Consider the following 968,220-nt stretch of genomic DNA (forward strand, 5'->3'; position numbering starts at 1 on the left):
ACCCTGTGTCAACATGACAATTTAATTTCTGTTCTCTGGGCTTTCACAGCAATGTTTTCTGCCTTTGTTCACTCTACATCCTAACCTGGAGGTGTGCCTCCCCTTCTTCAACACCTTCAGACAACTTCTCTTTACTTAAAACTCAGATCAAATGTGAAATTTAGAATTTCCAGGATATGGAAGCAATGTGAGTGTCCAGATGAATAGATAACTTCAGTTTCCCTGAACTTTGATTTCCCTCCAAGAAGGAATTAAATATTTCACTCTCTTTGTTTCCACGGCAACTTACATGTATAGGCATTTGCCCTACAATTGGTTTTCATATTGCAAACTGGATGTAATTAAGTACATAGAGAATGTGAATTGCAGTATTTAGATTGACTGCAGGTTCTATAACACGACCATGATATGGAACTGCTGCTGTGTGTGGCAGTAGAAATGGAGGGCTGAATGAATTGGCTGGAATTTGTCTTGCACTGTGTTTCACTTTGCGGTCATATCTATCATTACAGTGGTTAATAAAAGCATGTATAAGAAGTACTGGTTTAATGATAATATTGTGTAGAACTAGGAAAATAAAAGCCATGACTTATGCAAAAGTCAAAGATAATAAATTATTTGAAAGGATATGCAATGTCATTAGAATGGATTTCCTATCATTAGAGTAAATGTTAATAAGATTTTTAAAATTATCTTTCTGGAACATAAGTGCTTGGGAAACTTCAGGCCAAAGATGATAAGAGAAATGGAAAAGCTCCAATGTGTGAAGTTAAAGGGCTGTGGGAAAAGTTCAGTCTTGTTTTTGTCTGTTTTGGTTAACCAATCTGTTATTTTGGGGACACAATAACGAAAATTTCTTCATTGCTGAAATTACTGAAGAAAAATAACTTTATTATGTTTCTTTGTTTCACCTCAATTCTTCCCATTGAGAGGATCAGTGAAAAAAAAATTCTTATTGAAGTATAGTTGACGTACAATATTATATGCTATAAGAATTCCTGCTGTGGTGCAACGGTGTCGGCAGTGTCTCTGGAGCACTGGGATGCAGGTTCAATCCCCAGTCCAGCACAATGCGTTAAGGATCCGGCCTTGCCGCAGCTGTGGTTTAGGTTGCAACTGTGGCTCTGATCTGATCCCTGGCTGGGGAACTCCATATACTGTGGGGCAGCAAAAAGTTTTAAATAATAATAATAATATTATTATATGTTACAGTGATTCACAATTTTTAAGTTTTGCTCAATTTATAGATTTTATAAAATATTGGCCATATTCCCCATATTATACAATATATCCTTGTAGCTTATTTTATATATAATAGTTTGTACCTCTTAATCCCCTATGCCTATGTTGGCCCCTTCCCTCTCCCCACTGGTAAACACTAGTTTGTTCTCTATATCTGTGAGTGGGCCTCTTTTTTGTTATATTCACTAATTAGTTGTATTTTTTAGATACCACATATAAGTGATATCATAGAGTATTTGTCTTTCTCTGACTTATTTCACTTAGCATAATACCCTCTAAGTCCATCCATGTTGCTGCAATGACAAATTTCATTCTTTTTTATGGCTGAGTAATATTCCATCATATATGTATACCACATCTTCTTTATCCATTCATCTGGACACTTCCAGATATTGCTTCCATATCTTGGAAATTCTAAATAATGCCGCTATGAACAGTGGGGTGCATGTATCTTTTCAAATTAGTTTTTTTCTGGATATTAAGCCAGGAGTGGAGACAATCACTTTTATAATGCAATTTTTAGATAACATCTAGTAGGGACCCAACTCGTGCAAATAGCAGAATAATATCTTCATTGCTCATTAATCCTAGCTTATAATACTTTATGTATCTCTTATCTTTATAAGATAGTAAGATTCTTGAGGACAGGAATCATGACATTAATCTTTGTATCCCATTCTCCCTTTGACTTCAGAAAAGGAGCACCAAACCTAATATATATGAACTCAAAACTTTCCTCCCACCCCCATGGAATAGAATGGGGATAAAAAGATTCTACATTTTTTCCTTAACCTTTTTTTTTTCGAATTAGAACTCTTATTTAGCAAAGTGCACAATAGAAAGATGAATACCTCAGTGAATTATCCCAAAGCAAACACCCATGTAACCACTACTCAGTTTAAGAAAGAGAACATGACCAGCAACCCATTCTCACTCACCATCTCCTTTTTCTCCAACCATTTTCTTGACTTCTCTAAGCATGTGCTCTAAAACACTGCTGCTCAGTCTTGCTTGTTTTAAAACTTTCTAAAAATGAAATAACACATTATGTATTCTTTGGTATCTAGTTTCTTTTATTCACCATTATGTTTTTGAGATTTATCCATAGTGTTTTATGTAGGTGTAGTCTGTTCATTTTGATTTTTTGTATATCATTCCATTGTATGAATATATCACATTACATATTTATCCATTCAACTGTTGATGCTATATTTGGGTTGTTTCCAGTTTAGAGAGATTACAAACAATACTTCCATGAACACTTGTGTTAGTGCCTCTTTGGTATATGTGTGCACACATTTCTATTGGGTGTTTCTTTTGGATATCTGAGTGTTGAATTACCAGGTCATGGGCTATGTCCTTAACTAAAGTAGAGCAAGTCAAACTGTGGCTGTATCATTTCTGTCAGCAGAGCATGAGAGTTTCCAGTGTTTCACATCCTTGCTGACGGTTGTTACATTTAGTCTATTTAAAGTTTAGCTATTCTACTGAATATGTAATATTACCCGATTGTAGATTTAATGTGCATTTCCCTGACTACTAATGAGGTTGGGAAATTTTCATATCTTTATTGGCTATTTGATATCCCCTCTTTTGTGAAGTACCTATTCAAGTCTCTTGCATGTTTTTCCATGGAATTGTTTACTGTTTTCTTATTGATTTCTAGTAGTTCTTTATAGATTCTGGATACAAGCCCTCTGTCAGTTATATATGCTATAAATTTCTTTTATTTGCCACTTGTCTTCATTCTCTTAATAACGTCTTTTTATGACTGTTCTTGATTTTAATTTGAGTCAAATTTATCAACTCTTAAATGTATGTGTCTTATTTTTGATGTTTTCTTACACCAAAATCATGAAAATGTTCTGTATCAGTCCCTAGATATGTTATTTTTTGCCTGTTAAATTTAAATCTATAATCTACCTTAAATTGATTTTTATGTATGGTATGAGTTCAAAGTTTGGTTTCTTTTTTCTCCCCAAGATTCTAGCATCATCTATTGAAAAGACTGTTCTCTCTGCACTGCTTTGCAGTACTACCTTTGTTAAAATCAACTGTTAATTAATGCATGAGCTTTATATTCCACTCTCTTTGTCCTTGCACCAACACCACACTATCTTAATTCCAAAGCTTTATGTGTATCTTTATATCCAGAAGAAAAAGTTATCTTTTATGGCTCTTCACAAGGGTCATGGCTATTTTTGCTACTTTACATCTCTATATACCTTTTAGAATCATGCGTCTACCAGGTAGCATTTTCATTTTCTCCCCCAAGGCACTTTCAGCTAAATTTCTCTGGGATGATGCTAAGTTAGAACGTTAATGACACTAGTACTTTGAAAGGACATGAGATAGTGGAAAAAAACATGTCTGTGGAGTCAGACCTACGTTGGAGTATATCCCTGCCTCTGTTAGTTGTGTCCTTAGAAGAATTTGGGCTAGTTTTTGTCTATCTTGATCAACCATCTATTATCTTTAGTCCACAATAACAAAAACATCTTTATTACTAAAATTATTATTAAAATTCAGCACTGCCTAGGTATGTTGGCATCATGATAAATATTTCAAATATTTCTTTGTCTTTTTGTCTTTTCTAGGGCTGCTCCACGGCATATGGAGGTTCCCAGGCTAGGGGTCTAATCGGAGCTGTAGCTGCTGGCCTCCACCAGAGCCACAGCAACACGGGATCTGAGCCACATCTGCAACATACACCACAGCTCACAGCAATGCCAGATCCTTAATCCACTGAGAAAGCCAGGGATCAAATCCTCAACCTCAAGGTTCCTAGTTGGATTCATTAACCACTGCGCCACAATGAGAACTCCACAGTAAATATTTCTTAGCTCAGCTCAAGAATGTTTCAAAGCTGCAGTTCCCGCCATGGCTCAGAGGAAACGAATCTTACTAGTATCCATGAGAATGCAGGTTCAATCCCTGGCCTTGCTCAGTGGGTTAAGGATCTGGCGTTGCCTTGAACTGTGCTGTAGATCACAGATGTGGCTCGGGTCTGGCGTTGCTGTGGCTGTGGTGTAGGCTAGCGGCTACAGCTCTGATTTGACCCCTAGCCTGGGAACCTCCATATGCCACAGATGCAGCCCTAAAAAGACAAAAAAAGGAGAATGTGTCTAAGCTCTCATAACAATGCTGCAGACACCGTATCAGTCAGCTCTGAACACCATTACCCATGTATCATCATTGTAGCTTCACCTTTTAATTTTTTTATTTTTCAATTGCACCCGTGGCCTATGGATATTCCCAGGCCAGGAACTAAACCAGTGCCTCCACAGAGAAAAGCTGGCTCCTTAACCCACTTTGCTGCAGTGGAAACTCTTGAGCCTCACCTTTTTAACTTTACACTTTTATAGTTTCTTTTTTTCTTTTTCTTTTTTTTTTTTTTTTTGTCTTTTTGCCATTTCTTGGGCCGCTCCTGCAGCATATGGAGGTTCCCAGGCTAGGGGTCGAATTGGAGCTGTAGCCGCCAGCCTACACCAGAGCCACAGCAATGCAGGATCCGAGCCGCATCTGCAGCCTACACCACAGCTCACGGCAACACCAGATCGTTAAACTTTTATAGTTTCTTGTAAAAGCATAAAAATGTTTTATCTTATTATCTTTTTTACCATACTCCCATGGAATACATTTTAAGTCACAAAACACACATATCATATATGGAAATTATAAAGTTAGAATGAATACCCATGAATGTAACATCTATCATCGAAACCATGAACTCATCCTCTGTTACATTAACTGGCTCCTTATTCAAACATCTTTGAGAATGGCCTAATTTATATTATTAGTTTAATATTCACTTAAAATATTCTCAAGCTGCATATAGACAGCTGCATCCAGCTTCAATATGTGGTTATTTTTCAGCTCATTAATGCTATGAAATCTGTGAACATATTTATTTAGAAAAATTGGCAGGCAGGCCGTCTTGTCTTCAATTCTATCTACATCTCTAAGTGTCTGTGTGTAACTGTGGCTGCATATGGCCTATTTTACACATTAAGAAATGAATTCCAGGGAGTTCCCGTTGTGGCTCAGTGGTTAACGTATCCGACTAGGAACCATGAGGTTTTGGGTTCAATCCCTGGCCTTGCTCAGTGGGTTAAGGATCCGGCGTTGCTGTGAGCTGTGGTGTAGGTTGCAGACGCAGCTTGGATCCCGCGTTGCTGTGGCTCTGGCGTAGGCCGGTGGCTACAGCTCCGATTCAACCCCTGGCCTGGGAACCTCCATATGCCGCGAGAGTGACCCTAGAAAAGGCAAAATGACAAAAAGACAAAAAAAGAATTCCAGTCTCCCTCCTTTCTCTGTCTCTCTCTCTTTCTCAGACATATACATATTCAGACACACATCAAGAAAAGGATCTAGAAAAAGAAAAGATAAAAACAACTCCCATCTGATACATTTACCATCTGTCCTTTCTATCTATCAGTGCAAAACTGGGTAGCATGTTCAGCCTTATATTCATTTCCCTCTTTTAGTCCCTATCCTCTTACTCATGCTGAGCTGGAGACAAAGTGGGTGGGCAAAAAGGCAGTCCGTTGTTTCCCACTCCATGATTTCCCTTTTCAGTGACTCCATGCTGCTGTCAGCTGACAGGAGCCATCAAGAGATGCTCTTCTATGATTATGTGAGGAACTCTGAACAATTTGTGAGAGGTGTCTCACAGGAGAAAAGTGGGGAGTGTGTTAGCCACTGCTGTTCCTACGCTCTTGTCACCAGGTGGCAAAGGCAAATGAGTTCTGTCAGAGAGCCCAAAAGCTTATCAGAGAGGAAAAGATGGACGGGTTTATAGCATCTGAACTTATACAACATGATCCTTTAATTCATGGGATGTTTTATTTTTGTATTTGGCTCTTCAGTTTTAGGAACACATGTCATTATGGTTGTAATGTCTTACTTCCCCCTTACCTCTATGTATGCATATGTATTTGTGTGTGAATATGTGTATATGTGATATGCATCTGTATATGGATCTATATAGCATAATTCAGTTCAATAGGCATTTTTAAAGCATTTAAGTACTTAATATGTGTCAGGCATCAAGAATACAAAGGTGAATAAGATATGGTCCCTGCTCTCAAGAAACTTATGGCCTGGAGTTCCCGTCGTGGCGCAGTGGTTAACGAATCCGACTAGGAACCATGAGGTTTTGGGTTTGATCCCTGCCCTTGCTCAGTGGGTTAAGGATCTGGCATTGCTGTGAGTTGTGGTGTAGGTCGCAGACGCGGCTCGGATCCCGCGTTGCTGTGGTTTTGGCGTAGGTCAGGGGCTACAGCTCCAATTAGACCCCTAGCCTGGGAACCTCCATATGCCGCGGGAGTGGCCCTAGAAAAGACAAACAAACAAACAAACAAACAAAAAAAACCCAGATATTATTATAAAAAAAAAAAGAAACTTATGGCCTAATTGTATTTGTTTTTCTGAAGAGAAGATTTTATATGTAAGGATTGCATTTGTTAAGTTATAGCATATAGAGTATTAAAATCTAGTAAGACTTTCCAGAAGGCACAGTTCAGCCTTAGGAAGCAGAAGAGAACTAATTTCTGTATAATTTACATACAGTTTTTACTTTTTATTTATTTTTTATTTTTTTCTTTTTTTGCTGCCCCACAGCATATGGAGTTCCCAGGCCGGGGATCTTATCTGAGCTGCAGCTACGACCAAAGCCAGATGCTTACCCCAATGTGCTGGGCTGGGATTTCAACCTGCATCCCAGCACTCCCCATATGCTGCTGATCCCGTTGTGCCACATCAGGAACTTCCAATTTTTACTTTTTAAATTAAATTTAAAAATAATTTTAGACTTACAAAATAGTTGCAAATCCTTATATCTTTCCTATAGATTTACAGAAAGTTTGCAAAGACAGTACGTAAGGTTTTCATATGCTCCTCACTCATTTTTCCCTGTTGTTAACGTCTTTACATACATGTTTGACACAACTATTGAGCTATCCTTGATACATTACTACTCCCAAACGCCATACTTTATTTGGATTTACCCTTTTCCTAAGTTCCCCTGATGTTAGCATGTAGCCATGGTGTGTGTGTGTAATATATATAAACTAGGAAATTAACATTGGTATACACTGTTAACTAAACACAGACTTCATTTGGATATCAGCAGTTTTGCACTAACGTCCTTTTTCTGTTCCAGGATCTGATCTAGGCTTCTACATTGCATTTAGTTGTCATGGCCTTTTTAGTCTCCCCTCGTCTCTGACAGTTCCTCAGGCTTTCCTTATGTCATAACTTTTGAGTAGTACTGATCAGGAATTTTGTAAAATGTCCTTCAATTTAGGTTTTTCTGATGTTTTCTCATTTTTAGAACGAGGTTATACATTTTTGAGAAACATCTCAACAGAGGCAAACTGCCCATCTCAGCACATCCTGATATTGACCTGTCTAATCACTGGTGATATTAACCATTTGTGTAAGGTGCTATCTGCCAGGTTTCTCTACTCAAGGTTACTATTTTTTTTTTCTTTGTAATTGAGAATTAGAATTTTCTCTGAAGTATTTACAAGAGTTTTAGATTTACAGAAAGGCTACAAAGACAGTGCATAATGTTTCTATATACCCCTCACCCATTTCCCCTATTGTTGACATGTACATTTGTCACAGTTATTAAGTCAACATTGATACACTACTTTTTTTTTTTTTTTTTTTTTGTCTTTTTGCCTTTTCAAGGGCTGCTCTCTCGGTATATGAAGGTTCCCAGGCTAGGGTTCTAATAGGAGATGTAGACACCAGCCTACTCCAGAGCCACAGCAACACGAGATCCGAGCTGCCTCTGTGACCTACACAACAGCTCATGGCAACGCCGGATTCTTAACCCACTGAGTGAGGCCAGGGATCAAACCCGAAACCTCATGGTTCCTAGTCAGATTCGTTAACCACTGCTCCACAACAACTCCTGACACATTACTATTGACTAAACTTCATACTTTATTTGGATTCTACCATTTCACCCAATGATTTTAACATTTGATTGATCTTGTCTGTAGCAATCGTTACCGTGGTATTCTCATGGTGATTTTCTATTTCCCTCATTTTTTTCTACATCATTAATTGGAATTCTTCTGTAAGGAACAGTTGTTCCTTCTCCTTTATTTATTTAATCATTTATATCAGTGTGGACTCATGGATAATAATTCTATTCTTCATGTTATAATATGATGCTATCATTTGTTTTGTTGATCAAATTATTCCAGCTTTGGCCACTCGGAGCTCTTTCAGTGTACTTCTATGTCCTTTTGACATGCTCCTATCTCTTTTCTTTTCTTTCTTTTTTTTTTTTTCTTTTTTTGTCTCCATACCCACGGCATATGGAGGTTCCCAGTCTAGGGGTCTAATCGGAGCTGTAGCTGCCAGCCTACACCACAGCCACAGCAATGCCAGATCCAAGCCGTGTCTGCAGCCTGCACCACAGTTCATGGCAACTCCGGATCCTTAACCCACTGAGCGAGGCCAGGAATTGGCCCCGAAACCTCATGGTTCCTAGTTGGATTTGATTCCTCTGCGCCACAATGGGAACTCCTGCTTTTCTTTTTTTTTGAGGGGAGCCCTTCCTTACCTTACATACAGTATGTATGCAATTTTACATACTGTACATGTGATTTTTATGTAAACAATAGACACTGTCATCTTTTCATTAAATGTTTATTATTTTCTTCCTCAGTTGACATTTTAACTTTTCCCCCCTTCTTATCATCCAAACATTATGAATATCCTAAAGTACATTGAAATGTCAAGGTGTGAAAAACACATTGAGCAGGGAGAGAGTATGAGACCTAGGTGGACGGGGCTTGCTTCCCTATTTCTTCCTTTATTTATGGTCACAGGCAAGTTGCCCAACCTCTCTGAGTCTCAGTTTACTCATCTGTAAAATGGTGATGATAACAATAATAGTTACCTTGTGGAGTCATAAAGATTAGATGAGTTAAGTGTTGTAAGATGAAGAAGTACCTTTTTATTTAAAGTTTATATAGGAGTTACCATTGTGGCTCAGTGGATTAAGAACCCAACATAGTGTCCATGAGGATGTGGGTTCGATCCCTGACTTTGTTCAGTGGGTTAAGGATCCAGCATTGCCATGAACTGCAGCATAGGTCGAAGATGCAGCTTGGATCCAGCGTTGCTCTGGCTGCATCATAAGCCAGCAGCTGAAGCTCCAATTCAGCCCCTAGCCCGGGAATGTCTGTATGCTGCAGGTGCAGCAATAAAAAGAAAAAAAAAGGAGTTCCCATTGTGGCGCAGTGGTTAACGAATCCGACTAGGAACCATGAGGTTGAGGGTTCGGTCCCTGCCCTTGCTCAATGGGTTAAGGATCCGGCGTTGCCGTGAGCTGTGGTGTAGGTTGCAGACGAGGCTCGGATCCTGCATTGCTGTGGCTCTGGCGTAAGCCGGTGGCTACAGCTCCGATTCGACCCCTAGCCTGGGAACCTCCATATGCCGCGGGAGCGACCCAAGAAATGGCAAAAAGACAAAAAAAAAAAAAAAAAAGAAATATCATATTTTTGGAGTTCCCATCTTGGTGAAGTGGAACCATGAGGTTGCAGGTTCAATCCCTGGCCTTGGTCAGTGGATTAAGGATCTGGCACAGTGATGAGCTGTGGTGTAGGTCACAGAGGCAGCTCAGATCCTGAGTTGCTGTGGCTCTGGCGTAGGCCGATGGCTACAGCTCCGATTAGACCCCTAGCCTGGGAACCTCGATATGCCGCGGTGCGACCCTAAAAAGACAGAAAACAAAACAAAACAAATAAAATAAAATAAAATAAAATGAGTTCCTGTCATGGCACAGTGGTTAACGAATCCGACTAAGAACCATGAGGTTGCGGATTCGATCCCTGGCCTTGCTCAGTGGGTTAAGGATTCAGTGTTGCTGTGAGCTGTGGTGTAGTTTGTAGACGCGGCTCAGATCCCCCATTGCTGTGGCTCTGGAGTAGGCCAGCAGCTACAGCTCTGATTTGACCCCTAGCCTGGGAACCTCCATATGCCACGGGAGCAGCCCTAGAAAAGGCAAAAAGACAAAAATAAATAAAATAAAATAAAATAAAATAAACTTTATATAAAGGTTATAGAGTTGTCTCTGAGTCATAGTACAAGGGCACTTTATCCTTTCCTTTTAATTATTTAGTAATGATTGTTAAGAAAATGTTTTTATGATTACACAGAGAGGTCCATTCAAAGGAGAATAATGAACAATTGAAGTTGTACTAGCCAAAAAGTGAGCCTGGAACCAGATTAATGTATTTACTCAGATGCAGTTTCATTTCTATAACTCTATTCATTCAGAAAACACGAGGATTATACTAGTAATAAGCATGACCCCCCCATCTTTCAGACAGAAAATGAAGGCTTTGTTCCTATTAATATAAAATAGTGTCAGAATCAAATTATTTTTTTCTCCAGAGCCATGCAATATGTTTCCTCAACCAATATAAACCATCGAATGGTAGCAATTCAAGTTATGGAGTCTGGTTGTTTTCTCAGAGTGATCACCCACCTTGTTCATCAGTCAGTGAGATTAATGGAGCACCCATCACATACAAAGAATACCCACTGTGGGCACCATTCAGAAAGTAACAGCCTTAGCACCTGCCCTTGCCCAGAATGAAACCTACTCCATCATTTCTGGAACCTGAAGCTAAAAAAGGAAATAGTTTTGACATGACTTTCTCAAATCAAGTTGGAATCTAAAACTTAAGAGAATACATACAATGTGCCTACAGGGAAACTTATATAGGTGCCAGAAAGGTCAGAGTGAACTGAAAGATCAATGGAGAAGTGCTTTGTTTTCTCTTTTTTTATGGCCCATTTTCTTATTTGGATCTCTTTTTTTATCCAATGTTTCATTGTCTACTTCAAACTTTAATGTTCGACTCGACCCAATTCTTGATGGACAGAGAATGACACCACAGATCAAATAAGTGTTTTATGGTACAATGTTTGAAAGAAATTCACATAGTACAGCATTAATCCTTTAAAAGCTATTTATTAGCAGCACATAGTGCCCCTTTATAGTTTAGCAAATCTAAAATTATCCAGTAGTATACCAACTAATTTTTTGTTTATAGTAAACTAAAAATTTGGATCTATTGAAAACCTCCGGCTTCTGATTCTAGTTTCACTCTGGGCTCTTTTCCCTCCTCCATGGAGTCTTAGCTATAGCAGTTGGTTTTGTTTTTTTATTTTTATTTTTTGTCTCTTTAGGGCTGCACCCATGGCATATGAAGATTTCTAGGCTAGGGGCTGAATTGGCGGTTTAGCCACTGGCCCACACCACAGCCACAGCAATGCCAGATCCAAGCCACATCTATGACCCACACCACAGCTTAAGGCAACGCCGGATCCTTAACCCACTGAATAAGGCCAGGGATCAAGCCTGCATCCTCATGGATGCTGGTCAGATTCATTTCCGCCGAGCCACAACAGGAACTCCCAACAGTTGGTTTTAAAAGGATCTGCAGCATTATCTAGAAAAGCAAAGAACACAGATCAGGAACCCAAACTGATTTACCACCCAGTAGTCAGAGCCTTTCCTCTAGACTTCAGCTCTTGTTTCATATTTCTTGAATTTAAAAAAAAATCATTTTCAGCCCCAAAAGTGAAGAATTTGAATGTCAAGTTCTCAAATTTAATATGATTGCTGCATATTTGCCTAAAACAGAAAAGTAGCCAATAGTTCACCCCTTCCTTGACTTTTATAGCCATAACCAGGCTGCACTATGATGTTTCAGCACTAAGTGGAGCCAGATGCCCAACTGCCTTAAAACTTAAAAATCAGCAAAGAGCACAGCTCCCTTAACCTGAAAACCTGACTTTGTTGTGGGGGTTACAAATGGACAGAACTGGAGTTCTGGAGAATAATCTATTTAGAATATTTAAATGCTCAAGGCTCAGGGGACGGACATCAGATGAACAATTCATTTAGCTCATCTCACATAGATTAAAGGAAATGGATCAAATAAACACAAAACACATTGTTTGTGCATCATTATTCCCACTCCCTCTGCCCTTTGTTGCAAGTTCTACAAGACAGGGACCTAGCCTTTGGTGTTCAGATTCTGATCTGCACGATTAGAATGGGCCCATTTAGGGAAGAGCTCTGATAACAGGAATATTTGTGATAGGGTTTGGGTGATGCTTTTGCAATTAGCTATGTATTTTGTATGGGGACAGACTTGCCCAGGACAGAGTATTGGGTTGTGAGAGTGGGAGCCAGTCGTGGGGTGAGTATCTATAGAGGACCAAGGAGGAGTAATAGAGCCACAGACCAATTTTATCTAGAAACTCAGCATAGGCTAAGCAAACCATCTAATTCTGAGATTCTAAGTATAAAAGAGATGAGCTTCTTATAATCATTCTACTCCTTTTGCCTTTTGTCTTAGTTTTCTTGTCTGTGAAAAAAGAATAAGAATGCTTATTTCCACTTCCACTTCTGTTTCAGAGACATGACAGAGGGGGTTACAAGGTTTAAAAATCCCTATTTTCAGTTTCTAGAAAGTCTACGCAGACTTTATTTTATGGGTGAGGAACTTGGTGTGATATGCCATTTTAAAGTCAACTGCACGTGGAATCTAAAAAATGAAACAAAGGAATGAATAATACAAAACAGAAACGGACTCACAGATATAGAGAGCAAACTAGTGGTTACCAGTGGGGAGAGGGAAAAAGGTAGGGGCAAGATAGGAGTAAGGGATTAAGAGGTACAAACTACCATAAATATAGTATAGTAGTAAGTAAGACAATAAGCTATAAGGATGTATTGTACAACACAGGGAATATAGCCAATATTTTACAAAAACTTTAAATGAAGTATAACCTACAAAATATTGAATCACTATGTTGTACAATTGAAACTAATATAACATTTGTAAATCAACTATACTTCAATTAGAAATTAAATTAAATTAAAAATAAATACGTCAAGGGTCTTTTGGAAGCCCAGTACTGAGCTTGTCCTTACAGAATGACTGATGCACTGAATGGACAAAGTACTACTTGATGCCCTACCATCCTACTTCCCTTTATTTACTCCTTTATTCGATGAACATTTATGGGTCCCTACTTTATGTCAGGCATTGTGTTTGGCATTGGGAAGCCAGCAAAGAAAATCTTTATCTCTTCTCACAGGAGCTTGTCTTCTATGTGAGGAGACCAATAAATATGTTAACAATTGTAGGAGAATGCAGCAGGTGCTATGATATGGTGGGAATGGGGTTCTGTGGGGACATAGTTTTACTCAGACTGGGGTCAGAGAAGGCCTTGAAAAGGCTGTGGCATTTGAGTTGAACCTTGGAGAATATAAACAGATAACCAGGTAGAAAATCTCAAAGGCACGATATAGCCCACCAGTAGCAGTATCTAATAATAAGCTATAACTCTAATAAGCTAGATTGAGTAGTATAAAACAAACTTGCCTTGAAATGTATCACAAGAACTCACAGTGAGATCCTGTTTGTCCTTTTCCATTTGACTTATGAAAGGAGGAGCTTCTCTGGATGTTCTCTTCCAACTTAAGGTTGGGAGGAGTAGGGTAACTATCTATGGCCAAGTGCCTAATGGCAGCAGAGAGAACTGACCTTGCTAACACTATTAGCTCTGGTCCTTTTTCTCTTCTTTCACTGTCAGTCTACTAAAATATGTGGTCCATACTCACGGTGCTACCTCCTCCTCTCCTATTCCCTTAGTAACTTCTTGAACTTTGACTTCCATCCCTGAGAGTGCTTTCTATAAGACAATGGGTATTCTTTTTTTCTGTTGTTTTCTTAATATTCTCTTTGCAGCAACATCTATCCTGCTGACCACACTCTCTGATGGACAAGCCTCTCTTTAGTGTCTTTTGATGGTTCACCGCTCTATTTCCTCTGTCAGCAAGCCTTCCTCTTTTTGTCTCCACTTGTGTGTGCTTCTAAAGCTTTGTCCTTGACCCTGCTTTATCCTCATTCCCTTGCTCATTTTTATGCCTTCCCATTCCTCTCTACCTTTCCCCAAATTCTAAGACTTAAACTTTAACCCATGCTTAGTCTAAAAGACAGATTAAAAGCATGGATTCTGGGAGTTCCCACTGTGGCACAACAGGATTGGCAGTGTCCCTGCAATGCCAGGATGCAGGTTCAATTCCCAGCCCAGCACAGTGGGTTAAGGATCTGGCATTGCTGCAGTTGTGGCATAGGTTGCACCTGTGGCTCGGATCTGATCCCTGGCCCCAGGGAACTCCATATACCACAGAGCAGCCAAAAAAAAAAAAAAAAAAAAAAAAAAGGCATGGATTCTAGTGTCAGAACGCCTGAGTTCAAATTCTGGTTCTGCCCTTACTGACAGTGTCACCTAATTTCCCTGTTGGTAAAATGGGGATAAAAATAGAACCTAATTTTGTTGGATTGTTGGAGGATTAAATAGGCTCATGCAATATGCATAAAATAGTGCCTGTTACATAGTAACTGCTACATAAGTATTAACTATCATTATTGTTAGGTTCTAGATCAGTTTTTTTTAATATGTTCTTAGTATATCTCCACTCACATGTCCCTTGAATCTATTTCTTTCTTTCAATTCCTGCAGCTTCTTTCTTCTCCTTGTAGCTAAGTGGCTAAGAATATGGTCATTTGAGTCAAATATGGGTTAGTAAATACTAACTTCTACTTCTTACCAACCATATAACCATCTGCTTTATCTCTCCAAGCCTCCATCTCCTCATCTGTATCTGTGTCATAGGATTGCTGCGAGAAATAAATGAGTAATATATGTGAGCAAGATGATAAAACAAAGTAAACAATTAACAAATGGTAGTTATCCCACTGTTGTTAGCATCAGATCTGCATTTATCACAAATACGTCATCCACAAGATAGCCTCAGGCTGCTCCAACCACAGTGTACCTCCCTCTTCTGAACTTTTGTAGCCACTTACTTGACAGTTAGCTTATCTCACTGTGTATTTTCATTTATCATTTTTCAAATATGTCTTCTCTTCCTGGTTTAAGTGTAAGCTCTTGAAGATAGGGAGCTTGTCTTACACCTCCTGTAGCTTTAGCATCTAGCCCTGTGTTTGGTGAGTAAATGGACAATCCATATTCTCTTCAAATTTCAAACGTCCGATTTGGAGCTGATTATCTGTTCCCCTTTTCAATTCCCCCGACTCTCTGTTAAGAACCACCTTTATTTCTAATCTTCTAGTTCAGAAATCTTTGACATCTCTCATGAATTTATTACATACAAAAATATCACTGAGTTCTGCATGTGCCTGGCCCAGTGCTATCACACGGCACTTGCTCAAAAAAAATGTTGAATTATGATTGAATCAAAATACAATTACTAAATTTTATTTTTATATGTTTTAGATTTGCCTCTTTACTTTATCTCTAATGATAGCCCCCCTAGTCCAAATCCTCATTGACTGTGGCCAGAGTATTGAAATAACTTTCTATCTGGCTCCCTGACTTTCTTCCTTTAATTTTAATATAGTTTACCTGTTACTGCTAAACAAATATTCCTAAATTACTATTTCTGTGCACAAATATTACCTCATTTGAATCTCACAACAACACTTTGAGGATGGTTTCTCTACTTTTGTGGAATCAGCTGATCCTCTGTGGCTAGTTTTTACTACTTATGTCAGTATTTTGGTTTCACTCTACTTATGCAAGTATTTTCTCTCACCAATATCCTCATAAACTCCATGCTTCACCCTAAGCTTCTGTACTAGTTCTACATATTTTCCTTTATACCCACCCCCGATGTTACTCCAGAAAATAAAATCCAGCTTTAATGAAAGTCTCAATCATGAGACATCTTTATCTTCTTTTTTTTAAACTTCTAAATTTTCCCAGCTTGGTGGGAATGTACATTGGTACAACCGCTATGGAAAACAGTATGGAGGTACCTCAGAAAACTAAATATAGAACTATCATATGACCCAGAAATCCCACTCTAGGGCATATATCTGGACAAAACTTTCCGTGAAAAAGATATATGCGCCCTTGTGTTCATTGTGGTAAGACATAGAAACAAACTAAATGTCCATTGGCAGATAAATGGATTAAGATGTGATATACATACTCAATGGAATACTACTCAGTCATAAAAAAGACAAACTAATGCCATTTGCAGCAACATGGTTAGATCTAGAGACTCTCATACTAAGTGAAGTAAGCCAGAAACAAAAAGGACAAAAACCATTTGATATCACTTATATCTGGAATCTAATATATTAGATTAGAACACTGTAAACCAACTGTAATGGAAAAAATAAAAATCATTAATTAAAATAGAGAAAGAAGGAGTTCCCATTGTGGCTCAGTGGTTAATGAATCCGACTAGGAACCATGAGTTTGCGGGTTCAATCCCTGGCCTCACTCAGTGGGTTAAGGATCCAGCGTTGCCATGAGCTGTGGTGTAGGTCACAGATGAGCTCGGATCCTGTGTTGCTATGGCTGTTGCGTAGGCTAGTGGCTACTGCTCCGATTCAACCCCTAACCTGGGAACCTCCATATGCTGTGGGTGTGGCCCTGGAAAAAGACAAAAAAAGACAAAAAAAAAAAAAAAAAGAAGAAATAAAGAAAAAATAAATTTACCTATCTTTAAAAAAGAAAACAGAGTCCCATCATGAAACTTTCTTGGACTGTTGTAACCTTCAGTTATTTCTTTCTTCTCCATATAACTCCCTTGTAAACATACATATCCTTCATATAAAGTGTCATTATATTTACCATATAAGTATTTACTCCTATTTATTCTTGTATAATTGTTTTATGTAGGTTAGTTAGTATGGTCTGCCTATTTGTATATTAAATCTATAAGAGAAGAGTACATGAGTTATGAGTCTTTGTACATTCTTTTGTGTATAAGTGAGTGAAGTACATAGTAGGAACTCTAAAACACTTGGTCGATTAATATTGTAGAAGCTAATCTGATGAAGTTGGTGTTTTGGGGAACACACTCTTCTCAAATCTTGATCCAAGATAAGATATATGATGTTTCCAAACAATTTAATCAAATGCCAAATTATATTGTCTCTCACATATTGACTAGAAGGTAAAATGTCACCATATCATTTAATAAAATAGAATTTGCCATTGAAAGCTTTCTCCCAGATATACCTTTTTTTTATTAATGTGATACCTAAAATAAGTTTCATAAAAAGGAATAAAAAATTACAGAAACCAAACACCATGTAAAGTTTCTGTTTCTAAATGCCAGCTCAGCAAGTAAACTCCAGGATGTTCTTTTCAATCCTTTCAACACTAATACCATGGAGAGTTCATGGCTGCTCTCCTACAAAATGTACCCAGGGTCTGGTCATGCCAAGGCATTAGAATTTAGAGCAATCTGTTAGATCCAACAGGAGTGCTACTTGGTGGGTTTTCTTGCATGCTAAGAAGGGCATTCAGCCATGAAAAACAAAACAAAACAAATCAAGCAAACAAACAACAAAAATCCAGAGACTCTGAAGTGTTTTCCTTTTAAATCCTGGTAGAAATCTGAGGTTCTGGGTCTTGGCATAGTGTGCTGCACTATTCTATTCAGCTCTGCCTTAGAAAATAGTGCATGTGTGTGTAGGGGCAGAGGAAGTTTAGACACTGTCCTTTTTCATGCTATCCTCTATCTCTTCTTGAGTGTGTGGACAATTACCTGGACAAGTGTTCCTATGCTTAAGTAATCCTGATCTCACCTTCATGGTTTTTGCCAGCTATTTTTCCTATTAATTGATTATTTTGACTTACATACATTTACCTAAAAAGAAAAAAAGACTCTGTATCACTCCTGAAAATAAAAAAATCTGTTTCTATTATCATAAGTAGAATGAAACCATGAAACAAAACCTTTTCATCAAATTCCAGCTAGATACCTTTGGCCTCTGAGCCCAAAACTTGACTCACTCTTTGTTATAAAGGAAGATTACTAGATAGTAGAAAGGTATTAAGACATATTGACATTAAAATGAGATTTTTTTGTTTTTAAAAGAGAAGTGAAAGGAAAATAATTTTCTCACTGCTCAAGTTAGTCAAGATGTCCTCATTGTATATGACCTAAAATTATTTCCAGCATGCCACACCTTGGGAAACACTAGACTAGGAGAAAATTTAAATTGAATCACTTAAAAAAAAAACTGAGGAAGAATCCCCAAAAGGATGTATCCTTATGCTATCAAAGACTGTCATACCCTTGTGTTTTCAAACTCATAAAGCACAATTTTGGTAGTATTCATTTTTATTCAGAATCTCTCATTACAAAGTTTAGAGCCTATAAAATGTACCTACATCACCTTTTCAGAAAACTCAAAGAAAGTTCATGAAGGTCATCTATCTACTTAGAAGTTAACAAATATAATAGTTATGAAGCTAGAGAACAAAACCTTGGCTTGTAAGTCCACAACAAGCAGAAGGGAAACAAGGGAGAAATATTTTAGTCTTTTATTTTATTTTTTAATTATTTGATGAATTTTATTACATTTATAGGTGTACAACAATCATTACAACCAAATTTTGTAGCATTTCCATCCCACCCCCCGAACTGTCTCCTTTGGGAACCATAAGTTTTTCAAAGTCTGTGAGTCAGTTCTATTTTGCAAAGAAGTTCATCGTGTCCTTTTTTTAGATTCCACATGTCAGTGATAGCATTTGATGATGGTGTCTCATTGTCTGACTGACTTCACTTAGCATGATAATTTCTAAGTCCATCCATTTTTGCTGCAAATGCCATTATTTTTTTCCCTTTTAATGGCTGAGTAATATTCCATTGTGTATATGTCTTGATCCACTCCTCTGTCAATGGGCATTTAGGTTGTTTCCATGTCTTGACTATTGTATATAGTGCTGCAATAAACACTGGAGTACATGTGTATTTTTGAGCCATGGTTTTCTCTGGATAGATGCCCAGGAGTGGGATTGCTGGATCAAATGGTAGTTCTATTTTTAGTTTTCTGAGGAATCTCCATACTGCTTTCCACAGTGGTTGCATCAATTTACATTCCCGCCAATAGTGTAGTAGGGTTCCTTTTTCTCCACACTCTCTCCAGCACTTATTGTTTGTAAACTTTTGGATGATGGCCATTCTGGCTGGTGTAAGGTGGTACCTCATAATGGTTTTGATTTGCATTTCTCTAATAAGGAGTGATGTCGAACATTTTTTTCATGTGTTTTTTTGCCATCTGTATGTTTGCTTTGGAGAATTGTATGTTTAGATCTTCTGCCCATTTTTTGATGGTTTTTTTTTTTTTTTTTTTTTTTTTAGTATGGAGCTGCAGAAGGTGTTTATAAATTTTGGAGATTAATCCCATGTCAGTCAATTCATTTGCATTTGGTGGGTTGTCTTTTTGTTTTGTTTAGGGTTTCCTTTGCTGTGCAGAAACTTTTAAGTTTAATTAAGTCCCATTGGTTTATTTTTGTTTTTATTGTCAATACTCTAAGAGGTGGGTCTGAGAGAATGTTACTGTCGTTTATGTCAGAGAGTGTCTGGCCTATGTTTTCCTCTAAGACTATTGTAGTATCTAGTCTTTTACCTAAGTCTTTAATCCATTTTGAGTTTATTTTTGTGTATGGTGTTAGGGAGTGTTCTAATTTCATTCTTTTACATGTGGCTGAACAGTTTTCCCAGCACCATTTATTGAAGGGACATTCTTTTCTCCATTGCATATTCTTGCCTCCATTGTCATAGATTAGCTGACTGCAGGTGTGTGGCTTTAGTTATGAGATTTCTATCCTGTTCCACTGATCTATATTTCTGTCTTTGTGCCAGTACCATATGGTTTTGATGACTGCAGCTTTGTAGTATAGTCTGAGGTCTGGGAGCCTGATTCCTCCAGCTCCGCTTTTCTTTCTCAAGATGTCTTTGGCTATTCTGGATCTTTTGTGCTTCCAAACAAACTTTAAAATATTTTGTTTGAGTTCTGTGAAAAGCGTCATTGGTAATTTGAAAGGGATTGCATTGAATCTGTAGATTTCCTTGGGTAGTATAGTCATTTTGATAATATTGACTCTTCCAGTCCAAGGGCATGGTCTTTCCATCTGTTTGTGTCATCTTTGATTTGTTTCATCAGTGTCTTATAGTTTTCAGAGTACAGGTCTTTTGTCTCTTTAGGTAGGTTTACTCCTAGGTATTTCATTCTTTTTGATGTGATGGTAAATGGGATTCCTTCCCTAATTTATCTTTCTGATCTTTCATTTTTAGTATATAGAAATGCAGTTGATTTCTGTGTATTAATTTTGTATCCTGCGACTTTGCCAAATTCATGGATGAGCTCTAACAGTTTTCTGGTAGAGTCTTTACGATTCTCTAGGTATAGTGTCATGTCATCTGCAAGTAGTGATAGTTTTACTTCTTCCTTTCCAATTTGGATTCCGTTTATTTCTTCTACTTCTCTGATTGCTGTGGCTAGGACTTCCAAAACTATGTTGAATAGTAATGGCAAGAGCAGACATCCTTGTCTTGTTCCTGATCTCAGTGGGAATTCTTTCATCTTTTCATCGTTGAGAATGATGAGCTGTGGGTTGGTCATATATGGCCTTTATTGTGTTGAGGTAGTTTCCCTCTATGCCCAGTTTCTGAAGAGTTTTTATCAGAAATGGGTGTTGGATTTTGTCAAGGGCTTTTTCTGCATCTATTGAGAGGATCATATGGTTTTTATTCTTCAGTTTGTTAATGTGGTGTATCACACTGATCGATTTGCAGATATTGAAGAATCCCTGCATCCCTGGGATAAATCACACTTGATCATGATGTATAATCCTTTTAATGTATTGTTGGATCGGTTTGCTAGTATTTTGTTGAGGGTTTTTGCATCGATGTTCATCAGTGAAATTGGCCTGTAGTTTTCTTTTGTTGTGGTATCTTTGTCCGGTTTTGGTATCAGGGTGATGGTGGCCTCATAGAATGAATTTGGGAGTATCCCTTCCTCTGCAATTTTTTGGAATAGTTTTAGAAGGATAGGTGTTAGCCCTTCTCTAAAAGTTTGATAGAATATGCCTGTGAAGCCTTCTGGTCCTGGACTTTTGTTTGTTGGAAGTTTTTTTGTTTTTTGTTTTTTTTTTTAAAGGCCAAAGTTGCGGCATATGGTATAGTTTCCAGGCTAGGGTTTTGTGTGTGTGTGTGTGTGTGTGTGTGTGTGTGTGTCTTTTTAGGGCCACACCTGCAGCATATGGAGGTTCCCAGGCTAGGAGTCTAATCAGAGCTGTTGTTGCCGGCCTATGCCAGAGCCACAGCAACTCAGGATCTGAGCTGCATCTGCGACCTACACCACAGTTCACAGCAATGCTGGATCCTTAACCCACTGAGCGAGTCCAGGGATCGAACCCACAACCTCATGGTTCCTTGTCAGATTAGTTTCTGCTGTGCCATGATGGGAACTCCTGTTGGAAGTTTTTTAATCTCAGTTTCCTTTTTGGTACTTGTGATTGGTCTGTTCATCTTTTCTATTTCATCTTGGTTTAGTCTTGGAAGATTGTACTTTTCTAACAATTTGTCCATTTCTTCTAGGTTTTCCACTTTATTGGTGTATAGTTGCATATAGTAGTCTCTTTGATCCTTTGTATTTCTGTGATGTCCGTTGTTACTTCTCCTTTTTCATTTCTAATTTTATTGATTTGAGTCCTCTCTCTTTTTTGCTTGATAAGTCTGGCTAGGAGTTTATCAATTTTGTTGATCTTTCAAAGAACCAGCTTTTCGTTTCATTGATCTTTTCTATGGTTTTCTTCATTTCTATTTCATTTATTTCTGTTCTGATCTTTATGATTTCTTTCCTTCTACTAACTTTAGGTCTTGTCTGTTCTTCTCTCTCTAGCTGCTTTAGATGTAAAGTTAGCTTGTTTATTTGAGCTTTTTCTTGTTTCCTGAGATGGGCTTATATTGCCATAAACTTTCCTCTTAGAATGGCTTTTGCTGCATCCCACATGTTTTGGAGTGTTGTATCTTTGTTGTCATTTGCTCTAGGTATTTTTAAATTTCCTCTTTGATTTCTTCAGTTTAGTAGCATGTTGTTGAGTCTCCAGTGTTTGTGTTTTTTGGAGTTTTTTTCCTTGTTTTTGATTTCCAGTTGTACAGTGTTGTGGTTGGAAAAGATGCTTGATATGATTTCAATTTTCTTAAAGTTACCAAGGTTTGATTTGTAGCCCAGGATGTGATCAATCTTAGAGAATATTCCGTGTGCACTTTAGAAGCATGTGTATTCAGCTGCTTTTGGATGGAATGTGCTGTAAATATCTATTAAGTCCATTTGGTCTAATGCTTTATTCAGGGCTTGTGTTTCCTTATGGATTTTTCTGTCTGGATGATCTGTCCATTGCTGTAATTGGAGTGTTAAAGTCCCCTACTATTATTATGTTATTGTCGATTTCTCCTTTTAAGGTTGTTAGCAGTTGCCTTATATATTATGGTGATCCTATGTTGGGTGAATAGATAATTAAAATTGTTACATCTTCTTCTTGGAGTTCCCGTCATGGCTCAGTGGTTAGCAAATCCAGCTAGGAAGCAGGAGGTTGCAGTTTTGATCCCTGGCCTTTCTCAGTGGGTTAAGGATCCGGTGTTGCTGTGAGCTGTGGTGCAGGTCACAGATGCAGTTCAGATCCTGCATTACTGTGGCTTTGGTGTAGGCTGACAACTACAGCTCTGATTAGACCCCTAGCCTGGGAACCCCCATATGCTGTGGGAGTGGCCCTAGAAAAGGCAAAAAGACAAAAAAATAAAAATAAAATAAAAGTAAAATAATAAAATAAAATTGTTATATCTTCTTCCTGAATTGATCATTATATAGTGTCCTTCCTTGTCTCTTAAAATATTCTTCATTTTAAGATCTATTTTGTCTGATATGAGTATTGCTACTCAGCTTTCTTTTGATTCCCATTTGCATGGAATATTTTCTTCCAGCCTCTCACTTTCAATTTGTATGTGTTCCTAGAAGTTAAGTGGGTCTCTTGAAGACAGCATATATATGGGTCTTGTTTTTGTATCCATTCAGACAGTCTATGTCTTTTGGTTGGGGCATTTAGTCTATTTATATTTAAGGTAATTATTTATATGTCTGTTCTTACTTCCATTGTATTAACTGTTTTGGATTTGGTTTTGTTGCTCTTTTTTCTTCCCTTCTTCTCTTGTTCTCTCCTCTTGTGGTTTGATGACTATCTTTAGTGTTGTATTTGAGTTGATTTTTCTTATTTGTGTGTGTATCAGTTGCAGATTTTTGGTTTGAATTTGCCCTGAAGTTTTTATATAGGAGTCTGTATATATACAGGAGATTGTTTTAAGTTGTTGGTCTCTTAATTACAAATGCATAGCCAGTGTCCTGCATTTGTACCCACCTATTATCATGATTTCTGATTTTGGTAGCATACTTGTGCGTGGATGATTTTGTATCTTCACTGTATATATGCCTTTACTGGTGAGCCTTGTCATTTGTGGTATTTTTGCTTCTGGTTGTGACCTTTTCTTTTTCACCTAGAAAAGTTTCTTTAGTATTTGTTGTAAAGCTGGTTTAGTGTTGCTGAATTCTCTTAGCTGTTGCTTATCTGTAAAGCTTTTGATTTCTCCTTCAAATCTGAACGAGTTTTGCTGGGTAAAGTAATCTTGGTTGGAGGTTTTTTCCTTTCATAATGTTAAGTATACGCCACTCCCTTCTGGCCTGCAGTTTCTGCTGAAAAATCAGCTGATAATCTTATCAGGGTTCCCTTGTATGTTATTTGTTTCTTTTCCCTAGCTGTTTCAATATTTTCTCTTTGTCTTTAATTTTGGTCAGTTTGATTAATATGTGTTTCAGGATATTCCTCCTTGGGCTTATTTTATATAGTACTCATTGTGCTTCCTGGTTTGAGTGAGTGATTCCTTTACCGTGTTAGGGAAGTTTTCAGCTATTATCTCTTTGAATATTTTTCTGTCCCTTTCTCTCTCTCTTCTCCTTCTGGCACTCCCATAATACGGATGTTGGTGCATTTAACATTGTCCCAGAGTTCTCTCAGATTCTCTTCATTTCTTTTCAATCTTTTTTCTCTTCCACATCAGTGATTTCCACTAATCAGTTCTCCACCTTGCTTATTCATTCTTCTGACTCCTGTATTCTGCTGTTGTTTGCTTCTAGTGAATTTTTTATTTCAGTTATTGTATTTTGCATCTCTTCTTGCTTAAGTTTTATATTTTGTATTTCTCTGCTCAGTGTTTCTTGTAAATTATCAATCTTTGCCTTCAGTTTATTTCCAATGTCTTGCATCATCTTCAGCATCAAGAATCTAAAGTCTTTTTCTTGGAGGCTGAGAATCTCAATCACTTAGCTGTTTTTCTGGGATTTTTCCTTTTTCCCTTATCTGAGTTATAGTTCTCTGTCTTTTCATTTTTATAGGTTTCTGGTGTGGTGTCCTTTTTTGCAGACAGTAGAGTTGTAGCCTCTCTTACTTTTGGTGTCTTCCTTCCCCTCTTGGGGCTTGCTGTAGGCTTCCTGATGGGAGGGACTTGTAAGTGAGGCTGATGCCTATTCCTCTGGTGGGTGGGGCTTTGTCTCTGGCTGAGTTTAGAGGCGCTGTCTGCCTGGGAGTTTTTAGGCAGCCCATTTACTGATCAGGTGGGACTGTGATCCCACTCGGATTATTGTTTGGCCTGGGGCTTCTCAGCACTGATGGGTGGGGCCAGCCTTTCCCAAAATGGCCGCCTCCAGAGAAAGGTACACTGATGAATATTCCCAAGAGCTTTGCCTCCAATGCCCTTCCCCCACAACAATCTACAGTCACCCCCTGTTTTCCCAGGAGATCCTCCAAGAACTGCAGTCAGGTTTGACCCAGATTTGTATGGAGACTTTGCTTTGCCCTGGGACCCAGTGCACATGAAAGTCTGTGTGTGCCTATCAAGAATGGGTCTCAATTTTCCCCAGTCCTGTGGAGCTCTTGCACACAAGCCCACTGGCCTCCAATGCCAGATACACCAGGGGCTCTTTCTCCTAATGCCAAATCAGATCCCCAGGTGTGGGGATTTGACGTGGGGCTAAGAACTCTCACTCCTGTAATTAAGTCTCTGTAATACAGTTACTTTCTGTCTGTGGGCTTCCCACCTGGGAGGTTTGGGGTTGCTTATACTGTGTAGTCACCCCTCCTACCTTATGGGCCTCCTCTTTGTCTTACAGAGTAGGATATCATTTTGAAAGTTTCCAGTCCATTTGTTTGAAGGTTGCTCAGCATTTGGTTATAATTTTGTTGTTTTTATGAGAGAAGTTGAGCTCCAATCTTTATATTCTGCCATCTTAATCCCATCTCCTCAATTTTAGGATTTTAATAGAGCAATTAAGAAAAGATAAGAAGGAGGAAAGAAGTGCATCTGGAAACATAGGTAGATCCAAGTAAGTTTTCTATTATTTTTTTAAAGGAATTTTCAAAGTAAGATAATCAACTGTCCTTGTGTTCCTGAGATGGGGGATTTCCTGGGACATATGACTTGTATAATTGGGAAAGTCCTGGCAAACTGAGAGGAGCTGGTCACCCTCTTTCAAAAGTTTCCCTCAAGAAAACATAATAAACAACAGAGAAGTAAAAGTTTTCCTCCTGTGGTTGAAGGAGAATGTATGAGATTATATCTAAAGAACATCTGATAGATTTTGCCTTTCTCAGAGCAGAAATCACTTTGGGAATATTATTAAGTATCAAGCCATTTTCCTAAAATTATAGTTCAATTTTATTGAATAATTACCTGGAATTTAATGGAAGGCACAAGTATCCTCTTCTAACACTTTCCCCCCTGTTTGCTATTAGTCATCTAAGTGCTAAGTGTCACTCACATAGGAATCCTTCTAGAGATTTTGGGGCATTATGTGTATATGGTTGAAATTAAGTAGCCAAAGGCATTTGAATAGGAAAACCCTTCTTCATGCCACTGTCTTTTCACAAATCATCTACTTGTCTCTGGAACTCTTGCCACTTGATTTTTAAGACAATGTCATTAAATTAATCAGTCACTGATATGCCTTCTCTGTGCAATTTAATTCTAAATTTTGCTAATTTAAGTCTAAGATCTTATAAACCACATGTAAAACAGAGTTATACATTTCTACTACTTTGTGGAAAATCAAGATTTAGGGTTTTTCCACATCTATACCTTGTATACATTTTCTATAAGGAATGACTACCATGAAAAAAATTTTTATATACCATGGGATTTTTTTTCTTTTTTGGCCTCCCCAAGGCATATGGAATCAGATCCAAGCAACCTAAGCTGCAACTGCAGCAATGCCAGATCCTTAACCCTCTGTGCTGAACTGGGGATCAAACCTTCGTTCTATCACTCCCAAGTCACTGCTGATCCCATTGTGCCACAGTAGGAACTCCTATCATGGGATTTTTAATTGCACATTTTTCAAGCCTCTCTCATTAAAACTCTAACAGAATTTTCTATGTGGAAAATACAATAGCATATGAATAGTCCACAATTCACTACATAGTGATATCATTTCTTCCTAATGGCATTCTTCTCATTGATTTATTGCATTATTAAAAAAAATTAGTGGCGTTCCCATTGTGGTGCAGTGGAAACGAATCTGACTAGGAACCATGAGGTTGTGGGTTCAATCCATGGCCTCGCTCAGCAGGTTAAAGATCTGGCGTTGCCATGAGCTGTGGTGTAGGTCACAGACGAGGCTCAGATCCTTCACTGCTGTGGCTGTGGTGTAGGCTGGCAGCTATAGCTCCAATTCAACCCCTAGCCTGGGAATCTCCATATGCCAAAGGTGCAGCCCTGAAAAGCCAAAAAGAAAATAGTGAACACCTTCTCTTGGCCAGACATTGTAGTGTGAACTTCAGGTACAGGAACAAAACAAAATCCCTGCCTACATGGAGCTCATGTTCTGGTGCCTTTGAAACATTTAAAATGGGGAGAATTGGGGAAAAAATGTTTTTAAGGCATGAAGCTCTGACTACTTAGGGGAAAAGGATTAGCTAGCCAAACAGATCTTAGCTATTTTTAGTCTTCAAGCTTTGGGGATCAAAGGAAAGGAAATCAGAATAGTTTAGGACAAGGTTTTCTACTGGAATAGAATTAGAATAAAAAGAAAATGAAAAGCTAGAATCTCTGCTCTTTCCATCTTTCTTGGAGTAGAATTCCACAAAAAGCAATCTTGTGATGTGGACATAAGGTTACTTTCTCTTTTCCCTGAATCTTTTCTAAAGTTCTTGATAAACAACCTCGGTTTCTTTCTCTTTTTTTAAAGTTTCATTATTTATCAACTATACACCTTCAACTTTGCTTTTTTGGGTAAGCTGCTGTGTCCATAAAATTTTTGAGAATATCAAGAATTTTACTGGGCCAGATTTTTCAAAGAGATTTTTATTTTCTTTCTGTTGGTATAGTGCCTGACCTCTGAATAAAAAAAGAAAAGGAAATTATAGATCATTTTAAGATTCTTTTGGCAAGGAACACAAAAACTATTATAAACAATGATAATATAAGATATTTATTAATTATCAACTACATACAGGAAATTAAAGAGAGTAGAAAAGATAAGTAAGGCACAGTCCTTGCATTAAAGAAATTACCACTATAATGTCAGGTGCTAGGAACTAACAAAAATATTCAGGAGGATTCTAGAGTAGACAAATTATTGTCTCATTTTTCCTTCCTAACAGAACTCTGATTTTGACCAAGAGTTTGCCTTTCCATATGCCTCAGAAGAAACAAATCCAGCTCTGTATTGGAGACTTGAATAATCTAAAATGATCAAGGTAATCCCTCCCCTTTTCACACAGTTGGCCTGAAAAGAGGTGTGTGAACTAGCGCTAACAAGTCATAGATGTTTGTTGGAAGCGAAGCTGCTAGAAAAGGAAGTTCATGGATCTGGCTAGAAGTTAAGAGGTAGAATGTAGCCTCAATAGTTTGTCAACTATAATAAGACCGAGGAAGAAGGAAAGGTAACCTCAGAATGGAATTGATATTAAGAGAAGCTAGAAGACAGATGGAAAAAAGCTTGAGTTCTTCATCACACAATTATTCCACTGGGTTAACCAACTGTGAAAACTTCTCCCACATGACTCTGGCTTTCCAGTTTTGTGAGCCAATGTGCTTTCTATCAGGTTGAGGTTATTTACAGAGAACATCCAACTTGGATACAGGTTCTAACTTTCAAAGACTTTTTTTTTTTTTTTTTAGGTTGATTCTAAATTTATTTAATGCATATGTGCACTTGGACAAGATTAAAGCCTTTAGATACTCTATGCCTCAGTGTTTTCATTTGTAAAACACAAGTTCTCACTATTTTTTTTTTTATTTTCCCACTGTACAGCAAGGGGGTCAGGTTATCCTTAGATGTATACATTACAATTACAGTTTTTCCCCCCACCCTTTCTTCTGTTGCAACATGAATATCTAGACATAGTTCTCAATGCTATTCAGCAGGATCTCCTTGTAAATCTATTCTAAGTTGTGTCTGATAAACCCAAGCTCCCGATCCCTCCCACTCCCTCCCCCTCCCATCAGGCTACCACAAGTCTCTTCTCCAAGTCCATGATTTTCTTTTCTGAGGAGATGTTCATTTGTGCTGGATATTAGATTCCAGTTATAAATGATATCATATGGTGTTTGTCTTTGTCTTTCTGGCTCATTTCACTCAGGATGAGATTCTCTAGTTCCATCCATGTTGCTGCAAATGGCATTATGTCATTCTTTTTTATGGCTGAGTAGTATTCCATTGTGTATATATACCACCTCTTCCGAATCCAATCATCTGTCGATGGACATTTGGGTTGTTTCCAGCTCTTGGCTATTGTGAATAGTGCTGCAATGAACATGCGGGTGCATGTGTCTCTTTTAAGTAGAGTTTTGTCCGGATAGATGCCCAAGAGTGGGATTGCGGGGTCATATGGAAGGTCTATGTATAGATTTCTAAGGTATCTCCAAACTGTTCTCCATAGTGGCTGTACCAGTTTACATTCCCACCAGCAGTGCAGGAGGGTTCCCTTTTCTCCACAGCCCCTCCAGCACTTGTTATTTGTGCATTTATTAATGATGGTCATTCTGACTGGTGTGAGGTGGTATCTCATGGTAGTTTTGATTTGCATTTCTCTTATAATCAGCGAGGTTGAGCATTTTTTCATGTGTTTGTTGGCCATCTGTATATCTTCTTTGGAGAAATGTCTATTCAGGTCTTTTGCCCATTTTTCCATTGATTGATTGGCTTTTTTGCTGTTGGGTTGTATAACTTGCTTATATATTCTAGAGATTAAGTCCTTGTCCGTTGCATCATTTGAAACTATTTTCTCCCATTCTGTAAGTTGTCTTTTTGTTTTCTTTTGGGTTTCCTTTGCTGTGCAAAAGCTTTTCAGTTTGATGAGGTCCCATGGGTTTATTTTTGCTCTAATTTCTATTGCTTTGGGAGACTGAACTGAGAAAATATTCATAATGTTGATGTCAGAGAGTGTTTTGCCTATGTTTTCTTCTAGGAGTTTGATGGTGTCCTGTCGTATATTTAAGTCTTTCAGCCATTTGGAGTTTATTTTTGTGCATGGTGTGAGGGTGTGTTCTAGTTTCATTGCTTTGCATACAGCTGTCCAGGTTTCCCAGCAATGCTTGCTGAATAGACTTTCTTTTTCCCATTTTATGTTCTTGCCTCCCTTGTCAAAGATTAATTGACCATAGGTGTCAGGGTTAATTTCCGGATTCTCTATTCTGTTCCATTGGTCTGTCTGTCTGCTTTGGTACCAATACCACACTGTTTTGATGACTGTGGCTTTGTAGTATTTCTTGAAGTCTGGGAGAGTTATGCCTCCTGCTTGGTTTTTGTTTCTTAGGATTGCTTTGGCGATTCTGGGTCTTTTGTGGTTCCATATAAATGTTTGGCTTGTTTGTTCTAGTTCTGTGAAAAATGTCATGGGCAATTTGATAGGGATTGCATTGAATCTGTAGATTGCTTTGGGTAGTATGGCCATTTTTACAATATTGATTTTCCCAATCCAGGAACATGGAATATCTTTCCATTTCTTTACATCTTCTTTGATTTCTTTGATGAAAGTTTTATAGTTCTCGGCATATAGGTCCTTTACCTCCTTGGTCAGGTGTATTCCGAGGTATTTGATTTTGTGAGGTGGAATTTTAAAAGGTATCGTATTTTTGTATTCCTTTTCTAATGTTTCATTGCTGGTATACAGAAATGCAACTGACTTCTGAATGTTAATCTTATATCCTGCTACTTTGCTGAATTTATGAATCAGTTCAAGGAGTTTTGGGGTTGAGTCCTTAGGGTTTTCTATGTATAGTATCATGTCATCTGCATACAGTGACAGTTTGATCTCTTCTCTTCCTATATGGATGCCTTTTATTTCTTTTGTTTGTCTAATTGCTGTGGCTAGGACTTCCAAAACTATGTTGAAGAGCAGTAGTGAGAGTGGGCATCCCTGTCTTGTTCCAGATTTGAGTGAGAAGGCTTTCAGTTTTTCCCCATTGAGGATTATATTTGCTGTGGGTTTATCATAAATGGCTTTGATTATATTCAGGAATGTTCCCTCTATACCCACTTTGGCGAGGGTCTTGATCATGAATGGATGTTGAACTTTGTCAAATGCTTTTTCTGCGTCTATTGAGATGATCATATGATTTTTGACCTTTTTTTTTGTTAGTGTGGTGTATGATGCTGATTGATTTGCGTATGTTGAACCATCCTTGTGAACCTGGGATGAACCCAACCTGGTCATGGTGTATAATTTTTTTGGTATGTTGTTGGATTCATCAAAGACTTTTAATTTACTTGGGGAAGCAGGACTTAACATATTTCATTGACTCTGTGATGCACTTCCTTTCCCCCAAGTTTTAGCATTTCTGAAATCAGGGTATAGTATCATAAAATTTTTCTCAGCCAAGTGGCAGCCTTATCATAGTTGTTAATGCCCATGCTTACATGACCTTCATTCATCATACCATTTGTGTTACTGATGCTTTAATTGTAGTTACTATTTGAAATACAGATATTAAATTTAATTGCCATTCAAAAACCAATCGTGATTATATCATGATTCAGAACAGAAATAAAAGCTTATTCTGTCTGCAGAAAAGCCGTGAAATATATATTTTAGATAAATGGAGCAATATTCATTCTTGTAGGAATTACAATTTCATAGTTTTTTGCAACTACTTTTTACAGGACTTAGGAAAGACAAAGACCAATAAGTATATTACTCTGTGTTACATTCTGTTATTGCATGCAAAAGGAATGTCCATGATATACTAAACAAAGCACCTGAAAGTAAGAAAAAATGCCAAATTATTTAGAAAAGATGCAGGAAATTTCAAAATTGTGACAGGTTCATGTTATGGATTCATGCATAAGGCAGTGTGCCATAAAAAATAGAAATATTATTAATTGTCATTTGCCCTTAGGAAACTAATTGCCAGATTGTTTTTTTTAGATAGATTGTGGTTATACCAGCTGTCTCTGAGAATTCATATTCCTGAAAGGGGGGAAGAATTTTTAGTAATTTGATTTTTACTATTATTTTTGGGGGCTGCATCCAAAACATAAAGAAGTTCCCAGGCCAGGGACTGAACCTGTGCCATAGTAGTGACAACACCAAATGCTTAACCTCTAGGCCGCCAGGGAACTCCTCTCTACTATTATTTTTGTTCTCAAAAGCCAGGTCAGCTTCTTTTCTGTATATAATTGAGAACCTTTGTTCTCTAAGTGAAAGAGCAGCACTGTTACTGGTGATAGTGTTATTTAGCCCTGATAAAAATCTGTTTCAAATACTGCATGGTATCACTTATATGAGGAGTCTTTAAAAAAAAGTCAAACTCATAGAGACAGAGAATAGAAAAGTGGTTGTTAGGTCCTGAGGGGTGGAGGAAACAGGGAGAGACTGGTAAAAGGGTAAAACTTTCAGTTGTAAGACGAATAAGTCCTGAGGAGCTAATGTATAACACGGTGACTATAGCTGATAACACTGTATTATCATGTAGAACTTAGATGTTATCATACCAAAACAAAAACAAAAACACAAGTATGTGGGGTGACAGATGTGTTAATTAACTCTTTGGGGGGAATTCTTTCACAGTGTATATACATATATCAAGTCATCACAATGTATACTTTAAATATCTTACATTTTTTTGTGAGTTATACCTCAATAAAGCTAAAAAAAAGTTTCATAAAGCAAACCACTCAAACTTTGGAACTTGCAGCTCTCAGCATAAATTTAGCTGCCTAGATCCTTTTTTCTCCTGAAATCATCATCTATGGTATCCATTGGATAACATGCAATCCTCTGGAAATGGCTGTGTGCAGTAGGGCAGAGGTTTCTTTTCTGCTTGTGGCTTTAAATGTTGATAGGCATATTAAGAGTATGGAGAGACTGCACTCTGGAACTAGATCTTTTCTAAACATCCTCTAAGTGATCTGTTTTCTCTCCCTCTCTTTTATTTAATTCTTTTGTTTGTTTGTTGTTTTGGTCACGCCCATGGCAGGTAGAAGTTCCAGGGCCAGGGATGGAACCTGTGCCACAGCAGCGACTTGAGCCACAGCAGTGACAATGCCAGACCCTTAACCCATTGAACCACCAGGGAACTCCTCTTTTATTTAATTCTATAGGATGCAAAATATACTTTTTAAAGCCAGATCTGATCCTGCTGCCTGCAGAATAAGGTACAAATGCCTCAGGTGTGGCCCTAAAAAGGCGAAAAATAAAAATAAAAAATAAAGGAAGAAAGTAAAAAGTGGATAGGGACACTTTCTAAGAATCTAAGATTTCAGAAATAATGACGTGTTTTAAGAACTGAAAAAAAAAAAAGAGTTATGGGCATTTAATAAAAGGGGGAGAGTGGCATGATGTGAGGCTTATAGAAGCAGGCAGGGGCCGCACCATCCAGTCCTAAGCATTTATTTTATCTTGGGGATAGTAGGAAATCCATGGAGTAAGGGGAATGAGAAGTTCAGAATTATGTTGTTAAAAGTGCACTTGGCTGCAGTATGAAGAACAGGTCAGAGATACAAGAGAAAATGTGAGAAGGCTAGTTTTTTGGGGGGAAGGGGGATTGGGACTGATTCTGCTTGTTTTTTGTAATAAGCCAGGCAAGAGACAGTGGTGACTTAGATCATTAGATCTTTGTATGTCCTACAATATTGAGTACAAGTGTTTGTTTTTAGTATAGTTAATAAATGTTTCTTGGACTGAAGTAAAGTAATTGACACATCACATGTAAACCACAAAGCACTACAAGACAGTGTCAGGACGGCATTTCAAACAATCAGGCATTTTCTCCAGGTCACCTCTTCCAGTCTGTGAGCCCCGGGTCCCATTAGCCCAAGCAAACCATTCCTTCTTAGGTGACTCCTGAAGTTTCTACATCAGGAAGAAAATTCTATAGCTAAAACTACTGCCAGCCACATTTTATGAGAAACTTCCCCTGTAAAGGTCACTTCTTAAGTATTGGTGGAAATGCCATTCCTTTCAGCTTTGAGGACTTTCTCATTAGCTCACTCCTGCTTTGATTGTTAATGTATCAAAATATGCAAATGAAATCTCTCCCTTTGCTTACTGCATAAAAACAACAGCTTATGCTTTTAATCTTTTGTGAAGATAGAAAATCAGTCCAGGTGTGATATTTGATTATCTTGTGTCAGAGCATTTCTTATGCTTAGTAATTTTTTTTTTAATTTCAAGATAACCATTTATTGCCAAAAAAAGGAAGCGTGTATGGATAAGCATAGGTGTAATTCAAGATGAACATAGGTCAAGGATAATTTCTTCTTTGTCACATTTTTATTTTGAAATGAACATAATTATAACACACTAGAAAATATTTTAAACATTTTTTTAAAAGAAGAGAACAGAGGAGCAGATATCAGAGGACAGCAGCCAGTTAGCTAAGGCATAATTATTCAAGGCAGCTGGGACATATATCTGAATCTATATTAATATGCTTTCAGATACCAAATAGACACATTAACATATAATTGCCTTTTAAGTTTCTTTTCATTACGACAAAACAAAAAAAGTTGACCCCATTTCCTTCAAACCCAGTGTTCTCATCTGTAAAATGGGGAAAATGATATGTACTTCATGAGGTTGTAAGGATTAAAATTTTTAAATGTTATAAAAAAGTACATAAAATATTTGATTCTTGAAATAATATGTAGAAATCATACTAAAAGGCTTGCATATCTAGTGTCCTCTACTCAACCTGAAAGATACGATATTATTAAGAACGATTACACTACAGATTGAATTAAGGAAAAATGTTAGCCAAAAATTTTCAAGCTTTATTGAAATAAAATTGGCTTATAACGTTGTGTAAATTTAATGTGTAAATGCATTGACTGATGCATGTGTATATTGCAAAATTATTATCACCTTAGCTTTAGCTGAAAGCACCATCATGTCACATAATTACTATTTCTTTTTTCTCATGAGAACATTTAAGATCTACCCTCTTACCAAATTTCAGGTATATAATATAGTATTATTAACTGTAATCACCATGCTGTGCATTAGATCCTCAGAACTTATCATCTTATAACTGGAAGTTTGTACCCTTTCATCTAGACGATTGTTTTTTTGTTTTTGTTTTTTCTTTTTTTGTCTGCTCTGTGGCATGTGAAGTTCCTGGGCCAGGGATCAGATCTGAGCAGCAGTTGTGACCTATGCAGCAGCTGCAGCATCACCAAATCCCTTAACCCACTGTGTTGGGTGGGGGAATCAAACCTATGTCCTGGTGCTGTAGACACTGCCGATTCCATTGCACCACAGTGGGAACTCCTAGACAAATTTTTAAGTAGTTGTGATTAGTCTTTTGTTCACTCGTCTGCTCTTTTTCATTCCTCTGCTTCCTTGGTTCATCCTCTTCCATATTCATGGTGTTCTCATGACAGTTTCCACTGCCCATCACCTCCCTTTCTGCAGATGGAACCTCTCCCAAGGTATTCCATGAAGTATTCCAAAACGAGTTATCTTTTCCCCTAAACTTATCAAAGTGTCATCAAATCCAAATCCCAAATCTTACTATTAAGGAAACAGACTCAAATGATTAAGTTTACACAGTTAGAGACAGAGCCAGAACAAACTTCAAATGACTTAAAAAAATAGGATATTTTAAAATATCCTAAATATTTTTTTACTTTTTGAAATTTAATTTATTTATTAATGGGATAAACTTACTTAAAAATAAAAATCACTTATGCAAATGACAAAAACTCAAACAGCACACAAAGATATAAAATGAAAAGCAAATCTCCCATCCCCATTTCAAATCTCACTTTCAAAGTTTGTTTTTTAAAAAATAATTTCTGCCACAAAGAGTATAACCATTATCTTCCACAAGGCGGCAGTATTGCTTACTCTTCAACAATCTCCCCAAGGCCTAACGCTTCCCTAATTGTTCAGGGTGGGCTATGAAGACTCAAGTTTTCCAGAGATAGAACGAGGCGCTGGTACTGAAATGCCACCTCAAAGCCAGATTCCTGGTGAAATATGGAAGTGAGCAAGAAACTCACCAGACTGAGCTGTAACTGTGAGGAGACATAGTAGAAATAGATCAGGGACTGAGGCAGCCAAAAGAAGCACACGGCAAGGGCTCTTTGGGAACCTATCAATTGCTTCTCTCTGTGGAGGTACTAGAAGGGCTGGGGTCCAGCTTTGTGAAAATGTGCACACAGTTCTGTCCTGTACAAAACTGTCCCTTTACAGCAAGCTTATCTGAGTCTATAGGACCCAGTCAAGGGCTTCTATGGTATCTCTATTGCTCCAGGAGTCAGTGGGCTACTAGAAAAAGCCCTGAATCTTTTGGCAGTGTCCTGCAAAAAGTGTAGAGGGATTATGTTTGGATTTCCCAAACCTTGTACTTCTCAGCTAGGGGCAGATGATAAAGAGCATAGATGCTCCAGTTTTTGTCATTAAATTCCTGAGACATCTGATGTAAGAAGAATGGTGTAGGAAGAATGGTTTTCTGATTTAAGAAGAAATGGTATCTGATGTAAGAAGAATGGTTTTCAGATTTTCTATGTGTCTAATGTATCTATTAAAATTAAAAGTTTATTACTGGCAACATCTTTGGGATCTTAAGAGAATGACCCTTCCTTTTGACATTCAGAAATAGGCTTCTCCATGACCTAGGAGGGGACGGAATTGAAGAAGGCCATAAAATGATTAAATCTCAGGAAGAAAACTTTCCAGGGTTCTCGAAGCCTTGGGATTGTTGAGGCAGGGATGGGGAATAGAGCAAGGAATGCACTATGAGAGAGATAGGGCTATGGAGGGAAGCTCTATCCCCAGGGTGAATCCAGACAAATCAAAGAGAAACAAACACATGGGAAGTACGAGATGGAATCTGCAAGATGAAGCTCTAATAACTTCAAATCTATGGTGATCTGTTTGGGATCCTTTGGAGTAAATGTTTTATTCTCTAACACAACATAAAACAAGTACCAAGAACTCAAATTTTTTATTTTCCCTAGTCACAGGACTCTCTAAAACCTTCCAAACTCTTAGATCCACTTGTGGTTCAAAGGTCTTTTGGTAACCAATAGTTACTATGCCTAATTGCAGCAAGAAACAAGAGAGACATCACATTACATACTGTGAATCCTAATGTCATCGCAAGTTAAAAATCCTTCCTTTCCACAGCATTATTCCTTTTAGGGCCCCCTAGTTATTCCTAAATGATGTGCCTGATTTCAGCTATGAAGTTATACTCTCTCTCTCTCTCTTTGGTATGCTTTATCCAAACTTCATTCTAGATTAGGGCACTTGGCAATGTGTCTAATCATCATGGTTTATAATTCTGACCACTTCTTTCATGAAGTCTTGGAAGTCTTATATTGTCCTGGCAGAAAATTTGATTGATAAACAAAAAGAAACAAGATGTTGGCTTGTGTTTTCTGGGTTTTAGGCTTGTATAAATTTTATACAAGGTATATAATGTAGTTAATGTAATTAATGGGTTTCGTATTTCCAATACGAAATCCAATTGGAAATATGAAACTTGATCAAAAGTCAGTGGGGGTCAACTATATTTCAATACAAATAAATGAATAATTCTTTTAAAAGTCAATGAGAAAAACCTGATGTGCTCCAAGAGAGTTTTAGGTGAATCCGCTAAAAGGATTCTTGTCAATAATGCAAGCAGAGGAGTTCCCATCATGGCTCAGCATTTGATGAACCCGACTAGCCTCCATGAGGATTCGGGTTTGATCCCTGGTCTCGCTCGGTGGGTTAAGGATCTAGTGTTGCCGTGAGCTGTGGTATAGGTCGCAGGTGCTGCTCAGATCCAGCATTGCTGTGGCCGTGGTGTAGGCTGGCGGCTACAAGCTCCAATTTGACCCCTAGCCTGGAACCTCCATATGCTGCAGGTGCAACTCTAAAAAGACAGGGAAAAAAAAAAAAAAGCAAGCAGAATGCCATAGTCATTGCTAGGGAGTTAATAGAACCATGAAAAAATATCAAAAATGACCACTGAGGAGTTCCCATAGTGGCTCAGTGGAAAGGAGTCTGAGTAGCATCCATGAGGACACAGGTTAGCTACCTGGCATCACTCGTGGATTAATGATCCAGCGTTGCTGTGAGCTGTGGTGTAGGCCGGTGGCTACAGCTCTGATTCGACCTCTAGTGTAGGAACCTTCATATGCCATGGGTGTGGCTCTAAAAAGACCAAAAAAAAAAAAACAAAAAACAAAACAAAAAAAAACCCAAAAGACCAAACACCCCACTGAGTTCTGAGTTCTCTTAATTTCACCTTAATTCAAGTAAAAGATACGTGTAAAAGCCAAGAAGGGACTAGCGCTGCCAGTGCCATGTCATGCCCTCCGTTGCCCTGGAGTCAGGTGCACAGCAACCAGAAAGATGCTCTTAGTGATCAACAGGAGTGTGTATATCTCTTTCTCATTGTCTGAGAAGACTGCTGGCTTGGCAGATTGCTCATTAATATCTGGTTCCCTTCTTGTGGGAGGATCACACTTACCTATCCTGATGAGCTCAGGTGTCACCACGTGACCTGCTCTGGCCATAGAGTGGAGGCTTAGGAGGTTCCTCTGGCCTAAGTTTGCCTTTTTTCATGTTCCCTTTTACCTCTGCCATGATTACCAGTAACATTCCAAATAGAACCTAATCCAGCAGCCAACCTCTAATGCACATGTTGTGCAAGCAAGATGTAAACTTTTGATGTTTTAAGCCACTAAGACTTTAAACGACTTGGGTTGTTTGTTATTCCTGCGGTACAACCTGGCCCATCTAACTTGATTGATTTGTTCAGTCTACTACATACATTCTCACTGGGAATAATATTGCCCCCAAGGGGGCAAAAATTGCTTCCTAGAGGGCAAAGAGTATTACACTTTTTATGTGAAAAGCACAGATATACATACAGTATATACAAGTATATAATATATTGGTAGTATTAAATTTTCATGGTATGGGTGTGGGGACTAGGAAAAAGTCAAAAAGGCTCATTAGGAGGCAATAATGCAATAAAGGATGAGAAACATTGGTCTATAAGGCAAAAAACAATTGTGGGTTATCTTTCCAAAATCTAATCTAGAGGTTCAAGTCTGGTGGCACATTTAAACCTCCCAGGGGAATCTTTTATTGGCACCAACTGAGCTAACTGGCCAGTTTCAAGGGCGCTTTTTAAAAAACACAGATACCCAAGTGTATTCTCAGAGATTCTAATTAAATTGATAGAATCCACATATTGGTAATTCTTTTGGAGTTTCCAGGTAATTCCAATTTGCAGACAGGGTTAAGAACTGCTGGACCAGACACTCCTTTTTTTTTGTTTTTTGTTTTTTTTTTGTCTTTTTGTCTTTTCTATGGCCACACCTGTGGCACACAAAGATTCCCAGGCTTGGGGTCCAATCGGAGCTGTAGCTGCTGGCCTACGCCAGAGCCACAGCAACATGGGATCCAAGCCGTGTCTGGGACCCACACTACAGCTCATAGCAACGTCAGATCCTTAACCGACTGAGCAAGGCCAGGGATCAAACCTGAAACCTCATGGTTCCTAGTTGGATTCGTTAACCACTGAGCCACAACGGGAAGTCCTAGACCAGACATTCTTGAAGACAAAGTAGCATTGCTTCTCCCCCGGGAGAGATGCCATACAAATAGCAGAGAAATAGCACAGTGTGCTGGAGATGGCTGCCATGGAGTACAACTCACTTCTATTTTAGGAGGGCTATTCTGGCCTCACACCAGGTAACAAAAAGCTGGATTCATCAAGGAGAGACAGCAATGTCCATTTTCTGTATTTTATCTCTCCCATTTCATGACACACTATTTGAATGCAGAGGGTCCTTTATGACTCATTTGGAAAACATAAGAAGGGAAAAAATATGGCTGTAGTTATTCCTGGACAAGTACCCATAGTCAGCATTTTCTGCACAGATGCAATTTGAAATCATCTCTATCTTCAGCTCCTAACATTTTAAATTCTTACCAAGTTGAAGAGCTATTCACCGTGGATTTTCTTTATCCCCTATACCTAGGGAAACTCTCGATGCCAGGGGGACACTTTCACATAGATTGCAAAAATTAAAAATTAAGGTAATTTTCAAATTAAGAAGATAAAGCACTCTATCCTTCTTAGAAAGGGGTCTTCATGGCTATATGACAGTGGTGAAGGATTATCATGGCTGAATTTGGTCATTAAATATATTATCACTCATTCTTTCCTGAAATGTCACTTGGAATTGACAATGATATTGTAATGAAATGACTACATTTCCAGCCACAAAGTCAAGACTATAATGTGTTGATTAACAAGGATATTTTCTATTTTCCTTTCATACATCTTCACGGGAGATGGCATTTACATTGGTCTCATTTATTTGGAGGTTCTAAGTAAAAGGTATGGATTGTCTTTCCTGATATTATTTTTGGTCAGTGAACACTTAGTTTAAGAGCAAGGGTGGGGATTTTTGCAGGCATTACTTGTGAAATTTCTTGAGGCCAGAAAAGAAAATTTCTAGGAAATTCTTCGTAAGAATTAGAGAGTTAACATCAGTTGTACAAGTTGACAAATGCTCACAACTTTGTTGATGATTTTGGCACACGCAGAAATGAGAAAATCAAGCGTTTAAGGTTGTCTGTAGAGACAGGGTGGATTTGAGATGCAGAGATATATAAAACATGGATCCAAGCAGGTGTACATGCTAACTCATCTATAGTCCATTGCCATCTAATTCCAAAGAATGGCAACAATGTGTTGTAATGAATCCTTTTCAGAATGCCTACTGGCCCCACTTACTAAAGGAGAGAGAGAAACTCAGGCTATTATGATTCCCGTAAGCCATAGCTGACCGGAGAAGAGGTAGGCATGTGACCTGAGGTTGGGCTAAGTACATTCTTTCTCCTGGATATTTGGAATTGGGATGCAATCTCTAGTTAGTTTTTCTTGGGCACTGGAGCTAGTAGGTGATAAAGAGCTGGGGCTAGACTGCCATCTTCTCCCAAGGGGATGCTGAAACAGAGAAAACCAATCTTCAAAGAAAAAAGATTTTATTTAGCTTAGAAGAGCTGAAAAGAATACTTTTAGTTTCTGACTTTCAAGTTCCATGTCAAATCCCTTAGCTTGTGAAGTACCAATGTCAAAACCTGGCTGTCTCACTGGCTTTGGTTCCACAAGTTACTCCTATATCTTTTTACTAAGCATCACCCCTTGTGCTTGAGCTAGTTGGAGCAGGTTTCTATTCCTCACAAGGAACTACTCCTAAATACGACAATCTTCTCCACAAAGATCAGCTAAAATTTGTGAAGGACATAGGCCACATTTACTGCAGATGTTCAGATTCTTAAAATGTTGCTTGAATTATCCAGATTACCCTTCCAGTGGATGAACTGGCTGTTTCGTATAACAGATGCAGCAGTCTTTGTGAACAAATGGGTCAGAAAGAAATGTTGAGTGGCATGAAATCTTTACAGCAATGGGCACATGTTTTACCATACATGTTCTAAACAAAAAGGCAAAGATCCAAACATACAAAACCTTATGGTTGCATTTTTCCTTTTTTAACCTAATTAAGCCCTTAATAATATAGCCGGATTTAAAGGAGATGTGCATAGCAATTTAATGTCTCCATTATAAAGGGTTTGAAAAGATGCTAAGATGGATAGAATAATCAGCTCTATCAGTTCCATTAATTTCTAGCCCCCTTTTGCTTCTGCTTTAGACCCTTGACACCAATTATGCAAATTTGCTCACACAATGCCTAGTTGCCTTTGCATTGTAATTTAAATGTAGGTGTCTTATGAAGACAAAAGGAAATGCATTGTCCTTTTCAAAATTTAGAATTTGAACAGATTCACTGATTTTGTTCCTTTCGAATTACCAGACAGCTGGAGAAACAGCTGGACCATTTTCTGAACACCAACAAAAAACCTCAAGTCTGAATACAATAGGGGTTTTCATCAGAATTTTATAGTATTGTTTAATAAATACAAAACAGGCTTTACTAGTAATTGGCTGCTTTCCTGTTTACATTAGCAAATGTATTATGACGATGGAGCCAAATGCACTAGCAGTTGCTTGATTCACTGAGAGAAATCAATTTGGACTTTATTTTAAGGACTACGAAGTCTATCTTGAAGGAGGATCTAAAGAGCCCTTACCTAACCTGTCTTATTTTCCTAGGGACAGCATAGCTTAGTGGTCATCAAAGATTGCTTGGCACTGTGTGACTTTTGGTAAGTTCCTCAACCTCTCCTCTCTCTGCTTTAACTTTCTCATTTGTGAAGTGGGGATAAAACAGCCTACTTCATTGAGTAGTTGTGAGGATTAAATGAGTTAGTTTATATAAAATACTTAATACAGTGCTTAGCATACAGTGTCATTAGTCATCATTATAACCCAAATGCAAAATCTTATATTTTCCTAAAATTTCATCCATTCGAACTAATTATTCCAGTTAGTGCAATATCCTTTCAGTTAGTGACTCAAAGGTAGAGAAACAGATATATGTTTGTCTTTTGGCAGGCAAACCAGAGTGGGTAAGGAGGGGTATAGAGTCATGCATGTGCAAGTTGCCTTGATCTCAAAGATCAGACTTCCTACTTCCTTATAAGGAATATGTTCTTCCCAATAGGTTGGTTGGATGACTATCTTATCTTAGGCCAGGGCCAGTATGTTCTGGTCAACTGTAGATGGACAAGGTCCAGTGGGTCAAAATAGGTACAAGGTAGACCAAGCTGCAGGTTCTGGGAGGAAATCCTTGACCCACAAGTACACATCAGAAGCACATGAGAGAGTTCCCGCTGTGGTGCAAGGGGATCGATGGTGTGTTGGGAGAGCTGGGATGCAGGTTCTATCCCCAGTCCCGCACAGTGGGTTAAGGATCTGGCATTGCTGCAGCTGCAGCTTGGGTGGAGACTGTGGCTCAGATCTGATCCCTAGCAGGGGAACTCCATATGCCATGGGGCAGCCAAAAAAGAAGAAGAAGAAGAAAAAAAGAACATGGAAATAGGGGAAGTGAGGGTATCTTGGGAAAGAGTTTGACAAGAAGGAGAAATAACTCGGTGTTAGAGTTTCTAAGGTGGATATCACAGTGCTATGTAATATAGGAGGGGGAGTATTTAGAGACCTAGACAGACAGCCTGCTGTCTGAATCGAGGCTATTTGTAGATAGCAGCATCTGGAATTGGGGCGGGGGTGGTTAGTAAGAGCGTATTAGACCCTTTCTCAGAGGGACTGTGATTTTTAGGTGTATTAGGACAAAGGCGTCATTTAAAGGAGTCATAAAGGAATTCAGATACCAGAGTAGAGGTCAGCTATCATAAATCAGACAGAACTCTCTCAGAATTGGAGCATGTGGCCTTTTGGTAAATTAAATGGCAAATTACACTGGATGTTGGGATAAAGATTGGTCAGGATGCTCCTAGGGGTGGGTTGGGTAGAATCTTCATGTCCAATGGGCCCACCTGTATGGATAAGGATAAAAAAGGCTGAAAGAGGGAGAAGAAAGGAACACCAAGATGTTTATGAGGGAGTGAGGCAGACCTTTAAGCAATTTCTTTTGTCTTCTAAACTTTGAGTCACAGAAAGCACTATGACTAGAACTTCCGGACATTTTCTCAATGAAGATACAGTGATTTTTTTTTTTTTTTTTTTTTGTCTTTTTGCCGCTCTGGTGGCATATGGAGGTTCCCAGGCTAGGGGTCAAATCGGAGCTGTAGCCACCGGCCTACACCAGTGCCACAGCAACTCGGGATCCGAGCCGAGTCTGCAACCTACACCACAGCTCACGGCAACGCCGGATTGTTAACCCACTGAGCAAGGGCAGGGACCGAACCCGCAACCTCATGGTTCCTAGTCGGATTCATTAACCACTGCGCCACGAGGGGAACTCCAAGATACAGTGATCTTTAAGAATGCCTTACATCAGGAGTTCCTAGCATGGGAACCTCCATATGCTGCGGGAGCGGCCCAAGAAATAGCAAAAAAGACAAAAAAAAAAAAAAAAAAAAAAAAAAAGAATGCCTTACATCAGCCTGGGTGACATCTCTGAATGATAGGAGAAAAAAAATAAAAAGAACTATATTCTCTACAGAACTACTAGATTTCCCCTGGCAAATAAACTCTAAGAGATTGAAAATTTCTCTGTCTCTCTCCCCTCTCTCGTATGTTGTTAAAAAAACCTGCTTCCTAGCATCCAAGGAAGAGCTAGGCTTATTTAGCATGGCATAAAAATCTACTTGGAAAATTCACATTTTGTGATTACCAGATTAGGGAACCAGAATGGCTTTTGGAATCAGAATTGCAGTAGTTACAAAGGAAATAGATCTTCTGTGAGAACTGGATGCTGGTCAAATATCTTTGTGCTTGTTCTTGGATTACAAAGCTTCCCTAACTATCATTGATCATAACTCCTTTTTTTTTTTTTTTGTCTTTTTTTGGGCCACATCTGAGGCGTATGGAGGTCCCCAGGCTAGGAGTCGAATCAGAGCTGCAGCTGCTGGCCTGCACCACAGTCACAGCAATGCAGGATCCGAGCCACGTCTGTGACCTACACCACAGCTCATGGCAATGCTGGATCCTTAACCCACTGAGCAAGGCCAGGGTTCAAACCTGCATCCTCGTGGATGTTAGTCAGAGTCATCCACTGAGATGGGAACTCCAATCATAATTCATTTTTGTTGCAGAAAAGAATTCCTTTTCATGTCTACAATCATAACCTGTTGTCTAAATTATGCGGGTGAACTAAGCACATGAAAATCAGAGAAAAAAAGAAGTGCACTTGGCATTTAATTAACATTTGCTGAATGAATGTGATGCTCAGTATGTATTGCAGGATGATGATGATGACAATGGTTAGAAATGAAGGAGGGAAAGGGAAGGAGAAAGGGAAGAAACAGCTTAGATCTAAGACAATTGGCTTGCCAATTACTGCTGCTGAAGTGACCACAATACACTGTTTTCAGTGGCTGAGAACAAAAAAGTTGTATTTCTCACTTTCATTAGCTATCCTCTGCAGGTTGGCTGCAGCTCTTCTCCGTGTTGGCTTCTTCCCAGGACCTAGGATCCGGCCTGATCTGACCCGTACCAGTCTTTTGGGAGAGGAAAGAGTGATGATATCCACCACTTCCACCTCATTGTTGAAAGTAAATCAATGGCCTGGTTTGATGTCAGTGGGATGGGAAGTAAAATTATAGTCCTGATAGAGAAGGGCAGGGAATACTTTGAACACATAACCCAATCTACTTTGTGTTTCTATTTCTTGGTTAACTCCTAAGTTTTTGGAGAACCCATCCTCCAACAGCCTCCTGAGGAAGGGTGCATAAGAGCTAAATTTGTTGAGATCTTGCATGTCTAAAATATCTTTTTACCCAAATGATAGTTAATTTGAATATAGAATTCTAGATTGAAATCATCTTTTTTTCCTCAGAATTTGTGGGTATTGCTCTGTTATTTTCTTGATTCTGGTGTTGCTGTTGAGAAGTCCAACGCAATTCTAATGCTCGTTTGTAACTTTTTTCCCCTTCTGGAAATTTATTTGTGTTCCTGGTGTTCTGAAATTTCACAGTGGTGTGTCATGGTGTACATTTGTTTCTGTACATTGTGCTGGACCCTTGGTAAAGTCTCTAAATTTGGAAATTTATGTCCTTCAGTTCAGAAAATTTTCTTGGTAATTTCCTTCCCTCCACCTTTTCCCTGCTATTTTTACTCACTTTTATTTTTCATGTCTCTTATTTTATTTTACACTTATAAAGTTTCTTTTTAATTCTCTGAATGTCTTTTTTCCTTAAAAAGGTATTCTATTCTAATTTAAGGAATGCCATATCTTTTATGTCTAATAAGATATTTACTGGGTATTTCCCTTCCTGGCTCAGTGGTTAACGAATCCGACGAGGAACCATGAGGTTGCGGGTTCAGTCCCTGCCCTTGCTCAGTGGGTTAACGATCCGGCGTTGCCATGAGCTGTGGTGTAGGTCGCAGATGCGGCTCGGACCCTGCGTTGCTGTGGCTCTGGCGTAGGCTGGTGGCTGCAGCTCCGATTCAACTCCTAGCTTGGGAAACTCCATATGCCATGGGAGCTGCCTAAGAAATGGCGAAAAGACAAAAAAAAAAAAAAAAAAAAAAAAAAAAAAGATATTTACTGAGAATTTGTTTTTTGAACACTTACCTTTTCCTGCTTAGTCTTTTCATCCTTCAAGTTACCTGTTTCTGGGAGTTCCCTTTGTGGCTCAACGGTTAATGAATCTGACTAGCATCCATGAGGATACAGGTTCGATCCCTGGCCTTGCTCAGTGGGTTAAGGATCTGGCTTTGCAGTGAGCTGTGGTGGGGGTTGCAGATGTGGCTCAGATCTTGTGTTGCTATGGCTGTGGTATAGGCCAGCAGTTGTAGCTCTGATTCAACCCCTAGCCTGGGAGCCTCCATATGCTATGCGTGTGGCCCTAAAAAAGCAAAAAAAAAATTTACCTGTTTCCTTTTTTGTTTTAGTCTCTACATTTTATGTTAGAAGAATTACCTAAATTTCTTAAATTAAGGTGGCTTCACCCCCAGTTCAGAAACTATTTTGCTCTCTCCAGAGAACTATTTTCTGACTAATGGAGAAAAGAAGTCTCTAGGCTGCACAGAGTCAGGGAAGAGAACTGCCTCTTAAGTGGACTTTCAAACAATCTTCCTGTTTGCAGTTCTGTCTCCCCTTACTAAAGCACCTTTGCATCCATTTCTAAATATTTTGTGGGTTCTACCTGTAAATCAGATTGCTTCTCAGCTTTCCCCTTTGCTGGATTTGGATCCATTTCTTGGGTCTGCTCAACTCATCCATTTGCTTTCTGCTTCCCAAAAGTTATTACTGCAGTTCCTTTCCATTCACATTGGTCTTACAGGTTTACATTTTTAGAAAACTGCTTACTGTTGTTTTAATAAATTTGGAGAAAAGTAGAGGTAATGCATGTACTCAATCTGCATTTTTAAGCAAATGTCTTATGATTCAGAGAAAAACCAGGTAAGACCTTATTATCCCCATTCTAGAAATGAGAAACAATTCAAATGGCTTGTCAAGGAGTTCCCTTCGTGTCTCAGCAGTTAATGAACCTGACAAGGATCCATCAGGACGCGAGTTTGATCCCTGGCCTTGTTCAGTGGGTTAAGGATCCTGTGTTGCTGCGACTGTGGTGTAGGCTAGCAGCTGTTGCTCTGATTTGACCCCTAGCCTGGGAACCTCCATATGCCTCAGGTGCAGTCCTAAAAAGCCCAAAAAAAAAAAAAAAAAAAGGAAAGAAAAAAAATTGGCTTGTCAAGATTACACAGCATATAGTGCTGGATCTAGGACTTGTATTCATTCTGGTCTTTTGACTCCAAGTTCAATGCTCTTTCCACTAATTCCTAAAAAAGAAGGCTGTGTACTGGAGTTGTTAAAAGAACAGTCTTTGGCACTATAGACCAAAGAATGCAGGTTTTGGTATGAGTCCAGGTTTTGCCTCTTGATAGCTGTTTTCTTTTGAAAAATTGTTTAGTCTCACTACAATGAAAATTCCTCATTTATAAAATGGGGAGGATATCAATAACACAACCTCACCATAGTGTTGTGAGGATTCATTTAGATAATATATGTAAAGTACTCAGCAGAGCTTCTGGCATATAGTGAGTGCTCCCTTATTACTATAATGGAAAAATTGAAATGATAAGATATAATAATGATTTGCAGTTTTAATTAACTGAACTATGTCCAGGGAAACTTTTAAATTAATTCTGCGTACATTTACTGAATAATTAAAATGTGCACTGTGGAATGTTTATACTTCCTTTCTCTTCTATTTGAAGTTCTTTATGAAAATATCTTTGATTAACAACTGCTCCAAACCTAGTTGAGCTTAGATGACAAATTTCTAAGTAAGGATGGAAGAATTAGATAGGGTCACATATTTTCTATCCATCAGTACCTAAGGAAATGAATAACAACTACAACGATGCATTTACAAAGCCCGAAATTCAACAGCGGCTACAACAAGGTAAAGAATGAAACCTTACGCATAAGCGAAAAAAAATTTTTTTTAAGGTGTCCAGTAAGAGAAATAGAATATTCTGGTGCAGTCAGGTGTGGCTCCTCACCCTGTCTCTAGTCCTCAGAAGCAGACTGAGAGGGGGAACGGGTGGGGATTTGACAGCATTCTGAGGTTCTCTCTCATGCCTTCACTAATTTGTGAAGAACTCTGAGGATGTAGATATGCAACCATGGGAGGGTGGAGAAATGGGGGAATCTAAGGAAATTGTTTTAGAATAGAAGCCTCCATTTACCACCATGGACCTCATCAGAGACAATAAGGTCCTCCAGAGCTTTCCATTTCCCAGGTAACCAGGCTGAGCAGAAGAACTGGTACAAATTACACAAGAGTGTAATACACTCCTGGCTGCTTAGATTGAGCTGGGATTGGCTATTTAACTGACTCTCACAGGAGAGCAGAACTAGTAAGGGCAAAACCTAGCCTCAACTTCCTTCTTTTCTTCCCCTTATCCTGCATCTTCATGTTAGAGAAAATTGGTTAGAAAACAGCTCCAAACTTGGGGAGGAAAAACTGGCACATATCAGAGCAAATTGAGAGCCTGAAGAATCTGCCCATGCTAAGCATGAGCTGGATGAAATACAATGACATGACTACTATTCAAGCATGGTAGAAAGAAACATGATTTTTGAAATCTTGTGAAGAAATCTAGGCCCCCCCTCCGCCCCTCGCTTTTTAGGGCTGTACCCGAGGCATATGGAAGTTCCCAGGCTTAAAGTTCGAATCAGAGCTACAGCTGCCAGCCTATGCCACAGCCAAAGCAACGCCAGATCCAAGCTGCATCTGTGATCTACACCACAGCTCACAGCAGTGCTGGATCCTTAACCCACTAAGTGAGGCCAGGGATTGAACCTGCATCCTTATGGATACTAGTCAGGCTCGTTTCTACTGTGCCACAATGGGAAATCCAAGAAATCTAGTTTAGATGAAAGCAATTATTAAAGGAAAATCAGAGCTGGATGGTAGTCAAAGTTGTTAAAAGCAGATTTTATTTGGAAAAACTATTGCAATAAAGGAAAGGAGACCTCAGTATAGAACTGGGTTCAACTCTGAATACAGCAAGGATAAGTGAAAATTTATAGCCAAGGAGCAGGATGGGGATTGGAGGGTGGAGTGGGGGTCAGTGCATGAAAAATTACTAAGAAGAAATATCAGGGTTAAGGGAGGATTCCAACTAAACCACGCTGACAAGATTCTTAACAGAAGGAAGGACAAGATGATCAGACATTATCTGGGGGATGATTGGGGATGAGGTTTTTTTTTTTTTGTCTTTTTTTTTGGGAGGGGGTAATGAGGTATATGGAAGTTCCTAGGCTAAGTGTCCAGTTGGAGCTGCAGCTGCCAGCCTACGCCACTACCACAGCCACAACAACCTGGGATCCGAGCCATGTCTGAACCTACACCACAACTCAAAGGAATATCGGATCCTTAACCCAGTGAGGGAGGCCAGGGGTCAAACCCAGATCCTCATGGACACTAGTAGGATTTGTTACTGCCTAGCCATAATGGGAACTCCTGGGGATGAGATATTTGGAAAGATATTGAAGATGATTAGCTTTTGAGCTTAGGAGATTCTGGCTAAAGTGACTTAACAGGATTCTTGCTAAAATTGGGTGATGCAAAGACAGACAAAATCCAAAAGATAAAAAGTCCAAAAATCAAGGCCTAGTTGGGAAGGGGATTCATAGGAGCCAGACTAAAGTTTTGTCAAGGTCACACTCTGTTACAACTCAGAGAAGAGAACATATTCCTTAAATACGTTTTCTTCTATTGGCTCAGTAAGAAATAATATTCAGTACAATGAAAAAATCCAAGATGAGATGTTAAACAATAGAATGATTGATAACCCAAATAATATAATTATGGGAGTTCCCTTGTGGCTCAGTGGGTTAAGGACCCAGTGTTGTCACTGCTGTGGCATGGTTTGATATCTGGCCCCTAGGAACTTATGCATGCCATCAGCACAGCCATTGTGTGTGTGTGTGTGTGTGTGTGTGTGTGTGTGTATCACTTCACATTAATAAATTTCAATAGCAAGAAACAAAATAGACCTGGCCAAAAATCAGATTAATAGCATGGAGGAAAGACTTAGGATAATCACAATGACTAAAGAGGGAAAAAGCATAGAGATTTAAAAATTTAAAAGAAATGAAAGATATAGTCAAATGTGATCCAATATTGGGCTAATTGGTGTCCCAGAGGACAAGAACTCAACAAATTAAAAAATAATTAAAACTATTGTACAACCCCCCCACTCATTTTATACCAGGGAAACTTGATTTAGAACAATTAACATAGAGATATATTCTGATTAAGTTCTTGAACTTCAGGGTTAACTATAAGAGCCTTCAGGTATCTTGGAAGAAGAAAAAATCATCTATAGTGGTAAAATTTTGACTCATCTCAGACTTCTCCATAGCAAATATCAGGAAAAAAAGACATAGCAAATATCAGGGAAAAGAAAGACATTGCTACAGAATTATGAGAGAAGGAAAGTGAAGAAAATATGAGCCACAGGTAATTTTATGTTCAAGTGTTTGTTCAAGTATAAAGGCCACAGGCTGACAAAAAAAGAACTCAGGGAGTGTAGCCATTAACCATTCTTAAACAAACTACTTAGCAAAGAAGTCCCACCTACCAGGAGGTGAATAAAAATTAAAACACCCAGGAATGATGAAGCTAGGACAAAAGGATTGGTGGTAAGCAATGAATCCATTTGCATACAGAGTGAGACTAAACAACTATAGTAAGTATGGTTGCCAAAAGCTGTAATTGTTATAAACCCTGACAAAAATAGAAATCATGTAAGCCACAAAATTGGGAGTTAGAGTCCAGGGTGGGGGGGAGTATAATAATGTTAATGATCTCATTTTTCAGAGCAAGTAGTCAATTAACACTATTAATCAAGAAATAAGGGCTTTTCTGATTTCTTCTTGTTTATATATTTTCTTTGCCCATATTTTTTTGGCTATTTCTCATAACTTTGCTGCCTTTCTCCTTTACATCTTTTTGTTTTAAAAGCCAATGTGCATTGAATATTAATCTACATAAACTGAACACTTAATAAATGTTGTTGAGGTACTTCTGTAGATTGCATGGGACTATAAATTCTGTGAGGATTGGGAATATGTTTTACTCATCTTTGAATTCTCTCAGCACCTGGCATTCAAACTTGCATATAGTAGATCATCAGTAAATTTTCTTTGGATAAATGAATTAGTTTGCTTTGTTTCATATACACTTTGTTGCTAGAACAATTGGTAAAGACTGGCAGGAAATATAGGGAAAATGAACCGTAATTGGAGAATATGATAAAGCCTGTCGCCCACATCTGAGAGACCTATTATAAATGCTTCCGATGCCTCATTAAAGACAATCTATTGTTTTCAGCATGCATTTTCCCTCAGTAAATAATCTCTGCTTACTCTAATTTAATCATTCATACAGCTATCAAAACGATCATTTCCAAATACAGATCTGATCCTGTCATTTCTCTGCTTAGAAACATCCCATGCTCCCCTGAGTCCAAATTCCTAAGCATGGCATTGAAGGTCCTATTAGATCTGGCCTAGTCTATCTCCTCCCAGCCAATGCACTTCACGTGTAATCCATCTAAGGGTACTTGAAGTTTTGGAACATGCTATACTCATTTGTGCTTCCATGTCTTTGCTCATGTTGTTTCCTCTACTAAAAATGTCACTTCTCATCCTATATTCTTCTCTTCTACATCATGACATGACTCCATTCCTTAGGACCCAACTCCATTGCTCTCTCTCTTAGGCTTTGGTCTCTCCCATGCTTAAATAGTTGTATCATTTGTTGTTCCTCTGTAGTGCTTTGCTCACGTTCCATGTATTGTATTCTAGCTAACTGAACACACATTGAACATTCTCTCCTAGACCGTGAACCTCTTGGTTTGTACATTTTCTTTTCCCATAGTCTTTCGACTGTGTCTTATATATTCCAGAAAGCTGTCACAGAATATGGGTCCGACATATAGTAAATGCTCTAGAAATGTTTGTAGTTTGGAATTTAAAAAGCACATTCACTTTGCAGTTCGTGCTGTGGTGCAGTGGGATCAGCGGTGTCTCTGGAGTGCTGGGTCACAGGGATGCACTGGCTTCGATCCTTGGCCCAACACAGTGGGTTAAGGCTCCAGCATTGCCACAGCTGTGTTGTAGGTCCCAAATATGGCTTGGATCTGATCCTTGGTCCAGGAACTCCATATGTCATGGAGTGGCAAAAAAAAAAAAGTGTACATTTCTTTTATTTCCATATAAAAATAATTATTTTAAGTATTAGGGCTAAACTGAAAATCCTAAGGGTTGGTTGAATGTAGAAAAGCTGTCTCTTAAACTGTATGTGGTTTTCTGTCTTGATAAAATAAAAGTCTTGAACATTTTTTCAAAGGTAGACTGCTCTTGGAAAACTCTGTGGATTGTTTAACCCAAAGTAGGTATATCTGTATTACTCTTGGAAAATTAAGGTAACTGTTAAGCTGAAAGTAGGTGCTTTTGGTTGAAATGCCATGCTCCAGTTGGATACATAAATCTTTGTATGGGGAGGAGGAAGGAGCAGGACTTCCCCAGACATTGCTGCAGAACTGTTTCTTTTCTTTCTGTTGATTTAGACCATATATGTGTCAATATATTGTTTCTGTAGAGATGTGTATATCCTTGTTTGAGCCCTTGCTCTTAGGAGAATAGAAACTGAGATCTAAAGGATACAGGAAAGCAAAGACAGGCATGACCCCTACTGCTTCCTGGAGAAACAATTATGCAAAGGTACTGAACTGGCTTTGGTGAGGCTCTACCTGCAAAGATTGAGGACCTAAATGTAAAGACTGAATAACTCATTCTTTGTGGGAAATGTGTTGATATTGGACTATTATGTTCTAAGGTGATAGCCTAGTTGGGTCATAGGTAAAGGTCACACCCCTTGTGTTGGTGGGTGGAGTTTCCTCTGAAGCAGTAGATATTCCCTTGGTTGATCATCCTAGGGAGAAGCTGCACTTGGGACAGAAAATGGGACTTTGAAAGTGGATCTTACACTGGGTCAGGAGAATTATTTTCCTCTCTGAGCTTTACAGTGGTTAAGCCTGAATGCTCAAGACATGGTCATGGGAACTCTTGATTGAGAAGGGCGCTGTATAGACCCCGATATATGGACCCAGGCTGGAAACTCAACAGTAAGGCAAGCCTGATCTCGTACATAAAGGTTTGAGGGTAGCTATATCATACCTGTGTTTGTGATGTGCAGGTGAAGAGAGGGCAGTGCCCTTTCCTGCCAAATCCCAAGACAATGCTGAAGATTGCTTTGGCTGGAGAGAGCTCAGTGTCCCAGAACATCAGGGTTTGGGACATCTGAAGCAGATGCGGAGTAGTTCAGTTATTTTAGCAATATATGGGTGACAGCATCTCTCCTGTGGACTCCTCTGTAATAAGGGGGAACTCTAAAGGGGCTGGCTGACATACCAATAGTTTGGAAGGTGGGAACTCAGAACTGCTGTAATTAGGATTTTATTTATTTTATTTTATTTTTATTTTTAGGGCCATGCCTCTTGAATATGGAAGTTCCCAGCTAGGGGTTGAATCAGAGCTGCAGCTGCCGGCCTACACTACAGCCACAGCAACTTGGGATTTGAGCTGTGTCTGTGACCTATAACACAGCTCATAGAAATGCCAGATGCTTCACCCACTGAGCAAGGCCAGGGATTGAACCATATTCTCATGGATACCAGTTGGGTTCTTAACCCACTGAGCCATGATGGGAACTCTGGGGATTTTATTTTATTTTTATTTATTTATTTATTTTTGTCTTTTGTCTTTTTAGGGCCGCACCCACAGCATATGGAGGTTCCCAGGCTAAGGGTTGAATTGGAGCTGTAGCTGCCAGCCTACACCACAGCCGTAGCAACTCATGATCTGAGGTGTGTCTGTGGACTACACCACAGCTCACGGCAATGCCAGATCTTTAACCCATTCAGTAAGGCCAGGGACAGAACCCAAGTCCTCATGGATACAAGTCAAGTTCATTAACCACTGAGCTACAATGAGAAGCCCTGGGGATTTTATTTTAAATATGAGCTCCTTTATATTCAAAAACTCATTAACACTATGGCACTCAAGGGCATATGAGGCCTTTTATTAAACAAATCCTTTCCATCCTGGGCATCCTGCTCAACAGATTTGAGTAAAACCAAGGTAAACAAGGTATTTTTCCATTTGATTTTATATGGGCCCTTTCTTTTTAGTTCCCCCTAGGCCTTTGTTCTGGAGTCTTGTAGAGGCATACAAGAAACCAGAAACTGATAGATTCTTGCTTTTCTTCCATAATTTGTCCATCCTCTGTTTTTTCACCGAGTGCTCTTATCAAAGAGTAACAGAGAGTTTTAAGTTCTTTCTGGATATTATCATAAGCATGGATGAGTATCTGGTCTTTCAATGAGGTGAGCATCTAAGCTGACATGATTTTCTTAGGCTGAATCAGAGTGTTACTTAATACATTGGCACAGCAGACACAATCTCATCCCTGTTGATTGCATCTATGGTCATACTTTGAAAAAAGACTGCATTTAGTTCTGTAGAGCTTTTCTGGATTCATAGTGTTTTGCTTTTTATTCTAACAGCTGCTTATTTGCATAACCTGTTAAAGATGCTTCACTATCATCACATTACTGGCCTTCCTCAAGCTTTTTGGAATTTTTTTCTTTTTCTTGTAGATTTTGTATCAAATAGCAGCTTTTTCTTTAATAAAAGTTCTGCCAGTCTGAAATCTTTCATTATCTTCTCCCAACTACACCACAAAGCTGAGCTTTGTAGAATAACACTCTGACATATTAATAATTGCCCTTGTCTTTAAGACCTTTCTGAAATTCTCTTAGTTTCTTCACAGATCTTTTCTTGGGTTTTAAATGCTGTAAAATATCCATCAATCCATTCAATTCATTTAAAAAACATTTATTGAGGAGTTCCTGCTCTGGTACAGTGAGTTAAGAATTTGGCTACAGTGGCTCAGGTCGCTGCAGAGGTGCTGGTTCAATCCCCTGCTTGGCACAGTGGGTTAAAGATCCTGCATTGTTGCAGTTGCAGGTCACAGCTGTGGCTTGGATTCAATCCCTGGCAAGGTGGGTGGGGTGGGGGAAACTCCCATGTGCCCTGGGTACGGCCAAAAAACCAAAAACATTTATTGAGTATCTATTATGTAGCAGGCACCAGGCCACCTACTGGGGCTACAAAGTAGAGAAGCTCACATCTGGTTTTATCTAGAATATTTGGTTCCGTTGTTTTAGTTTCTAAAGTAACTCCTCCAGAATCGCATTGAAAAGAAGAATCTCCTCTTATGGCTCTTAAATTCCATGGGGGGGAATGCAGCTCATAAGGAAAGCAATCCAAGTTAGCAATCCAGTATACAAAGTGGTGGGCAGGGTGGGTCACATGCCAAAAAAAAAAAAAAAAAAAGAAAGAAAAGGTATTGGGGAGATAAATCCTGAAATCCAGAGACACTAGGGAAGAAGCAAACTTTAATGATTGGATGTTTTTTCTCCATTAATGCAGGGTTTCTTCCTTTTCTTCTCTCTCTTTTTTTTTTTTTTTGCTTTTTTGGGGGGGGCACTCCAGTGGCATATGGAAGATAAAATCTAAGCCACAGCAGTGACAATGCAGAATCCTTAACCACTAGACCACCAGGGAACTCCCAGGGTTTCATTTTTGTTATATCTACAAACAACAGTATAAGTGAAAATAACAGAAAATTATTCATATTTCATTATTTTTCTTTTTTCTATTTTTTAAAAATTTAATTTTATTGGAGTATAGTTGATTTACAATGTTGTATTACTTTCAGGAGTACAGCAAAGTGAATCAGTCATATATATAAATATATCCACTTTTTTCATACCATTATTTTTCAATTAATGTATTTATTCCAGCATTAATGTTCTTTGTTTATTTGATCCTTTTATAAAACATTTCCTTCCATAAAAAATTTTTGAGGGAAAATATTATGTCTCAGCGAAATTTTTGTAAAGAACATGAGGTCTTTAGATATGAAGAAAGAAACATTTTTTTTTTCTTTGTGATGTATACCTTCTGACATACTCTGGTATTTTGTTCAGGAAGTCTGAAGACATTATAATTCTAGTTTTAAAGGTGTAAGGAAAGGATCCATCGTTTCCTCTCCATGACACCAGCTGAAGGAGCACGCCTCAGTCTCTTCCTTTTGTCTTCTGAAAATAAAGGGAAGGAAGCAAAGGATGTTTGAGTGGAGGGTTTTCTAGGGGCTAAACCCGGTGCTTAGAAAGCTCTGAGAATCCTGCAGCTTTAATTGAAGTAGTTCCTATAAACAGATGTTCTCCAAAATAAGAGAGGTGGAGCAGAGAACGTTGGGCAGCCTTGGGATACAGCGCAGGTGGGGGCAGCCGCCTGGTCCAGAGCCGAAGGTGCCTGCATTCTGCAGGTGCTGGGATTGTGAGCTCGCACCGCTTCGGCTCCCGATAGGGCGGGAACCGTGGCGTTGCAGAGTGCGGGACTTAGACCCTGAATCAGAGCTCAAATGTATTGCAAGCAGCAGACCTCGATCAAGCCGAGTGCCCACACCTGGCCCGGGGGAGGGGAAACAGCATCTATAGGAACTGCAGGGAGAAAAGGAGCCCCTGGTTTGGGACGCCAGAGGACTGGTCGGGCTTGGCTCGGTCAGGCTGCTTTCCCATGATTGCTTCCCCAACTTGTCCATCATCGCAGTGCCCTATTTCTATTGGTTCTACTCTCTGCCACTCGGTTCCGCCGCGCTGACCTCCATTGGCCCCCCTCCGGGCGGGGCCCCGCCCCACGAGCTGGACTCCGGCAGTGGGGCGCGGAGGAGAGAGCCCGGCGCTTGCTCTGGGCTTGGGGGAGGCGGTGGCGGAGAAGGAGGAGGAGAAGGAGGAGGAGCGGGGCCAGCAGGAGGCAGCGGCGGCGATCGCGCTGGGGTGATGGTGCAGGTGCTCGGGGCCGGCGCAGAACTGCCCGGCTGAGGGGCGCCTGGTCCGGGGTCTGCAACGCCGCCGCGTCTCTCCCGGACGCGGGCGGGCGGGAAGATGCTGAGCAGGTTGATGAGCGGCAGCAGCAGGAGCCTGGAGCGCGAGTACAGCTGCACCGTGCGGCTACTGGACGACAGCGAGTACACCTGCACCATCCAGGTCAGTGCCGTGCCTCGCTGTCCGCGGGACCCCCTCGTTTCCAGAGTCTGGCCAACTTGGCCCACGGCCGGCGCCCGGGGGTCGCTCCAAACCCGAGGGCTTTGTCCGCTCCGGACTGCGGCGGACCGCCCGGGTGCAGGGCACCTCCGCCTGAGCCCCAGTCCGGGGCTGGGCACCCGGAGCTGGGCTCTGCTGCGGGCAGAGCCCCCGCGTTCTGGACCCCCAACTCGTCTCCTGCCCTTTCCCGAGGTGAGGGCGCTTCATCCTGGCTGCCGCCGGTATGGGGAGCACCTTCTGCAGGCGTCCGGAGGGAGGCGGACCGGGCGGTAGGTTCTTCCCCCGGCCGCCCCGTCGGGGGGCGCAGCTTTGGCTCTTCGGCCCTGCAAGGACGGCTGGCGGCTTTTCTTATCTCTTTGGTTGGAAGGATAATGGTGTATGTCATAATTTCCCCCTGAGCGCTTGTGAGTCAGAGCTCTCAGAAGGTAGACTGAACGCGCAGCCCATGCAGAGTGGCCTATTGAAGGCAGCCTAGCCCTCTGGGCTTTAAAGATTTAGGCCCCCCTCCGGCCTTTCACTCCCCAAATATTCTGTTGGGCAGTTGTGGTGGAGGGGGGTGACGGGGGGTGGGCGTGAGGTAAAGATTTAGCAACAAGTCCCAGCAATTTGAGGGTTGGTGTTGGCGAGAAAGAATCGGGGACTTAGGGGAAAAAAAAACGCCAACAATATAATAATGCTGCACAGCATTTCTTCAGAACCTGGTAATTTTGAAGGTTTTTTTTTTTTTTTTTCCCCTACAACCTCTTGCTTCTCTTCCTTCGCTACTGCTGTGTGGTACGTCAGGAGTTGTAGTCTTTCTCAGGAATGCCGTTACAACCTTCTCTTTTCCTGTATTAAAGTCAGAGATAGAAGCATTGACAATGCTCGGGTGTTTAGTTCAGCAGCCAGGAGGATCCTGCGCTCACGGCCGGAAACTGCGCTTTCTGGAGAAGCAAATTGAGTTGGACCCGGAGGGGTCTCACCTGATCCCTCGCTGCTGCAGCAAGAAACACAAGAGGGCTTCTCGCCTAAGACGTGGCAGACAAAAACTGTCCGCCCCGGGTCCTACCCTCTTTGTCTCCCTCCCCGCTGCCTCACAGCCCCCCCCCCCATTAATTTTTTTGCTGACAGTGCTCAATAGCGGAAAATAGCGGAGAAAGACGCTGGATAGTATATGAGAGCAGCTGCTGTCTGCTGACTCCGTGCTCAGTTCAGCCTTCTCTCCACTTTCCCTTTTCTCCTAGCTCTGGCCATAAATGCTGACTACTGCCAAAGATCTATGAGGATAGAGAACAAAATCCCTTTTTCAGGCCACTTACATACAGATTAACCAGTCATAAAGATGCTAGCCATCAAGTGAAAGGATTTTTGTAGTTGAATATGATAGGGAGATGTTGTGTATTATTTCCTTACTGAATGAGTGACATGCTACTTTTTGTTTCTATTGTATCTTTATGTGTTACCTACAGTTTTTTGGTGGGGGGGGCACGAAAAAACATTGAGTTGACATTTTTACCATTTGAATACATTGTGTAGAGCTTTAAAAATCTTTTTCTTTTGTTTTAGATTTTAAAGCATTTACGCAATAACATGTCAAGGGCAGTGTGAGATTTAAACTTCATGAGTCCTAAAAATAGTTTTAGGGTATGTGATGAAATAAAATTTCCGTGTCGGTTATTAACTTTTGCCAGTACCAATGAAAATACAATTCATGTCATCTCTCTATTAGTGGATAACCTTGTGGTTTTAAGGTATCGCAATAAGGCAACTAGTTATTTTTCCCAGTTGGTTGATTGGTGTTATAGTTGTGGATAGTTTTTATTACTATTGAGAAAAATATTAAGTTGATCAGTACCTAATGAATTTATGCTTGCTATATGCTACTGTGGTGTGTTTATTTTCCTGCTGGTCTTATTTTACATAATTACAATTTAACATTTTATAAGAATTTAGGCCACTTTAAAAAATTGAGCTTGGTGTAACATGACCATACTGTAGTATGTATTCACTATCTAGATGTGTTAATGATTGTGCATTGTGGTTCTTGTGTGAAATTTAGAAAACACAGGAATTCTAAAGTCTATGTAATATTATCATTCTTTGGCTCTGCTATTGTGAATTGCTTTTATTTTTTGCCCATATGGGGAAATGTGAAAAAAGACTATTTATTTGACAATATTTTGTGCATATACCTGTTTTGAGCATTTAGACATTGAGCTTTTAGCAACTTTCTTCCTTGTATATTTCTAGTGGTGTGTGTGTGAGGGGGGGGAGAGCGTGCGCGGGCAGGCACACATACACTTATTTGTCAAGCATTGAGCACAGGGTCTTTTAAATCAGTATGGAAGATGACTGTGAGCTACTTACTATGTTAAAGCAATACTTAACATTTAGGAGTTGCAGTAGCGTATATTAAAAAATTTTGGTGATAAATTCAAGTCCTTTTCCTGAAAGTATTGTATGCCATATTTTAAAGTAAGGGATCTATTTTAGAAAAATTTCAGTGCTTCTTGAGATCATTAGAGACCACTTAGGGTGTTACAGAAACAGAAATGTATCACTGGGTTAGAGTCATAATAGCCACATTTGGTAAATTTCAGTTGTAGGAAATTCTATCAAAGTGTTGGTCTAAGCTTTCATATTGCAGCAGTTATACTGATCTGGCATTTAGGATGTGATTATTAAGGTAATGAAAATGCCTTATGTTCTCTTAGTGAAGGTTGCCACAGTTACCAGATTATTCTTCTATTCTTTCTGATATGCAAATGTATTTGTAGACCATGAGAAGTGAAAGTATACATAGGAGGGTTGTAATATAATTGCTCCCTGGTGAAGAACATTGTTAACAGCTCCCTGACAGTTTTGAAGGTCATTGCCTTATATATACAGATCTGGTCCATATTTTTCACACATTTGTTTCATTTATGTACATCTACATTTACTTACCACATTTACTACCTTACTTTGTTATTTTATTTGGGAGAAAATAGAAAAATGAAAAGGCTACCTAGTATCCTTGAACTCAGTATACCAAATGGAGTCATTTAGGTGTTTAGGAATGTAGTATCCTAAGGAATAGATTTTTAACTATTTTTCAGGTTATAACAGTTTATAAAATATTAAGAATATATATTGCAGAAATGCCAATAGAAAGTCATTGAAAAATATACATTGCCAAGTTAGAAATGTTAATCACTTTTTTTTGTTATTGCTGAAAAGTAAAGCTACCCTAGGAATGAATTTGATTTTACTGGGAACACATTAAAAATAATAAGTGATTAAACAGCTAGGTTAAATTAGTTTTTGCTGTTAAATAAGGTACGACCATAAATGAAATGTGTGTGCAGGGGCTGTTCTAAAGTGGTACTAAGATGTGGATTTGATTGTGTCTCAGCCACTAAGTAACTGTGGCACCTGGGGAAAGGGAGGGAATATTAAGAGTGAGAAAAAAATGCATTGATCCCTGTACCTGCCAGGCACTCTGCCTATATTATTATCTCATTTACCTCACATCAGCGTTATGGATTGATTATATACCCATTGTACCAGCTGAAAAAAATGGGATTGTGGGTTGGTGGGAGAGCCTATGTTTGTTGAATAGCTAACCATGTATTAGGCTTTCTGCTAGGTGCTTTGCTTATAGCTCACATCAGCCAGTGAGAGGTAGGTGGTATTATTTTCATTTTACAGATGAAAGGCAGTCCCAGGTGAAGGAACTTACTCAAAGCTAGTAGGTAGCTGTACTGTATTTAAACTCAGGTCCTTTTGTTTCTAAATCCCATCTTTCTTTGTTCCCTCTATCTATTTTGACTCCTTCAGTCACTTCACCTGTCTGTACCTTAATTTCTTCATCCATAAAATGGAAATTTAATTCTTAATTCACAGTAAAGAGAAAATTACTTGGAAATATCACTACAGAAAATAGGAACATTTAAGTACAATAAGATACTGTACTTACACTGTGCTTTATTTCATTCAATAGAATTGAGAAATGTTTTTTGGGGAAAATAAATGAACATAAGCCGTTTAAGTCCCCATATATTGGTTTCTAATTAATCTCAATAAAATTGTGAAATCCAAGGCCAGCATAACAGAAGTCTTTGTTAGAACTCTTCTTTAAAATCAAGAGTTCAGGTTTGCTTGACTTCTCTTCTACCAAGTCTTTGGCTTTAGAAGGGCATTTATTGCTTGGACCATGATTTATCTTTTCTAAGAACTTCTGCTTCTTGGTAAGTGGAATCCTTGGTTTCATTAATGCAAAAGGCATGTTCTTAGAGAATTGGGATAATTTTATTCACAGAGAAAAACACAAAGCTGTTATATTTTCATGAATATTGGTTTTTTTAAACTTGATTTTTAAAAAGTAATTATGCTATCTCAGGATCTCTGTTACAATAGCAAGTCAGAATCTAATTCTTAAGAATAAGGTAGTTCCAAAATTAGCCTTGTAGGATTCTAAAAGCACTTGTAATTCTGTTTCTTAATTTGTGTAGTAAAACATTTATTGTATAAAACTAATGCAAATCAGTATTTTTAGTACAGAAGGTAAATTCTGATGTGTATTTATGTTTTCATTCTTTTCTTTTTGAAGAAGTCTTGTTAAAGAGAGTGTCAGTGACATCCAAGAGAGACCTAGAAGCAATGACAGCAGCAGATTTTACTCAAGGGTGTGAATTTGCATTCTATTAAGTGCTTGGAATGAATATGCTAGGTGAGGCAATTCAGCATAATGTATAAGAAAAGAGCTTGTGGTTTTTGAGTCCTCTGTTACATTATCTAGAGACTTGTTTATAGTGTCTATGCTAGCATTAGTATCATACTTGGAAATAAAAGGAAATGTGTGCCAAAATAAAATCAGACAACCTGAAGGCAAAAAATGGTCATTTTTCATATGTTTGTAGTGGTTTTTATATAGGTCATAAAATGTGTAACCCCAAATAAGAAGCAAAGCATTAGTTTTAGAGGTAGCTTACCAATGATACAATAATTACTCTATTAAACTATTTTTAAAAATTATTTTAAGCACTTAATTTTCTGATAGATTATACTTTATAAAGGAGAGAGTAAGAGGGAGCTATAAATCTTAAACCCGAAGAATTATAGCACCTAGTCCAGTGTCTTACATAGATATAGTTCAGTAAATGTTTGTGCTACTTGATTGCTGTTAATCACAACACTTTAAAATTTCTTATGCCTCAAAACTAAACATTTTCTAGCAATTGTAAAACACTTTATATAGTTTCACCCTATCCCATTTCAAACCATTTTGCTGTATAGCCCCTCTCTCTGGTGAGAAGTACAGTATGTAAGATGGTATTTTATGGATCCTTTGAGGTCTCTGCTAACTTTAGGCAATTATCCTTTGTTGATTTAGTGGAGCTTTAGGCTATAGCTCCTATGATTTTTTTCTTTTGTCTTTTAAAATCTTAGGGTTTTAAGCCTTTGAGGTGTCCTCACTGCCCCCATCTCTGCAGGTTTAGAAGGCTTAGATCAAATGAATACTGGGCTTGATGGAGCCTTAGAGGTCTGGCAGAATTAGGATGTTGAACATAGGGTTCACCAGAGCCGCAGAAACGTCCTTCACTCCTTGCCCCTCAGTGCCACATAAAAAAAAATCTCACAACCTTATTTTCTAACTTCTTACCCCAACAGGAAGTGAACCATGCTTCCTAAATCTGTTTCTAATTATGTCTATTTTAAGTTGAATTCATCTTCTCTCTGATAGCCTCCTGTGTTTGCAGACCCGGTTTCATGGAGCAGACTCCTGTGTGTCACTCTTCCTCAGCTCTGCCCAGCCAGAGCTTGTTCAAGAGTTTTGAATGTCATGGAGGGTTGACAGCAACCTGATGGCTTCTGACTTTGCAGACCTGGTTTCATGGAGCAGACTTCTTTGCAGACCTGGTTTCATGGAGAAGACTTCTGTGGGTCACTCTTCCTCAGCTCTGCCCAGCCAGAGCTTGTTCAAGAGTTTTGAATGTCATGGAGGGTTGACAGCAACCTGACAGCTTCTGTATCTTACCTATGTGGTGCTCAGGGAGGAAGCTGCTGTTCTCCTGGAGGCTAGGTGGCAATTGCTGTTCTTCAGTTTTATGGCTTTGATCCTTGGGGCTCAAGCCAGTCACTTAAATGGTTTTCTCATCCAGCTGAGAAATTTGAAGTATTCTAAAGCATCTCCATCCTATGTTGTAGAGAAAATGGTGTTTCCCCTAAGAAAGCAAAACGCCTGTCATATGTTCATCCTAGCCATTGAAACAGGCCTTCTTTTCCTTTAGGACCCTAGGCTCTTGTAGCCAATACAACTATTTGAGCTTTTTTGAACATTTTACATATAGGTAGAGCCAAAACTAGTCTAAGGAGAGCAGTTTCTTTGGGAGGATAAACCCTAGGTTTAAATTATGGACTGCTTACCTTCCAAGGCCACCATGTGATCCTCATTATTGTCAATATTTTGAACAAAATAGGCCCTTGTATTGATCTTTCCGTAACTGTAATTGCAGTACTATTTCTAAGGATGGTGTTTAACTTTTGTGGTCTTTCCAATTTAATTGTATCATATCCTAGATTTGGAAGGTAGGAACTTGTAAAGATTCTTAGGTTCATATTTGCCAGGCGTTTGCTTGCTACTGTCAGACTCAACATCAGCTTGTATGAATCAAGTCCTCTAAGGAGATCTTTCCGTGCCATGCTCATACAGGCAAAATAATCAGGCCACATGCTTGGCAACAACTGAGTTTGTGTACAATAGCTCCATTCACTTATCTACAGAAAACACCCCTTTGACAGTGATTATAGCTTTCATTGTCCCCTCCTTTTTCTGACTCCCTACATTACCATGACCTCATCTATTGGTCTGTATTTAGAGGCACTCTGGACCACTCCAGATATACTTTTAGGATTTGTTCTTATATGTCAAAGGTCATTTCAAGTTAGACAACCACTGCCCACCAAGGAAAGCCACTCAGGATCAGGACCAAACCTAGCTATTTTTATACCTTCTTGGTGCCATCTTCCTGTGTCACAACTCAGGTACTCTGAAAATTGTGAACCTTGTTAAAAGCAAGGAGAATAGAGTGGGTGGGTTAGAGCATTGGTTATCAATGTGTAGTTCCTGGATGAGCAGCATCAGTTTCACCTGGTTCTTATTAGAAATGCAAGTTCTTGGCCCTACTGCAGACCTAGTGAATTGGAAACTTGTGGTGTGGAGGTTGGCAGTTTGTTTTAATGAGTCTTCCAGCCGAGTTTTAAGCTTGCAGAGGTTTGAGAATCGCTACCCCTGGGTTACACAGATATTTAGTAGGTAACATTGATGAGTTGATTGACTGCATTATAAGAAGTGAAGGAGAAGCCGGTGGCCTTAACTGATTCTCTACTCTTAAAAGGTAAAAGGTTATTTGCAGATATGCGTATCTGTCTTCAGGTGGGCAGGATTCTAAAGATGGGTCATAATTCCAATTGGGTGCTCTTTTATTTATTGTTAAGTTTTATTTTTGTCTTCCCTGACCTAAAAACAACGTGATTATTTCATATTTGTATACTGTTTTTCAAAGAAATCTTTACACCTTAAAACACTGGGGGAAGAAGAAGAGTAAAGGCCCTTGTTGTTCAAAGGCTTACAATCTAGAGCAGGACTGTTAATATGTAAGTAATATATCACAGAATTCAGGGCTAAGATAAGGTGATATGCTGTGGCAGGCATATGTGGGGGACTCAAAATTAATATTTCTCAAAGGAGGTGATATTTGAACTAGGTCATGAAAATTTGCCAAAAGCAGAAAATGGGCTGTGGGGATGGGTAAAGGGCATTCGAGGCTGAGGTAACAGCAGGCTACTTGTAGGTAGAAAAGCTAAAAATGTAAAGCCAGATACATGTAGTCTTTCCTTTATGTTGATCTGGTTTACTCTGGTACAATTGCATCAAACAACAGAAGTCTACTTGCTTAGGAAAAATTACTGTCAGCAAATTTCAATCATTCTTGACATGCTCAGAGGAGCCAGTTTAAACTAAAAATAAATGCATAAAACTGGCATTGAATTAAATCTAATTCCAAATTGGGTAACACAAATTAAGATTCTTCACAAGGCAATGGCATCATAGAAAGAAAAAGTAAATTCAGATATCAATCTTAATTCTGTGGTTGCAGCAACTACATATAAATTTTATTTTCAAGAGACGTCATCTCTGGCATTAGTTTAATTGCCTGAAAAAAGGGTGTCAAATTTCAACATTCAGCTGATGTTTAAAAATCCTTTGACTGATACGGTGCAGCCTAGATTGTGCATTAACAGTTGGGAAATGTGACCTGTAGAACCCCAAAGGCACATTTCAGCACCTCTGTTCCCAAACCTCAGTGGCCACCAAAAATAGCTTTTCTAAGGGATGGAGGAGTGCTTCCCTGGATTCCCCCTGTGAACCCCTGCCTGCCAGCTCCAAAGTTCCCAGCCCTACACAGGGTGTACTTTTAGCACTCAACACAATGCCAGGCTAGAGCTTTCAGGATGGGAACCTCCAAGAAAGCACTGTTTGGCATTTGGGCAATCAATGTTCGGCAGAATGCCAATGCTAATAGGTTATTTTTCTCTGGAAAAGGGAAAAAGGAGGGATAGTCTGAAAACTGATGAATAGAAGAATGACTGACAATACGGCACTCCATTTTGTTGAAGAGATTAAGTAGGCTTGCTGTGAAGTGGTATTATAGGAGCCAGATAAATTAGCAAAGGCCCACAGGCCCAAGACCTGAAAGAAATAGTAGTACATCAAAACAGCATGCCCCAAGGGCACACTCAAAAGTCTGGCCACTTTCACTGAATTTGTGGTAGGAAAAAGCCAAATCATTAGGAATCCTCACAGTCTGGTACTCTATCCAGGCACTCCATATCCAGCAAATTATCCTTTGTCTCCAGGAAGGTGCAGAGCCTTCTTTCTCTATAGCCCGATTTAACTCAAGGGCCTCTAGTCTGGGCCCTAGTCTAATTTTGAAGACACCTAAGTGGAAGAGTTGGCTTTGGAGTCCTAGAGGATTCCAAATACTCTAGGCAGAAGGTACTACTAAGAGTTGTTTTGTCAAGCATGAGCCAAGATAAGAACATTGATCACAAAACAAGCAGAATTAATCAGTTCACCTAAGGATCTCAAGTACTTCTGGGGGATAATTGAGGCTGCATCCAGCATGCCCTCTTTCAGATATGTGCCTCTTGAAAAATATGAAAGTGCTTGGAGTTATTATGGGATTGGAGGTTTGTAGGTCTGAAAGACCCATGTCCTGGCAGTGATGCCTGGGATGTTATACTGCACATTGAACCTGCAGTTTCACAGTACACACTCATCTGTACAGAAGAATATCCTATCAGCAATTTTGAGAGGCTGCTCAGAAGAAATTTAGCTGTTGAGAGATAAAAATCTGATCAAAACATAAGGTAGTTCCAGCACTGCAATGCAGCTTCTTCAATCTATACCCAGTTTCAGATTCGAGTATGTGTGGAGTAGGTTAAAAAAAAAAGTGAATGGGGGTTTGCTTGGTGTAGCTGTTGTACAAAAGTTACTGAGCTAACTATTGCAATGCCAGGTTTTATAAGTAGAATAGCCGATTAATATTTCTTTCCTTATTTTTAAATACACCTTGGATTATTTAGATAAGCTTGTTTAAATGGATACCCACAGTACAGAAAGCACATCTAAGCATTGTTTTCTTTTTCTTTTCTTTTTTTAAAAATTTTATTGGCATATAGTTGACATAAAATGTTGTATTAGTTTCAGGTGTACAACAAAGTGGATCAGTTATACATATACATATATCCATTCTTTTTTTCCATATAGGTTATTATAAGCTATTGGGTAGATTTTCCTGTGCTATACAGTAGGTTCTTGTTAATCATCTATTTTTTTAATGTATATAATGATTTTTATTTTTTTTCATTATAGCTGGTTTACAGTGTTTTGTCAATTTTCTACTCTACAGCATGGTGACTCAGTTACACATACACGTATAGATTGTTTTTTCTTACATTATCATGCTCCATCATAAGTGACTAGATACAGTTCCCAGTGCTACACAGCAGGATCTCATTGCTTATCAATCATCTGTTTTATACAGTAGTGTGTATGGGTTATTCCCACTCTCGCAAATCCTCCCTCCCCTCAGTGGTTTCATCTATGGTAACCATAAAATTGGCTCTGAAATCTTGAGAATTGTTTTCTAATAATTTTTATTGTCAAGGAGAACACGTGTTATGTGTATTCTAGTTTTTGATATTGGATACACTAGACTGTGATTATTTTATTTTTTATTTCATGTTTTTATTTTTCCCATTATAGTTGACTTTCAGTGTTCTGTCAAATTCTGCTGTACAGCAAAGTGACCCAGTCATACATACATATATATATATATTCTTTTTCCTCACATTATCCTCCATCACGTTCCGTCACAATCAGTGTAATTATTTTATTTTTTATAATGATTTTTATTTTCCCCTTATACTTGGTTTACATTGTGTGATTATTTTAAAGAGACGGATATGATGATATTATATTGGTCTGCAAATTAGATCTTTTAGTTTGTCATAAAATATTATGGACTATTCCTGCTAATAATGTATTTCATATAAGATAACTTTAGCTTCTGGTCATAAGAAAATGACCAAAGAACTAGAAAAACTTCCTCTTCACTTGTTGATTTCCACAATTTTTTTCATCTTTTCTGACATCTTTTATCCATCTCTTACTATGTTTTTTGTTTTATGCTGATTTATACTTTGGGCCATTCGTTTAACACAGTCTCTTAGCACCACTTCCAATTGTTGTCACTTCCAATATACCTTTGCTTGTGGCCAAATTCTTGGTATGGTGGCTACATCTTCTGTTGGTGGTGGGGAGTATTAAAAAAAAGGTGTAATCCTAATGTATGTAAATATGCACCGCAGCATTATGTGATCTATATCCTTTAGTTTCATTAACACAAAAGTGTTGTATATTAGATTCAAGACAATACAAATAAATGAAAATCTATATTGTATAAAGTGACATTGAGACTGGACTACGTATTATATGTTTAGAGTTTTCTGTTAGCTTTTTTGCATTTATATTTAATGGATTATAAAAATTGTATTTAATGCATTATTACCATTCTTTAATGGATTGTAATGGATCATCGCAGTGAGACTCGATGTCTGTGACCTCAGTTCTGGTTCTTAGGGACTGGATGGACATGGTGGGAGTATTGCCCATGGTCAGGAACATCTTTACTCTGGACAGCTAAAGTCAGTGAACCCAGAGGGAGAGTTAAAATAATTGACCAAAGGGAGAAACAAAAGATAAAAACCAGAGAAACAGTTGTGATGGAGCAAGATGAACCTTAAGCAGAAATACCTGATCAGAATTTGAAGGAAGAATCTGGAGAAAAAGGTTGAGGATAATGAAAGGCTACTGCAGATCTACTTTTTTGTTGTTGCAGCTGATTTTTTTTTTTTTTTTTTTTGTCTTTCTTGTCTTAGGGGCACACCTGTGGCATATGGAGGTTCCCAGGCTAGGGGTCTAATCAGAGCTGTAGCTGCCAGCCTACACCACAGCCATAGCAATGCCAGATCCGAGCCATGTCTGCAACCTACACTACAGCTCATGGCAATGCCAGATCCTTAACCCACTGAGCACGGCCGGGGATCGAACCCACAACCTCATGGTTCCTAGTTGGATTCGTTTCCTGCTGCTCCATGATGGGAACTCCTGCAGCTGAATGTTATAGAATGGTTTAAAGGCTCTAGGCTTGGTCCCCAAGTTGGGGTGATATTTGAAAAAATCAACAGCAACAAGTCCTGGTGAAAACCTACCTCACTGATCAAGACTCTGCCAAAGAGCACTGAAGTTGGGCCTAGGGCCTTCTAGTGGTCCAAACACTAAGTATTTAGTGCTAAATCATGGGAGGTGGGATTGCTGTTGGTCTCTGGGAAGAAAGGTGAAACCTCTCAGGGCAGCAGTTAGCTATTTGCCGACTGGTAGAGATTGCAGCATTTTAGTGACCAGCATGGTCTTACTGGAGCATGCCAAGCTGAATTCACTCCTCACTCTGTCAGGCTTCTTCTGTTAGGTGGGATGAGATGGGAACGTCCAAGAAGCCACAAGAGCCCAGGTGTTTTTGAGGTATACTGGGGATCTGGATGAATTCAATTTTCCTCCTTCTACTGTAGCCTACCTGATGGCAGGAGTCAGAGCTCGTGCGTTGCCTTCCCTGGCTCTCTATTTGTGCTTGCCAGATATGGGGTCCTAAAAGTCTCAGTTTTATCCTTCTCTGGATTGATGGACCCATTCCTACCTTTTGCATGTTTACAAAATGCAACTATGATTGTTCTCTTTTTAAAATCCTTTAAGCTTTTCCCATTCTCTACTGGATTAGAGCCTTTTAGCATGGCATAGAAGGCCTTCCTTGATCTCTCTGCTGCCTCCCTTCCAGACTTGTTTCCTGTCATCCTCCATATGCATTTTTTCCTGCTGCAGGAGTCATCCACGCTCATTACCTCCCTTCCAGGGTAGACTCACTCCCTGGGATGCTGGGCAGTGCCTTGAGGGACCTTACTGTAGCACTTACCACATTGAAATGTAAATATTCACTCATGTATCTCCCTCTCACTAGACTGTGAATTGTTAGAAGGGCAGAGATTTTTATCTTTGTACAGTTAGTATCTAAGGTCTCACCTTGAGGCTCAATAAATGTTGATTGTAGATGTGCATGAATGAAAATGTTAGCTCTGATAAAGAGGATTATTAAAAATGCAAATGTAAGGTTACATCTGACTTGAACTAAATAGGTTTTTTAAAATGGGAGTTCCTGGCTTGGCTCAGTGGTAATGAACCTGACTGGGATCCATGAGGATGCCAGTTTGATCCCCAGCCTCACTCAGTGGGTTAAGGATCTGGCCTTGCCTGTGAGCTTGGCATAGGCTGGCAGCTGTAGCTCCAATTCAAGCCTGGGAACTTCTGTATGCTGTGGGTGCAGCCCTAAAAACAAAAACAAAAAAAATGAACACATCAGATTTTTTGGTCTTGATAGAAGCATGTTATGGTGACTTTAAAAGGTGGTGATGATTGTGCAACTATAGAAATATACTAAAAACCACTGAATCGTACACTTTAAAATGGTAACCTTCTGAATTTCCCGTTGTGGTGCAGCAGAAACAAATCCAACTAGGAACAATAAAGTGGGGATTCAATCCCTAGCCTCGCTTAGCAGGCTAAGGATCTGGCATTGCTGTGAGCTGTGGTGTAGATTGCAGACTCTGGCATAGGGTGGCACCTGTAGCTTTGATTAGACCCCTAGCCTGGGAACCTCCATATGCCGAGGGTGAGGCCCTAAAAAGCAAAAAAGCAAAAAAAAAAAAAAAAAGGCAACCTTCTGATGTGAATTTTATGTCAATTCACACATCAATTTCTTGGTTTTGACAATGTACTATATGTATGATGTTATATTGGGGGAAGCTAGGGGAACGGTTCATGGGACATCTTTATATGACTTTTACAATTTCTTGTGACAATTGTTATAATAAAGTTTTAAAAGAGTGATTAAATTATTTTACTGAGCAAATATGCTTATTTAGGACTTACGGTTCAGAATAACTATAGAAAATTTTGTTACTTCATTAGGATTCAGTTGCTTTGCAAAATTATGTGGGGTTATTTATACATAGATACATTTTGACATGTGACACGAAAATAAAATAAATTCAATTATAATCTAATAAAAAGAAAAATTAAGAGTTTAGGAATGATATTTCAGAAGTCTTTTTGTATCCTTTTTTTCCCCTCTGATTCTGTGTATCTCTCGTTATAATGTTTCTCTGACATAATTACAGTTAAAATGAATGTACTGACGAATTATGCATATCATAACATGGTACCATTCTTATGTTTTAGAGAGTTATTTGATGTAGTGTCTGTATTATATCTCTTAATAGTAATATGTGTTAATTGATCCATTTAAAAAATTATTGGGTACTTTGGGGGTTCTGGGCTCTGTGATAAGCACTTTATGTGTATTCCTTCGTTTAATCCTACCTGTTTAATAGAAAATACCATTGTCCCTAGATTACAGGTGAGTACTATAAGGCTGAGATGTTAAATAACTCCCCTAATATTACACAGCTAATCAGTGTGGGAGCTAGGATTGGAACATGGAGTCCCTATGACCTCAGAGTTGTTCATATTCATTCTCTGTGATGAAGCAGGCAGTATAGTCGAAGGGAAAAACACTGATGTGGGGGTGTCAGGAGACTTGTGTAAAATGCCTGACTCTGACTGATTATCTTTGAGGGCTTGAGCAGGTAACTCAAGCTTTAAGATGCAACCTAGCCTCTCATCTGCAAAATGAGGAGGCTCAAATAGAAGACCCCTCAAGTCTCTTTTAGCACAGACATTCTATAGTTAAGAGAACTCAGTAGTGTTTTTCTTTGTGTTCCTTCTATGAAGGATATTCTTTATAAATGCAAATATTCCTTTTAAAGAACTGAGATGTCAAAAAAGAGCTTGGTGACTGCTTCAGTCTGTGAGCTGGCCCTTTGTTTTGCATAAGGCAAAATGTAGTTTTACTTACTCATTCATCACAGATTAGATTCTGGAGGATTGACCCATGCTAATCAAAGGTGATAAAAATCTTGTTTTGTAATTCTGAATCTGTTTATTAACTATTTAGTAGGGTATACTAAATACTAGTTTTGGCCATTATAGGCACTTTTAGGATTAGATATTTTGGAAAATCAAATTAGAAGTTGTTTTGGAAGGCAAAGAAAATCAAATATTTTTGTGGGATATTCTAGGTTGTGTAAAAGCCTTATAAACTGTCTCTGCTCTGTAATACAGTTCTAGTAATTATGTATCTACCAAAATCAGCTCCCGTGAATAGTATTTACTAAATGCTGATAAAGTCTTCTCTTTAGTCCTTCCCCCATTTCATGGAGATTATTGTACATATGTTAGTAATACAGCTTCAATTTTTCTTAATTTTTTGAGGTATATCCAATCCAATCTGTTTACTTTGATTAGATTTGGGTATTTCTTTAAATGATTGTGAATGCCATTTCCCCCACTAAGTTAGTGGACTTGACCAGAGACCTTTTTTTTTTTTTTTTTTTTTTTTTGTCTTTTTAGGGCAGTACCAGTGGCATATGGAGGTTCCCAGGCGAGGGTTCGAATTGGAGCTGTAGCTGTTGGCCTAAGCCACAGTCACAGCAACACAGGATCTGAGCCATGTCTGCAACCTGCACCACAGCTCACGACAACACAGCATCCTTAACCCACTGAGCAAGATCAGGGATCAAACCCGAGTTCTCATGGACGTTAGCTGGGTTCATTAACCGTCGAGCCATGACGGGAACTCCTAGAGAACTTTCTTTAATATCATTTTTGTCTTTCAGAGGGAGGTCTTTTTAAAAAAACTTTGATCTCAAACTTTGGCGGGGGCGGGGTTTGCCATACTCTTCATATTATCAGTCTTTCTTAGACAGTATTATGCAACCTTGATGACATCCATAGGAGGCATATGCCACATATGTTATGGAAGTTGTGAACTCTGATGTATTTTAAAGGTTTCTATGTATTTTTTTTTTGCTCTGAAGTTGACAAATACTGTTTTCTGCAGTTCCTACAATATAAACTTGGCTTTGTTAAAAGTCAGGTTACTGAGGTGCAATTTACATAAAGTAAAAATTTACTCTTTTATAGGTGTACAGTTCTTTGAATTTTGACAAATATATGCAAATTGTATAATCAATATATAGCAAATATTTCCACCGCTCCATAAAATTCCCTTGTGCCTTTTTATGGTCAGTTCTCTCCCCCTTCCTGAATCTCTGGCAGCCTCTAATCTGGGCTCTGTGTTTATAGTTTTCCCTCTTTCACAATATCTTATAAATAGAATCATGCAACATGTAATCTTTTGAATCTGGTTTCTTTCACTTTAGCATAGTGCTTTTTTGAGATACAAATTACATATCATAAAGTTAATCTGTTTAAGGTATACAGTTCAGCAGATTTTAATATATTAACAGAGTTGTGCAATCATCAGCATAATCTAATTTTAGAACATTTATATCACTTCCCAAAGAAGTCTTGTACCCATTAGCAGTTATTCCTATTTCCGGTCTCCCTCCCCCCAGCTCTGCCCTAGGCAAACATTAATCTACTTTCTGTCTATAGATTTGCCTATTCTGGACCTTTCAAATAAATGGTATCATACTCTACATGGTCTTTAGTAACTGACTTCTTCCACTTGGCATAATGTTTTTGAATCTCATCCAAGTAGTAATTTATATTAGTACTTTTTTATTGCGAAATAATTTCCCATTGTATGGACATATCACGTTTTGTTTTTCCATTTATCAGTTGATGGAAATTTGCATTGTTCCATTTTAGGGCTGTTATAAATAATGCTGTGATCATTTATGTACAAGTTTTTGTGTGTATGTCTGTTTTTATTTCTTTTGGATGTGCTGTGAACATTTGTATACAAGTTCTTATGTGGAAATATCTTTTTATTTTTCTTAGAGGGATACCTAAGAGTGGAATTGCTGGGTTCTATGGTAACTTGATATTTAATGTTTTAGGAGTTGCCAGTTTTTCAGAGTGACTGTGTAAGAGCTACAATTTCTCCACATCCTCTCCAATCCTTACTATTGTCTTTTTGATTATAGCCATTCTATGAGTGTGAATTAGGATCTCATTGTGGTTTTAATTTGCATTTCCCTAATGACTAAAGATGCCGAATATCTTTTCATGTACTCATTAGACATTTGTATATCTTTTTTTTTGAGAAATGTCTGTTCACCTCTTTTGCCCATTTTTTAAAATGGGTTGTCTTTGTTACTGAGTTTTAAGAGTTCATTATATATCCCAAGTACAGATCCTTTATCAGAAGGTTTTGATTTTGATGAATTCCAATTTACCAGTCTCTTTTATTGCTTGTGCTTTGGGTTTTGTATGTAAGAAACCACTGACCTAACTCCAGGTCAAGAAGATTTAGTCTTTTATTTTCTTCTTAGAGTTTTGTAGTGTTAGCTCTTCCATTTGGGTATATGGTCCACTTTAATTTTTGTGTTGATGTGAGGTAGGGATTTAAATTTATAGAAGTTGATATCCAGTTGTCTAGCACTTAATGGTTGGAAAGACTTGTTTCTCCATCAACAATTGTCTTGTCCCTTTGGTTGGGGCTCAGTTGACAATAAATATGTGTGTTTATTTCTAGACTCTTAATTCTATTCCATTGAACCATCTTTATGCCAGTACCACACTGTCTCACTGTCTGGATTACTTAGGAGTAAGTTCTGAAATCAGGAGATGTAAGTCTACCAACTTTTTTTTTTTTTTTTTTTTTTTTTTTTTTTTGGTCTCTTTAGGGCTATATCCGCAGCATAATGGATGTTCCCACAGGCTAGGTGTTGAATTGGAACTATAGCTGCCGGCCTACACCAAAGCCACAGCCACATTGGATCCAAGTGGCATCTGTGACCTACATCACAGCTCATGGCAATGCCGGATCCTTAACCCACTGAGCGAGGCCATGGATGGAACCTGCATCCTCATGGATGCTAGTCAGATTTGTTTCCTCTGAGCCATGACGGGAACTCCCCCTTTGTTCTTTTTTAAGATCGTTTTGACTGTTCTTAGTCCATTGCATTTCATTATGAATTTTAGGATTTGCTTGTCAATTTCTGAAAAAAACCCAGGTAGAATTTTGATGGAAATTGTATTGAATATGTAGATTAATTTGGGGAGTGTTGCCATTCCCTTAACAATATTAAGTCTTTTGATACATGAATATCAGATATCTTTCAATTTATTTGGATTTTTTATTTTTATCTTTTGTTTTTTGAGGACTGAACCTATGGCATATGGAGGTTCCCAGGCGGAGGAGTCCAGTCTGAGCTGTAGCTGCCAGCCTACACCCCAGCCACAGCAATGCCAGATCTGAGTTGCATCTGCAACCTACACCACAGCTCATGGCAACATCAGATCCTTAACTCACTGAGCAAGGCCAGGGATTGAACCCATGTCCTCATGGATACAAGTTGGGTTTGTTAACCACTGAGCCACAGCAGGAACTCCTATTTGGATTTTTTCTAAAACAAAGTTTTGTGGTTTATAGAGTAAGCATAATGCTTTTGAGATTCTTTCATGTTAGTACATGTATCAGAAGTTTGTTCCTTTTCATTGCTGAGTACTATTCCATTCTGTGGGTATATCACCGTTTGTTTATCCATTAACTAGTTGATGGACATTTGAGTTAATTCCATTTTTTGGTAATTATGAATAAAGCTGCAAAGATATTCATGTACATGTTTTTATATAAACAAAGGTTTTCATTTCATTTGCTTAAATACCTAGAAATGGAGCTGCTCGTTGTATGTAAGTTGTGCATATATTTACCTTCATAAACTGCTAAACTGTTTTCCAAAGTGGCTGTACTATTTTGTATTCTGACCAGCAATATACAAGAGTTCCAGTTGCTCTGTATCTTCACCAAGACTTGGTATTATTAGTTTTTTTAAAAAATTATTTTGATAGATATATAGTTTTATTTCACTGAAATTTTAATTTGTATTTCTTTACTTACATAGGCTGTGAATTATAAAATTCATGAAAGCCTAGACTTTTGGAATTGAATAGACATGAAAGCATTCATTGTTAGTTTTTACATTGTGTTCCTCAAACATATTTCACGGGCTGTCTGAGGCTGAGGGAGTTGGGGGACTGAGGAGTACTCTCAATAGATGTGGATCTGAGCTCCCTGCCCAGCAGAACTCTACTTTTACCATTTTTTAATAGTGAATTTCCATGTGACATGTTATTAGAAAAAATATAACTCTGTGGAAAAAATGTGAAAGCTAATGAACTCTTTTTTTTTTTTTTTTTTTTTTAATGGACACAACTGAGACCCAGTCATAGTTAGTCTGGAGTACGTTCATACTCCTAGTGATCTTTATTCTGCATTATACCATCTTGTCATAACTCTAAAATTTTAGTATTTATTGATTCAAGGAAGATTTATGATAAAAAGACTAATCAAGACTTTTTGAAGTCAGAAATATTTAAAAACCATGTTTCTTTTACACTGAAAAGTAGTACAGGGAAACTAAGTAATCTCTCATGAGTTAACTGTACTGGCTAAGAAAGTGGGGGTTTTCTTTAGAAAATCAATTTCTAGTACAAAATCTTTTAAAATTACTGTGCTTAGTTTCTATGTAGTGTAGAAAAAGTGGCACAACTGTCAGAGGTTATAAATGACAATACATTATGGAATAGGTGAGGAAACAAGCAGGGATTTGCCTTGGAGAAACAGACATTATATTTTGTTATCAGTTTTGACAAACACCAGTGGTGGCTCATCAATGTTGAAAGGGTAAAATTGAATTCATTAGGTACAATCATAATGGTTAGGATAAGTGGTATTTCATAAGAAGGATTTGGTTCTGAAATACTTCCTTTATTGGGGTTTTTTTTCTAGAAATTACTAGAGTGTGAAAACAATTCTATATTGACAGTTCTGAGATTGGCTGCAGGACTTATGAATAAGCATTGCATGGTTAGATTGAGCAGAATTTTATTAGAATGCCTTTGGTGGATTTAAGAAGTTTTATTTAATAATGGTATTATGAAAGGTGAATTATATTTGGACTCAGAAAACTTAAAGTCAAACCTTGGCTCTGCTTCAGACTACCTATGTGACCTTGTATGAGTCACTTAACTTCTGTGACTTTTTTATGGTTTTTTAAAAATTCAATTAGAAGGAATGGTAGTGGTATCTGCCAAGCTTACTTCCCAGAGTTGTTTGAGGAGAGGAAAAAATGACAGGGAAAAAAAAAAAAAAATACAGAGTTCCCGTCGTGGCTTAGTGAATCTGAGTAGTATCTAGGAGGATGCGGGTTCAATATCTGGCCTAAGTGAATTTAGGATCCGCCGTTGCTGTGAGCTGTGGCATAGGTCGCAGACGCAGGTCGGATCTGGCATTGCTGTGGCTCTGGCGTAGGCCAGCGGCCACAGCTCCGATTAGACGCCTAGCCTTGGAACCTCCATATGCCATGGTTGTATACAAAGTAGTGTATGTATATATGTACTTACAGTATATATATGTACTGTGTATATATACTATGTATAGTATATATATGTACTGTGTATATATGCTATGTATAGTATATATATGTACTGTGTATATATACTATGTATAGTATATATATGTCCTTTGGAAATATATATGAAAGTGCTTTGTAAATTTTAATGTATTTACTATAGTATTATTATAAATAGTAACTTTTAGAATTGTGATGTACATGTTTTTTAAATAGCTTTTCTTCCTGATTTTTGGCAACAATTTACTTGAGCTTTTTTAAAATAGAAGTTTAGTTGATTTACAATGTTTGGTTAGTTTTAGGTGTACAGCAGAGTGATTCGGTTATACATATACATACGTATTCCTTTTCAGATTCTTTTCCATTATAGATTAGTACAAGATACCGAATATAGTTCCCTGTGGTATACAGTAGGTCCTTGTTGTTGATCTATTTTGTATATAGTGGTGTGTATATGTTAATCCCAAACTTATAGTTTATCTCGTCCCCTTCCCTTTTGGTAACCATACATTTATTTTCTACATCTGTGAGTCTATTTCTGTTTTATAAATAAGTTCATTATTAATTATTATTTTTAGTTTCCACATATAGGTGAGATCATATGATAGTTGTTTTTCTCTGTCTGAACTTATTTCACCTAGTCTGATAATCTCTAGGTCCATTCATGTTGCTGCAAATGACATTATTTCATCCTTTTTTTTTTTTGTCTTTTGTCTTTTTAGGGCCACAACCACATAGGGGCATGTAGAGGTTCCCAGGCTAGGGGTTTAATTGGAGCTGCAGCTGCTGGACTACATCACAGCCACAGAAACGCCAGATCCGAGCTGCATCTGTGACCTACACTGCAGCTCATGGCAATGCTGGATCCTTAACCTACTGAGCGAGGCCACAGATGGAACCAGCAACCTCGTGGTTTCTAGTCAGACTGTTTCTGCTGTGTCACGATGGGAACTCCATTATTTCATTCTTTTTATGGCTGAGTAATACTTCATTATATCTATATCTTCTTAACCCATTCATCTGTCAATGGACATTTCTTTACCCATCCATTGTCTTTACCCATTTGTCTGTCAGAGGACACTTAAATTGCATTTGCCTCCATGTCTTGGCCGTTGTGAATAGTGCTACTGTGAACATTGGGGTGCATGTATCTTCTTAGATTAGAATTTTCTTCTTTTCTTGATATATGCCCAGTAATGGGATTGCTGGATCATATGGCAGCTCTATTTTTAGTTTTTAAATGAATCACCATGTTTCCCATAATTTCTGTACCAATTTCCGTCCCCACCAGCAGTGAAGTAGGGCTTCCTTTTCTCCACACCCACTTCAGCGTTTATTATTTGTAAACCTTTGATGATGGCCATTCTAATCAGTGTGAGGTGATACCTCATTGTAGGTTAGATTTACATTTCCCTGATGATTAGCAATAATGAGCATCTTTTTCTGTATCTCTTGGCCATTTGTATGTCTTCCTTGGTCTACTTAGGTCTTCTGCCCATTTTTTGGATTGAGTTGTTTGGTTTTTTTGCTATTGAGCTATTGGAGTTATTTGCATATTTTGGAAATTAATCTAGTATTAGTTGGATCATTCACAAATATTTTCTCCCATTCAATAGATTGTCTTTTCATTTGTTTATGGTTTCATTTGTTGTGCAAAAGCTTTAAGTTTAATTAGGTCCCATTTATTTATTATTGGCATTCTTTTTGCCTCTGTCCCTTGCCTCCAGTTTCTGGGGGGAAGTTTTGCCCTATCCTTAGTCCTCTTCTTCTTTCGAATAGATGACAGTTCCTCACTGCTGTCTTTTAGAAGAGGTGACTGTGTTCATTTCTCCTTAAGGAACTTTTCTTCATTACTTTCTACAGTTATTTAGCTTAACAAGCCTGGCTGAAGTATTAAAACTATGTGCTGCAAATAAGTTTTCTTATTTGGTATTGAATTTCCCTTCTTTGTGGTTTTAGAGTTTCTTGTATCACTGCCTTTTCTCTGGGCTCTCTGCTTTGTTTAGGTATGTTTGATACTTAATATGCCTTTACCTTGGTCAAGCCCATTTATGGTTTGTAATAAAATTCATGATAACTTATCAAGATATACTTTGTGGACATGGACGGTGGAGTCATACATTTCAACTCTCCCAGTACTGGCAGGAAGAGATTTCATTTGCTGATCTGACTTCTCCGTCTTAGATGGAATTAAGTGTCTTTGTTAGTCTTCAGAAACTATAAACCCTGGAAATGGCTTTCTTTTTCGTTGGTGAAATGGAAGTATCTTCTGTTTCTGATATCTAAAGCTGATGAAGTTGTCAATCTTAGTGCTGTTTCTTTTTCTTCCTGGTTAAGAGAAGGACAAATTTTTTACCTGAGGATTTTCAAAATCATTTTGAGTGGCCATTGTCTGTCTGATCAATTTCTTTTTATTCAAATTAATTTTTAAACATTATATATTTTAATTATTACTGAGACAAATGGGTATTTTGGAGAACAATCATATCTAGCATAAAATACTGTTTCATTTGGAGGAGATTTATTTATGCTTTTCTGTTAGGCTTACCTTCATCTTTTGGAGTAATATTTAAAAAATAACAACACACCTCATTTAAAAAAAATAGAGGCTAGAAGTTTTCTTGTGATGCAGCAGGTTAAAGATACAGCATTGCTACTGCAGTGGCTTGGGGCATTGTGTGGCATGGTTCAATCTTTCATGCCCAGGAACTTTCATATGCTGTGGGCTTGGCCAAAATATAAATTAATAAATAAAATTTGAGGCTTGAAAAAGTCACTGAATTTAATTTTAAAAGCAAAGGAATGGAAATATCAATGTGTTCATGTTTTATCTAGAATTACTACTGGGTTACGTTATACTTTGTATTTTAGAAAACACCATTTATATACTTAAATAAAAATGATACATAGGTTAGGAGTTTGGGGTTAACAGTTACACACTACTATATATAAAATAGATTAACAGCAAAAACTTACTGTATAGCACAGGAAACTATGTTTAATATCTTGTAATTACTTTTAATGGAAAAGAATCTGATAGAGAAATATATAACCGAATCACTTTGCTGTACACCTGAAACTAATGCAACATTGTATATCAACTATACTTCAATAAAAAGAAAAATGATATATAAGGATATTGTATTAAAAGGCAGCAGATAGTTTTTTAAGGAGTCTTCTCTTTGGTGATACATTCTAGTGTCTTTTTTTTTCATGGCAGTCCTTCAAGAGAGTTGAGAAGTCAGAGTCTGGAATGAGTAGATGAAGTTGTCTGCTGATTGAGTTTCTCACTGGCAGTTCAGAGGTTGGCATATATTTTAATCATTCATATCTGGGGGAAAATCATATGGTGGGCCTTGAGAAATCTAATTTATAAAAATACTACAGGGGCAGCATTCTTAGTGTGCATTATTGTATACTCTGCAGTATATTAAAAATGAAAACAGAATGCTAGGTCTCTAAACACAGTCTTGCAATTATAACCAAAAGCTTACAGTGTGGAATACTAAGTAGATGAGAGAAATTTATAACCAGCAAAATGGGGCAGTTTGAACAGCTTGATCAGTAATTTGGCTGCCAATAGAATGACTTCCCTAAAATATCACTTGTCAGACTTAGTTATGGTGGGACTTAGAATATGGCTTTCATATTTTTTACATTAACTCGTATTCTAAAATTGCCTCCATTTTGTGATAACAGAGTATTTTGTATTGAGGTGTTTTACACAAAAGATGTATACTGACATACTTTAAGAAGAGCAGGTTCTTCTGTTTAGGAATGTAGAACTTCTTTGTAAGCTCTCAAAATGTCTAATTGTTGGCATATATTTTGTGACCAAGTTATGAGTACTGTAGATTTTAATGGTTGCATGTGTGTTTCTTAAGCATAACAACATTAATAGGATATATCAATTAAATCATTATCAGCTAGAGTAATATAGGTATATCTTGAGTTATAGGATAGTTGATTTTCTTAAAAAAAAAAGATTATAAATGGAAGAATTTTAAAATGAGTTATTCCCCAAAATCTATAGCAAATCCTGTTGTTAAATGAAAAATCATATGTAAAGTAATACATAACAACGAGTTTTCATGGTATAGGTGTTATTGTACAGCTAGCCAGGCAAGATGACTTTTTGTGGAATAGCAGACGAAGGCTGGTGGTTCAACTAAGGGCCTAAAACTCCATCAGAAGTTTCTGGTAGGGGTCAGAGACACATACAGAGCCTGCTTTGTTTGCAAGAGGCCCTGGACCTAGAAAGGTTGTTGGGGCCAAAGAGAGTAATGGTAAGTGTAAGGACTCTCAACTTTACAGAAAGGGAAGAATCTTGGGAAAATAGAGATTATTTCCATATTTAAAGAGAGAGCTGAGAATAATTATATAGTTTTAAAAACTGAAAAAAGGGAGTTCCTGTTGTGGAGCAGTGGTTAACGAATCTGACTAGGAACCATGAGGTTGCGGGTTCCATCCCTGGCCTCGCTCAGTGGGTTAAGGATCCGGCGTTGCTGTGAACTGTGGTGTAGGTAGCAGACGCGGCTAGGATCCCACGTTGCTATGGCTCTGGCGTAGGCCAGCGGCTACAGCTCCAATTAGACCTCTAGCCTGGGAACCTCCATATGCCGCGAGAGCGGCCCTAGAAAAGACAAAAACAAAAACAAAACAAAAACAAAAAACCAAAAAAGTATGGATGTATATATACATATATAACTGTACACTTTGTTGTATAGCAGAAATTATCACACCATTATAAATCAACTATATTTCAATAAAACTTTAAAAAATAAAAAAGATTTAAATGGTAGGAAATGTAAGTTTTGGGAAATACATATTTGAGAAGAAAACCTCTGAAAGCAGTATTTAAAAATCAGAAGTAACAATTTATAAACTAATACTATATTCTTTCCAGGCATAAAAGGACATGTAACTGCTATGTACAAGGCAGTATGTAAAATGCTGAATGTTGTATTCTACCTCTGCATGTGTTTCAGTAATGACAGTATTCTTTTGCTATAACAGGGAAAGGAGTTTTAGTGGCACTGTATATAAATAGTGAATTAGCTGTAGTTATCACATTTTTAAAAAAAAGTATATTCAGAGGGGTTCCCACTGTGGTGCAGTGTGTTAAGAATCCTTTGTTGTCTCTGAGGCAGTGTGGGTTCAATCCCTGACCTGGTGCAGTGGGTTAAGGATCTGGTGTTACTGTAGCAGTGGTGTAGTCACAGCTGTGGCTCAGAGTAGATTCCCTGGCCCAGGAACTTGCATATACCATGGGTCCTGCCAAGAAAGAAAAAAAAGTATATTCAGATAGCCTAATTTAATTTGGTATTATCAGAATTATAAACAAATTGTCACCATATTTGGGGCTTAAAAAATTCCTTGTTTTGTCATTGTGTCATATTGGAACTCACATATTTTGGTGAGTGACGATGAGGTAGGGGTCTCCAGAAATCTGCTGCTGTCAAGTAAACCCCCATAAAACCTGTCCCAGAAGGTCCTGGAGTGGCTTCACATTATCCCTATATTTACTGGGAAAGATGTGTGCCTGAAGATTTTCAGGATAAGTGTTCTCAGCAGCTCTCTGCCAGCCCCTTTCCTTCCTTTCGACTCTGTTTTCTTAGGAACTTCATTTTTCTCAACTCCCCCTTCTCCATGGTGATCTTAGGGCTCAGAGATTTTTAAAAAATGTTGTTTTTCCTCCTCAAAATGTTATTTTGGCATCCCATTTCCAAAGGAATCACCTGGTTAAAGGTCATTTTCTTTTTTCTTTTCTTTCTTTTTTTTTTTTTTTGTTGGTCTTTTTGCCATTTCTTGGGCTGCTGCCGAGGCATATGGAGGATCCCAGGCTAGGGGTCGAATCAGAGGTGCAGCCTCCGGCCTACACCAGAGCCACAGCTACTCAGGATCTGAGCCATGTCTGCGACCTACACCAGAGCTCACGGCAAAGCCAGATCCTTAACCAACAGAGCAAGGCCAGGGATCGAACCTGAAACCTCATGGTTCCTAGTAGGATTCGTTAACCACTGAGCTATGACAGGAACTCCCTAAAGGTCATTTTCATAAAGGGTCTAGAGGAATGGAGGAGAACCTAGGGGACTGTTTTATATTTTCTTGATGGAAGACAAAGGATGTAGAGTGTCCTGAAGCATTACTTGCAAGGTGAGAGTTAAGAGATGATGAAAGCCTTTCAGGAAGGCTTGAGTAATTGGAGATGAAGGGAGTCAATTTAAGTGTAATACAGGATTCAGAAATAAGAGTTTCATTAAGGGCATACATTTCATACTTAATTTCTATTGAATAAAATTAAAGCTGCCTCATCCAGGGCTCCTATACTTTCTGTGTGGGTTCTCTGTGGCCAGTGATTGCATGTGAGCATAGGAGAGATCAAACAGAGCAATTTGAAGCAGTAAGTGATGGGGAGGAGTAGCCTAGGAGATCCTGAAATGATATCGATCAAGGAACAACAGGGAGAAAAGAAACCTTTGAAGTAAAGGAGGCCTGCAGCAGCCAGGTGAGTGTATGATGGAACAGCACTTATTTAGTCAGCTTGGCAGAAGAAGAACTAGGGCATTAAGATCAGCACTTAGGGAGTCAGAGAAAGGAGTGGGGAGAGGTGGAGCATATGTAAAATCTGGACTATCAAAAATGAAGTATCTTGGAGCAATTAGTCAATTCCAGTTCTTTGAATTGTCCCAGTCTCCAAATACAATTGTACCAACAATTTTAACTCCCATATACATGTAAATTGATTCCTGGATTCTGATTGGGCACCGAAGATACAGTTTATGTTCACTATTAGGTAATGGAGCTGTTAAAAAAGAAGTTTTACATCAAGTAACTGTTGTTGTCAGTCATTACTATTATAGTATCAGCTGTGTTCATCATCGAAAATAAAACTGGCTCTAACACACCAAAATCGAACATAAGAATCCTGAAATTCATTTTAATTTGGCAGTGAGCAAGTCTGTATGCATATGATTCTCCCACTAATCCTTGTGAGAACTTAATCAAGTGGGTGATCTTCTGTGTGTGAAAGGACTTTAAACTCATAAGGATCCTCCTTATTATACTCAGTGCGGTCTGACTTAAAAGTTTTAGAAAAGAGTAAAAAAATGACATTAATTGCCTTAGAACATTAATTTCCTCTTAATTGGGAAATCACTCAGAAGCAAGAGACTTATGTTTAAATAGTCATATCGACTATGTCATGGTGCTCGTTTTTTTTGCTACAAGAGGTGTGCTTTCTCAGTGCAAATAATTTGATTTATTCTAATGGTTGTCCAAGTAGTTAAATAAATTATTCCTCCCTTTCAATGAAAGGTTGCTTATCTGTTATTGATTGGCAATAGAGTTTTTAGTCACTTTACTAGATTAGAAGATTGAACCATTGATTGATAGTAGTATCAGAGGATAAATAGGGTCAGAGTTCTACTTTGTTGCATATGGACTTTCATTGACTTTAATACAACTGTGAAGTTAATTTTTCTTAGTACTGTGCTTCATTAAAGTGCATAGAATGCCTCAGAGAGAGGGGCCTTGGAATGGATATCATTCAGGCACCCATAAGATATTTATTGAGTATCTCTCTCTCTTTTTTTTTTTTTTTTTTTTTTTTTTTTTGTCTTTTTGCTATTTCTTGGGCCACTCCTGCGGCATATGGAGGTTTCCAGGCTAGGGGCCAAATTGGAGCTGTAGCCCCCGGCCTATGCCAGAGCCACAGCAATGTGGGATCCTGGCCGCATCTATGACCTACACCACAGCTCACGGCAACGCCGGATCGTTAACCCACTGAGCAAGGGCAGGGATGGAACCCGCAACCTCATGGTTCCTAGTCGGATTCGTTAACCACTGCGCCACGACGGGAACTCCTTGAGTATCTCTTGTATGCCAGGCATTAGACTGTATAGAGGAGGAAGAATGAAGAAGAAAGTCAAGGCCAATAGGATTTAGGGGTCTCGGGAAGAGAACTTTGTTGCTGTACTCCTCTTCCTGGACCACTGGGAGTAATGCAGATACTTTTCCCTGCTGAGCATTTTTTCTGAATCCTGTGCACAATCTGAATTCCTGGTTGACAGCGAAACCTTGTTGGCCTTTATGGCTACTTATTATTATATTGAAAAGTCCAATTGGTAAAGACTGATTTCTTAGGAAAAAAATTACAAATTAAGGAGTTAGTTGGATTGAGAGATGCCAAAAGATATTAAACCTTTTGTCATTTGCTTTAGTTGGAATGATTCTTTGACTTTCAGAAATATCGACTGAGTTTAGATAAAAGCAAACTCAGTAGGCAATTTGTCACTTGGGATAAACTTTAATTTCTAAATAAGCAGTAATAGGAGTCACTAGAAGAAATTAGGAGTATTTGTTAATCTTTGCATAAGAAGAACTTTCAAAGCATAAAATTAATGGAAGAAATCAAGAAAAAAGAGATAAAAAATATTCACATGAAAATTTAAAAGTTCTTCATGTCTAAAAACATCAAAAACAAAAGCTAAAAGGCAAGCAAAAATTCAGGAGAAAAATTTGTGGGCCAAAAGGTTAATACCCTCTGTAATAACAAAAATTCATATATAAAAGCAGTAAAAACCTGAGGGATCAATGGGGAAAATGCCAAAAGTGGACAGTACACTTGGGGATTGTAGTTGGCTAATAAACATGTGAAAAATGTTTACTTCACCTTCATTTATAATCAGAAAACTGTAAGTTAAAATGAAATGACAGGTTTTATGACTTAAGTTAGCAAAAACAAAAATAGTTCTCAATTATAGTAAGAATACACTGAGTGCAAGTTTAAATTGATGTAGTCTTTTTTGAACAGATTGGCAAGTTCACTCCTAGGATTCTCTCCTAAGGAAATGATAAAAAATACAAGAAAATAATTTTTACACTAAGGTGTTCATTAGAACATTATTTATAACAGTGAAAAAAATTAAACATATATAAAATAGAAGAATGGTTAAATTATGATATGTCAGGTGATAGAATAATAATGAGTTAATCATGTATACAAAGATTTGATAATTCCAAAGATAATTTTATAAAAATTTAAATGTATATTATAATCTGAACATATAATCTGAATATAAAATTAGTCATAGAAAAATATTTGAAGATGTATTAATTTCCTGTGGCTGCTGTTGTTACCAGACTTGGTGGTTTAAAACAATAAACATTTATTCTCTCACAGTTCTGGAGCCCAAAAGTCCAAAATTAGCATCAATGGACTGAAACCAAGGTGTTGACAAGGCTCCAGGGAAGACTGTATTCCTTGCCTCTGCCAGCTTCTTGAGGCGACAGGCATTCCTTGGCTTGTGGCTGCATCCTTCCAACCTCAGTTGCATTGCCTCCTCTTCTCTGTGTCACCTACCTCTGCCTCTTTTGTATAAGGACATTTGTGAATGCCTTTAGGGCCCACTTGAATAATTCAGAATAATCTCCTGAATTTAACATAATTTAATTTAATCACATTTATAAAGACTTTTTCCAAATAAAGTCACGTTTTCAGGTTCTAGGGATTAGACCTGTTATTTTTGGGACAATTATTCAGCCTATTATGGAAGATAACACATCAAAAATGTAATGGCTATTATATCTGAGTACTGTGATTATGGAGGATTTAAAATTTACTTCTTAGATCCTTCTGTCTTCCAGGAATATTCAGGGAAATAATATTAACTCCATGAGTTTCTCTTAAACTCTATCAGATACAACTTAAACCTTTTCAAATTTGTTAACTATCAGGTCACTTTGCTTGGAGGTTTGGAAGGGATTTAAAAATGCTAAAAATAATGGCTTTTTTTTCACTTCAGTATAATGTTTCTTTGATTCAAAAGTCTTACCCTCCCAGGACAGTTAAACAGAATGCCATTATTATTTGTCCTCCCATGAATTGATTTTTAAAAGACTTTTAATCACTAAACTATATATAGTAATAATTAATTTTCCCTTTTTTTTTTTTTTTTTTTTTTTTGGTCTTTTTGTCTTTGTTGTTGTTGCTATTTCTTGGGCCGCTCCTGCGGCATATGGAGGTTCCCAGGCTAGGGGTGGAATCGGAGCTGTAGCCACCAGCCTACGCCAGAGCCACAGCAACGCGGGATCCGAGCCGCGTCTGCAACCTACACCACAGCTCACGGCAACGCCGGATCGTCAACCCACTGAGCAAGGGCAGGGACGGAACCCGCAACCTCATGGTTCCTAGTCGGATTCGTTAACCACTGCGCCACAACAGGAACTCCCCCATTTTAATTAATGAAGGACATATATACAACTCAAGTAGGAAATTTTAATTTAAAGTGTAGTTGATTTACAGTGTTGTGTCAATTTCTGCTGTGAGCATAGTGACCTAGTCATATATATACATATATATATATATTCTTTTTTCATACTGCCTTCCATCATTTTCTATCCCAAGAGATTGGATATAGTTCCTTGTGCTGTACAGCAGGACCTCATTGCTCATCTATTCTAAATATAGTGGTTTACATCTATCAACCCCTAACTCCCCATCCATCCCACTTCCTGCCTCATCCCCCTTGGCAACCACAAGTCTGTTCTTTATGTCTGTGATCATTATGAAATAATCAAGTACAAAGAAATCTTAAGAGTAAATGTAGAATTTCCACTAGACTCTTTGAAATATTGAAAATACCTCATAGATTATCACTGTTATTCTCTTTGCAGGTAGTGGTTTTAATGGACATCTTTATTTCTAAATGTTCTGAGAACTCCAGATTGAGAACCCCCTCAGAATTTATTTCTTAAAATATTTTAAATAAATAGTTTAAGGTATTCTTTTAGGGAAGTATAGCATGAATGTTTTCTATAAAATTAATCATTGAATTAAAAATTGAACTCGATTTTTTCATCATCTTTGATAAAACCATCTTTGCTTTTGTCCTTTAATTTTTAGACATCATTCAGAATTTCTCTATTTTTTATATGATTAGCTACCCCAGTTCAACCTTTCATCTTCAACTCACTCTCTACTTTGCTCAAACTGGCTTTTATTGGGGGAGGGGGCATGCCTGTGGCATGTAGAAGTTCCCAGGGCAGGGATCGAACCCATGCCACAGCAGTGATCAAGGCTGCTTCAGTGACAAGCCAGATCCTTAACCTGCTGTGCCACAGGAAAACCCTTAAACTGGCTTTTAACGTTAGAAAGAAGCAAGTGTTCCATTTCATTTTTGATGGATGGATAGATGGCAATGTAATGAAATTTTAAGATATAAAGATGGGAAAGCTCAACTGTGTTTATAATTATAGGTGCAAATAGGATCTCACCCATTTATTTCTGCTCAGATTTGGTAGTTCTTTTTTTTTTTTTTTTGTCTTTTTGTTGTTGCTATTTCTTGGGCTGCTCCCGCGGCATATGGAGGTTCCCAGGCTAGGGGTCTAATCGGAGCTGTAGCCACCAGCCTACGCCAGAGCCACAGCAACGCGGGATCCGAGCCGCGTCTGCAACCTACACCACAGCTCAGGCAACGCCGGATCGTTAACCCACTGAGCAAGGGCAGGGACGGAACCCGCAACCTCATGGTTCCTAGTCGGATTCGTTAACCACTGCGCCACGACGGGAACTCCAGATTTGGTAGTTCTTGAAGCGATCTTTATTCATTTCTAGGATCATGCTGGAAGTTTGAAATTATTCCCATCCAGTTGAAGATTCTTATCATTAATATTGCTACTCTTGCTTCTACTCTGAGGAAGTTCCCAGGCCAGGGATCAAACCCATGCCATAGCAGTGATCTGAGCCACAGCAGTACCAACACCAGATCCAGTGACAACAACCACTAGGCCACTAGGGAACTCCAGATTAGAATCTTGACAAGACTTGACAATGATGCTTATTTTTAGTATGACCAGAGGGAAGTAGAAGTGCAGAGGTCAACCTTTATGCCCCAACTGTATCAGCAGAGTTAGGGTTAGAATTCTGTGTTTCACATAGAAGTGTTAGGTCTTTTTTTTTTTTTTTTTTTTTTTAAATGAGCCAGTACTTCTGTGTTGAGATATGAATGTTAATTATCTCTTTTAATACTTAGAGGGCTATGGATGGTAAGTCTTTGGTCATACTGTTTATAAACTTGAGAGTCACAAAAATAGGTTTGGAGAATGATTTTTCTCCTGTTGAATGACTTCCCACAAGTTCAAAACCCTGGAGTTGCTGTTGAGTTAGGATCCTAGTTCTTTTAAGAGAGAAGGTGCCACTGAAGTAGCTTTCTGCTTTTTATTGCTTCCTACCATGATAATACTGCTAGGCAAAGTAGAAATAGAATGTATACATATATGTATTTCTTGAATTTTTTTCTCTGAAGAATTTTTCTTATAATGTTCTTATGGAGTTGGGAAGAATGCTGTGCTTATTTTTACAAATGAGCCAAAAGGGGATACCTAAGGAAAAATTAAACATAGACATCTGAGCATATGTCAGTTTAAAAAATAAAATGTTTTGTGCTAGAGAAAATACTTTATTTCTTCTGTATTGTCCTAAGAGTCCTACCATGTAAGCTGCTGGAAAGTAGATGTAACTATTCTGATAAATTTCTATGTTTCAAAACAGGTTGCTGTAGGAGAGAGCTTCAATACCTATCAGCTGGTGTTTGGATGAACAAACTGTTGGGGACAGTTATAAAATGGAATAGTACTCAGCAATAGAAAGGAACATACCATTGATGTATGCAACAATATGATAAATTTCAAATACATTTTGCTAAGTGGAAGAAGCTGGAAACAAAAGGACTACATACTGTATAATTCCAGGATGTGACTTTCTGGAAAAAGCAAAAATATAGGGACAGAAGTCACATCAATGATTACCAGGGACTGGGGATAGGGAGGAGGAATTGACTAGAAACGTGCAAGGCAACTTTGTTTAGATGATGGAAGGAAACATTCTATATCTTATTTGTGGTCTTGGCTGTATGACTGTAACATTTGTCAAAACTTACTCCTTAAAAATGAATTTTACCTTTTGTAAATTGTACTCCACTAAATCTGATTCCAAAGAATTAAAAGTATACTGAGGGGGTCCTGAGTATAATTTATTTCCTGGAATTAGATTAATACCTGCTACCTGCCAGCCCTTAGCCCATTGTATCAACTACAGGGAACAGAACTGACTTTGATTTTTAATAGAAGAAAAATTTATTGAAAGGACATTGGATAGCTCAGAAAATTTGTAGGAAGGATGCAAAGCAGGTTTGGAAAATAGACAACAGCAAGGGAGGAGGCTAGGGAGCATCCTGAACCAAGAATAACAACATAGAGCCTGTCTGGAGAGGACACTGCTGCCTCTGTCTCTGATGCCACAACTTGTTCTACCATCACCAAGGGTACTGGGAACTAGGAAGCAATGTCACGTTGTCCTACTTCTGCCTCTGTACACTTGATATTAGCCTGCAACTGTCTTAGCTGCCTGTACCTGCCACCCAGATGTATTCTCCTTGCTCCCTGCTTCTTTGGTGTTACAGCTTCAGAGTCAAGGTCCAGGGTAGAAGTGTCTGGTTGGCCAAGCTGAAGTCATATGCTCTATTAGAGATGCAAGGAAAACTGGGAAAGTGAGTGTCTGATATCTTTAGTGTGTATAGTGTCTCCCACCAAAACTTATGAAGTTGAAGGCATTTATGCTGTGCAGAAAACTCCATTATATCTCTGCATCCATCAAAATATGATCTAAGTTTTAAACTTTACTTTGTGTAGCCCTTATCGTGCTAGTTAAAAGGATAACACTCTGTTAAGTTTTATTCTTATATGATGCTGTTTATGAGTATGTCACATATGAGTCCAGTTTCATATATGATCTCTGATCTTTAGGCTAATTTTTGAAAGACTTTATTATTTTTTTTCTTAGACCAGTTTTACATGTATGGCAAAATCGAGAGTAAGGTAGAGGGATTTCCCATATACATATGTAGCTTTTGCCGTTATTTAGGCTTATTCTTTTTCTTTTTTAAGTTTTACTTATTGAGGTAACATTGGTTTGTAACATTATATAAGTTTCTTGTGTACAACATTATATTTCAACTTCTGTGTATACTACAGCTTGCTCACCACCAAAAGTTTAGTTTTCATCTGTCACCATACTGCCGACCCCCTATATCCATTTCTCTCTTACCCACACCTCCCTTCCCCTCTGGGAACTACTATTCTTTTCTCTATGTCTGTTTGTTTTTGTTTATTCATTTATTTATTTTTCGTTATATTCCATGTATGAGTGAAATCACAAATTTGTCTTGCTCCATCTGACTTCTTTAACTTAGTATAACACCTTATGCTTCATTCATGCTGTCACAAATGGCAAGATTTCATCCTTTTTATAGCTGAGTAGTATTCCATTGTCTGTCTATTTATCTATCCACTACATCTTATTTATCCATTAATCTGTTGATGGACATTTGGGTTGTGTCCATATCTTGGCTATTGTAAATAATGCTGCCATGAACATAGGGGCCCATATATCTTTTTGAATATTTTTTCATATTGTTCAGATAAATACCAAGTAGTATAATAGCTGGGTCATGTGGTAGTTGTATTTTTAATTTTTTGAGGAATCTGCATATTGTTTTCCATAGTGACTGTACAAGTTTTTTTTAATGATTTTTTTGTCAATTCTGTCAATTTCTACTGTACCATCAAGTGACCCAGTCACACATATATATTCATTCTTTTCCTCACATTATCCTCCATCATGTTGCATCACAAGTGACTGGATATAGTTCCCTGTGTAATACAGCATGATCTCATTGCTCATCAACTCCAAATGCAATAGATTGCATCTATTAACCCCAGACTTCCAGTCCATCCTGCTCTTTCCCCCTCCCCCTTGGCAACCACAAATCTATTCTCCAGGTCTATGAGTTTCTTTTCTGTGGAAAGGTTCATTTGTGCCATATACTGGACTTCCTATGTGGCTTGCAGTAAGTTTACATTCCCACTAACATTGCATGAAGGTTCCCTGGTTTCCACATCCTGACCAGCACTTGTTATTTCTTGCTTTTTTGATAATATAGGCTGATTTAAAAGACTAATTCTGAATCTGCAAAGAATGCTTTAACATGCTTTGAACATGGTGAGTAGTCAATAAATGTTGTTAAATCCATAAAAGTTAGAAAAAGTATATTTTTCTTATAACCAAAAAATGTGCTTAAACTACAAAAATAATGAGTACACAAAAGGAATGTACCATGTGGAATCTCAGGCTAGGTCATTACTGGAAATGCATTAGTAGACTAGCATATCAAAAGGTGAAATGAGAAAAACCTTGGACTTGTCTTCTCAGAATCTGCTAAGATGACCACCACATGCATTAGTAAATAAGAATGTTCAAGGAAACCAAAGAAAACATTGTCGCAGGGGTGGGGTGTGTGGGTGAATAGACATTGTTTAGAAGAAAGCGAGGCTGCAGAAATAAAAGATGGAGAGGATAGTGAGGAGCAGGAGATAGAGAAGTTTCTTGTCTTGCTTTCCTAAGAGATGGTGCAGAGGTTAAGGAGCACATAAAATGGAACATGGAGATTTGAAAGACTTTTTGCTAGAAGAAAGGCAGAGATAGAGAATGTGAGTTTAAAAATGGATGATGATGTCTATCCACATTTAATTTGTCTTTTATGACATGTAGTGGAGGCACCTGGCTAGGCAACACTCAGGGCCTCTCATCAATTGCACACTCTCCCCATACAACCAGAGAAGTGGCCTTGTCAAAAGTCAGCACAGTGGAGGGAAGAGGGAGACAGTAGCTTTTTACCCTTGTGCCAGACCCTGCAAAAGTCACTATTCACCAGATGTTCATTTCTTCTCTTTCAGATCTGGCCTAGAATGAACATTTGGACATTTTACTTCATCCAGATTTAGCTAGCATCTTGGCAATCTGACTTTTTTTCTAAATGCTTTATTTGTTGTTTCATGATGGTGGTCGAATTTGTGTTTTGTGCCTTATTGATGTTTTCTCGTATGTGAACAGATCATTTATGCAATTTCTGAAGCTTTACCTTGGTCTTGACTTTGTAAGTGTTCTTAAATGTCCCCAATAGATATTCACAAACTTTGCTTACCAGCATTTGCCTTTTAAAAAGAAATATATGAAAGACATAATTTAGTTACCATACAATTCACCCATTTAAAGAGTACAGTCACTAGTATTTAAACTGTTCACAAAGTTGTGTGTCTATTTCCACTTTATATTTTTATTTTTATGCTCCCCAAGGGTCCTCCCCAAGGAACCCTTTACCTATTGGTAGTCACTCTCCATTCCTTCTCCATTCCTGGCAACCACTAATTTACTTTCTATTTCTATGAGTTTGTCTGTTTTGGAAATTTCATATAAATAGAATCATAATATGTGGCCCTTTGTGAATGACTTCTTTTACTAGTATAATGTTTCCAAAGTTCACCCACTTATAGCACGTATCAGTACTTTATTCTTTTTTTTTAAAGACTGTGGTAAAACATACATAATATAAAAGTTTACCATCTTAATTTTTAAGTGTACCATTCCGTGGCATTAAGTACATCCACATAATTGTACACCACTCCTTATTTCCAAATAATATTTCATTGTATGGATATACCACATTTTGTTCATTTACTCATTATTTGGCGAACTGTTTTTTTTTTTTCCATTTTTTTTGGTCGATTGTGGATAGTTCTGAAACATTTGTGTACTAGAATTTACTTTTAATCTGAAATATTTCAATCACGATGAGAAAGAATGAACTTTGGACTTGTATTTTAAGTTCATCTCTTAGACTAATGAAGTAATATTAATGTGTTCCTAGACAGTCACTTACTTCTCTTGGTCTATGAGCAGGTAGTATTACTCCCATTTTCAAGATGAGAAGGCTATGTATAGCTCAAAGTATTGTTGTGAAAAGTAAATGAATATGTACTAGTTAAGGTTAATAGAAGTTAAATGATCTCTTCACATGGCTAGTGTTGGGGATAGAAGTTGGATTTTAGAGGGGAAGGAAAGAAAGGAGTGGTGCTTGGGCAGCTATAGATTGAAATTCGAAGTTAATCTTTGGGCTTCATCTAGTTTGTTTCCACTTTCTGTTGTCATCCCTTGTTCTCTCATCACCAGAGCCTTCTTGCTATCTCATTATTTCAGCTGTTGCACATGCTCCTCCTGTTCCTCGCTTTCCTCCTTAATATGATTAATATCAGCTTGTTTAAACCACCTACATGACCAATAAACCTATGTTGCTTAGCTTCTTTGCTTTTTTGGTGGCAGGAAGGATGTGTGTGTTTCTCTGTTGACCTAAATGAAGCTGTAAATGATGAAAATGCTTAGTAATCTAAGATAGAGATTTTGAGGCAGGATAGATTTTCTTAATTCATACCATTCAACCTACTGCACCTATTTATTTAAAAAAACACTTCAAGTAGGGAAGATAGAAGAGTCTAGTCAGTTTCTTGTAACCCTTTAACGAGGTGTCTGTACCCAGAAATCCTAGGGAAGAATGGCAGAACATAAGGCTCATAAAGGTGACAGACTGTTCAGTATAAATGCAGAGGAAAGAAGTCTCTCAGCTGAACCCCATTTCCAATGCAAAATAATCATGTTAGTTGAGAGTGTGCAGAAGGAGGGGAAGATAGGGAGGAATGGGGGGCAATTTTGGAGTCTGGGACATTTAAATAGAAGCAGAACTGGTTGAGATCAGTCCCATCTTTGATGGAGAAAGAAGTTGATCACTGTCTGCCATCTCATTGCCTTCCTGGAAATTAACAATGGTAGTAATTTATACAATCACTTATTGTTTGTTTAATTACCATGCATCACAACAATGATTATGCATTGTCAAATTATTGTTGTGTTTTATCTTATTAGAAAACTGTACATAACCTTCGTAGTTAGGCATGTTGCTCAATTACTCTTAATAGAAAATATTGCTGGCAAGTAAGAGTATTGATAGGCAGGTGAGACTTCATGATGCTCCTTAAATCACAGTACTTTCCTTTTTTTAGCAATCACTTAATGCAGCAGTGTGCTAGACCCTGAGGGTATTACAGTGAAAGCCAAGGTCTCAACCTAAAGAGGCTTATGATTATGCGGGTGAATATCAAATCACCATAATAAACTGGGCTGAGTATTCAGAGGTAGGGGCAGAACACTTTGGGGACACTTTGGAAACACCTGGCTCAGGATGAGAGTGGTCAGGGGAGGCTTTCTAGAGGAAGTAACATTTGAACGGTGTTGAATAATAAATAGGAGCTGGTTGGAGGAGCTAAGGGACATTACAGGTAGCAGGAACAGCATGAGCATAGGTAGAGGCTTCTTTGCCTGCATGTATTGCTAACTCAGGAAGAGGCCAATAAGTATCCATGGAATGGGAAAGGAGGTAAAAAACAATACACTTGATCCTGCTGACAAAGATCACATGGTTCACTTACTAGAGATGCATTTCTTCCTTTGTGGTGCCAGAGTGTCATTTAGCAAATCAACTGCTTTTTCCATTGTGCAGTATGGTACACTAGTGACTTGATAAAATTAACACACCCCAACAAGTGAGCAATTTACTTTCTTATTATGAAATCAGGGCTAATAAACTGCTGTGTATTCTTTTAGCTGGATATATAGGTTTTTTGAAAAAGTTTTTTTTAAGTGAAAATCCAAAAGCAATTTTATGGATGAGAAATCTTCAAATATAATGCTTAGTTATTCCTTGTTGTCCTAAAGATGTGCTTAATTAGTAATGATGAATCTAATGCTTAAAATTGGTTTGAAAAGCTCTACTCAAACCTAAATGTCCAACAATAGGGGATTGATTGAATAAATTATGTTATATAGTCAGATACTGTTTAGCCTTAAATATGAAGCTATGGAATAATGTTATGACATAGATGCTCACTATGTTGTTAAATGTCAAAGAGCAGTCTACCAAAGAGTTAGTGAATAACATGGTATCACTCTGTTAAAATGTTGCTTTAACAAGTAAGCTCCAGACCTCAGTAGCCTGGGAGAATAGAGTAGGTCCTTTTAATGTTCCCCAAATGATAGTAACTCATCCTGCCTTTCCCAACCCGTCAGATTCTGGTCTGCCATGTAAAACTTCCCCAGTTATTTCTAAGAATCCTAAATGTGACAGTGGCCACCATGAAGTGCCAGCTGTGTTATTTGTCTTTGGCTCACGCTTGTTGATAAAAGCTGCCCTTGATGAGCCTCATGAAAATACTGCTGAGAACCTCTGGGTCTGGACAGAGAGAGCTGCCTCTGTCTGTATGAGTCCATCAAAGCCCATAATTTTGGTGTGACAGAGAGGTTCTGGGTTCTGTTCAAAAGTGGGGATATGTGGCTTCTTCCACAGATCTGGGCTTTGTTGCAAAAGCCCATAGACCCACTTAAATCCTACAATTCCTCTAACTACTCATCTTTGTCTTTTGTTCACAAGGGTTCAAACTTGGAAGCTCAAAGCAGATATTACCATGCTCCCCAGTCCACCTGATGCGTCCCGTTTTCAATCTCTAGGTGAATGGCATCATCATCTGCTTCTTTGGTTCAGCCAGAAACCTGACAGGCATTCCAGACTCCTGCTGTTCCTTCATATTTAGCCTCCACGTCTTCTTTACTCCTGTGTCTTTTGACCTTGGAAATCTGTTAATTCTTTTGTCTCCACTACCTCTTGGAGTTGAGACCTTCTTTTCTCATCTGGATTATATTAAGAGTCTCCTAATCATTCCAGTCTTTCTCCTCTCTTGAGTTAGCGCCCACATGCTGTTAGCATGGAATACATAGCCCTTTATGGTCTAACCCTGGTACAGTGCCATCCTTACCCCTGCCAGTCAGTCTTCACTATAGATACCTTATTTGCTGTTTCTACTCTCTGACACCACCTGCGTTGTTTTTTTTTAAACCGTAGTAAATATATATAAAATAAAATGCACCATTTTTAAGTGTACAATTCAGTGGCGTTAAGTACATTCACCATATTATGTAACCATTACCACTCTATATTTCCTGAACTTTTTCATATCCCAAACAGAACAGCTGTGTCTTTTTACATGCTGCTTCTTCTAAGTCCCCTACTCCCACCCCTGTTCCTCCTTAGGATCTCTCCAGACTTGAATATAATGCCACTTTGATTGAGAAGCTTCCCAAGCTCTTTTAGACTAGAGTTCAGTGCTTGCTTTTTTGTCTTCCCATATGCCACTTTGGACATAGGCCCATCATGACACACCTATGATATTATGATTGTTGACTTATGGGACTGTTTACCAGGAGACTTTGAGGTCTTCGAATGAAGAATCTGACTTTGAATGAAGAATCTTTTATCTCTGCATCCTTAGCTTCTAGCATTGTGCCTGCTGTGAATAAATGACTGTACTCAGCTTCCTATCAGCTATGCAAATTAGCACTTGCTCACATGCTAGCATTGAATGAAAATCAGGTAGCAGGTCTAAAAGAAATTTCATAAATGTAGGCTCTTTCACCTTCCCAGCAGATATTCATGGAAATTTTTTTTGAGGGCTGCTTTGAGTATGTGACTTCTCAGGCAGTTACACATTTTTGATTTTAGTGAATGACGGGTTGTGTTGGGAGTATACAGTAGCTGGGTGAGGAGGGATGAGAATTTAGGGGATTAAGAATTTTACAAAATGCTGAAAATATATATGGCCTTCAATACCCAGAACAGTGAGTTTCCAAGACTGCTTTGTCAAGTTATAAGGTACAAAATGAAGAAGGAAATGGTTGTTTTATTTTTGGTGCTATTAGATGGGAAATCAGAGAAAAGACATTGGAATGAATCAAGGTATTAGGCAGGGCTTAAGGGCACAACTGTTTCTTTTTTTTTCCTTCTGTTCAACTTTTTTCCCCAAGAACGGGAATATGGATGGGAATAATTCTTAAAAGATAGAACTGCTACTAAGTTTGCTTTGGATCCCCTAACTTCTCATAGCAATAGTTCAGTGTTTCACTTCTGGTTATACCTCACCCTGACACGAGATGCTGACTTTGTCAGGAGTGGGACAGAGGCTCTAAAATTCCTAGAATAAAAATTAAATATATAGATCTATTATCCATGAACCTTTATTTCACTTCCTTTTACCTCAAATTGAATGGAGTAAAATCCTAAGCATACTATTTAAAATCCTGTTCAGCCAGCTGCTCAGCTAGAAAGGTCAATCTTCATCACTCCATTTATACTGAACAAACATGTTTGTAGCAGCAAGAGAAGAAATCTGAATCGAGAAAAAAATATAGTCCAGTAAAGTGATTCAATTCTCTAATCAGACATATGACTTGAACATAATTTGAAGGGTTCTTGAAGTTTCTTTTTTTAAAAGCTTGAAATCAGAAATTTGCAATTGACACAACATGAATCATGCAGCTCTGATTGAGGTCCCTGCGTTTTCTTTTTATTTCAACTCTTGAATTGTACTCTTTCATTTTCTTTCCTGTTTGGAATCTAGTGGAAAAAGGAGAGTAATTTAAAGTGAAATTAGATGGTACATTTGCAACTAGTGGTATTTTGAATTTAAAAATTTTGATATAAATGACTTAGCAGTAGTTGTTTTTCACACAACACATTTAGAAATTTCTATTTCAGCGCATTGGAAAAGTAGTGGCTTGGTAGTATGATTTATCCGTTTAGGACTTTTTAGGTCATCACTGTTACTTATATTTTTTAGCTTCCTAAGCTAATTACTAGTAAAACAATGTGGTTGTCATTTTAAAAGGGCTGCCTCTAAGGATTTAGAGTAATTCATCCACTAGTAATTTGGGGCCACATTGGACATTGGTGGAGCTGAATTCCTTTTTGCTCCCCAAATATGTCGTTTAAAAAGTTAAGTAGAAGCTCTGTAAAATGGTGTTCAACTTGAATCCCTTTTTTACCAAAAGCATTTAGTTTAAGAATGTTCTATCTTTTCTGACAAAGCTGATGTTGTAATTTTGTTGATTTATTTGTCTGAAAGTATGTATAATTTAGAAGAAAAACTTTTCAAGAAAGAAAGCATGTAGGCACTTGTTGCCTGCAGGGTACTGTGGTGGTACTAATAATTTAAACATCTATTAGGGCTTTCATATAATCAAATGGCCCATAGTTATTTAAAGAGGAGTAATTCTGAAGATTTAGCCCTTAATGTGAGGGAACCTCGGAGATTACAAATACAGAGTATGTCTTGCTCTGGTGCTGTTGGATTATTCTTGAACATTTGGCCAGTGGAGAGTACTTTAGATCCTTTAAGTAAGTGTTGAAATGAACTGTGCTTTATAAGAGATTGAGGATGGGGACTTCTGAAGAAAGGAAGCTTCATGCAAAAAGCTTCATTTCATAAGGAATGAAACATATCTGAAAGAGTTTGAATTTCAGCTCAATGTAAAAATAATTAATGCATGCAAAAATGATTGTGTGATGCAGATGTAATCATAATAACTTTTTGAGAAGGTTGACATTATTTTTAACAACAGAACAAATGAATATAGAATGAAAAGTTGATCTCTGTACCATCCCAGACCTCCAGTCTCCCAGGCTCACCTCTCAGGGCATCTACTACTAGTCTCAAGAAGCATCAGTTTACAAGCTATATTCCCAATATTTGTCACTGTGCCAAACAGAATTCCATTTTCATACTTCCAAATGGCCTGGAAAAGATGAGATTTAGTTTCAGAAGCGAGAGTCTACCCGGGGTGTATAGGTATTCTTCAGCTTTTATTTTTATTTATTGGAAACACATGTACAAGTCAAATGTGTGAATTCCAAACATTAGACTCACATGTTTTAAGCCAAGTTTAAGAGTGCTAAAAGCTACTACAAAATCAATCAACTTTACTCTTACTTTTTTTTTTTTTTTTGTCTTTTTGCCATTCCTTGGGCCGCTCCCGCAGCATATGGAGATTCCCAGGCTAGGGGTCCAATCCGAGCTGTAGCCTCCGGCCTATGCCAGAGCCATAGCAACACGGGATCCGAGCTGCATCTGCAACCTACACCACAGCTCATGGCAACACCCAATCCTGAACCCACTGAGCAAGGCCAGGGATCGAACCCGCAACCTCATGGTTCCTAGTTGGATTCGTTAACCACTGAGCCACGACGGGAACTCCTGCTCTTACTTTTTAAAGAACAATCTTTGACCTCTGTTTACAGTGTAAAAAATATTTGTACATGTGCTTTATGTTTTGTTTTTGCAATTGGGAATATAGTTGACTGGCTTATGTCCATGAGAGAAGACGTAGTCCTTTTTAATACGCTTAAAGCTTTGATATTTGCCTCAGTAGTTTTGCCTTTATGATACTATGCTGTTTATCATTACTATCAACACTTTTTTTCTCCTTTCCTTTGGAGAACTTTCTGCATCTAGACAATGGTCACTAAAAAAAGGTGGGGAGAGGGATTAAATTAGCAAATTTTGAAAATTCAGCCTTTTGAGACAGTAGAAGGTAGTTATTATGGATGCAGGTTTAGAGATATTTTGAAATTGAGAAGTTAACTTTAAGTCATAGTTTCCCAAACTTATTTGACCACAGAACATTTAAAAATATACAAATGAAATATATGAGATATATAATTAATGCATGGATTAAAATATTGCCAAACTATTTTATAGAGGAGTTAGTTATTGGAAGAAATGATCAGAATTTCAATCATTTGCTTTTTTCTTTATTATGAAGAGTTTTAATCTGCAAGTGAAAAATTTGAACAAAAAGAATAAAAAAAATTTTTTTTTTTGTCTTTTGTCCTTTTAGGGTGGCACCTGTGGCATATGGAGGTTGCCAGGCTAGGGATCAAATCAGAGCTGTAGTCACTGGCCTGCGCCAGAGCCACAGCAATGCCAGATCTGAGCCGAGTCTGCAACCTACACCACAGCTCATGGCAACACCGGATCCTGAATCCACTGAGCAAGGCCAGGGATTGAACCTGCAACCTCATGGTTCCTAGTCATATTCGTTTCTGCTGCGCCACGATGGGAACTCCAAGAATAAAAAGTTGTAAGATAGAATTGTTTCATAGAATTTTTTGGTTTTGAAATACAATCCAAAAACCATATAAAAAATGAAAAAGGTGTTTTTGTATTTTATACATATCCACTGTTTAGTATTAGGAACTGTGTTGCTCAGTCCAATCTTCATAGCAGATGTAGCTTGAAATCTATTCTTTATTTTGTTGAGAGTGGCTTCTTGCAGCATAAGCCCGTTTCAGAAAGGTTTTTTATAACAGAGGGAACAATGTGAACTGCAAGTTTAAAATCATCTATTGCTCTTGAAGCACGCAGCTCTGAAAATTATAAATTGTTTCATAACGGACAGCTCACTTTTCAGTTTTTTAGAAACCAAGCGCTATGATTATTTTCACATTGGAGGGTTCTGGCTTTTTGCTTGCTTGGGTCATCATGTATGTGTTATGAACTAGCTATAGGTCTATGGGGAACAACTAGGAGTAGTATAAATATTCAGTATAATAAAGTGTCACAAATATGTGCTGAAATAAAGTGACCAGGATTCACAAAATAGACCAGATTTTTTGAATTGGCCATACGCATTTTGTGTAACTGTTTGTTGGAAAATACTCTGGGTAAATGACAAATCAAACTTTCTTGGCACTGTCAGGTGTTATACTATTGTATACCATTTCTTTTTTTTCTCCTCAATTTTTAAAAATAAGCTTTTAAACTAAAATGCAGTATTTTAATACTTATGTATTTTATAGGAAAATATAATAAGTATATAACTAGATGAATTATCACAAAGTAAACATGCCTGTAATTAGAACCTAGATCAAGAAATAAAATGTCGCTGGCACCCCCAGAAGTCTCCCTGATGACTCTCTATTTTCCCTCATTACTACCTTTTTTTCCCTACCAAAATGTAATCATTATCCTAATCTCTAATGATACATTGCTTTTGCCCATTCTTTATTATTTTATTGTGTGTTCTTTTGTATCTGTTTTGTTCTCAGCATATTAGTCCAGTATTGTTGTTGTGTCTATCAGTAATTTATCTTAATTACTGTGTGGTATCCATTGAATAAATATACCATAGTTTTAAATCCATTTTGTTTTTTATGGACTTTTGGGATGGTCTCAGTTTAAGTTATTACATATAATCTTTCTATGGATAGTCCTATACATGTTTTTTGGTATATTTACTTGGTATATGTATCTAGGAGTAGAATTGCCAGGTCATACACTATATTTACAGTCAGCTAATAGATACTACCAAATAGCTTTCCTATATGGCTTTGCAACTTAATTTCTTTTCAACAGTTTATGTCTGCTACACTGTGTTCTCACCAACATATGTTATTATCTCTCTTGTATTTTAGGTGTTTTGATAGGTTTGTGATTGTATCTCATTTTGGTGTTTTGTACATTTCTCTGATATGTAATCAAATTAAACATCTTTTCATGTTTATGGATGATTTTTTTGGATGTTGTTTCAGTGAAGTATCTGTTCAAATAGCCACTTTTCATTTTATTTTTACATACAGCTTTACTGAGTCATAATTCACATAATACCCTGTTCACACACTTAAGGGTCCAATTCACTGGGTTTGAGTATATTCACAGAGTTGTACATATATCACCACATCAATTTTAGAATGTTTTCATTGTGCCAAAAAGAAAGCTTACGCTTCTTAGCTTTCACCACCCTACCCCACCTTCTCAGCATATTCCTCCCTGCCTTCACTGGGCACATGGCACACACTCATCTACTTTCTGTTTCTGTCGATTTACCTATTCTGGACATTTCATATAAGTGGCATCATACAACATGAAGTCCTTTGTGACTGGCTTCTTTCACTCAACATAATGTTTTCAAGTTTCATCCATATTTCTGCATGTATTAGTACTTCATTCCTTTTTATTGTTGAATAATATTCTATTGTAAGAATATGCCACATTTTATTCACACATTCATCAGTTGATGGGCATTTTGGTTGTTTGCACTATTTGCCCATAATGGATGGTACTGCTTTGAACATTTGTATGCAAGTTTTTGTGTGCCAATACATGCTTTTATTTCTCTTGTGCATTATTTCTTAAAGATACAGTAATAACTCTCAGTAAAGATGTTTACTTTTTTGCTAGACATATTTACAAATAAATATTAAAAGAAATGTTGCTAACATCTTTTATGTTGAGCACACATTTTTGTGGAATACCATCGTTCCAAGGAATACCATTTGAATGGTATGGATTTCTAAATGGTCATGCTCTTTAGTATGTTAGGATAAGAGGACAAGAAAGGTATGAGCCAGATATCAGTGAGTAATAAGTACTAAGAATTAGATTCTCATTTCACAGAAGATATTTTAATTTGGATTTCATTGTCGAAGGGACTGTAGTCAATACTGTGTGTTATTATCTTCTCTTGAAGGGGATATGAGGGAAAATGAGGATTTTATAGAGCCCAGAAGATCTAAGAAATAGCTTTTTAAAACAATTAGGAAAGAGCTATATGATTTCTGGAATTTTTCTGTGAGGTTTTCGGGACTTTTCATCTTTTAAAGTTGTCATAACTTTTACAGAATTTGCTTCACACAGACCCTTTCTATAACGCATTAGAGTGTGAATTATCAGGCTAAATAGGAAACATTATACAGTCATCACAATAAAGGTTTTATTGATAAAATGTTGCCTATTTTGCAATGAAAACAGTTCACTAAAACTTAATTAGCGGTATATACCAAGCAGTTTTCATTCAGAAGCGTCTTATAAATGTGCTCCGGTTATAAATCATAAATACTGTTTTACACTATTGAGTAGGATTAAAACCCAAATTAATCTCAGAGAAAAAGCTTTGGTTTCTTAAGTAACCAAACGAGTAAGCAAATAAAGAAGTAACTAGGTAGTTAGGAAAAACTAAAAACTTGTATACAGCATTGGTCTGTTCTTAACACCTGTTTTCTAAGTCATGTTAAAAAAACAAAATGATTTAAAGTTAAGTACACATCAACATGAAAGTTCAATTTCATTCCCATTGCGCAAAACCACAATGTATTAATTTTCTACATGCTAATAGAGCATTAAATTTTAAGTTACTGTCTCCATATGGTAACTCCTTTTAGTGTTTTTTTTTTTTTCCTAATAAAGATGATTAAAATGGAAGACAAGGGGCCAATTATATTTTATTAGTGGCCAAATGTGTTCATTCAATTACATGTGTTAAATCTTGAACTTTTTCAGTTTGGCAGAATTATCCTTGGTAACCATGTATTCCTGTTGCTTATTAAACATAACTGGACTGCTTGTGTGTAATCAGATCTATAATGTGCGCAATATGCCAATGGATCCCAGGCTCTTAGTGGTAAGTTTTATGGTTGGGTTTCTTTTTCTTTTTTTCTTTTGGCCGCACCCACAGCATATGGAAGTTCCTGGGCCAGGGACTGAATCCAAGTCACAACTGTAGCAACACTGGATCTTTTAATGCACTGCACTGGGCCGGGGATTGAACTTGTGCTTCTGCGGTGACCTGAGCTGCTACAGTCAGATTCTTAACCTACTATGCCATGGTGGAAACTCTGAGGGTTGGGTTTCTTAGAGCTGGAGTCCTGTTCAGATAAGTTTTACACTGAAATGGATTTTACTCCCAAATTTTGTTTTGTAGTATATGTTTCATCTATGTTTCCATTTACCTTTTCCAGCCAAATTTTATTCTAAACTCTTATTAACCCCAGCAATTCAGCCCTAGTAGTTTTACTGATATAAGAACACCACATTTATGAAACTCTTGTTCAAGCATATACATTAGGGGAAAGTAATATACAAATTGAAACAGTGATTTTTAAAGAGATGTTGGATTTTAGAGTTAATTGTTAATGGGCACACAAGGTGACGGTGCCATAACAGGTGATCATTTCTCATTCCCACTTTAGCTTCCGGTGAATAGCGGTGCATTAAGTTCCTTACATCTTTGCTATCTGCCAGCTATCTGATGGCCTGGAGCGTTAGGACCTCAGGACAAATGTTTGCAGGAGCCCGTGTTGGTAGGTCTGTCAACCAGAATCAATTGTGAAGTAGCAAAAACAGAGGAGTAAACTGCTGTAGTTTATATATCCTCATGGGATTCTACTCTAGACTTTTTTTTGTAAATCTTCGTAAACTAAAAAGAGAAAAGCTTTCTGCTTCCAGAACTGCTTGTCAGGATAAATTCATAAAAAGTCTGTGGTGGTGTGACTCTGGTCAGTTTTCAGCCAGAACTCTTTCCTCTCTTGCCTTCCACCAAAGACCAGCTTTCTTTGCAGCATGCCCCAGTAAGGGAACAAGACTTAGGGCTTCCTCAGTCTTCTCACAGTTTGGAAAGCTTAAATGTCATATGAACTTGACTCACTGTTACAAGTTCTCCCTTCTAAAAGGATTTTGTTTGGAGAAAATGAATGGAATGTCTTAAATATAACAATGAAATATTTATGAATTATGCAAGCATTCAAATGTCACTTGCTTATGGAAGGATGTATTTGAAATAGATATGTGTTAAGTGGTGGTTAGGTTTTCAAGCTAGTCCACAATTTAACTCAGGATGTCCCTGTGAAGAGAAGTTATGCTTAGGATCCTTTAGGGTACCTGAAACATCAAGTCCTCTGGGCCCAAATCAAGATCCTTGATAGTGTAAAGCTTTGCATCACATGAAATCCCATGAGTAAAGCATTGGAAACTCCTAAGTACATTTCTTCTGCTGCTCAATTGCCAGGCTTTTTTCTCTCCGGTGTTTCAGCCCATATCTAGTTGGATAAGAGATGGGCAGTGAGCAATAAGCCCAAAGGCTGATAGGATCAGAGGCTGAGTAGGCCTCACTTACTATACTTTTCTTTTCCAGAGGAGTTTTATTTTTTTAAAAAGAGAATTATTTATAAAAAACAATTCCTACTCTCTAGATATCCTCAAGTTACAAAGCTGCTCTTCTTAAGCAGAAGCTATGTTTTTTGGGTTCTTTGGTTTTGTTTTGCCTTTTACTTGTACAAGAGAGAAGAGAGAAGAGAAGCCCTGCATTGAAGCATGAAGAACACTGGCCTGGGAATTAGTACAGTCAGTTCTTAATTCTGACTTTGTGTTCCACATTGAGAGCTTGTGCCAACCCCATAACCTGTTGGTTCACGTGTAAGAGGCAGAGATACGGATGGAGAATCTAAAGATTCTTCTAGTTCTCACATACTATGACCACAGGAGCCCTACGTATACTACACCTTCCCAGAGTTGTAAGGCTTTTGTGAAATGTCATCGCAGTGTCTGATAATGGCCAGTGAAGCTTGAGGAGGATGGAAAAGAATGAGTCCTACTTAGAAGAGTGAGATACTGGAAAACCAAGATTAGACTTGTGACAGTGAAGCCTCATGACCTGGGTTCTGGTTCCACTTTCACTATTAACTAATCACGAGCCTCTGGGTTCTTGAACTCTTTGGGTCTGCTTTTTCCTCTTTAAAGTTTAGGTGGTTACATTAGGTGCCTTCTAGATTATCCTTCAGCTTTCATTCTACTGATAACCCTAAGAAAATAGGTGTTAAATGGTAATTATAGCATCTAAATGATTTAGTCTTCTTTGCTTAGCTCCTGGTGGAAAGGAAATCACTGCACAGAAGCAGACAAAATATAAAATTATGAATGCTTACTGTATTAGAGACAAATAGGTTCTGGGGGACTTTAAAGTCATGCATAGTAGCTGGCTGTAGTGTTGAGCTTTAGGAGTTCTATATTTCCATTTCTCATTTACAATCAAGGGAAAGGGCTTCAGGTAAAGAAAATAACTGTCTGCATCTAGTATTGCAGTTGGATCCCTCTAGTGTAGTTTGTTAGGAAATACCTTGTTTTTTTGTTCCTGGGGTTGGTTTTTGCAGTTAATAATTCTTTAATTTTATCTGAATAATATCTTGCATATTAAGGGGAAATGTTGGAAAGATCCTTTAAATAACAAAATATTTTTTTCTAGCGAATGGTTCTTTTTGGTTAGTGAAATTTTTTGACTGTGTGTACGTCTCTGACACAGTATCTTTTTAGACAGCTGATTTCTCAGTCTCAGAATAAGCAGTGTGTATTTGTAGGACACTAAGAAAGCTAGATGAAAGTAAATCTCTTAAGTGCTTGTGTGAATTCAACAGGAAGATCAAGTGAGAAGTGTTTCAGAGTTTGTTGAGTGAGGCTGGCAGAATATTTTCTAATCTCCAGTTTCAGTGTTTGGTGTAGATTGCATGTGGTTCATTATTTGTGGTCAGGCAGGGCACCTCCTGTTATTTTGGAGGTGAGTTTTGTAATGCGTTCTGGATTTAGAACACGTTGTTTACTCTCCTTTTAGGAAGAAGTACAGAATTTACCTAGCTGTATCCCCGTTCACCTTACCCTAATTTCAATAGTCAAAGTAATTTTTATTAATTCAGTTATCCTTTTATATTTATCACCCTCCTGAAACTCTTTTCATCTCCATTTCTTATAATAACCAATTTAGAGTTATCATTGAATGAATGATAGATTTTAAAGAAATTTTCTGGCCTATGCATTGTGGAAATATAAATTTTTTTGTAATTGTATGTCCCCCAGAGAGACTATAGTAATTGTGTTATAACAGTGTGGAGTCTTCATAATTTGTTTTTTGGTAATTTATGCTAATTTTTATAATACATTTCTTATAATATACTTAGGAAATTTTTAATAAATTGTGATATCTAAGAGAAGAAGCACAAGTTATTTGATGCTACCATGAGTTCGCCAAAACCAAGTTACGTCAAGTTCTAACAGATCATTGAAATGCTGTAAGCACAGTTTGCTAAAACTTAGGCGAACAATTGCCCACATATCATAACAGTTTTGAAGGCCAGGTTGAAAACTATGTGCCAATTGCTACTATAATTACATGGGTTAGTATTAATGAATCAATGGAGGAAATTTTGTTATCATAACTCTAGGGTTCTCTGTTTAGAACTTCTTTATTTTGGGGGGCTGCACCTGTGGCATATGGAAGTTCCTGGGCCAGGGATTGAATCCGAGCAGCAGCTGTGACCACCATAGATGTGGCAATGCTGGATCCTTAACCCACTGCACCACAATGGGAACTCCTAGAACTTCTTAATCAACATTTTTATCAGTTCTTTAGATAAAGCCTTCTATATAAGGCATGCTTATTGAATTTGTGAATGACATGGTGTGGGAAAGGATAGTGAATACATTAGATGACATAGGAAGATAAGGAAAAGTTCACCAAAGACAAAGACAACTGGCCTAATGTAATAATAGCATTAAATAGTTTTAAGAATAATGCCTTACACATGGAGGAAACAAAAAACCCTATAAAAGTAAGCCCAGGATGTGAGAGACTTGCTTAGGTGTAGCAGGCATGAAAATGACTTAGAGGCTTAATAGGTGGTACATACAGTGTTCATCAGTCCTATATTGCAGTGGCCAAGTAAAGCTAGTGTGGTCCTATGTAGACTGTGGTACCAGAAGTCTAATAACAGCTTCTAAATTATAACAACTCAGTTTGAGTACAGGGTGCTCTTGAGGAGAACACTTGGGATTGTTTAGAGCCTAAAAACTGAATCAAGAAAGAGATCCAGGAGTTCCCATTGTGGCTCAGTGGTAATGAACCCGACTAGTATCCATGAGGATGTGGGTTCGATACCTGGCCTTGCTTAGTAGGTTAAGGAGCTGGCGTTGCCGTGAGCTGTGGTGTAGGTTGCAGATGTGGCTAGGGTCTGGCATTGCTGTGGCTATGGTGTAGGCTGGCAGCTGCAGCTCTGATTCAGCCCCTAGCATGGAAACTTCCATATGCCACAGATGTGGCCCTAAAAAGCACACCCTGACCAAAAAAAAAAAAAAAAGAATGAAAAAAGGAAAGTCAGAGGAATCATAATGTTAGAATTCCTTTGGAAAGTTATATAGTTTTGCTTTTCACATTTAGGGTCCGCCCCCCAATCAATTTTACTTGGCTGTGGCCAATTATACCAGCAACTTTTGTTGAATAGTCTATTTCCCCCATCAGTTTGGAATGCCACCATAGTCCAATATCAAGTTTATCTATATATACTTGACTGAGTTCTCTGTTCTTTCCATTGATTTGTCTGTATATCCTTGGGCTAATATCTCATGATTCTAATTATTTTACTATTTTCTTCAAAATTATTTTGGCTATTCATGGCTTTTTATTTTTCTGTGTGAATTTTAGAATGAACTTGTTAAGTTTCCTAAAAATTCTCTATAGAATTTTTACAGAAATTGTGGTTTTTGGGAGTTCCTGTTGTGGCTCAGTGTTAATGAACCCAGCTAGCATTATGAGGACGTGGGTTCGATCCCTGACCTCGCTTAGTGGGTTAAGGATCAGCGTTGCTGTCAGCTGTGATGTAGGTTGCAGATGCACCTCAGATCCCGAGAATTGATATAATTATTCCATCAAGTATTCCTATTTATGAAGGTAATATATGTCTCTATTTAGTTCTTCTTTGAGTTCTTAACACAGTTTTATACTTTTCTCTGCAGTCTTACACATGATTTGTTGAATTTATTTTTAGTTACCTTACATTGCTTTTGTACTTGATTTTAGGGGGGTTTTTTTGGTATTTTTTAGGGCTACACTCATGGCATATGGAAGTTCCCATAGGGGTCAAATCAGAGCTGCAGCTGCTGGCCTATGCCACAGCCACAGCAATGTGGGATCTGAGCCACTTCTGCAACCTACAGAACACTGAGCGAGGCCAGGGATCCAACCCAGGTCCTTGTGGATACTAGTTGGGTTTGTTACCTCTGAGCCACCACGGGAACTCCTTGATTTCGTTTTTTATTTTATTTTTTATTTATTTTTATTTATTTATTTTTTGGTCTTTTTGCTATTTCTTTGGGCCGCTCCCGCGGCATATGGAGGTTCCCAAGCTAGGGGTCAAATCGGAGTTGTAGTCACTGGCCTACGCCAGAGCCACAGCAACGCGGGATCCGAGCCGCGTCTGCAACCTACACCACAGCTCATGGCAACGCCGGATCGTTAACCCACTGAGCAAGGCCAGAGACTGAACCTGCAACCTCATGGTTCTTAGTCGGATTCGTTAACCACGGGAACTCCAATTCTTTTTTCTTTTTTTTTTCACTTCGTTGTACTGTGTGGGACCTCCAAAACAATGTTGACTAGAAGTGATGATAGTGGACATTCTGATTCTGTTATTGACTATCCTTTACCCTTTCAGTAGCATTTTTACAATGTTTGATATAAAGTGCTTTCATTATTGTTCAGCTCTTCAGAAAAATTTCATAATTTCTATTTTGATTTTATCCCGATGAGTTAATTTTGAGTACATTTAATTTTTTCTAAACATACTTTTTGTTCTTTACTTTTTATTTTTGATTTCCTATTATCTGTATTGTGCTTGAGGAATGTGATTAGTATGAGATTTATTCTTAGAAAATAGTTGATGCTAACTTTGAGATCTAATATGCAGTCAATATTATAAATGTCTTATCTGTGCTTAAAACCAGTGTTTATTCTTTTTCTGCTTGGAACAGGTTTTTGTGTCTATATGTTTGTATGTGTGTGTATGTAATCTCAAACTTAGTGTTGCATGAAATTCGCCATATCCTTAGGGAATTTTTGTCTGCTCCATCTGTCAGTTTCTGATAATAGTGTTAAAAGCTCCCACCACAATTGTAGTTTTGTTTCTTCTTGTTTTTTTTAATTTTATTATAGTTGATTTATAGTGTTCTGCCAATTTCTGCTGTACAGCAAAGTGACCCAGTTATACATATATACATTCTTTTTTTCATGTTATCTTCTATCATGTTCTATCACAAGTGATTGGATATAGTTCCCTGTGCTATACAGCAGGACCTTATAGCTTATTATCCATTCTAAATGTAATAGCTTGCATCTACTAACGCAAAACTCCCATGCCATTTCACTCTCCCTTGGCAACCGTAAGTCTTCTGTCCAAGTCTGTGAGTCTATTTCTGTTCTGTAGATAGGTTCATTTGCAGCATATTTTAGATTCCACATGTTAAGTGATATCATATGGTATTTGTCTTTCTCTTTCTGACTTACTTCGCTTAGAGACTCTACCTCCATCCATGTTGCTACAAATGGCAGTATGCTGTTCTTTTTCATGGCTGAGTAGTATTCCATTGTATATATGTATCACAGCTTCCTGATCCATTCATTAGGGCATTTAGGTTGTTTCCATGGCTTGGCTATTATGAATAGTACTTCAATGAATATAGGGGTGCATGTATCTTTTTGAATGAAAGTTTTGTCCAGATATGTGTGCAGGAATGGGATTGATGGATCATATGGTAATTCTATATTTAGTTTTCTAAGGAATCCCCATATTGTTTTCCATAGTAGTTGTTCCAGTTTACGTTCCCACCAACAGTGTAGGAGGGTTCCTTTGTCTCTACACTCTCTCCAGCATTTGTTGTTTATAGACTTATTAATGATAGCCATTCTTACTGGTGTGAGGTGGCATTTCATTGTAGTTTTCATTTGCATTGCTCTAATAATTAGTGATGTTGAGCATTTTTCACCTGGGTTTTTTTTTTTTTTTTCTGCTGAGTTGTATGAATTTGTATATTTTGGAGATTAAGTTCTTGTTGGTTGCATCATTTGTACCTCTTTGCTCCCATTCTGTAGGTTGTCTTCTTTCTTTCTTTCTTTTAATAGTTTCCTTTGCTGTGAAAAAGCTTGTAAGTTTGATTAGGCCCCATTGGTTTATTTTACTTTTATTTCTATTGCTTTGAGAGAGTGACCTAAGAAAACATTTGTATAGTTAATGTTAGAGAATGTTTTGCCTATGTTCTCTTCTAGGAACTTTTTGATGTCTCATTTTATGTTAAATCTTTAAGCCATTTTGAGTTTATTTTTGTGCATGGTGTGAGGGTGTGTTCTGTTTCATTGACTTACATGCACCTGTCCAGTTTTTCCAGCACTACTTACTGAAAAGACTGACTTTTTCCTGTTTTGTATTCTTGCCTCCCTTGGCAAGATTAATTGACTGTAGGTGTCTAGGTTTATTTCTGGGTTCTCTAATCTGTTCCATTGGTCTGTATGTCTCTTTTTCTACCAGTACCACACTGTCTTGGTTATTATAGCTTTGTAATATTGTCTGAAGTCTGGGAGAGTCATGCTTCCTGCTTGGTTTTTGTTCCTCAGGATTGCTTTGGTAATTCTGGGTCTTTTATGGTTCCATATACATTTTTGGATTATTTATTCTAGTTCTGTGAAAAACATTATTGGTAATTTGACAGGGATTGCATTGAATCTGTAGATTGCTTTGGATAGTTTGGCCATTTTAATGATATTAATTCTTCCAATCCAAGAGCATGGAATATCTTTCCATTTCTTTGAATCCTCTTTAATTTCCTTGGTTAATGTTTTGTAGTTCTCAGCATATAAGTCTTTTACCTTCTTGGTCAGGTTTATTCCTAGGTATTTAACTTTTTGGGGTGTGATTTTTAAAAGTATTAAATATTCCTTTTCTAATGTTTCATTGATAGTATACAGAAATGCAACCAATTTCTAAATATCAATCTTGTATCCTGCTACTTTGCGTCATTTGTTGATTAGTTCCAGTAGTTTTTGTGTGGAGTCCTTAGGGTTTTCTTTCTTTCTTTCTTTCTTTTTTTTTTTTTGCTTTTTAGGGCCACATCCACAGCATATGGAGGTCCCCAGGCTAGGGGTCTAATCAAATCTGCAGCTGCTGGCCTACACCACAGACACAGCAACTTCACAGAGCCACATCTGTGACCCTACACCACAGCTCATGGCAATGCCGGATCCTTAACCCATTGAGCAAGGCCAGGGATGGAACCCATAACCTCATGGTACCTAGTTGGATTCGTTTCCACTGCACCATGATGGGGATTCCCTTAGAGTTATCTATATATAATATCATGTTACTTTCATATAGTGACAATTTTGCCTCTTCTCTTCTGATTTGGATACCTTTTATTTATTTTGTTTTTCTGATTGCTGTGAGTTTCCTTGTTAATGGCATATGTTTTAGTTTCCTGTATATTTGAGTTGTTATTAATTGTACAAGTTCATTATATCTTTTTTGTAGAGTGTTCTTTTGTCTTTATAAATGTCCTTTTTTGTTCTTATTTTTGTTTCATGTTTTATGTCTTAAGTTCTATTTTGTTTTTTAATGTTGCTTTGCCAGCTTTCCTTTGTTTAATATTTTCTGATATGTTTTTTTCACATCTTCTTAAATTTTCTGGACCATTTTGCTTTAGATATGTCTTTGTTGGATTTGTTAACTAGTCTGATAGACTGTCTTTTAATAGGTGTATGTGTGTGTGTGTATGTGTGTAGAGAAAGAATTGAATTCATTTTTGCCATTTTTTAATTTTCTTTTTACTTCTCACTTTCTTTCATATTATTCTTAGAATTTATTTATTTATTTTTTATTTTTTATTTTATTTTATTTTTTGTCTTTTTGCTATTTCTTTGGGCTGTGGAGGTTCCCAGGCTAGGAGTCGAATCGGAGCTGTAGCCCCTGGCCTATGCCAGAGCCACAGCAACACAGGATCCGAGTCGCGTCTGCAACCTACACTGCAATGCTGAATCGTTAACCCACTGAGCAAGGGCAGGGACCGAACCCGCAACCTCATGGTTCCTAGTAGGATTCGTTAACCACTGCGCCACGATGGGAACTCCTCATTCTTAGAATTTAGATTGATAATTGTCAGTATCATTTTTTTGTTCCTCCACTGATCTTAGAATCCGTAAATGACAAAAGTTTTTAACATTTGCACATAACTACAAAATTTTGTTTCAGACTTTAAAATAATCTTAGTGTACTTGAACATCTCCTTCTTCTCTAGTTCCACTTGTAAAAACTGCTTCATTGCATACCTTGCAATTCACATACTTAAAGTGTGTTTAAAAATGTACAATTCATTGTTTTTTAGTTTATTCACAGAGTTGTGCAACCATCCCCACAGTTTAATTTTATAACCCTTCTATCCTTCCTTGTAAAAAATCTGTACTCACAAACAGTGATTGGCTTACCCACTTCCCTCCCTGTTCTCTAAGTCCTGGACAACCACTAATTTACTTTCTATCTCTTTATATTGGCCTATTCTGAATATTTCATGTAAATAAAATTATATAATATTGGTTTTGTCTGTTATTGGCTTCTTTCACTTAGCATAATGTTTTCAAAGGTTCATTCCTATTACCACTTTTCTTTTAATTATGAAAAACTATTTTATTTATAATCTATAATTAAAAACATGTGATAATATATTTTATCAGTTTGTGGGACCCTCGGGTTCTTCCTTATGTGGGCTCTCTTTTCTGAGGTGCATCCTAAAATATATCAGTTTCTTATTGAGAACTGGAAAACTCAGAGTCATTGTAGTCTTAAAATGTCTATTTTGCCCTCATTCTTTATGATAGCTTAACTGGGCATTGAAGTATAGCTTAACAGTTCTTTTCCCTTAAGATTTTGAACATATAACTCCGTTATCTTTAAAGCATCTATTATTGCTGATAAAGTGTCTTCTGTCAGTCTGTTATTTTTTTGGTAGGTAATATTTTTTACGGCACCTCATGTTCTGCAGTTTTATAATGATATGTCTTGGTACAAATTTATATGTATTTATCCTTATTGGTACCGAGACTGCACTTTGAACATCTGTGTTTTACAGCTGTTTTTCCTTTATCTCTTTGAGAATCCTAAACATTTATTTTAAGGTCATTTCATATTGTTCTGTTATTTCCATTTTATCTTGAGTGAATTAATCGCTGAGTAGTTGATTGTATTGGTAATTATGGTGTTGGTTTTCTTTATACATTTTGGAATTTTGGTTTGAGAGTTTAACTTGAGTGAGAGTTATTACCCATCTCACCTTACCCAATCCAGCTTAGCAGTTTTGTGGTTGTCTCCACCTGGTTCCACTATGTAACTCAGTATTGTTGATTTTCATGATAATAGGGATAATGTATATCCAGCTTTGAGCTAGCAAGTGTCTGGCTTGGGTACTGCCTCTTTTAGTGTACAATTTCACGTAAACTGCTTATTTTCGTTTACAATTCTGGAGTTCTGCCCACTCCCTGGTTTTAAGCAATGGGCCTGGCTCCAGTTCCACTCTTTAAGTGGGACATTTTAAATTCTCATTAACCTATAGAAGCTGAATTCTTGGCCATGTTTGCTTGCTTCCAGACCTGGAGCTCATTAGGCTTCACTTACTGCTTTGTGTTTCTGTTTCATTTATAGGTCCCTAGAAATATTTATTTTATTTTATTTTATTTTATTTTTTTATTTATTTATTTTTTTTTGTCTTTTGTTGTTGTTGTTGTTGCTATTTCTTGGGCAGCTCCCGCGGCATATGGAGGTTCCCAGGCTAGGGGTTGAATCGGAGCTGTAGCCACCAGCCTACGCTAGAGCCACAGCAACGCGGGATCTGAGCCGCGTCTGCAACCTACACCACAGCTCACGGCAACGCCAGATCGTTAACCCACTGAGCAAGGGCAGGGACCGAACCCGCAACCTCATGGTTCCTAGTCGGATTCGTTAACCAGTGCGCCACGACGGGAACTCCCAGAAATATTTATTTTAAATAATGTATTGCAATAGAATTAATATGATTTATTGTCATCTCCTTGGGTATGGCTTTGGCTTATGTGGTAGATGTTATATCTTAGTATCTGTTCAGCCTCCTTCTAGTATGCCTTCTTTTACTACATGGACAAAAAAGTAAAAATTATAACATAGGCTTCCTTTCTTCTAGGGTTCCTGATAAGATTCAGATTGTATTAATCATATTCAGTTCTATGAGACCTGAATTCAGAACTGAGTTCAGTGGTGATAGGGTATGGTACACATGGCATCAGTTTTGCTGGAGTAGATCTGCTGGCTTAAATTTTACAGATGGAGTTCCTGCTGTGGCACAGTGGGATTGGTGGCATCTCTGCAGGGCCAGGTTGCAGGTTCCATCCCTGGCCAGGCACAGTGGGTTAAAGGATGTTGCATTGCCACAGCTTCAGTGTAAGTCACAGCAGTTGCTCATATCTGATCTCTGGCCTGGGAACTCTATGTTGTTGTGGCAACAACAACAACAAAGGAGTTTCTGTTGTGGCTCAGGGGTTAAGAACCTGACATAGTGTTTCCATGAGGTAGTGGGTTTGATCCCTGGCCTTGCTCAATGGGTCAACCAGTGTTGCCACAAGCTGCAGCATAGATACTGAATGTCACTTGGGTCCAGGCTTGCTGTGGCTGGGGTATAGGTCAGCAACTGCAGCTCTGATTTGACCCCTGGCTCAGGAACGTCCATATGCTGCAGGTGCAGCCATAAAAAGAGAAAAAAGTTTTTTGCAGCTATTTCTGCTCCCTAGGTTGCAGCCGTTGGTTCCCTAGAGCCAGCATTTCTGGCAGCAACTTCCTGATTTCTAACTGAAGCTAAGGCATGGCGTTCTTGAGCCAGTAGTCACCTTGGCAGCTGCCTGCTTCTTGGACTATGGCTAAGGAGGTATGATCTGGTCCAGCAAGTGGTACAGCAGCACCCTGCTTCCCTAACTTTTTGATGGTGGCAAAGGTGGCACTTCCCTTGGCTGGCCAGTTCTGTGTGGATTATGAGACTTGTTCCTTAAGGTTTAGTATAAAGGCTGCTCTTCCAAAGCTACCGTTTATTTTGTTAGCATGTAAGTGTTAGCCTTTTAGTATTAAATCTGATTTTACTTAAAATACTAGAAGATTTTCATACCTGCAACTGAGCTTTAACTAATACATTTTCCCCTTTTTTATTTTTCACATGTCGTTATGTGAGTAGTAAGGAATGCAGGGTGTGGGCCTAAAGTGTGAACTTACATAGCTGTCTTATCCAAACTCTGTCTCTTACATGTTTTTTCAATTTCAAGTAATTTCTCTTAGGTCCTCAACTTGTAAAGTTCTGTTGATTTGTATAGTTGTCTGAAGTAAAACATTATAAAACTGAAATAAAAAGGTGTCTGCTATCCCTAAGGAAAAAGAAGACAGTTATGTATTCAAGATTGTAGTGCAGTCTGATTGGCCTAAAGAAACTGAGAAGATGTAACATATTTTTCTACTACTGGAAGGTAATGGAATGTTACACTCTTTGAAGACTATGATGGAATTAATATGACCAAAAAGTAGAGAACACCATATAGCTAGAAATAAATCGTACCCTATTTTTTTTCTACTTTTTTATTATGACATTATATACCTAGTGAAATAAACTTTTTTATGTTATCATAGCCAGTTGGCATTATATACCTGGCAAAATAAAACATACACACACATTAGATATGCTTTTTTTCTTTTTCTTTTCTTTTTTGTCTTTTTAGGGCCATACCCACGGCATATGGAGGTTCCCAGGCTAGGGATCTAAATCGGAACTACAGCTGCCAGCCTACGCCACAGCCACAGCAACAGCAACACCAGATCCGAGCCACGTCTGCGACCACAGCTCAGGGAAATGCCGGATCCTTAACCTACTGAGTGAGGCGAGGGATCGAACCCGCAACCTCATGGTTACTAGTCAGATTTCTTTCTGCTGTGCCAAAACGGGAACCCCCAGATACGCATTTTAAATAATATTGTGACTCCAGTTACGGAAATAGACAAAAATATCTTTAAAATGTTATGCCTCATCTGCAAACTTGTCTCACTGTTCCCTATCATTTGCAATTATTAAAAAAAAACATATCTGAGTCACAACACAGAGAAATGTTTATAACACAGTGAAATTTAAGAGATTTCGGCCTTAAAAACATGTCTACCTTATAATTACAACTTTGAAAAATTACTTCTGCATTAGAATAAGAAATGGAAAGAACTATGAAAAATTGGAAAGAGATGATGCTTTCTTAGAGGAAATGAAACCAGTTGGGCTTGTTTTAACTCCTGGTTTTTGGAATTTGCCTTTCCTCCCCTCCATTTGTGAAAACTAGGAAACCATTTATCTCTAGGCTTCTAGGCACCGCTCTTGTTTTTTGTAAATTGTGAACAGTTATTGAGAGTAGTTGTGTTAACAGCACATCTACTTTTTTTTTCATTATTCTGAGATATTGTTTATATAGACTTGGGATCTCAGGCTCATTTAGACACTGTCATCCCTGTTCTGAAGTTGCAGTAGCTTCTTAGCTAGAGCTGGTCTGCTTACTCTTCATGCTTATTTCTCAATGCTAGTCTCTTTTCTGCAGTAGTCAGAGTAACAGTTTCAAAGTAAAAGTTAGATCATGTGGGTACTGCTCTATTGCTCCAGTGGTTTTCTACCTCCTGCAGGGCCCTCCATGTTCTGGACATCTTTCTAACTTTATTTTTTTGCACTTTCCATCCATTCCTTTTTTTTTTTTTTTTTCCTTAGATCTGCACCCATGGCATATGGAAGTTCCCAGGCTAGGGATCTAACTGGAGCTGCAGCTCTTGGCCTACACCACAGCCACGGCAATGTGGGATCCAAGCTATGTCTGTGGCCTACACCATAGCTTGCAGCTGTGCCAGATCCTTGACCCACTGAACAAGGCCGGGGATTGAACCTGCATCCTCATGGATACTAGTCAGATTTGTTACTGCTGAGCCATGACAGGAGCTGCACTCCCTCCATTCTAACCACAGCAGACTTCTTGCTGTTTCTCACTTAGGCATCCTGACAACTTAGGGCCTTTGTATTTTTTGTTGCTTCAGTCTGCAGGGCCTTTCCCCCATAGCCCACACATGCATGTCAGTCAAGTCTCTACTAAGTGCCATCTCAGAAAGGACCTCAGTGACTGTTTACATACTATCTTTCTGGAGTCCCCTGGTGGCCTAGTGCTTAAGGATCCTGTGTTGTCACTTCTATGTCTCGGGTTCAATCCCTGGCCCAGGAACTTCCACATTCCACGGGAAAGGCCAAAAAAAAAGTGTATTTCTATCCTCTTACCTTGAATATTCTATATTTATTTGTTCATTGTCTGTCTACTTCACTAGAATTAAGTACCATGAAAGCAAAGATTTTGGTCATTTTCATGTTACCAACCAGGAATAACTTTTTGTTACTCCCTTGAATTAAAGTGAATAGCACTATCTTGGTAACACAATAAGGTTTAGAGACTTCATGAATGCAGTTGAGGGATTAAAAACATTAGACCAGATAGCTTTTTGGATAGACAGAAAGTTCAGATAATTACAAGGTTAAAACCTGGCTTAGATTCATCCTTTGGTCAGTAGAGGTCATCTGTACCAAAGAAACAAAGCCTTTTATTATTTATTTATTTATTTATTTATTTTCTGGTAGTGATATTAACATGAAATTTGTAGCATAGAAATAAGAATTTCTTTTCAATGTTAATACCACTAGTTTATGCCAAGCTGATTTTCTTGATTGCCTGGGTCAGTGTTGTAAGTAAATCTTTAAATCTGTATACCTTGTGCTTTGAAGTTCTGCTAGTGAAAAGCTACGCAAGAGATGCTATGTTCTCTGACTTTTAGTTTATCCCCAGTGGATCTGTACAACTGTAAACCAGTTTCTGTCCTATAACTTGGAAGCTACTCTCAGTTTGGAAGAAATATGTATCTTTTGAAGTGCTAATCCTACAAATTCCCAAATAGGCTTCACAATTCTAACACATTAAAAAAAAAGTCTAATGCATAATACATATTATGGAAAGATTTCTTCTAGAGTCTTTTGGTAGAACTTTAAACAAGGTTCACTTTGCCTGGACTGTACCAGAATTACCCTTTTTCTCTTTAGTTTCCTTGAGTTGCTCAAGAACGGCTTTCCCTTTGTGGATGGTGTGTAAGCCTCTCTTGCAACTACCATGGAGTAGTGAAATTGAAGTATAATCTTTGGAAAAAGAGGTAGGAAAGAATGTAGTCAGGGTCCTGGGGGAGGGATCCAGTCTTCATTGCTTGTGTGGGAAAGAAGGCTGCAAAGATGAAGCAGAGCTGTTGAGGTCCAGCAGGCAAGTCCTGTTGCCTCTAGGGATTAACAGGGATGCTAGTCTCTCATGGGCCTCACTTTGCTTGGGGGGATAGATGTGGAACTGGTGACAGGTGGTAACACACTTCTAAGGCATGATGGACTTAGAGGGGAGAGGATGGTTCTTATTATAGTGTAGCCCACCTGGAGGTAGTGCCATTGGCTGCAGGAGGGGTTATCTTACTAATCACCAAGCAAGGCTCAAGCCATCCCAAGCATCTTTCAAGTGGAATGGAGGGATTTGTGTGGAGAGAGACCTGAGTTAGGGATATATTAGCTGACATTGTAAATATTGACATTGAAGTTCTTTGGTTGAGCTCCCTAAGGAACACCTATTATAAAAGTTTGCTGAGGAGTTCTCGTCATGGCACAGCAGAAACGAATCCATGGGGTTGCGAGTTCGATCCCTGGCCTCACTCAGTGGGTTAAGCATCTGGCATTGCAGGGAGCTGCGGTGTAGGTCGCAGACTCGGCTCGGATCTGGCTTTGTTGTGGCTGTGGCATAGGCTGGCACCTACAGCTCTGATTTGACCCCTCGCCTGGGAACCTTCATGTGCCACGGGTATGGCCCTAAAAAGGCAAAAAAAAAAAAAAAAAAAAGTGTTAGCTGAGTCATTTACATTACCCATGGCTCATTTATTCCTTGCCAAAAGTCAGCCACAGGAAGGGGTCTAGTCTGACCTGGAGAAATGCTTCAAGTCAGAGCTTCTAGACTGACCTTCCTGTTGGAGGAAGCACAGTGTTGTGAAAATTGGAGAAGAAATGTTCTTCCTTCTGTTCTGGGCTCTATTTTGGTCTGTTTTTGTGGTGTGGACTATTGTAAGGAAGTTTGTTCTAAAAGCTTATCCTGCAGAATCTCTTGATGTCCTTGGAAATGACTCTCAGCTGTCCCTCCTTGTTTGGAGCTAATGGGATTTTGAAGCGGAAATGGAGTTATATTGTCATTTGGGGACTGCAGGGAATCTCTAAGGATAACTTTCACTTTTTGTTTATTTTGAGTAAAAAAATGCCTTTGAGGTACGGATGGCAGGGTAAAGACACAATTACAGGAATTGCTGTCACTCCTCACTGGGTTCTTCAGTCAGAGCTCAAAGTTGTTGCTGTACTTCCATAGCTCTGGGGATAATGTCTGTGATTCCCTTACTTATTACATTTTTGGGACAATGCTTCTTGTACTTGTAGAGTCTGACTTAAGTCAAAATGGGCAGGTTCTAGGCTTATGAAGTGTTTATTAAAGTGCACAAAAATTTGGGGTTTGACTTTAGAGACAAAATTCCTTTTTACTAGATGGAGTTTCCTTTTTTTGGCCTTATTTCATTCTTTTTAAAAAAAAGAGTTTTATTTTTTCTATTATAGTTGATTTACAGTGTTCTGTCAAATTCTGCTGTACAGCAAAGTGACCCAGTCTCATATACATACACATATATATATATATATATATATATGTATACACATTCTTTTTCTCATATTATCCTCCATTATGTTCCATCACAAATGACTAGATATTAGATGGTGCTTCTTGAATTCTTTTTAAAATTGCATGTAAGTGGGTGTCTTTTTGTTCACTTGAGATTGGGGGAAATAAGACCATCTTGCACATTTTCCCATATAATTGACATTGATCCTTAAGTCAGTTGTGTTATTTTTTTTCAAAGAAAAACTTGTTTGAGATTTTATAATGTAGAAATGTTTTATGCCTAATACTGTTGACTTTAGTCTCTGTAAGAGTGTTAAATCTCAACTAACCTTCTGCTCTTAAGCACTGTTGAGTTAATACCACCTCACTTCTCCAAAATTAACTCATTATGTATGTCTATCCCCATTGATGTTCAGAAACTTCTTACTACATTATTCTATGTTGCTCTTTTTCTTTTTAAAGCTCCCCTGGTCTCCCTCTTACCACCTTTGTGCAGATTAAAAAAAATTCAGGGAGTTCCCGTCGTGGCGCAGTGGTTAACGAATCCGACTAGGAACCATGAGGTTGCGGGTTCGGTCCCTGCCCTTGCTCAGTGGGTTAACGATCTGGCGTTGCCGTGAGCTGTGGTGTAGGTTGCAGACGCGGCTCGGATCCTGCGTTGCTGTGCCTCTGGCGTAGGCCGGTGGCTACAGCTCCGATTCAATCCCTAGCCTGGGAACCTCCATATGCCGCGGGAGCGGCCCAAGAAATAACAACAACAACAACAACAACAACAACAAAAGACAAAAAAAAAAAAAAAAAAAAATTCAGGAGTTCCCGTCATGGCACAGTGGTTAACGAATCCGACTAGGAACCATGAGGTTGCGGGTTCGGTCCCTGCCCTTGCTCAGTGGGTTAAGGGTCCGGCGTTGCTGTGAGCTGTGGTGTAGGTTGCAGACACTGCTCGGATCCCGTGTTGCTATGGCTCTGGCATAGGCCAGTGGCTACAGCTCCTATTTGACCCCTAGCCTGGGAACCTCCATATGCCGAGGGAGCGGCCCAAGAAATGGCAAAAAGACAAAAGACAAAAAAAAAAAAAAAATCAGTCTTAATTCCATTTGATTGCTATAACCCTCAGTGAAAAGTAAGAATAATGTTGATGATAGGCGAGGTCCTGGAGGAGTCATATTATTTCTCTCTCTCTCTCTCTTTTTTTTTTGGCCTTTTCTAGGGCCTTAGTCAGATTTGTTAACCAGTGCACCACGCGGGAACTCCCGTATTATCTCTTGTACAACTATTTTCTTTTGAGTAATATTCTTGTTGAATAATGACACCAGTTTGCTTAAGTAAGAATGCCCTACCTACTCAATGGTGAATGCCAGCATCGAAAGTCTCATGATTTATGCCTAGCATGTATCTTACTTTCACAATCCTGTTCTTTTTTCAGTAACATTTCTTTGTGAAACTTAATATCTTAACTCTTTAGTATTAAATAATATGAACATAAAAATAGTTGCCCATCTTGGGCATTTTTTTCTCAGGAGAATCATTAAAATATGACTGCTATGATACCATCTGTGTGTTGGGGGTGAAATTTTTACCTTTTCCTGTACTTTGGCACAGCTGCTGAAGAAATTAATTCAAAATGGAAGTGTAAGTAAAAATGGAAGCAGAGTGGAAAAGCCATATTCTTCCAGCTGCCTCCTTTATAGTACTAAAAGTTTGTTCTCTGAGAATGCCAATGACATCTGGTGGGTTATTTTTATTAATGAGTATTATTAAGGGAAAAGAGAGCCAACGGTAAAGTTAGGATTGTTCACTAGTCATGGAAATAAGGAGTGATGATGGTTAGTCAGTGCTTTTCAGTTTCTGGAGTGAACACTGAACACTCCAGATTGAAATGTGGATATTTTTCTCTTGTGACTTTCGTGACAAAAATGCATTTATTAAATGACTCTATGTGAAACATGTTCTGTTTTGTGCTGTATAGAAAGAGAGCTCTTTTCTGGGTATTTATGATTTAAAGTGAGTAATCAGAGAGTGGACATCAAACAGACACTTAAGGTGTTTATAGTGCATGAATGCAGTAGTCCCCAGTGATTGGTATGAGGGAAGTTTATTAGTTTAACAGTCCAGTGGCTGGATGTTCCCTTCACTTCCAGTTACTTGGGAGTGTTTTTGTGAAGAAGACTGATTTCGTACATGATTTAAGTGATAGGAGGTTGAAGGATCGGTCAGCTGAGAGAACGAGGGACATGGTCTGTGAGACAGCCCAGAGACAAGGATAGAATGATGGGCTGGATCTATACAGAGATGAGGATTCAATACATTCTAGTAAGGAAAGAGCCTATAGGAGAATAAGAAGAGATGTGGGTCCTTGAAGTACAGTGACAGGAATGTGAAACAGCTTAAGGAATTGATTCTTGGTCAATAGGATATCGTGATGTTCCTGCAAACATTTATGAAAGGATCATGCCAATATGGAGGGAAAAGAAGCTGTGTTGTTTTTTAGACTCACACATTTTATTTAGGAGCCGTATAACACTTACTTAAATATATCATAGTCCCTAAAACCGGCATTTAGTCTCAGCATGCTCCAATACAGATCACATGTAAACTTAGATAATTTTAAAGATTTATCAAATTAATTTATGCATTTTTTATCATGAAGTTTAATCTAAAGTAAAAGAAGAAGGTTAAATCAAAATCTGTAGAAAGTGGAGTTCCTGTCGTGACGCAGTGGTTAACGAATCCGACTAGGAATCATGAGGTTGCGGGTTCGATCCCTGCCCTTGCTCAGTGGGTTAACGATCCGGCATTACCGTGAGCTGTGGTGTAGGTTGCAGACGCGGCTTGGATCCCGCGTTGCTGTGGCTCTGGCGTGGTCTGGCAGCTACAGCTCTGATTAGACCCCTAGCCTGGGAACTTCCATATGCCGCGGGAGCGGCCCAAGAAATGGCCAAAAAAAAAAAAAAAAAAAAAAAAAAGAACATCTGTAGAAAGTAAAACCCATCATAGGGAAATGCCATTATCTCAAACACTCAGCCCGCATTTAAGTCCGTCAGTTGGAGCCATATTTCTTGAATTAAAAAAAAAAAACAAAACTGACCAAACTGGATAGTGTCATTTTAATATGATAACATGTATATCAGATAAAAGGACAAAGTGATCCTGGTACTGATTATCACTTGGGAGAAGGTTCAGAGAGGTGAACTTTTAATGAGACTTTGGTGTACTTATGATACATTTGTCCCACAAAATCATTGAAGTAGCTGACCTGACTTATATTGGTTTTTTGATAGCATCTGATTACAACTCTGTGGGAATTTCTTCAAGTGAAAGGTAATTTATGGAACTTGCTGATAAGACCACTTATATTTTTAAAAGCTTTCTATTGCTTTTAGATAAACTCAGGAAAGGCCACGATGTCATAGGCTTCACTGGTAATATTGTGCTTACCCTGTAGTCAGTGGTGGCAGTGTAGCAGTGAGTCAATTCTAAATGACAGCAAATAGAGGACTACTGTGGCAAGATTGGTGCCCAGTGCTTTATTCAGTGATCATTGACACACACAGAGGTCATAAAAATGATGGTGGAATTTTGAAGACTGATGAGAAAGAGTAAGATTTTATCATCTTCATAGTCCTTTTTTTCCTTTAGAAGTAAAGAGCTTTTATTTCATCTGAAATGTCAAATCAAAAGTAGTTAGTATTCATCAGACCACATTTCTCCCCTGTAATGTCTAAGAATTTCAGGATCTCTGAAGTTAGAACTGAAGCTTTATCCTCAATTCCAATGGCCCCAAGGTAAAGTAAAGGAATTTAAAAATCAGCTTAACTTCAGCATTTAGAAAGAAACTGAAACAGATCATCTATCACCTAGCTTGGTATCACTTATAAGAACACCAGGTACTAGGGCAATAATCAAAATACTCTGTGAAAATCAGTCTTTTCAGATCTATTTCCTGTTCTATAAGAGAACCAAAGACCCAGACAAGGATGAAATAGTTATTCTTTCTTAACTTCAGTAAGCTTTCCATTTTGACTCGTTTGACATTTTCTTTGACAGACTAGAACACACTCTTTTAGGAGTGAAAGAAACTTCACCGAAAAAAAACAATATAGTAAAAAGAAAAATGTATTTAGATTTTTCCAAATCAGCTGCTCTTCTATGTCACCTGATGCATTTTTAGTTGCTGTGTCAAATTCCATCTTTTTATATATCATGATTTTTATAACTATTCTCCTACAGAGAGGTACTTGGGTGATTTCTAGTTTTTGAAATAGAACATCTAGGAACATCTCTTTGAGGATTACACTGGTTCACTGGTGCCTACAAGGGACTCGTTCCAGGACCCTTTGTGACACCAGGGTCCGAGGATACTCAACTACCTTGTATAAAATGACATAGTACAATCGACCTTCCACATCTGCGGCTCTGAGGGCCAATTGTATTTTTCTTCCTTCTTCCCTTCCTCCTTCCTTTCCTGTTTTCTTCCTCCCTTCTTTCTTTTCTTAGGATATTAAATATTTCCTTACATTCTTTAAACTGGAATTACCAGATCAAAAAACACAAGCAATTTTAGAGTTCTTACTGATTATTTTTTAGAGTTTGAATCAACTAATAATGTCACTAAGTCAAAAATACAGCTCAATCACATAAGATTTTATAATTTCCATTTTGTTAGTTAAACTTTTTTTTTTTTTTTTTTTTTGGTCTTTTTAGGGCCACACCTGTGGCATATGAAAGTTCCCAGACTAGGGGTTGAATCAGAGCTGCAGGTGCAGGCCTTCGCCACAGCCATAGCCACACTGGATCCTTAGCCCACTGAGTGAGGCCAGGGATCAAACCTGCATCCTCAAGGACACTATGTCATGTTCAGGTTCTTAACCTGCTGAGCCACAACAGGAACTCCACTTTATTTATTTGTTTATTTTTGCCCCCCCCCCCGCCCCTTTTAGGGCCATACTCACGGCATATGGAAGTTCCCTGGCTAGGGGTTGAATTGGAGCTGCAGCTGCAAGCCTAAGCTATAGCCACAGCATCACAGGACCTGAACACGTCTGTGACCTACATCACAGCTCACGGCAATGCTGGATCCTTAACCCACTGAGCGAGGCCAGGGATTGAACCTGCATCCTCATGGATTCTAGTTGGGATTGTTAACCACCGAGCCATGAAGGGAATTCCCAAAACTTCATTTTAAACATATTTTAATTAGCATTTCTTTAATTTCTAACCGTGTATTTTTCCACATGATTACTTTCCCATTTGTATTTCCTTTTTCAAAAATTTTTTGTTTCCTTTGACCACTTGTGAGTAATTTTGGAGTGTTGTCCTTGTATAATTGTATACTTCTATTACATTTTTAGACAACACTTTTGTCATTTTTTCTCAATTTGTTGTATTCCTTTTTGTGTTTATTAGTTTTGTGAACTAATTTTTTTCTCTGAGATATTTTCTTAATCACCACAAAAGATTAATTTTCTGTTTTATTTTCTATATTTAAAAAAATATTTAGTCATACCTATATACAGATAGTCTAGGTGAGGTATGGATCCACATAAATTTTTTGTGCTAATATTCAGTTATTCCAACTTTTCTTAAGTGGTTATTCCTTTCCCCAAACATTGAGTTGCTATTACTTTCTCTCTTGTTATCTGTTAAACAATACCAAATAAATCTATCCATGGGTCACTTATTCTCAAGTCTATGTCATATCTTTTTGATTAATGTCTACTTTATTGTATTCATAAATAATTCTTCCATCTTATTTTCCATATTTCATCAGGATGGTAACCAATGAAAATACAAAAATATTTTAACTGGTATTAAACTTATTTTTACTTTTTTTTGGGGGGGCTGCACCTGCAGCATATGGAGGTTCTCAGGCTAGGGGTCTAATTAGAGTTACAGCTGCTGGCCTATGCTATAGCCACAGCAATGCCAGATCCAAGCTGCATCTGCTGCCTACACTACAGCTCACGACAATGCTGGATCCCCAAGCCACTGATCAAGCCCAGGGATCGAACCCACAACCTCATCGTTCCTAGTCAGATTCATTTCTGCTGCTCCACAATGGGAACTCTTTTTTTAACTTATTTTTAATTTTGCTGTCTTTGCAATGCTTAGTTTTATTAGCTTAAAGTATAGCTTTTTATTCATTTATAGCTTTTTATTCTGTCATTAATGATTAGTCTCCTTAAATATCTTAAATTTTGTTAAAATAATGTCTATTTCAAGATTTTTTTTTACCATTAATTTTTATTTTTCACTACATTTTCTAGATACATGTCACTATAATTTAGGCATGCAATTTGCATAAAGTTATTTTATATCTTATATTGAAGAGTATGTTATTAACTAGACTGTTTTAAAGAGTATAAAGAGTATTTTTTAAACATGTTCTCCCATGAAGCCTGGAGATACCTAGGAAAGATACAGCAAGTTAAACAAATTTACCGAGAAAGGGTCCGGCAGAAGGTGAAGAGGGGAGGGAGTAAGAAGTCAAGAAACAAACCATGGAGATTTGGTGATCAGACTCTTGTCTACCTATTGGCGATTCCTGGTCTTAGTCCTACTACATTTAGACCCATGATCATTGGCTTGAATAATGAAACCAGATCAATATTTTAACACCAGTGTGGCAGCACTTTCAGTGGCCTTTCCTACTTTGTGAAAATCCTTCTCTCCCTCTGATAGCTGTTTGTTGCTCTCTTTCTTCCATAGCCAACCTTTTCTTAGTATTTATTTCCTTGACATTTATTAACTTCACACCCACATGCCTCCACTCTAGTGAAATGCCCCAATTAATATTGCCAGTGACCTTCTAAGTGCTAGATGTTGGAGAGGCTTTTCAGCCCTTATCCTAATTGGGCTTTTTGCAATATTTGACATGGCTAATTGTTTTCTTCTTTGATGCTTTCCTCTAAACCAATCTAAATATTTCTTTTTTCTTGTTCATTCTTTTCCACTTCTGAGTTTTTTGCAAGATCTTCTTTTTCCTTACTACATATTGGGGATTCATGGAGGTCTATACTTGAATTTCTGTTTCTTACTCTGTACTTTCCTTTTGGGTAGTCATACCCTTGGCCTTAACTTCCACTACTACTTAAGCTGCTGATGACTACCAAATCTATAAGCTGATTGAGTTCAGGCTGTGTTCCAAAGCACAAGACATGTACACTTGGACTCAACATGTCTAAATTGAACTCATCGTTGCACCTCTGAAATCTGCTCTGACGTACTCCTTATTTTGAGGAAGTGCCTTTATTGTCCATCCAGTTACCTAATTCAGATTTATTACTTATCATAAAATTCTTCTCTCTCACTTATGCCTCAATCAGTTACCACATTTTGTCAGTTTATTTATTTATTTATTTTGCTTTTTAGGGCCACAGATGCAGCATATGGACGTTTCCAGGCTAGGGAGTTGAATTGGAGCTGCAGCTGCCAGCCTACGTCACAGCCACAGCAAAGTGGGATCCAAGCCATATCTGTGACCTACACCACAGTTCACAGCAATGTCAGATCCTTAACCCACTGAGCAAAGCCAGGGATTGAATCTGTATACTCATGGTATACAGCCACAATGGGAACTCCTCTGTCAGTCTTTGAAATCTCTCTTAACTCTGGCCCTCCTTCTGCATCTCCTCTGCCACTCTCTTATTTCAGGTCTTCATTTTTCTTGCCTGAACTACAGTGGCCACTTAGCTACTCTCCTTGCCTCTAGACAGCTCTTTCCTAATTAACCTGCACAATAATTCCAGAGAGATCTTTCTAAAACTCAGTATGCTTATGTCATTCTTTTTATTGGAATCCTTTAATGGTTTCATTACTGTTAGAATAAAGCCCAGACTCCTTAGTATGATCTGTAGGTCCCTTTGTGATCTGAGTCCTCTGCACCTGTCCACATTACCATCTGACCTTCCCTGAGTCCAGCCATATTGAATCATCTGTATATCTCTGGACCATTGCTACTCTGCATTTGCACATTGTGTTCCCTCAAGATATGCTCCGTTTTCTTTACTTAGTCACATCCTTGGAGAAGTTCAAGCATTCATTCAATAAATATATATATATATTTTTTTACTACCTGTTAGGTGCTGTGTTAGGTGCCAGAGATAGTAATTAAACAAAACAGACAAGAATCTCTGCTCTCATGGAGAACTGGCACTGGGTAAGTTGCCTTTGTCCACTCACCGTGCTTTATTCTTTTTAAACTTTTTTGGTCTTTTAGTCTTTTTAGGGCCACACCCACGGCATATGGAAGTTCCCAGGCTAGGGGTCAAATAGTAGCTACAGCTGTCTGCCTATACCACAGCCACAGCAACTCAGGATCCAAGCCGCATCTGTGGCCTACACCACACCTCAAGACAACACCGGATCCTTAGCCCATTGAGCAAAGCCAGGGATCGAGCCCGGGTCTTCATGGATACTAGTCGTTAACTAGTAACTAGTTGTTAACTAGTCAGATTTGTTAACTGCTGAGCCACGACGGGAACTCCAAAAATTTTTTTCTTAAATTCAGTATGAAGTAGACAAAGTTAGTCTCTGTGATTCTAGCATGTCTATCAAGGGGTTTTCTTCTCATATCCTTCCTAGGAGATGGCATCACTGCTAATGTGTAAATTGCCCTCTCATCCATCCATTATCAGAACTTGTTCTCATGAAAGGAACTGAAACTTATTCCTTTTATAGAAGGTAAAACAAAAGTTTAAAGTATTAACCCCCCCGGGGATAGTCCATTCCAAAATTCCAGAAAAACTTTAGACTTGGATTAAATTGCTTAAAATCAAGTTTAAAATTTGGAGCAATCTTCATTTTTCAGTGCTGTTAAAACTGAAAAAAAGAAAAAGAAAGAGGAAGGCATCCTGAAATAGAACCAGTTAGGTTATGGTCAGTAGTCACTCAGTGGCCTTCAGTTTTTTAACATCGTGACTGATTTCATGAGGATCCTTGAGCCCATTCATACTATTTATTTTCACTAGTTGTCAGCTAGGGAGAAAAATACTGTATATTTCCTTTTCTTGAATCTTAGGAAGTTTGGTGAAGCATTTTGGAGTAAAAGTGCTATATAAATCTAACAAATGATAATAAAGCAATGATAATAATTTATAACTATTCTTAGTGGACAGACTCTATACAAAAGCTCTTTGTTACACCTTTGTGAGTCCCATTGATGATCTAGTTGAATCTGAGTTTGTGACTGCCTAGTTTATGAAGAACCCTGTGCTTGGGGCTTGGGTTTGAATTGGGTTTTGAATGAAAGAAGTAAATCATCTGATAAGTGAGGTAAGAATTCAGCCTAGTGAAAAATAAAAGGGTAAGAAATGAAGAAAAGATAGGTTCTTGTAAAAGTAAGTATGGGGAGGGGCAAGAAAGTGATTGAATATGGAGAAAAACTATTGTAGAAATGGCAAATGAGGTGCCTATGATAAAATAATAAAGCATCAAGCAAGGTTGGTCTTGTAGTGGTCAGAAGAGGAGAGACCATCAACTTGTTTTGGATTTTTAAGAGCCTCAGAAAGACGCCTCCTTCTGCCTTAAAGTATATTTTCCTTTTCCTTGAGAAAGTTCAACATTCTTTTGGAGATGTCTTTGGCCCAGTGCAATGCAACTATGTGTAAAAAGAAAAACATCTTATACTCCTTATAAGCTAACTTAGTCTGCTTTGAAATTTGGCATAGTGTAGATAGACACTTCCTTGAGCTTATGTACTAATATGGAGTTACCTGGGACCTATTAAAAAATTGAGGTATAAAATTTTCATAATTGCTTCTTTAATTTCTTCCTCATAGTTTTATTCTAAATCACAAGTGGAGAATTACTAGAATATATGAACCTTCCCCAGTCATTACCCCAACAAGCTTTGTTCATCTTTGAGATATTTGTTTCTGTAAAGAACAGCTAGAAAAAATGAAATGGGATCCAAATTAACTTATTTTTATTCCTTCCTCTAATTCCTTAGAGTAGGCCTTTAAAGCTGTGTGCATGTTTGAGAAAGAGGGAAGAAGACATGTTAATGATTGAAAGCTGCTGTTATACTTAGAAACACCTTTTTTTCTTCTTTTTTTAGGGCTGCACCCATGGCATATGGAGGTTCCCAGGCTAGGGGTCGAATCAGAGCTGTAGCCTCCAGCCTATGCCACAGCTATAGTAACAGCAACATGGAATCTGAGCCAGGTCTGCAACCTACACCACAGCTCATGGCAATGCTGGATCCTTAACTCACTAAGCAAGACCAGGGATCAAACCTGCGTCCTCATGGATTCATTTCTGCTGAGCCATGACGAGAACTCCAGAAATGCCTTTTAATTTTAAATTTTGGGACATAAATATTGTGGACAAGGAAAGAGGTACACAGAGCTGCTAGAAGACCTGACTATACCTATACCATTTTCCCTTCCACCTCTCCTAGCCACCCCAAGTCCCTCACTTTCATGAAACACTAAGGCCTTGTTGGACCATGTCCACAGAGTTGCATACAGAGAAGCACAGACCAGTAACCAGGAGGAATTTAAAAGGGATCTCAGTTTTGTTATGCTTCTCTCAGAGAATATGACATAAAATCTAGTTACACAATCCCCTTTATTCTTTTCTCCAGTTCTTTCACCTTATGGCTGCTCAGACATCCCTCTCGCTATAAGACTGAGCTCTTTCTAGTATAGCTTGGTTTTTGTTGTTGTTGTTTTTCTCAGCTACTCTCTTCAACTCTTTATTAGATGGGTCGACTTAGTCTTCCTGGTTTCTTAATTATTTTTCTGTGTTCCTTGCTCATTATACTACATTCTCTACATTACATTACATTCTCTGCAACAAAGATGAGTTGCCCTAGCAAGCAGGAATTCTTCCTTCTTTCCTCTTCAATCCTGCCTTTCTCTGTTCGTTCTCTTGATTCGGAATCACAGTAGGTCCTGGGAAACTTGGGCAGTACAGACGAACTTTGCTTAGAGGGCTGTGAAAGGGATTAGGGACACGTGGAGTGGATGGAGATAAAATGCATTTTAGTTATCTCCTTCTCTCAGGATGAGTGCATTCACACTTTAATAAATCTTGTGGTTATGGAAGTTTGCTTTGAGGATTCAAGAATTCTGTTTTCTGGGTCCAAGGGAGGAAGAATGCAGGCGGAAAAGAAGAGAGCAGTAACCAGCAGCAGAGGAGGGGGGAGAGGTAGTGCTGGCCTGTCCTGCCTTTCTCCCAACCCTATTCAGTTGCAAGCAGCAGGTTCCTTCTTGAACCCTTTAGCTGATTAGTGGAAGTCTGTTATGCTGGCAGTGTCACATCTAACTAACACATTCACATCCTCTGGCTGTTAGAGCCTTATAGTCAGGATGCAGGCTTTGCCAGTTGTTGAGCAAAAGAAATATATCCTGAAACATTCTTCTATATGCCCTAATAAATCATCTTTCCTTCTCTTCCTTACCCCCACCATTTCCCCTGGTTAGCACGGCATTAGAAACCACTGTCATACTGAAGAAGGCTAGCAGTCAGATAAGGGTGATGGGAGAGGGGCCTGAATTACCAACAAGCAGTAGCTTAGACTCCAGTGCTCATATTAGCTGCTTTGATCAATCACATACTTATTAGCATAATCCAAAGAAGGAAAGACTCTGTCTTACTGTACCTGGTGCAGCTTTTCATCCTGCTGATTGCCCCAAAAACCTCTGCTTCCTATTCAATTGACTCTAAGTTTGAAGCCCCCTGAAACTGTGCCTACCTTCATAGCAGTTTTTCTTTTCTTTCCTACGAATGTTTAGAACTCAGCTTTCCTCTGATCTTGTTTCTCTGATCTGAATCCACCTGCCTCCTATCCTTTGAGAAATCCTCAAAATTTGTGATCTGCTTAGCATTCTTTCTTGCTTTCACTGAAACTCTGAATTTATTCTTTTAAAGTATTTTCTTTCATCTTATTGGATTTAGGGTAGGAAGGGGTTTACACATGTATAAAAATCTATCATTTCAATCTAGTCTTGGTTTTTATTATTTTACATATATATCTATAGTTTTGTTTAATATCACCCTTCAATGGGTGATTGATTCAAAACAGTATTAAAAATCTGAAGATTATATTTTTCTTTGCTAGGAAAAAACACATTTCCAGCCCAAATGTATTAAAAAGTGTGAAATATGTTAAGTTGATTTTGTAAGTCAATCCCAGATTTAAAAGAATAAGATGCAGTGTGACATAAATGTCTGAGTAGTGCAGATAATTAGTGTTTTCACGGAGATAAAAGTTGATGTTGATAACAAACTTTATTAGTGGTTAATATTACATGTGACATGTGGACAGTTTTGATAGATCTCTGTTTAAGAGAAGAATACATTGTGTTTGTGTAATTTGACTTATGTTCCATAATTTTTAAGCATTACAGCATAAGCATTTTTCAAAATTGCAGGGAGGAGTTCAAACTGGCAGACTGCAGGCCAAAATCAGGCTATCCTTATGTTTTTTTGACTGTCATAATACTGTTTTTTTTTCTTTAGATTGAATTAATTGCCAATGTGTGAATGTCAAGATATTTCACAAAGAGATCCTGACTTCCAGATTCTTTTGAAAAATCAGATTTGGCAACATTGGGTCCACCTTCCCCCATGGCAGTAATGATGGGTTGAGTAGTGGCTGTCCTTGTTAGCTAATAGTTCACCATGGTCTTCTTTATAAACATTGATTGAAATTATTATGACATATCTATAAAGTAGGTCTTCATCATTCCCTGTGCCTCTTACACTAGTCTGCTTCTATCTTTTTTTATTATAGTTAATTTACAATGTTGTGTCAATATCTGCTATACAGCAAAGTTACGCAGTCATTCATACATGTATACACACACACACACACTCTCCTTTTCTTATCTTACATCATGGTCTATCCCAAGAGACTGGATATAGTTCCCTGTTCTATACAACAGGGTCTTATTGCTTATCCATTCTAAATTTAATAGTTTGCATCTACTAACCCCAAACTCATAGTCCTTGCACTTCTCCTTGCCTCCTTGGCAACCACAAGTCCGTTCTCCATGTATGTGAGCCTGTTTCTGTTCTATAGATACAGTCATTTTTGCCTTTTTAAGATTCGACATATAAGTGATAAGATACGGTATTTGTCTTTCTCTTTCTGACTTATTTCACTTAGTATGATAATCTCTAGTTCTATCCATGTTACTGTGAATGACATTATTTTGCTCTTTTTAATGGCTGAGTAATATTCCATTGTGTATATGTACCACATCTTATTAATCCATTCATCTGTTGTTGGACAGTTAAGTTGTTTTCATTGCTTTTATCTTTATTCTTTCTTTTTTGATCCTGTGTGCATTTGAGTTTGTGATCCTTACTCTAAATTATTGTAAAATATCTATAATTATCAGTTTCTTTTTTTCAGAAGTATATGTAATTCTGTGATTTTCAACTTTTAAATATATTTTTCCACATTGACATTATACCCTAGAAGCAGAAGTATAGATTCAGAAAAATGGAAGCAGTTATATGGCTTTTAATAAATATGCAAAGTACCTCTTCAGTAAAGATAGCTAATGTTGGAGTTAGAAAGAGGAGCCAGTAGAGAAGTCAGAAGAAAGACTGGCTTTCCACCCACAGTGTCTTTGCGGGGGTCACATCAATTTAGGTCTGTTCTTTACTTTTGTCGATCCAATTTGTAATCAAAAGATGGCTTGGTAAAAATAAAATCAGAATAAAGGGCTCCAAGTAGTCTTGAAAGTACATTTCATTATACTTTAGTAGGGACTGGTGTGTTAAGCTTGCTTTATAGTATAGAACATCTGTCTCTCAAAAATCACAATGCCCGCTGAGTCAGCATCCATTTCCCTTGGACACGGCAGGGTAAATACTGCCAAATTCCTCTTCCTTACGACACTTCCCTCATCTTTCTAAAAAATCCACTTATACTGCCACCTTTTAATATATTCTTTCTTCATACCAATTTCAATGACATAAGGTTGTAGCTGTATTTTAAATAAATCATTTTTGCTGAGATACCAAATCATCTTATTGGATTTGGGATAGAGGAACCCAGATGGCCTTTTAAAAAGAATGGATGACTTTTGTTTACCCATTCAGTGTTATCATCCAAGCTCTGGGTAATCTTTGTTCTTATGTGCTGATTAAACCAGCATTTGTTTAATACTTCATAGTTCCCCCAATAGAGTTCGCATATATTATTTTATCCATTTCAGTCCCTCTGTCAGTCCTCTGAGAGAGAGTACCATGATCCTCATTTTTGAAAATGAAGAAATTGATTATCAGAGCATGTTTAAGGTCAAAAAGCTAGTAGGTAATGGAGTTGGGAATTAAACCATGACTTTATGACTTCAAGTCCCTCTTCCAAAATAAGCAGTCGCCTGGAGTCCAGGAGACCAAGTAGAACCAGACAGTGACTCAGTGGTTCAGAAACTAGAAGTGGGCATGATCCTGAAGCACAGGTTGTTCATTCGAAGGTCTTTTGTGTTCCTGCTGTGACAGCAGGTGTGTCTTAATACAAATGGTGCAGAACTCTACACGATGGGTTCACAGGGAGGTAGGTGAAGCCTGTTTGGGAGAGTCCTGCAAATTAGGTTCCCTCTGGTCCTGTCTGGGCAGCTTCAGGGCAAAAGTTGAAAAGAGATTTTTTTTTTACGGACCCATTCCTATAAAGGCCCTCTTCTCATCTTTCTCATCTGGCTAGACTCAAAGATACTAACTTGTCCCTGAAGCATTTTCATTGTAAAAGAGGATTCAGCGATAAAACAGAAAGGAAAAATCAGAGATGGTGTGATGGCAGATAGGGAATTCCTTGCTCATTTGTTTTCTTTGGCTGTACCTGCAGCATGTTGAAGGTCTTGGGCCAGGGATAGACCTCGTGCCGCAGTTGCAACCTGTGCCACTGCTGTGGCAATGCCAGATCCTTAACCCACTGCACCACAAGGGAACTTCCCATTGAAATTTTTTTCCAGTATTTTTTTGAAACATTGAGAAGATCGAGTTATGAATTTTAAAATAATGAACCAAATGCGTGGTATAAGGAATTTTTATATTCCCTTTAGGCTTTTATTCTCTTAAGATTATTTCTAAAACCATATAATAGATTTTTATATAAAACTAATTTTATTATAAGTTCATTTTAATTCCTCTTCACTTAAGATAGTCACTATGGCAAAACTTCTACATATAAAAATGGGATATATTTCTGTCTCCAGGGACCTCTGGCATTTTCATATGAAAAGGGAAGGAGAAGTACTCATTTTTCTGGCATATGGGTTTCCTTTTACTGACTTTTAAAATATCAATTGGTGAATATTTCCTGCCTTGTTGTTATAACCCCAAATAACTGGGAATGGGGGTAGGGGAGCACTGAAGTAGCATCCATTTCTTTTGTAGAGACTAGAAATAAGATGCTATCTTACTTTTCAAACTATTCGAATGAGTGACCAAGAGAAACATTAAATGTTTTAGAATTGAAATAGAGTTAGAATCTAGCTCCTGTAAGTCTAGTGACCTTGAGATTTACAAAGAAGCTGAAAGAAACCATATGTTTTTATTGAATGGTAAGTATTTGAAATCTTTCAAATGTATCAGTACATTTTAGCTAAATTAGTATATATCCAAAACCTATGGAAATCGTAGTTAGACTAATTTCCATTGCAGTAAAATCATCATTCTAATCTTGGTGGTTGAAACCTTTGTAGGGATAGAAAATTGTTTTCCATTAAGTCTGAAATGATTACTAGATTGGTATTTGCTTTAGCTAGCTCCAATAGGCATACCACTATTCTACAACTCTGCTTTTAGTAAAAATTTGAGACTACCTTCCAACCTATCGAACTTTTTGACATGCAAGTTATTCTGAGGGGGAAAAAACCTCCATGTGAACTGAAAATGCTATCAAATGCATTTCTAAATGCTACTAAGACCAACAGACATGTTTTCACAAATAAGAAGTGTTCTGTGCACAGATTTCAAAACCAATCTTAGGGTTAGCATAGGGGAAACTGTGGGTGGGATGGAGGAATTGGGAGGCTGGTAATAACATATACATGCTACCGTATAAAATTGATGATTAACAAGAACCTACCATATAGCATAGGGAAATCTGTTCAATAGTTTGTAATAACCTGTATGGAAAAAAAGAATGGATACATATGTGTGTATGTATGACTGGTTTACGTTGCTATACACCTGAAACTAATACATCATAAGTAAACTAAAAAAAAAAAAGTGTTCTATAGATGTTAAAAATTCCTTACATTCTTAGATCTAGAAATCTTCATCTTCTTTAGCTTTAGGATTACTGTTGTGAGGGATGTATACTCAATATCTCAAGGATCCTACTCGCAGCTGCATCAAAACATTCTTAGGGACTTTGTAGACAGGAAGATCAAGAGAAATAAATTGATGAAGCTCTTGGAAGGGCAATTTATCACTCTGCAATACCTTTGGCAATTGCTGAATATGCATGCTGGTAGGAAGTTTTTTAATTACCAAAACCATCAGATCATTTGCTTGGTTCTTCTAGAGCCAGTGAGATATATGAATGGGTAATGGAGTCTGTCCAAGAAAAAATGAGCTAAGCACTGTACCTGGCACTGTCCATGTTCCACACGGAAGGCAAGATGAGCAGGAGCAGTCACCAATCATCAAGCTCATATATACAGAAATACATACACATGCACACATACATACACATGTATATGTATACATGAGAGTTAAAAAAAGAAAAGATACTGTGTAGTGCATAGGAAGACCTTATATTTTCTGTGGGTTGCATTCTTGGAAAAGGCATTTTGAGTGGAAATGATTTTTAAGTTTAATTTGGTTTTCCTTTTAAAGTCACATTATTACAGGGGTTATATGCTTGACTAGAGAAGAGATACTGGAGTCTTTATATAATTGGCTATACCTCTAATATTTAATCAGTTATTAATGATAGAAAAGTATAATAATAATAGCTAAGTACTTTTCAAAGATAATACATTTTCTCATTTAATTTCCCACACTTTTATCTTCATTTTGCAAATGAGGAAACTGAAGTTTGGCAAGGTTCAATAATTTGAGAAAGATCATGGGGCCAGGAAGTACTACAGCATGGATTCATTAAAGGAATTAGAAAATGCTTATTTCTTGAGAGTGTCAGAGATAGAGATATAAGAAACAATGACAAAATTCAGGCTAGGTGAATTGCCATGGAAAATAAGAAGTGATCAGTGCTTTTTCTGGGTTGAAAGCAATAATGAGATGTCTTTGCTTAAGGAGTGTATGAATGATTTACTTTGCTGAATGGCAGTAAATTGAGGATGATCTGTACTGCAGTTGTGAAATATATGAAGTTCTGCAAAACATAGGCGACATGAAATAATTTGCTTTGCCTGGGTAAAAATGGTGGCAACTTAAAAATAACTTGGGGCATCACAACAGATAGCCACCTGCTTATTATTGCAATAGGATGTGTACTTTGTGGTGCAGAATTGTTCTTGGGGCATGATGACATTGGACATATCTCTAAAATGGATTAGAAAATCAAAGGTAATTGTGAAATGTCTGCAAGCTCTTCATAACTGAAGTATTCAAGAATGGTCAGGATAGGACAGACTTGTGCCTAGGGTGTAGAAAACTGGAAAGAATGTTGTTCTCACACCAACGATAAGAAAAAGCCAGATAACATATAAAACCATAACTTTTCTTGAACCTATCAGAGAGGTGAGGTTGCAAGGCAATCAACTACCTAAATCTATGGAGTTATAGGTACCTCCAAGGAGAGACAGGATGCAAGCACTGGTATAGTTGTGGCAGGGTATGAGAGGAAGATGGGACCACAACACAAGTGAATAAGAACTCAGCTACAGGAGTTCCCACTGTGGCTCAGGGGGTTAACAACCTGACATAGTGTCCATGAGGATGCCAGATCCCTGGCCTCGCTCAGTGGGCTAAGAATCTGGCATGGCCACAACCTATGGTGTAGTTCACAGATGCAGCTTAATTCCAGCATTGCTGTGGCTGTGGCATAAGCCTCAGCTGCAGCCCTGATTTGATCCCTAGACTGGGAACTTCCATATGCTGCAGGGTATGGCCATAAAAAGAAAACAAACAAACAAACAAAAAAAACCCCAAAAACTTAGCTACAGATTTTAACAAATTACTAAAAGTGGAATCTGGGCTAAGATGAGAGTGTAGAACACTTAGTAGCTTCAGACAAAGGGGTGTTTGTTCCTGCTTATAGTTCATTTCCAAGGTCTTCTGCTGTGTATTCTTCAGAAAGATTGGCAACGGGGGTGGGAGTTCAGAGAAATCTTGACTCAGTTCTGTAGGACTGAGGAGGGAAGCAGCTGCTGCTGTGGAAAAGATACAAAACTCTTACCAATACTCTTCTCTAAGAAAGCAAAAAACCTTCATCGCTTTGAAGAAAACACAAACTTGTTGCATCCCAGGGTATAGGAAGATACCCACTATGATTGGAGAAAAAAGAAAATAAGTACTCTCTATCCATGGGGCAATAAGGAAAAACCATCTGGGACCCAGACCATTAAAAGTCTCCTATATGATGTATTCAATAAAAAAAAAAAAAAAAACATAATGAGGCACACACAAAAAAAGCCAGAAAAACAGCCCACTGTCAAGGGAAAAGTAATCAACAGAACAAAACTTAAGCGATATCCAAGATACTGGAATAATTATACAGAGAATTTAAAATAATTGTGATCAGTTTGTTAAAGGATATCATGGAAAAGATGGACACCATACCCAAACAAGTGAGTTTTAGCAAAGAGATGGAAACTGTAAGAAAGAATCAAATGGCAGTGGTAAATTAAAAAAAAAAAAAAAGGAGTTCCCATCGTGGTGCAGTGGTTAACGAATCCGACTAGGAACCATGAGGTTGCGGGTTCGGTCCCTGCCCTTGCTCAGTGGGTTAACGATCCGGCATTGCCGCGAGCTGTGGTGCAGGTTGCAGACTCGGCTTGGATCACGCGTTGCAGTGGCTCTGGTGTAGGCTGGTGGCTATGGCTCTGATTAGACCCCTAGCCTGGGAATCTCCATATGCCACGGGAGCGGCCCAAGAAATAGCAAAAAGCCAAAACAACACCAACAACAACAACAACATAGTAATGAAGAATGCCTTTCATGAGCTTATGAATAGACTTACCACAGCTGGTGAAAGAATCAGACACCTTGAAGATAATCAATAGAAATTACCCAAACCAAAAAGGAAAAAGAATGGGGAAGAAAAAAAAAAAAAAGCCAGAGCATCCAAGAGCTCAGGGACAATACCAAATGGGCTAACATTCAAATGTACCATATAATTGGAATCCCAGAAGAAAAAGAAAGAATGGGCAGAAAAAATATTAGAAGACATATGGTTGAAAGTTTTCCCAAAATAATGAAATGGAGGACATTGAATTACAAATCCTAAAAGCTCAAAGAATCCCAAGGAAGATAATGCCAAACAAAATACACACATCCTATCTGGACATATCATATTCAGACTTCTGAAAATCGAAGATAAAGTGAAAATCTTGAAGGCAGCCAAAGAAAAAAGACAGGTTACACACAGAAGCACAGAGATATTAAATAGAGTGGACTTCTAGTCAGAAACCTGGCAAGCCAGAAGTCAATGAAAAACATCTTTTAAGTGCTGAAAGGAAAAAAAAAATCTGTCAATTCAGAATAGACCTTAAGTGAAAAACTGTCACAAGAAACAAAGAAGAATATTAAGTAATGATACAAGGTCAGTCCACTAGGAAGATAGAACGATTTTTTGTACATTTAACATCAGAGCACCTAAATATATAAAGCAAACATTGACAGAACTAAAGGGAGAAGTAGACAACAATACAGTAAAAGTGGAAGACTACAGCACTCCACTTTTAATAATGGATAGAACATCCAGACAGAAAATCAATAAGAAAATGTTCAAGTTGGATTATACTTTAGACCAAATGGAACTAACAGGATTGTACAGAACATTGCATCCAACAGCAGCAGCCTACACATTCTTCTCAAGTGCACTTAGGACTTGCTCTAGGGTGGATCACATTAGGTTACAAATCAAGTCTTAAAAAAACCTTAAAAAGGCTGAAATCATACCAGGTATTAATTCTGATCACATGAATGAAACTGGAAATCAGTAGCAGAAGGAAAACTGGAAAATTCACAAATACATGAAAATTAAAAAACATACTCTTGAACAACCATACTCTTGAAGAAAAATTTAAAAAGAAATGAGAATATACCCCAATACAAATGAAAATAAAACACAACATACCAACACTTACGGAATATAGCAGAAGCAGTACTAAGATGGAGTTTTATTGTGATACATGGCTACATTAAAAAAGAAGATCTCAAATAACCTAACTTTACACATTAAGGAGCCAGAAAAAGCTGAACAAACTAAACTCAAAGTTAGCAGAAGGAAGAAAATTCTACAGATTAGAGTAGAAATAAATGAAATAGAAAACAGAAAAACAATAGAAAAAATAAACCAAGTGTTGGTGTTTTTTGTTTTTGTTTTTGGAAAAGATAAGCAAAAATGACAGTCTTGGCTAGCCTAGCTAACAAAGAAAGGAGAGAAGATTCAGTTAATACAATCAGAAATAAAAGAGGAGACATTATAACTGATACCACAGATATAAAAATGAGATTACTATGAACAAATATATATCAAAAATTACACAACCTAGAATGATTGGATAAACTCCAAGAAACATGCAACCTATCAAGACCAAATCATGAAGAAATAGAAAGTCTGAACAAACCTATAACTAGTGTGGACATTAAATCAGTAATCAAAAATTTCCCAATGAAGAAAACCTCAGGGTTTGATGCTTTCACTGGTGAACTCTACCAAATATTTAAAGAGGAATTAATGTCAAGCCTTCTCAAATTCTTCCAAAAAAATTGAAGAGGAGGGAATATTTCCAACCTCACTCCCTCAGGCCACCATAACCTTGATACCAAAGCTAGGCAAAGACACCATAAGAAAAGAAAACTACAGGCTAATATCCCTGATGAATATAGATGCAGAAGTCCTCAATAGAATACCAACAAACTAAAGCTCATACAGCATGAACAAGTGGGATTTATCTCTGGAATGTCAGGATGGTTCAGCATAAAAATTATATCATCTCAACAGATGAAGAAAAAAGTATTTGACAAAATTCAACACCCTTAAACCATATGCAAATACAACACAAAATGGATTAAAGACTTAAATATAAGACCTGAAACTATAAAACTCCAGAAGAAAACATAGGGGGAAAGTTTCATGACAGTGGTCTTGTCAGTGATTTCATGAATATGACACCAAAAGCACAGGCAGCAAAAGCAAAAATAGAAAAGTGAAAGTGTATCAAACTAAAACATCTGCACAGTGAAGGAAATAATGTAGTAAGAAGGCAGCCTATGGAATGACAGAAGATATTGGCAAACCATATATCTGATAAGAGTTTAATCTCCAAAATATATAAGAAATGCCTACAACTCAATAACAACAACAACAAAAAAAAACCCCTAATGACCCAATTAAAATTTAGTTAAGACTTGTGGCTGCCTGATGGGAGCGGGGGGGGAGTGGGAGGGATCGGGAGCTTGGGCTTATCAGACACAACTTAGAATAGATTTACAAGGAGATCCTGCTGAATAGCATTGAGAACTATGTCTAGATACTCATGTTGCAACAGAAGAAAGGGTGGGGGAAAAACTGTAATTGTAATGTATACATGTAAGGATAACCTGACCCCCTTGCTCTACAGTGGGAAAATAAAAAAATTATAAAAAAATAAAAATAAAAAAAAATAAAATTTAGTTAAGGACTTAAATAGACATTTCTCCAAAGAAGATATACAAGTGGTTAACAGGTATATGAAGAAAATGTTCAATATCACTAATTATCAGAGAAATGTTAATCAAAACCATAGTAAGGTATCACTTCATACTTGTTAGGATGGTTATTATGAAAAGAAAAAAACGCCAACAAAAGACAACAAATGTTGATGAGAATGTGGAGAAATTGGAACCTTTGTGCACTGTTGGTAGGAAGGCAAAATAGTACAGTCACTGTGGAAAATAGTATGGAGGTTCTTTGAAAAATTAATAACAGAACTATTGCATGATTCAGCAGTCCCACTTGTGATTGGTAATTTATTCAGAAGAATTGAAATCAATCTCAAAGAGATATTATACTCCTGTGTTCATTACAGCACTATTTCCAGTAGCCCTGATACGAAAATAATCTCAATATACATCAACAGACGAATGGATTGTGTAATATTGAACATTACTATTGAAAAAAATCCACATATACATGGACTCATGGAATTCAAACCCATGTTATTCAAGGATCAAGTATCATCAAAGCAACAATTAATAAGTATATGACACAAAATATCTAATAAGAGAATATATACAGAGAGTATTTTAAGAATCTTGGGGTTGAAACTCAGGAGGCCATAAAGAAAATACAGAATTGACAACATACATATTGAAGATTTATATGTGGCAAAGGCTCCAAGAAATGGCATTTAAAAATAAACTATGAAAAAATACTAGCAAATGGTGTACCAAATCCTTGATAGCCACCACATATAAAGAACTATTACAAATCAATAAGAAAAAGAGAAACTCTGAAAACTAAGGTATATGAACAGGTAAGTAAAAAAATATTTACAGATATTAAATTCCATCAATAAGGAAAGAAATGAACAATTAAAAGAGTAATAAAATAGTACTTTTCATCCATAAAAGTACTGAAATGTAAAAAATATTTTAACTGTTTGGGGACAGTTCTTCACAAGTCTCTCACATTTCTGCATATCTTATAAGCAGGGGCACTGACATACTCTGTTCCAGACTCTCTTTTCAGGGGTATCTATACAGCAAACATTATTGACAGATATAGAGAGGTCTCCCTCTGGAGTAGAGGGCAAGTTTGTTTACTATCCCACATAATAAAGATAATGTCTCTCTCCCGGGCAAAGTTTTGGCAGGTTTACTTGCAGCCTATTATGAAAGAGTCAGGTTCCCTGAGCTCAGAGTTCACCCCCTGTAATGTCACCTACTGCATGTGCTAGAATCGTCTGGCCTTCATCAAATCACCCTGTGGAAAATAGAGGTCAAGGAAGTGGCACAAGAAAATGATTATCTTCTGGCTACTGTTATTGGTGTGCTTTGTCTCTGACCCTTGCAAGTAGGGTAAAACTCAGCCTTGACAATTCCTGGGAATGATAGAGCAACAGGAGGCAGCATTCTTAAAATCGTATATGTTAACTCTTATAACAACCTTTTGAAGGGAAATATGGAATAGTTTATCATAATTTAAAACATATATATCCTTTGACCCAGCAGTTACACATTTAAGCATTCACACTAATGAACTAAACGAATGTGCAAATAAAAACAGATGAATGGATCTCATTGTTTATCCATTCCAAAGGCAATAGTTTACATCTATTAACCCCAGACTCCCAGTCCATCAAACCAACTATAATGGAAAAAATTAAAATCATTAAAAAATAAGTATTGTAAAAAATACAATAAAAAACAGAGTTAAAAAAGCAGATGCATGGATAAGATGTATTACATACATACATTGGATTATTATTCAGACTTTTAAAAGGAGGAAATTCTGCAATATGCAACGACAGGATAAATCTCAAGGACATTATGCTAAGTGAAATAAGCCAATGACAGAAAGCAAAATACCGCATGATTCCACTTATATGAGACGTTTTAAAATAGTAAAATTCATAGAAACAAAGAGTGGAATGATGCTTGCCAGAGGCTGGGATAAAGGAAACTTGAAGGATTACTAATCAATGGACATATACTTTCATTAAGCAAGATGATTAAGTTTTAGAGATCTGCTATACAACATTTTACTTGTAGTCAATAATGCTATATTATAAACTTAAAAATTTAAGAGGGTATGCTATAAAATTGGGTTGTGATGATCATTGTACAACTATAAATGTAATAAATTTATTGAGTGATATAAAAATATTTAAGAGGGTAATCTCATGTTGAGTGTCCTTACCACAATTAAATAAAAGCTTAAAAAAGGAAAAAATACGTAAAAATATGTAAAAGTTTAAAAAAAGAAAAAAATATACATAAAAATTTTTTGTTATGTATATTTTACCACATTATAAGAAAGAAGGAGAAACCAAGACTCTTCAAGGAGCATAATCATTAAGGATAATAAAATACAGGAATAACAATACCAAAAATAATAACAGTAGTAGCTAACATTTAGTATATGTTATGGACCAGACACTATGATGAATGTATTGGCAAACTTTTTTTTTTGTAACAGACAGTAAATATTTTTGGCTTTGCAGTTCTCAAACATGTTCTTTTGCACATTAATCTTGGTTTTTTGTTTGATGATTTTGTTTTTACATACTTTTTAAAATGTAAAAGCAATTCTTAGTCTAAGGACTGTACAGAAAATTATTTGCAGGCTGGATTTAGCCTGGGCTCACAGTTTGCCTAGCCTAGTCTTGACCTTGAGTTTTTGACCTCGGCGCATATGACTCCTTAACAAAATTCTAAGCAATTAAAAAATAAGTATTGTAAAAAATACAATAAAAAACAGAGTTTTTTATTGAAAAGTTTGTAGAAAAAAATCAAAGGCAAATGTAAGCTGAGAATTGTCATATTTCCATGGCTTTTGTTGCTGTAGCAAGGATAATACCACAACATCAGCGAAATAATTTAAATTATCTACCATCCTAGCTCTATAACCAAGTGTTAGGGTACTTTCCAATCCTGGCCTTCATGCAGCATACTTTAAGGATACTAATTTTTAATGTAATTTCAGCATGTAAAAATAACTTCATCATTCCTATTTTTAAAATCTTATCATTTTAAATAATCTAGTAGACTTGAAAATTTTATCAGTTGGATTCCAGTCATGCAGCTTCATTATAGCTGTCACTTTTTTTCACTTCTTTTTCTCTCATCAAGTAACATTTGAGCAGCTTTTTTCAGCCATTGACTATAAGGCAAAAGAGAATAGAATTCCACAGAGGACATGAGTTTAAAAAAAAAAAAAAAAAAAAACACAAGGATGGAGAATGACAAAAAGGTGGGAAGTGGGTGGGATGAAATTATAAAATTGGTGTTTCATAGCTAAATGGTCAATTTCTATTTAACATTTTGTTCAGATTTTTGGCCTTCGGTATCATTCTTGTTTTTGGTTTTTTTGTGTGCCAGGTTACTTGCAACTTTTTTATTATTTCTCCTGAGACTGATGTTGTTTGTACTTTATTACCACTCTTCCTTTTCTTCGCCTCTCTGTCCCCAACAATTTTCTCTCTATAGCAAGGTTGTATCTCTCTTTCCTCCTTAGATCTGTCCATCACCCTTCCCAAATAATTTAACTATTATATGAATGAAAATACATTTTGTAATTTAAGCAGCAAACAAAACTCCACTATACCATTATATTGCAGTCTGGGGCCCTTGGAGGTCCCCTGAGACCCTTTCGGAGAGTCTGTGGAGTCACAGCTATTTTCATAACATTTCTAAGAGTTATTTACCTTTCTAACTTTCTTGAATTAATGCATATTTTACAAGGTTATCAGTCTTCTAATATGGTAGATATTAATAGATATTCTCTATAAACAAAAGCTCTTTAATCATTTTTAGCAATGTAAAGGGATCCTGAGACCAAAAAAGTTTGAGAATGGCTGATGTATTCTATCCTCCCAGCAAACACTGATTAAGCACCTTTGTATTTTCAGCGTTCTTGTCCCTTGAAATAAGTGACAGAACTTTCCCTCAAAGATCTCAGTTTAAATAAGGAGAGGTTGGTAAAAGAGGACAAATTTTCATCTGTAAGATGCTTAAGGTCTGAGGATCTAATACAAAATATGGTAACTATAGTTGATAATACTGCATTGTATAATTGAAATTTGCTGACAGAGTAGAACTTACTATTCTCTCTCATGCTCAAAAAGTGAGGTGGTGGATGTACTAATTAATTACATGGGGGTATCCTTTAATAGTGTGTATATATATCAAATTAACCCCATGTACACTTGAAATATCTTACAATTTTGTATATCAGTTATGCCTCAGTAAAGCTAAAAAACAAAAACAACCTCATAGTTTAGTGAAACAGACAGATTCCTCAAAGAATAAGTATAGTTGAAGGTAGTAAGTGCAGAGATATCACATATCCTGGGAATCCAGAGGGAAGGCTACTTAACTAATAATCATGATTGTGGTGATGGTGGTAGAAGGGGTTAGTGAGATGTTGGAACCATGTCTGTTAAGCCCTCCTAGAGAAGTTGACCACTGTACCACTGATTTTAAAAATCAGAATGAGTTAGCTTGGTAGAAGACTGCCATTGGTATTCTCAAGGAAGCATTAGGAGCCAAGGAATGGAAACGAAGAGTGCTGCATGTGCACAGCCAGTCTGTGTTATCATGTGGCAGGTTTGTCTCAGGGAGGGGTGGAGCAGAGACTAGAGAGATGGCCGCTGGAGGTTAGAGAGACCTTAGCTGTTTTGGGTTTACCAGAGGTTGGACTCCATCGTTAGAAAGAAAGGGCCTTTTTTTTTTTTTTTTTTTCTTAAATCTTTTAAAGCACTTATTTGATTTCAGTGCTTCTTTATGTAATTGAAGAGTTTGGTTTATTAAAATCATATTAGCTAATTATTGTGTGTTAGATTAACTTTTAAGTATTTCACATATATCAACACTTTAAAATCATCCTCTTTCTATGTCTGAGACAATGAAAGCTCAAAGAGGTTAAGGATACATAGCTATTTAGTGGGTGAAATGATGTTTAAGTCTAGGCAGCTTTGCTCCAGAATCAGTTCTCTTTACCGGTATGCTATAGTATCTGTCATACAAAAGAAAAGGAGACAGGGTAAAGGTCAGAGAGGTGAACAGCTGGTTATAAAACTGTTCTCAAAAATGAAAAGTAGCTGTGTGAATGTGCAATCTGAAGGGGTGAAATTTCTGGTGGTGTGAGTTATATTTTCATAAAGGAAGATCCTTATGTTGAGATGCATAGAGCTTTTATAGATACAACTCAGATAATAAAAGTAAGTTTCTGGCTTATAGCCTAACAATAAAGCCCTTTTACTAACATTTGTTCATAGACATCTAGCAAATTAGATCTTAATAGACTTCTGTGAAAATAATCCCTCGAGAGCTTCAAATACAGGTTATGAGGTATATGTGTAAATTGGGTCACAGCCCCTACTTGGTTTTATGTGGCAATTCAAAGATTTCTGCAGCAAATATATATAAAATAAGCTTGTTCCATATAGTGACTTTGTCTTTCTGTTTACTTTCCTACCACTGACCTTCCAGTGTGTTCTCTACTTTCTGTTGTCCATATATAGATTTGTGTTTTTGCTTTAAAATCAAGGCTAATGTCTTTTAATGTTTGCTTGTAAATTATTGGTTTCTCCTAGGCTCTGTGATACCTTGAAAAAAAAATAGGTGGAAAAATAAACTTTAGTACACAGTTGTTTTATTCCTAATTGAAAAGCATTTTTACAAGCTTATGGTCTGTCTTAGGAAAGCATTTAACTTTATTTTTCCATGAAACAAATGTAACCATAATTTTAAAAACACAGTAATAAGCTTAACAGGAAGGGGTTGTATGGTAAATATTCACCATCCATTTAGTTCTAATGGGCAGTAATGATGATGTATTTTCTTGTTAAAGCTAATGAATGTAAAAAGTATTTCCATTTTTTGAAAGGCTAAATTTAGAGCTAAGTAGAATCACCAAAGAAGAATGACAAGCCATGAATAAATAGTGGGAAAATGAATGAAGCTTTAAATCCCCAACTCAGTAATGAACAACAAAACATGTTAGCAAATCTGCATCTTTTTTTGTAGCCATTTAAATCTAACTCTGACAGTTTCTTACAATTAGCACATTTGTTTTTTTTAAGACATTTTGCTTTCTAGATCTTTGAAATGATTTGAGTGATAGGCTCTTGACTACTGTTTATGGTACTAATATGATGTTTTTGCAAATTATTCATTATAGCCAAAAAGTGGAAACAATCCAAATGTCCATCATCTGAGAAATTAAGTAAATAAAATATGGCATATCCATACAATGGAATATTACTTGGCAATAAAAAATATGTTGCAAGCTGGATGAGCCTTGAAAATACCATACTAAATGAAAGAAACTAGTCACAAAAGACTATGTACTGTATGATTCTATCTGTATGAAATGTCCAGTATAGGTGAATCCATGGAGACAGAAGGCAGATTAATGGTTGTCTAGGGTTGAGGGTGAGTGGAATTGGGAAATAGGTAGTTACTCCTCATAGATGTGGGGCTTCTTTAGGGGATGATGAAAATGTTCTAAAATGGATTGTGGCAACGGTTGCACAATGCTGTGTATATGCTTAAACCCAGTGAATTATATATATTTTATTACTTTTTTTTTTGCTTTTGCTTTTTAGGGCTCTACCCACAGCACATGGAAGTTCCTAAGCTAGGGGTCGAATCAGAGCTATAGCCGCTGGCCACAGCCATAGCCACAACAACCACTGGATCTGAGCCATGCCTGCAGTTTACACCCCAGCTCATGGCAATGTCAGATCCCTGACCCACGGAGTGAAGCCAGGGATCAAACCTGCATACTCGTGGGTACTTGTTGGGTTTGTTACCACTGAGCCATGGCAGGAACTCCTATGAACTTTATTATTTTTTTTCCTTAATTTATTTTTATTAGTCAAATGAATTTATCATATCTGTAGTTGTATAATGATCATAACAATCTGATTTCACAGGATTTCCAACCAAAGCCCAAGCACATCCCCCCACCCCCCAAACTGTCTCCTCCGGAGACCATAAGTTTTTCAATGTCTGTGAGTCAGCATCTGTTCTGCAAAGAAGTTCATTCTGTCCTTTTTTCAGATTCCACATATCAGTGAAAGCATTTGATGTTGGTGTCTCATTGTATGGCTGACTTCACTTAGCATTATAGTTTCTAGGTCCATCCATGTTGCTAAAAATGCTGGTATTTCGTTCTTTTGATGGCTGAGTAATATTCCATTGTGTATGGACCACCTCTTCTTGATCCACTCCTCTGTCAATGGACATTTAGGTTGTTTCCATGTCTTGGCTATTGTAAATAGTGTTGCAGTGAACATCAGAGTACATGTGTCTTTGTGAGTCATGGTTTTCTCTGGATAGATGCCCAGGAGTGGGATTACTGGATCAAATGGTAGTTCTATTTTTAGTTTTCTGCGGCATCTCCATCCTATTTTCCACAGTGGTTGCACCAATTTACAATCCCACCAACAGTGTACTAGGGTTCCTTTTTCTGCACACCCTGTCCAGCACTTATTGTTTGTAGACTTTTGGATGATGGCCATTCTGGCTGGTGTAAGGTGGTACCTCAGAGTGGTTTTGATTTGCATTTCTCTAATAATGAGTGATGTTGAACATCTTTTCATGTGTTTCTTGGCCATCTGTATGTCTTCTTTGGAGAACTGTCTGTTTAGGTATTCTGCCCATTTCTTGATGGGGTTGTTTGGTTTTTTGGTATGGAGCTGCAGAAGTTGTTTGTAAATTTTGGAGATCAATCCCTTGTCAGTTGATCACTTGCAAAGATTTTCTCCCATTCTGTGTGTTGTCTTATTGTTTTGTTTAGGGTTTCCTTTGCTGTGCAGAAACTTTTAAGTTTGAGTAGGTCCCATTTGTTTATTTTTCTTTTTGTTGTCAATACTCTGATAGGTGGATCTGAGAAGATGTTGCTGTCGTTTATGTCAGAGAGTGTTTGGCATATGTTTTCCTCTAAGAGTTTTATAGTGTCTGGTCTTATATCTAGGTCCTTAATCCATTTTTCGTTTATTTTTGTGTATGGTGTTCTAATTTCATTCTTTTCCATGTGGCTGTCAGGTTTTGCCAGCACCACTTATTGAACAAGCTGTCCTTTCTCCATTGTATATCCTTGCCTCCTTTGTCATAGATGAGTTGGCTGTAGGTCTGTGGGTTTAGTTCTGGGCTTTCTATCCTGTTCCACTGATCTATATTTCTGTCTTTGTGCCAGTACCATATGGTTTGATGATTGTTGCTTTGTAGTATAGTCTGAAGTCCGGGAGCCTGATTCCTCCAGCTCCGTTTTTCCTTTTCAGGATGTCTTTGGCTATTCTGGATCTTTTGTGCTTCCAATCAAATTTTAAAATATTTTGTTCGAGTTCTGTGAAAAATGTCCTTGGTAATTTGATAGGGATTGCATTGAATCTGTAGATTTCCTTGGGTAGTATAGTCATTTTGATAATATTAACTCTTCCAATCCATGAGCATGGTATATCTTTCCATCTATTTGTGTCATCTTTGATTTCTTTCATCAGTATCTTATATTTTTCAGAGTACAGGTCTTTTGTCTCTTTAGGTAGGTTTCCTCCTAGGTATTTTATTCTTTTGGATGTGATGGTAAACGGGATTGCTTCCCTAATTTCTTTTTCTGCTTTTTCATTGTTAGTATATAGAAATGCTGTTGATTTCTGTGTATCAATTTTGCATCCTGCAACTTCGCCAAATTCGTGGATGAGCTCTAACAGTTTTCTGGTAGAGTCTTTAGGATTCTCTAGGTATAGTATCATGTCATCTGCAAATAGAGATAGTTTTACTTCTTCCTTTCCAATTTGGATTCCTTTTCTTTCTTTTACTTCTCTGATTGCCATGGCTAGGACTTCCAAAGCTATGTTGAAGAGTAGTGGCGAGAGCAGACATCCTTGTCTTATTCCTGATCTCAGTGGGAATTCTTTCGGCTTTTCACCATTGAGAATGATGTTAGCCATGAGTTTGTTATATATGGCCTTTATCATGTTGAGGTAGATTCCTGTTGTGCCCACTTTCTGAAGGGTTTTTATCAGAAATGGGTGTTGGATTTTGTCACAGGCTTTTTCTGCGTCTATTGAGAGGATCATATTGGTTTTTATTCTTCAGTTTGTGAATGTGGTGTATCCCACTGATGGATTTGTGGATATTGAAGAACGCTTGCATCCCTGGGATAAATCGCACTTGATCATGATGTGGAATCCTTTTAATGTATTGTTGGATGTGGTTTGCTGGTATTTTGTTGAGGATTTTTGCATTGATGTTCATCAGTGAAATGGGCCTGTAGTTTTCTTTTTTTGTGGAGTCTTTGTCTGGTTTTGGTATCAGGGTGATGGTGGCCTCATAGAATGAGTTTGGGAGTGTTCCTTCTTCTGCAATTTTTTGAAATAGTTTCATAAGGATAGGTGTTAGCTCTTCTCTAAACGTTTGATAGAATTCACTTGTGAAGCCATCTGGTCCTGGACTTTTGTTTGTTGGAAGTTTTTTAATCACAGTTTCAATTTCAGTGCTTGTGATTGGTCTGTTTATCTTTTCCATTTCTTCTTGGTTTAGTCTTGGAAGATTGTACTTTTCTAAGATTTGTCCATTTCTTCTAGGTTTTCCATTTTATTGGCATATAGTTGCATATAGTAGTCTCTTATGATCCTTTGTATTTCTGTGATATCTGTTGTTATTTATCCTTTTTCATTTTTAATTTTATTGATTTGAGTCCTCTCTCTTTTTTTGCTTGATAAGTTTGGCTAGGGGTTTATCAATTTTGTTGATCTTTTCAAAGAACCAGCTTTTTGTTTCATTGATCTTTTCTAGGGGTTTTCTTTGTTTCTATTTCTTTGATTTCTGTTCTGCTCTTTATGATTTCTTTCCTTCTACTAACTTTAGGTCTTGTTTGTTCTTCTCTCTTGAGCTACTTTAGATGTAAAGTTAGCTTGTTTGAGCTTTTTCTTGTTTCATGAGGTGGGCTTGTATTGCTATAAACTTTCCTCTTAGAACAGCTTTTGCTGCATCCCATTGGTTTTGGAGTGTCGTATCTTCGTTGTCATTCACTGCTAGGTATTTTTTAATTTCCTCTTTGATTTCTTCAGTGATCCATTGGTTGTTTAGTAGCATGTTGTTTAGTCTCCATGTGTTTGTGTTTTTTGCAGTTTTTTTCTTGTTGTTGATGTCCAGTTGTATAGTGTTGTGGTCAGAAAAGATGCTTGATATGATTTCAATTTTCTTAAAGTTACCAGGGTTGGATTTGTAGCCCAGGATATGATCAATCTTAGAGAATGTTCCATGGGCACTTGAGAAGAATGTGTATTCGGTTGCTTTTGGATGGAATGTCCTAGAAATATCTATTAAGTCCATCTGGTTTAATGCATCATTCAGGGCCTGTGCTTCCTTATCGATTTTCTGTGTGGTTGATCTGTCCATTGCTGTAAGTGGGGTGTTAAAGTCCCCCACTATGATTGCGTTATTGTCGATTTCTCCTTTTAAGGTTGTTGGCAGTTGCCTTATATATTGTGGTGAACCTAGGTTGGGTGTGTAGATATTTAAAATTGTCATATCTCCTTCTTGGATTGATCCTTTGATCATTAGGTAGTAACCTTCCTTGTCCCTTAAAATATTCTTCATTTTAAAGTCTATTCTGTCTGATATGAGTATTGCTACTCCAGCTTTCTTTTGATCCCTGTTTGCATGAAATATTTTCTTCCATCCTCTCACTTTCAATTTGTATACGTCCCTGGAAGTGACGTGGTCTCTTGAAGACAGCATATATATGGGTCTTGTTTTTGTATCCATTCAGCCAGTCTATGTCTTTTGGTTGGGGCATTAAGTCCATTAACATTTAAGGTAATTATTGATATGTATGTTCTTATTGCCATTTTATTAATTGCTTTGGATTTGCTTTTGCTGCTCTTTTTTCTTTCCTTCTTCTCTTGTTCTTTTCTACCTAGTATTTGTTGTAAGGCTGGTTTAGTGTTGCTGAATTCTCTCAGCTTTTGCATATCTGTGAAGGTTTTGATTTCTCCTTCAAATCTGAATGAGAGCCTTGCTGGGTAGAGTAATCTTGGTTGGAGGTTTTTTCCTTTCATCATGTTAAGTATATCATGCTACTCCCTTCGGGCCTGCAGAGTTTCTGCTGAAAAATCTGTTGATAACCTTATTGGGGTTCCCTTGTATGTTATTTGTTTCTTTTCCCTAGCTGCTTTCAAGATTTTTCTCTTTGTCTTTCATTTGGGTCAGTTCAATTAATATGTGTCTCGGGGTGTTCCTCCTTGGGTTTATTTTATATGGTACTCATTGTGCTTCCTGGATTTGAGTGAGTGATTCCTTTCCCATGTTAGGGAAGTTTTCAGCTATTATCTCTTGGAATATTTTTTCTGTCTCCTTCTCTCTCTCTTCTCCTTCTGGCACCCCTATAATACGAATGTTGGTGCTTTTAACGTTGTCCCAGAGTTCTCTGAGACTCTCTTCATTTGTTTTCAGTCTTTTTTCTCTTTTCTGTTCTGCATCCGTAATTTCCACTAATATGTCCTCCACCTCACTTATTCGTTCTTCTCCCTCCTGTATTGTGCTGTTAGCTGCTTCTAGTGCATTTTTTATTTCAGTTATTGTATTTTGCATCTCTTCTTGTTTAAGTTTTATATCTTGTATCTCTTTGCTCAGTGTTTCCTGTAAGTTATCCATCTTTGCCTGTAGTTTATTTCCAATGTCTTGCATCATCTTCAGCATCAACAGTCTAAAGTCTTTTCCTGGAGGCTGAGAATCTCCTCCTTGCTTAGCTGTTTTTCTGGGGTTTTTCCTTTCTCCCTCATCTGAGTTATAGTTCTCTGTCTTTTCATTTTTATAGGTTTTTGGTGTGGTGACCTTTTTTTTTTTTATAATTTTTTTTATTTTCCCACTGTAGAGCAAGGGGGTCAGATTATCCTTACATGTATACATTGCAATTACAGTTTTTCCCCCACCATTTCTTCTGGTGCAACATGAGTATCTAGACAAAGTTCTCAATGCTATTCAGCAGGATCTCCTTGTAAATCTATTCTAAGTTGTGTCTGATAAGCCCAAGCTCCCGATCCCTCCCACTCCCTCCCCCTCCCATCAGGCAGCCACAAGTCTCTTCTCCAAGTCCATGATTTTCTTTTCTGAGGAGATGTTCATTTGTGCTGGATATTAGATTCCAGTTATAAGTGATATCATATGGTATTTGTCTTTGTCTTTCTGGCTCATTTCACTCAGGATGAGATTCTCTAGTTCCATCCATGTTGCTGCAAATGGCATGATGTCATCCTTTTTTATGGCCGAGTAGTATTCCATTGTGTATATATACCACATCTTCCGAATCCAGTCATCTGTCGATGGACATTTGGGTTGTTTCCACGTCCTGGCTATTGTGAATAGTGCTGCAATGAACATGCGGGTGCACGTGTCTCTTTTAAGTAGAGTTTTGTCTGGATAGATGCCCAAGAGTGGGATTGTGGGGTCATATGGAAGTTCTATGTATAGATTTCTAAGATATCTCCAAACTGTTCTCCATAGTGGCTGTACCAGTTTACATTCCCATGTGGTGACCTTTTTACAGATAATAGGGTTGTAGCCTCTCTTACTTCTGGTGTCTGCCCCCCTTGTGGCTGAAGTTGGTATGGGGGGCTTGCTTTACACTTCCTGATGGGAGGGGCTGATGCCTGCCCCCTGGTAGGTGGAGCTGTTTCTAATCCCTCTGGTGGGGTGGGACTTTGTCTCTGGATGGGATTAGAGGCAGCTGTGTGCCTGAGGGGTCTTTAGGTAGCCTGTTTATTGAGGGGTGGGGCTGTGATCCCACCTGAATTGTTTGCCCTGGGGCTTCTTAGCACTGACTGATGGGTGTGGCCAGATTTTCCCAAAATGGCCACCTCCAGAGAAAGGCACAGCTGCTGAATATTCCCGAGAGCCTTACTTTCAATGTCCTTCCCTCACAACAAGCCATGTTCACCCCTGTTTTCCCAGGATGTGCTCCAAGAACTGCAGTCAGGTTTGACTCAGATTCCCATGGAGACTTTGCTTTGCCCTGGGACCCAGTGCACATGAAAGTCTGTGTGCACCTTTTAAGAATGGGGTCTCCATTTCCCCCAGTTCCATGAAGCTCCTGCGCACAAGCCCCACGGGCCTTCAATGCCAGATGCTCCAGGGCTCTTTCTCCCAGTGCCAGATCCCCACACGTGAGAGTTTGATGTGTGGCTCAGAACTCTCACTCCTGTAGGTGAGTCTCTGTGAACCAGTTAGTTTCCAGTCTGTGGAGCTTCCCACCCAGGAGGTATGGGGTTGTTTATATCACGAAATCGCCCCTCCTGCCTCTTGATGTGTCCTCCTCTTTTTCTTCTGGAGTAGGATATCTTTTTTAAGGTTTCCAGTCCATTTGGGTGAAGAGTGCTCAGTCTTTAGTTGTGAATTTTGTTGTTTTTAGGAGAGAAGTTGAGCTCCAGTCCTTCTATTCCGCCATCTTAATCCTGTCTCTGTACTTTAAATGAGTGAATTAGTGTGAGTTATATCTAAATAAAGCTGTTTGATCTATCTATTTATATCTCAACAGAGTGATAACTTGAAAATGCATGTTATAAGGGGAGGTAAAAAGTCAGTCTATATTGTACAGAATTGTCTAATCAAAATTAATATAAAACTGCTTCACAGTTTGAGTAGAAGGAATCATTTCCCCTTGGAAGGTAAAAAGACCCCATAGCTTGTGGTCATTTAATTAATATTTAAATCCTACTTTCTCCTTTTCTGGAGAAACTTTGGACTCTAAGAGGCCTGTATTATTCTGACAAAGTCTCAGAGACTAGCACCATTGCAGACGATGGGAGTCAAGTGGACACCGAGGCTGGCTATGTCCCCAAGGCTATACTTACATCTGGGCAAATGGCAGGAGGACAATGCATCCAATGTATCAGCCACAAAGAGGTTTTTCTTCCTGATTGACCATATGTGTCTTCTTGTCCCAGCCAGGTCTCTCTTGGAAAACAGAAAGAAAAAAATACAACCGCAAATCTCCCAGCCATAACTGCTGCTAGGATTTTTTTTATCCCTCTCCCAGCATCCCAGGGTATGAGGGTAGGCACAGCCTTTGTTCCAAAGTTGTCATCTCCGTTTGTCCGTTTCCCTTATTCATTCCTTTTAGTTCTCCAAGCCTTGGACCAAAAGATTGTGACTGGTGAGCTTTTCTGATTTGTTCACTCTGTCAGGCCCCCACAGTGTACAGCTGGGAGCACAGCCAATTTCTCTGTCCTTTGCCTGTCTTTCATCCCCAAGCAAGTCAGTGAGCCCTTAAGTGCAACTCTAACCACCCACCACCATAGTGGGGTGGGTGGGCTCTGGACTGGAAACTCCACAGCCTAATCACCCCACTCTTTGGAACTCTTAAATAGTTACCTGTGAATTATTTTTAGTCTGCACGACAGAATGAAAGTTTGCTTGGGAATTTCTGGGAAGACTTGTCTTTAAACAAACAAATAAATAAAAACTACATTTCATTCCAAGCTAGGTCAGTTTATTCCTTTCCTTTTCCTATCAAAGAGTAGTCTTCAGTTTTTTACCCTTATTTTTCTATGCCTCTTTCAGTTTAGCTTTAATTTCTATTGATTTGCCAGATCTGTTAACCAGAAATAAAATTCTTATAAATTGAGGTCCCCCTTCATGCCAAAACCTTCAGTCTGCATTCTGTTTGACTTTAGCAGTAACACTCCTAACCACTTCCTCCTCCTCAGAACTCTCTCTTCCTTTGACTGGAACTCAGCTTATACTTAACGAATTCAACAACCTTTTCTCATACTGAAGTATGGAGGCAAGACACATTCCATTGTCTCTTGCGATGAACTACATAATCTCTCATCCCCTAACTGGAGTATTCTCTCAAGGCTCTACCTGTGGATGCGTGTGGTTTATGTTTAGACTTTGTGGTCCAGCCTAGTGGATGTGACTGACAGGTTAAACGTAACTGCAAAGAAGGGATAATGGTACCAAGTGAGCTGCCATTGAGTGTGAAAATGGCAATCACTATAAAAATCAATTAACAAGGCTTTTTTTTTTTTTTTTTTTTTTTTTTTTTTCCTTTTTAGGGCTGCACACAGGGCATAGGGAAGTTCCCAGGCGAGGGGTCGAATTGGAGCTGCAGCTGCTGGCGACAGCCACGGCCACAGCAACGTGAGGTTCAAGCCACGTCTGCAACCTACACCACAGCTCATGGCAGCGCTGGATCCTTAATCCACCGAGCGAGGTCAGGGGTCGAACCCGAATCCTCATGGATACTAGTCGGATTCGTTTCCTTTGAGCTGTGACGGGAACTCCCTAAAAAGGCTTTTCAACACATCAGTACTGCAAAGCATTTCAGCCTTGCAGTACCTTAAGCCAGGGTTCTCTAGACTTTAGAGAGCTCATAATCACTGAGGGTAATGGTTTAAAATAGATTTCTGGACCCCCTCCAAACCTGTGATTCATACTTTCTTCATGTGGGGCCCAGGAAACTGCATTTTTAAAAAAGCATCCAAATGATTCTGATGCAGTTGTCCATTCATCATTCTCAGAGCAAACAATGCCACAATCCCCTTTTCTTCCTACATCCCTAGAGAGTAAGGAGAACTACCGGTAATTTGCAAAATATGGTATAAGTTGCCCAAGACTTGGAATATATCTATTTCTGAAATAATAACAGTACTCACCAACTTATATTTGTTCATCCTTACCCTGGGAACAGATATATTTGTTTCCATTCTTGACAGTGAAGATCTAAAGGAAGCAGGCATACCAGTTCTATCAGTCTATTTCTACCTTCACAGGAGTTTCAGAAGCATCTGTAAGAGGCCTGGAATCTGGAAGCACCCAAGGGAATTAACAAGAAGAAATATATAGTAAGTAGGTTAGTTAATGAGGTTATGGTGTTAGTGGTTTTTTTTTTTTCACATTGTTTAAGATATTTCACTATGCCTACAATTGAGGGAAAACATATACTTATTTGTCTGGATTTTATACACTCACTGCTATCTACAAGCTTTCTCTGTGCTCCCCCTCCTGGGAGAAAGAACCACAGAGTTACATGAATAGCTACCCATCACAAAGGAGGCTTTTCTAGATTGGCATTGCAAGGCCTGAAGGGCTAGTTTATTTATAGCTGCAGGAGCTAGTTCTCTGGTTTGGGTCCTTGAGCTTAACAAGTAGAAGGAATCCAGAAAAGTCAGGATTCTTTTCCTACAGCAACTTCTTTGGAAGGTAGAATCTCAGGCTCAGAAGTCACGCTGCCTGTGGCTCACATCTGCCTTAGGGGATAACTGGTTCCTCACATGGTGTATCGCTGACTTGTTTGTCACTTTCTTTTGTTACAAGAAGCCTTGGGTGGGGTGTGAGGTCACTAAGATTAATAATGTAGAAGTGATTTTTAGTTCAGAGGAACAGCTTGTCAACAGCTTGTATTTTTAAATGTTGTACTAGATGTTGTACTAGGAAGAAGTATGTTGTGTTCATAGGTTATGTGCTTCGTTATTAGTAACTGCAGTGCATCTGTACCCTAATTATTTCTAGTACTTTGGATTGCTGTTAGGTGACAATGTGGGTATTTGGAATGCAAAATAATTATTAAGGAGCCATCATATATAGTCAGGGTGATTGGATTTCAGCTCTAGTGAATAAAATTTAAACTTGTCCTCTCAGCCCTCTACCTTTTAAAATAAGATTTCTGAATATACTTTAGTGTTGTATTCCTATTCTGGCTATACTTAGAGTTTAGGGAGGTTTGCAGAGTGTTAAATACTCCAAATGAAATCACCAAGAGGCCAAGATTGCAAAAACTGCATTGTCAGAATAGTTTGTTTAAACCCACACAAGGTTATCTTTTTAAAATTTGTGGAATTGTGTGACTCTTTATGGAGAACTCAGGGTTGTTTAGATGTGTTTCTAATACCAAAGATGGCCTTGTGGCTGCTTCCATGGCAAACCTGAAACCATCCCAGGGCTGACCTCTTTGTAGTGGTTGCAAGTAGACAACAAAAGATAATGCTTTTGTGTCTTGGATACTGGTAAGCCTAGACAACAAACAATCTCCATCTCTCCTAAGGGAGTCAGGCTATCAAGCTAATTTTGAAGAGAGGAGAATAGAATGATGGGATGAGTCGGAATAGGGGCCAAGGATTCCAACTTTGCTTCTTTATCCCATTCTCTAGACCTGAGGACTGCACTTACTTTTAACAGTAAGTTAAAAAGTAACTTTTCTCCCACAATCACATGATGGGAATGCATGTGGGTAAGAGAAATTACATTGGCCTCCCAAGAGGACTTAATGTAGAAGGCCTGGATTTGGTATTCAGAATGTCCATTGATCAGCAGCACTAGCATCACCTGGGAGCTTGTTATTTTCCATAATTTCAAGCCCCTTCTCAGACCTACTAGATCAGAATCTGTCATTTAAAAAGACACCCAGGTGATTTGCATGCATGTTGAAATTTGAGAAGCACTGGCATAGGGAATTATGGCTAGTATTTATTTTACTGGTTACGAGCACTCTATATTCCAACCTCTTTTGATCATTTAAAATGTCTGTGAACTTGCCAGAACTGACTAGAACTACAGCATATTGATAGGAGGGAGGTATTTGTATGTGGAGGTGATTGGCTTCCATATAGAAGCCATATAACACCCAGCAAAAACAGTTTCTGATGATATTGCCCTTAATCTGGGAGCCCAAAGGATAGTGTCATCTTTCTGATACCTTACTAGTGTCCTCCTTTACTTTTTTTTTTTTTTTTCTTTTTTTGCGAGGAGGAGACTGATATCTTTATTGCTTTGGGGAAGGGCATGGCCCAGGAGCCCTTGGTGGGGTGGGTCCTCTTCCTCTTCACCATCACAGGCTTCTGGCTGCGCAGGATGGCACTGGCTCTGCGGACGTCGGCCATGCGCAAATCCCGGCGGTACTTGTTCTTTCAGATCATGTGCCCAATGCTGCTAAGAGTGGCTCGGGCATTCTTGTTGATGGTAGTCTGCACGGTTCTTCACTTCATCACCACCACGACTCCTTTGCTGTCCACCTCCGGCTCCACGCCCACAGTTTTGTGGCGAATCAGCTTGTTGCCCCGGAAGGAGTCGCGGGCCTTCAGGTTATTGGGTTTGGTGCTGTACATCTGCTCGTTCCTCTTGATTAGGAAGCTGGAACCGTTCCGCACTGCCAGCTGCACCACCAGCCGTTGCAGATGCGCGGACTTGATGGTAGCTGCGGTGGTGGTCGTGAGATGCGGCCATGTGGTAGGACGAAAGGCCGCACCTCACCTCCTCTCCCTACTTTACTTTGATGGATACATTGAGAAGCGGTTCACTGTTCTTTATCTGCAAAGCCAGCACCTTTACTATAAATGGCAAATAGTTGATTTTAAAAACTCAAAAGATAATTTTTATATAAAGTTTTCTTGCATGAAGTTTGTAGATTTGTTGGGAAAAGGTGGCTTTGTCTAATTTTGCCTGATATATTTATGTAATTACTCTAATATGTGACTTAAAAATTTTTAATTGCACTGGAATTGGTTTGCAACCTTGTCTTAGTTTCTGATGTACAGCAATTAGTTATAAGTATGTATTTCTTTTTCATATTATTTTCCATTGTGGTTTATTATAAGATATTGAATATAGTTCCCTGTGCTATACAGTAAGACCTCATTGTTTCTCTGTTTTATATGTAGTAGTTTATATTTGCTTATCCCAAACTCCTCATTTATCCCTCCTCCACTCCCTTTCCCTCTTGGTAACCATAAATTTGTTTTCTATGTCTGAGTCTGTTTCTGTTTCATAAATAAGTTCATTTGTATCATTTTTTAGGTTCCACATATAAGTGAGACCATATGATATTTGTCTTTCTTTTTGTGACTTCATTTAGATGATTATCTCTATGTCCATCCATGTTGCTATACATGGCATTATTTCATTAGTTTTTATGGCTGAGTAGTGTTCCATTGTGTATGTATGCCACATCTTCTTTGTCCATTCTTCTGTCAGTGGACATTTAAGTTGCTTCCATGTCTTTACTATTGTAAATAATGCTGCATGAACATTAGGATGCATGTGTCTTTTCGAATTAGAGTTTTCTCCAGGTATATGCCTGGGAGTGGGATTGCTAGATCATATGGCAATTCTATTTTTAGGTTTTTAAGGAACCTCCATACTGCTTTCCATAGTTTCTGCACTAATTTACATTCCCACCAACAGTGTAGGAGGGTTCTCTTTTCTCCACATTCTCTCCAGCATTTGTTTTTTTGTAGACCTTTTGATGATGGCCATTCTGATCGATGGGAGGTGATACCTCATTGCAGTTTTGATTTGCATTTCTCTAATAGTTAGTGATACTGAGCATCTTTTCATGTGCATATTGACCATCTGTATGTCTTTGGAGAAATGTCTATTTAGGTATTCTGCCCATTTTTTAAAACCGCTAAACCCATGGCATATGGAAGTTCCCGGGCCAGGAATTGAATCCAAGCCACAGCTGTGACCTGTGCTGCAGCTGTGGCAATGCTGGATCCATTAGCCCACTGCACTGGGATGGGAAATTGAACCTGAACCTCACCAGGGACCCAAGCTGCTGCAGTCAGATTCTTAACTCACTGCACCACAGCAGGAACTCCAATTCTACCCATTTTTTGATTGGGTTATTTTTTGTTGTTGAGTTGTATCATTTGTTTGTATACTTTGAAAATTAAGCCATTATTGGTTGCATTGCTTGCAAATATTTTCCCCCAATGTAGGTTGTCTTTTCGTTTTTTTAAAAAATTATTTCCTTTGCTTTGCAAAAGCTTTAAGTTTGATTAGATTCCATATGTTTATTTTGCTTTTATTTCTATTGTCTTGGGAGACTAGCCTAAGAAAACATTACTGCAATTTATGTCAGAGAATGTTTTGTCTGTGTTCTCTTCTGGGAGTTTTATGGTATCATATCTTACTGTAATATGTGATTTTTAAAGGAATTAAATGAATGTAAAACATGTAGGCAGTAAGATGTGGAGTAGGGTCTCCCTTTAAGTCACAATTGTGACAGGGTCTCTTTATGAGGCATCAGAGGTGTCAGATGACCATTGGGGGGAAAATGGTATGTGTACAGTTGGGGTTCACAGTTGACTAACTCTTTGAGTAAAGGGAGACCCAAGGCTCTGGCTGAAGCTATCTCCTGGATTGTTTTTCTGCTAGTGTCTCCTTTTGTGGAGAATATGCTTTCTGTTCAGTGAAGAGTCCAGTGACCAGAGAGAGTCACACACATTGGCATTGAAGCTTAGACTTTTTATTTTATTTTTGTTACTCTGAAGTTCTGGGAGTGTGACATTTCTTTTTTGGATGCTTTAGGCACATATAACAGGGTCAGGCTAGGTCTGTGCTGCTGCAGGTCCTTTATCCAGTGCTTTAAGATGACATTTTATATCAGGATGCAGTACACATGTCATTCAAAGGCCATTCTGTAGCTGTGGAAACATAAGGACTCACTGAGTTTGCCATGGTTGCATGCAAATATTTGAAAAAGTCAAATGCCTGTCTGAAACAGTTTGTTGGGCTGTTATTGGAGGAAAACAAGAACAAGCTAAAATCAGTTGTTTGAGAGGAATATTTGGCATGGTTTCCCTGAAGTTGGACAAACGTAATTTGTCCGGGTACCCATCTGGGCACACAGTAGCAGTCCTTCTGCCCACAGAAGGAATTTGCACACATTAGACATGTCACTAGTCTGAATCCCCAGGGCATACATAGATCATCCCCATCTGTGTATTTGCTTGCATACACTCTTGTATGTTATATCTATGTATAGTGTTGAAGGCAGAGCCTCCCCCAGGCTGCCTTGCTTTCTTTGAGCTTCTCCCTGTAGTTGGCACTGACTGTACCTTCTGTTCTTCCAAGGTTCGTACAGATGTCAGGCTGTTGGGGGCTCTGCTTCTTGTCTGCCTGACCTGAACACTTTCATAGCCATGTCATTCTAGCAGTTGAAATCTGACCTCACATAAGTCTTATGGCCCAAAGTCTCCTCCAGACAGCATGGTTGCAGAGGAGATTGACACCTTAGAATTTGTCACTCATCCTGTACTTCCTACAAAGTGAGGGCAGTTCTTCCTTTTCTCCCTTTAAGTTTACTATATTCTCATTCATCAATCCTAGCAAAGTTGATTTTACCATCAGAAGTATCTGTTTATTTTAGAGAACAAAGTGTTTTTGCTGGGCTTCTTGTTCTCTCACTTGCTTTTGTGGAGAGAGAGAAAATCCTGTGCTCCATAAACTAAAATGATAGCATTACAATTTTGCCTAAAATTTTACATGATTTGATTAACTACTATCAATAAGTCTATGAGTAAAATCTTCTAGACATCCATCCTCCACTTTTTGGCAGCTGATCCACTATCCTGTTTCTCATACTTGCCAAAGCAGACTCTACACTTTGTGGTCTGAAACATCTTACTAAGGAGATGTGACAAGGGTCCCTCACCATCATCCTTCCTTCTTACTTGCTTCTGACATTTCTCAGTGAGTAGTGGACATGTGTACAACTGGAAAACACAGTACTCTTTGCACATTGACCTTAGGCACATTGTGGTTTATGAAATGGGTTGGCCCCAAACTGCCCTTTTAAAAATTTCCTTCTACAAAATTTATTTCAAAGAAACCTACTGCTAAATCAGTTCTTCAGTAGTATGCTGGGGAATTTGCTTCAATATTTTAAAAGTGCACATAAAGGAAAAGTGCTGCATATGTGATCAAATAGATCAACTTGATTTGAAATGATAGGCATGGTTTACTCTCACACTTATGGATGGCATGATGGTGAGCTTTCCTGGAGTCTATTTTGGATTGAGGTGGGCTTTCATGGCCAGACCTTACCCAGTCAGGGCTGCCTTTGAGTGCAGCCTACAGTTGGAAGGATTAGGGCAAGAAGGGGGAGAACATAAAGGGACATTTCCTTTATTAATGGGTTTCCAGTCAGCTATGCCTAAACAAGGTAGCTGAACTCTGGGAAAGCTCCAGAGCCTTACTGCAAGAAGATGCATTTGGAAGAGAGGAAGAGAGTTCAATGAAGGTCAGAAAATATTAGCCAGGAGTTCCCGTCGTGGCGCAGTGGTTAACGAATCCGACTAGGAACCATGAGGTTGCGGGTTCGATCCCTGCCCTTGCTCAGTGGGTTAAGGATCTGGCATTGCCGTGAGCTGTGATGTAGGCTGCAGACGCGGCTCGGATCCCGCGTTGCTGTGGCTCTGGCGTAGGCCGGTGGCTACAGCTCCGATTCAACCCTGGCCTGGGAACCTCCATATGCCGCGGGAGCGGCCCAAGAAATAGCAACAATAACAACAACAACAACAAAGGCAAAAGACAAAAAAAAAAAGAAAAAAAAAAAAAGAAAATATGAGCCAGAGAGAAGACAAGGTATAGGAGAATCGAAGCCTGGTTCAGCAGCAACTGTCAGGCGTTTCTTCTTGGATGTGAAGCTCAGGGCTCATTCTTTTTTTTTTTTAATGTAATTTTATTGCCATATAGTTGGTTGATTTACAATATTGTATTAGTTTCAGATGTACAGAAAAGTGAATCAGTCATACATATAAATATATCCATTCTTTTTTCCTACATGGGTTATTACAAACTATTGAGTAGATTTTCCTGTGCTGTATGGTAGGTTTTCATTAATCAGGAGTCATTCTTCAAGTCCTGCTAAACAGATTGGGGGAACTAAGTCCTCTGGGGATGCTTGTTATACATACAGAGTCGTAGCCTGTCAGAGATTCTGATTCAGTAGATCTGAGGTAGCCTCCTGGAATCTGTGTGTACCATTGCTCCAGGAGATTCTTATGATTGGGTACTTCAGGGAAACAGTCTGCAGCTAGACTGCATTTATTTTGTTAGATGGGACTCTGTTGGCTGGCTCCCCAGGAGTCCAGTGAGTGAGTGATGAACAGTGAATCACTGCATCATGGTAATATTCATCTGTGGACGTAATGATTCCGTTGACGCTTTCTAAAGAGGCCATTTCTATGGGTCCCTCAATGAATTTTCCTAGAACTGTTTATCAGCCCGCTTGAAGTTTGTTAGATGAATTTGGTCTGATTAAAGATGGGAAAAATGGCTCCTCTGAACTCACTGCCTCTTCATCTTCCAAAACATCTTTCAGAATGTTCATGTTCATATATCAGTAACTCAGAGTGAATGCTGGCTGTAAAATGAAATAGGAATCATAGGCTTTGGATTTACATTATAGACATAAAACTTCTAAATATGTGTAGCCTAAAATAATTTTTGCCATGGTCAACAGAAATGTTAAGTAGAATGGAAAATAAACCTCAGGGACTGTACACTAACGGTGGATAACTTGTGAATCTAGGAGCTTGGTCAACACTGGAGGATTTCCAACACACTGGTAAGTGGGGATTTTTGTGGCTCAGTACAATGTTTATATCTTAGATAGGACTAGCTGGCTATAGGTATCTGAACAAAACTTGATCTAGCCTTAGTGGAAAGAATGGTTTATTATAAAGATAGAGGGGTTGGCAGACCCAAGAACAAGAGAGCAGCTGGGCCTCAGCTATAGGAACTAGGGAAAAAGTAGGAAGCCACTGCAGACCAAAGAGGTTCTTGGGCTCCCTCTTCCTTTGCTTTTGTTTGCACATCAGCCTCTTTCTTATCTATGTACAGACCTGATTTCTCTGCACCACTGTCTACTTGGTAGAAAAATGACTACCCGATGGTACCAGAGTTACTGCGTTACCACTGTTGTGGTTCCAGCCTCAGGGGATCTGCCTTGACTTTTTCATGGTTCTTATTCCACACTCTCAGGAGAGAAAATCTCATAGGCCTGGCTTGAGTCTGTGCGCATCCCTGGGCTCATGATAAATTCAAGGCTGCCAGAATCCATATTCTCTGAAAATATGGGATGCAATGCGGAGATGTGACCCCTGAGAAAGGAGGATCCTTGTGAGGTGATCTGCTCATCCCAAAAGACAGCTACTGCAGTGTGGATTGTTTATGATGTCTGTGATTTTTTTTTTTTCCAATGGGGCTGGATTATATTGCTTCCTTAAGATATCATTGTGGCTGCAGTGTTTTATCACCAAGGCATTGTTTCTCTTCTGTGCTTTTGCATGTGCTAACAGATCTAGTCATTCCCCTCCTTCCTCACCTGGCTGACCCCCATTCATGTTCAAGTTTCAGATCAAATGACTCTTCAGGAGAACTCATCAGTAAGTTTTCCTTGCTTCTATATGCACCTCCCTTCACCTGTCCCCGATGAGATCAAGATTTTTTGGCCTGAAGGAGGAAAGGAAAGTTTAGAAAATGTGCACCTCCTTAAAAATGAGCCCTAAGCCCTGTACTCCCCACCTAATTAATAGAAGTTTCTGCGCTAATAAAAGAGAGCAACACAGGGGCTAGAAGAAATGCACAATTACTATAATACACATCAAATAGAAGCTCCAGAAGAACAGTGTAGGAGGAGATAACATTAGGATATGGGATCAGTGAAAGACTTGCTGAAGGAGATTTCACTTGAGACAGGCCTTGAAATGTAGGTTGAGGTTGAGATGGCAGGAGACAGAGAATTTTAGATACAGAGGTCAGAATAAATAGGAGCATGAATGTAGCAAAATTCAAGGTGCAAAACTCACTTCACTAGAACGGAGGGTAGAGGTGCATTAGGAGATTAATCTAGAAGAGGTCACTTAGAAAGGATATCTTCTGTTGGGCAGAAAAGAAATTATACTTAATTCCATTGATGGGGGCAGGGGGAGCTATTGACAATTTTGGATCGAGGAATTACATCTTTAGAATGTAAACTCTGTAAGAAGGGCTTAATCTCTAGAATATATAAGCAACTTATACAACTCAACAGCAAAAAAACCAATCAATCAATGGAAAAATGGGCAAAAGACCTGAATAGACATTTCTCCAAAGAAGATATACAGATGGCCAACAAACACATGAAAAAATGCTCAACATCGCTGATTATAAGAGAAGTGCAAATGAAAACTACCATGAGATACCACCTCACACCAGTCAGAATGGCCATCATTAATAAATCGACAAATAACAAGTGCTGGAGGGGCTGTGGAGAAAAGGGAACCCTCCTGCACTGCTGGTGGGAATGTAAACTGGTACAGCCACTATGGAGAACAGTTTGGAGATACCTTAGAAATCTATACATAGAACTTCCATATGACCCCACAATCCCACTCTTGGGCATCTATCCGGACAAAACTCTCCTTAAAAGAGACACATGCACCCGCATGTTCATTGCAGCCCTATTCACAATAGCCAGGACATGGAAACAACCCAAATGTCCATCGACAGATGACTGGATTCAGAAGAAGTGGTATATATACACAATGGAATACTTCTCAGCCATAAAAAAGAATGACATAATGCCATTTGCAGCAACATGGATGGAACTAGAGAATCTCATACTGAGTGAAATGAGCCAGAAAGACAAAGACAAATACCATATGATATCACTTATAACTGGAATCTAATACCCAGCACAAATGAACATCTCCTCAGAAAAGAAAATCATGGACTTGGAGAAGAGACTTGTGGCTGCCTGATGGGAGCGGGAGGGAGTGGGAGGGATCGGGAGCTTGGGCTCATCAGACACAACTTAGAATAGATTTACAAGGAGATCCTGCTGAATAGCATTGAGAACTTTGTCTAGATACTCATGTTGCAACAGAAGAAAGGGTGGGGGAAAAACTGTAATTGCAATGTATACATGTAAGGATAACCTGACCCCCTTGCTCTACAGTGGGAAAATAAAAAAATAAAAAATAAATAAAAAAAAAGAATGTAAGCTCTGTAAGGTCAAAAGCCTGTGTCTTTTTCTCTGAATGTTATAGTAGCTTAGCATCTGATATAGAGAATGTGTACTGAACAAATAGCCATGACTCCATGAATGATTAGAACCATATTTTAGCAACAGTCTATCAGTACCACACAGAATGGGTATAGGGGAAAACTAGGAACTGCAAGAGCAACTTGGAGGTGAATACAGTAGTTTGGATGAGAATGAAGACCTCTCAGCTAGAACAGAAAGGATGGAGGCTGCCATAGTGAGATGCTGTAGAAGTAGAATCTGAAGCACCAGGCAGACAAACCAGAGGGAAGAGACCCTTTTAGTCAAGGGGGACTGGATTCTCCAAAGAGAGAGAGGACTGTACAAAAACTACAAATTACTGTTTTATGAGAGAAAATATGAAGTATTTTGTTGCTCTAGGTTTTAAAATTAAAAGTTGGTGGGCATTTAGGTTGCTTCCTTTTCTTGGCTATTTTAAACAGTGTTGCAGTGGACATTGGGGTACTTATATCTTTTTGAATTATGATCAATAAAGAACATTGGGGTGCTTATATCTTTTTGAATTATGATCAATATTGTACATAAATACAATGGAATATTTCTCAGCCTTAAAAAGCATGAAATAATACCACTTACAACAATATGGATGCAACTAGGGATTATCACACTAAATGAAGAAAGTCAGACAGAGGAAGAAAAATACCATACGAGATCATAACATGTAGAATCTAATAAAAATGGTACAATAGAGTTTACAAAACAGAAACAGACAAAAAATTTCAAAACCAAACTTATGTTTTACCAAAGTAGAAATGTAGGAGGGGTTTGGATTGATACATACACACTACATCTATAAAATAGATGGGTAACCAGGACATACTGTATGGGAAAAGAATCTGAAAAGGAATGGCATATGTATAATTGATTTACTTTGCTGTACACCTGAAATTAATACAACTTTGTAAGTCAACTATATTCCAATAAAATTAATTAAAAAATAAAAGTTGGGAACTTTAAAAAAATTCATTGGTATATAGTTGACTCACAATGTTGTATTAGTTTCAGGTGTTCAGCAAAGCAAATCAGCTATACATACACCTCTATCCATTTGTTTTTCCCATAGGTTATCACAGACTATTGAGTAGATTTTCCTGTGCTGTACAGTAGGTCCTTGTTAATTATCTGTTTTATATATAGTGGGCGTATATGTTATGCCTAAATAAATCATAAGTGATTTTTTAAAATATATACTTTAAGGTATGCTTTTCTCCCATCCTTGTGTCATCATACAGTGAGGTGCTCTGTTGTTGTTAGGCCCAAACTTTATCGTAAAATTCTTTCATACATGGGCCCTCTTTTTCCCCTTCCTCTCTTGACTGAGGGGGGAGCAGGAGGAAGGGAGGAGAAGAGGGCCTCATGCAGCACATTGTTGTAAAGAAAACAAACCAAAAACTGTCAGTTAAAAAAGAAAACTTCCTTTGGGCAGAAGTAAATTAAAAGAGTTGGCCTAGAGTTTCCATTCTCCAACAACAACAGGAAAGTTTGTGGAAAAAATGAGTGTTTAATGAAACAACCACCATGTTTATAAGGGTGTAGGTTGTAAACCTTCCAAAGATAATTTTCTGGAACTTAGTACTGTAGGGCTTTTACATTGATTCCCATTTTCCCCTCACAAAATCTTGTTCACATTCATATGTTGTGATTTATCTTCTTCCAAAGCTGCTTGTGTTTAGAAAAGAGCTAAATTAGTCAGAGAAGGGTTCGTTATGGACATTATCATGGGCCCTCTGCTGGGTACTGGTGATGAGGAGTCTTATAAATTGTTTAAGTTTCTTGTGCTCGGGGAATTTATAGTCCTGGCTTAGGAAACAGGAAAAAATGAAATAGCATTATATAGCACATACTAAGTGCCAAGGAAGACTGATTTCATAGTGTTTGTTTCATAAATGAATTGAAACAACCAGTCAGGTACACCATACCATTTAAATGGATTTAATTTATCATTTTCTTCTCCTTAAGGAGAACACTTAAGGATTTCCTAAAGATCTCATTGAGAGAGAAAATCATGTTTGACAAATTAAATAGAATGCGATTATTAATAGCTTACAGTTGCTATAAATTGATCTCAAATGCTTGGTACTTGAATAATGAAACAGGTTCTTTGATTTATGGTGTAACTCCATTGCCAAGTGTTTCCATAGTTACTGTGCTCTTTGTGCAAGGTCCCTGAGGTGGTTGTGTTAGATAGTCTCAAATTGCCCATTTTCTCAGATTGCATATTTGCAGTCTGTAGCCATGGAAAGAATTTAGTAGTTGTGGTAAGGATTCATAGTGGTCTTTTTAAAAATTCAAAACAAGGAAGGTAGAGTGATTAAAATACAGCACCTTCTTTGGAAATGAGTACAATAAGACTTAATTTAAAGACGCACATCTTGAGGGGAAAATTGCAGTTATTCATCTCTCTGGTAACTCAGAGAAGGCTTCCGCTGCATTTTGTCTTTGGTAAAAAAGTATCTTGAGCTGCCTGAGCTGGCTGTTGTGGCCAGATATTGTATGTGCAGAAATATAATTACAGGTCAATATGCAAAATCTGGCTATTACACACATAACTGAAGTTGGTAACATATATGAGGCATCTCAAGAGAGTAGTACTCACTAGATACTTTATTTATATCATCTCAGTAATTTTACAGGTGAGCCTTCTGAAGCTCTAAGAGATGAGTTAACTTGCTTATGGCCTTGCAGCTTGTAAGTGGGATCTAACATGATGTACTTTGATGTGTCTGACATTTACCAGTACCAGAGATTTTTACATTCCTGGCATCACCTTTGTGTGCCTCTGGCTTTAACTCCAGAATAGCTGAGTTAAACATGGAGACTGAAGTAGGAGTTACCTCCCTGACATACAAATTTAGTTCAAGTGAAGTCAGTGATGGAGGTGAGAGTGCATGTGAGCATGTGTGTTTACAGACACACTCATGTATATACTGCTAGGGGACAGTGTTGGAGTTTGTGCTGTGCCTCTCTCTTTAAGATAAAAGAAGGTGGGGGGAGACAAAATTTTATTAGGCCCTTAGGCCTTACCAGCTACTTTCTCATCTCTCCAGCCTTATAATCTACACTCTGGTGTCTTGACTTAGCTGGCTGCATGCACTGTGGACATCCTTGAATGAAATTGTTGCTAGTCTTTATGTCCCAAATATTTTCCTTAGCTTGCTCTGACTTCTGAAAGCCACCACAATAAAATGCCACCTGTTAGGAAACGATTGACTTTTTAAAGGACAGACGGGCATCCCTGTTTTTCTCCTGGGGTTTCTGGTATTGACAGAGAATGGTTAGTTTCAAATTATACACACACTTAAAACCATTGTAATAGCTTTATATAGGCTTTCTTTCTTATTTAACAAGAAGAATGGACCCACAGAGAAACATTTCAAAGCATGTCTGAGATTGTGAAGTAGGTTAGTGCTGAGGGCAAAAGTAAATGTGGGGAAAAAAGTAGAACTAGAGATTCAGAGCCACTGCCTTTCTGTCCCTTGTTGGTACATTCTTTCTATTTTATCAGACAGCCAGCTTTTACTTTCTCTAGAATCCTGTCTCTGGGTTTTTAGTGTAAATCAATAAAAAATAGGATTAATATGAAAGTTTATTTGCAGTATCAAATGTCCACTTGTTTTATACACTAAGAAATTCCTTAAACAAACCATTTTGATTGGTTCAGGAGAAAACCACTACTGAGTGGTAGTGCTTAATGGTTAAGGGGGTAGGGCCTTGAAGTCATATTGAACAGGATTCAGATCCCACCTCTGATAGTACTGGCTGTTTGGTTTCAGAGAAGCTAGTTAACCTTGTTAAACTTCAGTTTCCTGTCCTGTAAAACAAAGAGTAGTTCTTGCCTCCCAGAGTTTCTGTGACAATGAAAGGAGATGATGCCTATAAAGTGCCTATCATAGGGCCTGGTAGGTGACATGGAATAAATAGATGGTAGGGTCATTTTCCCTCTAATTCTAGTCTTCAGCACCTCTCTAGAGACATAGGTTTTAGGGGAAGGAAGAAGGTAACAGGCTAGGAGGGATGACCTAGAACGGTTGGTACCACTCAGGGGTGCACAGGTAGAATCACAACTTGTGGAAGAAGAATCAGGATGTCATTTCTCTCTTTCAAGTCCCAATACTGAACCAAAAAATGCATAGGTGAGGGACTATTATACTTATCCTGGAGTATCCTTAAAATTGTAGACTTCTTACCACATATTTATGATTCCACTAAAATGAAATTTCCAGAGTAGGCAAATCTATAGAGATAAAGTTGATGAAGAGTTGGTTAGGACTGGTGGGGACAGGGTTAGTGGGAAGTGGGGAATTTCTGCTAACGGGCACAGGGTTTCTTTTTGGGGTGTTGAAAATGTTCTAAAATTAATTATGGTGATGATCACGCAATACTCTGAATGCAGTAAGAACCATTGAATTGTATACTTTAAAAGACATTAATTGTACGGTGTGTGCACTGTATCTCAATAAAGTTAAGAAATTGTTGAATTCTTGCCTATCTTGTCAACAAGAATGTAATTTCACATGAGGAAACTGAGGAAAAGCAACTTGCACAGGTCATACAGGTAGTAAATGGTAAAGCCAAATTTCAAAAGTTCACTGTGGCTCCAAAACTGCCCTTAAAAAATTATATAAATATAATTATATGTAAATATATATAATTTTATATATATATATATGTATATATATATATATGTTGCTTTTTAGAGTCACACCTGTAGCTTATGGAAGTTCTTGAGCTAGGGGTTGAATTGGAGCTGCAGCTGCCAGCCTATGCCACAGCCACAGCAACGTGGATCTGGGACACATCTGCAACCTACACCACAACTCATGGCAACACCAGATCCTTAACCCACTGAGCGAGGCCTGGGATTGAACCCACATCCTCATGAATTCTAGTCAGGTTTGTTTCTGCTGAGCCACAATAGGAACTCACACACACACACACACACACGTATATACATATATACACATACACACACACATATAAAGAACAGTTTTAGGTTCACAGCAATTGAGCAAAAGGTACAGAATTCCCCTATACTGCCTCTTTCTACACATGCCCAGTCTACCACAAGATGGTACATTTGTTATAATTAATGAACCTACACTGGCACATCATTATCACCCAAAGTCCATAGTTTTACTAGAGTTTACTCTTGGTGTTGTATATTCTGTAGGTTTGGACAAATGTATAAGGACATGTATGCTCCAATGTAGTATTGTGTCATAGTTGTCTTTCTGCCATACAAATCCTCTCTGCTCACTTAAAAACCCATACTTCTAACTTTTGCAATAGGTTGTCCCTTTTCACCTTTCATTTTGTATATTTCAAAAGAGCTGTCCTGACTGCTTTCCCTTCTGAATTCATGGTATATGTTAAGTACATGTTCTTAAATTTTTATCATACCGTTTTTCATTAGTATATTATTATTTTCTGTGAATCCTACTTAATATGATTTCAATAAGGAAGGAAGGAAGGGAATTAGCCCTCTGTCCCTTTGTAACCCTGACCCCTTACATTATCAATATCATGAATGATGATTTTGTGCAGTAAATGGAAATCCTCTGCATAGTAGTGTTCTGTGAAGGCTAGTATCCCTTTCATAGTGTAAATGTTTCTTAAAAGATAATTATGCTGTTTTAATGACGTCCTCATCCTTACCCTCCCTTACCCCTATCTGTTCTACCTTTTAAGCATCTTCATAGAACTATTCTATCAATAGTCTAATCCCCCCTTTAAAAAATCTAATGTAATATTTACTATTGTAATCATTTAAAAATGTACAATTCAGTGGCATTAAGTACAAAAACTGTCAGCACTACCTAGTTCTAGAACTTTTTCATCACCCAAAAGAACATTCCATATTCATAAAGCAGTTTCTCCCTGTTCTCTCCTACCCAGGCAACTGCTAATCCTTGTCTCCATGAATTTACCCATCCTGGATATTTTATATAATGGAATCATACAATGTATAGACTTTGGTGTGTGGCATCTTTCACTGTGCATAGTGTTTTCAAGGTTTATCTGCACCGTAGCATATATTAGATCTGAGTAATATTCCATTGTGTGAATCCACCACATTTAGTTTCTCCATTCATCTGTTGATAGACATTTGGATCCTTTCCATATTTTGGCTCTTGTGACTACAGCTGCTGTGAACATTCATGTACAAGAATGCACCTAGGAGTGACATTGCTGTTTCAAATCATAATTTTATGTTTAGTTTATTAAGGAACCTTCACTATCCCTTTTATAATGTTTCAGATATTATATAACACATAAAGATGTTACTACTTGCAATTAAACACATTCCTTTCTCTTTCCTAGGGCTAAATGGTTGATGGCCTTCTCAATTCTACCTCTGAAACCTCTTTTCTCAACTTCACTTAAGCCATCAGACTCTTAATGTATCTTACCAAATGAACTGCTGATCGTGTGATTTGAGCAAATTATTTATTCACTCTGTTTTAGTTTCAGTATAGATAAAATGGGGAATAATCTCTCTAGAGTTATTTTGTTTTATTTTATTTATTTATTTCCACTATATAACATGGGGTCCAAGTTACACATACATGTATACATAATTTTTCCTCCCATTGTCATGTTGCAATGTAAGTATCTAGACATAGTTCTCAATGCTACACAGCAAGATCTCATTGTAAATCCATTCCAAGAGAAATAGTTTGAATCCATTAACCCCAAGCTCCCTATCCCTCCAACTCCCTCCTCTCCCCCTGGGCAACCACAAGTCTATTCTCCAAGTCCATGATTTTCTTTTCTGTGGAAAGTTTCACTTGTGTTGTGTATTAGATTCCAGTTATAAGTGATATCATATGGTATTTGTCTTTCTCTTTCTGGCTTATTTCACTCAGTATGAGAGTCTCTAGTTCCATCCATGTTGCTATTACGTCATTCTTTTTTATGGCTGAGTAGTATTCCATTGTATATATATACACCACATCTTCCGAATCCAATCATCTGTCAATGGACATTTGGGTTGTTTCCAGCTCTTGGCTATTGTGAATAGAGCTGCAGTGAACATGTGGGTGCATGTGTCTTTTTTAAAGAAAGTTTTATCTGGGTATATGCACAAGAGTGGGACTGCTGGGTCATGTGGTAGTTCTATGTATAGATTTCTAAGGTACCTCCATACTGTTCTCCATAGTGGCTGTACCAGCTTACATTCCCACCAAAAGTGCAGGAGGGTTCCCTCTTCTCTACACCCTCTCCAACATTTGTTATTTGTAGACTTTATTAATGACAGACATTCTGACTGTTGTGAGGTAGTATCTCGTAGTTTACTCTTCTGTATTTTTTACTTAATGTTCTGTTTTGGTCTCTGAGGAGTTTCCTTAGTTTCTTGAAAACTTAGCTATCTATTTAAAAGGATCTTTGATATATATATATATATATATATTTGAATCTTTGTGTGTGTGTGTGTGTGTGTTTGCCATTTCTTGGGCCACTCCCATGGCATATGGAGGTTCCTAAGCTAGGGGTCTAATCGGAGCTGTAGCTGCCAGCCTATGCCAGAGCCACAGCAACACGGGATCCGAGCTGCATCTGCAACCTACACCACAGCTCACGGCAACACCGGATCGTTAACCCACTGAGCAAGGCCAGGGATCGAACCCACAACCTCATGGTTCCTAGTCGGATTCGTTAACCACTGTGCCACGACGGGAACTCCGGATCTTTGATATATTTTATTCTGAGTTTTGTTGAGCTTTGTTGGAGGAGGCTTTTCAGGTTATCTTATCCACCCTATTATCATAAATAAAAAGTTGGAGTTCCCATCGTGGCGCAGTAGAAGCAATTCCGACTAGAAACCATGAGGTTGTGGGTTCGATCCCTGGCCTCACTCAGTGGGTTAAGGATCTGGCGTTGCCGTGAGCTGTGGTGTAGGTCGAAGACGCGGCTCAGATCCCACATTGCCGTGGCTCTGGCGTAGGCCTCACAAACAGTTCCTAGCCTGGGAACCTCCATATGCTGTGGGTGCGGCCCTAAAAAGACAAACGACAATAAATCAATAAACAAATAAATAATCTTTCTGTAGTTCTAATTTCATCTCCTATCTTTCCCCTTTGCCTTCATATAGGACTCTTTTGGGGCTATAGAACTGGGGTCAGTTCATCTTTATATTCCTAGGATCTGGGATATAGTGGTTATATAATATGTTTAGTAAGTTAATGAGTATTCTGCAGGCTACAATATTTATTTGGAAGACTTGTTCACTTTTTTAAAATTCACAGCAAACTAATGGCTGGAGTTGTTAAACAATAATGTATATAAATGCCAGCTGCTAAGTGAGATTTATGCATGTAAGAATATTTGCCAGTGGCCGTATTAGATTTCCAAGGGTAGGTGTCTTTGTACTCAGATCACAGACATTTATGTATTCTGATCCCTGGATGTGGTTTATACATGCTGACTCCCCAGACTCTGTACTATAGTCACAATCTTTTAGCAGAATTATAAATATAATTCCCATGTGAGTGCTGGCCTCTGAGTTTTAAAAGTATTCTTAGAGTTGTTATCAGTTATTCACTGGAGATATAACAATTAAAATAATGTTGTAGGAGTTCCCATTGTGGTACAGTGGAAACAAACTGACTGGTGTCCATAAGGATGGTGGTTCAATCCCTGGCCTCACTCAGTGGGTCAAGGATCTGGCATTGCTGTGACCTGTGGTTTAGGTCACAGATGCAGCTTGGATTTGGTGTTGCTGTGGCTGTGGTGTAGGCTGGCAGCTGCAGCTCTGATTTGACCCATAGCCCGGGAACCTCCATATGCTGTGGGTGCAGCCCTAAAACACAAATAAAATAAAATAAAGTGAAATAGTGTTGTAGATTAAAAATAAACTGCATTTCTATAGTTCCTTTTATTTTTTATTTTTATTTATTTATTTATTTTTGTTGTTTTGCCTTTTCTAGGGCCACTCCCACGGCATATGGAGGTTCCCAGGCTAGGGGTCTAATCGGAGCTGTTGTTAACGTCCTACAGCACAGCCACAGCAACGTGGGATCCGAGCCGTGCCTGCAACCTACACCGTAGCTCACGGCAACGCTGGATCCTTAACCCACTGAGCAAGGCCAGGGATTGAACCCCCAACCTCACGGTTCCTAGTCAGATTCGTTAACCACTCCACCACAACGGGAACTCCTATAATTCTTTTTAAAAACCTTCTTGCTATATATAGCACTGGGAACTATATCTAGTCACTTATGATGGAGCATGATAATGTCAGAAAAAAGAATGTGTACATGTATGTGTGTCTAGGTCACCTTGTTGTGCAGTAGAAAATTGACAGAACACTGTAAACCAGATATAATGGAAAAAAATAAAAATCATTATGAAAAATAAAAATAAAAAACTTGATTGGAGTATGTTACATATACAATTCACCCATTTAAAGAATACTGTTCAGTAGCTATTAACATATTCACTGAGTTCTGCAACCATCCCCACTCAATTATAGAACATTTTATACCCCCCTAAAGAAAACCTTGTACCTGCTTTTAGTCACTTCCCAGTCTTTTATTCCCTCAGCTTGGCAACCACTAATCCATTTCCTGTCTCTATGAATTTGCCTGTTTTGGACATTTCATGTAAATGAATTCATGCAAAATGTGGCCTTTTGTGTCTTGCTTCTTTTACTTAGCACGTTTGAAAGATTCATCCATGTGGTAGTATGTATCAGTACTTCATTTTTTTTCTTTTTACAGCCGCACCTGCGGCATATAGAAGTTCCCAGTCTAGGGGTCGAAATGGAGCCGCAGCTGAGGCCACAGCCACAGCAACCCCGGATCTGAGCTGCCTCTGTGACCCACGCCGCAGCTTGTGGCAACGCCAGATCCCTAACCCAGTGAGCAAGGCCAGGGATGGAACTCAAATCCTTGTGGACACTGTGGCATGTTCTTAACCCACTGAGCCACAATGAGAACTCCAGTACTTCATTTTTGAGGCTGAATAACATTCCATTGTATGAATATTCCACTTTTTGTTTATCCCTTCATCAGTTGGTGGCTATTTAGATTGTTTCCACTTTTTTAAGCTAATATAAATAATGCTTCTATGAATATTTGTGTACAATTTTTATGTGGGTGTATATTTCTGTTTCTCTTGTGTATATACATAGGAATGAAGTTGCTGCATCACATGATACTCTTAGGTTTAACCATGTGATGAGGTGTCAGCTTGTTTTTTTCATAGTCCTTTTAACTTAAGAAAATAATTGTGACATCTACTGATTTATCTTTATAGTATCTCCATTTTACAAATGAGAAAACTAGGTATAGGAAATTGGACTTGTTTGCCGAAGATCACACAACTAAAAAGAGTCATGTCTTCTAGCACCTGTAGCAGTAATCTTTCTCTTTGAGTTTCTCGGCTGCCATCTGTATCTAGTTGAAATAGAGGTGAATAGCAATGCATTAAAATATTCAAAAGTTTACGTTTCTTAAGTTAATATGATCTTAGCTATATTAATAGAAACATCCAAATAGATGTTTGAAACAAGGGAGAATATGATCCTTCTATCCTTAACACTTAACTATCCCACGGCTAAAATGTTAGTTTCCATCTGGGATGATATACTTTAAGACAGACACTGTCAAGCAGGAGTTTGTTCAGAGAAGAGCAGCCAAAAAAAAAAAAAAAAAAAAAAGGATTAAACACTATGATATTGAATAAAGGCTATATTCTCCAGTGGAGAAGAGAGAAAACTTAGAAGAATATGATAGCTTCTTCCAGATTAGAATATCTAGCATATGGATCATGTAGAAAAAGAGGTTTAGAGCTGTGCTGTCTTGCCCCCAGAGAGAAGCAGCAGAAAGTTGCGAGGAAATAGATGTCTTGCAACATTCATACCTGAATTCATATCAGAATAATTTCTGACAGTTGGAGTTAGTTAAAAATGAATTGGGCTGCCTTGGGAGTTCATATGATTCTCCATTAATAATAGGACCCAAACAGGTACAAGCGGACTACTAGTAGGGGAATTCTGTAATGGTGATTCAGCATCCTGTGGGTTGCATTAGATGATTTTTGAGATTCCTTCCAACTATGAGAAACTGGTTCTTTGAAGTCTAGAGAAAGCAAAGGTAGAGGTGTTAATAACACCATAGCCTGGAAAACAGTGGACATATATAAAGATGGGTGTATTATCATCCTCTTGATATTTGGTAGCCAGATCATAAAGTTGTAGAACAGTGAGGGACCTCATTGATCACTGTGCACCCCTTCATTATGTAGATAAGGATGCAGATAGAGGGATTATTCACTTTACCTAAGGTTAAATACCCACTTACTGGCAGAGTCTTGACTAGAATCCATATTGTTTTAAAATAATAAATATTTTAACTATTAACAAATAACTTACTGGATAGAAATACTGACAGATCCAAGACTAGATTATGACCAGATCCTTAATGTGTTGTTATTGAAAGCTGGGTATGTTTAGGATGTCTCTCTAACCTTTTGAGGACAAGATCAAAGAGTGTGAATGACAAGCTTTACCACAAAACTCACCTTGGTGCCGCTGTCAGAGAGAAGATATTGAACTAAATGAACCATTGATTTGACACAGTATGGCCCTTTAAACTGTGTTTCTGTGTCTTTGTGTTTTCTTCTATCTTTGCCTTTATCATTGTTTCTGAATGTTCTATTATTTTCATAGTGTGATCCCACTAATCTTGTTTTATTCCAGGTTCACCTTTATCTGAGTGTCTTGAATGTTTAACACATAGAACAAATGCATTAAACAGCAAAGACTTCTAATATTGACAACAGCAAAAACAGTAAAGCATTCAAGAGCAATGAAATAAAAACAGTGGGGGGAAAAATCCTGGGCTCAGTTGAAGCTCCTCTAGGGGCATGTCAGCCAGTTATGAGGCCCGTGCAGGACCACTGAGGTGGTCAGGTTGCACATCAGTGTGCCAGACTATGGATAGACAGAGGTTCTGTCCCCCAAATTTAGTTACATAGTCTGAAAGTGTTATAACCATTAGTAAGACTGGCATGAGAAATGAAATCTAATCTTGATCATTGTTTTGAATCTTTCAAGAGGAGTTGATCAAATAAATTTTCTTCTTTAAAATGGATGCTGTTTAGGATTCTAGGGATATCTTGATTCCGTTCTGCTCATCTCTATGGGATTGGATGTCTTAATCTTCCACATAGTTTCCTAAAGAGAATATTAGGATAGTTTGCATATTTTCAGTTCTCTTTTCACTATTGTGTTATCACATGAAATAGCCTGTTATATATGTCCACTGAGACCCAAAGGTAAAAGAAGGGCATTTTAATCTGCCTTTTAAAGCATACGATCAGGAGGTATTTGAAGAGTTCCCATTGTGGCTCAGCAGAAACGAACCTGACAGTATCCATGAAGATGCGGGTTCAATCCCTGGCCTTGCTCAGTGTGTTAAGGATCTGGCATTGCCGTATGCTGTGGTGTAGGTCGCAGAGTAGCTCAGATCCCTCGTTGCTATGGCTATGGTACAGGCCAGCAGCTGCAGCTCCGATTTGACCCCTAGCCTGGGAACCTCCATATGCCGCAGGTGCAGCCCAAAGAAGGAAGGAAGGAAGGGAAGGAAGGAAGAAAGGAAGGAAGGAAAAGAAAGAAAGAGAGGAAGAAAGAAAAGCAGGTATTGGAGAAGCCTTTTGTGAATTACCAGCATTTTCAGTAAGTCATTAACAAAGTATCTGTAGCCATAAAATCCTGTGAAATTTAGTTTCATAATTGCATCACACTCCTTTGGTTCCATTGTTGGAGTCAGAATTCACTGGGGGAAACACTTACTTAATTGCCAAACTTTATCTCTCTTCCTTTTAGCACACCTGCAAAGTGCTTATCATAATGGGAATTATGCTTGTTCCAAGGAGAAGCTATCCTTGTGAATTAACCAATTAGCCAGTGTTCCCTATCTTATCTTTCGTTCCCACACCTATGAATTTTTTTCCCTCCAAGTACCGACACTTATTTGTGAGCTTGTAAATTGAAATGTATGTATTCCTTTGCTTGACATCTCATCACTGCATAATATGACCTTCAGCAGTGCTTTCAGGAAGTGATTATTTGTGCCTGGGTTAAAAAAATATCTGCAGGCTATATGTGGAAACTGATTTTTTTAAAACAAATTTTAGAGAAACCTTCCATCTTAAAGTGTTTCTTGGCATATGAAACAACGTAATCTTCAACAGAAATAAAAGAATACTGAAATGAGATTCATATAAAGCGTTTTTCTGAAAAGTCAACACACATGGCTGTCATTTTGGACAAAATCACTAGAAATAAAGCACTGATTCCTTCAGAGGGCACTGATTGTCACATAGCAAGAATCCTGGGTGATCAAACATAGTTCAGTGTGTGGAGTGGGGGAATCTCACTACCATAAAAATCATGTACAGGTACTTTTTAAAAAAATGCATCTGTTTGATTTTGCCATTTGGTTGGTGGATAGAGTGTATTTGCAAGAAATTTTCTGCAACCTTTAAACTCATTTTTTCCTGTCTGGGTTCTGATGTGGGCTAGTGGAAGAAGGGAGCCCTTGACTTTGTTTTATAGAGATAACGAGAACAGGAAAAAAATTTCATGAAACTTTTATCAGTTTTAAGAATGACAATTTGTGAAAACAAATTGTTTTACCATCCCTAAAGTACCAAGGAAATTAAAGAATTCATGGGAAAAGCAGGGTTTAGAGTAATTTCAAAGCCTATTGCCATTTCGCAAATAACGAAAGGCCTTCGGATATTGGTGTTTATGTTTGGGCTCACTTTTCTTCCTTGTTGTCCTCTGAGGCTGTGTATATGCAGCAGATGGACCAGATTGTGGCACAGCTGACCCATTAATTTTGACCATATTCATTGGTTGTGCTGCAGTTCACATCAGCCACTAAGATGGCCAAAATTAATGGATTTTTCAACACCTTATAAGCCATTCAATTATGGTGCAAAAACAGAATGTCAGTTCAGAATTTTATTTGAGGGGGGATATAAATCAGTTTGAGCAATAATCTTTAAATACATAGTAATAATTTTAAAGTTAATCCTTTGAGTTCCTGAGCACAAAGAAAGAATCTCAAAGGGTCTTAGTAAAGGTGAAGTACATTATAGGTAAAGGAATGGACCATTTTTGAAGAATATAACCAGTGACTTCTTTGTGTTTATTATTACTGACTTATTGCTGGATTCTACCTAACAGTTTCTTTGCATCCCAGAACAGTTGATCGCAGATCTTGGATTCCCATACTGATTTGCTTTTTGTCGTGGAAAACTGTGAGTTTTGTAGTTACATACTTTCCCAAGTTCATAGTTGAGGATTTTAAGCAGTCAGTAAAGGCAGAAAATTAAAGGAGAGAAAATCCAGAGCAAGCTGTTCAAAACTAATCAGTAGGAAATTATGTAAACTTAATTAACTAGGGCATCAAGGGAAGGGCTATGGAGTATAATGAAATATTTTTGAAATGAGGTAAAGCAGCCAAACTAAAACAGGGTTAGTTGAAGTGTTTCCAAAGGAAGGGAGGGAATATCCTCTCTGCAAAGGAAACGTGGTTTGACCTTGTGCCTTATTTTTGGCTGTGAAACTCTGTGCCAGGATTCTCAAGACAGGGTGGGTGCACAAGGAGAGTCTGGAGCTACGTGAACCAATGAAGGGGGAAAGTTCTGGATTGTGTTTTTTTACTGAATGATGTTCATGTAGTAAAATGGATTCTGAAATAGACATTATGATCCAGCTGTAAACCTCTGACCTTGCATTTACGAATGAGCTGAAATGATCAGCCAGAAAATGATTGCAAGAAATCTGTTACGTTGCAGGTCCAGGTAGACCAGATGGAGAAAGACTGAAGATTCTGTCTATTGCTCAGATTCACTTCAGTTTTTAAAAATATTTCTTAAACACCTTTTCTGTTAGAGGTCATATGCTAATAGCTGAGTTAGGCATTTATTCAATTGCCCTAAGAATTTATAATCTGTTACGGAGAATGAGGCAAGTACACAGCATTACCAGGCAATGATACAAAATGTTACTCCAGGGTCAGAAGACTCCTAAGTATTTATCTCTAGTCCTATCTTCTTTCTGGAGCCCCAGATCTGAAAAACCACTTGTTGGACTTCTCCCATCAACTCCCCCCCCCATTTTTAAAATTGTGGTAAAATATATACAATGTAAAATTTACCATCTTAGCCATTTTAAGTGGTATTAAATGTATTCATAATATATTACAACCATCACCACTATCCATCTCCATACCTCTTTTCATCTTGTAAAACTGAAACTCTGTACCCAGTAAACAATAACTTAATATTCTTTCCTGCCCCCAGCCCTGGCAACCACCATTCTACTTCCTGTCTCTATTCTAAGTACCTCATGTAAGTGGACTCATGTAGATTTGTCTTTTTGTGACTGGCTTATTTTACTTAGCATAATGTCCACAAGGTTTGTCCATGTAGCATGTGTCAGAATTGCCTTCTCTGTGAAGACAAAATAATATTCTGGTAATAATAGTATGTGGTAATAATATACATCCCACATCTTACTTAGCCATTCATCTGTCTATCCCATCAACTTTTGATCAGGGAAAGAAATGTAAACTTTATTCTTCTGATTACCTTAGAGGTAGAGTTAGAAATGTAAACACACACACACACACACACACGGTTTGTGACTTCAAAACTCTCATTTATATGGGTAGCAAATGTAGAATTTAGAAAATTTAGGAATGTGTGGTAAATGATATTTATTAAATATACATACACAATCTCATATACATACAAACCCATTATGAAGAAGGCAAACCCTCTAAAGTATAGCACTGTCAAATTTTAGAAGATAAAGAATGCATATATGAGCTCTTCCTTTAAAAATTGGGCTTGGAGATTCAAATACATTTCATAAAGGATTTGCAAAATTTTACTTATTTGTGATCTCAGTGTCATGCTATTATAGACTGAATGTTTGTGTCCTCCCCAGATTCTTGTGTTGAAACCTTATCCCCAATGTGATGGTATTTAGAGATGGGGCCTTTGGGAGTTGATGAGGTCATGAGAGTAGAATCTTCATGAATGGGATTAATGCCTTTATAAAAGATACCCCACGGAGCTCCCATGCCCCTTCTGCCATGTGAGGACATAGAGAGAAGACAGCAGTCTACGAACCAAGAATCAGGCCCTCAGTAGGCACCAAATCTGCTAGTGCCTTGATCTTGGACTTCCTAGCCTCCAAGAACTGTGAAAAATAAATTTTATTGTTTATAAGCTACCCTGTACTTTGTTATAGCAGTCTGAACATATTAAGACAGATGCTTAATTTCTTTTTTATTGCTGGTGAAACGTACATGACATTTTAATCATTTTATTCATCTTCAGAACTTTTTCACTTTCCCAAACTAAAGCTCTATAACCATTATTTTTTTTTAATTTAATTTAATTTTATTTTATTTTTGCTTTTTAGGGCTGCACCTACAGCATATGGAGGTTCCCAAGCTAGGGGTCCAGTTGGAGCTACAGCTGCCCAGCCTACACCACAGTCACAGCAATGAGGGATCCGAGCCACATGTGAGACTTACACCATAGCTCACAGCAACACCTGATCCTTGACTCACTGAATGAGGCCAGAGATGGAACCCGCATCCTCATGGATACCAGTCAGATTGGTTTCTGCGGCACCACAACGGGAACTCCATATACATTAAAATAATAATTCTCCATTCTATTTTCTGTCCCTATGAACTTGACTATTGTAAGTACCTCATATTAGTGGAATCATACAATATTTGTCCTTTTATGATTGGCTTATTTCACTTAACATAATGTCTTAAAGTTTCATCTATGTGTAGCATGTGTTAAAACAATATTCCCTTGTATGTATATACCACATTTTGTTTATCCATTCATCTGTTTATGGACATTTGGTTTGTTTCCACCTTTTGGCTATTTTGAATAACACTGCTATGAATATGGGGATACAAATATCTATTTGAGTCCTTGATTTCAATTATTTTAGGTATATAACTAGAAGTAGAATTTCTGGATCTTACGGTAATTCTATGTTTTTCACAGCAGCTGCCTATTTTGCATTCCCATGATCAATTTCTCTATATCTTTGTCACCACATTTTATTTTCTGATTTTTGAATAGCCATTCTAATTTAAAGTGTGAAGTGATACTGCATATGGTTTTGTTTTGTTTTGTTTTGTTTTTGTCTTTTTGCTATTTCTAGGGCCACTCCCGCGGCACATGGAGGTTCCCAGGCTAGGGGTCCAATCGGAGCTGTAGCCGCCAGCCTACGCCAGAGCCACAGCAACGCAGGATCCGAGCCACGTCTGCAACCTACACCACAGCTCACGGCAACGCCGGATCGTTAACCCACTGAGCAAGGGCAGGGACCGAACCCGCAACCTCATGGTTCCTAGTCGGATTCGTTAACCACTGCGCCACGACGGGAACTCCTGCATATGGTTTTGATTTGCATTTCCTTTGTGATTAGTGTTGCTGGGTGTCTTGTCATGTGTGTATTGGCCATCTGTCTTCTTTGGAGAAAGTTCTAGTCAAATCTTTTTTCCCATTTTTTTAATTGGGTTAATTTTTGTTGTTGAGTTGTCAGAGTTCTTTTTATATTCTGGATATTAATCTTTTATCAGATATGATTTGTGAATATTTTCTCCCTTTTTGGGTTACTTTTTCAATCTGCTGGTGGTGGTTCTCAATGCACAAGAGTTTTTAATTTTGATGAAGTTAAATTTATTGATTTTTGCTTTTGTTTCCCGAACTTTTGGTGTCATATCCAAGAAATCATTGCCAAATCCAATGTTATGAAGCTTCTTCTCTTTGTTTTCTTCTAAGAGTTTTGCAGCTTTAGCTCTTACGCTTAGGTCTTTGATCCATTTTTATTTTTTGTATATGGTATAAGGTAAAGGTCCAATTCATTCTTTTACACACAAATATGTCAACACCATTTGTTGAAAAGACTATCCTTTCCCTACCCAATGGTCTTGGCATCTTTGTTTTAAATTGTTTTACCATATATGGGAAGGTTTGTTCCTGGGCTCTCTGTTCTATTCCATTGGTCTATATATCTGTCCTTATGCAAGCACCACATTGTTTTGGCTATTGTAGCTTTGTAGTAAGTTTTTAAATCTGGAAATGTGGAGTCTTCAACTTTCTTCTTTTTCAAGATTGTTTTGGCTATTCTAGGTCCCTTGAGAATTCATATAAATTTTAGGACCATGACATGTTTTTACTTATGGGCTTCAAAATATTTTATAGGAAGTCTACTTTGACATTTTTATACAAATTTCCTTTTGAGATAATCTCCTCTAGCTCATTTGAGTTCTGAGTATGGCAGAGACTGATTATATAAGCAATATAGCGTTACATGGTATACTTTAAACCCTTAGGGAAAAAGGATTACAAGATATAGGATTTGAAAAAGAGATTTCTTTTCTAAAGAAAAAGAGAGAAAAAAAATCTGGTTTTTTTAGACTAGACTTTAAAAAAAATCTTGTTGGAAAATATTTAGCATTTGCCCTTAGAAAAGAATTTGGATGCACTCTCCTTCCCTCACCCCCCACCCGTTTTCTCAGTAATCTTTTTTTTTTCTTTTTTTTTTTCTTTGCAAATGGATAAGCTTGGGGAATTTCTATGACAGTCTGTAACACATACGTGTAATATGCAAGCTATGAAAAATTACCTAAATCTTTAGGAGCTAATTTTTGTTGTTTAAGGATACATAAATCATGATAGCTTTTAGATAAGTTCTTCTCACCTTCATAACCTTCATGGAGTCTACATAGTTATTTTCCAAAGCAGATGTTTGATAATTATTTTTTAATGAAATATAAAAAAATAATTTCACATCTGCTTTATCCTATCCAATAATAGGCAATATTTGAAGGAACCTTTCTGCTTTAGTTACTCATTATGTCTAGTCACTTGGTTTTCTCTCTTCTCTATTCAAAGGAAAATTACTTACTAAATTTGTTAGTGATGGTAACATTTTTGTTTTATCATTTTGATTAAAAAAGTGAGAAATTAATGTTTTCCCATCAATATTTACATTTATAGGAACTGTCAAATTTCCTTTGGCCTTGAAATTCAGTCTGCAGCAGGTCTTGTCTTTTTTTTTTTAATCTTTCTGTTACTTATCTGATGATTTACTTTGTAATATATGTGAGAAGTTCTTTGCACCCCCTCAGCAGGTAGAGGAAAATCAGATTATCTTGGAGAAATCCTAGAGTTAGTGTCCACAAGGAGCACCGCTGCCCTTTCTCTTGGATCCACATATATCCTCTTCCATTCCAGTCATGGTATCCTCCTTTGGATTAAACCTGGCCATCTACATCACAGTTAGATGAGTTAAATCTTTTTAGAGTTCGATGTGGAAGTTTGGATCTTGCCAACTTTCAAAGTTAGTCACCAGTGTACTGTAGAATTCACTTGCTCATGAAAGGCAGCAACCACATCAGTTTTACCTGATTAGTTTCCAGTAAGTTAAAAATTGTGTAGATATTTAATAAACACTGTGTAATTCATATGTTGAAGACAGGTTGTTATCTATAATGTCCAATTTCCCCATTTTAGTTATAATGAGTTGTTGCAAAATAGTTGATGATCACAGCATAGTTGATTTAGTTTGGCTACAGTAGCAGTGGAAAACAAAAATATTCATGGGAAATGATTCATTTTGCCATGCTGTAAAGCTGTGATCTGAGTACAAGAAACATAAAACACTTAATTTTTTAAGTGAAACACTTAATTTTTTAATGAAAGGACACATGTTCAAGTATTTCACATGAATGTATTTAAGATTTTCCTTTAAGCATTCAATGAAAGATCAAGGTATAGGCTTTAAAAAACATGAATGCTTCCATCAAAATATGTGTGATAGTTGCTAGAATGTGTATACTTTAAATGTCCAGGAATGGTTCATCCATGTGAAAACATGTTCCTTCCCAAAAATCAGAGACCTGAAGAACCTCTTGAGTGCACACTGACTAGGCTGTCACTGCTTGAGATTTGGTCAAATCCTCTGGATCATGGATGTTTTCCAATTTTAGCAAAACCAAATTGAACTGTAGTTTGTCTCATTGAAATTTTCTTTATCATCATTGTCACCAATACCATTTATTTAGTATCAGTAACACTTGACAGTACAAGAGAACTAAGTGCACAGAGACTCTGTACTCCTCTGACTTGCTTGGTGAATTTAGACAGCTGGTGTTAGTCTTATTGTCATGAGCTTATAGAAGTAGTAGGCTACCAAAACTTAGGCTATAAGTAGAGTCATAAAGGATTCCTTGTCCTTTTAGCACAGAGTAATTACAGAAACTCTTTTTCTCATATCCAAGCTCATTTATTATTCTGTACCAGGATTTCCAATTAATTGGGCATCAATTGGGTGGCAAGATTCCTAGTCAAAGAGTTAGGGCACAGGGCCAGGCTCCAGGCAGAGTTGGGAGACTAGAAACTCTCACAGAGAAATTGTATAATGCAGGCTGAGAAGAGTTGAGATCTGCTTGCAGTGCAATTGCTCAGAAACCCTGCTTGGGATTCTAGATCACCATTTGGACAGGTGGTTTAATGCTTTAAAAAAAAATTTTTTTTAATTAAATTATAGTTGATTTCTGCTGTATAGCAAAGTGACTCAGTGTGTATATAATACACACGCACACATTATTATTTTTTTTTTAGAGTTGCCCCCATGGCATATGGAGGTTCCCAGGCTAGGGGTCAAATTGGAGCTACACCACAGTCACAGCCACATCAGATCCGAGCCACGTCTGGCAATGCTGGATCCTTAACCCACTGAGTGAGGCCAGGGATGGAACCTGCATCCTCATAGATGCTAGTCAGATTGGTTTCTACTGAGCCATGATGGGAACTCCCTACACATTCTTTTTAAAAAATATTTTCCATCGTGGTCTATTTGAAGAGATTGGCTATAGTTCCCTGTGCCATTCAGTAGGAACTTAATGTCTATTCCAGAAACTCTTTATTTGCTACTTTTCTCCTTCCAGATGAGAGAGGATGTGATAGTGCTTCCTGGAATATTTGATTCCAGGAAATTCTGTGTCTCTTTGTGATTAATGGTGGTCAAGGACACAAGCTTTGGAGTTAGACCTCTGTTCAAGTCCCAGCTCTGCCATTAATGTAGTTTCAAAATGGGGATAATCACAGTCTCATAAAATTATGGTGAGAATTAAATAATTATTGAAAAGTGTTTATTTGTTCAATCTAGCACAAACTGAGTACTCAATTAAAAGTGGCATTTGCTACTATTTAACTCATTGTTTATTATACATATAAAAACAATGCATTTTCTTTTGGAAATTTTGGAAAATTTTGGAAATATTATCAAGGAGAAACTTTAAATGACCCCCATCACACTATGACAGTGATAGTCATTAATAACATTATTAGTGTATTGCATTGTAGTCTTTTCCTTATGTGTCTGTGTATATATTTGTGTGTGTGTACAAAAGCGTAAGTCTGGCAGATAGTAATTGTTTAGTAAAGAATTCGTGAATGCTGTTGAGTTGGTAGAATGTATCCTTTTAAAAAAATAGTTGCATAATATTCTCTCATGGATGTACCACAATTTATTTAGCCAAATCCCCACTGCTATAAAAAATAGATTTTCCTACTATAAAAATCTCTTATAGTGGGGTTAGAGTTAGGGTTAGTGTTAGATGAACATTTGTATTTATAAAACTTTATGTATGTATCTTATTATTCTTTCAAGTAAATGCCCTTAAATGGAATTACTGAGTCAGAGATTGTGAACTTTATAAAGTTTTGGGCGCATATAGCCAAAATGCCCCATGTAAAAGTTGTCCTGAGAGTTCCTGTTGTGGCTCAGTGGTTAATGAATCCGACTAGGAACCATGAGGTTCCGGGTTTGATGACTGGCCTTGCTCAGTGGGTTAAGGATCTGGCATTGCTGTGAGCTGTGGTGTAGGTCGCAGACTCGGCTTGGATCCTGTGTTGTGGCTGTGGCGTAGGCCAGCTCTGATTAGACCCCTAGCCTGGGAACCTCCCTCCATATGCCACAGGTGTGGCCCTGGAAAAGACAAAAAGACAAAGAGCAAAACAAAAACCAAAAAAAAGTTGTCCCAAGAACAGTATTGGCTTTCTACCCTTTTCCGATTCAGTACATCAAAATGGTCTTTGTCATTTCTTCTTACAGTCTCTTACAGTTGTGATTCATATTTTTTACTGTATTACAATTGAATATTTTCCTCCTATAATTAAGAATATTTTAAAGTAATTTCCATTTCTTTGTAATGATTTTTCTCAAAAAATTCTCAGACACTCTAGTAACATTTCTTGGTATACTTTGGTTCCTGAGTAGAAAAAGAAAAATCATTGTGTGTGTGTGTGTGTATTTTAAGTGGAGGGTAGTTTCTTTGATTTACATGAACTCTAAGCTGTGATAGATAATGACAGTTTACTCCTAAACTGTGTCTAGTTACCCACTGACATGGATACTTTCTGACCTGTCATCTTTTGCTTATAGATCTCCCCAGGGAAAATGTTCCGGGACAGTGAGCAAAAGAAATGTTTTCTGGGAAAAGAATCAGGGCAAGAGCTTTGTGGTTTCGGACATCACAACTTTTTCCTCTAGCAGTCTATGTCCAACAGCCAATGTATACCAGCCAAGCATATGAATCCGGCATTTCTAAGGCTACATGTGACGGCTGGAATTGATATTTCTGGAGCTCCCATCGTGGCGCAGTGGTTAACGAATCCGACTAGGAACCATGAGGTTGCGGGTTCGGTCCCTGCCCTTGCTCAGTGGGTTAACGATCCGGCGTTGCCATGAGCTATGGTGTAGGTTGCAGACGTGGCTCGGATCCTGCGTTGCTGTGGCTCTGGCGTAGGCCGGTGGCTACAGCTCCGATTCAACCCCTGGCCTGGGAACCTCCATATGCCGCGGGAGCGGCCCAAGAAATAGCAACAACAACAAAAGACAAAAGACAAAAAAAAAGACCAAAAAAAAAAAAAAAAAAGAGATTTCTGGTGACAATTATGGGCCTCTATCAGATACTTATTTCTGGACATCTCAGACTGAGAGGTATTGTCTTATACCCAGAGACCAGGACACTTCTATACTTATTTATAGACCTTTTCATTTTCCCTCTGCCTGTCAGGTCTTATGTTCTCACAGATTTTTGCCCTCACACCAAGGAAGGGAATTGAGATGGTTTTTGAGTTGAACCACTGCTTTCCATATGGAACTTCTCTAGAAGAAATGGAAAAAATAGAGGTCACGCAGGGGAAGCAACTCTGAATGCTTATATGGATGCAGACATGTTTGTTTTCTTTGATATGCTAGAACTTGTGTAAAAGGAAAGTACTGTTTAAAATAAGAGGATTGTGTTCTATAGTCTTGTCATCATTGGAGTATATTTGCCATTGAATTTTTTTTATTATAAACTTCAAAAAGCGGATTGAATCAGAGCTCACTTAAGAGGGAAAACACTTGTTCTTTTAATGATGCTTAAACTCTGTATTTGGAAATAGAGGATTAAGAAACTTATATCCTTTAATACATGCAATAAATGATTACCATTCAAGGGTTGAGCAGTATCTTGTTGGAAGCAATTTATTTTCCATTAAAATTGACACCCCTTAAAACTTGCTGTTTGAGGTCTTCTTGGCTAAGACCTGATTTCCACCCAATACTTTAAAATTATCACTTTCCAAGCCGGGGAAATAATGTTTTCTGGGCCCTCTTGTGATGGCTCTGTACCAAACCAGCAATGTCTAGTAACCTTCGAAGGCCTGTGTGGTTTTTCAGAGATTTATTATGTAGAAGGAAGGAACAAGTATATTCTATTTTATACTATTTAGCACCTAAGAATCACCCTTTACCCTCAGGATTTACTGTACTGAGGTCTGCACGGAGAAAAGCTGGCTGTTCATCATCCTGAGCTGCCTTGGTGCTTGCTTTAGCCTGTAGCCTGTTGCCTCAAGAGGGACCCCAATAATCCATTTCCTTGATGCTTAAGGTATAAGTTGTAGACCTCTGAAATGTACACCTAGAAATTCTTGGTGATGACATAAAAGCTGATATCATTGTGAAAAGCATGCAGGAGGTATTGTGCCCTTTGTGGGGAAGTTTAAAGTTTCTATTCTGGCTATTGTTAAGGGGAAATCATAAAACAGCACAGCAACAACAACCAACTTCCCCCATTAATGAACTGTAGACTTTCTATACTGCATTTGGAAGCCACCTAATAGATCATGCCCTTTGTTGAACTGTGACCATGGACTTCTCAATGTTATCCTTGTAATGCTAAGGCCTAGAGAAAAAGCTGGCCCAGGTAAATACTAGCTGAAAGAATAATTCAGTAACCTAGTTCTGTGATTTCCATTTTGTTCTTTGCCAGAGATTTTTTTAAATTAATCTTGTTTCCTATGGCCTACAAACTTTGCAAGATTTTACTGCTCTGTATTTAGTAAGTAATAATTTATGTGTCCTAATTTTATTGACCAAAGCCAACCAGAATTTCTGATCAACATGGGAAAATCCTGTCTAGCTAGGACTGTAATTCCAGCTCAGAAAAAAAAGAAATTTGACATTTTATTTAGATGAGATAGCAAATAAGCTTTTTGAAATTAAAGGAACTTCCAGCCCAGTATTACCTTTGCTTGGTCTCCTATGAGTTTGAGCATTCAGACTGAAAAAATTATTTAGTATAACCCATTCATTTTACAGATAAACTTGCTAATGTATAAGGAGTTAGGGTGAAATGATTTATCTGCAAAGCCAGACTAGTTGATTCTCATTTCCCAGTTTAAAGAGTCTACTTAAGTAGATTATATAGGCTAGGGCTTAGAAAGAATATTCTAGAATGAGGTCTTAGGTTCCTGGCTCTTTTTTATGAATATCGTTTGTATTACTGCTTACTAGGTTACAGATAGACTCTAATTTTAACACATACTTTATTATCTCACCCCTAGTTACATATAATTGCATATCCCCAGGATCTAGCTCATAGTTCATATGAATGTTGTTGTGTATCACAAAATTCTACGAAGTTAATAATTCATATGAATATGTATCGTAGAGGGTCATTTTTTTTTCTGAGAAGGATGCAGGAACATCCTTATGGCCCCAGAAGAGGGAATTGCTTGAGGGTTCATGTCATCACCTTGAGATCAGGCCAGTGGCAGCTGTCACAGAGTGACTCTTAGAAACAGTGGGATCAGCATCAGCCTTTAGAAAAAACCTATGGAGAAAACCAAGAGTGAAACAATGCTGTGAAGCAAGGTCAAGGATTTGAAGTGGGTCAGGATACTAGTGCTCATGATATTTTGCATTTTTGCTGTTGTTACCATATCAGCATGATAATGGGTGGTTAAAATTTGAATGTCCAAAAAAATGTTAATCACAAGTCCTTATTCATGTAGAGAATATAGAGGACGTCATACAATGGGGATTGAAATACTAAAATTTACCTGAAAATGACCTTCTTACAATCTTCATGTTTTAAAATTTTGAGGTATAATTCATAGATAATAAAACAGATTTTTTTTTTGCTAGCAAAAATTGGGGCCACTTTTATCTTTGAAAGGGACAGTACGTGGCACCCAGAATTATAGTCCACTTAGTGGGATGAACTTTTTCCAACCTGAACACAGTCATTTGGACATTAGTATGATGACATAAAGGAATATAACATGGCAAATTCTGGAGTCCTACAGAAGAAAAAATAGTGAGAGTGTCTCCCTGGAAGTTTTTGTAATGGAGGTAAGCAGTAACCACTTCTAAAGATTTTAAAGTTGGGCAGATTTCCATAATAATCTTTACTTTTTTTTTAACCTCTGAAGGAAAAGATAGTCTACCTGTGTTTCAAAATCTCTTATTTAATTAACAAAGGAGAGTCACAAGTCAGTGTTGTGACAAGTAGAATGATGTGCAAACATTTGCAGGATGGTGTGGATTGGGTTCCTCTTCCACCAGGCAGTCCCAACACATTGAGAGGCATACCCTGTTCTTTGTTTTGACTCTTTTATGTCACATGTGGACCTGCTAGGTTTTAGAATCATTAAGATACCTGATGAGGTTGTTAGGTCTAACACACGTTTTCTGCCTGTTTGTACAATCAGACCTCTTAAGAAATATCTTAAAGTTAAAAAGAAAATCGAGTGTTAATATTAAGAAGGCAGTTTTTGCATATAAGCACTTATGTATGTAGTAGAATGTTAGATTTTTTAAAATGTTTTCCTGATTGTTAGAAGTATAATCAGTGTACTTCCATTAATGCAATGAATGGCACAATTAAGATTCAAATAAAGCTTCATGGGCTGAAAAGATGGAACAGTGCTTAAAGAGATGACATTAAACAGAAATAAATATAAAATCCTGAACTTAGATTCCAAAGATCAACTCTGGGTATGCAAAGTAGAGAGGATAGCATTTTATGGCCCAAAAGCCAGAATTTTAATTCGTTATTAGTTCACCCTTAAGCAAAAGTGGTGAAACAGTCCCAAATGCTTATGTTTAGTTGCATTAAATAGGAGAGAGTTTTAAGTACACTTTGACTCTTGTTGCCGGAAGTTTAGTTTTGTGTTTAATTCAGGGAATTACATTTTAAGAAGGATGATAACCAACTGAGACATATGAAGGACAGCAGCAAGGTAATGAGGGGACTGAAAATTGCCTGAGAGACCAAATCAGAATATCGGGGCAAAAGTTTGTCAAGTCGTAGTTTTTGCCTCGGGGGGAAAAAAAAAACCTTAGAGATTACTTAGTTTGGAACTCTTTTGATATGAGGAAACGGGTTTAGAGAGCTGTGTCCTGGGTCACAGGACAAGACAGGAGCAGGCTAGTGTCCAAAAGTGCTACATGATGAGAGAGCAGGTGCCAAGTATGTGACATGCTGTGTGGAAGATGATCCAGACTTCTTTCTGTAGCTTGAAAAGGCAGAACCAAGACTAATGTTTGGAAGTCAAAGGAAAGATTTGGAATAATTATAGAAACAACAACGTCCTAACGATTGCAACTGCTTAAAATTGAAATAGACTACCTTGAAAAGCAGCGAGCTGCCCATCATTAGATATGTTCAAATAAGGCTGGGGATGTTGTTAAGGTGATTCCTTCTGTGTAGGAAAGGTTGAACTACACTAGTTAATTATTATAGCCCTTTTAAATTGCTAATAAGAGCTAACATTTACTGAATACTCAAGGAGCTTTATGCTATGGTGTGTATGTACTATCTCATTTATTCTTATAATAACATGAAGCTGAGGCCTAGAGAACCACATGTGTTGCCCAAGTTCATATACTTAGTAATTGATGAGATGGAATTCAAATCCAGAGAGTTTGGCTCCAGAGCCAGTTTTGCTAACTTCTGTGCTGTCGCTGACCCTTAACTGCAGTTCTCTGATGTACATAAATATACATTAGATCTGTCTAGAGCCATTCTTTGATGACTTCGCATTTTTGAACAGAAGGAGTCTCTTAGTATAAGAACACAGCTTGCATTAGGGGGTCTGGTTCGTTATGGGATTTAGGTATCATGAATGTACCCGGTAAGCCTGTGTACACTGACAGACCTTGATAGCAAATCCTCTGGAAATGGCCAGCCCTTTGCAGTTTCCAAGCTATTTCAGTAATGGTAGAAGGTATACTAAACTACCGCTTATCATGAAGAGACCCTGTGTTCCAGAATCGACTCACTTTGCATATATTTGGGGGTTTGGTGTTGGCATATGTACACTATTATCTGTGGAATGGATGCTCATTGGAGACCTGCTGTACAACAAACTTGCTATTGGATAAATCTTCCCAAGATGAAGTTCTTATCGCCTGACGCTCCAGCCTAAAAGCTTTTGATGACTCATTTAATGCCAAGTTATCCATAAGACTCCCCAGCCTAATTAATTTGAAGTCCTTTGTAACATCCTCTCAATTCTGACACATCTGGACATATCACTCTGCCCTGAACACAGCCCTTTAGTTTCCTGCCTTTTGTCTGCTTCCCACAATAACTATCTTCCTTACTCTTTTCCTGTCAAAATTCTGACTACTCTGATGCCTTAAAGTCTTTTTGCACTATCTCCTGCCCCTTCCACCGGAGGGCACTCTCTAATCTTTAAATCTCTACCACATTGTAAAATTCTATGTGGCCCTTATTCTGCTTTTGTGTTACGGCATTTAAAAATAGATTGTAAGGGAGCTCCCATTGCAGCTCAGAAGGTTAAGACTTGACATTGTCTCTGTGAGGATGCTGGTTTGATCCCTGGCCTCGCCCAGTGGGTTAAGGATCCAGCATTGCCCTAAGCTTAGGTCACAAATTCAGCTTGGATTGGACATTGCTGTGGCTGTGACGTTGGTCACAGCTGAGCTGGGATTCAATCCCTGGCCCAGGAACTATCATATGCTGCGGGTGCAGCTGTAAAAAGAAAAAATAAAATTAAAAAAAAAATAGATTGTAAGCTCTCTGAAGGCAGAGACTAGTATCTTGTTCATCCCTGTACCTTGTCTAGTAATTAGACAGGGCTTTAGGTAAGTCTCATAGGTTCTGAATAAGTATCTCTTGAATTATTTGATTTGAATTGAAGTCAAGAACCAGGGCACCTACAACCTTGGAGAAAAACTTGGAAAAAATAAGGGAAAAAACAGAGGTAGACAAGGGTTGGTAAAGCTAAGTAGCCTGAGTAGGTAATTTATGCTTTAGCTTGCTTTTTTTTTTTTTTTTTTTTTTTTCAAGGCTTTAGCTTTATAGAGAACCAGAATACAAGCTCAAAATCTCATTTTTTTCTGAATGTCTTTTTTTTCCTTTTAAAATGAATCATTGCATAGCAGATGTATTCTTCATTTTCAAAACACCAAGGGCAAAATATATGTGTGTGTGTGTGTGTGTGTAGCAGAACTGATTGAGTACAGTGATGTAGAGTCACCTTATGTGACAAATTGAATCATCTGTTCAGAATGATAGCCCTAGAATTGTTATGAAGGATGTCATGTTCACCTCTCAGTTATGTAGAAAGGAAGTAGCAAATTGGAGGAACTTTGTAAACTCTAAAGCAGTGCATTTAATTGACCTTTAAAAGTTTTAAAAATATTCCCTGCAAAGTGTGGGTCAGTTTACATGTTACTAGCTAATTAGTAGTGGTGGTGTCTCAGCTGCCCCTTAAAGCACCTCTTAAGGGATTGATGGGTCATGAAATCAATATCATGATCAAAATCAGTGTGTACTCAAGGATAAACCCTATCTCAAATTTTTATATTGAAAAACTTTAGGTCAACCCATATACTAGATTGTATTCACATCTCTATTATGTGCATAGTGTTAGTAACTCTATTTGGTATTCAAATAAGGTAAATTGATTAAATATTTATGTATTTGGGTAGGGTGACTGAGAAGTGACTTTGCTTACATTTTTAGGTCTAAAGAGGAATGTGACACTCTTCATTATTTTTTCTGTTTTGGGATATTCAAATTTATTTCTAAATTGTAAGCTATTGAAAGCCAGGAAACTGTTCCATGTTTTTTGATAACTTCTAGTCCTAAGCGAACTCCTTTAGTATTACCATTATTCAGTAATACTAATCGTGATAATCCGTCATATATATTGAGTGCTTACTAAGGGGTAAATACTTTTCTAAATACTGTACAATCATTATTTCTTTTAATTCTCATAGCAAGTTTGTGAGGTATCTTCCTGTCTTTTCAAGGAATAAATGAGTCTCCAATAGCTTGCTCAAGGTCACACATTACATAGGTGGCTGAGCCAAGATTGGAACCCAGGAGGTCTGACTTTAAGGTCTGTGCTTCCAACCACTGCACCATTTTCCTCAATAAATATGTATTCATAGTGATGCTAATTAGAATCAAGCTGTGCACATGGCATATGTGCAGTGACATCCTGTCTATGTTTTTATTGTGTAATGTACCCAGGATACTATGAGCCCACAGCTGGTGTCCATTAATGATAATGGTGTGGGAATGCAAAAGTAATTTCCAGAGCATCTTGGGTACAAGGCATTACATAATTTTCATTATTCAGTGATCTTTAAATTCTGTGGCTTAAAAGATAGTTATTTGGAATCCTAAAATAGTTTTTTTCTTTTTCTACAAGTTGGATTTGAAATAGAAGTAAGGCTACAGTGTACTTTCTGATATTTCAGTAGGATTTTTTTTCAATTTTATTTTGTCTAAGTTGTTTATCTACTTACACCCCTCTAAAGGGAGAAGTAGAGGCAACCTTCAGATTTTCTTTATATCAAATTTATTGGATGAGAGGAAAATAAATATAATTTTAAAGACATTTAAGGAAACTTTATCTTCAGGTAAGAATGCTTTTCAATTTTCTACTGCTACTTTTAAATACGACCAGCCATACAATGAAATACTCTGTAATAATTAAAACAGATGAGCTAAATAGATATGTTCTTACAAGGAAAGATGTCCACAATATGCTACGTAAAAAGAGCAAGTCCCAGAAATATGTTCTGTATTGCCCCTCTTAAGAGCCTGTTAATATATATTATATTTAATATATAATACATATTACAAAGTTATATTTATAAATCTATAGAAAATTATTTGGAATAATATACATGAAGCTGCCAACTATGGTTAACTCTGGGGAAAATATTAAGATTGAGGGAAGGAATGAAATAGAACTTTTTATTCTATACATTTCTGTTTTTTATTTGAAATTATATGTGCTCTTATTTCTGTTTTCATTGGGTTGGGTTTATTTTTCTTGAAAAATAACTCCCTAAAACAAAAAGTAAATAAATAAATAAAGCACACTCCTATGTACCAATCCACCCCAAAATGAAGAAATGTATTTTTTATATTTGATTTAGAAATTTTTTTAATTGAAATTATATAGTTGAAGTCACCTATGTTGTCTTCCCAATTCTAGTCCTTTCTTTCCCTCCCTCAGGTCAACAACCGGCATCAATATCTGGTCATGTCAGTATTTTCAGATCTAGGTCAAACATTTTTTACTACTGCAGTGGGCTCTACATATCTGTGAGTTTCACATCTACTCAGAAATATTTGAGGAAAAAAATTCCAGAAAGTTTCAAAAAGTAAAACTTGAATTTGCCTCGTGTCAGCAAATATTTACAAAGCATTTACATTGTATTTACAATTAGTTGTATACCAGTTACATTATATTATGTATAGGTTATTACAGAATATTGATTAGATTTCCTTGTGCTATACAGTATATCCTTGTTAGTTACCTATTTTATATATAGTAGTATGTATATATTAATCTCAACCTTCTAATTTATCCACCTGCCATGGTTTACCCTTTGGTAACCATAAGTTTGGTTTCAAAATCTTTGAGTCTTTCTATTTTGTGAACAAATTCTTTTGTATCATTTTTATTAGCTTCCACATATTAGTGATCTCATATGATACTTGTCTCTGTCTGACTTACTTAACTTACTACAATAATCTCATGGATAATCACTATCCATGTTGGTGCAAATGACAGTATTTCATTCTTTTTATGGCTGAGTAATACCCTATTGTATATATGTACCACATCTTCTTTATCCATTCCTCTGTTGATGGACATTTAGGTTATTTCCATGTCTTGGCTATTGTAAATAGTGCTGCTATGAACATACATATGCATGTATCTTTTTGAATTGTAGTTTTTTCTGGACATATGCCCAGGAGTGACATTGCTGGATCATATGGTAGTTCTATATTTAGTTTTCTGAGGAAACTCCATACTGTTTTCCATAGTGCTTGTACCAATTTACAGTCCTACCAACAGTGTGGGAAGGTTCCTTTTTCTCTATACCCTCTCCAGCATTTATTGTTTGTAGACTTTTTGGTTATGGCTCTTCTGACTGGTGTGAGTTGGTACCTCATTGTAGTTTTGATTTGCACTTTTCTTATAATTAGTAATGTTGAGCACTTTTCATGTGCCTTTTGGCCATCTGTCTAACTTCTTTAGAGAAATGTCTGTTTGAATCCTCTGACCATTATTTGTTTGGGTTGTTTAGGTTTTTTTTGATATAAAGATGTATGAGATGTTTGCATATTTTGGAGATTAATTCCTTGTCAGTTGCTTAGTTTGCAAATAATTTCTCCCATTTGTGGGTTGGCTTTTCTTTTTCTTTCTTTTTTTTTAAAATGGTTTCCTTTGCTGTGCAAAAGCTTTTAAATTTAAGCAGGCTCCATTTGTTTATTTTCATTTGAAAAATTTTTAATTATAGTTGATTTACAATGTACTGTCAATTTCTGTTGTATAGCAAAGTGACCCAGTTACACATTATACATTCTTTTTCTCACATTATCCTCCATCATAAGTGATTAGATACAGTTTCTTGTGTTATACAGCAGGATCTCATTGCTTATCCATTCTAAATGTAATAGTCTGAATCTACCAACCTCAAACTCCCAGGCTATCCTACTCCCACCCCCTTGGCAACCACAAATCTATTCTCCATGTCCATGAGTGTGTGTCTTTGAGGATAAATTAATTTGTGCTGTTTAGTAGATTCCAGATATAAATGATATCATATGGTATTTGTTTTCCTTTTTCTGTCTTATTCACTTATTATGAGAATCTCTAGTTCCATCCATGTTGTTGCAAATGGCATTATTTGTTCTTTTTTATGGCTGAGTGGTATTCCATTGTGTATGTGCACCACATCTTCTAAACTCAGCCCAACGTATCCTAGCTTCTTTTATTGCAGTTAAAAATAATACTTTTTGAAAAGTAGTACTCTGATTCAAATGTCAGGCTGTATGGAATTCCCTTACGGCAGGTGTAAATTGGACTTGATGACAGGTGGGAATGAGTGATCACATATCTATGACCCACCAAAAGTCTTATACATTTCAGAAGACAAGGGATAATGATAGTATTCTAACCAAAGGGTCAAACCAATAGTGACAGATCATGGGCACCCTTTACTACTTTTTATTTTGATGAAGCCTGGGATTACCCCACAACTTTTCTTTAGGACTGAGCTTCTGGCAGCATCCATGGACATTAACAGTTTGCTTGCTTTGATCCCAGACTGATATCATAATTTCTCCCAAATGGCTTGAAACCTATTTCCAAAATCTCCCCTTAGATTTTGACTAAAAGGGAGTCAGAGTTAAGTATCTATGATACTGAGAGAAGCTTGCATGCTGGGTTCTGGGAGTTGAGAGAAAAGAAAATGAAAAAAATCACATTTGTAAATCACATGGAATGGAGAGGGTGAAGACATAGGATATCCCAACTGATGTATCCTTGTGTCAGGAGCAGAAAAATTGGGAGAGTTACTGTTGAACTCTTATGAGCTAATCAGAAGTAGCAGCTAGGACAGCTTTAGTTGTTAAATGGCAGGGAAAAGTATGGCAGTTTGGTAAGTTATATTGCATGCAAATACTTAGATCCAGGTACTGTGGAGGATAGAGAGAGAGAGAAACATCAAATAGTTCCTTCCTTCATTGATCTTACATTTTTAAAAGGATGTAAAATGTTGGATATTTATTCTCTAGAGCACGGGCCCTTAAGCCAAGTATTTTCAGATTCAGATTTGGAGAATAAGTTAGTGTGCCAGGGATTTTTTTAATTTTATTTTATGTAAATAGCTTCTGACCCTGTCCCTTTTTTTTCTAGATTACTCTCCTTTTCTATCTTACTATTTCTATCTTCCTCCCATGCCTTCCAAGGCTGTTTGTGAGCTGGTAACTCCTTGCCGGCTTAGACTGTAGAATGAGTGTCTGCCATTTGGAACCCTGCTGCCTATCCTGTCATTGTTTCCAATCTCTGCTTCTGTTTCCAGTCGCTGTTGCCATCTGATAGCTCTCTTCCCTTCCCATCTTATCTTTTCCTCTCTGTTCTCTTCTCCTCTGTGCTCATGGACATTTTCAGCAAATCAAAGGAAGGCATCAGATCAGTCTGCAGCTCTTCAGCACTTTGGCTCTTTTGTGGCCAAGTGTTCAGGGGCTGACTCTGAACCTTAAATACTTTAAGAAAAAGGCACCACTGAATTTGAAGCCAAGGCCTTGTCAGGAGACTTGCCTCTATATAAATGAAGTTGCTCTACCTCTGGTGAAGTGCGATTGTCCTAGAGTGTATCTCTTGTTTTAAATAAGGTAGACTAATTTAGTGTTTGTATTCTTATCCTTCTCGAATGGATCCCATTATTTGTTTAGCTTCCCAGTTTTTGGCGTCATATGATTGACATTCTCAAATGTTCAAGGCCCAGAGAAAAGGCCAGCTCTGCCATGAAGTCTTTCTTAACCTTCTTAGTACCTGTTCAGACTTGATCACAGCATTTATTCACGTGGCTTGCAGTATGCATACACTCTCTTATCCTAATAGGCATTTGGGGAAGTAGAGGAAGGAGTGGGGGTCTGTTGGCATCATTTTTGATTTTCTGTCTTAACTACTGCTCTTAAAACAGTACCTTATATATAATAGTTGTCCCCAAAAATGTCCTGTTGAATTGAATAACCCACTATCTCCCCCAGAGCCCTTTTGTAGGTTGTGACTGATACTAGCTGAGGGCCTCTCCCATTTATGTCATCTTGCACTTGCTCACATTGAACTTCCTCTGCCAGTTGCACACATTTCCTAACTTCTTCCTGCAGTCTGTCCCCAAGAGTCTGGCTCTTCGCAGCTTGAGTGAATTTAGTGTCAAACAGAAACCAGATAAAGTTACAACCTTTGAAAAATACGTATATAAATTTTTTTTTTTACAATTTTCTGTCAGAGATAAATGCTCATTTGTCCTTTAAACGTTTTTTCTTTTTTCTTTTTTTTGTCTCTGAGCTGGTTCACTTACCACAATAAAATAACTCGACTACTTTTTAAGTAGCTTTATTGAGATATAATTCACATATTGTACAATTTACTCATTTAAAGTATAATTCAGTGTTTTTCAGTATGTTAACAGAGTTGTATGACCATTACCATAAACTGATTTTAGGATATTTTCATCATCCCTAAGAGATGATGCCTATTATCAATCACTCTCCATTTCGTCAACTTCCAGTCCCAGGCAATAATAAATCTACCTTCCGTCTCTACAGATTTGCCTGTGCTGGACATTTCATATAAATGGAATCATTCCATATGTGGTCTTTTGTGACTGAGTTTTTCACTTGATACTACTGATTTTTAAAAATACTCTTATATTTATAACTTTGCCTGAACCAGATGTGGTCTTAGAACTCTCATAAGTCCTTCTGTGACCTGGTTTTATTGGATTTGTGATATTTGGTTAAGTTGCAAAATATACTGTCACACATCAAATAACATTGGCTGCTGATGATATTGAAAATGGCCCCATTTTAGAGCCAAGAGAGAATTTTGCCCAAGATTCAGTTAAAGTTGCATTTCATAAGGTTACTCCAAACTATTGCTGTGATCAAATGAATTGGGACATAATAGAACTCCATGGTTTTCACAGTGATCCATCTTCTAATAGATTATTTGAGCTTTAGACTGTATAATTCTAAGGATCATAAAGCATTGAAGCTGTAGGCCACCCAGCAGTCATTTGGTTTAATCTCTCTTTTTCTAATGCCAATTCCATTTCACAGATCTCAAAATGTTACAGATCTCAGAAGGTCAAATGGCTAATTAATAGAGCCAGTTTTAGCAAGATTAGAACCAGTGTATCTCAACTACGAATCCAAGGTTCTTTCCTTTACTTCTTTTTGGTCTGATTGCTCTTTTAGTCTGGTTACTTAGAAGCCAGAGCCTGAGGCAGCAATTAAGTGAAAATTTATTTGGAGGTACAGTCCCAGAACAGTGAGAGTAAGGGAAAATAGTTGAGAAGAAAGAAGCTATGCGATATCTCAACATAATAAGACCATATATGACAAACCTTCAGCTGACATCATTCTGAATGGTGAAAAACTGAAAGCATTTCCTCTAAGATCAGAAATAAGCAAGGATGCCCACTCTTATCACTTTTATTCAACATAGTTTTTAAACTCCTAGCCACAGCAATCAGAGAAGAAAAAGAAATAAAAGGAATCCAAATTGGAAAAGAAGAGGTAAAACTGTCACTATTTGCAGATGACATAATACTATACATGGAAAATCCTAAAGACACCACCAGAAAACTACTGCAGCTCATCAATGGGTTCATAAAGTTTCTGGATACAAAATTAATATACAGAAATCTGTTGCATTTCTATACACTAACAACAAAATACCAGAAAGAGAAATTTAGGAAACAGTTCCATTTATCATTCCATCAAAAAGAATAAATACCTAGGAATAAGCCTACCTAAGGAGGCAAAAGGCCTGTATGCAATACTTATCAAATTACCCACGGCATTTTTCACAAAACTAGAACAGAAAAATTTTTAATTTGTTTGGAAACACAAAAGATGCTGGATAGCCAAAACAATCTTGAGAAGGAAGAACAGACTGGAGGAATTACACTTGCTGACTTAAGGCTATATTTCATAGCTGCAATAATCAAGACAGTATGGTGCTGACACAAAAACAGATGTATAGGTCAGTGGAACAGGATAGGATAGAAAGCCCAGAAATAAATCCATGCACTTATGGTCAAAGGCGGTAAAAATATACAATGGAAAAAAGACAGACTCTACAATAAGTGGTGCCTTGAAAACTGGACAGCAGCATGTAAAAGAATGACATTAGAAGTTCTCTAACACCATATACAAAAATAAACTCAAAATGGATTAAAGACCTAAATGTAAGACTAGATATGATAAAACTCCTAGAGGAGTTTTAGGCAGAACACTCTTTGACATAAATTGCAGCAATGCTTTTTTTGGATCTGTCTCCTAGAGTAATGAAAATAAAAACAAAAGTAAACCTAATTAAACGTAAAAGCTTTTGCATAGCTAAGTAAACCATAAACAAATGAAAAGACAACTCACAGAATAGGAGGTAATATTTGCAAATGATGCTATGGACAAGGGATTAATCTCCAAAATAAATAGCTCACATGACATAAAATGTTAAAAAAGCCAATCAAAAAATGGGCAGAAGATCTAAATAGACAGTTCTCCAAAGAAGACATACACATGGCCAAAAGGCACATGAAAAAATGCTCAATATCACTTAACTAGTAGAGAAACGCAAATTAAAACTACAGTGAGGTATTGTCTCACACCAGTCAGAAAGTATCATTAAAAAATCTACGAACAATAAATGCTGGATAGGGTATGGAAAAAAGGAAACCCTCTCACACTGTTGGTGGGAATGTAAATTGGTGCAGCTACTATGGGGAACAGTATGCAGGTTCCTTAAAAAACTAAAACTGGAGTTGACTTATGATCCTGCAGTCCTACTCCTGGGCATGTATCTGGAGAAAACTCTAATTTGAAAAGATATATGCATTCCATTATTCACAGCAGCAGTATTTATAAAAGCCAGGACATGGAACAACCTAAGTGTCCATCGACAGAGGAATGGATAAAGAAGATGTGGTAAAGTATGCAATGAAATATTACTCAGCCATAAAAAGAATGAATTAATGCCATTTGCAGCAATGTGGATGGATCTAGAGTGTATCATACTAAGTGAAGTAAGTCAGACAGAGAAAGACAAATACCATATGATATCACTTATATGTGAAATCTAAAAAAAATTATACAAATGAGCTTATTCATAAAATAGAAACAGACTCATTGACTTAGAAAACAAACTTACGGTTACCTAAGGGGAAATGTAGAGAGGGAGGGGTAAATTAGGGGGTGGGATTGACATATACACACTACTATACAGAAAATAGATAATCCAAAAGGACCTACTATATAGCACAGGGAACTCTACTCAGTATTCTGTAATAACCTATATGGGAAAAGAATCTGAAAAATAGTAGATATATGTATATATAAAACTGAATCATTTTTCTGTACACCTTAAACTAATATAAAATTGTAAATCAACTGTATTCCAATATAAAATAAAAAGTAAATTAAAAAGAAGAAAAAACACAGGTCACCCCGTGGAGAGTTAACTCATAGTTCTGAGTTGTGTCATCCTGCCCCACCAGGAGTCATTTGGAAAGCCACAGCCCATGCCCTGGTGTAGGATTTTATTCAAGTTTGGAAGTGGTGGGAGAATTCAGAAACTTGGGATATACAGCTAATTAGCAGTTAGTGGGGAGATTCTCCCCCTCATGCACAGTGTTCCTGGTTGGCCTCAGGGACAATGAGACAAGGTGGGAAGGCAAGCTGAGGAGGCAAAGAAGACTAGGAAGTATATACTTCCTAGTCTAGGTTTCTAAAGTCATTTATGAGCAAATATATATGAAGGATTTACTGAGATTGACTAACATTCTTCTAACAAGATAGTTTTTCACATTGCTGTGATTGAAACTCCTCAGAGTGTTGAATATTGAGAAACATGTTTATCAAAATCTTTAGTTAGGACACTTCTCTTGACCGCCTCTCTTCTCTACAATAAAGAAAACATCTGGAAAGGCTTTTCATAATTATAATTGCTCAGTACTTAGGTTTCTCTTTAGGCTGCCCCCCATGGAGAGACTTCCTCTGACATTTATTTATTTATTTGTCTTTTCTAGGGCCACACCCACAGGATAAGGAGGTTCCCAGGCTAGGGGTCCAGTTGGAACTGTAGCCACCAGCTTATGCCAGAGTCACAGCAACTCGGGACCCGAGCCGCATCTGCAACCTACACCACAGCTCACAGCAACGCTAGATCCTTAACCCACTGAGCGAGGCCAGAGATCGAACCCACAACCTCATGGTTCCTAGTTGGATTCGTTAACCACTGAGCCACGACGGGAACTCCTCCTCTGCCATTTAAATTCTTATTCTTCTCAAGATGAACTGACCCCAGCCTGTATTGAGATTTGTCCTGTTATGACTTCTTACAGTTTGCTTTCACTCTATTTACCCTACTGTCTCTCATTTATGTATCACTTTAGAATTATTCTCTCCTGGGTTTTATTATATGCTAATTTTCATCCTAAATATCCCTTACTTTTTATAAATGCTCCCATTGAGTAGAATTATGAATGCATGTTAGCTGTCTAAACATGTGTTTGAGTATTGGGCCTATGCTAAATTGGCAGAATCTGGACAGTGGACAAAGAGCTAGTTAAATCTTTAAGCTTTGGGGTGAATAATTTGCTTTTGAAAAAAGTTAAAGTGTATTTTTAAAGGTTTGAGGGATAAGAGAGGTTCATATATTAAATAATGAATAAAAGAGGAGGTTATATTTCAGGGTAGGGACAAATGGTAAGATGTACCAGGACAAGGAGGCCAAAAACAGCGGTGAAATGATAACTGTGGTATAGAAAATGAAGATCACACAGAAATAAAAGGAGATTTGTAACCATGACGTGTAGAATTAGAGAATGTCAGAGCTGGAAGAGGCTTTAGAAATAATTTAGTTCAATCCACTTTGTACAAGCAAAGGAACTGAGGCTCAAAGAGGTTGAATGACTTAAGGCCAAAACAGCAGGCTCAGATCCAAGGTCTGAACTGAAGTCTTCAGGCAGATGATTGTTCCATACCCGCTTTGTACCTCAAAGTGGCACATCTACTATAAGATGCAAACATTGCCTTTGGAATGGATAAGCAATGAGATCCTGCTGTATAGCACTGAGAACTATATCTAGTAATTTATGATGGAGCATTGTAATGTGAGAAAAAAGAATGTATGCATGTATGTGTGACTGGGTCACCTTGCTTTATAGTAGAAAATTGATAGAACACTGTAAACCAGCTATAATGGAAAAAATAAAAATCATTTAAAAAAAAAAAAGAATGTTCCATACTACCTTTCCTGGAAAGCTCCAACAGAATTATTTTTTTACTATTTTTTTTTTTCTTTTTACCACCATATTGGTAAAATTAAAGGTACTTGAGTTTTTTAATTTACTTTCAATGTTTCCAAATACATTGGGTATTAAAATTTAAGAGTATATCCAATGACTTCACTGACTATGTAATGTCAGTTAAAGAACTTCAACAAGAAGGAGTCCCCGTCATGGCGCAGTGGTTAACGAATCCGACTAAGAACCATGAGGTTGAGGGTTCAATCCCTGGCCTTGCTCAGTGGGTTAATGATCCAGCATTGCCGTGGCTCTGGTGTAGGCCAATGGCTACAGCTCCGATTAGACCCCTAGCCTGGGAACTCCATATGCCACAGGAGTGGCCCTAGAAAAGACAAAAAAAAAAAAAAAAAAAAAGAACTTCAACAAGAAAATCAAACCATCAAACCATCTTAGTAGCTGAGGATAGGTAATTGTTTAATAAAATCATTTCAATGGTTGATTGTGTCATAAGTTTCCTTTCAAGACCCCATATAACCTGAAATCAGATCTTAAAAGATTCTAGTGTTTGGAGTTCAAACATTTGCTCTTGTATGATCCTTCTGCAGTGGAACTATAAAATATAGGGTACCAAGGACACCAATTCTGGGCCAAAACAAAACAAAATAAAATGCCCCTGCCTCATTTCCTATCTTTATCTAAGCTATGCTAGCCCTGTTCTTGATCACAAGACTTTATGAGAGAAACATGGGCTGAATTTCAGACCTGCATGGCCAGACCTACCTGGAGCAGTTCACAACCTATCAAATCTTAGGAGGACAGTTCAATATTTTGGGGGGCAGATCCTTTTACCTTTGCGATTCTGGGATTATCTTCATGAAAACTGACATATTAAAATGTTATCCTCAAGAGTTTGCCTCTGATTAAAATATGAGTAGACTCTAATTAAAATATATATTCCATTCTCTATAAAGAAGCTAATTCTATTTTTGGAGGACACCCTTGTGAAAATAGCATTTATTGATGGTCAGAAACTATTTAGTTATTATTTGTATTAAATGTTTTCTTATTTATTTGAGTCAGTTTCTATAATGAAAATGTTATTTTGTCATTTATGTTTAATTACTTAATATGCATTTGAATAGCCTTGGTAAAATCTGGCAGATTTTTCCAAGTTACAGTGTTTCAGATTTCTGTGGCTGCAAATGGCTTTGGAGAGCAAACAATTGCAGGGCAGGTAAGAGGATGGAGGCCAGGGTGTGGGCTGTTCCTACACCTTAATTCTTTTCTTCATTCAATGCCTTATTTTATACCTATAGGCCAATAAGTAGGAAAATGAGATAATACTAAACCAATATTGTTCTTCATATCATTAATAGTTGTTGGTCCTTTACTGTAACTACCTGAGACCTCTTGTTTTTCAAATAATGAGTAATAGCATACACATTATGTCCTGTTAAATGGTTGAGTCCAGAAGGTAAACAACCATACACATATCCCATTGGAGTATTTGTTTTATAAAATGCACAATTTTTAGAGTAATAACTGACATAGTTGGTACTTACAGTTTTCCATTTGCTGTTCCCTGTGTGGTAACATTTAATCTTGACTACAATTCTGTGAAATAGGAATTATTATTAATCTCATTTTGTGGGTAACTTCGCTTGTCCAATATGCCTTCTCTTCCTATTCTGTATCCTTTTCTATGCTGTTTTATCTGTGCTCTTGGTTTCAGTTATCACCTAATTATATCAAATTTATATCACTAACCCTGTGTTCCAGATTTTTTAATCTAGTGATCTTTTTGGCCTCTCCAATTGGATGTCGCATAAATACCTCACATTCAGCAAATCCAAAACTGATCTCATGGCCTCCCTGTCAAACCCGGTCCTTTTTCAATGTTTTCCTTATTAATGAATGACATTGCCATCCACCATCCACCTAATTGTGCAAAACCAGAAACTCAGTTCTTGCCCTTAAACTGTCCTTTCTCTTGGTCATACCCAAAATGTCAGAGTTCTCTCAATTTTGCTTCCTCTGTAGATCTCAAGTCTGCTCACTTCTCTCCATTTCCACTGCCACCACTCCAGCTCTTCAGCATCATCTCTTTATTCTGCTCCAGTAGCTTCCTAACTGGTCACTTCATACTGCAGCTTCCTTCCCACCCATAATCCATTCTCCACTCAACAATCAGAATGATCTTTGCAAAACATGAATCTCAAGATGTCACCTCCACTTCCACCCTGAGTTTTACTTCAGAAACTTCTCATTCCTCTTAAAATAGAGACCAAATTTTTATTTGGCAAGGACTTGTGGTCTAGTCCCTGCTTCCCTTCCATCTTCAGCTTTTGCCAGGTTCCCAAGCTCTCTTCTCTGAGCTTCTTCCTATACCATATTCTCTCCTGCAGTCTGACTGTTGCACATGCTTTCCCTTTGTTTGGGATTCTTTCTTATGCCTCTCACCTCATTACTGCCTACTTGACCTGATTTTTGCTCCCTGAATCCTAATCCACAACAGATCTAGACTCTGAGCAGTATTCTCCCATGCTGTTTTTTACCTCCTAAGTACTTAGCAGAGTTGCATTGCTATAATTGTATGTGTGATATTTTAAAATTAATATTCATCATTCTCACCAGACCATAAGCTTCATGATGTCAGGAACTGTGTCTGGTTTTATGTACTGTTATATCCTTATTGTCTATGATTGTGCCCAGCACATATTGAGGCACTCAATATGTGTTTGTGAATGAGTGAACAAATTAATTTGATATCTTCTAAAGCCTTTTCTGGCTCCAACATTCTGTGACTCTGTACACAGAGAAGTATACCACTAGATAAGTATTGAATAAAGTTTAATTGTTCACTCTAAGAAATGGTAACAATGTCTTTTGTTTAGATGGAAGATAATTCATGAGAGTGGAGCTTCCCAGAGATCAGAGTAAAAGGCTTCCTGGCCTCTAATGTCCTTCCTAGGCTCTATCACATGGTGGCCTGTACAACATTCTGATACTGGAAATGGAGAGAAATGTTGTGTAGAAAGAAGTGGCTGAAGCAATGGCACTCAAGTAGCAACAAGTATATCTAGCACACAGCTTTTGGATCTAATGCCTTTCTTCAATAAAAGGAACCAAAGATCCCTGGAGAAATGGCTGGTTCCAGGCCTGGGACAGGAAATACACAATATGAGCTTAGAGTATCTTGTAGTGTTGGAGAGTAGGGAAGCACTCAAAAGAAACTCAATGGTTAGAATATGTTAAAGGGACACACTAGCCAACTGAATGAGTTCCTAACGATCAAAAGGTGGAACAGTTTGAGCAACAAAATAATATTATATTGTAACCCAAAGAATGAAATAAATATACACGAGTCTATACTGTCATAAATAAATGAGTAAATTAGTAAATGGGAGCAAAGAGAAAAGTCTGTAATAAAAAATGGTGATGAACAGACAAATGTCTCATGCAGAAGAACTCCAAATAATTTATGTAGCTACTTTAACCTCAAGGATATGAGCATAAATCCCAGCTTCTTGAATGTGCACTGTGCAGAGTGACCTCCTTCCAAAGGGTATAGCTGGAAAATTGGGGGGAGAAAGAGTAGCTTTGCAGTATAGAAACATGACAAACACTACCTTTGCCAGGTGATGGAGGTTAATGTCAACAGTGATGGGTAATGTTTATAATATGCACCCTTGATATGATGTGATGAGAATGGTACCTTACCTCTGTGGTTTCCCTCCCCTAAACGTGTAACTCCACTATCATCATGAGGCAGTCTTAAGATGAATCCCAGTTGAGAGACATTCCACAAAATATCTGACCAGTATTTTGTCAGAACTGGCAAGATCATAAAAACAAAGAAAATCTCAAAAAAGTCACAGCCTGGGGAGTTCCCATCATGGTGCAGTGGAAACGAATCTGACTAGGAGCCAGGAGGTTGCGGGTTTGATCCCTGGCCTTGCTCAGTGGGTTAAGGATCTGGTGTTGCCGTGAGCTGTGGTGTAGGTCACAGATGCGGCTCAGATCTGGTGTGGCTGTGGCTCCAATTAGACCACTAGCCTAGGAACCTCCATATGCCACAGGTGCAGCCCTAAAAAAAAAAAAAAGTCACAGCCAAGAGGAGCTTAAGGGGACATGACTACAAAATGTAAAGTGATTACTTGGATGGGGACTTGGAACAAAAAAAGGACATTAGATTAAAACTAAGGAAATGTCAATAAAGTATAGATTTTAGTTAAAAATATTCAGTATTTATTAATTGTGACAGATGTGCCATACTAATATAAAATGTTATAATAGGAAAAGAAACTGGGAGTGGGATAAATGCAAATTTCTTTATTTCTAAAACTTTGCAAATTTCTAAAACCATTCTAAAAATGTTGTAAATTATTTAAATGTTCTTTTTTAAAGATAGCTGAATATATAAACTAGTTAGGAGAGGAAAGATGGGAAAGAGGGAAGCCTGAATTTCAGAGTCAAGAAATCATCAGTTTAGGATCTAATTGTTTGCCTTGTGGGTTTATCTAGTGCCCATTTGGGATAGATTTGGAGAATGTTGTTCTTAAAGGAAAATGCTCTAGTCATCAGATAGCCCTCAAGTGTAACTTACCCATAATTTTTTGTTTCTAACATTTTGAGTTTCTTTCACTTGGATTGAAAAATTCTAAAAATGTAACCACCCCCTTTTTGGCACTCTGCTGAAGCTGAGCAGAAACCATTTACATGGAAACTAGAATAGCTGGTATTCCAGACTAAGGTAATAAGCTTCTGCATTAAAAATTCATGGATATAATTTTTTATGAAAGATAGGGTTTATATTAATCTTTTACTGGTGTTTCTAAATTTGGTATTTTAAAAACTCCATTCACTGAACTAAAATTTATTATGTATTCACGTACAGGGTGATATGGTGGTTAGGAAGGTGACTTGTGCACAGATCCTGCCCACAAGGAGTCTAGTTTAGTGCTAGAGACAAGATGTGTTTATACAAGGAACTGCAAAAGGATAAACATAAAGGACTTCAAAATCATAAAATGTGAGGAAGGAAAGTAAAAAAATCTAGATTCTTTTTCTTTAGAATGTATTTGAGCCTGTATGACTCTCAGGCTAAAGCAAGCAGATATAGGAAGGGGTTAACATACTTGAAAAACAGGGCAACCACAAATCAAAACCAAATATTTCATTCACAAAAACTAAAAAGAAAAGGACACAAGCATAAAATAAAAAGAAATCATCCAACCAAAAAAGGAGAAAAATAAAATCAACTGGAAAACAAGGTTTAAAATGGCAATAAATACATATTTATCAATAATTACTTTAAATGTCAGCAGACTGAATGCTCCAATCAAAAGACATAGAGTGGCAGATTAAATAAGAAAGCAAGAGACTACAATATGCTGTCTACAAGACTCACCTTAGGGCAAAGGACACATATGAATTGAAAGTGGGGGATGGGAAAAGATATTTCATGCCAGTGGAAAAGCAGAAGTTGCAATACTTATATCAGACAAACAGACTTTAAAACAAAGGCCATAAAGAAAGATAAAGAAGGACACTATTATTGGTAAAAGGATCCATTCAAGATGAGGATATTACAATTTTCAGTATATATATCCCCCTAATATAGGAGCACCCAGATACATACAACAAATACTAACAAACATAAAAGGAGAAATTGATGTGAATGCAATAATAGTAGGTGACTTTAACACCCCATTCACATCAATGGACAGATCCTCTAGACAGAAAATCAATAAGGCAACAGAGATCCTAAATGACACAATAGAAAAGTTAGACTTAATTGACATTTTCAGGACATTACATTGAAAATAATCAGAATATACATTCTTTTCAAGAGCACATGGAACATTCTCAAGGATTGACCACATCCTGGGCACAGAACTAACCTCATCAAATTTAAGAGTATAGAAATTATTTGAAGTGTCTTCTCTGACCACAGTGGCCTTAAACTAGAAATCAACCACAGGAAAAGAAATGAGAAAAAACTGACTACATAGAGACTAAACAACATGCTACTAAAAAACCAATGGGTAAATGAGGAAATCAAAAAGGAAATTAAAAAATACCTCTAGACAAATGATAGTGAAAATACAACCATTCAAAATGGGATGCCGCAAAAGCAGTACTTAGAGGGAAGTTCATAGTGATACAGGCCTTCCTCAAAAAAAAAAGAAAATTCTCAAATCGATAACTTAACCCACCACCTAAAAGAATTAGAAAAAGCAGAACAGGAGTTTCCTTCGTGGCGCAGTGGAAACAAATCCGACTAGGAACCATGAGGTTGCAGGTTTGATTGCTGGCCTTGCTCAGTGGGTTAATGATCTGGCATTGCCATGAGCTGTGGTGTAGTTTGCAGACGTGGCTCGGATCCTGCACTGCTGTGGCTGTGAGCTAGGCCAGCAGCTTTAACTCTAATTCGACCCCTGGGAACCTCCATATGCTGCTGGTGCGGCCCCAAAAAGAAAAAAAAAAAAAAGAGAGAGAGAGAAGAACAAACAAAACCTAAAGTCAGCAGAGGGAAGGAAATCATAAAGATCAGAGAGGAAATCAATAAAATAGATTCAAAAAACAATAGAAAAAAATCAGTAAAACTAGAGCTGGTTCTTTGAAATGCTAAACAAAACTGACAAACCTCTGGCCAGACTCACCAAGAAGAGGAGAGAGAGAAACCAAATAAAATAAGAAATGAAAAATGAGAAATCTCAGTGGATACTGCAGAAATACAAAAAACCAGAAGGGAATACTATGAATAATCATATGCCAACAAATTTGCCAACCTAGAAGAAATACACAACTTTCTAGAGACTTACAGCCTGCCAAAACGGAATCAACAAGAAATAGATCAACTGAACAGACTGATCACTAGAATTGAAATTGTATATGTAATAAAAACACTCTCCCTACAAACAAACGTCCAGGACCAGATGGCTTCACAGGCAAATTCTACAAAACATACAAAGAAGAACTTATTCCCATCCTTCTTAAACTTTTCCAAAATGTTGAAGAAGAAGGAACACTCCCAAAGACATTCTATGAAGCCACCATCACCCTAATACTAAAACCAGACAGATACTACCAAAAAAGAAAATTGTAGGCCCATATCCCCAATGAATAGATCTAAAAATTCTCAACAAAATTTTAGCCAACTGAATCCAATAACATATAAAAAAGATCATGCACCATGATCAAGTGGAGTTCATCCCAGTTTCACAAGGATGATTCAACATACGCAAAACAATCAATATCATACACCACATTAACAAAAGAAAACTTGGAGTTACTGTCCTGGCTCAGTGGAAGTGAATCTGACCAGTATTCATGAGTACGCAGATTTGATCCCTGGCCTCACTCGGTGGGTTAAAGATCCAGCGTTGCCATGAGCTGTGATTTAAGTCACAGACACAGCTCAGATCTGGCATTGTTGTGGCTGTGGTATAGGCCAGTAGCTACAGCTCTGATTTGAATAGCCTGGGAATCTCTCTATGCCATAGGTGTGGCCCTAAAAAGACACACACACACACACACACGAAGTCAAAAACTACATGGTCATCTCAATAGATGAAGAAAAATCGTTTGACAAAGTCCAACATCCATTCATGATTTAAAAAAAAAAAAAAAAAAAAACAAAACCCTCTTACCAAAGTGGGTATAGAGGGAACATACCTTAACATAACAAAAACCATTTATGACTAACCGACAGCATATAATATAATACTCAATGGAGAAAAGCTGAAAGCCTTCCCACAAAACCCTGAAAAAAACAAGAATGACCACTCTTACCACTTCTATTCAACATAGTATTGGAAGTCCTAGCCACAGTAATCCAACAAATGAAAGAAATAAAAGGTATCCAGATTGGAAGAGAAGAGGTAAAATTTTCACTGTATGCAGATGACATGATACGATATATAGAAAACCCTAAGTACTCCACACACAAACTACCTGAACTGATCAACAAATTCAGCAGAGTAGCAGGACACAAGATTAACATTCAGAAATCAGTCACATTTCTCTATACTACAAATGAAATATTAGAAAAGGAATTTAAAAAAATACAATACCTTTTGAAATTGCACCCCTAAAAATTAAACCTAGGAATAAACCTGACCAAGGAGGTAAAAGACTTATATGCTGAAATTATAAAGTATTAATCAAGGAAATTAAAGAGGATTCAAAGGAATGGAAAGATACTCCATGTTTCTAGGTTAGAAAAATTAATATCATAAAAATGGCCATACTACCCAAAGCAATCTACAGATTCAATGCAATCCCTGTCAAATTACCCATGACATTTTTCATAGAACTAGAACAAACAATCCAAAAATTTATATGGAACCACAAAAGACCCAGAATTGTCAAAGCAATCCCGAGGAACAAAAACCAAGCAGGAGACATAACTCTCCTAGACTTCAGGCAACATTACAAAGCCACAGTAACCAAGACAGTGTGGTACTGGTACCAAAACAGACATACAGACCAATGGAACAGAATAGAGAACCCAGAAATAAATCCAGACACCTTAAGTCAATTAATTTTCAACAAAGGAGGCAAGAATATCAAATGGGAAAAAGAAAGTCTTCAGCAAGTGATGCTGGGAAACCTGGATAGCCACGTGTAAATCAATGAAACTGGAACACCCTCACACCATACACAAAAATAAACTCAAAATGGCTTAAAGACGTAAATATAAGACAAGACACCATCAAACTCCTAGAAGAGAATATAGGCAAAACATTCTCTGATATCAACCTTATATGTTTTCTCAGGTCGGTCTCCCAAGGCAACAGAAGTAAAAGCAAAAATAAACCAATGGGACCTAATCAAACTGACAAGCTTTTGCACAGCAAAGGAAACCATAAAAAAAAAAAAAAGCCTACAAATGGGAGAAAATAGTTTCAAACAATGCAACTGATAAGGGCTTAATCTCTAAAATACAGAAACAACTTATACAACTCAACAGCAAAAAAAAACCAAGAACCCATTTGAAAAATGGGCAGAAGACCTGAATAGACATTTCTCCAAAGAATATATACAGATGGCCAACAAGCACATGAAAAAATGCTCAACATCCCTGATTATTAGAGAAATGCAAATCAAAGCTACTGTGAGGGACCACTTCACACGAGTCAAAATGTCCATCATTAATAAGTCCACAAATAGCAAATGCTGGAGAGGATGTGGAGAAAAGGCAACCCTCCTGCACTGTTGGTGGGAATATAAATTAGTACAACCACTATGGAGAGCAGTATGGAAGTGCCTCAGAAAACTAAATATAGAACTACCATATGACCCAACAATCCCACTCTTGAGCACATCCTGGACAATACTTTCCTTGAAAAAGACATGCACCCCTGTGTTCATTGCAGCACTATTCACAATAGCCAAGACAAGGAAACAACCTAAATGTCCATAGACAGATGATTGGATTAAGATGTGGTGTATATATACACAGTGGAATACTACTCAGCCATAAAAAAGGCAAAATAATACCATTTGCAGCAACATGGATGGAACTAGAATCTCTCATACTAAGTGAAGTAAGTCAGAAAGAGAAATACCATATGATATCACTTATATCTGAAATCTAATATATGGCACAAATGAACCTTTCCACAGAAAAGAAAATCCTGGACATGGAGAACAAAACTTGTGGTTGCCAAGGGAGAGGGGGAGGGAGTGAGATGCACTGGGAGTTTGGGATTAGTAGATGCAAACTGTTGCATTTGTAGTGGGTAAGCAATGCTGTCCTGCTGTATAGCACGGCGAACTCTGTCTAGACACGTATAATGGAAGATGATGGAGGATAATGTGAGAAAAGATATATATACATGACTGGGTCACTTTGCCATATAGTAGAAATTGACAGAACACTAAATCAACTATAATGGAAAAAATAAAAATAAAATAAAAGCCAAAAAAAGATGCATATGTGTTTTATAAAAAACTGTAATACAAACTAGAGGGCTGTAACTTTCCAGTAAAGGTGTTGATAAAGTACTATCCAACATGATCAGTGGAAGAGGTCACTCCAAATTGGAGGACTTATGAGGGAAATAGTAGTTTGAATTGGTCTTAAATAATTATAGATTCTACCAAGTCAGAGGTCTTTTATATAATTTTTTTTGTCCACAGAGTGCAGTGGTTGATGTGGAATCGCAGTTCCCAGACCAAGGATTGAATCTGGGCCACAGTGGTGAAAGCAAGTACCAAATCCTAACCTCTAGACCACCAGGGAACTCCCTAGAGGTTATATGTTTATTAAGTTATGTACCACTAGCACAGAGTAGATACTAAATAACATTTGTTCAATGACTGAAAAATTTGTAAGTGTAGTGATGGGAGGAAGGACAGACATTCTAGTCCTAGCTGTTGCTTCTAACAATGTGGTATAAAACTAAGGTCTATGTGTACCTTTTTTTTTTTTTCCTAGCTGATTCTTTAGTTTATTAGTTAATTTGATTTTGTCACTTTCCATTTCTGCATCTCAACATATATATTATTTATGATTATTTTATTTACAAAGGCTTTTACAGTGATTTCCTAGTGGCTGAAATATACAGTGGAGGAGCAGAGCCAGTCCTCTACTGAGTAAGAGGGCTCTGTTTTTTAGGAGCCCACCATCTAGGTTGCAATTTATTCAGGCTGCTTACACTTCTTTTGGCCTTTCTTCTTTGGGCTACTGTAATGCTAGTGGAAATTTCTACTAGCTGGTGGTACAGATTCAGGGAGAAGAAATAAAAATCAAACAAGTCATCTCCTTCTTAGCCAATCTGGTTAGGGTTTTGGGGAAGGAGATAAAAACTCTATCTAAAATAAATATTAAATATGTGGATTTGGGTTATATGGGTTCTTTCCCTCATTTCTATGGATTATTGCAAGGTAGCTGGTAGCATATCTCAGCCATTTTTAGGAAGCTTTCCCTCTCATTTGCACTCTTGAGATTTGTTTTTCAAGTGACCCAAGTTTTTAATCTATAGGGAAGAGTAATAATGCATGCTGCCTTTCCCTCAAGAAAGACAAAACGCCTTAACAGTAGATTTCTAGGGATACAGCTATAACAAAGATTAGCATAGTTATGACATCAAAACTGTATGTGACAAACTGAAAAAATAGATATATTAGACCTCACTAAAATAAGAAACTTTTGTGCTTCAGGGAGTTCCCTTATGAACCTGACTAGGATCCATGAGGATGCAGGTTTGATCCCTGGCCTTGCTCAGTAGGTTGGGGATCCAGCATTGCTGTGAGCTGTGGTATAGGCTGGCAGCTGTAGCTCCCATTTGACCCCTGGCTTGGGAACTTGAATATGCTGCAGGTGTGGCCCTAAAAAGCAAAAAGAAAAAAGAAAAAAAGAGAGAGAAACTTTTGTGCTTCAAATAATACCATCAAGAATGTGAAAAGACAAAGATAACAGACTTATGGTTGCCAAGGAGGAGGAAAGGTAGGGAAGGGAAGGATTGGAAGTTTGAAATTAGTGGAGGCAAACTATTATGTTTAGGATGGATTAACAAGAAGGTCCTACTATATAGCACAGGGAACTATATTCAATATCCTATGATAAATTGTAAAGGAAAAGAAAATAAAAACGTATGATGTATAAGTGAATAACTTGTATAGCAGAAATTAACACATAAATCAACTGTACTTCAATAAAAATTTTTTAAAAGAAAGTGAAAAGATAATCCACATAATGGAGAATATTTGCAAATCATAAAACTGCTAAGGGGCTTATATCCAGAATATATAAAAAATGTTACAACTCAATAATAAAAGGACAATCTGATAAAAAAAAAATGGGTAAAGGATTTGAATATATAGTTCTCCAAACAAGATATACAAATGGCCAATAAGCATATGAGAAAGTGCTCAACATCTTTAGTTGTTAGGGAAATTAAAATCAAATCAAAACCAGTGGAAGATCACTTCATACTCCCTTGGATGACTATAATTAAAAAATAGGAGTCCCGTCATGGCTCAGTGGTTGACGAATCCGACCAGGAACCGTGAGGTTGAGGGTTCGATCCCTGGCCTTGCTCAGTGGGTTAAGGATCCGGTGTTGCTACAAGCTGCAGCATGGATCGCAGATATGGCTCAGATCCAGTGTTGCTGTGGCTGTGGTGTAGGCCAGCAGCCACAGCTCCAATTCAGCTCCTACCCTGGGAACTTCATACGCCAAGGTGCAGCCCTAAAACAAACAAACAAAAAAACAACAAAAAAGACAACACAAGCCTTGTGAGTATGTGGAGAAACTCATACACTATTGGTGAGAATATGAAATGGTGCATCCATGGAATTGCCATTGTGGATCTGCAGAAACGAATCTGAGTAGTATTCATGAGGATGCAGGTTCAATCCCTGGCCTTGCTCAGTGTGTTAAGGATCTGGCATTGCTATGAGCTATGGTGTAGGTTGCAGATGTGGCTCAGATCTGGCATTGCTGTGGCTCCAGTTTGACCCCTAGCCTGGGAACCTCCATGTGCCGCCCTATGGGCCGCTCCACAGGCCCTAAAAAGCCAAAAAAAAAAAGTGTTATATCCACTTTGGAAAACAGCCTGACAGTTCTCAGAAAGTTAGAGAGAGTTACCGTATAACCTAGCAGTACAATTCTTAGGTATACACCAAGTGAAATGAAAACATGTCCACACGAAAACTTGTACATAAATGTTCATGGCAACATCATTCATAATAGCTTAAAGGTGAAAACAACCAATGTCTATCAACTGAGTTGTGGATAAACAAAAGTGGTATATCCCTGTATTAGAATATTATTTATCAATAAAAAGAAAGTACTAATACCTACTATAAAATGGATAAACCTCGAAAACATGCTACGTGAAAGAAGCTAGACCCAAAAGGCCTATGTTGTATGATTTCCGTTTATATGAAATGTCCTGAATAGGCAAATCTGTAGAGATCGAAAGTAGATTAATGGTTGCCAGGGGCTGGTAGGTATGGAGCTAGCAGTTGGGAGGAATGAGAATTGCTGTTAATGGGTATGGGGGTTCTTTTAGGGGAGACAGAAATGTTCTAAATTTAGATTATGGTGATGGTTGCATAACCTTATGAATATGCTAAACACCACTGAATTGTGTACTTTAAATGGTGAATTGTATAGTATGTAAACTATATATATCTCAATAAAACTGTTGGCCTCGCGGTAGAGATGGTATTGGCATTCTAGACACCTGCAGCTAAATCTCAATAAATGTCTTCTTAAGAATGCTTGTATCTGGAATTGGTTTGAGAAAGCTATAGGGTAATCTTTTCTCAGGCTGCATGGCTGCTCTACCTCTTGAATTTTAGAATTAAGAGAAATTGAATATGGCTAACCTTAAAAATAGCTTCCAAGTTGTATTTAATTTATACATTGTGTTGTTTCCAAGAATTTGCAAACTCTAAAAAAGTGAAAAGGTTAGGAACTGCTTAGAAAAATTATAGTGACCATTGCTATTCTTAGAAAAGTAATTACACCAACATTGTATTTCAGTTCCAGAGCCAACAGAAACTGTGTCAAAGTAACCTTGCAGGCCAGGAAAGCTGCTACGAAGGGAAATTGGGAAATTAAATTAATATTAGCCTCTTGAGTCAGTACATTTGTGTGTGGCCCATTGTACTTTTCTGTTTGCTTTGAATTGGCTTTGGTAGTTAGATGTTGAATTAAGGAAATGAATGGAAATGTATACTATATAGAAATGTCTGGAGTTCCTGTCATGGCTCAACAGAAACGAATCTGACTAGTATCCATGAGGACACAGGTTTGATCCCTGGCTTTGCTCATTGGGTTAAGGATCTGACGTTGCCGTGAACTGTGGTATAGGTTGCAGACGTGGCTTGGATCTGGTGTTGCTGTGCCTATGGTATAGTCCAGTGGCTATAGCTCCAGTTTGACCCATAGCCTGAGAATCTCCGTATGCCATGGGTCTGGCTCTAAAAAGACAAAAAAACAACAAAGTCCTTGTAGCAATAAAAATCATAACACATTTTCTATCATTTGTCTTCAGACATTATTTTTGCTGGATATGTGATTTATCTACTTCAGCTCTTAATGTAGCACATTAGTAGCTATTTATGACTTTTTCCCCTTTTTATTTTCTTTGACTTCTCTCCAGCTTGGTCTCATTCAGAGCTAAATTAAACATGCCAAAATCTTTTCCTTTTATGGAACATTTAAGAAGGGAAGAATAAGACACCTCCCTTCCTTCTTCAGTGAAAGGAGAGCCTCATTCATTCATTCAGGAATTATTTATTGAGTGCCTACTCTGTGCAAGGCATTAGGCTAGGTTAGTGTTTCTAGGTTCAAGGAGATTACTACAGAGCTGAGCTCTGAGGCACAGTTTAATGTAAGATCAGTGCTATGAATGATGATAGCAGCAAAGAGACTATACTCTTGTAGGTGAGAAGAAATAGATAATTCCATTGAACTCTCTGTGACAGAGTGACAAATGGCAACAAACCTTGTTCAAGCCCTAATCATGAGCTGAAGAATGACTATATTTCCCAGGGGTGAGATAGTGCTTTGACCCGATGTTAGAGCCAGCTGTTCTCATATTCAGGGTATAATAGCATTGTATTCACATGTCAAAGAGGGTGGATGACAAATACTGTATTTCTCCTTTCTGCTCATCTCCTTCTGCCCTGTATTACACTCTAAGTGTCCTTTCTGACCATTCCTGTCTCCATTTTATTTCTCCTCCTTCCATATCACTGTGTGTTGAAGAATAGTCTTTATTACTAGTTTTATTGTCACTGATATTTCTCAGCAAATCATCTGGTTTTCCATATTGAGCCTGAAGGACATATGTACATGTACATACAAATATGTTCCTAGATATAGTTAACTTTTTATTCTATTTTCCCATTCTCTTTTTGCCATTTTAAATTGTTTAAACTGTGGCTTATGTGGGTTGAGCAGTCTTTTGGTATGAATCATTTAAGCGTAGTCAGAATACAAGATATACACCAGAGGGGAAAATGAATCTGTCATAACATATTAGCCATTTCTCTTATGTTAGGAAAGACAGCATGACAGGAGAATGAGTCCTTGCCATAAATGCCATATCAAAACATCTAAGGTTAAATCGAAAAACATCTAGGAAAAATGATGGAATTTGCTAATTATGCAGTAATGCCACTTGTAATCATCTTGGAAGAGAATGATTGTCTTCCTGGACACATCTCACTGTCCAGTCCAAGAGAGACTGAATTCTGCCTAACAGGATTTTATAAATTATTGGGTAAGACTACACTTTAAATTGGATTGGATAGTTCGCTAATTTTTTCCCCACTAACTAGTGAGTGTAGGCTTTGAAATAAAGTCTGATTAGTTATAAACAAAATAAAGAATTTTATTTTTATTTCCAAATCTGAGCTGTGGTATGAGTTGTGATGTGTTTGATCATATTTAAGGGGTAGTCAAAGGAAGTATAGTCATCAAAGGAGTCTAAGACAGAATGTTCAGAGGTGGGAGATGGACATAGGGCATGTGTTATTGGGAAGTAAAGGAAGCAAGAGTTTTTAAAAAGCTGTGGTCATTAATGTTGAACGATGCTTAGCAGGTAACATGACGATTGAGATGTGCCTGTTGGATTCAACAACAGGGAGGTCATTAGTGAAGCTTTTCGTGACATTGTAGGGTAGGGGTCCTCATTAAAAGAGAAGAGTGATGGAGTTCCTGTTGTGGCGCTGTGGTAACAAACCCGGCTAGTATCCATGAGGATTCAGGTTTGGTTCCTGGCCTTACTTAGTGGATTAAGGATCCAGCGTTGCTATGAGCTGTAGGGTAGGTCACAGACACAGCTTGGATCTGGCATTGCTGTGGCTTTGGTGTAGGCTGGCAGCTGTAGCTCTGATCTTACCCCTAGCCTGGGAACCTCCATCTGCTTCGAGTGCAGCCCTGAAAAAACAAAAAACAAAACAAAAAATACAAGAGTGAATAGAAGAGTCAGGAATATGATAAGGATACTGACCAGGACTGCTTCTACTCACCATTGTAGTAGGAGCCCATGAATACAGCAAAACAAACGAACAAAAAAGTGTAAGGCTTAGGAAAAAATGTAATGTTATTCACGCAACGATATGGCTATGTGGTTGGTAAGGTTTTTTTTTGTTTGTTTTTTGTTTTTTTTACTTTCTACTAGAAAAATCTAAGAGAATCTACAAACTGCAGGGTACAAGAATATATAAAAATCAGAATTTGATTTTTCTTCTAAGCGCTTGGCATGTATTATCTTGTTCACTCCTATTAGTAACTAAGAGGAAATGGAACAATCATCCCCATTCTTTTGGTAAGGAGATTGGAGCACAGAAAGGTTAAGTAACTGGCACAACCACACAGTCATGTGAGTAAGAGGACTTGAGCCCAGGCAGTCCAGCTGAAAGGACCCAGGCTCTTAACCACTGCTCTCCACTGTCTTCAAAGACAGTGACAGAACAGCTAAAGAGACTCAGGATACAAGGACAGTTTTTCTTTTTCCTTTATTTAAAAAAAAAAAATTTAAAGATAGGTGATTGTTGAGCAAGCATATGAGGAATAGAGAAGAGAGGGACCAATTAGTGGAACTTAGATCTGAAGGAGACAGAAAAAAATGAGATTAAAAAAACTTCAGGACACATTCAACCTTGGAAGAAAGGCTGCCTCCTCTGATACTAGCTCAAGGATGGTTATGTCTGAAACAAACTGCGGAGTCTGGAGTAAGGCATTTCTGGTGTTGTTCTGTCCCATTGACAAGGGCTCTCTGACTGGATGTGATAGGTAATGCTGTATTAGGAGCTCTTCCTTTAATTTTTGTGACATGTGACGCAGTTTCTCTCGCCAGAGGCTCCTCTTAGGTCAGCTCACATTTCTCATTCGGTTCATCCAAGCAGTGCCTTTAGAGAGAGTTTACTATGGGTAAGCTCTGTCAGGAACATGCATGTGACATTTTGGAGCCATTCTGTTTAGTTGCCTTTCAGACAGAATAAGAGCCTCTTGGCTGAAGAATAAAAAGTACCTGACATCACCTCCCTAAGATGCCTCAGAATAGCACGGGGCTGCTCAGGTTTTATGGTATATCCACAGAAGTTAGATTTTTCAATATAGGATCAACATTGTTCATTTGGCCGTTGGTTCAAAGGAAAATGTAGTTAAGCCCCAGTCTCTAACAAGAGAAGCATCCGCATGATTGCACATCTCTGATGGTGTAGACCCTAAGGTGTCTCCAAATTCTGTTACTCCTGTGGTGCACTGACAACATGAGTAGGCAGATAATAATCAACAGACATTCTTTGGATAAGAAAGTAAAATATCCTTTAGGAGGTAAAACACGTTTTGACACCTTCAAACAAATGCCAGAAGAATTTGGCAAAAGACATTCTAGCAAATGCCAGAGTTTCAGTCAGCCAGGAGGCTGTGTGCTTGGCTCATAGCCGGTCAGGCACGTGCAAAGACTAAAGGGGTACTTCTTTACAACATCTGAGTAGCACTTAGGATAGTGCTCCAGATGTCTGTGTTCAAAATTTGAATTCAGACCAAGCCTAAGTGGTTTACAGCCTATTCCATGGTAGATTTCACTGCTTACTGATTATAAATTCCTTAAGAGTCTCTATGGCCTGTTGTCAGCATGCCATGGCAAGACAATAAAGTTTTAAAACTGTGGATTTATGTAGAGTATCTTGCAACTCAGCCAGCCCCAGAAGAGCCACCTGTGACCGCATGTTTGCAGGCACTTTTGGTCTTGGACTGAAGTCTGGAACCTGTTGCATGTGCTGGGAGAAATTCAGCAGTTACCAATGTAGAACAAGGTCTTTGGCAAATGTAGGAATGGACAAAAGGAGGATTCTAACATGCAACAGTGCTAGGATAAGCCAGCAGAAATGGAGACTCTTTGAGTAAGCAACATTCAGAGTGTCAGGGAATCATCCTCAGGACCTGAGGTCACCAAAGGAAGGGGTAGATGCTCAAGTGGTTGAGGGGGAGATACAGTTCTTTAACCTGGGTACCAGGAAAATAGACTCCTAATTATAAGCAACCAATCGCTAGGTTAGAGCTAGACTGAGCCTGAAAACAGAACTCATCAGTATTGAACTAGGGCTTCTTAAATATCTTCCCCCTCAGCTCCCAAGTTTCAGACAGTTCCAAAGCCTAGAGAAAGAGCTAAATCTGAAATATCTGAAGTCTCTGAGGATTTGGTGTGAAGGGTGAGGCTGGGGTGGAGGGACAGGGAAGTAGGCAAGCCCTACATTTCCCAGCCCAAACAATGCCAAGTAAGGGGAGAATATTTTCTCTGAGATAGACAGACATTAACTCCCAAAGGAGTAAGAAAGGGAACAGGGTTTTCTCTCTATGGTCCCTTACTGCAAAATTGATACAGAAACAGGTGCTAATGCAGGTGGTAAATGAGGGGAATGTGACACAGCTTACTGGTCTGTAGACATCCGTAAACTTGAGCCTAGGCCAGGTGGGCCTTTGAGGAAAACAGAGACATTATTTGGTCAGGATAACAAAGCATTTAAGTAATTAGTCAGATCATTCTAACTGGCAGGCCTTAGAAACTAAATCATTTTGCTGAAAAAGTAAGGTTGAATGAACAGTAGTCATCCCTGTGTGACTGGCAACCTTTAAGATCCTATTGTAGCAAATTATATCATTGTTCTTTTCATGTAAACCAGACCCAGATGCCTGCCTGAAGTCTTCATTGACTTTTGATTATCAAAATTGGGATCTTTTTCATGCCCAGACCATTGCCACGGAAGCAAGAGTAACAACTTCAACTCTGCAGTCTGGCTAAATTCCAGAACCCAGTGGAACCAGGCAAACTCCTGGAATCTTTCTGACCACCAGTCTGAGAGATGCTGTGTCTGTCGCCAGTTGTGCTTTCTATATGTTGTGTTTTCTGTGACCTGTATGTTGTGGGTGCTGCATAGGAAAATACATACTCTAGATCAAGAGGGTATGAATGATTCATAATCAACATTTACTGAACACTGATTCGATATCAGACACTGTGCAAACATGAATAACCTTGTTGAATTTTTGTAAATCTATAGGGACAAACTATTTTCCCTATTTTATAAAATCATAAAATAGGGAAAGCTAGGCTTAGATCAAACAACTTGCCCAAAGTCACCAAGTTAATAAAAGAGCCAGAGTTTGAACTCAAGGAGTTTGACTGCAATGCCTGTGATTTTGATTGTTATATTCTATTGCCTTTTCTCTTTCCATTTTTGAAATTAAGTCTGAAATAAAATCATTTTTAAAATATTAGAAATGTTTACCTATGTAGTTTCCTGAGGGGGAAAAAACCTTACAAAGGAAAAGAAAATTATGGTATAAATGAAAGCCTCTATTGAATATGCACAATGCAAATTATAACACATGTAATATTAAGCATAGAGCTCAGTAATGCCCTATTAAGAAAGAGGCTTGTGTAAAAACTGTCATTTGTGACATTTATTGAGACTCCTCCTAGAAGAGAATTTGTCCTTTATCATTAGTTTGTAAAGCTTTAGTAGTCTATTTTCCAGCTTGCTGGAATATTTAAAAGGTTTCCAGAGGACCTAGTCAGTACACAGCCTGCTTCTGGCTGTATAATCTATAGAATAGGAACAGAGTAAAAGAGTTAGAGTTTTCTTAAATGAAAAACAGAAGAAGATGTCCATGTCTTTAGTTTTTTCCAATATCTTTGTAACATTCATTTAAAGTTATGGCAGAAGAAGGTGGACAGTGATTGAGGAATGCTATAGAAATAGCCATCAAACCCCAGATTACACTAAGTAGAATAAAAGAGCATTAGGGAGTTTTCTGATGGCCTAGGGGGTTGAGGCTCCTTCGTGGCTCTGGTTGCTGCTGTGAGGTATAGGTTCAATCCTTGGCCTAGGCATTCCCACATACTGCCTGTGTGGCAAAAAAGAAAAAACAAACAAAAAACCAAGAGAAAGCCTTAAATAAACATTGCAACTCTCGTTTAAAAAAAAAAAAAGAGCATTAACATTATTGATTTTGGTTTTATATTTTCATAGGGAAATAATGGAATAGCTGTAATATTCAGGGGTTCCCCCCCCCCCCCGTGGATGAGAGGCCCGGGACAAACTTTATGCTCTAGCTCATTTCAAGGAATTCAAAGACAACCTTCATTTGCACTACCATGCATAACTGCTTTTGTCAGCTAGGACAGGTAGTTTGTGTGGGTCTGTCCATCAGGTAGGCAGAGCCCAGAGCTCTGCTCACAGGGCTGTGGAACATGTGGGTGTCTAATCACCCTGCCAGGCCTTCTGATTAGGACACTCAGTCAGACTAACAACCCTCCTGCATACTCAGGGCTTCTCCTTCCTTCCCTGTTTACATTGGCCCCTTTTGGTAAACTTGCAGTAGGAAAGCTATTGTTGTTTCAACAGAAAATAGATTTCTCCCTCTTTAATTCCAAAGGCCTTTCTTTTCTCTCCTGCCCAGCTCAGACTTCAGACTTCACATTCATTTGTTCAGTATACCTCTTCCAGCCCTTCTGTCCCTCTCCCTTCCAAGTAAGCTCAAGTGTCACTGTACAAGGACTGCAGAACCTCCCTCAAACTCTCTACTGAGTCAGCTTCCTCCTTTACCTCCTTTTTGGGTGGGGGGTGGGGTGGGGTACTGGAGTGGGATCCGTGGTGTGGCTCAGCTTTGCTAAAAGGCAGAGTTGCCTGTGATTTAGCATTAGACTAGGAAGGTTTAGGAAGTGCGATATGCCTGCTTTTTCCCAGCATAGGGTTTTGTTACCACAAAACTTGAGCATAAAGCATAGGGGGAGCTGAAAACTTCACTGAGCTCATCTGTGTTTGCTTCACTCATCCAGGGCTTGGGAGTCATTAACACATTAAACATTTCTATAAAGCAGTGCTGCATTAGATCAAAAATCATATCATTAACACTTGTTTTTCAGCTGTACCTTATACTGTGGCTCAAGGAGAAGTAAATATAAAATGGACAATTAGTAGAGGGCAGAATGAAGCGGCTTTGTGATTCTGCTCTTCTTCATACCCCACATGTAGGATTTTGTTCTGCAAATCTTATCATAACACCAATTTTCTCTGTCCCCCTTCTCTTAGCACCCCCCAAGTTTAACAAAAACCAATTTCATGTGATGATTTTTTTAAAAAATTAATGTTGTGGGAGTTCCCATCCTGGCTCAGTGGTTAATGAAGCCAACTAGGAACCATGAGGTTGCGGGTTTGATCCCTGGCCTTGCTCAGTGGGTTGAGGATCCGGCGTTGCCATGAGCTGTGGTGTAGGTTGCAGATGCGGCTTGGATCTCTGCATTGCTGTGACTCTGGTGTAGGCTGGTGGCTATAGCTCCGATTTGACCCCTGGCATGGGAACCTCCATATGCTGCGGGAGCGGCCCAAGAAATGGCAAAAAGACAAATAAATAAATAAATTAATTAATTAATGTTGCAATGATCACACATGTTCATTCTCATTTAGTCTGTCTAATATTATGCCAGGAATTCTAGTAGGTAGTACACACAACAAACATCAGCTATCACTTTTTTTTGTTTCCTGTATTCAGAACTCCCTGAGATCAGGCTACTAAGGCAGAGTATTCATGACTCATTCATCCATTTATTCATTCATTACAAAAAACATTGGTGGCTAGAGTACAAAAATGAATAGCACATAGTCCATGCTTTTAAAGAATTTATAATCCCAAGGAGCCTTTTCATTCATTAATTCTTTCAGTGCTTGCTGATCATGAGGTGTCCTCACTTGCAGAACGCCCTGGCTATGCATCAGAATGACCTGCATAGCTTTTAAAAATTAGTATTGCTTGGGCCCCACCCACACCTCCTGAGTCAGAAATGCCAGGCATCTGTTCTATTTTGAAGCTTCATGAGTGATTCTGCTGTACAGCTAAGGTGCTGAGAAGTGTAGCTCATAACAAAAGTTCATTGTTTCAGTCAGCACACATCTCTACCTCAATCCTGTATAACCTTGTATTTTATTTACCATGTTTTCTCTGTCATTCCTTGTGGTGTTCTGTTTATGAATCCTAGCTACTCTGATGCCCACAGGCTTGGCAGCTCCAACAATGAAGTTATCTTGGAGCAGGTAAAATGAAGTTGCCACTAATGCCAAAGTTAGTTTATTGGTTCAGACTTCACCCATTCTGGTTCAGTAATACTCACTGGTTTCCTATTGTGACTGCAAGGTTGAAATCCTGCGCCGCTATTCATGGTTTTTTTTCTTGAGGCAAAAGGATGTAGTAGGTAATCCAGAGGGCTTTGAAATGAGGAACCAGATTAAATTAAATATGGTAGTATGAGCCATGTCGTAAAGATTGCAAGCTTGTTTTAGGAATGAAGCAAGGACCATGTTGATACCAAGAAGAAACTGACATTGTCTTCTTAATTCAGGCTGCTTGGCTAACCACAGCAGTTACCAGTTGATCGATTTCCTCTCACTAATGGCCTCTCATTCATTCTCTCATTCAGTGAATATTTGTTGAATACTTAAATTAGACACTGTGTTAGTCTGTGGATATAGTGGTGAACAAAATAGAAGTGGTTCAGCTAATTTCTTTGAGCCTTCCTAGGAGAAAATTTAGCTTATTTTGTCAGTATCACAATGGCCTTTGTCCTGAGCTTTCACCCACCGATTAGCTGGGGAGACAAATTACCTAAATATCCAATCTGGTTGAAAGCTTTAACTGATGCAATAATTCAAATAGCCCTTCGAGGTAGCAGCAGAAATAACAGGCCTCTCGATCTCTGGGTCTCGAGGGCAATGTCACTCATCCACCTGAGTGCTGCAACTTGCTGTGCTGGCATTATAGCTGAAATACGGCTCCAGGCTGCCTAATCAGAACCCAGTAGCACTCTGGCTGGCTGTGCCGTACCTTGGCTTCTACTGGTTGTACACCCCTGAGTCTGTGCTGCATCTGCTGTCCACTTCTCCTCTTGTAATCTCTCAGGGTCTGTGCCTTATGGGACTGCTGGGATCTCAGGATACCTAAACCTCAAGCTCTTCTTTGCCAGCCCTGCAGCAACACTGAGTCACTGTGTCTGTGCCCCACATGGTGGTGGTGGCCACCTGAGAGTCGATCGTGGCCTAGAGTCTCAAACAAATGAGAAGAGCGAGTAGGCTCTCAGTCATTGGTTTCATTCTCATTTAACAGGCTCTGTAGGCCGAGGAAATCAGAGCTGTTTTGCTACCCTCCCATTCACCCCTCACCAACCCCTCATCTCCCAAGGTCTGAGAGGACTGGGCTTTCTGTTTTAGATCCTCATCCTTCCATAGACCTAGTGTGGCCGAACAGCTGGATGGAGTATCTTCTCCACATTCTTTTTGGTGTAGGCTTGTTGGTCGATATAGCAAAAGGAGAGGTGAAGGATAGTGGAAAATCTCTCAAGACATCTTGACTTGCCAGGCTGCCATCTTCAGGCATGTGGTACATTCTGTTGCTGTTACGCAACTGTTCATTCTGTCTTCCTGTTGCCATGTGACTTGCAACACCTCCCATGAGAGAAGTACACATCCTTGTCCCATTGCTGTGGGGCTGAGACAAGTGAATTTCTTTGGTCAATGGCATGTGAGCAGATGTGATAGAGATCACATCTGAGCAGAAGCTTTGAGCATCAGTGCAGCTTTCCACCTACCCCCTTGTTCTTGTTCTGTTCCTTATGCTGTGAGGATGCCATAACCGGAACAGGGGTCTCTTCTTCAGCCTGGTTCACAGAATGAGCTGACACTGGCCTGTGGCCAAGCTGTTCTGTAAGAATAAAATTTCATTGCTCTAAACCACGCACATTTGGGGTTATTTGTTACTATAGCAAAGCTGACTAGTATATTCCATAATGTTTTGCATGTCAAAAGCCAAATGTCACTTCCTTCTTTCTATATATTCCGTCTCTAATAAATGGTAATCTCTTAAGCAAATGGATACCTTGAGCTAGATAGGGTGAAAGTTATATATTCAGAAAGGCAAAAGAATAATTCTCTTCAAAAATATGGCCATGCTGCATAAAGAGAGGAACTTCATATGGAAAACAGACTGTGATTTTTTTGGTTTCGTTTGTTTTTGATTTGTGTGTGTTTTGCTTTGGGGTTGTTGTTTGCTCTGAAAGAATGAAGTAATTGCCATTGTGTAAACAGATGGTGGTGTATGCTGTGCCTACAGTGCATCCAGGTGAAAATTAGAAAGTGGTTATTAAAGGATAGAAAGTAACATTTTGAGGTTATGGTATTGTTACAGAGACATAATATGGAGAAGAGGGTGCTAACCTCATAGAAGGGCAGATTAAATTCTTGGTTGTGATCTCAGCGTCTTGGTGCATAGTTTGTGACTAACCACAGGATCCTTCTGTCCTTAGGCAAGTGATAGAGCTCAAATCGCAACAAACAGCAAGCATTCTTCTTGCTATTTCTCGTTCTATTGTATGTTAGAAATTTGCAAGTAGGTAAGATTTATTTAGTGGTGAATAACACCTGCTGTTTATTTACCTATGCCAGAGGCAAACAAAAGAATTGGAAGACCATGAAGAAAGAACTCTTGGTCCCACAGTGATTATTTTAGCTACATCTGTGTGCACATGGTAATCACCACGAATAGATAAATTTTGGAAAAGGTAGGAAAATGGTCACTTTTCTTTTTAGAAATGCCTAGAGTTCTGCTGGATTTGAGTGATTGGAATTTCCCTGCTACAGCGGTTCTTTTCTGGTTTTGTGTATAGAACTGCCCACCATTTTCTTTTTTCAGAAAAGCATTTTGTCATACTTAAACCTGGTATTTTCAAAGGAAAAAAAAGTGAAACTGAGCAGGGCCTGATGGGGTGGGGCACTCCTGGGTACAAAAGCCCCTCTCTGTCCCCTGTTTCTTGTTTGGAGGGAAAAAAAGGCTTTAGTCTCCTAGGCCTTCTCCTAGTCTCAAAGAACATATTCAAGCAGTTAATGAGAGAGTCAGAGGACTCTGAGTTCTTCCTGAAGAATATAGATAATAATCTGATGCATATCTTCAAGTTGTTCTGTAGAAACTAAGACCCCCCCACCCAGGTGGAGGATGGTGACTGCATGCTGACCCCCAAGCAGGTAGACCCCAGACTGATTAAAACCAGAAGGCTGAGGTTCTTGAGACATCACCCTGTTACCTCATCAGAAGAAAGTCACATCCCCTGCAGCCCTTACCCCAAACTTTGCCTTTGAAAAACTTCCATTGGGGAGTTTGAATCTTCTGAACACAAGCCACCTGTTCTGTTCTCTTTGCCTGGCCCTTGCAATAAACTTTTCCCTGCTCCAGACTCCAGCATTTCTGTCTCTTTGGTTTTGCTGTGCATCAAGCACATTGAATGTGAGGCTGACAACAAAAATAACAGTTCTACTATTGCAGTCTAAGTTCAATTACTTTGTTGTGATGGACAAAGTTTATAGCTGGATTTGATAACCGATTTGTAGGTCAGTTCTCTTGTGAGTAAATAAATTATAAGCTGTTAAGAATAACATAAGCCCTGATTTTAAAGCAATCAATTCTATACTTATGAATTTGGAAAGAAAAACTAGATAGAACATGAGAAATAGATATTTTAGTACAGTCAAATGCTATTTTGAATTATAAGTAGATAAAGTGAATAGTAGGTAGAGCACATTTTGTTCAAGATAAAATATACTAGGGTTCCTTGGCGCAGCAGGTTAAGGATCCAGTGTTGTCACTGTAGCAGCTTAGATTGCTGCCATGGCATGGGTTCAATCCCTGGCCTGAAAAATTCCACATGTCATGAGATAGATAGATAGATAGATAGATAGATAGATAGACAGACAGACAGACAGACAGACAGACAGACAGACAGACAGATATACGTACATACATATGCATATACAAATACATACACAAAATACAATGAAATCTATTTCATTCAAAGAAAATTAAGCTGACGATGATTTATGGGCCTCTATAAGCAAAGGCAATGAGAAAAGGCTGCATTGTTTTCTGGATCACATTTCACCACTCACATTGTTTAAGGAAAAAAATCATACCTGGTTGATGGCCTGAAAGTAAGTGAGTAGTCACCAAACCTGGCTCTGAGAGCAGCAGGCCCCTCTCCTGTCACTCATTTGGCATCTCCATCTATTTGCTTTCTTTATACCAGTCAAATGTCCTATGTTCTATTCTCTTAATATACCTTTCTCTGAGTACTTCTACTGAGTCTTGTGCACCAAACTTTATTCCCAAGCCAACAGTATTCCATATTTATATTCAGAATATTAATTAAGTCAGTGAGTTACCTTTTAGTGCCTAGAATACTCAGATAACCAGAAAAATGAATGCTCACTTCCTAAGTCTGATTTACTCAGTTGTCCCTGTACATTGGAAGCCTGGAGATAGATATATCTAATCTCCACACCTCTGCTTTGTTTTCTTGAATATCCTTCTCCTTCATTTCTGTCTTCCTCCAAGGACCATTCAAATACCATTCCTCGGAGTTCCTTTCATGGCTCAGTGATTAGCAAACCTGACTAGTATCCATGAGGATGTCGGTTTGATCCCTGGCCTCGCTCAGTGGGTTATGGATCTGGTGTTGCCATGAGCTATGGTTGTAAGTCTCAGATGCAGCTGAGATCCTGTGTTGCTATGGCTGTGGCATAAAGCAGTGTCTGCAGCTCTGATTCAACCCTTAGCCTGGGAACCTCCATATGCTGCAGGTGTGTTTCTAAAAAGACGAAAAAATAAAATAAAAATTCAATTACCATTCTTTTTTGAAGCCTTCTCACTCTCTCTGGACCCCAACTGGATGTTAGAACTCTAATCTTTGCATTCTGATAGCACTGAATTTTTTTTTTTTTTTTTTTTTTTTTTTTTTTTTGTCTTTTTAGGGCCATACCCGCAGCATATGGAGGTTCCCAGGCTAGAGGTCTATTCAGAGCTGTAGCTGCCGGCCCACACCACAGTCACTGAAACACCAGATCTGAGCCGCGTCTGTGACCTACACCACAGTTCACGGCAACGCCGGATCCTTAACCCATTGATTGAACCTGATACCTCATAATTCCTAGTTGGACTTGTTTTTCCTGCGCCATGACGGGAACTCTGATAGCACTGAATTTTTATTTTTCTCATAGGGAGGGGTTTTTTTTTGTTTGTTTTTTGTTTTTTTGGCATTTCTTGGGCCTCTCCCTCGGCATATGGAGGTTCCCAGGCTAGGGTCTGGGTCGGATCAGAGCCATAGCTGCTGGCCTATGCCAGAGCCACAGCAATGCAGGATCGGAGCCGCATCTGCAACCTACACCACAGCTCACGGCAATGCCAGATCCATAACCCACTTAGTGAGGTCAGGGATCGAACCCGCAACCTCATGGTTCCTAGTCAGATTCATTAACCACTGAGCCACGATGAGGAACTCCAGGGAGTTTTTATGATATTTCACTCTATGTCATAATTATTTGTATATAATGTGTATTTCTTCTAATAATGATGATGGAGATAGCAGCTATCATATGTTGCGACCTTTCTGTTTGTCAACCCCTGGGCTAAACACTTTACATGTCACAATAACTCTATGAGTTAAATATTATTATCCCTTCTCTACAAATGAGGAAATTGAGGCTAAAGGTGGATTAAGGTCATAGACCTAAATTTAGTAAAGTTGGGATTCGAAACCAAATCTGTTCAACTCCAGAACTAATGTTTTTAATCACTCCTCTGTTACTGAGCCATGAACTTTTTAAGGTTGGGTGTTGAAGGCGAATGGTAGAAACTCACATTTATCTAATCTCTGCCTGACACTTTACCAGGAGATTTCAGGTACATTATTTATGATATGAGGTAATGTTATCATTTCCACTTTACAGATTATAGTTCACTATAAACGAAATTAAAAATACGAGGAGTTGGAGTTCCCGTGGTGGCACAGTGGTTAACGAATCCGACTAGGAACCATGAGGTTGCGGGTTCGGTCCCTGCCCTTGCTCAGTGGGTTAACGATCCAGCGTTGCCGTGAGCTGTGGTGTAGGTTGCAAACGCGGCTCGGATCCCACGTTGCTGTGGCTCTGGCATAGGCCGGCGGCTACAGCTCTGATTCGACCCCTAGCCTAGGAACCTCCATATGCCGAGGGAGCGGCCCAAGAAATAATAAAAAGACCAAAAAAAAAAAAAAAAAAAAAAAAAAAAAAAACGAGGAGTAGACTTTGAGGAAATGTCTGTAGTACTTGTAACCAGGGAAGGATTGAGGACCAGAATATAATCAATAAGAAGAGGTAAATTTCTTAATTTAAAAAATGAGCAAAAGACATGAACAGGAAGCTTAATGAAGGAGAAACCTACAATAGCTAAAAACACATGAAATGATACTAAACCTCTTTAATAATTAAGGAAATGTAAGTTGAAACAGTGAGTTACCATTTTCTACCCATAGCATTGGCAAAAATAAGATGCCTGACATCTAGTGTTGGTAAAAGAGAATGCTCCTCCAGTGTTGGGTGCAAAAGAAAATGTTGTACTAATTTCAAGAGCAAAGATTATCATACCCTGTGACTAGTTATTCCACTTCTAGAGAAATTTTCCCAAGAGGCATTTTCAATGCCAATATTATTTGAGGAATAGATAAATTGTGGTAGTTTCATAAAGTTGAAAATCATAGGGAGTTAAAACAAATGATCTGCCAGACATTTGTGAGGTGAGATTTCTTCTGTGATTGAAATATTGCAAACTTTAAAAGATGAAACAAAACTCAGATTTTAGACCATGTTTTATATATTGTAACACTTAATAATTGTTTATTGAATTAAACTTTATGTGCGCAACGTTAATAGCAGTCACAGTGCACTGAATGCTTACTTATTTTCAGGTGCTGTATGTGCTTCACGCTCTTCTTCCTTTCCCCACAACAACCCCACAGTGCAGGCATTGTTAAACCCCCTTATAAATGAGGAAAATGAGGCTCAGGGAGGTGGCGTGTCAAGTATTCTTTCTTGATATTATTTATGCTGATTCTCAGAAATCCACTAAGTATTACTTTTTTATCTTGGAAGCATTACTGCTCCATATCTTATAATCAGGACATAACTTGATCTCTCAGAAGAGTCTAGTTTAAAATTAAAAAAAGTTAAATTCAAGTATTGTAAATGTTATATTCTCAAAGACTTTCATATTTACTAAGCCATCTGATAACTTTATTTTTAGACCCTTGGAAGGATCACTGCCTTGTTGGGAATGTGAGTAGACCATAAATAAGTCCAATTTCATTTAAAAGGGACTTTAAAATTTTACTCTACAGTTTTTAAGTCTAGATGTATACAAAAAAAGTTGAAGGAGGAACTTATTTCTAAAAAAGAAACAAGTGAAAAGGTGTGCTAAAACAGCATCTTTCGGAGTTCCTGTCATGGCACAGTGGTTAACAAATCCGACTAGGAACCATGAGGTTGCAGGTTCGGTCCCTGCCCTTGCTCAGTGGGTTAAAGGATCCGGCGTTGCCGTGAGCTGTGGTGTAGTTTGCAGACACGGCTCGGATCCCGCGTTGCTGTGGCTCTGGCGTAGGCCGGCGGCTACAGCTCCGATTTGACCCCTAGCCTGGGAACCTCCATATGCCGCAGAAGCGGCCCAAAGAAATAGCAAAAACAAACAAACAAAAAAAACCATAAAAAAACAGCATCTTTCTTACAGAGAGACATGTTCTTTATCACAGGGTTCAAGGTGCTTTGCAGTGGTCTGCCTGTTGCCAACTTCATGTTCCAGCAAAGCTGTTTTCTATCCAGTGCCCTTCCTATCTTATTCTTGCCTCTGAGCCTTTATACAGGCCATTTTCTCTAAGTAAAATGTTTTTCTCAACTTCATAGGACTCCTTTGTCAGGCTGTCACTGTTAATGCCTCATTTGCAGTAGTTCCTAAAACAACTTCCAGATGGGCTATATTGGAGGACTTGGGAAATTTTAGGAGAGATGAAGATATCCTTGGATACCTGTTGTCTAGGTGGAAATTACACATACAAGGCAGGCACATCTTTCAGAGACCCTTGATCACAACCTAGAAGTACACATAATTAATGAGGCACGAAGAAGGGAGTTTTTTATTCTTTTTTTTTAATTGAAGTATAGTTGATTTATAGTATTGTGTTGGTTTCAGGTGAACAGCATAGTAATTCAATATTTTTGTAGAGTATACTCCATTACTTTTTTTCTTTTTCTTTTTTTTTTTTTTTTTTGCTTTTTGGGGCCACACCTTCAACATATGGAAGTTCCTAGGCTAGGGGTCAAATCATAGCTGCAGCTGCCAGTCTACACTATAGCCACAGCAACATGGGATCTGAACTGTGTCTGTGACCTACACCACAGCTCACAGCAATGCCGGATCCTTAACCCACTGAGCAAGTCAAGGGATTGAACCTACGTCCTCATAGATACTAACCAGGTTTGTAACCCACTGAGCCACAATGGGAACTCCCAGGTTATTACAATTGAATGGGTATAATTCCCTGTTCTATACAGTATATCCTTGTTGCTTATCAATTTTATATGTAGTAGTTTGTATCTCTTAATCTCATATCCCTAATTTGTCCCTCCCCTTTCCCTTTCCCCTTTGGTAACCATAAATTTGTTTTCTATATTTGTGAGTCTGTTTCTCTTTTGTATGTACATTCATTCATACTATTTTTTAGATTCCAAATATAAGTGATGTCATACAGTATTTGTCTTTCTTTGTCTGACTTATTTTAGTCCATCCACATTGCTGCAAATGGCAGTATTTCATTCTTTTTTATGGTTGAGTAATATTCCATCGTGGCATATGTGTGTGTGTGTGTATCTCTTCTTCATCCAGTCTTCTGTTGATGGGCATTTGAATTGCTTCCATGTCTTGGCAATTGTAAATAGCGATGCAATGAACATTGGGGTGCATGTATATTTTTGAACTAGTATTTTCATTTTTTCTGGATACATACCCAGGAGAGTAGAATTGCTGGATTGTATAGTAGTTCTATTTTTAGTTTTTTAAGAAACCACCATACTCTTTTCCATAGTGGCTGTACCAGTTTACATTCTAACCAACAGTGTAGGAGGGTACCCTTTTCTCCACATCCTCACCAACATTTGTTGTTTGTATACTTTTTTTTTTTTTTTTAAGGGCTGCACCTGCAGCATGTGGAGGTTCTCAGGCTAGGGGTCCAATCGGGGCTGAAGCCAGTGGCCTACGCCATAGCCACAGCAATACGGAATCTGAGATGCGTTTGCGACCTACACCACAGCTCACAGCAACGCTGGATCCTTAACCCACTGAGCAAGGCCAGGGATCGAACTAGTGTCCTCATGGATACTAGTCAGGTTTGCTAACTGCTGAGACATGATGGTAACTCCTATTTGTTGGCTTTTTAATGATAGCCGTTTGACAGGTATGGGGTGACTCATTGTGGGTTTGATTTGCATTTCTCTAATAGCAATGTTGAGAATCTTTTCATGTGCCCATTAGCCATCCATATGACTGACATCTTTGGAAAAATGTTTATTTAGGTCTTCTGCCCATTTTTTTATTGGGTTCTTTGTTTGAGATTGAGTTACATGAGCTGTTTGTATATTTTGGGCATTAACCCCTTGTCAGTTCCATCATTTGCAAATATTTTTCTCCCATTCAGTAAGTTGTCTTTTCATTTTGTCAATGGTTTCCTTGGCTGTGCTGAAAAAGCTTTTATATTTGATCAGGACGTATTTAGAAGTGGGCTTTTTGTGTCTCTTGTGTATCTGCAGATCTCTCAGCAATTGGACCTACTGATTCCTCCTACCCTACTCTCCCATCTTTCTTCTCTCCAGAACTGGCCTCTTACTTTTTTTTTCCTCCAAATTCACCATCTTTACAAAGCTTAACCTTTGGGGCATTTTTCCAGCCTTCTGCAGCCATTCTGTAGCAAATAGGTGTACTTCAGAACCTTTTGTACCACCAAAACTAATCTATTACTTGCTTACATGGAAAACAGTATGTTTCTATGGAAATAGTACTAGACTGCCAGAGGATCTGGAGTTAGGGCTGGCTCTTCCATTTCATGTATGACCTGAGCAAATCTCTCATACTCCTCCTTACTGGAAGGAAGGCAAGCTCATTATATTTGCCTTGTTGTGCAGTATATTCTGACAGTTTATTTCATACCTAATAGTTATACCTCTTACTCCCCTAACCCTGGGGCTCACAAAATCTGATTGTTGAATTTTCAGTATTGTTGTGAGCTATTTTTTAAAATTATTCAAATATAATATTCCTTATTTCCTGCTCTTTCAATTGTGTTAAAATATATATGATATAAAATTTTTAATTGTAATCATTTTAAGTGAATTTCAGTGACATTAAGTACATTCACATTGTTGTGCAACCATCACCACCATCTGTTTCCAGAACCTTTTCCATTATCTTGAACTGAAACTGCCCCTTCTCCTCTTCCCTGAGCCTGTGGTAACTTATTCTACTTTCTGTCTCTATGAATTTGACTGTCGTATGTAATTCATAAAAGTGGAATCATACAATACTGTCCTTTGTGTTTAGTTTATTTCAATTAGCATAATGTTTTCAAGGTTCATCTATACTGTAACATGTATCAGAATTTCAGTCCTTTTTAAATCTGAGTAATTCTATTATATGTATATGCCACATTTTTAGTCATTTACTTATTGATGGACATTTAGGTTGTTTCACCTGCTAGTGCTCCTGTGAACACTGGTGTTTAAATATTGTTCAGTTCTTTAGGGTATATGCCTAGAGTTGGAATTGCTGGATCCTCTGGTAATTCTATGTTTAACTTTTGAGGGACCACCATACTGTTCTCCACTGCAGCCAAACCATTTTACATTCCTGTTTACAATGTATGAGGGTTTCAGTTTCTCAGCATCCTTGCCAACACTTGTTATTTTCTGGTGCTTTTGTCTTTTTATTTTTTGTTTAATAATAGCCATCCTAGTGGGTATGAACTGGTATCTCATGATGGTATTTTTTGTGGGTTTTTTTTGGCTGCACATGGCATGTGGAAGTTCGCCAGGGATCAAACCCGTGCCACAGCAGTGATCTAGGCCACCGCATTGACAATACCAGATCCTTAACCATCTGAGCCACACGGGAACTCTTCATTACGGTTTTAATCTTTATTTCTCCGGTGATTAGTAATATTAAGCATCCTATCATGTGTTTACTGATCATTTGTACATCTTCTTTGGAGAAATGTCTATTCAAGCCCTTTGCCCATTATTTAAAAGGATTGTTTGCTTTTTTGTGTTGAGTTGTAGGAGTTCTTTATATACTCTGGATATTAATGCCTTGTCAGATATATGACTTGCAAATATTTTCTCCTGTGAGTTTCCTTTTTTGAGCTGGTAAAAAACATGGCAATTATTTAAAAATTATACAAACATAAAATTCAGTTATTTTAAGATTTAAATATTCAAAACTTGTGATTATCTGTGCTCTTGAGTGTATTCACGTCTATTGTAACTGAATGGTAGAAATGCCATACAATGATGTACTACTGTGCCTTTTTCTCAGACTCTGAGTTCAATGACTTCATATTGATAGCATAAAATTTGGTCATGGTTAGAGTTTTTATAGCACTGAAATCATCAAACACTGCAAATCAGGGTGTGATTTATTGTTTTTGTTGATGGTTTAAATTTAAGAAAATAATGGATAAAAAGTTAATAATTTATTGTCTATGGCTATTACATTGTAAATAGCACAAAAATTGAGAATATATTCTTTTAACATTTGAAAACTTAATTTAGCAAAGAAGTCACTCAGATTATTGAGAAATGAGTAAAGGTCCAACATAGGACTTTGCTGTTACAATTTCATCTTATTCACTAAAGGAAAGGAAAATATTAAATCATACATTCATGGTGAACATACATGCAAAGAGCTAGTTGTTAAATATTTACAGACATACCACTGAGGAAGCTCTGTAAGAGCAGGAGCTTTGTCTTGTTCATCACTGTAAACATGGCACCAAGAAAAGTACCTGGCTTGTTGAACAAATGAAGGCACTTAACTTCTCAGTGTCTCAGTTTCTTTTGCACCTGTAAATTAAGGACAGTGTACCTAAGCTGCTGTCACACTGGGGAGAGGGAAGAGCAGAGGTGATAGTAAAGATGAAAGTGCTTTATCGGGAGTTCCTGTTGTGGCTCAGCAGATTAAGAACCCAAAATAGTGTCTGTGAGGATGCAGGTTTGATCCCTAGCCTTGCTGGGCAACTTAAGGATTAAGCATTGCCACAAGCTATGGCACAAGATGCGGCTTGGATCCAGAGTTGCTATGGCTGTGATGCAGGCCGGCGGCTGCAGTCCTGATTTGGCCTTTTGCAACTTGCATATGCTGCAGATGAGGCCCTAAAAAGAATGAATGAATGAATAGAAAGTGCTTTATAAACAAGCATGACAGATGTAAAGTAATCTTATTAAGACAAGATATGATAATACATATTGAATATATCGTCCTTTCTTCATATGTTGGTCAAAGAACTCTTTAATGAAATAAGGATTTTAGAAGAAATGATTTGCTTCACACAAAGAAAACATACATTTATTTCTTTAAATACTGGGAAACCTTTTATTTTTCCTGATTCAATTCTAATGCTCTAGAAAATATATTCCTAGTAATGAATGGGTGTATAATCTGCTTACAGTGATAACTTACATTTTAAAAAATTTAGAGAACAGAAAAAATTAAGTAGTAAATGTTTGGTATTAGGCATTCTGCCAAGAATTTTAATGTTTATTTTTTCTTTTCTTCATAAGATGCCAAAGATATTATGAGTAGCCTTTCTGATTATAAACACTCTTCTTTTAATGCCTTTAAAGTGGCATAGATTCCCTTGTCCAGGGCATCCTAGATGGTGGACACTCTTCTTTTAATGCCTTTAAAGTGGCATAGATTCCCTTGTCCAGGGCATCCTAGATGGTGGTGTTTGATCATCATCAGTAAGTGTTTAGTAGATGATCACTTTGTGCACTCACTGTGCTAGTAAGAATGTCAACATTACAATTTACAAAGTTGGGTGAAATGCAGCCTGTTGGAGAAGAAAAATAGGTGAGTGTAGAGGCATTAGAAATATATATTCATACCAACTATTAGCCATCTCTCTGCCTCTTAACAGTCTGTCTTACTCCACCAAAAGTTATGTCCCTCGAATAAATTGTGTGTGTCAGGAGGTCCAAAACATGGGGAACAAAAGGAGTGCTGGCTTGCAACTTATAGGGCAAAAGGCTCTTTTGAACTACATGAGAAAAAAAGAATAGAAAAGGAAAGGATTAGGGCTGTGGAAGCCAGGGCCTTCTCCTCCTACCCTGTATACTTGGTCTCACCCCTTAAGGTCAGACTAGAATTTTAAGGGTACAGTCACTGGCTGGTGCCTGTGGACTTGGTATTAAACAAGCATATAGTTTGAGAAGTTAATGGCAGGATACTTTTAGTGATTATGCCCCAAAGTGGTATTCTTTCTTTCAAGGCTTCATATGCATAGACTGCTGTTAGATTTTCCTGCTGAGGATTAATTACCCACAGGCCTAACCTTAATCAAATTGTTCCCCGTCATAGACAGTCATTAAGAGTGACTCCACACTACGCTACTCCACACTGCGCAGCTCGGATCCTGCGTTGCTGTGGCTGTCATGTAGGCAGGCAGCCACAGCTCTGATTTGACCCCTAGCCTGGGAACCTCCATATGCCTCAGGTGCAGCTCTAAAAAGAAAAACAAAACAAAACAAAAAACCAAAAAAACAAAAAAAGGAGTAGCTCCGTAGCTCCACACTTTGTTAAAGGAGTTAGCCCTCTCCCTTTTTAAAATGTAACTCCCACTAAGACAGGGAACAAACAGATCTCTGTTTACTGCTTAACCGTTCCTTTGAGACAGAAATGATATTTTATATTTATATGCCATTTATATTAACTTTTGTGAAAAGTGCCTTTTGAAGTTTATTTCCATTAAGCCTCAAAGTCTAATCCCTTCATCTAAACCACTTTAAATACTTTGATGGCAGCCTGTGCTTTGAACAAATATTTCAAGGAGATAACATTAACCTAAATAATCCTGCTGCTTAATATATTCTCAGATAAAATATTGATTTAAATGCTAATATAGATGTACAACTTTCCATTTTTTTTTACTGCTCTTTGCTACACAAAAATGGATGAACATTTAGCCTTTCCTAGACAGCAGGACTCGTTCTGTAGACTGCAGCAGGATTTGAGAGCCATATTAATTTCGCAAGAGCTTCAGGCTATTAGATCAATGATTTGCCAGAATCAGCACTCGATATATGTGCTGATTGATTTATGATCCATACTGACTAATATACAAAATAAGTCCTCAGACACAGTCATGGTAACACAAGAGTCAAATCTGAAAGGCCTTACCAGTTTATAGAATACTTGCAAATACATGATCTCATTTGATCCTCCCAAAAGTCCTGTGAGGTTGGCACAGCGTGTATTAATTACATCATCCCTTTTTATCCGAGGCCACACCCCATTTCTAAATAATGGGGCTACACTAAAACCCAAACCATCACATTCCAGGGCCTGTGCAGTTTCCACAGTCCCATGCTATGTCCTATCACCCATTTCAGGGTATGATGAAGAAATAACATTATTTGCATGTAAAAATGTATACTGCATTCTAAGGACTGTGATGGTTTGTTTCTTGGTAAAACACATCAGTGGCATAATAAATTCCTGTTACATTTGGCTTGGTACTTGTTGGTCTAAGTGCTCTAAGCAGTTTTAGTGCTTTCCCCTCTCTGACCAGATCTGCCACGTTTGTCACCACTCTGGATTTGCAGATGTTGCTGTTTAATGAGATTGCTCCGTAGAGGATGAGAGAATGGGGAGGAATGCTAACATAGCTGATGAGCAGCTTGGTTTTGAGGCAAAAGAGAGCAGTGCTTCTTTAGGGCCTGAGAACTGGTGGGAAACCAAATTGTTAGTCTTTTTCTATTAAAAACTCTCTAGACAGGGAGTTTCTCCATGTCTCATCACTTTCCTAGACCGATTATTGTATTCTAAACCTTATTCTGTGCTCTAGGAAGGGCAACGCACATATATATCAGCCTTTCATTTATTTAAAAGAACAATCCTGCAGTAAAGGAGGAAATGGAAGCCGCTCTGACTTTTGAGTGGCTCTGGGCAAAGGGGAACCATCCCTAAGCACAGGGTTCTTCAATATGACGTAACCTTTTTCATTTCACAAGCATTTTCTCCTTTGTGCTGGCAAACCATGAAAGGAAGCATGGAGACTTGGCAGTCCAACCTTGAAGTTTGTGTCTTAAAAATTATGGCAATTTATGCACCAAGGGTCCAAATGACATTTGTCATTTGGCTGGGCAGAGACATTTCTGAAATTAAAAAGGATGACCTTATTTCACTTAGTGAAATGAGATGAACCCTTTAATGGAACCCATTTTGAATAGTTGTTCATAGGGCAGCATTGTCAAAAAAAGAGATGTATTTTATATTCTTCCTTATCATCAGAAGAAAATGCACTCCTAAAATAGTCTCAGTAAGACTTGCTTGGTACTCACTGAGAACCTCACAGTATCCTTTTAAAATTCCTATCCCTAGGTGGTGATTTAGCACAGATTTTTTTCTTTTGAGGTAAAGATAGTGGTCGTAGCACAAGTGAAGATAGTACTGTGCTTTTGATTGATACTTCGCAAACAATACCCACCTTCTTTTCCTCTTGCTCCTTAATCCTTAAGAAGACCTATAGTTTGCAAAGTTGAACATGTTTTTAATCATGATGTGTATAACATGTAATCAGCAGCTTATTAGGAGCCCAGTGTATTTGTTTAGTCAACACTTAATGTCATCCTTGTATATCACAGGCACTGTTAATTTATTTAATCCTCCTACCAACCCTTGAGGTGGGGACTCTTATCCCCATTTTACTGGGATACAGAAAGGTTAATTACCTCATCTGACATCACATAAGCTAATAAGAAATTCTAGCTCCAGCGGCCCGTTACTCTCTAGTGCTTTAGCCTTAGATGGGCCACCACAGGAAGACTCCTTTCCTCAGTGTTGGCCCTGCATAGGATTTTCCCCCCATCACAAATGCAGACTCTTTGCTCCCTAGACCCCCTCCCCACTCCAGTCTCTGTCCTCACCTACTTCAGTCACACTAATTTTGAACATGTAGTGACAGGATGTGCTAGACCAGCCCTAATGATAGTCTTGTTGCCTGAGTTCCAGACTCTCCCATTACTCTCCTATCTTCATCCCCTTCCTTTCATCCCTCTTTCTTTATAAGACTTACCCAGTGGAAGTGAGAAAATGTCCATGATAGCTGGTACTTCAGTTGGCTTTTCTCTCAGAACTGAGGGAGAAATTCCCATTCAGCCACCAAAGTCAGAGGATGAACCATTAGAAGTGGTCGTTCCTGGTGACTAAGCTGGGACTCAGAACATGTTTTCCAGGAGAATCATTTTTATATATGACGGTTGGTTTTTATGAGTTATTTACTTTCCCAACAACATAGGCCTATACTTCATTTATTTGTTGATTGATTAGAGCATTTGTTTAGCACGCTTTTAAAGAACAGCACATGCCACATAGTACAAGAGGCACTAAGGACACACATCGCCACCATTGGATTAAGTCCATGGCTGGTCTATAGAAACTAACCATTATTTATAGCATTGAATCTATGAGAAAAGAAGCACCGATTAACTCTGAGAATATACCTTTTTCATAATTTAGGTATTGCCAGTAACAATGGTCTTAACTTCAGGTATTTGAGAAAATTTTTAAAGTCAGAAATACAAACTGCAAAATGTTGACTTTCAAAATCAATGTGTGTTTTCATTTGAGAATGAACTTTTTTTAAAAATGTAGCTTTCTGGTAACCAATAGTGTTTGAGATAAACCCAAAAGATTATCATGTTAAATCTGGATTAATTTATATACCTGCAAGTGGACATCCTGTTAATTGAGATCAGTGAATGACACTAGTGACAAACATTCCTCCAACACTTCTCCACATCATATCTTTTCAGTGCATATATTTGGGAAGTTGGTCACTGAATCCGAAAGAGGCATGCATATCTGTGTTACTTTTCTTTCATCTGTAAATAGAATGGTTAGGCTATTTAATTTGGTCAGGAAACTTTATCATTTAATGCTGTTTTTGTTACAGACATGAAATGGCTAAATACTCTAAGTTCTAAGATGGTTTCTCACTAAGTGTAATTAATTAGAGTGTGTAGCTTTGCAAAACCTAGAGGTGTCAAAAGAATGATGCTATCTGGAGTCTTTAGGGAGATTTAGAGTCTCTGCAGTACCCAGGAGTATATATTTCGGAAGTATGCACTCACATGATCATTTATTCATTGGTGCACATATACATATGTTTTGTACTCTGATATCTACCTGCCCCACTTCTGTCCCAGCTTCCCTCATGTTCCCTAGTATGTAAAGCCTCAAGATTCAGATCTGTTGGTTCATTAGGAGCAAGTCCAGTCTGGAATGAGCTTTTTGCTTCCAGTCCTAGATGGCATTCAAAGAAGCATTTCATCTTCTGGAGCCCTGCATGAGCATCAGACTTCATTCTGCCTATCTGACTCCAACATGTGAGGGCAATCTCCCCACCACATCTTTCTTTCCACCTCCAGATAGTCTTGCATGGACTTCCCAACAATAGCCACCAAACACCAAGAACTGCTGCCATGCTCAAGTCTTGACAGGCCCCGTCCTGCCATAACCAATTTCATCCTCCCCATCACTTATCTTTCACATTCAGGAAGCTGGTCATAAGTGACCCCAGTACCTGCACAGGCATATCTGCTTTAGCATGTTCACCCATCCTCTGGACCACCTTCTCTCTCTCTCTCTCTCTCTCTCTCTCTCTCTTTCTCTGTGTGTGTGTGTGTGTGTGTGTGTGTGTGTGTGTGTGTGTGTGTGTGTGTATCTGTCTGTCTGTCTCACTCTCCCTCCCTTCCCATGGCTTTTCAAAAGCATCTCTATCCCACCTCTATTTTGGATCTCTACCTCTTCCTCATTTTCTGTTTCACTTACAGACATTACCAGACCATCTAGCACTAGTTGGGTGTTGCTCCTTTATTTTCTCATCACTGTCAGCCTTGACTCTTCTAATGAGACTGTAAACTCCTGTGAGGCCAGAAAAAATTTCAGATGCTTCTTCTGTATTATTTATTGTCTCTCTCACTAATAAATACTTATTTCAATAAGTAACCCTTGATAATATCCAGCTACATATTAAAGAGTGATACAATTTAATGAGCCCTCAATATATATTAGGCACCATGTCCATTATCCCACTTAGTCCTCATATCAACTCTGTGAAATGAGAACTATTATAATTTTTTTCAGTTGGCACTCATTGAAATTACACTGCTAGTAAGTGGTAGGGGTGCAAGGATTTAGACCTAAACCTTTTCAACCCAAGCCCATGAAAATAAACAATTACATTTCATTCGTCTTCAGTATATCTTTGCCTGGGGAATAAAATCTAGATAAGCAATAACCTTCTAGGAGCCTGGGGACTCCTAAAGGAATTCATTCATTCATTTTGTCAATATTTGTCAGTATCTATTGAATCCTTAATAGGAAGAAGCTTTAGAAACTTGCACACAGCAGTGAGAGGACAAATGGCGAGTTCAGGAAGGAAAAAGGAAGCAAGAAGTAAAGACAGATGGATGCTCACAAATATGAATTGAATGACCCAATTCTAGAACCCTTGCACTTGAAACCTAATTTGTGATCCTACCACGCGTCTAGTGAAACTGCTCCTTGAAGCCTCACCAGCATTTCCTTAACTCTCATCCTCTGGTCTCTGTGGCACTTTCCATCCATTCCTGTGTGACCTCCCATTCTTTCTTGAGCCTCTTTCCTCCTCTGTTTCCTGGGACAGTCTGCCAATTCTCAGATTATTTCTCCAACGACTGCCCTTTTGGTTTCATTGTCTGGCTCTTTTTCTCATGCAGGCATTCCCTAAGGTTATGCCCTTGATCCTCTTTTCTCTTCCTCCTAACTTTCTCCCTTGTTGATCTCATCCATTTTCATGGTGTCAGCACCCATTTATATGCAGAATGCTCTCTCCTCTATAGCTTTACCAATCCAGCCCTCTCCCCAGGGCTTTAGTCTCACATTTCCAACAGCCTGTCAGGTAGCTTCACTAGCACTTCAGTGTGTCCAAAACCACATATCATCTGTTTCTCTCAAGTCTTTTTTTCTCCTGGGGACCCTACTTTTGACTGACATCAGCATTCTCCTTGTCAGCTTTTACTCATCTCTCTTGCTGAGTTCCATGTCAGTAGCCTGGACCTGGTGATTTTTTTTTCTTTTTTGGCTTTTGGCTTTCGGCTTTTGGCTTTTTAGGGCTACACCCGTGACATATAGAGATTCACAGGCTAGGGGTCCAGTCGGAGCTCAGCTGCCAGCCTACACCACAGCCAGAGCATCTCAGGATCTGAGCTGCATCTGCCACCTATACCACAGTTCATGGCAATGCTGGATCCTTAACCCACTGAGCAAGGCCAGAGATCAAACCCGCATCCTCATGGTTCCTAGTCAGATTTGTTTCCACCCTGCCACAATGGGAACTCCTGGACCTGTTGATTTTATGTCCTAAGTATCTGTTGCCTCTGTGTTTCAATTTCCATTCCCACAAACTTCCTTACTGCCTAATTAATCTCTCCAGAGAATAGTTCTGATCATTTCTAATTTTCTAATCAGGGATGGATTGAGGGTTTGGGATTGGCATATGCACACTGAGGTATATGGGATGATTGGCCAACAGGGACCTGCTGTATAGCACAGAGAACTCTATCCGGTATTTTGTGATAATCTATGTGGGAAAAGAATCTGAGAGAAAATGGATGTGTGTATAACTGAATCACTTCATTTTACAGCAGAAATTATCACAACCTTGTAAATCAACTAGACTTCAATAAGACTTTAAAAAATGGAAAAAAATTCTCTATTCAAAACTTGACAGGATGTCAAGTGTTAGAAAGAAAGAAAGAAAGAAAGAAAGAAAGAGAGAGAGAGAAAGAGAGAGAGAAAAGAGAAGAGGCCTCCTTAGCTGGGCACCCAAGGCCCTAACCTTCACTCCTTCCTTCCCTGGTCCATTAAGCACAACCAACAGATCCCACCATCACTAGCCAAATACTCTCACTACCTCTTCTAAACACATGTGTCTGTATCTCTCTCATTTGCATTGCTGTTATTAGCACTTATGTTTATCTCCACTGTAGAGAACATGGGCTCTCATCTTGTTCACTTAGTATCCCCACTGTACCTAGCACTGTGCTTTAAATGCCCAGTAGGTACTCATGGAAATACTGAGTAATGTAGTGTGACCTTGACTATACCTGCCCCCAGTTACTGGTCTTTTGCTCAGCATGAAGGATAAGTGGAAGATTTCTCCATTGTATGTGTGTTTGGTGCACCGCTCTTTTGTCTCTTTCTTGGTGCACTTCTCTTTTGTCTCTTTCTTTCCCTCTGTCAGGAACATGGTTTGTGGGGTCTGATTTAGGGAGGTTCTTACATGGCTTCATCTTTGAGCTTAGCCATCACTGTGGCCTTATGGAGCCTCTGGTTGTGATTTTGCTGGGCAACTATGTTCTGTAGCCACTTTGGTCTTATTCTGTGAATAAAGTAGGGACAGAAGGCAATTTGCTGCTTCTCTGGAGTATTTTGGGTAATACCTAGTCAAGCTGTCCATGGCAGAAATTTCCCTCAGCAGAACAGATGCAGCCAGTTCCACAGATTGACTCTGTCCTCAACCATAGCCTGATCAATCTTAGTGGGTAATTTTCTTATAAATAGAAATGAATCCTTGTGGTCAACATGGTGCATAAATTGCATAATAAATATTTCAAAATCCCTTTGAAGTTCAGGGTACACTGTTAGAGGAGTAGCCTCTGTGCCCTGACTAATATATTCAGGTTCAAAAAGATACATCATAAATCCAAAATGTTTATTCCTGGACAGGGTTCTTATTTGAATTTCTGCCTTCCCTCCTACCCTGATGAACAACTTAGAAAGGAACATAAAGGTATTACTACAGTTTCCCCTTAAACCTGGGACCTCGGGCAAGTTCTCACAGCTTGTACTCTGGGCCGCTCCTCTTAGTATCCAGAAATACACAAAAGTCCTAAAGCCCCTGGGAGCCCATTGCCTCAAAAAATTCCCTAACTTTATTTTTTAAATTTATTTTTTATTGAAGTATAGTTGATTTACAATATGCCAATTTTAGTTATACAGCACATTGACCTAGTCGGACATATGTATAAATTCCCTTTCTTATATTATCTTCCATCATGATCTGTCTCAAGAGATTGGATATAGTTCCCTGTTCTATACAGTAGGACCCCATTGCTTATCCACTCTAAATGTAATAGTTTGCATCTACTAACCCCAAACTCCTAGTCCATCCCACTCCTTCCCCCCTCCCCCTTGGCAACCACAAATCTGTTCTCTATGTCTGTGAGTCTGTTTCTGTTTTGTAGATAGGTTCATTTGTGCATATTTTAGATTCCACATATAAGTGATATCCTATGGTATTTGTCTTTCTCTTTCAGATTGACTTCACTTAGTATGAGAGTCTTTATTCCATCTGTGTTGCACCAAATGGCATTATTTTGTTCTTTTTTATGACTGAGTAGTACTCCATTGCATATATGTAACACATCTTCTTTATCCATTCATCTGTTGATAGACGTTTAGGTTGTTTCCACATCTTGACTATTTTGAATAGGGAGCAATGAACATAAGGGTGCATATATCTTTTTGAATGAATCTTTTGTCTGAATATATACCCAGAAGTGGGATTGCTGAATCATATGGTTGTTCTATTCTTAGTTTTCTGAGGAACTTCCATACATTCTCTCTAGAGGTTGTACTAATTTACATTCCCCCAAACTCCTTAACTTTGAAAAAGCTAGAGGAAGACAAAAGTCTTTCTCATCTCTAAGATTTCTTTTCCACTCCTACAAAGTTTTCTCCACTCAAATCTAGTGATAACTTCAAGGAGTGGTTCTTACTCTCTGAATCACTACCATTCAGATGTCCTTGGTGTGCCGCTGTGGTCCATCTCCTTAGAAAGCCGGAGAAAGGGGAGGAGGGTGAGCTGAGGCAGCAGTGATTCATTCATTCGTTCTTTACTCATTCACCTATTTTTATTTGTTCAGCAAATATTATTTACAGTTTGGTAGGCAGTGAGATTTGACAATAGGAAAGACATGGTTCCTGTTGTCGGAAACTTAATGAAGGAGTTCCACTAAATAGTCAAATGCCATGTTTCTTAATTTTTTTAGGTCAGAGACTCTTCTACTTCCACTTCCACCACTTCTACTTCCACGTCTGCTTCCACCACTGAAAATACATACAAGATTTTGAATGCAGAAACCATTGGTTTACTCTCTTAACAATGCCTGGCCTTGTAGGTGCTAGGAAATGCAGTGTGTTAGGATGTTAATCTCCATTTTGATCAGCAGACAGCAATCTGGAAGGTTTTTAAATAGTGCTCCCAAAATGGGCAAATTTGTCAAATGTGTACATTAACTGCAAATGAAATTCTAGGCTCTCACTATTATAGAAGTTAAAAGCAGAAGCTTCATATATAGACACCCACAGGTTATACAAAGGTATACAGTTTTCTCTGGAAATTTTATTTGATATTTATTTGAAGCACTTTGGCTCACTGGTATGGCATGTTACTAAATTTCTGGTAAGGACACTGTCTTTCTTGGGAGAGTGTTAGTCTGAAGTGTGAATGAGAGCCATTGGCCCAAACTGCTATCATAGGTCATAGATCAAATTATGGTTTATAGAAACTCTTCAATGAGACTACATTGCCAAAGTAGGAGATGAAGTAGTTTTTGAGGCTAGAGCCTTAATAATTTATTCATTCAACATCACCAAATAATTTTTGAGTGCCTGCTGCATGCCAGGCACCATTCTGGACACGTGGAATACATCTGCTAATAAAACAGACAAATATTTATGTCCTCGTAGAGCCTAAATTCTGGCAGAGAGACAGAGACAGGGGTGGAGGAGAAGCAAAAAATAATTAATGTTATAAATGAGTAAATTATATGGTATGTAAGAAGGTGATTAGTGTTACAGAAGAAAACTTAGAGCAGCATAAGGAGGATAGACTGCGGGGGAATGGGGTGTAGTCTCAAATCCAGGAATCAGCGTGGATGTCATTGAGAAAGTAAGATTGAGCACTTAAGGGGAAGGAAGGAATTGGTTTTTGCAGAGAAATTGGAGCAAAGGGCTTAAATGGCAATGTGGCTAGAGTGTTTGATAAACTGCAAGGGGTCTAGTGTGGCTGGAGTATGGTGATGGAGACAGAAGAGATGAAGTCAGAAAGGTATACAGAACAGGCCGTGTAGGGCCATTTTAAGCCACTGACTTTGGGAGTTCTGGTTGTGGCTCAGAGGTAACAAACCTTTCTGGTATCTATGAGGATGCAGGTTCAATCCCTGGCCGTGCTCAGTGGGTTAAGGATCCAGCATCTGTGGATAGCAGATGTTGCTCAGATTCAGCATTGCTGTGGTGTAGGCTGGCAGCTGTAGCTCCAATTAGATTCTAGCCCAGGAACTTCCATATGCTGCAGGTGCAGCCCTTAAAAAACAACAAAAAAAGAATATATCAAGCCATTGACTTTGGCTTTTACTCTGAGTGAACCGGAATCCATTGCAAGTGTTTTAGCAGAAGATTGACTCACATTTTAAAAGGACAACTCTGGATCCTGGTTTGACAAAAGACTGATTAAGAGGCAAGGAGACAAGTTGGGAAAGATCTGAACCCAAGACAGTGTTGGTAGTTTGGATCAGCATGGTAGCATTGAAAGTAACAGGAAGTGATTCTGAATGTATTTTGAAGGCAGAAATGACAGGGTTTTCTGACAGGGCATGAGAGAGAGCGAGAAAGAGAGAGAGTCAAGGATAAATCCAGGTTTTTGTCCTGAGCAACTAGAAGGATGGAGTTGCTATCAGCTGAAATGGAAAAGGCCGTGGGTGGAGCCCATTTGGAATGAAAGATCAAGAGTTTAGTTTCCCAGTGTTGTATGACTTGGGAATTCTCAAACTACTTTTGGTGCTTTCTGGGAATAAGCACCTAAGTAAAAGTGAGAATAATAGGACCCAGGTCACTGTCAGGAAAGGAAAGTATGGAAAAAGGAAAGACTGGAATGAACTTTGTGATGTTGGATTAAGATTAGAATTAGAGATATTGGTGTGCAACTCATGGTTTTGAACATACAGATAAATAGGTATAGAAATTGATACAAATACGCACTTTAAAATATCTTTTTTTTTCTTTTTTTTTTTTCTTGCTTTTTAGGGCTGCACCCAAGGCATGTTAAAGCTCCCAGGCTAGGGGTCGAATCGGAGCTGCAGCTGCCAACTTATGCCACAGCCATAGCAATGCCAGAGCTGAGCTGAGTCTGCTATCTACACTGCAGTTCATGGCAATGCTGGATTCTTAACCCACTGAGTGAGGCCAGGGATCAAACCCACATCCTCATGGATACTAGTCAGGTTCATAACCATTGAGCCTCAATGGGAGCTCCTCAAATATATTTTCTTAACCCCCTTACTGAAAAGGCTGGAAAGGAATGAAATCCACTGACAGTGAACACATAGCACCCAGATGTAGGCTTTTAAAATATATTCTCCAGTAAAGAAATCAGGGGACCTGGAGAAATTCCTCATTCCAGGCTGGGCCAGAGAAAGGATAAGGTCAGCCTGGGACATCTTATTGTGCCAGAAAGTAAGCAGATACTGACATAGTGATAAGGGCAAGTCCAAAAGGCATGCGGGCCAACTTCAAAGGATTCCATTGGCCAATTCTGGGACTATGTTAGCATCAAAATCAATAGTGATAGTAAATAGATTATCACTCATAGAATAAAATGAGGTCCATGAATCCATACTGACTTAACAAATAAGTGAATAAATAAATTAATGGGAGAGAAAGAAAGCTTTTGCTTATAGTATAATACCTGATGATAAATGAGTAAGGAATGATAAAGTTAGAAAAATCAGCACTTGACAAGTATCAAGGTAATAATTGATTTATATGAGAATTATCAGTGAACCCTATACTAATGGATGAAAATTTGATGAGGAAGATGTATTCATAGTCTCAGAGTACTTATTACAGAGGAAAATAGTAACTTCATAGTAGAGAAACCTGGCAGCTATCATCTTAAGCAAAGTTAATATCACCAGTAGTGGGACAAGCTAACATCATGACCTCCTTACATGATACACAGAGAAGAATGTAACATCACTTTTGTAGAATTCTTGCTAAAAATGCACAGCCTCAGTCTGCTCATGAGTAAACCTCAGACAAACCCAAATTAAGAGCATCTTAATGGATATAGAATTTGTTTTGCAAGATGAAAACAGTTCCATAAAAACTTGTTGCACAACAATGTGAATATACATAACACTACCGAAGTATATACTTAAAAATGGTTAAGATGGTAAATTTTATGATGTGTGTATTTTACCACAATTTTAAAAAAAATCTTCAAAGAATTCAGGAACATTCCATAACCTATCTTCAATAAGTCCTGAAAGACAAAGACAGGCTGTGAAAGTATCACAGATAAAGGAAGACTAAAGAGACTTGACAACTAAATACAACTTGTGATTCTGAATTTAACCCTGGATAAAGAGGGAAAAAAGATAGCTCGCTAGATAGCTAGACAGGTGGATAGATGGTAAAATATTGGGACAACTGGCTTACAAGTGAATAAGGCCTGTAGATTAGATAGTAATATCATATCAGTGTTACCTTCCTGATTTGGATAATTACATTGTGCTTAAAGAATGTTCTTGTTCTTAGGAAACATCACAAGTATTGGGGAAATAATGGACCAACATGTCTACAACTTATTCTCAAATGGCTCAGAAAATAACTAACAATAACACACACACACACACACACACACACACACACACACACAGAAAGAATGCTTAAATAAATATGGAGAAATGTTAATAATTAGGGAATCTGGGTGAAGGGAATGCAGGAGTTCTTAGTATATTCTTGCAAATTTTCTGTAAATATGAAATTATTTCAAAACAAAAATTTACAAAAAGGAATTCAGTGTTGGACTGGTGGAGTTTGAGATATCTGGTAGACATCTGAATGGAGATGTCCCTCAGGCAGTACTGTATTCTGGAGTTTAAGATAAAAGTTCGGGCTGAAGATAAAACATTGTGAGGTCTTCATTATAAATGGAGTTTAAGGCTGTGAAAATTGATAAGATACCAAGGTAGTAAATTAAGGTAGAATAGAGCCAAGGACGGAGTCCTGGAACAATTAAATATCTAATTTATATTTCCCTTAATAATGCTCTCTTCTTGACTTTTAGTCACTTGCCTAAAATGGAGACCTTGGGATTTATTTAAAAGCCAGCTGTGAATAGAGAAGAAACACTGTTAGCAGCTCAGGATTGGAGTTGCTGTTTCCTACCTTCAGCATTTGATGACCCCAGCTCATTCTTACCCCAGACATTTTGGTGCCTGATTGCCAGCAGGTTGTCCACAGAAATTATCTGTGTTCTAGAAAGTGATGTCATCTTGCGTGGCAGGTGGCAGCTGGGTAGAAATAGGCCTGCCTATCTCACGACAGGGCAGAACTTAGGAGTGCAAACTCTTTCTTTCAAATCACAGGCAAACTTCCTGATACCAAAATCATCCTTCATCTCACAAGCTCCTCTCATTAGTTTCCTGGTAGAAGGCAGCTGTGCTGCCAGGGATAGAAACCCCTGGCTAGCCATAATTAGATCTGAAAGAGCACCCCTTTAGTATGCTCAGCCTTAGTGTCAACCAATGTTAATGGCAGTGGGGTTTTTTTTGTGGGGGGGGTGGGATTGTACATAAAATGAACGAGCTAGGAAGCCTAACAGACAGCAACCCCACCCTACCCCCAAACTGCTGGATCACCTATGCATTGCCTCTGGTCAGTAGGCTTGTTTGAAACAAATGTCACAGGGAATGTGTGGTGTTGGCAATGACCTTTAACAAGAAACTAGAAATAAAACCTTGGTTCCCTGGTCCAAAGATTTGCCATCAGAAAATCTATGTCTGTCTTTTGATACTTTCACTGTGCCTGGAAATTATTCTGTACTCATCTTCCAGGAAGCAGCTTCTCTCCAACCAACTAATAATAAGCATACCTAAATCTCATAGAGCACTTTGCAATTTATAGGCCCTTGTGTATCCATTATCTCATTTAATCTTGACAACAGAACTACAAAAGAGTCTTAACCCCATTTTGTAGTGAAAGAAACTTAGCTAAGTATCATACCATCAGTAAGCAGCTGTGACTCTTTTCCCTGATGAATTGCTATAGAAAGTATTTGAATTTCCACTTTGAACCAGTTGAGAAAATGTAGTTTTAATAATCACATCATCCAATAAAGTCCCTCTAATGTAATGGAAAATATCTCACATGAAAGATAGAGGAGACAAAATTTTAAAGACCTGCTGGAGGAAAATGGGAAGCCTCAATCTCATGAGACTTGAGGAATGTATCTTTTTTTTTTTTTTTCTGTATCTAATTTTTTTTTTTGTCTTTTGTTTTTTTAGGGCTGTACCCCCGGCATATGGAAGTTCCCAGGCTAGGGGTCAAATAGGAGCTGCAGCTGCTGGCCACCGCCACAGTGACAGCCACACGGGATCCAAGGCGTGTCTGCAACCTACACCACAGCTCATGGCAACACCAGATCCTTAACCCACTGAGTGAGGCCAGGGATTGAACCCGAGTCTTCATGGATATTAGTTGGGTTCATTAACCATTGAGCCACAACAGGAATTCTGAGGAATATATTCTTGTTGTTGTTTGGAAACAACAGAAGTCATGGGGACTGAAATGATTGTTGCTTGTGTTGTCTATGACCATCCTGGTTTTTCTGAAAGAGTAGGGATAGTTTCTCATCATTATAGGCAAGCATCCTCTAAATTATAGGGAGAAAACTATTAATGTTAGACTTCAATATTATAAAGACTTAGCACTGGAAATCAAGTCCAGGGAATATTGTCACTCACTTTGGCAGCAGAGCTACACCAGGAAAACTTGGGGGAGGAAACACAATAGGCAGAGAGACAGTTTCTTGTGTGGAGAAAGACTGGGTTCTGTCAAGAGTTCTGGCATCCTAGGTTGTTGCCAGTAGGCATCCTGGAGGGGATGTGATGAACTACAAGAGAATGTGTTGGTAGGAATATATCCTTTACAGCTTTAATGCAAAATGAGGACTATTAAGTGTGATCCATTCTGCTTTCCTAGAACAGAAATATGTTTTCTTGAGAAATGTCAAGAGTATTCTTTGCATACAGGCTGGGAGAGGAGTGGACAGAGAACAGGACAACAGGAAGCCTGGTTTTAGAGATGTAGAGCAAAGGTGCTATAAAACACACCATTTGGGGTAAAAACCAGATAAAACTTGAGAGGCACCCTTTATCATCATGAGGTTCCTTTTCCTTGGATGCCAGTGGCATTCCTCTTATAAGGTACTTCCCCTGTTTCTCACCCCTTGAAGGTGGGGGCTCAGACCTTCTCTCTTTCCCTGTGCCTGTTATGACCAGAGTATACCCAAGCCATTCTTATTTATGTTGGTGCATTCCAGCAGTGTCTCTCTCACTAACCCCACATTGGAATCATTGGGAGCTTTGAACCAATGTATGTATTATTTTTTGAAAAGCTGTTTACGTGATTCTAATGTGTAGCCAAGGAAGAAAATACTGTTCAAGAGCAGTGATTCTCAAGCTTTGATATGCAAGTGAATCACCTGGGGATCTTGTTAAATGGCAGTTTCTGGTTTCAGTAAGTCCAGGATACAGCCTGAGCTTCTGAATTTTTAACAAGCTCTCAAGTAACACAGAACACTTCAAGTAGCAAAATTCTACAGCAGTAATTCTCAAACTCTGGCCACAGAATGAAAAGATCACCTGGGGAGACTTCTAGAATCCCATTCTCCGTCTAAAGAGCTTGGAAGTTACCATCCTGTCCTGAAAATAAAAGCCTGAACAGACCAAAAATCCAACAACTCTTCTTGGATCCAAAATGCAGGAGAGGATACAGAGCAAATCACTGCCCTCCTCCCTCCTGCCCAAAGATTGGAGAGACAGGTGGGTATAGGGAGTCTCAGCTTAAGAGTGAGTCAGCAGAAACCAAGGGAACAAGTATACTGGTAGAAAAACCTGAACTATAATTGACAAATGGCTGGAGGCTCAGAATGGACAACTAGGAGACCCATACATTGGAGGTCTCCCACAATATTGTGAGATTTGTCCCCAGGAGCTCCTCCAGATTCACACAATAAATAGGGGAGAGAAATTTCCTCATGCTTCCTATAGAGAGACCTCAGGGGGTAGGATTAGGAGTGGGGAGAGGTACTATTTTGAAATACACAAGACAGAGTGCTCTGTTCTTCTTAATAAGACTGACCTTCAGGAGAAATTTGTTAACCAGAGCCTAACCTGCTCAGATATTATCAGAGCCTAACTGACCTGAGGAAAGGAAATACCCAACTCCAGCTCACTCTAGCCACCTAAGGGAGGAGAAAAAAACTGAGAACCACTTCTGAACTTTACCATCTGAAGGCACAGACTCACAAAAAGACTGACTTAATCATAGGACTATAGTGTGCTGCCCTCAGCCAGCCACATACACACCTTACCATCCATTACTGAGGACTTGTTTATGGTAGTTTCCTATAGCCAGTACATCATGTCCAGCTATCAAGAAAAAAAATGACAAGCCACACTAAAAGAAAAAAAGCACAATTTTAAGAGACAGAGCAAGCTTCAAAACCAAGTGTAGTAGGAATATTGGAATTGTCATACAGGGAATTTAAAATATATTTATAATTATTAAGCTAAAGACTCTAATGGATAAAGTAGATACCATGAAAGAACAGGTGGGCAATGTAAACAGAGCGATAGGAATCCTAAGAAAAAAACCAAAAGGAAATACTAGAAATAAAAAATGCTATGACAGAAATGAAGAATGCCTTTGAAGGGTTTCTTAGCAGACTAGACATGGCTAAGGAAAGAATCTCTGAGCTTGAGGATTTCTCAATAGAAACCTCCAAAACTGAAAAGTAGAGAAAAAAAGAAAAGACTGGGGGAAAAAAAAAAAAGAACAGTTTATCCAAGGATTATGAAACAGCTACAAAAGGAGTAACATACCTATAATGGTAATAACAAAGGAGAAGAAAGGAATAGAAGAAGTATTTGAAATGATAATGATTTCTCCCAAATTAATGTCAAATGCCAAAACACAGATCCAGGAAGCTCAGAGAACACCAAGTAATATAAATGCCAAAAAAAAAACCCCTACACTTAAACATATCATTTTCAGATTACAGAAAATCAGGAGTTCCCATCATGGTGCAGTGGAAATGAATCCGACTAGGAACCATGAGGTTGCGGGTTTGATCCCTGGCCTCGCTCAGTGGGTTAAGGATCCTGCATTGCTGTGAGCTGTGGTGTAGGTTGCAGATGTGGCTCAGATCTGGCATTGCTGTGGTGTAGGCTGGCAGCTATAGCTCCAATTAGACCCCTAGCCTGGGAACCTCCGTATACCATGGGTACAGCCCTAAAAAAAAAGGCAAAAAAATTTTTTTCAGAAAATCAAAGATAAACTATTCTGAAAGAAGGCAGAGGAAAAATAACCTCACCTATAGAGGAACAAAGAATTACCCCCCAAAATTATATCAGCTTCTCAGAAATCATGAGAATAAGAAGAGTGGAATGAAATATTTAAGTATTGAGAGGGAGAAAAAACTCTACCAACCTAAAATTCTGTATTTTCTGAAATTTCATTAAAAAGTGAAGGAGAAATAAAGACCTCAGACAAACAAAAATTGAGAGAATGTGTTGCCAGTAGGCCTGCCTTATAAAAATCATTAAAAGTTCTTTAGATAGAAGGAAAATTATATGGGTCAGACGCTTGGATCTACATAAAGAAAGCCCATTTAGGAAGAACTAAATTTCAGTAAAATAAATTAACTGATCTAACAGATCACAGTGTATTTGACTGGGTATACTTATATATAAGTGAAATGAATAACAGCGATGATATGAAAGACAATAGGAGAAATTAAGATTCTTTGCTTTAAGGTACTGCCAATGAAGTGGTATTGTTATTTGAAAGTGGACTTGGATTCATTGAAAATATATAACTGAAAAAAAGAAAAGAAAGAAAATACACTAATGACCCCAGAACAACATGGATTTGAACTTATGTGTGATTTTGTGTCCACTTATATGCAGATTTTCTCAATAGTACATATTATAGTACTACATGATCCACAGCTTGTTAAATCTGCAGATGCAAAATTGTAGATTTAGAGGAGGTGCAGATACAGGGGAACTGTACATAGAGAGCTGATTGTTGTATGTGGGTTTTCAACTGTATGGAGGGTCAGCCCTTCAAAGCCCATGTTGTTCACGGGTCAGCTGTATTTTGCAAACACTAGGGAAGCCACTCAGAAAAGTAAAAACAAAATATAACTGATAGCCTAAGGGGAAAAAATAGATCATACAAAATGTACAGTTAAAACCACAAAAGACAGAAAAAGAGTAGGAATGCAAGAGTAGAAGTACAAATGACGAGCAGTAAGTAGCAAACCGTAACGGTTATGGTAGATATTAATTCAACTATATCACTAATCACTTTGAATGTCAGTGGTCTAAATGCACCAATTATAAGATGGGGCTTGACAGAGTGGATCATAAAACAGCACCCAAATATGTGTTGTCTACAGAAACCCACTTTAAATATAAAGATACATATAAATGAAAAGTAAATGGATAGAGAAAAATATACCATGCAAACTCAAATCAAAAGAGAGCAAGACTTATTGGAGTTCCTGTTGTGGCGCAGTGGTTAATGAATCCGACTAGGAACCATGAGGTTGCGGGTTCGGTCCCTGGCCTTGCTCAGTGGGTTAAAGGATCCGGCGTTGCCATGAGCTGTGGTGTTGGTTGCAGACACGGCTGGGATCCCGCATTGCTGTGGCTGTGGCGTAGGCCGGCGGCTACAGCTCCAATTACACCCCCTAGCCTGGGAACCTCCATATGCCGCGGGAGCAGCCCTAGAAAAGGCAAAAAGACAAAAAAAAAAAAAAAAAGACTTACTAATGATGGCCATTCTGATTGGTGTGAGGTGGTATCTCATGGTAGTTTTGATGTGCATTTCTCTAATAATCAAGGATGTTGAGCATTTTTTCATTTGCTTGTTGGCCATTTGTGCATATTCCTTGGACAAATGTCTGTTCAGGTCTTTTGCCCATTTTTCAATTGAGTTGGGTTTTTTGCTGTTGAGTTGTATAAGTTGCTTGTATATTCTAGAGATTGAGCCCTTGTCAGTTGCATCATTTGAAACTATTTTCTCCCATTCTGTGGGTTGTCTTTTTGTTTTTTGTTTTTGTTTGTTTGTTTGTTTTTGGTTTCCTTTGCTGTGCAAAAGCCTGTTGGTTTGATTAGGTCCCATTGGTTTATTTTTGTTTTTATTTCTGTTGCTTTGGGAGACTGACCTGAGAAAACATTTGTAAGGTTGATATCAGAAAATGTTTTGCCTATGTTCTCTTCCAGGAGTTTGATGGTGTCTTGGCTTATATTTAAGTCTTTAAGCCATTTTGAGTTTATTTTCATGCATGGTGTGAGGGTGTGTTTTAGTGTAATTGATTTGATGTAGCTGTCCAGGTTTCTCAGCTGATAATACCACTTATATCTGGAATCTAATATATGGCACAAATGAACCTTTCCACAGAAAAGAAAACTATGGACTTGGAGAATAGACTTGTGGTTGCCAAAGGGGAGGGGGAAGGAGTGGGATGGATTGGGCGCTTAGGATTAATAGATGCAAACTATTGCTTTTGGAATGGATTGGCAATGAGATCCTGCTGTGTAGCACTGAGAACTATGTCTAGTCACTTATGATGGAGCATGATAATGGGAGAAAAAAGAATGTATACCTGTATGTGTAACTGGGTCACCATGCTGTATAGTAGAAAAAAAAATTGTATTGGGGAAATAACGATTAAAAAATTTAAAAAAAAAGAGAGCAAGAGTAACTATATTAATTTCTGGGCAGGCAGAACAGATTTCCAAACAAAGAAAGCTATCAGGGATAAAGACGGGTGTAACATAACGATAAAGGAGTGAATTTTTCAAAAAGACACAACAATCATTAACGTGTATGACCTAACAACAGAATGTCAAACTACACAAGGCAAAAACTAATACAAGTGCAAGAAGAAATAGATAACTCATTATCATAGTTGGAAACTTCAACATCCTTTTATCAGAAATGGAGATTTCCAACAGGCAGAAAATCAGTAAGGACATAGTTGAACTCAACAACACCATCAATCAACTGTATAGAAGGGACATCTATATACTACCTCACCTATCCAAATCAGGATACACATTGTTCTCAAGCTCACATGGAACATTCAACAAGATAGACCACATTCTGGGCCACACCTTAAAAGTGTAGAAATCATACAGTGTTTGCTTTCACAACATGATGGAATTAAACCAGAAGTCAATAACAAAAAGATAAATCTCTCACAATATGTGAAAATTAAAAAACTAACTTTTAGATAAAAGGTGGGTCCAAGAAGAAACTTCAAGGGAAATTTAAAAACATTTTGAACTAAATAAAAATTAAGCACACCTTATCAAAAATTGTGGCCTAAAGTGAAAGCAGTGCTTAGAGGGAAATTTTTACCATTGAATGCATTTATAGGATAAGAAGAAAGATCTAAAATAAGTAGGCTAAGTTTTCACCTTAGGAAACTAGAATAAGAAAAGCAAATTAAGTTCAAAGTAAGCTGAAGAAAAGAAATAATAAAAATTAAAACAAAAGTCAGTGAAATTGACAACAAGAAATCAATAGAAAATCAGCAAACCAAAACTTGTTTCTTTGAAAAGATAACTAAAAGTGATAAGGCTCTACAGACTAAGAAAAAAATAGAGGGACACAAATTAATAATATACGAAATAAATGAGCATCATTACAGATTATGGTATGGACATTAAAAGCTAGTAAAGGAATACTGTGAAGAACTGTATACCCGCGAATTTGATGTTCTAGATGAAACGGACCAATTCCTTGAAAGACATGATTAGCCTAGACTCTCACAAGAAGAAATAGACAATTTGAATAGCCTATATTTATTAAAGAAATAATTAATAACCTTCCAAAACAGAAAGCACCAGGCTCAGATGAGTTCTACCAAACATTTAAGGCAAAATTACACCAATTTTCTGCAGTCTTTTTCAGAGGATAGAAGTAGAGGAAATATTACCTAATTCATTCCGTGGGCCAGTGTTACCCTTACAGCAAAACCACACAAAGACATTACAAGAAAAGAAAACTACAGGCCAATATCTCTCTTGAACATAGATGTAGAAACCCTCAACAAAAGATTAGCAAGTTGAATCCAACAATGAACAAGAATAATTATATATTATGATTACATAGGATTTATCCCAGATATGGAAGGCTGGTTCAGAACTCAAAAAAAATATATGTATATATTGCAAAATGATTGTCATGATAAGGTTAGTTAACACTTCCATCACCTCACATAGTGACAGTTTTTGTGTATGTGATGACAACTTTTAAAATATATTCTCTTAGCAATATTCAGATATATAACCTTGTTAACTTTAGTCATGTTGCTGTACACTACATCCCCAGAACTTATTTGTCTTATTACTGGAAGTTGTACCCATCACGCCTTTCAACATTGTACTAGAAGTACTGATGAATACAATAAGACAAGAAAAGGAAATAAAATTTAAACAGATTGGAAAGGATGAAATAAAACTGTTTTGTTTATAGATAATATCATTTCTAAGTGGATTGAGAAAACAGACCTTACACTCTTCACAAGACTAACTCAAAATTGATCATAGGCCTAAATGTAAAATACAAAACTGTAAAACAGTAAAACTGCTAGAAGATAACATAGAAGAAAACCTGGATAACCTTGGGAATAGTGGTGAGTTTTTAGATACAACTCTAAACACATTAATCCATGAAAGAGAAATTATAAGATGGACTTTATTAAAATAAAGACTTCTGCTCTAGGATGGACAATGTTAAGAGAAAGAGAAAATGAGCCACAGACTGGAAGAAAATACCTGCAAAATACTGATCAAACACATCTGATAAGAGCTGTTATACAAAATATACAAAGAACTCTTAAAACTTAACAATAAGGAAACGAATAACTCTATTACAAAAATGGGCCAAAGATCTTGACAGGCACTTTATCAAAGAAGATACATGGATGACAAATAAGAATGTGGAAAGATGCTTGCACACCAGATTGTAATCAGGGAAATGCAAACAAAAACAATGAGATACACAGCACATCTATTAGAATGCCCAAAATTTAGTCTTTTGTGGGGGGGGGGGGCTGCACCTGTGTCACATGGAGGTTCCCAGGCTAGGAGTCCAATCGGAGTTACAGCTACTGGCCTACACCAGAGCCACAGCAATGCCAGATCCGAGCTGTGTTTGCGGCCTACACCACAGCTCACGGCAATGCCGGATCCTTAAGAATGCCCAAAATTTAGAACATTGACAACACCAAATGCTGGGGAGGATGTGGAGCAACAAGAATTCTCATTCATTGCTGGTGGGAATGCAAAATAATATAGCCACTTTGGAAGGCACTTTGGTGGCTTCTTACAACAAGGAAACATACACTTAACATGTGTTCAGCAATTGTGCTCCTTGGTATTTACCCAAAGGAGCTGAAATTTTATTTGCACACAGAAACCCACACAGATATTTGTGGCAGCCTTGTTTGTAATTGCCAAAATTTAAAAGTAACCAAGATGTTTCATGAGGTGAATGGATAAATAAACTGCAGTATACCCAGACAATGGATATTCTTCAGTAGTGGTGAAACTCAGAGCACAGAGGAATTTTAGGGCCATGAAAATACTCTGTGTTTATAATGATGGGAACATGTCATTATACATTTGTACAAACCCATGGAATGTATGACCATGGGTTTGTACAAATGCTCGTTGACACCAACAATGAGCCCTAATGTAAACTAAGGATTTTGGGTAATTATGATGTGTCAATGTAGGTTCATCAATTGTAGCAAGTGTACTGATCTGTTAGGGCATGCCCATAGAAGGAGAGGCTGTGCTTGTACGGGAGCAGGAGGTATATGGGAAATCTCTGTACCTTCCTCTTAATTTTGCTGTGAATCTAAAACTACTGTTAAAAAAAGTAAAAAGTTTTAATATCATTTAGTGAACTTAAAAAAAATACCAATACTGGTCTCTACGCAGACCTATTAAATCAGAATCAATTAGAAAGAGTCTAGGAAATGAGGATATTTTTTAGGCTCCCTTGGTGATTTCACTGTGTAGGTAGATTTGGGAACCATGGTTCTACATCCACATTGTACTAGCCACTAACCACTTGTGTTTTATTTAAATTAAAATTGAAGTCAACGAAAAGTGCCTTTCCTCGGTTGCATTAACCACATTTCAAGTTGCATCATGCCACAAGTGGTCAATGACTTCTGCATTAGTGCGGGAATGGAACATTTCCATTAACACAAAGTTCTCTTGGCCACTACTGAAATATCTAGAGCAACCCTATACAAATATTATGAAAGGAGAACCTCTCTTGGTTCTAGAACTGTTGCATTCCATTCTGTTACTTTAAAAAAATCAAATTGCACCTAAAAAGTTGCCGGATGATAGTTGTTATTGTTTTATTTTAGTTCATAGTGGTTATTTTCAGATGATCCTGTTGTCCCAACCTCCTTGTAGAATCTTCCATGAGCCTGTGAAAGAACAAAGTGTCTGATCATTGTTGTCTAGCCTATAAGTTAAGATACCTGTATCAGAAGCTGAAGCAATGTTGTACATGTGCAATAGGGAGTAGACTCTTTGTTAAGCTCTAAAAGTGTTTGGTTGCATGTATATATAATGTCAACCTTAAATTTATTTTTTATACATATACATTCTATATATTTTTTGTTATTACTCAATGAATTTTATTACATTTATAGTTGTACGATGATCATCACAATCAAATTTTGTAGCATCTCCATCCCAAACCCTCAGTGCATCCCCCCACCTCCCAATATGTCTCATTTGGAAACCAGAAGTTTTTCAAAGGCTGTGAGTCAGTTCTGTTCTGCAAAGTTCATTGTGTCCTACTTTGAGATTCCACATGTCAGTGATAGCATTTGATGATGGTGTCTCATTGTCTGACTGACTCCACTTAGCATGATAATTTCTAGGTCCATCCATGTTGCTGCAAATGCCGTTATTTCTTTCATTTTAATGGCTAATATTCCATTGTGTATATGTACCACGTCTTCTTTATCCACTCCTCTGTCAATGGGCATTTAGGTTGTTTCCATGTCTTGGGTTGTTTCCATGTCTTCCATGTATTTAGTGCTGCAGTAAACACTGGAGTACATGTGTCTTTGCGAGTCATGATTTTCTCTGGATAGATGCCCAGGAGTGGGATTGCTGGATCAAATGGAAGTTCTATGTTTAGTTTTCTGAGGAATCTCCATACTGTTTTCCACAGTGGTTGCACCAATTTACATTCCCACCAAGAGTGTAAGAGAGTTCCCTTTTCTCCACACTCTCTCCAGCACTTACTGTTTATAGACTTTTTGATGATGGCCATTCTGGCTGGTGTAAGGTGGGACCTCATATAGTGGTTTTGATTTGCATTTCTCTAATAATGAGTGATGTTGAACATCTTTTCATGTGTTTTTTGGCCATCTGTATGTTTTCTTTGGAGAATTGTCTGTTTAGATGGGCCCATTTTTTGATGGGGTTGTTTGTTTTTTTGGTATTGAGCTGTAGGAGGTGTTCATAAATTTTAGAGATTAATCCTTTGTCAGTTGATTCACTTGCAAAGATTTTCTCCCATTCTGTGGGTTGTCTTTTTGTGTTGTTTAGGGTTTCCTTTGCTGTGCAGAAACTTTTAAGTTTAATTAAGTCCCGTTTGTTTATTTTTGTTTTTGCTGTCAATACTCTAAGAAGTGGATCTGAGAAGATGTTGCTGTCATTTATGTTGGAGAGTGTCTGGCCTATGTTTTCCTCTATGAGTTTTGTAGTATCTGGTATTATATCTAGGTCTTTAATCCATTCTTAGTTTATTTTTGTGTATGGTGTTAGGGAGTGTTCTAATTTCATTCTTTTCCATGTGGCTGTCAGGTTTTGCCAGCACCACTTCTTGAAGGGGCTGTCTTTTCTCCATTGTATATTCCTGCTTCCTTTGTCATAGATTAGTTGACTGTAGGTGCATGGGTTTAATTCTGGGCTTTCTATCCTGTTCCACTGATCTATATTTCTGTCTTTGTGCCAGTACCATACAGTTTTGATGACTGCAGCTTTGTAGCATAGTCTGAAGTCAGGGAGCCTGATTCCTCCAGCTCCACTTTTCTTTCTCAGCATGGCTTTGGCTATTCTTGGTTTTTTATGCTTCCAAACTAACTTTAAAATATTTTGTTCTAGTTCTGTGAAGAATGTCCTTAGTGATTTGAAAGGGATTGCATTGAATCTGTATATTGCCTTGGGTAGTATAGTCATTTTGATAATATTGACTCTTCCAATCCAAGAACATGGTATGTCTTTCCATCTGTTGGTTTCATCTTTGATTTCTTTCATCAGTGCTGTTGAAAGTATAGGTCTTTTGTCTCTTTAGGTAGGTTTATTCCTAAGCATTTTATTCTTTTTGATGTGATGGTGAACTGGATTGCTCCCCTGATTTATCTTTCTGATCTTTCATTGTTAATATATAGAAATGCAGTTGATTTCTGTGTATTAATTTTGTATCCTGCAACTTTGCCAGATTCGTTGATGAGCTCTAACAGTTTCTGGTAGAGTCTTTAGGATTCTCTAGGTATAGTATAATGTCATCTGCAAAGAGTGACAGTTTTATTTCTTCCTTTCCAACTTGGATTACTTTTCTTTCTTTTACTTCTCTGATTGCTGTGGCTAGGACTTCCAAAGCTATGTTGAAGAGTAGTGGCTAGAGCAGACATCCTTGTCTTGTTCCTGATCTCAGTGGGAGTTCTTTCATCTTTTCACCATTGAGAATGATGTTAGCTCTGGGTTTGACATAAATGGCCTTTATTGTGTTGAAGTAGGTTCCCATTATGCCCACTTTCTGAAGGGTTTTTATCAGAAATGGGTGTTGGATTTTGTCAAAGGCTTTTTGTGCATCTACTAAGAGGATCATAGGGTTTTTATTCTTCAGTTTGTTAATATGGTGTATCACACTGATTGATTAGCAGATATTGAAGAATCCTTGCATCCCTGGGATAAGTCCCACTTGATCGTGGTGTGCAATTCTTTTAATGTATTGTTGCATTTGGTTTGCTAGTATTTTGTTGAGGATTTTTTGCGTCTATGTTCATCAGTGAAATTGGCCTGTAGTTTTCTTTTTTTGTGGAATCTTTGTCTGGTTTTGGTATCAGGGTGATGGTGGCCTCATAGAATGAGTTTGGGAGTGTTCCTTCCTCTGTAATTTTTTGGAATAATTTCAGAAGCAGAGATGTTAGCTCTTCTCTAAATGTTTGATAGAATTCACTTGTGAAGCCATCTGGTCCTGGACTTTTGTTTGTTGGAAGTTTTTTAATCACAGTTTCAATTTCAGTTCTTGTGATTGGTCCATTCATCTTTTCTACTTCATCTTGGTTTAGTCTTGGAAAATTGTACTTTTCTAAGATTTGTCCATTTCTTCCAGGTTTTCCAATTTATTGGCATATGGTCACATATAGTAGTCTGATATGATCCTTTGTATTTCTGTGATGTCCATTGTAACTTCTCCTTTTTCATTTCTAATTTTATTGATTTGAGTCCTCTCTCCTTTTTTCTTGATAAGTCTGACTAAGGGTTTATCAATTTTGTTGATCTTTTCAAAGAACCAGCTTTTCGTTTCATTGATCTTTTCTATGGTTTTCTTCATTTCTATTTCATTGATTTCTGTTCTGATCTTTATGATTTCTTTCCTTCTGTTAACTTTAGGTCTTGCCTGTTCTCTCTTGAGCTGCTTTAGATGTAAAGTTAGCTTGTTTATTTGAGCTTTTTCTTGTTTCCTGATGTGGGTTTGTATTGCTATAAACTTCCCTCTTAGAACTGCTTCTGCTGCATCCCGTAGGTTTTGGAGTGTCATATCTTTGTTGTCATCTGCTTATAGGTATTTTTTAATTTCCTCTTTGATTTCTTCAGTGATCCATTGGTTGTTTAGTAGCATGTTGTTTAGTCTCCATGTTCAACCTTAAATTTAAATGAAAAATTAAGTAATCTTATTATTTTTTCTTTTAAGGATTCACAGCTTTCTCTTCAAGTAGATAATTGGTCATACTCAGGAATACCCAACCAAAATTGCATTATTTCTGCTACAGGGACAATACTCAAGTCTGAAGCTGTGAGTCAAATGAAATCAAAACAAAAGCAAACAAAAGTCAGAAAAACATCTCATTAGAAGTCTGCTGAAAGAACAAATTTCAATTCTGTTGTAAGATTCATTTGTGGAGAATATTTATAGTCTCTATTTCTAAATCCAACTTTATAAAAGAAAGCAAATACTCTACTCCCAGTAGTACTTTTTTTAAATCAGAGACACCTTATCCTCAGGTAACTTATAGTTAACGAGCTTCTATCTCTCATACTTCATCTTGTTCAGAGCTCTGGGCAGTCAGTGTTTGGGTTTTGCCTCTTACATGTTTTCTCCCTGGAAATCTAATTGTTGGAAGAAACATGCAAAGCCAGTACATTGTACTGTGTAGAGATTTCATTATTGAGCCATCTTGTGAAGAATATTGGAGTCTATCTTAAATTTTGTAGAGCTAACACATAAATGGAACACAGAGAATGGAAAAATGGAGAACAGGTCAGTGACTGGTTTAAAAATAGCAAGTATTCCCTCACCTGGTAGCCCTGAACATTCTAGAGGTGAAGAGATTGTGTGTTTCTTGTGGGTTATAATTGTCTGGGTTATAATTCAAGAATTGTTAGTACTAAAGAGAGCTCAAAAGGTCCATTTTTGTACTCACTGTGAATACTTGGTCCTGGGAGGGTATTCATAAGCCTGGTTTGGCGATCGGTTTTTGTGATTATCTGTGCTTCAAACCCAAACCAGGGCTCTGAAGGAGAGCTTATATGAGGTCACAGAAGGCAGCAGCAGCAGGATCTGTCCCAGGCACTTGGGGCTCATTTGTATGGATGCACTGATGCTATGGGAGCTGCATACATCAAAGCTGCTGCAGTCCCTATCACAGAGCCTCATGGAAAACGGGATTGTTCTGCAGCTTTGCTTTCCCATCAGAGTTCCACTTCATAATCTAATGCCCTTTAACTAGAGAGGATCTGGGACAAAGAGAGCTAAATGTACAAAGCAAAGAACAGTTTAAGTACAGCGCTCAGAAATCATTGGCAGCTTAGGGTAAGATAAAGTCCCACAGTGGTAACAAATCATAGCATCTTAGCTCTGGCAGGAACCTTGAAAGGTCATGCAGATCATCTTCAAAACTTAAACCATTTCAGATGTATAAGAACTGATTCTATGTTTTAGGACCTCCAGAAGGAAAATTACACAGCTCGCTTTGAAACATGTTCTGATATATAGTACCTTTTTCACTGTTTTGTAAGTTCATTCTTCAGTGAACCCAGGTCAGTCCTATTGCAGTTAAAATTAATTTTTATCTGTTCATTCTTTAGTGGAGATGTGTAATGACTAGTCAGTATCCATTATGTAAAAGTCCCTTAAGATCAGCCATGGTTAATTTGTACCTCCACTTTCTTTTCAGTAACAAAAATCTGTTTCCTTACATGTTTTTCTATGGCCTGCTTTTTTTTTTTAGCCTCTTACTTATTATTGCTTTCAACATCTCCTCCAAGTTCTCCATGTCAGTCTTTGGTTATAATGTCTGAACTGGATCCAGTGCTGTAGAAATATCTGATAAGTACTTAATACAATGAGAAACTCACCTCATGATTCCTAAATACAGTGTTTTTTGCTTTACACAGTGGTGTGAGACTGTAAAAATGACTATGCAGGCTGAGTTTGGAGCATAGGGGTCTTAATAATCAGTGGGAAAATAATGGTACATAAACATATGTCAAAATTTTTAAAGCACTATTCCTGTTAGTTATACATGTATAGAGAAATTAAAAACACAGTCAACCTAATACTAGTATACCGTGGTGTAGGCCAGCAGCTGCAGTTCCAATTCAACCCCTAGCCCAGGAACTTCCATATGCTGCAGGAATGACCTTAAAAAGAAAAAAAGAAAAAACAAAACAAAACAAAACAAAACTAGTATACTGTAATTTAAAACATTAAGAATTTAAATGTTTTATTTCTTTGTAAAAAACTTATCCAGAGTAGTCTGAATAGTGCTTGCCTTCTTGTCATATAACTTACCATATTGGGCACACGTCCCTTCTGTGCCTTGGTGTTTTGTCATACTCCTTCCTAAGTTTGGAATCAGCTTCCAACATTTTATCCTTTGTGCTATCAATGTCATGAAATAGCTCCAAGAATTCCTTTAATGTGCGGTTTTTGCCAGCATCCCTTCCTCTGGGACATCTTCCTCCTTTTCATCACAACCACTTTCCTCATTATGGTGATTAGTTTGCCTTCCCTGAGTTCCTCTGGTGCATATCTAGTCTCTCGAATGGCAGCAGTGTCAACAATTCCACGCTTAACTGTTTCTTCTGTAACTGTTTACATTCCAGCATTATGACTTTTTTATTCTTTGTTGGCCAATTCTCTTTATCCATTATTGGGTTTATCACTGGAAGATAAGCCCACCAGACACTTTATTGTTTGTGTGTAAACCTGAATAACAGATTCATAGTGACCAGTCACCAACAGACTTTGAAAGAAGAGATGTGATTTGTCACTGATCATGTGATCACAGTGCACATCTGTTATTTATAATGTGATTTTTGAATGAAGAGCTAGCAGTGAAATTTGTACCTTTATGCAGTTACATCTACTATCCCATGGCAACAGAAATGTGAACCCTGTTTTTGAAGGACTGGTGTTTGTTTAGCTATTATAATGGGAATTTTCGTGTTTCGGAATCATGCCCAATGAGGATGGCCTTAGTCAATTCTTACATCTACCCCCAAGTCTGTGCCCATTTCTAGTTCCTGGTCAGTTTGTCATCTACTCTAACTTTAGGTCTTTTTCTGACATAAAGCTTTACCAACCTCATCTTAGAATTTTCTTTCTTCATCAGGAGTACCACGTTAGGTCTTTCCTCTTAGATCTTTATACTTTTGGTTTCCACTATAAAGTACCCATTTAGTCTCTAAAGTTTCTCTGGAATATTGATTCCATTCCCAAGTTTACTAGCATCTGCAAATCAAATAGACATTTCCCAACTCATTTACATGAATACTAATTATCCTCACAGAATGCCGGTTATACTGATTGCCTCCCAGGTTGACCCAGCCAGCTCGGTGTTATCTTTTTGGTCCTACAGTTTAATCAGTTCTGTTAGCTTAAGGCCAGTGGTTCCCAGTTCTGGTTCATCATCAGGATCTTCCAAGGAGCTTTGCAAACCACTTCCCAAGCCCTGTGACGGTCTGCAGAGAGGCCTTGAAATCTATATATTTTAATGCTCCCATGAAATCAGCTAGGTTTGGTCTATAATATGAACCATGTTCTCCTCCTTCTTAGTAACTTTATCATAGGCTAGTAGAACTTTAGAATTGATAGATGTATTAGAGACCATTTTTCCAAACCTACTGAAAAGTAAGAAAAGTAAGACCCAGAGATGCTAAATGATTTGGTCATGGTCTCAGAATTTCAGACAGAGTCAGGACTAGAACCCATGTTTCCAAATTCTGAACTTAGTACTCTTTCTACCTAATTTCCATCATATGGAACACAGAATTATTGACTATCAACTTTGAGCTCTCCTGGAGTGATCTTTTTTCCCTCAGGTATGAATGTATCTGTGCATTAACTTCTGAGGAGAGATGCCCCAATAGGATTCTCTATAGCACATGGGTTATAGTGGTTAAGGCAAGGATTTTTGATGGAGTAGGTGCTGCAGGCCCTGGAGAAGCTCTGGGAGGCTCAGTTCAGTCCTGCTCTGGTGCTTACTCTCTGCCTGCTCTGTGCCTGCCCAAGCTGCTGCCTCTGATGTACTTAGATGTCTGTTTGAGTTGTACACAGTGTTTGTTTCCAGAGGCTGTTTGTATAACTACACACACTGCCTGACAGGAGAGGAGGAAGGCGGGGTGGGGTGGTGATGTCCTATTCTGTGAAGCTTTTTCTATTTCAATGAGACATTGCTTACAACTAAACTAAGACTCTAGCCTTCAGGTTTGCTGACAGAGGAAAATGAGTCTGTCTGTAATACTGAGAGAAAAACTAAGAAGTAAAGCCTATATTCCTTTGATATGTTTTATGTGTTCATGAAAAATGAATGGGGAATGCTGAATAAAGTGTATGAACAGTTAATGTTTACATACTGAGCTCAGCATCAAAAATAAAAACAAAAACAAAATTTGTCTACTTCCTAATCTCCCTGAGCTCCCTGTCACAGACAATGGTGTTTGAAATGCTGATGTGTCTAGTAGCCATTTTAAAGGAGAAGCTTCATAATCTTTGGAGCTGAAATCCAGGGACTTTTTATAAAAGATCCCTCCTCTCAAGCACATGCTGCCCTCCACCCAGGCCTCCTACTAGGCCCTGGAGGGTGAAAGATAGTGTTTCACTGAATCAGGGCATTTTAGAGCTGGAAGAGGCATTAGCACTCTGCTGGAGTTCCAAGTTCTTGGTTTTCTCCCGAGACCCCGAATGGTCAACAAACTTGGCTTCAGTCACACAGCCAGTTTGGAGCTGGACTTGACTAGAGCTCAGGTCTTCTGACTCCTGGGCCAGTGTGGTTTTGACTGCATCATGTTGTACATAAAAACATTTTCAGACTTCTTTTAATGTGAAATTCTAGTGATTTGGCAGTTGTGAATTTTAGTGGCTATGTCAGACTTTTAGAGGGGATAAAACTGCTTTCTGGGTTCCAATTGGAATGAATCCAACTAGTATCCATGAGGAGGTAGGTTCGATCCCTGTCCTCGCTCAGTGGGTCAGGGATACAGCATTGCCATGAACTGTGGTGTAGGTCACTGACATGGCTTATATCCCAAGTTGCTGTGGCTGTAGTATAGGCTGGCAGCTGTACCTCCGATTCGACCCCTAGCCTGGGAACTTTCATATGGTCCAAGTGTGGCCCTAAAAGGCAAAAAAAAAAAACCAAAAAACAAAAAACCCTGTCTTTGCAAGTAGCTCGGAGATGGACCTGAGCTCCTTATCTCAAACCAGGGGCCAGAAAGGGGCCTCCATTTTCCAGTAAAGGTCTACTCACTTGAGATGGGGCCATAAAGTTAGGCTACAGAAAAAGTGCAGAAGCCCCAAGCCAAGGAAACAAAAATGAAAACTGGTCCAAGGACTGAAAACAACAGCAGGAAAAAAACCTAGCCATGTCCCCAGCCTCTTCACTGAGATAACTTTTCAACCCACAGCAGAAAGAGTCTCACAAAAGGCAACTCTCACTGGAGCTGAACTTAGGGAAAAAAACAAAGCCCATTTGTGGATAGAACCAAGAACCTATAGATGATAGAGCAACCTGAAAGGAACTTTAAGTCTGCTTAAAATGTTCAAGAGGTAAAGGAAGAGAGAGACTCAAACCAATAGGACATTAGGAGGATATTCTTCATTATCCAGTTGGTTCTTTGCAGGAGTATTTACCTCAAATGTAAGGTTTCTGAGATTGATTTTTACAGGCAAATCACAGATTTGGACCCATCGAGTATTCAAGTATTCCTTGGTGGTGGTAACTTTCCCCCTTTTAAATAATTTTTGCCTGTTGCTAGCTTCACCAAAACTGATAAGTAAACACCATTCACCTTCTAAAGGCATGCCTAGCTTTCCTGAGAGTGGGTTCCTGTACAGACTGCAATTGCCATTGCTTGGTTCTTGAAGAAATGGTTCTGCAGTGTCAACTCCTCCACATTCCTGGTGTGTTCCGTCTCTGATTTATTCTGCATTACCGGTTCAGTCAACACTGCAGGCTGAAGCTGTTAAAGTGGAAGGCCCTACCCTCCACAATTTTTTAGGTGACTCAAGTTTCCAGAAAATTCTTTTAAGAAATAGAGAAAGGAGTTCCCATTGTGGAAGATCCCAACGTTGTCTCCCTGAGGATGCGAGTTTGATCCCTGGCCTCTCTTGGTGGGTTAAGGATCCGACATTGCTGAGAGCTGTGGTGAAAGTTGTGACTGTGGCTCGGATCCGTATTGCTATGGCTGTGGTGTAGGCCGGAAGCTGCAGTTCCAATTCAGCCCCTGGCCTGAGAACTTACATATGCCACAGGGTGCAGCTGTTAAAGAAAAAAAAAAAAAATCAAGACAGTCCTGTCTGGCCTACAGACTGGAACCATAAAGATTCCATGGAACCATATCCATGAGTACCTTTCATAGTTTTTTGTTTTAAAAGCATTCACAGGCCCTACTGAGAAGATGCAGAAAAATTTCCATTGCTTATTTAACCTACTGTTCACCCTGAAGACTGAGACCAAAATTTACAGAAAACACTATTTTTAAATTTTTTATTATAGTTGATTTGCAATGTTGTATCAATTTCTTCTGTACAGCAAAGTGCCCAGTTATACATATGTATACATTCTTTTTCTCACATTATCCTCCATCCTGTCAGAAAACACTATTTTGATTTTGTGTAGACGCAGCCAATCCCAGGATAATGAGAAAGGAATGATTACCTTAAAAAGCTAGAAGATTTGAAAAAGAAACCTGGGGAACCTTAGTTTGTGAGTGAATGCTCGGCTTTTTCCAAGTAAAGGTTGACATCAATTAATAAATATTTTTATCATTAAGTCACACACCCTTATAAACAAAGAAACATTACCTTCTGTTCTTTGGGAATCATACCCGCACTCTATTTTTGATAATTTTTTTTTTATTTTCTAGTTTATTTTCTTTTAAAGCTTTTCGGTAGTTCCCTGGTAGTCTAGGGTTAGCGTTGGGCACTTTCATTGCTTTGGCCCAGGTTCAATCCCTGGTCTGGGAACTGGGATCCTACTTCAAGCCACTGTACATCCTGGCCAAAAAAAAGAAAAAAAGAAAAGAAAAAAAGGGCATTTTACAATATAATTTGAGAAAAATAAAAGTGTTCTTCAAAAACTTCTTAGGTTTCTGAAATCCTATTTCTCCCCCAGCAAAATGTGAAAACCAAGTCCTCCAAACAGAAAGCAAGGCCTGCCAGCAGATTCCCTGTACACAGAACCAGCCATCTTCACCCATTCTGTGACTCCTCTCCAGTCCTTAGTAGTCCTGCAGTCTGAACACTATATTTAGACACCTGCAGTTTTTTTACATCACTTTTTAGTTTGCCTGAGCCTAAACTGATTCAGTCTCAATGTGGTAAATTTAGCTGGCCACTTGTTCAAAAGTTACAAAATGGTATCTGTCAAAGACTTTCCTAATAATATTTAGTGAGGACAAAGGATAATAATATTACTGGGTTTTCCTGGAAGTGATGCCTTTCCAGTGAAACTTTAAATTTAAGATAACTTTAAAGGTCTTCCTTCTTTTAAATTTTTTCCAAAAGAAAATGGTAATGAATGGGAAAAAAAATTAAAAATCATGTCCATGGAGTTCCCATTGTGGCACAGCAGAAACGAATCCAACTAGGAACCATGAGGTTGCAGGTTCGATCCCTGGCCTTGCTCAGTGGGTTAAGGATCCGGCGTTGCCATGAGCTGTGGTGTGGGTCACAGATGTGGCTCGGATCTGGTGTTGCTATGGTTCTGGCATAGCCAGCAGCAACAGCTCTGATTAGACCCCTAGCCCCTAGGAACCTCCGGCGAATACCGCCCTAAAAGGACAAAAGGCAAAAGGCAAAAGGCAAAAAAAAAAAAAAAAAAAAAAAAGGTTGTGTCCTGGCTTCATTCTACATGAAAGTACTTGATTTTGTTATAAGTAAAACTTCACTACTTTAAATTTCTTGAGATCCATGCTTTCTTTAATGAGGTAGATGATGTGGCATTTTATAAAGTTCTCTGATGTCCTCATCAGATGATTTTTCTACTACTGTGAGGTATTTTTCTCTTCTCCAGAATACAAGATGATTCTAAGAGCTCACCCAGTCTTACTGCTAGTCATTCAGACTTGTTGTACATCTTGTTTGATCCACCTCCTAGAATAAAGACAATAAAGATACAAATAAATGAATGGGACCTAATTAAACTCAAAAGCTTCTGCACAGCAAAGAAAACCATTAAAAACAAACAAAAAGACAGCCCACAGAATGGGAGATTTTTGCAAATGACTGAACCAACAAAGTTCATGCTCCAAAATATGCAAACAACTCATACAACTCAACAACAAAAAAGCACACAACCCAATTAAAAAATGGGCAGAAGACTTAAATAGGCATTTCACCAAAGAAGACATGCAGATGGCCAACAGGCACATGAAAAAATGCTCATCATCACTAATTATTAGAGAAAGGGAAATCAAAACTACAATGAGGTACCACCTCACACCAGTTAGAGTAGCCGTCATTAACAAGTCAACAAATAACAAATGCTGGAGAAGGTGTGAAGAAAAGGGAACCCTCCTACACTGTTGATGGGAATGTAAATTGGTACAACCACTTTGGAAAACAGTATGGAAATACCCCAGAAAACTAAGTATAGAACTACCATATGACCCAGCAATCCCACTCCTGGGCATATATCAGGGCAAAAATTTCATTGAAAAAGACACATGCACCCATATGTTCATTGAAGCACTATTCACAATAGCCAAGACATGGAAACAACCTAAATGCCCATCTGTGGATGAATGGATCAGGAAGATGTGGTACATATATACAATGTAATAGTACTTGGCCATAAAAAAGAACAAAGTAATGCCATTTGCAGCAACATGGATGGAAATAGAGACTCTCATACTGAGTGAAGTAAGCCAGAAAGAGAAAGACAGACAGACACCATATGATATCACTTATATGTGGAATCTAAAATGTGGCACAAATGATCTATCTACAAAACAGAAAAGATCATGGACATGTAGGACAGACTCATGTTTGCCAGGGGAGAGGAGGAGGGAGTGGGATGGATTGGGAGTGGGGTTAGTAGATGAAAACGATTGTATTTGAAGTGGACAGGCAATGAGATCCTGATGTATAGCACAGAGAACTATATATCTGATCCCTTGTGATGGAACATGATGGAAGATAATGTGAGAAAAAGAATGTATATATATATGTATGACTGGGTCACTTTGCTGTACAGCAGAAATTGACAGAACATTGTAAATCAATCATAATAAAAATTTTTTAAAAATAAAATTAAAAAAAAATGACTTGTATAAGCTTTAGGATGAAAATGTGTTTCTCCTCCCTCTCTATAGAAGTATTTATCATGGTCAGTCAGAAAAAGAATTTTCTAGCACAACAAGTTGAAGAGAAAGAAGATTTATTGAGATAAGAGACACCAGTGGGATGAGCCAACTCCAAGTGCATGGTCTTGTCTGCTTGTATAGCCCAGGAAGAGAGAAGAGATCTAATGATTCACTTGGTTGGGGAAAGAGGGGTCTTGTGATACACTTGCTGGTTGGTTGGCATGGTATAATGCCCCTATGGGGAAGGTGACGAGTAGGCCACATACCTTTCCTAGTACAGGGTAGGAAGGAATAGGCCAGGTTGCTCAAGGTGGGGGAAGGAGCATATAATGAGACAGGTGGGGTGATGATAAGGTCTGATAATTCTTGGCCAGAGGCTTTGAGTTCTATCTCCTTGAAGGGGCCCTGAAGACCCACAGTATTCTTAGGCAAACCCTATCTCAATAAATGGAAATTCCATCTACCCAGTGGACAAGCCTCCTTCCTTAGCACCCTTCATGGTCCTTCCATCACCGAGGCCTATCACTTTTACTTCCTAAGGAACTGTCATATCAACCCACTTCTCACCTTTTGCCAGGGCCATTGAAAGAGCCTCCTAGACTCATAATCTTGTTCCTTTCTGATCGCAGTCTAATCTTGTCACTCCTCTGCTTAAAAACCCTTCAGTGGCTCTCTTTGGCTCTTAGGTTAACATCTCAGATCCTTCATATTGTCTCCAAGGCTCTGCACTCACCTACCTCTATCTCCTTTCCTACATCTGCCCCATTCTGGGCACGGCCATCCTGGTCTCCCATTTTTTTGAGTGTACCTCATTCCTTTTTTATTCCGGTCTTTGCAAATCTATTCTCTATGCCTGGAGGGCTCTTCTCTTCACTCCCGTTTCACTTAGGTATCTTTTATACTTCCCTCACATTGGAGCTTTGCCTCGGAAGAATTCCTAAAGCTCAGACTAAGTCAGATTTCCCTTGATATTTCTTTCCCATTGTCCTTGCAGTTTTCCATTATGAAATTTACATAGTAGATTTGAGCATATGTAGACTTGTAGATAACTATTGTAAATTCAAAGTTATACCATTTTGCTTATTATTCTGTCACCAGCCCCAAGCATAGTACCTGGCAGGGAAGGTGCTGAATAAATATTTCTGAATGAATAAATAAATGAGTGCCTCTTACATATAGTATATAATGAATGCATGAAACAAGCACCATCCACAACCCACTGTGTCTCACCAGGATCAGCTCCCGCCTTCACTTTACTGAAACTCTTTTCTCCACTAAAATATCATATATCTTCAGTCTTCTAGAGTGCTTCCAACTGAGAATCAGTCTTACGATCAAGATGACTTCCTGCAGCATATGGCAGTTCCCAGGCTAGGAGTCAAATTGGAGCTGCAGCTGCCGACCTCCGCCACAGCCACAGCAATGCAGGATCCAAGCCACATCTGTGAGCTACACCACAGCCTATAGCAAAGCCAGATCCTTAACCCACTGAGGGAGGCCAGGGATCAAACTCACATTCTGGCAGACACTATGTTGTGTTCTTAACCCTCTGAGCCACAACAAGTACTCCTCTGATTTCTGATATATGCTTTGGGTGTTTATGTTCTAGTGATTGCTTTGTCTCACATGTAAGGGGGAAATGGTCAAGAGACTAGAGGAATGTCAAAGTGGAACACCATAAAGTCAGGGAATTTGAGAGAAAGAGCGAGCCAGGGCCAGGTTCTCATTAAGTGCTTTCTCGGCTCTCATTTTAAGGACCAAAACAAGTTCAATGGTAGCAGACAAGACATTAAGAGGTGAATAAGGAAATGGTAAATACTTAATGGAGGATATTGTGTTAGAGATAATGAGTTATTTTATTAATACTAACTCTTCCTAAAGATGGGCATATTTGTTTTTCTTGTAGAAATACCCTAGAGATTGCATCTCCTACACCCAGCCAGCATTGTCCATTCTCTGAAGGACTTCTGCACAAGCTAAAGGGACAGCTGTCTGTTCCGGGAGTTGAGATAGTTGAGATCCTAGTTATACTTAAGCAGAGGTGGATTTTATTGACTTAGATAAGCACTTAAGTATTAAGAACTAGCTCTGATTTGGGTAGGAAACATACTTTGTAGGACCTAAATTCTTTATTAGAAGCAAAATAATACTACATAAAAGGAGTAAACAAGTATCTTGGAAAGAAATTGTGCTTATGACCAATTAAATTTGTAGACTAATATTTCAGAGTAGCAGCTGGAGGGATTCAAATGGAGTGTCTTACTATGGAGAACAGTTTGGAGATACCTTAGAAATCTATACATAGAACTTCCATATGACCCCACAATCCCACTCTTGGGCATCTATCCAGACAAAACTCTACTTAAAAGAGACACGTGCACCCGCATGTTCATTGCAGCACTATTCACAATAGCCAGGACATGGAAACAACCCAAATGTCCATCAACAGATGATTGGATTCAGAAGATGTGGTATATATACACAATGGAATACTACTCAGCCATAAAAAAGAATGACATCATGCCATTTGCAGCAACATGGATGGAACTAGAGAATCTCATCCTGAGTGAAATGAGCCAGAAAGACAAAGGCAAATACCATATGATATCACTTATAACTGGAATCTAATATCCAGCACAAATGAACATCTCCTCAGAAAAGAAAATCATGGACTTGGAGAAGAGACTTGTGGCTGCCTGATGGGAGGGGGAGGGAGTGGGAGGGATCGGGAGCTTGGGCTTATCAGACACACTTAGAATAGATTTACAAGGAGATCCTGCTGAATAGCATTGAGAACTTTGTCTAGATACTCATGTTGCAACAGAAGAAAGGGTGGGGGAAAAATGTAATTGTAATGTATACATGTAAGGATAACCTGACCCCCTTGCTGTACAGTGGGAAAATAAAAATAAATAAATTAATTAATTAATTAATTAAAAAAAAAAAAAGAATCTGGCATTGCCATGAGCTGTGGTGTAGGTTGCAGACACAGCTTGGGTCCAGCATTGCTGTGGCTGTGGTGTAGGCCGGCACCTATAGCTCCAATTCAACCCCTAGCCTGGGAACCTCCATATGCTGTGACTGCGGCCCTAAAAAAATTAAAATAGAATTCATTTTCCTTGAAAAAACAAACAAACAAACAAACAAACAAAAAAAAACAAATGGAGTGTCTTAGATTCTGAACAGTGCCTTGAACTTGGAATTCAGTCATAATCTGATATCTCCTGGTTCCCTTACCCTAAACACTCTCTTCTCCATTTGGAGATTGGTTTTGTTCTTCAAGTCTTAATTGTCAATACCTGTGTTGTTGTTGTCAAATAAAGAAATATTTTGCCTTATCTCACTTTCGCCATTCTGGGACACTTTCTGGGCTTAGCCAACATTTGTAAAAGACACACAAACAAACAACAACAACAACAACAAAAAAAAAACAGTGGATAAAAGTAAACGGATATCACTCCAGAAATACTTAATGACACAGAAAGTAATAAAAATATTCAAAGCATCTCCACTAATGCCTCATGACAGTCCACTTGGCCTTTGGGGGACCGGAAAGAAAGAAATCACCCAATAGTTTTGTGAATTACTACCTGGGTTTCTTTCTAGTCAGTACTGTGGTGATGTTTCCAACGTGCCGTCTCTTCCCTGACCTCTACCCCAATCCGGAGTAGACTATTTTGAATCTGGAAAGAGGTTGTCTCTTTTAAGCCATGGAAGGCTGAATTTAAGTCCCAGTCCCTTGACTCCAGTATTCTATCTATCCCTGCTCCTGAGAATAGAATTCAAATCATTATGGGTCAGTATACATCTATAAAAGCCTTGGGTTATAGAGGCTGCATGAACATATCGTGGGAAGCAAATTTAACCCTGTGTGTAAGAAGTTTCTTTAGGGCCAGAAATAAAGTGTGTTGCCCTCAAAAGCACAGGCTTATGTATTGGCAATTTAAGGAACAGTACTTTGCCAATATAGTTCCATATAACTTCAAGCAAATTTCACATGTAAAAATTATGTTTATTCAATAGAGTGAGGGCTAAAGAACTTTTTGTTTGTTTTGCCTTTTTAGGGCTGTACTTGCAGCACATGGAAGTTCCCACCTAGGGGGTCAAATCGGAGCTGCATCTGCTGGCCTACACCACAGCCACAGCAATGTGAGTTCCGAGCCGTGTCTGTGACCTACACTACAGCTCACGATAATGATGAATCCTTAATCCACTGAGCGAGGCAGGGATCAAACCCACATCCTCATGGATACTAGTTGGGTTCATAACCCACTGAGCCACAGTGGGAACTCCCAAGAACTTTTTGTTTTAAAGGCTTTTGTTGGAGTTCCTTGGTGGCTTAGCAGGTTAGAGATATGGTTTTGTCACTGCTGTGGCCCGGGTTCAGTCCCTGACCCAGGTACTTCTGCCTGCCACGTGTGTGGCCAAAAAAAGGGAGGCTTTTGTTTTAAAATTGACATGTTTCATCAAAAAACCAAACTTCCTGGTCTAGTGTGTAAACCTTTTTCATTATAAAACACAGATATAGAAGACCATGTAAACCGAATATGTGGTGGCTTACTAAATTATTATAAGGTGAACACCGCTGCTGTGGACTGAATGTTTGTTTCTTCCCCCAAATTCATATATTGACACCTCTATCCCCAATATGATGGTATTTGGAGCTAAGGCCCTTGGGAGTTAATCAGACCCTGAGTGAAGGGGCCTCATGAATGGGATTAGGGTTCTTATAAGAAGAGACTCAGAAATGACTCGTCTTTGCCATGTGAGAGCACAGCAAGAAGACAGGCCATCTGTAAATCAATGGCAGGGCTCTGATCAGATCCCAGACAGCCTGGTACCCTGATGCTGGATCTCCTAACCTCCAGAATTGTGAGAAATAAATATTTTGTTGTTTAGGCCATTAATTTTGTTTATATTTCAATTATATAAACTATTTCCAAACAGCTTTATTTTCTTTTTTGAATTTCATGATTTTTATTTTTTTGATGTTTTTAAATTATAGTCGATTTACAATGTTGTGCCACTTTCTGCTGTATAGCAAATTTACCCAGTCCTATATATATATATATACATTCTTTTTAAAAAGTATATCATTTCCCATTATGTTCTGTCCCAGGAGATTGAATAAATTTCCCTGTGCTTGCAGTAGGACCTTGTTATTTATCCATTCTTTTTTTTTTTTTTTTTTTCCTTTTTAGGGCTGCAGGTGTGGCACATGGAAATTCCCAGGCTAGGGGTGGAATCAGAGCTGCAGCTGCCACAGCAACTCAGTATCCTAGCCCTGTCTGTGACCTACACCACAGCTCATGGCAACGCTGGATCCTTAACCCACTGAGGAAGGCCAGGGATTGAACCCCCATCCTCATGGATACTAGTTGGGTTACCACTGAGCCACAAAGGGAGCTCTCTTGTTTATCCATTCTAAATGTACTAGTTTGCATATACTAACCCCAAACTCCCATTCCATCCCACTCCTTCTCGCTCCCTCCCCCTCACCCTTGGCAACAAGTCTGTTCTCTATGTCTGTGAGTCTGTTTCTGTTTTGTAGATGGTTCATGTGTGCCATATTTTAGATTCCACATATAAGTGATATCATATGGTATTTATCCTTCCCTTTCTGACTTACTTCACTTAGTATGAAAGTCTCTAGTTGAATCCATGTTGCTGCAATTGGTATAGCTCTTTTTATAGCTGAGTAGTATTCCTTTATGTAATATCTCTTCTTAATTCATTAATCTGTCAATGGACATTTAGGTTATTTTCATATCTTGGCTATTGTGAATAGTGCTGCTATGAATATAAGGGTATGTGTATCTTTTTGAATGAATATTTTGTCTGGATATATGCCCAGAAGTGGGATTGCTGGATCATATGGTAGTTTATATTTAGTTTTCTAGGGAACCTCCGTACTGTCTTCCATAGTGGTTGTACTGGTTCACATTCCCACCAGTGTAGAAGTGTTCCCTTTTTGCCACCGTCTCCTACATTTATTTGTAGGATTATTGATGATGGCTGTTATCACCAGTGTGAAGTGGTACCTCATTGAAGTTTTTATTTGCATTTCTCTGATAATTAGTGGTGTTGAGCATCTTTTCACATGCCTACTGGCAATCTGTATGTCTTCTCTAGAGAAATGTCTGCTTAGGTCTTCTGCCCATTTTTCAGTTGCGTTGTTTGTTGTTGAGTTTTATGAGTTGTTTGTATATTTTGGAGGTTAAGCCCTAGTTGGTTGCATCATTTGCAACTATCTTATACCATTGCATAGGTTGGCTTTTCATTTTGTTAATAGTTTTCTTGGCTGTGCAAAAGGTTGTGAGTTTGATTGGGTTCCATTTGTTGCTTTTTGTTTGTTTTTTCATTTTGTTTTGTTTTGTTTTAGGGCCACACCTGTGGCACATGGAAGTTCCCACACTAGGGGTCAAACCAGAGTTTCAGTTGCAGCCTGTGTATACCACAGCCATGGCAACACAGGATCCAAGCCATGTCTGCAACCCACACCACAGTTCATACAACGTCAGATCCCCAGCCCACCAAGCAAGGCCAGGGATCAAACCTATATCCTCATGGATACTAGTTGGGTTCGTAACCTGCTGAGCTACAATGGGAACTCCAGGTCCCATTTGTTTGTTTTTGTGTTTTTATTTCTACTGCCTTGGGAGACGGACCTAATAAAGCATTTGTATGGTTGATGTCAGAGAATGTTTTGCCAATGCTCTCTTGTAGGTGTTTGTGGTGTCATGTCTTAGGTTTAAGTCTTTCAGCCATTTTGAGTTTATTTATGCGCATGATATGAGGGTATATTCTAGTTTGATTGACTTATATGCAGCTGCCCAGGTTTCCCAGCAGTCCTTGCTGAAAAGTGACTTTCCCATTTTATATTCTTGCCTCCTTTGTTGAAGACTAATTGACTGTAGGTGTCTGGGTTTATTTCTGACTTCTCTATTCTGTTCCACTGGTCTATTTGGTACTGTCTTGGTTACTGTGGCTTTGTAATATTGCCTGAAGTCTGGGGGAGTTATGCCTCCTGCTTGGTGTTTGTTCCTCAGGGTTGCTTTGGAAATTCTGGGTTTTTTTGTGGTTCCATATAAATTTTTGGATTGTTTGTTCTAGTTCTGTGAAAAATGTCATGGGGTTTTTTGTTTGTTTTTTTGTTTGTTTTTGTCTCTTCTAGGGCCACACCTGAGGCATATAGAGGTTCCCAGGCTAGGGATCTAATCAGAGTTGTAGCTGCTGGCCTTCGCCACAGCCAGAGCAACACGGGATCCTTAACCCACTGAGCAAGGCCAGGGATCGAACCTGCAACCTCGTGGTTCCTAGTCAGATTTGTTAACCACTGAGCCATGATGGGAACTCCTGTCATGGGTATTTTGATAGGGATTGCTTTGAATCTGTAGATTGCTTTGGGTAATATGACCATTTTTACAATATTAATTTTTCCCACCAGAAGCATGGAATATCTTTCCATTTCTTTGTGTCTTCTTTAATTTCCTTGACTAATGTTTTATAGTTCTCAGCATATAAGTGTTTCACCTCCTTGGTCAGGTTTATTCCCAGGTATTTGATTTTTTGGGGTTCAATTTTAAAAGGTATTGTATTTTTGTATTCCTTTTCTAATATTTCATCGTTAGTATACAGAAATGTGACTGATTTCTGAATGTTAATCTTATATGCTGCTACTTCGCTGAATTTGTTGATCAGTTCAAGTAGTTTTTGGGTTGAGTCCTTAGGGTTTTCTATGTATAGTATCATGTCATCTACATACAGTGACAATTTTACCTCTTCTCTTCCAGTTTGGATACCTTTTAGTTCTTTTGTTTGTCTGATTGCTGTGGCTAGGACTTCCAATACTATGTTGAATAACAGTGGTGAGGGTGTGAGGGTGGGCATCCTTGTCTTGTTTCAGATTTTAGTGGGAAGGCTTTCAGCTTTTCCCCATTGTATATTATATTTGCTGTGGGTTTGTCATAAACGGCTTTAATTATGTTCAGGAATGATCCCTCTGTACCCACTTTGGCGAGAGTTTTTATCATAAATGGCTGTTGGACTTTGTCAAATGCTTTTTATGCATCTATTGAGATGATCATGCAGTTTTTCACTTTTCTCTTATTAATGTGGTGTATGACGTTGATTGATTTGCGTATGTTGAACCATCCTCATGAACCTGGGATGACTCCCACTTGGTTGTGGTGTGTGATCTTTTTTATATGTTGTTGGATTTTGTTGGCTAAAATTTTGTTGAGAATTTTTTGCATCTATATTCATCAAAGATACTGGCTGATAGTTTTCTTTTTTGGTAGTATCTCTGTCTGGTTTTGGTATTAGGGTGATGGTGGCATCATAGAATGTCTTTGGGAGTGTTCCTTCTTCTTCAGCCTTTTGGAAAAGTTTAAGGAGGATATATATAAGTTCCTCTTTGTATGTTTTGTAGAATTCGCTTGTGAAGCCATCTGGTCCTGGATTTTTATTTATAGGGAGTGTTTTTATGACATATTCAATTTCATTTCTAGTGATGGGTCTGTTCATTTGATCTGTTTCTTCTTGATTCATTTTTGGCAGGCTGTAAGTCTCTAGAAAGTTGTCCATTTCTTCTGTGTTGTCAAAATTGTTGGCATACAGTTGTTCATAGTATTCTCTTACTTTTTTTTGTATTTCTGCAGTATCCATTGTGATTTCTTTGTTTTCATTTCTTATTTTGTTTACTTGGGTTTTTTTCTCCTCTTCTTGGTGAGTCTGGCCAGAGGTTTGTCAATTTTGTTTACCTTTTCAAAGAACCATCTCTTGGTTTTATTGATTTTTTTTCTATTGTTTTTTGAATCTCTATTTTATTCATTTCCTCTCAGATCTTTATGATTTCCTTCCTTCAGCTGACTTTAGGTTTTGTAGTAACTACTGTTCTGACTTTTATAGAAATCACTTTTCCTTGCATTTTTATCATTTTATCACTGAAATGTTCATTCCTAGATGCTATAGTTTAGTTTTGTCCATTTTTCTTAGCACATTTTAAGTTATTCAATTAATGTTGAATTACAATACTTTAGGGAAAATCTGTTATGTGGAAGAAGGCATACCTGGAGTTGCCATCATGGCACAGCAGAAATGAATCCACTAGGAACCATGAGGTCACAGGTACAATCCCTAGCCTTGCTCAGAGGGTTAAGGATCCGGTGTTGCTGTGAGCTGTGGTGTAGGTCACAGACTCGGCTTGGATCCTGCATTGCTGTGGCTGTGGAGTAGGCCAGCAGCTGTAGCACCCAGTTGACCCCTCCATAGCTTGGGAACTTCCATATGCCATGAATGTGGCCCTAAAAACAAGCAAAAAAAAAAAAAAAAAAAAAAAAAAGGCATACCTAAAGTCCATGGAGAATAGCCTAAGGAATCTGCTTGCCTTGTTTGTGTAAGTGTATAAAAGGCATCCACAATAGGTATGATTGACTGTATCCAAAAAGGAAAGGAAGAGCAAGAAAAGGGGTAGCCCTGAAGGAGAAAATCTTAAGGGACAGGATATATACCTTCAGCTGTATGTTAGTTTTGTGGCGATGTGAGGAAGGAGAGGAGAAGGGAATGGAGATAGTGTCGTATCCTACCGGCTTTCACTTGCTTAGACTCTGAATTCTAGAAAGCACAAATCTTATAGAAAGAGCAAACGGTAGATGAAAAATCAGATTAGAAGTCAGGATGTGGTCATTGCAAACATTCCCATACCCCATCCCAAAGGCAGATTATCAGTATAAAATATACAGAAGGAATAAATGTCACCGAATGAGTAGTTTGGGTAGGCCTAATGACATAACGGATGGTTCCTAAAACTTTACTTAGGATCATGTAAAATTTTGAAATGAAATTCTATGTAATGATAAATACCATCATTTCCCACATCTGTTTGAAAGAGTAGAAATTTTCCCAATTTACGTATTGGTCATATTCCAAAATTTGATTCTAAATTGGCTCACATAAGCCTATAATATATTTCTCCAGAAACATAATTTTATAAATAGTGATGAGATTTTTAGGTTAGCCCCTAAAATATCACTTACCTCCTGGGATGACTGATGAACAGTACCTTTGTAATGAAAAACAGCAGGAGTATCTCTGGATCTCTGGTCTAGGAACCTTCAAAGGCTGCATGGCCCAAAAAAAAAAAGCCGCAAAAACCCAGCACCCATTGTGGTGCAGCAGAAATAAATCTGACTAGTATCCTTAAGGATGTGGGTTCAATCCCTGGCCCCGCTCAGTGGGTCGGGGATCCAGCATTGCTGTGAGTTGTGGTGTTGGTCACAGACACAGCTCGGATCCTGCTTTGCTGTGACTATGGCATAGGCCGGCAGCTGCAGCTCTGGTTTGACCCCTAGCCTGGGAACTTCCATATGGTGCAGGTGCAGCCCTAAAAAGAAAAAAAAGAAGAAAAGAGTAAACATGGTAGGATGGACTAGGAGTTTAGAGTTAGTAGATACAAACTTATATTTAGAATGGATAGGCAATGAGGTCCTACTACATAGTACAAGGAACTGTGTCTAATCTCTTGGGATAGAACATGATGGGGGATGAAATGAGAAAAAAGAATATATATATATATATATATGACTAGGTTACTTTGCTGTACAGCTGAAATGGGCACAACATTGTGAAACAACTATAATTTTTTTAAAAACTAGATCAGCACCAGAAAAACAAAACAAAACAAAAAACATGGTAGTATTCTCAAGGGAGAGAAGAAAAAAAAATGAGTAAATGGACTTTACTTTTATAATGAAAACTTTAAAATTTTCTTCTTAAAGAATGTGGAAAACATTGCTGAGCTGGTTTTAACTAAGTAGGAGTTCAGGAGGGAGATGGGTCATCTCCTTGCAGGGGCAGTTGAAGCTAAAGAAGTGGATGGGATATCTCAGACTTCAAGGAGTAAGAAAAGAGATTAGAAGAAGCAATCATAGGGAACACCAACATTTAAGGGATGGGAAAGAGAAAGACCCTGAAATAGTCAACAGGAGAGACACCAGACAGAATAGGATCCTGGAAGCCAACAGGGAGGAAAGTTTAAGAAAGAAGGATTTTTCCATGCGGTCAGTCCACAGAGATGAGAAGAGGCTGCTGATGCTCATAGGAGTGACCAAAATACTTGATTCCTGGTGAGGAAAATTCTTTCCATGCTGACTGGCAAGATTATGGGCACTGGCAAGAATGATAGTACTCATTTGTCAACCTTGTCATTACAGGCCAACAGCACTATACACACCACTCACAAATTTCAATGTAGGAAAACTAATTACACACGAGTGCCAGGCAGACCATTTTCTCTCATCTACACAGGGCAAAAGTCACAGTTAGCCTCCTCCCTCCAAAGATGGTTTAGAAGGAATATGATGAACCAATTATACATGAATCAGGAGGATGCTATCCTAGAGCCTAAACCTAGGGAAAAATGTGTTGGTCTGTTTCTGGGGTCTTTATTCTATCCTGGTGACCTTTTTTCCCCTCTTTTTGTCAGGACCACAAAGTCCCAATTACTGTAGCTTTATAAAACATTTTGAAATTAGGTAATATTATTCCTCCAAATTTGTTCTTCTTTTGCAAAATTGTTTTGCCTGTTTTAGGTTCTTTTTATTTACATGTGGGTTCTTAGAATTGGTTTGTTAATTTCTTCAAAAAAGTCTGCTGAACTATTTATAATAGCCAAGACATGGAAGCAACCTAAATGTCAATTGACAGAGGAATGGATAAAGAGGAAGTGGTACATATATACAATGGAATATTACTCACCCATAAAAAGAAGGAAATAATGCCATTTGCAGCAACACACATAGGCCTAGAGATTATCATACTGAGTGAAGTTAGTCAGAGAAAGACAGACATCATATGATATCATTTGTATGTGGAATCTAAAAAATTTATTCAAGCGAATTTATTTGCAGAACAAAAAGAGACTCACAGACTTTGCGAAACTTATGGTTACGGAAGGGGACAGGTGGGGCCAGACAGAGATGGACTGGGGGTTGGGATTGGCATATTCATACAATTGTATATGGAATGATTGGCCAACGGGGACCTGCTGTATAGCACAGGGAACTCTACCCAATATTCTGTAATAATCTATGTAAGAAAAGAATCTGAAAGTGAATGGATGTATGTACATATATAACTGGATCACTTTTTTGTACAGCAGAAATTATCACAACCTTGTAAATCAGCTATACTTCAATAAAACTTTTTTAAAAATGAAAAAAACAGGCCTGCTGGGATTTTGACAGCAATTATGCTGAATTTATGGCTCTGTTTAGGGAGAATTGATATCTTAACAATATAGAGTCTTAAAACTCATGAATACAATACATCTCTCCATGTGTTTAGGTCTTCTTTCATTTCTCTCAGCAATGTTTTGTAGTTTTCAGTGTAACTATTAAGAGTTTTTAGTATTGCTAATCACTTGAATGTGAAATGTTATTTCATTGAGATTTTAGTGGAAGTCCCTGATCACTGAGAACAGGCATCTTCTGGGTGATTATTGGCCCTTCAGCTCTCCTACTCTCTGTATTGCTTTCATGTTGGCCCTGCATTTGATTTACCAAGAATATCTCCATTTGGGTGTTTTTAAGGTCTCGTCTTTTTCATCTATTTTTTGTTTTATTGCTAGTCAAATTTTTGTTGTTGTTTAGCTCTTGAATTTTGAAATTGGTGTAAATACTTCTTTACATCTTTTCATTCCTTATTAACTTTATCCTCTCCTACTTTCTGCCTGTAGGAAGTTTTAGTCTTTCTCATGTGCCCTGGCATGTTCTAGCTTAGATCACTTTTGAGAACTCTGATCTGAAAGCAAAGCAGGCGGTCACTTCACTTGTCAGCATCCCTTGGGCAATGCCTAGTTTATCTCTTTGCTCAGCTAATCTGCTCATTCCTCATGGTTCAGTGCTCTGGACGTTCTGCAATTGTGTTCCAACTGAGCACATTCAAAGAGAGAGACAATTCCACATCGCTAGGCAGAACCTGGGTAGCCTGGAGTTCTCACCTTTGAGGTAGCAGGCACCTTGACAGATTGCTCAGCAACTCTGGGAGATGGTTGTCAGAAGGCACAAGAGCCTTGGTCATTGTTCTGTGAGCTTGCTTTGAGCAAAGAAAGGGATCAGCACATAATAATTTCTCAGGCCAAATGCACTAATTGATTCTGATTAAAAAGTTGAATTTCTGTTGACTATAAAAGAGGCTTTCTGTGATTTCTAAGTCCGAGAGCTACATGGATCTGGTTATGTCTTACCAAATATTCCTCATGAATATTAGGGTTTGTAAACATTTCAGTTTTGTTTCTCAATACTTTAAACATTTGCTGAGTGCCAACTGTATGCCAAGCATGTGTCAGGGACCTACATTGTCAGGATGAAGATGCCATGGTCCTTCCCCTGAAAGGCTTATAGATGCCAGAATGGTCATGGGACTGAACTAACTCCAGTGCTTTCTCACAAGAAAAGAGAAGGTAAAGGCAGGAATAGGACCATTCTAAGGCACAAAAAGCAAGTGGTCTGTACTTACACTAACTTGGTCAGAAAGAGGAGAGCTAGAGAATTAAATGAACATGTACAATGTGATTTCTGGGCAAGTGGACAGGAGACCAAAAAGAGACAGTAAAAGAAGTTGACCATTGGAGATTTCTATGCTCCTAGATCCTGCTCATGCTGTTCTCTTCCTAGAATGCTTTCTATGACCCTTTTCATTTGGCCAACTCCCATTCACCCTTAAGGATTCATCTTAGATTTTATTTCCTATGGGAAGGCTTTCTTCCTTATCTCCCACTTTGGCCAGGGGACCCTCTTCTGTGCTTTCATAGCACCATATCACGTGCCCTTACTGTTCCACTTACCACACTGCATTGAAGGTGCCCCTTTATTTGTCTGGCTCCTCCTAGTAGACCACAGACAAATCTTGCTCACCATTGTATTATACAGTGTTGTATCTAGCACTGTGTAAGGCCAGTGGCAGGCACTCATTAAATATCTAATGAATAAATGAATAAATAGTGAGCTGTCTGATAAGTAAATGAACAAACAGATGAACAAATGAAGGTCAGGGAGGGGAGGGTGTTTAGCCCAGAGAAAGGAAAGACCTAAATGCAAGAATAAAGCTGGAGTTCCCATCATGGCTCAGTGGTTCCAACTAGGAACCATGAGGTTGCAGGTTCGATCCCTGGCCTTGCTCAGCAGGTTAGGGATCCGGCATTGCTGTGAGCTGTGGTGCAGGTCGCAGACGCAGCTCTGATCCTGCATTGCTGTGGCTGTGGCATAGGCCAGCGGCTACAGCTCTGATTCAACCCCTAGCCTGGGAACCTCCATATGCCACGAGAGCAGCCCAAGAAAATGGCAAAAAGGCAAAAAAAAAAAAAAGAATAAGGCTGAGGGCTCTGAAGATGGAGGGATAAATACTATTAGAGAGCAATAGTAATTGGAGAAGTGTCTCATTTTCATTATTCGGATTGTTGTTGGCCCATCTCCACCACAGTTCAAGTTAAAGACTTGGCAAGAATTATCAAACATTAATTGTGTGCACTACTAATATAATATTGTAAATCAATTATAATTCAATTTTTTTAAAAAGGGAAGAACTGATTTTGTGCTAACTGGTTAGTCATATTCTAGGTGTCCTGGGAATTGTGGAATTATGGTCTATGCCCATAGAGCACTTACAAATCAGGCTAGTACCTTCTGTTTTTATGCAAGTGAAACTGAAAAGGACAGGATTAGGACATAAAGCTCCCCTCTAGATTTACTTGATCTGTTAAGCCACACTTTTCAGAAATGGTTGTTCAAATGGCTGTAAATCAAACTCACCCAAGAGGTGACTTTCCATCTTGGTGAGGTGCCTTGTTCAAAGCCAAATTCACTATAGCTATGACTTTTCCCTAGCTTTACCATGGAGTGACTTCTGAAAAATCTTAATTTGATATGTTTCAACAGGACCCTAACACACTGAAACACTGGGCTAACAACATGTACTAGGCATAATAAGTCCTGCATTTAGTTCTAGCATTTAATGGCACAAGTAGAAGATTGGCTCCTTTGTCATAGACTAGTTGGCTGTAGGTCTGTGGGTTTAGTTCTGGGCTTTCTATCCTGTTCCACTGATCTATATTTCTGTCTTTGTGCCAGTACCATATGGTTTAGATAATTGTTGCTTTGTAGTACAGTCTGAAGTCTGGGAGCCTGATTCCTCCAGCTCCATTATTCTTTTTCAGGATGTCTTTGGCTATTCTGGGTCTTTTGTGCTTCCAAACAAACTTTAAAATATTTTGTTCGAGTTCTGTGAAAAATGTCCTTGGTAATTTGATAGGGATTGCATTGAATCTGTATACTGCCTTAGGTAGTATAGTCGTTTTGATAATACTAACTCTTCCAATCCATGAGCATGGTATATCTTTCCATTTATTTATGTCATCTTTGATTTCTTTCGTCAGTGTCTTTATAGTTGTCAGAGTACAGGCCTTTTGTCTCTTTAGGTAGGTTTACTCCTAGGTTTTTCATTCTTTTGGATGCAATGGTAAGTGGGATTGCTTCCCTAATTTCTCTTTCTGATCTTTCATTGTTAGTATATAGAAATGCCGTCGATTTCTGTCTATTAATTTTGTATCCTGCGACTTTGCCAAATTCATGGATGAGCTCTAATAGTTTTGGTAGAGTCTTTAGGATTCTCTAGGTATAGTATCATGTCATCTGCAAACAGTGATAGTTTCACTTCTTCCTTTCCAATCTGGATTCCTTTTATTTCTTTTACTTCTCTGATTGCCATGGCTAGGACTTCCAAAGCTATGTTGAATAGTAGTGGCGAGAGCAGACATCCTTGTCTTGTTCCTGATCTCAGTGGGAGTTCTTTCAGCTTTTCACCATTGAGAATGATGTTCACTGTGGGTTTGTCATATATGGCCTTTATTATGTTGAGGTAGGTTCCCGCTATGCCCACTTTCTGAAGGGTTTTTATCAGAAATGGGTGTTAGATTTTGTCAAAGGCTTTTTCCACGTCTGTTGAGAGGATTATATGGTTTTTATTCTTCTTTGCAGAACAGATGCTGACTCACAGACACTGAAAAACTTATGGTCTCCAAAGGAGACAGTTTGGGGGGTAAGGGGATGTGCTTGGGTTGTGGGATGGAAATCCTGTGAAATAGGATTGTTGATCATTATACAACTATAGATGTGATAAATTCATTTGAGTAATAAAAAATTTTTTTAATTAAAAAAAAAAGATCGGGGCTGTCTGGCTTCATAAAGGAATGCTTGAAATGTTTCTAGATGTCCACAAATTGAATAATGTAAGTTTTTCTAAAACCAAATAAAGGCTTTTGTTGTATTAAAGGAAATAAAAATGTTTGAATCAAGATTTAATAGCTTTACTGGAGTTCCCATTGTGGTACAGCAGAAACGAATCCCACTAGTATCCATGATGTTCAATCCTTGGCCTCCCTCAGTGGGTCTGGGATCTGGTGTTGCCATGAGCTGTGATGTAGGTTGCAGATGCAGCTCGCATCCCAAATTGCTGTGGCTGTGGTGTAGCTGTATGTAGCTCCAATTCCACCACTAGCCTGGGAACTTCCATATGCCAAGGGTGCGGCCCTTAAAAAAAAAAAAGAAAAAAAGATTTGGTAGCTTTACTGTGTTATAAAGCTGTAATATACTTGGAGTATCATGTTCAGTATGACCTTCTGAGTTAAAGAAGATTAGCAAACCAGAAAATAACATGGGATATTGACCAAGATCTAGAAATAACTTATGCGAAGATCCAGCTGTAAAAGTCAGGTATTCAGCCCGGGGAAGGGACAACTTGGAAGACATAGTGTAATAGAGTATCAGGTATCTGAAGGGCAATCCTGTGGCAGGCTGAGTAGAGGATATTACAGTTTTTTCAGAAGTGGAACTTGAATCAGTAGGTAGAACTTATAGGAAGACATTCTTTTTCATTCTTAAGAAGAATTTGCCACAATCAACACTGTTCAGAGGTGAGAGGGACCATCCATGTGAGCTGATGAGCTCTCTGTCACTCAGGTGGAGACTAGAAAGCCATCACCCTGAGATCAGGACTGGACAGTTGTTTAGCACACAGGGGAAGGGGGCAACTAAGGCTGAAATCCAGCCAGTGCAGTAGTGGCTACATCATGTATCCTGGCATTGGTCCCCCAGAGGAATAGACGCCTTTTTATCGTTCACCCAAAGGTACTCCAGGTCTTGCAGAGACAGATTTCCTCATCAGGTGAGAGAAGGGATTAGTAATTTTACATTTCAACTCTGTTTGCATTGAAATCTTCTTGAAACCAAAGACAAAAAAATAATTACAGAGATCTACTCTCTGAGAAAAGGGATAATGGATGATTTTTATGTATTTTTATGTAAACAGAAAACAATTTAAAACAATCTTTCCTTTACCTTGAAAAATGTACAGTTAAAACATTTCATTTCACCTTATGTCTCCACATATGACATACGAAGAAAAATGTTCTTGTCTTTTTAAATTTCACACGACCCAAACTTGTCTATCCTATTGAGCTAATGGGTTGGGTCATTTTGGTGAGTAACCCCGGGTCTGTCTAGGTTGATGGCTGCAGTATTGTAGCATCCTAGTGGCACACACAACAGAATCCTAATTTCTAAAGGGTCTGAATTTTATCCCCCACCCTGTCAGCAGATTATTCACCAATGGGATTCATACCTTCTACATTCTCATTTCTTTGATCATCGCATTACTACCACATGCTACCAAAACAAAGTGCAATTAAGATCTTCGGGGGGAAAAAAGACACCTCATTGACTAAGGAAATGCTCATGGAAATGAGCTTCAGAAACAGATAGGGTAAAATGCTACATCCAAGAGAAGTGAGTTTCCCTAGAAACCATACATATTGAAGCAGAGAAGGCATCAGCTGAAAACAAACATCTGATCCAGTACCTTCAACTCCTAAGCCATGTTCTGTCTCCAGTCCAGTGCTGGAAGAGGAACATTTCAAAGACAAAGAATTGAGGCCTGAAGCAGTCATCAAGAGTAAATTGTTGGAAGCGCTGGCAGCAGATAGGCCAGGAGCATCAGGCCAGCAACCTGGGTCATCTCTGATATTTCTGGGAATTTGACTTAAATCTCCACCTAGTTCTCATATTAATTTTAGAACTCTCTTAATCTAGTTCATCAATCACATTATAATGTAGTAATTGCAGAAGATTAAGCACAGAATCCAATTTCCCCTTTTTCTTCTACCTTCCCTTTTGTAATTTGCATTTTGTCAAGTGCAGTTTGTGCCTCTGCCAGGACACTCGTGTTGACTTTCTGTGTGTGCAGCAATATGCTTTGACTTCGCTGTGGTATATAATCCAGTGCCTCACCAGCTAGAGGACATGTTCCAATTGCTAAGACATTGTCTGAGATTTGCCACAAGTTTCTACAGACTCCCACTGAAAAAAGGACCCTGACTATGGGGAAGAGACAGAAAAGCTGGCAATAGTTAAAGCCAGTTGGCAGATTTCATAATGAAAGGCAGGCTGAGGGAGGAGGTGCTTGTATTAGAAAGCAGAAGAAATAAAATTACATTGCTCCAACAAAAATATATTTATAACCATTACAGCTCTTACCTCCAGAAAAATCTTAGGACAGAGCGATAGTGTCATTCTTCTTTTCTTGACCAGGAACTGTCCAGTTAACGAGTACCGGCCCTTCCTATTCCCACAGTCACAGGGTTATCAGTGGCATATGTTCCCTATCTAGAAGTCTTAGGGATTTAGTTATAGGCAAAATACAATCCCCTCAGGGCCCAGGTACAATTATTTAATGACTGAGACATTTAAAATCAGTTCTTTTTAAGAAGACCTTTTTTTAGCATATGTGACAATTTTCAGGAATCAAAGCATTGCAATATTTATTTGTAGAAATCCTACTAATTTATATGAAAAAATACCATCCAGGGGAAAGGACCATATCTGACATGTTCATCATCTGCATCCTCAGAATCTCACATAGAGCCCAGGCATATAGATGCTGACCAAATGAATGAATGAATCTGCATGGCTATCAAATTCTGAATAATTAAAGACACAAGGTAATTTAAATGTCTTTTTTTCGGTGTCTGTAACAAAGTGTATCCTTTCCTCTAAATGTGAATTTAGGCCTCTGGATATAATCGATCATTTGCTATTCACCTACAGCCCTGTCACACCCTAGGTAACATAAATGATGTTACTTTAATATAAATTCAGAATAAAAAGACAACTTATAAAGATCTGAGGTGAAAGCAATGATTTTTCAGTGTCTTTCAGTTATTAAAATGCTTTCTTTCTTTCAATGTGGGATCCGAGCCACATCTGCGACCTACACCACAGCTCATGGCAACGCCGGATCCTCAACCCACTGAGCAAGGCCAGGGATCGAACCTGCAACCTCATGGTTCCTAGTCAGATTCATTAACCACTGAGCCACGACAGGAACTCCTTAACTTTAAAATTCTAAATAGAATTTTTTCTAAGCAATGTAAGAATAAGTGATTGTGAAATGATTATGTTCTTAGCAAAAGAAGTCTTTTTGCAATTTTAGGAAAAACTTGTTAAACACAGGAATATTTTCCCCTTGGAGTACAGAAAGAAAAACAATTTTCCTTAGCCAGCGAAATTACCCTGCACATTTCATACACATTCAGACACAGTAAAATAAGGTAGGTAGATGCAAGGCATTCTATTAAAACCACCTTTAGGAAAGCTACAAGCACCTCGTGTATCACTCCAGCTTAGAAATAAGAAGGTTACAGAATGGGAGTCAGGAGAACAAAAGAAATATATTTCACTTTTCATGTACCAGAGGTAGCTTGAAAAAATGAAATTCCCAGGAAATTCTTCTGAGAAAGGGGTCAATTGTTTTGCTTTTCACTTTCTCATATCTTGGTAAGAAAAAAAGTCCTCTGCAAGGCAACATACAGCCTCCTCTGTTTTTCAGTTAAAGCTAAAGATAGAAAATATTTGTAAGGAATACAACTGATTTTGAATTCTTTAAAACACCAGCTGGACCTTAAATGTAAAAGAATCATGATGTGAGTTGGAGAATTTGCTTCAAGTAATCAGGGGTAGATAGAGTGTAGATGAGACTAGGTTGGTTTTGAGTTTATCATTGATACATCTAGGTGGTAGGCACACAGGAGTTCATAATACTATTCTCCCTACTTTTGTGTATGTTTAAATTTTCCATTTAAAAAAAGAAACTAAACATGTTGAGCCTCCAAAATTGAAAATAAATTTTTATATTAGCGTAGTAAATAGTAGATACATGGAATATGGAATCAGAAGCCTGTTATATGCAGGTCTCAGCCCCAAAATGTGCTAACAGTGTGGCCTTGTGTTAGTAACTGCAGGGCTTCAAACTTGAATTTCAGTATCTGAAAAATGGAAACAGTACCAAATATATCTAGTGGTGTCATGAGGATAAATGAATGAATATATATGAAAATACTATGTAACTTGTAAATTTATACAAAACTGTAAAGTTAAAAATAATTCTTAATTGAACCATAAACCTATCCAAAGTTCTTTGTGCTTTATTTTTCCCAAATTTCCATTTAATTAAATCAGTTCCAGCAAGACCCAAGCTCAAATCTTTCTGTATCTATAGCAGCAGAAATAACTTCTTTTTTTCCTCTGCTTCTATCTGCTATCTGAACTGCTCCTCTAGTCAACTCCTAACTGGTATTCCTGCCTTCCTTCTGCTCCTCAGCAATCTTCCTGCCAGAGAAGTCTTCCTAGAACACCACTAGGATCATGTGATTTCCTGGCTCAGAAACATTCCTGGATCCCCACTGCCCATGGTATTAAAAATCCAGTTTACCTAACCAACCTTTCAGTTTCCAACATTCGGACTCTAGCTTCCCTTTCTAGCTGCCTCACATTATTCATGCTCTCTAACCTTCAGCTCCAAGCAGCAGGCTTACAGTGGTATTTTTGTTCCCCCATTTCTCCTCTTGGAATACAATACCCTTTTTTTCCCTCTTTGCCCAGGTCTTTTCAATCCCTAAGAAACAGCTTAAATCCTTCCTTCTCCAGAAAGTCTTCCTGAACCTTTCCAGACCATATGATGTCTCCTTTTTCTCAGTTTCAATTGTGTATTCATTCATGATATCACTTTTACTGTTGTATTTAGTTACTTATCACTGTTATTACTTAACTTTCTTCCAAGCCTGTTCAGTTAGATTACAGACTCTTAGAAGGCAAGAATTATGACTTTTCTGTCCTTCTGCCTCAAGGCCCAGGGCTTTACACATGGCAGGTACTTTTCATTAACATTTGTGGGAAAATATAACCTGAACTGAGGTAGAATTTTGTAGTCCCTGATGGCCATAGTTAGCCTACTACTACTGCCTTCATTTGTATTTCTTTGGATCTTAGAAATGACCTAAAAATTTTAAAAAAATTTATTGTGTCTTACAGAGTGGCAGAGCAGGAGGGTATGTGGGGGTCGGGGGCAGGAGTTCAGTCTTAAGTGTTACATGGATCTAAATTCAAATCCCAACCTAGACAATTAGCTATGTGAAATCTTAGCAGCTGACTTGAACTTTTTATTCCTTATCTTCCCCAATCATAAAAATGGAAATGCAGTGTTAATACTTGCTTTGCACAATTTGGCACAATAGATGCATAGTGCTTGGCACGTGATCAATAAAAGGCAGATATTATTTCAGTGTACATCATATGGTTTTGACAGGTTATCAACGTTAAGAATCATGGTTCTGGAGTTCCCGTTGTGGCGCAGTGGTTAACGAATCCGACTAGCAACCATGAGGTTGCGGGTTCGGTCCCTGCCCTTGCTCAGTGGGTTAAGGATCCGGCGTTGCTGTGAGCTGTAGTGTAGGTTGCAGATGCGGCTCGGATCCTGCTTTGCTGTGGCTCTGGCGTAGGCCTGTGGCTATAGCTCCAATTAGACCCCTAGCCTGGAGGCCTCCATATGCCACAGAAGTGGCCCAAAGAAATAGCAAAAAAAAGACAAAAAAAAAAAAAAAAAAAAAAAAAGAATCATGGTTCTCTCTAAATCCTATGGTAAGGATGCAGCAAATGTAGAGCAGAGTCAGGAAAAGCCTCTACTCACTTCTCCAAGCCCTGCCTCCATGCTCTCTAGTTGCTCCTGTGTGTCCTTAGACATAAAGATTACGGGCTAAATATAGCTGGAATCTCTCATTGTCAGTTTAAAAGGTCGTAGACCCCCCAGGCCATTCTTTATCCCTTTCTATACAGGAGGAGTTCCCTTAGTACTGTTTTGGAGGCTCCCCTTCCATCCAAACCATAGCTTAGGTACACCCTCATTTTTTGCTTGCTGTCTTATTTCATAAGCAGCCTCAATTGTGCTTAGTTTTCCTGCAGTCTTCTACCTGCAGTTACTTTGGGTTTGCCAGTGCTGAGTCTGAATCATGAGTTATAAATCATCATGTTTTCATTTATTTAGTGATCCAAGGTTGCCTCTTCTAGGCAAGACCCAAAGAATGATATAGACAGACTTTAGTCATAAAGCACAGTGTTGTCAATACTTGAGGGCATAAAACTAGCAGAATACAAGGTCAAAATAGAATTATCATCATCTGGAATTGGCCTTTAGGTAATGTATTCTCTCCATTGAGGACAAGCTTCCGGACATGTGCTCGTTTACACATAAGAAAAACATCGCACATGAAGAAGGCCAAAATTTAATATGCCATAATTGAAAAACCTTGTTGTATCAGGATTCTGTCATGATAGTTTTTTTTTTCATCAATTTTTTTTTGTCTTTTATCTTGTTAGGGGCAAATCTGTGGTATGTGGAGGTTCCCAGGCTAGGGGTTGAATCAGAGCTGTAGCTTCTGGCCCTCACCACAGCCACAGCAGCTTAGGATCTGAGCCGAGTCTGCGACATACACCACAGCTCACAGCAATGCTGGATCCTTAACCCACTGAGCAAGGCTAGGGATCAAACCCGCATCCTCACTGATACTAGTTGGGTTCGTTAACCACTGAGCTACGACGGGAACTCTGATAGTTATTTTTTGACAGTATTTAATGGTGTATTATTTTTATGCTTGAAAAAGAAAACGGTTTAGGAAAAATGACCAAGAAAAACATTTTCAAAGAAATAAACAGGGAAAATCAAATAGCAAGATTATCGTGTTATTGTATAGATGGACTCTTGGTTGTGAGCCTGTCCCACTGTGTGGAGTGACGTTTCTGAGATGGATCCCTTGTAGCTAATCTATTTAAAGTTGATCGATAGCCAGTGAATGGTCACCCTAATCTTTAGTTATTGGTTATAACAGAAGTTGTATTCACAAATGCTTTTCAAAGGGCAATTTTATATAGGTTATATATTTTAAAATGTAAGATTAGGCTTCAGTTTGTCTACTTTGTATTCAGCCTTGAGTCATAAGAAGGGACTCAAATTCTAAATTATATTTGTTTTTCTACTGCTCAGTATCACTGCTCTGTTATTTAACCTATCTTTTATTGATTGCAAAACAGACTGAAGGAGAACTGTTGGCTTCTATTATATGGATCTCATTTTTAAAAAAATAATCAACTCATTGAAGAAGTTTCATGACTATAAATGTAAAAGACTTGCTCCTTCATAAGTGTCCAGTAGTGGGTCTTGCCAGCTAGAACCCATCAAAAGAGAAAAGAAATATGGAGTAAGTCCATTCACAGTGTTTGCTAGTCTTTTAACAAGCAAGAAAGCCCAGAAAAAGTTTCACAGGATTGCCAGGAATCTCAGCACAGACAGTATTATGGTCAGTGAAGTCCCCTTGGAATCCAAAAGGCAGCATATATCTATGGATCTAAATCATACTTTCATGGAATGATGGTGTATTAGCCCTGGCAAGGACTTTGGTAATCATCGGATCTACAGACATAAAGTAGTGGATGTCCCACCCAGAATCAGAACTCTTGTGTATCATCACCCAGTTCATTGCATACTCACCTCACCGCTCTATTTACAAAGTTTTGCCTATCAGCAATTAGAATAAGTCAATTGCAATTATTTTCAGGCACATGATGGCAGCTTTGCTAACAGTACCTCAATACCAATCGATTTCTTTGGAACTGCCAGGGCTGTATTTGGTTTATTTTTGAAGCCAAGCATTTTTTTAAACCTTAAAATATTTCATTTTCAAAACTGAAAAGGCTTTTTATTTAGTCCATGATGAATATTTGAGTAGTGTTAAATTTATCATTCTGGCAGTACTCACATTGTACTTGTCATTAATTGTGACTCATCAAAGAATGTTTTGATGTTGAGTCCTTGGCTAACAGATGGCTCTGTTGAGAGGAATTGAGGTCCAAGGAGAGAGACTTCTTACATAATTAGTCACTAGAGGTTGTTGGAATTTGTAAGAAAGCACAATAGTCTGTGATGGTGGGGGGGGTAGGCTTTGTACTGAGGTAAAGAAGGCCTCTGCTTTTCTACTCTGTTCAGAGAATGGATGGAAGAGTTGACATCAGTGTTGCTGTGTGCCAGGTGCGGCTTAGATTGACATGATGGGGTAGCAAAGAGGTACAAAGTCCAATACTGGGAAGTTCTGTTTCTACAGGTTCTGTTATCCTAGAAATGCTTAGTCACAGAGACCACCACACAGGAAAGAACAGGCTCTCAAGCAATAGTGGTCAATAAAAACTTGGTAAGAGAATGTGAAGCAGTGAACCCCGCTTTTATTTTATTTTTTTTTATTATTTTCCCACTGTACAGCAAGGGGGTCAGGTCATCCTTAGATGTATACATTGCAGTTACAGTTTTTTTCCCCACCCTTTCTTCTGTTGCGACATGAGTATCTAGACATAGTTCTCAATGCTATTCAGCAGGATCTCCTTATAAATCTATTCTAGGTTGTGTCTGATAAGCCCAAGCTCCCGATCCCTCCCACTCCCTCCCCCTCCCATCAGGCAACCACAAGTCTCTTCTCCAAGTCCATGATTTTCTTTTCTGAGGAGATGTTCATTTGTGCTGGATATTAGATTCCAGTTATAAGTGATATCATATGGTATTTGCCTTTGTCTTTCTGGCTCATTTCACTCAGGATGAGATTCTCTAGTTCCATCCATGTTGCTGCAAATGGCATTATGTCATCCTTTTTTATGGCTGAGTAGTATTCCATTGTGTATATATACCACTTCTTCCGAATCCAATCATCTGTCGATGGACATTTGGATTGTTTCCATGTCCTGGCTATTGTGAATAGGGCTGCAATGAACATGCGGGTGCATGTGTCTCTTTTAAGTAGAGCTTTGTCCGGATAGATGCCCAAGAGTGGGATTGCAGGGTCATATGGAATGAACCCCGCTTTTAAAAAGCATCACCTCAGAGGCAACAGAAACATGCAAAAACATATCCCCTTTTTTTCCCTTTTTTTTTGGTCTTTTTAGGGCTGCATGTGCAGCTTCTAGAAGTCCCCAGGCCAGGGGCTGAACTGGAGCTGTAGCTGCCAGCCTGCACCACTGCCACAGCAACTCGGGATGCAGGCTGCATCTGCAACCTACACCACAGCTCATGGCAATGCTGGATCCTTAACCCACCAAGCAAGGCCAGGGATGGAACCTGCATCCTCATGGATACTAGTTGTGTTTGTTTCCACTGAGCCACAATGGGAACTCCTTTTTCCCTCTTTCTTTCACCTTTTCCTTTTTTTTTTTTTTCCTTCCAAGATTACTTTCCCTTGGAGTTCTCGTTGTGGCGCAGCAGAAACGAATCCGACTAGGAACCATAAGGTTGTACGTTCAATCCCTGGCCTCCCCCAGTGGGTTAAGGATCCAGCATTGCCGTGAGCTGTGGTGTAGATCACAGACATGGCTCAGATCCCAAGTTGCTGTGGCTGCGGTATAGGCCTGCAGCTGTATCTCCGATTAGACCCCTAGCCTGGGAACCTCTATATGACATGGGTACAGCCCTAAAAGGCAAAAAAAAAGAAAAAGAGAAAAAGATTACTTTCCCGACCTTTTTACTTAGGCCCATCAATGGTAGTCAAGGCCTGAGCAGCCCTTAGTACCACATCATTCAGCACCTCTGTACCTGCCACTATGTTAGCATGAGTCTGGGCACATGAGTGATGTGTCTGATGTCTGATGTCCAGGTTTAGTGTGTACACAAGTGAGTCAACTTGGAATGGCAGTTAGTGCTCCTTTAATTTATGTAAGAAAAAAGGAACATGCGTTGTGTCATAAATGGGATAAAAAAAAAAACGAAAGAAAAATTCAAATTCTCTTGGACATATTCTAGAAATGATCACAAATAGCTTAACAGGTGACACATACGTACCCTCTCCAAGCCTCAGTTTCTTCACCTGTAGAATAGGATAACAATACATACCTAGTAGAGTTATATGAGAATTAAGTAAAATGAAATCAGCACAGTGTCTCATCCACAGTAGGGAGTTAAGAAATGGTCTCTGTGTTTAGAAAGGAAAGTAAACAAAGTAGGCAGTGATGTTTCCTTGCTTGCTGGCACAAAGCAACGTGGGGAAAATCATACGGAATTAAGGCCGACTGGTAGTTGAGTTAATAATCAATGAGAACAGGCTATTTTAAAAGGGTATTTGGCAAGAGCGTGGCATTCAGAATCAAGTGGTCATGTTTCACTGTAATCACTGGAGTGTTACTTCAGTTTGGGGCTTCATACTTAAAAGTACTGAGAGAAGAACTAAATCAAGTAATAGAAATGACCAAATCCCTTCTGGAGATTAATAAGGAACAGTGGAGAGAATCAAGGGTTTGGGGTAGAGAATCTGGATTTGAGCCTCCACTCAGCATTTTCTAGGCACCTAACTAGAAATTATCACAATAATTTTAATAGGCAACACCTGACTTCATTCAGTTTTCACATCTGTAACAAAGATTAAGGATTCACATCTGTAACAAAGATTAAGGATAATAAAGTATCTGAGTTCTGTGAATATGCACTGCAAAACATTACATGAATCACTTTTTAAGGCAGTAATGGTGAAAGATATTTACTCCCCTCAAAAAAAGTCTGACCTGGAGTTCCTATTGTGCCTCAGTGGTGTCGAACCCAACTAGTATCTATGAGGACGTTGGTTCCATCCCTGGCCTTACTCAGTAAGTTAAGTATCCAGCATTGCCATGAGCTGTGGTGTAGGTCGCAGATGCAGCTTGGATCTGGCATGGCTGTGGCTCCGAATCAGCCCCTGGGCTGGGAACTTCCATATGCCTTGGGTGTGGCCCTGAAAAGCAAAAAGGGAAAAAAAAAAAAAAAAAAGGTTGACTTAACTGCCTCCTGATAGTATAGGTAAAAGAATAAATATGGGATAGATGATAGTAGTTCTTGCTTTCATAGAGGGTAGAGTTGAAAGAAATGAATTGATAACAATGCAATCAATGTTGCAGAGACAAAAAAGAAAGAGCCTAAATATAAATATTGTTATGTAAACAATAGCCAATGATTAATGAACGTTAGTAGTCCCTTCCTTGCTTGTACTGCTCTTAAAATGTGTAGGTTCAGGTTCCTGGTGGTCTAGTAATTAAGGATTCAGCATTTTCACTATCGTGGTGCCGGTTTGATCCCTGGCCCATTTATGCATTCTGCGGGTGGAACCAAAAAAAAATGGCATAGACTTATAATTTCCAGCCTTTTTGGAAGGAGGCACACAGAAAGAAAGTGCAATATAGCACCTTTTAACAAATGAAAAATGGTTTAAAATTATTTTTGTTTGATGCTTTGGAGTATTGTAATGATAAGTTTTGGAGACCCTAATATAGGCAATTACATTTGCTGATATTTTAATTGACATATGATCCAGGGACAGGATCATATACTAAATGAGTTTTTGAGATTCCCTCATTCAGTCTATTCTTTTTAGTTGAGCAGATGTTTCTAAGTAACTGAGATGTTGGAAACTTTAGAGCAGAAAATTGTCATCTCACATTGTGTGTATTTTAATTGCTTTGATTTTATTTATTTATTTATTTATTTATTTTACATCTCACAAAACAGCTGAATTTAAAAGAACTAAGTGAGGAGGAAAATTCTGACTTATGAGCTTTTATTTAAGAGGTGATTTAGTACCTTCGATACTTGAAGGGACTTAAGGGGGAAAAAAATTGTGTCGATTAAAACATTAAAAATAGAAACATAAATTCTAAGATTAAGTCCCTTGAGTTACTTGACATTTGAAGTAATTTCTCCGAAGTAATTTCCTTTGTAAAGATTTATAAATTTATGAGAGAAAATACCTTATCCTAGCTAGAGATTATTGTGTCAATTAAAAATAAACAGGGATTAGAGAGTACCAAGCATTAGGTTGGAAATGGATCTACTCTAAGTATGATGGTGTCATATTCAAATTATTAAATGAAATAGTGAATGTGTGCCCTGCTTTCTTCTTACACAAGTCTTAAATAAGCATAGCTGTTTGCATGTACTAATTATTATCCTTATGTCTTTGCTTTGTTGGGAGCTTCCCACCAAAGTACATGAACTCCAAATGAATCCCAAGTTATCTATCTGAAATTCTGAGAACACCTTGGTTTTCCTATATAGCCAAGACCTCAAGAAAACAATCTCTGAAGTTGCCATCTTACTCTTGGTTACAACCAGAGTAGCCACAGCCCATTGGAAAACAGGCAACATATAGGCTAGGAAAATAATGTATTCCTTTATTGGAAACTAATATATTTTCCCCAGAAATTAATTGCTCATGAAATGTATTAAGAAGTTGTATACTTAGCAAAACAAACCTCACTCAAGTTTTATGACTTACTGATCTACACACAAAAATAGCCCTTTTTGCAAAGCAAGTGCCTTTTTGCAATTTTTCCTTAATACCCTACATACATACATATATAAGTATGTACATAGAAAAATACAAATCAGACTGTTAGGCATTTGCTATAGATCGTAAGATCAACAAGAAATCCCTCATGATAACTGAATCTCCGTTGGCTTTCTCTTTTTGGTCAAATGCTTAGAATTTTTGGTTTGAGATGATAACTTTATTTTAAGCCTGAGAGAGCAGTTGACTTGCCCTTGGCCTAATGATACTGAGCAGCTGCCAAAGCCTGTTTTACATCTACGGGAGAAGACTGTCCCCGGAGAGGGGACACATAACCATACATGTCTTTTTTAAGTTGTCTTTTTGGGTACTATGTCAAGAGACAACTTTCCAAGAGGAGAGGAGGATCTGTGTTTGGCTTTTTGATTACACCTCTGTGCACAAAGGAGAGACTATGTTAAAAAGTCGAGACTTTAAGAAAATTCTTGTTACTTAATTTGCATTTACAATGCACCTAAAGCTGAGGACTCAATTTTGAGTTGTTTTATTTTTTAAGCAAAATATAACAAAGGCAAGTAAGTGAAATTACAGATATAATAAAATGACATTTTTCCTTCTTAGTTTCAGAATCAAAGGGCTATAATTTGCTGTGGGAATACAGGAAGAAAAGGCATAGTCTCTTTAGCTAATAACAATTGTAGCTTCCGGAGTTCCAGTCGTGGCTCAGTGGTTAACGAACCCGACTAGGAACGATGAGGTCGCAGTTCAATCCCTGGCCTTGCTCAGTGGGTTGAGGATCTGGCGTTGCCGTGAGCTGTGGTGTCAGTTGATGACTCGGCTCAGATCCCCCGCTGCTGTGGCTGTGGCGTAGGCCAGTGGCTACAGCTCCAATTAGACCCCTAGCCTGGGAACCTCCATATGCCTTGGGTGCAGCCCTAGAAAAGACAAAGAAGAAAAAAAAAATTAACTTCCATTTTCTGATGATACCATGTAAAATGCCTGGCAAACTATCTAGCACACACAAAATACTCAGTAAGTATGTGTTAAAGGAACGAGTGCTAGGTGCTGTGCTAAGCATTTTATATTGTTTATCTCATTTAATTTCATAAGAAAATGCACATATATCCTTATGATCACTATAAAGAAACTGAAACTTTTGTCGTAATTTATAAACTGCCACAGAGCTAGTGAGCATGGCAGCCAAGATTTCATCCTAATCTAATTCCAAAACCTATACTTCATGTATCACATTTACACACACACGCAGTGTCTGAGTTCACAATCTTTGCAGATTGTCACTTGATTCAAACTACCCTTTTGCCTTTCCTGTACTCTCCTTGCCACATTTACTCAATACTACATTCATTTGATCTCATTTCAAGATATTCCCTAAACTAGACCCTGTTGTACTAGAAACACCCCCACTTTTGCTGGGAGATGTTCTTCCTATATTCACAGAGCACCTTAAATTATGTCCTCCCAGAAAGTCTCCCCTGAGTATTTCATATTTTCCTTGAACCTATGACACACCTAACTCCTTTTTCATTTATTTATTATTTCAGTGTTTATTATCCACATTCACTAATCTCTTATTTTCACTTAGCCAAAATTTTAGAAGTATTGTTTCAGAATTAGAAGGAACCTCAGCAATCACCTAGTCTAATCAGGAGATCAGTTTGTCCATCTTTGCTTACAGCACACCGTGCTTAGTTACTGCCCTAGAGGTGAGTGCTCAGTATGGTCCAGGCTGCCTGGGAGAATAGCAGGGAGGTGCTGTGAGAGGACCCAGTACAGGCGAGGGAGCAAAGAATCCATGTCTGTTGAACAGTATTCACAGAACACTTACCATGGACAGGGCATTAGTGCCAGGCCTTGGGGTGGGCAATGAGTGGGACACAATCCCTACTCCCAAAGAACATAATCTAATGATTACTTCTTGTGGGGAAATGACCATACTGCACAAATGTCTATGAAAAAAAGATATGCATTTAGAGTTGTATGTTATGAACCTTTAAAGGAAGGAAATATCATCGATAATTGGAAGGACTCAGAAAAGACTTCACGAAAAAAGGTAAATTTCATCTTAGGCCTTGCAGGATGGTAGGAACAGTCTTGCTAAATGGACAGCTCCCTCGCTTCCCCTGTTAGGCAAGACTATTTCATCACGCCTAGAGAAGGTAGATGTGGCCGGTGCCAAGCACCATAGAAAGAGAGCTACAGAAATGCAAAGTAAAATGTCATAGTTGTTGTTCAGATATGGCAAGCCAGGATGAGTCACCTCCCCGTCCCCACACACAGCGATCAGGTGATAACTCCGTATTTGGGGATGGCGTCTGGATGAATAGAAAGCAATCCCATTTACCTTTTTGAGTCATTCTTTGGCCTACCCTTTATTATTACTCATCTTACTTTGGCCCCCACATTCTTTGTCCTTTCTCTCAGCACCTTTGCTGGGGGCAGGGGAGGGGAGGGAAGCACATAGGGCCAACTGAATAACTTGGGTCTGTAAATATAACTTTCGAGTCACTGTCTCTCACGGCCCCTCAGCGAGAAGCTTAGAGGCAATGTCAATGGCATGGATGAGCCTGCCCATATGCCTGGGCTCTAGCCTCCATCTCCTAGGTGGGCCCACAGACAGAGGTGTCTCAGGCCCAGAAGAAGGTCCTTCATCATGGTCTGTGCAGTTCTGTGCCAGTCCCATGACAGCAGGTGAGAAGGAAGGGGTGAGAAGGGCACAAACTGAGTAGCCCTCTTCCTGATGATATTTAATCGAATCTGGCACTGGCAAGGCTTGGCTTAGTAGCTGTCTTTCTATTACGTGCAGCTCAGCTCTGCCAAATTTCTTCTGTAATGATCATTCCACCCAGGTAGCACAGAACTTTTTCATAGAATGAGTCCTTGGGTGAGGATCAAGAAACCTGGGAACTGGTTTCAACCGTGCCATAAATTTTAGGCAAGTCACATAACATTCATGAGTGACATTTTCTTCATTTATAAATTAGGAAGAATGGCCAACCTGCCAGCTGGCCAGATCCTTAACCGACTGAGTGAGGCCAGGGATCAAACCTTCATCCTCATGAACGCTATGTCGGGTTCTTAACCTGCTGCTGAGCTACAATGGGAACGCCTATGATTTTTTTTTTTTTTTTTTCTGAGACTGTAAAATTACATAATGGCTGAAAATGCCCCTTGAAGGTTTAAATATGTGCTGAACATTATTATTACTAGAGTCTTGCTATTAACACACCTAACTGCAAATACTACCACCTGTGCAGCTAACACATGAAAGATACAGTGTGGAAACTTGTTAATAAGCGGTCTTTCCCAGGGCGTGTAAATTGTAGCTAAGGTGTGGTGTGGTTATTGTTGCTGTTGGCAGGGGAGGTTAGAGATGAAATGCGAGGGAAGTGAGTGGGAAGGCCAGTGGTATAAAGTGCAAAGAAGGATCTGCAAAACTTTGTGAGCAACATGGTCTGTGGTGTTGGTGGGTGAAGTCAACCACATAGGACAAAGTAATGTGCAGTGTAGACCACAGGACTAGGGAGTCCCCATTTGTTTTCCTGTTGCACTCTGAACAAGCCTCTCATGGTTGATCTTCTTTTGATTGTGGAGCAGGGTGACACTTGCTTCCTACGTCTGCCCACCTCTACCGCCGAGGATTGGGCCTTGCTGGGGCAGGGATGGGGGTGACACTACCAGAGGGAAGCCCAGAAAGTGGGAGCAAGGACTTTGCTGTGCAATGGCCCTTTTTGCTCCTCCACACTCTGCCCTGGCAGATTCTGTGGAGTTTTGCTTCCCTGGGAACACTCTGAGAACTCTAGTGGAAACCAAGACTGCTACTACATCCTCTTGACAATCGCTGGCCTGCTGGGCAAGTTCTAGGTCATGATCTTGGATTTCATGCAGCCCCTGGGGTTAGCTCGGAGCCTCCTCCTCTTGTGGCCCGAAGCAGAGCTACAGTAGAGAAGAAAGTCATTCCTGAGACTGCAGGGCAAAGCCTCAGTGGAACTTTTCATGGTCTAGCCCCTGGCTTCCAGCGTTCCCCAGCAGTAGAGGGCAGAGGCCCATCTTCCTGACTGAGATAACTTCCCAGATTTAAACTGCTTCTCAGCAGCACTTTTTTCCCTTATTCTGCTTTCTAATGACCTACAGTTTTCCTCAAGGAAACATATAAACTATTTTTCGATTCTGTCCCCATCTTCTCCTGCTCACTGCCCTCCCGTGATGGATTGTCTTGGGTTCCCGCAGAGGTGCCTTCAGCAACCTCTGACTGAGGTGCACACGTCCACACGTGTCCCTCTGACCATCCTGATTAGAGAGACCTGGCTGAGAAGTTGCAGGCTCCCTTTCTTTTCATACAACGTTTTCTTGAGAAATGTCAGCAAAGTGCAATCCTGGCCCCTGAAAGCTCTTCTGCAGCACTGAGGCCTGGGTCACCCAAGCGTTCCCTCTGCAGGGTAGCTGTGCTCCCAGACCATCCCAAATGCAACAGTGTGCTGAGAGAGACAGGCTGCTGAGGTGTTATGGGCTTGCAATACCCTGATAAGGAGATTTCATTCTCTCCTTGCTGGCAGAGGTATATAGAGTAATTACATAAGTACTACTGTGACACTGGGCAGAATCTCATTAAAAACTGTATAAAGAACAATTGAATTGTGGTGGAGAATATTCATTTTATTCCAGTTGGCTATAATCCATATAACAGGGCATTAGCCTAAGCACAAATGCTGGTGTTACTCTGGCTTCCTGATGAAATGTATTTGGAATATATATTTAGCGTGGCATTTGCTTATGTGGGGCATGGTGAAAAGTCAGTACGGGGCAGCTCCAGATTTTCCCACCTGGGGAGGAAGCTGCTCACTGTGCTGAGCAGATTGTTATTCGATCTTATTCCTCTTGCAAGAGCCACTTGGCCAGCTCAGATGGGACATTCTGTGGCAGTCTGACCACATGGCATCTCTGAACCACTCACACACACAGATGTATATACAAGACGTGGGCCTAGAATAATGTGCCCCCTTCACAGTTTAGCCTTCCCCCCAAGGTGGGAGGGAGGTCTGGCTGGGATAGAGTTTGTCATGGGTTAGTGTTTCTTTATTTTCAAAGAGACAGTGGGCAAGCCCTTTTTCATTATAAGGATATTTTGGTTGGTAGCATGTGAATTTCTACTGAATATCACTCACCATGACAAACAAGAGCCATTCTAAATAGTTTTCTGATATGGCAGCCTCGTCCTCAAATGCACTGAGGGGCAATAATATCTAAAACACTTATACCCCTTACTGTGTATAAGGTGCTTTCACACACATTATGTCGTCTGGTGTGTGGAAAATTGAGCAATCTATGTTTAATTATCCAGAGCACAGACTGTTTAGTACCTGAAGTCTAAGAGCACTATGAATTTAAGTATTTTTCATTACCAAAAACTCTCACATCACAGAACATTTAGAAATTATGAGAAAAGCCCTCAACCTCAGCAGCTTAATACACTGATAAAATTTGCTCTTATTTCCTTATAGTCTTTTTTTTCTTATTCATTCTTGTATGTGTAATCATAATGCCCTCCATAATTTCTTTTCCTTCCTTTTCGTTTTCTTTTCTTTCTTTCTTTCCTTTTTTTTTTTTTTGTCTTTTTAGGGCACCCCCATAGCATATGGAGGTTCCCAGGCTAGGGACTGAATTGGAGCTATAGCTACTGGTCTACACCACAGCCACAGCAACACCAGATCTGAGCCGCATCTGCGACCTATACCATAGCTCACGGCCAGGCCGGATCCTTAACCCACTGAGGGAGGCCAGAGATCGAACCCTTGTCCTCAAGGTTACTAGTCGGTTTCATTTCTGCTGAGCCACGATGGGAACTCCTAAATGAGATAATTTCTATAAAACACCATGCCTGGTACATAATGAACCTTCAAAAAACGTTAACTATTGTCCATACCATGTTTAAAATTAAAAAAAAAAAATCCAAGTTTAATCAACTTCTGTTTGTATGAAAAACATTATATTTTAGAATATATATGTATATATATATCCCCATGTTCAAAGTCAGTATCACATTGCCCGTAATCAGAGTACCAAAAAGAGGGTTAGGGGAGCATTCTTTTTGTTAAACACCTAGTATCCCTCTCTGATGATGAAAACAGCTGAACAAGGCAGCTGGAGAAAACCATATGAGAATCTGAAGTTTGCTATTGCTGGTAAGGATGTCCCAGCTGTGCCTTGTTGTTCAAGATCTCATCATCATTTCAGGATGCTAGGTCCCAAGCTGAGCTCACTCGGGGGACTCAACTCCATCAAATGGGAGTGCTTGGCCTCTTTCTGCGTCATTTAGAAGCTGCGGGTGAAACCAAGGTTAAGAAGGCAAGTTGGAGCCTCTCTTAATGTGATCCTGGGGAGGGGAGTGCGTGCGTGTAGGGGTGTGTGTTCATCCCCAAGCATGCCTGATACAGCTGAGAGAGAACCCACAGACCCATCATCCCCAGGGTGTCATCAGCTTTCACCCTGGTGTGTGAAAGGTGTGAGAGTTCATCCAAGTAGATGCATCTTTCAAAAGGTGAAGCCAGGAGTTCCCGTGGTGGTTCAGTGGAAGCAAATCAGACTAGGATCCATGAGGATGGGGGTTCAATCCTGGCCCTGCTCAGCAGGTTAAGGATCCAGCATTACCGTGAGCTGTGGTGTAGGTGGCAGACACGACTCGGATCCCGATTTGCTGTGGCTGTGGCGTAGGCTGGCAACTGTAGCTCCAATTCGACCCCTAGCCTGGGAACCTCCATATGCCATAAGTGTGGCCCTAAAAAGCAAAAACATTGAAAATTTAAACTATATAATAAAAAAATAAAAGGTGAAGCCAGTTCCATACTAAGACCTGCTCCCATTCTTGAGAACAGGAGTAGGTGTAGCATCTCATTCAAGGAGGCCGGTTCCTCCTTTGTACATGCTCCTCCTGCCCTCACCCCTCCAGCCTCCCTGTCCTGCAGAAGCACTTGAGCAGACAAGGCCTCTAGACCAGAGATTTGGGTGGGTTTCTCCAGAGGTTTCCCTAGATGCTTCTACCTCTCCTGGGAGGGCTGAGACCCTGACAGCGGGCCTGAGGTGTTGGAAATCAGAACCTGCAGTGTGAGACAACCTCCCAGCCATCCTGCATACCAGGGAGGAAGGAGGAGTCAGTCAGAGACACTGAGGCATCATCGTGTTGAACAGCTCATCATCATGATGGCCAGTGCAAGTTCCAAGGCCCCTGGCTCCCTGACAGGTGCCCCCACCAAGCCATTCTTTCCATGCAGCAGGAACTGTATCCTTTCTTCTTTCATCCTCGTTCTCTTTTAAGTAAGCAGAGTTCCCTGAAGTACACTTTCTCTCCAGATAAGTACATGGCAGGATGTGAGAGATCACTTCTGTCTGTAATGGATGCTTTGTGTGCAGGGTATTTTCCTGTGTATCATGCTATTCAATTTAGGGCTCCTAATGCATGAATAATGTGTGTTCATTGCCTAATCGGACTGCTTCACCTTTGGGACACTAGTGAGAACACAAAGCAGACTTACAGAAAACACCGCCGGCATATGCAGAATAATCCGACAGCTCCAGTGTTGTTCAAGGAGTGAACATTCTGAGGCTCAAATGGTGCCCATCCAGTGCTATGGTTTCCACGGAGCTGCGTATGATTTCTCAGTTTTCAGAGACTGGATTTCAGAACCATTTGTTTAATTCAGTATTTGTTGAACATCTACTGGGCAAGGCTCCATGTGTTCCAGAAGGACGAATTGGATATGGGCCCTACTAAAGGGAGCTTACAGTCTAATGGGAAATAGAACATGTTTATGAATAGTTATAGCACTGAGTGGAAAGTTAGAAGGGCCTTAAGACGATTTAGATGAGGGATTGGAAGGCCATTGTAGAGGGGGATACATGTGGGCCGTGCATGTAGATGGCAGGGGGCAGGACCAAGGGGAAGGCAGGGCATAGGATTTTGTGGTTACTGTGGAGAGCGTCAGAGCCTCAAGGAGCTTTGCAAGGCCTGTCTGAGTCATCCCCGAAGGCAGGAAAAGGTGAGCTCGCTGTGATGTTTGCAGTCCTGTTCCCTGCTCCCACCACCCCCCGCAACTGTGAGCCTCTTTGAAGCTTTCCCTTGTGGGCTTTGCCTATTGGCCAGTGGAACCCTGTTCCCTACTTGCTGTTGCTTTTGGCCTGTATGGCTGTGACACAGGAGCAGTGGCCCACAAGGGGTCCCCGAATTCTAGATATTTTTACACAAAAATGTGATTTATACCTAATGACCTGTGAAGAGATGGCAAATAAGAAAGAGACGAAGGCAGCAGACTTGGAACATTTTAGTCATTTTCATTTCATGGCATTTGCAGCCCATCCAGGTCCTTAGAAGATGTGCATGTGACTCACCACACAGGCCGAACCCTTAAAGTGGGTCATGCCTGAAAAATGGATGAGGACTTTTGCCCTAAGGGATGCCAGTGAGGGGACAGTATCGGGCCTGTCCTTTTCTGAGAATTCTTAGAACTGCTTGCATATAAATAGAGCCTGAAAGAAATGGAAATTTGGCTTGAAGATGTCTTATAGGGAGAGAGTATTGGTATGTGTGTGTATTTATACATCCTTCAAAAAAATTACACCCTCTTTATGGAAACTGCTTTAGAAGTTAGGCTCATAATTGCCACATGATTCAACCACCACATTACTGAAAAGTTCCCCTCAAGGAGTGTTTGACATTTTTTAGAAATTTCAATACAATGAAGTGACTATATCAAAAAATTCAGACATTTTTAATTCTTTCCCTTGTTCATATTTGAATTTAGAAGAAAGGATAGCTTGAGGTAGGTTTCTTTTTTCCCTGACTTAAAAGTAATGGTGGGTGTCAAAGAATAACACCCAAGAGGTCTCCAGACTTCTACCACGATGTCCTAACAGATTTTCCAGGTAGCAACCAGGTGTTAGAGTACTACACACTTTCAGTCCCCTTTATCCTATCAACCAGTTCTAGCTTCTTTTAGAAAATGCCATATGGCACAGTGATTATGTATTTGGGTTCTATGGTTAAACTGCCTAGTTTCAACTCCCAGCTCAGTCCCTGACTGACTGTGTGATAATTATCACGTTACCAATCTTTCCTGTGCTTTAGCTTTCCCATCTGTCAAATGGGCTTGATAATAGCATCTGTCTCATAAGGTAAAGGAGTGCATGTGAAATGCTTAACATGGGGCCTAACACATAGTTCTCACTCAGCATTGATTGACCCTCCCCACCTCTCTTATTTGGCATCTCCACCTACAGGAGGGTAAACAAGGATAGTCATTTAAAAAGCATCAGCCTGGGGAGTTCTGTTGTGACACAGTGTGTTAAAGATCTAGCATGGTCACTATAGTGGCTCGGTCACTGCTATGACTCGGGTTCCATCTCTGGCCTGGGAACTTCCACATGCCACAGATGCAGCCAAAGGGGGAAGAAAAGACATCAGCTTGGTGACTTTTTAGCTTTTGCTAACAGCTAGGGTTAAAGATTTTTAAATGTTCGAGGTATTTGAAATGTGGCAGGTTTTGAGTTGTCTCTTCATTTTCATGTAGCCCAGCTGCCTCTGCCTCATCAACAAGGAAAAATTAATTCATCAAAACTTAAGGAGTTCCTGTCATGGCTCAGCAGAATTAATCTGACCAGCATCCATGAGGATGCAGGTTCGATAACCTGGCCTTGCTTAGTGGGTTTAGGGTCTGGCGTTTCCGTGAGCTATGGTGTAGGTCAAAGATGTGGCTCGGATCTGGTATTGCTGTGGCTGTGGTGTAGGCCAGTGGCTATAGCTCCAATTCAGACCCTAGCCTGGTAACCTCCATATGCCATGGATGTGGCCCTAAAAAAGACCAAAAAGCAAACAAACAAAAAACACTTAAGATGGAGGATAATGTGAGAAAAAGAATGTATATGTATATATATATATATGTATGACTGGTTCGCTTTGCTGTACAGCAGAAATTGACAGAACATTGTAAATCAACTTTTTTAAAAAGTAAAAATATTAAAAAAAAAAAAAAACTTAAACTTTCTCAGGTACACTCTCTATCACGCATAACATGCAGCTGTGCTTTCCCCTGGCTTGTGGGCTTCACCTCTGAATCACTCTGTTAGTGACCCAGCTCACCAGTTCCCTTGCCTCCTTTTCTATCTTCTTTCATCGTATGTTCATTCTTCTTTTTGTTTGTCATGCCTTCCCAATTCCTTGAAACCTCCTTAAAACCAGAGATCATAAAAACTGTCATTTTAGAATCAAAATTTTAAACTTCAAATGCATTTTCTTTTGTAAATTGCTTCTTATAAAACAATACCTGAACTCAATGGGAAAGCAGTTTTAACTGTCGATTTTTGCCTAACTCCAAGTTAGCAGTGTGAAATTGAGATGACAGCTTCTAACTATATGGAGTTTAGAACCAGTATAAATGGAAATTTTTGTAGCCACGCATGGCTTTTTGTAATCTACCAATAGTATATTTCCTAGCTCATATTCTTCACACATACTCTCAGATCCAAGGTAAATATCCAGCAGCCAACCCTATGTAATGCTTGCTAAAAATGAATCATTGAAGATATTTATGCCAGGAAATTTAGATTTTAAAGGATATCATACAGTAAAACAGAAGTCACTTACGTACCCATTAAATTCTACTCAAGTGATAATTTTAAAAGCAGTCACTGCTACAGACACTATTTTTTTCTTTCAAATCAGTTCACCCCAAAATGGGAAGGTGTTTGGGAATTTAGAAGCTTGAACTCTTTAGTGTATGGGTGAACCAAGGTAAGTCATGTGCTGTGTGAAATGGTGTCATTTAGTGTTGGAAAGACTGAAATTGCCTATGAGACTTCCAGAGTATCAACTCTAATTAGCTTTAGTAAATAAATTAACCATATCGCCATTCGGAGTGTCTCTGTCTTTAAAAATGAGCTGGGAGAGTGTGAGGAACAGAGAAGCAGCCATGTGACCACCATGTGGGAAAGAAGGGGAAAGAGGAGCACAAGGTGAGCCGAGACCCCATCCCACCCCTGGAGCCCCTACCCCGTCTAGTGGACTCTTCTTTAAATCTTTCTGAACCACCACTCCCCCAGCCCTTCTAGATTGCTCCTGAGCTCAAGACAACCCAGCCTCTACTCCATGTCCTCTCCCCAACGACTCCCAGAAATACCCTTCCTGTTTTCTGCTGCATTTTACATCAATATGTTACTGACATCCCAGAGGCTGTGGGCTGGGGAGAAAGAGAATGAACAGTGAGCCTGACGTTCCTCATCTGAAAAATGGAGGGGGTTAGAAATAATATGTGTAAATACAGGGCCAGGCACACGGTCAGCTCAGACTCCACCCTCCTGGAATGCACCCCTTTCTTTCCTGCTGTTTCCATGTGTGTATGAATATGCAACTATGACAGGAGAAAGCTATTAAATTATGACTGTGCAGTCAAGCTACACAGCTACACACGTATATACACCCCACCGCACCCCAGGGGAGACTCCTTCGGTGGAGTGGCTGGACTATTCTGCCTTTGCTGTGAGAAGAGAACTGCAGATTTGAAGCCGTTGAGAGCTTCACCTCAAAACAGAGAGAGAAGAGGAGGAGTTCTCTGGTAACCAAGTGGTGAAGGATTCAGCATTGTCACTACTGTGGCTCAGGTTTGATCTCTGGCTTGGGAACTTCCCCATGCCACAGGTGCAGCCAAAAAAAAAAAAAAATTAATTAAAAAGAAAGAGGAGGTGTTCCCGTTGTGGCTCAGTGGTTAACAAATCTGACTAGCATCCATGAGGATGCAGGTTCGATCCCTGGCCTCACTCAGTGGGTTAAGGACCCAGTGTTGCTGTGAGCTGTAGGTCACAGATGTGACTTGGATATGCATTGCTATGACTGCGATGCAGGCTGGTGGCTACAACTTCGATTTGACCCCTAGCATGGGAACCTCCATATGCCCCAGGTGCAGCCCTAAAAAAAATCAGAGAGAGAAGGGGAGAGAACAAGGGGGCTGGGTGGAACTGCAAAAGGGAGACCTCAGAGGAGAAGGGGTGTAGACAGAGGAAGAGGCTTCAAAAGTCATTTGGGAGAAAGTTTTGTTCTGTTATATTGTGTACCCCTTGCTCCCTAAGAAATGTTCACAAAGGCTGTGTCACACTTCAGGATGTTTGGAGTTGGCTGCATGTGGGTGTGTGTAGCTGAGCGTACATGACATTGAATGCATTTTGGTATCAGTGTCCTCATGGTGGGCACAGGAGCGGAGTGTGGCAGACATCAAAAGGCTCAAGTTCCAGTACGCTTTTTTGTTCCTACTGATATTTAATGTCACAGACTAATAGAAGTTTGTATTTTTGAAAAATTAAGTTGAGATTTCCTGAGTGGTCTTTTTTTTTTGTTGTTATTTTTTTATTGTTATTTCCCCAGTACAGTTCATTTTCTACTGTACAGCATGGTGACCCAGTTATACATACATGTATACATTCTTTTTTCTCCCATTATCATGCTCCATGGAGAACAGTATGGAGGTACCTTAGAAAACTATGCATAGAACTACCATATGACGCAGCAATCCCACTCTTGGGCATATATCTGAGTGGTCATTTAAATCACTTCCCTTTGTTTGCCAGGGGCTATTACTTTGGCTTTTGTGTAGTACCTTTCTAGTTCTTGAGATTCAGGAAAGATTTTTACCAAAAAAAAAAAAAAAAAAAAAAAAAAAGGCATCAAAATTTTTAGTGAAGGACATTTCTCCTTCCTTAAATGACCACATACTTCCTATTGAACCAGCTCTCCACAGATAACCACTATAAATGCTGGACAAAATATAAAACATAACCACTTAAAGCCACTGGAGCAGGATTGGAAAGCAGCAGAAATTGAAGGATGGTCTACTCTTAAAGGGAGGAAATAGCAGTGGGAAAGCTTCCCATTCTTGCATGGCTTTTAGCTAGAGGGTATGTCCCTTTTGGTGTCCTATAAGGCAGTTAAGACTCCTAGAAACCCACAATTTGTATCAAATGCAAAGAAGTCAGAGTTTGGGGCAACCACAGCAGCAGGGAGCCCCAAATTCTGTACGTAAATTCTACCCAAATCTCTGGCTGACCCTTGACTATGTATGCCTGGGACAGACTCCAGGGAGTCCAGCTAAGCCTAAAAGAAAGGTAACTTCTGAAAAACATCTGTATCTTCTCTAGGTAGCATCTCCTTTTTTAAATGATACAAATAAATTCTTGGGTTATCGAACATTTAGTTTGGCATATGCAGCTGTGTGCTGGGGGAACTTAAATATTGTTGAAATTTGAAGCTGTCATCTCAGATATATGATGAAATTGCATACACATATGATACCATAACATACATGTATAAGTGAAAAACATTAACTAACACAAGGCCATGTTTATTGCCAAAAGGCCTGCCATAAACAAAGTGGAACTTTGCCCTGAAAGAGTTGTATCAGTTTCCTGCTATAACAAATGATTACAAACCCAATAGCTTGAAACAACAGAAATTTATTTTCTCACAGTTCTGAAGACTAGAAGTTTGAAATTAAGGTGTCAGCAGGGCCTGCTGTCTCTGAAGGCTCAAGGGAAGAGTCCTTCTTCTTCTTTTTTTTTTTTTTTTTTTTTTTTTTTTTTTTTTTTTTTTTTGGGTCTTTTTGCCTTTTCTAGGGCTGCTTCCACAGCATATGGAGGTTCCCGGCTAGGGGTCTAATGGGAGCTGTAGCCGCCGGCCTATGCCAGAGCCATAGCAATGCGGGATCGGAACCGTGTCTGTGACCTACACCACAGCTCACAGCAACACCAGATCCATAACCCACTGAGCAAGGTCAGGGATCGAACCCACAATGGGAAGAGTCCTTTCTTGCCTCTTCCAGCTTCTAGTGGTCAATGACAACCCTGCCTCCCTGGCTCTTCTGTGTGTCTGTCTCCACATGAACTTAAAAGGACACTTGCCATTGGATTTAGGCCCTGCCCTACTCGAGGATGACCTCATCTTAACTAATTACATCTACAAAGACCTTATTTCAAATAAGATCCTGTTCTGAGGCTTTTAGGTAGACATGAATTTCCAGGAAGGATAATATTCTACCTAGTACACAGGAGAATTAAAAACTATTGGGAGGCGCTCCCATCATGGCTCAGTGATAAAGAACTCGACTAGTATCCATGAGGATGCCGGTTCGATCCCTGGCCTCGCTCAGTGGGTTAAGGAGCCAGCATTGCCGTGAGCTGTGGTGTAGGTCACAGACGTGGCTCAGATCCTTCGTTGCTGTGGCTGTGGTGTAGGCCAGCAGCTGCGGCTCCAATTCAACCCCTAGCCTGGGGACTTCCGTATGCTGTGGGTGTGGCTATAAAAAAATGACCAAAAAAAAAAAAAGTATTGTGAAATATCCAAAACCTTAAGTTCTGGGTTTAATTAACCCTTAAATATTAAAGTATTCTCTATCTTATGGAACAGTGTTATTCAGGAAAGTGTATTGTGTCTTATGATTATGAGTGTCTGATTACTCACAACTCATTTATATTTTAATTTCATATGTTGTCATTGAAAGTAACAATTTTATTTCATCATAAACATTTAAAATTAAGGCACTGCTAAGTAATTCTGGCTTTCTCCTGGCCCTTTCCCCTTTCTCTTGTTCCAAAAGAGTAAAGTTAAATGAATTGGGGGAAGAGTGGGGTTATAAAACCCTTGACAAAATCTGTTTTCTAAAGCAAAGCCATTCCATTAAGGAGACCTAAATTTAGGTTGTCAAAGCCCCAAAGACTCTGAAAAGCAAGTTGTTAAAACTTATAATGAGTTTCAGTGTTGCTGCATTTGGAAATGTCTCAGCAGTAGCCCTTGTACTAGATTGCTCTAGAAGAGGGAGGGGGTGGTAAGGGACTCTTGTCTTTGAGGCTATCATTTCAGATGTTAGAATTTCATATTTTTGACCTTCACAAATTCTTAAATTGTAAATTCCTAGAAGCTATAATTTGTGTTAAAAAAAAAAATGTGGACAAATCCCCTAATGACAGATCAGAGATGATTGATTTAAAATATTTAATTCAGCTTAGAGGAACCAAAGATGAAACATCCTCTCCCTCCCTCTCCCTCCACCCTGGTTTTTTCCTAACAATATCCCTGAGTTAGAGAAAATGCAAATGAAGCTTTTGAGATTCAACTTAAAGTGAAAACATTTTGCAGCTGTCATGGCTAATGTGACGATAAATATAAGCACCAGTAGCTCTCTTAATATGTTTCTTGAGTAAGAATCTTGGAGGTTAAAAAAAATATATTGTCTCAGGAGCCCCTGCTGATGAGCTAAATCTTAAGATGTATAGCATTTCCTGTGCCTGGAACTGACTCCCTGGTTCAGTGGTGATCACCAGTATACTACTTGAAGTTAGTGCAGAGACTCAGTTGCTGGGTCAACAGAAGCATCCTCGTAGGTTTTTGTGCAGATAGTTTCAGTTCTGCTGGCCAGTCTAAGGAAGGGGCACTTGGAATGGGATTTGTTCAATATACTTTACTTTCATTTTTACTAAAGCTTTGATTTAGTCTTTTCTCGAGTACCTGCTATGTTTCAAGGATGAGGCATACCAAAAGGAGTAAGACAGGGTCCCTGTCCCATCCACCTTGGCTCCATGACAAAACAGTAGATCATTACAATATATTGAAAGTGAGGGTATGTCCAGAATGCTATAGAAGGTCAGAGTAGAGCATCTAAAACTAACCTGAAAGGACTATATAAATCTCTGTTTATACAAACATGATATTTGTGCCTTGATAATTGAATTCAACCATGGTACCTATAAGAAGTTAATGAATTCTAGCAAACATTATTTTTAACATTTGCCAAAAAAAAAAAAAATCATGTGCTCTAAAAAATAAATCAATGTAATGACCAATCTAGGAAAACTTAATTAGTTCCTTAATTAATTCAATAGTTGGAACCTTGAAAGAATTAATGACCCATTCACCAGAGTCGTCGTGATGATGCTCAATTCAAAGATTGCTTTTCAACATATTCTCCCAGCCTTCTTGCTGAACTGAGCTCCTTGCTTGTGGAAATTGTCCACCATTTCTGCATCTCATTCACACCCCTCTTCAAATTGGTCACTGAGGAGTTCCCATTGTGACACAGTGGAAACAAATCCAACTGGTAACCATGAGGTTGTGAGTTCAATCCCTGGCCTCACTCAGTGGGATAAGGATCCGGCGTTGCCATGAGCTATGATGTAGGTTGCAGACAAGGCTTGAATCCTGCGTTGCTGTGGCTGTGGCCTAGGCCAGTGGCTACAGCTACAGTTCCCTAGCCTGGGAACCTCTATATGCCGCCAGTGCTGCCCTAAAAAAAAAAAAAAAAAAAAAAAAGTCACTGAAACTTTGCTTATTCTGCTGCCTAAAGTTTTCTTTAATCCATCCCATTTTTGTCCCATCACCATTATCTTAGCCTGCATGTCCACCAATGCTCATTTGGATTGTTACAATGATTTTTCATCTGGTCTTCCTACTTCTAGTCTTGCCTTCTTCCAATCTTCCCCTACCAATATGAAATCTAATCACATCTTATTCCTACTTAAAATCTTTCCAGCCCTTGCCATCACTGACAGAATGAATTCTTTAGCATGGCATACGAGGCCATTCACCATCCAGCCCTTGTCTGCCTCTCCATGTTCATCTTTTTTTTTAATAATCCATGTTCATCTTGATGTCTTGCATCAGACCTCCTTGTGCCATGGCAGTTGGGTAAAATTCCTAGAACATGCCCTGCTCTGGACATGCTGTTCCTTGTGCAGTTCTCCCACTCCTGGGCTGGCAAGCTTCTATCCTTCAAGACTGAGTTCATAAATCCCTTCCTTTGCGAGGTCTTTGCGGTAGTCTCATTCCATCACACCATCCCATTACCTCTGCAATGACATGTATCTCCTCAATGTAATTTGTGGAAAATTCTTCCCCACCCCCAAATAAGGTTCACCTCCTAGTTAATGGAAAATTAAGGGAATCATCCCATCACTCTTCATTCTCTAGAGTCTTCTTGGGCAGGGAGAACAGCTATCAGTAATACAGCCTCAAAAGAATTCTCACTTGAAGTGCAGGGAGGACTTGAACATAGCCAGGGGCTGCTCCAGAGCCCATTCTGTTGCCTCTGTTTCTTACAGTCTGATGTCACATGCTTTCTAAATAAGCATCTTGGATGAATTGAAAAAAAGCACCCCAGAGAACAACATATAAGACACTCTAAAAAGAAATGATTTTTTTTTAAATAAAAACAAAACAAAACACTCTACCTGGGGAGAAAAACCCATGGGGCTAAATCACCTTGCCAGTGATGCATTGTTTTGCTGAGGTAGGAGCTTTTCTTGTCATGAGCCAGTACTCCCTCTGGGCTGTGTGTGTCGTCTTAAAATTTAAGGATATGTGAAGTGTGCAAAGGAAGAGCGAGGTATAGAAAGCGCATGTGCCCTCGCATGTTACACCTGGCTCCTGCCTCCACTCCCCCATCTAGGGGGTTTGGGATTGGTTTACAGCTGATCCTTAATCTCCAGGGTATAGAGATATGGAAATGCTCTGGTCCAAAAAACCTAAAAGAAAAAAGTAAGAAATCTGGCTTTAAATGCTGCTCATTTCTTATTCTCATCTTCAAATATTGTTGACTAAGTTACTGGTTTCCTGTTAGATTTTGTGTATCCTCATAGAGAAGACAGGCATCTGTCCTTTTTCCTGCAGGAGTGATTTTCTGGTTGAATAGTGCCCAGTTCTAAGTGATTCAAAGATTTGGGAAATAATTCAAGCAACAGGCTTAGGTATGCATTTAGATATCTAGTCAGAGGATTATAAATCCAACCCAAACCTGCATAGAAGGATGGAGCTGTAGCTACTTCCACAGAGGCCATATGAGAAAATCAAAGAATGGGAATTGAACAGAATAGGAGTGTGATCTGTGGGGCAAGGCAGGCCTGGATATGAGCCTCACATTCTAGTTGTGTGGTCTTAGGCCATTTAATTCCACTGAGCCTTGGTTTCCTGTTTTGTAAAAGATGGTTAATAGAAACCTTTCTTATGGAATTGTTAGCATTAGAGAGAATGCCTCTGGAATGTTTTGCACATTTCTCTTAAGAAATGGTCATTAGGGAATTCCCTTTGTGGCTCAGCAGCTAACAAACCTGACTAGTATTTGTGAGGATGCGGGTTCGATCCCTGGCCTCGCTCAGTGGGTTAAGGATCTGGCACTGTCGTGAGCTCTGGTGCAGGTCGCAGATGTGGCTCAGATCCCATGTTGCTATGGCTGTGGTGTAGGCTGGTAGCTGTAGCTCTGATTTGACCCCTAGCCTGGGAACTTCCATATGCCACATATGCGACCCTAAAAAAAAAAGGAAAGAAAAGAAAAGAAATAGTCATGATTTGAGGTTTGTGTTGAGAGTGATGTGGTGGACTCAGATGTCCCACTGGACACTGGATCCCCCTGGGAGTGCTGTTGGCAGTGGTCCATATCCAGTGACTACTCTAGGCAGGGGTGTACAAGGCTTGGCTATTTTGGTTCAACTTGAAATAACTCTGAAGGGCCATTCTAGCTCCAGAGCTCCCTAGGGGTCAGCCAAGTCAACACAAGGCCTGCATCGTAGCTCGCCTTCTCCCTCTGCCCACTTCAGCTTTCTTCCAATCCTGTCCATGGCTTTTGATCCCAAGAGCACTCCTTTAAAACATCCCGTGTGCTACAGTCCATCCCAGAGTCACTTCCTGTGTAACCTGACCTATAACAAGTGCTAAGGCAGGTATCCAAGCTGATATTAGTCACCCATCAATCTGAAGCCCAAAGTAGATCCTGTGGCACCATGGTCAGGTGATGGGAAATATTGTAGAAAGACAGGAAAAGCATCAGAAAAAACTGCAAAGGAAAGAGGAAATCTCTAGAGACATGTGTGGTTTGCCCATAGGAAAGTGTCTGATATTTTCCAGAAATTAAAACTGTCCTGGTAGTTCTCTTGTGGTGCAGTAGGTTAAGGATGCAGCATTACCACTGAAATGGCTTGGATCACTGCTGTGGCTCAGGTTTGATCCTGGCCTGGGAACTTCCATATGCTGCATGTGCAGCCAAAAAGAAAAAATATGTGTATCCTAAATCCTATTCTCATGATCCCAGGAGCATGGAAGTGTTTTCCAACATCAACTCCCTAAAAGGAACTTGGCTATGAGATTCATATCAATTTAATTACACAGATGTAATGATTAGTCTCGTCCAGTATGGAACCTTTCATTCCCCTTCCAATGGCAGGGACCCAGACAGAGACCTTTCTGGCAGCAGAGCTGTATTTCCCTTTTCCATGACTATGTGTGGGTGGGCTGAGCAGCTATTTTGGAACCAGGCTATACTGCAGGCCACTTGCTATTGCCTGGTGGCATTTAGGCCAGGAGGCCCCTGTTCCATTCAGGTGCAGCCTGTGGAGTTAGAATTGGTAAACTAGACAGAAGGTCCTGGGGCGCCAATCCTGGAATGAATTTCTAGGGTTAAATTTGACTCTGCTTCTCCATCTCCAGGAACAGCCTTACCCCAACATGATCTTGCTGTGTTCTTTTCTACACCCATTTCACTGGGTATTAGGAGTTGAAGACCCAGGAGGGAGGACCTCGTTAGGGAAGTTGAGCTATTGCTAGTCTTCAGCTTTTAGCCTGGTCATACCATTTAGTAGCTGATCAACAAACACTTCCTGAGGATCATGTTCAAGGCCCTGGGCCATGCACCATGAGTGTGCACACTGGGTACCATGCTTCCATCTCCCTCCATTAACAGAGAGGGCAGGGGACATGAACACAGGAGAGGCAGCAGTAGGACTGTTAAGTGGTACAGATAGTGAGTGCTGTGAGATTGGAGGAAGGAGGATGGCTTTTCCAAGTTGCTTTTTCAGATGGCTCTAAATCTATCTCTGCAACCCCTGAGAACACTCAGGTAATTCCTTATTCAAGGGAGGCTCTTGATATATATTGAATTGAGCATTTTTTCAGTAGTTTGTCGTCCATTTTTTTGGCCTTCAAGTAACACAATATTTAGTTTGCAGCAGATGTGCAAAAATTTTTTCAGTGGTGACATCTCGACTAACATTGCTGTGCAGCCCTCAGGGGACTCTTGGTCTCAGTATTAGCGGTCTTGCTGTGCAGAGGCATGGAGATGACAGGATATGCCAGAGGCCTCAGGGGTGCTGCTGGGCTCAGAGCTCCACCTCTCTGGCATTCACCCTATTCTTCAGGCCAGAGAGTGACTAGAGGAGTGCTGACACACATTCAGAAGTCTTGGCACCTCTGTTTGCTCTCTCCATCACACTGAAAGGCCTGGACCATGGTTTTGCCTGATGCCCTGCTCATGCCACCTTACACCCAGTGCCCTTGTAGAGATATGTTTCTAAGCTCAAGAATTATTCATAGACCAAGAGGCACCTGTTACTTCTCAGCCACTGAAGTATTACAACTGGGAGAACCCTCAGGAAACTAAGCTCAGGAGCCCAGGGGCACTCACCTCAAAGCACACCCTTGGCCTTTGCCTCAGCCCCAGTTCAGAGGCTCTGCCTCCAGGCAAGTTTAGGATAGTGTGGGATGAGATTGTCAGAGACACTTTATCAGCCCCTTCCCATCTGTCACTTGCACTCCCTTCTTTATTAGATGCTGGAAGGCTTCTTAATTTTATACCCAGGGCCGTGCAAATAAAACTTCATTTCCCTCCCCAACCTCAGACTATCCCAAGCCCCTCCCACATAAAAATTCAGAAGCGCCTCTGCCTTCTGGGGTGTAGTCTGAGAAGCTGGGCCTGGAGAGGACATAGTGGGCACAGCCTCAGGATCCAACCTGAGAAGCTCCTTTGCACTTCCCACTGTGTGAGGCTGTAGGTGTCCCTTGGAAGACCTAAGAGGATTTTTTTTTTCCTCTTCTCACAGCAGAAGGTAAAATGACCAGACCCCTAGCAGCATAATAGTTTGACATAACAGTCTTCACTGTCTCAGGCCTGCCAGAGGCAGCTTCCAGAATTGAATGAATTGTGTTTAGTTAATCTTTCCATTTACTTTGAGCAATGGCTCTGAGTTTTTTAAATTAAACTAGCAATAAATGTCTTAATAGACATCTACTCTGTAAAGCTACCTGATGACCCTTTAAAAAAAATTTTTTTTTTTATCCTCACTTAAGAGAAGATGGACCTGGAGTGTGATTACTTTAATCAACTAAAAACAGAATCAGAGAGTTTGGGCCCATAAAGGGATGTGAGCTTATTTATATAGATGGAAACTGAGGCTCAGAGAGAAAAGCAACTTGCCCAAGAAATCGCATTCAGAATTTGCCTTTTCTTTTTCTCTTTCTTTTTTATTTATTTATTTATTTATTTATTTTTTTTTTTTTTTTTAGGGCCATACCCACATCACATGGAGGTTCCCAGGCTAGGGGTTGAATCGGAGCTGAAGCCACTGGGCTACACCACAGCCACAGCAATGCGGCATCCGAGCCATGTCTGCAACCTGCACCACAGCTCATGGCAACACCAGATCCTTAACCCACTGAGCAAGGCCAGGGATCGAACCCACATCCTCATGGATGCTAACCACTGAGCCATGACGGAACTCCAGAATTTGCCTTTTCTTACTCCCTCCCGTCCCTCCTGCCCCAGATGCCCTGCTCAAAGCTGAACACAGAAGACTTGCCTCCCTGGGGAGTTCCCTGGTGGCCTAGGACTCAGTGCTCATACCGCTTCAGCCTGGGTTCAATCCCTGGTCTGGGAACTGAGATCCCAGGTTGAGCCACTGCACACTGCAGCCAAAAAATAAAACAAAAAGACTTGGCTCCCTGGCATGGAGCATGCTCAGGACAGAGATCCCTTGCCCATCCACTTCCCCACCCCCTGATGGGGGCACATCTGGATCCCTACCCAGGAAAGAGAAAAGAGAAGGCTGATCGTGACAGCCAAGGCAAAAGTCTGACGGGGAAGCTTGAAGAGCACAGATACAGGGAGGAGGCAGCGGCAGGCAGAGGTCTGGTGCAAGTCCCCGCCCACCACCTAGGCAGGAGATCTAGAGGCCAGGAGAGGAAACGTTCTGGAACAGACTCCCTGCCACTGAAGGCAGAACTGAGGTGAGAAGGGAGCTCTTTCTCTGAATTAGGTTTGATGATGCCTGCCAGCTCTATTTTCTGATGACCTAATTCATGGTGAAAGTGCAGTGAATTTTGGGCTACTTAGCCATTGAAAGTAAATGGCGTTTGGGGACTTGAACTTTCCAGCCAGCGTTGGGCAGCTGCCCACTGTCATGAAAGGCAGAATTTGAAAACCTGGCAGGGAAGGAGCAGGGTTCGTCTGCAGTATTGGTATGTGAGAACATGAACACTGAGTAGTGAGAATTGTGCTGACAGAGCTGGACTGTAGTGTAATTCAAATATCTAGTTTTCTACCCCCATCCCTGGAGTCTTTGCCCCAAGAGCTGCTAGTGACCAACAGACCCTGGAGAAGGCTGGGTCTAGTCCATTGATCCCCAGACCATCAGCATCACCTGGAACTTGTTAGGATCCACCCCAGATCCATGGAACCAGACACTGTAGGAGAGGGGCCCAGCATTCTGTTTTAACAACTTTCCAGGGGATTCCAGTGTAGGTGCCAGTTAGAACCATGCACTGATCCATACCATGCTCTGGACCAGTGCATGGTATGGTTCTAAATTTGTTTCTTAAGGAAACTCTGCCTTCAACTGAGCTAGCCATTGCCTCCCATCTCGCTTCACCCCTCTATCCATCTCCACCGCTGGGACAGCCACTTTTGGGAGATTTGGGCTTTGCCCTGTTGCTTTGCACAATAAACCATCTTTCCACTCTCTGCTTGGCCCCTGGCCCGGCTGTCTCACTTTTCTCCTGGGACTTTCAGTTTTGTTATTCCAGTGAGGTTGTCTCCACTGGCAAGTGCCAGCAAGGGGGGCATTTATCATTGCGGCTTTGTACCATCAGTGGGACCACAGGCCAAGAGCCATGCCCTGCAGCCCTACCTCAGATTCCTATCTGCTCTGATGAGAGACTTTTCAAGGGAAGCCCTGGCTGTCCTTCTCAGGAGAAGCAACAGAATGACCTATCTGGTCCTAGCTAGGGATGTGAGTGGCTGTGGGTGGCGACCTTGGGACTCCAATCTGAGAGCTCTGAACTCTCCCTGTCTATACCTCCTCTTTGTCCACCACCAGGACAGGCAGTCACCTGGCAACTCCAGGGGGAAGAGTCTGAGGCTCGTGTAGCTTTAATGCCAGAGACAACCAATCATGATTTTTGAGAGAAATCAAGAGTTAACTTAATGAAATACATTCTGCCAGATGCCTTTTTCTTTTTATCCTAGTTGATGCCAAGGCATTAAAAAGTATGGTGGCTGCTGGAGTGGTCTCGTGTCTCATCCTCCACCTCACTCACACCTTCCAGAGTGCTGGGAGCCTGTCAAGAGCAATGAAAAGAAGCGCCTCCTTTGTCCCCATGGCACTGAATAGAGCTGCCGGGCCTCCGAAGGGTTTGGGTTGGTGGCTTATATTTGATGTTTTCTACTCTTTTTCTGACTGTGTCTGAGGAAAATAGCCTTAGGACAGGGAGAAGGCGCAAATCTGTGCCTTGAGAGCCTCATGGGGCAGGTTTCCAATATGGTGGCCATCCGCATAAGCTCAGGGACACAGCACTAGTGGACATGTAGCAGGACCCGCCCTAGTGTTCTTGCCCAGGGAGGACTGGCTTCTCTTCCGTGAGAGCACAGCCTCATGGCTAAAGCCTCGTCATTTCAAGTCCGTTCAGCCTAAGGGAAGAAGGGGTCACGGGGCAGGGGATGCGGTAGGAAAAATGCACAGGGTTTTTATGTATGTTATGGCTCTTGTTTTGAGCCTCCTAAGAGAAAGATATAGGAGTTCCCGTCGTGGCTCAGTGGTTAACGAATCTGACTAAGAACCATGCAGTTGCTGGTTCGATCCCTGGCCTTGCTCAGTGGGTTAAGGATCCGGCATTTCCGTGAGCTGTGGTGTAGGTTGCAGACACGGCTTGGATCCTGAGTTGCTGTGGCTCTGGTGTAGGCTGGCAGCTATAGCTCCGATTGGACCCCTAGCCTGGGAACCTCCATATGCTGCAGGAGCAGCCCAAGAAATGGCAAAAAGACCAAAAAAAAAAAAAAAAAAGAGAGAGAGAGAGAAAGATATAGTGTGAATCATATATCATGCTATACCTTTTTTTCTTTTCTTTTTGTTAAGTTTCATTGAAGTATAGTTCATTTATAAGGTTGTTATAATTTCTGCTGTCCAACAAAGTGACCCAGTCATACATAATCACATCTAGTCTCTCAGATTCTTTTTCCCCAAAGATTGAATCTTGTTTTGCAGCTAAGGAAACAGAAGCTCAGACAGGTTAAGGGACAGGTCTGAGGTCACAAGCTGAGAAGTGGCAGAGCAGGGCCTTGAGTCCAAGCCCAGGGCTCAGTCTCAGTGCACCTTCCCAGGGCCCTTTCCCTCTCTGCCTCCCTCAGTTCCAACGGAACATGCGTGACTGATAGGATAATTGAAAAGAAAACTGCACAAGGACTCAGAAATCCTGGCCCCTCTCATTGTGGGATGTGTCCAGCTCAGAACCCACCACATTTGTTGACACTGCCAATAAACAGTTTTCTGCTGAGGTGGAGGGAGACTGGGGGAGAGGCTCCAGGATTATGAGAACCAGTGAAGATGCTGAGCTTGACATGTTGCTTCTGATCCTGGCCACCCAGGCCACGCTCCATAACCCTAGAAATTTCCAGATTTGCCCAAATAGCATGTTCATTTGCCCTTTGCAAAAAAAAAAAAAAAAAAAAAAAAAAAAAAAAAAAGGGCAATACAATGTTTCGTCAAACTGTCTTTAGGTTTGGATGCAGGAGGATGTCTGTTTACCCCAAAATGCTGGATTTTCTTTACAAATTATCTGGAGCAACGTTGTATGAAAGGAAGGATGTGTGTGTGTGTGAGTGTGAGAGAGAGAGAGAGAGAAAGAAAGAAACAGAGAAAGAATATGAGCTTCACACAGATACAAAATGCTTGTTTTTTCTAACAAGCTTGGCTGAGTTTTTGGTAATCCTACAAATGTGACATGACTAGTCCTCTGAGATATTCAGCACTGGCTGGAAAAATACAACCAAAATTTATTCAATCAATAGCAAGAAACAGTGATGCTACTAAGAGTCACTTTACTGTAAAAGTGGCCTCACCATGGGAAAAATAAACGAGTTTGCTTTTCTTCAGGCCCAGCTCAGGGTTTTTTCTTTCCAGTAACTTTCCCGGGTACAAAGAATCCTCCCAGGAAGGAGCACCTGGGCTCCGGCAGCTCCTCACTGATTTCTCACTAAGTCTAGCCCTCTCCGTTAGCCCTGCTCTGACAAGCTGTACAACAGCAGGTTTGAAGGCTCTGCTCAGAGGGTCTTAATTGCCCTTGTTGTGTTTGGTTTGGGCCATCTGTGCTGACAGGACACCAAGTCCTCCCTCTCATGACGTTTATGTGCCCAGTGACCGCCCATTCAGGCGGAATGTGTTCTCCCCACCCCCACACATGTCCTCTGCATGTCCTGCCATGTGCCCCTGAGCTAAGCCCATTCTCTGGCCCAAGGAAGGACTGCCAATGGGGCTCCCAGGGCACCATACCTGGCATCTGAACCTACAGATAAGCATTTGCATTGTGAAAATCACCCCGACTCCCTCTCCTTGCATGTAAAATGGGGGGTATCAGTACAAGAAGGTGCCGCGTTTCTTAGGGACTTGTTGGAGCTTCTAGCTGCAGGAGTCTGGGTGAGCACTGTTCTTCTCTCTGTCTCCACTTGGACTTCCCTCCTCGGCCTGGCTTTTCCTCCAGGAGCCATGTGGCCACCTGGCCCCAGGGTAGCCATCAGGTGCTTCAGTCTAGATACTAAGTGCCTGCATGGTTGTCCTTCCCTTCCTCACTGCCCAGCTCTGGAGCAGTCTGCTATGAGCACAGGGAGTGAGGGCTGGCTGCACTGAGGCAACCTGCTATACAGACAGGGTGGCTGCATTTCTCCCTGGAATGAACTTCCCGTCTTCTCCCAGAGGGAGCTGGCTGCTTTTCTAGCTGCAGCCTCAGCAGTTCCTGGACAGATTTCGTTGGTTTACAACTAAGCAAGAAAAGTGGGCCCCTGGGCCAGGAGCTCAGCAGGAGTTCTGGCCCTTCAAAGAAAATGTAAATTGGCATGGAACTTGCTGAGGTTAAGAAACCTGGGACCCTGCTGTTAGCATCTGTGCCCCGAAGCTGGGCTGCTTGTGGTGTGTGAACACGGGGGCAGGACTGCACCCAGTAATTGATTCACACCCTCTGCTCAGCGTACTCATGCCCTGGCCCTGAAAAGAGGAGCTAATGTGGCTGTTCCTTTGTGACATTAAAGTGCTTTTCCACAGCATCTGCTCCTAAACCTGGCAGACACTGGCACACACATGCCCTAGAGGACACGGATGAGGAAAGCCAAGAAGTCTTTGGCCTACAGGAAATGTAAAGTCAGAATAGAGGCTGGGATGCCTTCTCACCCCTAGTGCCTCCATGCTTCCTTCTCAGGCTCCCAGGACAACTCGCTCAGCTCTTGCTCCCTCCTTGCACCCCATCCTGGCACAGCCTTTCCCCCACCTGCACTCACGCACTTTTGGCCTGCAGGTGCCCACCCCCCACTACCCTGTCTCACCTCTGCCGTCTCAGGGAGCCATGAAGCCATGGCCAGCTCCCCTTTAACTGCATGTGGCCCAGGATGTGTGAAAGTAGCGATGGCTCTGGCCCTCTTCAAGACCCACATAGTTTGCACTTAGCATCTGCCTGCCTCACAGGAAAGCTGGCTCGAATAAGGTGAGACCCAATGAGTGGGGGACTTTCTACATGTTAGCCCCTTTGATCAGGGTAAACCATGCCAGCATCCCTGGCCTTGACCCTTTGATGGGTTAAAATAAAGCTGTTTCCCTGCCCAAGGGTATTGATTATGAGGCAGAAAATGCAATTAACCTTGAAGAGTTTAGGTCACTGGCCCAAGCCTGCTTACTGCTTGCTGCCTTAGTGCCTTCCCTAAAGAACAGATGACAAACCATAGAGAACCAGAACCAGGTGCTCCAGGAAGGACCACGAATATGAATTCTCATGACCTCAAAGTTGCAGAATGATTCTAAGGGGCTCATGAATCATTCTGGGCATCCCATAAAGACAGCAAAAGGGTTGCACATATATAAACTACTATTTTCAAATATGTATAAGTACTATTGTGGTTCATAAAAAATAAATTTATTTTTTAGATAGGTGCTTATTAAAAAGTTATTTTGACCCACTCATGCCCTCATGAAGAGAATAACCTCTGAGGTTTAGCTGGATTTGGGCGCTCTGCCTCGGCTCTCTCATCCTGAAGATAAACGGCCTCAGGCTTGGAGCCCCGACTTTGTGACTAAACAGTAATCACCTGTCAGCGCGAGTGCCTGTTTCTCCAGTGTAATCAATGGCACAACATTCAGCACACAACACATGGGTTAGCCATAGCGCTGGGACAACTGCCGGCAAAGGGAAAAGGAGACAGAACTCTCTGGACTTTGCCATCCCACCAATAGAGAAGACTGGCTGCCGGAGAACTTCCCAGAAAGCCCCAGCTTGAGGCAGGGAGACCACAGGGAGGGACTCCTAGGACACCACTGGCAACTGCAAGTGCAAAGCCAGGAAGTATTAAATTCCTGAACCCTAGGCTCTGCCAGAGGCTTGTTGTAGGGACCCTACCATGAGGGTCCAGCTGAATGTGACCTTCCAAAGGCTGCCTGGGGCCACCCGCCAGCCAGTGGGTGCTCCAAGGGAGGGCCAAGGGCATCTCTGTGTGAAAGGTGCCCCGGCAGCTCTGAGTTGCTTCTGCCTTTGTGTTTCTGTGGGAATAGAAACGTCATGGGATTCTGCTGTAAGGGAGAGCTCTGTTCCTGCCTCTCCCCACTCCCTCCCTCCAGCCTTGAAGACACAGCAAAGAAAGATGCTTCTCTTCATTAGTCTCCACAGGAGCCTTGTAGCTCAAAATCATGTATCCACCATGGGTAAATGGGAACCCGAGGGAACGATAACTTCATGGTGGGGAGCAGGAGTTTCACCAAATTCTGAGAAATAATGAAAAAACGATCCTTTTTTACCGACAGAGGGATGTATCTTTTTTTTTTTTTTTTCCATAACTACCTGAAGAGAAAAGCCATGCTTCCTTTTACTTCCTGTGAAGTGGCAGAACTCTGAGGTTGGAACTACTGAATTAATGTTCTTGCCAGCTAGGAGTCCTACAAGCATATTTGAGCTCTCAGCCCATGAGAATGCATTGTTTTTACGGAAGACACGATTCTTATTAAAAGTCCATATGATTGTTGTATGTAAAGAAGTAAACTAATGTCTCCAGCCATTAAAACTCACCCCAGGAGGAACAAATTAGGGGTATGGGATTAACAGATGCAAACTATTGTATATAAAATAGGTAAGCAACAAGGCTATACTGTGTAGCACAAAGAATTATACCCATTGTCTGGCAGTAATCTATAGTGAAGTATAATCTGCAAAAATCCTGAACCACTAAGCTAGTCACTTTAAACAAATACAATATTGTACATCAACTATACTTCAATGGAAAAAAAAAAAAAACCCAAAACAAAAACCCACTCACTCCAGCTGATCCCAGTGTAGTAGCCAACTTGGTACAAAGTAAAATTTGTAGAGAAAAATATTCATAACATGCAGGTGTCTCTTAACATTCCATGCTTTGAGAGAGATAATAGTACAGGACATGCTGCTTTGAAATAAGGTTAAGCATATTTCCTCTGTTCCCAGAAGAACCTTAAAAATGAGCTTAAGCTCTTCCTACTCCGAGGCATCAGTAAGGAAAGAGTTGACAGCCCCTGCCCACATCGACAGTTGTTGATGGAGTCTTTTGGAAGACCTAGTTTGTGGCCCACCACCCTGACGTCCCAGTGTGGTTCATAACAAGGCTAGGTGGTGAGACTAGCTGTTTCTGGTGGCAGACCGAAGGGTGTGTGAACAGGGCCGCTGCCCCAGGATTAGGCTATGGGAGGGAGTGTGAAGCCAGCAGAAGAGGGGGAGATGCCCACATAGCACCACCTCCCTTAGTTGAGCTGTCCACTTGCTCATCCTCCCAATCCTGCAAGGATAAGCGTCTTAAGATATTTGCTGAGAGATTTGATATCCTGCCCTAGTTCTCCTTGGAGAGTATAGGGTGAGCCAGCAGAAGGGGAAGAGGTGAGGTATAAACCTTTCCAGGAGGTCATAAAGATCTGCCCGTTCTTGGAGCAGCGCCAGGTCCTTCTGTAATTACCCATGGCCTTGGGCCTTGTCCCAGGTGAGGTACTTTGGCCCTTATAAGACCACCTTGATTTGGATTCAGAATTAGACATAGATCCACCAGAGATGGGCATCTCAGCTGGGCTGCAGGGACCCCTGGGGACAGGCCCAGAGATGCTGTCTTGCAGAGCTCCAGCTGTTCTGACACTTTCCTGCAAGTCATTCTCCTCCCATCTCATCCCAGATATCCAGGCAGGTCCCTGAAGGAGAAGGTTTTAGGTTTAGAAGTGGCCTGATTTCCTGACATTTCGTAAAACCTTTTAGCCACCCCTCTACCTTCTCTTCATCAATTTGACAAATAATTATTGAGGACCTACTTGCCATATGGCAAGCCCTGTGCCTAAATCCTGGGGGAGGGCACCTGCCCTCATGAAAAGCATAGTCTAGAAAGGGAGCAGATGATAAACAAGTAAATGAATCAAAAGATCATTACAGACTGTTGTTAGTGCTATAAAGGAAATAAACAGGATAAATAGATGAGATAGAAAGTGCCAGGGAAGGGCCATTCTACAGAGGAAAGACCTCTGCAGAAGGAACATTTGAGCTGAGACCTCAAGGAGAGGAAGTGCTGCATGAAGAGCATCCCTGGCAGAGGGACTACAGGACACAGGGGCAGAAAAGCCTTGGCATGGAGAGACTGTGGCCGGACAGTGGTGAGAATGGCTTAAAACAAGTTCAGAAAAGGAAGCAGGAGTCAGGTCGTGAAAGGCCTTGGAAACCGCCATCAGAGTTGGGTTTTATTCAGAGAGCGAGAGAAGCCCCTTACTGACAGCATTAAGCAGGAGCGGGAATGTAATTAAAGATCATGTGTGCTCACTGTCGCAGCTAAAAACGGTTCGGTGAATCTGTATGTGCTGCTATAGAAGGAGTCACAAGATGCCCTAAGTGGGAGAAAATCCTCAGAAAGAGAATACAGTATACAATATGCTGCCGGTGTATTTTTAAAAGAGGAGCTGTATATCCATAGAGGCTGCCCCTGTATAAAATAACCATGTTGAGGACACACAAGAAGCTGGTGAGGGGTTGCTTATGGGGAGGGGTGCTGAAGCATCAGGTGAGTAGGACAAAAGGGAAACTTACCCTTCGTAGTATACCCTTTCTCTGTGTTTGAGTATCTTACTGTCTGCCTCTACTAGTTATTCATTAAAAAAGACAGTTTGTCTAAATCATGGTCAGCCTGACCACCATGTGGAGCGAGGCTGAGCACAGGAGCAGAGGACCGGCTTGAAGGCTCTGGCTGTGGTCCAGCTGAGAGATGGTGATGGCTTCACCTGTGGGGTTGGTGATGGGGGTGGAGACAAGCAGGAGGGTTTGAGATACACGTTAGAGGCAGAGACAGTGTGTTCCACACAAGTCTGGAGGAAAGCTGCGTGCCTTAGAGATGGGAGCTGGGATTACCTGACTCCTGCAGCCTTCTCTGACATCCATGTGGAAGGAAAAGTTCTTGGGCTCCTTCCAGGTACTAAAAGCCTCTGGATTCCTGAGAATATCAAATCTGTCACAGTAGTTAAGGACATGTGCCCCTTTCATACCCTCATGCGACTATTACAAACAATTTTTTTAGGGCCGCACTTGCAGCATATGGAAGGTCTCAGGCTAGGGGTTGAATCAGAGCTAAAGCTGGGGCCACAGCCACAGCCACAGCCATGCCATATCTGAGCTGCATCTGCAAACTACCCCACAGGTTGTGGCAATGCTGGATCCTTAACCCACTGAGCAGGGCTAGGGATTGAACCAGCATCCTCAGGGACACCATGTCAGGTTCTTAACTCGCTGAGCAATGGGAACTCTCTGTTTCAAAAGATTCTTAATGACTGTTAAAACAAAATTGCACTGAAGAAGCCCATCCATTTCTCATGGGAGCTTGCTTTCTTTGCAGAGAGATGCCAAAGGCCAGTACCTGTTTGACCTTCTTTGCCACCACCTGAATCTACTTGAGAAAGACTATTTTGGGATCCGCTTTGTGGACCCTGATAAGCAGCGGGTAAGTCCATATTCAAAGCACATGTGGAAGAGAGGGTTGGTCAGTAACCTGAAGCCCTGAACTGACATTCATGTTCAGAGTTTAGCCTCAGTAGTCAGGGGCCAGCTGGACCCTGCAGTTGGGTGTCATCTCTTCAGATCATATTATGAGACCTGGAAGACACTCACATGGAAGCAGAGCTCACCTGGTGTGGCTCATCATTTTTAAGATGCTGAAATGGCAGCCTGGAGAGCTGAAGTGAGTTGCCCAAAGATTCGCAGTCAGAGGCAGGGCAGCTGGGTTAGTGCTGTGTTCCCAGAGCCCAGGTCACAGGCTGAGGCTCTGCTGCCCCTTCTCAAGTACATGGGCTGACTTGCCCTGTTCTGGTCAGGAAGGGCCTCACCTAAGTGCCATGACATCCCAGTCTGGGCAGGACAGAGAAGGAGCCAGACTGACACGGGCCCTTAACCCTTGCAAATGCTGCAACACTTGTTTTGTCCTGCACAGCATGGGCAGCTCTGCAGACACAAGGCATTGCCAAGGGCTCTTATTATTCCAGGCAAATTTAGGAATAAGCACATTACCCCTAGGACCTTACCTACCCCTCCAGCTTCACCTCCCCTGACCAAACAGTACTGTGACTCCACACACATGTCTGTCTTCTCTCTGTTCAGAGCCTGCAGCTCTGCAGTTCTCCTCTGGAGCACTGCCTCTCCCTTCTTCATTTCTCTACTCTCCACACTTTCCTTCTGGCTCACTCCTTCTTACACATAAGGTCTCAACTTCTTTCAGGAGGCCTTCCCTAACTCCCACTCTGAATGAGGGGCCTCTCTGGTGCACCCCCATGTGCCCTGTACCACCCCTATTGGAGCACTTATCCCATCCCTCTGTGATCACCTGTTAGAGTACCTGCATTCCCAGCAAAAATGTAATTTCCGTAAGGGCATGGACTTTATCTTATTCATCTCTGTATCCCATGGAACTAGCATGGGGCCTGGAATGCACTGGATGTTCAATAACTATTTCCTGAAGGAATGGTGAAGGGGTGAGTAGTTACAGGGTTATGGTGTTATGTTCCTCCTCTCCACTTGCCCAGCTGTCCTGCTGGCTGACACCTTCAGTTTCTGTAACTTCTGCTCGGTGTGGGGATGTTTTTCTGGCATCAGCATTGCAGTGGGAAAGTATGCAGAAGCATTCAGGCTTCAGTGTCTCCCTTCCCCACAGCCCTGCCACCACCTCCTCTCCTCTACCATTCTCCAAAAACACTGTCACCATGGGTCCGCTCATTTTTTTCATAGTTCCAAACATGGGCATCATCTCTGTCACCACTAGAGACCTTGGAGCCCCCAAGGGCACAACCTCCCAGCAGTGCCCAGGCCCACAGGTAACTCTCTCTCCATGCCAGAGTCAAGTGCTGTTTTGTTCTTTGATGCTCTGAGTCATTGTGTCTCCAGGTCACATTTAGGGTTTTATGCTGAACGCATGAGTTGTAGGAGAGACTCAAAGGCCTGAATTGGTTTCCTTTGACAAGCCCTGTCCCATTTTGCTACTGTTGTCTCCTTCCTCCCAGCTCAGCAGGATTTCGAGCATCATCAGTGTTTGAGAAGGAATGTCAAGGTCAGCTCCTCACCCATAAAGGTTGAACTGTCTTTGCATAAATACTGTCCTTAGCTCTGGACCATAGTGTAAGACCCCAGAAGGTGCCATGACCCGAGGAAGTTATGTGTCCTCCTGGGCTATAGGTGTCCATTCAGTCTATAACAATAGACTGTGTTTACAAAAGAATTTTTGTTGGAGTTCCCATTGTGGCTCAGTGGTTAACGAATCCAACTAGGAACCATGAGGTTGCGGGTTCGATCCCTGGCCTTGCTCAGTGGGTTAAGGATCTGGCATTGCTGTGAGCCATGGTATAGGCCACAGATGCAGCTCCAGGCTCGAGTTGCTGTGGCTGTGGCATAGACTGGCGACTACAGCTCCAATTAGACTCCTAGCCTGGGGGCCTCCATATGTCTCGAGTGCGGCCCTAGAAAAGACAAAAAAAAAAAAAAAAGTTGTTGTTGGTTGTTTTGGGGAGGTCTGAGCTTTTCCACTTAAGAAGAAAGGCCAGTTACCCCAAAGTTTCTTCATCTCCCAAAGACGGTGGCGTCTGAAGAAAAAAAGAGGGGGGGTGGGGAATATATCCTGTTACTTTTTAGTTAAATCAGGATGTGCTTGAGAATAAGTATATGGAGGTGACAAAGATGAAAAGCCAAAGAAGATAGAGAGAAATAAGGAAATGGGGGAAAAGGAGTAATAAACCTTCGTGAGGTGGCTCCCATGTGCTGGGTTCTGCACTGGGCACAGACCTAGATCTTTCAGCTCAGGAGCCTGTGCATGAAATGCTGGGATGTAACAGGCATGAAGCTAAGAGCTTCACATAGTAGTCAGTCCTTACTGCAAACGAGGTGAGCATCACAGTTGTACCATCCATAATTCAGACGAGTAAATGGTCTTGGGACAGATTACAGAACTTGCCCGAGGCTAGAGGCAAAGACTGTCTCCTGATCCGACCTGCCTGACATCTGACCCTGTGTGGTTTCTAGGGTTCCACGGGGAACTCATACCCCATAGCCTCTAGTCACATGGTTCTGTGCCTTTACTGAGAGAGAGTTAAGGAGAGCAGGGGGGCTTGAAAGGGTACTTGAGAGTCATGGGGAAATGGACCTGTGGAGAACTGTCATCCTACATCTTCTTATCACCATAGAGATGGAGGAGCTCTGGCACCCCCTGGGTGTGAGACCCTAAAATAAGCCTCTTCCCCTGAGCACCAGGGCGGCAGAACCCAGCTCTCACGTCCATCCCGGCACTCCTGGCTATGCAGGGGTTTCCCTGGGGTCTAGGATTTCTCTGGTCCCCCTGGAGGAGCTGCCCTCAACACCCGCTCCCTGTTCCTGCTTCAGGTACTGGGCTCAGCCTATTCTCAGCCTCTCCCCTTGTACCCTTTCAAATCCCCAGAGCCTGAAGATCCTACCACATTGGCCCATTCACCCCAATACAAGAGGGAGCTCCCCTCTCTGAACCTTCTTTTTCCTCTTCTCCTGACCCCTCATCCCCAGTCCGGTGTTATCAGTTTGCTAGTGATTCTGGGACCCAGATTCAGCCAGGCAGCTGCAAAAGGTAACTCTACCATCACTGTATTTTGGGGAACCTGTAAGATTTTTCTGCCAGACCCTTAAAGTCTTTTGGACAAGCTTTCCACTGCCTTCACACCCTCTCTGAGCCTCCTCCAGCTTCACTCTTTTCTTGAGCTCTCACTCCCAGGCAGAGTCTTCTCTCCAGCTGTTGCCAAGGGGAATAGCCTTTTGTCATTCAGCCTCTTTGCCTCCTGCTGATAATGGCTCTGTCATTCCACTTAGTTTCTATCTTCCTTTATTTATTTTAATCTATCAGTCCAACGCTTGGGGCATTCTGTTTACATCCTTCTCCTCACTATCCAGAATTCCGGTGTGCTCCGCAGAGACAGGCCTCCTCCTCCTTCACAGGCACGGCCTGGACCCCGGTTGTTTCCGTGCAATTTCATCTCTTGCCTTTGCTTCCCTGTGAAGCCAAGCCGCGGTGGGCCATGTAATGTGAGAAGGACCTGTTAACCACATTGAGTGGCTATAATGAGTTGCCAGCCTCGTGGGAACTCAGATCAGAGGAAGCAAGAGAGCGGACTGTCAGCCCAGATTATCCATGTGGAGCTGATGGAAGAACTGGCTCCTAGTGGGTCCATTAACGGCATGACCCATGGCCCAGCCCAGAAGGTGAGAGCTGGGCATCCAGGGAGGCCAGGATGCCGTCTGCGTGGCCCTGGCTGCTTTCCTGCCAGAGGGAGGACTCTGCCAAGATGTTATTCTAGATGGAAGTAGCCAGAAGGGATGGAGCGTGGACCTAGTTCCTTCATCCGTTCTAGAGCTGCACACTGAACACTGAACTGGGCACCAGTGATACAGTGGTTAAATAGGACAGAGAGCTTGTGCCTAGTGGTTTTAAGCTACTTCCAGATAATCAAACCTTAAATAACAGCAATTCTAGCTCTCTGCAAATTGTCAAGGTTCCTGATTAGCATAAAAGCAGCACACATCAATAATGCATTTTATAAAGCATCCATGTGGAACTGGGAAGCTGATATAGAATGGTCTCATTGCTTCTTTCCCTAAACCTAAGCACCATGGGAGAAAATGCATTAATACTGTGTCCTGCCTCTGTGAAAATCCAGGGAAAACAGGATATTCTCCTACGCATTGGTCTGGTCGTGGCTATTTATCTTATGAGGCTTAGACTTTAAACATCCCTAGATGCTAAGGAATCCTGAGTATGTATTCTCTCACATAAGGGTCGGCAATGTGTTACTCAAAGATGAAATATACACCAGCCATCCCTGCCTTCTCACCATTTATAAAATTCCACCTGCCAATACTTTCTAGAGCTGCTACCCGTACCCTCTGTGTGTCACAGTGTCCCCTCTGCCCGACTGTGTAACACGGACACACAACCCCATTCCAGGGAGCGTTTCCTGCTTGAGCAACAAGGGGCTCCATCACACAGACGTGCGTTTGCTGGTACCTATTGGTACACCAGAAACATGGCTCAGAACAGTGGTGCCCTACCTTGGATGGTGGCATTTGCCAGGGAAGCCCAGAAATGCCATCTGAAGTTGGAACTCTTCCCATTTTACAGCTGGTTCCAGAGGGAGCTTATTTCAGGAAGAAAAGAAAAAAAAAAAAAAAAAAAAAAGTCCTATCACTCTTTACTCTCCAAGCCTCCATATCACAAGCTTCAGGGCTGCTTTCATCCTGGGCTACAATCTGTCTAGTTATTTAAGTTGAATAAAACAAGTTATATTTGACACTGCTTCTCATTAGGGTTTTCTTGTTCTCTGTTCTCTGTTTCAGCATTGGTTGGAGTTTACAAAGTCTGTGGTGAAGCAACTTAGATGTAAGTATTCTCTGCAAGAAGACAGAAGCCTCACCCCTGGGGAGGGTGGGGTGAAACCTTCCCTCCTTGTAGTGAGTCTTGGTAATTTTCCCCTGTTCTGAGCATAAGTTGGCCCTAAACATGTGAGGATTGGCATCCTGGTGGGGACGGGAGCCCAGAAATCTTCCAGGGAGGATCTTTCCTGACCGGCACCTCTTTGTCTCTGCAGCCCAGCCTCCGTTCACCATGTGCTTCCGGGTAAAGTTTTACCCTGCAGACCCTGCTGCCCTCAAAGAAGAAATAACCAGGTAAGGCTGAGCACATGACCCTCAGCCACTAGGACCTGCTGGAGAAGATAGGAAGGAGGACTATAACCCCCCAGGTCCTCTATTTTGGAAGCTCCTAACTCTGATAGGCAAGGAATTCTTCCTAAATAGAACCTTAATTCTGTACTTTATTTCCGCATGCTCTCTTTGCTCATCCCCTCAGTAGAACTGCAATGGAGAAAGTTTATTTCTTCAAGAAATGTGACTACTTCATCTTAAACTGGTCATCTGCAAAGGGATCTGGAGTAACAAATTAATCAAAAGCATTTTTTTCTTTTACCAATGATGTGGCCACCATGGATGTTTTTGGAGAGGGTTCGGTTGGTACTCATTTTGGGGGCTGAAATACATCTGGCAGCCTGATGTATTTGTGAAATGGCAAAGCGGAAGTGAAGAGCAGAGAAACACTGCAGATTTCAGATCCAAGTGGGTGACTTCCAGTATGCTGGTGGACCAAGCCCAAGATAAACTCTTCATTGTGGCAGGCACACGGCTCCATGGAATGAATCCTATCTCATCCAGCACACCTGAGGATAAGAAAGAACCTCTGTGCCCATGCCTTCCTACAAGAGGGTCGATGACAAGCAGCTTCAAATCTTCTTCAGGGTTTTGTACATCTAAACCAAATTCACTCTAAAAAGTCTTGCCTCAGAGATTTAGGAACTCTCTGTAACAGGGGTCCTTAATTTTTATATTAGAAGGATCTAATTTTGACATTTGTTAGCAAAACCTTGATGTTCCCTTGTAAAGGGAAGGGCCTGAGGTGAGGGGTGATGCCAGGAGATCCTAGAGCTTAGGAAGACATGGCTCTGCCAGTTCTACCCCTATCCCTAAAACCTTAGAGGCAGTAGAGACTGGGATGTGGCCATTACCAGTGTAGAGACTGTCCTTCAAGGCCTTATGCTTTACCTCTAGATCCTAAAGTGCTTCTAAAAATCCCAAAAAAAGGGATGGAAGAGGATGGAAGCAGGAATATGGAATCATACTTACTTCCTGTTCTGGAGAGCGTGCCACTAGTTTTACATCAGATAAAAGGAGCAAAAGTTTCCCTGAGGAGTTCCCGTCGTGGCGCAGTGGTTAACGAATCCGACTAGGAACCATGAGGTTGCGGGTTCAGTCCCTGCCCTTGCTCAGTGGGTTAACGATCCGGCGTTGCCGTGAGTTGTGGTGTAGGTTGCAGACGCAGCTCGGATCCCTCGTTGCTGTGGCTCTGGCGTAGGCCGGTGGCTGCAGCTCCAATTCGACCCCTAGCCTGGGAACCTCCATATGCCGCGGGAGCGCCCAAGAAATAGCAACAACAACAACAACAACAACAACAACAACAAAAAGACCAAAAAAAAAAAAAAAAAAAGTTTCCCTGAGAAGGAAAATGAGGAAACAGAAGAGCAGAGGGCAAGAAACAGGAAGAAGGAGCACACAGGAAGCAAAGTGGGACAGGGAGACAATGGCTTCTTCCCATGGGCCCCGGGGGAGTTTGAAGGGAAATCATGTGAAGTTATCAGAAGGGTCAGGAAGGTTGCTTCCGCCAGATGCTGGGGCAGTGCTCACCCAGCCAGCCATTTTAAAGTACTGAGGACAGCAAAGTGTGTTTAGAACCAAACCTCATGCTCCTTACCTGGCACGTGGAAGTGGATATGGCTCCCACTTTGCTTCTGCAAACCAAGCTCATCCATATTAATGAGCAATCCTGTAGCTTTAGGCAGGAGAGTGAGGGTAGAACCACTATGTTTTAGCAACTTAAACGGAGGGGAGTTTGGGCAAAGCACCAGCCTGCCCTGCTCAGGACGTCCAGAGTGTTCGCCACAGCTCTGTGCCTGCCCCCGCCTCCACTCCCGCTTCCTTTCCTCCCTCCCTTCCTCTCTCTCTCTGGAAAGAGGTGATGGCACCAGAGAGGACCCAGAAGTCCAAGCTCCTGTCCACATGTCAAGGCAAACCTAACACATGTTGGTTGAGAGCCTAGCACCTCACCTCCCAACCCCTGCATCAGGATCACCTCATCTCCACCTCACTGGGCCAACAATGAGGATGAGCAGGACTGGCTCACAACTCAGCGAGATGCCAGTAGATACACTACTTTCTGATTTGATTAAAAGACAAAAATACATGGTTTTCCTGGCCCTTGGGAGGAGGTCTTCATAATATAATTTCATAAATCAAATGTTACTACTTAATACTAACATACAGACCCTCATACCCAAGATGCAGCAGAGGCCGAGGGGCTCAGATGCTGTTGCTGCTCCTTCTTGGCTGTACAGCCTTGGACATAAAATATTAAACTTCTCTGACTTTCAGATCCCTTATTTATGAAATGGGGACAGTGACAGTGCCTCATAGTGTTGTCAGGAGGATCACCACTGCGCGAGGTCTTGTACTTCTTAATCCACCCCCCAGCGAGCCTGGCACTGAGCAAAGGCTCACTGTCTTACTGCCAGGTTGATTACATGCTCTGCAGACCCCAAGGGCTCTGCACGGGGCACAAGTACAGTTAGCTCTGGCTTTTCTCCTTTGTTTATGTGAGAATCCCCACTCCTCTTCTGTCCTGGCTAGAGTCCTAACACTTAAGCAGCTAACATTTGATGCCTGAGAAGCCATGGCCAGGCCTCTCTCCACGCCAGCAAACTTCAAAGACATTGGCAAGCATGTAGCTCCTGCCCTTCCTGCCTGCATCTGTGCCCACTGTCCTCAACTATTCCCCTCTCGCTATCTACCTCACCGGCCTTCCTTCCCTAGGATGCATTTTCCCAGCGCTGTCAGGTCTGTGAACCTCAGGGTGCCTGGCTCTGTTGGAGTCTTGGTGCCTCCCCCTCCGAGGCCTTCTGTGGAGGCCTTGGGCCTAGCTGCATCTTTATCCTTGTTCACATCCCTGCTGATCTTAAAAGAGTGGGTTCCTGCCCCAGCCTCACTCAATACCCATAATTCATTCCTGGCTTAGAGCCCTCCACCCCACCGTCCTGCCAAACTAATTTAGCTGTCAGTGTGCTTTTTCCTAGCAATCTCGGTCCTAAATTTCGCAGCTATCTCGGCTGTTCCCATAAAGCCAGGCTGAGAGGAGGGGATGAAGTAGGGAATAAAGAACTGTGCTTCAATTTATCTCTTGGACTCTTCCCAGATGATAAATTTAGTTGCCAAATCCCGATTAATCTCTTTTGTCATTTTTTAAAGTAATAAATAGATTTTCTTGTCTGAGCTAGAGGCAAGGCAGAGAAAATGGGGATTAGGCACCAGATTTAGCTTTTAACAAGGGCTGCAGGTGTTCGAACTCATTGAAAGATCAAGTAATAGAAGGAAACTGAGTGCAAGTGGGGCCTCCCCTTCCAGGGAAGCAAACTGCCTGACACATGTTTGAGCAGGTGCTCAAAAAAAATGTTAATAGATCTTTTTAGGTCAGTTATCTTTTTAGAAAATGTTAATAGCATTTTTAGATACTTTATTCCTACAGTGAACATCTCTTGAGCCTAGCTTAGGCTAAGATGGGTTGGCAAACTTTTTCTGCAAAAGGCCAGATAGTACGTATTTTGGGCTTTGTGGGCCTTATGGTCTCTGTCACACATACTCTGTTCTGCCATTGTAATGAGAAAGCAGCCATAGACAGTACATAAATGAATGAGCATGGCTGTGTTCCAGTAGCATGTTATTTTATCTCATTGGAAGCTCTGGTGCAGGCCTTAGTTTGCCAGTCCTGAGCTAAGTAATCAAAAAAGACCTGAGTTCAAATCCCAGGTTGTTCTTTAACTAGATATGTGACAAGGCAAGCAACAGTGTCTGCAGTTATTCCCTTTCCTCATGTATGAGACAGGGCTAAAAACAGTAGTCTCCTCATAGAGTTGCTGTGAAGATTAAATGAAAGAATTTGTTTTAAACAATACAGTGTATTGCACACAGTATGCACTCAGTAAGTCATTGCTACATTGTTTTGTTTCTATTTTGTCATCTGTTTCTTCCCATTGGAATGTAAACTCCATAGGAGTAGGGCCTGTTTTGATCTCTGATGTATTCTGAGCACCTGTGGCAGTGTCTGGTGCGTATATGTGTTCAGAACTGCATGGATGGGTAGTTGGGTGGGTGAATGGATGGATGGGTGGGCAGATGGGTAGACAGATGGATGGGTGGGCAGATAGGTAGATGGATGGATGGGTGGATGAGTGAGTGGATGGGATGGATGGATGAATGGAGAGATAGGTGGATGGATGGGTGGATGGGTGGTTTGGATAGATGGAAGGGCAGATAGGTGGATGGATGGATGGGCAGATAGGTGGATAGATGGATGGGAAAATAGGTGGGTGGGTGGATGGGATGGATAGAAGGGAGGAATGTGAGTAGGTGAGCTAGGCACAGGATATATGGGCTCTCTAGAAGAATATTAAAAGTTATAAAACATAATCCCTGACTCCAAGGAGCCCACAGTCTTCATAGTATGGGGGAAGAAGAAATACTAAACATGATCATAATTAGTAAAAAGTAAGGTAGAAAATAGAGGAAGACAGGGGCAAAGAATATAATGAAGGGAAGGCTGGGACAAAGGATCTGGAAAAAATTCATCGAAAGATACCAGTGCTTTCCAGAGCTCAGACCCTTTCATTATGGAAATATTTCTGGATTCATCCCCACCCTCTGATATCAGAAAGCACAGTGCCAAAGCCACTACCTGGGAGAGATGAACATGTTCAAGAAAAACTCAGGTTTTCCTTGGTCATCTTTTATGCTCTCATACTTTCCAACTTTGGATGGTCCTAATTCATACCTCCATCGATTTAGGACAACTTAGCATTTTAACAAGAAAGTGAAAGAGTTCCCATTGTGGTTGAGTGGGTTACAAACCCGAATAGTATCCACAAGGATGCAGGTTCGATCCCTGGCCTCGCTCAGTGGGTTAAGGATCTGGTGTTGCCACGAGCTGCAGTACATCTGCAGGTTGTGGTTGCAGCTTGGATACCACGTTGCTGTGGCTGTGGTATAGACCGGCCGCTGTAGCTCTGACTTGACCCTTAGCCTGGAAACTTCCATATGCCACAGGTGAGGCCAGAAAGAGGCAAAGTTTGAGTTCCCATAGTGGCTCAGTGGAAACAAATCTGACTAGCATCCTTGAGAATGCAGGTTCAATCCCGGGCCTCGCTCAATGGGTTAGCATCCAGCATTGCCATGAGCTAGGGTATAGGTCGCATATGCAGCTTAGATCTGGCATTGCTGTGGCTGCTATTCCACCCCTAGCCTGGGAACTTCATATGCCGCAGGTGTGGCCCTAAAAACAGACCAAAAAAAAAAAAAAAAAAAAAAACAGAAAGAGGCAAAATTTAACCAAAAAAAAAAAAAAAAGCTACCTCAGGAGGAAGCTTGCTGTCTTAAATTGGGTCTAAAGCCAATTTCTTTTTTGTTCCATTGAGGATTTCTCTCTAATGATGAAGAGTTCTCTTGACTTCATTCAGGACCCTTCTCTCCCTAACCATTGCTCACTGAATTACCATGGGGGGCAGAAAAAGCATCAGATCCTAAGTCAGAACATCCTCGATTTTGATCACTGTGTGAGCTCAGACACATCACTCTCTATCTCCAGGCTTCACTTTCCTCAGCTATAAAATGTGAGAATTGGGCTCTGTAACTCCTGCAATGAGGGTCTGAAACCGGGTACCCCATCCAGCCTGCTCATTACAAGCTGACTGGGTTGGGTAGCCCCAGCAGGCTAATCCCTTGCCTGGCAATCCAGTGGCCCTGGTGACGGTGCCTCAGGCAACAAGATAGTCTTCCTTAGGCCCTTGTGTGGCAGCAGAGAACATCCTGCAGGGCCTCTTGGGAATAGGCCTAAGGATGCTCTGAGTCACATGGGATATACTCTCATGACCAACAACACGGAGTCATCGGAGTCATTGGTTACCACCTTAAATGAACAGAACCCAAAGCTTGATAGAAGCCACTGTGGCAGAAAAGGGTGGGGAGACCCCTAGTGCAACTCTCTACCTTGAAGCTGTCGGTTGATTCTTTCATGAGCTCATCTCTTGTCCTCTAAAGACTGTGGCGTGTTCCCCTAGGATGCTGACTTGCCCCTCCATCCCCTCCCCCTCCAGTTGCTGCACCATTGCTGAACAGTGTTCCCCTGGCCTTACCCTAGACTTCTTCTCTGTTGCCCTCCTACCTTCACAAGTCTGAAGGAACCCGCCCAGCAGTGAAAAGCCTTATTTCCTTCCATCTCACCTGAGGCACCTGTCACATGCCCATCATGGTTCCCAGTGTGATGAAGAATGTGTCCCCCTTGGGGGACAAAAAAGCTGGAGGAGCCTTTTCAAACGTAGGACCACCCATACACAGACTGATGTGCTTCCTGTTGTGGGGGGGGGGGGTGTTCTCCTCTCCACCACATTGAGGATAACTGGCCCGAGCCTCATTGCCCCTTTGAAATAACTCCTCTAGTCCAATATGTGCTATCCCTGAATTTTGGACGCAGACAAGCAGAGAGGTGTGGAGGGAGGGATACTTGACCTTAGGCCCAGGGAGCGCTCCATGAGTGAAGTGCAAAAGGCTTGCTGCATCATCTGCCAAAGCCCTGTGGAAGGCGGGGGCTGGGGCAGCAGCGAGAGGCAGAAAGGTATGGAGGCCTGCTTTCTCCATACCTTGTGGCATTTCGCTGTGGGAAACAGAACAAAGAGAAACTTGATTTGGCAGATCCTTCTTAAAAAATTACTATTCACTCTGCATGATGCCTTTTTCCTTCAGTTTTCCCTGGCAAACACTGGGGCCGATTGGGGGTGATGGTGGTGATTGTGATAAGGAGGGGGATTCTTACTAACTTCCAGATGACCGTACTCACCTTCCATTTGTGGAGGGCAGTCCATCCTGATGTGGTTAGAAAGATGCTTTGGAATTTTCTCAGTGCTTCATAAGCTCTAATCTAAATACAAATCGCCTGGGAATCTTTTTCTTTTGGTTTTTTCAATTGCTGCCTTTAGAATCCTCTCCTTATCTTTAACTTTTGCCTTTTTTTTTTTTTTTTTTTTTTTTTTTTGTCTTTTCTAGGGCCGCACCCACAGCATATGGAGGTTCCCAGGCTAGGGGTCTAACCGGAGCTACAGCTGCCAGCCTACACCAGTGCCATAGCAATGCAGGATCCAGGCTGGGTCTGCGACCTATGCTGCAGCTCATGGCAATGCTGGATCTTCAACCCACTGAGCGAGGCCAGGGATCGAACTGGCAACCTCATGGTTCCTAGTTGAATTTGTTAATCACTGAGCCATGACGGGAACTCCTCACCTGGGAATCTTGTTAAACTGACCCAGTATATCTCAGATGGGGCTAATTCTCCATTTCCAACATGCTTGCAGATGCTGCTGATACCTGGTTATGTTGGCCTTTGAGTAGCAAGGCCTTAGGAGAGAACGTTTGACCACTCCTTCGTTTCTGTTTAATTACTTGAATCACCAAGCCCTAGGCTCTCAGAGTCACCTGCTGATACTACTCCTCACCCTAGAGGTTACACTGTCAATGGTCTTTCTTTTGAGCATTTTCACATGATCAAGTGGGCAAGGAATCCTCTGATTTATTCTTCAGCCTGAAAACAAAACCTTTGGAAACCTCTAGTTTTCCAGGGAGGGCCCAATCTCTTTTTGGTTCAGACTGGTAGAATTGAGAGGAATTTTTACTATCTTCCTATTACTCCTCTAGAAATGCTGTAGTTATCTATGGCTATTTAGCAAAATACCATGAAACTTAAAATAACAAGCATTTATTATCTCTCACTTTGTGTGGGCAAGGAATTCAGGAGTGGCTTAGCTGGGTGGTTCTGGCTCAGGGTCTTCCCTGGGGTTGCAGCCAAGAGGTTGGCCAGGTCTGTGGTCATCTGAAGGCTTGACCAGAGGATCTACTTCTAAGATGATGTACTCACATGGCTGCTGGCACAAAGCGTCAGTTCCTTGCTTGCTGTTGGCAGAAGACCTCCGTTCTTCACCATCTGGACCTTTTTATGATGCTGCTTAAGTGTCCTCAAACAGAATGAGTGATCCAGGAGAAAGGGAGAACAAGGAGGAAGCTGCAGCACCATTATGACCTAGCCTCAGATGTCAGACACTAGCACTTCTGCTTCACTGTCTTTGTTAGAAGCAAGTTACTAAGTCCAGCCACATTCAAAGAGAGGGAATTAGCCTCTACTTCTGGAAATGAGGAGTATCTGGGAATTTGTGGACATATTTTTAAAACCATCACAGATGCCCCTTGGCTAAGGAGCCACTGTGGCAGGTGACTTACTTAAGGGTGGGATACCCCTGGCCTCTGCTCTTTTCAGGGTACCTGTGAGGCTATGAACATCAGAACTCCCCACACCTTATAAAGACCTTTCAAAATAGAAAGTCAGCAGTTCCAGGGTCCACCCAACTACTTGTGAAACAACAAAGCAGTTATAGCACAAAGAGGGCAGAATAACTTAGTGATGAAGAGCCAACTGCAGGAGGCTAACAGTCAGAATCTGAATCCTGACACTGATCACTTGCCCACGAGAAAATCACTTAAGTCTCTGTTTCTTTATCCTGAAAAAGAGGGATGATAACAGCACGTATTTCACAGTGATATGTGAAAGCTAGATGAGATTTTGCATGAAGAGTGTGTAACTCCTAGATGGGCAAATTGTGAGCGCTTTCAACACACATCAGCTGTTGTTCTTGATCACCTTTGTTCCTATAGTTGAAGAAATTCTAGCCACAAGTTTCTGTGCTTCTCCACTTTCCTCAGATTCTGACCTCTGCCAATAGCAAGGGCTGTTCACATGTGGACAGAGTCCCTTGGCAAAGCCAAGGCAGAACCCTTCCTTGGGCGAGTTGCTCACCTGCTTCTTAAGAAACTATGTCAGCCAGAGTCCAAGGTGGAGAGAGGTGCCATCAGCCCCTCTCTTCCAACCAAGGTCTCTTTCTTGGTGCTGAGCTAACCAGGGCTGGCTCCTTCCAAAGCCTAGCACCCAGGGTGGGAGGGGTGGAGGGGATAGGGGAATTCTTTAAACCAAGAGGTGCCCTTTCTGTCTTGAGCTTCAGAAGGAAACTGACAGGTTGTTTTGAATTGAACCTCCAGGCTGAGTGCTTAAAAGAGTCTTCAAGGAAGTAGAAAATGTATTTGTTCTGTGGTATGTTTTGAGATTTTTTTTTTAATGTAGTAAAAGTGTCCTGACAAAGATTTTTACAGGCTTATATTACATATTTATGTCTTTAAGGCAATCAAAGAAATCCTTCATAGTTCATTCTCTGTTTTCTCTCCAGGTATTTAGTCTTCCTGCAGATCAAAAGGGATCTCTACCACGGCCGCCTCCTCTGTAAAACATCAGATGCTGCCTTGTTAGCAGCTTATATCCTTCAAGGTAATGACTTTTGACAGGATAAATTTCCTTCTCATGCTAAGTACTGATTACATTATCTCAGTTACCACAGATGACTACTTCTTGGATATAAATGGTACCTATCTTGAAATAGAGTCTGAGTTAAAGGGCTTTGCCTGGACTCCCTACACCCAGGAAGCTTCAACCACTCAACCTTAAGTTACACCTCAGGTCTTCCCGGCAGTGCCTTCAAGCCATTCAGACTCTGTTTGAGGGGTTTTCCCTGCACACTTGCTTGATGAAGTTACTGAGACTTCATCATTACTCTGGATAGTAATCCAAATCAGTTTTTTTCCCTTATCCTCTCATGCAAATCTCAAAGGTATGAAACATTTGGGGATTCTGTTGTCTAGTTCAGAGACCATTCCATTCCGAGCAAAGCTGAAATGTTTCCAAGTAGCAAACCCATTTTCTAACATGCAAATAAGGCAGAACTTGGTCTGTACCCAGCTGATACCCAAATGGGCTTTATTTGTGAAGCTGTAGGGTAGGTATACACTCTTCACATGTGACCCCTTTTCCTTTCATGAAACTCAGGGACCCTAAGTACTGCTTCCTAAACATCTCATAGTCCTTTTGGCCTAAAACTGTCACTGGGTTATTTTGAACCATAGCACTAAAACCATGAAGTTTCCATCAAAGAATCTGAATTCTCAATTGGGAATCTGTGAACTTCAGGAAGCTACTTTGTGAACAGAACCTAAAAAATGCTTGCCAATATGAAACTAAAGTTCTTCCGGCAAGAGAAATATCACAGCTGTGCTAAGAATGTAAAAGTCAGCCTAGTACAACTCTGACTTCTGAGACTCCTGATTTTTAAAAAATCACCTAAGGGGAGTTCCTGTTGTGGTGCAGTGGAAATGAATCAGACTGGTATCCGTGAGGATGCGGGTTCAATCTCTGGCCTCTCTCAGTGAGTCATGGATCCCATCTTGCTGTGGCTGTGGCATAAGGCCAGCAGCTGCAGCTCCGATTTAGTCCTTAACCTGGGAACTTCTGATGCCATGGGTGTGGCCCTTAAAAGCAAAAAAAAAAAAAAAAAAATCACCTAAGCAGGAAATCTAGAAGGTCTATTCAACTCTTAAGATACTAAAAGATGCCCCTTTCCTTTCATTTTTAAAGGAAAACCTGGTGCCATCTAAGTGAAATTTTATTTCTTCTTCTTTTTTTTTTTTTTTTTTTTTTTAGGACAACACCCACGGCATATGGAGGTTCCCAGGCTAGGGGTCAAATCAGAGCTATAGCTGCTGGCCTATGCCAGAGCCACAGCAACACCAGATCCAAGCTGCATCTGCGACCTACACCACAACTCATGTCAATGCCGGATCCCTAACCCCTGAGCAAGGCCAGGGATCTCATAGATGCTGGTCAGATTCATTTTGGCTGAGCCACAATGGAAACTCCTGGAGCTTTCTAAATAAAATCCTAATAAATGACCCCATGGATCAAGGTCACTCTGGACTTTAAGCCCAGGGAAGCCTTTAGTCTCTTGGTAAATGATAGAAATTAAAAAAAAAAAAAAAAGGCACAATGAGGAGAGCTGTGCCACAGCACGACATTTCAGTTGTAAGAAAAGGGCACATTTTCCTCTTAATATTTTCTCCCCCCGCAGACTTGTCACCTGCGTTGGTTGTAATTCTCATTAGGGACAGAGAAAAGACAACCACAGAGCAGCTGAACTTAACATCCTTCCTCCGAACATAGCCATGCTGTTCTCTATAGCACGCTTCACTGGAGGAGCCTGGGCTCTGACCTGGGAAGACACCGCCCTAACAGTTCACTGATCTGAGATCTCAGCAGCTTTGGGGAGGGACTCTGTGAATTTGCAAGAGGAAAAAACCACCCACCACCCCACAGGGAACTGGGAAGTCAGCCTTGGGACCTGGTGCTCCCTGACTCAAGGGTGCTTTCTGGTTATAGCCAGACTTCCCACTCTGCAGTCCTCTCCAGGGACTGGCCAGGCAACTGGTCAACCCTTAGTGAATATTTATTCAGATATATTCACTTGATTTGATTGATTTGGACTGAGAGCTGAGTTCTGAGTTTCATTCATGGTTCATTCATCATTTTGCTGCATTCCTGCTAAAATCCTCAAAACAAGATTTAGACTTTGGATTCAGCTCAGGCCCAAGAGGTTCTGTCTTCCTGATCAAATCTAGTTTTCTGTGCTGCCACAAACAGCATTGGTCCCAGGCCCTCTTCTCATGGCTGAATGGCTGAGGACCATGGTCTAGGCTTCTGATCTTCTATTGCAAATTTTTGTGTGGTGACCTCAGAACACAGGGATAGCAGAATTCCCTCGTGGTGCAGTGGGTTAAGGATTCAGCATTGTCACTGCTGCAGATCAGGTCACTGCTGTGACATGAGTTGCATCCCTGGCCGAGGAAATTCTACATGCCATGGGAAGACCAAATGAACAAAAAAGGAACACAGGGTCAGCTCTACTTACTCTGCTTGGCCTTGATATCAACCAAGTCAGTGTGTACACCTGGGAAAACAAAAGTGGGCCTGTTCCTCAAAAAGGGGGGGGGGTGGAGTTCTCCTGTGGTGCAGCAGATTAAGGAGCCAGTGTTCACTGTGGTGGCTGAGGTCACTGCTGTGGTGCAGGTTCAATCCCTGGCCTGAGAACCTCCACATTCTTTGGGCATGGCCAAAAATAAAGTGGCCCTGCTCCTGAGGGACATGCCTTCCAGTTGACCTACAACTGCTCAAAATCCACTGTTCTTTGAAAATCTGGTATGGACTTTGGCTTTTGCTCTGTGTTAATTTCTTGTTGCTTTGCCAGTGATAATTTACCTCTCTCCACAATTGTTTTCCTCCACTTTCCTTTTGCAAGCGGAGATTGGGGATTATGACCCAGGAAAACACCCTGAAGGCTACAGCTCCAAGTTCCAGTTTTTCCCTAAACATTCAGAGAAGCTGGAAAGGAAGATTGCTGAGATTCACAAGACAGAACTCAGGTGCGTGACACTCAGTTCAGGCCCAGTCCACTGTCTCCACCACAGCCTGAGCATACAGCCTCTGCGCTGTGTCCTCTCCTCCTGCAGACGCAGCCTTCCTGACTTTGGGATGCACCATTTTCAGTGATCCACTGACAGTACAACCTCCAGCCCTACGGGCTGGCTCCCTCCAAGAACAGTGGTGTAGACTGAAGCTTACATGCCAGAGAGACACTCTATAGTAAGGGAAACAGATAAGGATAGGCCTCCGAAAGGTATTTGTTTCCGTAAGATTAATGAGGAGACAGAGGGAAGAAGCATGAATGGGGGAAAAGAAAAGGAAAACATAAAGAAACAGCAGGAGAGAAAAAGCTGAGGGGAAAGGGAAATGTGGATATGAAAAATGAGCCTCCACCCTCAGACTGTGGCAGTGACGTGTGGGTTGGTGGATGGGACCACTCAGGGCTGGCAGCTGTGGGTACACGGAGGGCACCTGGTTCAGTAGTGTCTTCAGCACTGCTTCACTCAACCCCACACTCCTGTACAAAGGGAAGGAGGGACTTGTCCTCCTCAGATTCTCCTAGTTCTCCCAGACTATGCCAGATTCCACAAAATAGCATTAATGGATCCTTTTATCCAAATGAAATAAGGTTTCCTACAAAGATCAATTTTAAAAAATAACAGGGAATTCCTGTCGTGGCTCAGTGGTTAATGAACCCGACTAGGATCCGTGAGTATGCAGGGTCAATCCCTGGCCTCGCTCAGTGGGTTAAGGATCCAGTGCTGCTGTGAGCTGTGGTGTAGGTCACAGACGTGGTGCGGATCTGGCGTTGCTGTGGCTGCAGTTGTGTAGCTCTGATTCAACCCTTTGCCTGGGCACCTGCATATGCCTCGGGTGCGGCCCTAAAAGGACAAAAAAATAACAATAGCAGTAGGGTTTTTGGGCTTCAGTTGTGTGGCATGCTGAAGCACAGATTTCCCAAACTGATGAACTATGAAGAAAAAAATTATATACAATGCAGCTTTGTGAAAAACAAAAAAACCTGCCGTCATAGCCATACAGTACAATTTTTTTTAAAGATCTTTTAAAATGTTTGTGTAACTACCTTTCTGGGAAAGAACAATGTCCAAGGACAGGTAAAAAGACAATTCTTTTTTTTTTTTTTTTTTTTGCTTTTTTTAGGGCTGCACCCGCAGCATATGGAGGTTCCCAGGCTAGGGGTCTAATTAGAGCTGTAGCTGCCAGCCTACCCCACAGCCATGCCAGATCCAAGCCAAGGCTGTGACCTACACCACAGCTCATGGCAACACCAGATCCTTAACCCACTGAGCGAGACCAGGGATCAAACCCACAACCTCATGGTTCCTAGTCAGATTAATTTCCACTGCACCACGACAGGAACTCCGGCAAAAGATACTTCTAATGATAATATTAAGCTTAAACTAGTTCTTACCCTAATGTCCCCCAAACAGAAAATCTTTACCTTCAAAGATTTTACCAACAAATATGTCCCCAGAGCCTCCTTTATACACAGACCTCGTGCCCACTCTGTGTGGCGGGACTGGTTCCCACCCTCCGGATGGAATGGGGTTGCCTATCAGATGTGGGATCCTAGCTGACCCCGTGGCTTCTCCTGGTGTTGGTGCTGCCCCGGCTCCTCCCATCACTCTTAGGGAATAGCGGCCCCTTGTGGTAAAGGTCTGAATAAACAGGTGTGAAGGCTCATGCCACAAAGGGGAGAAGGGGGATCAGCTGGGCTGCCTGGAGGTGCTGGCAGGTAGGTTGTATGAGATGTCAGAGCAATGGGGACAGCCCTTCAGAAACCTAAGAGAAGTCAGGGGAGCCCCCAGGAAATGATGCCCACTTTGAGGGCTCCCAAGCTTTGGGCCAACTCCAGGGGTGAATGGCATGCACAGAGCCTTACAGCTTCCAGTCAGGGAATAAGGAGGCTCCTTGGACAAGGTGGTGGTGCTCAGCTGCCTCTGGTGCCTGGTCCTTTGCCTGCTGCACCAGAATTTTCCAAACAGCCTCCCCGTGTCTTAGGTGTGCTAGTGAGTGTACACGTCTACAGTCTACAAAATGCCTCCTTCCACAGGTACTGCTTACACAGGCTTAGCCTCATCTTCATAATGTAAAAATGTGTCTGTTTCCTCCAACCTTAATGCCAGTTCCTTGAGGGCCCAGACTGTGCACTGTGTGTTTCAGTATATTTCCCAGCAAGCAGCACAGAGACTGCTTGAGGTGGTGACTGACTGGTGCCTCTCCAGAAAGAGTAGAGGGAATTTGGCCTGCTCGTCCCTGGGAATTTGGCTGGCTTGTCTTCCTGGCCTGCCACATTACTTGAGGCAAAGGATGAACCTAGAAAGTTTCAGTCCTGCCCACCAGCCATCAGAGTTGTTGACTTCACAAACTGCCCACCCCTCCTCACACTGAAACTCACACCAAGGCCAACCCCATATGTGTAGAAAGACACTGGACCCAGAGAACCTGTGCTGATGCTGCACTGGATCTGTGTGGAGGCAGCCAGGAGGTGAATGATGCCGAAGGCCCATTCTGCAGATGACTTGGTGCCATTGCTGGTTTCTTCCTTTTTCTACTTGTTTCCTTTTCACAGTCATCACCATGTGGGCAGCAGGGCTATTGTGGGGTCTGGGGAGCTCAGCATGGTCTCCTGTTACATCTTTTTACCCTCTGTTCCCATGTCCCTTTTGGTAAAGGAGGAAGTCAGGCGGCACCAGCAAGATATACAGGCCTCTTCTTTGTGTTTCAGTCTAGATCAGATGGCCTGCCACCAGCCTTCAGATGTATTTTTTTCTGCCCCCATAGTATTTTTTTTGTCCACGCCCATGGCATGTAGAAGTTCCCGAGCCAGGGCTCGAACCCACACCAGAGCAGTGACACAAGCTACTGCAGTGACAACACCATATCCTTAACCCACTGCGCCACAAGAGAACTCCCGTGGCATTTTTTTATAATTTTATCCATGTGTAGTTGATTTACAATGTGTTAATTTCTGCTGTACAGCAAAGTGATTCAGTTATGCAGATGTATACACATTCTTTTTCACATACTTTTCCACTATGATTTGTCACAGAATATTGAATATAGTTCCCTGTGCTATACAGTAGGACTTGTTTGCCCCCGTAGTATTGAACACTGTGAAATGCCACATAAAAATTGGTATCTCTGAATTCTCTTTTAAAAATCACACCTAGCAATGCTGGGCGCTACATTCTAAGACTATGGTCTTGGAGCTGAGGTGTAGCTGCCCTCATTAGATAGGGTAGCACTTCTAATTTGCCATAGTCCCCGCCACTCCCTATTGTGTTACACTCAGTCCATGTCATTCATTATGTAGCCTGCCTCATTCTGAAGACAGCTTAGTTTATTTAGACAAGAGTCTCTGAAGCTGGTCCTAGGACAGAGCAGGGGGCACACTCTGGAAAAATAGGAGTGTGAGACTCACCCTGAGCACTTCTTATTAAGTTTACCTCAAGGGAACCTATGGGAACAGGAAACCCTAAAATCATCTTGTTCTCTTTATTCCAGTGGTCAAACACCAGCAACATCAGAGCTGAACTTTTTAAGAAAAGCGCAGACATTGGAGACCTATGGAGTGGACCCTCATCCGTGTAAGGTGAGACCTCTATGGTCGGAGACCACACAGACCTTTCCTCCTCTAGAGGGCGACAGGCAGTGGGGGAAGGGACCATGTGTCTGCAACACCTGCCCTTTCAGGATCTGTGTGATTGGCTTTTTGAGTGACAGATGCCAGAGAAAATGTCTCATTGTGAAAACTCGAGTCCATGCTGTGTAGTCTTGTGATGCCACATCACCGTCGGAGGGGCTGAGGCAAAGCCCATCTAAATAACAAATGCAAAAGGGGGGCCCACTTTGGCCATAGTGGGTAATTGGGTGGAAACGAGGAGAGGAGGAATGTGGAAGGCCCCCCACAGGGAATGATCAGAGGCGCCTCGGTGGACCGCCTACCCTCCCCTGACCCCTAATCTAGTTTCTCTCCAAGAGTGGGTTTTATTGACTGCAGCAGCGAAAGTCACAGTGCGTAACTCCAGCGCAGTCACATTTAATTCCATTATGCACTTGTGAGGGCGAGTCGGGAACCAGCCGGGGAGGCTCTGCCCAGAGGAAAACCTCTGTAATTACTCATATGTGTCTGGCATTTCGGAGACGCGCTCCGGCAGCCACAGGCACTGCGGAGAGCACTGGAGCCTGTGGCTGGATCCTGGCCCTTCATCTCCTCGTCCCAGCTACTTTGACACTTCTGGTCTCTGCCTCACTTCCTCCACATCTTTGCCTCTTTCTTTCCACTGCTGGAGAGGCCCCAGCACCACCAGTAAGCCTGATTCTCCACCACTGACCTCTTCTTCCTCATAGGTGAGAGGCACCGTATGTTTCAAACAAAAATTAAAAGAGTAGAATAGAAACCAAGGAACCTGGTGACGTGGGGGGCGTCCCCTTGGCCACTTGTTGAGATGATGGTGATTTGTTTTTGTGTAGGATTTAATGCCGAAACGTCAAATCTGAACTTTGAAAACATTCTGGCACTCAGAAACCTGGTCACGCTCTCCATCTCCACAGTACCCGATCCACCAGCACCGCCTGTGGACGGATAACCACTACGTTCTTGGGGGCCGGCACTGTTGGAAAACACATTCTTGCCGATTTAGACAAAAAAAAAAAAAAATTGGTCTCTAAGTATTTACAAATGAATTACAAAGCTTCCTGAACAATGCCTTCTTCACAACCGTGTGGTGCATAAATTGCTCAGATATTCTCAGCTGGGACTGCATAGGACTGAAGAGAACCTTTAAGTCACCTGGCCTTGGCACCAGTGCCAGTCTCCTACTTATGGGGGCCTTCAGAGGCTTCTGCAAGCCTCTTTTGCCTCATCCCCGTGCAAGTCCTTGTAGATACTCAATACTTGTCCTCCCTGAACTGCTGAATCACTTTAGGACCTTAAAAGACATAGCTGCCTAAAGCTATGGTCATCAGCAGGTGCCAGGTCATTTGACCCCACATCTGTCCAGTCTGCTTGGGCCAACAAAATGCCCTCCTCCTCCAAGATAGGTCCCTGGCCAGGGCTGTCACCTGATGGCATGTAGCAGTGGGCTGACAGTGAACCTGAGCAGGATAGCTGAGTGGGTGAGGGGGAGTCTCTGTTGCCTGGGGGGGGGGGTGTCTGGAAGCTGCAATGACAGCCAGCCTCGTGTCCAGCCCAAAGGCACATGCACCCTAAGACTGCAGGGCTCCTGGCTCAGCCTGGTCTTCGATGAGTCTGTCCACCATCAGACTCAGGGGTGAAGAGGCTGCAGGAAGGAATTAGCATTCATACCAGGCACCGCATAAGGCCCGACCCCACACATCATATCATTTCATCCCCACAGCATCAAGTCCTAAAAGGAAGGAGAGAGAGAGGTTTGCGGCACACCTTCTCCAGCAGGCCCGCTGGAACCCTTTCACCTTATTTTCTCATCTCATCCTCATATCAGCACTGGGAGGTGGATATTACCCTTCCTGATTTATGGACAAGGTGAAAGTTCCAGGAGGCCCCAATGACGAGGCACGGAGTGGTATAGCAAGACTATGAACTCAGGTCACTTCCTGTTGTTGTGTGTCTATAAGGAGCAGAAGCCCCCAGGAGACTTGCTCTGGGGGAAGGTGGGAGCAGTCATCTCGCTGGACTTCCCTCTCTTGTTCCTGGGCCCCTACTCCTTGCTCGCCGAGGGCCACGGCAGGACCCTGCTGCTCATCTCCTTGGGCTCTGGCTCAGAGCTCCCTCAGCCCTCCTGACAAGGAGGACAGTTGGGAGCCTTTACTCTTGTCATTAAGTAGAGGCACTTTGGTGATGTGCTACCAAGCATTTGCCTTAATGTTGCTACAGGAGAGCCAAAGTACACCGGAGCGCTCGGCGAAATAAATACTGATGATTTCTATTAACAGAGAGGCAATTACTGGGCCCTGGGAATCTGGGGCACGCAGCCCTGGGGAGGATAGAAGAAGAAGAATTGTTTTGATAATTAAATGAGAGCAGAACAATGCTTCGGCTGGGCTCTGTTCTCCTGGACTGATTAAGAAGCTGCTGTTCCTCCTGTCCACACTGATGGTTTCTTTCTGCCCAGAGTGTCCTTGGCTAGCTCAGGGACCAGGAAGAAGAGATCCTACCGGTTTTGTGTGGGACAGCTGGAGGGCTGCAGTAGCTAGCTGTCTGATCCTAATGCCCAAACTCGCTGGCTCCGTGCCCCTCCTCTATCCCCCACCTCCCAGTAAGAGCCCGCAGCAGACCAAACTTATGAAGCTGCTGGGGGAGGAGAATGGAGCAATCCACTGGCAGCCCACTGTTGCCCCTGCTCCTCAGCCTTGACACCTCTGCAACCTCAGGAGCCACCGTCTTGTTCCGTCCAGGGGACCTGGGACTGGTTGTTTGCCCTGGGTCTCCTGCGAGCCCAGACTGTGGCCCCCTGCCCTGTTGAGGTTTATGGTGGATCAGACCCATCGCAGGAACCCAGCCTGGTCATGAGTCAAGAAGGTGCCTTTCATGGAGAGCCTGCACATGCCAGGCTCACAAACACCCTCTCATTTAATCTTTACAGTGCTGCCAAGAAGAGAGTATTGACTTCTTTTTAAGATAAGAACACTGAGCTCTGAGGGACGAACACGTCCAGGGTTACCGGCAAGGACGGGGCTGGGACCCAGACCTGGAGTTGTTGAGTCTCAATGCAGTGCTCTTTCAGTTCATGTGCATGGCCTTCCTTGAGGTGAGATGGCCTTTATTTAGGAACAAAGCAGGGCTCTCTGCTCATTCTGATCCAGAGAGGACAAAAGACCTATAGGACTGCTGAAATCATCATATAAAAATGTAATGTCAATTCAGCAGGTGGCTTTATGTCTGTTCTGTGTAGACCAGGAAAAAAATTGATTGCAGCAGGATCTGGGTTAGAGCAACCACACAAATAAAATCACAGTGTCATTTTCCTGTCCTTAAAATAGGACCATTGCTTTTGTAATCCAGCAGCCTAGGCTCCTCTCTAAATAGCCCCCCTCCCCATCTTGACAAGTTGTGAAGCAAAACAAGAAAAACCAGTGTTGACTTACCTTGCTCCTCAGGTGGGCCGCTCTTGGCTGCACTGTGGGGAGAGTGTTAGATTTACTGCCAAAATGAGGAACTTGACTAAAACCACTTATATGGCTAGTTTCTGCCAAGACTTCCATTTCTGAGCTGTCCTGGGTTGATGCCAAGCCCCTTACAGGATGCCTGCCTCCTCCTTATTTCCATACTAGTCTCTTGTGGCCATGTTTAGGTATATTGAAACTGGGTGGTTTTCATGATTGACTTAATGTGCTAATGTGACTATGAGCTTTTTCAGGAACTAGCGTTAAGTGTATGGAAGAGCATGTGGAATCTTCTTCCCTAAGTTTTTTTTTTTTTTTTTTAAGAATAATAGAGACTTCATCCACCCAGACTGAGTTAGTTTCAGTTGTGCTCCCCACTGGGGACTATCTGGCCCTGAAAGGCATAGCCACCGAGTATACCTGGTCTCGCCTCCGTCACCCCCAGGATGTCTTCTGGGAGCAGCAGATCGAAGCCAACTTCACTATATCTGGAGGTGGATCTGGGCAGAGATGGCCAGATGTCCCTATTTCCAGGAACCAGCCAGTACTGTGATTCCCAGAAACCCTTTTCTAGGCAGAGTGATTATCGTTAAACATTTGATGATAATGTATTGATGCAGGTCAAGTTCGATGGTGGGTCCAGATGAATATGTGAATGGCTCAATGCAAATTCATCCCCTCCCCAAGAAAAATTCTGCTGGCTTTGCCCTGGCAGTGAATCATTCAGGCCATCTCCCTAAAATCAGAGGCAAGTAGTTTTTCTTGAAGTATGTATTATTTTCTTCATCTTGCAAATGAGGAAACTGAGGTCCAGAGCACTTAGTAAATTACAGAGCAAATAAGTTGCATGGCTGGGGCGTTCCCACTGTGGCATAATTCATTACCTGTGAATTGGCCATGGCTCCAATTCAGTCCCGGGCCTGGGAACACCCATGTGCCATGGGTGCGTTCCAAAAAAGGGGGGAAAAAAAAAAGAGGAGAAGAAGCACAGCTGGGATCTTAAACCAAGACTGATGCTCTTTCTGCAAGGATGAAATACTAAACACAGATTTCTCACCTCACCATAGAAGCCAACTAAAGTCTCTTGCCTGAATGGGGCTGGCGATATCTGCTGCATGGCTGTCAAGTTTTGATTCCACCAGAGTTTTGATTCCACCTCCCAGATCCATCAGTGGCTCAGTCCTAAGGGTGCTGATTGCATCAGGATAGGAGGGGGACAAGAGGAAGGAGAGACTCTGCTTGATAATGTAGAAGATCTGAAGAATGGGTTATTCCTCTCTGAGTCACTTCTCTCCTCGTCCTCATTTCCTTCTCTTTTTGTTTTTCTCATGTAATTTGTCCTTTTGCATACAAGTCCCAAGGGCAGCCTCCCAAGGAGAATGGCGTGTTAGATGAAAGAAACTGGGAAACTTCCAGAGAAGATGTCAGTGTGGGTGGGGCTACCCATTTGTGTTTTCGTGCTGGTCCAGAAGCGGGGCTTCTTGCTGTAATTCCAACCCCGCTCCTCATGAGCCAGAAACAAGTAGCTGACATCCCAGCTCCCTGCCTTGGTAGATGCCTTTCTCTGCAGCTGCTGCATTGGAAGCCATTTGGGGAACTGCTCTCTTCTAAGTGAGAGGATAGATTGGGATTGCATAAGGTGCTGCTTTGACTTACTAGAACAACGTGGCATCTCATCGGGCTTTATTCCCAGTTTGCTCCTTGTTCCAGATGAGCCAGTCTAGTCCGGAGAGGCTGTTCCCCTGTAACTCCTATACCTGCCTTCCCTCGGAGGCCAGCCCTGAGGTATCTGGCAGAGAGATGGCCAGTGCCACCCAGCTCGTGGGAGGGCCCTACCTTCCCTCTGCTCTGGCTAGAGGAAGACCTGTCCCTGTGATGACTTTCACAGAGCCTAACTCCTTCCCCTCCTGCCCACTTTACTTTTCCCTCAGATCCCAAATGTATCCCCCAGACCCCCTTCTCCATGGCCTCTAACCAAGAGTGACTTCTCCCTTTCTATCCCAACTTCCCACACCCTCATTTCCTAAGTAACAACATTTAAATCCATCAACATCAGGAAAAATAGTAAAATGTTAACGCTTTGTAAAAAAAATTTTGTGTTGCGTTCAATAAACTCAGCTAATGAGTAGCAGCTATAATAGTGTTACCAGCAACACAACCATTAGCCTGTATCCGATGCCCACTGAGCACCGCTCAAGAGGAAGAGCTCATTATCAGCCCTGACTTTACAGTGAGGCGTTTGGAACACAGGGCAGTGAAGGGACCCGGCCAAGGTCACATGGGCTTGAGGGCAGAGCCAGGGCCTGGGCCTGGGTGGACCTGGGCCTGGATGGTGCGTGCCCTTCCACCGTTGCCTGCAGGGGCCTGGAGTGATCGAGATGGGAGGCCCTCCCTGCCCACCCGCTGCTCCCTGTCCCACTCGCATCCCACTGTCCTCTGTGCCCCACCCTTTGTTTCCATCCTTGCACCTCTTCTTCCTCTGGGGCTTTCCCTCTCTCAGCACCATCACATGTCACCTCTGCCCCCTGTGCCTGCCCTCGTTTTTTAAAAAATATTTTTAAAATTGTGATATTTTTTAATTTTTTAAAAATTGTATTACAGTAGATTTACATTGTTTTGGCCATTTCTGCTGTACAGCAAAGTGACCCAGTTGTACATCTATACACACGCTCCTTCTCATATTATCTTTCATCATGTTCCATCACAAGTGATTGGACTTAGTTTCCTGTGCTGTGCAGTAGGACCTCATTGTCTATGGGTTCTAAATGTAACAGTTTGTGTCTCCTCACCTTGAACTCCCCGTCCATCCCACTCCCTCCCCCTCGGCGACCAAAGATCTGCTGGCCGTGTTTGTGAGCCACCCCTCATTTTGCTCCTGTGCGTGCGGACATCCCCCACTGCAGCCACACTGCCCCTACCCCACTGCTTCACACATTCATCTGAGAAATATTTCCCGCGGGTCTCTTCTGTGAATACGAATAAGGTAAGGTCTCAGCCTCAAGGCTCTGTCTAAACCTTCCTTCACTGCCTGCACAGTGGGCCCAAGACCTCCTGGTGCCCACTCTCCATGCCTGGAAGCAGAATCCTCCCTCACCGCCCGCCTCCCCACCTCCCCGCTCCAGAGGCGAGCCTGTCCTGACCCATATCTCTGCCAACCTGCCCAGTGAGTGCCGGTGCCCCTGGCAGAGGCCGTGTTTGTGTGCAGTGCTAGCGCGCAGCTGTTAACACCCTCCACCAAGAACTGGTGATGGCAGGAGACCCAGCCCCGTGGCCTTGCAGTATCTCCATTCAGGTTATTTTTAAACAGCTTTTATTGCTGTGCCCATGGGTTGAATGACATTGCGCTTGCAGCCAAGTGTTGGGGTCACAACAGACCCTGAGGAAAGGACAGTAATAATGATGCGTTAATGTTCGAATGTTTGCAAAACGTATAACTAGTTTATTCCTGGGGCCCAGATACTCACACCTGAAACCCTGACTCGAAGAGACAGTTTTAAGACCAAACTTCACTTCTTCTTGAGGCAAGGTTCATGAGGCCCCACAGAGGCCCCACTGTCCTTAGGACTGATCAGGCTGAAGATCTGTGCCAGGGAGGCAAGCCCTGAAGCTAGAGAGACTAGGAGGACCCTGCAGCCACAGCCCACACTTGCACACATATCACACCAGGGGCCTCACGCTGACCCCATGGCACTGTCTGAGCTGTGGCCCAGACAGCTGTCCTGCACAAACACTTGACCTGCATCCTGGCATAAATTTCTGGCCGCCTGAATGTACTCACACCCTGACAGCAGATTCCTACCCATCTTCGCTATCACGAAGGAAGCTTCTCTGAAAGAATGCCATCCACCAGCCAGCTTGCTGTGCCCCATCCTAACCTAGAGAAGGCCTGGGCCCTGTGGAGCTCACTTCCTATGGGAGGGACCCATGGCGCACAGCTTCTGCTGCACCTTCTCCCCTTGCTCAGCAGAGCCTCAAGCCTGGTGTTTACAAACTGATGGTGACAGGTGACCAGGAGGCCTCTTTGTTGGTTCAGGCGCCATAGGGCAGGTGACAGCTATTCCACTTGGCCAGTTGCTTATATTTTCTTCCGCTAAACTTTCCTGAGGGAACCCAGAGTATTAGGCCCTCCTGAAAATGATAGCTGCTATTCTCTCTCTTTTTCTCTGATAACACCTTTCTTGAGAAATAATTCACACATCATAAAATTAATCATTTTAAGTGTGCAATTCAGTGGTTCTTAGTATATTAACAGAGTTGTGAAACTATCACCACTAATTTTAGAACATTTTCATTATCCCCCAGAAAGAAACCCTGTACCTATTAGCTGTCACTCCTCTTCTCCCCTCCCCCACCGCCATGGCAACACGGAACATTCTTTTTGTCCTTATGGATTTGCCTTTTTTGGACATTTCATATAGATGGAAGCATGCAACATGTAATCTTTTGTATCTGGCTTCTTTTACTTAGTGTAATGTTTTCAAGGTTCATTTCTGTTGTTGCAGGTATCAGTATGACATTCCTCTTTACTGCTGAATAAGGGTCCATTATATAGATATACCACATTTTGTTTATTCATTTATCAGGTGATGGACATTTGGTTGTTTCCACCTTTTGTTTTTTGTTTTTTTGAAGTATAGTTGCTGTACTATATTATATAAGTTATAAGTGTACAATATAGTGATTCACAATTTTTAAAGGTTATGCTCTACTTATAGTTACTATAAAATATTGGCACTATTCCCTTTATTATACAATATATCCTTGGAGGTTATCGTTTCCACTTTTTAGCTGTTATGAATAATCCTGCTCTGAACATCATGTACAAGTTTCTGTTTGAACACGTGTTTTCAGTTCTCTTGGGTGCATACCTAGGAGTGGAATTTCTGGGTCATGTGGTTAACTCTGCATTTAACAATTTGAAGAACTTCCAAACTGCTTTCCAAAGTGATGTCACATTTTACAATCCCACCAACAATGTGCGAGGGTTTGCCAGTCTCTCTGGATGTTCACAATAGCCTTCTAAGATTGGTATCATTTTAATCTACAACTTAAGGTCAAGGGCACAGAGGCTCAGGGAAGGTACGTAACTTGCCTGTTACCTCCAAATGCCAGGCTCTTCCCTCTCTGACCTCCTGGCAAGTGTTAACCCTGTATCCCCAGTGAACAACTGTGTTTCTCATCCTTTGGCCTCCACGCCTGCATCACTCTGATCACAAGTCCTTCTGTGTTACAGGACGTGTCAGGAAATGCTGCATTTCTGGCCTTCACTCCTTTTGGGTTTGTTGTTCTGCAAGGAAACAAGAGGGTCCACTTCATCAAATGGTGAGTATCTCTGTTTCCAAAACAGGCTTTTTACGCCTCGCCAGCTGGGGAGGGCTGTGGTTCCCTTGTCCTCTGTGTGTGATCGGGCGAGTTCTGGTTCTGAGCCCCCTCCAAAGCCTTGCCTCCATAATGGTAACTGGTGAAGGTAGTGGTCTCTTCTAGGGATCCTATTCTTCCAACGGGGTGTTCCTGAGAGCCAACAGCCTCTCCAGAGAGAGAAGGGGTATGGAGAGTTAGTTCCCAGGTAGGATGAGAGGTCGAGGGCTGGTGCCAGTGTCAAGGAAGCGAAGTTCCCATGCGAACTGAGTCCTTGGGACTGTCCCCTGCTGAGGGCCACAGCACGTGCGTAGATGTTTCCTCCTCACCCACCCTCCTGAGAGGAGGGCTCAAGGTGACCCCTGGGGCAAATATGTTACCCCTTTGCTTTGGCGAAACACCCTCCTCAGACGAAACCCCCTGTGGGCACTGCCCACAGGAACACAGGTGCTACTCTGTCCCCTCTCCCTCTTCAGGGCTTAGGCGTCACAGCCCCGCTCTCTTCCTTCAAGAGCCACTGCCTCAGCTGTAGCTACCCTGAGCCGCTGCCTCTCCACCTGTCTGCTGGGGTCTGTTCTGTAGCGTGGCTCTGCGAGCTGATGCAGCACAGGCTCTGGTTCATTGATGGATGGTTGACTCTCCTGGAGTCCCCTTTTCTGGCCTATGCAGATGTCTTTCAGCGTCACCAGAACATGTTGCATATTCTGCTCAGCCCTTATGATTCCCAACATTCCTGGGCTTAAACTGCCAAGTCGAAGCTGGCCAGCTCCTCTCAGAGGTGGCCTTCTGTGGCCTGGCAGAGCTCAGCTGGAGAAGCCTGCTCCTGTCTTCTTTCTTCTGCCTTCCCCAGAAGAGCTCATGGAGAACTCGAGGATGGGGCAGCTTCCCTATCCAGTTTGGGGACAGGCACCCCTTCCAACCCTCATGGGCTCTCGTGAAGCTCAGCAATATGATCAACCAGGGTGCCAGTGAAACTGCCCCCCTGACGTGCCCAGCCAAGCCCCATTCCCCAGGAAAAGGCCCTGGACTGACGGCTGTGCACTCCACTGCACCCATTTGCTAGGCCTTCTCAGGTTGGCCTGCTCACCATGCTTGGGTGAAGATGGTGAGGGTTTGGGAGTCTCTTATCCCACAGGATGCTTTTCAGAAAAAGACAATGAGCAGGGTCAGGCCAGCACTCTCCTAGTGAGGCGCACTTGCTGCCTGGAGACCCTGGGTCACCTGATGTTCCTTAGAGGGTCCGGGGCCTGGGCCACACACTGACCAGAGTAGCTGTCCTTTGAGGCCCCTGGTGGGGGGCATCTTAGCTGCAAACAGGTAGGACACACCTGTTACTGGGGCCTGTGATCCCAGATGGGAAATCGCTGGCCTGCCACTCACCTAGACCCCTTTCCTTCGATGGCTTCTCTCACAGTCCACTTCTTCAGGAAGTCTCCCTTTCCTGTCTCAACTTTAATAGATATAAACTCAACCTCACTTCCAATAGGAGACTTCCTACTTTCCTATCTTGCCTGCTGAAGCCTTGATGATCTGTGTGCTTGTTTATATATTGATCGGTATGTATCGTGTTCTATATGAGAGACATCCTGGGAGGGAATCTAACAGGGAAAGAATACCATGGGGCTTGTGTTAGGTCAGAACCGGTGGTCAGAAGTTGTGAGCTCTCATCCTGACCCAGCCATGATTTCCAGGAAACAAGCGACCTTCCTCTGTCCCCTGAGTTTTATCCAGAAGTAAACTGAGTATCTGGTTCTCACTACCTTTCTGCTACTTTCTAGGATGTTGAGGAAATCTCCCTAGAAATCACAAAGAGGAAGAAGCCAAGTGGAGGCAGATATGCATGGTCAGACCTCCTTGAGGGTCCCAGTTGGGTAGAAAAATAACGCCTCTGCCCCTGGTGAGGTGGGAGGGCCTTCAGGCCCCAGAGGGCAGTTGTGGCAGGCAAATGGAAGGGACCTGAGGAGTGACCGATGCTGAAGCCTAGCTCTCTGGCTCTCAGGGACATCCACCTAAGACCTCAGTCATTTTTCCATTTCGTAAATGTAACCAAGGCTGAGAGCAGTGTGTGGAGGTGAGGTCTAAGCCGTGCCATGTACAGTAACCATGTCACTTCTTCTGATTTGTGTCTGTCCTGCGGGTGATGTACCCCAGTATCCTGTTTGCCTCTTTTACTGCAGCCATTCACTGGGCTGGTGGCTTCAAGGATTTTTCTACAAAAACCCCTAAGCCCCTTTCCTGGTCAGTACGCTGCATGACTGTTCCATGTAATCTGTTCTCTCTCTTTGGTATGTTGCCCCGCCCCCCTCCCTGAGATCGTTTGACATTTGTCTGCATTAAACTGCATTTTCCATCCAGTGGCACAGTCACCTGAAAGACTCAACTCCCTCAGAACCTGGTTGCATTGTTTCTCATTATTTGCTGTACCTTGAACTTTGGCCTCATCAGCTACCTGTGGCATCTTAACGTTTGACAGTCCCATCCAGATAATGCACCTGTGTTATGAATCAAATCCTGCAATGGCCCAGGACCACTCTACCTAGACTCACTTCCCATGCAAATGTTTCCCTTTTGCAGCCACTGTTGATGAGCCCGAAATCCTTCTATCACCCTATTATTATGGTGTGATTGACCAGAACACTGTGGATTGAACTGTTTCAGCAACTGTTCTCTAAGGCCCCTGCGCTGCTGTCTTGTTTCAGTTCTAATTTTGGCTAAAACTGTGTCTGTGCCTGGAGCCCCTTCCAGTCGGGGTGGGCTGTGCATCTACAAGACTTAGCAGTGAACGAGCGTCCACAGTGAGGTGACAGGTGCTCTCTTTGTGCTCTAGGAATGAGGTGACCAAGCTGAAATTTGAAGGAAAGACTTTTTATTTATACGTAAGTCAGAAAGAGGTGAGTGCTGGCTTCCTTCTCTTCAGGGAAAACTGGGGCACTAGGGTGGTTCCCAGTGGCTAGGGCTGAACCAAAAAGGTCCATTCAGGTAGCATTAAGCCACCTGCATGCTAAGCCAAGACCAAGAAAAGACCTGGAGGTAAGGTTGGAGAGGTGGCTAGCCCTGGAGCACAGGGACTTCCTCAGGGATGCTTTGACCACAGAGGTTCCATACCTCCAGGAAGTACAAAGTTAAGATTTTTTTGCTTCCATATAAAAATTCCAAGATAATAAATACCCCCAAAAAGAGGAAAACTCCAGATGAGAGTGCCACTTTCTCTGGTTAGAGCTCACTTGCTTGAGGCTGTGCCAATGGAGACTTACTCTGATTGCAGCTGCCAGGTGTGCCCTTCTGCACCGAACTAGGCTCTGCCTCATGGGTGCTGAAGGCTTCTTGTGCAACCACCCCACTGCCAGGCAGCCCCTTCCTTGTCTGAAGCCTCTCCCCGAGAGTGGTGGGAGCCCTCGGACACTCAGGGGTCAGTGTCCTGGCGCACATCACCCTTCAATTCTCCATCCACACTCAGCTATTTCTATGTGGGATTTTTTGTAGGAAAAGAAAATTATTCTCACATATTTTGCTCCAACTCCAGAAGCCTGCAAGCACCTCTGGAAATGTGGGATCGAGAACCAAGCCTTCTACAAGTGAGTGGACACATGTGATGGGGACTGATTTTGTTGAAGCCAAAGTCATAAAAGCTACTTTAAGAGGAATGATGGGCAGGAAACTTTGAGAAATTCTGACAAAGTAGACATGAGCTGATAAGGCTAGGCTTCCTTGTAAAACTCAGACCGCTTTCCAGGTGTCTGTCTATACCACCTGGAGGGTCAGAGCTGAAGTCTGGGAATGTGTCTCAGCAGAGTTGCCCAAGGGGTTTACCTTGCAGTGTCCTTGAACAGCCCCAGTGGCAAAGCAGTTCTGGGTCTTTCCAGGGAAAGACTTGAGCCAGAGAAAGCCCCCAGTGCCTGACTTGAATAAAGATGGCCCTGTGTAACCACTGGGAGCCTGGGAGGCCCAGAATACAAAGCTCCATGAAGGAGCAGGCACAGCCCAGAGCAGCTCCCTAAGCCTTGGAGAGACTCGAGTCTGCACCCCAATCGGTGGCCTGGTGCTGAGCTGGGGTTGGTACTAGCCCTTCCTGGTGTGTCACTGACAGAAGGGTTGCCAGTAACAGGCAAAGTGCCCAGGAACCTAAGGTAGAGTAGCTGGAGGGAGCAAGGACTTAACTAAGATACCAGTTTGAGGTCAAAGGCAAGACCTGTGCTTACCAAAGTATATTGAGGCTTTTGTGTCCAGTTTTCTTTGATTTAAAAAGTGGTTATAAAAGCATTAGGGAGCAAAGAGGAATTCCATGGTGCCTCAGTGGGTAAGGATCCAGTGTTGTCAACTGCAGTAGCTCAGGTCACTGCTGTGGCCCCAAACTTCCACATGCCACAGGCACAGCCAAAAACAACAAAACCCAAACAAATAGCATGAGGGAGCAAAGAAAGCCTGTTGAGAAGCTGGGGTGATGCCAGATTAAGTGGGTGATGCCAGATAAAGTATGTTTTGCTAAAACCCTTAGTCTTGCTTTAAAGATAGAATGTGATGATTTATGCTTTAATAAGCTGCATCCTAATCAGGACACAGAAGACAAAATGGTACATTCCTTCCCTGACAGGCCATAGCTCTCCTGCCAGTATAACCTGAAGGATCCTGGAGAGAGCAGAACTGCTCTGGGCTGGGGCGGGGGGCATGGGGGCACCATCCTCAACAGACTCTGCTCCTGCTGTCGGATGCTGGCTGCACAATTGTCTCCTCCTTGTTACCAGGGCCCCAGAGGCTGTTTCTTGGGCAGGCTCTCTGAGTTGCTTAGTAATTCCTGTGCATCTGATACCAATCAGGGGTGAACTGAATGGGCAGCCTGCATTCTCACCTGAGTGGGCTTCTTTCCTCCCATGGAGACGACACTTAGAAGTCTTCCACTTAGTCACATTTCCCTTGCATTCAGTCCCTGACTGTCCAAGGAAAGCCAAGAAAACATTTCTACACCATTTCTGGAGGCCTTCCTTTGTTTTTCCATCTATGTCATGGGAACAAACATGTGCCCGAGCTCAGTTTCTAAGTCTTTCCCTAATAGATCTCTACACCCGGTGAGCCCTGCCAACACCCAGCCTGGATACCAAAGGCTGCTTTTCACCATTTTCCATGGAATAATTCGGTGTTAAAAGCCAGACCCCCATCTAACAGAGCCACCTTGACCTCACTCTGAGGATGTCACATGCAGATCCCTGCCCTGCTTCTGGCCCGGTGCTTCAAAGGGAGCCATTCGGACACAAAAATGTACTTGGGCAGGAGGGCAATAGGCTTAGAGTCTCAGGGAGCCCTGAGACAGGTAGGGATGGTGTCCCTGGAACTGCCTACATATTCACCGCCTGCTCATGACAAAGGCTTCGGACCAGATCTGTTCCCAGGTGGGTTAGCATTACAGGCAGTCGGGGCACGTGGTGGGCAGAGTCGGGTCTTAGGAGATTTCACGCTGGGCAACTCTGCCCAAGCTTCCTATTCTCCTGTGGAGGTTCCCCGGCCAGGGATCAAATCGGAGCCACAGCTACAGCAATGTGGGATTCTTTAGCCCACTGTACTGAGCTAGGGATTGAACCCTTGCCCCCACAGTGGCCCAAGCTGCTACAGTCAGGTTCTTAACCCACTGCACCAAAGCGGGAACTCCCAGGCTTCCTTTTGTAAGTGTGAGAGGACTAAAGGGGTCCGCGAAGTCACTCGAGAGGCTGTGCCTTCCAGAGTTTCCGCTAAGCTGTCTACAACCCTGAAAGTAATGTTCATGAGTATTCTGGAGGAGGGAGAATGGTTCCAAGTTCAAATAAATGGTGGAACTTTTATTAAAGTAGTTTCTTTAATGAAGAAAGCTAGTTTCTTCATTTCAGGACTTCTCAGTCTTTAATATGATAATATACTTGAGGACTCTCCAAGAAGGAGATGGAATAGAAAGGGCAGCCCCTATTCTTCTCCACCCAGTTACCCAGACCTGGATATGAATCATCAAATTCTAGGACCGGAAGAGAAATCTGAAGGTCAAGCAGTGCCAGCTCCATCATTTTATAGATATGAAAACTGAGGAAGTTCCCCTTGTGGTGCAGCAGAAACAAATCAGACTAGGACCTCTTGAGGATGGGGGTTCAATCCTTGGCCTCGCTCAGTGGGTTAAGGATCTGGCGTTGCTGTGAGCCGTGGTGTGGGTTGCAAACGCGGCTCGGTTGTTATGGCTGTGGTGCAGGCTGGCAGCTGTAGCTCTGATTCGACCCCTAGCCTGGGAACCTCCATATGCCACGGCTCCAGCCCTAAAAAGAAACCGAGGCAAGGCGTTCTCTTGTGGCAGAGTGGGTTAAGGATCCAGCATTGTCACTACAGTGGTTTGGGTTGCCACTTGTGGTACAAGTTTGAACCATGGCCCAGGAACTTTTAGATGCTGCAGGTGCAACCAAAAGAAAAAAAAAAAAAAAAAGAAGAAGAAGTTAACACTGTGGTGCAACGGGATCAACAGCATCTTGGGAGCAATGGGATGCAGGTTCAATCCTCAGCCCAGGACAGTGGGGTAAAGGATCCGATGTTGCTGCAGCTTAAATCGAGATTACAGCCTGGGAACTCTGATATGCCACAGGGTGGCCGAAAAAAAAGAAAAAAAGAAAAGAAAAAACTGAGGCAAATAGAGGGAAAGAAATCTGCTCAGGGTCACAGTGCTAATGTGACTGATTAGTGGGTGACATTCTCTTATTCCTCCAGACCATCCTCCCTATTGTTTATTCTCTCAGTGTCCCTGGTGAGCCCCATGGAGCACTCTTGGGGAGCCTTTACTCTCCTGACATGGGAGTGGGTTTCAGCATAACTGATCCCAGCACTGAGGCCGGGAGCACAGCCATCAGGTGCTAGAGGAGAGTAAGAGACAAATGAGGGTATGAAGGGCCTTTTCCTGAAGAGTTCCCTCCAGTAGCCTTTGGAAGGAGCTGGGAATGAGCTGCCTTAGGCTGTGAGGTGGTTGCAGGCCATCTGTCACACTGAACTTTGCCTTGCTGCAGGCTGGAGAAGTCAAGCCAAGTCCGCACAGTATCCAGCAGCAATTTATTCTTTAAAGGGAGCCGGTTCCGATACAGGTAAATAGCAACAGTAAGTAACCATTACGGACCTATTTTTCAGACCCTTCTTTGGAGAACAGTGGCTCAGTGATCCTTATCTTTGAGAACAAAGACACTGGGAACCTCCAAAAAGGTGTGAGGTTTCCATCCAATATCTCCTAACCTTTTGGCTCTTTCCTTCCCTGCAGCTGTTTGTCTGTAGGGCTTAAGATCTGTATCTTCTCCTGCCCTTTCAAAGGCAGCAAAATAAGAACTACAACAGTGATTCATGTCTGTCAAAAGATTCCTCCTTTTCTGTGCAATATTTTTGGAACAGGCTGGACAATGAGGAATGATTCCTTAATGAGAATGGAAGATCCCGAAGACTCCAGAAATAGAGAGCCCTCTAAGAAAGCTGTCAGGACACCTTAGAGCTCTGTTCCCCAGCAAGCAAGCCTTTCTCAGTGACCTAAACATTGGGAAAGGGCAGGGCAAAGAGGCCATTTCCCAATTCAGCCAAAGTATATGAGATCTCAGAGAGGAGGCCAGTCCTGGAACACTGTCTCATTTCTTGCTGCTTGTTTTATTATACTACTTATAGTGGCCGAGTTGCCAAGGAAGTAATGGAGTCGAGTGCCAAGATCAAGCGAGAGCCACCAGAAATACACAGGTAGGCTGCCAGGGGCTTCCCCTCAAACCAGGTCTCAGAATCTCAGAATCAGATCTCAGAATCTTCAAAGAACCAGCACTTTGAATACTGTGAAGATTCTGGCCATGATGGACGGCTCCCGAACAGGGCAGGAAGATGAAGAGACCCATCTCAGCTAAAGGCATGGGGAATAGGCTGACCCTGGTTCCCTGAGCCCTGATGGAGAATGAGGGTGGGTGGGCTAATGCAGATAGAACCTCAGACCCAGGAACCCCCTTCCTGGGTAATTTTCTGTTGTCATCGCAAGTCCTGAAACTGGTCATAGACCATGGAGGACATATCCAAGCAGCAAGATTTCACTGGGTCTGGGATCAGTCCATTACAGGAAGCCAGTCACACTAGGTCTGAAATAGTTTTGGAGTCCATGCCTCATGTGTCTTTATAAATCATGCATGTCCAGAAGTCCATCTCCTGGAACCTGCTAAGACCCAGGAAGATGACTGGCCACGTGGACTAGGGTTTGCCAACCAGCCTGACTCTGGGAATCAGAGTTACTACCTGTCTTCACATGGAGCTCCTGTGCCAGCAGCCTCTGTTGGAAGTCGGGAGGCTGCCCTGTCAGTCTGAGGCAGGTTTTGAGGAGCGCCGCTTAGCCTGGCACTCTACTTCCTGCCGTCCTGCCCAGAGACCACTGACACCACTGCCACACTAAAAAAAAAAAAGGCTCAGGTGGGTCTGGGATATAAGGAGACTGACAAGTATGAAGCAGTGTCTTCTTTACCAGGTACTAAAGGCAAAAATCAGGTTAAAAGATTTTTTTTTAAAAAACAAAACAAAGCTCAAAACAACCAGGCAATTGTAGTAACCACTCCTCAACTCTGAGTCCTGACCACATCTGTCTGTGCACTGAGTTGACAGAGTTCTCTCTCTTTAACCTCAGGGCAGGGATGGTTCCCAGCCGCAGCTGTCCCTCCATAACCCATGGCCCAAGGCTGAGCAGCGTGCCCAGGACCCGGAGAAGAGCTGTTCACATCTCCATCATGGAAGGTGAGCATGAGCTCTGGAGATGACGTGGGGTCCTCCAAGTGTTACTGGGACCAGTTCCTCACAGAAAAGAAGTGAATTTGGACTCCCCACTGTGGCTCAGTGGTAACAAACCCAATTAGTATCCACGAGGACGAGGGTTCAGTCCCTGGCCTCACTCAGTGGGTTAAGGATCTGGCAGTATGCTGAGCTGTGGTGTAGGTCGCAGATGCAGCTCGGATCCCATGTTGCTGTGGCTGTGGTATAGGCTGGCAGCTGTAGCTTGGATTCTATCCCTGGCCTGGGAACTTCCCTAGGCTGGGGGTGTGGCCCTAAGAAGACAAAACAAAACAACAAAACAAGTGAATTTGCATTAGAGACTGCAGCAAGTTTCTCCAAGGGTAGGGAGAAGATTTCACCCAGTGCATGGGAACAATGGCTGGGTGTCAGGTGAAGGGTAATCCCATCCAGCCCTGCTGAGCTGTGGTTCAGGAGGAGTTGGTAGGTCTGAGGGTATTGGGCAAGACCTTTGGGGGAGACCTTTGTATGTGGAATCTACCAGGTTCCATGCAGTTCGAAATTGCTTTCCATCAAGTGGCTTTGCTTTTTGCTCCAGATCTGATGACCAGTCTCCACAGCTTAAATGATCAGGGTGGCTAAGGCAGTTAACCAGGAAATGAAGACTCTTGGTTCTGAAGCATTCCAATAGTTGCCACCACTTTCTACCTCAGTTGTAGAAATCTGTCCTCTTGCTATCTGAATTCTTTAACACTGTCTCAGGAAACCCAGCATATCCCTTCTCTCTCTACCGTTCCCTCCCTCTGGAGGAGGTGGAGGTGGAGGCAGGAAGAGACACAAGGTCGGTGTCTCTTCCCTGAATGAGATATTCCAGTAGCTGAGGCTGACACCTGTGCAGTCTCTGGGCTGTCAGTACTGTTAGGAGCTGTTGTCACTGACCGGCTTGCCCCATAGGCAAGGCGTAAAGTAGAGTGTTTGTTCCTGAAGATGACATTTTGTAGGACCTCAGAGGATCTCCAGCAGTCGGACACAGAGGTAGGATTGCTTCAAACCTGTCTCTGTCCTGGAGGCTGGGAAGGCAAGGCCCTCTGCCCTTTCTGTGGAAATGCTGCTTGTTAATGAAAATGATGAACAAGAACCTGTTGAGTTAGGAAGGATATTGTTCTGCTGCTCCTTCAGGAGGATCTCTGGTTTGTGTTTAGGATTTTATGATGCGTCACTTACTCTGTGTCAGCTGAGTATGGTATATAACTATAGATGGTCTAGGGGTTGAGAACCTGAGCTGGGCAACCCCATCGAGTGCCTTAATTATGTGAACTTTAGTTGCTCCACTTGTAAAAAAAAAACTCCATGGGTTTCAAGGAAGCTGATGCAAGTACCTTAAAGAGATGAAAAGCAGCAAACACAACGTAAAAAGCCCTGGTCAGCACATCAAAGATGAGGTCAAAATCAGAGCTTTGCCGCACATTTTCTGGGGCAGGTCGCTTAACCTTTCTCAGCTTGTTCTCCCCACTGTAGAGGGGTATGTGGGTGTGGGAGGATGCCTTCTAAACTACCAAGTATAACTGCTATGTAAGGTATAGAATTATTGAGGTCTGACCGTCATCACATGGCCTCCTGATTTCTCCTGTTACCTTAGGCTGAAAAGGGAAACTGAGGCCAGCTCTCTTCTTTTGGGGTGTGCATCTCGGGAAAGCAGAATGAAATCCTTCTCCTCTTTGGAGGAAACATAATTTTCCCCCCCATCTCCGTGGCCCTTATTTCTATCTATCCTGAGGCTAAAGCCACCAGGTTCATCCCAGGGCTCCTACAGAAAGTCAGGACAGCTGTCCTCCCAGAGAAAAACGGCCGCCCCCAGGGGGAAGTTGGCACTAATGCGGGCACCACTTAGGAGAGTTGCCTCATGCACTTCTGCCCCCAGCATATGGAAGAATGTCCAGTAAAACCAGCATTCCCAGAAGAGGGAAGACAGAGCCATCCCTGTGGGCCTACAACTCCTTTGGAGCAGTGCGCGGCAGGGTCAGCAGAACGACTCAGAGGGGAGAAATGTCCTCGAGCCCCCCACCCCCAAGACAAGCTGTGAGGCTGCCTCAGTCCCTACCTAGGTGATGCCTTCAGCCTCCTCCCAGAACCTGTCTTCTCCCACTGTGGCAGCGGTAGGCTCCTCAGCATCCAAAATAGTCACCTGTGCTTGCAAGATGCCAGTGGAGGGTGCAGCAAGGAGAGGCCTCTGCGGAAGCCATTCTAGCAGAGCACCCCGCCCCACCCCCGCCGAGGGCTGGGGCACCTCACAAGAACTTCACACTTGGCCCCCACATGCCACTCCCCAAGCCAGCATGCCCTTCCCACCCAGGCCTGCCTGCAGACAAGCACAGCCTCCATCCCTACTCATGGCCCATTAAGCTCAGAAGGGCAGAGGTAGAAGCTCAGTACGGCCCCAGCAGGAATGAAACTCACAAGCAGAATGAAATTCAGGGTGAGGAGAGGCAGATGTACATCTGGTTTGGATGTGGGAAAAAATGCAAGACTTTAGCAGTTAAGTGCAAGGATCATTGAGCCTGGAAAAAGTCGGAATGGATTATTGCAGGAAGCGGGAGTTCAGCTGCATCATCTCTCAAGAGAGGTTTTGCCTTTAAAGCACCTAACATGACTCATTGTCCACCCTAACCCTGCAGAGGAGGGTGAGAGGGACATGATGGGCACCTCAGAAGAAGGGCACAAACCATCAAAACTCCCAGGAAGTTATGGATGTTTGATATTGGCCCATCTGGATTGTCTTTCCTATAATCCATATGGCACATAAATTAGTATCACAGAAACCATTTGCCTTTTCCAGGGGGAAGTTTGTTTGCTATCTCCAAAAACAGTTTGCAAAAAAAAAAAAAACATTAACCCAACATGACAGTTCGAATGAGCCCATGTAATCTCAGCAACATGAGACCCTTAAAAAGAAGACTGAGGAGTTCCCATTGTGGCGCAGTGGTTAACGAATCCGACTAGGAACCATGAGGTTGCAGGTTTGATCCCTGCCCTTGCTCAGTGGGTTAACGATCCGGCATTGCCGTGAGCTGTGGTGTAGGTTGCAGACTCGGCTCGGATCCCGTGTTGCTGTGGCTCTGGCGTAGGCTGGTGGCTACAGCTCTGATTCGACCCCTAGCCTGGGAACCTCCATATGCCGCAGCAGCGGCCCAAGAAATGGCAAAAAAGACAAAAAAAAAAAAAAAAAAAAAAAAAAGAGAGGGATGCCAAGATAACACGTTATTAGCATAGGCCGACCCAGGAAAGATGCGGGTACATCAGTTCCTTTCTCCCGTTGGACCCTACCTGTGGGGCACCACTTGGCACCTAGAGGAATAGCGCAGTGGAGGAAGGGACAAAGCCCATTTCCAGCCCAAAGCCCCCTCCTCATGCTTCAGGGACACCCAACCCAAAGCCCATTGTCTTCATAGCCTCACGTCCTGGATATTCTGGGACAGTTGCCCCCTCCCCTCTGGGATTGTCCCCTGCCCTCTTTCCCTCTCCCTCACTCGGAGAGGTCCAGGGCCCTTATACGGGCCTCAGGGAAACAGCTCGAGGCTGGGAACACATTCCTTTTTATGGCTCTGAGCGCTTCTGACTGAATCCAGTCTCCTGATAGTGTTGGCCTCTCAGAGCTGCTCCCTCCCCGCAGCTCAGCCTGCTCTGAGACTCTCGCAGCCAACTTCTCTCTCCAGCACAGGAGGCACTGCAACGAGGCTGCCGTGGAGTGAGATCAGCAACAATCCTTTGTCCCTAGTTGGTTTTCCATCCTCTCCCTCTGTATCTCCCCCGCCTGGCTGATTCCCATGAAGAGATCAGTTGGTTTCCACTGAAGAAGCATCTGCCTTCCTGGGCCATCATGGGGAAGAGTCTGATTAAGATTCACACCAGAGTCCGAGTTCAGCTCCGGGTGACTAATCACTGCCTCCGGCCCCTGAGCGTGCGCATCCTGAGGATGGGGCCCCGGCTCCGGGGTAGGCTCCTGACCGTTGCGCCCCCTGGCCTGCTCGGAGCCACCTCTGGGCAAGGCAGTCAGCTGGAACACCTCCAAGGTAAAAAGACACTCCCTGCTTTGCCGTGACCCTCACCCAGATCCTACCCACAGCACCCACCCCATCTATCTCAGAATAGCAGCTCTGAGGCAGGTTCTAGTGAAACTTGAACTTTAGTACAGGACTAATCTGGCATAGGAATGATAACCTTAACCTTACAGGTGAGGCCTGTTGGAGGAACAGAAGACTAATATTACTAATTGTGTTTGTCAGGCAATGCTCTCCTAGAAATCCACACACAGACGTTATCTTGTTTACTGAGAACACCAACACCTTACTCTAACATGGCTTCTGGTGTCCCTCCTTCTGGTGTTCTTTCTGATGTCACTTTTTCCTCTCACCTTCCCCAGCAAGCAGAGGGCTCAGGGCTGAACTGTAAGCCAACCTCAGATTCCACTGAAGTGGCTTCTGGCAGCTAAGCTGGTCATACTTTGGAAGATCTGGCAGTCAGAGCTGTCCTTTAGGTGGACAGCTCAGAGTTCCCGTCTTGTGTCAGTGGTAACAAATCCAACCAGTATCCATGAGGACTGGGGTTCAATCCCTGGCCTCACTCAGTGGGTTAAGGATTCGGCACTGCCGTGAGCTATAGTGTAGGCTGGTGGCTTCACCTCTGATCCACCCCCTAGCCTGGGAACTTTCATATGCCATGGGGATGGCCCTAAAAAGCCAAAAGGAAAAAAAAAGGGGGGGACAGCTCCCTGAAAGGGTGTGAGGTGCCCTGTGCAAGGGGGCTGAGGCTCCAGGGAAGGAGGAGCCAAAGGAGTACTTGGAAAAGGAGCTGGGTCAGCCAACATGTGTGATCAGAGCCTGAAAAGGTTTGTTTTATCAGAAACCCATTTCACACTCCCAGGTACATGTTCCTCATGCTACACATGCAAATGAGGGAAAGAGAGAACAAAGGAACTTCAAAGACTCTGGAACAGGGGGCAGGCACTTAATATCACATTATTTCACAATACTTTCTTGGGCTTTTAGTTTCAGTGAAATCTAAGGCAGGTGCAGGTAGTTGACTTCCCTCATCTCGGCCCAATGTTCCACTCCCCAGAATCCCACTGCATGATCATTAGCAACAGAAGAGGCTTGGGTTCCACTCTCACCTTTGCCAATAACAACCAACCGTATGAGTTTAGGCAAGTTCTGTGACCTCTTGCCCTCACCACTTCACAAAGCTGGTGAAAGGTAAAAGGAAAGTGCTTAAAAAAGTTCAAACAGGAGTTCTTGTCGTGGCTCAGTGGTTAACGAATCTGACTAGGAAGCATAAGGCTGCGGGTTCGATTCCTGGCCTTGCTCAGCAGGTTGAGGATCCGGCAATTCTGTGAACTGTGGTGTAGGCCGGCGGCTACAGCTCCAATTAGACCCCTAGCCTGAGAACCTCCATGTGCCGCCGGTGAGGCCCTAAAAAGACAAAAGATAAAAAATTTTTAAAAAAATTTTTTTAAATTTTCAAACATACGAATTTACAATTTTATAATATAGGGACAAATGAAATATAGCTAGGACCATGAAGCTTCTGAAAACAGGAGTTGAGATTGTGATATAAATATATATATATATACACTAAAGATGGGGTGATGGGGAGTAGAGGCCGAGAGCAGAGGGCTGCCACCTCTCCCACCTACTCTGGCCGCTTATTCAGAACTCAGGGTTCATTACCCAGGAGGGCCTCTAACTGAGGGTATGCCGAGACTGGCTACAGCAGGCGGGTGGGCAGGCTGCCTGGCTACAACCGGCCCCCAAGGGAGCCAAGGTTGATGAACCAAAGTACTTCTGAAAGGTTACTGGTGCCTTTTAAAAGAGACCTGGGGGCTTCTGAAGCTAGCCCTGAACCAGAAAACTCCCTGATCAAACCTGGTGAGGTCAAACCTTTAGGTTGGAATCTAGTTCAGTCTGGGACAGTCAAGGTTGATTCTGGAGCAACAAAAAGGGACAGGTTTCTCTTGACGTGGACCACAAAGTGAGGGAGAGCCACTCACTCTCGCACCACCAACATGCCAACCCTGAACTTGAAACAAGAAGCCATATCCTTCCTCGGGAGCACTATGACGTGGGCCACACTAGGCGACTCTGAGCCCACCTCCTCTGGCCTGGGTGGCTGCTGTTTGCTTGTGGGGAGTAGCCAGCTCCTGTGTCTCCCTACCAGAGCGTGAGTCCTGGAAAGAGAAATGTTCCATCTGAGAAAGTAAAGAGATAATGATTAATTTTAGGGGCCAGAAGAACCTTTCTCCTAACAATGTAACAAGATCTTCTCAGAGACCACTCTGCACTCTGGAGTATCTAACCATAGGGGAGCGGCCAGCCTATTCTGGCCTCAGCTCAGTCTAAGGTGAAAAGAGAGGGAGCTGCTCCCCTCCTCAGTCAGAGAAAGAGGGGATTGGATTTTCACCTCCCACAAAGTCAGGACAGCTAGAACTAGGAGGCAAAAGAGGCTGACAGCAATTGCAGAAATCCAGAAGAATTGCTCATGGGCTCTAGGAGCTGTGCGCTGGCTTCTTAGGAGGACACTCAGCTCCAGAATCAACATTTGATGAGACCCGGGTATGCCAAAAAACCACAATCTCCTGCCCACTCCTGCCTCTCAAGGCACTCCGTGAGCTCCCTGAACTGTGACCCCCGCTCTGGGTCAGGGATGTCCTGCATTTCTCTTTCAAATTGGGCTAAAACTAGGCCCAGGTCACCAAAGGCAGGAAAGACACAATCTTTAACAACTATCACCAGAACCATAAGCAAGACCAAAACTCCCCAGCACGGCCAATTTGATTTTTCCTGCTTCTGTTGTCCTATTCTTGATAACATCAAAATGGAGTGCAGATGCTGATGCTGGTCACATGGGGCGTGCAGAGGGGCTTCCTAGGATTTTAGTGACCAAACAAAACAAAACAGATGCTGCCTCCACCAGGCAGCAAAGTGTGCACCGGGACGCAGAAAGGCTGCTCATTTTCCTCTTGCCTCTCCAGGCCTCGAGTCCCTGCGGGACAGTGCCCACTCCACCCCGGTACGTTCCTCTTCCCACGGGGACACCTTCCTGCCTCACGTGAGAAGCAGCCGGGCAGACAGCAACGAGCGAGTCACGGTCATCGCAGATGAGGCCTACAGCCCTGCAGACAGTGTGCTGCCCACCCCTGTGGCCGAGCACAGCCTGGAGCTGATGCTGCTTTCCCGGCAGATCAATGGAGCCACCTGCAGCATTGAGGAGGAGAAAGAATCTGAGGCCAGCACCCCAACTGCTGCAGAGATGGAGGCCCTTGGGGGAGAGCTGAGGGCCCTGTGTCAGGGGCACGGCAGGCCAGAGGAGGAACAGGTGAATAAGTTTGTTTTAAGTGTCCTCCGTTTGCTTCTTGTGACCATGGGACTCCTCTTTGTTTTGCTCCTCCTCCTGATCATCCTTACTGAGTCTGACCTTGACATTGCCTTTTTCCGCGATATCCGCCAGACCCCCGAGTTTGAACAATTCCACTATCAATACTTTTGTCCCCTCAGGCGATGGTTTGCCTGCAAAGTCCGCTCAGTGGTGAGCCTGCTCATTGACACCTGAGAAGGCATGACTCCTCCCAATAACTAGCCAGGTGGACCAAGGAGCCCGGCTACCACTCCCAGCAATGGGACCCATCGTGGAACCATCGGCACATATACCAAGTCCTCCTCTCATGACTCAAAGTCCACAGCCTAGGAGGGTCGTTTCCCAGAAGAATGGGATAGGCTCATGTCCTGTCTAAATTAACTGGGAAAGCTCATTTCCTTCAGAGGTTCTTTCAAGAAAGGCTCGGCGACTCTGTTTCTCATCCTCCCAATTTGCAGGATAAATTTTTGGTTTTGAATTTTGATTTTTCATAGATGTGTATTATTTTGAAAATATCAAAAATAATTTATTTTACTATTCCTGGTTCTCGCAGTAGTGTCACCTCGTAGGCGGGACACTAGTTGAAGACTAGAGAGCTGTTGTCTTCTGTATTCTGCAGGAGCTTTCCTACTGGGTTCCAGTAGACTCGTCACTGCAGCCTCAGCAGGCAGGCCGGGGGTCTGGACAATGGGGACTGTCTAGGTTTTCTTCCCAGACAGAGCTTTTAAAAAAAGTAAACATCCATGTAGAATGATTAAATGGAAAGTTGCTTCTTATGATGGTCTGAGTTGGATTTTCTTTTCCTCTTGTTTCTTTCAAATCTGAGCAGAGTGGGCATCTGAAGGGACCACAGCTACAGCAGCAGCAGCAGCAGCAGGGGTGGGGTAAGTCTATCTCCTTAGACTAGATCCTAGAGGGCATCACCATGAGTTCTGTATAATGAACTTATGCTTCTGCGATTTTTTTGTGAAGGATCTCAAACACTCCATAAAGCATTAGGTGAATTCAGTGGCGCTAGGGATAGGACTGTCTGAGATGTCAGACTAAGTGAAGTTCGCAGAAACCAGAGCCGAGGTACCTGAGAGACTGTTGAGATTCAGAAATCAGTACTTATTTTGTACACCCCCCTCCTCCCCCAAAAAAGACTATTTCAATTTATATTTTAACAAAATGTTATTTTCTTATCGATTCATATTTTGTTTTTACTTTATGGACTAAGAAAATAGAGCCTGATGAACTTAAACGATGCAAGAAAGAAACTGATCCTGAGAATGAAAAGCTTCAGAAAATAGAATTTCAAGATCAACAAACAGCCTTGGAAGGGACCAGGAAAAGAATCTCTTTAAATAGGAGTTCTAAGAGATGCCTACAAAAGAAAGAAGGTGAACTTGGCAGAGACCAACACGTAGATGTAGAAATACTGCCCCCTAGGGTCATCCTCTGCACCAGGAAAGTAAAAGTTGTAGGAAAGCATTAGTTATCCTTGCCGAGGGAAGCCGTGGAAGCATGCAAGAAGCACAGCACGTGAAGGGTGAGTGTGGGGTCCAAGGCCCGAGCTCTGCAACTCTTATAACCACTCACACAAGATCTTGTTTTCATCTCAGGGAGAGATTTCTGAGTCACCTGTGGCCTGAGGACTTATTTAAGGACAGTCAGTGGACATGTTTCTGGGGCCCACGTAATAGTGGAGCAGCTACTGACACTCTATGATGCTGGGCTACCCAAATGCAGAACAGAATGAGTCATGTGGAGATCTGCTTTCCCCTAGTTTGTCCCAAGACAGCAGACCCATGTCCATGTGTTGAATTTGACAGTCATGGAATAAAAGGAGTCTTTCTTTTTTCAAGGTAGGGGGAATGTTGTGTAATCTTAAATGCCCTCTCATCTAGACCAGGGGTTGGCAAACTTCATCTATAAAGTGCCAGATAGTAAATTTTTTTTTCCAGTTTTGTGGACTATGCTCCGTGGCAACTACTCAACTCTGCCATCTTAGCACAAAAACAGCCATAGGTAATATATAAACAAAGGAATAAGGCTGGGTTCCAATGAAACTTTTATTTATAAAAACTGATGGTGAGCTGAATTTGGCCCACAGGCCATAATTTGCCAACCCCGATCTAGGCAATAAAACTGCTCCCTACTGGGGTGTAAACAGAAAGAGGGTCAGCTCTGCTCCAATTCCTAACATGTGTTAAAGATCCAGGGTCATTCATTTCCCAGTAGAGGCACTGGGGTTGCTTGTTTAAAGGGTGCTCGAACAACCAACCAGCAGAGATGTCCGATGCCAACACGAGCAAGATCAAGGACTGGAATGCTGAAACATTGCCAGAATCAAAGCATGGCAGACAGCCTGTCCAATCCTTTCTATACCAGCAACTATCTGGGCAGAATTACAAACATCTATTTTCCAAGTGATGAGACAAAAACTGAGGGAGATCCTAGTAAAGATTAGGGGTCACCTAGAACTAATTAGCCACTGCCACCTGTCATCTACATAGGAAAGGCTTTAGTAGCACAGGATCAGAGGGAAAAGTAGACTCAGAGATGAAAAAAGGCTGTTGGGAGATAGGGGGCTGGTTTTAAACCTGGATATCTACTGTCTTATGCAACATAGCAGATTACCTTTTAGTGTAGTGTTCCTACCTCAGTCTAGAATATGGTGTTTCTATGCAGTGAGTGATAGCCTCGACTCTGACCTTTCATATTCATGTTAAAGAAAGATGCAGTATTCCATTTCCTGGTACATTTCTGTGTCTAGAATTCTAACAGTACAATATCCCATACCACTTCAAACAGCTGGATTCTGCTCTCTGACCAGAAACTTTCAGGTTATTTTTTTTTTCCAGGGCTTATCCCACAAAATACAGATAGAAAAGTTTCCTTCAATTTGCTTTTAAAATAGTGCTTGAATAACAAACCTTTGTTGGTGACTAGTCTTTTTTTGGGTATCTCCCCATCATTAAAAATTGTTCAGGTTTTTTATCTCGTTTTACTGTGTTCCACTCTGTCTATTTTCTCTCAAAATTAGTTTGATCTCATTGTAGAAAAAGCAACGGTTTCCATAGCTTCATCTATCAGAGGAAATAAAACTCTTACTAAAGAATAGTGTACTGCATCTCTAAGCAGTAGAAGGTAAACTACCTGCAAATGTGAATTTCTTAGTTTCATTAAAAAATATAGAGTTGTTAACCTTCCGTGTGCCAAAAATTCTAGGTTACATTTTCCTTCAAAGCAATGTACTTTTTTCTACATATGCAGTATGTAGTTAGCATAAAATCATTGGTGCCATGAAAATTATTTTTAAAATTAAATAAATATTTAAATATCATAGAAGAGTGGACTCTTTTTTTTTTTTTTTTTTTAACTCGCAGCCTGTCTCACTTTCTCCCTCTTCAAGTTAACAACGTAGATAAAAGGATACCAGTGGGATTTACACAGCTGACTGCTGTTCTGTGGCTAGAATTATTTTGCTTATAACAATCTATTATCCTTGTCATTCTCCCCAAAATAAATACTATTAAGATCTTAGAAGCTGTTAAGTATGGAATAATTTTAGAGATGAATTGGACCTTGTTTTTCTGATAAGGAAAACCAAGAAATGATTTTCCCAAGGTTACACAGTCTTAGAGCCCAGAGGAGAACCTAGATGATCCAGCTTCTAGGCCCATATTCTTTTTTTCTTTTTGCCTTTTCTAGGGCCACACCCGCGGAATATGGAGGTTCCCAGGCTAGGGGTCGAATTGGAGCTGTAGCCTCCAGCCTACGCCAGAGCCACAGCAATGCAGGATCCGAGCTGCGTCTGCAACCTACACCACAGCTCACGGCAACGCCGGATCGTTAACCCGCTGAGCAAGGGCAGGGACCAAACCCGCAACCTCATGGTTCCTAGTCGGATTCGCCACGACGGGAACTACCCCATTACCTTTAAAATGATATCTAAAAGCTCTGTCCCCAGTGAGGGTTTTTTTTTTTTTTTTTTTTTTTTTTTAATGACAAAAGTCTTTCTTAAAGTGCAAACCACTGGATGTGAGTGGCTTCCCCTCATCCTACAGATTTACATCTGTTGCCCTTTGGATACTCACCTCTGCACATATCCTTTCAGGACCCCTGTCCTGACTCCCACTCCATAGGTTCCTAAACCACAAACAAGCCCCTCTGCACCTGAACACACTTCTGATTTTAGCTCATGCCCAGGCTTTCTCTATAGACCCCTACAACATGCTGATGGAATGGAATAAAACACACAAAAGATACTTCAAAAAATTCTATCTTTTCAGCCAACTGAACCAAATTATGGGTCTATGCTATCTTAGGACTAAAACTCATTACTGGCCATCAATTAGGTACTGAAAAGGAAAAATAAAAAACTATTAAGTCAGAAGAGACAGCCTAACAGGACACCTAAGTTTTTGGAATCTGAGCTAGAGCGTATATTTCTTCCTCTCAAGTTTACAGAAGGCACATGTCTCTGCCCTCCCCTTCTTCTTATGTGCTATATATACAGTGGCTGAAAGTATTTAAATCTTTGTATCCACAGCCCTAAAGCTCCCTGCTTTCCTGGAGAACTACCTTTGCAAAGTCTTCTCTGTGGAAAGGTAACTCAAAGGAAAGAATACTAAAACAGGTCTTAAGCAACTCAGAGTCTATCAATACCTAATCATTTGTGGTCTCTCATAGTCTGACCAAGTCTCTGTCCACCCCAAATGAGAAACATCTCCTTCCTCCTTGACAAGGCATTTAAAAAGGCCAGGCATCTCTAAGAAAATAACTCCAGGGAATTCAGAGCTTACATGCTTATGATTTATTATAAAGGCCAACAAACATAAAAGGTTGGTCCGGAAGGGAGATAGCAATCATAATATGCACACAATTAAAGAAGCCACACAGCTTCAAGCAAGTCTCTTGGAGAAGTGCCTTTCACAACAAAATACAGTTTAAGGATATCCTAAGGGAGACAGCTGTCCTTTGTGTGCTTGCCGGATTTAAACAATTGCTCCATTATAGAGCTTACCACCAAGAAACAAGTCCCCCACTCAACTCTCCTTCTCTCTTTCCTGCACTCCCTCAAGACAGAACTTTGGTTACATGGAATGGGATATAAATAGCACAGCTTAAAGTGAAGCTGCAAAGAAACCACAAAAGTGAGAAACATCAAGAATTTGCTAACATTTATTGCAGAAGCCAAGTAATGACCACCAAGTACTCAAAGCTTAAATGATGGTACTAATTTGACAGTAGTTTTCAACATCTTAAAAAAGGAACAAATCCCACAAAACTAGCCACTCTAGAACCTGTAAAATTAAATGGTATAGAAAAGGGAAAGGGAGTATAAAAGCTTCATTTACTATTTCCAGGACAGTTTAAATATACCTCAACCTCACTTAGCTTTGCTTGGCATTTCATAAATTAATATTTTCACCTTGCCTATAAATTCCTGTATTCCTATCATCAAGAAAATAGAGAAATCCTATGCCTTATAAACACCCACAATCTTTTAATAAACAAAGCCTCAAAATTTAGAGAAGGAAATTATTTAGGAAAAAAATGTTCTTCAAGGAAATGATACACATCACTTTATTTCTATGATATATAATTATGAAAAGATAATAGTTCCTCTTAGAAATCAAACATATTGCTGCAGCTATTTACAATACCCTTTCAGTAGTACTTTGACAATGAAGAACAATGAAATAAAGTTGGATAGGTAATGTCACAGGGTGATAGTAGTCACCGATTTAGTAGCTTCCCTTCCAGCAACAGACACATTCAAATTGCCATAGCTTCTGAAAAAAAAATTTTATGAAGAAATGACAAAAATGATATTTCACAACACTTCCCCAGGCTACACAATCTCCTCTGGAGAGTTTAAAGACAGAGATGGATAAGGCTCTCTGCAACCTTCTAAGGGAGGAAGCTTTCACTTCTTTAACTGCGACCCGAAGTACACAGTAATAAACACATTTTACATCAGAATATACATACGCATGTATACCTACAAATATGTATGCATATGGAACTAAGTTTCACAAAAGAATACTTATTCTAATTATGTTTTCTATACTATTTCTCTCCTTTTCATTTTTTTAAACCCTGCTCATGGCCGGTTAATTGATTTCATGTGGATGGATAACTACAACCCACAATTGGGGAAACACTGGTCTGAAGGTAATCTGGCACTGGATTACAGGGATCGGGTAGATCCAAACCCCGCACCTTCAGGCCCTGGGACTCCTTGGCTGTGTCTCAAGAGCCACGTAGATGACAGAGAAGGGAAAGGGTCAATGCACATAGACACAGGCCCTGCCCAAGTAAACCAAAGCTTCTCAGCAATTATCCTGGGATTTCGTGTAAGATTAAATTTCAAGGCGGAGGGAAAAAAGGTTCTCAGTTTAAAAAATTAAGTTTCAAAATCACCAAGTTAGATGACCTTTCAGGACCCCTTCCAGTGTATGAGTCTAAATAAATATTCACTCCAAACTATAAAATAAACGACAAATCTATATATATCACTACATAATCAAAACCACAAAAACTTTTAATACTGATCACTCAAAGCTTTATCATTAATAATGTTAGAATTTCTCAACATTCTGCTTGATTTAAAAGTGCTGAAGCATCACAGACTCCCCTCAAATTCCCTCCCCACCCTGTAGAAGCAGCATATAAGGCTTCTCCCTTACTAAAAGTACATTCTGCTCATGGTTCTTATTAACTAAGCAATTTTATAGTTGCTAAACAGAACATATTACCAAGTAAACAGGCTTAGCCATATGAATTAGTGGGCTCCTTAGACAATGATTAATTTGTACAAATTGCTGTTGCCAAACCAATTAAGTAACTCTGCAACTTACTTAATTCATAAAAACATGTATCCTCCCACTGGAATTACCTCCAGCCAAAATATACCGAGTTGGGTGCATAGCATTGATAGAGCATACAGACGCAAGGCTTTCACCAAGGAAAGAATGCACTGACTTTCCTGTCTCATGGAAGATTTCCACTCGCCGTGGATGGGCCATGCTGCCAACTATGACACAGTCTTCTTGTTTAGGGTCCCACACAGCTTGGAACCTGGTCAACCATCGCCCAGTGATGGTGTTGTGCCTAGTGAAAAAAAAGTAACTTTTTTAAAGGATAGTAAGTATTAATCAACTCAAGGTAGCATGGGCAGAGGGTAAAGATGGCATTGTTCCTAAATGCTGGTTATCTCTGCCAAGTTTCTTTTCATTAAGTTACGGAGTCACCAACTATCTAATCTCATCCTTCCTACAAGTCTGAAACTCAAGACAGAGATGATTTCCTCTGCATGTTTGAAACTCCAGTGCCAAGTATTGTGGTTTATGCTCAGAGGATGGTCACTAAATGTCTACTGAAATGGTACATTTTTTGTTCACTATTTCCTAACTCAGTGGACTCCCCTCCTTTTTTTTAAGCACATGGAAACAGAAGAAGCCCTAGAAATAAGAAATACATAGTCTAGGTTATTGCTGTTTTAACAGGATCAGCTAAGCAAAATGACATACAAGGGAACCCCGATAAGGTTATCAGCAGTTTTGTCAGCAGACACTCTGCAGGCCGGAAGAGAAGGGCACAATATACTTAAAATAATGAAAGGAAAAATCCTCCAACCAAGATTACTCTACCCAGCAAGCTTCTCACTCAGATTTGAAGGAGATATCAAAAGCTTTAGGGAGTTCCCACTGTGGTACAGCAGAAATGAATCCAAATGGTATCCATAAGGATGTGGGTTCAACCCCTGGCCTTGATCAGTGGGCTGGGGATCCAGTGTTGCCATTTGCTGTGTGTAGGTTGCAGATGCGGCTTGGATCCCATGTTGCTGTGGTGTAGACCAGCAGCTGTAGCTCCAATTCAACCCGTAGCCTGGGAACTTTCCTATGCCACAGGTGTGGCCCTAAAAAGCAAAAAAAAAAAAAAAAAAAGCTTTACAGAAAAGCAAAAGCTGAAAGAATTCAGCACCACTAAACCAGCTTTACAACAAATACTAAAGGAACTTCTCTAGGGGGAAAATAAAAGGCTACAACTAGAATAAAAAAATGTTACAAATGACAAGGCTAACCAGTAAAGGCATACATATACTAAAGATTAAGAAATTATCGGAGTTCCCGTCGTGGCGCAGTGATTAACGAATCCGACTAGGAACCATGACGTTGCGGGTTCGATCCCTGCCCTTGCTCAGTGGGTTAAGGATCCGGCGTTGCTGTGAGCTGTGGTGTAGGTTGCAGATGCGGCTCAGATCCCGCATTGCTGTGGCTCTGGTGTAGGCCGGTGGCTACAGCTCCGATTTGACCCCTAGCCTGGGAACCTCCATATGCCGCAGGAGCGGCCCAAGAAATAGCAACAACAACAACAAAAAAGACAAAAAACAAAAAAAAAAAAAAAAAAAAAGAAATTATCCACACACAAATATGCTACCAAAACCAGAAATCATGAGAAAAGAAGGGTACAACTGCAGGCCACTGGGATGCACTTGCAATTAGAGAACAACAACTTAAAACAATCTTGTATATATATATAGAGATTCCTATATCAAAAACTTCATTGTAACTGCAAATCAAAAATCTACAATAGATATACACACAAATAAGAAAAAGCAATCCAAACACAATGCTAAAGAGAGTCATCAAACCACAACAGAAGAGAATAAGAAGGGAAGAAAAAAGACCAACAAAAACAAATCCAAAACAATGAATAAAATGGCAATAAAAACATACATATCAATAACTACCATAAATGTAAAGGGACTAAATGCCCCAACCAAAAGACAGAGACTGACTGAATGGATGCAAAAACAGAACCCATATATATGCTATCTTCAAGAGACCCATTTAGTTTTAGGGACACATACAAATTGAAAGCAAGAGTATGGGAGAAAATATTCCACACAAACAGAAATCCAAAGAAAGCTGGAGTAGCAATACTCCTATCAGACAAAATAGATCTTAAAGAATATTATAAGTGACAAGGGCATTATAATGATCAAATAATCAATCCAAGAAGATTTAACAACTGTAAATATATATGCACCCAACAAAGGATCATGCACCTCAATATGTAAGGCAACTGCTAACAACCTTAAAAGGAGAAATTCACAATAACACAATAATAGTGGGGGAATTTAACACTGAACTTACAGCAATGGATGGATCCAGCATTGCCATGAGCTGTGGTATAGGTCCCAGATGAAGCTCGGATCTGGCATGCTGTGGCTGTGGCATAGGCTGGCAGCTACAGCCCTGTTGACCCCTAGCTTGGGAACCTCCACATGCCACAGGTGTGGTCCTAAAAAAAAGACACCCCCCCCCAAAAAAAGAAAGGAAAATCAACAAAGAAACACAGACCTTAAATGAGGCATTAGACCAGATGGACTTAATAGATATTATTTATAGAACAATCTATCTAAAAGGAGCAAAATATGCATTCTTCTCAAGTAGTCACAGAACATTCTCTAGGAGAGATCACATTCTGGGCCATAAATCAAGCCTCAGTAAATTTAAGAAAACTGAAATCATTTTGAGCATTCTTTCAAACCACAAAGGTATATGACTGGAAATCAACAAGAAAAAAAAACTGCAAAAACCACACACACCTGGAGACTAAACAACACGCTACTAAACAACCAATGGATCACTGAAATCAAAGAGGAAATTTTAAAATAGCTACAAGCAAATGACAACAGAAACACAACAATACAAAAACTACGGGACATAGCTCAAGCAGTGCTAAGAGGGAAGTTCATAGCAATACAAGCCTACCTCAGGAAACAAGAAAAAGCTCAAATAAACAACCCAACTTTACACCTAAAACAGCTAGAGAGAAAAGAAGAGACAAAACCCAATTTTAGCAGAGGAAAGAAATCATAATGATCAGAGCAGAAATCAATGAAATAGAAACCAAGAAAACCACGGAAAAGATCAATGAAACGAAAAGCTGGTTCTTGAAAAGATCAACAAAATTGGTAAACCCTGAGCCAGACTTATCAAGAAAAAAAAGAGGATTCAAATCAATAAAATTAGAAATGAAAAAGGAGAAGTTACAATGGACATAACAGAAATACAAAGGATCATATCAGACTACTACAAGCAACTATATGCCAATAAAATAGACAACCTGGAAGAAATGGACAAATTCTTAGAAAAGCACAATCTTCCAAGACTAAACCAAGATGAAACAGAAGATGAATGGACCAATCACACGTACTGAAACTGAAACTGTGATTTTAAAAACTTCCAACAAACAAAAGTCCAGAACCAGATGCTTCACAGGCAAATTCTATCAAACATTTGGAGAAGAACTAACACCTATCCTTCTGAAACTATTCCCAAAAATTGCAGAGGAAGGAACACTCCCAAATTCATTCTCTGAGGCCAGCATCACCCTAATACCAAAACCAGACAAAGATATCATGAAGATAGAAAATTATGGGCCAGTATCACTGATGAACATAAATGCAAAAAATCCTCAACAAAATACTAGCAAACCACATCCAACAATACATTAAAAGGATTGTACATCATGATCAAGTGGGATTTATCCCAGGGATGCAAGGGTTCTTTAACATCCACAAATCAATCAGTGTGATACACCACATTAAAAAACTGAAGCATAAAAACCATATGATGGGAGTTCCGTCATGGCGCAGTGGTTAACGAATCCGACTAGGAACCATGAGGTTGCGGGTTTGATCCCTGGCCTTGCTCAGTGGGTTAAGGATCCGGCGTTGCTGTGAGCTGTGGTGTAGGTCCCAGACGCGGCTTGGATCCTGCATTGCTGTGGCTGTGGCACAGGCCGGTGCTACAGCTCCTATTAGACCCCTAGCCTGGGAACCTCCATATGCCACAGGAGCGGCCCAAGAAATGGCAAAAACAAAAAACTATATGATGCTCTCAATACCTGCAGAAAAAGCCTTTGACAAAATCCAACACCCATTTCTGGAAAAAGACTCCAGAAAGTGGGCATAGAGGCAACCTACCTTAACATAATAAAGGCCATATATGACAAACCCAGTTAACATCATTCTCAATGGTGCAAAGCTAAAAGAATTCCCAATGAGATCAGGAACAAGATAAGGATGTCTGCCTTTGCCACTACTATTCAACATAGTTTTGGAAGTCTGAGCCACAGCAATCAGAGAAGAAAAAGAAATAAAAGGAATCCAAATTGGAGAGGAAGAAGTAAAACCATCACTGTTTGCAGATGACATGATATTATACCTTGAAAATCCTAAAGTCACTACCCAAAAACTGTTAGCACTCATCAATGAATTTGATAAAGTGGCAGGGTACAAAATTAATACACAGAAATCAACTGAATTTCTAGATACTAACAATGAAATATCAGAAAGAAAAATTAGGGAAAAAATCCCATTTACAATCCCATCAAAAAGAATAAAATACCTAGGAAGAAACCTACCTAAAGAGACAAAAGACCTGTACTCTATAAGACACTGATGAAAGAAATCAAAGATGACACAGATGGAAAGATATACCATGCTCTCGGACTGGAAGAATTAGTATTGTCAAAACGCCTATTCTACCAAAGGCAATCTACAGATTCAATGCAATCCCTATCAAATTACCAAGGACATTTTCACAGACTAGGAGCAAAATATTTTACAGTTTGTTTGGAAGCACCAAAGACCCAGGATATCCAAAGACATCCTGATAAAGAAAAATGGAACTGGAGCAATCAGGTTCCCTGACTTCAGACTATACAACAAAGCTACAGTCATCAAAACCATATGGTACTGGCACAAAGACAGAAATATACATCAGTGGACCAGGACAAAAAGCCCAGAAATAAAGCCAGGCACCTAAGGTCAACTAATCTATAACAAAGGAAGCAAGAATATACAATAGAGAAAAGACAGTCCCTTCAATAAGTGGTGCTGGGAAAACTGGACAGCTACATGCAAAAGAAGGAAATTAGAACACTTCTAAGACCATACGCAAAAATAAATTCAAGATGGATTAAAGACTTAATATAAGACTGGATACTATAAAACTCTTAAAGGAAACAAAGGTCGAACACTCTCTGACATAAATCACAGCAACATCTTCTCAGATCCACCTTCTAGAGTAATGACAATAAAAACAAACGAACAAATAAAAACAAATGGGACCTAATTAAATTTAAAAATTTTTGCTCAGCAAAGGAAACCTTAAACAAAATGAAACGACAACCCATAGAATGGGAGAAAATATTTGCAAATGAAGCAACTGACAAGGGATTAATCACCAAAACATAAACTCCTCCTACAGCTCAATATCAAAAAAACAAACAACCCCATCAAAAAATGGGCAGAAGATCTAAACAGACCATTCTCCAAAAAAGATGGCCAAAATTACATGAAAATATGTTCAAATAACTCATTATTAGAGAAATGAAAATCAAAACTACTATGAGGTACTACCTTGCACCAGCCAAAATGGCCATATCAAAAAGTCTACAAATAGTAAATGCTGGAGAGGGTGTGGAGAAAAGGGAACCCTCTCACACTCTTGGTGGGAATGTAAATTGGTTCAACCACTATGAAAAACAGTGTGGAGATTCTTCAAAAGACTAAAAAAATAGAATTACCATTTGATTCAGCAATCCCACTCCTGGGCATCTATCCAAAGAAAACCATGACTTGAAAAGATACATGTACCCCAATGTTCACTGCAGCATCATATACAATAGCCAAGATATGGAATCAATCTAAATGTCCATCAGGAGGAGTAGATAAAGAAGATGTGGTAATATACACAATGGAATATTACTTAGCCATAAAAAGAAATGAAATAATGGCATTTGCAGTAACGTGGACAGATCTAGAAACTATCATACTAAATGAAGTTAGTCAAACAGTGAGACAAATATCATGTTATCACTTATATGTGGAATCTTAAAAAAGGATGCAATGAACTTTTTTGCAGAACAGACACTGACTCACAGACTTTGAAAAACTTTCCAAAGGAGACAGATTGAGGGGGGAGGGATGGGCTGGGGATTTGGGATGGAAATGCTGTAAAATTGGATTGTGATGATCATAGTACAACTGTAAATATAATTAAATTAACTGAGTTAAAAGCCAAAAAAATAAAAAATAAAAATAAATCAACACACAAAAATCAGAATCATTTCTACATACTAACAATGATCAACCCAGAAAGAAAATTAAGAAAACAATATCATTTATAACAATTAAAAGGAATAAAATATTTAGGAATAAATTTAACCAAAGACATGAAAGATTTATACACTGAAAACTATAAAACATTACTTAAAAAAAAAGATACAAATAAATAGACAATGTGTTTGTGGATTGGAAGTCTTAATGTGGTTAAAATGTCCATACTACCCAAAGTGATCTATAGAATTCAATTAATACAATCCCTAAGAAAATCCCAAGAGTATGTTTTACAGAAAATAGAAAAAAATCCTTATCTTAATATGGAAGCTCAAAGGGATTAAGAATAGCCAAAACAGGAGTTCCCGTCATGGCACAGTGGTTAACGAATCCGACTAGGAACCATGAGGTTGTGGGTTCGGTCCCTGCCCTTGCTCGGTGGGTTAACAATCCGGTGTTGCTGTGAGCTGCGGTGTAGGTTGCAGACGTGGCTCGGATGCCGCGTTACTGTGGCTCTGGCTGTGGCTACAGCTCCGATTAGACCCCTAGCCTGGGAACCTCCATATGCCGTGGGAGTGGCCCAAGAAATAGCAAAACGACAAAAAAAAAAAAAAAGAATAGCCAAAATAATCTTTAAAATGAAGAACAAAATTGGGGGCCTCATACTTCCTGATTTCAAAACATACTAAGTAATCACAACAGTGTGGTATTAACATACAGACAGACATGAAAGACCAATGGAACAAAACAGAGAGCCAATAAATCAACTCTCATGTACATGGTCAAATGATATTCAGCAAGGATACCAAGACCAGAAAATGGGGAAAGGACTGTCTCTTCAACAAACGGTGCTGGGAAAACTGGATATCCAAATGCAAAAGAATAGAGCTGGGGGAGTTCCCATCATGGCTCAATGGTAATGAACCCAACTAGTATCCATAAGGATGCAGGTTTGATCCCTGGCCTCACTCAGTGGGTTAAAGGATATGGCATTGCCATGAGCTATTGTGTGGGTCACAGATGTGGCTCAGATCCTACATTGCTGTGGTGTAGGCCAGCAGCTATAGCTCCAATTTGATCCCTAGCCATGGATCGTCCACATGCCAAAGGTGCAGTACTAAAAAGGGGGGAAAAAAAAAAAAAAGAATAGAGCTGGAAAGTAACCTTAAATTAACTTAAAGTAGGTTAAAGACCTACACAGAACACTTGAAACTATTAATAAAATACAGAAGAAAACAAAAGGGGAAAGCTTCAGGATACTGAATTTAGCAATGATTTCTTGGATATATATATCACCAAAAGCAAAAATAGTGAGGAGTTCCTGTTGTGGCTCGGTGGTTAATGAACCTGACTAGTATCCATTAGAACGCAGGTTTGAACCCTGGTACCACTCAGTGGGTTGAGGGCCCAGCATTGCCATGAGCTGTGGTATAGGTTGCAGACGAGGCTCAGATCCTGTGTTGCTGTAGCTGGGGTGTAGGCCAGCAGCTACAATTCCAATTCGACCCCTAGCCTGGGAACTTCCATATGCCACAGGTAAGGCCCTAAAAAGAAAAAAAAGATAAAAATAGGCAAACACTTGAATATACAGTTCTCCAAAGAAAATATACAAATGGCCAACAAACATATAAAAAGATGTTCAACATCACTAATCTTTAGAGAAATGCAAATCAAAACCACAATGAGATATTATCTCACACAAAAGAACAGACAAGTACTGATGCATATAAAGAGAAATTAGAATCATGGTGCACCACAGGGATGTAAAATGGTTTGGCTGCTATGGAAAAAGAGTAGAGAGGTTTCTCAAAAAATTAAAAAATAGGAGTTCCTGTTGTGGCTCAGCGGTTAAAGGACCTGACTAGTATCCTTGAGGACAATGGGTCCGATTCCTGACCTCATTCAGTGGGTTAAGGATCCAGCGATGCCATGAGCTGTGGTATAGGTTTCAAATGCGGCTCGGATCCTGTGTTGCTGTGGCTGTGGTGTAAGCCAGCGGCTACAGCTCTAATTTGACTCCTAGCCTGGGAACCTCCATATGCCATGGGTATGGCCCTAAAATGACAAAACAAACAAACAAACAAACAAACAAACAAAAAGAATTATGAGATGATCCATCCATCAAAATCCCCCTTCTGGGTATATATCCAAAAGAATTCAAAGCAGGATCTTGAAGAGATATATGCATCCCATTTGTTTGCTGCAGCATTATTCACAATAGCCAAGAGGTAGAAATAACCCAAATGTCCTTCAACAGAATGGAATAAAGAAAATGTGGTATATATATTCAACAGAATATTATGCAGCCTGTAAAAATAAAGGAGATCCTTCATGTGCTAGAATATGGATGAACATTGAGGATATTACGCTAAGTGAAATAAACCAGTCACAAAATGACAAATACTGCATGATTTCCCTCATATGAAATATCTAAAGTAGAAAAAAAAATCACAGAAATAAAAAGTAGAAAGATGGTTGCCAAGGTCTAGGAGAAGGAGAAAAGAGGAATGAATGTTTAATGGGCACAGTTTCAGTTTTGCAAGATGAAGAACTTCTAGAGGAGTTCCCTGGTGGCCTAGAAGTTAAGGGTTTGGTGTTGTCATTGATGTGGCTTGAGTTTGACCCCTGGCCTGGGGGAAAAAGTGCCTGTAGGCATAGCCAAAAAAAGTGCCTGCAGCATGTGGAAATCCACTGCACAATAATGTGAATATACCTAACACTACTGAAATGTGTACAGATAAATAGTTAAGATGGTTAACTTAATGTTACATCTTTACAACCACAACTAAAAATAAAGAAAAAACATGCATTTGGGGCTTTTACTGCCCTCCAAAGCAAAACGCAAAGCAGTGCCCTTTATTCTTTATACCTTAACACTATTAGCAACCTTTTCTTATTAAAGAAGTATGGGAGTTCCCTATTGGCCTAGTGGGTTGGAGACTCAGGTGTTGTCACTGCTATGGCTCAGGTTTGATCCCTGGCCTGGGAATTTCTGCATGCTGCAGGCTAGGCCAAAAAAAAAAAAAAATTAATAAAGAAGAGTGAACTATGGAAAATCACATTTCCCACTGCCACTCAATGACCCTATCTCTACTGACCCTAGAATCATCACCCTAAATAATTTTTAAATACATGTTAGAAATAAACTAGAATTGATTAAGTGTGAAAAAGGAAATGAAGAGGGGAAATTCTATGAAAAAGAAAACATACTTAAACATAGCCTCTACAGACTATGAAACTCAAGAAGCAAAAATCAACATACATTACACATCATGTTCCCAATTTAATATATACTAATAAAGAGATTATGTCTAGGAAGAAGGCACTGAGTAAATTCTGATGTAAAATACATATATTAAAAGTAGCAGATGCAAAAAGAGGGTAACCAAACAATGTAAGTGAGAAGGTGGGGAAGCCCTCTAAACCCTGAACAAATACGTAAAAATAAACAGAGCTTCGGTGAGCCTCACCAGCAAGTTAGTCTCATCAATACGATAACATGAGTAATTCAGGTTGGAATATATTCACTTTAACCAGAAATAACCTCCCAGATGGAGAGAACAGACATGGACTAAAAGAAAGTGAACCTCTTTATAGACAGGGAACCTGGAAGCTAGAACCCTTCAGGATAGGATAGCAACTAGCAACCTGGAACACTTAAGCAAAGTAGTACAAAATAAGACCTATTACTTCTCTTTGACAATCAGATGTCTAACGTATACACTCCAATAGAAAGCTCATAGTAATTCAGGGTCTAACTATTTGGCACATGGATACCTACCTGATGGTGGTGAGAAGAGGAATCTTTGAAGATATACAGCTGCTGTCAAAGATTCTGTAAAATAAAGAGCAAGATTAAAGAAGCACACTTTTTTATTGTTTTTTGAAAAATTTCTGAAATATTATCAGTGTATTTAACAAGTTTTTCATTGGTTCCTGATATGAAATAATATTTTAAAATATATAGGCTCAGGCTCTAACAAATCTCAGCTAATATATTTAATAAAAGTTACAAGGAATATTATAAAATTCAGTGCTTATACCTTAGTGTGGGAATGATTTAAACACTATTACTCCAAACTTAAATACACATTCTAAAGTGATAATCTGGACTCTAAAACTAAATTCAGATTCACAGTAACACAGGTTGTACATAAGGGCTATAGTCTGAAAAATGCACAAATAACCTAAAAAGTGAATGCATATATAGAGAGCAATTTCCCTAAGAGACTGATCAGCTGAGGGCATGATAGTGTCACTTTAGGTAATGGCAAGAATAACCCGGGCAGCAACCAAGGGGAGGAGTTCTTGTGGAGCAATGGGAGGAATCCAGAAGCTTCCTTTCTGCATGGTACTGCTCTGGCAGAAACTAACCCTATTATTACCACCTTCCCCTTCTCCTTGTGCCTAGCTATTCCTTTGCAATTTCTTGGTACTAGAGCTTATTAATTAATCAGATTACTAGAAAGCCAAATCATTAACAGCTAATGTAATAAGAGTTAACCCTGCAGTGCAAATGAACAAGAATGGGAAAAATAAGAAGCTCTTAAGACAAAATTTCATGGGTGGAAAGGGGACACTGAGGTGCCAACATCTGGTGACTAAATCTCTTAATGTACTACTTGGTAATGCTCACAGATATTACTAGAAATTAACTGGGCACCTATCATACATATAGACCGTGTTCCTTCCAATAAATGAGACTAAATAGAAATTAGGTGCCTTTCTAGAGCCTGGCCCACAGTATACATTCACAGACACTTGTTGAATGAACAATGAATGAGTTCCAAAATCACTTAAGGAAAAAGTCATGAACTGAGAAATGCTTGCAATGTTAAGCAAAGTCAGGGATTTTAGAAGAGAACAAAATCATTTCCTTTGTTATTGCGTTAACATTCTCCACATCTTTTTTACTTGGCATTATTTCTATTTTTGTTCAATTGGTTTACATTACATTTTAAAATCCATTTTTAGGAAGTAGCTACAGAAAGGTACCAAGGCTAAAACCATAAAATTTTACCCAGTAGTTTGTGTAGAAACCCAAATTTTGCTATCTTTACTGGCTACCCATGGCTCTGCAACTTCAACTCAGCACTTCACTTGCAAGGTAGATCCCACTATCCCCATTATAAGAGCTTCTCCTTAGGCTAAAATTATCTCACTTCCAACATATCACAAGACTTCTTTCATTGGAATTTCAGTGCTAAAAGGAAAGCCTGACATCAACTCCCTGGGGTAGCTACAGACCACCCTTACCAATCTCAAGGAAATTTACAGATCCCCAAATTGCTGAAAAGCCATTGAATACAAGGCATTGATCTTTGGGAGCCAAGATACAGCTACAAAACAACAATGCTAGTGATTTAATAAGGAGCAATAATAAACAAAGCTACTGGCTACCAAAGTAACAAACACTCTAAATTCTTTAACAACCTATTTTTGTCTTCCCAATTTACCTTAGCTTACAATCCGCACATGTGGTTACTACTCTGTTACCAGTAAGAGGTGAAAAATAGGCAGAAGCAATGCTTTTTGTGTGTTCAGTCAAAGAGATCAAAGGCTGGCTTCTACTGGGATTCAGGCGCCTTGCATCATAAATATGAATATCCCTGTAATGAATGGGAGGAATAATTCTCAGTGTTGCCACAGTACACAGAATGAACAATAGTGCTTAACATAAATTAGACACTCAAATCCTTACTACACTGAAGAACAATTAAGATCGAACATGTTAATCTTCTGTATTAATTTTTAAAACAATAGTATAGATTTTTTTTAATTTTATTTTATGACTGCACCCACAGCATATGAAAATTCTCAGGCCAGGGATTGAATCCAAGCCACAACTGTGACCTATGCTGTAGCTGCAGCAATGCCAGATCCTTTAACTCAGTGCACTGGGCTGGGGATCAAACCCACACCTCAGCAGTGACCCAAGCCACTGTAGCCAGATTCTTAACCCACTGTGCCACAGCAGGAACTCCAGACTTTTAAAAACTATAAATGTTCCAAAATTATAGCATATATATGTAACCATGTGGGTGTAGAGAGGTATGATTCTAGCTGGCTTTCTAATTTCTCCAAGAAAAGACTTAAAACAGACTAAGAAATTATAGGTCACATAAAACTTTTATTTCTTTTACAAATTTTCTTCTCAAAAGACTAGAAGTAAATAAATGAAGTCAAGGAAAACAAAAATGTATATTTGTTTCAATACTTTCATTATTTATTAAGTCCAAAAGAATCGCTCATAAAAAAAAAACACGCACTAAAACAAACAAACAAACAAACAAAAAACCTCCTCAGTCAGTGTAGAAAGGAAAATTATTTGGTCTGTGTCACCAAAAAAAAGTCAGTTTGACAACCAAGCTAAAACATTACTTCTAACATTAAAAATGTTAAATCCTTAAAAGGCCTAAATCATAAAATGTTACGAGGAACGTACCTTAATCCCGCAGTGATAAAATACTGTCTATGCACTGGGTGGACATGAACAGTTCTTATTTTGCTCAAAGAAGAATTGATAAGTTTCTCATAAGAAGTTCCAGGCGTCCGTCTATCCACTAGAGACATACTTCCATCCCAGTGACCTACTATTAAAGTAGAGGCATCTTCTGCCAAGAAGTCAAAAGAGGAAAAGCTACTTCCTTCACCTCTATACACCTAAGGATATAAATAACAATCAACTTTAACACTCTTCTTTTAGAGAAAGCCAATGCGTAAATTTTTTGTTAAAAGAGTAACAAAACCCAAATATCTTTCTTCATTCTCCCATCCATCCCCACATGAAGCATAGGGCAAAATGATCATCCCCTTTTACAGAGATGGAAACTAAGGCACTGATCAGCTGTGAGACTCACCTACAATCAATCAGAAGTCCCATCCACCCATGCAGGGGCTATATTCCAAATCTCTTAAATCCAATCAACCTCAATTACAGATCTACCCTGTGAAACTTAGCAGGAAATGGACTGAATCTGAAGTCTATCCAACTGAAATACCTTAACATACCAAGTTACTTTGCCATCTAAATCCAAGGTATATGGCTTGAATGCTCACCTACTCTTAGTGGAAGTATAAATAGAACATTTTTATAGCAATCAGGATACATCTACCAAAACACTTAATACTTATATATACCCTTAGATCCAATAATTTCACGAAGATATATATAAGAATGCTTACTGCAAGACTGATTATAACAGCAATAAAAAGCAACCTAAATGTCCACCAAAAAAGACCTGGTTAAATCATGATGGTACATCTTTGTTTTGTTTTGTGTTCTTTTCTTTTTAGGGCTTCACCTGCAGCATATGGAAGTTCCCAGGCTAGGGGTCAAATAGGAGCTACAGCTGCCAGTCTACACCACAGCCACATTCTGCAAACTACACCACAGCTCACAGCAACACCAGATCCCCAACCCACTGAGCAAGGCCGGGAATCAAACCCTCATCCTCACGGATATTAGTTGGATTCATTTCTGTTGCGCCACAACAGGAACTCCAGCACATCTTTACTTTACTTTGAAATACCATGAAATGCTAAAAAGAGTAAGGCAGATTTGTACTACTAACTGCCCAAGATATACTAATAAATGAAAAAAGTAAGTTGCAAATAAAGTATGTATATAGTGTGAACCCATTAATACAAAGAAAAAAATCTGTGTCTATATATTTTTAAATATGTGTGTACTTTCTGGAAGCACACTGAGAAATAAAGGTTACTTCTGGAGAGTAGGAATGGAGAAAGGGCAGATTTACTTTGAACACCTTATTTATTGTAAATATTTCATCATGAGCATGTATTGTTATAATTTTTAATCAAAATCCACAATATTATCACTTTGCACTCAGTGCCCACACATATAAGTAATAAAAAATTAAAAACTGAGTGTATATATATGTATGACTGGGTCACTTTTCTGCCCAAGGAAATTGGTACAACATTGTAAATCAACTATAATAAAAAAAATTTTTTTTAAATAAATGTTGGAGAGCATGTCAGTAGTCAAGAAAGAATGACCACAATTGTTATCACTGAATCATGAATTTCTGATTTTTAGTTTTATAACAAGTATTATTATTATCTGAGATTAACGAATTAATATAATAAAGGCATTCCAACCCCCACATACCAAAGAAAGCCCAAAGTACACAAACGAAATATTAGATATCCAATCACTATATTAAAATGGTGGCATTCCCACTGTGGCTCAGTGGGTTAAGAACCCAATTAGTGTCCATGAAGACTCAAATTTGATCCCTGGCCTCTCTCAGTGGGTTAAGAATCCAACATTGCAAGCTTCGGTGTAGGTCACAGATGCGGCCTGGATCTCACATGGCTGTGGCTGTGGCGTAGGCCAGCAGCTATAGCTCCCTTTCAACCCCTAGCTCAGGAAATTCCATATGCAACAGATGTGGCCCTGAAAAAGTAAAATAAAATAAAATGGTTAAGTACAGGGGCTCTGGAGTCAGACAGACCCAAGTGAAAATTCTAGTTCTGCCATTTACGTCTTTGAGCAAGATAATAAACCTCTTTACCTCAGTTTTTTCAAAGAGAGAGAAAGAAAGGTGAGAGAAAGGGAGGAAGAGAAAAAGGAGAGAGAAAGAAAGAGAAAGGAAGGAAGAGAGGAAGAAAGGAAGGGAGGTAGGGAGGGAGGAAGGAAGAGAGAAAGAAAGGGAAAGGAAGGAAGGAAGAAGGCAATGAGAAAGGCAAAGATGAGAAAGGAAGGAAGGAAGAGAAAGAGAGAAAGAAAGCAAGAAAGATGGACCAAGGGAGAGGGAAAGAAAGAAAGCTCAAAAACTATTAGCTCTCAAACAGAGAGAAAAAGACTCCTCAATTGTAAGAAAGATCATTTTAGGAATTCAGTGAAGATCAAAACAAAAGGAGCTACGTATTATATTCTAACTATTAAAACAATTATTTTAAAACTCTTTTATAAGTAATTATGAATCATCTGCACATAGACTAGTAGAATAACTACAAAGACATCAGAACATGTTAATTTTGAGTAATGGCTTATGCAAAAAATTAAGGCATAAAATTAGTCATCAATTATTATTTAGGCTAAGTCATAATCAGTGATGATACCTTGTTTTCTTCATTGTCTACCACATATAAACTGCCCTTACACTAGGACCTCTAAAAACTTTAAAGTCCTTTTAGAAATAAGATAAAGGACATGTACATCATCTTAAATTTCACAAAGATTAAAATTCATATTAAAAAAAAAAAGAGTGTGAGAAGTTCCTGTGGTGGCACTGTGGTAACAAACCTGACCAGTATCAATGAGGACACAGGTTCAATCCCTGGCCTTGCCCAGTGTTTAAGGATCCTGCGCTGCCATGTGCAGTGGTGTAGGTCACAGACGCAGCTCAGATCTGGCATTGCTGTAGCTGTGGCATAGGCCAGCAGCTACAGTTCCATTTTAGCCTCTAGCCTGGAAACTTCCACATGCCATGGGTGCGGCCCTAAAAAGATAAAAAAATAAAAACTTTAAAAGTCCCATTTGAAATAAGATAAAGGATGAAAATCTACATCTACATCATCCTAAATTTCACAAAAAATAAAATCCACATTAAAAAAAGAGTTTGGAGTTCCCATAGTGGCTCAGTAGAAACAAATCTGACTAGTATCCATGAGGTCACAAGTTCGAGCGTGGCCTTACTCAGTGGGCTAAGGATCTGGCATTGCTATGAGCTGCGGTGTAGGTTGCAGATGCGCCTAGGATCTGGTGTTGCTTTGGCTGTGGCAAAGGCCAGCAGCTATAGCTCCAATTCAACCCCTAGCTTGGGAACTTCCACATGCCACAGGTGTGGCCCTAAAAAGACAAAAATAAATAAAATAAATAAATAAATAAATTTTTAAAAAATTAAAAAAGAGTTTGAGGAGTTCCTGCTGTAGTTCAGTGGGTTAAGAATCCAGCATTGCCACAGTCGTGGCATAGGTCACAGCTGCAGCTCCGATTCAATGCCTAGCCTGGGAACTTCCACATGCTAAATAACTTGCCAATGTCACATAAATAATAACAGATGGGATTCGAACTTAGTGTAGTTCTAAAGTCCCTATTCTAAATAATCTTACCCAGTCTGACAGTATGATCATCATTCATGTGGAACTTCAAAAAGGATCCAGAATATCACCTGAGGTCAATATGTAAACACATTAACATTTACCTCGTCAAAAATAGCCCTGGAAAAATCTCCACAGCGTACTGTGCCATCATAGCTCAGTGATAGTATGTGAGCCGGATTGGCAGGTGAGAAGTAAAGACAGCTAACTGGTTGACTATGGGGCTGAAAAACATAAATTCCATCTTCTTTAGGTTGGTGAGTCTGGAAAAGAGTTGGGGGTGAGGAGAGAGATCAAAACTGGTGAAAAGTAGTAATTTTCTATGTCATTAAGCTGTGTGTGTCTATATTACAGCAGTCTTTTCTTAATCTATAATTGTATCCTTCCATTTAGAAAGTCAAAACTCAAACTTTATACTCCCACTGAGTTATTTTTTCCTAGTTTTCAATACAACAGAATTAAGTCACATTTATTTTAATAGTTTGCAGGTTTTTGCAACTAGCAATCTAATTTTTTCATAATACGGAGGGAGAAAACTATTGCTTATTATGACTTCAGTTCATGAAATCCTCAGGAAGTGCAGAATTTACTTTTTATTTCACACACAGTATAATTCCTTACTACCAAAACTTGTATCAATGCCACTCCCACTTTGCTTCCTATGAATGTTTCCATACAGTATTTTTTTTTTTTTTTTTTTTTTTGGCCACCCAGCAGCATATGGAGTTGCCAGGCCAGGGATCATATCCGAACCACAGTTGTGACCTGTACCTGATGTTTTAACCTGCTGTGCTAGTCCGGGATCGAATCTGCATCCCAGTGCTCCAGAGACACAGCCAATCCCATTGAGCCACAGCAGGGACTCCAGCACAATTTTTTTTTTTTTTTTTTTTGTCTTTTTAAGGCTTCGCCCTTGGCATATGGAGGTTCCCAGGCTAGGGGTTGAATTGGAGCTACTGCTGCTGGTCTATACCATAGCCACAGGAACACCAGATCCAAGCCACGTCTATGACCTACACCACAGCTTACGGCAATAGCAGGTCATTAACCCACTGAGCAAGGACAGGGATCCAACCTGCGTCCTCATGGATATTAGTCAGATTTGTTTCCGCTAAGCCATGACAGGAACTCCTTCAGCACTATTTTAATAAGCTGTTTGGAATCCTATAAAATTGGATTGTGATGGTCATTGTACAACTATAAATATAATAAATTCATTGAGTAATTAAAAATAAATAAATACGAAAAAAAAGCTGTTTGGTCCTGGAACAAATTGATAGTTTTAAAATATTTTATCCCCTAAACAGCCCATGAAAAATGCATGTATTTGAATTTCTGTAATAATATTACTACCTCTAAGGATTATCCTTTCCACAACTGGATTACCAATTCCTAAATCATCACTTTTCGGATTTGTATAAGTTATATTCCTATACCATGTGTCATATTATGAATCAGAACAGCTATCATCTCCAAATTTGGCTTAGTCTGTTCAGAAATAATCAAACATTTTTGTTTTCTTCTTTTTTATTTGTTCTTAAGGAGACAATTTTTTGAAGGAAAGAAAAATGAAAAAGAAGGAAAAAAATTACAATCATACAAACTGCTCCTCCTACCCAGAGCTAGCCACTGTTAACATTTTGGCATATTTGTCTGTGGCATATATTTTTTTAGAAAAACAAAATTCTCCATTGTTACAAAGAACTCAGGGAGTTCCTGTCATGGGTCAGTGGTTAACGAATCCGACTAAGAACCATGAGGTTGCAGGTTCGATCCCTGGCTCGCTCAGCAGGTTAAGGATCTGGCATTGCCATGAGCTGTGGTGTAGGTCACAGACATGGCTCGGATCCCACGTTGCTGTGGCTGTGGCATAGGCCAGCAGCTGTAGCTCCAATTAGACCCCTAGCCTGGGAACCTCCATAAGCTGCAGGTATGGCCCTAAAAAGACAGAAAAGACAAAATAAATAAATAAATAAGCAGTTGTAATCATTAGGCTTTATTTAGCAATATACGCCTCAACCTTAGACAGTTTCTATTGATTGAGAACATTTCACTCCTACCTTTCTCCATTTCTAGATTGTGTTACATTATATTTCTTTTGTCCAGGTTGACTGACAACATTCACATCCAGTGCTTTTTTTGGGGAAGTGGGGTGGAGAGGCTTGCTGTGGGATCTCAGTTCCCACAGCAGGGACTGAATCTGAGCCACAGCAGTGAAAGTCTTAACCACTGGACCACTGGGGAACTCCCTCACATCCAGTTCTATAACCATAATTCATATGATTGTTCAATATCAGTTCTGCATTTAAATGGATTTGATACTCAACACTTTTTCTGTCAAGTGTCTCCATTCCTGAATTCTTAATTTTGATTTACTCTTAACTGGCTGAGATTTATCAAGTAGTTTTTTCCAGATGAATCTTAGGTCTTAAATTTCTTGAGTTTTTTTCACATGTGAAAATACCTAGCTGCTGCCTTTACATCAGAATAATATCTTGAACTGGGTATATATTCCAGGCTACATTTCCTTCTCTCTGAACTTTGTAGACATTACATGAGATGTTGCTGTAGGAAACTGAGGCAGGAGTTCCCATCATGGTTCAGCGGTAACAAATCTGACTAGTATCCATGAGAACGCGGCTTTGATCCCTGACCTTACTCGGTGGGTTAAGGGTACGGCAGTAGAGTGAGCTGTGGTGTAGATTGCAGATTCGGCTCAGATCCTGAGTTGCTGTGGCTGTGGCGTAGGCTGGCAGCTGCAGCTGCAGCTGCAGCTTGAATTCAACCCCTAGCCTGGGAACTTCCATATGCCTCAGGTGAACCCCTAAAAAGACAAAATAAAAAAATAGAAAAGTGAGGCAAACCTGGATTTTTCCCTTGAATATGATCTGTTTGTGCTGCCTGAAGAATTCTTTATCCTTTAAGTTCCAAATTTTCCTAGAACCGTCAACCTGCCAATTCAATTCTGTCTTTTCAGAAAAATTATCTTTGAATACATTTTCTGTTCCATTTGTTGGGTCATCTTTGACAGTCTTTCCTTTTCTGTTGGCTTATCTCTTTAAGCTTTTTTTCATCTGTGCTTGAGATTACCTCAAATCTTTCATGTCTATAATTTCATTTTCAGCAATGTCTACTCTGTTCCTTGCTTTTGTCTAATCTATTAGTTTCATTGATTTTCAATTTTTTTCCTTAGTTCTGCAATCTTTTTTCATTTCATTCTATTGTATTATTACCTTATTTTTAAAATTTTTTTTTATTTTTTATTTTTTGTCCTTTTGCCATTTCTAGGGCCGCTCCCGAGGCATATGGAGGTTCCCAGGCTAAGGGTCAAATCGGAACTGTAGCTGCCGGCCTACGCCACAGCCACAGCAACGTGCGATCCAAGCTGCATCTGCAACCTACACCACAGCTCATAGCAACACCAGATCCTTAACCCACTGAGCAAGGCCAGGGATCGAACCCACAACCTCATGGTTCCTAGTCAAATTCGTTAACCACTGAGCCACGACGAGAACTCCCCATTATTACCTTATTTTTGAGTCTTATTTTACAAATCAATGTGGTTATTAACTTGCTCTATGGCGGCACTATCCAAAAGAACTTTTTTATAAACATGTGTTAATTACAACATTACATAAAAGAAGAATAAAAGCCTGTTGTGGCTCATCAGTAACAAACCCGATTAGTATCTGTGAAGATATGATTTGATCCCTGGCCTCGCTCAGTGGGTTAAGGATCCTGTGTTGCCATATCTGTGGTGTAGGTCACAGACACGGCTCAGATCCCATGCTACTGTGGTGGAGGCCAGCAGCTACAGCTCTGATTCAACTCCTAGCCTGGGAACTTCCATATGCTGCAGGTGAGGCCCTAAAAAGGCAAAACAAAACAAAAGGCCCCCTACAGGCTACCTAAGCAAAAGAACTTTCTGAGAAGACAAAATTTACATTATGCACTTTCCAATATGGTATCCACTAGTCACATACGGCTATTAAGCACTTGAAGTGTGCCTCGTTAACTGAAGAACCAAATTTTCTATTTTCATTAATTTTGAAATACCCACACACCTAAGGTCAATTAACCTTCAGCAAAGGAAGCAAGAACATAGAATGGGGAATAGAGAGCCTCTTCAGCAAGAAGTGCTGGGACAGTTGGACAGCCTCGTGTAAATCAATGACGTTATTAGAACACACTCTCTCACCATGCACAAAAACTCAAAATAGCTTAAAGACTTAACCATAAAACATGACACCATAAAACTCCTAAAAGAAATCACAGGCAAAATACTCTCCAACATAAATTGTACCAACATTTCTTTAGGTCAGTTTCCCAAGGCAGTAGAAATAAAAACAAAAAATAAACAAATGGAACCTAACCAAACTTACAAGATTTTTTTTATTCTTGGCCACACCCACAGCATGCAGAAATTCCTAAGCCAGGGCTCAAATCCGAGCCACAGTAGTGACAATGCCAAATCTTTGAACTCTAGGCCACCAGAGAAATCCTAAGCTTACAAGCTTTTGTATAGCAAGGGAAACCATAAATGAAACAAAAAGACAACCTACAGAATGGGAGAAAATATTTGCAAATGATGTGACTGTAAAGGGCTTAACTTTTAAAATATGCAATGGCGGGGAGTTCCCGTCGTGGCGAAGTGGTTAACAAATCCGACTAGGAACCATGAGGTCGCGGGTTCGGTCCCTGCCCTTGCTCAGTGGGTTAACGATCCGATCCGGCGTTGCCATGAGCTGTGGTGTAGGTTGCAGACGCGGCTCGGATCCCGCGTTGCTGTGGCTCTGGCGTAGGCTGGTGGCTACAGCTCCGATTCAACCCCTAGCCTGGGAACCTCCATATGCTGCGGAAGCGGCCCAAGAGATAGCAACAACAACAACAAAAGACAAAAAGACAAAAAAAAAAAAAAAAAAAAAAAAAAAAAAAGCAATGGCTCATACAACTCAAAAACATAAAAACAAATGACGCAATTGAAAAATGGGCAGAAGACCTAAACAGAAATTTCTCCAAAGAAAACATACAGATGGTCAATAGGCACATGAAAAAAATGCTGAACATCACTAATTATTTGAGAAATGCAAATCAAAACTACAATGAAGTGTCACCTCACAACAGTCTGAATGACCATCATTAATAAGTCTACCAGGAGTTCCTGTCATGGCTCTGCACATTACGAATCAGACCAGTATCCGTGAGGATGCACGTTTGATTAGGGGAAGAATGGAGTGGGAGGTTGGGGTTAGCAGATGTAAGCTATTATACATGAAGGGAATAATCAACAAGATTCTACTGGGAGTTCTGGTCATGGCTCAGCAGAAACAAATTTGACTAGGATCCATGAGGACTCAGGTTCGATCCCTGATCTTGCTCAGTAGGTTAAGGATCCAGCATTGCCGTGAGCTATGGTGTAGATCGCAGACGAGGCTCAGATCTGACGTTGCTGTGGCTGTGGTGTAGGCTAGCAGCTACAGCTCCAATTTGACCCCTGCCTGGGAACCTCCATATGCTGTGGGGGTAGCCCTAGAAAGCAAAAAGAAAAAAAAAATTCTACTGTATAGCACAGAGAACTATATTCAATGTGCTATGATAAACCATAATGGAAATGATTATTTTTTAAAAGACTGTGCATATATATAGATAATTGAATCATTTTGCCATAAAGCAGAAATTAACACAACACTGTAAATCAACTATGCTTCAATAAAAAATTAAATAAAATTTAAAAATAAAAATAAATACAGGTATCTCCTGCTTTTCGAAAGTTCACTTTACGCCACTTCAGTTTTACAAAACTCCCACATCAGTACCTGCTTTCACTAACTAAGGGAAATCCAAAGAGGATTTTTGTTTTTATAAGAAAAGGTGAAAAATGAAAATAGCGTTCAGCATTTGTTTTACAGGACGTTGTTATAGAGGCAGCACATCCCAAGCAGCTGAGTGGCACCACCAAGCTCCTTCTCAGGGAACTATACTCAGCATCTCAGCATGAAGCCACTATAGCTGTGAACTGTGCCTGTGAACATCTGTACTTTATCTTGATTTATTTTATTCATCCACTAGCAAGATACCTTAAGGTAACTGCTTCTTGCTTTACGCCATTTCAGTTTACAATAGGTTTCGTAGGAACACTCTACTTTTGGACAGGGAGGGAAACCTGTAGTCTCATATGACCCAGTAGCTATTGTGCTGAACAGTACGGTACTGGAGCAACTGAGATGAAGTTCTTTACGTTTCTTATGTTTTTCTTCTAGGTCTGTTATTGATGCTAAGTTCTTTTGTTGTTTTTGCAGTAATGTTGGTCTGATTGCCATGTCATTTTTTTTTTCATTTTTATCATGCTTGAATTACTTGGCTCATGCTAGTTGCTCTGACATAATACTATCTTAACTCTTTCTCCCACTATCTGATACAAGTTCATTTTTTCCTCAGAAAAGGACAGGATTTTCTGTAGATAGGAGGAAAGATTGGGGCAGAAGGGAGGTGGACAATTATTTCAGCTGAAACAGTGTGCTATATTTGTTGGAATTCCTAGACTCTGAGATTTCATTCATTATTTTATACCAGGATTCATACTACCTACTTGGTAGAGTTGGGAGAAGAGGCTTATCCCACTCCCCAAAACCAAGAAAATTTTCTTTGCAGAGAATTAGTCCTACTCTACACTTTCCACAATTCCCCTGTTTTCAGCTACCTTCCACCAGCATCCATTTCCCTATTCCTCACACAAAAAAGGAAAAATCTAAAATATCCATTCAATGGGATGAGTGCCCTTAAAAAGTCACTCACTTCAGAATACAACTTGCTTACCCTCTGATCTCTGCCACATGAGGATATAATAAGAAGTGGGGGATAGGAGTTCCTGTTGTGGCTCAGTGGTAACAAATCTGACTAGTATCCATGAGGTCATGGGTTTGATCCCTTGCTCAGTGGGTTAAGGATCTGGCATTGCCATGAGCTGTGGTGCAGGTCGAACACATAGCTCGGATCCTGCATTGCTGTGGCCGTGGAGTAGGCTAGCCCCTGTAGCTTTGATCCAACCCCTAGCCTGGGAACTTGCATATTCCATGGGTGCGGCCCTTTAAAAAAAAAAGAGTCATGGACAGTCTGCAGCCCAGAAAAGAGTTCTCACCAGGACCCAACCACACTGGCAAACTGATCTTGGACTTCCAGCCTCCAGAATCATGAGAAATAAATTTCTCCTGTCTATAAGGCACCCAGTCTGCCGTATTCTATTACAGCGACCCAAACCAATTAAGCACCTCGAAAGGACTTGCTCTGGGATCCAAAGCTTTCAATGCCTCACCATCTCCAGTGACTAAAAGAAATTGCCCTGCTTATTGTTTAAAAAAAAAAAAAAAAAACTGTATAAAAGAATAGAACATCATGGAGTTCCCGTGGTGGCTCAGTGGTTAACGAATCCGATTAGGAACCATGAGGTTGCAGGTTCGATCCCTGGCCTTGCTAAGTGGGTTAAGATCTGGCATTGCCATAAGCTGTGGTGTCGGTTGCAGACTCGGCTCGGATCCTGTGTTTCTGTGGCTCTGGCATAGGCTGGCGGCTATAGCCCTGATTAGACCCCTAGCCTGGGAACCTCCATATGCTGCGGGAGTGGCCCTAGAAAAGGCAAAAAGACACACACACACACACACAAAAGAATTAAACATCAAACTGATAACACTGGTTACCTAATGGTAGCAGGATTATAAATAGTTTTGGTTTTTCAAATTCTATACTAGAAAAATGTAAGTTTTTTAGTGGTGCTTTTTAGAGATAATGTAAATATCCCATTTAACATTAAGATATATGATTATATTCCTAAAATAAATCTCATTTTAATGAATTTTTAAATAAATAAATAAATAAAATATCCATTCAATGAGACTCTCTCTGTTTTTGAGAATACATGTGAAAATTCTCAGAGTCAATTCACCACTATTAATTTTATTTTATATGTTTATTTGTTTGTTTTGCTTTTTAAGGACAGCAACCACGGCAGATGAAAGTTTCCAGGCTAGGGGTTGAATAGGAGCTACAGCTGCTGGCCCATGCCACAGCCACAGCAACATGGGACCTGAGCCTCATCTGCAACCTACACCATAGCTCAGAGCAATGCTGGATCCCTGACCTACTGAGTGAGGCTAGAGATCAAACCCGAATCTTCATGGAATACTAGTTAGATTCATTTCAGCTGCACCACAACAGGAACTCCACCACTATGGATTTTAGAGGTGAGACAGGGTAGAAGCTAAACTATGATGCACCTCCCAGCTCAGCTAAAGAACTTGTTTCTGTATTTGGTGTCCAGTTTTTGAAGTACACCGCATTAGCTTATACTTCTTCCTTATTATTGTGACTTTCTTCCCCTGATTTGATTATCTTCTGCTCATTCTATGGTAAAATTCCAAGTTTTCATTTCAATCTGAATACACCTTATTAAAAGGCTTCTAACCACTTTAATGGGTCCAGGATTAGTTTGTTTTGAGCCTAAAAATGACCATCTGTGCACACTGGATGGAATATGAAAACTGGAAGTACAAACACCAGTTAAGAATACTGTGGTAATCCCAAAAAAAGAAGATGGAGTTCTCACCCAACATGATGACAGTTAGAATGGAAAAAAGGGCAGGTGTTCCTACTGTGGTGCAACAGATTAATGATCCAGCATCGTCTCTGAAGCAGCACAGGTTCGATCCCCAGCCTAGCACAGTGGGTTAAGGATCTCACATTGCCACAGCTATAACACTGCAGCTAGGATTCGATCCCTGGCCCAGTAACTTCCATATTCCATGGGTTCAAGCAAAAAAAGAAAAAAAGAAAAGAGGGGGTAAAACCATTAAAGGGCTTTACTAGACATAAGGAATGAAGAGACCCAGCTTAAAACTTGCAAGGCTTCCTGTTGCCTTTAGGATAAAAACCAAAATTTTCTTTTTTCTTTTGCTTTTTTAGGGCTGCACTTGCAGCATATGGGAGTTCCCAGGCTAGGGGTCAAAAGAGAGCTGCAGCTACTGGCCTATGCCACAGCCATAGCAATGTCATATCCAAGTCACATCTGCAACCTGCATCACAGTTTGAGGCAACACTGAGTGAGGCCAGGGATCTAATCTGGATCCTTGTGGATATGAGTCATGTTCGTAAACCACTGAACCACAACAGGTTCCCCCCAAAAGCTAAATTCTTAACAAAACTTATAAACATCTGGCCTCTGCCCACATTTATAACCTCCTTGTATTCTATTCATCCCCTTTGTTCATGCCTTTGCTGTCTATGCTCCAGCGACACAGGTATTCTTTCATGTCCTTGAATATATCAAGCAGGCACCCTCCTGTCTAAAATCCCTGACATGCTATTCCCCTTGCCTGAAACACTTTCTCCTTTCTTTGCTTAGTTTACTCCTGCTCAGCTTTCATCTCAACTCAATTTTCACTTAATCAGGGAGAAGCCTTCCCTGATCCTCCAAATTAGACCAGTATAATACTGCTTTTCCTTCATTCCATTAATCACTGTATATGATTTACTCCATTTATCAAACATGTATTTATTTCATTCATGCTGCTTTTGCCACTAAATTCTAAACTCCATGAGGACAAAGACAGTCTTTACTCAAAATACAGCTGGGGAATCATTAAAATAGTACTTAGCAAAAAATACTTAATAAATGTGGAATGAATGAATGGGTAGATGGATTACTGAATAAATGATAAAGAAACTTTTGATCCCAGGTGAGACTAGGAATCTGACATAAAGTTAAATGAAAACTGAGGGAGTGCCAAGGGAATTCAATAGGTAAAGAACAGTCTTTTCAACGAATACTGTTGGGAAAACAACATACGCACAAACAAAAAGATGAACTTTGGTCCTTAAATAACACCATATACAAAAAAATAACTCAAGGTGGATCTGTGAAAGCTGAAACTATAAAATTTTTAGAAAAAAACATAGGTAAAAAATCTTCCATACTTCGGGCTACATAAAAGATTTCTTAGGAGTTCCTGTCGTGGCTCAGTGGTTAATGAATCCGACTAGGAACCATGAGGTTGCGGGTTCGATCGCTGGCCTTGCTTGGTGGGTTAAAGATCCGGCGTTGCCGTGAGCTGTAGTGTAGGTTGCAGACGCGGCTCGGATCCCAAGTTGCTGTGGCTCTGGCTTAGGCCACTGGCTACAGCTCCGATTGGACCCCTAGCCTGAGAACCTCCATATGCTGCGGGAGCAGCCCTAGACAAAGGCAAGAACACACACACAAAAAAAGATTTTTTTAGATACAACACCAAAAACAAAATCCATTAAAAATCTGATAAATCAGACCTCATCAAAATTCTTAACTTTTGCACTTGAAAAGACAGCATTAAGAGAATGAACAAAGGAGCTCCCGCTGTGGTTCAACAAGATTGGTGGCATCTTGGGAGCCCAGGGATGCAAGTTCAATTGCCAGCCCGGGAAAGTGGGTTAAAGGATTGGGCACAGTGTGTTAAAGGAAATTCTCTAGGTAGAAAAGGCCACAACTAGAAACAAAAATATTACAAATGACAAGGCTCACCAGTAAAGGCATACATATGGTAAAGGTAGGAAATCATCCACACACAAATATGCTACCAAAATCAGAAATCATGAGGAGGGTACAAACGCAGGACACTGGAGATGCACTTGCAATTAGAGAACAACAACTTAAAACAATCTTGTATGTGTATATGTGTGTGTGTATATATATACATATAGACTCCTATATCAAAAAGTCATGGTAACTGCAAACCAAAAATCAAAATAGATACACATACAAATAAGAAAAAGCAATCTAAACACAACACTAAAGAGAGTCATCAAACCAGAAGAGAAGAGAACAAAAAAAGAAGGGGAAGAAAAAAAGACCAACAAAAACAAATCCAAAACAATAAAATGGCAATAAAAACATACATATCTGGGATTTCCCACTGTAGCGCAGCAGAAACAAACCAACTAGTATCCATGAGGATGCTGGTTTGATCCCTGGCCTCAATCAGCGGGTAGGGAATCTGGCACTGCCATGAGCTGTGGTGTAGGTCACAGATACAGCTTGGATCTGGCATTGCTGTGGCTGTAGTGGTGCAGGCTGGCAGCTGTAGCTCTGATCTGATTCCTCGCCTGGGAACATCCATATGCCACAGTGCAGTCCTAAAAAACAAACAAACAAAAAAAACACCCATGCACATCAATAATTACCTTAAATGTAAATGGACTAAATGCCCCAAATAAAAGACACAGACTGGCTGAATGGATACAAAAACAAGACTCATATATTAGCTGCCTTCAAGAGCCCCACTTCAGTTCTAGGGACACATACAAAATGTAAATGAGAGAGTGGAAGAAAATATTCCATGCAGATGGAAATCCAAAGAAAGCTGCAGTAGCAATACTCATATCAGATAAAATAGACCTTAAAATAAAGAATATTATAAGAGCCATAGAAGGACATTACATAATGATCAAAAAATCAATCCAAGAAGATATAACAATTATAAACATGTATGCACACAACATAAGATCACCTTAATATATAAGGCAACTGCTAACAACCTTAAAAGGAGAAATTGACAATAACACAATAATAGTGGGGGACTTTAACACCCCACTTGTAGCAAAGGACAGATCATCCAGAGACAGAAAATCAACAAGGAAACACAGGCCTTAAATGAAGCATTAGACCAGATGAACTTAATAGATATTATTTATAGAACAGTCTATCCAAAAGGAGCAAAATATGCATTCTTCTCAAGTATGCACAGAACATTCTCTAGGATAGATCACATTCTGGGCCACAAATCAAGCCTTGGTAAATTTAAGAAATCTGAAATCATTTTGAGCATCCAATAAAATGAACAGCCTAGAAGAAATGGAAATTCTCAGAAAAGCACGATCTTCCAAGATTAAACCAAGACAAAATAGAAAAGATGAATGGACCAATCACAGGTACTGAAATTGAAACTGTGATTTAAAAAACTTCCATCATGGCTCAGTGGTTAACGAATCCAACTAGGAACCATGAGGTTGTGGGTTCGATCTCTGGCCTCACTCAGTGGGTTAAGGATCTGGCATTGCTGTGAGCTGTGGTGTAGAGTGCAGAAGTGGCTGGGATCCTGCATTGCTATGGCGCTGGTGTAGGCCAGCGGCTACAGCTCTGATTAGACCCCTAGGCCTGGGAACCGCCATACGCCACAGTTGTGGCCCTAGAAGACAAAAAATTAAAAAAAATTTTTTTAATTAAAAAAATAAAATTACAACAAAAATTACAAAATTTTGTTTTTGTTTTCCAATAAACAAAAGCCCAGGATCAGATGGCTTCACAGGTAAATTCTATCAAGCATTTAGAGAAGAGCTAACACCTATACTTCTGAAACTATTCCCAAAAACTGCAAAGGAAGGAACACTCCCAAACTCATTCTATGACGCCACCATCACCCTGATACAAAAACCTGACAAAGACAAAAACATAAAACACAAAAGACAAAAAACAAAAAAAGAAAATTACAAGCCAATTTCACTGACGAACATAGATTCAAAAATCCTCAACAAAATACTAGCAAACCAAATGCAACAAAACATTAAAAGGATTGCACACCATGATGACATGGGATTTATCCCAGGGATGCAAGGATTCTTCAATATCCAAAAATCAATCAGTGTGATACACCACATTAACCAACTGAAGAATAAAAACCATACGATCCTCTCAATACATGAAGAAAAAGCTTTTGACAAAATTCAACACCCATTTCCGAGAAAAACCCTCCAGAAGGGGGCACATAGGGAATCTACCTCAGCAAAATAAAGGCCATAGATGACAAGCCCACAGCTAACATCATTCTCAATGGTGAAAAGCTGAAAGAATTCCCACTAAGGTCAGGAACAAGACAAGGCTATCCACTTTCACTGCTTGTATTCAACATAGTATTGGAAGTCTTAGCCACAGCAATCAGACAAACAAAAGAAACAAAAGGTATTCAAACTAGAAGAGAAGAGGTAAAATTGTCACTGTATGCAGATGACATGGTACTTTATATAGAAAACCCTAAGGATTCAACCCAAAAACTACTTAAACTGATCAACAAACTCAGCAAAGTAGCAGGATATAAGGCTAACATTCAGAAATCAGTCGCATTTCTATATCCTAACAATGAAATATTAGAAAAGGAATACAAAAATATAATATCTTTTAAAATTGCACCCCAAAAAATCAAATACCTGGGAATAAACCTGACCAAGGAGGTGAAAGATTTATATGCTGAGAACTATAAAACATTACTCAAGGAAATTAAAGAGGATACAAAGAAATGGATGCTCCTGGGTTAGAAAAATTAATATTATAAAAATGGCCATGCTACCCAAAGCAATCTACAGATTCAATGCAATCCCTATCAAATTACCCATGGCATTTTTCACAGAAATAGAACTAACAAGCCAATAATTTATACGGAACCACAAAAGACCCAGAATTTCCAAAGCGAACCCAAGGAAAAAAAAAAACCCAGCAGGAGGCATAATTCTCCCAGACTTGAGGCAATTACAGAGCCACAGTAATCGAGATAGTGTGGTACTGGTATCAAAACAGACCAACAGACCAATGTAACAGAATAGAGAACCCAGAAATAAACCCAGACACCTATGGTCAATTAACCTTCGACAAAGGAAGCAAGAACATACAATGGGAAAAACACAGTCTTTTTGGTAAGTGGTGCTGGGAAAACTGGAGAGCTGCATGTAAATCCATGAAACTGGAATGCACCCTCACACCATGCACAAAAATACACTTAAAGACTTAAATGTAAGATAAGACACCATCAAACTCCTAGAAGAGAACTTAGGCAAAACATTACATCAAACTTACAAAAGTTTTCTCAGGTCAGTCTTCCAAAGCAAAAATAAACCAATGGGAACTAATCAATCAAAAATAAATCAAAGGAAACCATTAAAAAAACAAAAAGACAATTCACAGAATGGGAAAAAATAGTTTCAAACGATGCAACTGACAAGGGCTTAATCTCTAAAATATACAAACAACTTACATAACTCAACAGCAAAAAAAGGCAACAACCCAATGGAAAAATGGACAAAAGACCTGAATAGACATTTCTCCAAAGAAGATATACAGACAGCCAACAAGCACATAAAAAAATGCTCCACATCCCTGACTATTAGAGAAATGCAAATCAAAACTACCATGAGATACCACCTCACACCAGTTAGAATGGCCATGATTAGTAAGCCCACAAATAACATGTGCTGGAGAGGGTGTGGAGAAAAGGGAACCCTCTTGTACTGTTGGTGGGAATGTAAATTGGTACAACCACTATGGAGAACGGTATGGAGGTACCTTAGAAAACTATACATAGAACTACCATATTACGCAGCAATCCCACTCTTGGACATATATCCAGAAAAACTTTCCTTGAAAAAGACATATGCACCCACATGTTCACTGCAGCACTATTCACAATAGCCAAGACATGGCAAAAACCTAAATGTCCATCAATAGATGATTGGATTAAGAAGATGTGGTGTGTATACACAATGGACTACTACTCAGCCATAAAAAAGAACAAAATAATGTCATTTGCAGCAACATGGGTGGAACTAGAGACTCTCCTACTAAGTGAGGTTAAGTCAGAAAGAAAGACAAATATCATATGATTTCGCTTATATCTGGGATCTAATATATGGCACATGATTTTCTTTTCTTTCCACAGAAAAGAAAATCATGGGCATGGAGAACAGACTTGTGGTTACCAAGAGGGAGAAGGAGGGAGTGGGAAGGATTGGGAATTTGGAGTTAATAGATGCAAACTATTGCCTTTGGAATAGATGAACAATGGGATCCTGTTGTATAGCACTGGGAACTATGTCTGGTCACTTGTGATGAAGCATGGTAATGTGAGAAAAAACAGTGTATACACGTACATGTGACTGGGTCACCTCACTGTGTAGTAGAAAATTGACAGAACACTGTAAACCAGCTATAATGGAAAAAATAAAAATCATTATAAAAAATATATATAAACTCCTCCTGCAGCTCAACAGCAAAAAACCAACAATCCCATCAAAAAAAGGGCAGAAGATCTAAATAGACATTTCTCCAAAGAAGACATACAGATGGCCAAAAAACATAGGAAAACATCAACATCACTCATTATTAGTGAAATGCAAATCAAAACTACTATGAGGTACCACCTTGCACTAGCCAAAATGGCCATCATCAAAAAGTCTACAAACAATAAATGCTGGAGAGGGTATGGAGAAAAGGGAACCCTATTACACTGTTGGTGGGAATGTAAACTGGCACAACCACTATGGAAAACAGTACAGAGATTCCTCAGAAAACTAAAAATAGAATTACCATTTGATCCAGCAATCCTACTCCTGGGCATCTATCCACAGAAAACCATGACTTGAAAAGATACATGTACCCCAACGTACATTACAGCACTATATACAATAGCTGAGACTGGGAAGCAACCTAATGTCCATTGACAGAGGAGTAGCTAAAGAAAATGTGGTACATATATACAATGGAATATTACTCAGCCATAAAAAAGTATGAAATAATGGAATTTGCAACAACACAGATGGACCTAGAAATTATCATGCTAAGTGAAGTTAGACAGTGAGATACAAACATTACATGCCATCACTTATATATAGAATCTAAAAATAAGATACAATGAACTTATTTCAGAACAGAAACTGATTCATAGACTTTGAAAAACTTATGGTTTCCAAAGGAGAGAGGTTGGTGGAGGAGGGATGGGCTGGGGGTTTGGGATGGAAATGTTGTAAAATTAGGTAGTGCTAATAGCTGTACAACTACAAATATAATAAAATTCATTGAGTTTTTTTTTTTTTTTTTAAAAAAAGGATCCGGCATTGCCATACCTGCAGTGTAGGTCAAAGCTATGTCCCTGGCTGGCGAACTTCCATATGCTGTGGGTGAGGCCATTAAAAAAGAAAAGAAAATGACCAAAGAGAAACATTTGCAAATTACATATCTGCTAGGAATGTGTACTTAGAATATACAAAGGACTCTTTCAACTGAACAAGAAAACTAACAACCTGGGGCATTCCCTGGTGGTGTATAGTGGTTACAATTCAGCACCTTTTTTTTTTTTTTTGTCTTTTTAGGGCCACACCTGCGGCATATGGAGGTTCCCAGCCTCGGGGTCAAATCGGAGCTGTAGCTGCCAGCCTAGGCCACAGCCACAGCAAGCTAGACCTGAGCCATGTCTGCACCCTACACCACAGCTCATGGCAACACCAGATCCTTAACCCACTGAGCAAGGCCAGGGATCGAACCTGCGTCTGCATGGATACTAGTCAGATTTGTTTCTGCTGAAGACGATGGGAACTCCTCAGTTCAGCACTTTTGACTGAGCTCGATTCCTGGGTCTGGGAACTGAGATTCCACATCAAGCCACTAAGGGCTTCAGCCAAAAAAAAGACAACCCCATAAAAAACTGAAAAAGGATTTGAATAGCCATTTCACCAGATACCCAAATGGCATGAAAGATGCTCAATGTCATCAGACATTAGGGAAATGCATTTCAAAACCACAATGAGAGACTTCTTCACTAGAAATACACCACCCACTAGAGAGGCTATAATCAAAAAGACAGACAATAGGAGTTCCTGTTGTGGTTCAGTGGAAACAAATCTGACTAGTATCCATGAGGACACAGGTTCGATCTGTTGCCTTGTTCAGTGAGATAAGGATCTGGCACTGCCGTGAGTTGTGGTGTAGGTCACAGACATGGCTCAGATCTTGTGTTGCTGTGGCTATGGCGTAGGCCGGCAGCTGCAGTTCCAATTTGACCCCTAGCATGGGAACCACCATATGCCACAGGAGTGTCCCTAAAGAGACAAAAAAAAAAAAAAGACAGACAATAATAAATGTTGGTGAGCATGTTGAAAAACTGGAACCCTTAAACACTGCTGGTGAGAACAGAAAATGATGCAACCACTTGGAACACAGTTTGGCAGCTCCTCAAAATGTTAACCAGTTACCATATGACCCAGCAATTCTACTCCCAGGTGCCTACCCAAGAGAAATTAAAACACATATCCACATGTATACATAAATGTTTCTAGAAGAATTATTCAGAATAGCTTAAACATGGAAACAACTCAAATGCCTATCAAGTGAAGAATGAATAAACAAAATGTGGTATAACCAAACAATGGAGCACTCTTCATCAATAAAAAAGAATGAAATTCTGATAGTGAAGTAAGAGTTTTAACTAAAGAAATAACCCCCCAGCTGATGAGTCACCTACATGCCTGTCAACATCCTTTGCTCACCACATACCACCCTTCTTATAATCTTGTAGCTCCTAAGTACCTTATGTCCTTGCTAGCAGCCCTGCTAACCGTGCACCAGGCATTGCTTGTCAGTTTTGCTTTTTGTGATCTAGTTTGCTCAGCTTCTTAGGCAGGAACTCTGTCTGCTCCAGGAAGGGGGAGGGCCGGGACTGCTTGCACAGGGTAAAAAACCTTCACACCCGGAAGTATTTTATAAAAGCTACCCAGAACAAAGACCTGGTGCTCAGATCCTGGAGGCATCTCCTCTGAGCCTGCACCAGTGCTGAATAAATCTGGCTATTCCACATCTCCAAGTGCCACTTGTCTCTTTCCGCTGCCACGGTTTCTGCAACATTTTCTGGTGCGCTGGCTGGGAAGCTGACAACCGAGCTGGCCCCTAGGGCCACCGTTGTTGGGGAACCAGAGAAGGCCATGGTCACCAGCCCAGTGACAGGCAGATAGCACGTGCCCAAAAATTTTGCCAGATCCTAACTCTCATTCGGGCCGTGCTGGCCCCGGCTCACGCAGCTTCCTGAACGGACTCAGGAGAGTGGAAACAGGTTCCAGGATGGGACGTCAGACTGGTAAGTGCCCCAGGGACATCTGCCCAAGTCAGGACCCACCATACGGTGGAAGGAGAGACTAATCACCTCTCAGTGACCAGAGGGTCACTCAGGACAGGATTTATGCCCTCAGGATTAGGTGGCCTGTCAATTCTGGTGTGCGTGTGTGTGAATGGAGTGAACAAGAGCCCATGCTCTACCGTCTTCGGACTACGGAGTCTGAGTGGATCCTAACTGCAGTTCCATGGTGACCTCATATAGACTTTATGACTGCGCCGGCTCTGAAGGTTCTCTTCCCTCCCTGTGAGACTGGTCCAGGTCCAGGGTTTACACAGACCAGCCACATGCCAAGAGGCACCTTAAACCTCCAAGAGGGGGCAGTCAGGCAGACAAAAGTGAGTACTCCCCTACTGTTTGTCTTGCAACATCATCACAGGGTAGGAATTCACACAATAGGTGAATCAGCTTCAAAACCCACTGTCTTAGAATGTATGGTTAAGAATTTTAAGAAAGGATTTTCTAGAGATTATTGTATGAAACTGAGTTCTGGAAGACTGCACACTCTCTGTAGCCTAGAGTGGCCCTCCTTCGGGGAAGGATGGCCCTCAGAAGGGACCTTAGATGTGTCCACAGTTCGAGTAGTACACAATGTTATAAAAGGAGACCCTGGACACCCAGACCAATTTACACACATTGATCAGTGGTTAGAAGTTTCCCAGTTAAGACCACCTTGGGTTCAGTTCTGCATCACAGGCCAGGGATGGTGTAAGGTCCTAGTTGCTCAGTCCAAAAAGAAAACTGCCTCGAGAAAAGGAGCCACCTATTTTTCAAGAAGAGGCCAAGAACTTGCTGCCCCATGCCTCTCATCTCTATGTGCTACCAGCCCCTCCTTTGGGGGCCAAAGGTCCCCAATTGCCAGACACCCCACTCCCCTCTTTCTCCTCCTCCTCTTCCTGAAGTCCCCAAGGCGATATCACCCCTGCATCGATATCACTCCCGCAACCAGATTCACTGGAACCGGTGAGCAGGCATCTCTGGTCAGCCCTGGGAGCAGCTGCCCCAGCGCTACAAATGCCCTTACAGAAGACATGGGAACCTCAACATACCACCACAGATGGGACCATACAAGAGGGAAAACCAGTCTTTTACTACCAGCCCTTTTCCACGGCAGGCCCTCCTACAGGGGTAAAGGCGGAGGCTAAAAAGCCTACTGACATGGCCAAGACCACTGAGATGCTGCAAAAGCCGGATGAAAGCCCAGCCAACTTCTATGAGAAACTAGGTGAGGCTTTTCAGATCTTCACTCCTTTTGATCCTGAAGCCCCTGAGAACCAACCAAATGCTGCCTTTGTGGGACAGGCCCAATCAGACATCTGTAAAAAGCTACAGAAAATTGAAGGATTTGCAGGAAAAAATGCCACAAAATTACTAGAAATAGCCAACAAAGTTTTTGCTAACCCTCTGCAATGCAGAAAAGAGCCTGAAACAAAAAGCTGCGCTCCTGGCGGCCCTGTCGAAACCCGTACCTCCGGCAGGACTACCCTGTAAGTCAAGGGGCCCAAGGCCAGGAAAAAGGAGCCCCCTTGGACACGATCAGTGTGCCTACTGTAAAGACACTGGAAAAATGAATGTCCCAACCGTCCTGAGAAAAGGACCAAAGCGGCACCCCCACCTAGCCGTTACTAACCTGAGCCATCCAGCACGAATATGATAGGCTTAGCCAAAGCCGAATCCGACTGGGGGGACCAGGCTCTCTCCAACTAGGTCCCCAAGAGCCTATGGTCAGAATTCAAGTTGGGGGCTGTCCCGTAGACTTTATGGTAGATACAGGTGCTGAACATTCGGTGTTCACGCAAACTGTGACTCCTCTCTCAGGAAGAGAAACTACCATCACAGGTGCCCAAATCTGCAGGCCTTTCTGCAGTCCCCAATGGTGCCGGTTAGGAGGCCATGAGGTAGTACATGAATTTCTTTACCTGCCAGACTACCCAGCTCCCTCGACGAGAAAAGACCTGCTGGCCAAGATGGGGGCTCAAATCTCTTTCTCTGCAGACAATCAGCTCAACTCAAATTAACAGACCCGCCCTCTTCTTTAATCATGTCTCTCACTGTAAGGAGGGAAGAAAAATGGTGCCGGTACTCTTCCCCTCCAGAAGAGGGGAGCGTTCCCCTGGAACTAGAGACTGAGTACACATTGGTTTGGGCCAATGGAAACCCTCTGGGACTAGCAAGATGCCATGCTCCTATCTTGATTGATCTGAAACCTGGAGCTCAACTGGTAAAGCTGCAGCAGTACTCGATTCCCAGAGAAGCTCAACTGGGAATCCAGGCTCACCTGCACCGGCTACTTGAGCACGGACTTTTGATAAAGTGTCAGTCGCCCTGCAACACCCCCTTATTGCCTGTAAAGAAACCAGGGACACAAGCCTACTGCCCAGTTCAGGACCTGAGGGCCATAAATGAGGCAGCAATCATGCTGCACCCATCCGTGCCTAACCCGTATATCCTGCTGGGGCTAATCCCTTCCACTGCCAAGTGGTTCACTTGCCTGGACTTAAAAGATGCCTTCTTCTGCCTCCGAGTGGCACCTGCTAGTCAGCCCTTGTTTGCCTTTGAATGGGAAAACCCACACACTGGGACAAAGGAGCAGCTCATTTGGACAAGACTCCCACAAGGATTCAAGAACTCTCCTACTCTTTTCAGTGGTGCCACGGCCACTGACCTGGCTGAATTTCCTGGACAAAAACTAGACTGTGTCTTGCTGCAGTACATTGATGGCCTCTTGCTGGCCAGCACCACGAAGGCTCAATGCCTAGGGGGAACCAAAGCCCTTGTCTCCCTGCTAATGGAAGCTGGGTATTGGGTATCTAGGAAAAAGGCACAAATCTGTAAGAAACAAGTCAGGTATCTGGGATTTAACTTCATGCAGGGCCGACAAATGTTAGGTACTGAAAGTTTGTGCCATTCTGGTCCCTACCACCCACTGGAAGGTTGGTGAGTTCTTAGGGGCATCAGGATTCTGGGCAGCAGGGTATGGATCCCTGGGTTTTCAGACTTGGCCAGACCTCCATATGAGGCCCTGAAAGGAAGAGAAAAGGCTCCCCTTGAATAGGGACCGAACCAGGAGGCAGCATTTCAGACAATCGAGACGAAACTCACTGAGGCTCTGGCCTTAGGACTTCCTGATGTAACCAAAGAATTCAATCTCTTTGTTCATGAGAAAAATGGAATAGCCTTGGGAGTCCTAACCCAAGAATTTGGACCTTGACAGAGGCCGGTGGCCTATTTGTCTAAGCAAATTGACTCAGTTGTGGCCGGATGGCTTCCCTGCCTCTGAGCACTGGCAGCTACCACCTTGTTAAGGGAGGATGACAAGTTGACTCTGGGAAAGAACCTTAATGTTAAAGTCCCACATTCAGTTGTAACCCTGATGGACAATCAGGGCCATCACTGGCTCACGCATGCACGAATGACTCAATACCAAGGGTCACTATGTGAAAATCTATGGGTAAAGCTGGAAGTTGTATGAACCCTAAACCCAGCCACCTTCCTACCAGATGAAGTGGGGCCCCCAGACCATAACTTCTTAGAGGTACTAGATGAAGTGTTTTCCAGTAGGCCTGACTTAACTGACAGACCACTCCAAAATCCAGAACTGGTTCTAAATACTGATGGCAGCAGCTTCTTAAAGGATACAAAAAGGATGGCAGGATATGCTGTGGTATCTGATTCGGAAGTGATGGAAGTAGATGTGCTTCCTCAAGGTTGGTCAGCTCAGAGAACAGAATTATGGGCATTAATCAAAGTACTGGAGCTTAGCCAAGACCAGCGAGTTAATACCTATACCAACTCACAGTATGCCTTTGCAACTTCACACGTCCACGGAGCCTTATATAAGAAGAGGGGACTCCTCACTGCTGAAGGAAAAGGGATCAAAAACCAGGCTGAAATCTTAAATCTCCTAAAAGCAGTATGGGAGCCTTAAGAGGTGGCAGTTATCTACTGCAAAGGCCACCAAAAGGGAGGCGACCCAGTGGCAAAAGGAAATCGCAGTGTTGATGCAGCCGCCAGACGAGTAGCCTGGGGACAACCACCAGACAAACCCAAGGTCCTGCTGGCCCCAGAAGTGCCACCTGTCCCCAAGTACTCTCTAGAGGAAGAAAGGTGGATAAAAGAGGAAGGAGGAATCAAAACAAAGATGGGATGTGGATCACACAGGACCGCTGGGTTTATGTTCCAAACAGCTGGCCTACAAATTAGTCTACCAACAACACGAGCTAACCCACATGGGCAAAACTGCCTTAGAGACCTTACTGGTGGGTACTACCTCATTGCACGTCTTCCCGCACTCTCCTCCTCCATCTCCCAATGGTGCATAACTTATTTGAAAAATAATGCCTGCCAGGGCCTTAGCAGGGACACAACACTGTGGACTGTCCCCATCTGTGGATATGGAAGTAGACTTCACTGAAGTGACCCCGAGCAAGGGATACAAATACCTGCTAGTTTTTGTCTGTACCTTTTCAGGGTGGGTAGAAGCTTTCCCAGCCTGAACTGAGGGTCACCAGAAAAGACAAGACAAAGGGCCTTTTTTACATATCTTCAACTCTGTACTACAGATCAACCACACTGAAAAGATCTTCACTTAACTATGCTAATTCTCTATTTTTCCTTTTCAAAATTCTCCAACAGTCTTTACTGGAGTTTCCTTGTGGTGCAGCAGGCTAAGAATGCCACTGCAGTGGCTCAGGTCACTGCTGCGGTGGGAGTTCGATCACTGGCCCAGGAATTTCCACATGCCACTGGTCCAGGCAAAAAAATAAACTATCTTTATCCATTTCTTCCATTTCTTCTTCCACCCCACAGTTTTTTAATCTCCTAAAGTGTGTGTTCCTTCCTTACCTTCTTGTTGAAGCTGTCTCTCAACTAACAGTACCCTATTTTCAAAACTAATGGTCCTTTTTCTGTTCTCACTCTTTTAACTTTTCTGAAAAAGGATCCTGTCAGACTCCCATGCTTATAACTCTCTTAGCTTACACAACCTTATTATACTATTTCTAGTCCTCTTCCTACTTTCTCTGCTTCCATTTTCTTTACCAAATCCTTCACCTACACCCACTCACATCTTATCAAAATAAGGGAGGAACTATGCTTCAAAAATAAGAGAGAATCTGTTTTTTTATTTCTTCTCTTCTCACTTACAAAATCTATTTTACTTATTAACGCCAACCTGCTTCAAGTCACCAAGGTTTCTTCACCTCCATTAACTGTCCTTATGGCATTTTTCACGTCTTTGTTCTATTTCCCCAATTAAAAAATAAATTCAAAGAACATTACCTTATCTTTTCTCAATTTTGTAACCACTGAAAGCAATCAATGTATTATTGTATGTACAATGAATGAAATTCAGTATCTATTTCTGTCTGACTCATCAAAGAATGACTAGGATTATCCTCAGTAGATCTTTGGGAAGATATTTTGATCCAGCTTGGAAACTGTATTTTAAACATAATTAGAAAACTAAAAACATTCTATGACCTTTTCATATACACATTTAAAGTTGTAATAAAGTTTCCTGGCAGGCATTTATGCCCAGATGACTAATGATATTCAAGCTAAAAATGTTAAAGTTCTATAAAGCAAATTTAAATTCATCTAGGTTTCTAAAATTTGGAATCACAAAGCACAAAACTATAAATCTCAAGTAACATCTAGAAACACATGGCTCTAGGCTATTCTTTCACAGACTATTTGCTTCAGTCAAACTTTAATATCTTCAAAAAATTAATAACTTACCAAATCCCAAAGTCCAACTTGCCCAGATTTGGCCCCAGCTGCCACCAAAGTTTTAATTTCTGATGGATGAAGAGCCATTGAGGATATTGAGCCTTTGGTAACTTTACAAACAGTATCTTCACTAATGACCATGCCATTTAAATTGGCTTTGTAGCTGAGAATATTAAAAAGTCAAATTTTAGATGTAAAAGCAAACTCAGTAGTCAAAATAAGTAAAAGACAATTCAAAAATGAAAAATCACAATCAGTAATTACGGGAAAATATTCAATTTTCTGGCAACCAAGGAAATCAAATTAAACAATAGAGCACTTTTTTTCACCTATAAAAGCTAGTAAGTTGCAGTTAAATATACACACATATATTGCTAAGAGCAGAATAATTCATGTAAGATTTTCAGAAGTGTTAAAAAAAAAAAAAAAAAGCTCTTGGAAAACAATTCAGCATGCCCTAAAAGCCATATGCCTATAATATATGACACATGAATCTCACTTCTGGAATCTATTCCAAGGAAATATTCCACTATCACAATATACACTTCAACAACATACTCACATACAAACACTCAAGACTAAATAGAAAAAAACTCCAAATAGCAAGGGAAAGGAGGTTAATTCCACCTACTAAATGAAATATTATGCAATTATTCAATAAATTTAAAGACTTTAGTAACAGGCAACCACAGTATTAATGGAAAAGCATAATGCAAAATTGTATATACATTACAACATAACAAAGTAAGAGTAAATGTGATTTCACTCATTTATTAAACACTGAATGAATATAAAATTATGTGCTATGTACTTTTCTGGTTATTGAGACAAAACTCCTACGTTCGCTAAATTTACATGCTAGTGGTATTGCATATATTGATACTTGAAAGGAAATACACACACAAAAAAAAAAACAGTTGTTAGGATGGAAATATTATAGGTAAATTTTTTCACTCATTGAAAATTTTTCCAGAGTTCCTGTCATGGCACAGCAGAAACGAATCCAACTAGGAACTGTGAGATTGCAGGTTTAATCCCTAGCCTTGCCACGAGCTGTGGTGTAGGTCACAGACACAGCTCAGATCCTGCGTTGCTGTGGCTGTGGCGCAGGCCAGCAGCTGTAGTTCTAATTTGACCCCTAGCCTGGGACCCTCCATGTGGCTCGGGTGCGGCCCTAAAAAGCAAAAAAATAAATTATTAAAAATAAATAAAAATTTTCCTAAAATGGTATATAGTCTTTCTAACTTAAAAATCTCAGAAAATGTAAAACAAAAACAAGGAATTTTAACTCAGAGTTCCCACCGTGACACAGCTGCAGCTTGGATTAAGTATCTACCCTGGGAATTTTCATATGCTATGGGTGTGGCCACAAAAACAAAAACAAAAAAACCCCAAGGAATTTAACTCACCTTTTAATGCTAGATAACGCCTTCTCTTTGTTTTTACTACCTGTCTGAAATAATGGAAGAGACAAAGTACTAAGTTAATATAGGTACTGAAATTTCCTTAACAGAAGGTTCTAAAAGCTAAAAGCCATCCCAAGTGATACCTTGCTCACTTCTGCCCAAGTCTGTAGAAATCCTTTAAATATTTCACTGTTAATATCTCGATTTTCAGGAGTCATTTCTAAAGGCCCAGGAGGTAACAAAGGCTGTTATAAAAAATAAGAAAAAATAGTTGATTATCACACTGCCCTAGAATATAAGCTTGAGGTTTCTCACTACTTTGGTTTTTTGTTTTTGTTTTTTGGGTTTTTTTTTTTTTTTTTTTTTGTCTTTTTACCTTTTCTAGGACTGCTCCCACAGCATATGGAGGTTCCCAGGCTAGGGGTCCAGTCGGAGCTGTAGCCACCAGCCTACACCAGAGTCACAGCAACTCGTGAGCCGAGCCGCATCTGCAATCTACACCACAGCTCACAGCAATGCCGGACCCTTAACCCACTGAGCAAGGCCAGGGATCGAACCCGCAACCTCATGGTTCCTAGTCAGATTCATTAACCACTGAGCCACGACAGGAACTCCCTCACTACTTTACTTTGAAAATCAACAATAGGAATGACACATAGTTAGCATTCAAAAGTAGTTGTTCAATGAATGAATGCCAAGCATCCTATAAAGCAATAACATATATTATCTCATTTAATCCCCTTAATAATCCAGTGAATAAGATACCACATTTCAAAGATACTGGAATAAAACTTAAAGAAGTTAATTTGTCCAAAGTTATACTGCCAGTAACTGGAGTTGCTGGCAATTGATTCAGATCATCTCATTACTCAAAGCTATTACTCTATGTCAGTGTCTTTTTTTATGTCAGTAGTTTTTTTTAATCATAGGTTGTAACACATGGGTCGTGAAATTATTTTCTGGGGAGGGCCACACCCTCAGCATGAGGAAGTTCCCAGGCCAGGAACCAAGCCCATGCCACAGCAGTAACAATGCTTAACCTTAACCTGCTGAACCACCAAGGAATTTCTGTGAAATCATTTTAATACATCACAACCAACAATGTGTTTTAATGATTGAGAAAAGAATAGACTGAAAAATACAAAAGGGCATCACATGTAATAAGCATTACTTTACAAAGTTTTATGTCAGTTGTCTATTGTAATTGTGTGTAAATATATTCCTTATCATGGATGGATAGAAGGTCCAAAAAATTTGAAAGCTTCTCTTCTCCTAGCAACTTAATTGCAGTTAGCTCCCAAATCACCAGGCTAATGAGTGCTATCTTCCAATGTATAATTAAGCACCTAGATATAAAGTATTAAAAACAATAAGTGCTCCTGAATAAAAAATATACTCATAATCTTATTTGGACAATAAATTTGGTAAATAAAACTCTTTCCACTCACTGACAGTATAAAATTAAACTACAGCAAGGGATCCCCATCACTGTTATTATATGTTATTATTAATAATATTAGTAACTACCATTTATTGCTTACTTACGAAGCCCTTAATATAATGTAAGGAACTTTAAAGACATTATTTCATTTAACACTCAAAATACCCCTTTGAGGTTTCTATTATTGTTGACATTTTTAGAATGGGTAAACTGAGCCCCAGAAAGGCTAAGGAATTTGCCCAAAAATCCCACATAGGGTAAGTCTGCAGAAATATAGAATCTAACCTAGTCTTTTAGGAGTTAGAAATCTTACTCATTAAAACATAGCCAAGGAGTTCCCGTTGTGGCTCAGTGGTTAATGAATCTGACTAGGAACCATGAGGTTGCAGGTTCGATCCCTGCCCTTGCTCAGTGGGTTAAGGATCCGGCGTTGCCATGAGCTGTGGTGTAGGTCACAGACATGGCTCGGATCCCACGTTGCTGTGGTTCTGGCGTAGGCCGGAGGCGACAGCTCCGATTAGATCCCTGGCCTGGGAACCTCCATATGCCGTGGGAGCGGTCCAAGAAATGGCAAAAAGACACACACAAAAAAAAAATTAATTAAAAAAAAATAAAACATAGCCAAGTATTAAATTAATGAAGTACGAATTAAACATAATTTAATGAATTTTTACTCTAGTTTCAAACAAATTTTTTCAGTATTTTACTGAGTTAATACATTGTACTTGGACTCCTCCTTACATTTTCATCAGCTACTAATATTGGCTGGGTTGGAGTTGCTGGTAATGGAACTCCTGAAGGATCAACTTTTAGTAATCGCATTGACCTTCTACATCCAGTCCCATTTTCTTTCTTCTTAGGCTTCTTTCTAAAGGAGAAAGGGAAAACTTGTATTACACTCATAAAAGAGTTATATGTATTTATTATCAAGAAGATAACTTCTAGTAATGTGTCTCACAGATACATTCACACACTGCAAAGATGTATATACATGGCCACACTGATTTTTATTAAAAGTCTGGAAACATCAAAAACGTTCATCATTGGAAGGTGAGGAGTGTTAAATTGTTTTTTTGTCTTATTTTTTTGTCTTTTTAGGGCCACACCCATGGCATATGGAGGTTCCCAGGCTAAGGGTCCAATCGGAGCTGTAGCTGCCAGCCTACGCCAGAGACACAGCAACACCAGATTCAAGCCTCATCTGTGACCTGCACCACAGCTCATGGCAACACCAGATCCTTAACCCACTCAGCGAGGCCAGGGATCGAACCTGCAACTTCATGGATCCTAGTCGGATTCGTTTCCGCTGTGCCACGACAGGAACTCCGAGGAGTGTTAAATTATGACATACCTATCTAGCAGAATATTATGCAGCCATAAGAAAGAATGAAAAAGATCTTTGCTGATATGACATGAACTCTAAGATATACGAAGCTAAAACAATGTCCAATACACGTTGAATGATTCCATTTATTTTACAAAAAAATATACATATACATTTATAATTGCTGAGATTACATGTGGAAGAATATCCATGAAACTATGAACAGTGCTTTCCTCTGGGGAGAAGGCCTGGAGAACTAAGGTTGTGGACAGGAAAAACACTTAAATGTTTCATTGTATTCCCTTCCAAACGGTTTACTTTTTAAAATCATATACATACCTACTTTTTTTTCAAAGTTTTATTGAAGAATAGCTGATTTACAACATTGTGATAATTTCTATTGTACAACAAAGTGATTTTCAGTTATATATATATTTACAAAGATCCATTCTTTTTCAGGCTCTTTTTCCATAGAGATTACTGAATACTGTTTAAGAGTTCCCTGTGCTATACAGCAGGTCCTGGTTGGCCAATCACTTCATATACTACAGTGTGCTTATGCCAATCCCAAGCCATCCTTTTCTCCCAACCTATTCCCTTTGGTAACCACAAGTTTGTTTTTGAGGTCTACCAGTCTGTTTCTGTTCTGCAAGTAAGTTCATTTGTATCCTTTTTTTATATTCCACATGTAAGTGATAGCATATGATGTTTGTCTTTCTCTGACTTACTTCCAAACAGCATTATTTCATTCTTTTTATGGCTGAGTAATATTCCATTGTGTGTGTGTGTGTGTGTGTGTGTGTGTGTGTGTGTGTGTATAAATGTATATACACACAATGGAATATATTACATACATATAATCTCTTTCTCATCCAAGTCTCTGTTGATAGACATTTAGTTTGTTTCCATGTCTTGGCTATTGTTAAGAGTGCCACAATGAACACTGGGGTGCATGTATCTTTTTGTGTGTGTGTCTTTTTGTTTTTTTAAGTGCTGTACCCAGGGCACATGGAGGTTCCCAGGCTAGAGGTCAAATTGGAGCTGTATCCACCGGCTTACACCACAGCTACAGCAACTACAGATCTGAGTGGCATCAGCAACCTACACCACAGATCATGGCAATGCCAGATCCTTAACCCACTGAGCAAAGCCACAGATCAAACCTGTATCCTCATGGATACTAGTCAGATTCATATGTGGTTAGCCACGAGGTAACTCCATGTATCTTTTTTAATTATGGCTTTTCTCTGGATCTAGGATTGCTAGATCATACAGTAGTTCTATTTAATAAGGAAACACAGGACCCTGAATGAAGCATTAGATGAGATACTTAATAGATATTTATAGGACATTCCTCCAAAAGCAAGAGAATACACATTCCTCTCAAGTGCACACAGAATGCTCTCTAAGATGGATCACATCCTGGGCTACAAATCAAGCCTCAGTAACTTTAAGAAAACCGAAATCATATCAAGCATCTTTCCTGACCACAACGCTATACAACTGGAAATCAACAACTAGAAAAAAAACTGCAAAATCACAAACATGTGGAGACTAAACAACATGCTTCTAAACAACCAATGGATCACTGAAGAAATCAAAGAGGAAATTTAAAAATACTAGAAGCAAATGACAACAAAGATATAGCACTCCAAAACCTATGGGATGCAGCAAAAGTAGGTTTTTTTGTTGTTGGTTTTTTTTTTTTTTTTTTGTCTTTTTGCCATTTCTTGGGCGGCTTCTGTGGCATATGGAGGTTCCCAGGCTAGGGGTTGAATCGGAGCTGTAGCCACCGGCCTACACCACAGCCACAGCAACGCAGGATCCAAGCTGCGTCTGCGACCTACACCACAGCTCATGGCAACGCCGGATCCTTAACCCATTGAGCAAGGGCAGGGACCGAACCCGCAACCTCATGGTTCCTAGTCGGATTCGTTAACCACTGAGCCATGACGGGAACTCCCAAAAGCAGTTCTAAGAGGGAAGTTTCTAGCAATACAAGCCTACCTCAGGAAACAAGGAAAAGCTCAAATAAACAACCTAACTTTACATCTAAAGCAACTAGAGAAAGAACAGACAAGACCTAAAGTTAGCAGAAGGAAAGAAATCATAAAGGTCAGAGCAGAAATCAATGAAATAGAAACAAAACCATAGAAAAGATCAATGAAACGAAAAGCTGGGTCTTTGAAAACATCAACAAAATTGATAAACCCTTAGCCAGACTTATCAAGAAAAAAAGAGAGAGAACTCACATCAGTACAATTAGAGATGAAAATGGAGAAGTAACAACAGACATCACAGAAATACAAGGGATCATAAGAGACTACTACATACAACTATACCCCAATAAAACAAAAAACCTAGAAGAAATGGACAACTTCTTAGAAAAGTACAATCTTCCAAGACTAAACCAAGATAGATGGACCAATCACAAATACTTAAATGGAAACTGTGATTAAATATCTTCCAATAAACTAAAGTCCAGGACCAGATAGCTTCACAGGCAAATTCTATCAAACATTTAAAGAGCTAACACCTATCCTTCTGAAACTACTCCAAAAAAACTGCAGAGGAAGGAACACTCCCAAACTCATTCTATGAAACCACAATCACCCTGATACCAAAACCAGACAAAGATACCAGAAAAAAAAAAGAAACTTACAGGCCAATTTCACTGATGAACATAGATGCAAAAAATCTCCAACAGAACTCTAGAAAATCCAGTCCAACAATACATTAAAAGGACTGTACACCATGATCAAGTGGGATTTATCCCAGGGATGCAAGTATTCTTCAATATCTACAAATCAATCAGTGTGATATGCCATATTAACCAAATGAAGAATTAAAAACTGTACGATTCTCTCAATAGATGCAGAAAAAGCCTTTGACAAAATCCAACACCCATTTCTGATAAAAACCCTTCAGAAAGTGGGCATACTGGGAACCTACCTCAACATAATAAAGGCCATATATGACAAACCCACAGCAAACATCATTCTCAATTGTGAAAAGATGAAAGAATTCCCGCTGAGATCAGGAACAAGATAAGGATGTCTGCTCTCACTGCTACTCTTCAACATAGCTTTGGAAATCCTAGCCACAGCAATCAGAGAAGTAAAAGAGATAAAAGGAATCCAAATTGGAAAGGAAGAAATAAAACAGTCACTCTTTGCAGATGACATGATATTATACCTAGAGAATCCTAAAGACTCTACCAGAAAACTATTAGAGCTCATCCATGAATTTGGCAAAGTCACAGGATACAAAATTAATACACATAAATCAACTGCATTTCTATATACTAACAATGAAAGATCAGAAAGAGAAATCAGGGAAGCAATCCCGTTTACCATCGCATCCAAAAGAAAAAATTACTTAGGAGTAAACCTACCTAAAGAGACAAAAGACCTGTACTCTGAAAACTATAAGACACTGATGAAAGAAATCAAAGATGACACCAACAGATGGAAAGACATACCATGCTCTGGGATTGGAAGAGTCAATATTATCAAAATGACTATACTACCTAAGGCAGTATACAGATTCAATGCAATCCCTATCAAATCACCAAGGACATTTTTCACAGAACTTGAACAAAATATTTTAAAGTTTGTTTGGAAGCACAAAAGACCCAGAATAGCCAAAGTTTGATATCCTGAAAAAGAAAAATGGAGCTGGAGGAATCAGGCTCCCGGACTTCAGACTATACTACAAAGCAACAGTCGTCAAAACTGCATGGTACTGGCACAAAGACAGACATATAGATCAGTGGAACAGGATAGAAAGCCCAGAATTAAACCCACGCACCTACAGTCAACTAATCTATGACAAAGGAGGCAAGAATATACGATGGAGAAAGGACAGCTTGTTCAATAAGTGGTGCTGGGAAAACGGGACAGCCACATGGAAAAGAATGAAACTAGATCACTTCCTAATACCACACACAAAAATAAACTCCAAATGGATTAAAGACCTAGCTATAAGACCAGTCACTATACAACTCCTAGAGGAAAACATAGGCCAAACACTCTCTCACATAAATGACAGCAACATCTTCTCAGATCCACCTCTTAGAGTATTGGCAATAAAAAGAAAAATAAACAAATGGGATCTAATCAAACTTCAAAGTTTCTGCACAGCAAAGGAAACCCTAAACAACACAAAAAGACAACCCACAGAATGGGAGAAGATATTTGCAAATGAATCAACTGACAAGATATTAATCTCCAAAATTTATAAACACCTTCTGCAGCTCCATACCAAAAAAAACCAAACAACCCCATTAAAAAATGGGAAGAAGATCTAAACAGACAGTTCTCCAAAGAAGACATACGGATGGCCAAAAAACACATGAAAAGATGTTCAACGTCACTCATTATTAGAGAGATGCAAATCAAAACCACTCTGAGGTACCACCTTACACCAGCCAGAATGGCCATCATCCAAAAGTCTGCAAACAGTAAGTGCTGGAGAGGGTGTGGAGAAAAAGGAACCCCATTACACTGTGGGTTGGAATGTAAATTGGTGCAACCACTGTGGAAAGCAGTATGGAGATTCCTCAGAAAACTAAACATAGAACTACCATTTGATCCAGCAATCCCACTCCTGGGCATCTATCCAGAGAAAACCACGACTCGCAAAGACACATGTACTCCAATGTTCATTGCAGCACTATTTTCATTAGCCAAGACATGGAAACAACCTAAATGTCCATCGACAGAAGAGTGGATCCAGAAGATGTGGTACCTATACACAGTGGAATATTACTCAGCCATTAAAAGGAACAAAATACCAGCATTTTTTGCAACATGGATGGATCTAGAAATTATCATGCTAAGAGAAGTCAGCCATACAATGAGACACCATCATCAAACACTATCACTGATATGTGGAATCTGAAAAAAGGACAGACTGAACTTCTTTACAGGACAGATGCTGACTCACAGACAATGAAAAACTTTTGGTCTCTGGAGGAGACAGTTTGGGGGGGGGATGTGCTTGGGTTGTGGGATGGAAATCCTGTGAAATCAGATTGTTATGATCATTATACAACTACAGATGTGATTAAATAAATAAATAAATAAATAAAAATAAAAAGCAAAAAAAATTTTCTCACACCACATACAAAAATAGGCACAAAATGGATTAAAGACTTTAAAGTAAAAACTGAAATCATAAAACTCCTAGAAGACATTGATCTTAGCAATAATTTTATAGATGTCTCCTCAGGCAAGGGAAACAAAAGCAAAAATTAAACAAATGGGGCCTAATAAAACTTAAAACCCATGGAGTTCCCTTTGTGGCTCAGTGGTTAACAAACCTTAAGGATACAGGTTCGATCCCTGGCCTTGCTCAGTGGGTTAATTAAGGATCCAGCGTTGCTGTGAGCTGCAGTGTAGGTTGCAGATGCAGCTCGAATCCTGCGCTGCTGTGGCTATGGCATGGGCTGGCAGCTGTAGCTTTGATTTGACCCCTGGCCTCGGAACTTCCATATGCTGCAGGTTAGGCCCTTAAAAAAAAAAAAACTTAAAACCTTTTGGGAGTTCTCTTGTGGCACAGCAGGTTAAGGATCCAGTACTGTTACTGAAGCAGTCCGGGTCACTGTTGTGGTGTGGGTTCAATCCCTGGCCTGGGAACTTCCACATCCACATGCCACAGGCGTGGTCAAAAAGAAAACAAAAACGAAAACAAAAAACTTAAAAGCTCTTGCACTGCAAAGGAAACCATCAACAAAACAAAAAGCCAACCTACTGAAGGGAAGAAAATATTTGCAAATGTTATGTCCAATAAAGTGTTAATATCCAAAATATATAAACTGCTCATGAAACTCAATATTAAAAAAAACAATCAAACAATGGGCAAAGGATATGAATAGGCATTTTTCCAAAGAAGACATACAGATGGCCAACAGGCACAAAGTGAAAATATTAGATCACTAATAAAATAGGAACTGTAAGTCAAAATCATATTGAGCATCACATCACATCACACCTGTCAAAAAAAAAGACCACAAATAACAAGTATTGACAAGGACATGGAGAAAAGGTAACCCTTATACACTGTTGGGAATGTAAATTGGTACAGCCACTGTGGAAAATGTTATGAAGTTTCCTCAAAAAAATAAAAACACAACTACCATATGATCCAGCAATTCCACTTCTGGGTATTTATGTGAAGAAAAACAAAACACTAGCTCAGAAAGATACATGCACACCAATGTTCACAGCAACATTATTCATAATAGCCAAGATATGGAAGCAACCTAAATGTCCATCAAGAAATGAATGGATAAAGAAGATGTAGAATATATGTGGTATACACACACACAATGGAGTAATAGAATAACACTTAGCCATAAAAAGAATGAAATTTTGCCACTTGCAACAACATGACTGGAAGTCAAAGGTATTATGCTTAGTGAAGTAAGTCATACAGAGAAAAAACAAATACTCCATGTTATTACTTTTAAGTAGAATCTAAAACATAAAACAGAGCCTCCAGGATCAAGATAGTGGAGGAGTAGGATATGAAGCTCACCTTCTCCCACAAACACATTAAAAAAACAAAAACCTACATATAGAACAATTCACATAGAATATCTACCAAATGCTGGCAGAAGACCTCAGACTTCCAAAATGGGCAAGAAAAGCTCCACGTAACTGGGTAGAACAAAAGGAAAAAGAGAGAGAGAGAAGAGGAAAAACAGAATCAGGACAGGACCAGCACTCCTGACAGGGAGTTGTGAAAAAAGAAAGGAATCTGCACCCTGGGCGGCCACCTAACTAATAGGGAAATAAGCTGGGACAAAAGAGGGAGCCTCAAAGCCTCAGAGAAAAGTGCAGCACTGGGACTGAGGCAGGCAAAGCAGAGAGAGACTACAAACAACTGCCCAACACAGCATATCCCAGCTGGGTGCTGAGGCTCATCAGGCTTTGGAGCCTCAGTTCTGGGGGAAGGACTATTGTTGGCTGTGTGGCAACAGCCTGAGGGAGATGGGGAGCAATGATCCAAGGGCTAGGGAGCAGCACACCACAGCCAAGGAAGTGCAGGAAAAGGCCAGGGCTGCCAAATAATCAAAGCATTATTGTTGGGGAGTGTGAGAGCAGAGAGGATTGGACCTCCATAGGAACTTCTTTCTCTGCACATGAATGGGCTCTCATGCAGCAGGGCACCTCTGTGCAGGCTACAAGCTCCAGTGCAGAAAACCACAGCCATCTCAGACTCCAGAGGTATTTGAGATTCTCCTACAACTAGGCACCACCTGCCACCCCAGTCACCTCAGGGTTAGCTGCTGCAGAAAGCCCTGCAACCTAGGACTGCCTGCTGCCCCCACCACCCTGGGGATTACCACCACTGCCAAGGGGCCTGAAAACAGGCATAGCTTGCAGCTCCCATATCCCCATGATTTACCACCACTGCCAAGGGCCTAGTGACCAAGTGCTGCCTACGGCCTCCACCTCCCTGGAACGAAGCACAGGCCATTCACCTGCACAACCCCTATCAACCTGCACACACTGAGGAAAGAGGGAGCAAGAATTTAAACCAAAAACAGCCCTCACAACAAAAGAAGAGTAAACCCACACAGCTACCCAGGGACTACCCCATATAAGTGGCCCTACAATACTGCAGTAGATAGTTGTTTTCCCTAAACTCAGAGTAAGAAAAACATAAACAAAATGAATAAGCACAGGAACCATTCCCAGTTAAAAGAACAAGAAAATTCCCGAGGAGCAAACAATAAAACAGACCTCTGCAGTCTAACAAATACTGAGTTCAAAAAGGAGGTAATGAAAATACTGAATGAATTAAGAACAGCTACTAACAATAAAACAGATTACTTTAAAAAGGAGCTATAACAACAACAACAATAAAAAAAACTACCCAAAATATGGGCAGAAGACCTAAATAGACATTTCTCCAAAGAGGACATATAGATGGCCAGTAGGCACAAAAAGAGCTCAACATCACTAATTGTTAAGAGAGATGAACTTCAAAACTACTATGAGGTACCACCTCACACTAGTTAGAATGGACATGATCAAAAAGTCCACAAATAACTACAAAAAAAAATCCTACAAATAAATGCTGGAGAGGGTGCGGCAAAAAGGAAATGCTCTTACACTGTTGGTGGGAATTACAACCACTTTGGAAAGCAGTATGGAGTTTCCTCAGAAAATACAGAACAACCATATCATCCAACAATCCATCTGCACAACATTATAATTCAAAAAGATACTGAGTTCCCACTGTAGTGCAATAGGATCTGCAGTGTTTCTGCAGCACCAGGACACAGGTTTAATCCCCAGCCTGGCACAGTGGGTTAAAGGATCCAATGTTTCCGCAGCAGCAGCATAGGTCACAACTGTGGCTAAGATCTAATCCTTGGCATGGGAACTTCATATGCCAAAAAAAAAAAAAAAAGATACATGCACACTTATGTTCACTGCAGCACTACTCACAACAGCCAAAACAATCTAAATGACCAATAAGAGATAAATGGATTAAGAAGATGTGGTACAGGGAGTTCATGCTGTGGTCCAGGGGGTTTAGAATCCTCAGGCAGAGATGAGTTTAAGATTGCAGAGTAGAAGGATTGGAGCACAACTTTGCTCATAAAAACACCAAAATTACAACCAATTGCTGAACCAACAACAGTTTCCAATAGACTGGAAACCACAAAAAAAAGATATCCTACAGCAAAAGACAAAGAAAAAGCCACATTGAGACTTGAGGAGTCTCTAAACAATCCCATATGCACCAGGTGGGCAACCCACATACTGGGGGAAAAAAAAAACTATTGCAGAGGCTCCTCAACAGGAGCGAGAATTCTAAGCCCCATGTTCCCACACCTAGGGATATGGCATGGGGGGCAGGAGCCCCCAGAGCATCTGGCATTGAATGCCAGCAGGGCTTGTGTGCAGTAGCTCCACAGGATGGGAGGAAATGGAGATTCGACTTTCAGAGGGGGCACAAAGGCTTTCATGTGCACTGGCTCCCAGGGCAAAGCAGAGACCCCATAAGAATCTGGGTCAGACCTATCTGCAGGCCTTGGAGGATCTCCTGGGAAAACAGGGGGTGACTGTGGCTTGTTGTGGGGGAAGGACACTGGAGGCGCAGATCTCAGGAATGACTGTTGGATGAACTCCCCTGCAGGTGTCCATGTTAGGAAAATCTGGCACCACCCATTAGGGCTGAGAAGCCCCAGGCCAAACAATAAAGAGGGTGGGAACAAAGTCCCACCCATCAGCAAGCAGGCAGCCTAAAGTCCTCCTAGTCACACAGCTGCCCCTAATCACACCCAGAGACAAAGCCCTACCCACCAGAGGGATAAGAATCAGCTTAACCTACCATTAGGCAGGCACCAGTCCCTCCCATCAGGAAGCCTACAGCAAGCACCTGTACCAACTTCTTCCACAAGAGGAGCAGACATCAGAAGCAAGAGAGGCTACAACCCTATTGTCTACAAAAAGGAGACCACACCAAAAATCTATACAAAATGAAAAAGGCAGAGAATTATGACTCAGATAAGGGAACAAGAAAAAAAAAACAGAAAAGCAGCTAAGTGATCTGGAGATTACTAACCTCTGTGAAAAAGACTTTAATGACAGTAAAGATAATTCAAGATTTTGGAAATAAACTGGAGGCAAAGACTGATAAATTACAAGAAACACTGAACAAAGAAATAGAGAATTTAAAGATTAAGCAATCAGAGATGTAAAATACAATAACAAATAAAAAATTCATGAGAAGGGAGTTCCCACAGTGGTGCAGCAGAAACAAAATCAACTAGGACCCATGAAGTTGAGGGTTCAATCCCTGTCCTCTCATGGGTTAAGGATCTGGCATTGCCATGAGCTGTGGTGTAGGTCACAGATGGGGCTCAGATTCCACGTTGCTGTGGCTGTGGCACAGGCCAGCAGCTGTAGCTCCAATTAGACCCCTCGTCTGGGAATCTCCATATGCTGTGGGTGCAGCCCTTAAAAAAAAGCAAAAAAAAAAAAAAATTTCACAAGAAGGAACCGACAACAGAATACAGGAGGCAGAAGAACCAATAAGCAAGGTGGAAGACAGACTGGTGGAAATCACTGATGCATAACAGAAAGGAGAAAAAAGATTGAAAACAAACAGTCTAAGAGAACCCTGGCACTCTAGCACAATGTTCAATGCATCAACCTCCATATTATAGGGGTACCAGAAGGCAAGGAGAGGAGTTCCCCTCATGCTGCAGTGGTTAACGAATCCAACTAGAAATTTCGGGGTTGCAGTTTCAATTCCTGGCCTCGCTCAGAGGGTTAAGGATTTGGCATTGCCGTGAGCTGCGGTACAGGTCGCAGATGCAGCTCAGATCCTGCGTTGCTGTGGGTGTGGCATAGGCTGATGGCTACAGCTCTGATTAGACCCCTAGCCTGGGAACCTCCATATGCTGCAGGTGCAGCCCTAGAAAAGACAGAAGAAGAAAAAAAATAAAGAAGGCGAAGAGAGAGAGAAAGGGCCAGAGAAAATATGTGAAGAGATAACAACTGAAAACTTCCCTAACATGGGAAAGGAATCACTCGCTCAAATCCAGAAGAGGAGTTCCCATTGTGGCACAGTAGTTAACAAATCCGATTAGGAACCATGAGGTTGCGGGTTCGGTCCCTGCCCTTGCTCAGTGGGTTAATGATCCGGCAACGTGAGCTGTGGTGTAGGTTGCAGACGCAGCTCGGATACCGCGTAGGCCGGAGGCTACAGCTCCTATTTGACCCCTAGCCTGGGAACCTCCACATGCCGCGGGAGCAGCCCTAGAAATGGCAAAAAGACAAAAAAAAAAAAAAAAAAATCCAGGAAGAACAACAAGTACCATATAAAACTAACCCAAGACGCATATTAATCAAACTGACCAAAATTAAAGACAAAGAGAAAATATTGAAAACAGCTAGGGAAAAGAAACAGGTAACATACAAGGAACCCTGATAAGGTTATCAGCTGATTTTTCAACAAAATCTCTGCAGGCCAAAAGGGAGTAGCATGATTTACTTAACGTAATGTAAGGGAAAAAAAAAACTCCAGCCAAGATTACTCTACTCAGCAAGACTCTCATTCAGATTTGAAGACGAAATCAAAAGCTTTACAGAGGAGCAAAAGCTAAGAGGATTCAGCACCACCAAACCAGCTTTACAACAAATATTAAAAGAACTTCTCTAGATGAAAAAGAAAAAGCCACAACTAGAAACAAAAATATTACAAATGGCAAAGCTCACTGGTAAAGGCATACATATACTTAAGATAAGAAATCATCCACATGCAAATATGCTACCAAAACCAGAAATCATGAGAAAAGGAGGGTACAACTGCAGGACACTGGAGATGCACTTGCAATTAAGAGGCCAACAACTTAAAACAATATTGTATATAAGGGAGTTCCCATCGTGGCACAGTGGTTACTGAATCCTACTAGGAACCATGAGGTTGTGGATTCCATCCCTGGCCTTGCTCAGTGGGTTAAGGATCCGGTGTTGCCGTGAGCTGTGGTGTAGGTCACAGATGTGGCTTGCATCCCGAGTTGCTATGGCTCTGGCATAGGCCGGCGGCTACAGCTCCAATTAGACCCCATAGACCTCCATATGCCACAAGAGCGGCCCAAGAAATCACAAAAAGAAAAACAAAAACAAAAACAATATTGTGTGTGTGTGTGTGTGTGTGTGTATATATATATATCAAAACTTCATGGTAACTGCAAACCAAAAATATACAATACATACACACACAAATTAGAAAAAGCAATCCAAACTAAAAAGAGTCATAAACCACAACAGAAGAGAACAAGAGAAGGGGAAGAAAAAAGACCAACAAAAACAAATTCAAATCAATAAATAAAATAGCAATAAAAACATACATTCCAGTAATTACCGTAATTGTAAATGGTAAAGACTGGCTGAATGGATACAAAAATAAGACCGATACATATGGTGTCTTCAAGAGATCCACTTCAGTTTTAGGGACACATACAAACTGAAAGTGAAAGGATGGAAGAAAATATTCTATGCAAACAGAAATCCAAAGAAAGCTGAGTAGCAATATTCATATCAGACAAAATAGACCTTAAAATAAAGAATATTATAAGAGACAAAGGACATTACATAATGATCAAAGGATCAATCCAAAAAGATATAACAATTGTAACTAATATGCATCCAACATAGGATCACCCACCTCAATAAAATAAGGTGACTGCTAACAACCTTAAAAGGAGAAATTGACAATAACACAGTAATAGCAGGGGACTTTAGCACCCCACTTACAGCAATGGATAGATCATCCAGACAGAAAATCAACAAGAAAACACAGGCCTTAAATGATGCATTAGACCAGATGACTTATATAACAGTCCATCCAAAAGCAGCAGAATATACACTCTTCTCAATTGCACACAGAACACTCTCTAGGATAGATGACATTCTGGGCCACAAATCAGGTCTCAGTAAATTTAGGAAAAATGAAATCATATCAAGCATTTTTTACAACCACAACACTGTGTGACAGGAAATCAACAAGAAAAAAAATGCAAAAAATGCAAACACTTGGAGACTAAACAACGTGCTTCTAAACAACCAATGGATCACTTAAGAAATCAAAGAGGAAATTAAAAAATACCTACAAGCAAATGACAACAAAGACACAAAAATCCAAAACCTATGGGATGCAGCAAAAGCAGTTCTAAGAGGGAGGTTTATAGAAATACAAGCCTATCTCAGGAAACAAGAAAAATCTCAAATATACAACCAAACTTTATACCTAAAAAAACTACAGAGAGAAGAACAGACAAAACCCAAAGTAAGCAGAAAGAAAGAAATCATAAAGATGAGGAGTTCCTGTCATGGCACAGCAGAAACAAATCCCAGTAGGAACCAAGAGGTTGTGTGTTCAATCCCTGGCACTGCTCATTGAGTTAAGGATCCCGTGTTGCTGTGAGCCATGGTGTAGGTCGCAGACATGGCTCAGATCCCACGTTGCTGTGGCTGTGGTGTAGGCCAGCAGCTGTAGCTCCAATTTGACCCCTAGCCTGGGAACCTCCATATGCCATGGGTGAGGCCATAAAAAGCAAAAATAAATAAATAAATAAATCATAAAGATGAGAGCATAGATAAATGAAATAGAAATAAAGAAAACAACAGAGGAGTTCCTGTCGTGGCGCAGTGGTTAACGAATCTGACTAGGAACCATGAGGTTGCGGGTTCGGTCCCTGCCCTTGCTCAGTGGGTTAACGATCCGGCGTTGCCGTGAGCTGTGGTGTAGGTTGCAGACGCGGCTCGGATCCTGCGTTGCTGTGGCTCTGGCGTAGGCCGGCGGCTACAGCTCCGATTAGACCCCTAGCCTGGGAACCTCCATATGCCGCAGAAGCGGCCCAAAGAAATAGCAAAAAGACAAAAAAGAAAAAAAAAAAGAAAACAATAGAAAAGATCAATAAAACTAAAACTGATTCTTTGAAAAGATGTTAGAAAGGTACAATCTTCCAAGACTAAACCAAGAAGAAATGGAAAAGATAAACAGACCAATCACAAGCACTGAAATGGAAACTGTGATTTTAAAAACTTCCAACAAACAAAAGTCTAGGACCAGATAGCTTCACAGGCAAATTCTATCAAACATTTAGAGAAGACATAACACCTATCTTTCTGAAACTACTTCAAAAATTACAGAGGAAGGAACCCTCCCACACTCATTCTATGAGGCCACCATCACTCTGATACCAAAACCAGATACCACAAAAAAAGAAAACTACAGGATAATACCACTGATGACCACAGATGCAAAAAATCCTCAACAAAATACTAGCAAACCGAATGCAACAAAACATTAAAAGGATTGCACACCATAATCACGTGGGACTTACCCCAGGGATGCAAGGATTCTTCAATATCCACAAATCAATCAGTGTGATACACCACATTAACAAACTGAAGAATAAAAACCACACGATCCCCTCAATACATGCGAAAAAGCTTTTGACAAAATCCAACACCCATTTCTGAGAAAAACACTCCAGAAAGTGGGCACGGAAGGAACCTATCTCAACAAAATGAAGGCCAAATATGACAAACCCACAGTTTACATCATTCTCAATGGTGAAAAGCTGAAAGAATTCCCACTAAGATCAGGAACAAGACAAGGATGTCCACTCTTGCCATTTGTATTCAACCTAGTTTTGGAAGCCAGAGCCACAGCAATCAAAGACAAAGAAATATAAGGAATCCAAATTGGAAAGGAAGACGTAAAACTATCACTGTTTGCAGATGACATGATACCATACCTAGAAAATCATAAAGTCACTACCAGAAAACTGTGAGAGGTCATCAATGCATCTGGTAAAGAGGAGGATTCAAAATTAATACACAGAAACCAACCATTCTATATACTCACAATGAAAGATCAGAAAGAGAAATTAGGGAGTTCCCATCGTGGCACAGCAGAAACAATCTGACTAGGAACCATGAGGTTACAGGTTCAAGGCCTGGCCTCACTCAGTGGGTTAAGGATCTGGTGTTGCTGTGAGCTGTGGTGTAGGTCACAGACACGGCTCAGATCTGGAGTTGCTGTGGCTGTGGCATAGACTGGCAGCTGTAGCTCCGATTAGACCCCTAGCCTGGGAACCTCCACATGCTGCAGGTATGGCCCTAAAAAGACCAAAAAAAAAAAAAAAAAGAAAGAAAGAAAGAAAAGAAAGAAAGAAAGAGAAATTAGGGAAATAATCCCATTTACCTTTGCATCAAAAAGAATAAAGTATTAGGAATAAACCTACCTAAAGAGACAAAAGACCTGCATTTGGAAAACTATAACATGCTGATGAAAGAAATCAAAGATGACACAAACAGATGGAAAGAATATACCATGATGTTGGATTGGAAGAATCAGTGTTGGCAAAATGACTATACTATCCAAGGCAATCTATAGATTCAATGCGATCCCTATCAAATCACCAAGGACATCTTTTACAGAACTAGGAACAAAATATTTTAAAATTTGTTAAAGATCCCAAATAGCCAAAGTCATCCTGAGAAAGAAAAATGGAACTGGAGCAATCAAGCTCCCTGGCTTCACACTGTACTACAAAGCTACAGTCATCAAAACAGTATGGTACTGGCACAAAAACAGACATATAGATCAATGGAACAGGATAGAAAGCCCAAAAATAAACCCAGCCACCTACAGTCAATTAACCTGTGACAAAGGAGGCAATACACAATGGAGAAAAGACAGTCCTTTTAATCAGTGGCGCTGGGAAAACTGGACAGTTACATGCAAGGGAATGAAATGAGAACACTCCCTAACACCGTACACAAAAATAAACTCAAAATGGATTAAAGATCTAAATATAAGACTGGATGCTATAAAACTCTTAGAGGAAAACATAGGCCAAACAGTCTCTGACATAAACCACAGCAATATCTTCTCAGACCCACCTCCTAAAGTAATGACAATAAAAACTAAAACAGGAGTTCCCGTCGTGGCGCAGTGGTTAACGAATCCAACTAGGAACCATGAGGTTGCGGGTTCGGTCCTTGCCCTTGCTCAGTGGGTTAACGATCCGGCGTTGCCGTGAGCTGTGGTGTAGGTTGCAGACGCGGCTCGGATCCCGAGTTGCTGTGGCTCTGGCGTAGGCCGGTGGCTACAGCTCCGATTCAACCCCTAGCCTGGGAACCTCCATATGCCGCGGGAGCGGTCCAAGAAATAGCAACAACAGCAACAACAACAACAACAGACAAAAAGACAAAAAAGACAAAAAAAAAAAAAAAAACTAAAACAAACACATGGGACCAAATTAAACTTAAAATTTTCTGCACAGCAAAGGAAACCCTAAACAAAACAAAAAGACAACCCACAGAATGGGAGAAAATATTTGCAAATTAAGCAACTGACAAGGGGTTAATCTCAAAATACGTAAAAACCACCTGCAGCTCAACACCAAAAAAACAAACAACCCCATCAAGAAATGGGCAGAAGATCTAAACAGACAATTCTCCAAAGACATACAGATGGCCAAAAATCACATGAAAAGATTCTCAACATCATGTATTATTAGAGCAATGCAAATCAAAACTACTATGAGGTACCACCTGGCATCAGCCAAAATGGCCATCATCGAAAGCTCTACAAACAATAAATGCTAGAGAGGGTGCAGAGAAAAGGCAACCCTCTTACACTGCCGGTGGGAATGTAAAATGGCACAACCACTATGAAAAACAGTATAGAGATTCCTCAAAAGACTAAAAATAGAATTACCATTTGATCCAGCAATCCCCCTCCTGGGCATCTATCCAGAGAAAACCATGACTCAAAAAGATACATGTGGGAGTTCCCACTGCAGCTCAGCAGGTTATGAGCCCAACTAGTATCCATGAGGATAAGGGTTTGATTCCTGGCCTTGCTCAGTGGGGTAAGAATCCAGCGTTGCCATGAGCTATGGTGTAGGTCACAGACACGGTTCTGATCCTTCGTTGCTGTGGCTATAGTGTAAGCCAAAAGCTGTAGCTCTAACTCAACACCTATCCTGGAAACTTCCATATGCTGCAGCTACAGCCCTAAAAAAAAAAAAAAAAAAAGAATAGACACATGTACCCCAATGTTCACTGAAGCACTATATGCAATAGCCAAATCATGGAAGCAGTCTAAATGTCCATCGACAGAGGAGTGAATAAAGATGTGGTACATATACACAATGGAATGTTACTCAGCCATAAAAAAGAATGAAATAATGGCATTTTGCAGCAACATAAATGGAGCTAGAAATAATCATGCTAAGTTACTCAGACAATTAGACACAAACATAATATACTATTACTTATATGTGGAATCTAAAAAAAGAACACAAAAAACCTGGAGTTCCTGTTGTAGCTCCGACTAGTATCTAGGAGCATACAGGTTTGATACCTGGTCTGGATCAGTGAGTTAAGGATCTGGCATTGCTACAAGGTGCAGTGCAGGTCACAGATGCAGCTCAGATCCAGTGTTGCTGTGACTGTGGTCTAGACCAGTAGCTGCAACTCTGATTTGACCCCTAGCCCAGGAACTTCCATATACCACACCTGCAGCCCTAAAAAGCACACGCACACACACAGGTAATAAAATTTAAGAAAGGATACAAATGAACTTATTTGCAGAACAGAAACAGATCAAAGACTTTGAAAAACTTATGGTTACCAAAGGGGACAGCTTGCAGGGGAGGGATGGACTGGGGGTTTGGAAAGGAAATGTTCTGAAATCAACTAGTGATGATGTTTGTACAGCCATAAATGTAATAAAATTCACGGAATTAAAAAAAAAATTAAAGAATCTGACTGCCAGGAGTTCCGGTTACAGCTCAGCAGGTTAAGAATCCAATTAATGTCCATGAGGATGTGAGCTCCAACCCTGGGCTCACTCAGTGGGTTAAGGCTCCAGCATTGTTGCAAGCTGTGGTGTAGGTCGCATATGAGGCTTGGGTCTGGTGTTGCTGTGGCTGAGGCATAGGCTGGCAACAGCAGCTTCGATTTGACCCCTTGCCTAGGAACTTAAATATGCCACAGGTACAGCCCCTCCCCCAAAAGGAATCTGACTGCAGCAGCTGGAATCACTGTGGAAGAATGGGTTTGATCCCTGGCCCACTGCAGTGGGTTAAAGGATCCAGTGTTACTGCAGCTGCATTATAGGTCACAACTGTGGCTCAGGTTCAATTCCTGGCCCAGGAACTTCTATATGCTGTGGGTGAGGACATAAAATTTTAAAAAGAAAAAAGGCATTCCCATCATGGCTCAGTGAAAACAAATTTGACTAGTATCCATGAGGACACAGCTTCGACCCCTGGCCTTGCTCAGTGGGTTAAGGATCTGGCTTGCCATGAGCTGTGGCATGGGTCACAGACACGGCTTAGATCCCAACTTGCTGTGGCTGTGGTGTAGGCGGGCAGTTGTAGCTCCAATTCAACCCCTAGCCTGGGAATCTCCATATGCCATGGGTGTGGCCCTAAAAAACTAAATAAATAAATAAATAAATAAAATGGGAAGAACTTCTAAAAAAAGAAAAGAAAGAAGTGGCACATATATATATGATGGAATACTACTCAGCCATGAAAAGGAATGAAGTAATGCCATCTGCAGCAACTAAATGCAACTAGAGATTTTCACACTAAGTGAATTAAGTTAGAAAGAGGAAGACATGGGAGTTCCCGTCGTGGCGCAGTGGTTAACGAATCCGACTAGGAACCATGAGGTTGCGGGTTCGGTCCCTGCCCTTGCTCAGTGGGTTAACGATCCGGCGTTGCCGTGAGCTGTGGTGTAGGTTGCAGACGCGGCTCGGATCCCGCGTTGCTGTGGCTCTGGCGTAGGCTGGTGGCTACAGCTCCGATTGGACCCCTAGCCTGGGAACCTCCATATGCCGCAGGAGTGGCCCAAGAAATAGCAACAACAACAAAAAAGACAAAAAAAAAAAAAAAAAAAAAAGAGGAAGACAAATACCATATGATATCACTTATATGTGGAATCTAAAATATGGCACAAATGAACCCATCCACAAAACGGAAACAGAATCACATACATAGAGAACTTGTGGTTGCCAAGGGGGAGGAGGTTTGAGGAGGGGTGGACTGGGACGTTTGGGTAGCAAACGTAAGCTATTATATATAGAATAGATATACTTTGCTATACAACAGAAATTGGCTCAACACTGTAAATCAACTACACTTTAACTTAAAAAAATAAAACAAATAAATGAATATAACAAAACAGAAATGGATTCACAGATACAGAGAACACAATGGTTACCAGTGTGGAATGGAGAGAGAAATGGGAAAGGGCAAGGTAGAGGTAGGGTATTAAGAGTTATAAAGTACTATGTATAAAATAAATGAGCTACGAGTATGTATTTATAGCACAGGAATATAGCCAATATTATTTATAATAATTATAAATGGGGTACAACCTATAAATTTTAATCATTATATTGTACACCTGAAACTAATGTAATATTGTAAATCAGCTATACCTCAGTATTTTTTTTTTGGCCACACCTGTGCCACATGGCAGTTCCCAGGCCAGGGTTTGAACTCAAGCCACAGCTGTGACACAGGCTGCTCCAAGAACACCACCAGATGCTTAACCTGCTGCACCACAAGAGAACTCCCAACTCCATCTCAATTTTTTTAAGCAAAATAAAATGAATTTTAAAAAAGAAATGCAACAGAAAAAATAAAAATTAAAAATTAAAACAAAAGCTCCAGGGTGGTCCACACAAAAACCTGCACATTGATGTTTATAGGAGCTTCATTCATAACTGTCAAAACTGGAAACCAACCAAGATGTCCTTCACTAGGCAAATGGATAAATAAACTAGGGTATGTCTTGATGGAATATTATTCATCACTAAAAAGAAATGAGCGATTAAGACTTGAAAAGACTTCAGGGAACTTAAATACCTATTACTAAGAAAAAGAAGCCAACCTGAAAGAGGCCACATACTCAAGTACATGACTGACATTCAAGAAAAGGCAAAACTATGGAAACAAAAAGATCAGTGATTGCAAGTGGTGAGGGTGAAAAGGGAATGAACAGACAGAGAGGGCAGTGAAATACTCTATGCATTGTAATGATGGATATATGCCACTATATATTTGTACAAACTCACAGAATGTACAATACCAAGAGTGAACCCTAAAGTAAACTATAGACTTTGGGTGGTTGTGATATATCAAAAGAGGTTTTCCTTGGTAACAAGCATACCACTCTGGCAAGTGATGTTGATAATGGGGGAGGCTACACATGTTTTGGGCAGGGGATATATAGAAATTCTGTTCCTTGCTCTAAATTTTTTTGTGAAACTAAAACTGCTCTTAAAAAATAATATCTTTTAAAAAAACAAACAACAACAAAAGAAACCTCAAGGGGGACTCACTCTCACATTTTTGTTACAACCAGGAGCTTAATCAGATTTTCACAGAATTTTCTTACCAAAGGAAAAATCCCCTCATGTTGCTAGCAGGGGGAGGGGGTGCGGGGGAGGAAAACATTTTGAAAATTGCTGGAGTACTCTGTTCTTCTTAACAAGGCCTGCCCTCAGGAGAAATTAGTTAACCAAAGCCTAACCTGCTGGTGTACTGTCAAAGGCTAATTGACCTAGGGAAGGGAAATATCCAACATGCTCAGTCTTGCCATCCTGTCCCACTTAAGTGGGGAGGAAATAAACTAAAACACCTGTGAGGTTCACTGTCCAGAGACACAGGTTCAATTGAAGACTGAGAACTAATCACAAGACTACAGAATGCTTCCCCTCCCCCACATCTTACCACCACATTGATAAAGACCTATTTATTTACAACAGTTCCTTTTTCTTGGTACATCATGTCCAGCTATCAAGAAAAAATTATAAGGCACACTAAAAGGCAAAAAGAAACCACAATTCGAAGAGACAGAGCAAGCTTCAAAACCAGACATGGCAAAAATGTTGGAATTATAAGACTAATAATTTAAAACAACTGTGATTAATATGCCAAGGGCTCTAAAAGATAACCAATGATAGGCAATGTAAAGAGAATGATGGAAAGCCTAAGGAAGAACCAAAAAAACCTGTAACAGAAATAAAGAATGCTTTTGATGGGTTTATTAATAGAGAGTTGCTGTAGTGGTGCAGTGGAAATGAACCAACTAGGAACCATGAAGATTCAAGTTTGATCCCTGGCCTCGATCAGTGGGTTAAAGATCCGGCATTGCTGTGGTGTAGGTGAGCTATGGTGTAGGTCACATATGCGGTTCGGATCTGGCGTTGCTATAGCTATGGTATAGGCCAGCAGCTGTAGCTCCAATTAGACCCCTAGCCTGGGACCCTCCATATGCCACAGGTGTGGCCCTAAAAAGCAAAAAAAAAAAAAAAAAAAAGGAAAAAGGAAAAGAAACCAACAACACAAAAATCCTACAACTAGGCAATTCATTTCCAAACTACAGAAAAATCAAAGAAAAAAAATCCTGAAAGCACACTGAAGGAGAAAAGTACCGTATCTATAGAGAACAAAGATAAGAATTACACACATCTTCTCAGAGACCATGCAGGCCAGGACAGAGTGAACATATTTAAAGTGATGATAGGAAAAAAAGAAAACCCAACCTAGAATTCTATACCCTGGAAAATTATCCATCAAAAGAAAAGAAAAGCAAATTAAATCCAGAGAAAGCAGAAGAAAAGAAATAATAAAAATTAGAGCAGATCAATGAAATTGAAAAGAGGAAATCAACAGAAAAAAACCAAGAGAACCAAAATTTGGTAATTTGAAAAGAACAATAAAATCAATAAGCCTCTTGTCAGGCTCAAAAAAAAGAGAGAGGACTAATATCAGAAATGAGGAGTTCTCTTGTTGTACAGTGGATTAAGGATCTGTTTGCTGTCCCTGTAGTGGCTCAGGTTGCTGTGGTGGCATGGGTTCAATCCTTGGCCCAAGAACTCCCGGTATGCCATGGGTGCAACAAAAAGAAAGAGAGAGAACGAAGAAAGGTAGAAATGAAAGTGAAGACTCACCAAAGATCCTATGGACATTAAAAAGATAAGGTATAGGAGTTCCCGTCGTGGCGCAGTGGTTAACGAATCCGACTAGGAACCATGAGGTTGTGGGTTCGGTCCCTGCCCTTGCTCAGTGGGTTAACGATCCGGCGTTGCCGTGAGCTGTGGTGTAGGTTGCAGACGCGGCTCGGATCCTGCGTTGCTGTGGCTCTGGCGTAGGCCGGTGGCTACAGCTCCGATTCAACCCCTGGCCTGGGAACCTCCATATGCCACGGGAGTGGCCCAAGAAATAGCAACAACAACAACAACAAAAGACAAAAGACAAAAAGAAAAAAAAAAAAAAGATAAGGTATAATATGAACAACTCCATGCCCACATATCCAAAAACCTAGATGAAATGGACCAATTCCTTGAAACACACTATTTGCCAAAACTCAAGAAACAAACAATTTGGAGTACCCTCAGTGGTTAACAAACCCGACTAGGATCCATGAGGACGCAGGTTTGATTCCTGGCCTTGCTCAGTGGGTTAAGGATCCAGCATTGCCATGAGCTGTGGTGTAGGCCACAGATGCAGCCTGGATATGATGTTGCTGTAGTTGTGACCCACACCACAGCAACAACCAAAGCATAGCAGTGACAACACCAGACACTTAATCTGCTGAGCCACATGGGAACTCCAAAAAAACAATCTAGACAGACTTTAAACCCCTCACAAAACTAATTCAAAATGGATCATATACCTAAATGTAAAATATAAAATTAAAGACCTAGATATAAGACCAGTCACTATACAACTCCTAGAGGAAAACATAGGCCAAACACTCTCTCACATAAATGACAGCAACATCTTCTCAGATCCACCTCTTAGAGTATTGGCAATAAAAAGAAAAATAAACAAATGGGATCTAATCAAACTTCAAAGTTTCTGCACAGCAAAGGAAACCCTAAACAACACAAAAAGACAACCCACAGAATGGGAGAAGATATTTGCAAATGAATCAACTGACAAGATATTAATCTCCAAAATTTATAAACACCTTCTGCAGCTCCATACCAAAAAAAACCAAACAACCCCATTAAAAAATGGGAAGAAGATCTAAACAGACAGTTCTCCAAAGAAGACATACGGATGGCCAAAAAACACATGAAAAGATGTTCAACGTCACTCATTATTAGAGAGATGCAAATCAAAACCACTCTGAGGTACCACCTTACACCAGCCAGAATGGCCATCATCCAAAAGTCTGCAAACAGTAAGTGCTGGAGAGGGTGTGGAGAAAAAGGAACCCCATTACACTGTGGGTTGGAATGTAAATTGGTGCAACCACTGTGGAAAGCAGTATGGAGATTCCTCAGAAAACTAAACATAGAACTACCATTTGATCCAGCAATCCCACTCCTGGGCATCTATCCAGAGAAAACCACGACTCGCAAAGACACATGTACTCCAATGTTCATTGCAACACTATTTACAATAGCCAAGACATGGAAACAACCTAAATGTCCATGACAGAGGAACAGATCCAGAAGATGTGGTACCTATACACAGTGGAATATTATTCAGCCATTAAAAAGAATGAAATACTGGCATTTTTTGCAACATGGATGGATCTAGAAATTATCATGCTAAGTAAGGTCAGCCATACAATGAGACACCAACATCAAATGCCTTCACTGATATGTGGAATCTGAAAAAAGGACAGACTGAACTTCTTTGCATGACAGATGCTGACTCACAGACATTGAAAAACTTAGGGTCTCCGGAGGAGACAGTTTAGGGGGGTGGGGATGTGCCGGGGCTGCGGGATGGAAATCCTGTGAAATCAGATTGTTATGATCATTATACAACTACAGATGTGATAAATTCATTTGAGTAATTTAAAAAATGGAAAAAAAAACATTAAAAAAAACAAAAACAAAAACAAAATTATAGAAGTCCTGGGAGATAGCAGGAGGAAACCAAGATGGCCTTGGTATGGCAATAAATTTTTAGATTAAAACATCTCAGACATGATCCATGAAAGAAAAAAGTGATTAAGATGAACTTTATTAAATTTAAATCTTCTTGGAGTTCCCTTGTGGCACAGTGGGTTAAGGGCTGGGCACTGTCACTGCAGCAGCTCGGGTTGCTGCTGTGGCACAGTTGCAGCTGTGGCTCAGATCTAAGTCCTAGCCCAGGAACTCTATATGCCAGAGGGTGACAAAAAAAGAAAAGAAAAAAAATGGGCCAAAGACATAATAGACACATCACCAAAGAAGATACACAAATGAGAAATAAGCATATGAAAAGATGCTTCACATAATATGTCATTAAGGAAATGCAATTTAAAACAATGAAATACCATTACACCCATATTAGAGTGGCCAAAATCCAGAGCTCTGATGACACCAAATGCTGGGGAAGACGTGGAGCAACAGGAACTCGCATAAGTTGCTGGTATGAATACAAAATGATAAGATGCTTTGGAAGATAGACTGGTGGTTTCTCACCAAACTAAGGAAACTTTTACCATATGTTCCAGCAATCATGCTTCTTGGTATTCAGTCAAAGGAGCTGAAAACTAATGTCCACACAGAAACCTGCACTCAGATGTTTATAGAAGCTTTGTTCATAACTGCCAAAATGTAGAAACAACCAAGATGTCCTTCACTAGGTGTACCCGCAAACAGTGGAATATTATTCAGTGCTAAAAAGAAATGACCAATCAAGCCATGAAAAGACCTGGAGGAAACATAAATGTAACAAAGCCAACCGGAAGAAAAGACTATACACTGTATCATTCCAACTATACCATATTCTAGGAAAGGCCAAATTAAGGAGACAGTAAAAAGATCAGTGGTTGCCAAGCACAGAGGATATTTAGGGCAGTGAAACTACTGTATGAGATATGTTAATGATGAATACACACCATTATATGTTTGTAAAAGTCCATAGAAAATACAACACCAAGTGTGAACCCTAAAGAGTTCCCTAGTGGCTCAAGAGGTTGAGAATCCAATGTTGTCACTACAGCAGCTCAAATCACTGCTGTGGTGCAGGTTTAATTGCTGACCTGAAAATGTTCAGGAGTTCCTGTCTTGCCACAGTGGGTTAAGAATCTAACCACAGTAGCTCTGGTTGCTGCAGAAGTTCGGGTTCCATACCCAGCCGGGAACAATGGGTTAAAGGACCCAGCGTTGCCACAGCTGCAGTGTAGGTCACAGCTGTGGCTCAGATTCAATCCCTGCCCGGGAACTACCAAATGCACCAGGTGCAGCCATAAAAAGGAAAAAAAAAAATGCTCAGAGCAGCAGTCATTATGGAAGATTGGAAACATTTGGAAATAATGGAAATCTGGAAACAATTCGACGGTCCATCAACATAGTACATTCACACAGCAGTAAAAACACATCAACACTAGTGAATTTTTAAAGATATAAAAATGAGCAAAATAAAGTCCCAGAACATAAAAATGATACCATATTATATGTGATTATCAAAAACAGGTGAAAATTGGGAGTTCCCATGGTGGTTCAGCAGTAACGAGCCCAACTAGTATCCAGGAGGCCAATTCAATCCCTGGCCTCGCTCAGTAGGTTGTAGATGCGGCACTGATTTAAGCTGTGCTATAGGTCGCAGGCGTGGCTCAGATCCCACCTTGCTGTGGCTGTGGTGTAGGCCAGCAGTTACAGCTTAGAGTTGACGCCTAGCCTAGGAACTTCCATAGCTTCAGGTGTGGCCCTAAAAAAAAAAAAAAAAACACACCATGTAAAAATAAAATATTGTTTAAAGATACATTCAGAGGTGGTAAAACTATAAATAAATGCAAGGAATAATTATCACAAAATTCAGCATAACCACTGTTATGTGGAGGGATGGCCTTCAAAGGAACTATAAATTTTTATTGATATGGATGGCAGGTACATGGATTGGTGCTTGAATTACTATTACTTCTTTTCTTTTCTTTTGTCTTTTTATGGCTGAAATCACAGCATATGGAAGTTCCCAGGCTAGAGGTTAAATCAGAGCTTCAGCTGCCAGCCTATGCCACAGCCACAGCAAGGTGGGATCAGAGCCATGTCTGCAACCTACACCACAGCTCCTGGCAACGCTGGATCCTTAACCCATTGAGTAAGGCCAGGGATTGAACCTGAATTCTCATGGATACTAGCCAGGTTCACAACCCCCTAATCCATTATGGGAACGCCCAAAAATGAGAACTTTAGACTTACTAAAAACAGCATTGCCTCAGAGATCCTATAAAGGATTAAGATCAAATTACACAGTTTCTGATCTGATTTTACTATGTTGAACCATTTTTTTCAAATCATAAAACTATTCAGCAATATATCATGGTGCAGGCATTGTAAACCAAATATTTTACCTTTTGGATTCAGAAGGCTGCCTCTTCTTGATCATTTCACGGAGCCGTGCAGCTGACTGCAAAATACACAAAACATGCATATATAAAAATATCTTATAACTACATAGCTTATCTCCTAAAATACTAAGTTTCTGCTAATATCCACACTAAGCCAAGATCTATACCGTAAGATCCTTAAGGTATGATACCTATTCTTTGTAATAGACATGAGAAAAATACATTATCAGTAATAAAGACAAGTATAAAATACTGTCCAAAGTACTGACATTCTGATACCTTGGACCAGGTTGCTAAAGAGTTTACATGATTAAATATTAAACATTTATCAAATATATTATTACAAATTAAAAGGTTTAACTTCTACTACAGGCAATCCTACTCTGGTATTTTCCAGAAAAGTTAAAGGTTATACTTCTACAAATCAAATCATAATTTCTACTAACTGAAATTAAAATAAGAGATATTTTATCTAAATTTCTGGTGAATTTTCAACTTTCAGTGACTCAACAATGTAGTTCCTTATATTAACTCACACTCTCTCCCTTCAAAACACATACACACAGTGAATATTGAGGAATGTTGACAGCCAGAGAAACCAATTAATTATTTAGTAACACCAAAGATTTAATATCTTCTTAGGGAAAACATCACACACCTTCCCAAAAAGCTATTTTCTCACATAAAAGTTTAATCCCCAGTCAAAAGACCTCCAATATATAAATTATACCTTTAGTTATAATTATTATAAAATAGCATTCTACTAGCTATTTATCCTTAAAACTTCCTATATAAATCATATTCCCATCTATTCTTTTTTTTTTTTTTGAGTCAATGTAGTCACTTATTGGGATAAAAATCTCTATATCATATAGTATCTCCAATAATCACCTACTAAATGACAATGAAACACAATCTAAGTAATTCCCATTGTATGAAGAGATTCAAAAATATTTCCTGTGCATTTTTTTTTATTTGTATGCACTCTGGACCTAAGAGAGCCAGTTTAGGAACCTTCCCACTATTTATGGCACTGTTGTGTGGAAAATGCAATCTGAATGATACTTAAGATACCAGTAGGAAACATCTTTCCCCCTTCTTAGCAGATGATAGGAAGCAGGCACTGGGGTAGGGCAAGGGCTGCAATAATAAGGCAGTCTCAAGAGCATCTGGAAGGAGTTATTCGTGTGTGTGTGTGCGCGCGCAAGCACGCGCATACCCGCAGCATATGTAAACTCCCAGGCTAGGGGTCAAATCGTGGCTACAGCTGCCGGCCTATACCATAGCCACAGCAACACCAGATCCTTAACCCACTGAGCAGAGCCAGACACTGAACCTGCATCCTCATGGATACTCGTCAGGATCATTTCCATTGAGCCACGACAGGCACTCCCCCATTTACTCTTAAAGTAAAAAAAAAAAAAAAAAAAAAAAAAAAAAAAAAACTGCCCTCTTACTCCTCTACCACACATCCTTTAACCCACCGCTCCCACTTCACCTTTAACTAAAGCAACCACTTGGAACATACACTGTTTCTTCAAATCCAAAAAGCCATTCATAAGACACCATTATTTTATGCACCACCAAAGGAGGAGGTGGAGAAACTGCAGTTGTAATTTAATACACCAATTTCAAAAAATGTCTTATAAACAATAAAAATTTGGTAACTTCTTTCTATTAAGTATAAAACTTGCTCCTAATTTTATCCTTCCTCATGTGACACTATGAAACCAAATACTATGAGTATTTTATTGACCTACTGGCAAGAGAAACAGCATATTGGTATTAATTAGAAATTCTATACAAACCTCAGATAACTGAAGAGAAGCAAAAAAGTTTGCATTTTCTGATATGTTCTTCAGTCTCTTCCTTTCATATGGTGACAATCCTGAAAAATCATCCTATGAAATTATACCAAAAAGATTTTGTTACTTTACATAATCCATAGCAAAAGCACCTCATAAAACTATTTGCTGCAATCTCTGAATGTATTTTTCCTTCAAATTGCACCTTCACTAACTATATTATGTTATCTTAACCAAACATCATTTTTACAGCACTGGATATTGAAAGAAAGTTTCAGTTTGGTATAATCACAGGATATATGCATGGCTTCCCAATTAAACAACAAGTGATTTAATGTCAGAAGTCAAAAAGCATAACCAAATAGCAAATTATTTCCATCTGGCTGTTAATTGCGCTATTTCTCAAAGTTATCGTTTTATTAAACAAAACAGGAAAGAACTCAGTAACAGAAAATTTTAAATTAAAATGGTTACAAAAATTCAGAAAAAAGTACAAAAAATGAGAGAAATAAACACATGGGTAGAAAATTCAACTATAAAACCAGAGAATCTTGGGAGGTCCAATATCCAACTAATAGTTGTAGGGGAGAAAAAGGAGCAGAGAAAATGGAGGAGAGAAAAAGCATCAGAGAAATAATACAAGAAAGCTTCTCAAAACTGAAGACACAAAATTCCCAAATTAAAATGATCCAATATGTATGCAATACAATGAATGAAAAAAAAAAAAACTCAAGCCTAGGCACATCATCACAAAATTTCAGCCATAGTAATCAAAACAGTATGACACTGGCACAAAGACAGATTTATAGATAAATGGAGTAAGACAGAAAGCCCAGAAAATAACTCGTGCACCTATGGTCAATTATTCTACAACAACGAAGACAAGAATATACAGCAGAGAAAAGACAGTCTCTTCAATAAGTGGTGCTGGGAATACTGGACAGCTACATGTGAAAGAATGAAATTAGAACATTCTCTAACACCATACACGAAAATAAACTCAAGGAGTTCTAGCTGTGGCACAACGAGTTTGGCAGTGTCTCTGCAGTGCCAGGATGTAGGTTCAATCCCTGGCCCAGCACAGTGGATTAGGATCTGGTATTGCCACAGCTGTGACATAGGTTGCAACTGGTTTGGATCTGATCCCTGGCCTGGGAACTCCATATGACACGGAGGAGCTCTAAAATTTAAAATAATTTGCACAGCACATCTACTGAATGCTGGAAGAAGACATTAAACCTCAAAAAAAGGCATGAAACCTTCCACATAACTGGGCACAACAAAAAAGAGAAGAGAGAGTGAGAGGAATCAGGATGGGACTAGTACTCCTGAGAGGGAACAGTGAAAAGGAAAGGAAGCCACACCCTGGGAAGTCACCTAAATGATGGGGTAATCAGTCAAGATGGAGAAACCTCAAAGCCTCACAAAAGAGCACAGCAGCTCGACTGAGGAGGGCAAAACAGAGAGGGCTGCACAGACCATCAGTACCACCTCCCAGGACACCACAGCATGAGACACTCAGCACTGGGTGCTGAGACTCAGGCTCCAGAGGTCAGTTCCATGGAAAGGACTAAGGTTAGCTGTGTAGAGATGGCCTGAGAGGATAGAGAGTGGTGCGCCAAGGGCTAGGGAGCAGAGCACCACAACTGACGACACCCAGGATGTCTGGGCCCACAGGAGAAGCAAGGCGCCACTTTTGGGGAGGGCAAGAGGAAAAGGGGCGGATCACCACAGGAATATCTTTCTCTGCACACACGTGGACTCTCAGAGAGCACCTCTTGTGTGGTCTACGGGCAGCAGGGGCAAACCAGAGCAGTGATCTCAGACTCCAGAAGCAGGCATGGCCTGCCACCACTAGGGGTCTGTGAACAGGCACCACTTGTAGCCCCAGTCACCTCAGAGGTCAGCACAAAGGAGGGCACTGCAACCAAGTACCACCTGTTGTTACTCTCACTCCCCTGGGAATGCATATGCCCTTCTGGAGCCACTGCCAAACACTCTGGGTACTGCCTACACCTGCCTGGAAGGTCACCACCTCTTCCAGGACCCTGCAACTAGGAGCAGCCTGTGCCACCTTCCCATGGGTCCTCACCATGGTCAAGGGCCCACTAACCAGGCACTGGCTACTAGCACTGTCCACTGCCTCCAACTACCTGGAATCATGCACAGCATCCCATCAAGGGGATTACAGCCTGCACACACTGAGAAAAGAGACAGAAGGCAACCAAACCAAAATCAGCCCTCATGCCAAAAATAAATAGTAAACCTTCACAAAATACCCAGAGGTATCTGAACATAAAAACAGCACTCCAAGCCTGTAATAGTTGTTTCCCCTAAACTCACAGAATAAGAAAAATAAACACAAACTGAAGAAGCTCAGGAACCATTCCCAGTTAAAAGAACAGGAGAATTCCCCTGAAGGAGCAAACAACAAAACAGACCTCTGCAGTCTAAAAAGACACTGGGTTCAAAAAGGAGATAGTGAAAATACTGAAGGAATTAAGAGCAAATATGAAGGAATTAAGAATGATGGGAGTTCCTGTCGTGGTACAGCAGAGACAAATCTGACTAGGAAACATGGGGTTGCAGGTTCGATCCCTGGCCTTGCTCAGTAGGTTAGGAATCCGGTATTACTGTGAGCTGTGGTGTAGGTCGCAGACTTGGCTCAGATCTCCCGTTACTGTGACTGTGGCATCAGTTGGCAGTTGTAATTCCGACTCAACCCCTAGCCTGGAAACCTCCATATGCCACAAGTGAAACCCTAAAAAAGAAAAAAGACAAAAAAAAAGAGTAGATATGAAGAGAAATGCAGATTACTTTAGAAAGGAACTATAAAATATAAGGAGGAGCCAAGAAAAATTACAAAATTCATTTGCAGAGACAAAAAGTTAGTTAAAAGGCATTGAACAGCAGAATGAATAATGCAAAGGAAAAAATAAGTTTCTTGGAAGACAGAATAATGAAAATCACCCAATCAGGACAGTAGACAGAAAACCAAATGAAAAAAACATTAAAGCAATATAAGAGATCTATGGGATAATACAAAGTGGGCCAATCTATGTACCACAGGGATTCCAGAAGGAGAAGAAAAAGAAAAGGGGATTAAAAATATATATGAAGAAGAGTTCCCATCATGATTCAGTGGAAACAAATCCAACTAGGAACTATGAGGTTGCAGGTTCAATCTCTGGCCTCTCTCAGTGGGTGAACAATCTGGTATTGCTGTGAGCTGTGGTGTAGGCTGCAGGCATGGCTCCAGTCTAGTGTTGCTACGGCTGTGGTGTAGACCGGCGAGCAAAAAAAAAAAAAAAAATATATATATATATATATATATATATATATATATATATACACATACACACATATATATTTGAAGAAATTATGGCTAAAAACTTTCTGAATGTAAAGGAAACAGATATCAATATACAGGAAGTACAGAGGGCCTCAAACAGGCCCACACCAACATATATTATAGTAAAAATGGCAAAAAGCAAAGATAAAGAGAGGATTCTACAGTCAGCAAGAGAAAAAAAAAAAAGAGTTAATTATAAGGGAATCCACCAAAAGGCTATCAGCTGATTTCTCTGCAGAAACACTAAAGGCCAGAAGAGAGTGCCAAGATATATTCAAAGTTCTAAAAGGGAAAAATTTACAGCCTAGAATACTCTACGCAGCAAGAATATCATTTAAAATAGAAGGTGAAATAAAGGATTTCTCCAACAAACGAAAACTAAAACACTACAGCAATACTAAACCCATTCTAAAAGAAATACTGAAAGAGCTCCTCCAAATAAAAAAGAACTAAGAAGAAATAGGGTGGAGGAAATGACAATTGGAAAGTTATCACTTAAATAAGCCAGTATACAGATCTAAAAGAAAAAAAAAAAAAAACCTATTGTAAAAGCAATGATAAACTTAAGGAACAGCAAAAGGATAAACATGGAGGTGTTAAAAAAGGACCTCAAAATCGTAAAATGTGGGAGTTCCCATCGTGGTGCAGCAGAAACGATTCCAACTAGGAACCATGAGGTTGCGGGTTCAATCCCTGCCATAGCTCAGTGGGTTGAGGATCCAGCATTGCCATGAGCTGTGGTGTAGGCTGCAGGCATAGCTCGGATCTGGCATTGCTGTGGCTGTGGCATAGGCCAGCAGCTATAGCTCCAATTGATCCCCTAGCTTGGGAACCTCCATATGCTGTGGGTTTGGCTCTTAAATGACAAAAAAAAGTGGCAGACTAAATTAAAAAAACAGCCCACAATATGCTGCCTACAAGAGACTCAACTTAGGGCAAAGAACACATATAAATTTAAAGTGAGGAGATGGAAAAAGATATTTCATGTGAAAGGAAAAGACAGGAAAGTGGGAGTTGCAACACTCAGACAAAACAGACTTTAAAACGAAGGCCAAAAGACAAAGAAGGGCAATATTTGATGATAAAAGAATCATTCAAGAAGAGATATTACACTTATCAATATATATTCCCCTAATATAGGAGAACCCAGATACCTACAACAAATACAGACATAAAAGGAGAAATTGATGGGAATACAATAATAGTAGGAGACTTTAACACCCCAGTCACATCAATAGACAGACTCTCTACACAGAAAATCAGCAGGGATTCTAAATGACACATAGAAAAGTTAGACTTGATATTTTCAGGACATTACATCCAAAAAAATCAGAATATACATTCTTTTCAAGTGTACATGTAACATTCTCAAGGCCTGACCACATACTAGGGCACAAAACTAACTCAATAAATTTAAGAGTATAGACATTATTTCAAGTATCTTCTCTGACCACAATGGCATGAAACTAATCAACCACTAGAAAAGAAATGAGAAAAAAAATGACTACATGGAGACTAAAATATCAATGGGTCAACATGGGAATCAAACGGGAAATTAAAAAAAATACCTCAAGAAAAATGATAATAAAAACAAAACCATTCAAAATCTATGGGATGCCACAAAAGCAGTGTTTAGAGGGATGGTCACAGCAATATAGGCATTCCTCAAAAAAGAAGAAAAATCTCCAATCAATAACCTAAATTGCCACCTAAAAGAATTAGGAAAAGAACAAACAAAACCTAAAGTCAGAAGAAGGAAAGAAATAGTAATGATCAGAGGGGAAATCAATAAAACAGAGATTTAAAAAACAATAGAGGAGTTCCTGTCGTGGCGCAGTGGTTAACGAATCTGACTAGGAACCATGAGGTTGCGGGTTCGGTCCCTGCCCTTGCTCAGTGGGTTAACGATCCGGCCTTGCCGTGAGCTGTGGTGTAGGTTGCAGACATGGCTCAGATCCCGAGTTGTTGTGGCTCTGGCGTAGGCCGGTGGCTACAGCTCCGATTAGACCCCTAGCCTGGGAACCTCCATATGCCGTAGGAGCAGCCCAAGAAATAGCAAAAAAAAAAAAAGACAAAAAAAAAAAAAAAGAAAATGAAAAGTATAGGCCAATATCTCTGATGAATATAGATACAAAAATTCTCAACAAAATTTTACCCAACTGAATCCAACAACATATAAAAAAGATCATACACCACAACCAAGTGGGATTCATCCCAACTTCACAAGGATGGTTGAACATACACAAAGTCATACACCACATTAACAAAAGAAAATAAAAACTTCATGATCATCTCAACAGATGGAGGAAAAGCATTGGACAAAGTCCAACATCCATTCATGATCAAAACTCTTACCAAAGTGGATATAGAGGGAACATACCTTAACATAATAAAAGCCATTTACAGTAAATCCACAGCCAATATAATACTCAATGGAGAAAGGCTGAAAGCCTTCCCACTAAAATCTGGAACAAGACAAGAATGCCCACTCTCACCACTGTTATTCAACATAGTATTGGAAGTCCTAGTCACAGTAATCCAACAAACAAAAGAAATAAAAGGTATTCAAATTGGAAGAGAAGAGGTAAAACTGTCACTGTATGCAGATGACATGATACTATATACAGAAAACCCTAAGGACTCCACACAAAAACTACTCAAAGTGATCAATGAATTCAGCAAAGTAGCAGGATACAAGATTAACACTCGGAAATCAATTGCACTTCTGTATACTAACAATGAAATATTAGAAAAGGAATATAAAAATACAATACTTTTAAAACCACACCCCCAAAAATTAAATACCTAGGAATAAACCTGACCAAAGAGGTGAAAGACTTATATGCTAAGAACTGTAAAACATTAATCAAGGAAATCAAAGAGGATTCAAAGTAATGGAAAGATATTCCACGCTCCTGGAGTGGAAGAATTAATATTGTTAAATGACCATACTACCCAAAGCAATCTAGCAGATTCAATGCAATCCCTATCAAATTACCTATGACATTTTTCACAGAACTAGAACAAACAATCCAAACATTTATATGGAACAACAAAAGACCCTGAATTGCCAAAGCAATCCTGAGGAACAAAAACCAAGCAGGAGGCATAACTCTCCCAGACTTCAGGCAATATTACAAAACTACAGTCATCAAGAGAGTGTGGTACTGGTACCAAAACAGAAAGACAGACCAATGGAACAGAATAGAGAACCCAGAAATAAACGCAGACACCTATGGTCAATTAATCTTTGACAAAGGAGGCAAGAACATAAAATGGAAAAAAGACAGTCTTTTCAGCAAGTATTGCTGGGAAAACTGGACAGCTGCATACAAATCAATGAAACTAGAAAATACCCTCACACCATGCACAAAAATAAACTCAAAATGGCTGAAAGACTTAAATATAAGACAAAACACCATCAAACTCCTGAAGAGAACTTAGGCAAAACATTCTCTGACATCAACCTTATGAATATTTTTCTCAGGTCAGTCTCCCAAGGCAACAGAAATAAAAACAAAAATAAACCAATGGGACCTAATCAAACTGATAAGCCTTTGCACAGCAGAGGAAACCAAAAAAAAAAAACCAAAAAGACAATTTACAGAATGGGAGAAAATAGTTTCAAATGATGCAACTGACAAGGGCTTAATCTCTAGAATATACAAACAACTTAAACAACTCAACAGCAAAAAAGCCAACAATCCAATGGAAAACTGGGCAAAAGACCTGAACAGACACTTTTTCAAGGAAGAGGTACAGATAGCCAACAAGCACATGAAAATGCTCAACATCACTGATTATTAGAGAAATGCAAATCAAAACTACCATGAGATACCACCTCACACCAGTCAGAATGGCCATCATTAACAAGTCCACAAATAACAAGTGCTGGAGGGGGTGTGGAGAAAAGGGAACCCTCCTGCACTGTTGGTGGGAATGTAAGCTGGTACAACCACTATGGAAAACAGTATGGAGATGCCTTAGAAAGCTATACATAGATACCACATGACCCAGCAATCCCACTCTTGGGCATATATCTGGACAAAACTTTCCTTTAAAAAGACACATGCACACGCATGTTCATTGCAGCACTATTCACAATAGGCAAGACATGGCAACAACCCAAATGTCCATCGACAGATGATTGGATTAGGAAGATGTGGTGTATATACACAATGGAATACTACTCAGCCATAAAAAAAAACAAAATAATGCCATTTGCAGCAACATGGATAGAACTAGGACTCTCATACTGAGTGAAGTAAGTCAGAAAGAGAAAGGCAAATACCATATGATATCACTTAGATCTGGAATCTGATATAAGGCACAAATGAACCTTTCCACAGAAAAGAAACTCATGGACTTGGAAAACAGACTTGTGGTTGCCAAGGGGGAGGGGGATAGAGTGGGGTGGTTGGGGAGCTTGGGGTTAATAGATGCAAAATATTGCCTTTGGAATGGATTATCAATGAGATCCTGCTGTGTAGCACTGGGAACTATGTCTAGTCACTTATGATGGAGCATGTGAGAAAATAGAATGTATATATGTATGTGTAACTGGGTCACCATGCTGTACGGTGGAAAAAAAATTGTATTATGGAAATAATTTTTAAAAAGAGAAAAAAAAAACAACAACAACCAAAAAAACTTCAAATGTTTCCCAAATGGAACTGGAATAAAATCTTGAATTACAAAGTCCTAAAAAAAAAAAAAAAAAAAAAGACCTAATCAAGCTTACAAGCTTTTGCACAGCAAAGAAAGGAAATCATAGAAAAAAAAGAAAAAAAGAAAACCTAGGGAATGGGAGAAAAGAGTCTCAAACGATGCAACCAACAAGGGATTAATCTCCAAAATACACAAATAACCCATACAACTCAACAGCAAAAAAACAAATAACCCAATTGAAAAATGGGCAGAAGACCTGAACAGACATTTCTCCAAAGAAGACATACAGCTGGCTAACAGGCACATGAAAAAATGCAAATTATTAAAGAAATCCAAATCAAAACTACCATGAGGTACCACTGCACAACAGTCAGAATGGCCACCATTAGTAAGTCTACAAATAACAAATGCTGGCGAGGGTGTGGAGAAAAGGGAACCCTCCCACACTGTCGGTGGGAATGTAAATTGGTACAACCACTATGGAAAACAGTATGGAAGTTCCTCAGAAAACTAAATAGAGAATAACCATATGATCCAGCAATCCCACTCCTGGGCATATGTCTGGACAAAACTTTCACTGGAAAAGATACATGCACCCATATGTTCACTGCAGCACTATTCACAATAGACAAGACCTGGAAACAACCTAACTGTCCATTGACAGATGAATGGATTAAGATGTGGTATAAATATACAATGGAATACTAATCAGCCATAAAAAAAAACCAAAATAATGCCATTAGCAGCAACATGGATGGAACTAGAGACTCTCATACTGAGTGAAGTTAAGTCAGAAAAAGAAAGACAAATACCATATGATATCACATATCTGGAATCTAATATACAGCACAAATGAACCTTTCCACAGAAAAACAAACTCATGGACATGGAGAACAGACTCTTGGTTGTCAAGGGGGAGGGAGTAGGATGGACTGGGAGTCTGGGGTTGGTAAATGCAAACTGTAGCATTTGGAGTAGATAAACAATGAGATCCTGCTACATAGCACAGGGAACTACATCTACTCACTTGTGACAGAACATGATGGAGGATAATGTGTGAAAAAGAATGTATATATATGTATAACTGGGTAATTTTGATGTATAGCATAAATTGATTTACAGAACACTGTAAATCAACTATAATAAAAAATAAAAATAAAACATAAAAAATAATAAAATCTCCTAGGAGGGAAAGAAAAAAAACTGTGAGATACTGGCATAAAGATAGGCAGATAGATCAAATGGATAAAATTTAGAGTCTAGAGACAAACCTATATACCTCTGGGAACTATTTTCAATAAGGAAGTCCAGAGCACATTCAATGGGAAAGAAGAGTCTTGCTAAAAAATGGTTTTAGGACAAATGGATATCCACATGCAAAAGTATGACTCTGGACCCCAATCTAATGCCATATATAAAAATTAACTCAAAACAAATCAAAGACATAAATTGAAGAGCTAAAGCTATAAAATCTCAGAAGGGAACACAGGTGTAAATTAGGCAATGGTTTCTTAGATATGACACCAAAGCCATCAGCAACAAAAGAAATTAATAAACTGGACTCAAATTAAAATTTAAAATTAAATTAGGAGTTCCCGTCGTGGCGCAGTGGTTAACGAATCCGACTAGGAACCATGAGGTTGCGGGTTCGGTCCCTGCCCTTGCTCAGTAGGTTAAAGGATCCGGCGTTGCCGTGAGCTGTGGTGTAGGTTGCAGACGCGGCTCGGATCCCGCGTTGCTGTGGCTCTGGCGTAGGCCGGTGGCTACAGCTCCGACTAGACCCCTAGCCTGGGAACCTCCATATGCCGCGGGAGCGGCCCAAGAAATAGCAACAACAACAACAACAAAAGACAAAAGACAAAAAAAAAAAAAAAAAAAAAAAAAAAAAAAAAAAAAAAAATTAAATTAAATTAAAATTAAGCATTTGTAAAAATAAAAAATAAAAATAAAAGGTGTTCCCATTATGGTTAAGCAGAAACAAATCTATTATCTATGGAGGGTACAGGTTCAATTCCTGCCTTTGCTCAGTGGGTTAAGGATCTGGCATTGCCATGAGCTGTGGTGTAGGTCACAGCTGTGGCTTGGATCCCATGTTGTAATGGCATAGGCTGGTGGCTACAGCTCCAATTTGACACCTAGCCTGGGAACATCCAGATGCTGTGGTGCAGCCCCTAAAAAAAACAAAAAGACCAAAAAAAAAAAAAAGATGAGCAAGTACTGTTGAGGAGAAATTGTATTTTTCATACATTGCTAGTTGTTGTGTAAAAATGGTGCAGCCACTTTGGAAAACAGTTTGAGAGTTCCTCAAAAAGTTAAACATGTGGAGTTCCCTGGTGACCTAGAAGTTAAGGATTCAGCATTGTCACTGCTGTGGCTTGGGTTCAATCTCTGGCCCAGGAAATTCCACATGCTGCAGGTATCCTCCCCAAAAAAGTTAAACACAGTTACTATAAGATCCAGCAATTTTACTCCAAGATATACCCAAGAAAATGGAAAATATCACACAAACTTCTCACTAGTAAATGTTCACAGCATTATTCTTTTTTTTTTTTTTTTGTCTTTTGTCTTTTTTTTTCAGATTCGTTTCCACTGCGCCATGACAGGAACTCCATCATTGCATTATTCTTAACAGCAAAAAAAGTGAAAACAACTCAAATGTCCACAAACTGGTGAATAAACAAAATGTGGTATATCCATACAATGGAATATTATTCAGTCATAAAAGGAATGAAGTACCAACAAGCTACAACATAAATGAACCCTGGAAACATGCTAGGTAAAAGAACTCAGACCAAAAAAGACACATATTATAGAATTCCATTTATATGAAATGTCCAGAATAGGAAAATCTATAGACAGAAAGTAGATTCATGGTTTCCAGGGCTAAGAGAGGGAGGAATTGGGGTTGGTAGTTACTGCTAACAAGTACAGCGTTTCTTTTTGGAGTGATGAAAATTTCGGGAATCAGATAGTGGTGATAGCCACACAACCTTATGTATATTATAAAACACTGAATTATACAGTGTAGTAAATTTTATGTTATTAATTATATCAATAAAAAATATATGCTTGCTGACAGAAACCAGATATTTACATAATCTCAAAGTATCTTTCTCAAAGTATTTAGGAATTACAAAGAGGAAAATATAAAGTCCACATTAGAGAATTCTGGCAGACACCACCTTAGTTAAGTGATCAAGGTCAACATCACCAGTAAATACTAGCATCATGTACACTCTGATAAGATGCACTGAGGAGGGCACATTCACTTCTGTGGTAGCATCCTCAAAAATACAAAATCTTAATCTAATCTAATCTTTTCTCTAGCAGATAAACCCAAGTTGAGGTACATTACACAAAATAACTATCTAGTACTCTTCAAAAGAGACAAGGTCATAAAAGATTGAGAAACTTATCTCCAGATCTATGGAGACATGACAACTAAGTGCATCGTGTGATCCTGGACTGGATACTGGAACACAAAAAAGACATTAGCGGGAAAACTGGTGAAATCCTAATAAATTCTGTACTTTAGTTAACAGCATTGTATCAAGGTTAACTTCATTTCCGCTGTGCCACGATGAGAACTCCCCCAAGGTTAATTTCTCATTTAGTTGGATAAAAGTTCTTTGGCTATGTATGATATTAACATAAGAGGAAGACGGGTGAAAGATATAGAGGAATTCTCTGTACTATTTTTGCAACTCTTCAGTAAGCCTAAAATTCTCCCAAAATTAAAAAAAATTAACTGCTAAGAAACATGAAGCTGGAATTCCCATTGTGGCACAGTGGAAATGAATCTGACTAGTATTCTTGAGGATGTGGGTGCGATCCCTGGCCTCACTCAGTGGGTTAAAGATCCGGCGTTACCATGAGCTGTGGTCTAAAGTCGCAGATGCAGTTAGGATCCCGAGCTGCGACTGTGGCATAGGCCAGCATCTGTAGCTCTGAATCAACACCTAGCCTGGGAACTTCCATATGCCGTGGATGTAGCCCTAAAAACCAAAAGAAGAAAAAAGAAAGAAACATGAAGCTAAAGTTGTTTTTTTTTTTTTTTTTCTGGTCTTTCTAGGGTTGCACCTTCAACATATGGAGGTTCCCAGGCTAGGGGTCTAATCAGAGCTGTGGCGACTGGTCTATGCCAGAGCCACATCAACTCGGGATCTGAGCCACATCTACAACCTACACCACAGATCAGGGCAACGCCAGATCCTTAACCCACTGAGCGAGGCCAGGAATCGAACCCACAACCTCATGGTTCCCAGTCAGATTCGTTAATCACTGAGACATGACGGGAACTCCTAACATGAAAAATTTGAATAAGCTAGTGTTTAAATTCTTACCAGGCCTGGTGTGGTATCTTCATCACTGTCTCCATCCTGACTGCTTTCCGCATCAGCACTGAGAATCACTGCATCTGAAGTGCTCTTGCATTGCCACTTGTTACTTTCAGCATAAACATCTAAGGATGATTTTTGCAAAGTGGATTCTGCCTTGGAAGATGTGGCTTCCATCTTTGGAGTTAGAATCTTTCTGCAGGTTTTCTCTATTTCAGCCTTCTTACATTTCTTACATGCCACTTCATTGTTAGAATTCTTATCTAATAGGGATTTGGGGCGCGTAAATTGGTCCGGCTTGTAGTTACTGAGTGAAAAGGGGACAAGATACACCTTAGCTGTTTTTCCTAAAACTGTAGTTTGTACCGGTCTCAGAGATACATAAGCGATGTTTTGGTTTTCCTTATATTCATTCACCTATTCAGGTCAATAAAGGAAAAGAGAGTATTAAAATTCCAGGTCTTAAGCCTTTTCTTTCAGATCTTTGTAAATAAACCTAATACCTATTTCATAATGACAACATAAATCCAAACTGATGATATCCTGTAAGGAAACTTTTTTCCGTCCAAAATCTAGATACTCAATTCATTAACTTGAATAGAATTATTTACTATACTAGGCACATTTCTTACCCATAAGTCTGCCAGACAAATAATAAAAATAACTACAATCTGTAATTGAAGAGACCGAGGAAACCAGAATAGTTTCAAGAGCCGAAAGCTGACCATCACTACTGCAAAAGCAAATGCACACTTTCTGATCCCATCATGAAACTATTTCTGGAATTAGTGATAAGGACTTTCCTCAATGCTGATAGGCCTAGTTTCCATAGAGGAAAACCAGGACAGGCATCTCTGCTATCTTTTGGAGCAACACCCCAGAAAAACCCGTTAAACTGAGACAAGCCCCATAAAGCGGGAAAGTTTGACAAGTCCTCCTGTCCTCCTCGGCCTATGCCGGGCAGATCCCTCACGAAGACTGAGGCAGGAACACACCCGAAAGCAACAAGCCGTTTCTCACATTCACCTGCAGCCGCTGTCTGGAGCCTGCCTTCTCCTCGGCCTCCGCGCGCGGTCCAAACATCTTTCCGCAGTTTAGCTGCTGGCGTCTTCCCGCCAAGATTGCGGCAGGAGGTGGGGATGGGTGGGGTCGGGAGGGGAGGGGCGGGGTCGGGAGGGGAGGGGCGGGGCCCGGGGCAGGGGAAGCCGGGCGGCGCAGGCGGGTTCGGATCCCAGCCATTGGGAGGGGGAGGGGGCACGGGGCATTACGTTAGTAGCTTAAGGAGGCTAGCTTGGCAGCCTCATCCCAAACTCAAATTCTTTAGGGAAATGTAGAAGCCAAATCGGCATTTTTACCTTGGATCCAGGTGATTTTGATGCTGCTGATGTCAGTATCTCACTTTGAAGAACACCTGCACTTCTGCTAAGGAAAAACCACCTTGCCTAGCACTGTGAGCTTGGAGAAGATTCAGATGCACTTAGATGTCGTATGAAATAAAGAGGAAATGAAATCGAAACCAACATGCAGCCTTTTACCTTGACTCCTAGTTCCTTGTAACCCCACCACCAGAAAACTATGCCCTATGGCTACCTTATTATCTTCTCCCTAGGAAAGGAAGCATTTTGATATTTTTTCAAGAGCCAATAACAAGCTGGTTTAATTTCACCCACAAGTTAACTAAGCTGGTTTAAATTTTGCCCACCAGTTAGGATTCTAGTAATGACCTTACAAAGCCCCAACACTGGGAGAAAGTTCTCAATAGCTTCTGTATCACAAAAGCACCAAATGTAAGACTTTAGGGCACTGCATTTAAGAGTTACAGTCATATCAAACTTTTTTTTCTATTCTCTAGATGTCCGTGAGCAGAAACAACTAACTGCCTTCCCATCAGATTTACTCCTTCTGAATAGCACGGTTTTGAAGCTGATAAAATTATAATACAAATTTCTATTTGCTCTATTTTTACAGTCCTTTTCTTTCCAGCTCAAAATTGCTCCTTTGATGGCTTACTTGAGTCATCCATTGTTCCTTAATGGAGATTTGCTCAATTGTATTTCTCCCAGCCTAAGCCCAATTTTAGAACACAGATGAAATAATTTTAGAACGAATCCTTCAAAGCCCTTCAGGAACTTTCACACTCCTCAAATGAAAAATTACTGATAAAATCAAACTTTTCATAGTGTCTAATATATATACCATGCAATTTCTGTACTTCAAGACTTTGCTCATGTGTCCCTTCCCTCCCCACCACAGCAGTTATAAAATCCTTTCTACACTGAATGTGTTTTGACTTTCAATTAGCCTATGTTTTTTACACAGCCCAGCAAGTAAATTGGGATTGTTTCTGATATTACTGTAAAAGCCCTTGAAGACTTCCTAAATAAAATTCAAGTATTTGGAAGACATAAGCCTTTTAACAATGCTCCATACTCCTTAGAGCTAAACGAGGTAAATACAGCAAGTGCTTAATAATTACTTATGGACTTTCATATACAACCATTCCAGCCAAGAATATGTTTTAATAGGCAGTCTCTAGAAAGGAAAGAACTGAAACGCCTAAGAGTGTTTGGATTTCAGGCATTGTTCTAAGCCGTTTAGGGGATTTTTTTTTCCTGCCACTGGTCTAAATTAGCACCACTTGCCCTGACGTAACCCAAAAATATCGCACTACAAACCGCTCGGTCTCATCAAGTGAGAAAATCAGGTGCTATTAGCAGGATTTCTATTTCGATTTAACTCTAATTCTTAGCTTTCAACAATCTGAACACACTGTCCTTCTCTAACTCCTCGGTTTCTTCTTCATCACTTTGCCATTTTCCTCGGCTTCAAACGAACCTAATCAGCGAAACCTTTAATTCGGGTCTTCCGCGGACCTCAGAGTCTTAACCGCAAAGTCCAGAGAGCCATTTCCCGCCAGAAGTGGCGTCCAAATACCGCGAGACTAAGGTCGACAGGGAGTTTATGAGCATGCGCAGTAACAGACTCCACGGACTTTGGCTCCCTGACGTCCTCCACAATCCCACAATCCTCTAGTCGTACATTTCCTGTTTTTCTAGCTCAGCCGTAAGTGGTGTTTCTATCAGTACGCAGCAGTGTCCAGTGGCCTCTGGTGCGGAGGATTTTCTGTTCGTTGACGTTGTACCTGTTCACAGTTTGGAATCAGTCAAGTTTTGGAATCACCGCCGCTGCCATCAAAATGTCGGTCCCAAGCGCACTCATGAAACAACCGCCTATTCAGTCTACGGCTGGGGCCGTCCCGGTTCGCAATGAGAAAGGTACTGTGTTGAGCTGTTTTCCAGTCGGATCTTACTTGTTTCCCTAGCATATTCCAAACCGACCCCGGGCCCACCACCTCAGCCCCAGCGATCCTTAAGACCTTGCCCCCTATTTCTTTCGCCATCAAACTCGCATCCAATCGCGTTGCCTAGAAGGGAAAAAAACACCCACACTATTTCCACCTCATCTTGTTCCTAGAGCCTGTCGGTTCACTCCTACAGCAAGCATCCTCTTCCCTTGGCCTCCACCAATAAACTAGAGTAATAAATAAAGTGAACGCTTGCTGTTTGGAAGGCGTTGTGCGGGATACAATCCCAGTTTTGTTATCCATAATCTGTTTATGCTTTTATAACTCTTACTGTAATTATGTGTCCATCTCTCTCTACTGCATCATAAACTCATAGATTCCTCAAGGCAGGAACCCTCTCTTATTAAACTTTTTAATCCCTTTCAACCAACGCAGTGACTGTATTTGTTAAATTTAATACAGAGACAGTACCCCTAACCTTAAGGAACTCATAGTAGACGTGATTCATGCAAAAAGAGACCTATTCTAAGCAAGTGTGCAGTCTTTCGCACCCCTAATACTGTTACATAGGTGATGTAAACCAAGCGCTTTGAATAATCTCTTCAGACTGGGGTACTCAAGTTGATCTTTAAAGGATAGGTTTGATTCCAGTGAGTGCAGATGGATGAAGCAACACTGTACCTGTTTAGGGAGTCAGACTGAAAAGTCAAGAGTTTTTTCAGTAAGATATTTGGAAAATAATATCACTTCTTTCCTGTTTTTTAAATATAAGGTACTTATCCTTGTGTAACCTGCCTTTTTTTTTTTTTTTCCTTAAACTCTGTGGTTTTTTGATAAGTGCCTTTGGATACATGGAGATCTTATTAATTTAACTGCTTATGAGGTCTATTATATGGAGTTTGTTCCCTGCTGAGGGACAATTAGCTGTTTTGTTACTTTTTTTCCTCTTACACACAGCGCTGCAGTTATCATTCTTTAGTGCACTGCCTTAAGAATTTTAGGGTAGACTCCTAGAAGTTCTTCATCAATTAACTACCTATTGCCATTTGCTCTCCACAGTGGATTGTAAGAGCATTGAAAGTTTTTATTTCCTGTTATATTACCCACAATCTTGGTTGTATGAGATTTTTTTTATTTGCCCGATCTAATGGGTGTGAAACAATAGCACGTTATTTTAATTTGCAATTTCCTGAGTCCAGGATTACTAGGCATCTTGTTTGTGTGTTTATCATCTCTCTAGGTGTTGTCTTCTATGAATTATCTCTTTCAATTACCCATTTTCTATTTAGTTTGTTCTGACACATCCCAAATCTTTTTTTTTTTTTTTTTTTTTTTTTTTTTTTTTTGTCTTTTTGCCTTTTCTAGGGCCACTCCTGTGGCACATGGAGGTTCCCAGCTAGGGGTCCAATAGGAGCTGTAGCCGCCGGCCTATGCCACAGCCACTGCAACTAGGGATCTGAGCCGCGTCTGCGACCTACACCACAGCTCACGGCAATGCCGGATCCTTAACCTACTGAGCAAGGCCAGGGATCGAACCTGAAACCTCATGGTTCCGAGTCAGATTCGTTAGCCACTGTGCCACAATGGGAACTCCCCCAAACTTTAATATCTATTTCCCAGAGTTTTTTGGCTTGTCTTTTAATTATGGAGTCTTCTGTCACACAGGTGTTTTTAGTTTTATTGTTGACAGATTTAACAATTTTGTCTTTTATGTTTTGTGGTGTTTAGTATACTGTTTAAGAAATCCTTGGAGTTTCCTGGTGGCTCAGTAGGTTAAGGATCCAGTATTATCTTGGCTGTGGCTCTGATCCCAGCTGTGGCCCAGTTTCAGTCCCTGGCCCAGGAACGTCCCAATTTAAAAAAAAAAAAAAAAAAAAAAAAAAGTCTTTTGAGTTCCCCTTCCCAATTTAAAAAAAAAAAAAAAAGTCTTTTGAGTAACTTACCCAACCAGAATCCATGAGGACTCGGGTTTGATCCCTGACCCCGCTCAGTGGGTTAAGGATCTGTCATTGCTGTGAGCTGTGGTGTTGATCCCAGATGCAGCTCAGATCCCGTGTTGCTGTGACTGTGGTGTAGCCAGCAGCTGCAGCTCTGATTCAACCCCTGGCCTGGAAACCTCCACATTTCCTTGAGTGCCGCCCTAAAAAGACCAAAAAAAAAAAAAGATTTTTGGTTATCTAAGTGTTTGTATATTCTGAATAGGAAGGATTACACAGTTGTCTAAGACAGACTATAAGTTAAGGAGCTTACAGTCCAGCAGGGATGTAAATGTTTAAGATGTGTTTTTCGTGCATGAGTATTTAGCTTATCTGGAATTGTGTGTGTGTGTGGCATCCATTATAGATCTAATTTTAGTATTTACCTCAGGGCTAGCCAGTTGCCCCAACTACTCCATTGTTTTGCCGTACCCACTGCAAGTTATGCTTATTTGCCATATGTATAACTTCTTTGGTGAGGTATCTGTTAAGGTCATTTTTTTGGTTGGTTGGTTGGTTTGGTTTTTTTGCCGTCCACTGATTTTTAATGTCACTTCTGCAGTATACCAAGTTCTCATTATAGGTTTGTTTCTCTGCTCTCTGTGTGTTCACTTGGTCCCTTTGTATCCCTCAATGATATACTGTTTTAATAACTATAAATTTGAATAAGTCTTGTGATCTAATGCAAACTCTCCCCGACCTCACCCTAGTCTTTTTTTTTTTTTCCCATCAAGACTTTATATTTTTTAGAGAAGTTTTAGGTTCGCAGCAAAATTGAGAAAATACAGAGATTTACCGTATACCTCCTACCCCCACACATACATAGCCTCCCCCATTATCAACATCCTTCACTAGAGTGATTCAGTTGTTACAATGGTAAACCCACATTGACCCATCATTATCATCCAAAGTCCATAGTTTACATTAAGGTTTACTCTTGGTGTTCTGCAGTCTTTGGATTTGGACAAATGTATAGGGACATACATCCATCATTATCATCATACACAGTATCTTCATTTAGTGATGTGCATTTAAAGTTCGTCCAAGTCTTTTCATGGCTTGATAGCTCTTTTCTTTCTAGTACTGAGTAATATTCCATCATCTGGACATACTACAGTTGATTCATTCACCTAGTGAAGGACATCTTTTTTTTTTTTTTTTTTTTTGTCTTTTTGTCTTTTGTTGTTGTTGTTGTTGCTATTTCTTGGGCCGCTCCCACGGCATATGGAGGTTCCCAGGCTAGGAGTTGAATCGGAGCTGTAGCCACCGGCCTACACCAGAGCCACAGCAATCCAGGATCCGAGCCGCGTCTGCAACCTACACCACAGCTCACGGCAACGCCGGATCGTTAACCCTCTGAGCAAGGGCAGGGACCGAACCGCAACCTCATGGTTCCTAGTTGGATTCGTTAACCACTGCGCCACGACGGGAACTCCTGAAGGACATCTTGATTGCTTAGAAGTCCTGGCAGTTTGAACAAGGCTGCAGTAAATATTCATGTGCAGTTTTTTGTGTGGACATAAGTTTTCAACTCCTTTGGCTAAATACCAAGACTATGCTTAGTTGTATAAGAAAACAGCAAACCATCTAAAGTGGTTGTACCTTTTTGCATTCCCACCAGCAGTGAATTAGAGTTCCTCTTGCTCCACATTCTCACCAGCATTAGGTGTCATCAGACCTCTGGATTTTGGCCATTCTAGTATGTATTAGTGGTATCTCGTTGTTTCAATTTACAGTTCCCTGAAGACATACAATGTGAAGCATCTTTTCACATGCTTATTTGCCATATGTATAACTTCTTTGGTGAGGTATCTGTTAAGGTCATTTTTTTGGTTGGTTGGTTGGTTGGTTTGGTTTTTTTGCCGTACCCACAGCATGTGAAAATTCCCAGGCTAGAGATCGAACTCACACTGCAGTTGCAACTTGGACCACAACTGTGGCAACACCAGATCCTTAACCCACTGTACCACCAGGAAAATCCTTCACTATTTCTCAATTCGCTAGACTTATTGGTATTTATAAAAGACAGATAATCTACTCTTGCAGGTTTTATAACACATAAGCTAAAATTGAAGGAAGTAGAAATAAAGATTAAAATATTGAGTTATATGGTAATATAAAGACTGCCTTGGAAAAGTCCAAAGGAACTAAAAGAATGACAGAGCGGTATTTTAATTTTATATTCCTACTTAAGCCACCCTTACTGTGTGCTGAGCATTGTTACAAATAATTCACTTATTCATACAGTTGAGGTGAAATAGCATGAATTTGTGATGGCTGTAGTCTCCATATTTGGGGAGACTTTTTCTGTTGTTTCATTGCCTGCCTTCCTTGTTGTTTTTTGGGGTTTTTTTTTTTTTTTTTTTTTGTCTTTTTGTCATTTCTTGGGCCGCTCCCACAGCATATGGAGGTTCCCAGGCTAGGGGTCTAATCAGAGCTGTAGCTACTGGCCTACGCCAGAGCAACGCAGGATCCGAGCCGCGTCTGCAACCTACACCACAGCTCACGGCAACACCGGATCGTTAACCCACTGAGCAAGGTCAGGGACCCAACCCACAACCTCCTGGTTCCTAGTGGGATTCATTAACCACTGAGCCACGACGGGAATTCCCTGCCTTCCTCATTGTAACCAAGCTAGCGCTCCTATCATTAGTGTTATTATTCACAAGAATGCCTTTTTGTGACATGGCCTTTGTAGGAAAACAACATTAGATGAATAGATGGTTGGGTAGTGGCTCTCTTCTTCTCCTGCTTGGACTCTGGTTTACCAGGAATACAGGGCTCTGCCTGGAAAGGCCAAGGGTTTAAGGACACTGAGCAAGAGGCTACTGAAACATAATAAGTTATCTCTCTCACCCAGGCGAGATTTCGATGGAAAAAGTGAAGGTAAAACGTTATGTGTCAGGAAAGAGGCCAGACTATGCCCCTATGGAGTCCTCAGATGAGGAGGATGAAGAATTTCAGTTCATTAAGAAAGCCAAAGAACAAGAAGCAGAGCCTGAGGAACAAGAGGAGGATTCATCTAGTGACCCTCGGCTGCGACGTTTGCAGAACCGTATTAGTGAAGATGTGGAAGAGAGGTAATGACTAGAGTCAGGTTTCGCTGGACCTAAACCCCTAAAAGTTAAGGAATAGGAATGACAACAATAATAGCTAATACTTGAATAGTGCTTACTATTTGCCAGTCACTATTCCAAATATGTTACATTTACTAATTCTTGTAATCCACATGATAACCTTATGAAGTAGGTAGTATTGTCCCCATTTTTATAAGTAAGGAAATTGAGGCACAATGGGGTTAGGAAAATTACTCATTTTCTGTTAAGGAAATAGAAAACACAGACCATTGGTTGGTTTGTGGAGGAGTCTTTTTAGTACAAAGACGTTTTATAAAATTTGAGAAATTCTTTTTATTCATTCATTTATTCTAAAGGCTAATGAGAAGAAATGACACTAATGAAGCAGGAAAAAAGGAGTGATGAGTGGTCTCACATAGGAAAGGGAGCCTCGGATGAGGGATTTTGTGTGTTTTGTGTAATGATTGAGACATCACCTTACAGAGTAGGCCAGAGGTCCCAAGTTTTCACAGTTCATATTGTCTTTTTCACAGGTCCCCTGTGAAAAATTCTATTTTGTTAAATAGTTATATCCAGATGATTTCATAAATATTTATGTCCTAACAACTTAGCCATTAAAAAATATAATACACATGAAGGAAAAAAAATTTTTTATTTCACTCTTACATAACCAGTTACTTACTAGTGAGGTTTGTGTGCCTCTTGGGCCCTGACAATTTCTCAAACCTTAAGGACAGACTGGCACTGACACTCTCATTTTCTGCTCCATATTGCTTTTCATGCAGTACCTGCTTTTTATCATAGCAGCCCCCAAAATCCATTTCCACAAAGATCTAATGTTGAAACTGTGAAGTATCTTGAGCTATAAAATATATCCCATTGTACCCATATGAGTTTGTTGCAGTGCCCCAGGGTGCCTCAACATATGTTTAATGTTTTAGGTCAAACTTGACTATTTGCTCTGTCACTTTTGAGTTAGTTTCTTTAACTTACCCCTCAGGTTCCTGACCTTAGGACTTCAGCATGAATAAAAGCAAACATAATGTCCAGGTGTTTTGTGACTGAGGAAATTGGCTGATGCCCTTTGTTTTGGTGATGTTGACATTACTTGGAGACACTGTCTTTCAGATTGGCTCGACATCGGAAAATAGTGGAACCCGAAGTGGTGGGAGAAAGTGACTCAGAAGTAGAAGGAGATGCTTGGCGCATGGAACGAGAAGATACCAGTGAAGAAGAAGAAGAAGAGATTGATGATGAGGTATAAGAAAGGAAGGTCTTTCTGGGTACAAGGAAAAGTTAGAGTCTGTGCTCCTTTATTGAGGCTTTAAAGGCACAAGACATCTGCTTTTGGCAGAAGTCTCATCCAGTGTTCCCTGTTTGTTGAGGATAGGATTGAAAATAGAATGGGGAGTTCCCGTGGTGGCGCAGTGGTTAACGAATCCAACTAGGAACCATGAGGTTGCGGGTTCGGTCCCTGCCCTTGCTCAGTGGGTTAACAATCCGGCGTTACTGTGAGCTGTGGTGTAGGTTGCAGACGCGGCTCGGATCCCGTGTTACTGTGGCTCTGGCGTAGGCCGGCAGCTACAGCTCCGATTCGACCCCTAGCCTGGGAACCTCCATATGCCATGGGAGCGGCCCAAGAAATAGCAAAAAGACAAAAAGCAAAAAACAAACAAACAAAAAAGAAAATAGAATGGTACTAAGTTGCATTTACTCCTATCAGAATTTGTTGAGCTTGATGAGATAAAAAGCCATCTCAGAGTTCAAGCCACTTGCCTGACTGGCTTGAACATATAACTTGACAGGAAATAGAGCGACGCCGTGGCATGATGCGTCAACGAGCACAGGAGAGAAAAAATGAAGAGATGGAAGTCATGGAGGTGGAAGATGAGGGGCGTTCTGGGGAGGAGTCAGAATCAGAGTCTGAGTATGAAGAGTACACAGACAGTGAAGATGAGATGGAGCCTCGCCTTAAGCCAGTCTTCATTCGGAAGTAAGTATCTCACAAGCCAGGCCTGAATCCACATAAGTACTACTTCCCAGGTCTGAAGGTAGAAGCCTCTTTTCTGGAGTTCCCGTCGTGGCGCAGTGGTTAACGAATCCGACTAGGAACCATGAGGTTGCGGGTTCGGTCCCTGCCCTTGCTCAGTGGGTTAACGATCCGGCGTTGCCGTGAGCTGTGGTGTAGGTTGCAGACGCGGCTCAGATCCCGAGTTGCTGTGGCTCTGGCATAGGCCGGTGGCTACAGCTCCGATTCAGCCCCTAGCCTGGGAACCTCCATATGCCGTGGGAGCGGCCCAAGAAATAGCAACAACAACAACAACAAAAGACAAAAAATAAAATTAAAAAAAAAAAAAAAAAAAAGAAGCCTCTTTTCTATCTCATGCTTTCCTGAAATGAAAGCATTCAGTAAAGAGTTCCTCTTGTGGCTCAGTGGGTTAAGAACCCAACTAGTATCCACGAGGATTCAGTTTTAATCCCTGGCTTCGCTCAGTGGGTTAAGGATCTGGCATTGCGACGAAATGCAGTGTAGGTTGCACACTCACCTCAGATCCAACATTGCTATGGCTGTGGTGTGAGCCATCAGCTGCAGCTCCAATTTGACTGCTAGCCTGGGAACTTCCATATGCCTCAGGTGCAGCCCTAAAAAGACCAAAAAAAAGCAAAGAAAGCACTAAGTAAGAGTCTTCTGCCCAGTGCCCCAAATCGGCAGAGTATTTGCTAAGGAATATCTTGGTGTTAGCAGGGTGCCTGTTTGTTTTCACAACTCCCTTTCCAGTTAAAGAAAACATACCTACCAAGGTTGTATATTGTTTTAAACACAAAATAAAGCTTAAAGAGCAAATTGCTATTGCTTTCCTAATGACTAGAAATCCTACTACTTTCAGCCCAGCAGGTTTTTTGCTATTCAGGCTCTTCTCAAAGATGAATGGAATTCTGATGCTCTAAAGACTGGGTATGATTCCCGTTTTTGGCTCTTTGCAAATACTAAAGCCAGAGATTGTTTGGATTTGTCTGATTTGGATGGGATTTGATTTAGGGGAACAGCGAGCACCACTCTAAGGCTTTGGGCAATTAACAGGACCTCTGTGCTACAGGAAGGACCGAGTAACAGTTCAAGAACGGGAGGCCGAAGCATTGAAACAGAAGGAGCTGGAGCAGGAGGCCAAACGCATGGCTGAGGAGAGACGCAAATATACACTCAAGGTACTGGAGGTGGCTGTGAGAGTTGAGTGCAAGGAGTCATGTGTCTAGGTTTGTCTGAGCCGATTAAGGAAGCCCAACAGTTTAATTCTCCCTATCCAGATTGTAGAAGAAGAGACCAAGAAAGAGCTGGAGGAGAACAAGCGGTCCCTGGCTGCGCTAGATGCACTCAATACTGATGATGAAAATGATGAGGAGGAATATGAAGCATGGAAAGTTCGGGAGCTAAAGAGAATCAAGAGGGACAGAGAAGATAGAGAAGCGTAAGTAATGGGAAGGGCTTTGTTTTGTTGTCTTTTTTAGGGCCGCACCCACAGTATATGGAGGTTCCCAGGGTAGAGGTTGAATCAGAGCTGTAAGTGCCAGCCTACACCATAGTCATAACAATACCAGATCCAAGCCACGTCTCTAACTTAGAACACTGCTCACGGTAAGACCGGATTCTTAACCCACTAAGCGAGGAGGCCAACAGTCGAACCCATGTCCTCATGGATACTAGTCTGGTTCATTACCACTGAGCCACAACAGGAATTCCAGAGCTTACAGTTTAATACCACTGGTGGGACGGGTTCCTAACAGGTTAGCTCTACTATGAGTTCCCATCTAGCTTTCTTTAGGGTTCTTGCAACTAGGTGAGTTCCCCGTAATTGGAATGTGGCTTATTACAATAAAATCAGGGAGAAGAAACACTTGGGTCAGTGGTTTTCTGTAATAGAGTGCCAGCTGATACTTTCCTGGCCCACAAGTTACTCACTGTGATGAGTTATCTATTGTATAACAACCCAAACCAAAATTAAGTGACTTGGAATGATTATTTCTCACAATTTTGAAGACAGACTATGCAGTTCCCCTGCTGGTTTTACCTGGTTCTCTTAGGCAGTTGAATCCAGCTGGAAAATTAACTGGCTTCACTCATATGTCTGATAGTTGGTGCTAACTATCAGCTAGATGCTTCACTTCTTCTGTAGGCTAGACTGGTTTCCTTTCATAGTGGTTTCGGGGCGGCATTCCAAGAGGGCAGAGGTAGAACTTAGCAGGGTCTTTCAAGGCTGTGAGGGGAAGAATCTGTGGCATTTAAATAATCCACCACCACTCACTGTGTTAGAACAGAGTCATTTCTGAGTTGCATCACCCATGCTTAGACATTACTAGGAATGAGAGGATAATCTCAGATTACACAGGGAAACCCTCAATAGAAACCTCTGTCCTCAGCCTGCAGTTTCGTAAGGTTTTTATCCTGAGCTTCAAGGAGTCCACGTACCCTTTAATACTGTATGAAAAATGATGTGTATGTTTGCATTTCTCTAATAAAAGGGATGTGACTCTCTACCTCCAAAAAAAAAAAAGGTTAAAGGCACTGCAATCTAATTAGTGATGGTTGATCTTTGGTTTGGGACAAGTAAGCACACTACCAAAGAAATATCAAAAAATTCTTAATGTTATTTTGTTCAAAATGTTAATCTTAATGTTATTATGTTCAAAATGTTATTTATTTATTGTCTTTTGTCTTTTTAGGGCCGCACGCGTGGCATATGGAGGTTCCCAAGGTAGGGGTCTAATCGGAGGTACAGCAGCCAGCCTATACCACAGCCACAGCAACGCCAGATCCAAGCCATACCACACCTCACAGCAATGCCGGATCGTTAACCCACTTTGCGAGGCCAGGGGCAGAACCCGCAACCTCATGGTTACTAGTCGGATTTGTTTCCACTGCGCCACAACAGGAACTCCAACACAGTTATTTTAAATTTTGATTTTTCTTTTAAAGCTAAAAAGGCTTTCTCAGGAAGGGAAATTAGTAATGTCATAAAATCAAGCAACAATAGTATATTGGAACCTCAAAAAGGCTGGAATCAATTTTTGGGAGTTTGCAGTACCAGGTTTTGCAAACATAATAAAGACCACCTCACCTTCTTATTTATTGAGCTCCTGATCTTGATTCCTAACAGGTAATGACTGGAGTTAAATAATGCTTAAAAGGAGGTGGGACCGGGTCATGTTCAGGTAAAACTGCGTCTGTCTGAAGCTGGACTGATACTGATAGTTTTGTTCTCTGAACAGGCTTGAGAAGGAGAAAGCAGAAATTGAACGCATGCGAAACCTGACTGAGGAAGAGAGGCGAGCTGAGCTTCGGGCAAATGGCAAAGTCATTACCAACAAAGCTGTTAAGGGCAAATATAAGTTCTTACAGAAGTATTATCACCGGGGTGCCTTCTTCATGGTAAGTGAAAAGAAAATGGGAAAATGGGGTAGTAGGAATAACTCAGAAGCTTTGAATGCTTTTTCCCCGTCAAGAATAAAGTGGCCCTGGGATGTGACCTCCACTTGCCAGTGGTCTGCGTTCTCATTTGCTTTTTGTCTCTGAAGAATATGAAAGCACCAGAGAGAAGCAATGGCAATAGGATTTTAAAAACATCAACTATTCTCTTTTGGCTCCAGCTCTCTGAAGAAGGAAATGATGTAATAGAGGAAATGAGGAACTGACATAGTGATCTATATAGATACTAGACTATTTAGGTCCCCCAAATCACTTAGATATCATTATTCATCGTTGAGTGCGAAATCTTGGTTAGGAGAAAACCATGATCTGCAAAGAGCTTTACATTAACTCCTGTTTGAGTGCAGATGTTTAATTCACTTCATTTTGAGATGGCAAAGTGACTGAGTCTAACTAACCCAGAAAATGGTCAGTTATCTTACATTATGTGTCATGCCATCATCTTTGTTTTTCATAAAAAGGCCAAGGTCAAGATAGCAGGCTGTTAACCCTGTATAAAGTGAAAAGGACTTCTTCCAAACTATTTGGATTAGCACTAGTGATAATTCCTCAATAGAGTTAGCAGGAAAAGGAATGGGAGGATTGATAGCATTTGTTTCTCTAATAGCATGTGGTTTGTTAAATTATTTCCTGATGTTAAAAGACTTGGTATTGGAGTTCCCGTCATGGCTCAGTGGTTAACGAATCCTACTAGGAACCATGAGGTTGCGGGTTCGATCCTTGGCCTTGCTCAGTGGATTAAGGATCCAGCATTGCCTTGAGCTGTGGTGTAGGTCGCAGACACGGCTCAGATCCCATGTTGCTGTGGCTCTGGCGTAGGCTGGTGGCTGCAGCTCCAATTGGACCCCTAGCCTGGGAACCTCCATATGCCACGGGAGTGGCCCTAGAAAAGGCAAAAAGACACACACACAAAAAAAGAGTTGGTATTGAGTTCCCCTTGCAGCTCAGCGGTAATGAACCCAAATAGTATCCATGAGGATTTGTTTTTGATCCCTGGCCTCACTCAGTGGGTTAAGGATCTGGCACTGCCCTGAGCTGCGCTGTAGGTCACAGACGCAGCTCGGATCCAGCGTTGCTGTGGCTGTGGTGTAGGCTGGCAGCTATAGCTCTGATTCAACCCCTAGCCTGGGAACTTCCATATGCTGTGGGTACAGCCCTAAAAAGACAAAAAAAAAAAAAAAAAAAAAAAAAAAGTTTGAATCAAAAAGTAGACTAGCTTTTCAAATTTTGTATAGAAAACCTTAAATATCCCTACTGCAGATACCAGTAAAATTTTTAAATTTCAGCGGAGGAGGCCTTACTTCCATCTCTTCAAAATCAGTTTCACTCTATCTGATTAGCAGGAAATATTTGCTTATTATATAGTTTTCTAGCCTATGTGGTTTTCTAGATAGGAGTCAGTGGATTATGGATTATTTCTTGTACTACTTCAGAGTTGTAAAATATTGCTTAAGCATTTCAGCTCCTTTAATAATCAAGCTTCCTAGAGAAATAGTGCATTGCTGACTAAGCTACATTAGGAAGGCTGTATGTGAAAGTCTTTTTGGTGCAGATACTCACATATCAAAAGGATGACATCAGGAGATGACATTTAAGATGTATAGACTTTATTTTTTATTTTTTTGCTTTTTAGGGTCACACCTGTGGCATATGGAGGTTGCCAGGCTAGGGGTCGATCGGAGCTATAGCTGCTGGCCTACGCCACAGCCACAGTAATGCCATCTGCGACCTACTCCACAGCTCACGGCAACGCCAGATCCTTAACCCACTGAGCAGGGCCAGGGATGGAACCCACAACCTCATGGTTCCTGGTCGGATTCATTTCTGCTATGCCTTGACAAGAACTCCAAGATGCATAGGCTTTTTGACATTCAGTGGTAGGAAGACATTCCAGGTGAAGGAACCAGAAGGAATGGAGACAGAAAGTAACATCTGTAAAGGCAAGAAGAGGTAGATTAAGGCTTGACTACTACACAGAGTAATTGTGCTTATTTATTTAGTAGAGAACCATTGAAAGTTTTTGAGCAGGACAGAGGTATAATGAGTTGTATTTTTCCAGGAGTTCCTGTCGTGGTGCAGCAGAAACAAATCTGACTAGGAACCATGAGGGCTAAGGGTCTGTCGTTGCCATGAGCCGTGGCGTAGGTTGCAGACACAGCTGGGATCTGGCATTGCTGTGGCTCTGGCATAGGCTAGCAGCTACAGCTCCAATTCAGCCTAGCCTGGGAACCTCCATATGCCACAGATGTGGCCGCAAAAAAAAAAAAAAAAAAAAAAGAACAGAATTAATCCAGTGGGATGTGTAAAATTGATTGCAGGGAAAAAGTAAAAACCTAGGTAACAGGAATCTAGGTAATTGAGAGGATGTTAGTCCCATTAACAGAAAAGTTAAGTCAGGAAAAGACTGATTTGTAGAAGTTAGGGAAATGGTTTTCACTTTAGATGTGAGTTTGAAATCCCAACAGAATATCCAAGCTAAGATACGTACTGGGCAGAAGAATCAGGATTGGAGATTTGAGAGGCATGTACAAAGTTGAAGTCATGTAAGTGAGTGAGCATATTGAGTGCAGAGAATATAGCCAGCTTCCAAGAAATGACAACACAAAGGAAAAAAAGGGGTATCAGTTCTTCAACTAGATGTAAGCTCTTGGATCAATAGGTTCAAAACCCTTTGCTTCCTTGGAGTTCTCATCGTGGCTCAGTGGTTAATGAACCTGAATAATATCCATGAGGATGTAGGTTAAACCCTGGCCTTGCTCAGTGGGCGAAGGATCTGGCACTGCTCTGAGCTGTGGTGTAGGTTGCAGACAAAGCTTGGATTCCACATTGCTGTGGCTCTGGTATAGGTGGTGGCTACAGCTCCAATTGAACCCTTAGCCTGGGAACGTCCATCTGCTGTGGGTGCAGCCCTAAAAAGACAAAAAAAAAACCCTCTGCTTCCCTTTTATTTTAATAAATATGTAGTTTGAATATATGAGAAATAAAACCACAAGATTGATAAGACTCTTTTCTATAGGATGAGGATGAAGAAGTATACAAGAGAGATTTCAGTGCACCTACCCTGGAGGATCATTTCAACAAAACCATTCTTCCCAAAGTCATGCAGGTATGGTATGGGGTCCCTTAATGAAATGAGAGAGAAATGTATTGAGGGCTGGGACACAATGTTTGGTGGTAAAACTCATTATCTATCCTTCTTACAGGTCAAGAACTTTGGACGCTCTGGCCGTACCAAATATACCCACCTCGTGGATCAAGATACCACCTCCTTTGACTCAGCATGGGGCCAAGAGAGTGCCCAGAACACAAAGTTCTTTAAACAAAAAGCAGCTGGGGTACGAGATGTATTTGAACGGCCGTCTGCCAAGAAGCGGAAAACTACTTAGAGTTCAACTGCTTATTTTTCCAGCTGTGGGACACAACAGGAAATCTCAGCATCTGGTCTTTGATTTGCTTTTACTATTATTTACATGGCCCCTGTATCCAGCCTTCTGGACCTACTGCCATACTTGTGATGCTGGGCAAGCCCAGTCTTTGAAAGTGCTTTGTGAGGTTTGGACTCACTCGTGCTGAGAAACCTGCAGAAAAGCACTGTCCAGGTAGGATAAGAGACTCCCCACCTAGGACTATTTCTGAGAAATCTTCGATTTCTACACTGCTCCATACTCATTTGGAACTGTTCCAGGGTTTCTTTTTCCAGCCCTTAGCTTGGGTTAGAAACATGGGTGTTCATGTTGAGTGACGGAAAATACATCACTTCCTTACGGGAAACCTAAGCTCATTGGAATCTGTTTTGCATTTCTGGGATAAATCTTTTTAGGCAAACAGACTTTTTGATTCATTTATGTGTGTCAAGAAATAAAAGAATCATACATCAACAAGTTTTTTAGCATACCAGAAATAAAATATTTAGGCTGACAAGTATCTTACCTATTAAAAGCAGAGAATTATTCGGCAAAGGATGTTTCACAGTTTGGTCTTCACCTTTGATCTTAGAAACACACAGGTGCTAAACAGACTATGTTGTAATTGGCACTGATTTATTCCATGAGCAAATATATACATGGTTACCCTTATTCTCTAAACCATAGCTGTATATACAAGAAAACTGAACCCCATCAAATGACAAGACTAAGTACCTACCAGTACTTCTTGCCCAGCTCATGTATCGAGGAGGGCACAGTGCTCCCAGAGTTGCCATGTAGTAGGATCATGCTAGATATCACTAGCAGAGTTAAATTTAACTTTTCCATTTAATATTTACTACATAATCTCCATGCTTATGGCAGAACATTAGGTATTCTAGGGGTTATAAGAAATGGCATTTAACCAATGGAAGGCTATTTCTCAACTGCAGAAAAAAATGACAAGGTTTTTTCACATCCTTTAAACGCCCCACTGGGGAGAATCACTAACCAATCCTTAAATGTCCTAGAATAAAAATACAAGTGCAGGGAGTTCCTGTTGTGGTGCAATGGAAACAAATCCAGGTAGTATCCATGAGGATGCGGGTTGGATCCCTGGCCTTGCTCAGTGGGTTAAGGATCCGGCATTGCCGCGAGCTGTGGTGTAGCTTACAGACGAGGTTTGAATCCCATGTGGCTGTGGCTGTGGCATAGGCTGGCAGGTGTAGCTCCAATTCGACCCCTAGCCTGCAACTTCCTGCAAAAATCATCATTACCAAGGTAGTAAACACAAAGATGAATGTGAGTCACCATTGTGCTAGTGGGGTATACAATATAAGAATTACCCTAGAGTCAAAATGAGAGTAAGACCTTGAAATTCTCTTGGGAAAGTGTATATACCTTCCGGTTCAGTATCTGCTCTGAGGGGGCACTAGGCCAGGTTTTACATTCACTTGCTCATTTTTTTTTTTGTTTGTTTTTTTAGGGCCACATCCACAGCATATGGAGGTTTCCAGGCTAGGGGTGCAATCTGAGCTGTAGCTGCCAGCCTGTGCCACAGCCACAGCAATGTGGGATCCAAGCCTCATCTGCAACCTACACCACAGTTCATGGCAATGCTGGACCCTTAACCCACCGAGCAAGGCCAGGGATCAAACCCATGTCCTCATGGATAATAGTTGGGTTCATTAACCACTGAGCCACAACGGGAACTCCTGCTCATTTTTTTTTTTTTTTGGCCTTTTAGGGCCACACACCACAGCATATGGAAGTTCCCAGGCTAATCAGAGCTAGAGCAGCTGGCCACAGTCACAGCCACAGCCGTTCAGGATCCAAGCCTCATCCTTCGACCTACACCACAGCTCACGGCAACACTGGATCTTTAACCCACTAAGCAAGGCCAGGGATGGAACCAGCAACCTCTTGGTTCCTAATCGAAAATTTCCACTGTGCCACAAGAATTCCCTGTGCATCAATTCTTAAAACAGCCTATCAAATATGTCTCATCTTACAGCCAAGGAAACAAGGTTGACTTGGCCAAAGATTAACTTTTAAAGTAAATCCAGGGAGTTCCAGTCGTGGCTCAGTGGTTAACAAATCCAACTAGGAACCATGAGGTTGCAGGTTCAATCCCTGGCCTTGCCCAGTGGGTTAAGGATCCGGTGTTGCCATGAGCTGTGGTGTAGGTTGCAGACGCGGCTCAGATCCTGCATTGCTGTGGCTCTGGCGTAGGCTGGCAGCTACAACTCCGATGAGACCCCTAGCCTGGGAAACTCCACATGCCACGGTTGCAGCCCTAGAAAAGGCAAAAAGACAAAAATAAATTAAAAAATAAAGTAGGAGTTCCCGTCGTGGCGCAGTGGTTAACGAATCCGACTAGGAACCATGAGGTTGCGGGTTCAGTCCCTGCCCTTGCTCAGTGGGTTAAGGGTCCGGCGTTGCCGTGAGCTGTGGTGTAGGTTGCAAACGCGGCTCGGATCCCGCGTTGCTGTGGCTCTGGCGTAGGCAGGTGGCTGCAGCTCTGATTAGACCCCTAGCCTGGGAACCTCCATGTGCCGCGGGAGCGGCCCAAAGAAATAGCAAAAAGACCAAAAAAAAAAGGCTTATGAACTGGATTGGTGACATCTATACACATGGCTCCTAAGGAGGTACTGACCTTTCAGCTTTTCATAAGCTACACACACCACAGGGTACAGTAAACTTTGCTGAGACTCTTAAGTGTACTTTGAACACTGCTGAGAACTAGATAAATGAATGAGCCTGGCCTCATTCAGCATCTGAACATGAGTACTCTTTCTTCTACATTGATCCTTCACATACGCTCATTACCCCAACATGTAAATTTTCCACAATAAGATACAATATAAACATACATTGCACTTCATCCAAAATGATAAAACTGCAAGAAAAAGAAGGCATCTTTATTGAAATAAGTTAATCCAGTGGGTATGTCTGAGAAAGCACAAATCAGTTGGTCAGGGCAATAAGAGCCTCTACCACGTTGCCCATGTGTTCTCTCAAACTCCGTTCTGCTGCTGCTCGAGAGATCTCCATCTCTGTCATCTGCAAGAAAAGGATCAATATTAGCTAAGTTTCCTCCAGTGCATTAATGTGGCAGCAAATCATGCTGTTTCAGGAAACAACCCAAATCAAACTAACCTTCCCGGTTCACACACTAGTTAGACATTATTACTCACTATCAGCTCCAGATCTTCCTTCTTGATGGTGACTTTTGCCAGTTCCTTCTCCCTGCAAATATTCATGTACTTTAGTCCTCAATCCCTACCTCCACCTTAAACTCCCAGAAAGGATCATTCCCGGCTGTGCCTTACAAATGACTTGGTAAATACTGCTGACTGAAAATACAAAAAGACTCCCGCCCCCTCACTTAACATCCCATCCCACCCTATCCCATAGAGTATGTCCAGCAGGCAGCAGGCGTTGTTAGGAGGCTTTTCCTTCCACTAACAAAAGAGTAAAATCCTAAATCTTAGATCTGCAGGAATTGATGTTAGAGTTGAAGAACAGTACCAAGTATAAAAAGCCTAACGATGGCTTTTTTATACCCTTCGTCTGGGGGAAAAAGCAGGGGGTGGTAGGGTGATTGCGTGCGTAAGACTTACCGCTCCTGCTTTGCTTTCTGCTCCCGGGACCGCCTATCTCCGATTACGGACATGGCCTATAGAAAAGGCAGATGTAGTTACTGCAAACACCAGTGCCAAGCAGGTGAGGTGTATATTCACGACGAGTGTCCGAGGAACCAGGGCCTATGTTTAATTCAATTCCGTACACCCGAGATCCACTTTCAACCCAATCTCCAAAGCTCCTTTTTGCGAGCGGCGAGCCCCAGTGACGGTTCAGCTTCCCTCTCGCTTCCTCCCACCTCACGGGTCAGGCCACGTCCTGAAGCGGGGCTTCCACTTACAGCCTCAAAGCCTTTTCTCCTCTCATCCCGCCCAGACAAGCTCCCGGCCAACCTCACCGTCTCCAGATTGGAACTCTGGATCTCCTTCTCCTCCGCATAATCGGTGACTCGCTCCAAGTCCGCCGCACCGCTGTCGTGCTTCCGTGGCTTCTCGGGAGGTCGCTCCGGGCCACTGGTCTCAGTCTCCAATTCTAGCTCCACATCCCCCTCGGTCGCCATTTCGATCCCACCGCGCCGCCCCTCAGGCCCGGCCCCGCCTCATGAGGACTTCCGGTAACTGCCCCGCAACTTCCGCCCGGAGAGGAGGCGGGGCTGCCCCTGGACCACACCTTCTTTAGTGCTCTGGTTCTAGAAGCTTCAACGAGGAAACCGGTTGTCTCTTTGACTTCCTTTCCGGCTTGTACAGAGTTGTTTTCTGACAGGCCGTGTCCCAGCCTAACCTGTCATCACTCCAGACTGTCCTCCTCCTCTTCATCTAGATCCGCCCACACACCTCAAGGAATTCTCTTCCAGATGGATAAAGTCTAATCCTAAACCAATTAAGAATGCTAATCTACAGGCCAGATACCAAACCACTCCCTAATCTGAGAAGAACAGGCCCCCGGGGAGAAAGTAGTTTCACAGGGACATTTGCATTTACCACATCCTGGAGGTTGGTGTTCTTTTCCCTCCCCTCCATTCTGCCTTAAACTGGGTGACCAGCCTCAGCACAGTCCAGTGGGCTGATACAAAGGAAAGCGCCTTTCTCATCTACTGTCCATCTGGTGGACCTGGGCCTAATCCCTGGGATAAGGATGGTGGGTGCAAAGGCGGTCACGAGCTCGAGCACCTCTCCCCGCCTGGCGCAGCAACACAGTGGAGTGAGCAGCGTCATACTGAGCCCTCCCTTCTATCAGGTGAGAGGATATTTGGCCAGAGAGCTCCCTAGAGCATGTGCTATCTGAAAAACTGGAAGGAAATAGTGGGGAATCTAAAAAGCTGGGGAGAAAAACCCAGGGGAGCTGTTTAAATAAGGATAGGCCTTCCTTTCCTCTGGGGCCCTTATGCTTCTTTGCCTCTAAGAACATTCATCATTAAACCTCTCCTCCCATGTTCCTGGTACCAGATGTTTAGGTCCAGGGAAGGGTTTGAAGCCAGGTGTGACTTAGGCTTTTGGGAAATTCTGCTCAAGCCAGCAGGTAAGCTCTTATGATGAAAGCGCTACTTGATGTCAGTGGAAGGCAATCCTAAATAGCCTGGAACCAGAGAGTCTGAGAATTCCTGAGTAAAAGGAAAGAAGAGAAGGGAGGGGGAAATTTTGGAATTCAGCCTCATGGGTTAACCTCACACATACATTAATGTAAGCCCTTCCTCAGTAAATCATCTCTGCTTTGCTGCCCTGCACGTGCTCTACCCTCAGGTGTCCTGCTGTGGGCCTGTTTCCTGTACCTGCTGCCGGCATTCTAGGTGGCCTCCTCTCACAGAGTCTCCTTGTAGCCGCCTGTTCTACATTCTCCTCCATGTGGGGGCCTCAGCAGTCTGCTGCCTCCTATTGTCAAGGACAGTAGTGGAAAGAGTCTGGGGCAAGGCACGTGGAGTAAGTGGGAGAATAAAAGGAGAAACCCTAAGATAGACAAAAGATTTGGATGGAGGGAAATGAGTGGACATACTCATGGAAGTAGGTGTAACGATTCACCCAGCCATTTCTCACATGTATCTTCCCTCCAGATCCAGATGCCCTCAGGGCTGTGTGCCCATCTGTTTGGCCATTCTCACTGCCCAGTTCTCAGTGGCTCTGGGGCTGTGTACCGAGTATGTGCAGGAACTGCCACCTTCCACCTGCTACAGGCTGTGCTGCTGGTCCACCTCCACTCCCCCACCAGCCTGCGAGCACAGCTGCATAATAGGTTTGTGTGTACTCTTTAGGTGGGGAGAGGATGGGGAGGTAAGTACACATAAGCTGAGCAAAGGAAATTCCAAGATGGAGTAATAGCACTGTAAAGAGACAGAAAATAAGTTAAGTCCCTGCTTCTACTATACCTGCCATATGACCACAAGCCACATACTTATCCTCTTTGAGCTTCTAGTTTCTAAAATGGAGATAACAGTGGGGTTACTATATACAAGCCCTCTGTCAATGCTAAACATTGTCCAGATGTTATTTAGATATTTGAGAGTCAGAACTTTACACAGGCTGTGAGGGACCTGTCTCCAGTCCCTTACATGGGACTGATTCTTCCCCTCCTATACTTAGTTGTCTCTTTTCTCCCCTTTTCTATAGTTTTCCTTTTCCCTTTGCATTCCTCCTTTGCTTTTCTTCTGAGTCTGGTTTTCTCTTTCCCTCCTAACCAGCTTCTGGGTCCTCAAGCTGCTGTTCCTGCTAGGTCTCTGTGCTGTTGCTTTCTGCATCCCTGATGAGCATCTCTTCCCAGGTACCTTCCATCTCATCCTGATCGGCAAGAGTGAGCTAAAAGTTTTTCTAAGGAAAAAAAGAGGGTAGCAAGAGGACCAGGAGTTAACAATATGATCAGCTAGTTTTCCACTGATGCTTCACTTGCAGTCTGGCATTACATTGGCATCTGTGGAGGCTTTACATTCATCCTGCTGCAGTTGGTGCTTATTACAGCCTTTGCCCATTCTTGGAACAAGAACTGGTAAGGAGCACATAACCCTCAAGATTTCTTGGGAAGGCTGTCTGACATTTCTACTAGACCCAGTGGGGTTGGGCAAAGGACATGACCGATGACTTTAAGTTTCCCACTAAGCAGTATCGAAAAGCTCAGGAATGTGATGACTGTGGGCCAAGTGCAATGGTAAGTCACACCACTCTTCTGAGAGGGGGAATAGTTGGTAATGGGTAAAAAGAAGAGTTGGAGCCCCAAGCCACTGCCCACCTACCACCCTTAGGCAAACAGGTGCAGCCCAAGACTGCCGCTGGTTCCTAGCTGTGCTGCTGACCACCCTAGGATTCTACAGTATGGCAGGTGTAGCAGCTGTGCTCCTGTTCCGCCACTACACACACCCAGCCGGCTGCCTGCTGAACAAGATGCTGCTTAGTCTGCACCTTTGTTTCTGTGGGCTCCTCTCCTTCCTCTCCATCGCTCCCTGCATCCGCCTCAGTGGGTACATGCCTTGCAACATTCCAGATCTGAAGGGCCTTTAGTATAGCAAATTTCATTAGCCTCCCTAATCTCAATTCTCTGCTTCCCCCAAAGGGTGGGAGACAGAGTGCAGGTGGGGGTAGGAGTGAAGGAAATTACTACCCTTTAAGCTAAAGCAATGATTCCCATTCTCCCCAGAGCAGCCACGCTCTGGCCTTCTACAAGCCTCTATCATCAGCTGCTATATCATGTACCTGACATTCTCTGCACTGTCCAGCCGTCCTCCAGAGAGTGGTAAGAAAAGGACCTGGATTCCCCATGCTAAAACTTTTGCTCCTACCAAATACCTAGCTTTTTGTTACCATGCTTCTCTTCTGTTGCCCCTTCTCAGTAATCCTTCAAGGACAGAATCACACTCTGTGCCTGCCTGGCCTGAGTAAAATGGAACCTGAAATACCCAATGCTTCTCTGGCAGTGCTGAGTGCTGGCATCATGTATGCCTGTGTGCTTTTTGCTTGGTACGTAAAGGTGTCAAGGGAGAGGTGTGAGAGAAGGGAGGATGGTCAGGACAGGGAGAGTCAGGAGGTTGCCTGGGATCATGGTTTATTTAAACTTCAGAGCAATGTTAAGAGTGAGGAAAGTTCCCCATGAATAAAAACAATTTCTAAGAATAGCACTTGTCAGATGATCTGTATGAGGTGAATGGGCAGCAGAAGTGACTTGAGAATTTTAAAATGTACCAACATTTTAAGGCCCTCTAAATCTGGAGGAAAAGGGACTCTGGGAGCACAATACCCTCCCTGAGAGTTTGCAAATATGTACCAGCTGGCAGTAAATGCCCTCAGGCAACCCCTCCTGCTGCATAACTAGACCAGTTTGAGAACCTTCTCTTCTTTCTCAGCAATGAGGCATCCTACCTGGCTGAGGTATTTGGGCCCTTGTGGATGGTCAAGGTTTACAGCTATGAGTTCCAGGTGAGGATGGAGAGCTCATTATCCCCAATATCCCTCCCCCATCACACATAGCCAGACACACACACATCCTATCAACCTCTACCCAGAATGCTCAGATTCTAGCTGCTATTACCTTTTATTGAGTACCCACAATGTGCTAGGCACTGTGCTAGATACTTTACATACACATACACAATCTCATTTAATTTAGTCCTCACAACAACCCTGTGAGGTAGGTTATTTGCTCCATTTTACAAATGGAGAAATCGAGGCACAGAAGGTTAAACATCTTACCAAAGTTTCCATAGCCAGTTAAATGCTGGAGCTAGAATTTGAACCCAGGTGTGCCTCCACTTTTTAATACCAGACCAATCTTTTCAGTTTCCTATACTATTACCAAGACATTATTTTAAAGTCATTCCAAAACATGCTCCCTTTTGTTTTACAGACACCCTCACTCTGCTTCTGCTGCCTGGAATCAGTGGAGCCAGAGAAAGGTGAGTGTCAAATGAAGATCCATAACAAAGTGTAGATTTCTGCAGAGTGCCAAAAAGCTCTCAAGTGCCTTCACAAAAGGGGGGTGGGGGAGAGGTGTTTCAGCAGCTCTGCTGCCAGCAGTCCTTTCCTATCTCCAGGGCAAAGAGGTGGGACTGCCAGGCCAGCTGACCAAGATACCTCTCCAGCTCTTCCAGCGCAAGCCCAGCAGCTTTCCTACAGCTATTCTGCCTTCCACTTTGTCTTCTTCCTAGCATCACTCTATGTCATGGTTACCCTCACCAACTGGTTCAGGTAGGATGGAGACGGGCCTGTGATACTTTTGAAAACCTTGCTATTTTAAGAACAATTCAAGGCTAGTCCTAAGAGTTCTTAGGAGACACACATGGGTCTACCATACTCTTCAGTGGGAGGTAGGACAGATGATTTAAAAGTCATGGCCTTAACCAGAGCTTTGGTTCCACAGCTATGAGGGAGCAGAACTGGAAAAGACGTTCACCATGGGTAGCTGGGCTACTTTCTGGGTCAAGGTTGCCTCATGCTGGGCCTGTGTACTCCTCTACCTGGGGCTGCTACTGGCACCACTTTGTTGGTCCCCCACCCAGGAACCCCAGCCCCCTCCTATTGTCAGGCAACATTGTCATGCATCAGTATCACCAGATAACAAACATCCAATCTAAGTACTTTTAACAGACTCATGTTACCTTGAAGTTGTAACCCTAGTCTTGGGTCACAGGAGCTGGCCAGCCCAACAAATACCTCAAGGACACAATGTGTAGTTACCTCCCTTTAGGCTGCAGTCAGTAGTACATCCGACTTGAAAAAAGTGGCTATACACACCCTGACCCTGAACATCTGACTCACCGGCGCTAGCATTACATCTTCACCCCAGCTCAAGAGCCTAACTCGGCAGCAAGAGCCTAACTAAGTCAGCAGCTCAGGAACCACTGCTGATCCCAGCAGACAGTGTGGCACCAGCTCTTTCCTGGCTCTCATGGTGGAGATGGGGGCAGGGAAAGACCAATGGGGACTGAAGACTTAGTTGGCTCTGCCCTTGAAGATAAAAAGGAAAATAAGTAGTTCAGCCCTGGGTACAGGGATGTAAGAAGCCCAGAACAAACCAGGACACAGGAAGAAAGGAGCAGAGACTACCCTGGGTTTTAATCCTGATGCTGAGGTCAAAGGAAATGGAAAGACAAAAACCACCCTCATTCCATGAGGAATGACAGAACAGAAGAGAATGTGAACACTTGAGAGCAGCTAGCCATGGGAAGTTAATGAGCAGCAGGATCTGGGCCAACTTTCAAGAAGGTGAGCAAACTGAGGAAGAATAAGGAAGAGGGGCATACATTTAGGTCTTGGAGCCTTCCTTCTTAGGACCTCAACCCCATCCTTAAGATGGTGTTTAAGGTCCGAGTGTGGGACTGATATCACAGAAAAGAAGTCCCTACGGTTCTGAGAGGATTTCTCTACCACGTACCCAACATATTTGTCTGTTTGTTGTAGCACAATAAAGGATTTTTGCTTTGACGTTTCACTTAATCTACATATCCACAACCTTTTGGAGTCTAAAGGTCTCCCCTTTTGGTGGGAAAGGGCAGGCAGCCATTCCTCCATCCCCAACCCCCCAAATCCCCAGTCAAACCAGGCGCTCAAGGAATTACAAAGCTACTTTTAATACTTTGGGGTGAGCCCCACAGGAATAAAAAACACTGGGAAGAGGTAACCTCCTCACCCCCAGGAGTGGCCCAGGGGGAGAGAGGCTACCTGAGGGGAAGGAAGCACAAAAGGGACCCGCTGCAGACTCAGGGCAAAGGGAATGCCATCGGTGCTGGGACCTGTGAGCACTACAGGAGAAAACGCGAGCGTGGTGGGACTGGCTCCAGGCACACAGGCGAAGGGCAAGAGGGTTGGACACGAAGCCACAAAGCTACTTGGGTTCCTCCTTCTTCTCGTTTGCCTTTTTCTGCTTCTGCTGCATGATCTCCGAGTCCCTGGGGGTAGAGATGATGGGGCACTGGGAGGTACCAGAGGGCAAAAAGGACAAGATGCAGGGGGATGAAGGGCACAAAGGATAAGATGGAAGTGGATGGGACAAAATTCAGCGTGTGGCTGCTATATTCCCACCCTAGGAGAACAAGAGGAAGAGAGCTGAGGCTCAAAAGGCAATCAGTCTCTATCTGGCTTTTGCCCAAGGGGTCAGAAGTCTGGCCACACAGGCCCAAGGCTATTCTGTGCCAAGTACCACACCCAGCAACACCAGTGAGAAAGGTTGGGAGAAGGGAGGACAAATGAACTGCAAGGAGGGCCAAAAGGACTGGGCTGTCATAACCACTACTGCATTTGAAATGTGAAGTTCCCTGCCCTTGCCCTTAAGGTCAGACCCGGGGGGCACTCACAAATCAGACCGAGAGTAAGCACCAGCCCCAGTCCGTTCCTATATGGCTGTGAGCTAACAATTTAGAAGGTGAGAGGAATAAAACCCTAGAGCAAACAATGCACTCTGCCCCTCACGACTAGTCCAGATGGTAAGCCCTGAGGTAGTTCTCTTTGCTGGTACAACCCTTGGTCTAACCCAGGTCTCACCCCACCCTCCCCTCCCCTCCCTGGGGCTACCTCTGCTTGCGGGCGGCAGCAGAAAGCCCGTCATCTCGGCGCTTTCCCTTAACCGAGTCGCTCTGCTTTTTCATATTCTTCTGGCGGGCGAGCTCGCGCTGGTTACCGCCTAAAGAAAAAAGGTAAAAGGTGAGACGCGAGAGCCTTTCTGGCCACACACCGACAACCCTGTTCCCTGACCCGGGACACCAGTAGGGTCCAATACTTCATTCCCCAGGCGTCGACACGGGACCGTTTTTCAGGGCCTAGACTGCAGATTGGGCGGGGAGGGGGGGTGCGGAAGCTGCCACGGGGCAGGTCAAACTGGGAAATCGAGGGACGACAGTCCCGAGAAGCCTGCTAGAGACAAGTTTCGAATTTCGTTGCAGCATGGGGGCCCAGACAGGTGGTGGTGGTGGTGGGTGTACGTGGTATGGATCTCTGTGGGGGATGGGCAGAGATCTGGAGTAGAGGAGCTCGGGGTCCACCACAGGGGCACAGGGCTTCTCCCCACACCACGGAAGGTCTGGGAAGGGTTTTGCCTGAAGGGGCGGTGGGGGTAAGGTTCTCAAAAAGTGGCGGTGGGCGAAGGGTCGATTTCCGGGCTGCTAGGGTGAGGGTCGCTATAGACCTCTCCCAGAGAAGGGTCTCGCTGGCGAAGCCAAAAGGAGGTCAGTGCCGAGATTTGGCAGTCTTGTGCAGGGTGAAGAGGAGAAAGGGGCAAGAGAAGGGGGATTCGGTGCTCACGGGTCATGGCGACGGCAGCGGCTCCGGCCTGCCTCCGTTGCGTCCCCTCGCTCAGAACGACGTTGGAAGCCCCGCCCCTTTCTCGCAGCGTAAAGAAGTCGTCTTTTCCTCCCCGCCCCTTCGCTCCCGGACTCCGACTCCCATTGGACAGGAGTAAACACGTGGGGCCACGGGCCACGCTTGAGCCCGGACGGCTGAGAGGCGGAGGTTCGTAGGCAGAGCGCACGGCGTGGGGCGGGGCTTCCCGAGCAAGTCGTTGGGTCGGGTGGGGAGAAAGTAGGCCGGGTCACGTGGGCAGGGTGGGGGTGGAGGGGTGCGGCTGGCGATGTGGCGCTCCCGCGGGCTTGAGCACGTGACCTGGCAGAGTGACCTCATGCGGGGAAGGTTTGGGAGACAAACTCGCCCATAGGAAACCTTGGAGGGACGGAGGGCGGGGCATCTCGGCGGCGGAAATGGTCCCCCAGGTTCTTTTCGCAAGACTCTGGGGCTAAACTCTGTGGTTAGGATTCCCCACCGCTACCGAGCCACTCATGAGGACACCTGAATTCACGTACGCTGTAAAATCACGTACAGACGCAACTTCAGAAACTCCCTTCCAACCCCATTGTTCCCCCATCCAAACTCCTCCAATATGGAAATAAGCAACCACATCCTGTAGGTCCTAAAATTTGATCCTACTCTTATCGCCACGGAAGCTTTAAATATGTTGCTTGCAAGTATTGAAGGACTCCAAAGTCACAGACTGAGAGATTGGGAAATGCACATGCTATGTCCATTTCTCCCTCTAGCTTTCTCTACTACTATCTCCACCAGCCATACCTGGCTTGTAATTGGTAGTTGAATAGGGCGGGAAGATTAGACTTCCCGCTGAATTCTCATTCCCAGCACTGCTAATCTGTCTACGACTCCCTACCTATCCTGGGGAATTCACTGGATAAAGGAGAAATGCTTAGGAAATCTCACAGGAAGGGATTGGTTGTGATTTTCTCTAGCTAATGCCCATAGCAGAACTGACTTGAGGCTAGAACTTCAAACTTGCTTCTGTCTCAACGTAGCGCTAATGGGCATGCAATAAACCACATTCAGGAAATTCTCATGATTTTTGCCATATCCAAGTAATCACTACTACTTCTTGTTAAAATTTTTCGGAAGCCCCCTAGTGGCACAGTAGTTCAAGGATCTGCCTTGGAGCTGCTGTGGCACAGGCAGGTTAGATCCCTGGCCAAGAAACTTCCACATGCCTGGGGCGTGGCCAAAAAAAAAAAAAATTATATCAGTTTTAAGTGAAGAATACAGCCCAAACTTAATATTCCTTTAGTAAATTTAAAATCAGTTACTGCTTGCCCACAAACATGAAGTAACTATAAAAATAAATACAATGCAAACTATTGCCTTTGAAATGGATAGGCAATGGGATCCTGCTGTATAGCACTGGGAACTATATCAAATCACTTATGATGGAGCATGGTAATGTGAGAAAAAGAAATGTATATGTATATGTGTGACTGGGTCACCTTGCTGTGCAGTAGAAAATTGACAGAACACTGTAAACCAGCTATAATGGAAAAAATAAAAATCACTAAAATAAATACATACATGCAATGTGGAGTTCCCATTGTGGCAACAGAAACAATCCAACTACTATCCATGAGGATGCAGGTTCATTTCCTGGCCTCGCTCAGTGGATTAAGGATCCAGCTTTGCTGTGAGCTGTGGTGTAGGTCACAGACGCAGCTCCCAGCTAAGATCCTTTGTTGCTGTGAGCTGTGGTGTAGGTCACAGACGCAGCTCCCAGCTAAGATCCTTTGTTGCTGTGGCTGTGGTGTAGGCTGGCAGCTGTAGCTCCAATATGACCCCTAACTGGGAACTTCCAAATTAAATAAATGAAAAAATAAATAGATAAATACAATGAAGATTTCCCTGGTGATGAAGGGAGTTAAGGATCCAGAGTTTTTATTGCTGTGGCTCAGGTCACTGCTGTGGTGCTAGTTCCATCCCGGCCCAGGAACTTCTCAATGCTGCAGGTGCAGCCAAAAAGAAAAGAAACAGAAAATGACATTTAAAAAAAAAAAAAACTGAATAGGAGTTCCTGTCATGGCTCAGTCATTAACGAATCCGACTAGGAACCATGAGGTTGCGGGTTTGACCCCTGGCCTCGCTCAGTGGGTTAAAGATCCGGCATTGCTGTGAGCTGTGGTGTAGGCCGGCAGCTACAGCTCCAATTGGACCCCTAGCCTGGGAACGTCCATATGCCACAAGTGAGACCCTAGAAAAGACCAAAAAAAAAAAAAATGAGTAAATGAATAAATACAATGAAAATGAAATATATTATTAAATTTCTACCAGAAGAGTGTCACTATCAAAATTACTGAGCCTGGGGCCTGTCCTCGCTCTTGCTTTTTTTTTTTTTTTTTTTTTTTTTTTTGGCTGATCCCATGGCATATGGAAATTCCCAGGCCAGGACTGAACTTGTGCCACAGCGAAAAAAAAGATTTTTTTAATAAATAAATCTTAAAAGCCGCTGCAGTGACAATGCTGTATCCTTAACTCATTGTGCCACACTGGAACTTCTGCTTTCTCTTTCTTAGAGAAATTAACAAGTGTTGGAGGGGTAATAAGGCATAAGTCTTCCAAACTGAAGCTTTCTATTGACATAATCAGAAGATTGAAAAGCATTTAATTTTCATACTTTCAATGTTGCTTAATGCTATGTCTCTATACCAATTAAAATTTTTTCTCTTAGGAGTTCCCAATGTGGTGCAGTGAGTTAAGGATCCAGTGTTGCTGCAGCTGGGGTGTGGATGGAAGCTCTGGCTCAGATCCAATCCCTGGCCCAGAAACTTCCATATGCCACAGGTGTGGGCCATAAAAGAAAAAATAAAATAAAATAAAATTACTTCTCATACCACTAGTAGCATATGTCCCACATTTGGTACATACTAAATATAATAGATTAATTACATTGCTGACACACATAACAACATACAAATTCTAACTCTGCTACTTACTGGATTTGATTTTCATTTTGGACACTCATTTTCTCCATGCTTCAATTCCTTTATATGAAAAGTGCTAATTATACCTACCCCTCAATGTTGTGGAAAAGATTAATATAGATAACTTGGTATAAAGTATTTGGCCCACAATAGGCATTTAGTTAATGTCTCCTCCATCTCTTTCTTCAGTTTTAAAACTTCCTCTTCCTTCTCCAAATTCCTCTTAGCCTTAATATAGTAGCCAGTCTCAGAAATGGCCCCTAATGATCCTTCCCTCCTGGTATTCACATCCTTGTGCAGTCCTCTCCCACCCTATATCTAGTGGTCTATGTGACCACTAGAATATGGTAGAGATGATGGTTTATCACTTCTGATGCTAAAAGACAATGTAGGAGTTCCCGTCGTGGCACAGTGGTTAACGAATCTGACTAGGAACCATGAGGTTGCGGGTTCGATCCCTGGCCTTGCTCAGTGGGTTAACGATCTGGCATTGCCGTGAGCTGAGGTGTAGGTCACAGACGCGACTTGGATCCTGCGTTGCTGTGGCTCTGGCGTAGGCTGGTGGCTACAGCTCCGATTGGACCCCTAGCCTGGGAACCTCCATATGCCATAGGAGCAGCCCAAGAGATAGCAAAAAGACAAAAAAAAAAAAAAAAAAAAGACAATGTAGCATCTGCTTTCCTTTCTCTCTTGGATCACTGGCTCAGGGAGACCAGGCTGCCATGTTATGAGATGCCCATATGGTAAAGAACTGTGACGGCTGGCCAACAGCCTAGGGGCAGAGAAAATACCTTCACTTAAACTAGCACAGGGAATTCCCATAGTGGCTCCACAGAAACAAATCTGACTAGTATCCAAGAGGATGCAGGTTCAGTCCCTAGCCTTGGTCAAAATAAGGATCCGGCATTGCCACACGCTGTGGTGTGGGTCACAGACGTGGCTCGGATCCCGCGTTTCTGTGGCTGTGGCATAGGCCAGCAGCTGCAGCTCTGATTCAACCCCTAGCTTGGGAACTTCCATATGCCATAGGTGCAGCCCTAAAAAGACAACAAATAAATAAACAAATAAAACAAATAACTAGACAGGATCCTGCTGTGGCACAAGGGGATCAGCAGCATCTTGGGAGCACTGGAACGTGGGTTTTATCCCCAGCTGGCACAGTGGGTTAAGGATCCAGCATTGCCACAGTTGCAGATTGGGTCGAGACTGCAGCTCAGATCTGATCCCCGGCCTGGGAGTTCCATATGCCACAAGGTGGCTCAATATGAAATAAATTAATAAACAAATTTAGCACAGAGTTAAGAGTTAGCAAATAGGGAAACAAAAAGACAATTTACAGAATGAGAGAAAATAGTTTCAAATGATGCAACTGACAAGGGCTTAATCTCTAGAATATACAAGCAACAGCAAAAAAGCCAACAACCCAATGAAAAGATGGACAAAAGACCTGAACATTTTTCCAAGGAAGAGGTACAGATGGCCAACAAGCACATGAAAAAATGCTCAACATCGCTGATTATTAGAGAAATGCAAATCAAAACTACCATGAGATACCACCTCACACCAGTCAGAATGGCCATCATTAACAAGTCCACAAATAACAAGTGCTGGAGGGGGTGTGGAGAAAAGGGAACCCTCCTGCACTGTTGGTGGGAATGTAAGCTGGTACAACCACTATGGAAAACAGTATGGAGATGCCTTAGAAAGCTATACATAGATACCACATGACCCAGCAATCCCACTCTTGGGCATATATCTGGACAAAACTTTCCTTTAAAAAGACACATGCACACGCATGTTCATTGCAGCACTATTCACAATAGGCAAGACATGGCAACAACCCAAATGTCCATCGACAGATGATTGGATTAGGAAGATGTGGTGTATATACACAATGGAATACTACTCAGCCATAAAAAAAAACAAAATAATGCCATTTGCAGCAACATGGATAGAACTAGGACTCTCATACTGAGTGAAGTAAGTCAGAAAGAGAAAGGCAAATACCATATGATATCACTTAGATCTGGAATCTGATGTAAGGCACAAATGAACCTTTCCACAGAAAAGAAACTCATGGACTTGGAAAACAGACTTGTGGTTGCCAAGGGAGGGGGGGAGGGAGTGGGGTGGTTGGGGAGCTTGGGGTTAATAGATGCAAAATATTGCCTTTGGAATGGATTATCAATGAGATCCTGCTGTGTAGCACTGGGAACTATGTCTAGTCACTTATGATGGAGCATGATAATGTGAGAAAATAGAATGTGTACATGTATGTGTAACTGGGTCACCATGCTGTACAGTAGGAAAAAAAATGTATTGGGGAAATAACTATTAAAAATAATTTTAAAAAAAAGAAGAATCTATCTAAGAAAAAAAAAAAGAGCAAATAAATTAGAGAAAATGGGGACCCAAGGCTTTGAAGCAGAGAAGGAAGTGAGGCAGGATTTAAGGACTCCACATATAAAATGTTCCTTTGTGGAGCAGCAGAAACAAATCCACCTAGGTACCATGAGGTTTTGGATTCCATCCCTGGTCTCGCTCAGTGGGTTGAGGATCCAGCATTGCTGTGAGCTGTGGTGTAGTTCACAGACATGGCTCAGATCTGATGTTGCTGTGGCTCTGGCGTAGGCCAGCAGCTACAGCTTCAATTAGACCCCTAGCCTGGGAATCTCCAAATGCCGCGGGTACAGCCCTAAAAAGCAAAAATAAAGTAAAATTAAAAAAAAAAATGAGAAGATGAGGAAACTGGACTTTTTTTTTTTTTTTTTTTTTGTCTTTTTAGGGCCGCATCTGCGGCATATGGAGGTTCCCAGGCTAGGAGTCTAATCAGAGCTACAGCCGCCGGCCTACACCACAGCCACAGCAACACCAGATCTGAGCCACGTCTGCGACCCACACCAGAGCTCATGGCAATGCCGGATCCTCAACCCACTGAGTGAGGCCAGGGATCGAACCTACCACCTCATGGGCCTAGTCGGATTCGTCTCCATTGTGCCACGCCGGGAACTCCAGGAAACTGGACTTAAGGGGTGAGGACATCATCTGAAGACCTACAACAAAATGACCACTGTTTATAAAAGAATATGGACTATCTGGCTTCCCAGCCCCAGGTTCCCATAGGTCCCCTTATGTGTAGAGACCAGAGAACCAGTTCCGTGGAGCTAGTCAGAGATAGTGAAATAGTGCAGGATGAAGCAGCAAGTTCTCTTTGGCACCTGCTACCTCTGTCAACTCCAGCAGCTCAGGTGAGTGAGAGAATGGAATAATCCTGTAACCAGTCTCCTCTTGTTAGCTCACCCCACTCTATCCCTATGCTCAAGAATCTGATTCTGGAGTTCCCATCGTGGCGCAGTGGTTAACGAATCCAACTAGGAACCATGAGGTTGCGGGTTCGGTCCCTGCACTTGCTCAGTGGGTTAACGATCCGGCGTTGCCGTGAGCTGTGGTGTAGGTTGCAGATGCGGCTCGGATCCTGTGTTGCTGTGGCTCTGGTGTAGGCCGGTGGCTACAGCTCCGATTGGACCCCTAGCCTGGGAACCTCCATATGCCATAGGAGCGGCCCAAGAAATAGCAAAAAGACAAAAATAAAAATAAAAAAATTAAAAAAAAAAGAATCTGATTCTGATCCTAACAGAACCTAGACTGGTTGCCACACCTCTAGTCTAATTTTTTCAGGAGTTGCCAAATCATTCATTCATTCTTTCAACAAATATTCATTGTGTCATGCACCATGTGCTAACTATTGTATTAGTCATCAGGTAAACTGAGTGATGAATAAAACATGCATATTGCCCTACACATGGAAAGTATAGTGTAGAGAAGAAACCTATCTCTCTCTATATATAATACATATGTATATGCATTTCTGTGTGTATATGTCTATATCTGGATATAGCTATATATATATATAAGCAAATTGAGTGTGATAATTACTATAAAAAATGAACAGATTTTACGCAAGGATGATATTCAAAATATTTAACAGGACACACAGCATCAAAACAGATGTCAGTATAATCTGAATGAAGACCATCTGTGAACAATTCTTCTACCTGTCCTGGTAAGAAATTGTAGCACTACTGGTTCTATGAAGGGAGTATACTTGGAGACCCTAAATTTGATTAGATAAATGAGCGAGTGACAGTTGAGCTGAGGCAAAAAGAGGAGTCAGCCAGGCCAAGGAGGGGTAGGTAGGCAGGGAGAACATTTCAGAAGAGGAAACAGCATGTGTGATGTCCCTAAGGCCCTGCTCCCCAGGCCATCCCATCAAGCCACAAAGTTAGTGGATAGGTAAGAGGCAAGTCACTAACACAAAGTGCGCATGGTATGAAACTAGGTCAGGAAGTAGGTAGGGTACTGATTTGATCTGAGTCACTACTGCAAATCCACTACTAGCTAACACTGAGTGCTTATTAAGTATAGCAAGTGTACTTTTGTTATTTGAACCTTACACTGACCTTCTGAGGTGTCATGATCCCCTTTCTACCAAGATTTAGAGACTTTGGTACAGGCAGGTTAAATAACTTTCTCAAGGAAGCCCAGATAATAAAGGGTGGGGCTGAGAGTCTAACCCAACAAGTGCTCTTCATCAGCAAGTTGTAGATTTTGAAGAGATCACTCCATAGGAGGAAACTGAATCAGAGCAGGTAAATGGAAATAGAGAGAGCAGTCAGGAGGCGATCACAGAAATGCAGGATCCCAGGCTTAATTGGGTAACAGATAATCAAAATGAAGTTTAGGCCAGTTTGGGCAAAAAAAGGGAATTTGTTGACTTACATAAGCAAACTAGGGGATGACTGACTGTGGGGGAAACTAAAACCACTGACAGGGTGATACTCTGCTTTATTTTCTAAGATCCAGATCCCTTGGCATGATAGGAAATGGTCACCAATGTCCCTGCCCTGGAATCTCAAAGCATGTCCAAGAAAGAGGGTCTGAGCCTGTTCCTTTACCTTCAGTTTTTAAAATCCCAGGACAGGGCTCTGATGGGGAAGGAAATGGGTTTATTTTAAAAAGGGAGTTTGTTCCCCAGAAAAAGGAGGATGCTAGACAGATAAAAGATGTCCACTACATCATGAAACAGAAGATAGCCACTTGGACTGAGATGGTGGCAGCAGAAATGACAAAAATATGCAGCTTCAAAATCTATTTTGGAGTTCCTTCGTGGCTCAGTGGGTTAAGGATCTGGAGGTATCACTGCTGTGGCAAAGATTCTAACCCTAACAGCCATAGCAACCCTGGCCAGAAACTTTTGCATGCCATGGACATGGCCAGAGAAAAAAAGAAAGAAAGAAAGAAAAGAACAAAATCTACTTTGAAGATTCAGTTAGATAGGGAGATATTATTGATTCCTGGGTTCATTCATATTCTTCATCAAATGTGAAAGTGTATACCTATTAAGGGCCAGACACCTCTAGGCACTGGGTATACAGTGGCATGGTCCCTGACTTTATGAAGTTAACAATTTACTGGAAGAGAACTTATGATTCACAACTAAGCCAAACCAAATAACATAAAATTACAACTTATGTTAAGTGGTAAACGAGAAGCAAAAATTCAAGGATGATGAATAGTGGGAGAGATTTACTGCTGTGATGACATTTAAACTGAGGCCTGGGGAGTTTCCTGGTGGTCTAGTGATTAGGACACGGTGCTTTCACTGCTGTGGCCCAGGTTCAATCCCAGTTCTGGGAACTGAGATCCCACATCAAGCTGCTGCATACTGTGGCCAAAAAAATAAAAATAAACTGAGACCTGGAGCCAGTTGTAGGAAAAGTAGAACAGAGTTTCCAGAAGTACAGTTGAATTCCAAACATTTATAACATACCTCCTTTTTTTTTTTTTTTTTTGGCTTTTTAGGGCTGCACTTTCAGCATATGGAGGTTCCCAGGCTAGGAATCTAATCAGAGCTACGTTTGCCAGCCTAAACCACAGCCACAGCAATCACAGATCTGAACTGCATATGCAACCTACACCACAGCTCACTGCAATGCTGGATCCTTAACCCACTGAGCAAGGCCAGGTATCAAACCTGCAACCTCATGGTTCCTAGTCAAATTTGTTTCCACTGGGCCACGACAGGAACTCCCACATCCCTCCTTTATCAAGGAAGAACAACATAGTTTTAGGAAATTCTTTCCCTCTTCCCTATATTCCAAGTGTGGCCCTAAATGGCTAAGTTAATAAAAGTAAATTCATCAGTTTTTCATTTTTTTTTTTTGTTTGTTTTGTTTTGTTTTTTAGTATTTCTAGGGCCGTATCCGTGGCATATGGAGGCTCCCAGGCTAGGGATCCAATTGGAACTGTAGCCGCCGGCTTACACCACAGCCATAGCAACATGGGATGTGAGCCGCGTCTGCAACCTACATCACAGGTCACAGCCACACCCGGATCCTTAACCCATTGAGGGAGGCCAGGGATCGAACCCAAGTCCTCATAGATGCTAGTCAGGTTCGTTAACTGCTGAGCTATGACAGGAACTCCAAATTCATCTCTCTTCCTATTTATTGGCTCAGGAACTGCTGACTAAATCAATTATTGCATGATATTCACCTGGTGACAATTATTGGTTCAGGAATTAGCATGTGACCTAAATTGGCCTGATCAGACCAAAGGGAAGGAATTTTGTTCCATTGTGAGGAGAGGGATAGTGCTCCATCCCACTGACTTGAATAAGGATGCACATAGCTCCTACTGCTTTTGGCTTCTGTAACTTAAAGGACAAGCCTGAAGTTGAAGCAAAGTTAGTGGCAGAAGGAAACTTGGTGTTTTGGGAGCCACTGGTACATCAACTGTAACATTTCTTCTCTCTCTGAACTTCCTGCTATGAGAACCACCATATTTGGTTTTTGTATTTTTTTTTTCTTTCTTTTTAGGGCCTTACTGTGGCATATGGAAGTTCCCAGGCTAGGGGTCGAATCGGAGATGCAGTTGCAGTTTACACCACAGCCACAGCAATGCCAGATCTGAGCTACATTTACCACCTACACCACAGCTTACAACAATGCTGGATCCTTAACCCACTGAGCAAAGCCAGGAATTGAGATTGCATCCTCATGGATACTAATCAGGTTCTTAACCTACTTAGTCACAATGGGAAGTCTCAATCAATCTCTTCTTGAAACAATTTTTTCACCTGGCTTTCAGGACACTCTCCTATTCTTCCTTCCTCACTGGCCATGGCCTTTCAATAGCCTTTGCTTTTCTTCCCCTGACTTATTTTTAGAGATTGGAGTGCCCCAGGGTATAATCCTTTAGGCTCTTCTCTTTCTTCCTGCGTGAGCTCATCCAGTTTCATGGCTTTAAATACCATCTATATGTTTAGTACTGCCAAGTTTACATCTCTAGTCCAGACATCCTTCACCATCTGTAAACTTGTATATACAACAGTGTGCTCCATATTCCCATGTGGATTCTAATAGCCAACTCTACATGTTCAGAACTAACCCTGTTCTACTGGCAGTGTTCCCTACTTCAGTTGATCACAATTTCATCCTTCTAGTTGTTCTGAGCAAAAATCCTAGAGTCAGTCTTTTTTTGCTTTTTAGGGCTGCACCCACAGCATATGGAGGTCACAGGAGGTCGAATCTGAGCTACAGCTGCTGGCCTACACAACAGCAGCTTGGGATCTGAGCCTTGTCTGTGGCCTACACCACAGCTCATGGCACCCCCGGATCCCTAACATACTAAGAGAGGCCAGGGATTGAACCTGAATCCTCATGGATACTAGTCAGATTCATTTCTGCTGCGCCACAACAGGAACTCCCTTAGAATCATGCTTGATGCCATTTCTCTCTGATATACTATATTCAATATATCAGGGAATCCTGTCAGAACTACTGTAAATATGTCCAAAAACTTATCCCTTCTCCCACATCTGACCCCGGTGCAAGCTGCCACCATCTCTAGCTTGGATTGCTGCAGTGATCTCCAAACAGGTCATACTGCTTTTATCCTTGTCCCCTACAGTCTATTCTTAACAGCAACCAGAGTGATTCTTTAAAAATAGAAGTGACTTCATGTTACTCCTCTGCTCAAAACCCTGCAAAGACTCCCCATTTCACTCCAAGTAAAAGCGAAAGTCCTTTCAATGGCCCATAAAGGCCTTCACAACCCAATTCACCCCTGCTTCTTACCTTCTTAACTTCATCTCTTGCTATTCTCCCCCTCACTTACTCCCCCTCACTTACTTTCCTACTGTTAAACCAGCCTCAACTTTGCCTCATCCATTCCAGGCACACTTTTGACTTACAAAGTTTGCACTGGCTAGTTAGTCCCTCTGCCTGGAAAACATTTCCTTCAACTGTATTGCTTGGCTAATGCCCTCATTTCCTTTAGGACATGGCTCAGATTTCGTCTTCTCCAGGTCTTCCCTGACCACATTGCTTAATACACAGTCAATCCTTTCCACCCTCCGCTCCTTCCTCTTCCAAACCCTCTTACTTTCTCTATTTTTTTTTTTTTATATAGCTCTTATCACTTTTTTTTTTTTTTCTTGGTCATGCCCACAGCACACATTCTCAGGCTAGGGATCAAACCCATACCACAGCAGTGACAATGCCAGATTTTTAACCACTAGGCCATCAGGGAACTCCTCTTATCACCTTTTTTTTTTTTTTTTTGGTCTTTTTAGGGCAGCACCTGTGGCATATGGAGGTTCCCAGGCTAGGGATCAAATTGGAGCTTCAGCTGCCGGCCTGTGCCACAATCACAGCCAAGTCAGATCCAAGTCACATCTGCAGCCTACACCACAGCTCATGGCAACGCTGGATCCTTAATCCACCAAGTGAGGCTAGGTATTGCACCTGCATGTTCATGGATGCTGGTCAGATTTGTTTCCACTGAGCCACGATGGGAACTCCCTCTTATCACCTTTTAACATTCTATCTACCTATCTATCTATCCATCTATCTATCCATATTTTTCCTTTTTAAATTTTTTTTAAGGCCACACCTGCAGCATATGTAAGTTCCTGGGCTAGGGGTTGAATGGGAGCTGCAGCTGAGGCCTACACCATAGCCACAGCAACACCAGATCTGAGCTGCATCTGCAACCTACACAGCAGCTTGCAGCAATGCCAGATGCTTAACCCACTGAGTGAGGCCAGGGATCGAACCCACATCCTCAGGGACACTATGATTGCTTCTTAATGTGCTGAGCCACAACAGGAACTCCATACACTATATTTCTTATGTTTATTTCTTCATTGCCTTTCTGGTGCCTCCTTCCCCTCTAGTATATAAGCTCTCTCAAAACAAGAATCTGTTCACTGATGTATCCCAAGGATCTCATGGTGTTAAGTACAATAAATATTTGCTGAACAAATGAATAAAAAATATGGATAATAATACCTACTCTGAAAAGTTATTGAGGAGTTCCCTTGTGGCTCAGTAGGTTAAGGATCTGGTGTTATTGCTGCAGCTTGGGTCACTGCTGTGGCTCAGGTTTGATCACTGGCCTGGGAATTTCCACATGCGGTGGGTGTGGCCAAAAAGAAAAAAGAAAAATAAAAAGTTATTGTAGGGATTAAATAACATACAGAGATCTTGACAACACAGTGGGTGGATCCCAACAAATGTTAGATCCCTACCTTCCTTCTCTCTTCCCCAAATATCTTCCCTAGTTGCCTCTTACAGTCCTGCTCCTTCCCTCCTCTCCAGAAATTTTCACCATTCTAGTCTCTTCTTTGAGCTTAAATCCAAGAAAATCCACCAAAAGGCCATAGATGCACAGATTCATCTGAGACCTGGGAGACCAGCTTTACCCATTGCCACAAGTGTTTCCCGTATTGGGAAATTGTCACCCAGAGAAGCAGATAGCCTGAAGAGATGGGTAGGTAAATGTTTTTCTTGTTAGAGCTGGATTTAAAAGTCAACTTTATTGAGGGATAATTTACACACATTAAAATATATATATATATATTTTAGTGTACAATTGGATGAGTTTTGACAAATACATAAATAACTTGGGGTGAAGGGCATTAAGGTCATCTGGGATTATGCCAGTCCAGGGATTTAGCAGAGGTTTCCTGGCTAGGAAAGAAAACAACACCAAGGCTCTTGGGATATATATCTAAACAGGGACAAGTGGAGGCAACAAGGGACAACACGAGATTGGTCCTGGGGTCTCAGTGCACCAGGATCTGGACCTCCTCAACGTCTGGCAACTTCGTGGCCCCTCTTGGTCCTCCTGAGGGAGTGAGCCAGCTCCCTTTCACACCAGTCTCCACCAATCTCACGTGTATAGGCCAGGAGGGGATACCTAGGGCTGAGTAAACCCTCTCCTTTGCCCCGGAATTCTCCTGCCCTCAATCACGGCCCCCATCTCTGCCCACAGACTGGGGGCGGGGGGTGCACTCCGGCTTGCGGCAGCCAAGCTTCTCCGCTGCCACAACACCCACAGGGCCAGATTTCCTCTCCATCTTAGTTAGAAACCGGCTTCGGGTCCGCAGCAGTGCAGCGGCGGGGGAGAAAAGCAAAAGGGCTGCGCCCGATTTTGGCTTCGGGAATCCCCCTTCGGTTCAGCCATCCTCTCGTCCTCGGGGGCTCTTGGCGCGATCAGCTGAGCCAGCCCAGCAACCAGGCGCTTTCTTCCGCCCCTTTGCATCTAAAACCCTCTAGGAGTTGCAGGTTTAGCTTCACTTAGAGACCTACGACTCTGAGTTCAGGATAGGTGGAAAAACTGAGGCAGGGCTGTGGACTGTAGCAGTGAGGGGCAAGAAGCTGGCCGTAGACTTTCTTCCCAGAACCCGGAGAGCCCCTTCCAAAAGCCCAAAGAGGTGCATGCCAATCCAAGGGGAAACCGCTGGGGTCCGCGCTTACATCTGAAGAGGGAAGCACCGCCCACGCGGCTGGGAAATCTCAGGAGTGGCGCTGGCTGTGGGTGGGGCCGGGGGTGGGGTCCTGGCGGAGGGCGGGGCCGACCTGGGCTACCGGGTGTGCCAGCCTAGCCGTGCACAGCGGAGGTGGTGGTGGCCCTCGTCTGTGGCTCCCGTTCTACTTGCGCTGGACCTCACAGCTATGGAGGGACCCCAGGAGCTTCTGAGTGGGAAGCTCCGGCTCTGCTTCACCCCTGCTGCCCGGACCAGCCTCCTGCTGCTCAGACTCAACGACGCTGTGCTGCGAGCGTTGCAGGAGTGTCAGCGGCAACAGGTACGGTCGGCCCCTGGCCCCATCCTCTCTAGCTCCCACCCCTCGGAAGATAGGGCCTCAGCCCGCGCGACCCTGGAGGAGGGACCTGGGGATAGTCAGCAGCATCCCCAGGCTCCCTGCTTCCCCACCCCTTCAAAGTGAAGCCCCAGAGGCAGGTCCCCTAACCCCACCCCCAACCCTGAACACCCGACGCCGGATCCTGGGGACGCTGCTTCACCTGCGCTTAGCTCGCATCTTTGCTTTCCCCGCAGGTTCGTCCAGTGATTGCTTTCCAGGGCAGCCGAGGGGTAAGTGCGGGCCTGGGTGTGTGGAGGTGGAGTGCTGGGAGAAACAGACGTGGGCGCCAGGATGGTACCGTCAGGGCGGGAGGCTGAGAGGAGTCACGGTCTGAAGAAGTTTCGAGAACTGAACCCCAAATGGGGCGAGGGGGCTGCTGGGGTTGTGGTCCCAAGAGGCTTCGGTTGAAGAGACTGCGTCGTCTCAGCCTCCTGAGGACTCAGGCCCAGCTGCACCTGGTGAGCTAACGAGTCCCGTGGGACCCATCTTCAGACTTAGGCGGGCTCAGGGAGAAACGGCATTGGCAAGACGGGGAGGAACTAACTTTCATGGGGTTTACGGTCTCCTTTCACCCACAGTATCTGAGGCTCCCAGGCCCTGGCTGGTCCTGCCTCTTTTCCTTCACAGTGTCTCAGTGTAACCAGGAGGGTCCTGGTGGTGGCTTGGACCTTGTGTGCCAACGCTTAGTCAGGTAAGGGGGAACAGGTAGCAGGTAAGAGTTTATGGAAAGTCCGGGAAGGGGATGTCCAGAGGCGTGTAAAAGAAAGTTCTCCACTCCCTTGGTTGTTTTTTTGTTTGTTTGTTTTGTTTTTCCGCCATTGCTTTCCAGATCTGGGCCTAGCCGCCTCCACTGCCTGGGTTCACTCAGGGAGCGTCTCACTATTTGGGCAGCCATGGATTCTATCTCAGCTCCATCTTCAGTTCGGAGACACAACCTGACTGAAGATGCCAGAGATCATGAGAGCTGGCGGAATGTGGAAGACTATTCTGGAGGAGACACAGTTTCAGAGCCACAGATGGCACTAGAAAGGGTGAGGCCAGAAACAGAAGGGAGTTGGGATAAGGTGGAGCAAATCCTGAAGCCCAGGGAACTGAGTGCCCCTGCCACTTTCCCTGCCAGGTGCCAGCTCCCCTGGCAAGCAGCCAAGGACAGTCACTCCCAGGATCCTCAAGGGAACACATGGCACAGTGGGAACTGAGGTACTTGGGGCAGGTTGGGACTAACCTGGGAAGCCTTGGTATTGTCTTCCTCATCTCCACCCTGAATGCTCTAATAAGAGATCTAGCCGTACCTCCTATCCTGGGCTTCAGCTCTCCCATTCCAAATATCCTAGGAACCAAACCCATCTTCCAAACAGAGAGCTTGATCAGGCACTGCCTTCATCTGCTAGCCAGAAACATCTGGACAAGGTAAGTTGTAATTGCAAGGGTTTTTCAAGGAGAGCTAGGTCCAATGAGGCTAAGATTTAAAAATTGGGAGACTTCATTTTCATGCTTCCAGAGCTCATTATGTGGAAGTAATTTTCAAAATAGCGGTAGGAGGCTTCTGGCTTACTGTTCCTGTGACAGAGATATTTTGCCCAACAGAAACGGCCAGCACCTGCAGGTACTGTAGAACAAAAAGAAAAGAGGCTCAGAACTCTGCCGCTAGCTCCAAGTCCTCTACAAGGGCTGCCCAGGCACAACCTACAGGAGGTAGAAGATTGGGAGCAAGAAGATAAAGGTGAAGATATGGGTGCCAGGCTGGAGGATAGTCCCTCAGTTCAAGCAGGTGAGTTAGTGAGAAGAGGGTGAAACTGCAATAGCAGTGGGTGGTGGTGGGGAGCCTATCATCACTTTCATGTCTTGCTTCCTTTCTAGACTCTGAATCCCCAAGCCCCGAAGAGGTACCAGATTACCTCTTGTGAGTGCCCTGCCATTTCCAATTTGATCAAGCTTTTTGCCTGAGATATTAAGATAAACTTCCTGGGAGCTGGAAGCTTTGGGGGGTAATGATATTGAAGGTGACAACTCTCTGTTCCTGGCAGGCAATACAGGGCCATCCACAGTGCAGAACAGCAACAGGCTTATGAGCAGGACTTTGAGATAGACTATGCTGAATACCGTATCCTGCATGCTCGTGTTGGGGCTGCAAGCCAAAGGTTCATAGAGTTGGGAGCAGAGCTGAAGAAAGTTCAGAGAGGAACTTCAGAACACAAGGTAAGGTTTGGACCCAGGCTGGCTTTCAAGCTCTACTGGCTCTAAACTCCCTACTAAGTGCCCATAGGCCTGTTTGTTTAAGGACCAAAGTGACAAGGAGGGCTGTTTCAAGAGAAAAATTAGTCTGGATAATTTGGTAGAATGTGAAGTTACTTCCCTCTCCAGCAAAACTGGAGATTTTGTTTTTTTTTCTCAAGGTTAAACTTGGTGCTAACATTTTGTTTCAGGTGCTGGAAGAAAAGATAATCCAGGAATATAAAAAGTTCAGGAAGGTAAGGCCAGGCCTGGGAATGGTAGCAAGAAGGTGGAACTGGCTTTTTTTTTTTTTTTTTTTCTTTTGACATGGATGTTTTTCCTCTGCAGCGGTACCCAGGTTACAGGGAAGAAAAGAGCCGCTGTGAGTACCTGCATCAGAAATTGTCCCACATTAAAGGTCTCATCCTGGAGTTTGAGGAAAAGAACAGGGGCAGCTAAAGCTGTCAGAGGGGTCTTTACCTTCTGCCCAGTGTGATATGAAGGAACAAAGCAGCTATCAACTAGAGTGCAACTGTCTGCTCTTCTTATTGCTGAGTCAGTGGTGGAAAGCAGGAGAACTACTCTAGGTTCTTAAGGTTTGGTTTTCATTACTGCCATACTTAAAAATTTTAGGGCATAGAATGACAGTTGTGCCCAGGAGATTAGGAAAAGTGGAAGAGGCTTGGCTTCTCCACCTTTAGTTCAACCAAGTCATTTTCAAATCCTGAAAAATGACACCATTTTCAAGACAAGATACCTTGAGAATATTAGAATTTACCCGATGTTTTCTCTTAATGATGAGAAATTTCGGTTAAAGAGCTAAAAGGAACTTGTAATACAACTGACTATAATGGGGAAGGGCGTGGGTGTTGCCCATGTACTGAAAGTGAACTGATTTACAAACATGGCTAAAAATTAAAACTGATTGCTTCTATGTCCTTTGTACAAGTTTGTTTTCCTTAAATCTTCCAAGGCAATGGTTCTCTGGCTGTGTATCTGAACCACTTCTGGGGCTTCCTAAAAAATTAGATTCCCAGATCCCAAGCCCAGGTCTTAAGAATTAGAAATCTCCAAGATTATGGTTAAACATCTTTACTTTTTCAAAGCAGTGTGGATGATCCTGATAAATACTTTAGCATGAAGCTCCACCAAATCTCTTATAATTGGCAACTAGAGATTATAGCAGGAATAAAGTTCTCCTTTTCTAAAGGTGGCGACTGAAGGTCACCTATAAGTAGGGCTCCTATCTGGAATTATCCAGTAACTGAAAACTGCAACCATAGATAGGATTTGTATTTACCCACAAAAAGTAAGAGGAAAATGGTTCATTGAACCAAAGATTACACCAGTACTATCCTTTTAGTTCTTCACTGTTGCATGAGAAAGTGGATGTTTCACTCACAACCAGAAATCATATACTGCCTTTCCAAGTTCCCCTAGAGGGAGAAGTTAATGGCCACACCCTGGGCTTTGGGAGAGAGAGCTGCAGTCAGTAGTGTCAGCAATTCCTGAAACAACTTGGATGGAACCCCAAAACTGATGCCACACCCATACAAGGGCATTTCTGGGCATAGAATAGCCCTTGGGAGGTATGAACGTGCTCAGCTGCACAGCAAGGATAAACAGCAACCTGTCCTTAGGATGTAGGCAGGCCAGAAACAGCCCATAAGAAAAGTCCCACCTCTTCCAATCATCATGCTAGGGGCCTGGGCAATAAATACTAAAGATAGATTAAATTTGGAGAGGATTTACAGGTGATAATAATGGACCCAGTACAGTACAGCTATACTGACTACTATGGTAGTCACGAGACCTACATGTGACTAAAGAAAATTTAAATGGTTCTGGCTACATATCAAATGCTCAGTAGTTACAGGTATTAAATAATGAACGATTGTAGAACATTATTGTGTAAAGTTCTGTTGGACAGTGCTGGTCTAGAGAACCTTTGGTTCCCCACCTCATGCAGAAAAGACAGTATAAAGGGGGCTCATTTATTGTCACTGTTCCAAATGTACAAAAAAAATTAGAAAATAACCCCCAACTCAATTCCCCCCACCCCCACAACATTTCCCCCAACACAAATAATTTTTCCCAAAACCACAAACATAAACTGGTTCTGGTATTTTCATAAACAGTGCAGCTAAGAAACAGTTTAGAGAAAATTTAACAGGATTCAGATTATATCCATTCTGTCCTCTCAGCCCTGAGAGGTTAAGAATCCCAGATGGGTCCCAGTCCTCCCCAATGGTATTCCCATCTCTGGTGGAAGAGTCCTTTTACAAAGTGGTATGTTTGGCTGCCGCTTTAGAGATCCTCCTGTGCCTTCTTCTTCTTCTTGGGTTTTTCTTCTTGAATTATAGGGGGGTTTGTAGCCTCTCGCTGTAGATAGCTAATAAAATCACTCAATTCACGGCCACCCTAAAAGCAGAAAAATTACTTTGAAAATTTAACCTTTTAAAGAACTCTAGATTACCCCCGCCCCAACAGAGGAGTTTTGAAATTTGGAAAATCACATTAGCAACCACACATATTGACTATGAGAGTTGAAGGAGTTCCTAGTTATATAAACTTGGAACTGTGTTTGTGGGGAGATGAGACAATGCACTTACTTCATATTTCTTTGGATTTAGCTTCTTGTTGGCTGGAGAGAAATAGATGGTAGGAAAACTGGAAAAAGAAAAAAAAAAATTTAGATTTCAGAATACCTCTGACATACATTTTCCCAATAGCTGTTTCTGAGAATAGCTTCTCCTCATGATTTCTAATCTGACCAGATACTACTTTCCATCAGTGGCTAGGTTATATCCTATGAAACCTCAGGAATATGAAGCTCCTCAAGTCTGTGGCATTCATGTGGGCCCATGCTGCAGAAATTTAAGTCAGGAAGGTACTGATAGTTCTGTGCAATGAGGACTCTCCAAACCATACCCAGTAAAGATATGGCTTACAGCCTTTTTTTTTTTTTTTTTAAAATCAATTACTTTCTTACTAGTTTTCATCTACTTACCCTCTGACTTCATATGGAGAAGGCACATCATTGGCTGTAGCATCCATCTTGGCTATGATAATATTTGGATCTTTTCTGAGCTGTTAATGAACAAGTTAGACCTTTAAATTTCAAGTTTTCAGTGAGTGAGGGACATTTAGTCAATTTAGGACTTGAAACAATCTCATTTTTTAAACACCTGGGTAAATTTTGCTGCTGAGACGGGAAGAACAGTGATATTTGCACACAGTACCGAACTTTCCACAAGCTTCTATTTTCTCTAGGTTCCTACATATTAAGACTCTATAAACTATATTCAATATCTTATAAAAACCTACAATGGAAAAGAATCTGAAAAAGAATATAAATAAATTGCTTTGCTGCATACCTGAAAGTAACATAACAATGTAAATCAACTATACTAAAAGCAAAAAACAAACAAAAAACCCCCTCTATATGCAGACACCTTCAAAATTACCTAGCCTAAATAACACATTACAAGGGCTTAACTCAAGTGGTTTATGACAAAGGAACATAATGAATTTATACAAGCCATTACCAAAATTTAGAAGCCAGGATAGTTTTTGTCTTTTTTTTTTAGGGCTGCACTTGCAACATAAGGAGGTTCCCAGGCTAGGGGTCCAATCAGAGCTGTAGCTGCTGGCCTATGCCACAGGCACAACTACGAGAGATCCGAGCTGCATCTGTGACCTACACCACAGCTCACAGCAACACCAGATCCTTAACCCACTGAGTGGGGCCAGGGATAGAACTCTTGTCCTCATGGATACTAGCTGAGTTCATTAATCACTGTGCCACGACAGGAACTCCATAAACCAGGATACTTTTAACCACAATCTAGATCTAGGTTGAGTCTGAGGAATGGAAAGTTAAATCAGGTATCTGAGTTACTAGGCTAGAGACACTAGGGGGCAGTCAGGAGAAAGTAAGTAGTAGATAGCTGAAAAACATATACTAGTACTTTGGTTCTAACTAATTAGGGTAACTAGCCAATGCTGACTATATATGTAAACTTCCTAACACAAATTTTTTCTTTAGAATATGGTTTAGACTTACCTTCTCTCCCAGTTCTTTATACTTAGGCTCCAGATTCTTACAGTGACCACACCAAGGAGCATAAAATTCAATCAGTACATCTTTATTTTCATCATTCACTATTTCATCAAAATTCTCTGCTACCACAACCTGGAAAACAGAAGATTCTCTAATTGGTAAAGTGAATTGAATAAAATGATGAGCTAGGTTTGTTTCTGGACCCAATTCCTAATTTGTGCTCCCACTGAATATATGTTATTGAAATCCAATTCACATTTATAGACTTTATTAGGATGTTACCATCCCCCAGAAAACAACTCATTCTCAGGTTGGTTACCTGACAGACTAAGTTCAGGAAGTCACAGGAAACGAGTGCCACCCAAGTCTTCCTTAAATTAATCTCAGAGCCACAATCTTAACGCTGTTCTTAGGGGGTTAGCTTGCTCTGTCTCAAAGAATAACCTAGACCTAATACAAATATCATTAGGGAATTCTGTGAAGGTTTTATATTCCTGCCCCTATTGAGTATTATGAGCTCTGCCAATGCTTATTTTATGACTAGGGAGGTGAGGACAAACAGACAAACTCAACAAGGTCTTCATTTAGACTAGCATTCTCAGAATAAAGAACTGAGGAGGCAGCTGTGTAGCAGCTTTAGGAGGCTATATGCACCTCACCTTAACAGGCCCATCATTGCTCTCTGGGATAGGTTCAGACTTAAGGTATCTCTTTAGGTTGCCATCAAAGTAATCCTGCAGGAATCTCTCAAGAGCCTTGCCATCACGCCTGCAATTGAAAAGACAAGGATCAGGTTTGCTCACTTGCAGCACTGAGAGAACTAAAAGCAATTTCTTATAACACTTCCTATAGGAGTTCCCATCGTGACAGAGCAGAAACGAATCCGACTAGGAACCATGAGGTTGCAGGTTTGATCCCTGGCCTCACTCAGTGGGTTAAGGATCTGGGGTTGCCGTGAACTGTGGTGTAGGCCAGCAGCTGTAGCTCTGATTAGACTGCTAGCCTGGGAAGCTCCATATGCTGTGGGTGCAGCGCTAAAAAAAAAAAAAAAAAGAAAAAGAAAAAAAAAGAATACTTTCTATATATTTTAGCTCAAATTTCAAGATGCAAAAGTAACTGGGAGCTAAAAAAAGGGAGGGGGGAGAGCTCTTTATTTTCTAAAATGCAGAAGTATAGACTGAATAAAAACCCAACCACCTCCTTGTATTTCTGGTTTGTTCTTTGTGGATTAGAAAGGTCAGAGAAGGAAGAGAACATTGGTCCTTCTGGAAATTCAATTCTGCAAAAGAACCAGGTCTTATATTGTTGCTCTGGAGAACAGTGCATGGTATCTTGTTTTATGGATTCATTCACAGGAAGATTTTTATTGGAGCTCCCCTTGGCTCAGCAGAAACAAATGTGCCTAGCATCCATGAAGACACAGGTTCAATCCCTGGCTTCAATCAGTGGATTAAGATTCAGTGTTGCTGTGAGCTGTGGTGTAGGTCACAAACGTGGCTTGGATCTGGCGTTGCTGTGGCACAGGCCTGGTTACAGCTCTGATTTGACCCCTATCCAGCTCTAGGTGCTGCGGGTGCAGCCCTAAAAAGATAAAGACACAGACACAGACACAGACACACACACGATTTTTCTCTTGTCTTTATCTCCTATAGTCTCAGAAGGTAATGGTCAAAACTGCCTTGGGTCTTAAGATCTTTGTAATTCTGAGTTTACTTTAGGCCAATGTGGTATTCCAAGAAGAAAAGACTTTCTGTAGAGATGGGAGGGGACTGGGTTGGTCTGAAATAACATCGATCTCAAGAGACTCATGTTCTCTATCTACTGTTTTGTGGGTTTTAGTTTTGTTTTTTTGTTTTTTTTTTGGGAGGGAGGTCTTTTTAGAGCCACATCCGAGGTATATGGAGGTTCCCAGGCCAGGGGTCCAATCAGAGCTGTAGCTGCTGGCCTACACCATAGCCACAGCAGTGCAGGATCTGAGCCACGTCTGCAACCTACACCACAGCTCACGGCAATGCCGGATCCTTAACCCACTGAGTGAGGCCAGGGATCAAACTCACGTCCTCATGGATGCTAGTCAGATTCTTTTCTGCTGAGCCACGAGAGGAATTCCTCTATCTACTATTTCTAATATCAGGGTGGAAGCAATCATGTATGAGTTCTAAGCTGCCATCACTTTGTTAGTTTTCAAAATTTATTAAGAATCATGGGAGTTTCCTGGCATCCTAGTAGGTTAAGGATCTGGTACTGTTACTGCTGTGGCTTGGGTTTGATCCTTGGCCTGGGAACTCCTTTTTTTTTTTTTGCCTTTTTTAGGGCCACACCTGCAGCATATGGAAGTTCCCAGGCTAAGGGCTGAACTGGAGCTGCAGCTGCTGGCCTATGCCACAGCAGTGCCAGATCTGACTGTACTGTGGTCTACACGACAGCTCACAGCAACACCAGACCCTTAACCCACTGAACAAGGCCAGAGATCAAACCCAGGTCCTCATGGATACCAGTTGGGTTTGTTCCCGCTGAGTTACAATGGGAGCTCCTCTGGCCTGGGAACTTCTGTATGCTGCAGATGCAGTCTACCCCCCCAAACCCCCAGCCATGACTCTTAAAGTATCTATAATTAAGAAAAGTGACAGGCACAGATCACCTAGCTTCACATTCCAAAGTTCTTCTTTATAAATCCCTAGGAGTGTGAAAGGTATTAATAGTTTCTTTGCAGAATTAAATCCCAAACCCACGCTAACTTGTAACTCACGAGAATTCCTCCTGCATGACAAACTTCTCTCCTTTTGCAGTTCTGATAGCAACAACAGGAATCTCTCCAGCAGTGCTTTCCAAGCCAAAATCAGAAAGTTCATGACTAAAGGTTTTGCGGCTAGCTACAGCAAAGTTGAGTTTCTTCCCAGCATCTAGGAATTTCTTTGCCACCATCATCACTCTATGGGAAACAGAGATATTTATGCCAAGATTATACCAGAGTGGTAAAGTACTTCTGAAACCAAGAAGCCAGAGTCTAGAAAGCAAAGTTTAACAGTCCATACATCCCTCTGGAATCAGTCTAAACTTGTCTTCTAGGGTGCTGACCCAGGCTTATGGTGCATTCCAAAGTCTTACTGAACTTAAGTGCCAAACTGTTGGTACCCAATAGTCCATTCACATCGAATCTTGCTATATTGTGTGTATATATATACAATATATCATATATATTGTATATACATATATATATTGTAAAATACTGCACGCATTAGTAACTGACCCAGAAAGAAAACCTATAAGGATAAAATGCACTGAGAATCTTAATGCACAATTGTTGGCACGTTTTAAAGTACATTTTATATCACATTTCCATCTTTTACTGGGAGGTTAGTAATCAGCTATGTCACAAGGCAAAGAAGATAACGGAAGATATGCCCAGCAGACTCTGGAAACAGTTTGTTATTTGTCCTAATGTAGTTCTTGAGAGTCACCTGTTCCCATTCTTCTTATCTGTTCTCACATCACCTTGGGTAACAGGATACTTAGAAGGAACTGTTTATGCACTGGGTAAACTTGTTTACAAAGGGGAAAAATGATTATTACCTGTTTCTCCAGTAGTTGGAACCTTTAGCATTCTTTTCATAGTCCACATCATAGTAAGCCAGCAGTAAGTCCTTGCCCTGTATCAAATCTTTATTGTCTTCTGTCATGTGAGGGCAGATACCAAAACTGAAATGAAATAATCCATTATCAAATTTGGCAGGTTTACAGCTACATTATGGCAATTATCACACAGTCACCAGTTGTACTTAAAAAGGAAATAAAATTTTCAACATATAGGATAAGTACTAAATAATTAATTACCTTATAGGACCACAATATGAGTTCTAGGGCCCAAACATTACTGCTTTAATATAAACTCATCAACTCAACTATTATCATTACAACCCCATGAATGAGGCTATTTAAATCCAAAACATGTCTCTACTTAATATCTGAGGTAAACAAACTAAAATAAAGCCAAGAAATCCCCAAAAAAGCATAAAGAGGGACTTACATGTTTTCCTGAATAAATTTTTTAATCTTTCCACTGGTCATTTTCGGTTCTGTATATGCCACAGTCTTGTCCTCAAACTTGTTCATCAGATGTAAAGGCCGAAACAAGGTGATACCCCTTAAAAAAAAAAATTCTTAGTAGGTAGATAGCATAAGAACTGTCTCGTATCTTTTATTTAAAGCTCAGACTATCTATTCTTCTGCCACTTCTACTATTACCATTTAAGAACATAAGAACTCTTTTCTGGAACCATAGCCTTGGCAATACGACCTTATCTACAACACAAGTGCTAATAATTACCTTAATCTCAAGCACAATAACTGGATATAAGGGTTTAATAAAGCTAGGTTGGAAAGCTAGGAAACCTTGGTTCTAATTCTAGCTCCACCACTAATTTCAAAGATTATTCTGGGCTTCAGCCTTTTTTTTTTTTTTTTTTTTTAAAGGGCTACACCCGCAGCATATGGAGGTTCCCAGGCTAGGGATCCAATCGGAGCTATAGCTGCCAGCCTACACCACAGCTGTAGTGAAGGATCCAAGCTGCGCCTCTGACCTACACCAAAGCTTACAGCAACTCCGGATCCTTAACCCACTGAGTGAGGCCAAGGATCGAACCTGCAGTCTCATGGTTACTAGTCAGATTCGTTTCCGCTGCGCCACAATGGGAACTCCTGGGTTTCAGCTTTTATATCAGTACAAAAGAGGGTCAGAGTAGATAATTTCCAAACCTTTAAAAACAATAAAAAAAACAGAACCTAATTGTACCCCCAAAGCCCCAATATGCATAATAAAATAAAGCAGAGCTTGCTCTTATTAGAAGGCATCTTGGGAGTTTCTGTTGTGCTCAGTGGTAATGAACCTCACTAGTATCCATTAGGATGTAGGTTCGATCCCTGGCCTTGCTTAGTGGGTTAGGTAGGGATCTGATGTTGCCATGAGCTGTGGTGTAGGTCGGCAGCTGCAGCTTCAATTAGACTCCTAGCCTGGGAACTCCCATATGCTGTGGGTTCAGCCCTAAACAAAATAAGACAAAAAAAAAGAAGACATCTTGCCCTTCCACTCTTCTTGAAAATTCAACCCTCTCATATAGTGAAAATTACCTCATTAGACAAAATATATTTAAGATTCCTTCCAGCTATATAAAATTCTATAGGTAGGTACACAATTTTAGATAATGTTTGGCTTGAGTTAATTAGAAAAATTTTTTTTGCTCTAGATTTCTCTATCCCAATAGACCAGGTTTACAAATTTCACTTTTTTTTTTTTTTTTCTTTTTAGGGCTGCACTCATGGCATGTGGAAGTTCCTAGCTAGGCTAGGTTTCCAAGTGAGCATGATAAATCAGACCTGCAGATGCTGGCCTATACGCCACAGCAACACCAGATCCTTAAACCATGGAGTGAGGCCCGGGATTGAATCTGCATCTTCATGGATACTAGCCAGATTTGTTTCTGCTGGACCACAGTGGGAACTCCCAATACTACTTTAATTGAGACTCTCCTGACTGCCCCTTTCAAACCACTACTATACAGGTGTCAGTGACTCTTCTTCCGAAACACAAAACTGTCACATTACTCTTTAGCTCAGTCTTTCAATGGCTCTCAACTGTCTAAAAGATAAAATCTAAATTATTTTGTTTGGAACTTCAGGTCTTCTATAACTTGGTCTGTGCTTACCTCTCCAACCTTACCTTGCACCAGGGACCTCACTTATGAACAATACTCCAGCAGTACTATGGGTCCCATTATGCCTTCTCTCCTCCTGCCCTATCTGGAACAAATTTTGTCTCCCTGCCATAACCTGCCTGGAAAAACTTACCTTTCAAGATACACCTCAAGAGTCACCTCGTCTAAGAGACTTTTTCAGATACTACTCCCCACCCAAAAAGACAAAAACAACTTCCTCCTCTGTACATCCAGTACACTGCATTCATTTCTATCATGGCATTTATCATGCTCACTAAACACTCCTATACTATCTCCTGCTACTAGATGCTCCTCAAAGGCAGCAACATTTTTCCCAACTTAGCTTCTGCTGAGTAAGTGCTCAATAAAGCTTTTGGAAAAAACAGGCATAAAAATCATCAGTTCACACAACAGCACTGGGTCAGGTGCTTATTTATAAGGACATTCAACTCAGTTACTTACTCTCCATCATCATCATACTTGTCCACCAGAGATTCAACATTGGTGTGTGCAAATCGGTAGTTATCCCTCAAGTTGCTGGCTGCTTTTAGAAACTCAGAGTGAGCTTCACTGAATAAATCCTTGAAAAAACCTATACAGAAAATATCAAACACAAGGAAGAAACAGTCAGTGCTAAGATATACTCAGAACTTTAAAATTCTTCTATTTTTCAAAGCCTTCATTCTATTATGGATACGCAAGGCAAAGTAGGAAGACTGCGTCTGCTTTGCCATGACTACTAAGGATGTTTGACGAAATATCCAGTTTAAGAATTCTTGGGAGTTCCCTTGGTGGCGCAGTGGTTAACGAATCTGACTAGGAACCATGAGGTTTCGGGTTCGATCCCTGGCCTTACTCAGTGGGTTAAGGATCCGGCGCTGCTGTGAGCTGTGGTCTAGTTCGCAGACGTGGCCTGGATCCAGCATTGCTGTGGCTCTGGCGTAGGTCAGCGGCTACAGCTCTGATTCGACCCCTAGCCTGGGAACCTCCATATGCCGTGGGAGCGGTCCTAGAAAAGGCAAAAAGACAAGACCAAAAAAAAAAAAAGAAGAAGAAGAAGAAGAAGTTCCTATCCTGGCTCAGTGAGTAGCGAACCTGACTAGCATCCATAAGGATGAGGGTTCGATCCCTGGCCTCGTTCAGTGGGTTAAAGATCTGGCGTTGCCATGAGCTGTGGGTAGGTCACAGACGTGGCTTCTATTTTGTGTGGCTGTGGCACAGGCCAGCAGCTACAGCTCCAATTTGACCTCTAGCCTAATAAATCAGATAACTTCCGTATGTCTCAGGTATAGCCCTTAAAAAAAAATCTTTCTTGTGGAGTTCCCACTGTGGTACAGTGGGCTAAAGGATCCAGTGTTGTTGCAGCTGTGGCCTAAGTCACATCTGCAGCCTGGATTCAATCCCTGGCCTGGGAACTTCATATGTTGCAGTATGGCCATTTAAAAAAAAAAAAAAAAGAAAAAATAAAAATTCTTGCTCTACCCTTAAAAACCTTTTTTTAAAATAAAACCAAGTGAGATGATTTTTTAGGGTTCAAGTCTTAATTCTAGTTTTTCAGAGCTGAAAATTTTGGGCAAATTGTTTTACTACTTAGAGTTTCAGGGGCTATCTTAGGCATCAGAGGATTAAATAAGGCAACATGTCAAAATAATTGTAAATTAATTCACCCTATTTTTTGTCTTATTTGTCTCTAGAACTTCAAATCTAGAAAAGTGACCAAAACTTAAGTGTTTATTAAATGGTTAACTCCTTGTAAAATATATAGAATTAGTAAAATCCAGATGATAAGAAGTGACTTTTAGTCAAATGTAAATAATAAACCATTTGCTACCGCCAGGGGGTCAGTTTTCTTTTCTTTTTATGGCTGTACCCACAGCATATGGAAGTTCCCCGACTAGGGATCAAATCAGAGCTGCAGATGCCCTCCTACACCGCAGCCACAGCAATACTGGATGCAAGATGCATCTGCGACCTATGCCACAGCTTGAAGCAACGCACTGAGCGGGGCCCAGGATTGAACCTATATCCCCAGGGAGACTATGTGGGATTCTTAACCTGCTGAGCCACAACAGGCACTCTGAAAATCAGTTTTATTATACCAATTAGGAGATTAAGAGAAGCACAAGCTTATATGTTTAAATTTATTTTTCAGTCAAATGTATTACACATTTTTATTTATTATTATTTTTCAGCCATACCTTCAGCATATGGAGGTTCCTGGGACAGGGATCAAACCTGCTCCACAGCAGTAACAATGCCGCATCCCTAACCCACTGTGCCACCAGGGAATTCCTACACACTACATTAAAAAAAAATTTGGGGAATTCCCATCGTGGTGCAGCAGAAATGAATCCGACTAGAAACCATGAGGTTGCAGGTTTGATCCCTGGCCTCGCTCAGTGGGTTAAGGATCCGGCATTGCCATGAGCTGTGGTGTAGGTCGAAGACTTGGTTCAGATCTGATGTTGTGGCTGTGGTGTAGGCTGGCAGCTGTAGCTCTGATTTGATCCCTAGCCTGTGAACCTCCAAATGCCTCGGGTGAGGCCCTAAAAAACAGCAACAACAAAAACCTTGGTGTTTTATTCTGCTGGGTCCAAGAAACACTGTATATTATATCAAAACTTCTATACATGACAAGAAAAAATATGGACCACCTCACGAATTTTCCTGTTATTCTCGTGCAGGGGCCATGCCAATCTCTATACTGTTCCAATTTTAGTAAATGTGGTGCCACAGCAGGTACGCACATTAAACAAAATGAAACGATGAACACCCAAGACATAAAATGTGTATAAATGGCTCAAGTTATTTTAAAAATAAGATATTCCAACCCCTGAGAAAGCAAAGATTACTGTAAAAATCTATATACGAATCCTAGCAGTTTAATCTTAAATTGTAAACTTCTCTTCTACTGTGAAAAGGGCAGACACAGAGGTTTATCATTTACTTATATCCTCCCACCTTAAAGCCCTATTTTCAGTCTTAAGTACTTTATTATATAGTTAAATCTCAGGAATTTAAGAAGTGATAGGAAAAACTATTTTGCTTCTTTAATTGACAATAAATCTTTACATATGTTAACAACACCAAGCTACTCAAAACACATTTGCTACTTACCCACCACAGAAGCATCTTTATCACTAATGAACTTTCAAACTCTTCCTCAGTTCTGAGAGGAACTGAAGCTGGACCAGCCTGCTTCTTCAGGTGGCTGACAATTCCATCTTAAAATATAAGACGAAAGATTATAGCAACACAAATTTATAATTTTTGAAAAGTCATTCACATGATTCAAAGCTTAAAAGGTTCCAAAGCATATACATTATTCCCATCCTTGTCCCCAGGTAACCCAATTTCCTTCCTGTAACATTTTCAGTTTTACATATATTCTTCCAGACATATTATTCATAAACAAGCAATTACACATTTTTCTCAATTGGCAGCATACACACATGCTGTTCTGCAATTGTTTCTGTCATTTAACACAGTTTAGAGATAATTTATGTCAATACACATAAAGAGCTACCTCAATTATTTTTATAGCCACATAGTGTTTCACTGTATGGATGTACCACAATTTTATTTAATCAGCCACAACTGATGAACATTTATTTCCAATTTCTTTACTTTTTTTTTTTTTTTGTCTTTGGAAAGTTTTATTTAATTTTTTTTATTTTTTATTATTTATTTATTTATTTATTTTGTCTTATTGCTATTTCTTGGGCCGCTCCTGCGGCATATGGAGGTTCCCAGCCTAGGGGTTGAATCGGAGCTGTGGTCGCCAGCCTATGCCAGAGCCACAGCAACGCAGGATCCGAGCCGCATCTGCAACCTACACCACAGCTCACGGCAACGCCAGATCGTTAACCCACTGAGCAAAGGCAGGGACCGAACCCGCAACCTTATGGTTCCTAGTCAGATTCGTTAACCACTGCGCCATGACGGGAACTCCTATTTTTTATTTTTATTTAATTTTTTTAAATTTATTTTTTTTTCCCCACTGTACAGCAAGGGGATCAAGTTATCCTTACATGTATACATTTTATTTCCCCCCACCCTTTGTTCTGTTACAATATGAGTATCTAGACATGGTTCTCAATGCTACTCAGCAGGATCTGCTTGTAAATCTATTCTAAGTTGTGTCTGATAAGCCCAAGCTCCCGATCCCTCCCACTCCCTCCCTCTCCCATCAGGCAGCCACAAGTCTATTTTCCAAGTCCATGATTTTCTTTTTGTTTCCAATTTCTTGCTGATGATTCTGGAATAAACAACCTTGTACTAATGTCATTTTACACATGATTATTATCTGTAGGCTAAATTTCTAGAATTGGATTTACTGGGTCAAAGAGTACATATGCATTTCTGTTTTTAACTCCTCCCCTCAAAGAGACTGTACTTATTTACATCCCTACAAGTGCTATTACATCTTTGTGCATGCTGTTCTCTGCCTAGAATAATCTTTCCCCAGATACCCACCTGGTTTCCTTCCTCATCTCTTCCTTTAGGTCTTCACTCAAAATGTCATCTACTTTGGGAAGCCTTCTCTGACCATTCCTTGTAAACTAAAACCTGTTCAACTCCCAACATTCCCTTACCTCCTTCCCCTGCTTTATCTTTCTTGTGGCACATTTCACTCATCTAATTAATACACTATCATTATTATTATTTTTTTAATTGCTTTTTAGGGCCACACCCACAGGATATGAAGTTCCCAGGCTAGGGGTCAAATCGGAATATAGCTGCCGGCCTACACCACAGCCACAGCCACGTGGGATCCAAGCCATGTCTGCAACCTACACCACATCTCATGGCAACACCAGATCCCTGACCCACTGAGCCAAGCCAGGGATTGAATCTGCATCCTCTTGGATACTAGCTGGATTCGTTTCCGCTACTCCATGACAGGAACTCCCTATCATTATTATTGTCTGTTTTGTTGATATATACCTAGCTCTAAGAATAATACCTAGCACGTAACAAGCTCAAGAAACATCCATTTTGCAAATAAATAAAACAAATCCTTTATTCTTAAGTGGCACAGAGGCACATGTAGTCTTACTTTTTGTCTTTTTTAGCACCGCACCCACGGCATATGGATGTTCCCAGGCTAGGAGTCTAATCGGAGCTACAGCCACTGGCCTACACCACAGCCAGAGCAACGCAGGATCGGAGCCGTGTCTGCGACCTACACCACAGCTCACGGCAACGCCGGATCCTTAACCCACTGATCAAGGCCAGGGACCGAACCCACAACCTCATGGTTCCTAGTTGGATTGTTTCCGCTGTGCCATGACAGGAACTCCTAGTCTTACATTTTAAAAGCAGAAAATGCAGTGACCTGGCTAGCTCCTATCAGGATTTAACTAAACACAGGGCAAACTAAGTCATGTGTGGGATCCACCAAATCACTTTCCTACTGAGGTGAAATGGGCTAAATAAGTAAGAGTTTAGAAATAATAATCACACACAAAAACACAAAAAATCCTAGTCTAGTTGAAACACTATCATTCCACTTTCTTCTAGAGTCTAATGGAACCATTCATGGGCTCAAATTGGTAACAGGTCAAACAGAGGCAGTGCTATGCCTCCATAATACTCCACACCCACTTCCCCTGTTTTCTACGGAGTACCCCCACAATGGGCTAACTGACTGAAACAGTACTGTTTAACTCTTTCAACATGACTGAGCCTATTTTGCTCACAAAGATATTTTTTTTCCTTCTCTCTCCATTTATGATTTTCTTTTCTCTTAAATGTCTCCTTCAATTCCTCACAGAGGAGGGGCTGTTATCAACAGCTAAGTCGAAATCAGATATGATTTGTTTAGTCTGCAAGGGGGCTGTGATTACTATATTACAATATAAATTATTATAAAGAATTTTACCTCAGGGCTGTAATGAAAAGTGTTACTTTTCCCCCTGAGTATTTTAAATTTTCTGGAAGGTAAAATAGGAGTGCTGAGTAACCAGTTTAAGCAGGAAGGTAAACAGCACAGTTAATGGAATACGTGAACAAAATACTCCATCCGAAGTAGCCAAGTATCTCATCTCCCAGACAGACGCTGAGAAATTCTCAAGTTTAAGATATCTATGTACAGCCCAAGTGAAATTATCTGCCTAGTAACAGTCTGGATGGGTTCACAAACAAGTAACTATAAGACCTGTCCGGAGTTCCCGTCGTGGTGCAGTGGTTAACGAATCCGACTAGGAACCATGAGGTTGCGGGTTCGATCCCTGCCCTTACTCAGTGGGTTAAGGATCCGGTGTTGCCGTGAGTTGTGGTGTGGGTCGCAGACGCGGCTGGGATCCCACGTTGCTGTGGCTCTGGTGTAGGCTGGTGGCTCAGCTCCGATTGGACCCCTAACCTGGGAACCTCCATATGCCATGGGAGCAGCCCAAGAAATGGCAAAAAGCCAAAAAAAAAAAAAAAAAAAAAACCCCAAAAACCTGTCCGAGTTCAGAGAAAAACATAGCAGTAATTTGAAATGTTAACTCTATCCTAAATTAAACCAATAAAATGTGAATAGGGGAGTTCCCGTCGTGGCGCAGTGGTTAACGAATCTGACTAGGAACCATGAGGTTGCGGGTTCGGTCCCTGCCCTTGCTCAGTGGGTTAACGATCTGGCGTTGCCGTGAGCTGTGGTGTAGGTTGCAGACGCGGCTGGGATCCCGCGTTGCTGTGGCTCGGACCTAGGCCGTAGGCCGGTGGCTGCAGCTCTGATTCAACCCCTAGCCTGGGAACCTCCATATGCCGCAGGAGCGGCCCAAGAAATAGCAACAACAACAACAAAAGACAAAAGACAAAAAAAAAAAAAAATGTGAATAGTAACATGTATTCATTAATGCTTTTAAGAATCAAGGAAAAAAAAAGAAAAATGAAGATTTCTTTACTTTTGCACTTAGATACATTAAATTTGGAATGTTGGTTATATGACTGCAATTGGGCCATGCATTAAGAGTCACTGAGCATCTGTTACATGTGGAGAACCTAGATGCTGGGGATAGAGCAGTAAATAAACCAAACAAGGTCTCTGATCTCCTGGAGCTTACAATATAAGTAAATATTCAAATGAATATGCCTGGGTGGCTACCTTTGGTTTTGGTGGCCTGACAAAGCATCTGAGAGGTGAAGTTTAAGCAGGATCTGAATGACAAAAAGGGGCAGACCATATACCAACACAGGGGAAGACCATTTCAGGCTGTGAACAGCCATGGCAAAGATCCTAAGGTGAAATCGTCTTGAGATGACATTAGAGTTAGGCAGGGCCATGTTATGTAGAGCTTTGTATAGAGTAACAACATATGTGCTGAAAAAATTCATCTAAAATGCCCTAAATAAATGACCCCTTTCCTCAGCTTTCCATCATAAAAAGAAGGAAAAATATGCCCGATTATTTGACAGACTCAAGAAAAAAAATAAAATACATTTTCTCATCAATTACGGGCTTGGCTCTACCTACAGACCAGTCCATTTACCCCTCAAATTTACCTGTTAACCTTGCTAATTATATTCCAGTCACATGGTCTCTCTGTCCCTTGATCACACCAAGCTCAGTTATGCCTTAGGGCCTTTTTGCATCTGCTTTCCCTTTGCCTGAAGACTCTAGCCCACATCTCCTCATGGCTAACTCATTTTCATCGTTTGGGTCTCAGCTCAAAGGTTATTTTTCTGATCACTCCTTTTTTTTTTTTTTTGGCTGCACCCTGCAGCATGTGTAAGTTTCTGGGCCAGAAATCAAACCTGCACCCACTACAGCAGTGACAATACCAGATCCTTAAACCCACTGTGCCACAAGGTAATTCCTGATCACTCTTATAATGTGGTAGTCCCAACCCCATTGCTATCATATTGTGTTTTATTTTTCTCTTTTAAGGCTCTTATCACTAGCTGAATTTACTTTATCCATATATCTTAATGACATTAAAAAATTTTTAATTGCGGTAAAATACACAGAACATAAATTTACTGTCTTAATCATTTTTACATATACAGTTCTGTGGCATTAAATACATTCGCATTGTTGTACAACCAATCTCTAATACTGTTTTCATCTCATAAAACTTCAGCTCTACTCAATCAACAACTTCCCATTCTCTCATTCCCACAGCCCTTGGGAATCACTTTCTACCTTGTCTCTGTAAAACTGACTACTCCAGGAACCTCATGTAAGTGGAATGATACAGTATTTGTCTTTTGCATGACTGGCTTATCTCACTTAGCATGTCTTCAAGGTTCATCCATGTTGTAGCACATCCTTCCCTTTTAAGGCTGAATAATATTCTAGTGTATTATATACAATTTAAATATAATCATTAACACACTACATTTTATATATTCATTCATCCACTGATAGGACACTTAGGCTGCTTCTACCTTTTTGCTATTGTAAATAATGCAGCAATAAACATGGGTGTACAAAGATCTTTCAGATTCTGGTTTTAGTTCTTTTGGGTATATATATATACCCTGAAGTGAAATTGGTAGATCATACAGTAATTCAACTTTTATTTTTTTAGAAACCACTATATTGCTGTCTATAATGGCTGCATGCACCATTTTACATTCCAACCAATAGCACAGAAGAGTTCCAGTTTCTCCACATCCTTGCCAACACTTGTTTTTTTCTTCTTCTTGTCTTCTGACTGTACCTATGGCATGTGGAAGTTTCCAGGCCAGGGATCAATTCTGCACCAGAGCAGTGACCTGAGCTGTTGCAATGACAACAGTGAATCCTTAACCTACTGCACCACAAAGGAACGCCCATATAGTTTTAAACTTGTTGTTGCCTTTTTCTCTTCATCTCCCAGAATGTAACCATCACAAGGGCAAGAACCTTGTCTGTTTTGTTTATCAATAAACACTGAGCACCTAGTGTATCTAGAGTATCTTGCTCAGAGTAGGTACTCAATAAATATTTATCAAATAGGGAGTTCCTGTTGTGGCTCAGTGGTAAGGAATCCGGACTCTTATCCAGGAGGACACGGGTTCAATCCCTGTCCTTGCTCAGGTTAAAGGACCTGGTGTTGCTGTGAACTGTGGTTTAGGTGGCAGACACAGCTCAGATCCCTTGTTGCTGTGGCTCTGGCACAGACTGGCAGCTAAAGCCCTGATTCAACCCCTAGCCTGGGAACTTCTGAATGCCATGGTGGTACAGCCCTAAAAAGACAAAACAAAAACAAAACAAACAAAAGTATCAAATAAAAAACTGCCTGGTTGGAGTTCCTGTCGTGGAGCAGTGGTTAACAAATCTGACTAGGAACCATGAGGTTGCAGGTTCGATCCCTGGCCTTGCTCAGTGGGTTAAGGATCCGGCATTGCCGTGAGCTGTGGTGTAGGTCACAGACGCAGCTCGGATCCTGCATTGCTGTGGCTCTGGCGTAGGCCGGTGACTATAGCTCCGATTCGACCCCTAGCCTGGGGACCTCCATATGCTGTGGGAAGCGGCCCTAGAAAAGGCAAAAAAGACCAAAAAAACCCTGCCTGGCATGGAGTTGCCGTTGTGGCCTAGCAAGTTAAGAACCCGACCAGTATCCATGAGTATCCTGGCCTCACTCAGCGGGTTGGGGATTTGGCATTGCTGCCAAGCTATGGCATAGGTCGCAGATGAGGCTTGGATCTGGTGTTGCTGTGGCTGTGGTATAGGTCAGCAGCTGCAATTCCGATTTGACCCCTAGCCTGGGAACTTCCGTTAAAAACAAACAAACAAAAAAACAGTGTCTGTGATGATTTGGATTCAATCCCTGGCCTCACTCAGTGGGTTAAGGATCTTGTATTGCTGCAAGCTGCATAGGTCACAGATGCAGCTCAGATCTGGCATTGCTATGGCTTTGGTATAGACCACAACTGCAGCTCCGATTCAACCCCTAGCCTGGGAACTTCCATATGTCACAAGTATGGCCTTAAAAAGGAAAAAAATAACAACAACCTTGGTAGACCTTATAACTCAAGTATTTTCTATATTACTTAAATAACTTGTTCATTGAGAGAAGTCTTTTGTTAGCTACCAAAAATGCCATCTAAGATGAGGAGTTTTTAAGACTTAAAGTATGTCTTATAGACAATGTCATGTTACCACTACAGGGAAGTTAAACAGATCATTTTCAGAATGTAATCCAGGATCCTTACCAGCAGTCCTGGGCCCATCATAAGCACCTGCTTCTTCACCATCTCTAAATATCTTCAGGGTTGGATATCCACTCACTCCATACTTATTACAAGTATTTGTATTGGCAGTACAATCAACCTAAAGATTAAAATACACAAACAATGGTTATCCAAGCACCTGTTGCAGGCTGCTCCTTTATTCCCTAAATATTAAGAGTGATCAAATCAGGAGTTCTCCTATGGTGCAGCCTCGCGTTAAGGATCCAGTATTGTCAGTATAGTGGCCCGGGCAACATGGCATGTGGTGGAAAAAAAGAGCGTGGTCAAATTAAAAGATCAAGCAATTCTTGGCACATCCCACAGAACATTAAACATATATATATTTTTTGCCTTTTTAGGGCCATACCCGCAGTATATGGAAGATCCCAGGCCAGGGATCTAATCGGAGCCATAGCCGCTGGCCTATGCCAGAGCCACACCAATGGCAGAGCTGAACAGCTCACAGCAGTGCCATATCCTTAACCCACTCAGTGAGGCCAGGGATAGAACTCGCATCCTCTTGGATACTAGTCGGGTTCTTAACCCCCTGAGCCACAAGGGGAACTTCAAAACATTAGATTTTAAAGGCAAACTGGGAATTCTCATTGTGGCTCAGTGTTAACAAACCTGACTAGTATCCATGAGGAGGCAGGTTTGATCCCTGCCCTCTATCAGTGGGTTAAGGATCTGGCATCACAGTCGGCTGTGGTGTAGGTCGCAGACACAGCTCATATCTGGTGTTGCCGTCACTGGCATAGGCTGACAGCTGCAGCTCCAATGTGACCCCTAGTGTGGGAACCTCCATATGGCATGGGTGTGGCCCTAAAAAATTAAAAAAAAAAAAAAAAAGCAGACTGGTGTTTGACTAGCTGCATCAGAAGCACCTAAGGAACTCTTTAAAATTTAGATTCCTGGAATTCCTGTTGTGGCTCAGTGTAAATGAATCTAACTAGCATCCATCAGGACAAACGTTCAATCCCTGGCCTTGCTCAGTGGCTTAAGGATCCAGCGTTGCTGTGGCTCTGGTGTAGGCTGGCAGCTGTAGCTTTGATTTGACCCCTACCCTGAGAACCTCCCTATGCCGTGGGTGGGGCCATAAAAAGACCACCTCTCTCCCCCACAGTTTAGAAACACACAAGTGACTATTTGAATTTGGCCCCTTGAGTCTCTACTGTTTAAAGCAGTAGTCTTCACTTTTTCACTGCCCCTCAGAATATATGAAGGATAAATCAATTAAATTAGAAACAGTGGCTTACTTAGATAATGATTATTATCTTACTATGATACATGCCTTTTAGGTGAAGTGAGGTATAATTTGATTTGGAAAGGCACCTAGAGTTATTAACAAAGGTACCAATATGCCCTGAGCTAGTCTGAATCTGGGCCAAACTATAACATAACAGATCTATCAAGAACTATCAGGAAGAATAAAATTTCTATCTAGCCACTTATTCCAAACTAGGCAATGCTGCCAGCACTTCACATATTATCTCATTTAGTCTTCAGAGGATTCTGAGGTATGATCCCAATGCCTTAACCAAAACTAAAGCTCAGAGAAGGAATATGTTAATAGTAACATAGCTACTGCCACATGAGGCAGGAACTAAATTATAACAACTCTTTTTTCCTATGGCAACCTGCCAAAGAACATCAGGATTGAAAGCAGTTTTCAGAAATAGTTCTATATATGTATGAACTATTTATTTGAGGCTGGCTGAGACACGAGATTTTAGAATTGAGCGACTAGGGGTTTACTACACAACAATGGCAAAATTCTGGAACCAATACTTTGACTATAAAAGCAAATACGAGTTTATAGTTGACCAGTTAGTTACATACTTATCATCATCTGCCTGTCATTTTCCTATGCTCATCACCGTGAAAAGCAACACAGTAGTTCAGGGAATTGATTTACTCAATGATAATTATCCTCTCATCTTGACTACTGTAATTTTACTTTCCATATCTGTCCCTTACACCTTAAATTTTTTCTCTGGGTGGGGGAGGTGTGTGGAAATTCCCAAGGGATCAAACCCGTGCCATAGCAGTGACCCAAGCTGTTGTAGATCAGACCCTTAACCTGCTATACCACGAGGGAATTCCCATGTGTGTACCTCCTAATTCTTATTTATCATATATTTTATTTCTTTCTTAGGCCAGTATTTCCCTTAGTTTCACTGCATGTAATCTTTTGAGACCATAATTAATACAACAGTCAGTTGTGTATCTGCCCAGAAACTAGTGTTCTCTCAGCACTGTAAAAGAAAATCAATGTTAATTTTTACCAACTACTATTTAAAATACCTCATTTCCTTTAATGAAGAATCTACCTATAATTACCTTTGCTAATGGAACTATTCCTTTTAACCTGGTAGCTGCCGCTTCATATTCAGGTGCAAGCCTCTTGCAGTGTCCACACCTATATAAATACATTAAAAAAAAAGGCAAATGCTCAGTTTATATCCAGGAAGTTTGTTAACTTTGTTTCTCTAGGCAGAATCTCAAATTAATGTACTTGCTTTTGACTAATAGCTGCTTCCAAAAGCAAAAATATCACCTGAACAATATCTCTTACTGATAAAGTAAATCAGAGCTCTCAAAGGTAAAGGTACTATTCCCTAGCCTAAGATCAACTCTATAGGACTAGCTCAGTCCAGGGCAGCATCTATTTTCTCAATTAAAAGTACCATGGGGGTTGTTCCTGTCGTGGCACAGTGGTTAACAAATCCGACTAGGAACCATGAGGTTGCGGGTTCGGTCCCTGTCCTTGCTCAGTGGGTTAACGATCCGGTGTTGCCGTGAGCTGTGGTGTAGGCTGCAGGCATAGCTTGGATCTGGTATTGCTGTGGCTCTGGCGTAGGCTGGCGGCTACAGCTCCGATTGGACCTCTAGCCTGGAAACCTCCATATGCCACGGGAGCGGCCCAAAGAAATAGCAAAAAGACAAAAAAAAAAAAAAAAAAAAAAAAAAGTGCCATGGGGGTAGTGGTGGGGATAAATCACGAGTTTGGAATTAACACAGACACACTATTATATATAAAATAGATAGAAGAATACTATATATTCTTTTGCTGAATACATGAAACTAATACAACATTGTAAATCAACATACTTCAATTATTAAAAGTTTTTTTTTTTTTTTTTTTTTTTGTGAAGTGCAACTGGTCCCTAAAAACTGTAGTTCAAAGAAGGAAAGGGCTCAAGCCCTCTTGACCAATTAATGATAAAATAAAGGGCAAGACAGCAATAATCCCATTCTTGGTATTATTTCCCAAAGGAGGGTACTTATTTCTCCTTAGACAAGTAGGTCTGTGGTTCTTTTTTTTTTTTTTTTTGTCTTTTCTAGGGCCGCACCCCCGGGATATGGAGGTTTTTAGGTCAGGGGTCGAATCGGAGCTGTAGTCACCGGCCTACGCCAGAGCCACAGCAACGCAGGAACCTACACCACAGCTCACAGCAATGTCAGATCCTTAACCCACTGAGCGAGGCCAGGGATAGAACCTGCAACCTCATGGTTCCCAGTTGGATTTGCTAACCACTGAGCCATGATGGGCACTCCCGTGGTTCTTAAAAATATAGTGACTGTGGAGTTTCCTAATGGCAAAGCAGGTTATGGATTGGTGTTATCACTGCAGTGGCATGGGTTTGAGTCCTGGCCTGGGAACTTTTACATGCCCAGGGCATGGTCAAAAAGAAAAAATACAGGAGTTCCCATTGTGACACGGTAGGTTAAGAATCACTAAAGTGGCTCTGGTCATGGCAAAGGTGTGGGTTTGATCCCCAATCTGCCACAGTGGGCTAAAGGATCAGGTGTTGTCACAGTTGTGGTTCAGAGTCAATCCCTGGCCCAAGAACTTCCACACGCCTTGGGTGTGGCCATTAAAAATTAAAAAAAAAAAAAAAAAGGAAAAAAAAATTGTGGCTGAAAACTTGTAAGGTCCCAAGCATGGCACTAAGTCTTTAAGAATCACCATCAAGTACTTTTTCCCCATTCCTTCAATATGACTCTCTGTGACCAGAAACCCAGTTTGAGGGGTAGTGGAATAAGGCCCAGAAGGTGCGCATTTAATATAAAGACGCTAGCAGCTTGGAGGCTTTTTTCTTCTGAACGGAGTTTCAACACAGCATTAGAGTGACATATTTAAGACGGCAAGCTACAGAGTTCACCTGACTATAAAAACTGATGAGGATAGAGTATTATGTCAATTGGAATATTTTCCCAGAGGGCCATCAGAACACCTGCTCCTCTGCCCAGAAAGTCCAAACAATCCCATAGGCACACTGTACATGCAATGGGGGGGAGAAGCATATCAGTGCACAAGAAGCACCAGCTATATATCATCTCTTCAAAAGCCAATGGGTTGCAGAGGGATTACTTTGAGAAGGTTGAGTAGTTCTGTGATCTCCCCATAGACAGCAAAAATAGAAGACAGAAGAAAGGAAATAAGAAAACTGAGCTGATGTATTTCATAGCCAAAAGTCTCAAAAGAAATTTTTTTTGTCTTTTTAGGGCCGCACCTGCAGCACATGGAAGTTCCCAGGCTAGGGGTCTAACTGGAGCTGTAGCTGCAGGTGTACACCAACAGCGGTACACCACAGCCACTGCAATGTAGGATCTGAGCCGTGTCTGTGACCTACACCATAGCTCAAGGCAACACCGGATCCTTAACCCACTGAGTAGGGCCAGGGATGAAACATCTTCATGTATACTAGTCGGATTCTTCACTACTGAGCCACGATGGGAACTCCTCAAAATTTATTAAGGGCGTTCTCTAGTGGTGCAGTGGCTTAAGGATCTGGTGTTGTCACTGCTAGCCCAGGAACTTTTACAGGCCACAGGGGTAGCCAAAAAATTTTTATTTTATCCATTAATGAATGGATAAGTAACTTGGAAACATTCTGCCCCTAAAATTTGTTTATTTTGGCCATACCTGAAGCATAGGCAAGTTCCTAGTCCAAGGACTGAACCCATGCCACATTAGTGACCCGAGCCCCAGCACTGACGATGCTGGATCCTTTACTACTAGGCCACCAGGGAACTCCTAAAATTTGTTCAAATCAAAGGATTCTGGAGTTTATATTTTCCAAGGTTTTTAGAAATACTATTCAAAAATAATTAGAAAGCTTAATTGATAGTGATATAAAAATGTATGTTGCTTGGGTAACATACATACTTACTAAAAGCATAAAAGAACCAAACGATAAAAACCATATCAAAAATGGGGGGGATGCATAAGATGGGGAATGGAGTACGCAGGGGACCTCAACTGTACTGGCTTTTTTAGACCAGGTGGTGAATAAATGGTATTTCTTATTCTGCACTTCACGGATGCACATTTTACCATATCTAAAATAGGGATATATGTTGCAATTGTGTCACAGTGTCAACGGCAGAATTTTTCTTTTCTTTTTTTGTCTTTTCTTGAGCTGCTCCCATGGCATATGGAGGTTCCCAGGCTAGGGGTCTAACCAGAGCTATAGCCACCGGCCTACGCCAGAGCCACAGCAATTTGGGATCTGAGCCATGTCTTCGACCTACACCACAGCTCACGGCAACGCCAGATCTTTAACCCACTGAGCAAGGCCAGGGAACGAACCCACAACCTCATGGTTCCTAGTCGGATTTGTTAACCACTGTGCCACGACAGGAACTCCGCATTTTTCTTTTTTGAGACATCAAGTAGTGGTCCCTCTCACAATCAGTAGAATGTACTGAAGGGCTATTTTTGGTTAAGAGATAATACATGTATTATTTGTATTAAGAGATTTCTGTTGAATATATATGTAGTCATTGCCAAAAAGGCTGAGTCAACAGTTTTAAGAATAGTTTCACCTCGGAATTCCTACCATGGCACAGCAGAAACAAATCCGACTAGGAACCATGAGGTTGTGGGTTTGATCCCTGGCTTTGCTCAGTGGGTTAAGGATCTGGCGTTGCCCTGAGCTGTGTTGTAGGTCGCAGACATGGCTTGGATCCAGCATTGCTGTGGCTGTGGTATAGGCCGGCAGCTGTAGTTCCAATTCGACCCCTAGCCAGGGAACCTCCATATGTCTTGGGTGCGGCCCTAAAAAGACAAAAAAGACAAAAAAAAAAAAAAAAAAGTTTCACCTAATATGTTTAAACTTAGCAAATGATTCCTCCAGGAATCCAAGAGATAACCAGAGGTGTATAGGAGGGTACTGTGTGTAAGTGGCAAGGCCAGGACTGAAAACCACTGCCTTAAGCATTGCTAATATCCCTAATACGATCAAATGCCCAAAGGGAGAACCTGTTTAACATGTTCCAATGAGGCCGGAGGAGACCGTCCTTTCTAAATTTACCTGGAAAGGAATTCAGGTGGATTTTGAAGGTGATCATCAAGACTAACCACTAAAAAAATAAATTAAAAAAAAAGACTAACGACTACTTCTTTCGCAAACCCCTACATATTATTGAAACACAAAGAGGAGTTCCCCTGGCGGCACAGTGGGTTAAGGACTTGGTGACACCACAGCTGCGGCTCAGCTTTGGTGCCCGGCCTGGGAATTTCCAGATGCCTCAGGTGCAGCCAAAAAAGGAGGGGGGAAAAATATGCTTGTCACGTGCCTGTGCTTCTGATGGAAGAAAAACCGATATAGTCCTTTCCCTATAGGACTATCAGACTGGCAGGGGTGATAGACAGTATTATTAGGTCCCAAAAGAGAGGAGAAAGCAACCAGTTAGTTGTTCAGGGAAGGAAGAAGTAACCCCCCCCAATTCTGGCCACACTTGCGGCATGTGGAAGTTCCCGGGCCAGATATCAAACCCACACCACAGCAGCTACCTAAGCTGTTGCAGTGACAATGCCAGATCCTTTACCCCCTGTGCCACCAGGGAACTCCAGGAAGAAGTAACTTTTTTCCTATGGCCACACCCATAGCATATGGGAAGTACCCTGGTTAAGGGTTGAATCTGAGCCACAGATGTGCAATGCTGGATCTTTTAACCACACTGCATTTGGGCAGGGGATGGAACCCATGCCTTTGCAGCAACCAGAGCCACTACAGCTGGATTCCTAACCTACTGGGCCACAGTGGGAACTCCAGGAAAAGTAACTTCTGTGCTAAATCTTGTTGAAAAAAATCAACAGGAGGTGGGAAAGGGAATTTCAAGTAAAGGAATCAGTACATATAAGAAGAAATATTAAATATTACATTTTACACTACAGTCTTTTTCTATACTCTATAAACACTTATATCAAATATCATTCATTAACACTACTGTCCTACAGGGAAGGACACAAATTTACAACAGAAGTAGATGCTGGAGACTTAAAACTTACTTAACACTGATGGATAAATTTTCAGAAATTATCACAAACATTTAAATAGTTCTATTTACTTCCAGAGAAATTCAGATACTCCCATTCTAAGATGACTGATTCCACCATGGAAATATTAGTCTACAGAGTCAGCTGCAAAGAAATCTTTCACTTTCACTTATAAAATGAAAGTGAAAAAAATACCCTATAACAAATGAGAAAAATAACTTGCTCAACACAGCTCCATTTCACTTTTAATAACCGTTTCTATCCATCTTGTAAGCTAGTAATCCTGATCTATACAAAGAAATATAGCAGTCAGAAAACATTTCCAGCCGAACTATTAATAAAATAAGAATAGTCGATCATAGAGTTCCTTATGGAGCAGCAGGTTAAGGATCTGGCATTGTCACTGCAGCAGCTGGAGTCACTGATGTGGTGCAAGTTCAACTGCTGGCCCTGGGACTTTCCACATGCCTTGAGTGCAGCCATATTGGAAAAAAAAAAAAAAAAGAATGGTTGAATGGGAAGAAATAAGGACATCATCAACAGGAGACTTCTTCTTTTTTTTTTTTTTGTCTTTTGTCTTTTTTGTTGTTGTTTTGTTGTTGTTGTTGCTATTTCTTGGGCCGCTCCCGCGGCATATGGAGGTTCCCAGGCTAGGGGTTGAATCGGAGCTGTAGCCACCGGCCTACGCCAGAGCCACAGCAACGCGGGATCCGAGCTGCGTCTGCAACCTACACCACAGCTCACGGCAACGCCGGATCGTCAACCCACTGAGCAAGGGCAGGGACCGAACCCGCAACCTCATGGTTCCTAGTCGGATTCATTAACCACTGCGCCACGACGGGAACTCCAACAGGAGACTTCTTTGATTCAAATTTCTCATTCAGAAAACTGATTCTTCTTGTAGGTATTGTGGAGGATGACCTTAACTTCCATACCAATTAAAAGGAGACACCACTGCAGAGATCCACCCAGTTTTAGGGATAGTTTAGTGCATGATGGGATATGTAGTTTTTAAGGAAGCACATGCAACAATTTAAAGTAGCAGAGAACACCTTCAATAGGGGAAAAAAAAAAAAAAACTGCTTTAAACTAAGTCTAATAGCCCACAATTCTCCTGCAATTCATTTCATGTTGACCCCTGTAGTCAGAGGCACCAAATAGTCTTGATACAACTACATAGAGCGCCATTTTAATCACAGTGACACCCCCTGAGAGTTAATAGTGTGGTAATATGATTGGGAAGAGTTGTTTCCAAAAGAATGTGAATTCTATAGATGTATAAAAACCACCTATGGGAGTTCCCGTCGTGGCGCAGTGGTTAACAAATCAGACTAGGAACCATGAGGTTGCAGGTTCGGTCCCTGCCCTTGCTCAGTGGGTTAATGATCCGGCGTTGCCGTGTTGTAGGTGGTGTAGGCTGCAGACGCGGCTCGGATCCCGAGTTGCTGTGGCTCTGGCATAGGCTAGTGGCTACAGCTCCGATTGGACCCCCAGCGTGGGAACCTCCATATGCCGCTGGAGCGGCCCAAGAAATAGCAAAAAAAAAAAAAGACAAAAAAAAAAAAAACAACCCAAAAAACAAACAAAAAAAACCACCTATGATGTGTAATCAGTACCGCCAGTCAGCCACAGAACAGCCCCGGATGAATAAACTGCCACCAGCTGGAAACAAAATGTGTTGCCTCTAAACACAGCCTTCTGGTTCAGGTGGTCTTCATTACAGGACTTCTAGTGTAACCCTCAAGTCAGCTGAACCCTTGCAGAATGAAGATGAGAATCAGAAGCAAGTGAAAGTTACCTAATATTCTTTTGCTGTAACTTTTGAATACACATAATTTTTAATTTAGGGTCATTGTCGCAGAAGAAAAATCAAGTACTACAATTAGTGTGCTTATACTGAGTTGTCCCCAGTGTTAAGATAATCATCGTAAAGATAATCTGGTAAAGATTTTTTTGGGGGAAAAAAAAAACACCACACCACCACCAGAGTGCTGGTTTACTGGGCCAGAAATCCTATTTGGTCTCTCCCCACCCCCACCCACCAGCTTTTTATTTCCATTTAGTTTTATCCAAAAGAATTTACATTCTTGTTCAGTTATATCACTCAAGTGGAGTATTTCACCAACACTACCTTCTCACTGGGGTCTTTGGCATTTTTTAGAAATCCTAACTAAAAGTGACCATTTAGACAGATTCTAACAGAATTACTCTGTTTATTTACTCTTTTTTTAACAAAATTCTGCTAATGTTGAGAAGTGATGGGCTTAATGGTGAAAGCGCACCATGTGATGGACAAAATAACTGCCTGCCTCAAGAAAGCACTTATGACCATTCTGCAGCCACTGAGTGACCTTGGCTAGAAACCAATGGCTGCGTGGGGCAAGAAAGGAAGTACCGTGGGGGCCCAGGGCTTCTGCACTTGGTGAAACGCTGACTTCCAATATAAGGCCTTGCGATGCTCGTCTAATGAATGGCAAACAGCAACACTGACTCACCCAGAAAACTGTAAAGATACGAAACGAAGCGGGGAAAGGCGGCGGGCGGGGGTGGTGTGGTATGGTGGTTAAACCCTCTGCAATAGGAAGTGCCACAAGAGCACCGAGGTAAGGATGTGGCCCTGCGGGAGAGGGGCCTCGCGTTTTCCCTCTCCGGTCTCGCTTCCAGGCCATCAGCACCGACTCCTCCGCTCTCGGTGAGGCAGCTCGGTTCCCCGTAGGTGGAAAATCTGCGGGCTGCTGCCGGGATCGCGGCGATGATGGAGGGAGCCGGCGCTGCGTAGGCCTAACCGTTCCCGCGCCCTCGCTCCGGCTCAGCCCGGCCCTCCCTCTCCCGCCCCGGTTAAGTGGCCTCACCAGGGGGCAAAGAACTCCACGAGCATGAGCCCCGCAGAGCCCGTGTCGGAGATGCGACTCTCGAAGTTGTCGTCGGTGAGTTCCAGCACGTCGGAGGCAGCGGCGAGGCGGGCGGCGGCGAGAAGAAGCGCCACGCCCGGGAACAGCGCTAGGCGGCAGAGGCGCATGGCGACCAGCTGAGGCGGGGGCGGCCAGGAGGGTCAGGGTTCGGCGGGGACTGCGGAGGCCGTGCCGGCGACCACTCACCCTCTGCCTCAGCTCGCGCGTCTGACCCAGGCGGACCTGCAGCCGGAGGTCCCAACCCCCCAGCCCGGCTGGGCCGCAGTGTGGCAGCCGCTGATTGGCTGCGCGGCGCCTGCGTCGGGCGGGCGGGACCAGCTGGTAACCGCCGAGTGGTCGAAGCGCGGGGCGGGGCTGAGGCGGCAAGCGCCTGGCGAGCTGGGCTGGGAGGGGGCCCGGGCTGGGGGCTGGTGTTCCGGGTGGGCCGGGGGCGAGCCGGAACCCCGGGAGAGGGCGGGACCGGGCGGAGCTGGGCGTGGGGCGCAGCGAGGCTAGGAACCGACCTTGAGCTCGTCCCGCGTGGGGAGAGCAGAGCTCAGGGGGGGTGCCAGAGCCGGAGACTGGGATAGCGAACTCAGGGCTGAGTGAGCGGAAGAGAGCCCGGCCTGAGGTGAGGCCCAGAATCGGGAACTGAGAGAAGGAGCTGGCGCCTGAGGCAGCAAGTTGGAGTGGATACTCGGGACGGGATACCTTTTCAAAATGTCAGGCTGTTGCATTTTGTCCAATTCCTCTTAACTTGGTTTTTCATAGCGGGCAGTCCTAAGCCCTCCCATTCCTCCCATCATTGCATTCATGACCCGATTCCCTCAGGTCCAGGTGGTGCCGGAATTCCTCTTTGTCCAGCTCAGGACTCCTGCTCTTTGTTGGCTGCTGCTTTTAACTAGAAATGCTGTCACACAAGTAAAGGTACCTGTCCATGTAGTCAACTGCGCAGATTCTCTGTTATGACTCCTTTTGTTTCAGAAAGCCTTGCGTCTAGGTATATAACATTTGTCTTCTTAAGGGCAAAGAGGTTGGGAGGAGGGAAAGAGAACCTCTAAGCTGTGGTGCAACTCCAGCTTGAAATGAAATAACACTCGATTCTTTCATGTTCTTAACAGACATGGCCACTTACGGCCCAACAGGACACATGCAACTGCCCCGAGCTGATGCCATTCGTTCCCGTCTGATTGATACTTTCTCTCTCATCGAGCACCTGCAAGGCTTGAGCCAAGCTGTGCCACGGCACACCATCCGAGAGATACTTGGTCAGCAGCCTCTTTCTTCCCTAGGATGAATTTAAGTCTCCTGTTCACACCACCAATGAGTAGGAAGCAGAGGGAGAATTTTAAAGGTGGAAAATTCAGGGGAGATTGGTTTGGCTGCTAGTTTGGAAGTTACACCAAACTTTTTTTTGGCCAAACTCTTGGCATCTGGAAGTTCCTGGGCCAGGGATCCAACCCTCGTCACAGCAACCATCCGAGCCATTGCAGTAACAATGCTGGATCCTTAACCCACTGAGCCACAGGGAACTCATATACCAAGCTTGATAAATCAAAGTGTTTATAAATAAAACTCTGAATACAGGAGATAGAACCCATGTCATTCACTTTTAGGCTTAGAATAACTACCAACCCTGGCTAACTAGGAGATTTTTACCAAAGACACTTAGGTTGAACCTATGGCCTTTGTTCTTGGTCATGGACAGTGTTAGTCCTAAGAGATAGGTTAGTTCTTACTCCAAACTAATATCAGTTGCTGTATGAGGGAGCAGCAAGGTAAGCCCCTGCACTGGGGCCCCATTATGTAACCAGCATTCCTGCCCTCAATCCTACCAGCAGCTCTTCATACTCCCAAAGACTACTCTTTATTATATTTATCCAATGTCTTCTCCCCACCCTTTTTTTAAATTTTTGGTGTAGATCCTTCCCGTCAGAAGAAACTCATGTTGGGAGATCAACACCAGCTTGTGCGCTTCTCCATAAAGCCTTGTCACGTAGGACGGATCACACATGGCCAGAGGCTGATGAGTACCCTTCGAGTGCGCTGTAGCCAGAGGCCCCCTCTTTCCTTGTGGGCTGGATGGGTTCTTGAGTGTATCCTTTCATGCCTCTCATTTTTAATCCATGCCTTTACTGTCTCTCTTGCCTCATCATCTGCCTAATTTGACTAATTTTTCCCTTCTCAAACTCCATTTTCTTCTCATTCTCACTGGTTTTATTCTTGCCCTAATCATGTGGCCTGTGTATATCAAAAAGAACTCTATTCTGTATGTTTTCTTAAGAGAAAACAGGTCCTCTCTTCACAAACTTCATCATCTTCCTCATCTTTTTGAACACGATTGTACTGATGGTTGAAATAGGTGAGAACTGACATTGGATGAAGGGGTGGGAGTCATTTCTCCTTTAAAATGATCATTTTGCATATTTGAATGTTACTTGAGATGTGATAGGGACAATTACATTGTCTCTTGGAGCAGGATTTGTACAACTGCTAAGACCTAGAAACATTTGGAGGGTGCTCGAGAGTAGTGGATATAAGGAAGTCTAGACACTTAGAGGTAGGGTGTAATAGACTCACAAGGTATTGAAGATTGGAAAACCACTTATATTTCTTGTATCAGGTTAGTCTAATATTTCAGTTAATCTTTTCTATTAAGAGATATTGGTTCCTATCACCAAGTGACCCGACATTTATATTTTTATAAGTATGTTTAGAACGATTATTTAAGTACAAATAAAAAAGCTCACAATGTGTATAAAATGAGGTACAACTAAAATATTAGATTGAGCCAAGAAATGACTTAAAAAGTAAATGACTCTAAAACCAATCATAAATTTTATGAAATGTATTAAAAGCAAAATAATGTCTTGAGGATCTGTGAGTTCATTTGATTATCATCTCAAACTACTGAGAAAAGAGAGTAGCAGTACTCATGTCCTTGTTTCATCCTGTTTTTGGTAAGTTTCCCACTTTAAAATTAGTCTTTCAAACATACTTAATTTATGTATTTTAAATTTTTTTCTTTTATATTTTGATATAACAACATTTTAATGACATACATTAATACATGTAAACATATTAGGTTTACAATATTATATGTTAAAGTATAAGTGGAAATCTAATTATGTAATAGGGCATTAGAAAACGTCTACTTCCTCAATGATATTGATAATTCTACTTTGCACTTTAAACATCACTTTGGCCTATTTTTATAATTTTCATATTTTGTTTCTAAATGGTGAGAGAATAAGAAAGATGTGGCTTATTTGCAACCCTTTCCCTGAAAATAACACATTGTAAGTGTGAATAAGCCTTATTCCCAACAAAAACCTAGGTATAAAATTATTAAATTTTAACATTGATTTTTGAGGTTCTAGAGATATCTTGATGTACTATATACAATTTTTTTATCAGATGCATGCAATTATAGAATCTGATGAAGATTGTCTTGAGTTAAACTTGCAGAGTTAATTCTTTTGCTCTTCATGGAGTTATATTTCAACGTCTATGTTTCTTACTTCATTGTAGATGTGATTAGCCAAAACATTACTAAACACAATAACAATTTAAAACTAAGTGTCAAAATCTGTGCAGCAGTTTGTGTTATTCAGGGTGAGTATGCTCTTCTGGTCTCCATTAAGTGCCAAGCATATCAGTCAGTGGTATTTGAAGGCTCTCAGATTGTTCTGTTAAACAAAGATAAACATATTAAATTATTATTTAGCTTTTAAGCCTATTTTGATCTCAGTGTTTTTTCCTACAGCATGATATACATCCATTATATCACCTTCCCCTAAGGGTGAGGGTTGAAAGATGAAGGCAATTAAGGAATTGAAATTAGCAACTAATAAGGTTCTAGACAGGAAATATAGGATCCAGTTTGTGCTGCAGAATAAAATCAATTTTAGGTAGAAAAAAGGGGAAGTTTTAAAACTTAACAAAGAGCCAAGTAATTTTTTTTTTTTTTTTAAGTGATGTCCATAGCACATGGAAGTTCCCAGGGCAGGGATCGAACCTGGGCCACAGCATCAGCCCAAGCCGCTGCAATGACAATGCCCAATTTTTAACCTACTCTGCCCCAAGAGAATTCCCCAAGTAATTTCTTATATCCTAATCTGATCCATGAATCTGGCTTCTTGTTCTTGCATTCATTATAAAACAATTTCCATAGGGAGTTTTCTGGTGTTCTACTGGTTAGGACTTGAAGCTTTCACTGCTGCAGCTAAGTTCAATTCCTGGTCTGGGAACTCAGATCTTATATCAAGCCACTGCACGACTCAGCAAAAAAACCAAACAGAACAACCCCCCAAAACACACAAAAAATTCCTAAAACGCTTTCCATATCATGGCCCTACATTTGCATTCTTTTCTCAAGGCCCACCGCTGCTCTGTGAAGTTTGGTACCAGGGTAACAGTGCAGCAGACAGGATTAGAGATAGTTAAGAGAGCAATTCCTTGGTGGCTCTGTGATCCCAGAGGGGAAAGGCAGTAACTTGAAGCTGTTATACATACCAGTACCAGCAGGAGATGAGTTGTAGCTCTTTTTCATGGTCAATTCTGTCCTCTCCTATATTTCACAGGTTGAAGCAACAACAGTGTTAAAAAGAGAAACTGAAAAATGGCATGCATAGCAGTGGGCGAAGCTGTGGTTTTTAATAGTTGCTGATCATTCTCTGTCATTCAGCTTCCCATTTCCTTAACCTTTGCTCATCCTTTATTCTCCCAGAATTGCTTGAATCCTCAAATGCCCAACTGTGGCCACTGAAGCTGACTCTGGAGGTGGCAGCTTGGTTCATCTTGCTTGTTTTCATCTTGGAGATCCTTCTTATGTGGATATCCAGCTTTTTCCTCTTCTGGAAGAATGCCTGGAATGTCTTTGACTTTGTTGTGACCATATTGGTAAGGCTGGATATCCTAAAAAGTAACTTATTAAGGCCGAGAAATGTGCCTAGGTGAATCAAAGACAAGAAAAGTTAAGATCACTAGAGCACAAGAAGAAATAAATAGAAATGTACCTAATTTCCTTATTTTGATTTTTTTTTTCTCAAAGCTAAAAGTCAGGTATTGCAGGAGTTGTTGGTATTAAGAGTAAGACAGAATCTAACTGCAACATTGACCACAGCAACATCTCCCATTTACTAAGCTCTTGCTGCATGTCATGCACTGTCCTGTTTTACATGCATTTTTTCCGCATTTTTAAAATTTGAGTTCCACTACAGCCCAACGAGATAAGCCTGAGCAAGTTCAAGTGCAGAGTTTAATTTCGTAAAGAAAGACTAAATAGGAAACAGTACCCAGAGAATGCTCTTCAAAGAATAATGCCCAAGGAACTATGGAAAAGAAGAGACAAAAGAAAGGGCAAATGTACATGGGTGCTTTGGGGGGTATATTTTACTCATAATCTGTTTGTTTCCCACAGTCCCTGATTCCTGAAACTGTGGTTCTGGTAGGGGTAACAAGCCATTCTGTCTGGCTCCAGTTGCTGAGGATCTGCCGGGTGCTAAGGTCTCTGAAACTTTTTGCACGATTCCCTCAAATTCGAGTCATTATTTTGGCCCTGGTCAGGGCCCTCAAGGTAATTTGACTGTTGCAGCTAAATCAAGTGGGCAAGGTAGATAAACATGGGTGTTTAACATGAAAGAAGTCTGGGTGGCAAAAGAAGGCAATGAAAGACCTTATGCAATGTTGTTGATAAGAAAGGGCTGGGGACAACCTACTGTGTTCTAGAGGTGACTGGGCTCAGGCTAGAAGTGAGGGTTTGGTGGGGGATTTCCACAGGTGGGCCTAACTGGGCTGTATGTGGAGATCAGCCTAGTCTGGCCCAGCTCTGACTCAAAGTCATGACCTCTAGAGCATGACCTTCCTGTTGATGTTGCTGCTCATCTTCTTCTACATTTTTGCTGTGGCTGGTGTCTACTTCTTCGAGAATTACACCCGTTCAACTCGCCAGGACCTGGAGTATCACATGTTCTTCTCGTAGGCAGGACTGGGGGAACCCTTGTTGGGGGGAGAGAATTGGGGCAGGAGGCTGGGAAGCTAGTCCAAAGTATAGTAATACTAAAAGCATAGTCTATTGTAAGATAGTGGAATAGAACACAGTAAGGAGAAAGAAAGAGAAAGCAAAGGAATAGTGAGTGGTATTAGCTCCAATTTTGAGGATAGGGCAGCTAATTCCTGGTTTGCTCTGGGTTTTGCAAATTCAAACTTACTCTCATCGGCCATCTTTAAATAGCAGTATACTAGAGTTCCCTGGTAGCCTTCTGGTTAAGGATCCAGCATTGTTACCGCTGTGATTCAAGTCACTGCTATGGTGCAGGTTCAGTCCTTGGCCTGGGAACTACCACATGCCATGAGCATGGCAAAAAAAATTTTTAAAAGGAGTTCCCGTCGTGGCTCAGCAGGTTACGAACTCAGCTATTATCCATGAGGATGCAGGTTTGATCCCTGGCCTTGCTCAGTGGGTTAAGGATCTGGCATTGCCATGAGCTGTGAAGTAGGTTGCAAAAACAGCTCAGGGCCTGTGTTGCTGTGGCTGTGGTGTAGACTGGCAGCTGCAGCTCCAATTGGACCTCTAGCCTGGGAACTTCCATATACTACAGGAAGTTTTTTATGCTCCTAAAAAAAGCAAAATAGGTAAATAAATAAAATAAAAATTTTAAAAAGCAGTATACTCCAGTGGGTAAGCCCTGATTTCTGTGCCTCAGTTTCTATGCTCGGTTTTTCTTTGAAGAATTGGATTAGGAGTTCCCTTGTAGTGCAGCAGGTTGAGGATCCAGTGTTGTCACTGCAGCGGCTCAAGTCACTACTATGGCACGAGTTCGATTCCTGGCCCAGGAACTTACACATGCCACATGTGCAGCCAGAAAAAAAAAAAAATAGGATTAAAAGTAGCACTACTTCATAAGAGTATAGAGATAAATGAGGTAATTCACTTAAGCATTTAGCACAGCATTTCACACATTATAAGTGGTCAATAAATGTTACTATGACTTGTAAACACTGATTTATCCCAGAATCTGTTGTGATTATATGTGCACATACTTATAGTCTCTCAAAAGTACAAGCTTGGTAAGATTTTTGTCCAGAAAACACGATTACCAGTAGAAAGCAAATTTGGATTTAGAGGAGATAAGGTTATTTATGAATTGGAATCCAATCTTGTCAGCACCTCTCAGGTGTCTATCTTAGACTAGTGGGTGATTTTGTAAGAGTACTGACTGAGGAAGTCCTAGAATTCATCCTGTTCAGGCCCTGATGTTTTCAATAGTTTGTATATGGAGGAATAAGAAGGAAAACTGAGATATCTTCCTAAGACCTTTTGTGATATATTCATCTATTCATTATTTTGAATCACATGTTTATGTCACATACCCATTCATTTAATTGACTGTCAGTTCATGCCAGCAAACTAAATATCCATGATGTTTGCTAAATTTATAAATGACTTCCTCTTAGGTGAAGGCCATAGAACAGTGGGGAATGAACTTACAAAAATGATATGTAGTTGATGATTCATTCAATTTTTAAAAATTCAGTCACTGTCTATTGAGTACCTACTGTGCCCCAGGCACTGATGGAATAATGAGAGATATTCATAGGTTATTCATGGTAAAGGAAAACCTGATAAAACAACTTCAGACTGAAGAAAGATTAGCTGAAAAATTCAGTATGGTAAAAAAGGAGCCAAAATCAGAGCAAACCACAAAGATAAGATCTTCTTTTGCTTTGAGAGAAAGAATGATGGTGTTTCTTGAGAGGTTTGGTTTGGCCCCTTCTATCTGTACACACACCTCTTTTTCTTTAGGGACCTGCTGAACTCCCTAGTGACGGTGTTCATACTTTTCACCATGGATCATTGGTATGCACTGCTTCAAGATACCTGGAAGGTGCCTGAAGTTAGCCGCGCCTTCAGCAGCATCTACGTCATTCTCTGGTTGTTACTTGGTTCCATTATCTTTCGAAATATCATAGTAGCCATGATGGGTAAGCACAGAAGAGGTGAAACTGGGTGGGAGGAAATGCTAGGATTGGTGGATTACAGAGAGAACCTGATGTTAACGGGAAAGCGTGGGGCCTGTAGTGGATATTTTATTTGGTTTCGCCCTGCTCAGGCCCTCTCCCCAGGGCTAGTCACCACCATCTCCCAACTCCTAATGGCCCTTTGGGGCAGTTACTAACTTCCAGAATATCAGGAATGAGCTGAACGAGGAGATGACACACCTGGAGGTTCAGCACAAAGCTGACATTTTCAAGCGGCAGATCATCCAGAGGTCTGCTCTCCCATTTCCAAACCCAGCTTTCGTTCTCAAAGGTTTCCTGATCTCATCCCGTTTCTGTTCCCTGGCCTTGACCCCATTTTCCCCTTTGTGACAGATTTGATTCAGAGTCAGAATTCCCCAGCTCTAAAATACTCCCTGATTCTTTACCCACCATTGTGGCTTCCCCAGTCTTTTTTACTCCTTTACTGCAGTTTGTTCTCCTTTCTCAGTTTTCTTCACTTTATGATCATAATTCTTATCTTTTTTCCCTTACTACACTCCTGCTTCAATATAACGCTTCACCATTTTGTGTTTCGTTGCTTTGCAGGAGACAAAACCTATCTCCTGAGGCACAGAGATCAAGTCTTAGCAAAATGGATGCCAGGTTAGAAGTGTATAAGTCAAGTGGGATGGACACACGTGAAAGAGAGAGTAGAAAACCAAAGGTGGAAATTGGCTTTGAGATGGATTCATTCATTCAATAACTACTTATTGTAGTGGGTTGAAGTGTAGCCTCCGAAAAAGATATGCCAGGAGTTCCCGTCATGGCTCAGTGGTTAACGAATCCAACTAGGAACTATGAGGTTTGGGTTCAATCCCTGGCCTTGCTCAATGGGTTAAGGATCTGGCATTGCCATGAGCTGTGGTGTAGGTCACAGACGCGGCTCAGATCCCGCATTGCTGTGGCTCTGGTGTAAGGTGGCGGCTACAGCCCTGATTTGACCCCTAGCCTGGAAACCTCCACATGCCATGGGTGTGGCACTAGAAAAGACAGAAAGACAAAAAAAAAAAAAAAAAAGAAAAAGATATGTCCAGGAGTTCCTGTCGTGACGCAGCAGAAACAATCCGACTAGTATCCATGAGGATGCGGGTTTGATCCCTAGTCTCACTCAGTGGGTTAAGGATCTGGCGTTGTTGTGAGCTGTGGCGTAGTTGGCAGACGCAGCTCCGATCCTGCATTGCTGTGGCTGTGGTATAGGCCTGCAGCTATAGCTCTGATTCGACCCCTAGCCTGGGAACTTACATATGCAGCAGGTGTGGCCCTAAAAAGAAAAAAAAAAAAAAAAAGAAGTCCATGTCCTAATCCCTGGAATCTGTGAAGCTGACCTTATTTGGAAAAAAGGGTCCTTGCAGATGCAATTAAATCAAGGCTCTTGAGATGTGATCATCCTGGATTATCCAGGCGGGCTGTAGATCCAGTGACAAGGGTCCTTGGAAGAGACAGAAGAGAAGATATAGAATAGGAATTCCCTGGTGGCCTAACAGTTAAGGATCCAGCATAGTCACTGCTGTGGCACGGGTTTGATCCTGACCTGGGAATTTCCACATGCCATGGGTGTGGCAAAAAAAAAAAAAGAGAGAGAGAGAGAGAGAGAGAGTGAGAAAGGATAGAAGATGTCAAGAGAGAGACAGATCGGAGTGGTGCCACCACAAGCCGAAGGAAGCCAGTGGATGCCAGGTAACTGCCGGAAGCTGGAAGAAGCAAGGCACCTTTTCCTCTAGAAATTCCAGAGGGAGTATGGCCCTCATGATATATTGATTCAGACTTCTGGTTCCTAGCATTGTGAGAGAATAGATTTCTGTTGTTTTAAGCTATCAAGTTTGTGGTAATTTGTTACAGTGGCCACAGGAAACTTTTTCTTTTTCTGGCTACACCTGCAGCAGATAAAAGTGCCAGGGCTAGGAAGCTCCTGCTGTGGTGCAGTGTAAATGAATCTGACTAGTATCCATGAGGATGTGGGTTTGATCCCTTACCTTGCTCAGTGGGTCGGGGATCCTGGGTTGTGTTGAGCTGTAGTGTATTTTGCTGACGTGGCTCAGATCTGGCATTGTTCTGGCTGTGGTGTAGGCTGGCAGCTACAGCTCCGATTCAGCCCCTAGCCTAGGAACTTCCATATGCCACAGGTTTGGCCCTAAAAAGAAAAAAGAGAGAGAGAAAGTTCCAGGGCTAGGGGTCAAATCAGAGCTGTAGCTGCGATGCCAGATCCCGACTCACTGAGTGAGTGGACAAGAGAGCAGAGGAGAAATAAGAAATCCATTCAAGGAGTTCCCGTTGTGGCTCAGTGGTTAACCAATATGACTAGGAACCATGAGGTTGCGGGTTTGATCCTTGGCCTTGCTCAGTGGGTTAAGGATCTGGTGTTGCTGTGAGCTGTGGTATATATAGATCGCAGACGTGGCTTGGATCCTGTGTTGCTGTGGCTGTGGTGTAGGCCGGCGTCTACAGCTCCAATTAGACCCCTAGCCTGGGAACCTCCATATGCCACAAGAGTGGCCCTAGAAAAAAAAGACCAAAAAAATCCATTCAACAAATAATTACTGAATACTTATTAGGTGCTTGGAGTTTATCAGTGAACAAAATGCATAATAATGTCTGTTCTCATGGACTTTGTATACCAGTAGAAAGAAAGAGACAATAAACTGTGAATATATTAATAAATAGGAGTTCCCGTCATGGTGTAGTGGAGATGAATCCGATTAGGAACTGTGAGTTTGCGGGTTCTATCCCTGGCCTCGCAGTGAGTTAAGGATCTAGCATCCACACCTACACCATGAGCTGTGGTGTAGGTCGCAGACATGGCTTGGATCCCACATTGCTGTGGCTGTGGTGTAGGCCGGTAGCTGTAGCTCCGATTGGACCCCTGGCCTGGGAACCTCCATGTGCCATGGGTGTGGACCTAAAAAGACAAAAGACAAAAGACAAAAAAATATATATATATATATATGCAAATTAATACATTAAAATATGATAAGCATTGTGAATAAATAAAAACTTGTTAAGGGGAATTGGAGTATAGGGTGAGGTTACATAGAGTTTATAGTCATTGTAGTCAGGGTGGCCTCATTGAAATGGTAACATTTGAGCAAAGACTTGGAGGAGATGAGGGGATTATTATGTGGATATCTATGGGAAGAATATTATGGGCACAGGGAATGGCTAGTACAAAAGTCCTAAACCAGAAGCATGCCAGATGTGTTGAGAAATAGCAAGGAAGTCGTTGTGAGTAAAGAAGAGTGAGTGTGTGGGAGAGAGTGATAGGAGATGAAGAGAGAGAAATAATGGGGCCCTGATCCTGTAGGACTGTGGGGGCCATTGGAAGGACTTAGGCTTTGACTTTGGGTGAAATAGCAGAGCAGAGAAGTGACATGCAGTTAATAAGGATTAGTCTGGTCACTGTGTTGATAATAGACTGTGGGAAGAAGCAAAGAGATGAGTTAGGAGGCTGTGCTGCTATGCAAGCAGGAGGTGTTGATGGCTCAGACTAGGGTTGTACAGTGGTACTAGTGAGAAAAGTTATTTTGAAGGTAGCGTCAACAGGATTTTCTCTCCTTCCTTCCTTCCTTTTTGTTGGCCATGAGGTGCAATGGCTTGATGCAGGATCTTAGTTTCCAGACTAGGGACTGAATCTGGGCCACAGCAGTGAAAGCACCATGTCCTAACCAGTACACCACCAGGGAGCTCCCCAACAGGATTTCTTGACTGAGTATATGTGAGTTATGAGAGAAGAATTAAGAATGGAAGTTCTAGGCGTTCCTGCGATGGCACTGTGGGTTAACGATCCAGCTTGTCTCTGTGATGTTGTGGGTTCCATTCTGGCCTGGCTCAATACATTTAAGGATATGGTGTTGCCTCAGCTGTGGTGTAGATTGCAGCTGAGGCTTGGATTAAGTCCCTGGCCCAGGAACTTCCATATACTGCGGGTGTGGCTGAGAGGGGGAGGAAAAAGAAAGTTCTGATCTGAGCAACTAGAAGGATGGGCTAGCTGAGATGGGGAAGGCTGTGGGTGGAAGAGGTTTGGTGGCAAAGAGTTCAGTTTTGATTGAATTTGAGATGTCCATTAGACATTCAAGTGGTTATTTGTGAGTAAAAGTTGTATATACAAGTCTGGATTAAGGAGTGAGGTCTGGACAAGAGGCTTAAATTTGCATCTAGGAGGCATTTAAACTCAGGAGATGAGGTCACCAAAAGGAGCAATTGTAGATGGATCAGGTAAAAAGAACTGAGCCCGAGGTCTCTCTTCTATTAAAAGAGAGAATCGGAGTTCCCGTCGTGGCGCAGTGGTTAACGAATCCAACTAGGAACCATGAGGTTGCGGGTTCGGTCCCTGCCCTTGCTCAGTGCGTTAACGATCCGGCATTGCCGTGAGCTGTGGTGTAGGTTGCAGATGCGGTTCGGATCCCGAGTTGCTGTGGCTCTGGCGTAGGCTGGTGGCTACAGCTCCGATTCAACCCCTAGCCTGGGAACCTCCATATGCCGCGGGAGCGGCCCAAGAAATAGCAACAACAGCAACAACAACAAAAAGACAAAAAAGACAAAAAAAAAAAAAGAGAGAGAGAGAATCAAGGGGGCAAAGGCTGTAGTTGTGGTGTTATTACCTTAGGCCAAGGGACAGGGAGGTAAAACTTTGTAAAATAAAATGGGGTGTAGCATGTGGAAGCCTGAGTAAGTTAGAGCACATTGAGGTCATGTGGTGAGGGACACTAATAGGGGTACATCACGTGGGATAATTGAGGTTGGATATGCTTAAACTTAGATTTGGGAGTCAGTTTGGTTCTCATTGCCTGGAGTCTTAGTTTAGGGCAGGGCCAGGACCAGGATAATGAAAGAACTTGCCATATCATGTAAATGTATTTGAAGCAATAAAATTTCCCCTTTCACTTACAGAGATGTCAGTCAACAAGAGGAATATATGGACTTAACAGAAGCTTCTGAAGAAGAGTCTAAACACAGTGCCACAAAAGAGGGTTCAAGAGCATCTAGGTCAAAAATAAAGAAGACCTTGTCAAAACCAAAAACGTCCACATCTTCCACTTTCTTTTCCTCCTCTTCCTCATCTTCATCTTCCTACTGTTCCTCTTCTGACTCCAGATATGTTGATCCTATTGGTAAGCAGACAGTTTCTCCCATTTGAATTCAGACTCCTCTATGAGACATCCTCATCTTTTTTTTTTTTTTTTTTGTCTTTTTAGGGCTGCACCAGTGGCATATGGAGGTGCCCAGGCCAGGGGTCGAATTGGAGCTGCAGGTGCTGGTCTCCACCACAGCATAGCAATACAGGATCTGAGCCGAGTCTGTGACCTACACCACAGCTCACGGCAACGCCGGGTCCTTAACCCACTGAGTGAGGCCAGGGATCAAATCTGCATCCTCATGGATGCTAGTCAGATTCATTTCTGCTGAGCCACAATGGGAACTCTGAGATATCCCAATCTTAATAGCAGTTCTCCCAATACATCTGTTTCCCAGTTTTCTCCACCAGTCTGATTTTCTGGTCTTGAGTACTTTCTTCATGCTTCTTCATTTCCCCTGTACTTCTGACTCACTTTGGATAAGTGTGGCTGTGGCTCTCTTTGCTTCTTGTAAACATGGTTTCTTGGTGATGCACCCTTTTCCCTACATGCTTCTTGTATCTTCTTTCTTTTTATTTTTTAATATTTTTATTATTTGGCCATGCCCTCAGCATGAAGAAGTTCCCAGGCCATTGATCAAACCTGTGCCACAGCAGCAACCTGAGTTGCTGCAGAGACACCAGATCCTTGACCCACTGCACCACAAGAGAACCCCTTCTTGTATCCTCTTTCATTCCTGCTCCCCACTCACCCCTGCCCCACTCCATAGGATTTATCAGTTCTTATCCAACTTCCACGAATATAGGTACTTTTAAGAAACATTACCCTTTCCAGGTCAGTTGGACTGGGAGACTCATGTGCACCAGAATCTGCCTGGGCTAATGGATATGGATCAGGATGAACGTGTTGTTTGGCCTAGAGATTCACTCTTCCGATATTTTGAGTTGCTAGAAAAGCTTCAGTATAACCTAGAGGAGCGTAAGCGGTTGCAAGAGTTTGCAGGTATGGATTTAGGGCAGTCAGGGGACTAGGAGTTAAGACCACTGGAGGAGCATATATAACTGGGTAGTAGGAGGGTATTCTTTATTTTGGCATCTCAGCCTCTAAATTTCCACCTCCACACCTAAAAAAGGCAAATCCATGAGCAAGATGTGAAACAGGTATTGCCTCCTTCAAAAAGGTGCATTGTTACCCCACTCTTTCCAATTGTCCTCAGCTCTGCCTCCCCATTTATTCTGGGGAGAACAGGGTGAAAGGGTGAAGAAGGTAACAAGTGGCTTCTTTAATCCTGGTTAATTCATTTATGGCAAAGAGGACAGGCTCATATGGCTTACTTTAAAGATTTGAGTGGAAACCCAGAACCCAGAAAAGCAGAATCTTCACCAAACGTGTATGTTCTGAACATTTTTAACTCTCAAGCCTCACAGTCTGTTTCTTCACAGTGCAGGCAATGATGAACTTTGAAGACAAGTAAAGCTGACAATGGATGGCTTCGATATCTTTGACAAAAATTAATGAAGGGTATAGTTGGAAATGGAGAATTCAAAGTATAAAGGCCTAATAAATACTGCTGATAATTGTGCATTGGTCTGTCTCTGAGACATGGGGTATACTGAAAGGTTTAAGATCAGGGCCCCAGTGGGGCCCATGGTTCTTGGTTTTTTACCCTTCTCACAGCTCCCAAGTCTCACTCTTTCCTTGTCTTTGTCACTATAGCCCCCACCCTTCCTGCAGCCTCTTAATTCCTGATAGAGTTGTAATTTCACCTTTGTCACTCACTGGAGGGCAGAAGGGGTTGGGGCCTCTAGGGGTCGGGGGTTAGGAGACCCCAGGAGCTGTGAGTTTAACTAATTGGGAACTATTGTTTCCATTGCCACTCTAAGAACATTGCTTCTCCTGTGCACCATTAACTAATCAACATCATCTTCACCTGTTTCTGGTCCAAACGAGCCTCCCTTTATTTCATGTCCTTACCATTGCTGAGGGCAGTGATTTCCCACTGGGGGAGGATGACAAAGCAGTATGTCCCATAGATCTTTAGTGTTAGAAGGGACTTCAGAGTTAATCTATCTCCCATCAAGGTAGGAACACCTTTGAGAACATCACTGAAAGGGGGATTAGCCAGCTGACTGGTGACTTTTTTTTCAGTGCCAGTTGCATGTGGAAGTTCCAGGGCCAGGGATTAAACCCACACCATAGCAGCAACCTAAACTGCAGTAGTGACAATGCCAGATCCTTAACCCGCTAAGCCACACATAAACTCCTATTGGTGACTATCCAGAGGGGATCACATTCCATTGTTGGATGACTCAAATCTTTAGAAATCTTTATTATTAAAAGTTCTATCATTTATTCAGTGCTTAACATGTATGAACATATGCATGTATAATATATGAAACACTGAATTGTACACTTTTTTTTTTCTTTTTAGGACCACACTTGCAGCACATGGACGTTCCCTGGCTAGGGGCTGCTTTGGAGCTGTAGCTGTCAGCCTATACCACAGCCATAGCAATGCTGGATCCAAGCCATGTCTGCTACCTATGCTGCAGCTTGCCACAATGGTGAATCCTTAACCCTCTGAGCCACAACAGAAATTCCTGAATTGTACATTTTAAAATGGTAAATTTTATGTTATGTGAGTTAGATCTCAATTTTTAGAATGAGGTAAGATTATCTAAAACCAAGAACCACCTTTATTATTAAAGGAAAAGCATTTTATTCATGCTCCGTAAAATGTGGAACAAAACAAAAATGTTTTATAAATGTGTCAATATATAATATTGTATTTAAAGTCCTAAAATCAGAAATATGGCATAAACACTTGGAAAGAATAACTAAAAATACAATTTTAGACAAAATTGTCTACCTAGAAACTCCAAAGCAATCAACTAGAATTAGAGAAAACAAAGGATTTCCACTAAGTACAAATAGAAGGAAAGAAGACTGGAGAGAGATACCTGGGAAACAGGAACATTTAAGGGACAGGAGGAAGAAGAGGAGCCATAAAGAAGCCTGAGAGTGAAGAGCTGAAGAGACAGAATAATCGTTCTAGAGTAATGTCCCTAGAGCCAAGACAGAATTTCAAGAAAGGAATGATCCAGTGAGATCTGGATTGGTCTATGACCATACCACCCTGAACATCCACGATCTTGCTGATCTCAGAAGCTAAGCAGGGTTGGGTCTGGCTAGTTCTTGAATGAGCGATCTGGATCCGGATCAGAATACAATAAACATACCAAAAGAGAGTAAGAAAGTATTATTTAATACATCTTACAGGTGCTATCAACACAGTAGATGCTCATTGAATAGTATATTTGAGTAGCTGTGCTCCAAGTGTGGTCTGAGGACCAGCAGAATTGGCTTCACCTGATGACTCATTAGAAGCGCGGACTCTCGGGTCCCAGCCTCAGGGCCTATTGAATCAGGTGTTACATATGAATATGAAAGTTTCAAAAGCACTGTTTTACAGCTATGTGGAGACTGATGCCCTCCTGGCTTTCTACAGCTCACCTTCTCAAATGGATGGTCGATGCACACTGCCTCATTTTTTAACTCCTTCCTTAATGAAAATGATCTAGGTTCATTTCTACTAGATTCAACAAATTTGAATCTTTCCTCTGTTCCTATGTTCCAGACAATGTTACAGGCATTTGAATACATCAGTGGAATGAACAAGAAATCCCTTCTGGTCCTAACAAGGCCAAAGTAAGATCACCAAATAATAAATGATAATTTACAATAAGGCAGTGAATTTGCCTCTTTCTGTTTTTCCCCAAAATTATCTTTCCAGCAGCCCAGAGCAATGCAATAATATCTGTTCAAAAACATTTTTTTTCTAAGTAGAAACATTTTAAGGTCTAAGGATCAAGCCCCAATGACAATGCATCCATTAATCTTCCAGCTTCCTTTTCACCCTTGCTTTGACTTAGTATCCCTGCTTTAACCTCACCACTATTTTTTTTAACCACAGCATACAGTGGTTTGACATGGGATCTTGGTTTCCAGACCAGGTATTGAAACTGCGCTGCAGAAGAAACTGATGAAGCCTAACCACTAGACCACCAGGGAACTCCCTCACCACTCTTCTTAAGGAAGAGATTCAAGTTCTGTGCCAGGTAACTATGAGGGTTCCCAAGGAGCCTTTTGGAAGTGAAATTAGGATTTAGATATTGTTGTGATAGAACTAAATGTATAAATGTTTTCACATATGGTTTATATTAAGCTTTAATTTTAGAACATAGTTTAACCTTTTGTTCTCCAGTTGTTATTCACATCTTCAAATATCAATGGATGGATACATAACTTTGTTTTATGTATTGTGTTTTATGGTAGGTGTTTCTGTTTAAATACACCTTGTTTAATATATGTTGTTGATTCATTAGCATTGTCAACAGAACCATAACTCATGCCTGTATAAAGTTTATTTATTTACTTATTTACTTAGTCTTTTTAGGGCTGCACCCTTGGCATATGGAAGTTCCCGGGCTAGGAGTCGAATTGGAGCTGTTGCTGCTGGCCTATGCCACAGCCACAACAATGCCAGATTCTTAACCCACTGAGTGAGGCCAGGGATTTAACCTGCGTCCTCATGGATGCTAGTCAGATTCGTTAACCACTGAGCCATGATGGGAACTCTAAGAATAAAGTTTATTTAACGCATGTTTTCTCTCTAAAGTACATCATAGCTTTCCTGAATTTAGAATTGCTTGAAAGCACTTCAGCACTAAGTTTTGGGGCCATTTTAAACAGTGAAACCACCAAGAAAAAGCACAGAAATGCTAAAACTGTGGTACTAAGTAGATCATGAAAAGGACGCTTACTTACAACATGAACAGAAGGTGGAGTATTGCCTTGTTTGATCTCACTGGGAATGTGCACATTGGGCAATTCAAAATTTTCACCACTCTGCGCATATCTGTGAATGATTGTGAAACTGCCACAGGTATTGATTTTTTGGGTCACAAATAAAATTTAGCAAGCAGAGGAATTCACTAGACAGAACTCACAAAAGAGAATCGAATCTAAATGCTGTGTGTTACTCTGCAGCTTGAGGCTTCTTGGGCTTATGACGCTGCCATCTCAACGTGCGGTTTCTAGGTTACCTCATCAGGGAAGAGATGGCTGGAGCATCATTCACTAGCTCTTACATTCTTTGGTCATTCACTATCCATTGGCCAAAACTAATCACCTGACCCCACTTAACTGCAAGAGACCTGGAAAATGTGGGGACTCTTTGAATCTCTAGTGAGATATATATATATATGGAACTATATATATTGAGGATGTTTCAGATTTCTCAACTCCTTTGGCTCCTCCCAGCCATCTCCAGTTGCCAGATCACAGAGCATTCCAATCACCCCATCAATCTAATCCATTTCACTTTAATCCAAAACACATGATTAATTTCCTGCTCCAGACTCCCTGTAATTTCATTTAGCTGCTTCTGTTTTTCTCTCTTTCCATTGTTCATACACAGATTCGAGCTTGTCTTACTTTTGTTGAACCTTAGCAGATTGTAAACAGTAACATGCTTATATTGAATAAGGCTGATACATTTGCTGTAAACCCTAAACACGTTACCCTCAGTTGTTACAAAGTCTGAATCCTTGGCAGCAACAGGATTGCTTAACCTGCTTGCTACATCCCCATGTGGCCTGCCAAGAATTTCCCATTCTGGGAGTTCCCTTGTGGCACAGTGGATTAGGAACATGGCATTGTCACTGCTGTGGTGTGGGTTCGATCCCTAGCCTGGGAACTTCCATATGCTGTATGTGTGGTCAAAAGGAAAAAAAAAAGAACCTCCCATCCTGGGTTGAGGTTCCCCTATTTGCTTGACTTATCTAGTTCCACACTTGTTCTAAAGATCTTTCACTGAAGACACTATTTCTTATTAACAATTTCTGTATTACTTAGGACTGTTTCAAATAGAAGAATTCATATTGAGCAAGCCTAATAGTAATAGTAGTCACATTTAGTGAATGTTTATTCTGCACCAGTGCCTGGCACATAAGGGGTGCTTACTCTTTTTGAATGAATGCCAGACACTGTGTTAAGTCCTTTAAATGCCTTATCAAATTTAATCATTACAATTCTATACTAGTATTTCTCCTTTTTTTTTTTTTTTTTTTTTTTTGCCATTTCTTGGGCCGCTCCCACGGCATATGGAGGTTTCCAGGCTAGGGGTCTAACTGGAGCTGTAGCCACTGGCCTATACCACAGCCACAGCAGTGTGGGATCCGAGCCGCGTCTGCAACCTACACCACAGCTCACGGCAATGCCGGATCCTTAACCCACTGAGCAAGGCCAAGGATCGAACCCACAACCTCATGGTTCCTAGTTGGATTCGTTAACCACTGAGCCACAATGGGAACTCCTAGTATTTCTCCTTTTTACAGAAAAGAACCCTGTGACACAGAGGGGTTTAGAAACTACTCAGGACACACTGCTAGTATATGTTGGAGCCAGAATTTGAACACAGCCATATCACTTTTTGCTACACTATTAGCAAAAAAGGAGAATTTATTATAACAGGTTTGTTATAGAACCAAGGGAAGAAATTCAAGTGGATTAAAGAATGGGCTGGAACCAGGAGCTAGAAACCTGTTGGCAATCCAAGACATATTCTTCCTCTGATTCTCTTCTCTGCTTTTCAGACTAGACATGGTATTTTTAATGAGCAAAGAGAAAACACTGGCAAAGTGATGCAATAGCTCATTTCATTGGTTCATTTTTGACTCACCTTGGAAAACCCCAGCACTGCCCTCAACTCTGGTAGCCTGGGCCAAGTCATTCCATTTCCTTGGGCCTCCATTTCCTCACCTATAAAATAAGAAGTTGAAGTTCCCGTCGTGGCTTAGTGGTAACGAACCTGACTAATATCTATGAGGACGTGGGTTTGATCCCTGTCCTTGTTTAGTGGGTTAAGGATCCGGTGTTGCCATGAGCTGTGGTGTAGGTTGCAGACATGGCTCAGATCCCGAGTTGCTGTGGCTGTGGCTGTGGTGTGGGGCGGCACCTACAGCTCCAATTCAACCCCTAGCCTGAGAACCTCCATATGCCATGGGTGCAGCCCTAAAAAGTCAAAAAAAAAAAAAAAAAGAGAGAGAGAGAGAGAGACTTTTTTTTACCAGAGTATTCCTCAGGTCCCTTCCAGTTGTAAAATTCTGTGATCCTAAGTGAACCTTCTGGGACAGAGGCAGATTAATAATGGATTCGGATGTGTGGGTTTGGGCAATGGAATAGACTAGGGTTCTAAGGAAAGAGGAACAAAATTTGGTTTGAGTGGAGCCTCAGTTTTGAATTACTGTTTAGAGCTGGTGTCAGATGAAGGCCTTGGGGATGTGTAAATGGAAGACAGAAAAGACTTCTCACTCTGACCATATCAGAGAGATGGGATCTCTGATCTGTGAGCAGTTCTCTCTCCTCTCTCTCCATCTGTGTGTGTGTGTCCGCGCGCGCGTGTGCGTGCGTGCGTGCACATGTGTGCATACACCGTGTGTAAGGGGCGTAGCCCCCCTTGCACAGTAATTTAATCTGATTTATTTCTTTCTTTTCTCACTGCAGAATTTTGTAAGGCTTTTCCCCTAGGCCACTGAAAGAGAGCCAGAGAGCAAACCCAAACACTTGAATGGCCTAATGAGCAAGTCCCACCTCTCTGTCTACTTTCTTATCCATAAGATGAAAGATTTAGACTATGTGATCTCTGAAGTCCTGCCCAACTCCTTAACATGTTGTGGCTTTGGGTATTGAGTCAAAAGCCTTTCTCTTCATGAACGTTCCATCCTTGGACCAGATCTTTGTCTTCATTCCTCTTCTCTGTTTACATCTGGCTGCCCAGTTCCTTTTTCCTGGCTCCCTTTTTTCCTTGATTCCTTCAAATTCTGCTTGCTTTTAGTTCCTTTGGACCCTCCTTGTTTTCTTATGTTTTTTATCAAGAAGAAGAGTGTTTTATTAATTATACACTTCAGGATTCTAGGGAGTAATTACTAAAGTGAGGTAGATTTAACATAGGCTTTCCCTGGAAAGATCCTGCGTCTGTCTATTTAGTCTATATTGTTTCTGTTTATATTCCTTTTTTTTTTTTTTTGTCTTTTGTCTTTTTAGGGCCACACCCATGGCATATGGAGGTTCCCAGGCTAGGGGTCGAATCAGAGCTGTAGCCACCAGCCTACACCACAGCTACGTCTGTGATCTACACCACAGCTCATGGCAATGCTGGATCCTTAACCCACTGAGCAAGGCCAGGGATTGAACCCAAGTCCTCATGAATACTAGTCGAGCTCATTAACCACTGAGCCATGACGGGAGCTCCTGTTTTCTTATATTTCTTATATTACTATTTATTTAATATTATCTTTATATATTTCTTATATTTCTGCAGACCCTCCAGATTACACCCCTGATCTCCAGTACTGTTCCATGTCTATATCTGCCTCCTCCTATCTGCATCCTGGCTCCCAAAGGATGAAGCTATACCCTTGGGTTCCTCAGAGGGCCCCCTGGGATCCCCTATCATTGGTCCCTCTGACAGAGGCACACCCTTCTCCAAAGCCAAAGGATCAGGTATTCTGTGGCTCGGGTGACAAACCTGCTGTCAGGTTACAGATATTGTTTCCTGAAAGACCACACTACAGTGTCAGTGGAGACTCAGGCTTCCTGCAGCACCTGCTCTCACTTAGCTATCCCACACAAGGTGAGAATAAGCAGTACTCATCTCTAGTACCAGCGCTCACCTGGAAACATGGCTCTGAGCCTCTGGCCCCTGCTGCTGCTGCTGCTATCCTGGGCAGGTGAGAGGAACATCGAGCAGGGCTGGGGAGGAAGGGGATGGCTGCAGCAAAGAGACTTCAGAATGCAGAGATTAACTGGTTAGAGAAAAGACAAAGGGGTGAGGAAGAGGGGCAGAGACTGGCACTAAGGAGAAAACAAGTGTTAAGAAAGCAGGCCAGACTTGCACCGTTGCTAAAAGGGATTCAGCTCACCAACTCCTTCACCTCATCTTTACATCCAGCTAGAGACTGAGTTCCAGGGCAGGGCTAACTTTTGGTTCTAGGCTTTTCCTCTTCAGTGGTCTCCCCTTTCTCTCCTTACAGTGACTCTGGTTCCCACTGGGCCTCAGTCCCTGGACTCTGGTCTCTTCCTCCTGAAGTCATTTTTCTCCGCTCTGGACCAGGCTCCCCAGAGGTCCCTCAGCCGCTCACGGTTCTCTGCATTCCTGGCCAACATTTCTTCTTCCTTTGAGCCTGGGAGAATGGGGGAGGGACCAGTGGGAGAGCCCCCACCTCTCCAGCCCCCTGCCCTCCGGCTCCATGATTTCTTAGTGACACTGAGAGGCAGCCCAGACTGGGAGCCAATGCTAGGGTTGCTGGGGGATGTGCTGGCACTGCTGGGACAGGAACAGACACCCCGGGACTTCCTAGGGCACCAGGCAGGTGTGCTGGGTGGACTTGCAGAGGTGCTACTGGGAGCCTTAGTTCCTGGGGGGCCCCCTACCCCTACCCGGCCCCCATGTACCCGTGATGGGCCCTCTGACTGTGTTCTGACAGCTGACTGGTTGCCTTCTCTGCTGCTGTTGTTAGAAGGCACACGCTGGCAGGCCCTGGTGCAGGTGCAGCCTGATATAGACCTCACCAATGCCACAGGCCTTGATGGGAGGGAGCCAGCCCCCCATCTTTTGCAGGGTCTGTTGAGTTTGCTCACCCCAGTAGGGGAACTGGGCTCTGAGGAGGCTCTTTGGGGAGGTCTGCTGCGCACAGTGGGGGCCCCACTCTATGCTACCTTCCAGGAAGGGCTGCTCCGTGTCACTCACTCACTGCAGGATGAGGTCTTTTCCGTTCTGGGGCAACCAGAGCCTGATGCCAATGGGCAGTGCCAGGGAGGTGAGTGCTGCTGGGTCCGGGGCTGGGCTGTGGCAGGGCAAGAATGATTGAGACTAGGGTAGTCCTCTTCCTTACTCTTTTCTTCCTAGGCAACCTTCAGCAGCTGCTCTTGTGGTAAGTAACAGGAGAGGAGTTCTGAGGGGTTGGGCCTGGGAAGTCATCAGCCTCCAGAAGATAAGAGGAAGCTGAAGGGAGGAGTGTCGTTTAGTGGTTTTAGACTGTGATTATCCGGGTTGGTGTCCCAGCTCTACCTCTTCCTAGCTGTGTGACCTTGGGCAGGTTACAGTCTCATTCTATACCTCAATTTCCCCACTTATAAAATAAATATAATATTAGCTACTGCAGAGGTTTTGTAGGGGATTAAGGGAATTGATACTGTATGTGTAAACCACTCAGAATTATGCTTGGTACTTAGTGCTTGATAAATGTTAACTAATAAAGTTGGGGTATGGAAAGAAAGGGCAAGATTGGATTTCTCCACCACTTACTATTTCAGTACAACTGTGCCAGAGCACAGGTGGACAGATTCAGTTGCTGGGCAGATTTGCTGATATGAGGCCAACCAAGAGTTTTGTTTAAGTTACCTAAAGTGTATGCAGAAAGGAGAAAGAAGGGAGCCAGGTAGACAGAAGGGACACCAGCTGGGCTGCTCATAGGTGATTTTGTACCGTTGTGGGACAGATCTCTCTCCCTTTCACCTGCAACCCAGCATTTAAACAATACTAATACTTCTAGGGACCTCACTTTTGGAAAAGCCCGTGTTTGCCACCAGCCTCCCCGAGGCCCTGCCCAATATACCGTGGGCTCTGGGCCAAGACAAGAATTTTTAACTTGAGAAAATGTAAACTTACCAGACACTGCCTACTCCTCCCTCTGCACCCAGGGGCATCCGGCACAACCTTTCCTGGGATGTCCAGGCGCTGGGCTTTCTGTCTGGATCACCACCCCCACCCCCAGCCCTCCTCCACTGCTTGAGCACAGGTGTGCCTCTGCCCAGGACTTCCCAGCCCTCAGCCCACATCAGCCCTCGCCAACGGCGGGCCATCTCTGTGGAGGCCCTCTGTGAGAACCACTCAGCCCCAGCACCACCCTACAGCATCTCCAACTTCTCCATCCACTTGCTCTGCCAGCAGGTCAAGCCTACCACCCCGCAACCCCCTCCTAGCACTGCTGCCATCTGCCAGACAGCTGTGTGGTATGCAGTCTCATGGGTACCAGGTGCCCAAGGCTGGCTCCAGGCCTGCCACGACCAGTTTCCCGATCAGTTCCTAGAGGCCATCTGTGGCAACCTCTCCTTCTCTACCCTGTTGGGCCCCAACCGCCGCCTGATAAAGCGGCTCTGTGCTGGCCTGCTTCCACCCCCCACCAGCTGCCCTGAAGGCCTTCCCCCTGTCCCTGTCACCCCAGAGATCTTCTGGGGCTGCTTCTTGGAGAACGAGACTCTATGGGCCGAGCAGCTGTGTGGGGAGGCCAGTCTGCAGGCTGTGCCCCCCAGCAATCAGGCTTGGGTTCAGCACGTGTGCCAGGGGCCCACCCCAGATGTCACTGCCTCCCCACCCTGCCACATTGGACCTTGTGGGGAGCGCTGCCCAGATGGAGGCAGCTTCCTGATGATGGTCTGTGCCAATGACACCATGTACGAGGCCCTGGTACCCTTCTGGCCTTGGCTAGCAGGCCAGTGCAGGATAAGTCGTGGGGGCAATGATACTTGCTTCCTGGAGGGGTTACTGGGTCCTCTTCTGCCCTCTCTACCACCACTGGGACCATCTCCACTCTGCCTGGCCCCGGGCCCCTTCCTGCTTGGCATGCTGTCACAACTACCACGCTGTCAGTCCTCCGTGCCGGCCCTTGCCCACTCCACACGCCTACACTATTTCCTGCGCCTGCTGGCCTTCCTCCTGGGTCCAGGCGCCGGAGGGAATGAGGCCCAGGGGATGCTGGGTCAGGCCCTGATGCTCTCCAGTCTCCCAGACAACTGCTCCTTCTGGGATGCCTTCCGCCCAGAAGGCCGGCGCAGTGTGCTACGGACAGTTGGGGAGTACCTGGAACAGGAGGAGCAGCCGACCCCACTGGACTTCGACCCCACTGCCAGCTCCAGCTCTGGTTTAAGCAAGATGGAGCTGCTGGCCTGCTTCAGCGTAAGTGGTCTGCCAAGGTGAAAGCTCCTGGAAGAGAGGGAAGGGCCTCCATGGGAATTCTCTAATTTATTCTTGAGAAGCAGTAGTACAGTGCAGTGGCTTAAGCCTGCAGCTCTGGACTTACACAGGCTTGGGATCATATCTTAGTTCTATGATCAACCCTGGACAAGTTTTTAACCTCTCTGAGCAATGTTTTTGTCATCTTTAAACAAATGGTGGAGGATAATAGTGCCACTCTTTTAGGGTGGCTGTAAGGATTACATTGATAATACATGCTGTAGGCTTAGCACTAGTATGTGATATATAAACATGCAATACATATTACCTCATTATTCTTTTCTTTTCTTTTTTCTTCTTTTTTTTTTCTTTTCTTTCTTTTTTTTTTTTTTTTTTTTTTTTGTCTTTTCGCCTTTTCTAGGGCCGCTCCTGCGGCATATGGAGGTTCCCAGGCTAGGGGTCTAATCGGAGCTGTAGCCACCAGCCTACACCAGAGCCACAGCAACACCAGGTCCGACTGCACCTGCGATGTACACCATAGGTCACAGCAATGCCAGATCCTCAACCCACTGAGCAAGTCCAGGGATCGAACCCGCAACCTCATGGTTCCTAGTTGGATTCGTTAACCACTGCGCCATGACGGGAACTCCAGTTACCTCATTATTCTTTCTGATGCTTTGATTCTCCCCCTTTCTGTGTCCAGAAAGTGAGGGGATCAACTTAGAGAGCTCTAATTCTATCCCTAGATAGTGAAAATTAGAAGCTGGCAAAATGTAGAGATAAGACAGAAAGGAGAAAAATTCAGGGTGACTGCAAATCAGAAGAGTTGGGTTCTAGGTTCAACTCTGCTGCAAGTGTGGTGTTAGGCAAATAATTTAATTTGGTTTTCCTGGGCTTCAGTTTCTTCTCTCTAGAGTGAAGGGGCTAGAATATGTGAATACCATAGTTCATTCTTTGAGTTCCTGTTATATGTAAGACACTTTACTAGGTTCCCTAGGGCATATAAAGTTTCTTTACTCTGTGTTAAGGTCCACCTTTCTCGAGTCCTGGGTCCAGTGAAATGTAATAATTTGGTTCCTATCTACAAGTATTATTGAGCCAGCTATGGGCCTGGCATGGGAAGGGCTATAAGAGAATTTAGAGACAAGGCCCCTGACCTAAAGATGTTTAAGATCTGAGGAGACACTAGCTAGCTTTGGATGAAGGACAAACATCCTAGCAAGTGGAGCTGGAAACTGGGGAAGCTGCAGGGGGGGCAGAGGTGGCAGCTCTCCTAGCATCTTTTCTGTTTCTCCACCAGCCTGTGCTGTGGGATCTGCTCCAGAGGGAGAAGAGTGTTTGGGCCCTGCAAATTCTAGTGCAGGTAACAGATGGGGGTGGGATGGGTATGTGGGTGGACTGGCTGACAGCTGTGGCCTGAAGTCGTTGCCCAGGAAAGCTGTAACTACCATGACCTTCTACTCCCAGGCATATCTACACATGCCACCAGAAAACCTCCAGCAGGTAGTGCTTTCAGCAGAGAGGGAGGCTGCTCAGGGATTCCTGACACTCATGCACCGTTCCTGGGCCCAGCTGCAGGTGGGCATAGAAGGAGACGGGAATAAGGGTGGCAGGGGAGAGCTAAAAATCAAGAACACCTGGAACCCAGTGGGCAGAGGGCTCATCCAGCAGAAGGAGGAACTCAGAGGATAGGATAGTGGGCCTCTCCAGAGCTGGCATCCATTCCTGTGTCGTCACAGGTGCCACCATCTGAGGAGCAGGCCTTGGGTCGCCTGACAGCTTTGCTGCTCCAGCGGTACCCGCGCCTCACCTCCCAGCTCTTCATTGACCTGTCACCGCTCATCCCCTTCTTGGCTGTCTCCGACCTGATGCGCTTCCCACCATCCCTATTGGCCAATGACAGTGTGTAAGGGCCCCATACTCTCCCCCTAATCCTGTCAGGATCAGATCAACCCCACCCACCTGGAGCAGCCCCTTCTATTAAAACTGGGGAGTCTCCTTCCTGCCCAGGACAGCAGGGCTGCACAGAGCTAGGGCACAACAGTTCGGAACAAGGCCTAGGGGTAAGACCTGTTATTCTCCCCAGCCTGGCTGCCATCCGGGATTATAGTCCTGGAATGAGGCCTGAACAGAAGGAGGCTCTGGCAAAGCGGCTACTGGCCCCTGAGCTCTTCGGGGAGGTGCCTGCCTGGCCCCAAGAGCTGCTTTGGGCAGTGTTGCCCTTGCTTCCCCATCTCCCTCTGGAGAATTTTCTGCAGCTCAGCCCTCATCAGGTAGGAGAATGATCATTTATTGGACTAGCCTGTTTTCTGCTGGGTGAGGTGGGAGTCTGCAGCATGTCTCCTAGTGAGCCCTCCCGTAAATGCCCCACACTGATCCCCAACATGAGCTGACCCTCCCCATCTCAGATCCAGGCCCTGGGAGATAGCTGGCCAGCAGCAGGTCTCGGGCCAGGGCATGCCCGACATGTGCTGCGTAGCCTGGTGAACCAGAGTGTCCATGATGGAGAGGAACAGGTGCGCAGGTGAGTAGTTGTGGGAACATTGGTAAAGGCCAGAGAGAGAGAGGCAGGTATAGCTGCCAACATGGATTGGAGTCCTGGGAAGGAAGGGGCAAGAGAGTAGGCAGTGGTGCACGGCAGTGTGGAGCTCCAGCAGTGAGGCCCATCTGTGGCATCCACGTTTCCTAGTCCAGTGATCAGAGTGTTTGCTCTACGTACCCCCATAGTCCCTGCTTCAGTCCCAGCCTCAGTGACCACATGAAGGCCAGCTTCCTACCCTCCTCAGGCTGGGTCCCCTCGCCTGTTTCCTGAGCCCTGAGGAGCTTCAGAGCCTGGCACCCTTGAATGATCCAATGGGGCCTATAGAACGGGGGCTGTTGGAATGTGCGGCCAATGGGACCCTCAGCCCACAAGGACGGGTGAGCCCCTTGGCAAAGGCCTACAAGGCTCCAGGCTTTCCCTGGGGTGGGGGTGGGGTGGTCTGTGTGGAGGACTAGCCCAGTCATCTCGGCCAGCTTGAGCACAGTGGTGTCAGCCCTCACTCTGCCTCAGCCACCTTCATTCCTTACTTCCCATCTTATCCATTTCCACCTCCTCCTGACTCTGCTCCATCTGGTCTATGACGTCTCAAACATACCCTTGATTGATGTCTTGAGCCCAGTCTGCTCCCGTCCCATCCTTGGTTCCAAGCCAGCACCCAGATCCTGGGAAATCCAGATGTGGGATTAGAGAGGATGCTTAAGGTTCATCTCTCTTCTTTCCAGCCCCAAACCTTCTTTGGTTTCAGGTAGCATATGAACTTCTGGGGGTGTTGCGCTCATCTGGAGGAGCTGTGCTGAGCCCCAGGGAGCTTCGAGTTTGGGCCCCTCTCTTCCCTCAGCTGGGCCTCCGCTTCCTGCAGGAGCTGTCAGAGCCCCAGCTCAGAGCCATGCTTCCTGCCCTTCAAGGAACCAGTGTCACACCTGCCCAGGTGGGCCTGTCTCACACTCTGGCTTCCACCCCCAACCCCTGGCACCTCAGGAGAATTACATTCAGGGACACCATCAGCGCCCCCCATCCCAAAACCTCCCTTTACTCTGTCCCAAGGAGGATGCCTTCTTCCCCTTTCCTCAGATGAAGAGCCCAGGGCCAGGCTGGTCACTGGGGTGGTAGAGAGGAAGCTTGGAAGTTTGGGAGGGCAGGCAGGACCTCCTTGGGACCTGGCTGCCAAGACCTGAGAACTGTTGTTTCCTGTCCCATCCTATCTTAGGCTGTCCTACTGCTGGGACGGCTCCTCCCTAGGCATGATGTGAGTAGCAGCCACTTCTCAGCATTCCCCCAAGCTCTCCGCCCCTCTCTTTCCTGGCTCCTACATCTGACCCTTCTTCCCTCACAACTCCCCTTACACCTACTGCCTTGCTGTACTAGACAGTCCTCTTCCCTACCACCTGGCCCATCTTCTCCAGGCTTCTTGTCTCTCTTGCTCCCCAGCTGTCCCTGGAGGAATTCTGCTCCTTGCACCCTCTGCTTCCAGGCCTCAGCTCCCAGACACTCCAGGCCATCCCTAGGCGAGTTCTGGTTGGGGCCTGTTCCTGCCTGGCCCCTGAACTCTCACGCCTGTCAGCCTGCCAGACCGCGGCGCTGCTGCAGACCTTTCGGGTAGGAGAGCAGCAGGGATGATGGACAATGGGGATGGGGGCTCTGGCTGAGGGGAAAGCCCTCTCCCCTATGGCCAGGGAAGGCCCCCCAAAACTTCCTCACTTTTACACACACACACACACACACACACACACACACACACACACACACACACAGAGCCAATTCTTATGCAGGTGAAAGATGGAGTTAAAAACATGGGTGCAACAGGTGCGGGTGCAGCTGTGTGTATCCCTGGTCAGGTACGTGTGGTTTCTCCCAACTAAGTTCCTTTTCATGTCTCAGGAGGGTCTCACTGGGCTGCTGCTGCCCCCCATTCTCTCGCTGCACTGGCCCTGAGAGTCCAAGTTAACTCTGTGCCCTCCAGAACATTAGCAGCTCTCCCCACATGTGGCTGCAGGACAGCATGGCTCAGCTTTCAGATAGAAATGAAGGCTCAGAGAGACAAAGGGGGTTTGGTTGGTTCATCAGGTGCCTAAATAGCCACAACAAAACCACAACCACCTTTACTGTGAGGGCTCTTAAGTGTTCCCTGCTAGAGTGGCACATGCCATTCCACCCTTCTCCTAGTTTTGGTCTCTTCCTGCTCCCATGGTTCCACTTCTCTGAGGCCTGAACCCAGACATCCTTTCACCAATCACTCCACTGCTGCCCACTCCCTAGCAGCCTATCCCCACCACCTGGCCAGACTGCCTGCTCCCCCTGCTCCCACTAAAGCTGCTGCACCTGGACTCTGCTGCTCTCCTGGCTGACCGACGGCGCTACCGGGAGCTGCCCTGGTCTGAGCAGCAGGTAATTCTCCCCATCACCCCAGGACTCCCTTCTCTTGAAATTTTCCACCTCCCTTACCCAGTCTTTGGCTCTGATTAGGCAACTTATCCCTAGCATCCCTTATGATATGACTTGCTTTGCTCTTTCTTTCTCTCTCCTCCCTATTCCTCCATTTCTTCCCCTCTCCCCACCTCAGAGAGGAGTGGGCAATTGGGAGATCAAGAGGCTGGTGGGATCCAGAGGGTGGAGAAACAGTATTGGGTCCAAGGCATCTCAGGTCTTTGGGCAATCTTTCTGCTGGGAATCGGCTCTTTTTTCTTTCTCTTGTAGGCACAGTTTCTCTGGAAGAAGATGCAGGTACCCACTAACATGACCCTCAGGAATCTACAGTGAGTAACTTGCATTGAGCTATGAGTTTAATTCAGCTAACATTTTTTTAGTGTTTACCATGTGCCAGGCACCCTGTGATAGGCAGGGGAAGGGGTATGAGAAGGAATGATGACCCTCAGCTTGTGGGTCTTCTCCTAGCTCCTCTTCCCCTGGCCTTCCTGCCCTTCTGTAGCACAACACCTGACTGGATCTAAGGGATTCAGAAGACCTGCATTCAGGTCCTACCCTATTCAAGATTTTGGGCAAGTCATTTAACCTCTCTAAGCTTCAATTTTTCCTTCTGTAGAATAAGAATTAAAATGGTACCTACCTTGGCATTCCCGTTGTGGCTCAGTGGAAATGAACCCAACTAGTATCCGTGAGGATGCGGGTTCCACCCCTGGCTCTGCTCAGTGGGTTAAGGATCTGGCGTTGCCAAGAGCTGTGATGTAGGTTGCAGATGTGGCTTGTATCTGGTGTTGCTGTGGCTGCGGCATAGGCCGGCCACTACAGCTCCGATTTGACCTCTAGCCTGGGAACCTCCATATGCTCAGATATGGCCCTAAAAAGACAACAAAACAAAACAAAAAAAGCAAAGAGCCATGGACTTCAGAATCTGAAGTCCACGCTCTAGTCAGACTTTACCACATTTCTAGTAGAATGACATTGGGAATGTCACGACTTCTGTAAATGTTTATTTTCTTCTCTGGTAAACAGTGATGATTTGTGGGGAGCCAAGGGGAATATCTTTGGGAGAACATTTCTCAAGCTATAAATGACCATAAAGGAATGTCTGTACTTGTGTTGGGAATGTTGATATCATGGAACAGACAGGTGTGGCATGTGGTGCATGAGCATCTTCCCACTCACACACCTACAGGGCTCTGGGTACTCTGGCAGGGGGCATGTCCTGTGAATTTCTGCAGCAGATCAGCTCAATGGCAGACTTCCTTGAAGTGGTGCACATGGTCTACCAGCTGCCCACTGGGGTTCGAGGGAGCCTGGTGAGAGGGGTGCTTGGGTATTAGTGGGAACAGGGAGGCAGGGACCCTGGGTCCTGAACCCAGCTTCCATGCTCAGCTGTTCTGAACCCGCTTCCCTACACTTTGCCACAGAGGACCTGTATCTGGGCAGAGCTCCAGCGGAGGATGGCAATGCCGGAGCCAGAGCTGGCAGCTCTGGGGCCAGAACTGAGTGGTCTGGACACCAAGCTACTCCTGGACTTACCGTAAGGCTACACCTGGAGATACTGGCTTCTCAGAAGGCTCAACCTTGGGTAGAAGATCTGCCCTTAGGAAATGCTCCAGAGGTGGTGCTTTTGTGCTTTCCCTGACATCAGTTAGAGCCTAAAGAGAGGGTTTTATTCAAAGTTGCTCTCTGTATGGGCTGGCTTCCTGAACATGGCTCCAGCATGGGACCGCTGAGGGTGGCAACACTGTAATGTGGCCTGCCAAGCAATCTTCGTATAACCTATGCCATCCTTATATTCTATAGGTCTTTCCACAGGTTTGGCTCTTTGCTACTTGACTCAGTTCCAGACCTGGCAACCCTAGGTCTGTTACTTCTGATTTTTTCAGAAAAAGCGCTTTAAAAAAAAAAAAGCCATTCAAATCTGTTTAAATATATTGGTTCTTGGAAGTAATTTAGAATCCCAAAGTCCTGGGGGAGGTGAGAGATTCCAGACTATGAATTAGCAGACTCGACTTCCTCATTTGTGGACAAGGGATAAGAAAACATCTCTCTTAAAAACCTCTCAGGTTTTGGTGTTCCCCCTGGTGATTCAGCTGGTTAAGAACCCAACTAGTATCCATGAGGATGCAGGTTCGATCACTGCCCTCGCTCCGTGGGCTAAGGATCTGTCATGCTGCAAGTGCAGTGTGGGTCATAAATGCGGCTTGGATCTGGCATTGCTGTGGCTGTGGTGTAGGCACACAGGACAATGCCAGATCCTTAACTGGCTGAGCCACCAGGAAACTCCTGGGGCTGTTTAGTATCAGTTCCTATCCAGGGCCCCAGGGCTTGGTCTGGTGTTACCTCTTGTCTGGGAAACATGGCATCCTGTGGTCCCCCTGTTGTCATGTTGTTATAGGATCCGGTTGATTGACAGACTCTCCAATGAGTCCATCATGCTGGTGGTAGAGCTGGTACGAGGCACTCCAGAGCAGCTGTTGGCACTGACCCCACTCCACCGGGCAGCCCTGGCAGAGAGGGCACTACAAAACTTGGTAAGAGTCTACCCCCCCCAACTCAGAACTGTGGCCTGGGCAATCAATTCTCATCCTTCAGACAATGCTCTCTGTCCTCTAGGCCCAGATCTGGACTTTTGTTGCCAAACAGGTTTTTGTTTACAAGGCTCTACCCACAAGATCCACCTCTGGGTTCTATTCTTTGACAGTCTGCTTCAGGTTTCTTGTCCATAGCCCTTGGAGTATAAGAAATTCCTTGGATTCTACTTTTCAGTCTTTCTGCCTGCTCCAGTTTGGGCTCCTTGTTTAGAAAAGTGGGAGTTCCCGTGGTTTCTCAGTGGTAACAAACCCGACTAATGTCCGTGAGGATGTGGGTTTGGGAGTTCCCATCGTAGGGCAGCGGAAACAAATCCGATTAGGAACCATAAGGTTGCAGGTTCGATCCATGGCCTCAATCAGTGGGTTAAGGATCCGGCATTGGTGTGAGCTGTGGTGTAGGTCACAGACGTGGTTCAGATCCTGCATTGCTGTGGCTGTGGTGTAGGCCAGCAGCTGTAGCTCCAATTTGACCCCTAGCCTGGGAACCTCCATAGGCCTTGGGTGTGGCCCTAAAAAGCAAAAAAAAAAAAAAAAAAAGATACGGGTTTGATCCCTGGCCTCATTCTGGGGTGAAGGATCTGGTGTTGTGGCGGGTGTGGCATAGGCTGGCAGCTGCAGCTCTGATTCAGCCCCTAGCCTGAGAACTTCCATATGCTGCAGGTGCAGCCCTAAAAAGCAAAACAAAACAAAAGGAAAGAAAAGTGGTAAGCAATGGTAAGCAATGAATTCCATAGGGTCTTGAGTTAGGAGCTGGAGGGAGGCAAGGTTAAAGGTCTTGGTATCTTGATCGGATTCTGGTCCTCTGGGTTAGAGGTGCATTGTCCCATCTCCAGGCTCCAAAGGAGACAATAGTCTCAAGGGAAGTGCTGGAGACATTGGGCCCCTTGGTTGGATTCCTGGGGACAGAGAGCACACGACGGATCCCCCTGCAGATCCTGCTGGCCCATCTCAGTCAGCTCCAGGGCTTCTGCTTAGGGGAGCTATTTGCCACAGAGCTGGGAGAGCTGCTGTTGCAGGAGCCTCTTCTTGGGTATGGACCTTTGGGAACTTGGAATTCTAACTCATCCTACACCCACCCTCTCAACCAGCCTGTCAGTGACAGCCCATTCAATATACTTGAGGTCCTTGGAGCCCTGAATCCCCAGCCCCAGCCTGCCCTCTTCCCACTTCCCTTTCCTCACAGTTCCCTCAGCATCCCAGCCCCTGACTTTCTTTCTGTCCCTCAGGAAACCAGAGCTATGGAGCCAGGATGAAATAGAGCAAGCAGGACGCCTAGTATTCACCTTGTCCGCTGAGGCTATTTCCTTGGTCCCTAGGGTGAGGTGAAGGAACAAGGGAGGGAATAAGAGCAGAGAAGGGACTGGTGAACTGGTACTGGGGAGCCAAGGTCAAGGAGGTTGAGGGCAAAAGGTGTAAAGCCTGAATCTGGGAGAGACTGCTAAAAAGAGAGAATTATGGCTGTGGTCACTGGCCTGACCTGCCCGGCTCTCCCCACTCTCTCTCTACCTTTCCACCCAGGAGGCCTTGAGCCCAGAGACCCTGGAGCGGCTCCTAGAGAAGCAGCAGAGCTGGGAGCAGAGCAGAGCTGGGCAGCTGTGTGCAGGGCCAAGGCTTGCTCCCAAGAAAGCAGCCCTGGTAGCTGGTGTTGTGCGGCCCGCTGCAGTGAATCTCCCAGGTGAAATACCCAAATGCTCACACATCAGGGTATATAGGAAAGAACATCCAGTGACGCAGGTAGATGTGACCCCCTTCCAGCAGATTTGTACAACCTCTCTCTTTTCTTTTTACTCTCTCTTGGCCATGCTTGTAGCATGCAGAAGTTCCTGGACCAGGGATTGAACCTGTGCCACAGCAGCTACCTGAGCCTCAGCAGTGACAATGCCAAATCTTTAATCAGCTGAGCCACCAGAGAACTTCTGGGCTGGGGTTTTCTAATCTGTAGAGCACAGGGGTGTGAAGGATGATCTTCAAGGCATCCTAGTTCTAGGGTTCTATAGCTCTGGGAATTTGTAAGTCTTTACTTTTTTTTTTGTCCTTGGGCTGCACCAGCAGCATATGGAGGTTCCCAGGCTAGGGGTCCAAGCAGAGCTATAGCTGCTGGCCACAGCCACAGCAATGCCAGATCTGAGCTGTGCCTGTGACTTACTCCACAGCTCACGGCAACACCGGATCTTTAACCCACAGAGCAAGGCCAAGGATCAAACCCGCATTCTCATGGATACTAGTCGGGCTCGGGCTCGTTAACCACTGAGCCACAATGAAAACTGCATACATTTTTCGTCCAGGACTCCCCTTTCCCTCCTCTTTTATCCCTGTAACAGATGACTCAGCTCTAAGCTTGGCCAAGAGTGGAGCTCTCTGCTGGGAAGATGCTTAGGTTGTAGGAAGGAGACACTGTGGAACTCTGGACCTGTGTTCTAATCTAGATCTGTCATTTAATCCCTGGGCAACCTCCTCGGTCTTCCATCCACAAATGAGGGTCACTTGTACTGATATCATTGAGTCCTATAAATCTCACACTGTAGTAATCCCTTGACCCATACTGCCCACATTGCCCTGTCCTTCAAGGGTTAGAGGGGTCATTCCATCTATAGATATCTCTCTGGGCATGCGTTAATACTATACTGACCTCTGGCCCTGCCTTCCCTCTTCAGAACCTGTGCCAAATTGTGCAGATATACGGGGAACATTCCCTTCGGCCTGGTCTGCCACCCAGATTGCAGAGATGGAGCTCTCAGACTTTGAGGACTGCCTAGCACTATTTGCAGGAGACCCAGGACTTGGGCCTGAGGAACTACGGGCTGCGATGCGCAAAGCAAAACAGGTTAGTGATGGAGAGGCTAACTGTGGTTGGAGGTGGAATGCCATAAGGAAGTTGGTTGGTGTCAGATGCAAGGGAACAGATAGCTGGGTGAGAAGAGGAGGTAATAGGAGATAAAAGAAAGGATTACAGAATTTGGATCCTGAAAAGGAAGTCAGAGGGGATGAATACTGAAGAAAGGAAGCTGGTGCATGGGTAGAGGGACTAGAGAAGTGACTTCAAAAATTTTAGTGTGTATCACAATCCTCTGGGGAGCAGGGGTTTTTTATTTGTTCGGTTTTTTTGTTTTGTTTTGTTTTGTTTTTTTGGTTTTTAGGGCTGCACCCTCAGCATATGGAAGTTCCCAGCTAGGCATCCAACCAGAGCTACAGCTGCCAGCCTTTGCCACAGTCACAGCAAGGGAGCAAGTTTTTAAAATGCTTATTCGAGGAGTTCCTGGTGGCTTAGTGGGTAAAGGATCTGGTGTTGTCACTGCTGTGGCGTGGCTTGATCCCTGGCCCTGGAATTTCCACATGCCCTGGCATGGGCATAAATAAATAAATAAAATGTTTATTTGAGGATCCTCTGCTAGACTCACTGAAGAAGTGTCTCTGAGGATGGGGTCTGGGTATCTGCATCTTCATAGTCATCCTCCACCTTGAAAGTCTGGTGCACATGAAAATTTAAAACTCATAGACTAGAGTTTGCTATTCTTCTCTATTGAGACTTGAGCCTTTTACTAACACCTTAGTCAGAGGCATCTTAATACAAACCTCTCATTTTGCAGTTGAAGAAACTAAAGACCCAGAGAAGGCAAATGATTTGCATAGAGTTACATAGCTGAGGTCAGAGGCAAGAAAGACTGACTTGGCACTCTGACTCCTAGTTCAATGCTTTGCCTGCCATTCACACTGTTCCTCTCTTTCTCTAGCTGTGGGGTCCCCCCAGGGGATTCCATCCTGAGCAGATCCTGCAACTGGGTCGACTCTTAATAGGTCTAGGAGAGCGGGAACTACAGGAGCTTGACCTGGTGGACTGGGGAGTGCTGAGCACCCTGGGGCAGATAGATGGCTGGAGCTCTGTCCAGGTAACATCTTCCATCCCACTCATCCCATAGATTCAGACCTCTGGGACATCTAAAGCCCAAGGAGGTTTTTTCTGTGACCCTGTGTGGTCATTCTTTCTCTTTTCCTATTACCCCATACTAGTAGCCTTATGAACTTTGTGATTTACTTCCTCTGGGGCCCTGAACACACAATACTTCCTCCTGCCTCTTTCCCCTTTGGTCTCCTCTTTTTCCATCTTTTTTTTTTTTTTGATTCTCTACCTTCCCCATGGCTATTGGCTCCTCAGGTCTTAATAATAAAAGAATATAGTCCAGTAGCACTTATCTCTCCCTAATCAGGTCCCTATCCATGAATTCCCTATGACTTCTCTCCTTATCCTGTGGCCTCCTCCCCCAACCCCCACCCCAACCCCCAGCTTCGAGTTGTGGTCTCCAGTTTCCTGCGGCAGAGTGGCCGGCATGTGAGTCACCTGGACTTCCTCCACCTGACTGCACTGGGCTACACGCTCTGTGGACTTCGGCCAGAGGAGCTGCAGCATATCAGCAGTTGGGAGTTTAGGTCACCTGTGGGGGGGGTGTGTGTGGGTGGTGGGGCTGAGGGAAAGGTGGGCTGTCTGGGGAGGGAAGGATCATGCAGGAATGGTCCCATGGTGTAAGGGACCTCACTCAAAGCCATCTTATGACCTCAGACCCTGTTGCTGTGGCTGAATCTTTCTCCCTTTCTTCCCACTCTTCCACAGCCAAGCGGCTCTCTTCCTGGGCAACCTGCGTCTCCCATGTTCTGAGGAGCAACTGGAGGTTCTGGCCCAACTTCTTGTGCTGCCTGGTGGTTTTGGCCCAATCAGTAACTGGGGGCCTGAGATCTTCACTGAAATTGGCACAATAGCAGGTAGGGAGACTGGGCCACTGCTGGTGCTAGGTGCCAGCAGTTGATTTCCATACCCTGGATGGACTGGGTGGAGGACTGTTCTGGAATTCTTAAGGTGGGAATCTGAAAAAGCATTTAGGGAAGAGGTTGGAGATGTATTGGGGAAGATCTATGCTAGGATAATTTGGGAGTAGTTGGAGGTCTGTAGGTTTGAAGAGAAGGAAAAAGGCCAGTTTAAGATGTTTGGATGCTTACCCCACTTGCTTCAACAGCTGGAATTCCAGACCTGGCTCTTTCAGCATTGCTGCGAGGACAAATCCAGGGCCTTACTCCTCTTGCCATTTCTGTCATCCCTGCTCCTAAATTTGCTGTAAGTACTGATGAGTGGAGTCTGGGTGACCACAAGAGAGCTGGACCCAACAAAGTGTGCAATGGCTAGACCAATTCCTGCTTTCACTCCCAGGTGGTGTTCAGCCCCACCCAGCTATCTAGTCTAACCAGCGTTCAGGCTGTGGCTGTCACTCCTGAGCAAATGGCCTTTCTGAGTCCTGAGCAGCGACGAGCAGTTGCATGGGCTCAATATGAGGGGAAGGAGAGCCCAGAACAGCAGGGTGAGTTCCCAGTGGCACAGCTTAGCCCCCAACTCCTGACCCAGAATCTGAACCCTAATGTGATACTGGTTGGCTCACAGAACCTTTCAGGGAAATCCTGGAGTGAAGGGATCTAGAGGCATACAGTTTCCAAGGCTCCTGGGGAACAGAGTTGTGATATTCCTTCCATTCTCTGTCTCATTACAGGTCGAAGCACAGCCTGGGGTCTCCAGGACTGGTCACAACCCTCCTGGGCCCTGGCACTGACCATCTGCTTTCTTGGCAACCTGTTATGAGCCTGTCTCTACAGTTAAAGAGAGATTCTTGGGAAAGACATTTTAAGTAATGAATAAAGTACAAATGGAAGTGCATTCTAATTATCCTCAGGAAGCTGAGGAGGAAAGTGGGTAAAATGCTAATTCTTTCCACCCACCTGAGAATCAGTGTTCCTGGCACACCATAGCTGGTATCTCTCTATCATAAATAACCCCACTGGCTTTTTTCCCCTGGAGACTATGTCTTCTTCACCCCTCCATTAGAAATAACACAGACAGCTAGAGCATGGCAAGGAGTCTTTACTAGGACAGAGGGAGTGAGGGGGAAAGGGACACCCAGGGCAAGGAGAATGGGCCATGACTAGAATGGCAGAGGTCCTGGGAGTCATCTGCTGGGGATGGAATTTAATGCTTGTTGGGGAGAGGTGGAGGGATGCGGATATCCTGGCCTCGCTCCAGACGCCGTTCGCAGTCAATCAAGTAGTTTACTCCATCGATGACCAGCTGCACCAGCTCCACCTGAAGGACCCTCATCCTTGATTTCTGCCTCCCACAGCCTGAGTTTCTTTAGCACTGATTTGCCTGCCCTTGGAACTCATTTCCAGCTTCCTCCCCACTCAACCTGAATTTCATTTCAGATTCTATTACATTCCTGAGACTCACTCACTGTCATTTCAACCCCACCACAGACCCATCCCTAATCCCTAAAGATCTCACCTCGGACTTGCCCAGTCGGTCCAAATTAGAGATGTCAAAGATGCTGCCTGTGGCAGCTGTGTCCACTCCTCCAGTACCACGCTTTTGGAGTCTCAGGTTCTCTAGGATCTTTGGGAAGCGGCTATCCTAAAGGGGAGATAGAGATTGGGGGGCAGGATCAAGAGGGGCAGACACTGGTCCTACCTGAGAGGCTGGAGCCTGCTCAGAGCTCATTCCCCTGACTCTTTAGCCCCAATGTCTGCTCCTTTCCAAAGTGCCCACTCCCTCCCACCCCTCTCTACCCCCACATCTCCTTTACTTTGCTTAGCAGGGGTAGCTTGATGTGCACTCCTGCCCGAAGTCCAGTGCCCAGGTTAGATGGACAGGTCAGGATGTATCCCAAACGCTCATTCCACATGAACTCCCAGCCACGCTCTTGGATCAGCCGTTCCACCTGAGTTCACAAAAGCTCCGTCAGTGAAGTTAGGGATTATGTGAACCCTTCCTTAGCTAGACCCACAGGAATTCTAGAAATATGTCTAGAACCAGAAATGGGATGTTCAAAGAATGATATTGCTTTTATGTTTTGTTTTTGTTTTTTGTAGGAAATAGTTTGGTATTATGCATACAAGGTAATTTTGATGTCAGAAATCCCTAAAGATAAGATTGTGGAAGAAAAGCGACTTGAGGGAATGATGCATTAAGGATGATTTAGAGAAATGAACGGAGGTGGTGAACTGAGAAAGGATTGATTATTCAATGAGTTCTGCATGCACTGACATCTTTGCAAGTGAGTCTAGAGCTTGGAAGGGTTCTTTCAGCCAGAAAATAAGAGTAATGAGGGCGTAGGCTTTGCAACAGGAAGAAGCAAGAGAGCCTCAGCTGTGGAAAGAACACGTGAGAGAGAGAGAGAGAGAAAGGTGAAAATGGAGAGGAGCCCATGGGGGAGGAGTGTGGGAAGTCTCCTCCCTGTTTTGGTTTCACTTAAGCACTCTAATTATGAAGATGAATATTAAGGTTGAAGAGACTGGAGATCTGCCAGAGTGAGGGACATGAAGACCACTACCTAACCAGAACAGGGGGTACCACGGCATAGGGGGATATGGTACATGCCAAACAAGGGGAACTTTCCATCTAGAATAATAATGGAAGCTAACACTTAGTGAATGCTTACTATGGGCCACACACTTTGCCTGCATTATCTCAGTCCCCACAACCTAAGCTGTAGGAAGTCTTATTATCCCAATTTTTATTTTTTTGTCTTTTTTTTTTTTTTTTTTTTTTTTTTTTTTTGCCTTTTCTAGGGCCGCTTTCCACAGCATGTGGAGGTTCCTGGGCTAGGGGTCTAATCGGTGCTGTAGCCGCTGGCCTACGCCAGAGCCACAGCAGCGCGGGATCTGAGACTTGTCTGTGACCTACACCACAGCTCAGGCAATGCCAGATCTTTAACCCACTGAGCAAGGCCAGAGATTGAACCCGCAACCTCATGGTTCCTAGTTGGATTCATTAACCACTGTGCTGATGACGGGAACTCCTATCCCAATTTTACAGATGAGAATACTGAAGCATATCATTTAAAAAGTATTCCTTTACCCACTTACAGTCAGAATGTTATCTATTACATGCTAATAATAATAGAAACTTCCCAGCTAGATCTAAAAGAGGAGCTCTCTTTACAAGTTCAAAGTAGAACTGTATAGGAGTTCCCTTGTGATGTAGCAGGTTAAGGATCTGGTGTTATCACTGCAGCGGCCTGGGACGCTGCTGTGGCATGGGTTCCATCCCTGGCCTGGGAACTTCCACATGCTGTGGGTGCAGCCAAAAACAAACAAACAAAAAATAGAACTGTATATGTGAGAACATGAAATAAGGATTTGGTTTATGGGGATTTCTAATCTAGAGTTGAATATGTAGACCAAATCCATGTATAATTGAGGAGTCAGTTCAACCCCTCATGTAGAGCCAAATTCTGGACCTTAGGCCATTCCATCTTCCACCTTCCCTGGTTTCCCACTCACTCTCAGCTTAGTATCTAGACATGATACTTTAGCAGGAATTATAGAATCCAAGAGTTAAGGCATACCTTGGCTCAGAACTGGACGGTTACATTAGAACCATGAACATACCAATCTCTCACTCTTTATCCTGGCTTAAATCTTTTCCTTATTTGCACACACTCTCTCCAACCATTGCCTTCCATTTTATTTATTCCTTCTTTACATTATCTGGCAACAACTTTATTAACTTCCTTGGACTTTAGATTCCTGACATTCTCTCTTCCTACTCTTAGAGTGACCATATATATGCTGGTTTTCCCTAGACAGTTCTGATTTATACCTGTTGCCCTAGGGTGATTGGTGGGGATCCCTTTCACTATCAAAAGTGCCCTGAGTTGGTTGACAAGTTATCTGGTCAGTCTGCCTATTCTAGTCTTCTTTTTTTCTTCAAGTCCTCCCACCTAATTCCCTTATACATCCTTCTCCAACCTCTTTGAGGCCTCGGCAGAATCTTTCAAACACTTTCTTCATGTTGCCACCCTTCTCCATAGAGATGACCCGTGTATGATCCTCCTCATTCACCCAGATCAAGAAGCTCTTCTCATTGTTGTGCCTGAAGGCAGGAGAGAGGGAGGGACAGCAATCAAGAGGCAGGGCAAGAATGGGGGGGGGGAAATAGAGGGGAAAAAAAGGGCACTTCTAAGGGCGAAGGGACAAAAGAGGTAAGGTAAGCCTTATACCAGATTCCACGAGCATCTGGCCAGTCTCGAGCCATTCCTGCTGCAGTCAACAATGGGGACACAGGCTTATCAAACAGGAAGTGGTCCTAAGAAGAGGAAAGAGACTTGGGTTAAGAATCCTCATAGTTGGAGTTCCTGTTGTGGCTCATCAGGTTAAGGATCTGGTGTGGTATGGCTTGGTCAGGTGTTGCTGTGGTCGTGGCATAGGCCCCAGCTGCAGCTCCGATTCAGCCTTAGCCTGGGAATGTCCATATGCCACAGGTGCAGCCATAAAAAGAAAAAAAAAATAAAAAAGAGCCCTCATAGTAGCCGCTGGGCTCCTCAAAGCCGATCTACCTCATCTGGCCCAGTCTCCCCTGATTCTTCTTTCCACCTGGCCATCCCACCAATTAAGGCCCCTCACATCAATTAGTTGCTGCTGTTCAGCCTCTGTCATCTCACTGAGCCGATAGTAGCGTCCAGCCAGGTCACCCTTCAGGCCACTCAGGGCATCCACCACAACACGTTCCACCTCTCGTCTCTCTGCCCGAGTGCAGGCTGGAGGCAGGCTAAGTCCCCGGATACTTCGGCCAGTTCTGACTCTCGAGGACAACACATACCTCTCATCAAAGAAGCCAGAACGGATCTGGGGAATAAGAGAAATTAATATAAGCCACAGAAACACAGTGGATGGGAGGCTGAGGGTCTTAGGGGAGGAGAGACTTTAAGGACAAGAGGGTTCCTCATTGCCTGTGTTGAAAGGAGAAGCCCATGGGGCAAGTGCTCCAACTGAAGGGGCATTTTGAACCCTCTCAAATTGCCCACCTTAGGGTACGGCCATTCTCATCTGCCCTCTCCTTTCCACATCTGCTGTTCCTTAACATACAATTCTTTCCCCACAGTGAGACTAAAAGCTCAGCAGTATAATGACTATGAGTCAGGGAATAATTATGGCTGAAGGGATTGGAGAAACAGAATATTATACATAAGTAAGGCAATGCAAATCAAAAAGTGGAATATTTGACCCACCTTGCTGGCATCTAGGTCAGTGGTATGTTTCATCGTCCGGGGGTCATATCCATTATGTCGTTCTTGGATCACAGGGTCAAACAGCTCAGCAAATACCTGAGGGGGAGTTAAAAGGGAGAGGATGGTTAAGGAGAGGCAATCTCTTCCCAGGCCTTAGTTGTAGACTGATTTCACTGGGTCAGAAAACATGAGTATGGACAATCCATTCTTAAGGGAAAGTGAGGAGTCTTTATGGGAAAGGAGCTGGGATTACTGGGAGGATGAGTTGGATCACCAGGGAAACTCTGGGGTCCCCCTACCTCATAGGTCTCCTCATCTCCTGCTACCATGCCCACAGTCTTGATGAAGGGGTGGCCGGGGTTGTCCACGCCAGTCTGGATACACTGATCTAGCGTCCAACCAGTGGGTGTGGTCTTGTCGCAGAGCCGGGCATAGACTGCTGGGGTCAGGTGACTGGCCATGCAGTTGTTGTGCTTTCGGAGGTCTGGGTACTCAGCGCTAGGGAGGGGGTACCCAGTAACCATGGAGGGAGGGCACAAGGGGCCTAGACCCAGTGCAGTCAGCTGGGAGCATGTCTGGCTTTTCTCCTTGGGAGGAGGGGAGATTAGAGGGAGGCTAAACCTTGATAATCTCATTATGGACTTTCAGGATCTATTCTTTCCCAACAGTTCTAGCTTCCTCTGGCTGGCGGGCTCAGTGCTCCCAGATCTGCTCAGTTCTTTGCTCCCCAGGACACAACATTAGGGATGGGGGAGGGGAAAGACTAAGGAGGGGAATTCAGGAAACGCGAGAGAACAGCAGGAAAGGAGATGGAGGAGAGCGGAAAGGATAGTTCCCGGTCTCTCAATTAGGGATTTGGTCAGAGTGGGTGCAGCCAGAACTCGAAAGGCCAGAGCTGGCCTTGAGGGCAGGGAGTGCGGGGTCCCAAGTCCCCAGGAATGCTTTCGCCTTAAGGTTTTGGCCTCCACCCCCACACCACTGAGGTTTCCAGACTGCACAGCGCCACTCCAGAGCCCCTGTGATTATAGCCCTTCTCTGTCTCTTGCCCAGGTCCTCATCTCCATCCCCATTCTCCCCCCTCCCCCCACCTAGGCGCCTGAAACACAGATACCTCGGGGGATACAGCCTCCGTCGTTCACTGGCGGCTCGAATAGGTTCCGGGCGGAGCAGAAACCCAGCGGCTAGAGACCCAGCTCCAGCCAAAGCGAGGAGCCTGAGCCCCGGGCGGGCAGACAGCAGACGAGAGAAGGGACCAGCCATGGTTTGAGGGTCCAGCTACGGAATCTCGGATCAGGAGCTGGCTCAAGGCAGAAACCGGGAGGGAGGATGCAAACTGGCAGACTGAGAGCCGGAATTGGGTGTGAGGCTGGAGCCGAGATGGGGGGCTGGAGCGAAGTCTGCAGCAGGAGTGGAAGACGATACCGACCTGACTGCAGGAGAGGCGCAATGAGCTAGCGGCAGGCGGGCGGAGGAGAGGGAGGCTAGAGCTGCAGTCTCCAGGGGTGGGGCTCATGCAGGCCCCGCCTTCCCGCCTGCCACCGCGCTAGGTGCGCGGAGGCAGAGGTAGACACCACCTACCAGGTAGATAAGGGGCACTGGGAATTTGCACCTTTAGTTTGGGGAATGGGCCCACCTGAGATGAGGCCGTCCAGATTTCAGCACCAAGTAGAGGACAGCACCCAAGGGGACCTGTGAAACCCGAACACCCTTCCCCTAAGCCTCTCGGTTTAATCAGAAACACGATTTGTCACCCTGTGGGTATAAAAGGGTGTCGTTGCTCAAACTCTTCTCGCTTGTCAGCCTGCCCCAGCCACTTCTCAATCTTCCCAGGGGAGGTGGCCTCCAGGAAACCGTAGAATAAACACAAATACCAGAGGAAGACGGAGAAAAGCACACAGGTTCGGAGAAAGACACCCAGTGGCTCAAGGTCACCTTTCCCTTAGAACCAGGAAGAGGACCAAGGCTCCTTCTTGTCGCACCTGTGTTCTCCTTACAAGGTTGTGTAAAGATTCCCTGAGAGAAATCAGGGAAACGTGAATCCCGTCTATGCTGTGTTCCCCACCCCCACCCTGACCCCAAGTCTGAAGCCCTGCTATGTCCTGCCTCCATTCCTCATGATCCCCTACTTTTTTCCCTTCTGTACCCCCCTCCCCACCTCCTACTTCACCTTTGATCGTTTACTTCTCAGCGTCTTTTCCGGGCTGGTACCTGTTTGCTGCTCACAGGACACCTGAGTATTCTCAGCAAGCTTGCTTACCTGTTGGTGGTGCGGGGTGTGGGCTGGAGTTGGGCAGGGAATTCTGTTTCCTCTTCCTCCTCTCCCATCTCCCTCCTCTATATAGCTCCTAGTTCCTGGGCCAAAGGGGAGTGTAAGGTGAAGTAAGGGTGTGGCGAAATGACAAGGTGTAGGAATGGAACAGGCTGGCACAGGTCTCCAGCCACCACATATGTTTCTTCTCTTGGCTCTCTAATGTGGTTGAATCCAGAGTGTAAGGGGGAGTGGTGTTCAAGGGCATATGGTGACTGGTGACCGGTGACGAAGAAATCTCTGCCTTCCTCCTGGTCACCTCTCATCTTTCTTCTCAAAAGGTGCATATTCAGATTTAGAGGGCTTTGTTCCCCTATCTTCAAGTGTGATGTGGGTGTGACTTGATCTTTGTCCAGGTAGGAAGGAGAATGAATGCTGGAGCAGAAATAGTGATGTTGGGGGAGTTCCCAATGTGGTACGGTGGGAACAAATCCAAGTAGTATTCGTGAAGATGCGGGTTTAATCTCTGGCCTCATTCAGTGGGTCAGGGATTCAGCGTTGCCATGAGCTGTGATGTGAGTCACAGACGTGGCTTGGATCCCGTGTTGCTATGGCTGTGGTGTAGACTGGCAGCTGCAGCTCTGATTTCATCCCTAGCCTGAGAACTTCCATATTCCATGGGTGTGGCCCTAAAAAGAAAAAGGAAAAGAAAAAGAAGAAGAAAGAAATAGAGGTGTTGGTTTCAGTATGGAGGGTCAGTTAAGGTGAGGTAGGCATGGTGGCATTTGTTATCTCGGTGTACCCACAAAGCAGTAGGATACTTGGAAATCTTAAGGGAGGATATTTGACAAGGAGAAATTTTCTTCACATTGTCCTCTGGCCTCAGGGATGAGACCCCACTCTACCCCTACACTTTCATTCCACTCTTTCTTCTCAGGCTTCCTTTATATTCCTTTCCCTGCCTCCCTGGTTTGTGGCTATCCTAAAGCCAATCACCTCTCTTCTGGGTCCATCAGTTCCTTCTTCTGTTAAGAGAGCAATTATCAGAGAATAGGTGGAGCTATGTGGTTGTGTTACCTGAAAACCGAGTTCATATTTTGGTGGGTGTCAAGCCAACAGACATAACCAAGCCAAGGTTTCAGAGAAGGAAGGATTTATTTCTTGTAGCGAGTAAGGAGATCACTGGGCATCTCTCCCAAAGCACTGTCTCCCTGAACAGTGAAACTGGAGAAGTTTTAAAGGGGCTTGAGCAGAGGAGAATTCAGCATAGAATGGGGGGGCAAAGGTCAACAGAGTCCTAGCTTTAGTTGATAGAAGTCAAGAGGGTTTGATCCCTGGCCTCACTGTTCAGTAGGTTAAGGATCAGGCGTTGCCAGGACCTGTGATGTAGGTCGCAGATGTGGCTTGGATCTGACATTGCTGTGGCTGTAGTGTAGGCCAGGAGCTACAGCTCCTATTCAACTCTTAGCCTGAGAACCTCCATATGTCTCAGGTGCGGCAAAGCAAAAAAAAAGAAAAAAAGAAGTCAAGAGGGTCAACATCCATCATTCCATCATTAGTTTTTGCAGAACTCAAATGTATTATTACATGTATCCCTAGAGGAGGAGCTAGGACTCTGCTATATCACTGCATTACTGTTTGACTGCCTTTTCTCCATTCCTGCATCCCTTCATTCCATTAATTACTAGGACCTATTCAAGGGCAAGCTTTGTGACCAGGCTTAGATCACAAAATGACTTAGACTAAAATAGGTTCTCTTATGTGAAGAAAGCCATTCCTGGCTCTCTTTCTCCAGGGAACCCCCTAACTTATTTACTTATGGTTGGAGTGAAGTCACTTTTGGAGCATTAGAAAATATTTCACCTGTGTGGTGGGGACTCATTACCTAGGTTCAGTAGCTATATGAGTAAGCAAACATAATTACTTGGAATGCTATGCATTTGGCCAGGTAAAGGAGGGAGATAATCTTCTAGAACAGCAGGGCTGTTATTTTATTGAGACGATGTTTACAAAGATTAAAGAGGTAAGGAGCAGAAAGAGAGAATTGCAGAAGGAAAACTAAGACTTGCCCAGAGGAATAGAGAAATCACTCAAGTTTGGAGAACCCAGCTGACCCAGTGTGAGTAATAGCTCCACTGAGAAAAGACATGTATTTGTGCACTTTTCTTATTCTCTATGGGCCTCTGACCATACTGATAAATTAGTATTTATTTTAAAATATTTATGTAATAATAATATTTATGTAATAATAATATTTATTTAAAAATTACCCTACAGCATTTGGGAAGTAATTGATATATATGGTATTGTTCCTCAACATAAGTTTGTGTGCCCAATGCACAGTGAGGCCAAGCAACCTGAAAGGTCAGAGTTTGAAGAAGAGAAAAGTTTATTATAGAGCCAAGCAAGGAGAATGGATGGCTTATGCTTAAAAAGCCCCAAACTCTCTGAAGGTTTCTTTGGGAAAAATTTTTATAGGCAACATTTGGGGCGAGGGCTGCAGGGTCTGTGACTTTCTTCTGATTGGTTGGTGGTGATGTAACAGGGAGGTGCTCCAGAAATCTTGTGTTCAGCCTAGAGATACCATCCTCTACCTGGGTGAGGTCCTGAGAACTCAAAGGTATATGTGTATTATGTATATTCCTTGTGGAGGAACCAGGATCCTACTTTAATCACTGCACTATAGTTTCTAGGGCTGCACCTGTGGCATATGGACGTACCCTGGCTAGGGGTTGAATTGGAGCTGTAGTTGCCTCCCTACGCCACAGCTCATGGCAATGCCAGATTCTTAACCCACTAATCAAAACCAGGGATTGAACCTGCATCCTCATTGATACTAGTCAGGTTCTTAACCTGCTGAGCCACAATGGGAACTCCCTGCACTACAGTTTCTTGATTGTTCCTCCTTTGTTTCTACATTCCCCTCCAGAGTTCCTAATGTAGCACAGTAGGTTAAGAATCCAACTGCAGTAACTGTGGAAATGAGCGTTTTATCCCCAGCCCAGTGTAGTGGGTTAAAGCATCTGGTGTTGCCATAGCTGCTGCATAGGTCACAGCTGCAGTGTGGATTCAGTCCCCGGCCTTGGAACTTATATATGCTGCGGATGTGGTCATTAGAAAAAAAAAAAAAAAAACAAAAACCCAAAACATTCCCCTTCCTTCATTAACTAGCTGTTTCAACCTGCCCTTAGAACTCAGGGAAAGTCCAGGAAGCTGAATGAAGATTTCTTCCTACAAATAAGAAATAGGGGACACAGGGAGTTCTGATCATGGCACAGTGGAAACGAATTTGATTAGGAAACATGAGGTTGTGGGTTGGAATCCGGGCCTTGCTCAGTGGGTTAAGGACTTTGCCGTGAACTGTGGTGTAGGTCACAGACACAGCTCAGATCTGGCGTTGCTCTGGCTGTGGCTGTGGCTGGCAGCTGTAGCTATGATTTGACCCCTAGCCTAGGAACCTCCACATGCCACAGGTGCAGCCTTAAAAAGCAAAAAAAAAAAAAAAAAAAAAAAAAAAAAAAAAAAAAAAAAATATATATATATATATATATATATATATATATATGGAACACAGAAAGGATTTGTACTCAGGAGCCACACAGCGTCTTGATCAGTTTCATCTTGAGTGTAAACAGATAGGTTGGGGGTTACCAGAGCAAGAGAACCAGGAATAGCTTTCTTAACCTAAGAACCCATTTTGACCTAAGTTATTTTGTGATATAAGCCTCCCCTCAAAGCTTGCACTTGGACAGGTCTCAGTAATTAATGATTTTAAGGGAAGGAAAGCAGAAACAAGGGAGCAACAGTCAAGAAACTGTAGTGCAGCCTTGGGGCAGGGTCCCTATTCCTCAAGCAATAAACCTAACAATCATCTTTGAGTTCTGCAGAAACTAAGGCTCCCACCCAGGTGGAGGATGGAATGATGATGTTGACCCTCTTGACTTCAATTGACTAAAGCTTGGACTGTCAGCCTTTGCCTCACTTCTATGCTGAATTTTCCTCCTGCTCAACACCCTTCATAAATATGCACATACCTTTAGCTTAAGTTTTATAGTTCCCATTGTGGCTCAGGGGAAACAAACCCAACTAGTATCCAAGAGGATGCGGGTTCAATCCCTGGCCCCACTCAGTGGGTTAAGGATCCAGCATTGTCGTGAGCTGTGGTGTAGCTCACAGATGTGGCTCAGATCTGGCACTGCTGTGGCTGTGGTGAGCTGTGGTGTAGGTCACAGTAGTGGCTTGGATCCCACTTTGCTCTGGCTGTGATGTAGGCCAGCAGCTGCAGCTCTGATTCAACCCCTAGCCTGGGAACCTACATATGCTGCAAGTGCAGCCCTAAAAAGCAAAAAACCCCCAACCAATCAAACAAAAAAAAGTTCCTCTGTTTTGCTATTCAGGGAGACCCTGCTTTGAGAAAGATCCCCAGTGTTCTCCTTACTTGCTACAAGTAATAAATCCTTCCTCCTCCCAATCTTTGTCTTATGTCTATTGGCTTGACACCCATCAAGAAGCAAACCCAGTTTTTAGGTAACACTAATTCATGCTCAGGGTCATAGCCCCTCTGCAGCACTAGTCCTTCAAAGAACTTATTAAAATATATTCTAGGTAAGTTATCTCTCATCCTCCTGAAAACATAGACTCTACTCAACCATTGGAACAATCCAATTCAATTTAATGAAATAATATATACTAGAATGCCTTGTAATTGTAAAGTGCTTTATAAGTATTAAATGTAATGATAATTATTATTAAATACACCAAATAGTATAACCCAGCAGGACCCTGTGGGAACCTTCCTGAGTACAAGTCTTTTCTGGATCTGCTGTTTCTTTTCTTTTCTTTCTTTCTTTTATTTTCTTTTTTTTAGGGCTGCAGGTACGGCATATGGAAGTTCCCAGGCAAACGGGAGTTAGAGCTGCCGGCCTATACCACAGCCACAGCCACAGCCAGGACCCTGTCTGTGAATCTCCATCCTCATGGATACTAGTCAGGTTTGTTTCTGCTCAGCCACAATGGGAATTCCATCCTGTTTCTTTTTTATAGGAAATAGGCTTCATTCAGCCTTCTTGAGTTTGTAATAGGTAATGAGGAGGTATTGTTATCAAAAATGGGGTCTGGCTGCTTGCTGCTCTAAAGTCAATTAACAGTCAAAGTTGGTGGAAAGGAAAGTTCGCTTTATTTTGTATGTAGGCTGACAACTACGAAATAAAGGGAAAAGGGGAGGGAATTAAGCCCAAATGCTCCTGCCCACTGACAATGAAGAGATTTTTACAGGTAAAGGGAGGGGGGCTACAGGCAGAAACAGCAGTTAGCTCTGACAGTCGTCTTGAGATTGGTCATGTGCTGGTCTGATCAATGTCCTCTTGATTGTTTTAAGTACAGTTAGTCTTCAGTTTCAGGGTGGGTTTATTGCCATTTCCTTGAGGCCAGTTCTCAGAATTATGGTAGCATGTCATGGCTACAGCCTGGTCATCATGTAGTTAACTTTTTTCCACATGGTGGGAGTTGGGCTCAGTACCTACAAAACAGCTCACAGGATATGGCTCAGAATATCATCTACAGCCCTTGAGAAGGAACTAAATGTCTTAATGACTATTATTATTTGGTCTTGTTTGACTGTTTTTCCTTTGCTTCTGCATTTTCTTGTGTCTCTGATTAAACTTACTCCTTGACTAAAGTTTTTCTACAGTCAAAAGGCAGGTGGAGGATTCAGGGGGTGGGCAGGGAAGGATCATAAGGTCCTGCTTTTTCAGAATCTCTTTCTCTTAGGGTTAGTCCAAGTCATTCGGGACGACTTGGGGTCAGTATAATGAGGCATTTGACTGAAAAAGTGCTAAGTTGCAGAGAAGAACTGGGGAACTTGGAATTGTTTTGAACCAGGAAAACCTTAGTGAGGATGCAAGATTAGTAATAACACAAACATACAAAATACTTTCATATAATCACTACCCTGTGATTAGGGTTTCTAATCCCACACTCTTACAGGTGAGAAAACAGAGGCTGAGGGAATTTCAGTGACTTGTCCAAAGCTCCACAGCTATTAAAGGCAAGGCCCAGGATTCAAACAAGTCTAGAGGGTGAGAGCAAGCAGAGTAGGGAGATAGAAATCCACTGACTCAGCCTTCCAAGTCCATGCATTTTCTTGTCCCATCCATAAATAAGTCTCTCTGTTCTAGCCCTTAACTTTCTGATTTGTTTCTGTCGCTGTTTTTGTCTCCAGCCTTGGAGACAAGCCTTCTCTAGTCCGTTAACATTTGCAACCAACACTCATTGGATCTCTACGCCTATCACATATCGTTTTATTTTACAATACAAACAAGACCTGGTTTTGTCCTCAAGAAGGTGCAGTGGCGTAAACTGGGCCTCTTCCCCTGCATCGTGCCCCCGCACCCCACCTTCCTCTCATTGGAAAGTTTCTGTCTAGACAGAGAGCATCTGGACTGTCGGCCACGCAGTTAGAAATCAGAGAACATTACGTTGCACCTCCTCCCCAGAGCCACTAGAGGCCACCCTCCTCCGCGCAGTAGCGCCGGCCAACGCAGCCTGACTCTGCCGCCGGTGCGCGCCCTCCGCTGATTGGTGGCAGCGAAGAGAAGTCGCGCTTTGATTGGGCCGCTGTCAGGTGTCGCTGCCGGCAGGTTCGGCTGCGCGAGCTCAGGGAGGCGGGTGAGTGAGGGCCGGGGGCGGTGGGGGAGTGGCTGGGGGCTGGGGGCGGTATCTGAGGGGGTGGGCTGAGTAGAGTGGGCTCCGCTAGTGCTGAGGGCCCTGCTTAGCAGCAGCTGGGGGCAACGCTGGGAAGAGACCTAGGGGAGAGGCCTCAATGTCAGCGAAGGGAGAGTGAGGCGGGGAAGGCGGGGGCGGGCAAAGGCTAAAGGAGTCGGGATGGGGAGGTGGTAATTCTGACCCGGAGCTGTGTGAGGAGAGGACCGAGGAGAGGGGCAGCGAGAGCAGAGGTGGGCGTGAGACTGTCTGCACGAGGAAGAGGGGGTCCGGCTGAGCACGAGAGTCTGCAGGGGAGAGGGTCAGGGTGGAGAGGTCTGTGTGAGGAGGGGTGGGAGTGGAGTCACATCTTGCGGAGGAAGGGGTTGCTGGAGAGAAGGTGAGCCTGGAGAGAGGTAGGTGGGGAGAGAGTGGCGCTCAGACAGTCTTTGTGGGGAATCAGTGATGTTCCATATAAATATGTTACCAAGTGTGGTGACTCATCTGAGGGTTTGGAGGACTGCTTAAGGCTAGAGACTCAGTGAGTGAGAGGATTAGTTGGATGGTTAATTGGATCGGTTGGTCAGTGATGGAGGAGGGGGCAGCAGTCCCTGTTAGCAGTGGTTAGGAGGAGTCAGTGAAGAGTCATTTTAGCAAGCTGGAGAAAGAAGGCAGTATGAGTGAGTTGATCCTGAAAACAAGGGCATCAGCATAGTTCATCAGTATCAGAATAAGGGTATGTATGAAAGATTAAAAGTTACATCAAGGGAGTTCCTGTTGTGGCTCAGCAGGTTATGAACCCAGCTAGTATCCATGAAGATGCAGGTTTGATTCTGGCCTTGCTCAGTGGGTTAAGGATCTGGCGTTGCCATGAGCTGTGGTGTAGGTGACAAACGCAGCTCGGATCTGGCATGGCTGTGACTGTGGTGTAGGCTGGCAGCTGCAGCTTGGATTCGAACCCTAGCTCATGGGAATTTCCATGTGTTGTGGGTGCAGCCCTAAAAAAGGCAAAAAAAAAAAAAAATTACATTGAGAAGGAACTAAGGGGTCCACTATTGAAGGAAATACTGCTGGTGGCCAGAGAGGTTTTACTGTGTTGGAAGTATTCCTGGACTCTGTACTGAAGCTTCTCTTTCATCATGAATGGGGGTTTCCATGAAGTGCATGGTGGTTAAAGAGATTAGAGAACTACCACAATTGTAAGGGATAAAGACCTTACACAGTTTACGCTCCCTTCTAGCCCTTCTCCACATCTGACCTAATGTGTTTCTGAAAAGACTGCCCACCTGCTCCTCTCTCTTTCCTCACCTATCTTCTCCCTTCTTCCCTCCCTTCCACAGTGATTCAGGCCCCAGTAGGACTGCCCTTTAGCCTGCTGTGGAGTCTGAGGTTTTCTTTTCTTTTGCAACAAAGTATTAAGGAAGAGGGGGAAGGGGAGAAGAGCACAGAAAACAGGGCATTGGCTCTTGGAACATCACATTAAATCCCAGCTTCTCCCAGAGGTACATCTAAATAAATCCTGGCTTATTTCGTGGCTATTTCTGTCAGACTTCTATTTCTGCTTTGTTAACTATGAATTTAGAGCTTTCATCTCTCTTCAGCCCCATATTTATGAACAGATTCTCTTCCCCATTCTATTACCATCTCCTGTTAAGAGTTGTAATAGAATTTCAGTAGAAAGCCAGGAAGGACTTAATGGAAGAAAAAGTATGAAGAGTTAGGCATCTTAAACATAGAGAAAGGAGAAAATGTGCAGCACCATTATGCTTACTTAAACTATACAGGGCCCTTTGCAATGTCACAAGTCATGGAAATTGGGTCAGGTCACTAAAAAGGAATTCAAAGAAGCAGCCTATAATCAGACTTCAGTGCACAACTGGAAATGTTAAGTCTAAGGAGAACATTGTGCCCCCCCCATGGTGGTGGAGCAGAAGAGAAAAGCAGATAGTGAAGACTAGAAAGGTCAAGATCTATGTAAAGATTAGCTGTATTTTTTTTTTTTTTCTTGGCCACACCTGCGGCATGCAGAAGTTCCTGGCCCAGGGTTGGAACACAAGCTACAGTAGCTAGACCTGAGCCACAGCAGTGACAATGCCGGATCCTTAACCTGCTGCACCACACAGGAACCTCTATAACTTTCTAATCAAAACTGCAAATCTCACTTTTAGTGGGAAGGTTTAAAGTAAAAATACAGAAAGTAATTATTGAAGACTTTTATTAAGGAGTTCCCGTCGTGGTGCAGTGGTTAACGAATCCGACTAGGAACCATGAGGTTGTGGGTTCGGTCCCTGCCCTTGCTCAGTGGGTTAACGATCCGGCGTTGCCGTGAGCTGTGGTGCAGGTTGCAGACGCGGCTCGGATCCCGTGTTGCTGTGGCTCTGGCGTAGGCCAGTGGCTACAGCTCCGATTAGACCCCTAGCCTGGGAACCTCCATATGCTGCGGAAGCGGCCCAAAGAAATAGCAAAAAGACAACAAATAAATAAATAAATGTCACTTAAAAAAAAAAAAAAAGACAAAGAGGAAATGCAAAAAAAAAAAAAAAAGACTTTTATTAAAAATTCTATAAGGAAGTTTCCTGGTGGCTCAGTGGGTTCAGGATCTGGCATTGCCAGTGCTGCCGCTTGGGTAGCTACTCGGGCTTGAGTTTGATGCCTGGCTCAGGAACTTCTGCATACCATGGTTGTAGCCAAATGATAATATTAATAAAGTTTTCCAAGACTGAATTACTCCATTTATTTATGGAATTTGTGGCTTACTTTAGAGTCATTGGTCAGTATTTTTAAGAATTTTTGGAGAAGGTGGAAAATTGCTGATGTGACTCAATTTCATTTTTGGAAAAAAAACAGACACCTATATCCCTACAACTTAGGATTAATAGATGTTTATCATTTATATATTTGCTTCAGATTTTTTAATTGAAATAAACATTATAGATAAGGTTGCGGAGTTTCCTTTGAGGCCTCCATTCTGTTCTCCTCTCTCAGAGGTAACACTGCCGTGAATTTGCTGTCTTTCTTTCCAGTCTGTTTTTGTTCTTCTAATGGTGTATACAGTCATAAATGTGTGGTATTTTTTATTCATACGCATGGAATTGAACTGCATGTGTATATTTTTTTGGCTGTGCCCACTGCATGAAGAAGTTCCTGGGCCAGGGCTTGAACCTTGTACCACAGCTGCGATCTGAGCCACAGCAGCGACAATGCCAGATCCTCAACCTGCTGAGCCACCAGGGAATTCCCTGCATGTATATTTCTAGTTTGCATTTGGAAACTGCATTATATATAGCGTTGATTCCTTTTTTTTTTTTTTTTTTTTTTTGGTCTTTATAGGGCTACACCCACTGTATGTGGAGGTTCCCAGGCCAGGCATCCAGTTGAAGCTTCAGCCACCAGCCTCCACCACAGTGACAGCAATGTTGGATCCGAGCCACATCTGCAACCTACACCACAGCTCATGGCAATGAGGGATCCTTAACCCTCTGAGCAAGACCAGGGATCGAACCCACATCTTGATGGATACCAGTGGGGTTTGTTAACCACTGAGCCATGACAGGAACTCCCTGATTCTTTTTTTTTTTTTTTTTTTTTTTTGTCTTTTTGCTTTTTCTAGGGCCACTCCCTCAGCATATGGAGGTCCCCAGGCTAGGGGTCCAGTTGGAGCGGTAGCCACGGGCCTACGCCAGAGCCACAGCAACACGGGGATCCGAGCCGCGTCTGCAACCTATACCACAGCTCACAGCAACGCCGAACCCTTAGCCCACTGAGCAAGGCCAGGGACCGAACCCGCAACCTCACGGTTTCTAGTTGGATTTGTTAACCACTGTGCCACGATGGGCACTCCCCCTGATTCATTTTTAATAATTGCTGTTAGTCAATCATTTGTATACCTTACGTTGTATTTATACATTGTATTGTTTCAAGTTCTTTGACTTGTGACATCTGAGTTCTCAGTTTTTCCTATTACCAACAGTAAGGTTATGAACATCCTTGCACATGTCTTCTTATGTGGGAGAGTTTCTTATATCAGGGTTTCTGAACCTTGGCACCACTCACATTTTGAGCTTGATGATTCTTGTTGTAGGAGTATATCCTGTCCATTTTAGAATGTTTAACAATATCTTTGGCCTTTCCTCACTAGATGCCAATGGCACCTCCCCAGTTGTGACAAACAAAAGTATCTCCTGACATATGTCCCCTGCGCAATATAATCACAGTTGGTTAAGAACCACTGCTTCAGGTGTATGTATGCAGAAGTGGAACTGCCAGGTTTTTCGTGCTCAATTGTAAGTCTTAAGATATTCTCACTGATTATGGCTCTAGGCAGGATTTTTTTCCATTGTAGCTTCTAATGTGAAGGACCTTGGCCTAGTCCAGCCCTATCTGTTATACCCTGAGGATGAAGAGAGAAAATGGAAATTTCACTTTGAGAATGGGTTGAAGCCTGTTGTATGGGTGTCTGTGTCTTCAACTTTCCAAATAGCACTAGACCTCTTCCCTTGAACAGGTTTTCTGGGCTTGGGTATCTCTCTGTTTTTTTTCTTTTCACTGCCACACCTAAGGCAAATGGATGTTCCCAGGCCAGGTGTTGAACTGGAGCTACAACTGCTGCAACACTGGGACTTTAACCCACTGACTGAGGCCAAGAATTCAACCCATGTCCTCACTGAGACAACACTGGCTCCTTAACCTGCTGAGCCGCAATGGGAATACCTGGATATCTCTCTTAAGATAAAGCAGGTGAAGGAGAGATGGGGCCATGGGTGAGTTTAATGTTATGATATGAGGCTTAGAACATAGAATGCCCTCAAAAAAATTTTTTTGGGAGTTAATTCTTAGTAGAAATGAAAATAGGGGTTAAGAGGAGTTCCCATCATGGCTCAGTGGTTAATGAACCCGACTAGTATCTATGAGGACTCGGGTTTGATTCCTGGCCTCACTCTGTGGGTTAAGGATCCGGCATTGCCGTGAGCTGTGGTGTAGGTTGCAGACACGGCTCGGTTGGGCATTGCTGTGGCTATGGTGTAGGCCGGCAGCTGCAGCTCCGATTGGACCCCTAGCCTGGGAACTTCCATATGCTGTGGGTGGGGCCCTAAAAAGACCAAAAAAAAAAAAAAAAAAAAAGAAGAAAGAAAGAAAATAGAGGTTAAGAGGAAAGGCAACCAAGCTCTCTCACTTCTCTGCCCTTGAATTAAATCCCTGAATTCAGTCCTCCTTTGAGGAGGTGGAGAAGGGGTAGGAACATTTTAGAGTGAATCCAAAGTTTGAAATGTCGCTTTGACCTTCTCTTTTGATAGGAATCAACAGTAGCCTTCCATGAGGAACTGCCTTTCCATTTGCTGCTGGAGTTAATGGTTTTTCCTGCTGGCAGAATCAGGGACATGCCAGCACTGTAAGGGTTCATCTACTGATCTTCTTACTAGTCTCATGGCTGCGGGTGGAGTGAGGTGGGAGGAAAAGGGAGACCTTGCTTTCCTCTTAGGGGGATCTTTAGTCATTTCAAGTCATAGCCCACATGCCTTCTTTCCTCATGATCTTTCTTACCATAGCTTCATTTCCTGTTTCCCCTAGTCCCTTTGTAGTTCCCGCTTAAGTTTCTCAATCCCCATCCCCCATCTCCCCCCCTCCCCCCACTGCCCTGAGGCTTGGATTCTGAGCTAATGGGGATACCCTCCACTGCAGAGCGGGATGAGTGGGTGCTCCGGCGGGGATGTGGTCATTGCCGGCCAGTGAGGGCGAGAGCGCCACAGCCCACTTCTTCCTTGGAGCTGGAGATGAGGGGCTGGGCACCCGTGGAATAGGCATGAGGACAGAAGAGAGTGACAGCGAGCTCCTTGAGGATGAGGAGGATGAAGTGGTAAGATTAGGAAAAATGATGTAACTTGGTGTTGGGATTCCACGGGATGGAGACACCCCCCTCTCTGTTCTTTCTTTCTAAATGCATAGACTCCCTATCATAAACAGGCCCTATTCTGATTAAGAAGAAGGGCAGCAGAGACTGGTTAGCTTGCTTTTCTTAGAAGTCCTTACCCCATGCCCTTCTCCTGTTGTCTCATGATTATTGGTTCTTCTGACCTTTCTTTCCTACTGTGGCAGTTGGAATCCCTACAGGTACCCAAGACTAGGCCTAATTTAGGAGACAGCCTTTACCCCATAGGTCCAGGGTCCTGGCAAGAAACTCTGCACCCTAAGGAGATGAGATGGTGTTCACTGAAAGGGAGGGGGGTAGGTGGAAAGTTCCTGAGTTCCTGACAGCACTTCCTCTCTCTAGCCTCCTGAACCTCAGATCATTGTTGGCATCTGTGCCATGACCAAGAAATCCAAGTCCAAGCCTATGACCCAAATCCTAGAGCGACTCTGCAGATTTGACTACCTGACTGTTATTATCCTGGGAGAAGATGTGATCCTCAATGAGCCTGTGGAAAACTGGCCATCCTGCCATTGCCTCATCTCTTTTCACTCCAAAGGTTGGTATTTGCGAGGGCAAACGGGAAAGAATGGTGTTGGGAATGCCGGACTGGGGAGTAAGGCTCTTACGGTCAGATAATAAAGAGGCCTCTGCTCTTCACAACACTCTAGAGAGCAATGCAAAGGGGGGTTTGCTTTCCCTACATCCTGGAGGATTTGCTGGGGGTTGTTTAAAGCCCACATTCAAACCTTGGGCCAGCTCTAAGACTCTTAGGGTCTCTGGCAGAAATTGGTCTCTGGAAGGACCTGAAAAATAATTTCTCTGTTAGTTTTTCCTGGTGGATATTGTGGACTTGGGAAGTTGGATGGGGTATAAGTGATGGGTTGGATGGGTAGCGGAATTCACTGGTGACTAATAGCTTTAATACATCTGTTTCTCTTGCTGTTTTCTCACTCTGTCTCGTTCACTTTCTTTCTTTGGCCTCTCTGTTTCCTTTCTCCATCCCAGGCTTTCCTCTGGACAAAGCTGTTGCTTACTCCAAGCTTCGAAACCCTTTTCTTATCAATGACCTGGCTATGCAGTACTACATCCAGGATAGGTATAGCTTTCTGTTCGCTGGTGGGCTGGGTGGTCCTCAGATTGTGCCTGTTTAGAGAGCCCACTCTGGGAGGGGCAGAGTCAACAAACATGCTTAATTTTTGTACCATGCCCTCCTGACTTCTGTACATGGGTATTTCCCAGTTCCTGAGCCAGTGAAATCCCCAGCCTCTCCCCTGGTCACCATCCCCCACCTCTCCCAGCTAATTTATTTGGGGGTGACAGGCGGGAGGTGTACCGGATCCTGCAGGAGGAAGGTATCGATCTGCCTCGATATGCTGTGCTCAACCGCGACCCTGCCCGGCCTGAGGGTGAGTACTGGCTTTGTCCAGTCCTGCCCTGCTTTCTATGACCTAGCCCAGTTCTCCATCCTCTAGCATCTCTTATTTACTACCTGTCTCAGTGAGGTTTCAGTTACTGGATTATGGGTAGAGCTAGAGCCATGGGTCTCTGGATAGAACACTGGACCTCTTACATAGATATTAACAACCCTATCTATTACTAAGATATGGCCATAGAAATTTGAGAATTGTGGAGATTAAAACTTAAAGAGAGTTCCCGTTGTGGCTCAGGGGTAACTAACCTGACTCATATCCATGAGGTTTCGGGTTCGATTCCTGGCCCCATTCAGTGGGTTAAAGATCTGGCGTTGCTGTGAGCTGCAGTGTAAGTTGCAGTGGCTCGGCTCAGGCATTGCTGTGGCTGTGGTGTAGGCTGGCAGCTACAGCTCCGATTTGGCCCCTAGTCTGGGAACCTCCATATGCCATAGGTAAGGCCCTAAAAAAAAAAAAAAAAAAAAAACAGAACCTCAGAGAAGTGGGAGTTGGAAGTATTCTTAGGCCCTAGGAGTGACCACATACCTACCTTTCAGAGTGCAACCTGATAGAGGGCGAGGACCAGGTAGAGGTAAACGGAGCAGTCTTTCCCAAGCCCTTTGTGGAGAAGCCAGTGAGTGCAGAGGACCACAACGTTTACATCTACTACCCCAGCTCGGCTGGAGGAGGAAGCCAGCGCCTCTTCCGTAAGGTATGGGAGACATTTGAGAAACTGGGGAGTCAGCTATGTAGAAGGACAAGAATGAGTCTCTGGGGAGGGAAGCTGGAGGATGTGGGGACAGGTTAGAGGCAACATTTTTCCTCCTCCTTTTTCTCCTAAAGATTGGCAGCCGAAGCAGCGTTTATTCTCCTGAGAGCAGCGTCCGGAAGACTGGGTCATACATTTATGAGGAGTTTATGCCAACAGATGGCACAGATGTCAAGGTTATGGTGGATACAGGGATTTAAGAGGTTATAAATGTCTGGGTGGGATGGGGGTGCATGGAAAGCAAGTGGCAGTGTATGGAGAGGGTCATAGAAAATAAAGTGCGAATGTGATTGCCTTTCATATTCAGGTGAGGAAGGTGGGTATTTACAGTGTTACTATCAGAGCAAGGGCACGGGTGACATGAAAAGTGGAATAATATTGTTAGGTTTTTTCTTCATAAGGGCTAGACAGTAGTTCTAGAGGCTCCTGGGGAAACTTTCATAATGATACATTAGTACAGCTCAGTAAGAAAAATGTCAGTCTCAGAGCTTCAGTCATGGCTCATTGGTTAACGAATCTGACTAAGAACCATGAGGTTTCGGGTTCGATTCCTGGCATTGTTCAGTGGGTTAAGGATCTGGCATTGCCGTGAGTTGTGGTGTAGGTCACAGACTCGGCTCGGATCCTGCCTTGCTATGGCACTGGCGTAGGCCTCAGAAACAGCTCTGATTAGACCCCTAGCCTGGGAACCTCCATATGCCACGGGAGCAGCCCTAGAAAAGGCAAAAAGACAAAAAAAAAAAAAAAAAAAGAAAGAAAGAAAGAAAGAAAAATGTCAGTCTCCTTGTTCTTAATACTCAGGGGGTTTGCTTTTTTTTTTTTTTTTTTACTGCGAAACTAGTCTACAGACCTAGTGCTCACGTTGCCTTCTCAAATGCAGGGTGAGCTGTGGGCATACTCAGTGATGCTATGTACCTGCAGGTGTATACAGTGGGGCCAGATTATGCCCATGCTGAAGCCAGAAAATCTCCAGCTTTGGATGGGAAGGTGGAACGAGACAGTGAAGGGAAAGAGATTCGATATCCAGTCATGCTGACTGCCATGGAAAAGCTGGTGGCCAGGAAAGTCTGCGTAGCTTTTAAGGTGGAAGAAAGCCCACTGGCGAGGGGTTGGGTGTGTGCAGGGGAGGGATGCTGGGTTGGGGGACTGTGGACTGAGGGTGAGGCAGGAGTGGGGTCCTGGGAAGGAAGAGTGGCTATCTTGTTCTCATCTTGCCGCTTTCCCCGCAGCAAACAGTTTGTGGTTTTGACCTTCTTCGTGCCAATGGTCATTCCTTTGTGTGTGATGTCAATGGCTTCAGTTTTGTCAAGAATTCGATGAAATACTACGATGACTGTGCCAAGATTCTGGGGTAAAGGACATAGTGGTCTGGTCTGGGGAGAATGGGTTTAGAAAAGAAAATCAGAAAGTTTTTATTTTACAGGCATACATCATTTTGTTGAACTTTGGAGATATTGCAATTTTTTTTAACATATTGAAGATTTGTGACAACCCTGTGTCAAGCAAGTCCGTTGGCACCATTTTTCCATCAGCATTTGCTTACTTCTTGTCTTTGTGTGATGTTTTGGTAATTCTTACAATATTTCAAACTTTTTCCTTATTATTATTATTTGTTACAGTGATCTGTGATCAGTGATCTTCGATGTTACTATTGCAAAAAGATTACGACTTGCTGAAGGCTCTAATGATGACTAGCATTTTTTAGCAATAAAGTATTTTTAAATTACTGTATGTACATTGCTTTTTAGGCATAATGTTACTACATACTTAATAGATTTAGCATACTGTAAATATAACATTTCTGTGTATTGGGAACTGAAAAAATTGGTGTGACTCACTTTATTTTGAATTTATTTTGTTGCGGTGGTCTAGAATTAAACTTTCAATATCTCCGAGGTATGCCTGTATTTTAAATATTGAAAGAATGATTTAAAAGTGAAAAAGGAGGAATTCCCTTGTGGTGCAGTAGGTTAAAGACCCAGCGTTATCACTGCTGTGACTTGGGTCACTGCTGTGGTGCAAGTTCGATCCCTGGCCTGGGAACTTCTACATGCCTCAGGCATGGCCCCTCCCCCCCAAAAAAAAGTGAGAAAGGAAAGTAGAGAAAGGCCTTCTCAAGCCTCTTGCCTTCCCAACACTGCACTCCCCAGAGGTAATGACTATTAACTGTTTTAGACATCATAGTATGTCTGTTTCTGCCTTGTATAAACAAACTACATTGTATTAAATATAATCAACTGTAATACTGTTTTTCAACTTGACTTTAAAAAAAATTTCATCATAATATTTAAAACACTCAAAAACGTATAAGGACTGATGAATATGGTGAGTAGCCATGTCTTCACCATTGAACTTAAGAAATAAAATATTGGAGTTCCCTGGTGGTACAGTGTAGCATCCAGCGTTGTTACTGCAGTGGCCTGGGTTGCTGCTGTGGCGTGGGTTGGATCCCTGGCCTGAGAACTTCCACATGCCATGCATGTCGCCAAAAAAAAAAAAAAAAAAGAAGATATTAAGAATATAGTTGAAGAGTTGCTGTTAGAGCTGAGCAGGTTATGAACCTGAGAATGGGGGTTTGAGCCCTGGTGTTGCTTAGTGGGTTAAGGATCCAGCATTGCCCTGAGCTGCAGTGTAGGTCAAAGACATGGCTCAGATCCAATGTTGCTGTGGCTGTGGTGCAGGCTGGCAGCTATAGCTCGTATTAGACCCCTAGCCTGGGAACTTCCATATACTGCAAGTGCAGCCATAAAAAAGCAAAAAGAAAATAGTTGAAATCCCTATATACCCCTACTATATTTCTTTCCCTCCCACCCAGAGGTAACCACAGCCCTTAATTTGGTCATTCCCATTTTTTTATTCATATTTTTTATTACACATATGGGGGTGTTTTTTGCATGTTCTTAGACTTTATATGACCGTGTTCTTGTACAACTTGTTAGTTTGTGTGGGGTTCATTTATATGTGTAGTTCTGGTTCATTCATTTTCACATGACTTCTTCACATTTCTCTTCCTAGGAACACCATCATGCGGGAGCTTGCCCCACAATTCCAGATCCCATGGTCCATCCCCATGGAGGCTGAGGACATTCCCATTGTCCCTACCACATCTGGCACTATGTGAGCAAAAGTAAAAGTTAAAAATCTGGAGTAGCCTACTTCAGACATCTAAGTCAGACCAGAGGTTACTTCCTGACCTGTGCCATCTACTGGTGGAGCCTGCCTATATTCCCAGTCTCAGTTTTCCCTTTGTCCTTTGACGTGTTGAGTGGGTTGAAATGGGAGCAGTGTCGGGTGGGTGGGGGAGAGGCTCCAACAACATTCTCCATCCCTTAGGATGGAACTTCGTTGTGTCATCGCAATTATCCGTCATGGGGATCGTACCCCCAAGCAGAAGATGAAGATGGAGGTGACACACTCAAGGTAGGCAGAGTGCCCTAATCTAGACAAATAGGTTTTTGTGAGGGAAATGAGCACCTCCGTGAAGGTTTTGTCTGTCTCAGCCCTTTCTGAAGACTCTCCTTATTTCTTCAGGTTTTTTAGTCTATTTGAAAAACATGGTGGTTACAAGACAGGGAAATTAAAACTAAAGCGACCTGAACAGTTACAGGTAAGGTGATGAATCTGGCTGGGAGGAACAGTGCTATGGGAAAGATGGAGGGTATGGGATGGGGCCCCTGATGGGAGACCCGGAAGAAAGGGCAACTGGCCAGGATGTGGCCTCCTGCATGGATACTCTGTTACTTCCTCCAGGAGGTGCTGGACATCACAAGGCTGCTGTTGGCTGAACTGGAGAAAGAACCAAGTGGTGAGATCGAGGAGAAGACGGGGAAACTGGAGCAGCTGAAGTCTGTGCTGGAGATGTGAGAAAAGGGACAGGAAAAGGGAGCCAGTTGCAGGAAGAATTGGGTGCTGGGGTCGAAAGTAAACTGAGTTTATCCTGCAGGTATGGTCACTTCTCAGGCATCAACCGGAAGGTGCAGTTGACTTACTACCCTCATGGAGTAAAAGCTTCTAATGAGGGCCAAGGTAAGATGGAATATCCCCTGCCCATTACCACTCACATCTTTTATTCTTTTTAAGGAAAGATTTTATTTATTTATTCATTCATTTATTTAGTAAAATAAATTTTATTGGGGATACATATTTTATTCTTGACCCTTTAGATGACCTAGATAACTTCTATCTCAAGTCACCTTTCTGGGCTCCTCAGAAGACCTAACACTTAGATATCCCCACTCTTTCCTTAGATCTAGACCTGTTTACTCTCCCTTATTCCCACAGATCCGCAGCGGGTGGCCCTGGCCCCATCTCTGTTGCTGGTACTGAAGTGGGGTGGAGAACTGACCCCTGCTGGCCGTGTTCAGGCTGAGGAGCTAGGGCGAGCTTTTCGCTGCATGTACCCTGGAGGACAGGGTGAGTCTTTTGCTGAGAAAATAACTAACAGGACTGAGATAAGATGATTAGAGAATGAGTTGGGGAAAGGAAGAGATAAGACAGTGGAGAAGTTAAAGGGGAGATAAGCATGCTTGGGTATTTATGGCTGTCCATTCCTGGCTCTCCCCTTTGCCCTAGGTGACTACGCTGGCTTTCCCGGTTGTGGGCTGCTTCGTCTCCATAGCACTTTCCGCCACGATCTCAAGATTTATGCCTCTGATGAGGGCCGCGTCCAGATGACTGCTGCTGCCTTTGCTAAGGTGCACACTACAGTTCCCCCACAGCCCCAGCCTCTATTAAGTGGAGGAGCAGAGTTTGGAGAGTTTGGGAAATTGCAGGGTGTTTGTGTGCCAACTCAGAGAAGATTCTGCTTGTGTCTGAGTGCATTCTATAATATGGAGAACAATTAGTGGAGTGAGCCCCTTGACCCATATCCCAGCTCCCAAGCCTACTCTCTTTTACCTTTGGGACCATCTAGGCCTAGGGGAACTAGACTGGAAGGAAAACTAATAGACTTTGTGCTTCCCTCCAGGGCCTTCTGGCTCTCGAAGGGGAGCTGACACCCATCTTGGTACAAATGGTGAAGAGTGCCAACATGAACGGGCTCTTGGACAGTGATGGTGACTCCCTGAGCAGCTGTCAGCACCGGGTGAAGGCTCGGCTGCACCACATTTTGCAGCAGGACGCACCCTTCGGCCCTGAGGATTATGATCAGGTCAGGCTCACCCTATCTTTGTTCCCAACGCACCTGATCCCCAAGTCCTAGATTTCTAAATAATAGTGATCACTAATCATATTTACTTTGTGCCAGGCACTGTTTCACATGCTTTCCATACATTTTATCACTTAATCCTTACCCTGTGAGAGACATGTGGGTCCATAATTTGTCATCCCCATTTTTGTGTGTGTGTGTGTGTGTTTTTTTTCCCACTTTTTAGGGCCACAAGTGCAGCATATGGAAGTTCCCAGGCTAGGGGTGGAATTGGAGCTACAGCTGCTGGCTTATACCACAGCCACAGCAATGCCGGATCAGAGCTGCATCTGCGACCAGCACCACAGCTCACAGCAGTGCCAGATCCTTAACCCACTGAGCGAGGCCAGGGATCAAACTTACATCCTCTTGGATACTAGCTGGGTTTGTTTCTGCTGAGACACAACAGAAACTGCCTGTCATCCACAATTTTGATAATCAAGATTTTCATAACTTTGCCACCAAGATTCATTTGGCAGCAAAACCTGACATGATAAGACTTTCTAATCCTTCTTTATTCTACTTAGTATAAATAGATATGCAGTTTGCTGCAGAAGTATTAAAGTATTTGGTTATGCCCGAGGCCCTGCTGGAGGTGTTATATCACAGATGGCATATGCACTGTATTAATTTCCTGAAGTCGAAAAAAAATTCTCAATTCCAAAACATAGCTGATTCCAAGGTTTTTGAATGAAAGAGTGTTTCAGTTTATCTATTGCTGTATAAAAAAACTACTCCAGGAGTTCTCTTGTGGCTCAGCAAGTAAAGGGTCTAGTGTTATCACTGCCACCACCTAAGCTGCTGCAGTGGCACAGGTTTAATCCCTGGCCTGGGAATTTATGCATGTTACAGGTGTGGCCAAAATAGAAGAAAATAATAAAATTTAGAAAAAAATAATAAAATTAAAACAAATTTAAAACTCCTCCAAGACTCAGTTACTGAAACAACAATCATTTTATTCTCTTACAGTTGTGTACTCAACTGATTTTGCTTAGTTTCTTTCCTAAAATTGCCCAGATACTGTTCAGATGTTGGGGCTGTCCATTTGGAGGCTCAGTGGAATGCTGGGATGGCCAGGCTCTCCCCCTCTTCTTGGTCTCCCGGTAGTCGCAGAGCTTCTCCTCTCCATGTGTTTTTTCCTGAAATAGTAGCTTAGGACTCCCACAAAGCAGAAGCTTTCAAGCTTTTTTAAAGATAGGGCCAGAATTAGCACAACATAACTTTCTTTTTTGTGTGTCTTTTGTTTGTTTGTTTTAGGGCCATACCCAAAGTATATGGAAGTTCCCAGGCTAGGGGTCTAAGCAGAGCTGCAGGTGCTGGCCTACACTGCAACCACAGCAAAACAGGGATCTGAACCATGTCTGCGACCTACACCACAGCTCATGGCAATGCTGGATCCTTAACCCACTGAGCAAGGCCAGGGATTGAACCTCTGTCCTCATGTATACTAGTCAGTTTTGTTACCCCTGGGCCATGTTGGGAATTCCAGAACATAACTTTCTTATTTTTTCTTGGTGAAATGGTCACAAGGCCAGCCCAGATTCAAGGGAAGGGCAATGTGACAAAGAATCAATGACCTTCTTTAATCCACCATAGGAACTATGGACCTGTGCTGCTTTCCCCCCATTTTACAGATGAGGAAGTGGGAAGAATTTAAGCAGCCTTTCCAAGGTCACTCACGGAATGTAACTCAAGAGCCCAGGCTCTTAGCCACCACAACATACTGCCTCCCAGTATTAATCACAGTGGATGCCACTACCCGGTGCCATTGTTTTCCCTGTGAATCCAGGCCATGATTGACTGGGTATCACATGCCAGTGATTCTCTATCATCTTCCCACTCACAGCGCTTCATTTCATGACTGTTGTATAACCATTTTTGATAGATTTTTTTTTCTTTTTAGGGGTGCATACACAAAATATGGAAGTTCCCATGCTGGAGGATGAATCAGATAATGTTAAAATAAGATAATGTTATCTCTGTTACACACTCATGAAAACATTCTGTGGGGATTTTGAGGGATTTTGGTTTAATCTTTATTTCCTAGCATTTTCCATATGTATTTTATTTACTTTTATTTTATTTTATTTTTATTTTTTGTTCTTTTCTTTTTTAGGGCTACATGCACGGCATATGGAGGTCCCCAGGCTAGGGGTTGAATCAGAGCTTCAGCTGCCGGCCTACACCACAGCCATAGCAACGCGGGATCCGAGCGCCATCTGTGACCTACACCACAGCTCATGGCAATGCCGGATCCTTACCCAGGGATCGAACGTACGTCCTCATGGACACTAGTTAGGTTCATTAATCACTGAGCCACGATGGGAACTACCTCCATGTGTATTTTAGAACCTCCAAGAAAAGAACCTAGATTTATTTTCTTTCCTCTGGACTCTAAGTCCTTTAAGATCACCTCTTCTTAGATGACTGTGTGCTAGAGCAGTTCACACCTCTGGACTGCTAGTGTTCCCAGTAGCCTAAGAGTGCCTGTTGGAGTGAGGTGACAGGTAGAGCTTGTTTGCAGGCAGCCCCTGTAATAAGTGCACAGGAATCTGCTCAGTGAGCACTGAGCCTATCTTGCTTTTCCTCTCTCCATTCTCCACAGCTGGCTCCCACTGGAAGCACTTCCCTACTCAACTCCATGGCTGTTATCCAGAATCCCGTGAAGGTCTGTGATCAGGTATTTGCCCTGATTGAAAACCTCACTCACCAGATCCGGGAACGGATGCAGGACCCCAAGTCTGTAGGTGGGTCTACCATCTTCTTTTCAGGGCTTTAGGGATGGGTGGGCTCCTCAGGCCATCCTGTGTCGTCTCCTGAATGTCTGAGACAAGGCATCCTCATCTCCCTGGTTCTGCTTCAGCTTTGTTACGGTCTTTTGTTAGAGGTAAGGTCTTTGGCCCTCTCTGACTGCCCGTCTTCCTTGCAGACGTGCAGCTCTACCACAGCGAGACACTAGAACTCATGCTGCAGCGCTGGAGCAAGCTGGAGCGTGACTTCCGACAGAAGAGTGGGCGCTATGATATCAGTAAGGTCCCTGACATCTATGACTGTGTCAAGTATGATGTGCAGCACAATGGGAGTCTAGGACTTGAAGGCACAGCAGAGTTGCTACGTCTCTCTAAGGCACTGGCGGATGTGGTCATTCCCCAGGTGTGTCTCACAGGAGGGGTTGAGCCTGGGGATAGGGGTATTGGGAAGGAAGGAGAGAAAAGGCAGAAGGGAGAGGCGGTGTGGGAACCGGGGAAAGGAAACTTGGAGAATTAGCTGAGTTGCTGCAATTCTGAGAGTCCACCTGGCTCTGAGTAAGCACAGGAGGCCAACCGAGGAAAAACCTGGAGAAGGGGGAATGTGGTGAATTTGAAAGAAGCCCTCGACCTGAGGTGAAGACAAGCATGATCTTGGGCCTGGGAGTATGAGGCAAGGAGAAAACAAGGTTCACTGAGGTGCTTCTTCCTGGCCTCTGGCCCCTAGGAATACGGGATCAGTCGGGAGGAGAAACTGGAAATTGCCGTGGGCTTCTGTCTTCCCCTGTTGCGGAAGATACTCCTTGACCTGCAGAGAACCCACGAGGATGAGTCTGTCAACAAGCTGCATCCCCTGTGAGGGAGGGCTGGGTGGGGTGCTGGACGGAGGGAGGGCACATCAAGGAGCTCTTGGGGGAACCAAGAACAGAAGGGCTCCTGGGATGGAAAGGAGAGAAGTCTCAGAGGCGGGAGGAGGGAGCCTGTGGAGGGTGGCAAGAGGACCAGCTGACAGTGTGAGTGACTTAGCTGTTATCTCAGGTACTCCCGAGGAGTGCTCTCCCCAGGCCGCCACGTTCGAACTCGTCTCTATTTTACCAGTGAGAGCCACGTCCACTCCTTGCTCAGTGTCTTCCGATATGGGGGACTTCTTGATGTAAGGATCCTTCTTTGTCCTTCAGCCTATGAACATCTTTTCCCATCATTCTTTTTCTTTCTTCCTCGTGTTCTGTTTTGCTGTGAGCTTCCTCAGCTCTCTTTGTGTCTGTGCTCATTCCCTGACTCCCTTCTCCCTGGGCGCTGGCTTACCTCTTCTTGTGTTCACTAGGAGACCAAGGATGCACAGTGGCAGCGAGCTTTGGCTTATCTTAGTGCCATCTCAGAGCTCAACTACATGACCCAGATTGTCATCATGCTTTATGAGGACAACACACGGGTGAGGAGCCAACAGTGTGGGATGAGGAGAGGGCCCCTTCTTTTTCTTCCATCCCCTTCGAGGGAAACGTCCTTATCCTTAGAATTTGTAGAATCCAGTTAGGTGTGGGGCCTAGGCACAGCATGGCAGAAGGCACCCAGGAGGCTCCTCCTGCAACAGAAAACATATTTTGGGTTGGTGTTGAGCCAGAGAGAAACCATAGAACCTAGGGAGGGTATGGAATTTGGACAGTGTTACGAGTCTTTTAAACATTGTTACACATACACCTTCGCCTGGATCCACAAAGATATCTTTTTTTTTTTTTTCTTTTCTTTTTTCTTTTTTTTGGCCATGCCTGGGGCATGTGGAAGTTCCTGAGCCGGGTTGAACTGGTGCCACAGCAGCAACCCAGGCCGCTGCATGAACAACGCCGGATCTTCAACCCACTACACCACAAGAGAACAACACAAAGATGTCTTTACATGTACACTGTAGCAAAGCTGAATTCTTGTGGGAGATGGATGGTGGGGGAGGGTGGTGAAACTGGAATCTGGAAAGTCAGGTAGAGGTGAGCGCCTGAGGATCCTGTAACACTAGACTGTAGTTGGAGGGAGCTGTTACTGCAGGGTGTCAGAGACTCTGAAACCGCAGGCCTGGGAGGATGTCTCCTCTTGAGTTCCTCTCTGTTGTCCCTGCCTGGTCTTCCACCACTATATCCAGCTTCTCGAGCTGCCCCTTCATCTGGTGATAGGACCCCCTGTCGGAGGAGCGGTTCCACGTGGAGCTGCACTTCAGCCCCGGAGTGAAAGGCGTTGAGGAAGAAGGCAGTGCCCCAACTGGCTGTGGATTCCGTCCAGCTTCTTCCGAGGTGGGTGAGAGTGCTGGGATTTGGGGCTGGAGGATTTAGGAACCAGGTAGTGGGAAACTTGGAAACAGTGCAGTGTGGTTAAAAAGGTTGAGGAGACTGGATTAGGAGGCTGGGGGCCGCTGACACCTCTCCTGTCTGTCTGTTGTTGAGTAGAATGAGGAGATGAAAACAGACCAAGGCAGCATGGAGGACCTGTGCCCGGGGAAGGCATCAGATGAGCCAGACCGAGCATTGCAGACCTCACCCCAGCCCCCTGAGGGCCCTGGCCTCCCAAAGAGATCACCCCTCATTCGTAACCGCAAAGCTGGCTCCATGGAGGTAATAGAAGGGACTTGGGTGAAAGAAGTGGTGGAAGTGCTCATAGGACAGTGCCCATGAATCCTTTGAACCCCCTCAGGGGAATTCTTGGGACCTTAAACAGAGTCTTCTGATGGATGTGTTTTACTTAATCTCTCTTTCACAGCTGTTGTCCTGGTAAAGCTCTTATAAGCTGGTTACTACTCCTGAGGTTAAAGAGATGCCAATGAGGGGTGCTCAAGAGATAAGGGCATTAAGAAATGAGATTGAGGAGGAGGCCTCTGGATGAATTTGAAAAGGCAGTTCTTTAAAAGGGAATATAGTGGAAATGGCTGAACTCTGGGCTGAAATCCCAACCTGATAATGAGCTGCTGTGTGACCTTGGACAGGTACCTTCTCCAAGCCTAAATTTGTTTCATCAGAAAAATATAAGTAATACCATATAGATGCTCAGTAAACGTTAACAATGATAACAATACAATTGATATTAAAAGCCAGGCCTTCTCTATCTCTTTGTTGTCTTGGGTAAATACTCATGGCTCAGATAGTAGTAAATATCACTTAACTTAAAATGACATTTTTTTTTTTTTTTTTGCCACACCCTCGGCATGTGGAAGTTCCTGGGCCAGGGGTCAAACCCGGGCCACCACAGCCACCCAAGGTGAGGCAGTGACAATGCTGGATCCTTAACCTGCTGAGCCGCAAGAGAACTCCTAAAATGGCATTTTAATTTAAGCCCTTTAGAATTATCTATACTCTCATCCCAGAAAGGGAGTCAAGTCTTCAGGTCTGTCTTACTCCCCTTTGTTTTGATGAGATTTGTCAGCCTGGGCCTGTTTTGCTGTTCTTGCAGTTTGTGTCTAGTCCTGGTTCTATTTCTCTAGCCTAGAGGAAAGAGCTGTTGTAAATTTCACATTGTGTCCTGGGGTAAAAACCAGTGTTTTGGTGTTTTGTTTTTTTTTTCCCCAGAGGGATCCTTTCCCTCTTTAGCCCAATGACACTCTTTTTAACCTGATGGTTTATCCCTGTCTCAGGATCAACTGACTGTCTGATTTGAGTCCTGCTTTGACAGATGAATTTGTTCACCTGGCTTGGTGCCAGCTCTCTGTCTTAAAGGACTTGGTCTTTTCGTTTTGGAATATCTCAGAAGAATCCATAACTAGCTTACATAGGTTCAGCCAAAGGTTTATGGTTCAGATTTCGGAGAAAGCTGAGAAGACAAACTGCAGTCTTTGTTCTAGACTCATCTTTTCTTCCTGATTATTCTGAGATAGACCTGAGGTCGTGAATACTCAATTTCTTTAGATGGGATATGCATCATTTTCTTTTTGAGGCGTAAGTCAATCTCCACAGTACACTAGTACTCTACAGACTCATGTGACTACATCAAATGGACAGAATGACATATAATCTTCCATTAATAAGTTTTTCCTCCACGTCTAGATATCTTCCCTATTCACATTGTCGGCCAGTCTCTCTAGCACTGTTGTGCTGGACTCCTTTTTTTCTTTTGATTTAAGCAGTCAAGGGACAGAGGCAAAGCAGAGCTCTCAATGTATCATCTCTCACACTTGATGAGACTGACTTTGTTCAGGCCTACAGGAAGCTTCCTGTTGTGATCACATGCCTTCCTCTCAGTTGGCAGTGTTGCTTATCCCATGGCTATCCAGGGTGATATGCTCCTTGGCTTTGTAAGAAAATCTCTCTGCTCCTTGGTCACAAGGCTTTTACTATTGATATTTCCTCTACCTGTTCTATAAGTATAGGCATCGGCAGTCTTATTCTTGTCAGCTACAACCCTTATCTCCATGCCTTCTTTTCCTCTTGTCATTTTATATTTTTGGACTGAATACAAAAATCTGTGACCTTCATAGCAGCTTTGCCCAAGACCATCATCCTCTCTAGCCCTATAACCACCTCTGCCCAATGGGCACTGGGGCTTTTGGGATCCTGGGGGTTTGAGGAGCCGTGACCGGCTTTCCACCCGGTCTGATTGCAGGTCATGAACATGCAGTGCACGGGGAACCTGGACCTGATCCCCTTGCGGGGACGGCGCCGCCGGAGGTCAGGGGACCTCCCCCGGCCTTCCCCAGCCATCGGCCTACAGCCCCGGGCTGTGTCCACTACTCACCTGGCATCCTGCACACAGGTGTCCCTCCCTACCTCATCTTCCTTTCCTGCCTCTGTCTTTGCCTTTTGGGATGTAGGGACTCAGAACACTGTTAAGGGGTCTGTGTGTATCGGGGGTTGTGTGATTGAGCCCTTGTGGGCTTTAAGAAATCAGTTTCATGTCTCCAGGAGTGGAGGGGGTGGGATTCTTGGTTCAGATAAGAAGCTGAGTATGGTTGCTGAAGCCACAGCTGTCCCGTGGAAAGAAGAGAGTGGCCAAACTTTGCTTCTTATTGTGGCTGAGCTACTGTGATTGGCTTTCTGAGTCCTCTGGAGAGATATGTAAGATAAAGGAACCCTGCTCTGCTGAGAACGGAGAATGGTTCAATAATGATTTCTCAGATTTGGGATTGGAGGGCTGTGGGGACAGGCATCTTGGAAATAGAAGTGCCTTCTAGTATAGAAGGATTCCCTGGACAGTCCCCTCTACAAAGTACACTCAGACTTGGCACTCTTCTTCCTTACAAAATCCTTTGGTTCTTAAACTTTCTGACATTGCTTGCTTTTGTAGGGGCAGGGATTTGGGACTTAGGTTTTAGGCTTTTTGGTTGAAGGGGCACAGCGGTAATATAGAGTCCCTTTTCTCCAGGTGCTTTCTGAGACTTCATCCTCGAGGCCTGGTGGCTACCGACTCTTTTCGTCTTCACGGCCACCAACGGAAATGAAACAGAGTGGCCTAGGTATGGTTTTTCCATCGTCTCTCACCTGTTGTTGGGAAGGGATGTCTGTCTGTTCTTTAGAGTTTTATTGTGGGAAACCTTGATTGAGGGAGTTGGGGTCATCCAGTCAGTGGCATTGTTGGGTGGGCCAGGGAGGTCGAATTGGGAGAAGCGATATTTAGGTGTGAATTTTGATTCCAGATGATTGTTTCCATTCCAGGAATGTGTTTGTCTTTTGGTTTTCTACATCGACCCCCATTTCTCTGGTTGAAGGGCATTTTTCTGACTTCCCCTCTTATTTCTTATTTATCCCACCAGTGTAGCCCAGACTTTAAGGGACCATGGAGACTCTGACTCTTCAGAGTTATCAGAGACAAAGCTATAAATAAAGGCACTTGTGAGCCCCGTGCCCACCTAAATGTTATATTCCTCATTTGGAGAACTGGTGCCCTGTCGTCCTTTGAGATCCATGTTTACTACATCCCGTTCTGGCCCCTCCTACCTCCATGCGCTCCCCTTCATCCTCTCCTAATCCTGTAATTTTTTTTCCTTCCTTCCTGAAAATTGAGGGACAAATCTGAGACTGGTGTAGTGGCAGAGGCTTCTCTCAGGACTTTGAGGGAATGTCTCTTGATTTTTTTGATTCCTGGAGAGGGGTGGAGAACATCATTCAACTTTTCCTAAGAACACAGACTGCAGGAAGGACCAAGCCTCAGAGGGTATTGTATTCTGTGGGAGTGGGGAGTGGTCCTTGGGAGGGACTATCTTTGAACACACTGCCTATGAGCCAGTAACCAGAACTGGTTAGAGACCATGGTGTGGGGTCTAGACTTGGTCCCCTGGCTGTTTCTATCTTGTCCTATTATTTTCTCCATTTAGCTCCTGTCATTTTCCTGTTACTTTCCTCCAGTTTCTTGGCCCCAAAATGGTTAGCATTTGGACTAGCAGAGGGGGAGAAGAAAGGTTTTGGTAACTTTCCAGGCTAGTTTTATGGGAGTAGATTGCCTTCTAGTTCCCTGAAATGAGGTAGATGATTTGGTGCATGAAAAATAAATGACAAATGCAGAGATCTGTGATAGGAACTTCTTTTCCCAGGAGTCCCAGTAAAGAATAGGTTTCAGGTAGGCTGGGAGAGAGGCTAAGTGTGTCTGGCCCAGTTATGCGGGAGTGCTATCAAGAACAGGACAGAGGTATGGAATGGATCTGGTTGACAGATGGTGGTGGTAAGGTAAAGACTACCCTCTGAGATGATCCAAGGTCCAGGCTGGGCAGGATTGGCAGGACTACACCAGAAAATTATTTAGTGGAAGAAGTAAATGTAGAACAAAGCCTAGGGGTGGTCTGGGATAAAGCCAGCTAGTTTCAGCTTCTCTGAAGAAAAGCAGACAAATATGGTTTTCTACACCAACCCCCATTTCTCTGGCCGAAGTGCATTTTTAGCAACCCTTAGTTCTCCCTGGAACCCTAACTAGATTAAGATTTGAGCATAGGATTTGAGCATAGGATTTGCAAGACAATAAGCTTTTGAAAGGTGAGGGGAATTGCTGCATAGAGGAGGGTCCTTCATTCCAGGGTGGAAATAATCAGCTATCTGAACTTCTTGATTTCTGTGGTGACCCTGAAATGCTGAGCCCCCCGAAGCCACGTTCCTGGGCAGGCTCTCGAAGGGAACTGATCTCCTCTCCGCTCTGTCCATTCCCCCCCTATGAATGTTAAGTTCCCAAGCCAAACCCAGGGTCTTGGCTAAGGTGGATTTGGAAGTAGAGGAGTTAAATGCCACAGCCTTGATTGTTAATCTTGTTTTCGTCCTGCCCATTCTGTCCTTACAGGCTGCAATAGGAGAGGGGACCATGGAGATCCAACCCTATACTTGGTCAGATATTTAGGACAGGGGCTGGCTTGATTTATTTACTTAAGGGATTGTTCAAGTTTTATTTACTCTTCTCATCGGCAGGTGTTCTCTTTGAACTTCTGTGTGTGGAACTCTGGCTTTGAGCATAGGATTTACAAGACAATAAACTTTTGAGAACAGAAAAAAAAAGTGTCATTTTTTTTTCCTGTTCACCAGGGCCTCCTGAGCAGAGTGCTCAGCAGATAGCAGGCATGTTCTACGTGTAATCACCTGACTCTTCACTTACCTTTCGATTTCTGTTTCTTCTTGAAACCGAATGCTCTGTTTCTTCTTGACGAAAAAAAAAATATTTCTTTTCTAACTGAATACAGTTCATCCTGAGAGTCAGGAGACTGGATTCTAGTCCAGCTTAGCTCCTAACAAACTATATGACCTTGAACAAATGAGATACCAGTTTTTTGAGTCTCAGTTTCTTCATCTCTAAAATAAGAAGGTTGAACTGGATAATCTCTGAATCCTTTCCAACTTTAAAAATTCAGGGAGTCTCCTACTTTCTTTCTTGGAAAAAGTACAAAGGCCTAAAGGAAGATAGAAGGGAGAGAATGTTGGATGAAACACTTAGGTGTTGGAAGAACTTAGAAATTGGAACTTATAAGAACTGGGAATTTGAGTTGAGGACTCGAAACTTGGTCTCTAGTTTCAATCAGAGTTCTTTGCTTTTAAAATATATAAGGGACTAGATCTCTGGGGTCTTCCAACCCTATATCCAGTGTAAAGAGCAATGAATTAAATCCAGGGAGATCTAGAAGAATCTGCCCATCCTTTTACCATTCCTGGGAGCCACCTGGAGAGCATAATCTATCCCTTTCAGTAGCTTTGAGTCCCCTAAAATGACTAACTCTATATTTGTAGTGGCCTCTTGTAACTGCCGTGTAGACTTCGGGGAGAATCCTCACCTTGCTTGCCCAGCGTGGCTGTGGACAGTGGTGAAAGCTCTTTGTGGTTCTGTGAAGTGGCTCTGAATGGTTCTGTGTGTATGTCTTGATGTTGTCATGTGAAACTGTGTGTATTTTTGTGTGGTAATTACAGCTTTGCGTGGCTACTAATACACTCCCGGCCTTTCAGGCTCACAGTGCACGGGGCTGTTCAGCACCACAGTGCTGGGCGGCTCCTCCAGCGCCCCGAATCTTCAGGACTACGCCCGCAGCCAAGGCAAAAAGCTACCACCTGCCAGTCTGAAGCACCGAGATGGTATGTGGGTGGGTTTTGGGGGGCAACTCTTTTCTTCATTTGTCCACCAGTAAGGACACAGATCAAGAACAGTTCATGCTTAAGATGGCACTGACATTGGCCTTATAATGAGTTTTCCACATTAATTGTAGAGGGGAGAAGGAACCAAGACCCCACCCACCCCTCCATTTGCATTCCCTCTCACCCTACAGATACTACTTATTTATGCTTATCCCTTCATAATCTCCCACATTCAGCCCTGCTGCATCAGTTTACTCCACCTTTGTATTCTTTCCTGGATTCTGGCCTGTAGGGGTAAGGACCAAGGAGGGTGTGCCATGGTCAGTTAAGAATGCAGTGGAGATTTGATTCAAATCTGGGATATCAGGGATGGGGAAGTTGTCCATCCAAGGCAGGAAAAATGATATGGAAAGAGACTGGGGGAAGGGAGGAAAGTTTCTACGAAGATCTTCTTTCCAAATGACCAGAAAGAGGATGTGACGGTGAGATTAGGTTGTTCGTGGGGCCGCGTTGTGGTCGAGATGACACATGGCTTCCTGTGAGGAGACTATGCCAGAGGAACAGCTGGAAATGTGGTAGTCAGGAATCTAAGGGGTGGGGGTGGGATCAGGTCACACAAGGACCGCAAAGAGCAGAGCATATTGTGAGCGAATTCCAGAGCAGAGGGTGGGGACCGCGGTGGGTATAATCCCCGTGATGTCTTTTCTCCCCAGAGCTCTTGTTTGTCCCGGCCGTAAAACGATTTTCTGTGTCGTTTGCAAAGCATCCGACTAACGGTACGTTTGCTTCTGACTCAACATCATTCCTTCTCACCATGTCCCCTCCAGACACTTAACCTCTGAGCTCTGACACTGACTTCCCCTCTCCCTCCACTGTGTTGACACCTGCTGTCTCTGAATGAATCACTCACTAATTGTCTCTCTTGGGATACATCCCTTGTTGTGACAAACCTTAACCTTGGTTGCAGCCTGGCTGCCCGATCCCTGTGGCAACTCAAGGTCTTATTTCCATGGTCACCATCATCACCATTGTGTCACTCTGTTTGGCATCATCCCCAAAACATTAATTAAACCTCTCCCTTTCCCACCACATGACTGCCAGTCTTCGTACAAACCTGGTAATGGTCCCCCTTCTTAGGAAGAGAGTAGTATTTCCTGTATCACCTCTGTTTCTTCTCTCGTTTCTCTACCCAACTCCTCAGCTCATATAATTTCGATCTTCCTGTTTTTTGCATCAGCTCTTTTGTTGGAGTGGATGACTGGTTTGCTTCCCTCTTGGAGCAATGCCGCAGTTTCCAGCTCTCAAGCCTACCCATGAAGGCATTAGTCTTGAGTGTCTCATTTTCCATCTCCATCTTCCTTCCTCCTACCATTGTGTGTATTTTGTGTGGCTCTTGTGCTCCTGACATCTGCTTTATGTTACTACTAACCTAGCGCCTGGGCCTAGGAAGCAGGAATCCAGATTGATTTGGGATAAAAGAGAGAAAGAAGGGAGTAGGAGGTGGTAGTAAAGGCAAAAGGATTGTGTCTTGAGTGTTTTCGTGTGGTTTCCATATAGGCGCAGCCTACCTCTGGCACTGCTGTCTCAGAGAAGGGGAAGTGAAGAGTTGAGGGGTCTACTGGGGATTCTGGGGGAGCTCAGGAATGAATAATATGTTAAGAATACTGAGGAACAGGGTATGCCCACGCTAAGGTGGGAAAGTTTAAAGAACTATGTAAACCAAAAAACTGAAGGGCTGTGATCTTTTTGTAGAGACCTGGGCAGAGGAACCCAGGACTTACTCCTTGTTTTTTCCTTTATAGCCTTAAGTTTCTCTCTGCATTTTATCTTGTCTTCAAGGTAACTCCAGTTTTGTTAGATTCGGTTTTCTTCTGTTCAAGAGCTAAGGCTCCCTGAGGGAAGTAAAATTAGCCTGGTTTCCTGGCTGGAAAAAGCTCTAGGTGCTGATCACCCTAGCCAGTGGCAGCTATTGGATTGTAGCCCAGTCAGGCCATCCATCTCCACTAGGCACTGCTGAAGTCTTCCTAGGCTGACCAGCCTCTGCTTGCTTAGTTTACATCCCTACCCCACCCAGCTCCCATTTGTGCCTCTGATGGGAGCTTCCCATTCAGAGTGGCCTGACTGCACCTGAACTGTTAGATTCAAGTGCTTCTGGCCTTTATGTGCCACACTCATCTCCAGCATATAGGGCCCCGGTGCACCAACCCCCACACTACAGCCCGGGATTTGAACTTAGGAGACTCGGTACTGGGAACAGAAGATAGTGCTAGGAACTTGGGCCCTTGACATCAGAGCTAAATCACAGCTCTCTTAACCCTTAGGCTCTGTGAGAAAAGATCCAAGTTCATAAAACAGATCCTCAAACCTATGTATCTCTAGTTCCCTGAAGCCTTGGTTAGCAGCCTCACCAGTTGAAGAAAAGAAGAATTAATTCTTGCAGAAGGAGGAGAGGAGGAAAGACTGGACAACTCAGGTATAGTGCAGGAGAGCAAATTCAAGATCTCCACCACCCTGGACACTTCCAGAGGGCTCCTGTGGCCTTCATTCTTCTTATACTTGAGCTTGGAGGCTAAAGTGCTTGACAAGCCAGAATCTGGGATCTACCTATTGGCAGTAGGAGAAACTTGGAGCCTTTATATCTCTTGTTGAACATTATCTAGGTTTAATTTGGCCCTCAGGACAATATGAGGGCTCTACCCCATGACCAAATCTTGCTGGACTCCCCCAGCAATTACAGAGTGGATGCTCTGTCTGTAATTGCTTTGGTAAGATTGGTCACAACAGTGTGTCAACCTGCTGTCCATCATCATCCTCTCTTTGCCATGAGCTGTGGCTTTGAAACAGCAGCTGGAGAAACCAGATCTGGCTTTGGAAAGGAGGCACGACAGCACTGTCTCCTTGCTTTGATGGGAGAACAACCCTCAGCCCATCCCTCCCTCTGTTCCTGATAAGCTTCTGTCACATCCTGTGACTACATCAAGTGTTTAAGTACGGCCCATTACTAAACTGCACGCTGAACTTACCAAAGTGAATTAATATAATGCAAAAGAGACTGTGGCTCTCCCTTATCCAAAATGTCAAAAGTGTGCTCACTGGGTTTGCCAAGCTCATTTTCTTCTAGGGACCCACGCAACTGTACAGTTAGTGCCTGGATAGAGGCCGAAATCTCTCTTGACATCCCAGCTAAGGTCTCTGGAAACCAGTCTCTTGGGATCACACTGTGGAACCCATTCTGATCTGGGAGTTCTGAGTAGTCATCCTTAGTTACTTTGATCCTAGCTTCTCAGTACCAATGTCCTGTCATCAGTTCTTAAGACCCCCATGCCTTTTCCCCAAGATCTTTGCCCTACTCTTCCTCTTAAACCACCTTTCACTGTCTTCAACCACTTCCAGCTGAATCACAAGTATCCACAAAGTTTGCCCAGTAGTGATGATAATAAGTGGTTCAGAATTGAAGCTTTTCCGTTGAACTAGTCAAACAAAGTGCAGTTAGACTCACTAGCAGTGGGAAGAAAATATAAGATGATCTCTTTGGCTTCTGTAATGGATACAGTGCCCTCCAAGACTTAGGCAAACACTTTTTAGGAAATCTATATGTTTGAACAAGAGTGAAGGATTATTAATCCATATTGGCATTTTCAGATATTAATTCCATTTTGTACATGCTGTTTTAAAGGACACCTGGTTCCCTGCTAATCTGTACCAGCTGCCTGACACCAGCCCTGCCTGTGGCTGTCTCAGAGTCTGGTCCAGAGAGCCTGGCCTGAATCTTTAGATTTTTTTAGCTTCAAATTGTATCTTTTGTTTTGTTTTGTTTTGGTTTGGTTTTGTTAGGGCCACACCTGCAGCATATGGAAGTTCCCAGGCTAGGGGTCCAGTGGGCGCTGTAGCTGCTGGCCTGCACCACAGCCACAGCAATGCAGGATCCGAGCACATCTGTAACCTACACCACACATTATGGCAATGCTAGATCCTTAACCCACGGAGTGAGGCCAGAGATCAAACCTGTGTCCTCATGGATACTAATTGGGTTAGTTACCACTGAGCCACAATGGGTACTCCTCATACTGTATCTTGATAACCTGTCCCATTCTTCACCATCTTCTCTGAGTGACTTTGAATCTTTTCAACTCTGTGCCAGCCTCATAGATACATTTGTCTGAGAAGCAAGCCCTCACTAGGGTTTGTCCAAGAGTGATCAGGGACATTGGAGTTCCCAGCTATGGAATTTGCCAGCTCGCCCCTGTCCAGAACCATGTGACTGCTGTCTGCAAGCGCTGACTGAATTATATTCTGTGAGAAAGGGGAGGGCCTTGCTGTATGATGAGGTCTCACTAGCCCCTTCTTTTAGACTCACTTCCTTTAGCATGATGCCAGCACTCTTCTTCCCTGCAAGAGATGCCCAGTGGCTCTGTCTCTGCTTCTCTCTTAGCTCACCTTGGAGCTGAGTGGTCCCACCTCCCAGTAATGCTTATGTCAGCCAGTGCCCCCCTCATTGTCTCTCCCTCTTCTCTTTCTTTATCTTTGTGCTTCCTGCCGTGGGCCCCCAACCCCTCCAGAGCTGCTGGATGACCAGCACCCTGTGGTCCGGTTGCTGCGCAGTTTTTCCTCTGACTGCACAGGGGGCCGGCCAGTCTCCTTGGATGCCACGCTGGCGCATCACCTGCACCAGTGCTCCTACCACCTGCGCCTCTTCCGGAACTGGCTGCGCTCAGGCCAGGATGACCCCGAGTGCCTCTACGGTACCCCCTGCCACCAAGCCGGCTGCTGCCATTACCCTGGCTGGGACTGACTGCTTTGCTTATTGCACTTCTGGCAGGAGAGCCACCTGTTCCTTTCTCCTATTCACCCTAAGGTTATGTGACTTGCATTTAGTTGCTTGGATGGGACTGGGGCCAGACTGCCTGGTAGCTGTAGCATTGGCTGCTCATCCCTTTCCTATTCTCCTTCCTCACTGACTCCTACTTAGGCCCAATTCTCTTCAGTATAGGAGTAGTTTCTTTCCCTGGAATCTGTTCTTATCGCTATGACCCTCTACTACCATCTTCCAATCTAGACCTTTTTCTAGCCACTCTGAGGAGCTAGAGGCTGTACCTCTCCTGCCCTCCTGCCGCTAGAGCACAGGGGGAAATTGAGGCCTCAGGTGAATCCTAGAAAATGGTCAGGTATAATCCTTTTGAGTTGTATACCTTTTAATCATTATTGAACAGGAGGCTACGTCTTACATAGATATTGTGGCCCTGCCTACCTGTAGTCCCTTATAAGGAGATGTAGAGGAAGCATGGGAAAGATGAGGGACTGAAAAAATGGTTGAGATGTATGCTTCTTGATCCTCCAACGGGGACATTTTTTTTCCTCCCAGCAAGCTCCAGTGTTAGAGTTACACATTTAGGTTTACCCTTTACCCTACCCAGATTGGTAGATCTACATTGGAATTGTTGGGTTCAGAGCAGAGAATCAGTGTTTATTCTTTTTTCTAGGGGGTTTGTCTCATTTTCCTGAAGGAATAGAGAAATCCTAGCAAGTCTGGGGTCTTCAATGAGAGCAGAGGAAAGAAGCTTTGATGTGATGGAAATGACCAAGAAAGAACTTCCATTCCCCAACCTGTTCATGCATGTGGTTTTCCTGAGCTGAGCTTCATGTGTATTGCATGCCCTACAGCTTCCAAATATTCTAGCCTTTCTACCCATATCCTAAATCTGCATGAACCCCTCCTCAGATCCCAAGCCCACCTCCTTAATCTGGTTCTCTTGTACATGATCCCTGAAATCTGCTGTTTCTTCCCAGCTCCATGACCTCCCTACCTCTCATTTAGACCTACAGTTTCACCCCTTACCTCTGGACCTTTGTTTTATTCCCCCCACCCCAGAAATACAAGAGCAGTGTAAGTGCTTACTCTATTGGGATTCTGTTGACTTTTCCATGAGATATTTCTGGCTCTCCATAGGTAGGATTAGAGGTGATTTGACTCACCTGGAGGCCTCAGTAGAAAGACTTTGTAGGAAATCTGGAGGTGACAGAAGTAGACTCCTGTAGGGGCTCTAAAGAGTTCCCTCTCCTGAGAACCTTGGATACCCCACACTCCAAAAGCCACAGACACTCCTGATGGTTCTCAGGGACTGTCCATGCTTCCTTGGCCAGTTAGGGTATGACCAACAAATAACAGTGACTTTGCCCATCTCTTTTCTAACAGGATTCGAAGGGTGTTCCATGGTACCTACCATTTACCCCCTGGAAACTCTGCATAATGCCCTTTCTCTGCGTCAAGTGAGTGAATTCTTGAGTAGAGTCTGCCAGCGCCACACTGATGCCCAAGCACAGGCATCTGCAGGTATGCAGAATACTCTTGTACCCCCCTCTCTCCCCCTACTCCCATGCTTCCTAGAACATGAGTAATACAAAGACAGTCAGTATGAAAAAGACACAAAAGTAGAATTGAAAAAAAATATTTAATTGCATAGGTCAACTCAAAAGTACAGAAATATGGAGTTCCCATCGTGGCACAGCAGAAGCGAATCTGACTAGGAATCATGAGGTTGTGGGTTTGATCCTTGACCTCCATCAGCAGGTCAAGGATCCGGTGTTGCTATGAGCTGTGGTGTAGGTCGCAGATGCGGCTTGGATCTGATGTTGCTGTGGCTCTGGTGTAGGCTGGCAGCAACAGCTCCAATTAGACCCCTAGCCTGGGAACCTCCATATGTGGAGGGTGTGGCCCAAAAAAGATAACAAAACAAAACAAATGTATAGCAATATCACAGAGTTCCTGCTTTGGTGCAATGGGATTGGCAGCGTCTCAGGAGCACTGGAATGCAGGTTCAATCCTCAGCCTGGCACAGTGGGTTAAGGATCCACTGATGTCACAACTGTGACTAGGCCTCAGCTACTGCTCAGGTCTGATCCCTGGCCCAGAAACTCCATATGCCATGGGGTGGCCGAAAAAAGGGAATTCCCTTGTGGCACAGCAGATTAAAGATGCAACGTTGTTACTGCAGTGGTTCAGGTCACTGCTGTGTGGCAGATTCAGTCCCTGGCCTGGGAACCTCCACATGCTGCAGGCATGGCTAAAAAAAAAGGAAAAGAAAAGGAACTCTCTCTCCCTCCAAGGTTAACTTATAAACTTAATGTGATCTCAATTAAAATACTGCTGTTTTGGTTTTGTTTTTGGAGGTTTTTTTTTTGGTTTTTTTTTTTAGGCCCATACCTGCGGCATATGGAAATTCCTAGGCTAGAGGTTGAATCGGAAGCTGCAGCTGCTGGCCTGTGCCACAGCCACAGCAATGTGGGATCCGAGCTATGTCTCTGACCTATATCACAGCTCACAGAAATGCTGGATCCTTAACCCACTGAGTGGGGCCAGGGATGGAACCCACATCCTTGTGAATACTAGTTCGGTTTGTTTCCGCTGAGCCACAGTGGGAACTCCCAAAATACTGCTGTTTTTCTAAAGTCAAATTGATTCTGAAGTTGTTATTAAAAGATAGGAGTTACTGTTGTCACTCAGTAGGTTACGAACCTGACTAGTATCCAAGAGGATGTGGGTTCAATTCCTGGCCTTGGTCAGTGGGTTAAGAACCTGGTGTTGCTGTGAACTGCAGCGTAGTTCATAGACGTGGCTCAGATCCCATGTTGCTGTGGCTGTGGTGTAGGCCAGAAGCTATAGCTCTGATTGAACCCTTAGCTTGGGAACTTACATATGCCACAGGCATGGCCCTAAAAAGGAAGAAAAAAAAAAAAAGCAAAACTTGGAGTTCCTTTGTGGCACAATGGGTTAAGGATCTGACATTGTCAGTGCAGCAGCTTGGGTCGCTGGTGAGGTGCAGATTTTATCCCTGGCCTGGGAACTTCCACATGCTATGGGAGCAGCCAAAAAAATTTAAAAGTTAAAAAATAAAGAAGCAAAAATAGCCAAGAAAACCTTGAAAAGAAGAGTAATGAAGGTGTGGTGGGCCTACCAGATTTTAAGACATTCTATAAAACTTATATAATAAAAACTATGTAGGAGTTTCCTGGTGGCTCATCAGGTTAAGGATCTGGCATTGTAACTGCTGTGGCTCAGATCCCTGCTGTGGCACAGGTTCACTCCCTGGCTCAGGAATTTTTGAATGCTGTGGGCAAAGCCAAGAAAAAAAATTAATGTAGTTTTGTTCATGAGTAGACAGAGACCAATCAAACAAAATAGTAAATCTAGAAATAATTGAACTTAGCATTTCAAAATACTAGGGGAAACATAGACTTTTTAATAAAAAGAGTTGGGAAAATTGAATAGTCATTTGGCAGAATTTAAAATTGAATCCATACTTCATGCTGTATACCAGGATAAACTCCATATGAATCAAATTTCTAAAAGTAAAAATTAAGCCATGCAGTAGGTAGCTCCAAGGACTTGTCCTCCCACAGCAACACCAAAAAATCAAGCAAAAATTGTCTAAATCATCTTTTTCAGAATTCTGGAAAATAGTCAAAGGTTTATAGCAATCAGGAAAACGCTGAATCAAGAAAGAGTCAACCTGGAGTTCCTGTCGTGGTGCAGTGGTTAACAAATCCGACTAGGAACCATGAGGTTGTGGGTTCGATCCCTGGCCTTGCTCAGTGGGTTAACGATCCGGCGTTGCCGTGAGCTGTGGTGTAGGTTGCAGATGCGCCTTGGATCCCGAGCTGCTGTGGCTCTGGCGTAGGCCGGCAGCTACAGCCCAATTAGACTGCTAGCCTGGGAACCTCCATATGCTTCGGAAGCAGCCCTAAAAAAGGCAAAAAAACCCAAAAAACAAAAAAATAAAAAAGAAATAAAAAAATAATAAAAAAGAAAGAGTCGACCTAAACATCAGCATTTTAACTTGCTGTTTTCCTACCCTCCTTCCCACCTTGTTAGCAGTATTGCAGATGGCAGCCCAAGTTCTCAGTGTGGGACCATGTTCCTTATTCTAATTGTGTTTGTTCTAACTTGTCTGTGGGCTACCTCAAGGACTGACACAGGATGCTTACCTTTGTTTCACCTAACCTGGAACTTATTCAGGGCTGGAAAGTGGCTATGAAGAGAATGTTCCTTGAAAACTTTGTAAGGCAAATGAACAGAATGCTGCTGTCTGGGTCCAAAAACAACAAACAACAAAAAACAAAACTGTATTGGAGGCAAACAATAGGCATATTGAAAGCTTGGATGGAAAATCTGGGAAAAGATTTTTTGGGAAAATTACAGTACTCAAAAGCAAGCACATAAACTGGGGAGTTTGGAAAGGTATGTAAATGCCTAGGGAAGGACACCTGCCCAGAACAGACACAAGAAGACCCTAAGCTTTACTTCTGGCTAAACTCTAGACTTGGCACAAGCAGGAAGTGAAGGCTAAGGGGGAGTTATAAACAGTCTGGTTAAGCGTTGAAGGAACACCTCAGCATAGAACCAACCTGCACAGACAGAGAGCTCCCTTCCCCTCACCTTGTTTATCTTCCTCCCCCTGATACTTTTGGTTTCTGGCATTCAAGGAAATCCTTGTCAAAACACTAGCTGAAAACAAGCTAAAAGAACAGAGATTTGAGAGGCTACACATGACAAAGAAGACAGACTCCACAAAAATAGTTGAGAAAAATCCCTAAATAGTCACAGCCCACAGCAAACAACAACAAAAAAAACCCCAAGGAGGAGTAATCTGATTTTCAAAGTTAATAATAATATTTAAAATGTCCAGTTTTCAATAAAAAAATTATAAGATGTACAAAGAAACAAGGCAGTATTGTCTATTCATGGAAGAAGTTAACAGAAATGGTCCTTGAGGAAGCATAGATATTAGACTTACTAGAAAAAGATTTTAAATCAGCTATTAACTGCACGTCAAGAACTAAAGGCGGAGTTCCCACTGTGGTGCAGCAGGTTAAAGATTCAGTGTTGTCTCTGCAGTGATGTGGGTTTGATCCCCAGCCTGGCACAATGGGTTAAGGATCCACTGTTGCCGCAGCTGCAGTAGGTCACAGCTGTGGCTTGGATTTGATCCCTGTCCCAAGAACTTCCATATGCTGTAGGTGCAGCCAAAAAAAAAAAAAAAAAAAAAGAATTAAAGGAAACCATGGACAAAAACTAAAGGACCTCAGTAGAATGAGATTTTAACAAATAGAGAATATTATTAATGAGATAAAATATATAAAAAGGAACCAAACAGAAATTCTGGGGCTGAAAAGTATGAAACAAATGAGAAATTTACTGGAGGTTTTCTTAGGAGGTTTGAGCGGGCAGAATTAAAAGTCAGCAAACTTAAAGACAGGTCAGTTGAAGTGGGGGAGGGATGGATTGGGGTCTGGGATTGGCGTGTGCACACTATTGTATATGGAATGGGTGGTCACTGGGGACCTGCTATATGACTCAGGGAACTCTACCCAATATTCTGTGATAAACTATATGAGGAAAGAATCTAAAAAAGAACAGTTATGTGTATGGTATAATTGAATAACTTTGTTGTACAGCAGAAATTATCACATTACAAATCAACTATACTACAATAAAATTTTATTTTTTATTTTATCATTTTTATTTTTTCCATTATAGTTGATTTACAGTGTTAACACTTTTTTTTTTGCTCTTTTTTTTTTTTTTTTTTTTTTTTTTTTTTTTTGCTATTTCTTGGGCCGCTCCCACGGCATATGGAGGTTCCCAGGCTAGGGGTCCAATCGGAGCTGTAGCCACCTGGCCTACACCAGAGCCACAGCAACGCGAGATCCGAGCCGCGTCTGCAACCTACACCACAGCTCACGGCAGTGCTGGATCCTTAACCCACTGAGCAAGGGCAGGGACCTAACCCGCAACCTCATGGTTCCTAGTCGGATCCGTTAACCACTGCGCCATGACGGGAACTCCCAGTGTTAAAATTTTTAAAAATGAAAAAAAGAGGTAGATCAGTTGAAGGTATCCAGTCTAAGGAGGAAAAAGAATGAAGAAAAATGAACAGAGCTAAAGATATCTGTGGGACACCGTAAAACATACCACCATATGTATACTGAAAATTCCAGAAGGAAAAGAAAGAGAGAAAGAGGCAGAATCAAAAATGGCTAAAAACTTTCAAATTTGATAAGTACACAAATCTATGCTTCCAAATAGTTCAAACTCCAAAAAGAAATCCACACTGAGACACATCATAATCAAATTGTCAAAAGACAAAGAGAAGATCTTAAAGTAGCAAGAGAAAAGCAACTTGTCACAAACAAGGGGTCTTTAGTAGATAAACAATCAGTTTCTCATCAGAAACCATAGAGGCCAGAAAGTAGTGAGGTGACATATTTAAAGTGCTAAAGGAAAAGACTGTCAAGACACAAGAATTCTGTGTCTGTCAAAACTGTTCAGAAATGGAGGAAAAATCAAGACATTTCCAGGTAAACAAAAGCTGAGGGATTTTTGTCACTTGTAGATCTGCCCTGTAAGAAATGCTACAAGGAGGCTTTTAGACTAAAGTAAAACGACACTAGACAGTAACTTGAAGCTGTATTAAAAAATAAAGAACTCTGATAAAAGTAAATACAATGGCAAATATAAAAGCCAGCTTTATGGCATTTTTGGTTTGTAGCTCCCCTTTTTGTATCATATGTGACAAAACACAAATGAATAAGACAACCGTTATAAATCTGTTTTAACAGGCATCCAGGGAGTTCCCGTCGTGGCTCAGTGGTTAACGAATCCGACTAGGAACCATGAGGTTGAGGGTTAGGTCCCTGCCCTTGCTCAGTGGGTTAACGATCCGGCGTTGCTGTGAGCTGTGGTGTAGGTTGCAGACGCGGCTCGGATCCTGCGTTGCTGTGGCTCTGGCGTAGGCCGGTGGCCGGTGGCTGCAGCTCCGATTGGACCCCTAGCCTGGGAACCTCCATATGCCGCGGGAGTGGCCCAAGAAATAGCAAAAAAAAAAAAAAAAAAAAAAAACAAACCAAAAACGGGCATCCAGTGTATAAGATGTAATTTGTGACAATAACAACATAAGATGGGGACTGAGCTTTATAGGAGTGGAGTTTTTGTATGATATTGAAGTTAAATTGCCATCAGGTCAAACATTGCCACTGACCATACAGAAATAAAAAGGATTGGATTGTAAGAGTATCATGAACAATTACACGCCAACAAATTAGACGGCCAAATGAAAAGGACAATTCCAGGAGTTCCTATTGTGGCTCAGTGGAAACAAACCCAGCTTAGGATGTGGGTTCAATCCCTGGCCTTGCTCAATGGGTTAAGGATCCAGCGTGGCCGTGAGCTGTGGTGTAGGTCACAGATGCACCTTGGATTTGGTACTACTGTGTCTGTGGCTGGCAGCTGCAGCTCTTATTCAACCCCTAGCCTGGGAACTTCCATATGCCATGGGTGCAGCCCTACAAGGCAAAAAAAAAAAAAAAAAAAAAAAAAAAAAAAATTCCTGGAAACACACAGACTACAAAAACTGAACTAAAAAGAAAGAAAAAATCTGAACATACCTATAACAAGGAAAAAGACTGAATTCATAGCAAAAACTTCCCAACAAAGGAAAGTACAGAACTACAGGGCTTCATAGATGAAGTCCCCCAAACATTTCAGAATAATTAGCCCCAGGAATTCCCGCTGTGGCTCAGTGGGTTAAGAATCTGACTGCAGGAGTTCCTGTTGTGGCTCATTGGGTTATGAACCTGACTAGAATCCATTAGGATATGGGTTCAATCCCTGGCCTTGCTCAGTGGGTTAAGTGTCCCGCATTGTCATGAGCTGTGGTGTATGTCACAGATGTGGCTCAGATACCACATTGATGTGGCTCTGGTGTAGGCCAGCAACTACACCTCCAATTTGATCCCTAGACTGGGAACTTCAATATGCTGCACCTGTGGCCCTAAAAACAAACAAAAAAAGCGTAAAGACAGACTATAGAAAGGGAGAAAATATTTTCAAATCATATTATCTGATAAAGATCCAGAATATAACAATACAATATTAAAAAGACAACTCAAAAGTGAGTAAAGGACTTGAATAGACACTTCCTCAAACAAGATAATACATACTCAGGAGGCACATGAAACTGCTCACTGTCAGTTACAATTAGGAATGTGCAGATCAAAGCCACAATGAGATACCACCTCACACCCACTAAGGGTGGCTATAATATACAAAGAGAGAAGGATTTCCCTGGTGTTCCGCTAGAACACCAGGGAACTCCACTGTAGCCCGAGTTCAGTCTTTGGTCTGGGAACTGAGATCCCACATCAACCCACAGCAAGCTGTGACCGAAAAAAAAAAAATAGATAAACAAAATAAAACTACACTGTGTATCATATCTTGCCCATTAGATTGGAGAAAATCCAAAAGTTTGCTAACACATTCTCTTGACAAGCTTATAGTGAGAGAGGCAATTCTATACATTATCGGTGGGAATGCAAAATGGTGCAACCCCTATGAAGGTAAATTTTGTAATATCTCAGAGAATTACAATTACTCTCTGATCTAATAATCCAATTTTAGCAATCTATTCAGAAGCATTTCCTACACAAAGTTGAAATAATATTTGTATAAAGTTACTCATTGTGAAATGTTTTTTTTTTTTTTTTTCCTTTTCAGCCCCACTTGCGGCATATGGAAGTTCCTAGGCCAGGGATTAAATCCAAGCCTCAGCTGTGACCTACACCATAGAGGTAGCAATGCCAGATCCTTAACCCACTATGCCAGGCCAGGATTGAACCAGTGCCACCATAGCAGCAACACCAGATCCTTAACCGCTGTGCCATAGTGGGAACTCCTCATTATGACATTATTTATATTACTTATTTATTATTTTTGAAAACAACCCAAAAGTTCTTCAGTACTAGAGTGGTTGAATAAGAGTTCCCTCTTGGCGCAGTGAGTCAAGGATCTGGCATTATAGTGGCTTAGGTCTCCGCTGTGGTGTCAGTTCAGTCCCTGGCCTGGGAACTTTTGCATGACACAGGTGCTACCAAAAAAAAAGAAAAAGAATAAACAGTGGTACGTCCACTCAGTTGTGTACCATGCATCTGTTAAAACTAATAAGAAGGTCTGTGTGTTTCTATATGAAGTAATCTCCAGGATATGTTTTTAAGTGAAAAAATAAGGTGCAGAATAGTGTTAATGGTATGTTACCTATTTTGTAAGGAGGGGAAAAAAGGGGAAAAAATTTACAAAAAGAAATGCTAACACTAAACACCTGCAACTAATAAAAAGTTTTATCACTGGAGAGCAATGGGAATGGGGCTGAAGAGCATGAACAAAAAGCAAGTACTGTGCTTTTTTATGTACTTTTGACTTGTGAACCTATAAATTTTTTCATAATATAAAACTAAATCAAAAGGGAAAAGATGCAAACCCTAAAATTGAAAAAGGAGTTCCCGTTGTGGCTCAGTGGAAACAAACCCAACTAGTATCCATTAGGATGTGGTTTAATCCTTGGCCTCACTCAGTGGGTTAAGGATCCCACTTTGCTGTGAGCTGTGGTGTAGGTGGCCCAGGCAGCTTAGATCTGGCATTGCTGTGGCTGTGGTGTAGGTTGGCAGCTGCAGCTCTGATTCAAGCCCAACTTCCACGTGCTGCAGGTGAGGCCCTAAAAAAAAAAAATCAAATACTTTGGAATACTATATTCCGACTATAAATTCTTTAGTGGAACAAAAAGAACTATAAAATAATTTTAATTGTCATTTAGTAATTTAATTGTTTAATTATATGTATACTAGAGTAATTGTTTAATTATATAGTCTAATATTGTTATTGTATACTAGAGTAATACAAATAAGTAATTATGTTCCTCTTATTAGGAACCAGGATTTTCAAAGTAAGATAAATTAAATACAAGCGTAAATTCAGGGGGCCAGGTCTTGGTACCAAAATGTTAGCCTCCAGGAGAGCGTGAGCTGATGGATACTCCCTGATGATGATCCATCCACCACCAGTGTCCTTGTCCCCTTGAGTTACCCATAGCCACCCCCACCTCCCCCATGAGACCCTTCAAGACCTTACGGTTTTGCCAGTGGAAGACTCAGAAAAATATGAAGCATTCAGCCAACCAGATAGAGAAGAGTTCCTGTTTTGTCCTTTCAAACAACTTTGCCTTGGTAGAGCCCTTTGTCAGTATGAAGATGTGCTTAATCTCTATCTGTAAACAACAAAGCTTATCTATAAGGTTCCAAAGAATCCTCAAACCAAGAAAATATAAATTACCTCTTCTGTCTTTACAGTTACAGCATACGGTTCTGTTGGTGTGTGCTACCCTTCAATGAAGAGTCATGGGCAACATTTTCTTGCTTTACTGTTGATCCTATCAAGCATCATGTTCATGTTTTATACCACTGTTATGGTGGGAGGGGGGAATGTCAGTGTTTTTTAGACTATCTATACTCATTTACCAATTTTTTATTTTAATACTGATTTATAGATAAACATTTACTTTGCAAGTGAATTCAAGTAAAATGTAAAGAACTTGCTTGAAACAGAAGAAAACAGGAGTTTCCCTCTGGCGCATTGGGTTAAGGATCCAGTGTTGTAGCTGCAACTGTCATCCAGTGTTGTAACTTGGGTTGCTGCTGTGGTGCATGTTCCATCCCTGGCCCAAGAACTTCCATATGCCGAGGATACAGCCCAAAAAAGAAGAAGAAAAAAGAAAACAAATACCAAGATGCTTTTCTTTAGATTTGTCTGGAATACTAACACAGGAACAAGATATCATCCCTAACGTAATCTACATGAATACAGCTATGGAATTTTTACAGAAAGTGACAAAGAACTAAAAATCTAGTTCATATTTGTTGCATCAGGATTCTAGTGAGTCCTCAATTTTCCATTTATTTTATTATTTATTTATTTTGTTTTTTAGGGCCATACCTGCAGCATATGGAAGTTCCCATGCTAGGGGTCTGATTAGAGCTGCAGCTGCCAGTCTAGGCCACAGCAATGCGGGATCCTAGCCACATCCTTCCACCTACACTACGGTTCATGCAACACTGGATCCCCAGCTCACTGAGTGGGGCCAGGGATCAAACCCATATCCTCATGGATACTAACTAGTAGGGTTCATTACCACTGAGCCACTATGGGAATTTCTCCATGTATTTTATTTTTAGAAGTCAATTAATTCTGAATTGAAGTTGTGGCAGACTACTAAACATCTCTAACCACTGATCATTTATATGAATAATTAGCCTTTAAAATTTGAGTTTCAGTTAATTATGTTTCTTTGTAGCGTAGAGATTTACATCTCTGAGGCTGTGAAGAGCATTAACAATTCCTTTACTTCATTTGTCCTACTTAAAATCCTCAATAAGGAGTTCCGTTCATGGCTCAGTGGTTAACGAAACCGACTAGGATCCATGAGGTTGCGGTTTCAATCCCTGGGCTCACTCAGTGGGTCAAGGATCTGACGTTGCCCTGAGCTGTGGTGTAGGTCACAGACGTGGCTCAGATCTGGCGTTGCTGTGGCTGTGGTTTAGGCCGGCAGCTGCAGCTCTGATTCAGGTCCTAACCTGGGAATTTCCACATGCTGAGGGTGCGGCCGTAAAAAGCAATAATAATAATATAAATAAAATCCTCAATAAAAAATAATGTTCTGAGAAAAAAGTATAAATTCAAAATATTTTAAGAATGCTGTAATGTTAAATTTGAATTGAAAATGTCAATAGGAAATCAGTTTTGTAATGCTTTTTCTAATATGCAATAGAAGCAGTATCAATGAACTCTTTTTTTAATTTTTAATTTAATTTTATTTTTTTAAAATTTTAAAAATTTATTTATTGATTGATTTTTTTTGTCTTTTTTTTGCTATTTCTTGGGCCGCTCCCGCGGCATATGGAGGTTCCCAGGCTAGGGGTCTTATCGGAGCTGTAGCCACTGGCCTACGCCAGAGCCATAGCAACGCGGGATCCGAGCCGCGTCTGCAACCTACACCACAGCTCACGGCAACGCCGGATCGGATCGTTAACCCACTGAGCAAGGGCAGGGACCAAATCCGCAACCTCATGGTTCCTAGTCGGATTCGTTAACCACTGCGCCACGACGGGAACTCCTAATTTTATTTTTTTTAATGGCTGCACTTGTAGCATAAGGAAGTTCCTGGGCCAGGAATTGAATCTGAGTCATAGATGTGACTTACGCCACAGGCAACTCCAGATCCTTTAACCCACTGTGTTATGCCAGGGATTGAAGCTATGACTTCATAGCAACCTGAGCCACTGCAGTCAGATTCTTAACCACTGTACCACAGCAGGAACTCCTAAATTATCTCCTTTAGCACCTAGATTTTGGTCTGTACATACTATTTCCCATTAAAAGCAATCAGAATTCCATAATAAAATGACTGATTCTTGGTCTAGGCCCATGGTTTTTAACCTTTAAAAAAAAAAAATCAGATGTTCCCATCGTGCCTCAGCGGAAACAAATCCGACTAGGGACCATGAGGTTGTATATTCGATCCCTGGCCTTGCTCAGTGGATCGAGGATCCGGCATTTCCGTGAGCTCTGGTGTAGGTCCCAGACACGGCTCAGATCTGATATTGCTGTAGCTGTGGTGTAGGCTGGCAGCTGTAGCTCCGATTTGACCCCTAGCCTGGGATCCTCCAAATGCCGAGGGTGTGGCCCTAAAAAGAAAAACAAACAAAAAACCCTCCTGCAGAGCCTTTTTAGATTCCACCCCCCCATCACACAAAATTTTATTTATTTATTTATTTTAGGGTTGCACTCATGGCGTATGGAAGTTCCCAGGCTGGGGGTTGAATTGGAGCTATATCAGACAGCCCACACCACATGGGATCCGAGCTGTGTCTGTGGCCTACACCACAGCTCACGGCAACATGGATCCTTAATCCACTGAGCGAGGCCAGAAATACAACCTGTGTCCTCATGGATACTGGTTGGGTTCATTTCTGCTGAGCCACCACAGGAACTCCCACCACCCAAAATTTTAATACCACAGAAATACTGTGTATCTGCTTGTGTATTGTGGCCATCTGATGGGCCACAAACCAATGGAATGTCTATGTTTTTTCACCAAGAACCAGTTTTGTTGAGGGCAAGGAAAGCATAAGGTGATTCTAAGGCACGTTGTAACAAAAGCAAGAAAGCAATCAAGCCTGGAGAGGCTCCCACTGACCAGAATTGGAATATTTTAGCATTAAAAATAATAATTTACTATAACTGATTAAAGTGCACTGTACATGTAAACATCCACAAGCTCAGAATGAAAACAAGATTGCATTGATCATCTGCCACTATTGGTGAATAGTTTTCACTAACTCTTTCTTCTGAAAACTCATTGAAGGGAAACAAATACTTATCCTACCCTTTCAGTAAGAACTGTAGTTTAATATAATCAGGCAGCTCCAGTTGAAGAGGGAAAGCTCTTCTTTATAGAAAATAAACCAACTGGAGTTCCCATTGTGGCTCAGTGGTTAATGAATCCGACTAGGAACCATGAGGTTGTGGGTTTGATCCCTGCCCTTGCTCAGTGGGTTGGGGATCCAGTGTTGCCGTGAGCTGTGTAGGTCGCAGACGCGGCTTGGATCCAGCAGCTGTGGCTCTGGCGTAGGCCGGCAGCTACAGCTCTGATTCGACCCCTAGCCTGGGAATCTCCATATGCGCAGGAGCGGCCCTAGAAAAGGCAAAAAAAAAAAAAAAAAAAAAAGAAAAAATAAGCCAACTAATAAACTTAGAAGGATTTACAGAATTAGAAAATCACCACTGACATCCCTAATAAAATAATTAAGGGTCATCAATAGATACTAACACAATTAAGAACTTTCAGTCAGGTTCCATGGTGCCACAGGATCACCTCTGAGCAGAAGGGGAAAACTTTGCAGCGGTCAGATCTTGTGAGTCCCGCTTTAACCTCACTAGTACACTTAGCCTTACTCAATGAGACAGTGAGACGTTATGTGCCTCCAATATGAGGCAATATAAAGTACAGAGGATTGCCTCTTGAGGTATTCTTGCCAAATTATTTAAACTGAATCTTTTTTTTCTTCTTTTTTTTTTTGGCTCCCCCTTTGGCATATGGAAGTTCCTGGGCCAGGGACTGAATCTGAGCCAGAGCTGCAACCTATGCTACAGCTGTGGCAAAGCCAGATCCTTAACCCACGGCACCAGGCTGGGGATCAAACAGGCATCCCCACAGAAATGAGCCTGATCAATAACCCACTGCCCCACAGTGGGAACTCCTAAGCTGAATCATTGAATCAAACCTTTTACATCTAACTTCCAGCTCATATGAAGTACAAGAGAGTGAAACAAGTTAAATGATTCTATGAGGAAAAAAATTTGATAAATCCTGAGTATGGGATATGATATTCTGTGAGACAGCTAATGTGTTCTTTTAAAAAAATCGCTATGAAAAAAATATAGGGAAGGGGTTGCACTATTCTAGAAGAAAAGAGACTTTGGAGACATAATAAAATGCAATGCGTGGTTCATGTTTGGATCTTACTATAAAAGGGTATTTTGGAACTATTAGGGAAAATTTGAATATGGATTGGGTATTAAATGATATTAGGGTATTATTTTAAAATTTTGTTGTGTTTATTAATAGTGCATATCTATGTAGGATACATTCCTTGTATTTTAGAAATGAATACTGAAGTATTTAGAGGTGAAATGTTTCATGTTTGTCATTTATTTTAAAAAACTTCAGCATGAAGAAATAAATGAAACAAGTGTGGCAGAATGTTAACAGATTGAATATAGGAGGTGAATATATATAGATATTAATTGTACTGTTTTTCAACTACTTTTTAAAAGATATGTTTGAAAATATTCATAACATATAGTTTAAAATATTAAAAATGGTTTTGATGAACTAGGAAATGCTGCTTCTCAGTCTGAGGAAATGTAAGTTGGTTTTGACTTATATTGAGAACCTGTGGCTCTTGGATTCTTCCTCATAGGCTTTATTTTTTCTTTCCTTTCTCTCCCTCACCTGTCTAGCCCTCTTTGACTCTATGCACAGCAACCAGGCCTCAGACAGCCCATTTTCTCCACCTCAAACTCTTCATTCACCTACCCTACAACTCCGGCAGCGCTCTGAAAAGCCCCCTTGGTGTAAGTAATTCTTCTGGAACTGCCTAGACAGAGACCAAGAGGAAATGGAGGGGTTGGTGATGAGAGAGCCATCACAAGAGAGAAACAGAGATGAGGGTTGCAAGGCCATGAGTAACCAGTCAGGGAAGCTGTCTCACTTGCTGTTTCCAAGATGAACCAAGGATCTGTTTTTTGTCTCTCTCTCTCCTCCACCTCCCCTAATTTTTCTCCTCTTTTTTTCTCTCCCTTCCCCTTGCCTCCCTCCCTCTCCCCTCTCCACACGTACACACACACACACCTCTCTCTTTCCCTTCCTCCCCCTTCCCTCCCCCCTTTCTTTCCCTGGTCAGTCACCTCTGTCCTCCGTGCCCCCTCTACCTCATTGGAAGGGCTCCTAAAGGATGGTGCCTCAGAGGGTCCTTTGGGGAAGAAAAAAATGGAGGCTGTGTTCTCCTCAGATCCCCATTTAGTCTCTACAACTTTCTCAAGTAAAAATGACTTGAGAGGAAACCTGGATGTATAATAAAGCTGGGAGAAGGAAACTAGATTCCTCTGCTTTCTACATGTCCCTTCTCTCAGGTTGTCTGTTCTTATTTGTTAGTCCAAGTTTGGGTGTTTTTTCCCATCTCTTCTTTATAATCTCTAGCCTATCACTATTTATCCTCAGTAACAGTGTGAGCAGTGGAGCCACAAAGCATTCTTAGGGTACTTGTGGGGAGAGATGGATACCGATGGTAATAAGACAGGGGATAAGAACCAGAGACACTGGTGATGCAAAAGTCCTTCCCTTATTCATCCTACCTCCAGGACATATCTAAAACCAAACATGACCATTATTTTACTTGGATAGAACCGAAGCAAAGATTCAGATGTCAGCCTTGGGGTAAACAGTTGTAGAATTTTGCCTTTCTTCTAGCACCCTGCAGAAGAAAACTTTCCTTCCTGACACCAAGAATTCTTCCCCTGAATTTCAGCGTTTCCTACGCTTACCTTGCCATTGGTCCTTTTACCTCTGCCTAGTAGTGTTTATAGGTTCTGTGCCCTAGAGATCTTATCTTCAGCTTCTCTTTCTGTCTGAACTCTGATTTGTCTGAATTATACTGCTAGCTGAATATTGACTACCTCTAATCTTGAGCAAACTCAGCTTACATCTTTTTTTTTTCTTTTTTATAACTCTCAGTATCAGATATGTAGCCTCACTGGTAGACATTTTCTTTAGGGTTTATCTGTCTGCCCTAAATAGGCCTTGTTGGCCCAAACCACATTCCCTTTTATTTCCCCCACCCCACCCCCACCCCTGCTTGAAGCATGCCTCCTATGATCCTTTGCAGAAAAGAGATAGCTAGCATTCCTGAAATTCAATGACTGATGGAGCCTTTGCAGACTCAGGCTTACCAGCTTTCCTGTTTCTCACTGACAACAAGATATCTAGGCATTTCCTGTTTCTAAAATCTGTCATTATTGATATCAGAGTGCTTTAAATATAGATCTATAATACCAACAATAAATATGATCTTTAAAAAGAGAAAAGTAGATTAGTTCCCTACTAGAGATCAATGAAGAAGTAGAGGTTGGGATAGAAATTATCCCACAGTGTAATTGAGGATTCTAAGGCCTTCATTTTACTACTGTCAGAATTAAAAAAATTGGTTTTTATATTTTATATATATATAATATCCATAAACCTATAACACTGTATTTCCCAAGACTTAGAGAATCTTAACCCTGGATCTATGGATGGATTTCAGGGTAAAGTCTATGAACCTCAGCAATTATATGTAAAGATTAGTGGGAATATCCATATGTATATTTTTCTGGGAAGATAGTCCATGAGTTTCATTAGAGTTTCAGAGGGGTCAGTAACCTCCAGAAAGGTTAATTAAGATCTGCTGCCATTGAGTTTCCATGGCAGTCTTCCATCTTTGGGTAAATCATTTTTCCTTCCTGTTGTTCTGATTCACAAAGTTTTTCTACATTTTCCTGATTATTTGTCTCTTGGGCAGTAATCAGTGATTATCTCTGCCCCAAAAATATACCTTAAAGAAATAATTCTTTTTTTTTTCTTTTTAGGGCTGCATCCACGGCATATGGAAGTTCCTAGGCTTGGGGTCAAATTGGATCTGCAGCTGCCAGCCTACTCCGCAGCAACACTAGATCTGTGCCATGTCTGTGGCCTACACCACATGTAGGATATAAGGATCCTGACAACATAAGGATCATGGTAACGCTGGATCCTTAACCCACTGAGTGAGGCCAGGGATTGAACCCACATCCTCATGGATACTTGTCTGGTTCGTTTCCACTGAGTCACAATGGGAACTCCTAAAGAAATAATTCTTTTTTTTTTTTTTTTTTTTTTTTTTTTTGCTTATTAGGGCCACACCTGCAGCATATGGAGATTCCCAGGCTAAGGGTCTAATTGGAGCTACAGCTGCCAGCCTACGCCACAGCTATAGCAACTTAGGATCCTAGCCACCTACACCACAGCTCACGGCAATGTCAGCTCCTTAACCCACTGAGAAAGGCCGGGGATTGAACCCACAACCTCATGGTTCCTAGTCAGACTTGTTCCTGCTGAGCCACGACGGGAACTCCAAGAAATAATTCTTAACAAAAGATGTACATCAAATTTAACTGGGAGTGTTTCAACCTGCCACACCTTTACCCTAAATATACAGAATTAGAATCTCTGGAGATGGAAACTGGAAATATGTATTTTTGAAAAATTTCCTGTAATTTTAATAGGTAACCCTAATTGTGAACCACTGGTATAAAGTGTTGATATGCTTCTTTTTTTTTTTTTTTTGCCATTTCTTGGGCCGCTGCTGCGGCATATGGAGGTTCCCAGGCTAGGGGTCTAATGAGAGCTGTAGCCACCGGCCTACGCCAAAGGCACAGCAACGCGGGATCCGAGCTGCATCTGCAACCTACACCACAGCTCACGGCAACGCTAGATCCTTAACCCACTGAGCAAGGGCTGGGACCGAACCCACAACCTCATGGTTCCTAGTCAGATTCGTTGACCACTGCCACAAAGGGAACTCCCCAATGTTGATATGCTTCTAAAGTAGGAATGAGGGGATATGGGAATTTGGAACTGGAACAGGGATTTATTTTGTGAAAGAACTAGATGACATGGGCCTTAGCCCTCTCTCCTGAAGTCTTAGATATCCATTAGTGCTATCTCTGTAGTCTACATTGGGCCAGAGCAGCAGTTCCTGAGCTAGGCTAACTTAGGAAGAATTCAAACCCTCTTTCCCCAAAACATGAATAACCTAGGTCGCCTGTTCTGGTATTCAAACTGCATACATAGTGTAGAGCCTACTCTTCCAGCTTGTCTGACTTGGTCTTCTGACTTTGCTTTTCAGACAGCAGTGGCCCTTCTAGCACTGTGTCCAGTGCTGGCCCTTCCTCCCCTACTGCAGTGGATGGCAACTGCCATTTTGGCTTCAATGATCACCCCTCCCTAAGTTCACATGTGATTGAAGAACACCAAGGCTTTGGGCTGTTCCAGGAGACCCCTGGGACTGGAGCACAAGAGCTCCCTGTAGAAGGGGAGCCAGAGCCTTTTGAAGGAAACCAGTTCCCACAGGAATCACCTGTGGAAACCAGCCAGCCATGCGAGGAGGTTGCCGAGGAGGTCAGCCAGCCATGCCAGGACAACCCTGAAGAGGTTAGCCAGCCATGCAAGGAGAACTATGATGATGTTAACCAGACATGCCAAGAAGTCCCTCAAATCAGCCAGCCATGCCAGAATGCCAGCTACCTGTGCTCAAAAGTCTCTGAGGAAGCTTGTGAGCTTTGCCAAGAGAACCCTGAAAAGGTCTACCAGAAATGCCAGGGGGTCCCTGTAGAGGTTGGCAGGCTAGTCCACCAACCTGGAGATGTTGGTGGCATAGCCCAGGAAATCCTTGTGGAAGCTGACAAGCCAACCCAAGAGATCTCTGAGGAGTTCAGCCAGCCATGCCAGGAGTTCTCCGTGGAGGTTGGCAGGCTGGCCCAAGAGGCTTCTGCAATCAATTTGTTGTCTCAGGACATCCCTGAGGTTGATAAACCATCCCAAGTGTTCCCTTGGGAGGGTCATCTGCAGGTCCAGGAGATCCCAGAGGAGATGAATCAGCAGCAGTCCTCTGTGGTCCCTGAGTTGATCAACCAGCTGCCTGAAGAGGATGTTCCCCAAGTCCAGTATCCATCTAGTAATTCAAATCCTCAGAGCCAGTCTCTAGCCCATGACCAGAACTCACCTCTTCCACCAGCAACATGTGATTAATCACTTTCTCCTTAGTGGTATCTCACTATACCAGCCATTTGAACTAGCAACTTTTTCTGTTGGCTAACTCACCTGCCAGCATCAAGGCCTTGGGTATCACCAGAGGTGTCTGAGGAAGCAGTCCTCTTGGCATAAAGCATACCTGTGCCAGAGCTGGGCTCGGGGAGGAGTCAATTTCATGTTCAAAGCAGCCATTGACTCCTCACCCAGCCATTAGACTTGAATATGATTTCCTTCAAAGGGTAGACGGGTCTATCATTACCTAACCTTCTGTGATCATCCGGGAAATCCAAGATTGATAAAGGAAATGCCACTTAACTGCTGAAGACACCATCCATGGGTAGCAAGTGCAAGAGGGGACTCAAAGATCTCCACTTTACTGGAGAAACAGTCACAAATTTTCAAGATGCTCTTAGACCATATGTGCATTTGGGGGACTCTTGTCTTTGCTAGCATCCTCAGGTGGGTTCAGAATGGCTCTCTGAAATGCCTGGGAAAAAACGAGAGTTCCTTTCCCAAACAAATATCCATCATGGCCACTAATCTTTAGTTTGGGCTTATGGGTGTTTCCATAACATCCCCAAGTGCCCCCTCTACCCTAGTCCTGTTCCTCTGGGCAGTAGCTCTAGGGAAACATAGGTATTAGATTGCTGTGAAAATTTCAGAGTTACTACTTAAAAAACTCGGGGCGCTTCTTGGCCAATCTCTGAAGCTGGGTCTCCTTAGGAGATGGTATAGAAAAAATCAGGTTCTATTTTAAGCAGTCAGCAGAGATCACTATTGTACAGACATGAGAGACATATATATATATATTTCTGTAGTAGTGCCACGGTCAGACTGGCCAAAGACCAAATATTCCAGGGTCCCCAAGAGGTTTGTCCTTATACATCATTGTGTCTTTAGGCCCAAGTAGGATTATGAAGCTTTTCCCAAAGATACAGGGGTGGGTAGGAAGGGTAATGTGGTCATCGGAGTGGGGGCCGGAACATAATGAGTGCTCAATAAATACAGAATAATGAGAACCGTAGTGGTGATGATGATGTCCTTGGGAATTCAAGAAGGCATATGACTGTAGTTCATTTGTGTCTGTGACTGAATTAATCTGAACCAATCAAAACCCATTGTAGCTGAGCAGGAATCGGCTATAAAAACATGGAGATCAGGCATCCCAGCAGGTCCCTATAACAATCATCCCACCACCCCCAAATTTCTTTTATTTTTTTATTTTTATTTTTTTATCTTTTTAGGGCCAGACCCACAGCATGTGGAGGTTCCCAGGCTAGGGGTTGAATCAGAGATGTAACTGCTGGCTACGCCACAGCCACAGCCGTGCCAGATCAAGCCGCATCTGCAACCTATACCACAGCTCACAGCAACACTGGATGCTTAACCCACTGAGTGAGGCCAGGAATCGAACCCTTATCCTCATGGATGCTAGTTGGGTTCATTAACCACTGAGCCATGATGGGAACTCACCCAAATTTCTTAAACAAGTAGTGTTACCAGGAAGATAGTTTCTCTCTCTGGGAGGTACTGAAGAGTATAGTGCTTTCTCACCAAATGTTGTTAAAATCACTCTCAATTTTTCACTCTGATGCTTGAGAGTGACTATCAGGAGGAGTTGATATAAAGAGACTATGTTCTTTCTTTACCTGCTTGACACCTTTACATTGGGAGAGCCTAGAAAAGACTCTCCCAATGTAAAGCCTCTAAAGGATTTCACTGCAGGGGAAAATCCAACGTTTTACTTCCTAGAAAGGCTGACTGCACACGTGAAAGGTGTTTACAACCTAAGTAGGCCCTGGATCTCTTAGGGCCCCTCAACTTCTTACCACTTTTGTGTTCTCCTATGCAAGGTATTTGAGGGTTATGGGGTCCTCAGCTCTTGACCCCATGGTATGCAGATTCCTTCTCAGAAGACCCACTGTCTCCCTTCCATTCCCCAAACCAAATGTATGTCCCCACCCTCGGTTCCTATTCCCCATTCAGGCATTCTCAGCTATTTTCAGAAATTATATTGGCTTCCCATAACTTTTTCTCCCTTCATCCACCCTGTATTCTCCGGCTTCCCTAGGTCCTGGAATGGCTTCCAGACCTCAAAGGCATCGAGATAAATGACAATGCTGGTAGAAGCAGAGAGGTAGAAGCCAGGACCCTGGAACTCAGCAATGTGTGGAGTCAGAAAAAGCTTAAGCAGCACCACAGCATCTGTAATGAACTTGATTTATTGTTAAGAGTTGGAGGCAGCTCCCTTACAGCAGCTGGGAACTATAGCAGGGAGGTGTGGGGAGGAGCAGAGCACAGCAGCACGGGAGGGTGGGAGCTAGGAAGAACACAGGCGGGCCCATTTTGGTTTCCACACAGTCATTTGGCAGAAAAGCCAGGCCCTGACGATAGCGTCTGGATTTCTTAGTCGGGCGGTAGTCTGGCAGGGCTGCTTACTGGCTTGCTTGGGGTGAGGTCCTCTCCCGGGGTGGTATTTTTGGCCTGTTTTCCTCTCACTCAGTAGGAGTTAAGCCTTAGCTCAGCTTCATCTCCCTGTTTCCTTCCTCCCTCTCATTTTCCCCAAGTCCTCTGGCATGGCCTCCACCTCTCAGATCCTCTGTCCAAGAATTTGGAGCTGGAAAGGCAGCCAGCATTCCCATTTCAGCTGCAGAATGGCATAGTGGAATGTTGGGGGAGTCACACATTGCTGGGGCGTCAAATGTTGGGATGTCAGGCAGTGGCTTTTTAACCCGTTACACACCCGGTCACAGCAGATGACCACATGCAGATAAATGCCAAGCAAGGTATAAGAAGGGATCAGGATAGTTGGAATTGGGGGGTGAAAACTTCATAAGGTCAGGGAGCTTGGAAAAATTCTGGGATTGGGGCTGGGTTCTCCTTGCCCCTTTGGCTGCCTAGTAGGCCTGGTCTGGGCACAGCTTTCGGATGCAAATGTTATGAAGCAGGGGCTGGGAGGTTAAGCTCCTTTCTTCTCTCACCAATCTGTTGGTCAAACGAGCTTCAAGTTTTGGATTGAGACATTCAGATACGGAGGGAGGTATGCCCCCAGACCCCTGCTGGAACCACGACTCTGGTGGGTAAAGGGATGCGACATGGAGGAAAGGATGCAGCTCTGGGCACCTCACTGATAGTATCCTGCCCCCAGGTCACATAAATTACTACTGGAAATCCTTCCTTGGGATGCTAAATAAATAGATTAGGATAAAGAGGTCCCTGGGGTTGGGGATATGATCTCCCACCATGAGGGAGGAGGTTACTCTCTGAGACCTGCCCTCGCTCCTCCCCAATACCAGCATTAGGCAGCGCTGAGAGGGTGTCACTCCAGGGTTCTCAGGCATCACATGACTTCATATCCTAATTTTGTACCCTCCCCCATCCCAATCCTTTTACCTTTGGTTTTGAGACTCCTTTCAGGCATCGATGGCGGGGGGGGCGGGGGGGGAATGATAACCCCTCCCACTTAGCCCAGCCTAAGTTCCCACACGACATCCCGTCCCCTGCCACACATAACCCCCACCCCCAGCTGCATATCCCTCAACCCCAAAGGACTCAGCGGTAGCCATTCTCTAAAGGAGCTAGGGGAACAGATTCCTGGAGAAGGGAGAGTGGTTCTTTCAGAACTCAATCTTGCAGGCCGGGAAGGACTCATCCTGCATGACCACGGTGCTGCTGCTAGCCAGGACCAGAACATTCAGTTGTTGCTGCTGCTCATGAGTCTGCTGGTACCACTCACGAGTCACCTCTGTGTCATGAGTAGGGATGAGAGTCACCTAGGAGGGAGACAAGACATGCCCGATGTGAGAATGTGAAGGGAAGGGAAGTTGGGGGATGGGGCACCTCATGGTCCAGAAGCAGTGCCACTGCCCATAGAAAGGGCTGAGTCTTTCTATGAACAGAGACTGTGGTCCACTCTTGCCTCTGAGTAAACTTGGACTAGACTACCTCCTTGGTGTTTCTTGCCTCTCACCTGAAGATTCTCCCCCCACTGGGCCTTGCCCTCCAGCAGGGCATCCAGCACAGCCCGGCTCGGCTCGCCATTGGCAGGGTCATTCCCACTGACCACATAGTAGGATGCACGCACTCGTCGGAAGAAGTCAAGGTCAGCAGTCTTGCCACTGCAATGATTCGGGATATAGGCAAGATCCACATATACCGGGGGGCCAGAGCCACCCTTGGAGCCCAAGGCTGCTGTAGAGACAAGACAGAGGACTCATTGCAGAGGAAAGTAGAACTCTCGGCAACCTTCTTCCTCCCTCCTCCCTCCCTCTGGCTCCTGGAGCCCTTGACCAGCCACACCCAACCCCAAACCACAATCTCTCCCACTTTCCATGTTTTACTTACTTGGTCCTGCCTTGAGTCCGTTGACTAGACCCTTGGACATGGGGCTGTGTGAATCCTTTTCCTCTGCTGGGGTGACCTGGCTTGGAGTGCTGCGTGGTCTGGGTGGGACCCGGGATGCTCGATCAGCAGTCCCTTTACCAGGGGTGGGCGAGCGTTTTCCCCGAAGATCCGGACGCCTGACAGGAGAGGCTGGCTTGGCTCTGCCTGGGGCCCTACGGCCCAATCTCCCCTGTGCCTTCTCCTTCTCCCGTAGCCTCTCTACCCTTCCAGACTCAGAGCTGAGCCCCTCAGGGTCAGCCATGCACACATCTGGGCGGGGAGGAGATGGGTGTGGGTCTGGCTGGGGGATAGGGGGTGGGTCATGGCCAGGCCTGGGATGGTGAGTTCCACTGACCCCACCAGCTTTGTCCACAGGCAAGAAGTCCCCATCTTCATCTGAGTCAAGGACTGCCTCAGCTGTGATGGATGGACACTCCTCAGTTTCTGGCGGAACGTCAGAATCTGACTGTGAGGATCCTGAGTCACTGGCTGACGTCGGGGGTGTCTCATCTGCCACCGGGCATGGACCCCCTGTGGCCCCAGGGGCCCCGGGCCGGCGCCGCCCCCCTCTCCCTACCAGCCGAGCTTCCTCAGTTGAGAGCTCACTGTCATCCGTGGATCGAGGCAGAGGCGGGTTTAGGAAAGATGGGGAGAGCTCCCCACGATGTGGCCGGGGCTCAGCAGCACATCCCTGGGGCCCAGCTTCAATCTCAGGGGAGACACTTCTAGGCTGGCCTCCAGAGGCCTCTCCAGGGCACAGTGGTTGCTCAGGGGACAGCAGCGTGTCAGGCCTGGAGCTCCTTTCAGCTCCCTCAGGCCAGGCCCCATGTTCCCAGGCAGGGCAGGCCTCAGCCTCTGCCTTCTCAGCCTTGGCTGGGACAGGGCTTGGGGGCTTGGGGCTGGTTTCAGTTGGGCCATTGGTGGCACAATCCCCAGAGGGACTCTGTGAGGGGCCTGGCTTCTCAGTGGCTGCCGCTGAGCACTCTAGGCGGCAGGGCAGGGTGCCTTCATCCATGTCTCCAGGTAGGCTTGCAGCTGGAGCTGGGGCCATGTCCAGTGAAGCTGGAGGTGCAGGGCTCAGAGGAGTGAGGTCCCAGAGGCCATGGGCAGCTGGGTCCATTCTTGGGACCAGCTCTACAGACCCTTGTTCTGCAGCCTCCAGGCCAGGAGGGAAGCGCTCAGTCACACTCGAAATCACAGGTGTGGTGGCCTCAGAAGAGGAGCCTTCAGAGAGGGCTGGGGAGGCAGGTCGTGGCAGACTGGAGAGGAGAGGGGCCCCAGGAGAGCTGGGTGATGGGAGCTGGGGCAGTGAGGAGTCCAGGCTGGGAGCCTTGGTAACTTCCAGGTACTCATCGTGCCGGGGTCTGGTGGGGGGCCCTGGAGCCAGAGCTAAAGCTCGGTCCCCAGAGAAGGCAAGAGACCCACAGGGTGCTGAGCGGGGTTCCGCCGGAGAGGGCAGCTGTGGAGGAGCTGGCTGCAATGAGGAGAAGCCAAAGGCTGAAGCAGGGAAGTCCAGGCTGGGTCGGGCAGGACCCAGGTGTGAGTCCGCAGAAGGGCTGGTATGTGCCTCACTTTCAGGCCACAACGTGGAGGGGCCTGCAGGCATGGGGTGAGGGGGACTTGGGGACTGGGCCTCTTTTTCTGGCTGCTCCCGAGCCCCCTTCTCAAGCTCCGAGTCACTAGTACTGTCCTCCCAGTGGCCATGGCCTGATTCCTTGGGGGAAGGGGTTCTCCTATCTGGGCTACAGCTCAGGATGTTACCATTAAGAGGAGAGCCTGGGCCTTTGCTCTGGGGAATAGGGACACGGGGTGGTACTGCAGGTGGGGTGAGGTCGGGATCCACACTTGGCCCTGGCTCAGGCTCCTGCCTGGAGGGTACGGTGGGTCCCCCCAGAGTTGCATAGCTGAACGCTGGACTGTCGAACTGGAGGCGATGGGGTGAGACAGGAGATGAAAGCTCCTTCTCTGCAGATGTGTCTCGGCCAGCAGCCTCTTCCTTGGTTGAGACGCGTGGGGGCCAATCCCTGGCGGCTCCAAGCGGAGGCTCTCTAGTGGGGCAGGCGGGGCCCAGCCCAGTGAGCATCATCTGCTCATAGATGTCTGCATATTGAAAGCTCCTCTCATCAGGGTAGGGCGTGGGCTCTCTCTGCTCTGGCTCAGTCTGCTCGGGCTCCTTGGTGACATGGCTCTTGCTGGCCTCTGGGACATTTGTGGTGAGGGGGCTGCCATCAGGAGTTCCAACCCCACCTTCTTCTTCCCCTTCCCCTTCGGCCTTTCGGTAGTCCTTCCCTAGAGGGGAGTACGGCCCCCCTTCCAACTCAGCTGTGCTCTCCTGCACAGCAGTAACCACACTGTCATACTCAGCTGTGCCCCAAGAGAAAGGCATAGGAGTGTGTGGCTCTGGGGCAGGTGTTGGGGGAGCTGGAGCTGGGGAGAGGGGTGCTGGTGGCAAGGGTCTGTCCTTGGGCACCCATGGAGGGATGTCAGCCAGCCATGACGGGGTGGTGGATTCAGTCCTCATCGGTGGCATGGGCTTAGGCTCTGGGATAGGGCTCACTTGTCCTTGGGCTGGCGGAACCCTCTGTCCAACCATCTCAGGTGGAGAGGCCGGAGGAGAGATGATCTCGAAAGGGGAGCGAGTCAGCTTGTCCTCTTCCTCTGGTGGCAGGCCAACTGGTGATTCAGCGAGCCAGCGCTCCACCTCCAGCCCCTTCTGTGGTGAGGGCTCCTGGAAGCCCTTGAAGTCTGAGGCCCAGGGGCTCTGAGGTGTACGGTCCAAGGGGGGCACTTCTGGCTCATCATCTGGCCCCTCATCGAGGAAAGTGCTCTCCCTCTCTTCTGTGTACCGTGGCCGAGCCCCAGGGCCACCCAGCACATGAGGGAACCAGACCTTCCGCTCACAGCTCAGCTCCCCCCAGTATGTGTCCTGTTCCAGGACCACATCCTCTCTGTCCCTCCAGTACCTGTCCTCCTGCTCAGGAGATGTGTCCTCCCATGTCTGGGCAGGCTCTTTCTGTTCTCCTACCGGCTCCCCTCTGGTTGGAGACGTTTTTCGCCACTCCTGGACCACATCCTGCTCCTTCCAGTACTTCTCTTCCTGCTCCCGCCTGGGGCTCTCTTCCAGCCCCAGAGCTTTGGTCTTCTCCAGCAGAACTTCTTCCTTTTGCTCCACAGCCTTGACTTTTTCTGGAGATTTTTTCTCTAGGATCATCTCCTTCGGGGTCATGGTTTTATCCTCCTGCACAGGGCTCTCCTGCTCCTGGGCTTTGTCCTTCTCTTCCACGGTCTTGCCTTTTTGTTCATCAGCCTTAATGTTTTGTTCCAGGGCTTCCCCCTTCTGTTCTAAGACCCAGTATTTTTGTTCTAAAGCCTGATCCTTCTTTTCCAAGGCCTTGTCCTTTGGTTCTGGGGCCTTGTGCTGCTCAGGGGCTTTGTCTGTCTGTTCTAAGGCCTTACCCATCAGTTCAGGGACCTTGTCCTCTGGAACCTTGTCTTTATGTTCAGAGTCTCCGACTTTTTGTTCTAAAGTTTCATCTTTTTCTTCTGGGACCTTGTCCTCCTGTTCCAGGGCCTTGTCTTTTGGTTCTAAGTCTCTGTCTGTTAGTTCTAAATCTCTGTCTTTTGGTTCTAAGTCTCTGTCTGTTGATTCTAAGTCTTTGTGTTTTACTTCAGGGGCCTTCTCCTTCTGTTCCTGGGCTGTGTCCCTTTGTTCTAAGGCTCTGCCTTTTTGTTCTAAACTCTTATCCTGCTGTTCCACAGCTTTGTCCCTTTCTTCCAGAACCTCATCTTTCTGATCGATGGCTGTATCCTTCTGCTCTGTGACAATATCCTTGTGCTCCAGAGTCTTGTCCTTCTGCTGTAGGACTTCATCTGTTGGCTCAGGTCCCTTCTCCTTCTGCTCTGGGGTTCTGTCTTTCAACTCTGGAACTTTGCCTTCCCATTCCATGGCAATATCCTCCATGGCAGGGCTTGGCAAAGACTCAGGACTCTTGGTGAGGGAGCTATCAGGTGTCAGAATGTGTTCATCAGGGCTTGTTATCACTCCAGGTAAGTGCTTCCCATCTCCTAACAGTGCAGAGTGAGAGAAGGAGCTGGCAGGGAATTTTCCATCAGGGCTCTCATCTGTGATGTCTGCCTGTGCAGAGTATCCACTGGTCCAATCTGTGGGAGGTGACACCGTGGTTGCACAGGGCTCTGGAATAGATACAGGGGCTGGGTGATGGGAGGTGTCTTCAGCCTGCATCAGAGGCCCCTTTTCTTCCTTTCCTAGGCTTAGTTCCCCAAACTGGAGGGTGCCAAGGCTTTCTGGAGACAGCTGCTTAGAAGAGATATCCAGAGAGGTCTCCTTGCTAGGACTCTCTTCTGAGAAAGAAAGTGACCGGGTATCTTCTGGAGATACTTGTGGCCAAAGATCTTTGCGTAGGTGCTGCTCTGTCAGGCCACAGGGAGACCTAGGGATGGCGTCTTGGTTGGCAGTGTCTGGGGAGACCACGCTGAGGACAGAGAGGGACTCTGCCTCTCCAGGGGAGAGGCCTCGGTCAGGAAATTGGAGTACTTCATCTTTCTGAGGTTCACTGGGTTCTTGGACTGATGTTCCCAAATCTCTGGGAACAGCTTCTGTTTCCAGAATTGGGCCTGTGGGCTCTCCTGCCTCCAAAGTCTCAAAGACTATTGCTTTGTCCTGTTCTGGCAGCAGTTGGATGGTGCAGCCTACCTGTCCCCCAGCAATGCTGAGGGGCTCTTCTTGGGCCTGGGGGCTCCTGGGAGGAGACACCGTTCCTTCCTCCTCGAATGTGCCTTCTTCAGGCCCTGGCTTGACTGTCTCCTCTGCAGCATCTTCCTTGCCCACACCTGGTGTACGCTTAGTATCTCCCCAGGAGTCGGCTTCCTGGAAGTCTTGGGGCTCAGACTTTTCTTCCACTGGGGACTGATGAAAGGGTGTGTGGGTTGCACTGGGTGGGCCAGATGCTGGAGGAGAGGCCATCTTCACTGTGCTGTCATCTGGGCTGAGGCAGCGCTCCTCCATTTCTCCAAGGGCTGGTTCCCCTGGATGTAGGGTGTGCCCAGGGGCAGCAAACATTGGGGCTCCATACTGGTCGTGAAGTTTCTCAGACATCTGTACATTTGCAGCCTCCTCCTCTTCCTTTTCCACAGCTCTCTCTCCAGGCAAGCCTCTCCCTACAGTCTCTCCCCTCTTTTCTGATTCCCCGGTCACAGAGAAATCCTCACAGGGTGGTGATTTGAAACCCTTGTCTTCTTCCAGTGAGGAGGTGGGTGAGATGGTACCAGCTGAGGGCACGTAGTCCAAGCCCTGAGTGGCTTCAGTGCGGGATGAAGGGATGCTTGTAACCGTGTCAAGCAGCAGGGAGCTCTTGCCTGTCTCCTCTGTCTGAGGAGCTGTGAGTGAAGCCACGGACTGGTCCTCAGCCACGGATGTGGCAAAAGAAGAAAGCTTGTCACACTCAGTGATTGAGGTGGCTGAGGACACGTGCTCCTCTTCAGCCAGAGGGGCAGCTACCATGTTGGGGGGGTAGGTGAGTTCGGTCTCTGGCGCTCCATAGCTTTTGCCGGAGGTGGCGAGAACAGCACCATCTGCAGGCTGGCTAGCCTCAAAGGTGCCAGGACCTTCAGGCCCAGGGAGGTCATAGGTACCCGTGGGAAACCTAGGTGGAGCTGGGCGCTCCTCGGGCTCATCATGGATCTCCTCATCTGAGATGGTCTGCTCGGTCTCTGAGTAGCCAGGGATCGTCTCGTCCTGGATGTAAGAGACGTGCTCAGTGGCTCCTGCAGGGGTAGCCAGGCTGCTTAGGAATGATGACGCCTCCTTCTCAGGGGCCTTGCCTTGAAGTCCCAGTTCCCGGCCCCCAAGAGCCTCCCTGCCCCTTGGAGTTACCTTTAAGGCTTCTTGCATATGTTTTTGGTAAAATCCCTCAGCCTTTGTCTCTTCCTCTTCCTCCTCATCTGATGGGTGCAGCTCCTCCATTTCTTCTAACTCAGCCTTCTCTATCACATCCTCCTTTACCTCAGGTTCACTTTCCTCTCTGGCTTCTGTTCTTTCAAGGGGCCCCTCTCCTTCCTTTGGCTTCTTTTCCTCCCAGGTATCTTTCTCCTCCTCTGTTTCAGCTCCAGAGTCTGGGCCTCTGTCCTTGCTGCCTGGTTCCTCAGGGATGTCTGGGACAACTTCTTTTTCCTTTATCACAGGCTCTTCTGGTTCCAGCCCTGGGACAGAGGGTGGTGTCTCTTGGGCCACTGTGCTTGGGGGTCCCTCCTCTGCAGCGTCGGGAGGCAGTGGTTTCTCTCCTAGTCCTGTGTCCCTTTGTTCAGCCAGCAACCCCCTCTCCTCACGCTTCAACTCCTCAAAGTCCTGGGTGAGATCCTCTGGAGAAGAAAGGGCCAGCTCCCTGTGGCCACTGACTGTTGGAAGTGGTGCAGCCCCCTTCTGGGCTGGGGGTGTCATGCGGGGCTCAGAAGACAGCTCCTTCTCCCCACGGGCAGCCCGGCTCTTGTCTGTCTTGACTCTGGCAGGGGCCTTGGCTTTGTAGAGGGTCTTTCTCACCTCAGGGGTAAAGGGCTTCAGGTCTGGCTTGGAAACCTTTTTGACCTCAGGCTTGGTATCTTTCCTCTTCTCCTCCTTCTTGGCATCCTTCTTCTCCTCCTTCCTTCCTTCATCCTTCTTGAGCTCCTTCCTCTCCTTCTTGATTTCTTTTTTCTCTTTGTCTTTTTTTTCTTCCAGCTTTGAAATCTTTTCTTTCAGGTGCTTCTTCCCCACCTTGTCTTTGATCAGCTTTCGCTTCTCTGCCTTCAGTGCCTCACTCGACTCTGTCTTCACCCTCTCAGGCTTGGCAGGCTTCTCTGGGGGCTTCTCAGATGACTCTTTTGCCTTCTTCTCTGTCTTGGCTAATTCCTTGGCTAGTTCTGAGCGGGCCTCCTTGGCTCCCTCTTCGGCCACCTCCTCCCGTTTGGCCAGCTTGCTCACAGCTGTCTTGGTTGTGGCCTTGAGGCTTTCCTTGCTATCAGCCCGCTGTTTGATTTTGCTGGGTTTGAGGTTGGCAGGCACAGCCCCAGTGGCCAGGTCCTTCTGCGTGGCCACGGGGTAGCGCAGGAAGTCCAGATGCCGAAGCTTTTCCAGGCCCTCCAAGATCTTGTTCTGGGGAGCATTCCCTGGAAAAAGCACACGCACAATCTTCTCAGTGGGGTTGGCTGGTAGCCAGACCACCAGAGCAGTGATTGAGGTCAGGTAAGGCACGGAGATCTCAGCCTCCTTCCCATTAGCCAGCACGATGCCTGTCTTAGCTTTACTGTTGCCTGCCCACTTTTGCATGAGGAACTGCATCTCCTTGCTGTCTTTGACCGGGTTGAGGACATACATGTCCAGCCGGCCCACACCCATTTTGTGGAAGAGGGTCAGTGGCTCAATGGTGTTGCTGACCACACGGTACAGTGGCTCGGCCTGGATGCCCAGACGGTTCAGGTGCTGCAGAGTGAGGCAGGCCTCCTCAATGCTGCGCTTGGCCTTCCGGGAGGCATCAGGCAGCCGCAGCTTATCGGGCACGTTAAAGAAGACAACTCCAAGCTCAGGGGAGATGAGGTTCTTCACCCAGTCGCTGTAGCTGCTGGAGCCCTGGGACTGCTCCTCCTCCAGTTCTGCCACTTTGCGCTGTAGGAGTCCGTTGATGCCTGGCAGGTTGTCTGCCCCGATGTGGGTGAGTAAAACCGAGTCAATGCGATCTAGGTGCCGCACCAGCTTCCAGAAGCAGGACTTGCGATCAGAGCCACCATCCACCAGGATGTTGAAACCATTAACAGCAAAGAGGGCAGAGTCCCCTCGGCCGCCGGGGAAGATGTAGCAGCAAGGCTTGGAGAGCTTGAGGAAGCCCCCTGAGGTGGGGGGCTCAAGCAGGTCAAAGGGGGATGGCACGTCCACAGTCTCAGAGACATACTCGGAGAACTCAGCCACGCCATCCATGGTGGGCAGCGTGGGCTCAGGGTTTAGCCGGAGGTGCAGGGTCTCTTGGGAACTGGATAGTCCCAGGTGGCTCCAATCACCCTCCCCTAAGCAGGACACGGTGAGGAAAGCCTGGGTCCCAGACTCTCTATTGCTGAGCAACTGGGCAATCTAGAGGAATGGGAGACAGAAGGCTCAATCAGTCGGGTCATTGGGATTGTCTCAACCTGATTTAGAGTCAATCTGCTAATCTCCATCTCTGAGGTGATTTCCTACCTTTCTTCCAGCATCCCTGAGGGTCAAGGAACTTGGGATGTTCCCTTCCTTGGATCCCTCCTCACAGATCTAGTCCTACCCCATGTTCTGTTCCTCTCAGACACTCAGACCTGGAACTTACCTCTGGGTTGTGAAGGACCTGGGCAAAGTTTTGATAGGAGTAGGTGCCACTCTGTAGGATGAGGTCTCCCCCAGGCTCTAAACTTTGCCCACTCAAGATTAGTAGTTTATGAGCTGATGGGCTGCTCAGCAGGTGGCGAACCTAGAGGCAGAAGGAGAGGACTGGTCACCAATGGAGGAACCCCAGGAAAGGGCACTGAATGTTCCTGGTCCCCCTCAGTACTGCAAGGACACGTTCCCCACTGGCAGCCCCACAACACTTCCAGGGTGGGGCTGGGATTGTGAGGCAGGTTAGATGGCAGAGAGAGGATGGTTCAAAGCCAGGTCCAGGAATTCTTGGCCTTACAGCAGTAGCACTGGCAAGGGTGGGTTATGGCACTTTCGGCAGGCCCTGGTGGCAAGGCAAAGGCCCTGGCCTTACCTCAGAGCTGATGCTGTCGGCACTGGGGTTTACCAGGATGATGGTCTCTAGGATCTCACTCTGGTGGCAGAGGGTCCTCTGGCCTGAGGGAGAGATGCAGGAATTTGTATTGAGGGAAGTGGGTATAGACTAAAATGGAGAGGCACTGTGGAAGGCAGGCGAGGAAGAATGTGCTATCAGAAAATGGGGCTTACGGGAGAAAGAGAGGCCTGGCTATCCTTAGATCCTGCCACTGTGGAAACTGCTGAGTAAGGTCTAGGAACTGGGTCCCGCTGCCCTTCCCTTTCAGGGTTTCCTCCTTCCCTCTCCCACACTGGCTGTCTTCTCCCTCCCTTCATTTGCTATCCCCTCTGCCTGTTAACTCCCGCCCCAGACTGCCCTGTTGACAAGAACCTTTTGTCCCTCTCGAGCACTAAGCTCCTGGTGCTGCCTGGGGCTGGGGGGCTCAGTTGGAGGGAGGGCTTCTGGGACCATGGTCTTCACTCAGCCCTCTCCTCACTAGCTTGCCTCTGCCCTATGCTTTCTTGCCAGAACGTTTGAAAATAGGGAGGTGGGTGCTTCTGTGCAGTATCTACAGACTCTTCATCCTCCTTTCAAATCCCCCTCTGCAGCCACAAGTCCTATTCCAAAAGGCTTAGAAGTTTGTACTACCTAAACCTTTAGGGATTACATGGCAAAGAGTAGAAATAGGATCTCTGGTTCTCTTCTCTGGCATCTCAGAGGCCAAGCCTGCACAGGATCATATTGTCCCCACCAACAAAGATTTCACAGCTCCCTCTTCCACCTCACCTTCATGTCCCCAGGCTCCAGAGAGGCCTGGCTCACTATCCCACAACCGATCCCATGGGAACAGTTTCTCCTCTCATCCTTGCATCTCTCCTATGGGCCTTCTGTCCCAGAGAGGGGAGTCAGGGGTTCACAACAAAAACTAATAAGGAAGGAGAGGTTCAGGGTGTTCCCCCAGGCTGTGTAGAAGCGTAACACACCCTCAAATCCCCTTATTCCCCGTATCCAGACTCACACGAAACACCATGCAATGCAGCAAAGAAAGAAAGTGGCAGGTTAGACAGAAGATGCTGAAGAAGGATGTTGCCATCCCCTGCTCCTGCCCTTACCGACTGCAGCACATAGTAGAGTTACCTTACAAACACAGAGTTGAACAGATGGTCTGGGGAGTGGGCTGTCTGGAGGATATTGGTGGGAGGACTCATAACCTGTCCCCCAGACCCTCTTCTGTGACCCAGCGCTCTCTCCTCTTTCTGGGGCTCAGACAAGAGGACCCTGGGGCCAGGGCCTTTGTTAAGCGGAAGAGCCGTGGTGCCAGGATCAGGCAGATCTGGCAGCACCCGGCTGCAGTTGCAGCTGCAGGGGAAATGAACTATGGATGGTGTCAGAAGACCAAACCCCCATACAGAGTGGGTGGGGCCCAGGAGGAGTTCAAGGGTTCTCTTCTATTAAGTTGGGAATTGAGGGACGCTTTGAGGTCAGTTCAGAGGATGAGAATCACCTCAGAGACACGCAGGGGCAGGGCTTGGGTAGGTGATGGATGAGGGCTATCATGGTTCACGGAGCGGCCAGCCCTAGGCTAGCTCTCAGTAGTTTAGACTGAGAAGGGCAATTCCTCTCCCTGCTCCCTGCCCACCGCTCCCCCGCCCCCACCACAGACGCACAAGGTCACACATTGGAACCCGAGGGTCAGAAAGAAATATCTGTGGTACAGATGGATTTGCTTTCTATCTATAACTCCCCCTCCCCACATTCTACCATTCCCCACAGTCCCCTAGTCGACTCCTCTGATCCAAGTTCTGGTCTTGGCACAAGACTCCATCCCTCACCCCTGCGCTCTCCCGTTGTGGATCGTGACCGGCGACTCCGAGGTTTATATCCTGTCCCCCTCCTTTTCAGCCTCGGTTCTCTCTTCTGCTCCCCCCAGCAACCCCACTGAAGGCATTTGACTTGTTTTCCCTTTTTCTTTGGCGAAGACTTCTCGGGAAGCAGGGGCAGTGATGGGGTGGGGGGTGGGATGCGGGTGCTGAGGCGGAGCAGGCGGGAGGGCAGGTGTCTCCGCAGTGAGGCGGCAGGGGAGGGGGGCCGCCGGGCAGCTGCAGTCTGCCGCAGTGTGTGAGTGTGTGCGAGTGTGCGCGCTGAGCTCTGGCTCCTCCCCGCCCCCACCCCCCACCCCAGCATGACAAGTCATTTTCTTGGCTGCCTCTGCATGGGGGGTGGGGAGGGGGGGAACACAGAGAGGGAGAAGAAACTGGTTCCTCTGTTCCGAGCCCCCATCTTGGGAAGAGGAGCAGAGATGAGATGGGGGTGGGGCCCTGACTGGGAACCTGTGGGGTTGACAGGACTGGGAATGCGGGGCAGCTGCTGGAGAGAGAGAGCTCTCAATCTCCGAGGGCAGCCAGAAAGAGGGGGACTTAAGAGTCCAAGTTTAAAGCCAGTCGCAGGGAATGGGTGTTGGGAGCCCACTGCAAATAGGCTGGCCTGTGAAGAGGTGCATGCCACGTCTTAATGACCCTTTCCTCCCTTCTTTTCCATGGTGTCCCCCACCTTCCCTTACTCGGCAAAAACTCGCGGTCCCATTCACCCCAGCATAGAAGCAGCTGAGCCCTCTAGCAGCTGACACCCAGAGACCCTCCCATTAGGTGCATTCCCATAATCTCTGCCTTCCCCTCAGATTCTTCTGCCCCTACCCAACACACAGCCCCCAACCCCCAACGCTGCCCGGCAGAGCCAGTGACACCCCCTCGGCTGCTGCCCCCACGCTGCTATCTACCAACTTGGCCCAGCCTTCGAGGTGGACTGTCACCATCCCAGACCCACTGGCCTCCTCCTGGTTCTGGGTCCAGGCTGGCCCCATAACCAGTAATGTTCATCTTCTCTCTCTGTTCCGTCACCCTGCCCGCCCACGCTGGGATGGTTCCAGACACACCAGATTAGGTACCAACTCCCTTTCCGTTACCCTCATCCCACCTCCCTATCTCAGCATCCCCCACGCCCCCCACCCCCATGCCAAGCCCTTTGGCTTGGTTCGGTTCTTACCCTCGGGTGTGGGAGGGAGCCCCTCATGAGGCTGCGGCTCCGGCCTCAGCCGGCAGCTTGAGGGAAGAGTCTGCGGCACTAGGGGTGGGAGTGGGGGGGGGCACTTGATGGTGAGGGCGGCGCCAGGGCGGGGAAGAGGGGCTGGTCCATGACGCGGCACTAGCGACTTAACTATTTCTTTGCCTTCACAATGACAGTGCTCTGGTGCTTCGGACTGGTGGGGGCTGAGGAGTTGTCTCGCAGCTCAAAGAGCCAGGATGGTCTCCAATGGCCCACAGGGCCCTTTTCCCCAACCCTGCTTAGTTAAGAAATATTCATCAGCCCAAAGACCAAAGCCCTGTACCACACACTGCAGGGATACAGGAGGCATGGTCTGCCTGGGCCCTCCCCCCTCTCTCAGGAACCATCTGCTGCCTCTCCCCTCAGACCCAGGGAATGACCTTCAATCCCTAGAGGAGCAGGAGACAAAGAGGCTAGGGGCCTGAAAGCATGGGGTAGGAATAAGGGGACTACTTTAAGCTGGGGATGATGTGAGGGAGTTGAACTGAGCTCTGCTGCCTTCTGAGCCACAGCTGCAGAAATGGGGGTGGGGGTGGGATGGCAAACAGAAATAAGTCTTATTTAGGTTGGAAGTAGTTTGAAATTCTGTAGTGGACACATGGTCCTGATCCTATCTTGGGTGGGGCACAGGGGGCCAGGGACTGCATGCAACTCTCCGCCAATGCAGCACAGCACAGCACAGCAACCCCCCAGGCACTGATACTTGGAATTCTTGGTCATTGGGTATAAAGAGGCATTCTCTGAAGATTCAGGGTTCTTTCTGCCTTTCAGTGAAATAATTAAAGGGATAAAAGAAGATCACTGCCAGCCCTACAAGATTTTCTTACTATGGGCCAATTATTAAATGTTACATAAAGTACTCTTTGGACTAAAAAAGTATAATGACTTTGTAGTGTTGGAACCCTGTTTTCCTCGTCTCTGCACCCTGCTATGTTTCACTGATGTCTCTGTTTTATAAAATCTTAATCCTTCCAGTATTCCAGTTTCCGGTAGTCTCCCTCTGTCTCAAATTTGATAACATATGCTCTAGGACTTGGAGAGGACCTTGAAAGCTCAAGCATTGCATTCCTACCAGGTGATGCTCAGGTTCCCACAGAATTGTTCCCTGCCCTCTTCCCTTTCCATCAACCCTCCCCAGTCCTGGCCAATTCCTACAGCCTTCCTCATGATAGCATCCACCCACTTTTACCCCAGCACCAGCCCCACCCTTGCCCCAGGCTGCCAAGAGCTGCTTTTGAAGGTCAGAGAAGCCAAAATAGTCTTTGCTCTTAGCATCCCCATCCCCCCTAAGCTGCCTCTAGAGGAGAGGAGGAGCTGAGTCACCAGTGGTGGTGGTGGTGGGGAGGACTACAGAGGGGGAGGAATCCTTGCTCAGATCCGGGGATGCAAAGCAGCAACATGGCAACAGCCCCATTTGGATGGAGGAGGCCATCTGCAGAGATACACAATGCAAACCAGGCTGAGTTCCCAGCACCACAGAAGGGAAGCACCTCCCTTCTGCACCTTCATAGTTCTCATTTCCTTCCACCTCAAACCTTCTATCTCCTCCCTGCTTTTTAGGGCTCTCTGGAGTGGGCGAGGAGGAAAACTTGGATAGACACATAGCTTGAGAACAAAACAACCCTTCCCAGCCCAATGCAGAGCCCACCCTTATTTTCAGCTCTTACCTCCAGGGACCACACCCTGGGCAAAGTTCCAACTCACAGTAGAGTTTTCCTTTAGCCCTCACCCTCTGAATAGCCACCCACCACAACCAAACCTCCATCCGCTGTGTTCCTTGGCTCTGCTGCAATGAAATGGTGAGATGCCAAAAAAGAGAGAGAGGCCTGAGCTCAACACAGAGTGAGATCAGAAGTCCTGGATTTGAGACCTGACTCTACCGTTTTACTAATCATGCTTTTAAACAAGCCACTTAAGCAGTCTGAAAGTTTACTTCCAGAACTATAACATGAGTATAATATTAGTACCATCCTCCAATAATGCTGTCAAGGGTGAATGGCATAAAAGATGAAAAAATACTTCATTGCTAGAATCCTAAACCTGCAGTGCACAGATGCCACTGGAAGTCTGTCCCCCTTTTGTAGAGGATTTATGAGAGGGCACCTAAGTGACCAGGGAAATCCTAAATCAAAATCTCAGACTAGACCAACTCTAGGAATAACTTAGCTCCCAGGTAAACCCAGGACTGGAGATGCCTGCAGGAAGGGACTTAAAGTACTCTTCATCGCAAACCTCAGTTCTAGGAGCCAAATGAACTGCTGTATTAATTCAGAATGGTCTTCATGTTTGCAGAAGTAATAGAACTAACGCTTGCATCAGTGGTGATACAGAGTCACACAGAAGGCTTCTAAACTGGTCCTTAAGCCTGTGCTTTTTTAGAGTCATAGAATGTCAATTGTGAATTATAAATTATGAAGTCCTCTCCCTTTTCTGTACGTGCTCAATAATAGAAGTAGTATCAGAGTGTTATTTAAGCTCAGTTTCCCATTGTTCTAGTTGTTTCTGGGTTTGTTTTAAGATGCTTGGATGCTCTAGATTTGGGGGGGGGGTCTCACCCTCAGCATGTGGGAGTTCTGGGTCAGGGGTTGACCCTGTGCCACAGTAGTGACCCAAGCCGCTGCTGTGACAATACCAGATCCTTAACCCTCTGTGCCACAAGAGAACTCCCAAGCTCTAGATTTCTTTTCTTTTCTTTTGCAGGAGATAGAAAGTAAGGCTCCAAGTCACCACTGGAGACTACCTGGTACAACATTCACCTTGGAAAGCCTTTACCACTTGTGACCACTAGAAGGAGCTGGGCTACTGACTCTCCATTAAAGTGTCCCCTCCTTTTCAGTGCCTTTTCTGTGTGTGTGGGGGGGGGGGCTAGTGGCAGGAATAACCACACTCTCCCTACCGTTGCTTGGGCCCAGGGCTTAAGGAGAGGTGAGAGGGATGGTGGTCCAGCCTTTGGGGTGGGCAGAAAGGATTAAATCATAAGGTATTAGCATATCTCTCTACTGAAATCAGCAGCCTAGTTCCCTTTGCCTCCCTACTAAAGGGAGCCTGAAAGGAGGGGCAGTGCCTGCAGCTGCTCTGGGCTGACTGTTGTTTGTGGGGACAGCTGAAAGAGAAGCCAGCACGGGTGGGGCTGAGGCTGTCTGAGCCATGTGGGTTTTTCCCGGAAATTCTCCACTATTCTCCAGGGACATAGTCAGGCCACCATAAAACTAACAATATTCAAAAGTAAGCCCTGATCTTAGGTATAATGGCCTAAGCCCCTTATGGACACCATAGTAAAACTCTTTGATTGAAAGGACCTAGTAGCTGTTTACATATTGGTACTCGTTTCTGAGAGGTCCCTGACAGTAACTATACATCTCCCTGTAAGCATTTTCCCAAGTATTCCCACATCTTATTCTGAAGAATGGCTAATTATTTTGTTTTAAGTTATGATCATTCCTATGTCATTCCAGAAAGCATCTACTCTTACATCTGTGTCTAAAAGAACAAGGTTAGAGAATTCAGTGTGAATTAATAACATCAGCAGATACTCTCCAAACTTCAATCCAGTTGTTAATTTCATCTGCTGTCATTCCCTTATCCAGCCTTGTACAAAAGCTCGTAGGATTAATAAAGTTATGAAACTGTCACTTGTCAATCACTAGAGCTGATGGAGGAAGCAATGACATGAGTAATTGTAAACAGAAGGCAGTCTCAAACAGTGACTGGCTAGCTTCACAGGAAGCCAGTCACATCAAGAAGACGTCAGCCTCAAATTTTTAAAGTGCTGCATATATTCCTAAGATGATGGAGCATTAGTCATGTTAACCTTGTCTGCTCTCTCCAGGATCAACTCTAGAGGAATAGGTGATCAGGGAAATGACCAAAGATGTGGCAATTAGCAGGAGGAGCAGAAAAGAAGGGGAGGTGATTATCTATTATACTGGATAATTGAGAATTATCTATATAAGATATAAATTCAGTCATTTGGTGGCAATGACTTTTGTTCTTTTTTCGCCATGCTCACAGCATGCGGAAGTTCCCAGACAAGGGGATGAACCCAAGCCACAGCTGTAACCAAAGCCACAGCAGTGACAACACCGGATCTTTAACCTGCTGAGCTACAAGGGAACTCCAGCAGTGACTGCTGAGTTGGGTAGACTTATATTCCATAAAAACAATGGTGTACGAATTAGCTTGTCAGCATTTACCAATAACATTATCAGATGCCCAGCACTTTAACAATGAGATATACGGCTTTCTGTAGTTTCCCCACAGATACTGTCATGGAATAGCAGTTCCTAAAATATTGTTTTCTTAAATTCCTGACCATTTCTTCTACCCAGCAGAATGGGAAATTGCAAACCGTGAACTTTGATTTCAGAGCCAAACCTCAAAGTATGACTAGCTCTTGCAGAAGTAAATCCAGGAAAACCTGCTTCCACTCTGGATTTCATGGTGCTCATCGGTCTTTGGTACAATGTTTCTGCTCTGCTCTGGACATCGGTTGACTGAGCCAAAGGAGGAACCAGAAACCCTGAATTCTGGAGGGTAGGCTCTGTAGCTTGAGAAAAAAATGCTAAGCAAGAAGCTGGGAAGGTGAGTCTGGGGTTCAAGGGCTTTTGTAAAGGGAAGCAAGGAGGCCAGGGTATACAGAAAAGGGAATACACACAAAAAAGAGCGAATTTTTACACAGATGATTGATACCTCATTCTCTTAGTGCATGTCAACAGCTGTTCATAAAACTACCCTCTTCTGAGGTAGAAATTATGTTCTTTAGGCTTCCCCCACCATCATACCATCTGTCTGCAGTGTGCGGGTATGTAGGGATAGCTATGGGAGCTTTACAACTTTCCCCTCAGGCGTCTCTCCCTTCCTCCCCACCCAATCCTCCCACAAGGCCAGTTCTGCCTGGAAGACTGGACCTCTGATCTTCTGTGACCAGCCCTCACCCAAAGGACAGAGACAAATTGATACTAATCCTAACCTTTGACCTCTGAGGAGAAGTGAGCTAGATGCCGGGTAATGAAGAGTCTCAATTGTTGGTTCAAGTCAATGGATGATAAGTCAATGTTCCAGGAGAGAATGCCTGTGAGAGAAAAAGAAACAAAGAGGGACCTAGATAAGGTCAGAGGGACTAGACTTCTGAGAGAACTTCCAAACTCACAGAAGGGGTAAGGAGAAGGAAGGGATAAGAGCAATTGCTATGATCAGCCTCACTGATGTCTTTGAGAAGGGTGGCTAGTACCTTTGCCTGTCTCCCATCCTGTGCCTTTCTTGGGCTTTGCTGGAGCCAGAGGGAGAAGGGCAGAGTTTAGGCTAAATTTGGTCATTAACAAGTTTGTATGTAGGAATTTTCTTGCAGAGTTGACCAGGTGAGATAGAAATGACACCCAAGAGCCCCTTCCTTCTGGATACAGCTAGGTAGGTTTCTAAATTCTCCTTCTGTGGTCCCCTCCTTGCCTACACTCCTCCGCGGCTGGCTTCCACCCGCAGGTGGCTCCGCAGCACTGCGCCACAGGCAATGAAGGACTGAGAAGCCTGTGGTCACGAAGGTCACTCTCAGTCTGGCCGCTGGCACTGGGATATTTGAGATTTGTCTGCGGCGTTCAGAAAGCACCCTGTGCCTGTTCAGAAACCTAAAGAAGAAATTAAGGTAGGGACCTGGACTCTCCAGGGGATGGTGAGGACTTTTAGGGCGTCTGGCCCATGACACTGCAGGAGAGAGGGGTGCAACTAGAAAGGGCTCCCCAGGCAGTACACAGAGCTCCCCACCCCTCCTCAGGGAGTTTGTGGAACACCACAGGGTGTGCGGGAAGGATGGGGAAGCGAGATGTTGGCAGCTGGGGTGGGGGAATACAGATGTGTGACACAGAGGATGGAGGTGACAGGCCAGGGGCTGATGATTCAGATAACAGGGCGCGCAGATCTCAAGAAAAGCACACTACGGTTGGAGGATGCAGATGGCAAAGAAGCACGGGATGAAGGATGTCCCGAGAGCATCCAGGACAGCAGCTCACCTTGTTCAAGGTGGGCCCGCACGGCCCTCAGCTGACTCTCCGAACCGATATCGCCGATCACAATGAGCAAAGAGTGTTTCCTTAGGTCCCAGCGTGCTGCCGCCGCGGCGGCTCCGGCCTTGTACAGCGGCTCCGCGGGGTTCTGAGCCAGCGGAGAGCCGGGGCTTCGGAGCCCTAGCCCGGGACTTGTCTCCATGGCAACGCCGCGAGGCCGCCCGGGCCCAGCCTCGGTCTCCATGGAAACTCCTTTGGAGTGCAAGGCCGGCGTCGGCGGCTGGGAGAGTGCGCGCGGTTCTTAAAGGCCGGCGGCAGGAGCCGCTCATTGGCTGCTGCCTGTCAGGGGGCGGAGCACTGGCGCCGCAGCGGCTGGGAAGGGGCCGCGGAGCTCTGCTCTGCGGTTTCGCTGGGCCTGGGGAGGGGCTCGGGGGTTGGTGGCTGTCCCACTCCGCCCCCACTCATTTTCCTGAGAGATCTCACTCCGACTTGGGTAGGAGTGGGTTATCTGAGGGACCGGGTGGAGGGGCGAGTCTAGTACCTCGGCACCAGAAGCTTCTAGTTAGGATGTTTCCCCGGAAAAGTACTATCTGGCAATTCCGCAGCCTCACCCGAACTGAGGGGAGCCATCTTGTCCCTCTCTGCCTCGAGTTTATGTTGCATCCTTCTGTCCTTCCATGTTGGTGTTAACACAATTTGGGTTTGTTTGTTTTTTTTTTTCCTGACCTCATAGCCTCGGGCCCTGGGTGTGCACTGGGAAGCTGTGCAGTATCAGAGGGACAGAATGACCTTCCGGCCCTGAGTCCCTGGTGAGTTGTTATTCCGAAGATAGTGTTTGGCTGGTCTCCATCTCTGCTGAGTGCAGTGAGCTCAGACTGCAGCAAGGGGTGTTTCAGTAAACCCAAGCAAGACCTTCCCAACTACAAATAATGTGACACAGTGAGTTGGGTAACCTTGGAAGGCAATGGTATTACTTCCCCAGTGAATTCTCAAAACAGAAGGGACAATGTTTGAACCAAGAGAGGGCTTGGCCCTTCCAAAATGCAAAAAGCCGGGGGATGTGAAAGAAGACTAAGGAGGCTGACACTGTTTTATGACTGACTGGAACATCCTTGTACAAGTGGTGCGGTCTGCAAGTCTACCCCTCCCCCATTCCTCAGTGTGTCCCCACTACCTACTCTGCACTCCAGTGTCTTCTTTTACTCAGGATACTGAGTCATTCTGTATGTATACGTATCAGACAGAGCCTGTCTTTAACCCTAGGGCTCCAGCAGTACTTTTTTGGGTCTCATTTGTCTTACAGTTTCCGAATGGTATAATGAAGGAAGAGGAGCACAGTACCTGATTGAGCAAGGCTGCCTGTGAGCGGTGTTCTGATCCACCTCCTCTCCGGAGGCCCTGAGGAGGATTGGATAGTGTCTGCATTTTAAGTACCTCGCAGCAATCCTAGTTCCTATCATGGGACATATATTTAGCAAAACATCCAATCCATTCTGCGATTTGGACGTGGCCCTACCAGAAACTAACATAATGCTCTATGTCAATTATCTCAATTAAAAAAATTTGACATGGCCCTGAAAATCCCTTTTATAGCAGAGAGGGGGAAATAGTACCGGCAGAACATAAGATGGTGAGGATGCCTCACCCTATATGACACATGAGACAATGCTCTGCTACACCTCCACCCCACCATTTGCACGTCTGAATCTGGCAAAGAGCATAGAGAGATATGCAGGCCTCCTCTTCCGCAATCAAAAAAGAGTGCCACGTGGAGGCAGAGACAGAATAGGTTGTAGGGAGAGGAAGGGGACAGTTTCCATAGCAACTAGCAAGATCCTCAGTATAACTGGTCAGCGGCAGTTAACTATAAGCTCTGCTTTCATCAAGTCTGACAAAGAGGTTAGACAATAGCTCTGATTGGTATGGGGAAGGACTACACACTAATGAGAATGGTAGGAGCAGAAATTCAGAGCGGTGATCGCAGACTTGCTAGAATTGGCATTTATTAATTAGACCTGCAAATATAGACTGTAATAGTACTGAAAGATAACTATAGAGTCTTGGCATCTATGCTGAAGAATTTTACAACTGAAGGCAGAAAACACCAATGCACATATGTGCAAGGCATAGAAAGGTGAATAAAAATGTTAAAGAAATACGTTTATATATGAATTGCAAAGTGTATAAAACTCTATTTTGTGTTTAGGAATAGTGTGCTGTGGCAGGAGCATTCAAAGGCCTATCTGCTTGGAAACATGATATACATGATAGTGAGACATTTGCAGTCGTGTGTTAGTGGTTATTAAACCCACTGTAGTGTTTCATTTAACTGTTTACACACTGAACTGACCAGGTATGATCTTTGGGAACTCTCCTTTTCTCTAGTTTCTTCCACACACTTTGTCATACAGCATTGACAGACAAAGTGGTTACAACCAATGCTTTCCAAACCATTTGTGGTGAAGGACCCTTGAACTGTAGAAGGGGTCTTTAAGGATCCATCACTGAAAAAGGAGGTTAGAGGAGATGTAAAAGGAAGATACCATTGTAGGTTCTTTCCTTGGGTGTGCACTAGAGTGGGCACAAGTCAGAAGATAGTATGAATCTCAACTGGTTTGAAAGGTAGTTGTAGCCTTGGCTAAGTTTAAGCCAGTTAAGAGATTCTCAACCCCTAGGCCTTCATCAGTTCAAAATACATAGTGATAAGTACCCAAAAGGTAAATCATACACATGCTTAACAAAGTGAAGGGGCATCTCTAAATTTTTTGTGAAAATAATTTCATTTTGGTATTTAAATTATTGAAGTTGTCCTCATGAGAGAAATCAGAATTTTATTGGAGTTAATTACTCTTACCTTGAATTATTTATGTGTGGCAGAGGAAGGTACCACAGTCCTGTCAATGCTTAAGATCTCCATAGGACTTAAAGCTAGCTCTGATAATTCATAAAGAAAAAATACTGGCTCCTTCCTGCTAGCCTGATGAATGTCTTTAGTTTTTCTGGGGGACTGAGCTCATTTGGCAGAATTCCAGCCTGCTCTGCTGAAGCGCATGGTCTTATCAAGCAAAATATCCAAGATGAGATGTATGCAGCTCACATTCCCACCCCGTATTCAGTTCTGCCTATAAAATGTTCCTTACGCAGGGAGAGTTGTGTTGGATTACAGGATCACTGTGTCAGAAGCTTATCCTTGGCTTTTGGGGAAAATAGTATGATCATAATGTATACCAGCAACCACAGGGTCACCTCTTAGCACAAACACTGGTATTTTTGCAAAGGCACTGAGCAACATAACCTTTAACAAGGCACTGAGTAAAATAATCTCTAAAAAGTTTGAGATGGGGAGAAGTCTGCATTTATTACTATGTCGGGCACACAGAGGAGTCCAACAGTAAACATTTGTTGGATAATTTCCCTAGTTATTCTTTGTCCATTAAGTAACGGGAAGATCAAAGGCACTGGGTTTACCCTCCCTGTACAGAGCATTACAAAGGACAAGGAGGAAATCCCCTTTTTTCCTCCCTCACTCTCCACACTCTTTTATTTATTTATTTGTTTGGGCCACACCTACAGCATATGGAAGTTCCCAGGCTAGGGATCAAATCAGAGCTACAGCTGCCAGCCCATACCACAGCCACAGCAATGCGGGATCCGAGCCACATCTGTGACCTACACCACAGCTCACAGCAACGCCTGATCCTCAGCCCATTGAGTGAGGCAAGGGATTGAACCTGCATCCTCATGGATACTAGTCGGATTCGTTTCTGCTGTGTCACAACAGGAACTCCTGCCACGCTCTTCATTTTAAGAAAGTGATTTGAGTCCCCAAAGTGAAAAAGAGCCATTTATAGGTACTATTTTCTCCTGTTCATTCCATTAGCCTCCGAGATGGAGGTTAGTGTTTGGCCTCCGATACTACCTTTTCCTTTAGTCTTAACAAAGCTACCCCTTACTGTAAGGATCTCTAAGAATTTTCTTGTCATAGTTAAGAGGATGGTGGTAAAAAGAATCTAAATACATAACTTACTTTTGGGGCTGTGCCTGTGTATGCATCTTTTGTTTCCAAGATATTCATAGAATAGAGTTACTTTTCTTCAAGGAATACTTGATTTGCAGAAATATTGTTCCCTCTATAGTTATGCAAAGTCACAAATACTTTTTCTCTGTCTTCTCATCAGTTCTTTCTTGAACATCCTTCATCATATGCCCCAACTTCCCTTTCTAACAATACTTCCTGCAAATTCCTTGCATTAACCTCTTATGCAGTCAGTCTGAGCCACTTGCCTTTCCCTTAGTCCTTCTGGTACTTCCTGTTCAGGTGTCTCTTTTTCCTTGAATGCATTGTTATCCTTAATTCTCATCTAGGGATTTATTTACATCTACCTTTATGATTTACTTTATTTGTGGAAAGTAAGATTCCATCTCATTCTACAAAGAATTTAAGAAGTATGGGCTAACTCAAACACAGCTGCTTCTCTGAAACTGACTTCCCCTCTTGCTGACTGTGTGAACTTAGGCAAGTCATTTGTCCTCTCTATGCTTTAATTCTCTAGTAAAATTATAATAGGAGTTCCCATCGTGGCTCAGTGGTGATGAATCCGACTGGTATCCATGAGTACGTGGGTTTGATCCCTGGCCTCATTCAGTGGGTTAAGGATCCAGCGTTGCAGTGAGCTGTGGTGTAGGTCACAGATGCATCTCGGATCCCAGTGTTGCTGTGGCTGTGGTGTAGACCTGCAGCTACAGTTCTGATTCATCCCCTAGGCTGGAAACTTCCATATGCAGTGGTGTGCCCCTAAAAAGACGAAAAAAAATATTAATAATAGCACTCCACCTTATGGTTTTTTGCAAATTAAGTTGGGGAGTTCTCACTCTGGTGCAATGGGATAAGTGGTGCCTCTGGTATGCACTGTGGGTTAAGGATCCCTTGTTGCCACAGCTGTAGGTCTGATCTGATCCCTGGCCTGAGAACTCGCTATGCTGCGGGACGGCCAAAAACGAAAAAAGAAAAGAAAATTAAGTGGGGCAATCTTTTAAATATGCTTAAAAAAATGCCTAGAATTCTTTCTGTGTATGTGTCATTCATTCAGTAATATTTATTGAGTACTTACTGTGTGCCAGCACAAATGAAACACACAAAGATCCCTGTTCTTGGGAGCTTACGTTCTAGTCAGGGGGATAGATAATAAATAGGTAAATTATACAGTATTTCAGAAAGTGATTAGTGCTGTGGCAAAAAAGAGAAAATACTAGGTAAGGGTGATTAAGGATGTTGGTGTGGCAATGGCAAAGAATTGCGCAAGGGCAGAGAAGGTTGCAATTTTACAGGAGCTGGTCAGGGTAGGCCTTAGTAAGATGAGACTTGAGCAGACTTGGAGGAAGTAAAGGAGTTGGCCATTTGGGTATCTGGTAGAGCGTCTTGTAGGCAGAGAGGATAGCCAGTACAAAGTCCCTAAGGTAGCAGCATGCCTGGTACATTCAAGGAATAGCTGAAGTCCATTATGGCTGGTCTAGAGGAGTGAGAAAAAGAGGAATAACAGATGAGACAGAGATAATAGGGGCCAGATCACATAGGGCCTTGTAGGCATTGTTAGGACTTTGGTTTTTATTGTGAGTGAAATAGGGAACATGTGCAAACTTTTTCACAGAGGAGTAACTTTTTTTTTTTTTTTTTTTTTTGGCTTTTTGCCTTTTCTAGGGCCGAACCCCTCGGCATATGGAGGTTCCCAGGCTAGGGGTCTAATCGGAGTTGTAGCTGCCAAGCCTATGCCAGAGCCACAGCAACGCAGGATCTGAGCCGTGTCTGTGACCCACACCACAGCTCATGGCAACGCCAGATCCTTAGCCCATTGAGCAAGGCCAGAGATCGAACCCACAACCTCATGGTTCCTAGTCGGATTCATTAACCACTGCGCCACGATGGGAACTCCCAGGAGTAACATGGTTTGACTTAAATTTTTGCAGGATCACTTTGGCTGCTCTACTGACAAGAGACTGTAGAGCTTGTAAGGATTAAAATTGGAAACCACTCTCATGATGTCCAGCATTAGCCTCCGATCATTTTTTGGGATAAAATGCTCCCAGGAATTTTGATGCTTGGGGATCTGAGAGACCTGGGTTAAAAATAATAATAATAAAGTGGGAAACAAGTCAGGGAACTTGCAGTAATCTGAGTGAACAATGATGTAGCTCAGATCAAAGTGATGTTAGTAAAGAAGCTAAGACACAGTATTTTATTTTTTATTTTTTGCTTTTCTTTTGCTTTTTAGTGACACGTCTGCGTCATATGGGAGTTCTCAGGCTAGGCATCGAATCAGAGCTGCAGCTGCCGGCCTATACCACAGCCACAGCAACATGGGATCCAAGCCACATCTGCGACCTACACCATAGCTCACAGCAGTGACAGATCCTTAACCCACTGAGTGAGGCCAGGGATCGAACCCACATCCTCATGGGTACTAGTCAGGTTCATAATCTGCTGAGCCAAAATGGGAATTCCTAGACACAGTATTTTAAATACAGAGCTAAAGTTCTCTTGTGGTACGGCAGGTTAAGGATCCACTGTTGTCACTGCAAGCAGCTTGGGTTGCTGTGTGGTGGCGGTTTAATACCTGGCTGGGGAACTTCCACATGCTGAAGGTGCAGCCAAATAAATAAATAAATATAAAGTCAGTCTGATTTCCTGCCTTATCAAATAGGGACTGAGAAAGATAGTAAGTAGTGGCTCCAAAGATAAATTAAAAAAAATTCTAAAGTTATCTTTGGAGAGAAGAAACAGATTGTAAGGCTACTAGGGATGGAATGTAGACATTTAAAAATTTATCTTACTTTGGCATTCCCACTGAAGCACAGTGGGGTTGACCATGTCTTTGCAGCGGCAGGGCCCTGGGTTCCATCCATCCCTATCCTGGTGCAGTGGATGTTGCCTGTTTAGAATCCCATATACCGTGGGGTGGCCAAAAAATAAAAAAACCTTTATATTATTTTGTAAATTTGACATTAGAGTCATATAAATGTTTTACATAAGTATAAAACAAAATTAAACCAAAATGACCAACCTTACCCTTTTTTTGGCTGTGACCTAGGCATGTGGAAGTTCCTGGGATGGAGCCTGAGCCACAGCGATGCCAATGCCAAATCTTTAATTGCTATGCCACCAGGGAACTCCAAGAATATATTTTTAAAATCTCCTACAAATCAATAAAAGAAGCAGCACAATTAGGAAGTGGAAAAGCAATGCAAATAGATTTTCACAAGAGATAATATGCAAATGGCCAGTAAAAACATCATTAGTCCTAAGGAAAGGCAAATTGAAGACACAATGTACTATCACTTATCCACAAAATGGCAAAAATTAAAAACCAATGAGGAGTTCCCACTGTGGCGCAGTAGATTAATGATCTTTTCTCTGTGGTGTTGCTAGTTTCATCCTTGGCCTGGTGCAGTGGATTAAGGATCTGGAATTGCGAGAGCTATGACGTAGGTCACAGATGTGGCTCAGATAGGATCCCTGGCCTGGAAACTTCCATATGCTTCAGGTGTGGCCGAAAAAGCAAAAAAAAAAAAAAAAAAAAAAAAAAACAAAAAAAAACCCAAAAACCCAACCAGCCAACCAACCAAACAAAAAAAGACCAATGATACCAAATGTTAGCAAGAATGTAGAACAAAAAGGACTTTCATATAATGCTAGGAGTAGTGTAAAATGTTATAATTACTTTATAAAAGTATTTAGAAGTTTCTTATAAAATTAAACACCTAACCAATGACCTAGAAATTCCATTCCTAGGCATTTACAACAGAAAAATGAACACATGTATGTCCATAAAGAGATTTGTGGTGGTTGTTCACAGCCAAAACCTGGAAACAACCCAAATGTCCATCAGTAGGAGAATGGATAAACAAATTGTGATACCTTTATGCAATGGAATACCGCTCAGCTATAAGAAGAAACTACAAATATATACAACATAGGTGAAAAAAATTATACTGAAACAAGAGAAACAAAACACAAAAGAATACTGTGTTAGTTGGTCTCCTGAGAAATAGATGTCAAGACATGTTGAGATGTGAAAGAGGTTTATTGAGGGAGTATATTGGTTATCTATTGCTCTGAACCAAATTAATCCAAAATTTAGGGAGGTCCCGTCATGGCTCAGCAGAAACGAATCTGACTAGTATCCATGAAGACACAGGTTCAATCCCTGGCCTTGCTCAGTGGGTTAAAGATCTGGCGTTGCTGTGAGCTGTGGTGTAGGTTGCAGACTCGGCTTGGATCTCATGTTGCTGTGGTAGTGGTGTAGGCCAGCGGCTACAGCTCTGATTCGACCTCTAGCCTAGGAGCCTCCAAATGCCTCAGTACAGTCCTAAAAAGACCAAAAAAAAAAAAAAAAAAAATCCAAAATTTAGCAGCTTAAACTAACAAATATTTATTATCTGACATAGTTTCTAAGGATCTGAAATCCAGGAACAAATTAGGTGGGTGGTTTTGTCTCAGGGTTTCCCATGAAGTTGCACTCAAGATATCAGTTGGGGTTACATAATATGAAGACTTGACTGAGGCTGGATGATCTGCTTCTAAGATGGTTCATTTGCATGGCTCTTAGCAGGAAACCTCAACTCCTCATCAGGTAGGACTCTGTATGTCTACTTGAGTATTCTCATGACAGGGAGGCTGGCCTCTCCCAGAGCAAGTGAACCAAGCAAGTAAGGAAGGGGCTACAATGCCTTTTTATTACATAGTGTTGAAAATTAGGCGCCATCATGAGAAGCAAGTCACTGAGTCTAGTCTACTCTCAAGAGGAGGGAGATTGGTTCTACCTTTTGAAGGGAGTGTCACTGAATTTGTGGATGTATTTTAAACCACCACAGACAGAGATCAGGGGAAGGCAGAGAGAGCCTTAGACCAAAATACAGTCTGAAATCTGTGGAAGGAGAGAGAAAAGGACTGAGAATAGGGAAGGGAGGGTCTTGTCCTACAGCATAGATCCAAGAAAGATTTGGCCATACTGATGAAGCATCTTCAAGTCAAAGGCACTTGTTGGAAGAATCTTGAATTGGAGCTGCAGCTGCTGGCCTACACCACAGCCACAGCAACATGGGATCCGAGCCACATCTGTGATCTACACTGTAGCTCATGGCAATACCGGATCCTTAACCCACTAAGCAAGTCCAGGGATCAAACCCGCATCCTCATGGATACTAGTTGGGCTCTAGTGGGATACTACTGCTGAGCCACAGTGGGAACTCCAGAAGAATCTTTTATATCACAGGATTGGGCCTTCCTTATTAGCTCTGCTCTTCTCTGGCACTGGCTGGGATTGGCCTATGGGAAGTTTGGCTTTGGGGCAAAGCAGATAGATCCAGAGTGGCAGCAGGTGAGATCATCAAATACGCTCTCTGAAAGATTTCAGTGGTGCATATTCATGGTCACCACAAGTACATGCTGCATGAATAAGTTTACATGAAATCCTAGGATGGGCAAAACTTACTTATAGTGATAGAAGGCAAATAAGCAGTTGCTAGGGCCTGGGGAGGGGATGGGAATTGATTGCAAAGGGGCACAAGGGAAATTCTGTGGTGATGAAAATGTTCTGTACTTGGTTATGGTAGTGGCCACATACAGATATAAATTTGTTGCATTTGGGAGCTCCTGTTGTGGCTCAGCGGAAACAAATCTGACTAGTATCAGTAAGGGCTTGGTTTCAATGCCTGGCCTCGCTCAGTGGTTAAGTATCCAGCATTGCCGTGAGCTGTGGCTCGGATTTGGCTTTGCTGTGGCTGTGGTGTAGGCTGGTGGCTGAAGTTCTCATTCACGCCCTAGCCTGGGAACCTCCATATGCTGTGGGTGAGGCCCTAGAAAGACCAAAAAAAAAAAAAAAAAAAAAAAAATGTTGAACTTAATCAAACTCTGCGCTTGAAATGGGCACATTTTATTATATGTAAATAACAAAGTTTACTGAAAAACACAGTGAGATGCTACCTCACATTAACAATACCAAATAGGAGTTCCCGTCGTGGCTCAGTGGTTAACGAATCCGACTAGGAACCATGAGGTTGCGGGTTCGATCCCTGGCCTTGCTCAGTGGGTTAAAGATTCAGTGTTGCCGTGAGCTGTGGTGTAGGTTGCGTTGCTGTGGCTTGGATCCTGCATTGCTGTGGCTCTGGCATAGGCCTCAGAAACAGCTGTGATTAGACCCCTAGCCTGGGAACCTCCATTTGCTGAGGGAGCAGCCCTAGAAAAGGCAAAAAGACAAAAACAAAAAAAAACCAATACCAGATATTAGGATGAGCAGCACCAAAAACTCCCATGTATTGTTAATGGAAGTATAAAATTATACAACCATTTTGGAAAATTGTCGGTTTCTTATAAAGTTAAATATCTATCCTATGACCTGGCAGTTCCACTCCTGGTTATCAACTCACGAGAAATGAAAATGTGTATTCACAGAAAGGCTTATATATGAATGTTCGTAGCAGTTTTATTTGTAATGGTCCAAAACAACCCAAATATCCATTAATAGGTGAATGGATAAACAAATTGCTGAACATGAATACAGCAGAATACTACTACCAATAAAAAAGAATGAACTATTGATATATGCAACAATAGGGATAAATCTCAAAAATATTTTGTAGAGAAAAGAAGATGAATACAAATGACTGCATACTGTATAATTCCACTTACATAAAATTGTTGAGCAGGCAAAACTAATATATGATGATAGAAATTTGAATATGGTTGCCATGAAAAATTCTCTGAAGTGATGAAAATGTTTTATGTCTTTTTTTTTTTTTTTTTTTTTTTGGTTTTTTTAGGCCTGCACCTGCGGCATATGGAGGTTCCCAGGCTAGGGGTCTAATCGGAGCTGTAGCCACTGGCCTATACCAGAGCCACAGCAACATGGGATCCGAGCCGCATTTGCAACCTGTACCACAGCTCATGGCAACGCTGGATCCCCAACCCACTGAGCAAGGTCAGGGATCGAACCCACAACCTCATGTTTCCTAGTTGGATTCATTAACCACTGAGCTATGATGGGAACTCCGAAAATGTTTTATGTCTTGATTGGCATATGTTTAATAGGTGTATACATAAGTAAAAACTCATCAGATTATACAGTTAAGAGCTGTGTGTTTAAATTTTACCTCAATAAAAATAAAACAGTCCCTAAAAATAAAAATGAAATAAATCAACCTGTGTATTAAATTGGTAGAAGAATTATTTCAAATGAATTTAAAATTCAAGAGTTTAACTGTACATTTTCATTTTTATTCTTTTGTCTTTTTTTTTTTTTAGGGCCCCAAATGCGGCATATGGAGGTTGCAAGGCTAGGGGTCGAATCGGAGCTGTAGCTGCCTGCCTACACCACTGCCACAGCAACATGGCGTCCGAGCTCCATCTGTGACCAGCACTGCACCACAGCTTATTGCCACGCCAGATCCTTAACCCACTGGGCAAGGTCAGGGATGGAACCTGCGTCCTTGTGGATACTAGTCATGTTCCCTGACCACTGAGCCATGATGGGAACTCCATAACTGTACGTTTTTTTTTTGTTTGTTTGTTTGTTTCTTAGGGCTGTACTTGCGGCATGTGGAGGTTCTCAGGCTAGGGTTCAAATGGGAGCTGTAGCTGCTGGCCTACACCAGGCGACAGCAACTCAGGATCTGAGCCATGTCTGTGATCTACACCACAGCCCACAACAATGCCAGATCCCCAACCCACTAAGTGAGGGCAGGGATCGAACCCGCATCCTCATGGATGCTAGTTGGATTTGTTTCTGCTAAACCACAGTGGGAACTCCCCATAACTGTACATTTTTAAGAAAATATTTTATTGGTGGAGTTCCCCAGTGGCTTAGTGGGTTAAGGATCTGACATTGTCATTGCAGTGCCCTGGGAACTTATACATGATGCAGGTGTGGCCAAAATTTTTTTATTAGTAAATATACATAAAATTGACTATTTTAACTTTTTTTTTTTGGCTAGTCCTGTGGAATGTGGAAGTTCCCAGGCGAGGAATCAAACTCGAGTCATAGCAGTTACAATACCGAATCCTTAACCACTGGGCCACCAGGGAAGTCCCATTTTAACCATTTTTAAGTGTATAGATCAGTGATATTAAATACACTCAAAGTGTTGTGGAACTATCATCCCCATTCATCACTATACCTCTTTTTTTATCTTGTAAAACTGAAACTCTTTACTCATTAAACAGTAACTCCCAATTTCCCCCCACCCATCCACCAGTGCCTGGCAACTACCACTCTTTCTGTCTCTATGAGTTTGACTACTCTAAATACCTTATATAAATGGATTATGCAGTATTTGTCTTCTTATGACTGTCTTGTTTCACTCATGCATAATATACTGAAGATTCATCCATGTTGTAGCATCTGTCTTAACCATACATTTTTATGGGGTATACCATAAGAAATAGAAGAAAACTGCAAAAAAAAAATGTTAAACTGTTTTCATTAGTCATCTTATTAGTAATAATATTGTTTTTTTTTTTTACTGAAATGATTATATAATAGAAGAAAGCAAATAAATTATGGTAATATTATCAGGAAGCAAATGTTGATTATACTAGAAAGAGATACAAATATAAAATAAAAAAAGTTAGATAAAAACCCCTGAAATCCTAAAATTTAGTTGGAAAAATACAAAGAACAACCAACTCAGTAGCAATAAGCATTCCAGTCATACAAATTGTGGTCTTTTAATGCTATTTACTACTAAATGAACCAAGGCTTCTTAAGAGAAACATCTGATTCTGGATCTGGGGCAGGAAATAAACAAGATGAACCTGGAACATCTTGTTATACCAGAAGGCAAGGAAGCTATCCAAGACTATTGGAATCCTATCCAAAGGACTCTGGAGCTCATCTGAAAAGACTTCCACAGTCCAAAGATGGGACAATATGCATTACAAAATGAATAATAATTGAAGTGGACTGAAGCACACCAAATGTGTTAAAACTCACTGTTCACAGTGATACGAAAACTAAAAATCTCATGTGTCATTTTTGGAATATGCTGGAGAACCTCATTATTTAGAGAACTATTCTCTGTTACATACAGAACCTCAACTCATCACCATTATTATTAATTTTTTTTGTGGCCACGCCTGCCACATATGGAAGTTCCCAGGCCAGGAAATGAACACACGCCACAGCAGCCACCCAAGGCATCACAGAGACAACACTAGACTCTTAACCTGCTGTGCCATTCAGCAGGAATTCCTGTAATCAAATATTTGAAGAGGGGAAAGTCCTAATTTATAGAAGAATTCCAGCTAATAAATGAAGATAGAGTGTTAGAATATCACTTTTTTGCAGCCTCTAGTGAAATAATGCAGCTAGGTAGCGATTACCAATGACTGCTAAACTATCATGTAAAAAGGTGGTAATATTTGAACCTCTTAGTTAATTGTAACGCAACAAAAATACATTCAACCAGATGTTATATGCCTCCTGATGAGATGCGATAGGAAGTTTATGATACCATTTATGAAGTTATTCTTGCCAAAAAAAGGAATATAAGTCTGAGCAAATATACTTAACTGCCTATTAATAAAAAATAAAAAGGGAAATATATTAAATGATACCATAGGGATGCAATCAGAAAAATCCACAAAGTTGGAAATTTTATAGAACAAATGATTTGGTTTTATCAACAAGCAAATAACTGCAGGAAATAAAAAATAGGAAGAACTTATGTTTTATTTTACTTTATTGCTTTTTAGGGCTGCACCTGCAGTATATGAAAGTTCTCAGGCTAGGGGTTGAATTTGGAGCCACAACTGCTGTCCTACACCACAGCCACTTGGAATCCAAGCTGCATCTGCAACCTACACCACATTTTATGGCATTGCTGGATCCTTAACCCACTGAGCAAGGCCAGGGATTGAACCCGAGTCCTCATGGATACTAGTTAGGTTTGTAACCACTGAGCCATGATGGGAACTCCAGAACTTACATTTTAAAAGAGACCTAAGGTAGTATCATCCAAATGTAATGTGTAAACCTTGTTTAGAATTGTTTTTTTTAAAAAAGAGACAATTGGAGAAATTTGAACGCTACATATTTGATAACATTAAAAAATTACTGTTAATTTTCTTTGGGTGTATTAATGATATTTGTTATATTTAAAGATTCTCTACATTTAACATATATACAGTTGGTTGATAAATACAGGGTTTTTTTCTGTTAAAAAGATGTCTCCAAGCATTTGATGAAATTGCCATCAACTGAAATGGGGAAAGCTGCAAGTGGAGCGGGTTTAGTAGACAAGATGAGTTCAATTTTAAGCATGTGGAGTTTGAGATGTCAATTGAGCATCCAAATGGAGATATTGGAGTTCCCATTGTGGCTCAGTGGAAATGAATCTAATATCCATGAGGATGCAGGTTCGATCCCTGGCCTTGCTCAGTGGATTAAGCGTCCAGCATTTCGGTGATTGCAGATGCAGCTCAGATCTGATGTTGCTGTGTTTGTGGTATAGGCCAGTGGCTACAGCCCTGATTTGACCTCTAGCCTGGAAATTACCGTATGCTGTGGGTGTAGCCCTAAGGAGAAAAAAAAAAAAAAAGACAAATGGAGATACTGAGTAGGCTGTTAGTCATATAAGTTCAGGATTTGGGAGAGATGTATGGGCTGGAGATAAATATTGGGAGTCGTTCGTATGTAATTGGTAGTTACAGCAATGAGACTGGATGAAATCAAGAAAGGAGAGGAGTTCCTGCTGTGGCACAACAGGATCCACTGTGTCTCTGCAGTGCCAGGATGTGGGTTTGATCTCCCACCTGTTGCAGTGAATTAAAGGATCCCAAGTTGTCAAAGCAGTGGCAACTCCATCTGGTGGGGTGGCCAAAAAAAAAAAAAAGGAGTGTGAGTAAACCCCTAGCTTAGAACATGCTCAATAAATATTTGTCATAACTACATGACTAATGACTAAAATTCTTTCTTTTTTCTTTTCTTTTTTTTTTTTTAATGGCCGAGCCTGAGGCATGTGGAAGTTCCTGAACCAGGATTCGAACCTGCGCCACAACAGTGACACAAGCAGCTAAAGTGACAATGCCAGATCCTTAACCCATGAGCCACAAGAGAACTCCTAATTTTTTTTAAATTTCTTTCTCCTATGAACTCTTATAGCAATTTCATTGTGTCTTGTATTATAGTTCTTTGTATATCTTTCTTTGAAGAATATGGACTACTTTTTTGCAGAGCTTCCAACAATTCGGGCTTATCTGATGTTTCTTCATGATCAGATTCAGATTATGGATTTTTGGCAGGAAAACAAAGTGATGTTGTTTCCTTCTCAGTGTATTAGATCAAGTGACATGTGATGGTATTGTGTCTTATTACTAGTGATGTTAACTGGGATCACTTTGTTAAGTTACCAAATTTTTTCACTGCAAATTTACTACTTTCTGTTTGTAATATTCAGTACACTTTAGAGAGACAGTTTGAGACAATGTAAATGTTCTCTTTTCCAGCACAATGCTAGTTTAAGCATCATTGCTATTTATCTAATTTAAATCATCTTTATGTTACATAAAAAAGTGAATGAAATAAATGAATACATGTATGAATTATAAATAGTATGAATTATAAGTCCTACATCTATGTGATGCCTCTAGTAATAAAAAAAGACATTTCCAATCATCCTACTTGGCTCCTCAAGAATTATAACCTCTCTGTCTCCTCTAAAATTAACCACAGGTCTTGACTTTTATTACATCATATAATTTCTTTATTTTTTTATGATCTGGGTGTGCATCTTTATTAAAATTTAGTTTTGTCCCATTGAAAAACTTTTTTTTTAGGGCTGAACCCAAGGTATGTGAAAGTTGCCAAGCTAGGGGTCGAATTGGAGCTACCACTGCCAGCCTACGCCACAGTCGCAGCAACTTGGGACCTGAGCCGCGTCTGCGACTCACACTACAGCTCATGGCAATGCCAGATCCTTAACCCACTGAGCAAGGCCAGGGATCGAACCCACAACCTCATGGTGATACTAGTTAGATTCATTTCTGCTGTGCCACAGGGGAACTCTGAAAAACTTTTTTACTCTAGTAAAATTCATATGACATAAACTTTACCATTTTTAAACATTTTAAAGTGTATGGTTTAGTAGCATTAAGTACATTCACATTGTTGTACAATCATCACCACTATTCATATCTAGAATGTTCTCATCTTTCCAGACTAAAACTCTGTACTTCTTTTTCTTTTTTTTTTTTTTTTTTTGTCTTTTTGCCTTTTCTAGGGCCGCTCCCTCGGCATATGGAGGTTCCCGGCTAGGGGTTGAATCGGAGCTGTAGCTGCCAGCCTACACCACAGCCACAGCAACGCCGGATCCTTAACCCACTGAGCAAGGCCAGGGATTGAACCCGAAACTTCATGGTTCCTAGTCGGATTCGTTAACCACTGCACCACGACGGGAACTCCAAAACTCTGTACTTCTTAAATAATATCTCCATATTCCTCCCCACCTCCTTAGCTTTTGGAAACCGTTATTCTACTTTCTGCCTCTGTAAATTTGCTCATTCTGGATATCTCATATAAATGGAACATACAATATGTGTTCTTTTGTACCTGGCTTATTTCACTTAGCATGTTTTCGAGGTTCATCCATGTTGTAGCATGTTGGTAACACTCTTGATTCTTATCATGTAGTGTTGGCTTCCAGGATATTAGGGATTGGAAAGAAAAGCTTAGAGGGAGGAGGAGAGTTAGGAACTCTCAACACAAGATGAGAATTTTATTTTAAAAAAGTTATTGTTTTTTAATTAATTTTTTGAGGTAACATTGGTTTATAACTTAAGTTCCATGTGTTAAACATTTTTCTACTCCTGTGTACCCTACTGAGTGCTTACCACCAAATTCTGTTTCCATCTGTCACCATACAGTTGACTCCTTAACCATTTGGTTTTCACCGCACCCTTTCTTCTCTGGTAACCACTACTCTGTTGTCTCTATTTGTGTGTTTGTTTTTGTTTGGTTTCTTCACTTATTTTTTGTTTGTTCCACATATGAGTAAAATCCTATGGTATTTTGTCTTTTTCCATCTGACTGACTTCACTCAGTATAATACCCTCAAGGTCCACCCATGTTGTCACAAATGGAAAGATTTCATCTTTTTTTAAATGGCTGCGTAGTATTGCACTGTATACATATACCAGTCTTTAAAAAAAAAAAATCATTCATTTGTTGATGGGCACTTAGGATAAGAATTTTAAGGAAGAAGAAATTAGTGCCATCAAACATGATAGATGCTAATGAGATGATTTGACAATAAATTTTCAGAATCAATTATTGCAAACATTTTTAGAGTAACCGCTTTTGCTAGGCACTAGATTTTTGGAGGTTAAGGCCAGATTGCAAAGGATTATGGAGTTACTGGTAAAGAGAAAGCGAAATTTGGAGGGCAAGGACAAAAGAAAGTCCTGGAGCTTGGTGGAGAAGTAGAGTGGAAGGGAAATGCTACTAGCACGTGGAATTTGATTACATCTATGAGGATTGCGAATAAGCCAGAGAGGGGAGGATGGCAGGCCTTATCAGTACCACACCTTTTTGTTTCTACCTGTTTCCAGGTAAGAGGCTTCTGGTGGAGTTTTCTTTCTTTCTTTTTTTTAATGGCCTCACCTGTGGCATATGGAAGTTCCCCAGCCAGTGATTGAATCTGAGCCACAGCTGTGGCAATGCCTGATCCTTTAACCCATTGTGCAGTCTGGGGATGGAACCTGCACCACTGCAGCAACCAGAGCCCCTGCAGTTGGATTTTTTTTTTTTTGTCTTTTTGCCTTTTCTAGGGCCACTTCTGAGGCATGTGGAGGTTCCCAGGCTAGGGGTCTAATCGGAACTGTAGCCACCGGCCTATACCAGAGCCACAGCAATGTGGGATCTGAGCCGTGTCTGCAAACTACACCACAGCTCACAGCAACGCTGGATCCTTAACCCACTGAGCAAGGACAGGGATGGAACCCGCAATCTCACGGTTCCTAGTTGGATTCGTTAACCACTGAGCCACAATGGGAACTCCCTGCAGTTGGGTCCTTAACCTACTGAACCACAGTGGGAACTCCTGAGCTCTTTGGATTAAACATTTGAAAAGGTGGAAGGGAGGAAACTGGCTAATACTGCAGTCACAATTATGTTTGGTATTGTGTGTTTGAGAGAGACTCAGGCTGTTAAGAGGGTCTACTGGTTGGCTGGAAAATTAAGCTATCTCGAAGGGGGGACCAGTGTGCTGCCTTGGTGGGGTTCTGCTGATGTGCCTTCAGTTTCTCATCTACACTTGGGTGTGGCAAAGTTGGGGCTCTGGAAGGGTTTGAAAAGTGGGTTAAACTGAACAAGAATGATAAACAAAAAAATGTCATATATACATACAATGAAATACTATTCAGACTTAAAAAACAAGGAAATTCTAACACATGCTATTAAAATTACAACATGGATTACCCTTGTGGACATTATGCTAAGTGAAATAAGCCAGACACAAAAGGACAAATATTATATGATTCCATTTGTATGAGGTACCCAGAGCAGTAAAATTCATAGAGACAGAAAGTAGAATGTTGGTTGCCAAGGGCTGGAGGGGGAGGGGAATGGGGAATAAGTGTTAAATGGGTACAGAGTTTTAGTTTGGGAAGATAAGAGTTTTGGGGATGGGTGGTGGTAATGGTTGCACATCAATGTACCTAATCATACATTTTAAAATGGTTTAACTGCTGTGGTACAGTGGGTTAAGAATCCAACTGCAGTGGCTCGGGTTGTTTTGGAGGTATGGGTTTGATCCCCGGCCTGATGCAGTGGATTAAAGTCTGCACTGCTTCTCAGATTCATTTCCTAGCCAGGGTACTTCCATATGCCGGGGGTGCAGCATATGGAAAAAAAAAAAATCTAAAAAAAATCTAAAATAAAAAAAGTTTAATATCAACTGTTTTTCCATTTCTTTGTCACCATTCCTCCTCAATCATGTATATATAAAAACTCTGCACTTAAACTATGTTCTCACAGATTCTGAATCATTGTTCAAATTATGTCATCTCTCTAAGCCTTAGTGTCCTCATCTGTAACCCTTAAAGAGTGATAAAGCTTTTAGGTGAGATAATGCATGTAAAATAGAACACAAAATCTGCCACATAGTAAAAATGTCAAACATGTTATTAATTACTTATGTCAAAAAATTAATTATATTATTGGTAGAATGACTGGGCATGATTGTATAGGTCCAAGGGCAACGGAAGGCAGCTAGGGTTCAGAATCAATTATATGTTAAATATAAGTCAGTTATTATTAATAGTGCAGCTTAAAAGAGATATATAATAGTTTATCATTAAATTTAGTACTTATCCTTGGTAATGTTTTTTTGCCACTGAGCTTCAAAACTGTTTCCAGAAGAAAACCATGAAGTGAATTAGGGTTTGATGAATAGTGTCTGTGAGCTAGAACTAACTGAGGTTCTTTTGCTTAGAGAACTCTGTGAGGAGACCTCAGAAAAAAACCTCTAAAACTAAAAATGTAGCATTTATGTTCATCGTTTGATTGGTAGAAATATACTATGGAATTATTGGACTAGATGAGATGATCCCAGTCTTATGAGAATTTGTCCAGGTTTAAAAATTACTAATTAAATACAATATGACTGGAAATGGCTTTAAGTTCTAGAATAAAGAATTTGATGATTAGAAGAAAAATTTCTGACAATGAGGTCTGTTAAACTTCAAAGTGAGTTAGATAGGGTCTGATGGAATTTTCTTGTCTGGGAGGACTTTAGAGGTAGATTAAATTTCTGTGAGGTAGCTTAGGTTAAGATGCACTTGTAGCTATGCAGATAGGCAGATGATACTTTTCATTCTAATAGTCAATAAAGGACTTTGGCTCACATAAATGTAATCAGTTACAACCTTAGTGGGAAACCATCCTGCCTGCATTTTCTGATCTTTTTGGGTAATTTAATGATCAAACTGCCTAACAAGGCATTTACACTTTTTCTTCACAGATTTTTTTACGGCTCTTGTTTTATTTAGTAATGGGAATGGTTGGGGTTATTTATCTGGTTTTAGTCATGCCAACTGAGGTTTAATTTACCCTTATTAATGTACAGTTTTATAAGTTTTGACAAACACATATAGTTGTTTGTCAAATAATCAAGAAAGTCTACTCATTTATGTCTTGCTTGGAAATGGGAAATGCAATGGCAGGACAGAGAAGAGCAAACACAGTGATTTTTGAAGAATTTTTATGAGAATATAGGTCAAGATTTGCCTACAACAGGACTTAGTTGTTTATGCCCTCTCAAATAGAGCAGATGAATTCACTTTTTCTACCTGGTATAGTTAATATTGACCTAACCTGGTCCTTTTAGGATTAAATTATTTGATCACTGGTCTTCTGCAGCATTAGGAGTGAAGGAGAGAGATATCAATTACAAATGATTTCAAGAGTAAGAAGTGGAGTGTGTCTCTGGGTGCTCTGTTCCAATTTTTGATCCACTAATAATACATTCCGGGGACCCTAATTATATTCTAGTTATAGCAACAGTAGATTGTAGATTTTTCAGGACAGTTTCATTTCAAAGAGTCTGTCCTTTTGTTCCCATAAGTAACATATACTCAGATGACATGCTTTGATTTTTGGTTGGAAAATGATCAGTATAATTTGTAACAGCAGGGAGAAGATTGGTAGGAAGCTTCACTTCAGCTTAGCCTGTATCAAGTGTTGAATTGGATATTTATATAATTGGAAAATCATGGTTGGGCTGTGCCTAAGTCATTTTGATCTTGGGGTAGAGAGAAGAAACTACCTTCTATTGAATGCTTACTATGTATATGCTTGGCAGTGTGGTAGGTGCTTTCCCTATTGACAGCTGCTCTGGCTAGAATTCCATCCTAGATCCATCCACCCCTTAAATTAAAAAGCAAAAACAAAACTAAAAAACGACCATATTCCTCATGGGGCCTCATTCATTAATACGAGTCACAGCTGCCACGCCCTCTATAAGACCCTGGCAAGATAATTAGGATAATAGACTCTCAGGGCTTGCAGGGATCATTGAGGTCGTGTAGTTAGCGGGGCGGCAGCTGTTCTCTTCACCACTGAGTCTGGCAGCCACTGTGCTCAATTGTCTCAATCAGAGGTGCAAAAAATATCCGGGGCTATGGTCTCTGTAGGCTGCAATTCCATAAAAGATAGGTCAACCATAAGCAAATGTGAAGCTTGAACTACGTTCCAGACTGGAAAGACAATGGGAAAAAATACGGTTTACCAGGACCCTCAGACAATGCAAATCCAATCCCCCCCCCAAAAAAAAATAATAAAAAGAACTGGCAGAGACGTAATGTGAAGCCCTTGAATTCAGGTAGAGGCCTACAAAAGGGATCCTGTTGACACAGGTAAACCCCAAAGAGTCTTCTCTCTCTTCAGTTTCACCAGCTATGAAATTCTAGCCATTCTGGATCTTCTTCGCCCTTTTAATCAGAAAGCCGGGAAACCCTTTTTCAACAGAAGAGGATGACATGGGGGCCTTAAGGTGCATGAACGATAGAAAATAGGAATTTTCTCCTACGTCTGAGTAGTGGTACAAACAACCGTCCCGGGGGCAGGGCATTATATTTCATGCCCTCTTCAAGGTCCCTTCAGTTCAAGGATACTGTCATTTGTGGCTTACTAGAGGGAGGGCCTGCAAAGTCCAGGCTGCCATGGAAACACGCCGCCGTGTTCCTTTTTCCTACGTGGGGCGGGGCACTCCGCCTCAGCCACCAATCATCCGCAGGCTTTCTTGAGTGGCGGGCAGCATCAGCGAATGGGTGAGCCGATCCCGCGTGACGCGACGGGAAAGGGGGAGTTCGTGGCCGGTGGCGGCGGTGGAGACAGCGGCGACCTGGGGATCGAGCTGGAGGGGCCTGGGGAGCGTGTGGAGATCTCTAGCACGAGCGTGAGGGACCTCCCGCCGGGATGCCTGGTACCGTTTGGAGAAAAGTGGGGGCGTAGTCGGCTATGGGAGCTTGGGTTTCGGGTCTGAAGGGATGGCTGACCGGAGGGGGCGGGGTGGCAAGCATGGCGGCTGTGACGGGGAAAGGGTTGGAGGGCCCTGGTGAGGGGGTGGGGAACCACAAGCTAGTAAGGCTGGGTGGTCGTGAGGAAACGTGAAGAGCTGTGGGGGTCAGACGAACAAAGATTACAAAGCAGCCTTTTGGGGGGCGGTTGAGGCGCCAGAAGGACGAAGGGAGAGTTGTGGGGGATGGAAAAAGGGGCGGAGAGAGAAGAGGTTAGGAAGGAGGGGAAAGGGTGTCTACGGGAAGGTGAGGGAAGGGGGAAAGAAGGATAGGCAGGCTCACTGTAAATAGCTAGGAAATCGGTCATTGGGAGGTATATAGGAAAGTGCTTGCAGCGATTATAATGTTCCAATTAGAAGAGTCCTACACCGGTCCCCTTTTCCAGCTCTTGTACTTCCGCGTCATTATTTAAGCTCGGACTCCGTGAGGAAGGAGTGTAGGTAGCACAGAACTGATCTTTTGTTGTTCCATTCCAGGGGAGCAGATGGACCCTACTGGAAGTCAGTTGGATTCAGATTTCTCTCAGCAAGACACACCTTGCCTGATAATTGAAGATTCTCAGCCTGAAAGCCAGGTTCTAGAAGATGATTCTGGTTCTCACTTCAGTATGCTGTCTCGACACCTTCCCAATCTACAGACACACAAAGAGAACCCTGTGTTGGTGAGTGATAGGTTGCTTGGAAATGATTGAGTAGATTTTTTTTTCCTAGTCTAGATCAACCTGCAAACATAAATACTTAGGAAATCTCACCATCTTTTGGATAAAGTTGATTGGAAAAAATGAAACCAACATGTTCACAGCAATATGTTGCCTTTTAGATTATTCCATATAGAGTGAGTATATTATGTTTGTATAATTTTCTAGGATGTTGTGTCCAATACTGAACAGACAGGTGGAGAAGAACAAGGAGACGATAATAGTAGTTTCAATGAATGTCTGAAAGAAAACAAAGCTGCAGGTGAGGTCCCTTTTGCAAGGGTGCTCTTGTTAGAAGTGGGTGGATTCAAACATTATGGGGCTGTGGTGAATGTATGTAAGAAAGTCTAGCACAGTATCTGGTGCATAGTAGGCACTCACAAGGTTGGTTTTCTAATGTAGACTGATTAGGTCTACATTCCTGAATATATATCAAAAGTTTGGTGGTAGGTGTTCCTGCTGTGGTGCAGCAAGATTGGATGTGTCTCTGCTGCACCAGGGTGCAGGTTTGATCCCTGCCCCCACATAGTGGGTTAAGTATCTGGGATTGCCATAGCTGTGGTGAAGGTCACAAACTGTGGCTGGGATCTGATCCCTGGTCCAGGAACTCCATATGCTTTGGGGTGGCCGAAAAGAAAAAAAAGTTGGTGGTAAATGTCTTTTGTGCTAATATCCAATTATTTTTTTCAGACTCCATGGATTCTTCTCATTTGGACACATGTGGTTCCATCAGTCAGGTCATTGAACAGTTACCTCAGCCAAATAGGACAAGCAGGTATACTACTGTTTGAAGGAATTTATTTAAATTTATTAGTGGATTAATTGTTTTATCTCATCCCAAGGATAAAGGAATTAATCTTATTTTTGTGAATTAGGGAGTAGGATTTGAGGATTTTTTAGCTAGTGTTCTATTGGTACTGAAGGCTGGACTCCTTTTTTCTGAAGGTGGTAACATTCTTACACCTACGTTATTGAAATTGTGACCTGTCTTGTGCATGTGAAACAAAATAAGCACTCCTCATTCTCAGCATAGAATTGACTTATTAGTAGAAAAAATAGTAAAAAAAAAAAAAAAAAAAAAAAGGTAGGTATATTATCAAAACAGGCATTGTTTCTTCCTACCAACCAAAGAATCTTAGCAATTTTAAGCCCAGAATGCATAATTCTTACCTAAATAGTTTTCAGTTTTTGCTTTGTCTTCTGTATATCTTTGCATCGTTCATTTATTGAGTTTATTATCCTCTGTGTTAGGCACGAGATCGGATGTTTAATGTATGGTGCCATTTAATTTCATCCTTAAAGCAGCTGTACAATGAACTCATCACAGAACTTCCTGACATAGAGAGAGGCAAAGACGTTAAAAAAACTTGCTCTAGAATACATTACTAGTAAGTGACAGACCTGGACTTTGAGTTCTTACTCAAGTGCCTCTCTTTCTGTTTTACCATTCAATGCCCAGTTCTCCTAAAAGTAGGATGTAGGAGTCTTGGGGTGGAGGAGTAGAAAAGGGAGGTAGTTAGAACAATGTTAGTTTGAAGTGAAAGACTATGGTTTTATCTAAAAAATAAATGCTTGTGTTTGTGTTCTATTTAATACTGTGTGCTTGCACATAGTTTTTCTCTCCCATGTCATTAGATGCTTTAGAACAGTCTGCACATTGGTGGGCTTATTTTGGCCTGCAGGTGGGTTCTATTTGGCTAACACACAGTTGTAAGATATATTTGAATTGATAGAATTTTAAAATAGGGAAATTTCACATAAAACTTAGATTTCCACCTTCTGGGATTAGTAGTCCAGAAGTAATGCAGCTGTTGTATTATTGGCAACAGTTGGCTGGAACTGTGAGTAGCAGCCAACCTCTGTGTAGATTGAGCATGAGTGCTGTGGTCTATGAGTGCTATGTGTCATAGTGGCTGTGACCAACTTTTGTACTTGGACACTGAGGCCAGGTATTCTTTTATCATTTATCCTAGGGCTTGTGTGTTTGTCCTTACACCCAGCCATTTCACTCATTTATATTATCTTTCTTTACTTTTTGCAGCCATTTAGTTTTTGTGATACCTTTTAGGAACATGCATCAGGCTTATCTGTGTTTTTGTGGCTCAGCACCTGGGTTTGAACCAGTGAGGATAGGATGTGTGCATACTCCTTGTTGTGGATGAAGTGGTACTGTTTGCAAAGTCCCAGGCTATTTCTTTTCCCTTTTTGCATGAATGTGTTGTTCTTTCTCTAAAAAATACTTGAATGCCTACATTCAGTAAACCTGCAGGCACTGTGACAGGTGCTTTAAATTAGGGTCTTTGCCATCATGGAACTTACAATTTAATAGGGGAGACATGTTAAATAATTACATAAATAGCTATTCATTGAGAATTGTGATCATTGTAAAGGGGGAAAAATAGAGTATATAACTAGTCTGGGGGATAAGGGAAAGCCTCCTTGAGAAAGATGATCTAAACTATACACAAATTTATTAGGCATAGTTGAAGGGCTGGGGGAGGTATGAACTTATTCATATATCCCTAGTTTTGCTTGCACTCTGTGAGTGTGTATGAATTTTTATACAGTTTAATCACCTATGTAGGTTTTCCACCACTGTGGTCAAGATGCTGAACAGTTGCAACACCACAAGGGTCTCTAGTGTAGCCCTTTTATAACCACACCCACCTCCCTCTCCTGTACTTGTATTCCTGGCAGCCACTGATTACAACCAATCTCCATTGGTAAAGTTTTGTCATATAAAATAAATAGGATTAGGCCAAAAAAGGAAGTTCCCAGTTCATTGGTGGCCTAGCAGTTAAGGATTCAGCATATCACTGCTGTGGCTTAGGTTTGATCCCTGTCCTGGGAACTTCTGCGTACCATGGGCATGGCCAAAAAAAAAAAAAAAAAAAAAAAGATTATACAGTATATAATCTTTGGGGATTGGCATTTTTCGATCAGCATAACTCCCAGGAGATCCATTCAAGTTGTTGCATGTATCAGTAGTTAGTTCCTTTTTATTGTTGAGTGGTGTCCCATGGTATGGATGTTCCAGAATTTGTGTAACCATTTACTTGTTGAAGGAAATCTGGGTTGATTGTAGTTTTTGGCTAATATAAATAAATCTGCTATGAACATTTGCATACAGGTTTTTGTATTTTTTATTATGGAAATAAAAGATGAGGATTTAACTCACAACAACAGTCTCCTATTTTTTTTGTTGTTGTTTTTGGCCATACCCATGGTGTTGTGGAAGTTGTCAGACCAGGGATTGAATCCACATTACAGCAGTGACCCAAGCCACTTCACTGGCAACGCCAGATCTTAACCTGCTGTGCCATGAGAGAAATCATCTCCTAACTTTTCAAGATAATTATTTTAGTTTTTTTATTGACTACTTTTGTATTTTTAAATAATATATTTAAACGTTTGTTTTCTTTTTCTATCAGTTTTTTTTTTCTGCCACACCCATTGGATATGGAAATTCCTGGGCTAGGGGTCAGTCAGAACCATGGCTGCAGGGCTCTGCCACAGCCACAGTCACACCGGATCTGAGCCACATCTGTGACCCATGCTGCAGCTTGCAGTAACGTTGGATCCTTAACCCACTGAGAAAGGCCAGGGATTGAACCTGCATCCTCGCGGATATGATGTAGGGTTTTTAACCTGCCAAGCCACAATGGGAGCTCCTTTTCATCAGTTTTGGATAGTGAAGAAAAGTTTAATATCAGTACTATTTTTTGTCTGTAATCTAATTTATTTTAAGCCTCTTCTGATTCACCTAGTCATTCTACAGATAATTATTATTTCCTATATGCCAAGCACTCTTGAGTTTTGGGGATACAAAGTGATCAGATGAGGAAAAAAAACATAGACTTTAATGTAGCTTATGTTCTTGTATGGGCTGTAGCAATATGTGATAGATAAGTAAAAATATATGATAAGTTAGATCTAATAAGGGCTAAAGAGAGAAAACAGAGAAGGGGATGGGAAACATCAAAGGAGTGTAAGTTTAGATTGGGTGACTTAGGGGATTGTTCGCTGATGTGATATTTGACCAAAAATCTTAAGTGATCTCTGCTATTTGGGATAAATGTAATCCATGCATGGAGAATGGAAAACGCAAAGCCCTGAGGCAAGAGTGTGCCTGGAAATTTGAGAAATAACCAGGAGGTTCAAGTGGCTAATGTGGAGTGCTTGAGAGGAGTGGGAGAAGAGATCAGAAAAGGGGGTACCAGTGTGTGTCTGTGTGTGTGTGTAGCCTTCTGGGTCATTGTGAGGAATTTGGCTGTTGCTTTTAGTGCGATAGGAAGGTATTTAAGGATTTTTAGCATAGGAATGACGTGATCTGACTTAGATTTGAACAGGATCACCCTGGCTGCTGGGTCAAGAATAGACTGAAAGGTATACAATTTTTATTTGTCCATTTTTCCTCAATAAAGCTGGGAAAAATAAAAACAAAAATTAAAAAAATGAAGATATTCAAATTAAATTTAAAAAGGAATGGTCTGAAGGGAGAGCAAGGGCAGAGGCAGAAAGACCAACTAGGAGACTATTGAAATAATTTAGGCAATATGTGACAGTGGCAAGGCCAGAGTAGAAGTTGATGAGGGTAATGAGATTCTGGGTTTTTCAAAATAGGATTCAAAGATAGATCGGATGTGAAATATGAAGGAAAGGAAGGATGTAACAGTGATTCCATGTCTTTGGTTTGGGAACTAGAAGAATGGAATTGTTCTTAATTGAGATGAACTGGACTGCAGGGGAAAGTCAGTTTCAGACATGGTAAAGCTGTGCTGCCTTTTTAATAGCCAGTTGGAGGCAGTTGATGATGTGAATGCCTGGAGCTCAGGGGGAATGTCTAAGCTGCAGATCTAAAATTGCAGCGTCGGGAGTTCCCGTTGTGAAGTGGAAACGAATCCAACTAGGATGCAGTTTGGATCCCTGGCCTCACTCAGTTGTTTGGGAATCTGGAATTGCTGTGAGCTATGGTGTAGGTCCACACTCAGCTTGGATACCTCATTTCTATAGCTGTGGTATAGGCCGGCAGCTGTAGCTCCAATTGGACCCCTAGCCTGGGAACATCCATATGCAGCCCTAAAAAAAAAAAAAAAAATTGCAGACTCATAAACATATGGATGATAAAGCCTTGAGTCTGGATAAGATCACTAAAGGGAGGAGTGTAGGTGAAGAAGAGATCCAAGGACTCACTGTGCCTGGCAGCACCTAGAGGTCAGGGACATGAAGAAAACCACCAGAAGAGACTGAGGAAGGTCCAAGGTGTGTGGTCTGTGCTGTCTTTCATTACTTTTCTACTTTTTGTCCTACATGCTCTTGACTTTCTTTCCCTCTATTTCCCAAGGTCGTGCATCTGGTTGATAGGTAATGTTCTATCTTACTATTGTGAAAATCTTTACAGTCCTTTTTCTCTTCCTTGGATCATGGTCCCCACTTTGCAAATTTATGTTTTCATCTCTTTTATGCTTACTAAACTTATATTTAATGGTCTTTATATGAAATATTAAATGTGTAGAAAGTTACAAGGCAACAAAAAATGTTATGTCTAATTCTGCCACCCAGAGGCTAATTGCTGTAAACATTTTGGCATATTTTCCCTTTTGTGTGTGTGTGTGTGTGTGTATACTTCATTTACCTAGTTAACCTGTGGAAAGCAAAAGGTCATGTGTCTCTTGACCTTTTTGCTTAACAACATGAGCAGTTAATTTCCCCTGAAAATTAAGAATCTTAACATTGTCCCCAAGTTTTGCATTTTAAAAGTTTACAGCCACAGAAGAAATAAAAGGATATTATCCTTTTTTTTTCTCTGTGTGCACATATAAAATAGACTTTTGGAGGGCTGGATCACTTGAAACTAAGTTGCAGAAATCATAGTTTCCCTCAAATACTTTAACCTTCATCCCCTAAGAAAAATGCATTAGCTTATATAATGATAATACCATTATTACACCTAAAAAAATACTGAGTCCATAATGCCTAATACTATAGTTCATATTCAGATTTTTCACAGTTGTCTCAAAGATGTCTTTCATATTTATTTGTTTTTTTTTTTGTCTTTTTAGGGCCGCATTCGTGGCATATGGTGGTTTCCAGGCTAGGGGTCAAATTGGAGCTGTAGCTGCCAGCCTAAATCACAGCCACAGCAATGTGGGATCCGAGCTGCATCTGCGACCTACACCGCAGCTCATGGCAATGCCGGATCCTTAACCCACTGAGTGAGGCCAGAATCAAACCCATGTCCTCGTGGGTACTGGTTGGGTTCCTTAACCACTGAGCTACAACTGGAACTCCCTGTTCATTTATTTTTTAAATCCAGTATCCAACCCAGGTTTTTGATTTACACATTGTATTTGGTTGTTTTGAGCATTTTTATTTTATTTTTTTAATTTTTTTACTTTTTTGCTGTGGCACATGGAAGTTCCCAGGCTAGGGGTCAAATCAGAGCTGTAGCTGCTGGCCCACTCCACAGCCTCAACAGCGTGGGATCCAATTCGCATCTTCGACCTACACTACAGCTCATGGAAACACCAGATCCTTAACCCACTGAGCGAGGCCAGGGATTGAACTTGCATCCTTATGGATCCTAGTCAGGTTCATTAACTGCTGAGCTATCAAGACAACTCCTGAACATTTTTATTTTTGTTTTATTTTAACCATTTCGGGTTGTCTTTTTATTTTCATTTTTACTTTTTAAAAATTGTAGTGTAGTCAATTTACAGTGTTGTGTCAGTTGGTGCTGTACAGCATATTGACCCAGTCATACATATATATACACACACACACACACACATTCTTTCTCTTTTCTCTTTCTCTCTTTCTTTTTTTTGTCTTTTTAGGGCTGCACCTGTAGCATTGGGAAGTTCCCAGGCTAGGAGTCAAATCAGAGCTACAGCTGCCAGCCTTCACCATAGCCACAGCAACATGGGATCTGAGCCACATCTGTGACCTATGCCACAGCTCGTGGCAATGCCAGATCCTTAATGGACTGATCGAGGCCAGGAATTGAACCTGCATCTTCATGGATACTAGTTAGGTTCTTAACCTTCTGAGCCACCACAGGAACTTCCATACTTTCTTTTTCTCATATTATCTACCATCATTTCTATCCTAAGAGACTGGATATAGTTCCATGTGCTATGCAGTAGGTCCTCATTGCTTATCCATTCTAAATGTAATAGTTTGCATCTGCTAGCCTCATAGTCCCCGTCCATCCCACTTCCTTCCTAGCCCTTCCCCCTCGGCAACCACAGTCTGTTCTCTGTGTTGGTGAGTCTGCATTTTGTGTCATATTTTAGATTCCACATATAAGTGATATCATACGGTATTTGTCTTTCTCTTTCTGATTTACTTGACTTAGTATGAGAATCTCTAGTTGCATCAATGTTTTGAACATTTTTAATGGCTGCATAATATTCCATTATTAATTAATTTATCATTTACCTACTGTTGGGTTTATAGTAGGTTGTTATTTACAGTAAACTTTGAGAAACAAGTCTATGTAAGTGTCTTCACATTTCAAATTATTTCTTACAATTGAAATGGCTGGGTATGAACATTTTTTTAGTTATCTTAATATAAATTTATAAGTTGTTCTCCCAGAAGTTCATATTAGTTTATATTCTCATAAATAGTATGTGATAATGCTAATTTCTCCTCAGGTTTGGACAGCACTGAATAGTACAGTATTTACAGTTTTTTCTAATTTGATTGGCCACAAATGGTTTCTCTGATTTCTTCTATTTTTATTTATTTATTTTTAAATTGTTTTAGGGACACAGCTGCGGCATATGAAAGTTCCCAGGCTAGGGATCAGTCGGAGTTACAGCTGCTGGCCTATACCACAGCCACAGCAATGCGGATCTGAGCCACGTCTGAGACCTACACCACAGCCCAAGGCAATGCTAGATCCTTAACCCACTGAGCGAGGCCAGGGATTGAACCTGCATCCTCATGGATACTAGTCGGATTTGTTTCCTCTGCGCCACAGTGGGAACTCCTGATTTCTTAGTTTAAAGATACTTGTATTTCTTTCTTTCTTTCTTTTTTTTTTTTTAACAAGTTGTTTCTTCTGTTGTTTGTCCATTTATATCTTAGAATTCTTCTTTTGAATTTCTGGTAGTTTATGGAGACTGTTCTTTTTTACATTGTTTCAGGTATTTTTCCTAATTGTTATGTGTATTTTACTTTTTTTTTTTTCTTTTTAGGGCTGCACCCACGGCATATGGAGGTTCCCAGGCTAGGGGTCAAATAGGAGCTACGGCTGCCAATCTACACCACAGCCACAGTAACACAGGATCTGAGCCGCATCTGTGACCTACCACAGCTCATGGCAATGTCTGATCCTTAACCGACTGAGAAAGGCCAGGGATTGGACCTGCATCCTCATGGTTCCCAGTCGGATTTGTTTTTGCTGCGCCACAATGAGAACTCCTGTTTATTATGTTTTTTGACCTGAGATGTTAACTTCTTTTCAGTACATGGACCTCTTAACCTGAATTTTATTCAGACATTGTGTTTCTTTGTATATATCCTAAGAGTTCTTGCTAAATTACTTTTGCAAATCATGTGTGGTTTAATGTATTTTTGAGCCTCTTCTCTGCACATCTATATACATCTTCTCTTGTCACTTGTCAGTAATTCTCTTGAGTGGAAGATTTTTCTATCCATGCTCCTATTTTATCAGAGGAAGATAAAAATCAAGTATGTTTGTTTCTTCCTTTTGTCTCATATTTGTATTACTTAATTCTGTACAGTGTTACGATTTGTTAACCTTTAGGTGCTTTTTGTAGAAAAGCAATAATGGGGTAATTTTTTTTACTCTTTCAAATTTGCTTAAAACATGGTTGGAATGTGGGGAACCACAATAAAATTCAGAGAGTTCTTTGAAATATCCCAACCTGTCTGGGAACACCTGGTTGTGTCTTTTTGGTGTGTAGTGTTTTGGAAATGTCAGTGGAATCTGCTCCTCCTGTGGGTGAAGAGAAAGAAGAAGAGGTGGAAGAGATGGAGAAAGAGGAAAAGGAAGAAGATACTCCAGATGACACCACACACTCCGTTGGTGCTGAAGGTAGTGGCTCTGTGCCTTTTTCAGGGTATTATATTGATCTGAATCCCTTTAACATGAGCATACTGATGTCTAAACTTCTTTTTAATGGATTATAGATTTCTTATCATTAAATTGAGAATAGGCATTAGGAAATTTGCTAGTAGTTTGAGATACTCCACCTAATTTGGTGTTCAGCAATTTTTAGGTCATTGTTTAGCCTCCTTTCTGCATGTTGATTCCTGCTCCTTTTGTATTCATTTGTTTTTCAAATATTTGGGGGATGTATGCCTTGTGGGATGGAAGTATAATCTGAAGTACATTTTTGTGTTTGTGTATATGTGTGGTTTATGTATTTCTTTAGAAAGTAGACATAGTCTACTGATACTAGGAATTTGTAAGGTTTTATAGTACACAGTTTTTTGCTTCATTACCCATTTCCCCCCTTTGCTTTTAGAGCTTTTATTCTTAATTTTATTTTGAAAAAAATTTGAGGGGCAGGGCTTTGTTGTGAAGGACTTAATATGACTCTTTAGCTAAAGGGCAGCACCTTGCACAGTGCATAATGTTTTGGAATGATACCTAATTTCTTGGGGCTTTCTTCCTAGATCCTGCCTCATCACAGTTGGGCTTTGGGGTTTTGGAACTCTCCCAGAGCCAGGATATTGAAGAACATACTATGCCATATGTAGGCAACAAAGAGTCTCTACCGTCCGTAACCACCAACTCTGGTTATACTAGGCTCTCTGATGTGGATGTTAATATTGGTATGTAACGTTTTCTGGCATTTAGAGTTGTGTTAAGAATTTTCCTCCCATGCTATAAAGTTAGTTGTTTTTTTCCTTGATACATTTTATAGCTATCTAAATTAATATGGTCTAAGTTATTACGGTAAGGTTGGAGAGTGGTCTGGCAAATACTTGTCAGTTGATGGCTTGCAGACTAAAGGTTTTTGTAAATGAATTATTGGTTATTTTCCTTTTTGGAATAATGCTTGTATATATTTTCAATTTGAATTTCTTTCTTTAAAATCTTTGCCTTTAAAAAGCATTTGGGACTGATTCTAGTACTTTGAAAAATTAAATATCTCCTTCCTGTCTTCCTCTAAAACTTTAAGCAATTAAGCATGAAGTACAGTCTAATGAAGATATCCACATGGCAGAACAGCCTAGCAAGGATATCTCTGTGGCAGCACAGCCCAGTAAGGATATATCTGTGGTAGAAGAGCAAAATTCACCACCTTCAAGGTAAAACACTTTTTTCCTAGAAAGTATTTTTGGGGTTCTGCTATCGGATTATACTCATTTCATTTGCCCAGGTGGAAACATTTTTAGAAATTCTTCATTTTTTTTCCCCCTTGTACTGGGCATATTTATGGTCCACTGGAAACATTGATTATTTATGAATTCACATTGTGTCCTCATCTTATCTTTAGGCATATTACAAACCCAGTTTATTGCTGCCGTAACTGTAAGGATGACTTCGTAATCTTTGGTTGCTACTCCTCCCCTCTGTTCTATGTCTACCGAGGCACTGTTTCTCTGTGGGATGTCTTTGTAGCCTCTGTAGTGTTAGGAGAGTCACGAGAAGATTATGTTTGAAAGTCTACTGTTGTTATATTTGAGGAGTACCCCAATTGCTCTGGGTCCTCAAGTATCTTGCATTTGGTAGTTTATGGTATAGATAAACAGGGAGATATTCTTCTCCCATGTCCATCAAGGTCTTAACTTTGGGCCATATACTTCTGCTGTGCCTGTAGTGATTGTTGTATCTGAAACAACTTCACCTCTAATCAACAGGTCAGGTTTGGATATGGCAGAGGCAAAGTGGGATAATTCCATTTTGGAAGATGGAATGAATGAACATTTAGTATTTTTTGGTTCCTTCCTTCATTAGCTACAGTAGGGAATGAGGTCCTGAACAAAGTTGAGTATCAAGAGAAGTTCTTTTTTCTCTTGAAAAAACATTTTTTTTAGGGCCATACCTGTGGCATATGGAAGTGCCCAGGCTAGGGGTTAAATTGGAGCTACAGCTGCCGGCCTACACCACAGCCATAGCGATGAAGGATCCAAGCTGCATCTGTGACCTACAGCACAGCTCACTGCAATTCTGGATCCTTAACCCACTGAGCAAGGCCAGGAATTGAAACCAAATCCTCATGGATACTAGTTGGGCTTTTTACCACTGAGCCACAACGGGAACTTCCGAGAAGTTGTTTTTCTAGTGCAAAACACTCAGCTTAACAGGGGCTGACTTTCCCCACTCTTCTTTAGGAAATTGTCCCCTAGCTAGTTTTGCTGTTCTGTTTATTTTGGGGAATGGTAGAGTAGGTGAACCTTAATAAATCTCTGGGAAGGGGCCAGCAGCAAGTGTCTTATCTGTATGAGTAATGATCGAAGGATTCTTGGTTTGGGGCTTAGGTTGAGTAGATCAAATTGAAAAGGTCAGCAGAAGATAATATATGTGGCTAGTGCAGAGGGTAATTTACATCCAATCCCTTTCTGTGGAAGGTCATTGTTAAGGCTGTTATTGTTGTGGTGTGGATTGGACTCTTTCATGCAAGTTTAGATAACTACAATATAACAAAATTTTCTAAATCACTTATCAGATATCTTGGACAGTATGCAGAACAGCAGTGAGTAGTGTTGAAAAGAGATAATTGTTATGTGAGAGTCTGAGACACATTTTGAAATGGGCGGAGGGCTTCCTTTCATTATAAAGAGTAGCTTATTTCACTTTTAATAAATAGTCTTTGGGAATTTTGAAATAGATAAAGGAAAACACACAAAACAGGAAAAGGTTCTTAGTTCAGAGATGAAAGCACTTGAACATAGTAACTTTTTCTCTTGGCAATATGGATTTCCCAGGTCAGAGGACATCCCTTCTAGTCCCAAAGTATCTCTTGCTGCTGTGGAAACAAAAGAACAAATATCTGGTCAAGAACTTCTGGAAGGTGGAATGCAGATTCACAAGTCACCAGAGCCTGAGGTTTTGTCAACTCAGGAAGACTTGTTTGACCAGAGCAATAAAACAGGTACAGTAAAACAGAGCGATTCATGTTTCTAGTTCTTTTCCGAAGAGCTAAACTTTTATTTCTGTTCTGAAGGTACTGTTTATGAGTTAGAAGGCTCTTTATAGGTTTGCAGATTTATTTGTGATATGGAAGGCAAGTATATTTTTAGCTGGTTAATGAGAAGGGCTTTTTGGAAATGATTGCTATTTAACATTTTAACATAATTTTCTCTTTTGGAAATGGAGATGCTGAGGAATAATAGCTAATAATACACCAAATTTAATTTTATGAACAGAGTAGCTATTTCTTTTATCATAAATCTTCAAATCTTAAATATTATAATTAAGTGAAGGTTTTAATATTCACCTGGGTCATCGTCTACTTACTCAACTGTTTATTAGTTTACCTACTACAAGTAGGAAGTTACGGTTTAGCAGAAAGAACCTGAAACTTTTTATTCATTTATTTATTTGTCTTTCTGCCTTTTCTAGAGCTGCTTCCCGTGGCATACGGAGGCTCCCAGGCTAGGGATCTAATCGGATCTGTAGTCCCTGGCCTACACCACAGCTCGCGGCAACGCCGGATCCTTAACCCATTGAGCAAGGCCAGGGATCAAACCCATAATCTCATGGTTCCTAGTCAGATTCGTTAATCACCGTGCCATGACAGGAACTCCCTGAAACTTTTAGAAGACTGGAATGGTATTTGTTTCACATTTTGACCTCCACCAATGTCACTTTGTACAACCTCACAGAGCCAAATACAGCAAAGCAACCCAGTTATATATACATTCTTTTTCTCATATTCTATCATGTTGGATCACAGGTGATTAGATATAGTTTCCTGTACTATACAGCAGGACCTCATTGCTTCTTTTTGTCAGTTCTTTATTAAAGAAACTCATAATTTGTTAGGGAGGGCATGTTTCATGGTCACTCGAGATTTGTGTTAGAGGAGTTCCTGTTGTGGCTCAGTGGGCTGGGAGTCCAGCTAGTGTCCATGAGGATGCAAGTTTGATCCCTGGCCTCACTCATTGGGTTAAGGATCTGGTGTTGCTATAAACTGCGTTGTAGGTGGCAGAGGTGGCTTGGATCTGGCCAGTGGCTACAGCTTCTGATTTGACCCCTAGCTTGGCAACTTGCATATGCTGTGGGTATGGCCCTAAAACAAACAAAAGATTTGTGTTAGTGTGGCATTCCACTAATTGCAATGGAAAAAAAAAACCAAAAAAAAAAACAGTTTCTGCCCTCTTTGAACCTGAGTTGCTAGTTAAATACTATTTTGCAATATTTTTTTTTTTTTTTAACAACTCAGTAATGTCAGTATGAGAAATAAGTGCAACTAGAATTTTTTTTCCCCATTAGCTTCTGGTGGTTGCTGTACTCCTTCAAGGGAAGAAGGTGGATGTTCTTTGGTTTCCACACCTGCCACCACTTTGCACCTCCTGCACCTCTCTGGTCAGAGGTCCCTTGTTCAGGAAAGTCTTTCCACGTAAGTAAGCCTAAGATAGCCTTGTCAAGGAAACATGTTCCTGACATGGTCTTAGGCTAAGGTTGAAAGAGCTAACATTGCTAGTGTTAGAAGTCTTTTTGAAACCAAAAGGTAAACTCTGGGTGTAATAATTTGGGGTGTAAAAAATTAGTGAAACTACTAAAGGCAGGTAGATCTGTTTTCTCATTTAGAGATTTCAAAATAGTAGCCCAAAGGTTTAACTAGGAAAGAAGCTGCTCAGTTACTTAGAGACCATTACACATCCAAGCCAAGTTGCCTGCTGCTCCATTTGACTAGCAGTTTTTCCCTTTTAATAGCATTGAGGTAGAGGAGAGGTTATGCTAGAGTTGACTGTAGTTGGATTTCTTACCAGTGTTAGGGCAAAGAGGTGTGCCTTTTTTGTTTTTGTTTTTTTAATACTGTGCATAATAGGCAAAAGTGGAGTAAATATTTTTCTCAAATCTGCAAATGAATTAATTTTGTTTAGCATTTTCTCATCCTGCTTTTCAATCATGATGTCCTTGTGTCTGATCATTTACTTTCTCTTACAATCATATGCCTTTTTTCTTTCTTTCTTTCTTTTTTTTTTTTTTTTTTTGTAATTCTAAGTTTGGATGTGTTTGATGTGAGAAATAGTAAAATACTATTCATGGTTCTTTCACCAACCTCAGGTAGCTGTTTGAGAGAAATGCTATTAAGTATTTATCTGAATGACTTAGATATATTTGCTATTAAAAAGTAGAAAACAAATGCAAAACTGTGGCTGTGGTAAAATAACCTGTGATTCTCTCTTTATATAAAGGAATTCCTCAGATCTTGTTGCTCCTTCCCCTGATGCTTTCCGATCTACCCCCTTTATCGTTCCTAGCAGTCCCACAGAGCAAGAAGGGAGAAAAGGTGAGCTCTCTTGATCTGTCTGTTGATCTCAGATTAGAAGAGGAGCAGCACTTCTTCTGCCTTGGAAAGTGTACTGTTTCTGTGTTAGAACACTGTGACCTAAACTATTCACTACAACTCAAGGCTAACTAACCTTCAGGGATATGGCCTAGTGTAAAGCACTCCCCTTCGTTCTTTGTTCTTTTAGCACTGACTCTTCTGAGAATTCTGTATTGATGACTTAATTTTTAAAAAGACCCTTAAAGGGAGTTCCCTGGTGGCCAAGTGGGTTAAGGATCCGGCATTGTCACTGCCATGATACTGTGTCAGTGCTGTGGGTCACTGCTGTGGCTCGGGTTTGATTCCTGGCCTGGGAACTTCCAAAGCATGACATGGGCATGCCCAAAAAAAAGAAAGAAAGAAAAAAGACCCTTAAGGGAAAACTGTATTTAAAGTTGAACTCAGTTGAGTTAGTGTAGGGAAGAACTTTATTATTATTGGCCCAATAGTTTCCAGCAACATGATAGTGTGGGAACATCAGAGGGAACAAAAACTTTTTTCTTTTGCTTTTTTTCTGTTTTTTTTTTTTTTTTTTGCCATTTCTTGGGCCGATCCCAAGGCACATGGAGGTTCCCAGGCTAGGGTCTAATCGGAGCTATAGCTGCTGGCCTACACCAGAGCCACAGCAATGCGGGATCCGAGCCACATCTGCAACCTACACCACAGCTCAAGGCAATGCCGGATCGTTAACCCACTGAGCAAGGGCAGGGACCTAACCCGCAACCTCATGGTTCCTAGTCGGATTTGTTAACCACTGTGCCACAACGGGAACTCCTCTTTCGCTTTTTTTTTTTTTTTTTTAATTTTTTTTGGTCTTTTCGCTATTTCTTTGGGCTGCTCCCGCGGCATATGGAGGTTCCCAGGCTAGGGGGTCGAATCGGAGCTGGTAGCCACTGGCCTACGCCAGAGCCACAGCAACGAAGGATCCGAGCCGTGTCTGCAACCTACACCACAGCTCACGGCAACGCTGGATCCTTGACCACTGAGCAAGGTCAGGGATCGAACCCGCAACCTCATGGTTCCTAGTCGGATTCGTTAACCACTGCGCCATGATGGGAACTCCCTCTTTTGCTTTTTATAGGTTATTTTTGCTAATATCAAAGCAGTTTTAGCCAAAAAGTGGCTAGGAACAGGCAGTAGAAATTTTTACTTCATTCTCTTCCTCCTTTGAGGACCTAGTGATTTTATATTGCTTTTTTCATGAGAAAGTTTTCCTTTTTTATTTAATATGTATCATTAGTTAAACCTCTTTGGCTCTGTTCAGTTTACTGGGTAGTCACTCAAGATATTTCTAAATTGTTCCTACTTTTACAAAGCTTTTTCCAATAAATTCCATGATTTTTTTCCTTTTCAGTCTTTGACATTCCATTAATGGTGCAATACCTAATACTGATTGAATACTTAGTGTATGCCTAGCAATGTGTTTTGTGCTTCCTTTTTTTTTTCATTAAATCCTCCCAAAAGTCTAAAGAAGTAGGTGTTATTTTATCCCAATTTTATAGATGAGAAAATAGACGCACAGAGAGATTTCACCACTAAGTCATAGAGGAAGGATTTGAACTTGGGCAGCTGCCTCTAGAGCCTGGGCTCTCATTGGTCCTGTATGTGCCTTCTATGATATCCTGCTGTCTCAGCTTTAGGGTGATATAAATATAGAAGTATATTTAACTTTTTTAAGAGTAATTTACCCATGACAAATTTTAATCTTAGATTTTCTTCTGTCGCAAAGTTTGTCTCTGGTTATTTTCTTTTGAAATCAATGTAGATATGTAAATGGACTAATATTCTGTGTATAATATGATTAGTGATATCTTCAGTGAAAGGTACAAGTGAATCCATTCTACAAAAAATACTATTAATGGAAGTTAAGTTTGGCCTATCCTTAGAAGCATTTTTCCCTATCTGTAGTATGAACACTGAAGGTGTATAAAAACAATTATATTAAACATGCTTTCTTCCTAATTGTAAACATAATTAGTATATATTGTAGAAAGTTTGGAAAGCATATGGGAAAGTAATGAGAAAATAAAAATCACATGTGATATCACAACCCAGATATAATTAGTATTTGGATATATGTATTTCCTTTCAGAGTTCTTTGTATGCATAAAGTATGTTTACACAGTTGGGATCATGTTATGTATATGAGTCAGTGTCCTTTTTTTTTTTTTTTTTCATGTAACATACTGTATTTTCCCTTGTCAATTATATTTTAGATTTAATGCATTTGCTTAATATGTGCATAACTGTGGGACTGTTCATGCTTTTTGTACTTACTTTTGTTTTTTTGCTAAGATTATTAACGTAAAGCCTTTTTATATGTAGTGCCTAGAACAGTCCTTAATAAGTGCTTTGTCATGGCAATGAAGGTCAAAGGTATGACGAAAATATTTAATACATCTGTGGTAGTATAACAGAGGCCTTTAGGCCTAGTTCCTGAACTTGGCATTAGACTGGAATGTGCATTTGAGGCCAAGCTAAGAAGCAGGAGTAGATTTGAGGTGGGAGGTAGCTAGTGGTGAAAGTGTGGATTATAGGGAAAAACTAAATGGCATAGGTAGTTTGTGAGAGTGGTCTGAAGGAAACCTGTTTGGGGTCAAGTTGTGAGATGGGGACAGAAAGGTTGATTAATCAATACCTAGCAAGATAGGTTTTCTCTGAGGAAGATCCTCTTAGCCTACAGGTGGGCAGTACACTATGGGAAGGTGGTGTTTTGTGTTCTTTGTGTATGTTTCTCTCCTGAGCAGTTTGTTTCAGGACTAGTGTGTTGTGTTTAGTTCTTTGGTAAATCATTGCTGATTGTTGTTGATCACATTTTTTTCCTTCTCTATTTGTCCTGGCATACACTTCTTTGCACTTAACAGTTGTTAATGCAAATAAAGTGAGTTCATAAATATGTAGATATTTACTTAGCATGTTGAGCAAGTTCACAGCCTTTCAAGGCCTGTGGTTAAATTAGGCCAGTAACTTGGGTGTTCCTCTGCAGAAGGTGAAAAACTGAGCTATAATAAGGGAAGGAGCTCAGAGGAACCAAGTTAATTTAATATCATATAGATGGGTGGGTATCTATATTTGAGTATTTTAGGAGTGTGGACTCCCCTCCCACAAGGGAGTAAAGAATTGCTACATTTCTAGGACTCAATCTTCTATTAATCTATTAACGTTTCAGAAAATAAGTCACCTTTTTTTCCCACTTTTTTTTTTTTAAACAAATGGAAATTTCTGATTATAGTTGTTATTAGTGGTATTGGAACATGAGTAGTTTTGAGTACTTATTTTCCCATTTGCTTTTACTGTTTTAAACTAGATGAGCCAGTGGATATGTCAGTGTTATCTGAAGGAGGAGAGTCTTTTCAGAAGAAACTCCATGACGATGAACAAGTAGAGACAGAAAACCCCCCTCTCCCACCTCAGCCCACCATATCACCACAAGCCTCAACACCAGTGTCTCAGAGCACACCAGTCTTCACTCCTGGGTCACTTCCTATCCCATCCCAGCCTGAGTTTTCTCATGTGAGTATTGTATAAGAAGTTTTTTCTTCATAACTTTTTTTTTAAATTAAAACAACTTTGTTGAGGTATACTTGAAAAACCATAAGACTCGGTCATATTAAGTTTAGTGATGTTTTAGTAAATTTATAGAATTATGTAGCTGTCAGCTATAATCTAGTTTTAGAACATTTTGAGAGTCACCTAACATCTTGATATGCTTTGTATGTTTAAATTGCGTACTGTGTCAACTTTTGGAGAATGTTACTTCAAAATTGAAAGGGGGCATTAACCAATATTCTACCTTAATGTTATGAACTTCTCACTAAAGGCACCCCAGGCTCTCTACCAGTTGCCAAAACCTCCTTTCACGATGTTCAGGGGCCTCAAACTTGTTCTGGGGGAAACTTCTTTTGGAGCTTCCTGATTTTTGATCTGTGCTATTGCTTTTTATGCCTGGTGCATAACTGTCACTTGTCTTTCATTGTCCTTGGAGAATGTCCTTACCTATCTTTGTGTTGGATTCCTCTTGGGCTCTACGTGTTCTTGCTTGTAAACCTCATTTTGGTGGACATTTTTTTTTTTTTTTTTTTTTTTTTGGCCGTGCCATGTGGAAGTTCCCTGGCTAGGGATTGAACTCATGGCACAGCAGTGACCTTAGCCTCTGCAATGACAACACCAGATCCTTAACCCACTGCACCACAGGAGAACTCCCAGTGGACATTCTTTAGAAGCATACTTTTTACTCTTATGCTCTATTCATAGTTTGTAGGAATATAGAATTTTAGGTTGGAAATAATTTTCCTTTAAGTTTTTTGAAAGCATCACTCCACTGTCTTCAAACTTCCAGGGTTGCTGTTGAGAAGTGTGGCCAGTTTGATTTTGATCTTTAATATGCAAGCTGTTTTTTTCCTTACTAGAATCTTGTAGGATTTTCTCTTTACCTCCAGTATTCTGAAACTTCCAGACCCTTGGCATAGGTCTGTTTTTTTTTTTTCTTTGTATTGGCAAACCCTCTCAATCTAAAAATTCAAGTCCTTCAGATCAGGGCTATTTAATTTTTTTTTTTTTTTTTTTTTTTTTTTTTTTTTTTTTTGTTAGCTTTTCTAGGGCTGCACCCATGGCATATGGAAGTTCCTAGACTAGGGGGTCAAATTGGAGCTGTAGCTGCTGGCCTGCACCACAGCCACAGCAATGCCAGATCTGAGCCACGTCTGTGATCTATACCACAGCTCATGGCAATGCCAGATCCTTAACCCACTGAGCAAAGGCCAGAGATTGAACCTGCGTCCTCATGGATTCTAGTCAGATTTGTTACTGCTGAGCCACGACGGGAACTCCCAGAGATATTTAATTGTTTAATTTCTCTCCCACCCCTGCCTTTTTTTTTTTTTTTTTTTTAAAGATAATGGAATACCTATTGTTTGGGTGTTCAAATTCCTAGAATAGTTCTGTGATTTTCTTATTTTGTGTCCTACTTTCCATCCCTCTCTCCTGTTGCTTAACTTTCTGGGTGATTTCCTCAACAATTTTTTTTTCTGGTCATATTTGCGGCATGCAGAAGTTCTCAAGCCAGGGATCAAACCTGTGTCACAGCAGCAACCCTAGCCATAGCAGTGATAGTGCCGGATCCTTAACCCACTGAGCCACCAGGGACTCCAACCTTGATTGACAGAACACTGTAAACCAGTTATAATGGAAAAAATAAAAATCATTATAAAAATAAAAAAAACCTTTATTGAGATAAAGTCACACATCATATTGTTCACTCTTTAAAAGTGTATATTTTTAGTATATTCGCAAAATTGCGTGGTTATTCACCACTGTCGAATTTTAGAATGTTTTTGTTATCCTCCCCAATGAAAGATGCCTTACTGTGACAATGCCAGATCCTTAACCTGCTGCTCCATAAGTGAACTTCCTGTAGGGACTTTCTGCTAACTGTGCCCCTTTTCCTCCAATTCAGGGCTTGCTCTCTTTTCCTCTTTCATTGGCAGAGGAGGTTCAGGAAGAGAGGATCTGGGGATTAAAGTGTTTCTTAAATAGATTTCCAGCCAGTTCTCCTGTTTTAGCTCTTGCCCTCATCGCCACTTCCACAGTTACCTGGGCTGTTGCCAAGTCCTGAATCTTTTTTTGGGTATGGTGGTTCTGTGGTATAATTTGTGTTGCTTCTTAGCTTTCTCCACTGCTGTCTTAGAAATTCAGTTTTCACTAGTCTGCTGAAAAGATGACCACTCTTCCAAAATTTTACTATTGTTATCTTATTTTTTTTTGAAAATTAGTTGTTTTTTTTAAAATCCCTTTACCATTGCTTAGTGGGATTTTGGAAAAGAGTTAATGTGTATATTAAATCGGCATTTTTTATTTGGAATTTCCAAACTTTTTTCATTATGTATGAAACTCCTTACAAGTTGTTCTTAATGGCTAATCATATCTGTTATGTCTTTGTACCTTGGTTATGGAAGCCCATTCAACCTACTTTTGATGTTGTAAATCTATTTATAATGAAATCATTAATCAAAAAAATTGGGATAAAGGTAAATGTATTTCTTTTTTTCCTAATGTATTTTTTAGTTTCATCGCCTCTTTGACTCTATCAGAATGTGAGGGCTGGGGAGAGGATTAGTAGAAAGTAGTTTGTTGTTGAATACTTTCTCTGTCTCTCTCTTTTTTTTTTTTTTTTTTTTGCATTCCTGGGCCAGGGATCGAACTCTGGCCACAGCAGAGGCCTAAACTTCTGCAGGGACAATGCTGAATCCTTAGGCCTTAGCTTCTTTTTCTGACTAGACCTCCAGGGAGCCTCAGCACTGTGAATTATTAGGGGCCAGACATAGGCAGTCATAAGAAATACAGATTTTTTTTTTTTTGCTTTTTTGGGCTGCATTCTTGGCAAATGAAAGTTCCCAGGCTAGGGGTCAAATTGGAGCTGCAACTGCCAGCCTATGCCACAGCAATAGCAGTGCTATATCTGAGCTGCGTCTGTGACCTACACCACAGCTCATGGCAATGCCGGATCCTTTAACCCACTGGGCGAGGCCAGGGATCGAACCCGAGTCCTCAGGGATGCTAGTTGGATTCATTACCACTGAGCCACAGGGGAGCTCCCAAGAAATACAGCTTAATGATATACTGGTTAACCCCTGAAATTTTACTTTGCCGATAGAAATTATACATATATTGAAAAAAATTCTGTAAAATATATCACATGAGTATTTACTTAGATAATTCTTAAAACATTCAGAACATATGCAGAATGGGGACAGCTACTTAATGGATAAGAGATTTCCTTTGGGAGTGATGAAAATGTTTGCAAAGTAGGTAAAAATGGTTGCATGTTGTAAATGTTCACTTTATTTTTTTTTAATAATTTTTATTTTTTCCATTATAGCTGGTTTACAGTATTCTGTCAATTTTCTACTCTACAGCAAGGTGACCCATTCACACATACCTTCTTTTTTCTCCCATTATCATGCTCCATCATAAGTAACTAGATATAGTTCCCAGTGCTATACAGCAGGATCTCATTGCTTATCCACTCCAAAGGCAATAGTTTGCATCTATTAACTCCAAATTCCCAGTTCATCCCACTCCCTCCCCCTCAGCAACCACAAGTCTGTTCTCCATGTCCATGATTTTCTTTTCTGTGGAAAGGTTCATTTGTGCCATATATTAGATTCCAGATATAAGTGATATCATATGGTATTTGTCTTTCTGTTTCTGACTGACTTCACTTAGTATGAGAGTCTCTAGTTCCATCCATGTTGCTGCACATGGCATTATTTTGTTCTTTTTTATGGCTGAGTAGTTTTCCATTGTGTATATATACCACATCTTCCTAATTCAATCATCTGTCAGTGGACTTTTGGGTTGTTTCCATGTCTTGCCTGTTGTGAATAGAGCTGCAATGAACAAGCTGGTGCATGTGTCTTTTTTGAGGAAAGTTGTATGGATATATGCCCAAGAGTGGGATTGCTGGGTCATACCAGTTCTATGTGTAGTTTTCTAAGGTACCTCCATACTGTTTTGCATAGTGGTTGTACCAATTTACATTCCTACCAACAGTGTATGAGGGTTCCCTTTTCTCCCTACCCTCTCCAGTGTTTGTTATTTGTGGACTTGTTAGTGATGGCCATTCTGACTGGCATGAGGTGGTATCTCATGGTAGTTTAGATTTGCATTTCTCTAATAATCAGTGATGTTGAGCATTTTTTCATGTGCTTGTGGACCATCTGTGTATCTTCTTTGGAGAAATGTCTCTTCAGGTCTTTGGCTCATTTTTCAATTGGGTTGTTGGTTTTTTTGCTGTTGAGTTGTATAAGTTGTTTGTATAGTTTAGAGATTAAGCCCTTGTCCATTGCATCATTTGAAACTGTTTTCTCCCATTCTGTAAGTTGTCTTTTTGGTTTTTTGTATGGTTTCCTTTGCTGTGTAAAAACATGTCAGTTTGATTAGGACCCATTGGTTTATTTTTGCTTTTATTTCTGTTGCTTTGGGAGACTGACCTGAGAAAACATTTGTAGGGTTGATATCAGAGAGTGTTTTGCCTGTGTTCTCTTCTAAGAGTTTGATGGTGTCTTGTCTTAACCAAGTCTTGGTATTGATATCAGAAAATGTTTTGCCTGTGTTCTCTTCTAAGAGTTTGATGGTGATTAAGTCTATAAGTCATTTTTAAAAAATGACTTAATGAATTTTATTACAGTTATGGGTGTACAACAGTCATCACAAGCAGATTTTATAGCATTTCCATCCCAAACATTTTCAATGCATTTTGAGTTTACTTTTGTGCCTGGTGTTGAGGGTGTGTGTCAGTTTCATTGATTTACATGTGGCTGTCCAGTTTTCCCAGCACCACTTTCTGAAAAGACTGTCTTTTTCCCATTTTATATTCTTGCCTCCTTTGTCAAAGATTAATTGACTGAGGGTGACTGGGTTTTATTCCTGGGTTCTCTATTCTGTTCCAGTGGTCTACATGTCTGTTTTGGTACCAGTACCACTCTGTCTTGATTACTGTGGCTTTGTAATATTATCTGAAGTCTGGGAGAGTTATGCCTCCTGCTTGGTTTTTGTTCCTCAGGATTGCTTTGGCATTTCTGGGTCTTTTATGGTTTCATATAAGTTTTTGGATTGTTTGTTCTAGTTCTGAGAAAAATGTCATGGGTAATTTGACAGGGATTGCATTGAATCTGTAGATTGCTTTGGGTAATATGGCCATTTTCACAATATTAATTTTTTTCCAACCTGAGAGCATGGAATATCTTTCCACTTCTTTGAATGCTTTTTAATTTCCTTGATTAATGTTTTATAGTTCTCAGCATCTAAGTCTTTTATTTCTGTCAGGTTTATTCCCACGTAGTTGACTTTTTGGGGTTCAATTTTAAAAGGTACTTTATTTTTGTATTCTTTTCTAATATTTCATTTTTAGAATACAGAAATGCAACTGATTTCTGAATGTTAATAAATGTTCACTTTAAAGTGGTTATTTTATATGAATTTTTTCAAAAAGGTATTTATAATTTTATTAGCAGTGTTTTATCTAAAAGCCTTTGTAAAATGACTTTTTGTTTTGGTTGCACCTGCAGCATGCAGAAGTTCCTGGGCCTGGTATCAAACCTGTGCCACAGTAGCAGCCAGAGCCACAGTAGTGGCAGTACTGGATCCTTAGCCAGCTGAGTCACCTGGGAACTCCCTAAAATGACTTATTTTTTCTACAAGAAATACGTATTTCTTATAGAGTGTGTAAAATATACAGATAAAATAAAATCTCAACTGCTTGTTACCTTTTACTGGTATATACTTATTAACTTAAAAAATGAAAAAAATATGTAAAATGTATGAAAAGGCCACAATAAAATGTATATTTGCATAATTTTAAACTAAGAAACCTTTTCTATTTAATTCATAGCCTGAATATTTTTCTCTTTCTTTTTTTTTTTTTCTCTTTTGGCTGTCCTGTGGCATATGGAGTTCCCAGGCCAGGGATCAGATCTGAGCTGCAGTTGTGACCTATGCTACAGCTGCAGCTCTATTTAATAGCCTGAACGTTTTTCTATATATTTTTATTGTAAAAATTTTTTTGTCTTTTTAGGGCTTCATCTATGGCATATGGAAGTTCCAAGGCTGGGGGTTGAATCAGAGCTGCAGCTGCCAGGCTACACCACAGCTCATGGCAACCCTGGATCCTTAACCCACTGAGTGAGGCCAGGGATTGAACTCATGTCCTCATGGGTACTAGTTGGGTTCTTTACCACTGAGCCATCTTGGGAACTACTCTATATATTTTTAAATATTTGTCTACAGTTTTATGTGGTTACAAAGTGTTCTATCATGTAGATGTGTCATAGTTTTTAAATGAATCTCTTACCAGTAGATGTATTGTTTCCTTTTCTGTATAATAATTTAATTTTTTTTGTTTTTTTGTCTTTTTGTATAATAATTTTAACACTGAACAGCATTGTAACTAAATCTCAGTGTACTTCCATCAGATAATTTATCAGAAATGGAATTATTGGGCTAAGAGGTATATAAAGTTTCAAGGCTATTGTTGCATACTGCCAAATTGCCATTAGAAATGTTGAACCAATTTATACTCAGTCATGCCTGAGAGTATATGAGCAGATTAAAGTTTATGACTATTTTTATAGTCTGAAAGGGTAAACAGTAACACTGGACATTGAGATACCAAAAGTTATGGAATATACAGAATGTTTGGCTACTTATTTTTTTTTTTTTTTTTTTAAAGAATTCTCTTTATTATACATCACTGTGGTTTTCTTTTTTTTTGTCTTTTTGCTATTTCTTGGGCCACTCCCGCGGCATATGGAGATTCCCAGGCTAGGGGTCTAATCGGAGCTGTAGCCACTGGCCTACGCCAGAGCCACAGCAACGCGGATCCGAGCCGCGTCTGCAACCTACACCACAGCTCACGGCAACGCCGGATCGTTAACCCACTGAGCAAGGGCAGGGACCGAACCCGCAACCTCATGGTTCCTAGTCGGATTCGTTAACCACTGCGCCACGACGGGAACTCCTGGCTACTTATTTTGATTCATCATTCACTTAAAAATCATAGGAATAAATGCTCTTGTCAGGTAATTCTAGAGTTTTATAGCATTTATGTTAGGCAAAATAACACATTAAATGTAAATTCTTACATAAAAACATACTGAAGGTTTGGGTTATTTTCTTCTTTTAAGGTAGTATTTACAGAAAATAAAAATGCTGTTTTAAGTTTATAGTTGGATGACTTTTGGTAATTGTTTGTATACAAAAGTATAACCACCCTCAGAATCATTGTACACAATAGCTTTCTTACCCTAAAATGTTTTTTCATAATCTTTTTCAGTTGATTCCTCCTCCCAACACCCCATCTCCTCTTCTGCCCTAGGCAACTATTCATCTGCCTGTGTCATTATAGTTTTATTTTTAAAAGAATTTCATATAATTGCAATTAAAAGTGTGTATGGTCTTTAGTGTTCACGGTCTTTAGCCTAGCATACTTTTGAGATTCATTCATATTCTGGCATTTCAGTCTTTTTTTATTGTTGAGTAGTATTCCACAATATGGGTATCCACAATTTATCTCTTCACCAGTTGAACATTTGGGTTGCTTTTAGTTTTTGGTTATTATGAATGATACTGCTGTGAACATTTACATACACATCTTAGTGTGGACACATAATTTTATTTCTTTTGGGTTAATACCTACAAGTACAATTTCTGGGTCTTATGGTGATATTAATGTATGTTTAGCTGTATAAGAGAGTACCAAACTGTTTTCCAAAGTGGCTGTACATTTTGCATTGTCACCAGCAGTATATGACAGTTGCATTTGTTCCACATCTGCATCAGCAGGATGTGTCGTTACTAACTTCACCCATCCTTGTTGGTATGTAGTGGTATCTGTTGATTAATGACATTATAAACTTTGGATTTTAACATCTGCTTTATGAATGCTAATATATTTTTGAAATAGTGAGATGTAAAATAAGTATGGGCAGTTTGCTTTGTTGTGCTTTGCAGATAATGTGTTTTTCACAAATAGAAGGTTTGTGGCAATCCAGCATTGTTGGATGATGGTTGACCTTTTTTTAGCAATGAAGTATTTTTTAATTAAGCTATGTACGGTTTTTAAAGACATAATGCTATTATTGTACACTTAATGGACTACATAGTATAAACATACCTTTTATGTAAGCTGGGAAACCAAAAATTTTGTTTAACTTGCTTTATTGTGGCTGTCTGTAACTGAACCAGCACTATCTCTAAGTTATGCCTGTATATATTCCTACTTTGTAAGTACTAAAGTGAACTGTGTTGGCATATGTTCACATGATTCCTATTTAATTGATGGCCCATCGTATAGTATGTGACATGATTTTAGTCACAGACACAGATAAATTTTAAGTGTCTTCCTACCTAAGTTAATACTTCTAGGGGTTTTTTTGGTTGTGCTTATTCTAGATCAATGATCCACAGGAAGAGCATTAAGCAGTAACTTGTGTGGATGAAATGACTGATAATTATGAGCTTTGTATTTCAGAGAGTATGGCCTTAAGAGTTTTAAAATTCTTGAATAATTGATTTAAAATTTTTAGAAATTAAGGACTAGATATAAAAGAAATATGATTATGAAGAAATGATTATTTGTTTCTTTTTGTTCTTCTCTAGGACATTTTCCTTCCATCTCCAAGTTTGGAAGAACGATCAAATGAGAAGAAGGATAGAGATTTGCATAGTTCATCTTTGACTGTTGAGTGTTCTAAAACTTCAGAGACTGAACCAAAGAATGCCACTGAAGATCTTGGGCTTTCTTTGACAGGGGATTCTTGTAAATTGATGCTTTCTACAAGTGAGTATAGTCAGTCCCCAAAGATAGAGAGTTCTCACAGGATTGATGAGGATGGAGAAAACACACAGATTGAAGATACTGAGCCCATGTCTCCAGTTCTCAATTCTAAACTTGTTCCTGCTGAAAATGATAGTGTTCTGATTAATCCAGCACAAGATGGCCAAGTAGAACTGAATCAGAATGATGATAAAACAAAGGAGGATAACACAGAAACCAGAGAGGACATAAGTATTTTAGCTGCTGGTTGCAAAGGCAGAGAAGAAACTGTAGCAGAAGACGTTTGTATCGATCTCACTTGTGATTCAGGTAGTCAGGCAGTTCCCTCTCCAGCTACTCGATCTGAGGCACTCTCTAGTGTGTTAGATCAGGAGGAAGCAATAGAAATTAAAGAACATCATCCAGAAGAGGGGTCTTCAGGGTCTGAAGTGGAAGAAGTCCCTGAGACTCCTTGTGAAAGTCAAGGAGAGGAGCCCAAAGAAGAAAATATGGAGACTGTCCCGTTGCACCTTTCTCTGACTGAAACTCAGTCCCAAGGGTTGTGTCTTCCAAAGGAAGCCCCCAAACAAGAATCCCAGGAAGCTATGGAAGTTGAAACCAGTGTGATTAGTATTGATTCCCCGCAAAAGCTTCCAGTACTTGACCAGGAATTGGAACATAAAGATCAGGAAGCGTGGGAAGAAGCTACTTCAGAGGACTCTAGTGTTGTTATTGTAGATGTGAAGGAACCATCTCCCAGAGTTGATGTTTCTTCTGAACCTTTAGAGGGAGTGGAGAAATGCTCAGATTCCCAGTCGTGGGAGGATGATGCTCCAGAAATAGAACCATGTGCTGAGAATAGAGCCGATATCCAAGAAGAAAAGAGTGAAGAATATGGAGATCTGAAATCAGTAACTGCAGAAAAAGACCCTGTAGAGGCAGACTCTTCACAGCCTCCCTTGACTTTAGTGAGAACAGATGATGCTCCAGGATCGGACCAGGAGATGCAGCACACTCAACCACAGGAGAAAACAGATACCTCGTTAACAGAAGACTCAAAAATGGCTAATGCAAAGCAGCTGGGCTCAGGTGTAGAGGCCCAGCAGCCAGAGAAAGCCTCTGCTCAGACCTCACAAAGCTTCTGTGAAAGCTCTAGTGGTGAGTGTGTTTGTAAGTTGCTTTGGTTTCTCACCAAATTATAGTTTGGAATGGGAGGTTGGAGAGAACTGCATGCTTATATCAGGGCTGAGAACTAACTTGAATTTAGAAACAGCCAGTAATAGTTGGGATATTTAAAAATTTGGGTTGTATTTTTCTCTTGTAGCTGAATCAGAGCTCATTTCTGGTTTTTAATCAGCTTTTTAACTCAGGAGTGATCAACATGAATTTTATAAATATTTAGAAAATGTATCAATCTGATATTTTCTACTTAAGTCCCTATTTGCTCCATAATTTTATATTTTGATAGTTACCTTTATATACAGGGATCTTTTTTGATTATCTTACACAATTAAATCATATTCACAACTCTGTGGCTGTTTCTTCCTTTTTTTTTTTTTTCTTCCCTAGGCTGTGCCTGTGGCATATGGAGCTTCCAGGGCTACGGAATCAAATTCGAGGCACAGCTGTGACTTACACCACAGCCAGGCCAATGCTGGATCCTTAACCCACTGTGCTGGCCTGGGTATCAAACCCATGTTGCCTCAGAGACAATGCTGGATTCTTAACCCACTGCACCACAGCAGGAACTCCCAGTGGTTGCATCTTTATGGGCATTAAGGAAAGTTTCTAAATTTGGTTCAACATTTATACATCTTAAACTTTAAACTGGAAAAGATATTATTATGAAGTCCAGAATGAGGAGTTCCCACTGTGGTTAAGAATCCGACTACAGTGGCTCGAGTCACTGCAGAGGTATTGGTTTGATTCCCTCACCCAGTGCAGTGGGTTAAAAGATTTGGTGTTGCCGTAGCTATATGAGAGCCAATTTAAAAAAAAATTGTTTTCTTGTGTCACAGCAGGTTAAGAATGTGGCATTGTCATTGCAGTGACTTGGGTCACTGCTGTGGCGAGGATTTGACCCCTGGCCTGGGAGCTTCCCTGTGCTGCAGGTGTGGGTGGGGATGGGGAAGCCAATTTTCCATTAGGTTGTAGTGATGCGTTGGATCAATGGTGCTAAAATAACTTTTCACAAATAATTTTCTGTAATTAATGCTTGCATATTACATCTACATATTATGGTTTGCACGTAGAAGGATGTATTTAAGGATTTCATGCAGATTTTCAAAAGTCTGAATGGTTTATCATAATGTGAGGGAGGGTTCCTATCAAGAGAGCAGAACAGGTGATTGTTCCAGGAATGAAAATTCTATAAAATATATCTTTGGAATGTATGATACTTTATGAGGTGTTTTTTTGTTTGTTTTCAGTTTCTATATCTTTTTTAAGTTCTTTATTAACCTAAAGGACTTACTTTTTAAGGAGCGGCTGGAAAATGAATGCTTACATACCAACCCATTTCTTTTTGCTATAATTATGGTGGAATTCTTTGCCGTTTAGAGGTGACATTGAGATTCTCCACTTGTACTCTTCACAGTTCCTTTAGCTGCACATACGTACTTTTATCCCTTATTTTAAAAATCCATTCATTTTTTTTCATCCCTTCAGGTTGCAAATTCATTTTCTTCTGCATGTGGATATAAGAGATATTTTTTGTTGTTTTGTGATTTTGAAGGAAAAAATGTCAAAGTGCTTGATATTAAAGATAATAATAGAGTGTTGGAGTTCCGTTGTGGTGCAGTGGGTTAAGGATCCAGTGTTGTCAAAGATAATGGAGGGTAGAAGCGGAATGGGAAAGGATGAAAGAAGAAAAATGTGGTATAGTAAGAAATATATTTGGTCTTCATCCAGTTCTTGGCATTGTGCTCCTAAACCCTTTGTAATTTCCTAGATGATAGAAATAGGTTTGTTATTCCTAACAGGCCCTTTCAGTCACTATTGAGATGATTTAGGGTGGATTCCCACCTACCTAACTCCACATAGCCTCAGGGTGGGACTGTTCACCAGAAAGACTAAATGCTTAGAGGATTGGAACTTTCAGCCCCACCCACTGACCTCCTGGGATGGGAGTCTAGAGATTAAAGCTTTTTAAAAACTCTTGGAACAAGGAGATCCTGCTGAATAGCATTGAGAACTATGTCTAGATACTCATGTTGCAACAGAAGAAAGGGTGGGGGAAAAAACTGTAATTGCAATGTATACATGTAAGGATAACCTGACCCCCTTGCTGTGCAGTGGGAAAAAAAAAAAAAAAAAAAAAAAACTCTTGAACAACAAAATTAGATGTTTCCTGTTCATCAGTGAGCCAGGAGGGTATCTAATACCAGTTACTTGGGAGGCAGAAATTCCTGCTATCACAACCCTCCAGACCTCACCATATGTACCTCTTCATCTGGCTGTTCATCTGTGTCCTTTATAATAAACTAGTAAATGTAAGTAAATGTTCTCTGAGTACTGTGAGCAGCTATAGCAAGTTAATGGAGAAGGATGTTGTGGGAACCTGTCCGTAGAGCCAGTTGGTTAGAAGCACAGGTAGCAGCCTGAATTTCAGATGGGTGTGTGAAGTGGGCCAGTCTTGTGGGACTACATTTTTAATTTATAGGATCTGATGCTATCTCAGGAAAAATAGTGTCACAATTGAGTTAATTTGCAGTACAGCCACTAAGTGTCCACTGGGAATTGGAGAATTACTTGGTGATGTTGGAAAGCACGTTAGACAAACTGTTTTCACGAGGAATAGTGACTGGGCATGCCAGATTATAGTTTCTCTGAGCCATTCCTGGGAAGTAAGTACAGATTTTCATGTCAGGTTTAAGAGCAGAAATCTGGCGTAATTCTTTTTTTCTCCCAAACTTAGTCATTTTATTAAAAGAGATAATTAGGAAATCAGAAAATGTGGTTTTGGCAGTGTGCTAATTCTGATTAGCAAAAATCTGGAACTTAGACCTAGTTAAAAAGTAAAGTTTTTGTCTCTTGACAGATGTTTAATGACGACTAACTGGAGTTCCCTAGTGACTTAGTGGGTAAAGGATCTGACGTTGTCACTCCTGTGGCTTAGGTCACTGCTGTGGTGCGGGTTCAGTCCCAGACCTGGGAACTTACACATGCTGCAGGTGTGGCCAAAAAAAAAAAAAAAAAGACTAATCAAAATGTTTACTCTGGGGAAGGTCATATATGTGAAGTTTACCATTTCGCAGAGATTTAGATATGAACATTACTGCTTTAGCCTGGTGTGAATGCTGGTCAGTACCACTGAGCTGTGTAACACATAGATTTTTTTTTTTTACAACCAGTGAGTGTTTTGAAGTCCTTTAACCCATGAAGTCCTTTGTCACCTCCTTGAGATTGTAAATTATATGTATTAACATTAGACTTTTATGTAGAGACTCCTAGAGATTGCTAAAGTTTATAAATGAACTCCTTGGGTTAGCATTGCACAAAATTAAAGTGTCTAGACTTGAAACTATCCAAATTTGTATCACTGAGTATCCCCACAATTACTCTCTTGGGGCTAAGATGTTTCTATGTTCCTTTTGATCCCTTGTCCCTCAAGACCTTCGAACTTTAGGCTTCCTCTATTTGCCTGTCCCTTGGTTGTCCACTTTGTGTCAGTCCTGTTGATGGTTGTCCAGAGAGCAGAGAGAATAGTAGGAAGTTGGTTGAAAAGCCTGGTTTAGGGGGTTTGGGAATGAGGTAGAATTTGGAAGGAAAGGAAAAGAATAATTGAGATCTTTCTTGCAGTTCTCTTCACTTTTGCTTTTTTTATACTTCTATTTTGGTTTCCTTTTTGTTTATCATTGTTTTGTTTTTGTTTTTTGTTTGTTTCGGTTTTTTTTTTCCCCTCCAGAAACTCCATTTCATTTTACTTTGCCTAAAGAAGGTGATATTATTCCACCATTGGCTGGTGCAACTCCACCTCTTATTGGGCACCTAAAATTGGAGCCCAAGAGACACAGTACTCCAATTGGTGAGTGACTAAAATGTAATGATAATGATATTTAAAGCAGAATTTCTGAGATACCATTCCTTGTATGAGTGATTCTTTTATATCAGAGGAGTTGGGCCTGCCGATAGTATTGATTTTTGTCTTAGGAAGAATAAGGTTGTGGTGTTTGATTCCATGAATTTACTCCCAGGAGATGTTGAAAAGTGTGGAGAGGAAGTAAAGAAAGGATGAAAGGAAGGAAGAGAATATATATAAAGATTTTATTCTATTACTTGAAGGCATTAGAATCTTAAGTGCTAAGCAGTGATGCAGAGCTGTTTTATAAGGAAGGGACAGCAAGTAGGGTAGTGGTACTAGTTATTCAAGACTTTGGCTAATTAGTCTGCTGCTTGACAGGGCAAGAAAATTTAGATCCTCCTTCCCTGAGGCAGCCAGTAGTCTTCTACATTAACCTATTTGTTTTCTCTAGTCAGTGCTGGGAGGTAACAGTCATGCCGTCTGGAGTCTCCTGCTACCTATGCCTGATGCTGGCAGATGTGGGTTGGCTGAGGGCTCATGCAGCATCCTTTGTCCAGATGCAGAAGTGGAACTGAATCCTGTTGCTCTTCTTAAGACCAGGTGTCAATACTAGTGCGTAGTTGTTGATACTTGTGACAGGATCTATCCTAGGAACTCCCTTCAGTCCTGCAGCACTGTGGAGCCAAACAGGCAAATTGATGACCTTGAATTATTGTTTTTCATGTTTGTATTTTAGTGTTCTTTCTTTCTTCCCCCTGCCTCCCTTCTTTCAGGTATTAGCAACTATCCAGAAAGCACCATAGCAACCAGTGACGTCATGTCTGAAAGCATGGTAGAGACCAACGATCCCATACTTGGGAATGAAAAAGGAGATTCTGGGGCTGCCCCAGAAATAGATGATAAATTGTGTCTGAGAATGAAATTGGTCAGTCCTGAGACCGAGGCGAGTGAAGAGTCTTTGCAGTTTAGCCTGGAAAGTAAGTTTTATGTTAATTTTGGGTAACTAGTAGCTCCAGCTCTTTTGGGAAGTATTAATTATCTTTCTTCTAGATTTAATGATTGATTTATAATTATAAATGTATTTTTAAAGTCTTATTCTCATAAATTCTTTGTTTTCAGCTAGTCACTGTCATATTATTGAAGATGCTTCATTTTATAGTCTATGGTATGACTTGTATCTTTTTATTGAACTTGTGTCTCTATAAAGTAATAGATTTCTATAATCAGAGTTCAGAAGGGGGTAAAAAATTTAGGATTGTGGATTCATATTATAGGTTTCTGTTGATTATTTCCCACATTAATTGCAAGTTGTTTGGTGTGGCTAGAATACAGAGAAGGTATGAGAGAATGGGCTGCAAAGTCCGCATCAGATTCTGAAAGGCCTTTTACATCATGCTGAGAAGCTAAAGAATTAAGGTTAGCTTTTTTTTCCCTTTTTTTTGGCCACGCCTATGGCATATGAAAGTTCCCAGGCCTGGGATCAAAACCTGTGCCACAGCAGCAGCCCAGGCTGCTACAGTGATAATACTGGATCCTTAACCTGCTGAACTACAAGGAAACTCCAGCTTTGCTTTTTTTTAAGGATCAGCTGAATGTTTGAAAAATATGTGCCTTTGTGCAACATTCCTTTCCTTGCCTATTATCTATTCTGCTCCCTGGCAAATGCAGTCTTTAACCAGGAAGATCAGGGGTCATTAATAGTGGAGATGGTGATGAGGTAATGAATTTGAGAGAGGGGTAGTAGAATAGAAAGGAATTTAGAACCATTTAAATATGGAGGTAAAAGCGGGAAAAAGTGCAGAATGACTTTACATCTACATTTTGTTTTCATGATAGCACTCCAAAGTAGATATCCTTATTTCCATTTTATTGATGAGAAAACTGAGACAAAGAGAGGTTTCAAAGTTATATACCTAAAATTACAGTAACTGGTTAGAGGTGGAGCTCAAGTTTGAATTAGATCTGTCTGACTCTAGAGTTTATAACTTCTCCACTAGGTAGTTTGTAAGTGCTGTTTAATGGAGTTAGAAGAAGATGAAGCCTTATAAAGGAAATTGTAAAGAAATATTCTGAGAAGAGGACTAGGAGAGTATAAAGCCGTGGAATCCTATGGGGAGGAGAGTTACAGGAAGACAACAATGTCAGAGTTCCATTGTGGCTCAGCAGTAAGGAACCTGACTAGTGTCCATGAGGATACAGGTTCAATCCCTGGCCTTGCTCAGTGGGTTAAGGGTCCACTGTTGCCATGAGCTGTGGTGGAGGTTGAAGAAATGGCTTGGATCTGGCATTGCGGTGGTGTAGGGCAGCTGCTATGGCTCCAGTTTGACCCCTGGCCTGGGAACTTACATGTGCTGCAGGTGTGGCCCTAAAAAGATAAAAAAAAAAAAAAAAGACAGCAATGTCATGCAGAAGTAAGATATATCTAAAAATGTACATTGGACTTGGCAATTGGAATCTGGTGACTGTAGCTAGAACTATTTCAGTATAGTGGTTTGGGTGGGAGCTATACTGAAGGAAATTGAAGAGTGAAGGAGAGAAGAGGCAGCAGATTTATGCTACTTTTGAGAAGTTTATGTGAGAAAGGAAGAAAAAATATAGCAAGTTAGAGGGAAATAAAGGATTGAAGGAGTTTTGTTTTTCATTTTAGGCTGAAGGAAATCTAGGCAGGTTTATAGATTGAAAGAAAGTCTCCAAAAGAGAAATGGGTTAAAAATGAGGCCTCTGAGAGAGACAGGAGGGGAGCTTTTGTAGACCACAGATAAACTGGGTGAACTTGAATAAGACAGACTTCTCATTCTCAGACCAAAGAAAATAAATTTTAGCTAATATATTTTGAGTTTTTAGCCATCTGCCAGGCATACATGCCATACATGTGCAGCTCATTAAATGTCATAGCAAACCTGTAAAGTGGATCCTATGTTATCATTTTGCAGGTAAGAAAACTGAGACACAGGAATGTTGAGCATGTTCCCTAGAGTCATGCAATTAGTAGTTAGTAAATAGAGTAGTCTAAATTCAAGGTAGTTCGGAGAACTAGAAGTCTGGTTCCAGATTAAAAATGCTGTTGTGCTTCTCAGTGCTTGTTGATCAGATTCTTAGAACCACAGTAGAAATAGAGTATAACATGTTTCTCTCCTTATTGTTAGAGTTATCTTCTCTGAAATCAACAGGTACGTAGTAGTAGTCTTGAATCTTTAGATTTGAAATCTTTAGATTTGAAATTACAATTGGGAAGACTTTAAAGGAGCCAAATGTTAAAGATGACCAAATGTTAAAGATGACCACATTAGTAAATTTTACTACTTTTCCTGAAGTTAGGAGTATAGTATTGGGCACTGTACTCAGTTTTCCTCATATCATCGTTACAATGAACCTATGAGGTTGGTTTTCTTAAAATCTATATTTTACTATAGATGAGGAAACTGGCTAAGAAGGTGTAGTTTACTTCCAGGTTGCATTACTAAATCCAGCCCTGGCTGGAGCCAGGACCTTAGCCAGGGCCCTAACCACCAAATTTGGGCTGCCTCCTTGATGGACTGTTCAGATTATGTTGGGTTGTGGGTCTTTTAGAAATGTTTAAAAATATTTGTTATTTTCTCTAAGGCTGGAATTAATTGTAAATGAGTAAGTTTTAATCCCTTGACATTAGTGACATTGCTTAGAGAATATGAGATTCATTTTAGTATGATCTTTAATTTTTGCTACAGATTCTTTATTGAAAATGTGTTTTGTTTTTCAAACATCTGTCCCAAAAGCACTTTGGGAAGAACTTGAGTACCTTCTATGTGTAGGTTCTCTTAAAACTGTATACTGTTTAAAATTTGTGCATGAACCTAAGATACTTTCCTATGTAATTTATTAAAGTTTTCTTTTAAATTTGTTTTGAAAAGTTTTCAGTTAAAATTTGGTTTGGTTTTTGGCCATGTCCATGGCATGTGGAAATTCCTGGGCCAGGGATTGGCCCCTGTGCCACAGCAGTGACAATGCCAGATTCTTAACCTGCTGTGCCACCAGGGAACTTCTGTTTTGTATTTTTTTTACTACAAGATTTTTTTAATTGTATGGAAAGAGATGAATTGAGATTCAGAAGTTTCATTTTCATTTTTACCTGTTATTGCTTAGTAATTTATTATATCGTATTTCTGGAGAACCTTCTAGTCTTCTATAGCAATTTTTAAAGAAAATTGGTGGAGGTGAGAAAGACAAGGTCATTAAATGATAAAAAAATCTAATATGTTCACTTATTATTCTTAATCCATTTCCTTTTTACTATTTGTTGCAAATACTAGTAGAGCGGGATTTTATTTTTTAATTTTTATTATTGTTTTTTATGTCATAGAGAAAGGAAAGCTTCAATAGCTCCTGAAATCCAAGTGTTATTTTAGAGCATCTTTGGGGTTGAGCAGGCTTTTAGAGAAGGTTTTAGGTCTCATACTGAGTTGTTTCTCTTTCCTTTCTTTTCTTGCTTTTGTTTTTATTCAGAGCCTGCAATTGGTGAAAGAAAAAATGGATCTACTGCTGTTGCTGAGGCTGTTGCCAGGTAACCAGAGCTGGTTGCTATTTAGAGTTTAATATACAGCCACTGGTAATGAGGGGAAGGTAATTTATCAAGAGAAAAAAACTTAAAACGAAACTTCAGCATAAGGGATTTAGCAATGTGTTGAATCTAATTATAGACTTTGTTATTAATACTTTAATAAAGCTTTTGCTATACTTAGAACTAAGATATTTAGTGATGTTTCCCTTTCTTCCTTTTGTTCATGTGGGAGTGCCCTTTTTATCTTTTTCATGGGTGAGACTGAGATTGCGGTTATTGGTGAGGAAACAGGATAAACAAGAGATAGCCATAGATAGACCTTTTCCTTCTGAGATATACCACCCACCCCCAGCACAGTCATGGCCTCAGGCCAGATCTCTTCTGCCTGCAAAATTAGCTGCAGTCTTAAACTGTTTTTTGCTTTGTCATGAATGCTGTAATGCTTTGAGGATGAGCATGACCCCCATACTGAGGCTCAGGTGGTAAGCTTTGCCATCTGGTGGCCATGAGAATAGAATTGTTTTAATGGTTTCTGGCATGAGTTAATCCTAGTATGAAAATATAGCAGCAGCTGTTGAAATATAGGTGAGGATTCTTAAATTAGGCTGGAAAGGTACTATAAGTAAGTAAAACAGGCTAGGTATAAAAGGATGAAATGTTGGAGTACCTATGTGGCTCAGTGGTAATGAACCTGACTAATATCCATGAGGATGCGGGTTCCATCCCTGGCCTTGCTTAGTGGGTTAAGGATCTGGTGTTGCCATGAGCTGTGGGTGTAGGTTGCAAACACAGCTTGGATCCTACATTGCTGTGGCTGTGGTGTAGGCCAACAGCTCCAGCTCCGATTTGATCCCTAGCCTGGCAACTTCTATATGCCACACTTGTGGCCCTAAAAAGAAAAATAAAAGTGTGAAGTGTTGATAGTGATGGCCGAGTGAATGTGTGCTTCCATTTAAAAGGCAAGTAGCCCCATTCGGTCCTAGCCACTCATTACAGTGTAGACTTACTGTTTTCAAATCTTTAAATTTTTAAAAAGAAATCGAATTTTAAAAAATAAAGTTTCCTTTTTGGTAGGTCAGATAAAACATGTCGCTGGACTAAATATGATGCTAAGTTTCAAGTTTCTGACCCATCTAAATCCTTTGATTTGGGCCAAGTTGTGTCTTGAGAGATTCTGGGTTTTTGCATATTTTTTTAATCTGAAGTATAAGTACTTTGAATTCTTATTCAGTTGAAGACTCCTTAATGATATGTAGTCTTAATAAATTGAAGAAAATGGAGTTTATACTTGATCTTTTTAGTTTTAATAGAATTGTATACCGGACCTAAACTTGTTATTACTATCGTCTATGCATGTGTCAGTAAGGAGGGAACAGAATGTACTGCTGAAGCTTTGCAGACCGTGTGGGTGGTATGTAGGGATGGAAAAATGGGGAAAACACTTGAGGCGAGGGTTGGATTGGAAATAATAAGAATCTAGATTTTAATCTTGGACTATTCACTTTACCATGGGTTCATCATAAGAAATTATTTAAAAGTAAGCTTTGTTTAAATGGCCCCTGCTTCCTCTGCATTGAGGTGAAGCAGTACCACTCTTTTTTTAAGTGTCGTCTGTAACTGGGTTCTGTGCAGATTACTTGCTGCCATGTTATTTCTTTCTCACACATTTCATTATTGAGGATTCAAGCATATGCAAAAGTAAAGAGAAGGAGTTCCCGTCATGGCGCAGTGGTTAACGAATCCGACTAGGAACCATGAGGTTGCAGGTTCGATCCCTGCCCTTGCTCAGTGGGTTAACGATCCGGCATTACTGTGAGCTGTGGTGTAGGTTGCAGACGCAGCTCGGATTCCGCGTTGCTGTGGCTCTGGCGTAGGCCGGCGGCTACAGCTCCGATTCGACCCCTAGCCTGGGAACCTCCATATGCCACGGGAGTGGCCCAAGAGATGGCAAAAAGACAAAAAAAAAAAAAAAAAAGTAAAGAGAAAAGTATAATGAACCACCATGTATTAATCACCCAATATTAAAAATTATCAACTCATGGCTAGTCTTGATTAATTTATGAATATTTCCAGCACTCTCCTTTCTACCAGATTTTTTTTTTTTCTTTTTTGGCCACCCCATGGCATATGAGAGTTCCTGGGCCAAGGATCAGATCAAAGCAGTTGTGACCTACGCTGAAGCTGTGGCAACATCGGATCCTTAACCCACTGCTGGGAATCAGACCTGGTCCCAGTGTTCCACAGATGTCACCGATCTTGTACTGCAGTGGAAACTCCTCCACTGGATTATTTTTAAGCTTATTTTTGCATTATGGAATCTGTATATATACCAGTGCTATCTCTAAAAGATAAGAATTCTTTATTTTGAACTTAACCACAGTACCATATAATGCTTTTAAAAATTGGCATTGATTTCTTAAAGCCGTCAAATATTCAATATTCATGTTTTTATGATTGCCTCATAAATTCTTTTATTTCCTGTGGGGTTTTTTTGGCCACACCTGTGGCATGTGAAAGTTCCTGGGGCAGGGATTGAATCCAAGCCACAGCTGTGACCTATGCCACAGCTGTGGCAACTCTGGATCCTTATCCCATTGTGCCAGGCCAGGGATTGAACCCACCACCAGAGAGAAAGCCAAATCCTTAACCTGCTGTGCCACAGCAGGAACTCCAAAAGTGTTTTATTACACTATTTGAAGCAAGTATGAGAATTTGCATTTTGGTGTATGGAGGTTTGGAGTTTGGGATTCAGAAAAAATTTTATTCTCTCTGTACCTAAAAGGATAATTTCCAGAGGTACTTTTCCTTTCAAAACTAACAAAGTATTTTACTTTAATTTATTTCTTAGTCCCCAGAAGACCCTGTCTGTGTTTGGCTGTGTCTGTGAAGCCCAGCAAGAGGATGAGGCTCAAAATCAGGAACCCCCTTCTGCACCCATCAGGCGAGCATTTATTTTCCTAGCATCTTTTGGGCTACATTGATTCACAAAATGGTTGGTAGCAAAATCTAGAATACACTGCTACTGTTTGTGAACTTGAGCTTTTTTCTGAGGAAATGTGACATATTCCAGATGGATTTATAAGTTGAGGTTTCATGAAAAAATTTTAAAAATATTTTATAGATAGAGTTTTGTCTGTATCTGCCAGTTCTATCAATTTGAAATGATTTAGCCTTCATGAATTTATGAAAATATTCTCTATTTCTAAGATTATTTCCTTTTTCTTTCTTCTTCTTTTTTATTTTTGGCCATGGTGTGCATTGGCTTGATGTGAGATCTCAGTTCTCAGACCAGAGATTAAACCTGGGCTGCAGCAGTGAAAGTGCATAGTCTTAACTACTAGACCATCAGGGAATTTTCCATATTCCCTTTTTCTTAGTTTCAAAAATGTTTCCTTTTTGTTTTTGGCTGCACCTGCAGCTTGCGGAAGTTCCCAGGCTAGGAATCAAACCTGCCTCACAGCAGCAAGCCAAGCTGCTGCAATGACAATGCTAGATCCTTAATCCACTGTGCCACTAGAGAAGTCCAGAAATTTTTTTTTAATTTTGTTTTTAGAGCTGCATCCACAGCATATGGAAGTTCTCAGTCTAGGGATTGAGAGCTACAGCTGCGACCTACACCACAGCTCATGGCAATGCCATATCCCTAACCCACCGAGCAAAGCCGGGAGTCGAACCTGAAACCTCATGGTTCCTAGTTGGATACGTTTCTGCTGCAGCATGATGGGAACTCCAGAAAATGTTTACTTTTAACAGACTTTTTATTTCCCTTTAGTGTTCCATACAGCAAAACTGAGATGTTAAACATCACAAATTTAAAAGTTTGTCCTACTTGATGGAACTAAAATTTTCCCATAATTTCTTTACTTCATCCTCTCTTAAAACAGCTCGGAGGCAAGAAAAAAAATTTTTGAGTTACAGAGTATTTCTTCTCTAATTAAAAGAGTATCTTGTTTGGAATATGTGATTCTTATATTTAGGGAAGTAAGTAATGGCAATGTAATAAGCTTGTATTTTCATGATGGTGTAGAATCTTTTGTCTCTAGAATTCAGAGATTTTTGTAATTAGGGAACATAATAATGTTTTGTTAGCATATATTGCTAATAGTGTTATTTGCAACATAATTTCTTTGTTCCTTACTGATAGAAATTCTTAAGAGAAACATGTCCTTGCTTTTATCAGGTATTTTGATGATTAAATGTGAGCCTGTTGGTATTCTTGGGAATCAGCCCAGGTCATATTCTCTGTTGTATCAGGAAGCTTGTTAGGTGAAGTGCCACTTTGCATGATTCCCAAAGTGGTATGTATGGTCTTGGCCTAGCAAATACAAAGTTTATCAGTTGCATTGTATTATTTTCCTATTTCATTAGACTGTTTTAAAATAGAGGGGACTAAGATGTTGGTGATTTTTGTTTAACCTTGGTGGAACAAGGGGCTAAAAACCCACCTGATTTTCATTGCAGTGCCTCCACGAATAAACAGTCAGAACAGAATGGTTAGATGTTGTTCAGTATAGAGGTTTATTCTTCCGTGTTTCACTTTGGATTAATTTTGCCCAGGCTTTTTCTGCTAAAATTTGCTTTCTTTATGTCACTTTCTAAATCTGACATGCAGTGACCAGAGTAGAGTTTTTTTTTGCTGTAACTAATGAAGAAAGAGAAGCGTGGTCCCTCTTACAATTATTGGTTATCTTTTGTCTTCTAAAGCTCTCTACTGTTACTGAAAATGCCTTCTCTGTTGTTTCTTGGGACGTTAATATACCACAGCTTTATGGTAGATATTTTTTGGAGGAAAGTGACTGATTTGTATCGTTTGACTGATGCTAATATAAGAAGGATAAATATCAAAATTCAGATATTTGACAGAAATCTGATAAATATTGCTAGTGTTGCAATGAGATACCTTTAGTCTTTAGAGAGGAAGGAGTTCTGATTAACAGTTTAGGGGGAAAAAAGCAACCTAATATTTGTCAATTAAGAATTAAAAAGCCAAAAATAAAACAAAGCTTTGTTTTGTTTAATGAATGAATTAATTTTTTTTTGGTCTTTTTAGGGCCGCACCCAAGGCATATGGAGGTTCCCAGGCTAGGGGGTCAAATCAGAGCTCTAGCCGCCAGTCTGCACTACAGCCACAGCAACGCCAGCTCCAAGCCGCATCTGCAACCTACACCACAGCTCACAGCAACGCCAGATCCTTAACTCACTGAGTAAGGCCAGGGATCGAACCTGCATCCTCATGGATACTAGTCGGATTCGTTTCTGCTGAGCTACAAAAACAGGAACTCTGTGAAGCTTTGTTTTAGAAGTGTAATTATCTTCAGAAGTTCTACCCTAAATAAGTATCTTCCGAGGTAAAATGTCTAGGCTTGAGGGTGGGTAACAGTGGCAATTGAATTCTTTAAATGGTTTAGCAAATCTTGTCCCTTCTAGCTCTTGGCTCACTTTCTGTTGTTGCCTAGGTGTTGATATGTTAGATGTCTTAGAGATTCAAACATGAGTGTTCAGTTCATGGAGAAAATGAATTGAGTCTCCTTATTTGCTTTGTTTTGTGCAACTAGTGTTATACTCAGCTGAGCATCTATTGTGTACCTAGCATTATGCTAAGTAATTTATACGTATGGTCACTTATGAACCAGGTAGATATTAACTCATCTGTCTTTTGGTGATCTTATTCTTACCTGTTCTTTACTGAACTGGATATCCTCATTCAGTTAAAGTTCTTGGCAGGACACAAGTTATAAGAACCAAAAGAATACCAGGCTCTCTTTGGCTAGAACTCACTTCTGAATCCCGCTTTGGTCTCTTGTTTTGGTAAGCTGAGCTGTACAAGATAGAAACTTCAGAAACTTCTCTTTTTCTTTCTTCTCCAAGATCCAGAGAAGAACAAGCCCTAAAGAGCTCTTCATGCTTCCTTTTTCTGTCTTTCAGGTCAGTTCAACTTCTAAGGGCGAGAACTTCTTCCAGGTTGTAGACTGCTTGCTTTGTTTAGATGACTAGCTCCATCTTTTTCTGGCCATATACTTTTTTGGCAACATGTGACTTAGTTTCTAGACCTCTTACCATCCTGGATATTATCTTCTGGTATACTCAGTTTATGCCTTGTAAAATACAATAACCCCAAAACATTCTAGATAACTTTCCATAGTCAGTTCAGATTGGGTTGTTCTTTTCTTTATTCTTGCTATTATATATTTAATACTGCCTAAAAATGCATTAGTTTGTTGTTCACAATACAGTGACTCTGTGAACTTATGATGTAGTAAAAAGAAGTAAAGGATATTTTCTATATAAACACAATTGTACAATTAGTTTATTTAATCTGAGAGTAGATTTTTGCAGTTGATTGAGAACATTCTTTTGTTGAAAGTAAATTAAGCTCTTTATATTAATCCCTATGTTAAATGTTTTAAATATAGAGATGAATAAAACATGAATGTCAGGTTTCTGTGTAACTTGCTCACTTGGAGTAAATCTGGGCCCATTTATTCTGGTGTATTGTTAAGGACATTTATGAAAGCTCCTAAGTGGGAATTCCTGTGGTGTAGCAGGTTAAGGATCTGAAGTTGTCACTGCTCTAGCTCTGGTTGCCAGTGTGGCACGGGTTTGATCCCTGGCTCAGAAATTTCTGCGTGCTGTGGGTGTGGGGGGAAAAAAAAGCTCCTAGGCATCTTAGGATTTCATGGTATCTGGTTTGTAGGGGACATGCCTCAAATGCTTGTGGGATATATGAATAAATCACTGATAGCCAAATGGAAGGCTAATGAAAAGAACTGTGAAGAACAAAGTCATCCTGACATGGTTAGTTCTAGATAATGCCATAGCTAGCAAAGCTAGAATCTCACTACAACTCTTTGGTTTACAAATTGGGTTTGTTTTCCTAAAATTATTAGTCAAGGGGTAATGAACAGTATCTAGGATGCTAGGAGTTGTTCAGGGGATGTTAGAACATTCATAAAGCCAAATGAGACATCTTGACCTAATTGATCCTGTTTTGAAGTAGATCCCTAAGTTGCTTTCATTGTCTATGACATCAGTAATAGTTTTACATCTTTCGTTTACCTTATTTTCCTATGTCAAGGTTCAGAGTTCATAGCTAATGGAGAGAATAAATTTTATGGCTATTTTTTTTTTTACCACTGTGGTGGAATAGTCCTGTGTATGAGCATCTTATAATGTGATAGGCTCTGTCACCTTATTTTCTCCCTTCCCCACATTTCTCAAATTGTCAAATTATGGTTACCCCTTTACCCCCCACCCCCAACACACTCTTGCTTACTTGACATGGTTTCTTTATGTGCTTGATTTTCAGGGGGAACTTGCTCCATTTTCCAAGTACTCAAGATAAAGAGGAGAAAGGAAAATTAGAAGGTGACCAAAGGACTAGGCAGAGTCAACAGCCTATGAAGCACAGTAGTCCTGTCAAAGACCCTGCTTCTCCTACCTCCCAGCAGATGGCCACACAGGAGCCATCCAGTCCTCAAGGGGAAGCAATGGAGATAGATACACTGGAAAGCCAGAAAGAAGGGCGGAATATTAGTCAGGAAAAACCTAGTAAGGCGTTGGTTGAAAGGCCCAGCCAAAATAACATAGGAATCCAGACCATAGAGCATTCCCTGTGGGTCCCAGAAACTGTTTCAGCAGCAACTCAGACTGTGAAGAACGTATGTGAACAAGGGACCAGTACAGCAGACCAGAACTCTGGAAAACAAGATGCCACAGTTCAGACTGAGAGAGGCAGTGGTGAGAAGCCAGTCAGTGCTCCTGGGGATGATACAGAGTCGCTCCATAGCCAGGTGAGAGAAAGTATAGGGCACCTCAGGGGCCCTCTTTTCAACTTTCTGGATTCCCAGAGAATTTAAATTGTGGTACTTCCACCTAATGATAATTCTTAACAGTTTTATACAAACCAGTGGTTGAAAGATAAAAATAATTTATCCAGGATAGAGGTAGGGCAGTGAAAATTATGAATAGCTATAGCCAATAGATAGTCTTTGAGGGAAAATAGAATAAGGCTAGAGTTTGTCAAGTAGGTCTTTACTGAAAGAGAAAGTCAAGAATGTAGTCCGGGTCCTATAATACTTTTCTGCATTCAGTTTTTCCTTCTGCCATCATTTTTCATCCTCCTTTATAACTATCAGAGCTGATTGCTTCTCCCTGAAGTCTGTTTCACCATGGTTCCAGGAACTGAGAGAGTAGAAAGTAAAGGAGGAGGGGGTGGAAAAAGCATGCAGGATAGTGTATCACAGTATTGGAAACAAGAAGCAGTAACAGGGAAGGTCCCCAGATGACCAGGGACTATAAAAAGAGGCTAAGACAGGGAGTTCCCATAGCGGCTTAGCAGAAATGAATCTGACTAGCATCCATGAGGACGCAGGTTCAATCCCTGGCCTCGCTCAGTGGGTTAAGGATCTGGCATTGCTGTGAGCTGTGGTGAAGGTTGGCAGCTGCAGCTCCCATTCAGTCCCTAGCCTGGAAACTTCTGTTTGCTGCAGCTGCACCCCTAAAAAGGCAAAAAAAAGTGGCTAAGACTAGACATATTGGGATGAACGTGAGACTGGAAGAAGAACAAGTTCTTGGGAACAGAGCAGGGAAGTGTAGGTACTAGTGAAAATTCTGTGGGTAAGAAGTGGTGGTAGTAATGTATCTACTAATGAGAGGAAGTTCATAAAATTTCATCAGATGGCAGGAGGTTCCATGGCAGGGAAAATTTGGAAGTTAGTAATTGTGGTTATATTGTGTTTTCAGTTGCTCTGGTAAATCATCTTCACTTGAGATCTGCCTAGGAAAGCTTCAGAAGTGAAGTGCCTCTCCTTTGAATGGTCCAAGTTGTTTGTTTTATAAAAATAAAATGTAGTTCTTATTTGTTGAACACCTACATTATATCAGCATTGTGCTCAAGACAACCCATGAGGTTGGTATTGTTATTCCCATTTCACAGGTAAAGAAACCAAGCTGAAGAGAGGTTAAGTAACTTGCCCAAGATTTTGCCATCAGTAGGTGGCAGAACTGGAATTTGAACTCAGCATATCTGACTTCAGAATCGGTATTCTTTTCATTATGCTATGTTGCCTTTCTATTTTTTGATCGTAGCTTGTGTGGTCTTGTTCTGTTTATCTATGCCTCTCCAAAAATCCTGTTCATATTAGTCTTTATGGTACCACAATTGCTGAGAACTAAAGCTGTCAATTCATAGATTCAGAAGCATAGCCCTTTGAATTTTGAAGCTGTATAGCACATCAGACCTATTTTGTGGCTGTTTTTTTTTTTTTTTTTTTTTTTTCCTCTCTGCTCTTAAAGTGTTTGTGTTCTGCCACATAATAATTTGGTTTCTCTGACTGTACAGTTAACTGGGAGTTCCCATTGTGGCTCAGTGGATTAAGAAACTGACTAGTATCCATGAGGATGTAGGTTTGATCGCTGGCCTTGCTCAGTGGGTTAAGGATTTGGCATTGCCCTGAGCTGTGGTGTAGGTCGCAGACATGTCTCGGATCTGGCATTTCTGTGGCTGTGGTATTGGCTGGCAGCTGTAGCCCTGATTCAATGCCTAGCCTTGGAACTTCCATATGGCACAAGTGTGGCCCCAAAAAAGAAAAAAAAAAGTTAAACTTTCATCTTAAAGATAGCAATCATGTGGATGCCAGAACTTTACTTTCTCAAATTCTCCCTATGTAAAATAGGGAAGTAATCCCTGCTCCTATCTCATGATGATGGGGGCCAGAGTGGTTAAGGCCCAGATTTTGGAGTCAAGACTTCATCTGGATATCTTGAAAGTTAAATGAGGTAAAAGCCTGCAAAGCCCTTAGTACTGATCAGTATATATTTGCTGCTGCTATAACCTATTGATTATTATTGTTTTAAATTACTGTCGTAAACCACTGCTTATACTGCTATACCATACAGAGTGAAATAACACATTTAAGAGCTAGCTGCTCCTGCTAAGAAAAGAGAAGTGCTAGAAGGTGAACAGTTACAGAGTTTCAATTGGGAAAGATGAAAGAGTTCTGGAGGTAGATACGGGAATGATTGTACAACTATGTCAATGTACATAATGCTACAAAATATATACTTAAAAGTGGTTATGGTAAATTTTATGTTAAGTATATTTTGCCACAATTAAAAAAAATAGATGGGTAGAGTAACAAGTCAAGATTGGTGTCCCATCTTTGGAAGATGGTTGGAAAATTAGGAAGGCTGTATCAGTGCTTTTTTTTTATCTTTTTATGGCCATACCACAGCATATGGAAGTTCCCAGGCTAGGGGTCAAATCAGAGCTGCAACTGCTGGTCGAATCCACAGCCACAGCAGTGCTGGGTCCAAGCCACATCTTCGACCTCCACCACAGCTCACGGCAATGCTGGATCCTTAACCCACTGAGCCAGGCCAGGGATTGAGTCCACATCCTCATGGATACTCATCAGATTCTTAACCCTCTGAGCCACTATGGGAACTCCAGTCAGCCTATCTTTGACATTCTTTAAATTTTTATTTATGTGTCATGAGGACCTGGAGCCAGGTTTTCTATGAAGTGAAAGTGTGTTTTTATTTTCATTTTATCTTCCTTTAACTATAACAAGATCCTCAAGCTACTTTACTGAAATCTCTTTTCAGAAGACTATTTGAAGAGAGTTAGCATAATTGTCTTTTTACCTGCCTTCTTTCCCTTCTGTTTCTTACTCTATCAGACATGTTCATTTAAGTACCTCTCTCGAAGTGATCATTTGTTTGGCTGTAGAAATTAAAGAATATAGGGAGGCTTTTTGGCCCTGTTTTGGGGATATATAAAGCACTGAAACCTTTTAGACCTCTTTGATCCAGGGTCTAACTCACTCTGTGTGTGCAGGCAGGAAGTCCAGGCTGCCCATGGTTCTGATGCAGGGGCACCCTGATGATTGAAGTGTGACAGACCAGTGCTCTGACACATTAACCAGAGTTACAAAAGTATTTTAAGGAGTTAGTTGAATAAATTTCCATGCATTTGATTTTATTTATATTTATTCACATAATTTACCTATCCATTTTAGTAGTTATTTCACCCCTGACATGAAGTTGGAATGGGAATTATTCAGATAAATTATTGAAAGCTTTAGGTAATTACAACCACATTGTGGGTAAAAACTAGATTCATCATTATTGCAGTGGTATATATAACTCTTTTGAAAGACTTGGATACCTTGACACTGACTGCAGAGAGTAAAATCAGTCTATCACAGAGGAAATAAAATGGGAGAGAAAAGTGAACATTTTCTCTCAAAATTACAGAGCCACGAGGTAGATGGGGGCCCTGGATACGAATAAATGTGATGTAGGTGTTAATGAGAAAACATATGTAACAGTTGTTATAAAAATATAGAGTCTTTGGAGTTCTCTTGTGGCACATTGGGTTAAGGATCTGATGTTGTCACTGTAGTGGCTCAGTCGCTGCTGTGGTGCAGGTTCAGTTCCTGGCCTGGGACCTTCCACATGTGAAGGCACAGCCAAAAAACAATGTAGAATCCTATTAAACTATATGGAGTTCCCACTGTGGCACAATGGGATGGTGGTGTCTTGGGAGTGCTGGGATGCAGGTTTGTCCCCGGCCTAGCACAGTGGGTTAAGGATCTGGTGTTGCCACAGCCGCAGCTCAGATCTGATCCCTGACCTGAGGAATTCCATATGATGCAAGGCAGCCAAAAAATGAAAAGAAAAAAAGAAACAAGCTATATAACTGATTATTCTTTATGATACAACTAGATAAAAAAATCCTAATTTGCTAATGTTCTCTGTTTCTGGAACCAGTTCAGCTCTAGTTATAAGCTATTATTTGGAATAGATTAAATATTTCATACTTAATTCTAGGAGAAATCCTGTTTCCTGTATCAGTAAATCATGATTTCTATTTACTAATGCAGGAAAAACAGTGCACTGAGATTAACAGATATTCTGGTTTATATAAAGTTCTAAAAGAATTCCTTTTATCTAAAGAGCTGTTGCAAGTGTAAACTTGTATGATGATTGACAAGTCTGCAGCAAAATCAGGATTACAATCTAAAAATAATGTGCTCGGAATTCCTGTCACGGCTCAGTGGAAATGAATCCGACTAAGAACCATGAGGTTGCGGGTTTGATCTTTGGCCTCGACCAGTTTCTTAAGGATCCAGTGTTGCCATGAGCTGTGGTGTAGACCAAAAGATGCGACTTGGATCTGGCATTGCTGTGGTGTAGGCCCTTAGCTGTAGCTCCAATTCAACCCGTAGTCTGGGAACCTCCATATGCTGTGGGTGAGGCCCTAAAAAAGACAAAAATAAATAAATAAAAATAAACTTTTAGGGGGTCAAAGTTTCACTTAAATAGCCTAGATGTAAGTGTTGGATGTTAGAATTTTGATGTAGACAGAAATAGGTTGTTTATTTTTTCCTTCTTTTTTTGGGGGGAGGGTGGGTGCTGTGGCTGTGGCTTATGGAAGTTCCCAGTCTGGTGGTCAAATCAGAGGTGCAGCTGCAGGCCTTCACCACAGCCACAGCCTTGTCAGATCCAAGCCTTATCTGTAGCTACACCACAGCCCACAACAATATCAGATCCTTTAACCCACTGAGTGAGGCCAAGGATCAAACCTGCATCCTCATGGATGCTAGTTGGGTTCTTAACCCACTGAGCCATGATGGGACCTCCAGAAATAGGTTGTTTTGGGTGATACTGATACAAACTCTTCCTAGCCTCTGGCTATAAGCTGGTCCATCCTTAGTATTACCTATAGGTGAATAGAAACAAAGCAGCTGGAATAATCCAGCACACTAGATTCATGGAACTTCTGAACAATCCTCATGATGAAGTTGATTTATGATTCTGCCATTTTGCAGTGAGACCCATGCTTGTGTTCTGTGTTTTTTTCCATAGGGAGAGGAAGAATTTGATATGCCTCAGCCCCCACATGGCCATGTCTTGCATCGACATATGAGAACAATTCGAGAGGTTCGCACACTTGTCACACGTGTCATCACAGATGTATATTATGTGGATGGAACAGAAGTAGAAAGGAAAGTAACTGAGGTAATAATATATACTTTGGGTCTCTGTGGCAAACTTCTTTCAGTAGAAAGCTCTCTGCTTCCACCCCTCTTCCCTAGGCAACTAGCTCCTAACACTTTGTTTTCCTTCATCCTTTTATTAGAAAGATAGAAGAACTGGGTTAAAGTCCTGAGTTCTATGTCTTTCCTACCCATGGTTTTGCTGTTTGACCTTTGGTCGCTTATCGAACTGGTTCCATCATCATGCTTTCTGTATCTATAAAGAACAGATTGATACATATCTCTCATGTGTAAATATAAATATTTTATTTATTTATTTATATTTTTAAGGGCTGCATCTGTGGCATATGGAATTTTTTGGGCTGGGGTTGAATCAGAACTCCGGCTGCCGGCCTATGCCACAGCCACAGCAACACCAGATCCAATCTGCGTCTGCTGGATCTGAATCCCTGGACTGGCCAGAGAAAGCATGGGAGAGTGAGGAAAGGATTGAGAAAGAGTGCTTGGAAATACTAATTTAAAAGAAATAAGCAGAGAATGAGGAACTGAAAAACAGGTATAAAAAGTAGTAGTTAAAGAGGTAGAATGAAAATGAAGGGAAGAGAAAATGACTTGATAGATTCTAGAGGAGGAAAGATTTTTTTTTTTGTCTTTTTGCCTTTTCTAGGACTGCTCCCTTGGCATATGGAGGTTCCCAGGCTAGGGGTCTAACCGGAGCTGTAGTCACCGGCCTACACCAGGGCCACAGCAACACGAGATCCGAGCCACATCTGTGACCCACACCACAGCTCACAGCAACGACACTCAACCCACTGAGCAAGGCCAGGGATTGAACCCCCAACCTCATGGTTCCTAGTCGGATTCATTAACCACTGAGCCATGTCGGGAACTCCAGAGGAAGAAAGATTTTTTTTTTTTTTGTCTTTTCTGGGGCCACTCCCGCGTGGCATATGGAGGTTCCGAGGCTAGGGGATGAATCGGAGCTGTAGCCACCCGCCTACACCAGAGCCACAGCAACGCTGGATCCGAGCCGTGTCTGCGACCTACACCACAGCTCATGGCAACGCCGGATCGTTAACCCACTGAGCAAGGGCAGGGATCGAACCCGAAACCTCATGGTTCCTAGTCAGTTTTGGTAACCACTGCGCCACAACAGGAACTCCGAGGAAAGATTTTTTAAGAAGAAAGTGGTCAAAAATAATCATTTAGTCATCTTGCAGTATTGTTTAAATGTGTGTCTGTGTGTGCTTTGCATATTGTTTCCCAGAGACATCGTAAACTCTTTGAGGGAAGAGTCTTATATACTTCTCCATACTTTCTCTGACAATTATGCTCGAACAGGCTAGATAGGAAGGCAAATGTGCAGTACTTGTGCTGTAATCTTTCAATCTTGTACCTTTAGAGGACATTTCTGATTGGTCCTAGAACCTTCTCTCACTAAACCTGGGAATTAGCCTCAGAGGTTGCTTAAAACTTAGCTCCAGGCAACTACCAATCCATCAAAGTAAGCATGGGAGTAAGATAGTCTGTTTGACATTCCTGTCTTCTAATAGATACTGGAAATTTGTAAAATATCTAATTTCAAGAAACATGTGAGGCTACCCAGAAGGGTTCCTAACTGTTCATTTTCCTCTTCTGTCCTTCCTACTTCCTTATTTGTCTTCTGTTAGACAGGAAATTATATCTGTCTTCTAGGTTAGAATCCTTGCTGGGTTCCCAGCAGCCAAAGGTTGTGAACTTGACTGGGAAAAGGATAATTTAACTTAGCCTGAGGTAAAGGTCTCTTTCCTGATCTACCATCTTGTTTTATTTTTTATTGAGATATATATTCCTTGTAGAATGCACAGGTCTTAAATGTTCAGTTCAGTGGCTTTTGACAATAATTGTAACCATTATTCAAAACATATATAGAACCTTTCCATTATTATTCCCTTCTCCTGATTTTTTTTTTTTTTTTTTTTTTCGTGGCTGCATTTGGAGCACATGAAAGTTCTCAGGCTGGGGATTGAATATAAGCTGTAGCTATGGCAAGGCCAGGTCCTTCACCCACTGTGCCACAGCGGGAACTCCAAATCCCCCTTTCTGAATTGAAATTTCCTCCCATCTCTAGGTTTTTCTAGCCATAACATTAGCATTATGTTATTGTGGCTTTTTTTTGTTTTTGGTATTGGTTTTGGTTTTGGTTTTTAGGGCCACACTTGTAGCATATGGAGGCTCCCAGGCTAGGGGTCTAATCGGAGCTGCAGCTGCCAACCTACGCCACAGCAATGCTGGATTCGAGCCATGTCTGCAACCTATACGGCAGCCCATGGCAATGCTAGATCCTTTTTTTTTTTTTTTTCAGTATCTGTATTTTTATTTTTTTTTACAGAATAAAATACATATATTTAAACAATTACATTCACAGATTATTATATCATGGATCTTAAGAAACAGATTAAGTGACTCCTTCTGGAGAAGTGGAATGAAAAATATGCTGAGACAAATAGGAAATTTATTATCCCATTTTATATGGCTTTCATCTTTACTATTTAGTATTATCTATTATATTTCAATTTTTCTCTAAATATTAGCATTATATTAAAATCGTGTATATTATCCAACTAAAATTTATAAAGAAGAAAGAAAGCCTTATATACCGTTAAATATTTTATATAGCATAATAAAAAGAATAACTTAAATGGTAAGAATAACAAAAATTATACAAAATTTTAATAATACAAAATATGTAAAATATAAAATGCATCAATTGGTTAAAAAACAGTGTATATAAATATGTCCTCACAATTTGTTACATCTTATTGATTCTTCAGTATAGGCATTACACCATTCTAGATGATGTGATAAACAAGACATTATAGACCTTACATTGTACCATGGAGAGAAATGGTTATTAATAATACAATTGTAGAACTGTATTATTTAATTGTACAGTTGCATTATTTAATTATAATTATCATAAATTCTTTGGTGGAGAGGAAGTCAGAATCAGATCTAAGAAGACTTCATCATTCCAAGAATGATGTCAAATGACCCCCTTCATGGTGGATTATGCACTTGTTTACTATGAGATACATTTCTTCTCCAGAGGTTCCTTGTTTGTGTATCAGTTGTCGATTTTTGGTTTGCAGATATTCTGAAGTTTTGATATAAGAGTCTATATGAGATTGTTTTAAGTTGTTGTTCTCTTAATTACAAGTTCATCTCCAGTGTCCTGCATTTGTACCCACCTCTTCTCATGATTTCTGATTTTGGTGGTATAATTGTGCATGGATGATTTCATATCTTTACTGTATATATACCTTTACTGGTGAGCCTTGTCATTTGTGGAATTTTTGTTTCCTGTTGCTGTCTTTTCTTTTCTGCCTGGTGAAGTTCCTTTAGTATTTGTTGTAAGGCTGGTTTAGTGTTGCTGAATTCTCTCAACTTTTGCTTATTTGTGAAGGTTTTGCTTTTTCCTTCAAATCTGAATGAGAGCCTTGCTGGGTAAAGAAATCTTGGTTGGAGGTTTTTTCCTTTCATCAGTTAAGTATATCATGCCACTCCCTTCTGGCCTGCAGAGTTTCTGCTGAAAAATCTGCTGATAACCTTATTGGGGTTCCCTTGTATGTTACTTGTTTCTTTTCCCTAGCTGCTTTCAAGATTTTCTCTTTGTCTTTAATTTTGGTTAGTTTGATTAATATGTGTCTCAGTGTATTCCTCCTTGGGTTTATTTTATATGGTACTCGTTGTGCTTCCTGGATTTGAGTGAGTGACTCCTTTCCCATGTTAGGGAAATTTTTGGCTAGTATCTATTGGAATATTTTTTTCTATACCTGTCTCTCTCTTCTCCTCTGGCACCCCTATAATACGGATGTTTGTACGTTTCACGTTGTCCCAGAGTTCTCTGAGACTCTTCATTTGTTTTCAATCTTTTTTCTCTTTTCTGTTCTGCATCCATAACTTCCACTCATCTGTTCTCTCCACCTTGCTTATTCGTTCTTCTGCCTCCTGTATTCTGCTGTTAGCTGCTTCTCGTGAATTTTTTATTTCAGTTATTGTATTTTGCATCTCTTCTTGTTGAAGTTTTATATCTTGTATCTCTTTGGTCAGTGTTTCCTGTAAGTTATCCATCTTTGCCTTCAGTTTATTTCCAATGTCTTGCATCATGTTCAGCATCAACAATCTAAAGTCTTTTTCCTGTAGGCTGAGAATCTCTAATGGCTTAGCTGTTTTTCTGGGGTTTTTCCTTTCTCCCTCATCTGAGTTATAGTTTTCTGTCTTTTCATTTTTATAGGTTTTTGGTGTGGTGACCTTTTTCAGATAATAGAGTTGTAGCCTCTCTTACTTCTGGTGTCTGCCCCCCTTGTGGCTGATGTCAGTATGGGGGCTTGGTGTAGGCTTCCTGATGGGAGGGGCTGATGCCTGCCCACTGGCAGGTAGAGCTGATTCTAATCCCTCTGGTGGGTGGGGCTTAGTCTCTGGATGGGATTAGGGGCAGCTGTGTGCCTGAGGGGTCTTTAGGTAGCCTGTTTACTGAGGGGTGGGGCTGTGATCCCACCTGGATTGTTGTTTGCCCTGGGGCTTCTCAGAGCACTGACTGACTGATGGGTGGGGCCAGATTTTCCCAAAATGGCCACCTCCAGAGAAAGGCAGCTGCTGAATATTCCTGAGAGCTTTGCCTTCAATGTCCCTTCCTCACAAGAAGCCACATTCACCCCTGTTTTCCCAGGATGTCCTCCAAGAACTGCAGTCAGGTTTGACCCAGATTCCTATGGAGACCTCGCTCTGCCCTGGGACCCAATGCACGTGAAAGTCTGTGTGCACCTTTTAAGAATGGGGTCTCCGTTTCCCCCCAGTCCTGTGGAGCTCCTGCACACAAGCCCCACTGGCCTTCAATGCCAGATGCTCCAGGGGTTCTTTCTCCCAGTGCAGATCACTGCACATGAGGGTTTGATGTGGGGCTCAGAACTCTCACTCCTGTAGGTGAGTCTCTGTGAACCAGTTAGTTTTCAGTCTGTGGAGTTTCCTACCCGGGAGGTATGGGGTTGTTTATATCGCGAAATCACCCCTCCTACCTCTTGATGTGTCCTCCTCTTTTTCTTCTGGAGTAAGGTATCTTTTTTAAGGTTTCCGGTCCATTTGGGTGGAGATTGCTCAGCCTTTAGTTGTGAATTTTGTTGTTTTTAGGAGAGAAGTTGAGCTCCAGTCCTTCTATTCTGCTATCTTAATCCTCTCTCCAACGGTTGGATTCTTAACCCACTGAATGAGGCCAGGGATCAAACCCTCGACCTTATGGTTCCTAGTCAGATTCGTTTCCACTGTGCTACAAGGGGAGTTCTTTTTTTTTTTTTTTTTTTTTTTTTTCCTTACCTACAGCTTGCAGAAGTTCCCAGGCCAAGGATTGAACCTGAACCACAGCAGTGACCTGCACTGACAATGCTGCATCCTTAACCCACTGAGCCACCAGGGAACTCTTGTGACTTTTTTGAGCTCTTGTATCCATTCCTTCCTTGCAGGAGACTGAAGACCCAATCGTAGAGTGTCAGGAGTGTGAAACTGAAGTTTCCCCTTCACAAACTGGGGGCTCTTCAGGTGACCTGGGAGATATCAGTTCCTTCTCCTCCAAGGCGTCCAGCTTACACCGCACATCAAGTGGGAGTCTCTCAGCCGTGCACAGCAGTGGCAGCTCAGGGAGAGGAGCCGGACCACTCAAAGGGAAAACCAGTGGGACGGAACCTGCAGATTTTGCCTTGCCCAGCTCCCGAGGAGGCCTGGGAAAACTGAGGTGCAGACAGGGTCTCCAGAGAGAGAGCCACAGCAGGGGCAGGGTGGCTGACATTTTAATATCACAGGAAAAGGGGAGTAAAGAATGGGAAGTCACCCCATCCTCCATCTAGGATAAATCAACTCCTTTTCCTCCCCTTTTGTTCCTCTCCTATATGAGGTTTGCATGGGAGTTAGGGTGGAGCTCTGTGGGAAGTAGACTTCCTGAGAAAATATAGAAAGCAGGTAAGGGGACTTTGGGAATGCTGTCACATGCCCTCCCCCTATCCCTACCCCCCAATTTTCTGCAGCCTACGAGTGTTTGGTTGGGAGAACAGTAAGTTTGGGGTAGTGGCCCAACTTGACATCTTCCCTAGCTTTTTGTTTTCCTCTACAGGTACCCACAGCCTGAAGTACAAGAGAAGGCAGGGCAGAAATGGATGTGCTGTTTTTGAGGGCAGCAGTAGGAAGCTTTGTCAGGAGGGAATAGACTTGCATATAGGAGGATGTCCTTTACTTTAATCCTGCACTCCCGCTCCCCAGCTAATATTTGGGTGGTGGGCCTGTGGACCAGCTTCCTGCTGCCCTGGAGCTTCAGCACATGTTGGCCTGGCGTGTAGTCTGAGGACCAAGGGGAGACTGTGAGGAAAGGATCCAGTAGCAGGTGCTATCAGACTAACCTGTCTTCATTCTCTAGTCCTAGAAAAGGGGTCAGTCAGACAGGGACGCCAGTGTGTGAGGAGGATGGTGATGCAGGCCTTGGCATCAGACAGGGAGGGAAGGCTCCAGTCACACCTCGTGGGCGCGGGCGAAGGGGCCGCCCGCCTTCTCGGACTACTGGAACCAGGTACCCGGGTAGTGTGAGATACACTTAGTCTATGACTTGTTGAGAACAAAAGGGAGTAGAGAGAATAGAGGGGAGTAGAGAGTATGTGGGTGTCAGGAGGGAGAAGAGGGGCCCACACTGACCGGGGAGTGGGCAGGGATCAGAGTGAGGTCCTGAGACCAGGGTTATGCCTGTGGTGGGGTTAGCAGAGAACGGGCTGGAGACCCACAGAGGACTGGGGAAATTTGTACATAAGCACTTCACTCTGCTTATTCTCACTGCCTTCTCCTGTCTCTTATCTATCTTTAGGGAAACAGCTGTGTCTGGCCCCTTGGGCATAGAGGACATTTCACCTAGCATGTCACCAGATGAGAAATCCTTCACCCGTATTGTGCCCCGAGTGCCAGACTCCACCAGACGAGCAGACACGGGTGCTGGTACTTTGCGTCGAAGTGACTCTCCAGAGATTCCTTTCCAGACTGCTGCTGGCCCTTCTGATGGCTTAGATGCCTCTTCTCCAGGGAACAGCTTTGTAGGGCTCCGTGTTGTAGCCAAGTGGTCGTCTAATGGCTATTTTTACTCTGGGAAAATCACACGAGATGTCGGAGCTGGGAAGTATAAATTGCTCTTTGATGATGGGTACGAGTGTGATGTGTTGGGCAAAGACATTCTGCTGTGTGACCCCATCCCGCTGGATACGGAAGTGACAGCCCTCTCGGAGGATGAGTATTTCAGTGCAGGTAATGTGGAGATTTGCTCTACCTTGGGGTAGACCTCTCCCAATGCCTCTCCGTCCTCCCCCTGTCAACAGCATTCACTCCAGCCTGGGTACTGTGGTGTGGGGTCTCTAGTCAGAAATTTTCATTCCTAACGCTGGTTACTCTCAATCCTGGCTTTTTGTTGTTCTTTGTTGCTTATTTTTGAATAAATTTATTTTGGAATAGTTTTACATATACAGGAAATTTGCAAAGTACAGAGAGTTTCTGAATACCCATCTTTCCAGCTTCCCTTATTGTTAACATTGTATGCTAGCATGGTACATTTGTCAAAACTAAGAAAAGTACCTTGGCTCCCTACTGTTAACTAAAGTCCTGACTTTTGGGGATTTCCCCAGCTTTCTCGTGTCCTTTTTCTGTCCCAGGATCCTGTCCAGGATTACTGTATTGCGTTTAGTCTTCATGTGTCCTTTGATCTCTGATCTGTGACGGTTTCTGAATCTTTTTTTGTTTTTCATGACCTTGATAGTTTTGAGGAGTACTGATAGGTATTTTGTGGATTGTCCCTCAGTTTGGGTTTGTCTCATGGTTTCTTCTGATTAGATTGGAGATACAGATTTTTTTTTTTTTTTGTCTTTTTAGGGCCGCACCCATGGCATATAGAGGTTCCCAGGCTAGAGGTCTAATCAGAGCTGTTGCTGCCAGCCTATGCCACAGCCACAGCAATGCCAGATCCTGGAGATACAGGTTTTTGAAAAGAATGCTACAAGTGAAGCACGCTTCTCGTCCCATCGTATGCAGGAGGGGAGTGTGTGACATCCAAAGGCACCTCTAGTGATGTTAACCTTCATTACTTGGTGAAGGTGGTGTTTGCCAAGATTTTCTATTGTAAAGTTAGTGCTTTTCCCTTTGCATTCTCTCTTCCATCATCACTGACTTGTAAACTTACTACCTCTCTTGATGGGAACCTTGAGTAGGTGAGTATGGCAGATATATTGAGGTATTTTTGCTCAGCAAGAGGTTGTTAGTGCTGTGTTTATATGTCTGCACACCTACCACTGACTCATTTGGAAATGTATGCCTTTTTTTCTCTTTTTTAAATTAAATATCCAGTTCCCTGTACTGGTGATGTTGAGGGATTTTTATATATTAGGACTGTTTCATGTGCCAGTTCTCTCTCTCTCTCTTTTTTTTTTTTTTTTTTGGGCAGTGCCTGTGGCATGCAGAAATTCCCAGGCCAGGGATTGAACCCATGCCACAGCAGCAACAGTGCTGGATCCTTAACCTCTAGGCTACAAGGGATCTCTTCATGTGCCAGTTTTTGGAATGTATTGCCTCTTTATTTGTGAACTAATTTGGAGATACATGTTTGCATTGAGTTTGTCATTAACAACATCTTTTCTTCTGGGGGATATTTTGGAACAAGGATTGGGATATTATGGCCAAAAATATTTTTTTTTTTAGGTTTTTATCTTTTCTATCACAGTTGATTTACATTGTTCTGTCAATTTCTGTTGTACAGCAAAGTGACCCAGTCATTATATATATGTGTGTATATATATATACACACACACACACACACGTATAATATGTACATTGTTTTTCTTACATTGTCCTCCATCATGTTCCATCACAAGTGACTAGATGGAGTTCCCTATTAATGCCAGCAGAATCTCATTGCTTATCCACTCTAAGTGCAATAGTTTGCATCTACTAACCCCAAACTCCCAGTCCATCCCACTCTCTCCCCGACCTCCTCAGCAACCACAAGTCTGTTCTCCAAGTTGAGTTTGTTTCCTTTCCGTAGAAAGGTTCATTTGTGCCATGTGTTAGATTCTAGATATAAATGATATCATACGGTATTTGTCTTTCTGCCTTGTTTCACTTAGTATGAGAGTCTCTAGTTCCATCCATATTGCTGCAAATGACATTATATTGTTCTTTTTTATGGCTAAGTTATATTTCATTGTGTGTGTATATATACATCTTCTTAATCCATTCTTCTGTCAGTGGACATTTAGATTGTTTCCATGTCTTGGCTGTTGTGAATAGTGCTGCAGTGAACATGGGGTGCATGTATCTTTTTCAAGGAAAGTTTTGTCTGGAGATAGGCCCAGGAGTGGGATTGCTGGGTCATATGGTAGTTCTATATTTAGTTTTCTGAGGTACCTTCATACTGTTTTCCATAGTGATTATACCAATTTACATTACTACCAACAGGGTGCAGAAATATCTTTCTGTTGAAGTTTCTTCAGACTGTCTTGTGATACGGACTCCTGAGAAGTTGCTGTTTGCCCCTTTATTTTATTTTAAATGGGCCTTCTATCCACCTTCTATTTCTGGATAATTCTTAGCTCTATTTGCATCAGTTAGTAGCACAAGGATTGAGATGTTGTATGACCTGTGAATTACATAGTTTGTATCAAATGCATTTGTTCTTCTTGCCAGTGTAAAGCCTCTCTCTTAGAGGTTAGCATTAGGCTCTCTAAGACAAAGAGAGTTTTCTGTCTTGAGTGAATTGTGGTATAGAGGGGAAGGGATTCTGTGCCGCATTTATTGAGGCTATCCGTTAATAACAACATGTCTAGCTTCTAGTTCTTGTAGCTCTTCATTAGTGTGAAGTGTATTGTTGGTCTTGGGCTTCTTTGTGCTCTTGAGAGGGGGGTGTCTTTTGGATTTAGTGTGGTGATAGAGATTTAAGCCAGGAGAAGCAGCAAGGAGAGAGTGATTCTGCTGCAGAGATAAGGAGAGAACCAAGTCCTGTTTTGTCTTATGTTTTTCTTAGTGTGTGCTCTGGGCTTCCTTTAGTCCTTCACTCAAGCACAAGCTAATGGGAGAGAACAAATGGATCCTTTTGTTTGTAGGAATGAAAAAGTATTCATATTAATGCCATGTTGTTATATTGGTGTTGTGTTTCTGTCTGCCTGCCTGCCTCTCTATCTTACCTATCTATCATTTTTTTCACAGGTTTGGAAATGGGTCTTGCCCAATATCATATAGCTTGTGCAGAAGTAGATCTAGGCTCAGGTCTCCTGAATTATAGTCCAGTCTCCTTTTATATCCCATATTGTGTTCTTCTATTCTAATGGCCTTATCTTTAGGTTCTGAATCAGAGCAAGAACAGAAAAGTAGATAATAGGGAAGATTAGGCAGGAAAGGCAGAATTAGTTTTTTTTTCCCCTTTTCTGCTCTATAACTCCATTTTGATTTTGCTACACAGACACATGCTCTCTCTCTTAGAATGATGTCATCTTTCATCTACATCTTAACTCAAGAATTATCACCCAGCCTCCAAAGAAACCAAGAAGGAAAGGTTTAGTAAGTTATAATGGGATTGTTAAGAAATCACATTCCATTTAGCTTCAAGAACCATTCGAACTGCTAACAGCCCATAAAAGCTGGTTTTAGGAAGCTTTATTTTATAACTAAAGGGTTTCTTCTGCTGAGAAACTTCATGTTTCTGTCCCTGGGTAGTATCTACTTAAATCCTGAGTGGTGAAGGTGTCTGGGATTGACAGCTAGTATTTTGTTAAGTTCTGACTTCAGTCCTCTGTTAGATCTCCTCTAATTCCCTGACTCAGGCCTGCTCTGAATGGGTGATGAGCAGCCTACACAACAGCAAGCTGCTTTTATGTTTTTTTCCACCCAGGAGTGGTGAAAGGGCATAGGAAGGAGTCTGGAGAGCTGTACTACAGCATTGAGAAAGAAGGCCAAAGGAAGTGGTATAAACGAATGGCTGTCATCTTATCCTTGGAACAAGGAAACAGACTGAGAGAGCAGTATGGCCTAGGCCCATATGAGGCAGTAACGCCCCTCACCAAGGCAGCAGATATCAGCTTAGGTAAGACCTTTGTTTCCTGAACAGCTGCCTCTGGGCCCCTGGTCTGCTTGTGGTGAGTGGAGTGGTTTATAGAGCAATCAGTAATACTTTCCTAAATCTTACCATTCCTGTGTGGTTTATGAGGTGATAATGAGCTGTCAGTTTTTTGGAGCTACTTTGTATGTCTACTTTCTTCCCAGAACCAAATAGTAAGTCCTCAGAATTGTCTGGCTTCCCCAGTTCTTCTGTAAGGGACCAAACACATTTTAGTCATGGCAGAGACTGAAACGGAAAATATGGTGGCCTTAAAAGAGGCTTCCTGCCCCCTGGGAGATGGAGGAAAGGGTGCGGTGGTTTCTAGATCAGGCTGTGCCCTGCTTCTTGGAGGTCAGGGCCTCAGACCATGGGCGTTGACCTACCTCTGGCTTATCCCATCATAGACAATTTAGTGGAAGGGAAACGGAAACGGCGAAGTAACATCAGCTCCCCAGCCACCCCTCCTGCCTCCAGCAGCAGCAGCACAACCCCTACCCGAAAGATCACAGAAAGTCCTCGTGCTTCCACGGGCGTACCCTCCGGCAAAAGAAAACTTATCACTTCTGAAGAGGAACGTTCCCCTGCCAAGCGAGGTCGGAAATCTGCCACTGTGAAACCTGGTGAGTGCTCCCTCTTTCCTCCCTCTCCCTCAGACCTTGGCAGAATGCAGGGTCAGCTGCTGGAGAGATGGAGCCTGATACATGCAGTGGCTCCTCTGTTCTGGTTAGAGTTGGTGTCCCTCAGAAGCCCACAGGTGATACTTGGACAGCTTCCTGAATCCCTTTTCTTCCATCTCCCAGCAGAGTCCAATGGGGTAGATAGGAAGCCAGGTCTTGATCGGTAACATTCATTGACCCCTATGTTGGTTTTTGGAGGGAGAGGAAATGTGATGAATTTTAAGCAGATTCTGAATAGGTGAAAATTTTCCTAGACTTCTTCCTTTACCTGGCCTGATCTTTCTCTAAAGCTCTGCTCCCCTCTCATTTGTGCTCAGGGCCCTCTGACTTTGCCACATGTCCTATTGAAAGCTAGTCCCTTAGCCTGTATCTCCCTTCTCCCTACTAAGCCCGAACAACCCCTTTACAGTTCCTCAAGCTTCATATTAACAGAGTTAAGTCATCTGTTGTCTATTGAGTCTCTGCTATGACCCAGCCCCAGCCACTGTGGATTCTGGAGGCACAGAGGTAAAGTCCTCATTGTCAGCCCAGAGGGCACTTTCTTAGTCTCACAAACTGAGTTCATTGGTTGTTATGTTGTCCTGGCACCAGAGCTCCTTTTTTTTTTTTTCCCCTCTTTGTCTTTTTAGGGCTATACTCATGGCATATAGAAGTTCCCAGGGCAGGGGTCGAATTGGACCACAGCCATGGCAATACCAGATTCCTAACCCACTGAGCAAGGCCAGGGATTGAACCTGCATCCTCATGGATACAAGTCAGGTTCATTACCACTGAGCCACAATTGGAAACTTCTCAGAGCTCCATTTGTTTCCTTTATATTTGAGTTATGTCATCTCCACATCTGTCTAACACCCCACCTGTTTTTCAGGGTATATGAGGCATGGAGCTAAGTGCTTCATATGCATCACTTCATACAATCTCTATGAGGTATAAGTGCTAGAATTCATTTTCTAATTGAAGAATCTGAGGCACAGAAAATTTGGTTAACTTTCCCAAGGTGACACAGAATTCAGACTCAGGCGGTCTGACTTTGAAGTCCATGCTTGCACGTGCTACCTCAGACTGTTCTCTTGATGCTGGTTTTATTTTAGGGAGGCATGACCTGTCTGTCATCTTAGCCTCCTAATGAACCTACGATTCAGCTTCTCCAAGTCAGGTATTTGTTATCTCCTCGAGGACTTAGGGGGCACTCCTAGCATGGGTGTTCTGGGAGTCCTGGATGGGCTGGTTCACTTACCTCTCCCCAGGTGTTGGGAACTGGGACAGTTGAAGCAGGCTGTTTTGATATGGCACCATCAACATGTAAAAACACTTTACTACCACGTATTCTATGGATTGTTCTGGTGAGGGTCAGGGATAGGGTGGGAGTATTTACTGGGGACATTTTTTGGTGAACCCACTTTTTAAAAGGCTGCTTCACAATATCATATATCCTGGGGAAATCAGAACACTGAAGCAGAGAAAGTGGGCTGAAGATTTCCAGACATTCTTCACTTTTACTTTATCTTTGTGTTACCACCTTTTCTTAGGATGATCTGAAAAGTATTTGTTTGGCCGTATAACAATATCAGCTGCTGATTTTTTTGTGAAAACAATGTATACATTATCATGACTTCAAAATTTAAATACATAATTTCTCTGCATTGTAAATTTGGTCCTAGGTTGTTGGCCATTGGATTGTTCTTTAGTTTATGGCCCAAAACAGTTCATCAGGACATTTCCTGCCCTGCCCATCCCTTTGTGCCCAGGCAGCGGTCTGTACCCTGTGCCTCTGTGCTTTGCAGGTGCAGTGGGGGCAGGAGAGTTTGTGAGCCCCTGCGAGAGTGGAGACAACGTGGGTGAACCCTCTGCCCTGGAAGAGCAGAGAGGGCCTCTGCCCCTCAACAAGACCTTATTTCTGGGCTATGCCTTTCTCCTCACCATGGCCACAACAAGTGACAAGTTGGCCAGCCGCTCCAAACTGTCAGATGGTCCTCCAGGAAGCAGCGAGGAAGAGGAGGGTAAGGCCCTAAGAAGCCTTGGGTGCTCTGACATATGTACTTCCTTCCTTTCCACTTACTTGCATCTGTAGAAGAGGCAGGGCAACTGGAAGCATGGTTAGGGGAAATTAATTTAGTCCTGTATCCTTGGTTTATAGACCATTCTCACAAAATTCCTCTTACAGTAAGTAGTTCCTCAAAACAATTCTGTGAGGCAGATGGGAAATAGATCTTGGAGAGGTTAAGTAATTGCTTTTTATCCACAATATTGGGAGTCTTGGGACTTAGAACCCAATGTTTATTTTGCCCTACTGCAGTCAATCATCCATGCCAATCAGGTTTCTGAATCCCCTGCCATCTTTTCCATTTGGGTCCTAGGAGTAACTGCTAAGGAAAACACACCTGGGGAGTAAAGCTCATTCTCTTGAGGTCTATGTGTCAGATTGGAAATGTGGTATAGCCAGGGTCTCAGGGTGATTTCAGAGAAACAGCCTCTAGGCCTTTTCAACTCTTGTCCTTCTCTTCAACCTTAAACTAAATCTGCACCTTGCATTCCTGGTTGTCCGTTACTCGGGTTTGCGTGAAGGCTGCAGTAGAGAGAGGTAAGATTTATTTCAGTTGTCTAATGTGTGATCTAGGAGAGAGAACTGGGCAGGTGCAAACATACACTGTAATACAAGTGACTGACAGCACTGAAGTATCCAAATGTGTCTGCAAAGGCTAACAGTCCAAGTGGAATGATGTTCTACAACTTAACAGTCTAGGGTTGCAAGAGGAAATTGAATTAGGGAACATGGTTATCAGAAAATAGTGCACTGCAGATATGTGATGCCTGGCATTTCAGGTGTCTGGATGATTTTCCTGATTAACCAAAACTATAACTCACCAATTACAGCCACGTGGAGGTCTCTAGAGGGACGTGGGAAGGGTGGTCAGGGAGTTGCAGTTAAGGTTGATGTTATCTGGAAGGTGCATATACAGTCATCAGTATTGAGGTTCTAGGGCGTGGGAACAGGTGTAGTGCGTAGGGGTTTTCAAGACTGTACCAGGCCTAGTTTGTCAGGTAGAATTCACATAGGTACAATGGGAAATAAGGTGTGTGAGGAGTTTCCTAGCCAAGAATATAGTTTGATTGTAAGTGATGGGGGTCCCTTGAGGATTCTCTGAAGAGGTGTGTCATGGTGTCAAAATAATGTCTGTGGTTTTGTTTTCTTTTGCTTTTACAATATTGGTGGACTCTAGTCTCTCTTCTCCAACCATTCCTAGCCCTTTCCTAGATGAGGACCTCACAAAGCAGCTCTGTAGATGTTTTATGTGTTGATTGGTACAGCATGGCTAAGAAAACTGACTTTGATTTGAGATGCAAACGGTTGAATTCCTTAAAAATCTCTGCACTTGCACGAGGTCTAATTAACCTGAGAATTCCCTCTTTTCCCCCTTGCGGATACATCAAATGATTTTAATCGCCTTCTGATAACCATGAGTGAGGGGAGATAGGCCTTGTCTAAATGAGGAAGAATTTGGACAGTTTCCCAGAGGGATCTCCGTGTTCCCTATGTGAAATGTGGTTATAGTGAATATGTCTGTTTTTTTTTTTTTTCCTTCATCCATGGACATTGCCCCAACAGTACCAAAATCCTTGATATTTTGGGTATGAGAATGTTTAGAGGTTCTTCAGTCTTAAGAAGTCTAAGACCTTTGTATCAGAACAATCCTCTACAGAATTACAGTTTTCAGCAAACTATGTGATATGTCTTGCAGATAAATGGGAACCTCTTTTATTTATATCAGGAGCTCATTTAGTAATGAGTTAAGAATATGGCACCAGTCTTGTTTGATGGCATAGCATCAGGGACCCATCAGCCACAGAGATCGATTCCAGAGTTAGGTTTTAGTATCTTTGTCCTTTTTTTTGTTTTGGTCTTTTTTGCCATTTCTAGGGCCGCTTCTGTTCCCAGGCTAGGGATCTAATTGGAGCTATAGCCTCCGGGCTACACCAGGGCCACAGCAACGCGGGATCCTTAACCCACTGAGCAAGGTCAGGGATCGAACCCGCAACCTCATCGTTCCTAGCTGGATTCGTTAACCACTGAGCCACGATGGGAACTCCAGTACCTTCATCCTTGATTTAGATGCTCAAATTAAAAATCTGTTCATTTTAGCCTCTAGTTGGGCATGGCCACTCATGAAGTCAGAAGTAAAGAAAATTAAACTGAGAAAAATTAGAGCAATGGACTGCCTAGACAGGGTAGTGTTTGATTACACAAATACAAGGAAATATAGATGGGGATTAAAATCTAACTAGGTCAGGATGAGAAATGGTCTTGGATTGTAATAGTAGACATAAAATAGAAATCTTAAGAAAAATAGTGGACCATGGGAGCCTTGGCAGTGACTCAACAGTAGCATGTTGGTACTGAAAACTGTGACATGATATACTGAGATGGGTCAAAAGGCTGCCACGACAAAACTAAGAAATAGTCCTGCTATATTCCAAGTTTCTTAAAATCATTTAGAGTTTTCATTTTGAGAATATGGAGAAGGCTGAATCAAGAAAAGAGCAATAAAGGTGGATAGGCTGACCAGTCAGACCTAAACAGAAGCCTGAGTTTGGGGTATCAACATTGTGTGAGCAGCTCCAGGGGGGCAGGGAAGGCACCAAAGGGTGGGGGTGGGGGGGCCAGGGCAGCTGGATCTGCATGGGGTCTGCTCTCCCAGGTTTTACTGTGGGCCTGTGAGAGAGAAAGGAAAGGAAGTGGTCCTGACACTGAAGTTTTATACCTGTGATTGGGTTTTTTACTTGTGATAAGTTCATTAGAACTTAATTTCTCAGAACTCCCAATTAACTAAAATCTCTAATGTCTTTTTTCTTTTTTTAATGTTATTTATATATGAGAGGAGCAGATCACGAGAAAACAAGCTCAAATTAGATATTGGTCAAAAGAAGCAATTTCTAATTTCCTAGGGTCATTACAGCTTCAGCCTCATCTCTCATAACTTCTACTTCACCCTCAAGACTGTAGAGCAGTCATTGATGTTCAGTGTCCTGAGGTACTTCGAGATCATCAAAGGTAGATAGTTTTCAATAAAAGGTTGTATCAGGATTTTCTGGCTAACTAACTTTCACTTAATCAGTTAAATTACAGAAACCCCATTTTCTTTGAGCATTTTGATTCATGAGTTTGAATGTATAGGGGGTAAAAATGCTGGTGAAGGCTTTGTTAGAAAAAGTGCAAATCAGCCATTCTTCATCTCCACAAAAGGCAGAATTGGAGAAAATAGGCTTAGTTTGCAGGAGAGATTTAGAGTAGACCTAAGGAAGAACTTCCTGATGGTAAGGGTTGCTCAGATTGTGGGAAGCGGGTGTGTGTCCATCCCTGTGCCCAGTCCCGTGATGCATTCTTAGTGTAGAAACCTTTGATGTTTCAGGTCTAGGACCTGCCTCCATTCTGCATCCTTTCAACCCTCCTGCTTCTGTCCCTTCCTTTGGCAGCATTTTATAGGCCACAAGATAGAGATCTTTATGACCTGTGGGGAGCCCTTTACCTCTCTCTGGAATAGAGTGCTGTGGAGGTAGCTGGGAAGTAGAAAAGGGGGCAGTAAGAAACAGGCATAAGGTAGCAAATAGAAAACAAACTAGTAGTAATTGTTATCTTGGTTATCTTTTTTTTTTTTTTTTTTAATAGAATTTTTAGAAATTCCTCCTTTCAACAAGCAGTACACAGAGTCCCAGCTTCGAGCAGGAGCTGGCTATATTCTTGAAGACTTCAATGAAGCCCAGGTGAGGAGTTTCTTTGTGCAGCTCCCCAGAGGGGCAGTGATGAGAAGAACTCTGATAGGGGCTGGGGAGGTTGGGTACAGTTGCTAGAGATTTTAGGAACTGGGAGACTGCCAAAATATTGTTGCATGAAACTGAATTTTTACTGTGTACAAGGAAGAGGAGTTAGAACCTTGGGTTAATTTAATAGCTGTGGTTCTGTTGCTGAGACAAAAGCATTTTAAAATTGGTGTTTAATAGAAATCCCTATTACAGTTGCTGATTCTTAGCCTGAAAGACTATTGAGGATTTAGGCCCCCAGAAAGCTGCACGCAAGGCAGGGAGTTTATCTAGGGAAGCTTGGGCCTTTCAGTGAGAAAAGAGGCCTTGGGCAGAAGGAGAGGCTTAGACACATTTGTGTAGTACTCAGAAGTGTTCAGCTCATGGAGTTCCTGTTATGGCACAGCAGAAACGACTCCAACTAGGAACCATGAGGTTGTGGGTTTGATCCTTGGCCTTGCTCAGTGGGTTAAGGATCCGGCAATGTCTTGAGCTGTGGTGTAGGTTGCATACACAACTGGGATCTGGTGTTGCTGTGGCTGTGGCATAGGCTGGCAGCTGTAGCTCCGATTAGACCCTTAGCCTGGGAACCTCCATATGCTGCCCTAAAAAGACCAAAAAAAAAAAAAAAAAAAAATATGTTCAGCTCTCTTTTCTATGACTCATTGAGGCTGCTATTCAGGGGCTTTCCATAGAAGTCACCAGACCCATTGCTTCTGTTCTTTCAAGTGTAACACAGCCTACCAGTGTCTCCTAATTGCGGATCAGCATTGTCGAACCCGGAAGTACTTCCTGTGCCTTGCCAGCGGGATTCCTTGTGTGTCTCATGTCTGGGTCCATGACAGTTGCCATGCCAACCAGCTCCAGAATTACCGTAATTATCTGCTGCCAGCTGGGTACAGCCTTGAGGAGCAGAGAGTTCTAGATTGGTGAGTAGTTGAGAGCCCATCTGGAACAGCAGACAGAAAGCAGGCTTCCAGACAATCTAAGTGAGAAAGTAAATATTTCTAGAAACTGGAATGATCATAGGATAAATTAGAGAATTTGAGTGGCTTTGAGATTATTTTAGCAGTTTTATCTAGTTTATTTTCCTAGAGTACACTAGTCAGGGACGTGTTGAAAATTTGTGAGATTTTCATGTAGGTTCAGTATTCTCAACTTATCAGATTAGGGGATTAATAAATTTTAGGGAAGACAATTAAAAACACAGGCTTAGGAGCATGATTTGGACAAACATGGAAATCAGAAGGGGTGGATTTAGGTAAGAACCCCAGAAAATACACATAATTCATAGAGGCAAGGGGGAGGTGATGCCCTAATGCAGGGCTTTTAAAAACGTTTAGCATTGAGTCCCCTGCAAAGGCTCTTGTTGAATGTTACCTGTCATGCTGTGTGGCTTCTTCGTAGGCAACCCCGTGAAAACCCTTTCCAGAATCTGAAGGTACTCTTGGTATCAGACCAACAGCAGAACTTCCTGGAGCTCTGGTCTGAGATTCTCATGACTGGAGGGGCAGCCTCTGTGAAGCAGCACCATTCAAGTGCCCATAACAAAGGTACCTGGCAAGTGTGTCTGTGGTTATTGTTCCAAGGATGCCCGGGGCCCAGAGCTGTTAGGCCGTGTGGTCTAAAGTCTCAGTCCTGATAGGCTGACCTCCTTTATGTTTCTAAGAGAAGAAAAGTACCACCTTCAAGAGGTGAGCTAGCATGAGTGAACACTGGGCTATTTATGCTTCTCCTGGTTGTCCAGTGGTATATATTGCTAAACACAAGGTCAGCATATAGTGATGATAACTTTTCACTTTTGGTTGTGCTCAGTGGAGCAGTGTTCCACATTAAGGGCATTAGTTTGGGCATAGTGGGAGATGCTGGTTAGAAGGCTCATCTGTCTTTTTCATGGAGGGCTAAATTGAGTCTCCTTTCCTCGTTCACCTTCCCCTGCTTCCTGCAGATATTGCTTTAGGGGTATTTGACGTGGTGGTGACGGACCCCTCGTGCCCAGCCTCGGTGCTGAAGTGTGCTGAAGCATTGCAGCTGCCAGTGGTGTCACAAGAGTGGGTGATCCAGTGCCTCATTGTTGGGGAGAGAATTGGATTCAAGCAGCATCCAAAATATAAACATGATTATGTTTCTCACTAAGGATACTTGGTCTTACCGGTTTTATTCCCTTCTGTTGTAGAAACTGTGTTTTAATCAGGTTTTAAATGTGTCTTGTGTGTAACTGGATTCCTTGCATGGATCTTGTATATAGTTTTATTTGCTGGACTTTTATGATAAAATAAATGTTGACTCTCTTTGGTTGTAGTAACTGGGATTTCTTCATCTAATTCTTTGAGCTTAATCTCAGAATAGATAAACATAGTACCTTCTCTGCCATTTTCAACAGGCTTGTTCACTTGTAGAAGGACAGCTAGCCAAGGAAAATAACAAGGAGTGAATTTTACAGTTTTTCTGTGGTATCGTTGTCAAAAGTCATAACCTGGGCTGTCTAAAATTCAGTACTTCCAAAAACATGATTTTATAATGGGCCCAGATTAATAGTTGTGCCAAAAGTTGAGTGGAATTAGGCACAGCTCTTAGTTTTCTGGCAATTAGAAAGAGAAATCTCTCTTTAGAATTGAGCTAACAGCTGACCTGTGGATACTGTGCTCTCAGAGCTAAAAGGGAAAAGGACCAATTGTTGTGCATGGGTGGTGAGTGTAAACTTCTGCTAGGATCAATGTGAGAAACAGTAAAAACCCATCGAAATGTTAGCAGCTGTAGCCAGAAGGTCAAAATTTTATTCCTGTCACTGCTGCTGGAAGCTGTTCCTTCCATACTCCTAGCATCATTCGTGTTGCTATCCTCTCATGCTCTAAAGCGGGGCTTAAAATTTTTTTTTTCTACCAAACAGTAAATGCGTTAGACTTTGTGGGCCACTTGGTGTGTCATGACTACTCACCTTTGCCATGATGGCACGAGAGCAACTACAGACCACAGGTAAGCAAGGAAGTGTGGGCTGTGTCCCAGTAAAACTTTATTTACAAAGACAGGGGGTTGGTCGTAGTTTGCCAACCTCTGCTCCAGAGGCAGCAGTGAGAGGGTCATCGTTAGCTGACAGTTAGTTACAGGTAATGAAGGGGTACAGTGTGTGGTAGAAAATGGAGAGATCAGGGCCAAATTAGATGGATAATTAGACCTTCATCTTTAGGTATTTGAAATCTAACAATTTTTTTTCTTAAAGAGTTTTTTTTTAAGCTTTAAATACCTCATTGTAGCTAGAATTACCCCCTTACCAGTCTGAAATAATTGGAAGTTACTGGTAAAACTATTCAGACACAGTTTTGAAGATCCTTTGGGATAGGAAACTCACTTTCAATTTCTGAAGGAGGAAAAGGGGCTCTGTGGGGTGTGTAGAAGACTGTCTTACCTGGTGCCTTTCTTGCCGAGTGGTCACATCCAGCATTTGACCTATTTTTGAATATAATTCCTTTTTCACATGAGCCATTTAACTTTCTGATTATATAACTTACTGCCGTGTCTCTCGAAGCTTGAACAGTACCTAAGCACACAAGCAGGTGCTCAGTAAACGAATCCAATGAATGTTCTCAGTGTATCAAATCTTGTGTGGTCAGCAGAAGGAGAGCTGATGCCACAAGTCCTCCTTGGTGGTGAGTTAAGAATGGCTCTGAGGTGGGGCCCATGCCCCTTCTACCTGGGAACAAGGGGAAGCATTTGTATCCATGGATGTTCAAAAACTGCTTCTAGGAGAAAAGGTAGAGCTGTTGCGGGAGGCTGCAGATGTATGGGCCTGGCCAGAGGACGGGATGTTTTGAATCCTCAGTTACAGCTATAGCACGGTGAGACTGACTGACTTCTGTCTGTGGACCAAAATTCTCACATCCCGAAACTACAAAAGAAAAAAGGCCACTTGATAATATGCTTCCCTAAGATTTTCTTCAGAGAAATAATGAGCCAGGGCAACAACTTGTGATCTAGATAATGTCATCTTAAAACTGTTTGCTAAATTTACTTAGGAGAAATCTGCTCAACATATCAGAGAGAGAAAGGAGAATAATATTAAGTGCTTTTGAGTGAGACAGACCTCAGAGAAGCCACTACCACTGAATCTCGCCGTTAGATTAAAAAAACAGTTGAGAGTTAGAAAGGGTATCCTTTCAGTGCAAAAGCTGGGGATCAGTGAGGCAAGAGTCAGGGCAGGGAGGCCCCCAAGGCTGGGCAGCTGGTTTGTGTCAGAACTGGGATTCAAGCCATGCTGCCTTCCAGCACAGCAATGCACTACCTAGCCAAGAACTTAAAATCCATCTCGGCCTTAGGAGTGTTAGTAATTTACTATGATGATGATTTTTACTGGACAGTCATCTTCACTGATGATCAAACACAGCCCCTCTTCTCTCTGAGCCTTACTTTCCTTGTTTATAAAACGAGGGTATTTCGACTAAATGATGGCTGAAGTTCCAGCTCTGGAATTCCACCGCTCATTAAAAAAGCCACACAGAGTCTACTAAGCCCCAAGGTGCTTGTTCCTACCTGCCCAGAGTGCCACCAGCCTGGGTGTAGTATTTGTTATAATCTAGCCGTAAGAGTAGCTGGGCCAAATCAGAGTTGATCTGATGATTCCGAACACTGGAGAGAATCTTGAATAGGAGTGAAGACTGGCGGCTAAAACCCTGCAGAGAGAAGGACTCAAGCTGTCATTCCTCCTACACGCACCAGCTGTCCAGGTGGAGTGAGGGGGCAGGGGGTATTCCTTGGAAAAATCTTGCTGAAAATTCTGCAGCACCAACTGGCCTTCCCACATCCCATTTCTTTTAGCTCCTAAAATGACTTCTTTGTGCATAGACTGCATGACTTGCTGTGAAAATACTCTCATTCTCAGTAGGAATTTAGCAGCCAGCTTCAGATTGATAGATGCTGCTGTGTACTGGGCTGGGGGAGAGCCTGTGCTTTTGTTACAGGCAGAGAATTATCGCAGTGAAACAGGTTAGTTCAAGGAAGTAAGGCGGTTGGATGTTAAAAAGTAAGAACAAAGCCAGTGCATGTTTGGTGGGCTGAATAAACTGTTCAGGACTGAACAATATTTGATCGCTGAGGCAGCACATAATTATCTGCTTCAAAAACTGATACCAACATTTTTTAAAAATCTTTGTATCTTGTTATTTCTGTGTGTCTGTATTGGGGAAATGCTTAAATTGACTCAGAGGAATAGATCATGATGCCCCATCAGCAAAACCACCTCCATCCTTCCAAGGACCAGGCCCACTCACCTTCACCAGGATGCTCAGCTGGGCAGCCCCACGTTCATCCAGGGGGCCCAGGTTCTGACTGACCAGTGAGCAAAAGCTGTGACAGAGGTCTAAGATTTCATTCAGGCAGTGAAACACCTATACAGGAAACAGGTGACATTAGGAGGAAAAAGGAATAGATAGACCTGTGAAATTATAGATTTGGGAAAATAAGAGCTACCCTCTTCCCCTCCTCTACATCTGACCTCCGCAAAAAAAAGTGCAAGTTCTGCCGGCCCCTCAAAATGCAACGTGTGTAAAACTTCCCTTTTGGGCAAAGACACTGCCGTCCTCTTGGTCAGCCTGCACGAAACCTCCGCTTGAGGCACATTAAACTAGTCCTTGTCTCTCAAACCCACCGACTGTGCTCCCACCTTGAGCTCTGCTTTCTGTGTCGTCCCCTGCGCCTGGGACACTCTCCTCAATACCAGTTGGAGTCCCACTCTCGCTGGTGCACCCCCTGCCCCACCACAGCCCCTAGAGACCCTTTGCTTCCCTCCCCTCTGTAGTATCTGTACTGTTGAGGCCGCCTGTGTTGTTACTGATCTGTGATGTATGTATGTCCTGTTTCTCCAACTAGATTGTGAGCTCCTTAAGGGCAGAGCCATGACTTATACCTCTTTGTATCCCCAGTGCCTTGCATACAGTAAGCACTCAATAAATATTTAATGATGATCACCTGCTCTAATATGCTGCTTTTCCCTAGGGATGCACTCATACCATACAAGGACAGTCTACCTGTCACAGTGGTTCTTGATTGATTTCAATTCAAAGAACTCTGGAGTGGCATCTAAAGACCTCACTCTTCCATAAAAATCACAGCACCAAGTACCAGAACAAAAGATTGTGGCATAACTGAGGAATGACAGTTGGCTCTCATCAGAGATAAAGCATGATTGTTCTATTAGAAATGACAAGGGGTCATTTTAACCTTTATGCTTTTTACCCTAGAACCAGAACCAGAATCAGCTCATGAGCTTTAAAAGATTTTGGTGCCTGGGTTCAACCTTGGGGATTTTAATCTAAGTGCTCTGGGTCCTAGATTTTTTTTTTAAAGTTCCCAGAGGTTTCCCATGTGGAGCCAAGGATGAGAAAATCTTCTCTGAAGGAGACATGGTATGAGTACATACACAGAGGTGTACACAACACAGTATGCATACATACACAGGTACACATGGAGACACCACTTCAACTGTCTATGAAAACAACTTCCAAACAAATAACTGATTGAGCCTGATCCAAGAGATTTCTAGGAAAGTAAGTTCTACATGCTTTTCATTAGTCTTTCTGTGGTGTCAGAAGGGCTTTTAAAAAATTTCTTGAAATCCTTTCTTCTGAGGGTGAAGCATATATTCTTTGCTCTATAGCTGCTCACCACATCATGTGATATATTTCAGAAATTCAAAGACATTCAAGTTTCTTTTTAATATTCCCATTTAGTTTTGCTTTGTAAGTTGTTAAAAATGTTTATTAATAATAGAGATTCACCAGCTGCTTAATGATAGTTCCATATCCTGGCAACTCAAGGTGCCTAGGAATAGTCAGGATAGAAGCAGTCTGAGGAAACCAAACAGGTCTACTTACAGGTTTCAACAAGATAAAGGACTGAGCCAGCAAATTGCTCAGGAAGTGGTCATGGGCCAGTCGGATGCTTTCAAAGTCTCGGGTAGAATTGATCTGATGAAGCAGCTGTGAGAACTGAGACTCCAACACATCTACCTGGCAGACAGTTACACAAGGAGTTTTAGTACCTTGCATACTCTGAGCACTCAAGGACACTAAGATGCCTGAGAGGATGCAGTTCTTTACCCCCACTCATCTTCCTCTCATCCAAACCACTGAACAGGAGTTCCCTGGTGGCTCAGTGGATTAAGGACCTGGCATTGTCACTGCTGTGACTCTGATTCAGTCCCTGGCCCAGGAACTTCCACATGCTGCAGACAAAAAAAAAAAAAAAAAAAAAAAAAACAAAAACCCACTGAATTGATACCCTTATGTTGCCTGCCTAGTAGAAAGTTATTTGCCTAAGTCTTGGCAAATTCCCTCCCGCTCCCACCCCACCCCACCCCACCCCACCCCACCCCATTCCTCTCATGCCACATCCTCTCCATTGACTGACTTGGCTAAGTCCTATGGAATTTCAGAAGTTAGAGTAAACTATAAAAATAAGGGTCAACAATAATTAAATATTGCATTGCTGATAAGGATCCTAACTCCTCATTCTCCCTCATTTATTTCCACTTCCCTCTAAAATGCCCCTCAAGACACATGCCTAGTGATAGAGCTCATGAATTTTCTCAAACCCTAGTTTTTCGCCAAATCCAAGATTCCTCTTCAATAGCTCCTGCTAGCCTTCCTTTCCTTCTACTCATCCCTGGACATACCTGGAGGTAGTACTGAAGGTTGTCCACCAAGAATGCCATGTGATTTCTTAGACGCCATTTGACTGCGTCGGTCTGGTTGGACTTGAGGTGCTTGCGCTGCATCTGTAGGGCCCAGCAGTGCTGCAGCTCAGCTTGTACCCGGCGCACACTCAGTAAGTACTTGAAAACAACATTGTACCTAGGACAGAACAGCAGGCTACTCAAGATAAAACTTCACCCCCTACCCTCACCCGCACGACAGACTCAAGGGCTCCGTGCCACCCAACTCTCCCCTAAAAGGAAGGAAATACATAAGAATGGCTAGAGATGTGAACAGATAAACTGGTTTAATAATATGATAGAACATTACACAGCCATCAAAGTGAATGGACTTCAGCTGTCCCAACATAACAAAGTGACTCTTAGCAGTATTTTGATTAAAAAAGGGAAATCTGAAAATATTATATATAGCCTGATACTATTTTTTATAATGCTAAAAACAACTAAATAGTAAACATACTTTGGGGGAACATATATAGAACACTATATAAAAAGTATAGAAAACATGGGATTTAGGATCGCGATATTTGGGTTGGGGGAGGCAGGAGGGTAGAGTTGGGAAGGATCACAAATAGATGGACATTATTGTCAGTGTTGTAGAGTTTGTTCTAGAGGTGGTTTTATGGTGTGTGTGTGTGTGTAAGAAGGAAGGAAGATCTCACATAGAACAATAAGAATGTATTGGGAGCTAAGGAATTTTGGTTATTCTATATACCTCCCTGAAGCCCAGAGAAGATGAGATAAAATTGAGGGCTTCTGCAGTGGTGGGGGGTGGGAGGAGAGATGAATTAGGAATTTGGGATTAACAGATACACGCTCCTATATACAAAATAGATAATATGAGAAAAATAATTTTATATTTTTAAAATCTTAAAAAAAACCATCCCATCAAATGCCGATCAAAAAAAAAAAAAAAGATAAACAAGAGCCAACTGTACAGCACAGGGAACTATAGTCAATACCTTGTAATAACATACAATAGAAAAGAATCTGAAAAAGATATATACATATATATGTATGTATGAATCTGTATAACTAAATCACTGTTGTACACCAGAAACTAACATTACTATAAACCAACTATACTTCAATTAAAAAAAATCAAGGGCTCCCCTCAGTGAGCTCTTAGGTAGCTGCCTGATGTTGAACCTTCTACTGAGAAGATGCTTGGGAAGAACAGCTGGTTTCTGGTAGAACTGGGTGTATTTACCTCTACTTAGGCAGGCTTGCAGAAGATAATCTGATTCCATCTGGTTTAAAAAATGATCTATTTCTAATGGAACAACATATTGAAAATTTTACACTTTGTTTGGATTCTCATTTGAACAAACCCAACCAATAAAATGCAGTTTTTTAGCTAAGTGGGGAAATTTCAATGTGGACTGGATATCATCAGATAAATAAGGAATTATTGTTAATTTTACTGGGTGTGATAATGGCACTGTACTTATGTTAAATATATGCCTTTTTTGATGTGCATAATGGAGTGAAATGACAATGTCTGGATTTGCTCTATAATGCTCTAGCCACAAAAAAGATGAAACAAGCAGCATGATGTTGCTGGCTATGAAGAAGGATAATGCATCCATGGGAGTGGGATATAGGCCATACTTTTGTTTATATTTAGAAGTTTTCATAATAAGATGTTTAATACTTCTGAGCTTGCTTTCTTCAAGGGTGTTAAGAGCATATATAGCGAGAAGGACAGTGGACTGGAAGCTCTTTCTGGAAGCTCTTTGGACAAAGTCCCTGCACCTTAGGCTGTGGGCTCAATTCCTGAGCCAGCTTTGTCTTTCCCACTTTCTGTCTAGTCTCTCACACCCTAAGCTTCTCCATCCCTGAAAAGTAGAGGGTTGTTAGCAGGAACAGGGAGGATGAAAAGAGGCCATAACCTGAGTAAACTGCTCCTTATGTTGTGATTTTTTTTTTTTTTGTCTTTTTGCTATTTCTTTGGGCCGCTTCCGCAGCATATGGAGGTTCCCAAGCTAGGGGTCCAATTGGAGCTGTAGCCGCTGGCCTACGCCAGAGCCACAGCAACGCGGGATCCGAGCCGCATCTGCAACCTACACCACAGCTCACGGCAACGCCAGATCGTTAACCCACTGAGCAAGGCCAGGGACCGAACCCACAACCTCATGGTTCCTAGTCGGATTCGTTAACCACTGCGCCATGACGGGAACTCCACATTGTGATTTTTAAAAAGACTCATGGATAAAAAAGAACGCCATAATGCCATTTGCAGCAACATGGATGGAATAAGAGACTCTCATACACAGTGAAATAAGTCAGAAAGAGAAAGACATGTTATATGATATCACTTAGATCTGGAATCTAATATACGGCACAAATGAACCTTTCCACAGAAAAGAAAATCATGAACATGGAGAACAGATTGGTGGTTGCCAAGGGGGAGGGGGAGGGAGTGAGATGAACTGGGAATTTGGGGTTAATAGATGCAAACTATTGCCTTTGGAATGGATAAGCAAGAGTTCCCGCTGTGAACCACCGGGAACTGTATCTAGTGACTTATGGAGCATGATAATGTGAGAAAAAAGAATGTATACATGTATGTGTCACTGGGTCACCTTGCTTTACAGTAGAAAATTGACAGAACATTGTAAACCAGCTATAATGGAAAAAATAAAAATCATTAAAAAAAATTAAAAAGACTCATGGTTTTAAGGGTGTGACCCACCCATCCACTCTGGCACCCACCACTCCTTACTGTCTCATACCTGCAGCTTGACTTAATAATGTTATCTGTCTGACTCCCCAAAGCATTTGAGTTTGCAGCCTCTGACTTAAGCAGTTGCGTGGCCATTCAGTTCTCTTCCTGATTATTTCTTCCTTTGGAAGCAAGGTGGGTGATAATTACCTGTGAGAAACTCAGGAATACTTACTTCTCCAGGACAGCGGGAGTGAAGAGAATGTGTAGTGGCCACTGCACTTTGTAGGAAAGACCCAGGGCTGCCCAGCCGGAGGCAGGGGCTTCCCGGGGCGAAGTTTCCCGAGAGGGCCCTTCTCTTGCCTGAGTAGCATCTGTTAGGAAGAGAGAAGATGACTTTGCTCATCTAGAACCACAGCCTCAACAGGGTGAGGAACATTCATGAAATGAGTGTCAGAAGCACAAAGGGGACCCAAAAGGGATGAGAGACCCCAGTGAGGGGTCCTTTTAGGAAATCTCCGAGAGGTTCATTTTTCAGCCTTAAAGACTCATGCCTATAAACAGACACCATTCCAGCAGCATCACAAAAACCAAAACCAAAACCACGGCCTGGCCCTTTCAGCCTCTCTGCACTCCCCTTCCTTTTGTGTGACCTTAGGGCACCAGACTACATGATGTTTAAGGTCCAAAATCACAGGGTTTCTGTGGAGGTGGATGGAAGCAGAGATAGGAGAAGAGATGATGCCCAGTAGGAGTGGAAAGATGCAAAAAAGCGGCAAACCTTTATGCTCCTTTCCGTGATACTCGATTGTCAGGTGCAACAGAGGGAGGAGGTTGTCATCGTCGAGCAGCACCTTATGTGCCGACTGCTGGAAGGCCACGTTCACATCTGCAAGAAAAACCCATGGGCTGACAAGAAGGCTTGGCTGTGCACAAATCCAGGCCCTGGGCTCCCCTGTCCGCCAGCTGCCTCTCGCTCTCAGCAGGAAGCGGAAGCATGTGTCCCTCCTCCTGCTGCTGATAATGGCACCTGGATTTTCCTTGGATAACCACCCTGCCCAGAACACTCTGTAGTTTCAGTGAGATGGACGATACCTGACCCTTGCCGTAGGCAAGTGACCCAGGAACCATTTACCTTATTACACGATGTTGTTTAGGGATATGAACATAACCTAAGCCAGGCCAATCCAGAGGCTCTACTCAGATTCTAAAAGATGACAGCTCTTTTTTTTCCACCCCCAAGACAAACAGGGACACAGTAGGATGTCAACTTGGCTGGAGGCCACCTTTGCTACCATACAGAGCAGGCCTGCCTCAGAAGAAGAGGCAAAGGTGAAAGATGGAGTGACACCAAGTCCTGAAGGCATCATGTGATCCACTGGAGCAAACTGCCTAGAGCCATCATACCTCTAACCTTTTCAGTCATGAAAATCAATCTTTTTTCTTTTTTTTCAGGGTCATGCCCATGGCATATGGAAGTTCCCGGGCTAGGGGTGGATTCGGAGCTGTAGCCACTGGCCTACATCACAGCCACAGCAGTGCCAGACCCGAGCTGTGTCTGAGACCTACACCACAGCTCACGGCAGTGCCGGATCCTTAACCCACTGAGTGAGGCCAGGAATAGAACGTGTGTCCTCATGGATACTAGTTGGGTTTGTTTCTGCTGCACCACAACAGAAACTCCCCGATGGAAGGCTGCTCAGGTAGGCTCACACTGTTGTCACTGGGAGCAGCTTCAGTTTGGGACCTTTCCTGGAAGACTTGGAGTTGAGGCTGCTCCCAGTGACAACAGTGTGAGCCTACCTGAGCAGCCTTCCATCTCTCCAAACATCTCTGTAACTCCCCAGGCTGATCTTATGTGGAACAGGCCTAAATGGTTTGGCAGCAGCCAAGAAACATCTGACAAACCTCAGTTAGCTGGTAATTCTCGGGCCCCAGGGTAATTACCATGTTCAGTTACTGCAGTGGGTGGTGTTTTTAACATGTGTTGAGCTGTATCAATGAAGGCCTGAAACAGTTCTCCGCGTCCCAGAAGGTAAAAGTCCTTAATGATCTGCAGGAAGAATTTCAATGTACAATTCAGTAATCCAGCAGCGCCAGGAGCTCCTCACTATCCTAAGAGAATTATGCATATAATTTCCAGTTTCATCAGCTTCAGCCCAACGTACAAAAGGACACAGGCTTTGGGAGTTTCAAAGGGGCACACTTACTAATGTCAGGATGACTGCTGTGTCTTTGATATCATTTATTCAATGAAAAAGCAATGCCAGAAGAAGGTACACACCCAAAGCTTTGTAAACAGTAAATTTGTATTATTAGGTGGAGTTTGCCCACTTGGATGAGGACACATGGAGCTACTCTGCAAGTCTGTGGACAGGCAACCATGCTCTCAGAAAAGGCTAGAGAAAGAAGTCATTATCCACCAGTAACATTTTAAGAGTTAAAAGAACAGCTAATCTATTACCTTCAGCTGACCCAGTAAATCTGATTCTTCTACCATCAGCTTCCAAAGATGCTGTGAAAAGAAACAACAAAACAGGGTCAAAGATTCATTACAGTGAAAACTCCTACGAAGAATTGTTTTGTGCAAATCCAGTAACATGTTGAAAAAAGAATATATACCATGGCCAGGTTGACTTAATCCCAGGAATAAAAGCCCAACGGTTAAAAATATATATGAGATGAAAATATTCTGGAATTAGATAGTGGTGATGATTGCACAATATTTGAACATAATAAAATCCACTGAACTGTACCTATTTCTAAATGGCTCAAATGCTTAATTTTGTTATGTGAATTTTCTCAATAAAAAATTTAGTATCAATATAATTTAAAGATTAAAAAAGAAAAAAACATGGAGTGTGTCGTGGCTCAGTGGAAACGAATCTGACTAGTATCCATGAGGACGCAGGTTCGATCACTGGCCTCACTCAGTAGGTTAAGGATCTGGTGTTGCTGTGAGCTGTGGTGTAGGTTGCAGACCCGGCTCGGATCTGGTGTTGCTTCGGCTCTGATTCAGCCCGTAGCCTGGGAACTTCCATATGCTGCGGGTGCAGCCCTAAAAAGCAAATAAATAAATAAATAAATATTCTTTATAAATATGCTTGAAGAGGTAAGGATAATAGTAATAAAATATTTTTAAAAATCACATAAAAGAAACAAAATGCTGGATCAAAAGAATATCCACATCCAAAAAAGTACAATTTGACCTATACCTCATACCACATACAAAAATCAATTCAAAATGATCATAAACCTAAAAAATAGGAGTTCCCATTGTAGCTCAGTGGTGATGAACCTGACTAGTATCCATGAGGATGAGGGTTCTATCCCTGACCTCGCTCAGTGGGTCAAAGATCCGGCACTGTGAGCTGCGGTGTAGGTCACAGACATGGCTTGGATCCCACATTGCTGTGGCTGTGGTGCAGGCTGGCAGCTGCAGCTCCGATTTGACCCCTAGCCCAGGGAGCCTCCATATGCAGTGGGTGTGGTCCAAACAAACAAACAAAAAAACTCATACACATTAAAAACTAAATTTTCTAAAAGAAAATAGAAGAGAAAGGAGTCTTTGCAAGAGTTTCTTGGACACAACATCAAAAGCAAGATACATAAAATAATCAAAATGGATAAACTGGACTTAAAATTAACAACTTCTGCTCTTTAAAAGACTGTTAAGAGAATGAAAAGATAAGTCATAGACAGGGAGAAAATATTTGTAAGTTAGCTATCTGATAAAGGACTTACATTCAGAATACATAACTCTGAAAACTGAAGAGAAAGAAAATAAAACAAAAACAATAGAAAATGGACAAAAGGCATTATACACAGATGAAAAGATACTATATATAGAGAACACTAAAGACTCCACACAAAAACTACTAGATCTGATAAAGGAATTCAGCAAAGCAGCAGGATACAAGATTAACATTCAGAAATTGGTTGCATTTCTGCATACTAACAAAGAAGTATTAAAAAAGGAATGTAAAAAAAAAAACCTTTTAAATTGGCACCAAAAAAATAAAATATATAGGAATAAACCAGAGCAAGGAAGTGTAGGACTTATACACTGAGAACTATAAAACATTAATAAAGGAAAGTGAAGATGATTCAAAGAAATGGAAAGATATCCCATCCTCCTGGATTGGAAGAATTAATATTGTTAAACCGGCAATAATGCCAAAAGCAATCTACAGATTTAGTGTGATCCCTATCAAATTATCCATGAGATTTTTCTAGAAACAGAACAAATAATTCAAAAATTTATATGGAACAATAAAAGACCTAGAACTGCCAAAACAATCCTGAGGAAAAGAAACAAAGCAGGAGGCACCAACTCTCCCAGACTTCAATTATTACAAAGCTACAGTAATCAAAACAATGTGGTACTGGCACCAAGACAGACATACAGACAAATGGAACAGAATAGAGAGCCCAGAAATAAACCCAGACACCTATGGTCAATTAATCTTAGATCAAGGAAGCAAAATATAAAATGGGAAAAGGTCTCTTCAGCAAGTAGTGCTGGGAAATTTGGACAGTTGCATGTAAATCAATGAAATTAGAATACAGCCTTGCATATACACCATGCACAAAAATAAACTCAAAGTGGCTTAAAGACAGAGTTCCTGTTGTGGCTCAGTGGTAACAAATCTGACTAGGATCCATGAGGATAGGGGTTTGATCCCCCAGCCCTGCTTAGTGGGTTAAAGATCTGGCATTGCTGCAATCTATGGTGTAGGCCACAGATGTGGCTCGGATCTGGTGTTGCTGTGGCTGTGATACAGGCCAGCTGCTGCAGCTCCAATCTGACCCCTGGCCTGGGAACTTTCATATGCCACGGGCGTGACCCTAAAAAGACCAAAAAAAAAAAAAATGGCTTAAAGACTTAAACATAAGACATGACACCATGAAACTCTTAGAGGAAAACATAGGCAAAACATTCTCTGACATAAATCATAACAAATATTTTATTTGGTCAGTATCCCAAAGCAATAAGAGATAAAAACAGAAATAAACAAATAGGACCCAATCAAACTTACAAGATTTTGCACAACAAAAGAAAATGTAAACAACAAAAAAAAGAAAAGACAACCTATGGAATGGGAGAAAATAGTTGCAAATGAGTAACCAACAAGGACTTAATCTCCAAAATATACAAACAATGCATATAACTCAACAACAAAAAGACAAACAACCCAATCAAAAAACGAGCAGAAGACCTAAATAGGCACTTCTCCAAAAAAGACATATGGATGGCCAGTAGGCACATGAAAAGAGGCTCAACATCACAAATTATTAGAGAAATGCAAATTAAAACTACAATGAGGTACCACCTCACACAGGTCAGAATGGCCATCATTATAAAGTCTACACATGGAGTTCCCGTCGTGGCTCAGTGGTTAAGGAATCTGACTAGGAACCATGAGGTTGCAGATTCGATCCCTGGCCTTGCTCGGTGGGTTAAGGATCCGGTGTTGCTGTGAGCTGTGGTGTAGGTCGCAGACACGGCTTGGATCCTGTGTTGCTGTGGCTCTGGCATAGGCTGGCAGCTACAGCTCTGATTAGACCCCTACCCTGGGATCCTCCATGTGCCATGCGTGCAGCACTGGAAGAGACCAAAAAAAAAAAAAAAAAAAAGTCTACAAATAACAAATGCTGGAGGATGTGGAGAAAAGGGAACCCTCCAATACTGTTGGAATGTAAACCACTGCAACCACTATGGAAAACAGTATGGAGGTTCCTCAGAAAACTAAAAATAAGGAGTTCCTGTTGTGGCTCAGTGGAAACAAATCCAACTACTATCCAAGGAGATGAGGGTTCAATCCCTGGCCTTGCTCAGTGGGTTGGGGATCCAGTGTTGCTGTGAGCTGTGGTGTAGGTTGCAAAAGCAGCTCAGATCCTGCATTGCTGTGGCTGTGGAGTAGGCTGGCAGCTGCAGCTCTGACTTGACCCCTAGCCTGGGAACTTCTATATGCCATGAATTCAGCCCTAAAAAGCAAAAAAGAAAAAAGGAAAACTAAAAAGAGAACTATCATATGATCCAGCAACCCCACATCCAGCAAAAACTATAATTCAAAAAGATACACATACCCCTATGTTCTTAGCAGCACTATTCACAATAACCAAGAGACGGAAACAACCTAAATGTCCATTGACAGATGAATGGATTAAGAAGATGTGGTACATATACACAATGGAATACTATTCAACTATCAAAAAGAATGAAATAATGCCATTTGCAGCAATACAGATGTAAATAGATATTATCATACTAAGTGAAGTGAGTCAGAAAGAGAAAGACAAATACCATATGATATCACCTATATGTGGAATCTAAAATACGGCACAAATGAACCTATCTATGAAATAGAAACAGACTCACAGACACAGAGAATGGACTTGTGGTTGCCAAGGGAGATAGGGGAGGGAGTGGGATGAACTGGGAGTTTGGGGTTAATATATATAAACTATTATATTTAGAAAAGATAAACAACAAGTTCCTAGTTAATAGCACAGAGAACTATATTCACTCTCCAGGGATAGACCATGATGGAAAAGAAAATAAAAAATAATGTATATATGTATAACTGAATCACTTTCCTATATGCAGAAATTGGAACAACACTGTTAAATCAACAATACTTTAACAATGAAAACAATTTTTTAACAGACAAAAGGTGTAGGCACTTCACCAAAGGTATATGGATGGTGAAAAAGCATATGAAAAAAAATCAACATTATTAGTCATTAGGGGAATGCAAGTTAAAATTACAATGAGGAAAACCCCAAATGTCTATCAACAGATGATGGGAAAACACATTGGTATGAACAATGGGAAACAGCCCAGCAATAAAAAAGACTAAACTATGGAGATGGGATTAAGATGGTAAAGTAGAAGCACTGGAGCTTACCTTCTTTCATAAAAGCACCAAAATTACAACCAACTTCTGAACAACTTTCAATGAAACAGATAGCAAACTATCAAAAAAGATATTCTACTCCAGAAGACAAAGAGGAGGCCACATCAAGCTGGTAGGAGGGGCAATATTACACAGCCACAGTAACCAAGACAGTGTTGTACCGGTACCAAAACAGACGTACGAAAAGAATATAGAACCCAGAAATAAACCCACACACCTATGGTCAAATAATCTTTGACAAAGGAGGCAAGAACATAAAATGGGAAAAAGACAGTCTTTTCAGAAAGTAGTGCTGGGAAAACTGGACAGCTGCATGTAAATCAATGAAACTAGAACACACCCTCACACCATGCACAAAAATAAACTCAAAATGGCTGATAGACTTAAATATAAGACAAGACACCATCAAACTCCTGGAAGAGAACATAGGCAAAACATTCTTTGACATCAACCTTACAAACGTTTTCTCAGGTCAGTCTCCTAAAGCAACAGAAATAAAAGCAAAAATAAGCCAATGGGACCTAATCAAAATGACAAGCTTTTGCAAAGCATAGAAAACAAAAAGACAGCTTACAGAATGGGAGAAAACAGTTTCAAATGATGCAATGGACAAGGGCTTAATCTCTATAAACTATACAAACAACTTATACGACTCAACAGCAAAAAAGTCAACAACCCAATTGAAAAATGGGCAAAAAACCTGAATAGACATTTCTCCAAGGAAGATATGCAGATGGCCAACAAGCACTTGAAAAATGGTCAACATCTCTGATTATTAGAGAAATGCAAATCTAAACTACCATGACATACCACCTCACACCAGTCAGAATGGCCATCATTAATAAGTCCACAAATAACAAACACAGGAGAGGGTAGGGAGAAAAGGGAGCCCTCATACACTGTTGGTGGGAATGTAAATTGATACAACCACTATGCAAAACAGTATGGAGGTACCTTAGAAAACTACACATAGAACTATGATATGACCCAGCAATCCCACTCTTGGGCATATATCCAGACAAAACTTTCCTTAAGAAAGACACATGCACCCACATGTTCATTGCAACACTATTCACAACAGGCGAGACATGGAAACAACCCAAATGTCCATTGACTGATGATTGAATTAGGAAGATGTGGTATATATACACAATGGAATACTACTCAGCCATGAAAAAGAACAAAATAATGCCATGTGCAGCAACATGGATGGAACTAGAGACCCTCATACTGAGTGAAGTAAGTAAGAAAGAGAAAGACAAATACCATAAGATATCACTTATATCTGGAATCTAATATATAGCACAAATGAACCTTTCCACAGAAAAGAAAATCATGGACTTGGAGAATAGACTTGTGGTTGCTAAGGTGGAAGGGGATGGAGTGGGATGGATTGGGAGCTTGGAGTTAACACATGCAGACTACTGCCCTTGGAATGGATTAGCAATGAGATCCTGCTGTGTAGCACCAGGAACTATGCCTAGTCACTTCTAATACAGTATGATAATATGAGAAAAAAGAATGTATACATGCATGTGTAACTGGGTCACCATGCTGTACAATAGAAAAAAAAAAACGTATTGGGGGAATGAAAAAAAAAAAAAAGAAGATGGTAGGAGGAGCGATTATGCTATAATAAGCAAGCCCACACTCATGGGGTGGATGGCCCACAGAATGGAAAGTAACTATATCGCAGGGCCACCCATAGGAGTGAGAGTTCTGAGCTCCACATCAGGTTCCTAGGCCTGAGGATCTGGCATTGGGAGGAGGAACCCCTGGAAAATCTGGAGTTGAAGGTCAGCAGGGCTTGAGTGCAGGAGCTCCCCAGGACTGGGAGAAATGAAGACTCCAATCTTGAATGGTGCAAACAGGTTTTCATGTGCACTGGGTCCCAAGGAAAAGCAGAGACTCCATAGAATCTGGGTTAGACCTGCCTGTGATTCTTGGACGATCTCCTGAGAAAACAGGGAGTGACTGTGGCTTGTTGTGGGGGAAGGGTTTTGGAGGCAGAGGTCTTGGGAATAATCATAAGTGTGAACTCCTCTAGAGGTGGCCATTTTTGAAAAATCTGGCCCCACCCATCAGGGTTGAGAAGCCCCAGGCCAAACAAACAGGGTGGGAACACAGCCCCACCCATCAGCAAGCAGGCAGCCTAAAGACCCACCAGGCACACAGCCACCTCTAATCATACCCAGAGACAATAGCCACCCACCAGAGGGATAAGAATCAGCTCCATCTACCAGTGGGCAGGCACCAGTTCCTCCCACTGGGAAGCCCCCATATAAACTTTAGCCATAAGGGGGCCGGACATCAGAAGCAAGACAGTCTACAACCCTATTGTCTGCAAAAAGACCACACCAAAAATCTGTATAAAATGAAAAGGCAGAGAATTATGACTCAGATAAGGGAGCAAGGAAAAAACCCCATAAAAACAGCTAAGTGATTTGGAGATTACCAACCTCCAAGAAAAAGACCTCAGACTAATGATAGTAAAGATGATTCAAAATCCTGGAAATAAACTGGAGGCAAAGACTGAAAAATTACAATAAACATTGAGCAAAGAAATAGAAGATTTAAGGATTAATCAAGCAGAGAGGCAAAATACGGTAAGTGAAATAAAAAATTCACTAGAAGCAACCAAGAGTAAAATACAGGAGGCAGAAGAATGAATGAGCGAGGTGGAAGACAAACTAGTAGAAATTACTGAGGCAGAACAGAAAAGAGAAAAAAGATTGAAAAGAAATGAAGACAGTCTAAGAGAAATCTGGGACAACTTTAAATGCACTAACATCCATATCAGAGGGGTGCCAGAAGGAGAAGCTAGAGAGAAAGGCCAGAGAAAATATTTGAAGAGGCAATAGCCAAAAACGTCTCTAACGTGGGAAAAAAATCACTTACTCAAATACAAGATGCACAACAAGTATCATATAAAATAAACCCAAGGAGGAACATCCTGAGACACATGTTAATCAAACTGACCAAAATTAAAGACAAAGAGAAAATATTGAAAACTGCTAGGGAAAAGAAACAAATAACATACAAGGGAATCCTGATAAGGTTATCAGCTGATTTTTCAGCAGAAACCCTGCAGCCAGAGGTAGTGGCACAGTATATTTACTTCTTATACATGGTCAAGGTAGGAAATCATGCACACACAAATATGCTACCAAAAGCAGAAATCATGAAGAGGAATACTTGATGGAGATGCAATTAAGAGACCAACAACTTAAAACAATCACACACACATACTCCCATATCAAAACTTCATGGTAACTGCAAACCAAAAGCCTACGATAAAAAAGGAGGCAAGAATATACAATAGAGAAAAGACAGCCTGTTCAGTAAGTGGTGCTGGGAAAACTGGACAGCCACATGGAAAAGAATGAAATTAGAAATTAGAACATTCCCTAACACCATACACAAAAATAAACTCAAAATGGATTAAAGGCCTAGATATAAGACCAGACACTATAAAACTCTTAGAGGAAAACATAGGCCAAACCCTCTCTGACATAAATGACAGCAACATCTTCTCAGATCCACCTGTTAGAGTAATGACAGTAAAAACAAAAAGAAACAAAAGGGACCTAATCAAACTTAAAAGTTTTTGAACAGCAAAGGAAACCCTAAACAAAACGAAAAGACAACCCACAGAATGGGAGAAAATTTTTGCAAATGAATCAACTGACAAGGGATTAATCTCCGAAATTTATAAACACCTTCTGCAGCTCAATACCAAAAACAAACAAACAAACAACCCCATCAAAAAATGGGCAGAAGCTCTAAATAGACAATTCTCCCAAGAAGACATACGGATGGCCAAAAAACACATGAAGAGATGTTCAACATCACTCATTACTATAGAAATGCAAATCAAAACCACTATGAGGTTACCACCTTACACCAGCCAGAATGGCCATCATCAAAAAGTCTACAAACAGGAGTTCCCGTCGTGGCGCAGTGGTTAACGAATCCGACTAGGAACCATGAGGTTGCGGGTTCGGTCCCTGCCCTTGTTCAGTGGGTTAACAATCCGGCGTTGCCGTGAGCTGTGGTGTAGGTTGCAGACGCGGCTCGGCTCCTGCGTTGCTGTGGCTCTGGCGTAGGCCGGTGGCTACAGCTCCGATTCAACCCCTAGCCTGGGAACCTCCATATGCCGCGGGAGCGGCCCAAGAAATAGCAACAACAACAACAACAACAACAACAACAAAAAAGTCTACAAACAAAAAAAAAAAACCTATGAGATGCAGCAAAAGCAGTTCTAAGAGGAAAAGTTTATAGTAATACAAGCCTACCTCAGAAACAAGAAAAAGCTCAAACGAATAACCTAGCTTTACACCTTAAGCAACTAGAAAATGACTAACCACCAAACCCAAAGTTAGCAGAAGGAAAGAAATCATAAAGATCAGAGCATAAATAAATGAAATAGAAACAAAGAAAACCATACAAAACATCAATGAAACTAAAAGCAGGTTCTTTGAAAAGACCAACAAAATTGATAAACCCCTAGCCAGACTCATCAAGGAAAAAAGAGAGGACTCAATTCAATAAAATTAGAAGTGAAAGAGAAGTTACAATGGACATCACAGAAATACAAAGGATCATAAGAGACTACTCCAAGCAACTATAGGCAATGAAATGGACAAATTCTTAGAAAAGCACAATTTTCCAAGACTAAACCAAGAAGAAATAGAATAGATGCATGCATGTATTTATTTATTTATTTATTTATTTATTTATTTATTTATTTATTTCTGCTTTTTAGAACTGCACCTGCGGCACATGGAAGTTCCCAGGCTAGGGGTCAAAATGGAGCTACAATTGCTGGCCTATGCCACAGCCATAGCAATGCCAGATCTGAGCTGCGTCTGTGACCTACACCAGGGCTGACAGCAATGCCAGATCCCTGACCCACTGAGCAAGGGCAGGGATTAAACCTGCATCCTCATGGATACTGGTTGGATTCATTTCTGCTGTGCCACAAAAGGCACTCTAGAAATAGAAAGGATGAACAGACCAATCACAAGTACTGAAATTGAAACTGTAATTTAAAAACTTCCAACCAACAAAAGTCCAGAACCAGCAGCTTCACAGATGAATTCTATCAAAAATTTAGAGATGAGTTAACACCTAATCCTTACGAAACTATACCAAAAAATTGCAGAGGAAGGAACACTTTCGAACTCATTCTATCAGGCCACCATCACCGTGATAGCCAAACCAGACAAAGATACCCAAAAAAAGAAAATTACAGGCCAATATCACTGATGAACATAGATTCAAAAATCTTCAACAAAAACCAGCAAACCGAATCTGGCAATACATTAAAAGGATTGATTGTACACCAAGATCAAGTGGGATTCATCCCAGGGATGCAAGGATTTTTCAATATGGGCAAATCAATGTGATAGATGACATTAACAAACTGAAGGAAAAAACCGTATGATCCTCTCAATAGATGTGGAAAAAAATTTTGACCAAAGCCAATCATTTATCAATTCTGATAAAAATCTTCCAGAAAGTGGGCATAGAGGGAACCTGCCTCAACATAATAAAGGCCATATATGACAAACCCAGAGCTAACATAATTTTCAATGGTAAAAAGCTGAAAGAATTTCCACTAAGATCAGGAAAAAGACAAGCATGTCTGCTCTCGCCACTACTATTCAACATAGTTTTGCAAGTCCTAGCCATAGCAATCAGAGAAGAAAAAGAAATAAAAGGAATCCATAGTTCCCACTGTGGCCCAGTGGAAATGAATTTGACTAGTATCCACGAGGATGCGGGTTTGATCTCGGGCTTCACATAGGGTCAGGAATATGGCATTGCCGTGAGCTGTGGTGTAGTTCGTAGATGTAGCTTAGATCTGGCATTGCTGTGGCTGTGGTGTAGTCTGGCAGCTGCAGCTCTGATTTGATCCCTAATCTGGGAATTTCCACATGCCACAGGTGTGGCCCTAAAAGGATGCCTGCTCTTACCACTTCTATTCAACTTAGTTTTGGAAGTCCTAGCCATGGTAATCAAGAGAAGAAAAATAAATAAAAGGAATCCAAATTGGAAAGGAAACTATCACTGTTTACAGATGACATGATACTATACCTAGAAAATCATAAAGTCACTACCAGAAAACTTTTAGAGCTCATCAATGCATTTGGTAAAGTTGCAGGTTATAAAATTAATACACAGAAATTGACTGTATTTCTATACACTAACAATGAAGGATCAGAAAGAAAAATAAGTGGAGCTCCCGTCATAGTGCAGTGGAAACAAATCCGACTGGGAACCATGAGGTTTTGGGTTTGATCCCTGGCTTCGTTCAGTGGGTTAAGGATCTGGTGTTGCTGTAAGCTGTGGTATAGATTGCAGACGTGGCTCAGATCTGATGTAGTTATGGATGTTGTATAGGCTGACAGCTGTAGCTTCAATTTGACACCTAACCTGGGAACCTCCATAAGCCATGAATGTGGCTCTAAAAGGCAAAAAAAAAAAAAAAAAAAAAAGAAAGAAAGAGAATTTAGAGAAACAATTTCATTTACCGTAGCATCAAAAAAATAAAATAAAATAAAATACCTAGGGATAAACCTCCCTAAAGAGACAAAAGACATGTATTCTGAAAGCTATATGATGCTGATGAAATAAATCAAAGATGACACAAACAGATGGAAAGATATACCATGCTCTTGGATTGGAAGAATCAATACTGTCAAAATGACTATCCATCCAAGGCAAAATACAGATTCAATGCAATGCCAAGGACATTTTTCATAGAACTAGAACAAAATACTTTAAAGTTTGTTTGGAAGCATAAAAGACCCAGAATAGCTAAAGACATCCGGAGAAAGAAAAATGGAGCTGGAGGAATCAGGCTCCCTGACTTCAGTCTATACTACAAAGTTATGGTCATCAAAACAGTATGGTACTGGCACAAAGACAGAAATATATCAGTGGAACAGGATAGGAAGTCTAGAAATAAACCCACGCACCTACAGTCAACTAATCAAATGACAAAGGAGGCAAGAATATACAATGGAGAAAAGATGGTCCCTTCAGTAAGTGGTGCTGGGAAAACTGGAGAGCTGCATGTAAAAGAATGAAATTAGAACACTCCCTAACACCATACACAAAAATAAACTCAAAATGTTGATTAAAGACCTAAACATAAGACTGGATACTGTAAAACTCTTACAGGAAAATATAGGCTGAACACTCTTTGACATAAATCACTGCAATATCTTCCCAGATCCACCTCCTAGAGTAATGACAATAAAAACAAAAATAAACAAATGGGACCTAATCAAACTTAAAAGTTTTTGAACAGCAAAGGAAACCTTAAACAAAACAAAAAGACAACCCACAAACAAAACAAAAATACAGAATGGGAGAAACTATTTGCAAATGAAGTGACTGACAAGGGATTAATCTCCCAAATATATAAACATATCCTACAGCTCAATACCAAAAAAACAAACAACCCCATCAAAAAGTGGGCAGAAGATCTAAACAGACGATTCTCCAAAGAAGACATACAGGTGGCCAAAAAACGCTTGAAAAGATGTTCAACATCATTCATTATTAGAGAAATGCAAATCAAAACCACTATGAGGCACCACTTTACACTGGCTGGAATAGCCATCATCAAAAAGCCTACAAACAATAATAGGTAGAGAGAGTGTAGAGAAAAGGGAACCCTACTGCCCTGTTGGTGGGAATGTAAACTGGTGCAACCACTATGGAAAACAGTATGCAGATTCCTCAAGAAACTACAAATAGAATTACCATTTGATCCAGCAATCCCACTCCTGGGCATCTATCCAGAGAAAACCATAACTTGAAAAGATACATGTACCCCAGTGTTCACTGTAGCACTCTATACAATAGCCAAGACTTGGAAGCAATCTAAATGTCCACTGACAGAGGAATAGCTAAAGAAGATATGGTACACATATACAATGGAGTATTACTCAGCTATAAAAAGGTATGAAATAATGGCATTTGCAATGACATGGATGGACCTAGACATTATCATGCTAAGTGAAGTTAGTCAGACACAAACATAATATGCTCTCATTTATATGTGGAATCTAAAGAAAGGTACAATGAACTTCTTTACAGAACAGATATTGAAAACCTTTCACAAACTTTGAAAACCTTATGGTTACCAAAGGAGACAGGTTGAAGGTAGGGGAGAGGGATGGGCTGTGGGTTTAGGATGGAAATGTAAAACTGGGTTGTGATGGTGGTTGTACAACTATAAATATACTAAAACTCACTGAGTTAAACAAAGACTAAACTATCAAAATGTGCAACAAGGATTAATCTCAATTATGCCGAGTAAAAAATATGTAGGAGGAGTTGCTGTCATGGCTCAGTGGAAACAAATCTGACTAGTATGCATGAGGATGCAGGTTCGATCTCTGGCCTTGCTCAGTGGGTTAAGGATAGGAATTGCCATGAGCTGTGGTGTAGGTCGAAGAAGCAGCTCAGATCCTGTGTTGCTGTGGCTGTGGCATAGACCAGCAGCTATAGCTCTGATTTGACCCTTAGCCTGGGGACCTCCATTTGCCACAGGTATGGCCCTAAAAAGACAAAAACAAACAAACAAACAAAAAATCAAAAAACCTAGGAATAAATTTAACCAAGGAAGTGAAAGATCCATACAACAAAAATTACAAGGCTTTGATGAAAGACATCAAAGATAGTACAATACAAAGACATTTCATGTTCATGAATCAGAAGAATTATATTGCTAAAAAGTCCATACTATTCAAAGTGCTCTACAGTCAATGAAGTTTCTATAAAACTTCTTGCCAAAATTGCAAATGCATTCTTCACAGAAATAGAAAAAAAAAATCCTGAAATCTGTATGGAGCCATAAAAGTCATCAAACAGCCAAAGCGATCCTGAGAAAGAGAAACAAAGCTGATGGTATCACACTTCCTGACTTCAACTGTACTACAAAGCTAAAGTAATTTAAACAGTATGGGGAGTTCCCGTTGTGGTTAGTGGGTTAAGAACCTGACATAGTGTCTGTGAGGATGCAGGTTCCATCCCTGGCCTCACTCAGCTAAGCATTGGGTGTTGCTGCAAACTGTGGTATAGGTCAAAGATATGGCTTGGATCCAGTGTTGCTGTGGCTATGGCCATAGCCATAGCTCTGATTTGACCCCTAGCCTGGGAATTTCCATATGCTGCAGGTGCAGCCCTAAACAAACAAATGAAAAAACTGAATGGATCTGGCCGAAAAAGAACAATGGAACAGAAAACTCAGAATCAAATTCCCACATATATAGTCAACTAATATTTGATAATGGAGTTAAGAACATCCAAGGGAGAAGAATAGTCTCTTGGACAAATGGTGCTGGGAAAAGTGGATAAGCACATAGAGAAAAGTGAAATTGAACCCCTATCTTACACCATGCACAAAAATTAACTTTAAGTAGATCAAAGACTTGAGGATAAGACCTGATACCATAAAAACTTCTGGAAGAAAATGTAATGTAAGGAAAAAGTTCTTCAAAAGTGATCTTGGCAATAATTTTTTGGATGTGACATCAAAAAGAAACAATGAAAGAAAAAAAAACCACCAAGTAGGACTACATGAAACTTAAAAGCTTCTGTACAGCAACAGAAAACAATCAATAGAAGGAAAAGGCAACCTACAGAATGGGAGAAAACATATTCAAACCATATATTTGTTAAGAGGTTAAAATCCAAAACACATAAAGAACTCATTCAACTTAATAATAACCAAAAATTCTGGACAATCTAAATGAAAAATGGGCAGAGGAACTAAATAAACATTTTTCCAAAGAAGACATCCAAATGACCAACAGGAACATGAAAACATGTTCAACAAATCATCAGGGAAATGAAAATCAAAAGCACAATGAGATATGACTTCATACCTATTAGAATGCCCCTATTATCAAAAAGACAACTAACTAGTATTGAGGAGGATGTGGAAAAAATGGAACCCTTGTGCACTGTTGGTGGGAATGTAAGTAGGATCATCCACTATAGAAAACAGGATGAAATTTCCTCAAAAACCAAAATAGGGAGTTCCCTGGTGGCTTAGTGGATAAAGACATTGTCATTTCTGTGGCTTGGGTTCAATCCCTGGCCCAGTAACTTCTGCATGTCATGAATGTGGCCCTCCCCCCAAAAAATTAAAAATAGAACTTGCATACAACCCAGCAATCCAATCCTGAGTATACAAAGGAAACAAAAACAGGATGTCAAAGAGATACTCCTATGTTTACTGCAGTGTTATTCACAATAGTCAAGCTATGGGAACAACCTAAGTGCCTGTCAATGGATGAATGGATAAAGAAGATGTGATATATATATACACAATGGAATATTAGCCACGAGAAAGAAAGAAATCCTGCCATTTTCAACAACATGGTTAGATCTTGAGGACATATGTAAGACAGAGAAAGAAATACTGCATGGTATTACTTTTAGGTGGAATCTAAAAAAGCCAAACTCCTAACAAGAGAGAGTGGTTACCAGGAGCTGCGGGGTGGGTAGGAGAATAGGAGATAAAAAATCCTGGAGATCTGATGCAAAGTACAGTGCTGTATTATAATAATCAAATTTACTAAGAAACTAGATCTTAATTATTCTTATCATAAAAAAGACATAATTATGTGACAAACTAGAGATGCTATTGCTACACTTGGCAGTCATTACAATACACAAATGTAGCAGAGTTCCTGTCATGGCGCAGTAGAAATGAATCTGACTAGGAACCATGAGGTTGCGGGTTTGATCCCTGGCCTTGCTCAGTGGGTTAAGGATCCAGCGTTGCCGTAAGCAGTGGTGTAGGTAACAGATGCGGCTCAGATCTGGTGTTGCTGCGGCTCTGGCATAGGCCAGCAGCTGTAGTTCCTATTAGATCCCTACCCTGGGAACCTCCACATGCCATGGGTGCTGCTCTAAAGCCCCCTCCAAAAAAATACATATACACAAATATATATATATATATATATGTATATATATAAATGTACCAAATCAACATTCTGTACACCTTATATTAATGTTGTATGTCAAGTATATGTTGATAAATATATTTTTATGTATTAATGATGAAAAATAAAAAATACGTTTTTCTTTTCTTTGGAAAGGTTCCTTTGTGCCGTATATTAGATTCCAGATACAAGTGATATCATATGGCATTTGTCTTTCTCTTTCTGACTTACTTCACTCAGTATGAGGGTCTCTAGTTCCATCCATGTTGCTGCACATGGCATTATTTTGTTCTTTTTCATGGCTGAGTAGTATTCCATTGTGTGTATATACCACATCTTCCTAATCCAATCACCTATCAGTGGACATTTGGGTTGATTCCATGTTTTGGCTATTGTGAATAGTGTTACAATGAACATGCAGTTGGATGTGTCTTTTTTAAGGAGAGTTTTGTCTGGATATATGCCCAAGAGTGGGATTGCTGGGTCATACCGTAGTTCTATGTAGTTTTCTAAAATACCTCCATACTGTTCTCCATAGTGGTTGTACCAGCTTACAACCCCACCAACAGTGCAGGAGGGTTCCCTTTTCTCCACACCCTCTCCAGTGTTTGTTATTTGTGGACTTATTAATGATGGCCATTCTGACTGGTGTGAGGTGGTATCTCATGGTAGTTTAGATTTGCATTTCTCTAATAATCAGGGATGTTGACTATTTTTCAAGTGCTTGTTGGCCATCTGCATATCTTCCTTGGAGAAATGTCTATTCAGGTCTTTTGCCCATTTTTCCACTGGGTTGTTGGCTTTTTTGCTGTTGAGTTGTATAAGTTGTTTGTATAATTTAGAGATTAAGCTCTTGTCAGTTGCATCATTTGAAACTATTTTCTCCCATTCTGAAGTTGTCTTTTTGTTTTCTTTTTGGTTTTCTTTGCTGTGCAAAAGCTTGTCAGTTTGATGAGAAAATCAGGGATTTGGAGAATAGACTTGTGGTTGCCAAGGGGTAAGGGGAGGGAGTGGGAGGGACTGGGAGCTTGGGGTAAATAGATGCAGAATGTTGCCTTCGAAATGGATTAGCAATGGGATCCTGCTGTGTAGCACTAGGAAGTCTGTCTAGTCACTTATGATAGAACACTTAATGTGAGAAAAAAGAATGTATACATGTATGTGTAACTGGGTCACCATACTGTACAGTAGAAAAAAATATAAATAAATGATAAAGAAAAATTTTCAAAAAAAAACATGTAATAAAGATGTTTAAAAGAGTTACATGTGCAGGACACTTTGAGAAGTGTTATTTCAGGGAATGGGTGTGATAGCTCTTCTGTAATGTGAAAAGTGTTTAAAACCAACTATAATAACGATTTTATGAAAGTGGTATTGCTTGTTATTAAGATAAGAAGTTTTTTTTTTTAAGTGAAGGGATGTATTTGGTGTTCTATAATGCATTTAGAGAAATGTTCAAAATAACACACATTAATGTTGGTTATATGAGTGTTCTGTGCAAACTAAAAGAAAAGCATAAATGACTGATACATGCAAGATGGACTGATCTTAAAATAATCATGTTGAGTAAAAGAAGACTGACCTCCACCCTCCCAAAAATAAGAGTATGTACTGTTTGATTCTGTTTATATTACATCTAGAAAATGCAAGCTAATCTATAGTTACAGAAAGCAGATAAGCAGTTGGGGACAAGGAAGATAAGAAGGGTGGGATAAAAGCATATGGAAGAGCTCCCAATGTGGCTCAGCAGAAACAAATATGACTAGTATCCATGAGGATGCAGGTTTGATCCCTGGCCTCGCTCAGTGGGTTGAGGATCCAGTGTTGCCATGAGCTGTGGGGTAGGTCACAGATGCAGCTTGGATCTGGCATTGCTGTGGCTGTGGCATAGGCTGGTAGCTGCAGTTCCAATTCGACCTCTAGTCTGGGAACTTCTATATGCCACAGGTGTGGCCATAAAAAGAAAGAAAAAAAAAAAAAAGGCATATGGAAAGGAAGAAAATGAAAGAAGATACATCATGTAAACATGACCTAAAAGAAAGCTGGAGGGTTATCTTAGTAACTTAATAGAAGTCAAAAAATAATTTAAACATGTATAAATAAATATATATCATAAGTGATAAACAAAACATATGTATACACACAAGGAAAAGTGAATATACTTATTATAAATAAGCACATGTATAACATAAATAACCTGTACATTAGGAATTAGAACATGCAAGAACCTTAGAATCAAAAAAGAATATACATTCTCTGGGCACATGGAGTACAATTAAAAATAAAAATCAGACCTTATATTAGTCCCTAAAGAAAGCCTCCATAAATTCCAAAAGGACCAACATACAAACTATGTTCTCCAACTATACTGTAACAAAATGAAAACTTAATAGATTTCTTGTTAAAAAGAAAATCATTGGGAGTTCCTGTTGTGGCTCAGAGGGTTAAGAACCCAACTGGTAACCATGAAGATATGGGTTTGATCCCTGGCCTTGCTTAGTGGGTTAAGGATCTGGTGTTGCCATGAGCTATGGTGTAGGTAGCAGAGGTCGCTTGGATCTCGTGTTGCTGTGGCTATGATGTAGGCCGGCAGCTGTGGCTCTGATTCAACCTCTAGCGCTGGAACTTCCATATGCCCTAAACACACACACACACACACAACACACACACACACACACACACACACACACAAAGAAAGAAAGGAAAAGAAAAGTAAGATTTATTTAGAAAAGAATAATAATGAAAATACTACATGCCAAAAACTTGTGGGACACAGTCAAGGCCATATGTAAGTTTTATCTCTATTTCTTAAACAAAGGTTAAAAATAGAAGCATCAAGCTTTCTACCTACAATCAGATTTGAGTCACACTTGTGCCCTATGTCACAGCTGTGGCAATGCTGGATCCTTAATCCACTGTGCCAGGCCAGGGACTGAATATGCAACCTAGCACTCCAGACACTCTGCTGATCCTGTTGTGCCATAGCAGGAACTCCAAGCTGATTTATTTTTTTTTTTAATAAATCTAGATGAAATGGGTAAGTTCTTTGAAAAGCGGAAAATATCAAAAGTGGTATAAGAAAAAAAAATGTCATCTATTAATAGGTTTTAAGTATATTGAATCAGTAAAGATTTTTCCTCCTGAAAAAACATAGCTTAGATAATTTTTCCGGTTAGTTCAATCAAACTTTCAGTTAAAATTCTTATCTTACATTAATTGTTCTAAAAAATAGAAAAAGAGTGATAGACACTGATCTCATTTTATGAGGCGTTTATAATCTTTATTCCATACCCACATAAGATCAATCACAAAAAGGGAAATATATAGTCACTGGTAAAGCTAGATGCAAAAATTCCAAAGACCATATTGGCTAACCAAGTCCAATACTACATTAAAAAATAAAACATAATGCTCAAGTATGGTTTATCTCAACAAGATTCAACACCTTAAAATCTAACCAGGAATTTACCATATGAAAAGACTAAAGGAGAAAAAGAACTCAGATCAAGAAACCTTAATTGATATAGAATAAATAGTGATAAAATTCAACATCTATTTATTATAAAAACACATAGCAAACTAGGAAGAGAAGGTAATTTAAACTTGATCAACTCATGTGCCAAAGCCCTACAGCAAACACTAAAACAACAGAGAAATTTCAAATGTGCTATCTTTAAGAGCCAACAAACCAAAGATAGCCATTATCACCTCTATTGTTCAACAGTTTATATCAACTATCATCTCAGCTGTTGAATGCTATACTAGAGTTCCTACTCAAGATTATAATAAAAGAAGCAAAAGTTGAAGGAAAATTATGAAACTTTCATTAATGGAAAGTTATTATGTGTCTAGGAATTTTTTTTCTCAAAGGGTAAGCATTGCTCTACCCCTCCTTTATTTTTTTAAAGGAATTTTAAAAATCTTTTTGTTGAAGTACTAAAATACACAGAAAAGTGCACCAATCCTAAATTTAGAGCTTGGAGTTTCTGTTGTGGTACAGCTGGTTAAGGATCTACTGTTGTCTCTGAGGCAACCCTAGTTCGATCCCCAGCCTGGCACAGTGGATTAAGGATCTGGCATTGCTGCAGCTATGGCTCAGATTCAGTCCCTGGCCTGGGAACTTACATATGCCATGGGCGCAGCCAATAAGAAAAAGAAAAAGGCTTACAGCTTGAAGAATTTTCACAAATTGAACATAGCTGTACAACCAGCACCCTCAGGCCTGCCACATCCTTTCTACCAACCAAGAGCAAATAGTATCCTGACATCTAATACCAGATTAGTATTGCCTGTTTTTTTTGTTGTTGTTTGTTTGTTTTTGTCTTTTTGCCTTTTCTAGGGCTGCACCCGCACAGCCACATCAATGTGGGATCTGAGCCATGTCTGCGACCTACACCACATCTCATGGCAACTCCAGATCTTTAACCCACTGAGCAAGGCCAGGGATCAAACCTGCAACCTCATGGTTCCTAGTTGGATTCGATAACCACTGCGCCATAATGGGAACTCCTGCCTGTTTTCGAACTTAATAAAAATAGATTCATATAGTATGTACAGCTTTTTAAAATAGAAAAGGGGAGAGAAAGAGATCTAAAAGGGAGGTGACTATGACATGTATTTACAAGACTCTCTTCCCTGTTTCCTCTTGGTACACAGTATTTCTACTACTTTAACTTATTGTTAGAATTATAACTTTCAAAAAAAAAAAGTCTACTACTTCAAAGAGTCTGAGTTTCAATTCTTTTTTTAAAATGAATTATTTTTTCCATTAGAATTGGTTTACAGTTTCTGTCAATTTCTACTGTACAGCAAAGTGACCCAGTCACATACATATATATAGACATTCTTTTTCTCACATTATCCTCCATCATCCTCTATCATAAGTGACCAGATACAGTTCCCTGGGCTATATAGCAGGATCTCATTGCTTATCCACTCCAAATGCCATAGTTTACATCTATTAACCCCAGACTCCCAATCCATCCCACTCCCTCCCCCTTCCCCTTGGCTACCACAAGTCTGTTCTCCAAGTGCATGAATTTCTTTTCTGTGAAAAGGTTCATTAACACAAAAAATTAACACAGTATACTGGATTCCAGACATAAGTGATATCATATGGTATTTGTCTTTTTCTGACTTCACTTAGCATGAAAGTCTCTAGTTCCGTCCATGTTACTGCAAAGGGCATTATTTTGTTCTTTTTTTATGGCTGAGTAGTATTCCACCAGTACCACACTGTCTTGATTACCATGGCTTTGTAATACTGCCTGAAGTCTGGGAGAATTATGTCTCTGGCTTGATTTTTGTTCCTCAAGAATTCTTTGGTGATTCTGGGTCTTTTATGGTTCCATATAAATTTTTGGAATGTTTGTTGTAGTTCTGTAAAAAATGCCATGGGTAATTTGATGGGGATTGCACTGAATCTGTAGATTGCTTTGGATAGTATGGCCATTTTTATGAAGTTAATTCTTCCAACCCAGGAGCATGGGATATCTTTCCATTTCTTTGAATCCTCTTTATTTTTCTTGATTAATGTTTTATAGTTCTCAGCATATAAGTCTTTCACTGCCTTAGGTTTATTCCTAGGTATTTGATTTTTTTGGGTGTGATTTTAAAAGTTATTGTATTTTTGTATTACTTTTCTAATATTTCACTGTTAGTATACAGAAACGCAACTTATTTCTGAATGTTAATCTTGTATCCTGCTACTTTGTAAAATTTGTTGACCAGTTCAAGTAGTTTTTGTATGGAGTCCTTAGGATTTTCTATCTATAGTAATATGTCATCTGCATACAGTGACAATTTAACCTCTTCACTTCCAATTTGGATACCTTTTATTTCTGTTTCCTTTAGATTTGCAAAATTTTCACATATGATTTCTTCAAATATATTTTTAATCCCTTCTTTTTCTTCTCCTTATGGAATTCCTGTTATGCACAGATTGCCTCACTTTATATTATTCCATAGATCCTTTATATTGCTTTCATGTTTTTTCATTTGGTTTTCTGTCAGCTGTCCTGATTGGGTGATTTCCATTACTTTATCTTCCAAGTCACTAATTTGTTCCTCTGCATTATTCATTCTGCTCTTTAGTGCCTTTAACTGAGTTTGTGTCTCTGCAAATGAATTTTCTGATTTTTCTTGGCTTCTCATATTTTCCAGTTCCTTTCTAAAGTAATCTGCATTACTGTTTATAACTGCTCTTAATTCCTTCATAATTACCCTTAATTCCTTCAGTATTTTCATTATTTTCCCTTTTGAACTCAGTGTCGATTAGACTGCAGAGGTCTGTTTCATGGTTTGCTGCTTCAGGTGAATTCTCCTGATCTTTTAACTGGGAATGGTTCCTGACCTTCTTCACTTCACTTATATTTTTCTTTTTCTGTGAGTTTAGGAAAACCAACTACTGTAGTCTTGGGCTATTTCTATGCAAGAGCACCCCTTTGTATTTTGTGTGTGGGGGGGTTACTATTTATTTTTGGCATGGGAATTTGGATATTTGCTGCCTCTTTCTTTGGTATGAGCAGGCTATTATCCCCCTGAGTGTGTTTCCTGAGAGAAGGAGGCAATGCGCAGGGCTAGTAGTCAGGCCAGTTGCTGGGTTCTTGACAGTAGCAAGGACCTGTAGGAAGGCGGCACAGGTAATTCCTAGTTGCAAGGCCCTGGGAAGTGGTAATGAACCTCAGGAACATTTAGATGGTGCCCAGAGCATTTGGCAGTGACAGTGGCAGGGTGTGTGAATTCCCAGGAGAGTGAGAGCAACAACAGGTGGTGTTCAGTCACAATGCCCTCCTCTGTGGTGCCTTCTAAGGTGACTGGGGCCACAAGCGGTTCTTATTCACGGACCCTAGTGGTGGTGGGCAGTGCCTACCTCTGGAGTCAGAGATAACTGTGGTGGTTTGCCACTGCCACCTGTAGTCCATGCAAGAAGCACCCTGTCCCACTTGGCCCACACAGGAGGTACTGCACAGGCTGCACCTAGTTGCAGGGTCTTGGGAAGGGATAGTGATCAGGCCATGTGTGGGCACTGCCCGGAGTGTTTGGCAGTGGCAGCAGTAGGGGTGGTGTGTTCCCAGTGGAATGAGAGCAACAACAGGTGGTGGTCAGTTGCAGTGCCCTCTTTTTTGCTGACCTCTGAGGTGACTGGGGCCATAGACGGAGGCTGTTCACAGACCCCTAGTGGTGGCAGACCCTCTGGTTTCTGAGATGACTGGTGTCCCTACTGCCCGTAGCCCACACAAGAGGCACCTGGTCTCCCACAGCCTAAGCAAGTGGCTGCTCGCAACCCACAGCCTGCACCAGAGGTGCCCTGCCTTCTGAGAGTCCAAGCATGTGCAAGGAAAGAGATTCCTGTGGCAGTCTGTCCCTCCTCCTCGTGCCCTCTCCAACAATGACACCTTGCTTCTCCTGCGGGCCCTGACCTCCTCCCGGGTTCCCTCAGGTGTGGCATTTTGTTCCCTAGCCCATGGCACTGCTGCTCCCTGGCCCCTCGGGCTGTCTCCCCAGACAGCCAATCCCAGTCCCCTCCCCAGAATTGACCTCTAAAGACTGAGTCTCAGAGCCCAGCCCCTGCCCGAGCATCTCAGGCTGTGGCTTCTGGGGCAGTGGTGCAGATGATCTGTGTGGCTCTCACTTTGCTTCGCCCTCCTCAGTCCAGCTGTTGCGCTTTTCTCAGCAACATTGAGTTCCCTCCGTCTTAGATGATCTCCCTTTCGGTTAGGTGCCTTCCTAGGGTGCGGGTTCCTTTTCTCTTTAACCACTCCCTCTCAGGAGTACTAGTCCCATCCAGATTCCTTTTTTTAATCTTTTTTCTTCTTTTGTTTTACCCAGTTATGTGGAGGGTTTCTTGCCCTTTTTGGAGGTTTAAGTTCTTGTGCCAGTAGATGTTCTATGCAAATCATTCCACAGGTAGATGTCTTTTTTTAGTGTGTTTGTGGGAGAAGGTGAGTAAGCAATGTCTTGCTCCTCTGCCATCTTGATCCTCCCCCCACCAAGTTTCATTTCTTTGTCTATCATTTTTACAAATAAGAAATATAATTTTGAGCACTATGTGTGTTTTAAAATTTCACAAGAAAATGACAATTTTGAAATTTTATGTTATCCATTCAACACAATTTTACTTTCCTTCATTAATTATATTTCCCAAAGAGTTATCACAAGGAGTTCCTGTTGTGGCTCAGCGGGTTACAAACCAGACTAGTACCCTAGGATGAGGGTTTGGTTCCTGGCCTTGCTCAATGGGTTAAGGATCCAGTGTTGCCGTAAGCTGCGTGTAGGTCATAGACATGGCTTGGATCTGGCATTGTTGTGGTATATGTCAGCAGCTACAGCTCTGATTTGACCTCTAGCCTGGGAACTTCCATATGCCAAGGGTGCAGCCCTGAAAAGCAAAAAAAAAAAAGTTACCACAAAAATGATAAAAGAACAGAAGTAGAGGCAATAAGATGAAAGGGGAGTTCCTACTGCAGCGCAGTGGTTTAAGAATCCAACTGCAGCAGTTTGGGTCGCTGTGGAGGCACAGGTTCAACGTGACATAGGTCACAGCTGCAGCTAGGATTCAGTCTCTGGCCTGGAACTTCCACATGCCATGGGTTTGGGCATTAAAAACACAAGAAAGGAAGGCACCAGCCCCTTGGATAACAGCTGCCATGGCTATAGATGGAGGCGGGGCAGTGTCCTGAAATTGTGAATGGACAGAAAAATGTATTCTGGGTAGGTTAGATATTTACCTGCCCATTAGGAATCAAATCAAGGGATACTTCAAGGTCACCTTGAGATCTAATATTCTATGTCTACAACATAGCTCTGTCTCCAATGCCTTAGGAATTTTTCAGACAGTGATCGGAAAAGGAAGTCATATTCAGGATCAATTACTGTGCTTCTGACATGAGCATATTTGATGCTAATCCTCTTAGAAATTCTAGACACCAGTCCTAGTGCACTCACTATGCTTTAAAATCACCGCATAGGTTTGTTGGTTGGTTGGCCATATAAATATAAGTACCTACTAGTAAACTCCCTCCTGAAGAGTCAGAAGCTCTGGAGGTAAGGATTTGGTGCAAGTGCATGTTTTCAGATTTCCCCACATCATTCTATTCAGAGCAGGAGTTGAAAACCACTAACACAGTTAACGACACAACTAACAAAAGATCTCATTTCACATTATCACACACCTGTGCGTTACATTTCACTATAAACCACAGAACATATGCCCACGCATTTGAAAAATTACTGGTCACAATTTAAGTTGGTGGATGTAACATAATTCACTTAAGAACACTGAACTAGGAGTTACATACCACATGACACCAGACAAATTAGCTTTCTATTTTTTGAATTTGTAAGAATGGAAAAAATATTGTTCTGCCTTCCTCATAAGGTTATCATATCCATTAATTAAAGAATATGTAATTGAGCCATTCTAAAATGTAAGGCACTAATTTAGCCAGAATCAGCTGCTTCCCTGGAGTCACTGCCAACTACACAAACGCTAAATGCTGACTGTCTGAATGAAACCAAAATCTTCCTTTATTCAACTAAGTAATTTTTCTTTTTTGGCCACACCTGTAGTATGTGGAAGTTCCCTGGCAGAGATAAACCTGCACCACAGCAGCGACCTGAGTTTATTCTTAACCTGCTGAGCCACGAGAAGTCCTCAAGTAACTAATTAACTATCAAACTCCTGTCGGGTGTGAAAAGGCAATGGCAGTTCTGCCTCTATTATTCAAAAGAAAGAGAATGCTTTTAATTTTCTACTTTCTACTTGCAACTCTTTCAAACCATTCCCTCCAAGCTTAGTTCTAGTCACATCAAGAAGAAGCAAAAGTCAAGTACTCAATTTCTGGGGAACTCGTCTATTTCATTCCCCAGAGAATACACTGAGAAAGACAAACCTCCGCCACGGTGCTGCGTATGCGATCCACCACCTGCTCAAAGTCCACCAGGCTGAAGAGAGGCTGCTGCTTGAGACGGTGCAGCTCTGCAGCAAAGGTGTCCTCCTGGTCTTTCAAAATGGATCCTGCAAAACAGGAGGCAGGTCAAAGGAAGCGGGACGTGCGCAGGCGTGGTGATCCCATCCCTGAGGTGTGGCTGCTCAGGCGGGCATGCCACTCAGGGCTGGCTTGAAATCTCAGAATATAAAGGTCACTCTGCTCACGCTGACTCTGGGGCCCAAGATTTCAAGTAAGAAGGTCCTCTGAGGAACGGGGTCCATGGGGCAAGGAGATCCCTACCTTTCCTCGTTAGGTTTACATTTTGATTCTCAAACATCTGGACGGATTCTCCAACAAACAGGATTTTTTCAGCAACCCTCACTGGAATGTAGGATGGCAGAATCTCCACTCGCAGAGAAAACTGCTTTAGGGACGGTGCCAGCATGTTCTCTTCCTCTATCAGGCGCTGGCCAAGGAAATAATCCATTATCAGAGATGATGTATGAAGTGAGAAAGGAGAAACAAGAAAGCATCCAGCAGCTCTCCCATCCCATGATTTATGTGTCTAGAAGCAGGGACTTTAGATCTGAAGTTGCATAATTGTTGAATTACCAGTGTTAGAGAGATGTATTTCATTTTTAGGCAGCAAGACAGCACGGTGGAAACAGCAATGGTTTCATTAACAATAGGATTTTAGTCCTTATATTGCCTTGATTACTGTGTAAAATCATGTACAGTAGATCTAGAACCTAGTCTCCTTACTTGTTACCATGGACTAATTAGTCTTTGTGTTCTTCCAGGTCTGCATGTCTATGATTTTATTATTTTGCACATAAGTCTGCTCTGCCCAGTTCCTTAAACTAGCCTAAGTCATTTAGCCAAATGGTTCTCAAATTGAGGCTCCTGGACCAGCACCATTGGCTTTACCTGGGAGTTGTTAGAAATGCAAATTTCCAAACCCCTCCCCAAATCTACAGAAAATCTAGGGCACAAGACCTAGTGGTCTGTGTTTTAACAAGCTCTCAAGGTGACACTGAAGCACAAACAATTTGAGAACCATGGATCTAGAGCCCATGAAGCCCCAGATACACACCACTCAATCCCACAGGCTCCTCCCATTCCCTGGCTTGCTTCTGATGTGACCCATATCTAGCTCCAACCTGGAACTCCTGACTCTGACCTCTGCTAATCACCCTGGACTTCTGTGCTGGTGTTCCTCAGGGCACTTATCCCAGACCTGCTTTTTCTCTCGCTCTCCACACTTTTCCTAGACAATTAAATCGTCCTCTGTGGCTGAACTGAACATCATAATAGATTTTTTTTTTCTTTTTAGGGCTGAACCCGCAGCATATGGAGGTTCCCAGGCTAGGGGTCCAATTGGAGCTACAGCTGCCGTCCTGCACCACAGCCACAGCAGCACAGGATCTGAGCCACTGAGCAAGGCCAGGGATCGAACCCTCAATCTCATGGTTACTAGTTGGATTCGTTTCTGCTGCACCACAATGGGAACTCCACATAATAGTTATTTTTACTCTTTTTGCATCATAGACTCTCTGCAATTTTAAAAAGCTATAGACCTTCCAGACAATTTGTATCATCTATGGACCCTAGATTAAAAACCTATATATGCTGATGACTCCTAAATCTTTAAGCTAGATTGCTCTCATGAGCTCCAGGCTCAGCTCACTGATCATTTCCTACAAGTACCTCAAACCCAACAGGTCCATCTTCTTTCTCCAACACCAGCCATCCACATTCCTTAGCATCACTACTTGCCTTCTCCTGAAGGCAGAGACTTGGCTATCATCCTTGATCCTTTCCTTTGGACCCACATCCAATCACTATGACCCACCTGTCCCTCCTCCTAACCATCTCTCAAGCCTCTTTACTCTTCCCCATACTCTTCAACACTACTGGTCAGGACTCTTTATTTCAGCCTTTATTTACTTGACCATTTCTGAATTACTAATGGTTCCCCAAATGAGACATGTCCTTCATGGACATGGAGTTCCAGGATGGAGCTGGATATAGGTCACATCAGAAGCAAGCCAGGGAATGGGAGGAGCCTGTGGGATTGAGTGGTGTGTATCTGGGGCTTCATGGGCTCTAGATCCATGGTTCTCAAATTGTTTGTGCTTCAGTGTCACCGTCATGGCTTCTATACTTTACACCATCCTTTCTTCTGCCTGGAACATTTCTTGACCACCCCCGCAAACTCTTTGCACTGAAAAGTGTTCTCCAGTTATGCTAAGACTATGTTCCCAGACTATTTACTCTTTCTAGAGCACTGAGTACACTGTAATACTGCTGTTTACCATATCTTCCACCAAACTATAAGCTCTCTAAGGAACAGGGCCTACTACCTTTTATCTATTTATGCAGCTGTGGCATCTACAACAGTGCCTGGCACATAACCAACATTCAATAAAATGTTGTAACAGGATAAATGAATGGATGAATGTACAAGAACAATATAGGACTTTGGGGAGTCTAATCAAAATTTCAAACTGCATTTTAAAGCTCTGGGTAGCTATAAGACTACCTAAAGAGATAAGACTTATTAACCTCTTAAATGCATATACCAGGAAAAGGAGAAACAAAAGGAACCCCACACATATATTTTCTATTTTGTAGTCTCACATTGCTAGGCATTAAGTACTAAGCCAAGATAAAGCCAGTGTTTATATCTAAAGAATTTATGGCATAAAGAATTTATGGAAGGTGCCCAGGCTATGATGAGCTGGGGGCAGGGGGTGGGTCACCAAAGGTCATCTGGCATAGACTTTTCTGACACCTGGCAGGAGTATGCTAAGCCTCTTGCTGTGCTCTCACCAAGTCCTGGAGTTCTCTCAACTGTTTTCCTGTCAGTCCCCCAATACCCAGATCCTCCTCATCCTCTTCTGGCTGGGCACTGACATTACCGGAAGACGGACCCTGTTTGATAAAGAACTCTTCATGCTGGTCCAAGAGAAGCCCATGTAGCATCCAGGCTGAGAGTTGCTTATACATAACCCCATGACACACGGCCAGGATCCTGAGGGGAGAGGAAAGCAAGAGCCTTAGAAGTCCAATTAGAGGGCAGAGGCAATGGCACAGAGGGCATGCTTTAAATTAAAAAAAAAAAAAAAGGAAGTAAGGGGACTGTTGCAAATTCAAGACTAAGGAGTTCCCTAGTAGCTTAGCAGTTAAGGGATCTGGTGTTGTCACTGCTCGGGTTTTATCCCCAGCCTAGGAAATTCTGCATGCCATGGGCACAGCCAAAAAACAAAACAAACACCACGACAATAAAAAAAGGAGACTGAAAAAGACATGACAACTAAATGCAGTATGTGACACTGACTGGCTACTGGTCACAAAAAAGAATGGCTATGAAGGACTTTGGGGGGACAACGGGGGAAATTCAGATATATTTTGAATATTACTGAATTAATGCTAACTTTCTTGGGTGTAATATGGTATTGAGGTTACATAAGAGAATGCCGTTTTTCTCAAGAGATACAAGCTAAAAGTATTTAGGGGTTAAGCATTATAATATTTGTGACGACTTTCAAATGATTCAGCAAAAAAAAAAAATCATGTGCATGCAAGTTATGTGTGTATAATTTACTTTATATATGTATTTCGCAGTTCATTGAGAAGGAGAAAGATAAATCCAATGGGGCAAAATGTTAATAACTGGTGAAAATAAAGGATACACATGTTTACTGTACTGTTCATTCAACTTTTTGTAGAAACCATAAGCGCTTGAAGCTGCTATTTGTAGTGTGCTAACTGAATGGAATCTCTCTTTAAAAAAAAAATCAGGATAAGCAACGAAATCCTGCTGAAGAGCACTGGAAACTATATCTAGTCACTTGTGATGGAGCATGGTGGAGGATAATGTGAGAAAGAGAATGTATGTGTGTGTGTGTGTGTGTGTGTGTGTGTGTGTGTGTGTGTGTGTGTGTGTGTGAGTGACTGGGTCACCTTGCTGTAGGGTAGAAAATTGACAGAACACTGTAAACCAGCTTTAATGGAAAAAATAAAAATCATTATGAAAATCAAAATCAAATGGGAAGCCATTTATGTGGGCTGTAAAATTTGGTCTCTGCAAACAGGTAACAAACATGTACATAACATTATTATATAAGATTTTATATTTTATTCATAAAACCACATATATTTACACAGAGAGAAACTAAAGATATACACCAAAAGTTAAAATTGAATATCTCAAGGGAATGATTAGATTAGAAGTGATTTATATTTCTTCTCTGTGCATGTCTCTATTTTCTACAGTCAAAATGCAATTCATAAGAACAAAAAACCCCACAATAAGAGAATTAACTTGTTAAGACATGTTCTAGATAGTTTCCTGCTTTTCAGAGAATTTACCTGTCCAGTGGTGAAAGCGGAGATTTTAAGAGTTGGGAGAGGCCTCAGAGATCATCAATCCCAATTTTGCAATTAATGCCACATCCTCTTTTTTAAAAATGAGGAGGATGAGGGAAAGAGGAAGGTCAAACAAATTTTCTTTGATCCCATTCCACTATATTTAATACAAGTGTAATCATAAGACATATAATTTTGTATCCTTTTTTCAGTATTATTAAAAATATTTTTACATACTGTTATACGATTTATAAATTTACTTGTTTACAGTCTATTATGTACAGTCTATTATATCTACTTAGCTTTCTTCGACAGCTGGTAATTTTCTAATTTCTTGATGCAGTAGACAGCATTGCAATGAATAATGATTATGCATATGGTTCTCTTCTTGTTTTGAACGTTGTTGGGATAAGATTCTTAAGAGTGGCATTATGGGATTATAAAGCTACTTAAAATACACGTTTAGACATAGCTAAGTATATTCCAGCTCCTGTAATGGAAATTCTCCAAGGATAATGAAATCCCAAAATGAAAAAGGATTGCCTCTAGGCAGCTGGATCATAGCTTTGACACTCAACACTTTATAACCCTCTTTTTGCAATTACTAAGCCACCATAAGGATTACAAGGGCTCCTCTGCTCATGGGGCTTTTCCATCCTAGTCATAACCTTCCCTAGAGGGAAACCTGACATACTCGAAAATAAAACATGTACAAAGTCAGGTCCCTTGACCATCCACCCTCCTCCCAACCCCAATGAAGCCATGACTTACTTTTCTAGTGCACTGCGAACAGGAGGCAAACCTCCACAGCTGTGTTTGTATACTGTTTCCAGGATCTGACACCCATGAATCTGGGGAAGACACAGCCTTGTCAAACTAGATTCCATTTTGATAGTTCGTACAGCACAAACTCTTATCCTATATTCAACCCGGAGGGCACAATCCAGCAGAGAATGGGAATAAATTTTCTCATAAGAACTATACATCCTTTTGATTCTGACTCCAATTCCAGTGTTTGAGAGGTTTCCTCACACGGCCAGTCCTAAATCCAACTCATCTCTGATACCATCTACCCAGAGACAGCCTCAGATTCCACAGGTTAAAGGTTCAGTAGCCAAGCAGGTCCTCCACTTTCAATACCAATCACAAGCTCAGGAAGCCCATTACTCACTAGATTACCCATTTCTTACAAAGGACACTAAAGCAACACCCAGACAAAAGGATACAAAGGGTGGGGTCGCAGACAAAGGAGCTTCTGCCTGCCTAGGGGCACGTGGAGTAATTGCACTTCACCAACCTGGAAGCTCTGCGAACCCTGTCCTCTCAGGTTTTTATGGAGCCTTCACTACACAGGCAACATGGTTGATTTAATCACTGGCCACTGTTGATTGAACTCCAGTTCCGGCTCTCTGCCCTCTGCCCCGCCCCTCCTCTCCCTGGAGGGGTTGTGTGGGCGGGGCGGGGTGGGGAGATGGTGGGATTGGAAGGACCAACCCTCCAATCACATGGTTGGTTCCTTTGGCAACCACCCCCATACTTAGGTGCTCTCCAAAAGTTACCTCATTAACAAACTCAGCTATAGTAGATAGGGATTTGTTGTAACTATCAAGATACCTTTATTGCTGTCATTACTTAGGAAATTCTGAGTTTTAAGAGTTCTGTGACAGAAATGGGACAAAGACCAAATATACACATTTCTTATTATAAATTGAAACATCACGATAGTTGTTCTCAAAGTAGGGACCCTCCACCCACCCCATCCCCCCAGCAGCAGCAGCATCACCTGGAAACTGGTAAGAAATGCAACTTCTTGGACCTGCTGAATCAGAATCCCTGGGGTAGGGCCCAGCGATCTGGTTTTAACAGTCTGCCCCAGATCATTCTAATCCACAGTGAAGTTTGGGAATTACCACACTAGGGAAAGGAATATCATAGAGAGTTGAAATTCCAAGCAAAGAGGTAAAGAGAGCTCTTCAGATTAAAGCCTAATTCAGCTTTCTTATAAGGTATATACTTTTCTTTCTTTCTTAAAAAACCACCTTACTGAGGTATAATTTACACACCAGAAAATTCACCCATTTTGAGTGTACTTTCAACAGTTTTGAGTAAATTTGTAGCATTGTGCAATCAACACCATAATCCAGTTTTACAACATTTCCATTACTCTAAAAGGATCCCTTGGGGCCAATGCATTCACCCCTGTTCTCACCCACAGCCTGTGTTCTTGACTACCTGTTTTTTTGGGCCTTAGCACTCAGCTTCCTACCACCTTCCTAGCAGGAACGAAGCTTCACGCATCTGCAATCTCCCTATTTATTTACTATTCTCCTTCCTGTGGCCAATGGAAGTTCAAATTCAACTGGGATGTGCAGCAATGCACGGACGCTAACACTAACTCCACTTACCTAGAAAGCCGCCTCCAATTCTGGGAGCTGGTTTAGTAGAGAGGTTAAGAGCATAGTCCCCACAGATGGCTGTGGGTTTTATAGCCCAGCTCTACCGTTTACTACCAGCTGTGTGACCCTGTGCACATTCCTTAATCTATCTGATTCCTCAGAGGACTGACTGTATGTGAAGCACTTAGCACAGTGCTTGGTATGCAGCTAGTGCACAATAAAAGCTCCATGTTACTTGATGAGGGCAATCAGCTTTGTCAGGCTAAAGAGCATCCCCCACCCCTGCCCCACTGGCTTGGCTGGCACAGGATGAACACAGCAGAGTGTAAGTTTCTAGATTTATACAAGAAAAAAATGAAGTAGCCATCTGACAAACTAACTGGGTAACTAGTTATATTCAAGTGAACACTCCTAATAAGCTAAGGCACAACTGTAACAGCTTAAAAACATGAATGAACTAAACATGTTTAATCTGTCTTCTCTAGTCCAATTACAAACTAGCAGATTTTCTTCTAATATAAAAGCATCAGGAGTTCACATGTAGCACAGCAGCTTAAGGATCTGGCATTGTCACTGCATAGGTTTGGGTTGCTGTTGTGGCAAGTGTTTGATCCTGGTCCAGGAACTCCTGCATGCCGTGGGCGTGCCCCCCATCCCACCTCCCCTCCCCAAATCTCAAAGCATCTCAGAGTTATTAATTCTGCCAGAAAAGATACTCTCTGGACACTGGAGACCCTAATTTTCAATGCATATGATAAAAACTTGTGATGAGAACAGGCATATATTAAGAGTTCTGACTGTGCCACAGTGGGCTAAGAATCCAACTGCAGTGGCTCCAGTGGCTGTGGAGGTCCAGGTTTGATCCCCAGCTCTGTGCAGTGGGTTAAAAAGATCTGGCATTGCCACAGCTATGGCTCAGATTCAATCTCTGACCCAAGAACTTCCATGTGCTGAGGGTGCAGCCATTTAAAAAAAAAAGAAAGAAAGAAAGAAAAGAAAAGGCATATCTAACTAATAAATAAACATCTGGCTTTCATCAATGATTAAATAATTGTCAGAAAACTACCAGCACCCTAATGATAAATCTACCACCTTTTTTCATTCTAAGGAGTAACTTTTATGCTTTTCTTCTAGATCTGTGTCCAGTAGTTCTAAATCCTTAGTGTACAAAGCTCTCACCTCCAAGTATCCACAACATTATTCTCTTACCCAGCAGCATTCTTGGGTACATCTATTATCATTTCCCTCACCGTCTGGACCCAGAAGGTGCTTAAAGGCTGGGTCATAACTTATTTTTGCATTCCTGATACCCAAGCATGATATTGTTGAATGAATAAAGAAATAAGTTAAAAACTACTGAAAACTAGGGTCTCAAAAAAAAATGTAGGGAGTTCCCTTTGTGGCTCACTGGGTTAAGAACCTGACTAGTAGCCATTGCTGTGAGCTGTGGTATAGGGATACAGATGCGGCTCAGATCTCACCTTGATGTGGAAAGCCGACAGCTGCAGCTCCAATTAGACCCCTGGACTGGGAACTTCTATATGCTGCACTTGCAGCCCTGAAAAAGCAAAAAAAAAAAAAAAAGAATGTAAAGGAAAATTAAATACAGTATCCCATTGGTGCTTATGCAAGCAAAAGAAAAATGGAAAGTTCTCACCTTTTGACTTTTAATTTGTTCTACTACAACCATTACAGAAGGGAAAAGGAGCTGGAACTGCAAAGTAGAGAATAATTAGGATGGTATATAATCAAATGCAAGGAAAAACAATTAACTCAGGAAAAGCCTTTGTTTCTAAACAGTCCCACTTAACATAAAGAAGGCAATCACTGAACAGCCCAGGTCCAGTACCCTAAGACAATCTGATATGGGGGTTGGCTGCAGGCACAAAGAGAATGGCAGACAGAACCAGTTCTCTGCGGTTAGCGTAACTGTTAACACTGAGGCCAAGCTATAGCACTAACATCACAAAGTAAGTTTTTACTAAACTTGGAGCTTTTCAAACAGTTGGGATCCAGGAAAGCATACAAAATATCAAATCCTGGGCTCTGAATCCAGAAGGGAACAAGTTGTCAAAAACAGTAAGATTATTCTAACAACAGATTCCAAAGCATTTTGTTACCTGGGCAACACACCTGATCTAAGGAGTAATTGATGTGTGATATGGAGAGATGCGGGTCAGCCAGGAACTGCAACAAAAAACATTGATTAGGACTCTATATAAAAGATCTCAAATCTATTTCAACATGAAGACTGGAAGGGAATCTGAGAGTAGGCTTAAGGTTTGTTTTAGGCAACAGAGAATTGATCATTTAGAGAAGATTGCTCCTTCTGAATTTCAGGTGATAATAAAACCGAAACAAAGGCTCTTCCTTCTAAACTCACCGAGATCCTTTGCCGTGGTCTGCACGTCCTTTGATCAGGGCTTAGGCAATCACAGAGCACACACTGTACCCACCAGCCACACAGAAAACAGCTCACTCTTAACTACCCGACTATATCCAAGGGCATTTCAAATCCAGAACAGGACCCTTTCTGCTGTCCCAGAGGTGTTGCTTCCCATTTCTCCTCTCACCTCTTGTTCCAAATCAAGCAGTGCTTGGCGATAAGGCTGCAAAACTGAATCCAGCCCCGTGCAGAAGGCTCTAAGGTAGATTCCGTGTAACCCACCTTGGCCCTGCTGAGATGGATGGTGATCCTGAAATCAAACAAAAAGAAGTCAACTTTTCAACTCAGACCCTGAAGCCCAGGAAGACATTATCCTTTATTAATAGCATGTTTTGTTTTTGTTTTGCTTAAATAATTCCCTATCAAAGCAGTACTTCGAAAAGAGGAAAACTTGACTGAAGAGAAAGATTTTGAGTCCTGGTCTTTTATTTATTTACTTATTTATTTAATCACAGCTGCGTTCTCGGGCCAGGGATCAAATCCGAGCCACAGCTGCTTGGATTTAACCTGCAATGCCTTTAACCCACTACACCAGGCCGGGGTTCAAACTCCAAGCTGCTGCAGTTGGAGTCTTTTTTTTTTTTTTAATTCTTCTCCTTTTTAAAAAATTATAGTTGATTTACAATGTTGTGCCAATTTGCATTCAGATTCTTAACCCACTGCACCATAACAGGAACTCCTGATCTTTTAAAATGTGATAATGTTTTAATTTTCCAAGTGGTTCAGATATTACAAACAAGGTATTACTCCATATTCAGCGGAGGTTTTTCAACAACTCAATTCTAACCTTACAGCCTCTGGCTTAAGTCCCTTTGGTGGCTTCCTCTTGTCCCAGAATAACCTTTAAATTCCCCTCCATGGCTTACGGTGATTCCTGCATTCAGGCCCTGACCCTCTTTCCAAAATTATCTTTCACTGCTTCCAACTTCACATGCTCATTTCCAGACCACTCTCAGCTCACCTGTTGTGCCTTGCTTCTATCTCCCACTCCTGTGAATTTGAGCGTATTCTACTTATAACTGAGGGCTCATCTTTGTGATAAATACTTACTATTCCTGCAGGACCCAATGCAAGCATCTTCTCCCTGCAAGGCCCTTTTAACCCTTCCTAGGGAATTAACAGCTCCCCTTTGTTGCTTTCACTGCACCTCTATTTACTGCTAGAATTGTACTTTTGTTTATCTGTCCTCTCACTAGACCAGGAGCTTCATGAAGTGAGGGCCCACATGTTACTCATCTTTGCATTCCTCGCACAGTTCTTTGAACAGTTGGTAAATATTTAATGAATAAATAAAATGACCTCAATTCTCTTCTAATAACCCTTCTCTTGCCTGGCATAGAGATTCATCAAAAACATGAATCTGAGAGCCAACACAGGGAATTGTTAGATGCTCACCAAGAGGCTATTTAGAAAAAATGGCTTACCTTTCAAGAAAGCTGAAGTTTTGTTTCGGCGGTTTTTTTTTTGTTGTTTTTTGTTTTTTGTTTTTTTTTGGTTTTTTTTTTTTTTTTTTGGCCTCACCCATGGCATAAGGAAGTTCCGGGGCCAAGGATCAAACCTGCACCACAGTAGCAACCTGAGCCTCAGCAATAAAAAAGGTGGATCCTTAACCTACTGAGCCACTGGGAAACTCCAAAGCTACAGTTTTTTGTAGGAGCATTCTTCTTCTATGTGGGGGAATTGTAGTTAACAGTTATCTATAGAGTCCATGATGACTAGCCTTTTGGGCTATTAACTGATTTTGGGTGATCAGGCTCTGGTGGTGGTAGAACTGAGTCACAAATGTGGTAAGAAGCTTGGGCTCAGGGGTTATAAGGCAGAGTGGAGCCAGAGGAGGCTGCAAAGGATACTAGTAGTTCCTGGAGATAAATGTTCACAGTTATAATAAGAACAGCAATGATTATAGGGTTGGCTTACAATCAGGCAATTTTGCTTTGATCTCGTGTCATTCCAGAGAAATGAATGTCTCCACTTATCACAGAATGAAAAGAAAGTGAGTATGTTTTTACTTTTCAAAAAGTAGAGGTACTACAGATATCTTTAGAATTTGGAAAAGCAGGAATTCACTTACCAGATCTGCATAGTCACATGAATATAGGACAGGTTATTTTTTTTTTAAGTGTTATATACAAAACCTTAAAATTTAGGGGCTTTTTCATCTATATTAATACATATATAGGTTCCAACTTTGATCACTGTATTCTCATTAATCTAACTTCATCGCAAAGTGACACTGATTAGATCTTAGATTCAAGTTTAGTTTAGTGTACTTTCTCTGCAACAAAATCTGAGATAATCAGAATTTCTGCTCCAGACATGAAAATATAAGGCATTATTCTCTAAATCCTTTGCCCCACAGATTACCACCAATGGTCTTATATAACAGGGGCCAGATGGTAGTAACTGAATTGTTCAGAAAAGCCTTCTTCCTTTTCCTTTCTAGAAGTCTGCCCTTCTCTTCAACCAGAATCACTCTTTCAGAGTTCCTATTGTGGCTCGGCAGGTTAAGAACCCCTCACAGTGTCCATGGGGATGTGGGTTTGATCCCTGGCCTCGCTCAGTGGGTTAAGGATCTGGTGTTGCCACAAGCTGTGGTGTAGGTAACAGATGCAGCTCAGCTGCAGCTCTGATTTCATCCCTAGCCCAGGAACTTCCACATGCCATGGGTGTGGCCATAAAAAGAAAAAAAAAAAAAAAAAAAACTTACCCAGAATCATTCTTTCCCCTGAAAACAGTCAACATTGAATCAAACAATTCAGCAATCTTCTTACTTACCACTGACAGAATTCCAGACTCTTAAAAATAAAAGAGAACTGGAAGTGGCTCAGTGGATTAAGAACCTGACATAGTGTTCATAAGGATATGGGTTCGATCCCTGGCCTTGCTCAGTGGGTTAAGGATCCGGTATTGCCACAAGCTGTGGCATAGGTCACAGATGCGACTCAGATCTGGTATTGCTGTGGCTGTAGCAGAGACCTGCAGCTGCAGCTTGAATTCGTCCCCTATCCTGAAAACTTCCATATGCCACAGGTTTGGCCATAAAAGGAAAAGTAAATAAATAAATAAAAGAGAACTTTAAAATTTCTCTTAAAAAAATCTGAGTGTTTACTATTTGCCAGGCACTTTAAATGAATTACCATGTTTAATCCCTGAAATCCCATGTGATAGATACTCTCTATTACTCCCGTTTTATAGATAAGGAAACTGAGTCTCAGTTACTGCCAAGCATTCTATGGCCAGTAAGTGATGGAAAGGACACAAATTCCTGATGTCTAACTACATAGCACTGACTTCCAATTAATTCATATTAATGGGTAATATTTATTAAGTGTTCACCACATGCCAAGAACCTTCTCTGATTTAACCACTATTTATTTCATTTTATTTATCTTAATTTTTTTTTTTTTTTTTTTGGCTTTTTAGGGCCACACCCATGGCATATGCAGGTTTGCAGGCTAAGGGTCCAATCAGAGCTACAGCTGCCGGCCCACACCACAGCCACAGCCACTTCAGATATGAGCCATGTCTGGAACCTAAACCACAGCTCACGGCAACGCCTCTTTTAACCCACCGACCAAGGCCAGGGATGGAACTGCAATCTCAAGGTTCCTAGTTGGATTGTTTCTGCTTCGCCAGGACGGGAACTCCTTAACTACTATTTATAATAAGAAACATGAAAGCTGAGAAGATTTTTGTTGCCTGCCACAGTATGACTAAGGCAGTCAGAGGCAGAGTGGCAATGGAATTTGAAATAATGCTTTGTTCTCACCTCTGGAACTGGAAATCTGGTACAGCTAGGACTTATTTTTTATTTTACCTTTTTTTTTGTCTTTTTGTCTTTTCTAGGGCCGCACCCGTGGCATATGGAGTTTCCCAGGCTAGAGGTCTAAGTGGAGCTGTAGCCGCTGGCCTCCGCCAGAGCCATAGCAATGCAGGATCTGAGCCGCCTCTGCAACCTACACCACAGCTCACGGCAACGCCAGATCCTTAACCCACTGAGCAAGGCCAGGGATCAAACCCAAAACCTCGTGGTTCCTAGTCAGATTCGTTAACCACTGCGCCAGGACAGGAACTCCACTAGAACTGATTTAATCAAGTCTCCCAACACTCCGGCAAAGCGTATTCTCTCTTACACCAATCTGCCTAAATTGGTCCCCGTGTATATTTTCCTCTTGTTTGAGGTACAGTCATCTGGCCTTCAAGTGAATAATTCCAGTGATGAGAAATTCGTACTTCTTGACACTTGCATCACATAAATTACCAATGGATTCGCTGAAAGCCTTATACAGCTCCTGCCCTCAGGAGGTGTACATTCCCTGAGAACAGGAATCTACCTGCTGCTGCACATGGCCTGTGTACTGCTCAATGAACTCGGTGAAGCGAATGTAGTCTGTGCCCAGACGGCAGAGTCGATTCAGGACACTAGTTTCACTGGGATGGAGAAATGGGAAGTCCTGGGACACCTGCAGGAGAGAAACAATGCTAAGTAACACTGATGCTTGCTATTCGCTGTCTGCTAGAACTACTGTCTCCCTTCGCAAGATGCCCATTTAATATTGGTAAATTCTGGATAATGAAAGTGTTTCAGAACCACAACAAAGAAGTTGTTCCCCAACCCCAACGCAATTAGTTATTTATTGAAATAGGCAGTAATGCATGGTAAAGAATTCTCACAATACAAAATGGTGTACATCAAAAATAAGTCCACCTCCACCAAGGCAGAAAGCATGTATTACTTTTTCTTTTCTTAAATGAAGTATAGTTGAGTTACAATACTGGTTTCAGTTATACAGCATTTTTAACTGCATTCACATTGTTGTACAATCATCACCACCATCCATCTCCAGAACTTTGTCATCTTACCAAACTAAAACTCCGTACCCATTCAACACTTCCTCCCCATTGTCCCTTCCCCCAGTCCCTGGCAACCACTCTTCTACTTTTTGTCTCTCTGAGTTTGACTGCCCTAATGATCTCCCATAAGTGGAATCATACAACATCTATCCTTTTGTGACTGGCTTATCTCACTTAGTATAGTGTCTTCAAGGCTCATCCATGTTGCAGCCTGTGTTAGAATTTCTTTTTTTTTTTTAGGGCTGTGCCCACAGCATATACAGGTTCCCAGGCAGGGGTCAAATTGGAGCTTTAGCTGCCAGCCTACACCATAGCCACAGCAATGCCAGATCCATAACCTACTGAGTGAGGCCAGGGATTGAACCCACAACCTCATGGTTACTAGTCGGATTTGTTTCTGCTGCACCATAATGGGAATTCCTAGAATTTCTTTTTAAAGCTGAAAAAAATATTCCATTGTAGGTGAATGCCACATTTTGTTTATTCAATTCTTTTATTTTTTTTATTGGCCATTGTATATCTTTGGAGAAACAACCAACTTTTAAGGAACGTTTACTTATCCCAGGCACTGTGCTAACATTCTGAGATTAAATAGTGAACAAAATCAGATACATTTACTACCCCAAGGAACTTAGCATATTTCACATCCATATTGCGAGTACTGTATTTTATAGATTCCATCTTTGTGTGATAGTAAATGTGGTTAAAAAAAAAAAAGGCAGAGAAGGATTTTTCTATTACTGATTCCACAATAATTTGATTAGGAATCATTTAATGTAGATTTTAATGATACAGTGTTAACCATATTATCTTCAGGAGAATAATTTAAGAGGTAATAGGAGTTTCTGTTGTGGCTCAGCAGAGATGAACCCCAATTAGTATCCACAATTCCTGACCTGACTTAGTGGGTTAAGGATCCTGCAAGCACTGTGAGCTGTGGTGTAGGTTGGCAGCTGTAGCTCTGATTGGGCCTGTAGCCTGGGAACTTCCATATGCCACAGTTGTGGTCCTAAAAAGAAAAAAAAAAAAGGTAACAAGATTAGTGCTCAAGAACCTGGTCTTGGGAGTTCCCTTTGTGGCACAGCAAAAATGAATCCAATGAGTAACCATGAGGCTGTGGGTTTTATCCCTGGCCTTGATCAGTGGGTTGAGAATCCAGCGTTGCCATGAGTTGTGGTATAGGTTGAGGCTTGGATCCTGCATTGTTGTGGCAGTGGTGTAGGCCGGCAGCTGTAGCTCTGATTCGACCCCTAGCCTGGGATGGGAACATCCAGCCCTAAAAAGCCCCCCCTCCAAAAAAAGAAAAAAACCTGGTCTTTGGAGCCAGAATGCCTGGGTTTGAATCCCTGCGTTGTCTCTGATTTGCTTGAAATCTTAGGCAAGCAATACCCCTCTGTGCCTCAGTTTTCATACCTATAATGTGGAGATAATTGTGAGGATTAAATAAATTAATGCATGTAAATCAGGAGTTCCCATCGTGGCACAGTAGTTGATGAATCCGACTAGGAACCGGCAATTGCCTTGAGCTGTGGTGTAGGTTGCAGACATGGCTCGGATCTGGCGTTGCTGTGGCTCTGGCATAGGCTGGAGGCTACAGCTCCGATTGGACCCCTAGCCTGGGAACCTCCATATGCCACGAGAGCGGCCCAAGAAATGACAAAAAGACAAATAAATAAATAAATAAAATAATTAATTAATTAATACATGTAAATCACATGTGCCAAGAACATAGCAAATGCTCAATTATATGTCAGCAACTTTTTAATATTAGGACAGCTCTATTCAGATATTAAGTGATACCCATATTAAATTGGCATTTTGAGCAGTTCATGTTGGCCAAGCTTAGACATGTTCAAGGTCTGGTTATTCTGAAAGAGCAAACAACACCTTAAAGTTATTGGTACCTTTGATACAACCTACTTATATGAACAGATATTCTCTACGTTAGAGTTACTGAAGTCACATAGAAAATAAAGAGCCAGAACTGCAGCAAAGTCATTCTACTATTAAACTCAATATTGACAATTTAGTTTTAGCAAAACAATAGTATATGTTACATTAGATCCTTGGTTCTTAATGGGGGCAATTTTGCCCCCAAGGGACATTTGATAATGTTTGGAGATATTTTTGATTGCTACAACTCAGGGGGTACTATTGGCATCTAGTGAGTAGAGGTCATGGATGCCACCAAACATCCTAGAGTGGACAGAACAGCGCCCACAACAAAAAATTATTCAGTCCAAAAAAAAAAAGGAGTTCCATCGTGGCTCAGTGGTTAATGAATCCGACTAGGAACCATGAGATTGCGGGTGCACCCCTAGAGAAGACCAAATAAAAAAAAAACTATCCAGTCCAAAATGTCAATAGTGCCAAGGTTGAGAAGCTGCATTAGATTAATGTCAATTTAAATTTATTGGCTTGGTAGTTTCATTTACTTTGTAAAAATAACTGCTTTTTTTCTTTCTTTTTTTTTTTTTTTTTTTGTCTTTTTAGGGCTACACCTGTAGAATACGGAAGTTCCCAGGCTAGGCATTGAATCAGAACCACAGCTACTGGCCTATACCACAGCCACAGCCAAGCCAGATAGGACGTGAGTCTGTGACCTGCACTACAGCTCACAGCAACGCCAGATCCTCTACCCACTGAGCAAGGCCAGGGGTGGAACCCATGTCATCATGGATCCTAGTTGGGTTCATTACTGCTAAGCCACAATGGAAACTCCAAAATAACAGATTTTATAGTTGTTTAAGAGCAATATGCTTAAGTTTATACCTGGCTTAATGTGTTGATAAAACAATTTTTATCAACATTGCACATTCATGACAATTTCTCCCTTCATTCAAATGTGAAAAACACTGTTCTGCAAAAAGTATGAAATATTTGCTGTTTGGGGTGGTCTTTTTTTCACAAATATCTTCATACCTACTATGTGGCAGAAATTGTGCCAAGTGCTCCTGATATGAAAAAGACCACTATTTCTTTGCCCCCCTGGTCAGTCAATGTGAGAGAAAGACTATACAGCAATAAGTAATAACAATAAGTAATATGAACTGTGATGTCCTATAAGGGAAATAAACAAGTTACTGTGATAGAAAATAGGAAACAACCTAAATGTCCATCAACAGATGAATGGATTAAGAAAATGTGGTATATATACACAACAGAATACTGCTCAGCCATAAACAAGAACAACATAATGCCATTTGCAGCAACATGGATGGAACTGGAGACTCTCACACTAAGTGAAGTCAGAAAGAGAAAGGCAAATGCCATATGATATCACTTAGATATGGAATCTAATATATGGCACAAATGAATATTTCTACAGAAAAGAAACTCATGGACTTGGAGAACAGACTTGTGGCTGCCAAGGGGGTGGGGGAGGGAGTGGGATGGACTGGGAGTCTGGAGTTAATAGATGCCAACTATTGCATTTGGAATGCATAAGCAATGAGATCCTGCTGTACAGAACAGGGAACTGTATCCATGATGGAGCATGATGGAGGATAATGTGAGAAAAAGAATGTATATATATATATATATGTGTGTGACTGGGTCACTTTGCTGTATAGTAGAAATTGACAGAACACTATAAACCAACTCTAATGGAAAAAATAAAAACCGTTAAAAAAAAACAAAATAATGGCATAAGGAATATTCTTAAAGAGGTGGTCTGAGAAAATTTTTCTGAGAAGGTGAAATTCTCTCTTTAAATCTGAGAATTTAGGAAAATATCCAATTGAGACATTTTAAATAAGAAAAAAAGGCTGTTATTGTTCCCATAGTGTGTTCTCTCTTTCTACTTCAATCAAGCACACATACATGCTTCCTGAATATTCTTCTCCTATATGCCTTGTCCTAGTTTTGTAGTAAAAAATAAATAACAACAAAAGGAATCTGATTAATTTATGTTTTATAGACCAAGAGAGTAATATTCCTGCTTCTTTACAGCCTATACTACCAATTCTTATAGACACAGGCATGACTTTGTATACAGATAGATTCAAATCCTGCCTTATCAAGACTAGCCACCATAGGAAGTTACCTTACAGTCCAGCAGGTTAAGGATCCGACCTTACGGCAACTGTAAAGCAGGTGGCAACTGTGGCATGGGCTTCATCTCTAGCCCAGGAACTTCCACACGCAGCAGATGAGGTGTGTGCAGCAAAACAAACAAAAAACCCAAAAACTACAAGCCACCATAAAGTTCTCTGAGCTTCAAGTTGCTCATTTGTAAACTGGGGCTAACAATACCTAACTTGCTATGTTGTTGAGATGATTAGATAATACTACTGGAAGCATAAGTAGAAAAGAAGAGTGGTTCAGATACTGGAGCCAGACAGATCTGGGTTCAAGACCAAGTTTGCTAATTATTAACTGCCTAATACCTGACACCAGAGTTAATCTGTGAAACGGAGATAGGTGGTTGTGAAGTTAAATGAGATAATACATGTAGTACATGGCCCCTCCTTCTCATACATTCCTGGTTACATGAAGGCCTCCCTCCAAATTCTTCTGGAGAAGAAATTTCCTGGTCAAGGAGTAGAGGGAAACACCCTCATTCACTTTTTCATTCAAAATAATTGACTGAAGTCGTATTCTGTGTTAGATACTACGTATTTGGACAAATTTTCAAAACAGCTTAAAACAGAGTGCAAGTGTGAAGATGGGAGAAAGCATCTCCCTCATTTTTACATCCAGTTCCCCAGCAACTCTCATTCAGATAGTTCATCCTTAGGCTCAGCCCTGGATTCCCTCCTCTTCCCCAAGGCAGGGCCTTTCAGGAGTCTGCCCTCCTTTTCCCAGCGTAGCCCAAACCTCTCAAGGTGTTTACACCGTGGTAGGCCCCTCCGGCACAGCCCTCCAGCTACCTGCTCAAGGACACGCCCCCCCGCCCCCGCCTCAGCTCTGCAAGCCACGCCCCCTAAGGCTCCTCCCCCACGCAGTGGCTCAGGTCCACCCATTCCCTGCTCGCTAGTTCCCGCGCTCTGAGCCGGATTGTACCTGGAGGCCACCCCGCTTGTTCCACGTGAAAATGGACCCTGGGTATCCGCTCAGCGCCAAGAGCAGTTCGTGGATCATTTCCACGGCGGACCTCCGGTCCCTATATCCGTTGCACCTTTCTCCAGAGCCTCACCAGGCGACCAAGGAAACGCGTATTCCTTTCTCTACTCGCGCACAGGCCTCCTGGACGGGCGGTTCCTCCAGACTTTATCCGCTGAGAGAACTGCTGCGGAGAGCGTACGGGAAGCAGGGAAGGGATAGGCGAGCCGCGTCCCGGAAGTGCACTGTGCTCGGTTGGGCCCACTCGCTCGCTCCCGCCGGGGCTCCGCGAGAGGTGTCTAAGCAGCTGCCCTTGCGCATGCGTCTGTGGCGCCCTAGTCGCCTGCTCTCACTTCCGGTTTGGGAACTGGACTGGGAGGCTTGAGAGTCCCGGCTGGAGCCAGACCTCGAGTGGGTGAGGCTGGCCCACGGGCAGAGATGCGAGCGGATTGAGGGGTATCCCGAGTGGGAGAAGCTCCTAGGGGTGGGCCAGAGGGTGCTCTCAGGGCGCCTTAGCCCCGGTCCGAAGCCTCTGGAGGGACTCCTTACCGCTCCGAGAGTGACCTGGCCAGAAAGCGAAGACAAAGAGGCCGGAACCCCGCACCCGCCGCTCCTTGAGCTGTGCTCCGCACTCGCGAATACCGCAGCCCTCGGAGCGCTTGGCCAGCACTCGAGCTCGTCTTCAGGAGACACATGACTACTGCCCCCTCGGACTCCCTCTTTCCACCAACTCAGTGTGACTCTCCCCAAGTCCACCTGGCCCTCGCTTCAGAAGTCAAAACCAACTTCTCTCAATGCTCGAGATTTCCCGTCAGTAGTTCCCGGATATTTACTGAGCGATTACTTCTGCTGTGAGGGAAAACAAAGACCCAGTGTTGTGTACTTGATTTTTGTTTGGGGTAGAAATTGGTGGTGGTGGAGTCTGAGGGGGCGGGGCGGACGTAGAGGGTTTGGGGAAGGACGGCGGAAGTATTGGGGCAGATCAGAGGCGACCCGCTGGACAGAGGGTTTTCTATTGCCTTCCTCGGGGTGGTGACATGCCTTTAAAACCTCTCAGCTCTAGGTCTCCCTTACGGTTTGAACTCACTATGCAGCACTGGCCAGGGGAGCTCAATGGGTCAGACTTGGGGAGGGGTGGAAGAGGAGCAGTCAGTAGTTTATTCTCTGCTGCTTCCCCGGGGCTGCCCTGGAAGTCGCCCAGAAATGCAGCTTTTGAATGGTCTCTCACCTTCATGCTCAGTTTTGGCTTGCTGCCCTGAAGTTGGTGCTACCTCACATGGCCACGCAGAACTTAGGGGAAGTCAGGCCAGCTCTGGCAAGACTTTAGACATATGAGTGTATTCCTTCTGATAGTGCCATCTCTCTCTACCCTAGGAGGAAATTCTTCTTACAGAGAGAGACTCATCTGCAGGTGATTCTTCAAGGACATGGAAGATAGGTGTAAACCCTGGAACCTAGACCCTTAAATGGAGGAAAGCCGCTTTCTGCTGTGAATGATGGCCAAACCCACCCTGAGAGGGACTGGCACTAACTCTGAGACCTTCCGACAGCGCTTCAGGAGATTTCATTACCAGGAGGTAGCTGGGCCCCGGGAGGCTTTCAGCCAACTGTGGCAACTTTGCTGTCGGTGGCTAAGACCGGAGGTGCGCACCAAGGAGCAGATTGTAGAGTTGTTGGTGCTAGAGCAGTTCCTGACCATCTTACCTGGGGAGATCCAGAATTGGGTACAAAAGCAATGTCCAGAAAGTGGAGAGGAGGCAGTGGCTCTGGTGGAAGATTTAGAAAGAGAGCCTGGAAGACCTGGACATTCGGTGAGCAGGGAGAGGGAATTTAGAAATGTGTGACTGGGAAGGGGCAGGATGAAAAGCCACACTAAGGCACAGTCTCCCTTGCTGATGCTTATACTTATGGTCCTTTAACAGGTAATTTTTTCAGATAGAACTTATTGGGAGATGCTACCAATAAGCATGTGCTTGTGCTACATGTCACAATGAGTTATTCATAGTTTCATGGGTTTTTTTACTTAACAGGGAAGAAAGGGTAATTCTTTTTCAGCCTGTAGTTTGGCTTACTGCTTTGATCTAGCGTTCCTGCTGCTCTTAGCTAACAGTAATGGACTAAGAAAGACATTTGTTCACTATTAATCACCTCCCACCCCAACCTTAGCCTTGTCTCCAAAGGATGATCTCTTTTGGGGTATCAGATAATCTCCTCTGGGAATACCCCTCATTATGACCTTGCAGTGACAATTCATGGGGATTGTTTCTAGGTCACAGTCTCTATGAAGGGGCAGGAAGTGCGCTTGGAGAAGATGACACCCCTGAAATCATCACGAGAGTTATTAAGTGTTCTGCAGGAGTCAGTGGAACCCCAGCCCAGGGGTGTACCCAAGAAAGAGAGGGCAAGAAGCTCAGACCTGGGACCACGGGAGCAGATGAACCCACAGGAGAAGCTCAGACCTTTTCAAAGGAGCGGTGAGGAGTAGATTCATATGGGAAGATAGAATGCCATTCTAAATTGGGAAGTAGGGTTGGGAGTAGTGAGTGGGAAAGGGATGTCAGGAGTGAGTGGAGATTGTAGAGTGTGCAGTTGCTGGGGACCTCCTGAAGGTACGTAGTTTAGCTCTCTGCTACAATAAATATTCTTGTATTTCCTCTTGATAAGTCTGCCAGCGGATTGCTCCCTAGTTTTTGCCAGAACTTGGAATTACTCTCTTTCCTCCTGGTAATGATAACACTCACTGGGTCAGTTTTTTTCTAGCTAAAAATTCTTTTCTATGCTGGAAGGCACATCTTCCTTTTAGTCGTTTTCTTTCTCTACATTAAACTGTATTTGTTTCTTTAAGCTTTTCCTTGGAAGCTCCATTCTTCAGACCTACTAAGTTTTTGTTACTCTCTTGGACCTTTAAGTTCTCCAAATAGCCTGTTCATAGTGCAGAATTAAACTATATATTACTCCAGTGAGGGTCTGATAGGTAGAGGCAGAGTAAGAATTTTACTTCAGAATTTCTTCATACTTTCAGTATAGCTCAACTAATTATTTGATGATTGCTGTTCACCTGATACTCCCAGGACTTTTAGCGCTTTCCCATTGTCTTTGTGCCTAGTGCTTATTCTTTTACTTGATTTTGTAGAACTTGTTTTTCTTCTTTGTACTCCCTTTTGTATGTTTGTTTTTTTTTCTCCCTTTGATCAGCTCTTTAATTTGTTGAGGTTGTTTTGAATTCTGATCTTATCATCCAAGACATTAGCCTTCTCAGCCAGTTTGGTTGTGGTTCTCTTAGTCATCGAGAGGCAATCCCTCAACCCCACACACAGACTTGCAGAATTAATCCGTATTTGAACACCAACCATGTGCTCAGCACCTGGCAGGGTACTCTGCAATAAGAAAAGGTGTCTGTTCTCAAACATAAATATGTGCTGAACTGTATTGAAGCAATGCCAAACAATGCCTTGTTACTCACTGTGACACGGGTTTGTCAGAGTGGGAGATGAGGGAACTGTAGGGAATGCCTCAAGGGGGCACTGGCAAATACAGCTTCTTGATGAATGGGTTGAATGTGAATAGAAGGGAGACAGTTAAAAGAAAGAAGAGGCACAGAGTGGTAAATAAACATCTGCTGTGTTTGTTCTGGAGGCGGGGAATCTGGTATGAATGGGTCAAGCATGGGTAGACAATCAGGTTAAGGTTTGGCAGTACATAAAGTACGTGAGCTGAGGAAGCAAGAGGTTAGAGGTAGGTAGGACAGTGACTGCAGCAGTTCCCCGGTGTGAGAAGGTAAGGGGTCTAAGACTGGGATGGTACAGTAGGAATAAAGAATATACTAAGAGAAAACCTTTAGCACTTGGTGACTGTGTGTGAAGGAAGACAGACTCCTCCTTGAGATCACTGAGTTTAATTCTCTGGCCCTAAGTGGAGAACTACAGTTGACCCTTGAACAACATGAGCTTCAACTGCATGGGTCCAATACATGTGGATATTTTCCAATAGTAATTGAAAAATATGCTGCTGTCATTGGTTAAATCTGCAGATGCAGAGAAACCCTGGATACAGAGGGTCCACTATAAGCTATATTCAGATTAATCCCCACATTGTTCAAGGGCCAACTATATAAGAGACAGGAGGTGACTATTTCAAACAGTGGCAGGACCTGCCTACAGTGGTCAGCAGGGCTAGGGAACAACTGGGAACAGAATTATCTGCTCTGAACACATAACAATCTTCTCTCTCGTCACCCTGCTCTGGAAAATGTCTCATTTTTTGAGGTTTCACATATTTCTCCCACTTTCTTAAACACACCAAACTTTCTGAAAACATTTCTTTAGATCCTTTTATAAGCCTCTTGGATAAAAAAAACAGGTCTGGACTCAGAGATGTTTTTTATGATCAGTCCAAACTGACATCTTTGTTTGCTTCCCTGCAAGCAGGATTACCATTTTCTAAATCCATGGTCTCCAAATTGGAGCAAGGAGAGCCATGGATCCCAGATCTGGGCTCCAAGGAGAAGGAACTCCCAAGAGGCCGTCACACAGGAGACAGACAATTGCATGCTGATCTGTTACCATCCAGCAGAGAGAGAAAAAGCAGGGTGGAACAGGATCACTGGGGCTTTGAGGATGAGAAGGTGGCAGGTGTACACTGGGGCTATGAAGAGACCAGAACACTCCTTGCAATTCTCAGTCAGACTGAGTTTTATGAGGCTCTCCGAAACTGTCATCGAAACAGCCAAGTGTATGAGGCTGTGGCTGAGCGGCTCAGGGAGTATGGCTTCCTCCGGACCCTGGAACAGTGTCGAACCAAGTTCAAAGGTCTCCAGAAGAGCTATCGGAAAGTCAAGAGTGGCCACCCTCCTGAGACCTGCCCCTTCTTTGAAGAGATGGAAGCCCTGATGAGTGCCCAGGTCATTGCCCTGCCCAGTAATGGCCTGGAGGAGGCAGCCTCCCACTCTGGCCTAGTGGCCAGTGATGCTGAGACTGAGGAACCGGAGCAAGAGGGCTGGCAGCATGAGGACAGAGGAGAGGCCATGGCTGAAGAGTCTGACAGTGATGAAGTGGGCCAGGAGGCCACTCCCCAGGACACCGACAACTCCACCACGCCTGTCCTTTTCCGAAGCCCAAGTGGTAAGGAACCTTTCTTCTTGGGGTTTTAGGATTAGACTGAGGAGTTATATGAGACTGGATGTGAAAGTCAGGAAGCCTAATGTCACCTACCAGGTTTGTCACTTAAATAGAGAAGAGAGGCAGTTCTCAGTTGTGTATTTCATTCTCTTTTGTGGGAAAATCAGTGAACTAATAGTAAGTGGAGAATAATTTTAGATATCTTTTGTTGTTGTTGTTGTTGTTATTGTTGCTATTTCTTGGGCCACTCCCGAGGCATATGGAGATTCCCAGGCTAGGGGTTGAATCGGAGCTGTAGCCACCGGCCTACGCCAGAGCCACAGCAACGCGGGATCCGAGCCGCGTCTGCAACCTACACCACAGCTCACGGCAACGCCGGATCATTAACCCACTGAGCAAGGGCAGGGACCGAACCCGCAACCTCATGGTTCCTAGTCGGATTCGTTAACCACTGCACCACGACGGGAACTCCAATTTTAGATATCTTAAAGAAATATGCTCAGAAAATTCAAGAGTTCTGAAAAGGAATACCATTCCTTCCCTTTCTTAAAATGTCTTTTCCTGATTATAAAATCACTAAAGGCTGAGAAAAACTTGGCATGGTATTTATTACTTTTAAGGAGAACTACTGTTTTCTGAATGCCTTATGTGAACACCTTGCTCTTCCAAACTCAGTTTATTATGTGTTCCATTTTACTTATAGTAGTATAACGTAGGACTGCCCAAAGTTGGGGAAAATCAGTTTCCTTTATGAGATTCACAGCACACACTGGCATTTTAATAGGACTTAGAAGTCTTTTTTTTTTTTTTTTTTTTTTCAGGGTCATACCTGAGGCTTATGGAAGTTCCCAGGCTAGGGGTCTAATCGGAGTTACAGCTACCGGCCTGCACCATAGCCACAGCCACACAGGATCCTAGCCGCCATCTGCAACCTTCACCACAGCTCATGGCAATGCCGGATTCTTAACCCACTGCGTGTGGCCAGGGATCGAACCCACATCCTCATGGATCCCATTTAGGTTTGTAAACCGCTGAGCCACAAAGGGAACTCTCAGGACTTAGAAGTCTTACAGCAAGAATCTTGTTTAATACTCTATGTTGAAATATTATTTGCCTGTGGAACCATTTTTAAATATCATTTATTTCTGTTGATGTAATTTGTACAACCATGTTGTTATGGGAAGAGCACCGGGTATAAATCAGGAGGCTTTGGGTTTTTTTCGTCTTTTTGTCTTTTTTAGGGCTGCACCTGCGGCACATGGAGGTTCCCAGGCTAGGGGTCTAATCGGACCTGTAGCCACCGGCCTACGCCACAGCCACAGCAACACAGGATCCGAGCTGCTTCTGCGACCTACACCACAGTTCACAGCAACGCCGTATCCTTAACCCACTGAGCGAGGTCAGGGATGGAACCTGCAACCTCATGGTTCCTAGTCGGATTCGTTTCTGCTGCCACACGATGGGAGCTCCAGGAGGCTTTGTTTCTAATCCTGACCACTCATCAGCTAGATGACCTTATACAGCTAGATGACCTTATACAGCTGTCTGATCATTTCAGAGTGTGTGTCCTCAACTGTAAAATGGGGTGTGGCAGCAAGACTACTCCAAATTTGCAATTTCACTGCATCAGTGGTCTTTTCCTTCCATTTTTTATTATATGTGTGTTGTTACTTCTGTTCTAGTCTTTCTGTCTTGCACTTTTTGTTTTCATTTTTTCTTTATCCTTTTTCCCTTGTCACTGGAATAAATTTAGGTAAATCACAAAGACGGCACATGTGCTAGCTGCGATCATTTTCACTATCTTTGTTCTGTCTTTCTCTACTGCTTTTCCTCTGCCTTCCCATTCTTTGCCCTTCTCTTTTACTTGCAGTGGAGGATGGTGGAAGCAGTGTAATCTCCAGCTGGTTCTCGAGTGAGAGGGAGGCTCTTGGAATCTCCCTTCCCTCTCTTGGGTACCTCTGGGGAGTAGAGTCGGTAATCACCCTGATCAAGTACTGCCTGGGTGAGGGGCCTCCAGTGTTAGCAGAGTTCAGGCCAGGAGGTGCCATCTGCTCTGCTTCCTTCCTCCTAGTTTCTGCCAGTCCTCTGCTCCTACAAAAAAGGTGCATGACTACTCGTTCTTAGATTGTGCCCTTCAGGTCTTTGCTATTGTTGGGTTGACTTCTTTGAGACTGTGACAAGTAAAGAAGGGTATAAATGTGATTGGATTAAGCAGCAGTGTGATTCAGAAAGAGACTGTTCCTTGGGGTTCTGAGTCATTTTTTGGGAAACAATTCATAAGGAAGTAGGGTTTGTAGAAAAAGAATGATCAGAGAATTTAGGAATGACTCATGGCTGACAGCTCTTGACTACGGGTCTTCTTCCCCTAGCCAGTTATTTTGTACTTAGGATCGGAATTCCAAAACTACTAGAAGAATGGGGAAATGCATTCTGTACACTTGCCTCAGTGTACATAAGACTGTTACAGTGACCAAGTTGAAAGATGTCTTCTAAACAGAATGGAGGAATAAAGGTCTCTGTGAAATTGATATAGGATACAAAGAAGCAAAACATTCTAAGAGATTGTATAGATTTTAGAAACATGAGGTATTTTTACTTTTTCATCTAGGAGCCCAAGCTTAGGTGATTTTTCATGGTGTAGATGATGGGCCCAAGGAATTAAAGCTATAAAGCCCTGGATTAAGTGGTGCTGAAATTTCTCTTCCGGTGGCAGGTGTACACTGGGGCTATGAAGAGACAAAGACCTATCTTGCAATCCTCAGTGAGACTCAGTTTTACGAAGCCCTCCGGAACTGTCATCGCAACAGCCAGCTATATGGAGCAGTGGCTGAACGGTTATGGGAGCATGGCTTCCTTCGGACACCGGAGCAATGTCGTACCAAGTTTAAAAGCCTGCAAACCAGCTATCGGAAAGTCAAGAATGGCCAAGCACCAGAAACCTGTCCCTTTTTTGAAGAGATGGATGCTTTGGTGAGTGCGGGGGTTGCTGCCCAGCCCAGTGATGGCCAAGAAGAGGAGGCAGGCTCGTGCCCCATCCAGACCAGTGAGGCTGAAGCTGAGAAGCAAGCTGAAGAGGCAGATGAGGCCATAGAAGATTCTGAAGATGATGATGAGGATACTGAGGTACCCCCAGAGGCAGTGACCCGTGCTCCAGTCTTATTTCAGAGCCCCAGTGGTAAGACCCTTTTACTTCTTAAGGTAGAAATTGCCAAGGGAAGGCATTGGGATTTAGGAGAAAAATCATTAGATTGAATACAAGAGAACTGGCCTCTATATTCAGCTCTCAGCTCAGTGAGGGGATATAAACTATTCATTTCATGTGGCTCTTTACACAAAAGCATCAATCTGAGATGGTTGCAGATTTTGTAAATTTGCTGCCATCTGCCTAGTAGGGAATCTGAAAGCTAACATTTCCTATGTAGCATGTCATGTACCCATGTTAGGATGAAGATGATTTTTAAAGTTCATTCTCATTTTTTTCTAGTTTCAGCTTGTATACCAGCTGTATGCCTGCTTTACTCACATATATGAAAACCTGATAACCTCTTTCTTTAGACACACTTATGCAAAAGCCTGAGATTTCTGAGGGAACTGACCCTTTCAATCTTAGCTGCTGTATAAGAAAAAAAAACCCCACTTCACTCTAGCTTCCCTCCTTATGGGAAGAATTATTCTGATTTTGGAGTCATACATGTATATGTATGTGAATCTGGACTATGTTGTTTACTAGTTGAGTACCTTAGAGCAAGTTACTTAATCCTCTAAGTTTACTTATAAAGACCTACCTCAAAAGGCTGATGTAAATGAAGTGCTGCGGTGAAGCACCTAGCACAGCACTTGGGCACTTGATAAATGCAGTTTTCTTTTCCAGAAGTTCTTTATATCAGCATTCTTCAAGTGTGTTCCATGGAGCTATTAGTATGTTCTGCTAGAAAATGACTTGTAGGTTTAGGAAATGCTAAATACCCCCCTTGGAGGCTTACAATTTTATAGTCACATATTTAAGGTTCTGAGATTTCATTTAATCTAATGAACCTCTATTTCCTAGGGCATCTCCTAAAACTGGGCTTCTGGGTAGAAATATTACTTTACAGGTACATGTATCTGTTGACATAGCATTCTTTTGCTGTCAGATTTAGTCCAGGGAACTTGGGATCCAGGGTTTATGTGAAGCATCTAAAAATTCTTCAGATTCAAACGAAATTTACAAACTGAAAACTTGCAAGTATCTGCAAATCCTCATAGCCCAGGCCCAAGAAACCTGGCATTTGGTTCTTTGAAAAGTATTAAAAGCTTAGTTTGGGCATTAAAGTAGTTCTTTTGGAACATCTAGTGTTATTTCTCCATGGGCAAAGAGAGTATTTTAGATAGATGCTTCCTAGCAAAATTTCATTCTCAGAAGGCCTTGTTCTTTGAAGGACACCAGATATTTTTCTACCCTCTTTTTATTCATAGAATTTGAGGGAAAAGGGCTCATGTAGCTCTTTCTCAATAGAGAAGTTTCCCTAGGGTTTTCCTAGGTGTTCCCTTCTAATCCCTTTAGTTATCAGCAAAAAACATAAACTAGAATACCATGATAGGCCTAAGATGAGGCAAAAATACAGCTTTAGAAAGCATCTTTCCTGTAAAATCATGATGATAGTTTTAACTGGTAGGTTTTTCTTATACTGAGAGGATTTTCTAAGATCCCGGGCATCCAGGAAGAGTTAAAAGAACATATTAATCAGCCCCTATGTAGATGAGAAGCATGTTGACAGGTTACTAAGTAGAGAAGTAAAACACTGGAATTTTAATAGATGGTTATTTGGGATTTAGAGCTCCTTAACTTTTATCTTTAATCATCTGTGATACTTGCTTTACCCTGGCACATAATGATTGAGAAAATGGATAACTTTAAAAATTCTATACTTCTGCCAGGTTTTGAGGCTGGATTTGAGAACGAAGAGAATCAAAAACGGATATTTCTGAGGAAGTACAACTACATAGAACATTACTTGCAAGGTCTGAAAGGAAAATTCCCCGGCATCTTAATCAGGGTAGAGGCAGTGAGAGTGAATGTAGATCAGGAAAACAGTGGGAAAAGATCCCATGGGAGAGAAGAGGAAAACCAACATTCCCAGAGAAGAGTTTAGGTAAAGTTCTTAGTCATCAGAAAGCTTACTTGGGAGAGAGACCGTATAAATATCTCAGGTATGGCAAAAGCTTTGGTCCAAATGCCCACCTCATGCACCAGATAGCCCATCAAGTAGAAAATCCATATAAATGTGATGACTGTGGAAAAAGCTTCAGTCGGAGTGCACGCCTCATTAGACACCGGAGAATCCACACTGGAGAGAAACCTTACAAGTGTCTTGACTGTGGGAAAAGTTTCCGTGACAGTTCAAATTTCATCACCCATAGGAGAATCCACACAGGAGAGAAACCGTATCAGTGTGGTGAATGTGGAAAACGCTTCAATCAGAGCTCAAGTCTTATCATTCACCAGAGAACCCACACAGGAGAAAAGCCCTATCAGTGTGAAGAGTGTGGGAAGAGCTTCAATAACAGTTCTCATTTTAGTGCACATCGGAGGATACACACAGGAGAGAGACCCCACGTGTGTCCTGACTGCGGAAAGAGTTTCAGTAAGAGTTCTGACTTGCGTGCACATCACAGAACCCACACAGGAGAGAAACCCTATGGGTGTCATGACTGTGGCAAGTACTTCAGTAAAAGCTCTGCTCTCAACAAGCACCGAGAGATCCATGCACGAGAAAAGCTTCTGTCACAGGTGGCACCTAAGTAAGCCCCTGAGGATCAGTGAAGAAAACAGCTTCATTACATGTGTTGAAATTGTTTGGAAAAGTCTTCCAATAGTGAGAGCCATCTCCTAACCTGTGCCTGACTAGTTTAGGAAATACTCTAGAATTTATCCCACTGTTTGTTCCTGTGTTTCTCCTGGATCTAGAGTCAAATTCCCAAGGCATTTTAAGAATGAAAGGAAGATTTCTGTCCATCTCCTTGCTTGTATTGACAGGTAGCATGTTTCCTCTCAGGGCCTATGTTGTTCCCTTAATAGAGAGAACACGGTAGTAGATATTGTGAGTCTGATGTGCTCCTTTCTTTACTCATCCTGTTTTTACCTGCGTTTTGACTAGAAAAAACGCATCATAGCAGCATTTCTAGGAAAGGTTGTGAGACTTCTCAGTGAATGGGTCTCTTTATGAGTAATGAAAATGCAGAAACTTACTTCTCCTGCTCATTTAAGCCTGTGCTCAGAATGACCTATCTGTCATGCACTCTTCATTTATCTTAAAGAAGGAGAGTTTAATATCCATCTTGGTTCTGACCTATAAAGCATTTTGTCAAGAACCTAGGTATACCATATGGGGAAACAATGTAAACCTCATATAAATAACAAGGTGTGAACTCTGGATTTCTTAGTTTCTTCCAAGCTGTAGAAGCTTTGGAATAATATTGCATATATAGCATCTAGTTTGATTTTTTTTGTTTGGTTCATCTTATCTGAATTGCATCTCTCCTTTGTGGTCCAGAAGCCCAAAGAGCAAGCCAGCCAGATGTGGTGATAGGGAACCAGTTAAAGCTCCCAAGATGGAAGTGTCCATATCCCACATACTCTAAACACCTGGGCTAATGTCCCCCCCCCCCCCCCCCGTGGACACTTAATACTAACCTGCCATGAGCAGAAGCCACTTGCCATGCCACTCCCATGGATTGGGCAAATAGACCACTTTGTGCCAACAACTCTTTACCTTAATGGGAAGGAGGATAAATTGCCTTTGGTCAGTGGAGTTGACAATACTTGCACATACGTGCACAGGTGTTTCACTGTATACCTCTATTTTTTAAAGCAGCTCTTCAAACAAAATGCAGTTCTAATCATTATAATCAAATAGTATTGAATTAATTGCCCACATGTTCACAGTAGTATGATGAGCCTGTACAGCACCAGTTACACAGACCCTTTCTGTCCTTGATGACACTGACATGTACAGAGAGTAAGTACACATGTATAGCTGCAACAGTTTTAGAGAAATCTAGAAAGCTAAGTAATAACACTATGCATAAATGTTAAGGTCTAATGCATTAGAGTTTGCAAAAAAAGTTGAGAGGTATTGTCTTTAATGAGGAAGGTTCCATGAAGCAAGAAGTGTTCAGAGGGAAGGTTAAATGAGGGTGGGATGAACTTTTCAAAACTAATTGCAAAACTGAGTGCTGACTGGGTGAGAAATGGGAAACTAGGGGAGCAACAGAGCAAAGGGCAAAGACAGACTATAAGGAAGGTTAGACAAAGCTTGGAGCAGCACAGAATGTAACGACGTGGGCTGTGTAGGAGGCAGAGACTTGCCCTGGCTGAAACATGGAGCACCAGAGGCAGACCAGGAGATGGTGCCCCCACCTTACAGACTGGGCTGGGCTGTCCTTACTGACAAGGACACTCCTGACTGGCACTGGGGAAGAAGAATGAGCAGTTTTAGGGGACTAGGTCAGAAACTAATATCCTGAGACAATGCTTCAGTGGGCAGGTCAGAGGAAAGAGAAGCATGAGCAAGGAGCATTGCCCTGGGACAAGCAGCTGTGTCACATTCACATTTAATGAATTCTGTGACAGGAATGAGATCCGGGTGAGAAATGGGGAGACAAACTATTCTACAATTCATAGCTTACTGTGGTAGATGAAAGATTAATTAGGGTTCCGGTGTTGAGGGAATCTCCTAATTCCTAAGTCTTAGGAATCGGGGGGAGATGGAATCTCAACTATGTTGCCTCAGCAGACGGAAAGACAGAAGAAACACCGGTCTAGAGCAACACCTCAGGATCTACGATGGTTTAGGAAGTATGCTGTAGTGTTTTTTAACAAATGAGAGATTACTCTCTTCAGTCTATCTATGTATATTCTTATGGGAAAAGCACTGGTGGTGGTATCAACAGATATGAATTCTGCTTCCAGATGTCTTATGTGTAAGTCAACCTGCCTCCATTTCCCTTTCTGTAAAGCAGAAAAATGTTTACACCTTAATCTGCTTCTCAGGGATACCATGTTAATAAAAATTATATCTATATAGTGCCCAGTGTTCCTTCCAGGTATTTTTCTTTTTCCAAATGTATATATGGAAATTATGATTAATTTGTTGCTGGCAGAAAAGATAAATCTTTACTTGCTTTTTTTGGCTCCCTGTGTGGGGTTACTATAAGCCTGCCTTTATGAATCTTTATGGTCTAGTCTGAGAAACAAATTAGAATGTGGCAAAAGAGAAAACAGAATGAAAATCCTTCCTCAGTATTTGTACCCTTATCCATTAGGACAATCCACTGGGACCTGTCATAACTGAAAGAGTCTTACTTTAAAAGACCCAGGACCAGCCCTTCAACCACTAGGTGAAGAGAATGTGCAAAGGGAATAGTGCAAAGGCAGAATCTTTCTGGGGAAAACTCACTTCATCTCAAGCTACCTCACAAACCACGATCTGCCACCCAGTCTGCTACTTCTGAGGATGGAAGAAACAAGAAATAATACATAGTGTTCAAACATCCTAAGGAAGAGAAACCATGCCCACTGCTGGGGAGCAAGAGGATCTATGCACACCTCCCTTTTAATACTCGTAAGACCTTTGTGGGACAGACTGGGTGGCATGTGCAGCAGAGGAAGCAAGACTATATTAGCATAAATAATCTCATAAGTTCTTTCCTAGTACTGTTCTTATTTCCCCCATGCTATCATTCTTCTCTTTATTGCTATTCTCAATGGCCAGTGCCACAGAACATAATATCAATACACGCATATATACACCCATACATAAATACACATACATGCATTCATACATGTATCTATAAATTGAGAAAGGAAGCTGCCATTTCTCTTTTACTATACTATCTGAGTATTTACTATCTGAGTATTTGAGGCTGTCTTGTCAACTCTGTAGAGTGACCAGGTAGGGGAAGGAAGATGATATATGAGCATAAGAGTGGATCAATTCTCCATTATTCAATTCAAAATCTAAAATGTATGACTGCAGGAGTTCCTATCATGGCTCAGTGGTTAATGAATCTATTAACCATGGGGTTGTGGGTTCGTTCCCTGGCCTCGCTCAGTGGGTTAAGGATCCACGTTGCCGTAAGCTGTGGTGTACGTCACAGATACAACTCGGATCTGGCGTTGCTGTGGCTCTGGCGAAGGCCGGCAGCTACAGCTCCGATTCAACCCCTAGCTTGGGAACTTCCATGTACCGTGGGTGCGGCCCTAAAGAGACAAAATAAATAAATAAATAAAATGTATCAGTGCAGTGGGTTAAAGGATCCCACGCTGCTGCAGCTATGGCATAGGTAGCAGCTGTGGCTCAGATTCAGTCCCTGGCCTGGCAACTTCAGTATGCCACAGGTGTGGCCATTAAAAAAAGAAGCACAACAAAACAGAGCTGTCATCACAAGCTAGAAGGCTTTTAAAAGTTTTGGTGGCAATCTGTCTTCCCCTCTCTCCTCATCTTACTTAGTAATTTCAAAACTTTCCCTGATGAGAAACTACTACTAAGTCAAAATCGCTGCCAGAGTAGGAGTTCAGTAAGCAGCCTGCCAGGCAGTTTAAGACAAACTTACTGAGCACCTGCCATGAGTAAGATGCTGGTGTTGGGGCCCAGGGCACTTGTTGCTGAGTTTCCAAAGGAGGGAGCAGTGGACTGTTTACTAAGTGGGATATGGCAGGGAGATGGCAGCTGTAATACATACTTGAAAGTATTTCACCTCCTTACAGCTTAAAAATGTAACGCTTTGGGCTTCATCTGATTCCACTTCTTCCTCAGTGCAGACTTGGTGCTGTCAGAAGCAAAGATGTAGCTGATGGATTCATAAGACAGATCCCACACCTGAGACTGGGTCAAATTAAATGTTTCTGCTGCCAGCTGGTACTCTTGAGAGAGGTGTGTTGCAAAAACACCCTTATCATCAGTCTGCCAACATAAGCAAGAAAGTTTCAAAATGAATAAGGAAATGATTTTTAAAAAACATTTGTTTAGAGTATTTTCCTATTTACCATGCTTCTTTTAAGAGTCTGAATAGGGAGGGGCCTACAAATGCATCAGTGCATTTCTACAACTAAACAGGATTGTTTATCCTTTAGAACAAAAGAAAACTAAACACCAGAGCGGTAGCTCTCAACCATGGCTGCATGTTAAAATGAGCAAGGGAGATTTTAAAAGGTTATTTGTGCCCAGGATGCACTCCAGATCAATTAAAGCAGAAGCTCAAGGGATGGGTGCTGGGCACTGGTATTGTTCCCACAGGATCTTTCCTCAAGGAGCCAAACCAGAGTCTTGCTGGCCCTTTGCAGCCTCTGATACCCCGATCCCCTCTCACTCCTCCACTTGAGCATCACCCCCAGGCATGTAAGGCAGCCAGCCAGGTAGTGAGCATCTGAACCAGGGCAACTCAGGGACTAAAAAGGAGCAAAATACCTCACATAAAACACCTTACACAGATCACGGCAGGATGAACAAGGCTGTACCAGAATCCAAAGTGATGCTGGTCATAAGATGGAACAGTCTGACTTTTGATGTTTGAGGTCAAACAGAGTTCTAGATGGGGGGGGGGGGTAAGAAACCTCTTGTTAAAAGCAGATTAGTAGAGCCATTCAATGTTTACCAAGTAGATACATAAGAAATATTTCCCAACTATGCTAATTTTCAGTAGTTCATTATTTTACAAAATTGACCTTTTCTTACATGTGAAAAGATGTAGTCCAATGAGTGTAGCTGTGTGGGAAAGACGTGCTGCAGCTTATGGCAGCAACTGCACCAAGCAAGGAATTAATATCCCCCCCCTTGCCTTTCCTTTACCAAAATGGAGGAGTGTGATAAGCCAGTCACATGAAGAAGGCGGGGAAGTATTGTGATGGGGAGCAGAAGGAATCTTTGAAGGGTTGCTCTACCTCCCTGGTCTTACAGTGGAGGCTAAAATAAATAAGAAAACGGCAGCACTGCTTGAGGCTTATAGTATTACAAAAAGCCAAGAGCAGAAATGGACTTTTCCTATGGCTTCAAAAAAACCTATGAACTCCTTTACTCAGACCATCACCCATTCACTGCCTGCTCTAAGTCAGTCCATCTTAAGAATGGCTTCTACACTTATCAAATTCCTACCTCGAAACAGTACCAGGCTCCCAGCCAGAGTAAAATGCTTCTCTGACTTGGCGTCTGCTCACTTGAGTAATAAGGCAGCCACAACACAGGGCCACTCAGTCCCAGGAATGGCCAACCCAGCCTGCCCCCTGCTGAGAGCAGAGCTGGGCCACCCCACCAAGTAAGATCTCCATGCATGTGGTTCCCAAGATTCTCTATTTTGTGGATGTTTAAAATTTTCCTCAGTAAAAAGAATCTCACCCATTATGAATTGCTGAAAAACTCTAAAAAGCACACCCAACCAAGTGTTATTGCAAACTGTTAAAATTTATAAGTTCAGTGAATTCATCATTCAGTAAAGAGTTTTTCAGCCAACTGCTTCTTTCCCTCTTCAGAAAGGCCTTCCCCAATCATCCAGTCGAAAGTGGTTGTCTCATCACTATTCTATTGGCCTGTTTAATCTTCTTCAAAGAACTTAACACTGATGTTTTCTTGTGTATTTGCTTACTGTATCTTATTAGGCCAGAATATAAGTTCCTTGAGAAAGAAACCTTGTCTGTTTAGTTTACTGCTCTATTCATGGTAATATGAACAGTGACTGGAACAGGGTAGGCACTTCATCATTTTTGTTTGTCAGGGCTGCACCTGCGGCATGTGAAAGCTACCAGTCTAGGGGTTGAATCAGAGCTACAGCTGCTGGCCTAAGCCACAGCCATAGCAACATGGAATTCAAGCTTTGTCTACAACCTACCTACACCACAGCTCACAGCAATACCGGATCCTTAACCACTGAGCAAGGCCAGGGATCAAACCCAAATCCTCATGGATACTAGCTGAATTTGTTTCCACTGAGCCATATGGGAACTCCAAATATTTGTTGTAAAAAATAGCTCCAGGTATACCCATGTAGACAACAGCGTGATGGTCAAAAGACATATAATAATATACTTGGAATTTTGCTTAAGTCTTAATTTTTAAAAAATGTTGCACATTTTCATGACATTTTTTTCCCCTTTTTTACGGTCACCCCTGCGCCATATAGAAGTTCCCGGACTAGGGGTCAAATTAGAGCTGCAGTTGCAGACCTACATCACAGCCAAGCAATGCGAGATCTGAGTCAGTGCAGAAATGCCAGATCCTTAACCCACTGAGTGAGGCTAGGGATTGAACCCACATCCTCATGTACACTATGCTGGGTTCTTTTTTTTAGGGCTGCATGCATGGCATGTGGAAACTCCCAGGCTAGGAGTCGAATAGGAGCCACAGCTGCTGGCCTACACCACAGCCACAGCGATGCAGGATCTGAGCTGTGTTTGCAACCTAAACCACAGCTCACAGCAACACCAGATCCCCGACTCACTGAGTGAAGCAAGGGATCAAACCTGCATCCTCATGGATACTAGTTGGATTTGTTTCCTCTGTACTGTGACAGGAACTCCTTTGCTGGGTTCTTAACCCAGTGAGCAACAACGGGAACTCCATGACATGTATTAATTGGTTAGTCATCCCAAAATACTAGATGACCCTTATACAATATAATACTGAGTGCTGGGAAATGGGGACTGCAGCAGTGAACAAGACAGAAAAGGGCCCTCCCATCATGGAGCTTACACCTGAATGGAAGCCAAAACTGCCTGCTACTTAAATAAGGCTGAGAGGCATCACCTAACTTCGAAGTGATATTTACATATTTAGAACAGGGCTTCTCTGCATATGGGCTGCAACCTGCAGGCTTAGGGAGAAGGGGACAGGGGCCGGCCTGGAGGACCTGAAGCCTTACCAAGTGGTATCTGGTGTTGCCTCACAAAGTCCACTAGGTCTGGGGATCCCCCATCAGAGCAGCTAAGAAATGTCCCATGCCCGATTCGGTCTGGAAGCAGGTCCAGGAGTACTTGCGTTTCTTTTTCTTGGTTTGGAATCTCAAAAAACAAACAAACAAAACAAAAAACAAAAAAACAGGGAAAGACGTCATCAATAACCTCTTCCAATGGTCCCTAAAAGTACTTTATAGTCAGGTAATTTGTCCTTCTGAGAAGGTAATGCAGACATTCTGGAAAACTGAACCACTTACATTTTCCAGCTCTGTTTGCCTTTTAACTTCCCACTCATTTCCCAATACTCTTCTTCTTCTTCCTTTTTTTTGTCTTTTTAGGGCTGCACCTGTGGCATATGGCAGTTCCCAGGCTAGGGGGTCTAGTTGGAGCTATAGCCATTGGCCTATGCCAGAGCCACAGCAATGAGGGATCCGAGCCTCGTCTGCAACCTACACCACAGCTCACGGCAATGCCAGATCCTTAACCCACTGAGCGAGGCCAGGGATTGAACTCACAACTTCACGGTTCCTAGTCGGATTCGTTTCCACTGTGCCACGATGGGAACTCCTCCCAATATTCTTCTAAATCATCTCAATGATAATAATAATTATAGTCAATAGCCTTTTTACATACATTCTCTTTTTTTTTTTTTTTTTTTTTTTTTTTTTGCTTTTTAGGGCCGCACTTGTGGCATATGGAAGTTCCCAGGCTAGGGGCCGAGTTGGAGCTGTAGCTGCTAGCCACAGCCATAGCCACTCAGGATCCGAGCCACCTCTGCAACCTACATCACAGCTCACGGCAATACCAGATCCTTAACCTACTGATTGAGGGATCAAACCCGCATCCTCATGGATACTAGTTGGATTCATTTCTGCTGAGCCACAAGAGGAACTCCACATTCTCCATTAAACCACATAAGAATCACAGGAAGTATTAAAATGAAGAAATCAAAACTCAGAGAAAGCAATTTTCAAAAATAAAACCCCACAGCTCTTTATGCATATGTGTGTTCTGTCTTGTGTACATGTATTCATAAATGTTGGAAAAAGGTCTGGAAAAATACATATAAATATGAAACCATTAACAGGATCAATTCAGGAGCAGAACTGAAGGAGACCTTTAATTTTTTACTTCTACGTTATACTACTTTGCTACATTAGATTTTCTTCAGATACATATAACTTTTGTAGTTAAAAATACAAACCTCTTTGAGAGTTCCTGTCATGGATCAGTGGAAACAAATCTGACTAGCATCCATGAAGACACAGGTTCCATCCCTGGCCTCAGTCAGTGGGTTAAGGATCCAGCGCTGCTGTGAGCTGTGGTGTAGGTCGCAGACATGGCTTGGATCCCGTGCTGCTATGGCTATGGCATAGGCTGGTAGCTACAGCTCTGATTCGACCCCTAGCCTGGGAACCTCCAAATGCCTCAAGTGTGGCCCTATAAAGACAAAATAAACTTTTTTTTTTCTTTTTGGCCACACCCATGGCATGTCAAAGTTTCTAGACCAGGGATTGAACCTGAGCCACAGCAGTGACAACAAACCACAGCAGTGACAATGCTGAATCCTTAAGCACTAGGCCACCAGGAACCTCTAAAGCATTTATTTTTAAGGTTGTCCAAGCTCACAGAGCTAGCGAATGGTAAAGATCAGGGTGAAACCTGGCTCTGTCTGACTCTGGGGCCCAGGCTCCATCCACATAAAGTGTGGCCATGTTTATCCTGAAAAAGCTGGCTACATACATACCACAACCACCATGAACATGTCTAGCTGACATTTTCTAGACAGCCTAAAAGGCAAACGACTGTAACATGTTGAAGAGTGAAATGTTTCATAGCCAATGGACCAGTAAGAAAAGCAACAAAAACAAAGGTTAAGAATAGGTTCTGATGCTGTGCCCAAAGACCCAAAGTAACTGGCCACATGCTGGTTGTCCCATCATCCTGACCAGTGGCTTCAATCTGGCATCAATCAGTGAGGTCAACTAGAGGGTGTCCTATGAGTGAAGGATCTTTTCGATCAGAGCATGGAAACATGGATCTGAGATTTTACATTCTGCCACTAGATTACCGACTCTATGCTTGTAGACATGAGAAACACTCAGTATTGACAAGAAGGTCCAGTTTCTTTCCTCAATCTTTAAATCATGACCCCATCTAATACCCAAAATAATCATGAGAGGCAAGTACACCAATTATTTTTGCATTAAGGAAACAATTAAATTCAAACTCATTAATTATGTATACCTTTTTGTATGTTATAAAAAGAAAAAAAAAAGATTTCAATAGGTAGAAAGGATATCCATCTGTAAAATGCGGAAAAGAGCAGGAGGGTCCCTTGTTTGCCTCACCGGGCTGTGCCGATTAAGAAAGTGACTGTCAGAGTTACTGCTATGATGCAGTGGGTTAAGAATCTGACTGCAGTGTCTTGGGTCACTGCAGAAGTTTCATCCCTAGCTCAGCATAGTAGGTTAAAGGATCCGGCATTGCCATAGCTGTGCCTGGCCCGTGAACTTCCATATGCTGGAGGTAAGGCCATAAAATGAAGGAGAAAAAAGAAAAAGAAAGTGACTGTCCCCATGGAAATAGGATCACAAGAGACTACTACAAGCAACTATATGCCAATGAAATGAACGACTTAGAAGAAAAGGACAAATTCTTAGAAATATAGAATCTTCTAAGACTGAACCAAGGAAGACACAGAAAATATGAACAATCACAAATACTCAAACTAAAACTGTGATTTAAAAACTTCCAAAAAATAAAAGTCCAGGACCAGATGGCTTCATAGGCAAATTATATCAAACATTTAGAGAGGATTTAACACCTATCCTTCTGAAACTCTTTCAAAAAATTGCAGAGGGAGGAACACTCCCAAACTCATTCTATGAGTCCACCACCATCCTGATACCAAAAATAGATAAAGCAGCAAAAAACAAAATTACAGGCTAAGATCACTGATGAATATAGAGTCAAAAATCCTTACAGGGCTATAAAAAAAAATCCTTAGCAAAATACTAGCAAATCAAATCAAGCAATACATTAAAAGGATCAAACACAATGATCAACTGGGATTTATCCCAAGGATGCAAGGATTTTTCAATATTCGCAAATCAGTGTGATACACATTGAATAATAAAACCATATGATCATCTTAATAGATGCAGAAAAAGCTTTTGACAAAATCCAACACCTATTTATGATAAAAACCCTCCAGAAAGTGAGATAAAGAGAAATTATCTCAACATAATAAAGGCCATACATGACAAATCCACAGTGAACATCATTCTCAATGGTGAAAATCTGAATGCTTTCCTGCTAAGATCAGGAACAAGAGAAGGATGTCCATTCTCACTACTTTTATTCAATATAGTTTTACAAGTCCTAGCCATAGCAATCAGAGCAGAAAAATTCATAAAAGGAATCCAGGAAGTTCCTGTTGTGACTCAGCAGTAACAAACCTGACTAGTACCCATAAGGACTCAGGTTAGATCCCTGGCCTCGCTCAGTGGGTTAAGGATCTGGTTGCCATGAACTGTGATGTGGGTCACAGCCTCAGCTTGGATCCCTAGTTGCTGTGGCTGTGGTGTAGGCTGGAAGCTGCAGCTCTGATTTAACCCCTAGCCTAGGAACTTCCATATGCTGCAGGTGTGGCCCTAAAAAGATCAAACAAACAAACAAAAAACCCAGAAATCCAAATTGTAAAAGAAGAAATTAAACTGTCACTGTTAGCAGAAGATATGATAATACACACAGAAAATCTTAAAGATGCTATTAGAAAACAATTAGAGCTCAACAATGAATTTGGTAAAGTTGCAGGATACAAAATTAATACACAGAGATCTCTTGCATTTCTATACACTAACAAACAAAAGATCAGAAAGAGAAATTAAGGAAACACCCTCATTCCCCATCTCATCAAAAAGAATAAAATAACTAGGAATAAACCCACCTAAGGAGGCAAAAGGCCTGTACTCTGAAAACCATGACACTATTGAAAGAAATCAAAAATGACACAAACAGATGGAAAAAATACACCATGTTCTTGGATTGGAAGAATCAATATTGTCAAAATGACTGTACTACCCAAGGCAATCTACAGATTCAATGCAATCTCATTTTTCGCAGAACTACAACAAAAATTTTAAAATTTGTATGAGAGCACAAAAGACCCCAAATGGCCAAAGCAACCCGGAGAAAGAAAATGGATCTGGAGGAATCAGGTTCCCTGACTTCAGACTATACTACAAAGCTGTAGTCATCAACAGTACAGTCCTGGCACAAAAACAGAAATATAGCTCAATGGAACAGGAGAGAAAGCCCAGAAATAAACCCACACATATCTATGGTTAACTAATCTATGACAAAGGAGGCAAAAATGTACAATGGGGAAAAGAAGAGTTTCTTCAATAACTGGTGCAGGGGAAAATGGACAGCTACATGTAAAAGAATGAAATTAGAACCCTCCCTAACACCATACACAAAAATAAACTCAAAATGGATTAAAGACCTAAATGTAAGACCAGATACACACTCTGACATAAACCACAGCAGTATCTTTTTGGATCCACCTCTTAGAGTAAAGAAAATAAAAACAAAAATAAACAAATGGGTAGTTCCCCTGTGGTACAGTGGGTTAAGAATCTGCTGCAGGAGTTCCTATTGTGGCTCAGTGGGTTAAGAACCCGACATTGTCTCCGTGCGGATGCAAGTTCAATTCTGGCCTCACTCAATGGGTTACATATTCAGTGCTGCTGCAAGCTGCAGCATAGGTCACAGATACGGTTCAGATCCTATGTTGCTGTAGCTGTGGTGCAGGTCTCAGCTGCACCTCCGATTTGACCCCTAGCCTGAGAACTTCCATATGACAAAGGTGCGGCCATAAAAATTAAATAAATAAATAAATAAATAACAGAATTCAAATGCAGTGGCTCAGGTTGCTACGAAGGCATGGGTTTGATCCCCAGCCAGGCACAGTGGGTTAAAGTATCTGGTGTTGTCGCAGCTGCTCAGATTCAATCCATGGCCTAGGAAATTCCATATGCCACAGGTATGGCCATAAAAATTTAAAAAAAAAAAGGGGACCTAATTACACTTAGAAGCTTTTGCACAGTAAAGGAAAACATAAGCAAAGAAAACCATAAGCAAAACAAAAAGACAACCTACAGAATGGGAGACAATGATGGAATTTGCAAACAAAGCTACTGACAAGGGATTAATCTCCAAAATATACAAACAACTCATGCAGCTCAACATAAAAAAACAAAACAAAACACCCAACCAAAACCAAAAAATAAATAAAAAGGAGAAGACCTAAATAGACATTTCTCCAAAGAAGACATACAAATGGCCAAAAGACACATGAAAAGATCTTCAACACACTACTAATCATTAGATAAATGCAAATCAAAACTATAATGAGGTATCAACTTACACCAATCTGAATGGCCATCATCAACATGTCTACAAACAATAAATGACGGAGAGAGTGCAGAAAAAAGGGAGCCCTCCTACACTGTTGGTGGGAATGTACATTGGTACAACCACTAGGGAGAATATGGACTTTCCTCAAAAAAATAAAAATAGAACCACCACAGGATTCGGCAATCCCATTCCTAGGCATCTATCCAGAGAAAACTGGATACATGCACCCCAGGAGTTCCCATTGTGGAATGGTGGAAACAAATCTGACTAGGATCCATGAGGATGCAGGTTTGATCCCTGCCCTCGCTCAGTGGGTTAAGGATCCAGTGTTGCCATGAGCTGTGATGTAGGCTGTAGACGCAGCTTGGATCCCATGTCACTGTGGCTGTGGTGTAGGCCAGCAGCTACAGCTCTGATTCGACCCCTAGCCTGGGAACCTCCATGTGGCATGGGTGGAGCCCTAAAAGAACAAAAAAAAGATACATGAACCCCAATGTTCACTGCAGCACTATTTACAACAGCCAAAACATGGAAGCAACCTAAATGTCCATTGACAGAGGAATGGATAAAGAAGATGTGGTATATATACACAATGGACTACTACTCAGCCATAAAAAAGAATGAAATAATGCCATATGCAGCAACATGGATGTACCTAGAGATTATCATACTAAGTGAAGCAAGACAAAGACAAACATCACATGATATCACTAATATGTGAAATCTAAAAAAAAAAAATGATACAAATGAACTAATTTACAAAACAGAAACAGACTAATTACTTTGAAAACAAACTTATGGTTACCAAACAAGACAGGGAGGAGGATGAGAGGGATTGGGGTTTGGGATTGGCATAGGCACACTACTGTATATGGAATGGATGGTCAGCATAGGGAACTCTACTGAATTTTCTGTGATAACCAACCTATCTGGGAAAAGAATCTGAAAAAGAATGGATATGTGTATGTGTATAACCGAATCACTTGGTTATACAGCAGAAATTATCACAACATTGTAAATCAACTATCAATAAAACTTTAAAAGAAAAAAAAAGTAACTATCCTCCAGCCACTATCTGTGCATCATCTGTTACCGCGCTCAGGGTGCCAAGGAGCTGGGGCCCATGGGGGCACTTGAGCTTCTACTGAGCCTTCTAAAATGATAAGCTACATCCTTTCTTGTGGCTACATGTGATGTGTTCAGGTCCCTTCCCCTAGGAGGACAAGTGAGACAAACTCATGCTTCCCTCATTGTCAGCTTGCCGATAACAAGGCTGCTGATGCAAAGTGATGCGTTTTCTCCAGCAAGATGTCGTGAAGCTGTTTTAAGGACACACTGCAGGACAAGTCAACGACCAACCCCAGGAACTACAAAAACATAAAAACAGTAACACAAGGGACTAAAAGCAAGTCATGCCTTTATCATTACAATTTACACTTAAAAATATTTCCCCTTTCCTTCTCTAAAAATATTTGTCCAAGCCACATTTATTTTTGACCATTTACAAATGATTATTTGTCACTGTCATCTGCCCTCTCCCGCCTAATTCTACAATATGTGTTACCTCCGAAAGATGCAATGCCAACTTCAGACCTGATTTTTTAGCTTCTAAAAGAGGTTCCAAGAAGTCTTTTGCTTGTCCTGCCTTGAAGAAAAAGTTAAAATGAAGATGTATGACTCTGGGCAGACTGAAGAACTGTACCCAGTCTCAATAAACAAAGGAATAAAATAATGGCGGGGGAAAAATGGCAGATAGATTCATTTCCACATTTTGTTTATAAAGCACCTACAATATACTAGACACGTTAGGGAATTCGAAGCTAGCAGAGACATATTCCTTGCCTTTAAGAATCTTATGTAAAGTATCAGTGAACCTGAGGTCAATCAGCTAAGCTAGACATTAACAGTCACCATATATTATTTCTGGTATGATACCTAGATATCTAGAGCGAAGGAGAACTCACCTGATTCAGGAACTAGCATGATTAATAAAGAAAGATCCTATCAAATGGATAGATGAAACAAGGACAGAACTGTCCAGAAAGCAGTTTCATGGGACCCTCTAATTTAATGGTTTTCAACCATCGGCGATTCAGAGCCCCTCTCAACTGGGGCTTCTGTGAGATAATTAAGCCTTAGCCATAATTAAGCATTAATTAAGTCAGACATGGATTGTATATAATAAATTAATTTCTCTCCTATTTATGTAGAATAGCACTAGCTATGTACCATCTTTAGAAAAATTAAGAAAATGATATTTTTAGAAAAATTAAGAAAATAATCTTGTCATGCAAATCTTTTTTTTTTCCCCCATTTTTTTAAGAGGGCTTAATTCCTTCACAGAACCTTGGTTGTCAGCAGTTGCTGCAGAGTTTCTGCTCATCCAGGGCAAAATAGGGCTTCAGCCACACAGAGAGTCTGCTGGACCTCTGGAGAATGCAGGATGTTTTGAGTTAATCCTTATACCACATTTAGAAATAAAACGTATTTTGGAAAAGGAACTTACAGTAGGGTCTCCACTGAGGTCAAGGCCAAGAACTATTCCCTCTGTAGAAAGGAAGAACTCTTCTGCAAGTTTAACATTCTCCTTGGCTGCTGAAGGGCCACCTCTTCTGTCGATTGATATCAAATACCTTTAATGTAAGAAAAACACAATTGAAAATGAGTACTGGGAGTTCCTTTTGTAGCTCAGCGGTAAAAAACCCAACTAGGATCCATGAGGACTTGAGTTCTATCCCTGACCTTGCTCAGTGAGTTAAGGATCCAGCATTGCCATGAGCTGTGGTGCAGGTTGCAGACCTGGCTCAGATCCCACATTGCTGTACCCTAGGCTGGCGGCTACAGCTTCATTCGACCCCTAGCCTGGGAACTTCCATATGCCACAGGTGTGGCTCTAAAAAGAAAAAAAAGATAAAAGAAAAAAAATTTGTTGAAGAAACCAATCATTTGTCCTATCAAGTTTCACACAGTCTGATTTTGCTGATTGAATCCCTATGTTGCTAACATGTGTTCCTGTGCCTTGTATTTCCTATAAATTGGAAATTGGATCTAGTTTATAGGCTTAATCAGATCAGATTCAATATTGGGGCAGGATGAATTCAGAGGTAGTGGTGGTTCTTTCATCAGGAGGCTGAGATCTACTATTTAATTAAGGGTTACAAGATTGGTAATAGTCTAATTCTAACATGTATTCAGCAGCTGATAACAATTCATTCTTCATACATTAGCTGGATTCCTACAATGAATAATTTTCCTCGTAATAAATTTATGCTGTATAATTTTCCTTCAGCATTTATTAGTTTATCTATTTGCAAAATAAAGAAGTCACTCCAGCATATATTTCTTTACAAAACTTGGATCCACTATATATAAAGTGCAGTGTCTCTTTCTCCTCCACTTAACAATTTCCCCTGCCATTAAAAAATGTTAGAAAACAATATAAATCATATGACCACAATGTAATGTTGTTTTCTGTTTTTTTTTTGTTATAAATAACACAACAATGAAGACTCTTAACATTAATCAATCTATTTCCTTCATAAATATTCCTAGAGAGAATTACTGGATCAGAGAGGAAAATTACTTTTATAGATCTTAATACATATTGCTCTTTAGAGAGCTTTTATTAATTACACGTGCTCACCAGCAGTGTGTTAGTTCACAAACACTGGTTACTATTCTTTTTGGGGGGGAGGGGGGGCAGTGCCTACTGAAATGGCACTGTAATATTTCCTTTTAAAATTATATGATTAATGAAGTTAAATAGTTTTCTATACATTTATCAGTCATTTGTATGTCTTTCTTTCTGAATTCTCTTGTCTTTTGCCTGGTGTTTTTTACTGGGGTATTAGTCTAGTCAAGCTTTGAGCGATTTTATAGCCAGAATCTACACAGCTAGCTTTCTTCTTCTTCCTTCAAAGATTTACTGAGTCCTCATTACGTGCCACCTCTGTTCTAAGTACTGGAGCTGTAGCAGTGAATCAAAAGACATAGTCCCTGGCCTCACTGAATTTACACTCCAGAGGGTGAGTATGTACACACAAATAAAACAAGAAAATTTCTGTTTTGTTAAAAAGAGTGCCGTAAAGGGAGTTCTTGTGTGGCTCAGTGGGTTAAGAATCTGGCATTGTCACTGCTGTGGCTCTGGTCGCTGCTGTGGCAAGGGTTTGATCCCTGGTCCAGGGAACACTTGTGTGCCATGGATGCAGCCAAAAAAAAAAGAAAAAGAAAAAAGAAGAGTGCCATAAAGGAAATAAACAGAGTGACTAGAGGATTTGGGGAGGAACCTTAGATAAGGTGGTCAAGGAAGGCTCCTCTGAGGAAGTGAGAGCCCCACTGAGACCTGAATAGTGAGAAGCCAGCTGTGCAAGGCTAAGGTGGAAGTGTGTCTATGAAAAAGTAACAGGAAGTAAAAAGGTGTTGATGTCAGACAGTCCTGGCCTATTTGAGGAACAGAGGGCAGGCAGGTCAGTGTGAGACCCATGGCCAAGACAAGGCTGTTAAAACAAGAAAGGCTGGAGTTCCCGTTATGGCTCAGCAAGTAACAAACCCGACTAGTACCCATGAGGATTCGGGTTCCATCCTTGGCCTTGCTTGGTGGGTCAAGGATCCGGCATTGTCATGAGCTGTGGTGTAGGTCAAAGATGTCGCTCAGATCCACTGTTGCTGTGGCTGTGGCACAGGCCAGCAGCTGAGGCCCTGATTTAACCCCTAGGCTGGGAACTTCCATATGGTGCAGGTGTGGCTCTAAAAAAATAACAAAATAGGAGTTCCCGTCGTGGCACAGTGGTTAAGGAATCCGACTAGGAACCATGAGGTTGCAGGTTCGACCCCTGGCCTTGCTCAGTGGTTAAAGATCCGGTGTTGCCGTGAGCTGTGGTGTAGGTTGCAGACGCGGCTCAGATCCCAAGTTTCTGGGGCTCTGGCGTAAGCCGGTGGCTACAGCTCCACTTAGACCCCTAGCCTGGGAACTCCATATGCATGAGAGCGGCCCAATAAATGGCAAAAAGACAATAAATAAATAAATAAATAAATAAATAAATAAAAATAAAAAATAAAGCAAGCCATCCATGTGGAAACTTGCAGGTCACAATAAGAAATGTGGATTTAAGCTGAAGAGCCATGGGAAGCTATACTTCATTAGAGCAATAGGACTCAGACTTTATTGCCACATGAATAGATTCTTAACTTCAAATAACATGGTTCTTGATTCTGTTACTACTATAAGATAAAAACCAGGAGTTCCCACTGTGGTGCAGTGGGTTAAAGGATCCTGCATTGCCACAGCTGTGGCTCAGATTTGATCTGTCCAAGAACTTCCATACGCCACGGGTGTGGCCGAAAAAGTAAGAAAGAAAGAAAAAAAAAGGATAAAAATCAGTTATTGGTTGATTTATAAAAATCCATTATACCCATGATCAAAGTGTAAATTTTTCACATTACAGCTTGTTAAGTTGTGACCACAATGCTTCTTACCTAACATCAATGTCTACATTTTCCTGTTTGGACTGTTTTATACCCTCAAGTACAGATTCCACATAAGTCTTTTTAGTCATTCCTGGAAAGAACATAAAGAAAACATCTGTAAAGAGAAAATCAACTATTTCATCCTTCCACAGTAGCATCCCTAATACGAACAATCACATTTTCACTTTATGTGCAACAAGGGTATAGCAAAAGATGAGTTATGCATACATTTTAGTAAATGCCCTTTGTCTTTTAATAAAACTGAAAAAAAAATGAAGCAGTAGAAAATATTTTTTAAAAGACATAAAATACAAGCTAGTTTAAAAATTATTCCTCAATTCAACAGACACAAAACTACTCTAACTGCTATAAATTTTACTCTATTCTATTCTATTTGCTTTTTAGAGTCGCACCCGAGGCATATGGAGGTTCCCAGGCTAGGGGTTGTATCTGAGCTGTAGCCTCTGGCCTACACCACAGCCACAGCAATGTCAGAACTGAGCCGTGTCTGTGACCTACACCACAGCTCATGGCAACACCGGATCCTTAACCCACTGAACAAGGCCAGGGATCTAACCCATGTCCTCATGGATGCTAGTCAGATTCATTACCACTAAGCCATGACGGGAATGCCACTGCTATAAATTATAAATCCTTGTTCTAACAAAACAAGAATAACAAAAGGCATTTTCTAAGATATGTCCTTAAAAAGTGTCCCCAATTTTGTTCCCTATTAGCAGAATGTTTTCCTGCTGGTCCAGGGGAAAAAATCCTTTGCCCTCAGCCTAGCTCAGGCTCAGTGTTTCTTGCCCAGGGCACTGGAGATGTTGCTCCAAGTTCAGGTGCTCGAGTCCCCCTCTTCAGTGGGGCTCTGAAAAAGCATTTTCCAGAACACTAAAACCCTCACACACCCCAATTATAAAATGCTTACTTTTAGTGGAAAGTCTCTAGGAAAAAAACACAGAAAATTTTTATAAAGAAGAAAAATAAAGGCCTAGAATCCCACCACTCAGAGATAATCACTGTCTGTTTTTCAAAGTGAGTATGTATAGTTTGGAATAGATGAGATGCTACTAGATATATAGGCCTCCTGTTCATTTATTAAACACTAGTCTGAGCCTGTCTTCATGTCATTAAAGTGTCTTTGGGAGTATTTTTAGTGGTTGCCAAATATTCTATTAACCTTTACTTAACTACACTTCCATTGCTGCATACTTAAGTCATCATCCTCCTTTGAATCTCCATTTGAAGAGTCAACTAGACCTAATAATTGGCATGTTTCTTCTCGTCTTCCCTTTCACTATCATCACTAGCAAAACTTGGAATGGACCCTGCAGTTTAAAAATGTGAAATAAGAATCTTGGTCCATTTCAACACTTAATGTATTATATGGAATTTCAAAAATTTTACCCCCTGAATGAGGATGGGCTACAAGACGACCTAGTGGGGCCTTATTAGGTCAGAATGTGCTAAGAGGACCCAAGTTCACTATATATCTTGATGCTGCTCTTATGGAAAGAGGGTCCCAGAAAATTTCTCCAGACCACATCCCGATCTGCTCATCTCAACTACAGAGGTTTTACCACAACACAGATTGTTCCTGGCCTAAGATACCATCAGCCCCTGATAAGTGAATGAATAAACCTCCTTTCAGTGACTGTCATGAAATGTGATTCTGCATCCACTCAGTGGCATCATCTCACAAGTGCCTTGATGCAGGGAACAAGAATTAGCATCTATTTAAGATAATGCAACTAAAAGGAACAACTGTTCTTTTCTCAGAGTGAGGAAAACAAACAACAAATGAAATTTTTGCGGGCCTTTTTACTTCCCTTCAACAGATAATACCTGACCTGATTTTTAACTTAAGAATAACTCACTCCTTAAAAACATACACCATGACTATACATCAGAAGATCTGGGCCACTGACTCTACTTTTACAACAATGTAAAAATAAATACTTCATAGTCTCAACTTGCAAACACATGCATGATCAAAGCACAAGAGAAAAAAGATCTGAGAAGCACATTCTATCTGAAGCATTAAGAGATTTTTTAAATTATAGTTGATATACAATGTTCCAATGTCTGCTGTACAGCAAAGTGACTCAGTCATACATACATACATACATACACACACACACACATATTGCTTTTTACATTCTTTTCCATCATGGTCTATCCCAGGAGTTTGGATACAGTTCCAGTAGGACCTTGTGTTTATCTTTTCTCAATGTAATAGTTTGCATCTTTACCTGTAGCATTTTCTCCTCTGGGTGTGCTCCTTAGTTCCAGGTACTTGACACCATCATCTGCAAATTCTTTAATGACATCTTTTGTGACCTGATAATAAAGGGAATATACACAATATTGATAACATTAGTGTAAGGGTCCCAGTGAAAATGCCATGTGCTACAGCTTTATTTCATGTATTAACTTTGATTTACAAGGAGGGCTGGAAGTCTCCCATGTGGTTAAGATGCTTTGTCACACCCCCGGTGGAGGCTATGATAGAACTCTCACATTTCCAAAGCTCCCCTCACCATCCTCATTCTCCCATTAAATCCAAACCTGAACACCATCCACAGTTTTTGTCTCCTCTCCCCTTTAAAGCATTTATTTATTTCAGATTGATAAAACAGAGAAATGAGGCAAAACTACAACCAACACCTATGAGTCATAGTACTGGAAGGTTACATATGGAAGCAAGTGGCTAAAATGATGAGTTAGTACTGATGTACCATCTAAAGTCATGGCTTAAGGTTCTTATTCAAGTTATTTAAGGATAAATTGTATCTTTCAAGAATTCCCTCAGGCAGGGTTAAATCTCCCCCAGAAGCACTTAGGAAAATTCCTCTTCGGAAAATTCCTCTTCGGCAAAGAAAATGAGTGATAAATTTGAGTGAAACTGTATCCAATCTAGCATAAAACTCAAAAATTACTAAATGACCAAGATAAATGATATCTAAAAGCTGAAGGCCATCCATTCTAAAATACTCCAAATCTAGGAGAGAAAAGCACCAGATTGGAAATGCTGTGATAGCCAGCGCTAGTTAGTCCCTACAGCTGGTATCCTCCTCTTAACCTGCTCTGAGCACATGTGTATGGGCATGCAGGTAGAGGATCCTGGCTAAGGAACAAGGTGGGCTGGTTGTGCAGACAGTGCCTAGCTGGGTAGCACAACCTTGGTGGATTCATTGCAATCTGAGGTCTGGGCCTCATCTTTTTTCTTTACCCCATAGCCAAACTAGAATATGAAGATAACGGGTGGTTCAAATTCACGAGGAGGTCCAGAGAATCAGCCTCAGAGATTACACAACTCAGGACAACACAAAAGCATTCAAAATCTGTGACACCCCTGGATCAAGAAAGATGCCACTGCTTCCTTCACCATGGAGCATGACCCTGAAGCTGCCATGACAGCACGTGAGCCACTGCTATTCCAGTACCTCTATGTTGCTGCCACTGCTACCACCAGTATGGGCCTTGTCTTTGCAGGTTGAGGAACTTGCACGGTAGCACTGCTCCAGAACCTAGCAGACTCGGAGAGATCAACTCACCCTACCACAACTCACAGGAGACTAAGGCAGAAGCCCACTTGTAACGTGTGCTTTGACAACGAGGGTGAAAATGAGTGTGTGAAGTGATCTTATCTACTATCCAGGACACACACCCCCTTTTCCTGGTGGTGAGGCCCCTGTGAAGTCAAATAGAACAAGACAAGGCTGCTAGTAGGTATAGAATGAGAGCAATGGAAGATTTATCTAGGCCACAGTGAGGCCTGTGGAGTCATCTGTACCCCACGTCCAAGACCCTTAGTCAAGAGTCCACAACCTTGTCTATCAGAATCAGCCCTTTCTGCTCCACACAGCAACAGGTACTAAGGGCAACTCTTGGCTCTTTGGTCTTTCCTCACCTATGCTCTGGACTGAGAACATCTACTCAAGTTCCTTCTTCAGAGAGAGCACATCACAATTAGTTAAGTTTCCGCTTACTTCAAGGATGGTAAGACTGCCATCTTGTTTTTGTTGTTGTTATTGTTTGTTTTTAAATGGCCACACCTGCACCATACGGAAATTCCCAGGCTGTGGGTCAAATCAAAGCTGCAGCTGCTGGCCTACGCCACAGCAACACCAGATCTGAGCTGTATCTGCGACTTACACCACAGCTTGTGGCAACGCTGGATCCCTGAGTGAGGAAGCCAGGGACTGAACCCACATCCTCATGGACACTAGTCAGGTTCTTAACCCACTGAGTCACAGTGGGAACTCCAAGACTACACATCTTGAATCAGAAAGAACATGGGCTCTGGACTCAGTCAATTCTGCCACTTAACTCTCAGTGAGCGATGCTGAACAAGTTACACTTAACCCCTTTAAGCCTCAGGTTTTTTCATCTGCAGAAAGGGAATAATAAAAACACTCACCTCAGAAAGGAGTCTTGAGTATAGTGTCTGGCATATGCAATAGTTATTTCAATCCTGTCTCTTTGAGATTCTCTGAGATTCACCCAGTCAGCTTGACTGGACTGTTAAGTGACCCCGACACACTCAGTCCCACAATTTTACAATTTACAAATGTTTACAAACAATCCCTTGACATATACCCACACAGGGTTCATTTATTAAATGTAAATGTCAGTCATTTCACTCTCTGGGGCATCTCACTCTCATCCTCTGAACCACATACAGGTGTTTGTCTCAGGAGCATTAAGTCAAATGCTACAAAATCCTAATTCCTCACCTCATTTTAACAAAGCTTTTACCAACTTTGAAAGGAATGAAATAATGAGCACTGCATCAGTTTTTCTCTGTTATGCCCAACAACAGAAAGTGAGACAGAGGCCCCTGTGGTGGACATTCCTGGCAGGGTTCAGTGATATCTGCTGAATGGCCAGTTAGACAACACTCCCTCAGATTCCTATAAATCCCTGTGCATGTCTCTAACACAGAGCATACCTCATGATGTTGGATTTACCTGCTCTCCAACCTGACTATAGACCCCAAGGGGCAGGGCCAGGGTGATCTATCTCTATGTCTCCCTGGATTCAGCTGACAGTCTGGAACACTGTGGGCACTCAGTCAACTTTCGTTGAACTAAACATTTCAAGTTAACCCTCCTCCAAAAGGTAAGTCATCTATTTACTGCTTATCATGAGGATCCGTCTCAGCCAAGGAGGAAAATTCTTTCTTGACTGGTCAAACGTTACCTCTCCAGAAACACAGGTTACACTTCTTCCTTGGCATTTTGTCTAAGGGTTTAGAACACTGACAGAATTCAGCTTCTCTCCAATTACAGAGAGAACATTTAAAAATACCATCCTGAGTTCTCCATCGTGGCTCAGCAGTTAATGAACCCGACTAGCATCCATGAGGACAAGGGTTCGATCTGGCAGGTTAAGGATCAGGCGTTGGCGTGGGCTCTGATTGGACCCCTAGCCTGGGAACCTCCATGTGCCGCAGCGTGCGACCCTAAAATGACTAAATAAATAAATATGCCATCCTGGTCAGATCAATGATAGAGCCAGTCTTCCATACCAGACTCTAGAATCATAGAGCTTCAGATAAGAGGACACAGTGACATCCTCTAGTCCTTCAGCCTCAGAAGGAAGGTACAAGTTTTCCTAGGGACCAATCAGTCAATCTCTAAGCATCTCTTCAACCTCTTCATTCTCTATAAAGTCAACCAGGCAGTTCAAAACATCCCAAGCAATACAAGCAAAGCCTGTAGTCAAATATTTCACATGCTATGTTCCTATTAACCCAGCCCCCAGAAGTCAAAGTGCAGAGTTTTAACCACTAGACCACCAGGGAACTCTCATATGCTATATTATATAGGAAAATAGGACAAGATTTTCTCCTTCATATTGTCCACTACCTAACAGAAGATTTTGGTCTTGGTTCTTTCCTCCTATCTTTTACAATAAACATAATCTTTTGATATTAACTCTTAGTGTTACCAGGAAGTTGTTACCGGAATCCAGGTTCTTGTTTATGGAGTGGAAGAATGAACTTCGCATACAGGCAGCAAGCAAGCAAAAGTCTTTATTACAGGAAGGCAGATAGTTCCTAGCACACTGGGGCGGGGTGGGGGTGGGGGTGTGTGTGTGTGGAAGAGTCCCCCTTCTCTAATTCTAAGGAGGTTTTATCTCTTAAAGGCAAGGGTACCCGAGTTCCCATTGTGGCGCAGGGGAAAAGAATCCGACTAGGAACCATGATGTTGCAGGTTCAATCCCTGGCCTCGTTCAGTGGGTTAAGGATCTGGCATTCCTGTGAGCTGTGGTGTGGGTCACAGAGGCAGCTCGGAGCTAGCATTGCTGTGGCTGTGGTGTAGGCCGGCATCTGTAGCTCTGATTTGACCCCTAGCCTGGGAACCTCCATATGCCACGAAGTGCAGCCCTAAAAGGCAAAAAAAAAAAAAAAAAAAAAAAAAAAATACGGGTACCAGTGTGGGGTCCTGCTATCGGTTCTTCTTGCTAATGGCCTTACCCAGCACCTATATAGGGCCTGGTCCAATAAGGACTTAGAGTTAGGGCATGCTCCATAAGGTTTACGGTCCTTTTTGTTCTTCTTTCCCCTAGACTTAGAGTTGCCACTCGTTACATTCTTTTGCTAACAGTCAAATATATAAGCCAGGGGTTAATGTCCACCTTGAATAAAACAGACATACTTTGAATAGTTAATCTTCAAGCAAGGCCTGTTTCTCTTGATTTGTTTTTACAAATCTTCAACCATGGACATTAATCAGGGAATATATCAAAGCCCATGTTCCTACACTAACTACCTGAATTATAATTCTGCCTCATTAGGCAAATGACTTAGGCTGTTTTTTAAAAGAGTTGCCACAAAAAAAAGCAGAAAACACTTTTCATCAGATTCTTGATGACAGCAAAAAGCCAAGTACAACAACAGAAGAGTATCAATTACTTAATTTTTAAAGCAGTCTAAAAATTGCTTCCTTTCTCACCATTAGAATATCTTCAGGGCTGGTAGTAAGTTGATGAATAATTGGAAACATCTGGAAACATCTGCAAAATGAAAAGTTTTAACATACTTCAGTCATCAAAAACTTTTCTAAATTAAGAGATTTTGGCTAATAGTAATTACATATTTTTTAAAGAACTACAGAACAGGTTTTTCAAAAATTACGTTGACTTGGAAGGATAATCAAATGACTATAAATTAAATGTTATTTTAAGTGGGAAATAATAGTTCCCCTTCTCCACCCCACTCTTCCCAACCTGTACCCCAAGTGGTAGGAGCAAACAGGAGATAAAATCAACAAGCTTATATTTTCAAGTCTAAAGAATATTCCAATATAGCACAATTTCACAAAAAAATATAAATCACTAAGAATACTGTCAACAGTCTGACAGTTGGAAAAAATGCTGTATGCAAAGTTATACTCTCCATACCAGATGGCTACCCAATTCCTTTAATTACAAAAATCTAAATCCTTATATACTATTTACAATTTCAAAATAGAACTTGTCACAAGCTCCCCAAACTTACTCTTCTAAAGTTCTTTTCTTTCCCTTGTCAATCATAGTCATCTGATCATGGATTTTAAGACCTGGCTTCTTGGTTATTAATTTCTTTATGGTATTAGAACTAATGGATCCATTCAAGTGAGCATGAAGTTCCTAAAACAAGAGAATACAATCAGCGAAAACTTCTCAAATATTCACTAGACATAGAACATCATATCAGGTACTTGATGTTTGCAGTCTGTACAAGGCAAACTGCCTACTAGATGAAGCTATGTAACTTTCAAATTTTAGCAAGTTTACAGATTCTGCCTACACAATTTACTTTTCTTTTGTGAAAAGAAACAAAAGAGAAGTCATTAAAATTAACAACACTCTCGAATTCTACGGTTGAAATCTCACCACTTTAGGTAATTTTGAGTAAAAGGTTGTCTTCCATGACTGCTGTTCTTCTGCCTCCATCATGATTTTGCTGAACAGCAAAGGTCTTTCTCCAAACACTTATGCTTTGGTGTGAACAATACAGTGTATTTCAGTCATTAAGATTTGTGGTCTTCAATTTCCTTTAAATTGCTTTACTTCCACCCATCTTGATAAGATAAACTGTACATGTAGCTCTGAGCTCAGCTTCACCTATTTAAACAAATGTGAACATTTTTAGATGTTGACACAAAAACAAGCAGGTTAATTTACTGCTCTAAAGACAAAAGCTCCTCCAAAGGTAACTTAAGTGAGCCAACAATCTGAACTGGAAATAGGAATAGGCCTCAAGCTGGTAAGAGGTGTATTAAAATCTGAAATTTAATAGAGTATATTCCTTTACATATTAGCACTTTCTACAAAATTACTTCTTTAAAAATTCCTAAAAAACTATTTGGGGTCAAAAAGGTTTTTTTTTTTGGTTTTGCTTTTTAGGACTGCACACACAGCATATGGAAGTTCCCAGACAAGGGTTCAAATTGGAGCTGCACCTTCCAGCCTACACCACAGCCACAGCAACTTGGGATCTGAGCCTCATCTGCAATCTACACCACAGCTCTCTGCAACACCCGATCCTTAACCCACTGATCCAGGCCAGGGGTTGAACACACACTCTCATGGATACTAGTCAGATTCGTTACCACTGAGCCACAACAAAAACTCCAAAAAAATTTGCATTTTTGATTGGTTTAAAATATATAAAGGAAGAGGAGAGGCACTGGAGCCAGGTGGACTTAGGTTAATCCTTTTACCAGTTCTGCCCTTTAGTACTCATGTGGCCTTAGTCACTTAACCTCATGGCTTGTTTCCTTATTTGTGAAAACTGGATAAAAATGAAGAGCACTGTAAATCAACTACAATTTTAAAACATGCAGAGCACCTGTGAAGATTAATAAAGTAATTTAAGTGCCCCTCTTCTACGCACCCATATAATCCAGTGACGGCCTTTAACTCAGCACTTTATCATACTGTAGGTCAATCACTGACTGACTTGTCTTTCTCCCTCACCAGACTATATAAACTTCCTAAGAACAAGGACTAAGACTTACTCCACCTTCCTAGGAACTAGCACAGTGCCCAGCACATTGTACATAACAAATAAATTCTAATTTTCCTTCACCTCTGAAGGTGGCTTATAGATTAAGATTAAAATTCCAAATGAAATTTAGTGATTTTCAAAGTAGCCACCATGGAGTTCCCATCATAAACTGACTTATAAAGTAAATCAAAATATTCTCAAAATTATTCCTTAGAAACTGATTTTTGGAATTTCCTTTGTGGCTCAGTGGGTTAAGAACCGAACACAGTGTCCTTGAGGATGTGGGTTCCATCCCTGGCCTCGCTCAGTAGATTAAGGATCTGGGGTTGCCACAAGCTGCAGCCTAGGTTGCAGATGTGGCTCTGATCTGGTGTGGCTGTGGCATAGGCCTGCAGTTCCCACTCCAATTCCATCCCTGGCCCTGGAACGTCCATATTTCACAGGTGCAGCCATTAAAAAAAAAGAAAGAAAGAAAAAAGGAATTGATTTCTAAAGTTCATGTGGAAGACTTACTTGTGAAATTATCCAAAAAAAAAAAAAAGCTGAATCTCAGAAGAATACCCTATATGGGTGAAGGTGAGAGTAAAAGTTCTGGTGGGAGCAGAACTTGGTATGATCTTTTTGGAAAGCAATTTGGTATATATACCAACACACACACACACTTTTTGACCCAATAATTCTACTTTCAGGATTTATCCCATATCTAACAGGATATGTACAAATACACTTCTTGCAGCATTATTTATAATTGCAAAAAATTGGAAACAACCTAAATGTCCATCAGTAGAATAGTGGCTAAATTAATTATATATCCATCCAACTGAATATCTATGACTATATGGAAAGACTTCTACAATATAGTGTTATTTCCAAAAAGTAAGTTGCAAAATATATTGTTTAGAAAGATGATGTTTATAAACAAAGCGTGTGTGTACACACACTTTTATATATATATGTCCTTATTCCTAAAACAGACATGAAAGGAAACACAGAAAACTTACCACTAGAAAGTGGGTTGGAAGTGGCAAAGGTCAGGGGACAGAATTTTATTTTTATTTACCTTATATAGTTTTGCATAATTTGAAGGTTTTACAACTGATTACTTTTTGAAATAATTTAAAATTTTTAATTACTAATAAATTTAAATTCACTTATTAATAATTTAATAAATTAATTAAAACAATTAAAGATTTGTTGATAAGATAAATAACTTTTTAGTAAACCTTGTAAAATAGTTTTATTATTATGAGTTATGAGAGGGAAGAACTTTTATGTTTAGACAACAGAATGACAGCCTTAAAAAGTATTTAGGACATTTTACATAGCAGGCTAGTAACATATCTGACAGGTGGCTAACTTTTCATATACATTTTCAATCCTACTCTAGAATCCTAACCTTATTTTGTGGAACATTTCAAACCACCCTCGGACTGACCTTTAACTGGTTATGAGTAAATTTACTGACCCACCGGCTACAACGTTAACCTATGGAAATTTGAAAGCCATCAAAACCAGCACAATTTTTATACATTTAAAGAAGTCATTGTTTAACTGATCATTGCCTAAGGTACTGCTATTAATTCCATGGCCTGCCAAATTCAGTCTCCCTGGGCCGGGTTTTGGCAAGGGCCAGAAACAGCTGGAGTGGGAGTGAGGCACTGAATGGCACCACACTGAAATAAGATTTTCCTACATTTGTACTAATATTTCATCAAGTTAGAGCAGGGCCAGAACTAGGTCTCCTGTTCTCCTAGAGAATTTTTTTCCTTCCACCCCCAGCCCACAAGGGGAACTCAGAATAATAAAAACACTTGTTACTATTAGGCACTTAGTACGAGGCAGCCTTTCTCTGCTAAATGTCTTTGATGGTAATTTTACTTAATTCTCATAACAACCAATGAGGTATTACTACCCCACTTTATACAAGAAAAAACAGACTTTTTTAAATAAGCAGAAAATAATAAGGTATTCAAGTCACAAATTTTGCCCCACTTCTTTTTTTTTTTTTTTTTTTTTTTTGTCTTTTTGCTATTTCTTGGGCTGCTCCTGCGGCATATGGAGGTTCCCAGGCTAGGGGTCGAATCGGAGCTGTAGCCACCAGCCTACGCCAGAGCCACAGCAACACGGGATCCTAGCCGAGTCTGCAACCTACACCACAGCTCACAGCAACGCCGGATCGTTAACCCACTGAGCAAGGGCAGGGACCGAACCCGCAACTTCATGGTTCCTAGTCGGATTCGTTAACCACTGCGCCACGACGGGAACTCCCCACTTCTCTTTCTTCTTGAATCATTTTTCTTAGATCTGCTCTTAGATCTCCAAAAAAGCAGCATTTCTAACAATCATGTACATTTTACTACTTGTCATTTAAAATTCATTTCTACAGCACTATGTATATTTTTGTCAAGTTCTACAACTCTTTTTTCCCCCCTGTGACCTTCAATCAACACTGAGACACCCCACAAAGCAGCACAATCTCATTTTAGAGATGAATATCTGAAAACCCAGCAAGGCTCAGGGGAATCCTTCTCCCACTCCCTTCAGAGGTAATTCCAAACTCCTCAAGTGTTCTAGGAGACCCAGCCACCAGCTTTACAGAGAGAACAGAAGCCATCAGGCATGAACTCTCTCTGTTTCTCTCTGCCCTCCCTCACACTTAAACTTATCTTTATCTATACCCCTTCTTCCCTCATAAATCAGAGAAAGAAGATTTATTCTCCAGTCTCCAAGACTAATTTGTGCCCAGGACCCCATTACTTCCTATCTATTCCAGTTGTTCCTCCACTAGTTAATCTTCACTTTTCTGTTCCTCAATCTTTCTTTCCAACTGGCTAATTTCCCTCAGAGGACCACCATGCAAGCATAGTACCTGTTTCCACCTTAACATAAAAAAATTAAAACAAACTTTCTTTTATCCCACATTCCTTTCATTACTGCCCTCTTCCCTTCCAAACTAACTCCTTGAGCTGCCTCCATTTCCTTCTCCCATTCAGTGAATTATGCCCTTATTGCTCCACAGAAATTGCTCTCCTTAAAGTCATTACAAGCTCTTAAAACACCAAATCTAAATGACACAGTTCCAATATCCAAATCCAAATTATGTGGACTCCAAAACGCATGTCCTTCACCACTGTGCTACACTGCTTCAAGGTAACCATACTACAGTCATCTTAATTTCCTTCTCCATCTCAGCCCCTACAGTCAGTCACCAAATCCCAATTAATAAGTTACAAATGCCCTAAGTATCTTTGCAAGCGATTTCCTACTGGTGATGACTCCCAAACACCCAAATTAGAAACCTGATGATTATTTTAAACCACCAAGACTCAGACCATATCAAAAGGGAATAATCACCTCTCTTCCATGACTCTCTCTCCTGGAGACATATTCAACACTGTCCCAGAAGATAGAACTTTGAATGTGCAAGGGAATGTCATTTTACAGCTCAGAAACAGAGGCTGAGTGGTTCCCTTAGTGTCAGCTTAGCACAGAGCCAGGAATACAAGGGAATCAATAGAACACATCTGTGGGGAAACACTTATTGGGTGAATCACCTCTGTAAAGGTTTCCTCATTTTGCACCTGGCCTCAATGACTTGTTTTCAGATTTAAATGAGATCTCTTACTAAGTACTCATAGTTAATATCTGATGAAAGACCCCTATTCCTCGCCCACCGCAGTCAGTGATTCTAGCTCTGCTTCACTTCTACCAGTCACTCCACGCAGACCCTGTCTGTCGGTCCCCAGAGACTCACCTCTTAAAGATTTTCCTCAACAGCTGAGAACTCTATTAGAACTTAGGTAAATTTTTCACTTCAGACAGGAAAGCTTGTAGAAAAGCGACACCCCACGCTTCCCAGAAACAGTCCACGTGTCCATAATAAGCTGCATCTGGCAGTCTTCCCTCGAAGATTCAGTCCGGGATAATCAAAGGAATGTCAATCACAGCGGACTGTCACCACAAACTGCACCCTCCTCAGTCCTGATCGGGGAGCTGCACCCTTCCCGGAAGTGACGCACACGTGTCCAAGGAAGAGGAGGCACAGACGGAGGGTGATTTTTCCGTACAGAAGTCCGCGAGGTAGGTAGTATAGAACGAAAGGACAGCTCACCACCGTGACGGACCGCCGCTCCTGACTCTCCAGGCCATGGGCCCGCGGAGCCGCGAGCGTCGCGCGGGAGCAGTGCAGAGTACCAATGACAGCAGCGCCCTCAGCAAGAGCTCCCTGGCCGCGCGCGGGTACGTGCACGACACCTTTGCCGCCTTGCTAGTTCCGGCGTCCGTGCGCCGCGCGCCGCTGATCCACCGCGGCTACTACGTCCGCGCACGCGCCATGCGGCACTGCGTATGCGCATTCCTGGAGGGGACGCGCGCGGCTCTCGGCGCGCCCCACATCCAGATCCTGTCTCTGGGCGCCGGCTCGGACTCGCTGTATTTTCGCCTTAAAGCTGCGGGCCGCCTCCCCGGGGCTGCAGTCTGGGAGGTGGATTTTCCGGACGTGGCGCGGCGCAAAGCGGACAGGATTCGAGATACGCCGGAACTGTGCGCGTTAACCGGGCCTTTCCGGCGCGGGGACGCCGGGTCAACGCTATGCTTCGAGAGCTCGGACTACCGCATCCTGGGGCTGGACCTGCGGCAGGTGCAGCGGTTGGACCAGGCACTGGCCGCCGCGGGCCTAGACGCGGCCGCACCGACTCTGCTCCTGGCTGAGGCCGTGCTGACCTACCTCGAGCCGAATAATGCCGCGGCCCTCATCGCCTGGGCCGCCCAGTGTTTTTCTGATGCGCTTTTTGTCGTTTACGAGCAGATGAGGCCGCATGACGCCTTCGGCCAGTTCATGCAGCAACATTTTCGGCAGCTGAATTCACCCCTGCATGGCCTGGACCGCTTTCCTGACGCGGAGGCCCAGCAGCAGCGCTTTCTCCAGGCCGGCTGGACTGCCTGCCGTGCCTTGGACATGAATGAGTTTTATCGCCATTTTCTCCCCGCAGAAGAACGCCGGCGCGTAGAAAATCTTGAACCTTTTGACGAGTTTGAGGAGTGGCATCTGAAGTGCTCCCACTATTTCATTCTGGCCGCTTCTCGGGGAGACATTGTCTCCCAAACTGTAGTGTTCCCAGCATCAGAGACGTTTCCTCGGATAGATCCTGCCTCCCCTTCCGGAGTCATCCCTGCTCGTGTAGTCACTAGTGATAGCCAGGGTCCAGACCTTAAGAGATATGGCCATGCCTCTGTCCTTTTGAGCCCAGACGTTATTCTTAGTGCAGGAGGGTTTGGAGAAGAGGAGGGGCGGCACTGCCGAGTGAGCAAGTTTCACTTGCTCTCAAGATACTGTGACTTTGAATGGAAAGGCAATCAAGTATGTAGTTGGGGAACTGGAGCTCAGTGGGATAGACGCCTTTATCACACCATGACAAGACTTTCAGATACTCAGGTTCTGGTTCTGGGAGGGAGATTGTCCCCTGTAACTCCCGCCTTGGGGATTCTCCAGCTACATTTTGGGAAACATGTGGGTGGTAAAACTGAGGGCCTAAATATCACAGTCACAAAGGTGGGCCCAGAAGATTCCACAGTGTCATGCTGGCGCCATTCAACAACAGAAGTGTCCTATAAGAATCAGAAATATTTGTTTGTGTTTGGGGGCCGTGGTGTGGCAGACCCTGTACTAAGTGACTGGCATTTCCTACATGTGGGGACAATGGCTTGGGTCAGGATCCCAGTGGAGGGAGAAGCCCCTGAAGGTCGGCATTCCCACAGTGCCTGCAGCTGGCAAGGGGGAGCTCTCATTGCTGGAGGTCTGGGTGCTTCTGAGGAACCGCTGAGCTCTATACTTTTTCTGAAACCAATCTCTTCTGGATTCCTCTGGGAACCAATAGCCATTCAGCCTCCTGTTACCCCAAGGTACTCCCACACAGCTCATGTGGTAAATGGAAAGCTTCTGTTGGTTGGAGGGGTCTGGATTCATTCCTCCTCAGTTCCTGGAGTGACTGTTATTGATTTGTCTACCGGATTGAGCTCTGAGTATCAGATTGACACAATAGATGTGCCATGGCCATTAATGTTACACAACCATACCAGCATCCTCCTTCCTGAAGAACAACAGCTCCTGATCATTGGAGGTGGTGGAAACTGCTTTTCCTTTGGCACCTACTTCAACCCCCATGCAGTGACATTAGACCTTTCTTCCTTAAGTGCTAGACAATGAAGACTGGACTTTTGATATATTCAGGACCCACCAAAGTAGATAATAAAGGTTTCCAAAGCAAAATTTGACTCTGGGTATAGATATGACCACTTCCTTTTTTTTTTTTTTTTGGTCTATTTGTTTTCTTGTTAGCACTGTTATCCAGTGCAGAAAGTGAAAAAGGTTGTTAAAACACATATCAACATTCAAAGAGATGGTACAGAAAACATAAGTAGACCTATCTGAAGAGAGTAGTTTTTTTTTAATTAATTTTTTTCCACTGTACAGCATGGGGACCAAGTTACACATACATGTATACATAATTTTTCCTCCCATTGTTGTGTAGTGATGTGAGTATCTAGACATAGTCCTCGATGCTACACAGCAGGATCTCATTGTAAATCCATTCCAAGAGCAATAGTTTGCATCTGTTAACCCCAGGCTCCCGATCCCTCCCACTCCCTGCCTCTCCTCCCCCCGTCCCACCCCGGGCAGCCACAAGTCTATTCTCCAAGTCTATGATTTTCTTTTCTGCGGAAAGGTTCATTTGTGCTGTATATTAGATTCCAGTTATAAGTGATATCTTATGGTATTTGTCTTTCTCTTTCTTACTTACTTCACTCAGTATGAGAGTCTTTAGATCCATCCATGCTTGCTGCAAATGGCATTATGTCATTTTTTTAATGGCTGAGTAGTATTCCACTGTGTATATATCTTCCTAATCCAGTCATCTGTTGATGGACATTTGTGTTGTTTCCATGTCTTGCCTATTGTGAATAGTGCTGCAATGAACATGGGGGTGCATGTATGTTTTTTAAGGAGAGTTTTGTCCAGATAAATGCCCAAGAGTGAGACTGCTGGGTCATATGGTAGTTCTATGTATAGATATCTAAGGTACCTCCATGCTGTTCTCCATAATGGCTGCACCAGCTTACATTCCCACCAACAGTGCAGGAGGGTTCCCTTTTCTCCACACCCCCTCCAGCACTTGTTATTTGTGGACTTATTAATGACAGCCATTCTTACTACTGTGAGGTGGTATCTCATAGTAGTTTTGATTTGCATTTCTCTAATAATCAGGGATGTTGAGCATTTTTTCATGTGCTTGTTGGCCATCTGTATATCTTCCTTGGAGAACGGTCTATTCAGGTCTTTTGCCCATTTTTCCATTGGGTGGTTGGCTTTTTTTCTGTTGCGTTGTATAAGTTGCTTGTATATTCTAGAGATTAAGCCCTTGTCAGTTGCATCATTTGAAACTATTTTCTCCCATTCTGTAAGTTGTCTTTTTGTTTTCTTTTTGGTTTCGTTTGCTGTGCAAAGCTTGTCAGTTTGATTAGGTCCCATTGGCTTATTTTTGCTCTTGTATCTGTTGCCTTGGGAGAATGACCTGAGAAAATATTCATGAGGTTGATGTCAGAGAATGTTTTGCTTATGTTCTCTTCCAGAAGTTTGATGGTGTCTTGTCTTATATTTAAGTCTTTAAGCCATTTTGAGTTTATTTTTGTGCATAGGTGTGAGTGTGTTCTAGTTTCATTGATTTGCATGCAGCTGTCCAGGTTTCCTAGCAATTCTTGCTGAACAGACTGTCTTTTTCCCATTTTATGTTCTTGCCTCCTTTGTCAAAGATTAACTGACCGTAGGTGTCAGGGTTTATTTCTGGGTTATCTATTCTGTTCCATTGGTGAGAGTAGTTTGTTATACAGTCCTAGAGTAGGGGTTGGGGAGTCTTTGGATCCTTGGGTCTAGTTTACTGGTCTTCTTCCCATTTTGTAATTGAGTTGATCCATTTATTGAGGTATAATGACCTTTAGCTTAAGTGAAAATTTTCCCACTCCCAGGATTTGTGATTTGAGATGGCACCTTAGAAAGAATACAAGGCTGGGTATAGTTGAGGGGATGTGGTATTGACTTCATCCTTCATGTATGAAATCTGAGATGAACACTGTTGCAGTTTGATCACAGCATTGTGCCACTTAGTGACAGAGCACTCTGGGATACCTTTAATAAGACATATTTGTATGACTTGATTGAGAAACATTCTTTTGTTCCATTTTTTGCCACTAGTTCAATATTTACTTAGATTTATAAATGCTAATAAGCCAAGTGTTTAATGCCCTAGCCCAGTTTGTACATGCTGTAGTAATGTTTTGCTCCAGATCTGCTCAACACTTCATTATGTTCTGTGCCCCTGGAGGCCAACCTGAACTGCATCAATGAGTTTTCTTGTTCTCTTGTTTCTGGTGAGTTCCATCAGAGGTACCAAAAGGGGGGTGATTGGATAAGAGTGAGTCAGGGTATTCCCAGCATTTCCCCTGCCAGGCAGCAAGTTGACAGTAACCTCATTCTAACAAAAGCTACAACTCCTGTCATGTAATCTTGTGTAAGGTAGAGCTTTAACTCTGCATCACTCCAGGTTCCAGTAATTGTTCCTTCTTACTCTTCAGGCCTATGAGCTGTAATGGCTCTCTGCTGGACCTGAGCTGCACTATCCAATATAGCCATTAGCTTCACATGACTATTTGAACTTAAATTTAGATTAAGTTAGGAATTCAGTGTCTTAGTTGCATCAACCACATTTTAAGTGCTCAATAGCTTCATGTAACTAATGGCTACAGTATTAAACGCTATAGATGTAGAATATTTCCATCATTGCAGAAAGAGCTGGACTCCACTGAGGCATTTCACCATCTCAATTTGGTTTCCTTTAACCCTGCTCACCCCCTTTTATCTTCATTCAGTTATCTCCTTTAAATGGACCATCTTTCCTGGTGAGCCTTGTGAGATCCATGAAACCTCTAGGTAGCCATCCTTAAAACCTGAGCCTTAACTTGTATACTTTGTGCCTAAATCTTGTATACTTTGTGCCTAAATCTTGTATACTTTGTGAAATTCATGTCTCAAAAGGTAGCGGCTTTGGTGATACTTAAGTGTACCACTTCAGTATTTCTTATTAGTCTGTAATCCTTGAAACCTCAATAACTTGAGATTCTACATGTACCTCAATTCTGTAAGTACTATCAATGTTAACATCTTGATGGACTTACTATGGCTCAGAATCCCTTTTCCCTAAATATTTTTATTAACAACTTTGCATATAAATGAATGTAAAAAGATCAATATGAAAACAGAGTAGCAAACACAAGCCTAGTGTATGGAGAGGGCAATGTCGGCTCTGTTCAATGAAGGCTTCCAGGAGAAGATGAACTGAATAAAATGTTGTCTAACTTCAGCTTCCCTGAGACTACATGAGTCCTTTCTGGGGAATTTATTAATTTCAGTCATGAATGAGTCCTGGGAAACAAAAGGCCCACCACAGCAGGGCATCTGACAAGGCTGTCAATGAATCAGGTACTAGGTAAGTGGCAGGAATGTGACCGGAAGGAGAAGAGGCTGCTCCGTATTTCCTGTTTCTAAGTTCTACCACAAGCCTACCTCCAACTTTCAGGAGCATATCAAAGCAGATCATTGATGACAGTGTTCTCAGCTATGTAGGAGTTGGTACAGAATTCTAACCTAGAAATGACTCCAAAGCCCAGGGTACACCCCCTTATGCCATCTCTGAGATAGCATCAACCATTATTATTTCATTACTTTGGGGCAATTCAGAGGTGTGGTGGTGGGGTGGGGGTGAGGAGGGGATTGTCAGGAGAGTGTGGATGTGTGCCAGACCTAAATTAGCCATGCAGTGATGCCTTCTTGAGTGCTGCCCAGTATGGGCATACCCATTATGAGTAACTGGGCTTGTTCTCCTCAGAGAAATTACCCACATTTTCTGTGTGATTATCATGATTAAGCATGCCCTCCACCTCTGACCCTACATGTGCATCATACTCAGGTAAGGGCTTATTCATTTCTCACACTCTACTCATTAGAGCACTTAGAGTTTTGTCAACAACATTAACTCTGGGCCTTGGGAGCAGCACTCAGTGGTGCTGGATCCCAGTTTCCCAACAGTAATCTGCAGCAGTTAGAGATGTGGGCCAAATTAAGAGCTGATGTTGGACAACATATTTGTTTCTCCATTTCACCTCTCTAACTATTTTTGTCCTAAAATCCTGGTTTGGAGCTCTGGGGTAGTTATGAGAGTTAATGAAAGGACTTTTTCTCATTTAATGATTGCTTCTTTTTAGACCAGAGATAGTTAAGGAAGGAAGGGAATTTCTTATTTTGCTTTGCTGCTCTGTCAGAGTCTCAAAAACAGTGTATCATACTAGTGAGGCTATGAAAACAAGATGAAGAACAACTCTTCTAGGATATGCTCTTCAAAAGCCAGTACTGTCACTTCATTATGTGCTTTCTAGATTTTGCCACAGAATGTCCATTTTTCATCTTTATGCAGATTTAATCCTCCTCAGTGATATTAGGAAGTTGACATGGAACAGATGTGTTCCAGTGCCCAGGTGTTGCCTTGGTCTTCTCTTTCAATGATCTCAGACCTTAATGTCCATATGCATTTTGTGATCTAAAGTCCAAACTCAAACAACCCAATCCACATGACATCTGGAAAACACTCCGATATGTCAGCCCCAAATGTAATCAACCATTGTCTCTCTGTGTGAGAAGAGTCTGTGCTCTTTGGAGAGTCTGGTGAATAAGGGAAGAACTAGTCAGGGAGTTCCCTGATGGTCTAGTGGTTAGGACTTGGCACTTTCACCACTGCAGCCCAAGTTCATTCCCTGTCTGAGAACTGAGATTCCACATTAACCATTGCACACCATGGCAAAAAAATAAAAATAAACGAGTGAATAAATAAATAAGCACTAGTCACTAACGCGAATTCTTAATCACAGGTACCATCCAATGATGTCTAGTGTGACACTAAAACTAAACTTTTTGGCGGCAGTAATGAAGAAAGGGATATAAAATACTATTAGGCTGGCAAGGTAGGTCATGAATTCTTACTAATCACATTTGGACCTGATGTTTAAAGAGAAAGAACAGGAGTTCCTGCCATGGCTCAGCTGAAATAAATATGACTAGTATCCATGAGGATGCAGGTTCGATCCCTGGCCTTACTCAGTGGGATAAGAATCCGGTGTTGCTATGAGCTGTGGTGTAGGTTGCAGACGAAGCTTGGATCCCCTGTTGCTGCGGATAGGCTGGCAGCTGCAGCTCTGATTCAAGCCCTGGCCTGAGAACGTCCATATGCCTTGGGTGTGGCCCTAAGAAGCAAAAATAAATAAATAAATTGATAAAATAAAGAGCAAGAACATATAGAGCAGAATTATGAAACTTATAATCAGCTTTAGAGTAGGCTGAGATTTCCTTGGATGTTAATAATTATGTAAACAATTTAGTTTAGTTGTGAGACTGCTCTCTTTTGGGCAATGACATTAAGTGCTTGGTTTGGAAGGGGGAGTTCCTTGATTAAGGGAAGTAATTCTATCTGTCTAGTTCACATCTCTGTCCCCAATATAGTAGATGCTCAATAAATAATTGCTGGATGGAGGTCTAATCTGTCACTCAAAGTAAATTATATTATTACCATTGTGCCTACCACGTACAAAAAGATGTCAGAATTCCTTTAATTACTATGAGTGTGTGTTTGGGGGCATTAAAGTTTTAAGGAACCCTCTGGTTAAGAGTTTTTAAAATTCAATTGCCTTGACCTGGGTAAAGATGGTAGACTTTCTGGTGTTACTCCTACCTTTACAGAATATACCTGAACTTTTCCCTTGATGGCAATTTCCAGCTAATCTTCCACATTTGCTCAACAATGGACCACGGTTACGCCATATCCATTGGAAATGAAATGAGCTCACTCTGCCAAAAGGCTAATCTAAGGGAGTGAGAACATGCAATTAAATGTGCTTGTGAGCACATAAACATAGGATCTTCCTAGGATGTGGTGATGCTTCACTGGGCATGACTTGGTGTATAACTACCAAAGTAAGTTTAATAGAGGGAGAGGAAAGACCTTGCCCTAATATTTGTGTGAAAAGTCATTTGCCACCTAAGTGGCAGACTAAGACTAGGAACTAAATTGAAATAAGAATGATTTTTAGGATATTACACCACACACAGCTTTTCTCATTCCCTAGCCTTTGCCCATAGTCTTAGGCTTTTCTAATGAAAAGAACCTCAACCTCTGGTTCATATTTAGACTTACTATTTCAGGAAAAGTTAGCAAAGCTGATCTTCCTTATTTGCGGATACATTAGCAATTCAACCAATATTTAGGAGGAAAAAAAATCTGCCCTCACATGCCTCCCCGCAAAAAAACCTCTCAATTAAAAAAAAGCAAAGTCTAGACCTTGAGCCACTGAATTTATATTGGGACAACTGGATCCAGCCAGCATATTTTTATTTCTAGTGCCTGATACATAGCAAATACTCAAAAAATGTCCCATGGATGGATATATGTTTGGTTTAGTCTAAAGTTAGTAGCAGGAGTTCCCGTCATGGCTCAGCAGAAATGACTCTGGCTAGAAACCATGAGGTTGCATGTTTGATCCCTGGACTCACTCAGTGGGTTAGGGACTGGTGTTGCCATGAGCTGTAGTGTGGGTCGCAGATGCGGCTCGGATCTGGTGTTGCTGTGGCTATGGCGTAGGCCGGCAGCTGTAGCTCCAATTTGACCCCCGGCCTGGGAATCTCCATATGCTGCAAGTGTGGCCCTAAAAAGCAAAATAAATAAATAAATAAATAAAAATAAAAAAATAAAGTTAGTAATAAATGGTGAATTATAAAGATAGATATTACCACCAGAAAATCAAAATACAGTGTAAAGTCATAGCAACTGAAAATAGTTTGATATTGGTGCCAGAGTAGACAAATAGATTGAGGGAACAGATGATTCAAGAATAGACGGTATGATAATAACATTTCAAATCAGTGAGGAAAAACTAGACAGTTTAGTGTATGATTTGGGACAACCTGGCTCTTACTTCTCACAAATCACAAGCATAAATTCCAGAGGGATTGAAGACCAGACTAAACTTAAAAAACCAAAGCAGGAGTTTTTGTCATGGCTCAGCAGTTAACGAATCTGACTAGCATCCATGAGGAGGCAGGTTCAATCCCTGGCCTCGCTCAGTGGGTTAAGGATCCCAGTGCTGCTGTGAGCTGTGGGATAGGTCACAGAGGAGGCTCAGATCCTGCGTTACTGTGGCTGTGGTGTAGGACAGTGGCTACAGCTCCAATTTGACCCCTAGCATGGGAACCGCCATATGCCGCAGGTGGGGCACTAAAAAAAGGCAAAAAAAGGGGGGGTGGATAAAGTCACTCTCACTGAGAACTTTTAGCAAAAACTTGAGGAAGTGACAGGGTTAGTAAATAGATTATTGCAGAAAGGGTATTTCAGGCAGAGAGAATAGCCCAAGCAAAGATCCTAAAGCAATTGACTGTGAGAACTTTGGCTTTTAATCTGGGCAGAAAAAAAGGGGGGGGGGAGCTGTGCAGGGTTTTGGGTTATGCTATTTGACTTACTTGTATAAAGGATTCCTTTGGAGAGTGTGAGGAGGAAAGATTGTAGGCAGTTGAGTTCAAGCAGGGAGAAGTGTTGGAAGGCTGTTGCCATAATCAAGATGACAGATGATATGGATTCCGCTGGAGATGGTGAAAAATGGTGGCATTTGGGTGTATTCTGAGGAAATGGCAAGAGAATATCCTAATGGGCTGGTTATGGGAGATGAAGGAAAGAGAGGAGCAAAGGATGGGAACTGAGAATTTAGGCCAAACAGCTGGAAAGTTGGAGCTGCCATCAACTGAGACAGAGGAAGCTACAGTGGTGCAGATGTGTGGGGATGGATCAGGAGTTCAGGCTGGATGTGCAGACTCTGGGCTGTCTGTTAGACGTCCAAACAGAGAGCAACTTACTCAAATGTCTGTTTTATACCCTCCTTCCTCATCCTTTCTACCCGCTCACTTTCTTCTTTTCTTGTTCTGTAAATAACCAGGCCAAACACAGGAATGGGACTGGCAAATAAAAATGAACTGGAAACACAAATTGTAGCTTGAAGAGTAAGAGGGGCAAATGCTCTGTGAAATGGCCCAAGCCTGACTGCTCCTGGCAACCAGAACCCCTCCCAGAGCTAAGTGCATTCCCATCCATTGTCTTGGTTTTTTTCCTTCTTATTTTCATCCCTTTCTATATTAATATTTATTATATATACTGTGTGATTCTTCATTAGCAGCTCTTTCATAGAGCCAGACTCTGACTTCTGCATCTCACAAGCCTCATCTCCTTACTGACATCCCAGTTGTATGGAAGTATACCCAGGTCTCAAAGGACAGCATATGCTTCCATTCCTTTACTTAGAGTATTCCCTCTGTTGGGACTCTTTTCTTTTTAGGGCCACACCTGCAGCATATGGAAGTTCCCAGGCTAGGGGTCAAATCAGACCTGCAGCTGCCAGCCTAAGCCACAGCCACAGCCACGCAGATCCTTAACCCGCTGAGCAAGGCCAGGGACCAAACTTGCATTCTCACAGATACTACATCAGGTCCCTAACCCACTGAGCCACAATGGGAACTCTGCTGTTGGAACTCTGATACTCCCTCTCTTACCTTACTCTCACACCATCCCAACATTGTTCATACAGCTCCTACTACACTCAAAGCTTATCTTTGGAAAGAATTCCTGGATTCAAATCCCCTCATCCTTTCAGGCTGGGATGGGTTACCCTTCTCTATTGCCATAGCACCTTGTAAAGATCATCCATATTGTGTTATAATCTGTTTTCTTATCTGTCCTCCCACTCCAGATCGAAGCTCCTTGAGCGTGGGAATAGTATCTTATTCACTGCAGTATTCCCAGCACCTGGCACACTATCAACACTAGAACTAAACAATGATATCTCATTGTCAGTGTTTAGCTTCTTTGAGCCAGAGCTTTCTCATACCCTTTCAATTTAATAAATCCTGTGCACTGGCTTCCTGGGGAAGAACAGAATAGTGCCTAGTGAAAAATAACACAACAACACCCCAAATGCAAGCCTGTCATGCAATTCTGTGCCCTTGGTCATAAGGGTAGAGAAAATCAACCAGAACCTTTAGAACACAGCTGTGATTATATACACATCTGCTTTTGGGAACCCTTCTCTTAGTCCTGCTGCTTCCCCTATCTCCCACTCAGACATCTGGAGGGTACTGACAGAGATAAGTAACCACAGAAACAGTGATTTTTCTCCCCCCTTATTTTGGTAGAAGACCAGTGTATTAACTACTAAGAAGTGCTACCGCATAGTGGGGATCTGATTAAACTTAAAAGCTTTTGTACAGTAAAGGGAACCATAAACAAAATGAAAAGACAATCCACAGAATGGGAGAAAATATATGCAAATGAAGCAAGTGACAAGGGATTAATCACCAAAACATATAAACACCTCCTATAGCTCAATACCAAAAAAAAAAAAAAAAAAACACATCAGAAAATGGGTGGAAGATCTAAACAGACAGTTCTACAAAGACATACAAATGGCCAAAAAACACACAAAAGATGCTCAACATCACTAATTATTGGAGAAATGCAAATCAAAACCACAAGGAGGTATTACCTCACACCAGTCAGAATGGCCAGCATAAAAAAGACTATAAACAACAAATGCTAGAGAGAATGTGCAGAAAAGGGAAACAGTATGGAGATTCCTCAGAAAACTAAAAATAGACCTACCATATGATCCAGCAAACCCACTCCTGGGCATGTATCTGGAGTAAACCATAATTTGAAAAGATACGTGTACCCCAATGTTCACTGCAGCACTATTTACAACACCCAAGACATGGAAGCAACTTAAATGCCCACTGATAGAGGAGTGGATAAACAAGATGTGGTACATATATAAAATGGAATATTATTCAGCCATAAAATTTGAAATAATGCCATTTGCAGTAACATGGATGAAAACAGAGATTATCATACTAAATTAAGTAATCAGACAGGGAAAGACAAATATATTATTTACAGTGGAGTCTTTAAAAAAACAATAAAAATGAACTTAACTACAAAACAGAAATAGACACACAGACATAGAAAACAAACTTATGGTTATTAAAGGGGAAGTTGAGGGAGTGATAAATTAGTAGTTTGGGATTAATAGATACACACTACTACATATAAAATAGATAAACAACAAGGACCTATAGGACAGGGAACTACATTCAGTATATTTGTGATAACCTATAATGGAAAAGAATCTGAAAAACAATAGATATATATGTGTATATGTATAACTGAGTCACTTTTCTGTATACCTGAGAATTATAAATCAATTATACTTCAATTTTTTTTTTTTTAGGACTGGACCCACAGTATATGGAGGTTTCCAGGCTAGGGGTCGAATCAGAGCTACAGCTGCCAGCCTACACCACAGCCAGAGCAATGCAGGATCCAAGCTGCATCTGCAAATTATACCACATCTCACAGCAACACCGAATCCCCAACCCACTGAGCAAGGCCAGAGATTGAAACTGCATCCTCATGGATACTAGTCTGATTTATTTCTGCTGAGCCACAACGGGAACTCCTATACTTCAATTTTTTTCAGCCCCGCTCAGGGCATATGGAATTTCCCACAGCACCACAGAGGGAACTCCCAATTTTTTAAAAAGGCAATCATTCATTGGTATTAGTATTCATATTATAATTTTCACCCAATCTTCTGAAAAAAAAAAAAAAAAAAAAAAGAAGCAGCAGCAGCAGCAGCAGCAGCAGCAGCAGAAGATCTACCCCCATGGTGAACCTGTAACTTACCCTCTAAGCCAATTTCCTTTGAGTTTTTCAGTTTGGGTAAGACTTGCCTGTGGCCACTTTTGGTTTGAGTTGACCACCTAGACTCAAACCAGTGTCAGCTCAAGTAGAACACATAACAACTCAAGGTTTCTGTATCTTGCTGTGTCTTAGCCAACAATTTATTTAAAACTTTTATTGTTAATGACACAAATGGACTTATTTACAAAACAGATTCATAGATATAGAAAACAAATTTTTGGTTACCAAAGGGGAAAGGGTGTGGGGAGGGATAAATTAGAAATTTGGGATTAACAGATACTACTGTACATAAAATAGATAATAAATAAGGACCTACCGTACAGCATAAGGAACTATATTCAATATCTTGTAATAACCTACAATGGAAAAGAATCTGAAAAAGAATATATAACCAAATGACTTCTGCTGTACACCAGAAACTAACACAATATTGTAAATCAACTATAATTCAATTTAAAAGGCTATAAATTTTTAAAAAACTTGTTGCTATTTATTGCATATATGCCCAACATAGAAATATTTTAAAGAGCAAGATCTGCAGCATTTAAACATTTTCTAGGACTTTCTAACCATGTTGGGATCACACGGTATGCATTTTTACAAGTTCTGAATAAAAATTTTCACTACCACCAAGAAAGTTAACTTCCAGGGGATAAAATCAAATGATGGATAGTTCTTGTGCATGACTCTTGTTCAGCTGGTGTCTGCATGATAGTTCCTTGACTAATGAATCTCCTCTTTAATGACAGAGTATCTTCTCTTGCTATATCTGATAAGAACCACTTCAAGTCCCTAAGTTTTCTAAGATTATGAAACTAAGACATATGGTATTCATATCATTTTTTCAGGATGAGAAACATGGTCTACAAAATCAGCTCTGGGGAGACCTGAGGAAAAAGCAGTGCACAGGGAAGAACCAAAGTACTGCTGCCCAAGGTAGAAGAGAAGTAAAATATAAATCTGAGGAGCACAGCAAATGTGTATTCACTGGCAACCTGCATTCCTGCTCTCTCATCCTTAGAACTAACCAGATAGAACTGTGACAGAAGTTCTGCTGGAGCTAATGGCAGCTGTGTAGCTTAAGCTCGTGGGATTTGGAGTCAGACAGACCTGGGCTTGAATCTTGACTTTGTTTCTTACTATCATGTGACCTTGGGAAAGTACTTAACTTCTCTAAATTTCAGTTCCCACATCTGTAAAATGGGTACTGTAATGGCACCCACATCAAAAGCTGATGAGAGAATTTTATAAAGCAATGTAAATTGAGCATTTTAGCATAGTGTGGAGCATACAATAAAGGCTCAATAAATGTTAGCTCAGGATAGGACAAAGGTAGGGAGGGATAGTTTACAAACTCCTCTGAGTAGTTTGTCCCCAGAGTTTAACCAGTCAGTCCAATATATAAAATGGCTGTTTAACACTGTGCTTGGTCTTCTGGGGGAAAACATGGCCTCTTCTTCCTTAGAACATTACAGTGTTAAAAAATGAATACATATGAAATAACTGGACAATTAGAATGGCCAGTGGAATATTCAGAGACTCACAGACTGACTTTGAGAAATCAAAAGAAGAGTTCAGTTGAGAGAGGTTTCACAGCTACAGAAGTAATCTTGACAAAATTGGTTTTGACTAGAGTGGGAAGGAATAGTCAAAGAATGCATCAAGGATAGTGTGAGAAAAACGCCTTGTATGGAAAGGAGGGATGGAATATAGACAAACAGGTAAGAAGCAAGGTCTTCCCAGGTAAAATTAAGAATTTTATTTCTATCTATCTATCTATCTATCTATCTATCTATCTATCTATCTATCTATCTATCTACTGCACCTGCAGCATGCAGAAGTTCCTGGGCCAGGGATCAAATCTGCACCACAGCAGCAACCTAAGCCATAGCAGTGACAACGCTAATATCTTTAACCTGCTGAGCCACCAGGTAACTCCATATTTTCTCTTCTTAATGATTCTCTTTGGTTCCTTTGGGTCATTTAGACTTTCACACCAGGCCATAATGCTGGAGTACAAAATAAGGAGATAAGACCTAAGAGAAGGACCTTCTAGATAGAAAGGGAGCTGAAAACCCTCTGATCCTGGAAGGGAGAGAAAAGGAGAGAGGATGGTGAGATTTGAAAGATATTTGAGTATTTTTCCATCTTCCCAACTCCACCTGGGGTCAAAACTAAGGAGAGGAGGTATAAAGGGTGGTAGAAACATTGTTTGAGTGTAAGCAACTCCCAATGCAGGGGCTTTCTTCTCAATTCTCAGGGCAAAGCCTGGGGATATTGGAAAAAAAAAAAAAAAAACCCAGAGAAACTCTATATACAGCTTAAAACCAGAGCCATACGGGGCCACCCCACAGGTAGTTTAGCCATTGCTAAGGGCTCTGAGGATCTAAAAATAACACTATAGTTTCCCACAGCTTGTGCATGGCATTTAATGGAACCCAAACTTCCTTCATAACCAGCACAACACCAAAGAACTGAATACCCAGAAGACCAGCAGAAGACAGGGGTAAGATGAAGGGAAACTGCAGGGGAGGTACCAGAGGCTTCAGCAGAGGACAGGAGGAGCCCAGCAGAGGTTCAGAGAACAGGGTGGGACCATCTGAACCTCAACAAACCCACAGAGGACACAGAAGGACCAGACCAGGATATCCAAGATCAGAGGGGAGTCAGAGGTCTGTGCACCTGCTCCTATGAGGACAGAAAATCTCCCCCAACACTCAAAAGCCATCTTGAGAAGAAGGCAGGAAGGGAGAGATGACTTGAGAGTGAAAAGAGTTTACATTTTGAAATGACTAAAGGCACACAGTGACCTAAGTTTACACAATTAGAAAATGGTGGAGGAGTTCCCGTCGTGGCTCAGTGGTTAACAAATCTGACTAGGAATCATGGTCGCAGGTTCAATCTCTGGCCTCGCTCAGCGGGTTAAGGATCCGGTGTTGCCTTGAGCTGTGGTGTAGGTTGCAGACTCGGCTCGGATCCCACACTGCTGTGGCTGTGGTGTAGGCCAGCAGGTACAGCTCTGATTAGACCCCTTGCCTGGGAACCTCCATATGCTGCGGGTGTGGGCCTAGAAAAGACAAAAGAAAAGAAAAGAAAATTGTGGCATTCCTGTTGTGGCGCAATGGAATCTGTGGCCTCTCTGGAAGACTGAGATGAAGGTTCAATCCCTTGCCTGGCACAGTGGGTTAAGGATCCGGTGTTGCTGCAGCTGTGGCTGGGATCTGATCTCTGGCTCAGGAACTCCATATGCCACAAAGCAGAAAGAAAGAAAGGGTGGGGGAGGGGGAAGGAAGGAAGGAAGAAGGGAGGGAGAGAAAACACCCCAGATCTCTCAATCACTAGGCTGCCAGAGGAGGGTGTATTGGAAGCTATAGGAATTAGGGAGCCATTTCAGATTCTGAGCTGGAGAAATACATGGGTTTTTAAGGAAGACCAGTCTGGCAGAGTCTTGCAGGATGGGGTGAGGAGAGGGCATTCTGGAGACAAGATAAAATCAGATATCGGTATCTATAACTCAGGCCAAAAATGATAAGAACTTAAAATAGAACATTGACAATAAAAACAGAGAGGAAGGAACACATCCTAGACTGTTTGTAATAACAAAATTAGTAGCAGGAGTTCCCCGGTGGCCTAGCTGTTAAGGATGCAGCATTGTCACTGCTGTGGCATAGGTTCAATCCCTGGCTCAGGAACTTTCACATGCCATGGGTGAGCCAAAATAATAATAATAATAAATAATAAATTAGGAGCAGAACTGAATAAGTACTTACAACATGTTGGCACTACCCTGAACATTATCTCATTTAATTATCACAGCAACTTTCTGAAGAATTAACATTTATTTTTCCTGTTTTAAAGATGAGGACATTGAGGCACCAAGAGGCTAAGTAATAGGCCTAATGTCACAGAGCTGTAAGTGGTAAAGATTTAAAGCAGAGGTGTCCCATAATGTAGCCCAGGATCTTAACAAGTCTGCTTGGCCATGATGGAGCAATATGACCAGGCTGCTTTTGAACACACAGAGAAGGTAGTGGAAGAATCAGAGACCATACCAAGATCTCTAGGTCTGAGGTTAGAAAATGGTACTACCATTGACAGAAATGGGTAGTTGAGATGGAGAGGCAGTTTAACGGGGAAACAAATTTAGTTTGGGATAAGCTGTGTCAATACGGCATATGAAGATCAATTTCCCGAGGACTAGGATGAGATTTAATGGGGCACAATCGGGTTCTTTAAGCCCAATCTGTAAATTTAAGCTTTTAGTTAATGCGAAGGAGAAAGTGAAGCCAATCTTCAAATTTGAAGACATTATTTTTGTTCATTGAATCTTCTCTGTTGCATTTACACGGTGATAATTTTTTTTAAAGTAACGTATTTTCTCTTCCTGTCACTGGGGACATTTACTCAGTCAAGTGACAGGTGAATATATGAATCTAGAGAAGAGAAGTTATCAGCAATGTTCTACATTCAGTAGAAAACTTTTGTGGTATCTTGGGTCTTTTACAAGACTCAGCTATTTTCAGATGCTGGATCTAGCCTTGTCGTTACTGAAGAAACACCTTCGCCCTTCCTTATTCATTATATCAAATAAGGTGTCAACAACCCATAGTCCTTCCTTCTTCATTACCAAGAAACCTGAGTCATTTGCTGAGGTAATCACCATAGGTAACCAAATTAGGTCAGTGGATGAACACCCAGCAATGAGATGGGATGACTGGTAGTGAAGTACATTACCAACTGGTTACCCTCTTTAGTCCTGGCCAGTGGCTCCTTCAGCAAAAATAAGGAGGGTTAAGAAAAGAGAAGACCTCTACTTGAGCAATTTTTTTAAAATAGTCATAATTGCTTCTATTTATTGAGACCTGCCTCTGTGCCCAGAAGTGGGCCAAATGCTTTCAAGAATTATCTCCTACAATCCTCACAATCCTGTAAAGAGGTATTATTACCCTGTCCTCTTTGAAGATGAGCAAACTGAGGCTTATAGAAAGGATGTAATTTGTTCATGGACACAGGCTAATCATAGAGACAGGATTCAAACTCAAGTATGAGAATCCTATAGTAATCCAGTCTCCCAGTAGCTCCAAGGCTTGGACTGAATCCCATAACATCATACTAATCTGCCTGGTGAGAACCACACCATGACAAAATGTCTCTGATGCTTTATAGACCCAAAGTGGAATAATCCAGCTGGCACTTGTTGGAAGAGCCTCTGAGAATGTGGTGCTGGTTAGACCGGGCATTCGGGTGGTATCGACCCTGCTCCTGAAATGCCAGAACTCCATTCTTTGCATTGTCAGCCCAGCAACTTGAAACCCCTTTCTGTTGACTTTGAGACCTAAACCTTACATAACCTGTTACTATATCTGCTCCTTTTATATGCCCATGGTTTCATGCCACACTGAAGTCAAACAACTGAGGCACTGCCTTCTGTTGCACCGACAAAACATAAGCCATCAGGGGAACTCCAGTCCTTTTGTGCAGAACAATAGCCAAACATAACATTATGATGGAAATGTGTGGAATTTCCTGGGACTGATGCAGCTCAGGCAGCCACCCTTAGCACTCAGTCCATATGTCATAACTCGAAAACCCACTGGTATGGTCAAGTTTTGGGATAAGAGCTGGGGCTGAGTTAACTTGGAAGCCATTCTCTAAAATCTAGACATTTTGCTTCTGTTCCACTAGGTGCCTTAGAAATGGGACTTGTTTAGCTCCTTGTTTCATATCTATATCCTTATTTGCTATAGATCAAAAGTTAAGAGTGGGCACTAGCTTTCAGATCCTGAGATATTACCCACATAGACAAAAATGATGTTCATCCTATGGTTGGCCAGCAGGTACATGAAAAGATGATTGACATCACTAATCATTAAAGAAATGCAAATCAAAACCACAATGAGGTATCACCTCACACCAGCCAGAATGACCATCATTAATAAGTCTACAAATAACAAATGTTGGAGAAGGTGTAGAGAAAAGGGAATCTTCCTACACTGTTGGTAGGAATGTGAGTTGGTAAAACCACTATGGAAAACAATATGGGTTCCTCAGAAAACCAAATATGGAATTACCATATGATCCAGCAATCCCATTCCTAGGCATATACCCAGACAAAACTATAATTCAAAAAGATACATGCACCCCTATGTTCACAGCAGAACTAGTCACAATAACCAAGGCATGGAAACAATCTAAATATCCACAGACAGATGAATGGATTAAGAATGAATAGTACATATATACAATGGAATACTACTCAGCAATAAAAAAGAATGAAATAATGCCATTTGCAGTAACATGGATGAAATAGAGATTATCATACTAAGTGAAGTAAGTCAGAAAAAGACAAATACCACATGATATCACTTATACATGGCACAAATGAACCTATATACAAAATAGAAAGAGACCCACCATGAAGAACAGACTTGTGGTTGCCAAGGGAGAGGGGGGAGGGAGAGAAATGGGCTGGGAGTTTGGGTTTAGTAAATGCAAATATTATATTCAGAATGGATAAACAACAAGGTTCCTACTGTATAGCCCAGGGAACTATATTGTATCTCCTGGGATAGACCATGATGGAAAAGAATTTTAAAAAAAGAATGTGTGTGTGTGTGTGTGTGTGTGTGTGTGTGTGTGTGTGTGTGTGTGTGTGTCTGTATGACTGGGTCACTTTGCTCTATAGCAGAAATTGACACATTGTTCAACTATACATTAGTTTTAAAGAAAAGACTAAAGGAAGAGATTCACAAGAAAAGAAAAAATGATGTCTGTCTGATATTATACCCCTCTGGGAGGCATCTTCCTTACCCCTTCTTGAGCTCAAAGCTAAGTGTCATTTTCAGGAGTCTGTGAACAATTCTCTAGCTTTGGTCTGAGTGGAAATGGCTGCCTTTTTGAACCTTGGAACTTGGATTCATGGTTACACTGAGCACCTCACCTGCCCCAGCCCTGAGGTGTTGCTGAATCCACAAGACACCCCAGAACACACCGTTTCATTCTTAAACACTGTCCTGATGCTCTCTCTCAGGAAATGTTTACAAGGAAAGAGGGATCCCCATTCCCCTCCCCTCATGAAAATCCTGAGTCTCTGCCTTCACCGGTGTTCCATTTTATTAATTTATTTGTAGTTGTTTGTAGGGCCATAAATCGTGATCAGGGGGAAAGACGGAGGATCAAGAAAGTGAAACCAAGATGTCTGTAAAAGCAGTAAAGCTCTTGCTTAACCCTAAGCCAACACCTCTCAGGAGATGAAGCCATCTCTCATTTAGGGCCTATGGTGAAAGTGTTGGAACAATGGCTCAGCCATGTAGCCATCCTTTAGTTCTAGCCTGGCCCCTTGCCTAGGTGCAGGGTTTCGTCAGCCAAGGCTAGAAAATAGCCACACCTCACCCTAATGATTTTTGCCCAAAGTCTGTCCCAACCAATGAAGAGCCAACCCAGAAAAATCATTAGCATCAACCACTGACTTACACAGAATGACCTTTAACCTGCTTTCCTGTCAGGTTCTACCTAAACCTTCCATCACGAAGCCCAGGGGCTCTTTTTCTGGTTTCAAAGTTGCTCAGGGAGTTGCTTGAGTTCATTCCCCCTGGGAGCTGAACCTGAGCAGAACTACAGGCAGGGGAAGGTCAGGCAGAGGTGGAGTCCTAGACCTGCCACAGGAGTTTAGGGGCTATGAAACCATCAAGGCAAACCAGAGAAGCATGCTCTGGATCCCCTTGTTTGGCAGGAAATCAGAGGGGGCTGCAGGCCAAGGCCAAAAACCTAGTCATAGATACTGGGTATGGAATAGACTCGGTTAGCTGGAGAATGTCCAGCAACCAGAGAAAAGAAGAGAAGTGCCACACCGCTGTAGAGAAATAGCACATGCCCTTTTAGCAGAAGTAGAAAAGGCAAGACCCTTCATGGGCAGTAATGTGGGTTGCAGAAAGAGAACACATTTCAGAACCTGGAGTCACTGCTGAGTGGTGACCTGAGGGAAGTCACATAATCTCTCTGGGACACAGTTTTCTCATCTGTAAAATGGGCTGGATAAGAGTACCCACCTCACAAACTGCTTACAGGGATCAAATGCAGCAAGTAGGTTGCACTCAAAACAAGTGCTGGTTTCTGTTGCATACTCTGCTTCCTGAAGTTCACACTGACCCCAGGTCATTAAGGGTTCTACCACCCTTAGACCTGGGCGAGTGTGGCTTTCAGACCACCCTGCTCTTTGGAGGGCCTTTCTCATAGTATCCTAAATGCCTCTCTGGGGGAGGGGGGGCTGTCAGCGATGTCGGGCCTGGTCCTGGCCCCACATGTGCTGCCATCCCTGTCTGACTTCTTTGGAGCCCTCTGACTCTCCATATCCTCTTCCCATCCACACACGTGGGGTTGGCCAGAGGCCCTGAGGAGCTCCAGGATGCACATCTGTGTGCGTCCTTGAGCTCTGTGGTCAAGACCAGGTTCCAGGAGGGTGACCTGGCCTTTCAGACTGCCCTGCTCTTTGGAGGGTGGCCTGGCAGATCACTGCCATTGGCCAGTGGGATACTTCTTTGAGGGACCTTGCAAGGTTAGCCACCAAAATGATGTCCACATGCTGACTTTGGGTGAACTTTTATTTAGACAGAGGCCCTGCAAAAGAAAAGAAAAGAAAAAGAAAGAGAGAAAGAGAGAAAGTGAGAAAGAGAGAAAGAGAGAAAGAAAGAAAGAAAGAGAGAAAGAAAGAAAAAGAAAGAGAGAAAGAAAGGAAAGAAAGAAAGAAAGAAAGAAAGAAAGAAAGAAAGAAAGAAAGAAAGAAAGAAAGAAAGAAAGAAAGAAAATAAAAAATTGCTCAAGGGCCCTACAAAGTCTAAGGATGGCCCTGCTTCTAGCACCTGGAAATACTTGTCCCCACAGGTAGTTAGATTTATTAGGTGGGATTAGTATAGCAATTATTAATAAACTAGTATCAAAATGATCAAATGTTTGGGCTCTAAAAGTGACAATGTAAAACATTATTTTTAAGTTAATATTTTGGTATCATCCTCATTTCCATCCCCTAACCATGAGGTTCCTATCTCTCTCACACTGGCACCAAATCCAGCTGGTTCCAATTCTATATGTTCCTCAAGTCTAGCCCTTTTTTCCTATCCCTGCTGCCTTTGTCCTCTTTCCACCTGGACTGTTGCAGTGTCCTCACTACTTCCAGATTCTTCCCACACTGTTCTATCACCCACCCTGACAAGGAAGGAGGAAAAGGCACTATAAAATATGTTATCATTTGTAGCAGCACTATTCACAGTAGCCAAAGTGGAACCAGCCTAAGTGTTCATCCATTGATGAATCAATAAACAAAAATGTGGGAGAACCATACAATGGCACGTTATTCAGCCATGGAAAGAAGTGAAGTTCTGTTCCATGCTTCAGCCTGGATGAATCTCAGAGACATATGCTGAGTAAAAGAATCATGCCACAAAAGGATATATATCATATAATTCCATTTATATGAAATATCCAGGAGTTCCCTGGTGGCCTAGCAGTTAAGTATCTGGCATTGTCATGGCTATGGCTCAGGTCAGTGCTGTGATGAAGGTTCTGGCCCTGACTTCTGCATGCCGATGGCATGCCGATGTCATAGCCAATAACAACAAAACAAAAATAAGCAAAAAAGAAAAATACAGGAGTTCCCGTCGTGGCGCAGTGGTTAACAAATCCAACCAGGAACCATGAGGTTGCGGGTTCGGTCCCTGCCCTTGCTCAGTGGGTTAACGATCCGGCGTTGCCGTGAGCTGTGGTGTAGGTTGCAGACGCGGCTCGGATCCCGCGTTGCTGTGGCTCTGGCGTAGGCCGGTGGCTACAGCTCCGATTCAACCCCTGGCCTGGGAACCTCCATATGCCGCAGGAGCGGCCCAAGAAATGGCAAAAAGACAAAAAAAAAAAAAAAAAAAAAAAAAGAAAGAAAGAAAGAAAGAAAAAAAAAAAAAAAAGAAAAATACAGAATAGGCAAATTCCTAGAGAGAGAAAGCAGATTTGTGGTTGCCAGAGATTGGAATGGGAAGAATGGAGAGTGATGGCTTAATGGCGATGGATTTGGGTGGTGGGTGGGGTGATAAAAATGTTCTGGAACTAGAGATTGGTGATGGTTGCATAACTGAATATACTTGATGTTACTGAATTGTACCCTGTAAAACTGCTAAAATTGTAAATTTTACATTCTGTGTTAGCACAATTTTTTGAGATTTTAATTTTTTTATTATAGTTGATTTACAGTGTTCTGTCAAGCACAATTTTTAAAAAGTGCTATCAAGCTGGTCACTGTTATGGGCACCTGGGTCTCCGTCCTGCTAGGACTCTCTGGAGAGCCAAGTGGAATATAACTCAGCATTGTCCACCCTGAAGGAGAAAAGAGGGAGAATTTATTTGCCAGAGCCTGGTTTTCAGTCATCAAGGAATGCCCTGTGGGGTACTGGCTTACTCCCCCCTTTGCAGCTTTGTATGTGTGTGAGGACCCAGCATGACAGAGAAGTGCTAGGACAAAGCATGAGAGATTCCTGAGGACACTGAGGCAGTGTTGTCAGCTCACAGCTAGGGGAAGGTGTGTGGTTGCACCTGGCTGTTGCAAAAGTAGCTGCAGGTCACTATGGTTGCACCCTATACCCATTGAGAACCAAGGTCATTCTGAGAATCAAGGTCTTGGGGTATTAAAATTTTAGGAAAAGCCCTATAAAGTAGACTTGGGGGTTTCTTGGGGGTGGGGGCTGTAGGGTACTTATTGAATTTGTCTGAAAAATAAATGATCTAACACATCCAAGTGACATGCTTGTGGGGAGGTGGGTGGCACAGAGTGGGAATGAGATGGGCTGCTTGACTGTATTGGACAAACCCCATTGGTCCAAAATCTGAACGCTGACATGGCTTCAAGTTAATGAAATAGAAATTGGTTGCTGACTGCCCTAACCCCCTCAAAAACAAACAAACAAACAAACAAAAAAAAAAAAAACCAAAACCAAAAACCCACCTAGAGTTAAAGATGGGTGAAAGGGATGTGAGGTGGGGCGTGAGATGTGTCCAGTGCGCCCTCAGTTTGAAACACTACACAGAGTCAGGAAGCAGATGCAGAGGAGAAAGAAATGGGAAAGAGGTTTGGTGGGTTCTCGTCACTCCCTGGTCTTCTCTTGGGATTCAGAGAGTGCTGTTCCATCTCCTCTTTAAAGCAATGATTGGCAGTTGCCTGTCCACACCCTAACTTCTACCTTCTCACCACAACCTCCTGTTTTCAAGTCTGCCTGCTCAGTTTCTTCCATAGGAACCTCTCTTCCACTGCCATGGGATGCCCAGGCAATGGAGTGTTCTACTTCCTCTCCATTCATCAACTGCCTCCTGCCCTCATTTGTCTCCCAAATCTAGTTTAGAATCCATGATTCATAATTTCAGTCACTCTCTCAAGACAGTTCTAGACTCTTATTCCTCAGGGCTTTTTCTTTTCTTTTCTTTAACCATTCACCTGATAAAACCCCAGCCCCTGGTGAAATCAACTCCCAAGTTTCTCTGTGGCCACATCCTGAGATGACCTCCACAGAAAAATAACAAGCACAAGACAGGGCACATCACAGTGGTAGAGATTACTGACTCCATAGATATTCTTTAATAATAGAACTGATGTCTAGTTGGATGCATTGCTGCCAGGGATAAAAGATTGCATTTCCCAGCTGCTCTTGTAGGTGTGGCCAAGTGTCTGTGTTCCAGCATATGAGGGAGAATGTTGGGCAGTTGTTGCAGGAAAGCTCAGAGGAGATGACTTGGTGGAAGAGCCCCCCGCCTTTGCCTTCTGGTGTGGCCCCCGTGGCCATCTTGAACCATGAGGTGACCTTGAGGATGGAAGCCTCGAGCCAAGATGCTGAAGCAAAAAGTAGTAGTTTTGATTCCTGATGAAATCATATACCAGCCCATTTAGGCTACTGTCTGTCCCCTTAGACAGTTTGAATTTGAGACCCTTGGCTTTTTCCTTCTCTTTTCTATATCTTTTAGATAATCCCTTCCTACTCATTCTTTCCCATCAACACCTAATCATGCTCGATCCTCTGACATTAAGGAAAAATCCCTCCTTTGACCTCTCCACATGCTACCCTTCCCTCACAAGCAAACTTCTTTTTTTTCTTCTTCTTCTTCTTAAGGCCCCACCTGCAGCATATGGAGGTTCCCAGGCTAGGGGTTGAATCAGAGCTGCAGCTGCTGGCCTGCACCACAGCCATAGCAATGCCAGATCCAAGCTGCATCTGAGAACTATAACGTAGCTCACAGCAAGGTTGGATCCTTAATCCACTGAATGAGGCCAAGGATTGAACCCGAACTTTTGCCCTGAGTCACAACAAGAACTCCAGGCTGCTTCTCGAAACACTCTTTCTTTGGCTTCTTGGGACAACCACGTCTTGGTTTTCCCACTACCTCTCTGGCTGCTGTTCAGCTTTCGTGGCCATCCTTCTTCTCTACCCAGTCTTTAAATGCTGGGGTTCCTCAAAGATCTACCTTAGGCTCTCTTATTTGACGAGCTTTTCCTACATTCACTCATCCAACAAACTTTTGGCTCCAACGACTATCTTTTTATGGCTCTAACTCTGACGTTTCCTTTAAGTTTTGGGTTCGTCTGTTCAACAGCCTAATCAGCCGCTCTGTTATATGACTAATGAGCACCTCAAATTCAACCATAAATCCTGAAAACTGGCCCATGTTCTGACCCCCCAAACTTGGTCCTCATCCAGTGGTTCCTATTGCAAGAATAGCATCATGATCCACCCAGAAGCATGAAGCCAGAAACCTTGGGACCCATGACATCTCCAGTCAATCACCACAGTCTGTCAAATTTCACTCTCTATGACCTCTAGAATCCTGCACTGAGATCATCTCTGAAGCCACCACCCTGGCAAGGTATCCATCATTTCTCATCTGTTTTACTTCAGGAGCTTCCCAGTGGGTCCCCTCCTATCCACTTTTGCCCCTCCCCTATCCATTCTCCACACTAAAAGAATGATTTTTTTAAAACATAAACAGATAATTTTACTACCCTACTTGAAATACTTAATGGCTTTCCACTGCTCTTTGAAAAATAACCTCAAACAAAATCTCTGGCACACTTTCATCTCATACTCTGCTTTCCTTTGCTCAACACCCTGAGCCAGTCTCACTGACTTGCAGAAACATGAGGGCAATTGCATTTGCTCCTTTCCACTTTAGGGGCATTGGTACAGCTGTTCCCTTTGCAAGAAACACTCTTCACCATTCAGCAACATTCTCCTCATATTTAGAATTTCCAGTCATCTTACAAAACAAAGCTCACTTCCCACAGAAGACTTCCTGCCCCAACTCTCCACCCATCCCCAGACTGCCCAGGTCCCTCTGGAAACATGGTTTCAGAACAATCTGTACTTGCTCAGTTGGAGCTAAGTACTTAATTCTGAGATGTCTGTCTCTCTGGGTAGAATGTAAACTCCCTGAGTACAGAAACCCTGTCTGTGATTTACTGCTGTGCTTTCAGAACTGAGGTGAGTGCTGTGCTCAGTAGAGTGCTCAAAAAACAAACAAACAAAAAAACCACCTGTTTGTTGAATGAATATTTAAAAGACCTTCTTCGTTGAAAGTTTTAGAGGCTCATTCTGAAAGAAGTCACTCCAGACACCAACTAGGGTTGCAGAATTATCCTCTGGGAAGCAGGGGCAACCTCCAGACACGTGTTGCATAGGTCTCCTGTGGAGCCTGGGTACAGCCACTCTTCACTAATAACTGTATCCTCTCTGGGAGGTTCTCTCCAAGGAAATTCCCCAAGACAGAATTCTGAGTATTTTAAACCACATTTCTCATCATATTGTCCTAAATATACCTTTCTCATTTGATGGAAATCTGTTTAATTGTATCTGCAGAGCCTCAAGCAGGGTCAGCCATGTGTGAGCACTCAGTAAATCTTTGTGGAATGAAGGAGTGCCTCGCATACAAGCTATGGGAATATTTATCAAGGAAGTCATCCAGGAGAAAGGGACATTTATGCTAGAATCCTGAAGAAAGAGGAGTAGTTAGCTAGGAGAACAGAAGCAGGGAGAATGGTCCAGGCAGATGCCCATGAGAAGACTTTGGAACCAGGAGAGCTCAGAGGAAATCCCAAATTCTTACCTTCAGTTTACATGGCAAGGGAGGTCTGACCCTTCCCTTCTTCTCTAACCCCCTGTCCAGTCATTCCCCACACCAATGTCATCCCACTCACACTGGCTGCTGTTTTACTTTAGCAGACCACCCCTCCCTCACCCACGTGCCCCACCCCCAACCCTCTTCCTGCTTCAGGACCTTTGAACTTACTGTTTCTTCATCCCTATTTTCAAACAGCTGGGTTTATTTTGTCACTTAGCTTCAGAGCAATATCCCCACCCCATGGAGAACTTTCCTGACCACCCTAAAGGAGCATCTTGCCCGCAAGGATTCTCTCTTTCAGCCCATTGTTTATTTATTTATTTATTTTCTTCAGAGCAGTTATCCCCACCTGAGGATAGTTTGTCTGTTTATCCATTTACATCATTGCTCATTGACTCCACTAAGTTTAGATTTAGTCTCCCCTACTAAAATGTAAGTTCCATGAGGGCACTTCATCTTGTTCACTGTTGTATCTCCAGCACCTGGGACTTAGAAGCTCAGAAAAGATTTATCATGTGAATGAATAGCTGTGGCAGAATGAGGAAAAGGAAAGCAGCAGTTGAAACATGCAGGGCTTTGGGAACATATTATGTCTTTTAGATCTTACTCTAAGGGAAATAAGATATGGAAGGTTTAAGAAAGGGACTGACCTGACAATTTTTGCTTTTCTAAAAGGTTACTCTGTTGTGTGGCATAGGACTGTGTGGGTTCAAAATGAGACAGTGAAAGGCCAGTTGGGGGGGCAGTGATTCAGGAGAAGAGCTAGTGATCTGGCCTGGAGGGGTTTGGGGTAGGAATGGAAAGAAGTGGAGGAAATTAGAAGTGGAAGAAGAAATAAAATTTGACTGAAGCATAATTGATAGTATTAATATATCTAAAAAAATAAAAATATTTTTGGCTGGATGGGGTCATTGGTGACAGATATAGGTATAACCTCCACCCCAGATTTTGGATGTTTAGACAAAATTCCTCCTTTACTCTTCCCCGATCATTGTCAAGGGGCAGAGGAACATCCTGGAAGAAAAAGGTACTGGGGACTAAATATGACTAACTCCCCTTGGATGTTTATTTATAAAACAAGTTTAATGGCTTGGAGTGGTCCAGACTGAGATCAGACAGTCAAGCAAAGACAAGACAGGTGCAGCTCACTACCAGGAAGGGTCTGGATAAGAACCCAATACGCAACAGCAGGGACTCAGTAGTTGATCCCAGGCAGGTGTGGCTGATTTTTTTAAGCTCTCCTGCCCCACCCTTCCTGCTTTATAACTGAAGGCTTCTGCAATCCTCCCAGGCTGGTAGAGTTGATCAAGAACCTCTAGCCTGGCAGAACCAGCCAACACATCCATGAAGGAGAGAGGCTGAGTTCCCAGTCTTTAAGCTGTTGAGAAAGCAGGACGGTTTCTGAACAAAAGTAAGCAACCCTGGGGATTCTCAGGATTTATGGGGAGGGGATCCCAGGAGTTTCTTGACTTCCAGCTAATTTCATAGGGAAAAGATTGGCATTGTAATTCAAGTATCGTAGATAATGGGCTTTGTAAATGGCTCAGCCTATTCAGGTGGGATCATCTGAATGACACACAAATGTGTGACTGGGTGACTTTGCTATACAGCAGAAACTGGCATGACACTGTAAAATAATTATACTTTAATACAATTTTTTTAAAACAGATAGGAAGTCTAGAGGGGAAGGCAAAGTATACAAACAACTATGTAGAGTTATCAGTGCTAGGAAGGAGAATCCAAGTGTTCCAGCAGAGTAAACATGGGGCCTCGAGTAGTTAGAGAGTTTCTATGAGGAATGACATTTCTGTTGAGGTCTAGGGGGAGGGTAGAAAGCATGACGAGGGAAGGGCATGGCATGGGGAAGGACTTGAATTTGGGAACTGGGCAAACCACCAAAAGATCAGAAAGCAAATGAAAGGAAGAATTGTAGGCAATACAGATGGAGATGCGGTCAGGATAAAATATAGTGGCAGAACATGAGAGCCACGTTAAGATTTGGACACTGGAGCAATGCAAGCCACTGGTGAGTTTGAAGCAGAGTATGACCCAGTCAGTTTAGGTCATAGATGATGTCTTCAGTCCCTATGAGGATAATCAAGCCAGGAGTACTGGTGAGACTGAGATGGAGGCTGGACTTGGCTACAGCTTCTCCAAGGTCATGCCTTCTTGGGCATCGTAGCAGCAGGTTTTGCCATTTACTCTTTCACTCGACATGAATCTCACATTCTGAAGGTTCATAAATATTATCCTTATTACTAATGAAATGGATAGTGTTGGTAAAGCACTTGAAGGCTTCCACAGACACTATCTACTTAATTCTCAAGGCAACTCCATGAAGTGAGCACGATTATTAGGCCTATTTTACACAGGAGTGGGGATCCTGTCAAGGCTTCCTTGCTTAAAGTCAAATAGGGTCAAAAAAGTTCAGAAGGGCCAGGACAGTGTCCTAAACCAGCTTCTCAAATTCAGACGCCTCTCCTCTTAACCATTTGGTCAAACGACCTTTAAATAGTAGGTTCCAAACAAGTAATAAAGTTTTGTAATATTTACAAAGGTGAGTAAGAAATTATATGAATTTGGGGGATGGGTGGGGCTAATGAGTTTAATTTTGAACATGTTGAATCTGAAGTGATTGCTGGATCTTGAGTGGAGAACACAGCAGATACACATAAGGGTGTGGAGCCAGGAGAGGATTATAATGTGTCTGTATTTATTTTAGAGTTAAAGATCTTCAGAGCTTGTTGTCTTTTTGTGGGACAAATCCAATGGATTAACTCTAGCAGAGGTTGGTCTTTTTTTTTTTTTTTTTTGTCTTTTTGCCATATGCCTATGGCATATGGAGGTTCCCAGGCTAGGGGTCTAGTTGGAGCTGTAGCCGCCAGCCTACCCCATAGCCACAGCAATGCCAGATCTGAGCCGCGTCTGCAACCTACACCACAGCTCACGGCAATGCCGGATCCTTAGCCCACTGAGCAAGGCCAGGGATCAAACCTGCAACCTCATGGTTCCTAGTCAGATTCATTAACCACTGAACCACGACGGGAACTCTCCAAGGTTGGTCTTTTATTAACATAGAAATGATTCTATGCTTAAAGGGCTTTTTTGTTCTGGAAACTAAATATAAATTTGACTGTATGGGGCATTTGTCTTTTAGGGGGAAAAAATCTATAAACAGAATATAATAGATGAGTTGGAGGGCATGATTTGCAATACCATAATGAATATTGATCATAACTTAATCAATTGATTATAACTTAATTTAAAAATGAGTCACCCAATATCGTTGCTTCGCTAGATTCCAGGTGGGGTCACAATCATGCATAAGAAGCTGATGTAAGTAGTGTTACAAAAAAAGCTAGGGGTAATCAAAAACTCAATTTAATGGGTGATGTTTAGGTTTTAAAACTAATCATTAGCAGCTATAAAACAAATTTCTAAAGCAACACAGGAAAAACAACTTTGTTTTTTTACAATTTTGAAATTCGAAAGCCTCTGACCCTGTCTTTTTTCTCTGTTTGAAACAATTGCTTAATAAAGTGAATTTTGGTTGCTGCAGGCAATTCCTGTGCCAGTTTCAGAAAAAGCCCTAGCTTTCCCTACTTTTGCTCCTTTGCTCAAGCTGCACCTTTGGCCTGGAAGGACTTTCTCACACCATCTCTCTCTCTCTTTTTCTCTGTCTCTAACACTCTTCATCCTTCATGACCAAGAGGCTGGTCACACATCATCACAATGGCTCTCCTGAGCTCCTCCCTAAAAGACCTCCATGTTCTGAGTCTGCTACTCAGGGTGGTTTCCTCTGCAGAGAATATTTGTATATGTTTTATCTCTAGCAACAGATTAAACAACAGGTTAAAGATCAGCTTTTACTACCTTTGTATGCCTTAAAACTTTTTGTTTTTGATTGAACCTGGGCTGCAATGGTGAAAGTGCCAAATCCTGACCACTAGACCACCAGGGAACTCCCCCTCAAACTTTTAATATGGTGTGGTCCACACTAAGCCATCAATGCTTGTAAGGAAGGAAGGAAAGTAGTAGTGGAAACTGGGACCCTCTGCCTTAATGGGGCCAACAAGATGGACATAGTGGGATTTCCTGAGTTAACTTGGATAATAATATAATGGTTATTTTGGGGAGCACCTCTTTTACCATCTAAGCCCAAAACAAAAATGGAAGGGTTGAAATAAATAAGTAAATAAATATTTTGAATGTAAAAGCATATTTTTATAAGGCAAAAGTCATTACATTACTCAGGCTATATTCTCAAATAGAATGGCAAATTGTCTTATATGGAAATTCTCACTTTATTTTATTTTTATTTTTTTGCTTTTTTAGGTCTGCATCCATGGCATATGGAGGTTCCCAGGCTAGAAGTTGAATTGGAGCTACAGCTGCCAGTCTACACCACAGCCATAGCAATGCTGGATCTGAGCCGCATCTGCTCACGGCAATGCTGGATCCTTAACGCACTGAGCGAGGCCAGAGATCGAACCTGTGTCCTCATGGATCCTAGTCAGATTTGTTTCCACTGTGCCATAACCGGAACTACAGAAATTCTCACTTTAAACAAGTTCTGTCTTCAAGGCAGAGTCTAACCACAACTATGAAGGGGAAAAACAAAAAAAACAAAACCCTCACCTCAGTGTAGACAAAGGAAGGAAATATACTAAAATGTATACCCCCCCACCATTAAAAAAAAATCTACATTTAAAACATCTTTAATCTGAATTAGGACTTTTATTAAAAAGAGCAGTGGTTTTTTTTTTGTTTTTTTTTTTTTTTTGTCTTTTTGCCATTTCTTGGGCCCACTCCCACGGCATATGGAGGTTCCCAGGCTAGGGGTCTAATCGGAGCTGTAGCCACTGGCCTACGCCAGAGCCACAGCAACGCAAGATCTGAGCCGCGTCTGCAACCTACACCACAGCTCATGGCAACGCCAGATCCCTAACCCACTGAGCAAGGGCAGGGATTGAACCTGAAACCTCACGGTTCCTAGTCGGATTCGTTAACCACTGCGCCACAACGGGAACTCCACAAAGAGTTGTTTTTTTATGTTTGTTTGTTTGTTTAATTCTGCCTTTCTCAAAAGAGCATCTATTTCTACTACAAGAGATTCTTGGAGTTCCTGTTTGGGTCAGAAGAAACAAATCTGACTAGCATCCATGAGGACGCAGGTTCGATCCCTGGCCTCGCTCAGTGGGTTAAGGATTCAACATTGCCATGAGCAGACGAGGCTCGGATCCAGGATTGCTGTGGCTGTGGTGTAGGCTGGCAGCTACAGCTCTGATTTGATCCCTAGCCTGGGAACATCCATATGCATTGGGTTCAGCCCTAAAAAGAAGGGAAAAAAAAAAGAAAAAGAGAGATTCTTGCTTGCATCAGTAACCAGTGTGTTACTTTACTGAGCCAAGTACAATAACTTTGATAAAAATAAAGTCTTCTCGGATACTCAGTAAACACCTGGTAACGAGCAAGTTTAATGGATCTGAGGACCATTTCCTAAATACACCACATTAAAAAAAGGCAGAGGATGTGACAGAAAGCTTTGGTTACAACAGATGTGGGAATTTGTGATGAATCACACAGATTAACCCAGGACATTAGGCGCCTCTTACATACCTTTGACAGTGATCAGTAAATATGTAAATATCTTTGTTTTCTCTGCAGCATTCATTATTCTCTTACCAAAGTAAATGCTTTCTCAAGGACTGTAGACTGAACATGTCTGCTTCCCTTTTTAGACTGTCAGTCTGTTAAAACACTCATGCCCAGATCTCCAGCCATGGTCCTCCTACCCCTTTTCTCATTTTTTCTTAAAAATATTTTTCCCTCCCTATTGAAACATCTTAGCCTCCCATGGTGAATTTTTTTTAAAATTAAGAAAAGTAGAAATCAAAAAATCACAATAATTCACAATCTCACTGCTCTTAGACAATCACAGTTTATTATATTTGCTTCCGTCTTTTAAAAATGGGTCTATCCACACACATAACATTTTTTACAGCGTTGAGAAAAGCTGCACTGCTTTTGTATCTTGCTCTTTTCCCTCAGTTAACATTTTATTATAGGCATCCCCACCTTGTCATTGGAAATATTTGTCAACCTCATTTTTTTAAACTTTTTTTTCTTTTTAGGGCTGCACCCACAGCATATGGACGTTCCCAGGCTAGGGGTCGCCTGCCTACGCCACAGTCACAGCAACACCAGATCCAAGCCACATCTACAACCTACACCACAGCTTGTGGCAATGCTGGATCCTTAACCCACTGATTGAGGCAAGGGATTGAACCCGAATCCTCATGGACACTAGTTGGGTTCTTAACCCTCTGAGCCACAATGGGAATTACTGTCAACCTCATTTTTAATCAATGGCACAATAATTCACCTTTTTAATGTACTCATTAAAGATGCAAAATACAAAGTCCCCTGGGTCCTATGACCATTTATGAATGATCTTCCTGAAGGCAGCTCTGTTCCTTACTCATCAATCCTCCTCCCCTCCCCCAGCTTAGAGTGATCGGGTCCCAAGTTTTGAAGTGATAGAGGCACGAAGGGATAGATCCAGACCACACTTTGCCTTCCATGTCACTGAGTCTTCTTGGCTTAAAAAGGAGGCCACAGAAACAAGTACCTCAGCAAAATTTTTAAAAAGGCTTTAGACAGAAGCTCTTTTCCTTAGGCTAAGATGCACCCGGAACAATGGGAAACTTAAGAACTGGAGGAGTACTAGGAGGTGGAGGAAATGGCAGCCCCACCCAACTCAGGATGGAGGGAAGGGTTCTAGGACGATGACAGTAAATGCACAGAGAGGCAATTCGGTCTAGAACCCTAACGCTGATTAGTTGAAGGGCTTTGGCTGACAGAAGAAGGAGGGACATGGATCAGGGTGAGTACTGGGATCTAACTTTTCTGAGGTGCCAAGTCAAGGGAGGGGAGATGGCTGGAAGGGGTAGGAGGTGTGCAGAAGAGCCAAGAGAGCCAGAGTTGATGTGATAGTTCGTTGTATAATCTGGCTCCTTCTTCCTATTTCCTCACCTTCATTCAGATCTTGGCACAATCACACAGCCATTCCTTTCCTTATGAATGGGTTCAGCTTAACCCTGACAGTCTTTAACATCTTGGGACTGGAATGGCGTTGGGAAGGAAGTCAGGAGGCCCATGGGAACCTTGGCCTTGACCACCAGGTGCCCTTGGCACTTGGGAGACTGTGTCTGTGGTTGACCTTGGAACTGCGGGAGGACCACCTCCTGGATCCCAGACCTCTCCTGGTCCAGCTTCTCTTTAGAGAGCTGCTGCTCCCACCCTCTGAGCTCAGGCTTCCTCAGAACCCCTGCTGCTCTGCTGCTGGTAGTAAGAGCAGGGCCCAACAGGCTGGGCCAGCCTGGTGGGCAACGCACAGGGCTGCCGGGAGGGGCTGCTAAGATGAAATGTTCATTTCTTAAAATTGTGTTCTGAATTATATATCATAGGAACTATTAGGAATTGGAGATGCACATGGGATTTTTATACAAGTCAGAGTTTAATAGAGAATTCTCAAGAGGCTTGTTCATATGCTAGATTTCAGGGTATTTTTGTACTGCATTGTAGGGTGTTTTTCCCCCATGGTTATCCCCACACTACAGTAAGCCTGCAAATGTTATGTTATCTTTTAAAATAGTATGCTTTAGGAGTTCCTGTCGTGGCTCAGTGGTTAACGAATCCGACTAGGAACCATGAGGTTGTGGGTCCGATCCCTGGCCTTGCTCAGTGGGTTAAGAATCCGGCGTTGCCCTGAGCTGTGGTGTAGGTTGCAGACGCGCCTCGGATCCGGCGTTGCTGTAGCTCTGGCGTAAGCCGGCGGCTACAGCCCTGATTAGACCCCTAGCCTGGGAACCTCCATATGCTGCAAGAAGCGGCCCTGAAAAAGGCAAAAAGACAAAAAAAAATTTTTTTTAAATAAATAAAATAGTATGCTTTAATTAAACAATATACAAAAAAATATATGCTTGTTATACAAAGTGAAAAGTTCGTATATTAGGATTAAAAAAAGCACAAGTCCCCCTTTACCTACAACACGCTCGCAATCCTGCTCCTTCCTTATAGGAAACAATTTTGATAACAATTTGGTTAACTGCCTTTAAATATTACGAGATTATATAAACTTGTTTTATACAGTGAGATTTTATAATACATATTATCTGACGATTTGCTTTTTTAAAAATTGAATCATATATCTTGGAAATCTTTGCATGTTGGTCTATCAAAATTTTGTAAAGAGGAGTTCCTGTTGTGGTGCAGTGGAAACAAATCTGACTAGTATCCATTAGGATACAGGTTCAATCCCCAGCCTCGCTCAGTGGGTTGGAGATCCAGTGTTGCCGTGAGCTGTGGTGTAGGTCGCAGACACAGCTCAGATCCTGCATTGCTGTGGCTGTGGCATAGGCTGGCAGCTATAGCTCCAATTCAACCCTTAGCCTAGGAACTTCCATATGTAGCCCTAAAAAGCAAAAAAAAGTAAAAAATTTTGGTTTTTCCATTCTGGGTGTATAAGCCCAATTTATTTAATAAATTTATTAATTTGTTTAACACTGTGGACATTTAGATGGTTTCCAATATTTTGCTTTTAGAAACAATGCTGCAATGAATATCCTTGCTGATAAAACCTTGCATATGTATGCAAATATTTTTTACATGAAAGATTTCTAAAAGAACTATTGGACCAAAGATAATATCCACTGTAAGTTTTGATGGATACTGGAGGGAAAACCTAACTTCTTTTCCCTCTACCAATCAGGTTAATTTTCTGCAAGACTGTAAATTAGACTAACAAAAGACAGAATAACAAGAAAAAAGACAAACAGATGTTTATTAACATGTGCATTGCCCATGTACACAGGAACACTCTGTGATGAGCAACTCAAAGTGGTGGTTAGAACTTGGACTTATATAGCATTTTAGCAGAAGAGCAATAAAGTTTTAGAGAAGTGACAAGAAAAGGACTTAAGTTTCTACGGCAGCAAACGCAGGAAGGTAAATATATGGGGGAACTAATACTTTGTTGTCTAGGTTCCTCTTGTGCCATCTCTGGACTGATGAGGGTCTAGGGCTGTCTCTGGTGCTTAATTTCTGTCCTTCCTTACTGGGGGGGGCACATCTGTACCAATTATGTTTTGCTTTAGGCAAATGCGGAAGGGCAGAGAGCTTTTCTTGTATCTGCTTCTCAGTTGCCTTCAGCTCAAAATAACCTTTACGCTGAAGAGCATGCCTGGGAATGGCATATTCTGCCACCTTTCACTATCAACCAATTTTCTCTAAAAAGTCTGTATGAATTTACACTAGCATTGTATGTGAAACATATGAAAGAGTACATTTCCATGTTCCCTTACAAGATAGATTGTTATCCTTTTCAATATTTTTGAATGGGTCAAAGATGGAATCTCGTTTTAGTTTACACTTTTCTGATTATGGCAAATCTTCTTAATATTTACAGCAACTTTTTTTTTTTTGTCTTTTTGCCATTTCTTGGGCCACTCCCGTGGCATATGGAGGTTCCCAGGCAACTTTTATATACAATAGATATTAATTCTTTGTTACATTTGCTGCAAAAGACCTAATCATTTAACTTGTACAGCCAGCCTACTAATGCTTTTCTCCTGCCAGCAGCTATTTGAATTGCTGAATACTGGGTATAAACAATCAGTCTAGTTAATGATGTAGACACCACTAAATGAAAATAATATTTCAGGGAGTTCCCGACAGCAGAAACGAATCCAACTAGGATGGGAACCATGAGGCTGTGGGTGCGATCCCTGGCCTCAATCAGTTGGTTAAGGATCCAGCATTGCCGTGAGCTGTGGTTTGGGTCGAAGACACGGCTCAGATCTGGCGCTGCCGTGGCTATGGTGTAGGTCGGCAGCTGTAACTCTAATTAGATCTTTAGCCTGGGAAGTTCCATATGCCAAGGGTGTGGCCCTAAAAATAAAAATAAATAAATACTATTTCAAAGTAACAACACAGTAGTACATGATTAACTAAAAAATAAATGGTTCAAAGTCTAAGAAGTTGCAGAGGAGGGAGAGAGACCAGGCGGGTCCTGGAGCTGGTTCTTCCCTGACCTGCTGTCATTATAGGATGGGGAGATTGAGATGGGCTGTGTTTTTCCTGGAGTCCTTCAAACCCCTAAGGCTCTAGAGAGTAGCCAAGGGAACCCTTCCCCAGTTCTTCCACCAGAGCAGCACCTCTCAGGTCTGCTTATTATATTTTTATTTGAATAAAGCACATAGTCACTTACCTGAAAAAAAAAAAAAAAAGTGAAAACCTCCAGACCATAAGCCAGAGGTTAAGAGCTAGGTTCTGGAGTCAGACTGTCTAGGTTTAAATGACAGTTTTGCCATTTATTAGATAAGTGACCCTGAGCAAGTTACTTAACCTCCCTAATCCTCTGTCTGCTCATCTGTGATACAGAATTAGTAATATCTTGTTGGGTAGTTGTAGGGATAGAAGGAGATGATGCATGAATGCTTTTAAAGCCTAGAGCTTAATAATGCCTAGTAAATATTAGCGAGATAACAAAACTGTTGTTGCAGATACTAAGACAGTTCCACCTTCTAAAATGCCCGGGGGGCAGGGGTGGGGGAGAAAAAAAGGGAGTTCCCGTTGTGGCACAGTGGAAACAAATTTAACTAGTATCCCTGAGGATGAGGGTTCGTTCCTGTCCTCCCTCAGAGGGTTGGAGATCTGGCGTTGCTGTGAGCTGCGGTGTAGGTCACAGATGCGGCTCAGAGCCCACGTTGCTGTGGCATAGGCTGGCAGCTGTAGCTCTAATCTGACCCCTATGTGCCTGGGAACTTCCATGTGCCAAGGGTGTGGCCCTAAAAAGCAAAATAATAATAATAATAATAATTTAAAAATAAAATAAAATGCCTGGGATGGAATTCATGGCAGAGGTGGATACTGAGTTTTGCTGGAAGAGTGGAGATACACAGACATTGGGGAAGGAGTGGGGCCATCTAGAGGTAGAGCTGGGCATGAGCTACTTGGAGGCCACAATACAAGGGAAGGAGAAGTTACGGGCTATAAGGGAGATAAGATTGGATACTTATGCTGGGACCTCATTGTGGAGGGCTCTGAATGCTTGGCTAGGGAATCTGGACTGGAACTTTTAGGTAATAAGACATTTTCATCCTTACACAGAAATGCTCTGCAGTAATCTCATTAAACAGGAATCTTCCTATGCTCTCACACAGACATGCCCTTTCATATTCCTTAAGAGGGAAGAAATGAAAAAGAACAAAGTATTTATCAAAGTCCCAAGCTTACAGTAACAATGGGAAGTGGAAAAAAGACAAGCCATTGACGGAAAATTGGATGAAATGCAGGGACCAAGGCAGGAGAAGGGGAGGAGCTAAGCCCACCTGACATTTGGTGGCAGGTGCCCCCTCTCTGCTGGCTGTGCCAGGAATATTTTACCCTTCCCTGTCTCTCCCTGGAGTTTTCCAGTCCTTCACCAGTAGCCTGCTTGCTTGTTGTGGGCAATGGATTCTTTTGACCTGCCCTAGTCTTTGACCAAATTAGCTGGGCCTTAGGAAGTCCTGGAAGTAAGTCAAGGTATTTCCTGAGGGGGTTACCTGTCTGCAGAGGCCAGTCGCTTGCACACTGGTGTAGTCCCTCCTTTCTTCCTTCTTACACCTTTGCTGAGGTCCTCATTAGCCTTTTGTGTAGATTTTTGCAACACAGTTCTCACTGCCATTCCCACCCTTGTCTTGCTTCCCTCTGGTCTGGATTAATCCCAAAGTACAGCTCTGATGGTGCCACTTCTGCTGAAAACTCTAACTTTGAGCAAAGCAACGCTTTCCTTTAAACAAAAAAGGAGTCCACATTCAAAGCAAAAGCTTGGCCAACACGAAAAGACTCAAAGGAAAGAAAGATTTCCCATAATTTTACCACCTACGGTTAATCTGGAATATACTGTTTTTCAAAGTTTTTATGTTGCTTTTTAATACTTAAGGAATGAGTTCCCCATATTCTTTGTCCTTTTGTCGATTACATAGAGATAAGAGGAATAAAGTTTAGAAAACCAACACTTATTGTAGGATATTTGGGTTACACTAAACAACCTTATGTTTACATTTTTAGACATAAATTTTGATCTTTCTCAGGAAAAATTTCTAGAGGAGGAATTTGTGGATTAAAGGAATTTTGTGGTTGGTTTTTTTGTGGTGGTAGTTGTTGTTGTTGGTTTCGGCTGCACCCATGGCATATGAAAGTTCCTGGGGCAAGGATAGAACCTGAGCCTCTGCAGTGACCCAAGGTGCTGCTACATTTGGACTCCTAGCCTGCTGAGCCATAGTAGGAACTCCAAGAATTTATGTTTTAAGGCTTTCTTTTATTTTGTAATAAATATTGATGAATTCTCCTCAGAAAGATGTAACATTTTATCCTCCCATCAGGAGGAAGTATACCCATGACTATTGAGCAAATAGCAGCATCTCAGCCTGGCCCTGCTGCCCTCACAGGCTTTTCTCTCTCTCCCTCCTCCCCTATCATTCTCCTCACACATCACTATATAAGTGTGTAACCACTCAGCAAACATCTCTGAGCACCCATGAGGGAAGGCAAGAGATTGTGAAGTTTAGGAGGCTGACTCTGGAGCCAGCCTACCTGGGTTTGATCCCAGCTCCGCCCTCCCTGCCTGTCAGGAAAAACATGAACATCTCCATCCCACAGTGGTTGTAAGGACGTATATGATTTCAGAACTGCAAAATGCTCCTGAACTGACACATAGTAATTATTCAGTGAACAGTAGCTCTAACTACCAGCAATTAGGAATCATGTTCCATTCTAGGCAAGGCAGGTCCAGGTGTGAGACATTGGCCAAGATCTCTGCTTCTGTGGAACTAATTCAAGAGGCTATTAAGTGCTCTGCAGAAAATGAAAAGGGTGTTGTCATGGCCGATGGTCATAGGGTGGAAGGAAGGGCATCCTGGTCACGAAAAGCCCCTACATGATGGTTACCTCTGAGTCAAGACCCCAGCAGGGAGATTGGACAGCCAGGAGAGCAGGGCTGCCTTGGGTTTCAATCTCTCAGAGGGCAGGAGCTTCATATTTCAGAACTCACTGCAGGCAGACAACTGTTCTAAAGTCTGCTTTTTTTTTTTTTTTTTTTTTTAAAGGCTGATTATACACGGGGATATAGTGTGATCTTTCTCTATCCCTGTCTTTTTTTTTTTTTTTTTTTTTTTTTTTTGTCGTTTTGTTGTTGTTGCTATTTCTTGGGCCGCTCCCTCGGCATACGGAGGTTCCCAGGCTAGGGGTTGAATCGGAGCTGTAGCCACTGGCCTAAGCCAGAGCCACAGCAACGCCGGATCCGAGCCGCGTCTGTAACCTACACCACAGTTCACGGCAACGCCGGATCGTTAACCCACTGAGCAAGGGCAGGGACCGAACCCGCAACCTCATGGTTCCTAGTCGGATTCGTTAACCACTGCGCCACGACGGGAACTCCTATCCTTGTCTTTACATTACTCAAGTGCCAAGGGTCACACGGCCAGGGCCTACCACTCCTCCTACTTGTCACTAACCCAGTGGTCAAGGCAAGAAGGCCTTGGGGGCACTGACGTGTTTTTTTTTTTTTTTTTTTTAGTGATTGATTCTGCTTGATTCTGCACTTTGTTGAACCTCTTCCTGATCCTCCTGGCTTTCTTTACCAGCTCCCTTGAAGCCCCTCCCTTTTGTTCCCTGAAGTCATGGTCTCCCTGACATGGAAAGCACTGCAGTGGGCCAAATGCATAATTACATCAAGTGAAATAAAAAAGAAAATCGGAGGTCCTGATGGAGACTGAGTTTTCTCCTCCTCTCCTTTCCCTCCCAAACCAATAGTCAGCTTGGGTCAAGGGGAAATTGAGTTGGCTGCCCTTAGGAACTGTGCTTTTGGCTGTGGGCAGCAGCCAGGAAAAGGCTGTCCTCCTCTGTGCCCCCCCCCACCCCACCATGGAAGTGGTGTACACACCTGTGTGCTCCTTGCTGTCTCTTTCTGGTGTCTGATCTTTTAGTGTCAAATGGCCACTGGGCACTATGCATGGGATGGAGAGGCTTCTGTGAAGACTCAGGAGGACCTGGTATAAAAACACAGGCCCCTCAGGAACAAATGAGATGCACAGTTTCCACCAGGATCTAGGCTAGCTGCTTTCAAACTTTTTGACTATGACCCCCAGTTTGCATCATGATCCAGTTATTCGTAAAATGATGCTTGCTCTTCCTACAGTGGGCTGCATTGTGATATTTTCTATTCTATTTTTTTAAAAATATGTTCATCGTGGAGTTCCTGTCGTCGCTCAGTGGTTAACGAATCCGACTAGGAACCATGAGATTGAAGGTTCGATCCCTGTTATTGCTCAGTGGGTTAGGGATCTGGCGTTGCCATGAGCTGTTGTGTAGGTTGCAGACGCGGCTCGGATCTTGCATTGCTGTGGCTCTGGCGTAGGCCGGTGGCTACAGCTCCGATTAGACCCTAGCCTGGGAACCTCCTTATGCCACGGGAGTGGCCCAAGAGATGGCAAAAAGACAAAAAAATTAAAAAAAAGAATGTTTGTCGTATTTCTCTAAACTGATTTCACAAACTACTAGTAGATTAGACCTGTTTACAAAATGCTGTTTAATCACTCACAAGGCTCTGTCTTAGATCATGCCCTGAATCTTTGGTTCCAACAACTATTTAAGTGCCTAAGTTACCATTCAAGAGGTTGGAAAACTTTGTACTATTTGATCCAATAGTTCATCTTTGAATCTGCTACAAGGAAAGATTGTTACTAGGAGGGAGGGTCAAGGGACCACTGTAAATATTTTGTTTTCAGCCAGATGTTTGACAAATTTGTAGGAAAGATGTAAAACAAAGCTGGATTTGACTTTATACTGTGAAGGAAATCTAAAAACACCTAATCCAATTTCCTCAGGTAAAGAATTAGATATAGTCACAGCTACGTGAAGAATATTTCCTAGTGACTCAGTGTTAACCTGGAAGAAAGCTCCAACAGTAATACTCCACTGGCTTCTGACTTAAGCTTTAATGTTTAGAACCATCGTAATACCAAGAACTTGGACAAAGACCTGGAAGACCATTTAGCCAGTTCCCAGGTGGCAAAATCAAGCATTTAGGTGAAATAATTAGGATTCAAGGAATTCCCGTTGTGGCTCAGGGAGTTATGAACCCGACTAGTACCCATGATGATGCAGGTTCCATCCCTGGCCTTGCTTGGTGGGTTAAGGATCCAGCATTGCCGTGAGCTGTGGTGTAGGTCTCAGATGTGGCTTGGATGCCATGTTGCTGTGGCTGTGGTGGAGGCCGGCAGCTGCAGCTGTGATTTGACCCCTAACCTGGGAACTTCCATATGCGGCAGGTGTGGCCCTAAAAAGAAAAAAAAAGAAAGAAAAGAAAGAAAGAATTAGGATTCAAAAAACTCCATCCAGGAAGCAAAGGTAGGCTGAAACTACAACAGCGAACTCCTTTAACAAAAACATAAAGCACCTTATGTGAAAGTTCAAAATGCAGACGGCACAGAGACTGGCTGGAGCAAACACAAGTTTTCTTTCTAGGATGCTTTTCGGCAGCAATCCAGCTTCTACACACTAGATGCCTGTCACAGTCTCTCCCTTAGTTGTGACAACCAAAAATATCTCCAGACTTAGCCAAATGTCCTCGGGGGTGGGGGTGGGGGGCCAAATTTCCCCATTTGAGAACCACTGAGATGAATTGATTTGCTACCAGTGGAAAGGACCTAATGAATTTTTGTTGACAGTAAATACAATAAATACCACTAGCAAAAGTAGCAAAGCAAATGCAGTCTGAGGCTGCATTATCACCAGTACTAAGAGCAACTAACAATGACTGAGTACTTACGCTGCACCTGCCACTACGCTAAGGTCCTTACATGTGAACCCTCACTTAATGTGCACATGAACCCTGCAAGGTGGGAATCCCATCGTCTCTATTTTTTCACTGAGGACACCGATGACCCTCAGTGACTTGCTCAAGGTCTCACAGCCGAGGTGGTGAGAGCCTCCATCTTGCCCACTGTGCTAGGAGAGTTTTAAAGCTATACACTAAGTGTACACATACGGTAGCATCCTAGGAAGCAGCTAGTGTAGTGCCCTCACACACCTGGAACATGGCTGAGAAGGAAGAAATAACCTGAAGGTAACCCCCACATCCTGAAGCAGGGATTTGCCTGTAGCTAAGGTCCTAGCTTCCAGTCCGCTCACTGACCTCAATTCACACAAAGTTGCCCCTTCTTCTATGATCAGGATAACATAGTAATTTTTAGAAAGGTTGTCAACAAAAGTGATTAAGGGTACATGGCAGCACTTTGAGGGTTAAGTTTCCATTATCTGGAAGCGTTGTGTTGTCTGTGACACCAGACTGGGGCTCCGAGTCCAGGTACAGAGGTCACTGGGATCATGGTGTGGAACTGCTCTCTGAGGCTGAGTCGTGAAACTCCTGGGGACTAAGATCTGGTCAGCAATCTTACCCACGGCAGAGCCAGGGGGCCACAGCTCATCAGTGACCTGTCCCCCTGCCCCCCTGCCAGTGGTGGCCTTGAAGCTCAGGTCCGTGGACCTACAGAGCCCCAGGAACAACAAGGAGCACCGCACGCAGGAGATAAGCCTGCAGCGGCTCATCGTGCGCCGAGGCCAGGCCTTCACGATGCAGCTGCAGTTCAACCGACCCTTCCACTCTGGGACTGACCACCTCACCTTTGTGGCTGAGACAGGTGAGTCCGCCCCTCCCCAAGGCAGAGTTTACCTGTAGGGTCTCTGCCTCTCCTTTCTGAACCACCCTCTCTTCTCCTCTTCTGGGACCCCCAGGACCCCGTTAGTGCTGTTAGGAAAAGATTTGGCCAGAGCTCCCGCTGTGGCACAACGGGTTACGAATCTGACTGCAGTGGTTTTAGTCGCTATGGAGGCACAGGTTTAATACCTGGCCCAGTGCAGTGGGTTACCACATCTGTGGCTCAGATTCAATCCCTGGCCTGGGAACTTCCATATACCTTGGGTGCAGCCATAAAAGAAAGAAAAGAAAGAAAGAAAGAAGGAAAGAAAGAAAGAAAAAGAAAAGATTTGGCCAATTCAGCAGACTAAGGTTGTGCTAATAACAGCCAACTTTTTTTTTTTTTTTTTTTTTTTTTTTTTTTTTTTTTTTTTTTGTCTTTTTGCTATTTCTTGGGCCGCTCCCGAGGCACATGGAGGTTCCCAGGCTAGGGGTCGAATCGGAGCTGTAGCCACCAGCCTACGCCAGAGCCACAGCAACGCGGGATCCGAGCCGCGTCTGCAACCTACACCACAGCTCACGGCAAGGGCAGGGACCGAACCCGCAACCTCATGGTTCCTAGTTGGATTCGTTAACCACTGTGCCATGATGGGAACTCCTAACAGTCAACTTTTAAATGCACAACAGGCACTGTGCTAAAATTTCACACACATGATCTCATTTAATCCCTAGGATGACACTTTCAGGTGGGTACTACTATGACCCCATTTTACAGATAAAAAACAGAGGCCCATAGATCTTAAGTGCCTGCCCAAGGACACCCAGTGGCAATAAAAGGATTAGTAACTGGTGGGAGAAGGGAAGGGTCCTCCCAGTTCCCCTAGGATCATGTCCCATAGATTTGGAGCCTCCTTCTGGGGTCATTCCCCCCTCTGTAGGACCAGCACCCACGGAGCATCTGGGAACCCGAGCCACCTTCCTGCTCACTGACACCCGACAAGGCAACGTCTGGAGTGCTTCTGACTTCACCATCAATGCCAACTCGCTCTTTGTTTCCCTCTTCACACCGGCCAATGCGGTCATTGGTCCCTACAGTCTGAAGATCCAGATCTCTCAGGACCAGGGTCACAGCACAACCCACTCACTGGGGACTTTCATCCTGCTTTTTAACCCTTGGAGTGCAGGTATGTCTTGTTCACAGGTTGTAATGCTAACTAACCCACTGGGAGCGCTTCGTGAGGGTCTACTTAGTCTGGAAGATAAAATGCTGTGGGCACCTATGCGCTGTTACTATGTACTCACTAAAAATCACCTTACAAAGAAATTTTAATGGCATGATGAAAATGTTCACGGTGTGATATTAAGTGAAATTGATTAGGAAATGGAACATGTGTGATCCTAAGTGTATTACGTGTGTGCAAAAAAAGAGAGCCTAGCCAGGATGTATCAACATGTAATGATGGGTGTCTCTGCATAGTAGTAGGAAGGGTGATCTTCATTGTCTTCTTTCAGTTATCCATGTTTTCCTAATCTCTGTGACAAGTTTGCTGCTTTTATACCCAGGAAAAGATAATCTTGTTTTAAAGTATAGGTTATATTGCTGGCCTCTAGAAAAGCACTGTCCTTGAAGGGGTCCAGTTTTGATTTCCATTGCCATCCACCCATTGCTTGTCTGATTATCCAGCAAGATACTGTCATTACTGTTTTTTTTAAATTACTGTTTGTTTCTTGGTTTGTGGCTTTGCCTCCTCTGCTATCTGAACTGCTCAGAGGACGATGTCTACCTGCCAAGCGAAATACTGCTGCAGGAGTATATCATGATGGACTACGGCTTTGTTTACAAGGGTCATGAAAGATTCGTCACCCCCTGGCCCTGGAACTACGGGCAGGTAACACTGTCACCAGATGTGGGTCTTAGACAACACTTGTTAAGCCCATGAAGTGACGTGAAAAAAGGCAGAGTGTGCAGTGCTGGACCAATTTCCCATCCAGTGAGAGATGCAAGGAGGGAAGGGGAGTTGCCTTTCCTTTTCAGCTTTTAGTATTTTATATGAAAAACTTAAAACATAATGCAAGTAGACAGGCTACTATAATGGACCTCCATGAACCTCTTACTTTCAATAGTGATCAATTTATGGTTACTCTTGTCTCATCTATACTGGGGGTTTGCAAACTACAGACTGTGGGCCAGATGTGGCCCAATGCCTGCTTTTGCATGGCCCATGAGCTTAGAATGGTTTCCATACTTTTTAAACTGTTGAAAAAGAATTTTTTAAAAATAACACAGCTCAGCCAAAAAAAAAGGATGAAATAATGCCATTTGCAGCAACATGGATGGACCTAGGGATTATCATACTGAGAGAAGTAAGACAGAGAAAGACAAATATCATATGATGTCACTTATATGTGGAATCTAGTTTAAAGTGATGCAAAAAACTTACATATAAAACAGATACAAACACAGACTTCAAAACCAGTCTTGTGTTACCACAGGTGAAACCACTGAGGGGAGGGAAGAACATATACACACTGGGTAAAATAAATGATTAACAAGAACCTGCTGTATAGCACAGGAAAATCTACTTCATACTTTGTTATAATCTATATGAGAAAAAAGAAAGAGTATATTTATATGTATGACTAATTCACTTTGCCATACACCTGAAACTAATACAACATTATAATTCAACTATACTCCAATAAAATTTAAAAATAAAAAAACACCACAGTCATCCCTCAGTACCTGCAGGTTCCAGGACCCCTCCACAGATGCCAGAATCTAGGCGTACTCAAGTTCCTTACATACAGTGAAGTGGTATTTGCATATAACCTATGCATATCTTCCCATATATTTAAAATCTTCTCTAGATAGTTATGATACCTAATACAGTGTAAATGATGTAAATGGTTGCTGGTATTATGCAGCAAAGTCAAGTTCTGCTTTTTGGAACTTTCTGGAACTTTCTCCAAATATTTCTTTTTTTTTTTTTTTTTTTGTCTTTTTGTTGTTGTTGTTGTTGTTGTTGCTATTTCTTGGGCCGCTCCCGCGGCATATGGAGGTTCCCAGGCTAGGGGTTGAATCGGAGCTGTAGCCACCGGCCTACGCCAGAGCCACAGCAACGCGGGATCCGAGCCGCGTCTGCAACCTACACCACAGCTCACGGCAACGCCGGATCATTAACCCACTGAGCAAGGGCAGGGATCGAACCCGCAACCTCATGGTTCCTAGACGGATTCATTAACCACTGCGCCACGACGGGAACTCCCTTTTCCAAATATTTCTGATCCTATTGGTTGAATCCATGGATGCGGAACCCACAGATATGGAGGGCCAACCATATTTTATGATGTGCAAATTAGATAAAATTCAAACTTCAATGACCCTAAATACCATTTTATTACAACACAGCCATGCTCATTGGTTTAGGTATCATCTGTGGCTGCTTTCATGCTACAATGGCCAAGGTGAATAGTTAAGACAGAGGCCTGCAGAGGCCCTTAAGGCCCTAAGGCCGGCAGAGCCTAAAATATTATCTGGTCCTTTATAGATAAACTTTGTCCATCCAGGGTGTGTGCTGCCCCATTCCTCCCCCTCAACACTAGATTTTTTTCGGAAGCAAGATACCATATTATTTAATCCAGTAATAATTCCAAATATAGTTCTAAGTGATGATGATGTATTCTGAAAAACCCAACATTATTTTAACTGAAATAATGAACAGTGATTCTTTAATAACATCAAATATCCTGTTAATGTACAGAGTGGGGTACCTTTGGCTCTGGGCAACTTTTTCACTCTGAGCCACCAGCCATGGCTGGGATATTTCTCTCCACCTCCCACTGCCTTCTCAGCCCTGTCCACACACCGGGAGGGAAGAGTTAGTGAAGCTGGGTGATCGGGGCAAGAAGCAGGAAGCCTTGCTGGTAAAGATCAGATTCCCGTTTTACAACAACTTGTGTAATTTTTTGAAATTTAAAAAAAGACTAGTGCACTTCACAGCCCAAAGGGCTACCACACCTGTAGCAAATGCACGTTGTAAAGGTACATCATGAGTCAACACTGGCTTCTCCTGTGCTCACACCACAGCACTGAAAACTCTACCTGATTTCAAGGTTCTCCACGCTCTTCTCCCTCTCCTCACCTGCCTGGCCTTATATTTATCCATCTGATCATTTCCTACTCCCACAAATCCTCCACAAGGAAAATCTCAAGCCCAACTTTGGTACCCATCGTGGGCAAAAACCTCGGTGTAACCCTGCCTCCTTCCCCTCTACCTGGTCCTTCCAAGTTCATCAGCTCCAAGCCTCCTCCAATCTCTTCAGCTCACTCTCACCTCTCCAAATTCTGTTTGCATTTTCCATCAGAGCCACACAAGATAGTTCTTCAGAATTCTGAATCTAATCCATTCCCAACTTGACTGACATGCTCTTTGAAGGCAGGACCTTGTCTGATATTTAGCCCCTCCCCTCCCCCCCCCACGTACACACCAACCCACCAAGTCAGGGTTACTGACTTGGTTTCAGAATTCTAGATGGTTTTACTCTTTGTTTTTCCTTGAAATCCCTCTGAAGTTTGAAGAGGACATCATAGATATCTGCTTTGAGATTCTGAACAAGAGCCTGTACTTCTTAGAGAACCCTGCCAAAGACTGCTCCCAGCGCAACGACGTGGTGTATGTCTGCAGGGTGGTGACCGCAATGGTAAGGCCAGGAGCACCCCCAGCCCTGCCTAAGCTCCCCGTCCTCACTACCCCACCCCCACCCCTGGCACCGCGGAAACTCACCTGTCTGTCCCCTGCAGATCAATAGCAACGACGACAGCGGCGTCCTGCAGGGGAACTGGGGAGAGGACTACTCCCAAGGGGTCAGCCCGCTGGAGTGGAATGGCAGTGTGGCCATCCTGCGGCAGTGGGCAGCCCGGGGCGGGCAGCCCGTCAAGTATGGGCAGTGCTGGGTCTTCGCAGCTGTTATGTGCACGGGTGAGTGAGGGGGAGAACGGAATGTGGATTCACTGACTCTGAGTGATGACCCTTTGAGATCCAGGTGGGGTTACCTCCACTTCATGAGAGTTAACCGCGGCTTGTATGCAGCCTCACGGCTAAGGAGTGGTGAGCACTCGGCTCTTAACCAGCACGCTCTACAGTCTCAAGGAATCCTGCAATGATCAGGGAGAGGGGTTAAGCTGCTGCAGTCACTCCGCAGTGTCCTTGATGGAGCAGCTCCACAACTACTAAAATGGCCACTGGATAGAGGAGCTTATCCCAAAGCAGAGGCAAATCAGCCTCTTTCTGCCATCTGCTCAGGCTTTTCAGTGCAAAGTGAGCCTGGAGTCGGAGACAGATTGGGGGAAACTTGAGGTGCAAGCAGATGATCTGGGTTAGCTGGATCTCTCCTGTGGGCAGAGCAGGCCACTCCCAAACTTCTCAGAGAGATTCTTGAGCAGTTACAATTAGAGGTTTTTTTGTTTTTGTTTTTTGTTTTTTTGTGGGTTTTTTTTTTTTTTTTGTAAATTAGGAATGGTTTTTATTTAAAACATTTTAAAGATGGGATAAATGATGGTTTCTATGCTCCCTCGAATATTCTTTTTCTTAAACAGTTATTTCCCCAATACAATTTTTTCTGCTGTACAGCATGGTGACCCAGTTACACATACCTGTACACATTCTATTTTCTCACATTATCATGTTCCATCATAAGTGACTAGACATAGTTCCCAGTGCTACACAGCAGAGTCTCATTGCTAACCCATTCCAAAGGCAATAGTTTGCATCTATTAACTCCAAGCTCCCAATCCACCCCACTCCCTTCTCTTTCCCCTTGGCAACCACAAATTTATTCTCCAAGTCCATGATTTTCTTTTCTGTGGAAAGGTTCATTTGTGCCTTATATTAGATTCCAGATATAAGTGATATCATATGGTATTTGTCTTTCTCTTTCTGACTTACTTCACTCAGGACGAGTCTCTACTTCCATCCATGTTGCTGCAAATGGCATTGTTTTATTCTTTTTATGGCTGAATAGTATTCCATTGTGTGTATATATACCACATCTTCCTAATCCAATCATCTGTGATGGACGTTTGTGTTGTTTCCAAGTCTTGGCTATTGTGAATAGTGCTGCAATGAACTTGTGGGTGCACAATTAGAGATTTACCACTTTGCTAACTATCCTTAAGGAGCATCAACGTTTTCTTCATTATCAGGTATTTACAAGTAAGGGCCAAGTTGTTGATCAGATTATCTGTGACAATAAGAGAAAGATGGAAAACACCGAGGTGCCTGCCTGTCTTTCCCCAAGAGGCAGGAGTACCTTGCACAGTGCGGCATGTTGTATTGTGATGCTCCAGAAATGTTTGCTGAACCGGTGGGTTGAGGAGTGGAGTGGGTTGAACCAGGTGGAGAATGAGGAGGCACAGGCTGGGAGGAGAGAGACAGGGGCCAAAGACAAAATTCTAGACTTTCCTGAGAGGGGCAACATAGCTTGGCAGTTCTGTACGGGTGCTGCAGACAGTGGAGAGGTTTAAATTTGAGTGTACTAGTTTAGTGACCTCATTTTGCTCATTTGTTTTCACGGGAACATGCTCTCAGCTCAGTGCCAGCATTTAGAACAGCCACATTTGCCTCGGGATGGTATGTCCCTAACCAGGCAGTTGTTAGGGAGGGGGGCTCAGGCCTTTAGACCCTGGAAAGAGAGGGAAAAGGTCTAGGTATGCATCTTTGCTTCACCTCTGAGCCTCTCTCCACTGCCAGGCCCGAGAGTTCTGGGGCCATTGAGCGAGGGGAGGGCTGCTCCTGCCACACTGCCTCAGGTTATTCAAAACACTGGGGTCTCTCATCTCTGATAAGGGTTTGTGAAGAGCCCAGGGGATGTGCTGGGAGTGGGCAGGTGATTGTGGACAGGTTGTGCTCTTTGGGGCTCTTGAATGAATCAAAAGCAAAAGATTGGTCAATCTTAATAATTCTCTTATGTTCTAAAGCATTGTTAACTATCCTTCCAGCAGCCTCAGTGGGCACCATCTGCTCCTAAGCAGAAGGGTGGGGGGATAAACCTCTCTCTAAACTCCTGACCTTGCTGGCAGAGGTGGGGGCCCCCGTGTTCCCAAGGTCACACAGGTTCTTGGCTTAATTTCATCTGGCCCTGGGCCCAGGTGTGTGGTGGTGGTGTAGTGTCTGCTTTGTGTGATTCCTGAGAAGCCACAAGAGGGTACTGTTGCCTTACCAAATATGGTCATTGCCTCACTGTACAGGCAGGTTCCTTTTGTAGCTGATGTCTTCCACATGATTCTATAAGTCTATCTTACATCTGTGCTCCAATTTCTTTATTACCTCCTCCAAACCCTTTTACTTGGGAAGAATTACAGATCCAAAATTTCAGAACTGAAAATCATCCAGTCCAACTCTTTGTTTTGTTACAGATAATAAGATTAAAGCCCAGAGAAGTTAAGCCACTCACCTAAAGTCACACAGCTTCTCTTCCAGCCACAGCATAGGCTTAACATTTTTAATTGTCTTTCATATTATCCACTGTTTAGGTTCTCTGTTTTTATTTTTATTATTTTATTTTATTGACAGATCCTGCTGCAGGTTTATTTGTACAAATATCACAGAAGGACACCAGCCCCATAGAGACAGCCCAGGGATCACACCAGTCCTGCCCTCACATTGGCAGATAAACGCCTCTATTGTGGAGCTTTTGTGGGGGGCCTGGGCACTTTGGGAGCTGGAGCCAGAGCTGGAGCTGCAGCCATACCTCCAGCTGTGGCCTTGGCCTTAGAGCCTTGGCCTGGGACTTGGGCCGGCAGAGCCTGAGGCCCTTGCGTTGCAGGCACAAGCACATTTGCCAAGCTTGGGGTGAACAATGTAGGCAAGTCGACTGAGCTTGCGGCTGCCACCCTTTGGGATGTTGGGCTTGACCTCCTTGGGTTTTACAAGAACCATGATAGCTTCAGCACATGCACTCATGGCCTTGGCATTGTTGGCCAGCATCTTCCTTAGGCCTTTCTTGTTGTGCTTCTTGGAAAAGTGCATGTTCCTTAGGAGCTTGGGGTCCACCCCCTTAAGAGAGTCATATCGTTGTGATCAGGGTTTCTTGATGCCATCTCTGTGCCATTCTGGGGACTGATTAAGCATGGTGTGGTTCTTCGACTTCACCATGTCTGTACTCGGGTCGGCCGATCCCGAAGCACCTGGGGCCGGAAGAGCGGTTCTCTGTTTATAATTTGGAAAGCTGCTGAGTGGGGGGGGAACCCTAAATGATAAATTGAATTGTTGTTAATTGTTGTTTTAAGTGATTTTCTCCCGAAGGAATGGAGACATGGATAGGCAGCCGGGTTCTGGGCCTGGGTTATGTGCTCTGAGGCTAAAGGAGTTACCAGTATGGATTTCCAAGAATCTTGGCCTTTTTCTCTCTTCCAGCTTGAAAGTTAGAAAGTGTGCATGTGAGATTCATGATTCCCCTCGACACGAACTCAGTAATTCCCCATGCTTTTCTTCTCTTTAGTAATGAGATGCTTAGGGGTTCCAACCCGTGTCGTTTCCAATTTCCGTTCTGCACACAACGCAGACGCAAACTTGACCATCGACACCTACTACGACCAAAATGCAGAGATGCTACCACCTCAGAAACGAGACAAGATATGGTAAGGGGCACTGTCTCTTATAGATCTCTACTCCATTTCAGATAGGGTAGGACAATTCTGACCCAATTCTCTCTGGTCTCGAGGAAATATTGCCCTGTACAATGTTGCTGATGCTCAGAGAATAAGTCCTCTGCCCAGGAAGCTGTCTGGCTAATTAGATCATCCCATCAAGCTCATTTCAGAGATAGAAGACAATGGCATAACGTCTTCTGAAGCTGGCAACCCAATGAATAGATAATGCATCCTCAGAATGCTGACCTCAAAATCTGTATTTATCTTACTCTTCCTTCTTTGAGCCTTTTGGGTTCTACATTTCTCTTTCTCTTTTAGGACAAAACCAGAATTAGCTGCCTCTACACACTTCCTTCAGCCTGTCTTGACTTCTCCTCCCCCCACCTCACTCCCTCTCTGCAGGTGTACATGTGTTTTGTGTGTGTGTGTGTGTGTGTACATATCCATGTGTGTCTCTGTGTGTCCCTATATATTTTTGGCTCTCTAATCGCCTCCCCCGGTTCTTTTCCTTTTCTCTACCCCATATCTGATTTCCTGTTTTTGCTTTTGCAGCCACTTTCCAGGTCTTACCTGGAGTTGCATAAGAACTAGCTGCTGTCCTTGGAGCCCTCTTCCTCTCTGAGCTCCTCAAGGGCTACAACTTCTCTGGTTCAATGAGCAGTAGTGTATCTGAGAAGGACATATCACTTATGTAGAATTTTGTCTGTGAAGATGTAACCTGACTCTAATCATGAGGAGACATCAGGCAAGTCCAAAATGAGGGCCACTCAGGAAGGATGGAAGGAAGGGAGAGAGAAAGAAAGAAGGAAAGAAGGAAGGAAGGAAAGAAAGAACCAGCTGTAATGGAAAACCAGCTATAATGGAAAAAAATAAAAATCATTAAAAAAAAAAAGAAAAGCTATATTCAAAATGTTAACAGGATGAAACAAAGCCTGAGGAACCCTTCCACAACAAAGGACACAAAGGGTACTGGACAACCAAATGCAATGTGTGATCCTGGACTGAGTGGACAAGAATGCCATAAAGGACATTATTAGTTCAACTTGCAAAACTGAGATATAGACAATATAGTAGGTAAAATTACAGTATCGACATTAAATGTGTGAGGTTGATAATTGTACAAGAGAAGGAAGATCCCTATTCTTGGCAATCTCCACATCCACGCTGAAAGAAAGCCATGAAAAAGCAAATGGGCAAAATGCTAACAATAGATGAACAGGTGTTCTTTATACTATTCTTGCAACTTTACTATAAGCTTGAAATTACTTCCAAATAAAATGTAACCAAATAGAAGAAACAATGACATAAAGCGTTCAGTATGGGTCTGATACCTGGCAAATCCTCTGAAAATGTGAGTCCTTTTTTCTATACTGCTTTCTGCAGGAATTTCCACGTCTGGAACGAGTGCTGGATGATCCGGAAAGATCTCCCTCCAGAATACAACGGGTGGCAGGTTCTGGACCCCACTCCCCAGCAAACCAGCAGTGGTGAGTGGGTTACACGGTAGAAGGGTCTGGGCTCTGTGGGGACCCGATCCAGGTGACTGACCCTGTGAGCAGGAGGCCAGAAAGGAGCAATGCTTTCCCCACTTCATCCCCTTTCCAAAGTCATAGAGGAGGCACTTTGTGTCAGGGTGCTGACTTTGCTATTGACATTTGGGTGACCTGAGAGTCACTGATCCTCTCAGTTGTTTGCTCACCTGTAAAGTAGGGAAGATGAAGATGATGACTACTGCTTCCCAGGGTAGCTGTGAGCATCAGATGAATTAATGGGGACTGGAGGACACCCCCCAGATGAGGGTCATTAATGCCACAGCCCCTCCCCCTCCCGCCTCCCTTCCTCCCATGGCTGCGTGTCAGCAGCCCAATTAGCGGTCCACAATGCCTGTTCCCTGCACAGGGCTGTTCCGCTGTGGCCCTGCCTCCGTGAAGGCCGTCAGGGAAGGGGAGGTCCACCTGCCCTTCGATACCGCATTCGTGTATGCCGAGGTGAATGCCGATGAAGTCGTGTGGCTGCTGGAGGATGGCCGGGCCCAGGAAATCTTGGCCCATAAAACCAGTTCCATCGGGAAGGAAATCAGCACCAAGATGGTAGGCTCGGACCAGCGCCAGAACATCACCAGCTCCTACAAGTACCCAGAAGGTGCCTGGGGCCCCAGGGACTTAGGGAGGGGGCTGCTGTAATCTCCTTTGTGCTGCTTCCCCAAGGGCATGAGGCTGGCTCTCACATTAAAACCACCACCTAACCACCTCCTCAGAAATGACAAAGAACAGCATCCCGTGCTTATACTCTGGAACTCACTTAATCTGTGCCTAACTCTGTGAGGCAAGGAGCTATCCTAGGGCCATACATGACAGAACTGAGCACCAAGGAGTGAAGGGACTGTGAGAGAGCAGGGATTCGCACCCAGGCCTGGACAGCACCAACCCCCTTGTTTTCAGCCACAATGCCCTATTGTCTCCTGAAGCAGCTCTTCTAGTGGCTGGGGCCTTAGGAGGGGGTCTGGGAGTTGCTGGGAGCCTTGTTTCCCCAAGAAAATCACTGGTCCTCTCCATCCCTCCCTCCACACGGACGTCTGTCCTGCTCTCCTTTCTGCCAGGATCCCCCGAGGAGCGCTCTGTGTTCATGAAGGCCTCCCAGAAAATGCTGGGCCCGAGGGGGACCTTGTCACCCTTCCTGGATCTGCTGGGGTCTGGGGGCTTTGAAAACCAGCCAGTGCAGCTGCAGCTCCACCTGACCAGGACGCCCCAGTGGGGCCAGGACCTGCTGCTGAAGCTGCACGCCCGGAGGGTGACAGACAGGGCCCATCCCCAGGGGCCCATCCAACTGGTGGTGCGCTTCTGTGCACAGACCCTGCTGCACAACGGTGGCACCCGGGAGCCCCTCTGGAGGCAGACATCACACTTGACACTGGACTTTGGGGAGGGTGAGTACAAGGCAGGCCTGGAAAGACAGATGCAAGGAGAGGAGCTTGTGGCCATGAACAAGGCACCCCTAATACATGTGCGTACACGTACACACACATACACATCAGGCAATGAAACTGCTGTTGGTGGGTGGTTGAATACTGGGTATATAATGCTGTCCCATTAGGTGAAACACAGCAGGGACCTCGGGGAATGAGGGGAACAGGGTAAGCGCTATCTTTCTCTCTCTCACACACACACACTCACACAAACTTAGATTCACATACATATTTTCTCTCAAACACAAACTATCTTCCCCTCTCTCGCACATACACATTTTCTCTCCCTCTTTCCGAGACCTATTCCTGGACTCAAGATGCCATCTGTCTGTGCTTAGTGATAGAGTGGCCGCTCCTGCTCCCCTACAACAATTATAGAAACAAGCTGACGGATGAAAAGATGATCCGCGTGTCTGGCATCGCCAAGGTGGAGGGGACAGGGAGGTCCATGCTGGTCCTAAAAGATATCTCTCTGGAGCCTCCTGACTTATCTATTGAGGTAAGGCATCTGGACAGAGATGGGGCCCAGGGGCTGAGGGTACAGCAGTGAACAAGACACGGTCCCTGCCTTGGACACCAAACAGATGATTAAAATACAGTACGGGAGTTCCTGCTGTAGCGCAGCTGGTAAAGGATCTGGCATTGCCTCTGTAGCAGCGCGAGTTTGATCCCTGGCCTGGCGCAGTGGGTTAAGAAACTTACTGTAGCGGCTCAGGTTCGATCCCTGGCCAGGAACTTCCATATGCCGCAGGTGCAGCCACAAAAGAAAAAGACTGCAGTGTGGTATGGTCTCTTGTGCTCTGTGCAAAGGGAAGCCTTCCCAGCGGAGGTGACATTTTACAGAAGATTGCACATGAAGAAATGAGGTGCAGATGAAGGCATTTTAAGTAAGGAAGTAACTCTGCAGAGGCAGAGAGACAAGAAAGGCAGATCCTAAAAGATGGAGTAGAGGTGAGAGCTTTGAGAGAGACCACAGGGCAGATTCCCAAGGTGACTGCTAATAAGACAGGGTGATAAGAATGAGGGAAACAAATGGAGGGTGAGCATTGCATTTCAAGCTCAAAGGCTTGAGTGGCTGGTGAGGCCACTGCATGAGGAACAAATAGAGGTGAAGGAAGGGTAAAGAGGGGGGCAGGGATGAGCCCCATCTCCTATAACCAGGGCTTCCCTTCCTCTGAAGCCTCATTTCCCCACTGCCCACTCCTACCTGAAAGACTTGCCCACTGCCTAGTCCCCACCTGACTTTGCACTTGGTAGATTTGTGGACAGCTGCCTCCATCCACCCCCACCAGGACGAGAACTGAGCAGTTCCACATTGTAAACCTTCTGGTTGCCTGACAGTTTTTACCTGGGCATGTGCAAGTGATGCCAGGCAGAGTCCATGGGGGCTGGGGTGGGGGGGGGCAAACAATGGTCAGAACGGCGAGTGTAGACACAAGCCTGAGGGCTGAAGTGAAGGCCCTGCCTGTTACTCAGAGCCCAGGTTAATACAGGATCCAATGCATACCCATCAGATGCCAAGTAGGCTATTAATTTTTTCCCATTGGTAAGGGACCCAGGAAGGGTATATGATGACACTGGATTCCAAAGTTATTTTGACCTGTTCTATGTTGGCACCCTCATTAGAGTACAAGGGACTTGTTTCTTTTCTTTGGATTCCAGAGAAATCAGGATGTGTTCTTCTTGCTCCTTGATTCTCTGGTTGGGCCAGAACATGTCTCCAATGTGATCTGGGTGGTCAGAGTCATTTCAGCTTAACTCTTATTTAACAAACATCCATCATTTGGCTGGCACTGTGCTAGGCCCTGGGGGTCTAGAAGTGAGTAGGATGGAATCCCTGCCTCCCACTCGCAGGCCAAGGCCATGCTGCCCTATGACACAGATCTCACATGTGGTACCCTGAACTCACCTGGGAAAACTCAGAGTGGGTCTTCCGGTATATATGAAGAAAGCAGCAGGGGGAAAGATTCTGGCTGAGGTCTGGGACACGTCAGTCACGTTCTGGCTCTGCCATTAACATATGCTGGGAACTTGGCTTCAGAATGCCATCACTGGTGGCACATGGATGGCACACATGACACCACTCTCTTATCCTTTGTCTGTGTCAGACACTACTAATCAATCACGACTCTCACTGACTCTGGATCATCCTCGGGACCCTTGTTTTTTATGTATATGCATCTTGCAGCAGCTTGATGTGGGATCTCAGTTCCCACATAGAACTGGAGCTGCAGTGGTGCATGTGTCACATCCTAACCACTAAACCTCCAGGGAACTGCCCCCCACCTTAGGACCCTTTTTCTGAGTGTGTGTGTGTGTGTCTTTTTTAGGGCTGCACCTGCAGAAAATGGAGGTTTCCAGGCTAGGGGTCCATTCAGAACTGTGGCCACTGGCCCATGCCATAGCCACAGCAATGCAGGATCCAAGCCACATCTGCAACCTACACCACAGCTCATGGCAACTCCGGCTCCTTAACCCACTGAGTGAAGAGGCCAGGGATCAAACCTGTGTCCTCATGGGTACTAGTCAGATTAGTTTCTGGGAGCCATAATGGGAGCTCTTAAGACCCTTTTTAATATAGCATTCCTAAAGCCACAACTAAAGGATTAGAGCTGGCACTTAAGTTGAAATCTAATTGCCATCCTGAGTTAAACAAGGAGGAGGGAAGTAGATTTCAACTTGGTTCCAATTCCCAAGTGGCAGTGGCTTTCTGAAGTGCTGTGAGCTTCTAAGACAGGTCAGGGTGTGTGTTAACCCTGAACACTCAGGGCTTACGTTCTCTCCCCTGCAGCATCTTAGCTCCAAGTAAGCAGTCCCTCCCTGGTGGCCAACAGAGGGATGGGGAAGTGAGGTTGCTGAACTGAGTACACAAGTGAGGGCAGTTGCCCATGATATCCCCGTCTTCTCTCCACACAGGTGTCTGAGAAAGCAGAGGTGGGCAAAGCATTGAAGGTCCATATCTCACTCACCAATACCCTCTCCGTGCCTCTGACCCACTGCACCATGGTGCTGGAAGGCAGTGGCCTCATCAATGGGCAGATATCAAAAGAGTAAGTGCCACTGCCATCTACCTGCCTCACGCTGATCTTTATAAGGGGAGCCTTGTGGGGTCATTAGATGGTCTCCAGTCTTCCGGATGGTGTCTCCTTGCCCCCACCTTCCCAACCCCCTCTGGGACGGTTAAGCTTGGGGGTGGGGGAGGGGCAGGGAGGTGCTTACCAACCAAGAGGGGAAACCAGATTAACCCACCCCAACAGTTACTCAAGGCTTGAACAGGCCCTTCTTGACTTTTAGCCTTGGGACTCTGGTGGCTGGACGCACGATCCAAATTCAAATGGACCTCTACCCCATCAAAGCTGGACCCCGCCAACTGCAAGTCCTCATCAGCAGCAAGGAGATCAAGGAGATCAAGGGCTATAAGGACATCCTCGTTGCTGCAGCCCGGGCTTCTTAAATCTCGCCGCCACCTCCTCTAGCACTCCTAGTCACCCAGCCCCTTGCCTGTCCCCTCCTGATGCCCTTCTAGCCACCCTACCCCTCCAGACCCACCTTGCTCACTTCTCCTCCTAAGGTTGTGATGTTTTTCACTCCTTCTCTGGCCTCTTCCCGCCACCTGCCTGAAGATGAAGGAAGCTCTGTACATCTTGGGACGAGACTATGAAAATAGCTTTATCACTAGTGTTTCTTCTTCTGTGCTGACAAGCTACTTATTGCTACTGGTGAGGTAGGAGGCAGATGGACCCCAAAACTCCTGTGAGGTCAGAAAGTGAAGGGGCACCAGGCCATAATCTGTCCTGATAATTGTGCCAGAACCCTTTGCTCTGTGTTCCTTCACAGCCGAAATATGCACATGCATATCAGGGAGGGCCCTGGGTATGGTTAGGTGTGAGAAATAAAACAAGATAACTGGCCAAAGGAAAACAAAGACCTGGAAAAACTGTCCTATCACCCCCGGGCACAGTCCTCCTTTGGGTGTGTATTACTGCTTTGCTTCTACCTTAGATACCAAGACTATTTCTCCCTGTGCTCTTCCACATGTTGTACTGTGTTTCTAACAATAAACTTTGTACTTGCTTTAATGGTTGCCTCATTAAAACACTTTTGCTTTCAACAGGGAGCAAGAATCAGGGTAATTCTACTTTTAGCCTCTAGCTAGTCTAATGGCTAGGATTCCTGGTTTTCACCCAGCTTGCCCAGGTTCAATTCCTGAACAGAGAATTAAGATCTCACTTCATGTCATCACTACTGCTGTCTCCTCTGGATCTGGCTGCCACCTATGTGGCTGGGCAACCCCTGCCTGTCCAGTCTTCTCTCCCCTCCTCTAAGGGCCCCAGCCACAGAATATGCACAAGGTGAGCCTCCTCTAAATCAGCTCTCTGGAATCCTGGATCCTGGATCTCTCCATTTAAACTCATAGTGAACTCCAGTCAGAGGCTGGAGGGAGGTCTGGGGAGGGTGACCTGGACAGTGGGAGGACAGTGACTATAATACTGCAGGGACCTACCAGAAACTGCTGCTTGCCTGGTATCCTGGGGACAGCGGGGCAGAGCCCACTCAGGGTGGCCCCAGCGTGAATGGGAAGCACTCTGTAGAGGGCTACCCCCAAAACAGGCCCTCACTTTCCCTGTACCCATCTCTGCTTCTTGCTTCCTCACCCTCTCACTCTCTCCCTCTTTTCTTCTCTTCCAGGTCAGCTGACTTCCCTCAGCCTCTTTTCCTTCTTATTGTGTGTTTTTGTTGTTTTAAGGACATGGAGCCATTTTTACGTTTGTGGGACCTCAAGACTTCTCCAAGAAATAAAACTCTAAAAGCCTTGGGCCGAGGTAAGAATTGCCAGACCCTTCTCATGTAATTGTTACAATGTTCCTAAGGACCTCCCCACCCCAGGGCCTTCCTTCCTGCCCCCTACCAGAAAAGGCATGTGGCCCACTCCTTACCCTACCCCTAAGGGGCAACATATGCTCCCCAACCAACCAGCAAGTGTATCAGAAGACCCCATTCTTCCCCAATCAATCAGCAGGTCAACAGGTGTATGGCAAGACCACTCCTTGCACTCCTTTATCTCTGGGCTATAAAAACAGACATGGTCATATGCCCAGAGTCGGCTCTCCCTGATTATCAGGAAGTCATCCCATTGTGTTAACAGTGTCTCTTGCCTCAATAAACTTGTCTTTTCTACACCTTGGTTTAAATCTGGAAAATTCTTTTTCCACCCGCATACAGAGATCACAAGAGTATTTTCTTCCTGGGGTTCTCTAGATCGTTTGTGCTCATCCTAGATAATTTGGAAAGAATAGAAAAGTGAGAAGAAACAAAAGAAAAAAAAATCACTGACACTTTCCCTTTCCCAGGAAAAAAATCTCTGCTAATATTTGTCATAGAGCTTTCTGGCCTTTCTCCACCCCCCCGCCTTTATTGTGTTTTTGAAAGTTGTCATTACATGGCTATCAGGGAAACAATAAGAAATAACAAGTATTGTCGAGGTTGTGGAGAATAGGGAACCCATGTGCACTGTTCTGTTGGGCGCACTGTTGGTGGGTAAATTGGTGCAGCCACTATGGAAAACAATTTGGAGCTTCCTCAAAAATTAAAAATAGAACTACTGTATGATCCAGCAATCTCACTTTTGGGTATATAACTGAAGGAAATAAAATTACTATCTTGAAGAGTTATTTGCACCCCCATGTTCAATGCAGCATTAGTTACAATAGCCAAGATCTAGAAACAATCTAAGAATCTGTCAACAGATGAATGGATCTGTGCTATGTATACAATGGAATATTAAGCCCCCATGAGAAAGAAGGAATCCCTTCCATTTGCTACAACATGAGTGGACCTTGAGGGCACTATGCTAAGTGAGAGATAAGTCAGAGAAAGACAAATGCTGTATGATATTGTTAAAGCAAGCAGACATCTAGATATGAGCAGAGAAAGAGGAACACAGAACAGATGGCAGGAAACCACACATCTTGTGAACAGCGGGGGCCCATGGGCAGCAAAAAAAATGCAGGAACCTCTAGACTGATAGGAAACCACACATTTTGGGGAGATAAGTGTCCTGGAGGCAGGCAAAGAAAGGTGGAGAAAAGTAGGACTCTTCAGCAGTCCAATGTAGAATGAAATCTTTTGCTTATTATCCCTCATTACAATAAAATAAGCCTTGCAGATTAGAAGTACCCATCATGCACTAACCCCATGACACTTCCAATCAAGGCTAAAAAAGGTAAAAAAAAATCCCTCCTCCCCTTGGGAAGGTGGAGCTTGGATGAAAATTTGGAAATATGACCCTGAAAACCATTTCTTCCCCAATAAATATTCTGCCCCTTTGTATGCTCCCCATAACTGGCACCAAAGAAATGCAGGGCACATTTTCACCCGTCTGCTGCTCTCCCTAGAGAGCGTATTCTTGCTGAAATAAATCCTCACTTTACTTCCTTGATCTCCATCTCATTTCTGCATTCTTTCTGCAATGAGACAAGAACCTTACTTACTTTCACTGGGAACAGTATCACTTATATATGGAATCTTAAAAAGCTGAACTTACAGAAAAGAGTGTAGAATTGTGGCTGCCAGGGCTGGAGGCAGGGGAATTGGGGAGATGTTGGTCAAAGACATAAACTTCCAATTAGAAGTAGATTCTGGAGACCTCATATACAGCCTGGTGATCATAGTTAACAATACTGTATTACATACTTCAAAGCTACCATGAGACCAGATCTTAAAAGTTTTCACCATACCAAAGAAATAATAATCTTGGGACATGAAAGAAGTGTTAGCTGACCCTGTGGTGGTGATCACATCACAGGGTATAAACATATCAGATCAACACACTATACACCTTAATCTTATTTGATATTATATGTCAATTATATCTTTTTTCTTCTTTTTATAATGATTTTAATTTTTTCCATTAAAGCTGATTTTCAATTATTTCTCAATAAGAAAATTAAAAAGTTATCATTACAAATGGACCCATCTCCATCACAGGAAATTTAGAAAATCCAGAAATGCAGGAAGGGACCGACCTGCGTGGGTCTCAGGGTGTGACCTTTGTCCACTGCCCCTCCCCTCTCTGAGGCTCTGCAGGTTCCTATCACCACCTGCTTCCCCTTCCCCTCTTCTTCCTCTTCTTGGTTTTTTTAAATTTATTTTGCTTTCGCAGGCTGCTTTGTGCAGGAAGGGCAGGTGCTTGCAAACCCTCATTCCACCCTGTGTGCCAGCTGTGCCCGTCCCCATTAAGTGCCATTTGGCATTTCTGTGGAGTTCCATCACTGCTTGTCACTGCTGTGTTCCAGGTGGCTCCCCGCCCTCCTGCAAGAGACGTGAAACCTTGCTCCATCTGCTGAGTGCCAGTTCTCCCTTGTTTAGTCATTGTCCCTCCTGTCTGGGAGGTCTGGTGGCACAAAGCTCCCTGGCTGTGACACTTGTGTCACTGGAAGGGGAACAGTGCGCAGGGTTCCTACTGGTCCTCCCGGGGGGCCTCAGAGGCGGGTGGGGGGGTTAGCCCTCTCTGCCTTCCCAGTTGACCCTTCAAATAATTTCCTCTCTCCCCACCTAAAAATTGGCTTTTAAAAAAAGTACTGTGTAGTGTGTTCTTTTTTTTCAGGTGGGAAGCCTGTCTGGCTTTATTGTCCCACCTCATCTGGACAAGTTTGACAACCTCAAATCTCCCTTCCCACTCCGACATCCCCCCAGGGTGCTGGGGTTCCGTGGTCACTGCTGCAGAGCCAGCCCTAAGACTAGGTCCTGAGTGACCCTGCCTCTCTGTCCTCATCCTAATAACTCTGTGGGGCCAGTCTGGCCAGGTACTGATGCCCACAGATAAACAAGCAAATGAAATGTTCTGGCTGTGGAAAAAGAGGAACAACCAGGTCAGCACTCACATTTCCTGACTGTTCATCTCCCGACTGTTCATCTCCCATCCCCCGTGATGTTCAGTGAGACTGTCATCCTCAAAACTACCTTGGCTGGTAGTTTTCAGCTCCCTGATGATATAAAGCGAAATGCTTCAGGATGAAGTCCTGGCTCCTTCACCATATGACCTGGCTCCCTCAGGGGCAAAATGCTACCAACAATAACAGCAGTGCCAGCCCCATATGCCCTCAGAGAGTTGCTGTGAGGATCAAATGAGAAAGTGCTTTGTGGGGAATTCCCTTATGGCTCAGCAGGTTAATGATCTGGCAATGTCACTGCAGTGGCTTGGGTTGCTGCTGTAGCAAGGGTTCAAGCCCTGGCCCAGGAACTTCCACATGTGGCAGATATGGTCACCAAAAAAAAAAAAAAAAAAAAAGAAGAAGAAGAAATAAACAAAAAGCTTTGTAAATTGTGAAGGACAATGTTAAAGACATTAAATAATGGTGTGAAGATTGAGTGCACATGAAAAGCTAAATTAAACAGTTATTTCAAAGCTATTGCTTGTTAGTTCTACCAGTAGTTTTACTATTAGCCACTATCATTATTATGCCCTGGGAATATGATAATAAGACACAGGCTTGCCCTCAAGAGGGACCGGGGGAAAGATAGGTTAAGTATTTATAATGTTGAGTGTGATATATTAATAGGGAATGAGAATGAGGGGGTGGGGGGCGCCCCTAAGCCTGGTGTGGCAGAGAGAATGTCAGGAAAACTTCCTAGGAGGTGAGGCTTTGAACCTGGATGCAGAAAGTAGACAAGTGAGGAGAGATTTCAGAAACAGAAGGAGCAACGCAAGTGTGGGAGAACAGAGACCCTGGAGCGCAGGTCTCCACCCAGGAACGGAAGGGGTTTGTTCTCCCTGGACTACAGGTGAGAAGGGAAAGATCATGAAGGGCTTTGAAGGTGATGTTGAGAAGTTTGGAATGTTCCTCCTGTTGGATCTTAAGCAGAGAACAGCCTGGTTACATTCCCACCTCATAAAACTTACCTTGGTGACTCATTTAGAAAAAGAATGAGTGGGAGACTGGCTAAGAGTTGCCGTCCAGGTAAGTGAAGGCAGGGCCAAGGGTACAGGGAGCAGGCCAGTTTTAGGAGATAATCACAGCTGGACTAGACGGGGCTCAGCCACTGCTGGGCTAAGAGAGGGCAAGAAGGTGAAGGATGAGGGCATCCCAGTTTCCCCCCAAGTGACGGGGTGGGCACCATCCTCCATGGCCAAGACCAGAGACACAGGAAGCAGGGGAGAGGGGAGGAATGCCATTTGGATGGAAGGCGGGTGCAGGAGTGTCAGATAGTGAACTGTACATGTGAGAGATACACACCCTGAGAGCTGACTAGGGACAGAGACTGCCAAATACAGGAGGGAGGGCGGATGCTGGTGAGTGAGGTTCCTGGGGAGAGACGTTTAGGGACCCAGGAAGAAGGGGGAGCAGGAGGAAAAGGTAGGGTTGGTGCGGGTGTAGGGGCTTCGAGGGTCACACGCACCCCATCCCACCGCGTTTTTTACTTTTTTTCTTTCTTTTTAGGGTCACGCCAGTGGCATATGGAAGTTCCCAGGCTAGGGGCTGAATCAGAGCTGCAGCTTCTGGCCACAGCCACAGCCACAGCAGATCCAAGCTTCAACTACATCCAAGCTAACATCTTTCTTAAATATGCTACTTTTTAGAGCAGAAAATCAGCTTTCTTAAAAAATCAAATCAGAAAATTTAACTGACAAGTTACTTTACATTGACTATGATTGCTGGTAAAGTTTGGTTTATTTCTGCATCTGTATCCATTTATATTTTTTATGCTTCCCCCTTCCGTGCCTTCTATTGAATTAGTAAGCTTATTATTGTTATTATCATTAGGGCTACAGGTGTGGCATATGGAAGTTCCCGGGCTAGGGGTCAAATTGGAACTACAGCTGCTGGCCTACACCACAGCCATAGCAACGCAGGATCTTAGCTGGGTCTGCGACCTACATGCCAGATCCTTAACCCTCTGAGCAAGGCCAAGGATTGAACCCGCATCCTCATGGATACTAGGTGGTTCTTAACGTGCTGAGGCACGGTTGGAACTCCCCAACCCCCTCCCTATGAGGAGGCCTATCCCCCTCCTTCGGTCTCTGTTCTCCCATCTGTGTTTTTCTTTTTCCAAAGACTTGAACTTGTTGCTAGAATCAGAGTCATCACTGGCATTCCCCCCCTCTCACCTATTTCCAAAACCCCTCCATGAATCTCCCCAAGTTTTCTTCCTCTACTGCTTTTATTCAAGCTTTACCTTGGACACAGCAGGTCTCCCTCAAGACAGTATCTTCGCTAAAACACAAATACCAAAAAGTCATGCCAAGGGTGATCCAGAGTGTGTTCTGTTTTGCATTTGATGCCCAGAAAGTAACTCTTCAGGAGAAAAGAGAGTGCCCAGGTGCCAAGCAGAGTTCTAGGCTTGAGAGCTCTTATCTGAGCCATAGTCTTGGGACCCTGTTACTCCTACCTGCAGGGCCGTGGTTCCCTGCCACCCTCTAGAGGCCCCATCAGCTCCTTCCCCACCACAGCACAGCCAGGGAATGCCCCACTGCCCAAGAGCTGCCAAAGGCCCACATGGCACAAGGCCCTGGGAGTCCATTGGCCTCCACACTTCCTTTCAGCTGAGCAGCCCTGCCAAGAAAAACCCGAAGGCAAGTGAGAAAACCAGTTGCAATCTGCCCAGTAAGCAGGTGGCAGTGCAACAGCCACCCCGCCTTCAGTGTCTCCAGGAGTCTTGGGGATGGAAAGGGAAGCAGACACTCCAGGACCAGTTTCCTGAGGCTCCAGATCATCCAGCTCTTCTCTGGGGAGCAGCCGGGGGACCAGAGGCAGTGACCATGGCACAAGGTAGGTGAGGCCCAGGGAGCTGCTGGGTCTCTAGGCCAAGGAAAACAGAGAGGCTGTAGGAAGTCAAGGGGAGGTGGATTCAGAGGAAGGAAGGAGTAAATAAAGAACAGAGGCAGAAAGAATAGAAACCCCAGAAAGAGCAGAATTCACTGGTGGCCTGAGAACCAGGAGTCGAGGTGGAGGCTGGCAGGTAAACAAAGCTAAATAGCTGAGTGCAACTCACCTGCTTCCACAGCCCAGTGATATGGGGCAGGGCAGGGATGAGGGGTCAGCGTCCCTGCCCTCTCTGCCATAGCTGACTCTTTGACACTAAACAAGGCGCTTCTCTGGTTCCCAGCCCTCAGTGAGGGGGCTTGGACTGGATCATCTTAAAGTTTCCTTCCACCTCTAGACTCTGAAGCTTCATTTTTCTCTTTTTCCTCCACCTCAGGGGGGTCTGTAGCTCATCATTCTACCACTCTTCTCTCTGTATCAACTCCTTCTCTCTAGAGCTGCTATGAAGAGTAAATGTTTAGTGGAAACCATTTATTAGAATGAGCTAGAAGCTCTACAACATAACAGTTTCAGCTTCATTTACTATTTTTTGTTTTTAAATTTTTACATATTTTAAATACACAAGAAATATAATGAATACACAGTTGGAGTAAAATAAAGCAATCATTTCAGATAAACCTATAGTTCGCTGTCTGCCACCCCAACCTCAGCCTCATCTCCAGAGAAACCACTGTTACCAGTCTTTTATCTATATATTTGTATTCACATATATACACTCAATGTAATGCATAGGATAAGCTTGTGTGGCTTTTTTATATGACAAATCCATGGTATCATCATATTTTCTACAACTTGATTTTTTTTTTCCCCATCAAACAGTCTGTCTTGGAGCTCTATCCATGCATTCAGTACCTATAGATTTACCTCAATATTTTCCACTTTGCATAGCATTCCAGAGTATGGCTATAACTAATTTACTTATCCAGTCTTCTACTGATGGATATTTAGGTTGTTCCCATTTTCCAGTTACACAAGCAAGGCTGCAGTGCACATTCTTACCTCTGTCTCTTTGTGCTCCTGTGGGAATGTCTCTCTCCGATAGATCAATTATTTTAAAGGTTTGTCCTATGATTTCCTTTCTACCTCCCTGATCAATTCACCCCATTCTCCCCTCACATCAAGGAGAACAAATATGCCCAACGATAAATGTACTTCCTATTTGAATATCTGATGTTTAGGCTGAAGACTAATCCCTATGTTCTAGGCAGAGATGAACTTGACACACGATGGATCCATAGGAGGAAATTTGGCCCCAGTGCTGCTGCCACACCTGTTGAGTTGTTTGAGTCATGTGCCCAACCTGAATCACGGCCAGTTAGCCAATCTCTGTCTAGTCATTTGGTCTCCAAAAGGAGTGAGCTTCTTCTTCCTAACAGGAAAAAACCCGGTGCTTTCCGAGTTGGCAGTGGGTCATATGTCCTTTTGGAATGTGAATGAAGGCCAGCAGTGGGCAGTAGGTCTTGGGTAATAGAAAGAGCACTGGACTAGGGCCAGCTACTCTAGGTTTAATCTTGGGCAAGACATTTAATCTCCCCACACCTTTGTTTTCTCGCCTTCATGTGTGGATGACGTGATAGTTCATCCCTTCAATGTTGTGGGGAGTATTCCAGGAGAAAATTGTCCTACAGTGGCTAGGACAGGACCCAGCACTGAGTAGACAGGCCCTCAACAGGTGTTGGTTGAATCTGAAATCTGAATTAAGTTCAGGGTGATTATATAAAAAATAGAGGGGAGTTACCATCATGGCTCAGCAGAAACGAATCCGACTAGCATCCATGAGGACACGATTTCGATCCCTGGCCTCACTCAGTGGCCTAAGGATCCAGCATTGCTGCGAGCTGTGGTGTAGGCTGGCGGGTACAGCTCCGATTAGACCCCTAGCCTGGGAACCTCCATATGCCATGGGTGCTGCCCTGAAAAGACAAAAGACTAAATAAATAAATAAATAAATAAAAAGAGAGAGAACTGTATTCAATCTAGCAAACATCAGTGCCTACAACATGCTGACCAATGCTTATATATCTTTCATGATAACAATAATAAAACAACCAGTTTATGAGAAAGGTGCATGTTAACAATAGCAAAAAGAACTTAAGTTTAAAAAGATAAAGTTTAATATTTATTAGGGCATTTTGGTACGGTTGATTTGGTTCATATTTGTTTATAATTGCTTTATTGAGGTATAATTGTTATGCCATAGAGCTCACCCATTTAAAGTATGCAACCTAGTAGATTTTTTTAAATAAATTCACAAGTTTTCCAAGTATCACCACTAACTAGTTCCAAAATATTTTCATCACCTCAAAAAAGAAACCCCATACCCATGAGTAATCATGCCTGATCCTCTTACCCCATCCCCTAGTAAACTCAAATCTACTTCTGTTTCTATGAATTTGCCTATTCTGCATATTTTATTGGATTGTAACATGTGGCCTTTTGTGTCTGGCCTCTTCCACTTAGCATCACATTTTCAAGTTTCATCCATGTTACAGAATATTCAGCATCCCTTTTTATGACTGAATAATATTCCATTGTGTGGCTATACAGTCCACTCATTCATTAAGCAGTCGATGGATATTTGGATTGCTTACACTTTGGTGCTGTAATGTGTAATGCTGCAATCAACATTCATGTACAGATTTTGTATGAACATACTTTTTTTTTATCTCTTGGGTATATTTACCTAGGAATTACTAGGACATATAATAACTCTGTGTTTAACATTTTGAGGATTGTTTTCCAAAGTGGAAGCACCATTTGACAATCCCATCAGCAGTGTATGAGGGTTCCAATTTCTCCACATCCTCACAGACCCGTTATTATCTGTCTTCCTTATTAGATCTGTCCTAGTGGATACGAAGTGATATCTCATTTGCGCTTCCCTGATGACTAATTACATTGAGCATCTTTTCATGTGCTTATTGGCCTTTTGCTTCTCTTCTTTAGAGAAATGACTATTCAGATCGGTTGCCCATTTTTAATTTGAGTGATTTGTTTTTTAATTATTCGGTTAGTCAAATTTTGTATGCATTCTTGATATAAGTCCCTTAGATATATGATTTACAAGTATAAGTCATTTTCGGATTTTTATCAAATATTTAGTTCATATTTCTTTTCTTTTTTCTTTTTTTTTTTTTTTTTTGTCTTTTTGCTATTTCTTGGGCCGCTCCCGCGGCATATGGAGGTTCCCAGGCTAGGGGTCTAATCAGAGCTGTAGCCACCGGCCTACGCCAGAGCCACAGCAACGCGGGATCCGAGCCGCATCTGCAACCTACACCACAGCTCACAGCAACGCCAGATCGTTAACCCACTGAGCAAGGACAGGAACAGAACCCGCAACCTCATGGATCCTAGTCGGATTCGTTAACCACTGCACCACGATGGGAACTCCTTATATTTCTTAAAGTCTAGATACAGCAGAGACAAAATAGCTAGATCTCTATCCTCAGTGGTGGAAGGCAGACAAATTAAAGAGGTAACTATAAAACGATCTGAACATCTCATGCTGAGCTAAAACTAGTAGGTTCTCAGTAAAGGTTTGTTAATGTAAATGAACAATTGAGCATGATATTAACTTGTCAACTAAACAGTTAGGTTCTCTGCAAGTGATGGAGTGATGCCGTTAAGAGGTGGAGATCAGTGAGAGGTGGGAAGGAGGGTGGGCCAGCTAGGGCAGGCTTCCCAAGGAGATGGGTCTTTAACAGGCCTTGGAGGACAGGTGGAATTTGATCAGATAGTGAGGGAGCCTTCTGACTTGTGGCTCTAATAGGATCAAAATTCACTGTCAGGTAGGGCTACCATTCGCTTGGGGACAGACTGGCTGGAGGAGAGGGCCCATGCTGGGACCGGTGAGAGGTATTCAAGGTCATTCGTGTCAGATTAAGGAGAGTGCCTATTGTATGGTGGGCTGTGGGATATCACAGGACTTGTAAAGCAAAAGGATGGCAAAATCACATTGTCTTGAGGAAAGATAATCTGCTGATGTGTTAAGGTGGGGGGTGCTGAGGGGGTGTGATGTGGAGAAACAGGACACAGGGACTTGGTGGAGGCTGTGACTGTCACTAGGAGTGAGGAGAGGAGGTCAGAATTATGTTAATGTGGACAGATACACAATGGATACCACAGACATTTTAAGGGAAGGAGTGAAGGGACTTACGACACATGAATGCATACAGACTGAGAAGAAGATGAGGGAGATAACCATGATTTAAGGGTGTGCCTGTGGACCAGGGTAGAACCATGCCATACATGGAGAGGTCAGAAGTAGAGCCCTCTAGGGGACGCACACTTGGAAAACAGTGAGGTCAGTCTGTGTTTTCGCAGAAGCTGCAGAAGGTTGGGTGTTGGCCTTTCTGGGGCTGTCCTCGCCAAGGACAGTCACCAGGGGCAGCGACCCCAGGGACTTGCTCCCACATCTGGAGGCTGGTATGGGAACAAGTGAAACTGTTCACTTAAGTCTGAGAAGGTGAATACCAGAGTGAATTTGGAGCCATTCTAGGCTGAAGAGGGCAATCAGACTAGGCCAGGCCTACAAAAGGAGTCAAATACAGGGAAAGAACTGTGTACCTCCTTACGGGAGAAGAGGGCAGAAGGTCAGAGAAGCAGGGAAGGAAGCCGGGAGAAGCAAGAAAGAGGCACTTGCATGAACAGAGCTTTATTTCATCCTCACACCCGCCCATAAGGCTGGCATTATGGATTCTATTTTACTGACTTGGAAACTGAGGCTCAGACAGGCTAAGTTTCTTTTCCAAGTCTGCACAACTAGTAAGTGGTGGACAGGACTGGGCCAGGCCCCATATCCCTGCTCTGTTGTCTGCCCCCGGCCATGCTGTTGCAGGGCTGGAGGTGGCCCTTATCGACCTCCAGAGCTCCTGGAACAATGTGCGGCACCACACGGAGGAGATCAGCTCCGACCGCCTGCTCGTGCGCCGGGGCCAGGCTTTCATCATCACCCTGTACTTCAGGAACCGGGCCTTCCAGCCTGGCCTGGACAACATCATCTTTGTGGCTGATACTGGTGAGGACCACGGCTGGCTGGCAGGGCTCGTGTGTGTGGGTGAGTGTGTGTGTCTGTGTGTCTGTGTGTATCTGTGTGTGTTGGAGGGATTCTCAGGGGCCAGGAGGTCCTGGCACAGGGTCTTAGCTCTCAGCTCTGCTTCCCTCTCAGGACCACTGCCGGACGTGGCCAAGGGCACTCGGGCTGTGTTCAGCTTGGCAGGTCATGGTGGCCCCAGCCCCTGGATGGCCTCCCTGGAGGCCACTGGGGCCGCCTCCATGGAGGTGAGCCTGTGTGCCCCACCCATGGCGGCCGTGGGTCGGTACCTCTTGAAGGTTCACATCGAGTCCCTGCAGGGGCCTGTCACAGCCTACCAGCTCGGCGAGTTCATCCTGCTCTTCAACCCCTGGTGCCCAGGTGAGGTGGGACACCCGTGTGGGGGTCCCACATCTCTTCCCCTTTGTCAGTGCCACAGAGAGTCAGGACCAAGGATTTCTAGACCCCTGCTCCCTACCCCCACAGACCTCCCCAATCCCATGCACTCAGCCTCCATGGCCAGCCGCCACCAAGGACGGCAAAAGATCTTGCTATTTCTTTTTCTTTTTTTTTTTTTGTCTTTTTGTTGTTGTTGTTGTTGTTGTTGTTGCTATTTCTTGGGCCGCTCCCGCGGCATATGGAGGTTCCCAGGCTAGGGGTTGAATCGGAGCTGTAGCCACCAGCCTACGCCAGAGCCACAGCAATGCTGGATCCGAGCCGCGTCTGCGACCTACACCACAGCTCACGGCAACGCCGGATCCTTAACCCACTGAGCAAGGGCAGGGACCGAACCCGCAACCTCATGGTTCCTAGTCGGATTCGTTAACCACTGCACCACGACGGGAACTCCTATTTCTTTTTTTAATCTAGAATTTTAAAATAAACCAAGTCATCTTTACTTAAAAAGAAAACTATTACAGTTAAGTTTGATACTGTTAGCATCTACCTTCATCATACATTCTAAAGTTAACTTCAGTTTTTTCATTGTAAGAGTAATAAGAATTATCTTGCATTGAAAATTTGTGGAATGAAGTACAGGGTAAAACCAAGAAAGAAATAAAGAGAGAAAGAGAGAAAGAAAAAGAAAGAAAGAAAGAAAGAAAGGAAAGAAAGAAGAAAGAAAGAAAGAAAGAAAGAAAGAAAGAAAGAAAGAAAGAAAGAAAGAAAGAAAGAAAGAAAGAAAGAAAGAAACAAGAAAGAGGCATTCCTATTGTGCCTCAGTGGCTAATGAATCTGACTAACATCCATGAGGACGCAGGTTCTATCCCTAGCTTTACTCAGTGGGTTAAGGATCTGGCGTTGCCATGAGCTGTGGTCTAGTAGCAAACATGGCTCAGATCCTGCATTGCTATGGCTGAGGGTGTGGCCGCAGCTACAGCTCCGATTTAACCCCTAGCCTGGGAACATCCATGTACCGCAGGTGCGGCCCTAAAGAAAACAAAACAAAACAAAACAAAAGACAGGAAAGGAAAGAAGGAAGGAATAAGAGAATAGAAAAAGAAGGGAGAGGGAGAGAAAGAGAGGGAGTGAGGAAGGAAGATCAGCCTAAAGTGAAAAGTAAAACCTTACCCTAATCTCCGACTTCTATCCACCAGAGATAATCCTGTCAAGATTTTCTTGTGTAGCCTTGCAAAAATGTTCTATGCTTTATCAAATGCAAATTCATGCATAAATGTTTGTGTGTGTGTGATCATACAATACATACCACAGATGGGATTATTTAATATATAGCATACTCTAACTTGCTCATTTCATTTAACAATTCAACTTCGGACATGTTTTCTTTTTTTTCTTTTCTATTTTTTTTTTTTTTTTTGTGCTTTTTAGAGCTGCACCTGCAGCATATGAAGGTTCCCAGGCTAGGGGTCCAATCAGAGCTGCAGCCGCTGGCCTACGCCACAGCCACAGCGATGCCAGATCTGAGCCACATCTGCAACCTACACCACAGCTCATGGCAACACCAGATCCTTAACCCATTGAGCAAGGCCAGGGATCGAACCCACAACCTCATGGTTCCGTGTCAGATTCGTTTCCACTGCTCCACAACGGGAACTCCCCTGGACATGTTTTCTCATCAGCACATTCATTTTAACAGCTACCATTACTACACTGTTAAGATGCACCAAATATTTTCCATTAGTCCCCTATTTATGGGCATGTGGCCTATTTCTAGCTTTTGTCTTAAACAAATGAAGCTACAAAGAACATCCCAGCACCACCTGTCCAACAAGTCCCATCTTCTCAATCTGCTTGAAGGCAGGGAGAGTTCCACAGACAGCAGACAGTGTGGGCAGAAGGCAGGAGGAACGGGTGGAGAGAGCAGGGAGGATTGAGAGTAGAGAATGGGTCCCAGGGGCTTTGGGGCAGAGGACCCAAACCAAGAAATTCCACCGATGGTAGATTTTTACTTCTACCTCATGTTCATACTGAGCCTATTGCTAGTGTTGATTGGGGGCGGGGGGTCCTCCCCAAGATCCCTCCCTCATGGTCCCCTTGGTGTCACCTGGTTCTCTCCTCAGAGCTGAGTTACATGGTGCTGGGCCCTTGGGAGCTGGGAATGGGGCAGGAAGGGCCACATGACTTTTCTACTTTGTGTCCTCCCCTGTGCTTCCCAGAGGACGCTGTCTACTTGGACAGTGAGCCTCAGAGGCAGGAATACGTCGTGAACGATTATGGCTTCATCTACCAGGGAAACAAGAACTGGATCCGGCCCTGCCCCTGGAACTATGGACAGGTGAGTCTCAGCCTTGCTTAGGGCCCTTCCAGCCCTGGGCTCTTGGGGAGCGGGGAGTGGGAGTGGTGCCCTTCACGTGAGGCTCACCCCAAATTGCTAATCAATGGGAACTCCATGACACCAGGAAGATGTAAGCTGTGACCCCAGGGAGCCAGGGCAGCAGCTGTAGAAAGATGGAAGGTGTTCTTTGCTGACCACGTCTGATTTAGACACAGGATCTAAGCTGAAGGCACCACCCAGCAATCTCACTGAGTGTGAGGGTGAGGATGAAGGGACCACAGTGACAGTGGCCATGATGGCACCTGGCTTTTTGTTTGTTAACAGTGCTTCCAGTGGAGCCCCAGTTGCCACACTCACTTCATCCTCACAACCCCAGGTGACAGACCCTAGGGTCAGTTCTGTCACACTGAGGAAAACTTGTCCGCTGAATGTCTCAGCCAGGAGCAGGGCTGATGGGGAACAGTGCATCTCCTGCCCCATCGCGATTGCCTCTTCAATTATTTGTTCTCATTGTGTACTTTTTATTATTAAACTAACACATAATTGCTTTTAAAACTTTACAGGTTATAAAAATAGGTGCCTAGAACATTAAAGTTGTTCTGAGCCCTGTCACCAGCAAAGTGTGTGTTCCTCTATGTTTGGTTTTCTACACATATTCTAAAACATGTGATCTTGTTTGTAAAAAATAGCATCATGTTACTTGCAATGCTCTGCAACTCCCACCTTCCTGAAAGCCCACTTCCTACTTTAAGCTCAGCCCACAGCAGGTGCCCCCCAAAACCCAGTGCCAGGAAGGGTGCTGGGTGCTAGAGGCATGAAAATGAATCAAACACTCTCCCTGAGCCCCCAGTGAAGTGGAGACTTGGTCCCTTAATTAGGTCACTTATTGTGCAGTGGGCTATGTGAAGATTGAGAGCCAGGCACAAGGCATTCTGGGAGCCTGGGAGGAAGAGCACAGGGTTGGATGTGGAGAACCCGAGAGAAACTCGAGCTGAGTTAGCCAAGTGAAGGAACATGGAGAAAATATCCTAGACAGAGGGGAAGTGTGAGACACAAAGGTGAGAAATGGTTTGCCCTGCTGCAGGGTTATGAGGAATCTGGTGCTGCCTGAGCAAAAACAGTGAGGCAGCGGGTGATGGGGTGGTATTGCAACACGAGGCAGGAGAGGTGGAAGGGGCCGGGTCAGGGAGGGTTTTACGTGCCTTTAGAGGAGGTTAGAGCTTTGATTCTGTAGACCATGGGGGCTATTTTATTTTATTTTATTGCACCAGTGGCATATAGATGTTCCCAGGCCAGGGACTGAATCTGAGCTGCAGCTGTTGCAGCTGTGGCAACACTGGATCCTTTAACCTATTGTGATGCTCAGGAGAGCTGAGTAGGGATTGAACTTGTGCCTCTGCAGTGACCCCAGCCATTGCAGTCAGATTCTTAACCCACCACGCCACAGCAGGAACTCCCTCCTTGAATATTTTAAAACATAACAGTGAACTGATCAAATTGTCCCCTGGAGAAGATGTTTCAGAGAAGCTTCTTAATTCTGTTTATTGCCCAGTGTTTCGTGAAAATAAATGCAATCATTTATTCTCATTCAACAAAGTCCCTAATATATGCCAGGTCTGGGTGCAGAGTTGTGAGAAGTGCTGAGAGGAACGCAGCACACATTCAGGCAGGGAGGGCAGACCTTGGCTACATCATTGTAACTGAGTCTGATGAGGAAGAGGTGTAGCCACAGCTGTGGAGATAAACCAGGGCGCGGCTTGGGGAAGGCCTCGGAGGAAGTGGCATTCATGCCAAGCCTGAAGGACAAAGAATCAGGCTGCCTTGGGTGAAAATTTTTCATAAACCACATGCTATGAGTCAATACAGAGCCCCACTGAATCACAGGCACTATGGCAAGTCGGTACCATCACCTCTGCACTAGCTGCCAATGATAAGCTGGGTCAGCAGGTGGGGGTGGAAGCTGAGGCAACATGGCTTTAGCAAGGACATTCCGGGAGCTCCAGGGCTGTGAAGATAAAGGGGAGAAGAGGGAGAAACAGATTTTTCAGGCAGTCTGACTCATTGGGAAAAAAACCTCAGGAATTTGACAAGTAGAACATACAAACAGGGCAAGTTGTGAACCCAGAGTTTTAAGACCCTGCCCTGCCTAAGAGGCTCCACAGCTGTGCCGCTGGACAGTTTCCTTCCCAGTGGGTTCGTATTCCACAAACACACTCCACTGGAGAGCTGGGTGGGGTGGGTCGTGTATTTCTTTCCATATCCACATGTGTAAGCACCGATGCCTTGCCTCTCTGCATCTCCCCTCGCAGTTTGAGGAGAACATCATAGACATCTGCCTGGAACTGCTAGCCAAGAGCCTGAACTTCCAGATCGACCCAGCCACAGACTGTGCCCTGCGGGGCAGCCCAGTCTACATCAGCAGGGTCGTGTGCGCCATGGTGAGTTCGGCTCTGGCTCCGCCCACCAGGGCGTGTCCAGGGAGGGGGCGGAGTTGCAGGGGCCCTGCCCACTCGGGGTTGCCCCTCGCTTGCAACATGGGACTGAAGAATTGAGAGGCAGGGGCCATCTGGTAAAGTTTCGGATGAGACTAATGAAAGAATGTGGGTAAAAGGTCTTCTCAACTGAGCTCTGAATTAGCTGGTTGGGAGCCATTGCCTCTCCAATTTGCTGTCAATTCCAAATTGGACGTTTTGGGAAAGACTGAGTGTAGCTCTGGTTCGGGAAATGGTCTTGTTCCTAAGGTTTGGGGGTTTTTTTGTTTTGTTTTGTTTTTTGTTTTTTTGCTCTGTCATATTTTCAAAAGCTCCTAGAGCCAAGCTCTGGCTTTGCAGGGATGGGGGAAGGAAGAGTCAAGAGAATGGAATAATAAACTAAATAACAGCTGTCAGAATATCTGGCTTCCCATTTAACCCCTTCTACAGCACATCTGGAAGGTAAAATGGGATTGAAACCTCCTGTGTCTCAGGCAACCCACACTTCACCTCTTGTTGAGGAAAAGGCTGCTTCTCATGCTTCTATATATGGCTTCTCTTCAGATAAACAGCAACGATGACAACGGAGTGCTCAATGGAAACTGGAGCGAGAATTACTTAGACGGCATCAACCCCGCAGAGTGGACGGGCAGCGTGGCCATCCTGAAGCAGTGGCACGCCACGGGCTGCCAGCCCGTGCGCTACGGGCAGTGCTGGGTCTTTGCTGCTGTCATGTGCACAGGTAGGGAGTGGAAAGGGCCCCATGGAAAGAGAGAAAGTGCAGCGGCTCATGTCTCAGACCTCTGAGCCATGCTTGTCCCAGGAATCTCACACAGCTTCCAGCAAGGGAGCAAAATGTCTCATCACTGACCTCAGGCTTCACACAGCTGAGTTTATTTAAGAGGATGGTTCCGAGGTGGGAATCACACACTTCTCAGAACCTGGCGCCCTTCCCTTCTGAACTTGGACAGCCTGGCAGAACACTCTAAGAGCCTGGCTGGGAATTGTCCAGGTCTAACCTAGGACTGATGTGAGAGTCCAAGTAATTAGAAAACTTACAGACTGATTGGTGCCCTTTTTAAGTCCAGAGAACGGGCTTGATGAAGAGGTGTACGGGGGAGGGAAGCGTGCATCTGAGCAAGGGTATGGGCCAAGGGGCCAGAGCCAGATGGCGACTGTGACCTTGAATCAGCAGTTGTCACATGTTCAGCAGGCTTGGAGGCCTGACGCAGCCCAGCGAGTCAGGGGATGGAGGACAATGACAGGGCAGCTTTTCAGATGGGGAGTGAATGCCACGTTTGTGGAAGAAAAGCCTAAAAACAGGCACTGGGAAAGAAGACAAATGGAAATTGGTTTGCTGGTGGCAAGAGGAGGAAGCAAAAGGTGAGAACTGAGGGAGGTAACACTAGAAGTGAGTTACATGCTGGAGGTTGCAGGAAGAGTCTTTCTGCCTCACCCAGGGCCAAACCTACTCCTGGCCGTCACCCTGCTCACCATGCCTAGGCTGGCTCTCAGCTTCCTGACATACAGATCTGTGCACCTGACTTGGGTCACAACCAGGAAGTTTATTCTTTCTGGCCGGGGAAAGAGGCCAGGTATGGCTTTAACTCACAGGACTTTAGTCTAATCCGGAGAAGCCAGACCTGCCCACAACCTTGGTGTTTAGTGAGGACTCAGGCCTTTAGTGTAGAAATTCCCTGTACACAAAGTCTGGCGCTGTCTGTGTCTATGTGTGTGCTGGACCCATCTCCAGGCTCTTGGAGGAACCCTGCCTGTGGAGCCCAGTGCAAAGCAGCAGGTGCCAGCCCTCTACTCAAGGGCACCAGGAGGTTTCTGTCAACACCCACAGAGGTGACTTCACGCAGATTGGCGAGGGGGAGTCCTGAACTCCTCCTCCTCTGCAGCTGCAGAACCCCATCTGGAGTTGGAGGCTTTCATTGCCCAGGGGTAGGGAACTAGGAGTTCAACAGCTTTGATGCCCAGAGTCACAGATGCTTGGGTGAACCAGGGTGTCTGAGACATCCAGGGAGCAGGTACAGGACTGAAGGCAGGGAATGGATTGATCTTGTATACGACAGAGAGGGAAGCTTCCTGGGCCTGGAAAACCCTAGAGTCTAATGGGCCAGGTGTGTGTGTATAAAGGGAGAGGGCCATGGGTTTGGACGTGGTTGTCTGGAACTGAGTGATGAAAGAGGTGAAGCCAGTGGGTAGAGATTATGCAATGAGAGCAGACTGATTAAAATGTTTATGAGAATCATGGCCCTTTAGTGACCTGGGAAGCAAAGGACTGGGTAAAGTGGGTCAAGCATGGCCTGGTCCACCTGCAGCTTAATCCACACCAGCCTTCCCCAACAGGGTTGCCATGGTGAATAAGTATGTCTGTCAGTTTGAAAAACTCATTCACTCATCCAATGAAACGTATTGCGTCCTTATCCTATGCTAGGTACTGTACTTCTAAAAACCTTGGATACAAAGATGGATAAGACCCAGCCTCAATCCTCTAGTAAAAGTCAAGGATTTAGCCAAATCCTTAACCCAAGACAGTAGCCAAAGCCTGGGTTTTTTAAAATTATTATTATTGTTATTATGAACAATACCTGACATTTACTGGGTATTTCTTTGGTGCCAGGGTAGAGTGGTAATGAAGGATGTAGACTCTGGAGGTAGACTGCTTGGGTTCAAATACGACACTACCATTAATTGGCTGAGTAACCTTGGGCCAGTCATTTAACTTGTGCCTCAGTTTCCTTAGACCTCTATAGAGAAATTGATAGTACCTGCCTTTAGGGTTATCGAAAGGGTTGAGTGAGTGCACACATGGAGAGTGCTTAGAATAATGCCGTGCTACAGTGAGTGTTCAATAAGTTCTAACTAAGATCCCCTTGTTTGAGTCCCCAAATGACCTTTTGAGGTCTGTTCTATCATTGTCTGCATCTTACAGGTGAGGAAATTGAGTGGCAGAGTTGGTCTCACAGCCAGGTCTGGCTGGCTCTAATCCCTAGGCTATACTCTTGCATAAATGATGCTAGACACTGCCATTTACCCAGCCTCTCCTGTGCTTTAGGCACATGCTGGGCACTTTCCATCCTCCCAACCACCTTCAAAGTAGATATCGTTACTGTCGTTTTTCAGATGAGAAAACTGAGGCTTAAGATGACCATGTGACTCTCGTCTAATTCAGCTGTGCCCTCTCCCCTCTGCAGTTCTGAGCCCCTCTATTGCATTTTAATAATGTCAGCATATTGACTTCTGCAAGAAAAATCACACAGAGAAGACTTTGCATGCATCAAAGATAAGATGGGATTATAATTTTGGGGACAGCTGTTTCCTTGACATCAATTTAGTTGGCTGTTACTTTGGGAATTTCAGAGAAATCCCTGACCTACCCTTCTGGTGCTCAGTAATCAGGCTTTTCCTGTTCTGGCCATCCACTTCTTGTGACAAGGTCCCCCCTCCCCAGTCCCCACAGCCCCTGGCTGAGTAGCCTGGCTGCTGTGCTCTGTAACAGGGGAACAGAGGGGACAGTGATGCTATATTACCTGAAACTTCTCCCCAAAGCCACTTGTCCAAAAGCTACCTATCATAAGATTGTATATATGTGAAATGCCCAGAATAGGCAAATTTAGAGACAGAGAGTGGAGAAGTGATTGTCTGGGGTTGGGGGAGGGGAGAATGGGAAGTGACTGCTAGTGGGTCTGAGGTGATGGAACATCCTGGGATTAGACAGTGGTGATTGTTACACAGCCTATGAATATACCACTGAATGGTACACTTTAAAAGGGTAAATTTTGTGGTATGAGAATTATACCCCGGTAAAGTTGTTTAAAAAGGAGAAGCCAGGCATCCTGGGAATGTGCCTGATCTGTACCTGCCCACAGCTGCACAGGGGGTGAGGGCAGCGTGCTTGGGTTGAGGGCTGGGACTCTGAGCAGACCTGTGGGCATCATCACCTCTTCTTCAGGTTGGGTCCTGGCCTGGAGCCCCAGAGAGGGCTGTGAGAAGTAGCTGGGAAATGAGGAGACTGTGTGCTTAAGGCGGGGCCCTCCTTTCTTCACCCAAAACTACCCCATCTGTACATCTTTTATATCTTGGATCCCCACTTAGGATATGGCTCACATGTAGAGTCCTCTGCTTAAAACTGCTTTGAACACTCCTGGGTCACACGTCAGCTAAGATTTCTTCTCACTCAGGTATATAGTGGCCTCTAAAATACCTCATTATCCTCACTTCAGTACAATAACTCCTGTCCTCATGGTTTTAATGAGCCCTTATCCTCAAAGAAGGAACCTCAGCCAAGGCCCTGGTGCTTTACTTTTGCCTCAGCCTTTGGCTTAAGCACAAATTGACTGTGACTCTCTACTGATTTATCAAGGATTCCATGGCATGTTCCCTTGCAGCATGGTGGGTTAAGATAAGGCAAGCACTTGGAAAATTGTCTGGCACATGCTTAGCTTTGTACGAGTGTTAGCTCTCATAATTAGTCTGATACTGTTTCAGCCTCTAGTACTTGGGCTGCAGAGGTCAGGCTGGGTCTTGTTCAAAAGATGTTTCCAGACATCCCTCAAACTTCAGCTCCTCATCCTCACTACCAATTTTTCATTTTATTTCCCTCCTTTTTCCTTTGGAATGTTTATTAATCATGTTTCTCATTTCATGGCATGTATCATAATAGGTCTGTCAGGTTGCTTTTTTTTTTTTTTTTTCTGCTGTGTCCATGGCACGCAGAAGTTCCTGGGCCAGGAATTGAACCTGTGACACAGCAGTGACCTGAGCCATAGCAGTGACAACACCAGACCCTTAACCCACTAGGGTGCTAGGGTACATCCAGGTCCCTCTTTTTTAAAAAATTAATTATTTAACTAATTGATTTCCCTCTTTTAGCTCATAACCCACTCCTATTCATCTCTCTCCTCAAGAGGGAAATATTTTGATGTGTTTAATATGTAACATGGTATTTGAATGTGTTCTCACAAAAAAGTATATCTTTCTGTGCAACATTTTTCCATTATGTTTTTTGTATTACATACTGTATTTTTCAACTTTAGAAGTTCCATTGGGTCTTTTTTCTATCGCCCATCTTTCTTATTATGTTCCTATCTTTTTGGGTATATTGATAATACTTAAAATAGCTGTCTTAAGGTCCTTGTCAGCTAATTCCATTACATCTGTCATTTGTGGATCTAGTTCTACGAGCATTTTTTCTCTTTATGAGTCATATTTTCTGGCTTCTTTACAAACTCTTTTACTTGCTTGGTAATTTTTTTAAATAGACTTTATTTTTTAGAGAAGTTTTAGGTTTCATTGCCACTGGAGATAAGAGAGCTGTTCCAATATAACTTTGTACATCTGAAAAACAAAGGCAATATAACCACCTCGGTTATAAGGGACTATTAAAGGCATGAGAGGACGAACAGGAAGTAATACATTTACCATTTGCAAGGTTAATGCATCCAGGGGGAAATTAAAAGATGCTAAAAATCATCACATTCAAATGCAATTACTTTGACTCTATTAGCTAGGGCTTTGACTCTATTCTTCGGTATAAGCCATGCAAGTGTGGCAGCAAGGCTGACCAAATGCATTTTGATACATTGAACTTGAACTTTGCACTGATTTCTCTTATCAAATTGGAGGCATATTTCCACATGGGGCAGAGGAGGAAAGAACTAGTGAGAAGACTTCACAGCCAGTCCTGAAACAGACTCCATGTTTTAATACACCATCATGGCGGTGTCCGTCATGGTCAGAAGGGAGGCTGTGCTTCCTGAAGGCAGGACTGTCTTTCGTCTTTGTGTAAGCATCTAAGCCACTGCCTGGTTCACCATGGGGCCTTGACATTTGTCACTGAATAAGTGCCAAATGGCTGAGAGAAGAGACAAAGCAATTAATGCCAGGAGGGTGGGTGGTATAATATACCTTAGGAATGCTAACAGTCTTTTCTGGCTCTGAGATCTTGACCACTTTTGCCCAAGAATCACTGTGTGAATATGCATGCATGTATGTGCACACACACACAAACACACATGCTCTATGGGGGCTATCTTTTACAAGGGACTCAGCTCCCACAAAATTATCAATGAAAGAGTCACCTGAGTCCCAGGTCAAACTGTGAGTCATCAAGACTGATAGTCTGCAGAAGTGAGGTTCGAAAAAACTATCTTTGGAGTTCCCAATGTGGTGCAAAGTATTAAGAATCTGACTGCAGCAGCTTGGAGGTGTGGGTCTGATCCCTGGCCCAGTGCAGTACGTTAAAGGATCCGGTGTTGCCACAGCTGCAAAGTAGGTCACAGCTGTGGCTCAGATTCAATCCTTGGCCCAGTAACGTCCATATGCCACAAGTGCAGCCAAAAAAAAAGAAAAAAGTAAAAGAAAACTATCTTCAGAGTTGCCATCATGGCTCAGCAGTAACAAACCCGACTAGTATCCATGACGATGTGGGTTCGATCCCTGGCCTCTCTCAGTGAGTTAAGGATATGGTGTTGCCATGAGCTGTGGTGTAGGTCACAGATGCGGCTCAGATCCCACATTGCTGTGAAGAAGGTCAGCAGCTACAGCTCCAATTTGATCCCTAGCCTGAGAACTTGCATGTGCCATGGGTGCAACCCTAAAAAGACAAAAACAAAACAAAACAAAACAAACCTATCTTCAACACAAATTCAATGAGCATCTACTCTGGCCAGCACTGGGCCACTGGGCTAGGAATGAAGAATTGCAAGAAAAGTATTTGATCTGAGCCCTATTCTAGGGGGGATTTGTAATCTGGCTGACAAGACGAGATGAATCCATGAAATCAGAGAGAGCTTCATCCAGGGATTCAGTGTGTGGCACTGGTGATTGGAATTAAGTAAGACATGAGAAAGGAGATGAGTGTGGCACAGAGTAATGCGTGAAAACTTCACAGAGGAAGGTGCACTGAGAATGAAGCTTTGCTGCTTAGTTTAGTGAAGGTGCAATGCTGTGGCTCGTAGTTAAAAGCACTGGAGCTTTGAGATTAGAGAAACGAGGGTTTAAATCTGCCTTGGTGCTCCTCTTTCTGTCATGTGACCTCAACCTCTCTTTGAAGTTGGGATGATCACAGGGTTGTGGAGAGGATTATGTGAGATTATGCCTGAGCAGTGCTTGGCACCATGCCTGGCACCTACGAGGATGATGATGTCATCGACTGGCAAGGCAACTTGAGAAAAACAAAGGATAAGCTCAGCTGGGGATGCACTTGGTGACAGCAAGGTCTCCATGTGGGTTCAAGATTCAAATTCAGGAGTCATGGGCACAAAGTGAGAGATGAAGCCACAATACAGGATGAGCTCTTTGCAGAGGGGCTGAGCAAACAGGGCAGAGGGGGCAACACCCCAGGAAACATGTATGTGCGCAGCTGTCCAGATCTGAACATAGTTAGCTCCCTTCATGTGATACTGAAGCTAAAGCCTCCTCCCATTGTAAGAAGCCATTCTTGTCCCTCTGTCGCCTTACTGTGGTTCCTCTGTCTAGTCCTCTCACAAGCCACAATGAAAAAGGAGTGAGGATGGATCAGTGCAAATCCATCACCACTCAAGGCTTATGCTCTACTGACAGTCAAACGTGGCACCCACAGCACAGTGCACAGCCATTAGGACAGTGCTGTGCTGATGTCGGAAATTGCCAGAATGGACACAAGGTTCATGGGGACATCCATTTACCCGTCCCGCAAAGAGGCACCAGTATAGGCCTGGTTTTGTCTTGTTAATGGCTATAGAACAATAAAGATGGATATCACATAATTCCTACCCTCAGGAAGACAGGCTCGTAAACAAATCATTACACATCCTGTGCCATGTCTAGTAGAGAACATAGAGTGCCACAAAATCAATGACCTGTGCTCAGGTGGGAACATGCCCATCCTGCCATGTCTCCACACTCAACACTTCAAGTGGCCATTCATGAATTCATCAATCATGGTGAAGACTGGAGGCTTGCTCCCTGCTCTCCGTGCCCCTCTCCTTGGCATGTGCTCTTATTATCCTAAGTGTTATCCACCCTCCTCACTGTAATTAGCATAAATGGGCCCAGGCAGTGCTCCTGAGTCACTGGCATGCTCTTGCCTCAGTCCTGTCTCATGTTCCTTCAGTGGCAGCTTTTGCCACCTTCACCCTCCCCTCGAGGGAAGTCACCTCCACCCACAACCCACTGTCAGCTCTGCTCACTCCCTGCCCTCGTTCCCTGGCCCTGTGCAGACGTGCTGCTCCAGGGAGGCACATGATTCCCCTCTGGGCTTCTCTCCTCCCCTTTTGGGCTGCATCCAGAGGTGTGTCCCCACCCCTGGCCTGAAGTGGCTTTGTGACAACATAAAAAAAGGAGCCTAGCTAAAATCTATAAGCAATTGTTTCGTATGAGTATCTAAACTACAAATTATAAATATTTTTAAAATGACAGTAGTATTTTAAAGAATGCTTAAAAATATCCCTCTTTTTTGGCTCAGTCATTTAACCTCTTAGAATCTCTTCCAAGGGGGAAAATAGAAAATGATGTACAGCGATGTCCCTCACAGAGTTATTTACCAGGGGAAAAATGAGAACCCGACCAAATATGTAAAAATAACACTGCTAGAAATCTTGCTTTTGGCAATGTATCAAAACATGGGAAAAATACATGGGATATATAATAAGGTGAAAAATACCAGAACACTGAACTGTGTGCATCTGTGGGAGGTGGGCTCAGAATTGGGTACAAGCTTAGCAGCAAGGCTCTGCTGCTTCCCAGCTATGTGGCTATAGTCAAGGTAGCAAATTTTCTTACCCTCTGAGTCTTCGTCTATAAAATGGGGATAATAGCAGCTTCCATGTAGAGTTGTCCTGAGCACAAAATACGTGCAACACAGTGCCAGGATAGCAGAATCTGTGGTTATCATTATCATTATTATTGAAGGCTGTCTCCTTTGGACTTGAAGGATCTGGGGTCCCCAGGGCATTGGTGGTGGGATAGGTTGGGTCATATTGCTGTTCTTAAGAGAGTGCAGAATTGGGGAAAAAATATGGCAGAAGGCAAAGAAAAAAGCTGACTGGCAAAGGGAAGGGATGCCCCCTCAGGAATAAAGACAACATTCGACCTCCTTTCAATAATTTCTCCATTAGGTACAGACTCTTACTTTCCTAGTCTTTTGTTATATGGTTTCCTTCCCTTCCTGGCCGGATCTGTGATACTTTCCTTGCTAAGCTTCCCAGCCAATACACCCATAGAGAAGGGGGTATGCAAGTGGTGGGACTCATTGCCTAAGAATCCGCTGGTCTTAATCCTTACCACGTGAGGGAAGAAATTCCAGCTACTTGGTTGGGAGATGGGAAGATGGAGATTTATGGCCAAAAGAGAAGTGAGACGGGTCAGACTGCCTAGTCTTGCAGGAGGCTTGCCTCTCTCATCCTGCTGGCCAGGCCAGGGGAACCCCAAACTTGCCAGATGCTCTCTCGGCCCTGGCACTGCTGGTCTGAACAACCAGCAGCCTCACCTTTGCGCAGAGCCCCAGGGAGAGGAGCTCAGGAAGGCGGGAAGGAAGGTTGGACATGTTGTCAACCCAGGGCCCCATTCTGGTCCTGCAGGTGTCAGATGCATGAGTCCTGAGCCCAGGGCCCTAAGTCCAGGGATCCACAGCCAACAGGAGATTTTTCTGCCCTTTCTACAGTGATGAGGTGCCTGGGGATCCCCACCCGCGTGATCACCAACTTTGATTCTGGCCACGACACAGACGGAAACCTGATCATAGATGAGTATTATGACAACACAGGCAGGATTTTGGAGAATAAGAAGAAAGACACTGTCTGGTGAGAGACAACTTCTCTTTCTAGGGCAAACCCTACCAGCAGGAAGCCGGGCAGGACTGTGCCTGCAACCCTGCTGCCCTCCACGCCTCCATTTCCACCAGACCCAAGGCTGAGTATCCCCAACCCTACAGCTGGGAGGCAGCTGAACACAAATTCAAAGATTTTCTTAGTTTATCCTTTTATGCTATTTATAGTTTGATTGAAGTATAGTTGATTTACAAGGTTGTGATAATTTCTGGATTTTCTGAGTTTAGAATCGTCTCATTATCTCTGCCCTGGGGCTGGATGGGGGCAGGGGGGGTGGTTTCCTCTTTGTCGCCTCCGCATTTAATCCTCAGCCTGTGGCTTGGACCACAGGAGGCCTGGGGTCTCCCTTTTGGACACAGAGGCTGTGACTGCCTCTGTAGTCAGCAGCACACACACAGGAAAGGGCCACAAGGGCTTTTTGAGAGAGAGTGAAGGGTTTTAGCATTTGCTGGCTCTGGAAGCCTTCCCTCTCGATCACAAATAGGAAAGCTCTTTTCCGGGCAAGATGAGGCTCACAGGTGGAATAGGCATCACCTGTCTCCCACAGAGGCCTGAAGGCCTGCGGTGTGCTGTCCGTCTTTCTATCCAGCCGTCCATCCCTCATCATCCCTGCCTTTCTCCAGAAGGAGCACAAGACCTGCAGAATCTCCCTCAGCTTCATCTGACACCAGTTCCTCTGGCTTCACCCCCAGGAATTTCCACGTCTGGAACGAGTGCTGGATGGCCCGCAGAGACCTTCCCGAAGGATACGGAGGCTGGCAGGTGCTGGATGCCACGCCTCAGGAGACGAGCAACGGTGAGGCCCTCAGAGGACAGGCAGGGCCCACTTCCACAGAAACAGCCCCCGGCCCGGCCGGCTCAGCAGCCGCAGCCCAGCCAAGGCCCCTCTGTTCCCCTGCAGGTCTCTACTGCTGCGGCCCTGCCTCCGTCAGAGCCATCAAGGAGGGTGAGGTGGATCTGAACTATGACACCGCCTTCGCCTTTTCCATGGTGAATGCTGACTGCATGTCCTGGCTGGTCTTCAGAGGGAAGGAGCAGAAACTTCACCAGGACACCAGTTCTGTTGGCAATTTTATTAGCACGAAGGGCATCCAGAGCAATGAGCGGGATGACATTACGGAGAACTACAAGTACGGAGAAGGTAGGCCAAGCCAGGCCACTGCAGGAGCCCGTGTCCCGTGGGCACCCCACCCTCACCCCAGGGACCCTCCCTGCCAACTGGGGTGGCCCCCTTAGGGGGCTGGGACCAGGCGCACTGTCTCCTCAGCCCTTTAGTTTTAAGGCTCCAGGTGGGGTGTCCCCAGCGCCTCACTGCCTCATGCCCACCACCACCCCACGTCCCACAGGCCAGTGAGCACCTCCACAAGAGGGTCTCCTTGAGTACAGGGCCATCGACAGGCATCCCATCAACAGTGTAGGAATTCTTCGCCCCGCCTTCCTGAAAAATCAGCCTTCCACTGAAGATAGCAGGGGGTTGAGTCAACTCTCGCCTATTTATTAATTTAATTTAAAGTTACTGATTCATTGTGTTCTATTGGGTGTATGGTGGACAGGCCAGACCAGAGCCAGCACCAAGGCTAAAGTGAACCCAAATGTTCACGCCTACATCCATCCTGTGCAGGGGATGGTTCAGAGAGGTGGGGACCTGGCAGGGTCTTCTGACCCAAGCCAGCAGGAGCAAAGAGCGGCTAACTCAGTCAGCTGTAGACTAATTCCTGGAAAGTGAGACCACCCACCTGTTTCAAGTACCAGGGAGCCAAGCAAAAGCATGCAATCTGAGAGGGCCAGAGGCAGGATGAGGGGCCGGATCTGAGCAGGAATGAAGGGGGACTATGTGTGTCGGGTGGTGTGGGTGCCCCAGTGCACCCATTTACTAGTAGAATGAGGCTGAGCAAGCCATTGCACCTCTCTGTGTGGGGGTACCTGAGGTTCCTGGGAGCACCAGGAAGTGAGGGTCTGTGCTTTGTCCATGTGGAACTTTGAGGCCAACACAGAGAAGCTCCAGTGTCTGAGCCACACGATAAGAAACAAGCATTGGACACACCCATGGGTACTGACCAGCATCCCCTCCACTCCCATCCTCTCTGAGGTCATGCGGGTTGGGGTGCCCAGAAGTGGGTCCTGAGGCAAGGATTCAAGGACAAGTGGTTTATCACTGGGGCAATTCCAGAACTACTGGAAGGAAGGAGAAGGAAGCCTCTGTTATTGGAAATGAAGGTTTTTAACACCGCTACAGTGCCAGTGGAGCCTTGCTGAGGGTGTTCAGGCAAGGCTCAGCCCCCGGGTCAGCCCGGCCCACAGCTAGTGCTGTGCTCTGCCCTTCCAGGTTCCCCCCAGGAGAGGCAGGTATTCCTGAAGGCTCTTCAGAAGCTGAAAGCTGGAGGGTCCCAAGGCTCCCTCCGAGAGGACTTGCAACCTTCCGGGTCCCTGCCGCTGAGGGACAGTCCTCGGAGCCTGGCTACGCCTTCCCTTCGGCCCAGTGATGTTGTCCAAGTCTCCCTGAAATTCCAGCTGCTTGACCCACCGGATATGGGCCGGGACATAAGGTTTGTCCTGCTGGCGCTCAACATGTCGCTCCAGTTCAAGGACCTCAGAGTGAACCTGAGTGCCCAGTCCCTGCTGCATGATGGCAGCCCCCTGCCTCCATTCTGGCAGGACACAGCCTTCCTCACACTCGCTCCTGAAGAAGGTAGGGCTCAGGGATGGGCATGGGGACAGTCTGTGTGCACAGAGTGGCTTATGGAAATGCCAGTGGGGTTACGCCAGCCAACAAGGATTTGGGGACAGACCCCTGTGACACCGTTTTTCCTAGTGTCCCTTCCTACAGAGAGTCCTCCTTCTCTTCCTACCTTCTGTCTTGTCTCCTCTTTCTCTTTCCTTTCTCCTCCTGCTCCTCCTCCTCCAGTCCTTCCTTTACTACCTGAAAGAATATGGCCTGGGGTGGTGCGGAAAACCTGAGCTTTGAAGCCATCCAGACCTTGGTTAGAGCCTCCGTGCACACGCATTTACCAATAGAATGACACTGGGCAAGCCATTTCACCTCTCTGTCTCTCCATCTGAAAGCCGAGTGTCTGCTTCGTTGGCCCCTTCCTCTCTGTAGAAAGGGCCCTGATCAGAAGGCCCAGCTGATTTTCACAGTGAGTCTCACCTCATTCTGTGTTCTCTCCCTAGCGAAGACCCATTCCTGCAAAATCCCTTATTCTCAGTACAGCCAGTACCTGTCCACAGACAAGCTGATCCGCATTAGTGCCCTGGGCGAAGAGAAGAACAGTCCGGAGAAGATCCTGGTGAACAAGATCATCACCTTAGCCTATCCCAGCATCATGATAAATGTAAGCAAGAGCCCTGCACGTGGCCCTCTTTGGGGAGCAGCCCCTGCCTCTTCTGGTGCCTCCAGATACCCCCCACGCCCCCCTTTCCCCCCCCCCCCGCACCAGGAGCAGGAGGTTTAGCTGGAAACACTGGACAAGGTCTCCATTCTCTTGCACCATGAAAGGCCTTAGGGGTGGACTCTGAGCAGCTGCCACGGAGACCCCTCTCCTGTGCCTCCTCTGGCTGTCAGCCCTCCCCAGGGTCAATATGAGGGGAGATGAGCTCAGATGGGAGGGTGCTGAGTGGGAGAAGAGCAGTGCTCCAAGGTCAGCTCAGGTTTGATTTGCCATTTCCTGGTGATGCCTCCTTGGACAAGCCCCTGGACCTCTGTATCGTGAACTGTCAATGATCTGATTAGACTAGATGGCCTCCAAGGACCCTCTTGCTCTGACATCCTGAGGGAGCCGCTTCACAGGGCCCTTCCTTCCAGGGCCACCTCCCCAAGGCCAAGCAGCCTCTGGGACCCTGCCAAGTGAGCCTGCCGTGCCCCCTGCTGGTGTATGGAGTCCACTGGAGTCTGTTAGGGAGGGAGTCCCAAGGTGCCTCCAGGACTCCTGAGGCTGCTTCCTTCTCTCTAAGCCCTGAATGATCCATGGCCCTTGACTCACACACAGGGATTGAAAGAAAATGAGCCAGTTATGATAAGACGGGAGGAAGGGGTGGACCCGGATTGCAAGAAGAAGAAACAGACAAAAACTGCCAAAGGAGATTCTATCCACTGGAATTGTGCACAAGAATCCTTTGGAAGCTCTTGATTATTTCGCACTCAGATGAAATCCTTAGAGCAGAGGAAACATTACTGGAGATTCCCAATTCATGAGACCTTTCCATACGCGGGGTGGAGGAACAATGTTTAACACAAACATCCATACATGTATAAGTGAACTGAAAGTTTCACCTAACAAATGTCTTGTGTGATGCAGACTGATATTCTCTTCTAGTTCATTTTTTAAAATGTTGATGACAACCCATTAAGTAACTCATAGTTGGAAAACAAAGGCCATGGAGGTCTAGCTCTTCAGGCAACAGATCTAGGGAACCGTGCCCTCCACAGATGTTTGGGGAGCTGAAGGTGGGGTGTATGTGAGACTAATTCTCTGCTCCCTCCTTTCTGCATTTCCCTGTTCAGGTTTTAGGGGCAGCCATTGTGAACCAGCCACTCTCCATACAGGTGATATTTTCAAACCCCCTCTCAGAGCCAGTTGCGGACTGTGTGCTGACTGTGGAAGGAAGTGGTCTCTTCAGGAAACAGCAGAGGGTCCTGTGAGTGCCGGGAGCACTTGGCCCTCCCTCCCGTCTTATCCTGGGCGGGGGTGGGCGAGTGTTGTCCTTCTGTCTGGACACCAGGAAGGGGAGGCCTGTGGCTGAGTGGAAAAGGGCTGTGGGTTAGTTTTTCTGACACTCTCCTTTCTCTGCTGCAGCATTGGCGTCCTCAAACCCCAGCACAGAGCCAGCCTCACTCTGGAGACTGTCCCCTTCAAGAGTGGCCAAAGGCAGATCCAAGCAAATCTGCGGAGTGACAAGTTTAAGGACATCAAGGGTTACAAGAACATCTATGTAGACCTTGGATTATAAATTCCGAGACAATGAACTGGATGCACAGAGTTTACGCTTCAGAAAAAGAGCAAGTTCAAATGCAGGCTGTGCCACTCCCCACCCAAACAGAGGCTTTTCCAGGCTGTGACCTGAGTAGCAGAGGAGATGATGGAGGTGATGATGAAGGGTCCCCTGGGCTGCTTGCATCACTCCCCAGGACCCTGTTCAGGACCCAGGGAATCCATGGTGTCCCATCCAGAATTGTGAGGTTGGCCTTGCAAGTCCAGAATTGTTGGACTTGCCCATGATTTACTGACACCCAGATTTCAAGAAAAGAAAAAGACTGGCTAAGCAGCTTACTGTCACTTTGTTGTTGCAATGGCTACTTCCACGGTACCATTAAACTTCAGTCCTGGTTCTCATCTTTGTTCCCATGCAATCAGCACTTTCCTCACGGTGGCTCCCACCTGTTCCCTGGAGGCTGGGAGTTTTCTACTGTTTCACTGCCTGAGCCCATTTACTCATTCAAGAAATATTTACTGAGGAAAAAAAAAGAGTAGTTCCTGTTGTAGTTCAGCGGGTTATGAACCTCACTAGTATCCATGAGGACACAAGTTCAATCCCTGGCCTTGCTCAGTGGGTTATGGATCCAGCATTACTGTGAACTGTGTGGTAGGTTGCAGACACAGCTTGGATTCCGCATTGCTGTGGCTGTGGTGCAGGCCAGCAGCTGCAGCTCCAATTCAACCCATAGCCCGGGAAATTCCATATGCTTGAAGGTGTGGCCCTAAAAAGCAAAAAAAGCAAAGAAAGAAAATAAATATTCACTGCATGCCTTGTAAGTGCCCTGTTCTGAGTGTAGAGGGTAAGGCAGTGAAGGAAGCAAAATCTATGCCCCGCCACCACCACCATGGACCTTACATCCTGGTGTTGGGCGTGAGGGAGACAGACAATAAACAGTTCAACAAATAAGAAAGGCACTTACAGGAGTTCCCGTCATGGCGCAGTGGTTACCGAAACCGACTAGGAACCATGAGGTTGTGGGTTCGATCCCTGCCCTTGCTCAGTGGGTTAAGGATCCAGCATTGCCATGACCTGTGGTGTAGGTCGCAGACGTGGCTCGGATCCCGCGTTGCTGTGGCTCTGGCGTAGACTGGCAGCTACAGCTCCTATTAGACCCCTAGCCTCGGAACCTCCATATGCCACAGGAGCAGCCCAAGAAATGGCAAAAAGACCAAAAAAAAAAAAGAAAAGAAAAGAAAGGCACTTACAGAAGGTGTATCAGTCACAACTAAGTTAGGAGAAGAAACTTTGCAGATATTCTATATCATACTATTTTTGTGTCTTGGAAAAAAACCTGGGAGATCCCACATTTGGCCTTCCTTTGAATCGCTTTCCCAACCACATCCAAGAAGTCCCTCTGTCCTGCACAGTTCCAGCCCCTTGGCTGAAAGTCCACCAGGATGCTGTGGTCCTGGATGGCCCTGGGAATGACTGGGACACTGGAGAGAAAGCCAGCAGCACAGTGCAGTGAGGTAGATCTGGGGTAGGGAATGAGGTACTCTCAGCCTTTCTTATCAGTTGCAGCTTGTGTTTACACGCCTGCAGAGCCCAAAGCTACCCCAATCACTATCTCCTCTGGGACACACCTGCTCTCTCTGTGTAGAGAAGTTTCTTGAGTTCTGCATGGAGAAAGGCGCAATGCCCCTGCTCTCTAGGCACTGGCTACGTGACCGAGACAGCTGTTGAAGACATATATTAAAGGCACACTTTAAATTTAAAAGTTAAATCCTTCTATTCTCTATACACAAAAGGGTAAGTGTGGTTAATTAGAGAGAAAGGAGAGGGTGTGGTGGGAATTACAAGGTGGGTTGGTAGTCCTGGAAAAGAGAGGGCTGAGAACCAGGAGCAGCCTGGCAGCACAGAGCTGGAGGTAGCCTATAATTATTTCATTCTTTAATTACTGCCTGACAATCATGAAAAAATGGCTTAAGGAGGAGTTCCCATCGTGGCTCAGTGGTTAATGAATCCAACTAGGAACCATGAGTTTGCAGGTTCAATCCCTGGCCTCACTCAATGGGTTAAGGATCTGCTGTTGCTATGAAACTATGGTGTAGGTTGCAGACTCAGCTCAGATCCCGCATTGCTGTGGCTGTGGTGTAGGCGGCAGCTACAGCTCTGAATAGACCCCTAGCCTGGGAACCTCCATATGCTGTGGGTGCGGCCCTAGAAAAGACAAAAAGACCAGAAAAAAAAATGGCTAAGGAAAACATCATAAAGGGGAGCATCTTACAGAGACAATGACCTCTGAGGTATTTGGAATGTTTCAGCTACCGCACACAGACTCTTTCACAAATGCTGGTTTTGTTTTGTTTGTCTTCTTGCCATTTCTTGGGCTGCTCCTGCGGCATATGGAGGTTCCCAGGCTAGGGGTCGAATTGGAGCTGTAGCCACCAGCCTACGCCAGAGTCACAGCAATGAGGGATCCGAGCCGTGTCTGAGACCTACACCACAGCTCATGGCAACGCCGGATCCTTAACCCACTGAGCAAGGCCAGGGATCGAACCTGCAACCTCATGGTTCCTAGTCAGATTCATTAACCACTGAGCCACGACAGGAACTTCTGTAATTCCCATTTTATAGAGGAAAAACCTGAGGCACTAAAATGTAATGGACACTCATTGATTATTCTTGGCTTCCTGGAATCCATTGCCTTTCCTTAGCCTCCCCACTTCTTTTGGAGGAATCCCTTGTTGCTCATAGTCACTTCGGCAGGTCCATCAGCCAATACACCCGCCTTCCTCTAGCCAAGAGGTGGTCATGTGACTCACACTGGACAAGACATGTCTCCCAGGACTTTGACTGCAGAGGGGAGTGAGCCAGAGAAGGCAGAGGCCTGGAGCTGATCTGTCCTGGCAGCAGAGGCCCAGAGAGAGACCATCCATCTGATCCTGCCGCCTAAACCCCCTGAGCTGCCTTGGATTCCATCTTCTCTTGGTTCTGAGCCTGGTCCTCCTTTTTTTCTATCAGTTCTAGGAGTTCCCTCAATAACTTGCATTCAAAGGACTTTATCTGGTTCAGAGATGGACACCAGAGATAGACTAGACAACTAGTTTAAGATCACACAGCCAAGTCTATGTGACGACGAATTCCCACTACATCATGCTGTCCAATGCTCCTAGGAATCTGCCCCTTCATTCTGGGGGCTGTCCTCATTAGTGCCAGAAACTAAGCTGAAGTTCAAGGAAGTGGCAGAAACCCTCATTCACCCCAACCTTGTAAACAGCAAGAGAGACTGAGGCTGTCTGACTGGGTGTCTGGAAAGGACAGGCAGCAACACGAAGCTAGGCTTTGTTTCCCAGGTAAAGTTCCTCCTTTGGTCTCTGGCATGACCTTCAAGGCCATTGCCCCATGTTTCTCCCTCACCATCTGCCCATGAACTAGCAAGGAAGCAATCAATGTGCAGGAAGTAGCCCCTCTCTAATGGCTCACAGGACGCAGCTTTTCAGTTTCTGGGAAGCACCTGGTGCCAGTTTTGGGTCTGCTACTTTTTTAGAAGTATGGTCAAAAAGAATTTGATTCAAAGTGCTCCCAGTTGCCTCAGACGTGTAGGATGGAACTTGGCTTCAGACTGTATACGAGCATGGAGCTTCCTGGGTAGAGGTAGGCCAAGTGCTCGGCACAGCAAGGGGGTTCAGGAAACCCTCAAGCTGGCACAATATATGAATCTGTGGGCAAGTGAGAAAGAGCTCCCATTCTTCACTGAGTGGGAGAGAGAAGAATCAAGATTAGAAACAGGGAAAATGCAAGACTGGTTGTAGAAACATATTGCTTATGATCCATGCATTTGAGGATTTCCTAGTCACCTTTTGATAGTGATTTCTAAACTCGTTCCTTTGGGGCTAGATGATTCTGTCTGATTTTAATCCTTTGCAATGTGTTGAGACTTGTGCTGTGGACCAGCGTGTGGCCCATTTTGATGGATGTTTCACGTAGTTGCATGTGTTCTGCATTTTTGTGGGACATTGTTTTGTCCATGTCCTTTAGGTCAAGTTTGCTCACTAGTTGCTCAAATCTATATCCTTATTAATTTTTTTGGTTCATTCTATAAATTACTAGGAGAACTCTCCCATTAGGATTATGGATTTATCTATGTCTCCTTTTAATTATGTCTTTGGGGGGGGTGCATTTTGAGGAAAGGGGCTTTTTGCATAGAGTCTGCAGGGGGTGGGGAACCATAGTAACTGTGGGGCACTTGGAGCCCTGGGCCACAAGGAATAAGAGGAGGAAGAGATTGCCACAAACAGGAGACAGGAAGAGCTTGGTGCTGAAGACTACCTGCCAGAAATTGACTTCTGGCGATGCTACAGGGAGGGAATCAGGAGAAGTAATACTTCAACTTGCTCTTCTCCCACCCTCTGATTTTCTGAACACAACAGGGGGCCAGAGGGCAAGGTAGCCCTTGTGTATCAGCCACACTAGTGCATCAACCAGCTTTGGGATACAGGGCAATGTGGAGAGAAGTGTAGAATGTATGTGGAGGAGCAAGTGGAAAATATCCAGTATAGGAAGTAACTAATCCAGCCTCCTGACTTTAAAAGTGTTGAGCCTCAGAGGGGAAGTCCTGGCTCAGAAAACCACAGGTGAGATGCACAGCTGGACATGGGTGCCAGTTCACACTGTCACTCTCCTTGTGATCTTCTTCAAAGTGTGACTCAAACCAGATGAGCTGGAAACAGGTGTTTCTCACCTCTGGATGGTGGATTCTACAGCTCCGCCTTCATGGTAGAGTTGGCGCTCCCCAGTGACTACTTTGTAGATGCATTCTTAATTTATTACTGTCTGTTAAACATTTGACAAGGGAGTCAAGGTTCCCACTGTTTGAAAGGGCTATAGTTCAGAACCACCACCACAACAAAAACCTTATAGCAGGCAAAGGTCTGCAAACACAATGAACCTGCAGGGTATGTCTGAATTTCTGCAGGAAGGCGCAGATGCTGACATACTTTGAGTCCAGCTGGGGCACAAGAAGAATAAAGGAAGCATCTCCAGGGAGTTCCCTGGTAGCCTAGCACTTAAAGACTCAGTATTGTCACTGCTGTGACTCAGGTTACTGCTGTGGCTTGGATTCATTCCCTGGCCCAGGAGCATGCTGTGGATGTGCCCACCCCCACCAAGGAAGCACCTCTGGGGGGAGAGATAAGTTGGGAGGATGGGATTAACACATATTCACTAATATATATAAAATAGATAATTAACAAGGACCTGCTATATAGCATAGGTTCTGTAATAACCTGTGTGGGAAAAAAGAATGAATATACATATATATATACATGTATATATATATATATGTGTGTATGTGTGTGTGTGTGTGTGTGTATATATATATATATATATATATATATGACTGATTCACCTGCTGTAAACTTGAAGCTAATACAACATTGCAAATGAAGTATACCCCAATAAAATTTTTAAAAAAGGAAGTATCTCCATCCAGAACCCCAGCTCAGCCTCTGGCCTTTAGTAATAACCTGACCGACCACTCTCCCATCTTACTTTAATAGCTCTGCATTGACTCACAAGTTGCTCAGGCCTGGAAAAGTCCTCCAGGAAATGTTAAAATTTATATGGTCTTTTAAGCCCTTTTAAACTGGACTGCAGAACTGGCTAAGAGTGACTCATGTAGACCAATTTTGTAGCTATTAACCGAGCAACGAATTCAGAATGAAAGATCAGGGAGTATGTTAATTGACTCTTTACATATGTGTGTATATATATATATATATGTGTACACACACACACACACACACATATATATGTTTTTTCCTTTTTATGGCTGCACCTGCAGCATATGAAGTTCCCAGGCTAGAGGTTGAATTGGAGTTGCAGCTGCTGGCCTACACCACAGCCACAGCAACGCCAGATTCAAGCTGCATTTGTGACCTACACTGCAGCTCACAGCAATGCTGGATCCTTAACCCACTGATCGAGGTCAGGGATCAAACCCACATCCTCACAAAGACATCAGGTCCTTAACCTGTTGAACCATAATGGGAACTCTTCCTTACATATTTTTAAACTTCTCCCCTTTTATGGAATAAAGTGAGCTATCTAATTCTTTGGGTAATAAACTTCTATGAAGAAAACCATTAAAAGACTATCAGTGATTAATCTCATCCAGATATTTAGCATTGTCATTCCAAATTCAAAAGTAAAACCACTAAGGAATCCTTGTTCAGCTTCCTAATTTTTCATTTGTTCATTAAATCATCAGTTAAAATGTTTCTTGAGCCCCTGTGTTTGCTACTGTGGGCAGAACAAACAAGGAAAATTTGTTTGCCTGGAAATATATGCCTCATTTGTTGGAAGATATTTTCTCATATATACAATTCTAGATAAGCTGGTTTTTCTTCAGCATTTTGCAAGATATCACTTCATTTGCCTTCACGCTTTTACAGTTTGCATTGAGAAGTCACCTATTTATTTTAGTTTATTCCTTTGAAAGCAGTAGGAGTTTTTCTCTGGTTACTTAAAAAAAAAAAAATCCTAACAGCAGTTCTTGCGACATCTTGAATTGGTGGCTTTAATTTTGGAAAATTCTTGGCATTATCTCTTTGAACAATTCTTCTGTCCTATTCTCTTCCTCTCTCTTCTCCTCTGGAACTGCAGTTTCACAGACTTTTTCCCTTCATGCTTAATTTGACTCTCTTCTTTTGATCTCTTTTCTTGTTCAGCAGTCTTCTCTTTGGCTGCGATGAATGTGTTTGGGTTTTGTTTGTTTGTTTGGCTGTGTGGCATGTAGAAGTTCCCAGGCCAGGGATCAAACCCACACCAGAGCAGCGACTTGAACCACAGCAGTGACAATGCTGGATCCTTAACCACTAGGCTACTGGGGAACTCTGGGGTGAATCTGTTTTTTTCTGTTTTTTGTTTTTTGTCTTTTTGCCATTTCTTGGGCTGCTCCTGTGGCATATGGAGGTTCCCAGGCTAGGGGTCATATTGGAGCTGTAGCCACCAGCCTATGCCAGAGCCACAGCAATGCAGGATCTGAGCTGCGTCTGCAACCTACACCACAGCTCATGGCAACACCCGATCCTGAACCCACTGAGCAAGGCCAGGGATCGAACCTGCAACCTCATGGTTCCTAGTCAGATTCGTTAACCACTGAGCCATGACAGGAACTCCTGGGGTGAATCTGTTTTTAAATTCATCTACAATGTTTTAAATTTTAGATATTGTATTTTTCAATACTAGAACCTCCATTTGGTTATTTTATACATATTTCAATTATCTGCCAAAATTCTGCAGGTTGTCATTTGTTTTCCTGAATATAATAATCACATTTTCTTTCTTTTTTTTACTTTTTGTCTTTTTGCCTTTTCTAGGGCCGCTCCCATGGCATATGGAGGTTCTCAGGCTAGGGGTCTAGTCAGAGCTGTAGCTGCCAGCCTATGCCACAGCCACAGCAATGTGAGATTCGAGCCGCATCTGCAATCTACACCACAGGTCATGGCAATGCTGGATCCTTAACCCACTGAGCAAGGCCAGGGATCAAACCTAAAACCTCATGGTTCCTAGTCAGATTCGTTAACCACTGAGCCACAACGGGAATTCCAATAATCACATTTTCTAAAGTCTGTGATGAATAACTCCAATATCTGTCTCTTCTGTGGGTCTATTTCTATTGTCTATTTTTCTCTTGGTTCTCAGTCATTTGGTCTTGCTGTTGTGTTTGGTAATTTCTGATTGAATGCTAGATATTGCATAGAAAAATCATAGAGATAAAAGTCAGGTTCTGCTAATATCCTCCATAGAATTTTCCTTCTAGCGGGCAGATAGGTAGGCTAGGGCAGAGCACCTTCACATAGGCTGATTTAAATGGGGTTTCAGCAGAGGCCACAAAAGCAAAAATAGACAAATCATGATAGGGATAGAGTAGGATAATTAAATAGTCAATTTAGAAATCACACTAGGGGATTAAAGACAGAAAGGGAATTTTAAGGGAGTTTGGGAGAGTGTTGTAAACTAATGACCATTCCAGAAAAAAATCCAGTAACTTAGCAACAATCTACACTACCTTTAAAGAAGACCAGGTGCATTTAAACTCCAGATACACTCAAGCCACAAACCCTGATAGTTAGAATACAAGATAATAGACGTGGGTTCTGAATCTTGAAGTCGGGGAGTTAATAGTCCTTAAAGACCAGCATCTCTTCATGTAGGTGAAAGGAGAAAAAACGACTAGGTGGAAGGGGACATTATACCAAAACTCAGATGAATTACCATATTTTAGTATGTTACCACCCTTTTGCTAATCTACATATGATTTAAATAGTGCCATGACAGTCCCAGTTAAACCTATAAGGTCAAAGGAGAAACTAATGATGTAAGCCCTGAGGACTGCACAAGAATGAGGAAGAAGGTGGTTTCCTCCCCTTCCCCACTTTCCTTTTGTTTATAAAAATAAAGTTCTCTCAGTCTTAGGGCAGCGCCTTCACACCTGCCCACTTGCATTTCTTAGAATCATCCTATAGTATTAAACACACTCTTTGCCTGCGACTGTGCCTCTCGCTGAATTCTTTCTGCACTGAGACAGAAGGACCTGAACTTCAGCAAGTCCTGACACCATGTGAGAGGCTTCAATTAAAAGACAGTGTGTTTGAGCCCCAGCACCTGGGTTCAAGTCCCAATCTGGGCTTTGGCTGGGTTCACGAAGGAAAGCAGTTTCAGCTGGACTGCATCAAACTTTACAGCTACCATTCATCAAAAGACACAATCAACAGAGTGAAAAGGCGTCTATTGTTTGTGAGGAAATACTTTAAAATTATAATCTAATAAGGGGCTTGGGAGTTCCTGTCATGGCTCAGCGGAAATGAACCTGACTAGCATCCATAGGACACAGGTTTGATCCCTGGCCTTGCTCAGTAGGTTAAGGATCCAGCATTGCCATGAGCTGTGGTGTAGGTCACAGACATGGCTCAGATCCTGTGTTGCTGTGGCTGTGGTGTAGGCCAGCAGCTATAGCTCCTATTCGACCCCTAGCCTGGGAACCTCCATATGCCATGGGTGCGGCCCTAAAAAGACAACAACAAAAAAATCTAATAAGGTGCTAATATCCAGGATATTTAAAGGACTCCTCCAACTTGACAATAAGAATTAAATAACCCAATTAAAAATAGGCAAAGGATTTTAATGGACATTTCTTCAAATGTGGTATACAAATGGCCAATAAGCATATGAAAAGATGCTCCATATCACTAATTATGAGAAAAAATGTAAATCAAAACTGCATTAAAATATCTCACACCCAATTAGGATGGCTACTATGAAAAATGGAAAACAACAAGTGTTGGTGGGAATGTGAGAAACTGGAACTTGTGCATTGTTGGTGGAGTCATAAAATGGTGCAACCATTTTGGAAAACAGTATGGCAGCCCTCAAAAAAATTAAAACAGAACTAACTACCATACGATCCAGCAATCCCACTTCTGGGTACATATCCAAAAGAATTGAAAGCAAGGTCTTGAAGGGATTTTTGCACACTTGCATTCATAGCACTATTCACAGTAGCCAAGAGGTGGAAGCAACCCAAATGTCCATCAAGAGATGAATGGATAATCAAAATGTGGTATATACATACAATGGAAAGCTATGCAGTCTTAAAAAGGAAAGAAATCCTGTGATAGGCTACAACATGGGTGAACCTTGAGGACATTATGCTAAGTAAAATAAGCCAGTCACAAAAGGATAGATACTATGTGATTCTACTTACATGAAGATGAAGTATCTAAATTAATCAACTTAATGATATAGAAAGTAGAATGATGGTTAGCAGAGACTGAGAAGTAGGGGCAAAGGGGAGCTGTAATAAATAGGCATAGAGTTTTGGTTTTACAAGATGGAAATGTTCTGGAGATCTCTTTCACAATAATGTAAATATATTAACACTACTGAACTGTACACTTAAAAATAATTAAGGTGATAACATTTTCTCATATATGTTTTCTATCACAATAAAAAGTTTTAAACCATCCTACACTGTTCCAACATTTACCACCTTATTAGATAAATAATAACCATAAAAATAGCATCCATAACAATACAAGCAGGAATAAAAATTTCTATTGAATAAGAGCTGAAAAACAAAATCAGGCTTTGGTCTTTCTAAGTGTTGGTCTGTTTGTTATTTACCTGTACTCCTGGGGTACAGCTTTCAAGGGCCCCAACCGAAAACCTGAGGTGTTATTTTGGAGTCCTTCATCCTTGATGGCCCCAGAACTCCAATTTTAATCCTTCAGCCCCGTAAGACTTCCAGAGATCTGCTCAGATTCTCAAGCTGTCATCTGCCAATTGTGAATCAGCAAATGTTCCTAAGGAAAGAGTGGCACTCTGACAGGCTTACTTCTCTGTGCCTCAGTTCGCCCCAAAATCCCTCAAATCTTTGCTGCTTTGATGTCTTTGGATAGGAATTTGAGATATTTTAATCAGATTTCTCGTTATTTTCAATTGGGGCAGTGGTATCAAGCTAGTCCGCTATATCTAGAAACAGAAATCCTCAGGGATTTTTTTTTTTTTTAAGATTGAATACAGAAACCTTCTCAGTGATGGTTTGGATTAAAGGCTACTATAAACTCAAGTGTATGGGATCTGAGGTGGAAAACCTTCATTTGAGTCCAGACTTTATCATAAACTGTGATATCTTAGGGAAAAGCTCAAATCCTGGGAGGCTTAGGTGAATTTCTAGTTTGTGGACAGCATGTGAACAGGTAGGTCTGACGTGCATTTTTAGCCTCATCCTTGCTCTGTTTTATCTCCATTCTATGTATCTTTCATCTTTTGCATTGTTCTAACATATGCTCTTTTTGGAACAGGGCAGTACAGTAACTGATTTCTTCATTCATTCATTCTTTAAAATAAACATATTTATTCCCTGAACCTGTTTCCTACCAATAAAATTAGAATAATGACCCCTTACTGAGTTTACTTGATGGAGGTTCAGATCACATGAGATAATGTACCTGAAAGTGCTTTGTAAAGCATAATTCATTTATTTGAACCTGGGAGTCATGTTGCCTATCTTTTCTTCTTTGCCCTCCATATTCTGTCCATTGGCATCTCTGGCCAACTTAACTCCCTACATTTCTGTCAAATCTGTCCACCTCTATCTTCACCGACATGGCCCTGACCAGGCCACCACCATCTCTCACCTGAACCTTTACAGTCGTTTCTTACTGATCTTCTCTTTTCCATTTTCACCCCCGCCCCCTGCCAAGTAATTTCCCTATTTTAGCCAGTGTGGTATTTTTTAAATGCCAATCTGATTGTGTTACGCCCTTAAAAAAAAACCATTCAATAGCTCCCCAGTGTTCTGCGGATAAAATTAAAAATCCTTAACTCAACTCTGCAAGATGAGCCCTTCCTTAACTCTCCCCAGGACAATCTGCTCCAGTTCCTCCAATTGGTTGCTGCCTCAGGGCCTTCGCACCCGCTGTTCTCTCTCCTCCCACCCCACCCCTTGTCCCATTGCCTAGCTCACTCTTACTTATCCTTCCAGTTTCTCAGCTTAAGTATCACTTTCTCAGGGAAGCCTTCCCTGACCTCCATATCTAGGTCCTAGAACACAGAATGCCTATTTTATAGCACTTATCACAATGGCAAGTCAATGATTACCGGTATAAGTACTGAATACTGTCCCCCTCCCCACCCCCTCACCCCCAGCTTGGGCTGGAACATAAGCGCCCCGGTGGCAGGGACACACCCAGCTAATACAGTTCTGGATGCACAATAGTGCTCCATAAATATTTGTGTCCTACATGAATAAATGAATCCTTCTCAGGCACACACCAGCTGAAAGTTTGTTTTTCTGCCAGAGGCTAGGGCGTTGAAAGGTGTGGATGGAGGAGGAAGCAGGACAAACCATTCTGGTCACTCCTCCCTCCATCCTGCTCACATTTCCTGCTCGCCTTTCCCCAGCACCACCAACACCACCCAAACACAGCAGTATCTGTCCCATCATAGACTCCTCTGAAAGTGACCCAACTGAAATAATGCCAGAGAGTAGATATTTGTGAAACTCTGTGGGAATTGTATCAGGAAAGAGAAGATTCCCTTTGCTGGTGCCAGAAGTGGAAAAAGCCCCAGGAAGAGAGCCAGCCCATGACTCCCACATTGCCCTCCCAGGTAGGGGGCTCACAGAGGTGAAATCTGTCTTCCAGTCAGTCCTATCTTTCTCCTGCAAGTTGCTGTTAATTTTAAAAAATATTAACACATAATATATTGCCATGGTACAGAGATACTAAAGGATATAAAGCAAAAAGCCTTACTCCCAAAGGCACTGAATTTTCATATGTAAAAGCAATAACTTTCCAGAAATATTATTGAAACACAAACAAATTCATATATATTCTACACACACACACATATACCTTTATACAAAGGCAACATCCTGTTCATACGGTTCTATACCTTGCTTATTTCATTTAACAACATAGCTTGGAGATTGTTCCATGTCAGTTTATACAGAGCTATCTC

The 968,220-nt window shown here is 41.9% G+C and overlaps 19 protein-coding genes, 1 long non-coding RNA gene, 1 other non-coding gene and 2 pseudogenes across 95 annotated transcripts; 13 read left to right on the forward strand and 10 right to left on the reverse strand.

Annotated features, from left to right (window-relative positions):
- Window positions 56,519-391,971, forward strand: FRMD5 (FERM domain containing 5). Of its 8 annotated transcripts, XM_021096605.1 has the most exons (16): window positions 56,524-56,860; window positions 339,941-340,045; window positions 344,941-344,983; window positions 345,192-345,270; window positions 354,516-354,613; window positions 357,468-357,591; window positions 361,121-361,208; window positions 369,936-370,024; window positions 372,888-372,951; window positions 373,544-373,635; window positions 377,065-377,139; window positions 377,702-377,770; window positions 378,690-378,796; window positions 385,815-386,158; window positions 387,027-387,081; window positions 387,417-391,971. In XM_021096605.1, exons 1-16 carry the CDS (start codon window positions 56,759-56,761, stop codon window positions 387,428-387,430), a joined length of 1,548 nt encoding a protein of 515 aa, XP_020952264.1. In that variant the 5' UTR covers window positions 56,524-56,758; the 3' UTR covers window positions 387,431-391,971. The 8 variants fall into 8 exon arrangements, with proteins under 8 accessions (XP_020952249.1, XP_020952264.1, XP_020952256.1 ...); XM_021096597.1 differs by having other exon boundaries at window positions 387,027-391,971; XM_021096608.1 differs by lacking the exons at window positions 387,027-387,081; window positions 387,417-391,971 and adding an exon at window positions 386,338-386,976.
- Window positions 160,578-257,115, reverse strand: LOC100739345 (annotated as a pseudogene).
- Window positions 390,624-480,216, reverse strand: WDR76 (WD repeat domain 76). 7 transcript variants are annotated; one of them, XM_021096581.1, is made up of 15 exons: window positions 480,106-480,208; window positions 478,626-478,725; window positions 478,297-478,378; window positions 477,277-477,687; window positions 464,917-465,009; window positions 463,112-463,167; window positions 436,661-436,787; window positions 434,622-434,723; window positions 434,482-434,525; window positions 433,082-433,235; window positions 409,502-409,660; window positions 405,772-405,989; window positions 404,783-404,935; window positions 403,108-403,161; window positions 390,624-393,301 (listed from the first exon to the last, which is right to left on the reverse strand). In XM_021096581.1, exons 3-15 carry the CDS (start codon window positions 478,351-478,353, stop codon window positions 393,049-393,051), a joined length of 1,881 nt encoding a protein of 626 aa, XP_020952240.1. In that variant the 5' UTR covers window positions 478,354-478,378; window positions 478,626-478,725; window positions 480,106-480,208; the 3' UTR covers window positions 390,624-393,048. The 7 variants fall into 7 exon arrangements, with proteins under 7 accessions (XP_020952240.1, XP_003121592.1, XP_013848524.1 ...); XM_003121544.4 differs by having other exon boundaries at window positions 478,291-478,378; window positions 478,626-478,689; window positions 480,144-480,161; XM_013993070.2 differs by having other exon boundaries at window positions 390,978-393,301; window positions 478,291-478,378; window positions 478,626-478,689; window positions 480,106-480,215.
- MFAP1 (microfibrillar associated protein 1) lies at window positions 480,266-495,027 on the forward strand. Its single transcript, XM_001928118.5, has 9 exons — window positions 480,266-480,545; window positions 485,411-485,630; window positions 486,756-486,885; window positions 487,433-487,620; window positions 488,726-488,834; window positions 488,934-489,094; window positions 490,893-491,052; window positions 494,126-494,215; window positions 494,313-495,027. The coding sequence occupies exons 1-9, from the start codon at window positions 480,467-480,469 to the stop codon at window positions 494,493-494,495; spliced, it is 1,320 nt and encodes a 439-aa protein (XP_001928153.1). The 5' UTR covers window positions 480,266-480,466; the 3' UTR covers window positions 494,496-495,027.
- SERINC4 (serine incorporator 4) lies at window positions 499,233-503,646 on the forward strand. The gene is made up of 10 exons (XM_013993067.2): window positions 499,233-499,334; window positions 500,146-500,324; window positions 500,770-500,890; window positions 500,978-501,071; window positions 501,717-501,812; window positions 501,910-502,036; window positions 502,420-502,492; window positions 502,920-502,968; window positions 503,107-503,260; window positions 503,433-503,646. The coding sequence occupies exons 1-10, from the start codon at window positions 499,233-499,235 to the stop codon at window positions 503,644-503,646; spliced, it is 1,209 nt and encodes a 402-aa protein (XP_013848521.2).
- SERF2 (small EDRK-rich factor 2) lies at window positions 504,619-506,377 on the reverse strand. Its single transcript, NM_001190206.1, has 3 exons — window positions 506,309-506,377; window positions 505,583-505,691; window positions 504,619-504,960 (listed from the first exon to the last, which is right to left on the reverse strand). The coding sequence occupies exons 1-3, from the start codon at window positions 506,313-506,315 to the stop codon at window positions 504,897-504,899; spliced, it is 180 nt and encodes a 59-aa protein (NP_001177135.1). The 5' UTR covers window positions 506,316-506,377; the 3' UTR covers window positions 504,619-504,896.
- On the forward strand, window positions 520,216-523,662 carry ELL3 (elongation factor for RNA polymerase II 3). Its single transcript, XM_001928143.3, has 11 exons — window positions 520,216-520,457; window positions 520,709-520,744; window positions 521,093-521,205; window positions 521,344-521,545; window positions 521,635-521,714; window positions 521,849-521,924; window positions 522,102-522,285; window positions 522,375-522,417; window positions 522,542-522,713; window positions 522,941-522,985; window positions 523,077-523,662. Exons 1-11 carry the CDS (start codon window positions 520,326-520,328, stop codon window positions 523,185-523,187), a joined length of 1,194 nt encoding a protein of 397 aa, XP_001928178.1. The 5' UTR covers window positions 520,216-520,325; the 3' UTR covers window positions 523,188-523,662.
- PDIA3 (protein disulfide isomerase family A member 3) lies at window positions 525,033-552,955 on the reverse strand. The gene is given in 14 exon segments (NM_001195112.1): window positions 525,033-525,149; window positions 525,341-525,398; window positions 525,739-525,818; window positions 526,795-526,923; window positions 527,451-527,559; window positions 529,541-529,723; window positions 530,365-530,490; window positions 530,819-530,935; window positions 532,965-533,094; window positions 535,620-535,651; window positions 535,654-535,726; window positions 542,628-542,745; window positions 544,986-545,064; window positions 552,786-552,955. Coding segments are annotated over 14 exon segments (1,515 nt in total). The 5' UTR covers window positions 552,953-552,955; the 3' UTR covers window positions 525,033-525,035.
- CATSPER2 (cation channel sperm associated 2) lies at window positions 553,208-569,882 on the forward strand. Of its 8 annotated transcripts, none has more exons than XM_005659660.1 (14): window positions 553,208-553,455; window positions 553,656-553,751; window positions 553,946-554,092; window positions 554,747-554,920; window positions 555,118-555,186; window positions 557,554-557,726; window positions 558,247-558,402; window positions 558,679-558,803; window positions 560,632-560,810; window positions 560,998-561,097; window positions 561,414-561,470; window positions 565,752-565,972; window positions 566,771-566,938; window positions 567,379-567,518. In XM_005659660.1, the coding sequence occupies exons 3-14, from the start codon at window positions 553,948-553,950 to the stop codon at window positions 567,408-567,410; spliced, it is 1,599 nt and encodes a 532-aa protein (XP_005659717.1). In that variant the 5' UTR covers window positions 553,208-553,455; window positions 553,656-553,751; window positions 553,946-553,947; the 3' UTR covers window positions 567,411-567,518.
- Window positions 569,618-591,251, forward strand: STRC (stereocilin). Its single transcript, XM_013993078.2, has 31 exons — window positions 569,618-569,644; window positions 569,945-570,054; window positions 574,320-574,728; window positions 575,032-575,817; window positions 575,907-575,931; window positions 576,701-577,955; window positions 579,253-579,315; window positions 579,420-579,530; window positions 579,692-579,858; window positions 580,039-580,225; window positions 580,361-580,476; window positions 580,739-580,871; window positions 581,240-581,422; window positions 581,702-581,740; window positions 581,923-582,090; window positions 582,264-582,329; window positions 582,751-582,879; window positions 583,189-583,247; window positions 584,108-584,231; window positions 584,343-584,455; window positions 585,317-585,452; window positions 586,346-586,542; window positions 586,739-586,829; window positions 587,031-587,187; window positions 588,167-588,336; window positions 589,244-589,399; window positions 589,795-589,937; window positions 590,119-590,267; window positions 590,519-590,616; window positions 590,710-590,857; window positions 591,044-591,251. The coding sequence occupies exons 3-31, from the start codon at window positions 574,680-574,682 to the stop codon at window positions 591,130-591,132; spliced, it is 5,307 nt and encodes a 1,768-aa protein (XP_013848532.1). The 5' UTR covers window positions 569,618-569,644; window positions 569,945-570,054; window positions 574,320-574,679; the 3' UTR covers window positions 591,133-591,251.
- On the reverse strand, window positions 591,392-597,925 carry CKMT1A (creatine kinase U-type, mitochondrial). Of its 10 annotated transcripts, none has more exons than XM_021074896.1 (11): window positions 597,810-597,888; window positions 597,186-597,241; window positions 596,664-596,982; window positions 595,852-596,050; window positions 595,553-595,648; window positions 594,948-595,169; window positions 594,545-594,630; window positions 594,294-594,417; window positions 592,127-592,261; window positions 591,829-591,954; window positions 591,396-591,630 (listed from the first exon to the last, which is right to left on the reverse strand). In XM_021074896.1, exons 3-11 carry the CDS (start codon window positions 596,810-596,812, stop codon window positions 591,517-591,519), a joined length of 1,251 nt encoding a protein of 416 aa, XP_020930555.1. In that variant the 5' UTR covers window positions 596,813-596,982; window positions 597,186-597,241; window positions 597,810-597,888; the 3' UTR covers window positions 591,396-591,516.
- Window positions 604,346-654,360, forward strand: PPIP5K1 (diphosphoinositol pentakisphosphate kinase 1). 34 transcript variants are annotated; one of them, XM_021096694.1, is made up of 35 exons: window positions 604,397-604,466; window positions 608,638-608,782; window positions 609,077-609,259; window positions 609,794-609,888; window positions 610,179-610,353; window positions 610,768-610,963; window positions 611,413-611,503; window positions 611,728-611,813; window positions 612,374-612,528; window positions 612,660-612,761; window positions 613,507-613,668; window positions 613,815-613,936; window positions 615,601-615,702; window positions 615,919-616,005; window positions 616,117-616,192; window positions 616,336-616,445; window positions 616,529-616,611; window positions 616,867-616,998; window positions 617,158-617,279; window positions 617,552-617,734; window positions 620,376-620,517; window positions 620,700-620,923; window positions 621,245-621,372; window positions 621,556-621,670; window positions 621,842-621,949; window positions 622,680-622,796; window positions 622,950-623,114; window positions 625,093-625,242; window positions 625,852-625,942; window positions 628,899-629,024; window positions 629,738-629,800; window positions 633,584-633,766; window positions 635,218-635,355; window positions 648,928-649,041; window positions 652,389-654,360. In XM_021096694.1, exons 5-35 carry the CDS (start codon window positions 610,207-610,209, stop codon window positions 653,288-653,290), a joined length of 4,722 nt encoding a protein of 1,573 aa, XP_020952353.1. In that variant the 5' UTR covers window positions 604,397-604,466; window positions 608,638-608,782; window positions 609,077-609,259; window positions 609,794-609,888; window positions 610,179-610,206; the 3' UTR covers window positions 653,291-654,360. The 34 variants fall into 34 exon arrangements, with proteins under 34 accessions (XP_020952342.1, XP_020952397.1, XP_020952415.1 ...); XM_021096696.1 differs by having other exon boundaries at window positions 609,077-609,236; XM_021096746.1 differs by lacking the exon at window positions 633,584-633,766.
- Window positions 655,498-675,811, reverse strand: MAP1A (microtubule associated protein 1A). Of its 2 annotated transcripts, XM_005659678.3 has the most exons (7): window positions 675,546-675,811; window positions 674,513-674,614; window positions 666,439-666,521; window positions 666,019-666,159; window positions 657,638-665,792; window positions 657,264-657,484; window positions 655,498-657,066 (listed from the first exon to the last, which is right to left on the reverse strand). In XM_005659678.3, the coding sequence occupies exons 1-7, from the start codon at window positions 675,781-675,783 to the stop codon at window positions 656,911-656,913; spliced, it is 9,096 nt and encodes a 3,031-aa protein (XP_005659735.3). In that variant the 5' UTR covers window positions 675,784-675,811; the 3' UTR covers window positions 655,498-656,910. The 2 variants fall into 2 exon arrangements, with proteins under 2 accessions (XP_005659735.3, XP_020952325.1); XM_021096666.1 differs by lacking the exons at window positions 674,513-674,614; window positions 675,546-675,811 and adding an exon at window positions 669,484-669,613.
- Window positions 667,650-667,732, reverse strand: MIR2366-1 (microRNA 2366-1). Its single transcript, NR_128446.1, has one exon. It is a non-coding gene; the product is annotated as a microRNA 2366-1 (primary transcript).
- On the forward strand, window positions 675,885-681,283 carry LOC100736659. Its single transcript, XR_301013.3, has 3 exons — window positions 675,885-676,032; window positions 676,273-676,348; window positions 676,843-681,283. It is a non-coding gene; the product is annotated as an uncharacterized LOC100736659 (long non-coding RNA).
- TP53BP1 (tumor protein p53 binding protein 1) lies at window positions 697,359-771,229 on the forward strand. 7 transcript variants are annotated; one of them, XM_021096915.1, is made up of 28 exons: window positions 697,359-697,508; window positions 698,079-698,263; window positions 698,468-698,561; window positions 698,990-699,074; window positions 707,236-707,366; window positions 707,951-708,109; window positions 708,460-708,589; window positions 710,210-710,376; window positions 711,720-711,846; window positions 712,649-712,743; window positions 716,090-716,295; window positions 724,939-726,253; window positions 730,002-730,121; window positions 730,892-731,095; window positions 734,601-734,658; window positions 737,504-737,596; window positions 741,962-742,445; window positions 747,526-747,678; window positions 753,155-753,423; window positions 754,099-754,248; window positions 754,537-754,967; window positions 758,593-758,784; window positions 759,204-759,419; window positions 761,261-761,476; window positions 765,142-765,236; window positions 766,002-766,201; window positions 766,680-766,825; window positions 767,221-771,229. In XM_021096915.1, the coding sequence occupies exons 1-28, from the start codon at window positions 697,502-697,504 to the stop codon at window positions 767,406-767,408; spliced, it is 5,916 nt and encodes a 1,971-aa protein (XP_020952574.1). In that variant the 5' UTR covers window positions 697,359-697,501; the 3' UTR covers window positions 767,409-771,229. The 7 variants fall into 7 exon arrangements, with proteins under 7 accessions (XP_020952574.1, XP_020952585.1, XP_020952605.1 ...); XM_021096926.1 differs by lacking the exon at window positions 754,099-754,248; XM_021096921.1 differs by lacking the exon at window positions 730,002-730,121 and having other exon boundaries at window positions 697,367-697,508.
- On the reverse strand, window positions 768,252-822,898 carry TUBGCP4 (tubulin gamma complex associated protein 4). 2 transcript variants are annotated; one of them, XM_021096979.1, is made up of 18 exons: window positions 822,536-822,898; window positions 817,012-817,140; window positions 812,805-812,927; window positions 812,365-812,418; window positions 811,889-811,945; window positions 808,607-808,686; window positions 806,297-806,498; window positions 803,765-803,930; window positions 803,426-803,550; window positions 778,107-778,157; window positions 777,590-777,695; window positions 776,424-776,531; window positions 775,878-776,016; window positions 772,939-773,116; window positions 772,139-772,273; window positions 770,537-770,653; window positions 769,800-769,939; window positions 768,252-769,158 (listed from the first exon to the last, which is right to left on the reverse strand). In XM_021096979.1, exons 1-18 carry the CDS (start codon window positions 822,611-822,613, stop codon window positions 769,146-769,148), a joined length of 2,001 nt encoding a protein of 666 aa, XP_020952638.1. In that variant the 5' UTR covers window positions 822,614-822,898; the 3' UTR covers window positions 768,252-769,145. The 2 variants fall into 2 exon arrangements, with proteins under 2 accessions (XP_020952638.1, XP_001926046.5); XM_001926011.7 differs by lacking the exon at window positions 769,800-769,939 and having other exon boundaries at window positions 822,536-822,872.
- On the forward strand, window positions 822,924-836,376 carry ZSCAN29 (zinc finger and SCAN domain containing 29). Its single transcript, XM_005659684.3, is given in 7 exon segments — window positions 822,924-823,453; window positions 823,949-824,385; window positions 824,844-825,048; window positions 827,002-827,694; window positions 830,405-830,866; window positions 832,609-832,644; window positions 832,647-836,376. Coding segments are annotated over 6 exon segments (2,544 nt in total). The 5' UTR covers window positions 822,924-823,453; window positions 823,949-824,067; the 3' UTR covers window positions 833,477-836,376.
- ADAL (adenosine deaminase like) lies at window positions 828,281-864,550 on the reverse strand. Of its 5 annotated transcripts, none has more exons than XM_005659689.3 (11): window positions 864,265-864,505; window positions 859,394-859,624; window positions 859,017-859,147; window positions 858,472-858,532; window positions 853,762-853,849; window positions 851,516-851,597; window positions 848,547-848,673; window positions 847,605-847,685; window positions 840,583-840,721; window positions 838,159-838,259; window positions 828,281-837,635 (listed from the first exon to the last, which is right to left on the reverse strand). In XM_005659689.3, the coding sequence occupies exons 2-11, from the start codon at window positions 859,454-859,456 to the stop codon at window positions 837,441-837,443; spliced, it is 1,068 nt and encodes a 355-aa protein (XP_005659746.1). In that variant the 5' UTR covers window positions 859,457-859,624; window positions 864,265-864,505; the 3' UTR covers window positions 828,281-837,440. The 5 variants fall into 5 exon arrangements, with proteins under 5 accessions (XP_005659746.1, XP_013848551.1, XP_013848550.1 ...); XM_013993098.2 differs by having other exon boundaries at window positions 837,499-837,635; window positions 838,140-838,259; XM_013993097.2 differs by lacking the exon at window positions 859,394-859,624 and having other exon boundaries at window positions 828,293-837,635; window positions 864,265-864,550.
- Window positions 864,533-869,923, forward strand: LCMT2 (leucine carboxyl methyltransferase 2). The gene has a single exon (XM_003353380.4). It carries the CDS (start codon window positions 864,658-864,660, stop codon window positions 866,713-866,715), a length of 2,058 nt encoding a protein of 685 aa, XP_003353428.1. The 5' UTR covers window positions 864,533-864,657; the 3' UTR covers window positions 866,716-869,923.
- On the forward strand, window positions 892,857-923,964 carry TGM7 (transglutaminase 7). Its single transcript, XM_013993107.2, has 13 exons — window positions 892,857-892,955; window positions 908,107-908,289; window positions 909,224-909,469; window positions 910,056-910,174; window positions 912,858-912,986; window positions 913,087-913,264; window positions 916,785-916,923; window positions 918,319-918,422; window positions 918,835-919,077; window positions 919,535-919,861; window positions 920,239-920,399; window positions 922,817-922,950; window positions 923,195-923,964. Coding segments are annotated over exons 1-13 (2,124 nt in total). The 5' UTR covers window positions 892,857-892,954; the 3' UTR covers window positions 923,355-923,964.
- Window positions 915,964-916,438, reverse strand: LOC102157827 (annotated as a pseudogene).
- Window positions 930,506-956,108, forward strand: TGM5 (transglutaminase 5). Its single transcript, XM_013993101.2, has 13 exons — window positions 930,506-930,669; window positions 935,561-935,740; window positions 935,891-936,136; window positions 938,371-938,489; window positions 940,799-940,927; window positions 941,525-941,702; window positions 950,613-950,751; window positions 951,471-951,574; window positions 951,680-951,919; window positions 953,105-953,467; window positions 953,950-954,110; window positions 955,280-955,413; window positions 955,572-956,108. The coding sequence occupies exons 1-13, from the start codon at window positions 930,660-930,662 to the stop codon at window positions 955,723-955,725; spliced, it is 2,157 nt and encodes a 718-aa protein (XP_013848555.2). The 5' UTR covers window positions 930,506-930,659; the 3' UTR covers window positions 955,726-956,108.

The sequence above is a fragment of the Sus scrofa genome, chromosome 1 (genome assembly GCF_000003025.6).
Source record: "Sus scrofa isolate TJ Tabasco breed Duroc chromosome 1, Sscrofa11.1, whole genome shotgun sequence".
NCBI classification, from domain to species: Eukaryota; Metazoa; Chordata; class Mammalia; order Artiodactyla; family Suidae; genus Sus; species Sus scrofa.

Coding starts and splice junctions, on each gene's coding strand:
- FRMD5 (XM_021096590.1), top strand. CDS start 56,759: ATGCTGAGCAGGTTGATGAGCGGCAGCAGCAGGAGCCTGGAGCGCGAG. Junction 345,271..354,515: donor CTCAAAGAAGAAATAACCAG/GTAAGGCTGAGC, acceptor TTTTCTCTCCAG/GTATTTAGTCTTCCTGCAGA. Junction 377,140..377,701: donor GGGAGCCGGTTCCGATACAG/GTAAATAGCAAC, acceptor TACTACTTATAG/TGGCCGAGTTGCCAAGGAAG.
- WDR76 (XM_021096554.1), bottom strand. CDS start 478,509: ATGGCTGGGATCCGAACCCGCCTGCGCCGCCCGGCTTCCCCTGCCCCG. Junction 433,236..434,481: donor GCGTTATCTAGCATTAAAAG/GTGAGTTAAATT, acceptor TAATATTCTCAG/CTACAAAGCCAATTTAAATG. Junction 404,936..405,771: donor TTTATCACTGCGGGATTAAG/GTACGTTCCTCG, acceptor CATTCATTACAG/GGATATTCATATTTATGATG.
- MFAP1 (XM_001928118.5), top strand. CDS start 480,467: ATGTCGGTCCCAAGCGCACTCATGAAACAACCGCCTATTCAGTCTACG. Junction 480,546..485,410: donor CCCGGTTCGCAATGAGAAAG/GTACTGTGTTGA, acceptor TCTCTCACCCAG/GCGAGATTTCGATGGAAAAA. Junction 486,886..487,432: donor AAGAAGAGATTGATGATGAG/GTATAAGAAAGG, acceptor ATAACTTGACAG/GAAATAGAGCGACGCCGTGG.
- SERINC4 (XM_013993067.2), top strand. CDS start 499,233: ATGGTGGGTGCAAAGGCGGTCACGAGCTCGAGCACCTCTCCCCGCCTG. Junction 501,813..501,909: donor CAGCCGTCCTCCAGAGAGTG/GTAAGAAAAGGA, acceptor GCCCCTTCTCAG/TAATCCTTCAAGGACAGAAT. Junction 503,261..503,432: donor ACCCTCACCAACTGGTTCAG/GTAGGATGGAGA, acceptor TTGGTTCCACAG/CTATGAGGGAGCAGAACTGG.
- SERF2 (NM_001190206.1), bottom strand. Junction 504,961..505,582: donor GCTGCCGCCCGCAAGCAGAG/GTAGCCCCAGGG, acceptor CTCTACCCCCAG/GGACTCGGAGATCATGCAGC.
- ELL3 (XM_001928143.3), top strand. CDS start 520,326: ATGGAGGGACCCCAGGAGCTTCTGAGTGGGAAGCTCCGGCTCTGCTTC. Junction 522,418..522,541: donor GAGGTACCAGATTACCTCTT/GTGAGTGCCCTG, acceptor TGTTCCTGGCAG/GCAATACAGGGCCATCCACA. Junction 522,714..522,940: donor GAGGAACTTCAGAACACAAG/GTAAGGTTTGGA, acceptor ATTTTGTTTCAG/GTGCTGGAAGAAAAGATAAT.
- CATSPER2 (XM_005659660.1), top strand. CDS start 553,948: ATGGCCACTTACGGCCCAACAGGACACATGCAACTGCCCCGAGCTGAT. Junction 558,804..560,631: donor GAGTATCACATGTTCTTCTC/GTAGGCAGGACT, acceptor CTTTTTCTTTAG/GGACCTGCTGAACTCCCTAG. Junction 560,811..560,997: donor TATCATAGTAGCCATGATGG/GTAAGCACAGAA, acceptor CCTTTGGGGCAG/TTACTAACTTCCAGAATATC.
- STRC (XM_013993078.2), top strand. CDS start 574,680: ATGGCTCTGAGCCTCTGGCCCCTGCTGCTGCTGCTGCTATCCTGGGCA. Junction 584,456..585,316: donor AAGCTACTCCTGGACTTACC/GTAAGGCTACAC, acceptor ATGTTGTTATAG/GATCCGGTTGATTGACAGAC. Junction 585,453..586,345: donor AGAGGGCACTACAAAACTTG/GTAAGAGTCTAC, acceptor TCCCATCTCCAG/GCTCCAAAGGAGACAATAGT.
- CKMT1A (XM_003121548.3), bottom strand. CDS start 596,812: ATGGCTGGTCCCTTCTCTCGTCTGCTGTCTGCCCGCCCGGGGCTCAGG. Junction 595,649..595,851: donor GAGATGAGGAGACCTATGAG/GTAGGGGGACCC, acceptor ACTCCCCCTCAG/GTATTTGCTGAGCTGTTTGA. Junction 594,418..594,544: donor CCAGATGCTCGTGGAATCTG/GTATAAGGCTTA, acceptor TCCTGCCTTCAG/GCACAACAATGAGAAGAGCT.
- PPIP5K1 (XM_021096683.1), top strand. CDS start 610,207: ATGTGGTCATTGCCGGCCAGTGAGGGCGAGAGCGCCACAGCCCACTTC. Junction 616,999..617,157: donor CATGTACCCTGGAGGACAGG/GTGAGTCTTTTG, acceptor CCTTTGCCCTAG/GTGACTACGCTGGCTTTCCC. Junction 620,924..621,244: donor CGGATGTGGTCATTCCCCAG/GTGTGTCTCACA, acceptor TCTGGCCCCTAG/GAATACGGGATCAGTCGGGA.
- MAP1A (XM_005659678.3), bottom strand. CDS start 675,783: ATGGAGACCGAGGCTGGGCCCGGGCGGCCTCGCGGCGTTGCCATGGAG. Junction 666,522..674,512: donor CTTCTCCTCAGAGGTCAAAG/GTTAGGATTAGT, acceptor TCTCTCCCTCAG/GCCAGAGGACCCTCTGCCAC. Junction 665,793..666,018: donor AGGTCCTTCACAACCCAGAG/GTAAGTTCCAGG, acceptor CCATTCCTCTAG/ATTGCCCAGTTGCTCAGCAA.
- TP53BP1 (XM_021096915.1), top strand. Junction 708,110..708,459: donor TGATGTGGATGTTAATATTG/GTATGTAACGTT, acceptor TAAAACTTTAAG/CAATTAAGCATGAAGTACAG. Junction 730,122..730,891: donor GAGACACAGTACTCCAATTG/GTGAGTGACTAA, acceptor CCCTTCTTTCAG/GTATTAGCAACTATCCAGAA.
- TUBGCP4 (XM_021096979.1), bottom strand. CDS start 822,613: ATGATCCACGAACTGCTCTTGGCGCTGAGCGGATACCCAGGGTCCATT. Junction 776,532..777,589: donor CACTGCAGTAACTGAACATG/GTAATTACCCTG, acceptor TTTTTCTTGCAG/ATGTGAACGTGGCCTTCCAG. Junction 773,117..775,877: donor ACTCCCGCTGTCCTGGAGAA/GTAAGTATTCCT, acceptor GTTCTGTCCTAG/GTACAATGTTGTTTTCAAGT.
- ADAL (XM_005659689.3), bottom strand. CDS start 859,456: ATGATGGAGGCAGAAGAACAGCAGTCATGGAAGACAACCTTTTACTCA. Junction 858,533..859,016: donor AAGAAAAGAACTTTAGAAGA/GTAAGTTTGGGG, acceptor TTCATTTTGCAG/ATGTTTCCAGATGTTTCCAA. Junction 853,850..858,471: donor GCCCTGAAGATATTCTAATG/GTGAGAAAGGAA, acceptor CTTTATTATCAG/GTCACAAAAGATGTCATTAA.
- LCMT2 (XM_003353380.4), top strand. CDS start 864,658: ATGGGCCCGCGGAGCCGCGAGCGTCGCGCGGGAGCAGTGCAGAGTACC.
- TGM7 (XM_013993107.2), top strand. Junction 909,470..910,055: donor TTTTAACCCTTGGAGTGCAG/GTATGTCTTGTT, acceptor TGAACTGCTCAG/AGGACGATGTCTACCTGCCA. Junction 922,951..923,194: donor AATGGGCAGATATCAAAAGA/GTAAGTGCCACT, acceptor CTTGACTTTTAG/CCTTGGGACTCTGGTGGCTG.
- TGM5 (XM_013993101.2), top strand. Junction 951,920..953,104: donor GAACTACAAGTACGGAGAAG/GTAGGCCAAGCC, acceptor CTGCCCTTCCAG/GTTCCCCCCAGGAGAGGCAG. Junction 955,414..955,571: donor AGGAAACAGCAGAGGGTCCT/GTGAGTGCCGGG, acceptor TCTCTGCTGCAG/CATTGGCGTCCTCAAACCCC.